The sequence below is a fragment of the Saimiri boliviensis genome, chromosome 13 (assembly GCF_048565385.1).
Source record: "Saimiri boliviensis isolate mSaiBol1 chromosome 13, mSaiBol1.pri, whole genome shotgun sequence".
Taxonomy (NCBI): Eukaryota; Metazoa; Chordata; class Mammalia; order Primates; family Cebidae; genus Saimiri; species Saimiri boliviensis.
The window spans coordinates 50,230,610-51,339,114 of NC_133461.1; the positions used below are offsets into that span (position 1 = coordinate 50,230,610).

General features: G+C 40.1%; 4 protein-coding genes, 1 long non-coding RNA gene, 2 other non-coding genes and 3 pseudogenes across 17 annotated transcripts; 5 read left to right on the plus strand and 5 right to left on the minus strand.

Annotated features, from left to right (window-relative positions):
- The first annotated feature begins 83,142 nt into the window (after positions 1 to 83,142).
- Positions 83,143 to 384,033, plus strand: CHST9 (carbohydrate sulfotransferase 9). 6 transcript variants are annotated; one of them, XR_012513133.1, is made up of 7 exons: positions 83,143 to 83,358; positions 120,437 to 120,652; positions 222,706 to 222,744; positions 252,372 to 252,413; positions 345,321 to 345,358; positions 371,881 to 375,477; positions 383,952 to 384,008. XR_012513133.1 is itself a non-coding variant. In XM_039463890.2 (6 exons), exons 2-6 carry the CDS (start codon positions 120,532 to 120,534, stop codon positions 372,973 to 372,975), a joined length of 1,335 nt encoding a protein of 444 aa, XP_039319824.1. In that variant the 5' UTR covers positions 83,143 to 83,358; positions 120,437 to 120,531; the 3' UTR covers positions 372,976 to 384,033. The 6 variants fall into 6 exon arrangements, 5 of the variants coding, with proteins under 5 accessions (XP_039319824.1, XP_074239753.1, XP_074239754.1 ...); XM_039463890.2 differs by having other exon boundaries at positions 371,881 to 384,033; XM_074383652.1 differs by having other exon boundaries at positions 371,884 to 384,033.
- LOC141580804 (uncharacterized) lies at positions 329,866 to 592,552 on the minus strand. 3 transcript variants are annotated; one of them, XR_012513136.1, is made up of 6 exons: positions 592,179 to 592,552; positions 576,705 to 576,797; positions 471,568 to 471,719; positions 418,998 to 419,079; positions 356,798 to 356,877; positions 329,866 to 330,379 (listed from the first exon to the last, which is right to left on the minus strand). It is a non-coding gene; the product is annotated as an uncharacterized LOC141580804 (long non-coding RNA). The 3 variants fall into 3 exon arrangements; XR_012513134.1 differs by lacking the exon at positions 329,866 to 330,379 and having other exon boundaries at positions 352,602 to 356,877; XR_012513135.1 differs by lacking the exons at positions 329,866 to 330,379; positions 592,179 to 592,552 and adding an exon at positions 584,848 to 584,890 and having other exon boundaries at positions 352,602 to 356,877.
- Positions 431,541 to 445,266, plus strand: AQP4 (aquaporin 4). Its single transcript, XM_010335480.3, has 6 exons — positions 431,541 to 431,658; positions 433,514 to 433,591; positions 434,783 to 435,197; positions 436,084 to 436,248; positions 436,527 to 436,607; positions 441,330 to 445,266. Exons 1-6 carry the CDS (start codon positions 431,627 to 431,629, stop codon positions 441,606 to 441,608), a joined length of 1,050 nt encoding a protein of 349 aa, XP_010333782.1. The 5' UTR covers positions 431,541 to 431,626; the 3' UTR covers positions 441,609 to 445,266.
- Positions 592,553 to 640,948: 48,396 nt separating the features above from the next.
- Positions 640,949 to 852,255, plus strand: KCTD1 (potassium channel tetramerization domain containing 1). 3 transcript variants are annotated; one of them, XM_010335482.3, is made up of 5 exons: positions 640,949 to 641,073; positions 800,469 to 800,647; positions 827,067 to 827,211; positions 847,123 to 847,428; positions 851,307 to 852,255. In XM_010335482.3, the coding sequence occupies exons 1-5, from the start codon at positions 641,065 to 641,067 to the stop codon at positions 851,463 to 851,465; spliced, it is 798 nt and encodes a 265-aa protein (XP_010333784.1). In that variant the 5' UTR covers positions 640,949 to 641,064; the 3' UTR covers positions 851,466 to 852,255. The 3 variants fall into 3 exon arrangements, with proteins under 3 accessions (XP_010333784.1, XP_039319683.1, XP_039319681.1); XM_039463749.2 differs by lacking the exon at positions 640,949 to 641,073 and adding an exon at positions 750,030 to 750,569; XM_039463747.2 differs by lacking the exon at positions 640,949 to 641,073 and adding an exon at positions 750,590 to 752,759.
- Positions 803,438 to 804,251, minus strand: LOC101039035 (V-type proton ATPase subunit E 1 pseudogene; annotated as a pseudogene).
- A 3,269-nt stretch (positions 852,256 to 855,524) lies between the features above and the next one.
- On the minus strand, positions 855,525 to 859,988 carry LOC141580805 (small ribosomal subunit protein eS1-like; annotated as a pseudogene).
- Positions 859,989 to 919,099: 59,111 nt separating this feature from the next.
- Positions 919,100 to 1,073,232, minus strand: TAF4B (TATA-box binding protein associated factor 4b). Of its 2 annotated transcripts, XM_010335484.3 has the most exons (15): positions 1,072,426 to 1,073,232; positions 1,052,834 to 1,052,979; positions 1,050,804 to 1,050,911; positions 1,044,566 to 1,044,727; positions 1,044,337 to 1,044,459; positions 1,026,071 to 1,026,160; positions 1,021,326 to 1,021,943; positions 1,015,149 to 1,015,284; positions 1,013,985 to 1,014,090; positions 989,514 to 989,683; positions 983,880 to 984,010; positions 977,605 to 977,730; positions 970,572 to 970,628; positions 946,618 to 946,722; positions 919,100 to 921,072 (listed from the first exon to the last, which is right to left on the minus strand). In XM_010335484.3, exons 1-15 carry the CDS (start codon positions 1,072,763 to 1,072,765, stop codon positions 920,905 to 920,907), a joined length of 2,586 nt encoding a protein of 861 aa, XP_010333786.1. In that variant the 5' UTR covers positions 1,072,766 to 1,073,232; the 3' UTR covers positions 919,100 to 920,904. The 2 variants fall into 2 exon arrangements, with proteins under 2 accessions (XP_010333786.1, XP_074239758.1); XM_074383657.1 differs by lacking the exon at positions 1,050,804 to 1,050,911.
- On the plus strand, positions 942,539 to 942,644 carry LOC120361696 (U6 spliceosomal RNA). Its single transcript, XR_005577836.1, has one exon. It is a non-coding gene; the product is annotated as a U6 spliceosomal RNA (small nuclear RNA).
- Positions 984,882 to 984,943, minus strand: LOC120361720 (U7 small nuclear RNA). Its single transcript, XR_005577855.1, has one exon. It is a non-coding gene; the product is annotated as a U7 small nuclear RNA (small nuclear RNA).
- On the plus strand, positions 1,058,870 to 1,066,136 carry LOC120361682 (cyclin-dependent kinases regulatory subunit 1 pseudogene; annotated as a pseudogene).
- Positions 1,073,233 to 1,108,505: the final 35,273 nt, after the last annotated feature.

Genomic DNA, 1,108,505 nt, shown 5'->3' on the forward strand with positions numbered 1-1,108,505 from the left:
TAGGAATAGTTGAATTTCACTGACTGCATTTCATCTTGTGGATTTTTCCCTCTTTTTATGTGGTGGTGTTGAAGTAAATACTGAAGTAAATGTTTACATCATTAGATGTCTTGATATTGACCATTTCTTGCATTTCTGATTGCTACAAACACTAGGAAATGGTTGTGATGGACAATGTCAATGCAGTATTTTTTACTTTGGTATTAAGACTCACACCTATCCCAAGAGGTAAGAAACCAGCCCAGGAAGGTTAAATGACTTGCCTAAGGCCACATTACTCATAAGTGACAGAGCTGGAACTTGAAACCACAACTGTCTGATTCCAAAATTTGTACTCTTATTGATTCCCAACCTTTTTCTGCAGGCATTTTTTTTTTTTTTTTTTGGCATTAGCACAGGGTCTGGTATCTGAGCACTTAATACCTGCTAGCTAATACATTCACCACCTGCAGCCCCAAAAAAATGTGCTCCAAAAATTTGTGCTCTTATTGATTCACAACCTTTTTCTGCAAGTATTTTTTAATAGGGATAGAGGAGTGGGAAGTTGAGGGAGTCATGTCTAAAAACCTCAATGGTCTCTCTAGAAGCCATTGGCTATGGAACAAGAAAGTAGCCTAAGGAGTGGGTGCAAATTTGGAATGTGTGCTGTGGGGATGGAGAAAAATTGGCCAGTGTCACCAACCACATTCATGAATGCCATGGACTCCATGCCAATGATGAACCACCATACACTTGCAGTGTACTTAGACCCCAGTGTCAGATTGAGCTCCGCTTAAGAGTTTACTTAGCTCAGGATAAGGCAACTGAGCCAGAACAGATGAATATTCTTGGCTGAGCTCCCTCAGGTCCTTGGAGACCTGCTGGTTCTCACAGATCCTCTGAAGACTCTGAACAGGTCTGAGTAGGCCAAAAGCTCTAAATAGTACCCACTGCCAAATGCTGTCACGTATTACCAGAAGAGTATATGTGACAGCATTTGCCAGTGGGTACATTTCAGCAAGGCTCAGGGCTACTTAACCAGACCCGTCAGGTAACAGGATGCACATTCATACCAACAATAAATACTTCCCACTTATATTTTCAGTTTCCTTACACCTCAGGATCACTGCCTTTATGCGGCCAGCAGCTTGGGTCCAGGTTTTCCTATATATGAACTCTACTATTCCAAGGACACACAAAAATAATGGCTAAGAATTATACCAATGGCCATAGGAATAGCAACAAACTGAAAACTTCACATTCTTCTACCAAAATATCTACCAAAATGTCAGCTATAAAGGAATAGAACTGGAGAATTGTGAATAAATGCCTTGCGTAAGAAAGAGAAAGAATGTGAATGCTTAAAAGACCATAAAAGTTAGCCTCAAACAGAACTTTAACATGAGTGACTTGATGCCAGCATGTGAATCTGAAAACTGAAAACACAGATACAGAGCTTAGCACAGGGTCCGGTACCTGAGCACTTAATACCTGCTGGCTAATACATTCACCACCTGCGGCAGCAGCATCTGTCCATATAATCTCACCCCTCCTGAATCAGATAACGAGATGCCTCTGGTCAATGTTCTTCCCTCCCTGGGTGCCTGGAGTCAATCCTATCCCTCACGTAGTCAGTGAGCCCCTATGGCTCATCATGTGCATCAGCTTCCTTCTCTGCATGACCCCTGTCCTTTGGGCTTTCAAACTTTTGCTAGACTCTTCACCAGTGAACAAATACATAAGTCAAGCAAGCAACAAAATATTTCCTTGGCACTTTCTCTAGTCGTAGTCTGTTTTCTGCTACCCATTACAGGCACAACACTTGAAACAGCTGGGCAAGTATGCATCACATTCTGTATTTTCTTAACTTTCCTTTGAACCCAATCTGCCTTGTGCTGTCACCACTCCACTACAGTTGTCCCATTAACTACAAAGGTCATAGTTAACTGGGCTACTAACACTACAAAGGTTAGTTTGGTAGCTGGCTAGTTGCCAAATGAGTTGTCTGCGCTTATTACCAGACCTGCCTTTTCTGTGGCACTTGTAACGCCCCTTTGAGATGTTCTGTTCCTCTGCTGTACTTCCAGTCTGGCTTTCCTCTTCTCTCTTAACCACATCCCACCCACACTTTTTTTTTTTTGAACCATTAGGCCACTTCTTCTCTACATGGCCCTTAAATGTTACACTAGTCCAGCCCTTAGCTCACATCTTTTTTCACTTTTCACGTACTTCCTGTGTGATGTCACGTACACACACATCATCAAACCACTAAACAGGAAAGTGCCCAAATATTGTCCAGATGGATTTTCTTAATGGCCGAGCAATGTTTGCAGTTATCCAATGCATGTTTGCATATGAATATCTATGGTACCTCAATATCCCAAGCATCCTTCCTGAATGTGCTTCCCTTCTTCAAGCCTCCCTTGCTGCATGACACACCATCACTTACAAGGAGCCCCACACCAACTTCTACTCATTTATTCCTCAGATCTCAGCTCCAGTGTCACTTCCTCAATAAAACCTTTCCTGACTACAAGTCTGGCTCAAATTCCTTATGCTCTCATTTTTAAAAAGTAGAAATGAAAATATTTCTTTCTTTAATTGCAATTTACATCAAATAAAGTGATTATTTAATTAACAAAAATCTCCTCAAGTTATAAAATTGAGGATAAAAATCAGATGAATTTTCACTAAGCATTGTAGTCCAATGACTTAACATGGTGATCAGCATATTTCAGCAGCTGCATATGCAATGTATAAAATTTAACCCAAAGATCCAAGAATTATCCTAGACTCAAGCATCACACTCACTCCTGATATTCTATTAGCTGCAAAGTCCTACTGACTGTATGCCCTAAATATTACTCAATACCTTTCTTCTCTTTCCTATTTTCTTTTCAAACATTTTTTCTTAAGTTCATATTGTTTTGCATCATCAATAGCTCCTTCATGATATAATAGTGTTGCATTTCATTCCATGGATTCTACATCTGGAATGCTGGATTTTATTGTTATTACCATTTCTACCCCTGGTTTTGCCATCTCCAGAATAACCTCAATAGGATACTGGAAACTGAGATACAAACCCCAGAATATGCCAGTAGTGGACCTGGACATTCTTCAAAGGCTGCCCATAGCCTGAGAATGAGCTTGTGTGTCGAGGACCCTGAAGAATCTGGCCCGTGCTTACTTCTCTAGACTGCTCTTGCTGCACTTTTTGGGGTTATGCATCTATTTTTCAGCAGTATGGTACTACCTGAATCTTGAAACCTACATTTCAGCATTATGGAATTACCTGAATTTTACCAAATAGCCCATACATTTAATATTTAGATACTTTTCGTATTATCTCTCTCTGGAATGATTATCTCATGTCTGTCCATTTGGTAATGTACAACTTAAGTTTTAAAAATAGCTCAGGCATCTTCTCCTCAAAGCTTCCTGCTTCGAGGAGAAATGTGATGGTGAAATGTAGCATTCTTTCTCTCTACTCAAGCCATTACCACACTGGCAACTACTGTCTTAAGATGATTTAGTGATTTTGGATACACCCTTTACCAACAGTGAATTCCTTGAGGTCAGAAACATATATGTATATATTCAGTTGTCCAGATTCTGAAACTGACTATCTCATAAATAGCACTCAATAAATTGTTACTAAATAAATGAATTATTGAATGAATAACTATTTCAAGTTTTACTAGGGAAATTATCTATATTATATACAAGGCAGTTCTACACTTGTAACAGAAATAGTAGATGACCACCTCTTTAGATTGGTGAACAGATTCCCTACTTTTCATGTAAGGACCTGAATGCAACCAGATCATGTGAACTTTTTTAAGTTTCATTTGTTTTCCTCCTCTTATTCTCATATTCTCATTTTTCTTTTATTAAGAAAAAATAAGCAGCATTTATTTGTCACACTGCATGTCTCTATTTTCATTTACTGTGTCACTCCTTCCTAGTTTGTCACTGTTGTCTTTCATAGAGAGGCCTGCCTGTCTGTCTGAGAAAGATAATGCAGCCTACCATTCTTCCACATGGGCCTTTCCCAAATATGTTCATCAACTTAGGCAAGAGACTAGTTGTGGGTAACACAGAGAATCTCTGTAGGTGAATGCTTAGGTGGGTAACACAGACAATCTCTGTAGGTGAATGCTTAGTGGGTAACACAGAGAATCTCTGTAGGTGAATGCTTAGTGGGTAACACAGAGAATCTCTGTAGGTGAATGCTTAGTGGGTAACACAGAGAATCTCTGTAGGTGAATAATTAGGTGGGTAACACAGAGTATCTCCAGGTGAATGCTTAGTGTTAGAGTCACAGAAGAGAAGAAATAAATTCACTTGAAAGTTGCTTATCTCCTATCAAATACCCCCATAAAAATTTACCCACTCCAGAAGCACATTTTTTCCCTCACATATTACATTTAATTATCATATTTCCTTCAATTAAAATATTGTAATACATTTTTATATTGCTTAAGTATTTTGGGTGGTGATAAAGTTTTAATGTATATTTATAATATTTTATGTCAAATTTATAACATTGTAAGTACCTTATCTATTTCAATAGCCTCTCTATAAAACTATTGTCATCAAGTCAGATAAATGCCCCAAAAGCTGAGGTGAAACAACTTTAACTCTCTGCTTTCAAACTGTAGTAAGTTCTTTTAAATATTGTTTTAAAGGTTAGACTGCACTAAGGAATATAGTCTCTGTGACAGTTTTTAACATTGCAGTGTTACTAAAGAAAATTTAACAAAAAAACACTATCTTTGCAACAATAACAATATTAAGTTACACAGATTTGAGGGTCTACTAAACTTATCATAAGAAAATAATAAATAGGTAAATAAATAGGTAAAGTGGTTTGTCCCCATAGAATCTGTCTTCTAATTCAAAAGGATCATCATGACTTTCTCTTTGGACAACCTAGGACAAATTATTTCTTTTAATTTTTTGTTTTTGAAACAGAGCAATCACATGCTAAAAATTAGTGAGGGAGTTATGAAATTATACTGTTTTTATATATTCATAATTTTATTTGGAGCTATCTATTTCACTGATGTGTACCATTTAAAGAGAGGTCTGCTTTAAAAATCATTTAACAGAAAGCAATATTCTGATTGTACCAGTGGGATAAAACACAACATTTCCATTTTGTCATATTGACAATAGCTGATATACCAGAAACAGAACCATCTTCCCTATCCATATAAAAGCTTACCTGAATGAAAGCAAAGTAATAGCAAGGAAATAAGCCCCTTGAGTGTGAACTTAGAAATCTAACCTATGAAGTGTTAACACTCAGAATTATTTATGTCCCTGATTTTCATCAATTTTCACTGCTCTTTCTCTTTCTTGCTTGCTTTTCAACAATGCTTTGCAGATTGAAGCAGTACATTAATGATTCCATTTGTCAGTCTCTATTGTTGCTAATCCTTTTTATTCATTTTCATCTTTTCTGAGTTTTCAGTGCATTATTTTCATCTTGTTATGTTGTTATATTTATTGATGTGCTGCTTTCAATGTTCCACCAAATGTTTCTTCTTATTTTTGTTTTATTCACTTGATTTCTTTATTATGAAATTGGACTTTTTAAATTTAGAAGCTCTATGCAGATTTCAAGGCTCTTACTTGAACATAGCTCACAAACAGGAACTCCTTTAAGGAGATAAGATGAAATGATAACTATGTGATGTAAGAAATAAAACAGGCAGCAACAGCTACTTAACTACTCTGAGCTTCAATTTTCTTATCTTTAAAATATAGATAATAGTATCTATATTACAGTCTTATTTTGAGAATTAAAATTTCAGAATGTCAACTTCCTCACATACAAAAAATGGCAGCACTATTATTATTATTATTATTATTATTATTATTATATCTACTATTTTATTGCAGTAGTAATGAAAAGATTCTATGTGGATCCAAATGTTAAAGGTAAAACCTAAAGCCTTCTAAAGGAAAGCAAAGGAGAACATTTTCAGAACCTTGGATGGAAAATACAAGAAGCACTCACTTACAAAACAAAACCAATGTATTAGACTTAATTAAAATTAAAAGCTTTTATTTATAAAACATTAGGAGACTGAAAGCATAGATCTTATGCCCACAGCATATTAATATAACATAATATAAACTTTTAATGTTGTTAAGAACTGATAGACACTAACAGAAAGATTGGCAAAAGACTTCATAAAGAGAATATACAAGTGGTGAATAAGCATGCAACAAAATAACCAACTTTATTAGCCATCAAGAAAATGCAAATTAAAGCCACAATGGGATACCATACCTACCAACCAGAATGACTTGAATTAAAAGACTGAGAGAAATAAGTGTTAAGTGAACAACTGAAATTCCCACAGTGCTAACAGGACTATAAAATAGTCCAATCACTTCAGGAAACTGGTAGTATCTATTAAAATTGAACATATATATCTCCAATGATCCAGCAGCCTCTCTCCTATATGGTAACTAAAAGATTTGTACGAGAATGTTCAAAGTTATGTTATTTACAATATCTGAATACTAGAAAATTCTACATACTGAACACTACTTGAATTAGGCAATAAAGTGTGGTATATTTATACAATGAAATACTATTCAGAAATGAAAATGAATGAATTACTGATGCATACCACATACAAAGAGTCTTCAAAACATTCACAGAGAATGCATATTATGAAAAAATTATGCATGGATTTCAAAAATTTGTTGCACCGAAATGAACTCACAATAACTTGTTGTTAACAGAGCTGAACTGAGTCTAGTTTGAGACACTAAGAAGGATAATCTATCCATTTAAAATAACTCCTATCAGAGCCACATAAATTTTGCTAAAATTGAAGCAAGAACCAACATCAAATTTATGGTGACACTAGAGTAGAGGAATGGTAAAATTATTAATGCTTTATGAAAAGTTTAAAGGGACAGTGGCCCAAATAAATTCACCATCTAAGTATATAACTCATTTTAAGAAGGGACAAGCTGAGGTTGAAGGTAAAATACAAGCAGTAGTCCATACACATCAATCTGCAAGAATTAAATTAATCTTGTCCATATCCAAATGGAAAACGACTGACAATTAATAGCAGAACTAATAGCCCAAATGATAAGCATCTCAATTGGTTCAGCTTACACATCTCTGACTTGTGAGAAATTAAAGCTGAGCAAACTTTCCACTTCGTAGATGCCAAAACTGTTGATCCCAGATCATCTGCAGGTAAGAGCAGAGCTTTCAATGGAATTTTTAAACAAGTTAAATCAAGATCCTGAAGAATTTCTTCAAAGAATTGTATGAGTAGAAGAAGCATGGGTTTACCACTACAATCCTGAAGACAAAGCACAGTCAAAGCAGTGGCTACCAAGAGGTGGGAGTGGCCCACTCAAAGTAAAAGTGCACAAGTCAAGAGCAAAGGTCATGGCAATAGTGTTTGGGAAGATCAAGGCATTTTGTTTGTTGACATTCTGGAAGGCTAAAAAGCGGTAAGATCTGCTTACTATGAGAGTGTTTGGAGAAAGCTAGCCAAATCTTTAGCAGAAAAATGCCCAGGAATATTTACAAGAGAGTCCTTCTCTCCCACAACAACATTTTTGCTTGTTTTTCTCATCAAACAAGGGCAATTTTGTGAGAGTTTGGATGGAAAATCACTAGCCTACCATATACTCTAGATTTGGCTCCGATTTCTTTTTGTTTTCTAATCTTAAAACAATCTTTAAAATGCACGCAATTTTTTTCAGTTAGTCAAGTAAAAAAAAGACTGCATTGACATGATTAAATTCCCAAGACATTCGGTTATTTAAAAACAAACTAAATTGCTGATATCATCACTTACAAAAGTATCTTGAACTAGCTGGAGCTTCTGTTGAAAAACAAAGTTTATATATTTATTTTTATCTCTTAATTCCATTTTTCATGAACTATTTGACTTCCTCTATATAACGTTGAGCAGAATAAGCCTGCTACAAAAGCATATGAACTGTATTGTTCCTTTTACAAAAAGTTCAAGAATAAGCAAAACTCAGCTATGATATTTGATATTTAAAGTTATGATGGTAGCCATCTTTAGGTTGGAAGGAAATGTCGATTTGAATGAACATGGGGATTCAAGTGTTAAGAATGTTCTATTGCTTGATGAGGATATTGTTACCCGGGTAAATTCACTTTGTGATAGTTCTAACGACCACTCAAGATTTGTGCACTTTTCTACATTGTTACTCTTTTTCAATAACAAGTTTACTCCCCAAAATTATTGCATTATTTAGGGAAAACTGTATATTTCTGTTTGTCAAGGAAGTTGATTCATCAAGATTTCAACCCCAAAAAGTTGTATTTTGACAGGAGTAAGAACAAGCTCAATTTTGGAATTGAAAATGGAAATTAATTCTGCTATCTTTTTAAATAATAAATATTCCAGTTTTTTATTTTACCAAACTCCCCAAGTCTCCAAAGAGAGGACTACATGTCTAGATAGCAAAACCCCAGCCCTAGAAAAGACATGAATTTTCATCAGCTAATCACCTTTATAAGCACTTTGTAAGCATCTAATTTCTTCAAAAGCATAAACAATTTGATGCATTTACTGAACTTTGAATCAGTCATATTGGGTCTATGTAGAAATCTTTATTTTTACATCATTCTTTTAGAGAAGCCTCTTATCAGTTTCATTGACTTGTGCTTTAGTGTTATAAAGTCTACCTTAATTAAGCAGTATATAAGGAACACATAAGAATAACCATTTAGGTTAGTGGCAATGGCAAAAACGATTACTTTTGTAACTACCTAAATTTAAAAACCTCTGCTGGGTATGCTGATGTTGATGTTGACGATATAGCTTGTTAATTTGTCCAGGGTTCCCATAAAATGTCTCTGTAATAGAAATTAATTAGAAAAATTAGTCCCAGGAAATCATTTAATTCCCCTGAAAGCCCAAAGTGTTTTCTTCAATGTAAATTAGATGACTACTTAAATTTCCCTTTCCTTGGACTACCAGGATAAGCAGAGTAAAAGGGATTTATTTCCTTTGCATTTTAGTTTCTGAACTGTTCACTACTTTTCATTTTAAGTTATGTTTTTCTGTTTCTAATTTCATGTTTATTTTATTGTTTATATTTTCTATAAGTTGCCTCCAAGGTGGAAACAAGAAGATAAAAACTTATTTTCAAATAAATATATAAATGTTTTTGTTATTTGTATTTGTTGAAAAAACAAACAAAAAAATGTTGTATTGGCTGGGCGTGGTGGCTCACGCCTGTAATCCTAGCACTTTTGGAGACTGAGGTGGGTGGGTTGCCTACTCTCAGGAGTTCAAGACCAGCCTGGGCAACAGGGTGAAAGCCCATCTCTATTAAAATACAAAAAAAATAGGTGGGCATGGCGGTGTGCACCTGTAGTCCTAGCTGGTTGGGAGGCTGAGGCAGGTAAATTGCTTAAACTCGAGAGGTGGAGGTTGCAGTGAACCAAGATTATGCCACTGCACTCCAGCCTGGGTGACAGAGCAAGACTCCATCTCTAAAAACAAAAAAAGAGTTATATTTAATAGAAAGTACTCTGTAAAAGATACCCACATCAACAACAATAGACAGTTAATATCAAATAAACCAAACAGACAATAAAAGCTGTTAGTTTAGAAAATGAAGACCTCACGAGTACAATGAAGTTGGTGAAGAAATTTGACCTAGGATCTCAAGGATTTCTATAAAGCAGATAAGCAACAAATATTTAATGTTACACTGAATGGATTTATTACTTTTGCAAGAGACAGTTACACTTTAAATTTTAACTACGATGATTAAATGAAATACTTGAAATACTCTGTTTTATGTTGACAAAATGTAAGTTGAAATGAAACATTTAGGAAACAGCTTAGCACTACCACAGCTAGATAAATTAAATAAATGCTAGCTACTACGAAAATTGTGACAATTAAAGCTATTATTATAATCAGTAACTTGATAGGAGAAGTATTTGTAGTTAAGATAAACATCCTAATGCAACTAAAATCACTCTTGCATGGACAGTTCCTGTCCCACCAGTGACTTAGCACAGGATGAAACTACATTTGTCTTTGTCTTTTCCAGCTTCACTAAATCAGAATAGATAACTGGAAAATTGTTCAAGACAACTGAGTTACAGAGGAAAAAACAATAAATAAGTTTGAATCAAATAAGTGATGCTTAAAATCCAGTGACCTGGGACAAGTAAATCATTTAAAATGAGACTAGGTTTTGTAGAATAATTACATATGATCATATAGATGAAAGTACTAGTAAATTAGTAATAATTTCACTGACCAATTGTTATTGTCAAACTAATAAATAGTTAGATCCCAAAAAGTCCTTTCCAAGACAAAGTAAATAAAACTGCTGCATATATGAAGAGGCTAATAAAACAGCCCCTGGCAAGACAGAACCCTTTCTGCTGAGTTTAATGTTCCAAAAATCAATAACAATAGGCATGCCACTTGAACTTCGATAATTTCTTACTTGACTCTTCTTGGTTTCTTTGACCTATTCTTTGACCCTTTTACTTATCCCAGGTTTTGGCTCTCAGATTATGGACTTCATCTGCTAACTGCTTGAGGAAGGCTGGCATAGGCCTTTGTTTTTTTTCACTCAACAAACATTTATTATCTGATATATGTCAGGCACTGTTTTAGACTCCGAGTTTATAGCAAAGAACAAAACAAACTCCTCCTCATTTAGAGTGCACATTCCAAGGGATGTGATTTTAACGATGAAAATATTTTGTTCACACAATGCTAAGGAGGATTGCAATAATAAAGCAATTGAAGAGATATGAATAAATAGCACAACAATATTTGAATACAATTAGATTTGAAATAAGTCGATTCCTTATAGTTGGATCTGAAGGAATCACTGAAGGCTATTTCAGTAGATGTGAAAAATTCCATCATAATAAAGTGTGGCACATTATATCTTCTAAAGATGGCTGCATCAATACATATTTTATTCTTCATGAACTTCATTGTTTCATTGTTTTGAAACAGGGTCTCACTTTGTTGCCTGGGCTGGAGTGCAGTGGCACAATCACAACTCACTGCAGTCTCAACCTCAAAGGTTCAATTAATCCTCCACTTCAGCCTCCCAAGTAACGGGGACTACAGACACATGCCACCACAACCAGTTAATTTTTGTATTTTTTATAGAGATGGGGTTTCACCATGTTTCCCAGTCTAGTCTTGAACTCCTGGGCTCAAATGATATGCCCAACTTGGTCTCCCAAACTGCTGAGATTACAGGCATTGGCCACCACACCTGACCCCATGTATTTTTTTTTAAAAAAAAATTTATTTCCATAGATTATTGGGGAACAGGTAGTGTTTGGTTACATGAGTAAATTTTTTAGCTATGATTTGTGAGATTTGGTGCACCCATCACCTGAGCAGTGTACACTGCACCCAATTTGCAGTCTTTTATCTCTCACTCTCCTCCCGCTCTTTCCCTGAGTCCCCAAAGTCCATTGCGTCATTCTTGTGCCTTTGCATCCTCATAGCTTAGCTCCCACTTATAAGTGAGAACACATAGTGTTTGGTTTTCCATTCCTGAGTTACTTCACTTAGAGTCATAGTCTCCAATCTCATCCAGGTCACTGCAAATGCCATTAATTCATTCCTTTTTATGGCTGAGTAGTATTCCATCATATACCACAGTTTCTTAATCCACTCATTGACTGATGGGCATTTAGGTTGGTTCCACATTTTTGCAATTACGAATTGTGCTGCTGTAAACACGTATGTGCAAGTATCTTTGCTGTCTAATGACTTCTTTTCCTTTGTGTAGATACCCAGTAGTAGAATTGCTGTATCAAATGATAGTTCTACTTTTAGTTCTTTAAGGAATCTCCACATTGTTTTCCATAGTGGTTGTATTAGCTTACATTCCCACCAGCAGTGTAGAAGTGTTCCTTGTTTACCACATCCATATCAACATCTATTATTTTTTTATTTTTTTATTATAGGCCCCATGACCCATATACTTCTTATAGTGAAATTGATCCTCAAATCTGGAGAGATCTGTGTAACTGTCTTAATCAAAATGTTGTAATGAAAGGGATGCTATCAGCCTTCCAATAATTAATTATAGGGAACAAAAGTCCCAAAAGCAACCTTCATCCCCAATTCCACAGCCCATTCTCCACACACACAAACATGTGACCTGAAGTCATGATTCAGTCACTCCCTTGAGGATTTGTTGTGAAAGCTGATTTGGATCACCATTGCATTGGTTTTGTTAAGCCCCATGGGTAGCTTCGCTGGGTAACTGTAGCCTTGGTTATCACACATGGCACAATTTAAGGCCACTCAGCATCAGGAGAATCATATAATCAGTCAGACTGAAAAAAGATTGTGTTTGTAAGTGTTGTGTTTGGAAGCTACTGTTGATGGCATCAGGCACAGCAGAGTAGTCAAGGCCATCCATGTTTGCCTGAGTTTTTGTGTTTTGTTTTTTCATTTTTATAGCATGTCAACAGAGATGACAACCTCAGCCTCAGCTTAGATCATCAGATGCAGCTGTGACTTGACTCAGGAAGCAGTGCTGAATCTAGAAGACAGAGTAAGTTTATAATTTCCTTTCCCCTATACCTCTGGGATCTAAGTTGTTCCCTCCCTAGTTGCTGAATTTTTTTCTCTCTTTCTACTACCATAAAATTAATGCATCCAATCCCAGAGTACTGACAACTTTGTCTTTTCTCCAATTATCTTCTATTCATACATATCATTATTTTCCTGATCATTACCTGGGAAGTTGTTGGAATGATATAATCCCTTTCTAAGCATAACTTCATTCATGTTTATTGAAGTGTATATACCAGGAGGAGGTGAGGGGAGTAGTCAGAAGTCTTCCCAACCTCAACGATACCCCAAATGTACAAACCCCCTTCAGCTTTAGACAAACAAGTATTTATTGGCAGGAATCATAGATCTAGGATACAGTCATTGCTTCTGTATCAGACACAGAACCTCAGAGCCTGATGGTGATACACCGCCATGTTTTAATGTGATGACAGATAGAGGTGGAGAGGCAGCAATTTCAACATTGCAGGAGTTGGTGAGTGAAGTAGAGTCAGAAGTCTTCCCAAGCTCAACAATACCCAAAATTTATAAATAGTAGGGGATATGTGATGTCCATCCAATACTTTGGCCATTGTCCCATTACTGATAACCTTTGTGACAAAAAGAACATCACTGTCAGATCATAGAAGGTTCAAAGAGAGAAAAAAAAAAAATACGGCACAGATTAGGTTTCAATGGCCCAAGTGTTACAGACTAGACCACAATACCATAACCTGAAGAAGTGTCAAAAGTACTGTGCTATCATTGATAACTTTAAGGAAGTGAGGAAAATCCAAGGTAATCAATCTGTCAAGAGAAGACAGGGTCACCAGTCCCTGCAATGTTCCTCCTTTATCTTGGGACAAACAAATATTTATTGGCAGGAATCACAGATCTAGAATGCAGTGGTTGCTTCTGTATCAGACACAGAACCTCAGAGCTCCACGGTGATATATTGCCATATTTTGATGTGAAGACAGATCCAGGTGGAGAAGCAGCAATTTTAGCATTGCAGGCGTGAGCAGCAGCTTGGCTTCAGTCAGAGAATAGGCCCTTCCTGGTAGGCATTTATGTTAAATAACGTGAGGTCACCTGGGCCATGTGAGTGACCCAGAGCACAGCAGCAGCCACAATTTGTTTCCAGGTTGTGGCTCTAAGGAGGAGGGTCTTTACTCTACCTATTTGTGGTCTTTCAATTGACAATCAAAATGGCTAAACCAGCACAAGCGTTGGTAAAAATATCAAAGAACGTATCCGCCTGAGCTAGGAGAACAACCTTTAGTTTTGCCCACTGAGTGGCGTCACCACACTTATTTTCAGTTCTGTGTAGCTGGGGCTGAGGCTAAACAGCCATAGCAATCCCAGTAGACGTTAAGATTAAGTTTCGGCTTCATTGAACCACCAGTGAACCAGGCCACGGAACAGAGGGTAACTTCTGTGAATTGGGGGCCCACAGAATCGGCAACTTTGCTTCAGGCAGCAGAGGGTGAGATAAGTTTTCCCTAAAGGAGTAGCTGCCACCCTTCATTTAAAAAAAAAAAATAGATGAAGCTGGATCCAGGTTAGCTGATTCCATGAACACATTATTTTCATTTGACAAGTAAGACTGTTTAGAGAGGCATATACCACCTATGATATTTAAAAAATCCAGTAAGACGTTGGGCCTTCTTTTTGGTAATAGTGGAGCCAAAAAAGACAGCAGTTTTTGATCGATTGTGGGAGGAATTGAGCATTGTATTGATAAATCCACTCACATGGTCCTAAGAAACTGTACTTGGAATGCAGTTCCAAAATTGTGCTGGGGTTTGTTACACCTCTGCTGGCTGAGGTATGATGGCATCACAGCCAGACCAATTGAGACAGAAGCTTCCGAGTTTCCAATCACCACGACATCACCTATATAGGGAAAAATCTGGACGTCGGAGGAGTGAGGAACTCATGTGGAATGCTGACTACCCCACCAGTTGCATATGTCAGGGTACTTTGTCGTTCTAGCATTTCGTAAAGCCCTAAAGCACATAATATCTTTTGATACTTTATGAACATTTATAGCACATGTTATATATTTTCAAAACAAAATATGTTGAGTTGACCCTGAGGGCTTCATTCATAAAGTCACTTTAATGGTTTTGTTGTTGTTGTTGTTGTTTCAACTGTACATTTTGCTCAAATACTATCATTTAAATTCAGGCACTCCCCCCCTACCCACCCACCCCCGCCCCGCACTGCCACCCAACCCTGGGAACACACATCAAGGACTGTAACAACTATAGGGACAGCTAACAGGAAATAATGTCACTTCCTCGCAGTGAGCCTAGGGAGTGCAGAAGGATGGTGGATACTGGCCTGCAGGGATGGCTGGAGTACACAAGGAAGCATTTTTTCTCCCCTGGCTTCTTGTCTGAAAGTCAGTGCCACATCCTCCCCTGTGCTCCTTCAGCATCTGAGTCCTGCCAAAAACAGAGGCTCTTTCTTCTTGTATCCTCACATTTCACTGCAGCCTCTACCTGAAATATTCAGCAGCATTCTGCCACCCTTGCACCCAGCATTCTCTGTCCACAAAGAGCCAGCCAGGGGTTGATTTTGATATCTGCATCCAATATCACCATAAAACTTTGAGTAACCTCCCTTTCTGAAGTTCTCTAGCACATTGATTTTTATTAAAGCAGCTGAGGATGTAGTGGCAGGCAAGCAAAGGAATCAGGGGCTGCTGGAGAAAGAACCACTTAGTGCCAATAACCAAGGCTTTGCATATACTTACAGTTTATAGCTGACTTCTCAGTTTCAAGAACAACAACAAAAAATACTCCAGATGTTTAAAGATAACCAAAGCTCTATATCATTGTTGCTGATGCCATGAGTGATCCTCTAGGAGCCATAATACATTTTGACTGAGGACCTACCTGAGGCTTGCTGTCCCCATTGCCATCATAACATCCCTGCATTCTCTTATTTAGTGGAGAATGAACCTAAGCACCATTCTGGAGACTGGTTTCAATCTTACCTCTCACCATAACCCTCTAAACATTCATTAATAGGTAGAACACTGGGAAGATGCTTATTCTCAACACCCTACCACTGGGGCAAGAAGATTCACTACCAGATCCTGGGGAGTGAGTTTTCTCATAACCCCTAACCCAGCCTATAGAAAACCTCATCCTTTCTATTCCAGAAATCCATGCCTCTGTTGGCACACCATACGCATTGCCAAAACTAAAAAAAAAAAAAAAACTGTATGAAGTCTAGTCTTGTTATCCTACTTTTAAATAACAAGTTATATTCTGTTTCAAGATTTACAATGCTGGAAGAAGACAAAAGATTCTTGGATCAGAGACAAAGGTTTGTATTATTCATGACAAAAACAAGAGCCAGGACAACAGATTGATTTGCATTGGTCTCCCAGAGGCAAACAAAAGGACTCTATGGATTCCAGCACTTACAGTGGGTTGTGTTACAGGAAATACAAAAGTAAAACAACTGAACAACGTAATTGACTAGAAGGGCTCAACGGCAGATTTGAGCAGACGGAAGAATCAGTGAACTTGAAGAAAGGTCAATTGAGATTATCCAGTCTGAGGAATCACAAATAAAGAACAAAGAGAAAAGAACAGAGCCTTGAAGACATGTGAGGTACCATTAAGCAAATCAATGTACAAATAAATTGATTGCCTAAAATGAGAGGAGAAAATGGATGAAGCAGAAAATATTTGAAGAAATTGTGACTGAGAACTTCCCCAAATTGAAGGAAAACATTAATCAAACATTAATCAAACTACAAGTAAAATAAGCTCAGAGAGATGCATAACTAGAAATATCACTTTCAAACTGTCAAAGGACAAGAGAAAGATCTTGAAAGCACCAAGACAAATGTGACTCATCATAGAGAAGAGATCCAAAATAAGATTAACATCTGACTTCTTATCAGAAACTGTGGATGCCAGAAGGCAATGGGATGCCATTTGCAAGATACAGAAAGAAACAGTCAACTAAAACTGTCAACTAAAACTATCTACCAAAAATGTAAGAGATATAAAGATGATCCCAGATGAAATAAAAAGTCTGGTTGATAGCAGACTTATTCTACAAGAAATACTAAAAAGAGTCCTTCAAATTGAAATAAAAGACCACTAAATGAACTGAAATCCACATGAAAAAATAGATACCACTGGTAAAGATAATTGAAAGGCTAAATATTAAGGAAAGAATAATAGTATGTCTGTTTAACTAATTTTTCTTTCTATTATTTCTAAACGATTACATCATAAAGCAATAGTTATAAAATTGTTGATAAACTTAAAATGTTAAAAGATGTAATTTGTATGTTTTATGACAGTAATAGAACAAAGGCAAGATATCAAAGAATAATATTGTAGACAAGTTTCATATACTATTGAAATTAAATTCACATTAATATGAAATACATTATTTTAAAATTTTAATGTTAATTGAGAACTTCACGGTCACAACTAAAAAAGCACTCAAAAGGTGGGGCATGGTGGCTTATACCTGTAATCCCAACACCCTGGGAGGCTGAGGTAGGTGGATTGCCTGAGCTCAGGGGTTCATGACCAGCCTGGGCAACACAACAGAACCCCATTTCTACTAAAATACCAAAAAAAAAAATTAGCTGGGCATGGCAGCATGCACCTGTATTCCCAGCTACTCAGGAGGCTGAGACAGGAGAATTGCTTGAACCTGGGAGGCAGAGGTTGCAGTGAGCTGAGATCATGCCACTGCACTCTAGTCTGGGCAACAGAGTGAGACTCTGTCTAAAAAATAAAAAATAAAAATAAAAACACTAAAAAACTATAGTAAGTGACAGATCAAAACTGTCTAAACACACACACACACACACACACACACACACACAAGAAATTTGGTAAAAGAACAAGAACATGGTACATTTTAATCAAAACAGGACTAAAAAAATACCTATTTAACAACAACAAAAAAGAAATTAATGGGTAAGTAGAGTAACAAAATTATGTAAGACTAGTAGAAAACAAATACTAAATGGCAGATGTAAATTCTACCTTATAAGATATTCATTACACACTGATAATCAAACATTCTAAGCAAAAGGCAGAAACTAACAGAATAGATTATTTGAATGACCCAATTACGTGTCACCTATAAGGATATACTTTAGATTCAAAGACACAAATAGGTTGAAAGTAAAGGTTGAAAAAAAATATGATGCAAGTGGTAATCAAAACAAACAAACAAACAAAAGCTGAAATGGCTTTAGTAGTATAAGACAAAATAGACTTAAACACAAAAATTGTTACTAGAGACAAAGAAGGACATTTTATAATGATAAAAAGCAAAAAGACATAATTAAAAATAGATATGCACCAAACAAAAGAGTTCCAAAATACATAATGCAAAACAGAATTGAAGGAAAAATAGACAAATCAACATTAGAGTTGGAAACTTCAATACTCTAATTTCAATAATGGACAGAACAACAAGGCAGAAGAGCAACAAAGAAATGGAAGGTTTGAAAACACTATAAATCAATTCGACTTAACAGACAGGTACAGAAAACATCTCTAAACAACAGCAGAGTACACATTCTTTTCAAATGCACATGAATTATTCTCCAGGATAATCCATGTTAGGCCAGAAAACAAGTCTCAATACATTTAAAAGGATGAAGTCATATGAAATATAGTCTCTGCTAACAATAAAATGGAAATAGAAATCACTAATAAAAGAAAATTTGAGAAATTAACAAATAACATAAAAATAAATAACACACTCCTAAATAATCAATGGATCAAAGTGAAAATCACAAAGACAGTTATCAAATATTTTGATATAAATGGAAATGAATACTAAATGTTACGGAATATATACCAAAACTCATGAGGTGCAGATAAAGCAGCATTAGAGGGAAATGCATACTATTAAACCCCAATAATTTAAAAAGAAATAAAATCCCAAAATGATAACCCAACTTACACCCTAAGAAACTGGAAAGAAAAGAGCAAATATAACTCAAAGCAGAAAATACACCTTTAATAGAAACATCCGGGTGCACGCACTGGAACTAATCAAGAAAAAAACTAGACCAACTGAGAACAGAGAAAAGCAGGTCTGGATGACAGCCTACCCGGGTGTCACACAGAGCCAGGAGAACCTCCCCTGTCCAGGGAAGTAGTGAGTGAATGTGCAACCCGAGGAATCCATGCTTCTTCCATGGATCTTTGCAACCCTCAGATCAGGAGATCCCCTTGTGAACCGACTCCACCAGGGCCTTCAGTCTGACCTACAGAGCTGCATGGAGTGTTGGCAGAGCAGCCACTCAGGCATATGTGAAGACCTAGGAGCCTTAGATACTTTGGCTTTCTGGGCTTCCCAGAAAAAGCTGCTGCAACTTTGGCAAAGCAAGAGGTTGGACACCCATACAAACACCTAGGAAAGGGGCTGAATCCAGAGAGCTGAGCAGCAACAGTCCTCAGGCCCTGCTTTCATGGTGTCTCAAGGATAACTGGCTTGGGACTCCAGCTAGCCTCAGGTAGCAGCATTGTACCTCCCTTAAATGGAGCTCCTGGGGGAGGGGTGGGAAACCATCTTTGCTGTTTGGGCGACTTAGCTGGTTCAGCCTTTGGGCTGAAGGCAACCAGAGCTGAAGCGGATCCCCAGCACAGAACAGCTGTTCTACAGAAGTGTGACCAGATGGTTCTTTTAAGCAGGTCCCCCATCTTGTTTCTTCTCACTGGGTGGGACCTCCCAACTGAGGACTCCAGCTAGCACTGCCAGTGTTTTCCAGCCATCAGAGCTTTCAAGCCTCCCTGCAACAGAAAGAAGAAATTGTGAGGCAGGCCACCATCTTTGCTGTTTGGGCAGCTTAGCCATTCTGTCCTTTAGGCTTTGGAGAGTCCATGATAACCAGGGGCTAGAGTGGACCCCCAGAGCAACACAACTGCTCTGCAAAAATGTGGTCAGACTGCATTTTTATGCAGGTTTTCTAATTCTATTCCTCCTCACTGGGCAGGACCTCTCAACTGGGGTCTCCAGCCATTCCTACAGGTGTGTTCAGGTTGGCAACAGATCAGTACCTCCCTGGGATGGAGCTTGCAGAGCGAGGGGGCAGGCCGCCACTTTTGCTGTTGTGTAGCCTTCACTGTTGATACCTTCAGATGCTGGAAAATTCGTGGTTGTTAGGGACTAGGGTCTAGGGTGGATTCCCCAGTATACTGCAGCAGCCCTACAGAAAAGTGGTGACCATTCCCATATCTCCTCACCAGGAAGATCCTGCAGGTCTAGGTCTCCAGCCACCCCCACCAGAGCTATTGAGCCCATAGCAGCTCTGCAACTCCCTGGACAGGGGCAACTGAAAGTCTTTCTGCCACTACCTCTGCATGGGAACTACCCTTGCTAACTCCAGACTAACAACGGAACAAAGACCCAAAGTGCCTTATTGACACTTCCAACAAGCTGCAGTCAACCCAAGGAGAGAAGGCCAGTCCATCTCTCATGGATCCCACCCCCATCCCCGACTCATCACCAGACAGGGAACCCCCAGCCTGGTCCCACAGCATAGACCTTCCATTCTGGGCTGATTGCACTGAGCAATTGTTAACCTGCATCTCTTTGGGGTGGAACCCCCAGGAAACAAACAAAACACCCTTGGCCACAGCCACTACTAAAGTTCTTTCTCTGCTGCCTCCAAGTTGAGGAAGGAATATAAACACACATGCACATCTATGTTCACTGCAGCACTACTCGCGATAACAAAGACATGGAATCAACCTAAATGCCTGTCGATAGTAGTCTATATATAGAAACTGTGGTCCATATATACCACAGAATACTATGCAGCCATAGAAAAGAAAGATATCATGTCATTTGCAGAAACATGGATGGAGCTGGAGGCTATTATCCTTAACAAACTAACACAGGAACAGAAAACCAAATACCACATATTCTCACCTGTAAATGAGAGCTACATGATGAGAGCTCATGAACACAAAGAGGGAAACAGCAGACATTGGGGTCTACTGGAGGGTGGAGGGTGGGAGGAGGGAGAGGATCAGGAAAAATAACTAATGAGTACTAGGTTTGATGCCTGGGAGATAAAATAATCTGTACAACAAACCCCCATGACATGAATTTACCTGTATAACAAACCTTCACGTATACCCCTGAACCTAAAATAAAAGGCTAAAAAAAAAACAAAAACCCAAAGCAAGCAGAAAAAATATAATAGATATAAATGAAATAAAAAATTTAAAATAATAGAGAAAATTAACATGATAAAAGTTTGGTTCTTCGAAAAGATCAGAAAAATTGCCATTTAGTTAGACTGCTCACAAAAAGATAGAGAAGACTCAAATTACCTGAATCAGGAGTAAAAGAAGACATAGCAATATCTACCCTACAGAAATGAAAAGAATTATAAAGGAATACAACCAAAAAGTGTTTGCCAACAAATTAGATAACCTAGATAAAAGAACAGAATTCTAGAAAAACATAACCTACCAAAACTAACTCATAGTAAAATACAAAATCTGAATAGACTGCCTACAAAGAAAATCTCAGGTTCAGATGGCTTCACTGGTGAAGTCTAAAACACATTTAAATAATAATTAGCAATTTGTCTAAAATTCTTCCAAAAAATGAAAGAGGAAAAAGCACTTCTCAGTGTATCTATGAGACCAGCTTTACACTGAGGACAAAACTAGAAAAACATCACAAGAAAAGAAAATCACAGGCAATTTTCCTTAAGAATAAAGATCAAATATCCTTAACAAAATAGTTGTAAATCAGGTACATATAAACAGGGTTATGCATCATGATCTAGTGCGATTTATACCAGGAATCCAAGGTTTTTTAAACATCTGAAAATCAATGCCATATACTACATTAATAGAATAAAGGAAGGACAAAAACCATATTATCATCTCAACAGCTAAAGAAAAGACATTTGGCAAATCCACACTTTTATTAAAACCCCTAATAAATTGAGAATTGAAAGAAACTGCTTTTAGATGCTAAACAGTTCCCATGAAAAATCCACAATTAACATCATATTTAATAAAGACTGAATGCTTTCCCCTTAAACTAGTAAAAAAAAAAAAAAAAAAAAACAAGTGTATCCACTTCTACCACTTCTGTTCATCATTGTACTACAGGTTTTCCTCAACACAATCAGGGAAGAAAGGAAAATAAAAGACATCCAGACTGGAAAGGAAAGAGTAAAAATATTTCTATCTTAAGACATAATTTTGAATATGGAAAATTCTAAGGAATACACAAACACACACATACAACCTATTAGAACTAATAAATCAGTTTAGCAATGTTGCAAGGTGTTAATATAAGATCGAAATACAAAATTCAAATGAAGTTTTACAAAACAGCAATGAGCAACTCCAAAATGAAATTAATGAGACAATGCCATTTATGATGACATTAAAAACAATAAAATTATTAGGAATAAATTTAACAAAATAAGTGCAAGATATGTACACTGATGAATACAAAATACTCTTGAAAAATGTAGAGAAGACTTAATAAATGGAAAGACACACTATGTTCACAGGCTGGAAGATAGTGATGTTGAAATGGTAGTACTCTCTACATTGATCTACAGGCTGAGTACAGCCTCAAACGTCCAGATGCCTTTCTGCAGAAATTTAAAAACCTACACTAAAATTCATGAAAAATGAAACCCCCATCAACAGCCAATGAGACTTGAAAATATGAAAGGGTGACCTGTACTTCTTCCAGAATTCCAGCTAATTTGAACAAAAAAGTAAAGAAATAAGTTAGATCTATAAACAAATAACATTTAGATTAATACATTATTAAGTACGGTTGTACCTAGAAAATGGAGGATGATAAGGTGGGAGAGAAAATACACAAACTAGTTTGACTTGAGGAAGTTGGTCTGGGAGACTAGATACCTAGTCAAAACCACCTATCCCAACTTATTTCTCCTCATAATGTCTGACATTTTTACCAGTACCTCCCTTTTCCCAATACCTCAACCTGAAACTGCATTAGTTAATTGGCACCAAGAGTACCTATAAAAATTTTGAGAATATTTTTCATGTCTTAAACCATGGCTCTGTAATTTACTAACTATAGTCTTTGAGCAAGGTCTTTAAAGAATTTGAGCTCCAACGTTCTTCTCCATAAAATAATATTTTGTAGAGATGTGAGATAATAGAATTAGTAAACCTAACCCAGTTCCAGACGAATTGTAATTTCAATGAGTTTTGTCTGCCTAAAGTGTGTGTTTGCTTTCAGTCATTCATACCTTATTGTGAATTAATTTTATCAGAATGCTTTCTTTTCTAATGTATATCTTTATTGAATAAATAAGAGTTTCGAGTGTGTGTGTGGGAAGCTTAATGTGCCCAGAACAGAAAGGTATCAGTAACAGTATCTATGCCTGGTGGGTAGAGGAGAGTTGCCCACAGAGATAAGGAGTTAGGCAGAATGAAGGCACAGGGCAGCAATGGGAAATTACACTAGTTTTGACCTTTGAGACTAGAAATGGAGGGCAAATACATCTCTTCTATTCTCTCCCCACTTAAAATCCTCCTGCAACCAGAATCTAATATTTGGACATCTCATAAGTATCATTCCTCAGATATATTATGAATTACACAACTTTTTTGAGCAATTTGGTAATGACCTATCATCCGAAATATTCTTTTGATAGAAAACAAAAGCATTCCTTCTTACAAATATCTGTTTCCCTAATGAAGCTTTGATGCATAACCAGTTTGTAACTGGAGGCCATAATTAAAATAGCACCTGATTAATATCGGTAATCTCCAGTGCTGATTCATATTCTCTGCCTTGCACACTAAGAGATTAATTCTGCTTTGAAAGAATGCATACCTTCTATGGATCACCTTTGAAATTAGTTTTGACTCAGATTCTCTAGAACTCATTTCTAAACCATGAAGATATTCGGTTACATTTAATGACTTCCATTTGTTTTTTGAAATTATGGACTCTGCCTTCAGAATCTGAGTGCTAGAACAAGTGGTCCAAATGCGACCACTAACATGGCTTCAGGAATATTCGAGAAAATTAAGACAGATAAATTCAGCACTCCTTATTTTTCCTAAGGCCAGAACTGAAGAAAAAAGAGTAAGCCAGTTCCATGTCTTTATAGCGGCTTTATTTCTAGGGAGAAACTTTACTCCTTACGTCGTCTGCCAACATGTTGAGAACAGGAGTTCAATCTTTCAGGACCACTCTCCATCCTCTAGATCACACAATATCATATAATGGGGTATTATATAAAATCATCAGTATCTGACAACTCATTTCAATATAGAGATGTCTTCTTTGACATTCCTCCCTGTGTAAGGCTTTCCACTTTGCTCCTTCTATGTTTCTGTCAAGAATCCATTTATATGAAGAATCTTTGACAGTGTTCATGTAATGTTGCAAATTCACTTGGTAATGGCACAAATTTCATGGAGAAACTACCAGAAAAAAAACAAGCAAAGTGCAATCATTTAGTGTCATTGCAGTTATAAGACCCAAGGAGTGTAAAGAGGAAAAACAATCATCGCGTCAAGCTCTTCAGAACACTGAGTGAGGCTTCTTGAGACTCTGCAGAGCAAGAATACAATAATGGGTCAAGGTCATGGTCAATGAAAACACTCTCTTCCCCTGGGGATGACTGAACATAACATAAATTGGACATGCTATTTTTTCAAATATTAAATGAACTTGAAGAAACTTGGGTATATTCATTGTTTCCGTAAGCACTGAAAACTATGGAAAACTGGAATATCAGAGATTAGTATAGCACTGCTGATTTTTGAAAGTATTTTGAAAAGGATAGCCCGTGGAAAATACTAAACAGAAAATGATACTGATGATATGAATTTATTTTCATTGTCCACAAGCCTATTTTAAACAGGATGCCTAATAGCTTGGCATACTGCCAATATTTGACAAAATGACATACCAAATGGCACTAATAGGAGGAAACTTCAGAATCTTATACTAGAGGAAAATAGCTCTGAAAAAAAAAATAATAATAAGGCCCTGTAAGTAAAACACAGAAACATGAGCTGTAAAATAGAAGACTCGTCAGAAAAAAAAAAAAAGTGCTGGAAAATATAGGTATAAATTTTATCTAAGCCCAAAGTAAACAGCCTCAATTCAAAAAAAACATCAGTGCAATACTTTAGAGCAGCATCAACAGGAAAAAGTCTGGTTTGGAGCACACTATTAACACTCCAATTCTTGTCTGTTGCCTCTTAGTTCTTCCTTGGTCCCCCCAAAACAGCTCTATTTGTTCATTGATTTATTTATTCCATTGCTATCTATTTATCTATCAGGCATTGTGTTAGGCACCAAGAATGTTGTTGTAAATAAGAAAAAATACATCCGTAAAAGAGACAAATAGGGAGGTGGAAGACTGATCGCCCATGCTATACTGGCGACAAATATATGATTCTAGAGCAGATCATAGGAGTACAAACACTAAGCTTGGGCTGTCAGAACTTTTTTTTAAGAAAAATCAGAAAGAATAGACCAAGCATATAAAAACACACGTGTAAAGGTCCAAAGAATATAGACAAAGGCAGAGAGAGAGAGAGAGCTGGAGAGAGACAGATGAAAGAAGTGTATAATGGCCAGAGCTCCGCATTTCATAATGGTAGCAAAAAAGACAAGAGAAACAAGCAGTGACAGCGTAGTTTGGAATACTTTAATTGTAAATATCAGAAACCAAATTCAAACCAACTTAAGCAAGAATAGAAAAAGAGGAATTATTGGAAATATGTCGGTATATCTCATGCATAAATTATACAATCATACAATGGGAAGAGAAGAAATATACAGGTCTCAAACAACTAAAAGGAGAATTAAATATAATAAAAACTATCTTTTGCCCTAATCTCTGCTTTTACTTCTGTGGCTTCATTATTCTCATGGATTTGGCCCAATCACAGAAAAGAGGAACGAATAGCTCTTGAGCTTTATATCTAGGATTCAACTTTTAGTGAATAAAATAGATTCTCTTTCTTGGTTTCAGCTTCAGAAATTTGAGGAAAGTGTGCTAATACAATCATTCCTTCTTTTCTTTAGTTCGCTCTTCTATGTGCCAGGCATTTTTTGATGTGCTGGGTACATGTGATGAACGAGGCAGCTAAATCCATGCTCTCACGGAGTTCACATTCTAGTGAACAAAAGAGGCAGTAAACAAGCAAACAAATTAATGCATGAAAAACATACTTGTGCATAGCGCTAAGTGTCAATAAGGAAATGAAACAGAAAGGTAATAAACTGGTTGTGTGAATGAGAGATGGGAAAATTGATGGATATCACCAAGAAGGTAATATTTGAAATGAGCTCCAGACAGCTCAAGATAATATCAAGGAACAGAGAGTTTTAGGGAAAGGAAGCAGCAAATGTTAAACTCCAATGGAGGAAACAGACTTGACATATTTAAGATTCAAAAAGGTCAGTAAAGTCCAGGGTAGTGAATGAAGAGAAGGGTGGTAGGAGATTGAGCTGAGACAAAATCAGGAGCCAGAAAATGTATAATCTATGAGTCTTGTAAAATCAGTGTTATTCTGAGTGAACTAGAAAACCGTTATAGGTGACAGGATGGGGAAAAAGAATAGAAGCAGAGATACCAGTTATAAAGCTCTGGCAGTGATTTTGGCAAAAGACATCAGTGACTTGGACTATAATAACAGCAGTGGAGGTGGGAAGAAGTGGGACGGATTTGGAAAATATTTTGGGAATAAGGCCAAAAGAGCTTGGTGATGGATTAGATATAGGAAAGTAAGGAAGAGAGAAAATTCCTAGAGTTGGAGCTCAAGTAAGCAACTGGATGGTTAGTGAGAACATTTACTAAGATGGAAAACTCCAGAAGAACAGGGTAGTGGTTAGAGAGTGGGCTACATGAGCCAGTGTGAAGAGACAGGAATCATTTTTGGCTATGTTGGGTTAGGTTATAATACCCATTACACATTCAAGAAAGTTATTAAAAATTCAGATAAATACACCCCTGGAAGATAACACCTGTAAGCATTCACATTTTCCTACTCTTGTTATATCTCAACTGATAGTAACTACATCAGTTGGGGTAAGGGGGGGGCAACAATTTTCAGAAGAAGAATAGGAAGATGATGGATACACATGCCAAGTACAAATGTATACACACACACAAACACACACATGCACACACGCATATGTTGTGACTCTATAACTATCTGTATCTACGTATATGTATATAAATTCAGTTGGGGCCATGGCAGGAAAATAGCTCAAAGGAGAGGCTGCACACACCAGAGTAAGGGAAGTGGGTGACTGGGTCGCGCTATATGCCCCTTCCTACAGCATTGGAGTCAGCAATTCACCCTTAACTCAGAAGCTGTCAACAGTAACGGGGAGAAGGATTCAATGAAATAAATATATATTGAACACGTACTATGAGCTCAATTTGATGCATACCCTTATCCACACAACTACAGGTAACTGAGATATTTTAAAAGTTCAGTTTTCCACTGAACTTTTACAATATCTCCTCTCATTAAAAAAAAAAAAAAAAAAAAAAAAAAAAAAAAACTTGCCAGAAAACATGGTTACCATTTCAAATCCTGAGGACTTGTCAGGAATGTCCTACACAGTCAACTCTTTCTGCCTCACCCACCAAGGACATTCATAATTTTGACAAGATGTCTCTGTCTTTCAGAACATCCCTGCAGGAGGTTGTCAACTTTTAAAAATGATGCCCTAAATAGAAGGGGGAAAGTAGTTAATGTGCTTGTTTTCATGGATTAAAGATCATGGAAAAACTCTGGACTCCTCCCCAAACATCACTGAGAACTGGTGTGACATGCAATTCATCCTGGCTCCTGTTATTTTCAAAAATATTACTCTTCCTTAGAAATCTCTTTAATGGATGCTTGCTTCCTGGACTGATTATCCTCTCCCCTGGCAATCCTTTTTGCATGTGTGTAATTTAGTTAAAGGACGTATGTTAAGTATCTACATTTGTGATTAATACATAATTGATGTTCAATTGACAATAGCAAATTAGGGAACTTGTGTAGTTAGTGTTATGTTCTTAGATTTTAAAATATGAGTTTTATAAAAGCTGATTCCCCAATTACATATTGTATCCTCGATGCTGTGTCATAAATGTCGACAATCTATCCTTTCTGCCTATTTTGTTAATCACCATCACTTTTTTCAAAGCTTTCCTGAAACAGCCCATTGGTAGTAAGCCATATATATCTATTTTGCAGACATTAATCCCCACTATCTTGTTCAATACCATACCAGAGATGGTGCTGAAATTGTCTTTTTACCTGAAAGGAGGCAGGAAAAAATTAGTTCTTTTCTTTAAAAATTTCGTAAGATGTATTTTTTTCCCTTATAGTAAGGATATGATTTCTAATCATATTTTAGAATAGAATTCTGTCATTTCCATCTACAGGAGGTTTTACCAGTATAGGAATAATAGATTACCATCATAAGAAACATGGAAAACATAAAGCAGTAAAACCTGGAGTCCAATGTACACCAGCCTCTTCTTTTTGAGGCATTTCTCCTGGCCCTACCCTTGAGAGTGAGCAAACTCATCAAAGCACCACAGGACATAGCATAGCCTGTCTTTTGACAGATGGGTGCCTGAGAAACTTGTACTTTTAAAGCTGTATTTACATTACAAAGCCATAACTTGTATTTTGACAGCCAGGTTTTGTAGCAGTTCACTTTAGTTGTCATATTAGGAGTTCATTTTTGACTCGACAGTCTGTGCCAATATTTGCTTTTGTCAAGTTTGGCTTGTCAAAGTGGAAACTATATCAAAACTCCATAACACAAGTGACAGCAATTAACCTGACTGAAAAAATAATTTCAACTTGTAATGCATTTTGCTCATATAAAGTGTATAAATAAAACATCCTTTGAAAAAATAGCTAGATAATAATGAATGAAATGGAATTTAGCAAGATTCAGACATAGAAAGGATCAACTAGGTATATATTTATTTATATTTATTTCCAAAATAACAATTCCTTGAAGAAATTAAGTGTCTAGCTGATTGAAGGATATTTTAAAGAATTTTGCTACTTGGATTTGTGCATATTTATAATAATAAACACATTTAATCTGTGTGAATTCTATACATCTATACTTATGGCAAATCTATATCAACAGTTTCCACTCCACTACAAAAATCAAACAACTGAGAAATCTATAGCCATAATTGCAGACATGTTTTAAGGAAGCAATAATAATATATTTAACTTTTCGCTTTAATACACAAGTTACTATTTACTGACCCATCTATAAATTTGTCAGTGATGTGGTTTGGTTTTCTGTCCCCACCCAAATCTCACTTTGAATTGTAGTAATCCCCACATGTCAAGAGCAGGATCACGTGCAGGAAATTGGATCATGGAGGCAGTTTCCCTCATGCTGTTCTCATGATAGTGAGTGAGTTATCACGAGATCTTATGGCTTTATATGGGGCTTCCCTCTTCGCTCAGCACTCATTGTCTCTCCTGCTGCCCTGTAAAGAGATGCCTTCCACCATGGTTGCAAGTTTCCTGAGACCTCCCAGCAATACAGAACTGTGAGTTAATTAAAGCTCTTTTCTATATAAATTACCCAATCTCAGGTATTTCTTCATAGCAGTGTGAGAAATAATATAGTCAGCCTCTGAACTATAGGAAAGCTTTTATTCTGTAGCATTTGAATTAGCTGCTTCTGCTACATGACTTCTCTTACAGGGAATGAAAATGAAATGATTTCTGGAATCATAACCATGATTTGCTTACATATAAGCAAAAACAACCAAGTTCCTTTATAATTAGGCCACTAGGTAAGACCGTATTTGAGGATCAAGACTGAAAGCTCATAGAAGGCAGGAGCCAGGTCTCTTTCCCTTATAAAATACATTTGAATGAATACTTAACAAATATATACTATGTAGACATACTGCTTTTCTTGGTTTTCTTTTCTCTAGATAGCTTTCATTCTTAGATGAGCATGAATAACAATAACTTACTAAATTTTCTTTGACCAATCATTACTGGTCTTCACCAGGAACACAAAGTGGAAAATTGACTCAAAGAATATTAATTAAATTTGGTCATTCAGCATTTATGCATCAAAAGCAGACTATCAATATGCCAAAAACAGGAATGGAATCACAAATTATAGGAGTGCAGCAATTGAGAATTGACATAACTGTGAGAGAGGCTAATTATCAGCAGAAGCAGTTAACTCAAATACTGCAGAATGACACTTTTCCTGTAATTTATAGACTGACACATTTGTGTTATGAGTCACCAAAAAATGACATGTTTATTAAAATAAAAAGTTAAGTATGTTATTAGAAGTTCCTTAAGACAACAATTTGGTAACTATGGCTTACATATTTACGTAGCTTGGATATAAAGAAAAAGGAGAGTTTATTTTATGTATTTCTGTAGGAAAAACTGTTAAAATATTTATAGTTAAGTGTAAACAAGATAAGGAACAGTCTAAAAGAAAAATGTCATTGTAGAAGTCTATTCAATTATATAGAATTCTACTCTATTTTATAGTATATATGTATTGTATTACAATCCCATTTTATATAAGTAGGTTTCAAAATATACCACAAGTTTTTCTCTCATGTCATAGAACAAATATACTCCAGTGTCTATCCCAACACACATTCTCTAGGCACTGGGTCATACTGTGTTGTAGCTGAGTGTGCTGGCTTTGAAATTATACAGTTTGGGTCCAATCCTGATTCTGCTACTTACCTTGTACAACTTTGGACAATGTCCTTAAAACTCTCTGTACTTGATTTTTTTAAATCTGTTAAGTGGGAATAATAATATTATATGCCTCACAGCATTGTTAGGGAGGTTAAATGATTAACACATTAAAGAGTTTCGAACTATTTGAACAGACATTAAGTGTTCAATGATTCCCATTGTCTTACAGAAATAAGACATTTAAGGAAGCAATAATAATATATTTAACTTTTCACTTTAATACGCAAGTTACTATTTAGTGACCCATCTATAAATTTGTCAGTGATATGGTTTGTTTTTTTGTCCCCACCCAAATCTCACTTTGAATTGTAGTAATCCCCACATGTCAAGGGCAGGATCAGGTGCAGGAAATTGGTGTCATTTTAATTGAATAAAGGAATGACTAAAAATTTTAATGTACATGTAATACCTAGAAACACAGTTTATGTCACAATCCTTTTGGTAATATTTTGGTCAGTTTTCCTAGTTTCACAGTGTAACTCTTTAATTAGACATTGTAGAATGCAATATGTGACTGGTTATTTCTGCCAATTGTTTCTAGAATCCTAAGCATAAAAGCTCCCTGCAGAAATCCATCCTTTGTTTAATAGAGATATTAGTAGAAAGGAAAAAGTCCCTGGGTCAAAACACGATTAATAATCCTTTAAGAGATACATGGGTCATACGGGTCACAAAATAATTCTGAAGTGTCCGGTTCAGAAATCAGATGGAACCCCTTAATTTTATAAATGAAGAAAAAGAATCAGGGAGATTAAATAGCTTGCCCAGAGTTCCTCAGCTGGTTAGTAGAAGGCAGTGTGTCACAGTTTATTAGGAACATTTTATCACTAACATGGTGACCTCCAGCAAATTATTCAACCTCCCTGAGTCCCCTTGTTCTCATTGGTATAATGAGTAAAACCTACGAATATGGTTGTTGGAAAGATTAGAATAATATACCGCACAGGTAACATTCAAGCAAGCTTCCATGCAGCTCCATGCCCTCTTGTGACCCCAAGAGGAAAAGAGGAGTGTCCTTTGCCAGAGAGAGAAATAAATGAGTGCACATAATCATAATTGCAGAAAAAAAATGCTGCAAGCTGTCAGTAAGGAACTGGTAGAGTTGCTCTAGTGGTGTAGAGATCACCAAAAAATGAGATCTATTTGTAGTCTTTCAGCAGATATTTATTGGTCACTTACTTCGAGGTGCTAGCTACTTTGCTAGGCACTGGCAATACAGCAGTGAAGAAAGCAAAAATTCTGCCCTATGGAGCATGTTTTTAGTGGGAGAGGAGCTAGAGATCATAAGCAAAAAAAGAATGAGATCATGTGTTAAATTGTGATATGTGCTCTGGATAAACAAGGCAAAGAAAGAAGTAAAAAGCGGCTGTGTATAGTGAGGAGGGTGTGATGAATTTTAAATGAGATGGTCAAGGATGAGTGAGGAGCAGAAAGTTTCTTGAGCAAACCACTTTAGAAGTCATTCCTTCACGATATAGGAAAAATATCTCAGGAAGATGTAAAAAGCTCTGATTTCTGATGTATTTAGAGTTTTATCTATAAAGATGTTTATCCCAGCTTTATTTTATAATAGCAAGACAATGTAGATAACATAAAACCCCAACCAAAGAGTTTGATTCTTCATAACACCATGTTAATATTTTTAGATTATGTCATGTTTAAATTAGATATGTGTACTTTCTGTCTTATTGAAGGTATTTGGAAGAGTTCTGGTTTCTGGAACTTTTTTTTTGAGATGGAGTCTTGCTCTGTCACCCAGGCTGGATTACACATGATCTCAGCTTACTGCAACCTCCACCTCCTAGGTTCAAGTAATTCTCCTGCCTCAGCCTCCAGAGTAGCTGGGATTGCAGACACCCACCACCACACCCAGCTAATGTTTATATTTTTAGTAGAGACGGGGTTTCACCATGTTGGCCAGGCTGGTCTCGAACTCCTGACCTCAAGTGATCCACCCGTCTTGGCATCCCAAAGTTCTGGGATTACAGGCATAAGCCACTGTGCCTAGCCTAGAACTTTTCAGTATAATATTTTAGTTTTAGTAACTTCAAAACAATATTTGTTTCTAGTATAAAATGTAAGAAACCAAAACATGTTTTTAAACACTCAAAGTATGTGTGAAAAAAATCACACAACCTTTTAATGTGTGATGGAAGAATAATACATGGTGCTCCATCCACAGCTTTGAAGACATATGTAACATACACTCCTGAGTTCTTAAGTACACTTTCCTCAAATTAGAAAAGAACAGAATGGTATTCCATAAAATGTTGATAGAATTTCTGTTATGAAAGTCTGATAGAAATTTTAATTGTTTAAAAAAATCTTATCTTCTTACATTTTTCTACCAGAAAGAAGTATTGTTTTGAGGTGAAAAAAAGTTATTACAATTAAAATATTAAACTAAAAAGTTCCAGAACCTTCCAAATGCCTTGGATAAGACCTAAAATGATGTATATCTAAACATGACATAATCTACAAAGAATATTAATGCAGTGTTATGAAGACTCAACAATTTAAAATTATGTTGACAGAGCAGAAGAAGGGGTGATGACATCAAGATAAATGTTATTAACAATAAATCTAGGCAGGGCACGGTTGCTCACGCCTGTAATCCCAGCACTTTGGGAGGCTGAGGTGGGTGGATTGCCTGAGGTCAGGAGTTGAAGACCAGTCTGGCCAACATGGTGAAAGTGTCTACTAAAAACACAAAAGAATTAGCCAGGCATGGTGGCAGGAGCCTGTAACCCCAGCTACTCGAGAGACTGAGGTATGGGAATTGCTTGAACCAGGGAGGTGGAGGTTGCAGTGAGTCAAGATCGCACCACTGCACTCCAGCCTGGGCGACAGAGCGAGACTCCATCTCAACAAATAAATAAAAACATACATACATCTAAAACCCATATGGATTTTTTAGAAATTCAATTAAAGAATTACAAAGCTACAGATTCCATCTTGATAAGCACATGCAAAGAAAACCTGAGGGTATTAATGACCACAAGCTCAATGTGAGTTTCTAGTGTGATGCAGTTACCTGGGAGCTAATAAACACTTAACATTCATTACTAAGATTCTGCTGCCAGCACAGCAGACATAATTGTCCATGATCTATATTGGCCAGATAAAATGAGGTCCCCAAAAAAGGCAAACACAATGCGTGTTGCTTTTCTCCTTCACAGCACTAGTCACAATAGCAAATCATTAGTTTATGCAACAGTTTGCTTAACACCTTTTCCCTCTGCTGGTCTGGAAGTTCCCTGAGGGCAGGGACTGTGCCTTTATTGTTTACTATTTTATCTTTAGTGTCTAGGATGGGCACTACCAAATGTATTGCAATTTGTTGTTTTGAGTATTGTTCGGTTCCAGTAGCCTCATTTATTTATTCTATTTAACAACACTTACGTGGTATCTATATGTGCCAAGCATGAGTCTAAGTCCTTTAGATATTGACTCATTACTTTTCACTACTACTGTGTGAGGGAGGTAGAAGAGATCACTGTGATACAGAGAGATTGAAAACTGTATGCAAGCCAATCAGTGGTAGAAGTAAAAATCTGAACCTAGGCACTCCGCACTCTGCTCATACTACAAAACAAAACTTTAAAAACTAGACTGCACCTATATGAGGCTAACCAGAAAAAAAAAAAAAAAGTCTGAGAAATATCATATTTGAAATGTTTGAAAGAAATGGACCTGTTTGGCTAAAAGCAAACCAAAAACAGAGATAATATGGTCACCTGACTTCAAATTTAGGAGAGCTTCCGCATAAAACACAAATGACTAAAATTAATGAAGTCCTCTGCTTTTAGTCTGAACCTGCATCCTGATTGCTGAGTCAGTCCCAGTTTGTACCTACTGTTGAAACACCATTGTCAATAGCATCCTCTTTCATTCATAAAAATGTTCTAATTGGATAATCGATTATTATATGGTCACCAAATTTATGGCTTAAAAGATTACACATTATTAGCCCATTTGAGCATCACAAAAGTCCTGTGTAGTTGATATTAATATTATACTATCCTCCATTTTTTAGCCTGAAAAAATATAGACTTGTCTCCAAAACTCTTTCACCAGTAAGTGGCAGAGCTGTGGCTTGAATCCTGATACTCTGGTTCAAACTATTCTCTGTCTTCTCTGCTGGGTAATTTGACCAGTTCTGCCTTGCTGCAGAGTGCCGAGCTAGGATAACTGGTTGGAAATTCTGGAGAGAAACATTTATCCGCACATGAAGCACCATATGTAATGCCTTTATACATTTAAAAAATTGACTTTAATGAGTGCGCTTGCCTGGCCAAAAATGCCCTGACAATTTTCTGGATGGACATGTGACAAGGGTTTTACCCAGAGATTTCTTGCACCAGTAGTGACTTGCATCACTACCTCTGAGCTTGAGAATGTAGAACATACATTGCTAATGGTAAATGAACTATTAGAGTGTCATGAAATGATTTTTAGAACTCCATGGATGCAGCATTCAAAATCACTGACCTTCCTAATGAGACTTTTCAATTCCCTTTTCAATTTTAGTTTCATTTCTTCCATTACTGCCTGAGGGAAAGCCTCAGATTGGTGCTATAATACTTTTTAAACATGCTAACCCACCTTTCAACCAAGAGCAACAGATTCTAGAATGCAGGGGGCAATAATATCCAGTTAACCAGATCAGATACTGTTGTTCTACTTTCACTGAAGTTATTCTAATTTTGGTTTTCCACTTGTAGCAATGACAAAAATTTCTGTATATAAGTCAACTTAGATAAAAATGTTTCATATCTTATATGGGAAAATGTAGAAAGCAAAAAATGTCCCACACCCCCAGGTGTCCACATCCTTACCCCCCAGATCCTGTGAATGATATTTTACATGACAAAAAGAATCTCGCAGATGGAATGAAGATTAAGAACCTTTGACATGGGAAAATTATTTTGGATTCCCTAAATGTGCCTATTAGGATCACATGAGTTCTGAAAAGTGGAAAACTATTCTCAGCTGTGGTTGGAAAAATATGTCAGAAGAGAAGAATCAACAAGATGCAATGTTTCTGGCTCTGAAGATAAAGGGGACCACCAGCCAAAGAATGTGGGTGGCCTCCAGAAGATAAAAAAGGCCAAGAAACCTACTCTTTCCTACGGCCTCTGGAGAGGAATGCAGCCCTGACAACACTGTGCTTCTAGCCCATGACTTATAGAATTACAGGACAATAAATCCATGTTGCTTAAGCTACCAAGTTTATGGCAATTTGTTGTGGCCGCAGTAGGAAACTAATAAAGAAGGATAACGGCACTACCCAGTATATCCATGTAACAAACTGCACTTACAACTCCTAAATTTATACAGATGAAAAAAGAAGGGCATAGGGATAGGCAAAGTTGTGAGGGTGGTGTTTAAATGATGGAAGTTTGGAAAATAATTATTCTAGATGATTTGTAATGTCCCTTCAAATTTAGAGACACTGTGGTAATGTTCCATCACCTGTCAGACTTCTGTTCTGTTTCTTGTGCTTCCACAGATGTTCCAAAAAGTCATTTTAAAGCAGTGAGATTTACCCAGAGGAAACTTGAGCTTGTTTGAAAGAGTAGATTGTTTTTCATGGATGCAGTGTTGGAGATGTATATGTGGCAGTCTTACTTTTTTATGTAGATTCTCTTATGTTAGATTTATCTATTTGTCCCAAATTAGTGAGTTTTATTATCCACACATCACAATATTTGTTAAAAGTGCAAAAATATGCTCCTGGATTCTGGAGATTCTCAATTTCTAGGTTAATCTAGGAAAATTCTACTTTGTTTGAAAAGCAATCAAGCAAAGTGTACCAATGAAACAGAAGTTGGATTTGATGGTATTTGGTTTGTCAGTGTTACACTGTAGGAGAAAAAACCAGGTTTAACCAAGTCTACTTTCTCCACATTGTTTTGTTCTGCCATTTTGAAAATTCACAGCCTACAAACTCATGCTGATTATATTAATACCTGAGGACACCTGAGTCTATGTAAGAAGTAACCATTCACCATTCATCACTTTCTGCTTTGATTTCATTACCCATGTTGAGAAATGTGAAGAGAAAGGTTAATCAGTGAGAGAAAAATGTATACTCTCTACATTGTGTGATTATACCTTACACATGTAATCTGTAGACCAACAAAGCAGAACATACAAATAGCCAGTGAATATATAATCAAATTCACTAAAGAGAGCCTGTCATCTCATAATGTTAGTCAAATGCTATTTGACCAATTTGTCTCCGGCAGCTAATGGGGCAAATTGATGTCAGCTGATCTTGAATCTAAAGAGAGGCCTATTCTACAACTAGAGGATTAAAATATTTTTTCATCATTCTTACATTTAATTCATTTATCTTGAACAAAAGTATTTTAATGCTAATGCCACTGAAATAATACCCGAAAGCAGATTTGAAAATGGCAAGCTATAATTTATTGTGACTCTGGAGGGGTGGAATGGCTACCAGATCTCCAGAAGTGCCCGCTAACAAATGGTCAGAAAAGTGTTGACTCGGATACCACGCTGATTCATTGTGTTCAGAGCACTAAAGTGCCATATCTCACTCACATGCCACAGATCTTTTCCCCTGGAGAAAAAAAAGAAAAAACTTAAGTCAATCAATTTTCCCCTCAAGTTTTAAGAAGAAAATGTCAGACTCCTTTAGTCAAGAGTGACTGGACTGTGTATTATCTTTGATCCATATTATTAGGAAATATATATTCTGGCTCTCTAACAACTGAACTATCCACATGATACAAGGCTAATTTTCAATTAACGGACTTTCACCACTGAGAAGAATATAAAATATCCTTTTCTTTTTAATATATGTTATTCCTGTCATAAGTAGTAATTCCTTTGAAGGCACTTGGCATTTGTTTTACAGCAGAGCCAATATTACCAGAATCCTAGGTTCTAGCAAATCATTAATTAGTTAATAATTAATGTAGGATTTATAGCAGTAATCTTACAGATTAATTACTTCTGAATTCTTTTTAATAAGTTGAACTTTATAAAATGTGTTTTTATGTCCATTGCCTCTTTCTAACATATCCCCCATTTCAGAGAGAACTAAGAGACACCTAATAAAATTACCTAACACGTGCATCTTCACCTGGTTTATGCTGCATTATAATATTAGATTTTCATTCCCAGGAAACAAGAGCTTCCTGTTGAAATGTATATGATAGGGATCATGTTTCTCGTTTCACTGGATATCCTCAGTGGATAGTGTTAAAGAAGCTATACACATACAGTTGTATAGGTCTACTTTAAAAACACCTGAGAAAGCTGTTAATTTTATATTTAAAGAAAGAAAATGAGTTGACTTAAAAGTGAGCAGGTAAACATCTTCTCAAGGCTGCTGCTTTTGGTTCAAGGACTGAAATTCAGTTTGCCTAAACAGCCTCCTCTTCTCTGTATCTGTAAAACATCCTTAGTTCCAGGAGTTGTGCTGTATTTGTTGGTTTGAGGAAAATCTGATCCAATTGTATTTGTGTCTTTAAACATGAAATTGAAAAATATCTTAACAGTTGAGGTACTCGCTATAGTCAGAGGACACTTATATTAACTTCTAATTACTTTATGGTTCATACATTTGCCTGGATGATCAAGTTTTTTGATGAGAATACACAAATACTTAAACACATATATATAATTTGATTTTTCTGTTACTTCAGTTTGAAGTACTAGAAGCCTTTTCCAGAAAAAAAAATTCTCAAAGATGGTTCTTAGTAATATATTTGATAGAAGCACTAGATAACTCCAATAAGCCTTAGAGATACGTACTTATTTATGGATTTTTTAGTAGAAATCAATAGTTCCGTTTTCGGTGAGGATAAGATAATAGATGCATGCTATGTTTACAAACTATTAAAACTTTTCTAAAAAGGAAATAAACAAACTCACAGCTGCTTCCAAGACAGTATATAATTAGATGTTAATATTTAACTTAGTTTGCCCACCAACATCGATTTGCTATTGCTGTTGTTATGACTGCTTCCAAGTGGTTGTCTGCTTTAAAGAAATATGCAATTAAATTAGTTCGGGAATGATCTATGCCTAAAGTATATTTGTACTTTTATTTTTATTTTGAAATGCCCTGAAGTGAATCATTTCATTTGGCCCCTGAAAGCCATAGCATGGCTTCTCCTGGCCACCTGCCTCATTTCTCAAAATATCAGTCAACAGTGAAAACAATGTGATGATCGAACTCCTCCAATAGAGATGTTTCCTGCACAAATATTCTCCTACACAGATTGCCAAACTGAAACTTGGCACATTTTTATGGAAAACAGTGCATTTCTGGCCTTCTTCGTGATGTCTTCTCCAGTTTTAATATAGAGAATGCCTTCTACCAGAAATATTATCCTATGAAGCAAAAAGGACAGGCTTTATCATTGGAGTAATTTAACATTATGCTTCTTACACAGATTTTTGACAGATCTTTACTCAGACTTAAGGTGAACATTCCAAAACTCAGTATTCTTTCACGTCTTTCACACGTCTATGGGTTGTTCCATAATTCTTCACACTGCATTCTTTTCGAGTCCCAAATATCTTAACCCAGCTCAATTTAGAACTCATGAGCAATTTACCTTTGGATCTGCTCTCTGTTCCTGTGCACCTCTTAAGACTGGATATATTCCTGGAATATAAATTTCTGAGCCTCAGTGTGCCCTGATGCTGTTCCTTTCTAGAGGAGAGAAAATATTACTATGACGAAGCTAAAACTACAGGAGTTATATGATAATGAGGGAATGTGTTCTCTTGCTGGGTCCAAAGGGAGCGTAGGTTTAAGGGCAAGAACTTCCCAGCACCATCCCACTCTCCCATCTCTCTCCATCCAGGAGATTTAACGGTCTCTGTTTTAAATTGGTAAGAACCAAAACTCAGTCACTCCAGCAGAAGTTTAAGGGAACTCTTTTTCATTGACCAAGGGACTTGAAGAAGGAAGAAATTCCTCCCAGGTTAGAAGTCCCTGTCTCCCTCATCCCCAGCAGATATTCCCCCTCTGGGATCCCCTTCCACCCTCATAGAAGCTGCTTTTCTTCTCCTAAACTAACTCTCTCTCTCTCTCTCTCTCTCTCTCTCTCTCTCTCTCTCTCTCTTCCATTCCACTCAGTGTGGAAGCTAGCTTTCCTTTCCTCTCCTGGATTTCATCTTTCTGGATTCTCTCACTCAGTGTGAGGAGATTTCCTTCTCCGGTTTTCCCACTCTGGGAACCCTTCTCACTCAGTATGACAGCAGCTTTTTTCTGAAGTTACTTATTGTTCCTTTAATAACAGGAAAATAATTTACACAGTTATTAAGAATTTTCAAATGCTGAAGTGTTCATAGTATGTAGCAGAAGTTGGCAAACTTTTCTCCGTAGAGGGCTAGATGATAAATATTTTCTAGTTTGTGGACTTTATAGGCTCTGTTACAGTTTCTCAACTCTTTGGTGCCAGCACAGCCACAGACAACATGTACATAAATGAGTGTGGCTGTTTTCCAATTAAAACTTTATTTGCAAAATCCCAGCACTGGGAAGAAAGTCCCTAGCCAACCCTGGAAGTTCCTCTAACACAGTCCCTCCTTTGCAAGACACCTAACCAACCAAAGATTTGTATTTGAATTATGTTACCAAAACATAGCTCCTACACACCAATCAGGAAAAGGCCAATAGGCCAGGTGTGGTGGCTAATGCCTGTAATCTCAGAATTTTGAAAAGCCAAAATGAGCAGCTAGCTTGAGACCAGGAGTTCAAGACCAGCCTGGGCTACATGGCAAAACCCTGGTCTCTACAAAAAAACATGGTATGATGGTCAAAATTTGCCTTTGACCACCATAACATTGAAACCATTTTCCAAAATTATAGCAGCAAGAAAATTATGGCATGGGAGAAATCTGATCTAGTCAACCCCTATCTTGCCCCCTAGCCTTCAAACTGTCCTTAATTATTCTTTGGTTTAAACAAGCTAACTTTGGGAGACATTTAGCTTACAGTTTAAATAATAACAGCCCCTCCCCAAAAGTCTTTTGTAAAGCGTTTGTAAAGCTTATGAGCCACCACCAGGTTGGGAGGATAAAGGAGACTGAATTCTGCTGTGATCACCAGCATTATTCCCCTAGGTCACAAGTCACGCAGCTTCCACAATTACTGCTGCAGATAATGCCACTATTGAAGAGCTAAGATTGACCTTTTGAGATCTCTTTTCAGGGTTTCTGTATGTCTGACTACTCATGGCTCCACCTGGACCTGCCAACTGCGCCCGTGGCCCCACTAAGAACAACTCAGCAGGACAGGACAGCTTCAGTGTCCTATGATTTCATATCCAACCCAACCAATCAGCATTCCCCATGCCCTAGCCCCTGCCCACCAAAGTATCTTTGAAAAACTCCTAACCACTGAGCCTTCGATGAGATTGATTTGAGTAATAATTCCATCTTTCCCATGGCATGGCTTGCCTCGCGTCAATTAAACTCTCTCATTATGGCAATGCTGAGGTGTCTGAGACTTCGTTTTGCTTGTGCAGTAGACAGAAGGAATCCATTGGGCAGTTATACTACATATCCTTGCAAGTTGGCAAATATGGAAAAATTCTGATATTTCATGGAGGTGGAATACATTTTTTTAAAAATTATGTTACGTTGTAAAAATTTTATTACACTGTAAATATTTTAGTTTGAAGAAAGTATATTACTATGCTAAAAGAATGCTATTTATAAAAATAGGACTTCCCAATGATGCAACTCCAACCATTTTAATCAATAATAACATTAATAATCATGAAAATAAGTGATTTTCAACTTTCCCTTATTTCATAAGTATTCACTTTTTGTCGTCAATATTCCTAAGGAGAATTCTTTAAAAGAACTCAGTACGACCATTAAGAGAAAACCAAATTCAGTTATTATTTGTTCATGAAGAGAAGCCATTATGCTGTTTATGTAGTTATAATATCTTAATCATCATTATGGCATTTAGAATTCTCTGCAGGAATGTACAAGGCAACAAGGAAGAGATTTTTGTGCATAGTGAATTATAAATAAATGTATTCAATAATGGAGAAAGCAAAAGAAGAAAATTGCCTAGATTCCCTTAGTTTGTGATAACATTTGCTTTCCCTATTCCAAAAGCTACTTCACCGAATTCATGAGCTCTCTTAAAAACAACTTAAGATGTAAATTCTCTCCTGTTTACATAAGATCTTTATGGAGATAAACAGACTTTGTTCACAGGGCTCTGAGTCTTAAAGTATGGAAATGAGCTGGCCCACCAAAGATATTTTAGATGATCAGCAGATCCCTGCAACAAGGGTGGGGGCAGGGAATCAGACAATAACAATTGCTGGAACTGATCGCCAAATTGAGAATGAATCAGATTTGCTTCCATGAACACCATTGTTCTTCTCCCTGTAGAGCCTAAGCATGTGTTTCATTCTTAGACAATTTTTTTTTTAGGTTAGCCATCAACAGATCCATGTCTTAGAAACATGGTTGAATTCTTGATCCAAAAAATATATTTCATCGTCCTAAATTCTAGCCTCAAAACCCAATTAATAAAGCACCAGTGGTCTGAGAAATAATAGTGCAAAGGCAGGGAGGGAGTACAGGCTGATTAGACCTCAAGCTCCTGAAGTCTTTGTGTGTGCCCTTTCAGAGTTGTATATGCCAGTTTGATTTTGACCATTCTCCCTGTTTCATGTGACTAGGTAAACACTTACAGGGTGAAGGTAGTAACATAGCCAAACAAGTGAGGGTGTAGGTTTATCTACAAATCTGAAAGGAGTCAAGAGTTTAAATATTAAATGTACCTGTGAATCTCTTGCTTTCTACACATCAAAAGAAAAGCACTTCTCTAACTCTTTAGTTACCTGAGCCTAGTTTCCTATTTGTTTGTTTGTTTTGAGAGTGGAGTAAATGTGACATGCTTTTGATATATATGCCATTGTACTAGTACTAAATTGAAATTATTATGGTGATGACTTACATGTAGATGCTATTTCATGTTGTTGTTATTTTTTATCATATGGTTTTTATTTAAAAAAAAAAAAAAAACCATTGGATTGATTCTGGCTGGGCACAGTGGCTCACGCCTGTAATCTCAGCACTTAGGGAGGCCAAAGTGGGTGGATCACCTCAGGTAAGGAGTTCAAGACCAGCCTGGCCAACATGGCAAAACCCTGTCTCTAATAAAAATACAGTAATTAGCTGGGTGTTGTGGTCCTTGCCTGTAATTCCAGCTACTCAGAAGGCTGAGACAGGAAAATTGCTTGAACCCAGGAGGCAGAGGTTGTAGTGAGCCATGATTGCACCATTGCATTCCAGACTAGGTGATGGAGCAAGATTCTGTCTCAAAAAAAAAAAAAAAAAAAAATTCTCTTTCCTATGTAAAGTGTTGCTAAGTGAAATTTAAAGTACATTATTACTTTTACTGGCCTGTTGTTATATGTAAATTTTTGGTGCCACAAAAGAAGTAGCACTCATGTATAAATTTTGTCAGCAAGGCAATTTATTTCAATAGAAAGGTGCATCTCACAGATGGAACAATGGTGAGCACACATCTGGACAAGGGAAGGGAAGGGGTTCTTATTCCTGACACAGGTAGCCCCTACCAATGTGTTGTTCCCCTATTGGCTAGGGTTAGACCTCACGGTCTAAGCTAATTCCAATTGGCTATTTTAAAGAGAGCTGGGGTATGAGCTGGAGTGGTGCAGTGGGTAGTTTGCCTGGAAGGACGGTTATGGGACTGGTCAGAGCAAGTGACCAGGGTGACTCATATCAAAGCAGGTGACCAGGGCAGGTGACTGGAGAAGGTGATTGGAGCAGGTTACCAGGGTGAGTCAGGACAGAGCAGGGGACTGGGTAAACAGATGTGAACTACTGATTAGAACTGGTGGAAAAGGTTGTTTACTGAAACTACAAGAAAGTTAAACTTTAAAATGGAGAATTAAAGAATAAGAGAGCTGAACATACTGACATACTGATTCTTTGAGGAGAAACTTGGAGTTCACTATAGCTAACAGTGTAAAAGATGAACTACATAAAAATGTAGGCAGACCTGGAAAAAATGGCAGATAGGAAGCAGGACTAACTTGCAGCTCCCACTTGGACAGACAAAGCAGCATGTGGAGATCCACACTGCAGCTCCAAGAACTACCACAGGAACATACCAGAAAAGCTGAAAGAATCCACAAACACTTTGAAGGAGGTGGATTGCTGCTGTAGATGGTATGGGATAGCTGAGGAACTGTGAGTCTGCTTGCTTTCTCAGCTCAGAGGCTTGTAGCAGGTGCTGGTATCCACAGCTGAGAGACCTGAAGACAGATCACATCACAGGACTCTTTGCAGGCACTCCCAGGTACCAGCTCAGAATGCAGTAACTCTGCTGGGTGGCTAGATCCAGAAGAGGAATAACAATCAATGCAGTTCGGCTCTCAGGAACCCGCATTCCTAGGCAAGAGGGAGAGCACCACATCAAGGGAGCAACTGGAGGGACAAAAGAATCTGCACAGCAATCCTTGAATTCCAGATCTTCCCTCTGACGTATTCTACCAAAATAAAAAGGAATCAGAAAAACAATTCTGAAAATGTGACAAAACAAGATTTTTAACACCCCCAAATGATCACACTAGCTCACCATCAATGGATCCAAACCAAGAAGCAATATATGAATTGCCCAAAAATGAATTCAGAAGGTTGGTTATTAAGCTAATCAAGGAGATACCAGAGCAGCGAAAGATGAAGTCCAATCTAAAGAAATCAAAAAAGTGATACAGGATAGAAATGGAAAAAATCTCCAGTGAAACAGATAGCATAGATAAAAAGCAATCACGATGAGTTCACGTCCTTTGTAGGGACATGGATGAACCTGGAAACCATCATTCTCAGCAAACTGACACAAGAGCAGAACATCAAACACCGTATATTCTCACTCATAGGCGGGTGTTAAACAATGAGAACACATGGACACAGGGAGGGGAGCACTACACACTGGGGTCTGTTGGGGGGAAATGGGGGAGGGGCGGGGGGGTGGGGAGGTGGGAAGAGATAGCATGGGGAGAAATGACAGATACAGGTGAGGGGACGGAAGGCAGCAAACCACACCGCCATGTGTGTACCTATGCAACAATCTTGCATGTTCATCACATGTACCCCAAAACCTAAAATGCAATTAAAAAAAAAAAAGCAATCGCAACTTCTGCAAATCAAGAACACACTTGGAGAAATGCAAATGCACTAAAAATTCTTAGCAATAGAATTGAACAGGTAGAAGAAAGAACTTCAGAGCTTGTAGACAAGGCTTTTGAATTAAACCGATCTGACAAAGAAGAAGAAAAAGGATTTTAAAAAATGAGCATAGCCCACAAGAAGTTTGGGATTATGTTAAACAACCAAGTGTAAGAATAATTGGTGTTCCCAAGGAAGAAGAAAAATCTAAAAGTTTGGAACACCTATATGAGGGAATAATCAAGGAAAATGTCACCAAGCTTGCTAGAGATCTAGACATCCAAATATGAGAAGCTCAAAGAACACCTGGGGAATTCACTGCAAAAAGATCATCACCTAGGCACACAGTCATCAGGTTATCTAAAGTCAAGATGAAGGGAAGAATATTAAGAGCTGTGAGGCAAAAGCATCAGATAATTTATAAAGGAAAACCTATCAGATTAACAGCAGATTTCTCAATAGAAATCCTACAAGCTAGAAAGAAGTGGGGTCCAATCTTTGACCTGTTTAAACAAAACAACACAAGATATTCAGACAACAAATATCACAATAAATAAAATAGTACCTCACATCACAATACTAACAATGAATATAAATGGCCTAAATGTTCCACTTAAAAGTTACAGAATTGCAGAATGTATAGGGATTCACTAACCAATTATCTGCCATCTGCAAGAGACTAACCTGACATATAAGGACTCACATAAACTTAAGATAAAGGGGTTAAAAGAGATTTTCCATGCAAACAGACATCAAAAGCAAGCAGGAGTAGCTATTATGTCAGACAAAGCAAACTTTAAAGCAGCAGCACTTAAAAAAGACAAAGAGGGATATTATATAATGATAAAAGGACTAGTCAAACAGGAAAGTATCACAATCCTAAATATATATGCACCAAACACAGAAGTTCCCAAATTTTATAAAGCAATTACTACTAGAACTAAGAAATGAGATAGATGGCAACACAATAATAGTGGGAGACTTCAGTACTCCACTGACAACACTAGGCAGGTCATCAAGACAGAAAGTCAACAAACAATGGACTTAAACTATACCCTAGAACGAATGGATGTAACACATACCTGTAGAACATTCAACCCAACAACTGAACAACTGCAGAATATACATTCTATTCATCAGCACATGGAACATTCTCCAAGATAGACCATATGACAGGCCACAAAACAAGCCTCAACAAATTTAAGAAAATCAAAATTGTAGCAAGTACTCTCTCAGATCACAGTGGAATAAAATTGGAAATCAACTTTAAAAAACCTCAAAACCATGCAAATGTATGGAAATTAAATAACATGCTCCAGAATGACCATTGGTTCAACAATGAAATTTGGATGGAAATTTAAAAATTCTTTGAACTGAACAATAATAGTGACACAACCTATCAACACCCCTGGGATCCAGCAAAGGCAGTGCTAAGAAGGAAGTTTATAGGACTAAATGCCTACATCAAAAAGTCTAAAAGAGTACAAATAGACAATCTAATGTCACACCTCAAGGAACTAGGGAAACAAAAACAAACTAAACCCAAACCCAGCAGAAGAAAAGAAATAACCAAGATCAGAGTGGAACTAAATGAAATTGAACCAAAAAAACAAAAACTGCAAAATATAAATGAAACGAAAAGCTGGTTCTTTGAAAAGATAAATAAAATTGAAAGACCATTAGCAAGATTAATCAAGAAAAGAAGAGAGAAGATCCAAATAAACTCACTTAGAAATGAAATGGGAGATATTACAACCCATAACAGAAACACAAAGATCACTCAGGGCTACTATGAACACCTTTACACGCATAAACTAGAAAACCCAGATGAGATGGATAAATTTCTGGAAGTATACAACTCTCCTAGATTAAACCAGAAAGAATTAGAAGCACTGTACAGACCAATAAGAAGCAGTGGTGAAATTGAAATGGTAATTTAAAAATTACCAACAGAGAAAAGTCCAGGACCAGACAGATTCATAGCTGAATTCTGCCAGACATTCAAAGAATTGGTCCCAATCCTACTGACATTATTCCAAAAGATAGAGAAAGAGGGAATCCTCTCTATGTTATTCTATGAAGCCCTAATACCCAAACCAGAAAAAAAAAGAAAAGAAACAAAGAAAACTACAGACTAGATGCAAAAATCCTCAACAAAATATTAGCTAACCAAAAGAAACAGCATATCAAAAAGATAATCCACGATGATCAAGTGGGTTTTATAACAGGGATTCAGAAATGCTTTCACATATGCAAGTCAATAAATGTGATACACCACATAAAGAGAATTAAAAACAAAAATCACATGGTCATCTCAGTAGGCACAGGAAAAGCATTTGACAAAATCCAGCATTCCTTTATGATTAAAACCCTCAGCAAAATCAGCACAGAAGGTACATATCTTAAGGTAATAAAAGCCATCTATGACAAACCCACAGCCAACATTACACTGAATGTGGAAAAGTTGACCGTATTCTCCCTAAGAACTGGAACAAGACAAGGATGCCCACTTTCACCACTTCTATTCAGTATACTACTGGAAGTCCTAGCCAGACCCATCAGACAACAGAAAGAAATAAAGGAAATCCAAATCAGTAAAGAGGAAGTCAAATGGCTGCTGTTTGCTGATGACATGATTGTACACCTAGAAAATCCTAAAAGCTTCTAGAACTGGTAAATGAATTCAGCAAAGTAGGATACAAAATTAAGGTAAACAGATTAGTAGCTCTGCTATACACCAACAGTGACCAAAAGCTGAGGATCAAATCAAGAACTCAACCTCTTTTACAATAGCTGGAAAAAAAAAAAACCTGGGAATATACCTAACCAAGGAAGTGAAAGATTTCTACAAAGAAAACTACAGAAAACTGCTGAAAGAAATCATGGACGACACAAATGGAAACACATCTTATGTTCCTGGAAGGGTAGAATCAATATTGTGGAAATGACCATACTGCCAAAAGCAATATACAAATTCAATGCAATTCCCATCAGTATACCATCATCATTCTTTGCAGAACTAGAAAAGCAATCCTAAAATTTATACAGAATGAAAAAAAAGAACCTGTATAGGTAAAGCAAGAATGAACAAAAGCAAAACAAAGCAAAAATAATAAATCTGGAGGCATCACATTAGCTGACTTCAAACAATACTATAAGGCCATAGTCACCCAAACAGCATGGTACTGGTATAAAAATAGGTATATAGACCAATGGAACAGAATAGAGAACCCAGAAATAAAGCCAAATACTTATAGTCAACTGATCTTGGAAAAGCCAAACAAAAATATAAAGTGGGGAAAGGACACCCTATTCAACAAATGATGCTGGGATCATTGGCAAGCCACATGTAGAAGAATGAAACTGGATCCTCTTCCCTCACCATATACTAATGTCAACTCGAAATGGATCAAAACATAAACCTAAGACCTGAAACAATAACAATGCTAGAAGATAACATTGGAAAAACCCTTTGCCTTAGGCAAAGACTTTGTAACCAAGAACCCAAAAGAAAATGCAACAAAAACAAAGATAAATATATAGGACTTAATTAAACTGTAACTCTTCTGCACAGCAAAAGAAATAATCAGCAGAATAATCAGACAACCCACAGAATGGGATAAAATCTTTGCAATCTATATTTCTAACAAAAAAACTGATACCCAGAATCTACAAGGAACTCAAACAAACCAGCAAGAAAAAAAAAAATCCCATCTAAAAGTGGGCTAAGGACATGAATAGACAATCTTCAAAAGAAAATAGACAAATGACCAACAAATGAAAAAATGCTTAACATCACTAATTATCAGGGAAATGCAAATCAATCAACAATGCAATACCACCTTACTCCTTCAAGAATGGCCAAATTCTAAAAATAATAGATGTTGAACTAGCCGTAATGGCGCATGCCTGTAATCCCAGCACTTTGGGAGGCTGAGATGGGTGGATCACTTAAGGTCAGAAGTTAAAGACCAGCCTGGCCAACATGGTAAAACCCCTTCTCTACTAAAAATATAAAAATTAGCTGGGTGTTGGCAGCACATGCCTGCAGTCCCAGCTACTCAGGAGGCTGAGGCTGGAGAATCACTTGAACCTGGGAGGCAAAGGTTATAGTGAGCCGAGATCACACTACTGCACTCCAACCTGAGTGACAGAGTGAAAATCCATCTCAACAACAACAATAAAAATAATAATAGATGTTGGCACGGATGTGGTCAAAATGGAACACTTTTACACTGTTGCTGGGAAAGTAAACTAGTACAACAACCATATTAATCAGTGTTCTCTAGAGGGACAGAATTAATAGGTTTTATATGTATGTGTGTGTATATATATACACACACATATATATGAGAGTTTATTCAGGAGTATTAACTCACACAATCACAAGGTCCCACAATAGGCCGTCTGCAAGCTGAGAAGTAAGGAAGCCAGTCCGAGTATCAAAGCTGAAGAACTTAAAGTCTGATGATCAGGGACAGGAAGCATCCAGCACAGGAGATAGATGTAGTTTAGTCTTCTCATGTTCTTCTATCTGCTTTTTATTCTGGTCATGCTGACAGCTGATTAGATTGTGCCCACATAGAATAAGGGTGGGTCTGCCTTTCCCAGCCCACTGACTCAAATGTTAATCTCTCTTCTTTGGCAACACCCTCACAGACACTCCCAGGATCAATACTTTGCATTCTTCCATACAATAAAGTTGACACTCAATATTAATCATCATAACTACTATGGAAAACCGTGTGGAGATTCCTTAAAGAATTGAAAGTACATCTACCATTTGATCTACCAGCCCCATTTCTGGATATCAACCCAGAGGAAAAAAAGTCATTATATGAAAAAGACACTTGCACACTCATGTTTACAGCGGCACAACTCACAATTGTAAAAATATGGAACCAGCCCAAATGCCCATCAATAAAACAGTGGATAAAGAAAATGTGATATATATATATAGATATAGATATAGATATAGATATGTGTGTGTGTGTGTGTGTGTATATATATATATATATATATATATATATATATATATATATGTATATATACCATGGAACACTATTCAGCCATAAAAAGGAATGAAATAATGGCATTCACAGCAACTGGAATGGAATTGGAGTTGCTTCATTATTATAAGTGAAGCAGCTCAGGAATGGAAAATCAAACATTGCATAATCTCACTCATAAGTTGGAGTTAATCGTGAGGAAATCAAACATTTTCCATCAAACAATGGAAAATCAAACATTGTATATTCTCACTCATAAGTTGGAGTTAATCATGAGTTAATCACAAATGTATAAGAATGAAACAATGGGCTGGGCATGGTGGCTCATGCCTGTAATCCCAGCACTTTGGGAGGCCTAGGCAGGCAGATCATCTAAGGTCAGGAGTTTGAGACTAGTCTGGCCAACGTGGGGAAATCCGACTCTACAAAAAATACAGAAATTAGCCAGGCATGGTGATGGTTGCCTGTAATCCCAGCTACTCAGGAGACTGAGACGGAAGAATCATTTGAACCTGGGAGGCGGAGATTGCAGTGAGCTGAGATTGTGCCATTGCACTCCAACTTGGGCAACAAAAACAAGACTCCATCTCAAAATAAATAAATAAATAAAAAGGTTCAGCGGACTTTGTGGACTTGGGTAAATGGGTGGGAGGGAGATTAGGCATAAAAGACTACACAATATGGACAGTGTATACTGCTCAGGTGATAGATGCACCAAAAATCTCAGAAATCACTACTAAGGAACTTATTAATGTAACCAAACGCCACCTGTTCTCCCAAAATCTATTTTTTAAAAACTTAAAAATATAGAAACTCCTATGCAAATGCAGATTCGAGACAAAGCCCTTACCCTCATCTCCTCACCAGATTAGGACCCTAATTTCATTCAGGAGCCTGTGTACCTACATAGCTCAAAGCATGTCATATGTTAAAGACCCCTTTTTCTATACAACACAGTTATTTTCAGTAATAATCACTGAAGTAGCAGAAACACATTTCTCATATGGACAAAAATTCATACTTACCAAACTAAAATAATATACTCTACACTGTTTTAAATTTTAAACATGAATGGTCACATAGCATAACAGAATTGCAGTAACTCCAGTTGTTTTTTTCTTTGTAATCTCTGTGCTAAAATGTTTATTTCAAATCTACTGTTTAAATGCAGAAATCTATAACATACCACCAGGATTGGAGATAGAAATTTCTCTTGACACAGGCTTAGATGATTCTGAACTAAATGCATGTAGCTGGGTCCACATGTACAGGGGATGGGATCAACAGTCGAGTGAATCCGTTTCCAGGCCAAATACAATGTATATTAGAGACTAAGTACAGAATTGTCAACAATACCCACAGTAATTATTTAGTAGACCAATGACATTGTTTTCAGAAATTTTTTAAATTGTCTTATATCTTTTTTAAAGAATTGACACATAATAATCATATATTTATGAGGTGATTTATGATAGTGATGTTGTAATACACATAATGTACTGTGATCAGATGATCACAATTGGCATATCCATCATCTCAAATATTTATCATTTATTTGTGTCAAGAATGTTCAATATCCTAATAGCTATTTGAAACTATATATTATTGTTAACTGTAGTCATCCTACAGTGGTATAGAACCCTAGAACTTATCCCTCCTATCCAGCTGTACTTTTATATCCTTTAACAAATCTCTCCCTATTCCCCTTCCCAGTATCTAGTGTCCTCTGTTCTATTTTTTGTTTCTCTAAGAACTTTTTATTTTTTGTTTCCACCTGTGAGTGAGAACATGTGATGTTTAACTGTCTGTCCCTAGCTGATTTCTCCAAACTTAATGTTCTTTAGTTTTTTTTAACACTAACATTGTTTAGAAATGCTAGTATGTAGTGATAAAACAAAGCAGGTTAACTTTTGGTCAGTTTTATTATTAGTTTTAAATTATCTACAGCCATTGATCCTTATTATTGAGAGCAGGTGGGTGGACTGCACCCATTGTTCTAACATTGGTAAGCCACTGTTCCATCTCATTTAGAAATTATGGAGCCCAGGGCAGAGCACTGGCCACAATTGCTGTCTCAGGAAAATTGTCCTGACTTGCTATGCCTTTGCTCTGGTCTTCACACCTACTCCTCATACTTTTTTTTTTCTCCTGAGACAGAGTCTTGCTCTGTCCCCCAGGCTGGAGTGCTTCTACCTCCCAGCTTCAAGCGACTCTTCTGCCTCAGCCTCCCAAGTAGCTAGGAGTACAGGCATGCACCACCACACTCAGCTAATTTTTGTACTTTTAGTAGAAAGAGGGTTTCACCATATTGGCCAGTCTGGTCTCAAACTCCTGACCTTGTGATCTGCCCACTTCCGCCTCCCAAAATGCTGGGATTACAGGCATGAGCCACCATCCCCAACCCCTTTTTTAACTCATCTTTCTAACAGAAATGCACAAAAATGAGATTGCCTGCCTTGTGGGGGCAATAACCTCCTAGCTGATGCTTTGGGAGTGAAGAGATAGAAACTGTATTTGTTGCACCAACTCAGGTGATAAGATAAATCTGAAATAAGGGTCAAAGTATTATGTGTAAAAATTGCTGCTCTAGAAAATAAATTGCTAGAAGAAAGGTCTGATTAAAGAATCTGCTTTTTTCCTCTCCAGTAATGATTAAAGTTGTTTTTGAAAGTCTGATAATTTAAAGCAGTCAGAAATAGTGCTACATGGGAAAGGGACAAACATTTTTTTGAGCACTTATTATATACCAAGCACTCTACTTATTTTATCTCCATCAATCTTCATAGACATTATTTCCATTCTTTAGAATGCAGTGGTACAGAACACTAGAACTTATTCCTCCTATCTGGTTTCTGTAGGACTCCATAACCAGGTGTTTTAGGTTCTCTGGTATCAGTTTCATTCAAATGCTATGATACAATTAGCCTTTGTGTCTCCACCCAAATCTCATCTTGAATTGTAATCCCCATAATCCCCAAGTGTCAAGGGAGAGATCAGGTGGAGGTGATTGAATCACGAACACAGTTTCCCCCATGCTCTTCTCATGATAGTGAGTGAGATCTCAGGAGATCTGATGGTTTTGTAAGTGTTTGGTAGTTTTTCCAGTGTTCATTCTCCGTCCTGCCGCCTTGTGAAGAAGGTGCCTTGCTTCCTCTTCCACTAGGATTGTAAGTTTCCTGAGGTCTCCCCAGCCATGCTGAGCCATGAGTCAATTAAACCTCCTTCCTTTATAAATTACCCAGTCTAGGCAGTTCTTTATAGTAGTATGAAAATTGACAAATAGATGTTATATCAAGGAGTTTTTAAAGTATTTGGGTATTTCCTTTTACCTGTGTTCAGGTACTCTGAATATGGTAGCGGCTCTCTTTGAGGAAGAGTTCAGGAAATATTTCCAGATGGCTGCTGTGATCAGTCAGAGTTTTTTATAAAATTATAATGTTTTGAAAATTAGAAGAAGGTGTTTACACACAGAGCTAGGGTGAACTGTAAGACAAAAATTAACTTTCATTAGGGATACATTGTGTGCTGGGCAAGAAAGAACTTGTTTTGAGTAACATTCCGAAAAGTCTTACAAAATACATATTATATTCTCACAGTACAGGAAATGAAACTTGGTTCAGAGTTTATAATAGTCAAACTTAGCTCTGAGTTTATGATACTCACCCTTCATTACCATAAAGTAAGTTAGTCAGACTCAAACTCAATACTCTCTATATCCCCCTGTAAAACCCGCCTAATTTACTACAATGTGCTTTTTCCTGTGGAAGTAAGCATGGACTTAAGACACTAAAAATAAATCAGGCTAGACCCAATGAAAGTGAAGTTCAGAGTCTGACATAAATTTAATAAATTCTGTGTCCTGATTATAAGAGTTGGTGTCTATAAATGTTGATGTATGCTGGCTGCAGACAAATGTTTTGCTATTCAAGCCCAGTAAATGAAGTGGAACAAGGCATGCCTAGAAGAGAAAGAATTGATGTTAACAAACTGACAAGAACCCAGGCAGTTATTATACTGTGATTTAGTTTGGCTGCCCCAGAAGCCAGCCCTCACTGAAGGAGTCCAGGGTGAATAGTTTATCTGGGAGGTGATCCAGGACATACTTGGGTAAGTGAGGCAAGGAAAGGGAAGTTGTATCTTGAGGAGGCCATTCAGATTTTCTCTCTGACTGTGTTAGTGGTTGATGCGGTGTATGGGAAAGATTGCTGAATTCATGATTATGTGCTCTTTGTCACACCTCCTCCCTCATAAAGTGGGTTCATTCATCCAAGCAGGGTTATGTATGATTCTGTGGTAACGCAACAGCATTCTGTGGTAACGCACCAGCATTCTGTGAGCTCTCAGAAAGCAGTGCAGGATGATGCACTGTGGAGAGAAAAGACAAACCTATACCCAGAACATGCATTAGTCCAAAGAAGCATGAATTACTGCCCTATAGGATGAGGAAGGCCCTATGTCATCAACTTGGCACCAAGGGCAGTAAGTGCTCTCTCCAAAATTGGAAGGGGTCTACTAAATACTGTGCCACCTTCTAGGGAGGTGCAAGATTAATACTTGCCCTGGGAATCTGAATAACTAGACCTCTTTAAAAACTTCACCTGTAGCCCACCTCTTATGTCAGGGACAGCACATCTGCCGGGGATCTCTTGACCTGCAAGAGGGTCCCAAAACCTGGAAGAGAGTGTGCACTTATAGAAATAAAGGGAGACAAGAAGTGGGGGTCTGGAGGGCTAAGAAGGCAGTGCCTAAACAGCAAATTTTATTTTTCAAAGGCCAGGAATAAATACACTTTCTTTGCTCTGGTTTATGTCATTGCAAGAGGAAATGCAAATCTATACCTTACATGGCCTGTACAATAGAGAAGTCAGATACACAATCAGTGGTTGTAAAAAGTAATAGAATTTCCTGTGATCACAAAGCTTATTTACATCCAGACATTATTTCTCATGGCTGCAGGTATTTTTGGTTTCATCTTGTTTTAGGACTCACATGTGAAAAGGTTTTCTGGTTTTGCTCATCAGAATATCTTTTAACCAGATTCTCCTTTGTGTGCTCCTGACTCAACTTATCTCAACTCCCCCATTCAGGAGTCTCTGAGTCTGGGATCAAAGCCCTCCGTATAGTGGCATTTGTTTTGCAAATATCCCCACAGTTAAACCATTATCTAGGGTACAAGGCAGTCATGCAAGTAAAGAAAAGGTTAAAGCTATTAAAAGTTAAAAGCAGAAACTGGTTGCTGGTAGGGAGTCACTCAGTCTAGCAGCACCGCATAGTTTAGGCCCAAATGATATCGTGGTTGATATTAGAAACTGATCATCCATCTTTCAGTTCCTTCTTTCCGATAGCTCGACTGCCTCCAGTAGGAAACCGTGTTTGGGATCAAACTCACCATATAGTGAGACCCACGCCTTTTGGGGGTCTCACACGGGAATGTCCCCCACACTCTTATATCTGAAGGGTTTTTTCTTCTAAATTCAAGCATGAACGTTTCTTATAAGGACATATATAGTACTTGCTCATTTCTGTTTCTCAGGTTAAATTAACATAAGGTCATCAATGCAATGAAGCTGTACAATGCTTTAACATTCAGATGATAAAGTTTTCTTTGGACTGCAGTGTGAAGAAGAGTGGAAGAGTCAACATAGCCCTGGGATGAGAATTTTACTAGTGTACTAGTGTCAATTCCAAGCGAATACAAACTTCCAGTTCTCCTTTCTGATGGGGATTGAAAAAAATATCCAATTACCAGATCAGAAGTAGCATGCCTTTTCTGTAAAGAGAGCCTATCTGGAACTATGGCTGAGATTGGGGTTAACACTTTGTTGAATTCACAGTCGCCTTTTGTCATTCAGCATGAGGCACCATAGGAGACTGATGAACTCAGTACAGACCTAATGAGGGTGGCTAATAAGTTTAAAGGATGGCTCTAATCTCGACTTTTTCTTCCAGGGTGCAGATTTGTTTCCAATGTCCTCTCCTGACCAGAAGGGAGGTGGCAGTTTTAGTGGTTTCTACTTGGCCTTTCCTGTCTTTATAGCTCTTACTCCACAGATCAAAGGCTCACGTTGAGGTTTCTGCCACCTGCTAAGCATATCAAATCCAATTACACACTCCCAGTGGAGGGAAATGATCCAGGTGGTGTGTGGGTGTATTAAACCCACTGAGAGACAGACTCGGTCCAGGAATCCACTTTTCACCTGGTTTCTGTAGGACTCCCTACTCATCTCCCTGCTGTGGGGGCCGTGCTGTGTTTTGTATTCTCTGATATCAGTTTCATTCAAGTGCTATGTCCAGGAGTCCTAAAAGGATTTGGGTATTTCCTCTTACCTGTGTTCAGGTACTCTAGCAGGTCCCTTTGAGGAAGAGTTGGGGGATGTTTCCTGATGCTTGCTGTGAGAATTCAGTGTTTTCCCTAAAAGAATTTGGCCTCCCTTTAGAATAATGGGCTCCTGATGTAAGAATTGGCTAGGTCTAGAAACTTGGCAAGAAGTCAAAAATTTCAGTTGCAGCAGTGAAATCACCCACTTTTGATTCTTTCCGGCTATCATGGTTAAACAGAACTCTCATTGGTTGCCCATTTATGTTGCTCATAGGAATTCTATGGTCTATTAGCCATTGCTAAGGATCCTTGCTACTCAGAGCCTGGCTGCTAACCCAGCACTGCTGCCCTTTTCCAGAATTTCATTCCCCTTTCCTCCGATGATGAGGGGCAACTACCCTGTCCTTATTGTTTTTAAATCATTTCATCTTCTGCGACACTATGGAGCTCATTTTGTAGTGGTGTTTCCTATCATCAGCACTGGCCTATGATACAAATCATCTGATTTCTCAGAAAAGAAAACAGACATGCACACACATAAAATATTCTGTTAAATTTGAATTTCAGATAACAATTAATTTTTTAATATAGGTATATCCCAAATACTGTATCCTGTATTTTACTGGGCATCCTTCATACAGAGAGTAGACACCATTGAATTTCTCAGTGATGCTATCGCCCCTTCAGTATTGCAGTCTCTACTGCCTTAGAAAAAGAAGTGTTCTCTGGGCCCTCCCAATATCTATACAGGCAATTGGTGAAAATAGTATCTGTCCTAATTAATATTTATTTTAGCATGATCACCTTTCTTAGCTTTTTGACCAGTCCTCAATACTCTGCTAAGGAAGTTCTGGCAAAGGCACTTAATTTATGGTTTGCCATTGTTTTTTCAAAGCTGTAAGAAGACATCTCAGCAGTACGGTTTTCCTTGTCAGAATGTTAAATCCTCAGTCTGGAGAGAGTGCCCCCATGGCAATCAACTCTCTTATTCATTCTTACATTCCATTCCTCACTTCAGCCTCACATCTTCACAGTCCCTTCCCAGGCATGGTCTCCTGGTTCATCCTGGTACATTTTAGCCAGATCCTGTGACTCTTCTGGTAAATAGTCTATTTTTCCCATAGTAGACCATGCTGTGATGTGGCCTTAGCTATGAGTTCAGAAACAAGAAGGAGAGGTGGGAGTAGATCTTGAGGGAGATTAATATCACCTTGAGGGCTGTCTGCATAAGGTGTGGGCTTTGCATGGTCTTCACATGAGAGGATGCTATTGCTTTCCAGCAAGGGGCAGTGTGCCACTTCTCCTAGCCCCGTGGGTTCCATGACACAGATACAGAGTACTCAAGTTCATCCTGATTTTCTCAGCCCAGGTCTCTAGGTCCCAATCTTTCCTCATCTGAGTTCTTATTTGACTGTAGAAGGCCATGAAGTCAGCCTTCTGTGTAACGCTAATACTTGTAATATCAGATCCTTCATTGATTTTGTAGCACAAGCTATTTTCTAACTGCAGATAAGAGTCCCTCTAAACACTGCCACAGAGGCTTTCTGGATTTCACCATGCCTTGAGATAGCAGATGGTGATGAAAGGCTTCCCTCAGTCCTTCATTTAATCTTAGGAACAATCAACTCACTCTACAATCTGTACAATTATCATTGCCTCTTTGTCTCTCAAAATGCTAGAGATATTTCACAGGCCCAGTTTGTCCCCTTGAATCTCTATCCCGTTCCAGAGGTTAAGTCTTCATATGGTGATGCTCTGGCACACCAGAAATTACCACTTCACCACCCAACTGTCTTAATTTGGCTTCCTACAGACAGAACCCCTGCAATGAGGATTGGAGTGCAGGTAGTTTATTTTGAAGATAATATCAGGGAGCATCAGTAAAGGACTGAAGAACTGAGAGAGAAAAAGGAAGGCAGCCAAGAAGGGATGCATGATCAAGCAAGTCACCATCTTCAGCGATATCACTTAATTCCAGAGTAGAACACAGATCTCACTGCCATCTACCTGAGGGATGGCAAGCTGGGGTATGGACGGCACCACCCTCTCCAATGACTGGTTACGGGGGTGTGGTTCTGAGGTAGGGGATTCATTCTCCAGTACTTCTGGCTTGCTCCAGAATATAGTAAAGCAGAGACTGAAGCAGATGCTGATGGCTGAAAGTGGAAGATCACACTAAAGCCGTGAAGCCAGGGGAGATTGGAGCAGGCACAGGCAGGGACAGCATCTTCCACAAAATATGCTGAATTATCAATGACCAAATTCATCCAACAAATGCTGGTCCCCTTACAGGTGATGTGTATATGTTATTCTCCTTTTTTTAATTTTAAAAATTATTTATTTAATTTTTGCCTACCAAACATATTCACAAGGTTCAATCATAAACATAAAAAAATTATAAGTGAGGCAAGAGAAAAGCCTCCTCCCATTGTTTTCTTCCAATGCTTATTTTCTGCTTTGCCCCTTACCACTATTATTAGTTATATTGTTTCAAATATATTTTTCCAGAGACTACATTAAATATATACATATATTATCCCTCCCTCCCTTCTTTACATATAAATGGTAACATACAATATGCATTATTTTCTATCATGTTTTATCTGCCCAACAATGTCTTGATAATCTATGTCAGTACATTAGTATGTCCATTGCATAGTAATCCAAAATATAGTTGGAACATACTATGTTTGAGAAGTCTACTAAGGATTGACATTTAGATATTTTTCATTATTTGTTATTACAAAGATTATTCTGTAAATAATTTGAAGACAAATCTTTTCACACATGTGAAACTATATCTACATGTGTGAGTATACCTATAAAATAAATTTCCACAAATGGAATTTCTGTTAAAGGCTGTATGTACTTTTAAATTTCATAGATATTGCTAAATTGTACTTCTAAGTTTTTTTTTAATAAATTAAAACGATCTAAAATTTTAAATGCATATTCCATTATCTTTACTCTCTGTGAGAAAAATCTTCACTTATTTAAACTGATGGAACAGAATAGTTAACACTTCTAGAGTAAATTCATAGTCTGTAAATTACCCAATGACATTTTGAAATTGTGAGTGGTATTTTTATGCTAAAGGATGGTCCAAAGCAGAGAATAAAACAATTTAGTTGCTACTATGCTTAAATAATCGATAAAGTCCTTAGAAAAAAATAACAATTCTATTTTTAGAGGATAAATATGGAAAAATTTGACAACTTGTTTTTAAATGAATGAAGCAAATTTGGACATATCTGTTCTAACAAATTCTGTAATCGTTTTGAGGATAAAAATCATCTACATCAATCCCATTTTGAACAATGCCAGACATAAATACTGCAATTAGTAACAATTCTGAGCACACATTTATGAATCAGTATTTGAGTTTGAATTTAACAACAGCAACAAAAAATCACCTGCTATTTTATTGTTGCCAAAGAATTATTTTCCATAAACTTATGCATTCCAGAGGTTTTTCTTTATGTCGCTGTTGACATTATGGTCAGAATCTATCAAAAAGCTTTTGGCAAAAAGTAACTTTAACTGCATTTTCTTTGAGTTGGACGAGTTGCCCTCACTATCCTCTTCTGTTGGAAAAGGGAAATTAATTTCTTACATTCTCCTCAGGCTGAAAAGTTACTCTATAGCACACACACCAAAATCCTTCTCTTTCCACCTGCAAGATTGATTAATCTATAGCATAAAAAAATGTAAATCTTTGGGGATCTTGTCACTTTTATGGTCTGTAGAAGATGAATTCAAGCAGGATTTCAATATTGCTTGGCCTCTGGCCCCAAAATAATATAGCCATGTCACCAGGGGATAGTCTGTAGGAACATGCTGTGCTGTAATAGTTTACAGATTCATAAAAAGTATTGATCAAGATTTGTCTTCTGCAGTTCTAAATAGAGTATTAAAGGATTTTATCTTCTTGACTGTAGCAATCCAATAATGCTAAGCATGGCAATGAACAAACACATGAAAATCAAATACAACCAACAAACACAAAAGCATCTGGCCTTGTGTTTAACTCAACTATCATCAAGTTAATGGTGCAGTCATGTAAAGCTTCTCCTTTTAATTAAATAATTAGCCCTTTTCTGATGGATAGTTTTATGCTTGGCCACACTGGCTGTTCCTAGAAGCAGAGCTGTCAGGCATACATGGCAGAATAATTCATATAGCTTCAACAAGGTTTCAAAAAGCATCTATCCACTTCCTTTTGGATGTAATCTCCTGTCCATTTGTTATAAGTTTTTGCTGATGCATTGGGTTATTAGACTATTAGTAATATCATCATGACAATAGTACTAAAAATTCAACCTGATTCTGATTCTCAAATTCAAAAAGACAATTCTAGACTTTTATTTTCTGAAATAGGCTTTCAACAAACTCAGTAATTTTTTACTTATTTTTCTGAAATTGCAGCTATGAGTTTTTTTCCATAACTAATGCAATGAAACTTTTATCATAGACACAAATGCTCACTGCATGAGTAAGATATCTCTCCTTTCTTGACTGCCCTTTTAATTTAAGATGTTTGTACAGATTTTTTTTTTGAGCGGGTAGTGGAAGATCCAGATAAGAATACTAAAATTCTTTCATCATCTTGTGATGAGAAAACTTCAGGAAGACGAAATAATGCCTGTATCACTATCAGTACATCCTGTAAATAAATGTATAGCATGTGACACTGTAAAAGTTCTGAATTCTCTGGTTCTTTCAATATGGAAGAAAATATAAAGATGTCAATCTGCTTGAGTACATAAACCCTAACACCCATTTATAAAATTTTGTTTCCTATTAAGAAAAGAATTCCAAAGAAGAGTGGCATTCACATTTCTTTTTTCCTTTGCAGGGCATCAGTGTGTGTGTGTGTGTGTGTGTGTGTGTGTGTGTGTGTGTGTGTGTGTTGGGGTGGGGGATGGTTCAAGTACAGGGAATTCTGTAGAAAAGATACATCTTCGTTGTTTTGTCAGTCAAAGATTTAAAAGCTAATTGCTAAAATGTTATTTGCATTTTTGCAACACTTACTATTCAATAGTGATTAATGGGCATTTAAATGTTTATCTAATTAAATTGGACAAACAACTTATCTTTGTTATTAATGACTTTCTTAAAGAGACTTTCAACAGAGCCTCAGGGCAGTTAGTGACAACATGTTTACCTCTATATATGAGTGAGATACTATTTTTTTCAATAGTCATTTTATGGTAGATTCAGATTACAATTCTTACTTTATTGTTGATGAAATCAGATCTCTTCCTGGGTCCACATGAGAGAATAATTTCCAACCACACTGTTTAGACATTATATTTTTTATTTTGAATAAATAAACTTTCCATCTAATAATGCATATGTTTTTAATAGAAAGTCAGTATCTCTTCAAGAAATAAATCTTCTATTCTCAAGGATACACTCTGAGTTTTAGCTAAACAATGAATTAATAACAGCTTTAACTTTACTAATATAAAAAATTACCTTTTAGATGTTCAAACAGTTCAATAATGTGCTATTAAATTGCACAAATCCAGTATAAAAGTATTTGGCTTTTTAAAAAATAAAGTTTTCAACCATTTCCGTGGAAGTCACTACATAAATGAGTATTCTTGAAATGATTGTGTGCAAAGTGTATATGGTACACACACTAGAAATGGACGTAACCTGGACTAAGTTTCCTCTTCTGTAAAATGAGGAAGTTCAGCTACAGGTTTCCCAAGGTTCCTCATTACTAGTTGAGACTCATCAAAAGAACATGCACGATTACTGCACTCTGGTCCAAGGTTTTTCACTTGGATGTCCCAGAGGAGGCCGTGTAGCCATGTTTCTATTTCCCTTTTGGAATTCTTAGGCAAATTTTGCCAGGTCTATGTCAGACTCCTAATTTTATAGGGGAAACCCTGATTTCCACTGGAAATCTGTCTTCAGGAGGTCTGCGTTTCCCCATACCTCAGAAAGACATCAGTCCAAGGCACCAACACATAGTCATTTAGGGCCCTAGAGATCCATTTTCCAAGTAGGCTTCTGATTTCTTGTTGTCTCTCCCTTGACTAAGCAGTGAACATTCCTGGAGGAAAGTTGGGAAATTGGATACATGGTTCCTTGGTTATAGATAATTTGTCAGTTTCTTTTAAAATGTAGTCATCAGTAGTGCATAGAATAAAAGCTTATCAGTTGATTTCCAAGACTTCTAGGACACGTCTAAAACTAAAAGAAGTGTTCTCTACTGCTTCCAAGAAATGACAGCAGAAATTGTGCTAAAGGATTAGTAGGCACCAACAACTTCTTTCAATCTTGTTCATTTTGATATTTTGATTTATTCTATCTGTTTGGTTAAAATTTCCCTGGCTTAATAATGAAGAGTTAATTCCATACTTAATTACTGCTATGGTTTGATTGACGGTGTCCCCTTAAAAGCTCATTTTGATACTAAATCCCCAATACTATTCCTATTAAGAGGGTAGCCTTTGGAAAGTGATTAAATCATAGAAACTCCACTCTTATTACTGGGATTAGTGACGAAAGGGCTAACCTTATAAAGGGTTTAAGGGAGCACTCTTTTGCCCTTCTGCCTTGTACTATGTGAAGTCACAATGAGATGGTGCTATCTTGAAAGCAGAGAACAATCAGCACCAGACACCACTGCTGGCACCTTAGTCTTGGATTTCCCGGCCTCCAGAATTATAAGAAACAAATTTCTGGCCAGGCACGGTGGCTCATGCCTATAATCCCAGCACTTTGGAAGGTCGAGGTGGGTGGATCACGAGGTCAGGAGTTCAAGACCAGCCTGACCAACATGGTGAAACCCAGTCTCTACTAAAAAAATAAGTACATAAAATAAAATAAAAAATTAGCCAGGCATGTTGGCGCATACCTGTAATCCCAGCAACTCAGGAGGCTGAGGCAGGAGAATTGTTTGAACCCGGGAGGCAAAGGTTGCAGTGAGCTGAGACCGCACCTGGGCGACAGAGTGAGACTCCATCTCAAAAAAAAAAAAAAAAAAAAAAGAAAGAAAGAAAAAGATAAAAGAAAATTTCTACCTGACCTGTAGCCCTTCTTCTCAATGAATCACTGTTTTATTGCTGAAACTGGAAAACAGAGAAAACACTAAGATTTTTCCTTTTAATTTTCTCTTTTGCATGGGAAAATCAGTATGTGGTAGATCCAGAAATATAATATGAGAAAAACCAACTTTAAATACGTGTCTGAATAAAATTATGAAAAATTAGAATATAAAATCAAAATGGAATTTTGCACTTGTTTATTCTATTTAATACTTAGAACAAAATAATGATGCAAGATATATAAATGTGTTTAGAATGCAGCATATACCACAGTGAGAAAACTGGGTGTTTTTTTAGCATATAAAATATCTTTATTCCCTTGTAAATGTGGAAGAAAAATTCTAACTCAGAAGCATTGCATTGGGTAAATTGGAAAACAGTTAAATATTCCAGCTTACATATTGCTAGGAAAAATATATATGAAAGGCTGAAGAATTATTGATACCATTCAATGGATTATCAGAATCCTGAGGCATTTGTTCCAACAATTTGTATACTTGCCAGTCTTTGTCAGTCACCAAATTTTGTCAATAGATTGCAATGAGAGAGAGAGAGAGAGAGAGAGAGAGAGAGAGAGACTGTGTGAATGAAAATAAAAGCTTGATTTATTTTGTTTTATTTTTCTCCTTTGCTTGAATTTTAATTTCATGAGCAAATGTTCCTCCCTTGTTTTTCTGCTCCCCTCAGCTGTTTTATCAGTACACATGGTACTCCTATGACTTCTGATAATATCCTTCAATCCTACTTTGAAGTCAAAGACAGAGAGAGAAAGAGAAGTTGAGAGAGTGAGAGAGAGAGAGAGAGAGAGAGGTTTTCCAAGATACTATGTGGGGATAACAAAAACTAGCTGTAAGTCACTTAAAACAAAGACATGTAAAATATTAAGCTAGATATATTTCAATTGTTTGTTTGTTTAAATATCTTCTTATCCTTAAAATGTTTTTCTTTCTCCAAAACAAAAAGCTTAATTTCATTGAGAAGCTCATAACAGCTACTTAGATGTCTGTTCTCTCTGAACACCTGGATCTCTGGGGTTAAGTGACGGTTGAGCTCCCAGAGGTCACATTATCTTGCAAGATAAACTTGCTTGATATGTTATGAATACATTAAAAGAAATAGTTGTTGGAAATTCAGCCTGCACTGTCGACCATATAATTCAATCTGCAACTAAACAAAACATAACTGGTGCCAGAACTTGGAAGAAAATGGTAAGATAATCCCAGAACGTGGGGATAGACTAAAAATGAGTAGCTGAGGAGGTGTGGGAAACAGCTTATCTAGCACCCATAAGTGTATCTATCATTTATGACCAGGATCAATTGGTAAAACAGGTTGCTGGAACTTAAACAATGTTATTAATTTATCTATAATAAATGATAAGTCAGTAAAAGAAGGTGGTATGCCTAGAATTCAGGAAGAAAATCTACTGATGATGGATGAAGAGATGGGGAAAAGACAAAATATAAAATTTGTATCTGTGTCTATAATAATTTGTTTCCCAGCTTAGGAAAGAGGGCATCCTGATAAACTCTAGCCTGTGATTCAGGATATTTGTCAGGCTGATGTCTGTGTTTTATAGATGAATACATTGACTCTCCGAGCATGGTGTACCTTAGCCATAGGGAGAGTTAGTATAAAAATGTACCCTTTTGTTTCTTTTTGTAATTACTAAATAACTCTCTGAAAATTGTATGAATTACCTTGTATAATTTTCCTAGCTTTCCGTACTACTCTATACGGACAACTCTATTTCTTGTTAAAATATATACAGTAACATTCTCCTTTTCACAAGCACATGCTCTTATCAGCTCTAGATGCACTAATAAAATGAAACGTCTAGTGTAAGCTCGGGACTGGTACCCCCACTGTGATGGTCATTTCACATAATGCCATTCTGAGACATGCTGACTGATTTTATACTATGACCTGTTTTATACACCAGTGTATAAAATATATGTAGTTTCCAAAGCAACATTGTTCTTCTTCACGTATACTCTGGATCTCTTTGAAGCTCATGCCACATACCTTCTGTCACTACCTCTCTTACGCTATCTCTTCTCATTACTGCCTCCACCTGATCTTCTAGGCACTTGGTGTTTGACTCATAGCCTCTTTTCACCGTGCACTCTACCACAGCCTGCTGAAGCACTCTTTGGATAAGAGTTAGGCAAAATTGGCTGGGCGCGGTGGCTCAAGCCTGTAATCTCAGCACTTTGGGGAGGCCGAGGCTGGTGGATCATGAGGTCAAGAGATCGAGACCATCCTGGTCAACACGGTGAAACCCCATCTCTACTAAAAATACAAAAAATTAGCTGGGCATGGTGGCACGTGCCTGTAATCCCAGCTATTCAGGAGGCTGAGGCAGGAGAATTGTTTGAACCCAGGAGGCGGAGGTTGCGGTGAGCCGAGATCGCACCATTGCACTCAGCCTGGGTAACAAGAGCGAAACTCAGTCTCAAAAAAAAAAAAAAAAAAAAAAAGAGGTAGGCAAAACTGATGATTCAGGCTCAGCATAGGGCTCAGAGGAACTTTGGTTAAAACAACAACAGCAAAAATTGTAAAACCTCAAACCAAGCAGTGCAGAAACCGGAGTTCAGAGAGACAGGCAAAATGACCTGGCTACCTGATGCAGGGAGTGAGAAAACTGCCAGGTCAGAGGCACGGCAGCCCTGGATTGGCTGGTTTTTAGGCTGCTTGGCTGAAGGAAAAAGCAAGTCAGCACTTGATCTGCCCCAGGGAAGGCTGTGTGGGCACTGAGGTGTTCTATTACCCAGCATACAAGAAGGACAGCAGCGGCCATGGCTTACCACTTCATCCCATCCAACAGCCACTTCCTTTCTAGACTGAACAACAGCCAAGAAAAGTACAGCTTGAGATTCTCCTCTCATTTGTGTTCTATTTCCCTTAGTCCCAGGCAGAGATCTTCCATTCAGATGCCTCAGTGCAAGCTGCACTCCTCTTTCCCACAGCTGCCACCTGATTGAGAGGAACGCAGTTCCATTGACACCTCCAACCATGAATTAACATAACACCAAGATCCCCAGGGTCCCAATTTTACAAAAGTTAATAAAATACACAAGGACTTAGATGTATCAACCAAACACCCTAAAGATTGAGAATTAAATGCAAATTTACTTATCCCAAGCTGGAAAACTTCATATATACAATTTAGACCCATACTGCTATTGTCAATCATGCTACTGGAAGAATGAGATCCTCTAATTTGTAAAAAAAAAAAATGAATCTTTTGTGGTTCTCCTTATTAAAATATTGGCAAATCTAGGGCAATTATACCAAATCCTTTAGACCTATGAGGAACCAATGATTTGGAATCCCCTCTCACTGCATGATTAGGATTGCCTTTCTGTAGACTTTCTTTTTTTCTTTTCTTTTCTTTTTCTTTCTTTTTTTTTTTTTTTTTTTTGAGATGGAGTCTCCCTCTGTCACCTAGGCTGCAGTGCAGTGGCACGATCTCGGCTCACTGCAACCTCCATCTCCTGTGTTCAAGCAATTCTCCTGTCTCAGCCTCCCAAGTAGCTGGGACTACAGGAGCCCGCCACTATGCCCAGCTAATTTTTGTATTTTCAGTAGAGATGGGTTTCACCATGTTGGCCAGGCTGATCTCAAACTCCTGACTTCAGGTGATCCACCCTCCTCAGCCTCCTGAAGTGCTGGGATTACAGGCATGAGCCACCCACACCTGGCCGACATTGTTCTAATCCATCTCATGTTTTGTACTGAATAAGGCATCTCATCATATTTTGTATCTCAGCCATTGGCCCATGTACCTGATGATCTCCCGCAGTAAATCAGTCTGGTTACTATTACCAAAGTGACATAATTGTTTAACATTCTCAACCTCTGTCTGAAGTGCTAGAAGTCTAGACTGTAACGTTCCACATCTGAATCATGCATATTGCTATAGGCTATAACTATTCCTGTTAGGATTTCCTGCCAGAATCTGGAATTGTAGCGTGTGCAGCTCCTCTCCAAAATACATTCTACAGAAATACCGATAGCATTTCTACAAACTGCCTGTAACGCTTGAAGACTTTATAGACCCCCCTGAGCTCCCTGAATGTTAGTGGAGAGAGAAATATCTTTCAGGCTTAGTGTTCTCCTTCCCAATTTACTTCATTACTTTGAAGTTCTGTATTCTCTGGTTACTCTTTTGATAATATCACAGCTCACAAAAATACAATCAGTTTGGAGAAATTTGGGTTGAAAACAACAATCAATCACCTTTGCTGTTCAAATGTTTCTTATTTAGCGACTTGCTGTTCAACTTTTCAGTCTATTTGCTGTTTGTGGCAACCAGAATTCAAAGACAGCTCAAAGATTCTCAGTCCCTTGTATACGAACACCATCTTCCAGTTATTCAATGAAACACTAAGTGAGGTGTTGCTGTTGAAGAAATCTTGCAGATGCAATTAGTTCAAAAATCCATTAACCCTCAGATAGGGAAATATCTGGGCAGGCCTGCCCTAATCACATGAGCCCTTTAAATGTGGGTTCAGGGGTCAGAAAGGAAGAGGGAGAGAGAGAGAAGTCAGAGAGATTTGAGGTGTGATAAAGAATTAAAGATGACTTTGGGCCAGGTATGGTGGCTCATGCCTATAATCCTAGCACTCTGGGATGCCAAGGCAGGCAGATTGCTTGAGTCCAGGAGTTCAAGACCAGCCTGGGCAACACGGAGATACCTTGTCTTTATAAAAAAAATACAAAACACAGTAGAGTGTGGTGATGCATGCCTGTAATCCCATCTACTTGGGAGGCTGAGGCAGGAGGATCATTTGAGCCTGTGATGCAGAGGTTTTAGTGAGCCAATATTGTACCATTGCACTTAGCTTGGGTGACGGAGTAAAACCTTCTCTCCCTCTCTCTCTCTTCCCCCACCCCAACCCCCTCCACACACAAAGTTAATAATTACTTTGGAAATGGAGGGGGCCTCTTGGCAAAGAATGTGCTTGGTTTGGAACTCAGAATATCCCCCAGTTGGAAGCCAGCAAAGAAATGGGACTCTCAGTTCTACATGTCATTGGGTAGTTTCATCACTGTGTGAGCATCAGAGCATACTTACATAAACCTAGATGGTATAGCCTACTACTATAAGCGTGTGCTTAGCTATATAATATACCCTATTGCTGCTAGGCTACAAACCTGTATAGATGTTACTGCATTGAATACTGTAGGCAACTGTAATCTGCTGATAAGAATTTGTGTATCTAAACATGCTAAACATAGAAAATGTATAGTAAAATTACAGTATTATAATCTTACAAGAACATTGTTATATATGTGGTCTGTCTTTGAAATGTCATTATGTGGCATGTGACTCTCTTTCTATGTGTGTGTGTGTGTGTGTGTGTGTGTGTGTATGTGCATGTGTGTATTCACACACATATACACACATATATACATTTGAGAATTTTTTAAGCTGTGTATTTTCTAAAATTGATATATTAACTATAATTTTGTATTATGTGTAGATTTCAGGTTATAATTAGTCATTGAGAAAGAAGTTAGCAATATTTTAATTGAGTACATAATACCATTTATTGAAGAAACTACTCAGCTCAACAGGAAATATTTTAGATACCAATGTGGGTGAGAGGATACATAAGGGAAAACTGATATTTTCAAGAATTAAGGCAATAATGAATTAGTACTCCCAGGATGTAAGTATTTAAGGCATAAACATTCACTGAAAAAGAAAAATGAGATAAAAAGTCAAGAAAAATAAATGGTTTTCTTTTCTAGCATATGGAAAAAATAAATGTCTCTTACCAGTGTATTAGGATACTAAAAAATAAGGAGAAAAATGTCATCAAGGACACAACATGTTATCCACTGATTAAACCTCTCTAGGGACCTATGAACACACAAAGATGACCCAGAATAGGCTTGAGACAGAAACTGTGGATGGAAATATAATATTTGAACATTACACCGGAAATGGAACTATATATCATTTCATGCCAGCTACATCACAGAAATTTACAAAGAGGTTAGTTTAGTTTAATCTGATATAAAAGTTCTCAATAGTAATCTATTATCTTTGGGTTTTTGGGAGACTAATAATTTGATCAGGTGGATTCAGTTTGTAAAAATAAAGTAATGACCCTGGTCAAATCTAAGTGTTTTTTTTAAGGTTTTTACTACTGTCACGTCTTAAAATGTGTTTAAAATTTTTATTTCCCCAAATACTTTTTATCTAAAAAATATTTTTGATGATTATCTGTTTTTGACATTTCTGAGAACTAGAGAAATTTTTTTTCAACTCACCAAGGTGATGATCAGTGCGAAAAATCAGTGTAAAAACATAGTAAACTAGAAAATGATATTACTTTGTCCTAAAAGGGATCATAACTTTTTTATGTTGAGCAGAGTTTTACTGATTAAAATGTGTCTTTGCATATATTTTAATAGTTCAATGCATAGTTCAATGCATACTAGACTGTCTAAAAAATAGATAAGGAAAGACATATTTAGGGGCTGAAGATTATAAAGATAGCATTTGCAAAAAAAAAAATTTTTTTTTTTTTTTGAGACGGAGTTTTCGCTGTTGTTACCCAGGCTGGAGTGCAAGGCGATCTCAGCTCACCGCAACCTCCGCCTCCTGGGTTCAGGCAATTCTCCTGCCTCAGCCTCCCGAGTAGCTGGGATTACAGGCACGCGCCACCATGCCCAGCTAATTTTTTGTATTTTTAGTAGAGATGGGGTTTCACCATGTTGACCAGGATGGTCTTGATCTGCTGACCTCGTGATCCAGCCGCCTCGGCCTCCCAAAGTTCTGGGATTACAGGCTCGAGCCACCGCGCCCAGCCAAGAATTTTTAATTGTTAAAAAAGAGTAGTTCTGTGAAGACTTGTTGAATACAATACTGAAACAATATTCCCATCACAAACAGCTGTTGTAAATTGTTTTTTAATATTAACTAATGTATTTTATTCTGGCTTAAGACTAATATTTATCCAGAAAGATAATGGAAAGTTGCAAAAACACATAATAGAAATCTACAATCACTAAAGACATATTATAAACCATAGTTTTAAGAAAGGACAGCTGATTAATTCACCCAGGAAGTATTTATTTTGAGCAGACTGTATTGATGGCCCTGGTTCAAATTGCTATAAAATCAACAAAAGTATTCTTAACAAAGGCTATTTTAGCCATTATGAAAATGCTTGACTGAAATTCTTAAAAGGCTATGAAACGTTTAAAGTTCAGCTTTAACATGGTTAAGCAGAGCTATGTATATTCTAAAGTTCAGTTTGATATAGTATTACCTGTGTTGCCAGCAGCAAGTTTCCCACAGATTGCATCTCTCCATTCTCTCCACTTTTTTCAAATTCCGACTGCTAAGACATTTGTCCAGGCCACTATCATCTCTTGCCTAGATTAATGTGTCAGTTCCCTCACTCATTCTCTGCCTCCAGCCTTGCGCAGTCACTTCTCTGCCTGCAGCCTTGCACAGTTTCCATGCTGCAAACAGCATGAGCTTTCTGAAGTGTTAATCCCCTGCTTATTACCTCATTCTCCCCATTGCTTTTGGAATAAAGTTCACACTCTTAAAAACAACATGCAAGACCCCTGGTAACATTTGCGAACTCATATTACTCACTCCATCATGGACTATGCTGCAGCCATGCTGAGCTGCTTTCTGTTCTCCAAATATGCCGTGCCCTCTCTCGCCCCTGGATCTGGGTAGATACTTTTCTGGCTGACCAAAAAGTCCGCTTTCCTTCTCATCCCCTCTCTTTGTTCCCTATCCCCACTCTTCACGCTTGAAATTAATTGCTCCCTATAGGAACTTTCCTAGATTCTCCTTAACTGCTACCCCAAGGTTAAATGGTCCTCTTGGCTTCTTCTGAGGCATTGCCTTGAATGGATTCTCAGTACTTTGAGGCCCACTGACCTTACATCCCCAACACCAAACATATACCCAGACCATAGTAGACAATAAAAGTTTAATTAAATGAATGGTTAAGTACATGTACCAGGATGAAACCCTGCACTATTTTTTTTTTTTTTGAGACAGGGTCTCACTCTGTCACTAAGGCTGGAATGCAGTGTTGTTTTAATCATAGGTCACTGTACACTTAAACTCCCGAACCCAAGAGATCCTCCCACCTCAGTCTCCTAAGTAGCCAAGAAAACAGGTACATGTTACCACACTGGTTACTTGTAAAAACTTTTTGAAGAAATGAGGGTCCCACTACATTGCCAAGGCTTGTCTTGAACTCCTGGCCTCAGGCAATCCTCACCTTAGCCTCTTAAATAGTACATTTATTAAATGTTGTGATTGAACTGAAAACATATTTATTCTTTGGTCGGTAGAACCCATCTTTATGACTTCTGTTTAGCAAACAGAGGAGTCCAACATTGAGAAAAAGTTTAATAAATGGGCTATTTGTAAAGATGTGGGTGAGTTTTAAGGAAGTCACCCAGGAATAGTGCAGAATCTCAGGGATTACTGAGGTAAATTGAAGGGAGGGCAGAGTTAGTATTCTTAGGCCTGAGAGAGGAGGGAGTGGTTCCAGGATGCAGCATTGGTAGCCAGCTATTGAAAGTACCTTTGGAAGAGCATCTCAGCTCTCTGTCCCATCCCCCAACCTCACCCCTCTCCAACAACTTGGGAAACTGAGAGCAAGGAAATAAATATCTCTCCTCTTTTCTCTTGTTCTCTGACCTCCAATTCCACCATTTCTTTTAGCAAAACCCAACCAGAAGCCAGAAGGCAAGGAAATCTGTGAATAGAGTCTGTGCAGATTTGTGCTCCAACAAAGAGCAGGGTGAGGAGAGTACCATTTGGATGTGGAGAGGCAAAGAGAAAAAAATTCATCACAGCGGTCTAGGATTTCAAGAATTAGAAAACTGTAATGGTTTTTTCAACATTACGCCAAGACAATACCTAAATGGAGAGAAACGTGTCCTAACACCAACTTGAAACAAGTCTTGTAATCAACGTGTTTCAATGAATTAAAATAACCTAATCTTCTAATGAAATGATTAAATTTTTTTGCCTCATATACTTCTTAAAGCCATAGCTTTAAGAAATTTAAAGCCCTTATATTAGTGATAAAATGAGGTATCTCAAAACTGGGCCAGTGGCTCATGCCTATAATACCACTTTGGGAGGCCGAGGCGGGCAGATCACCTGAGGTTGGGAGTTCGAGACCAGCCAGATCAACAAGGAGAAACCCCGTCTCTACTGAAAATACAAAATTAACTAGCTGTGGTGGCACATTCCTGCAATCCCAGCTACTCGGGAGATTGAGAGAGGAAAATCGCTTGAACCCAGAAGGCAGAGGTTGTGGTGAGCCGAGATTGCACCATTGCACTCCAGCCTGAGTGGAAACTCCATCTCAGAAAAAAAAAAAAAAAAAAAAAAAAAAAGGGGTACCTCGGTATTGCAAACTTTATTTAAATGACTAGAAGACACTAGTGATGCTTCAGTATGGTAGTTCAATGTGGGTAGAAGGTGAGATTTTGAAAGTCTAGATGACATCAAAATTGTGAGGTTCAGGGTTAAGTGGTGAACAGTGAGGTCCAGCCTACACAAATACATTTTAAATATCTTTCCTTTGATTTTTTTTTTAATTTCTTACCCGCATCGTATCTCTTGCAATTTTAAGCCTACAAATTCTCTATATAACTCCAGGATGCATTTTCTCTCCTAAATTATGTTGCCACCAAAGTTTTTGGACAGCCCACAATTTTATAACAAGATTAAAACAATAACAGTAAAACAGTGAAAATAATTCCAAATATTGTGGAACACAGCCAGCATCCACAGGGCAGTGGGATGAGGGCCTGCTGTTTCCTGTCATCAGAGAACAGTCTGTGAGTTTCCCTTTGTGGGTGTGCAGCTCAAGCTGGAACTTTCCGTTAACAAACCTTAAAACCAACCAAGTCTCTGAGATTACTGTTGTTTCAAGGTATAAAAGTCCAAAGAGGTCCACAATTTAAGTGGAAACACCAGTGATAAAAATGGAAAGAAATGATAAGAAATCTTCAATCTGCAGATCACTTTTTAGCCAAATGAAAGATCCATTCATCACTTATGCAAAAGCTCACCCGAATTAATTATAGGGCTGATCCTGAATCTCATGATGAACCAACAGTGTGATTTATGATTTTCATTAAAAATAATACACTAGAAACAGAAATAATTGACTTGCTATATTGTATGTGTGTATGTATGTGAGTGTGCATAATGCAGGCATAAGGGAACCCCACATGATGATTAATAACATAATTATTTACACACTCCTAGAGGTAGGCTCAAATATAGAACATTCTTCAAGGAGAAATTTTTGTATTTTAAGAGCTCTTTAAAAGATGGTGGGCCATACCTGTAATCCCAGAACTCTGAGAGGATGAGGTGGGAGGATCCCTTGACTCTAGAGTTCAAGACCAGCTTGGGCAACATAGGGAGATCCTGTCTCTACACACGTATTAAAATTAAAAATTAGCCAGTCAGGATGACATGCATTTATTGTTCCAGCTACCCAGGAGACTGAGATGAGAGGATCGCTTGAGTCCAGGTGCTCAAGAGTGCAGTGAGCTAGGATTGCATCCTTGCATTCCAGCTTGGGTGACAGAGCTAGACCCTGTCTCAAAAAAAAAAAAAAAAAAATCTGTATTAATTCAACTGTTGTCTATTGACATCCACTATCAAGAAATATAAATCTGACTATCTCTGCTTAAAATCTTCTGGAGGCTTCCCTGACACATAAAATGAAGTGTGGATGCCATGTCCTGTCCCAGCCACCCTCATAGCTGGCCCCTTCCATGTCTTTAACCTCAGCTCAAGGTGTCTCGCCTTACCACAGTATTTGGCTTCCTTTATTTTCCCTAAACACGTCAGACTCTCTCTCAAATAAGGATGTTCACACATGCTTATCTTTCTGCCTGAAACATCATTCCCTAGGTTTTTGGCTTAGTTTACTACTTCTCATCTTTAAGGATTCAGCTCAAACACCTCCTTCTTTCTTGAACCTCAGTATCCTCTCCCTGACTAACCATTATAGAACCATGGTTATTTCCCTCATTAAAATGTTTAGTCTTTATTTATCTTGTTTATTTATTGCTATGCTTATTTAGTATTCTTCTTTTCCTGCTAGAATTAATCAACGTGAAGGTGATTTTCTTGTTTATGTGGTAATGTTCAAAGGGCACTGTAGACATGGAGAAACACAACAAATATTTGAAAAAAAAGGAAATGGTTTCTTATATATATGTACATATACATACACATATATATGACATATATGCAATATAATACTTGGTGCTTTACATTTTAGCCCATTTCTTTTTTTCAGTAATTACTATAGCTTTTAAAAACTTTTTTATTTCAATAGTTTTTGGGGTATAGGTGGTTCTTAGTTACATGGATAAATTATTTAGTGGTGATTCCTGAGACTGTAGCGCACCCATCACCTAAGCAGTATACACTGCACCCAATATGTAGTCTTTTATCCCTCACTCCCCCTTCCCCCGCCAACCTTCCCCTTTCCTGAGTCCACAAAGTCCATTATATCATTCTTTTGGCTTTGCATCCCTGTAGCTTAGCTCCCATTTATAAATAAGAGTATATGATATTTGGTTTTCATTTCCTAAACTACTTCAGTAAGAATAATGGCCTCCAGCTCCATCCAACTTGCTGAAAGAAACATTATTTAATTTCTTTTTATAACAGTAGCATTCCATGGTGTCTATGCACCACATTTTCTTTATCCACTTGTTGGTTGATGTAGCTCATTTTCTTTAAGATATTTTTCTTTTATAAATCTTGAAGATAGCTTAAAAATGCTATATTATTTGGTCTTTTCCGTGGATCTTATTTTAAGTTCAATTCTTTTTTTCTTTTTCTTTTTGAGACAGGGTCTCACCGTCACCTGGGCTGAAGTGCAGCAGTACAATCATGGCTCACTGAAGCTTTGGCCTCTTGGGCTCAGTAATCCTCCTACCTCAGCCTCCCAAGTAGCTGAGACCACGTGTGTGCACCACAATGCCTGGATAAATTTTGTATTTTTTGTCAAGATGGAGTTTTTCCATTCTGCCCAGCCTGGTCTTGAACTCCTGAGCTCAAGCGATCCACCCACCTTGGCCTCTCAAAATGCTAAGATTACAGGTGTGAGCCACTGCATCAGGCTTAACAATTTAAATTTTAAAACAAATGCTTAGCAGAGGCCATGTTTGTTTTGCTAAAATGACAGACTACCTAAGGTAGCCATTGTATCTGTAAATATTTACTAGTTCTTTTCATCAACAGACTTGCTTCAAAATATTCAAGTAAAGTAGGAAGTAATAACAAACAGAGCTTTTCTTTAACTTCCCTAACTTGCTACTTTTTCATTACTTATTAAGATCACTTCTTTGCTGCTTTCTGTTTCATTCTATGTGATATAGTAATTTGTGTATTCAGCACCTGTGATAACTCATTATGGTTTAAAGTAATGCCATTTTGCTGCATTTAATCTGAAAAATGATTTCAGAGTTTATTCATGGCTAAGGAATGGCTGTTGAACATTCCATTTTCATGCTTTAATTCCTGATATGTACCACATTTACAATAAAGTGGTCAATTGGGGCATATTTGTTTCTAGATTTATTATATAATACCTTTGCTTTCCTTCTTGCTACTTCTTCACGTTGAAACACATTTAATTTTTCTCTCCTATTAAAATCTTTAGACAGATTAACCACAGACAAGAGCCAGCTCCTGTGCTGGGAAAAATATTTGCATACTAACCCAGAAGTATAGATGGTGTTCAGAGCTAATAGGTATTTCATTCCTTTGCTTTTAGTGGTAGTTGAAAAAAAGATAGCACAAGAATTCTATACTTTCTTAGCATTTACATAATGTAGAAGTGATTTAGTACTCCATGAAATGCAGTCACACGTGTCTAAAAAATGAAGATCGGATATCTATGTGCAGATTTGTTAAACAGGCCCTCCAATCAAGATGAAAAATAAAGCTGAAAGAGGTATTAATTGTGATACTGTGAAAGCTTATAAAATTTGTGACCAACGTTCAAAATTAGACTGTATCACAATGTAACTACAATATCAGAGTTTCTGTGTATGGAGATTTTTTACAAAATAAGATTGATATTTGAAAATCAAGAATTAAAGGGCTAGCTAGTAACATAGAACATGAAGCAATAGGATAGAGAGAAGAAAGTGAGTCATTTTAATGTAATAGTGATATTTCATTGAGCTATTTAAATTAATTCAAAAATTATTTCATAAATGCCTAAATATATGATTTCTCATAAACTTAAATATGAAAATGTTCCAAGGTAATTGCATTAGGATACATTCCTCCTTGGAAATTTTATTCTTGGGTGTTACCATGTGTATTAAGAAATGTATTGAAGAAAGGACTTTAGCAAGAGAGTGTATCTTGAACTCGTTTATTTTTATCTTAGTAACTGAGATTCAGGTTACATTCATAATTATAAGCCAGAAATAGAATCTTTGTTTTCTCTCTAAAATAAGGCAGTCTTTCAAGTTCTAAATCTCACTGTCATTACCCCTCTTAAGTACAAGATGTAAATATCTAATAGATACTTTCCTCTTTTCTAAATAATAGGAAAGGATTTTTAAAAATTTTATTACAAGGGGGGAAAAAAGACTTTTAAATAGATCAAATATCCAAATGTTATTTAGAATAGCTATATGTAGACATAGATTCAGATGTACATAACTAACTAAATAAAAAACACAAGCTTAATGATACTAAGCTGAATTGGTTTCGGTTTCAGCTCACTTTAAGTATTAACATTAAAAATAACACTATGGTATTATTCTTATTTTACTACTGAGTACAAATTTGCTTTTACACTAATTTTTCATCTTACATATTAATCTTCAAAAATCATTATTTGCCTTTATTTGAAGAAAAAAAATCCTCCCATTAAGGACAACACATTTTGAACAGTCAACAAAATCCCTTCCTCAAAAAGGCTATGTCAGTCACCATGCCCTATGTCCCTCTGGGCTGAAATGATATTTGATTTGGTGAGGTGAGCCGTATATCACAAGTACTCCCACTGCTGCGTGAGGAAATATTTCATTGCATAGGAGGCAGGGATGGATTTAGAATTACTCTGTGCTCTCACATGCTATATTTTATCTTAGGATACATCATTGACATATTCTCTATTTCATCAAATTTGTTACCAGCTTGCCTGTTGCCTGCATTCTCTCTCTTTCAAGTACACATACATACATACACACATGCACACCATTGATAGAAATCACAAAGCTATTTTTTCTTTTTCCTTTTATTCACTCCCAGTAGATCTTTCTTTTCCCTGTAAGCTTACCACTTCTGAATTTAATGATCTGTGGTTTGAGTTCATCATTTAAAGGAATCACATCTTGCTAAATTTTGTATCCAAGGCACCGGTACATAGTGTCTATACTCACTAAATAGGCCAAGCTTGGTGAATTAATAAATAAAAGATTTGGTAAGAAAAGGTCTATCATTATCTTATCCCTTGAAATGACAATGTTGAAACTTACAGGATGGAAGGCATCTCATTATTTCAGACAAGTTCAAATTAATTTTATTCTGATGTAGGGTTTTGAAATAATATATCATTATCTTTGACTGGCCATATCAAAACCTGAACCCAGTTTGGAAAATATTTATATGTCCAAATATTGGATTAGAGAAAAGCATAGCATTTTTTGGTAAATTGTTCACATAGAATTTTCCATATTCCAACCACCTATCAAAAACCATCAAAGATATAAAATATAATTTCTTTCTAGAGAAGCACATTTATATTTCCACAGTTTATTTCCAGTTTAGGTTTAGCTAGACACAAACATTATCTTATTAAAACTTTTATAAGATTTCATTGTTTAGGACTTAAAGGTAACTATTAGGAAAGGTTTTATATTATATTGTTTTGAAAGGGAATTTATTATTGCTTAGTTTAAGAAATTACATGCCTACCCTCCCAAGTGACTTTGATTTTCCTAAAATAACTGCAAGCATTTCTTATTCAATCAACCAATCAATACATATTTATTGACCTGCTCTATTTACCAAGACTATTAGGTACTGGCTATTCTAAGTTATTTGACCTTGAATTATTGCTTTACTTGGGCAGCTGATATATAATAATGGCAGCACATCTTGTTTCATTTTTATTTACTTATAGTTATCTCTTAGTTTTTCTGTTTAACCAATATTATTTTTCATACAATTTAAAATTTATAATTCTTTAGGAGTTGTAGTCTTCCTCATTTACCATTACTCCTATGCTCTTTCCATAAGGCATTTTTCCCTTTGCATTCTGCTTTTTCTCCCCAATATTCTTCTGAACACTTAATTTGTACTTTATTTATAGATATCTGGTCCTTGATTTTTTCTTGATTTTTAAGAAAATAATATCTTCCCTAAAAAATGTTTAAGACAGTGTCAAATCTTTTTTTAATTATGTCTTCATCACACAATAATTCTGATCTACCCTAAATTATAAAATTTGCTATACCATGCTTGCTATAGCAGGAGGTAAATCATTATGTTTCCAGATCTCTCCTTGACTGGAAAATCTTAATGCTTTCACCATTTTCTATTCATTCCTGATGTTACAATGATTTCTTCTTAAATTTCAGAGGGGAATTTCTACTTTGTACAATGCCACATTCTGCATCTTGTAGTCTGACTTCTGGTAATCAGGCCTTTGTTTCTCTCTTGTAGTCACATATTTTGTTGTTGTTGTTTTCAATTTCTTCTACAGAAGAAAAGTCTGCATCAGACTTTTATATACTGATTAGAATTCACTTTAAATGTCACTATACAGATAAATCAATATGTGAAGGTGAAAATGACTTGAAGAGCTTTGTCAAGATAAGTGTTCTTTATCAGACATCATGGGAGTTTTGAAACCAGAAGGATCCTTTAGGGCTTACTAAATTCAATGACTTCATGCACTGCAGATGAGGAAACTGAGCCCAGGGAGAGAAGACTTGCCCAACTTAACATGAACAAATTCTGTTCTCTTTCTATTTCATAGCACTAATGGAAGCTATCTAAAAAGTGATTTTAAGTTAGTCTTTCTTTCTCTTTTTTTCTTTTCTTTTCTTTTTTTTTTTTTTTGAGTTTGGCTCTGTTGCCCAGGCTAGAGTGCAGTAGCATGATCTTGGCTCACTGCAACCTCCGCCTTCCAGGTTCAGACTCTGCCTCTCCTGCCTCAGACTCCCAAGTATCTGGGACTACAGGCACTTGCCACCACGCTCAGCTAATTTTTGTATTTTTAGTGGACAGGATTTCAACATGTTGGCCAGGATGATCTGGATCTCTTGACATTGGGATCCGCCCACCTCAGCTTCCCAAAGTGCTGGGATTAAAGGCGTGAGCCACCGTGCTCAGCCTAAATCTTGCTTTAATAGTTGTTTGTTTTTATTTTATTTCCCCAGAAATATCTGGATATGGTGGGTTTTATCTTCTCTTTCAAGAGTTCTGACATTCTTTCCTTATGATTCAGTGGGCTAGCTTGCATTCTCTTGACCATGCATCAGCATAAATCACGTTCTATTATTTTTTTTCTAGTTTTACTCCTATGCTACAGTATGAAATCAAGATAAGATAAAGGGAAACTACTGTAGCTACTGGACTATCCTCTATGGGCTTGTGTAAAAATATCCCTTTCCAGATAAATATATCTCTGCTTTCCCTCAAACAATAGTTGGAGCCACAAATAAGATGGTTTAGAGATATTTGCAACACCCACATGACCTAGCATATTGTGCTAAATGCATTTCTGTGGAATTTTTACTTTGGCCACTCATTAAGCCAAGTCATCATTAACACCTGCATGATTAAAGAAAAGCACAAACTCAAAAATAGCAAGAACTATCCCACAGCAGTGTCCTGCTGCCTTATAATAGTTTTTTGTTTGTTTGCTTGCTTTTAAGGTATCCTTTCCTATTGTTTTCCTACCTCTCTACCCCAGGCCTCCTTACATACATTTTTTATCTCTGTGAGCAGCTCACTGAGGTCATTCTTTATACTCCTAGTTATACTTTCTTTCGGTTTTTTTTTTTCTGAGATGGAGTCTAAGAGCCTCTCTGTCACCCAGGGTGGAGTACAGTGGCGTGTTCTCGGCTCACTGCAACCTCTGATTCCCTGGTTCAAGTGATTCTTCTGCCTCAGCCTCCTGAGTAACTGGGATTACAGGTACTCGCCACCACATTCAGCTAATTTTTTGTATTTTTGGAAGAGACAGGGTTTTACCATGTTGGCCAGGATGGTCTCAATCTCCTGACCTGATGATCTGCCAGCCTCTGCCTTGCAAAGTGCTGGGATTACAGGTGTGAGACACCGCGCCCAGCCAACTAGTTATGCTTTCAAAGTTAAGTTTAACTTTTTTGTTGTCCTTAGCCTAATGGTATCAGCATTATGTGTCTTTTTCAAATGAACCTGAGAATGATGAAGTCTTCCTTCTATAAAGGCACTCTTGCTGTTGAATGTTCTTTGAGGTTTGATGCAGAAACCACTTTTATGACCATAATTGTTACTAAACTATTCATTAAAGGATCAGTGATCCACAAGCTTCACACTTGTCCAGAAACAGTCAATAGTTAAACATCTTAAGAAATTGAAAGAACTAAACAAAACTAGTAGACTGGAGAGTTTAGAAACATGCTGTGAACCAATGTTTAAGAAATAATTCACTGTGTAAAATTAAATTAGTTTAACTATAAAATTAAAAGATGATATTTTCACTTAACAATAAAACTCCCAATCAAATGGCCTGAGAAGATGGATCTTATACCGGTGCTTGATATACATTTTAGGTAATGTTTTTGATCCTTTATTCATCAACTTGGATATTAACAAAATTCAATTTCCTATAACAGTAATTCTTCAATTTTTTTTAAATCAGTTTTAAACAGAGGTGTAGAAATGAAAGACAGCCACAGTTCTAAGTATTTGATTTGCTGTGATAGATAAGTGAATAAAATAGATTCTTAAGGCTGGAAAATTCCACAATGGACTAGCAATGCCTAGTAGCTCATCAATGAAGCAAATTCAATACATTGATCTGATCATGCCCAATTCCCCTGTTACCTACTAAAACTTTTCAATGTACAAATAATACAGTTATAATGATATTTTTGCTCAACTTCTAAGAAGGCACAGGCCACAAAATTTGTATGACTTGCAGCAGCCAAGAAATAGAGTTCATGTGTTAGGAGATTGGCCTGAATTTCCTCATTGCTGTGATAGAATGGATAATACCAACTCCAAGAATTCATAGAACACAGATGGATACATGGGGAACCAAACCAAGAGTGAATAAGTTAAATGATTAGTTCATTCAAGGAGCACTCATCAATTGCCTACCAGGCATGTGTCAGTTAAATACAGCTCAGGGAGCACTAGCTTGTTTCTTTAAACGTTTAACTCAGGAAACATTTATCCTGTTGGAGAATGAGATCTTCCCGGCATGAAGGACTGACTCTGGGTTAAAAGTTAATAATAAATCGGCAAACTTTATTACAATGGTTTGCTTGTAGAATGATTTGTTTACTTTTTTCAATTTTCCAAATTTTCAATAATGTTTATATGACATTCATAACTTTAAAACTCCTGTGCAATTAAGCTGAAATAAAAAAATCTACAAAACAAAAAATAAAACCAGCAGATATACAAATTTTAAAAATTAAACTCTTTTGTGTATTCAAGTCCTTTGCCCATTTGTATCAGGTTGTTTGACATTTTGTTGTTGAGTTGTAGGAGCTCTTTACATATTCTGGATATTAATAATATCAGAGATCTAACATTGTCAAATTGATAGAGGCAGGAAGTAGAATGGTAATTACCAAGTGCTAGAGGGGAGAGGAAAAGGGGCAGTTTGATGGATAAAGTTTCAGGTTTGCAAGATGAAGAAATTCTGAAGATCTATTTCACAACAATGTGAATGTATGTTAACATGACTGAACCGTACACTAAAAATTGTAAAAATGTCTTTTTTATCACAATTTTTTTAAATACATGAAAATAAAACACTTGTGACAGAATAATAAATCAGGCTGTGTTTAAAAAGAAACTAGAATCAAGCAAACAAGTCCTATAATGGTAGTTCTTCAGTGAATTAAAGTTCACTACTACCAGATGTGTTATTCCTAAACTATTAGTAAGAATAAGACCTACCTGAAATGCATAAGGATAACATTTCAGTTTCAGCAACAGCAACAACAAAATTCTAATGTCATAATAAGGTAGGTTTAACTAGTTGATGATTTTTTTAAAAGTTAGGTTTTTCTTTGTTAATTTATAGAAATCATCTGAATGCATAATAAGCAATCAAGGGTTCATTTATTTTTATTTGCCCTAGTTTGGTCAAATTGTTGCTAGCATAATGTTTAGGACTAATTCTTAAACCTTAATGAACTATTATTTTGTTTTCTCTCTCCGTCTTCCTTTTGAGACAAGGTCTTGCCCGTCGCCCGGGCTGGAGTGCACAGGCGGGGTCAGAGCTCACTGAAGTCTTTTACTCCCAGCTTCAAGTGATTCTCCCGCTTGGGCCTCCCAAAGCCAGGTGTTTCCTTTACTAATTTAAAAATGTTACTGTAGTCTTGGTCTTTGCAAACCCCTTTAAAACCGCCAGCGTCAGCTTGTCTGATTGAAATACGTGGCCTGAGAAAACTCCTAGGCGTCCAATATGACAAACAGGTGCTACGCTCATTTTGCGGGAGCCTGGCCTCGGCAAGCCTGCCGCCGAACTGAGCCGCACTTTAGTGATCTGTTATCATCGATGCATTAAAACGAACAGACACCCCCTCCTGCCTGTACGGCAGAACTCATTCTGACTCTGGAGTTAGCGTTTGCGACAGCCTTCTAACCCACGGATGTGTCCCTGGAGACCGGGTTTCTAGAAAATGTAGGAGCGGACAAGGAGAGGGCGAACGGGGAAGGAACTGCGAGGGTCATCACTTTCCCGACTGGGCGAGGGGTGGCACCGGAGCCCCGGGACGGGGGGCTGGGAGGGAGGGCGAGTCGCCAGTGGAGGCGAGGCCACAAAGTCAGAGGAAAGAGGGGACGACGGAGCCACAAAGGCAGAGCGGCAGCAGGCGGGGCGCGCGGCGGGCACGAGGGAGAAGCGAGGGAGGCGGAGCTGCCCGGCCGGGGGCGGGGGCGCGGGCGGGAGCGGGCGCGAAGGCGGCGCCGTAGCAGCCCCACCCGGGCCGGACGCACGAGGGCCGGGGCCGGGGTGAGCGCCCGCCTCCGAGCTGCCCCGCGCCCGGCGCCGCGCTCCGCTCTCAGCCCCCTCTCGGCGGCCCGGAGTGCGCGGGAGTTTGCCCCGGAGAGCCGCGAAGTTTCCTCCGAAGCTGCGCTCCTGGAACGGCGGCACCTGCAGGCGCCGGGCAGCTGCCAGTGAGGTAACCGCGCTGGGGCTGGGGCTGGGGCTGGGGCTGGGGCTGGGGCTGCCGCTGCGGCTGGGGGGCCCTGGACGGGGCACTGCTGGGTACCCGCGCCGGGAACGGGGTCCGGGGGGCGGGGACGTGCGCCCTCACCTTTCCAGGTGCTTCGCCGCAGGGGCTGCGGGAGGCGTCTTCCTTTTCCCCTCTCCCCCTCCAGTATCCAGCCCACTTCCCTTCACTTCAGCGGACGGAGGACAGGAGGTGGGGGGGCGGGGCGGGGGAGGATCCTGACTTTCTGGGGGCGCTGGAGGAGGACGGGCGCCTGAACTTGTCAGCCACCTCCGCCGCACTCAGGCGCCCCAGCGGGGCACCCTGGGCTCCAGGATTCGGGCCAGCCCCGGTTTGCGGCCGGCAGAGGCGGGAAGGAGGACGGCGGGAAGAGCAGCCTTGAGTTTCTGCTGCCCGTCTGTCCGGTCCTCCGGCGTGTGTGGCTGCAAGACGAGCATCCCTGCTGCGGGGGCGCCTCCTTTGCGGCAGTCCCGAACTCCGCGACCTGGCTCGGGCTCGGGCGCAGGCTGCGGGCGAGGTCGCAGGGAAGTCAGGGGCGAGCCCGGCCCGAGCAGAGGGCTGGGGAGGGGCGATCTAAGGACGGGCTTTTTTTGCGCGTGGGCTGGGGAGAGAAGGAATGGTGTGTTTATTTCTGCTGCTGTTACTTTCACCCGGTTACCTGCCCCCTCTTCTGCCCCGTTTGAACATCCTGCCTGTCAGCATGTTTCTGTTAGAAGGTGTTCTGGTTGATGCCTGTCGGGAGTTATTTCCAACTAAGTTCACAGGTGCCAAGTCTGGAGCTGCAGGCCCTCCTCCTTTCTCTCCCTGCGGTCCACCCCCAGCTCCCTCCCACAAACAAACTGTGCCTGCGTAATTCCCAGGGTTTTCAAAGCGATGGCAAGTGAATAATATACAGTGTGTGTGTGACTTTTTCCCCCATCATGCTATTAGATCCAAGTCAAAACGCCGTGGATGCTTAATAGGACTCCCTTTTCTCCGTTTTTCTGATAATTGAGAGTATTACCAATGTTTATTTTTCTTCGCTTTAACCTCAGTATTGCATTAATCTGTCTTGCACAATTTTATTTACACTGTTATTCCTCTCGGTTTGAAGGACATGGGCTTCTTTTCAACTCATATACACACCCAACTGCAGTGTGACCATATTTAATATTTATCTGTCTTCTAATTCAGTTGCCTGGTACCTGCTAATTCTAGTACATAATCATAACACCATATGCTTGCCAACCCACTTGAGGAGAAGGTGAATGCTATTGTTTTTCATGGGCAAGAGTACCGGGAACTACCTTCTATTATTGCTCAAAGGGTGTAAGAGCTTCAGTCAAAGTGAATCAAATTTACAAAACAATATTACAGTTCTACACAGACAAACAGAATATGATTCCTAGGCACTTACAGTGGACTAGTCATTGAGGAAAAATTAAAATCCTCTCATCACATGGAAAACATTTAGGTTGCATATAGTCAATAAGAAATAGCACACACTGAATACCTCCAGAAAACAAGAAGAATGTTCCTCTTCCCTCATTTGGCTTTTATCTCCTTCATTATAGTACTGTCCACCAGAAAATGAGGACCTTGCATATAGATGTTGGTGTGTACCAACTAAACACCATATATTTTTTTTAATGCAGAGGCTTGGTGATAGTCCAAAAACATAAATGTTTTAAATCATTACCAACCATCTGTTCTCTCCCACTCACAGCACAATGTTTTATTTTCACAGGTATCTAAACGTACTTACTCATTCCATACATTCGCATGACCATCCTGAAAGCTGTAATGGTATCTGATGTTAACCCAAGTTCAGTAACTGTTGTGTTTGGCTTATTACACCACAAGCTTTGCTTCTTTTATTTTCAATGAAAGAAGACATTTTGAAAGTTTCAAAGCATTTGGCCAAAGCTGGCGTATACTCCAGTAAAAATCTGATTGCTTTTTTCCCACCACTTTTTTTGTTACCAGAAATTGGAAATTAGTACAGCCGCAGGGTCCTCCTGATGACCTTCTTTTCCTTTCTTCCTGTCACAAGGATGCATTTGATGCTCTGAAGCAGTGCGTTAAACAGCCCTGTGACTTCAGAAAGTTAGTGTGGTTAGAGTGTAACATCTTCCAAGAAAGAATTTACAAAATAAGAGACTAACTTAATATTACAAACTCCAAATTCTGTAGAACTAAGAAATGCACATAGTTGCCCACGTAAATATTGGATATGAATGGCAAAGGATGTGGGATAGGATATGAATAACATGTTTACTTCTATAGTGTCCTTTGTATTTGTATTGGGGAATCTGGATGAGTTGGTATGTAATCAGCAGATAGATTCACATTGTTTGCTTTGTTGGTGTCATCAATAAAGCAAAATTTGAGATATTCAGTTCCCCTATCCAAGAAAAGTTTCCCATTTAGGGGTGTTTGCTCTAATTAAAACTTCAATGTTAGAGTATTTTTTATCATTCAAATCTCAGTTACCTAATAAATAGTTTGTTCCTTTAGCATAGACAGCAGATTAGGAAAATTCTCTTCACTCAAATATAGGCTCAATGTCCCAAAGCATTTTCATATTTTTTGAGGAAAAAGATAATGATCTTTTTCATACTTTACAAATAATTGATATGCACTTAAAGGTTATCAGGAACCAAGAAAAAGTGGAGCATTATCACTAGCTACACTGCTCTATACTGCTCTTTGACCTGAAAGTGTTAAGATTCTCCTAATTTAGAAGGATTGCATTGGACAGAATAAACCCAAACTGTAGATAATTTTGAAAGTAAAGTTGCCTTTAAAAATATAGTCTAATTAAAGCCTTTGGATATTACATAAGAACATGTTACATCTTGTTTTTCTGTATACTAAAAATGAATTATTTAGGGGAAACAGTTTCACCATGTATAGTAAGTACTCTGAATTATTCATGTTAATGAGAGAAATAGAGTCAAAGATAATGTAAAATCATGGTTATTTAAAAAGTCATCTGTGTTTGTCTTTGGAATGTATTGCATGTTTAGTTTGAAAAAGATTTTCATAGTTATTGTGAGCAAGTTGCCTTTCTAATTATTTTGTTGCGTTTAGGTTAATTTTTAAATGAGCTTACATACCTCAAACACCAAAACCCATTTGTGGGGAGGTGGGGAAAATGGACAGCCTTCCCAGAAACAAGCTAGGTGGCAGAAGTAAGCAAACCTGGTATGAAACTTTGCAGGAGATTATATATAATTCACAAAAAGATAATCAAAGCTTGATTGTATACCAGTTTAATGAATGTATGTTAAGGACTAGATATGTTCCCAGCAAAAATAAAAGTCTTAGAGTCAAAGTTTGAGAAATTCAATCCCACTTTACATGTAAAAGAGGTGGTTAATATATTTTTAAAAGTGATAATGGGGTGATCCTGAAAATTAGGATGCACTGCAGTTTTAAGTGTTTTCCTAAAGAATACATATGTGTTTGGCATTAAATGACATTCCTAGACCTTATATGTGAATATGTCCTTTCCAAGAGAAGGAGTAGCAAGAAGCCATCTAAATAAGGGGTTTGGTCCATTTGATCTCTGTACCTATACTCCAAATCAAAAACACATTTCATCAAAGAGAAGCTCTCAATTGTTCCAGTGGACCAGGTTAGATAAAATAGTTGAAGTTCAGCAAGACTGCCAATTTAACAGATTTCTATTGTGTTTTTCAAAAGCACTAGGGCAAAATTGGTTGTGGATGAGTTACTTGAGCAAGAAGCTGATTCATAACATAGCATTAAACATCTTGTTTATAGTCAGTGTTTAGTGGACGTAGATTTTGTTGAACTGTTAGTTCTGTGGACTATTTGAATTTAGAAAATCTCTGTGTGGAAGGTTAGAACTGCCAAAAATATATAATGGGAAAATAAGATAAGATCATTTTTATTTCAAAAATTCACAGCAAAACTGTAACTTTTATAGAAATAAGGAGAATGGTGATAGAAAAGTAGCTGTACCCTTCCGAATAGAGACTATGTTCTCATCATAAATGTGCTCACTGCATAAAGTCTAGGGATGCTTTTTTTTTGAGGAAACATTTTCATTTTTTATAAGCATGGCATTTTTAAAAGACTTGACTAGACTGAATATTTTTAAAGAAATATTGTGGTTGGAAATATAATTGAGACTCACAGGATAAATTTCATATACATTTATTAAAGGAATCCGTTTCTTCTTATCAGTGCCTAAGTCTTAGGATCAAAATTATGCATTTTTTAATAGAGCTGGAAAGAACCTTAAAAGTAATTTATTCCCGTGTCCTCATTTTATGGTTACAGAAATAATGGGGACCTACAGTGATCATGATGAACTGCTAAAGGTCACAGTGGTAGCGGCAGAGCAGAAACTAGAAACCTGGACTTCCGACTCCTCATTCAGCTACCTCATAGAAAGTTAGATTCGTTACGTCGTAGAGTTAACTCCTTCTGGCCATCACGGGATCAACTAATACATGATAGTCATGAAATAAAGCAGTGCAGGGGTAAATGTAGAAGACTTGTGACTTGCTGTCTTCTCTCATGCATTGAGTAATCATTATGGACCAGACTGTGATCCTTGACCCTCTTGGACTCTGTCCTCTTTTTAAGAAAACATATTCTGTTACCCCCTTATTATCCTTTTTTTATATAATAAGAAAAAGAATAAAGAAGAGGAAGAAAGAGAAAGAGGAAGAGGGAGAGAGGATGGGGATATTGCTTTATTGCCCGGGCTAGAATGCAGTCTAAATATGGGTATGCCTATAATTGTACTTAATAATGGAGACATAAAAGAAAATGAGGGAAGAGAATAACAAACAAGGAGCCAACCAACATTTCGTTTAAACTTCTAAGTTGATATGATGTGGTACTGATAAGAGTGTATATTTTGTGTATTTAAAGTGGAGAGTTCTATAAATGTTAATTACGTTTACTTGTTCCAGATCTGAGTTCAAGTCCTGGATATCATTGTTAATTTTCTGTCTCATTGATCTGTCTAAAATTAATGTTGAAGTCTCCCGCTATTATTGTGTGGGAGTCTAAGTCTCTTTATTAGTCTCGTATGTCTGGGTATTCCTGTATTGGGTGCATATATATTTAGGATCTTTAGCTCTTCTTGTTGCATTGATCCTTTTATCATTATATAATGTCCTTCTTTGCTTCTTTGGATCTTTGTTGCTTTAACGACTATTTTATCAGAGGCAAAAATTGTAACTTCTGCTTTTTATTTATTTATTTTAGCTCTCTGGTTGGTTGGTAAATCTTTCTCCATCCCTTTGAGTCTTCGTGTATCCTTGAATGTGAGATGGGTCTGGATGCAGCATACTGATGGGTTTAGTTTTTTATTCAAATTGCCTGTCTGTCTTTGGATTGGGGGACTTAGTCAATTTAAATTTAGAATTAATAATGATATATGTGAGTTTAATACCGCCATTTAATATTAGCTGGCTATTTTGTCCATTAGTTGATGTAAATTCTTCATTATATTGATGCTCTTTTTGGTATTTTTTAGAAAGGCTGATACTGTTTGTTCCTTTCTATGTGTAGTGGTTCCTTCAGAAGCTCTTGCAAAGCAGGCCTGGTGGTGATGAAATCTCTGAGTGCTTGCTTATTTGCAAAAAAACTTTATTTTTCCTTCATTTATGAAGTTTAGTTTGGCTGGATGTGAAATTCTTGGTTGAAAGTTCTTTTCTTTAAGGATGTTGAATATTGGTCCCCACTCTCTTCTGGCTTGTAGGGTTTCTGCTGAGAGATCTGCTGTTAGTCTGATAGGCTTCCCTTTGTGGGTAACCTGACCTTTCTCTCTGGCTGCCCTTAGTATTTTCTCCTTCATTTCAACCCTGGTGAATCTGACGATTATGTGCCTTGGGGTTGCTCTTCTTGAGGAGTATCTTTGTGGTGTTCTCTGTATTACCTGAAGTTGAATATTATCCTGCCTTACTAGGTTGGGAAAATTTTCCTGAATAATATCCTGGAGCATTTTTTCCAGCTTGGATTCATTCTCTTCGTCACATTCAGGTACACCTATCAAGCGATTAGGTCTTTTCACATAGTCCCATATTTCTTGGAGACTTTGCTCGTTCCTTTTTATCCTTTTTTCTCTAATCTTGTCTACTTGTTTTATTTCATAGAGTTGGTCTTCAACCTCTGATATCCTTTCTTCTGCTTGATCAATTCGGCTGTTAAAACTTGTGCATACTTCACGTAGTTCTCGTATTGTGTTTTTCAGCTCCATCAATTCACTTATTTTCCTCTCAAAATTGTGTATTCTTGTTAACATTTCGTCAAACCTTTTTTCAAAGTGCTTAGTTTCTTTGGATTGTATTAGAACAATTCTTTTAATTCACAGAAGTTTCTTATTATCCACATTTTGAAGCCTGCTTCTGTAATTGGAACACACTTGTTCTCCATCAAGCCTTGTTCCGTTGCTGATGAGGAACAGGGATCCCCCGCTGAGGGAGAGGCATTCTGATCTTGGGTATTCTCAGCCTTTTTTTGGCTGTTTTCTTCTCTTCGTTATAAATTTATCCATCTGTGGTCTTTGTATTTACCATCTTTGTAATTGGGTTTCTGAATGGACGTCCAACTTATTGATTCTCAGCGCCGAAATCTGAGCAACCCACTGCACCGACTAAATCAGCGGTGTTAAGATTGATGGTGCTTTTCTGACTCTGCACCAAGAACCTACGCTCCGAGGCACCAGCAAAACCGCCTCTCTGGTCACAAGAGTCGCGCTGGCGACCCATGGGGCTCCTCCACTGGGAATCTCCTGGTGCGTGAGCAACAAGAATTCATGTGAAGGTGTGGCGTCCTCTCGTTCTTTGCGCTTTCACTGGGAGCTACAATCCCGAGCTGCTAGTGATCAGCCATCTTGGATCCTTATTATCCTTAAAAGGCATTCATAAATAAGTACAGAATATAGTTGTAATTTTTAAAAGCTAATAAAATAAAAGTAATGTATAATAAAATGTGTATTTCACTGCTGATGCTTGGGGATAACATCACTAGACACATAGTAAAATCAGCACTTGCATGAATATATGATGAATAAATTTGAATTTAAGACAAATAAAACATCAGAAGACATCCTGTGAAAGAAGTACATGAAAGTGAAAGAATGAGGATAGACTTAAACTAGTGTTGAGATACAACCCAGTCTTACTTGTATATAACAACACAAAGAAGGAAGTAATGAAATAAGGAAAATTTGCAAAGTCAAATGGTAGACTCTTGGAGTGGAAAAATGTAAAAGTATGATATTTTGCAAATGAGAGAGTAAATACTCTTCTGGTAAAATCCCAAAATTACTTTCTGGAACATTTTCATGTTGTTACTAATGTGAATTCTATTTCAAGAGATGCAGGTTACTCACCATATTGTCAATAAGTAAAATACTTCCAAATTAAAAATTACTGATTTGATGCTGAGTTGGTCTTAAGTTTAATTTCTTTCTTTCTTTTTTTTTTTTTTTTTTTTTTTTTTTGTTTGAGACGGAGTTTTGCTCTTGTTACCCAGGCTGGAGTGCAATGGCACGATCTCAGCTCACTGCAACCTCTGCCTCCTGGGCTCAGGCAATTCTCCTGCCTCAGCCTCCTGAGTAGCTGGGATTACAGGCATGCGCCACCATGCCCAGCTAATTTTTTGTATTTTTAGTAGAGACGGGGTTTCACCTTATTGACCAGGATGGTCTTGATCTCTTGACCTCATGATCCACCCGCCTCGGCCTCCCAAAATGCTGGGATTACAGGCTTGAGCCACTGCACCCGGCTTAAGTTTAATTTCTATCAACATTGTAGTCCATCAATTCTAGCGTTGGTTCATGAAATAATTAAACTATCATTATTGTAAATTGCTGGGCTTTTGGTGGGAATTTAAATAAAATTCTTAATTATGATTATATATCGGATTCTACAGGTTGATATAACATTTAGTTCAATAGGACATGTAAAGTTTATATGAAATATTTTTGGAAAAACTTCATAAAATTGGACTGCCTCACCGCATACACACTAAAAACCAGTAGCACCTCCAACCCCTTCCCCCAATAATTTGTGACAACCCTGACCATACCCAGCCCTAACTGAAATATTCTGTAGGGGTGTTATTTGCCATTATGAGAGCCATAGAGCCAGATAACCAAGATTTGTATGTAGGCATGGATTATTTTTCATGCCCCTACCTATCTATCTTTACTTCTTTTAAGTAGGACCATCCCATTTGTTCACTGGTCCCCTGCCTCTAATGGACCGGAACCACAGACCTCACTGCTGTCATGCAGGTCATGTTCTAATCCTTTTTTGTCACTGTCACCTTTACAAAAATTCACTTCTTCTGGTCCTCATTTCTCTTAGGAATCTATCTTTTTTGGGGTGACAATAAGTGATAACAAACTGAAGTACATGCTAGATAATATATTAATTGTCTCAGGCCTTAACTTTGCTTAAATATGTATCTCCAGAAAGCATTAAAGTCTACATATATATGTGGAATATTATATATATAAATATATATATAATTCATATATGTATAAACTATACACACATAAATACATATGTATATATAGAAACGTTATTACACACATATGCATGTATGTATAATGTATTTATGTGAAAATTTATGAAACCATGTATGTATACACATGTAATTTTAGGCTTTGAAAAAACAGGAAAGGGGTATTATTAAGGCTTATATTTTTAATGCCCTTGAAACAGGCTTATGCAAAAAAGAACTGCACTAGTTCAATACTGGAAGTTATACCACAAAACACAGTGCTATGAAGTATGCTTATAGTAAAAGCCCCAAAGCTATTATAATCCAAATAAACTGCTGTATTAGAATTTTGTTATGTTGCTTGTGATAGATGCATCCTGTGCTAGCATATTAGAAGTTGAGGGGAAGGGGTGTGGCCAAATTTGTCTGTTTCAGAGGTATTTAATCTGTGCACTGTTGACATCTTAAAAGCCCACCAACATCTCTTCTCTTTGAGCAATATATAGTATTTGTAGAGAGATTAGAGGATTTTGAAGATTACTCATATAAACAATATACAGGAAAGTATAGGATCCCAGACAGAAGCAAGGAAGAAATTGAGAATGAAATTCAAACTTTCTTACTTCTGTCTACTGGACTGTAACTTAAGTTTTGCTCTTGAAAATGAAGAGTTAATATGAAATATCATTTCAGTATTAGCTACAGCATCTTGAATTTATTAAATTGTGTGATATTTTTTCTTAGCTTTCTTCCCACTGAGGGTCTATCTTATGTGTTTTTAGACCATTGTATGGCCTATTCTTTTTAAAGAAAGAAGCTTTTTAATGTAAGCACAGCACTTGAGATTGAAGTCAATAGTGTGTGTGTGTATTGTATGTATGTGTGGGAGCAACCAATTGCTTTGACACAATCACAATATTCTATACATAGAAGGGCATGTTTTACCCACTCAGGAGAGGCAGCTGTTCCTACAAAGAGGATGCAGCAATTATATAGAACACAATTTGATCTGTGATTGTTTTGCTGTGTATTGTTCATTCTTACTGGAAGCTTCTTGGTCAATTGAATGGCCCAACATTCAACCTCAGACTGACCCCTAACTTTATTTGGTTTACTTCTGTTACAATTTCTAATACGAGTATAGTGGTGCAATGGGAATTCAGAGAAGATGAACTTGAGGTTGTTGGATTGGGGAGGCGATAAGGAAAATAAGGTGCTTCTTTCATTTGAATGGCACAAAGATCTATATAGGCAGTGAAATTTTCTTCGAATAGCTGCCTTTTACTCTGCTTTTTATTTTTGTATGGAATAGAGGAAAAGCTTGTGAAAATAAAGCCCTCCTTCCTCTTTGTACTGTTAACTCTACTATACAAGAGAAAACTTTCTTTGTTGGAGTAAACAGATAATGACACATTCCTGTCCCATTGTTCAGAGTGCCTCCTTTTATGATAGTACTTAAATACTACCCTAAACTGAACTCTGTAACACTAAAAAATATGGTTAAGAAAAAATATATATACCCCGCTAATGTGGTGAAAGAAATTTCAGAAGCCTCTATTAGATATATGTGAAAATGAGAAAACCAAATAAGACAACACTGTCAATTCAAATGAATAATGCAATACTTACTTTTCCATTAGTTTCAGGAACAAGAAGCCCAAAATTCCACTTAATTTTGTGGTCATTTCTGTTGTTTTCTTTTTTTTTTTTTCTTTTCACAGATGGAATTAAAGCAATGACCTATAGTTCCAGCTTACTTTAAGCAAATATAGTCCATAAGGATTTAGATAAAATGATGTTAATTATGTATTTTAATGAATACATTTTAAAATTAAATAGGCACAGTTTTAAAGAAATTAATCTCTAAATTAATTTAGTTTTTTCACAGGATTCTTTGAACAGTAGATTAGAATGAGGATAATTTTTTTTTCCAAAAGATTAATTTCCCAAGTTATTTAAAAAAATGCTTAGGTGTTACTGACATTTTTTGGACAAAAAGCAGTAACTATCAACACCCTTTTACCTTCTAACATTTGCACTGTATTTTCAATTAGAAATTTTTATTATCAGAGAATGAGATTTTATTACTCCAGCAGATCTGGCATTCAGCTAGATGCACTGGTGTAGTCTTACTGGTTATTTGTAGCTGGAGCCCAAATTGTGCTGATTGTTAAATAATTTAAATACTAATCCTCCACTTGCATGAACACTTTTGTAACTTCAACCTATAAATACACCACTTGCCACTTGCTAAAACTCTAGCAAAGTAATTTTTTCAGATTTTACAGATCAGGGAATTAGAACAGCATTTAGGATAGAAATGAATTTGAAAATCACTGAAATCCGAGGTCCTAGAGCTTGTTCATCTAATAACTCCGACCTTTGATTCACCTTGGGGTTTCTCAATATACATACACCAACTACTATCCAGTAAGAATGTCTTGACATTATTGATATAATATATTTAATGCAGAGCACTCTGTAAGACATAATCACAGCTCAGCAAGTCCCTCTACATTGCCTACTGGCAGATCCAGCTCTATACCTGGCATTTCTTCTTGTCTATCTTAAAGAAACATCAAATGAAACATGTCAAAATCAAACTCATGATCTCTGCTCGTCTCACCTCAAAGGGGCAAGGTTCCCATAGTCCAAACTGGTTTTAATCTTGACGTTACTTCCCTTCAACTCCATTACCAAGGCTTTGATTTTGACCTTCAAAATTTATTACAAATCTGCCTCTGCCATCACACAACTGTAAGCTTTCACCATCCTTTGTGTAGAAAACAACAATAGCTTCGTGACTGATCTCCTGGCATTGTTCCTCACCCCAAATTCATCCTCCAGTGGAATACCAGAGGGAGCTTTTCAAAATGCAAATATGATAACTATTACCCTTCCAACTACAAATACCACTTAAATGAATTACCATTGCTTTATTTAAGATAAAGACCAAAACTCAGCGCCTGATTTTTGCAGTCCAGTAAGGTCAGCCTCCTTTGCTTTTATCTCTTTTGATGCTTTCATTCTTTCCTCAGCTTCAGCTGGCTGGCTTTCTTCAAGCTGCCCTAACATTCCAGCTCTCTCCCATCCCCCATCCCCTAAAAACACAAACTCAATCATTCCCTAGTTAACTCTTAGTTGACACTTTAAAGATATCAACTCAAATGTCATTTCCTCAAATAAGCCATCTCTTCCCCCTAAATTGCGTTAAATCCCATTATAATACACGTATAAGTATATACACATTTATGTACCTGTAGCCATTGCACTTAGTTGCAAATTCACATTTATTTGTCTAATTATTTAATAAACCACTAAGATAAGGGTCTGTCTTGTTTTGATGGTCCTTGTATTCCTACCAAATACTACAGCACATGCTTCAGAGTGGAAGTATAATGAATATTTGTCGAATAAATGTTGAGTGAACATCTCTAACTCCACATGTACAAAGTTACACGCATATACCATGTGCAAACACACGTACACACGTACCCCCTTACATTCTAATGAAAAATACATAAATAAGTAAATAAAAGCAAGTTTGTAAGCTATGATGTCCCACTTTTTTCTTTGTGACCTCACCAAATATCCTACTGCTCTTTCTTCTATTTCTGTTTCCTCTCCATAATTTATATGGGATTTGGGTGGTGCTACATTTACTTAGAAAGTATGGCATGTGTGTTGAATTTCTTATCCCCCTAAAGTAAATAAATGCCCAAGCATGCCTTTATGTTACTTCCTTTGACATATGAAATCCCTTGGTAATTTCAGGAATTTTAAAAGGCTTTACGTCATGAGGGTTTTATGCTCTTCTGTCTGTGTACACTCTGGCATTAAGAAGTGGTCTAAGATTTTACCATGATGGAGAAAATGAAAATCCTCTGAAAGTTATCTACTCATATGGCCCCCATATGAAAATAAGGAAGATGAAGGAGAACAGAAATTAAAATAAGGAAAAATATGTGAAATTCAAAAAGTAATATGAAAGTCTATGCTATAAATTAAAGGTTTATATTTTTTAAGAATTGCACAAAGGCTTCAAACCAGGTATAAAATAGTTAAGGAAGACATCTATCATACTGATGGGCACTTACTATGTTTTAGATACTATGCTAACCCTTGTGACTAAATTCTATAAGCTGCATTAAAACTGAGTTAGGTTAGCACTATTTTTATTTAAAGTATTCTTGCTTCAATGAATTTAGGGGAAACTCTAGAACATTTTATACCAGAAAGCAAGGAATTGCTGAAAAACAAAAGAAGAGCGTACATCAGAAGGACATAGCCAGATTTAAAGGACTCTTTCTGGTTAAATTTGGGATCTTTGTATGTAAAGAGTAATAAGGTACGTAATGGATTAGAGCACATTGAATAAGAAAAGAATCCATGAACCCAGAGTGTGTGAATGCACAGACTGGTTGGAGAGAAGGAAAAGCTCTGTTTCACTGAAGAATATAAGCTGATAATTAAAAGAAATAATAGAATAATAGAGCCACCTTTCTGCAACCACCATGAAAAAAGTAATTAAAAAAATCATCCACCATTGGGTGAATGGTTGATGGGGACAGGATATTCATTCATATTATCTCTATGTGTCACCCCACAGATTGCTTGTTAATTGAAAAGGGGAAAGTACCTTTACAGTTGGTGTCTGACAGATACCAGCTAACCAAATGATCAAACACAACATCACTAGAAGTAACACAAATGGAAATCATGTATTTTTTTTATGATACATGAAGAATGACACAAAAATCCCCTATAAAGTATTCTGTTACAAATGTTTAACCTGAGTCTAATCATGAGGAAATGATCAGGAAATTCCAAACTGGTAGATTTTCTTTAATACAACTGGCCCGGATACTTCAAAAATGTCAGTGTGATTAACAGAAAAAGCCTGGAATATTGTTCAGGAATAACAGAGACTAGGAGACCTGGAAACTAATTGCAAGACATCCATCCTTATTGATTAGATTCTGTACGAAAAAAAAAATCTATAGAGGATAATATTGGGGCAATGGGAGGAATGTGAATTTGGGCTATAGCTCATATAACAGTATTACATCCCTGTTCAAGTTCTTGAGTGTAATCATCACATTGGGGTTATATAGAAGAATGTGTCTTTAGGGAGAGGATATATTTGAAAGTGTTTAGAAGTGAAATCTCATATCTGCAACTTTCAAAGGGTTCAGCAAAAAGAAATTTTTTAAGTGTAAGAAAGGGAGAAATAGGCAAATAATTATGGGAAAATGTTAACAATTTTTAAATCTAGATAAAGATTATATACCATTAATTATATTATTGCTAATTTTCTGTAGGCTAGACATTTTTCAAAATAAAAATTGGAAAAAGTATATGATTTTAAGTTAGCTACCCAAAGGATAAAATAATTTTTATATATTGAAGTGAGCTTAAATGTTTGAAAGTTGTTTAATTAATAGTGTCTTCTCTATAAAGTATCTAAATATCTTTATTCAACATTGTGTAATAATTCCATAATTTATATAGCAACACTGAAGAAAAAGTGATCCTTAGAAGAATATGTTTCAGGTAACGTAGGAGATAATACTTCATATGGTAATATCAGAAAATATTAGATAAAATAAATGTTTTCCATTATCCATCTATATATGAGAACTTACTGACATGAGAAAATTTAAAAGGAAATGAGTCATCTATGGCAATATGTGTTTTATTCTTTCATCTCTTTCCTAAACATTAAAGTTGTTTGAATTTATGGCAGTATGAAAGGTAGACTTCCATACAGAATTTAACATTAAAAGAAAACAGCTATGCAAACAATTTGTATAGGTAATTATTAGCTGGAAGCTATTTGTACTCTAAGTTTATTGAATATACAAATATTATAATAAGACTTTGCACAAATGGAACCTTTTGATAATAAATCCATGTAAAAGACTGTGCCTTGGGGAATAATTCTAGATTTTATAAGTATATTTGAATCCCCTGCAAACAGAATGCAGACCTCTAGACCAAGTACATAACCATTTTTAATTCATAATATTTAATACCTAAAGTTTCAGAAAAGACAAGTAAAACAATGGAGAATGAAGCTTTTCTATTTGTACACATATTAAAACATTGCAATCACAGAAGAAATAGCAAAGTAGAACTATAAAACCTGTCTTCAGAAGTAAGCAAAATTATACTGAAAATCATAGTTGTTGGAAATAAAGAAATACCTAATCATTACCTGAGAAGTATTCCTGTTATTGCATATAGAACTCACTGATTAACTTTTTTTTTTTTTTGTGGTTGTTGTTTGCTTTTTGTGGTATTTATTGACCAGTTTAGAAAAAGCACTTTTGTAGTAAAATAAAATGTAAAATAGCCGCATTCTCTTCACGAACCTTGTACATTTACAATACTTCTTAAGACTATACACTCCCCACTAAATCATTTTTATTATATACTCAGAAGATAAAAATAAAATATAGAATCTTTCAATTTCCTTTCCTCATTTTAGATTTTGGTTACGTTTTTATTATGTTTCATATTTTTATATTTAAATGGAATCAGTGCACAAAATCAGTGTTTTCACTACTCTTTTCCTCTTTGAGTATTTTAGTTTATTTTATGAATAACCAGATTTTATGATCAAGGAGTTTCTTCTAGGGGGACTCATGCAGTGCTACTTCCTGGATTCTTTTGTGCCTAGACCACGTCCTCCACATGACCATCCTTTGCTCTTGCCTGTGTCTCTAGTCTATAAGCCATGTTTTGATTGCTTTCCATTATTAAAGGGAGCTAATGATGTGGAATAGCAGGAGGTGGTGTACACGGAATTCTACAGCTCCAGTGCGGGTCTTGTCTAGAATATCCTCTATCACCAAGTTTATTTCACTTACCCTCAAGTTGGAAACATGCAAAGCCCCTAACACTGTGCTGTGATTTCATAGTCATGACTTTCTGTTTTCTCCCATAGTACCCCATCTGGGAGAACACTCCATAGCTAATAAAAATGGTAGGAGAGTGTGCTATTTTCTTCAGCCTGACATCCCCAATTATTCTGAGTTTCAGTAGAAAAACAGATACCTTCCTTATAACCTATTTATGTCCCACTGTTCTGGTAAGATTTGCTGGATAGCCTTTTGGGACTATGATATTATTTGTACAAAGATCTATATCCAGCTCAGGGTTTGAGGGTATATGTGTCGATTCTTGTTCTCTTCTCTTTTCCCTCTAGATTTTAAACAATTTAGTAGGTATGCTTGACAGCGGTTTTTATACTTTGTATTTTTGTTCTATTTCAAAAAAAAAGGAGGTAGAGTAAAAAAGCCTTTACTTCATCAATAGCAGAAGTTTCAGAGTTCTAGTTGCCACTTTTTTGCATTAAATATTTTATTTAATGTTTCAAATACAATTACATATATTGATAATTTAAAGAATAGTAAAAAACACCTATGTATTCACTATCACACTAAAGGGAAAGAATTTTTCCAGTATCTTTGAAGTGTCCTACTTTTGTCAGGGGAGATTAACTGCTTAATCAGGGGAGATTTGACCAACCAAATATCTCAGGCATTTAATATAATAAAGACCTGTTTCACATTCATGGCACAATTCCGTGAGGATCAGTGAAGCAATTCAGCTCCATGCAGTCATTCAGGGATCCAGGTTACTTCCATTTAGCAGTTCTGCCATATTTTACTGCCTCAAAGTCCTCCCCTGATTCCTCTGCAGATAAAATAAAGAGAGATAATGTGAGGATTTTATAGGATGTTTTTTAGGGACCAGGCCTTCAAGATGTGTGTATGACTTCTGCTCATATTCCACCTATTGCAAGGGGAAACAGAGTGAGGAAAATAAAAGGGGATTCATCATTGTCTCACCCATACCTTCTATATTCTCCTCTCATTCTCTTTCTTCAAGAGGTAACCAGCCTCCTGATTTTTGTGTTAAGGATTCCCTGTTTTGCATATGTACCTCTCTCAAGCAAATCTTGTTTAGTTTTGCTGCCCTTTGAGTTTTATAAAAATGGACTTATACTGCTGATACATGTTGCTTGGTTTTGTTTTTCTTCTTGCTGCTTGAAAATAATTTATGTTTTCTACATTTTGGAAAGAGTATACTATGTGTGCCCATTATGTAAAGTTTTAAAATCTGTTATTCAAATATTCTTATTTTCTTGCTAATTTTGTCTGAATGTTCTATCAAAGACTGAAAGAAGCATATTTTTAAAATTCTTATGATAGATATATCAATTTCTTATAGTTCTATCAATTTTTCCTTATATTTTTTGATCCTATGCTATCAGGTACATATGCATTTAGAATTATAATATATTTCTAGTACATTTAATTTTGTAATCAATATGTAGTGATTGCCTATATGCTTATGACTTCTAAATTTATGTATTCAGCCTAGACCTCTCTTTTGAGCTTGTATTTGTTTTCTATTGCTGTATAATAAATTACTGTAAACATAGCAGCTTAAAACAACATACATATATTATGTCAGTTTCTATGAGTTAAGAGTTTGGGAACAACTTAATGGATTCTCTGCTGAGAATATCACAGGCCTACAATCAAGCTGTTGACTGGGTTTTATTCTCATCTGAAACTCGAAGTCATCTTCCAAGCTTAAAGTTGTAGGCAGAATCTGTTTTTTGCAGCTATAGGACTGAGGGTCTCAACTCCCAGAGGACACCCCTCTCCATAGAAAGTTCAAAATGTAGTTTTTTGCTTATTAAAGGCCAGCAAGAGATCATTTCTAGCTTCAGGGAAGTCCTGGACCTTCTTTGAAAGGGCTAAGCTGATTAGGTCAGCCTCACCCAGGGTAATCTCCCTTTAGATTGACTCAAAATCAACTTATTAAGAACGTGAATTATTTCTGCAATTTTTTTAGTTTGTTTCATATGTTATTCATTAGAAGTAAATTACAGGTCTTGTTTGCATTCAAGAGGAGGGGATTATAGAGGGCTATTGAGGTTTCTCTCATAATTCTATCTACCACAGAGACCTTGTTGTCTTACATGTTCAACTCCCTTTGTGATATCTCTACTTGGTTTTCTCATTAATATCTAAAATCCAACAAGATCAAAACTGAACACTTGATTTACTTCTTCAAAAATGTCCCCATGTTATAAATCTCATCTCAAAAACATAATTTCAAATTCAGTCACTTCTTATCTCTACTGGTATTACCCTGGCCAGGACACCAGCATTATCTGTATTTGTAGATTATAACAGCTTCCTTCCTAATTAACTTCTTCATTTCTTGGTGCAGTCTTCCTACAGCAACAGGAGTGTTTATAAAACATAGGTATAATATTTTCACTTCTCTGATTATAACCATTCAATGTCTATCTGTTTCCCCTTAGAATTGCCCTCAAGGACTTGATAGGCTTTTTGCCTATCTTTCCAAGCTCCTTCTAGACCACTTTGCTTTCATTCATTAAGCTCTAGCATACTGTCTTATTTCAATTCTTAGGATGTGTTAAGCTCTTTTCTCTTTCAGAGCATTTCATAGGGGATTCGCTATTTGGAAACCTCTCTTCCTTCGCTACAACTTTGCACATGATTAGATCCTTCCCATACTTCAGATTGCAGCTTAGATATCACCTCCTTAAAGATATTTCCTCTGACCAAAATGTCCAAAGGAGGTCTCCTGTGCCCTTTACCCAATATTCTTTACCTTGTCCCTTAATTTTAGCACTTGTCAAACTTTATCATCATATGTTCAATTTGTTACAACTTCTTTTTTTCTCTTCCCTTTTGTATCCCAATACCTAAACATTGCCTTTGTAATAATAGGTCCTCAAAATATATTTTATGAATGACAACTTAAGTATTGCTGCTATCATCAGAGTAGGCTAGAGTAACTCCAAGAAGACTTTCTGGGGACATTGGCCTTGAGCCTTTTATGTTTTAGAACTGAGAATCAGGACAGAAGTTCTATGACAGATGTAGTGAAGAGCACAAACAAATTGATGGATATAGAGATGGGCGTGGAGGGCCCAGGAGTCAGTACACCAGAAGGTGGCTTTATGTTGGGGGCAGTAGGACATTGGTTTGCAGAGGGATAGTGACCACTTTACAAAGAACCTAGAAGGACAGACATGGGAGTTTTCTCCTTTAAATAAGGACCTTGATGAAGAGTTAAAAATAAGCCACTCTGGCAAATTGACTATGATTATCTAAAAGCATTTGAAAAGCAGCAGGTGCAAAAAGATCACTCTGACCTTTATTCTGTTTCTCAAAAGCAGGAGATGAAATTCCTAAGTGAAGGATGTCCTCCCTATACCAAAAGGAAGGCATCACTCTTGCTATCATCAAGAACAAGAAACTGAGGCCCAGGAAACTCTGTGCAAACAAACGTAGACTAATTCTCATGCTCCTAGCCATTTCTCCACTGAATTAAGGACTCTACCCCTAGCTCCTTTGCCTTGTCACATTCTCCTAATTTCCTATTCTTTGTTTAATTCAGTACATATGTTCATCACTGACTACATCTTTAGGTCTTCATTCTCTTATGAAGGCTCCTGTGCCAAATAAAACTTATATTAAACAAATGTGTATGTTTTTCTCCTGTTGATGTGTCTTAAGCCAATTTAATGATTAGGTCCATCTTAACAAAAAAGCCCTAAAACAGTAGAGGAAAAATTTTACCTCCCCTACACAGGCAAAGGAAAAATATTTAAAAAGCAATGTTTGAAAAAGATGAATGAAGCACCATTATTTGTGTTGAAATGAAGAGATTATCTAGAGATAGATAATCTACCCAAGAGTCTTTTTGTTTTTTCATTCAACAAGTATTTCTGTTCCACTCACCTTATCTAAGGCACTGTCCTTGGCATGGAGGATTCTATGAGCACTGCTTCAAAGATGAGTTCTAAAGAACAATCAGAGATCAGCCCAAGGTTGGTAGAGGATCATAAAAAGAAAGGAGAGAGTGTTCGTGTATCCAGAGACCAAAAAAAAAAATTAAGAATTTAAATAGTTTAGTTTTGTTGGAGAGTAGAGTTTGAGGGAGAGGTACAAATGATAAAACTAACGAAGTGATCAACAGCTAGATCAGGAAGTGCCTTGTTTGTGATCATAAGAAATTTCGACAAATTAAGAAGTGTGAGAAATGGTGGAATACACAAATGAAAATGTCTAGTAGGCATTCAGAAATATGAGACCAGAACAAATCAGTTATTGGAACTGGAAATATAGATTGAGATTCCATGTTTGAGAAGTTAGATCATTTTACGGAGGATTAAACAGGAGAAAGAAGGGTAGAACTCTAAGACAGAAAAAAAGAGAAAGGGATGAGATTGTTAAAGGTTGCAAAAGCAAAGATCAACACTGTGGAAGCCAGGATTGTGAAACCTTTCAAAAGGGTCTGCAGGTAAAATGTCACAAAGGGGTCAGGAATTCAGAAGATATATTTTGTGACAGCAAGAACTTGTAGCCATTAAAAAAGGAAGCTTTGTGTGGTTGTGGTATTTCAGTGTTGCTGTCTACTTTTGTAAGTCGCTTAGATGTGGTATAGTGATGTAAAACTATTTTCCAATGTTAGAATGTTTTCTTAAGATAGTAGCACTAACTTATTTATTTAATCAACCCCTTTGGTAACTAGTAAAAAAAATAGCTCATTTTAAACAAATTTTTTTTTTATAAATTTCATAGTTTTGTCATCACTACAGAAGTTTTATTAGCAGAGGACACAGAAGTAATGTAATTTGGGGACAGACAAGCTTATGTTTGGATTCTGACTCTGCTAGTTATGAGTCATGTGAACTTTTATATTTGGTGCTTACTTTTGTCTCTCAACAATAGCTATATTTGAACTTGATATTTTAGTTGTAGTCTTTACTGACTTCCCACCATGGTAGGAGATGATTTAGTCATTTTTCTTCTTCATTCAACCATACATGTATGTCCCTGTCCTTCCAATCCTCCTATTCTTCCATTATAGTGATGCCATTTTGTTTAGGGTCAGTGCTTACATTATCATGACTATGTAAATGTTATCCACGATTTAGCTGTGCAGCTTAATCTAACTTTTTTTCCTTTCCTGCATTTTCTATTTTCCCTGAAGTTAATAGTATCTTACCCTTTCATTTGCTCTAAGTTCTAAGTTTGTAACACTTATCCAAGCAAGCTCTTCATCATTGTCTAAATATTCTGTCTAGATATTAAGACAAATCATCTTGTCTGCCAGGTTTATCTTTCTAAATAGTCTCCCAAGCATCTGTTCTGCTCCAATTTGAAATGCTTGCCCTCTACACCAGTTACACAGCTGTCATCCTTCCAACCAATCTAAATTTTCTTTTCTCTCTCTCCTTCTTCAGATCGGGTTTCTGCATCCCATTTTTTTCTCTGATCTAACTTCCTTGCCTTGTTTATGTCCTCTGATAGCTTTCCGAGAGGTAGATCTTTCAAGAACTTGTCTGAAAATATTTATTTTACACACACAACCTTGACTGACACATTGATAGAATTTGGTAGCATTTAATAGAATTTTAAGTGATAATTATTTTCCTTGAGAATTCTGAAAGCATTCTTGCTCTATTGTCTTATTCTAGATTCCAGTGTTGCTATTGAAAAGGCTGACATCATTTTGATCCTTGATCCTCCTCCAATGATCTGTTCATTTTTCTCTAACAACATATATAGAACTTTTTCTTTATTACCAGTGTTCTGAAATGTCAAGACAATGTCCCTTGGTGTATTTATTTTTTATCCATTTTGCTAAGTACTCAGAGGGATCTCTTTAGATCTGGAAATTTATATCCTTCAGTTCCCTGAAATTTTCTTGAATTATGTCATTATGTTTTCTCACTTCTGTCTGAAATTCCTATTACTTAGTTATTAAATCTCTTAAATCAATCCCATTTCCTGTTTTTTTTCCCTTCAATTTTCCATCTTTTTGTTCTTTTGCTTTACTTTCTATGAATCACCGTATCTTTTAACTCATATGTTGAGTTTTTCATTTGTTTATATTTTTCATTTGCAAAGTTTTTCTTGTTTTGTCTGATTTCTTGTCTTTCATTAAGCATAGGGTCTTGTCCTCTTTTGGTGGAACCAATATTTTCTCTTATCTTTCTGAGCCTCTAATGTATAGTTATTTTAACTTTTTTGTTTTATTTTGTTTTTTTCCCCCTCCGTTCTTTGCCTTACTTCTCTTCTGGTAATCTATTGCCTTCTCTCTTGCCTTCCCTTTTCTGAGCAACCTGGTCTACCTTTCCTGGATTTGATAGCAAACAGTTTGCTTCTTCTTGGTATCTACGGAAGAACTTTCGTTTCAGCTTTTATGATCTTTAAAATTAGTTATCACTTCTTTGTCTGCATTCCATATTTATAAAACTTTATGATGTCTCTCTTGTAAAATCCCCTCCTCCCTTATCTATATTTTGTAACTGTATTTCTGTTCTAATTCATTTCCTTTCATTTTAAAGAGGTTTGAGGAGGGAGTAGAGATCAATGCATGAGTCCAATATGCCCTCATTTCACTTGAAATTCTCTTCATTAATTAGTTAACTAACTTAACTAAACTTAAGCATATTGATAGCACTAAAATTAGCACTAATTATTCATAATTTTATAGTACCCTATAGTATATAATCCTGCAAGTTTCACAATTCAGTTTTTTTTTAACATGTTTTGTACTTTAAGCTTGAATATTAACTCTGGAATGTTAATTTTTCAGAGTGGTACATTATTTCTGCTTTGATTTGCTGACATTGTTCTAGGTTTCTCTATATATCTATATTTATTTCAGTAACTACCTTAGGCAGTTACTTTGAAATTTTAATATGATAACCATTTGGTGTGGTTTCTGAAAATGCCTTAAGAGCATCCTATATGTTTCTTGTCAGTAGATATTTTTGCAGATTTAATTTAGTTTTATTTTCTAAACCAAGATTTCTAGATTAGGACCTCTGCTGTTTTAGTCCATGCTATTTCTCTATTAAATGGTTGCAGGCTAACTACACATGGGCTAGAATGTGAAACGAGAGGAAAGACAGGGAGCATATAGTAGAACTTAAAAAATATTTGCATGTGATTGTTTGAAGCTAGCAATGAGTTCTTGGCTCACAAACTTTATCTGTAAGAAACAAATCATATTCATTACAGAATATACATATACTTCTACTGTTTTATAGAGTTTTATGTTAGCCATAGAATTTTACTGTTGTGTGGGAAGCAGTATTATTCTTTCTATAAAAGATACACTACAATAACAACACATCAGATACCTAGATAATATATGATGAAGAAAGAAAAATCAATCTTCCAAATAGGTATTGATTGTCTGCTAACCATTAACAGAAGTAACTATCAACTTATCTGGTATAAGGAAGGAGGATTCTCTATAAATATAATACTTCTACAAGGATTTTATTGTTACTGTGATGAGCAAAAGGGAGAATTTAGAAATAATGTAATATATAGGTGACAACATAAAAACACATTTTATCTAGATAATCAAAACAATTGTATTTATCTATGTTTTATTATCTCACCATAAAAATATTTATTTGAAAATATATCTAGACACTGTTTAAAAATGAGCAGTGCCAAACATTTAATATAAATTATTTGTCGCAATAATTTGTTGCATAGATGTAACCTTAACTATTTGACACTAAGTGCAGATGTTGCTATTTTGCCGTAAATATTTATATTTCAAAACCAGCTTGATCCATCATTCTGTTTTATATTGTGGCTAATATTCAAATTTGGACTACTTTCTACTTACACAAAGTGTGTGGAAAGAGCAAAATGACTTTCTAACATTCTGTTGCCTATTCCCTCTTAAATTCTTCTGGGGTTTTTTTTTTAACTTGTGTTTTGAGATCTTTTGAAACTAGACATAATGCTATGAAGCTTTTAAATGTTTGTGTCTTGTCTCTTTTTCCTACACTATCCTGGTTTGGGAATATCTCACTATTTTTAGTCACAACACCCCACCAACCTCACTTGATTTTATGTATTATACTACATCCCCTGAAAGGCAGTTTCTTCTGTTAAGTTGGCATGAAAAACTCATGTCCTGTCATCACTGAAACAGAAAATGTAAATTTGAATTAGTATTGACTACCTATAGTACCCACAATACCTTATTTTTATTTAAGGTTAAAGAGTATGTCTCACATATACCTTTTCTTTTCTGACATTTCAAACTAATAGGAGGGATAGTAAATTTTTCTCATCTTTCAATTCCTTTCCTCAAAATACTTTGGTCCTTTTTTGTTTTCTTTCAATACTTTCCACACTGACTAAATCATCTTTTCAGGTTCATCTTTTTTCACTGTTTTTTTCGGGGGGGGGTGGGGCATATTTCATAGGTAACCCTAATTCCTACTGTTCCTTAAATCCTTTCCTTGTAGTTGTTTATTAATGTATATGAAAAATTTGTTTTCATGTATATTGCATGATAATATCCTTTGTTTCTTAATCACTTTTTTTACGATATGTTTCCCTCTTCATGATCTTTTCCTTTGAATTATTTTTTATATCTTGCATTTTCCTGTCGTGTGAGCTGAAAGAATCCCCAAAGGCTCTAACCTGTAACCTGTTTTATTCTCCCATTTTATCTGTGGATGCATTCAAGGTTAGCCACCATTTTATTGTACTGATTCTCATAACACTATCTGTCCATTTAATCATGCTTGGATTATTCTATCTGTTTCTGAGCTCTGGATTTAAAGAAAGGCATTAACAAACTAGAATATGTCTGGAGAGGATGATTAAACTGATTGAATGCTCCTAAACCATGTCCCATACAAAATGGCTGAAGGAATTGTGTATATTTATTGTTTATCCTGGAATAAAAAAGATTAAGTGTAGACAGGATACTTGTTTTCAATAATTGGAAAGTCTTTCATGTAAAGGAAAGAACAAATTTGTTATAAGTTGTTCTAGAAAGCTCAACTAGAACAACCTATACATGTTATAAATAAAGATAGGTTCAGGCCTGGCGCTGTGGCTCACGCCTGTAATCCCAGCACTTTGGGAGGCTGAGGCAGGAGGATCGCCTGAGGTCAGGAGTTTGAGACCAGCCTGGTCAACATGGTGGAACCCCATCTCTACTAAAAGTTGGGGTGGACTTGGGGGTTGAGGCAGGAAAATTACTTGAGTCCAGGAGGCAGAGTTGCAGTGAGCCAAGATTGTGCCGTTGCATCCAGCCTGGGCAACAAGAGCAAAATCTCAAAAAAAACAAAAAGATATAGGTTCAGATATTCTCTAATGAAGATCAGGTATTAAATCTTATTCATTTTGGCTTTACCACGTTGTCTATCACAGGGCCTTAGTCATATGTGGGCCTCATAGGTGTTTATTGATTGATTTGAATGGGCACAAATTGAAAGAATAAACGTCTCAAACAGTAAAAATAGACTATCTTTTGAAGTAAAACTATCCAATCTTTCAACAAAGACTTACTGATTACCTACAGTGTACCTGTCCCTGTGCTAAGCACCTGGAATATAAAGCTATTAACTTCTTAACATTGTAGATCATTTTTATGGACAAAGCATTCTTCTAGATATTTTTTAGGTACTAACTTATATTGCAGCAGCCTCACATGATAGGGGCTTTTATTATCCCCAGTCTAGATGTGAGAAAACTGAAGCACATGAAAGTAACCTTGTTTGTTTGTGTTTTGAGCTAGAGTCTCACTCTGTTGCCCAGGTTGGAGTGCTGTGGCACGATCTCGGCTCACTGCAACCTCTGCCTCCCAGGCCCAAGGGATTCTCATGTTTCAGCCTCCCAAGTAGCTGGAATTACAGGAGCACACCACCACGCCCGGCTAATTTTTGTATTTTTAGTAGAGACAGGGTTTCACCATGTTGGTTAGGCTAGTCTTGAACTTGTGACCTGAAGTGATCCACCCACCTCAGCCTCCCAAAGTGCTGGGATTACAGGCGTGAGCCATCACACCCAACCACATAGAGATTACTTAATGAGCTGTGTTACAAAGCTAGTAAGTGGTCAAGGTGTTGATTTGAATTCAGGCAGTCAGGCTCCAGAATCTGCATACTGAACCACTGTGATAAACCTCCTCCAAGAACAAGGTGAGAAGATGTGCATATAAACAAAAGGACACAAAGATTTTTTATTGGAATATAATCTAGTATAGTTCTTTTCTGGTGATTTCCTGGCCAATGGCTATTCTGCTGGCTTGAATATCTGTGGTCTTTATTTTCAGTCAGCTTGCACACCTCACCCGAGTGATCTTGCCCAAAAGCAAAGCTGATCATTCCACTCCCTTGTCCACAGCACAAATCTATTCATTCTCCTTGTCCACAGAACAAATGTAATCACCGTAGTTTGGCCACCAAGGCCCTCTGTGCTCTGTCTCCACCTGTACCTCTTACCTCATCTCTCCCTGAACCCTGAATTTGACCATGTGGTTAAATGAGATTTCTTGTCTGAAAAGAAAACAAGGTTATTGTGAAAATTAAATAATCAATATAAAATGCTTAGAGTAGTAGCACCAAGAATATAATAACTGCTTAAGCAATGTTAGCATATTTATTTTCATTTATTTCTGATTATCATGCAAAAACTGCTGTGCCCTAACTATAGCTTATTCTTTAGTTCCCTCACTCTATCTTAAAATTGCTTCATAATAAAATTGAGAAATAAACATTTATTGGCTTGCTTAATTTACAAATTCAGAGGTAGGGTGGGTCTAGTTGGGGTCCAGTCAGAGCTTTTCCTCTGTTTGCTGCAGATTTCTCAGCTGAGCCTCCTCTGCGCTGGCTTATTTTTCAGGCTGGCTTCCATCAAGGCAGCCAGAGAGCTGCCAGCAACAGCAGAAACTACATGCTTTCTTATTCACATTCACTGCGAGATAAAATATTACTTCCCATAACCATTCAACTGAAGCTGTGAGCTTCATTCTCAGATCACCTACAAAACAATCACTGCAGCCTAGGAAGCCCTGAGTCACCTGGTGTAGTGGGTTGAATGGTGACCCCAAAAAGCTACGTCCACATTCTAACACCCGGAACTTGTGATTTTATTTGTTAAAACAGTCTTTGCTGATGTAATTAAGGGTCAGAAAAGAAGACACACACACACACAGAGAGAGAGAGAGAGAGAGAGAGAGAGAGAGAGAGAGAGAAACACAGAGAGAGAAAGAAAGAGGAAAGGCCATGTAAAGTGGGAGGCAGAGTCTAGATCTAGGCAACCACATGCCTGGAGTCACTAGAAACCTAAAGAGGCAAGGTGGATTCTGACCTGACCTCCAAGGAGAATGTGAACCTAATCAGACCTTGATTTCAGAAATCTGGCCTCCAGAACTGTAAGAGAATAAATTTCTGTTGTTTTAAACCAGCAGATTTGTGATAATTTATGGCTGCCATAGGAAACTAATATAAGGGATCATTACTGAACCAATTATTTTAACAAAGAACATAAGATTACACTGTTGGGATTAAACTATTTCAGGCCCATTGCTGGAGCTGGAGGTGGGGGCAATCCATTCTAAACTGTGTAACTTCTACAGAGAGGAGCAGAATGGATATTAGAGCAGCAACACAGCATCCACTTTGTTATCCTTTAATTCTGCTTCTTGCTTGTAACGTGCTTATTTCTATTGGTTACACCACAACGGATCCCAATCATGGTCTTTATTCAAGAGTTTTTATTTAGCACTTCTTAGTTATGACATAACTAAAACTTCATAATTTCATTTGACTTGCTAACTGATTTACCCAATCCATAGTTATCTTAGCTCATCAGACACATCCCTCACTGATAACTCCTTCAAGTTATCTTAGATATGACCACCAAATTACCACTTTTTTGTACCACCATAGACAGATCCCAGGACTCCAAAAACTTTTTAAAGGGCTCCCTTTAAAAATCTTCTACCTCTATCTTAACTGGCCTCTTTAGAAATATATAATTTGAGTCCAGATGTACTTTATATGTTACTTAATGCAATGATGATTCTCAACTTATGTTGGTTAACATTGATCCTGATGATGCTTGACTGGCATGTAAGTCCATGCTGCATATTCTTGTGACTGTGTTTAAACAAACGTCAAATATAATATTTTTCTTTCACCCAAATTTAATGCCTTGAAATTCTTTAAAACTTCGAAATCTTTAGAATTGGAAACAAGCAGATGAGGGATGGGATGAACAAATCATTTGGCAATAACCTCTGTGATTTTCCACTCTGTAACGCAAATGTGTACAAGGTCCTTTGGTTTTAGTCTTGTGCAGTCTTTAAAGGTAGGTTATTGTTGCTTAACAAGAACAAAAAAGACTCTACACTGAATACTAGTATGTAAAATATGGGTTTAAAACTTTTTCTTCTAAGACAAAGAATATAAGGGCAAAGGCTTGTCTTCTTAAAAATTTTAATTATAATTAAATCTTAATCACAATAGCTAAAAGTAGAAGATACTTGTTAAATAAATTATAGAGAAAAATCAAAGCAACAAGGTGTATAAGGAAGCACCTATAAATTAGTGTCTAGAAAAAGAATTTATTTCTGGTTCTGTATGACAAAACATAGTGAACAGCTGAGTTATTACAGGAATAGACCATGAAACACTGTACCTGAGAAACCATTTGAAAGATATGTGAAAAAAATCCCAGCATGATTTTGCCCATTCATAGCAATTTTTCCACTGTCTTCCTTCAAAATGATACTTTGCAAATAGCATTGTACTGTGTTCGTTTTCTTTGCTGCTATATCAGATTATCACAAATTTGGTGGCTTAAAGCAATGCAAATGTATTATCTTACAGTTCTGTAGGTCAGAAGTCTAACAGGGGCTAAAATTAAGGTATCAGCAGGACTGCCGTCCCTTCTGCAGGTTTGAGTAAAATCTGTTTCCTTGTCTTTTTTAACTGCTAGAAGCCACCTACATTCTTTGGCTCATGTTTCCCTTTCTCTGTCCCCCAAATGAACAAAGATGAGTCCAGTCCTTCTTAATATCATATCACTCTGACTTCCTCCTCTGCCTCACTCTTCCATTTTTCAAGACATTACATGGGGTACACTCAGATGATCCAGAATGATCTCCCTATGTTAAGGCTGGCCTATTAGCAAACTTCTTTCCCTCTGCAAACTTAATTCTCCATTGCCATGTAATGTCTCATATTCACAGGTTCTAGTGATTAGGAATGGACCTTTTCAGGGGGCTCATTGTTCTGCTTGCCACATGTACCATTGTCAAATTCCTGGCCTCGGTAATTGTATTATGCTTATGTGAAGTGTTATCCTTTGAGGAAACTGGATAAAAGGTGTGAAGGCACTCTATGCTATTTTTACAACTTCTGTGTAAGTCTAAAATTATCTCAAAATAAAAGTTTAAACAATCTCATGTTTTTGGAGAAATGAGTGAAAACATATAGAAATAATTACAAAATTTGAGGAATTATACAATATTGAAATAGATTAAAATAGGGTTATTTAACTTCTAAACTAGTAAATGAAATAACAAATGATAAGAGTCACATTCTTTGTTTAATTAAAAACAGTTTAGTAAATATTTACTATAAATGGTTGTTACATATTTTACAGTGACTTAAATGAGGACTATCTCAGTTTCTGTCCCTTTAAATAAACCAATGCCTATAATTGACTAAATATCATTAAACTACTTACCATAGTTTAATTTCACTATGGTTGATAGAAACAATACATTTTCAGAACATTTATGTGCCTACCAAGCCTATCAAATGAAAATCTAAACCCCTTAAGCCAATTTCTACTAAGGTGTTTATAATAAATTTCATACTGTTTTTATAGTTTTCTAAAAGACCATCACATTCTATTTTACTTACTATTTTGTAAAGCTGTGGGATACAAAGGGCAGATTTTATTGACCTGTTTTTACAAAGAAAATTAGGAAAATCATGAAAAGTTACATGAAGGTTTCTGGTCAAGAAAGAAGTGAATTTAAATTTGGGTATTCTAGTCTGCTCCCCAAACAACCAAAGGCAGATAAAATTTAAAAATGAAAAAACAAGAAGACCCAATCAGTCTCAAAATCAAGAACAGAAGTAAACAAACAAAAATGGTGAAATAAGCTGAAATTGTAAGCCTGTTAGGCTTTAAATTTGGAAGCTGCTGGAACAGCTAGAAGATTAACTCCTAACTAGGAGCTGGGAGGCAGGCTCGTTGATTGAAAGCAAGGACAGCCACTCAGGAGGCAATCTATGCCCCAATGAGAAAGAAGGTGGAAATAAATGAATGATAGCAATCTCCACCTGGAGCTGTAGTGTTTAGAATGTGCTAGTCTTAGAGAAGCAGACAGACTAAGACACAGACAGAAGCACTGGAAAACCAGCTAATCTGCAGCCTAGCTCTCTTGTCTACAGTAGTACCAATGTCACTCTAGGTCAGGGGATACCAAGCCAACAATGGGAAAACTTAGCTCTGAACAAGAGCCCAAAGAGAATTTTGGAGATAACTGCAAAATTGTTTGATAAGGAAGGAAGTGCACAAAGAGAAAAAGAAGATAAAGAAAAAGAAAAAAAAATCAAAAGCCTTTCACTAAAATGAATGTAAACATCAGAATTTTAAAAAACATAAATAAATATAATGCTATGAAAGAGAGGCCATGAAACAAAATTTAACCTTTATGTTGCAGTCTGACAAAAACTTAGAAATATATTTTAAATATGCAAACAGATAAGATAAAGGATAATTTTCAATTAGATGGTATATAACTTGAAAAGTAAAGAAAAATGAAACGAGCAAGTGAATATGAAATAAGTAGGAAGTAAATACAGTGTTAAGAACAACCTAACAGGCAAAAGAAACACTAAGATATAGATAAAGACAGAGAAATTGCTAAGTTACAAAGTGGCTCAAAAGACTTTACCCATATTACAGCTTAAGAAAAAAGGAACATTTTAAAATAAATGGCTGAGTATTTGAAAACCTTGTAAAGTGTATTGAAAGGTGTCAAAATTTAGTAAGGGTTTCAGAAAAAAATGTTAAGAAAAAAAAGCTGAAAATAGTTTGTCAAGACAACTTCAGCAGTCCCATTACTGGATATACCCAATAATATAAATCATTCTATCTATATCCAATGATATAAATCATGCACATGCTTGTTCATTGCAGCGCTATTCACAATAGCAAAGACATGGAATTGACCTAAATGCCCATCAGTGGTGCACTGGATAAAGAAAATGTGGTACATCTGTACCACAGAATACTATGCAGCCATAAAAAAGAATGAGATCATGTCCTTTGTGGGAACATGGATGGAGCTAGAGGCTATTATACTTAGCAAACTAACCTGGGAACAGAAAGCCAAATACCACATGTTCTAAGTGGATGCTCAGTGATGAGAATACGTGGACACATAGAGGGGAACAGCAGATACTGGGGCCTATCAGAAGGTGGAGGTTGGGAGGATGGAGAGGGTCAGGAAAAATAACTAATGAGTACTACGCTTAATACCTGAGTGACAGCTATTAAGCATAGTACTTATTAGTTATTTTTTGATGACAACAAACCTGTCTTATGTGAGTTTACTTATGTAACAAACCTGTATTATACTACTGAACTTAAAAGTTAAAAAAAGATATAATATTGAATCAATAGAACAGAACAGTGTCCATGTAAACACACACATATATAGGAATTTGATAAATAACAAAACCACCATTAAGAAATAGTAGTAGAGGATAAACTACTCAATAAACAGAGTTGGACTTTAGTTATCCATATGGAGTGGTTATGTTACAAAGCACACAAAAAAACAGATTCCAGGTGGATTCAGGCACTCAGTATAATAAAACAGAACTTAAAAGCTTTTCAAAGCAAATATAGACAAATTTTGTGATTTGAAGATAAGGAATGTTACCTCTGAAAATTCATCAAACACAAACTAAGCTTGATACTGCCCATTTCCTACCCTTCCCTGTGCCTTGAGAGGCTCGCTGAAGGGACTGCAACAAAGGGCTGCCTGGTCCTCTGGCTCTCAGTTGGGGTTGACAAATGGGAGTAACTGACAGAAGTTCTAAGGGCAGGAAGAAATTGAGGATGGGATAATGATACTTCTCATTCCCTTAATACCTGGCTGTAGCATGTTGTCTGCATCTTTCTACAATGGACAACAGTTCCCATCAGCCACCCTTCTTTCAGCCACTCTCTCTGGGTTCAAGGAATAGCTCTCTACCTCTGTTTCTTTCCCACTAGGAGTGGTTGCTGTTAACTTGCTCTAGGTACTTGTTCTATCCCTTCCTGGTGTCCTCAACCCTGACCATATCTTTATAAGCGGTCAATTTATTGAGCTCTCCTTAATTATCTCATGTTTTCTTTCAAGGCTCTAGCTGGTAAATCAAAAAAGAAAACTAATGACAAAATGAATCTAAAACTTCTGTATGACCAAACAACCACACGAGCAAAGGAAAAATGGGAGGAAGGGAGGAGCGAAAAATCACAGACAAGATTTTTGTCATGTCAGTGTAGTCAAAGAATTACTATTTCCAATGCATAGAAAACTGCAAATTAATAAGAAAAATGGGTATGATATACAAACAAGAAATTCGTATATGTGGGGGGGGAACAAAATAAAAATGAAATACAGAATTACAAATTTCAATCCTCACACAACTGCTGGTCCTCATTACGTCCTCTCTCACCTCCTGGGCAGTGGTGCATTGAGAAATGAACAGGAGACGAGGCACCGGGGCAGTCAGGTCAGTACCTGTCTTGCAGTTTGTCTGGGAATGATAGCAGTGGGGTGACTGCTGGAGGGTTTTACAGAGAAAGGAGTCACTGGGGAAAGAGGCTGAGGATAAGATCGAACTGGAGGTGTTGATGGAGTTGTGTTTCACCAGAACCTGGAAAAGATGGAGGCAAAAGTGAGGACTCTTGCTTTTCAGAGACAGAGGCAAAGATGTGTGGATGTGGACTGATGAAGGTCAACTTGTAAGGGGTGGTAGTAAACTGAGGGAGTTGAGTTCATCCCTGATGGTCTCTGTTTACCTAGAGAGTGGGAAGGAGATAGAAGATGGTGGGGCTGCTGTGGGAGGTGTGAGAAGGGGGCTACCAACGCTCTGGGAACAGCAAGCCCCCGACTCCTCGTTTCTTCATGCTAAACTGCCTGCATCATTTGATCCACACTGACCTGCCCCAAAACCCCACCACTCCTTCCCTAAAATCATAAATGTCTGCTAAACTGGGAAACTCACAATTTCCTATATGTAAATTGCCTTCAGCAAGTAATTTATTGCTATACTTTAATCACCATATACTTCTGTTTGTAGCCACAATTACTTAAAAGAATAATTTTTAAACTTTTGGAAAAGAGATGACAGAATGAAATAATTATATTTCTTTTCATAATTGTTAGAGATAAAAAGATATGCAAATAAAAATATTTTTAACAAAGAAACGTGTATCCTATCTTTATTTCTCCCTATTTCTTCATTTGGAGGTTAGGACTAAGGATTTACAAATACAACTATAAAAAGTATCAATTACCTGTATTTTGTTATTGGCGCTCCAAATTCAGTTCAATGCAACAAGTTGTTAAGTACCTATTAAGCTCAAGGTATTGTGTTTATGAGAGGGAGAGGAAGGAGTTATACAAAATACAGGAAGCATTTGGCTGTAGAAATGTATAATGCTCGTACATAAAGCAGCATTATTCCAAGTAATTTCAATCTCCAGTAGTCTGCACTTTTTCCGCAGGCTTGGAGATAGATATATGATCTCCAAATAGGTGTGTTTTCCCATCACAGCTGACCTTCAGATTTGCTTAAAGCAATCCTCCTGCTCCTACCACCTCACCTTTGTTTAATGAGAGCTATTTCCTAATGCCAACGTTGGGTTAATGGACTGAGATGGGAGAAAATCAAACATATCTCTCCATTTTACGCCAGATTGCCTTTCTGCCTTGTGGCTTTATTCACTCAATCCTACTCACATCTGCCATAATAACAATTATGGGTTTTCTACTGCTTTCTCACCCAGGAGGATATGTCAAAGGATAGTAGCATCTCCTGAAGAAAGGAAGGGCAAATTCTTAATCTTTTTCCAGCATCGTAGGTAATAATTTTCTTCAAACCCCCAAGGAGTACTCCTTTTGGCTCTTACACCCACCATTCCCATGGGTTTGTAGCTCTGCTTTGATTTATGAGTTTTCTTCTAGCCTTTTCTCTTGTGAGATAAGTTTTAATTATGTAGACAGATTGTAAAAGTCTCTTTCTTCTTGTAAACAACTATTTCTTTGTTAGTACTAGATTTTGTTTAACTGGTTTCCTCCTATCTGAATCTTCTTATGGACCTGGGAATTATTTCTGTTCATTGTTTAATGGCAGCCTCAAGAGAAGAGAAAGCTGGCATCATTTCATAGCTTCTCTCGAGGGATTCAATCTGGAACACCTCAAACTGCAAATCTCCTTTGGGAACTTTCTTTGTTACATATATTTTGAAGCCCATAATATTTTAGTTTAGATTTAATATAAAAGCAAAGTATCACCCATCATATAAGCAGTATGATAATACTCTCGGCTCTTCTACTTATTTAAAAACTTTCTTTACTACCTGAATCAAGGAAATGCCTAAAATCCTCAAAAGCACTAGCGAACAGTTTCTCCTTCCTCACAGAACTCAGAGAAGTGGATTTGAGAAAGCGTCTTAAGTAGCGCTGACAAACAGATCTTACTCTGGCCCCTTCCAGGTCAGAGTTAAAATGTAAAGAAAAATAAGGCCGAGCACAGTGGCTCACACCTATAATCCCAGCACTTTGGAAGGCCAAGGTGGGTGGCCTTCCACCTGAGGTCAGGAGTTCCAGACCAGTCTGCCCAACAATGGAGAAATCCCGTCTCTACTAAAAATAAAAAATTAGCCAGACATGGTGGCAAATGCCTGTAACCCCAGCTACTTGGGAGGCGAGGCAGGAGAGTCACTTGAACCCAGGAGTCAGAGGTTGCAGTGAGCCGAGATTGTGCCATTGCACTCCAGCCTGGGCAACAAGAATGAAACTCCATCTAAAAAAAAAAAAAAAAAAAAAAGTATATATATATAAAGAAAAATAACTAGGCCAGGTGCAGTGGCTCACACCTGTAATCCCAGCACTTTGGGAGCCTGAGACAGACAGGTCACCTGAGGTCAGGAGTTCAAGACCAGCCTGGACAATATGGTAAAATACTGAAATACTGTCTATACTAAAAATACAGAAAATAGCTGGGTGTGGCTCGCAGCTTTAGTTCCAGCTACTCAGGAGGCTGAGGCAGGAGAATCGCTTGAACCCGAGAGGTGGAGGTTGCAGTGGGCCAAGACCACACCACTGTATTCTAACCTGGGTGACAAAGCGAGATTCCATCTCAAAAAAAATGAAAAGAAGTATTCATGACATGAATTTTTTCTCATTCTGCATAAAAACTTTAAACTATTTGATGACCTCTTTTTCTAATCAAGAAATCATTCTAATTACTTAATAGATTCACTTCTAATTCTGACCTTTTACATTACTTTTGAAGCCCATTTGTGTGAGAATTGGTTTTTTGTTTTGTATTTTTTTGAGACAGGATCTTGCTCTGTTGCCCAGGGTGGAGTACAGTGGCACAATCACCACTCACTGCAGCCACAACCTTTCAGACTCAAGGGAAATGCCAGCCCTAAGGACTGTAGGAACTCAGGGTTGACAGGAGGGCTTCAATTGAGTCATTTCATGCTCTTATTTCTCAGATTTCTTATTTCTCAGCTCACTTTGTGAGCTCCTTTAAGAGATGAGCAATTCTAGAATCATAGAGTTAAATGTGGTATCATGGATATGAGCTACAGTTTTTTTTTTAATTTTCATTTATTTATTTATTTGACACACAGTCTTGCTCTGTTGCCTAGGCTGAAGTGCAGTGGCCTGATCACAGCTCACTGCAGCCTCCACCATTCTGGGCTCAAGTGATTCTCCCACCTCAGGCTCTCCGGTAGCTGGAACTATAGGCACATGGCACCACGCTGGACTAATTTTAAAATATATTTTATGTTTTTTAGAGACAGGGCTCACTATGCTGCCCAGGCTGGTCTTGAATTCTCGGGGGTCAAGCAATCCTCCTACCTCAGCCTTCCAAAGTATTAGGATTACCGGCATAAGCCACCTTGCCCAGCCCTGAAAATTGGTTTTGCCATGAATAGCTAAATATTATCCTTTAACCAGACTAGCAATTTCCCATAGCAGTTTTTAACTTTTAACTGGCACCCCATCAAACACCTCTTAAACAGGCAAAATCGATATTTTCCCTCAAAGACTCTCCTCAAAGATTTTGAGGCAATGGAATAGAAGAGATAACTTCTAGATGCTGCAATGTGCATGGTATCTTCATATTGAAGAAACATTTATTTAACTCACCCAGAGGAGCTGTGTTCTGTGGCTGAGGAACAGAGCCAGGGTTTCTGGCCAGCATTAAATACAAAGCCATGACCTTGGTCCCATTAGCCGGGCTGCTAACCAGGTGTGCTCACTATGCAGGTTACTGCATACTTTTGTGCAGTTCATTGGGAATAGGGATTCTTTTGCTTGCTTGTTTTTTAATTTTAATTTTAATTTTATTTTGCTTTAAGTGCCAGGATACACATGCAGAACATGCAAGTTTGTTACATAGGTGTACATGTGCCATGGTGGTTTGCTGCACCCATCAACCCATCATTTAGGATTTAAGCCCCGCATGTACTAGATATTTGTTCTAATGCTCTCCCTCCCCTTACTCCCCACCCCCAACAGGCCCTGGTGTGTGATGTTCCCCTCCCTGCGTCCAGGTGTCCTCATTGGGGAACAGGGATTTTTAACGTGGGTTTCAGTGAAGGTACATGAACACTTTGGCATTTTATGCAAGACTTTGTGTGTGATTATACTTTTCTAAGGAAAGGGCTCACATTTTCATCAGATTCTCAAAAATGGATGTGATTAAAAAAAATAAAAGGTTAATGTTATATTAAATGAGATTGTTCTAAAGAAAAGTCATTTCAGTATTTTTTTTAAGTAGCTCTTTATTACTGAGGTAGATTTCTATAATCTGAGGTAGATTTCAATAATTTCATGTTACTGTGGGAGAGTTCCTTGAACCCTGGCCTTTTAATATTTATCTTTTTATGCCTCTGAAGAATTTGAAATGTGTCCTTTCAATGGAAGAAATCTGTTACTTTATATGAGAGAAAATGATAGATTATACCTTCCATTTTTGAACTTTATATATTCTTAAGACATGAAGTGATTTTTCCTTATAATTCTCCAAACATGTTTCTCAAAACCCATTCTTTAACAACCCATCCTGTTATTCTTCCTACTTGAAATTATTCTAAGTTATTCCAAACCTTACTTTACACTTTACAGTATAGGAGGGCTTAAGTCTGGCCAGACATTGCCTAATTAAATGTTAGAATCTTACTCATTAATTGTAGGATAATACAGTCCTTAGATAAGATAAAGTATATGACAGAAAATTGCCATTCTAGAAACATCTACTACAGCCTTTTCTGTCTTCAGAGCATTACTGTGCACATTAACTCTTCAGAATTGTTGAGATACTGCATATTTATACCATATTTGAGAATTGATGTTAGGAGACATGTACAATGTAGATTTCTTTTTAAAATTCTAGGTTACTTTATGGAATGGACCCTTAAAGAACAAGAAAAGACTGAAGCCTGATGGGAAAACAAATCATGTGGTCTTCAGATTCTGAAATGAGGAGAAATGCAGCCATCTGAAATGGTCATGAACCCCAAACAAGTCTTCCTCTCTGTGCTGATATTTGGAGTAGCTGGGCTACTCCTCTTCATGTATTTGCAAGTCTGGATTGAAGAACAACATACAGGTAACACATGTGCTTTTTCTTCTATTTTAATTGTAACAATAATGACTATTTTAAATTAGTTGTGATGCTTATTAATATATTATGAATCACAATATTTTCAACAACAAAGAATGAGTCATAAGCTAAAATTCCCAGCTCCTAAAAGGAAGGAAGATTATACAACTCTGGTGGTAGGCATTTGTTTGGTAGCTTACCAATGGGAATTTTTGTTATCTCAGTGGGGAATAGCAGTGCTCCCATAGTCCAGCAAGAACTGCTTGTAGAGAAGTATAGCATTTATCCTACTTCTTGTTTGTCCATGGAGCATCAGGCATAAGCCTAAAAGGACCTGAATGTACAGCAGCCTCTCTTTTAATTCCTTCTTAATTTGTGTTGATACTTAAAATTGGTACAAAAATCATTTAACACCTTTATTATAAAGGCAGGGTTGGCAAATCTTTTCTATAAAAGACTAGATCACAAATACTTTAATCTTTGCAGGCCATACCATCTCTACCACTATCAACTCTGCCAATATATCAAGAAGCAGCCATGGATTACATGTAAACAAATGGCTCAGGCTGCATTCCAATAAAACTTTATATGCAAAAACAGCTGGTAGGCCAGATTTGGTTCACAGGCAATAGTATCCTGATCCCTGCTATGCTCATGTTGTATTTTTGTCATTCGGTTTGCAATTGCTGCACATTGGAGGTACTCAATTACTATTAAATATGATTATATTTATAATGATAAAGTAAATGGCTTAGAATATCATAGAAATTTATACATGCAGTTCTTGTGAAATTCCAATGGTGTCCATTGGTAAAAACAGACTATTGCTTATGACTTTTAAGGATAATGAAGTAAAAACAGAAGAATGATTTCTTGATTGTTCCTAATTGTGGACCATTTTCTTCTTTTTTATTGTGCTTTAAGCTCTAGGGTACATGTGCACATCCCGCAGGGTTGTTGCATAGGTACACACATACCATGGTGGTTTGCAGTCTCTGTTCCCCCGTCGGTTACATCAGGCATTTCCTCCAGTGTTTTCCCTCCCCAGCCTCCCTGCCCCTCACTGTCCCTCCCCTAGCCCCCCATCCCACAACCTACGCCAGTGTGTGATGTTCCCCTCCCAGTGCCCACATGTTCTCATTGTTCAACACCCTCCTATGAGTGAGAACATGCAATGTTTGCTTTTCTGTTCTGTGTCAGTTTGCTGAGAATGATGGTTTCCAGATTCATACATGTCCCTACAAAGGGCACAAACTCGTTGTTTTTTGTGGCTGTATAGTATGCCACAGTGTATATGTGCCACATTTTCTTTCTTCAGTCTATTATTGATGGGCATTTGGGTGGCTTCCAGGTCTTTGCTATGGTAAACAGTGCTGCAATGAATATACATGTGCATGTGTCTTTATAATAGGACGATTTATAATCGTTTGGGTATATACCCAGTCATGTGATTGCTAGATCAAAGGGAATTTCTATTTCTAGATCCTTGAGGAATTGCCACACTGTCTTCCACAATGGTTGAACTAATTTACACTCCCACCAACAGTGTGAAAGTGTTCCTTTTTCTCCACATCCTCTCCAGTATCTGTTAGTCTCCAGATTTTTTAATGAACACCATTCTAACTGGTGTGAGATGGTATCTCAATGTGGTTTTGATTTGCATTTCTCTAATGACCAATGATGATGAGCATTTTTTCATATGTTTTTTGGCGGCATAAATGTCTTACTTTGAAAAGTGTCTGTTCATATCCTTTGCCCACTTTTTGATGGGTTGTGTGTTTTTTTTTCTTGTAAATATGCCTAGTTATTTGTAGATTCTGGATATTAACCCTTTGTCAGATGGGTAGATGGCAAACATTGTTTGCCAGTGCACTCTAATGATTGCTTCTTTTGCTGTGCAGAAACTCTTTAAGTTTAATTAGATCCCATTTGTCTATTTTGGCTTTTGTTGCTATTGCTTTTGGTGTTTTAGTCATGAAGTCCTTGCCTATGCCTATGTCCTGAATGGTATTGCCTAGGTTTTTTTCTAGAGTTTTTATGATGTTAGGTCTTATGTTTAAGTCTTTAATCCATCTGGAGTTAATCTTAGTGTAAGGTGTCAAGAAGGGGTCTAGTTTCTGCTTTCTGCACATGGCTAGCCAGTTTTCCCAACACCGTTTACTGAACATGGAATCCTTTACCCATTGCCTGTTTTTGCCAGTTTTGTCAAATATCAGATGGTTGTAGATGTGTGGCATTGTTTCCGAGACCTCTGTTCTGTTCCATTGGTCTGTATCTCTGTTTTGATACCAGTACCATGCTGTTTTGATTACTGTAGCCTTGTAGTCTAATTTGAAGTCTGGTAGCATGATGCCTCCAGCTTTGTTCTTTTTACTTAGGATTGTCTTGGCTATGCAGGCTCTCTTTTGGTTCCATATGAAATTTAAAGTGTTTTTTTTTGTTTGTTTGTTTGTTTGTTTGTTTTTTCAGTTCTGTGAAGGTCGATGGTAGCTTGATGGGGATAGTGTTGAATCTATAAATTACTTTGGGCAGTATGGCCATTTTCACGGTATTGATTCTTCCTATCCATGAGCATCAGATGTTTTTCCATCTGTTTGTGTCCTCTCTTATTTCGTTGAGCAGTGGTTTGTAGTTCTCCTTAAAGAGGTCCTTTACATCCTTTGTTAGTTGTATTCCTAGGTATTTTATTCTCTTTGTAGCAATTGTAAATGAGAGTTTGCTCATGATTTGGCTCTCTTTTAGTCTGTTATTGGTGTATAGGAATGCTTGTGATTTCTGCACATTGATTTTTGTATCCTGAGACTTTGCTGAAGTTGCTTATCAGCTTGAGGAGGTTTTGGGCTGAGACAATGGGGTCTTCTAAATATATGATTATGCCATCTGCAAATAGAGACAATTTGACTTCCTCTTTTCCTAATTGAATACCTTTTATTTCTTTTTCTTGCCTAATTGCTCTGGCTAGAACATCCAATACTATACTGAATAGGAGTGGTGAGAGAGGACATCCTTGTCTAATGCCAGTTGTCAAAGGGAATGCTTCCAGTTTTTGCCTGTTCAATATGATATTGGCTGTGGGTTTGTTGTAAATAGCTTTTATTATTTTGAGACATGTTCCATTGATACCTAGTGTATTGAGGGTTTTTAACATAAAGGGCTGTTGAATTTTGTCGAAGGCCTTCTCTGCATCTATAGAAATAATCATGTGTTTTTTGTCTTTTGTTCTGTTTATGTGATGGATAACATTAATTGATTTGGGTATGTTGAGCCAGCCTTGCATCCCCAGGAGAAGCCTACTTGATTGTGATGGATAAGCATTTCGATGTGCTGTTGCATTTGGTTTGCCAGTATTTTATTGAAGATTTTTGCATCAATGTTCATCACTGATATTGGGCTGAAGTTTTCTTTTTTAGTTATGTCTCTGTCAGGTTTTGTAACAGGATGATGTTGGTCTCATAAAATGAGTTAGGGAGGATTCCTTCTTTATGTATTATTTGGAATAATTTCAGAAGGAATAGTACCAGCTCCTCTTCATACATCTCGTAGAATTCGGCTGTGAACCCATCTGGACCTGGATTTTTTGGTTGGTAGGCTATTAATTGCTGCCTCAACTTCAGACCTTGTTACTTGTCTATTCAGGTTTCAACTTCTTTCTGGTTTAGTCTTGGGAGGGTGCAAGTGTCCAGGAATTTATCCATTTCTTCCAGATTTACTGGTTTATGTGCATAGGGCTGGTTTTTAGTATTCTCTGATGATGGTTTGTATTTCTGTGGAATCAGTGGTGATCTCCTCTTTGTTGTTTTTTATTGCGTCTATTCAATTCTTATCTTTTTTTCCTTTTTATTAGTCTGACTAGTGGTCTATTTTGTTGATCTTTTTAAAATACCAGCTCCTGGATTTAATTATTTTTTGAAGGTTTTTTTGTGTCTCTAACTCCTTCAGTTCTGTTCCGATCTTAGTTATTTCCTGTCTTCTGCTAGCTTTTGAGTTTTTTTTTTATCTTGCTCCTCTAGCTTTTTTCAATTTTGATGATAGGGTGTCGATTTTAGATCTTTTCTCACTTCTCATGTGGGTATTTATTGCTATAAATTTCCCTCTAGACACTGCTTTAAATGTGTCCCAGAGATTCTGGTATGTTGTGTCTTCATTCTCATTGGTTTCAAAGAACGTTTTTATTTCTGCCTTCATTTCATTGTTTATCCATTTGTCATTCAGGAGCAAATTGTTCAGTTTCCATGTAGTTGTGTGGTTTTGAATGAATTTCTTAATCCTGAGTTCTAATTTGCACTGTGATCTGAGAGACTGTTCGTTATGATTTCTGTTCTTTTGCATTTGCTAAGGAGTGATTTACTTCCAATTATGTGGTCAATTTTAGAGTAAGTGCAATACGGTACTGAGACGAATGTATGTTCTGTGGATTTAGGGTGGAGAGTTCTATAGATGTCTATTAGGTCCACTTGGTCCAGATCTGTGTTCAAGTCCTGGATATCCTTGTTGATTTTCTGTCTCATTAATCTGTCTAATATTAACAGTGGAGTGTTAAAGTCTCCCACTATTGTGCGGGAGTCTAAGTCTCTTTGTAGGTCATTAAGAACTTGCTTTATGTATCTGGGTGCTCCTGTATTGGTTGCATATGTATTTAGAATAGTTAGCTCTTCTTGCTGCATTGATCCTTTTACCATTATGTAATGTCTTTCTTTGTCTCTTTTGATCTTTGTTGGTTTAAAGTCCATTTTATCAGGAACTAGGATTGCAACCCCTGCCTTTTTTTGCTCTCCATTTGCTTGGTAAATCTTCTTCCATCCCTTTATTTTGAATCTGTGTGTATCTTTGCATGTGAGATGGGTTGCCTGAATACAGCACACTGATGGGTCATGAGTTTTTATCCAATTTGCCAGCCTGTGTCTTTTGATTGGGGCATTTCAACCATTTACATTTAACGTTAACATTGTTATGTTTGAATTTGATCCTGCCTTTTGTTACTGGTTGGTTGTTGTGCCTGTTAGTTGACATCATTTCTTCATTGCATCATTGGTCATTACCATTTGGTATGTTTTTGCAGTGGCTGGTACTGGCTTTTCCTTTCCATGTTTAGTGCTTCCTTCAGGAGCTCTTGTAGGGTAGGTTTGGTGGCAAAGAAATCTCTCAGCAATTGCTTGTCTGTAAAAGATTTTATTTCTCCTTCACTCATGAAGCTTAGTTTGGCTGGATATCAAATTCTAAGTTGAAAGTTCTTTTCTTTAAGTATGTGGAATATTGGCCCCATTCTATTCTGGCTTGTAGGGTTTCTGGGGAGAGATCTGCTGTGAGGGTTTCTGGAGAGAGATCTGCTGTGAGTCTGATGGGCTTCACTTTGTGGGTGACCAGACCTTTCTCTCTGGCTGCCCTTACCATTTTTTTTCCTTCATTTCAACCCTGGTGAATCTGATTATTATGTGCCTTGGGATTGCTATTCTTGAGGAGTATCTTTGTGGTGTTCTCTGTATTTACTGGATTTGGATGTTGGCCTGCCTTGCTAGATTGGGGAAGTTCTCCTGGATAATATCCTGAAGAGTGTTTTCCAGTTTGGATTCATTCTCCCCATCACATTCAGGTGCACTGATCAAGCATAGATTAGGTCTTTTCACATAATCCTGTATTTCTTAGAGGCTTTGTTCATTTCTTTTCACTCTTTTTTGTGTAATCTTGCCTTCTCATTTTATTTCATTAAGTTGATCTTCAATCTCTGATATCCTTTCTTCTGCTTGATCAATTCAGCTATTGAAACTCGTGTATGCCTTGTGAAATTCTCGTGTGTGTTTTCAGCTCCATTGAGTCATATATCATCTTCTCTAAGCTGGTTATTCTAGTTAGCATTTTGTTTAACCTTTTTTCAAAGTTTCTTAGTTTCTTTGCATTGGGTTAGAACATGTTCCTTTAGCTCAGAGAAGTTTGTTATTACCCACCTGAAGCCTGCTTCTGTCAGTTTGTCAAACTCATTCTCCATCCTGTTTTGCTCACCTGCTGGTGAGGAATTGTGGTCCCTTGGTGGAGAGGGATTCTGGTCTTTGATAATTTCATCCTTTTTGTGCTGCTTTCTTCCCATCTTCATGAATTTATCTACCTTTGATCTTTGAAGTTGGTGATTTCAGATGGGATCTCTGAGTGGACATCCTTTCTGTTGATATTGAAGCTATTTCTCCTGCATGAGGCATTTTATTTATTGATTTATTTTTGGTTATGTAGTTGTTAGGAAGCTGCTTGATGAGGCAGTCTGTCATTTGTCTGCCCGCAGAGGCACTGCTGGATTGTCTCGGGCTCAGCCTGGCTGCTGGGTAGTGTTCCTCTGGGTTTTGTTTACACAGGTGTGGTTACACCTACCTTCCCAATGGCAGGCGTCCTTCCTCCTCTGAGTGCGATCATCCCAGGTTGAGTTCAAACTGATGTACTGGCTGCAAAACTCTAGCCAGAGGGCTTCAGTTTGCTGGACTTTGTGGGAGTGGGACCTACCAAGCTGTATCACCTGTTTCCCTACTTTCAACTCTCCCTCTTTCTGGGGAATGGGTGGTTCTGTCCTACAAGAGTTCTCGGTGTTAGTCAAAATTTCCACCTAGGTCTGTGCTGACAACTGGCGATGCCAGGCGGGCCGGAGCTGTTGCTCAGATCTGTTTTGATAACTCATGCTTTTCAGCCCGGCGGCATTCTCCTGTGCTGTGGGTTGCAGAGGTCATGGGGGAGGCGCGATATCTGGACCAGTGTGCCAAGGAGGTAAGGTCCCCAATCCTCCAGACCAGTTGCACTCCCCAGTGGGGCAGTGCCCCGCCTTGCTTCGGTTAGCCCTCTTTGGGCCACTCCCGCCCTACTTTGGTTCATCCTTCTTGGGCTATTCCCTGTCTGAGCAGTCCCATTAAATTGAACCTGGTACCTCATTTGGAAATGTGGAGATTGCTCAACTTCTGGGTCTCTTTCACTGGGAACTGCTCTTTGGAGTTGTCCCTATTCAGCCATCTTGGCGGAAGCCCCCTGTGGTCCATTTTCAAGTTATTCTAGATATAAAACTCTTGAGAATCTTATCTAAAGGGCAATTTAATATTGACTTACAACTATGATCATTTAAAAAATTATTTCCATTTTTAAATTCCTCTGCCTCCCAGGCTCAAGTGATTCTTCTGCCTCAGCCTCCCAAGTAGCTGGGTCTACAGGCACATGCTACTGCACCCAGCTAATCTTTGTATTTTTTGTAGAGAGAAGGTTTCACCATGTTGCCCAGGCTGGTCTTGGACTCCTGAGCTCAAGTGATCCCCATGCCTTGGCCTCCCAAATGCTGGGATTACAGGCATGAGCCACCATGCCTGGCCAACACTTTGGATTTATTTAATTTATATAGTAACCTTTGTGAAAAGAGGTTGTATATAATGATTTTCTAGAGAATATATAACATATTGTCAAAGCATATTCTTAATTCCCTTTACAATTTATATAAACTATATTATGTCAACTTTACTACTGAAATAATTTATCATAATAACTTATTTAATGAAAGCACCTGTAGTGACATATATAGGCTAATTCTTCCTGAAATATAACCCTTAGCATAGATCCTGTAGCATAGTAAGCCTTCAGTAGGTGTTTATTGAATGGATGAATAAAAGAATGAATGAATGGATGGATTGAAAATTCACTGAAGAATATAGACTGAAATACAACAAAGGAGGAAGAAAAAAAGATCTCATTATTTCAAGGTTTGCTAATATCATGATCTCATAACAAATTTCATAAAAAGACTATCACAGCAAGATTTTAATACTTAAGGGAAAATATATTCATATATATAGACTACTATTTGGGAGAAATGTATTTAGTCTGTAAGAAATTATATATCTAAGGAAGCAGATTAATAATACTGTACATGCGGCCGGGCGCGGTGGCTCAAGCCTGTAATCCCAGCACTTTGGGAGGCCGAGGCTGGTGGATCACAAGGTCAAGAGATCGAGACCATCCTGGTCAACATGGTGAAACCCCGTCTCTACTAAAAATACAAAAAATTAGCTGGGCATGGTGGCGCATGCCTGTAATCCCAGCTACTCAGGAGGCTGATGCAGGAGAATTGCCTGAACCCAGGAGGCGGAGGTTGCGGTGAGCCGAGATGGCGCCACTGCACTCCAGCCTGGGTAACAAGAGCGAAAAACTCTGTCTCAAAAAAGAAAAAAAATAATAATACTGTACATGTAAAATACAGTTTACCAAATATGTCCATAAGCATGAATAGCTACCACTGATGGAGAGCTTAATAAGTGCCAAATGTTTACATAAATTTTTTTTTAATCCTCCTATCTTACTAAGTGAGTGTTCTAAATTTACAGATGAGGAAAATGAGATTTCAGAGAGTTAAGGGGCATATCCAAGACCTTATATGTGTAGGCGTTGGTACAGAAGGGAGAGCTTGGACTTGAACCCAGATTGTACTGCTTTGAGTTCCATGCCTCTGCTATATGTATCACCTCCATGAAGGAAAAAGGTGAATATTATTATTCTGTATAGCACAGATGAAGCAAGGGAGACTCAGAAAGTTCAAATGACTTAACCCGTAGGTACAAAGCTACAAGTTATTAAATTGTAATCCTAATTACACTTCAAAACCTCTAAGCTAATTACAGGTTTTCCTAATTCTCGGGATTGCTAAAAGAGTCTCTTAACCAAAACATTGGATTACATAGGCATATAATTATAAATGTAGTAGTATCAGTACAGATGTTTTTAAATCACTGAAATTGGTAAATTAAGCAACACAGAGATGTGTAACCTCTTTTACAAGCTTAAATCTTAACATGAGTTCATAATTTTCCCCAACTGTTGGAAAATTATTTTTCTTGCTTAAGACTGACTGGTAAAACACCACTTATTCTCTCTCTCTTTTTTTTTTTTTTTCTGATCAAGGAAGCAATTACAGAAAGCTTTTATTGATTGGTTCAAAGTAACCAGTGCTATGGATGCAAAAAACCCCCCAACAACTCTTCCAACACTACTTTCAAAACGAACATATCAAACTTGATTTTCATTGGATGTAGTTATTTCGTCACACTAGTAAACCAAAAACAAGACCCAAATTTTATATATATATATATATATATAACACCACTTATTCTCTTAAAGCTTATTTGTAATTTTGATAGAAGTGCTTTCCCTGATTTTTGATATATTTTAAATGAATTATATAATATTTCATTAACTACTCATGACAAAAAGCATAAATGTAAAAGTCAAGAGTCCTGTAGATAACTATTTCTCTGAAGAAAATCTGTAATCTTCTTCAAGAAGACTTCCATCTGGAGTTCTGCCTTATACTAGGTTAGTGCTGTGGGTTGAAATTCTGCAATTTTCTAAGTAGGCAGACACCTATTATTTTATGTTTTTTTTTAAATATATGTGTTTCAAGTAACATCAGAAGCATTAGGCATTTTTAAAGGCAATCTCTTTTTAAATAAATAAATATATGAATATGTGCTTTGATGTTATATTTAAAAAAATGGAAAATCTGTCTTTTGGATACTTAGAACTGTCACTCAAAGAAACTTTAAAAGATGAGCTGGTTTGGTTCCTGAGACTTTCTATAAGTAATGCTTGTTTTTAAAATCTAAATGGTTTTGATCTCACATATATTTCAGTTGTATATGAGAACTCCTCAGTTTTCTTCATGTCTTTTATTCGAGGCCTTTCAAATCTAAGATATGGACTATTTTCTAAGCCTCCCTGGTTTTCTTGTTTTTTTTTTCTATTAAAATAAAACACTTTAGAATTCTAAATATCTTACATATGCTCTGATATACTAGTAAAGGATAATGAAAAGAGATTTTTTTGGAAGTAAAGAGAAGCTGTATGACAGAAATGAAAATATATCTAATTATGAAACAGAGTTCCATAATACCAGCTCCTTTTCCAATATCACTATCAATTAATTTATCTGTTTCCTAGTGCTGATTTTCAGTATGTTGATATGTTATTACGAATTTTATTTATATGTTTTTTTCATAGTTGTTAGGAATGCAAATTTTTCATTCAGAAGGATCTTGAAGATCTCAGATCTTCTATTTGTTAGCTTTGCAACCCTGGGAAAATATCTTTGACTCTCTAAGCCTCAGTTTCCTTATCTGTAAAATGAGAATAGTCATATTTTCCACATAGGTTTGCAGTGAAGATGAAAGGAGACAATACTTGCAAAGCACTCAGCATGGTGCCTGGCAAACAGTAATGCACAATGAACGTGAGATGTTATTATTATCCTGGATATGATGCAGAACATCTGCAAACTTGTTTTTTCTGAGTTGCCACAATTAAGACTCAGCCACAATTCAGGAAAACTTAATTATGCCCAAGCTTGTGCCTTGACTGATTAAGGTTACAAAAAAAATGAAGGCTTAGATCCAACTTTGGTTAAATTAGTTGGGAGAAGCTAATTGGCACAGAGCCACTCTGGTTCCCAATGGAGAAGCTGGCAGGAGAAGGATAGGATTGAGTACACAGAGAGAGATCATTGTCCAGGAGCATCTTGTGTCTATATAAGCTGCCTCCACGGGCAGAGGAATCACTCATCCAGCAGTATTTCTTGACAACTTAATAATTGGATGAGCCAAGCACCATGGCGAATGCAGGAATATTAACAGTGATCCAGATATAATCTTTTTTCTCAAGGAGACTACAGTCAAAAGAATTGTAAGGAAGAAAATGGTCCAGAGTCCAGGCCAAGCCATTGGGACAAAAGGAGGAGTCCATTGTGACAGAAAAGAGACAGGGGGTGGGAGAAGTAGCCTGGTCAGTCCTCAGGAATAGAATTGCTGACCAGATTGAAGCACTAGAAGCACTAGAAGGAGGGGATTGGAGGCTGGGCAGGTGAGAGCGTGCAGAGGACCCAGAAAACCAGAGGAGGGCAGAGAGCTATGGGTATGATGCAGCCGTGATGAGGACTGGTTAGGATAAATCACAAGAATGTCTTGTTGTTTTCCCCCAGTTACTATTTAAGTTTTGAATTTGGCACTCTTTGTCTAGTTAGAATCTCAGTGCTAAGTGGAACTCATACCAAAAGGCATGGTGTGTAACTGTTTCATATGTGCCATAAGATAGCATTGAGACCCTCTAACATCAGAGTCACCATCTCAGCTTTAGATGAGAGTTCAAAGATCCTCTTGAACCAACCTATTTTTTAAAAATACAATTTGGATTACATCACTCCCATGTTTAAAATTTTTCAATCATATCTTATTTCCTTTAACAAAAACTTCTCCCCAGGACTCACAGCTGTGTGAGCTCTAGCCACTGCCTGCCTCCAGTCTATTTCTCCATTCACTCACCATGCTTCCAGAGCTGCCTCTCTTCCTCTGCTAAAGCAAGCCCTTTGCTGACTGGATGTGCTCATAGTTTCGTGAGCCTGGGATCTTTTCTGTCATCCCACCTGTCGGGGCCTAGCTCAGATGTCACCTTCTTTGGTCACTCTCATGTCAGTCAGTGCCTCTCTCTCTCTCTCTCTCTCTCTCTCTCTCTCTCCCCCCCATATATAGATATAGATATAGATTTATATATACACACATATATAAATCAGTATATAGAGAGATTATATAATTATGTATATAAATCAATATAATCAATTATGTGAGTCAATATAAATAGATAATAAATTATATATTGATTATATTTATAAATCAATCTCCATCTTATTTTCTTCAGAGAAATTATCACAATCAGCAGTTGCCTCCTTAACTATTTGTTGAGTTATTGTCTGTATCCTTTACTATTTTGTGAACTCTGTATGGACAGACACTTTGCCTGACTTCCTTCAGTATCTCCTTTTCGTAGCGTGGAACCTAATATGTGACAGGTGCTCAATAGTATTGTTGTGTGGGTAGATAAATAAAGCTTTGCTTGGTTTTCCAGTATCTCAGTCTAATTACCACACAGATTGTGTTTGAAGACTCCTGGGGACCAAGAATTCACTCCTTCCCAAGGCATCCACTCATCTTACAGCAACTTCCTTAGAAAGCTCCATATATTCAGTGAGAACTTGCATTTTAACTTCTGCTTAACAACTTGTCTTACCGGTATCCCTGACACCTCATGAGGCTCATCTTCCTTCCATAGCATAGCCTGATCATTTTCATGGAGAATGAAATCCCAAGGTTTTTTTTGATACAGTTGCACTCTGTCACCCAGATTTCTTAACTATTTTATGAAACAGACAATCTGATCACTCTTGCCTGGATCATAACACCTACTGTATATTCCTTTTAAAATATGACAGCACTATTCCTGTGTGTAACTTGTGTTAGAAATATGCATATATAACAAAATTTTCTATCAAGTAATTAAGAGTTATATACATGTATTTAAAATATGCAAAGCAGTAACAATTAGTACAGATCCATCTAATGGTTTACATTATATATTTTCCTAAGATTTTCCAGAGTTAAGTTTAGTTTCAGCCATTTCAAACTGAAACCATTTCCTTGATGTAGCCTATACTACAATAATCTGTCCAAACAACTTCTAAGCATTTCTATTCGAGACCAATAATTTTTTAGCTATTTATTGATAATGATTTTACATGTTTACTTAAAACTGAGAAACTTTTTTAAAAACAAGAATGGCAGCCTTGTAGTTTCAGCAGTTACTGGATCCCAGGCAATGCTCTAAACACATCACATCAATTATCTCATTGAATCACACAAGTCTAAGATAGGTACCATTAGTATTCCCATTTTTCAAGACAAGAAAACTGAGGCTAAGCAAATAAGAAACCAGAATTCTGATTCAAGCAGCCTCGTTCTAGAACTCCAACTAAGCCACCCTGCATCGTGCAGAGATGGTGCGCATTGTAGAGTTGTGCTAAGAGAAGACACTAGAGGAAGACACAGTGCGCTGGGCAGGCAGTGGGCAGCCAGGGAAATCACTCCAGATACACAGTGACACTCCAGGCTTCCAGACCACACTCATGTTCCTGGGATTTCTCACTGTGCCACAGTGGGTCATCCTGTTTGTGCAAATTTTCCTGGGTTCCTGTGTAGCCTGACCTCTTATTTCCACAAGTATCCTTGCAATAATCCTTCTTCATTCCTCTGGATAAACTATGGTATCTTCCTTTATTGCCTCTCAAAAGCCTAACGTTCAAGTAAACTCAAAACTATTGTCCAATAGTAGTTCTCAAACTTTAATGTACATCAGCATCCCCTGAAGGTTTGGTTAAAACAGACCGTTGTGTTCCGCCCCCAGAGTTACTCATTCATTAGATCTCGGATGGGCCCCAAGAATTTCCATTTCCAACAAGATCTCTGTGGACCCTGATGCTGCAGATCCAGGGATTATATTTTGAGAAGCCCTGATCCAGAGTTTCTGTCCCCAAAATGTGGAAAGCAGCAGAAGCAACAGCATCACATGAGAACTGTGAGAATTGCAGACCCTCAGCACCCACACAGGCCTGCTGAATTGGAATCTGCATTTTAATAAGAATCTCAGGTGCTTGCTGCACATGTTGAGGTGAGAGAAGCACAGTTAGATCAGTGGTTCTCACCAGCTGCTTGAGAAAGACCAGACCTTTTAAGGAACACATGCCCCAGTCCACACTCTGAGATGCTGATTTTGGTTCCTGGCCTCCTCCACAGAGATGCTAATTTGCCAGGCTGGGAGTGTGGCCCTGGCGTGGGGATTTTTAAAATCTCCCCAGGTAATTTTAATATTCAGCCAAGGTTATGAGCCACTGACTCAGAGATACTGACTTTGGCTGATTTGTTGGCACTTCCTCTTACCTCTTATTCATTTACAAGGTATGTGTGAGAATAAAGAAGAGTGGTCACTGTAATTCTCGTATTAAGGAAACAGAAGAAGAGAAATACTGTAAATAACATTATATCTGAGGTCTCCATTTTCACCAAGACAGGTTTCAAGCTATAAAAAGTTGAATTATAAAGTGAGACCAACAAAGTGAAATTATTTCTAAACCCAGAAAATATTACCGCAGTACGGATCAGCTGACCCAGCCAAGGAGTCAGAAAAATATACTCTTCTCAAACAAGTATTTATTCTCCACATGAAATGGCTTACTACTGCTTCCTGTCCCTCTAAAACATTTTTTGTTCCTTGTTTTGTGTTATTAAAAAAAATTAAATTGACAAGTAAAAATCGTATACGCTTATGGTATACAACGTGATGTCTTAATACATGTCTACCTTGCAGAATGGTCAAATCAAGCCACTTAACATACTTATCATTTTTTTGGTAAAACTGCTTAAAATCTTTTAGCAATTTGAAAATATACAGTATAATATATTGTTATTAACTATAGCCAGCCTAGTGTACAATGGATGTCTTGATCTAATTGTCCCTAACTGAAATATTTTGGTTTTTGACCATCTCCCCAGAACTCAGAAACTTTTAAAAGTATTTCTTGTATTCTTTTAATTGGATTTTTTTTTCCTGACTTCTACCAGTCTTTTTCTGATTCATACCAAATAAGTACAATGTCTGAATTTAGGATTCAGCATTAACATCTAAGGTCAACAATTTAGCTATGAATTATCATTGCTAGCCTCTAAGAGAATCTTATAGATGTAGTCCTACCTTTTTAAAACTTCTTGTCACCAATCCATGCTCTGTAGGACTCTGTTCCTGAACATAATTTGCCTGCAAATACTTACTTTCTGGTCAGTGATATGACCTTTCAGTGGGTCAAGGACTGATTCAAATCCTGCATACTATTATTAGTGGCAAGTTAGCCAACATAGATGGTGCCTTGTACTTGGTTTTTTGTTTGTTTGTTTTTGAGCACTATAAACATCAGTAGTCCTGCTTATATTTCAATCCTCCCACTTTGTATGAAATTGAAAAGTAGGGCTGGGCGTGGTGGCTTACGCCTGTAATCCCAGCACTTTGGGAGGCCATGCACATGGATTGCCTGAGGTGAGGAGTTCAAGACCAGCCTGGACAACATAGTGAAACCCCATCTCTACTAAAAATACAAAAAATTAGCCAGATGTGGTGGTGGGTGCCTATAATCCTAGCTACCTGGGAGGCTGAGACAGAAGAATCACTTGAACCTGGGAGGTAGAGGTTGCAGTGAGCTGAGATTGTGCGATTGGACTCCAGCCTGGGCAACAAGAGCAAAACCCTGTCTCAAAAAAAAAGAAAAAAAGAAAAAAAAATGAAAAGTAGTAGCTGCAAACCTCTGATTTCAGGCAAAGTAAAGCTACCTTATTGCTTTTTCTCAGATAGTTGATTCTGGTTCATGCATCTGGTGTTTCTAAGGAGACTTCATCTTGCTTTTTTTTTTTTTTCTTCAAACTACACTTTTTCTCTCTATACTGAAGCATATTTTTGGCATATAAAGTTTTATTTCTAGACTGGATTGATACAATTCTTCTCTCCTGAGCCTCTCTGATGAGAGAGTCTATTCTTTTGCTCCAAAAAACAGACCGTTCATCCTGATTCTGATGTTGCTGTTTTGAAATTATATTTTCTTTCAGGGTATCTTTGTATACCTGAACTAGAACAAAGCCATTTTTTACACAGAAAGACTTTATGTTTACTGTCAATCATATACTCAGGAAAACAAAATTGCTTTTCTTTAAAAAAGTCACTTATTTGAATTACTTTCTCTTATATCTCTAAGTGTGACAAGCAATTTTTTTAATCAAATGAGCAAATGCTCCCACTGCCCACTTCTGGACAGCGCCACACCTCATCTTCCCCTCATGTGTTTGTTCCTGTGCCAGGACTGTTCCCTCTTCCTAAAGCATGTTTCCTTGGCCATTTCCATGGCTTATTTTTCCAAATCCTTCAGAGTACAGTTTCAATATCACCTTCCCCAAACATCCTACGTAAAGTTGAAGTTTTCTCTCTCTGCACCTGTTTTATTGTTTCTTAAAATTTTTCTTTTGGGCTGGGCATAGTGGCTCACACCTGTAATCTCAGCACTTTAGGAGGCCAAGGGGGGCAGATCACAAGGTCAGGAGTTCGAGAACAGCCTGACCAACATGACAAAACCCCGTCTCTACTAAAAATACAAAAATTAGCTGGGTGTGGTGGCATGCACCTGTAATCCCAGCTACTCAGGAGGCTAAGGCAGGAGGATTGCTTGAACTCCAGAAATGGAGGTTGCAGTGAGCCGAGATCATGCCATTGTACTCCAGCCTGGGTGACAAAGTGAGACTTTATCTCAAAAAAAATTTTTTTACTTTATGGCACTGATATCAATTTGTAACAATTCCTTTTGTTTGTTTACACATGCTCTACATTTCCCAGTAAATTGAAGGCTTCCTGAGGGCAGGAAACTAGTATTTTGGTCACCAGTGTCCCACAGCTCCCTCTGTTTCCAGATGCAGATTTCAGTCCTTACCTTGCCATGTACCCCCAGACCCCCATTCACTCAGCCAGTTATAACTCAACTCCATGGGCTTTGTCTTAACTCTCGGCCCCAGCTTTTTGAGGCTCTTATATTCTTGTCCACTGTCCCCTGCTTTTGCCCCATACCCGAGAAGTGAAAGAGTCATGGATGTCAAGTTGCTTAAAGTCTTCTGAGCCCGAATAACATGCAGCAGCCAAGCTTTGCAACAGGGTCGATCCCATCAACATAGATGTTTAACATTAGTAATATAGTGATGTGTTTGTTCTCCCAATAGGTTGTGAGCACATGTAAATAATGACGTACTTGCTATCTACAAAGTGGTACCAGGAACTGTTATATTACAATGTAGCCCTTCATTAGTTGTGTTGGCAAGTACCTGGTCAATGCTAGACCTATCATTCATACTGTACCACACACCATGAGCACTGTAAATTTGTTGTCCAGGGGTTGGGAGGCTGATCCAAGCTTGGCCAGTGATTTCCTTTCTGGGGATTCTGGCTTTTGAGACCTGGAATACAGACTGAGTACCTGTACTGTCTGATGCAAAGCTCAGAAGCTTGTTCAGCTGTTTTCTACTATGTGGACCAGAACAGCTGAAGATGCTAGGCTTAGTATTAGAGAGAGAAGAAAAGCAGAGAGGAAGAGAGGAGCAGCAAATGTTGGGGCCCTGGATCCATTTGCTCCCAGATCTAACACTGTTCCTAATCTTTCTTAATTTTCTTTCCTACCCTCAGTGAGCACTCATCTGTCTAAGAGAAGGTTTATTAAATTTCAGAGGGGCCTCATAAGGAGCCCCATTAGCCCTGTTTACCTCTTAGAATAGTGGGTAAAGCAGAAGATGGCACAGAGCAATCCTTCTTCACTGTTTTAAATTCATTTTACACCACAAACTTGAAGGTACTGCCTTGTTCACTCCTGTGCCCTACCACCAAGCATAGTGCCTGGCACATAAAAGATGACCAGTAAGTCTTTGCTGTCTGAGTAAATTCACCCTAAAACTAAGCTCAGCTAAGCCAAGGAAGACAAGTGAGGCTGGTGTTTAACTTGATTTTTCAGTAGTTAAATTGCTTGGTTTGGGGTGGGCTGAGGGATATCCTGAAATGTCTTCACTGAGATCAGAAATGTTTTATCTGTAGTTTATTTTACCTTTTGCTATACAGTATTTTGTTTGAACAAAATACTGGATAATCATTTAGCTGACATGTTGGGAAGAAAAGTCAAAACTTGAATGAGGAATTATACAAAATAACCTTTTAACATCTCTTACAATGTTAAATTTTATGTGACTATCATATTGTGTCTAAAGGAGATGTTAATGGAAAAAAGCTAATCTCTGTGAAATATTTTAAAGAAGCTTATTCAGAGCCAATAAGTAACCATAGCCCAGGGTAAACACGAACCCAAGATGCCTTGAATAAATGGTCCCAAGGTAGTTGGATGACAGTTTGGTTTTATGCATTTTAGGGAGGTGGGCATTACAATCAAAGACATAAATCAATACATGGAAGGTATACATTGATGTGCCTGGAAAATGCAGGATATCTTGAAGTGAGGGCTTATAGATTAAAGGTGGATTCAAAGATTCTTTAACTTACAATTGGTTAAAGGAGTAAGATTCTGTTTAAAGTTTGGACTCGCAGAAAGGAACGTTTTAAATTAAAACAGGGATGCTGTATTGCAAGATTAATGCCTGCAGGTGTGACTTCACCCCTGCCTAAACTACGGCCTGCGGGCCGCATGTGGCCCCCTGAGGCCATTTATCCGGCCCCCCACCGCACTTCAGGAAGGGGCACCTCTTTCATTGGTGGTCAGTGAGAGGAGCACAGTATGTGGCGGCCCTCCAACGGTCTGAGAGACAGTGAACTGGCCCCCTGTGTAAAAAGTTTGGGGATGCCTGCCTTAGGTCTTATTTATAATTTGTTATCTATTGCCACAAAAAGTCTGTTCTGTCAGTCTTATGATCTCGATTTTAACATTAATGCTGATGAGTTGTGTCTAAACTCCAAATGGGGAGGGGAAATCAGTTTCTCGTTATAGCCAGGAAATTAGTTTTTTTTTGTTTTTTTGTTTGTTTGTTTGTTTTTGTTTTGTTTTGTTTTGTTTTGACACAGAGTTTCACTCTTGTCACCTAGCCTGGAGTACAATAGCACAATCTTGGCTCACGGTGACCTCCACCTCCCAGGCTCAAGTAATTCTCCTGCCTCAGCCTCCCAAGTAGCTGGAACTACAGGCACGCGCCACCATGCCCACCTAATTTTCTGTATTTTCATTAGAGACGGATTTCTCCATGTTAGCCAGGCTGGTCTTGAACTCCTGACCTCAGGTGATCCACACACCTTGGCCTCTCCAAGTGCTGGGATTACAGGCATGAGTCACCACGCCTGGCCAGGAACTCAGTTTTTCAAGGTTTCTCTAGTGTCTCCTTGGCCAGGATGGGGTCTATTTAGTTGGTGTGAGATGTAGGATTTTATTTTAAGTTTATAAAGATATTAACAAATAAGTCTCAGAAGCTCTCCAAAATGGATTAGTATTTAATGCTCCAATTAGTGGTTTGTAGTGAAAAGTATTGTCTAGGGTACTCACTTCTAACCTTCCTTGTGTCTTTGAACAAATTGGTAAATCTTTGTACATTATGCTTTCTTTTCTTCTCTCATTTTCATACCTTCTTTCTTGCCTTCCTGAGGTAACCTCATCCTAAATTTGATGTTAACTACCACATACCTGTATGTCTCTACAATTTTTAACACATGCATATATTTCTTTTTCATATTTGTAGCCTTATATAAAATGTATCGATCTGTATTTACCCTTTTGCAGCTTCCTTATTCATTCAACAGTAGGTTTTTGAGATTTATTTGCATTGATATATGTAGCTCTTGGTCATTTACCTAACTGCTAGCTAATATCTCATTATATGAATAAGCTGTAATTGATATATACATCCTCCAATTGATGCAAATTAAAGTTGTTTTTAACTTTTTACTCTCATGCATAATTCTGCTAAGAATATCATTGTGTAATATCTTTGTTTAGATGTTTGAGAGCTGCTATAAGGGGCTGAGTTGTATATTATCCAAAATCATATCAGCTAAAATATTCTGTGCTTCCAGATTATATCTTTTCCTCTGCTCACATGAATCCAAATTAGGATTTCTTAAAACAGTAGATGTATACAATGATAATTCTAATAAAACATACACAGAACTATTTTTTAGATACACTGATTGCTACTCAGAATTATAGTTGAAAGATATAAATATAAGACACAGTATATGCTCTCAGTGTTTCTTTCTTTATTGGTATGCCAACAGAGTATTTCACAGTTCATTGAAAATCAATTAAAATAATTACTAGATCATTAGTGTGGCCTTTGAGTATGAGTGTAAAGACCTCACTCACTAAATAATTCATGGCAGTCAGCAAGTTAAGTCCTGTTAGCAAGTATTGATTCAGTAATGTAATACTACCTACTCCAAACTATCTAATTTTCCTAATAGAAATAAACTGTTTTAAATGTTAAAGCACCATCTAGTCCCAGCATCCTCCTTTTACAGAGAAACAACTGAAAGGCTTAATTTGCATAACCATTAGGTAACAAAACTGGCACTAAAACAGACTTCCTGATAACTATTTTTTCACACCATATTTTTTCCCTTCTTCTCCTCCACCTTTGCCTTCTTCTTTCCATCCTTCTTGAGATCCAAGAAGGCTCAAGATCCTTTGGAATTACTGGCTCATTTCCCAGACTGGCTTGAACAGAGCTATTACAAAACCTAGAATTAGGAGGGTTAGCAACTAGATGCACCACGAGGAGCAAGAATATGGCTTCTGTTCTCCAGTTGAACATCTGTCTGCTGAGAACTTACTGCTGTAACAGCCCCAGACTTCACGACAAAGTTCAGAAATACAGAACCAATGTCTTTGGAACAATTCACTGTGGTTTTCTTTTCAAACATACCTTTTAAGAATAAACCAAGACTGGCTTTAGTCTTGGTTTTTACATTACAGAAGTGGTGGCTCACATCTGTAATCCCAGCACTTTGGGAGGCTGAGGCTGGTGGATCATTTGAGGTCAGGAGTTCAAGATCAGCCTGTGCAACATGGTAAAACTCCATCTTCTACTAAAAAAAAAAAAAAAATTAGCTGGGTGTGGTGGTGCATATCTGTAATCACATCTACTCAGGAGGCTGAGTCAGGAGAATAACTTGAACCCAGGAGGTGGATGTTGCAGTGAGCCAAGATCATGCCACTGCACTGCGCTGTACTTCACTCCAGCCTGGGTGAGAGAACAACACTCTAACTCAAAATAAAATAAAAATAAACCAAGCAATTAAGAGGTTTGGTAGCAAATTGCACAGTATCTCTAGTTCATCATAGACTAAAGAAGTATAAAACTTGAGAAGAAAATAAGGATCATTTTTAAATCAAAGAAGAAACTTAGTTTTCATTAAGTGTTCTGTTATTTTTTTCCCCAAGTCACAGAATACTAAAAGTTTTATATAGAAACTTGAAAGTTCATTTTGTGTATGTGTGCTAATCCAACAGACAGAATTAATCACTTGTCTTTCCTCTATTTCTCAAACTTTTAGCTACATTTCTTATTGTATGAGTCTGCCTGGGTTGTAAACATTTGCTCTCGTACCTGCCTGCTTCCTTACTAAAAGCCCCCTGAGGACCACAGGGCCTAGAACATTGGAGACCCCAAAAATGAATTCAATGGAAAGAAATGGAGGAGAGATTTGAAAAAGAGAGCACTGCCAACAGTTTATCCATGATTCACAATGTAGCAGATTTTTGGGGTAGTCACTACCTTCTAGCTCTGGTTGTGACCATTGCAATTCTAGATACTTCATTTTGCCAGTTTCCAAGAAGTAAGCAACTTTTGGGTCACTAATCATACTACACAGTCACATAGGAATTAATGTATAACCCAGAAATCATTTAACCAGTGATGATCATAGTAATGGAGTGATATCTTTCTAGCAGTTAAGTAGATACACGGACTAGCCAATCTCTGTTTTGCTATGTTCAGAGTGTTTGGGAAAAAATTTATTCTTCCTGGATTCATTTAATGATTTTGGAATCTTCTTTTGGGAGTGTTTTGCTCAGGTCAAGAAGAAGCCTCATAAACAATGTTTCACAAAATATTGTATGTTATTACTTCATCTCCAAGATCAGTCAAGCTATCTGTTTTTACGACTGGCAACTGTAGACTGTGATAGAAAATTACACAAGGGTGATTGGTACCAGTATAAATTGATGCGTCCTTAATGTTGCTTGGTAATCCTAAATTCTCTATTGAGGTTTTGCTCTCCTGTTTTCCAGAAAGACAGCTTTTTTTTTTTCCTTTTCTTGTAATGTCTTTTTTTGTTTTGTTTTGTTTGTTTGTTTGGTTTGGTTTGGTTATGTTTGTTTTATTATTATACTGTGAGTTCTGGGGTACATGTGTAGAACATGCAGGATTGTTACACAGGTACATACTTGCCTTGGTGGTTTGCTGCATCCATCCCCCCGTCATCTACATTAGGTATTTCTCTTAATGTTATCCCTTCCCAATCTCCCCACCCCTGCTATTCCTCTCCTAACCTCCCCAATCCCCAACATGCCCGAGTATGTGATGTTCTCCTCCCTGTGTCCATGTATTCTCACTGTTCAACACCCACTTATGAGTGAGAACATGCGGTGTTTGGTTTTCTGTCCTTGTGGGGAGAGCTTTTATGTTACTTTGTCCTTGACACTCTAAGCACATTTCCTCCCCATGTCTCCTCAGATCACCTTTCCTCTGTCGTCACAGAAAAGAGATGGCTAGCATCCAAGAAAACCCCCAGAGCTTCTTGGTACCAAGACATAGACTCACTTATTTCCACCTTCATGTCTGGCTCCCCTCTCAGCTACTTCCTCCTCCTCCTTCTCTTCTTCCTCCTCCTCCTCCTACCCCCCTCCTCCCCCTCCTCCTCCTCCTGTCCCTTCTCCTCCTCCTTATTCTTCTACTCACATCTGGCTCCCAAGGGCTTCTTCCTCCTCAGTGGTCTTGCCCATCCTCTATGTATTCTCTTCTGTATCATCTTTTCTTTCTGTATTGCTTTGCTGTTTCTGTAATTATATACAATTCGATCTCCTCTATCTAAAAATAAAGTACAACTCAAATATCTAATTCTTTCAATCATATTTTCCCCATTGCCTCCAATTTATTCCTTCTCTTCTCTTTAACTTCTTTGAATAATTTTGCATCATAACTATCTCCACTTTATGATTGTCCTCACCCTCACCTTACTTACTGGAGTCTGCCCCTGTCAACCAGTGGTCCTGTTCTCCTCAGCCACCTTCCCATCATTAAATCCAAAAGTCCTTTTCAGTCCTCCTTTTTTGAGCTCTGTGCGCATTAGATACTGGTGATGTCCACTTCATGCCACTTTCCCTTGACGTTCATGAAGACAAGCCCTTCCGGTTTTCTTCTTGCTCTCTGGCTGCACTCTTAGTTTGCTCTTCAGACTACTTTGCTTTCTTTTCTCGTCCCTTAGATATTGATGTTCTTCAGAGTTCTACCCTTATTCTCTTTCATCTCACTCTACTTGGATCCCCTGTGTGATCCCATACGTAGAAATTTCATCCTTTGCAAGTCTCTGTTATGCCATTTGTTCCCTGGGCATCTATACTTGAATGCCTCCAGACCCCTCAAACTCAGTAATTAACCTAAAGCCATAATTTCTGTACAAAGTCTATTCTTCCTCCAGACTACCTGGATTCAGTAGTGATGCAATTGCCCTACCTAAGACTATTGCCATGTATGATGCCTCCAGTTTCCTCTTCCTTCCTCTCTGCCTACAACTACATGCTATCTGAAAGAATCTTTGTAGCTACTCCCAAGCGTGTCTACTTCTCTCTCTGCTATTACTACTGCTTCAGTCTATGACACAATTATCCTTTTCTGGGGTTGCTGTAGCAACCCCTAAAGCAGCCTCCCTCCCCACCCCATGACCTTGCCCTGTCCCCATGCCATTGTCCTCACTGAGCCTCCTTGTCCACCTTGGAAGCCTAATTATCCTCCTGCTTGAAGCTCTTCATGGCTCCCCAGTGGCTCTCAGGACAAACCTCAACTCCATACTTGGGCTCCAAGGCCCTTCATGATGTGTCCTCTGCCTAACTCTTCAGGCTCGTTTCTGGTCACATTGCTCACATTGTCCTAAACCTCCAACTGTGCTAAACTTTCAGTTTCTCAACTGACCATCTCAACCCTAGGCCTCTGCAGGTGCCTCTCAAGCAGTTCCTGTTACTCAAATGTTTAAGTTGCCCGTCCCTTGTGCTCTCTGTTCCTCCCAGCTGAAGCCCTCATGAGGGTAGATTCGGAATGTTGTTTAATATCATCTTTACCACATTCAACTCACTAGACCTTGAGATCTGTGATGGTGGCACTAGGGGAGCACTGTACCATTGCATCCTCTGTCCTAACATATGTCTTCCTTGGCCACAGTTGGTAGGATTTTGTTAATTTGGAAGTATCAAGTTAGAAATCTTGGAAAAAAATACGGTTGTATGCCTTCTCTGTTAATCACAGGCACCATGTATCTATCTCCCGACTTTCGTAACCATGAAAACGGTGTTTTTTGAGTGTCTGTGAGAAGCCATCATCTGATTTCATAGAGCGAAAAGTGCATGATTGTACTCTGTCAGAGTGACATGCTCTTGCAAAACTTCTTTATCATGTAGTATTTTACTGAAAAGGTAGCTAACCAGCACTTTGGGAGGCCGAGGTGGGTGGCCCACGAGGTCAAGAGATCGAGACCATCCTGGTCAACATGGTGAAACCCCATCTCTACTAAAAATACAAAAAAAGCAGCTGGACATGGTGGTGCGTGCCTGTAATACCAGCTACTCAGGAGGCTGAGGCAGGAGAATTGCCTGAACCCAGGAGGTGGAGGTTGTGGTGAGCTGAGATCACACCATTGCACTCCAGTCTGGATATCAAGAGCGAAACTCCATCTAAAAAAAAAAAAAAAAAAAAGGTACCTCAATTTTAGTGTAATATAATTTTGCGTTTTTTCTGTAATAAATACAATTTACTATACAGATTAGTTATTAAACTTTCATTCTGTTACCCAGACTCCTTATTTCTCTTATTTTATCCATGTTACCCTTTTACTCTTTCTTTGTTTTAAAGAATATTTAAACTCACTTGGGTAACCTGTCTAAGTGACCCACCGTAGAAAATTGTTTGAAGTACTTATGATGTTTAAAAGCCAACAAAAAAGAATACGGAGGGTGAGCTGACGTCAGTGACATTGATGGCTATCTTCTCAGGAAGCTTCCAATTTGGATCCATCTCAGAGAAGTAACAAAATATATCCTGTACAGATGCTATTTTCTTCTCTTCCATTGACATTTGACTGATATGTGGGTGTCTACCGGCTACATAATTAGTATGAATCTCTTTAGTAAGAATTTTGATAAGAGAATTTTTCTCATTAATTTTTCAAAAAATTGAGGTCAAAAATTGATATAAAAAATGGTTCAGATTTATTTAGAGAGGAAGCAATACAGAAGGAAATGCCCCAGCTTCCCATTCTGTGTCTGTATTCTGAGCCCAGAATTGGTAGAAAATGCCTAAAAGTACTCTTAATAAAAACATCAGAATGATAAACGTAGAATTCCAGAATGTTTATCAGGTACCATATGGGCAAAGTCTCAATTAATACTTGTTTGCAAATGAAAAACAATAGACATAAATATTTATATATTTCATGGTCTTACGAACAGCTTTCAAATTACTTTTATAACTAATTTACTGTGAATTGCTAGTTTGTATAAATTAGGGCTCTCACCATTTTACATTTCTTATAATATGAAATATATTTAAAAACAGGAATGATTTTATCATAAGATGTTTCATTGGTTTCCGTATGAGCCATCACATAATAATTAGCTAAGAAAGACGTAATTAATAGCACAAAGAAAGATCCTCAATTTGAAAATTCTGTTCAGATGTATAAAGCCAAAGAATGTCTAGTAACAGGAAGAAACAAAGTAGCAGCCAGCTTTCATACCCTCAGTAAACCAATGTAGGTTTTACTAAGCCTTCTTTTAGGTTTGCTCCAGAGAGAGACAAATCCATAAAGCGATCAGGCTGCTTATTATGACTCTGCCAGAAATATACTGTAAACAATGAAATTGCTTCAGAATTCTGGACTCAGAATTTTATGATTGACATTAAGGGTCAGTGCCTGCATTTTAGACCCTCCCAGAAGCAATTCAGTAATCAACAGAAATCAGAGCTCTCTTCACTGAACCACTGGCATTAAATTAGGTAGAGACTCCCGGTTTGCTTTGAATCAAAGGTGTGTCCGATAAACTAAAGCTAAGGGAAAAGTTATAACTGCAACCTGAAACTACATATCCAAAAATCAGGATGCTGTAGTTGTGGAAGCGTTTTGAAGAGTTATGAGCAATCCATTATTGATGGGAAAATGGTGATGTGCTTAAATGGAAAACTAGTGGTAATGGGAAAATGTAATGGGTTTTAATTCTGTCTCTGGTCCTTTTGAAGTGTTTTTCCATCAACTAGATTGAGCTTGTAAAAACAGGTATGCATTTGAAATCATCCAAACAAATTCAAATTTTATTCTGGCACTACCCATTGAGATTTAAATAGCATAAGTCTTTGTTCATTCACAGCAACAGGTAGGCAGCTCTTTTCCTCTGTATATCTAAAATTTAAATTTCATGCTCTCTGTTTACGATTGGCAAGAGTCAGATTATCCTTGATTTCTGCCAGAATGCCAAGTTAACTTGGCTCATGTTGGATTCCAGAAGGTAAAGAGCCTTCTTCCCTGAAGCAATTTCTGATTAAGAAGAAAATGAGATCTCAGGTGTATTTTTAGCATCTGGATTTCTTAAATATTCATTTATTCAGTTTTGACTTTGGGGACCCTTTGGGTTGTTACATTTGTGTGTGTACAGTGAGTAGCATGACAACGTGAATCACTGTATTAACTTCAAAGAATTGTGTTGCCTTTCCTTTCTGCCAGCTCCTTTGCAAGGCTCATATAACTTCATAAGGGCATACATCTATCTGCATTTGTACTCTCCAAATATTCATGAAACTCATTGATGGCCAAGGACTGCAGAGAGGAGAAAGAATTCCTGAGAGAGGGGTATCTGTGAAAATGTGACAGGGTAGTATTTTTAATCTGCTTGGCCCATACGAGATGGAGGTCCTAGGTTTGCTGTGGTGGTGGTAGTTTGCAAAGAGTAGCCTTGTTGCCAATCTCTGGCTATCTATCTCTTCAGACCCTAGAAGACCATGTTCTTGATGTCGGCATATAAAAAGGGTCTCTTCTGTTGCCATAGTATTTATTCCTACTTTGGAGCAAACTGCTCACCAGCAATTCCGAGAACTAATAAGGTGTCTTGGGGAAAAAAGTAAATCTTCTCTGGTTTTTGACATTTTCTCCTGTTTCCTTCAGCTCTCCCCAGAATTCTCTTGTTTTCTGCTCCTGTAGAATTTAAACCCACAGCATGATGATCTATCTTTATGGTATTATAAACTATTTTTATCTGTAAATGGAAGTTTCTGTTTTTAAAAACTATATAATTCCAAAAGACTCTCCAGGATATTATTGAATACAATGCCCTTTTACTAGGGTGATGGTATGCTGGGAAAAAGAAGATAATCAGATTTGGGGGAGATTATAGGGTACCAGCTCTGAATTGAAACTACTTACGGGACAACCAAAACATAACTGTCAGAGTATGGACTTAACGGAGGTCAGGCAATCAATGGAGTTTCAGTTCAGCTCCATCTTGCGGATCCACTGGTCCCCAAACCCATCCTGTGGTCATTTCTCCAGTTTCTGCATACATCGTTGGAATAGACAATACTCAGCACTGATAGAATCCCCACATTGGGAATTCTGAGAAATGTATCTAATATAAGAACTGTGCTTGATCTGTATGTTATTTCTGCATTGATATATATTTCAGCAAGGGAAATAAGTCATTAATTGGCATCTACTTAGTGGCCGTATTACCTTAGCCAAGATCCTCAGTCCACCCAGATGCATCTCCTGACCTAAACATGAGGAAGTTATTATGATGGGAGTTGTTCAGGTTTCCTTCCAGCTCTGCAAGGCTGGTCTTTTTACTCATTTAAAATGCTTTCTCTTTACTCTTCTTTTCTTCTTTTAAGTAGTGAAACTGGAGATGTATTAGGTTCATATCTGTTTCTTCATAGGATAATCAAAATAAAGATAAACCCTGGCACTCCTGAACATTTTTAGTAACAGGTTGTTCAATAAAAGCTGATGTTTTGCTATATTCTTTTGCTTCCACATGCATCAAATTTACCTTTTTCTCCTTCACTCTCTTTCAGCTCCACCTCTTCATTTTGTGAATTAAATTCTCACTAGTTCTATATGACAAATCTTCATTAGTAAGTTGAATGCATAATTACATGAGATAGAGGAAGAGAGAATGACCTAGATTTCAAATATGGCACTATTACCCAAGTCTTAACTGAAACTAGCGTAATTATATACTTTCTTTCCTCCAACTTTTTTGTTGTTGTTTAACATTTGAGGAAACTGAGTCACAGAGAAGATAAATAATTTGCCCAAAGGCACACAACTAGGAGTGGGACAGGGTTCCCAGTCCTACTTCAGATCACAATCACATGAGAAGCATTTTTGTAAAAATGTGCATTACTGAGGTCTTACCCTGGGACATTTCAGTTCATGAGTTCTGGAATTGGTTGGGGAATCCTACAGTTTGTAAGATGGTCAAAGTTATTCTGATAAGTAATTAGGCTCAAGAGCCACCAACTTTAAGAACAAGAAGGAAGCAGAATTGCAGAGGGTCCAAGGGTTTTAGTCATAGAATAAGCAACAGTACAATGCAAGGGAAGAAAAATAGCTTATCTGATATTATTAGTGGTATCCTTATCAGGAAACTCTGCTACTAGGCCACCAGGAAAGAGCATTCTGGGAAGAGGTTAAATGGTAACGTACTTGTATCTCTCCTTCACCCACTACTTTCTTTACCTACCTCAAAAATTTACTTGTAATGTAGGCAGTTGAAAGATATCCACCTGTTTCCTTGCCAATAATATTGAAAAATGCATGGTTTTATCATTGGTTAACAACTACTTGTACTAGTGTGAAATGTAAAACAAAACCTCCGGATCATTCTAATGCTATATTTCTCTTTATGGGGCCTTCCTCCATCTCCCATCTCCATTCAGTTCCCTGGATATTCTCTCTCATAGCACCTCGTACCTTTCCTTCATAGCATTTATCAGACTTTGCAATCATTCATTTACTTGTGTGACTTATAGTCAGTCTGGTATTGATCTCCTACACTAGACTGCAGCAAAGTGACCATATTTTACTATTGTATTCTCAGCATGCTCTACTGTGCCTGACCCTTACTTAATATTTGATCATTTTCTGTTGAATGGATGAAAAGACTCCTTTAAGAAAACATCAATACCTAGAATAAGTGCTTAAGGAAACATCATTCTAAATGGAATTTGAACCACTCAAAAGAAAAAAGAGTGGAAGAAAGTCTAGGAGAAACTTAGAAAAGACTTAGAGACTAAGTAGGAAAAAAAAAAAAAAAAAAAACCCCAAACAAAAAAACTGGTAAGTAGGCAATTATCACCTGCAATCTAAGTATACACATAAACAAACAGAGGCTTAAGCTGTGAAAATAGCTAGAGACCCACTGGAGAGGGGTAAGTAATCAGGCCATTAGCTAGAAAACAAGAGCTAGTTACAGTGAAACATAATTTTCTTGGGAGTATTTTGTTGTTTCTTTTTAACGAAATGTTACAACTGAAAAAGACTTTTAGTATTACCTATCTAGTAGTCCACAAACTGCGGTCCTAATATCCCAGAAACTCAGACTTTTGAGCTGTTAAGCTAAGTTCAGACTTTATAGAAGCCCCATGAATGTTGCGCCTTTCTCTATAATGTGGCTGAGTGATGTAGAAAACAAAAATCCCTTTGCATTTGCTTCCAGACATATCAATTCTGTGAGGTTTTAAGTACACATTATTAATTAAACCAAGAAGGCAAATGTACTTGGTTTGGTGGGTTAATTGTTTAAAAACGCTGGGCCAAAGGGGAGATGAAATGTGGTTGGATAATTTTTTTCCAGAGGCAACTCTAATTAACCCATGCTCAGAGCCTCTGATCTCTTCAAGGACTTGTGAAAATGCTTGGGTGCAGAAAAACATAATTTTTGGTTCCAAAAAAAACAAAAAAAGAGAAAAAGGAGAAGGAAACTGCTAAATCAAAATGGATACATGCCAACATAAATGCCTACCCAACATAATTGTTAAGATCATTAATTGTTAAATAGAAATCATTAATACTTCTATTATTTTTGAAAACCATATAATTATTTAGGCAGGGCTTTTGACTTTGTCAGGGTGAGTGGTGGAAAAGGAAAAGCTAGAGGAATAGTGGCCATTCTCACAAGCCTGCGGGACTACTTGGGAAGAATTAGCTTTGCCAGTGGCCTGGTGAAGGAAGCCACCTGGGCAACTCAGAAGCAGTGATGATGTTTCAAGGCAGCATAGGTGAGCATGGCCTCAGAGGCCATGCGAGCACCATGGAATGCCTTCTCCAGAGCCAAATGCAGAATTAATGGTCATTGATACTATTTTTCAATTATTAAAATCTCTTTCTAAAGCATTTTGTTGAGTACCTTAAATCTGACTTTTCTGCCAGACGACCTGGTTTCAGATCTCTCCTCGATCTGTGGATTTCTAACTCCCAGATGTTGAGCTCTGTTTTCTCATCTGTAAAATGAATTACTAATACCTGTTTCTAAGATGCTTATAAACTTATTACATAGTGTAGGAAGAAGTACTTGATAAGCTGGACTTCATTAAAATTAAAAACTGCTCTGCATAAGATAATGTCAAGAGAATGAGAAGACCAGTCACAGACTGGAGGAAAGTATCTGTCAAGGACATCTAATATAGGACTGTTACCCAAAATATACAAAGAAGTCCTAAGGCTCAACAATAAGAAAACGAACAACCCCATTCAAAGATGAGCAAAAGACCTGAATAGATACCTCACCAAAAAAGATAAATAGATAGCAAGTAAGCATGTGAAAGATGCTCAACATTGTATGTCATTGGGGAATTGCAAATTAAATCAGTGAAGCACCACTACATATCCATTAAATGGCCAAAATTCATAACACTGACACCACCAAATGCTGGCAAAAATGTAGAACAATTGTAGCTGTCTCATTCATTGTTGGTGGGAATACAGAATGGTACAGTCACTTAGGCAGTTTGGCACTTTCGTTCAAAACTAAATATACTGTTTCCATATGCTACAGCAATCATGCTCCTTGGTATTCTACCTAAATGAACTGAAAACTTGTGTCTATGCAAAACATGCACACAAACACTTATAGCAGCTTTATTCATAATTATCAAAACTTGCAAGCAAGTAAGATGTCCTTTAGTAGGTGAGTGGACAGGTTAACTGTGGTACTTCCAGACAATGGAATATTATTTAACACTAAAAAGAAATGAGGTGTCATGCCATGAAAAGACATGAAGAAAACTTAAAAATGCATATTAGTAAATGAAAGAAACCAATCTGAAAAGGCTGTATACTGTATGATTCCAACTATAGGACATTCTGGAAAAGGCAAGACCATGGAGACAGTAAAACGATCAGTGGTAGCCAGGGTTAGGGGAGGGGGGGGGATCAGTCAGCAGAGTATGGGGGATTTCTTAGGGCACTGAAACTACTCTGTAAGATACTATAATGATAGATATATGTCATTATACATTCATCAGCCCTACAGAACATGCAAACTATGAGTCCACTTTAGTATGTTCATTTGTAACCAGTGTTCAACTGTAATGAAGGATGTTGAAAATAGGGGAGGTTGTTCTTTTGTGGGCCAGAGGGTATATGGAAATTCTCTGTATCTTCTGCTCAATTTTTCTGAGAACCTACAACTACACTAAAAAATTAAGATTATTAATTTAAAAAATGAAGAAATCATTTAGCACAAGGACAGACATGGGGTAGATATATTTTTTCTATTCTAAATATCCAAGCAATTTAAATATAGCATGCTTTTTCTTGTATATTGCTTATTGTTTCTATTTTCAGTCATCTTAGGGAAGAATCATCAAAATTTCATATGAAATGTAGAGTAAAAAGTAAAGTCCAATATGTAGATTGGAAAGGAAGAAACTATCTCTTGAAAAATCCTATATAATTCACCAAAAAATTATTAGAATTAACAAATGACTTCAACAAAGTGGCAAGATACAATCACTTATAAAAATGGCCGGGTGCGGTGGCTCAAGCCTGTAATCCCAGCACTTTGGGAGGCCGAGGCGGGTGGATCACGAGGTCAAGAGATCGAGACCATCTTGGTCAACATGGTGAAACCCCGTCTCTACTAAAAATACAAAAAATTAGCTGGGCATGGTAGCACATGCCTGTAATCCCAGCTACTCAGGAGGCTGAGGCAGGAGAATTGCCTGAACCCGGGAGGCGGAGGTTGCGGTGAGCCAAGATCGCGCCATTGCACTCCATCCTGGGTAACAAGAGCGAAACTCCGTCCAAAAAAAAAAAATGATTTGCATTTCTATTACTAGAAATGAACAATTTGAAATGGAATTAAAATAATTTCATTTACAGCAGCATTATAAAGAATAAAATACAAAATTAAGGACACATTTAACTAAACAGGTGCAAAACTTATACTCAAATTATGAAACATTATTCAAAGATATTAAAGCCTGTAATCCCAGCACTTTGGGCGGCCGAGGCGGGTGGATCACGAGGTCAAGAGATCGAGACCATCCTGGTCAACATGGTGAAACCCCGTCTCTACTAAAAATACAAAACATTAGCTGGGCATGGTGGCGCGTGCCTGTAATCCCAGCTACTCAGGATGCTGAGGCAGAAGAATTGCCTGAACCCAGGAGGTGGAGGTTGTGGTGAGCCGAGATTGCACCATTGCACTCCAGCCTGGGTAACAAGAGCGAAACTCCGTCTCAAAAAAAAAACCTCAACAAATGGAAAGATATCCAATAATCAAGGATTGGAAGACTTAACATTGTCAAAATGGCAACAACTCTCCAAAGTTATCTACAAATTCAGCATACTCCCTATTAAATTCCCAGACGCCTTTTTTGCCAAAATTGATAAGCTGAGTCTAAAATTCATATGGAAATTCAAGAGATTTAGAATAGCTAAAACAATCCTGAAAAACATGAACAAAGGTAGAAGAATCACACTTTTCCATTTTAAAACTTACCATAAAACCACGGTAATTCAGACAGTGTGGTACTGGCTTAGAATAAATATATTCATCAGTGGATTAGAATTCAGAGCTTATTAAATCAAGCCTCACACTTATGATCAATTGATATTTAACAGGGTTGGCAAGACAATTCAATGTAGAAAGAATAGTATTTTCAACAAATCATATTGGGATAAATGGATATTGATATGCAAAACAATGAATTTGACCCTTACCACATATAGGTAAAAATCTCAAAATAGGGTAAGACAATCCAAGATGGCCGAATAGAAACAGCTCTGGAGGGCAGTTCCCAGCAAGAACGCAGAGGGTGAGTGATCACCACATCTCCAAACAAGTTTTTATTGCCCACAGACCAGGAGATTCCCAGGCAGAAAAGCACCAGGAGTCTCCAGCATTGCTATTTCAGCCAGCGCAGTGGGTCTCTGCACCAAAACTCACACAAATCTGGGCAGCCGTTTCAACTGGCACCTGGAATGCCTGGGAGACAGAGTCACCCATTCAACTGAAAAAAAGGGGGCTGAAACAGGGAGCCAGGTGATCTGGCTAGGTGGGTCCCACCCCCACAAAGACCAGCAATCTGAAGTGCTCTGGATTGAGAGTTTCACAGCAAGCACAGCTGGACCCAGGACGGGCCAGTGCTGTGGGAGGAAGGGCGATAGCCATTTCTGGGACAGCCCACCACTACCGAGGCAGTCTGCCATTACAGAGGCAGTCCACCATTACTGAAGCAGACTGCCATTACCGAGGCTGTTCTAACTATACTTCCATAAACAAAACCACAAGAAAGTTCACACAGCAGCTGAGCAGAGCCCACATCAGCTCAGGAATGCCTCTGCTGGCAGAATGTGACTTGACTACCTCCTCACTGGGCAGGTCATCTCTGAGAAAAGGCTGTAGCACTTCAGGAACTTAAAAATAAAGCCCCACCTTCCCAGGACAGAGCACCTGGGGGAAAAGGCAGTTATGAGTTCTGCTGCAGCAGACTTAAACGTACCTGCCCAGCAGCTCTGAACTGAACAACGGAGTTCACAGCTCAGCACTTGAGCTCCTATAAGGGACAGACTGTCTCTTTCAACCCCCATATATCCAAAGAGACACCTCATAAAGGAGAGCTCAGGCTGACATCTGGCGGATATCCTTCTGGGACAAAGATAACAGAAGAAACTGGCATCAACCCTTAAAATTCTGCAGCAGCCACAAGTGATCCCCAGGCAAGCAAGGTCTGGAGTGCAGTCCTACAGCAGAGGGGCCTGACTGTTAGAAGGAAAGCTGAAAAACAGAAAGAAAGAACTTCATCATCAACAAAAAGGACATCCACTCAGAGACCCCATCTGAAAGTCGCCAACTAGAAAGAGCACAGGTACATAAATCCACAAAGATGGCAAGAAATCAGTGAAAAACGGATGAAAACACCCAGAACCAGAACGCCTCTCCTCCTTCCAGGGATCACAACTCCTCACCAACAAGGGAAAAGGGCTGGATGGATAATGAGTCTGATGAACTGATAGAAACAGGCTTCAGAAAGTGAGTAATAACAAACTTCTCTGAGCTAAAAGAAGATGTTCTAACCCAATGCAAAGAAACTCAGAACCTTGAAAAAAGGTTTGACAAAATGCTAATGAGAATAAACAGCTTAGAGAAGAATATAAATGAATTGTTGGAGCTGAAAAACAACACGAGAACGTCATGAAGCATACACAGGTTTCAACAGCTGAATCAACCAAGCAGAAGAAAGGATATCAAAGATTGAAGGTTAACTCAATGAAATGAAACAAGAGGGCAAGATTAGAGAAAAAAGAGTGAAAAGAAATGCACAAAAGCTCTAAGAAATATGGGATTAGGTGAAAAGACCTAATCTACATTTGATAGGTGTACCTGAATGTGACAGAGAGAATTAATCCAAGCTGGAAAACACTCTTCAGGATATTATCCAGAACTTCCCCAACCTAGCAAGGCAGGCTGATATTCAAGTCCAGGAAATACAGAGAATACCACAAATATATTACACAAGAAGAGCAACCCCAAGACACATAATTGTCAGATTCACCAGGGTTGAAATGAAGGAAAAAATGCTAAGGGCAGCCAGAGAGAAAGGTGGGGTTACCCACAAAGGGAAGCCTATCAGACTCACAGCAGATCTCTCAGCAGAAACCCTGCAAGCCAGAAGAGAGTGGGGGCCAATATTCCACATCCTTAAAGAAAAGAAATTTCGACCTAGAATTTCATATCCAGCCAAACTAAGCATAAGCGAAGGAAAAATAAAATCCTTTATGAAAAAGCAATTGCTCAGAGATTGCATCACCGCCAGGCCTGCCTTACAAGAGCTCCTGAAAGAAGCACTAAACAGAGAAAGGAATAAACACTACCAGCCACTCCAAAAATGTACCAAATGGTAAAGAGCATTGACACAATGAAGAAACTGCATCAACTAATTGGCAAAACAACCAGCTAGCATCAAAATGTCTGGATCAAATTCACACATCACTATATTAACCTTATATGTAAATGAGCTAAATGCCCCAATCAAAAGACACAGACTGGTAAGTTGGATGAAAAGTAAAAATCCATCAGTGTGCTGTATCCAGGAAACCTATCTCACATGCAAGGATACACATAGGCTCAAAATAAAGGGATGGAGGAAGATTTACCAAGCAAATGAAGAGAGAAAAAAAAAAAAAAAAAAAAACAGGAGTTGCAATCCTAGCCTCTGATAAAGTAGACTTTAAACCAACAAAGATCAAAAGAGACAAAGAAGGGTATTAAATAATGATAAAAGGATCAATGCAACAAGAAGCCCTAATGATCCTAAATATATACATACCCAATACAGGAGCAATTCGATACATAAAGCAAGTTCTTAATGACCTACAAAGGGTTTTAGACAATAATAATGGGAGACTTTAACACTCCACAGTTAATATTAGACAGATCAACCAGATAGAAAATTAACAAGGATATCCAGAACTTGAACTCAGATCTGGACCAAGCAAACCTGATAGACATTTACAGAACTCTCCACCCCAAATCCACAGAATATACATTCTTCTGAGCACCACATCACACATATCTAAAACTGAACACATAATTGGAAGTAAATCACTCCTCAGCAAATGCAAAAGAACGGAAATCATAACAAACAATCTCTCAGACCAAAGTGCAATCAAATTAGAACTCAGGATTAAGAAACTTACTCAGAACTGCACAACTTCATGGAAACTGAACAAGTGGATCTTGAATGTTGACCAGATAAACAATGAAATGAAAGCAGAAGTAAAGATGTTCTTCAAAACAAATGAGAACGAAGACACAACATACCAGAATCTCAGGGACACAGTTAAAGCAGTGTCTAGAGGAAAATTTATAGTAATAAGTGACCACATGAGAAGCAAGAAAAGATCTAAATCCAACACCCTATCATCAAAATTGAAAGAGCTAGAGGAGCAAGATCAAAAAAAAAAAAAATCAAAAGCTAGCAGAAGACAATAAATAACTGAGATCAGAGCAGAACTGAAGGAGATAGAGATGCAAAAAAAATCCTTCAAAAAATCAATAAATCTAGGAGCTGGTTTTTTGAAATGATCAACAAAATAGACTACTAGCCAGACTAATAAAAAAGAAATGACAGAAAAATCAAATAAATGCAATAAAAAATGATAAAGGGGGTATCACCACCAATTCCACAGAAATGCAAACTACCATCAGAGATTACTACAAACAACTCTATGCACATAAACCAGTAAACCTGGAAAAAATGGATACATTCCTGGACACTTGCACCCTCCCAAGCCTACACCAGGAAGAAGTTGAAACCTTGAATAGACCAATAACAAGGGCTGAAGTTGAGGCAGCAATTAATAGCCTACCAACCAAAAAAAGCCCAGGTCCAGATGGGTTCACACACTGGGGTCTGTTCGGGGGGATTAGGGGAGGGACAGCAGGGGGTAGGGAGTTGGTAAGGGTAACATGGAGAGAAATGCCAGATATAGGTGACAGGGATGGAGGCAGCAAACCACATTGCCATGTATGTACCTATGCAACAATCCTACATGTTCTGCACATGTACCCCAGAACCTAAAGTGCAATATAATAGATTAAAAATAAAAATTAAAAAAAAATCTCAAAATGAATTAAAGACCTAAATATAAGAGCTAAAACTATGAAACTTTGGGGATAAAGCATAGTCATAAATCTTCATGACAATGAGTTCCTTAACTCTGACACCAAAATCACAAGCAGCAAAAGAATTAGGTAAATAAGATTTCAACAATAAAAAACTTTGTGCTTCAAAGGACACTGTAAGGAAATTGAAAAGACAACCCAAAGGATGGGAAAAAAAAATTTGCAAATTATGTACTTGATATAAGGGGCTTGTAACTTTAATTATAAAGAACACTTACAACTCAGTAATGAAAAACAACTGAAGTAAAAAACAGGAAAAGGATCTGAATAGACATTTGTCCAAAGAAGACATATGAATGACCAATAAGCACATAAAAGATGTTCAGCATTGTTAGTCATCAGGGAAATGCAAATCTAAAACATGATGAGATAATCACTTTACACATCTAGGAATGGCTAAAATAAAAAAGTAAGCCCTACCGTTACTCCAAGCCTGAGATCACCAGATCAGGGAACTGGAAGTAATTTGGGTCTTTGATGACAGGTGCCTTGATAGTAACTGACCTGGGGCCTACACTTTCAGAGAAAATAAATACCTTCATTGTTTTAGCCAGTTTGAGTTAGATACTTCTGGGTTTTATAATCTAAAGTATCCTAATTAATACAGAAATGTCAGGGAACCCGAAAACTACAAAAGGAACAGAAAGGTGTAAGTGGAAAAAAAAATCATCATATACAAATGAGGAAATACATAGACCCCTAAGTGGTAAGAAGGCAACCAAGCTAAGGAAACTAGCAAATAAGCAAAACAAACCTTTTTTCAAGTGGTGGAAATAATCCAAACAAAAAACTAGGCTAAAAACACACTAGTGAGGAACTCTATTGAATCTTTACACTTTTACAGTAGGATTTATTTTAATGTGTTGAAACCCTGATACAAAAGCTCTTTCTTTCTCTATCTGCCTTCCCAGACCACCCTGGTAATAAATGACTCAACTCTGCTTGTACCTAAATAAAGGAAATTGGACTTTCCCGTTTCTCTGCTCATCTGAGAGCTTCCCCTCCTGCCAATGGATAAGACCTAGCTTCTCTCCACGGTGCCAAGGGCTCAGGGTCTGACTGCCTTGAACCATCCCTGATTATGAAGAGAGGCATCAGATTGTCAAACTCACCTAGGTAACTCAGGCACAGCCTTGAGGTTAAAAAAAAATGTTGTCAGAACCAGTTTTGTCATTCACCAGGAGCTGCTGTCAGACAAATGAAGCAGCAGTGATGAACAGATTCAGATAGATCGTGGTGGGAGTCAAGCAGCTGGCGTCAGCGCCAATTAGATCTGGCACTAGAGTAGTCAGTGTGCTCACGGCCCCATGCTCCCTTGAAATAAACAAGCTGTCACAGCCACATTGGAACCGAACAATGATATAAATTCAGATCGCAGTTGAATCAGTCAAAGGGTTTGCATAGTCTTCAACTGTTGCTGCATGCCCTTTCCTCTCTAGGTTCAAGACGGCAGCTATATCACTCAGTATTTTGCTGCAAAAATCCAAAGCAAAAATGAACAACTTCTCAGCACAATTGAAAATAACCCAAGCTTTTTCATACCATAGAAAAATACCACTTTGCAAGGTAAAATAGAGACAGTAAATTCCAAGAACCAACAGATAGTGTCCTATGGGTTTGCAGAGAGAAAAAAGAAAAAGGTACCAGTGTCTTGATTAAGGACTTATTTGCCAGCTCCCAGGTGGCTAGAGGCCATCCAAGGTGTGGGCCCAAATTCTTGATATTGCAGTATTATCTACTTACCTGTGCTTTGCTTATTTTCTACATAAGTCTGGCTGTGTAGTGTGATTTGCTAGAAACACAACTGGCATCTAATTTTGGATTCAACTCAAGACTTCTGACCTTCCCAGCATAAAATTATCTTTTACTGCCTTAAGAGTTGTCATGTGATATTTTGATGTATCCATCAATCTGTGACGGTGCAGTTCTGTGTAGTAAGGACCGTAGGATAGAGAAGTAGAATAACAGTTATATAATAACGCCAAAGCAATTTTTAAAAGATATTTTAGTTTAAAATTTCTGGGAAAAAATAGTTTCAGTTCACCCCACCCTCTGTCCTGTTAAGGACCAGAATTAAAAACAAAGAAAGAAAGAAAGAATGATTTTTGTGTCCCAATATGAAAGACACTAAGTGTATCTTTATGTTATGTTTGTAATTAATAATGGTGATTTCTGATTGGTAGGATAAGAAGTGATGATTTTTCTTACATCTCCATGACTCTTGCCTTCCCTTTCAGCTTGTCTACAAATATTCAGATGTGTCTTGGTAAAAAGTGAAATAGAATGATATTGAAGAGAAAAGAATTCTTTGGGACAGAAATGTCATATTTCTAATTGGATGCATTTTTTTCTTTTCATTATTCCTGCCCCTGATCTATCTTTCAATATGTGTAAATGGGCAATCTAAACCCTATCTTTTAAAGGGATTGCCTGTATTTATCATGCAAAACTCTATCAAAGTGAAAAATCATCTACTGTTATTCACATATTATTTAAATACTTGCCCACTCTAGAAAAAGCTAATTTGCTTACTTCTAAAAAATAATATACCTGTTTGCGTCATTTTATATTCAAAAGTCCTAAAGAATAATGGCTTGACTGATAATTTTTTTAAAACCCAAACCAGGGAATTTTGAGACTGAACACAATACCTGAGTAGAGACATGTATTTGGAAATAGCTCCAGCCACAGTTGGGGGGACGTGGAGATCTACACAGGCAGTAAACCATGATTATGAGTCATGCAGGTCTGGTAAGGAATAATGAGTGGGTGTCCCAGCAAACAAGTCGAATAGGTCAAGATAGAACTCTGGGAACAGGCAATAGTTAAGTGTCTAGGTAGATAGGTGGTTGGCATTAGGAAGTTTCAAAGAGAACTGTTTAGAATAATAGAATACTTGTCTCTGAGAAACGGGAGAAGTGGACAGGGAACCAAGAGAAACAAGCCCTGAATAATAACGTGGGTTGAGATTAAGTATAACTAGAACACAAAGCAGAAGTGCACATGATGGGGAATCTGCAAGATCTGCCTCGTTCTTGTCCACAGTTGCCCTTCACTGAGACTCTTATCCTCCAAACACAACACATTTAGAAGGAAGCACAGCTGGGCATGGTGGTGGGTGCCTGTAGTCCCAGCTATTCAGGAGGCTGAGGCTGGAGGATCTCTTGAGTCCAGGAGTTCTGGGCTGTAGTGCACTATGCCGATCAGGTGTCCACACTAAGTTCAGCATCAATATGGTGACCTCCCGGGAGTGGGGGACCACCAGGTTGCCTAAGAAGGGGTGAACCGGCCCAGGTCAGAAATGGAGCAGGTCAAAACTCCAGTGCTGATCAGTAGTGGGATTGTGCCTGTGAATAGCTATTGCACTCCAGCCTGGGCAACATAATGAGACCCTGTCTCTTAAAAAAAAAAAAAAAATGTAGAAGGAAGCACATTCCATTAGAGTAGAGCTCTGGAGATATTTTTCAATTCCTCGTAAGTTTACCTTGAAATAATGCAGAGAAGTTGTGGCTATTTCTGTGGAATGCCCTGTAGGATGATGTGGAAGCCATCTTTCCTCCTCAGCAATACCATGAGAAGTGAGGGCTAAAGACCATGGTCACTCCAGAGCTGTTAACAGATGCTTGGATAGGAAGCACACAACGAAGTCAAAAGTTTTCAGGGCTTTTATTCTAGCTGCAGTGTACTACCTAAGCCTGCATACCAGCAATAGTATTTCAGCATCTGTGTAATTCCAGAGAGCATTTAACTGACAGAATTGGCCCACAGACAATGAGATCTTAGGAAATTCTCAGTACAAGTCTTTGCTGTTTTTATGTAAAAAGCAGGAAACAAGATGATACCCAAGCAGACATGCTATACAATGAACTGTAACAGGCAACCAAAGCCAGGGAACCCTCATCAGCTCTGTTCTTTCCTAGTTCACTTTTGATACTGCTGAGAAAGTTGTTTTCCTAAAATAAGTCCCCATGATTCCACTGGCAAAAACTTCAGTAACTCTCCATTACTCTATAGGTGAGTGTTTAATAACAATTTGACACATAGTCACTATTTACCTTTCAAGACCACATCGCTACTCTTCTACATAATCACATGCTCCATTTAGCCAGGACCCCTCATTTCCTCTTGCCATTTTCCATACTTTCACACTTCTCTACCTTTTTCCTTCCAAATGGCCTTTCCCATCTATGGAAACCCAGTCCCTCATTTAATGCCTGATTTAAGCTATATCAGCCACAGATTGTCCAACATTGTCTTCCAGTGCCCACCTACCCACATGTACACATATATAACTTAGGGAGATATGTATGTGGAACCAAAGTGCTAGGACTATTTTTCTTTTCATTGATAAAAAAAGATCTAAGTAAATAAAACGTTTTTTATGGAAATAGGGTAGTAAGTAGGTAGATTAACTTGTCAACTGCGATTGATAAATTGTTCATTGTGAAATTATCAAAATTAAGAAAGAAAAATATTTATGCTTTTTGACAGACATTACATAGTAAAATTATGTGTTATATAAATAAGCAATGCTTTAATTTAGGCTTTACTCCTGCATTTTTTACAATTAGAAAACAAACTATAAATACTAAATAAATTCTTATTTCAACATAGTTTGGAGTAAGTTATCATACATACAAAATCCAGAAGGGGGAAAGTTTTAGTACGTGTTTTAAATGTCTTTTCCAAAGGTCATGTGCAAAGTCTGAGAGAATAAGAAGCTGTTGCTAAGACAACAATTACAACAATATAGGAACAAATTGATTGGGCTAGTAGGTGAATTTATCCAACTCCAATAATGGCGTTAACAAAATTAGAGAGCTACTTTTCAAATGGAGCTAATCATTAAGAAGGGAAACTAAGAAGAATGATCCTTAGTGAATAATGTTGTTCAAAGCTGAGGCTCAACTAATTTTACTCTTAGAATTATCCCATGCAGCATGGGACTGTCACTGTTTCCTTAGAGGCAAATAAAACCAATTGAAAAATATCTATAATTCAATTAATGGTGTGGATGATGATGGTGACCATTACTAAGAATAATGTCTGACTGAGTTTCCTGGCTGTTTATACACTGATAAATCTTTAGGTTTCTAAATTGCTAAATCTTTAAGAAATTTAAGTTTCTAACTATATAAGTTACCTATTCCTCTATACATTTAGATTTATTGTTTAGTTTCATGAGTAAAATCTCTTGTCTTTCCAGAAGTAGAAAATTTACACAGTCAGTTGGAATTCTAAAAGTTAGAGAAATATATTTGATAACTTGTATCTAATGGATACATATTTTGCAAACTTCCTACATTTGAAAGATACTTCATCCTTATTACCTTAAAATCTCATTCTAATTGTCCACTTTGACTATCACCTTAAATTTGAAAAAAAATAGATTATTGTATGTATGAGGGGTTGAGTGCCAAAGCACATTTCTGGTCCAAACAAACTTTTAAAAGTTTTCATAACCGCATGTGTAAACACAATCACACGTGCATCAGATTTTGCATAATATATTAAAAGGAATAGCCAAAAAAAAAAAAAAGAGAGAACTTCCATATTGTATTGAGTCTCTTGCAGGACATGAAAGAAGTATAATTCATTGCACATAGGGATATTTCTCAAAAGTTCCTTTCCTTTTCTTCTTACCTTCTTACAGAATTCTCAATACAAGTCTTTGCTGTTTTTATGTAAAAAGCAGGGAACAAGATGATACCCCAGCAGTTATGCTATACAATGAACTGAAACAGGCACCCAAAGCCAGCTTTCATCAGCTCTGTTCTTTCCTAGTCCACTTTGATACTGCTGAGAAAGTTGTTTTCCTAAAATAAGTCCCCATGATACCACTGGCAAAAACTTCAGTAACTCCCCACTGTTTATAAAATGGATTCAGAATTTCTCATATGCCAAACCTACAAAACTTTCTCTCAGTAAACATGCATAACTTTTCTACACATCACCTTCCTTTCTCTGTGTTCTTTATTATGAGAGTCTCCTGGTTCTAAATCACAATGAGTCCTCAGATTGGTCTGGCAAAGACAAAAGTCTTCTTAGAGAAAAGTCAAGGAGAAGAATTTGATTTAAAAAAAAAAAAAGATTTTCTTTATTGCTTCATTTTCTTTAAGGCAAGTAGAGTGGTTTCAGGAGAGGAAGAGGAAAAAGACTTGAACAATTTCAAAATTAATAAATTCTGTTTTTATTTATTTTTCTTTTTTTATTGCATTTTAGGTTTTGGGGTACATGTGAAGAACATGCAAGATTGTTGCCTTTTATTATACAAACTTTGATGAGTAAAGAAAAGTGAAAGACCATGTGTCTTTTTTCATAGTAATAAATTATTTTTTAAGATATATTTATTGATTTTACTAATGCCTCACATACTGTCTCCCTTTCAAATGTCACTAAGAAAGAAAGAAAAAGAAGAAAGGACAAAGGAAGGGAGGAAAAGAAAAGAGAAGGAACCCTGAAAAATAGATGTGAATAAAACTTCACTTCCATAAATTACTGGAAGGTTAATGATTCCTATGCTTAAAATGACCAGTATTTGCATCTTTTATTCATTTAACAAGTATGTCTTGAGTGCTTTCTAGAGTCAGGCACTAAGGAGGCATCCTGCTTCCTCAGATTCAAATGCTAAAAAAATTTCATTTTTTTTTTCAAGGAATCAAAGTGAAAGCATGAAAAAAAGAAAAGATGCCACATTCTAAATAATCTCTGAGATATAATTGTTTGTTCTAATATAATTACACTGCATCCTTCATCTTAGTCTATGAAATTTGATTTGAAACTTTATAGAAAGTGTATATCTCAACAGCACCATCAATCATTTTTCAAAGTTGAAATAAACAGTCAAAATAACAGCTTGACCAAAGGTGTTGCTTATGGTGTAGAGATGCACCGCCAGAATCACTAACCAAAATAGTTTTGGGACTATCTTATTGGCATGTTTCAAGAATCACTCTTATATGCTGAGTTGCCTCCCAATAGTATTTCTTGCCTGAGCAAAATTTTGACTTTCATAATAGTCTAAGGAAAGATTCTTCATTAAGGGTGAATTATTACCAGTCACAGAAAACAAAAGTAACAACTTCTGATAAAAAAAAAAATTCTACCCATGCGAAACAGGCAAAGAACCTTTCACAATGAAATTAACACAACACGGAAAATTTTGTATCTGCAGATCAGTCAGACACACAACTCCTTGTTCAGACACTGTGAAGAATCACAATGCCCTGATTATGTATTTGAATATGTTCAGCCCAGCTTTTGCAATTTATAAGATGAGCTTAGAAGGATGTAGAATTTACTTATGTTACATACAAAGCTTTTTTCTTGGGTGCCTAGTGCAGTGCCTGGCTCTTAGTAGGTGCTTGGTGTGTGGTGGTTTCAGTGGCAGGGATAGTGATAAGGTAGCAGGTACTGTCTTTTTAAAAGTATGATAGAAGATTTTAAATATCATATTATATATTTAATGCACATTTAACATAGAACACATTCAAAGTTTTTAAAAATTAGTTGAATTCCCACCGCCTTCCATCAGGTAGTATTGATAAGTAAATTACCTGTAAATCCTAGAAATCTTGCAATATTCAGGGATTTCAGGGTAATAAACCTCTTGCTTCTCTGCCTCTTTACTATAGTATTTATAAACAGCTATGTGAGAGCAAGAAAAACATTAATTCCAATCATGTGGTTGGTGGTTACAATTAATTAATTGCCTTGGACTCTGTTAATGACCAGCAGTTGATTATTTAAAGAAATCTATGCCACAAAAGGCCATTTGTGGCCAAAGGCGTCTATATACTCCCATGGAAGGAATCCAGGCTTTTGCAGTAATCCTTATTGATTGTAAATGATACCAGAGGATAACCTGGGTTTGATAAACTCCCCTTGAAGAGCCCTTCATTTGATCGTATGCTCTTGTGGTCATCAGCTTAGCACCATGCTGGTTACTTGCAACATGGATTGCCAGATACTATTGTTTTTTTCTTACAGTAGATATTCATTGACTCTGATTGGGTCTTAGGAGTTTGTGGAGAGAGACCTTGACTAAGCCATTAACCTTTGCTTTCACACCTTGAAACCAGTCATGAGGCTAAACCAGTGGCACTGCCTGTCCCCTGAGGCAGAGGTTAACAGAGACTGACCAGGTACAGCACTTTGTCATTAACAAGGGGAGTCAGGACTGCAGCGCAGCAAGGAGAGCAAGCACCATGGAATCATCCTGAGACAATGACAATGTAGGTGTTGGATCTTATTCTACAATCTTGTTATGTCATCTTGAATCAACCACCTACCCTTTCTATGCCTCAGTTTACTCATTTTAACAATAAATGGAAAAGGTTAGAGAAGGTATCTCTAAGGTCCATTGAAACCAAAGATTTCAAAATTCTGTTGTCATTTATGTGGCCATTTTCCTTCCCCCCCTCCCCCACTATCTACAAACAGACTTAGTTGAAGACTTGGGCAACAACAAGAATATATTTGGCTACTATCACATTTTTAAGATTAATGAGTCTCCTTATCAAAGAGAAACAAATGGCCCATTATGCAAGCTGATAATTGCAATATATTACCTTCTCACATTAAGTTAGTCACAAATAGTACTTTAAAATTCAATACAGAAAAAAAAAAGTGTTGAGTCTCAGCTTTGGCTAAAATAGACACAAACCCTGCCCTCAATGTAGCTTTGAGTCCTTTTGGAGAGGCAGAATATTAGGCAGATAATCACAGGAATAAATAGTACAATTGAGAACCCGCCTTTTTGAGGCAAGTATGTCTCAAAGGAACCCAATCTCATCCAAAGATCCATGTGTGAATAACCTCATCTGTGCAAAGCTTACTATCAAATTTTGAGGTGATAGTATGGTTGTCTAAGAAGTTGTTGTATATTATTAACTGAATAAGATTGTACATTTCCTCAATAAAGAATACTACCTATTTATAGAAAAATTTATTATTTAAGATGGGGTAAATATAGCAGTATAATTTTAGACCCTTTTTATAGTTGAGAATAGTCCATTTTCAATAGTTTGCATGACTAGGCCAAAACAGAATGAATCCCCAAATAGGGAAAATTGGGGGATTTTATTATCACAACATCTTCATAAATTTTGCCTTACCCATTGATCTTAATCATCACAACATCTTCATAAATTTTGCCATAGCCATTTATCTGTTCTATAAATTACTAATACTTTTCCTTGAATTGACTTAAGAAAGCTTACATTTACCCTAAACAAAGATATCCATAAATTAGTACAAAATGTTTAACATGCTAATTATATTGTTTAAATAACTTTTAAAATGAATATATATCTATTCAAATAAAACTTAGTCATTGGTATATTTAATATCATCTTGGGTACCAAACTTTGGGAAACACTGACCCGACCCAGTGGCCCCATGCATACACACAAACACAAACCACAACCCTGGGAAAATTCTTCAGTCAGTGGGGATGATGCCGAAGCCCAGCTGCAGCTCACTATCTGTGCCTTTCAGCAAAGTTTTTATAAATTTTCCTCATGAAGCCACCTGTAATTTCCAGTGATTTTTAATTTACTTAATAGGTAATTATGACGGAACAATTGTGTACTCTTATTTCTGAATGCAATGACACCTGATCACTCAATATACAGAAATTTGGAGTGATTTTGATTTGGCATGATGACTAAGAGCATTTTATACCTTCAGTCTAAGAATATAATTTTGCAATAACATGTTAGGATATATAGTTTCTCAGAAAGGTAAGTTAGCGTATTTGCAGTGGTAGTGAGAACCCTTGGTAATTCTGAGAGCAGAGATGTCATTTATAGTAGTTAATACCCATGAGATATTAACTACTATGTATGAAGAAAGTGTTTAAAGCCCTATTTTTTTTATCTCTTTGCATATGTCAGCTTCACTTTATGGTATTCAAAAATAATAATGCATGTTAAATAAAATAATTACTTGACAACAAAGAAAATCAATTATATTTTGGCTTTTCTGGGATTTAGATTCCTGTGTTAATAAATTGACAGAGATTAGGGTATGTAGAGCAAGAGTTTATCTGTGGCTGGAGACTCAAGGCTTCCTGTAGTTCTCTTGACAATACACAAAATATTCTTTAAAAAGGAGAAATAAAGCAAGCAGTGTACTTCACAGACAGCAAGATGCAACTGACTTCACTGATAACATTTGGCTGTAACAATCTTCTCTGTGTCAACCAATGGGAAATGCCAAAATCAATTAGGCTGAAATTATTTAAAAACCTAAAATTGTGGCAAAGATATTTGAGGCCACTATATTGATTTTCTTATCATATTCTGATTTCCTATTTGTTGCCCACATAATATACACACTAGGAATTCTAGTTGTGACTGAGCACTGTTCACCTTTATTTTTACATTTTTATACATGAACTGATTTTTTGTTTACACATCCATCATATTTTACCACAAACAAAGCAAAGTCAAATTGAATACCATTTTATACATAAAACCCCAGGGGAATTTTTACACTGTGCTCTAGCAGTCAGTCAAGAATCAATGCCTCCCTTTCCCTAACTATTTCATACCCACTCTTATTTTTCCTTCCATAGGTGTGTGATTTAAACTTGCTTGACTCCTTTCTTTACTGCTAACACCTATTTATCCTTTTCGTCAATTTTTATTTTAGATTCAGGCAGTACATGTGCAGGTTTGTTTCCTGAGTATATTGCATGATGCTGAGGTTTGAGGTACAAATGATCCCATCACCCAGGTTTTTCAACTGTTGGCCCCATCTTTTCCTCCTCACTCTAGTAGTCCCAGTCTCTATTATTGTCATATTTATGTCCAAGAGTAGTAGTTGTTTAGCTTATAAGTAAGAACACACCGTATTGGGTTTTATATTCCTACATTAATTCGCTTAGAATAATGGTTTCGAGATGCACCCATGTTACTGTAAAGAATATGTTTTCATTCTTTTTATGCCTTTGTAGTATTCCATATATATCACATTTTCTTTATCCAAAGTATCATTGACGGACACCTAGATTGATTTCATGTCTTTGCTATTGTGAATAGTGCAATGAACATATATATGCATGTATCTTTTTAGTAGGATTTGTTTTCTTTTGGATATATAGCTAGTAATGGAATTGCTGGGTGAAATGGCAGTTCTGTTTTAAGTTCTTTGAGCAATTAAAGGAATTAGCTTTACACAGTGGCTAAACTATTTATTTACAGTCCCACCAACAGTGTATAAGCATTTCTTTTTCTCTGCAGCCTTGCCAATGTCTGTTGTTTTTTTTTTTTTCTTTTTTTTTTTTTATTGCATTTTAGGTTTTGGGGTACATGTGATGAACATGCAAGATTGTTGCATAGGTACACACATGGCAGTGTGCTTTGCTGCCTTCCATCCCCTCACCTGTATCTGTCATTTCTCCCCATGCTATCTCTTCCCACCTCCCCACCCCCCGCCCCTCCCCCATTCCCCCCAACAGACCCCAGTGTGTAGTGCTCCCCTCCCTGTGTCCATGTGTTCTCATTGTTCAACACCCGCCTATGAGCGAGAATATACGGTGTTTGATTTTCTGCTCTTGTGTCAGTTTGCTGAGAATGATGGTTTCCAGGTTCATCCATGTCCCTATAAAGGACGTGAACTCATCGTTTTTGATGGCTGCATAATATTCCATGGTGTATATGTACCACATTTTCCCTATCCAGTCTATCATCGTTGGGCATTTGGGTTGGTTCCAGGTCTTTGCTATTGTAAACAGTGCTGCAATGAACATTCGTGTGCACGTGTCCTTGTAGTAGAATGATTTATAATCCTTTGGATATATACCCAGTAATGGGATTGCTGGGTCAAATGGGGTTTCTATTTTTAGGTCCTTGAGGAATCGCCACACTGTCTTCCACAATGGTTGAATTAATTTACATTCCCACCAACAGTGTAAAAGTGTTCCTATTTCTCCACATCCTCTCCAGCATCTGTTGTTTCCCGATTTTTTAATGATCGCCATTCTAACTGGTGTGAGATGGTATCTCAATGTGGTTTTGATTTGCATTTCTCTGATGACCAGTGATGATGAGCATTTTTTCATGTTTGTTGGCCTCCTGTATGTCTTCTTTTGTAAAGTATCTGTTCATATCCTTTGCCCATTTTTGAATGGGCTTGTTTGTTTTTTTCTTGTAGATCTGCTTTAGTTCTTTGTAAATTCTGGATATTAGCCCCTTGTCAGATGGGTAGACTGCAAAAATTTTTTCCCATTCTGTTGGTTGCCGATTCACTCTACTGACTGTTTCTTTTGCCGTGCAGAAGCTGTGGAGTCTGATTAGGTCCCATTTGTCTATTTTGGCTTTTGTTGCCATTGCTTTTGGCATTTTGGTCATGAAGTCCTTGCCTACACCTATGTCCTGAATGGTTTTGCCTAGATTTTCTTCTAAGGTTTTTATGGTATTAGGTCTGATGTTTAAGTCTTTAATCCATCTGGAGTTAATTTTGGTGTAAGGTGTCAGGAAGGGGTCCTGTTTCTGCTTTCTACACATGGCTAGCCAGTTTTCCCAACACCATTTATTAAACAGGGAGTCCTTTCCCCATTGCTTGTTTTTGTCAGGTTTGTCAAAGATCAGATGGTTGTGGGTATGTTGTATTTCCTGTGAGGCCTCTGTTCTGTTCCATTGGTCTATATCTCTGTTTTGGTACCAGTACCATGCTGTTTTGATTACTGTAGCCTTGTAGTATAGTTTGAAGTCCGGTAGTGTGATGCCTCCCACTTTGTTCTTTTTGCTTAGAATTGACTTGGCTATGCGGGCTCTCTTTTGGTTCCATATGAAGTTTAAGGTGGTTTTTTCCAGTTCTGTGAAGAAGGTCATTGGTAGCTTGATGGGAATAGCGTTGAATCTGTAAATTACTTTGGGCAGTATGGCCATTTTCACGATGTTGATTCTTCCTAACCATGAACATGGAATGTTTCTCCATCTGTTTGTATCCTCTCTTATTTCGTTGAGCAATGGCTTGTAGTTCTCCTTGAAGAGGTCCTTTACGTTCCTTGTTAGTTGTATTCCTAGGTACTTTATTCTCTTTGTAGCAATTGTGAATGGCAGTTCGTTCTTGATTTGGCTCTCTTGAAGTCTATTACTGGTGTATAGGAATGCTTGTGATTTTTGCACGTTGATTTTGTATCCTGAGACTTTGCTGAAGTTGTTTATCAGTTTCAGGAGATTTTGGGCTGAGATGATGGGGTCTTCCAGATATACCATCATGTCATCTGCAAATAGAGACAATTTGATTTCCTCCTTTCCAATTTGGATACCCTTTATTTCTTTTTCTTGCCTGATTGCTCTGGCTAGAACTTCCAGTACTATATTGAATAGGAGTGGTGAGAGAGGGCATCCTTGTCTAGTGCCAGATTTCAAAGGGAATGCTTCCAGTTTTTGCCCATTCAGTATGATATTGGCTGTTGGTTTGTCGTAAATAGCTTTTATTGTTTTGAGATATGTTCCGTCAATACCTAGTTTATTGAGGGTTTTTAGCATAAAGGGTTGTTGAATTTTGTCAAAAGCCTTCTCTGCATCAATCGAGATAATCATGTGGTTTTTGTCTTTGGTTCTGTTTATGTGGTGAATTACGTTTATGGACTTGCGTATGTTGAACCAGCCTTGCATCCCCGGGATGAATCCTACTTGATCATGGTGGATGAGCTTTTTGATATGCTGTTGCAATCGGTTTGCCAGTATTTTATTGAAGATTTTTGCATCTATGTTCATCATGGATATTGGCCTGAAATTTTCTTTTCTTGTTGAGTCTCTGCCGGGTTTTGGTATCAGGATGATGTTTGTCTCGTAAAATGATTTGGGAAGGATTCCCTCTTTTTGGATTGTCTGGAATAGTTTCAGAAGGAATGGTATCAGCTCCTCCTTGTATGTCTGGTAGAATTCAGCTGTGAACCCATCTGGACCTGGGCTTTTTTTGGGTGGTAGGCTCTTTATTGCTGCCTCGACTTCAGACCATGTTATTGGTCTATTCAGGGTTTCGGCTTCTTCCAGGTTTAGGCTTGGGAGGTTGCAGGTGTCCAGGAATTTATCCATTTCTTCCAGGTTTACTAGTTTATGTGCATAGAGTTGTTTGTAATAATCTCTGATGATGGTTTGGATTTCTGTGGAATCTGTGGTGATATCCCCTTTATCGTTTTTTATTGCATCAATTTGGTTGTTCTCTCTTTTCTTTTTTATTAATCTGGCTAGTGGTCTGTCTATTTTGTTGATCTTTTCAAAAAACCAGCTCCTGGATTTATTGATTTTTTGAAGAGTTTTTTGTGTCTCTATTTCCTTCAGTTCTGCTCTGATCTTAGTTATTTCCTGTCTTCTGCTAGGTTTTGAGTTTTTTTGATCTTGCTCCTCTAGCTCTTTCAATTTTGATGATAGGGTGTCAATTTTCGATCTCTCCTTTCTTCTCATGTGGGCACTCATTGCTATATATTTTCCTCTAGAGACTGCTTTAAATGTGTCCCAGAGATTCTGGTATGTTGTGTCTTCGTTCTCATTGGTTTCGAAGAACATCTTTATTTCTGCCTTCATTTCATTGTTTATCCAGTCAACATTCAAGAGCAAGTTGTTCAGTTTCCATGAAGCTGTGCGGTTCTGAGTTAGTTTCTGCATTCTGAGTTCTAACTCAATTGCACTGTGGTCTGAGAGACTGTTTGTTATGATTTCTGTTCTTTTGCATTTGCTGAGGAGTGATTTATTGCCAATTATGTGGTCAATTTTAGAGTAGGTGTGATGTGGTGCTGAGAAGAATGTATATTCTGTGGATTTGGGGTGGAGAGTTCTGTAAATGTCTATTAGGTTTGCTCGTTCCAGGTCTGTGTTCAGGTCCTGGATATCCTTGTTGATTTTCTGTCTGGTTGATCTGTCTAATATTGACAATGGGGTGTTAAAGTCTCCCACTATTATTGTGTGGGAGTCTAAGTCTCTTTGTAAGTCATTAAGAACTTGCCTTATGTATCTGGGTGCTCCTGTATTGGGTGCATATATATTTAGGATCGTTAGCTCTTCTTGTTGCAGTGATCCTTTTACCATTATGTAATGTCCTTCTTTGTCTCTTTTGATCTTTGTTGCTTTAAAGTCTATTTTATCAGAGATGAGAATTGCAACTCCTGCCTTTTTTTGCTCTCCATTTGCTTGGTAGATCTTCCTCCATCCCTTTATTTTGAGCCTTTGTGTATCCTTGCATGTAAGATGGGTTTCCTGGATACAGCACACTGATGGGTTTTGGCTTTTTATCCAATTTGCCAGTCTGTGTCTTTTGATTGGGGCATTTAGTCCATTGACATTTAGGGATAGTATTGTTATGTGTGAATTTGATGCTGTCATTTTGATGCTACCTGGCTGTTTTGTTGGTTAGTTGATGCAGATTCTTGATTGTGTTGCTGCTTTTTTACCATTTGGTGTGTTTTTGGAGTGGCTGGTACTGGTTGTTCCTTTATATGTGTAGAGCCTCTTTCAGGAGTTCTTGTAGAGCAGGTTTGGTGGTGATGAAATCTCTGAGTGCTTACTTGTTCACAAAGGATTTTATTTTTCCTTCACTTATGAAGCTGAGTTTGGCTGGATAGGAGATTCTGGGTTGAAAGTTCTTTTCTTTAAGGATGTTGAATATTGGCCCCCAGTCTCTTCTGGCTTGTAGGGTTTCTGCTGAGAGATCTGCTGTGAGTCTAATGGGCTTCCCTTTGTGGGTAACCCGACCTTTCTCTCTGGCTGCCCTTAGAATTTTCTCTTTCATTTCAACCCTGGTGAATCTGACGATTATGTGCCTTGGGGTTGCTCTTCTTGAGGAATATCTCTGTGGTGTTCTCTGTATTTCCTGGATTTGAATATTGGTCTGCCTTGCTAGGTTGGGGAAGTTTTCCTGGATAATATCCTGAAGAGTATTTTCCAGCTTGGATTCATTCTCTTCATCACATTCAGGTACACCTATCAGACGTAGATTAGGTCTTTTCACATAGTCCCACATTTCTTGAAGATTTTGTTCATTCCTTTTTGCGCTTTTTTCTCTGTTCTTGCCTTCTCTTTTTATTTCATTGAGTTGGTCTTCGACCTCTGATATCCTTTCTTCTGCTTGGTCAATTCGGCTGTTGAAGCTTGTGCATGCTTCACGAAGTTCTCGTGTTGCGTTTTTCAGCTCCATCAATTCACTTATTCTCCTCTCTATGCTGTCCATTCTCGTCAGCAGTTCGTCCAATCTTTTTTCAAGGTTCCTATTTTCTTTGCGATGGGTTAGAACATGTTCTTTTAGCTCATTGTAGTTTCTTACTACCCATCTTCTGAAGTCTGATTCTGTCATTTCATCACCCTCCTTCTCCATCCGGTCAGGTTCCCTTGCTGGTGAGGAGTTGTGATCACTTTTAGGAGGAGAGGTGTTCTGGTTTCGGGAGTTTTCATCCTTTTTACGCTGGTTTCTACCCATTTTTGTGGGTTTATCCACCTGTTGTCTGTCTCTGTCCCAGGGAGTTGGAGCTTTATGAGTTTCCGTTGCACTACTGCCTTTTTTGATTTTTTTTTTTTTCAGGTCGGACCCGCCCAGCTAGCAGCACGCCTAGCCTCTGCCTGCCCGCAGGGGCTTTGCTGAGCTGCTGTGGGCTCCGCCCAGCTGCCCTGAGCTCTTCCCTGTAGTCCTTTTTATATGGGCGTAGTTAGAACTGTCTGGGCAATGGTGGCCCCGCCTCTGTTATGGCGGACTCTCTCTGTTGTGGCAGGTTGCCTCGGCAACGGCGGGTTGCCTCGGCAACGGCAGCCTGCCTCCGTAGTGGTGGAGAGTCTCAGTAATGGCGGAAGCCCCTCCCCCACGGAGCCGGACCGTCCCGGTTCAGCTGTGCTTGGTTTGAAGGGCTCAACCCAGAGGGTTTCCAATTACTGTTTTTGTTTTCGTTGTTGTTGGGGGTGGAGGGGTGGGACCAACCGAGCCTGATCACCTGGTTCCCTGACTCAGAGTCTTTTCTTTTAAGTTGAAGGACCCCGCGTTCCGGTCGCTTGTTGAAAAGGCGCCGGGATCTCCCGTGCTGCGACTCACGGAGTCGGCTCGAACCGCGGCGCCGGCTCCTGGCGGATTTTTTGCCTAGGAATTTCCTGGCCTGACTCGCTATTTCAGATGAATGGGCTATTCTGCCGTCTCAAGGCTCTGCTCGCCAGCTAAGAGGGCTCCCAGACCAGTGGCTTTTGTCCGGAGAACGGCAGCAACAGGGAGTGGTCACAGCGGCCGCGCGGGCGGAATCAGCCCCGCGGGGGCCAAAACAGCCACACCGGCTGGGACTGCGACGCTGGCGACCCCTCTGCCTGGGTATCTCCTGGTCTGTGGGCAATAAGAGTTCGTCTGGAAATGCGGCGTCCACTCACCCTCTGCACTTTCACTGGGAGCTGAAGTCCTGAGCTGTTCTTAGGCGGCCATCTTGAAAGTCTGTCCCTATTTTTTAATTTTTAAAATAATAGCTATTCTGACTGGTGTGAGATGATATCCCATTATGGTTTTGATTTGTATTTCTCTGGTGATTGATGATGTGGAACATTTTCTCACATGTTTCTTGGCCACTTGTGTGTCCTCTTTTAAGAAGTGTCTGTTCATGTCTTTTGCCCATTACTCAATGGGATTATTTGTTTTGTTTTGTTTTGTTTTGTTTTGTTTTGTTTTGCTTGTTCAATTATTTAAGTTCCTTATCAATTCTGTATATTAGACCTTTGTTGGATGCATAGTTTGAAAATACTTTCTCCTGTTCTGTAGATTGTCTGTTTACTCTGCTGATAGTTCTTGTACTGTGTAGAAGCTCTTTAGTTTAATTAGGTCCCACTTGTCCAGTTTGATTGTTGGTGCAATTACTTTTGAGGACTTACTTTTAAGTTCTTTCCCATGGCTGATGTCCAGAATGGTGCTTCCTGAGTTTTCTTCTAGGATTCTTGTAGTTCAAGGTCTTACATTTACATGTTAATTCATCTTGAGTTAATTTTTGTATGTGGTGAGAGGTAGGAATCCAGTTTCATTCATATGGCTCACCAACTATCCCAGCACTATTAATTGAATTGGGGGTTCTTTCTATTGCTTATTTTTGTTGACTTTGTTAAAGATCAGAGGGCTGTAGATATGTGACTTTATTCCTTGGTTCTCTATTCTGTGTTATGTGTCTCTTTTTGTACCAGTATCATTCTGTTTGGGTTACTATAGCCTTATAGTATAGTTTGAAGTTGAGTAATATAATGCCTTCAGGTTTTTCCTTTTTGCTTAGGATTGCTTTGGCTATTCAGGCTCTTTTTTGGTTGCAAGTGAGTTTTAGGATAGTTTTTTTTCCAGTTCTGTGAAAAATGCCATTGGTAGTTTGATAGAAATGGTGCTGAATCTGCAGTTTGCTTTGGGAAGTACAGCCACTTTGTACTCCCACTTATGAGTGAGAACATGTGGCGTTTGATTTTCTGTTCCTGTGTTAGCTTGCTGGGAATGACGGCTCCCAGCTTCATTCATGTTCCTGTAAAGGACATGAACTCGTTCTTTTTATGGCTGCATATTATTCCATGGTGTATATGTGCCACATTTTCTTTACTTTATCCAGTCTATCATTGACTGGCATTTGGGTTGGTTCCAAGTCTTCGTTATTATACCTAGTGCTGCAGTAAACATACATGTGCATGTGTCTTTATAACAGAGTGAGTTGTAATCTTTGGTTATATATACAGTAATGGGATTGCTGGGTCAAATGGTGTTTCTGGTGTTAGATCCTTGAGGAATCGCCACACTGTCTTCCACAATGGTTGAATTTACACTCCCACCAACAGTGTAAAGGCGTTCCTACTTCACAGCCTCACCAGCATCTGTTGTTTCCTGACTTTTTAATAATTGCCATCTAACTGGCATGAGATGATATCTTATTGTGGTTTTGATTTGTATTTCTCTAATGACCAGTGATGAAGAGCTTTTTTCTTCTGTATTTTTCACCACATAAAAGTCTTCTTTTGAGAGGTGTCTGTTCATATTATTTGCCCACTTTTTGATAATTTTCTTTTTTCTTGTAACTTTGTTTAAGTTCATTGCAGATTGTGGACAATAGATCTTTGTTGGATGAGTAGATTACAAAAGTTTTCTCCCATTCTGTAGGTTGCCTGCATGCTACCTGACTTCAAACTATACTACAAGGCTACAGTAACCATAACAGCATGGTACTGGTACCAAAACAAATATATAAACCAATGGAAGAGAACAGAGACCTCAGAAATAACACCACACATCTGCAATCATCAGATCTTTGACAAACCCAACAAAAACAAGCAATGGGGTAAAGATTCCCTATTTAATAAATGGTGCTGGGAAAACTGGCTAGCCATATGCAGAAAACAGAAACTGGACCTCTTCCTTACACCTTATACAAAAATTAACTCAAGATGGATTAAAGACTTAAATGTAAAACCCAAAACCATAAAAACCCTAGAAGAAAACTTAGGCAGTACCCCTCAGGATATAGGCATGGGCAAAGACTTTGTGACGAAAACACCAAAAGCAATTGCAACAAAAGCCAAAATTGACAAGTGGGGTCTAATCAAACTAAAGAGCTTGTATATTGATTTTATACCCTGAAACTTTGCCAAAACCATTTATCAGTTCCAGGAGCCATTTGGTGGAGTCTTTAGTGTTTTTAAGTTATAGAATCCTGTTGTCTACAAAGAAGGAGTTTGATTTCTTCTTTTCCTATTTGGATGCTTTTCATTTCTTTCTCTTGCCTGATTACTCTGGCTAGCACCTCCAGTACTATCTTGAATAGGCATAGTGAGAATGGGCATCTTTGTCTTGTTCCAGTCCTTTAAGAGAATATTTTCAGTTTTTGATCATTTAGTATGATGCTGGCTGTGTTGGTCATAGATGTCTCTTATTTTTTTGAGGTATGCTCCTTTGATGTCTAGTTTCTCAAGGACTCTGAAAGCTATTTCTGCATCTATTGAGATTATCATATGGTTTTTGTTTTAAATTCTGTTTATGTGGTAAATCACATTTATTAATTGATGTCTGTTAACTAACCTTGTATCCCAGAAATGAAACATATTTAATCATGGTGAATTAACTTTTTGATGTGCTGTTGAATTCGTTTGCTAGTATTTTGCTAAGGATTTTTGCACCTATGTTCATCAGGGATGTTGGCCTGTAGCTTTCTTTTTTCATTTTGTCTTTGCCAAGTTTTGGTATCAGGGATGCTGGCTTCATAGAGTGAGTTGGGGAAGAGTCCCTCCTTCTTGACTTTTTTGGAATTGGTTCAGTAGAATTGATACCAACGCTTTGTATATCTTGTAGAATTTGGGTGAGAATTCATTTGGCCTGGGGCTTTTTTCATTAGTAAAATTTTTATTACTGATTCAATTTTGTAAGTCTATACTGATCTATCAGTGTTTCTTTCAGTTTCTTCCTGATTCGATTTTGGGAGATTGTTTGTTTCCAGGAATTTATCCACTTCCTCTAGGCTTTCTAGTTTGTATTTATAAAGGTGTTCATGATACTCTCCAAGGATCTTTTGTATTTCTGTGGTATTGGTTGTAATGTCACCTTTGTTATCTCTGATTACGCTGATTTGGACCTTCTTTCCTTTTTTCTTTGTTAATCTAGCTAGCAATCTACCAATCATGCTTATCCTTGCAAAGAACCAAATTTTGGTTTCATTGATTTTCTGTGTGTATTTTTTTGAGTCTCAATTTCATTCAGTTCCACTCCAATTTTAGTATTTCTTTTTTTCTGCTAACTTTGGGATTAGTTTGCTCCTGTTTTTCTAGTTCCTTGAAATGTGATATTAGATCATTAATTTGAGATCTTTCTTTTTGAGGTAGGCATTTAGCACTAAAAACTTTCCTCTTAAGACTGCTTTTGCTGCACCCCAGAGATTTTGATATGTAGTGTCTCTGTCTGTTTCCATTTATTTCAAGGAATTTTTAAACTTCTCCCTTGATTTCATTATTTACTCAAAAACCATTCAAGAGCAAGTTGTTTAATTTCCATGTAATATTGTGGTGTTGAAAGATCTTCTTGATATTGATTTATATTTTCATTCTACTGTAGTCCAAGAGTATGACTGGTATAATTTCTATTTTTTTGAATTTATCGAGACTGGTTTTATGGCTGAGCATGTGGTCAATCATGAAGTATGTTCCATGTGCAGATGAAAAAAATGTCTATTTTGTGGTTGTTGGGGTTATATTCTGCATATGTCTATTAAGTCCGATTGGTCACATGTTAAGTCCAGGATTTGTTAGTTTTTTGCCTCAATTATCTATCTAATACTGTCAGTGGGGTTTGAGGTCCCCCAGTATCATTGTGTGGCTGTCAAGTCTTTCGGAGAACTGGAAGTATTGTTCTAGATATCTGGGTGCACCAATTTTAAGTGTGTATATTTTTAGAAAAATTACGTCTTCTTAAATTGAACAATGTATCATTATGTAATGCCCTCCTTTGTCCTCTTTCACTGTTTTTGGTTTAAAATTGTTTTATCTGATGTAAGAATAGCAATTCCTGCCCTCTTTTGTTTTCTGTTTCCATGGTAGATCTTTCTCCAGTGCTTTGCTTTGAGTCCATTGGCATCATTATGTTTGAGATGGCTCTCTTGAAGACAAAAGATGGATGGGTCTTGTTTTTTCATCCAACTTTTCACTCTGTGCCTTTTAAGATGGGATATTTAGACCATTTATATTCAAAGTTAATATTGACATGTGAGGTTTTGAACCTAATGTGAAATTGTTAGCTAGTTGCTTTGTAGTTTCTACTGTGTGGTTGCCTTGTGGATTCTGCAGGCTATAATACTTTAAGTGTTTTTGTGGTAGCATCAACCTAATTTTCATTAGAAGACTATTCTATTGACGTTCATGCTAGGTTAGAGAATGATGAGGAAATTTACAATATACATTACTTTTCCTTCAAAGTAGCTCGTTTCCTGACTGCAAATATGTGGTACACATTTCACAAACCCCTCATCTTGCTAATTACCTGTAGTTTACTCAATGTGTGAAACTAACTTGCGCATTTTATATGTCCCTGAAAGTTGTGAGTTAAACTTTTTGTATAATACAATACTTCATTTGAAAGAAAATCTTCCCAAAAATAATATTTTAATGTGAATTAATCTGTCTTTTAATGTAGTGGATAGATAGATTGTGGATAGTGGCAATAGAAAATTTGGGGTTTAGTTGTGCTATAAAAATTGCTCAGATCACTTAACCATAACTAGAGTGCAATTATCTTGTCTGTAAAAACAAGACAGAATGATGTGTGGAGAGAATCTTAGGCTTTGAAATCACAGACAGATGTGTGGATTCTGCCTTAGACACTTGCCAGCTATGTAATCTTTGATGAGTCATCTAAACTCTCAGAGCCACATTGTGCAGAATATACATTTGGGGCTATAGTTTGAACTTTGTCAGGTTGCCATGAAGGCTAATGGAAATAAAAATGTCCAAGCTTTGTATCTGTTATTATATGAACATAACACTTAATAAATTCCTTCTGACCATTGCTTTTTCTCCAAGATCCTGAAATCTCTTTTTGGGATAATGAAACATCATTTATAATGTACATTGCTAATGTCCCATGTAAATGTACATTATTATCAATATAAAAATAGTTATGTTTACATAAGAAATTGCTAAATCTTGACAATTTAGTAATGAAAACTGAGAACTCAGTCATACACATTTTGATCACTTTGATGTTATCACCTGACAGAAAGGCTTTTTACATTTTCTGATGTTAATATTTATTCTGAATCTTTCGTAAAAGAGGGGATTTTATTTGGTATGTTTAAAACACCAACAATAACAAATGAGAGTAAAGATTTTCTTTGAATAAGATTTTCTATTTTCTTTATCAAGCATTCAGTATTTTTGCCCCATTTAACATTCCTACTGTTAATGTGATAAGGTGTTACAGTTCCATCAAGATGTCTCAGTGTTTTATGATTGTGATTCCCCTAGTTCACTCAGTTTACCCCCAGTCCACTCTGTTGTCTATAGCAAATAAGAGTTTTCCACTATGTATACATAGTCTTTTCCCTTGTAAAAGACACAAATAAAAGTAGGAAAAAGTTCATTTCCATAGCATACTTTAATTACCTCATCGTGAAAATAACCCCTTTTCATATATTTAACCTAAAATTTGCATGCTCCACAATATGGTTTTTTACCTTTGATTCTGGCTTAACCTGAAGATAAAAAGTAAAAGTATTCAACTTTTTATGTTTGAACAGCTTTATTCAATCATCTCTCAGCCTCTTAGTTTAAAAAAAAAGGAAGGAAAGAAAGAGAAAAAGAGGAAAAAATAGAACTCCATTAACAATTACATAGAATATTGTTTCTAAGTGTTACAAATAGTATAAAGTTGGAAACTATGAAAAATTAACCAGGATATTAACTTATATGTTTTAAAATCAAATCAGATAATGGCACTTTATTTTGAGCAGTGACTGAAGGGTAGTCTTTTCTCCTCTCTATTTACAGAGGTTCTGAGGGGCAGACTGATAGAGCTGACAGTTCATTGATCTGGGCATTCTGCAGGAGGGTTGTAAACTAGGTTCCGGATCTGTGAAACCCTATGTGGCAGCTCCTCTCTATAACATGTCCCTAAATCTGTGCATCTATCTCAAAAATGGCATTAAATTTACTAGCAGCTTGAGTAGATAGTCCTTGTTTATTCCTAAGGGAAGTTTCCCAGTGCACAGGCATTAAAAAAGGTGATGATAATTGGAAATGCAATGCAAATGTAGCTAAGTATATTAGTACCGTGGGAAATTGAATGTATGAGGTACAAAGGCCTAAATTATTGGGAATATAAAGAAGACTTTTCTTGGTAGCTTTGTGTCTCTTACCAGCCTTCCTTTCCAACCTTTTAATTCCTAACATTTTTCTCCTATGGCCGTATATAAATTCCTCTCTCATTTACTGAGGAGTCCAATGCTATACACAGAGTATTCTGTACAATCCTGGATATTACATATTCCAAAATGTTGAGATAATAATCACTAATGTAAACTGGGAGCCTACAATGTAATATTGTGCTTAAAGAACACAAATAGGTCTCCAGAAATTTCAAATCTTTGAAAAGTAGCATTTGGCTTCTTGACAAGTCATCAAATGGAAGAAATTGAAGTGACGAAGAAGTTTAAACGTGATTTTCCCGAAATACCAAGAATTGTTGGGAGATTCCTAATTAACACACAGATCACCTTGGATAGTGTCTGGAACCAACAAGGGTAGGGACAGGCTCTCATTTCCCTTACAGATGCTGTTTTCACAAAGGCCATTCCCTAAGGGACTGTTGTATGCATTGGCTTCTTCTGGAAGATAGCCGGCTAGTAAGGTTATCTGGTTAGTTATTGTTAGCTAATAAGGTTATTAGATACTCAGTTTAATCCCCTAATTCAATGTGAGATAATTCTTCTTTTCCCGCTAGCTTCATGCTAACATTTCTGATGTCAATAAACATAAATTTTTAGAAGAGGCTTTAGGAAAGAGAATAGAGTCCAATTCAAGAAAGCAAACTTTCTGATATTCCACTAACTGTTCAGTTTTATTATTACATGATTAGATTCATACAACAGAAAACATAGGAGCCCCCACTGTCTTTATAGATTGACTTTCAAAACAGTATAACACACACTTCAATTTTTGCTTCATATAGCTATACATAAAAGTCATTCTGCATAAATCATGTTTTAGGGTACTGCTTTCTGTTCCATTTAAAACTGTTTAGAGAATTTAAGAAACCACCTCATGTAAGAGCGCCACATTTGGGTTAAGCAAGATTATCCACACCTCATATTCTGACAACTACCTTACTTTATAGAGACCTTTGAAGAAACAGGTTAGAATCTTATCTGATTCATCTGAGTACTCATTAAGGCTTTAAATCTCTGAAAGTATATATTCTATACTCACTTTCTCTAAAGAAAAAATCAAAAATCATTTTATGTGTATGTGTTTTTTTAAAAGTAACTATTACCTTTATTAAAAACACTTTCAGATTGTGTTTTAATTTCATATTAAGCACTCCTACTGCAGAATCAAATAAGCTAGATTCAAGTCCCATTTCTGCTACTTAATAGCACTATAACCTTGGACAAATTACTTAATTATTTTACTCCTCAGTTTCTTTATCTGTAAGAAAACTCTTCTGATCACTGTCAGAATTCAATGAGATGATACTTATAAAGCACCAGGTATAAAGGAAACACTCAATTAGAAATGGCTATTATTCTTAGATTTTCTTGAATAGTTTTAGGATTGCAAGTCAATTTGCAGAAAACAAATTTCCCCAAACTTTTGGCAAAGGCCAGTTCACCAAATCTTTAGTCCTCTGAATTGTAATTTGTCAAAAGACATATTCACTTCAACTATTATACAAATATATATTTTTTTCTTTCCAATTCTTATTTTAGGTTTGGAGGTACATTTGAAGGTTTGTTACATGGGTTAATTATGTGTCATGAAGGTTTTGTGTGCAGGTTATTTCATCATCCAGGCAATGAGCATAGTAACCAATAGGTAGTTTTTAGAGCCTTACTTTTCCTCCCACCCTCCACCCTCAAGTAGGCCCACCTTTGTGTCTATGTGTATTCAGTGTTTAGCTCCCTTATAAGTGAGAACATGCAGTATTTGGTTTTCTGTTCCTGCATTAACTTGTTTAGGATAATGGCCTCTAGTTCCATCCATGTTTGCTGCAAAAGACATGATTTTGTTCTCTGTTATGGCTGTGTAGTATTCCACGCTATATATGTAGCACATTTTCTTTATCCAGTACACCATTGATATTGATGGACATCTAGGTTAATTTCATGTCTTTGCTAGTGTGAACAGTACTGAAATGAGCATACACATGCATGTGACTTTATGGTAGAAGAATTTATATTCCTTTGTGTATATACTCATTAATTGGAATGCTGGGTCAGATGGTAGTTCTGTTTTAAGTTTTTTGAGAAGTTGCCAAACTTCTTCCCACAGTGGTTGAACTAATTTACATTCCTGCTGGCAATGCATAAGTGTTCCTTTTACTCCACAACCTTGCCAACATCTGTTGTTTTTAGACTTTTTGATAATAGCTATTCTGGCTGGTGTGAGGTGGCATCTCATTGTGGTTTTGACTTGCAATTCTCTGATGATTAGTGATTTTGCGTATTTTCTTGTGTTTATTGACCACTTGTATGTCTTCTATTGAGAAGTGTCTGTTCATGTCTTTTGCCTACTTTTTAATAGTGTTATTTGTTTTTTGTTTGTTGATGTGTTTAAGTTCCTTATAGATTCTGGATAATAAACCTTTGTTGAATGCATAGTTTGCAAATATTTTCTTCCATTCTGTAGGTTGTCTGTTTTCTCTGTCAATCATTTATTTTGCTGTGCAGAAGCTCTTTAGTTTAATTAGGTCCCACTTGTCAGCTTTTTATTTTCTTGTCATTACTTTTGGAGTCTTTGTCATAAAATCTTTGCCAGGGTCTATGACCAAAATCGCATTTCATAGGTTTCCTTGTTGGTTATTACAGGCCCAACAGACATCTACAGAAAACTCCAACCAGTAATAACAGAATATACATTTTTCTCATCTGCACATGGAATATACTCTAAAAGTGACCCCATGCTTGGCCATAAAGCAGTTCTCAGTAAGATAAGAACCAAAATCATACCAACCATACTCTTAGACTGCAGTGCAATAAAAATAGAAATTAATACTAGTAAGATCTTTCCAAACCATATAATTTCATGGAAGTTAAACAACCTGATCCTGATTGACTTTTGTGTAAACAATGAAATTAAGGCAGAAATCAAGAAGTTCTTTGAAACTAATGAAAGTCTTTGAAACTAAAACAGAGATACAACAAACTAGTATCTCTGGGACACAGCTAATTCAGTGTTAAGAAGGAAATTTATAGCACTAAAACCCATGTCAGAAAGTTAGAAAGGTCTCAAATTAACAACCTAACATTACATCTAGAGGGATTACAAAAACAAGAGCAAATCGACCCCAAAGCTAGCAGAAGAAAAGAAATAACCAAAATTAGAGCTGAATGGAACAAAATTGAGACGAAAAAAATACAAAAGATCAATGAGACCAAAAGTTGATTTCTTGAAAGAATAGATAAGACTGATAAATCACTTACTAGCCTAATAAACAATAAAAAGAAAAGATCCAAACAAACACAGTCAGAAGTGGCAAAGGGGACATTATCAGCAACTCCACAGAAATACAAAAACAAAAACAGAGAGTGTTATAAATACCACTATGAGCTCAAACTAGAAAACCTACAAGAAATGAATAAATTCCTAGAAACATACAAACTCCCAAGATTGAACCAAGAAAAAATTGAAACCCTAAACAGACCAATAATGAGTTCTGAAATTGAGTAATAAAATGCCTACCAACCAGAAAAAGCCCTGGACCAAATGGATTCATAGCCAAATTCTACCAGACAGATAAAGAAGAGATGGTACCAATCATACTGAAACTATTGCAAAAAAATTAGGGGGAGGAATGGAAGAACTCCTCTCTAACTAATTCTATGAGGCCAGCATCATTCTGATAGCAAAAGCTGGCAGAGACAAACACACACACACAAGTTTGGGCCAATATCCCTGATGAACATAGATACAAAAATCCTTAACAAAATACTACGAAACCAAATCTAGCAGCACATCAAAAAGCTAATCCACCATAATCAAGTAGGTTTTATTCCTGGGATACAAAGTTAGTTCAACATCCACAAATCAATAAATGTGATTTACCACATAAATTGAACTAAAAACACCAACTACATGATTATCTTAATAGATGTCAAAAGGGCTTTCAATCAAATTCAACATTCACTCATGTTAAACTGTTACACAAATATTTTAAACAAGATCCAGGATACATTGTTGCAGACAGAGGCAAGGGTAGACATAGAACACAGGTGGAACGGGGCCCATGAGAAGACTAGAAAAGTTCCAAGAGTTCTCGGCATCTGCATTTTGAAACATGCCAAATGAATATTCACCCAATTTGGAATAAGTCCGTGGAAAAGGAGACAGGAAAGACACGATAAAATTAACACTGAAAAAGATGTTAGATAAAATGGCAAATTGGTCATTTGACAAATTGGTTTGTAGTGAATTCACTTTGGATAAATTAGTCATTTAGCAAATTGGTCTGTTTTGCTGTGAGACCTATTTTTATAACATGTAGGGAAAAATTAACATTTTAAATTGATCTTGTGGAAAGACATGTTCAGAGGCAATCAAATCATATGTTAAAGAATATCAGCCTTGTAATACAAAAGTAAAATTTTCTTCCCACCCAAAGTGTTTATGGATTTGGATCTCCTGCATAATGTGCCTTGAACAATTAATGACAACATAAAGTATAATTGATATTAAATTTTTATAACTAATAATAAGCCCTTCACAATTGTAGATATGGGAATAAGTGGTAATTAGAAAGAACACTGCATTGCCTCCCTTCCAATGCCATTTAAACAAGCTTAATGTTGAGTTAAACAGGAGTTGATGAGTATGTGTATATATATATCTGTATCTGTATCCATCTGTCTACCTGTATATACATATCATTCTTGAGATTAAAGGTATTACCTTTCCTTATAGCTGTCTCTTCATAGGGACTATATATTTCTTTATGAATCCTTCAATATTTGGGTTGAAATGAGCAATGTCCTATAATTTAACAACCTGTCAAACATGAGATCCAACACAACCACCAAAAAAACATGATGTTGTCTTACCCTGAAAAATATCCATTCGATAAAAGATAAGTGAAAATCTCCTGATTCCTACAGGGATTTAAACCTAACAAACTGCACATAGCACACAAAGTAAGCATTTAGAGAAAGTTTTATTGTGCTTGAGTACCCTTTCAACTGGACATATCAAAGGCTGAGTGTGTTTCTCTTATACTGTCACCTCGCTCCCTCAGGTAGAAAAATGCCCAAAGTTATCTTTTCTTTGTATATTGATAAAACTTCAAGTAAATGACAGTGGAAACCAACTGTGAGAAACTTTTGAAATTTTTGCCCAAGAGTTTTATTTAGAAATTGCCTTGCTTTAAAAAAGAAAGAGAAAGAAAGAAAGAAAGAAAGAAAGAAAGAAAGAAAGAGAAATTGCCTTGCTTTGAAAAATTAATCTCAGTTCCTGAACTGTGTAATTCATTTATTACTTTTATTTTTTTATTTTTGTTGTGCACAGTGCTGAGGCAAGGTAAGTGCTACACTGAGGATGGAAGAAGCAGCTAAAAAGGTTGATGGGCCAAGTGGATAGTCGTTGTCATAGAACTCACTTGTAGAACACAGCATTATGAGGAGTTTGCACTGACTTGGGTGTGGTAGAAACATAATCTGTACATTGTGTGTTTTTCCATACAATATTGTCCTTTGGATAAGTCAATGCTAAATCTGAGAATTATCTGATAGTAGGAAAACTCACTGAAGTTGGCATATTATTATATCTTTTAAGTATAAAATATAACATTTTGATGAATTTTTCAAATATCTATTATTTTGACAATACCAAAAAGCAAATTGTCATTATGTAAATAATTTCACACATGTGGATGTCCTGAGTCTTTTGAAATCTTGTCTTGTGTGATGCATTTGTACTTAATATGTTTTTTAAGATACATTTTTAGGGGGACTTGGTGATCTTTTGATAGGGCTATATTTCTAGTATCTTAGGTACCACTTACCCTTTGGGGGAACATTTAGTCAGACTGGCTGATAAACATGTCACAGGTGACTTTAGAATTAATTCTCATCTTGGAGATAGAAAGCTTCGGTTTATATTTTTTATTAAGTGCAGGCTTCTGTCCTTTACTTGAACCTACGAAGTATCACGTAGCAGGAAATTTCAGTTGAGCAGGATTCCAACTATTTTCTTGCAGTTTCACTTTGTAAACAAGATAGAATTAGCACAAGGTGTGCCTTTAGCTTCTTGCTATGTCCAGTATTTTTAAGCTCCTTTGTAACGTTTTTTTTCAACTCCAGGACCTTAGGCAAACTTTAGGAGAAACTGCATATATTATGAAGTAAAGAAATACCACAACAACTCTTTCATTTATTAATCCACTGATTAATAAATGTACTAAATGTAAAGAGGTGAGTTCAACACCCAGGAAACATAAAGATAAAAAGACAAAGCCCCCACCCTCAAGAAATATACCATCTAGGAGGGTTGGGATGGGAGACAAGTTCTATACTCAAAGAACAGGAATATAAGGTAGGTGCACTGCTTTCTACCATCCAACAGCTCAGAGAGGAGAACACTTGACTATTCTCCTGCAATCAGAGAAACATCAGATGAACTGCTCCAGCCTTCATCTGATGTTGATTTTTTTTGTTTTGTTTTGTTTTGTTTTGTTTTGTTTGAGTCAGGGTCTCACCCAGTCTAGAGTGCAGTGGTGTGATCACAGCTCATTGGAGTCTTGAACACCTGGGCTCAAGTGATCCCACCTTAGCTTCCTGATAGCTGGGATTACAGGCATGTACCACTATGCCCAGAAAATGGTTTTTTCTGATTTTTTGCAGAGATGAGGTCTTGTTGTGTTGCCTAGGCTGGAATTGATTCTTTAAAAAGCACCCCCACCCAGGGTCCCTCTGAATATATTTACCAACATTCTGCCCATGATGTTTTATCTTCTCTTTTTCTCTTTTTGTCTACCTCTCTCTTTGAGCCATCCCTATGGCTTGTACTATCACTCCTAGGGAAACTAACCCCAAACATGACCTTGATTTTTCTTCTAAATTCCATTTCTTTATTTGTCGGTCATGTCAGTGAGCTGTTGCCTTAAATTCTTCAGATTCATGGAACCTAAAGTGAAACATAGATCACTTTCTGCATTACCTGCAATTCCTCTGAGTATTATGTCTCATTTCTGTTAAAAACATGACCATTTGCCTGGTCACCCAGGATTGACAGTTGAACTTCTTCATTCTGAACTTCTCTCTAAACATTTCTCCCAACTTCTCCCCAGATCTCCCTGATACCTAATTAGTTGAAAAGACCTACTTGCCCCTAGTGCCAGTGGGTGGCTCACTTGCCCACTCTGCAGGACATCCTCAACACATCAAATGGTAAATTTGGCCACCTATGCCTTCTGTGCACAGTGCCTACCCACATTAACCCATTCAGCAAGTATTGAATGCCTATTCTATGCAACTCAGCATGAGGTGCCAAAGAATACAAAAGTAAAAGAAAAAAAAACTGGAAGAGTTTCATAGAAAACAAGCATCTTTTCTAATGAGAGTTGTAAAGCTATTTTTAAAAAACAATGTGATGAAAGTATCATCTCTGCTTGGGTATCTGGGAACATCTCCTAAAATAAGTAACTCTTGAATTTTAAAGGATAAACAAGAGTTAACCAAATAGAAGAGGAGGAAATGGCATTTCCAGATGAGAGACAAGTATGAACAGAGGCATATATTGCCTTGTGGAGATATGCAGGTTCAACCATTTTTCAGTCAGTTAGTGATCCATCTTTTTCTTCTCTGAACTCCCATAGGACATGAAAGCTCTTCTGCCCTGTTATATGGTCATTGTAGTATTTGCCAGCTCCTGCCTAGATTACAGGTTTTAAGGGCAAAGACCATGCATCAATAATCTTTGAACTCACTATAGAACATGGACCTATTATACATTTGTGGTAGGCTGAATAAGGGTCCCTGAAGATACCCACATCCTAACCCCGAGAACCTGTGACTTTGTAACCTTACATGGAAAAGGGACATTGCAGATGTGATTAAGCAGATGGGAGATTATTCTGAATTATCAAGGTGGACCCCACGTCTTCACAAGGGTCTTCCTAAGAGAGAATTGGGAGGGTCAGATTCCGAGGAGATGTGAGAATGAAAGCACAAGTGAGAGCAATGAGATAGCCAGATTTGAAGAGGGTTGTGAGCCAGAGAATATAGTCCTCCTCTAGAAGCTGCAGAAGGCCAGGGGTGGACAGAGTCTCCCTGAGAACTTCCGAAGCAGCACAACCCTTCCCACACATGAAAGACTCCTGATCTCCAGGCTGTAGGATAATACATGCATGCTATTTTAAGTCACTGTTTGTGATTGTTTGTTATAGGAGTAACAGAAAACTACTATGATGTTCAATATTCACAAATGTTTTATAGGTTCATGACATGATTTTTAACATTTTTTGTTTATATGGTATTAGGATGGCAGATATAGAATTTTTTTTAAATGTTTACAGGGAATCCTTGATGTAACAACCATTAGATTGTGTTCATTTGATAAAGTTAAAAATAATAGAAAATATTGTATCATCAAAGAGGATTTTTTTAAATAGTGAAGAGAAATTCTAGATAGTGTGATTTTAGAGCTACTTTCTTGAACTAATGATATCCTTTATAATACAATTCTAAGAAAATATGACTGGTTACAATTATCACAATCTGAATTTTCACTCATTTCCACAAAATCTCATCCTCCATTTATGTTTTACTAGCTCCATAATTTAGAGTAAAAAGGCAGTATTTCCATGCATTGTAAGCCTCCAAGTATTTTCAAAGAAGAAAGTCTATAATCCCTTTTGGTAAATATTGGTAGATAATGAGGATGAAATATGGTTTAGAGTATAAACAGTTCTGGCACTAGCAGACGATAGGAGGGCTTCAGAGTACACCCACTCATTGCCACAAGCTGTTGATGGAGACAAATACCTGTGGGACCTCAAGCATGTACAGGACATTGGTCATGGCTTTAGGAACTGAGCTACCCAGCATTTGGTTATAACTTTAAATGACCTTTGTCAACGCAAGATTTACAAATACAGTAAACGTCGTTAATGAACTCTATATCTGCAAATCACAAAACCTTATATGTAACCCCAAAATCAATATTTACAGCACTTTGATGGTCAAATGTGTATGTGTGCAGAGTGGCAAAAATTTGTGTTGTCCGAATGTGCACATTCCTAGCTGAGGTAAAGAGGGCCAAGTCTGCCACCCTGCATCAGCTCTTTATACAAAGATGCCCAGAGAATGGAGATAGAAGAGATAGTCCAATGTGGTGTAAGAGGACTGCTTGGGGGCCATCTGGACAGATTGAGTCCCATCTCTGATCCCTGTTAGTGGGGAAGCCTCAGGTAAATTACATAACACTTCCGAACTTTGTTTTTTCTTGTGTAATAAAGAAAATAGGATCTACCAGGACAAGATGTTTTTAAGATTTAAGATTATAATCTATTCAGATATGTGTATATATACTTTACATACATATGTACATACATGTATACATACATATATATACATGTATACATACATACATATATATACATGTCTATATTTCCCTTAAATGCAGTGGTTCAGTATTAATTCAGTGTTTGCAGAGGCTTTGTAGAACAAAACTACCATGAATAATGAGAACCGACTATACATTTCAATGTGAAGCATTTTATACAGTGACTAGAGCTGGTCATGGTGATACTTAGAAAATGCCCATAGTGAACCTCAGTTGGGAATGGATGGGCTCCACTCATGTGTTAGCATGCAGGCTGGCTGTATGTCACACTCTATTACCCTGTTTCTCTCTTATAGAAACAATAATGGTTACAATAATGAATTCCTTTTACCATGTTTGATATGGTTTCGCTCTGTGTCCCCATCCAAATCTCATGGCAAATTGTAATACCCAATGTTGGAGGAGGGACCTGGTGGGAGGTGATTGGACCATGGGGGCAGACTTCCCCCTTGCTGTTCTTGTGATACAGTTCTCACAAGATCTAGTGTTTGAAAGTGTGTGGCATCTCCCGCTTCATGCTCTCTTTATCTTGGCCCTGCCATGGAGGCATGCTTGCCTCTCCTTCATCTTCCACCATGATTTTAAGTTTTCTGAGGCTTCTCCAGAAGCAAAACCTTGTACAGCCTACAGGCTGTGAGCCGATTAAACCTCTTTTCTTTATAAATTACCCCAGTCTCAGTTATGTCTTTATAGCAGTATGAGAACAAATTAATACAATGCTGTATATTTTTCTGTCTTTATATGAACAAGATACATTATTTACCTACTTACAATTAGCAAGTTATAAGTTTTCCTCACAGTATTACATTTTAGAGGTGTAGATAAAAAGATATACAGAATTCATAGAGATGAAATCACTTTATCATTCCCCCACATTCCCTAAAGAAGTTTCTTAGTTGCAAAACCACATCCAGACCAAGACTCCCTCCCCCACAATACTTCTCTATTAAAGAACAAAATCTTTTTTTCAAGGCTCTGATTTAACAAGGTTTTATTAAGCACTGCACTGAGTACTATGGAAGATTCAGGTATAAAGGGTATTTTTCTTTTTTACCAACACATTTCTACCATTTTGGGGGAGACTGAGTGAACATACAAAAAAGAAAAAATGTAGAAAAAATTATGCAAGTATATTAAAGTCTAAACATTTAGTCACTAGCTTAAAGCATTCCAAGAGAACTTGAAGAGTATTCAAACTAAAATTTTAGCCATTTGGAATTTTCCTTGATTTTCATTTATGTTCTAGTTAAAATTATAATTGCTTTCTTCCATCAATGTGATTGATTCTAACATTATTAAAGAAAAAGAAAAACTCACTAGCATCACCAATGACTATAACAAAAATTCTTCCAAAGATTCCACACAGAGTCAATAAACTCTAGCTTGGTGGGTTAAATGAACCATGTGAAGCTATAAATTCAGAATTTTATGCACCTTATAAGAACACAGTATAAAACATAGATGGACTGCCTTTTCTAGTAGAGTGAGAACTCCCTGATCAATTTTTGTAGTTATGCTATGTATTAAAGCCACTTGAGTCCATTTGACATATCACCTCGCTAAAGAGCTAAATATGTGGTTAAATGATTGATTATTCTCCCTGTTCAGCTCCTTTGCCCTCATTGGGCATGTAGCACTCATCTCTTTTTCCATCGTGTGCAGAAAATATGGAACAACCTCTTTCCTAAGCTTTCTGTCAAACATTTTATTGACCTGATCGTGAATGAAGAGAAATGCATAGGATTCAAAGCTTACACAGAAGATTCATATGCTGAATAGAATTTAAGTTGCAAGACCTCAAGGTTATGCAGAGGAAAACCAGGAGTCCCTCATGTAAGCTGTGAATAGAATGGTGTGTTCTGGACTTTTACGGGTATACCCTGATGAAAACCTAGCTGGCTCTCAATAGGATTTGGTAGGGAAGTACAGGCTTAGGGACTAGAGAATTTTATTCTGAACTCCTTTGGCTCTCCCTTGCCACACTTTCCCACACCTATACCAGGATTTGCTTATTGATCAGGCACCTAAAGCGTTTCTCCTTTGAAAATAATTTTTAATGGAAGCTTAGTGAGCTAGAAAAATACCGAACCTACTAAAATAGAAAAATACCACACACACACACACACACACACACACACACACACACACATTCATTAATAACAAATCAGTCCTTTAAATTAAACAGGATAGAGTTACTGCTACTGCTTCTGGAATTGTCCCATATCAGAAAAAGCCTAAAATTTCTAATTACGTCTCATTTAACCAAACTCTCAGGAATTTAATCCTCTTCAGAGAGCCTATTGTCTTGAAATTGCACATTTTGATAAAGAAACCAAGTTCATTTTATCAAACTACTTTATGAATGTTGAGAAATGTCAGATTCAGTATTTTATCACTTGGATACCATGTGCTTTGAAGCAAAGAATGTGATAACAATGGTAACGAAATGGTAAATTATGTTACCATGGCAGGACAATCTCCAATGGCTACTCGGCTTTCAGCTTTGTGCACTTCACATCTTTATCACAACCTGGATCAAGGGGGTATGGGGATCACACAGGTGTTAAAATGGTTTGAGCTCTTGGAGTTTAATAATTTGCTCTATAGATCCTGGCATTCATGACAGTCTTTTGGGTGCCACTAAAATATCCCCAAATCTGGAAGACTCTTAATGTTTAGATGTTGTGTAATCAATTTTAGTCATTCTTACACAGTATATGTAAGAAGACTGAATGTTTTCCATGTCTAATAGGAGGCATAAGAAGTTTTGCACTTGTTGGAATAAGTGTGTGTAGGAGACACTTGTAGGTAACTGATGCTGGCAAATGAGATTTTTAACTTCTGTTAAAAACAAAGCATTTCTGGTACAGTCTAATATTATATGTTACCATGATCTGATAAACTGTGTTCACATGAATTTTACCTGCAAGTGGATAAAGGAAATTTTGTAAGAATGTCAGACTACTTGGAGTCAGAATGTATTTTCTCAGCACTGAATCAGAACCTAAGTAAGAATGAATGATACTTTCAGATAAGACCAGTTGCCAGCCTAGAATTTGTTTTATTTTTCCTTCTTTAGTATCTTTCTGAAAATAAGGCTTTCTTTTTTCTTCTCTGTCTCCCTCTTGTGTGTGTGTGTGTGTGTGTGTGTGTGTGTGTGTGTGTGTCTATCTTGAGTACTTTGCTTTCTTAAGCAGTGGAAATTTAGTATGTTTGCTATCTGGTTGAACAAGTTTGTAAACTGAGCATGAAAAATATCAACCCATCACTGGAGCTCCTTGCAGCTAATGAAATGTGTCAGCCAAAAAAAAACAAAACAAAAACAAAAACAAAACAAAGCAACCCACAAAACCCTCTCATAAGAGCTGCAATATATGCTAGTCAAAGAGGCAATAACTGCAGCAATTTAGGAGCATTTCATTTTTCTTTATCAGTGTTCTACAGTCTGTACTTCCTAGCTTTTACACAGAAAAAAGAAAAATACAGTGGAAAAACATTTTCTTTAAAGCATTATATTTTTCCTATATTGTAGATGTTAAATCTTATATGTTATTGTTCTTTTAATATATAAAATATAAAATTTATGTCATAGATATATAGATATATAAACTATATCATATATTTATATAGTTATAAATAATTATAATTATTATATATATTTATAATTATTAAATAGTTATAATTATTACGTATATTTTGTAGTTACATATGTTAATATTTTTATTAACATTATATATATTTATTTATTTATAATCTAACATACGGACATACTCTCCTAACCTCAGCAATATATTAATAAGTAAAGTCTAGGCTTTGTTACTTTAGCAAAGCTAGGAAATATGACGTGTTTTATATAATAGAATACCAACATCAGCCCCCTCAACCCTAGACAGGCTAATGGCATTATGCCAATGCCAGGACTTGGTGTAGGGGGAAACAGGTGGTCATGAGAATGGGAACATTTTGTCATCCTCATCTCCTGGAGAAAGTCACAATTTGGCAGATGGAGGAAGCATAACAGTAGATTCCATTTTATTTAACCACACAAACCTTTCAGTCCCAGGTTATTTTTTAAATGCTAATGATTTTAAAGGCATTCTCATTAACTTAGAATATTTGTATAGTTTTGTTTTTGTTTGAAAATGCATACCAGCCATTAAAGACTATGTCAGTTACTTAACAGATGGTATTCATGTGGATTCAGATATTTGGGGTAAATAATAAAGAAGAAAAGAAAATGAATTTGAGGAGAAATCCTTCATGCTAAGCTGGCCAAAATAAATCACAGTTTTGAAAATATCATATCTCTTGGGAGAAAGTTACTTCCATGCTTCATAACTTAAGGATGTTAATCTCATAAAGTTTCACACATTTTAAGTGCATGGTAAACAGCAAGTTGTCATATCCAAATGTGCTAGGATAAAATATGATTATCTTTGCTCTGTTCCTAACTTTGTTGCCAGATATAGGCTACTTTAGGTGAGACAAGTTGTTCTCTGTCTCAGTTATAGCTCTGTTGCTACTTATCAAAGATGAATGATGCCTGCACCTCCTCATAGAATTATAGGGTGCAACTAAGTTTATGAAAAATAAGAAAAGATGAAATAATAAATGTAAACCCGAAGAGAGAAAATGCAATGAACTACTTTATATATTCTCTCTATAGCCACACACACACACACACACACACACACACACACACACAGAGAGAGAGAGAGAGAGAGAGAGAGTCACAAAGAGTAAGCAAAATACTGTTTAAAGAGGTGTTACTGAATGTCAGAAGCCACAAATAATTTCTTGCAGGGGGTTGCTGGGGAAGTGTGGGAACCACAGAGAGTACAGCAGGAGTAGCGACTGAATATGTCAATCCCATGGAATGGCTGCTTTGACTCTCTTTCCTGCAGCAGCCTCTCAGCATCAGCCCCTGGATGACCCCTCTCCATCACTCCTAGGAACTTTCCTGTCTAGGCTGTACCATCTCTCTGGTCACACTGCAGTTTTACCCAATCTTGACTACATATTTTCTGCTGATGTGACCTCAGTGTGTCACATAGTGTTTTACAGTCTGGGCTACTCAGTCTAAAGGTTTCACTTTCCCACTTTGACCCAGCACTTGCCCCACCCATCAGCTGGGCACTACCAATGTACTAGCTTAACTCATTATCCCAACAGTGGCATCATTCTTATCCTGGGTTAGTCTCCTTAGGAGATCCTGGAAAATCCCTCAGCCAGGTCATTATCCCAACTGGGTAACTACATCCTGTAAAGCAGTTAGAGCAATGCCCCTCCAGAACATATGGTCTGCTCTTCCAAGCCACAGTGGCCTGCATGTCACAGTGATTGGAGTTCTCAGGACATTGTGAAACAGATTAGTGTGAATTTCAGCTTCTTCACACAGCTACATATTCACCTACAAGAACAAAATTCCCATTGCCAATTAGAGGATACCCTGGTGCTGATTCTGCTCCAGTCACTTGGTGATTTAAGCCAATGCTTCTCAAACTTCAGTGGGCAAACAAACTACTTTACGTCTTGCTAAAGTCCAGATTCTGATTCAGTAGATCTTGAAATGTAACCTGAGACTCTTCATAACTAATGAGTTCCTGGTAATCATGCTGTGGCTTGTCCCCCATACTTTGAGGGGATCTACCCAGAGTTGGCTTGTTCTTCTCAATCAGAAAGAGAAGCCCGTAGTTGGATTGTACTTCTCAGAAAGAGAAGCCCCTGTTGGACCAGTAAGTCTTAAAAAGGCATACACTTCTAGGCATCCATTAATTCTACCAGTTACTTGAAAGCCATAAATGGGACCAAAACCTTTTGCCAAGGCTTACATTAGACCAACAAAGCCTTTTGTATCTGTTAGGAAAGAAGCTATCTGTCAGGATGATCTGATTTTCTGGATTTTATTACTATGGATTTCAGTCCAAGTGAGGCTGTGCATCTGGCCAAGGAGAACTGGTCTGTGTGTAAGACAGAGTGTCCACTTAGTTGCAGGTCACACATGTGGACACACAAGCCTACAACTTCAACCTCCGGCACCTTCTGTGTCCCCTATTAACTGAAAGCATTTTATCAGCAATGTAAATAATGCCAAGAAGTTGCTACAAAAAAGCCCTTTGGCTACTAGATGGTCTGCCTTCAGTGTTCATCATGAGTCCACTGTAGCTAACAAATCATGAAATTGTTGTTGACAAGCCTAGTTGTATAGCAAGCTGAAGTGAGGGAAATGCCAACAATTATGCCAGAAGGAAGGATTTAAGGATATTCTGCAGCCTGGCTTCCAACAAAAAAGCTTTACTGCAGACTGCTAGGAAGTGGCAGATACAAGGAAATGAGGCTGGTGCATTGAAATCCACAAAGAAAGAACTTTTCTCGGAGCAGAGACTTCACAAGCTCACTGTTAATTTAAGATCTAGAGCTACAAACAGGCACAGCCTCTCAAAAGCCCAGCTGTAGTCCAATCAAAGAACAATATTCATGCTGGGCAATATGGAAAAAGCTATTGAGTCAACATTCATCCTGACAGCCACACTTATACACAATGGTAAGCAGGAACAGCATCATCGTCTAATATAAGAGACTGCAAATACATAGAAGGCCACTTGATAATAAAATACATCCTTTGTAGATATACACCTGCAGTAAAATGGGGAAGATGAGAGACTATTTACAGTAATTTGTTGTGAAGATGTCTATAATTGATGGAGTCTTGGAATCATGAAAATAGGGACCACCCCGCCAGGACCTTTGTTATTATACTAATGCCTGCTCATTATTTGTATGTCCGCTAGCAATAATGTCACTTTTATATGAATAATGTACAGTCCATTTTGTCCTGACAGTTAATTTCTCAACACCGTATTTATGAGGATAACACAGATATTTTAGTGATTTCTCCAAAAGAAACAATAAATTAAAGTTTTTGAAGTGAGGAAAAATTCCTACCACTTAGAGGAATGCAACGATATGTTTATTGAGCACCTTCTTTGAGTGAAATATTTTCTTAGGGTAAATCTCACATTATAAGTGCGATTGCTCATTTATGCTAGAGTTTATCCCTGTGCTCAAGGACAGCAGATTTATCTACCTAAGTAATTATCTAATGACTTAGAACATTTTAAATATCACAAGAGCTATAAGCAAACTGTTAGGGAATTTCAAGTATTAAGTCTAGATCATTTCCAGTTTTATAGTTCAAGGCTGGGGAAGAAGCCAGGGAAACCTTTACAACAAGGTTTATTAAACTTGTGTCCTGAAGAGTGAATGAAATACTAATGTGTATCAGTGATGGAATGCTAGATAAAGAGGAGACATATTTGAGAAGAACAGGATTCAGTCAGAGAAAGAGAACCTATTCTGGTTACACAGGTACTAGAGAGCTGAGGAGTCTAACAGTGGATGGCAAGGTACTCCAAGAAGAGCAAGAGGCCACCAGGGATGGAAGGACAGTAGAAGGAAATCAATCCCAGAGCCCAGAAGCTAGTGCCAGTTGGCAGAGGCTGGCCAGAGGAAGCTGGAATCATGAAGGGAGAGAAAGACTCATGGGAACTGGGTCCATGGAGAGGCCAGAGGACCCTTTGGGGTGCTGGAGGGTCAGCAACAGAAGATTGTCTTGCTAGTCCCTTCCTTTTATCCTCCAAAGGTTCATCAATCCCCAGTACTAACCAAACCTATCAAACGTACAAGCAAACTTGGGAAATTTAGCTTCTGCTGACACAGAGCAAAGTAGGATAAACCTGTGAACCTGTGAATAAACCTGGGGACAAACCAGCAGTGGACCTGCGTAACTGGCAAAGGCACAGACAACGAAAAGCAAGGGGTGTTTGGGAAATGGCACATTCTGTAGTTTACCTCTAACACAGGGGGTGACATAGGAAAAGGTCAAACCTCTTTTGTTCCCAGTTAGTGGGGGACCTAGCAGAGTACCTGGCATATGGCGAGTCTCAATAAACACATCTTCATTAAACAAATGTATGAGTGATATCATGTCAACTAAATATAGAACCATAGATTGGAACCCTATAATGGAAGATATTAAATGGCAGGCTAAAAAGTTTGACATTTACTACTATTTTACATTGGTAGGCAGTGAAGAGCCATTTCAGACCTTTATGTGTGGAAACATGATCAAAATTATGCTTCCTATTAACAGATATAGAGATCAGCATTATTATATTTGGCCCAGTCAGCCAATTATATTATGTATAATTTGTAGGGCTAAGTATAAAATAAAAATGTAGGGGCTCTGGTTCAAATGTTATTAAGGATGTTATAAAGAGCATTAAGTGTGGGGCCCCTGAAGCTGACTCAAGCCCAGTGTATTATATTAGATGGCTCTGAAAAATAAATTTACTGGTATCATTGTTAATTGTCAAACTTAGAGCAGATAGTAGCACAAGAGAGTTCTAAGTATAATTTAAGACAACCATCATTATCTGATTTATTTGTGAATGGACATTATCCTAATCTTTTCTGGAATTAACTTTTTATGTGCCAAACAGTGGCATAGAGGGTGATTTAAATAGAAAATATCTTCCTATGAAAGTATTGCTTTTTAAACCATTTAACATGTTTAAGGTACTATTGCTAAAATGATAACCCATGTTCTCCTGCCTTATTTAATTCATGTTCTTAAAACAGTTCCTTTTTTAACCTCTTTCTGTTTCAAATGCACATGAGTACACTGCTGCTTGGTTTACTAATATTCAAATTAGAACAGTATCATTTTCCTGTAATTTGTGTTTGGTGGTGCTCAAATCAATTTAGGTAGTCCCCAAATTGGTTTTACATATCTGTTTAATTTTCATTGTAGCAATAGAAGAAAGTCACAATGAATTAATAGAGTAGGAATTTGGCAACTGGAGTTATAGTGCATATAGCCCCTATGTTTCAATAGATGTTGTAGAGTATATTCAGTAACTTATAGCAGATTTATTGTGCTATCTGTATAATGCTTGGCATCTTCAATCCATCAAGACTTTATGCTTGTGAAGAAGGAGTGTTGATTTTGTATTTAATATGAGTATAGGAAAAAGAGTGGGCTTTTGGAAAAATTTTCTATCATTCTGATTTTTTTAAAGTCATATATTTTTCTCACTTTTCCATGTTGAGGACTTACAAAAGAAATTCTTAGAAATATTTGCAGTTGTCTCACAGGCTTACCAAACCAGAGAAGGGGGGATAAGAGAGTATGTCATTGCTTTGTAGAAGTGCAGAATTATATTAAGGAACTATAGGGCACATTAAAAACACAAACAGCCCTTAATATAGGATGATAAGAAAACTGGTGGTCCAAAAGTTAGCAATAAGTAACAGTACTAATTCCATAAATCAATTTATTCATATTTCTTTATCTATTCTACAGTTATTTATTTAACCCTAACACTACTTTCCATTTAGGCTGCTCATGGTAGTAAGAGCTTAAAATCTACTGGAAGGGAAAAATAATTAAAGAAAAGTAAGCAAGACTTTCCAGGCAATTTGGCAACTGAGCTGATGCAAAGGAATTTCTTCCCCAAATCCAAACACATAAAATGCCAGATAAAATACAACAAAAGCTTTCAAGCTCACCATGAAACAACAATAGAAAACGTTCATGTCCTAGAAAAGAAAAGGAATTAAAAGTAAAAAATGTGAGGACGAGCTGATACCATTCTTATATCATGTCTTAAGAGAAATCCAGGCCACAGGCTTCATACATATGACAACATGAAATCATGACCACATTTGTGAAAGGGGCCTGGAAGAAATCTGTTCCTGTCCCAGAAATGCAGCACTAGCAAGTAAGCCAAAGTCCACAAGAATACAAAGAAACTTGAACCTCTGACTTACATACCATGTAAATGTAGGGTACAAATTCAACTACCCTAGTTGTACATTGGTAAATTAAAATGATTAATGGTCCAAAATTGATGAAATACCCAGATATCATCAGAAGCAAATGCAAAATACTCTAAAAATTTTTTCACAACCAAGGACGTATGTAATGTCCACAAAGAGTTATCCCCATCTTTCAGTGGGGATAATTCAAAGATTTAAAATTATACAATGATATTAATTATCTGAAGGGAGAATAGCACACATAATACAGAAGTGAATTTGTACCCTAAAAAACAAAGAACCTGAAAATGAAAAGACTTCAAGTACATCTTAAATGTTTAAAGAAATAAAAGAATAGCTAAAAACTCTAGGGAAAATGTAAGGTCAGTATGAAACAAAAGACATATGGTATATGTAAAAACCAAATAAAATTTTAAAATAAAAAAAGTGGCTATTAAGATAAAATGTAATAAATTGAATGGACAGAAGACCAACCATAGTTTTCAAAATTACTAATTTGAAAAGCAGATTTCAGGAAATAACAAAGAGAAACTAAAAAATTATAGATAGATATCTCAGTTAATTTAAAAAAGAGCAAGGAAATCCAACATGTCTCTAATCAAAGTTAGAGAGAATACAGCAGAAAATAGTCAAAGTAATAATTGTCATGAATTTTACAGAATTAAAGATTCTGAGCAAATAAATACACCAAGTCCCAAACATGAGAAATAAGAACTTTGCACCTAGAAATAGCATAGTACACCTGCAGAATGCAAAGGACAAAGACTTAAACACTCCCAGAGAGAAAAAAAAATGCTTTTAAACTGTTAGTATGAATCTGTAGCAGCAATAGATGTTAGAAGGCAATAAATTAATATCTTCAAAGTATTATTTTTTAAAAAGTGCAATCTGGGATTCTATACCTAGCTAAACCATCATTTTAGACTTAGGAAAAAGTAAATACATTTTTAGACAAAGATAAAGAGTTTATTCCCCAGAGACCCTCAATCAAAGACTGAGACCAATGATAATTCCTGCCTTTGTGGCTTAGGCAACTGGGTTGTTACTCTTGCCATTTACTGAGATAGTGAACACAGTAGGAGTACATTGCATTTTCAGTGTTATACATATATATATATAAAGATGTTCAGCAGATAATTGGAACTATTTTTCTGGATCTATTGATTTGAGAGTGAGTGACATTTAGAAGATATTTAAAGGTATTGGAATTGAGTTAGTTGTCCTGGGAGATAATTTAAGGTCAGAAACAAAAAGGCCCTAGATAAGTCCCATAAAGTATCCAACATTTAAGGAATGAGCAACAGAAGGACATGAAGGAATACAGAAGGACTTGTCAGAGAGATAAAAGGAAAACCAAAAGAAAGTGGTATCATGTAAGTAAAAGAAAACAGTAGACATCAGTGATAAGTATTAGAGATATCAGAGATGGCATAACTGTCAGAAATAAAATAAAACAAAGATTGAAAATCATTTCACTGGATTTACCCAAAAGAAGATTATTGGTGATCTAGACAAGAAGAGAGTCATTGGAGCAGTGGGCACAGAAGACAATTACAGTGAGTTAAAGACTGAATGGGAAATTAGCAGCAGAGACACATTGAACATGGGTACTTCCCAGAAGTCTCAGCTATGAATGGATGAGGGAAGGCAGCAGCTAGAATGAAATGTAGGGTAGAGGGAGGATTTACTTTGTTTTGTTATTATACAGCAGGGATGTGGTATTTTAAAATACTTATGGAAAGGATCCAGTGGAGAACGGAAAAAAGAAGGAAATAATCTGGGGAGCTGAAGAATCTGGGAAGCCTTAAAGAGGAAAGGGATATCTCTTCCATTGCAACAAAGACAATGAGATAAGAATTCTGTGGCTGAAATGTGTCGGCAGAACTCTGAATGGGAAGTTCATTCAGGGGTGCCTATTTTCCACTTGTGAAGTAAGGAGTAGGGTGGGTGCTGAGCGGGTAGGTGTGAAATAAGTTTGTAGAGAAAAGAGAAGCTATGCATGTTATTAGAAGTAGGTATAAATATGACTGCAAAACTGCCCCTAGGCTGCTGTTCCTATGGGGTAGCCGGGCACCACAGGAGCAGTCACAGGGACGTGACACTGCCACTGCTTCATGAAAGATGTTTTCTTCTAAAAAGGAGGAGGAAGAGGAAGAGGAGGAGAAAGTGGGGGAGGAAGAGAAAGAGGAGAAGGAAAAGAAGCAGCAGGAGCAACAGAATCAGCAGCAGCAGCAGCTATAAAATGGAATTTTTGGTTGTGCATTTGTGAAAGTATGAATCTTATTTTTGAATGTGTGCAGTTGAGTATTGCATGTTCACTCAGCAGTCAAGCGAAAAGGTAAAGAGCTGAATTGATCCCTGGATGTGATTTTTACCAGAAAGTTAAGCAGCAAAGCAAGAGAACAAGAATGTTGAGGCTATGGTAAGAGAGGGTTTGAGGTGATGGAACATAGGATAAATGATACTAATTTACATACAGTGTTCATATATGAATTGAAAAGGAGCAGAATATCTTTAGACCAAGTTATTATACATTTTTTCACTTTTTATAAGAGGAAATAATGTTTTATATGGTGTCACTGGTATAACTTTGTTCAATGGCCAAGAACCATTTCTAGGAGTAAATGGTTGGAATTGGATTTCATCAAAAAATTATTTCCATCTCTCTTTATCCCTCTTATTTTCTCTAATTTCCACTTGAGTGTATGTAATATATATAGGTTCTTATCAATATAGGGAAATAAAATCAGCACCTTATTTTACCTTTTAGGGGCATGACTAAGGTTGCAAGACAAGAGAAGCAGAGAGTGAAAGTTGAGGAAGGGAATGTTTATGACAGTCTTGGGGAGTCTATGGGAAAGAAAAATAGATCATTCAAAAACAGCTCCCAAAGTAATATCATATGCAGTTATGATTTTTTTGTTTTCCCACAGATTATTTTAAATATCTGCTTTGAGTTTTGGTACCCTTTCCCTAGATCATCCCCTATTATGGCTGCAATAAAATGATTGTGGGGCAGAGGGACTTAATAAACCAAACTGGACAGGCACTCCTAGAATCATCAGATGGCCTGTCAATCTGAATATATTAGATTTAACATTCTAAAACTCACAGTAACCACTCCTTTTAAAAAACCTACTTTACACAAGAGTACATATGGCCTATAGGAAAATGAAGATACAAGGTCAGAACACAAACCCTCCTCAAAACAGTCCACTGCTTGATAAAAATAGATAAATGCAAAAGAAACATCTTGGGTACTATCCCACCATTGAAATTAGCAGAATTGAGTTAGTAGTTAAATATTTTGACCCTAGTATAGGAAAGCTCTTTATTTTTTGTTAGTTTTTTTTTTTTTTTACTTTTTTCTTTTTTCTTTCTTTTTATTTTTCTAGGGAGAAGGAAAGTGCCAGGCAGCAGTGTGTTATTGCCACAAAATATTATTAAAGCATAACTACCAAACCAGAAAGCATCGCCCTGTAAATTTAATGCAGTGTCAGTTTTGATCTAGGTGTTTTGCTCTCCAAAGAGATGCTTAATCTTCTAAACAAAATTGAGCTGAATGATTTTCAAAAAAAAAAAGTCTGTTAAAGGGTCAGTGCAGTTTACTAGCCAAGTTATCAACGAGTGACATTCCCATAGGTGAGTATATGAATCTGAAACTATGGTCTAACTATGAAAATACTGATTGGGTGGTGCAATAATAAATGGTACCATACCATTTTGCTTTCAAGAAAGTAATTAAAAAATTGGTTCCTACTCCTGAAATTTAATGTTTGGAATGTAGATAATTCTATCTTAATAAAAAAATATCAAAGTAATCATGACCAAATGAGATCATACACATGAAACAGAAACCACTACAGAAGTATAAGGCCTTATTAAAAATAATCATAAGACAAAGATATTTACTGAACATTGTGCTCTCCTAGAAGTCATGATATTTATAAAAGTTTAACGATTCCTATTTAGTAAATAATTTTAGAATTTATCTTTTCAATAACCAAATAAATATGTGTAAGAAGTTAAAATAATTTAGGTTATATAGTGAAGTATAATTAATGAAAACCGCAACTAGGTTTATGTCAAATTATAAATGCTAAATTATCACCAACTAGTTAAGGCACCTCATTAAATAATTAATGTAGAAAATGTGAATGACTTAGGCCTTTGGGGGTTAGTGTCATCCTGACAGGTGTAACAATAATATTGGCCGGGTGTTGTGGCTCATGCCCATAATCCCAACACTTTTGAGAGGGAGACTGAGGCAACAGGATCACTTGAGGCCAGGAATTTGGGTTAAGCCTGGGCAACATATGGAAACCCTGGCTCTAAAAAATAAATTTAAAAAACAGAATCATACTTATTTTTATTTAACTATGACTTAAGAGTTGCTAATTTATATTTGTCATTTAGTCAGCATTTCTTTTAACTTTTATAATAAGCCTAACAGTTTAGTAGTATTGCTTCCACCTTGAACATGAGGAGATGAAGTTCAGAGAGGACAGCAGCTGGTGGAGGTCACATTACTATACGTGGAAGAGAGAGGGTCCAAATGCAGGCCCTCTCCCTATTTTACCTGTTAACTCCTAGCAATCAAAACTTAAAATATGCAAATAAGTAGTAGCCATGTTGCAGCATGCTCTTTTCCTTTTGACTTTGTTGCCCAAATCCAAAAGTCACCCACACTTCATGAGGTACCCATTTTTTAAGATGCAAATAAACAGATTGTTTTCCCACCCTCTGTGAAGTCCTGTGCTCTCTACATGCCACCTTTACCAGGGAGCTAATAAGTTCTTCAGGATATCATTTGTCTCATTTTCAGCTTATGCCAAATTCTTGATCCTACTCTATGTCTTACCTCCTAAAACAAGACAGGGGTATATCAATCCCAGATGGCGCTGCTCTCACAAGGCACTATAATGTTGCACTGACTTTTGTTAATTGGAAGATTGATAGAATGGGGTCCAACATAATACAGAATTGGAAATAACTTAATAATTGAAAGTAGTATTGTCATTCCAAATACTTTCTTTTCGTTTCCTAAAAAGGGAATTTCTTGTTGATTGTATCGTTCTTTAGGTTCCAACTGACCACTTTATTTATATATTCACCTGGGGGAGGCCTTTCTTTTTATATCATTTCTACCTTTACTACTTTTAGGATCATTAAACCTTATCTCTCTCCCCCCCAAAAAAGCAGTGAACAACTCTATAAATCCTTTTATTTTATTATACCTTTCCTTTTTCTCTCTCCCTACTAGACTATACCAGGAATCTCACTTTTATAACCAAAATGAATATTTAAAGAATCAGGGAATTTTCCTAAAGAATTACTTTTTTTCTAGAGATGGCATTCTGCCCCTCCCCTAGAAGGCAAAAGAAAGTGGCTGCCATTTGTTTTGTTTTGACAACAAACTTTCCTTCTTGTTACGTTTGTGTTTTTAATACTATCTATTTGTACACAGTGGTTATAAAAGATTCTAGAATTTAAAACAAAATGAGGTGTAAAATTCTTGGCTCTCCAGAGTTGGAGGAAAAAAATTCCCTGCTACATTCTTCTGAAAGCAGCCCAGAGAATGACTAAATGTAGCTGGCTATGAGCTCTTCTTTACCCAGCACACTTCCTTAATATGTATATATTTTAATTCTATTACATGACATTATCCAGTCTTCAAGATAAAATATTAAGATGTTTATGGAAGAGTTTTCTGCCACTTATACACAGGAAGAAAAGCTTCAGGCGGTGGCTGTTCCTTCTGTCCCCTCAAGTTTATACATTACAGACCTTATTTGTATGCACCAAAACTAAACATCTTGCCAGGAGATACAGATCTCTGTGTGCCCGTCTAAAGAGGTGGCATGTGACGCTTGAAATGTTTGAGATGACGAATAGCCCAGTGGTTCTGGCCTCTTCCTCTCCTGCCCTGGGCTGCTGGCAATCTATTTCAAATTGTGTGTTCATTGCAGGGTGAAGCCAGTACCAAGAAGTGCCAGCTTCACCCCAAGCAGTGTCCTATTGAATATGGGATTAAGTGAAAGTCTCTGGGGACTAGCCAGAGAACAAAAGAGCATATCATCACCAGAGGCAGGAGCAGCTTACCAGAAGGAACCTCTGTGCTCCACATTTCTTTCAAATGTTTATGTTGTCATATGGAATTCTGTCTAATGTTTTTAAATGGAAAAAAATGTACCCACCATGATTCTTTAAATAAATAGTTCCCCATCCATGGGGCATCACTGGAATGCCTAGAACAAAATATGGATTTTGAACTATCTTGAGTTGAAGCTAGCCTTGCCATTTTTCTTTAAAGCCCAAACAATACTTTCCAGTTCAAAAATGTCGCTGCTCTGACGCATGCAGAGCAGAGTGTTCTGCTTGTATTAATCATGGTGCTGCCTGCATGGGTGGATATTGTTGGAAGCCAGAGACAGCAACCTGGGCCCCATCATGCTGGCTCCAGGAAAAATGTTGGCAGAGCTCACAAGCTGATATTTTTTTCACTGTAAGGCTTAGGTATTACAAATGTGTGATCTGAATTTTGTAACATTTTTCTTCATACTTTGAAATTACTCTTTTCTCTATCTATCTATTATCACTTTCCCAGGGTTTCCAATGAGCTTGTTAAGAACTAAGTTCAGCCTGCCTATTAATACTCAGACCTGATTTTTCTTTACCCATAATATCTAGCAGTGTCACAACAGAGGTTTTTGTTTGTTTGGTTGTTGTTTTTAAAGTCACTCTATAGCCCATAGGTATTCAGGTTTCTGGGAGATACCTGTTAGGTGTCCCTGGAAACATAATTGGATTGTGCACATTCGGGATTGGCTTTTCCTCCTTCCAGAGCCACCATATTAAAGATGGAACACAATACTACAAAATTTACAGTGCTCTAGCCTCTCACCTTCACTACCCCCAGCACCCTCACCCAGATTTGAACATAGCTGTTTCAACTGAAGGATAAAACTTCAATTAAAAAGAAATGCACATGCCATTTGAAAATAACCTCTTAACTATTTTGAAAAAAAAATCTATAGCAAATAATGAAGTGAGAAGTTTAAAATCAAACTGACAGATTGGGGCTATGTAAGCAACCAGTTCAAATAATTTTATGGAGGGAAAAACTTACCTATTTTGCACAACAAAGAAAAAAGAATAGAAATGACCCATTTCCACAAGACTTCAGAGAACATTTTATACACATGACAGGGGATTGTCTATATCCTATAAAATAATGCTAGAAGGAAAGGCTAACTCTGTCCTACTTCATTTACTTCACACCGGTATAGGATTTTTTAAAAAGAATTTCTTTTTATTGCATAAATAAATTTAAAAAAATTTCTTCAGTTTTTGAAACATAAAGTAAATTTGCTCATGATCATTTATAAAGGTACTCGTATTTAATTTATTTGTATTTTATCTCCTTGGGATAAGTTTTGCTAGGTGTATCTGAGATAGGAAATTGGAGACTGTATAAATCAAAAGGATGATTTAAATCAATTTGTGTCTCTCAGTTTTGTACATAAATTAGGCCAGTATCACAAAAATATGAGGGAGCATATGTGGTAAACAGTGTGATTTGCAAAAGCCCTGAATCCTAATCCAGGATCTAAGGTTTACTAGGGAATCTTGGGCAAGTTTACCTCTCCAGGTCTTCATTTCTTATTTACACACTGTGGACAAGTCTTCCCCCTTTCTTCCCTGGAAATGAGCTGAGAATCTAGTGATACCGTGCACATGTGCTAGTCATCTCTGCGCATTCTTCCAGGAACTACCCTTGGGGTTTTCTCATGACACACCTGCCCCTGTAATTGCTGGACCTGGGGCAAGAGAACTGCTGGGTGAGGTGTCAGAGCCCTGGCAGCAAAGAGTGGTTGGCTGTCCGGTGGTAAAAAGACTTCACCAACAACAGTATAAGTTTGAAGAGGAAAGTTTGATTAGACAGGAAGAACGCTGCAGCAGAGTGCAGCTTCAGAAAGGGAGGAATGGCCAGGCGCAGTGGCTCACACCTATAATCCCAGCACTTTGGAGGGCCAAGGCGGGCAGATCATGAGGTCAAAAGATCAAGACCATCCTGGCCAACATGGTGAAACCCCATCTCTACTAAAAATACAAAAATTAGCTGGGCATGCTGGCCTGCGCCTCTAGCTACTTGGGAGGCTGAGACAGGAGAATTGCCTGAACCTGGGAGGTAAAGGTTGCACTGAGTCGAGATCGCACCACTGCACTCCAGCCTGGTGACAGAGTGAGACTCCATCTAAAAAAAGAAAAAGAAAAAGAAAAAAAGGAGTGAGTGTGCCAGTTTGGATTTTCCTTAGGTCTATTTGTGGACTTAACAGAGGAGTTGAAGGGTGATTTGGACCCTGTTAGTCATGTAGGTCATGAGAAATGATTACATTTGTGGATGTTTTGGTGCCTTGATGTCAGCAAAGGTTGTACAATGGCTTTCAACATGTTCGCATTCCAGAAATGTATAGAAATTCTAGAAATCTAATTCCAAATTCCTCAGATAAGGAGTTTTGTCTCCAGGTGATCTGCTTAGTGCCCACCAGGTGATCTTTGCTCTCCTTAAGAACTGGATAGGTCCCCTTTTCTTTCTACCTTCATCACAGTTCCTCCAGCATTGCCAGGTGCCTCATGCACGTGCATTGGGGTCATCAATACACACGTCAGAGCCCCAAGAATCCTTTGAACACTCCTCTGGCCTCAGAGCCTTCACACCAGTAATACAATCTGGTCTCCTCCTCCAGAGATCTGATCTGAGCAGAGTTAGGTCAGAGAATTCTGGCATCCCAGGGATTCAGTGCATGGTCTAGGAAAGGTGTGGACTCCATAGACAGACACTTGGGCCCTCCTTACCCTATGTGAAAGTGATGTGTGTGAAAGAGAGCAAGAGAGGATCCTCTAAAGAGCAGTGCCTGGCTGGGGAAGAGTCTCCTCCCTACAATTTTTGAAACGGTATTAAAGGCAATGCTCTTTCCTTTAGGTTTTATTCCTAGTGTATTTAGCATTGAATATTATTTTTGGAATTGGCTTGTGTATGCTTTCAGCTACAAGTAACTAAAATCTTGAACTTATATACAAAAAAAGGTTAAATAACGCATAACAAGAAATCCTGAGATAGGGTGGTCTGACAGTACATTAATTCAGAGGCTTGGTGACTTCATCCTTGGGATGTGTTCTCCTCAGTCATTCTTGGAGTGGGCTGGTTTTGTCCTCATGTCCCAGGCATCGTGCCCAGATGTGACAACATGCACTGAAGGAAAAGGACATAGTTTCTCCCATGCATCTCTTTTTTATTGGCAAGAAAACCCTTTTAATGAAGTTGCTCAACAGAATCCATCTCACCTATAGCCAAATGTGATGGCACATGCCTGTAATCCCAGCTACTTGGGAGGCTGAGGCAGGAACATCGCTTGAGCCCAGGAATTTGAGTTTAGCCTGCCCAACATAGTGAGACCTCATGTCAATAAATAAATAAAAGACCATGTCATTAGCCAGAAATGTCAAGTGACCACCTAAACTAAGGGGGATGGGGACCATGATGATTAGTTTACATGTTTTATGCATGTCATGTGAGAAGAGGGTTGGGTACCAATGTGAAAAAAAGAGGAGAAAGGACTGCGGACGACCACTCAGTTGTGTCTTTTACAGTAAATAAAGCCAGAAGGTTACTGCCCTTCCCTGGCAATGCCAAATTCTTAGCCTTGTGCAAATCTTAGCTTGCAGTGACTGCATCTAGTTGGAATCCTCTTTTTGATGTTCCCACTCTCTTTCCTGGTGCTCACCTGCATCCACTCCCAGAGTACCCTACTTCCTGCCCTTCTGGTGGGCTGTGCTGTGCCAGTGCCTGGCTTGCTTATTCTGAAGTCAGCAATTGACACTGAACACCAATCAAAGATTTTTCCAGAAAAATCGCTTGTTGCCTTAGGCATTCAGACAGTATTTCTCTTCACTCCTGGAGTTGTCTCTTCCTCTATGTCTCTATTATTAGGTAAAGGCCCACTTCCAGCCCCCACTTGGAGACACTGTCAGTTGCACCAGTTCACAGACTCTTCTCTAGGGCCCCTCTCTGAACCGGGACTATGAATTTCGTCTTTACTTGTTACGATAGCATGGCAGACATTAAGTGCCTATCTTTCTGTCTCTCCCATGATAGGCACTCAACAAGATTTGCGCCTGTTGTTTCCTCCTAAGTGCCCAAGTGGTGGAGAGCCTCTTCTACACCTAAAATGCACTAGACAATTAACAATTTTCCTAGCAAACGCCATTCAACCAAGTTTACAGGGGATAGTCTTTACAAGATTACAAAGTAGACTACAATGCCTGAAAGCAATAAATCAATATCCACTCATCTAAGCACACTTCTCTTGTTTTCTTCCTTCTATCCATGAAATATAAGCTTCCCTGAATGTCTAAGGCCCAAACCTTTGATGTGGGTCAATGTGAAGGAAAAGAAGAGTGTGAAGAGGATATTTTTAAGATAAAAAAAAAAGGAAGAACTTCAGGCTAGCAGGATTTAAAATGGTACTGACATCTCAAAGAAGAAAATAAAGCTCACCTCTGGCCTCCACCAGCTTTCTCCACAAGCTAATGAGGTGATGATTAAAAGCATGGGGAAAAAGAGCAATGAAATGTCCTTGTTTCCCCTAGATGAAAATCTAGGCAGGATCATGTGTTCATTAGCCACATAAATTGCTATTTAAAGTGAAAAAACTCAGACTTCACAAGCATAGATTCTGATTGGACTCATATCATTACCTTTCCTAATGAAATGTTTCCCATTGTTACCTTCATACAGAAAATTAACCCTAAATAATATTAAAGCCCTTAATTCAATATAGATTCTACTAATTGATCCTTCAGAAGTATATCTACCTAGGGAAAATAAGATTATTTTAAATTATTTACCAAAAATTACATTGAATCTTTTGAGTGTTTCAGTTCAGAGGGTTTCTATATGTTTTTTATGATCTCTGGTAAAGTTTTTGAAGCCTAGATATGTATTTTAGTGTCATTGTTTCAAATGGGGACCCCAGTTGATGGTTTACAAATTCTGTTGTGCTGGACCACTGGCAACTCCCCACTTTACTTTTACTCCACGTTACAGGGTAACAATGTAAAACTCTAATGAAAGAAAATATGTAGTGATCTATAGAAAATGTGCTTTAACTGCACACCTAATAACAAGTTTTATTCTTTTTTCCATGAAAAGGGATAATTTTAGATGCTGAAGTGCTGAATAATAGAACATATTTATAGGTATATTGAGCAAACCCTCTTAGGAAAGAAGGCATCTAGATGAGCCCTGCTTTAAAGAAAAAAAAAATCAATTATATATTGATATGTATGTCAACAAATATTCTCATTATAAAAAAAAGAAAATCATTGGTTTAACTATTGCTGTGTAACCAACTGTGACAAAACTTAACAACAAAAAACTGATATTTGGCGTGCAGTTTTGTGGCTTCAGGATTTGAGAAAAGTTCAACAGGGCAGTATGTCTCAAATCCACATAGCGTTTGTTGAGGTGACTGGAACTGGAAAATCTCCTTCTACAATGGGTTATTGACCCACATATATTGCCTCTGGGTTGGGATGGCTGGAACACCTGGGAGCTGATCACGTACTGTTCAGGCAGCTCTCTTTCTATGTGGCCTCCACGTGTGGTTAGCTTGAGCTTCTTTATAGCATGGTGGCCTCAGGGTAGTCTGACTTCCTATATGGCGTCTGGAGCACATTTTTAAAGACAGAAAGTAGAAGCTGCCTGATTCTCAAGGCCTAAGCCTAGAGATTGGCAAAGCATCATGTCTGCTGTATTCAATTGGTTAAGCACGTTACTACGCCTGCAAAGATTCAAGGGGAAGGGAACTAAACTCTACCACTTAATGTGTTACAGTTTTGTTCTAGCCCAAGAGTGAATAAACATATTATGAAAAGCCTTTTCATTTTACAAAGTAATTCATTCCTGTTTTTCTCAATATAATAAACATACCAAAGACATTTAGAATATCATATTATTTTAAAGTGACTACTCACACTTAACTTACTAGAAACATGTTCAATGCTCAGAGGAAAGTACAAATGCTCACATCCCTGCTTTAGTCAGTAGCTGTGGCTTACGTAATTAAGACTAGCATTCCCATTTTGCAAAGCTATTTAAAACCTGGCAATAACTAGATATTTACTATTGCCAGTCTGACTTCAACCTCTAAAGGTCTTCCAAAAATCTCTGCCAAGAAATGACTGCCTCAGAATGAGATCCTGAATATCAAAAGGTTTACTCTAAGATTTAATTCAGTCAGACCAATGTTGGGAATCTAAAAGGGGCTGTTGTTTGTCACATTAATTATCTGCTTGTCGGGTAGATCTCAGTGGAAAGGAATTCTGCACTTGGGAATTTCCAAGACAACCTAAAACTGTTGTTTCTCATACTGATTTTACTATTTCTTTGCAGAGAGGTTAGCCGCCTGCAAATCTTTGAGCATTCAGTTCTTCTCAGGCTTTCTCCACGCCATGCCGGATGGCAGACCCCAGGGCTGGGGAGTGCAGATGGAGAGTCAGCCCTGCCAAGGCAGATGGCCGACCTCAGAAGCCCAGATCTATCTGTATGGATATGTTTCTGAAGGGCCAGTTTTTTGTATCTCAGTACACACTGTCTGGAGCTCACAGTATATTCACTGCGCTCATAATGGCTTTCTTGCCTGAGCGTCCTAGCAACATATCAACTAAGCAAATAGAAACAGACAGGAGCAAGTGGACTTTATCTAAACCTGCAGGAGGGCAGAGAGAATTCACAGTCATACAGAGGCTATCCTCAATGTCTGCAGAAGCTGGTGTTTCAACATCAGCATGAATCCGGGCAGAAATTATAAAATAAACTCCTCATTCTTTTATACTTTTGACCACACAGAAGCTATACAGTTTGTACTGTTTTATGCAGGCCCCTACAGACCGGTTGGTTTTCAGATTGGGCCAGTTAAACTTCTCTGTTCCTCCTCTTACAATACAGCACGTAAAATCCTCACACATCCTGTTTGCCTAATTTCTTTTGGAATTATTAGAAGATAGTATCTACCTATGTGAATGAAGAGAGCATTGAATCTTGGAAGAGCCAAGTTACTTGTTCCAGATTCTACCACCAATTGTTGAAGAGAACAAGTTCTGGCAGGGAGGTCTCTGATGTCTAGAGCAGCTCTTCCTTTCTCTTCAGACCACAGTAGACTGTTGACAGTCCATAGCTGCTGGTCACTCCAAAATGTGAATAGGGATTCAAGCCAGAAAGACTGCATCCTAAAATCATATTATCTTAGCTCATAACTGGGGAGACTTTTGACATGTAAATTTGTTTTTCATCAAACCAATTTGTATTTGAAAAGAGGATGTCAGGATGAGAGAAAGGGAATTCACTAAAATGGGAAGCCCCTTCCTCCTCGGAAACAAAAAGAAGGGAAGAGAGGAAGATGATGTAAAGTTAGCAAAAAACTTCCAAAGTCTTAACTTTATAATATTCATGATAGAAGTTATTGACCTTAAGGATATAAAAGAATTATTATATGCTATTAAGGACTAACTGATACAGCATAATTGTAAAGAGGAGCATCTAGTAATGCACTATTTGCTGTGTCCCAGGCACCAAAGTGAGAGCATGATAAATATTATTGTGTCATACAGTCAAAAACATGTAGAGATTATTATTAAACACATCATTTTATTTAATCTTCACAGTGACCCTGTGAAGTAGGTACTTGTATTACCCCCATTTCCAGATAAACACAATTCAACTTAGATTAAATAAGGCATCCACAGCCCACAGTGATCAAGTGGCAGAGCTACAAACCGAAGCTCCTCACCACTTTACAAATGTGTCCTTAATCACCACAGCTAATAAGCACAGAAAAGGCAAAATAATCTCTGGATTTATATTCCACTTCTGACATTCATTAACTGGAAACTTGTGCATGTGACAAGAGTTTTGAGCCTGCCTCCACCATCAGAAAATGAAAGTCATTTTTGTCTACTCCATAGAGTTCCTGGGAAAATTAAATCAAATAGTATCTAAGTGTCAATAAAATACGCAACACGTAGTAGGTACTAAATAAATACCTGATAAAAAGAAAAATTCAAGGTCTTTAAGGCATCTTACTCCTGAAACATTGTGGTTAGATATTTAGAAGTTAAAAAAAAAGCAATTGTTTCATTCAAACAAATAATTTGATAAACAATAATTACCTAGTGAAAAGGCAATCTGCAGAAATCTTTTTAAAAAATAACTTATTCATGCAACTTTTAAAACCTAGAGACTGATTATATATGGCTTATGGATATTCCAAACAAATCTTGTGTACACACACACACATGTGCGCACACACACATGAAAGAGAGAAGAGGTGAGAACAAAAAGCACATGTAGTAAGAAGATACTCTTGACTTCATTCCAATATTACGTAGCTCACAGGCGTCCCTGGTTAGGATGAGAAGTTAGTCCATCAAACTCCAAATCTATGTTCCTTTTGCTCTATCATGCTTTTTCTTGTAGGAAGAGATTGACTAAGAAAATCTTGCACTTAGGTGGATTTTATATGTTCATATTCTCTTGTGACAACCAATAAGCAGGAATTTTTGGTGTATTAGCACCCAAGGCAGAGGTAATTTTGAAATTATTTTAAAATATTGATAAAGGTATTTTTTTTTACTATTGCCCAGTTGTACATCCCAAAGACTACTTTTCTCAAAAATCTTGCATTGATCGTGTAGTGCTCCCCTCCCTGCGGGAAGGAAGGCAGCAAACCACACTGCCATGTGTGTACCTATACAACAATCTTGCATGTTCTTCACATGTACCCCCAAACCTAAAATACAATAAAAAAAAATTTAGAACCCATAAAAAAAAAATCTTGCATTGAAATAGCTAAGTGTGGAAATAGTGGTGACCTGGGTTTTAGGTCTGGCTCTGCAAATCAACTAGCACTATAATCTAGTTACCCTGTCTATAAAGGAAGCATTTGAAGCATTTCAAGCTCCGTCCTCTCTTAAATCCCTATGAAATAAACAGAACTGAAACTCTACCACCTTCCACTTTTTCTAGTTAACTCAGAAGTATAGAAGCACTACAGATTCTCATTATCCAAAAATATTGCCAGGGTTTTTTTCCATTACAATCGAGGTGAAACAAAAACAACATTAAACAATTCATGGCATTTAGCATTATATTATCTAGTGGTTATGCTCTTCCCCCTCTTTTTAATAAGTAGCATGTGCACAGTAATTTTCATTGTCATGATTCTATGCCTTCTTCATAGTGCATTTTGCCAAAGAAACATCAGATATAGATGAACATTCTCAGGTATCCTAGCAACAGGATGTGATTAATAATACCTCTCAGAGCAGGGCAGATAAAATGCCTGAAAGTGAATGCAAACTCAGAATTGGCTACTGAGAAATTGGTAGTTCAGTGAGGCAAGCTTCATAAGATACCACGACAGACTTTATTATACAAAGTTGGAAGCAAGTAGGAGAGAACATATTTTAGGAGACTATATTTGAGCATGAAAACACAGTATACATATGTGTGTGTATATATACACACACACATATATAGTGTACATATAAATGTGTGTAAACATATGTGCGTGCGCACACACACACACACATATATGTATATATAATGTCCTTTTCCTGAGAAGTGACATGAGGTACTGAGTTATAATACACATGCCCCTACTCATTATTGGTGAGACATCATTAAATTGCCATTTATGTGCCTGTGGTTTTAAGAGATCAGAAACAATAACTGTGATTAAGAGACTGTGATTTCCATACTGAAGTACTAAAATGTACTGTAAATTGATATATATATAATGTTTCTCCATGAAACAATATCCACAACCTCAAGTCTAAAATAGCTTTTAAAAATATTGAGACTCAGTTTACATAGATAAATAGTCATGGGATGTGGAACTTTAGTGTTCAATTAAATAAATGTTCTTATATAAGAAAAAAGTTTTATCTTGCAAATTCAATTTTTATGAGGTTATGGTCCATTTTTATTCCTCGTAAGTGGAGTGCCACATCCAGGTTTAAAGAGAAATAAGATGCAAACCATACTTTAATGTTTTGTTTTTAAACTAGAATCTGTGATAAAATAAAGCACAACTAGGGCAGAATGTGTGTTCATTATTCTGAAAGCCTTTCTATTATTTTATCACCCACTTTTCTAATATAATAGTTTTCTAGGCTGTCAGTTGTGATACACATACCTGCTAAAAGCTCTGTTCTTGGTTGTACTTTCACTACATTTTAGCAGTACTAAAATTGTCTTCATGTTCTCCAACATTTCAGAGTGAGATGAAGCATTTGTGTTCAAGGCACGGTGCTAAGCATCAGGAGAGAGAAAGATGTGGGACTCTCCACTTGTCCTGAAAGAAGCCACCATCCAGTTAGGAAAACAAACACAAGTAATTATGAACCCAAATAAGAATTAGTGCTTTGCCAAAGGCAAAATGAAAGGCTACAGGAGCACAGAAGAAGAGTGCTTCATGCTGAAGGGCATGGAGAGTTTGGGGAGCCAGCCCAAAAGAAAAGACTTCACACATGACTAGCAGCTGAGCTGAGCTCTTAAGGTTGAATAGAGTTTTGATAGGCAGGAGCCAAGTGAGAGGACACTCTAAGAAGCAGAAACAGCATGAATGGGTAGCTGAGGTGGAGGTGTGATTCCTGGTATCATGAGTAACTCCTCTCTGTGGTGCTTGATGAGTGACAGCAGAAGGAAAGTTATGGCCAAATTGTCCAAGGTCATAAATTGTACATTAAGAAATGCAGACCTTGATATTTAGGAGTGATTGGATTACAAGGACAGAAAAATAAATAAATAAATAAAAAACCAGTTAGGAGCCCATAGAAAATAGATAACCCTAGGAACAGATATCAAGTTCATGCACTCGGGTGATGAAAGTGAAAAAGGAGGAGATACATCTCAAAGTCCTGATAGAGGGGAATGTATTGGACTGAGGAACAGATTAGATGGGAAGAAAGAGCAACAGATAGAAAGAAGCTGGTGGTTCTTAGGTTTTATGTTTGGGTGCATGAGCAGACACCAAAGATGAGCAGTTCTGTAGGGGACTATAATTACTATGATTATTATTTTTTATGGACTTCTTTCTTTTTTTCTTTTTTCACTTTAAGTTCTGGAATACATGTGCTGCATGTGCAAGTTTGTTACATAGGTATATCTGTGCCATGATGGTTTGCTGCACCTATCAATCCATCATCTAGGTTTTAAGCCCTGTGTGCATTAGGTCTTTGTCATAATATTCTTCCTCCCCTTTCCCCTCACCCTTCAACAGGATGATGTTCCCTGTGTCCATGTATTCTCACCCTCCAAAAGGGTATCTGATGTTCTCCTCCCTGTGTCCATGTGTTCTCATTGTTCAACTCACAGTTGTGAATGAGAACATGCACTGTTTGGTTTTCTATTCCTGTGTTAGTTTGCTGAAGATGATGGTTTCCAGCTTCATCCATGTCTCAGCAAAGGACATGAACTCATCCATTTTATGGCTGCATAGTATTCCATGGTGTATCTGAGCCACATAAAGCTCATCATCACTGTTCATTAGAGAAATTGGCAATGTATTTATTTAAGTTAAGGGCATGCGTTGAAGTGTGGTGGAGGATACAGGTAAAGATTTCCAGGCGGCTTTAAAACCTAAGTAGATTTTGGAGCTAGAGATGTAGTGTCACGGTCATCTATTTTGAGAAAAGTGAACATTGAGAGAATGAGAGATAAAATCACCCATTCAGAGCAAGATAAAGATACTAAGAAGAAAGCCTAGAGGGTCATCTCCATCTAAACGGTTCAATTTCTCTGTCCATTGATCAATATGATACCATCCTACTATGTAATTTTTACTTTTCTAATTTGATGTTTGGTGTATATGTGTGTGGATATATATATAAATATGTATTTATATATGTAGGTGTTTGTGTGTGTGTGTATATATATATGTGTGTATATATATGTGTGTGTGTATATATATATATATATATATATATATATATACACACACACCCCTATATATATACACACAGACATATGTGTAACTAAGAAATCCAAGTAGATTCCTATAACAGGACTAATTTATGATAAAACTAATAGGTAGCATTTATATAGCACTTTACAGTTTACAAAGCCCTTTCATGTAACATAGGGGCTGAGAATTGTTTGAGGTCCTTGTAAAAAAAATTATTTGAGGTATTCATAAAAAAAAAAAAGTTGCACCTTCCAGCCTCCCTTTTGAAACATGAGATGCCAGTATTTCATGGGAATTTTTTCCATTTCTTGCTAGCTTACCATATGGAATTGTTTAATCCTCACAGCATTCCAGAGAAGCAGGCCCTGATCCCCACCTTGCAAATGAGAAAATCAGTGTGACTGGTTGATTTGCCTCCAATTAGCATTACTGTAAGTGTAGTATATTAAATGATGAATTATCACAGACTCATATACAACACTTATCTCAGAATTTAGCAGCTAAAAACAACAATAAACTTATCAGCTCACGTGGTTTCTGTGGGGGATTCTGGAATAACCAGCTGGATGGTTCTGGGTCTGGCTTTCTCAAGGTTACGGTCAGGATGTTGGCCAGAGCTGCTGTCAGCTGAAGGTGTGACTGGGGCTGGGGAATGGGTTGCTCATATACTTGTTGATGGTGGCTGCTGGCAGGAAGATCCTCCTTGGCTGTTGACATGAGGCCTCAGTTCCATGCCAAATGAGCCTGCCTCTCTATAGGGCTGCTTGAGTGTCCTCATGACATATTATCTGGGTTGCCCCAGAGAAAGTGATACAAAAGAAAGGAAATTGAAGCCACAGTTTATTGTTGTTCTTGTTTTGTGAGATGGGGTCCTGCTTTATTGTTCAGGCTAGAGTGCGGTGGTGCAATCATAGCTCATGGTAATCTCAAACTCCCGAGCTCAAGTGATCCTCCTGCCTCAGCCTTCCAACTAATTAGGGAGGCTACAAGTGTGTGCCACCATGCCTGGCTAATCTTTAAAAAAATATTTTTAGAGATGGTGGTCTCATTATGTTGCACAGGCTGGTCTCAAACTGCTGGCCTCAAGCGATCCTCCTGCCTCAGCCTCCCAAAGCACAGAGTTTACAAGTGTGAGCCACCACACCCAGGCTGGAAGACACAATTTTCTTAAGGCCCAACCTCAAAATCCCACTCTATTATTCCCATAAAATCCTTGATTACACAGTCAGTCTAATTCAGTGGGGATTACACAGGACATGAATATCAAAAGAAGAAAAGATACAAATCATTGGGGACAGCTTGATCACTGCACTGTGTTATTTATCTCAAATACATACACTTCCAGCTTTCAGCAATGAGTGACTTCTTTTAATATAGGTTAAAGACACTCTGAAAAGATGTTTTTCTTTACATATTTTACAATTCAAGCCCTGAATACCATTTTTTTTAATTTATGAAAATGTCTGAGGCCTCTAATATTCATAAGTGAATAATCAAACAGTAGGCAGTGGCTTGCCCAGTGGAAAACTTAAATGAGGAGGTATCCTGTCACGCTTGGTAATGAACGAGGCCTTTAAATGGATTATTCATGTTATTTATCTGTTGGAATCATTGAAATAAATTGCATCAAACAAGTCCTCTGGAAATCACCGAAATGAATATAACATGCCATTAATCAAGGTGCCAGTTAAATGAATTCTACACTTTTGGCAGCAACACAAGGGAAGATTGTACCTTTCTTCACCTTATATTTTAGGATTTTAAAAGACTTGAAGGGCCAGTAGAAGAGCTTGGATAAAGTTTACGTTTAGCTTCAACATGTGATCTAACTTCTCAGCAACTAGCTCCAGCTGTGGAATGTTGATAGATGACAAAAAAGTGACAGCTGGAAGGATGGCCCTCACTTATCCCAAACCATGGTCCTCTCCTCCACTGTGGTATTCATACACATTGTTGCCCAGTTGCACAATTTCTTACCTAAGTCTATAAGTATGCTTAGGTTTTCCATAGCTTAGCAAAAAGCCTGAGTTGACTTCTATTCAAGCTATTGCCCATTTCACTTATTCGACTCATTTGGAGGCTGCCAAATTTGATAGAAAAGAAAAGAAGCCGTGTCCTCAGCTCCACTTCCTTATCACCCACTTACTTCCCAGGCCCTTGTACTCTCTCTCTTGTGTTCTTCACCCACTCTCTGCTAAAACTACTCTCTCACAATCTAGCAACAATCATGTTAACGCAGCAACCAGTAGCAACATGCTATTGAAGACACCTATACTTCTAAAACTTGATTTGTGGTACAGGACCCTGTGCTTTGTTCAGCTCCCTGGATCTCAGCTGCTTCTGCCTTCCCATGGACCTACATCATAAAACAAAAGCAGCCGTCATGTTACCTTAGTTATTGTCCTCCGCCCGCTCCTCTCTGCTGCCTGCCTTTTTGCCCCATTCACTCCTTCGGCTTCAGCCATCTTCTTATGATGAACATTTCTTGCGTCTGTAATTTCAACTTGGATTTTTTAAATATATTGAGACTTGCTTTATGACTGAGCACGTGGTCAGTCTTAAAGAATGTTCTGTGCACAGATGAGAAGAATGTGTATTCTATGGTTGCTGGATGGTAGATGTCTGCTAGGTCCATTTGGTCAAAAGTTCATTTAAGTCCGCAGTTGCTTTGTTAGTTGCCTGTCTCGATGATTTGTCTGATGCTATCAGCGGCCTGTTGAAATCCCCCACTATTATTGTATGCCTGGATCTCTTTTCTTAGATCTAGGAGTATTTGATTTACAAGCCTGGATGCTCCAACAAAGGCCTCCTCCAATGTCAGATGCATATATATTAGGATAGTTAAATTTTCTGACCACTTACAAGCTCCATGTCCCCATAGTGCTTCAAAGTCAGCAGATCTAACACTGAACGTGTCGTTCCCAGCCCCATCACATTCTATAACACCATTTCCCCAACTTTCATCTCTATGCCCAAAGTCACCTAGCTAACCACTCATCTTGACTTCTCCTTCCTGGCAACTCACATTTTATAAATCGCTGGGCCCTATTATTTCGGCCTCTCCACTGTCTCTTGCATCCATGCCTTCCCTCCTCTCCATTCCCACTGCCTTGATCAGTCCACCCTTTCATTACCTTGTGCCTGACCTCTAGGATCGTCCTCCTCCTATGCACTGCTGTAAGTGTGCAAGGTCTTGCTGAAATGCCCTGTCCACTTAGCCCATACTGTTTCCTTTGCCAAGAATCAGTCATTTCTCTATTTCAGATTTCTAAAATCCCATTTGTATCTCAAGGTCAAAATCAAATACCACTTTTACCATAACTTCATGAGCATGCCCTCCTTTCTTAAAATAACTGCTTCAGCTGGGTGTGGTGGCTTATGCCTATAATCCCAGCACTTTGGGAGGCCAAGGTGGGCAGATCACCTGAGGTCAGAATTTCAAGGCCAACCTGGCCAACATGGTGAAACCCCGTCTCTACTAAAAATACAGAAAATTAGCCAAGCATAGTGATGAGCACCTGTTATCCCAGCTACACAGGAGGTTGAGACAAGAGAATCACTTGAACCAGGGAGGCAGAGGTTACAGTGAGTCAAGATCGCGCCATTGCACTTCAGCCTGGGCAACAAGAGTGAAACTTCATCTCAAAAATAAAATAAAAAATAACTGCTTCATTATCTTATATCTTTAAGCATTCTATACCTTTTGAGGCACATCTCACTTCATGTTGTATTGTCTGTCCTTTCTATTTTTTCAAGTGTGTTGTAAGAAGGCATAGTCTTAGTTAGCTGTTTTCCCCATAGTGCTTTCTATGGGGATTTGCCCTTTGTAGGTTTATTGTTGAGTAAATGACTCTTACTAACAAGATTTTTAAAACCCAGCAGCACATTTAATGCATACTTATTTATTTTTGATTTTCATAAATTGGTTTGCAAGCAGTTCTCATGCCTGTCAGCTGAGACCAGTCATGTCTAGAAGCACATTGGACATGGCTGAAGTAGTGATTGTGTTTGGAAATTGCCATAAACTGGGCTTTCATCTTATTTTCATCATATTCTCATGGCTCCATGCTGTAACTTATCTGTCACTTCTCATTTCAGGGAGAGTGGAGAAGAGAGGAGAACAAAAAGTAACTCCAGGTAAGATTTTATCTAATAGACTCCAGCTTTATTTCCTGATTTTATTTCCATTTCGCCTTTAAAATTTTATGAATTTATTATTCAAAAACTCACACTGAAAGTAATAGTTTATGGTTCTTGAACTGATCAATATTAATTTAATTAAAATAATTTCATATATTTAGCCTTTTCACTTTCATATCAATCAGTATACCCTTTTCATGCAATCATTACACTTAAAAGAAAATGAGATGGAATATTGTTTAATTTTTCCGTGATTATCTATTTAAAGGTAAGTCTTGCAACCACCAGTATTAAAATACAGACATTGTAATAGTTGACAACCAGTTTATTTTCCAAAAGGACTAAGAGTCTCAATTTTATTTCTTAAAACTGCTTATGTATTAGATGTTTTTTGGGACAGTGTTAACTTACAAGTATCTTTATATTTCGGAGGAATTTTAAGAATGCCTTCACTTCTAAATTCATATGGATTCAGAAGTGAATTATGCTTTGGCAGAGTGCCATTGCACATAGTAGGGGTCAGTCTTTGCCAACTAATACAAAATTAAGTTTTTACATTTTCATATTTCCATTACTTGCCTTTTGGCTTAAAATTGTGAGGTAAGATAGTTTTTCATTTACCAAGTCAATCTTTGCCTAGAAGCAGTGTTCCAGCTCACAATGCCCAGAAATTGCCAACAATTAGAGAGAACGTTAACTTGGCATGTGTAGTTACGCCCACCATGCTTCCTGAGTTTCCACCAACCCACTACTCTATGATAAGTGAGAGCTACCAATCACTCCCATCCACTAGCTTCTTTTAACTTCATTTCTCGTCTGGTACGTCTGGTAATAAGGTATTATGTGTGTTTCCAAAAAGTCAGTATAGTCAATAGAAGGCAAAGAGCCGTCTTAATCTAAAAGTGTATTAACAGCATAAGCTCCTATCTCTGTTCTCCTTCCTAACCTTAGCATTCATTTCAGATAAGTGGGCAACTTAATACTTGCATAAATTTCCTGTTAAATATTATTGTTCGTGTTCTCTGGAAATCTTTTAAAGCCTGATCATGAGCACACACACACACACACACACACACACACACACACACACACACAATTGTGAAGGCAAGAAAGTCTCTGAAAGTGTCTGATTCCCTCACAGGTGTGATTAGTTTCATTATTGCTCCTTGTGTGGAAATTATTTATACCGCTTCTAAAATGCTATTGCCATGATGCTGTTAAGTACTGCCTTCTTAAAGAAAATTCGTAGTTTGGAAGAAAGCTAAATCTGATAAAGTGTTAGATCTGATGCCTCTTTAAGTTCTCGCCATAGTCATGGCTTCTAAAATTCTGTGTGATCCAGGTTAGAGACAGAGGCAGGACAAGAACTCAGGCATCTTCACTCTCTGTCCTTTCGTGTACCCCCAACATGCTAACCTTTCTTTTCAAAACAAAGTGCTAGTCACTGTAATGCTTTGTTCCGTTACTTGCTTAATAAAACACTTTTCAACAATTGGAAAATCTTTAAGGCAACAGCATCTTTGATAGGGAACACAAGTCACTAGGGTTATGAGAAAACTCCCTTTACCAGTGGAATTTTTACTGACTTGCCCTATCTGATTCATAGCTTGTCAATTGCCCGATTTCTATGAGACAGTAAAGTCAAGAATAACTAATGGATAGAGCCCAGATTCTAGGGAAATAATAGAGGTCTCCTAACCATTTCAAAGGACAACAAATCATGTCCTCAAGAAATCTACATTTGTAAAGATAGTCTGAGATTTCAAGATTGGTACTGTTTGCCATTATAGTCATAAATACTACAATCAGACTGTGGTGCTGGCCTGAATGAACGCCTCTTCAGGTAAAGTGTGTGGCTCAGATGCCAAAAACATCATGCACACTCCTATTTCTGACTTCCTGCTTGGAATTTTTTGCATCTTTGTTCATTTTTCTCAGATTCTATGTTCTGCCTCCTCAGTTACTATATACCCTGCACCCTCTTGTTTACAGCTGAGTCCATCTCCCAGCTAAGAAAGACCAATATTAGGTTCTGGGCCCTTTCAATCTACCCTATCCTATTGCACTAAATGTATAATAATTGAAACAGAAAAATTTAGAAAACTGTATTGTAGACAGAATATTCCTGTTAAAACCGGGACCCACCAAGACACTCATTTTTTGGTTGGTTAAGGTTAATTCTTTGTTAAAGAGTCTTGCACTAAGATAAAAGTTACACAAAAGTCACTTTTTGTTTAGGATAAGAAGTAACTTCATAACAAGTAAACATCTCTAGGACTGGAAAGAATGAGATAATGTTTGTAAACATGTACAGGGGTTGGGTACCCCCATAAGGAATATTGACAAGAGATTCATGAAGAGTTTGGTTAAATCATTGCTTAAGTTTTTTTCTAATTTTGTATCTATGATTCTACTGCCATTTTCACTTAAATGAAATGTCCTACTATGTATATTGGGGTCAACAGAACTTAAGTGGTGTGCATTTCATTATGTAACTAAGTGAATCATTTTCTAAAGATTACACTAATTTAGTTTGTACTGAGTTTCTCAGTAAAGCATCTAGCTGATGGTGCTAAGACTATGGAATAAAACTGTCCTGTAGTCTATTTAGTGACTTCTATTTAGAGTCGGTCTACCCTGATTGCAATTCTGGCTATTGATTCATGTATGATGCTATTTTCATAAGCCAGAAATAACTCACAAGAAAATATGTATAACTTGGTATCATTCATTGTCATTTTTGAAAAGCCATTTAAATCATATGCCCTGTGATGCTAAGTTTGGAAGTCTATGTCATATCCATACAATATGGTTAGAAATATCAAAACTAAATTTAGTGATTTGGCTTGGTAAAGAATATTATAAAATATATGGTGGTATAATGATACATGGACAAATATGAGGAGGTAAATGCCTGATGTCATCGATTTTCGATTTTCCCTTGATTCTCTTCACTGGAAAAATTTTTTTTAAAAATCAGCTATTTTATAGATGTAAAAATTCCATTGTTTGAAGTACCTTTATCTAATCAGAAGAAAGACCTCTTTGGGGGCCATGGAATTCATGGTATTAGAAAGCAACACAGCATAAAATGCGAAGAAGAATTCTTGTGAAGAAGAGTGCATTATAAATTATTGTTTAGAAAAAGCTATGTTAGGATGCTTACTAACGTGAACTAGGGGAACACCATCTGTTAAATCTATATTCACACATTTCCAAGGAGAAGAACGCTTTCAAATTCAGTTAAGGGTAATGGAAAGAATAGCCCTAGTGGACAACAGAATGGAGAAATAAATTGCATATTTTTCATTTCTGACATTAGAGCATCCCTAAAGTTAGAAATGGTTTGTTCATTTGCACAATTTGCAAAAAGTTACCCATTGAGAGGAACGGTGTTATTTTGTCTTCTCAACTCAAAAGGTGAAATTCATTATTGGAAATTTAGCAAATGTAGAACATCTGCTTTGCAAGCTCAGTCCTTTGATGCTTATAAAAAGTAAGCTTGCAACGCACTCAAAAAGACTGAGTGTGTTGCTTCTTAGAAATGTTCTACAACAGCAGTGGCACCTCCATTTTAAAACTTTGTAACACACATTGAACATGCAGTCATTCAGGATAAAAAACAATAGCTCAGTAGACACTGAATAAAATCTTCCATCTGTGCATGAATAACATGTTCACTTTATTATATGTCACATTTATTAAATACGAATAATAGCACATTTAGCATGATTTTTATCTATGCTATTTCTATTTTTATAGTGTTTTTGCCATAGTTCCTATCTACTATCCAAAAAACTTTAAGAGTGAGAAATACCTAATTTGTCATAGTTTTAATTATTGGTGACCAACATTAAATATATGAAGTTAGCAGGTAGAAGACATTGTGACAAATACATTTAAGTAAACTATTATCCTTGAAAAGCCAATCGTATTGGACATCATCATTTTGCAATATTTTACGTGTTTCATTTTCACTTTGAGAATCATTATTCCAGTTAGAATCAAGCTTAAAATGCTTATCTCCTAACTTGTTCATAGCTTGTAAAAGCGCTTTTCTTGACAGCAACTCAGGCACCACGAAAGGAGCAGAGAAGGAATCTGAGGCATTTATAAATTGATACTTTCAATTTGGTAAATATTTCAATTGTCCAGAACTTGTGGTTAACATCAGAGATGCAAAGATAAATAAGATGTGGGATAAATATCCTTAATTCACTCACTTTCAGTTCAGGGAGAAAAGCAAGTACACATGATTACAACATGGTGTCAAGAGTTCCTTTTAGAAATTGATGTGCAAGGTATCGTGAGGCATTCAGGGAGGGCCTCCTGGAATAGGCAAGACTTGAGTCAATCCTAGAAGAAAGCATTGGAATAGTTTACCAGGTTTAAAAAAAGGGGAAAGGGCTGGCTGTCCAAAGGACTGTGTTTATGCAAACTAAACAAATTTGAAACACAAAGTAGTTAATGAAAGAGAAATTGCCAGAGAGATGAAGGTAGTGGGAAAAGGTAGTGGCCTATTGAGGGAAAGTTTAGTGATTTAATAAAACTGGAGCAGAGTCATAAACAAGAGGTGGGAGATGTGGCCAAACAGTAGGCACACGCCAGAATCAACAAGGATCATCTGTGCCATTCCATGGAGTTTGGACTTTACACAGTAAGTGCTGAAAGGTAATGAAGTGCAATAGAATCCATTTGCATTTTCTAAAAGTCTCTCCAGAAGAGAGATTTCAGAAAATCTCAGTGGAAGTATGGATTGGAAGAGAAATTGACAGGAGCCAAGGAAATCAGGGGGCATATCATTTTAATTAAGCTGTCTGCAGAGAACTGACGGTGCTCCTGTCTTCCCAACTCTGCATTCAGTGAGGTCATATAGGGAGCTTAAAATTGGCCATGGTGGGAGTATTTACATCATGGAAATTGTAGAACACTACAAACCAGGGTCCATTGAGTTTTAAACATTGACCAATGTGTCCCTGGATCTAGGTCTGTGTGATAGCAAAGCCTGGGCATTTCCCACTGCCCCGCTATGTGACTTGGTCGTCACTTGGGTTAGCTAATAGATGGCAGAGTCGAGACTTGAACCCAGACCTGGAATCCACATCTGGCCTAACACAGACCCCAAGGGATTGCTGAAAAAAGAAGCAAAATATTTCTTCCTAAGATCCGATGCCCAGTGACCCAGGGTGGTATAAGCAAAGTCTCATATTTTTCCATCCATAATTCTAAGCTACCAATTTTCTGCCTTGGCCTTCCAGGCAATCCATCTCCAGCATGTTTGCTTTTTTAAGCAGCTTTCCTGAAGACCTGGCTCTCTGAACTATGTTAATGAATTCTATTTTAAAAGGTAATGAATTTTCTCTGGGTTATGGTTTCAGAACAATATTTATTGTTGAATGAAGTAAAGTCTCTTAGATGCATTTTCCCATCCACAAAGTGGATGACTTACACTTGGGCTGTTCATTAAAAGAAGTCCTAAAGATTTTATTTTTAAACAATCTTCATTTTCCAGCCAGTCGAATTTATGATAGAGAATGAATAACAACAGAGCTGTGCCACATTATTTTTTAAATACCTTAAATTTTATTGTATAACAGTAGATTTAAAGGAATGTGTGTATGCAAACTAAACAAATCTGAAATACTAAGTAGCTAATGAGGGAGAAATTGCCATACCACACCACATAGTTAAACTACAGATATGAACACATCTACCTGAAATTCCCTCAACATATTTAATGTTTAATTTGGATTGCTATTATAGTACACTGAACAGGATTTATCTGCACACAGTTGAGACTTGAAGCATGCTTTCTTTAGGTGGCAGAGGAGAAATATTATCTTCAGCTGCCTCACAATAAATTTCACAGCATGCCTCATTGTGTAACTGAAAAAGAGAAACTTTTATCTATGTTGATTCTTTCACAAACAACATGTGTGTGTTTCTTGCACCCAGAGGATGAAATGGAGAATAATTTCATAATCTGTGTTAGCCAAAAATTACTTTAGACTTTCATCTTCAATTAAATATGGCATTACAAAAATAAGTCACAAGGAATTCTTAATTGAAATAGAAAGTAACTTCAAATATAAATGAACATTCAAGAGCTAGACAATAAATCTCATCAAGGCAGCATGAGATGAAGCAGTTCTCGACAAAATTAGGCCCATGCTATTAGGCTCATAGGTATGTGTTGAATGATCAACTAATTTATCGTGAAAGTTGTATCAAAGGGCAACCTACATGTGTTTAGCTCTGTATCAGTCAATATAATAATGACAGTAACTACACTTTTAGGTGACATGACCTGTAATTAAGGCTTCTGGGTAAATGTATATTTTGACTAGCTAAAAGTGTCATTTATATAAACAAAGGATTACAAATGCACACAGAAATAGAATATCAGAGATCCTCAGGCTGGCCTGTGAAAGGAGTCTTAAGTCATACCTGATTTTCCCACAGGGGAAGAAAATGAGGTGGTTATTTCTAAGCAGGAAACAGATGCCTAACTTGTTCTTTTAAACAGAAATGATCACAAACATTTTAATCAACTGCAAATGATATACTTGTATGCTGTGCAACTTAAAACCTTCTAAAGTGAATGTATGTCACTTGAGCCATGCAGTACAAAAGTCAATCATATAAACTGTCCCATTATTTCACTGAAAATTCCCAGATAAGAGCTTGTGTAGGACAACAGAGAAGGCATGAAACTCTAAGGAAGCATGAAACACCTGAAGTCCACTCACCCCAGAAGTGAGGTTATGACTTGAGTGGCAGTTGGAGGAATTCCAAGAAAGGCTAAGCTTTAGTGGGAAAATAGACCCACAAAGGGAGGTTCCTGTTGTGAGGGACACCAGAACCACAGGTCTCTTTCAGAAGCAGTTGAGTGATCTGATTAATTAATTCACACTGAGGGGTTATAGATGACCATGAATTACTACATTATTGAGTGTAGCTAGCATTATCTAAATGTTCTTAGAAGTGATCCCAGTGTCTTGGCTTCCATTTGGACCGTTAAAGGATGGGATGATCCTGACCATGGCCCATGCCTTTGTTTAAACATCTTTCCATTGTTTGAACAATCTTTCTCTTGCTTGAGTCCCTTCCAAATGTCTCTTGAATGCCATCTACCCTAGCTTACCTTCATTTTCTTACACATCTTTACTATGGCCTGGTTATTAATATGACTATAAATCTCTAATACATTTCACACTGCATAGAAACAATCTGTATTTCTCAGTCAGATATAGTCCTTTCCTCCTCCAGAATGTCCCTGAAATGCAATTTTATCACGCTTTCTCTGAAAACACAGTTCTCTGTTTCACTGATATCCAGAGACACACAAAACACCACATTCAAAATCTGACTTTATTTAATGCACTTTTATCTTGTTTTCTCTGGCCATTTTTCTTACCTAATCTGCTAGCTTTCTTGCCATTTAAAAATGCTCATCCCAGGACATATAGATAAGCAAATATGAACTACATTAAATTGAATATTTTTCCTTAGCCTTCATGGTAGCTTGAAATGGACTACATCTTTCTGGAGCAATAAGAGCAATATAGTTATATGATGTTTAAACATTTTTTAATTTATTTTTTTTAATTGTAAAATATACATAAGACTTACCATTTTAACCATGTTTATGTGTGAAAATGTTCGGTGGCATTAAGTATATTCACATTGTTGTGCAACTGTCATCGCCACCCATTCACAGAAATCTTTTCATCTTACACAGTGAAACTCTGTATTCCTTAAACAGTAACTCCCCATTCTTCCATCCCTCTGTTTCTGGCTAGCATGATTTCACTGTCTGTCTCTGTAAATTTGACTACTCGGGGTACTTGATAATAAGCAGAATCATACAATATCTGTGTTTTTGTGACAGGCTAATTTCATAACATCGAATTTCATCCACGTTGTGGAATGTGCCAGAGCTGCCTTCCTTTTTAACACTGAGTCAGCTGTGTGTATGTGTTGCATTTTATTTATCCATTCATCCAGCAGTGGGCAATGGGGTTGCTTCCACCTCTTGGCTATTTTGAATTATGCTATTATGAACATGGGTGTACAAATATATCTCTTCTGACCCTGCTTTCTATTTTTTTGGCATATACCCCAGAAATAGAATTGCTGGATCATGTGGCACTTTACAAGATTTTAACTTAGGTCAAAAGAATGAGTAAATTTGTAAGACTCTCCAGATTTCATAATTTATTTACTTGTTGGGATATATTTTGTTGCTGCTGTCGTTTTTTACTCTCTGTTGCTTGCTTCTAGATCAGCAATATCCAATAAAAGTACAATGTAAGCCATATATATAAACTTACATTTTGAGTAACTGCATTTCTAAAAGTAAAATGCAGTAGGAAAAATTAATTTAATGATATATTATTTAAGTCAGGATATTGAAAGTATTATTATTGCAGCATGCAATCAATATAAGAAATTATTCATTAGACACTAGAAATGATAGATATGCTGAGCATGTGTATTATAACAGAAAATAGATTACATGATGCAATCATTGAAGAAAAATGTAGTATATGAAAGCAATAAAGTTATGGTTAATGGAAAAACACTTTACACTACTTCAGGTTTTAAAGTAAAATTTTATATAATTAAAATTAAAAATTCAATTTCTGAGTTGTGCTAGTCACACAGCAAGTTCTCAACAGCCATGTGTGGCCAGCAGCTACCATAGTGGACACTGCAGGGCTGAGCACCCTCACTGGAAGTTTGTTTTTTGTTTTTGTTTTTGTTTTTAAGACTGAGTCTAGCTCTGTCACCCAGGCTAAAGTGTAGTGGCATGATCTTGGCTCACTGCAACCTCCGCCTCCCGGGTTCAAGTGATTCTCCTGCCTCAGCTTCCCAAGCAGGTGGGATTACAGGCACATGCCACTACACCCAGCTAATTTTCGTATTTTTAGTAGAGACAGGGTTTCACTATGTCGGCCAGGCTGGTCTCCAACTCCTGACTTCAAGTGGTCTGCCCACCTCGGCCTCCCAGAATGCTGGGATTACAGGTGTGAGCCACCGTGCCTGGACAGGGAGTTATCTTCTTTATCTAACCCAATGCAAATGTACAGTATATTTTTTAAAGTAAAATATAAATTCACTTTTAAAATGTAATTTACTTTTCTAGTGTTTATCTAACATAAGAAAAAATAATTCTTTTTTTATAAAAAAGAATCAAAAGAGAGATAATCAATTTTTTAATATAACTCCATAGTAAAAGTAAATAACAGCTTCCCAACATATGTGTATTAGGTCCTGGTTTCACATCAAAGTACCAGCAATGTCCTATTCCTGATATCCTAATTATAGTGGTAATGTTTGAATTTCAGTGAGCTTCTCAGGAAGCATTAATATATACTTTGAAGCAGTGCTTTCTTTCTTTCTTTTTCATTTTCTTTTTTTTTTTTTTTTTTTTGAGACGGAGTTTTGCTCTTGTTACCCAGGCTGGAGTGCAATGGCGCGATCTCGGCTCACCGCAACCTCCACCTCCTGGGTTCAGGCAATTCTCCTGCCTCAGCCTCCTGAGTAGCTGGGATTACAGGCACGTGCCACCATGCCCAGCTAATTTTTTGTATTTTTAGTAGAGACGGGGTTTCACCATGTTGACCAGGATGGTCTCGATCTCTTGACCTGGTGATCCACCTGCCTCGGCCTCCCAAAGTGCTGGGATTACAGGCTTGAGCCACCACACCTGGCCAGCAGTGCTTTCTTACCTGAATGCTTCGGAATTGGCAGTAGTCAAAGCCCTTGAGAGGTTGTACAAATTAAAAGAAACTACACTAAATGACCTGAAAGATGGATTTAATCATCTCCTGTGTTTAACATATGATTATTAGTGGCAAAAATAAGTGAACAGGTACCTCCGATCATGTTGCATTGTTTGTCTTTTTGTTTTGTTTTGTTTTTGAGACAGGGTCTCATTCTGCACTCAGTTGCTCAGGCTAGAATCTAGTGGCACAATCACAGCTCACTGCAGCTTATTAGATCTCTTGGACTCAAACAGTTCTCCTGCCTCAGCCTCCTGAGTAGCTAGGACAGAAAGGTGTGCCACCACACCCAACTAATTGTTTTTTTTTAAATTTATAGTAGAGACAAGGTCTCACTGTGTTGCCCGGGATGGTCTTGAACTCCTGGGCTCCAGCAGTCCTCCGGCCTTAGCCTCCCAAAGTGCTGAGATTACAGGCATGAGCCACCATGCCCAGGCATTTGTCTTTTCAGAGACCACTGAGTTGTGTTCAGTATAAACACAATAGGATCTAGTTCAGTGTAAGTTTGGCATCATACTCTTTCCACTAGTAAATTATCAAATTCATTATTGTTACTCATGAGAAATTGTCAAAGGAAGATCTCTTCTGGGTGAAAAGTAACAGATTTGTATATAAAGATGGCAGATATGAGAGACCATTCAGCTTATATTGCTGAAAAACATGGAAATGCCAAGGCTAAGATGTGACTAATTTAGATTTTTAAAAACAATTTGACTTCAGAATTTGTATAAGCAATACACTATGTGACACAATAATCAATCCTCATTGATGAAAGACCTATCTAAATGACAGAAAACAAATGCGCCCAATAATCACATAGATGTTCTTCACAGCAGTGGCATAAGGAGACTTGAAGAAAAAATTTAGTTCAGAGCTTTTTTAAACAACAAAAATGTAGCAGCTGTTTAGCAACTCCCATTTCCCACTCCCTGCAGCCCCTGGTTAGTACTAGAGATCCACTGGACAGCATCGTACCTACAGCTCACAATACTGTATTGTACATGTAAAATCTGCTAAAAGGATGGTTCTCATATTGTGTTCCTACCATAAAATAAATTTTTAAAAAATAATAGTCACTTTCTATCTAGCAGGAGTGGTCAGCTCACTACAGGCATAAGCACACTAAAAAAGGTAACCAAAATGTCAAAAATCATATTGTGGCCCCGTCTGTTTCCCCAGGCACTTAGGGATTTAGGATATACTGGTCCTACTCAGCAAGTAGGGAGTTTTAAGGCTGCTTGGCTTTGCCTGAAATAGGGAGAAATATGATCTTAAGAAATGAAGCTTTCAACTTTTCAGTGTGTTTGAAAATTACCTTAACAAAATGTTGCAAAACAAAACCAAAACAAAACACAGCAGCTATGCCTCTGTATTTCCTTCTATAGAAACCCTGTAATGTAATTCTAGGTTACATTATTTAACTCTAGGTTACATTGTATTCCCAGAGGTCTACTTGGATTGCCATATCGGTTTGTGTTTTCCAGACAGTTTAGACAAACAAGAGATACTGCTTTTTAAAAAAAAAAAAAAAAAAAAAAAAAAAAAAAAAAAACCATTGTCCATCATTCTTTCCTTCCTGAAACTGGAGATACAGGAGAGGTGGAAGTCCAGTTATCATCCTCAACTTGAGACCTACCTATGAAGGAGGACTCTTGCTTCTTCCATGTCCCATCGAAAGAGCTGATGCAAGCTTGCTTTCTTTTCACCAACCTGAATCATCCAGTGTCTGTATTCAGTCTGCATTCAAAATATCATATGTACTGTTAGGCTGGAAGAAAGGATATGTACTTTTGAATTTGACACATCAATATAGAGATCTCATATATGGCATTTTTATTTTTATTTTTTTCAAATTTATTGAGGTATAATTGACAAAATTATGTATATTTAAGGTGTATTAACTTGATGTTTTGATATATGCATAATCACCATTATCACACTAATTAACATATCCATCACCTCACATAATTACCTTTTCCGTGTGTGTGTGTGTGTGTGTGTTGAGAACACTTATGATCTACCCTTAGCAAATTTCAAATATACCACACAGTATTGTTAAGTATAGTCATCATACTCTACAATAGAGCTCTAGAGTTTATCTGTTGGTAGACATTTAGGTTGTTACTATATCCTGACTATTTTGAATAATGCTGCAATTATATAAAAAATGCGTACAACTTAATAGCAAAAAAATAAGAACTACAAAAATCATGATTTAAAAATGGGCTAAGACCCTGAATAGACATTGCTCAAAAGAATGCATACAAATGGCCAATAGGTATATAAAAATGGATTCACCAGCACTAATCATCAGGAAATCATCAACACATCAAAACCACACTGACATATTAGCTCACATTTATCAGAATGGCTATCATCAATAAAAGAAAAGGTAAGTGTTGGTGAGGAAGTAGAGGAAAGGGAATCCTAATACACTGTTGGCGATCATGTAAATTAGTACAGCCATTATAGAAAACAGTATGGAGATTCCTCAAAAAAATTAAAAATAGAGCTACTTTATGATTTGGCAATCCCTTTTCTGGGTATGTATTGAAGTTGAAATCAGCCAAAGAAATTGAAATCAGCATCACAAAAAGATATTTTAAACTGTTTTTCTTCTAATTTTAAATAACCTGCTTCAGTAAGCCTGTATTTTTTTATTTTAAGAAAAAAACTTTCAACTTTTTCAACTTTCAACATTTTTAGTTAAAAAAGAACACACATACTCATCAGTCTATGGTCATTATCTCATCAGAAGAGATAAAATTAACTTCTGGGGAGTTGTACACAGTTACCACATTAGCCAGAATGGGAGAGAAAGACCTCTCTGAGGAGGAAGCATTTGAGCTAAATCCTGAATGATGTGAAGGAACCAGCCCTGAACAGGTCTGGGAGAGGAGTGCAAAGGCCCTGAGGCAGGGCAAGCTTGGTGGGTTGAAGGAAGAAGAAAGAAAGTCAGTGTGGCTGGAGCATGATGAGCAAGGGTGAGCGTGTGGCAGCATGCAGCTTACGTGGGGCCTTGTGGACTGTGGGAAACAGTCTGGATTTTATGATAATTGCATTGAGGAAAAAAAAAAAAAAACTGGAGAATTTTAAGCCAGGTAATGAGATTTTTTTAACTTCTCTGACACAGGTGGGATTTCAGAAAAAACAATGGAGATAAGGGAGCCCATTTAAGAAAGCTGTGAAAGCAAACCAAGAGAAAAATGAAGTGGCCTAGACCAAGGTGGTTTCAGTAGAAATAATGAGATGCTGTCAGATTTTAGGAAGGATTTTAGAAGTAAAACTGACAGCACATGCTGATACATTGGATGTAGAAGGATACGAAAGCAGAGATAAAGGATGGCTCCAGGTTTAAGGTGAGAACAAGCTGGTGAATAATACTATTAACTGAGATATAACAAACACGAGAGAACCCATTTGGGAGGCTCAGGATAAAAGGAGATTTCTGTTTTATTGATCTTAAGTTTGAAATGACTGTTTCCTACCAAAAGCAATGATGCTTCTTGGGTATCTACTGCAATTATCTAGGTGAGAAACAGGGAAGCAGCAGTGGGGATGGGGAATTGGGTAGATATGAGAAATGTTTGAAGAAGAAGTGGACAGGACTTGGTTATCAGTGACATGCAAGTGATGGAGGAAGGCAAGAGGAATCCCAAGGCCCCTGATTTGAGTGTCTGAGTGCCACCTTCCCTGAGAGGTGGCACAGGAGCCGGAGCATGTCTGGAAGAGAAGAGGAGGACTTCATATTTAGATAGGTTCTGTTTGGGTGCTCATGGAAAACCTGAGGCTCTGGGCACATCCTTATTCGAGCCTCAAGCTCAGGTAAGAAATACAGTTCAGAAATTTGGGAGTCACCAGTGTTAACATAGTTGTCATGAGAGCCAACAAAATGAATGAGATTACCCAGAAAAGGCCTTTAGCACAAAAACAGAAAGAGACTTTATTTCAGATCAAAAGAAAAAGCTCGATGTGTATCATGCTGGAGAGCAAAGTAATCTTGAAAATGAGGAAAAAGAGAAGGGAGGAAATGATGCAAACATCCTTCCAAATCAGATGCGTTATTTTATCAGAAGTAGCACTTCCTCTTCAGCCAGGACCTGCAGCAAGGAAATCTTGGACATAAGTGCAATCTCACATCCAAAGAGCAAAACCTACAGCCACAGAGCAGGATGATAAAGGACTCAGAAATTGAGACTTTGATCTTGAACTGTGTATGTGAAAAGGGCGGGGTAAAGGACAGGTCACTGCATCTCCAGATGATTATTTGGGTTGGGTGATTGTCTTCCAGACAGTTGAGGACAGCAGATGACACAATGGAAGTAACAGGTACAAACACACAGTGACAGGAACTGATAACAAGGGTGCGGGGCTATTCAAAGAAACCTCGCTCTGACTCCAAGATTAGTGAACACTTACTGCCCAACAGCTGCCTTTCTGGAATAATAGAAGGTCTGTGTCTGGGAGAAATTCTGGAGCTTACTTGGTGCTAATTTTTAATTTTACAAACAAATTGGATAAAGCCCGGATAAGTTAACCTGTTAAAAGTCACACACCTGCTTTCAGGTAAAGTGTGAAATGATAGTGGAGGCATTCCTGTTGTACCTGATACTGTTTATGGAACTATTTTCAAAGGATATGAAACTAACTTTAAATATGCCTCTGGTATGTTGCAAAGCTGTATCTACTCCTGGCGAGAATCAAGTGTAAAGGGTAAGAGTGCAGGCTCACATTTCAAACTACCTGAACTAGAATCCTTGCCTTCACCTTTCTCGCCTTACTCACCTTATATATAAGATGGAAATAATAATCTTTTTATCTCATAGAGTTTTAATAAGGATCAAGTGAGATCATACCTGCCAAGCACTTGGCCCAATGTCTGGCTGATGGTATGCTCACAATACATTTTAGCAATCTTTTTGTTGCTTTTTGTAATTACTCAATATCACTTGGCTCTATTTTTTTAGCATCTCAGCTGAAAGCATTAATAACAAACCCAGAGGTGTATTATTCTGGCATAGAGTGTGCATAAAACAAATATTTGTTGAGTAAGTAAGGAAGGAAGAAAAGGAAGAGAGGGAAGGAGGGAGGCTGGACTATTGAAAAATCTTTCTTTATTATCTGGCCCACATTCTGAAATGTGGAAATGTATCAGGTATTTTTATTAGTAGTATTACTCTTTTTCTGATCTATGAAATATGCAGCCAGAACTTTTATCAGAGTATAGGAAAGATCAAGAAGGAAAGTGTATGTCTCTGTATGTTTTAACCACAGAGACACTGTCAGGAGTTTGCTACTGCTAAACTCCATCCCTGGACCTCTAAGGCTGCATATATGGGGTGTTTCTGTGTGCTAGTCACAGGCTACAGAGGACAGAGACGAAGAGCCTTCCCTTAAGAAGCTTGAATGTGCTAGAGACAAGTGGCACAAACGGATTTATAGAGCAACAGAAGCTTCAATAGCTAGTGTGGTGTAAAGCGTAGAAGTACGGACTCTATGGCCAGACCACCAAGGTTTGGATCCAGCACTTGGCAAATCTGTGACGTAGACAAGTTATTAACCTCCCTGAGCCACACTTTCCCCTCTAAAGTAGGGACAGTGATGATGCATGCCTGATGAGGTTAAGAACAGATGAGTTCTGCAGCAACTGCATGTTACCCTGTGCACGCTTCAGTTCTAACTCTGCCAGTTCCACTAAATGTTTTCTGAACTGCCTAGCAGTGTTAAATGGAGACACATAAGCCACACTCCACCTTCCTGTTAAAAAGGGCTGCCTTCCTTCAGATTTTATTTTTGTTTTCTTAATGATGTTAAGCATTTATGCTCACTGGAAACAAACAGAAAACAGCTGACAAAGTGCATCTCCTCCTCTCTTTCTGAGAACCGTGGAGCGGCGCACACACCGACAATGCCAGTCTGTGCCGTGACGCCGCACCGTGTTCCCCACGACAGTGGGCCATCATCAAGCACTTGTCATACTCAGAAGTCCAAAGTTCATTCTTCTTTAAAGTAGCCTCTATAACTGTGTTTATTTTATTAATAGTATTCCTTATGGCTGCCAATCTTACTTACCTTTAAATAATTTCTCAAGTTTAACCTTTTCAGAATGCATTGTTCAAACAAGATAAAGATTGCCTCTTTTGAATTTTTTTTTGAATTTTATTTTTAAAAAGCATTATAATACCACCTTAGTTCATTCATGTATCCTGGTAAAGCATCTTAATCAGACTTATTTTTAATTACTGAATATTTCTTAGAAGTTTTGGGACAGATTTTATGTAATCTTTATAAGTATGATTTCTGAAGAAAAGTAAATGCATTAGTATGGTTGCCTTAAACTTGTGGACTAAACCAATTATTGTAAAATAAACAGTGATAACAGTGAAAAAAAAAAACAGATGAGTTCATGTATATATAAAGGGCTTGGCCTAGCATGCTGCTCATTCCTGTGCTGTTGCCTTCCTCCCAATGAGCAACACCTACTGTAGTTTGGGGACAACCACTCTGAAACTGAGAGAAGAAACCATCTTAGATCTTGAAGAAGTTATACAACGTTTTAAAACAGAAGGATAAGAGCTGTTTCGAGCTTGGGGATTAGAAATGGATGTGGCCTCTTCAGGGGACTTTCAGAATTTGCAGAGGAGAATTCTGAGAGACACGGGGAAGCAGAGATTTGTATTTAATGCAGTTATACTGGATCCTGTAACAGTGAAAGGAAAATCAAGGTTTTTGGAGAGGCATTTAGCATGGGAAAAGCAACTTTTAAAACAATTCATTGGATAAATTGAGATGAAAATGGAAGCTAAAACCAGGGATACCAGCTTGGAGACAGTCGTAGCAGTCTCTAGACTTTGATATGCTAAGGACATTGGCCAGAATGCTGCAGAGCTTAAAAGCTAAGAAGAATGAATATGAGATATAAAAAGAAAGGATCAAAAGGTGACTAGAAGTAAGTGTGGGGGAGAGGAGATGGTCAGGGAGATGTCAAAGCTGCATGCCTGAATGGCAGGAAGAAGTGTCCATAGAAAAGACACTTACGCAATTCAGAGGGGTGGGTGGTTTAGGGGAAAGGATTGCAAGTTTTATTCAAGTCCAGCTGCACTCGATCCAACAATAGGACATTGATGTGGAAGCTAGAATTTGGAGAAGCAGAACTGAAGTTCAGGTGAGGTCAAAGCAAAGCTTGTATAAATATTTAGCACTGAATCAGATATAGGTGAGAGTGAAATAACAGAGAGAGAAATAATGTGGCAAGATTACAGCAGGCTGCCATGCCAGCCAGTAAGCCCACCATACTTGAGAAACTGTTGTGAGAATTACATGAGGTAGCATATATGAGAACACATATGGGATGGGGGTGGTGTGGACTATTAAATACAATATAAACAGGAAAAATTTGATGACTGCATGATAATGAAGGGGTCTTTTATTTGTTTGTTTGTTTGTTGCCCTATTTCCTAGAATCTCAAGGCCGAAATTGACATTAAAGCATTGTGTAGGTGAAGGTGAGGGAATGAGGGCTCAGAGAAGCTGAATGAATGGATTTCCATGAGACGGCTGAAGAATCAGGCCAGGGCTCAGGCCCTCCACCCCTTTTCAGTGCTATTCTCACTTTAGAGGCTGCCTCTTGAGCTAGTCCTATCTCTCAGATGCTCCCCAAATATGATTCGATTTGCACTCTATTTTATACAAAGCGTGCTCTACAGTGCTGGATTCTCCTGCACAGAGGGCCTGGGGCACAGACAAGCACACCCGGCAGCCAGCGGTACACAGGACGCTGCCTTTGTGCAGGCATGGCTTTATGCAGGATGTCCTAAAAAGAAGCACTTAATTCAGACAGTGGTCTTGCCTCTCCCATTTTTTAAATTTGTCTTGCCTTTTAATCAACTAACTAATTTGACAATCTTTAAATCATGAAATGAGCCATCTACTCATATACTCTTTACTTGTTTATTCTTGTTACTCAAATAACCCATGGCTTATAATCTCCTTCTAGAAAGATACTTAAGTGGGATCCTATTTTATGAAAAGAAAGTTTTCAATCTCAACCACAATACAGCCACATCATGGCAATAATTACTTTTATAACTAGATCAGTTAAAAACTAAACAGCCATTTTTGAAAGTCTGTAACAGTGGGGTCCCATAATATAAACACTTTGAACAATTTAACATAATTTTATTGAAAGGATAGCCAATTGAAAGCTTGACCTTTTTATGAATTCCTTGTGAAGTCATAGAAATCTGAGTACCTTTCTAATTTTCTTCTTGAAGGGAATAACTTGGGAAGTGCCAAGGAAAGAAATGGAGAAAGCATTTAACATAAACTCAAATCATTAATACTTAATGGGAAAACATAATATTCTATTCTGAGGCATTTTAAAACAGCTACTGCAAAATCATCCTTTCTAGGCCGGGCGCGGTGGCTCAAGCCTGTAATCCCAGCACTTTGGGAGGCCGAGGCGGGTGGATCACTAGGTCAAGAGATCAAGACCATCCTGGTCAACATGGTGAAACCCTGTCTCTACTAAAAATACAAAAAATTAGCTGGGCATGGTGGCACGTGCCTGTAATCCCAGCTATTCAGGAGGCTGAGGCAGGAAAAATGCCTGAACCCGGGAGGCGGAGGTTGCGGTGAGCCGAGATCACGCCATTGCACTCCAGCCTGGGTAATAAGAGCGAAACTCCGTCTCAAAAAAAAAAAAAAAAAAATCATCCTTTCTAAAGAACCAGGAAGTTCTTCAAAACTAGTGCTTAAATAGTATCACCTAAAGACAGACTTGATGGAAATAGAACCTGTAAGGCCCAAAGATTAGAAAAAGGTGGATGATGAGATTCAAATTACAATCAGCCCTTCTTGTATGTCAGTTTCTGCATCCATGGATACCACCAAACATGGATTTAAAATGTTTTGATGGAAAAAACATGGTTGTGTCTGTACTCCATAACTGCAGACTCCTTTTTCTTGTCATTGTTTCCTAAACAATACAGTATCACAACTATGTGCACAGCATTTACATTGTATTAGGCATTATAAATACTCTAGAGATGATTTAAAGTATATTGGAGAATGTACATCAGTGATAGGCACATATTTTATATCAAGAACTTGAGCATTCACAGATTTTGGTGTTTGTAGGGTGCCCTAGAGTCAATCTGCTACAGATATAACAAGAGACGACTGTACTTCATTTGAATTGCTATTTTGGTCACAAATTTCCTTAAGCTTTATCTCACTCTTAGTTCCCCATGGGACCACTAAGTTATGGATTCTTCTGTGTCGTTATTGTTTCCTGGAGAGATGTGATGCCTTTTCAAGCTTTCTTCAATTTTAAAGTTATCACCAGTTCTATTAGCAGGATCAACAGGCAAAATTTGTTTGCTAAAACCCCTTTTGTTTTGAACCAGTTAACTAAGAAATACAACGGTTCACTCAAGGAAAACAGAATCATGTGCTCTTCTTTTGCAAGAACAGTATTTTTTCTAAGACTATTTCATTACTTTGTGGTTTCTACTATCTTCTTTTGCTCTTTTCTCCTGCTGACCAGGAGAACTATCTTGAGCACCCTTTCTGATCTGCAGCAGCATACCCAACTCACCACAGTGATCTCCGTCCTAGGCCTCAGGGGAGAGAGCAAGAGAACACTAGACTTGGAGGTCAAATTCAGGCATCAAATTCTAGTTCCACCACTAGTTTTGCTATCTTGGATAGGATACCTAAACTCATTCTCTTCCTCTTTGGCTTTCCATTTTAAACTTTATTTATTTATTTATTTATTTATTTATTTATTTATTTATTTAACTTTAGGTGCATTCTATATCTGGCATTTCTCCCCATGTTAACCCTCACTACCCTCCCCTCCCTCTTCACCCACCACTGTCTCTCCCCTACCCCCGCAACAACTGCCCCCAGTGTGTGATGCTCCTCTCCCTGAGTCCATGTGTTCTCGTTGTTCAACACCCACCTATGAGTGAGAACATACGGTGTTTGGCTTTCTGTTCTTGTGTCGGTTGGCTGAGAATGATGGTTTCCAGATTCATCCAAGTCCCTACAAAGGACACAAACTCATCGTTTTTTAAGGCTCTGTAGTATTCCACAGTGTATATGTACCACAATTTCTTTGTCCAGTCTATCATTAACGGGCATTTGGGTTGGTTCCAGGTCTTTGCTATTATACACAGGGCTGCAATGAACATACATGTGCATGTGTCTTTATAATAGAATGATTTATAGTTCTTTGGGTATATACCCAGTAATGGGATTGCTGGATCAAATGAAATTTCTATTTCTAGATCCTTGAGAAATCACCACAGTGTCTTCCACAATGGTTGAACTAATTTACACTCCCAACTGTGTAAGAGTGTTCCTATTTCTCCACATCCTCTCCAGCATCTGTTGTCTCCACATTTTTTAATGATTGCCATACTAACTGGCATGCAATGATATCTCAGTGTGGTTTTGATTTGTATTTCTTTAATAACCAGTGATGATGAGCATTTTTTCATGTTTGTTGGCCTCATAAATGTCTTCTTTTGAAAGTGTCTGTTCATATCCTTCACCCACTTTTGAATGGGGTTGTTTGTTTTTTCTTGTATATCTGTTTTAATTCTTTGTAGATTCTGGATATTAGCCATTTGTCAGATGGGTAGATTGCAAAAATTCTTTCCCATTTTGTTGGTTGCTGTTTCACTCTAGTGATGGTTTCTTTTGCTGTACAGAAGCTCTGAATTTTAATTAGATCCCATTTGTCTATCTTGGCTTTTACTGCCATTGCTTTTGGTGTTTTAGTCATGAAGTCCTTGCCTATGCCTATGTCCTGGATGGTTTTGCCTACGTTTTCTTCTAGTGTTTTTATGGTATTAGGTTTTATGTTTAAATCTTTAATCCATCTGGTGTTAATTTTAGTGTAAGGTGACAGGTAGGGGTACAGTTTCTGCTTTCTGCACATTGCTAGCCAGTTTTCCCAACACCATTTATTAAACATGGAGTCTTTTCCCCATTGCTTGTTTTTGCCAGGTTTGTCAAAGATCAGATGGTTGTAGATGTGTGGTGTTTTTTCTGGGGTCTTTGTTCTGTTCCATTGGTCCACATCTCTGTTTTGGTACCAGTACCATGCTGTTTTGATTACTGTAGCATTGTAGTATAGTTTTAAAGTCCGGCAGTGTGATGCCTCCAGCTTTGTTCTTTTTGCTTAGGATTGTCTTGGCTGTGCAGTGTCTTTTGTGATTCCATATGAAGTTTAAAGTGGTTTTTTCCAGTTCTGTGAAGATGGTCATTGGTAGCTTGATATATAGCATTGAATCTGTAGATTACTTTGGGCAGTATGGCCATTTTCACAATATTAATTCTTCCTAACCATGAGCATGGAATGTTTCTCCATCTATTTGTGTCCTCTCTTACTTTACTGAGCAGTGGTTTGTAGTTCTCCCTGAAGAGGTCCTTTACATCCTTTGTTAGTTGTATTGCTAGTTATTTTATTCTCTTTGTAGCAATTGTGAATGGGAGTTCACTCTTGATTTGGCTCTCTGTTTGTCTGTTATTGGTATATAGGAATGCTTGTGATTTCTGCACATTGATTTTGTATCCTGAGACTTTGCTGAAGTTGCTTATCAGTTTGAGAAGATTTTGGACTGAGACAATGGGGTCTTCTAGATACACAATCATGTCACCTGCAAATAGGGACAGTTTGACTTCCTCTTTTCTTAATCGAATACCCTTTATTTCTTTTTCTTGCCTGATTGCTCTGGCTAGAACTTCCAATACTATGTTGAATAGGAGTGGTGAGAGAGGGCAACCTTGTCTAGTGCCTGATTTCAAAGGGAATTCTTCTAGCTTTTGCCCGTTCAGTATGATATTGGCTGTAGGTTTGTCATATATAGCTTTTATCATTTTATGATACATTCTGTCAGTACCTAGTTTATTGAAAGTTTTTAGCATCAAGAGCTGTTGAATTTTATCGAAGACCTTCTCTGCATCTATTCAGATAATCATGTGGTTTTTGTCTTTGGTTCTATTTATGTGATGGATTACATTTATGGATTTGTGTATGTTGAGCCAGACTTGCATCCCCAGGATGAAGCCCTACTTGGTTGTGATGGATAAGCTTCTTGATGTGCTGTTGCAATCTGTTTGCCAGTATTTTATTGAAGATTTTTGTGTCAATATTCATCATAGATATTGGCCTGAAGTTTTCTTTTTTAGTTGAGTCTCTGCCTGATTTTGGTATCAGGATGATGTTGGTCTCATAAAATTAGTTCGGCAGGATTCCCTCCTTTTGTATTATTTGATACAGTTTCAGAAGGAATGGAACCAGCTCCTCTTTGTACCTCTGGTAGAATTCAGCTGTGAACCCATCTGGACCTGGATTTTTTTTGGTTGGTAGGCTATTGATTGCTGCCTCTACTTCAGCCCTTTTTATTGGTCTATTCAGGGTTTCAACTTCCTCCTGGTTTAGTCTTGGGAGAGTACAAGTATCTAGGAATTTATCCATTTCTTGCTGGTTTACTGGTTTATGTGAGTAGAGCTGTTTGTAGTAATCTCTGATGGTAGTTTGTATTTCTGTGGGATCAGTGGTGATATCCCCTTTATCGTTTTTTATTGCATCTATTTGATTATTCTCCCTTTTCTTTTTTATTAATCTGGCTAGCAATCTGTCTATTTTGTTGATCTTTTCAAAAAACCAGCTCCTGGATTTATTGATTTTTTTAAGGGTTTTTTTGTGTCTCTATCTCCTTTAGTTCTACTCTGATCTTAGTTATTTCTTGTCTTCTGCTAGCTTTTGAGTTTTTTTTATCTTGCTCCTCTAGCTCTTTCCATTTTGATGATAGGGTGTTGGTTTTAGATTTTTCCTATCTTCTCTGGTGGGCATTTATTGCTATAAATTTCCCTCTTGATACTGCTTTAAAGGTGTCCCAGAGATTCTGGCAAGTTGTGTCTTCATTCTGGTTGGTTTCAAAGAACATCTTTATTTCTGCCTTCATTTCATTGTTTATCCAGTCGACACTCAGAAGCAAGTTGTTTAGTTTCCAAGTGGTTGTGTGGGTTTGAGTGTGTTTCTTGATCCTGAGTTCTAGTCTGATTGCACTGTGGTCTGATAGACTGTTTGCTATTATTTCTGTTCTTTTGCATTTGCTGAGGAGTGATTTGCTTCCAATGATGTGGTCAATTTTAGAGTAAGTGCAATGTGGTGATGAGAAAACTGTATATTCTGTGGATTTGGGGTGGAGCATTCTGTATATGTCTATTAGGTCCACTTGGTCCAGCTCTACATTCAAGTTCTGGATATCCTTGGTAATTTTCTGTCTCGTTGATCTGTCTAATATTGACAATGGAGTGTTGAAGTCTCCCACTATTATTGTGTGGGAGTCTAAATCTTGTTTTAGATCATTAAGAACTTGCTTTATGTATTTGGGTGCTCTTGTGTTGGGGGTATTTATATTTAGGATAGTTAGCTCTTCCTGTTGGATTGATCCTTTTACCATTATGTAGTGTCCCTCTTTGTGTCTTTTGATCTTTGTTGGTTTGAAGTCTACTTTATCAGAGACTAGGATTGCAACCCCTGCTTTTTTTTTTTTTTTTTTTTTTTTGTTCTCCATTTGCTTGGTATATCTTCTTCCATCCCTTTATTTTGAGTCTGTGTATGTAAGATGGGTTTCCTGAATACAGCACAGTGATGGGTTCTGACTTTTTATCCAGTTTGCCAGTCTGTCTTTCGACTGGGGCGTTTAGGCTATTTACATTCAATATTAATAATATTGTTATGTGTGAATTTGATCCTGCCATTTTGTTATTGGCTGGTTTCCTTTCCATTAGTTGACTCATTTTCTTCATTGCATTTTTTATCTTTGCCAACTGGTTTGATTTTGCAGTGACTGATACTTGTTCCTTTCCGTGCTTACTATTTCTTTCAGGAGCTCTTGTAGGGCAGGTCTGGTGGTGACAAAAATCTCTCAATAATTGCTTGTCCATAAAGGATTTTATTGCTCCTTCACTTATGAAGCTTAGTTTGGCTGGATATGCGATTCTGGGTTGAAAGTTCTTTTCTTTAAGGGTGTTGAATATTGGCCCACACTCTCTTCTGGCTTGTAGGGTTTCTGCCAAGAGATCTGCTGTGAGTCTGATGGGCTTCCCTCTGTGTGACCTGACCTTTCTCTCTGGCTGCCCTTAGCATTTTTTCCTTCATTTCCACCCTGGTGAATCTGATGATTATGTGCCTTGGGGTTGCTCTTCTTGAGGAATATCTTTGTGGAGTTCTCTGTATTTCTTGAATTTGAAATTTGGTCTGCCCTGCCAGACTTGGGAAGTTCTCCTCCTAGATAATATCCTGGAGCATGTTTTCCAGCTTGGATTCATTCTCCCCATCATATTCAGGTACACTGATGAAGCATAGATTAGGTATTTTCTCACAATCCCATATTTCTTGGAGGCTTTGTTCATTTCTTTTCACTCTTTTTTCTCCTGCCTTGCCTTCTCTTTTTATTTCATTGAGTTGATCCTCAATCTCTGATATCCTTCCTTCTGCTTGATCCATTTGGCTATTAAAACTTGTGTTTGCTTCACGTAATTCTCATGCTGTGTTTTTCAACTCCATCAATTCGTTCATGTTCTTCTCTAAGCTGGTTATTTTAGTTAGCATTTTGCCTAACCTTTTTTCAAGATTTTTGGTTTATTTGCATTAAGTTAGAACCTGTTCCTTTAGCTCAGAAAAGTTTGTTATTATCCACCTTCTGAAGCCTGTTTCTGTCAATTCATCACACTCGTCAGTCAAGTTGTGATCCTGTGTTGTTGAGGAGTTGTGATCCCTTGAAGGAGAAGAGGTGTTCTGGTCTTTGATGGTTGCGCTGGTTTTTTCCCATCTTTGTGGATTTACCTGGCTGTGTTGTTAGGGAGCTGCTTGATGAGTTCGCTTGTCTGCCTGCAGAGGTGCTACTGGGTTTCTAGGGACTCCTTCAGGTTACTAGGGAAGCTTCCTGTGTCTTTTTTATTTATACTGGGAGATTAGGCCCGTCCCTTCCGCTGACCTCCAGGGGCTGCTGGGTTGTCAAGAATGCCATCTCATTGCTGCGTAGGCTTCCTGTGTTTTTTGTTAAAACATGTAGCCCAGTCCCACCCATCTAGTGGTGGGTTGTGCCCTTCCTCCACTGGGCTGGATCATTCAAGGTTCATCTCAGACTGTGGAACTGGCTGCGCAACCCACTAGAGTCAGAGCTTCAGCCCTCCAGGGTTTGTGGGAGAGGATAGGGACCCACCCAGCCACACCCAGCTGTCTCCCCCTTTCAGCTTCCTCTATCTCCAGTCATGGGGTAGGGGCCTGCCCAGCTGCTCCCACTTACAGCAACCTCTCTCTCTGGGTGGAGGGAGGGGGCAATAGCTCAGTCCACAGGCTCTTATTCAACTCCACACTTGTAATTCCCGGTGCTTGACTGACAAAGATCCCCTGTTCTATGTATTGCTGAGGCTTTGGGGGAAGCGCTGTATCTGGACCGGAGTACCAGAGGGGGAGCCTCTGACTCCCAGTACCCCTTCCCACCTCGGTCTGCCCTAAGTGGGCTTTACTCGACATTGGACCAGACCCATTGAAATGCACCTGGTACCCCGGTTAGAGCTAGGAGATCTCTGGATTTCTGCGTCTCTCTCACTAGGTGTTATGCACTGGAGTTATGTCTAATCGGCCATCTTGGATCCTCTCCATTTTAAACTTTTAAATAATTTTATCAGAATAATGCATTTTTATCAAATGCATACATAAAGTATCAAATATAGTAGAAGTTATTTTTACTGGCCTCCTATGTGATTTGCCTGATTGAGCAGCTCTCTCCCTTCCTTTAGTATATCCTACTGTCTGATGCTCACAGCCAGTTCAGGACTGCATGCTCTCTAGCCCACCTGCAAACTTCTGATCCCTCTTGTGAAGATATATGTGGACCAAGAGTCAGTGGTGTTTGTCCCCAGATCTGCTGTGCCAGTTTCGCTTATTCATGTAATTATTCAATGAGTATTGTGTAAATCAATGACATATGGATGTGTAAAAAAGAATTGCTGTTTCTATTAAAATGTTTTTTAAAGACTCAAAGTTGAGTTACTAAAAATAAAAGGCTATAGAATTATATATGAGCAAGATAGTGGTAAAATATTGGGGAAAACTTAAATCTAAAAGGATTCTGCTTTGTGCCTTTAAGTTTTCAATCTACTTTAATGAAACAGAAGCTGAGAAATATAGATGATGATTATGGGTGTAGTTTATGTAAAAAAATGAAGAACTGAAAACATTTGGCTATATTCTATATGCAGAAATCCTGGTAGTATTCCCATGGGATTCTTATGATATTAAATTTGGTAAGGTTCACATAGTGTACTCAGCAGCATGTCTGATATTTAATAAGCATTCAATCCATGTTAGCTGTTATTGTGGTTATTATTGATTTAATAATTTTGGATCCAGGCAATTTTGAAAGAAAAGCAAAAAAAAAAAATGCAAGGTGAGACCAAATCAATATTTCAAAAGAAAATATTGGGAATAAACTTTTAAATGCAGCAACCCAAGGGCCTAAACTTCACTGTGATGATTTTTTTATTTGCATCCAAATATCTGTGTATAAAATTAAGAGTATATTGATAATCAGATATCTACAAGGTTAGCTGGAAACACAGATCCTGATTCATTATTGAAAATAAGACCTTGGCATTCCAAATGTAACCCTATTTCAATTTTAACAGCAAACTGCCACATAGCCTTAGGAAGCTGTCTAACCTTTTCCTATCCTTGTATTCTCAGTTAGATAAGGATGATAACAAACAACTAAATTAATTTATCACGTGGCCAGAAGAATGATTTTGAATTCTTTGAGAAAAGTACACTATGGTTGTGTTTGCATTCTCTCACTTGAGTGTGAGCTCTACCTGGCTCAGTGCTGTTGTGAAGCTCTCCAACCCTCAGGATGAGGATCAGTGAAATGCTAATTTTTAAAAAAATTAAATTTTCATCAAAGCTCTAGACCTATTCACTTATTATGATGTTTACGCCAAGTTTCAACAGGTAAAACATGCTTCACCACAAAAAAACAATGAAGCTCAGAATAAGTTATAGGGTGAAAGAGAAAGATTCTATTTTATTTGATTATGCTACTAAATTAAGTCTTAATTCTTTTTCAATCTTGGAAACACAATATAAGAACAGATATACTGGATACGAGGTTTAAACTCATTAATTTTAGTGGGTCTGCCCAAACCCAATTAATTTCAGTTTGTGAAGCAATCCCCATTGTTGGGGTTTCAAATTATTTTCATAGTTGACCATGGAAGAAGATGCATAGCTATTTAATACATGATCTTGTAGCTAGTCAGTCAGTCTGTATTGATTGTATGGACTGAGCCCAACATCCTACATATTTATTATGTACAAATACAGAGAGAAATCACAATAATTTAGAAGATATAGTTAAAACCTTTAAAGAGCTATATACTCTATTACTATTATTGGAAGGTAGAAGAGGACACTTTTCTTTAGGAGACAATTCAAAAGATCAAAATAAATTGTATTTATTTCCCTATCATTTAACCTATCCTTAAAGAAATATGTCTTTCAAAAATTTAAGTTAATTCAATATATATTTATGCATAAGACTAAAGTAGATTCAGAGAAGTAAAAAGAGGAACTAGACTGGATCATCCCAGTGTTCAATAAGCTTACTATAGTGGGGGAGACAGGCATTTGTCTAACTAGTATACTTTCATCCGCGATGTGTGGAGAGACAAACTAGACCAGGGTAGAATTACCAATACCTGAGTGTACTCTCATTGTAATGTCTTAATATTAGGTTTCCAGACACCCTTAAGAAATTGCTAGATTTGTACAACCTTCATATTTGAGCCATCATGGAAATGGAGAAAGAGCCTTTTATATCCACATTGTTTAAGGAAATGACTTGATCATTAAAAGCCAGATAGCTTAAAAGCAATGCCTGATGAGAACAATCTCTCATACAATCAGTAAGCAACTTACCAGAATAGCATAAGGTATAAAAAAGCACATGCATTTGACTTTTTGAATAACCAGCTTTTCCACACTTATTTAATTTCCTTCCTTGATTCACAGACAGCCTACATAAATAATGATGATAAGCCAGATAAAATCAATTTTGTATGGAGGAAGATTTTGAGTTCTAGTCTAAACAATGTTCTTATCACTAAGCCATGACAGTGTGACCTTAATCACACTACCATTACCTGGGTGAACAGGTAAATATAGAGTTGCTATTACAGAAAAGTGTGTTAGATCAATGCATTACACATCCAGGTCCAGCCCCAGGGGATCAGCTGTACTGAAGGACCTGTAACTTACTGATGAGCTATATAAATGACTCATAAATACCTGCATCCAAAATACAGATATTACTAAATCAAGTAGAATGACCAATACCTTATACCAAGAAGTTCATAACAATAAAATTCAAAATGCCCTTGGATATATGTTTTAAATCATTCTAAAAATAGAATAGCATATCATTAATGCAAATATAAACTGGTATTTTTTGGCACACATGAAATTTGCTAAAAAATAATTTAAAAGACAAGTGCCAGCAAGATTTTTATCTCAATCAAGATTAACAAAGCTATACTGTAAATGAGTCACACTAAGTAATTTAAATGGGGCAGGATAGCAAGACAGACAATTAATCCTACCATTGCTTAAGCCACACCATCCTTGAGTATTCATTCAAGTTTTAGTCAACATATTTTGAAAGATTTTTTTTAAAAGGTGTGCAGAGAGCAAAGCATTACCTATATATTTATAAAATATAGAATAGAATATGTTAATATATGTAAATATATTATATACTATATATTTCATTATAGTTATATAAAATATATGGTATGCCATACATTATATATGTTACAATATGTTGTATTATATATAATATATATTTTATATATATATATAATGTCATTTAAGGAAAGCAGTGGAACCATGTAATCCAAAAAAGCCAAAAACTAAGTAGTCATATTACTGCTTTCTTATGGCTCTGTAAAATTGTTCTCAGAATGAGCTGAGGCTCTCCTTTCCCTATAGGTGACTGAGTGAGAAGAAATATACTGTGTTACAATAGGCTGACTTCATCTGGCAGAAAGAGGCCCTTGATAATCACCATGAAACTCATTGGTTCAAGGAAAACCTCAAGATTTCTTTCTTACAGCTGTTTACTACAGAATAAACTATCATTAGTTCTGGATAACTTAAATATCTATGGAGTTGCTTCCCTCAGAGCCCTGTTCTTTTATCCAAGCTTCCTTTTCATCTACTCTTGCAAGCTTCCCAAACTAAGGCATCCAACAGTAGGCCGCTAATAATCAATGCCAGGAGCTGCACATGGCATCTCCATCTCAATTTCACCCAAAGACATTGAGCCCAAGTACTCAGTTTACACAAAGATTTTATTAATAAGTGAAAACACCATTGTACATTAGCACATTGATGCATTATGGGGTAGAATGCTGAGAATCAAAGGAAATCATCTTCCTTGTGATGCTCATTTTCCAATTCTACCCACCCCTGAGTCCCCAGCTCCATCTCCCTCCCACAAAGAGTACAGGCTCAAAGCCCAGGCTTTTCTATAGCAAATTTTGATGGTAATGCCAGATTTCCTAATAAGTGACACTAAGCTTAATCAGGCCAGAAACACAAAAGATGATACATTTATTTCATGACCCTCTCCCTTCCCATAACTTTCCTTGTTACAGATAAAATATTAGAAACTTTGAGGCATCTCTGTGTAGAATTTTTGTAAATGTCTCTGAATGTGATAGTAATATATGAATTTCTCTCCTCTTCTTTTTCAGGATGGGGACCAGTGAAGTACTTGCAGCCTGTACCCCGAATCAGTGAGTAACTTCCTCATAATGTTTGAGTCTTGGGTAGTTATAGATAAGCAGAGCAACGAGTAGAAAATCTGAAAACCTCATTGTGTTGCTTTTAAGCACCTGTTCTGGTGATGATAACCATCCCTAGAAGGAACAGTCCAGGTGGCATTGTTGGAGTGCATAAAGTCTTGAAGGTGGGAGAAAAACAAGCAAACTACCATCCTTGTCTTCAAGGAATTTACAAAGGAAACTAAAGACTCTGAAGATTGATTTCAGTTATATATAGGTTGTTGTTTACTTTATTTGAAAAACTTTACATATTTTTCTATTTTTATTTTTAAAGTAACACTTTCCTGGCACATTGCACAATAGTCTATTTTTTTAAATGTCTTCCTCTATGAATAGAGTAAAACCTCATTAATTCAGATACTGTTAATACACCATTGACAATTTGATCTAGACTAAACTGAAATTTAGCTTTGAATTGTCTGCAAGGAATGGATTTGCTAAGTGAAATGAAATATTTGTAACCAATGTACAAAGAATACATTGTTTTTGTAGTTTAGCACAGCAGTGGTCTTTAGGCAAAAAGATTCAGCTGTAAAATAAGGATTATTAAGGTCACTAAGTAGATGTCTGCTTAGACAGACATTATTGGCAGATAGTAGTATTGAAAGTGATGAAACAATGTTGCTTTCAACAAATTCTGACTTCTCTAATTCAGGCTAGATCTTCCTCTCCTCTTTTCCAAACTAATTATTCTAATCAAATGAAGTTTACTATTGTGTAATATGTGGATGAAGTATTTAGTAATAGAAGAAGATCAATTCTTATTATCTTAAAAATCTATAAATATAAATTTTAATTTTCAGGTGCTTATCTGTAATGTTGATCACCTAGATGACAGAAGGGTATTTACAAGAAAAATGATGTATTATTTCATTTTCTTTTTCATGGTCTCATATGGAAATTTTTTTCTCATTTAAAACTTAACATTTTTGCAAAGAAAGCAAGTCAGATTCCCAGAGTGATAGCAAAGATTTGAGGTGAGGGAAAAAAACAAAATCAGATCGTGCCCTCCTTGCAGTATGTTGACAAATTGAAGTAGAAACTGAGTCACCATGCATTTATATATTCCTTTATTCATTCAACAAACACTTAGCCAAGAGCCATGCTTCTTGCATCAAAGGATGTAGAGATAAATAAAATTCTCTTCTTGTCTTTGTTGTGCTGGTTTCCCATAAGTTGAGACAGAAATGGAGACAAATGGCTTTCATGTGATAAGCAATGTGTTACCCCAATAAACAGAGTGCTTCAGAAATGCACAGAATACACCATGAACTTGAACAGGAAGAGTTGGGAAAATATTAGGTAATAGTTATCACACTTGAACTGATTCTTAAAGAATGAATAGAATTTCTACAAGTAGAGAAAAGGAAGGACAGCCTTTCAAGCAGTACAAGCAAAAGCATGGAGACATCAAAGCACATGTATTGCTCAAGTAAAACAATGTAGACTTAGAGTTAGTTGTATAGAGCTGAGGGAATGTGGGAGTAGCATATGGTCTATACATAAAGGTATATTGCCAGGAAAAGATGCCCTTTAAGTGGTCAAAGACAACAATTGGAGTTCAGAGAGGGAAAGATTTGAGAGTCATTTGCATAGAGAGTTGAAATGTGAAGAGATGGAAATAAGATCACTCAAGGGCACAGGAGAGAACTTTTAGGAATACAGAATCAGCTTCTTCCTGAGACAGGAGAAAATGATAAGTGGGGAAAAACTGAGATCAGTTTAAAGATGGGCATAAAGAAATTTGAGGGACTTTATGTCTGAAAGCTTCCATTTTCTTGCCACCATACTGTGAGTAAGCATGGGATGTAGAATAGGAGGACACAAGTTCGAAACCTAATTCAGCCACCCATGAACAATGCAACATGGGAGGTCATATAACCCCTGTAAACTTCCATTTTTCCATCTGTGAAATGGAGGAAATAGTAACATGCAGTTCATAGGTCAGAGAACTTTATAACACATGTGGAAGCACTTTATAAACTACAGTACACTTGGCCAAAACACATGCTGGATGAGTCACTGAGCTCTTGTTTATTAAACAGGGATAAACTGGGCATGGGGGCATGTGCCTGTTATCCTAGCCACTCAGGAGGCTGAAGTGAGAGGGAATGCTTGAGACCAAGAGTTCAAGATTGTAGTGTGTGATGATTATTGTACCTGTAAACAGCCATGCAGTCCACTCTGGGCAACACAGTGAGATCCTATCTCTAAAAAAATCAAATAAAATAAGGATAACAGCACATAGCTTATATGAGTTACTGAATACATTAAAGATAAGATATGCACCATGTGTGCTCTTCTGTGAATAAGAGCTTGTCTCTTGGGAAAGAAAAAAAAAACTACAATGGGTAAACAAGACAAGAAAGAGACATGGAAAAATGTTTTTGAGCAGAATTAAAAGCCCATCCTGAAAACAAGGGTTTGCAGGTACAGCCACACCTATGTACTCAAGCAGCTGAAGTGAATGAGTTGATGGTCTGGGGCTGAGGTAGATCAAAGCAGGTATACTAGCGGCTGAGAGCAAGTGCCATTGAGGAGACAATTGGAAAGGTTGGCCAATGCAGATCCCAGAATTTTAGAGGCCCCGTTCTCTGGCCTCAGCCCTGGTTTGGCAGAATGATGCCCTTTCTATTCAGAGTCCGCAGCCTGTGGTCCTATGACTTGTTGTCAATAAAGTGAGTGGCTTACGTGAAAGATTGAGCATCCAGATGTCTCCAAGGTTATACGCTCTCACCATCAGCTAAGCTCCAGCCCTGACACTACTGCTCAGAGTAGGACAGTGGCCAACCAGACCCCTGCCTGACCCTCCTACTCTCTCACCTCCCACCCTTGGCTCATATCCCAACTACAGCCTATTCCCAGCCTCCTCTTCCATTTGAACTTTCATTCTTCCCTAGCACATAAGGCAGTAAAAAAGCTGTCCACCTCCTCTGGAATGGAAAAGTAAAGTTTGGCCAACTATTAGTAAAAAGGAGCCAGACTGCATGCTACCTACCCCTCATACCTTTAACACCAAGTTTCAACCTCATTCCAGAATTTGCTGGTTGCAACAGGCAAGACTACACTTCCTCCCACACGTGGAAGTAAGTTATCTCACCATCCACTAGGAAAATGTTTGATGTCCTCTTAAAATGTTTAGTGAGTCTTGGGGACCCCAAGAGAGAGTTGCCAAGATCTATCTTGATAGTTACTAAACTTACCTCTGAGAGATTTGAACTGCTAGAGCTTTCATCCTCAATTTGCCAAATGGCAGTAATAAAGGAAATATAGGCTATCCTTGCACATTATTGACTTCCATTTTAATTAATGTAAGACACATTCCTCATTTGGGAACATGATTGATTCACTCAGTCAATGGTTATTCATTAAGGATATACCAAATGCAAGGTGCTAGCTCCTAGTCAAGATCTTTGGAGAAAATGAATATAAACAGCTCCCATGAATAATATTTGAAACATGAGGAAAAACCTATCCAATTAGACAAAATTCCAGGTTCCCATGAAAAGACAATTCCTAAGACTAATTAGGGATTGAGAAACCCAGAGCATTTTCTTCTCTCTTTTCAGCCTTGGCTCCCAAAGCCCACTCTTCTGTGACTACCAACATGAATTACATGAAATTCACCTCCAAGCATCTTGCTTCCTGTACATTTCTTTCAGTCCGCTGTGGTAACTTGCTAATGTGGAGATTGCCCCAGGACACCTTAACACCCCTAATTCCACAGGCGGGACTTCCCTACACAGCAAAAGCCACACTAAAGTACAACCCTGCCTTTCCCAGGGTATGAAGCACCAGATAATGTGTCTCCTAATACAATTTCAGACAGGATACTCTCTCCCATTCCACCAAAGCACATCAATCCTTTTTCCAAGGTACTTTAATCTAATGTCATGCCAACCAGCGCCCGCCCCCCTCCCCAGTGCCCTCTACAACTCCCATTTTATTTCTGCCTGGTGTGTATGCAGTCTTCATTCTAGATCTACTCAAGAAAGCAACTCACCTCTCATTAAAAACAAATGCAAAGACAAACATCTATTCATTTTATTTCTTTAACCCTAATTACACCCTCCTTCTGGTTCCTCCTGTAATCAACTTGTCTACCATTTCTGGTTTTTTTGTGTATGTTTCTTTACTCTTATTTCTATCCTTTACACATCTTACAGGTCTTAGTAACCCTTGGAATATGGCCTTTTCGTTTATTTCCCACTTAACACAGGACTCATCCATTCAGTGGCAAAGCCAACATTAGGGAAAGGTGAGCAGTGGCATGTCATTAACATGTTTTTCTCATTTTTTTGCCATGTAGCTAAACTGTGTTCGATTTCGACCCGTTCTGTGGGTCCTTGACAGCAAGAATACAGCCCAGACTAGCATTTCAGATTTGGAGATCTTGATAAAGTGTTCAAAGCAGAGTCTAAAACTTGACTCTTCTGATTCTGAGTCCTGTACATCCCTAGGCCTCCATTTACAGGGACTGAAAGAAAATACCTTTCCTCTATTTTGTAAGTGGAGAGTAATTCAAAATCATTTCTTAGGGTCATTGAACTGAGAAATGTTCCTTGGAATTTCATGAAGAAAATCTTGAAACAGGGTTTATGTACCAGCAAAAGGATACACATATTCAAGGGTAATACCTTTTTACGTATTGATAGCATACTCTCTCTCGGAGCAGAGGACTGCTGTTGTGCCAAGCTGCAGTGCCATGTGATTTTAAAGCTAGAATTGCTCCTCGAAGGCTACTGCAGTTCCACACACCAGCACTTGGTCCCCTAGAGCTTTGCATTTAGTAGGCACATTCTCCTGGACACAGTTCCTAAAAATGACTATTGTTTACCTGTACTCAGTGTCCTTGCACTCATTTGGCAAAGGAGGGAGGCGCATCATATTCACAGGCGCTGCCGACTGCAGAGAGACAGCTGCCATACATAAGTCAAGACTCCAGCTTTGCACAGGGCATGGCTTATTTTCCAGGACACACATTGCCGGATCCTCTGCACTCAGTTTCTCAGAAGAAGGTACAATGGTGTTAGAATCCAGGGAGTCGTGATGAAGGTTATAAAGGGTGAAGAGGGCAGGTACCCTTCTCCTAAGTGTCCCTGTCTGGCAGGCCGACTCCCCTGCTCTCCGGCTTGCCTGGGGCATGTCTCCCATTGTCAGTCTGAACATTCTTTTCTGTAAATCCAGGATTACCAAAGCTGGTAGGAAGGGATAGTTAGAGACTTTCCCGGAGCCTTCCTAAGCTTTTGTGAGAATTAAGCCTTACAAATCTTATAAGAATTTATAAACATGATGATACTTTTAAAAATTCAGCATAAATCTCCAGGTTTGTAGCCCAGCAGTCTCAACTGAAAAGCCCTTAGCCTTCAATGGAAAGAAAAAGTACTGTTTGCCAGCCTTATCTACTCTCAGACCAAGCCTCAATTTTCCAACAGTTTGTATATTCTAGGGCTGTCCTTCTCACACGTATAAAAATAAACTGTGAAGTTGTTGGGGTTTTTTTCTTTTGTAGCAGAAAGGGCTGTATATGATTATTCTTGTATGGAAATAATTCGCAAAGAAAAAGTGGCACCCCACAGTTAATTTAGCTATTCTCTTAAATATTTTCCTGGTACCTGAATTACATGACCATAATATTTTAATAAGCTGATCTGCAAGTATTTTTCTCCTTCACATTGATGTTCGGAGTAATCTAGAGGGTCAAGGTTTTCAATCTTTTTCTCTTCTATTAAAACGATCTGTCATTTCTATCATGACTATACCCAAAAGTCAATTTTTTGGGCCTTGTTAAAGTGCCCTATAGAATGATTCAGTGGTGATGGGGATGAAGCTCTTCTCAAAGTGTAACTACTCCCCTTGCTGGCATACTGTGGCAATGACATCCATCTCTGAAAATTTAATCTTGATTTTGGACAAGGATTTTTGGTTTCGGTTTCTGTAATCTTTATGTTTTTGAACTTCACAGTAAATTGAGGCTTAAACTAATGAAACTGGATGCATTAATGTTGTTATCACACTTGATAAACTCAGTTGTTAAATTTATAAAATACAGGAATTTTTTAAATGTCTCACATGCCTAGAAAGTAGGGAAATATTCCAAATCGTGCTCAGTAATACGGTTTTTAACAAAATAATAGAATCTCTTAATTTTAAAATTGATATATAATTTACAATAAAATGCACAAATCTTAAGTATTCTCTCAATCCAGTAAATTTTGAGAATTGTACACACCTGTATGCCAGCCACCAAATACAAGGTATTGAATCTCACACCCTAAATAGTTTTCTCTTTGGCATTTCCAGTCAATTCCAATTCAAAACCTCATCACCTACCTCCCTACCCCTCTTCCACCTTCTCACTACTTCCCAGAAAACCACTTCTTACATATTTCACCATAGTTTCGCGTGGCCTATTCTTGGACTAAATATAAGTGGAATCACATAGCATGTACCTTGTAAAGCCCCCTTTCACATGCCATAATATTTTTGAGATTGTTGTGTATATCAGTTGTTCATTTCCTTTTTACTGATGTGTGATATTCCACCGTATGACTACACTACAAATTACTTATCCATTATATTGTTTTTGATGTTTGGATTATTTTTAGTTTGGGACTATTATGAATAGGACTCCTAGGGACATTTTTGTACAGATCTGTTTGCAAATATGATGTTTTCTGACTTATGATGGGGCTATGTCCCAAGAAGCCCATCATAAGTCAAAAACATCGTATGTTGAAAATGCATTTAATACCCCAATAAACTCATAATAAAGAAAAAAAATCATAAGTTGACCATTGTAAGTCCAGATGCTCCTTGACTTACAGTGGAATTATGCCCCAGTAACCCCATGGTAAAGTAAAAAATCAAAAATCACACCATTATAAACCAAGGACTGTCTGTATAGGTTTTTATTCCTGTTGAATAAATACAAAGGAGTGCAAGTGCTAGACCGTAGGTAAATGTCATTTGGGAATTTGTAAGAAACTCCCAACCAGTGATGTTGGAAGTTCCAGCAGCTCCTTATCTTCATCAATCGTGACTGTGAAATGGTGTCGCTTGTGGATTTAAAATGCATACCTCTGGTGGCAAATGATGTTGATCATCTTTTTAATGTACTTGTGCTTGTTTGTATGTTTTCTTTTTACAAAATGTCTGTTCAAGTTTTTTCTCATTTCTATTGGATTACTTGTTGATTCTAGGAATTCTTCATATATTCTGGCTAGCAGTCCTTTGTCAGATACATATGTTGTGAATATTTTTCCAGTTTGTGTATTTGCATATTTACTGTATTAAAAGTGCCTTTTGATGAGCAAAAAAAATTAATTTTGATAAAGACAACAAATTAATTTTCTCTATATGGTTAATTCTTTTTAGTATCTTGTCTAAGAAATTTTACCCCAAGGTCGTGAAGGTATTCTGCTACGACTCAAAAAGTCGTAATAGCAACTTGTAAAATCAGGAATAATAATAGTAAGGACAGTTTGCAGGCAAACAAAGAGGCATGTTTATGGTGATTAAAACACAGGGGTATCTCACTACTTTCATAAATTTGTGATTAACTGTTAATTTTCGAATGTCTCCTTGGTTCATTCTCTTTTTTCTGAGAAATATAAAATAGAAACAGAAATTTGAGTGTTTGGAAAATTATCAGGCTTGAAGTACTAGAAAATCTCAATGTGAGGTTTGAATGTCCCATGTATGATAATGACTTCAGATAATGATCTTTATATTACAAGTGATTTTAAAATATTATTCACTGTCTTTTAGTAAGGACTCCAGTCCAGGGAGCCAGAACATACTATTTCTGTTCTTTATCCTCACTTTTGCAGCAAGAGGATGATGGCAAATTATCAAACTCTCCTAATAATATTATGTATTGCATATAGTTATTTAATGCTATAAATCAGTATTTAAATGAAGTCTTTTTTTTTTTTTTTTTTTTTTTGAGATGGAGTTTCGCTCTTGTTACCCAGGCTGGAGTGCACCCAGGCTGGAGTGCACCCAGGCTGGAGTGCAGTGGCGCGATCTCGGCTCACCGCAACCTCCGCCTCCTGTGTTCAGGCAATTATCCTGCCTCAGCCTCCTGAGTAGCTGGAATTACAGGCACGCGCCACCATGCCCAGCTAATGTTTTGTATTTTTAGTAGAGATGGGGTTTCACCATGTTGACCAGGATGGTCTTGATCTCTTGACCTCGTGATCCAACCACCTCGGCGTCCCAAAGTGCTGGGATTACAGGCTTGAGCCACTGCGCCCAGCCCTAAATGAAGTCTTTAATATCATACATGTGTACTATATCAACATAGATGTAGATGCTGTATATCTATCAACATAGATATAGATGTAGAAAGAGATAGTATGTCTGTAAATATGTAAAGTCTTTAATATGCATACCATATCAACATAAATATATACATATACACACACTATAGAGAGATTGATGTAGGTATAGATATATAAAACACCCTCATTACCTTTATTAAGATAATGTTTTAACATTACCTAGAGCTTAGGAAAGCTCTAACACTGTTTCCTTTGATTAGTGTTTATTGACCCATATTGTGCTAGACACTGGATATACAGTGATAAGCAAACGACCAGGTACCTGACCTCTGGGAGTTTACTGTCTAACTGAGGGGAGAGTTAATCAAGTAAACAAAGGTAGTTTTTTATTTTGTTAGATTCTCTGCAGGGAAGCTACAGGGTGCTGTAAAGACAGGAACAGGGGCTGCCTGTGCAGGTGGCATCTAATCATAAACTTGGATCAAGAGGGACCCAACCATGTAGCTCTCCGAGAGTGGAGAAGAACACTCTGTGCAGGAAAAGCAGCAAAGGTGAAATCCTTAGGCAGGTAAGAGCCAAGAGTTCTAAGCCAAGGTAACAGGAGAGGAGAGAAACAGGTAGGGTGGGGTGGGAGAGAGGCGGTGGTGAGCATGCTGGTCATGTTCAGGGGTGATATCAATGCAGACTGCTCTGCCTTTCAACAGCTTATAAGCCAAGCCACTCTCCTTACAAAAGGCGCATGACGTGTTTATAGCCAGAATAAGCCGGAATTAATACTTTTGTTCAGAGTGCCCAAAAAGCAACTTACATTTGTAAGTGGTGACTAATAGTCCAGGGCTGGGATCATGAGGATCAGAATTCTCAGGACAAGAGGTCTATAGAAGGGTGAGACAGAAAGGGGGGTTGAATTTAGGATCCACATCAGGTACATGTGCACGCATATATTGAAGAAGTTTGTAGAAGGTTACGTGTCACATGATTAGGCTGAATCAAAGTCTTAAAATAATGTCCAGGACTTAAACTGTGACCTTGCAAAGGGCACAAAATCTCACAGATACCATCAATCTGAGACAGGCAATATGGACTGCAGAGAAACAAGAAGCAGAGAATTATACTAAAAAGGGTTTTAAAGAATTCATAGAAATTATGCAGAGTGATAAAAGAAAAGAAGACCTGAAACCATGTGTGGAATCCTCTACCCTTTAGTCAGCCTAGTCTATTGGAGCGCAGGAGCCCCTGCATGACCCTCTCTGTGACTTTTGAATTTTTCAAGCCATTATTATTTCCTGCTATTAGGAAGTATGTACACATGCACTGGCACATGTCCCTCCACACAGAGTCTCCAAGAGAAGCGAGGGCGTGTGTGACTAGAAGCTCCCAACAAAACTGCGGGCAGGCAGATGAATGAGCTGGGTGCAGAGTTCAAAGTCAGTGTCCTTTCTTGGATTCCATGCCCTATACTGTCCAGGCAGTGTTTACCTTCCTCTTCTCAGGTCCCTGTCCCCTTACACTCTCCCAAGGATGCACAGTGTCTGCACACACACACACACACACACACACACACACACACACAAATCCCTCTCTGGTGATCATTTAAACTTGGGGAAAATAAAAAGTGTGTTTCTTTACACTGAAAAATTGGAGAAATGCGCCGGGATAACTAATCATGGGGAATGAAATTCCAGGCAGTTGAGCTTGCAGCACAGCCAGAATACACCAGCTACAAGAATGCCTTAGCAGGGAACTCCAGGAATCTTGATAATTTTTTTTAAGCTTTGGATAATACCTTTTTTTTTTTTAGCTTTGGGATCACATCGATATCTGCAAATAACAATAAATAAAACCTAGTTTTAGGAAGAGGCTGAAATGGAAGCAAGTATTCATGAAGTAAATCATTAACTTCATGGGTGGAGTCAAAAGACTAAATATAGAAATGAATGAGTAACGGATGTAGGGCAGTCCTCATTGACCCCCACTAGGGATTGATAAAGAAATAAGCAAAAAAAGAAAAAGTAGAAAAGAGAGAGACCCTAAAAGAGTGACAAAAACTGGGAAAGCAAAAGAGTATCACAGCAATAAAGGTCAAGCAAATGTCTAGAGTGTGTTGTGAATAGTGTTTACTACAATTGAGAAATCTACCAGATGTAAACCAGAAAAATTCCCCCCTTTTCTGGGGCAATGTGTACACAGAAAATATTTTTCAATCAATCACTGTTCAATTTAATTTTTTTTTCAGAAAGTGGACTTTATTTCTTATGTAAATCCTCTAGTTTTTGATTTGCTGCTTTCAAAATCTAAAAGTAAATCTGTGGGTAAACTTGGCTGTTTCGTAATAGAGCAGTTTGAGGGGCTCCTTTATGATATAAAATATATTTTTTTTGAGTTAGTTACAAAAACATTCATTTTAACAGATCTGTAATTCCTTAAAAAGTTTCCCATTTATTGTATTAGCTATTTTTTCATACCTCCTGAGGCTAAATGTGGTAGTTGATATCACCATGGAATCGGAACATAGGAGCATAGAACTAATTTACTCATCTGACTTTTAAATTAGTTTTTTGTGTGTGTTAACTACAATTGAAATGTTTCGATTATGAATAATGCCAGGATGAACTGGTACACTCCATTGACTTTAATGAAGTGCACATGTTCTTGTAGGCTTCTGAATGAGGGCCTGGTTTCAGAGTTCTTGAATCTTATTATTTAATATTTGTTGTACTCACATATTTTATTTATGATAATACCACAATCAGCTTTCTAATTTCATGAACACCATTGAACTTAAATTTTATTTATCAACTTTTCCAAAGGGCTGACATTACCAAAGGTGTGCCTAACCTACTTTTACTTAAAAGAGTTGGAATCAATTTATTAAATTCAAATTAGCTTGCATTTTCTACATTACTATTATTTGAAAGGCACTATATCAAGAAATTAATTTTCAAGGAATAAACAGATCATCTAAAAAATTCTAGGTAATTAGAACTTTAAAATGAAATTTGGATCTTCAGTGGCATAACAAAATGTATATAATAAGTTAAATACCAAACAATACCTGCTGCTAATATATGCAAAAGAGAGAAGTAACTAGGAAAATTCTCAATAATGATATTAATTGCACAGTACCTTGAATAAGGCTCTTTGCTAATTTTTTTGAGCTGAGGAGTCCTTTCTTGAATTAAATCTCTAGAAGTTGTTAGAAGAGTAAAGTATGCTCAGATACTCATAGGTGTATTTGAATTTCATGTCATGGGCTCAAGCTTTGGCTTTCTTTTTTGTTTAATTATTTTTCCTAATTTTTTCATGCAAACGAGTAATCAAATTATAAAAGAATATCTAAATTAACAACTGTTTACTAAATCGTAGAAAGGTAAATGACATAATAATTCATGAATCTACCAATGTTGTGTGTAAAGGACTCTGGGATGGAGAGTATATTCAGTATGTGTAACATGCTCTGAAAATTAGCTGTTACTGTTACATGCACAGACTTGGCAAATGTTATGCACCTCACAAGTTCATGGAATGAGAAACTATGAATACCACTTCACTTGCTGCTACTGGATACACTGCATGTGTCACAAAAGTCATTACTAGTTGAATCATATAATCCTTTATTTCACAAATGACAGAGTTTAAGTGGTCCAACCCAAGCTAATACACTAAATGGAAGAATTAGTTCAAGAAGGCAGGAGTCCACTGTACTGATTGGACAGAGGTATATGACAAAGGCAACATATATACACTATAGGGGTTGCCTAACATTTTGCACACTGTTAGGCCACAGGATATAAAATTAGATCCTATGTACAGTGTTTTAAATTAGATATAATTTAATATCCAGATTCATTTAGCCCCATGTCCAAAACTGTTGAGAATTCAATTTATTTGTCACTGTATCTTTTGCTTTATTTTGGACTCTGAGATTGGAAATATATGATCTGAACTAGAGTTCTGAGTTCACTACATCTTGTCTGTGTGAGTTGGAAAAACTTGCTCTACCTTATTGAACTGCAGGCATTTGTTTTTGTTTTTATTTGTTTGTTTATTTATACTTGCCATTTGCATGCTAAAGTGCTCTGTAAGCTGTAAAGAACTACAGTTAAGCCTTGGAACAACATGGGTTTAAACTGCGTGGATCCACTTATATGTGAATTTTCCTCTGCCTCTTCCACCCCTGAGCTAGCAAGACCAACTCCTTCTCTTCCCCTCTTAGGCTGCCTACTCAATGTAAGGACAAGGATGAAGACCTTTATGAGATCCACTTGCACTTAATGAAGAGTGAACACATTGTCTCTTCCTTATGATTTTCTTAAGAATATTTTCTTGTCTCTAGCTTACTTTATTGCAAAAATACAGTATATAACACATATAACATTAAATATGTGTTAATCAACTGTAATCAGTAAGGCTTTTTAATCTACAGGAAGCTATTAGCAGTTAAGTTTGGGGGGAGTCAAAAGTTATACTCGGATTTTTGATGGCACGGGGGGTTGGCACCCCCCTAAACCCTGTATTGTTCAAGGGTCAACAGTACACAAATTATAATTAACAAGTAGGAATGTACTTATGTATTTGTCAGTTTATGGACCTGAGGGCATTCTACTGGCATCAGAGGTTGGGCAGATGTACACCTCTCCTTCTTCCCCCAGTATCCTGTAGAAAGGCTTGCATGGGCTGAAGCACAACTGGATACATGTGGGCCTGTGCACCAAAAGAAGAGGAACTCACTTCCACGTTGTAAAGTGCAAAGGCAAAGGTGGTCTTGAAAGTAGAAAGCAAGCAATCTAAACTTAGGACCCAGTGTACAGGGAATTGTCAGGAATCGCCAGCGGCCAGCATGTGCTGGCCTTGTAGGAACTCCCCTGAAGAGGAGAAACTGGGAAGCAGAAGCCGCGAGTCTAGCTCATTGCCTGGCACTCCAGAGAGATACCCAGCTCACTCACTCATGTCTTCTAGTCTCCTTGAGATTGAGAGTTTAGAACCTTTTTAAGTAAGATAAATAGATACAATAGACAGCTGAGCGATTCAAGTTCAAAGGCTCCCTAAGCTTACTTCTATTGCCTTCTCTTAAAATATCTCCTCTTTTCAATTTCCACCCCTGTTCTGGGTGGCCACTCTAGTCTCCTGGTGGAATTTCCTCTGTCAAGCAGCCTTCACTCTACTAACCCTGACTTGCCCCTTCAACAAGTGATTTACTACATGGTGCTGCTCTTATCTGTTTTTTCCCAGCCTGATAATGGCTCAAAGTTCTCTTCATGGGGCCCTGGCCCTCCTATTCTGCCTAGGCTGCATCCCTTACCTTCTGCCCATGGCCCTGCACTCAGGGCATTGGTGTGCCTGATTCTATGAACTATTTGAAGCACGTCTCTTTACACCAATGAGCACTCTCTACTCTGTTAAAATAATTCCTGCATTCACCAAGAGAAAATGCAAGCCACTTCAGTGGTGTTTTATTATAGGAATTTAAATAAATTAATGCAAATGACTATGGGCTTGCTATTTTGTCATTCATTTTTTACTTTATTACTACATTGTCCAGGCCAGACTTTCATGTCACTAATTACCCAAAAGGACCCAGAGATAAATCTTCCTGTGGCTTCATGTCCTCCTTATTGTCTGTCTCCATGCTGGGGGTTCGCAACCTTGGCTGCATGTCAGAAATCACCTGGAGCCTTTATGAAGTCTGAATACCTGGCCTCACCCCAAGAGCCCTGGTCTCAGCAGACCTGTCACTCCTCAGCCACTGCCTACCCAAGGCTGGTCTGCTCAGCATATTCACTGCCCTCTCTTTCCTTTCCCCACCATCTGCCTTTGAGACAGCTCATGGCCATAATTTCTGCAAGTGACTATAGCTTCTGCATCTGGCATCCTGAGCCCCTTAGAAACAGTCACAATCAGGAAATTTCCAATCAAATATCAATATGGGGCCTCCCATCATCCCTTGAGACATTTCTACTGATGCCAAAATACACAGTAATGATAGGTACTAATTCTTGAGTACGATGAGAGACAGGAACTCTATCTCAGGCAATCCTCAGATCAACTATGTCAAAGACATTATTATCTTCATGTTGTATATGAGAAACTCAAGGTTCAGAGCATCTTGCTTCTCAGCCACAGCCCCACAGGTGTAAGAGGGGGAGTTAAGAAACAAGTCTGAGGCTGTAGGGCAGCAGACCCTGCACTTCTCCCATTGCACTTGCCCTGTCTCTGTCCTGGTGGAACATCAGATCACTTGAGTTGACCATAAGATAGCAACTGTCTTGATTTACCCTGAAATCAAATCATGTAACATTACTTCAGGTCGTGTAATGTTCATGTATGGCCAATGACTTATGCTAGACAAGAACATAGGGAGGGTTTTTTTTTTCACGTCACTAGAATTATAATAGTTTAAAAGAAGGAAGTCAAAGTGAGGAAAAAAACATAGACCATGAGAGTGACCTCCCTTAACTCCCCAGGGCTAAAAGTTAAGGATATGAGATCTCTCTTTCAGCTGTCAAGTATCATTTTGTGATCTTAAATTTACTTCACATGCAAAAATATATACCTTCAGACATGTTATAAAGGAGAATGATTACTGAGTATGATAGAATTATATTTAAATAAAATACCTAGTAGAATTAGAAATATTGCAGTCTAAGATTTATAAGGCTTTATAGAAAACTGAGGTTAGAGAGTTAGATATAAGTGAAAACAATAAAACCAAAGTATTCCCTTGTTACTTTTGCCAGTTTTATTTAGAAACTATGCCTTCTGGTTTTACCTCCAAGGCTCATGGGGTCTGTATTTCTGATGCAACCCCAAATAATGTATCATGGATTTGATTCTACTAAAGGCAAAAGCGAAAGATAAGAAAGCCATAAAGTGAATGGCAGGAAGACTTCTTCACAGTTCAATAATGCCAAAGAACTCAGAAGCTTTGTTTCAGAAGATATGTTTTATATTTAAAGTATTTGATGGTACCCTTTTCAGCAGAGCCACAGAATAATAAAAGCTTATTTAATTTAATTTTCCACTTCATTACTGTCCAAAGTACAGGACCAAGTGAAGGAATGCCCTCACAGATTGCGTGTCGTGTGTTAGAAATTTATTACCATACTTGCTGGCATGACTTCACCCACCTATCTATAATATTTTAATTCTGAACTGAAAGAAAGGGAATTTTACTAAGACCCAGATCTTAGCCCAACGATCACTTGGCAAATTCCATTAATCCAAAGATCTGTGCTTATTTTTTTTAGTAAAGGATCATGATCAACGAATTCAAATTATCCAGCGTTCATTAAGCAATAATGAGTGCAGAACACCATGCTAGAAAAATGAGCATGTACATGCCTGGCCTCCTCCTAGGAAAGAGTTCTTTGTCATGTTCATAAAAACTCTTAAGGTCACGATTTTATAGAATGGGCTCCTCAGGACATACACTTGACCATCGTAGGTTTTGTCACCCATAAAATAGAGTGTAGTGCAGACTGGAGGGGAGAGGAAACTGTCTGTATGATCCTTTTCAACATTAAAGACTTGAGATTCCATGAATGAATCACAGTTAGAGATTGTTACAAATTGCAACAAAATATTTAAGCAGAATCAACAGGATCCTTTTTCTTCTTTAAGTTCTTGATGTATAGGGCAAAAACCTACCTGAAATACAGAGATACATTTCTATATGTGTGGGAGAGAAGAGCACAGGACAGGAGTGAGAGAGTACTTGCAAGTGATTCCTTTGGTTTTCAATTCCAAGTTTTGGTATTTTGGACAAGGAAAGGAAAACAAAAACAACAAAACAAAACTGAAAAAAAAACAAGAACCTGCTGCAATCCTGTCTCCACACTGAAGGACCATTGAAGATTCAACTCTCCTGATGATGACAGAAGAATATTTGAAATGCCAGTATTCCAGAATACTTCCTGTGAGCCCAGCACTCGCTAAAGGAATAAAAAAGGAACCAAGATAGGTAGGGAAAAGACATAGGTACAAGAGGACAGGGGAGCAGTTGAATGAATCACTGCCTCTTAGCCTAGCAAGGAACTCATTTAACACTTTTTGCAATTAATTTTTACTTTATCCAATTAAGGATTGTCAACTTAAAGAAACATCTGCTCAATACACACTGTTTCAAAGCCAAAGATACATTAAGTGGTAGCCAACTATAAACTAGAAAAAGAACTCCATTTAAATGGATTGGTTTTTAATATAGCATGCTTAAGAGGGACCAAGTGTAAGAGGGGAGATAATGCTTTTCAGATTTATATGTGATGTGCTCTCATTTCTAACTACTTGATTGTTGTTATTAATACAAATGCTTGAAAGTACTGCTTGACCATTCCAAAGTTACTTCTTTAGTTAGGTTAATTCTCTAAAATAACCATTGCATATCTCCTCAAGTTTGAAATTTAATCTCCCAACTCCATCATCTTCTCCTCTTCAGTGGATGACCTTCCTCTCATTACAGAGAAGTTAATAGATGACACCTACTGAGATTTATCCCTGATGTCTTCACCAGATCTGCATACACCAATATGCTTTGCTCTCATTGCCTTCTCCTTCCCTCCTGTTACAAGGGAGGAGTGGACCCACCTCCTCTCAGTGGTGAGTCATCCCTCCTATGCTGTGGGTTCCATTTCTTCATGTCCTCCCATGGACCTCCCTGATGGATGACTCACTTTCTCTTCTGGGTCTTTAACCTCTTCTCTACTGGATGCTTTCTGTCAGCATTTGCAATGCTCTGTATTTCCTCCCCACCAAGAAATAAATCAATCAAAAATGATCTTCCTGAATCCTGTATCCCCTTCTAGATATAGCTCTTTTCTTTAGCCTTGCATTTCAGAAGACCTATCTATACCCTCTTCTTTCCCCCTACCCCGACCCTATTCTTTCCATGTTCACCCCAGTCTGCCTCTGTCCCAGCTACCCCACTGGTTTGCTCTTGCTAGAGTTGTTCAATTCAGAGGACACTTTATTGTCCATCTGACACGACCTGTCTTCATCTTATTATCCTCTCCTTCTAGAAAAAAAGGATTTCCCCTTTTTTCTCTAACTGTTCCTTTCCCTCCCTTTGAGTTTTTTTTCTTCTATCAGAATTTTACTTATTATATTCTTCTTGGCTTGGCCTTTCGCCTTTTAATATATCATCTTTCCCACTTACAGTGATTGCATCCGCTCCTGTAAGCCAATGTCTATTTTAAACTTGCTTATCTTCCAAACATCAGAGCCATGTAACCACCTGCCTATAGATATGCCATTAGTATTACCTGTGTCACACCTGGCCCTCTTCCAACATCCCTCAATTCAGTAAATGTCACCTCATTGCTCCTGCTGGAAACTTAGGACTTGATACTTTCCCTCTTCTTCTGTCTGCATTTTCAGTTAAGGGCTATCAATTTTACCTCCAAAATATATATCGTGCTGTCTGTTTCTGTCTTTCTCTCCCAGTCACCATCTCTAACTGGCTATGGAAACAGGAAACAGCCATTTTATTAAATAGTTATCATTGGAAGAGTTACTAAGCAGAAAAAATTTCATAAAGAGGTAACATTGTCAACAATTTCACATTTTAGTGAATCCACATTTCAGTGAGTTTCTCCACCATGGAGACATTGATACCAGAGTGGGGATTGTGCCTGTTGGATTTGGAATTTTAAGAGCTTGAAATAAGTTCCATGGAATACACACACATGCACACACACACACACACAAATGCTCACATAAAGGAGGACTGGACTGGAGACTGAAACCGTAGTATGTGCTCTCTCCTGCTTTCATCCTATGCTTGATATTGCCATGACAGGATTACCATCTCTGCCCATTCACTAGTGCCTGCACAACGGCTGTTCCAATGACCTGGCTTTGCTGTCTGTGACTTGATCCATCTCAGGGAGATTGGACTGTTCTATGCAGTTTTTATATGACAGGTTGAACAGAAATAAAAATTGCAGCAATCCCGGAAAGACTGAGAAGCAATCACATAAAACATTTGAATCTGGAATGGTGGAGGAGGCAAGCAAATATAGGACAAAACAGAGCTGCAACTGCAGAGGGGAAATGGGCTTTGGGAACAAACAATTGTGACAGCTACCTAGGACATGGCGAGGATAAACGAGTGACCTCTGACATCTCAACCATACTTGCAGTCAAGTGAATGGAAATTAAATGATTACAGAGGCCAAACAGTATTATAATAAAAATTTATATGACAGGGAAAACTATTATAAACTCAGTTCATGAGCCACACATTGCTGGAGGTTTTCAGAACAATCATAATACTTACTTGTGTCAAGTTCATTGGAATTAGTGGACTTCTGTGAATATAACACACCCTCCCCACACCTGGGGTATACATTTTAGAGGTCTCTGAAAATAGATTCATCAATGAGCAGTTGATCCTGATGAAATAAATAAATAAAAATTAATAAAGCCTAGAGCAGCTGACCTCCTCTCTTAGGGCACAGGCTAAGATCTATTATTCTGATTACCTCAGAGAGAAAATTCCAGTGGCATACTGATCCTTTTAACTTCATGCTAATCAGTTTTCCTTTTATCTAGCTCTGTAAAAAGGTGATGGAAGTAAGACTACGGCGGTACAGGTAGTGAAAGTGAGAAAAACCACAAATAGTTGAAGCTAAAAATTCTGAATAAAGAATTAGGAGTAAGTCTTCTTGTGCAGCTATGGGAATATAAATATAATAGACCTGGATTCTCATTCAAAATCAGTTACTAGCCCAGTAGTCCCTAACTTTGTTCCCATCCCAGAAGTGGCTAAGAAATTCAACATGCTTTCATCAATAATAGTGGTTCAGTGACCATAAGGGCAGAACTGTTCAATTCTTGAGTTTCTCCTGCCCCTAGTGGAAGAATAGGTTAGTAGCTAGGAAGAGCTTCTCCACCACCCCCAGGAAACGTTGATGCCTCCCCTGGAGAGCTGCCCCTTCCCTCATGGAGACCAATTGATATAACCCCTTTGTGCCTCAGTTTCCTAATCAATAAAATGAGGAAAATATATTAAAGGATCTTTTAATGTATAAAGCAATATACAAAGACAAGTATAATATCTTCTACTTGCATGTTTAAATCCATAGACAATTTGCTAAATATGATACAACAGGACTGGATTTGTTGAATGTTCTAGTTAAGCTCTTGCGTACTTAGGATCTGAAGAGAATCTAAAAATAGCATCGATTAAAAGTAAACATTATCCACACTCTATTTAAAGGTCATTGTGACTCTGTTTCAAAGTATTAAGATTGGTTTCACCAAATATTTTTAAAGAGAGAAGAAAAGACACAAGATTGGCCTCTATAAATTATTGGGCTGAGCATTTTAATAACTATCATTTATTAAGTCCTAAATATATGCAGATATGCAGCTAAAAGCTTGACATGTAATATCTCATTGAATCCCCACAGTAATCTTTTTATTATTAGTAGTAGTATTCCCATTTTACAGACATAAAACTGAGGCTTCAAGAAATTACATAATATGCCCATCTCACACAAGTCATTTAATCAGTATTTAAGCCTAAATATTTATTCTTGCAATGTCTAGGTTTCATGCTAGATTTATAGGAATATCAGAAGTGATTGAGATAAATCATAACTGTAAAAGTACAGCCTGTCATTCTTCATGTCTGTGCTGCCATTTTGTTGTTTCACAAGCTGAATGAAAAGAAACCATGTCAGGAATCTGAGTCTTCACATAACTTAACAGAGGAGAGGAGACCAAAACTAATCACATTTCAATAGTTAATTTTGTTAATAGCACAACTTGGGAAGTCCTGCTTTTATTTTAAGGGACTATGAATTTTTCCAATTATAAATAATTTATAAAGAAAAACAGTAATTTATTATGGTGTCCTAGACCTACTCAAGAAACCCTCCTCTCTGCCTAATTAACATAAATTGATCGAAAGTTGGATTGTTTATCCCTACGACAGCCACATTTGTACTGTGAAAAGGGAAACTGTTCGAACAAAATTACTGTGAAAGAGATTTTGAAATTGGACCTTGTCACTAGGGGGCACTTAGGGATATGAAATCAGCATTGCCAAAAGTATTTTCTGAAATAAAACAATTAGTAGCATATGTCTTAACAAGAGAGGGAAAAAATATGTTTGTCAGCATAAGGATTCAGCACCTCTCTTCATGGATTATTATTAGGTGCCGAACGGGTTAGAGAAAAAGGACCATTTAAAGTGGGCACAATTTCGAAGTGAGAAATCTTATCTTTTCTCTCCATCTGCCTTTTACCACTGGAAGCACAAATGTATTGTTAAGAAAAACAAAATAATAAAAAGAAAAACGGCAGAAACGAACAGCTGAGCAACCGCACCCCCCCCCCCGCCCCCGTCGGCCACCAGCCCTCCACCAGCCCCCCACTGCCCACGCCCTGCTTGGTCCTTTCATCGCTTTCTCTCTGGCCTCTTTCCTCCTTAATCCTCCCCTGAGGAAATTGTCCTTCCCTCTGTGGCTCGCAGTAACTTGCTCTTCCTTTTTACAAGCCTATCTTTCTTTCTGTTCTTCCTCCCATTATGCCTAGTTTTGTTCTGCTTTATTGTTCTTCTCTGCTTTCATTAGGTGTGAAACTGAGTTCTGGTTTGGGTTTTTAATCCCTGTTTTGTGAGTACCTTTTTTTTTTTCCTTTTCAGACATTCATATTCCTATTTCCATAAGAAATCAATAAAATGTGTTTCTAGGCTCTGTTTTACTTAAACGTGATGGTAATAGATAACATGTTATCTGAGGCTAGAGGAGAATAGTTTCTCACACTGATCAAGTAAATGGGGAGAAAAATTGGAGTGAATAACACATTCTTACACTACAGTCTTTTATAGGAAACAATCAAGCAGAAAAACATATTTCATGGTGTATATATAAGACAAAACCCATAGATTGAAAAGTGAAAAGTATAGCAAAAAAAAAAAACCAAAAAGCTTGTTTTTGTCCATGTGATACCCAACAACCAATTTAATTGATTTTCTTTTCCAAACCCACCATTTCTTTTGGCTGTCATGTGCAGGAGTTGTGAAGTACAAAAAAATCACCAAGTGCCATATGCAAGGAATATCAGATATTCCCACACAACCTTATAGCAGAAATGGAAGACCTTCAATTGCCCTACTCCTTAGTGTGAGGGGGAAAAAAATCTCTCTATATTATGCACCCTATCTGCAGAAATTACCCTGCAGTTATAATTAAGAAAATAATTGCAAGTACAATTTACCAGGTCCATGACCATCATTTCATCCTGTAAATTGAAACAAAGAAAGCTTCACTGCACTTCACCCAGCGACCTAGTTTGTGAGCTTTGGGCTAACCTCCCATGAGTGGTAGATCTAGGTCTTCTTGAATAATGAAATGGTGGTCTGGGACTGGGAATCATGAATTTGATTCCTTGTTCCCCTGACTCACCATGTGGTCATGGGAAAGTCTACACATCATCAGTTTTCTGGTAGGAAAATGATTAGGATAATTATTATGCAGATTACTCTAGAGCTTTGATTTCAATAAGCTACTCTTAGCACCTCACTCTGCCCTCAACCTTTAAATAAACTTTTCATTCACACAAACAACAAATGCTATTTCCAATGCCAGTTCTCACAAAATTATTCTTTTAAAATTATTTTCAGAATACAGTTAAATTTTTTTTACTTATGTAATGTTAGGTCAAATTATAAGATTTCTATCTAGTTAGCTAACCCACGTGGTTGGGTTACAATGTACGGATAAATTAATTTTAATTTCAGTTGTTTAAATTAGTAAAAGATTTTCATCTTTTTACATTTCTGCCATTAACTTTTCTTCCCACTTGAAACTACTCTGCTGACCTAACTTCATAATTTATATGTTTATTCACACAGTCATTACTTTAGTATTGCATAATTTCTTAACACTTCTCCTAGGAAGATAGAATATTTGCTTTTCTTGTGAACTGTATTATACAGATGTTCCTCATCTTATTATAGGGTTACATTTTATTAAGCCCATCATAAGTTGAAGACACAAAGCCTATTTCATAATAAAGTGTTTAACATCTCATGTAAGTTTTTGAATAATTTACTGAAAGTGAAAAACAGAATGGTTAAATGAGTACTCAAAGTACGATTTCTACTGAATGCATATAGCTTTCACATCCTTGTAAAGTTGAAAAATCATAAACTGATCCATCACGAGTCAAGGACATAGGTCTGTATTACATATCTATATTGCATTCACTTTTTACTGTCTACTAATATCAAGACAATCTACAATGGCAAAGAGCTCAGTTTTTGTTGCAGGAGGCTACATAATGCAATAAAGGAAATAGCAAGGCTATTGTAGCCTTCCAAGTGAGCGATGGATTTACAAAAAAAAAAATTAAGGGTGGTGCAGCCCTCCAGGTAGCATTCTGCAGTTTGTGCACTGCAGGGTGAATCAAGCTATGGGCCCTGGCCCAGGATGAATTAGCCTAAAGGAAGAAGTGACTTTTTCTCATTCATCCACCCAGAGGATGTGCCTTTTTTTTTTTTTTTTTTTTTCTTCATCAATCTTGAGTGGGCACTTCTTTAAAAAATTGTCTTTCTGCAGGGGTAGCATTTTGAAATTCACAAAGTGTTCTATATATGCTTGGCCCTGAGTTTAGAGGTTATGTTGTTATCTTGTGATTCCAGTGTTCCCTCTGCCTTTCCCCCGTCTTCCTGGTAAAGGTCTTCTGTTCCATGAGTGTTTCTGATTCTATCCTCACCTGAGTGTGCCGATCCATAGCCCACATTTGTGCTGACCTTTTACTCAGTGTAAACTTCTTTTGTAAATAAGTAGGCTCTTCTGAAATGAGATCCTCAATACCTCAGTCCTGTCCTATCCCTGCTCCATCCCACCATGCATTCTGAGGGCTCCCAGGAAGGGTATGCACAGCAAAAAGAATCAGGGAAGGGCATGCTCTTTTTTTTTTCTCCTTCTTCTTTTTTTCTTTTTTTAAAATAATGCCTTTATTCCAAGCTCCATGAAGGCTTTGCCAGCCAAAGTTAGAGGCAGGCCAACTAGCCTCCAACCTAACTAAGCCATGAACCTTCTTTTCTCTCCTAACTAGTTCCACATCCAGATCTCAGCTTGTCTTAATAGTCTGAAAGTAAAAGCACTTCTAGGAAAGCAATAAAAAATTGTTTGCAAAACAAACGTCTTTATACTTCTCTTGCTAATGCTTCATGCTTCACCCAAATACATTCTTGGACTAGATACAGCATCTCAGCACTCCATGGGCATGGAGTGTGAGCAGCCAAGGGTGGTGCCTCTTTTCCAAGGGAATAGAATTCTCCCTCTTCCTCCTCTTGATCTAGCAAGTTTAATATCCAATCCTAGAATCACTCAGGCTTTTCATTATTCCCTTAGAGAAGATCAGTGGATCAGTACATAATCTTACATGCACATACATCATCACCTCCTACATTGTGTTTTGTATCCTCCTTATTCTTCAAAGAACCTATTTATAAATCTACTCTGCCTGTAAAGTCTTTCCAGTTCCCCTAGTGAGTTAGTTGTTTCTATCTCTATGCCTTCTGATTTTAACTGTGCACATGCCTTATAACCTTTGGGGAAAGTGATCTCCAATGTGGGTTGCTCATATCCCAAGGGGTATGCAAGATCATCTAGTAGGGAGAAATGAGAACGTAGAATTCTTAGAACTTCCATTTGTTCTAAGAGCAAAGCTTATGTGATTAGACAATTCAGAGGTCTGTGGTGAATCTAGAGAGCATGGTTAGCTATAAACACGACTTTGGAAAACCAAGTGGGTATCTGAAATGTGATCCCTCCAGGGATGTCATAGGAGGGAGTTGAAGATGTCATTTGTGTGCATTCTTTATCCTTTTAAATCTCTATTTAGGGTAGAGGTAAATTGTATGAGATCAAACTATTCTACCATGGTGGTATATGATAGAGGAGGGATGGACGGATGGATGAATGGACGGACGGACAGATAGATAGATACATAGATAGATAGATAGATAGATAGATACATACATACATACATACATACATACATACATACATACATACATAAATACATAGATACATAGATGCATAGATACACAAAATAAATAAATGATAGCGAGAAAGTGCTGTGCAATGAAAAAGGCTTTAAGACTGTTTATCTAGGCCCAGGCATCCCCAACCTTTTTACACAGGGGGCCAGTTCACTGTCCCTCAGACCGTTGGAGGGCCGCCACATACTGTGCTCCTCTCACTGACCACCAATGAAAGAGGTGCCCCTTCCTCAAGTGCGGCGGGGGGCCAGATAAATGGCCTCAGGGGGCTGCATGCGGCCCGTGGGCCGTCGTTTGGGGATGCCTGATCTAGGCTGTGGACTGCTAGGCTAGGGCTTCTTCATCTCCATGTTACCGGGCCATATATCACTTGCCCAATAAGTTAATTTTGAAAGAATAGATATATTATTTTAGATTATCTACATTTGAGTTCTCTGAAAACAGGGCAAACCCGGACTAAAATTTTGGAAAGTCCCTTCATAAGTGAACACCTCTGCCACTTAGCTCATCTTGTTATTCTTGAAAGACTTCTATGTCTATAGTTTTTTCTTGCTGAAGTTGCTAAAGCCCTCAAATGTCCAACAAATCCACGGTTATGTATATGGAAACTAAGATCAAAGCAGATGTGGGTAGAGAATTCAGAGGTCTGGAGTGAATCTAGGGGCATGGTTAGCTATCTGCACAACCTTGGAAACCGGTAAGTATCTGTAATGTGATCCCACCAGGGATGGGGAAAGGGGGAGTTGGAGATGTCATTTGGAATCTGACCCCAAAAATTGACAAAGACAGCCTGGATCTCTGCATTTACAAGTATGTTACTGAGTTGAATGTGCACATCATCAAGCTGGTTTTCTTTTGCATTTTTATTACTTGGTTCTCTTGTATTTACGGAGTTTCCCTCCTATCTTAACCAATGTATTTTATAAACAGCTACTAAATAATTGGCAATGTATCATTACACACTGTCCTCAGTTAACATCTAAGTACCCAACTAAACTAATTCTATGTACTTGGTTTTTTTTTTCTATCCATAGACTTTCTTTAATACTTAGATAATAATAACTTTACTATGACCAACTCTGTTACATTTTATACATTATAATACTTAAAAACCCTGAAAGATGTGTAATTTTGACCTTATTTGTTAAAATTTAGGAAGTTTAACAGAAAAATATAACTTTCTTAGAATATACAAAATGATACAGTGAAATTCTTTTTTCCACTAATATGTTCTTTACATGAACTTTTAAAATTTTTGTTCTATTTAAATTTAAAACTAAGTATTGAGTTTCATCTTACAAAACATGTAATTACTTTTGGAAATGCATTTTACGAGACTCAGTAAAGTCAGTATCAATGATACGGACTAAAAATCTAATATCATGCCTGGAACACGAGTTTTTAGAATACACTGCATCAATGATGCTATTTACATTGAAAAATGAATTACTGTGTTATGGACTAAATCCTTTCAGAACTGATTCTGAAAATCCAAAGTTGAGTATTTTAGAAGCTATAGTGGAATATGAATTGAACAGGCAAATAGTATTTTTATTTTTAAAAAGTAATAAAAATGATTTTGGAAAGTTGTCATAGTCATATTTACTACCTGCTCCATGGCTCTGAACCATAAATCGACAGCTATATCTGAAGTGTAAGCAAATACTATTTCATATAAATGTGGTATAAGCATTTTCAAAGCGTGTTGCACAACCTCATTATTGTGATCTGTTATTGCTTTTCTTCCCAAGAGAAAGGCTGTCCATCCTAATTTAGTATTGAATAACTGATTTTTATTATGTTCTCCCAAGTGAAAAGTAGCTCCAATTCTTTCAACTGAAATGATAACCAGAATGATTTAAAAGGGAATGGGGCTATGGAATCGTGGAACCTCCTGCTACCCAGAGAAAAACCCATCAGTGCTATGGACAGTGCACCTCACTGTCCCCTCAGGGAAAGAGCATGGCCTCAAATGTCCTTCTGGATGCTGCCACATGATAGTCAGAGACTGCCAGCATTGATAGAAAATTATTTCCCATTTGGTATGAATGACAAAGAATACTAAGACATAATGGTCTATCTGGATGTATTTGTTTTTGTTCGGTTTGGTTGGTTTGGGTTTTTTTGGTGGGGGGAGGGCGATGGGGGAGACAGAGTCTCACTGTGTCACCCAGACTGGAGTGTTGTGGTGCAATTTCAGCTCACTGCAGCCTCCTCCTCCCGGGTTCAAGTGATTCTCCTGCCTCAGCCTCCCAAGTAGCTGGGATTACAGGCACCTGCCACCACGCCCAGCTAATTTTTGTATTTTTGGTAGAGACAGGATTTCGCCACGTTGGCCAGCCTGCTCTCAAACTCCTGACCTCAAGTGAACCCCTCGCCTCAGCCTCCCAAAGTGCTGGGATTACAGGTATGAGCCATCATGCCCAGCCCAATCTGGATTTCTTTATGCTCTCATTAATACTTTCATTTCTTTATTTCATCTTTCATGGTATTCATTCCCCTTGTCCATTCATTGGTTATCAAAAATTTTTACATATCTGTTTTGTGTTTAACTCAGTATCAGATGCTGGGATTGAAGAGGCATGGGGTTTATTCCTTCAGAGGGGATACAGGAGTGCAAACTAGTGAGTGAGACCCAGTGATATAGGCGCCACAATAAAATATGAGCAGGGTACCAAGAGAGCACAATGGAGAGGCAAGTCGAACTGTGGGGAGTGTGGAAGGGCTCCGTGCCCATCACTATGTGCTGCATCTGAAAAGATGAGAAGCTGTTCTTCAGCTGGGATTTGGTGTTGGACCCTTCAGCAACAGCTGGCTACGAGGGTTAATACTGCTCCTTCTGTTGATGATAGAATGAAATGACGCAAAGTAACTACCTATGCAGAATGGGAATTCAAAATAAAAATAATGCTTTTTCGTAGTTCCAGGTTGTATGCTATGGTTTAGAACTGTGTGCTTTATGGCGAAAGTTAATGGCAGAGAGTATACATAACTGGTCCTATGCAGATCCTGACTAGAAGCCTGTGGCAGAAATTTATATTAGGCCAGAAAAATGATGGTTGAGCCTTATTCTGGCCTTGAAGACAGTGAAATTACCCAAAATGTCTTGTTCGGTAGTATAGTAAAGTGGTTATGTGCTATTATAAAGGGAAAGTGATTAGCAGTTGGAGATAAATTCTTAGTGCCATTCTATGGTGGTGTCGTGGGATGGCCACCAGGCTACAGGATCAGTTATCTTAATCCTTTCCTTATCAAAAGTTTCCAACTCCATTTGCCGAACTCTTTCCCATGGAATTATTGTCTAAGATGCAAGTCAAGACACACCCTTTACATGCAGCTTAGCAAGAACTCTTGCATTGTGTAGAGAGATCTCATCATTACATAGTGGTTTCTCCTCTATTTCCATCCCATGGGATCCTCTTAAATGAGATTATGTAAGAAGAAGTAACCAAATCCTCACAGATGGCTTAGAAAGATGGATTGCATTGTAACTATTGTGCTTTATAATACATAATATAGATATTACTGGAACATTTTGTTTTATAGCTAAGTATTATACTGCTAATAATAACACTTTCTCTACTTAAAATTTTATTCTTGGTTATATGCTGGAGAATTACTTATTTTAAGAAAGTTTTTCCACCTTTCTGCATGATTACTAACATGTATTGATTAATAGCTGTGTGTGGATCCTAAGCACTCTCTAGCCCTGTCTGTGGGGTCTGCTGTTATCCCCTTTTAAAAACAAAAAGGTGGAACTCGCAGAATGAAACAACCCACCCATGTGGCTAGCAAGTGGTAAAGCAAAATTGGAACTCAGGAGGTCAGAATTCAAGACCCATGTTATGACTCATTGTGCTAAGATGTTTAAAATACTAACAAAAAAACACTGTATATGTTTCTGATAATTGTGGGACCTGTGTTTAAAATACAAAGGATTATTGTTGACAATAGAGGAAATACAGCCCAAATCAATAAATTTTCTACTGGTTTTCTCTGACAAGTAGCACAGAGTCAAATTAAGAGATTAGGCATAGTTTAGGTACCTGTATATACACATAGATATAATATCTGTTGTTAGATTACACACACATATGCACGCAGCCATGCATTTCACGTACATGCATACTGTAGAGGGAGAAGAGAGTATTTTGGACAGAAATCCAAGACAGTGCTTTAACTGGAGTCTGTGTCCTCAAGCCTGTCTGAAAATTATTAAACTGCCCCAAAGGGTGTTCGGGGAGAACACCCTTTGGGGCAGCTATCCTCCTTCCTGCCTTGCAGCCTCTCCAGACCATGGATTTTGGTTTTGTCCTATATGGAAGCATTGCTACCCTAACTGTGAACCAATGATTATAAAAGCACAGATGAAGAACAGACCTTTCCTCTCCCTCGCATCCTGATTTGTTTTGGGCTGGTTTTGCATTGCTACAAAGGAATACCTGAGGCTGGGTAATGTATAAAGGAAAGCGGTCTAATTGGCTCACCGTTCTGCAGGATGTAAAGGAAGCATGATGGCAGTATCTGTTTCTGGTGAGGGCCTCAGAAAACTTACCATCAGGGCAAAAGGCAAAGGGGCAGCCGGGATATCCCATGGTGAGAGTAGGAGCAAGAGATGGGGAGAGGGACGGGGGAGGTACTGTACACTTTTAAACAACCAGTTCGTTCTCTCAAGAACTCACTCGCTATCATGAGGACAGCACCAAGCCATTCATGAGGAATCCCTTCCAGAGGCCCCACCTCCAATATTGAGGGTTATCTTTCAACATGAGATTTGGACAGGGCAAAACATCCAAATTATATCATTGTGTCTAAAGCCTTCCAATTAAAAAAAATGTTGCTGACTTAGAGTCATGTTTACAGGGTATAAGTTATAAGAGCATACGTCAAATAATGAGAGTGTAAGAACGGTGCATAATGAGCTGCCCCTTAGGAGTGTCACCCGGGCCTGCCCACATCATCTGGGATGGACAGGGCAGGTGCCTAAGCACCACAGGAAGCAAATCATGATGGACTCAGAAACTGAACCAGACCCATAATTCCTGGCTTACAAGATGTGTGAGCAATGAATAAAGAATCTGGCTCTGTCATCTAGATGGGCATTCCATATTAACTCTATAATTTCTTATTACTGACACTATTAATTTTTTGATTCTTGAACTTTTGGCTCTCTCTTAAAAGGGAAACTAAAATTGCTACTGATTTTTTTTGAAAATTCAGCCCAAACTAAATTATTATAGAACTAAAATGTAAATCAATTACATTAAAATACACAATTTTGCTTTACTAATAGACAGAGCAAAGCAATCTCTCTTTTCAGGTTTGTCATTGTGCTGAAAACTTTCATCCTAGATTTTTCATCTCAATTTAAAGGTGTTAATGAAAGTTTTCTGAAACTGACTTTTGAAAACACTTGCTTATTTTTCATGTATCCCAGGCTACAGCTTGAAAAGGAAATCTTGGCCTGACATTTGCAGGCTAAGCTTTCATTAGTTATCAATGGCTGCATAACAAATTATCTCAACACTTAGCAGCTAAAAACAACAGCCATCTATTATTCCACAGTTTCTGTGTGTCAGGAATCAGCTTAGCTAGGAAGTTTTACCCTGGAGTTTCCTCAAGGTTGCAGTCATTTTAAGGGTTGCTACCTGCAAGCTCACTCATGTAGCTGCTGGAAGGTCTCACAAGCTCTGCTTCCATCTCAGCCACATAGGCCCCTCCGCAGGGTTGTCTGTGACATGGCCACCAGCTTTCCCTAGAAGTGAGCATTCCAAGAGAGGGGCACCTGAGATAGAAGCCACAATCTTTTTACAAACTAAAATTAGAAGTGATGTCCTGTCACTCTGCTATATACTATTCATTAGAAAAGAATCAATAAATCCAGGCCAGGCACAATGGCTCATGCCTGTAATCCCAGCACTTTTGGGAGGCTGAGACAGGTGAATCACTTGAGGTTGGGAGTTTGATACCAGCCTGGGCAACATGGTGAAATGCCATCTCTACTAAAAATACAAAAATTAGCTGGGCATGGTGATGCCAGCCTGTAATCCCAGCTACTCAGGTGGCTGAGGCAGAGAATCTCTTGAACCCAGGAGGCGAAGGTTGCAGTGAGCCGAGATTTTACCACTGTACTCCACCTGGGCAACAGAGTGAGACCCCGTCCCCCAACCCCGCAAAAAACCAAATCAATAAATCCAGCCCACAGTCACGTGGATACACAAGGGCATGAATAACAGGAGGTGCAAACCACTGAGAGCCATTTGAGAGGCTATCTAACAAAAATGTTATCAGAAATCAAAAGAGAGAAGGTATCGAGAAAAGGTACTGAGAAAGTCACTCTCTCTGTCTCTGTCTCCCTGTGTCTCTTTGTCTTTCTCTCTGTCACACACACACAACACAGAGTAAGCATTTGGCTGATCTTTACTATTATGAATTAGGTCACTTTAGTTCTCAGAAAAATTATAAGAGAAAATAAAAATGAAAAACACATGTCTAGCATTATCTTTTAAATATATACATTGAAGTGTAAAATCTTTTCTGAAATCTAGTGTTAGGAACTGAGTTGTGTGACCCCAGAATGTATATGTTGACTTCCTAATCCCTTGCACCTCAGAATGTGAGATAAGGCTTATAAAGAGATACTTATGTTAAGATGAGACCTTCAGAGTGGGCCTTCATCCATTCTGACAGTCATCCTTCTAAGAGGCAATTTGGACACAAAGAGACACATCATACATGCTGGGGCAGAGAGGAAAGACCATGTGAAGACAAGGGGAGAAGAGAAAGAGGGCCATTCTAAACAGGGAGAGAGGCCCCAGAATGAAATGTGCCCTGCCGACACCTTGCCCTTGGACTTCTAACCTCCAGAACCATGAGGAATACATCTCTGTTTAAGCCCACAGTCCAACGGTTTGTTATGACAGCCCTAGCAAACTGATACAACTGGTTTTATGATCAGAATCTCTCTGTGCAGTCTCAGTTCAGAGCTTCCAAATGGCCGGATTTAGAACAAAGTAAGTGTTCTGCTTTGCCTTTAGTTTCCTCCACATAGTTCTAACTTTCATTTTTAGGATTGTGTGTAATTTTCTAAAAAAAACAAAAACAAAAACAAAAACAAAAAACAAATTGAATATAGTCTTTCTCGTTTTCTTTATTTGTCTTTCTTTTTACTCATTTATCATATTGTTTCCTCATTTATTTTAAGATAATATTAAACTGCCTTTACAGTGCCTTAGTAGCAATACTTGTGGCTTCAAAGAAGTCTTGGCTCTATGTCGGTAGCATAAAAATTCACAGATAAAGAAGATTTCTTGGATTCTTTTGTTATTCTTTATGAGACAGTCATCAACATTAGTTTACTAATACCACTTTAAAACCACTTCATTTCTGGACCTAGAAGTTCTGATTTTTTCCAGGTAATAAAATTTAAGGTTTAAATTCTCTTTAATTTCTGTGATTCTTCCATTCTGTTTTGTTTTTGTTTTTTTTTTTAAAAAAAAAAAAAAAAAAAAAAAAGAAGAAAGAAAAAAAAAAGCTATGGTACCTAAGTATTTTTACTATGAAGTGGAAATATTCTGGGTTGAGACAGATTTAACACCTGTAGTGCTAAGCAAGATTAACCATGGAGAACTCTGTGTGGATAGTATGAGATTGGAATCCTCTAGAATTTACGAGAGACTGTTTATACATCAGGTATCCCTCCCGCTCCTTCCTATTGGTTGCCATCGACAGCAACATGGGGAGAGGAGGGTGGTGATTATCATTCCTAGTAGACAAATGTTCTTAATGAGTAGTTTGAAGTTACGAGATGTGTTTAAGTATTTGAGCTGCATTTAAGTTGTCTGCCTGCAGATTATAAGGAAATGAAAACTTCAACTAAACAAAAGAGCCTGCAAATGAATACTTAACTGAAACTTGACTCACGGTGTATTTACAAGGTATATAAGTAAAACTTTCTACTTTAAATTCAAGCATAATTATTTCTCTTCTCGTTCTTTTTATTTAAAACTGTTATAGTGGCTTAATGCCATTGTATTGGTCAAGAAAAATGCTATTGTGTTTCATTTTTCTGTACTGTTCTCCTTTTCTCGTATTAACGCATCATGTGAAATGTTAAATAGGCCACTTTATCAATACCAAATGCAAGGTCTGATATCAAGGTGCACAAAATAACATTCCTTTAAAAAAAAAAGAATTTCAAAGCAATCCTACCTTCAGTTCTGTCTTTTTAAGGCTGATTAAGGTCCACTAAACAAGGGATAGTGATTGAAGTACACCTTTGAAGTGAATTTGTTGACACTCTATCAATCAACCAACTAAGTAAAGCTAGTCTATATTCATTTATTTATTCATCACCTATTTAATAAGCTTCTACTTGGCATCAGGAACTGTGCCAGGCTCAGGAGCTTCAGTGGTAAATAAGAGAGAGTCAATTCCCACCCTCAATGATTATAAAATCCTTTAAAGGAAAGCATAACACTTTTCTTTTTCTCAAACTTTCTATGCCTGAGTCTCACTAGCATCTGTTTCCAGAATGGATGCAGTGTGATTCGTGCTTCATATCACTCGCTTCTAATTCAGAGTGAAAGGTTGAGGTGTCTGGTGGTAGAGTCTCATGTTCCTGTGCCGTGTCTTTGTGGATTCTGAGAAAGTGAGAATCTGGGATGTGTGGGCTCAGCTTCAACGGTGGGGTCCCCAAACATAAGAACAGCATGGGATATGAACAGGAAAATAAATGACAAATAACAACGTCAATTTTTCCTTTCTTCACCAGATCATTCCATCACCACACAAACATGCCATTCTTCTTCCCATCCTCAAAATTCTCTTCTAACACTACTTACCCTCACAACTGCCCAGTGCCCTCTGCCCACTGCCCACTGCCCTGCCTCTTGCAGAAACGTTCTTCAAACATTGCTCTTCTCCATTCCTTCTTAAAGTCCTTCCACAGGGACTTTCACTTCCATCACTTTACAAAACTGCTCTGGGTCTTCAATGAACACCCTATTCCTAGATCCAGCGGTCAAGCCTTAGTCCTTATCTTCATCAGACCCATCAGAAACCTTTAACACAGTTGATTACTCCCTTTTCCTCAGAAAACTGTCTTCCCTTGGCATCTAAGTCACCTCCGCCTCCTGCTTTCACTGGCAGGTGCTTCTGAGTTTCCTTGCTGCTTCCTCCTATTTCCCTACCTTTCTAACATTGAGGTAGCCCAATGCTGTTTTGTCCTCTTCCCTTCTTACAACGTGGTAACCTTATCTAGTCTCATGCTGTTAATTATCAAATTCATATCCAACTGCATATTTGACATTTATTATTAAAAGTCAAAGAAGCATAATATATCCAAACTAAATATGTTTTCAGTTTTCTTCCCATGAGTCCACAGGCTTCCACATGTCCATTGATGGCAACTTCATCCTTCCTTACAGTTGTTTGAGCAATAAGACTTGGAATCATCTTTGATTCCTTTCTCTCCCTTTCGTTCCATAGAGAATTAAGAGGACTCCACTTTCAAAATGTCAAGCGCCACTTGTCCACAGTATCACTGCTACTACCCTCGTCTAAGCCCCCATCATCTCTTGTTTGGATTATGCCATAGCCTCTTAAGAAGTGAGCCTGCTTCCTTTGCCTCTTATCATATACTCACCACCATCAGATCCCAACAGATATGTTTAAGTGGCCATTTTAACATTTAAGTAGGTTCAGAGACTGCATAGGTCCCCCATTTCACACAATCTTACAAATCCCTATCCCCATGCTACCAGATCTCAGCCCCAAGTTTCTCTCTGACCTTAATTACCTTCCCTCCCTTCTTTTCTCACTCAATTCCAGCCATACTGGGGAGACAGCAAGCATAAAAATAAGATAGGCCTGAAGAGCAGAAGGAGAAAGGGAAAGGAAGAATAAAAGAAAACTGTGAAAGGGTAACAAGGCAAGGAACATGGGATTGCAATGGACTAGAACTTTCTTTTCCTCAATAAATTTGTGTTCATTTATTAAACACACTTTTCAATCACTGATCATGAGCAAGATACTAGACAGATTCTGCAGGATTCATAAAGCATGAGACACAAAGGAATGAGGTACACATAGTCTTGCAGGAAAGACACAGCATACACCTAAATTACTACAGCACGCTAGAGAAAGTGAGGCATGACATGAAACATGCAGATCAAATGCTAAGGCCATTAATTAATAGATGAAGAGATTTAAGGCTTACTACCAAAAAGCCATTCGTTACAGATTATTTTTGGAAGTGAAACATATATAACTTTTAAAGCAAAATAGTTTTGGGAGCATAACATACTTATAAAAAAGTGAATCCTAACAACCCAATAAATTTTCATTCATGTAACCAGCATGCAGATCAAGCAACAAAGAATTACTTGCACCCCAGAATCCCTCCAGCCTCCTTCCAGTCACTAACACTCAGCTCCATGCCATTAGCCTTTTAAAATGGCTTTATTGAAGTATAATTAATATACAGTAAATTGCACATATTGAAAGAAATAGTTTTCTTGTGTCCCTTTTGACTCTTCCCTACCACTCCAGTCACGGATTTGCTGTCTGTCATAATAGGTCATTTTACATTTTTCTAGAGTTTTATATAAATTGAATCATATGTATTCATTTCCATTTGGCTTCTTTAATTCTGCATAATTATTGTTAGAATCAAAGTTGTGGCATGTATCAATAGTTCACTCATTTTTGTTGCTGGGTAGCTTTCCATTGTGTTGAATATATCAGAATGAGTTTATCCATTCACCTGTTGATGAAACTTTTTCTTTATTTAAAAATTTTATTTATTTATTTACTTATTTATTTTTGAGACTGAGTCTCCCTCTGTCTCCCAGGCTGGAGTGCAATGGCACAATCTTGGCTCACTGCTACCTGGGTTCAAGCAATTCTTGTGCCTTGGCCTCCCAAGTAGCTAGGATTCCAGATGCCTGTCACCACGCCCAACTAGTTATTGTATTTTTAGCAGAGACAGGGTTGCCATATTAACCAGACTGGTCTTGAACTCCCAGCCTCAAGCAATCCAGAAGTGCTGGGATTACAGGCATGAGCCACCACAGTTTGATTAATAATGTTTTTCAAGTCTACTATAGCCTTGATGAGTATCTGCCTACTTGTTCTGTTCTTTATTGGAAGGGAGGTATTGAGTTCTCTGACAACAATTATGGGTTTGACTATTTTTCCTTGGTGCTCTATCAGTTTTTGTGTCGTGTATTTTGAACCTCTATTTTTAGGGACATAAACATTTAGCATTGTTTTATCCTCGTGACTTATTGACCCTTTATTGTTATAGTACAACCTTCTTTATACCTGGTAATATTCTTTGCTTTGAATATTACTTTGCCTGGCTCAGTATAGAACCCTAGCTTTCTTTTGACTGGTGTTATAATGGTGTATCTTTTTTCAAACTTTTATTTCTGTCTTTATATTTGAAGTGCCCTTTTAAAGGCAGAATATTGTTGTGCTATGCTTTTATTATCCAATAAACATAAATACCTTTTAATTGATGTTTGCATCATTTATATTTAATGTGATTATTGATATGGTTAATTTAAATACTATCTCCTTACCATTTGTTTTCTATTTGTTTCATATCTTCTTTGTTCCCTTGTTCCCTTTGTCAGCCTTCTTGTTGGATTAATTGATTTTTTAATTATTCAATTTTATTTCTTTTGTTTGGTTATTTGCTATAACTCTTTGTGGGTTTTCTTTTTTGTCATTCTTATAGGGTAAATATGCACCATTAATTTTAGCAGTATACTTTAAGTTATATCATTTTAGTCCATTGTGGCTACTATAACAAAATGTCATAAATCGGGTATCTTATAAACAACAGAATTTAGTTATCATAGTTCTAGAGGATGGGAAGTCCAATATCAGGCTGAGCATGATCAGGTTCTAGTGAAAGCCCTTATCCAAGTTGCAGACTGCCAGTTTCTCTCTGGGTCCGCACATAGTGGAAAGGGCAAGAAAGCTCTCTGAAGTCTCTTTTTTTTTTTTTTTTTTTTTGAGACGGAGTTTCGCTCTTGTTACCCAGGCTGGAGTGCAATGGCACGATCTCGGCTCACCGCAACCTCCACCTCCTGGGTTCAGGCAGTTCTTCTGCCTCAGCCTCTTGAGTAGCTGGGATTACAGGCACACGCCACCATGCCCAGCTAATTTTTTGTATTTTTAGTAGAGACGGGGTTTCACCATGTTGACCAGGATGGTCTCGATCTCTTGACCTCGTGATCCACCCGCCTCGGCCTCCCAAAGTGCTGGGATTACAGGCTTGAGCCACCGCACCTGGCCTTGAAGTCTCTTTTATAAGGGCACGAATCCACTCATCAGGGCTCTGTCCTCAATCTAATCATCTCCCAAAAGACCCCACTTCCCAATACCATCACCTTTGGGGTTATGTTTCAACATATGGGTTCACAGGAGATGAGGGGACACATTCAGACCATAGCAGATATTGTACCACTGGATGTATAATATAAAAAGTTTATAATACTTCCATTTCCCCCAACCCTATTGGTGTCATGTATTTTACTTTTATATGCCATATATCCCACAGCATATTATTACTATTATTATTGCTTAGTCAGTTGTCTTTAAAAAAGTTTAAGTAACTTTTTTTCAGTTTTTTATGTTTACTGTCTTAGTCAATTTCATGTTGCTATAACAGAATACCTGAGATTGGGTTATTTATACAGAAAAACTGTTTATTTGGCATATAATTCTGTAGGCTGGGGACTTCATGCACATGACACTGGTTTCTAACAAGGGCTTTTGTGCTGCAAACCATGGCAGAGAGGTCAAAGGGGAAGCAAACACATGCAGAGAGTCAAAACCTAAGGGATATCTGGGTTATGTAACAACCTGCTCTCCCTAGAATTAATCCATTCCCTTGAGAACCAATTCAATCTTACTAGAGCTAGAACTAACTTATTGTCATGAGAATAGCACCAAGCCATTCTTGAGGGATCTGCCCCCATGACCCAAACACCTCCCACAGGGCCCCATTTCCCACCACTGCCACATTGGCTATCAAATGTCAATATGAATTTTGATGGGGACAAGCAAATCATATCCAAACCACAGCATTTACCCATATAGCTAATATTTCTATTGCTTTTTATACCTTTATATAAACACAGTTTTCATCCAGTATCAATTTCCTTCTGCCTAAATAAATCTTTTTATTTTCTGTAAATTATTTCAACTTTTATATGCCCAAAAACATCTTCATATACAACTTTTACTTTTAAAAGATATTTTTGCTGGTTATAAAGTTCTAGGTTGACAAGTGGTTTTCTTTCAGTACTATAGAATTTTTACTTAAAGGTCTTTTACCTGGACTGTTTCCAACAAGAAATCCTGCCATCTTTAATTTTGTTCTTCAGTATAAAACATGTCTTCTGTTCCTCTGACTGTTTATAAGATTTTCCTTTTTGTTTCAATTTTGAGGAATTTGATTGTGATGTGCATTGATGTAGTTTTCTTCAGATTTTCTGTGGTTGAGCTTTCCTGAACTACTTAGATCTCTGAACTTACAGTTTTTACCAAAAGTATGAAATTTACAGCTATTATTTTTCAGGTTTTCATATCTTTCTCTCCTCATTTCAGGTACTTCAATTATAAAATATTAGGCTAGTTAAAGTTGTCTGACAGATCACCAATTCTCTTTTCTTTTTTTGTACCTTTTCTCTGTATTTTTGTTTTGGATAATTTCTAAAATTGCTGTGCCTTAAATTTCACTAATCTTATCCAGTATAATTTTTTGTCCCAGATATTCTAATTTTTATCTCTAACAGTATAATTTATGTCTTTTTTGTGTTTTCCATGTCTCTACTTAGCTTTTTGGCCATACAGAATATACTTATAACTGAACATAGTTATAACTCTTTAAAATATCCTTGTCAGCTAATTCTCACCTCTGTGTAATTTCTATTTAAGTTTGGTTGATTTATTTATTTTCCTTAATATTGGTCTTGCTTTCCTTCTTTTTTACAAACCTTGTAATCTTTGATTGAATACCAGACATTGTTAATTTTATCCTGTTTTATGTTGGATGTTATTGTATTCCTAGAAATTTGCTCAAGATTTATACCAGGATGTAGTTTAATTACTTGGAGACAGCTTGATAATTTTGGTTCTTGTTTTTATGATTTAAATGGATCTAAAGCAGTGACCAGTCTAGGTCTAATTAATATTAACATTGAGGTAGGACCTTCTCGAACACTGGGAAGATTTCTGCATCTACTCAATGCCCTAAAAATTATAACTTTTTCCAGTTTAGTTGGTAGGAATAGGCACTGTTCCCAGCCTAGTGTAAATGCCAGGCACTGTGCCCTCTAATCCTTTCTAACCCAGGTTCTTTCCCTGCCTTGGGTCATTATGACATATGTATGTACTCATCAGAAATTGCTGAATACCCAATGGGGAGCTTCAGCAGATGTTCAGCATTCTCTTTGACCTGCATGCACCTTTCTGGTTCTTTGTCTTGAGAACTCTAGACACATTGTTCATGGATTCTCATATTCGTCCCTTAAACTTAAAGAGTTTTCTGGGCTCTATTGCAGTTTTCTCTCCTTGTGTTACAACCTGAGAACTCAAGTTGGTAAACTGATACAATCACACGGCTTGCCTTGCTTGTTTACTATCTCTCAGAAATTATTGTTCACCTTTTCCTGCTGTTCAATGTCATGCAAACTGTAGCTAATTCTATTTTGTCTTATTTATTTGTTTGGTTTGTTGGTTTTGGCAAGAGAATAAATTTGGCCCCAGTTACTCCATCTTGATCAGAAGCAAAAGTCTATTTGCAACCTAGATTTATTTTGACTGGATTAGAACATTGTATAAATTGAATAGTGTCTGTCTTCTTTTGTTTAATCATATGCTTATGAAATTCATCCATGTTGTTGCATGTAGTTGTAGATCATTCATTCTTTTTGCTGTGTGGCTTTCTCTTATGTTGATGTACCACATATATTTATCTATTTTACTCTAGCTGGATCTTTGGGTTGTTTCCAGTTGGGATCTGTTATAAACAGTATTAATATGCTTTGGTGAATGTGTGCATGCATGTCCTTCTGGTAGGTGTACAACTAAAAGTGGAATTTCTTCGTCTGGGATAGGCATATGCTTGGCTTTGGTTGATACCGATTGCTGAAAAGTTTTCCGAAATAGTTATGCAAATGACATTCCTCCATCGGTGTATGGGAGTTTCTTTTCATCTGTACTCTTACTAAAACTTGGCATTGTGTACTTTTTCATCTTAGCTATACTGATGAGTGTGTACCATATAGACTTTTTCCTTTCCTCATGAGTAATGAAGGAGTGAGTAGCTTTTCCATATTTTTTTATAATTTTGTAATCCTCTTTTATGAAGATCCTCTTCAAGTTCTTTGCCATTTTTCTGAGAGATTGACTTTGCCTTACTGATTTATGGGAGTTATTTATGTATTCTTTTGTCAGATACATGTATTGCAATATCTTATTCTTATTGGTAAATTTTCCTTTTATTCTAGTAATGGTGTCTTTGGATAATAATTTAAAAAATCTTAATTTTAATGTAGTCGACCTTACCAGATTTTTCCCTTATTGTTATTTCCTTTGTACCCTGTTTGAAAAAGTGTTTTTGACTCCAAATTTATGAAGATATTACCTTGTTTCTTTCTAAAAGCATTATTGTTTGCCTATCTCAAATAGTTCTACCTTCTATCCAAAATCAATTTTTGTTTGTGAAGTGAGAGTCAAGATAGAAATAACTGGTTGGTCCAGCATAATTAAGTGAAAGGACCATCCCTTTTGAGTTAGAACATTTTGAGCATTGATTATGCTTCAGGCACTAGGCAAGTTGATATTTCATTTTATCCTCATAAAATCGCTATAAGTGTTTTCCCATTTTATAAATTGGAAAAGTTACAATTAAATGAGTTAAATTAATTTCCATAGCTCATGGCTAGTCAGGTGTAACTTTGGGTTTTGAGCTTAGGTCTTGACTCCAACCTTGCCTAAGGTTACCTTAAGTCAAAAAATGTCAGCAAAAAGGATACTTTTTTATTTTCGAGGTGAAAAACCAAGCTTGTAAAGGGTTTAGAAACCACTGGGAATGTGGGAGTGAAGAGGGGTTGACCCTAGAAAAGAACAGGGCTTTGAACAGTTTTTGAATATAGCAAGACTCACTAACAGTTTACTGAATTGCAGAAATTATCCACTTTTGAATAACTGCAAAGCTTTGTTATCTACATTTATGGGGCACTTACAACTTTTATGTATAAAACTTAAGAATTTGTTCCTTGTCTAGTTGCCTATGGCAGTGGTTTTCAAAGTGGGTTCCTCAGATCAATAATATCGACATTACCTAAACTTCTTAGAAATGCAAATTCTTGTCCCCTTCCTAAGACTTACTAAATAAGAAATTCTGAGGATGGGACTTTTGCAAATGACAAAGGCCATTCTTGCATTTGCTGTAAAGAAATACTTCAGGTGGGCTAATTTAGAAACAGAAGAGGTTTAATTAGTTTAAATAGTTCTCCAGGCTATACACGAAGCTGGCATCTGCTTGACTTCTAGGGAGGCTTCAGTAAGCTCATATTCATGGCAGAAGGCAAAGAAGGAGCAGGCATGTTACATGGCAGAAGCAGGAACAAGAGGGACAGAGAGTTGGGGGAGAAATGCCACACGCTTAAACAACCAGATCTTGTGAGAACTCACTGCGGCAAGGACGGCACCAAGCCGTGAGGGGATCCAACCGCATGACCCAAATTCCTCCCAACAGGCCCCCTCTCCAACACCAGGGATTGCATTTTAACATGAGATTTGGTGGAGACATTCAAATTATCAGGGAACCAGAAAACTGTTTTAACAAGTTGTGCAGAGCATTTTGATGTCCTTTAAATCTGAAACACACTGGTCTAGGGCCTATACTTTGTCCAGTCATACTCTCTACAGAGGGTTCCCCTAACCTCCTGTACTTGGTTGTACCACCAGTGATTGCTTATTGACAGTGCCTCTTCCTGGACTCCCGCTATGATTCTTAGACTGACTAATACTTGCACAGAGGTCAGATTTTCCCTCTCCTTACACAGATGCTCACACACTTAGAGGTCTGGATTCAGAACCCCAGTCCTTCTTCTTGTCAAATCACTTTGTAATTGTCTATCTGCTTGTCTATATCTGCCACAAAACCATGAGGAGCTTAAGGCAAGGGCCGTTGAATTCCCAGAGTATGGCATATAGTAGGTGTTCAATATAATTTTTTGAGTAAATGTATTTTATTCAATTTTATTCTCGAGGAATTATCATGTGAGAAAGGAATGACTTAATAGTTGAATAAATGAATAAATACTTGAAGGACCATCATGTAGAATCATGGAACAAGATATAATGAACAGAGACTTCAAGGAGGCTAGAAACACAGAGATACCTGTTGCCTCAGATGTTTAAGGAAAGACTGGAAAATCTTTACCGTATAACCCTTCATCCCCACCGCTTCTAAATTGTGAGCTCCTTGAAGCCAGCAGTAGTATCCCATTCATCGTGTATCTCCAATCCCCAGTAAGGTCTGAAACAGCATGTGACACACAATGAATTTACTGTAAGTGAATGGCTGAATGAACTAAAAGATTCCTTAGTGACATATATTGAGTTTTTGTTGCTACTGTTTTGTTTGTTGACTTTTTCCTAGAGAAACAGCTCAGTTCTAGATCACCCAGATGGCAAAGTTTGAGTATTCTTCGGGACACTTGCAAAGCAGAGGCAAAAAAATAAATAAATAAATAACAGTAAGAGAAGTTTAGCTTTGATCAATTTATCCGGAATTTTGTAATCAGGACTGTTTTAAGAAACTATTTTAACTACAACATACATACGTGTTTTGTATTTTAGTTTGTTCCCTTTTCTTAACTACTTGTGGATGAAAAGATGAGGAAGTAGAAAGTGGATTGCTGTAATCTTTTCAGTGTTGAGGGACTCTGAATTCAGCCTCTGGGCAGAGGTTAGATCATGGGTCTTTTTACTCTGTGAAGAATTTTGTACTTTATCTTAAAGGCAGCTGTAAGCCACTGAATGCTGTTAAGGAGGGAAAATAACATAATAGATTTGCTTTTCTAAAGGTCATTCTGACTGCTGTATGGAGGATTTATTGGGAAGTGGGAAAGGGAGGATGGGAGACTGGAATACAGAAGACCAGTTAGAAGAAATATTGCAGCTGATAGAGTTGACAAGAACTTCAACTAGGGCAATGACAGCATGGAGGAAAATGGACTGGTTTCAACTTAGTAAGTTGGCTCAACCCACTAAATTTGCTGACAAAGATAGGGAACTTGTCAGAAATGATTACAGTTAGCTTTCAATTTAATAGTAATAATTAAATTGTCAGGCCTCCGCTTCTGGATGTGCAAGGTTATGTAATGGAAGTCTTTGTTAACTACAAAGCACTGTACACATGCAAAGTGGGATAATTACACACAGAAATCATACCTCCAAAGTCCATGTGCCAGAGGCAAGCTCTGAGGGTTGGAAAATGAGTTCATGTTTATTGACGATCAACAGCAGGATTGCACATGTATTCCCGAACAATGAACTTACTGTTCATTCTCAAGTGCTCATTACAATGGAAATTAGTAACACTTGAATGAGTGACGCAGCTCTGTTCTGAACATGCCACTTAGCAAATACTTGCTGCAGCTAAGGAAGTCAAGAATTCACACACTGATGGATGCTAGACATGAGTGGCTATTTTTTGTGAATGCAATAAAGATGGGTACCTCACCCTGAAGAGTAAGCATCATGTCTACATCAGTTAGGAGCACGATTTTTTATAACTTGGTATTTAGGTGTGAAGAACTTTGTCTGGTTATACATATTTATGGTTTTGGGCCTTGTAGAAAGAAACCCTTGGCTCTTTCTTACCAATATCTTTTTAAGCTAAAAGCCTTTATTTAACATGTAAAATTGAGTCTGTAACCAATTATAATTTCTTAATCTACTTCTTAAGTAGGAAGAAACTAGAAAAATATGCAATAATCCAACTCTGCTATTAGAGAATGTGAAAATAAGAAAAAGGAGGCTGGGCGCGGTGGCTCACGCCTGTAATCCCAGCACTTTGGGAGGCCGAGGTGGGTGGATCATGAGGTCAAGAGATCGAGACCATCCTGGTAAACATGGTGAAACCCCGTCTCTACTAAAAATACAAAACATTAGCTGGGCATGGTGGCACGTGCCTGTAATCCCAGCTACTCAGGAGGCTGAGACAGGAGAATTTCCTGAACCCAGGAGGTGGAGGTTGCAGTGAGCCGAGATCACGCCATTGCACTCCAGCCTGGGTAACAAGAGCGAAACTCCGTCTCAGAAAAAAAAAAAAGAAAAGAAAAAAAGAAAAAGGAGCCTCCTGTGGTCCATCAACATCATAAAACTCTCCTTACGTATCTAATGATCATTTCTATATAGATAATTATTGATCAGCATTTTGAAGAAAAACTGAAGAAGTGAAAAAAAGTACATATATTCTTTAAGATCACTTCACTTTTACATATTCTTTCTGCACTGGGATTTAGAACATAGTGTATTTTGGCTTCATTTTGGCCGATGAGTTGCTAGGAAATAATCCCATAGCCTCTTTCATACCTCTTTGCTCATTTTCTGCCCTTGGTAAAATATTCATTATGAACTGTTATAAATTATAAAACCTTTTTCTTCCCCAAGAAAAGTGTGGACTTTCTTTTTTAACAGATTTAGCACTGATAGGACTGCTTGCCTTAGGCAGCACTACCAGTAATTGAATCTGCATGCTGAAGTGGTAAACCCTAAGAATTTTTAGAGGAAGGAAACTTGACATATAAAATGGAGTAAAGGCAGGCTGATAGAGAAGGGAAAATTCAGTGTTGTGTAACTTCCTGACTCCAGTGTGTGAACTGTTGAATAATTGAACATTATAGCATGTATTGAACGTTAATTCTGTCAAAGTTTCCAGAGTAAAGAATACATTGGTAGTCTATTCATCTCTCTGGCCTCCAATTTATGTTTGGTGTATAATCATTGTCATTATTATCCTCATTCATGGGTCAATGTTATTATATAGTTGGATTAAGCACTGGTGTCTTACAGTCAACAAGAATATATTGAGAATCTGTTATGCTTCTAGGCACTAGGGAGTGTAATAATTTATTACATTCTTCCCTTAAAGGAGCTCACAGTCTTCTTTGGAAGAAAGACGAGTAAATATATAACCATAGCAAAGCATCCTAACTCTATAGTGAAGGGTTATATGGAACCACAGAGGAGACACACACCTAAGCTTAACAGGTAGAGCAGTGAGGGAAACAGAGAAGGTTTCCTGGAGGTAGGAGTATCTGTCCTATCTTGGTGAATTCTGGGATATAGCTTGACAGTGTTGAAAGTAGATCCAAGTTCTTGAAATTGGAAAATATATGTCAAAAGTCATTAAAAAATATTGAGACCTAGAATTTCTACTTTATGAATCTTAAGTTTAAAAACAATCTGAAACACAGAAAAAAAATACATTTAAGAATGTTAATTGTAGTGTAGTAACAATTTGTGTAGTAACTGGAAACCAGCAATTGAGGTATTTTTAAGGAAGTTTATCAACTCAGTGGTCTAGAGAGCAGACACACGTGATTTTTGCTAAGAATTTATCATAGGAATTAGTAGTCTATTCCACAAATATTTCTTGAGCAGTTTATGCCAAGTACTGATCTGGTCTCTGTGTACAAAAAGTCATGGCTTTTGTAGACATGGCTCCTACTTGAAGGAGCTTGTGGTAAAATGAGAAATATAAGCAATTCAGTTAACTCTTAGAGGAAGAAAAGACGGATTCTAGTGGCAGAAACATATCATTACAATGCTGATGGGGCCTTTGTAAATCAAATCAGCAAAACATGGGGAGCTACCAAAAGAAGATGGGGCAGAACATGAGTTTTGAATGATAAGAGGAAAGAAAAAAATGGAAATAAAGGAAATTTCTTATTTTGCATTATGTGGGAAACAAAAGCAGACTATAACATTGGATCTGCAGTTTGTCCACAACTATGCAAAACCAAATATAGTTTTTTCCCATATATGCATAGAAAAAAAAGAAAGTGAAGAAATAAACTAATGTTCATAGTGATTGTCTTATGGGGGATATTTTTCTCACTTCTCCCTTTTGGCCTTCCCCAAATATTCTATTATAAACATTATTATTTGTATAATGAAAGAAAGATGCATGGGATTGCCAGCAGGAAGATAAAAGGCACCAAGTGTTCACATTTTATAAGAGAACTATTTATACTCAAACTCACAACAAAATAGGATGGCATATTTCCAAAAGGTAATAGCACAGGGTAACATGCCCAAGGATAAAAGACCCTTCTGTGACCTGACATACTTGCCACAATCCTTAAAAAAAAAAAAAAAAAAAAAAAAAAAGCAAACAACAAAAACCACAGATACAGGCCATGTCACATAAGTCACCTAGAAAATTCTTATTGGCTATGGTCACGAGTGTCTGTTGGGTTTATCCCTTTGTAGGGAACCCACCCTGCTCAGCTCTGAGTCAGGCACTGAGTTGGCCACTCGCTCAATGCATTTGTGCCTTAAATTTGCATAACACTTTGAAATTTATGAGGCATTTTCATAATGTTTACTTTTATTTTATTTTCCCCACAGCCTATGAGGTAGGGAAGACTGATATTATTTGTTCTCATTTTACAGTTGAAGAAACTAAGACTTAGATGAAGTTTCTTCCCTCTGGTTACAAGGCTGGCAAATGTTAGAAGCAACATTGGAAGTCAGATGTTTTTCTGCACATGTGTTTATTCCTCTGCATCACAAAATTCGCATGATAGGCACTTCTGTCTTCAGCTAACAAAAACGGACAAATGTCTGTGAGAGCAGAAGATATGTCTTATTTTTCATCTAAGTGAGTTGAAGTGGCTAGGAGAGTTCTGCACAGGAGAGACGCTCCATACATTTGTAGGTGGTGGCAATGAATGAAAAGATTCTCAATACTCTGATTTAAAATTTAATACACATACAGGTCCTAAATACAGCATCTAAATCGATATTGTCATTGTCCTTAGGAATCTACTCTGAAAAGCAGCACACAACACACACACACACACACACACACACACACACACACACACACACACACATACACGTCAGATAAAAAGAAATGGGTTAGTTGGGAAGAGTAAAAAGAAAATTTTTGAGACAGAGATTTCTAATTAAATAGAACAATCTATTATGAATTTCTGTTTTATTCCAACCAAATAAATCAATTTTCCACTTTAAACAAAATTTTACATTGGGAGAAACAAAACACGAAAAGCTCAAATGTCTTTGAGAATCATCAAAGCTTGTCTTATTTCTTACACATGCATGTACCTGCTCTCTTTCTGCCTGCATCTAAAAAGGGGACTCATTTAGCATTCACTGATGAACAGAAGAGTATTTCTGTACTCCTGCTAAGCCCATGAAGTTTTTTTTTAACTTATTAAGGTGGTGCACGCATCATGCCCTAGTGACTTCAGCTATATATGCCCTTTGAAAAATCTCTAATGACATGTTGGACACACTGCATATAAATGTCACCACTTGGGATGAGAGTCAGACTTTTGCTCATGGGAATGTTCTCTGCCTGGCCTCAGTGTAATATCCCTGATCTAATGAAAGGAAATGGTCCTCAGTAATTCCCTGTAAGTGTAATAATGCATATTCTTTTTTGGATGCTTATAATATGGTATTGGTAAATAGCTTAGCGATATACACAGGAACAATTCTACTAATGGATAAGGAAAGAAAATTAAATTGCTATCTGTGCAGCCCTAGACCTTTTAGATTATTTTCAAAACTCATCACTCCAACAATGATTTCTCCCATATTATTTTTGACTAGCATGGCAGACTTGGCTTTCTACATGTAAGGAAGGTATCTTTAAATCCATATTACTTCTTTTTTTTTTTTTTTTTTTTTTTACAAATGACCTTTGGAAATGATTTCCAATAGCTGCAGCCAACTTTAAGCTCAAGGCTTGGTAGTGAAAGGTCACTCTACATTTAGACTAAATGTGGATAGATTTGTACTCCCTGCAGCAGGCTATTGCTTTAGGACTTGCTCTTGTATTTGACCCAATCTTCTTTCTAACCCAAGCATTTAGACAGCTTCCATCTGGGTTTTGTTTAACCTTTTTTTTTTAGCTTCAGTACAAATTAAAAGGCTTTAGATATTGGCAAATAACTTTTTTTTCTTTAGAGAGGCACATTTCTCTTAGAAATCTAAGATCATAGAATAGAATAGAATATTAAACTTCTCATAAGAATGACTCTATGAATTTTACACAAAGGATGTGCCCAGTCCCTAAAAGAGCCTGGCAAGACACATGAGACCACTCAGTTCCCTCATCTCTCACTCATGTTTTTCCTTCAAATAACATCATTCCTTATAAAAGAGGAAGAAAGAAACAAAATGGAAAACCCTGGACTAGGCAGGCACTCCTTAAAGAAGGATGCAAGGAGATGGAACTTCTTCCTCCTACTAAATTCTGAGGGCCTTCAGATCACAATTGGCACTGTGATGGCCATCTCCAGAGCAAAGCAGTCTCCTGTCCCCAGCTTTCTTTCCTCATTGTGGCCTGATGGCTTCCCATATTCATGTGACTCTGTCACATCGTGCAGTCTCTACAAGTAAGTCACAGGAGTGCTTTCCTTCCTGTGTGGCGAGAGTCCATCCATGGTAGAGAAGGACTTGAAAAGCATTCAGGAGACTCAGTCTCTCTCCGTGTCTGAGTGGGCTCCAAAAATGCTGAAGATCAGAGTGAAAAAAGGGAACGTCTCCCTCACCTCTTGCCCCCTGGATCCCTGTCTTGCCCAGCTAGAAAGCAAAATCACTTCCTAATGCTGGGCAGTCAGGGACTGGAAGGGACTCTGGATTGAGTGTCAGGAGACCTGACTTCATGTTCAGATTCTGTGGCCTGGGGCTAAATCACTTGCCTGCCAGGCTTGATCCTTTGTCTGAACAGAATGAGTTAAAGGAATTAATTCTGTAAATTCAGTGAAACAATATCCACCCTTGGCCACAACTCCTTTTTCTAAATGAGTGTCTTCATATCAGATTCCTCAGGGAGAGAGTCAGATTACTGCAAGTGTATCTGATTCCAATTTCAAAGAAGGTGCTGGAATGACTCCATTTGCCCTAAGAATGACCAGAATAAAACGATTTCTTATATTCAGGTAGCATTTTTAAAATTCTATAAATCAACCTATAAAAGCTTAATTTTATATCAACCTAGGTTGATATAAAATCAACCTAAATGTCCATCAATTAATGATAAGATTTAAAAAGTTATATACACACACACACACACACATATATATATATATATATATATATATATATATATATAGCCATTAAAAAGAATAGAATTATGTCCTTTGAAGCAACATGGATGAAACTGAAGGCCATTATCTTAAGCGAAACAAGTCACACACAGAAAGACAAACACTGCATGTTCTCGTTTCTAAGTGGGAGCTAAGTAATGTGTGCAGATGGACTTAGAGTGTGGAATGATGGACAGTGGAGATTCAGAGTGGTGGGGGCAGTGTGGGGGTAGATGATGAGGTATTATGTAAGGAGTACACTATACATTATTTGGGTGATGTATACCCTAAAATCTGACATCACTACTGCACAACGTATGCATGTAACAAAATTAAACTTGTATACTGTACATTTATACAAGAAAAAAGAAAAGTCAGGCTGAGTGTGGCCTCCTTCCCCTCCCCTATGTCTCTTCCCCCACCCTCACTGGCTTCTCCAGGAAGCTCTTGCTCACTGTATCACTTGCAACTGAAATCTTGGCTCAGGAGAACCTCATCTAATAAAACAGTAGATTTAAACAACAAAGTCAGGGTGGCAGGACACAGTAAGTGTGTTAGCAAAAGGCCCGTGTTTGCAGCTCTGCCGCTTAACAGCTCTCTGGCCTGCAGCAAGGTGCCCAGAGCCCCAAGCCTCTCTTTCTTCATTTGTGAAATGAAAATAAATATGCCTGGGCCAGGTGCAGTGGCTCATGCCTGTAATCTCAACACTTTGGGAGGCCGAGGCAGGTGGATCATTTGAGGTCAGGAGTTCAAGATCAGCCTGGCCAACATGGTAAAACGTCATGCCTACTGAAAATACAAAAAAAAAAAAAAAAATAGCCAGGCATGGTGGCATGTGCCTGTAATCCCAGCTTCTTGGGAGGCTGAGGCAGGAGAATTGAATTGTCTGAGCCTGGGATGCAAAGATAGCCGTGAGCTGAGATAGGGCCACTGCACTCCAGTCTAGGTGACAGAGTGAGACTCTGTCTCAAACACAAAAAAAGAATCAAGGAAAAGTATGCCCACTCTGCCTACTATATGATTGTTGGGAGACCAGATGAAATTTCGGATGATGGAAGTGTTTGCAAGCTGCCAAGCACCATGCAAACATAAGGAAACTAATTTTTAAAAATTGGATACAAAGTTATAACCTAAAGCTAGTCACTGATAGGGTTTAGAAGAAACCAATTCAACAGCAGTTATAAGATACAGAAAACATACTTCACATCTTATTCTCCACTTCTCTCTTCCTTTCCCACATTTTTCATGCTTCTGTCATCCAAAACGTTTGCTATTTAGGACTCCACCTGTGTTGGAACATCTGTGATAGTGAATAAAGTGTTGCGTTCACCTCTTTCAGTTACTCGTAGTTTTTCACCCAGTTAAAAATCTTTGCCATGCCTGCCCGTGTCCACTGTCCACTCCTGAATACTGTGTTTCATCTTATTAGTCCCCTATTTCTTTCATTGCAAATTGCTTTGGATCCTAAAACTTCAGGTAGGAAATAGGCGTCTCCCTGAGTTGGTATAGGTCATAGTTCAAATGCCGTACTTCCGGTTGTGTGAGGCTGCCATAAATGGATGGAGCACCATAAAATAGAGTTACCAGAATGTCTGGCCCAGATGGTGGCTTGATTAAAAACATCTCAGTGTGTCCAAAATATCATGGCAGGCATGCACAATTTTTTTTTCCATGAAGGCCCTACAAAATTCATAAGATTTTATGTTTAATGAAGATCTAATTAGAGAGCTCAGCATGAGAGTCTGAACACATGGGCAGTCAGTATAGTTTGGTGCAAAAAAATATTTCTTGAGCCCATAGGTACCAGGGATAAAAGGGAGAATAGCACATAGCCCCTGATCGGGGAAACAGATACAAACACCAGGTCATTAGAATATGATAAGGGCCTGGCATGCACAGAGTGCTGGTACCCATTTCAGGGTTCAAAAAACACTTTCCCTAGCTGGGTGTGGTGGCAGATGCCTGTAATCCCAGCTACTCAGGAGGCTGAGGCAGGAGAATTGCTTGAACCCAAGAGGTGAAGGTTACAGTGAACTGAGATCGTGCCATTGCACTCCAGCCTGGGCAACAAGAGCGAAACTCCGTCTCAAGAAACAAACAAAAACCACTTTCCCATTTAAAGGTGTGTCCAGTCTTTTGACTTCCTTGGGCCACATTGGAAGAAAAAGAATTAGCTTGAGCAACACATAAAATACACGGACACTAACAATAGCAGATGAGCTTTAAAAAATGCAAAAAACAAAATCTCATGTTTTAAGAAAGTTTACAATTTTGTTTTGGGCCACATTCAAAGCCGTTCTGACTCACATGCCACCTGCTGGCCTGAGGTTGGACAAGATTGCTCTAAAGCATCACCTTCTCCGGTTTTTGTGAGGTAACTTGAACCCTGGGGCCTTCTATGCACTGTTCTGCACCTTCGCCTCCTTGATGCCTTCTCATCCCTTGGGACTCTTGACTCATTCATTTGTTCACACACACACTTGTTGTGTGCCTAGTTTTGCCAGGTACTGCTCTAGACATGAATTTCCACATAGAACAAGACAGAGCCAATCCCACCTGTCTGATTATAGAGCTTTCGTTCTAGCAGTTAGAAACAGACCATTGGAAAGGTGTTACATAAACTACAGGGCTGCAGACTGCGGTAACCACCATAAAGGAAGTACACAGGGTGGCGAGATGAACAATAAGCAGGAGAGCCCTCCTTGAGGTCAGGGAAAGCCTCTCCCAACCGGAGACATTTGAGCTAAGACACGAAAAAAAAAAAAAAAAAAAAAAAAGAGAACGTGTTCTAGGTAAAGGGAATGTTCATGAGACTGGAAGAATTTGTTGTCATCAAGTGACCAAAAGGAGGCCAGTGTAGCTGGCGTCAGTGGACGAGGAGCAGGATGGCAGGGGGTGAAGCCAGAGGGTGAAGCTCAGCCATCATCTGGGTCGTGGGAAGAAATTGGATTTCATTCTCAGTGCCATGCAGCGTTTGAAGCCAAAACCGCATTTTAAAACACACATACTTGAAAGACATCTGAAATCAGAGCCCAGGGCAAGGAAAAGTGCCATCCCGGGGTAAGCCACCCTCAGCTCTCAACTGGATCACTAAGTTGCTCACCGCCGCCCCCTGCCTCTGTCTTTGCCCTCCCAGAGTCCGTTCTCAACATAGATCCTTTATCGAGTTAGTGAAATAGGGTTATTTTTCTGCCTCAGATTCGGCCATGCCTCCTTGTACCATTTGGAGGAATAGCTGGAATCCCCAAGGCCTCACGCCCCAAACTCTGTCCGTCCGCATCTGCCCCACCACACTGGCTTCCTTGCTGTTCCTAAACACACGGCCATGCTCTCTCTCTCGCGTTAGGGCTTTTGCACTGCTGCTCCTGCTGCCTGGAACCTTTTTCCCAGGATAGCCACATGACCAGCTCTGTCATCTCCTTCAAGGACTACAGGCCCATGCCACCATACCTGGCTCATTTTTATGTTTTTAGTGGAGACAGGGTTTCACCATGTTGGCCAGGCTGGTCTCAAAATCCTGGCCTCAGGTGATCCTCCCACCTCAGCCTCCCAAAGTGATGGGATTACAGATGTGACCACAGCACCTGGCCCAATGTAACCAACTTAATGAACATCCCCTTCCCCTCCACACCCCTGCCACACCTGTACCACAGCCTCCTCACCCTTCTTTGCTTTTTTTTCCCATAATGCTTGTCATCTTCTAACATGTCCTACCATTTACTTACCTATCGTGTCTATTACCTGTTTCCTTGTGACCCCTTTGAGAGTCTGGAATAAGCTCCACCAGGCAGAAATCTTTGTCTGTGGGGAGTTGTGGGAGCTATCCACAGCCATGGGCACGCTGTCCTTCCAGGTCTAGTGTAGGAGTGGGGTTCCCGGCCGAGTTGGGTGTGGCTGTGTGACTTGCTTTGGCCAATAGAAAGGGAGCAGAAGGGGTGCGCGCTGCTGCTGCGGGCAGAGCTCTGCAGCCAGCGCATCTGCCATGTCCCTTCCTCCCTCTGACACAGCATCTGCACCTCTCTAGATGGAGGGTGTTCCATTGGGCTCGCTCCCTGAGTGATTAATCTGAGCATGATTCTTCTGGCAGCCATGAAAGGACATAGAGTATGATAAAGGAACAAACCTTTGCTTTTAAGCCACTGTGACTTGGCAATTGTTTGTTATTGCAACATGACCTAGAGTATTCTGTGTCTCATTTGTTCAGGGATGCCTCCTGACTACGACGACGATGCCAGGTCCACAGTACGTGCTCAATAAGTGTGTGAATTGAGTGAATTTCTCTGTCTTTATCCTTAAATTTTTAGAAAGGGTAATTTAAATGTAAATGTATTAAAGTTGTCACCAATATCTGGATACAAGCTTTATTCCACTGAGTGGTTCTATGACTGACCTGGTCAACAATCAGTATTAAGTACCTACGAGGCAAGTTAGGTCTTTCTTAGGGCCCCAGAGGAATAAGCCACTGTGTCTACCTTAACATTGTTTGTAATCTAGTTGCAGAAATAGAAGATGTGTTCAAAATCACCTGCACTACTGTGTGGTAGAGGGTGACACATCCTAAAACTGACCCGAGGGTTCAGGGGTGGAAGCCGCTAATGCAGATGAGGCTGATGAGGGAGGGGGATAGGAGGCTACCTGAGCTGGGCCTTGAGGACACAGACAAGCAAAAATAGAGCTAGGAAAAGAGGATTTTTGCCAGAAGGAACAACATTCAATCACACACAAGCAGGAATAGATCTTGGAACATTAGAAGGTAACATATACCACCATGGGTGGAGGCCAGATTTCTTCGATTGCGATGATGGATGTCTACGTGCTGGCTCCATGAATGTAGATGAGTCAGTTAACTTCTCCATGCTTCAGTTTCCTTATTTGTAAGGTGGCAATTATGATGATAGGACCTACCTTAGCCAGGCACAGTGGTTCACGCCTATAATCCCAGCACTTCAGGAGGCCGAGGTGGGAGGATTACTTGGGCCCAGAAGCTCAAGACCTGCCTGGACAACATGGTGAAACCCCATCTCTACAAAAAAATATAAAATTAGCCAGACATTGTGGCATGCACCCGTAATCCCAGCTACTCGGTAGGCTGAAGGGGGAGAATCGCTTTAGCCTGTGAGACAGAGGTTGCAGTGAGCCCAGACTGTGCCACTGCACTCCAGCTTGGCTGACAGAATGAGACCCTGTCTCAAAAATAATGATAATAATAATAGTACCCACCTCAAAGGGTTGTTGTGGAGACCCCGTGCGTACAGCACTTAGAACTGTACCTGGCAGATAGGAAGTGTTCTTTTAGAAACAAGAGTTGAGAATTAAGCAGATCTCAGATTTTGCAAGATCTTGAATCTGAAATGAAGCAATCTACTGTTTCATTCTATAAGCAAAACTATTTTCCATTAGCAGCTCAAAGATTTGGGTCAGAAATCTGTATTTTAGAAGCTTAACCTCACATCAGGGTGAGTCTGGGTTGAAAGTGGGAGACACTAAAGGCAGAGACACTCGTTTAGAGGCAGACATGAAAATCATACTGTGGGCAATTTTAAGCACATACCATGGCCATGGTCAAGGAAGAGACATGCTGGAGACACCCCGGAGAAGGTGCTCTGTATCTACCAATGAGTCATGCAGGAAAGAAAAGAAAGAATAAAATGGCCCCAAAATGTCAGCGTCTGGATGACTAAGAAATATAATGATAACACTGACCAAAATGGCGAAGACCAGAGGGGAACAGATTTTAAGGGAAAGACAACAAATGCTATTTTAGACACTAAGGTATCAAGGTCAAGCTATTTAGAAAGAAATTAGATATGATAAACTGAAGCTTAACTTAAGGCTACGCTCAAATGTCACTCAGAAAATCTTCCCCAAATAATTTATCTAAAATACCTCCCTCCTCCCTCACTCTCTAGCTCATCACCCTAATTTATTTTCTTCATTTCACTTCATGGCACAGTATGACTGTATACATTTATTTGCTTATTGTTCATACGCCCCTCCCCAACTCTCTAATGTAAGCTTGGCAAGAAAAGGAACCTTTTCTTTCTTATTCATTGCTGTGTCTGCAGAGCCCAGGACAGCGCCTGGCCCAGTAGGCTTTCAAGAACTATTTTGTGGAATAAACTCATCTTTATCTGGGAGCTCAATTGCCAAATATATCCTCACGACCCAAGGTCACCTTCAACCTATCTAGAGACTTCTATCCTTTTATTATTAGGGCTTAACACACAGAGAAAGAGACAGAGAGAGAGACAGAGAGAGACAAGACAGAAAGAGAGAGTTTGTATGTGTGTCAGAAAAGGAAGAATAGCTAGTAAAGTATGTTAAAATAAGACTGCATAAATTCAAACAAGAATGGTCAGTGGAGCAGAGTGAGTATGGATGACCCCATATGAGGATTTTGTATAACTAATCAGTAGAAGAAAGATATCTCAATCAATATTGTGAGCAAAACTGACCAGCCATCTGGAAGAAAAACATATTGGATCCTTTCCTCAAGAATTACACCAAAATAAATTTCAAGTGTGTCAAATTTTTAAGCATAGGTAAGAAATCATCAAAAGAAAATTGTAAAAGTCATAGAAGAAAATAGCTCATTTAAAAAAACAGCTGTGGGTTGAGAAAAGCCTTTCTAAGAATGGCATGAAATGCATGCACCATAGTAGAATATTTAATGAATATACATGTGTTAAAGACATCCACACACCTACAAAAAAAAATCGTGACTTCGAAAGACAGCAGAGTTTAAAATTATGTAGAATTTGGCACACAAATATCTAATTTTTTTAATGTGCAGCAAAGCTACTATAAATAAAAAGTAGATGTGTGGAATATGGACACGCTATAGAAAAATAAACACAAATGATTAGTAAATATAAAAAATCGACCTCACTCATAGTTTTTTAAAATGTTGGTTAAAACCATAAGATAGCAATGCCAACAATTTCAAAGTCTGACAATGCTAAAGGATAGAGGATGTGGATAAAATAACAAACTTTCATACATTGTCAGTGGGAACGTAAATATATACTACCTTTTTATGGTCATTTAGCAATAACCAAAAATTTAAATTTATATACTGTATTAGGGTTCTCTAGAGGGACAAAACTGATAGGATAGATGTATGTATGAAGGAAAGTTTATTAGAAGAATTGACTCACACAATCACAAGGTGAAGTCCCACGGTAGGCCATCTGTAAGGTGAGGAGTCAGGAAGCCAGTCCCAAAGTCTTCAAACCTCAAAAGTAGGGAAGCTTTTAGTGCAGCCCTCAGTCTGTGGCCAAATCCCCAAGAGCCCCTGGCAAATCACTGTTGTAAGTCCAAGAGCCCAAAGCTGAAGGACTTGGAGTCTGATGTTCGAGGGCAGGAAGCATCCAGCATGGGAAAAAGATGGAGGCCAGAAAACTTAGCCAGTCTAGTCTTTCCACCTTCTTCTGCCTGCTTTATTTCTGCTGTACTGGCAGTTGATTAGATTGTGCCCACCCAGATTGAGAGTGGGTCTGCCTTTCCCAATCCACTTACTCAAATGTTAATCTCCTTTGGCAACAACCTCACAGACACACCTAGGAACAACAATACTTTGAATCCTTCAATCCAGTCAAGTTGACACAATATTAACCATCACACACACCTTTGGGTCACATAATTCCACTTCTAAAAATTTAATCTATAGAATATAGTTGCATGAGTACACAAAGATTACAAGAAGGTTCATTGACAAGTTGCTTGTAGTAAGAAATTTCTAAACACATACAGTAGTTATCTGCCCACAAAATTATAGGACTTCTATTCAGTGGAGTACAATGCAGTTTTGAAAACAATGAGGTAGATCTATGGAGACCAACAAAAAGATGTTTACAATATACTGTAAAACAAAAGCAGATGTAGCTGAAGAGCATCTACAGCATGGTCCTACATATGTAAAAGGCAAAAAGACAAATACAAAAATCCTTATATATGGAACAAAAACTTCAGAATGTTAGATAAGCAGTCTCTTAATAAGTAGCTTCTTTTTTTTTTTTTTTTTTTTTTTTTTTTTTTTTTTTTTTCTTTTTCTTCTTCTTTTTTTTTTCTTCTTTTTTTTCTTTTCTTTTTTCTTTTTTTTTTTTTTATTGCATTTTAGGTTTTGGGGTACATGTGATGAACATGCAAGATTGTTGCATAGGTACACACATGGCAGTGTGCTTTGCTGCCTTCCGTCCCCTCACCTGTATCTGTCATTTCTCCCCATGCTATCTCTTCCCACCTCCCCACCCCCCGCCCCTCCCCCATTTCCCCCCAACAGACCCCAGTGTGTAGTGCTCCCCTCCCTGTGTCCATGTGTTCTCATTGTTCAACACCCGCCTATGAGCGAGAATATACGGTGTTTGATTTTCTGCTCTTGTGTCAGTTTGCTGAGAATGATGGTTTCCAGGTTCATCCATGTCCCTATAAAGGACGTGAACTCATCGTTTTTGATGGCTGCATAATATTCCATGGTGTATATGTACCACATTTTCCCTATCCAGTCTATCATCGTTGGGCATTTGGGTTGGTTCCAGGTCTTTGCTATTGTAAACAGTGCTGCAATGAACATTCGTGTGCACGTGTCCTTGTAGTAGAATGATTTATAATCCTTTGGATATATACCCAGTAATGGGATTGCTGGGTCAAATGGGATTTCTATTTTTAGGTCCTTGAGGAATCGCCACACTGTCTTCCACAATGGTTGAATTAATTTACATTCCCACCAACAGTGTAAAAGTGTTCCTATTTCTCCACATCCTCTCCAGCATCTGTTGTTTCCCGATTTTTTAATGATCGCCATTCTAACTGGTGTGAGATGGTATCTCAATGTGGTTTTGATTTGCATTTCTCTGATGACCAGTGATGATGAGCATTTTTTCATATGTTTGTTGGCCTCCTGTATGTCTTCTTTTGTAAAGTATCTGTTCATATCCTTTGCCCATTTTTGAATGGGCTTGTTTGTTTTTTTCTTGTAGATCTGCTTTAGTTCTTTGTAAATTCTGGATATCAGCCCCTTGTCAGATGGGTAGACTGCAAAAATTTTTTCCCATTCTGTTGGTTGCCGATTCACTCTACTGACTGTTTCTTTTGCCGTGCAGAAGCTGTGGAGTTTGATTAGGTCCCATTTGTCTATTTTGGCTTTTGTTGCCATTGCTTTTGGCGTTTTGGTCATGAAGTCCTTGCCTACACCTATGTCCTGAATGGTTTTGCCTAGATTTTCTTCTAAGGTTTTTATGGTATTAGGTCTGATGTTTAAGTCTTTAATCCATCTGGAGTTAATTTTGGTGTAAGGTGTCAGGAAGGGGTCCTGTTTCTGCTTTCTGCACATGGCTAGCCAGTTTTCCCAACACCATTTATTAAACAGGGAGTCCTTTCCCCATTGCTTGTTTTTGTCAGGTTTGTCGAAGATCAGATGGTTGTGGGTGTGTTGTATTTCCTGTGAGGCCTCTGTTCTGTTCCATTGGTCTATATCTCTGTTTTGGTACCAGTACCATGCTGTTTTGATTACTGTAGCCTTGTAGTATAGTTTGAAGTCCGGTAGTGTGATGCCTCCCGCTTTGTTCTTTTTGCTTAGAATTGACTTGGCTATGCGGGCTCTCTTTTGGTTCCATATGAAGTTTAAGGTGTTTTTTTCCAGTTCTGTGAAGAAGGTCATTGGTAGCTTGATGGGAATAGCGTTGAATCTGTAAATTACTTTGGGCAGTATGGCCATTTTCACGATGTTGATTCTTCCTAACCATGAACATGGAATGTTTCTCCATCTGTTTGTATCCTCTCTTATTTCGTTGAGCAATGGCTTGTAGTTCCCCTTGAAGAGGTCCTTTACGTTCCTTGTTAGTTGTATTCCTAGGTACTTTATTCTCTTTGTAGCAATTGTGAATGGCAGTTCGTTCTTGATTTGGCTCTCTGGAAGTCTATTACTGGTGTATAGGAATGCTTGTGATTTTTGCACGTTGATTTTGTATCCTGAGACTTTGCTGAAGTTGTTTATCAGTTTCAGGAGATTTTGGGCTGAGATGATGGGGTCTTCCAGATATACAATCATGTCATCTGCAAATAGAGACAATTTGATTTCCTCCTTTCCAATTTGGATACCCTTTATTTCTTTTTCTTGCCTGATTGCTCTGGCTAGAACTTCCAGTACTATATTGAATAGGAGTGGTGAGAGAGGGCATCCTTGTCTAGTGCCAGATTTCAAAGGGAATGCTTCCAGTTTTTGCCCATTCAGTATGATATTGGCTGTTGGTTTGTCGTAAATAGCTTTTATTGTTTTGAGATACGTTCCGTCAATACCTAGTTTATTGAGGGTTTTTAGCATAAAGGGTTGTTGAATTTTGTCAAAAGCCTTCTCTGCATCAATCGAGATAATCATGTGGTTTTTGTCTTTGGTTCTGTTTATGTGGTGAATTACGTTTATGGACTTGCGTATGTTGAACCAGCCTTGCATCCCCGGGATGAATCCTACTTGATCATGGTGGATGAGCTTTTTGATATGCTGTTGCAATCGGTTTGCCAGTATTTTATTGAAGATTTTTGCATCTATGTTCATCATGGATATTGGCCTGAAATTTTCTTTTCTTGTTGAGTCTCTGCCGGGTTTTGGTATCAGGATGATGTTTGTCTCGTAAAATGATTTGGGAAGGATTCCCTCTTTTTGGATTGTCTGGAATAGTTTCAGAAGGAATGGTATCAGCTCCTCCTTGTATGTCTGGTAGAATTCAGCTGTGAACCCATCTGGACCTGGGCTTTTTTTGGGTGGTAGGCTCTTTATTGCTGCCTCGACTTCAGACCATGTTATTGGTCTATTCAGGGTTTCGGCTTCTTCCAGGTTTAGGCTTGGGAGGTTGCAGGTGTCCAGGAATTTATCCATTTCTTCCAGGTTTACTAGTTTATGTGCATAGAGTTGTTTGTAATAATCTCTGATGATGGTTTGGATTTCTGTGGAATCTGTGGTGATATCCCCTTTATCGTTTTTTATTGCATCAATTTGGTTATTCTCTCTTTTCTTTTTTATTAATCTGGCTAGTGGTCTGTCTATTTTGTTGATCTTTTCAAAAAACCAGCTCCTGGATTTATTGATTTTTTGAAGAGTTTTTTGTGTCTCTATTTCCTTCAGTTCTGCTCTGATCTTAGTTATTTCCTGTCTTCTGCTAGGTTTTGAGTTTTTTTGATCTTGCTCCTCTAGCTCTTTCAATTTTGATGATAGGGTGTCAATTTTCGATCTCTCCTTTCTTCTCATGTGGGCACTCATTGCTATATATTTTCCTCTAGAGACTGCTTTAAATGTGTCCCAGAGATTCTGGTATGTTGTGTCTTCGTTCTCATTGGTTTCGAAGAACATCTTTATTTCTGCCTTCATTTCATTGTTTATCCAGTCAACATTCAAGAGCAAGTTGTTCAGTTTCCATGAAGCTGTGCGGTTCTGAGTTAGTTTCTGCATTCTGAGTTCTAACTCGATTGCACTGTGGTCTGAGAGACTGTTTGTTATGATTTCTGTTCTTTTGCATTTGCTGAGGAGTGATTTATTGCCAATTATGTGGTCAATTTTAGAGTAGGTGTGATGTGGTGCTGAGAAGAATGTATATTCTGTGGATTTGGGGTGGAGAGTTCTGTAAATGTCTATTAGGTTTGCTCGTTCCAGGTCTGTGTTCAGGTCCTGGATATCCTTGTTGATTTTCTGTCTGGTTGATCTGTCTAATATTGACAATGGGGTGTTAAAGTCTCCCACTATTATTGTGTGGGAGTCTAAGTCTCTTTGTAAGTCATTAAGAACTTGCCTTATGTATCTGGGTGCTCCTGTATTGGGTGCATATATATTTAGGATCGTTAGCTCTTCTTGTTGCAGTGATCCTTTTACCATTATGTAATGTCCTTCTTTGTCTCTTTTGATCTTTGTTGCTTTAAAGTCTATTTTATCAGAGATGAGAATTGCAACTCCTGCCTTTTTTTGCTCTCCATTTGCTTGGTAGATCTTCCTCCATCCCTTTATTTTGAGCCTTTGTGTATCCTTGCATGTAAGATGGGTTTCCTGGATACAGCACACTGATGGGTTTTGGCTTTTTATCCAATTTGCCAGTCTGTGTCTTTTGATTGGGGCATTTAGTCCATTGACATTTAGGGATAGTATTGTTATGTGTGAATTTGATGCTGTCATTTTGATGGTACCTGGCTGTTTTGTTGGTTAGTTGATGCAGATTCTTGATTGTGTTGCTGCTTTTTTACCATTTGGTGTGTTTTTGGAGTGGCTGGTACTGGTTGTTCCTTTATATGTGTAGAGCCTCTTTCAGGAGTTCTTGTAGAGCAGGTTTGGTGGTGATGAAATCTCTGAGTGCTTGCTTGTTCACAAAGGATTTTATTTTTCCTTCACTTATGAAGCTGAGTTTGGCTGGATAGGAGATTCTGGGTTGAAAGTTCTTTTCTTTAAGGATGTTGAATATTGGCCCCCAGTCTCTTCTGGCTTGTAGGGTTTCTGCTGAGAGATCTGCTGTGAGTCTAATGGGCTTCCCTTTGTGGGTAACCCGACCTTTCTCTCTGGCTGCCCTTAGAATTTTCTCTTTCATTTCAACCCTGGTGAATCTGACAATTATGTGCCTTGGGGTTGCTCTTCTTGAGGAATATCTCTGTGGTGTTCTCTGTATTTCCTGGATTTGAATATTGGTCTGCCTTGCTAGGTTGGGGAAGTTTTCCTGGATAATATCCTGAAGAGTATTTTCCAGCTTGGATTCATTCTCTTCATCACATTCAGGTACACCTATCAGACGTAGATTAGGTCTTTTCACATAGTCCCACATTTCTTGAAGATTTTGTTCATTCCTTTTTGCGCTTTTTTCTCTGTTCTTGCCTTCTCTTTTTATTTCATTGAGTTGGTCTTCGACCTCTGATATCCTTTCTTCTGCTTGGTCAATTCGGCTGTTGAAGCTTGTGCATGCTTCACGAAGTTCTCGTGTTGCGTTTTTCAGCTCCATCAATTCACTTATTCTCCTCTCTATGCTGTCCATTCTCGTCAGCAGTTCGTCCAATCTTTTTTCAAGGTTCCTATTTTCTTTGCGATGGGTTAGAACATGTTCTTTTAGCTCATTGTAGTTTCTTACTACCCATCTTCTGAAGTCTGATTCTGTCATTTCATCACCCTCCTTCTCCATCCGGTCTGGTTCCCTTGCTGGTGAGGAGTTGTGATCACTTTTAGGAGGAGAGGTGTTCTGGTTTCGGGAGTTTTCATCCTTTTTACGCTGGTTTCTACCCATTTTTGTGGGTTTATCCACCTGTTGTCTGTCTCTGTCCCAGGGAGTTGGAGCTTTATGAGTTTCCGTTGCACTACTGCCTTTTTTGATTTTTTTTTTTTCAGGTCGGACCCGCCCAGCTAGCAGCAAGCCTAGCCTCTGCCTGCCCGCAGGGGCTTTGCTGAGCTGCTGTGGGCTCCGCCCAGCTGCCCTGAGCTCTTCCCTGTAGTCCTTTTTATATGGGCGTAGTTAGAACTGTCTGGGCAATGGTGGCCCCGCCTCTGTTATGGCGGACTCTCTCTGTTGTGGCAGGTTGCCTAGGCAACGGAGGGTTGCCTCGGCAACGGCAGCCTGCCTCCGTAGCGGTGGAGAGTCTCAGTAATGGCGGAAGCCCCTCCCCCACGGAGCCGGACCGTCCCGGTTCAGCTGTGCTTGGTTTGAAGGGCTCAACCCAGAGGGTTTCCAATTACTGTGTTTGTTTTCGTTGTTGTTGGGGGTGGAGGGGTGGGACCAACCGAGCCTGATCACCTGGCTCCCTGACTCAGAGTCTTTTCTTTTAAGTTGAACGACCCCGCGTTCCGGTCGCTTGTTGAAAAGGCGCCGGGATCTCCCGTGCTGCGACTCACGGAGTCGGCTCGAACCGCGGCGCCGGCTCCTGGCGGATTTTTTGCCTAGGAATCTCCTGGCCTGACTCGCTATTTCAGATGAATGGGCTATTCTGCCGTCTCAAGGCTCTGCTCGCCAGCTAAGAGGGCTCCCAGACCAGTGGCTTTTGTACGGAGAACGGCAGCAACAGGGAGTGGTCACAGCGGCCGCGCGGGCGGAATCAGCCCCGCGGGGGCCAAAACAGCCGCACCGGCTGGGACTGCGACGCTGGCGACCCCTCTGCCTGGGTATCTCCTGGTCTGTGGGCAATAAGAGTTCGTCTGGAAATGCGGCGTCCACTCACCCTCTGCACTTTCACTGGGAGCTGAAGTCCTGAGCTGTTCTTAGGCGGCCATCTTGAAAGTCGGATCAATAAGTAGCTTCTTATATAACATTCAGAAAGTTTTCATTGTGGATACAAGGATCTTTATATTTGTCTTCTTGCTTTTAAAGACATTGGGGGTATGACTAGGAATGAAGTGACCCTTTTTACTTTTGCCTTATACTCTCTCAATATTGAAAACTTTTTTAGGAGGAATATGATTACTGTTAGAATTTCACAAAAGAAAAAAAAAACTCTCAATATTTCAGTCACACTCGTGTTTTGACCCATCCCCCGAAAAGCGTATGTGTCTGCCTGATTATTCCTGAGACGGAAATGACAAGTCCTCAGGCCAGCCCAAGATAGCTACCAACTGGAACATTAGGAAATCATGTCAATTTCCAGAATCTTCTGAAACTCTGCAGGAGTTTTTGTTGTTGTTGTTGTTGTTTTTTAAAAGAAAGTAACAATTCAGTCTTGTTTTCCTATCTCCAGTAATCATCAAAAACTTAGCTAGGGACAACCGGAAATCCTAAAATAATTCATGTGCCTTAAAATACCCAACTTCACTTGTTCAGTTGACAGCAACTTGGGATCCTCTCCACCACTGCCAGGGGAGCTAGGAAGCTGAAAGGATGACTGGGAAGACTGCCATGACAGGAAGGTCTGTGACCAATCCATTGGAAAGCCAGACAATTCTAAACAGCTACTCACAGATACACGTGCATGTGCACACATGAACATGTGTGTAATGAGAGAGGGAGATTCCCAGCCAGGATCATCATTTCATCAAAGATGTTTAAATCCAGAAGTACTATATGTATTATTTATATTCATGCCTTGTTTCAAAATCATTTACGGCAAAGAAATGAAATTTTAAAAATCCCGAAGAGCTAGATTATTATTCTTGCAACTTAAAATGAGTGTATATTTCTGCTTAGGGATCTAAGACAACATTAACATATTTTTAAGGCTTTACCTCACTTTTGCTGTGCCTGTTCTTTTCCAAGAATTTAAAAGAGATTTCTGTAGAAAAGAGGAAGAAGAATATTTTCAATTATACTTTGTCCTCAATTTTTTTACAAGAGCTGTCATATAAAGCTTAGTTTTTTATAGTATCCTACCTTTTTAACACATCAGAAAAAAATATTAAAAATCAACAAGATTGAAGTTTTCTAATGTACACTTTCTACACTAAATGATCGAGTCTATCAGTTGGGATTGCCGGAGACTTTAGAAAGAAATAAAAGCAATTGGTTGAGAAAAATAAAAGCAGCATTATGAATAAACTATGTACTCTTATCCAAACTGTATAACATTAAGCATAGAAACTGAGACATGAATCATATTGTCGATTCTAATTGTCAGTCTCATCTTACTGGATGGTAGTCAGGGTTCCAGAGGGTTTTTTTGTTTCCTCAATATCTACTTCTTTGACACTCTTTCTTGTCCCCCTATGAGATGTTTTCTTCCTGAGTCCCTCACTAGGTCTACCAGTTGACTATGAGGCTCTGATCCCTGTGAGCTTATTCAGCATCTGATGGTACTAAAATAAGATCTTGTTATCGTTAACTCTACAGATGATTTTTGCTGTTGCTGCAGGAGTGAAGATGAGAGTGAGCATGTGTTAAGCTCTTCCAGATACATGGCACACATTATTCATTTCATCTTCACAGTAACTCCATGCAGTAAATTGGATTATTATCACATCTCTCTGATTTGCAATCAGTGGCTTAGAGATGTTAAATAAATTACCCGGTGTTGTTCAGCTAATGGTGGTGGAGCTCAGACTTGAACTCAGGTCTGCAGATTCCAAAACGCAGATCAAACTAAAGGGCAAGCCAGATGGACTACTGCCCAGCGATGCTAATCTATAAAAAGCACAGGACATTAGTGGAGTAAATCAGTAATGCGTTGTCAGTTCACTCAGGTTCTCATACACAAATCTTCACATAGTTATAAACTGATTGCACTGCTACTGAGCCAGACTGCTCCTGCAAGTGGAAATAACACTGCCACCAGCACCAGTACCTGCTACCTCAGTTGAATATTTTTATGAAACATGTTGCAAGCCGCACAGTGCAGCTTCAGGGCATGACGCACCAACCAGGGGACACTCACATGGTCTCATAATCCATTCACAGTCAGCTCAAATTCTAAACCCAAGTAATGCTGGTCCAGTGCTTGTAATTGGGAGTGCATTCAGTTGTAAATAGTTTTCATAATAGCTTCCCAAGAATTTCTTCACTTTGGACAACTATGAGTAATGAAAGAAAGAAACAAATCATGATTCTGGACATTGAGAAAGAAGAGAGCCTCTTGTTTTCTAGTCTAAGGCTCCTGCCATTGCCATCTGGCCTTCCTTCTGACCACTAGGCGGAAAGGCCTCCCAGATTCCCCCCTTTCCCTGTGTCTTTGTCCCTCATGTCACCTCTTCCTCATCTTGATTGCTTCATGCTCTCTTCTTCTGCATTAACCTCCTAGTGGCAAAGTTAGATATGAGCAATAAAATAAAGGAAATTATGTGGATTTCTATTTGGTCTCCAGTTTTTATAAAGCTTTAGAACTTTTATAAACGTTGTCTAATTTGTGTTAGCCACATCAGGGTTCTGCTTCTATTTTTTATTTTAAATGCCTATGGTTCCTCTTTAATTAAAAATGTTCTTATAAAACTATGGCTTTGCTTCCCTGGCTACAGATATTTAGATTATATAATCACTTTTTCTTTCCTTCTTAAGGGTGTAGTAAGTGAAAGAGATAACGTATATAACAATACAGACTATATTTATTGAGCACTTACCATGTGACCTGTACTACTCTAGGTATGAAATGTGCATTATATCATTTAGTCCTCATGAAAATCTCATGAGGTAGGGATTGTCTCTGATAATTTCTATTTTAGAAAACTAAATCAAGGTTTGCAGATGCTAAGGAAATTGCCTGAAGTCACATGGCTATAAAAATGAAGAATTAGTACTGGAACCCAGTCTCACTGACACCCAAGTTTGTGATCTTACTCATGACATTCTACTGATAGAAAATATTCTTTGAGGTGCAATAGATGTTTTCATTTGGAAAGACACTGAAATAATTCTTTCTTTCTTTCTTTCTTTCTTTTTTTTTTTTTTGGAGATGGAGTTTCACTTTTGTTGCCCAGGCTGGAGTGCAATGGTGCTACCTTGGCTCACCACAACCTCTGCCTCCCCGGTTCAAGCAATTCTCCTACCCCAGCCTCCCAAGTAGCTGGGATTACAGGTATGCACCACCATGCCCGGCTAATTTTTTTTTTTTTTTTTTTTTTTTTTTTTTTTTTTTTGCATTTTTAGTTGAAGTGGGGTTTCTCCATGTTGGTCAGGTTAGTCTCAAACTCCCGACTTCAGGTGATCCACCCGCTTTGGCCTCCCAAAGTGTTGGGATTACAGGCATGAGCCACTGCGCCCAACCCCTTTTTTTTTTTAATCATTCTTAAAAACACAGCTGGAATCTGCACTGCCCAGCACCCTAGGGCTCTGTGACGTTTTTCCATTTGAACAGATGGGGGAGCCTGTAGGCAGCTCATCTTTTCATTCTTTGTGTTCTTAAAAACAGACCCAACGGCTCAGTAACAAGCACCAACATTAGTGTTTGTGATTAGTCCTGGTGATGACTTACCAGGACACAGAGTTCTAGGAGTTTGGAGATCCTGCCAAGCTTAGCTGAAAGTGCACATCTAGAAGAAAAGATGCAAAAGTAGCCCATGGTCCCAGGAAGTGGCAGAGGAGTGGGCCCTTCAGGTCATGTTTTGGCAAAATGAGATTTATCAAATGCTTAATAGAAGGCAGTTTGAGATAGTGGAAAGAACGCTATGCTGAGAGGCAGCCCGACTTGGGTTCAAATATGGCCCCATGAGGGAAGGGGTTTCTGTTTGTTTCATTCACTCCATGCCTAATACAGTACCTGGTACATAATACGTCCTCAGTTTTTGCTGCATGAATGACTAAATGGGTAAATTGATAACTTACTGAACCCTCAATTTTCCCATCTAAGTAATGGGTGTTTCTCAGAAAATATCAGCTTCAGAGTTTCAGACACACACTCGAAAATCATATAAAACTGTTTCTCTGGCTTCATCTTATCTCACAAATGACTTCTAGAGGTCTTCAGTTTGTCCCACCTGACTCATAAACACACCATCACCTACCACCTGCTGATTTTCTCCCCATTTATACCAGATACCTGTGAGATACTTCCTTCAGCAGCCTTGGGTCTCAGTCCCCAGGTGATAAGCAAACTAGCCCAGGCCATGATCATGCTACCAGCCTTATTCTGCCAGCTCCCAGCAACTGCACCTGTCTTCAGGCGAAAGGCACCAACTATCAGTAAATGTTCCAAGGGAAACAGGCCACATTCAGATTGAGAAAAGTTTTAAAAGGATTATATAGAAAGGGACTATAATGCCGGGCACAGTGGCTCACCCCTATAATCCCAGCACTTTTGAGAGGTTGAGGTGGGTGGATTGCTTGAGGTCAGGAGTTTAAGACCAGCTTGGCCAGCATGGCAAAACCCTGTCTCTAATAAAAACACAAAAACTAGCCAGGCGTGGTGGCAGCCACCTGTAGTCCCAGTTACTCAGGAGGCTGAGGCAGGAGAATCACTTGAACCTGGGAGGCAGAGGTTGCAGTGAGCTGAGATCACACCACTGCACACCAGCCTGGGTGACAGAGGGAGACTCCATCTCAAAAAAAAAAAAGAGACTATAATTTGAAATAGGATTAGAGGGAGCAGACCACAGAATATAGTATAGTAACCCCAGGTTAGTTAACAGGAGAGTCGTCAATACCCCGGGCTGAAAGAGACAGGGGGTATGAACAGTTATGGGAACTGGAAAGAGAAAATTCAGTAAGCTGGGTCACAGTTTAAAAGCTGGAGCCTTTTGGCAGTTTTCCCTGACACTCTCAGGCCAACTTTGGCCCTCTTCCCCTGAGCAGAGACTAGACTTTGCCTTATTCTTCCGGCAGCTCTCACATGGAAGCTGTCCTGTGTGTCTCCTTGCCAGACTGAGAGGAGGGGCTGATTATACCTTTCTGCCTTTGTGTTCCTGGTAGCCAGCCCAAGACCAGCACAAACTAGACTTTCAAACCAGGTATGAATGGTTGAACAAGTGGATGAATGAAGGAATGCTTGTCCTAATGTGCAAAACCGAAAACATGTTCAAAGCCTCACCCATGTTTCTTATCCAAAACAGAAACCTCGTTCTCTTTAAATTGATGCAGTACATTTTCCTAATAAAAAGTTTTGAAAAGCAAAAGCTGGTCAGGCCCAGTGGCTCTCACCTGTAATTCCAGCACATTGGGAGGCCAAGGCAAGAGGATTGCTTGAGCCAGAAGTTTGAGAACGGCCTGGGCAATAAAGCAAGACCTCCATCTCTATGAATTAAAAAATTAGCCAGGGGCAGTGACCCAGGCCTGTAGCCACAGCTGCTTAGAAGGCTAAATTGGAGGATTGCCTGAACCTAAGAGTTTGAGGCTGCATTGAACTATGATTGTACCACTGCACTCCAGCCTGGGCAAGGGAGTGACTTGCTGTCTCAAGAAAAAGAAAAAGAAAAAACAGATGTGCTTAAATTAAAAGTAACTGTTACTCCTCTTCCACTGGGCCCTACATATAACAAAGTGCTAAAGTAGATCTCCTCTGACTTCTTTACATATGATTATATGTACCTTAAAAAGTTTATTAGTTATATACATTGTTCTAAAAATACAATATAGGTATTGTTCCGTAGCTTTACATACAGGTTTGACCTTATGATTTTTAATTGCTGCACAGATCTGTGCCTTTCCAAGCTTGACACTGAAAATAGAAACCAGAAAAGAAATGATGTAGACTCAGAAGTGGGGCTTGAGCTGATCACCTCCCAGCTGTGATCCCAGGCACGTTAGTATCTGTAATGCCTCAGTCTTCATCATCTGCAATCGCCTTATCTCACAGAAGTGCTGAGAGAACTGAGTGAAGAATGTATTGGATGTTACTGGTGTGTTGTAAGTGCGTACGGAATACTAGCCATTGCTCTAATATCCTTTTATTCCCTAAGCATTGTAAGCAAGTAAAGACGAGTGACAAATTAGGACAGATATTCATAAAACACATTATGGGCAAAAATTATTACTAAGAGGAAGGGAATATTCCATTAGAAAAAAAGAAGGCCTGGCATGGTGGTTCATGCCTGTAATCCCAGCTACTCGAAAGGATATGGCAGGAGAATTGCTGAAGCCCAGGAGTCAAAGTTTAGAGTGAGCTATGATCACACCACTGGACTCCTGCCTGGGCAACAGAGAAAGATGCTGTCTCTAAAATAAAAAAAAAATTTTAAAGGAGCTAGAGATGAATAGAAGAAGAAATATCAATGTTGTGTAAATATACTAAAATGTTCAACTTCCCAATCTCTGTAATAAAAAAAAAAAAGTCAAAACCACGGGGTTGCATAAATAGCATGTTTCCTAAAAGCTTAGCACTTTTTTGTAACAATCAGAGTTAACAGAGTGCTGGGACATAGGCATTTAGAGACACAGCATTAGACACTTCATAAAACTCTTTATAATCCATCAGTTCTATTTCCAGGAATTTGTCCTAAGGGTCAAGGTTGTGTGCACAGATATTGGGTTGGTGCAAAAGTAGTCATGGTTTGCACTAACTATTCATGTGGACACTACTAACGGTTGTATATGGTAGGACCTCCTTCCTGCAAAAAATACAATAAATCACTTAAACATCATTAAAATAAGGTTAAGAAGCTTTGGTATTTTTTTAAAAAGAACCCACTACATAGCCATTCAAAACAATATAGATTGAGACTATTTAATGGCATGCAAAGATTATTTAAGTGAACAAAAAAGTTTTTAAGACTATACATCAGATCAGGCATCCCCAAACTACGGCCCATGGGCCGCATGTGGCCCCCTGAGGCCATTTATCCAGCCCCCTGCCGCACTTCAGGAAGGGGCACCTCTTTCATTGGTGGTCAGTGAGAGGAGCACAGTATGTGGCGGCCCTCCAATGGTCTGAGGGACAGTGAACTGGCCCCCTGTGTAAAAAGTTTGGGGACGCCTGCATTAGATGATACCAATTTCGAAAAGAAAAATACCATATGTGAAAGGGTGTGTATACCACACGTGTTAGCAGGTCACACCTACTGGTGTTAGGATCACAAGTAGTTTACTTCTTTTATCTGTATTTTCTAGATTCTTCACAACAAAGAAACATTTATTTAGTAATAATAAATAGGACAATAAAAAATTTTTAACACAACCACAGTAAAGGTATATTTATGTTACATTTTCAATTTATTTGAAATCCAGACTTCTTTATTGCACACATAACACAACTTGTAGAAAACTAGAATGTACAGAGAAACAAAAAGGAAAAAAAAATCACTTACCCATCTATCACCCAGAGGTTTATAGTTTCCCATAAAACATACACATTTTAATAAAAATAGGTACATGATAGATAATACTCTTCTGTAACTTATTTTTTTCACTAAATATATCAAGATCATCATTTCTGACTGGCTACATAAGTCACATTGGAAGATTTTCTTTTTGAGACAAAGTCTCGTTTTGTTGCCCAAGCTGGAGTGCAGTGGCAGAATCTTGGCTCACTGAAACCTCCACTTCCCGGGTTAAAGCAATTCTCCTGCCTATACTTGGGACTACAGGCATGCACCACCATGCCCAGCTAATTTTTGTATTTTTAGTACAGATGGGGTTTCACTATGTTGGCCAGGCTAGTCTTGAACTCCTGACCTGGTGATCTGCCTGCCTTTGGCCTCCCAAAGTGCTAGGATTACAGATCTGAGCCACTGTGCCCAGCCCCACACTGGAAGATTTTGCTGTGACTTCTTCAGCCAGTCCTCTGTTGAGGGCCTCTTAGATTGTTAGGTTTCACTTACCCAGCCTGGAGAACACATGCGGGCTCTGTTTTATGTATGCCCCTCAAGATCTTCTTAGAATAAATTTAGAAGGGGAATCCATGCTTCAGTTTTGAATCTATTGTAGGTCTCTTTGCTGGATTAAAAGAAATTGAGCCACGTTGAGTGGCTCACACCTATAATTCCAGCACTTTGGGAGGCCAAGGTAAGAGGATCACTGGAGCCCAGGAGTTTGAAGCTGTAGTGAGCCATGACTGCACCACTGTATCAGCCTAGGCAATACAGCAAGACCCTGTCTCCAAAAAGAAAAGAAAAAAAGACAAGAGGAAGAAAAAAAATTGAGTAAGGCAGTTTTTAAAATGACAGCAAACCAAAATTTGATTCCCTACTGGCAAAAATTTCTTCAAACTTTTTCTGGTAGAAACTGGAATAAAGCTTACACTCATGAAATTCTAAAGATCTATGGTTCCAGAGAAAATTCAGTACAACCACATGCTCTGTGTTCCACTCCAGCCACCAGCTTCCATAGCCACAAAGCGGACCCTCACCTGTAATTGCTTTATTTCAAAAATAAACTTCAGAAATTCTAATCTCTGCCTTTACCTTGCTATTATTATTCTCTGGGCATTTCTCACTCACCTAACTGTTCTTCAACATGACAGGTGTCTGGGCCCTCTATCCAGCCATTCCTGTATTTTCTTTGTCTTTGGCCAGGCTTCATAGTCCATCATCAGATCTCCACTTCTTAAGGACCACTGAGCTCCTTGCAACCTTGAATTTTCACATCACCTTTCTAGAAAGATGGAGAAATGACAGATCTATTGATGGGGGCCACTTTGAAATCATATTCTTCAACATAAAGACGGCCCTTACACCACCCAGTGGCCTAACAGTCCTGTTCCCATTCATGATCGCTCTAACCTTTCACTGCCTTCTCTTCATCTTCACTCTGCCCATTTTCAGCAGACTGCCTTGCTGCAGACTTTTGGAGGAACTCCAGCCTCAGGCATGCCCTCTCTCACTTTACCACCCTCTCTATAAGCTCACTGTACACCTCTACCCTCCTGTGCTCCAAGATAAGAGGATGGCTTGTTTCTTCTCCAGATTGAAGCCAAGCCTGTGCCTTGGGTATACTGTTCACCCACCACCAAGGACCCGTTTCTGAACATTCCCATCACTGTCTCTCCGGCGTGTTCAACCTCTTCATTTCAGCAGGCTCCTTGCCCTCAGCCTAGAGCTATTTTTGCTTCTCCGGTTCCATCAGTATTTTTACATTAACTCAATCTCTTGCCCCCCATTTTCATTCTGATTTCCCGCAGGTGGGGTCTGTCCTTCCTGTTTCCATTTTCTCTTCTTCAATCACTGACATTTGGCTGCAGCTCCCATCGTTCTTTCGAAAGTTTTCTAACTAAACTCACCACTGGTGAAAAAAGAGACTTTTTCCTCCCAGATCTTATCCCTACCACAGTTCACACTTTGATTGCTCTCTTCTTTTTTCCCTCAACTTTGCATTATGAAAATTTTCAAACCTACAGAAAATCTGAAAGAATGGTACAATGAGCACCTGGGTGGCCATCACCAAGATTCCCCAATTGTTGCCATTTTGCTTAGATACAATCCTCCCAACCTAGTGTATGCTCCTGTATATATTTAAAAGTAAGTTGTAGATATCATAACATCTCCCTCCCGAATTCTTTAGATCATTTCCCTCCAAAATAAGGGCATTCTCCTACATTACAATACCATCTTCACATCTAAGAAAAGTAACAATAATTTTATATCATCTGATATCAATTCCATATTCAAATGTCTCCAACTGTCCCAAGAATGTCTTTTACAACTACTTTCTGCCTGAACCAAAAATCTATTAAAATAATCAGTGTTCAAATACTGTTGGTTTTTATGTTTCATTATTCTTTCATAATCTAAAATAGTTCCCTAGACTTTCTCCCCACCCCCATGACATTGAATTGTTTAGGAGTCTCGGTAAGTTGTCTTTTAAGATGTCTTTTTTCAGTGTTTCCTCAGGGCATAGCTTAAATTGTTCCTTCACTCAGTAAACTGGTAGCTCAGCCTAGAAACCAGGATGAAGCTTCCAGTACTGATACCTCATCAGTAAGATGTCTACTTCATATTATGTGTTGCCACTCATTTCATATTAATGGTGCCAAATTTGATCACTTTGTTTAAAGTGTGAATAAGAGATATCTGTTGTTTGTTGTGGTTTTGTGAAGGTGTAGAGGAGGTTTTGAGACAGATTCTCACTGTGTCACTCAGGCTGGACTGCAGTGGCACAATCTTGACTCACTGCAACCTCCACATCCCGTACCCAAGTGATCCTCCCACCTCAGCCTCCTGAGTAGCTGGGACCATAGAGATGCACCACCATGCTTGGCTAATTTCTTAAGGTTTTTGTAAAGATGAGGTCTCACTATATTGCCCAGGCTGGTCTCAAACTCCTGGGCTCAAGTGATCCTTTCATCTTGGCCTCCCGAAGTGCAGGGATTATAGGCATGGGTCACCATGACTGACCACAGATCTCTGTGTTTTAAAAGTACATTTTTCTTTTGTAATTATAAAGATATCCATGAAGTCATATTTTGTATGATGATAATATCCTACTTCAGAATTCATTAATGAATCATTTACTGCATTAGGAATTTAAAACACTTTCTTAATTCTGTTATCTCTTCTACATTTATTAGATAACATTGTTTAGTAAGAAATTTTCTTTTTTTCTCCTTTCTCCCCCTTTTTCCTGGGATGTAAAACCACTATGAACTCATTGATTTTTAATTATGCAGTGCATTTCACTAACATGGACAGTGAAAAACTCTTTAAGCTAGCTCCCTTGTCTTTTTGATACAACCTCATTAGTTTTTGAGCACTTTGGATTGCCAACAAAAAGAGATATCCTTTCCTTGCTCCAGCTCTGGACTCAGTTTCTCTGAGGAGCCCTGGTTTCTTTTAATGGCAATAGCATGTGAAAACTAGAATCTAGGTGTTAGTGGTGCTTGTTGATACTAGGGTGTTTGTTTTTCTGAATAATGACTTCATATTAATATTTCTAATTGAAATTTAAAATTTCTCTACTTTTGTCACTTCTCTTTTTTCTTATACTGAAAATTTTGGTTCCTAATTAATATCAATATACTTACTTATTTGCTTTATCCCACAATATCCTTAAAATAGTTGTAAAATTAGAATGCCAATATTACTACTGACAATAAATCTACCAATTGATGCTTGCAATTTCATTACAGTACTTATTGTTCTTGGGATAAACCATAAAGATAAATAAAGTAATGTGTTTACAGTTACTCAAAATTATGTCTTTCTATATAGTGTCTTGTCTTCTCAATAGAGAGTTAAGTTCATTTGTTTTTGTTTGTATTCAATTTTAGGATTTATCTTTTCACTTAATTTTGTATTTTGTATACATAAAGCATTTATATAGCTCCAAAGTCAGAACTATATAAAAGGTATCCTCAAAGAAGTCTCATTCACAGACAGGTCCTCACTCTATACTTCTACAACCTTCTCCATGAATATTTTCATTACTCTCTAGTTTATTCTCTCTGTTTCTGCTTTAAATATAACCACATAGACATAAACATACTGTTAGTGAGTTTTACTTTACTCTTTTTAAATAATTAAACACTATAGTCATCCATCGAGTGAATGTATTTATAGCTGTTTCTAACCAGTTGTTTCTAGCCTTTAGTTATTACTTGTAATGCTGTAATGAACAACCATATGCATGTATGTTTTTATATTGTGGAGGTATATCTTCAGAATAAACTGGAAATAGATGTCAAAGGGTTTGAATCAAAGGGCAGATTTGTTCATAAGTAATTCTATTGCATATTGAAAAATTCTCCTCCCGAGGGGTTGTGCTTCTACCACCAGCAGTGTAAGAGTAGATAATCCCTAGTTCTTGGTCCCCTTGATATCATGACACTACGCCTTTGTTAAATATCTTACTCCTTTCTGGTCATTCTTTTCTTTTGTCTTTCTGAATTCTTCCTCCTCTGATCATACTTCAGTTCTCTTTCTTCGAACCTTATCTATCTTCCCTGAGTAATATTATTCATTGTCCGTGTCAATTAACACCAGTACTCCAATAACTTTCACACCTACATTTGCAGAACAGACAGCTTCCTGGAGCTTCATGTCTTCATCTGCTTCCTCAACATTTCCATCCTTAGATATCTTGCAGGTATTAAAACCATAAACAAAATCCCTCTAAAATTGCCTCTTGGATGGCACCACCATCTAGGTAGACATCACACTTCCAGCCTGCTAGTAGCCCTGATTTCTCCCTTTCACTTACCCATCAGGGGCCATTTTTACCTCCTGCACATCTCTAAAATGGGTCTCTCTTTTACACGCTAATACAAATTGTGCTCTCAGGGCCTCTTCTACTCTCCTCAAGAGGACTGCAGGAGTCTTCCAGCTTGTTTTCTGTCTCCAACCTTTGGTTCTTCTGAAAATCTTCTCAACACAACTGCTGCACTGAAATTTGTACAGATTTCTAAGTTCCACATTGCTTAAAGTGAAGAGCATTGCATTTACTTTTTATAATCACTACTGAGTTGCTAATCAATAAAACCTATCTAGAGTCCATACATGTTCTGATTTGTAGTGGGGAAAACCTTAGGTAGTCATTTAAAATGAAAAGCAGTGCTCATAGATTGCTTTCTGAAAGGGACCCTTCCCAAGGTCACTATTATTAGAGGGAGCACTATGTATCTGGTTATTTGAACCAAGAACTAAGAACCAAGAACCAAGCCAGTATCATTGCTACTATATCCAGTTTTTTTTTGTTGTTGTTTTTTGTTTTTTTTTTGTTTTTTTTTTTTTGTATAGCAAAGATTTCCCAACAGATGAAAAAGAAGATTCTTTAAAGGTAGTGAACTTAATCAAGTGATTCGTGATTCAAACTACCAAACAAGTATTAACCTAACTTAGTTAAGAGAGAAAGACAGATTGAGCAAGGCAGTGAAAGGACATAAATTACCATCTTAAATTCCTAAAAACTTGAGTATATTTAAATGTAAAGAGAATTGCAGTGAGGTTAACATTCAGTATAGCATGCTAGTGAAATTAGGATTTGCCTGCAACATAAAACTCTAAAGTTTTATATTCTCTGTTCTTTGGAGGAAAAAGAAAAAGAATCAGAGATTTTTAAATAGAAAATCATATAGCAATTCATGCATAAAATGGTTTATTACTTCATGGGTTTAGGTTACTTGTTTAAGATATTACTTTCATAGTAACAATCAAAAGTGACAAAGGTATACATTTTCCAAATAGAGGGAAACAGATAAAATTATCCTGTTACCATTGTGAAACAGAAAGGTCAACACATTTTCCAGCAAAGTCAAATAATAGCTTCAAAAGAAAAAATATTTTTTACGAAAAGCAAGAAGCTAGGAATCAGCTTTGATTCCAATGAATGTTAACTGATTTTCCCCTAATTAATATTAATTATGTAAAATAAGAATATAGTTAAAGAAGAATTCTCTATGGTATAACCATAGATCACATTCAATGTTGTCATTTCTATCCTTTTTGGAGTGTTGTTTTTTAAAAAGCAAAAAAATTAATATATTCTCATCACAGAAATGATTTTATGAAACCCCCTACCCCTGCAAAGCCAGCCCACCCCCACCCCTAAAGGGAACTAGAATTAGACTTAGGACATCTGAAATGTAAAACGAGCAAACAAATGTAAAAACACCCAAAATGCTAAATATAGGGAAATTATATAAAAGTAGCTAATGTACGAGCCTCCGTCTACTGTTAGGATTGTTCAGGAAAATATCTGTAGGTTGATACTGGAAAAAGGGGCGCCACATGGAGACACCTAAGAGCTGCTTCTTTACATTTGATCTCTGCTGCCTGAACCACAGGCCCACCGCATGCCACGGGGTTACCCACACACACAGAGGGCTTTGAAAAAGGCAGAGCCTTTGATTCTTCCCTCTACAGAACCTTCATCTATGCAATCTAAACAAACCCTCTGGAGGTATGTTTATATCATGTAGAAAGAGCTGGGAAACTAACAATCACACAATGTGAACAATCCTTTTAGCTAGTTCTTGCCTTCCATGGTTGGCTGTTGACCTATGGAAAAAAGAAAATTCAAACAACATCCATATTTATTGTCTGTAGTCCCTCATACTCTAAAAGTTTGGCAATTTAGGGGGTGTTGCTTCCAGGAAAAAAAAAAAAAAGTCCCTAATGGGAGTCTACCTCAAAAATCAATTTGATTTTTAAAAAACAAGCTGGAATAGAGTTTCTCACTACTTTCTAAAGGCCAAAGCAAGGTATAGTGGGAAACTGAGTTCTAATAAGTATGTGAAGTCTACTATAGGAAATCATGAGATTCCCCTGTCTATCATTGATTGATTGTGTGATTTGAATTTGCCTGGCTCCATACTAAAACTTTGCATGGTCACTAGAGGAAATTAGAAGCTGAGAGTACATAGAATCTGAAAACATAGTAAGGAATTAATAAAACTCAGTATTTTAGAGTATAATGAAATACAAGGAAAGAATGTGAATATAAAGAGAATATGAATTTAATGCTAAAACATTAGATTCCATATCATAATCCACCCTAAGAAGTATAAAAATTAAAACAGAAAACTCTACATACCTTTTTATCTTTTTTACCTTTTTTTGGAGACGTCTCACTCTTGTCACCCAGGCTGGAGTGCAATGACGCCATCTCAATTGCTCACGGCAACCTCTGCCTCCCAGGTTCAAGCGATTCTCCTGCCTCAGCCTCCCAAGTAGCTGGAATTACAGGCATCCACCACCACGCCTGGCTAATTTTTGTATTTCTAGTAGAGACGAGGGTTTCACTGTATTGGCCAGGCTGGTCTTGAACTACTGATTTCAGGTGATCCACCCGTCTTGGCCTCTCAAAGTGCTGGGATTATCGGCATTAGCTACCTCACCTGGCTCACATCTTTCTTCTTAAGGCATGTTTGCATGAGAATCGGAGCTGGCTCACTAGAGAGGCCTGGGTCCCCCAGTTCTCCCATGTAAGTCTCTGCTGCCTCCAACTCAGCTGGATTGCTCCACTCAGGGGAAGCAGCTGGAGTCTCCCTCCTGTGCTGGTTGGCAGTCTGGGAAACAGACCAAGAATAGAATCTGGAGTAATGTCTATGCAGATATGCCTTAAGGTAAAAAATAAGTTTCCAAGCATTTTAGTTTTTATTTATTTGGCTAAGCTAAAGTTCTTGACTATTTTTTAATCATCTAAATGTGACTTTTATATTTTTTGACATTAGAGATACATATCACTTCTAATTCTCTTCCATACTCCCTGGTCTTTTCAAAATAGTATACACAACTGTCTTGAAACTTGTTTTTATTTTTCAAAATTAGCTTTCATTTGGATTCCAAACAATTGGGTTTTATTCTTTGTTTGGGTAATCCTTAATACAAGGGAAAGAGAACTGGCCCCAGAGTCATTAATGGTGCCAGGTGACGTGGTAAGTCTTTTACATATGTGAACGTGTTGAATCATCAAAAACAACTCTATACCTTTGTTTGTTGGCCTTATTTTACAAACAGGGAAGCTGAGAGGTTGTGACTTGCCCAAGGTTGCCCAGTCAGAGAGTAGGGAAGCTGGGATTCAAACCCAGACATTCTGATTGCTTGGCCCCACTCTTGACCATTACCAAAATCAGTGTTCCAGATTCAGCTCTGCCCTTAACCCATTTATGCCAGAGGTTGCAACTTTTTGAGTTTTTGCGATCAGACCTTGGCAATTACCTTGAGCAGTAGGATATAAATAACTCCCATATGCTTAGCGTTCCAATAATGGAACACTACGCATAGATGTTTCATTTGGTTTTCTCAGATAAATTCTAGACATTCATTAGCCTCAGTTTAATAAATAAGGAAATCAGTCTAATTTTCTTATGCTAAAACTTTCAGTTGCCTTTTACCTCCACAGCCAGTGAGAACTTAAGCTCTTACACCAAGCTTCAAATTTGCTAGTTCCTTAGTATAAATCCTTGTGGTAGCTTAGATGAAGATTCTCTTCTTATTCACTATGGATGATGTAAAATTTACATTCCATTATCTAAGGTGGCATCAAATTATTCAAATATAAATAAGATACAACTGTTTTCCAAAGTTCAAATCTTGATATTTATTTCCCTTCAACTCGAGAGTCGTCTACGCTGTCCTCTCCCCATCATCACTCTGCAGAAGAGTGCCTGGTATTCTCCTGATATCTATTTCTGCCTCCTGTGGGATGTTTTACTGGTATTTTTAACCAAATAAATGCTAAACTGAGCTTATCATCTTCCCTCCTCTGTTACTCACCAAATTTACTTCTTTAAATTGAACTTGTTTTCTTATTTCTACCTTTCCACTAATAGCATCTTCTCCCAAGTAACCAAGCTTAAAATCTTGCCCCTCTTTTATTCCCTTTTTCCCCATCCTACTGACCCCTAACCTGAATTATCAAGTCCATTTTACTCATACAATGTACACTACATTTATCTGCACTTTTCCATCTCCTTGCCTGGATCCTCCATCCTCAAGGTTAATCTTTCTGAGGCACAATTTGGATCAATCTTTGGCTCAAAATTATTCAAGGACTTCCTGAACAAATATTTATCAAAATATATTTCTTTAAGTGTTTAGAAGCCTCCATGATACCGGTCCATCATATAATTTTTGCTTTCCTTATTACTTGCCAATATACGGACTAGCTTTAAGTTCAGCACAACTATTTACTATTCCTTATCCACTTAGACATTCATTCCCTGATGTGCTTTTACTCATGCTTTTCCTTCCAGGTGAAATACCGTTTCCCTAGTCTGTTTCGGTTATGTCCTACCCAGATCAAATGCTGTCTCTTCCATGAAGTCTTCCCAGGTTCCCATACCAAACATGACTCCTTTCTTTCTGTTTTAATATAATTTCAACTTTTACTTGAGATTCAGGGGATATATGTGCAGGTTTGTTACCTGGGTATATGGTGTGATGCTGAAGTTTAGGATATCACTGATCCTATCACCCAGGTACTAAGCACAGTACCCAGTAGTTATTTTTCAACCCTTTCCCCGCTCCATCCCTCATCCCTCTAGTGGTCTTCAGTGTCTGTTGTTTCCATCTTTATGTTCAGGTGTGCCCAATGTTTAGCTCCCACTTATAAGTGAAAACATGTACAATTTGGTTTATGTTCCTGTATTAATTTCCTTAGGATAATGGTCTCTGGCTGCATCCATGTTGCTACAGAGAACATGGTTTCATTTTTTTCATGGCTGCATAGTATTCTATGGTGTATATGTGCCCCATTTTCTTTATCCAATCCACTGTTGATGGGCACCTAGGTTGATTCCACATCTTGCTATTGTGAATAGTGCTGCAACGAACATACAAGTACATATGTCTTTTTGGTAGAACAATTTCTTTTCTTTTGGGTATATATCCTGTAATGGGATTGCCAGGTTGAATGGAAGTTCTGTTTTAAGTTTTTTGAGAACTCTTCAAACTGCTTTCCACAATGACTGAACTAATTTACATTCCCACCAACAGTGTATGAGCATTCCCTTTCTCCATGGCCTCGCCAACATCTGTTACGTTTCAACTCTTCAGTAATAGCCATTCTAACTGGCATGAGATGTTACCTCATTGTGGTTTTGATGTGCATTTCTTTGATAATTAGTGATGTTGAGCATTTTTTCTTATGTTTGCTGACAGCTTCCTTTAAGAAATGTCTGTTCATGTCTTTTGTCCATTTTTTAAAGGGGTTATTTGTTTTTTGCTTGTTCAATTGTTTTAAGTTCCTCATAAATTCTGAATATCAACCTTTTTTGGATGCACACTTTGCAAATATTTTCTCCTGTTCTGCAGTCAGCCTCTTTCATTGGTTTCTTTTGCTGTGCAGAAGGTCTTTAGTTTAATTAGGTTCCACTTCTCAATTTTTGTTTTTGTTGCAGTTACTTTTAAGGGCTTAGTCATGAATTCTTTCCCAGAGCTGATATCCAGAATGATGTTCCCAAGGCCTCCTTTCTTTTTCATTTGTGCCAATTCTATGGGAATTTTCATTACACCTCATTCTTTTAAGAGTCAAAGAGCATAAGCAACTATAAGCAAATTTAGTATTTATAGCCCTGTTATTATGCAGTAAAGACAAAACAAAAGTCAGAGGTGAAGTAATTTGCCAGATATAATATAGCCTGGCAAAGTCAAGACTAGAAAAATCCGAGTCAGGTGAGGTGGCTCATGCCTGTTATCCCAGCACTTTGGGAAGCCGAGGCAGGGGGATCACTAGGTCAGGAATGTGAGACCAACCTGGCCAACATAGTGAAACCCCATCTCTACTACAAATACAAAAATTAAGCCAGGCGTAGTGGCTCATGCCTGTAATCCCAAAACTTTGGAAGGCCAAGACGGGTGGATCACCTGAGGTTGGGAGTTTGAGACCAGCCTGACCGACGTGGTGAAACCCAGTCTCTATGAAAAATACAAAATTAGCTGGGTGTGGTGGTACACACCTGTAATTCCAGCTACTTGGGAGGCTGAGGCAGGAGAACTGCTTGAACCCAGGTGACAGAGTTTACAGTGAGCTAAGATCACACCACTGCACTTTAGTCTAGGCAACAGGGGGAGACTCCATCTCAAAAAAATAAATAAGTAGAATTCACTTTTTCATCTCATAAACATAAAATGTACCTAGGCACTTTTCTACCTTTCTTTTACACAGGTGTGAGTACATGCATACATACCTGCCTGTTCACCTGACGAAACCCACACATACACACACAATCTACTCACACCACAGCTATCTTTGAAAAATAGGTAACTGCATCTCCAGAAGAAGATTCTCTGATGGTAGTAAGAATTGTCATTTTTTATTATAATGATGATAGTTTTGATTACTGTGTCATTATTAAAGTCCAGATCTGATGGTTTACTTTTTTCACAGTATAAACGATGAATACAGATTTTTTAAATAAGGGATCAGAGTAGTAGCTATGTATGACAGCAAAAAAATTTCTGTTTCTAAATAGCTCTCAGCAGGGGATAAAAAGCAACTGATAGTTCTCTTTGGGACAAACGTACTGAGATAGCATGTCTACACTATCTGTATTAGTACATGGTCGTCTTAGCCATCTGTCAAAGAAACAGACTGACTTCAACCAACAGTTTCCATCAAACTCATTTTCTAGACAAAGAAACTGAGGCTTGACAGAGAATGAAGTATAGGCTTGGTGAGGGAGCATTCTGAGCTCCGTAATTCACTTGGCCTCTGGGCTCCTGCACCCCTCATCCTTTTTATTTTAGTGTTTCAGGGCATTGTTCCTTCAGTTTGCACTGGGTTGGCTGGAGGTAGGCACCACAGGTTTGATTGATACAGCAATTTGCATCTCAAGACATCGCTCGATAAATACAGTGCAATGAAAGGCTACTCTCTCACCAGCCAATTTCCCCCCCTGGGCTGACTTTAGAAGCTCATTGATGTCACTTCCTTCCTCAGTCAGCAAGTGAATTTTCTTTAATTCTCAAGACCAGCTGTCCATGCTGTCAACAGAAAGTTATTAAAATTCCTTTAAAGTGAATAAAAATAGCCTAAAAGCAAATGTACTTGGAAACAGGAAAGAATCAGTATGCAAAGTCCACAAACCTCTGAGCAAAATAATGTTGATCCAACCAGAGATTTCAAACATTGTATATTCAAGTTGCTAGAAAAAAATAATTAAAAGATGCTAAGCCACATACTTCTTAATCTTTTATTAGTAAAGGTTTATACAGTTAAAATGTATCCCCCTAAATTTCATTCCTTTTTAAGTATGATTTGAATAAATTTGAGAATGACTTAGGTTTGAGAATCCCACTTAAGTGGGATTCCCTCCTCTTTTCTTGCATAGTCCAGAGAACATTTTCATTTCCGTCAGGCTAAGGCTATCCAAAAGCAAGAGACAAACATTATCATTAGCACCAATTATAATAACCACTAGGACCACAAAAATAATATAATTATATATTTTAATTTATTAGAGTTTTACTAGCTCAAGGGAAGAGGTAATTTTTTCTTATATTTAAATGGTTATAACTCGTAGAAATGAACTATGTGGCTCCTGAGTCCCCCTGATCCTCAACTGACTGCCTGACCTCAGTCACTGGAAGACTGGCCAGTTACCTTCTAAATCAACCCCTGCTTTATCCTTCAAGCCCCCAGCAGCTGAGCTCCTGCCTCATTGCCTGAGTTACACATGACCTGGTACCCAAGTCCCTCCAAAGCATGGATATGCTCTTACTACCATTAGTCACCTGCATCTTCCTTATTTGGACAGATGTCATGCATCCTGGACTCCCTCTAACCTTTTGCCAAGGAAACTTGTATCCAGCCTGTCTTGTCATCCCCAGACACACCCCAAGTTTGTGTCTTGGGTTCTTCTCCAGTGCCTGGGCTCTCAAGTTCAGCCTACACTTGTGCTGTCCAGCCTACCAAAAGCTTCCTTGCTACACACACTGCACAAAGCAATTAAAAGAAAGTATGTATATTTACCATAGCTGTGCTAAAGAAAAAAGTAACTATTTTAGTAAATAGTAGTTTAATGGAAAAATGGTAGAAATTTGGATAAATTCAAACTAAAAGGGCAAGTATATGGTTAATAATCAGGAAAATTGCAAATCATGATCTTGGAAGTTATCTAGAATTAACTCTCAGTCCTTCACTTCAGTTTCCATAATTTGGAGCACATTGTATTCCTAATATAGAACTGTGATGGTGTAAGTGTGTAAAACACACAAAAAAGAACTTCGGTATAATTGCTGTTACTAAGATGCTTAAACATCTTGGAAAATCAATTGGGAATGAATATAAAAAGGGCTGCTTTCACAAAATACAGCATTTGATATTGTCCAGAATTCACAGCAGTCAAACTCAGGCCATAATATCATCCGTCTAATGATTTTTATCCCATGTACCTTTCCTTTCCTGAGCAAACGAGGGCCAGAAGCAGCTGCCCTCAATATGTTGGGGCTAGTGAAAGGCTTTAACCACTGAGATCACTATATATACTGCACATTCTAGGTGTTCAGTATATATATTTATGGAATCATTGATAGTGATCTCATTATCATTGAGCTGGGTCCTTAGGATACAATAAACAAAATGATTACAGTCCCTGACCTCAAGGAGCTTACATTATAGAATAGGAAACAAGCAAAAAAGTAACCAGATGTACAAATAAAATAATTGCAAGTTGTGATCAGTGCTATGAAAGAAACAAATAATGGGCGGAGGTCAAGAATCACAGGAAGAGATGGGGTGACCAAGGAAGAACCCTTGAGATCTTAATATTAAATCGAGACTTGAAAAATATGAAAGAGCCAGATATGCAAAATTGGAGAGACAAGATAACAGCATGTGCAAAAGACCAGAGGCCGAAAGGGACCTGAAATGAACATAAGGCCAGAGTAGATGGTGGGTAGAAAGGAAGAGAAACAGAAAGCAAAGTGAGGTTGTAGAGGTGGCGAGCAAGAAGCAGATGGGCAAGGCCTACAAGATATAGGTAGGAATTTGGAGAGAGCCAGAGTGGTGACTGGGAGACCCCAAAAGGCTAACATCGTAATCCTGGGGAGAGACGTTGATGGGCTCAACAAATTGGGGGCTGTGGATAGACAGCATGAAAGGTAGATATATTCTAAAGACACTGAGACACTGTCCTGCTGCCATGGGCTTCTCTGAGTCCCTGGCCCCTTGAGCTATTTCCTGGTCCTTTTCATAAGCAATGGCTACATCTCTGTGCTCCTTTGAGAGTAAGAACAGGGCCCTAATTCGATGAATGACCAACTCTGCCCTGTTTCAGATCACCCTATTTGCTCTCTTTCCCCAATTATCAAGTTCCTTCTTAAAATACTCTTTGATGGGGAAAAGGGGGGAATGTGATACTCCAGAACTCCACATTTCTGGAATATGAAATTACCCTACTTGTACAGATATATAATGGGCATATTTGCACCCCAGGAAAGAAGAATAGATTCATAATCTCATCTCCTTTTCCTTGCCCCATTTCAAGACTTCACATGTAGCACCTTCAAAACAGTTCAAGCACCACTACAGAAGGGGTCGTGCCTAATATAGGTTATAATACAGAAAGAGACAATGTCATGGAAAAGTAGAGAGCAGAGCCAAGCAGTTCTTTGGGAGAAAGGAGCAGGCTAATTGGGAGCAACGGTCTTGTTCACAGTTGAGTCTCCAGAACTTAGTATCCATCCATATATGACACCTGCCAGCTGATCGAACAGTATTTCTTGAATAAATGAATAAATAACATCATATATGACTCTTTCTAATCTTCATTCCCTGTATCCATTTGTTACCAATTTCTCTCAAACATTTCTTCAACACACTGTCTTTGCTTCATCTTCCTTCTCATTTCTACCTAGTCTAGGCGCTAACCCATCGCTTAGTTTATACATCCCACCAGTGCCCCCTGGGTATTCTCCAATTTCTCCTCCTACTCTGAGCAATTTATTTACCAGTTTAATCTTACTTTATAACCTACCTCTGCTGAAAAAACCATAATTGTCCCCAAATTGTCTATTGCTTTTAACATAAAGCAATTGATTTGTTCTCAGGTCACCCAAATCTGACTGGGCAATGCTGTTTCCCTCTAAACCCTCTCCCCTAGTTAGGGTAGTCATTGCCATTGTTCTCCCTAACTTTTGTCCATTTTTGAAGACGTAATTCAAATTCCACCTTCTAATTATTCTGATTCCTATGTTACAAAGACAGATTCTATCCCTGAACTTATTTTTAAGTTCTTAAACTCGCCATATCTCTAGAATTTGCTCAAACATGCAAAAGAGATATCCAACAGATAGTACAATACAGATATTTAGATATCCATATCCAAGAGATATTCTTGAACTCCAAGAAATAAAAGGCTAATAATAAGTCAATTAAAATTGTGGTCTCTGGTTGTTCATAACATATTTCTGCATGAGTTAAAAGGGAGTATAGCAGTGATTAATGGCAGCATACTTCTTGGAAGCCTACTTGTTCCCCAAGACCAATCATGTTGTTTGTTTTCCCTCTGTGTTCCCGCAACATGTTATCCCTAACTCTGTGGAAACACTTCTCAGGAGGCACTGCTGTTTCTCTTTACTTCCCTGTCTCTGCCATCTGACCCTGACCTTCTTGAGGGCGGGCACCCTGGTGTATCATCTTTGCATGCTCAGCACTTAGAAGGTATCCAACATCGTGAAATTATTATATTTTTTGGAATGAATATGCTATACTATAAGATATTAAACTTACACTTTTAGTTCTTTAAATTAGAGAAAATGACTACACAGCTAATGAGTCTGTAGTTTTGAGGGACTAGTCACCTATCCAGAGAAGACCACATCTGAGAAATTATTTCATACGTTAGAGCCTATGGTTCAAAATAGACTTTCACAAGGTGATTAAAGATACACCCAGGTGCTACGGTGCTGCTGGATGGACTGGTCCTCCAGGGTTTGTACCGATTGTTGGAGCCCCAAATGGCTGTTTATTGCAAGAAATAAGATTTTTCTCTGGTAAAAGCTATGGTGCAAAAGGCAATCCCTATGTACAAAATTGCCACCAACAACGATGTTGATGTCTCAATGGAACAGGAGTCTTACCTGCCTGAGGACATAGTTGGTGGAGTTGAGATCCACAATGGGGATCGTAAAATAAAGGTTTTCAACACCGTGGAAAGACGGCTGGATCTCAGTCCAGCAGATGATGCCAGAAGTCCAGGGAGCCTAATTTGGTGCAAATGCCTACAGGAAGTTTGTGGACTAAGCTTTTGGGAGGTGAAGTCCATCCCTGGCTCTCCTGCTGTGACATGGAAGCTTCTGATAGTGAAGAAATAAGAATGTCTACGTGGCTTCCAGTTTGCCGTTCCAATATTTCTCTGTCTTTATCGGTGGATGCTTCTCTGTCGCTAAAGCCCTTGCCTAATTGCTAACAATGGGAGAGAGTGCCATGTAATGCGATGAGGAACCCCACCTGTAGTTCATCTCAGAGTAGGACAGCTCCAGTCGGCTCTGCAGCATTACCTGAAGGGGAGCAGACGGTGACTGCATGCACTTCCCCAAGAGTCCTGCTCTTCCTCTGGCTCCCAGCAACCTACTCTGGAGGTGATGTGTACGGTGTTCCCTACCCTGAAGTCTCTGCTCTTGAGGTCTAAGACACACGTGGTACATCATTCCTTCCAGCAGTAGTTGGTTCACTGTTACTGTTTGGGCCTAGAAGTTTTCCTCATCTGTAAATGCAATTTAAAATCTAAGCCATGAATATTCTTTATTTAGTAAAAGATTTATATAGATTTAATTGTAATGCCTTATGTAAGGCACTACAGATTTGTGGTTTGAGAGAGTAAAGTTCCTACTGAGGTGCGTAGAAAAGAAGTATTTTCCAAATTCCTTGACAAAAAAAAAAAAAAGATAAGACTGAGAGCTACAGATAGATTCTTGCAGATCTATGCATGGCTGCAGAAGGTCTTTTAGCCTCCCGCCGTTTTCCTTTTTTTTCTGTGTGTTGACATCTTTCTGAAAAGCAGAATCATAGCTGCTCTTGGATTCTCAAAGGGGCCTGTTACCTGAAAGAGGTTCAGAACCACTGCTTTAAATTGTTTAGGCAGCAAAAGAACTTTCCCTGGAGTTTTAGTCAGTTGGAGGTGATTAATTAGACAACTTACAATGAAAAGAATGAGTGAGTCTCACCGCAGAGTTTGGAGAATTTGAGGCAGTTGTCCTGGAATTATAAATCTTAGAGAAATAGGTCCTCCTCAACCCATGTTGATGATGGTGGGTTTGGGCTGTTTCTACAGATTGTGTTTCTGAAGCTCATGAATGCACAGAAGTGTCTCACCACCACCTTCATTATAAGATGAGCCAACAGCGTCCACAGCCTCCCTCTGCAGTTTATTCTGCTTTGTTTTGTGAAGACATCATGAGACTTAAATTTAAGAAATTTGTAATCACTCTTTTTATATTCCACTTAATCTGCCAGTCAGACAACCTTGTCAAATGTTTTTTATTTTTTCCCTTTCTAATCCTCTAACCAAAAGCTAAAGGGACAAGACCCAAATATGAGACAAACAAGACTAGTTTTATCCTAAAAGTCAGCTTTAACAAAAACATGTTTCAATTGTTTTTGGAGAACAGGTGGTTCTTGGTTATATGGATAAGTTCTTTAGTGGTGAGTTCTGAGATTTTGGAGTACTCATCACCTACGCAGTATACACGGTACCCAGTATGTACTCTTTTATCCCTCACCCCCGTTCAGCCCTTCCCCCTGGGTCCCCAAAGTCCATTATCTCATTCTTATGCCTTTGTGTCCTCATAGCTTAGCTCCCACTTATAAATGAGAACATGTGATAGTTGGTTTTCCATTCCTGAGTTACTTCACAGTATAACGACCTCTAGCTCCATCCAAGTTGTTGCAAATGCCATTATTTCATTCCATTTTATGGCTGAGTAATATTCCACAGTGTGTGTGTGTGTGTGTGTGTGTGTGTGTGTGTGTGTGTGTGTGTCTGTGTGTATAACACACATTTTCTTTATCCACTCATTGCTTGATGGGCATTTAGGTTGGTTGCAATTGCGAATTGTGCTGCTATAAACCTGCATGTTCTGATATCTTTTTCATATAATAAAAGTTAGCTTTTCTATGTCTTAAGAATAGCTACATTGTTCCTTTGAATGCTGGCCATTCTTTCATCCATAGACTATGAAAATTTGGACAAGTTTCTGCATGTATTCGAGGCCTGGTAACATAATCTTGAAAAACATAGGAGGGGCTGGGCACAGTGGCTCACGCCTATAATCCCAGCACTTTGGGAGACTGAGGTGGGCGGATCACGAGGTCAAGAGATCAAGACCATCCTGGCCAACATAGTGAAATGCTGTCTCTACTAAAAATACAAAAATTAGCTGGGTGTGGTGGGGCATGTCTGTAATCCCAGCTACTCAAGAGGCTGAGGCAGGAAAATTGCTTGAACTTGGGAAGCGAAGGTTGCAGTGAGCTGAGATCACACCACTGCACTCCAGCCTGGTGACAGAGTGAGACTCTGTCTCAAAAAAAAAAAAAAAAAAGGAATAATCTCTACTTTTCAGGGTTGTTCCAAGGATATAATGTCTGTGAGGCATGTCGCACAGACCCAGGACACAGCAGTTACTCAGCAGCAGTGTGCTTTCCTCTCTGTCCCCTGAGGAACCGCTGAGAAAGGGAACTTGTTTGAATTCATTTCCTTTTGCTGCTGTAACAAATCACCAAAAACTTTGTGGCTTAAAACAACACCAATTTGAGCATCTTACAATTCTGGAGGTCAGAGTTCAGAAGGGCCTCACGAGACTAAAATCAGGACAAGGGCAAGGCTACTTTCCCTTGCAGGGCTCTGGGAGACAGCCATGTCTTCTCTTTGCCAGTTTCCTGAGGTTGCCCACAGTCCTTGGCTCACAGCCCCTTCAGCAATGGCATCACTCCGACCCCTGCTGCTACTGCCACCTTGCCTTCTCTCTGCTGTAAACTCTCCTGCCCCTTTATTATTGGGACTTTTATGATTACACTGGATGTGTCCAGATAAGCTTCCCATTCCCACATCCTTAACTAAATCACACCTACAAAGTCCCTTTGTTATGAAAGGTATCGTATTCACAGGTTGATTAGGATGTGGACATGTTGGGGGCCATTATTTGATCTACTATAATTGTCATGTCAGTTTCTGTAACCTACAAATGTCTTCATCTTTATTACAGGCTCAAGCCTTGCTTATTAACTTCCTCTTCCTTTTTTTTCTTCTCTCATTGTATCTTTTTTTTTTTCCGACAGGGTCTCACTATGTTCTCAAGGCTGGTCTTGAACTTGAGGGCTCAAGCAGTCCTCCCACCTCAGTCTCTCGAGTAGCTAGGACTACAGGCACATGCAACCATACCCAGCTAATGTGTGTTCTCATTTTATCTTTAATAATGCTATCATTTGCCAGATTCCCTACTAGAAACCTGAGGCTGCCTGGGCTCAAGCCCTCACCACTCCTGCCTGGACACTGCACATGCTCATTGCTCTCTTCGCCACCCACCTCTCTTACCCCAGCAATCCATCTCCACACCACCAGTCAACTCGTCTTTCTCCAGAACTGCTTTGGCCACCTAATCCTCATCAGAAAGGCCTTTGCTGGCCTCCTTCTGCCCACAAAGCCTCCAGTCTCACCCCAAGTCACACCCTCCCAAGGCTGAGCTCCTTCCCTCTTCCCACATTTCATTTCCCAACCTGCTAAAGTATATGCATGTGTTACATAAGCCACTCAGAATTTCTCATGATTCACCCACACACACCCTACTCTTGCCTGCCTCTGAGATTTCTTTACTCATCCTGCCCTAACTACCTGGAGTGCCCCTCTCTTTTCCTTTACCTGCAAACTTCATTCTTATTTCATTCAATTCTCACAAATCTGGGAAGGAGTAGATATTGTTAACCCTTTTTTATAGATAGGCAAACAAGCCAGAGCATTAAAGTAACTAGCCCCAGTCCAAATGCCTAGTCATTGTCAGAGCTGTGATTAAATACCACCTGTCCTTTACTCCATTTTCTAAATTTTGGTAGGCTGCTGCATTATTAGGGTATGAATATTTTATTGTTTTACCCTGATTTTTCTCTTCAATTTCTGCAGATTTTCCTTGGTCCCAAAGGAAACAAAACTAAGGTTTTGTAGTGCTGCCACCACCCCTGACACCCCAGGAGTCGGTGTTTCAGTTACCAACCAGAGTTGAGTGGTTTTTAAAAATGTAAATCTGTGCATGCTATTCTAATACCACTACGCATGCACTAGCCTGAATCCCCTTAACGGCTGATTTCCCACTGCCATTTAAGAGGATCTTAAATTTCCCAAAAATGGCCCACGTCTATCTGGCTTCCTCGCAGTGTTTCCTGCCTGCCGGTGCAGCTCCCCACACTGTCCGGCTCACCTCTCCATGCCCACCATGCTGGCCTCCTTTCTATCCTTGGACCCACCATGCTCCCTCCTGTCCCATGGCCCTTGCACATGTTCTTCCTCCTACATGAATGTTCTTCCCCCTTTTCTCAGTCAACTTAACTCCTTTATCATCTTTCAAGCTTTGACTCAAATGTCACTTCTTTAGGGAGCCCACATTTAAACACCAGTGACCTGTAATTGAAAAGGCCAAGCTTTTCCCACAAAGCGTGTTGTGTCTTCTTTAAACACTTTGCATATAAACTGACAAAAGGAATCTAAAACATATCAAGAGTATCTGAGTGAGCATTGCGCTTTTAAAAATGAAGAAAATTGGTTCTTATTATCTGGAGAGTCTGAGACTGGCCGCAGGCAACAGGCATTTCCTGACAGTGACACCATCAAATAGCCCACATCTGAGCATCACCATTCAATTTCCCCTGTGCTCCTTACACTTCACCTGTGTCTCATATGACTCCTAGCTTGGTACTGAATGCTTCACAAAATTTTTATGTATACTTATTATTGGTTGACTAATTGACCAATAAGTTTCACTTGGGACATCTTTTTTTGAAAACAGTTTGGCAGTTTCTTAAACAATTAAACCCTCAATTATTCTATAACCCAGCAATTTCACTTCTGGGCATTTATTCCAGAGAAATGAAGATTTATGTTCACATAAATACTGATAAACAAATGTTTATAGCAGCTTTATTCATAATAGTCAAAACTTAGAAACTACCAAGATATCCTTCCATGAGTAAATGGCTAAACAAACTTTGGCACATCCATACCGTAGAATACTACCCCAAAATGAAAAGAAACCAACCATGCTGACACACATAGCAACCTGGATGAGTCTCCAGAGATGTATGCTGAGTGAAAAAAGGCTAATCCTTAAAGGCTCTATGCTTTATGATTCATTTGTATAACATTCTTGAAAGGACAAAATGACAGAAATGGAAAACAGCCCAGGGTTTAAGGAGGACATGGAGGGGAAATGATCTAGCTATAGTGGACAAAAGGGGAGATACTTGTGGTAAGGAAAATACTCTTTACTTTGACTGTATCAATATTAACATCCTGCTTGAAATATTGTACTATAGTTTTTCAAGATGTTACCATTGGGGGACTGGGTAAAAAGTACAAGAAATCTCTCTGCATTGTTTCTTACAACTACATGTGACTCAATAGTTATTTCATTAAACTTAAAGCTTGTTTTTTTTAAAGGGACACATTTAATAACATATTTGTAACACACTGAGGTGTTCACAAACACATAATAACTGTGATGCCACCAAATGTCTTCTTTCTTTTCTTTTCTCATGGTTTGTTTTTGTTTATTACTACTAAGGATTTTATTTTCCTTTATTTAATTTAAGACATACATGACATTGATTACTTTCAGGCTATTTTCACAATGACTGAGGTTTATTATATTAGAATCCTTATTTTTTATGTCCCTTGGTTACCTGTCATACATAGAATACTACTCAAAAATAAAAACATTCATTACTCTGTTTTTCATCCTGATGAAGATACAATTTATAGAATTGTTGGTTTGTACTTCAATCTCTGGCAATACCATAAACAGCCAAGTATATTAATGCCTTTATCACTCCCCACATAAAAAATGTTCTTTAAAGCAGCACTTCTGCCATCTGCCACTTCAGACCTCTTGTCTAGTTCTCAGGGTTCCCTAAGCTTAGTATTAGTATAATACTTCAATAGGTTGTCACTGTTTGGAAAACTTTGTTTTGACTGGCCGTTGTTCAAATTTTTCTTCGGTCCTTTTCATCTCTTCATCATTTCTCTGTGAAAGTTTAATACATTCTGCTGGTATCAATAGAATAGAAACTGGATTTCTATTCTATTTTCTGATATTTTTGCCTAACGCGATTTATTTAGGGTTTGACTTTTTTTCCCCAATTATTGGAGTGGTTGTAAACATCCACACTGTGATAGAAATCCTTGCTCAGGGAGTCCATGACTGCTTTGGAAGTATTTACTGTAAACAGAGCAGGATCAGTACCGCATTTTATTCATTTTCATGCTTTAACATAAAAATTCTCTTTGCTTTCTCTTTCAGTGAGTACAGAAAAAATCCAGGAACATATCACCAACCAGGTATTCTCTCACTTCTCATAAACTCTAATATAGAATATTTTTTCAAATGTTAATAATTAAACGTGTAAATGTAAAAAAGGCGGGGGTAATGTTAGTTGTTAGTTATGAGCAATATATATGTTATTGGTTCTGTGAAAAAAACATATTTGGTCATATGTAGGTGATCATGCACTTTCTTTGTCTCCTCCCAAGCCCAGTCCTTCCCCGCCACCTCCTACACAAATGGGAAACAGTAGACTAATGGGACTCTGCCAGTTCTAACTTGCAAGTATCTCTCTGATCATATTGTGACCTCTGCATTGACACTATCATGGCAGCAAATAGATACTTCCATCTACTTTTTCCTTAACTAAGGTGATTGTCCATGATTTTCTCAGGTTTTCATTTAATAAGCTAGAAGTCACTGCCTCCCCAACAGCTAAGAACTGGCCCCCTATATACCACAAGCTGACCTTCCATTCTGGTCTTTTGTTTCTACTCACAGTTGGCCAGTCTCTTCCTGTCTGCTTCGTAGTTTTCTTATCCCATCTTCTTACTGATCTATTTTTGTATTTCTAGGTAGGTGGTGTCATTCTATAGAACTGCTTTAGGAGCTTGAGACCTGCAGCCACACAAGCAAACCAAGGAGGGCCTTCCCCAAAAGCATACCTTGCCCCACCCTGCCTACTTTCTCCCAGGCCAGCTTATTTTAGCTACAATTTCTTCACACCCTGCCTGTGCCACTAGACTCAGAGAATGCAGACATTGACCTGTGGGGAAATATGTTTGGGTTTCACCCATAGATACAAATTTCTATATCTTCCTTTCTTTTTTCTTTCTCTGGCATAAATTGCAACTCACCCTTACCAAAGAGAAGAGTGGTAAATCTACATTTATACCAGTCAAAGGTGCATTTTTCAACATTCTAAGTGTACTCCAAAAGGAATTAGAATTCTAGTTCCTACTGTCAATCCATCCCAATAAAGTTCTGCCTTTGCCTAATCTGTGCCAGATGCCCTGTAACTCATCAAGATTTCAAAACAGTGATCCCATTTGGCTAATATACTATTTTGCAAATTCAGTAGCCAAAATTTAATCAGGTGCCATTTTGCTTTTGAATACTATCATAAGGTTGACTTGTAGTAGCAACTCTCTTAATGCTTCAAAATGCCGTCATTGTGAAATAACAAAATCGGTTGGCCATTTCAAATAGTTTATTTGCCTTTTGAAATTAGTTTCTTTATCATTGCATTTCCCATTATTTGTAGGTACTCAAGTGGTTTTGTGAGGCTGAGCAACAGTTAGCCAGTAAAGTTTACTGCTGCCATTTTTATTTATTTAAATTGTATGGGAACACTTTTCCTTACAAAGAGACCTATTTTTCTTATAGGCATAACAACCTACCTGTTTCCCTTACTAACTTAACAACCTAAAGCAGATGGTCAAAAAATATAAGGTCACTTCTGATTGGTAGATTTTCATTTCCTGTTTTTTCCTTCTTTTTACATTTAACAAAACTAACAAAATATGTAGACACCAAAATAGAACACCAAATATTTACTCATAATCTTAAATATTGATCTAATGTCAGATAAAATTGTAATGGTTTTCAGTCTCAATAAGAGAGTGAAATTCTTTAGATTTTAACTAAAGAGGGAAAGGTCTTAATATTTTAATTATATAGTCATTCTCGGAACAGATCATTGTCTCATTCAATCATTGTCTACTAGCTTGTATTTCTAATCCTACAATGAAATTTCTATTCATTCTTCTCCCAAGTAGAGAAGTTCTCCCCACTCTCAAGAATGATACACTGGCAATACAATTCAAAAAGGTATCTTATACCTCTAATTTATATAAACTCTAGCAAAAAGTCAAGAAATAAAGTCACTATGCCACCAAAACAACTTGGCTCTTGAAAAATCACTATGCCCCAAAATAAATTTGGCTCTTGAAAGACAAAATGGAGCACCACTGAGCATTAATCTTGCCCCTAAATCCTTCCCACTAGGCACTATAGATTGTGTAATTAAATTGAAATTGAAAATCAAGTCTTTATTCTTCCTCCCCTTCCACCCACCCCCCCAACATCAGGCAGGCGATAAGTTGTGCACCAGTGTGAGAAATCAGAACTGGAGTGGAGGGAAAGCTCTAGCCGGCTGGCCAATATCCAGCCTGTGCGTTTAGCCCACGGCTATTTTACCACACCTGAGCTCTGAGAACAAACAACTATTTGAGTCCTCTGGAGGGAACGCTGGATTCTTTCCTGTGCAATTCACTGGGGAAATTAGTATGCTTTTTAAAAGTAACTTGTTAACGCAGCTTGTTTACCAGAGGAGGACAAAAATGAGCAGTGAACTGCTTGGCAGCCTCTGTTCTAGAATAGGATGAATGCATGACCCATTTTTTTTTTCAGCTGTCTCTTTGGCAGTTCAATGCTGCAATAATTTCCTATCTGAAAAATGTTACTTGTAGAGATGAAATCTTCTGTAGGTTTCCTGAATAATTTTTACAATGCTAGATGAAAGATAATACTTTATTACCAAAAATGCTTTCAAAATCAAATTAAAACATGGTCAGCACAAGAATGGAAAAACAATGTAAAAATCTTAATTTAAATTTTAGAAACTGCCTTATTATATAAAAGACAATTGAAATCTTTTATGTTTATGCCTTTTTATATAGCAGATAATTGAAACCCAAAGTGAATTAATACCTTGTGTTTGTGCAGCTAGATGACAAAGAGGGACACCAAATATGGGGCTCTGTTTCTGGTGCAGAGGATGTCTATGTTGTGGAACACTCATAGACAGCTGCTCTCTATGAGAAACGCTTGCCCACACTGACGACCCAGTGCAGAGGGAGGCGCCACCAGGGCAAGCGCTGTATTCAGTCCGTAGGGCTGCCATAAGAAAGTACCACAAACAGGCGCCTTAAAACAATGGAAATACATTGTCTCACATCCAAAACAGGGTGTCAGCAGGCCCATGCTCTCTCTGAAACCTGTAGGGGAGGATTCTTGTTTGCTCTTTTTAGCTTCTAAAAAGGTTGCTTGCCAGCAGCCCTTGACATTCCTTGGCTTACAGCTGCACCACTCCACTCTCCGCCCCTGTGGACACATGGCTGCCCTCCTTATGTGTCCCTCCCCTTCTTATAAGGATCCCAGCCATCTTGGCTTAGGGCCTTCCCACAATGACCTCCTCTTAAAATTGCAGTTGCAAAGACCCTATTATCAAATAAGGTTGTATTCTTAGGTCCTAGGAGTTAGGACTTCAACATATCTGTCTGGGGGACATCATTTGACCCATAACAAGCTGGAAGCCTTGAAGTCATCCTTGACTCCATCTCTCCCTCTGAGCACTGGGCACTTCTGATGTGGACCTCTCTCAGCCAGCTCCTCACCTCCACCCATGGCCCCTGTTTCATCCAGGCTCTCATCTCATTTGCTCAGTGATTTCCCGAGGCTCTCATGTTAGCCTCACCACCTTTCTGTTCATCCTCCATTCTGCTCCAGTTTGCTTTGCAAAATATCATCTTGGTGAAAAATAAGCACTAAGTAGAAAAACCTCCCCCATTGTTAGTAGTGATTTTAACCCTGCCTGGGCATTACAGTCAGCCCTGAAACTTGTTAGCATATATCCAAGACCCCATCTCGAACCCCAACCCCAAGGCATTCTGGGTCAGTAGTTCTAGACTTGAGTTCAGGCACAGCACAACCCTCAGACCAGACCAAGAAAGGTCACAGGCTTTAGCAGTCTCCAAGCACCACAAACACAGCCATGTAAAGACGTAGTTTTCTTTCTCAGCCTCATGTTTTAAAGTTTCATGAGCAATTGAGAGCACACAAAATATGGAGAGGAACATAGCAGTTGAACTGGGTTATCTGGGCAAAGGGGATAGGCCAATAAAAGAGTGAAATTCCCTTATTGAGAGAGAGCGGGCTGTGTAGGCACTGTGAAATCAAAGAAAGAGGGGATGCTTTAGTTTCTAGATAGCCACCCCGTAGCCCCTGAAGTGGGAGGATATATAGGCAGACTGTGTTCCCAGGTAACCATACTTCCACATTCCCCTCTGCTTGGGGAGGGGGTGTGGAGTGGGTGAACATAGTTTCAGCTGGTGCTTAGAACCTCCTGGTAATCTGGAATCAGAAAAGTAAGACGAGGTAGGAGAACCTGTTCTCCTCATTAACAAGAAGACCGGGACTGAGTCATTTCCCATCCTTGATGGGAGCAGATGCAGGCCTTGCCCATGAGTCCCCAGGCTAAGTCCAGAGTCCATTCTGTCCTCCCTGGGAAGGTCCAAGCAACCAATTAGGCCTCTCGTGCAGGATGGCCTGAAGGGACAGCAGGGCTTCTAGAGCCTCCTAGTCCCAGAGCAGTCCCTTGGACAGGAACAAGGTCTGGGTCTTGGATGTAGCTTCCTTTAAAACTTTGAAATAGTTTGACATATAGTATGTGGGCCTCCATTCATGCTCTTGTTCTAGGCCCCACAAATGTTGGGAAGAATGCTGCTCAGACATTTGCAATTTCAAAAACTCATTATGGGATTCTGATGGAAAGCCATACATAGTATTTCTAACCTTTGAGTATGAAATACAAAGGCTTGGGATCTTGTGATCTTGTACTCCTTTGGAGAGGATTCTCCCCGCCTTCCTAGACTTATTTCCCATTCTATTCCTTTATATAAAATTATTGGTTCTTTATAAAACTTTCATCACATACTAATCTCCTTCTCTGCATGTACAAAATTTGCTCATGTAAGTCCTAACTCAGATAGTACCTTTTCCATGAAGCTTTCTTTTATCACACAGCTAAGAATAATCACTCTCTTCTGTGACCCCATTTTACTTTCTCTGCCCTTTTGCTATAGAATTTTACATTTTCTACCCTATATTCTAATCATTTATATCCCAGCGTGGTTTTTGAGACTACACAGCATCGCCCTAAAGGGAAGAGATCATGTTTGGTTCATTTCTGTGTCCAGTGTTGGGCCTTGCATATCATAACAACTCAATCAATTACTGGCAGAATGTAAATTCTTCAGATCACTAAATTCTTATTCTAGTAGCTAGAGGGGCTGCTAAATTTAGACAGTCTACTCCGTATACACAGGAATGTTCAGAACTGCTGTGTCATTGATTCTTATCAGGCAGGAACAAGGTATCATTCCTTCCCCTCCTAGGTAAGGATTCTAAATTAAAAACAGAAGGAACAAACCAAGATTGCACATGCTTATTATGAATAATGGTCAGTCAGGGAATGAAAGAATCGAAGGGCAGAGAGATCTGGATCTTTTTACCCTTATGTCCATATCCATATTGCCGATTGGTTTGCCAGGTTCAAGACTTGAGCACCTGATTCTTTCCTCTAATGTAAGCATGGCAGTGCCACTCACTGATGACTTTTCAGTGTAGTGTGAACTTTAGAACTTCTAAATTTAAAGTGGGATTACCTTACCTTGCACTATTCTTCTCAAGATGGCCATGCACTCAAGGAGACAATTTTGACTTCAAGATTTTCTCTTTGCAAGTTCAGCACTAATGGAGCTAGTAAAGATCCCACATGTCCCTAATTCCGTCTTAAGATTGCCTTCAGGCCGGGCGCGGTGGCTCAAGCCTATAATCCCAGCACTTTGGGAGGCCGAGGCGGGTGGATCACCAGGTCAAGAGATCGAGACCATCCTGGTCAACATGGTGAAACCCCGTCTCTACTAAAAATACAAAAATTAGCTGGGCATGGTGGCGCGTGCCTGTAATCCCAGCTACTCAGGAGGCTGAGGCAGGAGAATTGCCTGAACCCAGGAGGCAGAGGTTGTGGTGAGCCGAGATCGCGCCATTGCACTCCAGCCTGGGTAACAAGAGCGAAACTCTGTCTCAAAAAAAAAAAAAAAAAAAAAAAAAAAAAAAAAAAAAAAAAAGATTGCCTTCAGAATTGAGAGAATTGCACTTTTAGAAAAGCTATCCAATTTATGAGTCTTTTTAAAATCTTGAAAGAAAGATTGAAAGGATCGAAAAGTGGTGACACTAATGGTGGTTAACAAAGAAGAATTTATAAAAGATGACTTTTTTAAAGGTCAGATGGCTTCTACCTAGAAAATACTTAAGTGTAAATGTCAAAGTGCTGGGCTTTGCCTCTTTCATTGGAAGCCAAGACAGTTGAAATGTGAAGGGTATCTATGAAAAGGTATATAGATTGACAAGACAAAGCGAGGCTGGGACAACGGCTCTCGGATGTTTTAAAAGCATGATCACCAAAAAGAAAATAGTGGTTGGAATAAACACAATGAGAACTATTCACAATCAAATATGCAGATAATTCTCAAACACTCAATGCTTCTGATAATTGCCATCAATAATTGTGCTAATCACCCAGTGCTCCATAGCCTATGTATTTGTCACGACAACCCTGTGAGGACCAGGATGTTAATCTTCACTTTACACAGGTGGAAACTCGGGCTTGAAATCAGGTTTAGAAATTTTTCATGTCCTGCCACATTTAGCATGATATTAATAATAGTAATGGCTAGCATTATTATTCAATGCTTGATGAGCTTTATGTGTGTAGGTATTATGCTAAATTTTACATTAAATCATTTGTCTTAAACCTCACAACAGTGATCCTGTGAAGTAGAAATAAATCGAAAGAGTCATCTTAGTGAGGCGAATTAGTCTGTCCAAGATCACGCGTGAGTGGTCACGCCAGAATTAAATAAGGCAATCCAGTGCTATCTACAATGTGAGCAATCAGCCTCTATTCTGGGCTACTTTAAATATCTTTCTTCAAAGGCACTCAGCTGGTGAGTGGCAGAGCATAAATTCGAATCCAGGTGTATCTCATTCTGAATTCCTTTCCCTTCACCCTTATACTACACTCCCACCTTTTCTGGAAGTTATTCTATTAATTAAATGATCTCACTTATGACCACCCTTATTAACCCCCCAACTCTGACACCAGTATGAAAGCAGTCTGTTCTGAGACCCTGGAATACAATATTTGTGATGTGGTGTGTCTTTTTTCAAAGTGTTTTAACAATGAAGATGAGCATACACTTACTCTGGGATCCCTGTTGAGCAGTAAATTACTTTTTTAATTAAATAAGTGAAAAATCAGGTGAATCTGGTTTAAGAGAAAACTATCTGTCACCTGAAAAGAGATGAAAAACTGGGAGGGGGAAAAAGTATACATTGGTATAATCTGTGGCCCACTGCCGGTTTTCCTTGGTAGAGCCCCGGCGGAAATATCATGGAAATAAAATGAGAGTTTGATGTAGAGGCCTTTTTGTCACTCTAAAATGTGCTCATTTTTGTATTTTTTAGAAAGGTACCTTACTTCTAAAAACTCTCTTACGAGTTCTTGATTGTTAGTAATAACAGTGTCATTGTGAATGTACCCACGTGAGAAAATGTGGAGTAATGAAACTACTGAAAATGTAGCATTTATGAAAAATAAAAATAGTTAATTTACCACTTAATGTAAATTAACCACACCACTTAAGATGCTAACACTCAATAGTCCATGAATAATTTTCTCGTTAATCTTTTTCTCATCTTTTTCCTCCTTTCTGTTGAGTTTTTCAAACCATATCCTTCTCTACTTGCTAACATCTGTATCAGAAGACGAACTGAGTAACTGAAATGTTTCAGCTTAGCATATTTTATTGGCAAAATGGTTAGCATCATCATGTGAGATTTTTCTCTCAACACATAGTAACAAAAGGCAGTAGCCAAGTTCTAACAGCAAAAAGCACAATTAGTAGAGCATGCAGTATTCAATAACTCAAACACCTCCATGTAGAAAGACATTCACTCACTTCATAGGTTAAAGCTATGGCCAAAATCACCCCACTTGCCATCATGTTTGAATATGCAATCTAAAATACAGTCTTTTTTGGAATATCTTTGAATATGCATTCTAAAATACAGTATTTTTTGGAGTATCTTTGAATATTCATTCTAAAATACAGTATTTTTTCTTTGTCCACCTTTAAAATATTTTACTAATGCTATTCTTTCTTCTTGTGATAAAGACCTTGAATGAAGGACTCAAATGAAAACTTGATATTTTCTGGCTTTATGCAAAAGAAGTATTTGAGTGTTCATCATCTAGGATAAAAGTTGCTTAGTGACATAAAAGAGTTGTGTTTTAAGAAATAGCGATCATGAATACTGAGCCACTTCTGAGAAATCCGTGTTGTATATGAGGTCTACATCCCCTAGGGCAGATCCGTCAAATATCTATCCATAGACATCCCTTAAATTAGATGTATCCTTTTGCATGTGTCTGCATTTTGCAGAGGTAATATTCCTTGGTGCTCACCAGAACCTCAGGAGTGAAGGAAGGCACGCTGGAGAGTTTTCCACCTCTCACTAGAGATAGAAAGTTACCAGTCATTCCTTTTATTATGCATAAATTGAAACCAATTTTATTTAAGCTTTATTTGTCAAAGTAGCACTTGTTTTTCCCAGAAAATAAATTTCTGGGAAGGAGAAGAAATGCAGACAAATAGTGAAAATTCAGAGTACCAGTAAGGATCCAGTGAAAACTACCTTGTCTTTATTAACCTTAATGTGGAAAAAGTTAATATACACAGAAGTGTTATGTTCTACTCTGTGGTCAATCATCAAACAAGGATGGAATAAACAAGATTCCTCCCTGTTTCATCACTGGTATATGCCCTGCTCAAAATGTATTAAAGGGGATATTTCATCACACAATTACTGGATAATGAAATTAGGCCGGTGTTCTGTGGATGTGGAATAATGTAATTTACTTATGTTGAATGATTAGCCAATCCGAATTCTCTCATTTTCTAAAGCAATGGATTGATTAAAATGTGACCATAAACAAAAGAGATTTTATTAGGCATAATCTACTTTGTAAACAAATGAAATTAATTCTTTGCCTGACATAAAGCTTTGAAAATGAAAAACCAAAATTGAACACATGCTTCCAATTTTGGTTCTGTTACTAAGATGACACTTAATATAAAAGTTACAATTTAACTTCCCCTCAAGTATTCCATACTTGAGACTAAATGACTCTTAGAAATATGTTCATCAACAGATGGGAGCCACTTATGGCCTCATAAACTCCAAAGCAAGTGAAATTATCTCCACAAAATAGAAGGAGATTACAATAAAGCCTCATCTGGTTATCTCAGTGATGATTAATGCATTGCACATTGGTTCAATGATGCAATGAATATTGACAGATAATCACCCTTCTTCATATAAGAGAAATACGAGACAAATGCCAGTGATGTATGCTTTTAATCAATCAATAAGCAATTTCCACATGTGCCCTGTGTACAGAACTGTGATAAGTGCTCTGGAGGAAGTGGAAGAAAGTGCCAGCAGAGTTCCTATTCTAAAGGAGTTTTCTATCTTGAAAGAAAAGACTAAAAACCTGAAACGCCGCACAGAATAGCAGAGGGTGTGTTATTTCTTGCTTGCTTGTTAATTATACAGTATGGATCACGTGGGAGTTCGAAAAAGCCAATCATCAATGAAAACTACAGTGTTCAGGGAAGGATCACGGAGTGCTTTGAAAACTGAAGTGATTTAGACTTGATTCAGCAGGAAACACAATGTAGCAGTACTCAGAATGCTCGAGTTCAGAAATGACCTCAGGAAATCGGTATGAAATTTTTCCTGAAACTATATCCTGGATTTTCCTTTTGGCTCTATCTCCACTGGTACCAGTCACCAGTCTCTCTCCAGCCTCTTCAGGTTTCCTGCTGCTCCCGCTCTTATCAGGCCCAAGTCGTTTGCCACTTGGCTGGCAGTGTACGCTTTAGAAAATGTGAATTATTTCTTTACCTGTCTAAAACTCCCCATGGCTGATACTGCACCCCTGCTAACATCCAAAGCCCTGACCCTGATCTGATACTCCTATAAGGTGTGGTCCTGACCTCCTCTTTCATCCCATCTTGGGCCGTTTGCACTCACAGGGCAACCACAACAGCCTTGCCCTCTGTCCTTCCACCTGGCCAGGCCCATTCACATGCTATGGCCTTTGCACCGACTGGCCATCTTCAAAACACTCTGCTTCTAGCTCTTGGGTTCCTTGTTGTCATTCAGATCTCAGCCCTAGTAGCTTCTCCTCAGAGAGATCTTCCTTGGACATCTATTTAAGGGAATCTTCCCACTTTCCCTCTGACATCCTCTATTGCATCACTCCGTTTTAGTGTTTTCATCATACTTGGCACCACCTAAATTTTTTGGTTTGTCCAACTTTTTCCTTGTTTGTTATCTGTTTTCACCCACATGAATGTAAGTACCTTGAGAACAGAGACTTATCAGAGTCATTTGCCCCTTAGCTCCAACACCAGAAAATAGTGCACATATTAGGTGCTCAGTAAATACTTCTTGAATGAATGTGTTGCTTATTAATTCTTCCAGCTGAGATAATCTGGATATGAAAACAAAATATGTTTAAGCAAAATCTTGATGATGAGAATGAATATTTCCAGGGGAAAATGAATGGAATTTGATGTCTAAATATAGGAAAGGAATGAGCAATCTAAGACACGATTAGCACGAGGTTCTCAGTGTTGCTTCAGAAAGGTGATACTCTTGGCAAAAATATAAAGGTTATGGTTAAAAGCCACATATAGTGAGTATACACTACAGGTCAGGCATTACATATTTTTCAGAACTCCATTGGGTAGGCATCATTACCTCTTACAGATAAGAGATTGATTCAGTGACTCCAAGTTGTTCAGCTGGGTATCTTATTCCAGTGATTGAGGTTGATTGGGTTAAAAGTGCTGATTTAAGAGCAACTGACAGGTGCAAGCATGGATGGAGGTTAAAAATGTACTAAGTCTGGTCTTCAGAGCTACCTCTCCCCCATTTCCCAAGTTACTGAGCTGAACTGGATGTGGGACATGCATCTCACAACCTACGGTGGCTCACAGGGTCTTTTGCAAATTGGTCTATGCACCTGTAGACTCTTCCAGGTGTCTTCCTCATTCTGAAACAGCTCAGGGCTGGCAAGTAGAAATACCTTGAAGAAGACATTGAAGAGAAAAGTGCCTGTATAAAGGCAGGGGAATGTGATTAATGGAGCAGAATGACACCAGTGATTGTGGAGATAACCACTTGAAGGGTGATAGAACCCCAGGGAAAGTAACTGAAATGCAGTACATGAAAATGTTTTGCTTCCATCTTTTTAACCATCCATCTGAGAAGTTACTACCTAGAATACGGAAACTTGACTTTGCTAAAAATGAGTTCTATAAGAGAGGCCCAGAAAAGACAATGCTACTGATGCATATGAGGAGTTGAAGTTGCTGCAACTGAACACTCAGGTGGTCTCTTACTGGTGGCAGGAAATAAATGTTCTTCTTCAAGGTATAAATCACCACGGAAATGGCATTATAGAGTGAGCATCTCATGACAAAAAGCCATGGGGACCAGGTTGGCTGGTTCCTGAGAGTTTATCAGGGGTTGAAAGATACCTTCAGCTTGCCCCGTTTCACGCTGATCCTGCTCCCACATACCGCTCCACAAGTGTTGACTCGTTCTCCCAGATTTGCAGCTGTGAAAATGACAAGATTTAAAATAAATTGTCTTGAAAAAACGAACATGGATGGAGTGAAGCTATGATCACCCTATAATCACAAAATCTAGGCATATGTGTTTCTAACAGTAGTGTGGAGTCAGAAGAGGAGATAAAGATGCTGTGAAGATCAAAAGCTTTGTCGCAAGGCTGTCATCAAAGCTGAGCAGATGATCACAATCACTGTATGGTTTGTGCTACCTGAGGAGAGACTCAAAGTCCAGGCAGTGCTGGCTTACATCATTGCTTCAGAATGAGGAGGACACCTGGAGGAGTCTACAGGCGCATGGACCAATTTGCAAAAGACCCTGTGAGCCACCATAGGTTGTGAGATGCATGTCCCACATCCAGTTCAGCCCAGTAACCTGGGAAATGGGAGAGAGGTAGCTCTGAAGACCAGGAGCAAGAGTCTAGTACTTTGGCCATTCCAGATATTTGGGATTGTTCAGTAGAGCATCAGTTCTAGGTACCCAACATATATTATTTTAAATTGGAGAACTGGAGCAACCAAAGGTGGTGTTATGTCCTCGTTCATTCTAACTAGAGTTGACTCAGGCGCATTTGGCTTCCTCAGGGTAACTCGGTACAAAGGATTGTGTTCACTTGGATTTGATAGCAAGGAAACATTCTTGTAGTTAGAGATGTGATGTCACTGAGAGGCAAGGATTGGTTAGGTAGCGAGAAACATACCATTTTGGAGCTGGACGAGACTGGATTTTAATCCCAACTCCAGCAATTAATTGCCCATTATAAAACGCTGAGCAAGTTTAATAAAGATATGATCTCAACCACCTGTCAGAGCTGGAGTAAGGATTAAATTCAATTAATTTGTGCAGCACATGATGCATGTGAAGTCCTCAGTTCATACTCATCCAGAACCCACTCTTACCACGCAGCCTCTCCATCCAGCCTTGCTTCAGGAGCTCTCCCGTAACTGAAGGAGAGTGAGGGAGAGTGAGCCCTGGCAGGAGTGGAGGCAAACAAATGGACCTTCCTTGCCAACTGAGAAAAGACAGCCCTCTTTGCTCAGGACAAAGCAGGCTCCAGGGATTTGGGAATCTCAAAAGACAAGAGGGTCTTCCCGCAGGTCTGTGAATTAATCCAGAAGTACAAGTCTTTTCCTTGTTTTTTACAGAGGTATGGTACCCAAATCCATAGACTTTCATCTTGCTACAGTACTGACTATAGGTGAGTTAATAGTGGCCTAAAATGATGGAAGGCCCTAGGAAAATTCCCTGTATGGCACTCGAGACTTCCTTATCCCTTCTGTGGACAATTATCCCTTGTGTGGGAGTAGATGGAGTTAATAAGTTGTGATATTATTTCTGGGCAAGGTGCAACAAGACGTGTTTGTTCCTCCCAAGGTACAGACTACAGAATTGTGGTGAGGGAAGGAGGTGATGATACACCATCTAAAGAGTGTTTAGGGAGTTACATTTGCCTGCTTTATGATATCTGTATCTCTAGAGAGGACTAGGTAGACTCCTATCCATCCGTGTCTTCATGTAACAGAGCATTACAAGCCAGGCACGGTGGCTCACACCTGTAATTACAACACTTAGGAGGCCGAGGTGGGCAGATCATGAGATCAAGAGATCAAGACCATCCTGGCCAACATCATGAAACCCTGTCTCTACTAAAAATACAAAAATTAGCTGGGTGTGGTGGCATGTGCATGTAGTCCCAGCTACTTGGGAGGCTGAGGCAAGAGAATTGCTTGAACCCGGGAGGTGGAGGTTGCAGTGAGCCAAGATCGTGCCACTGCACTCGAGCTTGGTGACAGAGTGAGACGCATTGCAATGTCATCACCAGTCTCCTGCTGGGTCCCTACGGCTATTGTGGTTAGCATTGCTGTTCCCATGGCTCAAGTGGCTATGGACTAGTAAGTAATGGATGGGGGGAGAAACAGCTCCTCTCACCTCCCCCCATCCTCCCCATCCTGGGTATACTCTGCTTCCTGGGACTTGGGCTATGCCTACAGGAAGTAACAGAAAGGGTTGGCATGCCCCAGCTCCCTCCCCTCTGCCAACTGCACAGTTGCACTTACTGAGGCTGGGCTGCAGGTGGCAGGCACCCCTCTGCAATCCTCCCATGGCCAGAAGAGCTCATTCTATACCAGCTCTTGGGAGTGAAGTTGTAAGGATACTAAAGACTTGCATCCTCAGGCCAAAAGGTCAGGATCAACACAGCTTATACCTGCCCTGGCAAAGAACACAAGGAGAGGCTATGGTCATGGCTGCTTCCAATACCCATTTAATTGGCATCTTGAATCAAGTACAGCTGTTTTTAGGATAGGCAACCCATTTTGGAAACCCCTTAAAAGCTTCAAAACTTAATGAAATATTTTAAAAAATAAAATTGATAAAAATGTATCTGAATGCATGCATACATAGATCTTGCAAATATCCGTCTGATGCTCACTTAGTTTCATTAGGGCTCTTTTCACTTTAACATCATCATACAACAACCCACCTGACTCGACTCTTCTCTTCTGTCCTTCTGCTTTCCTGCTAGTTTAGTTCTATATTCTTCCTTTTCATTCTTTCTCAGAATGAAATCCTGAAAGTAAACCCCACTCCGCATGGACTCAGAATCCCCATGGCATGATATGATGCCATAGGCAATCTCTCTTTCTAACACAGGGCCCAGGTAACACATGGCAGCACCAAAGTCTGAGCTGCCTGCTCTCCAGTGAGGGTTAGACCAGGCTTTGGGGAGCTGCCTTGAGTAGAGCTGAGTTGTCAACTATGCAAGTGGCATAAGCCAGAGGGGCGTGTGTGTCACTCAAAGGTGCTGACACAGGGCAATCTGATCTGGGACCAGCAGATGCTTAATCCCGTGAGACGAATGGAATGCATTCCTGCCAGTGCCCCTACTGCTCTCATGCTTGGAAATGCTTCTCTAGGACTCAAGTGACTTTGGACTAGTAGGCACTGGGGTGTTGAGCAGGGTTGAGAGCAGGTTTATGCTGCTTCCTGGAAAAGGTCTGTCACTTACATCATAGCCCCCAACTTCACCTTATCTTGACTCAGATGCTCTCTCAGGCTCCTATTCTGCTGTTTTTGTGCCTTCTCTTTTCTCTCTCTTGTTTTTTTTTTTTTTTTTTTTTTTTTTTTTTTTTTTTTTGAGGCAAAGTCTTGCTCTGTTGCCCAGGCTAGAGTGTAGTGGCACAATCTCGGCTCACTGCAACCTCCGCCTCCCAGGTTCAAGCGATTCTCCTGCCTCAGTCTCCCAAGTAGCTGGGATTACAGGTGCATGCCACCATGCCTGGCTAATTTTTGTAGGTTTAGCAGAGACAGGGTTTCACTGTGTTGGTCAGGCTGGTCTCGAACTCCTGACGTTGTGATCCACCCACCTTGGCCTCCCAAAGTGCTGGGATTACAGGCATAAGCCACTGCACCCAGCCCCTCTTTTCTCTTTCTCTCTCTCTCCTCTCTCCTACTACCCCTTAATAACTGACCACTCTCCATATTTTTCAGTCTACAGCCCAAAAGGGAGATAGACACATTGATTTAGCTACTTACTCTGTACCTGCTTGGATAGTCTCTTGCTCCAGGTCCCCTCATTGGTTGCCCACTGACCTATGGATACTATTAATTGAATTAACATCCACTTCCGTCACCACTTAGGCACAAGGGCCTGTTACAATGGTCATTTTAATCTGAAGTTGGGAAGGCAGCATTATAGGTGATAGGCCCAGTATATCAGAGAAGAAAGGAAACTCAGAGAAGAAAGGCACAGAGACAGGATGCGTTCACATTTTAGAGAAACTGGCAGATACTATATGTCAGGTACTATACTAGGTACTTAATAACTGCATTTATCTAGTTAATTCTCAAAAAGACTCATCTTTTCCCAGTATCAGAGTTTGAGAATCAGAGGGCTGAGATTTTAGCATGGCTCTTGGTTAAGGGTCCAAAGAGGCCTCCTGCCCAAAGGTAGGATTGCCTTCTCTGAGCCACAGAATTCCCACAAATCTGTATAGTCTTAGCTCAACAGGATTAGGGTTCCATCTAGCTGTAGGGTGTTCCTTTTCTCAGCCTTGTTTGTGTGCATAGACACAAACATCCACCATGGACACTTCCATAGAAAGAATACAGGAATATAGGAAGACAGAACTGGGATCTCTTACTATGGTAAGACAGAGTGTTTGGGGTCCTGGATCCCAGCAAATTCCATCATTTACATTTCAACATTTCCAAAATAGTTCTTGGAATTCCCACTTTATAAATGAGAAGACAGACTCAAGAATGTTAATGGACTCTCTGTAAGAATCCAGTTGTGTCTTCCCATATTTCTTTATGTCTTAACATTCTCTTGCACTCCAGCCAGACTTCTAGCTAACTACCCACCCCTGTGACTCTGCCTGAGTGAGTCCACCGTGCTTGCCTGTAGAGCAGACTGGAATTACCAGATCTCTCCCTGCAGAAACTCTCAACCACAGCTGATAGGATTGTGTGGAGTAACTCCGGGGAGACATGTTCTACATTTGCTCTCAGGGCTCCTCAGCAGAATTCAGCTCCGGTTCCCGCTGTGCTAACTTGCTTGATAATTCACCTATAGTCTGTACCTTTCTCTCCTCAGTTCTCTACTCTCCTGACTGTGTTTCCTGGAATCAACACTAAATTAATAACTTGCTCTCAACCCCTTGACTCAAGGTCTCATTCTAGGGAGGCACAAATGATGACACTGTCCTAAAATCACCTGACTAATGTGTGGAGGACCTGGGTGATGTGATCCAACAGCTGATGTTCTTCATACTGTGAAGGTCTACCCAGCTCCCATGCTCCTGACCTCACAACAACTTGCTTCTCTCTTGCACTTCTAATCTCCATCCCAGGGGAGCATCCCAACTCCTGTCTCCACGGATGACCCATGCTCTGGGCCCCTGGTGTCCCCTATTCCCGTGTCACCTTATGGACTCATCCCCCTTACCTATGAAAATATTTTTCTTGCCAATCCATGCTGATCTCTCTCTCTCTCTCTCTCTCTCTCTCTCTCTCTCTCTCTCTCTCTCACACACACACACACACACACACACACACACACACACACACACAGAGAGAGAGAGAGAGAGAGAGAGAGAGAGAGAGAGAGAGAAAGAAAACTTGCTATTTTGGAATTACAACCCAGGGCAGCTGGTTCCTTCCTTTCCATCACATTCCAGAGAACAAGAGCAAGAACTCTGTCTAGCAACTGTATTCTTTAGAACAAGGTGTCAGAGTCAGGGTGCACCTCTCCATTGCTCCTCCGTAACCTTCTTGGATACACACATTATTGTTGGCATTAACCTGAAATGCGAAGGGAGGGGAGGCTGGCTGACCAATACTGATTTCAGAAAGCTAAATGCATGGAAATATTAAAGAGCTATATCCCAAATCTATTAGATACCTAAAACTCCAATGAAAGTTTAAATCCTAATAGTCAAAACACCAACTTATTCTACTTCTTTCATGCCAAATATAATTGATTGTATTTTGCTATTCCCATCCACATTTGATATGCACAGACACAAATGTAAGAAATAAAATAGTGAGGGTCAAACATTTTGAATGTACTTCATTTATCAAGTTGCAGTTCCTCATGATGTCATGTTTTGAGTTTCTTTAAAAAACAAAATATTCTGCTAACTAGTGTTTACTGGGTTCGAATTAGAGAGCTGGAAGACGTTCCTAACTCCTCCGTTCATTTTACAGAGTGACCTTGGACATGTTATTACACAAATCTATCTTTATGTATTTATCTGTAAATTTGAAAACAAAAGAATAATCTTATTTTTGCTACAAAACTTGGAAAGAAAATAGAATGATAAATCTATAAAAGCATATTGAACCCCTTAGGGAGAAGCCTTATCTACTTATATACATTAAGATTATGTCTGCTTTCAGCTTCTGATGGTCTTGTCAAACCAGAGCATTATTTCCAATAGAAACTTCTCCTTGACATTCACGTTGTGTTATGTCCTCAGTCCTCATATTTTAACCTTGTTTGACTTCAAGTAGAAAAAAATAGGAATTAAATCCAAAAATTGATGGAATCGGGAAATAAAATCATAGTTTCAATCCTTGGATCCAAGATGACCAAAGAAATTAGCTTGTTGGATCAACTTTAATAGCCTCACAACAGAACAACCATTTTGTGTTTTTAGCAGTTTAAATGTTTTAAAGCTCATAGCTTGGAGAAGACTATAATTCAGTAGTTTCTCTCTCTATCCACCATCCTCAAGTGTTCACTGTTCTTTCCTATTACTCATCATTGTGATTTCTTTCCTTCTGTTTTCTTTCTTTGCCTTTCTGACCACTTAATTTTATATTTTCTGTTTCCCATTTCTGTCTCTCAATCGTCTTCATCCTTTTTCCCCCCCACTGGATTTGATTGCCATTGAACACTTACCTTTGCTACAAGTTATGAGACAGAAGGAAGAGGAGAAAGAAATGAAAAAAGCAGAGTAGAAAACAAATACTTAACTAAAAACTGCTTATCATGTGGAAATTGCTCAATAAATATTCAGTGGCTAAATCAATAAAAATATCTAATATTTACATTAAGCAATCTCTACATGCATTTCCTATAATCCAACTTCCCTACAAGGTAGAAGCTGTTACTCTCTTCATTTTCCAGATAAGGAAACCAAAGCTCAGAAAAACAAAATAGGATAACCAAGGTTATCCAGAGAGAAAATGACAAAAGAGGACATATAACCAGTTCTGTCTGACTCAAAAATCCATGTTTTTAACTACCATACTCTCTTGTGACAGGCATATGCCTGGTGCTTTCCTGACACCAGTTCATTTAATGGGCATTAAACAAGGAATAGGTTACTTGATATATGATGCAGCTGAAAAAAGCCAGACATAACTAAGAGATTTGAGACACCAGCTCTAGCAATAACTGTGTTAACTTGGCACGTTATTTAAATTCTCTGAACCCAGGTCCTTCATCTGTAAAATAAGCTTATCTGTATCTCCTCTTCTGTTTGATGCAGTGATTAATCCAGCTTGCTCCATGCCCTAGCCTGTTAACTAGGCAAACAAAATGGAGAATAATATTCAAGAGAGAGGAAATAAGTCACAGAGACAGGAAACAGAAATGAGTCTGTCTGGCTCACAGTTTCTCCCCAGATACCCTCCCTCACCTGCGAGCCAGGATTCGTCTTTCATGCTTTCCTGCACCAAGTTTTTTCTCCATCTGATTCCCTCCCATAAGTAAGGTAATTCTTGGTTTTCTTATTTGTATCTCCCTACCCGACCCTGACCCCAAGGATGCCCCATAAGATCAGAGACCAAGTCTGTCTTCCTGGTTATACTGCCAACACACAGCCCAGTGTCTGGTGCACAGTTCATGCTCAGAAAACACATATTCAGTGAATAACTGAAGGTGGAGGGGTAGAGGGTGAGGATGGAGAAGGAGACAGGGCAGATGGCACTGGTGATAAGGACTCCATACTCACACTCTTCCCAATTGTCCTCAGGGTCTGTTGGAAATGCAGTCAGTCTTCACCCCTCTCATAACTATGCCATCAGCTTCTGAAGGCCTTGAATCAAGATTTAAGAGGAGCAGCTGTGGCACAGAGGGACCAGGGAGAGACACACTGACCGGTGTCCCCAGAACAGACTGACTTTTGAGCACCCAACCCTCTCCCATCATTTATCTTATCAATGACTAGAGACAATTAGGGCTCCTTGATGGTGTGAAGAAATATAATTGCACTTCTATCTAGATTCAACGTAAATCGCAAAAGATACATTATTAAGAGGGATATTATAAATTACTCCCTGGGCAGTGCCTTCAAGGCCCATGAATCCAGGTACACCTCCACCAGTCAACAACTTCTGAATCTACTCCCAGCTTTTCAGTCCTGATATCTACCTCCAGCTCTCTAAGGTACCTTAAATTGAAGAGGTATGAAATTGAATATAGTGAATGCCCACACCCACCCTAGGGCCCCTATAAAAACTATTACTTCTATTTCTTCTCTCAAAGAAGAAATGGGGAGCCATTTTTTACACTTCTGTCACCCTTCTGCTTTGAATCTGAGCAGTTTCCTAAGTTTGTCTCAACTCCCTTTTTCTTCTTTCTTACCCCATTGTCTTCTTTCTTATCCCATTATCTCTCCTAATGATTCCTGATGGGCATTTATAATCATCTTCTAGAAGATCCCTCTGCCCCCAGGCATACCTCCCCACTGCCACCAGAATGTTTATGCCATGAATCTTGTCACGACCTTATTGAAAATCCCCATCATATATGTGGTAAGGTCTGACTGTTTATATCAGCCCAGGCCCTTCTGGAATGATGCCCAACCCCACCTGCTTCTCCCTGTCATCTTAGTCTGGTCCCTGAGCGGACTCTCGATATTAGGATGTACAGCCCTTCCCATCCCAGGACTGTCCACCTGGAAGCTTCCCAGTCATCCTCCCAGACTCATCATCTCAGGCATCACCTCCCTTGTGAACTTTACCCCCAAAAATTTCTCCAGAAAAATTAAGCACTTCTTATTTTCCAAATATCTGATGATATTATATAATTATCATATTTTTTAATAAACTACTTATTTTCATCAGATCAATTAAACTTTGGCTTCCTTGGGGGGGCTACAAATTTTATCTATCTCATCCTTATTTATATAATGCTTAAAACAACATACAGTAGTAGTATAATGTATGTGCATGGGATGAATGAATAATCAAAGTCTCAAATTATATAGTGTTCATAGGATCCACAATAGCATATAAGGTCTTGCAAATGTACAACACTTACCAACAGTATAAAACCAATGTGAATTTGTTGTCTGAATAAGGAGCAGTACAAGAATGAGACTGTTTCTTTGCTTCAGTCAAATTCAAACATATGTTGTTAATGCAAGATAGTGTTCTTGATGCTAGTGGGAGTTACAGACATTTATAAGACTACACACTGACATTTAATGAAATTAAAATAAATAAAGAGATCATCACCTAAACAATTAACCCTAGCAACTACCTAGAATAAAATAAAAATTACTGAACAGAGGACTTAACACTCAAACTGAACCAGTCCTTTCTTCATATCCTGGACCCCCATTTCTGGTCTCCCAGCTTCCAAAAGCATGTTGCTGGAGCCCTTGCCACTATGGTAATAGATTAATTAATTGTGCAATTATTTGCTTAATATGCTTTTCCCTATGAGAATACCAACTCCATTTGAGTAAGGACCACACTTGTCTTATAAATTCCACCATCTCTGGCATCCAGCACAGCACCTGATGTATAGGAGGTGCTCAACAACTTTGAAAGGGAGAAAGGAAGAATAATTCATATCAATATTGAGGATCAGAGAAGAACTCACAGAGGAGATATGCTTGATACAGAACCTCTTAAAAATGAAAAGAATTGGCCAGGCTTGTTGGCTCATGCCTGTAATTTCAGCACTTTGGGAGGCCTAGGTGGGCACATCACCTCAGGTCAGTAGTTTGAGACAAGCCTGGCCAACATGGTGAAACCCCATCTCTACTCAAAATACAAAAATTCGCTGGGTGTATAGACATGTGCCTATAATCCCAGCTAGCCAGAAGGCTGAGGCAGGAGAATTGCTAGAACCCAGGAGGCAGAAGCCGCAGTAAGCCAAGATTGCACCACTGCACTCCAGTCTAGGCAACAGAGCAAGATTCCATCTCAAAAAAAAAAAAAAAAAAAGAATTAGGCCCTCAAATTAATTGCAGACTTAATGAACATTCCACGCATTTTTTTCCATTCAATGTTTTTAGATACTCATTTTTTAAAATCTGTAGTTACATGTCTTTCAGCTAACCCTGCAATATCTACTCTTTAAAGGCATTTATGGAAAACTATAGCATTCTACCCTAGCTTATTATTTAGCTGCAGTTAAAAGAGTTTTTCCAATGAAACAATCAAATAACCATGGAAGCTGGAATAAAAATACTTTCCTCACAGAGGTACAGACTAAGTGCTACAGTCATTTTAAAGGGAGTAGAATGACTCACTGGAGACATGGATGGTTTTCATTGAGAAAGTAGGATTTTTACATCAAACTAGAAGATTCTGAAAGTTCCAAGAAGAGAGATACCATGAGTGGGGGCTGCCGAGAGCTCAGATAAAAGCAAGTGGAGGATAGGGCATGTGTTAAGAGAGAAGCAAAGCAAAAAAGGAGAAGAAGAGGCCCAGCAGCACCAGGCCGCAAATGCCAGCAAAAGAATGGGGACTTTCACTGATACCAGAGGATCCAGTCCAAAATGTTAAGAAATAAGAAACCAAATGTTTGGGGAAGACTAATTTAGTAAAAATTGCAGGGAGACTAATTAGGAGGATAATGAATATCCAATTAAGAGGTAATAAATTTAGGAAGACACAAAAAAAGAAACATTATGAGATGTAAAATAGCAAATTTGCTTTCCCATTGTTAAAGCATCTCTCAGATTTTGTGAGTGGGTGACAGGAAAGTAATAGGACCTTTTCAGAAATGGAAAAGAACACAGGAGGAGCCACTCTTGAGGGCAACAGGATAATTTTAGCTTCATTATACATGTTTGCCTTAGGGACAATCAGAATAAAGTGTCCCAGGGAAAATGGAGATGTGAGATTTTACTCCTTTATTATTGTTGTTATCATCATGACAATGATGATGGGAATTTGTTGGTATAAGCTTTAAATTTGAAATGTCATTAGCTTTGATTTTAGTAATCCAACCCCCTTAGTCTTGCAGTCTTTGCTGTGATTGGAAAGAAATGGAGTTGGGTGGGGGTTGGGAGGGATGTCATCAAACCCTAATAACAGATTTTATAAGGTGAAAGACGTTGAGTGAGGGTTCCAGGAGAAGATCTGGTGGCCACAGTTGTGGGGCGCTGGTGCCATTACTTTAGAGAATTAACCCTTTTCCCATATCCCAATTTGGTTAGACTAGAGGAAACTTACTAGCACTCAATAAACTAGCAGGAGACTAATTGATAATGAGTAGTGAGCCTTTTCCTCATGCAGTTATTTCCCCAGCTAAACTCGTCATTAGAAAGTTACTTGGGGATCAAAGACTTCCAGCAAAGAGAAATTGATAAACAAGGACACTGCATCTAGTCTACATGAGAGCTCATGTGACATTCCTACTCTACATCCAAATTATTTCTCTTCTTACTAAAATATTCAAGTCCACTACATTTGAGGTCTTTCTTCCCTGGATAGGATGAAAGAAACTTTTCAGGGCTTATGTCTTATTTTTATACTTCCCTTTCTTATATTCTAGTCCAGTAGTCCCCAAATGCTATGACTGCCATGGTTCTCCCATGTACATCCCAGGTACATCCTCGGGATCTTGTTGAAATTAGAGTCAGGGTCCTCACACTTACAAATTCTGATTCAGGGTGTCTATAGTAAGGCCTGGGAATCCAGATTGCTGTCAAGTCCTCGATTGGTTTGGAGACAGCATTGAGTGACTTTGAACCAATCTGATTTGGCAGGTAGGTTAGACTTGAAGCCTCCACATCTACTTTACTGCAAGCAGTTTCCCATGTGCCTATTTTATTTGTTTTCTCTTTTGCCAAAGATTTATTTAAACACAGATTCTCATCGCCTTAACAAGAGTTGGTCAATTGTTTATCCAAGTTTAATTTGACCTTTTGATCAATGCTGATTTTCTTCAACAAGGTCATAAAACAATTGTTTAGAAGACCACTGTTAAATTATAAGCACATTTGCTTATTCAATAATTATTTATTGTTCATCTTCTATGTGCCAGGCACTGTACTTGGTACTATAGACAGCTAGAAAGATAAGGCCTCTCTGAAGTTATATTCTAGTGCAATGGAAGTGGAGTGGGGTGAAAAAAGACAACAGAGAAGTAAATAAATAAAATCATTTCTCACTCTGATTAGTGCTATGAGAAAAACAAGCAGGGTGCTGGAGGAAATATTTTGGAAGGGAAGGAAATAACCTAGACAGGGTGGATATAACCTCTCTACAGAGGTGACTTTCCAACTGAGAGCTGGCAAATGAAGAGCCAGTCATGCTGGATGTTAAGACCTGGATAACAGTGAAAAGTGGTCAAAGAATTGCAAAGCAGGGAACAAACCTGAGCTGGAAAGTTAGACAAGGGTGGTCAGAGAGATGGTGGGAATGATACAGGCTCTGGTGATGACCAAGGCTGATGTGAAATGGAGAGCTTCTCTGATAAAAAAAAACAAGATGGTCAAGGAACTGAGAGTTGATTGGATATCAAAGTCACTAAATGTAATGAAGGAGCTGAGTTAGAAGCTGGAGTGTGTAAAGTGAACAAATCAGTGGTAAAGGCAGATGACAACAACAGGAGGGGGAAAGGCAGACTTAAGGAGGACACACTGATTTCACAGAAGCAGGAGACTTTGCTGGGTGTTGTCCTGGAAGCAGCCATGGGCTGCAGGAAATCACTCCCTAGCTTCTGGCTGGTGAGACAAGTAGTTCAAGGATATGACGTTTCATCTACTTGAGAAAGTGCAAGAGACACAGAGTGCTGAGAGTCAGCCAGGTTTCATTTAGAGAGAGTCTTGGGAAACAAACCTTCCAGAAATCCCTGGAGATTAAAGGGGAATTTGATGGCCACGAAGCAGAAGATCCAGAGGCCACAGGAAAAGGTGGATTTTGTTTCTGTTTCTGATTTGACAATCAGAAGCAGAGAAGAGAACTGGTGAGGGCATATGTAGAGATATGCAAATTACCATCTGAATAATAATGAACATGTGGGGAACCTTGGAATTTAACAGGTCCCTGGAATTAAAGTACTATAACTACTACTACTGCTGCTAAAACAACAATAAGAGTAGTTATTTATAATAGTAACAGCAGAAGAAGTAATGGTAAAAATATTATGGCAGTTTTATATTTGGCCTCTGCTAAGTACTTTCTATGCATGTGTACCCATAACCCTATGATCTTTCAAACCACAGTCAAATTTTATCTTTTCAGCAACAACTTTATGTGCTACAAATCACTGATCAGAGTAAAGAAGGATACAGAGCTTTGAAGTCATCCTGGCAGTCTCTGGAGAAGATAGCAGACAAATGGTTTTAGAGTTAAAACTCCAAATAGATGGTCCAATGCTATGGAAGATTTGGGGTGGCTGTTTCAAGGGGTGATATGGTTCGGCTGTATTCCAACCCAAATCTCATTTTGATTTGTAGCTCTCATAATCCCCATCATGGGAGGGACCAGGTGGGAAGTAACTGAACCATGGTGATGAGTTTTTCCCATGCTGTTCACATGATAGTGAATAAGTCTCATGAGATTTGATGGTTTTATAAAGGGCAGTTCCCCTGCACATACTCTTTCTTGCCTGCCACCATATAGGACATGACTTTGCTTCTCCTTTACCTTCTGCCATGATTGTGAGGCCTCCCCAGCCATGTGGAACTGTGAGTTCATGAAACCTCTTTTTCTTTATAAATTACCCAGTCTTGGGTATGTCTTTATTAGCAGCATGAGAACAGACTAATACACAGGCCTAGACAAGTCAGCATCTGGTGTTCAGGGGGTTATTCACATAGTCCTCTTGCACTAGATAAAAGCAGCCCCCTTCAAGCTCAGCTGGTGGAACAACCATGGTATCTGGAGGTGGCTCCATCAACAGTGCTTCATTCCTCTGCTCTATTGCTTAATTTGCTAGAAAATTACTAATTATCCTTGAAGACCTAATTCCATTCATTCATTCACTTATTCATTCCACAAACATTTGAGAGCAATTATTATAGGCTATAGACCATATTAGAGGATACAATCGTTAAAAATTGTGTGTGTGCATACACAAATATATAGTATATATATATGTATATATGCAATTATGTGTATCATATACATATATATTTGCAATCATGTTTATATTCCCTCGGACACTTTCCCCAACACTCCCTCCACCTCTAGGCTGATGACACCATGTATTATGCCCACAGCACAGCATTTATTCATTTACTTTTCCAATAACATGCTGACAACCCTATATGTATACCTCTGGTCCAGTCATCTCCACACTATCCTTTTCAAGTCTAAGTGAAATCATGTTACTTTTCTGCCCAGAGCCCTACAAAGGTTCCCTAGTTTACCCAAAGTAAAAGCCAAAGTCCTTAAAATTCTCATCCCTCCCAGAGGATGCCACCTTGTAAATCCCATTTTCCATGTCTTCTTTTACTGTGAGAGTTGTAGGAAGGATGAGGTAAGATGAACAGTACGTGGTAAATGGACTCATTCATCCTGCTGGCAAGATAACTCTTATTTTTATTCTACCTTGATACAATTTTATGTATCAAGATATAATAAAAATAGAGTTATCTTGCCAGCATGACATCAAGTAGACTTTTCCGGATTCCTTAGTCATTCTTTACTTGGGAAAGAGGGAATGTCTCATATGTGAATGAGATTGTATACTATAATCATAAAATCATAATAAATTCTTAAATTATTGTAATAAATACCTTTAGAAAAATAAAACATTTTCTCAGAAAAAAAATATGACTTTTTGCAGGCACTTAGAAAACTGAAGCAGTCATCAGGATTTTTAATTAGCCTTGCCACAATTTTAAGTTGTAATGTATGATTCTGAACTATTCTGTGCATTACAGAGTACTCCCTAAAAACAACAAAAGTTTGCATCTCAAAACAGCTCCATTTTGTATCTACATTCAGGTGCACTAACTAAAACAGTACTTGAAGATGACACACTTATTAATATCTCAAGAATCCTAGATGCTCAGAATGTTTTAGTTACATTCTACTGCATTACAGGCAAAGCCAAGGCAAAAGTCCAGGGCCCTTTCCTTTCTATCCTATAGACATCATTTCTCATTGCTACATTTTCTGTGAAGAAGATCACTACAAAATGTGTATTCAGCATTCCCTGCTAAATTGTTCTGGAAGCTTATATGAAATATGCTTTCCTCAATAGTATTTTAAAACAAATATGCTAAGTTCCTTACCGCATATACCCACACTTGTGAATTGTGCTTTCAACATTTCTCCTTCTTTATTTTAGCAGAACCCCAAGTTTCACATGCCTGAGGATGTAAGAGAAAAAAGGGAAAATCTTCTACTCAATTCTGAGAGATCTACTAGGGTCTTAACAAAGACCAGTCATTCACAAGGAAGGGATCAAGCTTTACGTAACACCACAGGGTCACCAACAGAAAAGTGGATTGAAGAACATCAAGGAGCTAAGACTCTTTTCAACAAGTTCAGCAAAATGAATTGGCCAGTGGACATTCACCCTTTAAACAAAAGTTTAGTCAAAGATAATAAATGGAAGAAAACTGATGAGACCCAAGAGAAACGAAGGTCTTTCCTTCAGGAGTTTTGCAAAAAATACGGTGGGGTGAGTCGTCATCAGTCACATCTTTCTAATACAGTGTCCAGAATCTATGTAGAGGATAAACACAAAATCTTATATTGTGAGGTTCCGAAGGCCGGCTGTTCCAATTGGAAAAGAATTCTGATGGTACTAAATGGATTGGCTTCCTCTGCATACAACATCTCCCATGATGCTGTCCACTATGGAAAGCATTTGAAGAAGCTAGACAGCTTTGACTTAAAAGGGATATATACCCGCTTAAATACTTACACCAAAGCTGTGTTTGTTCGTGATCCCATGGAAAGACTAGTATCAGCCTTTAGGGACAAATTTGAACATCCCAATAGTTATTACCATCCAGTATTCGGAAGGGCAATTATCAAGAAATATCGACCAAATGCCTGTGAGGAAGCATTAATTAATGGATCTGGAGTCAAGTTCAAAGAGTTTATCCACTATTTGCTGGATTCCCACCGTCCAGTAGGAATGGACATTCACTGGGAAAAGGTCAGCAAACTCTGCTATCCATGTTTGATCAACTATGATTTTGTAGGGAAATTTGAAACTTTGGAAGAAGATGCCAATTACTTTTTACAGATGATTGGTGCTCCAAAGGAGCTGAAATTTCCCAACTTTAAGGACAGGCACTCTTCCGATGAAAGAACCAATGCTCAAGTCGTGAGACAGTATTTAAAGGATCTGACTACAACTGAAAGACAATTAATCTATGATTTTTACTACTTGGACTATTTAATGTTTAATTATACAACTCCATTTTTGTAGTTTACATTCCTTTTCTAAAACCCTGTATGTACTTAATGATGATGAGCTCAAATCAGCTACTATAATTTTTCTGTAATTCTCTGTATGAGAGAAATTTAACTAAATGCAGTTGTCTTGATTTAATGTAGATTTTTACCAAATAGTATGACACCAATTGGCATAAAGTTATAGGAAAATCACCTACAGAAGATGTGAACAACTTGAGTTGCTCTAAAATGTTTGGAAGAGAGCTGCTTTTGCATTATGAATTACATTGTTGCAGCAATAACCTAACCAGCTGTTGCATTAGCTAAAGCAGCCTCTTGCAATGGTAGGAAAAAAGGATCTAAAATAGCATGAGTGTATGTCTATATGCTGGAAGTTATTGTCTAAAATGCATGAATATATTTTTAGCAGTCTGTGGCATATTAATCAAACTGCTGAATAGTTTTCTTACACCCTGGAAATCTTCCTATCAACTGTAATGATAAATCCATTTTGTAGTGATATTTTGGATTTAGGCATTTTACTTTAGATTGAAAGGCATTATGTGATTTATAATATGAGAATATAGCAGAAAAACCAGATGAGGCTGTGGCTTTTTATATTCAACAGCCAATAAAAAATGCACAACATGCTAAGATCTAAGCAACAAAAGCAACCTTCCTCTTCCAGAAAACCTTAAGGGAATTGATTCTGTTTTCTTTTGAGCCCTTCACAAAGAGACAAAATGAACACAAGCACTACAGGTCTACATTTCTGAAGCAGGCGGTTGAGAAGCTTAAGTCTCATCAGATATAAATGTGCTCCTAATTCTGGTTTAATTGGGCAGGGGGAAAATTGTTTCAGGATGGAATAATCATCAAAAAAAAAAAAAGTTGCCATTCTGAATATGGAACTCAAACAATAACAGAGTTTTACAAGTATATTATTTGAATCAAAGCGTCATGTGCATAGCTTTATATGTGGAATCCACCCTAAGAATAGCTTTTGTTTTCAGTTTAATTATTCAGCTTGGGAATGACTTTTTAAAAACTATTATACCACTTCAAAGATAAGCTATGTTCTAGAGAATAAACATAACAAGAGCCCCTAGAAATGTTTTTAATAGGCTTATGCATAAGCAAATTAAGGTATTTTCTTTTTAAGTTTACATAGTCTATAGTAACAAAGTCAAATACCATTGCATGCAAATATTAAATTAAAGTCCTTGGAAAAATAGGTCCATGTGTCACCATTATGAGTAGTTGTAATGCATTTTGGAATTTTTTTCCAAGGAATCCTAAATTAAATCCCTTGGGAAAGGGGGATCATTTTTGCACAAGAAACATTTGGATGGGAAACGTACTTTTAATTGGTTGACTACTGCCCTGAGTTAAGAAAATCACAAGTCTTTCAAACCCTGCTTAAATGCTTTTCCTGAACATCTTCCTCTTCCTAAGCTATCATTTTTTCTTATCAGTAAATATTCAGTAATGGCTTTCAAAGAACAGTAGGTATTAATATTTGAATGTTAATAGACCAAGATGGTTACAGTCATACTTATTTCATTTTGATTTTCTATTTCATGGCTGAGTATTCATGAATTGCTTCACTCCCTACACACACCTGCCGTGTCCCATCTGTGTCTCCTAAGGAGTGAGTAAACTGCAATGGGCTGAGAGATCATAAGTATTAAACCTTCTAATCCAACCTTTTACTACTTTTCCATGCCATTAACTCTTGCCTCTAGACCATACACTTAAGCCGTGCTCTCAGTTTTTAAGGAGTTTTACTCTGGAGTAATCTAAATTACATAATTTAAATTTTTGCTACACAATGTAGAGTAGATTCCTAGTAACTTAGGGACATTGAAATTATCTTTTTATGGAGAGAGAAAATAGAAAATATTCCAAGAAGCCTGAAGTTTTCTTCCTTAGCTACACAAAACTTGTTTTCTATGAAATCTGCTATAAAGAATAAAGGCAATTTTCTCACAGGTATTCCTAAAACTATATAAGGAACAAACAAATAACTTTTCATAGCTTGAGAAAGAAAACAAATGGAAACAGTCCTACCTCTCTTCTTGGCATTTGTAATGCATTGGGCAGGGTGAAATGCAAACTATATAATTGTTCGGCTTTGATGATGGAGAAGAGGGACAAGAGGAAGAAAATGACACTCAGTGTTCTCTAGGGAAAGCTGTTATGTACCTTTTGCTGTATATGTTCCTTTCCTGACCCTTTCCAACCAGCCCATGTCACCATGGGTCATTCTTTTCTTAAATGGTTCTCTGATGCCGAATGACATCCTATAAAGTTGCAAGTTCCAGAAGCCATGCATGTTTTTGCCAAGTAAGAACAAACTTTTTATGTATCTGTTCATTTTAGATGACTTCTTTTCATGTTAAGGCTGAAGAAGTCAGTCATCATCCTGGATTACTTGTGAGTGTAAAAACCAACTCCATTTTTCTCTCCGGACTTACTCGGCTTTGCAGACCAGCTCACATTCACCTTTGGCATTTCTGGTTCTGCATAAACCCAGGTGGGAGCACTACTGTTCTTTTGAACCATCACAATTCCATGAATTTAATTCCTAAAGGCAAGTGACCAAATCGAGACTCATCTTCCAGATGTCCAAAGTTCCCATTTTAACATCAGGTGCAATTATAAGTCCTCTAATTAAACCCTAAGGACCCTATTTGTTTTTATAGGCAGCAGTAACACGAAGGCAGGCCCCTTCACTCTGGTATTCCCCTGTCTGGATTTACTATCAGGGTAACAAGTTGGCAACTAAATCCAAAGCCACAGTTATGTCACCTGTAAACTATCTATAGATGTGTAATATCAATGTGATTGTACCCAGAAACTGCCACAAACTTCAATGGAAATGTGTGTAACATTTTTTGGATTTTCTCGAACATGTGGAGATTTCCATTAATCCAATGGAAGTGTAAGGCCACTTGCTAAATTCTTTAACTTTAGTCTATAAAACATTCTCTAGCAGAAAATAATATTAATATTATTACGGAATTAGTAGTTCTAATTCAAGAACTATTTGGATGTCATTTTTAATTAGAGAAAAAATGCTTTTACACTTTATTCATGTATACATTATTATTCTAATCTCCCAAAATGTAGAGTGTTTACCAGAAAGAATGTATAAGAACATGCAGAGAATTTTGAATATTAGAGTGCCCTTAGAAAAGATCACTTGCTAACCGGGCGTGGTGGTTCACACCTGTAATCCCAGCACTTTGGGATGCCAAGGCGGGCAGATCACCTGAGGTCGGGAGTTCGAGACCAGCCTGACCAACATGGAGAAACCCTATCTCTACTACAAATACAAAATTAACCAGGCGTGGTGCATGCCTGTAATCCCAGCTACTCAGGAGGCTGAGACAGGAGAATCACTTGAACCTGGCAGGCGGCTGCGGTGAACTCAGATTGTGCCATTGCACTCTAGCCTGGGTGACAAGAGCAGTAGTCCGTCTCAAAAAAAGAAAGAAAGAAAGAAAAGATCACTGGCTGAATTAGTAGAATTTAGGATTAGGCTAGGACTACAGTAAATGTCTCCTTCCTGAGCGTTCTCATATGGCCTCTCAGGGCATCCCAGCCTCTAGGCCTTCAAGGAGCATGGTGAACCAGAAGTTTTGCCCAGGGCTAACCCTCCCAAGATGCTCTGATACTTGAAAAAGGATTGGCCAAAGGCGTCTAATTGTAGCTCAACCACCTGAGAATCTTAGGCCAAGCCTAATTCAATTTAGTGCTACCTTTAGGTTCATACTTTCTCAATCTCAATCATAATCATTATATAGAAATAATGTTCGTAATCCTAGCTAACGTTTATTCAATACTAGTGGGTGTCAGGCACTCTTCAAGTTCTCTACATGCATTAATTCAATCTACATAGCCAGTCTAAGACAGGTACTATTATGTAGCCTTCTCCCTTCCCATCTATAATAAAGGAAAGTAAAACAGACTGTGGCTGAGTAACTTGCCTAAAGAGACACGGTTGATAAGTAGGTCAGAAGCCAGGACGAAGCCAAGCAGCAAATACCACTACCAAACTGTTTGCTTAGAATATTTAGAAATAAACAAATACTTTTGTTTCCCTGACCTCTATTCAGAATAGCTAGAAGTAAAAATAATATATTGGAATCCTGAATTTTTTTCCACACAGATATGAGAGTGTGTGTGTGTGTGTGTGTGTGTGTGTGTGTTTAGCTAGTTAGTTAACACATTTCAAATCAGCTTATTTCTTTATTCCTGCTGAGTTAAACTGACAGGTTCAAAGATTTTGGAAGAAATTAGGTTTCCTCCCCACATATCTTTTTTTATCCTTACTTAATCATGGGACACAATGTTTTTAAGATGAAAAAAAAAAGTCCCTGGAACAAATTTAGCCTTACGAAAACAAAATGTCATTTCTTTGACAAGAAATTCCAGACAGCTACAAGAGTGGTCAAGGATAAGCAGAATCTAAGAGGAAGAAAGTGCAGGCAAACTTTCCGGCATGGGTCCCCGACAGCCACTGCAGATGGTCATGGTTTGGCAAGCTGGTCACACACAGTGAGACCTCCCATTAGAACCACTCCTGCCAGAAACAGAGCAACTGTGCGTTGTCCCTTCTTAAGTCTCTATCCCTATTACTGGTTTGTAGTCAGATTACCCTAAGCCAGGCGTCCCCATAGTTTGTATGGCCCTCGGGCCACATGTGGCCCCCTGGGGCCATTTATCCGGCCCCCCGCCGCACTTCAGGAAGGGGCACCTCTTTCTTTGGTGATCAGTGAGAGGAGCACAGTATGTGGCGGCCCTCCAACAGTCTGAGGGACAGTAAACTGGCCCCCTGTGTAAAAAGTTTGGGGATGCCTGCCCTAAGCCTACACGGGAAGACTGTAGAAAAGAATAAAGGAGCAAGTTGACTTAAACCAGCTGAAAAACACCGTGAAACAAGGTGAAAACAAATAAGTTCTTCCTAGAAGATGTCAGACTTTTCCCAGCCTCTGGACACGACCTGAGGAAGGCCAGGTCTGGAGAGTTCAACAGAACATTGCCTCATATCATGTCATTCTCAGAATTTCCTAGTCAGTCACATCTTAATTTTTCAACAGGATCATATGCTTCCAGGCAAAAGTATTTAAATCCATTTAAGCAGTCATCTTTTTCCATCCTTACATCTCCCCTCAAGTCTCACACTATATTTGGAATGCTCCCCTCTCTATATATCTGGACAGCCATTTATTATTAACTCACCAAGGAATCTCTTGAGATTATTCAATTTTGAAATCTCATCTCTTCACGATCTCTCTGATCGGTAGAAAAAAGCAACATGGTTTTCCCCTGGTGTAACATACATCAGATTATTCTCTTACCAATAAATGCAAGCATCCCTTTCATCAAGTTTTTTGTCCGGGAGGTTCATTAATTTATTTGTTCATGTACTATTTATCTCACTTCACATGAATATAAAATATCTGTTGTTGTCATTGGAATGTTTTAGGTCTTCCAAGAGGAAAGGAACTGTGTCTGTTGAATTCACTTTGTACCATTTCTAGCAAAGCACTCAGTGGAAGGCGTTACTTAAACAGATGCTTTTGATGCTGTTGTTTAAAGGTTCCTGTCCAACTTCTTCAGTGTAGAATTTGTATATTTCTGCCTGTGACCTTCAGGCATCTATAAGACCAGAGAATTTGAACGGAAGGTGCTAGGGCAGGGCAGCTGAGAGAAGGAGGGAGTTAAACTACACATTTTTTTTTTTTGAGAGTTTCACTCTTGTTGCCCAGGCTAGAGTGCAATGGTACGATCTTGGCTCACTGCAACCTCCACCTCCTGGGTTCAAGTGATTCTCCTGCCTCAGCCTCCCAAGTAGCTGAGATTACAGCCACACACCACCATGCCCGGCTTATTTTGTATTTTTAGTACAGATGGGGTTTCTCCATGTTGGTCAGGCTGGTCTCAAACTCCCGACCTCAGGTGATTCGCCCGCCTCAGCCTCCCAAAGTGCTGGGATTACAGGCTTGAGCCACTGTGCTTGGCCGCCACACACCCTTTATACATTAATAGTCATATCTTGACCTGAAGGGTAGTTGCAGACACAGCAATCTTTTACATTTTTAAGATGAGGCCATTGCTTGATTGTTTTGGGAAGAAACTGTTAAAAACAATGAGTGATTCTGGTCAATATAACAGCCATTTACTGAGGATCTACTCAGTGGCGGTAGATCCTCAAAGTATTGGAAAAATACTTTACATACATCCATTTAATGAAATGAAGAGTAAGTCTAATCATTTCCAAAAATAACTTCCAAAAAAATCAAAGTTGAGTATTTTTCCACCTATCACTTTATGAATGAGAAAACTGAGTATCAAAGAGGTTTAACAACTCATCTCTCTGGCTCCAAAGCTGAGACCATACATTGGCAGCCCGTGGGGTAGATCTAGATACAAACAAGTCTGTTTTGGCCAACAGTGCATTTTACTTAATATCTGAATTAGTTGCCAACATCAGACCTCATTAATGATGGGAGATTTGTGGCCCTACATCCTATTTGCCCACCTGAAAATAGTTGGACAGAGGCAAGGTCAGTCCCTTCAGATGAGGCTGGAGATCTCTAGTTGTTCACAGTCTTCATTAAGCCACCATCACTCATTCGCCTTACTTGCCTGGTCCCTAAGCACCCCACTTTTCAGGTCCTGCTATGAAGTGTGTGTTCCTTCCCCCACCAAGCTTCCAAAGGAAATCAACTCCTGAACATTCTCCTTGACCCTACGTGTGTTGTGGAGGTAGTGAGGTTAACCCATTCTGGGTTTCCATATCCTTGCTCACAATGCTGCTTGCCCTTTGGTCTTACATCCAGTAGGAACTCCAAACAGTATTTCGTTGTTTGGGAAAATCTGTTTTGACCAACGACAAAGATGTTGGGAGAAATCCAGTACCTTTTTTTTTTTTTTTGGCATCTTTCTGTTGTAGCCACTGGGTCCCCTGGCAACAACATTCATTCCCACCTCCCTCAGCAGCAACGAGTCTCCCAGGCTCTTGGAGCTCTAGCATCTAGGGACAGAAACTGGCTCCCAGTGCTGCCTCTATAATGACCTTCATCCAAAAATCTCTTCTGTTTTGAAGGTATACCCACCCTTCCTCAACTCTGAAAAGTACCTGCTTCCCAGCCTTCTCTGAGGATTCCTCTTTCTGATTCATAACAAGCATCTCCACCCCATTTCCTGCTATTATCTGGGTGACTGTAGCCGCCCCCCACCAGTGACATTCTTTGCTTCTTAATGTTCTAACTTCCTCCTCCTCCTCCTCCTCCTCCTCCTCCACCTCCACCTCCACCTCACGCTTCAATACTTAAAGAGCTGGAGAAAACAGGAACACAACCCATAGAAGGGATAACCATGACTTTTGTCCTCAAATAGTAGGAAATTTGCAGTAAAATACGCAGTATCTCATTTTACACATTCATTTGCTGAAAATATTTCCAAAGTTTAGAAAAATGGTTTTGGAGGTGCTACATTATAAATGAAAATGTATGCAGAATGCTAGAGTACCAACTTAAAAGGACAATATTATTATTTTGACTGTAATTATCCTTAGGAAAAAAAATAAGCCCTGACTTATCAATTTCTGAAAAAATAGTGTATGGACCACCTGTATCACAGTTAACCTAATTTTTGTTAAAAACAGATTCCCAGACCCCCTCCAAGATATATAGAATCAGAGTCTCTATGAAAACCACTTGGAAATGTCCTTTTTAACAATCTCCTGGGGAGCTTCTAAGAGAGAGCAGAGTCTGAGCCTTGTGTGTGTGTGAATTTTTAAAGCCCTGGTTGATTATAAGTGGTAAGAAAACTGCTCTTTTCATTCTGTTGCTGTATTGAAAAGTTAACAACCCTCAGCTCGGAGAATGGTCGATGGGATATTGGTACCAAAGTCGTCTGTGGGATTTTGACCAGCACTGAAGCAGAAACTTGGCATCCCCAGTCTGCCAAGTGCAAGAACTAGAGCTGAAATGATGAAGTGAGTTATGGGGACAGCGCTGGGCACTGCCCAAACTTTTTGAAAGCTTTCAGAATGAAATGGGGAAATGGAAACTCTCCTCTGTTTGAAATACAAAAGACAAATGTGTACTGAAGGCAATTTTGGCAACTCAGCTTCACACTGAACAAGTGAAGACTATATGAGTTTCTCCAATAAAAAATAAAAAGCTGTTTTCAAATTGACCTAAGATGATTGAAAATGGAAAATATTTGCTATTTGGGTTATTAGTTTGAGAGCAAGTGCCCCAGGAAATATTTTGCAATTTAACTTAAATGGTAAGAATGTACATTTTCTTGAACTTCATTAAAGGATTTGTCTCCTTTTGCCTTTCTATTAGGTTGAACCATATGACGATGCCAACATTTGACTGACTCTGACATATAAACGCAGCCCTTTCAATGGTTCCACTAACAGTTCCGGGGCTACCCACCCAATTCTAGCCACACTGGCTCTCCTCAGAACTGTTGGAAATAGCCACTGAATAGAAGCCCTGTCTTTTTTCTTTCTTTCTTTAAAAATTACTTTTTTTTCTCTTTGCTTTATTTCTCCTTTTGATATTTTTAATTGTGGCAAAATCCACATAACATAAAATTTACCATCTTACCATTTTTTGGTATCCTTTAATGAATATTTTCCTATCCCTTCCTATCTTACTTTTTTTTTTTTTTTTTTTTTTTGAGATGGAATTTGGCTCTTGTCACACAGGCTGGAGTGCAATGGTGCAAACTCCACCTCCCAGATTCAAGCAATTCTCCTGCCTCAGCCTCCCGAGTAGCTGGGATTGCAGGAGCCCACAACCACGCCCAGCTAATTTTTGTATTTTTTTATAGTAGAGACAGGGTTTCACTATGTTGGCCAGCCTGGTCTCAAACTCCTGATCTCAGATGATTCACCCACCTCAACCTCCCAAAGTGATGGGATTATAGGCATGACCCACTGCACACTGCCTCTTACCTTTTTTGTTGAGATGGAGTCTCACTGTCACCAGGCTGGAGTGCAGTGGCATGATCTCTGCTCACTGCAACTTCCATGTCCCGGGTTCAAGTGATTCTTCTGCCTCAGCCTCCCAGCTGGGACTACAGGTGTGTGCCACCACGCCCAGCTAAAATTTTGTATTTTTAGTAGAGACAGGGTTTCACCATGTTGGCCAGGATGGTCTCAATTTCTTGATCTTGTGATCTTCTGGCCTCGGCCTCCCAAAGTGCTGGGAATATAGGCATGAGCCACTGTGCCCGGCCACCATTTATAAGTGTACAGTTCAGCAGCATTAAGTATAGTTGTACAACCAGCACGACATCCCACCACATACCTTTCTTCCTTATGAAGAATGGAAACTCTGCACCCATTAAACAACTCCACTTTTTGCCCTCCCCCAGCTCTGGCAAACATCATTCTACCTTTTGTCGCTATGAATTTGACAACTTAAAATACCTCATACAAACGGAATCATACAGCATGTGTCTTTTCATGACTGGCTTATTTCTCTCAACATAATATCCTTAAGAGTCATCCATATTAAAGCATGCACCAGAATTTCCTCTCTTTTTAAGGCTGAATAGTATTCCATTCTCATTGCCTGGCCTCAAGCTCTCAAGATTATAACCCATTCCCAGCTTAATCACCTGGTACCTGCATCAAATCCACTATTATCTAGCCACGTTGAACCATTGCATTCTCTGAAAACACCCCATTTTACTCACACTATTCACACTGCCTGAAGTGTCCATATCTCCTCTTTAAGGACCTTCACAGAGGTGCCCCCTCCAAGAGTTGCCTGCCCCTCATGACCATCCACATTCAGCTCGCTCCACCCTCTCTATCTGGGGACTCCCTTCTACTCTCCTTGCTTTCACTCCACCATTAGGCTGATGGTTTCAAAACCTTTTTCTAGCCCATGTGTCTGTCATAAATTTTGATTCAGATTTCCAGTTTCTCATGGGACTATTTCTTCTAGATGTCTCACTGGAGCTTCCAACTCAACATGACCAAAGCTGAACTCATCACCTAACCCTCAAACCTGCTTTCTCCTTATTTGGTGGCAACACCACCCCTCTACTCCATCTCCCAAGTTAGGCACCCAGGCATCAACCCTGATTTCTCCCTGAGCTGACCCCTTGCAGCCAAGGAATTCAGAAAGCCCACTGACATCACTGTCTGCCTTTCCTTTTTCTCAAGCTTCTCCTCTCCTCCCATCCATTCTGCTAATAAATAACTAAGTTCAGACTCTCACTTCTGTCTGCAACACTACAATAATCTTGAACTTGTCTCCCCCTCTCATTCCCCTCAATGCCATCCTCCACTTTGTAATCACTTTAAAATGCAAACCCAAGCCTGGCATTTCCCCATTTGAAACTCCTTGTCTCTTATCATCCAGTTCTGATTCCCACTATACATTCAACATCCTGCATGATCTCAATCCTCCTCCAGGCATATTTCCTGCCAATTTCTTCCTCCTAACTTTATCTCCAACAACCTAGAATGGGCGCAATACCCTAACACCAGATAGTTTTCTACCTCCTGGGTCTACTCAGCTTTTCCCTCCATTGGGGTACCCACCTACCCCCCTTCACCTCCCCAACACTTCCTAATCCCTAAACTCAGCTCAGAAAGGTATTCCTCACCTCTGCCTGGCACAGATGACATGACCTGCTCTGAGCACTATGGGTAATTGGGAAGCAGGATTCTACGTAGGATGGTTAGGAGCCTTGGGCTTGTCACCAGTAAGAACTGGGTTTGAATTCCATATCCTCAACTTTCAAATGTTGAGACCCCTGAAGTTGATTTAGTGCCAGTTTTCTCATCTGAAAAATGAGGCTAGAACATCTACTACCTCGTAAAGGGGGTATGGGAAATGCATGTAAAGTATTTAATAAGTGCTCAATAAAATAAAACTTGATTTATCTCATCATAGCCTGTGTATATTTCTATCTTTGTGCTTAGAGAATTCTAATTATTTATGTTTATGTCTTGCTTAGCAGAATCAATTCCTTGAAGTTAAAGTTGGTGTCTTGTTCATCCTTGCGACCCCAGAGAAGATACTAGTTAAGTATTTGTTGAAGAAATAAATGTAGGAACAAATCCAGCACACCTGCCCCTGTGTTCATGTGGAACTGTGTCCTTCCCTTAAGGTACACTCTGACTTGTATTATAATACTATGAAAAGGTGTCTTATGTTTCCTGATAGAATCTAAATTACCTGAGGGCAGGAATCATGTCTTGCTCAATAAATGTACATATATCAAATTGAATTAGAGGCTGTCAAGTGTGGATTCTTTGTAATCAAATTAGTGGTTTAAAATAGCAGGTTTCCTAGCCAAACATAGAAACAAATAAGTAAACTAAAAATTACTTCTTTTAATCATCTTCAATCCTTTTCTTTCCATTAGCTCTACACCCTGACCATGATGAACTTTTATCTCCTCAAATAAGCCATGCTTTTCTCTGCCTCAGGACCTTTCTATAGTCTGCTCCCTGGGTCTGGAATACTATCAGACAATCTAATACATCATTGTTTTCAGAAAAGCCTCTCCTGGTCTACAGATCAGGTTTATTCATTCAAACTTACATTCCCACCGCAAGATGAGCTGATTCTCTGGGTCAGGGAGAGTGTCTCTGAGGTTTTTTTCTGTTTTTCTCAGCCTCAAGCACGTAGTCAACATTCAATAAACTATGTTGACTGACTAAATGAACAAAGCTCTGAATTTCAGTCTTCCTCTTTTCTAAGACATTGGCTAATGCTAGACTGAAAAGGATCACACAGGAATTACTCTACCAGAATTTACTTAAGACTAAATTCATAAAGACTGCATTACAGCAATAGAAGCCAAGACAGTATTAGTGCTTTGCTCTATAGCAGAAAAGATTGGGGAAAATTAAAAGGTGACCTCTATGTTGACCAAAAGCATTGACTAGTGTAATTTAACTTGGCATTAACGTGGGAGTGGAACGTATCCAATAATTGAAATGAGCAGGAGAAAGGCTTAAGAACAACTATTCTGTTCACACAGTTGGTCAGCAGTCCGTCTGGATCCAGAGCTTCATCTTGCTGAACTTCTGATAAGCAGTGTCTATTTCTGGTGTGGAGTTTGTAGAACAGGTACCACTCCTTCTAGGCATTGCTTGCCTATAGAGGCTTTGCCATGCTTCCTCGCTCTTGTAATCTACTGAACCTTGGTACACCCCTCCCCACAAAACTTAATGAGGCGCATCATGACTAATACCTTGTACTCACGACAAGACAAAACCCCAGCCAACCCTCCACTAGTACAAGTGATTTTATGAAGTCTATAAAATAGTACCGTAATTTCTGATTTTCTATTCACTCAGTGATGAATGGAAATAGTATTTAATAGTTTAGAGTCTCATAAGTGGACCTTCTCCAGGTACCCTGCATAAGGCAGCTTTTGGAGAAGAGCTGGCTCAATGGTCCTCAGCAAAGAGGATTGTGATATGGTTTGGCTGTGTCCCCACTCAAATCTCATGCTTAATTGTAGTTCCTATAGTCCCCACATGTCATGGGAGGGACCCTATGGGAGGTAATTGAGTCATGGGGGTGGTTACCTCCATGCTGTTCTTGTGATAGTGAGTTCTAACAAGATCTAACAAGATGTGAGACATGGAATCAAAGGAGATCATTTTGGAACTTTAAGGTTTAATGACTGCCCTATTGAATTTCAGACTTGCATGGGGCATGTAGTCCCTTTGTTTTGGTCAATTTCTTCCATTTGGAATGGATGTATTTACCCAATGCCTATACCCACATTGTATCTAGGAAGTAACTAATTTGATTTTTATTTAACAGGCCCATAGGTTGAAGGGACTTGCCTTGTCACAGATAAGACTTTGGACTTGGATTTTTGAGTTAATTCTGGAATGTGTTAATATTCTGGGGGACTATTGGAAGGGCATGATTGTGCTTTGAAATGTGAAGACATGAGATTTAGGAGGGGTCATAGGTGGAATGATATGGTTTGGCTGTGTCCCCACCCAAATCGCATCTTGTAGTTCCCATAATCCTCACTTGTTGTGGGAGGAATCTGGTGGGAGGTAACTGAATGGTGGGGGCTGTTATCTCCGTACTGTTCTTGTGATAGTGAGTGAGTTCTCATGAGATCTGATGGTTTTATAAGGGGCTTTCTCCACCTTCATGCTGCACTTCTCCTTGCTACTACCATGTGAAGTCAGACATGTTTGCTTCCCCTTCCACCATGATTGTAAGTTTCCTGAGGCCTCCCCAGCCATGCTGAACTGTGATTCAATTAATTAAACCTCTTTCCTTTATAAATTACCTAGTCTTGAGTATGTCTTTATTAGCAGCGTGAAAATGGACCAATACATACTACAAGGCAGTTGGCCCCTCTGTTCAGTCAGCCACAAAGACAGAGACAGCACAGGATACAGACCAGGAGGCTGTCTTGGAGGCAGCCAGGACACCACCTTGCACTTTTCCTCAGAAGTCACCACCCTGCACTTTTCCTCATACCACCATGCACGCTGTGTCTGTTCCTGTCCGGCTCGCTCTGAGAGCCATTTCCTCTCCTTTCTCTGCATCAGAGGACAATTGTAGGCTCTATTTCCAAGTCCCCTGATGCAGCTGGCTTTAGTTAGGTTTAGACAATGAAAGACAATGGCAGGAGATTGGAGGTCAAGGAAGGGAGCTCCTGGTGCATTATTCCTCCTCTCTCTTCTCTGAATAATGCTCCCACACACAGACTACCATAGTTCAGACATCCCTGATGAAAACAGTGCCAATGAATGTGCACCTATTAAGTGGAGGTGAGTTAATGTCCCATGGGTAAACTTTTAATCAAAGGGAAAAGTGACCATGTGGATATATTATTCCTCCTTTCTCTCTCCAATAGACAGTATAAAGACATTGTTAATGTTCTTTCTTCCAGTGGTTCTGTAGTTGAAGGCAACCAGCTAGATATTGCATCCTCACATTGGCCATTGTCTCTTCCCTGATCACTGCCCTGACCCACTCTCCTGATTTCTAATACAGGAGTATTAGCATTAGCATGCAAGGTGTAATAGCACATAGGAGTAACGACACATAAGCTCTCTGCCACAAATGCTGCTTTCTTGGGAAATTGGGTGTATTCGTTTCCTAGGGCTGGCCTAACAAAATACCACAAACAAAATGGCTTAAAACAACAGAAATTTATGCTCTCACAGTTCAGGAGGCCAGGAATCTGAAGCCAAGATGTCTCCAGGTTGATTCCTTCCAGGGACTCTGAGGAAGAATCTGTTTCATGCTGTCTAGCTTATAGTAGTTGCTAGCAATACCTGGTGTTCCTTGGATTACAGCTGCATCCCTCCAAGCTCTGCCTCTGTTATCACATGGTGTTCTTCCCTGTTTAACTCTGTGATCCTGTACGTGGCCTTCTTATAAGGACACCAGTTGCTGGAGTTAGAGCCCATCATCATCTAGTATGATCTAATCTTAACTAATTACATTTTCACAGACCCTATTTGCAAATAAGGGTGACTTCTGAGGTTCTAGGTAGCCAAGAATTTGGCAAGGGGAAGAGGACACTCTTCAAGCTAGTAGACTGGGCTACAACATTTTGAGCCAAGAGTGAAGTTATGGAAACCCCTAGCAAAGAGTAGCATCCCAGCTACAAAGGCTGGAGTTGATACCTGTGGTTAGTCAGGATGAGTTTCAAATGGAAGATGAGTCACTGGAATATGCAGAGTCTGGACTTGGATAACTATAAGGATTATGAAGTGGGTTGGCTTTCTTTAGCTGTATTTGAAACACTGAAGGAAGAAACCGATAGGCTCAGAGTGGCCTATTGCTAACACAAAGTACATTGTTAAAGCCAGAGCCTTTTAACAGCTCTCAGGTGGACTCTCAACTCCTGAAGCAGCAGAGTGGATTGCACTGGAAAATCAGGCCCAGGATCAACTGTAGAGTGGCAGAACTGAGTGCACAGCCTCCAGAGATCCTCGGGGTCAAGGTGAATGCAGTGATCAGAAGAAAATGGGACACTGAAACCCAGGATGGAGGTCCCTTTAGATAAAAGAGTCTGAGAACTTTGAATATCCAGACTGGAAAAAGCAGCCCTATTCCCCTTGCCAGAGAAAAGCAATTTTACCTTCCATGGAGATCACACAAAACCATATCTGAGGCAGGCACTTCATAAAACAATGTTTGCTTTCCTCAATATCTTCCCTCATTACTTCCAGATTGATAACCAGGTTAAGCCCAAGAGGGAGAGTTCTGAAATAAAATAGTTTGCTTGCTAAAAGCATTGTAAGACATCAACAATATAAATCATTAGCAATCAGGGCAATGCACGTGAGAGTAAAATTCGAAGGTATTGTATAAATGGAGACAAGTCAAAATATTAATGTAATTGACATGGTGATATTTACCATGCTTGGGACTCAAGTTCTGGCAAGAACTTCTGCAGTAAATCTTAATAATTTCTTGGGATGGCTCTTTGAATGTTGGATATGATGGTGACTGTCTTAGTTCATTTTGTATTGCTATAACATAATACTACAGACTGGGTAATTCATAAAGAAAAGAAATTTATTTCTCATAGTTCTGAAGTCTGAATTCAAATATCAAGGTGCTGGTATCAGGTGAGGGCTTCCTTGCTGCGTTATCCCATGGCAGAAGGTGGAAGAGCAAGAGAGAGCAAGAGAGAAGGGGGACTAAATTCATCCTTTTTATCAGGAACCTACTCTGGCAATAACTAACCCAATCTCATCATAACAGCTTTAGTCCATTTGTGATAACAGAGCCTTCATGACCTCATCACCTTTTAAAGATCCCACCTCTTGACATTGCTGCATTGGAGATTAAGTTTCCAACACATGAACTTTGGGGATGACATTCAAACCATCACATTGGTCTATGGAAAATGAAGTAGAGATACCAGAGCCTTTTGGTGCAGTACTGAGAAAGGGGTCAGAAGTCTCAGGATATTCAGATGTTAGAATGGACTGAATATGTAAAGTCCTAGAACCTACCACTGCACTACGATAGGATGGGCCGCAGGATATTCTCTGAGGCAATATGGAATGCACTGAGGGGTGACTGTAGAATGTTTTTAGGTCAATGGATTTTTTTCTGTAGGGTGAAACTGACTATTGGGGATGCTGCAACAGAACAGGGCTCTGTAATAGTACCAGGAATGATGGATTCTGGAATGGTGGAAGTTAGGTGTGCACTTGGCTTTCTCCAACAAGGTAGATGTGGTTAGCATAATGAGCAAGAAGACTAGAGTTATAATGAAAAGACTAGACCTTAGGGATCTATGGCAATGGCTAATAGATCATTTGTTTCTAAGCCTGAGATAACTGACCAGTTGACCAGAGTGTTGCTCAATTTATACAATAAGAAGTAGAGAGCAAGAGAACAGATGGTGACATCATTTGCTGCAGTGGAAAATCATAGATGTTCATGCACCAGCGTTCCTGACCTCCATTGGTTTACAACCAGTCTTTTGGTTGAAGAGAAGACCATGTCTCCTTAAAAAAGAACTCTCACAATTCCTGTAAGAATGTATGATAAATATTCCCCCAATCTTTTCAAAAAGGGGCTTGCCACCATTTGTTAGGGTAGCTGTTTATTGGGGAAATACCCAGACTATAAAGTCTGAACTAACTGATATCTAGGCACCCAAAACACCATCATGATCCTCCAGTTAGAGTGCAGGTTTATGGAGATCCGGCAATAAATGAAATTCTGACCTATGTCTGTTTTTCAGTGAGTTCAGTGGGTTCACAGTCCTACCCTCTGTTTATTTCCTCTATCTCTATGTTTATAATTGGAATAGATATACTCAGAAGTGGAAGACTCCTCACATTGGTCCCCTTATAATTGGTCAGGACCATTTTTTTTTTCTATCTCTGGGTTTGTAATTGGGATAGATATACTCAGAAGTGGCAGAATCTTCACACTGGTCCTTTTACATTATAATTGGTCAGGACCATTTTAATAGGTAAAGACAAGTAAAATTGCCTGAGACTCCTTCCACCCCTGGCCAGGATGCTAAATCAGAAGCAAAAACACACCCCAAGAGGAGTTTTTGATTAGTTCTAAAAGATGCAAAGGTGATGCTCCCCATAACAGTTCTATTCAAAGGCCACTGTAATCTGAAACAAGTGACAGCTGGCCAAACATGGTATCTTTGACAAACCAGCACAGCCTCCAACATCTGGTTTGCGGATTTTGAGCTAGTGAAAGCATTCTTCTCCTTCAATAGGAAAGATCAAATGCAGATCACCTTCACACAGAGGAGACAGAATACTTACTGACTTGCTCCAGGGCTATGTAAATTCTGTTGCCTTTTGTTGTAGTACTATCCATAGAGACTTTGATTGTCTTGACATTCTGCAAATCATCACATCAGCTTACCATATTGGTAACATTAGGCTAATTTGCCCTGTAGAACAGAAAATGGCAAGTTTTACTTATGTCCTAGGAAGATACCAGTGTGCAACGGAATGAAGGATAAATCCCATGAAAATTTAGAAGACTGCTACATCAGTGAAAATCTGAGGAGTATGACAGTTGTGGAGATATGCTCCTGGCAGCCTAGAAGATATGAGGCATTCTATCTATAGTTAATGACAAGTTATTTTACCTCACGTCTTCTACCACTAAGAAAGGGATTCAATTCTTTTTTTTTTTTTTTTTTTTTTTTTTTTTTTTGAGACGGAGTTTCGCTCTTGTTACCCAGGCTGGAGTGCAATGGCGCGATCTCGGCTCACCGCAACCTCCGCCTCCTGGGTTCAGGCAATTCTCCTGCCTCAGCCTCCTGAGTAGCTGGGATTACAGGCACGTGCCACCATGCCCAGCTAACTTTTTTTTGTATTTTTTTAGTAGAGACGGGGTTTCACCATGTTGACCAGGATCGTCTCGATCTCTTGACCTCGTGATCCACCCGCCTCGGCCTCCCAAAGTGCTGGGATTACAGGCTTGAGCCACCGCACCCAGCGGGACTCAATTCTTGAAGAGCCTCTTTAGATTTTGAAGGTAGCAAATACTGCACTTGATAATACTTGTCTAACTCATGTTGGAAGTCACTCAGAAGGCTGCCAGTTTAACTGAGATCCAGACAAAGAGAGGGGCTCTGCCGCAAGTCCAGGCTGGGGTGAAGATCTAGAATGGATGATGGAGGAAGGAGATGGTGAATATTTATTATGATATTGGGACAAGCTCCAGCATAAGAGAAACTTCTTGTTTTATTTTAGAAATTTTGGTTTAGGACACTCTGTGATTGATTGGACTTACAACTTCTCTCTTGAAAAAAAAAAGGAAAGGCAACTATTTGTAACAAAAATGGAAGCTTATATTGTAGTATGGAACGATACAATGGAGGGCAGAAGTAGATCTGGATGGCACAAGGGGTGGACAGTATCAGACACATCACAGGCACCACTCCAGGTCTCAGCCTTACATGCCTCCTATTTCACCTGTCACTGCAGCAACCAGCTTTGTATGGTTGGGCTCCACTAACTTCATGCAGGCCCAAGCTGATAGCACCTTTTTTTATGCATGTACCGCCTGCCTCTTGTGTCTTACCTCGGGGCTTTCCTATAAAATTTTGTGGGGATGTTAACATCCCATTGGGTAAACTTCTATTAAAAGAAAACAGAGGCTAGCAGATACATTGTTTTCTTTTTTGAGATACTGGGGTATTTTTCCAGTTGCTCTGACAGCCCCTCAGTATCAGGCAATTAAACACCCTGAGTTGCAGTCAGCTAAATGATGAACCCTTAAATCTACTCTCTCTTCTCCTGCTTCACTCTTCTTATCCCTCACTTTTGCTCCCTGGGATGGATCCCCTGCACTGTATCAGTTAAGGTTTGATTAGGAAAGAAGAACCACTAGGAGTGAAATTGAATGAGGGATTTTTATAGGGTTTTGGCTTTACACAATTGTGTGAACCTCTGAGTTTATGGATGGCTGGTGCTAGACAGGGCAGGCTGTTAGAAGGAATGCCACATGGGAAGTGAGTGAGAGCAAGAGCAAACTAGAACCCACTAGGGCAAGCTGTAACCCCAGGACAAACTGGCACCTGTGTCAGCCTCTTGCCACCTTGAAGCCCCAACTTCCATGATGCAGATGATGCAATGGGAGTCAGAAGTCACCTAAGCTCAAGGAGAAAATCTTACGGGTATTGGAGAAGCTGTTAGCCTGGCTGCTATCTCAATGTGATGAACAAAATGGGTATAGAGACAGAAATGGAGATTACAAATGGTCTCGGAAATACAGAGACATAAATGGAGATTATAAATGGTCTCAGATACGTATACTTCTGCTCCTCAAGGCATATCCAGCTAGGGCCACTGCTAAGAGTCAAACCTGCCAACAATAGATTGGCATTCCACCCTGACCCCTACTGTAATATGGCGCCATTCCCATTCCCCAGCAGCATCTGCTCACCGCTTGATGGCAAGCTGATTATACAAGATCACTCCTGCTATGAAAGTGATCTTAGCAGGGGTGATCTTCTATCACGACTTCTCCTAGTCATCTACTATCTGTATCAATCTTTGTCAGCCAGATATGTTCCTTCTACCTTGATCTCACATTCTAGAAACCATTCCCACATATATACCCTAAGTTTCTATAGATGTAAATACTAATATTAAAAATCTCCTCAGATGGGATAGAAAGGCTGCATCTACAATAGGAGTGTCAACAGAATTTCACAATTCAAGATCTGGCCCCCATCCCCCGCTTCATGAGACTATACCCATATTTCTCCAACCCAATTTTTTGAATCCTTCTCCTTCCCAGTCAATGTTTTATTTAACATAATAGAGCCCATGAAATTGAAAACTCATTTTAATTTGTTACTCAGCCACCTACATAATCAGACTTTGGGTTTGATTTTCTGAAATCTCAGCTTTTTAGCCACAGAGTATAAGAGTTTCTTTGTAGGGGCCACTCAGAAACTTCCAATTCCCTTATGCTTGAGCTGGAAATTTAATGTACTGAACTCATCATTTTCTTCCTCCAAGTTATCTAACACACTTAGAAGTAATCGACCAACCCCACTGTGCTCCTTATTTTTGCTAAGATGGCAGCACATACTTAGTTGCCTAAGGCCATAATTTCTCTAGGCCCTTGATTACAGATGAAAATTTAATTAAACATGTGCCACTGAATATGATAAACTCCTAGTGCCTCTTTTATCACTATAAACAGTCCTATGGATGCCTTTAAGTCTCATCAGTTAAAAGAACCAATTTCAGCTAAGCCAGAGTCAATTGAGAGAACCCATCTTTGATGGGTTTTGTTTCTGTTCCTCCAGTACCAAATTTTGTATTAGTTTCAATTTGATCGGAGAGTAGCATTATGTATTAAGAAATTTATTAGAAGGATTTGACTTTGTGCCTTGTGGGAGCTGGTTAAACAGTCTATGTAAGGCTGCTGCTTTTGCATCTGGAGTGGTTCAGAAGAAAGCAGGGGAGGTGATTGGGGAGGAAAGATAGACAGGAAGTGGAGGAGAGCAAGGACAAAGTGGAACCTGCACTCATCTCTCACTGCCTCCAAGCCTCCAGCTTTGCTGAGACAAGTGAGTTTGTGAGGAGCTTGTGCCTTTTGTCATGGAACTAAATGTATACTTGGGCCAGGAGTCAGAGAAGCTGACAGGAGATCCAAAGACATCCAGCCTGGCCTCTTAATTATAAGTCAGACGAAAGTCATCTTATAAAAAGGAACAGTGTACCTTTCATTTTCATGGGAATATTTGAAAGCCTTTTCCTATTCTCTATAATCTGAAGATAAATTTGAATTTAAGATGATCTTTCCAAAAGTGAACCATCTGCTTTTTTCTGAATAATTTAGTGGCACAAAACTCAGAGAAAATAAAGGTACTAAACTCTCTCATAACACTTATGTACATTAAGTGTAATGTACATAATTCTAGCTTTGCTTGTGCTGATTTTTAAATGTTTTTCCACTATATTTAATTAAATTTTGAAAGATTTATTTAGCTCCTTCTTTGTACATGCAAACTCTATCAAAGACAGGCATATAAATAAGATCCTGTATCAAAGATCATACAATTTAGAAGGGAAAATACAAATTTTAAAAAACCTCAGACTGTGATAAATTTTAAACAATAACACTGAAGAAAGTTTTATATTAATTTTAAAAAATGAGAGGCTGGGCTCAATGGCTCACACCTGTAACCTCAGCACTTTGGGAGGCCAAGGCAGGCAGATTGCTTCAGCCCAGGAGTTCAAGAACAGACTGAGCAACATGGAAAAACCTCATCTCTACCAAAAATACAAAAAACTAGCTGGGTTTGCTAGTGCACACTTATAGTCCCAGCTACTTGGGAGGCTGGTGTGGGGGATGGTTTGAGCTAGGAAGGCAGAGGTTGCAGCAAGCCAAGATCCTGCCACCACTACACCCCAGCCTGGGGGACAGAACCAGACACTGTCTCAACAAGGAAAAAAAAGAGAGAGAAAAGAATTGAGAATTACATTCTTACATGGAAAAATTCAGGAATAATATATTTATGAACAGTGAAATGGCATTCAAGCTACATCTTAAGGCTTGAGTTGGGGTCCTACTAAGATAGAAGAATAGGAAAATAAGATATTTAAAGGCAGAGAGCGAACAGGATAGCACAGAGTGTTTTTGAAAGAAAGAGTGGTTTTGATAACAGGGAGTATTCCAGATTGGTTGGAGTGTGAGTAGGAAAAGAAGGTTTAGGTAGGTTGAGGGAACAGATTAGGAGATTTATTGCTGGGTTTAGGAGTTGGTTGCTTTAGTTAGTGGTCCACAGGGGTGCATACAGTTTCTGAATAGGAAAGTGACATGTTCAAAGTAGTGCCCCAGGAAGATGCCTTTGGCAGTTGTATGAAAAATGAACTGGAGAGAAACCGAGAAAGACTACAATGAATTCAAAAGAACTCCAGATGGCCAGGCGTGGTGGCTCATGCCTCATGCCTATAATCCCAGCACTATGGGAGGCCCAAGGTGGGTAAATTGCTTGAGGCCAGGAGTTCAAGACCAGCCTGGCCAACATGGCAAAACCCCATCTCTACTAAAAATACAAAAATTAGCCAAGCATGGTGGCATATGCTCCTAATCCGAGCTTCTTGTGTGGCTGAGACATGAGAACTGCTTGAACCTGGGAGGCAGAGATTACAGTGAGCTGAGATTGTGCCACTACACTCCAGCCTGAGTGACAGAGCAAGACTGTCTTTAAAAAAACAAAAAACAAACAAACAAACAACAACAAAAAAAAAAAACAGAACTCCAGACTGACAGCTGAGAGAACTGGTCCCATCTAAACTGTATCTAATTTTGTACAATTCACTTCCCCCAATGGACCTGTTTTTTCCTATGAAAAATCACAAAGGAAGGATTTAGTTATGCCTCAATTCCTTTCAGCTCTAAAAAGTAAAAAAAGAAACCAATAGCAAGAGATTTTGCAATGATGAAATCTTAAAACAGGTGACTCTTCCATCTATAGTTTGCTTTACTACAGAGAAATTAAAATGTGGCTAAAAGAAAACATTTCTTTATGGTATTCTGAAATCCCATGGGAAGTCTTTTATCAACAAGCAGTCCAAATGACTTAGTCTCATGCTATCTCCATGAAGCTAGCAAGAAGTTTTCCTCCCACTCCAGTCCTTCTAGACCTCCTGTCCCGCCTAACAGTTGGTGGAAGGGGGAGGAAAATGGTTACTTAAGAGTTGAGGGTTTCTTCAGCACTGCCTGGGATAAAAAAGAAAAAAGAAAAAAAAAAAAAGAGTTGAGGGGAGGAGGAAGGAAATGGCCAATAGGGACCAGAATTTCAAGAACTACTAGTAGATAGAACATGCTGCAACCAGGGAAGGAAGCAGGGGACAGATGGGGTGGAAGGAAAGCTACATCAATGAAAAATATTCTTGTGAGGGTCACAGCCCCAAAATACAAGCCAATTTTAAAAACTCAGATTTAACTATAGAATGCTTCTCCTTTTATACCTTAATGGCACACTAGAAGAATAACAATGAATAACAGTTGAAAGAGTTGTAGGGCACAGTTTCTCTCTAAGAAGGAGTATTTAGAGAAGACCAGAGAGGAGACAAAAACAAGCACATTAGAGGAATTTGAAGACTCTGGCACCTATACATACAGCAAACATTAAACTCAGCCCAATTCCTAGCCAGATAAATATAAATCCTCAAACTAAAGGCCTGTTTAGCTTGATTTCTATTGTTGGATACAATATACTTGGATTTCAACAACAAAAAAATTACAAAGCATGCCAAAAGACTGGAAAAAATACAGTCTGTAAAAAGCAACCATCAGAATCAAGACTCCAATGACACAGATGTTGGAGTTATCAAACAGGAAACTTCAAATAATTATGATTAATATGTTAAAGTTTCTAATGGGAAAAATAGAAAATGTGCAAAAACAGATGGATAATGTAAGCAGAGAGATGGAATCTCTGAGAAAGAACTTTCTTAAAATGCTAGAAATAAAAAACTCTGTTACAGATATGAACAATGCCTTTAATAAATCCATCAACAGATTCAACATGGCCAAGGAAAGAATCAGTGAGCTTGAGATAGATCGACAGAAGTTTCCCAAATTAAAATGCAAAAAGTTAAAATAAAAAAAAAAAAACAGAGTAACATCCAAGAACTGTGGGACAATTTTAAAAGGTATAAAATACATGTAATCAAAATATCAGAAGGAGAAGAAAGAGAATGTGGCAGAAGAAATATCTAAAGAAATAATAACCAAAAATCTTCCAAAATTAATGATAGACACTAATCCACAGATCCAAGGTGTTCAGAGAACATCAAGCAGGATAAATACCAAAACAAAACAACAAAAACAACAAAAAGCTATGCTTAGGCATATGATATCATATATAAACTGCAGAAAACCAAAGACAAAGAAAAAATCTTGAAAGAAGTCAGAGAAGAAAAAAAAGCACCTAACCTACAGAGGCTCAGGGAAGAGGATTATAGCAGACTTATCAAAAACCATGTGAGCAAGCAGATAGAATGGAGTATTTTAAATTTTTTTTAATCTAGAATTTTAGATGCAGTGAAATTATTCTCCAAAAGTGAAACAGGAGGATTTCCTCAAACAAGCAAAACCAAGGAATTAATCACCAGCAAATCTGCCCTGCAAAAAATACTAAAAGAATTTCTTCAGACAAAAGGAAAATGCTATATACAGAAACATGGATACTCATAAACAAAGGGAGAGCACTGGAGAAAAAGAAAAAGAACATAAAGTCTTCTTTCCTCATTCTTAATTGACCTAAAAGATAACTATTTGTTTAAAGTCATAATGGTGATAATTACATGAATAAATGAATAACTTAAGTTTAAATGAATGAAAGAAAGGTATTATTACTTTCAGATAGCAAATGTATAGACCAGAATCTGAAATATAACTTAGGAATTAAATCACAGAACATTCTAAGGATGAGTAAATACATGCATGAATGCAACAATAAATTTACAAGTTGACTTTTTGAGTACTTGACTTTTATAGCAAACTAATGTTGCTACCAATGATTCATTCTTATTTCAAATTACATATAAAGCATTATACTTCTAAAAGTTAAAATACCTTTTTAAATATTTTAAATCTGATGTTCTCTTCTGGCAAAGAATGGTTTTAATTAAAGTTAGTTTTAGATTATTCAATTATTGTCATTGAGAATCATTAAAAAATATTATTATAAGTAACTGAAATGCCTGTCCTGAGCTATCTGTTCCTGACATTACCAGTGGCATAGCAGGTACACATCTTATAAAATCTTTATTTAAAAAATTAAGATAATAACTTTTTGACACAAGAATTCTAAAATAGCTACAATTATTTTTACATTAAAAATTACAAAATAGAAGCCAGTGTTTTGTAAAATTTTTTTCTGGATGACAGCTATAAGATTTGAAAATTCAGGATAAGGCTGTGTGTTGCCAGTCTGGTTATCAACTGCAGCTATTATTAATTTTTCTTTAAATTATATTACCATTTTTGCTTGTGACTGTACTTGTCTTCAAATCCTTTGTTGAAAGAAGCCATGTGTAAATACAAATGAAGACATTTACATGTAAACTCCACACTTTATGGTAAACAGTTATTAAAATATTGAGTATTTCAAAATTAAAAAGAATGAAACATGCACTGCTTTGAAGGAATGGAAAATGCACTGAACACTGCCACGTGGATTTACCAAAGGCCTTTGATCTCCATGCTAGAAAAATGCATAATAAGAGCACACATCTCTCTCTTCCCTCTTACTCACTTGTCCACCTTAATGTACTCTCACCTGCACAATCCCAAGGTCACTGCTTTTTCTCAGGCCATCAGTGTGTCTACCTAATTGGTCCTCCTCAAGATATTTCTAACAGCTCCCCCTGATTCTCCCTGTATTTATTAGAGTGCTTTCTTAAAACATAAACATCATTCTCCGACTAAACCTTGCTGATGGCAGGAGACGTAATAAATGAACTGAGCTGCATCTGACAAGTAGAATACTATACAACGTTCACAAATCCAACTTGAGAGGACTATTTCATGACATAAGAAAATGTTCATCACTTTTACACTGCTGATGGGAGTGTAAATTAGTTTAACCATTGTGGAAGACAGTGTGGCAATTCCTCAAAGACCTAGAGGCAGAAATATCATTTGACCCAGCAATCCCATTACTGGGTATATACCCAAAGGAATATAAATTATTTCATTATAAAGAAACATACACATGTATGTTCATTTCAGCACTATTCACAATAGCCAAGATGGAATCAACCTAAACGTCCACCAATGATAGACTGGATTAAGAAAATATGGTACATATATACCTGAAAAACTATGCAGCCATAAAAAGGAATGAGATCATGATCTCATTATGTCCCTTTGCAGGGACATAAATGGAGCTGGAGGCCATTATTCTCAGTAAACTAACACAGGAACCAAAAAATCAAATACCACATTTTCTCACTTATAAGTGGGAGCTGAATGATGAGAACACATGGGAATATGGCAGGGAACAACACACAGTGGGGCCTGTAGGAGGGTTGGGGGTAGGGAGAAGGACAGCATCAGGAAAAATAACTAATAGATGCTGGGCTTAATACCTAGGTAATGGGATGGTCTGTGCAGCAAACCACCATAGTACATGTTTACCTATGTAACAAATCTGTACATCCTGCACACATACCCCTCAACTTAAAATTGAAAAAAATAAAAGGTGTTCATAATGAACAGAACAAGTCAGATTACAAGTGTGTATGTACAGTAGGATTTCAATTTTAAATGTTGTAAGTAGGTTTTCAAATATATGTATGTACTGAGATAAAATTTTTGAAAAAGATTCTTACATTTCTGTTTATTTGCCCTGCCTGTAGTCAGCTTGAGCTGGGGATGGGGGTAGGTACCTAAGATTAGACCTATTTATAGCAATGATTCTCTAACTTTATTTTAGAACCTCTTCACAACTCTTAAAAATTATTGAGGACCTCAATAATTTCTAGCATTTTAACTAGTGATAGATATTTGCTTATGTGTATTATATCTATTAAAACTTACCACATTAGAAATTAAAACTGAGAAAAATTTAAAATATGTATTAATGTACCTAAAATAATAAATCAACTAAATTAACATAAATTACATATTTTGTGAAAAAATATTTAACCCACAAAAAATAAGAGTCATTATTTGTATTTTTGCAAATCTTTTTAATTTTTGACTTAATGGAAGACAACTGAATTCACACCATATCTGTTTATACAATCTATTGTGATATGTTGTTTTGATTAAAGAATGGGGGAACAAATCTACTCTCACATAGCTTGGAGCTGGGGGGAAAAAAGTATTTTAATAGCCTTTTCAGCTAATTGTGAATATTATTCTTTAATACTACACCAAAACTCAAAAAGCAACGTTTCTTAAATGCTAGTTACAATATGCAATTTGAAACCATGTAAATGAATGTTTATACTATTAGGTTAAAGTCCATCTAACACATACTCTGAAAGGATCTTTTATTCATGAATGATTTTGAACACAATGCATTTATCATTTGGGAGAATATTAGCTTTTCTGAGTTTTGTAGATTTTCCATACATTGACATATTTTATGTAACATCAAAAAAATCACATCAGTTACCATCATTGTAAATCTCATTTTTTAAAAAGTCTTTAAGTTTTGGGAAGCCATCAAGTTCATGGAGGCAAATACAAGTTTTTCAAACTTCTACATTTTGGTTGAAAGATCAAATTTTACTATTAGCAACAAATACTGTCAGTTGTCATCCTTGAAATGACAGGCTCCCTTCATTCATCACTGAGAAAATGTCCACCAAATATGCAAGTCTGAATACTCTGTTTGTTTATTCGTATTGTTCTTTTAAGTAAAAATGATATGCCTTGGGGGAGGGGGAAGCTGCTAGTTCAGCTCACAACTCAAATAACTGCATAAGGGTCTTTCCTAAAACAACCATCATGCCTCAATATGAACCAGGAGTATATCATTTGGACTTCCCTTGCCACACAGACTATACAAAAAGATGAGTCATCAAAAGTTATGGTTTAATATAATTAACAATTGTATTGCTTTACCAAGGATGTTCTTAAGTAAAACTAGCAGGTTATTTTTGTCTTTTTTTTTTTTTTTTTTTTTTTGTCTATGGGGGTTTGGGCTGTCTGTGTGTGTGCATGTGTGTTTACTCTAAGTGTGTGGTGTTTAAGAATGCAATGACTTCTAGTAGAATTCAGCGTTCCCACCTTGATTAGTGCTAAGGAGCCAGCAGTTCTGTCTACGTCACTTTCACATCATCAGTGCAAGTGTCACACAGTGAAAGGGGAAATAACTTCTCAGTCCTTTTGAAAATAGTTTTGATCTCATGGATCCGCTGAAAATGTTTCAGAGACCCTCAGGGATCCATGAAGTGATAGAAACCACTACAGAAAGCAGTCATTAATTTGAATAAATTTATAAGACTAAAAAGAAATGTGTTCTGTGTTAAAAGTGGTTATCTCTGGGTGATGGAATTATGGATGGCTTCTGTTATATTTTCAGGCTTATCTGAATGTTGTTAATTTTTTATAGTAATCATTATTTTAATAATAAGAAAACATATGGCTATTGCCTGAAAATTAATGTTCACATTTCTGACCCTGGTTGAAAAATGCTTCTCCTTCTGCTGACTCTACTTCACCTCCTCATCTTCCTCTCTCCAAACTCCACCACCAAGTGACTTACTGCTTCCCATATGTAAAGTTTGCTCAGGTTTTTGAAGGGTTCTAGCAAGATATGCACACTTAACAGTAAATGGAGAAATGACCTCCGAAGCTCCCAGAACAATTTGTATTCCCCCCAAAATATCTTTGCATAATAAAGGGGGCATTAGTCACTTTCAAAAGCTCATCTGGCTAGCTAATATTTGAAAGAGTAAAATTACAGAATAATAAAAGATTATTTTAGCAACCTCTTAGAGCTGCACTGTTCAATACAGTTCTACTTAGCCACATGTAGCTGCTGAGGATCTGAAAAGGGGCTTACACAACTGGGAAATTGAATTTTCAGTTTTATTTAATTTTAATGAGTTTAAAACTAAAAATTGCTGTTCATTTCAATTATTAGAAATTTTTAAAGTATGTTTATATATCTACTTTTTCAACCATAAATTTTAAGACATCTGAATACAAAGCAAGTATTTCCAATGAAAATGTAGCATACAAATGGAGAGATGTTATAAGCATAAAATACAAATTTCATACAGTAAGATAAAAAGTAAAGTATTTCACTTCTAATTTCTTATATTGATTATAAATTGAAATGATAATGTTTGAGACATATTGATTGAACAAAATACAGCATCAAAATTAATTTTAGTCTGGGCACTGTGGCCATGCCTGTAATCCCAGTACTTTGGGAGGCTGAGGTGGGCAGATCACCTGAGGCTAGGAGTTTGAGACCAGCCTAGCCAATATGGTGAAACCCCATATCTACTAAAAATACAAAAATTAGCCAAGTGTGCCGGCACATGCCTGTAATCCCAGCTGCTTGGGAGGCTGAGGCAGGAGAATCACTTGAAGCCAGGAAGCGGAGGTTGCAGTGAGCTGAGATCACACCACTGCACTCCAGCCTGGGCGACAAGAGTGAAACTCTGTCTCAATAAAAAACATAATAATACTTTACCTGTTTGTCTTAACTATGTTTAATATAGCAAGTAGAAAATTTTAATTACATATGTGATTCACAGTGTATTTCTGTTGGACAGCGTTGCCTTCAAGTTGTTATGTGGTAGAATTAGACCAAAAGTAATTTTGTTTGCTATCTGGTGTATTTTCTACTTTTGACTGTTACTATAGATCTACTTAAAATTCTTCTAAAGCTTAACTGGAAACAGTATTCTTCTTCTTCTCAAAGGTTGTTTCTCATAAGAGCTGTAATCCCTAAGCAACCCAACAAGGTATTTGTAGTGTGTGAAAAGATTAAATACTTAACAACAATTATGTACTTAGGAGAGCTATCATTATGTTATTGCAATGTAGCTGCAACTATGTCTCTTTAACTCTAGAAAGTTCTGTCTTTTAAAACCCGGGCTGGTGGGAAGTGGCTCCAGACATTGAGTACTTTTGTCTTAAAGCTAACAGTACTTTTATTTTCTACTTGCCATTATGACTTGGACCACTTTGTCTCGGCTCTGTGGCAAAGGGTTGGACAGCTCAAATTTTCCAGAGGTCCCTTTTCTTACCTCTTAATAAAGCCATAGCAAGTGCTTCTGTCTCTTATTTACAGCAATAGTTTTTGCCTTTCAATGGGAAAGTAAAACTGGGAATAGTTTCCAGAGCTTTCAGAACTTTTTCCATTGAAATGCAAACACCCCCCTGGCGCCTCTGAAAATTTCTGAGAAATTGTTGGGTTTTGGCGATGTTTCCAGAAAACCTGGCATTCTTCTCCTGTTCATGGCTGGTTTAAGTTCTTCCCTTTCCAAGTACATTCAAGTGAAGTCAGTGGTTGACTGTCTCTTGCAGGGCAAACTCCCAATTTGAATGCTAAACAAAGAGTAACGTTTTCATTCCCAATTTGTCATCGTCTCCAGTAAACCTCCGAACCCTACTTTTGTTACATCTCCTCTCCAAATGTGATTTAGTTTCTCGACATGTACCCTTCTCCTAACCCCTGCCCGTGACTTACCACAGCCCTGTAGGCAGCTTACATAATGACAAGGTACACACAAAGATCAGCGTGTGTTGTAAAGATAATGGCAGACATTGCCTTGGATTCTCTAATGTAGCCATCCTAACTGGCCTAAAATGTATCCATCTGCATTTTAAAATATTTTATATAACCCATACTCTCTAATCCAAAGTATCAATGTAACATATAATAAAGTCACCAATCTTTTCTATCTTCCTCAATAGGATAAGTAATGTGAATGGGTAAACTAAGAAACTGACTGTCAAGCTACACATGTTCATCGCCAGATTCTGAGCTTAGAATCAGCTCAGCTATGTCTTCCTTACTTACTGTCCATAATACATAACCTTGGTCCTGTCGTGCCACCTTACATACACTAATAACCTGAAAGACGATGTGTTCCCTACTGTTTCACATGCGCTCATCTTTTGGGAAGGAAACATTCTGGTTTTACTTTCATTGTTCATAAATTAAGCTCAGTGAAATTTATTTAATAACTGTGGCCTAAGAAAAAGCTTATCTCATGGCTCCTAGCAAATTCATGCTCAGACAGAAGAGAAGCTCTATCTCATCTGGGGTGGAGCTAACAGTGGCTAACACATGTGGAAGAAGAGCAAGTGAAAACTAAGAAGGAATAAACTGTCCTCTATTACTTCCTGTGCAAATCTGGTAAATCATCTGCAGTCTATACTCACCAAATGTTAGATCTTCAAATATCAATATGTACCCCAAATAAAAATTCTTATGAAAGAATAGAGTATAAAATTCAAGTTAAAAACACAACTGTCAGCCAGGCACAGTGGCTAAAGCCTGTAATCCCAGCATTTTCGGAGGACGAGGCGGGCAGATCACCTGAGGTCAGGAATTAGAGACCAGCCTGGCCAACATGATGAAATTCTGTCTCTACCTAAAATACAAAAAATAGCCAGTTGTGGTGGCACACACCTGTAATCCCACTTACTTAGGAGGCTGAGGCAGGAGAATCGCTTGAACCTGGGAGACAGATGTTACAGTGAGCCAAGATCATGCCACTGCATTCCAGCCTGGGCAATAGGGCAAGACACCATCTCAAACACACACACAAACACACACACACACACACACACACACACACACACACACACACACAAATGTCGACATTTAACAAGAAACTTCTTTAAGAGTCTGTTTCATCTTCTGAAAAGCAGGTTCTTACTAGTTGATATCCAAATTTCCGTTATTCTACAAATCACTCATGGGCCTTTACTTACTGAAGTCTTAAGTAAAACTTTGTAAGCCTATGATCCAAAATAAAGTCAAAAGATCAGTACTCATCTTTAACAATAAAATATACATATGCAGGTAATTGTGATTTTCTTTAAATATATATATTTTCTTTATATATATATATATATATTCTGAGGTACATGTAAAGAACATGCAGGATTGTTGCATAGGTACATACATGGCAATGTGGTTTGCTGCCTCCATCCCCATCATCTATATCTTGCATTTCTCCCCATGTTATCCCTCCCCAACTCCCTACAAACCTCAGTGTATGATGCCCCCCAGTCCCCCACCCCCACAGACCTAAGTGTGTGATGCTCCCCTCCCTGTGTCCATGTGCTCATTGTTCAATACCCGCCTGTAAGTGAGAACATGTGGTGCTTGATTCTATGTTCCTGTGTCAGTTTGCTGAGAATGATGGTTTCCAGGTTCATCCATGTCCCTACAAAGGACACAAACTCTTCGTTTTTTATGACTGCATACTATTCCATGTGTATATGTGCCACATTTTCCCTGTCCAGTCTATCGTCGATGGGCATTTGGGCTGGTTCCAAGTCTTTGCTATTGTAAACAGTGCTGCAGTGGACATCCGTGTGCACATGTCCTTATAACAAACAGAATGATTTATAATCCTTTGGATATATACCCAGTAATGGGATTGCTGGGTGAAATGAATTTCTATCTCTATGTCCTTGAGGAATCACCACACTGTCTTCCACAATGGTTGAATTAATTTACACTCCCACCAACAGTGTAAAAGTGTTCCTATTTTTAATGATCACCATTCTAACTGGCATGAGATAGTATCTCAATGTAGTTTTGATTTGCATTTCTCTAATGACAGTGATAATGAGATTTTTTCATACTTTTGTTGGCCTCATAAATGTCTTCTTTTGAAAAGTGTCTGTTCATATCTTTTGCCCACTTTTGAATGGGCTTTCTTGTTTTTTTATTGTACATCTGCTTTAGTTCTTTGTAGATTCTGGATATTAGCCCTTTGTCAGATGGGTAGATTGCAAAAATTTTTTCCCATTCTGTTGGTTGTTGGTTCATTTGAATGATTGTTTCTTTTGCTATGCAGAAGCTTTGGAGTTTAATTTGAACCCATTTGACTATTTTAGCTTTTGTTGCCAATGCATTTGGTGTTTCAGTCATGAAGTCCTTGCCTATGCCTATGTCCTGAATGGTTTTACCCAGGTTTTCTTCTAAGATTTTTGTGGTGTTAGGTCTTATGTTTAAGTCTTTAATCCATTTGGAGTTAATTTTAGCGTAAGGTGTCAGGAAGGGTTCCAGTTTCTGCTTTCTGCACATGGCTAGCCAGTTTTCCCAACACCACTTATTAAACAGGGAATCCTTTCCACATTGCTTGTTTTTGACAGGTTTGTCAAAGATCAGATGGTTGTAGATATGTTGTGTTGCCTCCGAGGCCTCTGTTCTGTTCCATTGGTCTATATCTCTGTTTTGGTACCAGTACCATGCTGTTTTGATTACTGTAGCCTTGTAGTATAGTTTAAAGTCTGGTAGTGTGATGCCTCCTGCTTTGTTCTTTTTGCTTAGAACTGATTTGGCTATGCAGGCTCTCTTTTGGTTCCATATGAAGTTTAAGGTGGTTTTTTCCAGTTCTTTGAAGAAGATCATTGGTAGCTTGATGGGGAAAGCATTGAATCTATAAATTACTTTGGGCAGTATGGCCATTTTCATGATATTGATTCTCCCTAACCATGAACATGGAATGTTTCTCCATCTGTTTGTGTCCTCTCTGATTTCATTGAGCAGTGGTTTGTAGTTCTCCTTGAAGAGGTCCTTTACATCATTTGTTAGTTGTATTCCTAGGTATTTTATTCTCTTTGTAGCAACTGTGAATGGGAGTTCGTTCTTGATTTGGCTCTCTTTAAGTCTGTTACTGGTGTATAGGAATGCTTGTGATTTTTGCACACTGATTTTGTATTCTAAGACTTTGCTGAAGTTGCATATAAGTTTAAGGAGATTTTGGGCTAAGATGATAGGGTCTTCTAAATATACAATCATGTCGTCTGCAAATAGAGACAGTTTGACTTCCTCCTTTCCTAACTGAATACCCTTTATTTCCTTTTCTTACCTGATTGCTCTAGCTAGAACTTCCGATACTATATTGAATAGGAGTGGTGAGAGAGGGCATCCTTGTCTAGTGCCAGATTTCAAAGGGAATGCTTCCAGTTTTTGCCCATTCAGTATGATATTGCCCGTGGGTTTGTCATAAATTGCTTTTGTTATTTTGAGGTACGTTCCATCAATACGTAATTATTGAGAGTTTTTAGCATAAAGGGCTGTTAAATTTTGTCAAAGGCCTTCTCTGCATCTATCGAGATGATCATGTGGTTTTTGTGTTTGGTTCTGTTAATGTGGTGAAGTACATTTATAGACTTGTGTACGTTGAACCAGCTTTGCATCCCGTGATGAAGCCTACTTGATCATGGTGGATAAGCTTTTTGATGTGCTATTGCATGTTTACCAGTATTTTATTGAAGATTTTTGCATCTGTGTTCATCATGGATATTGGCCTGAAGTTTTCTTTTCTTGTCGAGTCTCTGCTGGGTTTTGGTATCAGGATTATGTTGGTCTCATAAAAATATTTGGGGAGGATTCCCTCTTTTTAGATTGTTTGGAATAGTTTTAGAAGGAGTAGTACCAGCTCCTCTTTGTATGTCTGGTAGAATTCGGCTGTGAACCCACCTGGACCTGGGATTTTTTTGGTTGGTAAGCTACTAATTGCTGCCTCAACTTCAGCCCTTGTTATTGGTCTATTCAGGGTTTTGACTCTTTCCTGGTTTAGGCTTGGGAGGGTGCAAGTGTCCAGGAATTTATTCATTTCTTCCAGGTTTACTGATTTATGTGCATAGAGTTATTTGTAGTAATCTCTGATGGTGGTTTGTATTTCTGTGGAATCTGTGGTGATATCCCCTTTATCATTTTTTTTTTGCATCTATTTGATTCTTCTCTCTTTTCTTTTTTATTAATCTGGCTAGTGGTCTGTCTATTTTGTTCATCATTTCAAAAAAACAGCTCCTGGATTTATTGATTTTTTGAAGGGTTTTTGTGTCTCTATCTCTTTCAGTTCTGCTCTGATCTTAGTTAATTCTTGTCTTCTGCTAGCTTTTGAGATTTTTTTTTTATCTTGCTCCTCTAGCTCTTTCAGTGTTGATGATAGGGTGTTGGTTTTAGATCTTTCCTTGCTATAAATTTTTTGCTAAAATTTTCCTCTAGACACTGCTTTAAATGTGTCCCAGAGATTCTGGTACATTCTGTCTTCATTCTTGTTGGTTTCTAAGAACATCTTTATTTCTGCCTTCATTTCATTGTTTATCCAGTCAATATTCAAGAGCCAGTTGTTCAGTTTCCATGAAGTTGTGTGGTTCTGAGTTAGTTTCTCAATTCTGAATTCTAATTTGATTGCACTGTGGTCTGAGAGACTGTTTGTTACAATTTCCATTCTTTTGCATTTGCTGAGGAGTGATTTACTTCCAATTATATGGTCAATTTTAGAGTAGGTGTGATGTGGTGTTGAGAAGAATGTATATTCTGTGGATTTGGCATGGAGAGTTCTGTAAATGTCTATTAGGTCCACTTGGTCCAGGTCTGAGTTCAAGTCCTGGATATCCTTGTTAATTTTTTGTCTCATTGGTCTGTCTAATATTGACAGTGGAGTGTTAAAGTCTCCCATTATTATTGTGCAGGAGTCTAAGTCTCTTTTTAGGTCATTAAGAACTTGCTTTATGTATCTGGGTGCTCCTGTATTGGGTGCGTATATATTTAGGATCATTAGCTCTTCTTGTTGCATCGATCCTTTTACCATTATGTAACACCCTTCATTGTCTCTTTTGATCTTTGTTAGTTTAAAGTCTATTTTATTAGAGACTAGAATTGCAACTCCTGCTTTTTTTTTTTTCCTCTCTCCATTTGTTTGGTAGATCTTCCTCCATCCCTTTATTTTGAGCCTTTGTGTATCCTTGCATGTGAGATGGGTTTCATGGATACAGCACACAGATGGCTTTTGACTTTTTATCCAATTTGCCAGTCTGTGTCTTTTGATTGGGGCATTTAGCCCATTTACATTTAAGGTTAATATTGTTATGTGTGAATTTGATCCTGCCATTTTGATGCTAGCTGGTTGTTTTGCCCATTAGTTGATGCAGTTTCTTCATTGTGTCAATGCTCTTTACCATTTGGTACATTTTTGGAGTGGCTGGTACTGGTTGTTCCTTTTTATGTTTAGTGCTTCTTTCAGGAGCTCTTGTAAAGCAGGCCTGGTGGTGATGAAATCGCTGAGCAATTGCTTCTTCATAAAGGATTTTATTTCTCCTTCGCTTATCCTTAGTTTGGCTGGATATGAAATTCTAGGTTGAAAGTTCTTTTCTTTAAGGATGTTGAGTATTGATCCCCACTCTCTCCTGGCTTGTACAGTTTCTATTGAGAGATCCACTGTGAGTCTGATGGGCTTCCCTTTGTGGGTAACCTAACCTTTCTCTCTGGCTGCCCTTAGCATTTTTGCCTTCATTTCAACCCTGGTGAATCTGATAATTATGTGCCTTGGGGTTGCTCTTCTTGAGGAATATCTTTGTGGTGTTCTCTGTATTTCCTGGACTTGAATATTGGCCTGCCTTACTAGGTTGGGGAAGTTCTCCTGGATAATATCCTGAAGAGTGTTTTCCAGCTTGGATTCATTCTTGCTGTCACATTCAGGTACACCTATCAAATGTAGATTAGGTCTTTTCACATAATCCCATATTTCTTGGACCTTTGTTCATTTCTTTTCCTCTTTTTTCTCTAATCTTGCCTTCTCATTTTATTTCATTAAGTTGATCTTCAATCTCCGATATCCTTTCTTCTGCTTGGCCGATTTGGCTATTGAAACTATGTGTGTTTCGCAAAGTTCTCATGTTGTGTTTTTCAGCTCCATCAATTCATTTATATTCCTCTCTAAGCTGTTTATTCCCACTAGCATTTCATCAAACCTTTTTTTGAAAGTTCTTAGTTTCTTTGCATTGGGTTAGAACATGACCTTTTAGTTTAGAGAAGTTTGTTATTACCCACCTTCTGAAGCCTGTTTCCGTCAATTCATCAGACTTGTTCTCCATCCAGCCTTGTTCTCTTGCTGGTGAGGAATTGTGATCCCTTGGAGGAGGAGAGGCATTCTGGTTTTGGGTATTTTCATTCTTTCTGTACTGGTTTCTTCTCATCTTTGTGGATTTATCTACCTGTGGTCTTTGTGGTTGGTGACTTTCAGATGGGTCTCTGAGTGGACGTCCTTTTTGTTGCTGATGAAGTTATTTATTTCTGTTTCTTAGTTTTCCTTCTAACAGTCAGACCCTTCTGCTGTAGGACTGCTGGAGGTCCACTCCAGATCCTGTTTGCCTGGGGATCACCTGCAGTGGCTGCAGTACAGTAAGGGTTGCTGCCAGTTTCTTCTTCTCTCATCTTTGTCCCAGAAGGATACCCGCCAGATGTCAGCCTGAGCTCTCCTTTATGAGGTGTCTCTGGTTATACGGGGGTCAGGGAGCTGCTTGAGGAGACAGTCTGTCCCTTAGATGAGCTCAAGTGCTGAGCTGTGAGTTCCATTGTTCTGTTCAGAGCTGCTGGGTAGGTACATTTAAGTCTGCTGCAGCAGAACTCATAACTGCCTTTTTTCCCAGGTGCTCTGTCCCGGGAAGGTGGGGCTTTATTTATAAGATCCTGTCATTCTGCTGCCTTTTTGCAGAGATGCCCTGCCCAGCAAGGAGTTAGCCTAGTCACAGTCTGCCAGCAGAGGTGTTGCTGAGCTGCTGTGGGCTCTGCCCAGCTGCTGTGTGAATTTCCTTGCAGTTTTGTTTATAGGGGTGTAGTTAGAACTGCCTTGGTAATGGCGGTCTGCCTCAGTAATGGCAGACTGCCTCGGTATTGGTGGACTGCCTTCGTATTGGCAGACTGCCTTGGTATTGGTGGACTGCCTCGGTAATGGCAGATGCCCTTCCCTCCACAGAGCTGGACCATCAAGGGTCCAGCTGTGCTTGCTGTGAAACTCTCAATCCAGAGCGTTTCAGATTGCTGGTCTTTGTGGGGGTGGCACAAGCTGAGCTAGATCACCTGGCTCCCTGTTTCAGCCCCCTTTTTTCACCTGAACAGGTGACTCTGTCTCCCAGGCGTTCCAGTCGCCAGCTGAAACAGAGCCCAGATTTGTGTGGGTTTCTGTGCGGAGACCTGCTGCGCCAGCTGAAACAACTGCACTGTAGACTCGTGATGCTTTTCTACCTGGGAATCTCCTGGTCTGTGGGCAGTAAAAATTTTTTGGAAATGTGGTGATCACTCACCCTCTGCGTTTTCACTGAGAACTACAATCCAGAGCTGTTCCTATTTGGCCATCTTGGATCCTCTCACCATGATTTTCTTGAAAAGGAAAACATTTTAAAAACCAGATGGCAGAAAAGACTGAAATACCAAACAACTTTTAGCCATAAGACTATAGCTACAGCTCACATCTAGAGGCTAAGAGGGCTCAGGCACAGTGCTGTCTGCACAGTATATGCTCAAGACATTTTTCTCGTTATGTAAATATATTCTAGAGCACTCCCTGAGAACTAAAGTAGCAGTTCTGCAAAACTGCTAATTAGCCAGCACATCTTCTGGATGTTATGAGAACAAGGAGAAAATGGCATCACCTATCTGAGCCATGTTGACCTTGACCTTGACCCAGGGAAGGTACTATCTTGGACCTCTCCTCTCAGCCACGAATCTTCACTAGCTCTCCATTCCACTCCATGCCTGGCCAAGATGTGTTTTTCTGAACATATTTTACACACTTTTGCAGCCTTCAGGGGATGAATTTTTTTGAGGGGGGCTCAAACTTGAGGCTGTAACTAAAGTTCTACATTAACAGCACAGGGAGGGGAACATCATATTCCCAGTCCTGTCAGGGGGTGGGGGACAGGGGAGAGATAGTGGGGTGGGGGATAGGGGAAGGATAGCATTAGGAGAAATACCTAATGTAGATGACAGGGTGATGGATGCAGCAAACCACCATGGCACGTGTATACCTATATAACAAACCTGCATGTTCTGCACTTGTACCCCAGAAATTAAAGTATAATAATCATAATAATAATAAAGGAAGGTTTCTAAATATGGATTTTAAATAGCAATAAATTTAATTATTCAAAGTACTTTAAAACTATCATTCACAAGGCAAAACTTGTTGTTTGGAAACTCTCAAATAGCACAATAGATTTCTCTTTTATTATAGACACACACACACACACACACACACACAGGCTTTCCATATTAAGCTAATAATACAGACATGAGGGCTGGGGAGATGTGTGGAGGTTGTCAATTATCAATGTTTATATTCTGAGAAATGCAATGAACTTACTATTCATCACTAGAAGAAAAAATGCATTTTTCTTACAGTTGAGGGATTACTGGGGGAAGTGTAACATATTAGTTAGAAAACAATTTAAACTGAGAAATAAGATTTTGAGTAGGTAAACTACATGTGTAGAAAATGGAAATTTTTTAAAAGCAATTTGCTCAATTCTTAGAACTTTCCAAGCAACCAAATCAACAAAGGAATCTGTACAATCAATTACTAGGGGAAAGAACACTGGGGAGAGAATCTCCTCAGTTAAATCATAAATTCACTCAATTCTTACTACTTTGCTGCCTGTCTCCTATTTAGAATGCCCTTCTGGGATTCTAACATATGGCACAGAACAGTACTGAGGGCCACAGAATCTGGGGTGGCAGAGGCAGGGAGAGGTAGGCAGAGAGAGCTAGGCTTAGTTAGCAGCACACTGCTTTAAATCAGCTCTTCTGTTACAAAGTAAACGTCGAGATGTGTCCGTTTGCAAAGAAATAAAATGAAAAATTGCTTTCAAAGGCCTCAGAATCCTCCCCGCTTTGAGGCATTGGAAAAAATTGATTTCAGTAATTGAAAGAGAGTTTTGCTGTGCATGAACAATCAGCTCCATAGAAGATTCTGCCTACACGGCCCACTGACTTCCACGATTCCCGAGTTAAGATTATTCTATACCCACAAACAAGCCGGGCAGACTAAAATCTGTGTCTCTTTTTCCAGATTCCATTACACATGTTAAGTGTAAAAGTTGCTAATTTTAAATGCCAATGAAGATCTTGAAATGATTGCTTCCCTTATATGGCCATATTACCAAATGAAAAATTAGCCCAGTCTGAGTTATTTTTTTTTTCCACATGATAAAGGAAACACCGTCACAGACACCCATACTTCTCCACCACAAATTATTTTGTTTAAAAATCTATTTTTTCAATTCTAAATAATGGAATCAAGTTCTCATTTATTTTTCTACCAGGGGAAGCCCAACTCAGAACAAACTTTAATAATAGTAAGTTTCATTTCACATCCCTAAAGACAGGCAGGGATGACCTTATTTACAATCCTGCTTCCAAACAAGTCCACATGGAAAATATTCCAAAATAGCCAGAATAATTCAATCAACTTTAATGACCTTTCAAGACGATCACTACATTTTATCACAGTCATTCGTTCTGGAATTGTCAAATCTTTTTGCTTGTTTCATTTTTAAAAATTTGTCTACCTTAAATCACAAGTAAAAATTGTATATATTTATAGTGTACAACATGACGTTTTGACATAGCTATATGTTGTTGATTAGCTAAGTTAAGCTACTTAACATACCTCTATCTCAAATACTTATCATTTTTTTAAAAAGAACGCTTAAAATCTACTTTCTTAGCAATTGGCCATTTCTATGTCTTCTGGAAGAAATATCTACTCAGATCCATTGCCCATTTGTAAATCAGGTTGTTTTCTTGTTATCAAGTCATTTGATTTCCTAATATATTTTGGATATTGACCACTTATCAGATATATGGTTTGCAAATACTTTCTCCTACCCCATAGGTTGTCTCTTCATTCTGTTGATTATTTCCTTGCTTGGGCAGAAGCTTTTTAGTTTGATATAATCCCATTTGTTTATTTGTAGTTTTATCTCCCATGCTTTTGGGATCATATCCAAAAAATCACTATCCAGATTCAACATCATGGGGTTTTCCCTTAAATTTTCTTCTATAGTTTTACATTTTCAGGTCTTGCATTTAAGTCTTTAATTCATTTTTAGTTGATTTTTGTGTATGTTGTGAGATGAAGGTCCATCTTTATTCTTCCGTGGATATCCAGTGTTCCCAGCACTATTTGTTAAAGAGAATGTCCTTTCCTCATTAGGTATTCCTGGCATCTTTGCCAAAAATCAATGGATTGTAATGTGTGGATTTATTTCTGGGCCTGCTATTCTGTTCTGTTAGTCTATACATTATTTTTATGCCAGTACCATGCTGTTTTGATTACTATAGCTTTGTGGTGTATTAGGAAGTCAGGTAGTGTGATCCCTCCAGCTTTGTTCTTTTTTGCATAAGATTGCTTTGACTAATCAAAGTCTTCTATAGTTCTATGCAAATTTTAGAATTTTTTTTTCTATTTCTAGGAAAAAATGTCATTGAAATTTTGATAGGGATTTTGATAGGGATTTCATTAAATCAACAGATCATTTAGTGTAGTATAGACATGTTAACAATATTAATTTTGGAATTTCCAAGTCTTTCAAGCTAAATTTCTCATACTGAACTTCATCTATGTTCAGTATACATTGAGGCAGTTGAATACAAATTTCTAGAACCTTTACCAAGCTTTGGTATCACTCTGCCTGCCTTTCCGTCTTACACAGCTTGCTAACTCTCTTACGGTCACATGCCTTCCACCCAGCCCAGAGATGATCCATTTAAAGACTTAAGAACAGAAATTGGCATATAGTAAGAGCTCAAAAAAAATTGTTAGTGATTATGATGATGATAATTAGCCCAGGCAGCATGGCCAGCCACTTCAATATTCAAGTGGGTACTGTGCCAAGCTTGACCCAGTTCCCTCCACCCATTCGTCCTGCTCCTCCTCCCAGCTGCAGTAGCTTCAAATGTACTGCTAGCTGACCAAAACCTTCTTATTTATATTATGTGCCTTCCATAGTGCATTTTCCAAACAAATTACTCCAAAGCTCTATGTTAAATCTTCTCCACCTAGAGCCCCTCTCCCATCTGATTCCCGCAGCAATTTATTTTCACACTATTTCATTAACACCAGTGCCTTCCTTAATATATAAAAGATAGAGTTCGTTCAACACATATGTGTCTGATTGAAACCAAAACCAACAATACTTGGTGTCATTTCAATGCTAACTTCCATTTCCCTTTTTCCTAAAGAACGGGTGAAAATCTTAGCCCAGTGCACGTAAGGGAGCATTCCCGTGCACATCTCATGCAGAGCCCTTTGGCTGCCTTGTGTCCACTCCTGTTGCTTTTCTTCCTCTGTGTTCTACATTGCCCTGTTCCAATTCAGTCTGTATCAAAATGGCCACAGTTAAGATTCTATGAATCTAGTCTTTGGTACTAACTGCACACAGCACTCTATCTCTTGGTTTGCTTCTTAAAGATTCTCATTTGATTTATTTATTTATTTTTCTCTTATGAGACAGAGTCTTGCTCTGTCACCCAGGCTGGAGTGCAGTGGTGCCATAGTAACTCATTGTAGCCTCAAACTCCTGGTCTCAAGGTATTCTCCCACCTCAAAGCAGCTGTGACCATAGGCGTGCACTACTATGCCCGGCTTTTTTTTTTTTTTTTTTTTTTTTTTTTTTTTTTTTTTTTTCAGTAGAGATGAGGTCTCAAACTCCTGAGTTCAAGGGATCCTCCTGCCTCAGCCTTCCAAACTGCTGGGATTACAGGTGTGACCCACCACATTCAGCTCCATTTTAAATAAAGCCTTTCTCATAATATTTGCCAACTGTGGATAATTCTAACTCCTACTACACAGTGGTGAGTATGTGCAGAGGATGGCACTTGCAGGACATGCTCTCTTTAAACGGTCTCTCCTGTTCCCTGGGAATTGGGTATCTCTCTTTTGCTCAGTTCTCTGAGTTTGGGGTAATCAAATTCTTTCCTAATATTTGCATGACTGGGTCCCTCCCTTTTCTTTCCACCCATGGCTCTACTCTGCAGCACAAGGAGCCTAGCATACAGGTGTGTAGACACCTCAGGCCAAGGTCCACATGCACACACCTACTAACTATTGGCCATCAGCTATCTATTGGCCATCACTAGGACCTAAGGTTGCAGATAGCAGCAATGTAGTTCAGGTGGGGAGAGGGATGCAAAAGAAGAGACAGGCCCAGGCTCTGAGAACAGAGAATTCCAGAGTCCCAGTTACGGAGAGTGTGGATGTGCCCAAGAAGGAAAGTGACGTAGCCTGGGGAGGTACAGAGCATCCTCGAACAGGAACCCAGGGAAGGAGTCCCCAGTGCCTAAGTCTAAGGCCAGGACTGCTGCTGCCTTCATCCTTTGCTGCTCTGCAGGGTGTGTACCAACAGACAGCAGAGCCCAAGCCACCACTTGAAAAATGTAAAACCTCCATTCTGAAGTAATTAATTCTCTAATGATTTCTGCGATGACCTATCCAACATTCCTCGATCTGTATTGCCTGAGGGGCTAACCACCTTTTATCACCTACAAATGAGATGCACACAAATCTTCATATCCATCTTAATATAAGGCATTTTCTCCTGAATCTTCTTTTTTTTTTTTTTCCTCCTTTCTCAAAAACAGTGTCATTCCTCATCATGGAGGCAGCATATGGGCCACTGATGGTGTATGCAAGATGCCCTCAGGTGATACATGGAATGGATTTTCCTGAAAGTACATATATTGAATTTAATATGCATTATAAAAATGTAACTAGCATGTCAAACCTGTGGTATTGTTGCCTAGGTTGATGCTAAGTAAAAATCTGAGTTGAATATGTGTGTTGATACACACACACACATCCAAGCACACATATACATACACACACAAAAATATATTAGTAAGGAGCTGACTTCAATATGGCAGAAACGGTGAAGGTGGCACAGAAATGAAAGCAGTTTGGGAAATGCTGTGGAAGGAGAGCTCATTAGGAAAAGCTAATTAGGACACATTCTTTGTCGTAGGTCTTTCATTTCACAACTGTATAAATCTGGCCCCTATGAAATCAATTTTCCTCATCTGCCTATCTCAGAGCTGTTAGGAGGATCAAATGAAGAAATATACAGGAAAGTTATAATGTGGCTCTCTCCAAGGCTGACTTCTCTGTAATCCCAGTTCTCATATTTTCTAGATTCTGGCTTTCTCAGCTGTGCGTTTCTATTCAATCATTTTGTTTTTTTCCTATCCACTGCTATCAGCTCATTCTCTCCCTCTTACTCGGTTAGATTCCAGGATCCTAGAAATAAAGGTCTCTCCCTTATTTTTAGTCAAGCTCACTAAAACAGGGCGGTTTAAACAACAGCTATTTATTTCTCACAGCTCTGGAGGCTGGAAGTTCAAGATCAAGGTACCAGCAGGATTGGTTTCTGGTGAGACCTCTCTCCTAGCTTGTGGATGGCTGCTTCCTCAGTGTCGAGAGAGAGAGAGAGAGAGAGAGAGAGAGAGAGAAAGAGAGAGAGAGAGAGAGAACAAGAGAGCGCATACTCCAGTGTCTCTTCCTCTTCTTACAAGGACACCAGCCCTTTTGGATTAGGGCCCCACCTGTTTGATATCGTTTAATCCTCATTATTTATTTAAAGTCCCTATTTCCAAACACAGTCACATTGGGGGTTAGGGCTTCAACATATAAATTTGGGGGGAATGCAATTCAGCCCATAACACTTCCCCTAGTCTTACTTTCTTCATTACTGTACCAACCAAACTAATAAAGTGACGGATATACACTAAAGATTTTCAAGCAGAGGTTCAGTCACTCATAATGCTTTTCAAAATGACAGAATCCCAGGCCCCACTCCAGATCTACTGAATGAGAAGACTGTGAATGGTGCCAGGGATAGTGATTTTTACATCTGTGCAGGTGAATCTGATGTGTGTACCTAGTTGAGAACCACCAAGCTATAAATCGTGCTTCACCTTCACCTTCGACTTCTTCACTATCCACTTTCTCCTCACTCCCCGATTTTTACCTTTTTCAACTGCACCAGTTCTTTTTAAAACCACCAAATTATTTCATAATTCCAAAATCACATGGCATTTTAAAAATCTTTATTCCCTTTAATGTGTTTACAAAGGTTGGACCCCAGGGTATCCTTTTTTATGAACTCCCCACCTTTTGTTTCCACGGCATTGCAGCCACCTGAGTTTCATCTCTAACTCACATGTTTTTGAGGGTTCTTCATAGATTCTTATCTTCTATGAAGAACCCAAGGACCCCAAGGCATTTTTTTCTTCTTTCTTCCATGTACCTAATCCATCCCAATAACTTCAAACACTATTTCTGTGAAAACAATGCTGAAATCTTTAGACCACTCTTGTGATGACCTTTCCCCATTAACCACTTCCAGATACACGCCTCAGGAAGGCCCCATGCATTCCTCACACCCAGCAGGTTTATTTATTCATCACATATTAAAGGACAACCATATTCCGGGTCCTGTACCAGATTCTGGGGGTGCAAAATGAAACTCAGACACAATCTCACCATCTCAAAGCTAGAACTCAATGAAGAAATGTAAGTCACCAACTTCAATGCACCACAAGACAAAATACCACAAGGGAGGAAGCTCAGTGCACCAAGAGGCACAGCTAATCCAAATTTGGAAGTAAGGAAAGACTTCTGCGAAAGAGCAGTATCTAAGTGGAGTCTTAAAATATGAGTAGGAGTCAGTGAAAAAGAAGAAAGAGAAGAATAAATCCTAGCGACCATTTATCAGTTCTGAATGAAGTAACATCCAATTATTCTTTGGCTTGAGCAAGTCCCTTGAGTACAGCCTTAGGGGTACCTTCCAGAGTCAAAGATACAAACCACCCATTCCCCAGTACCGCAAAGGCAGGGGCTGGGTGTGCACATTACTTAGCCATGGCCAGTTAAGTAACCTTTCCCAAGACTTTTGCTTTAAGCAAAGGAAGAACATGGGACAAGTGTACTCTTTTCCCCACATGCAAAGGAGACCACAGAGACCTAGAGAGGAAGGAAAATAAACCTGGAGAGTGGTACTGTGGGAAAGGAAAGTGAATGTTTCAAAAAAGGGGTATATTGTGGTGAAGGCCTCTGGATTTGGGGTCATGGAGAGCATGGAAGACAGGCAAAGCAGAGACAATAAGTAGAGATGATTCTTTACAAGACATTTGACTGTAAAGGGAAAATAGATTTAATGGTCTTTGGTAGACAACTTGGAGTCACCTTTAAAGATTTTTTTCTAAGATGGGAGACACATCAGCATGCTTAAAAGATAGAGACACAATATGAATTAGAGAATTAAGATATTAAAAAAAGGAGATAATCAATTAGATTAGGGATCTCAAAGGGTGATCTACATATCCCTAGAGGTCCCAAAAACCTTTCCAGGGATGCTGAGAGATCAAAACTATATTCGTCATAATAATAAGATGGCATTTGCCTACTTCATCATGTGACTTTTGTATTGTCTATGCAAAAGCAATGGTGGGTGTATTTGTACATTTTGTGCTGCTATAATAGAACATCTGAGACTGGGTAATTTATAAAGAACAAAGAATTTTTTTTCTTACAGTTCTGGAGCCTGGGAAGTCCAAGATCAAGGGGCTTGCATCTGACGAGGGCTCTTGCATTGCATCATCCCATGGAGGAAGGCTGAAGAGTGAGAAAACACAAGAGAGCAAGAGGAAGGGAGTCAAACTCATCCTTTGATCAGAAATCCACTCCCACAATAACTAACCCGCTCCGTGAATATTGGCATTAATTCATTTTCTCCCCTCATGACCTAATCACCTCTTAGAGGTCCCACTCTTCCACACTGTTGCATTTGGGATTCAGTTTCTAGCACATGAATTTTGCAGGACACATTCAAACCAGAGCAGTGGTTACAACTGCTGGCCCCTGGCATGAATCAAGGTAGAGCCATCACGCTGTCACAGCTGTCATTATCCTCTTCACCACCAAAAAACAGTAAGATCAACACCAGTTTCATTTAAGAAAGTTCTTGGTGAAGTACACAAATTTTAATCTTATTAAATCTTGATTGATAGCTCGTATCTTTTTAGCATTCTACATAACAAAATGAAAACTGCATATAAAGCACTTCTCCTGTAGACCAAGCATGATGGCTGTTTTCAGGCCTACAGAGTTGTGAGTTGAACTAACCCCTTTTTTCATGAAATACTATTTTTACTTCAAAGAATGGCTAACAAACCACGGCTATTCAAATTGGATGTTTGGAAGACATTTTCTTGAAATAAGCAAAATGTGCCTGTCATCTCAGGAAAAACTGATGGAATTTGTTTCCAATATTAATATTTGAGCTTTTAAGCAAAAATTACAATTTGGAAAATTTGTATCAGCCTTATGAGTTTAACAGCTCTCAATGCTTAAATTTTCTGATGTCATTGGTTATAATATTAATGAATGTGGTATTTTTTATGTTATAAAATAAAATATCCCAACATTTGGATGGTCTGCACAAATCAGTCAACCAATATTTTTTGAAAGACCATGGATAGTCTTAAAAATCATGCCTTAGTAAAAAGTTAGTTCAAAGTATAAATAGATGAATGAATTTTAAAGTAACAAGATATGAAAATTTCATTAATATGCTTTCAGATTTCACATTGCAGCTAGCCTTTAAGAAAGTACCACTTGTTGAATTTTGGTATAGTATCAAAGAAAAATATCCACAGTTATCTGAACAGATTATTAAAAGAGTACTCCCTTGTCCAACTACATATGTGTGTGAGTCAGGACTCTCTATCATACTTCAACTAAATAACTATTTCACAATAGATCGTATACAGAAATCCAACTGTCTTCTACTAAATAAGACTTAAAAGATTTGAAAAAATGTAAAATAATGCTCTCTTCCCATTAATTGTTTTTGAAGATTGCCTTTATTTTTATTTACAAACACAATTTAGGACCAAGTATGGTGACTCACACCTATAGTCCCAGCACTTCAGGAGGTGAGGCAAGGGGATTACTTGAAACAAGAAGTTCAACACCAGCCTGGCAACATAGCGAGACCAGCCCCCCACCGTCCCAACAAAAAAGGTTTGCAAATTAGCTTAGCATGGTGGTGCATGCTTGTAATCCCAGCTACTCAGGCTGAGACAGGAGGATCACTTGAGTCCAGGAGTTCGAGACTACAGTGAGCTATGACGGCACCCCTGCACTCCAGCCTGGGTGACGGAACAAGATTCTGTCTTAAAAAATAAACAAACATATAAATAAAAGTTAAATTTAGGTAACATATTGAGTTTATTCTTGATATTTGAAGAAAATTATAACATATTTTTAAATTTTTCTGTTTCAATTCCTAGTATGGTGTCAACACATCTAGTTCAATTTGAGGACTGCTGGATTAGAGAATGGCGCTAGAGAAGGTAGGAGAGAGTGAGATCCAGAACAGAAGTGGAGAAATTCATCTGAGACAATAGAGGGATATCTTTCCTATAGGAAACAGAGGAGGAGGGGATTAGACAGACGTGAAGACATTCTGAGATTTGGTTGCAGGAATTTGAAGGACTTCCCTTCAAAGGTTTGTTTTCATTGTAATGTTGGAGTTGAAATCACTGGCCAAACATAAGAAAAAAGTGCAGTGGGTACCAGGGGTCTGAGCAGCCTGTGGAGTGGCTCTGGGGTACCTAGCAGAGCCATGCGGAGGGAAGACAGAGCAGCATCGGAGCCTCCAGCTTGGGGTGAGTATTCCTGAATCGTGAACAAATCTATGCCCATTATCCTGCTGAAGCAGCTGGGCAGGAACACTGAACATGATAATGTCAACCAGCATTTACAATATGTATTTAATTTCTTATTTAATATTTCAACCATACAGAAATAGAATGGTATCTCAACCACCTGCCTATCCACTCCCAACATTTCAATAATTTTAATGTTTTGCTATAGGTAACAGACTGAACGTCTAAACTAATTTATTTCTGGATGTTTTAATGTGTCCTAAAATACTTTATTAGTTGCTAGGTCCACTCTTTATCTTCTAATTTTATAAATATTCAGTTATTCAATTCTGCTTCTGCTGTTGATCTTGAAATCTAACTCTACTAGATGAACAACACACTAGGAATTGTACACAGTACACACACCTCGATCAAGATTGAGGTGCTCATTGAAAGTGACCACCTTGCCACCTTTAGCTTCAGAGAACAAACAGTTTTACTCGGAAAAATGGTTAAACAGATCTGGTTTCACTTTCTCTTTTAAAGAATATAATACGACCCATTGACTCAATGTATTATGTAATGAGGATGTGATCCAACCAAAAAAAATCTAAGTTCAGCTTCCTTGCCAGTGTGAACAAATTCCATTGATTAGAACTAAATCTACAGAACCCAAACTCTGGAAATAGTTCATGTCTTCTACTACTATGTAATTTTGACAGATGACTAACCATTAGAGTTTTAGTCTTATCAACTATGCAAGCACTCGTTCTCCGTTCACCAAAATGAAAGGTTCCTAGGACGACACAATACTCAGAAATGTCTGAGGAACTATATTCCCATGTCCAGCTGCAGTTGAGCCTAACGATCTCAGATGAGGCGGAGGCCTTGAGACATTCATGAGCTCTGATTCCAGCAATCTCTTTTGGCCTCCCTAACATCTCACGAGCCACAAGGCACGTGGGGCAGCACTTTGGCTACTCAAAATGTTGTGCAGTGTAAAAAGGGTAATATGAGGTTTTATGCTTATTCTGTGAGATCTCCAATACGATATGCTTTCAAAGGGTATAGTGTTGGTTCTATCAAGGCACTATAGAGTTCTTTCATTTATTCCACACAACAATTCCTCATTTTTAAAGTGGGATTATTAACAACAAAGAAAATAAGAATGACATTGCTCTTGAAAGCTTATAAGGTGATTTTCATATGCCCCTTTCTCAGTTACAAAGACTATTCACAAAATAATGATTACAACAAAAACATAGAGTATATACCGAGTGTGCCTATGAAACTGTTCAGACTTTGTTACAATGTTCTATCGTACCAGTCACTCTCAGATATTAATACAAATCATAGTTCATTATGTCAGTACTTTCCTGGTTTATTAAATTGTTTCTCAAGAAGTCTTTCCCATTTGAAATAAAAATTTATTTTTTTAGTCTAACCAGTTAAACAGTACAGGATACTGTGCTTGCTAAAATATTTTATCAGATGATTCTGAAATTAGACAATTTTTCTACAAACTTACTCTATTTTCAAAAGAAGACCAAAGAACAACCATTAATTATGGAGCATATAATTATAACACAACCCTATATGTAATTATAACTAAAGCAGCCCTGTGTACAATTCCTACTGCGTCATTCATTACTGGTCATAAAGGCCTTTGATTCTTATACCTCCTTACAGGAACAACTCACATGTTTTAGGGAGAGACATGAAGGGGATCTGATATTTATACTCTTGGAAATAGGGAAGTATGAAGCTATTTTGGAAGGGTGTTGTGGGGGGAAAAAAAGAGAAACAGCATATAAATAAAATTAGAGGAACAGGAAAGGTTTCACAGAAAAAGTGAAACTTAAATTGAATTTTAAAGGATGAGATGTAAGTTATCTAGTCAGGGAAGGGAAGAAAGAATATGTGAGAAGCTCCAGGACTTCTGTTAGGCAGGTCCCTGCTAGGCACTGAATTATGTCCTCCCCCAAATTCAGATGTCAAGAAGAACTCATCAGGACACACAGAGAGATACCAGGGATGGCCACACACAGAGAAAAGGCCACGCGAGGGCATGGCAAGAAGGCACCCCCTGCAAGCAAGGAGAGGCCCCAGGAAAAACCCATCACCAAATTACCCTTGATCGACCATCTCCAGAGCTGTGAGAAGATAAATTCTTGTTGTTCAAGCCACCTAGTCTATAGCACATTGTTGTGGCAGCTTGAGCTGACTGATACAGTCCCGTGTAACTAGAGAGAAAAGTGGGTGTCAGGATGGTGGGAGCCAAGTGTGGGGAGAACCTGCAGCCAATGATCAAATGGCGAGGGTCAGCAGTTTGAAATCTACCTGGAAAACAGGCAGCACCTTTGAAGGATTTTAAGCCAGAGAGTTGCAAAATCAGTTTCAGGTTGTGTGTTAGAAAGCTTACTCCCCAGCAGTTTGGGAGACTGAGGCGGGCAGACAGCTTGAGGCCAAGAGTTCAAGACCAGCCTGGCTAACATGGCGAAACCCTGTCTCTACTAAAAATACACACACAAAAATTATCTGCACATTGTAGCGCACACTTGTAATCCCAGATACTCAGGAAGCTGAAGCAGGAGAATGGCTTGAACCCAGGAAGCAGAGGTTGCGGTGAGCTGAGACCGCGCCGCTACACTCCAGCCTGGGTGACAGAGTGAGACTCCATCTCAAAATAAAACTTTAAAAAAAAAGAAAAAAAGAACACTTACTCCTGCAGCGATGATGGGTTAGAGGGGTACAGGGCTGTGGGAGGAAGACCCTCTGGGAGGCTAATAATCCAAGTGTAAATCATTAAGATTTGACCTAAGAAGGTGACAATGGAGTAAAAAAGAGGAGATGAATGCAAAAGATATTAATGAGGTGACAGTGGCAGAATCCTGTGATTGATTGGGAGTGTGGATTGGGAGAAGTCAGGAATGATCCCTCACCTTCTGGCTTGGGGTAGCTGGGTGAATGGAGATGGTATATGATTTGGAGGGGAAAATACACAATTTTGTTTTGGCTATAGAAACTTTGGAGGTCATGTTTGTAGGTGAAAGAGAGCAGACAGAATGCTGGGTGGAAAGCCTCTACTTCCCCAGCGAAGAATGAGGCGTGTGTTATATGCAGAACTGGGGTAAAGGGAGGCAGGTTCAAGAATGATGCAAAGGGGCATCTGCTGTTTTTCAGCTGCCTGCATCAAGCCGCGTGCTGAGTTGCATCCCAGAGCCCTTCGGAAGAGGAGGCATGGTAAAGGATGAAAAGCAAGAACTCTGAAGTCTGACTGCCATGGTTCAAATCCAGCTTCACTGTACACTGGCAGCGTGACCTTCAAGCAGTCTGTCATCTCTCTCTACCTCAGTCTCCGTATCTGTAAATGGGGACAGCAATAGTATCTCCTTCAAAAAGTTGTGTGAAGGATTAAATGAGATCATACAAAAGAGCTGCCATCATTATTACCTCTCATCCACTGAGTGTGGCCTTGGGAGGAGGAGAATTCCTGGTGACTCTCTCCCTCTATGGAAGTCACCTGTCTTCCTGACCCAGTATCACATGCTCACCTCTGTGATTTCACTTCTGAAGGCAGCAATGCCAGAAGAGGAGGAAGGCTGGCAGGCTAGGCTATCCATTCCAGCACCCGACGTGCCAGTCCTGCCTCCAGCTTCTGGAGCTGCCTGGGGTGTTGCCACTTGCAAACTGGCTCTCCATCCTCTCCACAATTCTGTGAGCCTCAATATACTTTCAATAAAGTTTCCTATGCTTAGGGAAGCCAGAGTCATTTTCTGTCTCAGCAAGGGTTCTGACTGGAGAGCGAGAAAGATTTTACTCTGAACCCGTACAGGATTGCCAGGTGACACGGAGGAGTACCTGTACTTTAGAAACCATAATTCTGCCAAGTTATCAATTTTCCACAGTGTTATTTGCAGCAGTACACAGTAATGTCATTTATTACCAACCACAAAGACTTAAGACACCAACAAGGAGATGACATACTAATCAGCTTCTTACTTTTTAATAAAATTTGCAAGATATTTGTTAATCCATAAAACAAAGTAAAGTTTTAAAATGTATTACTTCTGCCTTAAACTCTAAAATGTAGCCATGGAATTATCTATACCCATTTGAAGTTTATGAAATGTTATCATTAATGTTAGTAATGTTCTAAGTCCTTACCTATGCTAGAAAAGATTAATCATTGCATTCTGTAATTTGGATAAGATTAAGAATACACGATTTTTTTCAAGGTTTGATGTGCATACGTTTCTTTTTTTTTTATTGCATTTTAGGTTTTGGGGTACATGTGAAGAACATGCAAGATTGTTGCATAGGTACACACATGGCAGTGTGGTTTGCTGCCTTCCGTCCCCTCACCTGTATCTGTCATTTCTCCCCATGCTATCTCTTCCCACCTAACTCATAAGCAAACGCCTTTTTTACTTACTTATTTATTTTTCAGCAACAGTGTCTCACTCTGGCACCCAGACTGGAAGGCAGTGGTGTAATCATAGCTCACTGCAGCTCCAAACTCTTGGGCTCAAGCAATCCTCCCACCTCAGTCCCCCAGTGGCTGGGACTACAGGTGGGTACTATCATAACTGACTAATGTTTTAAATTTTTTTGTAAAGACAGGGGTCTCTCTATGTTGCCCAGGCTGGTCTTGAACTCTTGACCCGAAGTGATACTCCTGCCTCAACCTCCCAAAGCACTGGGAGTAGAAGTATGAGCTGCCACACCTGGCTTGAATGCCTTTTATAAAATTATGAGCCTCAGCATCATATCCTTACATTTATTAATGCTGTTTGCAAAGCATTCCTGCTGATACTGCCTTATTTGAGCCATACTCACTTTATTCCACAATTCTTTTTAATCTTTACAATTCAACTGATTAATTAGTAAGATGATTCAGAGAGTGTTCCCTACTCCCACTGCCACCGTCACAGGCCAGTGTCAGAGTTAAAAGTAAACAAGTGATTCCAGCATGCTAGGAACAATTCTACAACCGGATTTGGGAGCCCAAACTGTTATGGAAGTATACAGAAGTTGGCCCCAAACCAGACTGAGGTGAGAAGGATATCTTAGCCCATTTTTGTATTATTATGAAGAAGTAACTGAGGCTGGGCAGTTCTTAGAGAAAAGAGATTTATTTGGCTCACAGCTCTGCAGGCTGTATAAGGAGCATGGCACCAGCAACTGCTTCTGGAGGACTTCGGGAAGATTCCACTCATGGTGGACGGGGAAGTGGAGCTGGCACGTGGGAGAGCACACTGTGAGAGGAGGAAACAAGAGAGGAAGAGATGCCAGAATCTTTTCAACAACCTGTTCTCATGGGAACTGAGTGAGGACTCAGTTACTTCTGCAAGCATGGCACCAAGCCATCCATTAGGGATCCACCCCAATGACCCAAACACCTCCCGCCAGGCCCCACCTTCAACACTGGGGATCAGATTTCAACATGAGACTTAGAAGGGTCAAACAGACCAAAGCATCACAGAGGGCATTATAGATTTCCTATAAATTTGCAAAAACACAGAACAGATAATTATCTGTTCCATTTCACAGAGGAAGAAAACAGAGCTCCAAGAGGTCAAGGGTCTACAGCCAAGAGAAGGCAAATGATTGAGTCAAGATTGCCAACTCTTACCCTTCTTCTTCCACTACACAATGGTATCATCAACAAAATCATTACCATCACTTCATCATCATCATCATCATCATCATCATCATCATCATCAACACAGTAAGAAATTTCATAAGACATATATTCCCATAACTACGGTTTATATTTTAAAAGAGATATAAGGCGGCATCAAAACATCAGTGAATGAGTCAATACTTTACCCAGTTGTAAATGCAGAGTATCACGTAAGCTCTCAGGTTGTTTAGGGGCTTACGTGACGAGAACCAAGCAAGTGTGCCACAAGCAGGTTTCATAAAGGAGATAAATACTGAGGATCGTTTAAAGAAGAATCAGAGAATCCTGTGGCAGAGAGAGAAGGGAAGGGGATTGAGGATAAAAGAACCACCGAAGTTGGCTCCAAGGTGGGACCTGACAAGGCGTGGTCGCAGCATACTCCCTGCAGCAGAAATAGGGGTCAACGTGCAGCAAGAGATAAGAACATTCAGGAAAGATCAAACCAGTAACGCAGAGACTTGACACCTCTAAGGCCTTGTGAATTTCAGATGTGCTTTCCTGATTGTATGAATGTGGGGGAAAAAAGTACGGAGGTTAAAGAGAAGGATGCATAATTATTTAGGAAGGAAAAAGAGAAAGTGTCTGAATTATTAGCAAGGTCACCTAAGGGCATTTCTAAACCGCTTGACTGTTGCGATCAGTCATTCCTTTTTGTGGTCACAGATTATGGACACTTCTGCTCCTTTAATAAGTGTTCTGTTTCTAGCGTTATTCTGAAAGCATTTTTTTTAAACCACCTAGTTTTTGGCCTTCTCTGCCTGTCATACCCCATGCATACAGGATTTTAAACATCTTTTCTGTCCTTGAAGCTGGAAACATCTTTGTCACTCTGTTAAAAATATGGGTCCTCTGAGCCCTTCCATAATGATCACTGTAGATGACAGTGGTCACCAAAATGTTGGCTATGTTTTTAATATGTTTGAATTTAATTTAAATTCTAAAACAATCACTAGTACAGGCTACTTTCAGACAATTAACCATTTCAAACATTTTGGTCCCTCCCCCCCACCATTAAATCCCAAAGTCCTTTGCTTCCCAGAGAACTGACTGTCTACTATGGAAGTCTGAGCTGTTTTTTAAATGCCCAACCAGACTCTGAGCTGTCATATTAGCTGGGGAAGAGATAAGGTGTAAGAAAAGTATCCAGTCATCCAGCCACATTTCTGGTTTTTTGTACCAGCTTCAGATGAAATACAGTCACTCAATAAAGTCCTTCTGTTTTCTCTTTCCCTCCCTCCCGTTCTCTCTCCCTATTTGCCTAGAGAAGGGAACCCTAAACCCTTTGGAGCTTTTCCAGCAGCTCCAAAAGAATCTCTTGACTATTTTCCCAGGGAATTCCTGCCTTAAATGTCAGCAGAGTACAACTCCTCTGCCAAAGCAGAATCCGCCTGGATCTGAATCAAGAAAAATGTGCCTGCTATACCAAACATGAAAACCTGGATCTGTGGGGTGTGGGGGCACAGAGAGAGATTTACCGTGTTTGTAAGAGATTCAACAACCATCGGAAAGAGAGGTTTCCTCCAATTTACCTCACTAAGGAACAGGAAGCTAAGTTAAATACTCTGATTCCTTGCTGTTATGTGATCATTATTTTTATTTTACTCTTTCAGTGGTGAACTCCATTTCTGGAAGCCACCCCGAATTATAACCATAAGGGAAAGCCTCCTTGAAAAAGGAACGAAGTCCCATTAAGCTCTTCATCGTGATGGTTGTGGTTGTGGCTGCCGCTGCTGTTCTTGTTCTGTTTTTTTGTTTGTTTTTAATGAACATACTGATATATAAGTGCTCTGGGGGAATTCATGATGCTGAGATTCATGAAAAGCAAAGTAAGATTTATGAGTTGCGATTGAATCTGCCCCTACCAGCCTGGAGACACTTCCCGTCTGGTACTGAGGCATTGCTGGCATGTTTAGTGCTTTTGTTTCCGTTTTCAATCTCTGAACACATGAAGAAATATTAAAAGTTCTGAGGGCGAGGAAGGGAAAAGGAGTCCACAAATCCCAAAGATATACAACAGCACCCAAGGAAAATAGCATGGTGTCATAGATTAAAAATTCAGAAACAAAGTGTGTCAATTAGCTGGTGTTTGCTAAGTGCCTGTCATTTTCACTTATGCTTCTCTCTGGTTCCTCATGTGTTACTGACCCACAACTTCACCAGGCAATTGAACTAAAGGTTCACAAGGTGGTCTGGCATAAAGACAAATTTTAAATCAATGTGCCATGTAACTATCCTCCCCCAAAAGATCATGACACTATACAGTGAGAATGTTAAGAAGATTTAATTAATAAATTGTTATTCAATTTTTAATGAATTGGGCCCTTTTAAACATATCAGTGGAGGGAAAAATTAGATTCCAGCTCTCACTTGGATCCAGGTCAACGTCAAAACACTTCAGTGTAGAAGGTATTACGCATATTCACCAGACCTTCCCACCTCCTGGGGACCCACCAACACCACAAGCACGGTATCGCTGCTCTCCTCCATCATCACATTCTGCATGTAAGGCCACAGACAATCCTGTGGGAAATTTCTGCCCCTAGTCCAAAGAAAAGCCACATAAGTAGCTGGCTATGGCACAGAGCTGACAGTATCACAGGACGATCAGTAGTAGCATCTTAAGTACAAAGAAGATCATTGGCAATACTTAATAAGAAAAACTTCCTCTGGTAGGTGAAGAGTTAATCTCCAGTCAATTTTAAGCTACTCTGCTGCGAGTACTAATAAGTGTAGGAGCTGGTGCCAATGAGGGTGGCCCCTTCCTTGATGGGAACAGTCATCCCTTAGGAACTGCACTGCCAACGCATCAGCCAGCCAGAAAACAGGGAAAGAGTCTGAGAAACCGTGGTAACCAAGTTTTGCTGGCATTTTGTAAAATGGTAACTGGAACTGCCAAGGCTGTGCACAGAATGCTAATGGGCCTAGGAAACCCTGTGAAGAGTGGACCTAGGAAATGTCCACCCACCGGCCAGACCAGCAGCCCTAAGGACCCTCACTCTGTAGACTCCTGGGGATCTGCCCCCAGGACTCATTCACAAGGAAGCAGCTAAACATGGCTGCATGATGCCTTAGCTTCACAGACCTCAAAACACTTCTGACTCAAATTTCTTAGGGTCAGAGTAATTACATTTAGCACATCTGCCTAGCAAGTCACAGTTTTCCATTTGTAATAAACATTCTGCACCTTTTAAAAATCTCATTCTAAAATCCAAATGGTAAACAGCTTTAAGAATCAATATGAAATGTTTTAAGTGTTCTTTGTGGATTCACATAAATTTCCCCTGCCCCTCCCATCAGAATTTATTCTGACTTCCAAGGAGCATATTAAAGGTAGAAACCACTGATGTACAATAATCAGTGTACAACCATATTCTTGAGAACTTAAATTCAATCTTGGATAGCTGAGAATGCTTGAAACGGTAATAAAGTGCTCCTCTGAAAGTCACACTCAAATTTTTAATTCCTCTTTCTAATGAGAGCTCTTCACCCATGCCCATGTCTCAAAGCACATAAATGAAAGCAACAAAACATCAAAACTGTAGCTGGGTTTAAAAGTATAACAGTCTTTCTTCTCTCTTCTGTATTTCTTTTTTGTCATACTTCATTCTGGAAAAAGAAATATCCAATCTGAAATACAAAGTGGGAAAAGGGAGGCGTCCATAGGTACTGTGAGTTATTTTCATCGTTCTAGTTGTTGGGTTGAGTAATGGGTTCATAGATGTTCATGATACTATTTAAAAGTCATTATAATTAACTCTTAGAAAAGAAGAGGGCCATACATGCATGAGTGATGATGAGTGTCATAAACCAGGGCTTCTGATTATTCTAATCCCATGCATCTAAGGTCTATCTAAAGAAAAAATAATAAGATGGTGATGCAGGTAGCTAATGGTTAGACCTTCCAGAGTTCACCAGACTCCTTAGGCAGGGATGTCTTCATAAGCATGAAGCCTGTGCAGCTGCACAAGGTCCTGCATTTAGAAGCACCCAGCCTTTATTTATGCTCTGCTGTCACAATCTTGAAATTTTAATAATGTTTTAGCAAAGTGTCCTACATTCATTTTGCATTGGGACCAGCAAATTACATAATCACTCCTGTGACCGGGTTTCCAGATGTTACATTTACCTACAGTTCCCCATGATTTCATTCCCATCCAGCCTTGATATTTTTTAAATGTGATACTTCTTACCCCCAAATTATTAATGTAACAGTCAGGTGAGCACCCTAGAGCAGTCTTATTTCCTATGTTTCCTTATTTTTATTGTCCAAATCAGTGCTGCCTGTGTTATAAATGAAGCTGCAGTTATATACTGTGCTCAAATGCTTCTTCTCAAACCAAAAACTTCAAACAGAACTCATTAGCTCAAAAACAGTCTCTATCTCAATCTCAATTCAAATAGTCTCATCTCTATCTCAATTCATCTCAACTGCTGGATAATAACAAATTCATTTTCTAATAGTTGCCCAATTTCAACTACAACATATAACCAAACAAGACAAATTTTGGACAATTCTTCGTGGTAGGAAGAACTCAAATAAAGATTTGAGGAAATCTTCATTTTCAAAAATCACTGGCTAAAAAAAAATAAATAAACATAATATAAGTAAATGTTTTTGCATTCCTGAAATGCCCTGTGTCTACAGTGATCAGGTACAGAAAAGTTATTTCAAGTTCAAATATAACTTAGCGATTGCCACATGGTGCAGAATCTTTCCACCCCTAACACTCCAAAAACCCAATCAGACGAGTGGCCGTAATCTGACTCCCAGCACACAGGGAGCTGCGACGCAGGCAATGAGAGCTGCACTCTGGCTGGGGAAGGCATGAGTGACAGACCCACAGCAAGGCGGTGGGGGTAAGTCCTTCTTTGCCTTAAAGGAACAATGCTCAGGGCCAAAAGATGAAACTCTGTCTCTTTTATTACAGATATTTGTGCCTTCTTAGGCAAAATCTAGAAGGCAGCTATGGGGCAGGTGGGTGGTTCTTTTCAATCCAAGTACTGGGCATTTTCAGAAGAGATGCATAGAGAAGCTAGAAGAAAGGGGATGCTTTTTAGCCAAATCCTCCATATATTTGAGATCTGCAAGAGCCCAAGAAAATCACCCTATGGAGGTAAACCTAGCTATAGTATGCTTCATCAGAAAAATTATTCAACCAGATGCTCAGCTGTCCTGGAGTGGATGAGGCTGAGTGTTCAGCTAGAAAGTAATGTGTCCGATTCGGTACAACCGGGTCACATCAACAAACCCCCTTTGTTCTGGGACAAAAGAAGCAAAACAAATTGTGTTGATCATTTTCAGTGAGTGTGAACATGTAAGGCAACACTGACAATAAAGACAGGGTGCTATGGGTGACGCTGGGGTGAGAAAGCCAGAGACATGTATATGCTGCCAGCAAACTTCAGGGTTCACAGCCAACTGAGGCTGGTCCATCTGCCTAGGAAGGAGATCAGATTTCGTGGATTAAAAAGAAAAAAAAAAAAAAAGATGCTAAAGACACTCTTAAAGAGTGTGTTTATGTTTTATTTGTTTTGGTGTTTCGCACTGTGTTTTAAATTCCTCTGGCTGATGAAAATTTGAGGCTGAAAGAGCAACTGAGTTTCTTAAATTAGGTCTCTGGAGAGGTAGACAGGTGCATGAGAGACCAAGCAGGGAAAGAACTCGGGGAAATGGCAAGAGTGAGGGGCGAAAGAGCTGGGCAGGGAGGCTGGCCTTCCCTGGATCCCACCTCTCCTGCTGTCTCCTGTGTGGCTGAAAAGGACATTTCCTGCCCACCCAGCTTCCTTAGCCTCCTGCTTTATCTTCCTCCTTTTCCCCACCAACCCTGACCAAAGACAACAGCATCTGTGATCGCATTTTGTCCCCTTTGCTATCCCGGCTACAGCCCTGGGCTGCCGGTGAGTTCAGAAGTGACTCTCCTAACTTCAATGTGTGAGTTTTCTGAGTTTACCCTCTTTGGGAATATTTTTAACATCTCCTCCAGGGTTCCCTTCCTGCCCCCTTCCAAGTATCGTTTTTGTCTCTTTACATTCTCTTCCTCTAGAGAGTATGATGTCGGTTGTCATCCCACCTGGGGTTTACCGTAATTCTGAGATTTGCTTCACTGGGGCAGGGGATGACTGGGATGTGGGATGTGGCTGGCCACTCCCCGCCCCACCTTTGCCCCAGCCACCCCCCCACCCCCCACCCCCTATCCCCCCATCCCCCCATCCACCATCCCCACCCCCGCTCCCCTTAGAGCCTTCCTGCCACGCGGGCTTGGGCAGAAAAGGATTTCTCTCTAAAGCAAAGCCCCATAGCAAACTAAAGGCTAGGCTGAGCTCGAAAGGTCAAGGGAGCATTCCCTCACCGTTTTTGGCACTGCACTTCCTCACTACCCATGCAGAAAGCAAGCTCCCGGGAACGTTAAGTGACATGGAGAAATGAGGGCCCCACAATCTGTGAAAGGGAAAGCCACAATAATCCTAATCTCTTAAAGTACTTGGCTTTCTCGCCTAACCCCTTACAGGGTCCTCTGCGATTAGATTCTCGGGTAACTGCTCTCCATAATTCTTGGCTGTCATGAGTATCACAGGCAAAGGACAAGGGCAAAAGTCTTAGATAATAGGGTAACTGGGGTAATTGATCCCCCAAAAGGAGAATCCTAGCCATTTCATGCCAGAATGAGCAGTTAGCATCAGTATCTTTAAACCACCCTTCTCTGTTCCGAAGGCATTTCGATTGGAGGAAGAAAGCGCCCTCCCTCTCCAGACTGCCTGCCCACCATCCTCCCACGAGAAGCTCCGCAAGGTGAGACACGCGGTCCTCTAAGCCCATGTAGCAAAGCCATCAAGAAGGCCTTATAGAAAAGCCGTTTTCCATAGAGCATTTTCAGGAGCCCAAGGTTTCCCTGGCCACACCCCCTCTTCCTGACTCCCCAGCTCTGCCCCATGAAGGCCGGGAGGGTACGGGGCATTGCTGGCACACCCCAGCCTCCAGGCTCCCTTTGGCAGGTTTATCTGTGCGGTACGGTCAAAGACAAGGGGTGAGAGAGGGTCGGGCACGAGGAGAGGCTGCCCTTCCTCCCCTAAAAGCATCCCCACCCCCATCTCTCCCCACCTCCAGCGGCCAGGATGCAACCGCGCGGGCCGGCCGGCTCCCGGGGCCGCTGCGGTGTGTATGTGCGCACCTGGCCGCCGCCCGGGAGCCTGGCACGGGCCGGGAACGGCCGCTGCTCCGTCCCCTGAGAGGCGCTCCAGGCTCCCTGGGGACGGAGGTTGACACGTCCCCGTGCCTCGCTCTCAGATCTGGGCGGTGCGCGCTGTCCCTTGGGCGGCCTCAGCTTCGGGGCTCCTCCCGCTGGCAGCCTGCTCAGTCCTGGCGCACAGGAGAGGGAGGGAGCGTCGCTGTCCCCGCCGAGGCCCAGCCCGTTCCCGTCGCCCACGCCAGTTACCAGAAGTTCCTCTCCCCTCAATGAGTTCATTTTCTCAAGCACCCTGGCTTCCTAGAAGGCTTCCCCTTAATCCAGAGTCTGGGGGGAGGGGGAGATTTTCAGAATGCCATTGCAAAGCAATGAGTGCAAAGCTAGAAAAGATTAAATGACCCCCCCAACCTTGTTTTAATGCTTTATGTTCAAAATATAAGTGGCATAGAAAATGTACTTGAAACTTTAAAACTTGCTCTAAGGGAATTAAGTACAAGGTAAATATATTTTATTCTTCATCTTCTAAGGAATTTGATTTAGACATTTCCCTTTCTAGGGACAGTTTGGATAATTTTCCAGTGAAATTGGATGATCTTTGAATATTCAATCAAAGGAGACTAGAATAATCTCCTGACTATTCATGAAAGAGCTTTTCCAGAAGCATTCTTTCTTGGTGCACAAATCACGCTCAGCAGTCCCTGCCCGCAGGAACCCATGATGGCAGGACCTGTTCCCCTCACCTAGATTCATAAACCTAGGTGTAGTGGCTTCTGATACTGATTTGTTTCTCTTTTCAGTAAGTGTGGACCTTTGTGTACAAGAGAGAACATCATGGTGGCTTTCAAAGGAGTCTGGACTCAAGCTTTCTGGAAAGCAGTCACAGCGGAATTTCTGGCCATGCTTATTTTTGTTCTCCTCAGTCTGGGATCCACCATCAACTGGGGTGGAAGAGAAAAGCCTTTACCGGGCGACATGGTTCTCATCTCCCTTTGCTTTGGACTCAGCATTGCAACCATGGTGCAGTGTTTTGGCCACATCAGCGGCGGCCACATCAACCCTGCAGTGACTGTGGCCATGCTGTGCACCAGGAAGATCAGCATCGCCAAGTCCGTCTTCTACATCGCAGCCCAGTGCCTGGGGGCCATCATTGGAGCAGGAATCCTTTACTTGGTCACACCTCCCAGTGTGGTGGGAGGCCTGGGGGTCACCATGGTAGGGTCTTCAGCAATTTTCAAACTAGGACTCCAAGCCTCTTGCCAACTATTTGCTAAATGATGCCTTGGTAGCTAGCATGAGAGACATCCCTAAAAGAGCTAATTCACTCCTAGGGAATTTTTGATGATTCTTAATAGAGTGAAAACTGATTCTGACAGCATTTATGTATATCTGCAGGAAATCATTGTTTGCTCTTGAATTCCTTAAAAATAACCAAATCTAGATGGTCCAAAAATTGTGTTGGTTTTTCCTCTCCTTCTCTCATTCCAGTTACTACATTGACTTTATATTTAGCTTAACACATTTTTCTTACAATTATTTGTTCACTAGCAGAAAAAAAAAACTATTTTTTGTCATGTTCATAAGATGTAAAATGATCTACATAAAGGGTTACACTTAAAAAAACAGACATCTGATCTTCATTTTGTTCTTAGCTGATTAGGAGTATCAGTTGTTAGCTCAGCATCAGGGCTGATTAAAAAAAAACTCACATGGCTTAAATTTTAATTGAAATATATATTAATTAATTTAAACCTAATTAATGGATTTAATCATTGCCTTATAAAACTACAAGGCTCTCAAGAAATTCTTTTACAAGTTAAGTGCTGCAGTGGCACAACTTGCTTCCTTTGTAGAAAAGGACATTCAGCACAAACTCCTGCTTAGTCATCGTAAGAGTAATTATCTGTAATGACGCAAAATGAATATAAATTTATTCCTTCCTTTTTGGGGGGTGAGAGAAGGAAGGTCTCAATTGAAGGTGGGATAAAAGACTTACCTTTGCTTTTTACAGGGATAAATTGTGCCTTTCACGATGATATTAATACATTTTCATTGAAAATACTCTTGCTTCAATTCTGATGGAATATTTTTCTCTCTCTAGGTTCACGGAAATCTTACTGCTGGTCATGGTCTCCTAGTTGAGTTGATAATCACATTTCAATTGGTGTTTACTATTTTTGCCAGCTGTGATTCCAAACGGACTGATGTCACTGGCTCAATAGCTTTAGCAATTGGATTTTCTGTTGCAATTGGACATTTATTTGCAGTAAGTTTCCAAGTCCATTTAAATGATTGATCCCATCTCATTTATCCTCACTCTAGCTGGCCTGAAGATGATGTGTTTTATAGCAGTGGCTCTTTAGTATCCAACCATGACTGTCCATTTTAGGTTATAATTTTTCCAACTGTGCAATAAGAATGTTGATATAGCTGCTAACATCTTGAGGTTTCTCTAAGTGACAAATGATAGCAAGTTTCAATGAATGATACTCACTAGTAGCCCTGTTTCAGCAATGTCTCAAGTTGTTTTCTTGTTTCCTATAGATCAATTATACTGGAGCCAGCATGAATCCCGCCCGATCCTTTGGACCTGCCGTTATCATGGGAAACTGGGAAAACCACTGGGTAACCCTCATATTGATAGTTCCTATCTTCCTGCAGTTGAGGACAATTACCTATGGGGTCTCTTTTAGCTTTCATTATTTTGCTTACTAGTTTCTCTTGATTTCTCCAACTTTGACCTTCACTTCATTACATCTTTCATAAAGATTAGGGAAAGACTAGCAAAGATCTGCTGCAAAACATCTCTTCTATCTGTTCTCGGCCTTCAGTAATAGTCTTTTCCTTTTTTATTTTTTATTTTTTGTCTTTTTGTTTTTTTCCTTTTTGTGGAGAATGGGGTCTTGCTAAATTGCCCAGGCAGGTCTCGAACTCCTGGGCTCAAGCTATCCTCCCGCCTCTGCACGATTTTAGACACTGTATCTGACAGATTGCAGCAGAATACGTTGTATATAGAGGTTGCCTATGTGGAACAAGTTAAAGTCAGCATGGTGTAGGTAATATGGTGTTTAAATAATTGAAAGTAAAGTATTCTCAGCAATAACAAAAAAAAAACTTGCAAAAAAAAATACAAATGAATGAAATACTTAAAAGTGCTGCCCATAGCAAAGATATTTACCCTTTTTCATTTACAAATGCATAAACTCAATTAATAGTGTGTAAGTTGCAAGTACTTGAACTGCAGATGGTGTCAAATAATGCAAACGTTTATGCTATTATCACCATAACCATAACTGGAAAAATAAATGACTCTCAGAAAAGGCTCACTTTTCAGTCTCAAGCCTAACCTATTATAAATAAATATTTATTAATGTGGTGGTGATGCTTCCAGAGAATAGCAGTGTCCATTTCAAAATATTATAATTAACTTTGTTTTAGCTGTTTTCTACAGCAAAGGAATTTAAATCCTTTAAAATTAAATAAGTAATGCAGCAGTTATGAAGGCCACTAACATGCTAACTTATAATAACCAATAAAAATATGAGACCTGTAAGCCTGCTTCAAAGAGGCTAGCTTTTATTGTAATTTATATACTGCAAGTATCACTTACAACTTTTAAAAATTCATGAATATAACAAAATATGTCCCTTGTGTTTATGCAGACAGTGATTACTAACCTAGTCACAGCCAGCCATCTATGGTATACGCTGCAAATGACAAGAAAATGCACCACTGCTATGTGCTTTCACTTCTGAGAAAAATGTACCAAATCTTTAAAAGTCATCTATACCATTAAATAACAGAATGAGAGTCAGTGTTCAAACCAAGACTTGGCCAACAGTGCCATCCATGAGACTAGTTATTTTGCCACAGATACCTCCATTTATGTCTCAAAAAATATTACCACATTAATAGAAATGGAAATTTTTAGTGAGTAGTATTTGATCTTTTTTTTTCTTTTTCTTGAGATGGAGTCTTGCTCTGTCACCCAGACTGGAGTGCAGTGGTGTGATCTTGGCTCACTGCAACCTCCTTCTCCTGGGTTCAAGTGATTCTCCTACCTCAGCCTCTTGAGTAGCTGGGATTACAGGCACCGACCACCACACCTAGCTAATTTTTGTATTTTTTCATAGAGACGGGGTTTCACCATTTGCCCAGGCTGGTCTGGAACTCCAGACCTTAGGTGATCCTCCCGCCTTGGCTTCTCAAAGTGCTGGGATTGCAGGTGTAAGCCACAGTGCCCAGCCATGATCTTATAATGAAAATACAAGTTTCACTTCAACTTACTAAATTGAAACTGTTTTATAATTAACAACTTTTAGTTAAATATATGAGCACTTGAAAATATAGATGAAAATATATTTTATTAATTACTTGTCGGTTGCAGTAAGTTAGTTAAATTTTAAATAGATAGTAGAAAAATTCTTAGATTATTGATTAAATCAAGTTTCCCCGTGTTATATTATACCAAACTTAATTCTGAAAATGAATGTCCATTTTTGTAGCAATGGTTGTATGAAATTTAGAACTAATTTAAAGTGTATTTTTAGGTAGATAGATTAGGAATAACATTAAAATATTATTTCTGTATATTGTAATGATATTGCTTTCATTTTCTTTATTCTTTTACACATTTTTCTAGATTTTTAGCAATAAAGATTTTTTAAAGTACATATGACTTCATTTTGAAATAGCAACTTGACAATGAGATTTGTTTATTTTTGAGAACACGCAGCTAGGTACTATATTCACAGATGTTTTGGAAAGGGTAGTAATTATTTTACCGTTCTAGTCTCCCTTGTGGGATTTGTAGCTTGTGGAGTTAGTATATGTCTAATGAGACCTTACTAAAGGAACAAAGAGCAAAGACATTTAGAGGAGGGCTCCCATTTCTCCTTCAAAAGGGCATAGAGAAGATAAAGGCTCATATGGTTTCTTTCATGTTCAAGAGAAGGAACTTGATTCTTCCAGCCACTCTAGCAACAGTTTCCCTGTAAATGTTATGTCTTCAGCGTGAGCTGAAGTTTGAATTTTCTTTAAATCTTACAACAAGGATGCAAACTGAGATTAATTTGCAGAGGGTGTTTTAAACAAAAAAGCAAGGCCGGGCACGGTGGCTCAAGCCTGTAATCCCAGCACTTTGGGAGGCCGAGGCGGATGGATCACGAGGTCAAGAGATCAAGACCATCCTGGTCAACATGGTGAAACCAAGTCTCTACTAAAAATACAAAAAATTAGCTGGGCATGGTGGCGCATGCCTGTAATCCCAGCTACTCAGGAGGCTGAGGCAAGAGAATTGCCTGAACCCAGGAGGCGGAGGTTGCAGTGAGCCGAGATCACGCCATTGCACTCCAGCCTGGGTAACAACAGCAAAACTCCGTCTCAAAATAAAAAAAAAAAAAAAGAAAAAAGCATCCATCATATATTTTTTTCAAATGAGTGTGTAGTATAGTTGAAAACAGTATACTACAGTGTTTCGAACAGTGTTTCAAAAGGCAGGTTTTCATTTTGTTTTGGGCTGGTTTGAGGGCTTTTTGTTTATTTGTTTGTTGTTTTTTGTTTGAAGACAGGGTCTTACTCTGTTTCTCAGGCTGGAGTGCAGTGGCATGATCATGGCTCACTGCAGCCTCAGTCTCCCTGGGCTCTAGTGATCCTCCTTCTCAGCCTCCCAAGTAGCTGGGACTACAGGTGCACACCACCAAGCTCGGCTAATTATTTTTTTGTATTTTGTAGCGACAGGGTTTCACCGTGTTGCTCAGGCTGAATTGAACTCAAGCGATCCAACCCCTTGGCCTCTCAAAGTGCTGGGATTATAGGCATGAGCTACTGTGCCCAGCCTCAGATGAGAGGTTTGAAGTCAGACAGATCGGAAATTTCAGCTCAACCATTTGCTAATCATAAAATTTTAAGCATCTTCTTACCCTCTCAGAGTGTCACTCTTCTTTTCATAAAACGGGAAGAATAATAATATTTATCTCATAGGTTACTGTTAGAATTAAATGAGATTATACAAGAAAAGTGCTAAGTATGGCTGGTTCAGGGACAGTGCTCAACAAACAGGGTTTCTGTTGCCTAAGTGCATCTGTTAAATAAATGTCTCATATTCTACAGAACATATGTGCTCTAAAGCAAATGCCTGCAGTTCATTCAAACTCAAAACTTTGTTCTAGGTGCATAATTAATACATACTACTAATTTCCATTTACGGAAATCCTATGGAATTGCTACTTCTCAACTAGCCATAAACTCATGTCTTTTCACCAAACCACCATCGTAAGAACATAGATGAAAGCTATCTGCACAGTAATGAACACATGAGGTTTTCATTTAAATCAAATCACCAATTTTTGGAAGCCTGAAATGGAACAGATTACTATGAACTAAAAACTATTCAGTACTTTACAAGTATTATTATATCTAATTTTTTTACCCCATGAGGTTTGTATTATTATAATCCCCACTTTACAGATGAGGAAATTAAGGCTTTTAAAGTTAAGTAACTGATGCAAGCACTCAAATTTTCTAAGTGGTGAAGCTGGGTTGGCTTTGATCATGCTAACCTGAATAACTGAATCCCCAGAAGATAAAGTCTGTATTATAATCATGATGGTGCAAGACACCAGTCTGAGATGGCAATATTGAGAAAAGAAAAGGACACTCCAGAAATTCTTTTTTTTTTCTATATTTGTTAAAGAATTATTAGTGCACTTAGTTTGCAGTACTACCAAAGAGGAGCTATCTTTATATTAATGATTATCATAAGATGGAAAGAACATAATTAATGAAAAGAGGAAAAGAGACAAAAAGTTCTTTCTTGTTTTCTGTTCAAATGCTGTTTAATAATTCATGGATCTCTGATGAAGATTTGGTGTATTGGCCAGGCGCGGTGGCTCACGCCTGTAATCCTAGCACTTTGGGAGGCCGAGGCGGGCAGATCACGAGGTCAAGAGATCAAGACCATCCTGGTCAACATGGTGAAACCCCGTCTCTACTAAAAATACAAAAAAAAAAAAAATTAGCTGGGCATGGTGGCGTGTGCCTGTAATCCCAGCTACTCAGGAGGCTGAGGCAGGAGAATTGCCTGAACCCAGGAGGCGGAGGTTGCGGTGAGCCGAGATCGTGCCACTGCACTCCAGCCTGGGTAACAAGAGTGAAACTCCGTCTCAAAAAAAAAAAAAAAAAAAAAAAAGATTTTGGTGTGTTTTCTTATTTCCTCTCCAATTCCCCTCTTTTGGATGCGTGACACAAAGCACTCTTAATTTAACCCAGCTAGATTCTATATTCATGAGCTGCCAATGGAATCGTTTTTTTCTACGTATACTCTATCCTCTTCCATCTTTTCCTTAGATATACTGGGTTGGCCCTATCATAGGAGCTGTCCTCGCTGGCGGCCTTTATGAGTACGTCTTCTGTCCAGATGTTGAACTCAAACGTCGTTTTAAAGAAGCCTTCAGCAAAGCCGCCCAGCAAACAAAAGGAAGCTACATGGAGGTGGAGGACAACAGGAGTCAGGTAGAGACGGATGACCTGATTCTAAAACCTGGAGTGGTGCATGTGATTGACATTGACCGGGGAGAGGAGAAGAAGGGGAAAGACCAGTCCGGAGAGGTACTGTCTTCAGTATGACTAGAAGATCGCACTGAAAGCAGACAAGACCCCTTAGAACTGTCCTCAGATTTCCTTCCACCCATTAAGGAAACAGATTTGCTATAAATTACACATGTGCAGGTTTGTTGTTTCATGTCCTATTAGTCTAAATAATAAATATTTCATTATTTAGCAAGGAGGAAAGAAAGAAATCTATTGTGAATTTCAAATTAAAAAAAGAAATAGTTTTAAAATATCCTTACACAAATATATATCTATTTTACCTAGTTACTGTTCGTTAACAACCAATTCTAAATGTGTGTCAAGATTTGGTTAAGTCTTGCCTGATAGAACTCAAAAGATGTATCTATCAGCTTATTTCTCCTCTACTGGGATATTAGTATGGTCAATTCTTATTTGATTATGTATTCTGTTAAACTGAGTTTAACAATGGCAAAATACAGTATATCCCAGTCATGCACATTCAAGAGAGAAAATATAGTGATTTCTTTTATAAGCAATCCCTTATTTATAGACTACCTCAGCAAAAGAGCATTAGCAAGTGTTACTGCTAATTAGTTGTTTCCATCTATATTACAAATACCCAAGTTTAAATTCTAACTTCAATTCATAATATTTCTTCTTCCTCCTCAATGCCCAAGGTAATGTGGAACTAAAGCCCAGAAATTTGAGAACAATATTCAGAAACTCTTCCCAAATCATAAGGGCACCTATTGAGATTCAAGACAAGCAGATTTGTAAAATCTTGTAGACACAGAGGAAAAGTTACCATCATATAAAAATCACAAACAAAAAGGAAATCTGTATTCTGGTATCAAATGGTTGATCTGTTTTCAGTGCACACCCTCAAATGCACCACACAAGTTTAACAATCTAAGCTTTTAACCCCTTTATCACTTTGCTTATTTTTTAAAAATTTATTGTCAAAACTGGGGATTTTTGTTTGTAACTTTGGTTACCTATATTTAAACATTAACTGAGACATATTTTTGATAACAAGAACATTGCTAGTTGAGTCCTGGCTTTTTGTTGATTACTAAGTTTTGCTTACTCTAGAAGGTGTAAAATGATCCTGCCCTGTCCCAATCTCTGTACTCTTACTTCTCATAACATTTGTTGATAATGTTTACTCCAAATGTAGTGATATTTGATTGAATTAAAATGCCTGACAGACAAGGTACGAGATGGTTGCAGAATAAAAGGGTGAAGACATCAGATCACTCTGTATTCAAAGCTTACTAGACAACCAATCTTTCATTTCTGGATATATTGTTCATAACCCAACACATTTTTTAAGTATTTTTGCTACTGACTTATTTATTTGTCAAAATAATTTGTTTTTCTGTCCTACTTTGCCTTTTGTCAGTAGAATGTTCTCCAGAAACCCCAGTTTCTGTCATCTTAACTGTCTAGTCTAGCTGTTATCTTAGACAAAGAGCTGCAAATGTCAATTTCACCGAACAAAAGCTGTTAGAAGTAAAGCAGAAACCCATCACTGCAAGGAGTGACTGATAAATAACTGATGATCAAGGGCTGTCTTCTCTCAAGAATGGTTCCAACTATGTGTCAGTTTTTAGTGTTAATGGCAGTTGTGTGTCTGTGGCAGTGAGATAATGGACCATTATTAAACCTGATTCTCTTCGGTGCTAGGAAAGAGTAATGTGTGAGATTCCCAGAGAGTCATCACACCAGTGTTATGCCTGGGAGTACCACTGGCATACCGCAGGTGCCTAAATCCCGGGCCCCTTTCTCAGGGGGCGTGGCCACACCACACACTGCATCAGTGGTTACTTCCTGGCTGGGACGGCACCTATAGAAACTAGGTGCAAGTCTCCCAGACATGGTTTGCACCATCATTTCAAATGTTTGCACAATATGCCACTTAGAGGCTTAAAATCAGGGTGGTTCAGTTCAAAACGTAATATCCACCATCAGCAAACATGTCAGTTTAAAATGTTTGGTTAACAAGGAAGTGTTAAACAGATTTTTTGAATACACTTATAATATTCTGGCTTATAATCATTTTTATTCTGCCATATGGTTTATTTCATATACACTCACTTCCAATTATAGCATTCAATAAGTTAGGGTTAAAAAGTGAATGATGTTTTTGTAATTTGTTTTCTAGTAGATAGCAGAGAGCCTGGCACATAGTAGGTATTCAAAACAAGTGTGTTAATTAATAAAAATATATAAATCTCATTTGGGATCTAAGAATATAAATAATTTTCTTTTAATCTTTATTTTGCTCAATATTTAATAGGAAGCATGATTTCAAGGATTACTAAAGGAAGGCAATATAAACGTGAAAAACATAAAATATATTTTTGCATTCTACTATTTCTAGGGGCATGAAGTGAATGAAAGCTTTAGCACTTTTTTTCCCCCTACATATGAGACAACATATTTTGTATTTGACTCAAGGCTCTGCCAGTAAAAAGTAATGAAATTGTACCTTTCTAATGACATCTAGGCAGCAGGGGTCTATCGCCTTGTGGATGGCACCAAATTATCCAAGTGTATTAGGAGACTGAGGCTTTTTTCTTTAATCCCTTCTTATTAATGAAGTGCATAGTGCTACTCCCAGGAGACCACTGCTGACAGATACACAGAGAGGAGATCAGAGAGGAAAAACTGGGAAGATATAAATGAATTATACGCAGCCAAGAAACAATGCCAACTCTCTTTTCCCTAAGGAAGAGTATAAGTACCCCAAAATTGTAAGGTGGTCTCTACACTGAAAACGTACATAGTTTGTCAGAAGAGTACAAAAGGGAAAGAGTCCTATTTTAAGCTTTCAGGCTTTCTTAAAAACTTGGGGACCAGAATTAGAATGTATGTTTCCATTGTTGAAGATAACATTTTCTTCAAAGAGCCTTAACCTTTTACAAGGGAAGGAAATATTTTCTGGACCTAAGTAGTTGCTGAAATTGAAGATTCCTACACTTTATTTCTTCCATTGATTCTTTTCCTAAAGCCTTATACTATCTTTTTACTATCTAAGCCTTTTCCTAATGCAGTGCATAGGTGCTAGCTAGAGCTGCTGCTTAGTATTGAAGATTTTAGAAAGAGATTGAAAATCTTTGGAAAACATATGTGATGAAATTGAGCTATATTATTTATTAGAGATCTGATTCCAAAGAGCACAGAATACTGTTCTCAGACCGTGAAACCAGACAACACAGGTATTGGTTTAAACTGAAAATTCCAAAATACAGCAGTTAATTCAAATGCTAAGATGAATCCTGGAAGGCCTCCAATTACAGCACGTTGACACCAACCTCACATGTTACGAATATTTCACAGAGAAACTGCCTTTGTGACAAAGACGGCAGTCTGGGGGGAGCCGACAACCTTATCAAACAATAGAAAGGCCAATATAAATTCATTATAAGCACTATAGAATATGCAAACTTGGAACATTTTATACCTAAAAGTAATTCTGTCTTTCCTAATGTGTTTTTACCATGAAAATTATGAGGAAGATGTGGTTACTATTTGGAAAGTGTAATGTAACAAAACTCTTTCTTTACCACAAATGTTGTGAGTTGAGTACTTTACAGATTGCCCCACAGGAGCAGCAGCATTTGAAACCCATAATTCTTTGAAATAAATGAAAGACATTTAATTTAAGGATCAAAAACTGGGGCCATTTTTGCAAATGACTACCTATACCCTATGAAAATACATTTCAAAAACTGTTATGTGCAGTGAACACTAAATTTAAGAGCAGTTACAGTGTGACCTACTCATATTAAAAAGCAAAGAACTAAAAAACACACTAAATTTATGTAACCCATTGGAATGAATTTCTAGATTCTCTTCAGGATTAATTAAATAAACATGCAATTTATGAAAATATATAAACAATTATTTATCACTTTTATGACCCAAATCACAATAAAATTGTCATTTAGGATAAACTGGGGAGAATAGACTGAACATATGGTTATATTCACAGTTATTTATTAACTTAAGTGCTATTCCAACATTAGAGCTAACGTTAAAAAGATTTAAACTGAAATGTCTAATATTTGGAATAATATATTAAAGTATTAGCATTGTGGTTGATTTTCACAAATTATGTTGCATCTTGTACTACTAAGCTTACGAAAATAAACTTTTGGATGTTTTAAAAGGTAAACATTATGTTTAATGAAGTTAAAAATTCATCTGTAGTTAGATCTTAAGATCATCCTTTAGAATGATCGGGAGGTTTAGATATTTGAGTATAATCAACCCCAAAGGAAATGGTGGTAGGCCCATGAAATCAAATGCATTTTTTGAAAGCCTGCAGAGTATACAGGGAGTGAAAATTGTGTTTGTACAGGCTGAATTCAAAATGTCCACATCTCTGCAAAATAAACCATTGGATATCAGCTATCATTACAGTGAATCTAAAAGTGAAGACACAAACAACTGTGACTGGTATTGCTAAATAAATGATCCGTCCTCAGGCCATTTGGCAGATTCTGCCTACCCAGATGGATAATGTAGGCTCAGTGAGTTCTGGTTTAACCCCCCGAGTTCTTGGTTTGAGGGGCTTCTCAATTTTGACAGGTTACACACTCCCAGTGGAAGACTGAAGACAATCATGTATGTAGTGTACAACCCATCAGATGAGTGGTGAGTGATGCCTCAGGAGGCAGGTGGACATGTACCTCACTTACGGCATTGGTCACACTGTAGTGAAATCATTGGTTGTGGGTGTCCGGCTCCTCCACTAGATTCTAAACTCCTTAAAGACTGACTCTGTCCTATTTATTCTGTATCTTCCCCACTCCCACCTCCACTCCTTGGCACTGACATGAGGCTTGACTTTTCAATCAATAGTGCTTGTTCCACAGATAAAGAAAGAAAGTAATTAATATCTTAATCATTAGGAAATGTCAAAAACACTACTCTTCAATCTGGTTGGTTTTTGCTGCATAGATGTATGTTCACTATTTGAATTCTTATAGTTCCAGGTAGAAGCCCAAAATTAGCTCAAACTCTAAAGAAAAAAGGAAATGCACACAAAGAATAAAACACTAATTGGATTTCTAAAATTTATACCTAATGTGTAGGCAACTAGACATGTTTTCATTGCTATATTTATACAATGGCCAGATGTTAGATGAAATTTAGCTCAATGAGTACTTCACCAAAAAGAAAAAAAAAAAGTGTTTTAACAAGTATAGAAAGCCACAGATACAAATGTCAGCTTGCTTTTGGATAATTATCCCATTTGGAAAATGTCCAAAACAATGTTACCTAAATTAATTCTTACTATTTTTCAGTTTTTCCACTTCTTCAATCTTTGGGTTTAAGGCAACATTAAGAACTCTAAAAAGCTAAGTTGAATTCTTCAATTTCCACATGCTCAGAAATCTCTGAGAAATGATGATGATGTCTGTAACCTTTTTGCATACCACATGCCTGGTGCTCAATAAATGCAAGATAGATGGATGGGTACATGGGTGAATGGATGGATGGATGATTGGGTGAATGGATGGTGATTAATGGCTGCCTGGATGGATGGATGATTGATGGATGATGAATAGATGGATAGATGGATGATAAATGAGGGATGAATGGATGACAGAAATTCCTTCTATCCTTTCCAGGACTACTTTTCATAGAAGAGTTACAGAATTATGAAAGCATCAGCCATGGGTATGAAGGAAAGAGGAGAAATGAATGGATTATAATAATTATCAATTGTGAACACATATATGGGAATTTTGAATTTATAAATATTATTCTCCATGACTCAATACTTGAAGCTCATTGTGGGGCAAGCATTATTATCACTCTCATTTCAAAGATGAGGAAACCAAGTATCAAGGAACTTAAGTAAAGTATATCTATGCAAAGATACAAAGATACATTTAAAGATAAAGTAAAAACTGGAACAGAGATCCCAATTAATCCCAATCCCTGCATAGTTCTCCTAAATCACACAAGGTTCTCCCATTCATGTATCAGCCTAATTTCCCAATAGCCATGTTTCCTTTAAGTGGCAAAAAAATAAAAATGTATCTATTCTGTGGGAACACCCCATGTCAATACCACCAAAGGGCAATAAAGTAAGTACTACAGGGTTAGACTAAGTATTACAGAACTGAGAAAATTATCATTCACGAAAATGAATGATATTAAAAGAGAATAGCATTGACTGCTACAATGGGTTTAATTTAGGATATTTTGGATAATTTAGGAAATTTTTGTTTGGTTTATCCTTAGGAAAGTATTATAAAGCCCACTATTCAAAACATATTTCATTTAGTATAGAAAAGACAGTTGAGGATAACTGCAAAGTTAGTAAGAAGATCTTCCACATTTCAATATGAATAATAATAACAATAGCTTTCTATTGTTGATCACTTACTCAAGATTTACACAAGTTTACTTATTCCTCATAGAAGCCTTATAAGGGAAGTCCTGCTACTATTCCCATTTTGAAGGTAAAGAAGCTGTAGTCTAGGCCAGGTGTGGTGATTCACGCCTGTAATCCCAGCACTTTTGGAGGCTGAGGTGAATGGATTACTTAAGGTCAGGAGTTGGAGACCAGCCTGACCAACGTGATGAGTCCCTGTCTCTACAAAAAATACAAAAATTAGCTGGGCATAGTGGCGCACACCTGTAATCCCAGCTACTAAGGAGGCTGAGATGGGAGAATCACTTGAACCTAGGAGGAGGAGGCTGCAGTGAGCAGAGCAGAGATGGTGCCAGTACACTCCAGGCTGGGTGACAGAGTGAGACCCTGTCTCAAAAAGAAGAAAAGAAAATAAAGAAGTCGGGAGGGGAGGGGAGAGGAGAGACAAGAGAAGAGAAAAAAAAGAAAAGAAAAGAAAGGCAAGAAACGGCAGTCTAAGGAAAGTAAGTAACTTGTTTCAAAGACACACAGCCACTAAGCCATAGAAGTAGGATTTGAACCCAGGCAATCTCTCTATAGATCCCTACTCTTAGTCATGGCCTGTGTGTCTCTCACCTGTGGTGCTTTGGGGTTCCACTAGTTTCAACATTCATTATCTGCTTTTTCCAAGCCTTTGACTTTTTCATAGCCAACAGAGATTGCAGTGCATTGGAACTCTTCAGTAGTTCCCGACTTAATCTCTAATAATCATTTTGACCACCTCTGAAGGAAGACTTAAACACTAAAGTACAAATGTCACAGAGATAAATCAGCTAAACTTACAAAGCATTTTTGAAAGGGACTTTCAATGGCCAATTAAACTCTTTCTTTAGTGAACAAGGGAGGGGGAGCAGTAACAGAAACCTCTTATACAATATACCTTCCACTTTTTAGCTCAGATTTCCTTGCTAGTCTTTAATTTACCTAATGTGGTCATTTCTCTCTGCCCTTCTTTGAGACTTAAGCTCTCATCTCAATTTCAATTGTCAAAATGTATTTTAATCCTTATTTACCTATTAATCACCTGATTCATATATGCTTGAGTGCCTATTTTGTTTGAAGATCTATCACAACTTTTAAAAAGTTAAATTTATTAAATATTTATCTATCTTATTTTATAAGGGAATCAGTAAGATGGTGTTTATCATTAATCTGAGCTAGTGTTTTCTCACTTACCCTTGATCAGCCTGGAAAGTTGAAAGATGACTTTTAAAAAAATAAATCAAAATTAAAGTGGGGTGTGTGTGTGTGTGTGTGTGTGTGTGTGTTTCTGTGTGTGTGTTTGAATGGGCCAAGCTGTAACATTGTAACATTTCCAACAGCTTTGGGAAATAACTAGATAGAATGATTATTGCCAGTACTTTCTCTTTCTTTCAGTGAGGACTAAGATTTGCATTTATAAAAATAGGACTGAACATACCTATCAACATCCTATTTTCGAACTACTGCATTGTAGCCTAGGTCTCCAAACATTTTGACTTCAGATTCTCGGAAGAAAAGAAATCTTTTAAAATGTGGAAATGTACTACCAATGACTGTGGAAAACTATTTTTAAATTTGGGGCCCCCAGAAAGAAAAGAGAGGAAGAGAGAAGAGGGAGGGAAGGACAGCACTCATCCCTCAGTAGCAGCAAAGTAGGTGGAAAGGGGGTCCCAGCTCTTCTGCCACTGACTGAGAGCAGTAATCACTAAGACAGCAGTTGTCCTTGTGCAGAGAAAAATCCCTGTACTAAATCAGCATGTACTTGTCATCCTATATTGTAATTAGTGCCCAAAAGAGAACTGGGCTATGCATTGTCTTCAACAAACGTAAGCCTGTATCTCAGTTTTAAGTGTCAAAATGTCAGTTTAAAGGGAAACAGATTCTTCCTATGAAATGAAAAGACTCACTTGATTTCATCAATAAATGCAGAATCTTGATTTTATCAGTGAATGCAGAATAAAAGCAGGATTTCTTCGTTTCTCTCAAGAAATCCAGTCCCTAAAATTTACTTATTTTAAAAAAAAATGAGTTTAAATTTTAGCACTTGGCTCCCGGAAAAGTTTCATCATATTAAGCCACTCCAAGATTTCAATGTCAAAACTTATCAGAAAGGACTTGAGTTTTATCTTGTTGTTCCAAAAGCCGATATTATGGAAACAGTCACAGAACTGAGGAATGAAAGCAGCTGAGATTTCTCCAGTGACCTGCAGTAAGGAAGACTTGAGAAATTCATATATAGATTATTCAGCCCTGTGGTGTTAGTACGTTGTGGTTAAATCATTCATATTCTTTGAACTCTAATAAAAAATTCTCATCAAACAATGACATTTTCATCTCATCAAAGTTTAATCACAAGACTATTGTAACTCTGATTTCCTTCACCTCCGTTCAAATTGAAAGTAATTGTCAGACGTCATTTAATTCTAACCATTACATCCATTCTTATCTGTTCTCTCTCACATTATTATGGTCCATTGTGCTTTCTAAGAGGCATGTCATGTTTTTTCTATTATTCAAGCCATTTTAAAAGAACTTTGTCACATACTTACAAATAGTATACTTAAGGTTCATTTTTTTAAATAATTTGAGATAACAAGTTCACATGAATGGAAAATGTTTTCTTGAAACACTACGAGACATAAAGGGTAATAAAGTCTAACTATTGAATTGTTTAATGTGAAAAACCACTTAATTGCCTGAACTTTTGACTGTTTCAAAAACATTCTTGCAACTCCCAGAATGATGGACTTAAAATGCACAAAAGCAAAGAGGAAAATACAGCTTGTTTAATTTTCTTCCATTGATGTTTGGGGAAAAAATCTCCCTGCTCTCATCCTGAAATATCCTGGGATCAGGCTTAAGAAATGGGATAAAGTCTACCCAGTGGAGACAGAGAGGATTGTCTCCCTCCTGGTGGTGGCATACCTCATCACACTTCCAAGGTATATGGAAAGCGAAAACAAAATCCAAGAGGACTATAAGATTTGGAGATAATATGTATGCTGTATTTTCTGTTTTCCACAATGGACCTGTGATACTTTTAGAACCAGAATGTAAATGAATGATATTAAAAGAGACCTAAGAGGTCCAATTTAAGTATACGGGCCAGAGAGGGAAATAGGATATAATGTGGGGCCTTTTAGATAGTAATGCTTCTCATCTTTAAATCTATTTCAAAGACCAGAAAACTTCAACCAAGGCAGCGGTCTTAAGCTCAAATTACTGCAGGGGTAAGTAGGCAGGCAATGGAAAGGAGTCAAGAAGGCCATGGCGAGGCTGGGACAAAGCAGGCAAACTCGGCTCTGCAGATTTTTGCCACCTGAATTCTTGGGTCCATTGTAGCCTGATCTTATTTTTCAAACTTAAAATTAAAAATTGTACATGAAGTCTTCAATTCTGTCATTTACCAAATCAAAGACCTCTTAAATGCTTTTTGCCTCCATGCTTATTTTCTCTAACTTGGTTCAGGACATTGCAATAGATAACTCCATTAGCCTCCAAGCTCAGTGGTTCTCAAGAAAGGGTCCCTTGCCCACCAGGAAATACTCCCAAATGTCTGGAGACAACTTTGGTTGTTTCAATTCAGAGTGAGTTTCTGGCACATAAATGGCAGTAATGCTTCCAGACATTCTACAGTACAAAGTCCACCACTCCCAACAAAGAATTATCTGGCCTAATATGTGAATAGTGCTGAGATTCAGAAACTGTATTAGTCCATTCTATGCTGCTATAAAGAACTGCCTGAGACTGGGTAATTCAAAAAGGAAAGAGGTTTAATTGACTCGCAATTCCGCATGGCCAGGGAGGCCACAGGAAACTTACGATCATGGCAGAAGGGGAAGCAAACACATCCTTCTTCACATGATGGCAGGAAGGAGAAGTGCCAAGGAATAAGGGAAAAGCCCCTTATAAAACCATTTGATCCCCTGAGAACTCACTCACTATCACAAGAACAGCAGCATGGGGGTAACCACCCCATGATTCAATTACCTTCCACTGGGTCTTACCCATGCCATGTGGGGATTATGAGAACTACAATTCAAAATGAGATGTGGGTGGGGACACAGCCAAACCATAACAGAAACCCTGCAACTGATCTACCTGCCTTCAATTTTGCTTCACACCAATTCATCTTCACACTGCAATCAAGGTTATCTCTTAAAAATGAAATAACCTTCCTTTAGTAAAACCTGGGAGATACTATTTATTTTTCTATCCAGATCCCACACACATACTTCTTTTCAACAAGAATCATTTTGCTTAAGAGAAAGATGTGTTCTCAATCCCAGGGAGTCAATCCTTATTAGGCTTACTCAAAGGGAATAACTTTATTGTCCTTCCCAGTGACTGATTTAGAAAAGGGCTTGAAAGTAACTCATTGACTATGATTTGAGAAAATATTTCTTACTTAAAAGGGGACTCTGATCAGTTTATTTGCAAAGATGGCCGTAATCATGTATACCATTCCTATGTGTGTGTACCTTTGAAATAGGACTTTGCTGTTTTTCTCATCATGTGGTTAAAATCTATTCCTAATTCCTTGAATTTGAGCTGGCCACTTGCTTCAACCAACAGAATGGAGCCAACTGGGTATTGTGGGATTTTGAGACTAGGCCCCACGAAATCTTACAGCTTGAGCTCTTATTACCTTGGAACACTGCTTTGAGATTGCCATGTGAAGAAGCCAAGGCTAGTCAGCTGAGGGATGAGACCACATGAAGCAGGGAAGCCAGTTGCCTCAACCATGCCGGTGAGGCCCCAGATCTATAAGTAAGGTTATCTTAGAACCAACATCATCCCAGTTGAGCCACCAATTAACTGACTGCAGGTGAATGAGAGTCTAAGAGGAAGGAACAGAAGAACCACCCAGTTGAACCCAGCCCACTCTTCTGAGTCCCAGAATCATGAGCAATAAAATGGTAGCTGTTTCTGGGCATTAAGTTGTGATGTGGTAGGTTTCAGTGTAGTAAAAAATAATTGATCCAGAAGCATAGGGATGTTTCTACCCTTTGGATGCTGTTGTATTTAAGAAAAAGAATAAAAGGAACATCTGGCTTTTGCAGCTATTCTGAGGGACATACTTGGCACCTGAGAAGAGGAGGGTAGAAAAAAGAAATGATTCTGATCTTTTATATTGCCACAGAGCTGCCAAGTTAACCACCCTACCTCCCTACCTCTAGATTTTTTTTTTTTCCTGAGACAGACTCACTCTGTCACCCAGTCTGAAGTACAGTGGTACAATCTCGGCTCACTGCAACCTCCGCCTCCCATGTTCAAGTTATTCTCCTGCCTCAGCTCCCTGAGTAGCTGGAACTACATGTGTGCACCAACATGCCTGGTTACTTTTTGTATTTTTAGTAGAGATGGGGTTTTGCCATTATGGCAGGCTGATCTCAAACTTCTGACCTCAGGTGATCTGCCCACCTCAGCCTCCCAAAATTCTGGGATTACAGGAGTGAGCCACTGCACCGGGCCTATTTATTTTTTAATAGTCAGGTGCTCACTCTGTCACTCAGTCTAGAGTGCAGCAGTGCAATCATAGCTCACTGGAACCTCAAACTCCTGAGCTCAAGTGATCTTGCTACCTCAGCCTCCTGAGTAGCTAGGACCACAGGCATGCATCACCATGACTGATCAGTTTTATTTTTTATTTTTCTAGAGGTGGGGGGGTCTCACTGTGTTGCCCATGCTGATATCAAACTCCTGGCCTCAAGCAAATCCTCCCACTTCAGCCTCCCAAAGTGCTGGGATTACAGGTGTGAGTCACAAGGCTAGACATCTTGTTATATGATAAAACATAGTAAAATGAGATCCTTTATTGTTTAAACTACTTTTGTTTGAGCTTCCTCTTACTTAAATGTCAAAGTGTTCTTCAATGTGAAAATGTTCTTTGGATTTTCATTGTCCTTAGGATAAAATTAAAGCCCATTCATGATCTAGACCCTGCTAATATCTAGCTTCATATCTCATTTCTGCCCTTTTCATCATCCCTACCACTCCTCTGCCCATCACACTCATATTGAACTTCTTTTGATTCTTTATATGAGCCATTATCTCTTTTTCTCTCTCTCCTGCCCCCACCCCCACCCCAAGGACTTTGGTCCAATCACCACAATGCCATCACCTGAACTTTCTCATTTTCAAAAAAATGTAGTTCTTTTATACAGAATTTATCTTAACAGTTCTGCAAAGTTTGGCCTACTGATAATAATGCCCTACTGTTTCCACTCATTTTTCCCTCCTCCCCTAAAGGCAATCACTTTCACCTATTTTAACTATATATTTTGGTAATTACCTCTATGTTTCTAAATAACAGATTTGTGCTGCCACTTGCTGATTTTGTTAGCTCTGGGTTTTAGACATTTATCTATTGACTTGACACTATTAAAGAAGAAGATTTATTGTGTTTCTCTCCCTTGTTTCCAACACACAAATATAGACACACACACTGAGCCATGCAGTTAACCCTGGTTTCTTTGCTTTTTTTGCATGAGTTTTTCTTTTCCTTGAATTTAATAATAATATTAATTTTTGTTTTCCTAATTTTTTATGTATCAGTTCAACCTCCAAATCCTTCATCAAACTGACAGAATGTTTTGCTATGTCTGAACATTAAAAGAGAAAAAGCTTTTCTCATTTATTGTTCAGACACAGCAAGTATTAAAAGAGAAAAGCATTTTCTTTTTTAATGTTTGGATGTAGCAAATATTCTGTCAGTTTCACCTTCCTAAAGAAACCTCTCTGACAGCCTTCCTGCTCCAACCTGGACTGGTGGAGCTTCTGTAACTGTCACCCTAGAATCTCCCATCACCATCATCTTGGGGATTCCTTTTACCCCTCTCATGTGTTTCTCTTATTCTCTACTTTCCTCCTTCTTTGTTTATCCTGAAAATTGATTTGTTGTTTTGCTGAGTATCGAAATTGGGAAGGCCTCTGGCTTCTAGCTGATGAGAAATCTGATGCCATTTATCTTTCTAATCCTGGATCTTCCCTCCCTCCCGCCCCCCCCCCCTCATTTTTTTCTTTAGTGCACTGAAATTTCATAATTATATGTCTTGGGCCTATTTTCATTCATTAATTTTGCCAGGCAGTCAGTGAGCCTGTCAATATAGAACTCAAATTCTTTAATTCTGAGATATTTACTTGAATTGATCCTTACATCCTACTTTGTATTTTCTCTCTCTCTTCTAGAGCTTCTGTTATTCAAATACTGGGCTTCTTGTACTCTATATTAGATACTTTACTCAAACATCTGGTTATCCTTGTCTGCTCACATTTAAGTGGGGGACCAAATCCTCCAAGCATAAGTGTATGTAGAACTTATGAACTGTGAACTCTAGGGTAACTGATTGGGCAGTTTCCCCAGCCATCAAGGTTGGGAAGCCTTTATGGCAATATTTGCAGGTCTTTGCTTGCAGGCTGGTCAGATTCCTCAACTAGACCTTCTGCTCCCTGCATGGAAGGTGAAGGCCTGGCTGCTAGACATCTGGAAGCTGAATGTGGGAAGGCAGCTAGGAGATGCTTTCAACATCCAGTTTTGTATATGTGCACTTAATCTCCTAATTTTTTATGGTATCTCCATCTTCAACCAAGCCCAATGTCTCTAGAAAAAATAAATCCACCTTCTTCTGTCAGGGTTGGGAAGATCTATTGCCTGGCTTTATGAAGCTGGCAAAGTGATCTGGAAATCTGAGTACTTCAAAACTTTCCATCAATCCTCCTCATTTTAGTCCTTCTAAGCACCCCCACTTTTGGAATTGCTACGTGCTACTTATTTCTGAGCTGTCAATCCTGAGGAGGAAAGTTCATTGGAGTTCACCTTTTTCAACTTTAGCTTAGACTTCAGTTCTCTCTAGTCCTTCGCCACTCACCCACCGACTTTCTAGGTTACAGAACTTTGCAGTTATTGCCTCCTTTTTCGTTGTTCCCATCCTTCAGGGTTTAAGACATTCTAAAAAATCGCTGTATAGTTGTTTTATGGAGACCTTGGGAGGCAGTGAAAGTGTTTAACTTGCCAACCTTGCACAGAAATCCTCTCATCTCTTCTGCTCTTGGAATAATGTTACTCCCTCTGAGAAACCCCCAAACCCAGGAAAAGTGCCTCTCCAATGTGCCCCCTGTTAAAACCTGGTGTTCCTTCCACAAATATGTGGATGTGGGTGTGGAAATCAACACGCAAATTTATATTTGTCTATTTGTATCCCTGTAAACTTGTATTCAATGATGATAATCTCCTCTATCTCTATAAGGAAAGTTGGTGGATCCCCATCATTTTCTGCTTACATGAAAACAGCAGTCCTATGATCACATCAATTCACAAAATTCAATTCACTAACTGGAATGTGTTCGACCAAAATATTAAGGAACTCCTCAATGTTTCTTCGAAGTGAAGAATTCTTCCTCTCTCCCTTGCTAAGGCCTACAGTTGGCAGCTGCCTGCTGCCAGGGAGGGGTGTGACCAGCTTCTGCTCTTTCCCTACTCTCCTCTTTCACACTAGATAGCAGCTCATTCGGCTACGGACAGGAAGGAAAGGAAGCAGACAGAGTTGCCAGATTTAACAAATAAAAATAGTGGTTAGGTGGCTTTGAGCTATCTGGGTCTAGCAAATTATTAGAGGTGAACTCTTTCCCTCATGGGTTGGTGTTCTGTTTTTAATTTTGGGGAATTCTCATCCTTAGAGACTCTTCGTTAACTGCAGTTCTCAAGATGATAAGGGGATGCATTGATCTGTAAGTCCTACCATCAGCCCTCTCCCTTTGGTCCACAGCAGGAATTAAGATGGTTCCAGCTCAGCCCTTTCTTCCATGAAAAACACTCACACACATCTTCTGGTGAACTCTAGGCACCCAGGCTGATCGCTGTGCAGCATCAAAGCAGCTTGTCATCCTTTCTGTCACCTTCTGGATTTCCCAAGGAAGAGTGAGACCCCAGGGCAAGTTTCCCCCAATTCCTAAAACCCGCAGAAAGCTCTCCAAGTGAACCTATTAAAAGATTGAGGGTAAGAATGCGGTGATTTCTTCCCACTCTACCCCTTTGAATAGAAAATTAGAAACTCCTAAATATCATTTCCTCCAAGGAAATCTTCCTCAAACCCATCTTTCTGCTCTGCAGATTTGTACAACCTTCATCTGGATGAGGAGGTCCAAATAGAAATCCTATGTCACAGGAAACTTGTTTCACATTGACTTTGATTTCTCATGTCCATTATGTCAATGTCTTGATCAAAACAAAGACAGAAGGGGTTCATTTTCAAAATTCTTTTTTATTTTATTGCTATTGTCTCCACCTGCTAGTCTACAAAACTCATTAAGGATAAGGATTAATCAGAGCGTCTCTACAATCCAGCACATGCATAGCACATAGATAACAATCTACAAATACTTACTGATTGAAGACTGAATGAATGAATGGGTTGGTCTTTACTAGTTTTCCCCAATGGGCTGTTACGCAACAAATGGTCAATTTCTTCTCCTTTCCCTGCTCAATAGTGGTGTGAATTTTAGCTTCAATTTGCAGATGTAAATTAAACAGAAAGAACAGAAATGCTAAGTCTTGAGGCAAGTTATTAATGAAGGTCTTTAAAATATCTTTTTCAAAAGATTTTAACACGGAATCAATATTCTTCTATTTCAAGTAGTTTAGGTGTTGCCCTGAGTAGAGAGTCAAATGAAATACCCAATTGCTGAGATTGCCCAACATCACTATTCTATAAAAATACAATTTAGAAAGTCTCATTTGTAAAAAGAAATTGAAACTTGGCCAGAGCAGAGTACGAGTCTGAGGTGGAGGGAGTCATGGCAGGACAGGTGTTTAGAAAGTTTCTCCCACTCTTTGACCCAGTATTGGTTGAAAGGAGTGCTGCTGAAACTATAACCAAAGGAGACATTATGCTTCCAGAAAACTCTCAAGGAGAAGTATTGCAAGCAATAGTAGTCACTGTTGGATCGGGTTCTAAAAGAAAGGGTGGAGAGATTCAACCAGTTAACGTGAAAGTTGGAGATAAAGTTCTTCTCCCAGAATATGGAGGCACAAGAGTAGTTCTAGATGACAAGGATGATTTCCTATTTAGAGATGGTGACATTCTTGGGAAGTACAAAGACTGAAATAAGTCACCATTGAAATGGCATCAACATGAAGTTGCTCATTCCACTGAAGTTCTGAAATCTTTCATCATGTAAATAATTTCCGTATCTCTCTTTCATAATAAACTAATGATAACTGATGATATTTAGTGTCTCCAAAATTGTTTCCTTGTACTGATATAAACATTTCTGAATAAAAATATATACATGAAAAGAAAAAAAAGAAATTGAAACTTGATTAAGAGAAGTTGGTCGGGACTCTTATTGTTCTCATTAAGTGAAACATGAAAAGTAAACTAATTATATCCTATTCTAAAATGTTATGATGCTATGATGTGAATAGTGGAAAATAATTTGAACCTTTCAAATACTTCCAGCAAAATTTTGCAATCTCTAGTTAGCATTTGGAACATAATTTATATTAGAATTTCCATAATAAATGGTTCCCACAAGAATATTGAATTTGCTTTTATTATTCAAAAAGGAGTGAAGCAGTCTACACAGGATCACAGGGAAAATTTTGGATCACATAAAGTTTACCTGAAGAAAATATCACCTAAAATGTGTTTTCTTTCTAAATCTATTATTATGGAATTCATACATTTATTATATGTGTCCCTGCCTGCTTCCTAAAAGGATTTGAGATAGATTTCAAGTTTTAGAATAGATACCTTAGTACACAGGACAAAGATAAGAAATAACAAAGAATATCAAAAGAAGGATGATTGTATATACAAAGTCAGAGATGAAATATTTGCTGCACTTCAGCACTAAATTTAGCTCTAAAATTTCTGGTAAGTCAAAAGAAGAAATGTAGTAGCCTATATTAAATCTACCATAAAGTAAAAAATATTTATACCAGCTCTTCAAGAGTTACTATTTTAGTTTTTCTAACAAATTCCAGGAATAATTTGTCCTATGAGTCCTTATAAAATAATAGCTAACATATATTGAATATCTACTATGTGCCAAGCACTCTCCTAAACTCTTCATATGTATTATTAATTTAATCCTCATAACAGTACTTAAAGGTAGATTACTACCCCTGCTTTACAAGTTAGAAAACAAAGGCACAGAAAAATAATTCACTCATGGTTACAGCTCAAATGAAGCAGCAATAACCTGGTCCCAGGCAATCTACTTTCAAACCCCTGCTCCGAATTGCCACACTGTGCATAAAATCCTCATCAGCGGCTCCACAGATGACCTAGAAGGTCTCCGTTTCTTAAATCAACACTCAAAAAGAGCCAAGGGCATAATATTGAACTTAAAGCATTTCACTATTAAAACTTAGCTAATAGAACTATTGGAACTTAGCTAACGACACACAAATTATTCATTACTCAGTCCACTATAGGAGTAGAGAATAGCAAACCTAAAGGAATCATTATCAAACTCAACATTTATTGGATGCTTACTATATAGCAGGCACTGTGCCAAATAGCTTAGATGCATTATACAATGCAGCCCTCAATCAAGCTTACAAAGGAGGTATCTATTTACCTATTTGCTCAAAAATATTGACTGCATACCTTCTATGTGACAAACGCTATGCTAAACTGGGCCACAGTGGTGAAAAAACAGGAGCTAATAATGATCTCACAATTATGAACACCGTTGTGCCAAATGTTGAAATCCTGAAAATATTATGGAAAAATAATTTTTAAAATTATTTTAACTATATTTACTTACATTTTTTAAAGGGATTTTATTTGAGAAACATAAAAACACGAAAGAATACTTTATAGGCCACTCCACATAATAGAAGAGGCAATAATAACATAATATTTTTGCAAGCATAAACACTCAGGTATACTAATGACAGTCACATGGGTATAATAGTTATAAGCAGACAAACCATATTCATAAAGAAATAGATAAGTGAATATTCAAGTTTTAGAATAGATATCTGAGTACACAGGACAAAGATAAGAAATAACAAAGAATATCGGGAGAAGGATGATTGTATATACAAGTCAGAGATGACTTTTTAGTGCTACACTTCAGCACTAAATTTAGCTCTAAAATTTCTGATAAGTCAAAAGAAGAAATGTAGTAGCCTATATTATATCTACCATAAAGTAAAAAATATTTATACCAGTACACATGCATACCACTACGATAATTGTGTGCACTTAGTTTTATAACTACAGTCAGCTGAAATACTGTGACAGACAACCTAAGTCTTCTGAAGAAATCAATCAAAACCTGCGATGGGTTGCCACCACATCACCACCACGCATCACCCAAAGAGCCAAGAGCTCAAGAAATCTTATCTTTCACAAATGTAGATGGACAAAAAGGACATCTCTTCATTTACTGAAGAAGTTTCAGTGTTTTTATGCACATGCACAATGCTTACACACAAAGTCAGTGCTACAACAATGAACCTCGCGGAGTTAAATTTGCAAAAAGAAATGCATAAAATGAATGAGAACTCTCTGAAAGTCTTCAGTTTATAGCTCCAGTATTGAAATGATGCAAAGATGAAATACATAGCACAGTAAAGTGTAAAAAATAATGTTGACAACTTTTCTAGCAACTGAAAGATAGAGACAGTGAGAGGTGGATCCTGGCCCTGGGGCAGGAGGAAATGTAACAAAAAATCTAGGCCTTGGCTAGCAGTGACGTTTGCATTTGATTCAGCTACAGACTTTGCTGCTGCTGAGTTAGAATCAAGGAGCTGACCAGGCCTCAAGCCCCATGATCCCCTGAAGCTTCTCATAATGCAGAAAATAGTCCAACCTGGCTGGGTATCAGCAAGGACTGCATCACAGAGGGGAGAAGGAAGACTGGAACCAGGCCAGGTGTGGTGGCTCACGCCTGTAATCCCAGCACTTTGGGAGGCCAAGATGGGCAGATCACTTGAGGTCAGGAGTTCAAGACCGGCCAGGCCAACATGGTGAAACCCCACCTCTACTAAAAAAAAAAAAAAAAAAAAAAAAAAAATATATATATATATATATATATATATATATACACACACACACACACACACACATATATTTATAAATATATATATAGTATATATATATTTTTTTAGTAGAGGTGGGGTTATATATATAACATACATATATACATATATATTTATAAATATATATGTATATATTTATAAATATATATGTATATATGTATGTTATATATATTTAAAATATAAAAATATAAAAAATACAAATATATATTTTATTTTTTATATTTTTATATTTTATATATGTATATATAAAATTAGCTGGGCCTGGTAGTGTTCTCTTGTAATCCCAGCTACTTGGGAGGTTGAGGCAGGAGAATTGCCGGAACCTGGGAGGTGGGGGTTGCAGTGAGCTGAGATCACACTGCTGTGCTCCAGCCTGGGCAACAGAAAGAGACCCTGTTTCATAAAAAAAAAAAAAAAAAAAAAAAGACTGGAACCAGACAGAAAACCTCCTGCCCAAGGTCCTGAGCAGAAGAGGCAACCCCGCAGCAGTGGGCTAGGTCTGTCTCCCCCAAGTGGTTTAGGTCTGTCTCTTCCATGTTGTCTAGGTGTGCCTCTCCACGTGGTTTAAGCATGTCTCCCCAGCATGGGTTAGGTGTGTCTCTCCCACGTGGTTTCAGCGTGTCTCTCCTGCCTAGTTTGGTAACCAATACAATATCATCTTGTACACTTTTTTGAAAAAAATAACTGCCAAGATTCACATTTTGGGAAATTTTATATAAAAATTAGATCTCTAAATTCTTAAAAATTAGGAAATGAGGCCACACTGGACCTCCATCCTCACAGGCAGCCATCAGAGGGAGTCCAGTTGCTTGTGGTCCCTTTGTGTGAACTGTGACTCTGAACACATACGCTGTCCCTCACTCCATACTGCCTCTTCCACCAGATCCTCTCAACTCATGTACGTCACCTGCCAGGTTCCTAGAAGCAATTGAGATGGTGTTCCCAGTGACCAGGAGGCAGTAAGGCAGGGCTTTAAGCATTCAGTTAGAGCTCTGGTGCCACCAAAACATAAATGAACATTTGGTTTTGTCCTTTTCCCCTTTGAGAAAGAGTTTATGAAATTGATTTGCAGGTGCAACAAATATATCTAAGAGCAGACTAAAACCAAGTGGAGAAACTGGCATCCCTTTCAGGAATGGCTGCCCTGAAATGAGACAAAAAGGAGAAATTCTTCAATATGCCAGGAAGAAAGGGAAGAGCAGGAGTGAAGGGGTGGAGCTAACAGACCGGGGCGGGGAGAGGGGAGGCTGTGCCCTATGATGTGACTCCTCCCAGTGACCCACCAAATCGTCAACGTCTCCCAAAAAAGTGAAAGGAAGGTGGAAGTGAAAGGGGGAGAAAGAAAGAAGGATGAGAAAGAAAAGGAAAGGAGGGAGAGGACGTGTGAAAGGGCAGGCTAGCTTGACGTATGAGCTGCTTCTGAACACAGCTAACGGAGGACAGCTTCTGCATTTAGGGTTTCACTAAACCTAGCAGAGCAGCCAGCATCCATGCAAGAGCCCAGAGACAGAAGGACACACAAAAAGACAACTGTAGAAACTGGAAGAAAGTAAAATGAGGCTTCTGGATTCTCATGGCCTCGGAGGTAGCGTTTCCAGCCAAGTGTAAGTCCATCTGAAAAGCACAGGGCATCCCAGTGTTACCCTAACTCATAAGGCAGTAATTCTCATAAAGGAAGCCTACTCTCCACTGAGCCACAAGGAGGCTCACAGGGTCGACAGCAGGTAAGAGAAAATCAGTGGATAACAATCTCTTAAACTATTTTGTTCATCTCCGAACAGTTTCCAACAGTTCATGAAAAATTCCTTTGCCAATATTAGAAAGCTTTAGATTCATAATTCTCCCCTCAACCCACCAACACACAAACAAACGCACACACGCATTCCTTCTCTAAAAACAAGACAGCGGTATCGGCAACCATGTCTCTTTTGGTATCATGACAAACTTATCTATGTATATTCTGAAAGGATTACAATGACTCGATCGGGAAATTTTTTAAAAGAGAAACATAAACCTGATGTAGGATAATTGCACCACTGGTAATCTCTTGGGATTTACATTCCTTTTTTTTTTTTTTTCTTTTAACTTTTCAACTGTCTTCAGGAAGCATTCCCCAGAGGCCAGGTGTTTAGGATCAGGCTCTGACTAACCGAGTGTCAAAATGATGTTGATGACAATAAGCAACAATAGCAATCAGAAGAAATAACTGTGATGATAGTAATAATCCTGGAGGTGCCGTCAGAGCCAAATGTTGCCATGGAAACTGCGAAAATGAGAGGGGGTGGGAGACATAGAAAATCTTTTACGATGGAATGCTGCGTTCCTGGAACTTCTGAGAATGAGCTCACGTATTGTATCCCAAAGAAGACTGAGATAAATATCAATGTTTCGTGATTATACACAACAGAGTTAAGAACAAAAATGACTTATCAAGATAGGAAAGGACATGCTGGGGCGATGGGTATTTGGGGTGATGGGTATTTGCCTTCAGGGTCTGCCTCAGAGAAACAGCTGCACACCATCTTTTTAGAGAGAATTCAGACCAGCTGCACTGCAAGGAATGTACACAACAAAATGAAAATGTTTCGAGCATGGTAGTTCTTTTCTGTCTGCACAGCTGTCCAGAGCAGTTCAAGTTACAATAGTGGCACACATCACTCTTTAAGGCACAATATAGAAACTTTCTGAGTCCCAGGATTGAAATCTGAACAGCTATAAAAACCTCTCCAGCTATTTCCAAGAACATAAAGAAAATGTTGGTGCAGAAAGAGGTCAGAAAATCCATCTGGATTGCTTTTCAGCTTGACAATTCTGTCTCCGGGGTATTTTTGTTGTTTAAAAATGCTTATCACAATGTTATATAATTATATATGAAATTATTCTCTGATTAGGCCACACACTGGCTACTAAAACTTGCAAAGAGAATCACTCTCATTTCTTGGGATAGCCAGCCTGTCTACATGTGTGCCACTCTCAAGCAAGCCCGGGAGAAGCTGGGTCCCAGAAGGTGAGTCAGGTCCTTCCAGCCATGGAAGGACCTCCCTGCATATGGAAGGACCTGGGATGCCCACACCCCAGGGGATCTCTCTGCATATGGTAGCTTCATCAAGCATAGCTCGCCATAAGCACCAGAGATGAATACATAGAATAATCAGTGATCTAGAAGTTCCTTCACAAACAAGAACAGTCTTCCCTTCTCGTGGGCTGATACTTTGTGTTAGTGTAGAATGTTCTCCATTCTGCATTATTCCTACATGTGAGACAATAGCTACTAATTTCTCATCCTTTTCCTGAATCAGTATATTGTGATGGTAGAGGTATGATATCTGATCAGTGGCATGCAAGCTAATCTTTTAATAATACAGTAACTAAAAGTATACATGATTTTATTTTGTTCTTCTTCCCAGAAATTTAAGAAGTTAGAGGGACTGTTATGTGCTTACAGTTCTCTAACTCAAAGTGCATAATACAGAATAATTCTTCCCAGTGACACTCTGAGTTATACATGTCTTTTAGTGAAAGCCAGTTTAAGCAGACAGATAGGACTGCACTGAAATCCAATCCCAGCTTTGTCACTTACCAACTGTGGGAACTTCATCTTTCTAAACCTCATTTCTCTCCTTCATAGAAGAAGGATGATGAAATTACTAAAGATACTGGGAGGATTAAAGGAAAGTACATATGTACCATGCCTTGTTCATAGTAAGTGTTCAGTGTTTTTATTATAGGTGACAGATGGATACCTGGTAAGTTGTAAAACATTTGTTCACCCTAATGGAAAGAAGAGCAAGGCAGTTTGACACAAAACTAAAGAGTTTTGTGCTGACAATGCCTTTTCTAGCCATGAGAAGTCACTTTCACTAGAGCCAGAAAACTGGCTTCAGAGGGTCTGCAGACTAGGAAATAGGTGGCACCCAGAGGGTCAGCCCAGTGTGGAGGGGGGAGCCTTCTACCCTTCCTGCAATAACCCCTGGAAATCTCCAAATAGACACAGCACTTCAAGTAAGACATTGTTTTTTGTTTTTTGTTTTTTGTTTTTTGACACGGAGTTTCGCTCTTGTTACCCAGGCTGGAGTGCAATGGCACGATCTCGGCTCACTGCAACCTCCGCCTCCTGGGTTCAGGCAATTCTCCTGCCTCAGCCTCCTGAGTAGCTGGGATTACAGGCACGCGCCACCATGCCCAGCTAATTTTTTGTATTTTTAGTAGAAACGGGGTTTCACCACGTTGACCAGGATGGTCTCGATCTCTTGACCTCGTGATCCACCTGCCTCGGCCTCCCAAAGTGCTGGGATTACAGGCTTGAGCCACCACGCCCGGCCAACGTTGTTTTTAAAAAGAAAATAACCCTCTGCAGACAAGAACCCACTCTCATTTGTTGGTGCCCCAAGGCATCTGACAACAATAACAACAACAAAAATAGCCAGTCATCCCAGTTTAGAAACATTCTTAAACGAAAGACCTGGCTCCAGGTTGCTTCTGAGGTCTCACAGAGTGTCGGCTTCCTCCGAGCCCTTTCCTGGTGCTGATTTAGAATTCCGCAAACAATCTAGAACACAGGCCTCAGCCCTCTTCATCACTAACAGTTCCGTTTTCACACCCAGCCAAGTTGCAAGAAGAACCCTGAAGTAATCTAAAACACTTATCCAGTTATCAAAGTTTTTGGTCCTCAAGTCACTTTGATTTTACTAAAAGCAATCATTTGAAGGACATCTTGTCAGCTAGAATCCCAAACAAACAGAAGAGCGTGAAACAGGAGTGATTTGAATTCTAACAGTTTCCCCTTGAAATAAGCTTTGTAGGAAAGGTTGTGATGCTGAGAAAAGATAAAAGGGAGCAGAGATGCAGATACAGCTCAGGATGACTTAAAAATCAAATTAATCATAAAATGCTAGGAGTTTAGCCAGACGGGCGCACAGGAAAATCGCAGTCCGCCCTTCTTTCATTAAGATTTCTATTTCATATACTCTGCAGGTTGATGTCAGAGGGTGAACAAGCACCAAGGAGCCCCTTGGGGAAGGTTCAGAGGGCTCCTGGTCAAGGTTGGCCCTATCATTAGGCAGAGCAGGCGGTAGCCTAAAGCCAAAGACTATTAGGAGCAATGAAAACATGTAGTGACTAGATACCCTTTGGCTGACTTCAGGCTTGCAGGCGTCACAACATTTTCCAGTGTACCTGGGGCAATAAAAGTCTTCATCTCCACCTCTCAATTCAATCGGGGACATACAGTATTGATTTCCAACATTAAATTACACCAAGAGTTTTTTTTTTTTGTTTTTTGTTTTTTGTTTTTTTTTTTTACTATTGTTGAATACAGCTATTTCCCTTTGTTTATAATGCATATCTCTTTTAGGAAAAAAGAAGAGAAAAATAAATGTGAAAGAGCTACATAATTTGAGATACCATCTACTCAAAAGTCTTATAATAAGCAGATTTTGTTGATTTATACATTTCTATTGCCTGAATAGATTCATTGAATCTGCAAAACAACACTGGATTTTAAACTGCATTTACTTAAAGACAAGGGGCATTATCAAAGGGCTGCCATTCTGTATGTTGATACAGCTGTTGACCTACAAGAACCTTCATACTTGATATTAATAAATCAGAAACTATCTCTTCACCAGCCTCTATTCAAGTAGGAAAGATTGATTGGAGCTCTCGCTGCCACTGGTCGGTATCATGGAATACCAAATTCTCACAACTGTAGGCCACTCACTAGTACTGTATATCCATACAGTTCTGTCCCAGACCCTGTCTTCTATGCCTAGCAACATGTGAGGATTTCTACTTTTTTTTTTTCTTTGTTTGAGACAGAGTCTCGCTCTATCGCGAGGCTGGGGCTCAGTGGCGTGATCCCGGCTCACAGCAACTTCCATTTTCCGGTTTCCAGCGAGTCTCCTGCCTCAGCCTCCAGAGTAGCTGGGACCGCAGGCACGCGCCACCACACCCGGCTAATTTTTTGTATTTTTAGTAGAGACAGGGTTTCACCATGTTGGCCAGGATGGTTTCCATTTCTTAATCTGGTGATCCACCCGCCTTGGCCTCCCCAAGTGCTGGGATTGCAGGCGTGAGCCACTGCGCCTGGCCGAGGATTTCTATTTCTAAATCCAGTAATGCCAGTGGTACTTATTACTGTCATTGTGCAGTTTCATTAAATATTATTAAAAGCAATTATGAATATGAAGAACAAAAGATCTACTACCTCTGAAAAGAAACAAATCAAAAAAGAGACTCTTTAAAAAGAGACTATAAAGTCAGCTCACCTTAAAAAAAAATAATGTTGTCTTAAGTTTGAGCAAGACAACCGTAAAAGATCGAGAGAGGAAATCAAAGCATTTCAAAATGGGAAGAGTAGTAGTTTTAGATTGCTTTGTAAGTTTCTGTAAATTCTTCCTTAGCCTAAGAAACTGAAGTTTCACATGGTCAGTGATGCTGTGTGGGTGTCACTTGTCTGTGAGAGCCAATGAAGAACATGAATTAGAAGATCCAAACTCAAGGACAAGGCCTTTTCTTGCTTCACAAAGCTGGTGAATTGGCATATAATTATGGGTTTCTTTTTTTTTTTTAAGATGGAGTCTTGCTCTGTTGCCCAGGCTGGAGTGCAGTGGCACAATCTTGGCTCACTGCAACCTCTGCCTCCTGGGTTCAAGGGATTCTCCTGTCTCAGCCTCCCAAGTAGCTGGGATTACAGGAGGCCACCACTATGCCCAGCTAATTTTTTGTATTTTTAGTAGAGACGGGTCTTCGCCACGTTGGCCAGGCTGGGGGTCTTCACCACGTTGGCCAGGCTGATCTCCAACTCCTGACCTCAAGTGATCTACCAGCCTCGGCCTCCCAAAGTGCTGGGATTACAGGCATGAGCCACAGCACATAAGATTCGTGTAAGCTATTTTTACATTTCTCTGTGTTAACTGACTTTTTTGATTGGGTGATCCACTAAGGGTTTTATTTTAGTCAAAGGAGTAATTTCATTTTATTAAACATAAAATGATATTTTGGGATGATATAGAGGTAGTTTCTCCTTTTTTATTGTCAGGGCCATCTTTACTTTGAAAGATACAGGACTATGTATATTCTTGCTTGTGATCTTCGCAATCAGTAGCATCTGTTTCTAGATCAGATAGCATACAATTCCTTCCCCTGCTAAGAGTTGTTGTTTTTGTGCCTCCTCCAAAAGATGCAATAAAAATAAGACTGAATATGGTCTTTTAATCTTGGAGGCATAAAAGAAATGTAGAGGGGCAGGGGCTCAAATCACTCCCAGATGAAACATCACAACTTGAAAAGTGATCGAGCATATGGTTTTACATGTGCGAGGCTTCCTCTTGGAAAACAATAAAGGCAAATCACAGACAGGATCGGGAACACTGATTATTGCTTTGGTGTAATTTATTATACCTTAGATTCTGGAAAACAAAACATGGCAACATGCTTCACTCTTTTCATGCAGGGAAGCTGTGACTATTTCTCTATAGATGATCATAGCCTGGACAATGGTCCTGAAATTTCATGCTACCACTGTGAAAAATGCCTCAACCACAAATAGATTTCTAAGCAGCCAGACCTAATGGGCCACCTTTAATGATTAACAGAGCCAAATCTTGTTATTTTAAACTTAAGGTAACTGGAGCAGGTCAGCCATATATGATCTAATCAGTGTACTCATCAGAGAAGAAGTTGACATATTTGCTCTAATATATGTCCCTGTGTCCGATATATGTGCCAGTGACACATCAGAAAATTTTTTGTTAAGTAGCTAATTGTTAATTAACCTAATTTCATAAATTAATTTTCCCCATAAATAGTATAAAATTTTTATGATGTGGTTACAAATTATATTTGATATTCAGATTAGAAAATATCCAGGTTAAACCTCTCCTATGCAAACACTTCCTAAAATGTGGATACTGTAAGACAACCTTACTTTTTCTTGCCTTCATCTCAGGATGCTTTCTTCTTTTATATATCTATCATCCCTCTGGTGATATTTAATTGCAAGAATTACTGCAATCATTTATCTTAACTTTACCATCTTTGTCAAACTATTTTCTCTCTAAATTCTAAAAAAGATCACCGTGAAAGGTGAGCCACCTTGAAATTACACCATTATGATAAAAATTTCCAGGATCACCATAGCTTACGGCCGTAAGACACAGTCATCTTTGTCTTAGCAGAGTTCTAACAGGAAATCTTAGAATGCACTTGTATTATAGCTCACTTTTGAGAGCTGGTAACCACCTGGGACTCCATCAATCCTGACTTGCCAAAAAAGAGCTATCAGAGAAAAAAGCATATTGTCCACTTCCTTACTTTAATTTTAAACTAGAATTTCCTTGACAAAATGTAATTCTAATGCATTCTAAATGGGAAGTTTAACTGATAAATATAGTTGTGTTCTAAGCCGGGCACGGTGGCTCAAGCCTGTAATCCCAGCACTTTGGGAGGCTGAGGCGGGCGGATCACGAGGTCGAGAGATCGAGACCATCCTGGTCAACATGGTGAAACCCCGTCTTTACTAAAAATACAAAACATTAGCTGGGCATGGTGGTGCGTGCCTGTAATCCCAGCTACTCAGGAGGCTGAGGCAGGAGAATTGCCTGAACCCAGGAGGCGGAGGTTGCGGTGAGCCGAGATCGTGCCATTGCACTCCAGCCTGGGTAACAAGAGCGAAACTCCGTCTCAAAAAAAAAAAAAAAAAAAAAAAAAAAAAAAAATATATATATATATATATATATATATATATATATATATATATATATATAGTTGTGTTCTCAAGGTGGTAGAAAGAAGATAGGAAGGAAGGAGGGATAAAGGAAGAGTGGAAGAGATGGGGAGAGAAGAAGAAAGGGAAGGTGTGAAAGAAAAAATGGCATGTTTTCTATAAGGAAATTAATTTTTTTAAGACATGGTCTTGTTCTGTCACCTAGGCTGGAGTGCAGTGGTATGATCATAGCCTACTGCAGCCTTGAACTTCTGGGATCAAGTAATCCCCCTGCCCCAGCCTCCTGTAGCAGTGAGATTACAGGAATGAGCCATCATGCCCAGCCATTGTTTTTTAAATATTATTTTTAATAAAACAAGGAAAAGAGACATGCAGCCGCAATTGAAAAGCTAAAGCTTTCTTGAAGTAATGACTACATAACATTCTCAGAGAAAAATTCTAAGAGGTGTGGGAGAATGTAAAATTGTAGGGAGTTATAAACTATTCCCCATCCACCATCGCTTTCTATCAACACTGGGTTTTAAAACCTGTGTTCATTTAGAGCCTAGACCAAAGGCCTCTCAAAGAGCTGGAAGCATTGGTCATCCTCTGACCATAGCACAAAATTACAAAGGGTGATCAACAATGTAACATTGATAAAGACATAAATGTTGGGTGAGTTTAAATAGTAGGTACTATGTCATTCTTTTTTCCCTCATATACAGGATCTTCAATTTTAAAAGTCCAAAGAGGACAAAGACAGGTGCATATAGATGTTAACTGCAGCATACGTAGCCAAGAAAAAGTGAATATTACAAAATGAGCATCAATAGAAAAAAGGTAAAATAAATTGTGATACATCTACACAGTGGAATACTATATAGCCATTTTTATTTTTTATAAAAGATACTAAGAAAATGGTCGTGTATGTGTGCTATGTATGCAAAGAAAAATAGACAAAAAGATGTATAGAATTATAGGAAATACAGCAACAGAGGAAAGAGTTAGAGGAGATATATACTATATTTAACAAGGACGGAGAATGTAAATATATGCCATATTTACTTCCGATGGAGAATGATACCAGAAAGAATGGATGAGGAATAATTCCTACTTCTTATTTACATAATTCAAATTGTGTAGGATAGTATACTTTCTTTTTTGTGATATCGTAGTATTTTTTCTCAAATTTCAAAGATATTTTAAGTTACTATTCCTAAGAATACTCTGGGAACCACAACTTCCACCATTCCGAGTGTTTTTAGAATGGAACTTGAAGAACCTTAGACACAATAGGGTTCCTTTTATAGAATCAGCAATCCCCAGCAAAAGACAATACAAGAATTTGTGAGTCCACCTAATCTCTCAGGGTCCCCACAAGGAGAAACTGCCTAAAACAATTCCTGGAGTTAGTAATCAATCAGGCTAAAATACCTATCAGGTGCATTTCAGAATTGAGAGCTAGAATATCAAAGTTTACATTTCCTTCCCAAGATAATATCCCATAGAGAAGTTTTTAGAAGCCAGTCACAAAATATCTTAAGAAGGTGCATTGCTTATTTAAATTAAATTTTATGAATTTCATGGGTAAATAAAAACACTCTCAGGATGGTAAAAGAAACTGTGCATACTGCATCTAGGAATTTTTTATCTTGCCAACTCCCCAAAATCATTTGAGAGCAGTATATGTAAACTGGGAAGTGAAAAGACTCAAGAAAGACTACAAAATAGTACTTTCCAGTGCTCATGCCCCTGCAAAAACATCAATTTGAACAATTATTCACACATAAAAATACCTTCACAAGAGCTAAGGAAACCAAGTGAGTGATTACAGTACCTGGGTGTAGCACAGAAAAGATGTGTTGAAGAAGGTAGGCCAGGTGTGGTGGCTCATGCATGTAATCCCAACACTTTTGGAGGCAGAGGCAGTCAGATCATTTGAGGTCAGGAGTTCGAGACCAGCTGGGCCAACATGGTGAAACCCCATCTCTGTTAAAAATATACAAAAAAAATTAGCCAGGCATGGTGGCAGTCACCTGTAAGCTCAGCTACTCGGGAAGCTAAGGCAGGAGAATCACTTGAACCTGGGAGGCAGAGGTTGCAGCGAGCCGAGATCACGCCATTACTTTCCAGCCTGGGTGATAAAAGCAAGACTCCATCTCAAAAAAATAAATAAGTAAATAAAAGAAAAAGAAGAGAGGGTAGGAAGAAAAGTTCATATTACCCACCCATGACACCCTCCACAATCCCAGGCAGCACAGAATCAAGAGAGATAGCCTTTGTTTGGGGGAAAGAGAGGAAAGTGAGCACCAGACTGCCTCAGACTCCAACCCTGAGCCAGCCCTAGTAAAATCCAGCACTGGGCAGCAATGACTTCAGACTCCAGGCCAGTCTGGCAGGCTGAGCCTCCAGACTTGCCTTGGCACCAGGGCAGATCCTATATCCCCAGATTCCAGGCCTGCCTGGGAGACTTAGTTCCCAAGTATACCCTATTTCCAGGCTGACTTCAGTGTCCCCAGGCTCTCGACAGGCCCCAGTACCAGGTCAACTCTCCCAGACAGGCTCCAGGCTAGCCTCAAGGCCAGGCCACACACACATGACTCTGGATGAGTTGACTAGTAAAGGGTTTGCCCAGAAAAAGCCAGTCTACAAAGATTGGAATAAGTCTCTACTTCTTCAAATACACAGACACCAATGCATAACCACAAAGATCAAGAACAATCAAGGTAACATGACCTCACCAAAGAAACAAATTAAAGCTTCAGTAACAGACCCTAAAGAAATGGGGACTTACAATCTGCCCAACAAAGAACTCAAAAGAATTATTTTAAGTAAGCTCAGCAAACCTCCAGAAGATACAGAGAAATAATTTCACAAAATCAGAAAAATAATGACCAAAATGAGAAAATTAATAGAGACTGAAATTATTTTTTTAAAACCAAGCAAATTCAAAGCTGAAAAATACAAGGAATGAAATGAAAAATGAAATTGAGAGCATCAACAACAGAATCAATAAAACAGAAGAAAGAATTTGAAAATTCAAAGACACATTATTTGAAAATGTATGGTCAGAGAAGAAAAAATGAAAAAACAATGAAAAGGAATAAAGAAAGCTTAAGGTATTTATGTATCAGCATCAAAAGAGCAAATATTCCAGTTATAGGAATTAAAGAAAGAGAAGAGAGTGATGAAGTAGAAAGCTGAAGAAATAATAGCATAAAACTTTTCAAATCTGGGAAAAGACATAAATAATAAGAAAAAAGAAGGTCAACATTTTTCAATCATGTTCAATCCAAACAAATCTACACCAAGACAAATTAAAATCAAATTGTCAAAACTCAAAGATACAAAGAGAATACTAAAGGCAGAAAGAAAAAAGAATGAAATAATAAATACATTCCAATAAGACTAGCAGTGAACCGCTAGTCCATATAGGCCAAAAGAGACCATATAGGCCAAGAGAAAATGGGACAGTATATTCAAAGTGCTGAAGAAAAAAAAAAAAAAAAAAAAAAAAAAAAAAAAAAAAAAACAAGAAAAACTGCCAACCAAGAATATTTACCTGGCAAACTGTCCTTCAGAAATGAAGAGATAAAGACTTTCCCAAACAAAAGCTGAGGAGGTACATCACCACCAGATCTGCCTTATAAAAAATGCTAAAGGAATTCTTCAAGCTGGAATAAAGTGATGCTAATTAAAAGCACATAAAAGTATAAAATTCACTGGTAAAAGTACATGGTTGAATTCAGAATACTCTAATACAGTAATGGTGGTATGTAGATAACACATCATGACTATAACAGTTTAAAGAAAAAACTTATTTAAAATAATAATATAACAAAAAATAAAACAAAATAGTAGCAGCTACAATTCAAGGATACACAATACAAAAACATGTAAATTATGATATCAAAAACAAAATTGTGGGTGGGGTGGGATAAAAGTAAAGAATTGTATATGCAATCAAAGTTGTTATCAGCTTAAAATAGCCTGTTATAAAGTGTTTTATGTAAGCTTCATAATTACAACAAAGTGAAAACCTACTATAGACATACAAAAGACAAACAGTAAGAAATCAAAGCATACCACTAGAGAAAACCACCTAATCACAAAGGAAGACAGCAACAGAGGAAGAAAGAAGCAAAGGATCTGTGTCTATATTTAAAACAACCAGAAAACAATTAACAAAATGGCAGTAGTATAATTATCTTCAATATAAATGGATAAATTCTCTAATCAAAAAAATATTAAAAGTAGCTGAATGGATCAAAAAAGACCCAACTATATGCTGCCCACAAGAGACTTACTTCACCATTAAGGACACATAGACTAAAAATGAGAGAATGAAAAAAGATCTTCTATGGAAATGGAGGCCAAAAGAGAGCAAAAGTAGCCATATTTATATCAGATAAAATAGATTTTAAGTCAAAACTGTAAAAACAAGGTCATTATATAATGATAAAGGAGTCAATTTACACAGGAGATATAACAATTGTAAATATATATGCACCCAATGTCAGAGCACCTAAATATATAGAACAAATACTAATAGATCTGAAGGGAGAGATAGACTGTAATACAATAACTTTTAGACTAGACTAAATAGACCTAACAAATATATACATAACTTTTCATCCAATAGCAATAGAATACACATTCTTTTCAAGAACACATGAAATATTCTCCAGAATAGATCATATTAAACCACAAAACAAGTCTTAATGAATTGAAGAGGACTGAAATTATATCTACAATGTTATGAAACAACATAGAAATCAATAACAAGAAGAGTCTTGAAAAATTCATAAAAACATGGACATTAAACAACAGTCTCTTTAACAACAAATGGGTCAAGGAAGAAATTTAATGGAAAAATTTAAAATATCTTGAGACAGATTAAAATGGACACACAACAGAGCAAAACTTAAGGGATGCAGCAAAAGCCATTGTAAGAGGGAATAGTATAGCAATAAACACGTACATCAAAAAGCAAAATGATCTCAAATAAATAGTCTCATGACTCAAGGAACTAGAAAAAGAACAATAATAAAGACCATAGCAAAAATAAATGAAAGAAAGAATAGAGGCAGGCAGGCAGATCACCTGAGATTGGGAGTTCAAGACCAGCCTGGCCAACATGATGAAACTTCATCTCTACTAAAAATATAAAAATTAGCTGGGCCTGGTGGTATGTGCCTATAATCCCAGCTGCTCAGGAGGCTGAGGCAGGAGAATTGCTTGAATCTGGGTGGCACAAGTTGCAGTGAGTCAAGATTGCACCACTGCACTGCATTTCAGCCTGGGCGACAGAGTGAGATTCCATCTCAAAAAAGAAAAAGAGAGAAAGAGAATTGAAAAAAATTAGAAAAGATCAACAACCCTGAGTTGGTTTTTGGAAAAGATAAATTCAGAAAACATTTAACTAGACTAAGGAAAAAAGACTCAAGTAAAATCAGAAATGAAAGAGAAGACATGACAACCGATACCACTGAAATACAAAGATTATTATGTACAATTTTATGTCAACAGATCAGATAGCCTACAAGAAATAAATAAATTCCTAGACACATAAAACCTATCAAGACTAAATCATGAAGAAGTAGAAAAATCTGAACAGACCAATAAAAAGCAAGAAGACTGATTCAGTAATAACATGTTTCCCAACAAAGAAAAGCCCAGCACCTGATGCTTCACTGTTGAACTCTACCAAACATTTTAAGAACTAATACCAATCCTGAAACTCTTTCAAAAGATTGCTGCGGAGGGAACATCTCCAAACTCATTTTATGTGACTACTATTACCCTGGTTTGAAAAGAAAAAAAAAAGCCAAACAAGTACACAAGAAAAGAAAATTACAGGTCAACTGCACTGATGAACATAGATGGAAATCCTCAATAAAATACTAGCAAACCAAATGCAACGGCACATTAAAAGAACTATTCACCATGATCAAGTGGGACTTATCCCTGGGATGCAAAGATGATTCAATATACACAAACCAATAAATGTGATATACCACATTAACAGAATGAAAGACCAAAAACCTATGATCATCTCAATAACTACAGAAAAAGCAGTTGACAAAGTTCAACATCCCTCCATGATAAAGGCTCTCAAAAAAATAGGTATAAAAAATATAGACATTTATCAAAAAATACATACAAATAGCCAAAAAGTATATGAAAAGGGTTTAACATTAATCATCAGGGAGATGCCACTTAAATCCACAATGAGATATCACCTCACACTTGTTAGAATGACTATCACAAAAAAGATGAAGGATAAAAAGTGTTGTAGAGGATGTGGAGAAAATAGAGTCCTTGCACATTGTTGGTAGGAATGTAAATTTGTACAGCCGTCATGGAAACAGTATGAAGGTTACTCAAAACATGTAAAAAAAAAAAAAAAAGAACCATCATATGATCCAACAATCCCACTACTGTGTATATACCTAAATGAAACGGAATCCGTATATTGAAAAGACATTGGCACCCTGATGTTTACTTCAGCATTATTCCCAAGAGTCAACATATGGAATCAACCTAAGTGTTCATCAACAGATGAATGGATAAAGAAAATGTAGTATATACATAATAGAATACTATTCAGTCTTTTTTTTTTTTTTGAGTCGAAGTTTCTCTTGTTACCCAGGCTAGAGTGCAATGGCGCGATCTCGGCTCACCGCAACCTCCGCCTCCTGGGTTCAAGCAATTCTCCTGCCTCAACCTCCCGAGTAGCTGGGACTACAGGCGTGTGCCCCCACGCCCAGCTAATTTTTGTATTTTTAATAGGAACGGGGTTTCGGCCAGGCATGGTGGCTCATGCCTGTAATCCAAGCACTTTGGAGGCCAAGGCAGGCAGATCACCTGAGGTCAGGAGTTCAAGACCAGCCTGACCAACATGGTGAAACCCCGTCTTTTAAAAAATTAAAATTAAAATTAAAAAATTAAAAAGAGATGGGGTTTCACCATGTTGACCAGGATGGTCTCCATCTCTTGACCTCGTGATCTACCCGCCTTGGCCTGCCAAAGTGCTGGGATTACAGGAGTGAGCCACCACGCCTGGCCTACTATTCAGTCTAAATAAATAAATAAATAAATAAATAAATAAATAAAATGCTGTCATTTGGTATAGCATGGATGAACCTGGGCATTATGTTAAGTGAAATAAGCAGGGACGAGAAAGACAAACACCATACGATCTCACTGATATGTGAAATCTAAAAAAGTCAAACTAACAACAGAGAGTAGAATGGTGGTTTCCAGGGGTTTGGGGTGGGGGTCAGGGCTGGGGATATGTTGGTCAAAGGATACAAAATTTCAGTCAGACAGGAGGAAATCAGCCAAGAGATCTATTGAACAACATGGTAATTATAGTTAATAACAATGTGCTATACGCTTGAAAATCACTAAGAAAGTCAATTGTAAGTGTTCTTACCACAAAAAATAACAATGTGAGGTAATGTTATGTTAATTAGCTCAATTTAGCCACTCTACAACATATACATATTTCAAAACTTAGGTTGTGCCTAATAAATATATATAATTTTTGTCAATTAAACACATTTTTGAAAATAGAAAAAGAAAAGTCATATATATAGCTATATAAGGGAGAATAAATTCTTCAATGAAGGCACCATTTGGAAATAAGGAGAACCAAGAATATGCTCTTAAAAAAACTTATTGTATTTCAATTTTCTACTTATAAGGTGACTTCCATAACAGCCCTGCAATAGAATAAGTATGAGTAGAGTCAGTGTTATTATGTGTCATATTTATCAATAGTCATGCATGTTGTCTCAGAACCACCTTTTTTCATAAACTAATTTTGATGTAATTTCTACATTATCAAAAGTCAACATAGAATTAATTTCCTATACCTACAGTACTCCATTTATTCATTCAAAAAATGTCGTGAAAATACCACCAATATTCCAGGAACTCTGACATGTGAAAATTCTCTGTAAAGTGGAAAGTGCTATTCAAATATCAATGCCTGTTTTTCAGTCTGAGCAGCCATTTCTATGTCTGCTGCCTCCTTTGAGCAGCTATTGACTACTCTCCAGAGAAAAAGAGTATCTGATAAGTTTTACAGAGGTGATAGAGAAATTTCAGCCACTTCCGCCTTTTATAAGAGAATCACTTCATATTCGCCGTTGTACCCACAATAAAGGCAACAGGACTCATGTAGGTGACCTAACAGGGAAGGGAATGCTGGTTAGGCAGCACCACCTAATGGCTGCTGGACAGAACCTGTATCCTCTACCTTGAGAACATGGGCTGCTTTATCACTAGATGGGTTTTAGATATAGGCAGACTAGGCATTACACTATTAATTTTTACCAAAGTCAGAAGAGGCACATTACCTGGACCACCTCCTTAAATGCTGGTGGAAATGTGACTGGACAATGTCAGGCTTATCAGAACCACTTAGCCTATTCAAAACTAACAGATTTAGGACATCACGACTAATAAGATGGTATCTTGTTTTCTATTAAAGGCACTTCTTTTAATTCCTGCTACAGACAAGGAAAGAAGAAATAAAAGCTACTAGAATGAACCTGCTATAACTTAGCATATGTCTGGAAAAGAGTTTCAGGGGAAATTCAGTTGAGATTCCCTTCCCAACAATTAATTTGCATGGTCACAATGATTGAGACAAGGACTGACATGATCCCGCACCCCCACTCCCCACCTCCCTCTTCTCACTGTTAAACATCAATGTAGAAAAATGCTTTCTCGGCCGGGCGTAGTGGCTCACGCCTGTAATCCAAGCACTTTGGAGGCCAAGGTGGGCGGATCACCTGAGGTTGGTAGTTCAAGACCAGCCTGACCAACGTGGTGAAACCCCTTCTTTATCAAAAAGAAAAAAAAGTGCTTTCTTCAGCTCTTTCTAGTCTAGACATAAGTTATTATCATCCAGAAACAGTAACGCATACTGTGCCAAAAAGTACAAAAGACTGCTTTTTGTTGGAGTAATCATAAATTCCAACTTCATTACTTCCACAAAAAGAATGATTCAATCAGATAAACACACCTAACTTTACACTTCTCCCATCCCTCTCACTGTTGCTGAATCTAGTCTTTGTCTTCAAGGTTTTCAATTCCTTGATCTTTACATTATCACTGAATCCTCTACTACTTCTGTCCATTTTCTCAGTCATACTTTCAATAGGATGGTGGTTTTCCAGGACCCATTTACCCACCTTCATACCCTCCCTTCTCATTTTTAATTTCACATACTTCAAGTCAGCCATTTTGCTTTTGAGTCACATTTTGAACACAGAGCATTACTGAGGGGGCGTTCACATAACTGAGTAGACTGGATCTGCACATGTCCATCCCATCTCATTCTACCTCGTCTCTGTCCGCTGAGCCATTTCATCCCTATTGAGATTTTCTGTATAGCTCTTTGAAAACTTTTCCACCCATTGCAAGTCCTCACCAAACTACAGCCACATTATCTGGTACTTACTTCACTGAGCTGCTAGATACTTCAGTTTGAAACTCCTTCAATTATTCTCTCTTAAGCTTCCAATCTCCCTACTTCTCATGGTTTTTCCCTTTTAATCACATTCAACCAGAAGTGTTCTCCAAGAGTAACCTTTTCCCTCAGGATTTTATCTCATACTCTCCTTCCTTGGGTACTTAATAAAAACTGCCTCTCCTCACATCTTCCACCTCTCCCTCTCCCTGGGCATCTTCCTTCTTTGGTTTAAAAATACAACTCTTCCCTTGAACCTTTTTTGTCATCAAGATGAAGTCCCATCCCGCTCCTCTGCTTTGTTGAGCTTCTGGAAAGGATAGCTGTAACTCACCAACACCACATCCATCTTTTTAGCCTTCTTATCACTGACTATCGGGTTTTTCTGCTATTCCCCAAAGGCTTTTGGGTTCTCTGAAGTACAAGTACCCTCCTAATTACCAAATCCAAAGACCTATCCTTGGATTTTCCCTTTTGTCGCTCCTCAGTATCCAGCCCTGTTATCATCTTCTTCATGAAACTCCTTTCTCCATTGGTTTTCAGGAACACATTGTCCTCCTACCACCCCAATCATTCCTCCCACTGCCCCCACATCCTTTGCCTTGAAGTTACCTCCAAGGTAACCATGTGCCCAGCACATGTGATACACAGGGAGCAATGCAAATAAAACTTCCTGCCCACTTTTATTTGTAGGACATTCAAGGGGGAGACAGAAAATAACACAGCAATTAGGCAAATCATTTAGCATGTTAGCAGGTGAATCAGGTATAGGCCAGGCATGGTGGCTCACACCTGTAATCCCAGCACTTTGAGAGGCCAAGACAGGTGGATCACGAAGTCAGGAGATCAAGACCATCCTGGCCAACAGAGTGAAACCCTGTCTCTGCTAAAAATACCCCCCCAAAAAAATAGCTGGGCATGGTGGTGGGTGCCTGTAATCCCAGCTACTCGGAAGGCTGAGGCATGACAGTCGCTGGAACTCAGAAGGCGGAGGTTGCAGTGAGCTGAGATCATGCCACTGCACTCTAGCCTGGTGACAGAATGAGACACTATCTCAAAAAAAAGAAAAAGAAGGTGAATCAAGCATAATTATCTCTCTTACAGATGATAAAATGGAAGCCTAAAGGGAATGAATCATTTGCTTGAGTACATGTAATCAGTATCAGGATTATTCTAATCCAACACCCTGACTCCCATCACCATGTTACACAACATCTCCGAAGCCCAAGAAGAGACCTCTGGAAAAGAACTTCCCTCATAGAAAAGGATTCTGTGCAGCAGAGCCTAACTTTTCCCCTCAACTTTCCTTAGTGCATTTTCCCTTTTAGGACCCTGACACCACAATACCTAGTCTTGATAGTATGTTACTCTCCAAATAAAACTCCAACCCCCAATAGTAAAGAATCACCTTGAGTTGCCTTTGTTTTCCTTCACTCACATAGAAAAGACAGACTGAAATTTTGAAAAATGTCCACACCTAAGGAAAAATGTAGCTTAAAAATATGAAGAAAATATACAAATGATACAAAAAAGAAACATAAATATGGTTAATCTTATGAAGTACAGGTTTCTGATTTAGGCATAAATACCTAAGTGACTCATCCTACTCACCCATTCCATCCTTCCCCTTGCTTTTGGAAAATGTCTATAAATAAGCTCTCCAAGGCTTTGTGTTGTCTGCTTCAGGGTGGAGACACAGCAGAAGGCATGCTGAACTCCCATTGAAACCCCACGATCTAGTTCTTGCAGATAAAGGTTATTAGCTCCCCCTCCTATGAAACAGTTCTCATTCTGCTTCCACTCCCTCACCCAGTCCCCATTAAACTAATGGTCCTACTAAATATAGTCTACCAAGTAGAAGTTCTCAATATAATGACAACTTAACTAGGTAAGGATCCATAAAAGTTAGTTTAATTCAGTTAAGCAAACAATTATTCAGTTCCTATTATATGCCAGGCCCCGATACAGAGTAGTCATTTAATCAATATTGGTTGAATGAATAAATGAATAAACAAATAATTAAATAAATGTCTTGCCCTGTTCTAAGGCTACACAGGTGAATGAGACATATCCCAGCTCTCAAGGAGCAAGTTCACCTCTCAGGCTGAACATGTACACACTCAAACTTCAGCATACTCAAAAATCCTATTCATTTTTTTTTCCCTCTCTTTTGAGACAAGGTCTCACTCTGTCACCCAGGCTGATGTATTTTTGTGCTCCAGGCTCACTGCAGCCTCCACCTCCCTGGGCCCAGGTGATCCTCCCACCTTAGCCTCCCAAGTAGGTGGGACTAGAGGCATGCACCACTAATTTTTGTAATTTTTTTAGAGGGTTACACTATGTTGCCCAAGCTGGTCTCAAACTCCTGGGCTCAAGTGATCCTCTCACCTTGGTCTCCCAAAAGGCTGGGACTAGAGGTGTGAGCCACCACGGTTGGCCTTCATCTTCTTATTAAAAGTAAACTTTGTTCTCCTTTCTTACTTCCCTTATGCTCCCAATCGTGTTTAACCTCAGAGTCATTCATACTTGCCTCTCCATGGGTCCCCACATCTTCCAAGTCCATGGCCTCATTTTCCTTCCCATGATCACTTTCCTACGTCATGATTTTAACAGCTTCCATCTGAATAATTGCTGTACCTTCCTGACTGGACACTCCAGCTTGTCTGTCCTGTCCACCCTAACCCATGCCACCTACTCTCCACCTTGCCCCCAGAATCATCATTCTAAAACCTAATAATCTCATCAACTTTCTTGTTAAAAAACAATTGACTTTTCGTCATCCTCTATTGCAGTAGTCACGCCATTCATGATCACACAGCAGCCTCCACCTCCAATCTTACTTAAACCATACTCCTTTGTCTTACCTGACCTCCACATACATTTAGCCCAACCTCACTGAGTTATTATCTGCTCCAGAGCAAGCTTTACCTCCTACAGCCTCTGTGCATACATCTGGGCCATCCCTCCTGCCCGAAATGCCCTGACTGTGGGCCATGCCTGTTACGGTTCTATACCTCCTCCAAGGATGGATTTTAATTCTTTCTACTCCAAAGCATTTCCCTAATTGGAATGTCCTCCTTCTACTTTATTTCTCTCAATGAAATCCATTCATACTTTCATTATGGCATGTTTCACAGTCTTTCACATGTTAGAATCACTATCTGTCTCTGTGAGATTTTGAGCCCCAGGAGATCTTGGAGTCTATCTAACTCATCCATGTCAATCCCCAGAGTGCTCATTCCAGCTGTGGCTGAATTGGCTTGGTAGTAAAATATTTTGTCTGTAACTGAACTGAACATACATAGAATGATGCTAATGAGAAGTGACTGAGGTTTAAACCCAATTTAAAATAGAAGAAAATAAACAGTTTGCTTTGCATGAAGAGGACTTAGTACCCTGGTCATGAACTCTCTCAATCTCATCAGTCTTCCAGGAAATACAGTCTTCTGGGAAACCACTATAATTTTTCTACAAATGCAAAGTCAGATTCACAGGGGAGACTAGTGAGAGAGTTTCACTAACTCAAGTTTAATTCTTCACTACCACATGTACAACTCAAAGCACATGCCCTGCAGACAGTAGGTCAACAAGAGCAACGCTTAAAGATGACCTTAGTAAAGGACAAACTTGTTGGAAAACAATACAGGAACAAACTTTTAACTCGTCCAATGCCAGTTTCTGACCCATGCCAAAATATCATCTCTCGAAGATGAGAAGGCACTGGGAGAAGGGGTAAAAGAAAGGAATTGAGAATTCAAGAGTATGGAGACAAAGAGGAGGACCCACTAGCATCTGCTGGGTCCCACCCAGGGATTTTCCTTGTTCCACAACCTAATGTTTGCTTTCTGGACACCTACCTGGCACTTCACATCCTCTTGATTTGACCAACAATTCTGCATCTCATCTCTGGTCACACACTAATGGTTAGCCTGGGCTTTCTTGGATAACTACATGGGGTGTGGCATCCCCTTCAGATCCCTGACTCTAGTGGTTAATTGTATCTTTGATGGGAACAGAAGGATTTATGTCCCTGATCCCATATTCCTGAATCACCTCCAGCTTATCCGTCTACTGGTGAAAGAGACTCAAAAAGATGAATCTAGGGAAAAGATCGCCATGAACAATGTGTGCTTACCTGGTGTGTTCCCTCTATGTCAACCTCTACTTTAACCCACCAAGGGTGGCCTCAGCCATGGGATATAGGAAAATCTGAACATACAAGGCCACTTCTACACAAAAGAAACATGACAAAAAATGGACCATAATTCCTACTCGCTGGATGCCCTGACATTGACATCCCTCATTCCTTGAATTTTCAGTCACTGGTCAACTTGCACAGTCGAAATTAATTCTAACATAACCTCCACACTGAGACTTCTAATGCTGTCAGTTTCTTTTATCCCACCCTTCCCATAATGCACATCTCCAATCTTGCTCCACATGAATAATTTCACTGTACCATTACTGATACCAGCATTCCAATGATTTAATCAAAAATGCAAATTTTTGTTATCCAGAATCTAGCTGATTGGACTTCTGATTACTTTTGAGGGTTATACCATGTTGCCCTGGCTGATCTCGAACTCCTGGTCTCAAGAGTTAGGAGTCTCAGTGAGGAGGTTATGTTAGAATTAATTTTGACTGTGCAAGTTGACCAGTGACTGTAAATTCAAGGAATGAGAGATGTCAATGTCAGGGCATCCAGCAAGTAGGAATTTGGTCCATTTTTGCACAAAAAGCAATTTATTTTTTTGAAGAAAAATCTAAAGGACAACAAAAACTAATAGATATTTAAGTTTTTAGAAAATCACCTGCTAGAGACTGTCCCAGGATCAATCCATATTTAGCCCAATTTCCTGCAACTTCTCCATGTAAAATATTGTACAATGAGAATTTATAGTCTGACTGGCAACCCTCAGGCACTGTAAAATTCTTAATCATCAAAAATGCAATTATGCTCACTATACTGTAATTACTAAGGAAAGAAAGTGCACTCATACATTTTACAGAGATTTTCTAAAGAGAGGAAATGGTAGGTGGTTGGGGGAGAGTTTCTAATTAACTTTCAATTAATCAGAAATTCAAGTATAACCAGAAAACTCCACTTCTTAAGCATTCCATAAGCACTTGCTATGCACCAAGCACTCAATTACTATAAATTGGTAAAGTGCAAAAAAAGGCCATTTCCTAATTGATAGATGGAACCCTTTTCTGGAAATTCAATTTAACAGATGATTCTACTTTGGGTTTGTACATCAAGGGAGGTCATATGTAAGTACTCAAAGCTTTGAAATTTTTAAACATTTTAGGCCTCTAAATCCAAATGAGATAGCAAGAATAGTTTTTAAGTTTCATCTTCTGAAATCATGAAGGGTTTTCTGTTTTTCATAGGAATATCTTAACTGTAACGCAGGGTTTCAGGAGGGACAAACCATTTATGCTGCAAGTGACACACACACACAAAGAAAATCCTGTAACTCAGATTAAATTAATAAAGGATATTTGTTGAGTTGTAGCTGAGAAGGCTGGAGGAAGTTGCGGTGAGTTTGGATCCAGCAGCTGGAAAGATACTGCCCAGGGCTGAGTTCCATCTCTCTCCGTGGAGCTGACTTGCTCCTAAAGCTGTCACACTTCAGATCTCACATTCTCAGGCTTCTTCAGCCAGAGGAAGGGAGAAGTCTCTTCCTATAGCATTTGGAAGAAGTGCTACATTTTTCTTACCCAGAAACCCTAGCAAATATCTCCTCCTCTATGGTCCTGATTTGTTACAGATCCTTCACTGAGCCCATCACAGGACCAGAACAGATGAGATGGTCCTGACACTGGCTGATTGGGGGCCACCCTGGAACCAGGGGTGGGTTAAATCTTACCCAATCCCACATGGCTGAGAAGGAAGGAAGGTAGTTTCCCCAAAGGAAACTTTAAGAAGGAGAAAGGGAGAGTGATAGCTAAAATATAAATACATTGATGTCTAACTAGACCCTTAAATACAAAGCAAACTCTGAGGGCTTTACTCTTACTTGCCAGTCTTGGCATCAGGTCAATTGTAATTTTCCTGTCAGAACTTTTATTTTTTTTAAACATGTTTATTTCATGGAACTTCCCTGCGAGAGGGGTGAGAGGGTAGAGATAGCAATTTAAAGCTTCCCACATTGTTCTAGCATTCTGGTATCCTGGGGCAAAACATCAGAGATTCTGGGCAGGAAATCTCTATTACCTCTTTGAAAAAAATAGAAACTAGTGGTCAGACCCTGGAATATATAGATCAAAATTTTCTAATAATACTAATAGCTGACATTGGTTATGTGCTTACTATGAGCCAGGCACTATCAGCCCGTTACATGCATTAAATCATCTAATTTCACAGCAACCTCAGAAGTTGAAGCTGCAATAGCCTTATACTACATATGAGAAAACTGAGGCAGAAAGAAGTTATCTTATCCAAGGCCACACTCCTAGGAAATGGAAGGGCCGGCATCTGAACCCAAGCTGAACAGCTAGAGGAAGAATAGGTCATGATTCAAGAGTTCAGGGCTTTATTCTGGAGTGTAACTTGCCTGTTGGTGGAAAGAAACATTTTGGGATTTGATGATAAGCATGCTACTTAAATCTTCTCCAATCCAGCTTTAGGGGAATGCATTCCAAGTTCCTCGGGTGGGAGAACTATAAAATACCAAAAGTCCAAGGTCAGCCTCCTGCTGGGAGCCCAGCAAGAGTACCTTTTGCCATAGGAGTGATGGGCTCAACAAAATATTCATAACAGCAGGAGAGGCAGGGCCAGTGTGGGCAGCACAGGTGTCTCTTCTTTGGGTGAGAAATCAGAGTATATAGTGCCAGGTATAATAAAAAGAAACTGTAATGGTCTCCAAGGAGAAGAGCCTGTGCTGGCAAAAACTGTCAGGAGTGGGCTGGGGAGTTCAGGGACTTTGCCCTGAGATTCTTCTGGGTGGAGGACCTGGAACCAAAGACTATTATTGCCCCCCTTATAATTGTTAACTGCACTTTACAATTTGTCCCTCTAGCCAGTGTGACCTGAGAAAGTAAAGGTTACACATTATGGGACAAAATTAAAGGAAAAGTGTTACATTAGCAAATGCTGAGGGTCCTAGCAATTACCATGATTTCATCTTTTCACTATTCTTTTCTACCTTTCGCACAAGCATTAGAAGACAAGGATGGAATTCAAGAATCGCATGTTACAAAACACACCAGCCCGTTACACTAACTCTCCTGACCCACTGGAAATGGAGTGAATACAAAAGAGAGTCTTCAGTCCAAACCCAATGCAGGTTCTGACATGCACATGGTGATGAAAATCCTACAGCTCAAAGGACTAACGCAGCAAGGGCCAGCCAGCTCAGACACCAGAGGAGGGCAAAGAAAAGCTGAATGAGCAGTCCATGCAGCTCAAGATCAAATGTTGAAAGGAAGAGCCAAAGGTGCATTAAAATGTCTGCTGCTGGTTTCCACGCACATTGTCTTCTGCAAGCTTAAATGATTGAAAGAAAGGTCAAGGAAAGGGACCAAGAATTTCTGCCTTGGTGTCCTGGCTCACTTCCACCCAGTCTAAGTGATGGCTGGCTGCAATGTGCCTGCCACCTAATGGTGACACCAGTTACTTTCTTATTTAAGTGGCTGATTGCACTTTTCAAAACATAGAAATTTTTCTCCTCGCTCTAATTTAAGTGAAATGATAAGTGTATAAATTGCTTTGTTACAGTCCCAAACAGTAGCCCTGCTTGAATTTTTATGGTTCTAATGAAGATCCTGAGTATGCTTTTAAATATTAAATTTAAACATCAACTAGATGTAATGACAGCTTAAAAAATGTATCAGTGCATTGCTATGTTTAATGACTATAAAAAACCAAAAAAGGCTGGGCTTCATTGACTGTGTTCCTTCAAACCCAGGAATTTCGGGTAAATTTCCTGACACCTTCATTTTCTCCCTGAATCCTATATTTTAGCTGTTAAGTGAAGGTGCAGCAAAGAGTTTCAGAACCAAACATTAAAGTTAACAATCCTTCTTTAAGAAACACATTTTCTGCACCATCGTTTTCTCTGGCCACTTATTTCTTCTTTGCATTTTACACACACGTCATATCAAGATGTGTTCTTTGAAGGCGGTGCCCCCAGGTATGCCCTCTCTACCCACATCTTACATCTTATATCACAGGAGTGAACTGTTAAGGAATTTATACCACATTTAGAATCAGGGTAAAATTACCAGAAAACACAAAGGGCTAAAAACCCAATACCATACTTCACCAGGAAAAGTGATGGAAGGTGGATATTCGTAAATCATTTTTTTTTAAATGTTGTCTGATGAGACAAAAAAAAGCCCTCCACTGGTCATCTGTGGTTCTGCAGCTCCGCCGCTTGGCAGGTGTTGAAAGTAAATGTTTCCTGCACAAGCCATTCTAGAATTATATATATATATATACACATATATATATGTATATGTATATGTATATATATGTATATATGTATATTAGATGTATATGTGTGTATAAAAATTTTGCTCTGGGGAATATTTTAATCTGCTTGACTGTAGTAATCATTTCTCTATGTATATGTATATCAAAATACCATGCTGTGCATCTTAGCTATATAAAATTAAAATATATTTAAAATGCATTTTTTTAAAATTCAGTTTGAGGGCATGGAGGATGACCAAGAGGGTGATGGGGCTGGTTTTTGGCAAGGAATCATCAAAGCAAAACTGTGAAAGGAGGCATAATGATATTCGCTTTCTATTGGAGGATTATCTATGCAATTACTTTAATAGCAATTGTAATGACATTAAATCTGGTGCCTCAAAGTGGTGAAGATGATGAGCCCAAAGGACATAAAATCAAACAATTTAACTGTAAATTGGCTTTTTGTCCTTTCACTTTCAGCCCTCCCTTACCACACTGATAAAGGCTAAATGCTCAGATCACTGCCAGTCATTTTTTAGATTGTGGATGTCTTGTAAACCAAGCAAATTACCCTACATATGCAAGATCCATTGTGACATCACACAGCCACATATTAATAAATGTTTATGCCACATCCTCAAAGGCAGGAGAAACTACATTTAAGGAAAATAATACCTAGGTTAGAAATAATGGCTGGTATTGCCAGTAAGTAAAAGGAAGGGGTATAGGAGAAGGAAGTTAAGGCGTTGCGCCATGGCCTCTGCCTGCAGCTGTCTGCAGCCCAACTCGATTTGTTACCCACCTTCCTGAAAGAGCCTTAGGCTACCAGGGTCTGGGTGAGCCACAGAGACTGAAGGGGGGACGTGCTGGAAAAGGCTGACCATCTCATTGCTGCGTGCTTCTTCAAGCCAGAGCTTATTTTCCTGCCTTCCAGACAGGAAGGGTAGGCTGTTAGAGCCTAAGTTGTGTCTCACATGAGCTCTGGTTTTATGAATTGTCAGCCACGTCAAAGGCACTATTGGGGTCTGCCTTGGGATTTTTTTCCCTTTTCAACCTTTTTGTTTTTAGCTTATACTACAGGATTTTTAAATTCACACCCTGGATAAATTCATTATTATAATTATGGTCATCAAAGAGGCTTCTCACAATGGACAATAAATACGTAACATCAACTCAAAGGAGGATAGTTCAATATCTAAAACCCAGGTAAGAAGGTTGGAAGTTTCTGGACCTGTGTTCCTCAAGCATTTGTATGCATCTTCAACTGGGTGACTCACACCTTCCTCCTGTTATAAAGCACTACCCTTGTGTATTGCTGCTTGGCTGACTCCCACTCCGAGAAATTCTAGTTATAAAGGGTAGAGCCTAGACATGAGCATTTTTTTAATTTCCCCAGATACATCTATCATATCATCAGGATCAATGGTCCTAATTTTATTTTACTTTATTTCTAATTTGTTATTTTTAAATTTTGCGGTTACAAAGCATCTCACGTACTCCATCAATATATATACATAGTAGATATATATTTATGGTGTACAAAATATGCTTTGATACAAGCATGCAATGCATAATCACATCATGGAAGATGGAGTATCCATCCCTCAAGCATTTATCCTTTGTGTTACAAAACACACACACACACACACACACACACACACTCTCTCTCTCTCTCTCTCTCTTTCAGTTATTTTTAAATGTACAATGAAATTATTATTGACTCTAGTCACCCTGTTGTGCTGTTAAATACTACACCTTATTCATTCCTTCTAATTATTCTTTTTGTATCCTTTAACCATCTCCACTTCCTCTCCACACCCCTACTATCCTTCCTAGCCTCGGGTAATCATCCTTCTACTCCCTATCTCCATGAGTTCAATTGTTTTGAGTTTTAGATCCCACAAATCAATGAGAACATGCAATTTGTCTTTCTGTGCCTGGCGTATTTCACTTAATATAATGACCTCAGGTTCTATCCATGTTGTTGCAAATGACAGGATCTCATTCTTTTGCATGGCTGAAGAGTACTCCACTGTGTGTAAGTACTATACTTTTTTAATTCAATCACCTGTTGATGAACACTTCAGTTGCTTTCAAATCTTGGCTATTGTGAACAGTGCTGCAACAAACATGGGAGTGCACATATCTTTTCAATATACTGATTTCCTTTCTTTTGGGTACATACCCAGCAGTGGGATTGCTGGCTTATATGGTAGCCTTATTTTTAGTTTTTTGAGGAACCTCCAAACTGCTCTCTGTAGTGGTTGTACTAATTTACATTCCCACCAACAATGCACGAGGGTTTCCTTTCCTCCACATCCTTGCCAGCATTTGTTATTGCCTGTCTTTTGGACATAAACCATTTTAATTGGGATGAGATGATATCTCATTGTAGTTTTGATGTGCATTTCTCTGATGATCAATGATGCTTAGCACCTTTCTATATGCCTGTTTGGCCTTTGTATGTCTTCTTTTCAGAAATGTCTATTCAAACCTTTTGCCCACATTTTAATCAGATTATTAGATTTTTTCATATGAAGAGTTCAGGTTATTTGATTCTTTTCCTATAAAGAATATATAAGGAGCTCAAGAGTTGTTTGAGCTCCTTATATATTCTTGTTATTAATTCCTGTTAAGACGTGAAGTTTGCAAATATTTTCTACCATTCTGTGGGCTGTCTCTTCACTTTGTTGTTTCCTTTGCTGTGGAGAAGCTTTTTAACTTGATGTGATCCCATATGTCCATTCTGCTTTGGTTGCCTGTGCTTGTGGGGTATTGCCCAAGAAATTTTTTCCCAGAACAATGTCCTGGAGATTTTCCTCAATGTTTTTTGCAGCCATTTCATAGTTTGAGGTCTTGGATTTAAGTCTTTAATCTATTTTTATTTGATTTTTTAATATGGTGACAGAAGTTTCACCATATAAACGCTATATGTTTCATTCTGCCTGTACCATGCTGTTTTAGTTGCTATAGCTCTGTAATATAATTTGAAGTCAGGTAATGTGATTCCTCCAGTTTTGTTCTTTCTATTTAGGAGAGTTTGGGCTATTCTAGGTCTTTTGTGCTTCCATATAAATTTTAGGGCTTTTTTTTTTCTATTTCTGTGAAGAATGTCATTGGTATTTTGATAGGGATTGCATTGAATCTGTAGATTGCTTTGGGTAATATGGACATTTTAACAATATTTTTCTTCCAATCCATAAACCATGGAATATCTTTCTGGTTTACGTATTTAGATGTCCTCTTCAATTTCTTCCATGAGTGCTTTAGTTTTCATGATAGAGAACTTTCACTGCTTTGGATAAGTTAATTCCTAGGTATTCAATTTTATATGTGGCTATTGTAAAAGGGATTTCTTTCTTCTTCTTTTTCAAATTGCTCACTGTTGGTATATAGAAATGCTACTGACTTTTATATGTTGATTTTGTATCCTGCAACTTTACTGAATTTGTGTATCAGTTCTAATAGTTTTTTGGCAGAGTCTTTAGGTTTTTCCAAATATAAGATCCTATTATTTGCAAACAAGAGTAATTTGACTTCTTCTTTTCCAATTTAAATGCCCTTTCTTTCTTTCTCTTGTCTGACTGTTTTAGCTAGGGCTTCCAGTACTATCTTGAATAATAGTACTATCTTGAATAAATATTCCCATCTCCTCTATTTTTCAAAATAGTTTGAGTAGCCTCCACTACTTTTCAAGATAGTTTGAGTAGGATTGGTAATAGTTGTTTAAATTTTGGTAGAATTTGGCAGTGAAGCCACTGGCTCCAGGCCTTTTCTTTACTGGGAAACTTTTTATTATGGCGTCAATTTCATTACTTTTTATTAGTCTGTTCCGGTTTTAGATTTCTTTATGGTCCAATCTTAGTAAGTTGAATATTTCCAGAAATTTGTCAGTTTCTCCTAGATTTTCCAATTTATTGCCAAATAGTTGCTCATAGTAGCCACTAGCAATTCTTCAAATATCTATAGTATCAGTTGTAATGTCTCCTTTTCCGCCTCTGATTTTATTTGGATCCTCTCTTTTTTTCTTAGTCTAGCTAAAGGTTTGTCAATTTTGTTTAACTTTTCAAAAAACTAACTTTGTTTTATTAATCTTTTGTATTATTTTCTTCATTTCAATTGTATTTATCTCTGCTTTGATCTTTATTATTTTTCTTCTACTAATTTTGGGTTTGATTTACTCTTGCTGTCCTAATTCTTTAACATGCATCATTAGATTGCTTATTTGAAGTTTTCCTTTCTTTTTTGACACAGGCACATATAGCGATAAACTTTAGTACTGCTTTTGCTGTATCATATGTTTTGGGATATTGTGTTTCCCTTATCATTTATTTTAAGAAATTGTTCCATTTCCTTCTTAATTTCTTCATTGACCCCCTGATCATTCAGGAGCATATTGTTTAATTTCTATGCATTTGTATAGTTTCCAAAATTCCTCTTGTTATTGATTTCTAGTTTTATTCCACTGTGGTCAGAGAAGATGCTTTATAATATTTCAGTTTTTCTGAAAATCTTAAGACTTGTTTTTGTGACCTAATATATGGTCTATCCTTGAGAATGATGCATGTGCTGAGGAAAATAATCCATATTCTGAAGACCTTGGATGAAATAAATGTTCTATAATATCTATAAAGTCCATTTGATTTTATAGTGCACATTAAGTCTGATGTTTCTTCGCTGATTTCTGTCTGGAAGATCTGTCCAATGCTGAAAATGGGGTGTTGAAGTCTCTACTTATTATTGTACTGGGGCCTATCTCTCTCTCTTTAGCTCTAGTAATATTTGCTTTATATATCTCAATGCTCCAGCACTCAGATATATATGTTTGGGGACATATATATTTAAAATTGTTATACCTTCTTGACCCCTTTATTGTTATATAGTAACCTTTACCACTTCTATAGTTTTTGTCTTGAAAGCTATTTTGTTTTATATAAGTACAGTTACTCCTGCTCTTTTTTGGTTTTCATTGGCATGGAATATCTTTTTCCATCCTTTTATTTTAAGTCTATGTGTGTCTTTACAGGGGAAGTGTGTTTCTTACAGCAACAGATGAATAGATCTTGGTTTTTTGACCATTCAAACAGTCTATGTCTTCTGATTGAAGAGCTTAGCTCATTTACATTCTATTAATATTGAAAATTAAGAACTTACTCTTGCTATTTTGTTATTTGTTTTCTGATTATTTTGTGGTCTTCTTTTCTTCTTTCTTTCTTTTCTGTCTTCCTTTTACTAAAGGTAATTTTCTCTGGCGATATGATTTAGTTCTTCCTTTTTATTTTTTGTGTATCCATTGTATGTTTTATGGTTTGAGGTTACCATGAGCCTTGCAAATACTATCTCATACCCCATTATTTTAAGCTGATAAAAACACTGTTTACAAACAAATAAGAAAGCAAAAAGAAAACTAATAAATATTCTATGTCAACTTTATCTCTCCACTTTTTAACATTTTGTTGTTTCTATTTATATCTTATTCCACTGTCTATGTGTTAAAACATTGTTGTGGATAGTATTTTTGATTCGTTCATTGCTTAGTCTTTCTACTTAGTATAAAAGTAGTTTACACACCATAGTTAACAGTATTATCATATTCTGTGCTTTTCTGTGTACTTACTATTACCAGAGACTTTTGTACCTTTAGATGATTTCTTTTTGTTCATTAATGTCCTTTTCTTTCTGATTAAAGTACTCCCTTTAGCATTTCTTATAAGACAAGCCTGGTGTTGATGAAATCCATCAGCTTTTGTTTGTCTGGGAAATTCTTTATTTCTCCTTCATGTTTGAAGGATATTTTCACCGAATATACTATTCTAGGGTAAAAGTTTTTTCCATCAGGACTTTAAATTTGTCATGCCACTCTCTCCTGGCCTGTAAGATTTCCAGTGAAAAGTTGGCTGTCCGACATATTGGAGCTCCATTGAATGTTATTTATTCCTTTTCTCTTGCTGCTTTTAGAATCCTTTCTTTATCCTTGACCTTTGAGAGTTTGATTAAATGCCTTGAGAGAGTCTTCTTTGAGTTAAATCTGCTTGGTGTCCTGTAGCCTTCTGGTAGGTGGACATTGACATCTTTCTCTAGGTTTGCAAAGTTCTCTGTTATTATTCCTTTGAATAAACGTTCTATCCTTCTCTTTCTCTACCTCCTCTTTAAGGTTAATAACTCTTTAGATTTTCCCTTTTGAAGCTATTTTCCAAATGTTGTAGAAGCATTTCACTGTTTTTTGTTCTTTTTTCTTTCCTCTCTTCTGACTGTGTATTTTCAAATAACATGTCTTCAAGATCATTAGTTCTTTCCTCTGTTTGATCAATTATGCTACTAAAAGACTCTGATGCATTCTTCAGTCATACACTGAGCCATGAGCTCACTGATTGCATTTTTCAGCTCCAGAATTTCTGCTTAATTCATTTTAGTTATTTCAATCTGTTAATTTATCTGATAGAATTCTGAATTCCTTCTGTGTTATCTTTATTTATTTATATTTTTTTAGCTTCCTCAGAATGCAATTTTGAATTCTCTGTATGAAAGTTCACATACCTCTATTTCTTCAGTATTGGTATCTGGTGACTTATTTAGTTCATTTGGTGAGGTCATACATTCCTGGGCAGCCTTGATACTTGAAGATCTTTCTCTGAGCATTGAAGAGTTAAGTATTTTTTCACAATCTATGCAGTCTGGGCTTATTTGTACTTATCCTTCTTGGGAACGCTCTGCAGATATTCAAAAAGACTTGGGTGTTACGATCTAAGCTGCATTTGCTTTAGGGGGCACCCCAAGCCAAGTAATGCTGTGTTTCTTGCAGACTTGTAGAAGTACTGCCTTGACAGTGTTGGACAAGATCCAGGAGAATTCTCTGGGTTACCAGACAGAGATTCATGCTCACTTCCTTTACTTTCTTCCACACAAATGGAGACTCTCTGTTCTGAGCCACCTGCGGCTAGGGTTAGAGTGACACAAGCAACCCTGTGGCCACCACCACAAGGACTGCTCTGAGTCAGACCTGAAGCCAACACAGCAGTGGGTTTTGCACAAGTCCTTCTGCAACCACTCCCTGGCTACTGCCTATGTTCGCTCAAGGTCCTGAGCTCTACAATCAGCAGGTAGCAAAACTAGCCAGGCCTGTGTCCTTTCAATCAGGGTGTAAATTTCCCTAGGCTTTGTATGGGTCCAGGGGTGCCATCTGGGAGCCAGGGACTAGAGTCAAAAACCTTAGAAGTCTATCTGGTGTTCTGTTGGACTGTGGCTGAGCTGGCACTCAAACCACAAGATGCAGTCCTTCCCCCTCTTCCCTACCCTTTCTAAAGGCAGAATAGCCTCACCCCATGGCCACTGCCATCACAGACCCATGAGAAAGTACTGCCAGACTACCAGTGACATTCACTTAAGGCCCAAGGGCTATTCAGTCGGTTGTGGTGAGTGCTGCCTGGCCTTGGCTTCACCCTTCAGGGCTGTGGGCTCCTCCCTGGCCCAGAGCCAGTCCAGAAATGCCATCCAAGAGCCAAGTTCTGGAATCAATGACCCCAAGAATCCACTTGATCCTCTACCCCTCTGTGGCCCAGCTGGTGCCTAAGGTGCAATACGAAGTTCCCTTCAGTTTTCCCCCACACTTCTCAAGCAAAGGGAGTCTTGCCTCATCGCCACCACAGCTGGGAATGTGCTAAGTCTCATGTGAAGCCAGCAAACCTCAGAGTCTCACCCAAGGCTTTCGACATAGTACCTGAGTATTGCTGCTGGTTATTCAGGGCTAAAGAATAACCTAAGGGCTCTTTAGTTAGTCGGTGATAGGTCCTGCAAAGACTGGGTCCTTCCCTTCAAAGGAAGCAGTTTCCTTTCTGGCCCAGGGTGTGTCTAGAAATATCATCTGGGAGCCAAGACCTAGAAAGGGAGCCTTATAACTCTAACCAATGCCCTATCCTGCTGTGGCTGAGCTGGTATCTGAGATGCAAGATAAAGTCGTCCCACTCTTCCCTCTCCTCTCCTCAAGTGGAAGGTAGGGAGTCTCTTTTGGAACCACAAGCTGTGCAGCCTGGCGTTGGGGAAGGGATAATGCCAGCACTCCCTTAGACACCCCAGCTGCTAATTCAGCAGGTCATGTACCCCACACAAGTGCACCGGCCCTGGGCCCAATTCAGCACTAGGACTCACCTAGGAGTTGCATTCCTTGTGGTCTAGACTGTGTTTCAGGTTTACTCAGGACCTCCAAGCACTTCTGCCTGCAGAGGCAAGATTTGTGGGGAACTCCAGTTCTGACCACTAGGATCAGTGACTCCCTTCTGGGTAGGGCTGGTCCAAATGCTCCCTCCATTGGTGGGCATCAGCTGAGTTTCGTCTGATATTGTCCTCTAACCTCAGGGCAGCACTGAGTCCAGTGCTCACAGCTGCTGTGTTCTCCCTCTCCTGAGCACGTACAAACACCCTGTGCATCATACCACCACTGCCAGGGGAGGAGGGAGCAGTGACATCAGTGACTCGAGACTGTGTTTCTCACCTCTTCAGTGCCTCCTTCAGTGACATGACGTTAAACCCAGGTACTGTGAGGGCTCACCTGAGTTTTGGTTCTCTGAAGGTGGTTTTTGTGTGTGGACAGTTGTTAAATTGCTGTCTTTGCAGGGACGGGGGCAGTGAGATGATCAGCAGAGACCTCCATTCCACCATCTTGCTCCACTCCCGAGAGCCCTCGTTTTAAATGATTGGGTCTAATTTACATACTCATTTGACATCCTTTAAGCCTAATGTGAGAGTTCAATAAGGAGTTATTAATGGTGAACTCCAAGGGGATTTGAGTGTGAACTCCCACTAGTGAACCTCTGAGTGGTCACAAGTCTTCCCTGACGTTTATGAGAGGCTGGCAGAAGAGGGGTACATTTCTTAACACATTAGCGACCTGGTGATACTAACGTATCTTCCTAATAGTTCTGTAATATTTTGCTTTACATTCTAAAGACAAAGAATCAATAGGATTTTCTGAACTGCGAGCTGCATCTTTGTTCCTCCCTCTCATCCTGAAAACAAAGGAAAAAGTAACAGGTATCACAGCCCTTTCCCAAAGGATTGTTAGTTTGAAAACAATAGCTCCAACTGACAAAATTAAAATCTTAGTGTGTCAAAAATGATGGTAAGTTAAGTGTGTTGGACCTCCTAATAATAGAAAATTGGCCAAACATCTAAAAAGATCAGCCTTCAGGCCGGGTACAGTGGCTCCTGCCTGTAATCCCAGCACTTTGGGAGGCCAAGGCAGGTAGATCACACGGTCAGGAGATTGAGACCATCCTGGCTAACATCATGAAACCCCATCTCTACGAAAAACACAAAAAAAATTAGCCGGGTGTGGTGGCACCAGCCTGTTACCCCAGCTACTCGGGAGGCTGAGGCAGAATTGCTTGAACCCAGGAGGCAGAGGTTGCAATGAGCCGAGATGGCACCACTGCACTCCAGCCTGGGCTCTGTCTCAAAAAAAAAAAAAAATCTGAAGGATTGTCTTGGGAAGCAGGAGCCAATGCAACAGGGTCCCAGAGTTTTTTGCATGTATTCTATAAATAGGCAAGCCAGGCAAGGCTTCAGATCCTTGGACTGAACTTTAATGTCACAAACTGAGTCTCCTCTCCTCTTCCATAAAATAAGGTCAATACGACTGGCCCTACTGACCATAGAGTTGTCGTGGAGACCAAACTGATCTAATGGAGAGAAGAGGGTGTCATCAAATATGAAGCCTCTTACAAATGACGAGCTTTAGTCTGGGTCAATAAGAAAAGACACCACAGCTACCAGCAGATGCTGCCGACTTATCAGACGCTACACAAGAGACTGTTCTAATTCCCTCACACATGTTTTGCCAACTATTATTCCTCCATTACATAAAATGGTCCATAATCTAGGTATTAGAAACCAAGTTTATTCCAAGCGCTCACAGCACAGTTCAATAAATCTTCCGTATAAATCTAAAACCAAATCAGATATGTAGAAACAGAAAAGAATGATAGTTGTAATGGTGGTTGGGAATGTGAGATGTAGATCAAAGGATATAAAGTTTCAGTTTTGTAGGATGAATACGTTTAGAGATCTCATGTATAGCATGAGGACCCTAGTTAATAATATTGTATTGTACACAGAAAACTTGCTAAGAGCTTATGTTTTAGGTACTTTTGCCACAAAGAGAGAGTGAGAGATGGAAGGAGGCAGAAAGGCAGGAAGGCAGACGGGAGGAAGGAAGGAGGTAAGGAAACTCTATGAGATGCTGAAGATGTTAACAAATGTTAATTTGCTTGATGGTAGCAATCACTTCCATATGTATATGCATATCAAAACATCATACTGTGGACCTTAAACTTACAAAGTACAATAAAAAATAAACGAAAAAAATCAAGGAATTAATCTGCATATGGCAAAATAAAAATAACCTAAGTTGAGAAACAAATGAAAAAATTTCAAAATAACAGATATTAATTCATTTTTAGGAACATAGCAATAATCAGAGATATTCAGAAATATTTACATCTTTTAATGTGTTTATCAAACATTCATTAATACTCTACTATGAGACAAATATTGTCCATTCATAGTGTTGGCTACAAAATTATGCTACCCCAAATATGTAAATAATGAATATGTCAAACATTATAGAAGTAATTAGATGAATTTAAGATATAGCTAAATAATGGAAAGCAATGTTTTAAAGAATATTAAAGATGTGAGAAAATGTTTGTGAGATAATGTAAGTAAAAAGCCAACATACCAAAAGAAATATACACGAGTAATCTCAATTTTGTTTATACACATATGATTGAATATATATATATACTAAAAATATTTTTCAGATTGCTTTACTCTGGGTGGTAAGATTATCTTTGAATTCCCTTTTTTATCTTTTCCACATTTTCAATTCATCTACATTAAGCATGTGTTACCATCACAACCCCCAAATGAATAACTTATTTTTTCTAAACTTAAAAATATCATGTATTTAATAATGAACAAAAATTGTTGCTCTTATTAAATATTATGGTAAAACCTCACTAATGCCCAGATTTGGCATTTTTCCACATTATACTTTTTCCAAATTATATTCACTCAGCAAAGTTTAAAGAGATTCTCTTGTTTTTAAAAGACATTTTTATGAAATTAGCCATTTCTTTGTGTGTATTTAAGCTCTTAAAACTTCCTTTTAAGTTGAAGCGCAGTCATTCCAACCGAGGTCCTCCGGTTGCTATGACAATTTACCTCTTATCTCTGCTACCCTGTGATCCCATCACTTTGGCATTTGGCAGCATCTTACTTGAATTGTTTGTGTAGTGATGCAGAGAAGCTTTGAACATTCTTGCCTTTATGTAATATTCTTTAGTAAAGAACTAGTCCTTTGCAATGTGCCATTTGAAGAAAGTTCAGAGGGGGGAAGATAAATAATTCATAAGAAATAACAAGAGAACCATCACGCCTGCGTTGTTCTGAGCATAGACGCACAGGCCATAGCCGAGTTGTAAATACAATTTGAGTAGCACAGTTGTGTGTATTCTAGTTAAGAAGCAAGCCTGGGTTTCTCTTTTGAAATACGCAGAAAAATAATGTTACCATCCCATTACTTATGTATTCATTCTTTCATGAAATATTTAAAAAAACACTGGCTCTGCACAAGGCCTTTGCTATCTGTAGAATAAAGAATACAAAGAAAAACAAGACAGTCTCTGCCCTAAAGAAATTAACCTTTGGGTTAGGGTGTGAGTTTAAGAGTGTTGCCACCAAGAAATGGCTGCCTGGCCAGAGACAACATTTTCCAGCCACCCTCTAAATCCAGAGTTGGCCATATGACACTCATCATTGGAATGAGGATGGATGTGATAAGTGTCATTTTCGGACAAGTGTTTTGAAGAAGATGGTGTGCCTTCATGCTTTCTTCACCTTCCATCTGCTGGAAGCTAAAATAATGCAGGCCCTAGGAGATTGCCAAGCCCCACAGAATGGAGGGAAGCATGGAAGGTTTCAGGGTGTGGTGATTTTAAAAAGGGTATAAAATCCATTGATATACTTTTATTTGAAAGCTGGAGTTTAATTTCCCCTTGCCTGAGTGTGACCTAAACTCAGTGACTTGCTACTAACACATAGACTGCAGATATAATGACAGAGTGGGACTTTTCAGAGTAGGTCACGAAGGACAAGCTCCATCTCACTCTTTCTTGCATCTCTGACTCTGGGGAAAGTCAGCTGCCCTGGCATGAGGACACTCAGTGAAGAGGCTTGCATGGCAAAGTATTGCAAGTGAGTTACCTTGGAAATGGATCCACCAGCCCCAGTCCAGCCTGCAGATGATACAACCCCTGCCAACAGTTTGCAACCTCAGGAGAAATCTTAAAGGCAGAACCACCCAGGTAAACTTCTCTCAAATCTCTGAGCCACAGAAATTGTGAAATAATGTGTTTTATTAAGCCAGTAAGTTTGACTGGGTGATTTGTTATGCAGCAATAGATAACTAATAAATAAAATAGGTCAAAAAACCTGAACTAGATTAAACTAATGATGTCCTTGGATCAAAATCTGGAGAAGAGCCTCCTGCTAACCAGTAATACCACATTGACCTATTATGTCAAATCATTAAAAGTTGGGGGTTGTTAGAGAAGCTAGTATAACCTTAACTCATACAAGGAGATTACATATGTTTATATTCAACCTACCATGTACCATAATGTTTAGCACTTTATGTACTCAATAAAAAATGATTATAATTATATAAAAATACAACTTATGTCTTAAAAGAGGTAGAAACCAAGTAGAAGAGACATTTAGAAGATGGAGAGTTTGTCTCCATTTGTGAGAACAGAAACTTTTTTGTGGATCTACTGATATTTTTCTCTTTTTTCTTTTTTTTTTTTTTTGAGACAGGGTCTCACTGTGTTGCCCAGGCTGGCATGCAGTGGCTCTGTCATGGCTCACTGCAGCCCCAAACTTCTGGTTCAAGTCATCCTCCTACCTCAGCCTCCCAAGCAGTGAGGCCTGCTCAAGACAAAGCCATCATCACCTTTGGGAAACCAAATGACAGAGCCTAAGCTGTTCCTGTGTTTCTCATACCTGTTCCTTCTTTCCATTCTGAGAAGAGAGGGTTAGCTGGCACGCACCACAATACCTGGCTAAATTTTTTGTAGGGATCTTACTATGTTGCTCCAGCTGGTCTTGAACTCCTAAGCTGAAACAATCTTCCCACCTCGGCTTCCTAAAGTTCTGGGATGACAGGTGTGTGTGAGACACTGTGCCCACTCTAAAACTGGTGACACTTGAACAATGCCATGTCATGAAAAAAATCTGAGATAATTGGTGAGAGGGTGTTTCCACCAGGTGTAACATCAGAAGAACAAACACAAAGGTGAAAAACATGGAGAAAATCTGAAGGCTAATGGGTTATGCAATCTGAGTGCAACATTAAATGATAAAAAGGATGAGGAGTCAAGATGGGAAGGGAAATCAGGGATGGAACACAGAAAGCTTTAATTACAAAGGTATTGGGTTTTAACTTCAGGGTCATTAATGAAGATGGCATGAGTAGAGCTGCCCCTGGCCTTCATGTGTAAGATTAGTAGAGTGGGAAGAGTCTAGAGACATGAAGAATATTAGAAGCCTACCGAAGCAAGCTGTGACAAGTCACTAACCCCCTCTTCCCAGAATGGAAACAAGGAACCGGTGTGAGAAACACAGGAACAGCTTAGGCTCTGTCATTTGGTTTCCCAGAGGTGATAATGGCTTTGTCTTGAGCAGGCCACAGTATTTCTCTTTGTGAGTAAACTCTGTGAGCATGGAAGAAATTTATTCTCTGCAAAGTTAAACCACAAGAAAATGAGACCAAGATAATGGTCTCATTAGCATCATGTTCTAACCAAATGAGCCAAGTCTTTTAGAAAAATCATACCTGCCTCTTGGGCTCATCTAACAAAAGAAAACCAAATATCGATTACTCAGTCTTGCTCATGGCTAAACCCCCAAGAATCAGCTGTTCTTTAGAGCAATGGACCCCAGGGAGTGAGAACTTGATAGACAGAATATACCGTATTGTCCCTAAAAGTTCAAGCTTACATTTGACCCAGCTAACAGAGGTGATTTGTTCACTTTAAATAAGCAAGTTCAGTCCCTAAGAAAATGGAAGAGCATCAGTCAAGATGAAAAAAACTTCATTTCAGGGTTAAAGGAAACTTCATGCCTCCTCACACAAAGCCTCTTCCTCAAATATTTTCTTGTCTTCCTCTGGCTTTCCATTCCAGGTCCTTCTCTCATCTACATTGACCTTTATTTACTTTTACTGACATGCACAGCCTGTGCTAAAACTCTTCCTAAAGTCTTGATCTTTCCGGAAGATGGACTCATTTCACCAGTGATGCTTCCTTCCCTCTCTATTTCTGTCATAAAGAATTATTAGCCAGGCCTCTCTCATCTTTCCTTTGGGGGCAGAAGCCATCCCAACCCACCCTTACGGATCAACTGCAGCTCTAAGAAGAAGATGAGAAAGTTGCTGGTATATTTCAGCTTGCTTCATTAAAAACAACTCTAGGCACTACAAAGTGTGTGTTATTAATATGCATATGTGATATCTTTGAGGCAGAGCTGCCTTTAAGGTGTATTTTCAGCAGGACAACATTTTCCCACGTGAGGTGGGGAACAACAGTGCATCATATGTGTGGGAGGGAAAAGCCTGTGGGCTATGTACAATACTTATTCCCTTTGTGTCTCGCTTCCCTCTCCCCCTCGCCCCCCTCCCACCCACTTTATTAATGGTTTCTGCAATTACTGGTAACAGTGCATTGCCAGCAAAGAAAAATCGGTGACTCTCTGACAGATTGTCGGAAGGAGGGGCAAGAGAGGTTGCCTGTGAAGAGAAAGGGGGGCATTGCTACAGCAAAATGGACTTTCTGAAGCCAGGGTCCTCTAGGATGTGTGGCGGTCAGACATCCAGGTGGATACAAGATCTGTGTTACAGTATCGCCACTTTGTAAATAAAAAGGGAACTCTTAATACAGAAAAGGTCACCCTGAGAGCACATCTGATCATATCTAATACGACGCATCTCAAGGGATTCCAGGAAGGCTGACACGGGAGGCCCCAAGAAATTTGATTGAGCATATTTTTAACGTCCGTTACAGGTTTTAAAAGACATATTTTACATGGAATGCAATGGTTCAAATATCCAGTAGATTTGGTCTTCATTAAATGTATTACTTGGTGTACAATATAAGGATTTCATATTAAGGCCAGAAATGGTAAGAGTACCTCTAAAAGAAATAGCACATTACATAAGTAAACAAATATCTATTTAGTCCCTAAGAAAATGCTAACAAATGTCGTTAAAATTTGGCTTTTTTATTAGTAGATTTGACAATGGAAACATTAGCCCAGCTAAATACAGCTGTATTCTTAGCCTAGCTAAACACAACTGTAGTCTTATCAACATGTAGACTAGAACGCTATAATTGCACACACGTTAAAATTTGTTTGAATGATTTTGCCCATCAGAGTAACCAAAAGCTAATATTGAGATTCAATATAAGAGTATTTCTATTTATTTGCCTTTTATTGGTTTATAATATCCATCAAGCAGATATTATGTTTTTATATTTTGAAAAATGTTTTGAAAGAGAACTGCTGGTTATAAGGAGATATTTTGTTTAAAATGGCAAATCTTCACGGTATTTTGGGCCTGTAGCATTTATATCTTATCCTTTAAGTAAAATATTTGGTAATGATGGTCATAATAACATATGATATTTTTCAAACTACTGCGGTTACAGTTTTTAGGATATGTGTGAATATACATCTAAAATTGAACGAACTTCATTTGGTTCCATTACAAAGTCTCGACAAGTTAAAGAAAATGTGGCTAAATGTCCAACAGGACTTTGGTGACTAAAATTCTTTATTTTATTTACGGATGAATCTTAAAAGAGGATCTAAATACCCAGGTCATGGCAATATTATTAGTATCTTCTTTCCTCTTCTCTCCAATTCTCTAGCTTCCCAAATCTGTGATTACAGACTCCTCAAACTCCAGCAAATTCTCTTACTCGCACTCTTTTTTCACAGATACCTCTTTCTCACTCACACACTCTCCATCTTTTGCATAACGCTCTCTAACTGGCAACAATCCCCAGAGCCCACAGTCCCTCCAGCAGAGCAGTCATTTTTACCACTTCACAAGAGAACAAATCTATCAGTCTGCATGGTCCTCATCCTGTCATCTCCTCTCCTGCATAGCGTCTGTGTTAATATCAACATGTCAATATGCTTGTTCTCCATAACACAAAATTGCACACACACAACTGTGTTATATGTATATATACAAACAAACACACAGAGAGAGAGTGAGAGAGAGAGAGAGAGAGAGAGAGAGAGAGAGAGAGAGAACGAACACACACCAACCTCCTGCTGTCTGGTTTGGGGCTTTCTCAGATGCTCCATTCTATAAATCCCATCTAGCTCTAAGATTCTGTTGATCCAAATTCTATGGCATCTCTAGTAAACTCACATCAACAAGTCTTCCCATGTCAGGCACCGAGCTAAGCCTGGGGATGAATGTGATAAAGCCCCTTTATTGGGAGATATCCAATAAATGTGGTTGCAAGGATTTGGGAAGCAGAGGAGAGACAATGTCACCTGCTAAATCTGGGGGCTTTACCTAAGTACAGACATAAAAAGATGTCATTTTGTGCCCACTATACTGTTAAAAAAAAAAAAAATGCGAAGTCTGACAATACCAAGGGTTATAGAGAAAGCAGATCAGTGGAGAAATCTCATAAATGGCTTCAAGGAAAATTGGTAGATCCACTTTGGAAAACAGTTTGACATTGTCTTACAAAGTTGAATACCTACAGACCCTGCTTCTAAATGTATATACCCAAAATAAATGCATACACGTTTGGTGTTTCATACTAGCCAAATATAACAGCAAAAACATGTCAAATGTCTGTCAACAGGAAAGGGAAATAAACAATTATTATATTTCCACATCGTGAAACATTATGTAGCAGTGAAAATTAATAAGCTACATGCCACAACATTAATACATTTGAAAACAATTTTAAGCAAAGAAAAGAAAGCACCAGAAAACTACATGCAAAATGATGGGAATTTTTAAATAGAATTTAAAAACATATGCAACTAAACAATATATTGTTTAAGAATATATACATTGAGATAAAACTGTATTTAGGAGGAATCAATGGGCCGATAATCATATGTGTTAGAAGAGTAGTTACCCACTGAACAGAAAGAGTTTGGAGTAAGAGAACACACGGGATGGGAGTTTTAGTAACATTCTAACACTGGGATTGGGTGGTGACCATGAGCATTCCATTTATTTTTAAGCTTTGTAACTATCTATCATATTTTTGTTTGTTTTTTTAAAGACGGGGTTTCACCATGTTAGTCAGGCTGGTCTCAAACTCCTGACTTCAGGTGATCCGCCTGCCTTGGCCTCCCAAAGTGCTGGGATTACAGGCGTGAGCCAGTGTGCTCGGCCACTATCTATCATTTTTTTATACAAAAATATTTATAAGTACAAAGTAATCGAATAAAATATTAAGAAGGAAATTTTATTTTAAAAATTAGTATATAAAAATATGTCTGAAACAGTAATTTTATTTAAAACGTATTATTGTTGTCCTTTAAAAGGATGTTGTGTTAGGAAATGTTGAAATTAAAAAGTAAGAGTCTTTGAACTTATTTTCAACTTTGAAGAGTCTGATGGGAGGATAGGTACATCAAACTGGAACACACATGAAAGCAAACATTGTAACAGGGCGTGACAGATTGGCTCATTAAGCTCATATTCAGTGCCTTCCATGTTAGGCACCCAGCTAAGCCCAGGGATGGATGAGATAAAAGTTCCCATTTGGAAGATCACAAATCAATATGGTGGAAGGGGGCCAGAAAGTAAAGGAGGAGGAGAGATGACGTCACCTGCTCAATCTTGGAGCTTCACCTAGAGAAAGAAGGGTGTCACAACCCTGAAACACACAAGATGCCCACTGGACTCACCTATTTTCCTGGTACCTGGCGTCATCCCCCTAGGCCTTATTCCTTCCTATCCTTGGCAACTTGAGGTCAAATATTTGCTAATAACTCAACAGTCGTCCTATTCCTCAGAGCCTAGCTGTGCCCATGAGCACCAAGGATTCTGTGAAGATATTTCAGTAACAATCTCCTGGCAGGGTTTTGCGGCCATGCCTTCCACCAAAACAGCAGCTTCCTCGAGTCATGACACAGGGTCGGTTCCCTCTTCCAGGTGGCCTCTGGAGTGATCTGCTGCTCTTGAAAAGGGAAGAACAGATGTTTTTAAAGCCTACGTCTCTTCTCTCTCAGCTTTTCAAGTTTCGGTCCTTCCAGTTCAACTCCAGCATTGGAAGAGTGCCTTCCACACTCAGGGCAGCCGGAGACACAAAAGCATGCAAGTTCAGGCCCACCCTCAGGGAGCACACAGTTCAGAAGGGATACAATCTCACAAGGAGCAACTTCTAAGGCTAAGTGAGATACTGAATGCTCTTGGAGATCCAAGAGAAAGAGAGTCCATCTTCAGGGGAATCAGAGATGCTTTGTGGGAAAAAAAATAGCATTGGAAATAGGCCTTGAAAAAAGGCCTTTGTCTCTCCCCCAAACTTGTCTAATTCTACACATCAAGATTCAAGAACATCTGGATTCTACATGTCACACCCCGGTACAGGAATGAGTTGCCACCACAAAATTTGACTGAGAGAGAGAAAGCAACAGAGAGAGAGAGAGAGAGAGGGAGGGAGGGAGGGAGGGAGGGAGGGAGAGAGAAACAGAGAGAGACTGTTAATTTATTGAAAAACCTCAGATTTCTGCTTTCCAAATTCACTCCCTCTCCTCTCTCTTACGTAATTACAGACGCCAAACATCTATCTTCACAATCTCTTCATTCTCTTTCCTTCAGCTCACCCTTCCAAGCACCCTGGCATCTAGAAGCCTGGCACCTACCAAGCTGTTCTTTCATTAAAATGGTAGGAAAAGTTCCACTTCAACCAAAAAAGTTAAGGAGATAGGGCAGGGGAGGCACTTTGCCATTCGCTTTGTTTCCAAGCATTGGCCTTTTAGTAAAATTGCCAGCCCTCCGATCTACAGAGGAAACATCAAAGTGTCCGCTAAATACCAACCCAACACTTGAAAAACGTGTCAAGCTTTATTTGCACATAAAGCTTCTACCATTAATGTACATAAATGCCTTACTAAAAAAGGCCAAGAGGAAGAGTCATTAAGTAGACTGACTGAAGAGAAGGGACAGAGAGGGACTTACAAATCAATCTGTTACACAGGGACACAAGCGTAACTCATGGAGTCCACGTGAGCCAAGAGATACTAGCATGGACTGCCTGTCACGGTAAAAGTAATAGAGCTGGATATGATAAGGGCATTTGTCAAAATGACGAGAATGGTGTCTATAATTTAAATTGGTCTCACCTCAGTTCACACTATATTTAAAGTTACGTAAGAGGAGTTGGGAAAAATGCCCTGAAAAACTATGTACAGAAAAAAATCATTTGTGATTTATTTGCATATCTCTTAGTCATTGTGGACAAAAATAACAATGTTAATTTCCTAAGGAACAAAAATGTGACAACTGAAAGCAGTCATCCAGATATCCTGAGGACTCTGAAGAACCCAGATAAGAAAGGTAAGCATTTTGATAATTTGAGCTATTGAACTGTAGGCATTGATGCTGCCCTGTGTAAGATGCTAGCATAGATTTCCTGATCCAATTTGTCTGCTGATTATCCTAGTTTTCTCATTTGTATTATCAATTACCCCCCCCAAAAAAATTGTTTCAAATAATGTCTAACACAGAATTCTTGACCCAGTCTTGCAAAGAAATGCTATAGAAACCAAATACCCTTCATAGAAGAAGAAGCTGTCAAAAGATATCTCTCTTGTTTTGTGGGGAGGCCCTCTTCCAGTACCTCCACAGGAAAATGTTAATTCAAAGACAGGAAGGAGATTCTGTTCAAATCAACTCAGCAGGAATTTGTCAAAGACTCACTTGTGGCCATCTACGGTGCTTTGCTATCTTGACAAAAAAAAAAAAAAATAGCAAAACTTCTATCCCTAAGATGAGATATTTTTTGTTTGTTTAGAAGTTTTGTGATTTGGCTGCAAATGGGCTTCTGTAAGTGATAACTGTTACATTTTTCTGATAGCCTAGACATCACCCAAACTCGTCACTGAAGAAAGTGATGCCTTTGCATCCACAACATAGACTGACAATACAGCAGGGAAGTCCCTGCTCAGAAAGATGCTTGTCAAAGACACGTAATAGATCATTCCATCCAGATTCTAAGAGGATTCTAGACTCTGCCAGCATTCATGAGCAAATGAAGTTAACAACATGGTTTCAAGGACTTTTTAAAGGAATGCATGACCCCAATGGACCTGGTCATCATAGGACAGAATTTTATTTTGAGTACATAAGCTATGACTTTTTAAGGTTTTATTTTCATATCATAAAGCGAATGAACATGAAGACTGTAGTAGTAGAGTACAAATTCAATAGTTAATAGAGGAAAAGCTTGAGGGAAATGATGGAATCCGAAGGAGAGAAGCCCTAGGACCAGGTACAAGACGAACGCTATGGAAAGAAAGATTTCATCTACGGGAAAACTTTCTGCAGTTATAAAATCACTTAAAACAGAATGGGTTACCTTATTAGGTGGTGAACTCCTTAACACTAAAAACATATAAGAGAAGGCCGCCCTTGTCAGTGAAGCTATGAGATCATTCTCACATTGGGGCAGGAGTGGGTACCGAATGCCCTTCAAAGGCTGGAAGAGTCAGGGGTTCCATCATATGCTCCATCCTGGCTCTCAGAAAAAAAGTACCGCACGTGCTTGAATAAGCACAGCTCTCTCAAACCAGGAGGTGTTAAACCGTTATTCCAGAGAGCATGTTAATTCTGAATAGCACAGGGACCCTGGAGATTAGTGAATAATAAATAAAGCATTTCTTCTTTTGTTAGTAGCGTCTGTCCCTGTTCATTAACTCTCTATTTCTGGGCAGCCAAGGGGATTCTGGGAGGCACAATGCCTTTGGGTTTTCTCACCGCTGAGCAGAGCCACTCAACAGCTTGGAGCATGCTGTCTGCCCTCCTCAAAGGGGAAAGCTAGAGTCTTTTCATTTGTACCGTCTGCAACACCCTACTTTTCCTCTTTCTCTCTCCTGATCAATCAATATAATACACATAATCTAGAAACATATTCACATCCCGCCCATTGGTATTCCTTTGTAAGTGACTCGGGTCTAATTCTAAGTCTCAGACTGGAAAGATAACTAACGGTGGTTTTTAAGCTATTCATTTTATATTTTCAAGCTCATAGTACAGAATATCATTTTTTTCATTGATTTTAATTGAACTTTTAAAATTGGAGGCTTTTGTTTGCTCCTCAGAAAGCAAAATAGTCTGTTTTTCACCACAACCATTTTGCGTTTTAATTGATGAAAAATGACTGAATATAAGAATTGGGGAAGGGCCATCCAGCACATGAAGAAAGCTCATACCGTCTTCCTCAGCGGCCTTCATGTGTCACTCCTAACATCTACCTCTCACCCACCATCGCACAATGGTGTCACAAGTTATATTCAAGCCGCTCATCCCAGGGCCTCTGGCAAGCCTGCATGCCGGCAGTCTCGCCCCAGCCTTTTGGATGTTGATTCGTCCTCCGCAAAACTCTCTTTCCTGACTTCTGTACCACTGAATTATTTTCTGCCGTTTCTATGCCTCTTTTGTTGATTTCAAATTCTCTTCTCTTCTAAATATCACTTTATCTCTTCTTTCCATATTCCTCTCTCACCCACAAGTCCTTGTTACCTCATTGAAAGTGAGTTGCAAAGGCCGGGCGCGGTGGCTCACGCCTGTAATCCCAACACTTTGGGAGGCCGAGGCGGGTGGATCACGAGGTCAACCGATCGACACCATCCTGGTCAACGTAGTGAAACCCCCTCTCTTAGTAAAAATACAAAAATTTAGCTGGGCATGGTGGCGCGTGAGCCGAGATCGAGCCATTGCACTCCAGCCTGGGTAACAAGAGTGAAACTTCCGTCTCAAAAAAGAAAAAAAGAAAGTGAATCCCAAAATTGTATCTTCATCCCTGACCTCTCTCTTCAGCTTCACACCTGTTTGTCAATTGCCTGCTGGATATCTCCACCTGAACTCCCCCAACCTTGGAATCACAATAACCCATTAGTCATGTAATTGTCCCAGGTCAGTTCCCCGTAGGGCTTCCTCCACTGGAAAACAAAGGAGCCTAACCAAAGTACCTCCAAGATTCTGCCTAACTACAGGGATTTTGTCAAATATTGAACTCATCCTCTTCTCCCATAAATAAGCTCTTTTCCTTGTCTTCCTTCTGCTTGACTTCCCCCAACTATGACTGGGCTCAAACCGCCAGAGATCTCAAGGCACAGTTAAAAACAAGAAAGCAAATTTGAACCAAGTCTCGCCTCCAGCAAAGGGTCTTTTTACCTTACCCACCTCAGTATTTCTCAATCTGCCTCGAAGCTTCACCTTCTCCTGGACACGGATACTCCACACTCACGTGGAGGGGGTTTGCTCACAGTTCCCTAAATACCCACGCACCCACCCACCCTGTTTCACACTTCGTAGCTTACCTCATGCTTTTTCTCCTCTGCAAACATTTCCTTTCCCTTCCAAGTTTCTCTGCCTGTTGAACTCACACCCACTTTTCAAGGCCTTTCTTAAATGTTACCTGAAAGTAAACAATTTCTCACCCCAGCAACAACTGTTTCTTGGACACTATTCACTAGGGGTCCTTAATCTCAACTGCACATTGGAATCACCTGAAAAGCCTTTCTAAAATTCCAGTCCCAGACTGTACCCCAGACCAGTGAAATCAGAACCCCTAGGAGAAGGACCCTGGTGCTGGTGTTTTTAAAGCTCACCAGGTGATTCCAACCTGCAGTCAAGGTCGATAACCACTGCTTTGTGCCATTTGTCACTTTCTTCCTTGTGGTCGTAATTACACTGTATTTGTCTTATTCCCAAGACTAAATTTGAAATTCCTTGAGGGCACAGACCAGCTTATCACATCTGCTTATGCCCTGCAGTTCTTAGTGAATCAGAGCTGCAACAAATATTGTTGAACTGAATTTAGAAACGTTAACCAAAAACTTCCATTTTAGATTTTGCAAATAATTTTAGAAGAGACATCGTATTTGTGGAGGACTGATTTGAATTTTTTTAATGTGGTCTGTCTGCCATTACCAAGAATATTCTAATATGATTATAAAATCAGAATAGCTCTCATTAAAGACCAACAACCTGCAAATAGGTGGTCTTTGCTTTTATACTTTTGTTTTTGAACTCTTCACAAAAAGGTCTTGTGTGATTCTTGAAAACTAACTGCAAAATGTGACTGCGTGCATGTGCTCATTTCTAACTGAAATAAACAGAAGCAGTCAGTAACATGTACAGTTATCTGCCTTGCCTGGCTCTGGTACAGAAGGTACCACAAGCAAAACTGCAATGTGAACTTAACACAGAGCATCTGACCTCTTTTCAGGAACTGCAGAAAATGAAATGAAAAATGAGACAAGGAAGGCTTGCCAGCCTTTCATATGGCTACAGTTGCTAAGGAAACTGCTTTCTTAGCTTCAACCTGTCCGGTATAGCCCATTTCATGCATTCTTCTGGGTTTTTGAAAATAAAAATATCAAAGAGGGAAAAAATGATAGGGAATAAAAGTCAGCATTGTCCTGGTGGAAACAGCCTTGCACTGTTTGTCTCTGCTATGGTGTTGCTGTTTCCCAGTCACCTAGAATATTTGCCACCTGGCAAAACCCTCCTGGAACTAAAATCATAGAATTAGCCAATAGGGTAAACAAAGCAATAGGAAGCCCTATTTGACATGCAGCAGTAGCTAAAAAACTGCTTTCTCACCCCAACTGGGCTCTCTTTCCTGCTGGGAAAGTAGGAGGCGGCTCTTAACACAGCAGGAAAAGTGCCTCAGCTCTCTCCTGCCCCACATCTCAGGAGAAAGTACTCCAAGTTTCTCAGCACCATGAATACGACCAAATTGCACATGTGAGAAGGTGCACGCCGGAACTCCAGTCTTCAAGTCAAATGAGGGTAATAGGTTGGTTATAGGCAACAGAGAAATCAAAGGTAAGAAGGGCCAGCTTACCTAATTCTACGGTTTTGTTTGTTTGTTTGTTTGTTTGTTTGCTTGTTTTAGAGAAAGGGTCTCACTCTTTTGCCCAGGCTGGAATGCAGTTTCCAGCAGTAGAATGCAATAGAATCACAGCTCACTGCAACCTCAAACTCCTGGGCTAAAGTGATCCTCCAGCTTTAGCCTCCCAAGTAGCTGGGACTATTGGCACATGCAATCATGCCTGGCTAATTTTCTTTACTTTTTTTGTAGAGATGGGGTCTCGCTCTGTTGCTCAGGCTGGCCTTGAACTCCTGGGAGCAAGCGATCCTCCCAATTTGACACCCCAAAGTGCTCAGATTACAGGCATGAGCCACCATTGACCTAATTCACCACCCAATTTACCTAATTCTAGAACCTCACGGAGGATGTGGAAACAGAAGAAAACACACAAGACCAAATGATGTGTTAGGAAGATGTCACTCCATCAATAGCCAATTAAATGAGCAAATATTTCTCAGCATCTACTGAGGAGGTATTATATGTGGGTAACGATGAACAGAGATTCATTTTGGAAAGTAATTCAGCAGTAAATACTTCTGTACTTCATAAAATTAATGCCACTTTCCTTTTTCCCTCATTTTCTATCAAAACTTGTTTCCTGGGCTTTCAGTGAGAATAATCTATTTCCTTATCCAATTCCACTTAAATGTAGCATAAATAAAGGTTACCTATACAAGAAACTGTAGCACTGTTTGAATTGAAGAAGGGAAGGGTGGGTGGTTGGGAGACAGGCGGGCAAAAAGCTGTTAACTTTTAATCATTTGCCCTTTGGGAATGTTGAACTTTGCAAATGTTTTTAAATAAATAAATAGCACTTTAAAATAAAATAAAGTGTTTTTTACTTAATTAAGAGCTGAAACATCCAAACTGAACTATAGTTTGAGAATATGTAAAATTAAATGCTGGTTGCTTAATTAAAGGCTAAGATGTCCAAACTGAACTACAGATTTTTAGGGTATCTTTGAGAAAATTTATATTGATTTTTTTCTCAAATTTATAAGGTTTTCAAAGAACCCAGATACTATGTCGAATGTGTTGTCATCTAGTTACTAATCCTTTGAAAGGCAATTATTTAAATATTTTCTTTGATAATATATAGAATATATCTACCTCCTATATTTTTAAAATGTGGAATCCTACTATAAGAAGTTCTAGTCAGACTCCTGGGATATTACAAATTAGTCAGAAATAATGTCCTAAGAGCTAAAGATTTTTTTTATTTTCTCAGTCCTTAAGTCAAAAATCATTTCTCTTTGTGGCTTTGAAAAGGAGCCAGCATTCATTACAAGGGAAGTGAACTCACTGCAGTCAGAAACTATGAACAGACTGGTCTAATCATAAGTAGATAACTCTGACCAAGTAATCCAAGATCTTCTACCTCCTCAGCGAAAAAACAGGAAGCACAATGTGATGAAGGTAATGTGAAAAGACTAATTAATGACCAGTAGGATTCTCCCAGAGCATGAAATCCATCCACACATAGATTACATTTGTGTTGTTCTTGATTTTTCAGGTGAATGAAAAGATGCCAGTGTGTTCTCTCAGATATGTGTCTCCTGATGGGGGGAAGTTTTCTGTGGATGTCACAGCCAGAGGCTAGTGTATTCTGCTAAGCCCCAAGATTACTGTGTCAGTCATATAGGACCTCCAGAGCATTCTTAACACTTCTGGAAACCTGCTCTGCAAAATCAATAGGTCAAAAGGATTTCCTGTATCTCAAAAGTGTGACAGTAAAATACACAAGGAATCCACTTGAATAACAATCTTAAGAGCGTACCATAATGTGGCTTAAACTCTGATTCCTGCTGCTCTGGCTTTCATCTAGGAATAGCAAGAAGGATGCACGAAGCAGGGGAGGAAGGTGCAGTGTGTAGTGCTTCTCCACGGACATCAAGGTCCCCAGGCCCTGGCGGCACATCAGAACCATGCAGGGGGCAGGTAAAAACACCCAAGCCTGGCACCTGCTACAAAACAATTAAATCAGAATATCTACGTACAAAGCTCTGGTGCTTCTCAGGTTGAAAATCACTGGTTTATATGAAGAATAACTTAATGTGATTAGTCAAAGGTAAAATTATTTCTGAATGCAAGAGCCAGCTTAAGAAAGTACTAAGATGTTAGTTGTTGGATTCTGGTTACAAGGTTAAGTAGGGGTGTGTGTGTGTGTGTGTGTGTGTGTGTGTGTGTGTGTGTATGTGTGTGTGTAACACAAAAGTACATTCCTTGTTCTTATTTTTTTGTTTGTTTGCTTGGTTGTTTTTTCGTTTTTCATGTTTTGTTGTTGTTGTTGTTTTTACAAAATTGCCTTAGCTAATAAAATCTTGGGATAACCTAGACACAGAAAGGCATACATTAAAGAAGCCAAAGATGTAGCTTCCCATTAGGGAATGCTTTTGTTGTATAGATGCCAACTACTTGGCCCTGCCTGAAGAAGGCAAACTCCTATATGAAACCCTGGCCAACCCTTCCAGAGCTGGCTGCAAGATTCTACTCCTTGGGCCATGAAGCATTCTCTCTTCCCCACAGCATCAGTTGGCAAGGACTTTGCTCTCTCAGGTCTCATGGCCAGGAGCCTTTTGTGCACTCCCAGCAAAACTTCTCCTTGAAGGCTTCCTCATTTCCAGAATGAATGCATATATGCTCTCCACACATATGTGTTTTGGCAGGGGAATGATCTCCTTTAGGATTTCCTTTGAGGATGCATTTAAAGTACTGACTTTAGGCAGGGCCAAAATGACCTGTGAGCAGAGGCATCTGCAGGCAGCATATGTGTTCTTTCCACCTAGCATGAAATTTGATACAGCATCTTTGGGTCTGAGAAAAAAGAAGGTGGAAGGAGAGCTGAGGAATGTCTTCATTTCCTTTCCTGTCATTAAGCCCTGCCTAGCCTGGGCTTTGTCAGCTCCACGCAGACTCCCATCTCCAATGTAAGGCCAGGCTGCTTTGATTTTGCTTCGATTGGGATCTAGCTCAACCTTGTTATATGCCAAATACCCTCCGGGGTGTCCTACTTTTTGGGATCTTCTCTGGTGTCAGAGCTCCAGCGACTCTGCCTTTCTGTCCTCTAGGAGAAGAGCTCCCCACCCCCACCTCCACCCTTCCCAGGGAAAGAGCTCTGAGGCTGGTTTGCCTGCTATTTTAAAATGCTGTGTGAGAGCATTTTTCAATCGCAAATGAAAATTATGAAAACATGAATTACTATGACAAAAATTATACCAGCCAGGTTTGCAAATAAATGGGGCATGCTCTGAATTTGATTGAAACAAACAAACAAAAAAAAAGATTCAAAAATCATTTGAAAATTGAGCTAGGGAAAAAAAAAAAAAAAAATCTCCTTTCTCTGCCCCTGCTAGGCGTTTACCTGGTTCCTTTCCTCCCTCCCTACCCAAATCCAGCTTCTTCCCATTTCTAGTGATTTCTCAAGTCTGAAAAACTAGCGGAAGTGAAAGTAAATTTTTTTAGGAACAAATCATATTTCCAATCATATCAGCTCCAGAAAGAATTAAGGTGCATTGGGATTTCATGGTTTTGGAGTTACACAGACTTGGGTTAGACTCTCTCTTGATCTGTCACATAACAAACATGTACCTTGAACACTACTCTTAATCCCTTAGGACCTCAGTTTCCTCATTAGTAAAAGAAGAACAATGCCCCAGAGGGTGGTGATGAGTACTAAGTGAAATAACATGACATATTGGTGTCCACTAAACATGTCTTTTGAAGATGCAAATTGGTTAAGAATGCTCTAGACTTCAAATTCCCTCCTTTGAACTTACTGGTTGTGTAACCTTGGGCAAACACTTTAACCTCTCTAAACCCCAGTATTTTTCAAGTATTAACTAGGAATTTAAAAATTAGCTCACAATTTATGATACATTTGAATTGCCCAAAAAGTCACAATTTTAGAAAAGCAAAATTTTAATTTCCAGATTTATAATTATAATTTCATTCTTCGTTTCTTTCTTTTTTTTTTTTTTTTTTTTTTTTTTTGGCAGAGTCTCACTTTATCACTTAGGCTAGAGTACAGTGGCTTAATCTTGGCTCGCTGCAACCTCCATCTCTTGGGTTCAAGCAATTCTCCTGCCTCAGCCTCCCAAGTAGCTGGGATTACAGGCACCCACCACCATGCCCAGCTAGTGTTTGTATTTTTAGTAGAGAGGAGGTTTCACCATTTGGCCAAGCTGGTCTTGAACTCCTAGGATCAAGAAGTCCACCCTCCTCAGCCTTCCAAAGTGCTGGGATTACAGCACCCACCACCACGCCCAGCCTATAATTATAATATTTTTCTATTAGCATGTATATAGCTCTGTCTCAAAATATGTGTTTTACCGGTACATGAGAAATTGACTAAAGAGCGTGGTTGTCTCCCCTCATATGCTAAATGTGTTTATGTTTAGTTAGCAAGTTCTTTTTATATGGAATGTTTGAGTGTCTGAATCAAAGATAACTTTATACTGGACAATAAGACATGGCTACAAAATATTTCTGTCCCCAAGTCTAACTATACCATATCACACTACACAAGATAATCCACTGCTCTATTACTGATTAGGACTTTGATGAGGATCTTAGTAGTAAAAAGTCAACAAGAGAGAAGTCCCCATTGGAATTAAAAATTTTCGTGGGCCGGTAGGAATCCTGTCTTCTTCTGATAGACAGGAGCCTGGGAATGGGGCTGTGGAGAGAATGAAGAAATGGGCACGGCAGGAGGAAGGCACTCCAGTTGGGGATTGAGACCAGAACCCCACAGAAGGTGCAATCTCTCTGATCAGACAACACTTGAGTTCCAATCTGACCCCATGGCTTCTGTCAGCAGAGACACAATAACGACAAGATACGGTCCAATTTTACCTACACATCAGCCACATCCAATCCAACAGGGAGTATGCTGAAGGGATAAGAGAATCTGGGAATAGAAGCAAGAAACTGGCAGCCAGCTGGGGACAATTGCTTCTTCTTTTTCTTTACTTACTTTTCTGGCGTTAAGAGTTTGCAATTTGGTTATGAAAGAATGAGATAAAAGTTTGCAATATGATGGAACATGTGGGTTCAAGAATGAATTTCATAGGACTTCAGCTTTGTATTCCACAAAGTAGGTATTTGATAATTATTTTCAAGATATACAAACAGCCAACAAACATGAAAAAATATTCAACATGACTAATCATTGGGAAAATGCAAATTAAAACTACGATGAGATACCATCTTACTTCTGCAAGAATGACCATAAAGAATCAAAAAACAATAGATGTTGGTGTGGATGTGGTGAAAAGGGACCACTTTTACACTGCTGGTGGGAACGTAAATTAGCACAACTACTATGGGAAACAGTGTGGCGATTCCTTAAAGAACTAAAAGTAGAATTACCATTGGATCCAGCAATCCCACTACTGGGTGTCTACCCAAAGGAAAAGAAGCCACTATATGAAAAAGACACATGCACATGCATGTTTATAGCAGCACAATTCACAATTGCAAAAATATGGAACCAGACTAAGTGTCCATCAACTAATGAGTGGATAAAGAGAATGTGGTATATATATATATCCCATGGAATACTACACAACCCTAAAAAGGAATAAATAATGTATTTTGCAGCAACTTGGATGGAGCTGGAGGCCACTATTCTAAGTTAAGTCACTCAGGAATGGAAAACCAACTATATCATATGTTCTCACTCATAAGTGGGAGCGAAGCCTATCAGGACCCAAAGGCCTAAGAGTGATACAATGGACTTTGAGGACTCAGCAGAGGAAGCTTGGGAGGGGGTGAGGGATCAAAACACTGCGTATTGGGTAGTGTGTACACTGCTTGAGTGACAGGTTCACTAAAATCTCAGAAATCACCACTAAAGAACTCGTACATGTAACATAAAGCCATGGGTACCCCAAAAACTATTGAAATTTTTAAAAGAAAAAAATAAGTTAAAAATATTATTATTTTCAGAAGTGAACTGAGAATGAAGCATTGAGTTTCCCAGTTTATGAGTCAGTGGCGCTCAACCCATCCAACCCACTTTCTCTCTACTGCATGCCCTTGGTCACCCGTGAAGCATGTGGACATATGCACACCTGCCTTTAAGCAGCACCCCTCAATCACAACTCAGCAATCACCTACTTTGCCTTTCCTACAAGGCTAATATAATTTCAGGGACAAGCTACCTCCACTCTCCCATGGTAAAATGCTAGACACATCTGCAGCTTCTACTTTCTGTGATATGTTTATTAAAGTAGGAACTCGCACTTGCTTATTATTCTTCTATAAGGCTAGCAATATGCCTGAAACACAGTAGGCATTTATAATAGCAAGGGAGGGAGGGAGTCAGGAAGGCAGGCTGGCAGGCAGGAAGAATTTTTACACTTCAACTAATACTAACTTGCCCCAACTTTTGTTATTATCTTGTTTCTTTTTCTCATTTTTTGCTCTGATTCCAAGGTCCCAGGGGGAAAGAGTGATCCAAAATTAAGATCAGATACTTTACTGCTCAAAATACATGTATTTCTAGAAGAAAACTTATAGGTATAAAAATAGATGCTATATTGTCCATATGCATATGAACTATAAAAGTTAGAATTCTATTAAAACTTTATCACAAAGAAATGGCTAAGTAAATACGGTACATCTACAAATTAGAACTGTGCCACCTTTTTAAAAAAACTGTATTGAGAAGAATATTCAATTGCATGGAGAAATTTCCACAGAATATCTTTAAGTAAGAAAAAAAGCAGATTGCACAACAAAATGTATAATAGATCCTCCAATTTTGAAAAAAAAAAAGACTAAAAATATACGAAAGAATAAAAGGGTATACATCAGAATGTTAAAAACTGGTATTTCTGAATAACGAATTATAAGTGATTTTTAAATTTTATCTTTATGCCATTACAGATCTTCCCCAAATTCATGCAAAATTTATATTAGTATTAAAAATATAATCAAAAAAGGAAATTATTATAAGAAAATAAAAGCCATGTGAATACTAAATGGGAACTATGAATATAAGTGAGAAAGAAATTTAAGAAACTCTCTGCATGCAAGTCAAGATTCCCAGAATGTGATGGTTAGTACCAGATGTTGTAAAAGCAGGAAAGATTTTTAATTACTGTTTTCCAGATCAAAATTTCCAGAAACTACCATTGCTATGTGAGTGCTCTCTGATTACTCTGCACAACAAACCAAGCTCTTCATTTTTCTGCTTATTTTCCAACCAGGCTGATCATGATCTCTGGGGAAATACTCAAGTCTTTATACTTAAAAGGTTCTCCTGAAAACTTAAATGCTACCACAGCTAATTTCGTTGCTATTGTTTGCTTGTTTGTTTATGAGACTTGTACAAATAAAGACCCACACACAGACAGGAAACCATAAAAGAGCGACTACAGTGTTTGGAAGCTCAGGGAGACCTATCTCCTTGTATACCACGATAACATCTGTTTCTAATTGAAATGATTTATCAAAGTGGCCATCAGCAGGAATGGGTCAGCAAGTGCATAAATCTAGCACAAACACTTTCGGCTCTGAGCTTGGAAGCATAAAGTCTGGTCTTGTTTCTGACATTAACAAGACAGCAGCCAGCTGGCTGAGCGTATGGAAATCAATTACTATCTCAATAACTCAGTTTCCTCATCTGCACAATGGAATTAATATTAGATATTCATTGCCAACTTATATCTGTGGTCACAGCAATGCTTCTCTTTCACTCATTTATTCTTCCAATAACTACAGATGGCGGGCCTACCATGTGACAGGCATTAATCCTTCAGGTCCCCTGTATACAATCTTACTCTTTTTCCCCACAGACAGGCTGCATGAGTGTTCCTCGGCCCCCATTAGCCTATGCCTTAGCCCACTAAGGTGAAAATGAAAGAAGGAACACAGGAAAAAAGCACCATGGGTGTCTAACGCTTGTCAGGTGATACGGTTTGGCTGCGTCCCCACCCAAAATCTCATCTTGAATTATAATCCCCGTAATCCCCATGTGTCAAGGGAGAGACCAGATGGAGGTAACTGAATCATAGAGGTGATTTCCTCCATGCTTTTTTATGATGGCGAGTGAGTTCTCAGGAGATCTGATGATTTTGTAAGTGTTTGGTAGTTCCTCCTGTGTTCACTCTCCTTCCTGGCGCCTTAAGAAGAAGATGCCTTGCTTCCCCTTCCGCCATGATTGTAAGTTTCCTGAGGCCTCCCTAGCCATGCGAAACTGGGAGTCAATTAAACCTCTTTCCTTTATAAATTACCCAGTCTCAGGCACTTCTTTGCAGGAATGTGAAAATGGACTAATATACTAGGTATATTACAATTATGTAGAACACAGTTGGCTTCTCAAATAAAATCACCTGATAAGCTGAGATCCACATTGCCATGTGGAGTGGTGATACCTAGAAATGATTAAAGACTTTGTTTTGTTTTGTCTCTGTTTGTTTGTTTTAATCCCTAGTCTTTGTTTGGGATATGCCACCACGACCTACTAAAGGTCAAAAGCAAATACACAGTAAACAAAAGATGACCCCAGATGCTGCCACAGGGTCAAAAGGAGGATAATTTTGCTTCATTTCAACAATGTTAGAAACACTTCTCTGGTCTCACCAGCAGGAGGAGAGGAGGCTCACTCTACTCAAAAAGCTTCCCTGTACAAGAAAGTGTTTCTGCCCTGAGCAGTGATAATCCGCAAACACTGGTGGTCAGAACTTACTACCTCAAAAGAACCTTGTCTTCAGACTTAAAAATAAAATAAATCAGGTCTGGGATCACTGAATTCTTTACGACAGCACTGGGTTTGCCATATGTGCACCAAGTAGTCACAGAATGAGCGCCACCAGGGCCCTTCCTTTCCTTTTTTTTTTTTTTTTTTTTGAGATGAAGTTTTGCTCTTGTTGCCCAGGCTGTAGTGCAGTGGCACAATTTTGGCTCACTGCAACCTCTACCTCCCAACAATTCTCCTGCCTCATCCTCCTGAGTAGCTGGACTTACAGGCAGACACCATCACACTCGGCTAATTTTTGTATTTTTAGTAGAGATGGCATTTCATCATATTGGCAAAGCTGGTCTCAAACTCCTGACCTCGTGATCCACCCACTGCAGCCTCCCAAAGTGCTGGGATTACAGGCGTCAGCCACCGCGCCCAGCCAGGGCCCTTTCCTTCTAAACAACAAGGAAGTTGATACCCATTCAAATGGCGGCGTGTAGCCTGGCATAGGGCAGAGGAAGCTGTTTTTCCAGGATGTGTCTGAGACGTGTATCAGTGTAGCTTGCTTAAATTTTGTCTCATTTTTTTTACATTTTTCTTTTTTGGGCAAATCCAACTCAAGCAAGCAATTCCCAAGCTTTAATTTTAAGCAGTAAGGCCTCTTCTCAAATATTTTTCTCAAAAAAGAAGACTGAAACAGAAGCACATCCATAATACTCACACAGGCTGTAGACACCAGTCCCCATAAGCAGAAAATAGTTTACGTAGTGACACATGCAGAAAAACAGAAAACAAAATTGTATCACTATAGGATAGTAGCCAGTGTTAATCCTTCTATGAAAGGCATGAACCTGAGAGTTACGCACGCAAGCCCATAACTGTAGTCTACATTACCTGTGATGCTTAATTTTAGATGTCAACCTGCCTGGATTAAGGAATAACTAGAGAACCAGTAAAGCGTTCTTTCTGCCTATGAGGGTGTTTTCAGAAGAGATTGGCATGTCAATCAGTGAACCAAATGTTGAGACTCCAGGATTTACACCAGTGACTCCCACCTCCCCACAACCCCTGCCCCCAACTTAGGTTCTCTGAGGCTTACAGACAGGGATGGGGCCACACTAGCAGCATCTCTGAGTCTCCAACTTTCAGAAGGCCTGTCATGGGACTTGTCAGCCTCCATATTCATACAATCCAAATCCTCTAATAAATACCTTATCATCTATCTATCTGAAGCTATATCCATCTATCTATCTATAGTCTATTGGTGCTGTCTCTCTGGAGAACCCTAATACACTGCCATATTTGTAAAAAGTGGATAGCCATGTTTTGCAGCAGCATTATTCATAATAGCCAAAAGGTGGAAGCAACCTGAGAGTCAACACTGGATGAATCCATACATGAAATGTGGTCTGTACACACAATGGAATACTATTCAGGCTTAAATAAGAAGGAAATTCTGACACCTGCTGCAGCATAGACGAACCTCAAGGACATTATGCTAAATAAAATAAGCCAGTCCCAACATGACAAATACTGTATGATTTCACTTATATGAATACCTAAAGTCAAAGAAAAGAGAGAAAAAGTAGAATGATGTTGCCAGTGCCTGGGGAGTGGGGGTGGTGGGAAGGGGAAGTTAGTGTTTAACAGGTACAGAGTTTCAGCAGGTAAATATGAAAAGTTCTGAAGATGGATGACGCTGATGTTTGCACAGTAAGGTACTTAATGGCAGAGAACCGTATACTTAAAAATGGTTCGTATGGTAAATGTTATGTATATTTTACCACAATTTTTTAAAAGCTCTGTTTTCATAGAACATCTTTTGTCCAAAAGTTACAGTAATAAAGTATTTTGACCCCAAAATGTGTATATACAATCATCTGGAGTTATATTGCCAGTAGCTATGACATATGAATATTTACATCTGTTCATCTGCCTGTTTCATCCAGTGAAAGCTAAAGGGTGTAAAGTGACTGTCCAGGAGAAAGGGTGACGTGTCTAGCCATAAAGAAAAAAAAGGAGTTCTTTTTTCCTGCAAACTTGAAGCTTTCTCATGCACATGAAAGCGACATCTCTGATTGTCATTTGCTTCCACCACACACTATGATTTGAGCACCATTATCATCAATCAGCATTGAGCACACACAGTGTGCAAACCACCAGGTAAGTCACAGTAGAAATGACAGAGAGATACGGGACACAGCCCCTACCCTCCAACACATAACAGAGGACTTGGCACAATCAGACACATATGCAAAGACAAATACCAATACAAGATAGTATTGAACTGGTACTGGATCCAATCAGCAACACTAACAAATAAGCAAATAAGAACTTACAGAAATACATGGTGGCTCACACCTGTAATAGCACTTTGGGAGGCTGAGACAGATGGATCACGAGGTCAGGAGTTCTAGACCAGGCTCACGAAGATGGTGAAACCCCATCTCTACCAAAAATATAAAAATTAGCCAGGTGCGGTGGCAGGTGCCTATAATCCCAGCTACTCGGGAGGCTGAGACAGGAAAATCGCTTGAACCCAGGAGGCAGAGGTTGCAGTGAGATGAGATCATGCCACTCTACTCCAGCCTGAGTGACAGCATGAGACTCCATCTCAAAAAAAAAAAAAAAAGAAAAAAGAAAAAAGAAAAGAAAAGAACTTATAGAAACAGAAAAAAGGCTAACTAACTCTCCAAGGTTATCCGGCAAAGTTGCAGACACCACATCTATTCCTGCACAAATAATATATAGTATTTACTGAGTCATTCCGTGCCAGGAACTATGCTGAACCTTTTCTATGGGTTGTCCTGTTTATTCCATGTAAGAACCTAATGAGGTCATTATCATTGTTATCTCAATACTACAGATGAGGAAACAGAGGTTTGGTGATGTTAAATGACTGTAAGGCACTCAGTCATTAAATGAGAAAGCTGAGTTCTCATTCAGGTCAGTTCAGCTCCACAGGCCGTACCCTTAACTCTCATTCTCTATTGAATGTGTAATATCAGGCTTGATATCTGATTTCCTTTTTGTGCCCTATAAGTGTGACTTTGCCTTTTGGCTTCACAATGTAAAATATTTGGCAGTGATATTTCACAACGTCAACTATGTCAAGCATGTAGAACAAACGATACTTAAATTTGGCTACTCAGAGTCACATAGGGACAAAAGACAAAAAAGAAAATCCCAGGTTGTGATTTTAAACCACAGAATGACAATTAGCATTCCAGGAATCACCCATGCACTAATTAATCACAGATGTCATTTATTGCTTTAGGACACACGGATAAGAAACTGCTTTTAATATCCAATTCCATGTAAAGGATAGTCCTTTTCACGATTCTAGGAGAAAAGATAGGTATCATAACATCTTTGTAATGACATCAGTTTATAATAGCACCCAGAGATAGCCTAAGCTGTGGAAGTCTGAATGCTAACACTAAAACGTGTCTGGAGACTGGCCTTTTGCTTTCAAAAGACCCAATCGATGTCTCTGGATTCCTACACCTCAAGCACCAACTAAAGTTAGCATTCTTCCACAGCAGTTCACTTTTAATATGATACCATCAACAATGATCACTAGAATATGTGATTTGGGCCATTTTTATAACAGCGAGCATCCACTTGTGCTGATTCATCCACAGATTTTCCAGCCAGATGCCCCATCGGCAAAGCCCTGGAGCCTTCCCTTCATTAGTTCTCCGCTCCAGCCATCCGAGGTAATTCCTTCCTTTTCTCTCTCCTGATCTGTCGGTTTGCACATAGAAGGAATAAACAAACCTTCCGGAATGGATAAGCCAGGCTGCACAGAGGGATACGCAGGACGGATCTGCAGGGCTTACAGCTTGAACCAGGGAAAGGGCTTCCCTTCTCTACCCCGATGGCCTCCTTTGAGCAAGGTTGAGGATAAGGTAGAAAAGTTAAGGCACCAGTGAAAGAAAGATAATAAAAGGAGCGTCTGCTGCTGTGAAGAAACCATCTGTATCCATGTTAAAATCTCCCATTTCTCTTCAAATGTGTTTTACTTTTCTCTGGTTAGTTTTTATGGTATCAGAACTCAGAGACAAATTTTTAAGTGAGCTAGACCTTTTGTCTCACTGCTAAGTGAGCAAGAGAGAAATAATGTCATGTCCGTGTACACGTGTGTGTGTGTGTATGTGTGTGAACACACGTGAGCGAATCAGAAATATCACATTTTAGCCCCAAAGATTTCCAAGTCAGTCAATGACTGAGGGAGAAAGTGAAGCAAGGACTGTTAAAAATAGCTACCAGGTAACTGATCGTTCTCTTGATGAGTTTGCCTTGAGGGAAGAAAGACACAAAGTGATCAGAGCCTGGAGAGAAGAAAGGAAAGTAACTTCTACTGAGTAATTATTTTGTGTACAGGTGATTCATGTAAGGTAGCGTGTTAAATCCTCCTAAACACCTTTCAAGTTAGTGGTATCTCCATTTTTGGTTGTGAAAACTGAATAACTCGAAAGGACATGTCCCACATGAAGTGAGACATGACTATGATATCCTATGACATGTAAGAACCCCAGAAGATTCAGAACCTGATGGTGGAACAAAGCTTAACTAAGGGCCTATTGACTTTATAAAGTTTTAAATACCCAGAATTCATATTTAATTTTACACAGGGATTCATAGTCTGTATCCTGCTCTTTAATTCTTATTTAATAAAGATATTTTTTAAAGAAAATATATAATCAACAGAGAAACATGATAATTTGTTAATTAACAATCTTCGTGAACCTGTCATACCTTAAACTCACAGCTAAGCCAGCATCTATGAGCCAATGTCAATAACTCATAATTGCAGGGGAAATCTGCAGACAAAAAAAAAAAAAAAAAAAAAAAAAAAGAAGAAAAAAAAAAACTAGAGCAGTAGACTTAAAGATAGAAACTTATGAAATAACGGCTTATGATAGATCAAAGATGGCCACACTTTTTGTTTTACATTCTTCTAATCAAGAGGTGGCTTATGACCACTGTTGGGCTACATGTCCTTGGATCTAGGTGAGCTCTGTGATTACTTGACCAACAGACCATGGCAAAAGTGATTCTGTCCATTTCTGGGCCTAGGACTTAAAAAGGCTGACAGTTTCTTGGAACTTAGCCACCATGCTATGAGGAAGCCCAAGCAGTCCCACAGAGAGGCTAAAGTAGAGAGGAAAGGAGGCCCCCAGCCACAACCCCAGCTGAGCTTCCAAATGACAACCAGTGCTAAATACATGAGTGAGCCACTGTGGAAGTGAACCCTTCAAGCACCTCAGCTGGTGCTGTGTGGAACAGAGATAAGCTATTCCCTCTGAGCCCTGTCCAAATGGCAGATATGTGAGCAAAATAAATGACTGTGGTTGTTTTAAGCAGCTAAATTTTGGTGGGAATTATAATGCACAATAGATAACAAAAACGCATTTCATTGCTTCCTTAGCATTTAATAAGATTTGAAATTACATAGATATGTGCTTTTATCTTGTTTGTTGTCTGTCTCTCCCCATAGAGTGTAAGCTTCATAAGGGCAAGAACCATGTCTGTTTCATTCATCTCTCTATACCTAGCACCAAGCACAGTCCTACCCAGAAGAGGTGCTCAATGAAATATGTGTTAATTTAATAAATAAATGAGAGCAGCATCATGCTTGTATATGCTGCACTCCTTCCTTCCTCCCTAATTTAAGAACCAAAACCACAAATTGGAAAGATTTTAGGCATATTTCTAATACATTGAGGCTTTCACAAAACAAAAGAACAGCAACAATTAAAAAAACAATAACTCAGCAAATATTTGACCTTAACCAGTGTGAAAAAAGGACTCACAAGGTCTCTGGTCAGCTGTTACAGGTCACTGTGCACAGCTGATCAAATACTGAAACATGGTGATGGTATTATATCTCTATGATACCATGGAGAAATATCAGAGAGATACATTACCTCAAGGATACATCTTCTCCAGGTTAAATATTCTCTGTTGCTTCTTTATTGCTCAAACAACAAATGACATCAAGAGTGAAAATACACAGGATTTGACTCTTGGACACCTTATTTCACATTTTCTGTGCTTTGCATTCAAAGTATGTAAAATCACCATGTTAAAAAGCCCTTTTAATCTGACTGATTTATATGTTTCAAATGAAATAACTGTAAAATTAAAATTAAAATTATAAGATTTTTTTAGCTATAAAATGTAATTTGGTTATCCTTTACCACCATAATTTTCATGGTGATGAATGAGTTAATATTTGTGAAGAACTTGGAACAGTGCTTGGCACACAGTAAGTGCTGTGTACCCGATTGTGTAATAAAATACAATAAATGAGATCATTTTGCACCACATCACTAGAGTCCTTGGCACTAGCAAACCCTACCTTGCATTTCTGACCTAAGCTTGCTTCCCTGCTGTCATACTGTTCACTGCTTCCAAGACACACTGGCCCCCTTTCTATTTTCTAAGCCTTTCCCTCCACAGGGCATTTGCACTGGCTGTCTCTTCTACCTGTAGAATTATTTTCCTGGGTCTTCCTATGCTTACCCCTTATTCATCAGATCTCAGCTCTTCTGGGAGGCCTTCCTTGATCACTCTTAAATAAGCACATTATTCCCATCTCCCTACCACTTTCTAGCACATCATCCTACTTTATTTTTCATAGATTTATTCCTATATATAATGATCTTATTTACTGTACAATTTTGCTACTTCTCTGTCCACTAGAACAGATGCTCGCTAGGAACAGGGACCTGTCTCTCTTGTTTGTGACTAGATCCCCAGTGTCTAGGAAAGCAGCTGACACTTAGTAGGTGTTCATCAAATATTTGGTGACTTCATGAATGAAAGAAGCCTCTCTTCTGGCTCCCTTCTGGTGTGCCAATAATCCTCATGAAATGTGGTGCCCAGTACTGAACTCAGTACACTGGGTGATATCAGACCAAGACTCATTACAAATTCTATGGACATCTATCAGTGCAGCCAAAGATCAAATGAACTATTTTGGCAAGTGCATTCTAATAGGGACTCACATCATGCTTTCAATTCAAGTCGCTGAGCCTTTTTTCTGCATGCTACTCCCAAACACCGTTTCCCCTTTCTGTATTTATGTTTCTTCACACCTGGCTGATGCCTTTAACTGTTCCCTCTCCACCCATGCCTAAGGCCATCTCAACAGATAAAAAACAGAACAGCAACCACCAGCACAGGAACTGCCCCAGGCTTTGCCTACAACCTGCCTCCCCCACCCTCTCCAAGACTTCTTTGTCAACAGATCCCTATCTGGCTGGCTTTGTAGCCAAATGCTCTCTGCCTCCCTAACCTCTTTGGATATTACTTTGCTGAATGGCCTGGCCAGCTTTCGGCATCTCCCCCAAGACAATACCATTCTGCCTTCTACACAACTGCAGTGCGTACAATCCAATCCTCCCTTATCTGAGGAACAAGAACAAATAGTACTAAGAAGTGTGTGTGTTAAATCCAAGTTTAGGACTGTAATGTAAGATTTCACCCACTGTTCTAATAGTTCTGGATTTGTATTCAGTCATTCAATAGCTTTGTGAAACTCATCCAGCTTCACAAAATCAACAAAGATGATCAGCTTGTCATGAATAATCTCATCCAAGTTACTGATAACAAACATTGAATAGTACAGATTAAATACAGACCTTATTCAAAGGTCTAGCAAGTTGACAATGATCCATTAGCAGGATTCAGGAACTAGTGGGTCCATCAGTTGACAATGCTGCCTCAAGGCAGAATCATCCAATCGACAGGTTCCCTCAGATTCATAAAAGCATTTGCTAAAACGCCTTGCTGAAATTCAGTAGTTTGTCTGCCTGTGTAGTTCTTGTGCCATGCTTACAGGCAGCACAGTTAAGAACTGGAAATACAATACTCCTGTAAGTATTAACTCTACCCTCCTCTACCCATCAGGAAAGAATGGGGCCAAGGGCCAAGGTTCAGGATGGTGTATCTCGAGCCATCTACATGAAGAGGGGTCTCTGGCTACACCTGGGGGCAATTACTGCCTGCTCAGACCTGATGGGCTCTCTCCCACCTCTCTGAGAGCTACAGAGGGTCCAGATGGATTCCCCTGCCTGCCCTGGTTGGATTTCTGGAGGAGGACAGATTGATCACATACCCATATGGCTGTAGTTCAAAGCAGTGAGTTAAGAGGCAAGGTGCCTGAGGGAGAGGATGTCTTTCTGCCAGAGTGAGAACACAAGACAGCTATAAATTCAAAGTCCAGAGTCCAGACCCAAAAATGCTACCACAATGGAATAGGAATGGGGAAGCCATTCAGGGAAGTCAGCACTATCTTTTAAGAACTTTTTGTGCTATAAAGGAAAGAAAGATAAGACAAAGATGATTTCCTCTAAAGAAGAGTGGGAAGGCTGCCTCCAATCTGACCTTCCTCTCATCTCCCACATGGTTATTATCTGTGTCTAAAAAAGATGTACTGAAAAGTGGAGGAGGTCAGAAAAAGGCAAACTGTTAATTATAATATGGCTTGTTGTTTTTGTATTTATATGGGTTCCCCCACCCCTGCCATTTGACTAGGTCTTACTAATTAGTGATTGATATATATCTTTCTTAACACAGATCTCAGCAGCCAAAAGAAAAGATTTGTCAATACTACAATGCATCATCTTTTTAGGTGAGTAGCACGAAAAATGTGGGCAAAGGCAGTCAGAAAATAATCAGGACCCAGAAGATGTAGGTCAAATATTTTTCACCCCACTTTCTAAACTATATTCAATATGGTTCTTCATTAAACCTATAAACAAGTAGAACTATTCATTCTCTAAATTCATATATATATATATATATATATATATATATATATATATATATATACACACACACACACACACACACACACACACACACATACATACATATAATGTTTTGTGGACACAGTTTTTCTTTATTGATCAAGAAAAAATAAGCATGAACCTTTTAACTATGTGAACATAGCAGAATCAGACATGCCAAATATCAGAAGGCATAAATCCAAGTCATTTTTTGAAAACATCAAGAAAAATACACCTTTACTGATTCATTCAAAAAATATTTAATGGCATTTACTATATATAAAAAAAAAAAAGCCTTAAAGCCTTTACTAAATACTTTGAGGGAGATGCCAAGGCACATAAAATACCATCTCTGGCCAGGTACGGTGGCTGACGCCTGTAATCCCAGCACTTTGGAAGGCTGGGGTGGGCAGATCATGAGGTCAGGGCATCAAGACCATCCTGGCTAACACAGTGAAACCCCATCTCTACTAAAAATACAAAAAATTAGCCGGGTATGGTGTCATGCACCTGCAGTCCCAGCTATTCAGGAGGCCAAGGCAGTAGAATCGCTTGAATCCAGGAGGCGGAGGTTGCAGTGAGCTGAGACCATGTGATTGCACTCCAGCCTCGGTGACACAGCGAGACTCTGTCTTTAAAAAAAAAAAAAGAGAGAGAGAGAGAGAGAGAGAGAGAGTCATCTCTTTCCTCTGCAGAATTTTATTACAACATTTTTATCAGTCAGGTCCAGTGGCTCATGCCTATAATGCCAGCATTTTGGGAGACCAAGACAGGAGGATTCCTTGAGGCCACAGTTGGAGACCAGCCTGAGCAAAATGGCAAAACCCCATCTCTACAAAAATTAGCGAGGCATGGTGGTGCATGCCTGTAGTTACAGATATTAGGGAGGCTGAGCTGAGAGGATGGCTTGAGCCCAGGAACTCAAGGCTGCAGTGAGCTTGCCACTATACTCTAGCCTGGGTGACAGAGTAAGACCCTGTCTCAAAATAATAATAATAATAATAATAATAATAAGACCGGGCGCAGTGGCTCAAGCCTGTAATTCCAGCACTTTGGGAGGCCGAGGCGGGTGGATCACGAGGTCAAGAGATCGAGACCATCCTGGTCAACATGGTGAAACCCCGTCCCTACTAAAAATACAGAAAACTAGCTGGGCATGGTGGCACATGCCTGTAATCCCAGCTACTCAGGAGGCTGAGGCAGGAGAATTGCCTGAACCCAGGAGGCGGAGGTTGCGGTGAGCCGAGATCGCGCCATTGCACTCCAGCCTGGGTAACAAGAGCAAAACTCCGTCTCAAAATAATAATAATAATAATAACAACAATAATCAACATTTCATAGAGGTAAGAGAAACCAAATGTTTATAACAATAAAGGAATTATATATGACAACACTGTATTATTGTGTTTGTATTAGTTATCTGCTACTGTGTAACAAATTGCCATAAACTTAGCCACTTAAAACAACACACATTTGTTATCTCAGTTTCTGTGTGTCAATAACCTTGGCACAACATAGCTAAGTTCTGTGACTCACAGTCTCTCACAGAGCTACAATCAAGGACTCAAGCAGGGCTGGGGTCTCATCTGAAAGCTTACTTGGGGAAGAATCTGTTTGTTAGCTCACATATGTGGTGTTGGCAGGATTTGATTTATTTTGGCCTATTGGATGAAGAATCTCAATTTCCAGATAGCTATGGGCTCAGGCTGCCCTCAGACCCTTGCCACATGGTCTTCCCCAACATGGCAACTTGCTTCATGAAACCATCAGGGAGATGGCTACTAGCAAGACAGAAGTCACACTCTCTTGTAGCATGTTCTCAAGACTGACATGTCCTACTCATTAAAAGCAAGTTACTTAATGGGTATAGATTACACAGGCAATGAATACCAGGAGATGGGGATTATTATAGGCCATCTTGGAAACTATGTAGTGCAACATTTAAATAAAATAGGAAACATAAGGACTAAAAGGTACCCATTCAAGTTTGCTCAACTTTTTTTTTCTTTATTACATAAGGTATTTAAAAACAGGAGAAACCGAGGAAAACCTTGGCAATCTTTACTGCTCCCTTGTATTGGGAAGCTAAGCAGAACAGGTATTCTAGAGGTACCCTCACATGGAAAAGAAAATAGAAAGGTGGGCCGGGCGTGGTGGCTCACACCTATAATCCCAGCACTTTGGGAGGCCAAGGCGGGTGAATCACGAGGTCAAGAGATCAAGACCATCCTTGTCAACAAGGTGTACCCCTGTCTCTACTAAAAATACAAAAATTAGCTGGGCATGGTGGCGCACGCCTATAGTCCCAGCTACTCAGGAGGCTGAGGCAGGAGATTGCTTGAACCCAGGAGGAGGAGGTTGTGGTGAGCCGAGATCGTGCCATTGCACTCCAGCCTGAGTAACAAGAGTGAAACTCCGTCTCAAAAAGAAAAGAAAATAGAAAGGAAAGGATGGGGGGAGGAACAGGCCTTTACTGAGTGCTGCTCTCAGGCCAGGCATTAGAGAAGCACCAGCTAGCCACAGGGCTCAAAGACAGCGCCCCCTGTGGACCTGAGTGTGAAAAGCATCAATGTGATGTAAGATAATAAAAATTCTTCATTGCATTGTTAGAAAAGTAAGCTTCTGGCTGGAAAACAAGAGTCCAAGACACCTTTCCATCATCAAGGGATAGAAACCCTGTACCTTCTTAAAGCTAGAGCAGTAAGCTACACCTAAAAAGGCATATGTCTCATGAACTTTTCATGACTGAAAATGTCGCATGTACTCACCATTCCTTTAATGCTATCTTCAACAACTGAGCCTCAAGAAAATACAAAATTCAGAGGAGTTCTTATATTTGCACTTTGTCTGGCTATGTCTCTTATTTAAATGAATAACACTCTGTCCCCATATACTACTTTTCTGAAATGCATGGTTTAAAAACTAGACTCTCCATTTCATTTGCTGCTTCCTAGTGTCCCAGTATGTTTGCAATGAATTAGGCAGGGGGTGGGGGGAATTTGAATAGACAGGACAAGCCATATCCACAGTAGCAAGTTGAAACCAGCTACACCGACTCTTGTTTTTCTAAGGGAGTGTAAAGGAAACAATTGTTTCTTCCCCTTCTCTCTGACTCCAAGGCAAGCTATTAAGAGTTCTATGGGCCGGGCGCGGTGGCTCAAGCCTGTAATCCCAGCACTTTGGGAGGCCGAGACGGGTGGATCACGAGGTCAAGAGATCGAGACCATCCTGGTCAACATGGTGAAACCCCATCTCTACTAAAAATACAAAAAATTAGCTGGGCATGGTGGCACATGCCTGTAATCCCAGCTACTCAGGAGGCTGAGGCAGGAGAATTACCTGAACCCAGGAGGCGGAGGTTGCAGTGAGCCGAGATCACGCCATTGCACTCCAGCCTGGGTAACAATAGAGAAACTCCGTCTCAAAAAAAAAAAAAAAAAAAAAAAAAAAAAAAAGAGTTCTATGGGACATACTAACAGGGAATAAAGCATTTCGGCTTTGACTTTGCCACTGAACTACTAGTGTTGGGTTGTCAGTTGACAGTTGAGCATCTTATCCAAGAGTGAGATGAGAAAGCCCTCCACTGATTCCGTTCCTCTACCAGATTCTCCAAGGATGAAAATCTTTAAACTGTGCAAAGCAAATTTGGATTTTCCTTTTCACCATAATCATTACCAAATGCAAGGATCAGTAGCTAAGAAGCATGAAGTGAAAGCAGTTTCCCACGACTTGTTTCAGTGGTACTGAATGAAACCTAAATCTGTTATTGGTAATATTCCCATTAAGTGTCTATGTATTTTTTCCTCCGTCCCCATTTCTTTTATTTCTACTCTCCCAATCTCCCTCCATCCTTCTCTCCTGACAATCTTTGAAAAGACCCCTCTCCCCAAAGAGCAATGATGGCTTGTGCAGGCCGTCCAGAGTAATGCAGGGAAGTTGATGTGCTCTTTAAGCTCTAGGGTCAAGTCCAGGCATCCATATTTTTTGTTTCTTATGTAATGATTCTACAGTGAGTTCAGAATTGAGAGCTTCTTCCATGCTTGGCTCAATTCTCTACTGTATTTGGTGCCTGTATTTGAAAAATTAAAAAGCTTTTGATTGAGAAATAGAAAGAGGAATAACTTAGAAAGCATGTCAGAAAGACATGCCAGTGTGTCTATAACACCAGATGTACCTGTTTATCCTTATTAAGGTTGGTTCTGTTAACACTGAGGATCGCAAACTTAAAGCACATTAGAATTACCTCATGAACAGTTTTAAACCCTGAGATCCTACCATACCCAACACCGTGCAGGTCAGCACCTTAGGGAGAGGGACCCAGGGTGTTTTCCCAAGAAAGCTCCCAGACAGACTCGTTCCTCGTCCACTGAATCAGTTTCCCTTCACCAGATCAGCAGATCTCCAGGCAGTTGCCAAGTGCAGCAAGGTTGAAAACTACCAAGTTAGGATCATTTCACTTTGCAATCTAGCGAAGAAAGACATTTTGAATCAAATCCTTTAATATGCAATAGACTAAGACTTAGCAGAGTACAAAGGCGGCCCTTTTAGTTCAAGGTGGTGGGTAGGAGGCAGGATAGAGAGGATGGGAGTCAATGAGCAGCTTCCTAAGGACAGTTCCTAAATGGAATGTTCAAGGGGGCCACGAGCAAAGGGTATCCCAGGTAATGGGGACAGCTTGAAAAAGGCAAGAGGTGTGAAAGTCCATGATACATAAAGCTCTGCTAGGTACTGTAAGGCTGAAAAAAACAGAAATGGGGCTGAAAATAAAGCCCCAATTAGGAAGCAGAGGCTGGATCCAAGGGTTGGGCTTTTTCTACCAGGAAGGGGCAGGCTGAACATGTGAGGTGTGCTTAGAGCAATTCTGCATTTTAAAGAGGGGACTCTGGCAACATCTTGACTGAATTTGAGGGTCATAAAGCCTAACTAAAAGGAATCCAAGAGAGAAATTACAAGGACCAAACTAAGCCCATGGCAGCAGGAAGAGAGAACAGAGGGACAATTGGCAATCTTAGGGTACAGGATTTGGTGACTGATCTAATGTGCCCTGACTTTCTGGGTTGAGCAGCCAGGCAAATGAATGGTGGTGTGTGAACTGAAGAAGGGCACATCTGAGAGCCTCTGATCTGAGGAAAAGATGAAGTCTGTCTGTGCACCTTCTTGGAAGAGTGTCCTAATGATCACAGTTATAACATGTGACTGGTTTTCACAGCCACGGTAGGGCCTGGGACTCAGCTGCTGTTGGAAGAAGTTGGCTGAGTGCCTCCTCAAGCCCACGACTCTAACACTGGACAGCCATTTTGGGTGTCCGCTGGAATTCTTGATTATATTTTAGAATGATAACTCTCATTTCATCCAGAACTCCGATGAGCCCAAGAAAAACTCATCCTTCAATGCTTGCTGGTACATGGCTTTACATCCCATTCTCAACCTCAGAGTTTCAGGACCAGGGCCCCTGCAGTTCCAGTCGAAAGAGAAGGTCTGGACTCATGATCGTGAGCCCAGGGGACAAGCAGGAGGCCTAATAGGCTCTGGGTCACAGATGGGTCCATATTAATTCTATAGCAGTACTTGTGGCTCTGACAAAGGAGAAGGAAAATGGGGAGGTTAAGGACCCTCACCTAAACCTTTAGATCATTCTCCAAAGCCTGGATATCTGGAGATGAACCTCGTTACCTGACTTGAGCTGAATCAGACTATACCAAGCCAGTTGGTAATACTACACCACCTTCAAGGCCTCACCCAACACCCTCCCCTAGGAAAACAATGAAAACGGAGATGTAAAATGCTAGAAAGTGAATTACTGCTCCCCAAATTTCCTGCTATTTTAACATTCTGTGGTCATCTCTGACAAATGCTTAAAATTGCGTCAAAACAGACAGAACTGCCATCATGCTGTGTTACACTGACATTATTCACACTTGCTAATGATTAACTCCCTTTGACACTGTAGCGTTGTACAATGCAGAGTTGAACAAACAGCTTCAGGGGGCCCAGAAATGAGTTACATGAGACTGGGCCAACTGACTTGGAAGAGCTCCAGCGCTATTTCCCTAGTTTAGACTTGTCCTAAGGGGCATTTCCATTTGGGGACCTGAAGTCCTGGAATTCCTTCCTCTTCCTGGTTCAACAAAATTCTAATTTATTGACCTGCAGGGCACAGTCTAAGACATCTGTTAAGTTTGGCATTTCCTTGACCTGTACAGAGAATTCTGTTGAGTAAAAATGGTTTGCCTTTTTCATTCCAGTTTTTGCAATGTGCATGCATCCCAACTCTGATCTAAAGGAAGTACCTTCTGATGAGCCCAAGAAACAAAAGCGTTTTGCTTTTCTTACATCAAAGCTGCTCCCTTTGGGGTAACACCTCAATGTAGTCGTCTCTTTTCAGTGTGACAAAACTTTGGATAAATATCCAAGAATCCTTCATTTACTGTACAAGGAGAAAAGAAGAAAGTGTATTGAACAGCATTTTTTTGGTGCTTTGCATGGAGAAAATCGGACCTGCAACAATGTGAGAAAATTTCTGTATACAAGACTTTTTGCTTCATGAGCACTGCCTAACAGCTCATGTTCACCTTGGATGAAAAAGGTAATGAAACATAAACAAGCTTTGGAACTAAGGAGAAGGAGCAGAAATGCTTACAAAGCTCCTACCCTGCACACACACCAGCCAGCTACTGACAGCCCAGGCAACACTTGGCAGGTGTCGGAGACAGAGGAAAGAGAGGCTAAAGGTGATTCGCTCTTAACGCCAAATGAGAGGTCCCCTGGGTAACACTTAATATTGCTTCATCTCTGATTTCCTATCAGCAGTCTTTGCCATAATGGGAGATGCCCATGGGAATTAAACTGAAAAGAGGCCTGGGGTTAAATCTCTATAGTCCTTCTGCCAGCTAAGGAGAGAGAGATGGGAAACTTATACAAGGGCTGGTGGGTTCCCTACCCCTCCTTTTTATCAGGAACAGGCTCCCCTAAGTTTAAAAAAAAAAAAAAAAAAAAAAAAAAAAAGGCTTCTATCCCAAAATCAGAGATTTCTTTTTTAGTATATCCAGATCAAAAGGGGAAACAATTCCAATTTGTTTATAGAAAATGTAGACATGCCCAGGGGTTATGATAAATTGAGATCTAGACTTCATGTGGGATTTGAGGCTGCCCAGCTTACAATAATGCTAGACTGTTTGCAGTGTCTTTAATGCAATGTCCTCAGACCTTTCAAAGCCAGTATAATTGAAAATCGTAGGCAGGGGAAGATTAAGCTGTTTGATCAAGGATAGGAAGAGATACTTTTTCACTGATGCTTAAGAGGAGCCAGGAAGTTGGGGGGGAAGGCAAAAAGTAGACTTTTGTCTACAAATAAGAATTTCAGGAGTGAACACGTAACACTGCCTATGTAAACTTAATAATCTAAAATATGAAATATACCTTAATGTTTGATGAAAAAAGGAAGCTGTTTTCTTATGTTTTCTGTACTTAAGTATTGAAAGAAAACAAAATATCTATTCTTAAAACATATGATCATTCATTTCTTGCATGTTTCTAAAGTACATGATAGAGTACATTAAGAAAGAAGAAAGAGAACCTGTTTATGGTTCACATTAAATTAACTAACAATAATTAAAAGTACTACACTTGGTAGAAGGTCAAAGATACTGCCCCAGTGAGTCATTTTCTTTCAGATTTCCAGCAGTGGCAATGAAATCACATTGACTTGCCATACTAATTTTTTCTGTAAACAGCTACAAAGACTGGGGTACAATCTACAGTTAGAGAGAACAGCTGAATGATGCTTGCCCAGTTCTGAACCATCAGACTGGTTTTTAGGGGCACCTTCAACTATACACAAGTCATCCAGCAAAACAGAGCAGGACATTCCCTTTGTCTCATGTGGTTTTGCTAATTGAATACAGACTAGTGCCGGGTCCTTCTTAAATTTATCCTAAACCCTGTAGCCATTTTCAGTGGTAAGGAAGGGTTGGAAGCTAAGATTTATTTGACTTTAAGACTTGTTTCAATTGTTTATGTTCTGATCCAAACACCAATTTTACCAGAGCATTGACAGGGAACCCAGGTGGGATCAAATTTGGCTGCAAAAGGAATGAAAACAATGAAGAATCTGATTGTAAAAGTAACAAATTTTAAAAAGTAACAAATTTATAGGAAAAATCCACACTTGTATTGGTTTGCTAGGATGACCGTAACAAAATTCCAGACTTGGTAGCTTCAATAACAGAAATGTATTTTCTGACATTTTTGGAGGATAGAAGGGTGAGATCAAGGTGGCAGCAGGGCTGGTTTCTTCTGAGGCCTCTCTCCTGGGCTTACGGACGGCGGCCTTCTCACTGTGGCCTCACGTGGCCTTTGCTCTGTGTATATCCATGTCCTAACCTCCTCCTCTTATGAGGACACCAGTCATATTGAATGAGGGCCCATCATAATGACCTCATTTTAATTTAATTACCCCTTTAAAGACTCTCCTTCCAAATACAGTCACACTCTGAGTTACTGGGGATTAGGACTTCAATACATGAACTTGAGAGGACAGAATTCAGCTCATAACAACAGTTAAACAGGCTAGTATCCCCACCAGGGACCACTGCAAAGAAGACAGGGAACTGTAGACTCAGCAACTTGAAGAACTGCATGGGGTTTATTTGGAACAATTCAATCTGCCACGCATGTAGCTAAAAGTTACCTGCACTTGAGATGAAAAAATTCAAGTCCTGCTTTCCATCCCCCACAGAAAAAAACCCTAAATTCATCCCTGAAATGTTGCTAGACGGCTTTAGAACTAAACAGGACCACAAAGAATCATGCCCGCCCTTTCTTTTCCTGTTTTTTGGGGTTTTTTTTGTTTGTTTGTTTGTTTGTTTTGGTTTCTGGTTTTTGTTTTTTTGAGGCAGAGTCTTGCTCTGTCGCCAGATGCCTGGCTGGAGTGCAGTGGCACAATCTCAGCTCACTGCAACCTCTGCCTCCTGGGTTCAAGGAATTCTCCTGCCTCAGCCTCCTGAGTAGCTGGGACTACAGGCACACGCCACCACGCCCAGCTAATTTTTGTATTTTTAGTGGAGACAGGGTTTCACCATGTTGGCCAGGATGGTCTGGATCACTTGACCTCTTGATCTGCCCCCCTCAGCCTCCCAAAGTGCTAGGATTACAGGCGCGAGCCACTGCGCCTGGCCATTCCCCATCCTTTCTACAGGAAAAGGTGGTATTTGTTGATCTGCAAAGATACCTTCTGTGGCCAATGAGAAACAAGATGGCACTTGGTATAGTACCTGGCACATGCAGCCCCCTCACTAAAGGTTCTTTGTATCAGAAGTATCTGATTTGAAACAGGTATAGGCTGCGTAATTACAAATTGCAAATAAATTTTTTTAAGAATTCAGAAAACGTATGCCTTCCCAAGGTCAGACGACAAAAAGGTATTTGCTTCCTACCCTGTTTCCCTTTTTGCTATTATCTCATCAAGTAACCATGTATCCAGCAGTGCCTAAACTCCAGGAACCATGCTAGACACTTCAGACAGTGTCCACCCTGGAGATGGTGACAGCCTAGGAAATGAGGGAGAGGTGAAAACACACCATTAACCAAGTAACAGACAAAAGCTGCAATGTCCGTGTCATGGCTACGTTTTCTTTTTGTTTTTGTTTTTTGTGTGTGTAATGGCTACTTTTATCTATAAGTTTGGCTTGGCCAGCGTGCCAAAATATTTGGTCAAGTAGAATTCTAGGTGTTTTGTGAGAAAAGGCTTTTTGGTTGAGGTTAACATGTAAACTAGTGGACTTTTGGCCAGGTGTGGTGGCTCACACCTGAAATGCCAACCCTTTGGGAGGCCGAGGCTGGTGCCAGTGGATTGCTTGGGCTCAGGAGTTCAAGACCAGCCTGACCAACATGCCAAAAACCCATCTCTACTAAAAATACGAAAATTAGCCAGGTGTGGTAGCACATGCCTGTAATCCCAGCTACTCAGGAGGCTGAGGAAGGAGAATCACTTGAACCTGGGGGGCAGAGGTTACAGTGAGCCAAGATTGCACCACTGCACTCCAGCCTGGATGACAAAACACGACTCTGTCTCAAAAAATAAATAAATAAGCTGGTGGACTTTGAGCAAAGCAGACTGTTCTCTATAACATGGGAGGGCCTCACCAGATCAGTTGAAATCCTTAATAGAACAAAGCTTGCTCTCCCCTGAGCAAGAAGAAATTCTCTCAGCAGATCGCTTTTGGACTAAAATGCAAATCCCTGAATCTCCAACTTGCCAGCCTACTCCAATTGATTTAGCAGACTTTGGACCCACCAAGCTTCCATAATTCTGTGAGCCAATTTCTTTAAAATAAATCTCTATCTCTTTATCTCTCTCTCTCTCTCTCTCTGCCTCTCTCTCTTTCTCTGTACATATATGTGTGTATATATGTACACATAGTGTATTTATATGTGTATATATGTATACATATATGTACACAAATATATACACATATGTACACATATATAAATATATGTGTATATATATGTCTATACAAATATGTCCCATTTCTCTGGAGAACACTGACAAATACCAATAAGTATAATGTTTTTAAACCTTTAAATTACAGAAGGCTTCCCACAAGACTGGTATCCATGTTGAACCTGGAGAAGAGAATATTTCCTAAAACTGCCTAGTTATAAATCCGGGGACTAAGCCAAGGGGCAGTTTTGCTGACACTAGTGTCCATCAATGAGACAAATACTCTGAAATCCAAAGATCTCTCCAAGAATTATTTTTCATTTCATGCTTCCATTCTGATACTCTTTTAAAGATTAGCATAAGCATACCTGGTATTACCTGGATAACTGCATAGTACCAGAGTACTTTCATATAACATTAATGTCTCTCATTGCATTTATGTTGATGATCAAGTTTGCAAGAAATCACATTAAAATAGGATCTAGAAATGGCATGATAAGAGAATTTTAACACCACACAGCATACCCTGTGCTGGCTTGCCCCATAGTTAAAGAAAGGAGAGGTACATGCATATAAACACACACACACAGATTCATTCACATGTGGTATTTCAATAAGCCTAGAAAAAGGTAGATTTAAGCTGAAATCCATCCGGACACAGTGGCAAGTTCCTGTGGTCCAAGATCCTCGAGAGGCAGAGAATCTCTTGAGCCTAGGCAACAAAACAAGACCCTCTCTTTAAAAAAAAAAAAAAAAAAAAAAAAAACATATACACACATCCACATACATATACAAGGGAAATCCTTCACCTGCAGATACCTAGACGTGCTGCATGAAAATGGAATAGTTGAGCTCTGAAAGAAGAAAAAGAGGGAGAGAGGCCTATTGAAACTAGAAATAAAAGTGAAACTGAATCGTGATTCTGGCAAACACTCATGCTGATGAATGAGCATGGGGTGGGATGGGGAAGGGGACTAATTGAAGGCAGTGAAGGCTAAAGGCTTAGGTATTATAATGAATAGAGAGTTACAAAATGTAGAAAGTTGAAAGTGTAACTCATACATAAAGTCACATCTTGGGCCAGGCACGGTGGCTCATGCCTGTAATCCCAGCACTTTGGGAGGTGAAGGTGGGCAGATCACTTGAGGTCAGGAGTTCAAGACCAGCCTGGCCAACACAGCAAAACCCTGTCTCTACTAAAATACAAAAATTAGCCTAGCGTGGTGGTGGGCACCTGTAATCTCAGCTACTCGGGAGGCTGAGGCAGGGAGAATTGCTTGGACCCGGGAGGCAGAGGTTGCACTGAGCCGAGATCAAGCCACTATACTCCAGCCTGAGTGACAGAATGACATTCTGCTAAAAAAAAAAAAAAAAAAAAAAAAAAAGTCATGTCTTGAAGGGCTGTTCTGGCAAAGTAAAACTAGAAAAACTCTGTGGGCTGTCTGGGACCCAACAAAGAATATCTCTGCCTTGACTCTTGTAGGGAAAAACATTTTAAGAGAAAGCAAAAGACTTGGTCTCAGCCCCTGATGAGTTTGAAGTCTGAATGCTGCTACTCACAAGGACTGGGAAATCCCAAGCCAATAAAATATCACATATTTGCTCATAACTTTGGGGCACCTTGCAGAAGACACACAAATCCCTTTTGGAAGGATGTTATTCATCTTTGTCACACAGAATTCTCACTTTAAAATGTGTAAGTCATATATAAAATGAGCCCACAATAAGAAATTACAAGAGAGTCAGCAGACACAACGGGATTGTGTGCCCTAGAGCTAGAACTAATAAAATAATAATCTCAATGCTAACATGAAAAGTATGTTTAAACTGATTAAAGACATTAAAAAGCACAAAACAAACAAAAGAATGTATATGACGAAAAATAGTTTTGAAAAATAAATAAATAGAAGTACTAAGGAAAAACATACTAAAATTAAAAACTCAATGGATGAGTTAAAAAACCAATTAGATGCAATTGAAAAGAAACATTAATGAGTGATATAAGTAAGTTAATAGATCCTAAAAATATAGATATTTTTAAATATAATTAAGAAAAATTAAGACATTTAGAAGAGAATAAAAATGTTTACCAATCTATTAGGAATTCAGAAAAAAAGAATAGAGGATCAAGGAGAGGCAATATTTAAAAGCATAAGGGCTGAGCATTTCTCAAAAGTGATTGAAGGCATGTCTTCTCAAAGGAAAAATTTTGACTCTTAAGCAGACTAAGTAAAAATGCTCTTTGATATAATATACCATTGCAAAACCAGAAAGAGGAAATCATAAACATAACTAACGTAAAAGAACAGATGAGCCTAAAAAGAAAAGCATTCAGACCGGCAATTGACTTCTTAGTAACAAAAAGTAGAGGCCAGAAGATAATGAAACAATTTCTGTAAAGTACTAAAAATATCTAGAATTCTTTATCCACCTAAACTACCATTCAGTAGTGATGGTATTGAAAAAAAAAAAAAATATATATATATATATATATATATATATATCTGTTAAATGATATTAAAAGGATTAAAAGGATTTATTCACAAACTCTCAATGAAAAAAATTCTGCTTTAAGAAGGACTCCAGGGCCGGGTGCAGTGGCTCACACCTGTAATCCCAGCACTTTGGGAGGCTGAGGCGGGTGGATCACGAGGTCAAGAGATCGAGACCATCCTGGTCAACATGGTGAAACCCCGTCTCTACCACGACTACAAAAGATTGGCTGGGCATGGTGGCACGTGCCTGTGATCCCAGCTGCTCGGAAGGCTGAGGCAGGAGAATTGCCTGAACCCAGGAGGCAGAGGTTGCAGTGAGCTGAGATCGCGCCATTGCACTCCAGCCTGGGTAACAGGAGCGAAACTCTGTCTCAAAAAAACAAAAAAAAAGAAGGACTCCAACCTCCCCAGCCCCCACATAATTAAGTTTAAAAGAAATGATGAGGCTGGGTGCAGTGGCTCAGGCCTGTAATCCCAGCACTTTGGGAAGCCAAACTGGGGGGATCACTTGAGGCCAGGAGTTTGACACCACCCTGGGCAACACAGCAAGACCCTGTCTCTACAAACAAACAAACAAACCAACCAATTAGCCAGATTGGTGGTACATTTCTGTAATCCCTGCCACTCACAAGGCTGAGACAGGAGGATTGCTTCAGCCCACAGTTCGCGGCTGCAGTGAGCTATGATCGCACCACTGCACTCCAGCCGGGGTGACAGAGCAATTTCCTGCCTCAAAAAATAGTGATAATAATAAAATTTCAAAATAAAAGAAATGATGAGCAAAGTAATTGATAAACATGTATAGAAATTTAAACAGCTCTGACTATAAACAAAATACAGGGAAACAACATAATGAGTAATTTTAAAGCATTCTAAGATCTTTGCATTTTTAAAGAAAACAATAAAGATACTGACTACTTTAGATTCTGTCTGGTCAAATGATCATTTAAAAAATTGAAGAATAGTCACTGAAAGAATAGAAATCAAGTGTTTAAAAGAAGAGAAAGAGAATAATTTTTTTTTAAAGTAGATTAGATGTTAAGAAGAACCAAAGAAAAAGCAGGCAGTTAGAAGCACACAATGAGATGGTAGAAATAAATTTTAAATACCGGTAATCTCAACCAATCTAAATGGATCAAACTCCTCAGTTAAAAAAAATTAAAAAAAAATCTCAGACTGGATTATTTCCATTTAAAGGAAATATAGTGGCTTGTAGAACAGGACACATAATGTCACAAAGGAAAACACAAACTTCAGAAGTACAAAACATGGAGCATCCTACAAGAAACTAACTTGTTTCTGAAACAAGTCAATAGCATAGAAGAAAAGAAAGAGGAACTGCTCTACATTAAAAGAGATTTAAGAAGTATAGCAAATTAAATACATTGACCTTGTTTAGCTCTTGATTTAAATTACCAAACAAAATAGGGCTGGGCACAGTGGCTCACATCTATAATCCCAGCACTTTGGGAAGGAGGCAGATGGATCACCTGAAGTCAGCAGTTCAATACCAGCCTGGCCAATATGGTAAAACACCATCTCTACTAAAAATACAAAAATTAGCCAGGTATGGTGGCACGTGCCTGTAGTCCCAGCTACTTAGGAGACTGAGGCAGGAGAATCACTTGAAACCAGGAAGCAGAGGTTGCAGTGAGCAGAGATTGCACAACTGTACTCCAGACTGGGTGACAGAGCAAGCCTCCGTCTCAAAAAAACAAAAACAAACTACCAACCATAAGAAAGCACAAGAAAATTAGAGGAATTAAGTTATATATTGGGCATTATTACATGACACCAAAAGGATCTTATTTTGCTGGATGTGATCATGGTATTTTGTTACATAAGAAAGAAAATGTATTATTTAGAGATAAGTACAAAGTGCATATGATAAAATATGTTTGGGACATGCTTTAAAATACTTCTGCAAGGAATATATATATATATATATGTATGTATGTATGTATATATCTATATTTGTGTGTGTGTGTGTGTGTGTGTATATATATATATATTTTTTTAAACATGGGGTTTCACCATGATGGCCAGGCTGGTTTTGAACTCCTGACCTCAGGTGATCCACCCACCTCGGCCTCCCAAAGTGCTAGGATTACAGGCGTGAGCCACCACGCCCGGCTTTTTTTTTTTTTTCCAGGAATATATTTAAAAAGTTAAGGGAAGTAAATATAATTAAGTTACGGTAATTGATTAATCTGGGTAATGGGCATATATGGGTTCACTGTACTGTATTCTCCACTTTTGAATATGTTTTTAAAAGATTTTAGCCCAACTACAAGCCGGTTTCAGAAAACAACTCTAATTGCTTCTCTGTTTTTTGGCTAAGATCAAGTGTAAAATACACCTCTAAAGACAGTCAATTATAAAATTTTAAAATAAAATGATAGAAAATAATGCATACAAGAGCAACCCAGAGAAAGCTGAAAAAACTATATTCATATCAGACATTATTTAACTTTTATTTTAAGTTTGGGGTACATGTGCAGGTACATTATATAGGTCAACTTATATCATGGGGGTTTGTTGTCTAGATTATTTCATCACCCAGGTATTAAGCCTAGTACCCGTTAGTTATTTTTCCTGATCCTCTCCCTCCTTGACAACTAAATTTTAAAGCAATTAAACAAACCAAAAATATCTGAGAGGAATAAAGGAGGTCATCACATAATGAGAAATTAATCAAGGAGAAAAATCCTGAACCTACACATACCTAATAACATGTCTCCCAAAATATATAAAATAAAAATTGGAAGAGGTATGAGGCATACTACCAGGCACAGCAGGAAGTTAGAATACATTGTAGTGGGTTGAACAGTTACCCTCTCCACAAAAGATATGTCTAAATCCTCTAAGTGTGTGTTTTTTTTTTTTTCTTATTTGGAAAAGGGACTTTGTATATATGATTCAATTAAGGCTCTCCAGATGGTATGATCCTAGATTGGGTGGCCCCTAAATCCAATGAGAAGTGTTCTTGTAAGAGACAAAAGACAAGACACAGGCACAGAGGAGAAGCTGTGTGAAGATGAAGGAAATGACTGGAGTTATGAGCCAAGTAATGCCTGGAGCCACCAGAAATTGGAAGAGGGAAGAAAAAAATCTTCCCTAGAGAATCTTGTTCAGAGGGAGCATAGCCCTGCGATCCCCTTGATTCCAGACTCCTGCCCTGCAGAACTGCTAGAAAATAAATTTCCATTGTTTTAAGCCACCAAATTTGTGGGACTTTGTTACAGGAGCCCCAAGAAACTAACACATATACCTCCCTGCATAATTGGTAAATCAAGCCAACAAAAAGTAATATAAACATATAAAAGATTTCAAGAGCATAGTCAGCAGTTTTTATCTAATGAGGATATATGCAATCCTGCACTCAATTATTTGTTAAAAATACCCATTATTTTTCATTGTACATGAATCGTCTATATAAATTTGAGTCATATTGTAACAAAATAATTTGTCAACATTGTAGAGCTAAAATCATTTTTATCCTCTAAAAGAGCAGGTGCATTGCCCAAGTATGAGGAAAATTGGCTTGGAACTTTCTGACCTTTTAGTATCCTAGAGACAGCTTGTCTTTTTTTCTGCTTAGGAGAGAATATAGTTCACTAATTAGCCACAAATAAACAACTACAACCAGGCTCTTAGTTTTATCTATTTTGGACGACTCTTACAGGAATTAAAATTTTCAAGGACACACAGATTCCATTGTCATTTCAAAGTAAGCACTCACGCTAGTCATTGTCATCGTTACTAGCAAGATAATTACTCTTAGAGTAACAGTCTCTGGAAGCAAGAAGGGGTTTTTTTCCCTGCCTCTGGTGTTGCTGATCAGCCCTGAGGCTTCATCAGTAAATACACACCAAGTTAACATGCTTAAATAAATGTTGCCTGAATCAGATCATGCATTTTATACGCCTCTCACAAAAAGAAGGATGTTAACAAATATAGCACAGTGAACATCCAGAGAGAAAAAAATAAAAGTAACTTTCAGAAAATAGCCCTACCTATCCTTCTTAACTAGTATATCAACAAAAACAACCATCAAAATACAGCAACGTGATGGGAAGATACTGTCAATATAAGCTGTCTTTTCCTTTCTCCTTGAATTGCATCATTTATACTGTTACCTCCTTGGGGCAAGGACTAGGTTATTATTTTTTGGCACAACTCTATTTAACCATGCAATGCGTGTGCACTTCCAGCTTGTAGAAATATTAGAAAATTTTATTAAAAGAAAAAAAAACTCCTCACACTTTTGCACCCTATTGTGTCTCCTGGTCCCCAGCAAGGAAAGAAATCTTTAGAACTGAATCCAGTTTGGAAGAAGGGATGTTTGCCTAGTGAAGCATAAAGTATGTCCTAGGATATCTGGGAGAAAGGTCACTGTACCAGGGTTTCCATTTCATCAACTGTACACTGTCACGGCATTTCCTGGAGGGATTATGTAATGTATTTGGACAAAGACCTCTCTGGTTGCCCATTCTTAGTGAAAAGTAAGCTTTGGAAAGAACAGTTAAGGCATAAAAACACAATTCCTTAGGGCAGCTTTGCAGACAGAGCCAAAACGTCTCATGACCCATAAAATACTTTAAGTTCTAACCAGCCCTACCACAGAGAGTGTCAGAATCGCATCCAACAGCATGAGCCACATCGGCCAGCAGACATCACATGATGGGTTCCAAATTTCTGTTTAATTCTCATTCTTCCTCATAATGTGGTTTCTTTCTGAACTACATTGATTTCTTTTCAATTCTGACCTAGGCAATTTGCATGGATGCCTTACATGGGTAAAATGGTACCTTCTGCAAAGCCATCTAAAATATTAGGTAACATCAAATTCCTTGTGCCAGATTTTCAGAGAAAAAAAAAAAAATGTGGTCTTCTAATTGCCCTTTCAGAAAACAATGATTTAAAATTTTCTTTTTCTTTCCGAAGGGGTCATTCCAAGCTATCTGATGATAAACTGATGCATTAATGCTATTCCTTGATTTGCAGGAGCAGAGCAGTTAGAACCAAAATCTTAGGTGAATTACAAGTAAATGTCTCATGAATATACAGAAGCACATTCCTTTTGGGAGGTAGACATCACAAGCCAGGCGATGTTAATGAGTGAAGAGAAATGCTTACAGCTTGTGTTGGGAGAGCCAAGTCCTGCAGTAAAAGGACATAGGAGCTGCGCTGTCCCTCTGATATCCCCTGGACCTGCAGCTATAGAGCATTTCCCTGGTTACCCCTGTATCTGGACGTTACAACTTTCTTCTCCAGTAGATTCTCCATATCACTGCCAAAGACTGTATTTTCCTCATTATTTTCAACTACCCACACATTTCTGGAACACTACAGCCATTTTCCATTGCCCGAGGCAGCAAGACTTAGGCTCTGAGAAATTCAGCCCTGACAGTCTCCAAAGCCTCTGCAACCAAAATCCCCTATACTTCAAAGTCTCCCAAGGGCCCTCCTAAGTGGTCTTTATTCCCTTGTTTTCTCTTTCACTTTATTTTCTGTCCCTACTCTCCCTTCCCCCATAAAAAAAAGGAGACGGGGAAGAAGATATACAGTGCTCTACCAGTTACGTTGAAGTGACACGGACCCTGCGACACCAGCTCGTAGGCTCACCCAGCCCTCTCCAAGGTAAACAGTGCCTGAGCCCTTCCTGTCCTCTTTGGCAGCTTCGTCAGCTCCCCGAGAGCTTTCACTGCCCAGCGCCTGCTTCCTTGTCCTCTGTCATATGCCGGTCTCGCCCCCACCCCACTGTGTCTCTCTAGACTTTGGCTTCTTAGGGGGTACCAACCAGAATGCCAGGTGGTGTACATAGTCATCAGATAAACATGGTTAATCTCCCAGGGGTGACCATTTTTCTCAAACTGAAGATGGGTGGAATGAGGGGAAAGGAATTAAGGAATTTATCTAAGTTACCTGAAACATAATTTCTGCATTAAAACAAACACGGATGTGTTATGGAGTAGAATGCAAAATCTACATTAATTTTTAAAATGAAAACGAGACTTCAAAGAAGTTTAGCATCTGTGGAGGGTGGCTCCTGGCGGTACCAACAGGTCTCTCCACTTGTACATTCTCACTTTCCTCAACCTGAGGGGCTGGCAGAGACACTGGAAAACACATGCCAAAATCCCAGGCTGTTCTGGACTTATTAATTTCTTCCTTCACCGACTTGAGCACCTACTATGTGCCAGGCCCTGTGAATATAAATAAGATTTAAACAAGTCCCTACCTTCAAGCAGCTCACAGTCTAGTGAGATTAATGCAAATAACCAGGTAGGACAGAATGTAATCACCTTTACAATAAAGGTATGTGCAAAATGTTATGGCATCACATGTAACATAGCAATTAACCATTTCTGACAGAATAGAGGAAGAACTCAAAGTCTGGCAATCTGGCTGTATTCCTTAAATTGTGTATGTTTTTCTACCATATCTCCTACCATCAACAAAGCCTGCCTTAGGTGTGATGTTCCTGTATCTAATTAATTTATTTTGCATAGTACCAAAGGCACATAGAACTCAATGCATTATTTTGAAGCTGGGAAATGGTCATGTTTAAACAGATTGCTGTGGTTTGAATTGCATTCCCCCAAAAAGGATCTGTTGAAGTCCTAACCCCTAGTACCTCAGAATGTGGCCTTATTGGGAAATAGCATCATTATGGAGGCAATCAAATTAAAATGAGGCCCTCAGAGTGGCCCTAGCCCAATATAACTGGTGTCCTTATAAAAAAAAAAAAAATAGGAGCATTTTGAACACATACACACAGAAGGAAGATGACAGGAAGACACACAAGAAGAGGATGGCCATGTGACCAGAGTGATCTGTCTACAAGCCAAGGAGCACCAAGGATTGCCAGAAAACACCAGAAGTTGGAAGAGGCAAGGAAGAGTTCTCCCGCAAAGCCTTCGGAGAGCACATGGCCCTGCCAGCACCTTGGCTTCCGACTTCCAGCCTCCGGAACAGGGAGACGATACATTTCTGCTGTTTTAAGCCGCCTAGATTTTGGTACCTGTTATGGAAGCCCTAATAAACTAATACACAGATGCACGTCATTTCAGTGTAAGTTTCTAATCTTTTTTGTAAAATTTAACCTCGCCTTTGTCAGTCTTGGCAATATTCTTTGCTTGAAGCTAACCTCCAGGTCATTTTCTCTACTGCAGTGGCTCTCAACGTGTCCTCACTGGGCCGGCAGCATCAGCCTCAGCAGGGAGCTTGTTACAAATGCCCTGCACTTCGGGTCCCAGCCCAAACCTTCTAAAGTCAGAAACTGTGTGAGCAGGTCCTCCAGGCTTGAGAACCACGGCTGTAATGCATGCATGGGCCAATCTCACTTTGCTTCTGAACCCTGTTCTATTCCAAGTATTAAGGATTATTAGAGATTAGTTCTCATCTTCTGAAATATCATAACAATAAAAATAAGCTATAACTTTCATATCATTGTCCCCCAGCTAAACCTCCAAAGATCCAACAGAGTTTCTTTGGAAGGGCTTTTAACTCCGTGATAGACAAAACTGGCAAGTGAATGCAATGTAGAGGTTTGGGGAATTTTCTCCCATACCTGGCACTGCCCTGATGCCTTCAAAGTGCCTCAGTGCAGATGTTCTCATGCCACAGAATACCCACCCAACTCACCCGACTGCCCCACCCAGGCATGGCCTGTCATTCCCCAGAATCCCAAATTTCCTTCTCTCTTCCTTCAATAAAATGGCCATTCACTCACAAGATTGGTCTCAACAGAGTATTTGGAGAAAATTATTAATTTATAATTAAAATATTAATTACTAATGACCTCCCTCCTCAATTGATCCAGGTTGTATAATTTTCTACTTTTTTTTTTTTTTTTTTTTTTTCCTAACCTCAAAGAAGGTTTCAAGTACTGTGTCAGAATAAAATGAAGGTATTTTGTTTGTTGCTACTTTGGAGAGTGGTCTGGAGAGCGGAGTGGCCAGTGCCCTTTAAATTACAAGATCATGGAGCAAACACTCAGCTCACATGAGGCCAGTCTGGTTTGGCAACTCCCTCCCGTTCCCGGGTCACCAGCCTGTCAGCTCGCTGGCCTTGAAGCAATGGCACCAGGCCTATCCTTGTACTTCTGCTGCATTCCATACTGGTGGAGTTTGGGTTTGGGGTTTCCTTGTGGGTGTTTGGGTTTCTTTTTTCTTTCTTTCTTTCTTTTTTTTTTAAGATATTTCAATTTCTTAACAGGAAATTTTAGTTGCCAGTTTGTATCTAATTGAAGTATTTTGTACGTACACCCTGAGACCCTCAAGCTAGGGTATATTTTTAATAAATCAAACAAATAAAGTCCAAGTTTGTACTAACTGAAATGTCCTCATGCCTTCAATGATAGCCCTCTAAATGAAAATAATAAAAAATGCAAGAATAATGCTGCCTTGATGGCAAATATATACATATATATGTGTATGTATATATACATACATGAAAAGCAGCCCAGATTTTAAAAGAGAATGAAATTCATGGCCTAAGTTTTTCTGAAACTTGGTCCCAGTTCCAACTTCCAGAGATCACTCTGAACCCAAAGCCCCAAATAGGACGAAAGGGAAATTGTTGTGTAATGAACATTGTGCCAGGTGCTTATTTCTTTATGGGACAGTTGGGTTAAGTGATTTCAACCAATCAGATACAGCCCCCTGAAGAGAAACTCCCATTCCTGGTCAAACTGTAGGACTGACTCAAGTTTGCATATAACGGATTAGCCAAGGTTAAATCATCACTAGGCTCATTCCCAAAGTAATGCCTCACCCTTGCAGCGAAGTGGAAACCAAACCAGCCACCAGAGAAACGGAAGTTAGGTCATTGCATAAGTCAGGATATTATTTTAAATAACCAGAGGCTTTGTTGTCTCTTAGAACTGGAATGTCTAGTGGGAAGATAAGTTTCAGGGGCTGTTTGATTAAGCCACCCAAAAATGTCATTAAGAAAAGATCTACCTTCTTTCCATCTCTCCACTCGGCTTTTTAAAAGGCAACCAACCAAGCTTTTTTTTTCTATGGTGACAAAATGGCAGCAGCCATTCCAGACATCACACTGACATGCCACAGCAGCTGGAAGAAAGACACAATCTTTTCCTCTGATGCCTCTCTCAGAAGACCGAGGAGATTTTCTTTTCCAGAATACCCCAACAAAACTCTCTTTTCTATTTGTTCTTTCATCTAATATTTGCTGGGACTTGCTATGTGGCAGGAACTTGGAGCTTATTAGAAAACAAAACAAGATGGCTACCTTCATGCAGCTTCATCAGGAACTTACATTTTAACGTCTTTTGAGTCTTATTTGGGCTGTCCGTTGACTTGTTAGATTCTGGTAACCTCACTTTTTCCCTTTGTCCCTGCAAACTTGGGTGTGATCGCTGTTTTTAGCTATTAGTGATCTCTGGTTACCTGAATATTCCCTTTTTCTCTCTTAACCTTTGAAAGAACAAATATGTTTCTCCTTTCTGAAAGGGATCCTGACTGACATGGGATGAAAACCTAAACAAATATCTATTTGTTATGAGAGGACGTTGGGAAGGTTAAAAGTAAAGCCTGAGGAGGAACCCGATCTATAATCACTAGATTATTTACCCCCAGCTGGGATACTGCCAAGTGAAAGGCCATGAGGCAGCTATACTAATAGCAATTGAGGACTGATGTGTGTCAAGGTGGCACATATCTAGGCATAGCTGGTAAATTTATCTCTAGGCATCTATCTGCATGAGTGGGTTTGTGTTGGACGGAAGGAAACCTTCTAGGAGAAGTTTTCTGAATGGGTACGCAGAGGCAGAGAAGGTACCAAAGGAGGAAAGGAAGAAGGAAGAAATTGTAGAAAGATACCATAGTGATGCTTCCTCTGTCCACGCACAGGGTGTAGGTCTGCAGCCCAGGGAGAGACAGGGAGCAGGCTGGCCAAAGAAGACAAGCTGCACTACTTGAAGCCCAGGTGATGGGTGGCTGGGGCATTCTCTGACTCTGAACTCTGTGGGGTCTGGCTCATTCTCTTTGGGCCCACTTTAACTGGGCTTTCATCTCATCATTCCACCAAATCTGCTCTTGTGAAGGTCGCAAACGGCCTCCGTGTTGCCAAATGCAATGTCAGTTCTCATCTTACATCAGTATCAGCATTGCAAATCTTTTGTTTTCTTCTCCAAAAGCTGGTATTTTAGAGACATTCAGCTGCTTTGAACGAGTGCCAAATAGCTAAAGGAAAACTAAACCATCATCTAATCCATTTGACTAACAAGAATGATGACAATAGTAATAGCTGACATTATTGAGCATTTACCACATGCCAGACAACCTTCTAAGCACCTTATGTGGATTATCTCATTTAATCCTCACTGCAGTCTTGTGAGATAAATGTTATTATTATCTTCATTTTATAGATGAGGTCTCTGAGGGACAGAAAGATTAAGTTACTTGCCAAAGGTCACAAAACCAGTACGTGGTAGAGCCAGGAAGTCTCCATATTTCCATTATTTGAACACAAGGAAATCGAATTCCCTATCGAATTTTCAAACTGTCATCCACATATGTTTGGTGATGTATATATCAGAAGGAGAGAGAACTGAATTTAAGGAGGTCAGCTTCTTAGAATGATCTCCAACTATTCTGCCTCCTCCACACTACTATCTTAGTTCAGGCCATGGCTGGCCATGGTGCACTGACCTGCAGCCAGAGAGGTCAGAACACCAGTCAGAGGGGCCAGGAGGGGCATGCAGTCCAGCAAGCAGAAGGTCTGTGGATGGCTAATTCCCAAAGTAATGCCTCATGAGGCCCAGGGTTCACAGAACAAGACAAAAGGAAATCTCAGGGGTAGATGATATTTTTATCAAAGGCCAATGGAGACATCCATTGGAGAGTTCCAGGGACTGAGACACCAGGTTGAGGTTCAGGAGTAGAACTTTTATCCCTGAGAAAGGAACTCGAAGAACAAAGCAAAACAGGAGCCCTAGTAGGAAAGACGTTTCAGCAGATTATAAAAATCGAGACTCAGGAGCCACATACAAAGCATAAAACTGTAGGCACCAGGAGGGCAGGGAACCTGTTTGTCCTGCCCCATCGTATTCTCCTATACAACCTGGCACACATCCCATGCTGTTCTACAAGTTCCAGGTATCCCATCTCAAACCAAAGGCCTGTCCCCAATAGTATGGTCAAGTTCATATTCAGTGGATAATTGAGCACGTACACTGCGAAAGATGCTGTGCTGGCTTTTCTTATGCTGGGTCTAGAAGCACTGGACTAGGAGTTCTTGAATGTCCCCAGCTAAGGATATACGAATACTAAAGACCAGGTTGAGGCTGAATATGTAGTCTGGAGTCTTAGGAGCCAACAGAGAAGGCATGTGAAGGATAAAAACTTCAGTACACCAAGCAATTTCCTTTTATCTTTCTTTCCAGAAGTACTCTTCATGTTTCTAAAATTTTATATAATTGTTCATTCAAGTCATACTGCTGGCAGAGGCTGAATGCATCACCAAGCGCTCTCAAAGTCTGATAAAAAGTGATCAGATAGTCTGATATTTTTTGAATAACCTTAGCAATGAAATCAATTAAGATCAGAAGCAGATTGTTTCCCCAAATTCTTTTTTTTTGTAAATATTCTTTATGTATTGATTTTGATGTGACTAAAATGCTATTATACATTTTTGACCATTGTTGAAATACTCCATAAAAATAACTAAATACTAAAACTAAGTGGCATCAGTGTTCAAAACAAAATCAACTAATCAAAAAAAGACTCATTCACATAAGTACAGGAGCACCTTTTGGTTTTATTATTGGTTAATTATTGCTTTATTATTAATATGGTTACTATATTGACTTCCCATTATTCCAAAATGTAAAATTATGCAGAACTATGAATTAGTTACAGCAAAATTTCCAGTTCTCTTAAAATATATTTTGTTTCTTTGTGACAATGGTGCACTTCCCTTTTTTGGTGGGTTTATCAACCCATGAACCATAACGTTCCTGTCTCAGTTACTGAATCTTTAACTGCATGAAGTCTCTGCATCATCAGAAAGTTCATGTCACCCAAAGGGTGGCAGGTAGAGTAGTGGTCCCCAACATTTTTGGCACCAGGGATGGGTTTCATGGAAGACAAATTTTCCATGGACAGGGTGGTGGGGATGGTTTTAGGATGAAACTGTTCCATCTCAGATCATCAGGCATTAGATTCTCATAAAGAGCACACAATCTAGATCCTTCCCATGCATAATTTCAGGCTCCGATGAGAATCTAATGCAACTGCTGATCTGACCAGAGGAGGAGTTCAGGGGGTAATGCTGCTTGCCTGCCACTCACCTCCTGCTGTGCGGCGGCTTCCTAACAGGCCCTGGACTGGTACTGGTCCATGGCCCTGGGGTTGGGGCCCCCTAATGTAGAGTCAACTGTCCTTGCTCATAGAATTCCACTTTAACCTTCTCCATTTTAATATTTCCATCTGACCAAAAATACTTCCATTATAAAGAATGACGAAACAAGAGAATTTAAAACCCTGTAGTACTAAATTTGAATTGAAAGTAGCAGCATGAATTCAGTATAAACCAAGACATTGGAAAGGAAATTTTAAGACAACTAGAAACGTGAACACTGACTGGATATTTGGTAATATTAGGAATTACTGCTAAATCTCTTGGGTATGATAATGATATAGTTATGTGTTTTGTTTGTTTGTTTGTTTGTTTGTTTGTTTGTTTTGAGACGGAGTTTTGCTCTTGTTACCCAGGCTGGAATGCAATGGCGTGATCTCGGCTCATCGCAACCTCCGCCTCCTGGGTTCAGGCAATTCTCCTGGCTTAGCCTCCTGAGTAGATGGGATTACAGGCACGCACCACCATGCCCAGCTAACTTTTTGTATTTTTAGTAGAGACGGAGTTGTGTGTGTTTTTAATAGTCTTTATCTTTCAGAAAACCATACAAACATTTTCAAATAAAATGATATGATGTCTGAGATTCTCTTAAAAATACTGTAGGAGTGGAGGAAGCAGGTGTTGAATTTGGATAATGGGTATACGGGTATTAACACTACTAACTGGTCTCTTTCTGTATATTATCTATGTCTATGCATAAGTGAATTTTATATATATATATATACACACACACACACACACACACACACACACACACACACACACATATATATATACATTCTGCAGTAGCTTGAGTATGACTGGAGAGTCATACCTAACTTGCCTAGCAGCTCAACAATGTTTTCCTCCAGAAACTCTCTTCATATGTTTTTGCAAATTAAGATATTTAATTATCTTGTTTTCAATAATCTTAATTCTCTTGCTTTCCAATATCATAGCATTTCCCTCCACAGATTCACCTCATCCTTCTTTTTCATTTATAGAAAGCAGGTTTCAGACAATATGAATAAAGAGAATCAAATCAGAGAGCAATTCAAAAGGCAGTCAATTAGACATGTCGTTTTGAGGGGTAAAGGAGTGAAATGCTAGCTTATTGTATTAGTCTATTTTCATACTACTATGAAAAAATACCCAAGGCTTGGTAATTTATAAAGAAAAAGAGGTTTAATGGGCTCACATTTCCATATGGCTGAGAAGGCCTGACAATCACGGTAGAAGGTGAAGGAGGAGAAAGGCACGTCTTACATGGCAGCAGTCAAGAGAGAATGTATGGGGAGCTGCCCTTTATAAAATCATCAGATCTGGTGAAACTTATTCACTATCATGACAACAATATAGAAAAAAAACCCACCTCCATGATTCACTTACCTCCCACCAGGTCCCTCTCATGATACATGGAGATTATGGGAGCTACAATTCAAGATGAAATTTGGGTGGGGACACACAAACCATATCATTTGTTTTTTAGTTTCTAAGGAATGTAGTGCTTATTACTAGTCTTCAGTGCTAGAGAAAAACCTTTGCCCATCATATAGCATAAGAGATTTCTAATTCTGCTGTGTATCTTGGGAATGTTACTTCTGCAATCTCTAACATGCAAAAAACTGAAGAACATTACTGTGTCTCTTGTTACACTTCCAGAATTTTCCCTCCAATCCCTTGAGTTACCAGCAGTTAGCATTCATTAAGAAGTCAAGGCCAGGCACAATGGCTCATCCCTATAATCCCAGCACTTTGGAAGGCAAAGGTAGGTATCTCACTTGAGCCCAAGAGTACAGGACCAGCATGGGCAACATGGCAAAACCCCATCTCTACAAAGGTGGAAAGATCACCTGAGCCTGGGGAGATTGAGGCTGCAGTGAACCATGATCGCGCTACAACCCTCCAATCTGGACAACAAAGTGAGACCCTGTCTTGAAAAAAAAAAAAAAGAAAGTCAATACCTGGAGCAAGTTTCTGAGGGCTAACTTCAGTCCACTGGATGTAAATGATAATAATAATAATAGAAATTATTTCCATTTTATGTATAGGAAAACTAATGTTAAGGAAAGTTAAATAATTTTTCCAAAAACCCCAATAACCAGTGAGAAACAAAGCCAGTTTTCAAACCCGATCTCACTTGATTCAATATCCATTCTCTCCACCATGCTCACAGACCTCCTTCAAACTTAGAGAAGCTACTCCAGGGAAGAGCACACCATATTCTCTCTTTAAATGCATGACCGCAGGTCTCAGTAGTTGCTCAACTCTGCTGGGAAATCCTGCTCCACTCCTCTATTTAGGTCACTTCCTGTCTACCTAAAAAGACAATTTACAACTTTTCCTTTCTGCTCAAATGTCCAGCAACCCTCCCTCATTCCCTCTCTCATAATTGACTTTGTCTCATGCTTATTGACAGAATAGAAGCCATCAGAGGAGCATTCTTTTGTCTTCCCAAAACAAATGTTTCAACCCACCTTCATCTCTGTCCATGCTCTCTGCCCTCTCTCCTGTTACTAAGGAGGACTGTACTATGCATGGTATACGTGCACACACTCCCCTTCACCGTTCGCTTTTTCTGTCCATAGTAACCACTTCTCTGCATCTCCAAGACTCTCCACAAATGTATCCCATCAGCGTATAAGCATGCTCTATTATCTATAATAAACAAAAATCACTACACTGCCCTTTACCACACGCCTCCCTCCAACTGCTGCCCCATTTCTCTGCTCTCCTTTGTAGCAAAATTTCTTGAATGAGTAGCCTCCTTTTCCTTCCTTCCTTTTCTCTGCTCCCCCATTACAATGAGGCATCCATCCCACAACAGAAATTGCTAATGTCATAGGGTCTAATCACCTCCATCTTTCCAAAATTAGTGCAAGATTTTCTCAGCCAACATCAATCACTCTCAACACTGTTGATCCTGCCCTCCTTGAAACTCTCATCTCTTAGTCTCCATGACATCAAGCCCTGCTGCACCTAGGCAGGAATGAGGGTTGGGTGAATTAAGGGCACAGAAAGAAAACCAGCATGGCTGGAGTGTACAGTGATGGGAGAGCAGGACGACATGTTTGAGATGCTAAGGAGACACAGCATCACGTGAAATCCTAAAAAGTGAAGGCAAGAGTTTGTGAGGCTTGAAGGGGCTTTTAAGCAGGTGACCAGCGTGCTCTTTAAAAGTCACTCCAGCTGTGTGGCAAGTGGACCATGCAGGCAAGAGAGTAGGAGCAGGAATGATTAGAAGGTTCATAATAAATTCTAAATAAGTGTTTGTTGGCTTGAATTAAATCAGGAAGAAGACGGAAGGCACCAGTAAGCAGAAATGTCTGAAGGACGGAAATAAAGCCAAAGACTGAAACTCCAGGCAGCAGATAAAGTGCTCTTGGAATTAGTGAGGGGACAATGTCACCCGTGGGATTCAGCCCAGTTTCCAGCAAATCCAAGAAATTGCAAAATGAGGCCCTCTGTCCAGATGTGGTCACGGAGCTCAGTTGCTCCTCTAAGTGGTGAGTAAGCGGCCCTTTTCAGCACCTGCAACTCCTATCGAGCAATGTTCAACAGCAGGGAGAATTTGACTCATTATCTTCCACTGTATCTGTCATGTCACATTACTCCTAGGGCCCTGACAGAACACTCTAGAGGCAAGATGCATTATGACTTGACACCAGTTACCCAGTGCTGTACCTCATTAGAGGGAGCAGGGAAGGCGTGAGCTAGGATAACCTGCTTTATACTATCCCGACTCTCCCCATGACTTCATTAGTCTCTTGATCTTTTTGTGGTTGTCATTAGGGGCCCAGAATTTTATGTCCTGGTCCATTTCCAAATGACAGCTTTTAGTGTCAAAGTGATCAAGGAGAGCTGCTTTCCCCTCCCCCCATGACAGTGGCAGACAATCACAGGAAATTGATCATGTTGGATAAACTCACCTGATCCTAAAAATGATATTGGCTTCGTGCTCCAGGGCAGGGCAAAAACAACTGAAAAATAATTGCTAGTACACCCCAGAGGGAGATTCTTTCCCTTCCCCAAATTTGACAATCAATCTAACCCGGTACACGTGACTAAAACTCACTGCTGTAAAGAACGTAATTCCATTTACACACCAAAGACACCATGGCAGTTTGGTTTGAATAGCGGGTCATTTTGTCTAGGCTTTTATTTTTCTTCATGAGAGACTATATTTGCAAGACTAGCAAGGACGTACATTACTAAAATAGCAATCACATCTAGGACAAAATAAGCATGTCCTAATGCATGTTCTTATCAATCCTAGTTAGATTAACTTGTCTTTAGTTGTGTTCTCATCATTCCCTCTCAATTTTTAAGACATTACAAAAACAAAAACTGTGTAGCTCACTGCAATGTTCTTTTCCACATAGTCTCAGAGTTAAATGTGCTAGCTATCTTCAGAAAACACTCAACATTTTGTGTTGCTTTAGTCTCTTACAAACGGAAAGTCTCTAGAATAGGTTTATTCATCTCTCTAGAAGTGAGGAATCCAACCTGACCAATATGATTCAGAAAGAGAGAGACTTTCTGTAACCAGGAAAAACAGTTTACATTCCTTTACATTTAGTCTCCAGATGCAACCAGGGCTTTGAATTTTTGCATCCCTTGAAGTCTTAGGGAAGTACTGGGGAAGGCACTTGGGTAAAGCTGCTCTCTAAATTAGTAAGAGAGCTTTCGTTCAGAGATTGTGGCTCTATAGTGTATGCTTCTCTCTTGAAGATATTCAACTAAATATGGAATGTCTGCTCATCACTGAAGAGTACCTGGCTGGGGCCGGGCGCGGTGGCTCACACCTGTAATCCCAGCACTTTGGGAGGCCGAGGCAGGTGGATCACGAGGTCAAGAGATGGAGACCATCCTGGTCAACATGGTGAAACCCCGTCTCTACTAAAAATACAAAAAAAATAGCTGGGCATGGTGGCACATTCCTGTAATCCCAGGTACTCGGGAGGCTGAGGCAGGAGAATTGCCTGCACCCAGGAGGCGGAGGTTGCGGTGAGCCGATATCGTGCCATTGCACTCCAGCCTGGGTAACAAGAGCGAAACTCCGTCTCAAAAAGAGTACCTGGCTGGGCACTGTGGTGCATACCTGTAACCCTGGCACTTTGGGAAGGCAAGGTGGGTGAATCACTTGAACCCAGATGTTTGAGACCAGTCTGGGCAACATGGGAAAACTCCATTTCTACAAAAAATACAAAAAAAAAAAAACAAAAACAAAAAAAACAACGAGTACCCAACTTTCAACAACAAAAATGGCCTGGGCCTCATTTGTATGTTATTTGAGTCTGTTTGATTTGCTGTTTTTCCTCTGAAATCTCTGCTTTCTCCCCAAATCCTGCAAAGGCCAGAGGTCCTCATCCACCATACGCCCCACCTCAGAGCCACCCACCATGCCAGTTTGCCACCACAGCTCCTGCCTGCTTTTTTCCTAACTAGGAAAATGGTCCTGATTAATGTATAAGAAACAAAACTATTTGGAGAAGAAAGAAAGCCAGAGTTCTAGCAAATGAACCAGGATAAAATTTCAGAACTGTGTTTCCTAGACTCTACATAACTTGGTTGGAAGGAGATTCGGTAGCCAATAAGGATACAAGAAACTCTGAAAGTGATCAGTAAGGAGGTGAGTTGATAAAGGACAAGGGAGACATCAGAAGACACATGACAAGCTTGCCCCATGTCATCCAATGACAGCATCTAACTATAAGCAGTATGTCCGTAGCATTTCCCATTCACAAAATATGGTCTGTTTTTATACCCATGTATTTATCTATTTATTTACTCACAAGAGGAATGTATTTGTTTTTCTTCACATTTTCTTAAGATATCAAAGGCCATAAAACTTAGACATAAAAACTACAAATGAAAATTATGTGGTGTGCATGGTTTCTTGACTTGTTTTAGAGGGCTTAACAGTCAAATGTTTTTGTCAAATGAAGGTTAAATTTACTTGGGTATGGGGTAATCTAAGAGCTCAGAATGAATGGAGCTATGTCACCCAGTTAGGCAGTGTAGGCTCAGGTAGGATCCTAGCTCTGGTATTGATTTCTTGTTGTAATTCTTTGGGTAAGCTTCTACTCCTTCTGCATCTCAATTTTTTTAATTTTCAATAGGGCCAATAATAACAGTCATAAGGTTACTGTGAGGATTTAGTAAAATAATATGTGTCAAGCAACAAGCATAGTTCCTAGCATACTTTAGGTAATCGATAGATAACTAGTTATTTTCCCTGTACCTCCAGTTAGATTTTAGACATATACATCAATCTAGGTTTATAACATTTTTAGAAGTCCATACTTATATCATAGTATAATCTGTAATCGACTTGAATATAACTCAAGTGTTTTTCCTTTATTCTAGATTCCAGTATGTTTTCCTCTTGCCTATTTGAAGACTAAAGTCAAAATGTCTATAGCACCTTATACAGTCATATGTGGGTCTTGAGCACTTGGAAAGTGACTGGTCCAGCCTCAAATGTGCTGTAAGTATAAAACACATGCAAGATTTCAAAGACTTAGCACCAAAAAATGAATGCAAATATCTCATCAATAAGTTCTACATCGATTGATTACTTTTATTATTATTATCATTATTTCAGAGACAGAGTCTCTCTCTGTCTCCCAGGTGGAAACGCAGTGGTATGATCATGGCTCACTACAGCCTTGAACTCTTGGGTTCAAGCAGTCCTCCCACCTCAGCCTCCTAAATAGCTAGAACTAATACCACGACACCCAGCTCATTTATTTTATTTTTAGTAGACGAGGACTCACTATGTTGCTCAGGCTGGTCTTGAACTCCTGGCCTCAAAATATCTTCCCACCTTGGCCTCCCAAAGTGCTGAGATTACAGGTGTGAGCCACATATACCTGGTACATTTTTTAACAATAATATTTTCTGTACAGTGGGTTGAATTAAATATATTATTAAAGTTACCTTCACCTATTTCTTTTTCCCTTTTTACCATGGCTACAAGAAAATTTAAAGTTACATACGTGTTTCATGTTATATTTCTATTAAACAGCATTAGTTTAGAGAGTAAAGACCCAGAGATATCCCAAAGAAATATCAAAAGGTGGGCTGGGTGTGGTGGCTCATGCCTGTAATGCCAACACTTTGGGAGGCTAAGGTGGTCAGATCACTTGAAGTCAGGAGTTTGAGACCAGCCTGGTCAACATGGTGAAACCCCACTTTTACTAAAAATACAAAAATTAGCTGGGTATGGTGGCAGGTGCCTGTAATTCTGGTCACTTGGGAAGCTGAGGCAGGAGAATCACACGAACCCTGGAGGTAGAGGTTGCAGTGAGCCAAGATTACACTACTGCACTCTAGCTTAGGCAACAGAGCAAGTCTCCATCTCAGAAAAAAAGAAAGAAAAAAAGAAATATCAAACGGTGAGCTACTGACCATGTTCACCAACAGCTCAGAGCCAAACCCAGAGTCCACAAACGTAGTGAGCTCAGTCCTCCTGTTGCTTTATGTCTGGCTTAGCTGACCACTCCCCTTCAGTTCCTGCTTTTTCTGATGATAAGTAACCCACCACTGCAGGAAAAGATCTAAACCAGGGCTATCAGTCTAAGTAGGCCACATTTCCGGTGCTCAGTAACACAGGTGATCAGTGAGGACTGTACTGGGCAGCCCAGTTCCAAAGAACAATCCTCTTGTATCTTCCTGAGTATAAGATTGTTCCCCCTGGTGATATTGGGGTAGATTTTTACAACAGAAATATTGCCTCCCCAAAAAGAACTTAGCTCAAGACATTCCCCTAATCTTAACCAAGCCCTACATTTTTATGTATTAAGATTACAATAAGGCCAGTGCAGGGGTTCACGCCTGTAATCCCAACACTTTGGGAAGCAGAGGCAGGCAGATAGCTTCATCTCAGGAGTTCAAGATCAGCCTGGGCAACATGGTGAAACCCCATGGTGAAACTCTAAAAAAACCACAAAAATTAGTTGGGCATTTTTGCACATACCAGTAGTCCCAGCTACTCGGGAGGCTGAGACAGGAAGATTACTTGAGCCCAAGAGGTCAAGGCTGCAGTAAGCCAAGATCACACCACTGCATTCCAGCTGGGGGAACACATCTAGTGAGAACCATCTAAAAATGTAGAAAGATTACAATAACAACCTTAATTCAAATACTAGCCTCTATTTAATAGTTCAGGATTGGCCTGGCAATGAGAAGTATTGGTCTTACAGTAGGCTTATAAAAGACTGACAGTCTAAGAGAAAGCAACTGAATTTCTCATTTGCTACCAGGTGCCATATGTTGAATTTTAACCCTTGAAGAATTTAGAGGCACACACCTTGACTAATTGCCCACTGGATACGGAACATAGACAAGAGTGGCCATGTAAAAGTCCGAATCAAAAGGCGTTTTTAGGGTTTAGTTGTTATTTTTGCCTTTCGCTGAATGCCAAAAAAATTTTTTTAATCATGAAACCACCATGCAGTGTGGATCTCAGGTGTCTAAGGCCACGTTAGTAGAGTAGTTGTATTATGGAATGGTGTGTAATCTACATAACCGGACTAGCTTACTTCACACCAAAGACTGTACCTATGATTTTTTAAGTGACATCTTTAAAATGCTGGGGAAATAAAGAAGAATGCTTTCTGTGTAGAATTCTGAAGACTAATTTTTTGCAAGGACACTAATTATTATTCTGAGATAAATGCAATTTGAGATTTCCTCTTGAAAGAAAGAAGGCTCAAGCGGAGCTCGTGGTCAGGGTGATTGGAGGGGCTGTCAGGAACTCATCGTTGTGTTGTGCTCAGAGCACTAACCATTTCTCCTCATTCCTTGATTTGACCAAATATTTTAAATTCATTTATCCACTTCATAAAATGCGTTCCCTTCAGAAAGGCAAATCTGCATTACTTTAAAGAGCAAATGCCACTTTGTTGAGTTGTTGGACCACACAGGAAGCACAATGGCAGGAGCAGTGGAATTAGGAAAGCTGTCTTTCTCTCAATTCTACCCAAGTAACCATGAACTAATTATTCAGCCCCTCTGAGTCTCTGTTTCCCATTAGTAAATTGAAAGCAATGACTGCAGCTCTCCTTACCACACAAAGACATGTGGATGGCTAGCAGAAATAACAGCATGACCTCTTCGTCTACCTTGGGTACACGGGGGATAAAGACTTGACAACGTACTCCATCCCCTAATCCCCCTCCTTCTCCTGCCACCCCATCCATCCAGCTAAGAGCAGAGAAGTAGAAGAGAGGTCTGTACAGCAGGACTCAAAGAAAGTAGTTAACTGAAAGCGATTAATTCTTGGTGATTTCGAGAAAACCCAGAGCTCCTAGCTAACTTGACCCAGCTTCCTAAATCACTAAAAGCCCAATGCCTTTTCTTTCTCCAGCACTGGACCAGCCTCTGGAAGAAATGCAAGAGACCTTCCAGACCTAATCACCCCGCCCTGTTTATAATCTCGCCATGGAGAAGACATCCACTCATGAAGCCAGCAGAGCACGTGTGGCCAACTTTCAAAAACTGAAGTAACAAATGATCAGCTCCTGTTCTTCTGTAGTGCTAAGGATGGAAGGAGAAAGAGTAAAACACATGCCTAACTCCACATGTGGTTGACAAAGGATAGTGGGGTTTGCCTAGGCCAGCTCTTAAAAATTCACTGTGCAGTGGCCAAGAAATGGCAGGGATTAGGGTGCACTCAGCCACTGAACATGAGGAATATACAGTTTCAAAATCTGAAACATACACAGTGAAATCCATAGATGCCTTCATGAAATTTTAGTAGAAAATATGAAATTTCAACAAAATGTGTACCAAGCTGCTTCAACTTGTCCTGCTCAGAAGGACATATTCACTTCCCTTTGCCCTTAGTGTTTCTTTGATATAAGTTTTTGAGAATTTACATCAAATTTCATGAGCTTTTTTAATACCACTAATGGTACCTGTCACTCAAGTGTTTCAGCAGACATATTCTCAGAGAGGATCCTCTGAGGCGATGGGAGTAAGTGCTAATGTTTATTCTCCTGAAAAACAAATGTAAAATGGTCAACCCAAAAAACAGGGCCACCACTTATAGGTCCTCGGAAGCGTCAGGCCATGTTGTGGGATGGTCCTAGAGGCAAACAGCACACATCCCTGAAGAACTCAGTGTGTAATAAACAGATCCAGCCTATCTTTTTTATTTTCAATTTACTTGTCAATACAGCCAAACTTAAAAAATCCTGGAGTTGTGGCAGGCAAGTGGGTTACATTGAAGGTTCTGTTTGGAGGCAGAGAGATGGAAGATAAAGGATGTGCCTTTAAATTTCCTCTGAACTTGTTACTTTCCAACTCTAAAATGCTTTTGACAAGAGAAAATAACACATAAGACAACTTCTGCTTATAGATGAAATCACAGAAACTGAATTTATCCTCCTGCCTTAAACAAGAGGAAACCAGAACAAAACCTATGACTGGTTTTCGGACATTAAGTAACTGGCAATGTGAAACTGTGTTGTCAAGAGGATAGTAACTGGTTACAATTGGTGAAAGCCATTTTCAGGCTGCAGGGCAGTGGAGGATGAATCCAAACACAGACCAGCAGTTCTACTGAGTTGCAGAGTCAGAGACCAGAGATAAGAGAAGCCAAGGCAGCTAAAACTTGAGGGATAGAGAAAGCAGGAGAGAAGGACTATATATACATAGAGAGAGAATTTCAGTATCTATAGAGGTATATCCTCAAGTATTTTGCTGAGTACTGATCTGCAATTGCAAAGACGAAGGAGGAAGAGGAGGAAGAGGAAGAGGAGAAGGAGAAGAAATTGCCAGAGGCTGAGAAAAAGAATCACCAAAAATGAGTACACAGAATAATTTCCAAAGCTTATACAGGGTTGGAAATAATCTGTACTCCACCAGACAAAGTAGTTACCTGAAATTAATTAATCCTTAATGGTTTCAAAAAACCCAGCTAACTTAATCTGGCTTCCTAAATCAGAAAGATATCATAATATGGGGCATCAGGTAGGATCCACAAAAGGGTATTGCCTTAACAATGGGATTAAATTAGACCTAGATTGAAGACTGCTGTGGAAATGCCCTAACAAAATGTAAAAGCAAATCAAAAAGAAAAGCTAATCCAAAGTCACTTAACAGTGCACCTGAACAAAATCCAACCCTATTTTTAAAAATACCACAAAATCCAGCAAGTAACCGTATAAAATTTACAATGTACAATATCTGATGTTTAAAAAATTACAAGGTATGAAAATAAGAAAAGAAACATGTTCTATAGCAATAGAAAATCAATACATGGAAACAAGCAAAGAAATCACAGAAATGGTGGGACTAACAGACAAGACTGCTAAAACCAATAAATAATAAGAATAAATGGAAATGTACAGCTAATAAGCTAAAATAAAGGTGAAATGAAACCATAAAAAAATTAATCTAGCCTGGGCATGGTGGCTCACACGTGTAATCCCAGCACTTTAGGTGACTGAGATGAGAGGATTGCTTGAAGGAGATTGAAACCAGCCTTGGCAACAAAGGGAGAGCCTGTCTCTCCAAAAAAAAAAAAAAAAAGAAAAAAAAAGAAAAAGAAAAAGAAAAAAAGAAAGAACTACAAAAAATTAGATGAGCATTGTGCCAGAAACCTGTGGTTTCAGCTCAAGAGGCTAAGGTGGGAGGATCACTTAAGCCAACAAGTGAGTTGTGATCACACCACTGCACTTCAGCCTGGGCAACAGCAAGATCCAGTCAAAAGAAAGAAAGAGAGAGAAAGGAAAGGAAGGGCAGGGCAGGGAAGGGCAAGGCAGGGTGGAGAGTAAGACATGGCTAAGTTAAAAGCAAAAGGATGGAAAATTTTATAGATAAAAACACAAATCAAAAGAAATTTGGAGTGACTATATCAGACAAGGTAGCTTTTTACAACACGGACTATTACCTGGGATAAGGATATTTTATAATAACAAAGGGATCAACCTATCAAGAGGACATAACAATTCTAAATATATGTACATAATAACAGAGTTTTTAAATATGTGAAGAAAAATTGACAACATTCAAAGGGAAAATAAACAAATTCACAGTTATGGTTGGAGAGTTTATCACTCCTCTCTCAGTAACGGATAGATCAAGTAGACAGAAAATCAGTATAGCCATGGAGGATTTGAACAGCACCGTCAATGAATTTGACTTGACATTTATAAAACACTCCAGTCAGCAATGGCAGAGGGTATATTCTTTTTTGAGTGCACCTAGAACAATCACCAAGATAGATCATACTGGGGGCCATAAAACAAGTCTGTGTTCATTTGTGTCTGTATGTACATATAGAAATTAATTTAAATGAAAACAGAAAAACAATGAAAATAAAAGTTGTTTTTTGAAAAGTTAAATTTGATAAAACTCTAGCCAAACTGATGAAAAATAAAGAAATGAAGATACATATCACCACCATCAGGACTGAAAGGCAGGCCATCACACACATTCTACAGCTATTGAAAAGATAATAAGGGAATATTATGAATTTGATTCTAATAAGCTTGATAACTTCAATGGAATGAATAAATTACTTGAGATGCAAAGCTCATTCAGGAAGAAATCAATAATCTGAATGGCCCCATTCATAATAAAGAATTAAATTATTAAGTAAATTTAATTCATAGTTTAAAACCTTTATATACAGGTGAGGGGACGGAAGGCAGCAAACCACACTGCCAAGTGTGTACCTATGCAACAATCTTGCATGTTCATCACATGTACCCCAAAACCTAAAATGCAATAAAAAAGAAAAAACAAAAAAAACCTTTATATAAAGAAAACTCCAGAAAACCTCATATGAAGAATTCACTAATTATTCCAATATCTCAGAATTAAATAATACAAATTCTATACTCAATTTTGCTAGAATAGAATGCTTCCCATTTCATTTTATGACATCAACATTACCTTAATACCAAAACCACACAACATATTATAAGAGAAAACTACAACCAATTTTCTTAATAAATGTAAACATTAAAAATTTTAATGAAGTTTGAGAAAATTAAATCCATCAATACATAAAAGGATAACGCATTATAACCAAGTGAAATTTCATCCCAGGAATGCAAAATTTAACATTCAAAACCAATTGATGTAATCATCCTGTTAATAAATGCAAAAAGATCAACCACAAGTTCATCTCAATAGATTTAGAAAGAGAGTTTGACATAAGTCAACATTCATTTATGATAAAAGCTCTCAGCAACTGCAAACTAGAAATAGAAAGAAACTTCCTCAACTGGATAAAGAGCAGCCACAAAAAGCCTACAGCAAACAATATCCTTAATGGTGAAAGACTAAGTACTTTTACCCTAATATCAGGAACAAGGCGGATTTTTTTTCTCACACCAACTGGGAGAAAATATAGATCAGATCTATATTTTGCAAACTATAGACCAGATAGAGGACTTGTATACATAAAAGTCAATAATTAAAAGACAGACCAACTTAAAAACAGGACAGAGTTGGGTTCACACCAGTACTCCCAGCACTTCAGGTGGTCAAGGCAGGAGGAGGCCAGGAGTTTGAGACCAGCCTGAGAAACAAAGTGCGACTCTTTCTCTACAAAAAAAAAGTTTTAAAAAATTGACCAGGCATGGTAACTCATGCCTGTAATCCCTGCACTTTGGGAGGCCAACGCGGGCAGATCACGAGGTCAGGAGTTTGATACCAGCCTGGCCAACAAAACCCCCTCTCTACTAAAAATACAAAAAATTAGCTGGCAATCCTAGCTACTCAGGAGGCTAAGCCTGTAATCCTAGCTACTCAGGAGGCTGAGGCAGGAGAATTGCTTGAACCTGGGAGGCGGAAGTTTCAGTGACCCAAAATCGCACCACTGCACTCCAGCCTGGAAGACAGAGGAAGCCTCCATCTCAAAAAATAAAAATAAAAAATAAATTTAAAAAATTAGTTGGGCATGGTTGTGCACACCTGCAGTCCTAGCCATTCAGGAGCCTGAGGTGGGAGGATGGCTTGAGCCCAAGAGTTCAAGGCTGCAGTGAGCTATGATCACGCCACTGCACTCCAGCCTGAGTGACAGAGTGAGACTTTGTCTCTCTTAAAAAAAAATTAACTGGGGAAAAAAAAAGGACCAAAAATTAGAATAAACACTTCCCTAAAGATATATAAATGGTAAATTAACATAGGAAAGATATTTACCATCATTAGCCTTTAAGGAACTATATATGAAAACCACGAGATACCATTTCACTCTCATATAATGGCTAAACTTTAAGAGACTGTGCTGACTAGGATGTATGCTGACAAGGATGACGACAGGAAGTGGGAGAACTAGAACCATCCATCATACACTGCTTGCAGAAATACAAAACGGTAAAGCCATACTGGACAACAGTTTAAAAAGTTTTTTTAAAGAATGCGCATACTCTGTGACTCAGCAATCCCTTTCAGGTATTTATCCAAAATAAATGAAAATAAACATTTTCACAAAGTTTGTACTTTCAAATGTTTCATTCCAGAAATGCAAGATTTCACATTCAAAACCTTCATGTGAACCAAAAACTAGACACAATCCAAATGTCCATCAACGGTTGACCGGATAAACAAATCTCAGTACGTTCATATAATGGACCACTACTCAGAAATAAAAAGGAACAGACCAATGACACACAATGAATCTAAAAAAATCTAAGCCAGACAAAAGAAACCAATTACGAAAGACCACACGCTGTGTGACTCTGTGTAAATAAAACTCCAGAAAAGACAGAACTCTGCTGACAGAAGGCAAATCCGTGATGGAGATGGGTGAGAGGTGGGAGGAGTGGAATCCCTACAAAGCAGCACAAGAGAACTTTTTGGGGGAATAAATTTTGCTGCTATAGATGTGTAGAAGTTCTTTCGTGAACATGTTTTTGAATTGGGTACACCCCCAGGGGAATGAAATTACTGGATTGCGTGATAAATTCTATGTTTAACTTTCTGAAGAATTATGTCTCTATCATGATTGCAGTGGTGGTTACACACTGTATACATTTGTCAGAAGTGTACATTTACATTACAATTAAGGGACTTATTAAATTGTCCACTTAAAATTGGTCCATTTTCTTGCATATTTCTTAAAACAAAAAATATAAAACCAAACAAAGAAAAAGAAACAATTGTAATTAATCCTGAATTACATAGTTTACTAAAGTACAATGCTCAAGTTAATAAGATGCAGCCAAATTTCTATTCACTTTGTGCCGTATAGACCCTGCTAGTCTCCTGTGCCTATTCAAGACACTGTGGTGGAAATATGGGCAGTAGAGAGAAAAGGCCTGAGTTTCCCTTCCGGAACCATCTCCTACCACCAGATGGGCATGTGGAATGTTAGCTGCCTCCAAATCTCCCCTGCCTCAAGAGTCCTTCACCTCCGCCTTTAACAAAGAGTACCTTCTGGCTGGGTGTGGTGGCTCATGCCTGTAATCCCAGAATTTTGGGAGGCCAAGGCAGGCAGATCTCGAGATCAGGAGTTCAAGACCATCCCGGCTAACACAGTGAAACCCCTTCACTACTAAAAATACAAAAAATTAGCCAGGCATGGTAGCAGGCACCTGCAATCCCAGCTACTTAGGAGGCTGAGGCAGGAGAATTGCTTGAACCCGGGAGGTGGAGGTTGCAGTAAGCCGAGATTGCACCACTGCACTCCAGCCTGGCTGACAGAGGAAGATTCTATCTCAAAAAAAAAAAAAAAAAAAAAAAAAAAAAAAAAAAAGAGTACCTTCTCTGAGCATCTCAGACTGGAGTTTTTTCTTCAGTCTGATTCTGTCTATTGCCCCTTACCAGGATTCTTCATAGTTTATGGTCCATGGGAAGATTTCTACTCTAGTCTCTGAATACATATATATGCATATGTATGTATGAACATGTGTGTGGGCACATATGTATATGTATGTATGCAAACGTATGTGTTTCTATCATTTCTAAGAACCTGGAACAAGGGAACACGGTGTGTGCTTAGTCCACCTTCTTGTACCTCTCAGAGCCTATTTCAAATAATGACATAAAGGAGTTGTGCAAAGGGAAAGCAAACAAAAGGTTTATAATTAAAGCCAGTGTGTTATTTCGACTGAGTTGGAAGGTAAACATGAAATTTCTCATTAAGAATTTAACTCTTTCACTAATAAATGTATCTAGTCTACGTATGTCCAATTTGAGATCTCTCACTCTTCCCTGAAAAGTCCTGAAGTGTATTTTCCCAGAACGACAAATTATATCAGTGCTGGATATTTAAAATGATTTATAGATGATAGAGATAGCTAGATAGCTAGATAGATAGATAGATATAGATATAAATAAAAGGTTTTATTTCTTATTTTCTGTTGTTTAAAGGAAGATTAAATATATCTACATGTGTTTTTATTTAAAAACAATGAAACTGCCATCCAGTACATCAGAAAGCCCCTCCCCTGCAGTGGCTTTTTAAAATTCTGACTTAAAACACAAATGGAAGTACATTTGACATCATCTCTCAGTCATAAAACACAAATTCAAAATCTCAAAAGATTTTCTTAGCTCCTCTCAGCAAAACCTGCTTCTAGTTGCACAAAATTCCACCACGCACGCTCACTGGATGGTGTCTGCCCAGTCAGTTGCTTTGCCAGAGGTGTCTCAGTACAGGAGAAAGTACCAAAGAATCGTCAGGGAGCCAGAGTCAGAATACCTGAGACAAGTGCGAGTTGCATGGGCAGAGCTGAGTTATACTTGCACTGTGCTGGTGTCCAGGTTCCAAAGTGACATCCACTATATTGAAAGTTAACATATAAAATTTGCCATGCACAAAGGCATGCAAGTATCAGGTCAAACTGCCAACTCTATTTTATTCACAAAGGAAAAAAACTGGACTTGGCCAATTATGAACCCCCAAAACCAATGTGCGATCATTTCACCATTCTAGCCAATGTTGGACATCACCCACAATCAGGAGACACAACCAGAGGCTGATAACACACACCACTGCTCCACTGCGGTGGCTTATCCCGTCCAGCTGAAGGAAGAGGGCAGTTGTGATCAAGGCATTTGCTCAGAGGACTTCCAATGCAATAGAGACGAATGTGAATATGGAGTAATAGAGAGTGACATTCCTTATGTTGTGTCAGTTTTGAAATCCAGATCGACGGAGATATAGATGTCAGCTCGGAGGACAGGCAGGCTTCATTGCCCATGGACATCACACTGCCAGCACCTGTCCACTCAGCAGGTTGTGTGCCTTGAAGTGGAGGAGGACACATGATCTCCTCCCCAGCCTCCCCTCCCCAGGCTGCAGCGGCCATAAAGGGGACGCCTCCTCTCAGTCTGTGTCAGCACATGGAGATCAGTCAGGGGAGACCACTTATAATTATTTGATGCAGATGGTCACTTCATTAGCATACACACCAAGCAGCCAGTTACAGGATGTTGCCCTGCCTCCCCAGCCCTCTTCCTGAGCCAGCCTTCAGGCTATCAGGCAATATATTTTAAGCAAAAAAATAGCCTGCTTGGTCGGACGCAGTGGCTCGGGCCTGTAATCCCAGCACTTTGGGAGGCCAAGGCAGGCGGATCATGAGGTCAAGAGATCGAGACCATCCTGGCCAACATGGTGAAACCCAGTCTCTACTAAAAATACAAAAATCAGCTAGGCATGGTGATGCACGCCTGTAGTCCCAGCTACTCAGGAGGCTGAGGCAGGAGAATTGCTTGAACCAGGGAGGCGGAGGTTGCAGTGAGCCAAGGTTGCGCCACTGCACTCCAGCCTGGCACCTGGCAACAGAGCAAGACTCTGTCTCAAAAAAAAAAAAAAAAAAAATAGCCTGCTCGTACCACTCTGGAGACCTCTTTTGTGAGACATTTCTTTTAGGAAATCTAAAAGAATTACAAGTTTCTGGGTTTTTGGACTTAACAGCCAGATGCAGAGACTCACCTGTTCCTCAAGGAGGTCATCAGAGTGTGTGAAACGTGTAATGAGAGCTGGTAGGCTCCTCAGCTCCCCTTCCATGGGTTGAGCCTATGTGCATTTGTAGCAGGTCCTGAATTAGAGAAATGGGCTCTCACAGTGACACTGAGCTAAGGCTCGGTAGGCCCACAGCCTCATTTTGGCAACTGACCTCCCCCAGCACAAAGAAACGAACCTGGGGAGCAGGGAACAGCCAGAGCTGTAGGGCTCCAAACTTTAAAGTGAAAAAGAAACTTAAGAGGCACACAAGTCCAGGGGGTTTCAGTATTTTTTAGTGGGATATCTCATTTTGCAAATAACACCATTGAGAGAATGCTAATGTATAGAACAGGAAAAGCAAAACTGTTGTAAAGGAGAGTTTGGGGCTTCGGAGCCCCATCCACCTGCCTCCAATTCCATCCCCAGCTGCCACAGAATTATCTGACGAAACCTAGGTCTTCTCACGGAGCAATTTGGAAAGCACTATTAGTCAGATGCTTTCACTGGGGAGAAGAAACAGAGCCCCAGAGAAATGAAGAGACTTGTCCAAGGTCAAACAATGTGAGCTCTTCAAAACAGGCAAAAAATAAAAATTAAAAAATCAAAACCCTGGTGAACCTACAATCTCATCTCCCTACTCCAATGCCAGGCAGATGTTCCATTCTGACCCACTCAATTTGAAGTGCTGTTTACAAAAGTGCAGTAACCTTCTTGGACAAAGGGCAATTTGTTTCACCTTCAGCTCCACATTTTCTCCCCATAAGAAAAGAACACCAAAGAGGGGTTACACATATAGATCATCCAACACAGCCTGCAAAGCTCCCCTAAAGGTCACCTCATTCTCACCATCAGCCCGGCATACAAGCTGCTTGTCACCAGAAGGACATGCCCAACGCATGCTATGCTATGTATTCTGTGGTGAATTGATAAGTGAGTCCCCTCTTCCCAGAGAAAATGAAACAGGGACTCAAGCATTTGAACCTGATCAATAAGGACAGACCATCTGTAAGAAACAAGGAGCCCCCCACTCCTTCTCACCCTCCCCTCAACAGGGTATTTCCGTCTGAGTTACATAAATAATTGCACTTTGCCTGACCTTCGTACACACTAGAGAAAATTATTCCTGTTCCTAAATGGAAATTTGCCCTGGCTCTTATTGATACATCCAGGTCTTTTAACAAAAACTTGTACCATTCCTAAAAGTGCCAGCTATCTGGAGAGCAGATCTTAATCTCAGAGTACAAGGTTGATTTATATTTCTGAGGAATCACAACTAAGATATGCTGTGGCCACATTGATTTAATGGTTCCTGTAAGGCTCCTTGCTCCGTGCGGTCTCCATGCATCTTTTCACTAGTCAAGTCAACATTCGTGGCTTTTTAAAAACACAGTAAATCTCTTTGATTGGGACTTGCGGCTGGAATCATTCAATTTGTGTTAAACTAAACTGTCTTATCTCCTTGTGTGCCAAGCTGTCCCTGGCATGTCCAGAATGGCATCCCAGCATGGCCCAGGATGCCAGGGCATAAAAGCAGCAAACAGGATCATTCAGACAGGTCAGACAGGCTTTCTCTGGCTCTCCCACTACTTAGCTCCCAGTGATAAGAGACAGGAAAATGTCACGTGATTATTACTCCATAAAACGAAGAAGACACTTCCTTCTCTACAGAGACAGAAACTTGAGTAAAGACCAATTAATTTCAAAGCGGAAGAGACAGCTGCACATATGTTCCCTATGAGTGATCTTAGGCAGAGTCTCCCAAACGCCAAGAAAAATATTTCTCTTTGGAGCTTCTTTTAAGAATAGCTTTTTTTTCTGCAGTTTTAATGCTCTTTTTAATGCATTCATCCCATCGCCTGACATTTATTGAACACCTACTACATGTAGACATTTTCTTGCTCATGGATGCTTTCATACATCCCCTCATCATGGATTCATCCATTGAACAACTAACTGTTGAACAAGCTCTTTAGTGTCAGGACCTTTGCCAGGTGCTGAGCACCAGAGAGCAAAGACACCATCCCTTGTCTGGAGAAGGTTAAGGAGCATAGCACTGAGTGAATTCCCACTCAGCACTGGGCCCCTGCTAAGAGCTCTATGATTGCTGTCTTGTTCACAACTCACAGCGATCCCAGGCACATTTTACAGCAGGCGTCCCCAAACTACGGCCCGTCCCGCCGGCCGCATGCGGCTCCCTGAGGCCATTTATCCGGCCCCCCGCCGCACTTCAGGAAGGGGCACCTCTTTCATTGGTGGTCAGTGAGAGGAGCACAGTATGTGGCGGCCCTCCAACAGTCTGAGGGACAGTGAACTGGCCCCCTGTGTAAAAAGTTTGGGGACACCTGTTTTACAGATAAAAAAACAAAGGACTTAGAAATTTTCAGGCACTGTTACCAGGCCTTTCCAATTTCATTGTGGAAATTCTTTCCCGCTCACTATTGACTATAACCTCAGAGAACAAGGAATGTGCTATAAGAGAGATACATAAAAAATAACATGATAGCACCATCCTTTCCAGCCAAAGATGACAGCAATTTCCATTTTTCTTTGTGCCCCTGCAGTTAAAAAGAGATGAATGATGTGAAGAAGAGTTTAGCAGTTCTTTAAAAAGTTAAAAGTTAAGCCAGGCACATGGCTCACACCTGTAATCCCAGCACTTCGGAGGCTGAGGTGGGTGAATCACCTGATGTCAGGAGTTCAAGACCAGCCTGGCCAACATAATGAAACTCCGTCTCTACTAAACATATAAAAATTAGCCAGGCATGGTAGTGTACGCCTGTGATCCCAGGTACTCAGGAGGCTGAGGCAGGAGAACTGCTTGAACCTAGAAGGCAGAGGTTGCAGTGAGCTGAGATTGTGCCATTGTACTCCAGCCTGGGCAACAGAGTGAGACTCTGTCTCAAAAAACAAAAAAGTTAAACGTAATTACCACATGGACCAGCAATCCCAATCCTAGGACTGTACCCAGAGAAATAGAAACCTTTATTGACACAAAAATGTGTACACAAATGTCCACAGCAGCATTATTCATAATAGCCCCAAAGCAGAACCAACCCAGATGTCCATGAAATGATGAATGGACAAATGAAATGTGATCTATTCATACAAAGGAATATTACTCAGCCATAAAAAGGAATAAAGTGCTGATATATCCTACAACATGGATGAACATGAGGGAAGCCAGACACAAAAGACCATAGATTGTATGATTCCATTTATATGAAAGTCCAGAATAGGCAAATCCACAGACAGAAATTAATAGTGGGTGCTGGGGCAGGAAGGAGGAATGACTACCAGTGGGCACAAGATTTCTTTTTGGGGTGATGAAAATGTTCTGGAATTAGATAGTGCTGATGATTGGAAAGTCTCATGACTGCTGGATTGTACCCTTTAATGTGGTGACTTGCACAATATGGAAATTATATCTCAATTTAAAAAGTGAGGTGAATGGGCTGTGGCGAATCAAGATGCTGGTGGGGATCCTGCATCCTGCCTCCCTGAGAGTCACAGCCCAGAAAGAGCCTCAGAATGAAATATACTCAGCCATTAAAAAAAAAAAGAAGAAGAATGTATACACATGGACATAGAGTGTGGAATAATAGATATCAGAGATGCAGAAGCGTGGGAGTGGGTTGAACTGTGAGAAATCACTTAATGAGTACAATGTACACTATTGGGGTGATGGTTAAGCTCAAAGCTCAGACTTCACCACTACCCAATATATCCATGTAACAAAACTGTACTTGTACCCTTTAATTTCTTTTATTATTTATTATTTATTTATTTATTTTATTTTGAGACAGGGTCTTGCTCTGTCACCCAGTCTGAAGTGCAGTGGTGCGATCTAGGCTCACTGCAACCTCTGCCTCCTGGGTTCAAGCAATTCTCCTGCCTCAGCCTCCTGAGTAGCTGGGACTACCGGCATGCACTACCATGCCCAACTAAGTTTTGTATTTTCAGTAGAGACTGGGTTTCACCATGTTGGCCAGACTGGTAACTCCTGGCCTCAAGTGATTCACCTGCCTCAGCCTCCCAAAGTGCTGAAATAACAGGCATGAGTCACCATGCCTGGCCGACCCTTTAAATTTATACAAACAAAATAAAAGAAGAAGAAGAAACACAATCCTTAAAAAGAAAAAGCAAAAGAATTGGATGTGGTGGCTCATACCTGTAATTCCAGTGCTTTGCAAGGCAGAGGCAGGAGGATCACATGAGGCCAGCAGTTTGAGACCAGCCCAGGCAGCATGGTGAGACCCCATCTCTGTAAAAAAAATATTTAAAAATTAGACAGGTATGATGGCACATGCCTGTAGTCCCAGATATTCAGGAGACTTAGGTAGGAGGATCACTTGAGCCCAGTACTTTGAGGCTGCAGCGAGCTAAGCTATGATCGTGCAATCTTGCTACACTATTCCAGCCTAGATGACACAGAGAGATCCTGTCCCTGTCTCAAAATTTAAAAAAAAAAAAAAAAAAAAAAAAAAAGCTTCCTCAAAGAGCATCTTTGCCAGTTCCTGTTGCTTCTGCTGCTCACTCTGGGCGTACCCAGCATTCCTAATGCTGACGTGCAGGGAGGGCAGCCCTTGGCAGAGCCCAGAAGCAGGAGGTAACAGTCTCTCCAGCTCCCAGCTATCTTTCCTTATCCTCAGCTGGCCCTGGGCAAAGTGTCAGGGGTCCTTGGCAGTAACTTGCTTTTTGACTTCAGAGAGGTCTTAGTGCTCTTTCAAATAAGCTAACCCTTCAGACTCTTTGCCTCAAATTAATGAATGAGGGAAGGGGGTTCACCCAGAGTAATTTTTTCTCCTCTCATAAAATAGCAGCTGCCTACTTAATCTTGGGCTTCAGCCCAGGAGTTAGAGGCTGCAGTGAGGTATAATTGCACCACTACACTCTAGCCTGGATAACAGAGTGAGACCCTTTCTCAAAAAATGAAAAACATAATACAAATTAAAGTAAATTAAAAATCAAGCAGTCACTAAATGCAGATGTAAAGCCCGTGACCACTCAGTCTACCCATTGTAAAGTGAGCTACTGCAAACTGAAAACCTCCTTCGAAGGGGACGTCCACAGAAGAGGCATCCCAGAAGGCTAAGAAGCCTCTCACTCCCCTGGAAGGCCCGGCTGGGTGCTTCAATTCATTAAGTCATATATCTTCTGAGCTGGAAGGATCTTCCAGATTATTTCACTCAGGCCCTTCATTTTATAAATGATAAAGCTGAGCCCTAGCCACTTAACTTCCTTATCCCCAAGTCACAAGCTAATAGAGGCACAACCCCATTCTCTCCTGCCTGCTGCCCAGGGCTCTTTTTAACCCAGCACACTGATTCTGTAGAGTCAGCTCTTATGTGTAGAAATCCTACACTCTAGACAGCCAAAATACATTTCTCCTAACACCTGCGCCAAGCCCAGTCCTCTCTGAACACACTGCAACCTAGATGTGAAGTTCACTAATTAAGGTCTTTGTTTGTAGGTTCACACAGAATGGGACCCTAGTGATATGAAAGTCAAGAAAAAGCAAGGAGTATCATTAGGGGAAAGTAAATGCTGGACTTCAAATGCTTGTCTTAGCCGTCTTATCTCATGAAGCCCTTCCTTGCCACTGTAGCATCTGTTTCATGGGTGAAGGCTATTGTTATATGTTGTGACCATCAGAACTCTTGATTGGGAGTAAGAGAAACACCAGCTCAAACTAGCTTATGAAAAAAGGGACATAATTACACACAGAAGTAGACTTTAGGAGGGATTGATCACGGCTTAAAAAAATGTCACCAAAGATTCAGTGTCCCTTTATCTCTTGTCTCTGCTCTCCTCCAGACTGGCTCCACACTCATGAGGACTCACCCCATTCTAGAACTTACTCTTACTTTTTTTTTTTTTTTTTTTTTTTGAGACGGAGTCTTGCTGTTACTCTTTTTTTTTTTTTTTTTTTTTTTTTTTTTTTGAGACGGAGTTTCGCTCGTTACCCAGGCTGGAGTGCAATGGCGCGATCTCGGCTCACCGCAACCTCCGCCTCCTGGGCTCAGGCAATTCTCCTGCCTCAGCCTCCTGAGTAGCTGGGATTACAGGCACGCGCCACCATGCCCAGCTAATTTTTTGTATTTTTAGTAGAGACGGGGTTTCACCATGTTGACCAGGATGGTCTTGATCTTTTGACCTCGTGATCCACCCGTCTCGGCCTCCCAAAGTGCTGGGATTACAGGCTTGAGCCACCGCGCCCGGCCCTACTCTTACTTTTAATTGGTGGAGAAGAGTAAGTGTTCACTTCCCTGAGATCTCCAACAGAAGAGAAGTGAGGCCAGGCGCAGTGGCTTACACCTGTAATGCCAGCACTTTGGGAGGCTGAGGCGGGTGCATCACCTGAGGTCAGGAGTTCGAGACCAGTCTGGCCAGTCTGGCTAATGGCAAAATCCTGTCTCTACTAAAAATACAAAATTTAGCCAGGTGTGGTAGTACATGCCTGTAATTCCAGCTACTCGGGAGGCTGAGGCAGAATTGCTTGAACCTAGGAGGCAAAGGTTGCAGTGAGCCAAGATCATGCCACTGCACTCCAGCCTGTATGACAGAGCAAGACTGTCAAAGAAAGAAAGAAAAGAAAGAGAAGAAAGAAAAAGAGAAGAAGGGAAGAAGGGAAGGGAAGGGGAGGAAGGGGGAGGGGAAGTGGGAGGAGGTAGGGGGAGGAGGAGGAGGAGAGCATCTCAATACCTCAGATTGTCCCAACAGAGATTTTTTTCTTCCTCCCATAGAACTATAGCCTCATTTTCATTCTCTCTGTGATACTGAAGACTAATTAATAAAGGGCCATTAAACATAGAAGAAAATTCTACAATCATTGGGTGTATACTTACTAATAAAGAGATCTCAACATCAGATTTTACTTTCTAAAGAGTGGCTTTCTCAGTCAGCCTGGACACAAAAGATCTCAGTAAAGGGGTGAGGAAAAATAAAGCTTATGAGAATACTCTACTAGGTCCATACAATATTTTCTTTAGAGTAAGAGATGATTCTCTGGAGGTTCGCATTGCTAATTATCATACACAGTTTGAGACCTTGAAATTGATCTAGTATATAAGCAGACAAAGGCTTCCTGCTATTTGGGGTGATTCATCAAAACCAGAAAGTGTGCCATGTCACCCCAACCCCCCAAAAAGGAAATTGCTGGAAAGCATGTTATCTTTATAGAGTCATTTGGCTCAGCAAATACTTCCCCATCAGTCAGCGGCAGCCACAGGCAAAAGTGTGAAATAAAACAGGTTGGATCTTCACTATGAGCAGCATTCCTCACCCAAGCTTCTTCTTGGTTGTTTTGGTTTGGGTTGGTTTGGCTTTTTGTAGAAACGGGCCTCACTGTGGCCCAGGCTGGTCTCGAATTCCCACCTCCGCCCACAAAGTGATGGGATTATAGGTGTGAACCACCGTGTCTGGCCCCCAGCCTCCTTTTGGAGCAAAATTTTTCTCATTTTCAGTGCTCTTGACCTCTCCCACACTCTCAGTGGACCCCTCATGTGCCCCCAGATGCCCAGAGTCCCCCTCTTTGGATCCCTAGTCTTCCTTCTCCTGCAAATACTTCATCATCATTATCAACACACATTGGTTCAGTGCCTATGAAGTGAGGGCATTTGTGGGGTGATTTGGACATTGCTACTTCATTGGTTCCCTGTATCCCTTTCTTTGTAAGACTGCCTCTTCCCTATTCCCTGCAGTTCTGGGAGGGCTGTCAATCAAAAGAAAACACTGTCCTCAGCAAATGGTAGGCCTGCGAGTCAGGCTGGCCTATCGGCAGAGAGGACCATGTGGCCCAAGTAAGACCAACGAGAACCCTTTCTAGGGATTGCTATGAAGATTGAGAGAGTGACAAAGAGTATTTTCCTTCCGCTATACAACCACGTGCTCTAAGAACCACTCACGGCCAGACACTGATGGTGTTTATCTTTGGGCCTGAGAATAATATCAACATAGAAGAAAGGAGAAGTGAAAATGCGAGAGATGTGGTTCTAATGGCATTTGGAGTATTGGATTAAGCTGCATCTAAAAATTTATCCCTAGGCTTTTTATTCACAAAGCCCTAAATGTTCTCTTTAGTTAAGTTACCCAAGCCATTGTCTTGCGTGCAACCAAACAATCTTAACTGATCTAACAGACTACCAAGAAGTATAAGGTATCAACACCCTACTATATAATTAGTTCAAGAGGGCCATGGCCACGTGACCCAGGGAAGAAATTTTAAAAATAATCCATCAACAACACAGGCTTCCTATCAAAGCTTATTGCAACCCAGAATTTTGCAACCAGCTGACTGATCTTCCTGTCTCCTGGTCCCCATTCTTCACTTTTTTTGTTTGTTTGTTTTGTTTTTTGATACCAAGTTTTAATACCAAGTTTTGTTCTTGTTGCCTATGCTGGAGTGCAATGGCATGATCTCGGCTTACTGCAACCTCCACCTCCTGGGTTCAAGCAATTCTCCTGCCTCATTCTCCTGAGTAGCTGGGATTACAGGCATGTGCCACTACATCTGGCTAATTTTTTTTGTATTTTTAGTAAAGACAGGTTTTCTTCATGTTGGTCAGGCTGGTCTCGAACTCCTGACCTCGGGTGATCCACCTGCCTCAGCCTCCCAAAGTGCTGTGATTACAGGCGTGAGCCAACGCATCTGGCCTACTTTTTCTTTTTTTTAACCAAGTCTTGGGTTGGTTGAGTACCTACACCTGCTAACCAGAAGTTGGATTATTTTCCAGTGATATGATTCTGTCACAGCATTGATCTGCAAGCCTGATACCTGATACCTAGTGTCCTGCTAGAACCAGAATATCCCTTTTTATGCCCAAGGAGCCAGAGGTATAGTGATTTCCAGAATGGTACTGGTACCTGCATCCATTCATTGCACAGACCTGCCTACCAGAACAGAGGAACAGTCACCCTCCTAGCAAAATGGCTCTGCAGTGATTCAGGGCTTGATGAATAACAATGTGTGTAGCCTATGGGTCAAGGGGTTAAGGACTACCTGAACATTAAAACTAAAACCAAAGTCAGGAAGCCACTAATCCAAAGGGAAGAGGCAAAGGGAAGAATACAGGTAAAAGCATCGTGACAGAACCCAGAATGCTTCAGGAACAGGCAGCAGTCGCTGCTCTCCACTCTTACCCAAGTTAGCCTCTCCTCTCACATCACTAACTTGGTTCCTGAGCACTCTAGGAGCTGACTATAAAGTTGGTAAATAAGATACATACAAATGATCGAATATCTACAACAAAGACAATGGTTTTTTTCTTCTCTCTTCTCTTTTTTGGCTTTTTAATTTTTTTAAAAAGAGGGCCAGGGATCTCACTGTGTTGCCCTCGCTGGTCCCAAACTCCTGGGCTCAAGTGCTCCTCCAGTATCAGCCTCCCACACTGGGATTACAGGCATGAGCCACTACACCTGGCTTTTTTTTTTTTTTTTTTTGGAGACAGGGTCTCGCTCTGTCAACCAGGCTGGAGTGCAGTGGCACAATCAGCTCACTGCAACCTCAAACTCTTGTCTTCAAGAGATCCTCCCAGCTCTGCTTTCCAAAGTGTTGGGATTACAGGCGTGAGCCATCATACCAGCCCAAAGACAAGATTTGATTAATGAATGATACAGGTAATGAACATGAGGAATTCAGATGGAGGAGAGCTTACTTCTTCCTAGGTAGCTCAGAAAATACTACAGAGAAAAGATAAGAACTGAAGTAGAAAGTTGAGGCAGCAAGGGTGTATTTAAAACAATAGACGATAAATTCACAAAGGCCCATAGTCAAGACAGCAAAGGGCCTGCTGAAAATACCTTACCCAGTCCCTTTTCCAATCAGACTAGGCTTTCTATCTCCTATTCCTTGGGGTCTTGTTTTCTTTCCTCTGATCTGATAAACTAATCCTTCCTGCAGTGCAAATGGATTGATGAGTAGCCCTTTCAGAGTAACATATCTGCATTTTAATAGGGACCTTCTGGACAGAGACCCTTAAACCAAAGTAATGGCCAAGAACACTGGTCATTTCTGCTACTATGATAAATTGGTAGGGGAGAAATTTAGGACAGGAAAGTTTTCCCTCAAATAACTCTTTTTTCACATGTAGAGCTGGTACTCATCTCAGAGATCAGAGTATAATAAAACTCAATTTGCCTAGTAAGCCATATTTCACATGCCAGCCATCCAAATCATAGCTACCTAAGAAGAGCTTACTTACCAATCATTGGTATGTTTCTAAATGTTCTGTAGGTCAAGTGATAACTTCAAATGGACCAAAGCTGTCTCATAAGTGCCCTGGACCTGTCATGCCTGCTAAACTGGATGGGAAAAATCCTTTAAATACAATAAATATTACATGTTACTTTGGGTTTCCTGATTCTAATGCTCTCAAGTTTGGGAAATCTTGTGAAGAAATGATTAAGTAATAAAGATAAATTACAAAGGAAATTGTCTCATTTTTTTATAGTAGCAACAAGTCTTTTTTTTTACTTCAAGGTTGTTTTAATTTTATGAGTATTAGCAGTAGCATTGCTCTGGAAAGAATGCTCTATTCAGAAACATAAAATGGGAAGTAACTGTGGATTTACAACTTTCTTACTCTAGCTTATATTTGTTTCTTTTAAACACAAGTACTTGTTCATCAAATGAAAAAAATATTGTGATGTCACAGATGCTGAACTAAATACATTAAGATCCACAAAATAAATACACAGGTACCATCAGAGTCAAGACAGAAAAAAAAACTCATTAGTTAATCTTTGAGAAGAGAGGAAAAGGTTGGTTGGAACCCTACTTCAGCTTCTTTCATGACATGAATGCGTTCATTAATCTTTCTAGACTTTAATATTCCTATTAGCAAAATGTAGGCCTTGCCAACCCCAAAGTATCATCATAGCTTGTCGAATAGTTTCTTTTGAAGACTCAACTAAATGCACAGTTTAAAGTATTAATATTTTGTATTATTTCACTCATTACAATTCAGCTTTAAAACATAAAGGAATACATTACACAAGGTTATTTTGGAAGTAATTCTATAAAAACTTCAAAACCAAAGGGTATAATTAAGTATATAATTAACTTCTACCATATCCATATGATAGAAAAATTGTCCTTCTCCCGTGGCCTTTACTGGAACAATGATTAAAGTCAAGGCCAAATTGGCTGTTTTGGGCCACAATGGAGTACCTGATATTATATCAAATACCCCTGGTTCTCACTACAGTCATCAAAGCATTTTTTTTTTTAAATTCCCAGAAGAACCACGGTAGGAGCCGTCTTACTTTCTCCAGAGTTTAACATATGTACCATTTCAGACCAAACACATTTATTTTAAAAGCCCACATATCAAAATTGTGCACCGCATCTTAATGCTGTCTGTGTCCCAGTGTGTAATTTGTTTGGGGTTTTTCTGTTGCTTTTTTTGTTGTTGTTGCCTTACTTTGAATAAGTAAATTAACCAATGAATGCCTGAGGACACGCAGCACATGTTCAGGGCTTGTGACACAGGAGGGCATAAAAGCAAGGATGGTAATATCTGCTAATAGAACTTCCCATCCCAGGAGGGGGGTTTCATTTCTTTTGTTTGCACAATTTAAATAGGCAAAGCTACCCCTTTAAATGACACGAACCTTTTGTCCCTATGAGATTTTGGTTATCAGGCCACAGTCTGTCAGTTTGAAACCATTTCCTTCCCAATTAGCTTGCAGTTGGGTGGTGTGTCGTGCTGTTTTGCGGTTTCTCCACCTTCATTTGACCTTCAGCGTCATCTGCAATGGTCTCTCTTTAACACCAAAAATCGCAATCAATGCAGAGAGGCACCTGGTGTGTTTGCTCAAGAATTTTGTGCTTGAAACCTTAGAGCTTGGGAGGATCTGGGCACTGTGGTTTGTCTGTAGTTGAAGGTTTCCTCTGTGACCGGGATAGTTTCTTTTCCTGAGACTGCAGGGAATAACCCCAGAAAATCTCCCATACGTTTAATGCTCCTGTGCATTAGCAGCAGTGCAAGAGAACACAGCTTTATCAGTAGATTCTATCTCTTCAACCCTTATCTTGTTTAAACTGAGATTTGGGCCATTTCCCCTTAAGCCAATCCTCTCTAGCTATTCCCATCCCCCTTCCTTCCTGCTTCAAAATGCCTACAGACGGAGTACTGCAACTCACCTAAACGTCGTTTCTCACACTCTTCTTTTTCTTTACTGCCACCACCCAATTATAAAATACAACTGAATAGCAAAGAATGACAAAGTGGGGGGGAATCAACGAGTCCAGTACAAACAACCAGTCTGTCTGAAGGAATCCCAGAGCTACTGTAAAATAAATACCAGCTTACCTCTGCAGTGTGACGCTGAATCCTGCCATAGTTAAACTGCAACATCTGAAAACAGTCAGTGGCATAATTAACGAAACCCTTAAATCAAAATAGAAGACTCCTGTTTCCGTGAATATATCAGGTTATTATTAAGCCATTGGAGAAAGTGTAGGAAATATTAAAGAATCACATAATTTTTAAAGCAATAACTTCATGTTCAAGCTTGAAGAAATTTCTTAGCTTCTAACAAAATAGAAAGTTATTTTTGAAATTTCAGAAAGACAAAAAGCCCTAAATTTCATTTGTTCCAGCCTCCCTGTTCTACAAGTGAGGAAGCAGGCCCCAGAAATTCAAGACACTCAATCAACACGAATGGAGAGACCCAGAGGCGTAGCTGCTCACGTAAGAGCAGAGGCCAGACCTTCCATCCCCTACCTCATTTTTTCCATCCCATCCTCTGGGAATCAGAAGAGGCTTGAGAAGTAACAATGGCAGAAAAGAAAGGTTTAAGTCCTCAGAACTGCTTGTTCAGCATTTTATTTGGAGTCTGCCTCTTTTGACATTTAAATCATCAACCTTTTGCCGGGTGAAAACTCTGAAAAAGAAGAGAAATTGCAATCTGGCCTAAGAAGTTTGTCTGACAAAGAAGTAAAGCGGAAAAATGTCAAAGGGTTAAATCTAAGCATCCAGACTCACAAAGAAGCCCTAAGTGAGCTGATTGTAGTAGGAGCAATCAGCTGAAAATCAGTACTGCCCGGGAGCACTTCCATCTGTCAATCAGAAAACATTAGAGCGGGTACTTAGAGAGCTGAGAGCAGACCCAACAGTCAAAATGATGAGCCTCCAAGTAAAAGCTAAGTAATATTGACTATAATTTGCTATGGAGACGTATCTGTCACTTGATCATAACTATTGTCATTGTCATCAACTTCCATTTTCTACCTAGACGCCCACCAGAATGGCTAAATTTGAAAGGACAGACAGCTCTAAACAGACAGGGACATGGAACAACACCATGCATTGTTAGTGGGACTGGAAGGGCAGAACCACTTTAACAAGTTCTGACTGTTACTTATACAACTAAACATACATCTACCCTTTGTCCCAGCAATTTTATTGATTGGCACTTACCCAAGAACAACAAAAACATATCTTTACAAAAAGATTTATGCAACAATATTCAGAACAGCTTTCTCCATGAAATCCAGAAACTAGAAAAAGCCCATCAACAAAAAATGAATAAACAAACTATAGAATATTCATACAATGAAATATCAATCAGCAAGCAAAAGGAACAAACAACATTACCCACAGCAATATGGATAAATGTCAAAACGTTATGCTAAGTGGAAGAAGCCTCACATGAAAAGAGTCATTGGTGGAAAAGTCAGAAGAGCGGTTGTCTCTGGAGGGGTGGGGCTGGGGAGAGGCAGAAATTGACTGAGAAAGGGTGTGAGGGAAACTTCTGGGGTGATAATTGTATTTTATATTTCTTGAGAGAAATTTGGGTTACACAGTATTTATCAAAACTCTGTAAATATAAACTCAAGACCTGTGCATTTCATTGCATGTACATCTTACATCAAAAGAAAAACAACTGTAAATGTATACTGAACTTTAGTTATATTTGTGCGTTATGAAGTATTTAAGGTTAAGTGTATTGATGTCTGCAATTTACTTTGAAATGCATCAGAAATGCAGACTCATAGATGGATAGAGAGATGAATAAATAGATAGATGACAGATAAATGATTGCTAGAGAAAAATAGCTATAATACATTAATAGCAGAAGCTCCATTGTATATAAGTGTTCACTACATAATTCATTGGGCTTTGTTGTTTGTATGACAAATTTTATAATACAATATGGAGGGCCAGGTGAGATGGCTCATGCCTGCAATCCTAACTTCAGGAGGCTAAGGCAAGAGAATTGCTTGAGCCCAGGAGTTTAAGACCAGCCTAGGCAACGTGGCAAAACCCTGTCTCTACAATTAAAAAAAAAAATTAGGTAGGCTTAATGGAGCCCACCTGTAGTCCCAGCTACTAAGAAGGATCACCTGAGCCTGGGGAGATCAAGGTTGCAATGAGCCATGATCACACCACTTCATTCCAGCCTGGCGACAGAGTTAGACCCTGCCTCAAAAATAAAAAATGTGGAGAATAAATCTATTAAGATTTATGACTGTGTTTAATCTGTATTAGCAAATCTCTGTCTCTCTCTCGCTCTCGCTCTCTCTCTCTCTCTCTCTCTCTCTCACACACACACACACACACACACACACACACACACTACCATATTCTCTAGGAATTTCCAATCCCAGGTGTAAAGTTCATCAATTTGAATGTGAACATATCTGTGGGAACTTCATCTAGGGGTCCCTTCAGCATGCATAGGAAAAAACATGGTAGTCCCATGACAAGTTTTTGCTGCCTGACCAGCTTGAACTTAGATCCTGGATCTACTACTTTTGGAAAATCGATCTATTCTCTCTGAGTCTCACTCTCCCTATCTGTAAAGTAGCTCACCATCATCCACCTCTGTGAGTTGGTATAAGTTGGTGTGATCCATTTAACCACCAGCCAATCCCTAACCCCTACCGAGTGATCAATACACGGACCCTAATCGGATGGGCACTCAATGAACAATGATCAATTGGGTTTGCTAACAGGTTAGCTTCAATGCACTACATACTTCATTTAGGGAAAATTGTGCTTGAGAAATGTCCTATTTGGAAACACAATGTTTTAACATCCTAACTTCCTTCAAAGTTTTTCAAATAAAACCGTCTCAGATGAGACAGGGAATGTTCGTGTCTTTTGTACATAGGGCAGCATGATGTGAACCGAGGCAGGCAAACAATACCATGAACTGGAAACGGTTAGGGCATGAGTGCTCCCTGTTCATTGCTATAATTTTTCTAATTTTAAACACACAGGCATGCACACGCACACACACACACCATTGCCTTTACATTATTGGAAGGCTGTCTCGAAGGGCAGGCTAAACAAACACTGTTACCCATTTGCTCTCTTCTTGTCTCATGAGGACCTCCCATCCCTCACCCCTCCACAGAGCCTAAGTACTTCATCAGCATTTCCTTGACCGGCACAGAGCCCTGACATGCTGAACAATAAGCGCTCTGTTTCTCACAGACGTGCTCATGCCAAAAAAAAAAAAAAAAAAAAAAAAAGCCTTTGTACCTCGCCAAGATGAAAACCTTCCCCTTGTTTTATTCAAACAACTATGTTTCAACATCACGCATTCTTAGAGGAAACTGTATTATGGTAGTCAGAACTGCACATTGCCATCCTATACATCATAATTCTTAAGGAAGTAAATTGAAAAAACATCCCTGGAGATTCTGCTCCCATCTTCTTTCTGCAAAGTCCCTAAAGCAAGATGTCTGGTGTATCCCCAAACAAGACGGGGGTAATAGCATGGGGTTGCCAGGAGGCAGTCACAAATGAAGCCACCAGTATGCTCTGATTAACCTTCTTTGCCTATTGAGAACATTCCCTTGGTAGTTTCATAAATCGTGCACATTGCTTTGGGAGCACTGCCTCTGATTGAAAGATTTTAATTATGGGTTCAAAGGACACCCCATAACGTGGAAGACTAAGGACTGAGAACTAAGGTAATTCTGCCATGGCCATCCAAATAAGATAACTCGCGAGCTGAATATAAATCTTCATGTTGTGTGATGGTATAGCTGGCCCTTCCCACAGGACACCCTATAGATTATTTCTCCACTACAAGGGCAGGCCTCATCCATCTTCCCTGATGGGGAACTGAGCCACGGCAGGCCTCATGTCCATTAGACTTGGCACCACGAGTACCCAGCACACATCCAGGCATGTAGTAGGTCCTCAATAAATGTTGGTTGAAACTAAATTATAAGGCTGCAGGGCAGAGGTAGCATGGTACAGTGTTCACAAGCACAGGTTCTGGAGCCTCATGGGTTCAAATCCTGGCTCTGCTGCTTAGACAAGCTATTTAACCTCTGTGTTCCTATGTTTCCATCTGTAAAAGGGAAATAAAAATAGAATACCAATCTCATGAGACTGGGAAGATTGAATAAGTTAACAAATGCAAAAGACGTAGAACAGTGTTTAACATATGGTAAGTGCTATATAAATGTTAGCTACTATTTTTATTTTATCAGAACAGTTTAGCAGAAGTGGGATTCATAGGATACCTTCCTAGGTTTTCCTAGGTGAAAATAAGAAAACTGTCAGGCTGGGTGCTGTGGCTCACACCTATAATCCTAACACTTTGAAAGACCATGGTGTAAGGATTGCTTGATTTCATTCCTCAAGAGTTCAAGACCACCCTGGCAACATAGTAAGATCTTATTTCTACAGAAAATTTGTAAAGTTATCTGGGTGTGATGGTGGCTTGCCTGTAGTCCGAAGTACTCAGGAGGCTGAGATGGGAGGATTGCTTGAGCCCAGGAATTTTTTTTTTGAGACAGAATCCCATTCTGTCACCTGACACTGGAGTGCAGTGGCACAATCTTGGCTCACTGCAACCTCTAACTCCTAGGTTCAAGCGATTCTCTTGCCTCAGCCTCCCGAGTAGCTGGGATTACAGGTGCCCACCACCACGCCCAGCTAATTTTTCTGTATTTTTAATACAGACAGCATTTCGCCATACTGGCCAGGCTGATCTCGAACTCCTGACCTCAGGTGATCCACCTGCCTCAGCCTCCCAAAGTCCTGGGATTACAGGCATGAGCCACCACAGTGAACTAGGATTGTGCCACTGCAATCCAGCCTGGGTGAAAGAGTGAGACTCTGTCTTTAAACCAAAAAAAAAAAAAAAAAAGGTAAGAAGAAACTGTCGGCCGGGCGCGGTGGCTCAAGCCTGTAATCCCAGCACTTTGGGAGGCCGAGGCGGGTGGATCACGAGGTCAAGAGATCGAGACCGTCCTGGTCAACATGGTGAAACCCCGTCTCTACTAAAAATACAAAGAATGAACTGGGCATGGTGGCGCGTGCCTGTAGTCCCAGCTACTAGGGAGGCTGAGGCAGGAGAATTGCTTGAACCCAGGAGGCGAAGGTTGCGGTGAGCCGAGATCGCGCCATTGCACTCCAGCCTGGGTAACAAGAGCGAAACTCCATCTCAAAAAAAAAAAAAAAAAACAAGAAGAAACTGTCAGACTAATCACTGAACACTACTCCTAAAAAGATCAGGCACATGTGGGGAAGAACAGAAAGTCAATCTCAGGGAACCCTGTTGTACTGGTGTCATTATTCATGGCACTTCCATTCATTCTCAAAATTCTCTCATCTTGGACCACAAATTATGTGATCACTCTAAACATGATCCACCTTCAGACCCTGGTTCAGAGTGAGTGAAGAATTCAAAAATTCTTGCTCTTCCACCAAAAAGTGCCCTTTACAGATCCAGCTGCTCTGATTCTGGAGAACCCATTCTGTATCTTGGCAGAAGCCACTAAAAAATGCAATAAGCGCCGGGCGCGGTGGCTCAAGCCTGTAATCCCAGCACTTTGGGAGGCCGAGGCGGGTGGATCACGAGGTCGAGAGATCGAGACCATACATGGTGAAACCCCGTCTCTACTAAAAATACAAAAAATTAGCTGGGCATGGTGGCACATGCCTGTAATCCCAGCTACTCAGGAGGCTGAGGCAGGAGAATTGCTTGAACCCAGGAGGCGGAGGTTGCGGTGAGCCGAGATCGCGCCATTGCACTCCAGCCTGGGTAACAAGAGTGAAACTCCGTCTCAAAAAAAAAAAAAAAAAAATGCAATAAGCAAGATTCTGATTACCCAAGAGTCACAATTATTTGAAATGAGGAGGGACACCCTCTAGCTTTGAGAATGCTGGACCACGGCCTGGCATGGTGGCTCACTCCTGTAATCCTAGCTCTCCGGGAGGTGAGGTGAGTGGATCACCTGAGGTCAGGAGTTTGAAACCAGCCTGGCCAATATGCTCTACTAAAAAATACAAAAATTAGCTGAGCATGGTGGCAGGTGCCTGTAATTCCAGCTGCTTAAGTGGCTGAGGCAGGAGAATCACTTGAAATAGGGAGGTGGAGGTTGCAGTGAGCCAAAATCGCACCACTGCATTCCAACCTGGGTGACAGAGCCAGACTCCATCTCAATAAAATAAATAAATAAATGGATAAGAATGTGGGACCTAGAACAGCGGTGCTTAAGAGAGGACTGGCCACAAGGAAAGGCAGTCACGTAAGAAATAGAAGTACAGGAAGAACAGAGCAGAACACCCACATCGAAGAAACTCAGGGTCAGCCACAGCTGCAACAAAGACAATGGCAGCAGCCAAGCTACCATGGATGCTGAGGAAGATTGCCAAGTGCCCTAAGTCTGTCCCCCAGAAAGGGGTGGATCTTGGGAAGCTGGAGTTTTAACGACCCACTTACAATATTGGATTAGTGCCTGCATCTAGCATGTAGTAGGTACCAAACACATTATCCTTCTGAAACACAACTCTGATCACTGTATCTTTGGCCCTGTTAGCAAACCTTACTCATCTGTGTACAAAACACCCTGCTGGCTCCCAGAGGTAGGCTATGAGAGTGGAAGCCAGGAAGCAAGACAACTGTCTGCAACACCGCCCCTTTCTAGTTCCTCACATATGTAAGAGGCTCATGGCTCCAGGGCTGAACTTGATGCCTATCTCTGGAATGAGAAGGGACACCCTCCAGCTTCCAGAATGCTGGACCATGGCCTGGCATGGTGGCTCACTCCTGTAATCCCAGCTCCCTGGGAGGCTGAGGTGAGTGGATCACCTGAGGTCTGGAGTTTGAGACCAGCCTGGCCAACATGGTGAGCCCTCTTGCCTGGTGTTTATCATGTAAGCTCTGACATCAGCCTTGGATTTCTCTAGCCAGCAAACAGACTGGTCCTTTGTCTCCCAGCTCCTCCAGTGCCCAGTTGAAGCTCCCTGCTCAAGACAGTTTCTTTCAGAAGCTGTAACTAGGTCAGTGCCACAGATAGGCACTTAGCGACCCTTCGACAAATGAAGGCATATGCTTGGCAATAAGACTTGTACCTGATTCCTGAGCTTCCTTCCAAGCAGAGGGGGCTGCACCAGCTTTAACATGCTTTGCCTTTCTGCACATTCTTTCTCCTTGCCAGCAGAAAGGCTAAAGAATCTAACCGAGAAATTCAGGGAAAATAAGTTGGTAATGTTGACTCAGTGCCTCCCTTTCCGCTAACTGGTGAAAGGGTCTACCAGGGGTGGTGGCCAGCTTTTACCAGAGACACCTGTGCTGGGTGGTTCAGTCAGCCAGATTCCGAATTTGCAGATCTGCAAGCTCATCTAGCCCCAGAGCAAATAAAACTGAGCTCTTTTCAGACCAGCTTTACCTTCGTGCCTGCACCTCTTCCTTCACAGGCAAGGCAGGTCAGCAGTCCTCTCACTCCACCCTACGAAGCAGAGTGGCCAGGAACATGTATACATCCGAAGAGTTCTTTTTCTTCATAACTTCATGGCAACATGACCTACGATTATTCATTTTTCCAGCCTGAGTTTATCATTAGTCATCTTAATTATGTTCATTCTGAAGCCAACAGGAGAACCAAGACCGAAACATTATTGTCTCTGCTTTCATTTTCTTGATGAAACCTCTGGACTAAGCACACATCTTCCTTGTTTATCTCGCTCAAAGGAGTGTGAAGTGCTTCATCTGGACATCCACAGGAAGAAGGAAGACATGAGGTAGGTGGTGCCCTTGTGTTCACGTCAATGCAGAAGAAAATGCTGTGATCAAACAGTGCTGTGAAATAAAGGAAGGAAGCTCGCCGTCAGGCGTCCAGCCGCGCCTCTCCCAGGAAACTCACAGCTGGGAGTAGACACAGGTTGTTGATTCAGAGAGGAAGAGTCGATCTTTTTACAGTTGATACGTCCCTGAAATGAACCCACCTTCTCTAAGGATCGCCGTTCTTGTCACAGTTTTGGAATTCATATGCTCTTCCGTAGGCAGAGGTTCTCAAACTCCGGTCTCAAAGCCACTTGATACTCAATGATTATCGGGAACCCCAAAGAGTTTTTATTTATGTAGATTATTAGTAACAATATTAGAAATTAAAGTGGGTCTGTAATCCCAGCACTTTGGGAGGACGAGGCGGGTGGATCACTTGAGGTCACGGAGTTCAAGACCAGCCTGGCCAACATGGTAAAACCCCATCTCTACTAAAAATACAAAAATTAGCCAAGCATGGTGGCTGGTGACTGTAATCCCAGTTACTCAGAAGGCTGAGGCAGAAGAATTGCTTGAACATGGAAGGAAGAGGTTGCAGTGAGCCGAGATCATTCCACTGCACTGCAGCCTGGGAGACAGAGCAAGAGTCGGTCAAAAAAAAAAAAGAGATAGAGACAGAGAGATGGTTCCCAAGTTTTCTTTAAAAGAAAAAATAGAGAAATTAAAAGAAAACTTTAAATATTCATGTAGATATTTATTTTAAAAGAACAATAAACCCATTACATGCTAAGGTACAAAACACATAGATAACATAAATAGCATTTTTATTCTATTTAAAAAACTATATTTTCCAAAGCAAAAAATTTATGAGAAGAGTGACATTATTTTGCATTTTCGCAAGTCTCTTTAACACCTATGTTAAGAAAAGACAGCTAGGTCCTCATATCCACTTCTGCATTCACTTTGTTGCAGGATGCTGCTTTACTGGTGTAGCTAAAGAAAATTGAGCCTCACATGACTACACAGTTGGAAAAGGGACGACCTCACACATTCTCTGAGAGGGTCCCTGAGTGAACTGAGCACTAGCAGACTCTGGAAGTCATAAAGGAGAGTGACTGCGTTGGGTTCTCTCTCACCGTCTCTCCTCCGCACACTGTGCTCTTAGATCTCCATCCTACTCTGCTCTGCCCTCTTCCTTCTCAATGTAAGTAGTGAGGAAAAGTCACATCTGAAAGCGTCTTCTGCTGTGGAGTCCTCCCCTACATGCACTGCTGGACTGCCAAGCCGAGCAAGGGTGAAACTAAACTAGTACTTTGCCTGGAATATTACGTGCTGTGAATATCCGCTGGGAACTCGGGCAATAGCCGGCAACTTATTGCATATTCAACCATCTAGACGTCGGTTATGTCTTTTTCCCATCAAAAATGTCCTAACCTCTTCTCCTCATCTGCTTTTTCTCTCTTAGCATCATCCAACAGTCTTCCCAGCTATGCCTGTGGGACACAAGTGGTTTACAATATTTACGAACCCGTGATTGAGGCTCATCTGCAGAGGGAACAAACATGCCCCCAGAAGAGATACGGAAACCATCCTGAGAGATTTTAAGCAGAAGCGAAGGTCAAAGATCCAAGAGGACAGATGAAGAGTGTGTGTGTGTGTGTGTGTGTGTGTGTGTGTGTGTGTCTGTGTGTGTGTGTTTCATATGTTCCATTATCACTTCAAAGAAATTATTTTACAAAACGAAATATTTTGGACCTAGAGTGGAAATTAAAATTCCACTTAAGGATGGTAACATCCACATTAGGGACCATTCCTAAGATCTTATAGATAAGCAATCTACATTATGTATAAGCAGTCTTACTAAAAGTTAGCCAATGGGCCACCAAATCATTTTACTTTTTAACCAGCATCTCTAAGACTAGAGTTGATATCTATTTCTGTTGGAGGGTATCAGATTTCCGTAACCTGAGACTCCTTGACTTTCCACTTTTACTGAATATTTAGCTGAATACATGATGCTGGTTCAAATATCTCAAGCAAGACAGTGAGCCCATGCCTCCAATTCCAGAACAATAGCATCTCCTGTTCCCTATGTATAGTAAGATTGCTGAGCTCTCGGAAATGCATGTGCATCAACTCATAGCAGTGGTTTTCACGCTTGTATGAGTGGCCTCAGCCACTACCCATCATCAGATTCTGAAGTGTGTGTGTTCACACAGCCCTCCATCCACTCATCCAGAGAAGAGGAAGAAGCAGCTTTTCTCCTCCCTCACCCATACATCCTAACCCTGCTAGTGTGCCTTTCATTCACCCCTTCCTCTTTCCTTAGAGCCCCGAAGCTTTAGTCTTATAAAGAAGTATACCCTGCCCAGTCTCTGCCCTCAATAGAGCTATGAAACTTTCAGAACATTATAAAGAGGCTAGGCAAAGCCGCGTAGGCTAATTCTCAGTCACCTTTCATGCTGCTAAGCGCAAACAAGCATTTTTTTTATCAGCTCTCCCCTCCCCAGCTTTAGAGAAAATTATCAACCTCAAAGAGCCTCGGGCTCTCTCTCGATCTCTTTTTCTCTCTCCCTCTCCCTCTCACTCTTACTTTCTCGCTGCAGGGTCAAACCTCTCCATTCTGGTTTGTGAGTAAGAGGCGTGCATTACACATTCTTGGGTGTAGACATGAGTGTAAAAGCATTTCACTTCCTTTTTTGTTTAATATCCTACCCTCATGCCTCTGTGCCCCAGAGTCCCTGTTCCCCTGGGATGTCCTTGGTAGCCGACTCCAAACTCTACAGGAAAGAAGAACAGTGCTCCTGCAGCCCTGCACCACCCCCAACCTGATCTCATTAGAAGGGCATTCAAAGAACATTAGCTGACAAGGCTCTTTGAAGAATTTTTTCCATTCCCGTAAGAGTATCTTCCCAAAGGGAGATTCAGATCACTGCTTTGGTTTGTTTAGTGCTTTAACTTTAGTTTGCAGCTACCCCTTTGCAGGGAATCAATCAACAAATATTTAATCAGCACCTACTATGTATCTATCACTCCCAGCCTCTCCAAGTGAGAAACAAGAGAAACTAAAGCATAATCTTTGCCCTCAAGGAGAACGTGACCTACTTAGGAAGACAAAGCTAACACAGAACAATTAAATGCTACACAGTGTGGATCTAAATAAGGGAGAGAGTTGTAGAAAACTATATCCTACAAGAGACAGAATTTGTCTTAGGACTTGAAAGATGGATAGGATTTAAACAGGGAAAGGAGAGAGGTCACTAAAAGCAAGAGGAGCTTGCTTAAGGAGGGGCACTAAGGAGAAAGCACCAATTAGGAAGATGCTAACACCCTGGGAAGTCTTGGGAAAGGCTGATTAGAGACCAGAGTGTGGAAAGTCAGAGACTTCAGTAGCCGGGTGCAGTGGCTCACACCTGTAATCCCAGCACTTTCGGAGGCTGAGGCGGGTGGATCACTTGAGGTCAGAAGTTCGAGACCAGCCTGACCAATATGGTGAAACCCCGTCTTAAATAAATAAATAAATAAAAGAGACTTCAGTAAATTTGAACACAATCTCGATGCTTTCTGTAATTCATAATTTTAGGGGTTTCCTCAGTGTTTTGGGGAAGGCATTTTGTTGTTGTTGCTGTTGTTGTTGTTTTGAAACAGAATCTTATGATTACTGCAGCCTTGACCCCTCTGGCTCAAGCCATCCTCCCCACTCACCCTCCCAAATAGCTGGGACTACAGGCATGTGCCACCATTCCCAGATAATTTTTTATTTGTTTGTTTAGAGGCAGGGTCTCACTATGTTGCCCAGGGTGATCTCAAACCCTTGGGGTCAAGCAATCCTCCCACCTTGACCTCTTAAAGTGTTGGGATTACAGGCATGGGCCACCATGCCCAGCTTTCCTCAGATTCTTTCTCTGAAAAGCAGGGCACATTATCATGAGGTAGTGATGGCCAAGATGTCTGAGGTAGTGACAGCCAAGATGTCTGGAAATATGTGATGTATATGCTGCCTGAAATTCAGTCTCTAGCTATGAACATTGCCCTTTTTTCAAACAATGTTTAAAGCATTATTAGAACAGTCAGGCTGCAAAGACATTAATTGCAGGATTTCTTTATGGCATTTGTTTTCACCCAGACTCCTCTGAGCCCTAGAATTCCAAAAGGGGAGCCTCGGGGCAGCCTTGGGAGATGAGACAGAGACAAGCCAAGTGAGGGCCTGGGTGCCTTAAGGCAATGCTGCTTTTATATACTTGTTATTGGTTTTCCATTTAGGATTTTCAGACACATCAATAAATCCCTGGTGCAAAGTTTTTGGTGACTAGTCATTCCACCATTTCTGGTCATCAGAAGCACTTATCCACTTATTCAGGGTGAATCCTCCTTTATATATCATTTATTTATTTATTCTTTTTGAGGCAGGATCTTGCTCTGTCACCCAGGATGTAGTGCAGTGGCTTAAACTCCTGAGCTCAAGCAATCCTCTCACATCAGCCTCCTGAGTAGCAGGGACTTACAGGTGCTCACCATCATGCCCGGCTAATGAATCCTCCTTTCAAACACACACACAACACACACACACACACACACACACACACACCCACACACACACCACTGCAATTACAATATGATGGATAGATTCATTCACTCATTACCCATTTCTCATAAACTTGTTGAGAGCCTATGTACCTAGCACCCATGTATGGATTGATGGAGTTTGAATACCAGCATAAGAAAATAGATGTGAGAGGCCAGGCACAGTGGCTCATGCCTGTAATCCCAGCACTTTGGGAGGCCCAGGTGGGTGGATCACCCGAGGTCGGGAGTTCAAGACCAGCCTGACCAACATGGAGAAACCCCATCTCTACTAAAAATACGAAATTAGCCCGGCATACTGGCACATGCCTGTAAACCCAGCTACTCAGGAGGCTGAGGCGGTAGAATCGCTTGAACCCAGAAGGTGGAGGTTGTGGTGAGCCGAGACTGCCCCATTGCACTCCAGCCAGGCAAACAAGAGCGAAACTCCGTCTTAAACAAATAAATAACAAAATAGATGTGAGGAGGCTGGTTAACGACAATGATGACAACAACAGTGATGATGATGATGCCAATGCTGAGTGCTTACTGTATGCACTGTGCACCAAATACATTTATTAATTTAACTTTTGACACATGCTTATGACTTATTATTAAACCAGGACCAACTGAGGCTTAACATATATGCCCACAGTCATGCAGCTAGAAGAGGTGGAAATTATCTTCAAAGGTCATGCTCTCAGCCATAAGGATGAATTGACATGGCTTTATAATGAAGACATGCAACCAGAAACATTTATTTGTTCTTTAAATATTATTTTACACAAGCAGATAGTTTCTGAATATTTTCTTTACAAAATCTCTCACACTTACAGGTTAAATAACCATCCCCTAAACCCCTAAGCAGAGAAGGATCCTCCCACCATGCTTTTCCTTGCTTTGCTAGATGAGCCTTCCCTCCTGCTCAGAATCCAGTGTCGGCCAAACGGGAGGCAACAAATTAAAATGAGAAAATGGACACAAGACCTGAAGACCACTTTTTGAGAAAACAGGAGCTCCCAAACTCTAAGGCGGTATATTTTTCAAAACACGCAGCTGAGGTAGGAGACCAGCAGGACTCATTTCCAGGTCCCAAGGAGCCAAGGGGGTGAAGTGAAGAAACTCGCCAGACCCAGCAGATGCCCTCATTGCCTGTCAGCATAAGACTCTTCCCACCAGTGCTAGGACGGTTTACAAATGCCATGGCAACACCCTGAAAGTTACCACCCCCTTCCGTGGCAATGAGCTGGAAGTTACTGCCCCTTTCCTAGAAAGTTCTAAATAACTCATGCCTTCAAATTGCATTGACCCTCCCCTAATTTGCATGTAAGTGAAAGTGGGTACAAATGCAGTTGCCAACAGCCCATCCATTGCAGGTTGTAGGCCTGCTGCCTAGGAGTTAGCCCTGCTCAGCAAAGAGCACTACTGTTCAGTAAAAGATTGCTGTTTCACACCGCCAGCTTGCCATTGAATTCTTTCCCGGACAAAGCCAATAATTCTCCAGGCTAAGCACTTAAATTTTGGGGCATGCTTGTCCTGCATCACAACAATTAAGGGGATGCATACCCTATTATATTGTTAGTCTGGAACTCGGAAATATAATAAAATTATCTGTTATTTTAAAATTTTTAAATAACTGCAATTTTAAAAAGGGGGAGGGGGTCAATTGCTCCTGGAAAAGGGGGTCTCCCCCAACATTATCCAGTTGCACATTAAGTTACTATTACTCTGATGGTCAGCAGGAACAAACACAGGCCCTAAGCAACTTCTTATTTGTTGGGTTCAGCAATGCATTATCAACAGAGGCAGGAGGAAAAGTGAAACGAGAGGATGCCACCAAGGTGTTTCCTGGCTAGAGTTATTTCAGAACACTCTCATTTCCGCCAGAGAGCTTTAAAACATTTGCACTTCTATGAATCAGGCTGTATGGCATCAAAACAGACAAAAAAAAGTATATTATTAGCATAAAACAATATTAGCATAAATAGGGAATCAGGATATTCAGAGGGGTGGGAGAAAACAGCTTGTATAATATGTGGCCTACTCATTTCAGTCAACTTCACTGTAGCTGATAAACTGTGAAATTTCCATAATAATAGAGAGTACAGAAAGCAAACAACAATTTTATTTGATAGGGAAATTGCATCCTGATACTGGATACAAAATTCTACAGCATGTTCAATGATATTGTCAAAGCACTGAAAATATAGACATATGTTTTCATTTTACAATGCAGTTGTAATGTAAATAATAAATCCACCACAATTTGGCTGGTCCAGAGACTGCTGGCATCATTAACTCAGAAACCCAGAGATACAAACGCTCTACTTATCTTGCCAGGCCCTCAGCCAGAAGTCTCCTATAACTCTGCGGATGTTTATACATGCCCTCTGCTTCGTCTACATTTCTGTCTTGCTTAAGGGTCTTCTGGGGTTCCCTATTGCTATTTGCATCACATTTTACCAGCCATTGCTCTTTGATGCCCTTCTTTTTTCCCTGCCTGTATCCTCTTTTTATTTCTTCCTACTTCTCCACACATTTGTTCAACAACAAATTAAGACTATCTTCCCTCAGCTTCCCAATGCTGTTCATGATAGCAGATTGATTGAAAAATGACCACGCCACTCCCTTTCCTGCATCTATGCCCTTTGAAATGTGACTTTGCAGCTCCTCTTGTCAAAAAGGCTTGTCTTACTGTTTTTTGGAAACTATAGTAGCTACAGCAGAAGAAACAGAAGATGAGATCAAAACCAATCCTTAGAATACCTTTCTTGTATGTGTCCTCTTTCTTTCTTTCTTCTGCTCTTTTTTTCTTTTTCTTCTTTTTATTTTCTTTTCTTTGTTCTTTTCTTTCTAGACAGGGTCTTGCTGTATTGCCCAGGCTGCAGGGCAGTGACGTGATCTTGGCTCACTGCAACCTCTGCCTCCCGGGCTCAAGCAATCATCTGCCTCGGCCTCCTGACTAGCTGGGACTACAGGCCCGTGACACCATGACCAGCTAATTTTTGTAATTTTTGTAGAGACGAGATTTCACTATGCTGCCCAGGCTGATTTCGAACTCCTGGGCTCAAGGAATCTGCCTGCCTCAGCTTTCCAAAGTGCTGGGATTACACATTTGAGCCACCACACCCAGTTCCACTTTCTCTTAAAATTCTGCTACTACTATGGGAATAAATCCATGTTAGCCTTCTAGAGGGATCATGTGGAAGAAAGTACAGGTAGTTCAACCAACAGGTGTCAACTCCCAGAAGACGCACCTAGTCACCCCGGGGTTACAAAAGACACATGAAAAAGATGAGATCAAAACTGCCCGGCTGAGCTCAGCCCAAATTGCCAACCTCCAGTATCATACGCGATTGTCTTAACCCACTAATATTTAGGGTAGTTTATTACACGGCAAGAGAAACCTGATACATCTATGTTGTCTTGTTTTCCTCTTACTTCCCTGCATTCATCACACCTGGCAAAACACTTATTTCTTCTAGGAATTTCAACAAATCTTGGAAAATGACATTCACCAACCAAACAAATCAGACCTATCAATAACTCCCATTTGTGAGTGTGTGGGTAGATGGGTAGTCACCAAGCTAAAGGATATGAACGTTATTCCCGGTTTCCACCAATACCACTCCCATGATCATTTTTAGTTTTTCTTTTCTGCCTCAATATCTATTAACATGGGAATGAACATTTGAATTTACCTACTACTGAGAAATTACTAATAATTATTTAAAAATTTTCCATAGATTGCCCAACATCCACTAATTTTTCTAATTTTAAAGCTGAAGAATACTTGCTTTCCTTCAAAGTCACCTAGCAACGTGAAGTGCCTCTGTGAAACAAATAGAATTAAATCCAGTGATTCCTATGTAGTTTATTAATTTCAGCCCTAATTATTTGCAGTCCTATAGCATCTGAACCATAGCTATTGTGAAGCAGAGGCTTTCAGTGTCTTTGCCCCTATGAACAACATTCATCCAACTACAATATTCATAGCACCTTGCTTCTCATTTCTCTCCTAAAATGCCTCAAAATCTTATCTTTGAATGTATAATTTAATTGATTTTAGACTGAAAATTAAATTTGTGTATAAAACTCAACACTTTTATCAGGAGCATAACTGGAAGGAGACATCAAACTTCCTGAGTTCAAAATATGTAACAAACCAGGTGTGGTAGCTCATACCTATAATCCCAGCACACTGGGAGACCAAGGCAGGAGGACTGCTTGAGACCAGGAGTTTGAGACCATCCTGGCCAATATAGTGAGACCCCATCTGTATAAAAATCAAAATAAAATAAAAATATGTTATGAAGTTACAGTAATCAAAACACTATGGTACTGGCATAAAAACAGACATATAGACTAACAGAACAGATAGAGAGTGCAAAAAATAAATTGAGGTATAATGGGTAAATAATTTTTGACAAGGGCCAAGAATACACAATGGGGAAAGGATAGTCTCTTCAATAAATGTTACTGGAAAAACTGGATATCTCCATGCAAATTGGACAATTGGACCTTTATCTTAAACCATATCTAAAACTCAACTCAAAATGGATTAAAGATTTAAACACAAGACCTGAAACTGTAAAACTCCTAGGAGGCAACATAAGAAAATAACTTCTTGGCATTGGCCTCAGTAGTGATTTTTTAAAATATAAAACCAAAAGGCAGGCAACAAAAGCAAAAGTAGGCAGATGAGATTACATCCAAATAAAAAGATTCTACACAGCAAAGAGAACAATACACAAAATGCAAAGGCAGCAGAAGGAATGGGAGAAAGTATTTGCAAATGATACATCCGATCAAGGTTAATATCCAATATATAAAAATAATTTCTTCAACTCAATAGCAAAAAAAAAAAAAATGGGCAAAGGACCTTAACATTTTTCAAAGAAGACATACACATGGCCAAGAGTTATATGAAAAGGAGCCCAATATCACCAATCACCAGGGAAATAGAAATCAAAACCACAATGAGATATCACCTCACACCTGTTAGTATGACTATTATAAAACAAACAAATAAAAGATAACAAGTTGTTATTGAGGATGTGGAGAAAAGGGAACCATTGTACATTGTTGGTGAGAATGTAAATTAGTAAGTCACTTTGGAAAACAGCATAGAGGTTCCTCAAAAAATTAAAAATGATGGTCGGGCACGGTGGCTCATGGCTGTAACCCCAGCACTTTGGGAGACCAAGGTGGGCAGATCACCTGGGATCATGAGTTCGAGACTAGCCTGGCCAACATGGTGAAACCCCATCTCTACTAAAAATACAAAAATTAGCCAGGTGCGGTAGCGCATGCCTGTATTCCCAGCTACTCGGGAGGCTGAGGCAGGAGACTCATTTGAACCTGGGATGGGGAGGTTGCAGTGAGCTGAGATCATGCCACTGCACTCCAGCCTGGGTGACAGAGCAAAATTTTGTCTCAAAAATAAATAAATAAATAAATAAAAATGAAACAACCATATGACCCAGCAACCCCACTTCTAGGTAGGTAGATATCCAAAAAGAGGAAAATCAGGATCTCAAAGGGATACCTTCACTCCCATGTTCATTGCAGCGTTATTCACAATAGCCAAGATATGGAAATAACCTATATGTCCATCATCAGATGAATCAATAAAGAAAATACGGTAGGCCGGATGTGGTGTCTCACGCCTGTAATCCCAGCACTTTGGGAGGCTGAGGTGGGTGGATCAGCTAAGGTCAGGACTTCAAGACCAGCCTGGACAACATGGTGAAACCCCATCTCTATTTAAAAAAAAAAAAAAAAGCAAAAAGAAAAAAGAAAAGAAAAGAAAAACATGGTACATACCTACACTAGAATACTATTCAGACTTAAAGAACAAAAGAGGAAACCTTGCCAATTGCAACAACATGGATGAACCTGGAGGACATTATGGTAAATGAAATAAACCAAAGAAGGACAAATACTACATGATACCACTTACACCAGGAATGTAAAATGATCAAATTCATAAAAGCAGAGAGTAGAATAGTGGTTGCCAGGCACCGGGGGGAGAGAAAAATAGGGTTATTAGTCAAAGAGTACAGAATTTTGTAAAAGAAATACTTTGTTAAGGAAAGAAAAAATAAATTCACACCTTTATCACTGACAAATCTCATTGGCCTAGCACAGCACCCAGGACATAGGAAGAATTGGGTCACTTTGGTTTGCACTGAATCTAACTTGGATGGAGCTGCAATTGCTTATATAATATATATTGAAAGAATATATCAACATCATATGGACTTTACATACATTAGCAGTACTCATTTTCAGTTTCATGAATAGTCTAAGAAAGATTGAGAAAATAATTTCTTGTAAAACATATTCTTGGAATTGCCATCAGGGAGTCTTAATTAGGATTAAGCTTGATGCTAACAAAAACTCAAAATAACAGTGACTTAAATAAGACAGAGGTTTATTTCTTTCTCAAGGAAGAATTCAAATATCGGCAAACCAGGATTGTAAGATGGCTTGCTCCCTGAAGTCCCTAAGGATCCAGAATCTTTTTAGCTCATGTCTCTGCCATTTCCGAAGTAGAAATCTGGCCTCATGATACAAGATGATAGATACAAGAGTCTGATGAAGTCTTCTTAAGAAATTGCTTATATGCCCAGCTATAATCAGGATTTTAAGATGGAAAGAATAACTATCATAGTCTATAACTAGAATCCCTGCAGAATGTCCTCTACGTTGGGGAGATTTTACATTATCTCTGAGCATAAAACTGCCCACGACTTCCCAGTCTTCCATTTTGTCCTTGGTTTGCAAAACAACCACCTAACAGACAAGCTCTGTCTATAGTTCACTATGGCAAAGAGTGGGGAGAAAGAGATCGTTTTCCAGTTAGGACTCTTGTATTAGTCTGTTCTTATGGTGCTATGAAGAAATACCCAAGACTGGGTAATTTATAAAGGAAGGAGGTGTAATTGAATCACAGTTCTGCAGGGCTGGGGAGGCCTTAGGAAATTTACAATCATGGCAGAAGGCACCTCTTCACACAGCAGCAGGAGAGAGAATGAGTGCAAGCAGGGGAAATGCCAGATGCTTATAAAACCGTAAGATCTCAAGAGAACTCACTCACAATCACAAGAACATTATAGGGCAAACTGCCCTCATGATTCAATTACCCGCCACCAGCTCCCTCCCATGACATGTGGGGATTATGGGAACTACAATTCAAGATGAGACTTGGGTGGGGACACAGCCAAACCAAATAAATTCTCTTCTGTTGAAAATGAAAAAAACAAAACAAAACAAAACAAAAAAACACTCCACCAAAAGTAGCTCAAGGCAGAAGTTTATTGGCTCACATAGGTAAAAAGTCCAGGATGGGACTTTCTTCAGGAACAGTTTCATTTAGGCTCCAATGATGTCATCAAGAACCATTTTCTGTTCACCTCTCATTGGGCTCTGTGTTCCTCCACTCATTAGCCTTATTTGATTTACGTGTGGTGGCAAGGTGGCAACAGTAGCACCAGCTCACCTGCTTCCAGGTTCAAGTCCCTTGGGAAAAAAACAACAGTCTCTTTGTGCCTCACTCTGACTGGGTCACATGGTGGATGAAAGACCCAAATCCTCTAACAAAAGAGAATGTTAAGAATGGATGTGATGCTTTTTAAACTATATGGCTTAAGAGTGGGACAGGGTGGGTCCCCAGATGGAACTTGAGGTATAATTTTACCTTAAAAATAGTAAATGGGGCCGGGTGCGGTGGCTCAAGCCTGTAATCCTAGCACTTTGGGAGGCCGAGGCGGGTGGATCACAAGGTCAAGAGATCGAGACCATCCTGGTCAACATGGTGAAACCCCGTCTCTACTAAAAATACAAAGCATTAGCTGGGCATGGTGGTGCGTGCCTGTAATCCCAGCTACTCAGGAGGCTGAGGCAGGAGAATTGCCTGAACCCAGGAGGTGGAGGTTGTGGTGAGCCGAGATCACGCCATTGCACTCCAGCCTGGGTAACAAGAATGAAACTCTGTCTCAAAAAAAAAAAAAAAAAGAAAAGAAAAAAATAGTAAACGGATACTAAAAGACAAATAGTAAATCTCTCCAATGGAGACTTACTCCACACAATGTGTGATTAGATGGGTATTCTCCATAACTCAGATGTAACCATTTCCAAAGTATTCCCAGGACCATGGGGCTAAGAATAAAACCAACTTTGTAGGCTTAATGTAATAATTAAACAACAAAACATACTTGCAAATGGATAGTGTAACATCTCCAAGCAGGACGAAAACTTGTTAAGACACCATTCTGGGAAGGTTACTATTGTCCTCTGCCAGATTAGGTCGCTAGAAAAATGTCATCTTCAGTATTGTTCCTGGCATTCAATGGTGCCCAACTGGGGAACTGGAAATACTTTTATTAATACTACAGAATCATGACCAGGTGCAGTGGCTCATGCCTATAATCCCAGCACTTTGGGAGGCTGAGGTAGATCACTTGAGGTCAGGAGTTTGAAACCAGCCTGGCCAATATGATGAAATCCCATCTCTACTAAAAATACAAAAAATTAGCCAAGCGTGGTGGCAGGCACCTGTAATCCCAGCTAGTCAGGAAGCTAAGGCAGGAGAATTGCTTGAACTTGGGAGGCGGAGGTTGCAGTGAGCAGAAATCACACCACTGCACTCCAGCCTGAGTGACAGAGCAAGACTTCATCAAAAATAAAATAAAACAGCAAATAAATAACCAAAGAGAATCCCCAAAACACCTACAGAATCATTAGCCTATCTGTTGTCAGTATCCCAAAGTTCCCATTTCATGTATAAAGTCTTCATCACATTAATTTCTAGGTAAATTTATATATCCCAACACATAGTCTCTGTAAAAATACCAGCTACAGAAGTTATCTGAAAACAGCTGCCCTCGATGATGTCTGCCTGTACTTTCTTTGTCTCCTTTCTCAGGGAACTCTGGAAGAGGAGACTCTAGGCCGCAGATTTGGGCAGGAAGTGATCAGTTCTCAGGTTGAGGCCAATCTAACCATGCACACCAGGAACCTTCCAATATTTCTTCAGCAACAGCACCCCAGCACTTCACTGGTTAACCTTTTATGGCCACCATCTGTGGATTCCACAGCTACTTGTCGATGGTGAATATTGATCATCATCATTATCTACTGAGCAGTTACATATCCCCAATACTCCTTGCATGTTGTTCATTATTTTCTCAATACTCAGCATATTTGTAATGTATTTCATACCACAGACAAGGAAACTAAACACAGAGACATTCTATTTCTTGCCAAACATTACAAGACGATGAACAATGAAACTGATTTGAAACCAGGATTGTCTGATTCCAACATCTCTGTTTTTTTTTTTTTTTTTTTTTTTTTTTTTTTTGATATGCTGCAATGAAAAAGCTGTTTCTAAGATAGTACTTTCAGGGTGTGGGTGTTGCTTTCTTGCAACTTCCACTTACCACTGATGATCCTCTCTTCCTCCCCAAGAGAAAGAGAAGGACACAGTTTCAGTGCTTCCCGTTTAATTAATTAAGGGTGGGTACGGGGCCTCACACCTGTAACCCCAGCACTTTAGGAGATTGAGCAAGGAAGATCACCTGAGCCCCGGAGTCTGTGATCGGCCTGAGTAGCAGAGTGAGATCCTGCCTAAAAAAAAAAAAAAAAAAAAAAAAAAAAAAAAAAATTTTAGGTTTAATTTTTTATTTTTTTGAGACAGGGCCTCACTCTGTTGCCCAGGCTGGATTGCAGTGGCGTGATCTTGGCTCACTGCAATCTCTGCCTCGGGTTCAAGTGATTTTTGTGCCTCAGCCTCCCAAGTAGCTGGGATTATAGGTGCCTGCCACCACACCTAGCTAATTTTTTTGTATTTTTAGTAGAGATGGGGTTTCATCATGTTGGCCAGGCTGGTCTCGAACTCCTGACTGTAAGGCCGGTTGCCTCACTGGGAGATTGGACACACCCACCTCTGCACTCGGCACCTAGCTCTGCCGAATGGCTCCCCTGGAAGGTTCCAGCTGATGCAAGGCTCCTGGCCAGCTCTCCCACCGGAAAACCCGTCCAACAACCCGCCAATCAATAGCCAATCTCGCTCCCCTGGAGTCAGTCAGAGCACCCAGCAGTTGCTCGTTCCTCCTAGCCATAAAAGCCCCACGCCCTAGGAAGTTGGTGCAACTTCCCTGGCCCCTTCCCCATGGGACCATGGAACCTCGCCCGGGAGTTAATAAATTGGCATTTAATCTTCTTATGCTGGTCTCAGTTTCCTCATTTTAAACTCAGCAATAGCTTTACACTGACCTAAGGTGATCCGCCCACCTCAGCCTCCCAAAGTGCTGGAATTACAGGCATGAGCCACCGCACCCAGCCAAAAAATAATTTTTTAATTAGTCAGATGTTGTGGCATGTGCCTACAGTCCCAGCTACCATGAGGGATGAAGGGGGTGGATAGCTTGAGGGCAGGAGTTTGAAACCAGCCTGGGCACCAAAGTGAGACCCTGCCTCAGAAAAAAATAAAAATAATAAAAAAATAAAAATAAATAAAAAGCTATGTCTTACAGATATTGAGTGGAAAGCAATTTAATTTTGCATATAAGTTATTTCAAAAAGAATTATAGTTATGTGTGGCAATTTTTCATAAACGCCTGATATAAACCAAGATCTACCACTGAGTCAGTAAGTATGCTCTAGAGATCCACTTCTTGACCAACACAAAGCAGGGCAGTGACTGGGAAGCCTTTTGGGCTGGGTTCCAGGACACAATGACTAGGAGATGACGCGAAGCAAGTGGGAGTGGAGAGAACTATACAGTTTGCTTCCATATTAGACTCTACAAAAGTAGTTCTCAAATGTTGGTGCACACACAGCCTAGTCACATTACTGAGCAGATTCCTAGGCTCCACTCCTGGGTGATTCTTGCAGGTGGTCCATTGACCAGATTAGAAGAATCATTGTCCAGGGTCTCAAAGCCCAGTTTAGGACATGGAGACAAAGAATCCTAAGTGGTTGAATGGGAAACTGATTCTCCTCGTGAGCACGCCTTAGATTTAAATAATTGATTGGAAAAGATCATTCTACACAAAAATCTTCTGACCTGCAGGCTAGAGTTTCTACAAAGAGTCTTGAAAAGAAAAAAGAAACATATATTTTTGGAAAAGATTGAATTTAATTACAATTTTGCAAATTATTACTGTGGGAAAGGTCAATAAAAAGAAGCATGTTGTGGATGATCTTATAGAAAGAACCTTTTGTAAAGCAAACAATTACCTTCGGATTTGTCTACTCTGAACCCTCGATGTTCATTTAAATTGGATGTTGTCATAGGAGCACACACCTGATACTCGGCTTGTCTAAACACTTAGAAAGTCAAATTGCCTAGTTATCAAAGCCCATGCTTATTTCTCGAACGTGTATGGATGGTCTTTCAGGAGTCATCTCACAGTGATGTGCAGAGAGAAAAACAAATAAAAAACAAATAATTGTTCCAAAGCGCATTTTCCAGCCTATGTCTAACTTTCTAGCAGATAAGGCAATAAAAATGTTTGGGTCCAACATTGCAATATAATTTGAAATTCCTTGCTTACTGAAATCCTAGCCAAAAGGCTTTCTTTAGTTTTGTATTAAATTATCCCATTTGGTTGGCTGCCTTAATCAACTTAACCAAGTATTTACCAGATCACCATTTCCCTTTGTGCAGAAACCCCATCAGAGCTCAGGTGAACAATTTCCTGGGCCAGAGCACCTTTCTTTTTCCTCAACACCAAGGCTGTCTGCTGCCACACCCCTAACAGTGCTCTCCATCCATAACCTCAGGTTCATAATACAGCTTTGTTATTTGGTTTGTCGGAAAACAATTAGTAGTTTCAGATTTTTATTTCCTATTTAGGGGAGAGATGATTTGGGAGAGAGTTGGGGAGGTGACTGAACAAAACCAGTTGAACAGTTAATGCTTTAACCTTGCGTATAATTTATACAATAAACAAAGTCACATGCTTCCCTAATAATTTAGATGTAAGCAAATGTTGATTTATTCAGGAAGGCTACTGCCAGAAGCAAAGCCTGCAGCACTAAAATTTGAATTAAACTAGGACAGAAGCAGGCTAGTCTATAATAACATTTGTATAATTTTATTTTTGCCCTTGGCTCAGTTCATTTCCTCGTACAGTAGATGCATGAAATTGGTTCTTCAGCCACCTTTAGCTGATGTTCATTGATATCCGGGCAGGCAGAGAAGCAAGAGAATGCACCTTTCTAAGCTTTGTGTTTTCAATCATAAGGCCTTGACTTCCTAGGTCATTTCTGACAATGATTCTCTTTCTCTGAATTGTGTTTTCGACAAATATCTCAGCAAAGCTTCATTTAACCTACAGATACAGTTTCCTCCCCCCTTACTGAGAGGGGACTCTGAGAACTGAGACAGTTAAATAGATGCAAATGTTGTGCTGTTTTTATTCCCTCACTCAAGCCCTGGGGCATGAAATCTGAGTTCTCTTACTCTGCTTTCAGCAGTGAAATAAGGGCCTGAAAAATTCTTTAAATGATGGTGAAAAATAAACATTAACTTGAAACAGTGAGGGATCAACCCCCCTCCTTTCACTATTAACCTTTGACTTCAGGAAAAATTAGGACCTACATTTTACAACTTACCACTTTCGTTAGGCACTGAGGCTCCTTTTGAGGGAGCGGACTCGAGCTAGTAAATAATTTGGAAGAGCTTCTGAAAAGTAGATGAAGTTTTACATCCAAACAAAGGGAGACTTGGATTTTTCTTAGTAGTTCCCTGAAATGATGACATTGCCAACACACACAGCACACAGATGGAAGCGCCCAACCCCCATAATCACCTGGAAACGTCTTACAATTTTTATTCTGCCTAATCCATACTTCCCTTTTAGGCAAAGTAACAGCACTTTCGAGGGTCAAAACTTCTGAAATGAAGAATTTATTTCCTTCATTCAGGAAATCAATTATGCTAAAAATTCTCCCTGACTTCTTATTTAGGGAGAGCTAAGAAAAAATAAAATCCTAAAAATTTAGAAATTAAAGAACTGGTATTTACACTTGATGTGCAATAATGCATTTACGTCTCCCTTCTTCCAGCTGAGACGGTAAATTGCAGCCCTAATGTTTTGGAGACAAACATTGTTCTGTCCTATTCTTGGTAACAAAATCTGCTCCCAGGCCTTCTCCATCCCTGTCTGATTGTGCCCTGGGGCTGTTACAGGCGGCCAGAGGAGCCTTTCAGAAAATCCAGGCCATGTTTTGACTTCATTACAGATTCCAAATAGAACAAGTTTTAGCCTGGCTCAGGCTTTGGTTATGAAAGTTTCCCACAGCCCTCAAAAATATACAGAATAATAAATGGCTGGGCAGAGAAATAGAAGGCAATAGTCATTCCATCAAAGGTTTCTAGTCACATCATAAACTACAATTGCAGAGCCTGAGGAGCTTATGTCACTAGGACCCAGAGATAAAATATTTTGCCTTTGGCCCCCGAGGTCACTCGCTGGGGCAAGAGCTTTGAGGTTGACTTCTTTGTTTGCAGACTGGCAGGGGAAGGGCACTTGATCCCTGCCTAGGAACAGAAAGAATGCCTTTCTCCCTTACCCTCTGGCCCCCTGGCCTTCCCTGGGGACAGGCTGTGTGGCTCAGCGGGCATTGTGAAATCTCACCCCAAGGGGTGGCTGTGAAGCTTCAAATGTTTTCGGGCATTTCCAGCATAAAGGCAAAAATTGATGAGTTTCAGTGGGATAAGCTCTGAGGCTCAAAGGAAAAACCCCTAAGGCTGTGGGTGTGAGGAGGAAACTTTTTATTGTCTTGCTGCAGACTTCTTCTTTCATTTTTCTTTTCTTTTTCTTTTATTAAGTCAAGATGTTATATGAATGCACCAGATAAATATTACATGCAAACTTCTTAAGGGAGCCATTTCCTCCCCAGTTTACAGATGAATCTCCAGTGCGTCCATATCACTGTTCCCCATCCTCTTCCTCCTCTCTCCCTTGTTCCGGGTTCTCACTTCTCTTACCCCACCACCGCCCCCACCTTTTTTTTTGGAGGAATCATAAAACCACACTTTAATGACAAACTCCAGAAGGCCAGAACTTATGAGGACCCTAGATATTCACCCTACCAACTTCCATGGAATGCCCTTCATTTTCCATACATTTTTACTTTAGAAAACATATGAACTACTAGAAGTCACTCAAACAAGGAAGGATTTATATTCATTTTTTTCCCCAAATAGTCTTTTAACATACATGTCTCTTGCTAGAAGCAGATTTTGTTGATGATTTATTTTTTTAAGCCAATAACTAACTATACTTGACAATTCCTATTCTATCACATTGATATTAGATTGTAGCTGTGACTTTATGACATCAAAGCAACTGATTACCTTTTTTTTTTCATATGTGGCTCACAATGCAGCCATTGCCATGATCCATACATTATATGCTAACCTCTGGGAATCATGGAAGTGATGGGAGAAACACACTGTGGTTAGTGGTTAAAGACTGGACACAAAATTGTCTCCATATCCATTTTTTAAAAGTCTTTGAACATGACCAAAACTGTATTAATGAGCTCTGGCTGGAAAGAACACTATCGTGCATCTCTATCTCCATTTCTCACATTTTAGTTAAAACTATAAATCCTTCCTCCAGATGGGCTTCCCCTGGTAACCATATTAAACAGAAGCATTAAGTAGAATCCATAAGAAAATGTTTTTTGTTGGTTTTTGTTTGTTTGTTTGTTTTTTTGATACGGAGTCTCATTCTGTTGCCCAGGCTGGAGTGCAGTGGCGCAATCTCAGCTCACTGCAAACTCTGCCTCCCAGGTTCAGGTGATTCTTTTGCCTCAGCCTCCTGAGTAGCTGGGAATACAGGCTCATGCGACCACACCCAGCTGATTTTCGTATTTTTAGTAGAGACAGAGTTTCATCATATTGGCTAGGCTGATCTGGAACTCCCGACCTCATGATTCACCCGCCTCAGCCTCCCAAAGCGCTGAGATTACAGGCATGAGCTACCATGCCCAGTCTCATTCCTTTTTTAAGTGCATATACCACCCAGAAAATATATACCTTAAAAATTAAAAAAAGGAGCTTAGTAAATATTTTATTTTTCACTCAACTGGAATTATAATAGAAAGAGAAAACTGTTTCCTCTGAACCCGAGTCTTTATTAAGGCAATGGAGGAAAAACAGCCAGGAACAAGGTGAAAAGAAGTTCATTCACTGTCTCAGAAAATAAAGACCTCAGACTTTTTAAATGAAAATATACCATTAGCATCAGATACTAATCACAAGGTAATTATTTTTAAAGAGGTTCCTAAGTAAGACACACACCCATGACACCCTGAGGCACATCTGTGCACCTAGAGACTTATTCTGCCCTTCATTGTATGTGAGTTAGTTGTCCTTGGAGTGAATAAAAGCTGCTTTCCACTTTCCATGTTACTCTACCCTCCTGCAAAAAGAGGGGAAAACAGTGTCGCTTCAGAAGATATGGATGAAGATGCATCCGATTAAAAAACATTCCTCAAGGGCAATTTGGATAAAAGTTAAGCAGGGCAACATCAAACCAGGCCCCTTCCTATAAAATACATCAAATTCAAAGAAGTTTCTTGGTTTTGTTTTCTTTTAAGTTACTAATCTTTTTAATGAATCTCAGATTCCATCAGCCAAACTGCTTTTTTGGGAAGAACAGTTTTTACCTATGTAAAGGCAAGGACTGGTTCAACAGAAAGCACGCAAAATATTAATCACATGGCAAAATACCTTTCTATTCTTTGTTTAAGAAAAAGACTCTGGCTCAAGGAATTTCAGGTGAACAGAATCGCCCACTCTGGAGAGGACAGTCCTCATCAATCCAGGTGACTTACTGTGGGCTTGTGATTCCTGAACGTGGCCCCCAGTACACCCCTATATCCTGACTGGCATGAATTACAACACCAGGTCACCTCTTCAAGAAATCCTTATTAATAAGCCCCCAACAGTGTAAAATATCAGATGTTGTGGGGATCTTTTTCAGGCATAAAGGTAGTTCCTGCCCTCATTAGGCTTCATTTTAGACTCCATGTATGTCCATATCTCATACCAAGCCTATGAGCTATCCAACATTCTATAACTCCCTTTGGAGCTATATGCTAGTCAGCACTCTTTCATTGATTCATTGATTGATTCATTCATTCATGTAACCTCCCTTATTGAAGAGCCCACAATGTGCCAGCACTGCTTGTAAGAGCTGGGAAATCAGACATGGAGGAGACAGGTAACATCCTGCGCTCAAGAACTTTATTTTCTCCTTGGCAGAGGCATTCAATAAACCAGCAAACAAATGAAGAAAACCATTTCAGACAGTGATCACTGAAATAAAAATAAAGGAACGCGGTCAGATAGGGTGGGCTAACATGGATGGAAAGGCTTCCTTGGGTAGGTGGAGATGTAGAGCTAAAATCTGATTGTCAAGGAAGAGCCAGTTGTTGAGAAGCTAGGAAAATGAATTCTGCTTGTTTTTTAGTAAAGATTGACTTACACATTATTGTATAGATTGTACAACCTCATAACCAGTATCACAGACAACTCACAGGATTCCAAGCAGAAATTCAAAACCCAGGCATAGCAAGAATGCTTAGCTTTTATTTGCCAGCAGGACAACCCCAGGCATTATTGCTCAGCTGAGGGCATATTTAATTACCAAATGCTCTGCAAATGTCTTCCAAATTGTATAGATAAAGCCATCTAAAGTGTTGACTTTCAAGAGGATATATTTCTTCCTTCATCATAGAAATGCCCGTATTCCCTGATGAATTTGCATTTCCAGTGATTCGCCATTCATTTTTAATTGACAATTATTTTCCTAAATTCTTCTAAACCACTGGGTATCTGCAAAGTGTATTTGCCTTATTTCATTAGATAACTAACTTCATTGCTACCTGAGCAATGCTTTGCTTGAGAAAAACATGCAGCACTCCTGCCTGCTATTTCACTGTACAGGCAGTATACTCACCATGCCAGGCAGATTTAGAAATGACTGCTTTTGCTTGTGGCTTACAAGAAAAGACTTTGTATCATATATTAATTTTTAAAATGTTTTCTTAAGCCCCATTTTAGCCTTTATGGCAAACCCAGTGGCCAGGTAAAAATGAATGGCTCTAATATGGTTTTGTTTAAAGGCATGAAAGTTAGCCATAGCCTTTTCCCATGTCACATCTGGACACCTCCATTATGGTCACTTAGGTGTCTGATGGTTTGTCAGAAAGCTAGCCATAACTTAGGCGGAAAACTGGACTCCATTAAAAAAACATTAAAAGCTGAGAGGGAGGCAAGCTGATATGGCATGGCTCCCAGCACTAAGAAAGCAAGAGTGCATGGTGAAGCTTAGAAATAGAAAGTGATGTCCTCATAAAAACATGGCTCTAGGCTGGTGTGCCACTAGAAATTCTTCTGTCAGTTTAGAATATTTAGCTCTAAGGGATTTTGACTTTCAAATGTATCTTTGGATGCAAAATAGACTGCACAGGAGGAGATAGCATAGAAGACGAGAAAGCAGCATTTGCTCCCAATTATGATCAGCTTACGTTAAACTGAAAATTTCTTTTCTTCCAGATAGAATACTTGATTAGAAAGGGGGCAAGTAGATTAGATGAGCTACCTTGCTGACATCAAGTGATTCTCTGGCCTCCATAACTAGAAAATGTTGCTGATAACTGATAGAGCTAAACAATATTAAAAGCTTCAGCACTACTGGTTATCAGGGGAACCTTTCAGCCTAATTGGAAAGCTCAAAGCTTCAGGCGTCTGAATTTTTTGGTCTGGGGCTCTTCTACAGCATTCCAATGCAGTATATCCAATCAATAATGTGATGCTATGCACAATACCATCACGAGGCTTATTAACTCCCCTGAGTTTTGTATTTGACTTGTTAAACTCTAAAAAGAGTTGGAGAAAGCACAGAAAAGAAATATCTTGGTCCCTAGCTGCCAAAATATAAAACAAATAAACAAACTTCAGTGCTCAAAGAAAACTGAAAAGGGAAAATGGAATATATATACAGATGTACTTTCATGCAGAAAACATGAGCATCTTAGATGACTTCTCTTAGTGTGATACTTCCTGAGTGTTAGGCAAAGGGGGCATCCACCCAAGCAGACTGAATTATGTGCTACAATTCAGTTATGATGACACAGATTCCACTCTAAAACCTATGGACATGAGGCTTTTTTCCACAGCCGACTGTGGTACTTTTCAGCCCACCCTGGCTACAAGCAGTGGTTATAGCTGCATCAACTGGAGGCAGGCATCCCAAGGAAGTTCAATACAGTAGTTCATCAGAGCGACACTCGCTTGCATCTGGGATACTTCACAATTTTCTTAACCAATCTCTTTGCACAGAACCAAACAGCAGAATCTTCACACTCTGGTGACTCTCACAGAACACACTTGATTCAGATGTTTGTGCAACTGTCTGCTCCAGAGAACTTCTGCTGAAATCATCAGGGAAGTTTTTGACAGCAACAACCAGAAAAAGTTCTTCATTTGGTTTTGAACTTTCCTTTTCTCCCAAAGGTTCATCAAGCCGCCTCCATCCGAGGTGTGAAAGGGAAAATAGGTAGTATCAACATCCGAGTGAAAGGTAAGGAGCAGAAGTCAGAGTTCAGATCAAATCCAGCACCTGCTCCTGCACTATGATGGGAATGGAAATGGCACAAGCCTCTTTTCTGTGTGTGTTAAGAGATACACAGACCTAAATTTCAACCTAAAGACGTATATTTACTCACATTTGAATATTTCTGAAGTCATATTACAGCCCACAATCGCTGTCAGCCAGCAGCAGTCAGCCTTAGTTGTCACTGCCTGTACAAAGGCATGAAACCACAATGGCTGGGGAGAGAATCCTGGAGATAAGAGTGGAGACCTTTCTTAGGAAATGCTACATCACCAGCACTCTCGATGGCAAAGAGGATGATCCTGTGCGGCCAAACACAAACCTGATGACTCCAAGTTGGAAAATAATTCAGAAGAGTCAGACTCCGATTGTGAAGTTTTCTAAGTAACTGATTTATTTCATTTATACTTGCCTTATTACATACTCGCAAAAGATGTATATGAGAGAAATCCATGCCAAAATAAGTTTAAAAACTTTTTCAAGGTCTCACTCTGTCATCCATGCTGGAGTGCAGTTGCTCGATCTTGGCTCACTGCAACCTCCACCTCCTAGGCTCAAACAATCCTCCCACCTCAGCCTCCAGAGTACTGGGATTATAGGTGTGCACAGCCATGCCTAGCTAATTTTTAGTATTTTTTGTAGAGATGGGGTTTTGCCATGTTGTCCTGGCTGGTCTCAAGTGATCCGTCCACCTCTGCCTCCCAAACTACGAGGATTACAGACATGAGCCACTGAGCGTAGCCAAGAAACTTTTCCAATAGGTAGACAATAAAAATTCTAAGGATTAAAACAATTACTGTGCTATAGTTGTGGTGGCATATCTTTCTTACTTCATGGTACATAAATTAGTACAACTGATGACATCAAAAATTCAATGAAATATATAATATTTGTGACCTAGAAGAGTCTACTTAGCGGCTCTGAGCTTCCGATTTCTCTTCTAGAGAAGGAGAATAATAACCCCAACCTCCCAGAGAGATGGGGACTGAAAGGGCCAGCCCAGATGGAGTTCACAGAATCCTGTGTCCAACGTTGTCTGTTTCCAATCAATAGTAGCAGCTACTCTCTTCTTGTCATTTCTCTATTTCAGGCTGGCTACAATACAAATATCACAAACAGACTGTTTACTTATCTCAGTGTACTTTTCTTTGTTAAACTCACCAACCATACACCAGGTGGACAAAACAAGCACCAAGAAGGCTTTGATGACGAGTGCTTTTTTTTTTTTTTTTTTTTTTTTTTTTTTTTTGGTGATCGTCTATGAAGCAGATAAAAGGAAATGAAATGATTGTTTGAATCCAGCGTTCTAATGGTAGAGTAATTGTGACATCAAATCAAATTTTTTTAAATGCCACTGCAGTGGAATAGAACTGAATACGTCAATCTCAAAGTGGGTAGAAAAAATTGTTTCTTTTTTTTAAGGAAAATTTTGACAATCAAAGAATGAGCCAACTAAAATACCAAATTGCATTTAAGTCAAAAGGTTAGAGGACTGTTATTTTTCTCTGATTCCAACAAATGGGAAAAAGGGAACATGCAAATGAGCAAACACAACCTAAACTAAAATTAGCTTTTATTTTTACTTAATTTTTTCCTTTTAGAAAATCCATTTTTAAGTGGTTGTTTCCTTTTAAAACAGTAGAGAAACAGAGACAGTGGATTTCCAGTTTCCATTTTCATTCTGAGTATTTTCCTGCACAAATCTTCACCATAATACTGTAGATATCTCCTTTCTGCTTTGTAAGGCCATAGTTGGTAGGTCATATACAGAAAAGAACAAGTTAGACCTTCTTATACCTTAACAAATGTGCAACCGTGCTGTTTTAAAAGACTAGATGTGCAGACAGACAGAAGAACATCTAAGTAGAAAATATCAAGACAAACCAGTAATCATTAATGTATTCTTAGAGTCATGGCCTCTATTAAAATTATGGGATTATAATTTATGACCAAATTGCAATTCCATAACTTTAGGTCAGTGTACACCTCAAACAAACAAAAACAATCTGTTTTTAATGCATAGGGTGGAAAAGATAAGAAAGAATATAACACCAAAAGAAAATAATTCTGCCTGACGGAACCCCTGGAAGAGCGAACTGAATAAGTAGGCGAGTGGACATCAGTCTTCACCTGAAGTGCCCTTCTTCCTTCAGCCCACTAAGCTAGGCATTTGGAGTTGCTGTTGCAGGCATAGAATATTCATGAGACCCATTAGTTCACGCTGTCTGTTGCTGTGTACTTTGGCAAATAAATATTTTGCATGTCCCAAAATAAGCTCACAGGTGGAGATGGCAGCACATTCAGAGCCACAAAGAGGCCCGTAAACTTACATGACATGGCTTTGAGCTCCCGTGACAGCACAGCTGCTGCTGGAATTGAGAAGGAGTGTTCCTTGCACCTCTGCCCCTCTCTGTAACCCAGCCCCACATTTTTAGATGAATATAGCTGAACAGAATCTATTCAGGGAAGGTAGAGCAAAATGGTACAGACTTTGGGCTCCCACCACCCCACCAAACCCGCTCTCTTTAAGGACACCAGTGACTTAGTAGCCAAATCTTTTGGACAGATTTTTAGCATCTTCCTTTTCCTCTCTTGACCACATTCTCCTTAAAATCCTCTCCTTCCCTGGGGGTTTCAGAACACCATCCTGTCTTGGGGATACTTCTACACAGAAGCTATGGTCTCTGCCTCTTATGCTTCTGCTTCTTCTCCTTCTTCCTCTTCCTTCTCCTCCTCCTCTTCTTCTTTTTCTTCATCTTCCTTTGGTTGTTGTTGTTTGTAGAGATAGGGTCTCACTTTGTTGCCCAGGCTGGAGTGCAGTGGTGTAATCACAGCTTATTGCAGCCTAGAACTCTTGGGCTCAAGCAATCTTCCTGCCTCAGCCTCATGAATAGCTGGGACTACAGGTATGCACCACTAAGCCCACCTAATTTTTTTTTTTTTTCTATTTTTTGTAGAGATGCAATCTCATTATGTTGCTCAGGCTGGTCTTGAACTCTTGGCCTCAATTAATCCTCCCACCTCAGTCTTCCAAAGTGCTAGGATTACAGGTGTGAGCCAATGTACCTGGCGTTGGCTTCCTCTTGACACCCCCTGAAGGCTGGTGTTCCCCAGGACCTTCCCACTCAAGTTATTGTTCAAGAGCCAGCAGCATGGGTACCACTTGGGGGCTTGTCAGAAATCCTAGTGCTCAGAATAACGCTTTGAGAACAAATCTACCTCCCAACATCCACCATCTGACTCTACCTTTCTCTCCCCACTGTGACTGTCTTGGTTTACGACCTGATCGTCCCTCATCTGGAGTATTAATCACTTAACTGGTCTTCCTTACTTCATTCTCTCTTCTTCCATAAATTTTGTAATGCAAATTTTATCATGTCTGGGCAAGTTGAATAATAGCCCCTCAAAAATATACACATTCTATCCCTGGAACTTGTGAATGTTGCCTTACATGGAAAAAAGTGACTCTGCAGGTATGATTAAGTCAGGAATCTTGAGATGAGATTATTCTGAATTACCCAGGTGGACTCAGCGTACTCTGAATGGTTCTTATAAAAGAAAGGCAGGAGGATCAGAGTGAATAGTTGGAGATGTGACAATAAAAGCAAGAAACTGGGCTGGAGTGATTTGAGGAAGGGGCCGCAAGCCAAGCAATGCAAGTGGCCTCTAGAAACTATAAAATGAAGCAAGGAAATAGATTCTTCTCTAGAGCCTCCAGAAGGAACACAGCCCTGCTGACATTCTGAGTTTTATATTTCTGACCTCCAGAGTGGTAAAATAAAAAAGGTTCACCAGGATCACTTGAGGCCAGGAATTTGAGACCAGCCTGAGCAACATAGTGAAACCCCATCTCTACCAAAAAAAAAAAAAAAAAAAAAAAAAAAATTAACTGGGTACACCTGTAATCCCAGCTACTCAAGAGGGCTGAGGCAGAAAGATTGCTGGAACCCAGGAGTTTGAGACTGCAGTAAGCTATGATCGTGCCACCAAACTCTACTCTGAGTCACCCCAACAGATGAGGAAACTGAGTTGCAGGGGTTACATGGCTTGCCCAAAGTCAAACATTAAATAACAGAGCAGAGATTCAAACCCAAGCAGCCTGACTCCAAGTCCTATATGTGTAATCACTATGCTACGTGTTTAATTGATTCTAGTATGCACATTTTCTTCAATCAATTATTGTCATAGTTTAATTGGCTGCTTTCTTTCTTCCTGTGGAACATTGTATGACTTCATTCTCATGCTGCTAATAAAAGGCATACCTGGGACTGGGTAATTTATAAAGGAAAAGAAGTTTAATGGATTCACAGTTCCACATGGCGGGGGAGGCCTCACAATCGTGGCAGAAGGTGAGGGAGGAGCAAAGGCACATCTTACATGGCAGCAGGCAAGAGAGCTTGTTCAGGGGAGCTCCCCTTTATAAAATCATCAGACCTCATGAGACTTATTCACTATCATAAGACTAGCAGAGGAAAACCCACCCCCATGATTCAATTACCTTCCTCAGTCTCTCCTACAACACATGGGGATTATGAGAACTACAATTCAAAATGAAATTTGGGTGGGGACATAGTCAAACCATATCAGACATAAAATAACTCTATGTCTTAAAGTTGATGGCATCTTAAATTCCATGGTGTAGAGTGTGTTGCTTAATGACACAGTCAAGGCAGAAAAGCTCTGGCTCCTATGACATTTTCACTCTCGTTTCCCTTCCAATCTCAATCCAGAAGAGTGATTTCAATGAGAGGGAGTACAAGACTTTTCAGGAAACTGAAACTTTCTTTTGTGGTTAGGAAATGGCCTGGGCTAGGAGTCTTACCTTCTGTTCACTTGGACAGGAAAGGACCCTTGAGGGTCAGGGCTGGGTCATATGCAGCCTGAACGGGAGCCACTTATCTCCCTCCTCACCCAGAAAGTGTGGTTGTGGGGGATTCCCAGAGTGTGTTTGCATATGGGGGTGAAAGGCTGGCCAAAGTTCATAGCAACAAAGGCCCAGAAACCAATTAATAGAGTAAGATTCTGTGTATAACCCTTAGGGGAAAACTCTTCCTTAATTAGAGACCAATTTGGACAACAGGACTGGAGCTCATGGAAGAGTCCCTCTACTAGTATCTCTGACCAAGCTTGCACTTAAGCCAATAAAGAATTAAGTTTAGCAAGAACATATAAACAGAACCATTGTTGTTTTATGATAGGAAAATTATATTCAATTTTTTTTTATTCTCCCCACACCCTTCCACCAATTATATTCATTCTAAATCCCTGTTTGTTCCCTTCCCAGCAGTCCTTAGGTCCCTACCCTAACAGACTTGGAACGAGCAACATCCTGAGACTATAATTCAGGTCTTATATTTATACACCTCACAGTCCCTCGTGGGGCTTACTCCAGGTATTTGTGGACCAACTGTATGAATTAATGAATGGATGTGATGAACAACAATATTCTCAGAGCCCCAGAAGTCTAGGATAGGAGATGGTTTAGAGGAGGCTGCTTGCGGTCAGGAGTTCTAGGAACAAGAGCAGGGACATCTGGTTGACTTTCAGGGAATTAGGAGCAAGGTCATGCTCACAGCTATATTATATATTGTACTGGACCCAAGTGTTAACTGCAAAATTTCCAGAATGTTCTAATATTCTTAGGCCCTAAGAACTTCAAAGAAGTTCTAAATATTTTAAATATATTTTGGCCTTTTTGTTTGTTTGTTTGTTTTGTTTTTTTGAGATGGAGTCTTTCTCTGTCACCCAGGCTTGAGTGCAATGACACGATTTCAGCTCACTGCAACCTTGGCCTCCCAGGTTCAAGCAATTCTCCTGCCTTAGCCTCCTGAGTAGCTGGGAATACAGGCACACACTCCCATGCCTGGCTAATTTTTGTATTTTTAGTAGAGACTGGGTTTCACCATGTTGGCCAGACTGGTCTTAAATTCCTGACCTCAAATGATCTGCCCTTCTTGGCCTCCCAAATTGCTGGGATTATAGACATGAGCCGCCGTGCCTGGCCTGTAATATATTTTGAATAGACAGAAGGAGGGAAAGAAACTTGCTGGCTGATATGGGGCTGAGCTATTCTGTTGGACTGAAAAGTAGTGAAACAAGAATGACATCTGTAAAGACTCAGAGTCACAAGCAGAGGTTGGTTTTGAAGCTTACCTTGATGACTAAAGAGGAAGTGAAGCCTGGATGCAATGGGTGGGGAGAGATGACCAGGAAGATAAGGGGGAAGAGGCCGGGCAGTGGCTCAGGCCTGTAATCCCAGCACTTTGGGATGATGAGGCAGGTGGGGCGCTTGAGCCCAGGAGTTGGAGACCAGCAACACAGTGAAATCCCATCTCTACAAAAAAATTACCAAAATTAGCCAGGTGTTGATGGTACACACCTTGTCGTCTCAGCCACCTGGGAGGCTGAGTTAGGAGGACAGCTTGAGCCCAGAAGGTTGAGGCTGCAGTGGACTATGATGGTGCCACTGTACTCCAGCTCTGGGTAACAGGGCAAGACCCTATCTCAAAATAAACAAATAAACAAATTTTTAAAAACAGCAAAGAAAGATAAGGGGAAAGACAGCCTAAGAATGATGAAGACACCTTCACTTCTCGTTGAAGGGAAAGCAAGAGCAACTGCCAGGCTCCTAAGGAAAGGAATGAAAGAATACAAAGGAAGGGAGGGAGGAAGGGAGGGAAGGAGGATCCCCACAGAGGAAGACTCTCCAAGAAACCCAAGAGTAGTAACCTACTGTGACTTTTGCTACCCAAGAACAAGCACCCTGAAGCCCCTCCACGTCTTTCCCCGAACCTCAACAACCCAAGTTGTATGTGTCTCACTGGAGAAATAACTTACAAAAATGAAAAAGCCATTCGGTTTCAAATCCCAAGCATCCGAAAGACTCTGATTTTAAAAAGAAATACGCGTACATCTAGTCACTGAGCAGCAACTAGAGTTGCTAACACAATAACTGTAATTAGAACAACAAAGAGAGATCAGGTTTTGCCTTCCAGACGTACTAGGGGCAATTGGGGGAGGCGATTTGTTGATGCTTTATAAGCAACCCGGACTTAAATGCGACTTAGGTGAGTGTCTACTAGTGAGGAGAAGAGAATTCATTTTGTCTTACGTAACAGGGAGGGGTCTGAGCATATGAGAGCTGTGTTGGGCAGCCAGATCACCCCACAAGCTGGGTTTGATATTATAATTGGGGGTGACTCCCAAGAGAAAGTCCGCAGCAGTGAACTTGAGGGAAACGAGCACACTCCAGGAATAAGAAGAAAATGGTTAATAGCAAGCTGAAGGGTAAAGAAAAGCTCAACCCTCAGAATCAGCTGGAGGCAGTTCAGACGCCATGTGGAGGTGCACAAGGTCTGCACGCCTCTGAGCACAAAAGTCTGAAAGGAAGAGGTAAATTAAAGACTGTGCAACAGAAAGTGTAGATTTATGAAAGCAGCCTTTAAAAACCACACACTTTATCAGAAACTAATGAAACAGAAGAGTCCTCTCCCTCTTCTCCCCTGCTTCCTTACCATCGCTAATCAAAAGAACTGAAAAATAAAAGATCATGAAAATTTGAAGGGGGAAAAAAAAAGAGGCAGACAGGGAGGGGCCGGTGAGGAGAAGAGAATTCTACATTTGAAGATAGAATCCTACAGGTGAGACTGGGGGCAAGAGTTTCCAATTACAGGGAAGGGCGAAAATGGCAGAGAAAATATGAAATATCGTATTTGTGTTTGTTCTGTACCGAAAATGAGGATCTTCCTACCCCAAGGACAATTTTTACGGAAAGCAAAATGTACTGTGAGAGAAGATGGAATCTCTCTGTATGTTCACAGAGCAGCCCAAACGGGACTGTTCCAGCCACCCTTGACAGCTGGTCACATGCCCTGACCCCCATACTGCAGCTACGAGGAGCCCAGCCATGACCCTCATGCGTCCTCCACCCCATCCCCGAATAACACAATCGCCGTGAACCCAACGAAAGCATGAACACAAACATCTAGAGAGGTAGCTCCATTTTTTTTTTTTAAGTAGAGACCAGGTCTTCCTATGTTGCCCAAGCTAGCCTCAAACTCCTAAACTCAAATGATCCTCCTGCCTTGGCCTCCCAAAGTGCTATCATTACAGGTGTGAGCCACTGCGCCCAAATGCATCTCCATTTTTTTTTTTAATTTTTTTTTTTTTTTTTTTTTTTTAAGACGGGGTTTCACCATGTTGGTCAGGCTGGTCTTGAACTCCCGACCTCAGGTGATCCGCCCGCCTTGGCCTCCAAACTGCTTGGATTACAGGCGTGAGCCACTGCGCCCGGCCTTGCATCTCCATTTTTAATCAGAAGCTACTGCAGTTCTCCTGCCTCCAATTTTTCTTCCCCGTGCTGGGTCAATCCATGTTCTGCTCTCTGATAAGTCTGGAAAGCTTGACTTTCTGTGTCCTTTCTACCACCTTACGGAGGCCTTGGGCTGTCTCTGAGGTTATCTTTCAACCTTCAGTGACCCACCTGAGTACCACGCCCCCGTCTCACACTCTTCAGTGTGAACATTCTCTTGCATTCCCACAAATTCATGGTCACAAACTTGGGTTACATGGTCCATTTTCCCTCTGCTCTGACCTTCTGCCCCCTCCACCCGTCTAAATACCACATCTTTTAAGATTCACCTCTTTTATTTATTGCTTTATTGAACCACATTTCAAATACTATACAGTTCACTCACTTTAAGTGTATAGTTCAGTGGCATTTAGTACATTTGCACAACTGTGTAACTATTGTCACTCTCTAATCTCAGAACTATTTTTTTTTTATTTTATTTTTTTTGAGAGACAGAGTCTTGCTCTATCACCCAGGCTGGAGTGCAGTGGCATAATCTTGGCTTCCTGCAACCTTCACCTCCCAGGTTCAAGTGATTCTCCTGCCTCAGCTTCCCAAGTAGCTAGGATTACAGGTGTGGACCACCAAACCTGGCTAATTTTTGAGTTTTTACTAGAGATGGGGTTTCACTATATGTTGGACAGGCTGGTCTTGAACTCCTGACCTCAGATGATCCACCCACCTCAGTCTCCCAAAGTGCTGGGATTACAGGTGTGAGCCACTGTGCCTGGCTTTTCAGAACATTTTTATCACCCCAAAAAGAAACCTTAGATCCATTAGCAGTCCCTGCCCTTCTCTCTCCTGTCTCTCCTTACCCACCCCATCCCCTGGCAACCACTAATATACTTTCAGTCTCTATGGAAGCTTTGCCTATTCAGGACATTTCACATAAACAAAATAATATGTGGTCTCCGTGACTGGCTTCTTTCTTTCCCTTTGTTGCCAAGGTTCACCATGTTTTAGCATGTATCAGTACTTCACTCTTTTCTCTGACTGCATAATATTCCACTGAATGGATATGCCACACTGTGTTTATCCATTCATCAGCTGATGGCTATTTGGGTTGTTTCTGCTTTTTGGCTATCATGAATAATGCTGCTATACTATTTACATACAGGTTTTATGTGTACCTGTATTTTCTTTCTCTGGGAGTGAAATTACTGGGTCATAGAACCATTTCATGTGTAATGTTTCCAGGAACTGCGAAAATGTTTTCCAAAGTAGCTGAACCACCCACATTCCCACAAGCAAGTATGAGAGTTCCAATTTTCCCATGACCTTGACAACATCTGTTGTCTAAGATTCACTTTTAAGAAGAAACACACATATATGCAATTTGGTGATCTTTCACTATGTGGTAGTGTCTGTGCTCAGTGCTCTGTCTCTGTGTTATCTTGTGTAATCTTTACAGACCCCAAGAAGCAAATATCATTTTCCTCTTTTCACATATGACATAATCAAGGATTCAAAAACACTGGTGTCAGGGCAGGGATCCATCCCTACTTGCCTGCCTCCAAAGCCTACCTTCAAATACTACCCTAGGTAGCCTCCATAATGGCTTTCCAAGCTAACCCCAGCCCAAATGATCATTTCTTCTTCAGAAATGTGAGCTAGTAATGGTTTGCATACCACCTGGTCTTGTTCTCTGATGATTATTAAAAACATTATTTTCCTAACTGGACAGTGAACATTTCATTGGCTAAAACTACTCTATTTCTGACATGTACTTGGGAAGTTAAATGCTAATAAATACTTAATGGGCTGACAAAATTTTGTAGAATGTGACATGTTTTGCTTTCTTTATCCTGAGAGGTAGGGAATAAGTTAAAGATACAGAATTTCCCTTTCAGCTTCTTGCCTGAATGAAGCAAGAAGGTACAGATGTGACAATGCTTCCACTCAAATTCACATAATCCCAAAAAACAAAACAAGCAAACAAAACCAGAAATCCGTGTTTCAGAGATTATTACCTGTTTTTTAAGCAAGGTTTTATAATAGAATAAATAATATATAATCTGGCTTTTTCCTTGAAACCCAAGATACACATAATTTACCACACACACACGTACATATGTACATGTGTACATTTTTTGCATGTGTATTATGTGCCAAGGGCTTTTATATATATATTATATCTGATCCCTCCAACACCACCACAAAGTAGGTATTAATTGCCCCCCATTTTACATACAAGCAAACTGATGCCCAAAATGTTCATGCAAGCAAGGCTGTGCAGCTAGTAAATGGTAAGACCAACTTTGGCCTGGTGTTCTCTTTTTTTGAGACGGAGTCTTGCTCTGTTGCCAGGCTGGAGTACAATGGCTTGACCTCGGCTCACTGCAACCTCCACCTCCTGGGTTCAAGTGTTCTCCCACCTCAGCCTCCCGAGTAGCTGGGACTACAGGTCTGTGCCACCACACCTGCTAATTTTTGTATTTTTAGTAAATACAAAAAATACTATGCTGGCCAGGCTGATCTCAAAGTCCTGACCTCATGATCCACCCTCCTCAGTCTCCCAAAGCGCTGGGGTTACAGGCATGAGCCACCGCACCCGGCCTTGCCTGAGGCTCTTTTCACAGTACCACACTACCTCTTTCAGATGTCCAGGAGGAGCCACGTAGCTTGGTTATGGGCTTCCATTAGTTTGTCCTCTTATCTTCTTTCAGCACCTATCCTGCGGCGGTGAACCACTGACTCATAATTTTCCTGAATTCTCAATAAAACAAAACTACCATCTATTGGCTCTAGGTTAGAACTAAAAGGTGGTTGTGGAGAATTGTTTCCCACAGAGGACTGAATTTATCCTGAGAGAAATCTCAAGACCCTCTCCTTACCTCTCATAGATAGTACAATACAAAGTACTTAGACAAAGAATATGCGCTCAGCTGTGCTCTCTAAAGGTTACTCCTCTAAGTAATATGGACCAGTGTTTCTTTCTTTCTTTTTTTAAAAATAGAGATGGGGTCTGGCTGTTTGTCCAGGCTGGTCTCAAACTTCTGGCCTCAAGTGATCCGCCTGCCCCAGCCTCCCAAAATGCTGGGATTACAGGCATGAGCCACTATACCCAACCTAGACCAGTATTTAGGTGATGCTTTTGAATACAGATTTTCACCATCACACACTAAACTTACTCAGTGAGCCTGTCTAGGGCTGAGGTCCTAGAAATCTACATGGGATTGTTACCTACGTTCCTGAAAATACAGTAGAAGTACAGTATTCTAATTTTATGGGACCATCACTCTATACGTGGTCCTTCATGGATGGGAATGCCCTCTGTGGTGCATGACTGTAGTTCCTCCTTATAGATGCTAACGGTAATTAAATAATCCCATACAGGAATACTTGCAAATTGATTAATACTCAAAAGAAAAAGTCCAGTGAACTATGAGTGCTTATAACAGAGAACACTGATCTGGTCCCAAAGGGAAAAAAACTTTCCCTAAGGTTTTCTCATGAGCTGAAGGATGAACAGGCATTACTAAGCGAGAGGAAGGAAACAGTGTGCTACTCACAGGTGATGTGTCCTGTGCAAAGGCCCTGAGGCAGTGAGCTGAGCTGGAAGAGCTAAACGTGGCCGAAGCAGCAGAGACTACTCAGAGCTGGGAGAAAGGAGCTTCATGAAAGAGCAGAGGGAGAAGGGCTAGATCAAGCAAGCTCTTGGGAGGTTGTGGTCTTTACTCCAAGAGCAGAGAGAAACCATTGAATATATGGTTTTTAGTTTTAATCTTTTAATGTTATTTTCCAATTTTATTTTTAATTTTTTTACATTTGTCTTATTTTTTGTTAGGAGCCTACTGAGGGCCAGGGCCCTTCTATCAGCAAAATAAGTCTATGCCCTAGGAAGTAGAGTCTCTGCCCGCCTGCTTTTCAGTTCACATCTTTCCTGCTTGTGAAAGGGAGAAGCAACCTGTCTGCATAACACGAATGTGAGCGTAATGGGTGACTGACTTGATTTCTACATTATAAGTCAGTGGCTAGGGTTCATATTCTTTTCAGACGTCTCTTCTTATTGTCCAGACAATTCCTACGGTGCTGAACCGTGGACAGGGAGTTGAGAATTCTGCATCAGTCAGATCTTTTGTTGACTCTCAAGGACATTTGGAATTAAGCAAGCCAAGGGTAATCAATTCTGATGCTTTAGGCTATTAGACCACCCGTGGGGCTTGGGAGATCTTTCCTGTTGTATATAAAATGGTACAATGGCTTCGCGTGTGACAAGCTCTCCTCCCTCTCGCCCTAATGTATTACATAGTGGCCTCTGCCAGAGGCAAATACCTCACTACCCATTGCAGGGTCCAGTTCAGTTTGGGAAAACTTAGAGTCATTAAGAAATAATGGAATTTGTTTTCATTTGCAGGAGCAAACTCTGCTTTCTTCGTCAAAAGGAAATGTGTGTATCTACATCTATAATCAATATGAAACCACATGTGGAGACAGAGAACAGGAAGAGAAAACTAGGAGAAGCTTCTAACTTTGAAGTGTTCAATTTAGACGTCCTCCAGATTTTTTCTATGATTTGACACATGTAATGTACAACTGGGCAGACAGTGCAAGGCGTTTATCTTCTAAAAGGTTCAAGTTTCAGCGATGTGAAGTTTGGGAAAGTAATTACTTAGAGAAAAAGTGGACAGTTTCCTTTGGATAGTGGCTGTCTTATCCACATAATTTGCCTGCAAGAGGGAATATCAGCACCCCTATTAGGTTCTCCTAGTCTAATTAGGACACAGACACAGTCAAGATTCTTCAAAATTAAGAGCCAGCTAATTAGGTGGCAAAGACGTTCCTCTAGAACTTGCTTTCGTTGAGAAATACCTTTCCCTTTGTTTATCACCAACAGAGGATGTGGAAAGGCACAGAGAAGGGCAAGAAAGATGTATGCAAGTTAAAAAAAAAAAATGGGAATAGAATACGAATGGGGTGTCCAAAGAATGGAGACCTGTGTTCTGTTCTCTCCAGTCCTTTCTATGAGCATTTGGCTTCCAGGCATCCTGCGTTGGACCCTGTGAATGAAGCTAAGTTACAGGGATTATGACCCAGCCTGGTGGTGCAGGCATGTTAATCAGCAGGGGAGTGTGGGAAAGGTATGTCCTGACACTTGTCTACCCATCTGCCTCCCTGTCTCCTTCCCTCCTTGTATAAAAACAAAAACAAAACAAAAACAGGTGTGGGCATGGGCAATAGAAAGCTCAACCTCATCATGAATAGTTACGCTTCCTTTGGGGCAAAGCCACCCCTTTCCTGCTAACTCACAGGACAAAGGTCTTACTGAGGTTTCAAAGGACTGCACCACAAACCACTATGGCACACATTTACCTGTGTAACAAACCTGCATGTCCTGCATATGTATCCTGGAACTTAAAATTCAATTTAATTTAATTGTAAAAAAGAGCTGCACCTTGTCTGATATATCTGAGTTAACACACCAATGAATGAGCATGTTAACTCCTCCCAGGAACCAAGCTCTGTCTACAGAGAGATCATCATAGAATCTCAATAGCCCTTACCACAGGTATGACATCAGAACAACAACGAGAGTCAACGTCTTCATACAAAAGGGAAAGAGAAGGAGGAGGAGGAGAGGAAGGAGGAAGAACTCACTAGTTTCTTCCTTCAAACAAGAAGCTTGATAGTCCATGGATAAAGAAATTGGCTGATTTGATGTCTCCTGTTTTATTTACTGACTTTTGCAACATAGAACAACTTATGTGAAAAGTGTATTCACTGTTTCAGTTTATATATGCTTCCTACAAGAGCCTGCTTTTTGTCTAGGAAGCCAGAGATGGATATACGAAAGAGAGACTTGAGAGCAAAATAACATGACTTTGGGGAAATCATTCTTTCTCTTTCCTCATCTTCAATACGATTAGATTAACAACACTGGGTAAAAGAACAAAACGAAGCAGTGGAGGTGACTGTTTGGTAAAGTTGTATAAATATAACTTCTCATTGTCTCTGTCTGAATAAGGGGTGCTAGAAAAGGAACATTACCACAGGAAAATAGCAGGACTAGGTAAAATAATGTCAGTGCTAGCAAAGGCTAAATATATCAGAGATTAAAATATAGACTCAAAACTGTGTCAAGACACTTTGAAATTTAACATGTTGTCTAAATGTGGACATTATCTTTTTTTTTTTTTTTTTTTTTTTTTTGAGACAGAGCTTTGCTCTTGTTGCCCAGCCTGGAGTGCAAAGGCAAGATCTCAGCTCACCACAACCTCTGCCTCCTGGGTTCAAGAGATTCTCCTGCCTCAGCCTCCCAAGTAGCTGGGATTACAGGCATGTGCCACCATGCCCAGCTAATTTGTATTTTTAGTAGAAACAGGGTTTCTCCATGTTCGTCAGGCTGGTCTCAAACTCCTGATCTCAGGTGATAACACCTGCCTAGTCCTCTCAAAGTGCTGGGATTACAGGCGTGAGTCACCGCGCCCAGCCTTAACATTATCATTTTAATTTACTTTCTTGTTCTTTCAGGAATGACAAATGAGAACTTGTGACATCTATGAACTCAAGGAAGAAAAGGGAGAAGTGGTTTTACACCTTCTCCACCGCCTAACCCCAACCCTACTACCTATAAACGTGCAGAGAAGCAGACTGCTTGGGCTTGTGTTTGTCCTTTAATTTATTCATTATCAATTTTACATTTTTAAGTTTCCATTATAGGTTTAGTTCTTTCTAGATCAAGCACAAGGAAAAACTTTCTCAGCGCTTTTGCGCTGGTGCATTTCTATGAGAACCAAGACACATTTCAGGGAGGATGAGTTAAATATACCAGTATCTAGAAACGGTGTGCCTCTAAATATGATTATGACAGGCCACTCTGCCATCAGCACCAATCTTCCTTACAAACAATTCACAAAAAATAATAAATGATGAACTGCTGATGGACATCAGTTTTTAGATTGAATAGATTTTAAAATCAGAGAGTTACACCCTTATAGGAAATGAAAGAAGCAGGGAAAAGATGTGTTTTTACTCTTTAAAATTAAAAAGGTTCTCTTGGCTGGGCGCGGTGTCTCACACCTGTAATCCCAGCACTTTGGGAGGCCGAGGCGGGCCGATCATGAGGTCAAGAGATCGAGACCATCCTGGCCAACATGGTGAATGAAGCTAAGTTACAAAAATTAGCTGGACGTGGTGGCGTGCGCCTGTAGTCCCAGCTACTTGAGAGGCTGAGGCAGGAGAATTGCTTGAACCCAGGAGGCAGAGGCTGCAGTAAGCTGAGATCGCGTCACTGCACTCCAGCCTGGCACCTGGCAACAGATCAAGATTCCGTCTCAAAAAAAAAAAAAAAGGTTCTCTTGCTATTATTTTCAGAACAACAACAAAAAAAAAAAAAAAAAAAAAAAGGAAGGGAAGAAAGAGAAAAAAGAAATCTATTTTCAGGAAATAAAAGAGCTCCAATAAAACTATACCAAGTACAATGAGACCAGTGGTAGGTATTAAGGCTGAATGGACAGATCAGGCATCTCTAGATGGTCATAGAAATTACCTAAGAAAATCAAGGCTGTGGCTGTCTCTAACCCAATCCAAACCTCAAAGAAAAGTAAAAGCAGGTTTTCTTTTCATGATTCTAAATAACCAGTTTAGTTCATTATTTTATGAATCTGCAAGCTGTCGTAGATTCTGTATTTTCAGGAACAAGTTCCCATCTACACAATGACAAACACATAGGGTATGTCCAAAATATTGTCAAACACCAGGCGGTTTTGCCTACATAATTCCAAGTATCCAGACAAACCATTCGACAACTTCCAGCAATTTGATTTGGCTCAGACTATCCAAGTTTTTCTAACATAATGAAGGAATCTGCAATGAATGGGGCATTTTAGCTGTGCCGGATAAAGAATGATGATCACTCCCAGCTCTTACTCACGCTGGATCTTCAATGTGATGACATGGTCAACACGAGGTGTTGGAGTTTCTGCCCCACTTCTTAGTGGGCCATTGTGACCAGGTGCAACTCATACATAACACCAATTAAGAAGAGAATCAGAAAACCAGATGTCTCCCTTTGTCTTTTTTACCATATTGTACTTCTCCCCCCTCACCTATTTAATATTTGTATAATGCATTCATTTTTAATTGTGGCATGTATAGATATAAATTTCCATTGTAATGATTTAAAAAAAAAATTTTTTTTTTGAGACAGAGTCTCGCTCTGTCACCAGGCACCGGGCTGGAGAGCAGTGGCACGATCCTGGCTCACTGCAACCTCCATCTCCCAGGTTCAAGCAATTCTCCTGCCTCAGCCTCCCGAGTAGCTGGACTACAGGTGAGTGCCACCACACCCAGCTAATTTTTGTATTTTTTAGTAGAGACAGAGTTTCACCATGTTGACCAGGATGGTCTCGATCTCTTGACCTTGTGATCTGCCCGCCTCAGCCTCCCAAAGTGCTGGGATTCACTGTAATGATTTTTAAGTGCACAGTTCACTGGCATTAAGTACAACCTTCACATTGTTGTACAACCATCACCACCATCCATGTCCAGATCTTTTTCATCTTCCCAAATTGAAATTCTCTGTACTCCTTAAACTAATAGCTCCCCATTCCTTCCTCTTCCCAGCCCCAGGTAACTACTATTCTACCTTCCATCTTTATGAATTTGACTATTCTAAGTACCCTACATGAATGGAATCATACAATATTTGTCCTTCTCTCTCCATTCTATTTTGATATTGCCAGAAAATCCAAAAGTTAGAAAAGTTAAACTATGTATTTGTTGTAGAAGATCAAAGGTTTAGCTTCTTCTCTCCCCAAAAGACATTTTTTTCTTTTATTCTTTTTTTTTTTTTTTTTTTTTTGATATGAATTTTCACTCTTGTTGCCCAGGCTGGAGTGCAATGGCACAATCTTGGCTCACTGCAACCTGGCCTGTGTTCAAACAATTCTCCTGCCTCAGCTGCCCACGTAGCTGGGATTACAGGCGTGAGCCACCATGCCTGGCTATTTTTTGTATTTTTAGTAGAGACGGGGTTTTGCCATGTTGACCAGGCTGGTCTCGAACTCCTGAGCTCAGGTAATTTGCCTGCCTCAGCCTCCCAAAGTGCTGGATTAGAGGCCTGAGCCACCATGCCCAGCCCCAAAAGACATCTTTAAGTAGGCTTTGCTATAGGAAGAAAATCTGCAGTAATGCTTGCCCTTGCCTCAGGAAAATAAGGAATAATAGGAGTATAATAATGTTTTATCAATCAAAATCTTCAGATGCAAAAAAAATAAACAAATAAAAATAAAAGGCTGATGAGTTACTACTATTATCTGCAAGCCCTTTCACAGAGGCTTTGTTTTGTTTAGGGACATCTATGATTAGAAAAGAAATAGACACACTAACTTTGTTTTCTCAGCAGGAGCTGCTGTACATTCGGTATGATAGATTTCTTCTTCTTTTTTAAAAAATTAAGATATTCATTATCTACCAAGCAACCTTAGAGGGACAGATTGAGGATTTAATTTCAGATTTTCATGTCTGACTCTCAGAACCAGATGGTCTTTACGCAATGGAAGTTTTGTCCCATCAGTCATAATTGTTTCTTATCACTACTATTATTAATGCTATTAGTAAAAATAATGTTGAAGTCATTTAAATGTTCATATTGAATACTCCTGCCAATTTGCTCCCATTTCCCAGTGTGCATTTTAACTGATCAGGCTAATACTCATTAAGACCCTCAAACTGCTTTCTCTCTTTTTAAAGAAAGTGCCCAGATTCTTGCTACCAGTAGCAATTTGTTTACAGTGGCTCTTGCTACAGTTTGGAGATTTAATACTTTGTTTCTTTTTCTTTATCTTTTTTTTTTTTGGGGGGGGGGGGGACAGAGTCTTGCTCTGTCCTGGCTGGAATGCAGTGGAGTTATCTTGGCTGACTGCTATCTCTGCCTCCCAGGTTCAAGTGATTTTCCTGCCTCACCTCCCAAGTGGCTGGGATTACAGACATGCACCACCATGCACAGCTAATTTTTGTATTTTTAGTATAGACAAGGTTTCACCATGTTGGCCAGGCTGGTCTTGAACTTCAGATCTCAGGTAATCCATCCACCTCAGCTCCCAAATTGCTGGGATTACAAGCATGAGCCATCATGCCCGGCCTTGTTTCTTGTTTAATCATTACTTATTGACAAGATTTTGTGTTGTTGTTCTTGGCCTTTGGGGTGTGTGTGGCAGGGGGGAGGTTGAGTTGTTTGTTTTGGGGGGGGTGGCTATAACATATTCGCAATTCTTTTTCTTTTAAATACATTTTATGTGTTTAACCATTGCATGATTCCGTTGGATAAGTTTTATTGGATTTTTTCAGGGGTGGAGCAGGGAAAGGTTTTTTAAAAATTGAAATATGACATCCATATCATTAGAGTTTTAAAGTTAGTAATATGCTTAAGGCAGATTTTTTATGGTTAGCAAAGCTGAGAGGTTCTGACACCCAAAGGATGCAAGAAGAGATAACTTACATAAATGTATACGGTGCCCTGGAGGTGCCGCAATTGTATTACGGGGTTTCTCATGAACGGCCTTGGTTCAGACAGAACAGGGAAGCAAAGCTAAGTGGTTCTGTACTGGATGGGCTGTGCATGTGACAGCTACACGCAAATAGAAGGACCTTTCAGTGCCAGAGTTTACTAGGAGGCACTGGAATACGAACTAGTACAAAGTAGCTAAGGAAATGTTTATCTTATGAAAAGTGTTTCTTTAAAACTGCCATTGCATTGCTTTAAAAAGCCACTCGCTTTAAAATGGATAGCCTAATAGATTACATAGAATACTCTGAAAATGATAAAGTCTGAAGCTTAGCAAAGAATATATTTAATATATAGACTGGAGAATGTAGAAAATAGGATGGTATGACATGATTGATTGATTGGACTATTTCTGAGAGATTTGAATCAGCCCTGAAGTTTATTTCTTCCTATTTTGAAAACTGCATCTTCTCTTTTTAAAATTTTGTTTGTGAAGTGCTTGCTTATACTGAATTTGTACCTCCTGAAAGGCAAAAAGCAGTAATTATGAAGAAAGAGGTTCATGAGCAATTCACAAGCAATTATACATAATGCTTAATTAATTGTTTTATATGTGTGAGACCATCTTGTCAAAATCAAGGATCCTCAAAGGAACAGAAAGCAAGTGTGTTTGCTAGTAAGCAGCGTCACAAACTTGAGATTTTTCATAGCTAGGATTTACCTTGGAGAAAATCTCATTTCACCCCATTATTTCACATGTGAAAAAAGCGAGATGTCCATGTAATTTCTAGATAAAATAATAAAATGAGATTCAGTTATTATCTTTTAAAAAGATCAGCCACAGAGATGTTGATAAATTAAGCACTCCCATTGCAAAGACATTCTTCTATGCTGTTAACTTAAATAGTAACATCACTAGAGACCATGTGATTTATTCAACTACATTAAACCAAAATGATAATAGTTACTATCATTTATTGAGAACTAACTGTGTGCTAGGCACAGTTCCAGACACTTTCCATGTATTATCCCACTTAATCTCAAAATAACCCTTCGAAATAGATATTTTCATTCATATTTTATGGCTAAAGAAACTAAGGATCAGGTAAAACCACAAGTTAACAAGGCAGAATTACTATTGTAACTCAGTCAGAGTCATAAAATTCTTCTTCTAATTATTTATCTAAAATAAGCTGGGCGCGGTGGCTCACGCCTGTAATCCCAGCACTTTGGGAGGCCGAGGCGGGCGGATCACGAGGTCGAGAGATCGAGACCATCCTGGTCAACTTGGTGAAACCCCGTCTCTACTAAAAATACAAAACATTAGCTGGGCATGGTGGTGCGTGCCTGTAATCCCAGCTACTCAGCAGGCTGAGGCAGGAGAATTGCCTGAACCCAGGAGGCGGAGATTGCGGTGAGCCGAGATCGCGCCATTGCACTCCAGCCTGGGTAACAAGAGCGAAACTCCGTCTCAAAAAAATAAATAAATAAATAAAATAAAATAAAATAAAATAAAATATAGAAGGTAAGTATCCAGCAAAGAATTTCAAATGCCAGTAATGAATACAGATGTTTCACAACTTTCTTCATACATTTACCTCCTTATGGACAACTGTATTTCTCAATTGACTAAGACTATAAAAAAACAGCAGTGAGGGTACCCAATCATAGTTGGGTTTTATTTCTTCATACATCTGTTGTTTTATAATGTGAGATTATAATTAATGTTCACATTAGACAACCAGAGAAGAAATTTTGATAAAAGGCCACATTGGGCCGGGTATGGTGGCTCATGCCTATAATCCCAGCACTTTGGGAAGCTGAGGTAGGTGGATTGCCTGAGGTCAGGAGTTCAAGACCAGCCTGGCCAACATGGTGAAACCCTGTCTCTATTAAAAATACAAAAATTCACTGGGCATGGTGTCATGAGCCTGTAATTCCAGCTACTCAGGAGGCTCAGGCAGGAGAACTGCTTGAACCCGGGAGGTGGAGGTTGCAATGAGCTGTAAGCCGAGATTGCACCACTGCACTCCTGCTTGGGGGACAGGGTGAGACTCTGTCTCAAAAAAAAAAAAAAAGACCACATTGATTTAAGTGTCTCAATACAAGGACTTGGTTCATATCTGTTTCAGAAATATGCCCACTGGCATATCTGCAACTGTTAGAAGATTTACCTTCTCATAAGATTAGATATTACAAACTCAATATTGACAGTGATACAGGAAACTAATAGGTTTTCCAGAGGCTAATTATAAACAGGTGGTGGCTGGGGCCAAATTCCAGGAATCACAAACCCATTTTGTTTGAGCTCATTAATGCTTCTATTCAACTCCAGGAAAATGTGCACATTCCACCGAATTATAGGGGGTTTCAGGTTGGCTGATAAAAAACAGGTGATTTTCCCACAAAACAAAACTGAACCAGGGATTAAATAAAACAACATAATTTGCCTTCCCGTGTGGCAGGGCCTCTCGTGGTAGTCACAGGTGGATCCTGCCATAGCAGTGATGGAAAGGCTGTCGTTTAGTGAGCAGGTGGGGGAAATTGCGGCTGCCTCACCACAGCTATCTATATCTATGCACACCCAGGTTGAGCCCAAGCACTGGAGCTGCTTCTCTTTTTCCTGATGGAAAGCGCAATGGGACTTTAAAATGTGATCTGAGTGTCTGACTGCTTCAGTACAGGGCTCTGCAATTTCACATTTCATCTCAGCAGCTAAAGTCCACATCTTGTAAAACGGCCACCACAAATGTACCGCAGGGCCATCCTGGACAAAACCGTGCTGTTCTGTGGGAAATTGCCCTCTGAGGGTTCAGTGACTGTGATGCAACCAAATGTGCTGTCCCGTGCTAAGCTAACATTAGAAGGGAGGCTGCTGCTTCCCTGAAAGGATGTCTCATTTTCTCTTCCACAATGGTCATAGTGCTAACCTTTTCCAGCTGAGCGGCTAGTTTCAATTCAAAATATCCTGTCTCAGTTTTTCTGTCTTTAAAAACTGGTAGAACTTATTTTGACAGTGAGACCCTGGAAGATGAAAACGGAAAGAGAGCAGTTTTCTTCCTGATTATTTTCTTGCTGACAATTTTATTGCCCTTGTCTTCCGTGTGGCTAGTGGTTGTTAGGCTGCTGGTCTCACTCCAATTATTTATACAAAAAGGAGGTTAGGTGGATTTTTAATATACTCTTTTCCCCAATTTCTTAAAGATTGGCAAAAAAAAAAGTGCTATAGACACCACAAAATGCAGATTATTAATTAGATAAAAATACAAGCTGAGTGTGGTAGCTCACACCTGTAATCCCAGTCCTTTGGGAGACTGAGCTGGGCGGATCACTTGAGGTCAGGTGTTTAAGACCAGTCTGGCCAATATGGTGAAACCCTGTCTCTACTAAAAATACAAAAATCAGCCAGTCTACTGAAAAATTACAGTCATGGTGGTGCGCACCTGTAATTCCAGCTACTCAGGAGGCTAAGGCAGGAGAATCGCTTGAAGAAGGGAGGCAGAGGTTGCAGTGAGCCAAGATTGCGCCACTGCCCTCCTGCCTGGGAGTTGCAGCCAGACTCCATCTCAAAAAAAAAAAAAAGGGTACAAAAGTATTTTCAGGTCATTTTATGATTGCAGAGGCTGACTGAAGTCTGTTAAGTTTTTGTCTCATACTTGGCAAGATGTGAACCTGACTTTTCACATGCTATTTCACTGACAGCCTATTTTAAAATTTAAAATAAATTTTTATCACTCTTGATTTAAAAGTCATGAAGTTTACTCATTTCTTTGTATTGCATGGAACAAAATTAATTTTCTAAATATTTTATACAGCGTCAACTTTCAGATCCCTTCAAAATGCAAGAAAATAAAGATTCCTCGTAACACTAAAATGAAAATTCACCTTCAGCCTATTTGCCACTGGAATTACTGTAAGTTCAAGATCAACCAAACAGGTTGAATCACTTTAAAATCTCAATGGCTCATGTTTCAAAAGATCATCTTTTTGTAAGTGACATCATTCTGGAATATTAAAATGTCTTACGAATGTACATTTCAGAACCTAATTCATTCAAATGAATAGTATTCCCTTCAGAGCAATTATCTTAAAAATGGAAAGTCCTCTTTCCAGTAATAATTTCATTGCTTAAAATATTTTGAGAACTGTCTATATTCCTCTCAGGAACTAATAAGAAGAAAACTGGCCTGTTTTTAGTCCTATTTTCCTTTTTTTACTCTAAGTCGCATAAACCATCTTTCTCATCTACTCATTATCTAGAGCTGGCAATAATTTTTTGTGTTGTTGTTTCCGATGATCAGAGATCAAAAAATCTGTTGCCATCAAAGATATCTGAAAGATTGTGCTACAGGATTTGAGGACAATCTCAAAAAGGGAATTTCAAAAGTATGGTTCAAGCCATGTCAACAAAATTTAGAATGCTGTGCTCAGCTTCGCAAGGTCCAGGGCTCATGGAGGAACATCAGTCACTTTTCTTCTTGTCCTGCCTTTTGTGGCTGATCCCCTGTCAATGGTTGGATCCTGACGCTGGGCAAACTGCTTGTTTCCTCATCTATAAAATGATGCCAAAGGACTAGGTGCCTGCAGAGGATCTTTCCAGTTCTAAAATTCTAGAACAATGATGCATGGTTCTCTACGTGACACTTGGCTGCTTTTTGTTTGTTTTTAATTAAAAGTCACTTTAGGCCACACCGTTATTCAGTCATCATATCAGTGATTGGGGATATTTCTTTCATAGTCTGTTTTCTTCTCATATTCTCCTATATTAACATTTAGTGCCATTTATGGGCAAGAACAAAGTTTTTATTCCATTGAATTTAGAGACTGGACATTTAAAAATTTTCATTGCAGATCAAAGACTGTATCAACCTTGTGTGGGGGAGAGAGAAAAAGAATGTGCAAAGATACTCATGTAACATAAACTTGATACATTAAAAAAAAAAAATCTGCCAACATCCCTGGTTCTCATTCTGATGTTAATCTTTTGTGTATTATGGCACTAATCTGATTGATTCTGCTTATTTTTTAAAAGCTTGGCCCTTCCCTTTTCTGTTGGTATTGCAGCAGTTGCTTACCTTAAAGGAAAAATGACGGTCAAAAAATACTTCCTGTGAAATGTTTCCAGTTGCAGGTATTTGCAGGACATGTCTGGTTCTATTTAGGGTGTTTTCTTTCTTTCTTTAGTATCCTTGGCCATATAACCTGATGTTTTTCATAAGAAATGTCAGCAAAGTCTTTGAATTAATGAACTGTGAAGTGCTCAAAACATACCATTTCAAAAAGTATCCTACAAGGATGTAACACTAATGGGAGGTGAGCCTTGAGTTTCTATCCGAATATCCCACCCTAACTAAAAAGAACTAAGATAACGACTGGCCCAAGCACAATCTCCTTGAACAAAGACCCAGAGAGGAAGAAGTGATGAGGAGTGGGGGAGGTCAGAACCAGAGTAGTAATCTGGAGAAATGTGTTTATGTTCGCTTTTCTAGCTCTGTTGAGCACTTCCGTCAAATAATGGAATTATACAAACCCCCCTATAAAAGATACCAGGTGGAGGCAAGCAAAGAGAAGGGAGGAGGTGAGGTGTGATCAGAAGGTTGATCAAATAAATCTGAATGGTAGGTCCTTGGCTACGCCTAATGTGGGTTTTGTTTTCTTTTAATTTTGCCATTTTAAAAAATGCGGTGTCACTCCTTCAATCTTTTTACAATTCTGCATGGTTGAACATTTGAAATGAGTTTGTGTATCACCCTCAGGCGCTGATTCAGACTTGATTGGGGCAAAGCAGACTGCATGTGCTTATTTTTATCCACGTCATTTGGGACGTTATGTAGCCAAAGGAACCAAAAATGTGCTGATCTATTGCCAAATCATCACCTATCCTTTGATCAGACAGGGCGATGATCCTCATCAACAAGTTGTGCGACCTTAGTGTAACAGCAATGTCAGGTCAACTTGAGAAAGTGAAGAGAGAGCCCTAGACACAAATAAAAAGAAACAACCAACAATCCTTATAATTATCATCATCTGCTGCTTTTCCCTCTTTTGGCAAAGAAACACTCCATCCATTTGCAGAAATCGCCCGCGGAAACGTTACATCAAAACTAATCACAACGATTAAAATCAGCTTTTCTGTGCAAGAGGAGGGTGAAAAGCAAGTTGGAGGCTGGAATGAGACTGTTTTTCCACCAAAAAAAAAAAAAAATCTGGAAAAAAATTTCCTATATGCATATTTCTCTATACGTATACGTAGAGCTTTATTTTTGAAGATCAATTGTCTGCCCTGTGATCAGTTAATTTTAAGTTTTATTTTGGAGATTGATTTAGACTAGAGGTAGAGGCATGAGCTAATTGTATCCTGATCCTTGCCTTGAGGGGTTTCAAAGCCCTGGAGCAACTCTTCTCTGTATTTTGTTCTGTCTACCTTAGCCAAGCTATTGCATTTCTCTCTGGTGTGGCGAGCCGAGCAGATCGCTGGGAGAGAAATCGGAAAAGGGGGGAGAGGAAAAGGAAAAGGGGACTTGGAGAGAGACTTTGTGCTTCAATGTTTCAGGTAAGATCTGACGGTTTGGGTTTGTTATTATTTGCTAAGGAGGGTATGGCTGGGACTTTGGGCGCAACTCGCTTTTACGCATGTGCCAGGCATGGGGCGAGAGCGCGGCACACTCGCACACACGCCGCCCGCCGCGGCGGGCGGCTCGGGATCCGTTCGGACCCGCGGCGGGGCAGGGGCCGCCGCCTCCTCCGGGGCTGCCGCTGCCGGTTCTCGGCTTTCTTCCTCCAGTGGGAGCGAGCGCGAACGGGGCGGAGCGGGCAGGAGGAGCGGGTGCGGCCGGCCGGGGCCGCTACCAGGGGCCGGGAGCCCGCGCACCGGGGCCGGGTTTCCGGATCTCTGGGTCAGGTTCCGGATCTTGGAGAGGAGCCGCCGCGGCTATGGGAGCCAGTGCCAGCGCCGCCCGCCCGCCGCTCCGCGCGCCAGCCTCCCCTGCGACCGCTCCGCCGCGGCTCTCCCCCGCCCTCCCCGAGCCCCTCCCTCCTCCCCCGAGCCCCGCGCGTCCCTTTCTTCCCCGGCGCAGAGCTCCGCGCCGGCGAAGCGGCCCGGTCGAGAGCGCCCAGCGCCTTGGGTTCCCGGCTGCAGCCGCCGCGGGGGTGCCCCGAGCCCAGCGCACATCCCTGCGGGGCGCGAGGGGGGCGGTGGCGCCCGGGGCTGCGCGCCTGCCGGGGTAGGGGGCCCGCCGCCCCCTTCTCGCAGGCACCTCGGCGGTGCCCCCGGACGCCCCGTGAAAGACGCCATTGTGGTTGCGGAGCGGATTGGGGCCCCGGGCAGTTTTTCCTTCCCTTTTTGCCCCGGCCGGACTGCGCCGCTCCCCTTTGTGAGCCGCGGCCGGCGCCCGGCGCTGTTTGTCTCCGGCCGGGCTGATCCAGATTCGCCGCCTCCGCCCACCCGGGCGCCTTTAAAGCCCCCTCCCCCTCCCTCCCATTCCCAGCCCCCCTCCCTCTTTTGGATGCAAACGTTTCATTTATTTTTAAAAAGCTCTCATTCCTCTTCCTCCCCACCTCCTCCCCGGATAGAGGGCACGGCACAAGCTCGGGATTAGAAGTCTCCTTGGGAGGCGGGGACGGGGTGGGGGCTGCGCTGGGACGGCGGCAGGATGCGAGCGCTGCAGGTAATGGTTGTGGCTTTGCTGCGCTCGCCTCTTCGCGAGGCCAGCAGCGCGGAGTCCGGAGGCCGCATCTTTCCCTCCCCTCCTGGCGGCCTAGGTTCCCTTAAAGGGACCGAGTTTTCCGGCCGCCTCTGGTCTTCGCCGCCTGAACCAGCGCTCCGGGCGCAGAGGTGTGCGGGAGGGATGCAGTTTGGATCCTTTCTGACCTCTTTCCTCCTCCGCTCCCCCCAACTCCAGCCGCACCCCACCACTTTCGCCGCCCCCAACACCCACGCACTCCCGCCGCCCCTCTTTATTGAAATGTGAAGTGTGCTTCCTCTCCTGCCCCCAAGAGGGACCTGGCTGGAAAACAGTCCGCGCCTCCCGGAAAAAGAACGGAGCGGGGTGGGGGGGAGCGTCACGGTGAATTCGCGTTTAAAGTGAGGTCGAGCCCCAAAACATCCAGGAAGAGGAAAGCAGACCTGTGGTGCAGGAATCCCTTACCTGCACGCGCGCTCCGCACAGCCGCGCCGCCACCGCAACTTGCGAACTGTCGCGGGTAGACTGTGTCTGCCTTTGTGCTTTCGAACACTTGCACTGTCGTGGAAATGATTTTCTGGTATCAAAACGTTTTCACAGTGACTGTGCTTCGGGGGCCTGCTGGGCGGAAGCCAACTAAGTTAGCAAAGTTGCAAATGGGGCCGTTGGCTTTATACGTGGAGAACGGCACGCGAGAACTGTCCGGGATCCCCGTGGCACGGGCTGCTTCGTTAAAAGGTGCACCGCAATAGGCAGGAGTAATTTGGTACAAAAGCATTACCTTTTAGATCTTAGAACTGGCTAATTTCAAGCAAATCCTTGACTATGCTCTGTGTGTGTGTGTGTGTGTGTGTGTGTGTGTGTGTGTGTATCCTGGGTGGTACTGGGAGACATAACAGTTTAACATATTCTTTAAGAAACGTTTGCCTTCTGTTTTCAATCAACTAAGCTGGCAGCTAGAGATACAAGTTTATTTGAGAATACCCTCTGGGTACCAAGCATGCTTGGATTGTTTTAGCAAATTAAAAATGAGCAAAATGCTTTTACCTTCTCAGCAGTAGACTCCTTAAGAGACCTCCTGTTTTGTGTGTATGTGTGCGTTTTTTTAGAGAAACGTTTTCTGTGTGTATCTCAAATGTGTTTTTAATGTGGAAAAGGAGAAAATAAAGGATTTTTAAAGGCTGAGGCTGATGCCGGAGAATGATTCATTAAATCTGGTTCTACATCAAGGAATTCACCTACATTTATGGGAATCTGTGGCAACTAATAGCCTACTTGGTGAATTTAAAATAGCAGTGGATCCATTTGTCTCCTGGATTATGGGCAGTGTGCCGATTTATTCCTCGTGTTTGTATTTGTGTGGCATTTGGCTTACTACGAGGGGCTGATGTTCAGGAAACTACACACTGACTGCAACAGTGTGACCCAGGAGTCCCGCTGCTGCCTGAATGGAAAGAATTGTGAGCGGTTGTTAGGATGACAGTAGGTTGTTTACTAATTAGGTTGCAAAGGTGACCGTGAAACTTTCAAACTTTGCATCACTGAGAAAACTTCATTGGGTTAGGCTTATGTTTGTAAGAAGATCGTAACTAATGAGGCAAAAATGTCGCACATTAGCCGGGAAGAAATTTTGAAATGAATTGAGTGTGAAAGATATTTGGCAAAAATCTCCCACCACCGTATGCAAAATGACTGCAGTGATTTTGCTGTATTAATTATGCCTGGAGCACAATATAAAGTTCTCCAACACACACTAGAGGTCTCTCTTCTAGCTGTAAGATTTTTGTGTTTGTAATTCTTTGCGGGGGCTTGCATAGTAGGGGTGTACAGTAATAGCTTGGTTCATACTTAATAATGATTTACTGACCATTCAACTTACTCTGATGTGAGATATTTAGTTTTAGGGGTAGGCTTCAGTGATCACTGGACAAATTATACCACTTAAGTACTAGGAAAGTAACTTCAGTAAGACTTCAACTAGATGATGATGAAAGCATACTATTCGATTTGTGCTGAATAATGCATTATGGACCTTTTGGCATCAAATTATTTAGCCAAAGCAATTTGTTTTTAAATGTAAGAGTAATTAGTAACATGTATTTTATCCGAGAACTTTCTTAAATTAAACCTCCATTTAGCTCTGTGTTTAGCAGTAACAATTGCTTGCACAAATGCTTTCTTGCCTTAATGTTTCTGAATCAGAATGATAGTTTTCTACTTCTGATGTGATGCTTTTAGCTAAGAGCTTTTCCCATTTGCATTGCTTTTGAGTCATTTAAATGATGTTGTGAACCATCAGTTCACCAACGCTTTTATTTAGTTGTTTATTAAACTGCAGTTTTGAACCTTGTTTTGGATCGCAGTTTATAATTTCCCAAGCAAACAGAGCGTTTATTTGCTCCATCTTTAGAATGAACTATCTTGGGAATAAAAATGAAATTTTTGGATGCAAGCATGTATGCTTATTTTAATAGCTTACTCATGCAGAAGTGAGACACAACTTGCTCTGGCTTTTCATTCATAAAAACGTGCTAGATGTAAATAATGTTTTGCTTGTTGATGAGTTTGGTTTGAGATAACTGCAGAAAACAAAACAGAGATTATCCTTTAAGAATAACAAGCCTGTGTTCATTAGGTCCATTCATTCATTGAACAAATATTTGTGCCTGCTGTGTAAAAACTACTGTGTTAAATGCTGGAGACACAATGGTGAGAGAAAGCATTCAGAGCCTCCAATCTCCTAGAGCTTACAGTCCAGACAGAGAGGCAGACATTTATCGAATAATTGAACAGCCAAGAGAGATGAGTGCTTTGAAGGAAAAGGAATATGGGTTCCCGTAGCACTAACTTAAAGACGGGGCAAAATGGCCTGGACCAGGGTCGGAAGTGCCACAAACTGAGATCTAAAGGATGAAGGGGACTGGGCAAGAGAGACAGAGAGAACAGAGACTAAGTTCCAGGGAAAGAGAAGAAGGAACAGCATTTTACCAAGCCAAGAGAGGCTTAGCCAAGTGGGAGGAACTCAAGGCTTACCTCACTGGAGTTGAGAGACGGAGAAGGCACTGATGGGAGACCAGACTGCAGGGACAGGCACCTGGTCTTCACCGTACAAGCAATGTGATGGAGAGGATTGGGAGAGGAGGAGCAGTGACATAATCAGAATGGTGTTTGGATAACTCTGCTGACACTCTGAGAAGTGGTTAGACGGACCCAGGTGGATGCAGTGTAGCCCTTGGAGGGCTATTACAGTCATCCAGTCAAGAGAAGATCTAGCTGGGGTTAGGGTAGGGGAAACACTGATGGAAGGGGTTTGAGATCTATTTAGAGGGGAAAGTTAACAAAATCTGATAAAGCATTGGCCATAGGTGAACAAGAAGAAAGAATTGTCAAGTGGACCCCAAGGTTTCGGGCATGTTAATTGAATAGACGTGGGAATTCGGAAGCCCAGGTGGATTTTGTATCTTTCACTTTATTTCTAATAGCCAGACAAAGTAGCAGTGAGAAGCCTCGTTCCCATCCGATGTAACTACATTCACGAAGGAAACCAAAGCATCTAGTCATTGTTTTATCCCTCCATTTGTTCAACAGTTGGGTCTAGAGTGCCTACAGTGTATCAGGCACGCATCTGCCTGCTCTTTTTAATCCTGTTATCCAAAATGCCTTTTCCTTTATGAACTTGTACCATGTGGTTCCATTTATCCAAGTTTGACTAAGTTGGAATTCGTCATTAAAGCAGGCCTATGTTGATTCCTCTGAAACAAGCCTGTGCTTTTATAGTGCAAATTAATTGTGTTAAAATATTATCAACATGTCAGATGATTGTCAAATGAATGGTTGGACGCTTTTTAAAAGTCCGTTTACATACAAATAACTGACACAATGATGCAAATCACTCAACTGAAAACACTTAGAATATCACTCTCTCCATAGGGGTTTGATGTACAAATGCAATTCCATAAGCTACTTTTCTCATGTGGATGGCCCTGAGGGCAAACTCCAGTTGGAAAAACAAGCATCATTTTGGCCGATTCCTTTTTCTCTATAAAAATGGGAATGATGCCATCTCTCAAACCTACCTTATAGGATTGTTAAGAGGAAAAATAAGAGTATGTCAAACTGAAGTAGAAATAAGTAGTATCAAGCAACCCCAAAGGGCACTTTCTCTGGAGGAGCCGCCCCAAGTCTAGCCCCTGCTGCCTCAGTTCCTTGGTCCACATCAGTCCCACCTTATCCCAGCTGCCTCTGAAACCCCAGGCACAGGTAACATCCATGGCTACGATTTAGGGAAAAAGTAGCAGAGGTGATGTGGAATGCCTACCTCCCTGAACGCTCTGAAGAAGACTGAGGCAGGTGGTGTTCTGCATCCGTCTTATACACCTGCCCTAGGTAACATGCCTGAAACCTTGGTGTCCACTTGGCATTTCTCTCTTCTTGTTCACCTATGGCCAACCCAACCTTTTATTAGGTTCTGTAAATTTTACTACCTTCTTTTTTATTATTATTATTATTTTTTGAGATGGCGTCTTGATCTGTCGCCCAGGCTGGCGAGCAGTGGCATGATCTCGGGTCACTGCAACCTCCGCCTCCCAGGTTCAAGCGATTCTCATGTCTCAGCCTCCTGAGTAGCTGAGACTACAGGCACCCACCACCATGCCCAGCTGATTTTTCTATTCTTAGTAGAGGCAGGGTTTCACTGTGTTGATCAGGCTGGTCTTGAACTCCTGACCTCAAGTGATCTGCCCTTCTCAGCCTCCCAAAGTGCTGGGATTACAGGTTGGAGCCAGGACGCCCGGCCAACTAACTTTCCCTTCTAAGTAGATCTCAGACTCTTCCATCAGTGTTTCCCCTATCCTAACCCCAGCTGTATCTCCTCTTGCCTGGAGGATTAGAAAGGTTATGTGCTTTGCTTAAAGTCAAAGACTAGGCTAGTGGCAGAGCGGGGATTCTAACTCAGCTGGCTGACTAAAACCCTGCCATTATCCCCTGTTAGCCATTCTGCCGTCTCATCTACACCCATAGTCCTTTCTGTCCAGGACATACTATTTAAGAGGGTTTGCTTGTTCTGACACCAGCTTCCGTTCCTCATCTCCTCACCTCTGTATCCCCTACCACAGCAGCACCCGACTGTTAAGCTAAGAGAGAAAGAAAAAACCAAAAACAGTGTGAGATTGTTGTGAGAGATTGTTGTGATCAGAACATGTGAATTGGTCTCTACCTCTTGCTGAGCAAATCGTTTACTCACAAGTACTCTGTCAAATAGGAATTTGTTTTCTATCCAATGAGAACTGACAACAATTTAGCCCTTGCCGCCAACACCAATGCTGCTATTAAGAAGAAGAGTTATGAACTGAAGAGAATGTTAACTAGATAGATTTCGAATGCTGGCTAGAGGAAGGGATATTCTTCCTGATAAATCTTTCCAAAGCATCTACTGCTATCATCACTTACTTGTTTTTGTAGCATTTTCACTTTGCCGGAAATTTGTGGCTAATGGAACAGAAAACGTGTGTAAACAAAAGACCCAGACTTTCTATGTATGGGGGTGGCAGTAGCGGGTGGAGGGTAGAGAAAGCTACATTGGTCCATGGTACTGATCCTCCCATCCACTCTCAGTACCCCGTATGCAAATCCCACTTCATCTCTGGAGTCTGCGCTATATTTTCTTGATTAAATTACTTACTTTCTCTAAGCTTCAGTCTTCTGAACTGTAAATGAAATAATAATATGAGATCATTGTAAAGGAGATAATAATAGTCCTAGGGTTGTTCAGAGAATAAAATGAGATGTAACCGGACGTATATGCCTAGCACAAAATAAGCACTCAGAAAATATCCATATATTATTAAGAGTAGGAACTGTGTTTATTCACCTTTGCTTTCTCAGTTCCTTAATATGCTGCCTGACACACAAAGTTGGAATTCACTTATTGAGATAAGTGCTCAATAAATAACTGTTGGATACATGAACACAGAATTTCAGAGAACACAAGAATAAAGCCAGGTGTTGATTTCACTTCCCGGCAAGTCCTTTTTGCCCTTGACAAGAGGACCCGAGTTCTGCCAGCTGCCCTTGCCTGCTGGTTATGGGCTTTTTCTAAACAATTAGCTCGATCATTTGGGAACAGATCAAATTTGATCTGGGGAAGTATTGATGCTAAGTATGACGTTGCCTCAAAGATAGTCCTGTTTTGCCTTCTGATTACTCACGTGGAGGTCTTCCTGTGCACAATTGTCATGGGATTTTTGAAATCTGCCGACACTTACGCTATGAAATGATGCAAATACACCATTCGGTTCTGAACCCCCCGCAAGGGGAATCACTGAACTTGCCTATTAACACTGCAAAGAAAACACGGGACCCGGTCCGATACCCATTCCATCCAGCAGATGGCAGTGACACACATTCGCAAATAAACTTGGAATCGCCTCTGGTCTTGCTGTTAGTTCTCGCCATTGCCTCCTCCCCTGGAAAAGGAAAATCCAGCCAGCTTTAAAAAGCTGCCTTTTCCCAGCACTTTGGGAGGCCGAGGCGGGCGGAGCACGAGGTTAGCAGATCGAGACCGTCCTGGCCAACATGGTGAAACCCTGTCTGTACTAAAATATAAAAAATTAGCCAGGCATGGTGGCGCGCGCCTGTAGTCCCAGCTGCTCGGGAGGCTGAGGCAGGAGAACCGCTTGGACCCGGGAGGCGGCGGTTGCAGTGAGCCCGGATCGCGCCATTGCACTCCAGCCTGGCGACAGAGCGAAACTCCGTCAAAAAAATAAACAAAACTGCCTTTGTTCCTTCGCCGAAATAACCGAGGCTCATCGGGTGCAGCTGGAAGGATAACACCTCCGAGCCGCCTGTTTCTTCCTGGGCTGTGGGGCAGAGAGGAGGGAGAAAGCAGGCCTTGTTTTCTGGTGCAATCCACTTACTGCCAGTTTCCCAGAGATATGACCCATAAGAGGCCTGCTTTCCTGTGCGTTTAATCAAATAAACAGAAGAAAGTGCTGTCAGCCGCCAGCGTCTACCATGCTTGCTACCACAGGCTCTGGGTTGAGAGCCCTTGATGCCGAAACTGATCAGGTCTACTAGTAAAGATAATGCCCAGTCTCAGGCTGCCAGGGAATGGAACAGTGTCGTGTGCTACTGAAGATCCACGCGAAGCCCTTTTATGTGGGCTTGTGCAATGACTTGGTCTTCTGATGGTTAGAAAGAGAGACCCTCTGTTAATTGTGTGACCCCCAAGGCTCGGTTTCCTTATCTATACAATGTGAGTGAGGAAAACCACCTCAGGGGGTTGTTGTAAGAATTGAGTGTGTAACACCAATACAGTGCTTTTAAGTGCCAGACTGTTTCTCAAGGGCTTTGCAAGATATTACTCATGGAATCCTCATCCATCATCTAAGAGGGTGATATTACTGGCATTCCCATGTTTTAGATGAGGAGATGGAGGTGCAGAGAAATAAAATAACTTGGCCAGGGTCACATATGGTGAGTGGCGGAGCCAGGAGTTGAACTGTGCATTCTGGCTTCCAGTCTTTGCTCTTAGTCTCTAGATGTGGCTGCCTCTTACTAATACTGATTAGTAATTACTAATAGCTAATAATTAAGCACTTTCCATATGCTAGGAACTTTACATATTTTAACTCCTCTCGTATTTTCAGGTTCTCTCTAAAGCTGGGAACAACGACCTTCCTCATCTTAACAAATGAGGAAAAAATACTCTGTTCCCACTCAGAAACATAATAAACAGAATAAAGTAATTCCAAACAGGTGTAATTACTTCTGCTCTAATTTACACGTGGATACAGGGATACAAATTAATGACAAGACTGCAATCTATTTAAGTGCTAAAGGGTGGGTCCCTCTGTAACTCCCTCTGTAATTGACTTAACGATAAGAGAAATTGGCAGTTGGAGTATATGGTGCTTATGCTCCCATTGTACATGACAAGGTATGTGAACAATTTTTTAAATTGTCTTGTTCCTTAAAATTTTAATCAGGGGATCTTGGATGTTCATAGCCTCACAGCCATTTCCAGAAATGGTGAATGGCCCTCAGAGATTCGGTTTGGTTCCACTCCTGTTTAGTGCTGCTTCCCCTGCTAAGAGTCACCATCATCATTTGATGAAGAGGTAAGAAGATTTAGGTGATTTAAAGCCTGGCGCAGTGGCTCACACCTGTAATCTCTTCACTTTGGGAGGCCGAGGCAGGCGGATCACCTGAGGTTAGCAGTTTGAGACCAGCCTGGTCAACATGGCAAAGCCCTGTCTCTACTAAAAATACAAAAAAAGTTATCCAGGCATGGTGGCACAGACTGTAATCCCAGCTACTCAGGAGGCTGAGGTAGGAGAATCACTTGAACCTGGGAGGCAGAGGTTGTAGTAATCCGATATTACACCACCGCACTCCAACCTGGGCAACAGAACAACGAGACTCTGCCTCAAAAAAAAAAAAACCTAGGTGATTTGTTAAATGGCCATCACCTATGAGGGCCTGCTCCTTTGCCCGTGAGTTCCGGGGAACTCACAATGGTCAAAGAAATTCACCTGCAGTATGAATGTCCTCTGGCTCTCCCTGATTAGAAACGCCCTTCTAAGTCTGGGATGGAAGGCAGGTTTTAGGATCTAGAGTCTAATAACTGTGGACCCTACCTTATGAGTCTGCACAAATGAGGTTTGGTAGAAGAGACAACTCTCAAAACAAGGCCAAAATTTCAGAATTCAGCCTTTTTTTTTTTTTTTTTTTTTTTTTTTTTTTTTGAGGCAGGGTCTCACTCTATCACCCCCGCTGGAGTGCAGTGGCAAGATCTCGGCTCACTGCAACCTCTGCCGCCCAGGTTCAAATGATTCTGCTGCCTCAGCCTCCCAAGTAGCTGGGATTACAGGTGCCTGCCACCGTGCCTGGCTAATTTTTGTATTTTTGTTAGAGACGGGGTTTCACCATTTTGGCCAGGCTGGTCTTAACTCCTGACCTCGTGATCCACCCGCCTCGGCCTCCCAAAGTGCTGGGATTACAGGCGTGAGCCACCATGCCCGGCCAAATTCAGCCTTTATTAGTGGCTGAGAATATTTTAGTTCAAACATCCAAAATATCTGAAATGTGAATCATTCAAAGGTTGCGTAAGTCACTCTATCTCTATAAGAAGTGCAGGTGGTTTTCTATAGGAAAAACAGGTTTTGATCTAGGCCTGCTCCAGTCTAGCTCATTCCCACTTAGTAGAAAGAGCCACAGGAGTTCAAGACCAGTGGAGTCACAGAGACCTGACCAATTATGTATATTGCTGCAAGGTGAGTCAGGGCAGAGTAAGTGAAAGACAATGGAAATTCTGCACACTTCCACCTTAAGAAATTTCTTTCTTTTTTTTCTTCCTATTAAACCTTTGTGTTCATGCAAATCCTTGCTATTCTTTCCCTTCTGATGTTTTTGTCTAAACGCATTAGAAACATTTCTAGCTGAAGTTCAAATCATTTAAAAAGCTCAATATTTTAGCTATGCATAATTGTTCAAGGGGTCTTCTTTCTTTTTCCCTCTTAAAAAAACTCTGAGTCAAAATGCATTTTAGATTTTCGGCTAAGATTCAAATTTTACTTTTGAAAACATACACCCAGATTCCTTTTAGAGTCACACTTTTTTTTTTTTTATTGTACAGTTGAAGTGTTCATATAGCTGAGTTATTTTTGACAGCTCTTCTGCAAACTATAAATGTCTGGTAAGAACATCTCCAAATTATTCTGCTAAGGAGCATGACAGATACATTTTTTAACACCTGAAAATTATATCTTCTGATAAGTTTGGTAATTCAAGAGCTGATGATGTAGTTTACGTATGATCTGTCTTCTTGCTTTGCTTTTTACTGTTGTCTACTTTTTGGCTTCATAATTACTTTTTTGGTACCTCTGTTAAAGGATGGAGAAAAGAAGAGAAAGGAAATACATTTCAAATTCATTTCTCTTTCTTTCTCCCTCCTGCTCCCGCTAACAACTTGACAAAGTAGATTAGAAAGGAGTCAGCTCTTGATCCATGCTAGCAGAGGGATGTAATGGCATGAATAATCCAAAAGAATAGCCAATCCAATATCATTTTTGTTAATATGTTGATGTGATGTATTAATTAGGCTAGTATCAAATATTGCAGTCTTAATTTGCACATTACTATTGGACTCATATTTTTCTTCATTTCACTTCTGCAGTCTTACTATATGGCTTCAGCATTAATGTGAAAGACTTATCCAACCCCCCTTACCAAGTAGTCTCTTCCATTATGAATATGAATCAGCCTTCCCAAAGTATTTTCTAGATCAGTGATTCTTGAACTTTAATATACATCAGAATTATCTGCAGAGCTTGTTAAAACACGGATTTCTGGCTCCACTCCCAGAGTTTCCGATTAGGTAGTTCTAGGATGAGGCCTGAGAATTTGCATTTCTAGCAGGTTCTCAATGGATGCTGATGCCCCTGTCCCAGGAACTGTACCTTGAAAACCCCTGTTCTAGGGGAATAGTAGACCCTAGAGATGATCCTCGAGGGAAATTTTAAAAAGGATTCACACAGCTAGGCACAGCAGCTCATGCCTGTAAACCCAGCACTTTGGGAGGCCAAGGTGGGAGAATCACTTAAGGTCAGGCGTTTGAGACCAGCCTGGGTACCATATCAAGACCTCATCTCTACAATAATGATAATAATAATAACGAGGCATGATGGTATGTGCTTGTAATCCCAGCTACTCTGGAGGCTGAGCCAAGAGGATTACTTGAGTCCAGGAGTTTGAGGCTGCAGTGAGTTATGATTGCACCACTGCACTCCAGCCTAGGTGACAGAGTGAGAATCTGTCTCAAAGAGAGAAAGAAAAAAAAAAAGGGTTTATGTGCCTGTAATCCTAGCTACTCAGGAGGCTGAGGCAGGATGATCACTTGAGCCCGGGACTCTGAAGCTGCTGTGAGCTATGATCACACCACTGTACTTTATTTTTTTTGAGATAGGGTCTCACTCCAGGCAATAGTGAGACCCTATGTCTGAAAAATTAAAAAAAAAAAAGGTTTCATTAGTCAAATAAGTCTGGAAAACATGATACCCTCTTTTGAGGCCTTGTTAAATATTTTGAAGATTTGTAGAATCTTGCAATATGGGGAATCCGTTTCTAACTTGCATTTTCTGAAGTTATTTGACCACAGAGCCCTTTATTCTGTCAGTACCATTTAACTCTCAGAATTACTATTCTTGGAACACACACGTTAGGGAGGTCTGCCCTATTTTGCAGTGCCTTGGTGGGCTAAACTTCAGTACCTCTCACTTCTGCTTCATGTGGGCAACGCACTGCCACAGACACAGGTTGGCCATTTGCATCACTTGGCATCTCTGCAGCTCAGCAATCTTTCACTCCTGGCATTCTGTTGATCAGAGTATATTATTCTCCAACCGTTCTCACTAAGCCTGCTGCTTTTCGACCTCGAGGCCATTTGCAGTCCCTTCCCTGTTACCTCTTTCTCTCTCTGTTTTTTTTTTTTTTTTTTTTTTTTATTCTTTTGAGACAGAGTCTTACTCTGTTGCCAGGCTGGAGTGCAATGGTGCAATCTCAGCTCACTGCAACCTCCACCTCCTGGGTTCAAGCGATTCTCCTGCCTCAGCCTACGCAGCATCTGGGATTACAGGCATCTACCACCACATCCAGCTAATTTTTATATTTTTAGTCGAGAGAGGGCTTCACCATTTGGCCAGGCTGGTCTCGAACTTCGGACCTCAAGTGATCTGCTCACCTCGGCTTCCCGAAGTGCCAGGATTAAAGTGTGAGCCACTACACCTGGCCCCTGCTTCCTGTTTACTCACCCCACTGCCTGTCTTCCTTGTCACCTCTTCCTCCTTACTCAGCCTGGGTTCAGTGGACCCTTGTTTCCTTAGCATGCTTACTACCACCCTTAATTCTTTTTTTTTTTTTTTTTTTTTTTGAGATGGAGTTTTGCTCTTGTTGCCCAGGCTGGAGTGCAATGGCACAATCCAGCACCTCCCAGGTTCAAGTGATTCTCCTGCCTCAGCCTCCTGAGTAGTTGGGATTATAGGCATGCGCCACCACGCCTGGCTAATTTTATAATTTTAGTAGAGACGGGGTTTCTCCATGTTGGTCAGGTGTGATCCTCCGCAGCCAGCCACCATCCTTAATTCTTTCATCACTTAGACCTCTCTGTCCTTTCTGTCTTGCCAACAGTTGGTCCTGGATAACCTTCATTCTTCCTCACTTTTGATTCTGGGGTCCTGAGTGGCACTGGTGGATTGTCACATAATTCTTCCTGCTGCCATTGCAACACCCATCTGTTCATCCAGTATTTGCATGACTTTGTCTATGTTAGGCACGACCTTAGGCCTTAGACATACAGGCATAAACAAGGCAAAAAATCCAAGATCTCACAGAGTGTACTTTTTAGGCAGAGTGGGGATGAGAACCAAATCAGATAGGATTAAGTGCTATGCAAAAAAATTAAAGCAGGTGTGACCTTCATAAAGAGGTGACATGTAAGCTGATCTCTGGGTGGCAGTCACATTAGCTCACCTTAGTGGGTCCTTTGATGTGGCCTGGCAGTGCCCAGCTAACTTCTTATTTCATCCCCCACAAGGCTGTTTAGATCTCTTTACTCTTCCCAAATTCCAAACCTATCCCCACTTATCAGATAATGTTGCTTCCTGATGTAGTGAGAGATCCACTGCCTCTACTCTTGACACCAAGTCCCACCATGGCTTCACTAATCCTCTTTCTTTCTTGTTGTCCCTCCTAGTGTCTTGTCTTTCCCGTCTCCATTGGCCCCTTCCTGTAGCCTACAACCATCTGTCGAACAACCCAAATTTTATATGCTGAAGCCCTACCCCCACGGTGGCTGTATTTAGAGATAGAGTCTTTGGGGACACAATTAAAAGTAATTAAGAGTTTGTAAGGGTAGGGCCCTGATTCAATACTATTCGTGTTCCTATAAGAAGAGATACCCGATAGCTCAGCCTCTCTCTGCTGCCACACAAAGATGAGACTGTGTGAGCACACAGCAAGAAGGTGGCTGTCTGCAAGCCAGGAAGAGAGCCCCTCCAGAATCCATATCTCTGGCTCCTGGATCTTGGACATCCCAGCCTCAGAAACCATGAGAAATAAATTTCTGTTGTTAAAGCCACCAAGTCTGTGCTATTTTGTTATGGCAGCCCGAACTCACTAACACACCATCCTTCCACACAAGACAGAACCTCCCTGCCTCCTGCTTCCACTTCCCTTGCCCCCCTGCTCACGCCAGCGCACGCCCCTCCCGCCCACCACCATCTGGCTTCTCACACCTTCCGCCTTCCTCCCCTCCCCGCAGGTTGTACTTTTCAAATTACATTTCCTCCTAGTATGTTCATTTAGTGCATTCTTATGCCTTTTCAAAATGGGACAGCATTACAAAACATAGGATGGAACATGTTCTAAAAGGTTTTATTTTTAACTTCTCTTGGGATCGCAACCTCTGCAGTCTTTCAGTGTTTCACGCTACTTAACTGACCTCAGATGCCAAATGTAATCTCTGCCTGTCACTGAATCCAACATATTTCTCTGTGAAGTCCCCTTTTTTGCTTTCTTAACTGTTTTTTTTGAATGACTTAGGGAAATAGGGATTCGTTAATGCTCTGGTTTGTATTTTCCAACATCAACACTGTTGGTTTCCTGCCGTTTTCTTCCTGAATGGTAATAGCCCTAAGCAGGACTGAAAATCCGAGTTGAGAAGTTGGTTTATTCTTTCTCAGGAAATTTTTCCCTCCTAAACGTTTGTATTTTCTTTTTAATTAATTAATTAGAATCCCATCAACCACTGCTAACTTCGTGGAATATGAGCACAGGACATGCCCAAGAGGCACCGATTGCCGGGAGACGACAAGGGTCATGGCTTCCCCAAGTTGACGTCTTGCATTCAGAGCCGTGGTCACTCTCCCTGTGGAGAGATGATAAGACATAGTGATGAGTTACGATTAGGACATTCACTTCCACTGCTGTGAATTTCCTCCAAAGCGCCTGCACTGATTACAAAGAGTTCCTGGGTCTACTCTGTCACTTCCCCACAAAGAAAGCCAAAAAGCCTACCCTGCATTGCGGTGACTTAAGCCCAAGATTCCATAGGGCTTGGGAAAGTGTCAGGCAAGGAAGAGGGGAATAAATAGAGCAACATCTATAGGGCACTTTGCATCGTGCCCAGTGTGTAGTAAGTGATCAGAAAATGGTGGTCATTGTCATCAATGCCATTGTCAGTATAATTATTACTGGTCCTCATCATATAGATATACATATACACACATATGTACACATATGCATGTGTCCATGAATGAGGATTCCTTCTGGCTCTAGATGGAACCTATGAACCTCGAAGGAACTCAAGGTGAAATGGTGAAGCTCATCTCGATAGCTGATACCTGCCATTAGAGTTTCCTAGAAGGCTGGTTGAAATGTTACTTTAGGCACAGATTTTGTCCCTAGAAAAGGGGTGTGGAGCAGGCTCTGCCCACCTAATCACATCAGATCAATGAATACCTACAAAGAGTTAAACAGCTAGGCAAATATGGCATGCCAGGAGGACTACGCCAGGGGTTCTAGGATGGGGGTTGTCATAGCTTGGGGACAAGATGGGGTGGGAGGCTTACTGTGATAGAGACCAGTGGGGAAATGAAAAAAGGAAACTGAACAGAAGGTGAAACTTCACTCTCGGGCTGCCTGTGAAGAGTAGCAAAATGCTAGCCCAACAGGGAAGAATATGCCATGGGAAGCATTCACAAAGCTGTGGCTGAGCTAAAAAGGGCAGAGGAGCTTCTGGTGTCTCAAGAAAGAATATTTTTAAAATTCCAAACTATACAAGTAAAATATTACACTCTATGCTGTGGGTTACGAGCAACCAATTAATCAGCGCCTTGTGTTCAGGCACCGTGGGGCTGCAAGGAAGGCAAAGGCGCTGCCCCCAGATGCTTGGACTCTTGGGAGAAACACGGTAAATGACAGTGGGTTAGGGAACAGTGTGAGGCCCAGCAGCCAGTGGGTTGGGGAGGTTTCCTGGAGGAGGTGAGGGTAAATACAGGCCTTAGATACGCACACAGCAAGCCAGGCTGGGACAGTGAGATGAACTGCAGGTGAAAACAATTTTAAAAGGCGAGTAAGAAATCAGTCTGGCAGAAACAGGAGCTTAGGGAGGAAAACCGCAAATGCAGCCCCCTTTGCTGTTCCCATCCACCCTGCTTCTGGGATCTTGGCTACTCTCTCGGATCTCGATCCCACAGTACCATCCAGCTCTGTCCTTGTCCTCTCTGTGTCCCCAAGCTTCCTCCGCAGATGCCTCCTCTTTCTATTTTGACCACTCTTCCCAGGGAACCTCATGTTCCTTGACTTTGGAACAAATCAGTGCAGCTGACTCCATTCTGTTTTTCTCTCTGCATGTGTCTACCTGCCCAGTGCACGCCCCCGCCTCACGGACAGCCCACTCTCAGAAGGTCCCAAAGTAACCTTGCCACCTTCCTGCTCTCCTGAACGTTTCTCCCTCCTGTAAGCGCTCAGGTGCTCAGTACAGAATCCCCATGCTTTTCCTGACTCCTTGCTTTGCCTCCATCCTGGACACACAGACACACGTGTGTGCAGGTGCATCACAGTGCATGTGCATTTGCTCACACACAGGCTCATCAAGGTCATTCCTACCCCCTGAGGGTCTCTTGCATCCATGCCCCCATCCCCTCTCACTCTCATTCCTATTTGTTTGTTTTTCAGAGACAGGGTCTCGCTCTGTCACCCAGGCTGGAATACAGTGGCACCATCACGGCTCACTGCAACCTGGATCTCCTAGGTTCAGCTCCCAGGAACCTCAGCTCCCCCACCACCTGCCCCAGCAGTAGCTGGGACTGTAGGTGGGTGGCATCATGCATAGATAATTTTTAAATTTTTTGTAGGGAGGACGTCTCCCTATATTTTCCAGACTGGTCTTGAATGCCTGGGCTCAAGCAGTCCTCTCACCTCAGCCTCCCTAAGTGCAGATTACAGGCATGAGCTACTGTGCTCAGCCACACTCTCATTCTCTACACTCACTCATCTACCCACTCTCCCCTGGACCACTGGACTTTATCCTTTAGATCTCTTTTCTCTGGATCCCTGCTGTGGCCACCACGCTTGTCCCTCCTACCTCCTCTCTGCAAGCCACCCCCCACCAACAGAAGTTCCTTCCTGCTCTTACCAAAATTCTCTTTTGACAACCCAGTTCGGAATATTGGGATGCCAAACCCTATCTTAAACAAAACTGTTCATACGCTCATGCACGTGTGTATTGGTTCTATACTGTGTGACCCCCATGCAGCAGTGTGGCCCAGAGATTCAGAATACAGGTGCTGGAGCTGCTTGTCTGGGCCTGGAGTGCTACGCTGCCACTTCCAACTATGCAACCCGGGATTTGAACGTTTCCTCATCTGTAAATGGGAGTCAGCATTCGACCTACAGCACAGCGGTGTTGTGAGGGTTAAACAAAGCAAGCCCTTATAACAGAGCCTGACACATAATTAGCGCCCATTACACAGTAGCTATGATGGAGCGGGGGAGAGAGATAATAAGAATACAGTAATGTTGTCGATCATGTTTATCATTATTCTATTGTTATACAATAATGTTTAACTCTGGGCCATAGGATTTTTATTTTCTAGTTTTTTTTCTATATTTTTCCAATTCTCTGTGATAACCATGAAATCCTTTTACAACCATTAAACTGATCTTTTCTTTGGAAATTACATGATGTTACATCCTGGCTTAAACATGTTCAATAACCTCTCACTGCCTACAAGATAGGAACCAAAGCCCTGGGCCCGGGCTGGGGAGCCCTGCATCTGCTGGCCTCAGCCAGATGTACTGGCGTCTCTTCCCACTGCCCCACTTGCTTTCCAGGCTCCACCTTCTCCAGGCCTCTTGGCTTCCAGATGCTGAGTCCGGCATCATCTTCTCTTTTTATTGTGTCCTTACTTCCCAGGGATTCTCAGCTCTTCTGACTTCACTACTGCCCAACGAGACCTCTGTTCACACTAGGAACTCCTGGACTCAAGCATTCCTCCATGGTTCAGATGCCAACTTTGCTGGGAGGAGGTCTTTCTCCCATGGGGACTCTGGGGCAACATGCGTTGCTCACCAAGACCAAGAGCTCCCTAAGTCTGCAGGCTGGGTCACTGTCCCGTGGGCATCACTAAACATCTGTAGCATCCTCCGAGGTTTGAAGAGAGGTAGAGGATGGAGAGGCAAAGAAGGGAGGGGTGCTGTTGCATGCAGGGCTCTAAAAACAAGACTTAGCAAGAGGGAATGTTACAAGATTTTTTTGAGGACAACAAGATAAAAGCAACATTTTAGGAACAGATATGGGAATAACATTATGCAAAATGAATAACGTGCAGAGGTCAGAAAGTCAGTAAAGGCCGAGCATGGTGGCTCACGCCTGTAATCCCAACACTGTGGGAGACCAAGGCGGGCAGATCACAAGGTCAAGAGATCAAGAGTATCCTGGCCAACATGGTGAAAACCCATCTCTACTAAAAATACAAAAATTAGCTGAGTGTGGTGGCGCATGCCTGTAGTCCCAGCCACTTGGGAGGCTGAGGCAGGAAAATCACTTGAATCCAGGAGATGAAGGTTTCAGTGAGCCAAGATCACAGCAATGCACTCTGGCCTGGTGACAGAGTGAGACTCGATCTTAAAACAAAAACAGGGCCGGGCGCGGTGGCTCAAGCCTGTAATCCCAGCACTTTGGGAGGCCGAGGCGGGTGGATCACGAGGTCAAGAGATCGAGACCATCCTGGTCAACAAGGTGAAACCCCGTCTCTACTAAAAATACAAAAAATTAGCTGGGCATGGTGGTGCGTGCCTGTAATCCCAGCTACTCAGGAGACTGAGGCAGAATTGCCTGAACCCAAGAGGCGGAGGTTGGGGTGAGCCGAGATCGCCCCATTGCACTCCAGCCTGGGTAACAAGAGTGAAACTCCGTCTCAAAAAACAAAAACAAAAAACAGAAAGTCAGTAAAGAGGCAGTTGGCTGTAGTTCAATCAAAAGGGGCAAGGTCTTGTTCTCAGGTGAACTGCCACCGAAGACGGCACCGAGAGGTCCCACAGCTCCTGTTCCTGGCCACATACCCTTTGCTGCCTTGCCGAGCACTTCCCCATACATGCCCAATGACTCCCACCAGCCTCTTTGACCAATACTAATGACATAGCCACCTAACATGAGACATAGTCACACAGCTAACTGTGAAGCCGTAGAGATGTGATTCAAACCTGATACAACTGACCCCAAAACAAGGGCTGCTAACTAAACCTCCCCCATTGCGGCTGCTGCTACATCTGAACAGCCAGCAGATCTCTTGGCCTTCAGAACAGAAATGCTGAGGTTAAAAAATGAATTGTAAGCTGTGCTCAGGCCTGGAATAGTCTTGCAGTTGTATTTTAAGACTTTTTTTTTTTAAACCAGTGGAAAAACTTGGGTGAGAGATAAATAAAATATTAAAGAAGGAAAAGAAGATATTCAAGTGTCTTCTAGGAAGTTCTGAAGGTTATGAATAGAATGAACTTGGACTGATTTGACATTGAACTGTGGAGTGTGGGAGTTTCTGGATAAATGAAAAACGCTCTGTTACATAATGAGCTGCAGCACTTTTCAACTTCATTACCTGCAGGTCTGATACAGGCTGAACATGTAAAGTGAGTACAGAAGACCCAGATATACTGATAGATGATGAATTTGCAACTGATTTTTTAAAAAAAATAAACTATATATGGGAGAGATTTCCTTATGTTTTTGAAGTGACACCCAGGAGAGCCAGCCTATGAATTCAGACTGTCCTTGCTAAGATGGTCTAATGTTACAAAAATGATAATAGCCACAAGGTGCCAGGACTCTGCTGACACCCTCTTACTCAATTCTCACAAAAACCCTCTGAGGAAAGCATTATCATCTCCAGTCTTCAGATGAGGAAAGCGAGGCGCGGAGGGCTTACGTAATTTTCTCAGGGCTGCCCAGCTAAAAAGCAGACAAAGCTGAGATTCCAGTTCGAGTCAGTGGACCCCGAAGCCCAGGCTCCTCCCATTATAAACACTGCCTCTAGGGTGGGCCGACCACTGGACTCACACAGACATGCCTTCTAATACTTTTGTGTTCTGGAATCTTCTGCAACAACAAGAAACAGGCCTCATCCCACTGAAGTGACAGGGCTAGCTTTCTCCACTGAAAGGACGCCAGGCTTCTTAGTCATGGCCCGACTTCCCTCTGTCTCCAGCTCTTGAAATCGGCAGAGGGGAGGGTGACCACACTAGGTGGGCTGACCCCATAATAGAAGCCTTAACACATTGCACATTTCTGCCCACACACCCAGCGCCTCCTCCTCGCGGCTCACATCAGCACCACCCCCAGCAATCTGGATAGTCCTCCTGCCATTTGACAGAATATTTTTCGTTGTTCAGTCTCTGGGGTTCACATAAAGCCAGAGTTTACGCTTTGGAGTGTTCCTTTGTCCTATGGCAAATCTGGCTTGGGGTTCAGAAGGAGCATGGGGCCCCTAATTAGAAGCAATACAGAGACCATAGTCAGAAGGAGGAAGAGGGGTAAGAGCAAAACATGGGAGACGCATGGAGAGTTCCAAGTACCACGCAGGGAAAAAAAAAAAAAAAAAAAAAACAATTTAAACAGTTTGAAAAGTAGTCACAGCCTTGGTAGCATCAGTGGTAGATGGAGCACAGACGAGGGGTCTGAAGCTCTCCGAGGTGCTCTGGAGTAAGCCAGGCATGGCAGGAACCGCGGCAGGTGACAGCAGTGGGAATCCCTGCTTCACTGCTTCTCGGCTGTGGAATTCCAGGGGAGTTGCTTAACCCCTGGGAACCTCAGTTTCCTCTTCTGTACAATGAGAATGATAATATTCAACAAAGTGAAAATAGTTCCAGCAACTACTGTCTAGGTTGGAATGGGGTCCAGCTGTTGGATGTCCAAGCCCCAGGCAAATAACTTTCATGGGGGCCCATCTGTATGAACAGTTTGGGTTTCTCTAAAGCATGGCAGGACTCTTCTGGCAGCTGAGGCCACTTGCCAGGCTGCCCTCCTGGAGGAGGTGTCCAGACACAGGGCCATGGGTGATCACGTGGATGTGAAGTCCTAAGGGCATCCAGTGACCCCATGCTCAGGTACTGGTTGGCGCAAAAGTAATTGCAGCTTTTGCCATTGAAAGTAATAAGAACCCTGATTACGTTTGAACCAATCTAATAGAAATTCAGAGAGCGCTCTGAGTGGGAGAAATGAACGTTTCAGTCAGGACTCAGAACACCTTGGTGTGATGGCACTGCCAGCTCTGGCCAGTCTCAGGAAACAGGGAGGGATCCAGAAAATTCCAGGAAGTTGCTCCAATGTGAGGAGCCCTGAGAGGCACAGGGTCCCAGCTTGCTCAGGTCAAAGGACAATGCTAGCTGTGATGTTCTTAGGGGAACATAACCATCACTCACATAAATAAAAACAATCATCAGGCAGGGTCCCTCCATGACCTTGTAGGAACGAACCAGCAACCAGACCACCATGAAACAGAGAGATGGGCACTCTGCAACTGCAAAGGTAAACTCCCCACTCTTCTGACTAACCTGACTACTGCTTCTCTCTTCACAGCAGTCCTAGACCGCTTTAATCTTCCACTCTCCTGGACAAATGATCAAGATAGCCCCAGTCGTCACATCGCCCTTGCTCTTGGATTGCACTCAGTCTAAAACTGTCCACTCCTTCCTTAACCCCTCCTTAGACTCTCGTAGCACAAGCCCGTTATAAGCCCCTCCCACTCCCTTCCGCAGTTCTGGTGTGTGCCCTCACTTACTGCAGCAAGCTGAGTTAATCTGCACTGGCGTCACTAGAAATGTGTTCTTGGTGGTCTTTGGCTGGGGGGCTTCCTCATAAAAGAACCTATGTCCCAGGGCTCTTTGTGGTTGTTGTTACATTAATTAACCCATTTATTATAGGCCAGTGATGTCTTAAAGAGTAGAGGAGCGTCTGCTGGTCTTTCCTTTGGTCTTCTGATAGTGGACTTGATCATGACAGCTGACGTGGGATTCTATGTCCAGCCTCCACCAGCTACTGTCCATGCAGGAACCACAGTGCCAGATTCCCACAGCTCGTCTCTTCATCTTGGTTTTGCCACAGAAAGAGCAAGTGTATTTGGCATGCTGGCTGATTTCAGTTTTCTTCACCATTTTCCACAGGGTGGCCCCATAGCGGGTCCCGTATTTACTGACGATCCCGACTTTCTTGGCACGTTTGGCCGTGTCGCCGCGAAGTAGATCCGAGCCCAGAGAGCTCCCAGGGCTCTTTTAAGGATTGTGCACAACAGTTCCTGTCGTAGAGAGGACTGTCATTATTTTGGGGGCATTTCACAGTCCTTCTGATCCGTTCATTCACCAAGCGTCTAGCCAGGCTCCTCGGTCCTGAAAGCCCTGTGGCTTGGGGACCAGTAACCTCAGCATCACCTGGGGCTTGTTAGACATGCAGACCCTTGCACCCCACCCTGGACTGACTGATGTGGTTTTTAACAAGATCCCCGAGGGATTTATGTTGCAGTTAAGTTGAAGAAGCACTGCTCTAGCTTAAGAGATCCGTTCTTGCACCACATGCTCGGAACGGCGGAGAGGGGGGCATGATGGGGGAAGGTTCCTGTGGCTGCCATTCAAACACACGTTAGGTTCCAGGCGATTTTCCAGCCATGGGTGTGGGCACGCCAGGCGTGCAGGAGCACGACCAGGTTTGGGGATTCGACTTGCTTATCCATTCATGAGCAACTCCGGTAGCAAGAATATGCCTGTTGCACTAGCAATTTTGTATTCGTATCGTCTTCGTTTCTCACCCTAGTCCTGTGGGCGCAGTGAGCAGGGAAACTCTTACCGTTTCCACTTTATGGAAGAGAAATCTGAGCCTTTGAGATACACAGTTTTTAGTTAGTGTCACTTGCTGGTCAAATGATGGCGACAAGCAGGTCCAGCACAACATCGAAGGGACACGAAAAAACCTCGGAAACTGATATAAATAATATTTTAATGCAATATTTTTTGAAATAAAAATTAATGCAAAACAGCTATAATTAGAAACAGATAAAAAGTTAATAAAGACAAGATTCCAAGGCAGCTGAGATTAGACTGAAAATTTTGACATTTTTGATCAATGTGGATGTTTTTAACATTAATTTTATTGTTTTTTAAATGCTGTTTCTTTTGCTTTCTGAGTCTCTTGGCACTCCCTTAAATTTTGCCTCATTCCTTTCTGCTAGAGCCTCAGAGGGCGTTCAGCAAATACCCAGAGTTGTGTGTGGTTTGTGGAGTTAGACTGCCTGGATTCAGATCCACGCTTGGCCAGTTCCTAGCCGGGTTCATTTGGGCAAGTCAATTCAGCTTTACTGCTTTAGTTTCTTCTCTGTGATATAGAGAGGGCTGAAGTTCAATTCAGTAAAGATAGAGAAGGACCAAGATGATGTAGTCCAATTACAGAGCTCTGAAGTTCTAGTTGAATCCAAATTTAAAATATCTACAAGATTGACAGCATTTACTTGAGTAATCCTCTATAAATATAAATTTTAATTATATAAATGTGCACATGTAATCATATCATACATACTGTTGTTTTTAGCTCAGTCTTTTAGCTCAATGCCCCTTTCTGCCTCTTTTCCTTTCCTCCCCTCCCGTGTAGCCCATGCTACCATGCCTGATAGGTGTTTTCCGTATTTTCCTTTGTATTTCTATAATGAGGTACAGACCACAACACACACATGCATATACATATGTACACATTTTGATACGGAGGTTGCGACCATCGTTTCACAAAATAGATTATATCATAAATGCTTTTCTGCTCTCACTTATGAACCATACCATAAAGAAATCCCTCCAAGCCAACCAGTGTAGCTCTATTCTTTTCTTCTTCATTGGCAGTACGCTACTCTAGGAGTGCACTACCATGATTCGTTTTCCCATTTTGTGCTAATGAGGATTCATTTTCCCCTACTTTTTTGCCACCCTGAATAATGAGATATTTAAACACGCTGATGCGTATATTCTAATACTGTAGATTAGTTTTCCCTGTTCCGGAATTTGATATAAATGGAATCATATAGCCTGGAATCTTATATATGTGGATTATTTTGTCGGCATGTTTTTGAGTTTGAGCCATGCTGTTGAGTGTAGCATAGTTCTTTCCTTTTGATTGCTGAGTGGCCCGTTGTATGCATATATCACAGTTTGCTTATTCTTCTGAGTAATGTATATTTCAAATTTTAATAGATACTGCTACGTTACTTTCCCAAAATGCTGTACAATTTACATTTTAACTTTGTAATATATGTTTTACTTGTCTTTAATTTTGGCAGGCCTGATAGGCATGATATGATGTCTCATTAGTACTTTAATTTGCATTTCCCTAACGATGGTACATTCAAGCATCTTTTTGTACATTTGTTGACTCTCTGCTTTTGCGCTTCTATAAATTGCCTTTTCTTATCCCTTCGTCGTTTTTCTACTGAGTTGCCAAATTATAAAATCTGTTTCTATATGATATAAGCACATTCTTTGTGGTTTGGGTTACAAGTTTTTTTTCCAAATCTATCATTTGCATTTTGAATTTGCTTAGAATATTTAATACTGTACACATTTGGGGGGTAGTTATTTTATTTTTAATGGACAAATAATAATTGTGTATATTAGGGGTTCATACCACATTTATGATGTGATCAACTATGTCTTCTTTGGCCTCTTGTGTTTTCCAGTCTCCTTAAGGCTTCCTTGTCCTTGGATTATACGTGAAGCCTCCTTCTACAGTAATTTGTCTTGTCTTGTTGTGTACGGTTAGGACTTTACTCTCTGGGGAATGTATTTTTGTGCATGGTATAAAATAGGGATTTAATTTTACTTTGTTTCAGAGGGACAGCCAGTATTGTTTTAAAATAATTTATTATTTTCCCACTAAGTTGAACTCCCACTTTTGATATATGATGTATATTACATTCTCATATCCACGACCATTTCTAGATCCTCTTTTCTCTTTCACTGACCTATTTCTCATTCTCATACCAATACAATATTTACTTCATAACAGTTTTATAATATCCTCTGATGTCCGGTAAGGCAATTCCCCTTTCACTGTTCTTTTTTATTATTTTCCTGCTATTCTTGAGCATTTATTCTCAAGTGAATAAATGTACTCCTTATGAAATTTGAATTCATTTTATCCATTTATCCTCCTCACTCCTTCCCAAGACTGTTGCAATTCTAATCGTAATTACATAAAATGTATATATTTCTTTGGGAGAATTGATAATTTTATGACATATTACGTTTCACATCCAAGAACGTGGTATATCTTTCCATTTGTTCAGAACTTGTTTTGAGAGCTTTACTAAGATTGGATTTTATTCATATAGATGTAGCTATATTATTACTTATATCCCTAGATATTTTTGTTCACTATTTTATGAAGAGGATACTTTTCTCTTTTCCATTTATATATGATTATTAGAATAGACAAAAGCTAATAATATGTTTCATTATCCTATATCCTCATACTATTGTATTCTCTTATTAATTCTAATTTTATTTAAAAACTCAGGATCTCTTAGATTTTCATATCATCAGCAAAAATATTTATTTCTTCTTTTCAAGTGTTTATTTCAGTTGTTTACTTCCTTTTTATTGAGTTTACTAAATCTTCCATGACAAAGTCAAATTGTAATGGTCAGAGCAAAGTTTCCTTTCTATATGTTGATTTTTTTTTTAATTTAGTTTTTTTTGTTCGCTTTTTTTTTTTTTTTTTTTTTTGCGACAGAGTCTCACTCTGGTGCCCAGGCTGGAATGCAGTGGTGTAATCTTGGCTCTCTGCAAACTCTGCCTCCTGGGTTCAAACAATTCTCCTGGTTCCTTCTCCTGAGTAGCTGGGATTACAGGCGCCAGCCACTACTTCCAGCTAATTTTTTTGTATTTTTAGTAGAGAAGGGGTTTCACCATGTTCACCAGGCTGGTCTCGAACTACTGACTTCAAGTGATCTGCTCACCTCAGCCTCCCAAAGTGCAGGAATTACAGGTGTGAGCCACTGTGCCCAGCGTATATGTTGATTTTAAATGAAATGGTTTTAATATTGTAGTGGATTTGATGGAGGTTTTTTAAGAAATATTTTTATTCTATTTAAGCGATGTTGGAACAAGGACAAAATTGCCTAATAATGTGTTTCTCAGAACATATGCCCATGGTTAAGTGATACATGAGTGTAGCGATATGTTAATTTCCTGCTATGAAAATATTTTTGCATTCCTGGAATAAGCTCTACATGGTTTATTGATAAGGTGCTTGATTCTATTCTATTTAGAATTCCAGTATCTTGATTTATAAATGAAATACAGTTTTTCACAAAGGAGATTTTGGTAAATTTCAGTGGCAAAATTAGAGATTATATTGTCTAACAGGTAATAGAATAGCATCACCACCAATCTTACCAGAAAAGCATACGTAAGTGTTGGGAGAGTATTCAGGTCTCAGTTGCAGATAAAGTTTTCCAAAATTCTAAAGCTTTCACTTGAGAGCTTCAGTTTTACCATTGGCAGCAAAGACTACCCGTTCTTTCCCTTTCGGTGATAAGCATCCTTTAGTCAAGGAAACATCTGCCAGTTACCCAAGTCTCAGTCATCATAGTTTGTCTGCCACTTGGTCTTTCAGATAAAATGGCGTTCCATGATGGAGTGGCTAGTGCAGCTCACAACTCAACCACACAAGTGCTTTTTCTTGAGACCATCTTCATAGCACAGTATGCAGCAAAAATGCTTCATGCATACTTTCCAGTCAGCAACACAGAACACGAAGCAGCCATGTGGGCTGGGCCCAGTGGCTCATTCCTATAATCCCAACACTTTGGGAGGCCAAGGCAGAAGGATTGCCTTGACCTCTCAAATTCCTAGGAGTTCAGGAATTTGAGACCAGCCTGGGTAACACAGAGAGACCGTGTCTCCACAAAATACATTAAAAAAAAAAATTAGCTGGGCATGGTGGCATGCCTATAGTCCTAGCTACTTGGAAACCTGTGGTAGGAGGATCTTTTGAGCCCAGGAGTTTGAGGCTGCAGTGAGCCATGATTGTGCCAATGTCAGTCCAGCCTGGGTGACAGTGAGACTTTGTCTATAAAAACAAACAAACAAACAAACAAAAGACATATACTCAAGGGACTTAATAAAATTACAATTTGTGCTGCTTTATCAAGAACATTCTTAAGTGAAACTGGATTTTTTTAAAAAACTGGGGGTGTGCAGCAGTGAAAAATACAATGATCACTCAGGCAGTGTGGTGCTGGTGCCTATATTAGCAGGAAGTCACCGGCGGGTTTACCGTCACTGCTTTTGCACCATTCAGATAAAGGTCATCACAGTGAAAAAGCAAATAATACCTTAGTATTATTATGAACACAGTTTTGACCTTGCTGATCTCTAGTGTGGGTCTCAAGGGACCCCAGGGTTCTGTGGGCTCCACCTTAGAAACCACTGCTCTGGACCGACGAGGCTCCTTTTTCGTTCCTTGAAAGGGCCAAGCTCCAGGAGTTCGTAATCAGTCTGGGCAACATGGTGAAACCCCGTTTCTACTAAAAATATCAAAATTAGCTGGACATGGTGGCGGGCACCTAGAATCCCAGCTACTCGGGAGGCTGAGGCCGGAGAATCGCTTGAACCAAGGAGGTGGAGGTTGCAGTGAGCTGAGATTGTGCCGCTACACTCCAGCCTGGGCAACAGAGCAAGATTCTGTCTCAAAAAAAAAAGGCCAAGCTCTTTCCTAAATCAAGGACTTTGCACATGCTGGTCCCTTGGACTGGAATGCTGATCTCACAACACCTTGCCTAGTCCATTTTTCTCCTTGTCTTTGAGATTGCAGTGTAACTGTCCCTTTCACAGGGCCCACTGCCCAAAGCAGGCTCAGCTGCTGTGCTCTGTGCTCTCAGTAAACCTCAACATTTCTGTCATAGCCCTTTTAACAATTGCGATTAACTTATCACCTGCATGTTTATCCATGAATATCTGCTCCCTCACGAACGTAAACTTCTGGCTTCACCTACCTCTTCTGCCTCGGTATCCCCTGCCCCTGGCACCTTACTTACTGCATTCAATCAATATTATTGAATAAATTAAGGAGTGAATGATCTGTTTGGCTGACGGCTGGTTAGCTCAGTTGGTTAGCTTGCAGGGCAGAGGCCAAGGTCATGGGCTGGCCCAATTTTACCCTTTTCTCCTTTTACAGCTCCCATCACCAGCTTTTATTCCTCAGGCCTACACCTCACACTGACTGGGATAGAGGGTGCAGATGAATAAAGGCAAATCCATCAGCATAAGTAAGAAAACCCTCCACGCTACCTCATAATTTGTTGTAGATTTGTTGCCATCTGCAAAGCCAGAAAGACAACTCCAGCACTTCCTGATCATCTTGAGACCCACTTATACTTCCTGAAGACTATGAAATCTCTCCTATTTATTCATTGACTAGAAGTCCCCTGGTCCCCTAGCAAATACACATGTTTTGCAGAACCCAGAAGAGTAATCAGAAACTCTCCAGCAGTTATGAGCCATAGTTTAAAAACCTCTGAACTAACAAAATTATCATTCTGTCCCAGATTTAAACCGAATTGTGGTGATGATAGCATGGACTCTGCAGTTCTGGTTGAGAGGCCAATTTAATTAGAAGCTTCTATCTTCAGGCTCTTATAACGCCACCCCATACCCTTTCCCCAAAAATAATTCTTTAGGATGAAATTTTTAATGCTGTCTCTCAGCCTAAAGGTATATTTTCTTGTAGAAAGTTGAGTAAGTTTTCATTTAGGCTATTTTTAAAACTTAAGAAAAAGGGCAAAAAAAGGGGATTTCACCACTTAAGAAATCACTCAGATACTTTTTTTTTTTTTGCTTTATTTTTTTTCCCAAATGCAAACTGCTTCCTTTAGCACTTTCAAGTTGTCCTTCTTAGTGCCTTTGGCATGTCTGAAGAAATTTAGTTGAGCTGTAATGAAGTTGTTCACAAAATGTGAATTGCCCCTAAGTAGATTTATTTCCACTCTTTAAAAAGAAACTTGCATGGAAATGGTACATGAAGAATCATGATCAAAATTCAGATCTATGAAAAAAGGTGTGCATGTATGTGTATGTGGGGTGTGTGTGTGTATTATGCATGTATTAACATCTTACCAATGAAAGTGTCAATGGTCAACCACATGGCCTGTCACCGAAAATGACCTTAGAAATCGTTTAGTCCAGGTCCTGTTTACAGGTGAGAAGATGGAAGTCCAAAGACTTACATAAATGTTTTAGTCTGGATGAAAACTAAATTAACTCGGAAATATGTGTCTTACATAGAGAACACAGACTTGTGAAACGAAAGTAAATTATGTGGCCACTTTACCATTTTGGAGGGAAAGAGGGACCTCTAGCCCGGGGAAGGATCTAATTGCACCACTCCTGGCAGATCACATGGTGGGAAGTGGGATGGGGGCCAAGATAACCTCCCAGCAGCTGCAGATCGCTGGGGACACTGGCTTGTCTTCTTCCAGTCAGGCATGGAAAAGCAATTCCACCACCAGGTTCCTACAGCAAGAACCAGGTGATTCTTCTTTCTAGATAACTAAGTACAGTCATGGCTTCTATTAAGAGTGGCCACAAATTTCTTGACTAAGGTCATCATAAAATTCAAATGCAGCATCTAAGGCTAAATGAAAACAAATGCTAAATTGCATAGTGTTGTTTGTTGTTGTTGTTTTAATTATTTGCTGCCCACAACTAATTTCAGGGACAGTCAGGCGACCAAAGATACATAGCTTCATTACAATAGAGCATTTCCTCAGAGGAGCCAGGTTCCAGAAAGAGAATTTTTCTGAAACTATGACCAATGCATTGAGATAATTAGTTGCACAGTTGAACTATAGCGTTGTTTAAAATGATGTTTTAGTGTACTGAGCCATACAACAGTGCTGATGTTTGATATTTTTGACCCCACAATGAATGACAGTTGCACATGGTTCAATCTAATATTTCAAATGCACCCCAGTAGGGAGACAGTAAGTCTGGAAGCTTGGTATGTTTTCACAGCAGTTAGGCGTACTGGCATTAAGCCTTTGTGACAGGCACATCAAAAAAACCCAGAAGACAGTCCCAAAGATTAGAATCAAATTGAGGAAAGGCAATAAAATCATAAGAAAAAAAGTCAAAGGCTGTAGAAGACAATATACGGGAACTACTTTCCAATTTCCAGTTTCCAGGTGCAAAGGAGGTGAGAGCTCTTTAGTACACAGGAGGAGGGATCCTTAGCTCAGTCAGGGAGAGTTCAAGAAGGAAGTAGAGCATAAGTTAGGCCTTGAAGTCTTTAAAAGATGTTTACAAAGAGGAGAATGTAATTAAGAAAGAGGAACAAGCATCATTATTCCATGCCTTTTATTTCATACCATTATTCACTATTTCATGCCCTTTGGTCAGCCATAGTGGCTCCTTTCTGTTCTTGGAATCTACCAGGCAATTTTCCACTGCACAGCCTTTGCACTGGTTGTTCCTTTTGCCTGAAATCTTCTTCCCCTTCATCTGCTTGTGGATAGGTCCTATTTCTTATTGAATATTACTTTCTTCTGGGCACAGTGGCTCATGTCTATATTCCCAGAACTTTAGAAGGACAAAGAGGGAGGATCATTTGAGGCCAGGAATTCAAAACCAGCCTGGGCAACATAGAGAGACCCTGTCTATACCAAAAAAAAAAAAAAAAAAAAAAAAAAAAAAAAAAAAAAAAAAAAAGAAGAAGAAGAAGAAGAAAAAAAAAAAAAAAGAAAAAGTTAGTCAGGCATGGTGGCTTGTGCCTGTGGTCCCAACTACTCAGGGACTGAGGTAGGAGGATTACTTGAGCCAGGAGTTGGAGGTTGTGGTGAGCCATAATCGCACCACTGCACTCCACCCTGGGTGATGGAGCAAGACCTCGCCTCAAAAAAAAAAAAAAAAAAAAATTACCTCCTCAGGGAAGCCTTCCCTGACTACCCAATTTAAAGTAGCTGTCCCTCTAACCCAGCTGTCTATCATTTTGTTTTGTTTTCATCATTGAACTTACCAACAGATAAAGTTACCTTGTTTATTTATTTCTTGGTTTTTGGTCTGCTTCCTTCAAGTCCTGTGGTAGGAGGTTAGCTTTGTGAGAATAAAGACTTTCCTGGAACTGTGCCTGGCATAGGCTTAAGCTGCGTGGATGCTCTTGATCACAAGCAACAGAAAATCCTAATCAAGTTGGCTCCAACAATAAAAGGGTAAAGTTCAGTGTCCCATTAAGAAGGATCCAGTGTCTTTCCATGTCTTCACTGTGGTTTCCACAGTGTTAGCTACAACCTAAACCTCATGGTGCCAAAATGACCAGAGCAGTTCCAGATTTCACATCCATCCATACATCATCCAGGTCAGAGCATCTTTGTTCTTAGATTCAGAGGTCTCAAATGCAGTCTGATTGACCTGATTTAGGCCACTCTGTATGCTCTCTCCAAAGCAACAGTTGTAGCCAGGGAAAGGGAATATATGATCTGCTAAGCCAGGGTGGACTATGTGGAAAGATATGGAAATCAGAAGGAAATGCTGGATCTTGTTAGGCAGAGGAAATAGAGAGGCAAAAGACCTCTACTGCATCATCTAAACTAAAACTTGAGTGGGATCTTGTATATGAATGGGGCTTCTTCTTGTAATATGAAGAAACAATGTTATAGGACATTACAACAGAATAGTCAATGTATGAGTCCATTCTCATACTGCTATAAAGAACTGCCAAAGACTGAGTAATTTATAAAGAAAAGAAGTTTAATTGACTCACAGTTCTGCAGGATTGGGGAGGCCTCCGGAAACTTACAATCATGGCAGAAGGGGAAGCAAACACATTCTTCACATAGTGGCAGGAAGGAGAAGTGCCAAGCAAAAAGGGAAAAGCCCCTTTTAAAACCATCAGATCTCATGAGAACTAACTATCACAAGAACACCTTGGAGGTATCCACCCCCATGATTCAATTACCTCCAACTAGGTCCCTCCCATGACACATAGGAATTATAGGAACTACAATTCAAGATGAGATTTGTGTGGGGCACAGTCAAACCATATCATTCTGCCCCTGGCCCTTGCCAAATCTCATGTCCCTACATTTCAAAACACAATCATGCCTTTCCAACAGTCCTCTGAAGTCTTAACTCATTCCAGCATTAACCCAAAGTCCAAGTCCAAGGTCTCTTCTGAGACAAGGCAAGTCTCTTCTGCCTATAAACCTGCAAAATCAAAAGTTAAGTTAGTTACTTCCCAGATACAATGAGGGTGCAGGCATTGGGCAAATACACCCGTTCTAAATGGGAGAAATTGGTAAAAACAAAGGGCTACAGGTCCCACACAAGTCCAAAATCCAACAGGGCAGTCACCAAACCTTAAAGTTCCAAAATGATCTCCTTTGATTCTGTGTCTCGTATTATCCAGGTCATGCTGATGCAAAAGGCGAATTCCCATGGCCTTGGGTAGCTCTGCCCCCATGGCCTTGGGCAGCTCTGCCCCTGTGGCTTTGCAGGGTACATCCCCCCTTGCAGCTGCTTTCATGGGCTAGTATTGAATGTCTGTGGCTTTTCCAGGAGCATAGTGTAAGCTGTCAGTGGATCTACCATTCTGGAGTCTGAAAGATGGTGGCCCTCTTCTCACAGTTCCACTGGCCAGTGCTCCAGTGTGTACTCCTTGTGGGGGTTCCAACCCTACGTCTCCCTTCCACACTACCCTAGTGGAAGTTTTCCGTGAGGGCTCCTCTCCTTCAGCAAACTTCTGTCTGGACATCCAGGCATTTCTGTATGTCCTCTGAAATCTAGGTGGAAGTTGCCAGACCTCAGTTCTTGATTTCTGTGTACCCACAGGCTCAACACCACATAGAAGCCTCCAAGGCTTGGGGCTTGCACCCTCTGAAGCCTGAGCTGTACTTTGACTCCTTTTAGCCATGGCTAGAGCTGAAGCAGCTGGGGCACAGGTCACCATGTCCTGAGGCTGCACAGAGCAGAGGGTCCCTTGGCCTTGCCCACAAAACCATTTTTCCCTCTTAGGCCTCTGGATGGGAAGGGCTATGATGGGAAGATCTCTGACATGCCCTGGGGACATTTTCCCTCTTGTTTTGGTGATTAACATTTGACTCCTCTTTACTTATGCAAATTTCTGCAGCTGGCCTGATTTTCTCCCAAGAAAATGGGGTTTTATTTTCTATTGCATCAATTAGGCTGCAGATTTTCCAAACTTTTATGCTCTGCTTTTTCTTGGATGCTTTGACTCAGAAATTTCTTCCACCAGACACCCTAAATCATCTCTCTCAAGTTCAAAGTTCCACAAATCTCTAGGGCAGTGGTAAAACGCTGCCAGTCTCTTTGTTAAAGCATTGCAAGAATCATCGTTTTTTTTTTTTTTTTTTTTTTTTTTTAATTGTACTTTAGGTTATGGGGTACATGTGCAGATCATTCAGGATTGTTGCATAGGTACACACCTGGCAATGCGGTTTGCTGCCTCCATCCCCCCATCACCTACATCTGGTATTTCTCCCCATATCCCCCCCGACCTCCCCATCCTCCCACTGTCCCTTTCTTGGTCCCCCACAACAGACCCCAGTGTGTGATGCTCCCCTCCCTGTGTCCATGCATTCTCATTGTTCATCACCTCCATATAAGTGAGAATATATGGTGTTTGATTTTCTGTTCTTGTGTCAGTTTGCTGAGAATTATGGTTTCCAGATTCATCCATGTCCCTACAAAGGACACAAACTCATCATTTTTTATGGCTGCATAGTATTCTATGGTGTATATGTGCCACATTTTCCTTGTCCAGTCTATTGTCAATGGGCATTTGGGTTGGTTCCAGGTCTTTGCTATTGTAAACAGTGCTGCTATGAACATGCATGTACATGTGTTTTTATAACAGAATGATTTATAATCCTTTGGGTACATACCCAGTAATGCGAATGCTGGGTCAAATAGAATTTCTATTTCTAGGTTCTCAAGGTAGTGCCACACTGTCTTCCACAATGGTTGAACTAGTTTACACTCCCACAAACAGTGTAAAAGTGGTCCTACTTCTCCACATCCTCTCCAGAATCTGTTGTCTCCAGATTTTTTAATGATCCCCACACTAACTAGCATGAGGTGGTATCTCAATGTGGCTTTGATTTGCATTTCTCTAATAATCAGTGATGATAAGCATTTTTCATGTTTCTTGGCCTCATATATGTCTTCTTTTGAAAAGTGTTCATGTCCTTCACTCACTTTTGGAAGGTTTTGTTTGTTTTTTCCTTGTAAATCTGTTTTAGTCCTTTGTAGATTCTGGATATTAGCCCTTTGTCAGATGGGTAGATTGCAAAAATTTTTTCCAATTCTGTTGGTTGCCGATTCACCATGATTGTTTCTTTTGCTGCACAGAAGCTCTGGAGTTTAATTATATCCCATTTGTCTATTTGGGCTTTTGTTGCCAATGCTTTTGGTGCTTTGGTCATGAAGTCCTTGCCTGTGCCTATGTCCTAAATGATTTTGCCTAGGTTTTCTTCTAGGGTTTTTATGATGTTAGGTCTTAAGTTTAAGTCTTTAATGCATCTGCAGTATGCATCTGCAGTTAATTTTAGTGTAAGGAAGGGGTCCAGTTTCTGCTTTCTGATGTGGCTAGTCAGTTTTCCCAACACCATTTATTAAACAGAGTATCTTTTCCCCATTGCTTGTTTTTGTCAGTTTGTCAAAGATCAGATGGTTGTAGATGTGTGCTGTCACCTCCAGGGCCTCTGTTCTGTTCCATTGGTCTATATCTCTGTTTAGGTACAAGTATCATGCTGTTTTGATTACTGTAGCCTTTTGGTATAGTTTGAAATCAGATAGCATGATGCCTCCAGCTTTGTTCTTTTGTTTAGAATTGTCTTGGCTATGCAGGCTCTCTTTTGGTTCCACATGAAGTTTAAGGCGGTTTTTTTCAGTTCTGCGAAGAAGGTCATTGGTAGCTTGATGGGGAAAGCATTGAATCTATAAATTACTTTGGGCAGTATGGCCATTTTCATGATATTGATTCTTCCTAACCATGGGCATGGAATGTTTCTCCATCTGTTTGTGTCCTCTCTGATTTCACTGAGCAGTGGCTTGTAGTTCTCCTTGAAGAGGTCCTTTACATCCTTTGTTAGTCGTATTCCTAGGTATTTTATTCCCTTTGTAGCAATTGTGAATGGGAGTTTGCTCATGATTTGGCTCTCGGTTAGTCTGTTATTGGTGTATAGAAATGCTTGTGATTTCTGCATATTGATTTTGTATCCTGAGACTTTGCTGAAGTTGCTTATTAGTTGCAGGAGATTTTGGGCTGAGATGATAGGATCTTCTACATTTACAATCATGTCGCCTGCAAATAGAGACAATTTGACTTCCTCCTTTCCTAATTGAATACGCTTTATTTCTTTTTCTTGCCTGATTGCTCTGGCTAGAACTTCCAATACTATATTGAATAGGAGTGGTGAGAGAGGGCATCCTTGTCTAGTGCTGGATTTCAAAGGGAATGCTTCCAGTTTTTGCCCATTCAATATGATATTAGCTGTAGGTTTGTCATAAATAGCTGTTATTGTTTTGAGATATGTTCCTTCAATACCTAGTTTATTGAGAGTTTTTACCATAAAAGGCTGTTGAATTTTGTTGAAGGCCTTCTCTGTATCTATTGAGATAATCATGTAGTTTTTGTCTTTGGTTCTGTTTATGTGGTGGATTACTTTAATAGACTTGTGTATGTTGAACCAGCCTTGTATCCCTGGAATGAAGTCGACTTGTTCATGATGGATAAGCTTTTTGATGTGCTGTTGCAATCGGTTTGCCAGTATTTTATTGAAGATTTTTGCATCTATGTTCATCATGGATATTGACTTGAAGTTTTCTTTTTTTGTTGAGTCTCTGCCGGATTTTGGTATCAGGATGATGTTGGTCTCACAAAATGATTTGGGAAGGATTCCCTCTTTTGGGATTGTTTGGAATAGTTTCAGAAGGAATGGTACCAGCTCCTCTTTGTATATCTGGTAGAATTCAGTTGTGGACCCATCTGGACCTGGACTTTTTTTGGTTAGTAGGCTATTAATTGCTGCCTCAACTTCAGCACTTGTTATTGGCACTTGTTATTGGTCTGTTCAAGGTTTCAACTTCCTGGTTTAGGCTTGGGAGGGTGTAAGTGTCCAGGAATGTATCCATTTCTTCCAGGTTTACTGGTTTATGTTCATAGAGTTGTTTGTAGCAATCTCTGATTGTAGTTTGTATTTCTGTGAAATCAGAATACAAATTGATTGTATATTCCCTTTATCTTTTTTTCATTGTATCTATTTGATATTTCTCCTTTTTCTTTTTTATTAATCTGGCTAGTGGTCTATTTTGTTGATCTTTTCAAAAAACCAGCTCCTGGATTTATTGATTTTTTTGAAGGGTTTTTGTGTCTCTATCTCCTTCAGTTCTGCTCTGATCTTAGTTATTTCTTGTCTTCTGCTAGCTTTTGAGTTTTTTTTTTTATCTTGCTCCTCTAGCTCTTCCAATTTTGATGATAGGGTATCGATCTGAGACCTTTCCTCACTTTCATGTGGACATTTATTGCTATAAATCTTCCTCTAGACACTGCTTTAAATGTGTCCCAGAGATTCTGGTACATTATGTCTTCATTCTCATTGGTTTCAAAGAACATCTTTATTTCTGCCTTCATTTCATTGTTTATCCAGTTGACATTCAGGAGCCAGTTGTTCAGTTTCCATGAAGCTGTGCAGTTCTGAGTCAGTTTTTCGCTTCTGAGTTCTAATTTGATTGCCCTATGGTCTGAGAGACTGTTATGATTTCCATTCTTTTGCATTTGCTGAAGAGTGATTTGCTTCCAATTATGTGGTTTATTTTAGAGTAGGTGCAATGCAGTGCTGATAAAAATGTATATTCTGTGGATTTGGGGTGGAGATTTCTGTAGATTTCTATTAGGTCCGTTTGGTCCAGATCTGAGTTCAAGTCCTGGATATCCTTATTAATTTTCTGTCATGTTGATCTGTCTAAAATTGTCAGTCGAGTGTTAAAGTCTCCCACTATTATTGTGTGGGAGTCTAAGTCTCCTTGTCAGTCATTAAGAACTTGCTTTATGTACCTGGCTGCTCCTCTATTGGCTGCATATATATTTAGGATTGTTAGCTCTTCTTGATGCATTTATCCTTTTACCATTATGTAATGCCCTTCTTTGTCTCTTTTGATCTTCATTGGTTTAAAGTCCATTTTATCAGAGACTAGGATTGCAATACTGCTTTTTTTTCCCTGCTTCCCATTTGCTTGATAAATCTTTCTCCATCCCTTTATTTTTAGCTTATGTGTGTCCTTGCACATGAGATGAGTTTCCTGAATACAGCACACCGATGGGTCTTCATTTTTTATCCAATTTGCCAGTCTGTGTCTTTTGATTGGGGCATTTAGCCCATTTACATTTCAGGTTAATATTGTTATGTATGAATTTGAAGCTGCCATTTTGATGCTAGCTGGATGTTTTTCTCATTAATTGATGGTTTTTTTTTTTCATTGTGTCAATTGTCTTTACCATTTGGTACATTTGCGGTGGCTGGTACTGGTTGTTCCTTTTCCTTGTTTAGTCCTTCTTTCAGGAGCTCTTGTAAGGCAGACCTGGTGGTGACAAAGTCTCTCAGCAATTGCTGGTCCATAAAGGATTTTCTTTCTCCTTCTCTTATGAAGCTTAGTTTGCCTGGATATGAAGTTCTAGGTTGAAAGTTCTTTTCTTTAATGATGTTGAATATTGGCCCCCACTCTCTTCTGGCTTGTAGGGTTTCTGCTGAGAGATCTGCTATGAGTTTGATGGGCTTCCCTTTCTGGGTAACCCAACCTTTCTCTCTGGCTGCCCTTAGCATTTTTTCCTTCATTTCAACTCTGGTGAATCTGACAATTATGTGCCTTGGGGTTGCTCTTCTTGAGGAATATCTTCGTGGCATTCTCTGTATTTCCTGGACTTGAATGGTGGCCTGGCTTGCTAGGTTGGGGAAGTTCTCCTGGTTAATGTCCTGAAGAGTGTTTTCCAGTTTGGATTCATTCTCTCTATCACATTCAGGTACGCCTATCAAACATAGGTTAGGTCTTTTCACATAATCCCATATTTCTTGAAGGGTTTGATCATTTCTTTTCACTCTTTTTTCTCTGTTCTTGCCTTGTTTTATTTCATTGAGTTGATCTTCAATCTCTGATATCCTTTCTTCTGCTTGATTGATTCAGCTATTGAAACTTATGTATGCTTCACAAAGTTCTTGTGTTTCTTCTCTAAGCTGGTTATTCTAGTTAGCATCTCATCTAACCTTTTTCCTCTATTCTTGGTTTCTTTGCTTTGGGTTAGCACATGTTCTTTTAGCTCTGAGAAGTTTGTTATTATCCACCTTCTGAAGCCTGTTTCTGTCAATTCATCAGATTAATTCTCCATCCAGCTTTGATCCCTAGTTGCTGAGGAATTGTGATCCTTTGGGGGAGAAGAGGCATTCTGGTTTTTGGCATTTTCATCCTTTTTGTGCTGGTTTCTTCCCATCTTAGCAGCTTTGTCTACCTGTGGTCTTTATAGTTGGTGACTTTCAGATGGGGTCTCTGAGTCGATGTCCTTTTTGTTGATGATGAAGTTATTTATTTCTGTTTCTTAGTTTTCCTTCTAACAGTCAGGCTGCTCTGCTGCAGGACTGCTGGAGGTCCACTCCAGAACCTGGTTGCCTGGGGCTCATGCGTGGGGGCTGCAGAACAGTAAGGGTTGCCACCAGTTTCTTCCTCTGCTATTCTCGTCCCAGAAAGTACCTGCCAGATGTCGGCCTAAGCTCTCCTTTATGAGGTGTCTCTTTGGGTATAGGGTGGTCAGGGAGTTGCTTGAGGAGACAGTTTGTCCCTTATAGGAGTTTAAGTGCTGTGCTGGGAGCTCCTTTGTTCTGTGCAGAGACGCTGGACAGGTATCTTTAAGTCTGTTGCAGCGGAACTCATAACTGCCTCTTTTCCCAGGTGCTCTGTCCTAGGAAGGGTGGCTTTATTTATAAGTTCCTGTCATGCTGCTGCCTTTTTTCATAGGTGCCCTGCCCCACACAGAGTAGTTTAATCACAGTTTGCCACCAGAGGCATTGCTGAGCTGCCACAGGCTCTGACCAGCTGCTGTGTGAACTGACTCAGTTGTGGTGGTCACCCTTCCCCCCACTGAGCTTGACCATCCTGGGTCCAGCTGCGATTGCTGCAAAACTCTCAATCCAGAGCATTTCAGATTGATTGTTTTGTGGGGGTGGTACCCACCAAGCCAGATCTTCTGGCTCCCTGTCTCAGCCCCCTCCCTTTCAGTTGAATGGGTGGCATTGTCTCCCAGGCATTCCAGGTGCCAGTTGAAATGGTCACCCAGATTCATGTAAGTTTCTGTGTGCCAAGCCAGCACTGGCAGAAACTGCCATGCTGAAAACTCATGGCACTTTTCAGCCCAGGAACCTCCTCGTCTGTGGGAAGTGAAAATTTGTTTGGAAATGTGGTGGGCACTTACCCTCTGCATTGTTCTTGCTGGGAACTGCACTGTGGAACTGTTCCTCTTCAGCCATCTTGGATCCTCCCAGTCAAGAATCATCTTTATTCCAGTTCCCAAATTCCTCATCTCCATTTGCAACCATCTCACCCTGGACTTCATTGTCCATATCACTATCAGCATTTTAGTCAAAGCCATTCAGCAAGTCTTTAGAAAATTCCAAACTTTCCCACATCTTCCTGTCTTCTGAGCCCTCCAAGTCTCTAGAAGGCTCCAAATTGTCCCACATTTTCCTGTCATCTTCTTCTGAGCCCTCCAAACTGTTCTGACCTCTGCCTGTTACCCAGTTCCAAAGGCACTTCCATATTTTCAGGTATCCTTATAGCAGCACCCCACTCTACTGATACAGTTCATTAGCCTGTTCTCATGCTGCTATAAAGAACTGTCTGAGATTGGGTAATTTATAAAGGAAAGAGGTTTAATTGACTCACAGTTCTGCAGGGCTTGGAAGGCCTCAGGAAACTTACTATTATGGTGGAAAGAAAAGCAAACATGTTCTTCACATGGTGGCAGAAAGGATAAGTATCAAGCAAAGGGGGGAAAACCCCTTATAAAACTATCAGATATCTTGAGAACTTACTCTCATGAGAACAGCAGCATGGAGGTAACTGCCCCCATGATTTAATTACCTCCTGGGTCCCTCCCATGACATGTGGAGTTTGTGGGAACTACAATTCAAGATGAAATTTGCGTGGGGACACAGCCAAACCATATCAGCCAAAATGGGGCTACCTCTTAAGGAAAGAGAAGTTAATCATTATTTGATAGGCAATTGGAAGCCGTGGAAGATTTTGAGTGGTGGCATAATAGAATGAAAGACGTGTTGAGGAATATCAGTTGGCAGCAGTTTGCAGACTTAGTGAGAAGAAATGTTAGGGGTGGGGAGCAGGTAGGAGGGATAGCCAGAAAGTCGGAAGAGATCTGGAGCCAGGAGAGCCAATGAAGAGATTGTCTACACATGAGGTGAAGGCCCAGACCAGACATTACAAATGAAAACATGTAAGAGACAGAAAAGATGTTCAACACATATTAACCAGACTTGATGACTGATTGCATATAGATGATGAATAAGAGGACTAAATAAAACATGACTAGCCATCTTTCATAGAATAAAACCGTTCCATGGTTGGCGTGAAGAACGCTGTGTGCCTCTTCCCCTGCGTCTTGCCCTTTTATCGCTTGTCCACTACCTCCACATCACACTGGTCTTTTCTCAACTCCTGCTCCCCTCTGATGCACTCTCTGCAGCCCCAGAGCCCCTGAAAGCACTTCCACCACCTCCCCCTCTACCCTCTTCACCCCTACCCATCTGGTAGGCTTCTGCTTCAGATCTGAACTTAAATGTCATCTTCCCAGAGAGACCTCTGCCACCCAAACTAGGCTCTTTTCTTTATTTCACATGCATATGCACATTTTTTTTAAAGAGTCCTTCCTTTCTTCATGGAATTCATCAGTGTTTATATTGGCATATGTATTTGTCTCCCTCACCAGAATTTAGCTCTATGGCAAGAAACAGAGACAATGGCTGGCAAGGACTCCAGGGCTGGGTGTAGGTGATATTCACTGTGCTACCCACCAGCAGGCATGGACGCTGGGAAAGAGATGGCTTATGGGGAGAAGATAATGACTTTGATGTGGAGCAAGTTGAGCCTATGGCAGATAGCCAAATGGAGATACAAAGTAGGAAGTAGCAGAACCTCAGAATGTAGAGCTTGAAGAAGACTTAGTCCAGTGTTTTCTCAAATTGAGGTAGCTCTTCACCAACCCAAGCCTTCTCACCTCCTCTTCTGCTCCTCTCCTGATTTCTTACAACTTGGTTCTTCTTAGCCCGTCTCACCCCTTCTCACCCTCTTTCTTTTTCTTACTTCTACGATCTTCAGTAGAGAATCCAGACAGCTTGCAAGCCGTAGTTGTGTTGGATTGAGGAACGCCCTTACTAAATCCCTCTGTTTTGCAAATAACAAAAATATGTCCCAGCGATGTTAAATGACTTGAAGCCACACGGCTAATTAGAGAGAAAACCTGGACTAGACTCCATCTTTTTTCAATTCCAGTTTAGTGCCCTTTCATTAGCCCATACTCAGTGTAGAAGTGGAGGTCAAGCCTTGGGGGTGAATTGTCAGAAATCCATGAACTTCTTGGCTCCTTTCTGGAACCAATTTAACTCTCCTTCAAAGAGCCCACAGAAAGCATGCAAGGACCTTCAAATGCGTATTTTGTTCCTATTTAACCAAACAAAAAGTGTGTTTTCTGGAATGCATGATGACACTGTGAAAGAAGGATTTGGGTCTTCCAGTGCCTTTTAACAAGACAAATTGTATTTTCAACGCAACTCCATATTAGCCCATACTGTTCTTAAAGTAACATTAGTGAAGACCAAGAGAGCCAACAGGCTGGCGTTCACCACGGCTCTGCTCTGCCCCCTTGTGCAAGTTTCCTCTTAGTGCATTTCCTTTGGACGGCTGGGGTAGGGCTTCTTTCCTCTGCCTTTGCCTCACTCCCCTCCGCGAATGTCGCCCCTGCCTGTCTCCTTTTTCCACATTATAGTCCACATTACAGCCTCAGCTCCTGGATGGCCAAGATTTTTGCACAAACATGAGTTTTGCCGCCCCAATTTTTAATCATTCATTCAACAGGTATTTATGGAACAACTAGGAAGTGCCAAGCTCAGGGATGATGGCAAGTGTCCTCCCTGACTTAACAGAGCTTCTGGTCTAGCAGGGAATGCGCACGATCACGTAGTCGCTGGAGTGATTTTTTTGTGACGTGGGAAGCACGAGAGGTTAGGGGAGCAACAATCAGGGGACCCAACCACATTCATCCAAGTGAGTAAGTAGCACCCTTATATTTAAAAAGAAAAGAAAAAAGATAAACATATACCTCAAATCCCCCCAAGGAAATAAAGTCTTCAGAGTAGCTTGAAAGAATTCTTTTCAAGTGTTTGAGGATGACCGTGATGCCGCGAATAAAGCGACACCACCACCCTTATCTTTTATTTTTAAATTGCTATCAAATTTGCAATTTTAGGCCAGTCTCAGTGTCTCACGCCTATAATCCCAGCATTTTGGGAGGCTGGGGTGGGCAGATCGCTTTAGCCCAGGAGTTTGAGACCAACCTGGGCAACATGGCGAAACCCTGTCTCTATAAAAAATACAAAAATGAAGCAGGTGTTGTGCTGCACGCCTCCCAGCTACTCAGGAGGCTGAGGTGGAAGGAGAGCTTCAGCCTGGGAGGTGGAGGATGCAGGGAGCCGTGATTGCACCACCACATTCCAGCCTGGGTGACAGAGCAAGACCCTGTCTCAAAAAAAAAATTGCAATTTTGCTCACTGTCATGAAAGTGTCAGACTAACGTGTTACAATTTTTTCCTTGAGATTTACCTTCAGCAAATGCAAACTCACATGCAAAGGCCGGCTCCCTGGAGAACACTGAGGACAACCTGTCATGCTCAATAAATGCTTGTCACCTACTGTCAGGGCCTTTTAGATACAATAAGGAATTCAGTCATCAATTCCCTCATTCCACAGAATCTTAGTTGTGGAATGTGTCAGACATTGCATTCAGGTCTGATCACGGGACAGAAGAAATACCATCAAACAAACAAACAAACACCCCTCATCTCTGCCCTTGAGGAGTTCAGAGACCTGTGAGGAGAGACACAAGAAAATAGCAGGTACCATTGTGCAGAGTTTCCTGGTGAAGATTGTTTGATGACTAGATAGGTGCATGCAATATACTACTGAGGAAAGAATGCAAAGTAAGTTAGGATGATTTTGGCTGAAAGTCACAGGAAATGCAGTTCAAAGTGATTTCAATGACAAGGCCACTTGTCGTCTCACATAATAGGAAGCCCAATAGCAACATTTTGGAGCTGGTGCATTTGGTGGCTTCTCAAGAGTAAGTGTGCTCTTCATCTGTCCACTCTGCAGTGGCATCCCTTATCGTCCAAGGATGCAGACTGTATCATCATTTAAGACACGCTCTAGAGTCAGGTCCAGTGAAGAAGGGGCATCTTTCCTGTGGCTTCCATTTTACAAGGCCCCACTGCCTGCAGACCTCTCCTCAGGTCCCAGTGCCCAGGCTTGGGTCCAATGCCCAGACCTGAAGCAATCATTGGCCTAGTAAAATGAGACTGCATGGCTGTTAACAGCCAGCCTCCCTCAAACACTTGGCTATGGAAGCCAACACGAAACCATGTGCTGATAGCAATGAAAATAAAGAGAAATGACTCTTCTGAGACAACCCGCAGTGTCAGGTGTAGTACATCTGTATCACACCCACAGTCAAACAAGTGGCATACAACAAAATGTTATTTATTAATGGCCTCACTGGGAAGTAATACTATGGAAATTTTTCCTTTTCTTCTTTTTACTTTTCTATTGCCAAAAGTGAGCATATATTCTTTTTACAATCGGAAGTGAAATCTATTTACAAAGTCAAGTAAAGAAATAAGCAATACATGGCCGGGCATGGTGGCTCAAGCCTGTAATCCCAGCACTTTGGGAGGCCGAGGCAGGTGGATCACGAGGTCAAGAGATCGAGACCATCCTGGTCAACAAGTTGAAACCCCGTCTCTACTAAAAATACAAAAAATTAGCTAGGCATGGTGGTTCATGCCTGTAATCCCAGCTACTCAGGAGGCTGAGGCAGGAGAATTGCCTGAACCCAGGAGGTGGAGGTTGGGGTGAGCCAAGATAGTGCCATTGCACTCCAGCCTGGGTAACAAGAGCGAAACTCCGTCTCAAAAAAAAAAAAGCAATACTTTGAGATCATCATTTAAGACACATTCTAGCAGAAAGTACGGAGTGGGTATACCAGTGGCATCTACTATAGCTCCTGTACAGAAGAAGCTTGATACCTACTTAGCCAGGGAAGACATTCTAAAGAGTTTGTAAGCAACAAAGGCATCTATATATAACATATACCTAAGCTAAACTTGTTTTTCTAGTACTCAAAATTAGACACTTAGGATAGTACCAATCATGCTAATTCTGCCAAATAGACAAGAATTGTGCAATACTCCAGAGAAGGCAGAAGACTCCAGGGAAGGCAAAGCCTCCTTCTATAGGCAAAGAGAAATAGACACTGCCTTCCCAGGAGGACTGTAAAATGCCAACTACTTGTTCTCAGAGAAACATGGGGACAGACGATTGTTGCAGTTTGTGAAAGGAAACCTCCAACCACAAATGCGGTTCATCTATGCATCATTTTCCAAGTATCAGTAGAAATGCAGCTACTTTAATTCTAGATAATAACAACCCTGATTTGGAAAATAGTTGAATTTTCCAAGTACCAATAAAAATACAGCTACTTTAATTCTAAATAATAACAACTCTGATTTGGAAAATAGCTGAAACTAATTGGATTTGCAGCACATCGAGCCATCTGCAGAACTGTAAATTAAATTGGCCCACAAAGTCAATCTGGAAACAGTCTTGCCTTAAGGTCCTTCCTCATTCACCTTTATCCTTATCACAGAATCTGGGTGTCTGAGAAAAATGAAGAGAGAGGCATTGTTTATTCTGTTTTCTTCAGTCCTTGATTTGTGCTTCTCTGAAGACGGAGCAGGTAAATGGTAGATAGAATGTACCTAGTTCCTGAAGCGAGGACTCTAGTCCACTTGGCAGGGTTCTCTGAAACTATAATTTATCCTAAAAAAGTATGGACATAACTCAATATGCTGATTTATCTCCTAATTCATTCAATTAACTTCCTGGAGGTAAATTCTCTTTTGAACCCTCATACTTGAACAACACTTGACAATTTCTAAGGGCATTCCCGCTGAGTCTGCACAACCACACGACCACTTGTCAAATAATTGTCTTGCCTACTTTGCAGATGAGAAAAATAAGATTTAGAAAGATAAAAAGACTTGCTTAAGGTCACATGGCTTTGAGTGGCAGAGTCTTTTTTTTTTTTTAACTTAGGTCATCATTTTCACCCAAGTTCAACATTTTTTCCTCATTAACACTGCCTTGATAACTGGGCATAGGCAGGACCAGTCAACAAAGAAGAACTAATTATTTGTACTGCGCTGGAAAGGTTATGGCTTAAAAGTTCATGTGGAGCCGGGCGCGGTGGCTCAAGCCTGTAATCCCAGCACTTTGGGAGGCCGAGGCGGGTGGATCACGAGGTTGAGAGATCGAGACCATCCTGGTCAACATGGTGAAACCCCGTCTCTACTAAAAATACAAAAAGTTAGCTGGGCATGGTGGCGCGTGCCTGTAATCCCAGCTACTCAGGAGGCTGAGGCAGGAGAATTGCCTGAGCCCAGGAGGCGGAGGTTGCGGTGAGCCGAGATCGCACCATTGCACTCCAGCCTGGGTAACAAGAGCGAAACTCCGTCTCAAAAAAAAAAAAAAAAAAAAAAAAAAAAAAAAGTTCATGTGGACTGTCTTGCTTTTTTTCCTTCTTTTTGTTTCCCTCTCCTCCCTTCCTCTCCCCTCCCTCCCTCTCTTCCTTCCTTCCTTTTTTCCTTCCTTCCTTCCTTCCTTCCTTCCTTCCTTCCTCCCCCCTCTCATTGCTTAACACCAAGCTCACAGCTGCAGTTTCAGGGATAAAAACAAATATATTTAGCTAAGTTCTCTCTTCCACTCACACTCTTTTATTTCTCTATCCAACGTTTGGTTCAATTATAACCATCATATGGGTGATCTGGACACCACATTATACATGCCAAAACCATTCTCTACCACATAGGAGGCTGTGGCATAGTTTGAAAAATTAAATGCATTAAAAAGATATTGTTGGCTACTTAAAATACCTCTCATCATTTACAAAATATTATTCCCTCTAGTGTCTCATATTTTCAGCTCAATAATAGTATCCAACAGACTGAAAGACTCTTGCCTATCCTGATTTTCCCATATCGTATTTCAAAAGCTAAATTGTTAGTTACCCTGCCTATTAAGAGCCTTTCCTTCTCAAACACGGCATGAGAGAAAGGTACGTGGAGAAGCTTCAGCTATGATACGCATCTTTGTACAGCAGTTGACAGCATACATTCCTCTTGGCTGACGTAACTAGCTCAGTGAATGACTGCGACGCCTATTCCTTGAGCCCGAATGTAACAGTAGTCAAGACATAATCTGCTTTTTTGCGCGGTATTTTTGAATGGACTTAGCCTGGAGAAGTGACCTGGAAACGTTATCTTGGAATGGCCAATTTGTTTAAAATACCTGAGTCCACGTCTCATAGGTGTTAAGTGAGCCGAGCAAGACATACCCAGAAATTCCCACCCCTTTCTCTTCCTTACTCCACCAAATCAAGGTCAGGCAGAGTACACTAACAGTCTGGGGAAAGTTCTGTGTTTATTTGGTCAATGATAACAATAATGGCAAGTATTGCTTATTTTCCACATTACTGAAATAAAAAAAAATGAATTTATATGTAGAACTATTGATCTAGATTGAACATCCTGTTCTCTTTGAAATAGCGTCCCAAAAGGCAAGAGCTCTATCACCAGGAGAGTGGATTAGCAAAACAGGTGGAAGTCTAGATTGCATTACAAGTAATGGATTAGGCTGGGTGCCATGGCTCATGCCTGTAATCCCAGCACCCTGGATGCAAGGCAGGAAGATTACTTGAGACCAGGAGTTTGAGACCAGCCTGAGCAACCAGACCTGCCCTCTACAAATTTTTTTTTTTTAAATAGCCAGGCATAGTGGCACATGCCTGTAGTCACAGCCACTCAAGAGGCTGAAGCACAGGGATCACTTGAGCCCAGGAGTTTGAGGTTACAGTGACCTATGATTGTGCCACTGCACTCCAGCCTCGGTGACAGAGTAAGACTCTGTTGCTTAATTTAAAAAATACATATATATATATAAAATATTTATATGTCTCTCTGTGTGTGTATGTATACGTATATGTGTATATATATAAAAGTAAAGGATTAGATGTAAACGTGTATCATAGATGGGCCTTGAAGGAGTTGTATAGAGTAAAAAAGAAATGGGCATAGAAAAGAGCAATCCGCATCTGGTAATAACATATGAAACAAGGGAATAAATGTTAAAAAACCATAAGGAAGGTCACTTGTGGTTGGGAAATTTAGAGGAGAGAATGGGGATTAAAGCACTTGGTCAGTCCATCAATCAATCACAGATCCATGATGATGAGCCATGTACTGTGGAGTATGGTTAATTCCAACTCAGCACCTGAAGTCCAACTACAAAAAGAGAAGAAAATAAAAGAAAAACGAAAAACAGAAATGGTCTCCTATGACAATTAAAAGCACTAGTGGGCTGGGTGCAGTGGCTCATGCCTGTAATCCCAGCACTTTGGGAGGCCGAGGTGGGCGGACCACTTGAGGTTAGGAGATTGAGACCAGGTTGGCCAACATAGTGAAACCCCATCTCACAAAAATTAGGCTGGTGTGGTGGCAGGCACCTGTAGTCCCAGCTGCTTGGGAGGCTGAGGCAGGAGAATCATTTGAACCCAGGAGGTGGAGGTTGCAGCGAGCTCACACAGTGCCATTGCACTCCAACCTGGGCAACAAGAGCAAAACTCTGTCTCAAAACAAAAACAAACAAACAAACAAACAAACAAAAAACACGAGCGATCCCAATTCCTGTAGCTAGTGCTGTAGTGTTTCTTTAGAGTCCAAGTCATTTCTTTGGAATTCTCTTTTGTCTCCAACCAACAAAAACACACCCACTTAAAAACAGGTAGGTAAGTGCTCACATTCTAATCAGAACAGGGACAAATGCTGCATCTCAAATTTCTCAGGGGACCAGTATGGTAAGGGGACGGGATACTGAGGCTGGAGGAGTCCACCCAAAACAGGTATTTCTTTGACATCTCCTGTTCCAGCTTTAAGACCTAAGTTGATTTTGCACTCTGCTCATAAGTGATCTTCATTTGAACATCAACATGCTCAGTACTACTTGTTTCTTAAATTATTTAAGTCTCCCATGCCCTTCTCTATCAATGGACTCCTTCCTTAAAACCCTGAGTAAATCTGACAGACTAGCAAAATGTCCACATTGATGAGTTTTATTTTCCAGTAGCCCTGACATAACCCATTCTTGCCCCAGAAATGAGAGGAGCAGAAAAAGTTCTCACCTGACTCACAGGTTTGGTTCAGCCACTGAGCAGCTGGGAGCCACAGAACCAGACATTCAGTTCGCTGAGCCTCAGGACTGGGCTGAGTTGGATGGGGTGGGAAGAGAGGTGGCAGTTATTTACAAAGCTTTGTAGTCTATAAGGTTTCCATAAGTCCTAACATTTCCCTTCCCAGGTGGGGAGGATGTTATGATTTGTGTCCCAAGTCACGTTCTGTCCTCCTGATTGCATGGAATTCATTTGGTCCGTGTAACCAGATCAAGAGCCTTCCTCAAGAAAGTGTTGGGTTCATTTTTATACAAAAATATAAATGAAGGTAAGTTTGTTTGTTAGTTTATTTGTTTGTTTTAGACAGAATCTTGCTCTGCCACCAGGCTAGAGTGCAGTGGCCCTATCTCAGTGAGCCAAGATCGTGCCACTGCATTCTGTCTAAAACAAACAAATAAACAAAACAACAAAAACAGAGTTAATTTGAACCTCCAGAATGTAACCAAAAAGTGTGATTCTCTCCTGTTGCTTTCACACCAAGTCAAGGAAAGCCTAGGTACCAATTGTGTTACCTTCCTCCTTAAAAAGAACTGAGAGACAGAGAAAAATGACGATAGACAATCCAGATGAGCAGTGATAGGTTGTTTGTTTTACTTCCTAGGCTGTGTGGTTTGGGCCCAAGAATTTCTCCCCCAGCTCTGCGCTATCAGGTACATGACTGTTAATTCAAAAAGGAAATCATCAGAGTGTCACTTCTTTGAAAACAAGATAGGAACTAAAATATTTTAGTTTCAGGCTATTTTTCACACAACAAAAATATCAAGTGGAATAAGAAATTTCACATCCATTGATTTTTCATCATAAGTCAATCCTCGGTGTGCTGAATCTGAAAAACCGAAAATACGCTGTTTAGCTCAGATACGTATTGCACTCCGATTGCGCGTGGGGCACAAGCTCAGGCATTGTGGTTGGTGCAAAGGCCTCTGGTCTCAAAGTTTATAATCCCATTGGCAAACCAAGACATAGTCCCAGAATTGAAACAGTGACACTTGACACTGTGCAATTAAAAGTCAAATGAGCGAGGACTTCTGCTTCCAGCCAAGAAACAATAATAACAGGGGCCACATTTACCCTTCCACCTGAAACAACAAAAACCAAACCAATGCTGTTTTTTTTTTTTTTTTTTTTTGAGACAGGGTCTTGCTCTGTTGCCCTGGCTGGAGTGATCCCAGCTCACTGCAACCTGGGTTCAAGCAATTCTCCTGCCTCAGCCTCCTGAGTATCTGGGTTTACAGATTCGTGCTGTAAAAAAAAAATTAACCACACCTGGCTAATTTTTGCATTTTTTAGTAGAGATGGGGTGTCGCCATATTGGCCAGGCTGGTCTTCAACTCCTGACCTGAGGTGATCCGCCCACCTCGGCCTCCCACAAGTGCTGGGATTACAGGCGTGAGCCATCTCTCCCAGCCTGACGCTGGTTTTTAAGACAATGAACATCAAACAATGAAAGAATGAGAGGAGGGAGACATACGTGCTGAGCCCCATGCTTGCTCCTGCTCACTGCCCGAAGAGTTTCCAGGCTATAGTGCAAGGAAGATGTATTCAGTTTGCCAGAGCTGCTATAAGAAAGTACCACACGCTGGGTGGCTTACGTGACAGAAATTCATTGACTACAGTTGTGCAGGCCAGAAGTCTGAAATCAAAATGTCAGCAGCACTGGTTTCTTCTTCCTAGCTTCTGGTTGCCCTGTTTTCCTTGGCTTGTAGATGGCCATCGTCTCCATGTTCTCGCGTGGTCTTCCATCTCTACATGTCTCTGTCCATGTTCCTCTTCTTACAAAGACACCGGTCCCATTGGATTAGGACCCAATCTAATAAGCTCATATTAGCTTGATTACCTCAATAAAGACTCTATTTCCAAATCAGTTATGTTCTGAGGTGCTGGGGGTTGGGATGCCAACATATTTTTGGGAAGGTGAACAATTCAACCCAAAATAGATAGGGACCCCAGAGAGAACCTGGTAGACTCCCTGAGTTGAAGAGATAAACCAAGAGTCCAGGGATACCAAGGCTGCCAGAGTTTGCAAGTCAGAGTATCAGAAACAGCTGCACAAAGAGAAGCCCTGGGGTCTGCACTGGATTCCCTGCATTATGTAACAGAATATGATCAGCACATGCATGTAAGGAAACTATCCAAGTCAGGGGAAAGATTCTTCAACAGGATGAGAGGAAACTGCGCGGTGCTGACACGGGGCCAGGAGAATGCTGTTCCTACCAGCCAGATTGGAAAAACTCGTAATTTACAAGGCACTGGGTAGATTGCTAACGAAAGTCTTACCTCAGTAGTGGTGGGTAATTAGCTAAGCACTACTCCAAAGCAACCTAACAAATCTTAAAAGCAAAACTCCAAAAGATCGAACTGTTTCCAAGTAACTTAACTACATCCCAGAACAAAGCTCAAAAATATTTATAGCAACACTAAGTCTTCATCACCCAGCAAAGTAAAATTCACAATGTCTGGCATCCAATTAAAGATACAGGCATACAAAAGAGCAAAAAAATATGACTTATAATGAGAATAGTCAATCAATCAAAACCAGTCCAGAACTAACACAGATGTTAAATCAGCAGATAAGGACACTAAAACAGTTATTATGGCTGGGTGCAGTGGCTCACGCCTGTAATCCCAGGACTTTGGGAGGCTGAGGTGGGCGGATCAGCTTAGGTCAGGAGTTTGAGACCAGCGTGGCCAACAGGGTAAAACCCTGTCTCTACTAAAAGTGCAAAAAGTAGCTGGGTGTGGTGGTACACACCTGTAATTCCAGCTACTCAGGAGGCTGGGACAGGAGAATCACTTGAACGCAGGAGGTGGAGGTTACAGTGAGCCAAGATCATGCCAGGGCACTCCAATCTGGGTGATAGAGAAAGACTCTGTCTCAAAAACAAAACAAAACAAAACAAACAAACAAAACCCAGTTATTACAGCTGTATTCCCTATGTCCAAAAAGTCAAGTGAGACAAATCAAGCTTCTAGAGATGAAAATTTTAATGTTCAAGGTAAAAAAATACACCGGATGGGATTAACAGCAGACGCAACAGATGCTGTTCAAAATGAAAGAGAAAGATCATTTTTTAAAAAAGGAAAAATTCACCAGTGAGATGTGGGACAAATTCAAGCAGCTGAATATACCCGTAATTAGAGTTCCCAAAGAAGGAGAAAGAGAGCCAGATCGAAAAATAATATTTGAAGAAATAATGACCAAAAGCTTTTGAAATTGACAAAAACCATAAACCCACAGATCCAAGATTAATAAACCCCAAAGACAAGAAGCATGAACAAGGAACACCAAGACATGTCCTAATCAAATTGCTCATACTCAGTTATACAAAGAAAATCTTAAAAGAGCCAGAGAAAAAAGACGTATTGAATACAAAAGAACAAAAATAAGGATAATGGCCATATTTTGTCAGAGTCCAGAAGTAGACCCACAATTGCAAGCATCTGGTTGTTGACAAGGCCACTGAATAGTAAAAAGATACACTCTTCTTTCTTTCTCTTTCTTTCTTTCCTTCTTTCTCTTTCTTCTTTCTTTCTTTCTTCTTTCTTTTTCTTTCTCTCTCTCTCTCTCCCTCCCTCCCTCCTTCTTTTCTTTTCTCTTTCTCACTCCTTTCTTAGACAGAATCTCACTCTGTTTCTCAGGCTAGAGTGCATTGACGCTGTCATAGCTCACTGTAACCTTGAATTTCTGTGCTCAAGCAATCCTCCTGCATCAGCCTCTCAAGTAGCTAGGACTACAGACATGTGCCATCATGCCCAGCTAATTTTTTAATTTTTATTTTTGTAGAGATGGGGTCTCACAAGGTTACCCAGGCTGGTCTTGAACTCCTGGGTTCAAGCAATCCACTTGCCTTGGTCTCCCAAAGTGTTGGGATTACAGTCCTGGCCGGGCCAAAGATAGTCTTTTCAACAAATGAGACTTAAAATTGTTTATTCATAAGCAAAAATTTAAAGTTTGAGCTACACCTCACACTACATATAAAAAGTCATTCAATTGGAATCTGCTGATGAGGAAAAAAGAAAAAAAGGTAATTCAAAGTGGAGCTACAAGATAGATAGGGACAGACACCATAGATGTACCCACATCTTAGACTTAGTCTGATAACATCAAGAGATAATGCCTTATTCTCTTGGCTTCTGTAAATAAAATTTTGAATGAAGCATTTTTAATGAGTTGTTAAATGTTCAGCATTTCAGTTAAGATATTCATGAGCCGGGTGCGGTGGCTCAAGCCTGTAATCCCAGCACTTTGGGAGGCCAAGGCGGGTGGATCACGAGGTCGAGAGATCGAGACCATCCTGGTCAACATGGTGAAACCCCGTCTCTACTAAAAATATAAAAAATTAGCTGGGCATGGTGGCGCGTGCCTATAATCCCAGCTACTCAGGAGGCTGAGGCAGGAGAATTGCCTGAGCCCAGGAGGCGGAGGTTGCGGTGAGCCGAGATCGCGCCATTGCACTCCAGCCTGGGTAACAAGAGCGAAACTACGTCTCAAAAAAAAAAAAAAAAAAAAAAAAAAAAAAAAAAAGATATTCATGAAATGGATATGTATAGAGCAAATATCCCCATTTTGCAGATCACAGACCAAAATCAGTTAAGTTGACTCACTTTATGTGTTTCATGGCAAACATTTAACTCATTTTTGGCAAAAGCATTTTAGAAATTTGTCACTGGAGCCTGTGGAATTTAAATGAATGATCCCAGATGAAATACAATTGAGATTATGCTTGTAAAAGTTATATTCTAGGCTTTTTCTCGTTCCAGAATTTGAAGGCTGTAGTTTTAGTCATTGAGAAAACAGAAAATCCTGTTGGTAGTTAGATGGGCAGACATGTTAACAATCTTAGCATTAGAGTGAATCCGAACTCCCTTTTAGAACTCAAAGGCAAGGTTTCCAAACCATTCTGAGAAACAGTCTTAATGGGGAAAAAATGAATTATTTAAAAAGTAAATTGTATCCAGAATTTTAAAGAGCAAAGAACTTTACAGCAAGTCATCTCCGTCCTTTGAGCTGTTATTGAGACACCACTTTTAGACATGGTGGTCCATCACGTGGTAATATGGCCCCATTAACCTCCTGAAGGCTGAACTTGGTGCTTAAGCAAGAAATCTTTTGCTTCACCCACATTGGCCTAATTTGCCCGGCATGGCCGAGGACTCTTATCAGTGAGGCAGGAGCTGAATTCATTTTAAAATCACAGCCCACTAGGGAGAATTAGGCCATGATGCATTAATGCCAGGCACTTGAGATGTTTACTCTTTTCATTAAAATTTTTTCTTCTTAAATATTTAATGCTAAGGGTTTTTTATTTAAACGTATCATATAAAGTGCAATGGCTGACATGGCAGGACTTGTTCATTGCGTTGTATGAGGTGTTGGTACTACTTTAACATTTCATCCTGTAAATCCAAAGAGGTCTAGTGGACAGGACGCTAGAGTTATAACCCCAACTTTGACATCGGTCCTCTGCAGCCTTGGGCAAGCACCACCGATCTCTTGTCTTCGTTTCTATATCTATAAAACAAGCATCGTAATTTACCGAGCCCCACTAGAATACAATGAACTATAACTAATTAGTGTTTCCAATCTGGTCTGATGAAAGGCATGAAATGTTATTGTTGTTGTATTATTATGTAAATGATTGCGAAGTTTGACATCAGAAGCAATTGGCTTGTTCCAGAAGAGCTTTCTGATGAAATCAGACCTTGCAAAAAGACACAGTCCACTTCTTGCCAAAGGATTTCCTTCTTCAAAATAATCAAATATACTGTATTCAATATGAAGTTGGTAACGCTTGAACAATGACAGCACATGGACACAGGGAGGGCAGCATCACACACTGGGGGCTGTTGTGGGGAACTAGGGGAGGGATGTGGGGGATGGAGAGTTGGGGAGGGATAACGTGGGGAGACATGTCAGATACAGGTGATGGGGAGGAAGGCAGCAAACCACACTGCCGTGTGTGTACCTATGCAACAATCTTGCATGTTCTTCACATGTACCCCAAAACCTAAAATGCAATTATATATATATATATATATATATATATATATATATATATACACATAAATTGGTAAAGCATCACTGTGCACAGTAAGACTTAGGAGGTGATTAATTATACATTCAGACATTTTGGGACTGACATATCAAATACAACAAAGAATAATGAGGGGGCAGCAGGCTGGGGATTGACAGTGCCGAGGGTGGGAGCAGCCCACCAAGCCTGTCCCATATGGACTGCTGTGCTCTCCCAGGCTCCCTTTGGGAATGCTACAGTGAGCAGAAGAATGGTTTTTGTGCCTTTCTTCAGGTCCTTTCTGTCACAAACACAGCATTTTGCATTAAGAACTGACGCTTGAGCCATGTCCAACTGGCATCTAACAAATGAAGCTCTAGGTAAACCGAGTGAACTAAAGAATGGAAAACACCACAGGTCACAGGATCCCACCTAGTTGCCAAATAGCTTGTGGTTAGAACAATTTTCTCAGCCATTTCCACTCTCACTTGGAAATAGAAAATTAGTGAAGCAGGTAAGACAAGAGATCAAACAGAATGGCTTTTAATCACTTTTAAGGAAGCTGACAATAGGAACATTAAAAGTAAGCAATGCATTCAAAGGACGATTTTAAAAATTAAAAGCAAACAGGTAAACTTTTAAAATGTATTTATAAGAGTAGTGGTGAATATAATGGGAAACTAAATCAAACAGTTGAGAAACTAAGAATTTCAGACCAAGTGCAGTGGCTCACACCTGTAATCCCAGCACTTTGGGAGGCTGAGGTTGGAAGATTGCTTGAGGTCCGGAGTTTGAAACCAGTCTGGGCAACAGAGTGAGACCCCAACTCTGCAAACACATTTTTAAAAATGAGCCAGATATGGTGGTACACATCTGTAGTCCCAGCTACTTGGGAGGCTGAGGCGGATCGCTTGAGTCTGGGAGTTTGAGGCAGTAGTGAGCCGAGATCACACAATTGCACTCCAGCCTGGATGACAGAGTAAGACCCTGTCTTGAAAAGTAAATGAAATAAAATAATAAAATAACTTGAAAAACTTCAAGCAGTAACACGACTAGTCAATGTGAAAAATTACCAATCAATGAAAATATGACTGCGTGGGCTTAAAAGCCACACATGAGCGGGAAAAAGAGATATAAACACATCTTCCACTATGTGCTTAATGACTGAAATTTGGGTGAGTGGGGACATATCATAGAAAGAAGGACCTAGGCATTATAAGAAACTATATTTATTGTTTGGAAGAAAGAGAATAAAAGAGAAAGAATTACATATGCTTAACATCCTAGAACTGATTTTTTCATTCATGCAACAGATATTTTTGGTGCACATCATAGGATAGGTTGTCCTTGCCCTCAGCTAGCTCAGCCAAAAGAAGAAATGGCTGTGTGAACAAGTATCTATATGTTATATGCTATAATAGAGGTGTGAGGTTAGTCAAAGAAAGTGTCTAGCCAGACACGTGGCTCATGCCTGTAATCCCAATTACTCAGGAGGCTGAGGCAGGAGTATCACTTGAGGCCAAAGTTACCAGTCTTGGCAACACAGCAAGACCGCATCTCTAAAAATAATGTTTTAAATTAGCCTGGCTTGGTGACTTGCACCTCTGGTCCCAGCTACTGAGGAGGCTGAAGCCAGAGGATTGCTTGAGCCCAGGAGTTAGAGGTGACAGTGGGCTATGATTTTGCCACTGCACTCCAGCCTGGGCAACAGAGCAAGATCCTGTCTCATAAAAAAATTAAAAAGAAAGAAAGAAAGTGGCTAGATCTGCCCAGATAGGGGCAAGAAACTTTTCCAGTTAAGATTATATTTGATCTGGGTCTTGAGAGATAGATGAGTTTAGGAGTTAACTAAGCCAAAAAAAAATAGGCATTTTAAGGTGAGGGAATAGCTCATGCAAAAGCACTGTGTCCTTGATCTAGTTCCATAGTGAATGCTGGTTCCATAGTGAACTTCCATAGCTTAGTGGCTTAAAGCAACAACCACTCTTTATGTCACACGAGTCTATGTGTCAGCTAAGCCACTGTGCTGATCTGAGTCTGACGTGGCTGATCTCGAATGGGCTGGCTCACAGAACGGAGGTTGGCCGGCAGGTCAGCCAAGGGCTGGATGGTCAGAGCTGGCCTTGGCCGGGGTGATGTGCAACACTGCACGTGGCCTCTCATCATCTAGCAGGCTAGCCCAAGCTTGTTCTAATGACAGAGACAGGTCCAAAAGATAGCTGAAGCACACAAGGCCTCTTTAGGCCCTCACTCAGAACTGGGATGTAGTTATTTCACACACATTCCACTGGCCCAGCAAGTCACTAGGCCAGCCCAGATTCAAAGAGTGGGGTGTTAGACCCATCTCTGGATGGAAGGAGCTACAAAGTGCAAACCAAAAATAAAACTCTACGGCCCCCAACTGTCTGAATGAACCCCTCCTCCTCGGCCAAGGGCATTCCAAAGTTAACCTAAAAAACTAGTTCAGGCTATGATGGGAAGGGGCAGTCAGACATGCTTCATCATACCCTGCTCCCTTTTGAAATTCAGAAAAAGCCAGCTGCCACTAACATCAACACAGACCTTAAGAAACATTTATAGTCTAACTTCTCTGAAGCCTGCTACCTAGAGACTTCATCTATATGATAAAACCTTGGTGTCTGCAACTCCTTTTTGAACCCAAACATTTCTATTGATAATAATTATTTCAACCAATTGTCAATCAGAACATTTTTAAATCTACCTATGACCTGAAATCCCCTGCTTTGAGCTGTCCCACCCTTCCACATTGAACCAATGTAAGTCTTACATGTATTGATTGATGTATTGTGTCTCCTTAAAAGGTAATAAGCAAGCTGTGCCCCAACTACCTTGGGCACATGTCAGGACCTCTTGAGGCTGTGTCACAGGCATGTCCGTAGCCTTGGCAAAATACACTTTCTAAATTGATTGGGACCTGTCTCAGATGCCTTTGGGTTCACAAAAGTCACATTGCAAAGGGAAGGGTAAACAATTTTTGTAATTTGGGGGGAAAAAACAGGATTTACGTATGGCTTGAGCAAAAAGTTCAAGTAGAGAGGGACAGACAGAAACTACAGCTATAACAGTGGTCTACAGCCAGATCATGAATGAAACTTGCAAACCACAGTACATTTTGTTCCCTGGTCTATGTGCCTGTTTTTGTACCACTATCATGCTGTTTTAGTTACTGTTGCTTTGTAGTATTAAATGAAAGAGAAATAAACTACCATTCTCATATTTAGGCCCTTTGTTCTTTGGAATCTTTGTTATTCAAAGCTGAGCCTATGCTGAATTGATACAGCTGTGGGAGGAGAACTTAAGTTTACGTGGATCATGATGTTATTAACCCAAGAGGAGGATCAGGTCTCTAAGGGGAGTTTATGAGATCTGTCATGTAGCTGATAAGTTCCTGATGCCTGTGGAAGAAACAGATAAGATCTTTACCCCTGGAGAGAGGAAATGAGTGATGAGACTCTGGAAGAGGGACCTGATGACTTAATCTGATACTAAAAACACTTTTGATTCTTTGGTATTTTATACCATTTGCCTGTTGTGCCTAAGCATAAATAATTAAATACTTTTTTTTTTTTTTTAATTGAGACAGAGGCTCGCTCTGTCACTAGGCTCAAGTGCTCTGGTGCAATCTTGGCTCACTGCAACTTCCACCTCCCAGATTCAAGCAACTATCCTCAGCCTCCTGAGTAGCTGGGATTATAGGCACATGCCACCATGCCCAGCTAATTTTTGTATTTTCAGTAGAGACAGGGTTTCACCATGTTGGCCGGAATGGTCTCAATCTCTTGACCTCGTGATCCACCTGCCTTGACCTCCCAAAGCGCTGGGATTACAGCCGTGAGCCACTGTGCCCGGCCTTTTTTCTTTTGAGATGAAGTCTTGCTCTGTCACCCAGGCTGAAGTGCAGTGGTGCAATCTCAGCTCACTGCAACCTCCACCTCCTGGGTTCAAGTGATTTTCCTGCCTCAGCCTCCCTAGTAGCTGGGATTACAGGTGCCTGCCACTGCACCTGGCTAATTTTTGTATTTTTAGTAGAGACAGGGTTTCACCATCTTGGCCAGGCTAGTCTTGAACTCCTGACCTTGTGATCCACCCGCCTTGGCCTCCCAAAGTGCTGGGATTACAGGCATGAGCCACTGTGCCCAGCCTAATAATTACTTTCAAAAAATGAAAGAGGAGAGAATAATTCCCAACTTATTCTATGAAGTCAGTATTAACCTGATGCCAAAATCAGATAAAGCCATCACAAGACAGGAAAACTCCACCCACATTTCTTATAAATATAGATGTAAAAATTCTCATCACAATACAAATGGAATCCAGCAACATATGAAACCATGATCAAATGAGATTTATCACAAGAAGGAAAGGTTGGTTTAACATGAAAATCAATCATGTCATATACCATACTGATAGACTAAAGGACAAAAATCTCAACTGACACATGATTGTCAGGGCTGCTAAGTCCTAAATCTGCATGTCTGGTGGGTGGGCTAGAAATTCCAGCAAGAGTTGATGTTGCAGCCCTGAGTCCGAAAACAGCCTGGAGATAGAATTCCCTCTTCCTGAGGGCCTAAATATTTTCTCCAAAGGCCTTCCACTGACTGGAGGAGGCCCACTCGCATGATGGAGGGTCATCTGCTTCGTTGATTTAAATGTTAACCGCATTCCAAAATAAGTGCTTAGCAGCATCTATACTGTTGGTTGACCGAACATTTGGACAATGCAGCCTAGCTGAGTTGACATAAAATGAGCCATCCTGAGGGTCTGTGGATCCACTAACAGGTTTAAAAGAAGCAGATACTCTCTGATTGCAATGCATTTGTACTGCAGTGACCCGGATCACCTCACCTAGGGTCTACTGTGATTTTTGTCTTAAATTATCTGTCATAGGAAAACAACACAATTAAATATGCACTATATTCTTAACTTTAAAAGACTTAATTTTGTTAAATAGGAACTTTAGGATTTTAAGGAGACCCAACAAAAATCACTTCTCTCCTCCACCTGACTTCTAGACATCAATTAAGAAATAAGCCTGGACACAAATGCCGAAAGTTTACCTTTGTTACTAAATAAGCTCATATTAGAGAATGCAGCATACATCTGCAGACAAGTGATCTTCCTAATACTTTACCAATTTAGGCTAATGTCTCCTCCCAGTCACTGGCAGCTCTTGACCTAGGCCTTCCCTAGCAGGGGAAGGAAGGAGCAACCCTTCTAGATTATGAAGTAGAAGAGCATAGAGAAGTGCCTGAAGGGCAGAAGAGGAGCTGTGCAAGGCCAGTTCCTTCAAGCTCACCAAGATGGTAAATGATGCCACTTGTTATGCTAATGTGATTTCTTCCACGTAAGTGAAGGAATCAAGGATGGATTTGGAGTATTTCCTCTAAACATAAAATATTCCACTATTTTATAATCCTGTTTGATGGCTTCTCCTCCCCTTCTCTTCTTTCTTTTCATCCTCCCGCTCCTCTCCTCATCTTCATCCTCCTCACCCTTTCTCTTCCTTCTCATCTTTCTTCTCCTCTTCCTTGTCTTCCTCCTCCTCACCTTTGTCCTCATCATCTTCCTCCTCTTCCTCCTTCTCTTCCTCCTCTTCCTCCTTCTCTTCCTCCTCTTCCTCATCTTCCTCCTTCTCATCTTCCTTTTCCTCCTCTTCTTCCTTCTCCTCCTCCTCTTCCTCCTCCTCTTCTTTTTTATTTATGAGAAGCTTCAGAAACAGAAATGTGCAGGGCCTCCCTAGCAAGCTAAATGCTCTGGGCAGTCCAAGAGCAAGAGTGAGGCATGAAGTGGGGCATTGCTCTAGGCTTGGTGTTAACCCGAACCATGTGGTGGAACATCAGAGAAATGAAATGACTGACCCTGAAGCCCAGAGGGGGACGAGAGACTGGAAAGACTCACATTCTCTTTGAGATTGAACAATAAAGTATATAGGTGTGCGGGAAGAGGGAGGGAAGGGGAGAAACTAGCTCACTGAGCATCAGCTGTGATGCTGGGTGCTTTCAGTCCTAGGCAGCTCACCTGACAATCCTGCAAAATCCTCTGTCACAAAGAACATAAGGCTCAGAAATATAAATATAAAGTCATTTACCTGAGGTCACACAGTCAGTGAATGGCAGAGCCAATATTTAAACCCAGATCTCTGCTTCTAAAACCTGCTCCCTTTTCCCCATTAGATTAGCTGCTTCCAGAGACATAAGAAAGGTAGAAAATGGGAGGTTACGGAGCAAGGGGATTATAATGCTTAAGCTTTCAGAGCTGGAGCACTTCCCAGTGAAGACAAAGTCAAGGATGCAGCCGTGGGGATGGGTTGCTGAACTAGATGGAAGTGAAGATCTTTGGAGTAGAGAAGGGCAAGAACATATGGGGCTTGTGTTGGACGGGCCATCGGCATGTATGGTGATGGTTTATTAGGCTGGGATGAATAGAGGTGAGTATGCATGCAAGGTAGAAACCCCTGAACAGATGCTGGGGAGAGAACTAGAGATTGGTGGACATGGAATGATGGCCACAGAGCCATTATGGCTTGGTGATGGTAGCTGTGGAACTATTAGAAATGAACAATCCCAAGGCAACTGCAGAATTCTGAGTTTTTCTTTTTCACATTTTTTCTCAGCAAAGCATATGTTGCCATTTCACTGTCGTCTTCACATACTTCACTGCAGAATTAAATAATTTCAAAGATGATTTAAATTATTTTTCTGGTAAAGAAAAAAACTTTCTAAGTTTTTGTATTATAAGAAATCTTTTTTTCAAGGATGGGTTTTAAAAATTAGACAATTCTACTCTTGAGATGGGGACTGAGACCGTAATTCTCATAATTTGCACTCCTACCATGCAGTGATGAAGGCTCTGTGTTAGCCATTATTACACAAGGTAAAGGCTTTCATGAATATGCCCAGATGTCAGAAGTTGTTACTAGGCTAACAACTTCTGTAACTAGTAGTTATAGTTACGTATAAAGTGCTTGATTTTGTTGGGGGCGGTGGCTCACGCCTGTAATCCCAGCACTTTGGGAGGCCGAGGCAGGTGGATCACGAGGTCAAGAGATCAAGACCATCCTGGTCAACGCGGTGAAACCCCGTCTCTACTAAAAATACAAAAAATTAGCTGGGCATGGTGGCGCGTGCCTGTAATCCCAGCTACTCAGGAGGCTGAGGCAGGAGAATTGCCTGAACCCAGGAGGCGGAGGTTGCGGTGAGCCAAGATTGCGCCATTGCACTCCGGCCTGGGTAACAAGAGTGAAACTCCGTCTCAAAAAATAAATAAATAAAATAAAAATAAAGTGCTTGATTTTATGCTCTAATGTTAAAAATAGTGTTGTATCATGTATTCAGTAGATTCTGGCTGGGTTCCACACTGTGTCTCTTACAGGGACTAATTTTACACAAAAACTAATTTTTAAAAAATGTTTCCATGTCTAACAGTCCTGACCGTAAACTCCAATTCATGGCTGGTTGGTTTGACACACCAGGAGTGCTAATTATTTATTTATTATACATACTAAGAGGATTATCTACTCAGTGGTTCAGAGTAGATCATTCAGTGTCCCAAGATTTTTATTTGATTGCCTTAGACAGGACTTAACGGTAACTAGAGAATTTGTACAGCTTACTCTGTATATGTTGAGTATGGAGGTCTGTTGCTTCGACCCTCTCCTTCTGCACACCTTTTGAGCAGTTTACGATGTACTGCAGTTTCTGCAGGAAGGTGGTCGTGCTGAGGCGATGACAGGATGGCAATGTGAATATGAGGGCAACAGAGAGATAAGACTCAGGTCTGTGGCTCAGATTTTTAGTCTTGGACCTTGGGTTGGCCATTGCCATATGAGGGCATTAGAAAGAGTGAAGAATGAATAACAACGTTAATTGAGCATTTATCATATGCAAGACATTCAAGTAAGCACTTTCCACAGATGATCTTGTTTTATCCTCATGAAACCTCTATGAGATTTTATGACTTTCCACATTTTATGGAAACAGAATTTGAGAAATTAAGTAACTGGAGCAGAGGGGCATAGGTCCCAGGGGTCAAGCCAAGCTTTCTGAAATTCTCAATATAAAACCAGTTACATAAAGTCTTTCAGACTTTAAATAAACTTGAAAAGGGCTACCAAAGGCATCACAACAATGCTTTCAAAGCATCTTGGCCACTGCGGTAGTTACTGTCAATGGCCTAGCCATTGGTCACTCTCCTTTCTTTCTTGCTAACAGAACCCCGCTTTTATCCAGGTGTCTGGTGGCTGTGTGTGTCATGAAGGTTAGACCCCTCCCTCACCCCAGTGGGTCAACCTTGACTGGTATAAGTGCCGCAGGGTGATTCGATCCCCTGCCAGAAATGAGCGCACAAGGCAATTATGGCTAGTGAGAGAGAAAGAGAAGTTTACTGGGAGACTGTTACTATATGTGCCTGCTGATAAAGGGATGCGTGGGAAGAAATAGCATCTTCTCTGACTTCATGAAGTCATAACCACATGTGATACCCAGATTATCGGCAGCCACCTTGTGAGCACGAGGGGAGTCGATCTGAGAGGGCAGAACTGAAAGGGGGCAATGCTTCTGTTGTTAAGTTGATGAATTAGTGAATCCTGGAATAGCCCTGTCTCTATACTTCAAAAGTGAATGCATTTGTGTTTTACTTTTTTGAGACAGCGTCTCACTGTGTCACCCAGGCTGGAGTACAGTGACACGATCTCAGTTCACTGCAACCTGTGCTTCCTGGGTTCAAGCAATTCTCTTGCCTCAGCTTTCTGAGTAGCTGGGGTTACAGGCATGTGGCACCACACCTGGCTCTTTTTTTTTTTTTTTTTTTCATTTTTAGTAGAGATGGGGTTTCACCTTCTTGGCCAGGCTGATCACAAACTCCTGACCTCAAATGATATGATTCTCCTGCCTTTGCCTCCCAAAGTGATGGGATTACAGGCATGAGCCACTGTGCCCAGCCATGAATGCATTTTTCTTATTTATTAGAAAAGTATTAGACCATTTTTGAGTCTCTTATTATTCGTGGTCCAAAGCATCTTAAGCAAATTATTACTTATATTGCTTTATCTATTTAGAAAGGCAGCTGATCAAGTAACACCCTAAAACCCATGGTTGTTTTCTTTTCGCAAGGCTTCTCTTAGAAATTATAAACTTAACCAGGCCTTCTTTTCTGCTTGTCTGGTAGTTTTACCTGCTGAAAAACGAATATCTCTTTGCAGAGCAATGTTAAAAGGTTACATGCTGCAGCTGCAAATAGTCACTTATTTAGGCTATTGTTTATGTTCCATTACGGGTGAAAACTGCCTATAGGTATTTTTGGTATTTCTAACTCCAGAAATATGGATACATTACACACATAAAATGTAACATTTTATCCTGTGTTCAGTAGATTCTGGCTAGGTCCTACATTGTATCTCTTACACGGACTAATTTTAAGTAAAAACCAATGATTTTTTCTAAAGGTTTCCCTGTCTAACAGTCCTGATGGTTAAACTCCAAATCATGGCTGCTTTGTTTGACACACTAGGAATGCTTATTATTTATTATACACACTCAGGGGAATATGAAGACCCTGTCTCTATGGAAAAAATAAGAATAATTAGCTGGTGTGGTGGTGCACACTTGTAGTATCAGCTGTGTGGGAGGCTGAGGCAGGAGGATGGCTTGAGGCCAGGAATTCAGGTCATAATGGCACCACTGTACTCCAGCCCGAGCAACAGAGCAAGACCCTGACTCAACTGAAAAAAAAAAAAAAAAAAAAAAATCAGTGATTTTCATATACATTATCGATCTTTCTTCCTTCCTTTCCCTCTTTCCCTCCCTCCCTTCCCCTCCTCTTTCTTTCTGTCTTTCTCTCTCTGTTTCTTTCCTTCTTTCTTTTGACAAATCTTACACTGTTGCCCAGGCTGGCCCATCATCACCCACTACAACCTTGAATTTATGGGTTCAAGCCATCCTCTGGCCTTGGCTTCCCAGAGTGCTGGGATTATGTGACCACCACACCTGGTCACAACTTCTTAAATTAAGACAAGTATGAATTTTGCCATATTGATTGACCCTTCCTTTTATGAAAGGTTTCTCTGTAGCATTCAAAGCTGTTTGATGGCATTTTACCCACAGACTGGGCGCAGTGGCTCACGCCTGTAATCCCAGCACTTGGGGAGGCTGAGGCAGGTGGCTAACCTGAGATCAGTAGTTCAAGACCAGCCTGGCCAACATGGTGAAACCCCATCTCTATTAAAAACCCACAAAAAAATAGCTGGGTGTGGTGGGAGGTGACTGTAATCCCAGCTACTCGAGAGGCTGAGGCAGGAGAATCGCTTGAACCCAGGAAGTGAAGGTTGCAGTGAGCTGAGATCGCACCATTGCACTCTAGCCTGGGCAACAAGAGCAAAATTCCATCTCAAAGAAAAAAAAACTGGAGTCAGTTCTTTCATACCCTGGTGCTGCTTTAACAACTAAGTTTATGTCATCTTCTAAATCCTTTGTTATTGATTAAGCAATGATCACAGCATCTTCCCTAGGAGTAGATTCCACCTCAAGAAACCACTTTCTTTGCTCATTTAGAAGAAACAACTCCACATCCGTTAAAGTTTTATCATGAGATTGCAGCAATTCAGTCACATCCTCAGGATCCACTTCTAATTCTAGTTCTCTTGCTATTTCCACTATATCTGCAATTACTTCCTCCACTGATGTCTTGATGTCTTGAATCCCTGAAAGTCATTTATGAGGGTAGGAATCACCTTCTTCCAAACTCCTGTTAATATTGATAATTTTTACCTCCTCTCATGAATCATAAATGTTCTTAATGGCGTCTAAATGGTGAATCCTTTCTAAAAGATTTTCAGGTTACTTTGCCCAGATCCGTTAGAGGAATCACATCATCTATGGCTGCTATAGCATTATGAAATGGATTTCTTAAATAATAAGACTCAAGAGTCAAAATTACTACTTGATCCATGGGCTACAGAATGGATGTTATGTTAGCAGACATGAAAACAACATCAGTCTCTCCTCTGTATATCTCCCTCAGCCTTCCTGGGTACTAGGTGCATTGTTAATGAGCAGTAATATTTTGAAAGGAATCTTTCTTATGAGTAGTAGGTCTCAACAGGGAGCTTAAAATATTCAGTAAACCTTGCTGTAAATAGACAAGCTTTTTTTTTTTTTTTTAAGAGATGGGGTTTCACCATGTTGGCTAGACTGGTCTCGAACTCCTGACCTCAGGTGATCCACACACCTCAGCCTCCCAAAGTGCTGAGATTACAGGCGTGAGCCAGCACGCCTGGCCAATAGACGTGCTTTTATCCAGGCTTTGTTTTTCATTGGCAGCACAGGCTGAGTAGGTTTAGCATAATTCTTAAGGGTCCTACAATTTTCAGGGTTATAAATGGCACTGGCTTCCACTTAAAGTCATCAGCTGCCTTAGCCCCTAACAAGACAGTCAGCCTGTCTCTTAAAGCCAGACAGTGACTTCTCTCTAGCTATGAAAGTCCTAGATGGTATCTGCTTCTAATAGAAAGCTGCTTCATCATCTACATTGAAAATCTGTTGTTTAGTGTAACCACCTTTATTGAAGAAATAGATCCTAGCTAGATCTTCTGGATAACTCGCTGTAGCTTCTCCACCAGCACTTGCTGCTTTATCTTGCACTTTTATGTCATGCATATGGTTTCCTTCCTTAAACCTCATGAACCAACAGCCTCTGCAAGCTTCCTACTTTTCTTCAACAGCTTCCTCACCCTCTCAGCCTTCACAGAATTGAAGGAAGTTAGGGCCCTACTCTAGATTAGGGTTTGGTTTACGGGAATGTTGTGGCTGGTTTGGTCTTCCATCCAGACCACTCAAACTTTCTCCTTATAAGGCTGTTTTGCTTTCCTGTTATTTGTGTGTTCACTGGAGTAGCACTTTTAATTTTCTTCAAAATCTTTTCCATTGCATTTACAGCTTGGATAACTTGTGCTAAAGGCTTAGCTTTCCACTTAGTTCACCCTTCAACATGTCTTCCTGGCTAAGCTTAATCATTTTTAGTTTTTTATTTAGACACGTGACTCTTCCTTTTACTTGAACACTTAGAGACCATCGTAGGGTTATTAATTGTCTACTTTCAATATTGTTATGTTTCAGGGAATAGGAGGCCTGAGGAGAGGAAGGGAGATTGAGGAACAGGTTGTCAGTGGAGCAGTCAGAACACATGCAACGCCTATTGATTAAGTTCATTGTGTTATATGGGTGTAGTTCATGGCACCTCAAAACAATGGCAATAGCAATATCAAGTAATTGACCACAGATCACCATTACAGATATAATAATAATAAAAAGTTTGAAGAATTGTGAGAATTACCAAAACATGATGCAAAGATACAAAGTGATCACATGCTGTTGGGGAGATGGCGCTGATTGATTTGCTCCATGCAGGGTTGCTGCAAACCTTCAATTTGTAGTAAATGCAGTATCTCTGAAATGCAATAAAGTGAAATACAATAAAACAAAGCATGCTTGGGGGTTTTGTTTGTTTGTTTGTTTTTTATTTTTATTTTTTAAGAGACAGGGTCTTCCTCAGTGGCCCAGGCTGGAGAGCAGAGGCCCAATCCTAGCTCACTGCAGCCTTGAACTCCTGGGTTCAAGCCTAACAAGTAGCTAGGACTACCGGAATGCACCACCATGCCCAGCGAATCTGTTTTGCTTTGTTTTTAATAGATACAGGCTCTCGCTATGTATGTACTTTTTAAGTTTTGACTGTAGTTAATCATATTAGGGAGATTTAAAAATTATTATCAGGGAAAATCTGTCCAAAGGGGACTTATTATTCTCATTTTGCCAATTTTGTTTTTTAAAAAAAATTAGATGTGTCACACAGCATAATTCAGTAAAATATGAGACTTTGAATAGTAATTGCAAAGTATATAATTAGTTCTCTGACTTGGACGGTTAAACTGAGTGAAATCCCATTTTTGCCTTCCTGGTATTGTGTCTGGCCTTTTCCTAGTTACATAATTCTTTATTAGTGTGCACACCATTTACCAGACTCTCTGAAAGTTAAAACTAAAAGAAAACCAGAGATCAGTGAGTTGAAACCTCTCATTAAAAAATGAACAGAGGCCCTTGCATATTAATTACCTTGTTTAAAATCACTCATTAAATAGTTGAACAAAAACTTCTGACTCTAGTATTTATCGCAATGCCTTAGTCAAACTCTGAATTCTTTGTGCAGATAGAGAATTCCGTTTGGATGGTAACTTTAGGACTTAAGTATATTACCAGTATAGACAGATAATGATCTTTTCATAATTGAAAATGTGTTTGTTAAAAGATACTGGTTTCCAAAAGTATGCTGGTGGCCAAAATGAACAAGGAACGTACCTTCCCGACAGGCAGAGGTCCTGGCTACACAGGTGGGGCAGTTAGGGGTCCAGCTAAGTTCACTTTTCTCTTTGGCTCCAAAAGCAACCCCCAGCCTGGTATCAGGGGTCAGCATCAGACCAGGGCAAGGGTGACCTGGAATGTTCATGAAGCGTCACCCAAAGTCAGAAGCAGGAGACCCCTAGAAGGAGGGCTGCTTGCCATCTAGACCTGCCTGCCACCTCCACGGTCCCTCGGTTCACCCCCAGACTCCAGCAGACTACATGTTCCTCCTACAGGGAGCTGCCGTCTCTCTGCCTCCGAGTCTTATACATGCCGCTATCCATATCCGCCAACACCTTCCCCTCGTATTCATTTTTCTCCTGATGTAGTTAACTCCTGCCCATTTTCAGCACTCAGTTTATACTCCACCCACTCTAGGAACCCTTCCCTGCCTCAGCCTCCATCAGCACACCCTACACAGCCAGTGCAGTCAGGAACCCCCTTCTATGAACTCACAAAACACCCTGTGAATACCTGTCTCCGCACTCCTCATCTTCCTCCTGCACTAAAATGAAAACCCCTTAAAGGTGAGGAGGTGCCTCATTTATCTTGATGCCTCCTCGATCCAGCTCAATGCCTGGCACATAGTAATCAACTCATAAATAGTTGTTGAATGAATAACTGAAAGAGCTAACGAATAGGAAACCCCCTAACTTAGCGCTAAGAAAAATGTAATGCAAATTCCATATATAGTTTTACATTTTCTAGTGGCCACATAAAAAAAGGTTAAAAGAAACCGATGAAATTAATTTTATTAATGTATCTTGTTTAACCCAATACATCAAAAAATTATTTTCAACTTACAGTCAATATAAAACATGATTAGAGAGATATTTTACCTTTTTTTCCCCCAATCTTCACCAGTCTGTATTTGATACTTCCAGAGCATCTCAATTTGTCCTGCAACATTTCATGGCTAGTGGCTACTGTACTGGACAACATAGGTGCATCCATATCAAGAAACGTCTGTTCTGGATATTCCCAGTACACTCGATGAGCCATCAAAGCCCTCACACCAATCCCAATACTGCCTCAGAACCCTGGTCTTTCATATAAGAAATGGCTTCAAATACACAAACCTTCTGGGCTGGTGCAAAACCCAAGTGGATTCCGGAAAATACAAAGACAGGCCACTACACAGGATTTGTCTTGATCTGTGGACTGATGCGAAACAATGGGCGCAACTCAAAATCAAGAAATGTCTGGCATTCATTTACGGAGAAACTGGGTGGCTGTCCTGTGCTTAAGAAAATAGCTGCCATTACTGAGAGAGTCATGATCTTCCTCCAGCATCCTTAGGAGCTGATTCTGTGTTTTGATAGATAGACAAAGAAGTTGGACAGCTTTTCTTAAGCAGAAAGGATATTTTTAAATTTCCTAAAACACCTGTTAACATATGTAATCAAAACAATAGCTGGAATAACTCATTAATGACCTCATTGTATTTTTGTTATGCTATAAAGATTTAGATGATAGCAGCATCAGATGAAATAAACTTTTATCCACTTTAATGAAACTTATGTATGGCCAAGTGCTTTTGAATTCTTATAAGGTGAAACAGAGTACATAAAATAGTATCATTTGCATAGAATAATGTCACACATGAAGCCATATTACATTTGTTAAATGATTTGGTAGTTTTAGTAGCTGTCATAGTAAGTCCTATTACCCATATCTCTGAATGAAAGCTCATGCTAACTTTTCCTCTTTTTTTTGAGTCAGAGTCTTGCTCTGTCACCCAGGTTGGAGTGCAATTATATGATCTCAACTCACTGCAACCTCCTCCTCTCAGATTCAAGCGATTCTCCTGCTTTAGCCTCCTAAATAGGTGGGATTACAGGTGCCCATCACCACACTCAGCTAATTTTTGTATTTTTAGTAGACACAGGGTTTTACCATGTTGGTCAGGCTGGTCTTGAACTCCTGATTTCAAGTGATCCACATGCTTCGGCCTTCCAAAGTGCTGGGATTACAGGCGTGAGCCACTGCAGTGGCTTACTTTTGGTCTTTTATCTCCATCATAGTTTTAAAAAATTACCATCTATCTACTATTTAACATTAGAGAAATATACAACTTAAAAATGAAAATTCCTTGTATTTTTGTTGATATTCTTTCAGATTTTTCTATTTATACTCATTTTTTCTCTAAATTGAATTCCTATGTTCCTATTTCAATATTAATTATATTTGTAAAAGTTATCCTTCTCAAAGACAACCACTACTACCAGTTTTTTCTGTAATTTTTCTAAAGATAGTCTATGCAAAGAACTCCATATAAATCTTTTTTAAAACAAATGGTATTATTCTATACTTGCACATTATATTTTTTCATACTTAACATACATTGGAGATCCTTCCATATTTATACATGAAAAGCTGCCTCTTTCTTTTCTAGAGCTGCATGGTATCTTGCAGGCTGCACATTAATTTATTTCACCTATTGATGGACATTTAAATTATTTGCCACATGTTGGGATTGGAAACAATGTCTCAATAAATAACCATGCACTTGAGTCATTTCAAATATGAGTATTTCTATAGGATAACTTCCTGAAATTAGAATAATCAGATCAAAGAGTATATGCTCTTCAAATTTTGGTTAGATATTGCCAAACTGTACTACCTAGAAAGTTCTGCCAGTTTACAATTTCACTAGTACATTGTGTTCTTGTAAGCTGAGAAGCAGAAAAACAGCACCTCATATAGTTTAATTTGCTTTTCTCTTATGAGTGAACTTGGTCATGTTTAAATAGGTTTAAGGAGACATTTGCAGTTACTTTCTGTGTATTGTCTGTTATTATTTGCGCTTTTTTTTTTTTTTTTTTTTTTTTTTGATAGGGTCTCACTCAGGTTGGAGTGCAGTGGCATGGTCTTGGCTTACCTGCAACCTCCGCCTTCTAGGCTCAAGTGGTCCTCCCACCTCAGCCTCCCAAGAAGCTGAGACCATAGGTGCACACCAACACGCCTGGCTAATTTTGTGTGTGTGTGGGGGGGTGGGGGGGTAGAGATAGGGTTTCACCATGTTGCCCAGGCTGGTCTTGAACTCTTGAGCTCACACAATCTACCCAGCTCAGCCTCCCAAAGTGCTGGGATTATAGGAATGAATATTTGCACACTTTTCTATTAGGTTGTTGATCTTACTGATTTGTAGGAGTTCATTAAGGAATAGACCCTTGGTGCTTTTTTAAAGTTTATCATTAGTTGGCTAAGTTTACTTATAATGGTTTTAGCCATGTAAAAAATATATTGTTTTATCTTTTAAATTTTTATGAAACCAAATTTGTAAATATTTTATTTATATAGCTCCCTAGGTGTTATGTTATATTCATTCATTCATTCAACAAATATGTATGTATTTATTTATCTAGAGATGAGGTCTTGCTGGCCTTGAACTCCTGCACTCAAGAAATCCTCCCACCTCAGCTTCCCCAGTAGCTGTGACTACAGGTATGTACCACTGTGTCCAGCTCAGCAAATATTTATTGAGGGTATACCAGGGGACACAAGGTTCTAGATACTGGGGATGTAACAGTGAACAAAGGCTGGGTGTGGTAGCTCACACCTGTAATCCTAGCACTTTGGAAGGCTGAGGTGGGAGGATCTCTTGAGTCCAGGAGTTTGAGATCAGCCTGGGCAACATAATACCATCTCATGTATCAAAAAAGTTTAGAAATTAGCCAGGTATGATGGTGTGTGCCTATAGTCCCAGCCTCCCAGTAATACTATGCAGGCTGAGGTGGGAGGATTGCTTGAGCCTGGAAGGTCAAGGCTACAGTGAGCCATGATCACACCACTGCACAATAGCCTGGGAAACAGAGTGAGACCCCATCTCTAAAACAAAAAGTGTACAAAACAGACCCAAGGTTGCACTTACGGAACTGATGTCCTAGTGGGATATTTAAAGAAGTCAAACGTATTACACTCAAATTGTTTTTGTTTGTTTTACTTATCACAGACATCATCCATATGGAAATCTAATTATTTTTCACACTTGCATGGTATATTTTTCCAGCACATGCCAAAATGTTATACCCAGCTCCTTGCTGAATACAAGCCATACTATTAGCCAGGGGCCAATCACAAATAGTTTAGGTTGTGTGGGCCATCCAATCTCATCACCACTATTAACTCTCCTATTTCAGTGCAAGACAGCCAAGACAACATGTTCAAACGGAGCATGGCTGTGTTCCAGTAAAACTTTATGTATGAACACTAAAATCTGGATTTTATAAAATTTTCATGTCCCAAAATATTCTATTTATTTATGTGTTTATTGGCCACCCATTAAAAAATGTAAAATACAATACATCCTTGGCCTATGGGCCCTATAAAAATAGACAGTGGGCTGGATTAGCTTCAGGCCATGGTATGCTGACCCCTGCTCTAAGCCATTTTGCCACATTGCCTCCCGGTATCCTCTGGTATGTGAGTTTCTGTGGCTTCTTTTAAAATCAGATTTAGAAACAATGGGAACTTCATTGCCAAGGCCGACAGAGGTGATAACAATACTAATAATAAATCACATACTTGGGCTCCACACTAAGGAGGCCGAGAGCTGCTTGCCCAGCTGTGTTAGTAAACAGAGTGTGCCCTGTCATTATCAGAATTTAGATCTGACTGAATGATAAAGGCGCCAGGTCCACCAGGGAACCACACTGAGCTCCAGTATCACACCGGGTATCCTAAGCTCCCTTACTAGATGCAGGCCCCGCCCACTGCTCAGGGCCTTCTGCCCATCACCCAGTATCCGATGACCCTACTGTCCTTGTTGTCAGTGCACTCAGAACACCTGACATCACATTATGCATTTGTGTGATTCTTGTCTATCTCCCCAGCCAGAAGCGAGCAAGACCTTTGCCTTCCTCATTGCCTAGCCCAGAGTCTGGAATGAGGGTTGGCATAGGGTGGGTGCTCAATAGATGTTTGCTGACTCAATGAATCACCTCTCTTTCTAAGTCACCCACTTGGGCAGGTGGAACCTGAACTCTCAGAAACATGGAAAGCCTTACTAAAAATGGAACGTACTGCTTCCGAGAGAATCCTCAAGGACTAGGTTACCATTGGCCAACTTCTCCATATAGCTAAGTAGATAGAGGAGATGAGGCAAAAATGGGGGTAGCTCACAGTTTCATCATCCTATCCTTCCTTCGTGATTCAAAGGATAAACAGGGCTCCTTCCAATGTATGGGAGACCTAAGCACCAAGAGAGGGTGCCCAGCTGAAGAAATGGCTTTAGTTTTTCCCTTCTAGCTACAGTCAAAATAAAAATTATTGTTCCCAGGCTGCGGTTTGGCCATTTATGGACTATTTCATCATTATTAAATATTTCTGCATGCTAACAAGAAATGAAAATAGGAAAATTTGATGATGGGAAATAACTTCTGGGGTTTTGCATGTAATTTATGGAAAATCTGACTTTTTCTAAAACCATTTCTATGTAAGACTTATACTTTAAGAGAACACAACTAAATTCTAAGAAGGAAATTAAGCCTCTTAGGGGAAGGAGTACAGAAATCCCTAAGTTGGGGCCGGGCGCGGTGGCTCACACCTGTAATCCCAGCACTTTGGGAGGCTGAGGCGGGTAGATCATGAGGTCAACAGATCGAGACCATCCTGGTCAACATGGTGAAACCCCATCTCTACTAAAAATACAAAAAATTAGCTGGGCATGGTGGCGCGTGCCTGTAATCCCAGCTACTCAGGAGGCTGAGGCAGGAGAATTGCCTGAACCCAGGAGGCGGAGGTTGCGGTCAGCCGAGATCTCGCCATTGCACTCCAGCCTGGGTAGCAAGAGCGAAACTCTATCTCAAAAATAAAATAAAATAAAATAAAATAAAATAAATCCCTAAGATAACTTTATCTAAACCAGGTGGAACTCACCAGATGACAATTATTGAAAAAATCTATAACTTTTGTTTTCTCTGTAGTCATCTGCAAAATTGTTATTTAATTTAATTCGTTCCTAAGGTCATGCATAAAATAAAGCAATTAACCAATCACCAAATATGTTTTGATTCCCAACTGTGTAAGACAACACTAACTGGACAGCTAACTGAACATTCAAAACTTTGGATGCTTTCTGTGTGTGTGTGAAGGTGAGAAAAGCTCGCACTGTGTAAAACTAACTGATTTTCCACTATAGATATTGGAAAGATCTAGTACGTATGTTTAGAGCACCAGCTGTATATGCAGTTAGGTGCTGGAGACACAGTGGAGTGAGACAATTAAGGAATTTGCAGTCTGTACATTTCCTTTTTCTTAAGTCTTCATCTTGTATATGCATCCAGTATTTGGCGGACTGGAAAAAAAAAAACAGGTAAAAACACATCCTGTAGGAACTATATGGGACACATAAAATAAGCCTGGCTTTGTTGAGAAGCCTTCCTATTTCCTGTGCAATTGGCATGTGGTAATTATATTTGCTTTCTAATTCCTAATGAGCACTTCTTAAGTAATTGGTACCCTGTTCATGCTCCCCAGTACTAAGAATTATACTGGATAACCTCCGTGGAAGTGTGGATGTGTAATTTGATCAACCGGAAGGGGTAAGACATCGACTGTAATTGAAATCAGTTTCCCTGGTGCATTTAATATTGGTGTACAGGAGAGGAAGAGAGGTCATATATAATTATCATTAAAAGGGAATTTCACAGGCCTGTCAAGGGCTCCTTCATGCAGTCACCTCGGGAAGAAATGGGTGAAGTCCTACTATTCCCATGGCTTAGAGCCTGGAGTCTGCAATGGAGAATCTACAGATATGGCCACGGTTGGTTCAGTTGAGTTCAGGAAACCTAATGGAACACCAACTACATGGCATACACTTTGCTAGGTACAATTTTATTTAAAAAAATGAAAAAGATGCAACCTTGGAAGTTCTTTATAATTCTCCAAGCAACTTACTATTCACTTGGGAAGAGAAATAGGAACAAATATTGACAATAGTTTGTGATACAAGCAATTTTAAATCCTTGATAGAGTTTTAATTTTAGTGTAAATACGTTTTCATTAAAGGCAGTTCAGTTCTTTTATAAACAACAATATACTACCAAAGTTTGTAAAAGTGATTTATGGAAGAGCAAAAACATTTATAGAAGAATGTTCAATATTACCACTTACTAAGAGAAAAGGTGGAATTACCCAGGCGTGGTGGCACATGCCTGTGGTCCCACCTACTCAGGAGGCTGAGGCAGGAGGATTGCTTGAACCCCAAAAGCTGAGGTTGCAGTGAGCCAAGATTACACCACTGCACTCCACCCTGAAGGAAAAAAAAAAAGCAAGGTGGAGATGGGACAAATAGAAAAATACTCAGTGAGTTACAGTGATGGCCCAAAAATAATCATCTGCATTGATTTCTTCCCAAGTTCCTAAATTCTTCCCAACACAATTCAGATGACAGACAGTGTTGTATTTATGGGTGATCAAAATTAAGAAACGCTCAGTCAGGCATGGTGGTCCACACTTGTAATTTGAGCACTTTGGGAGGTTGAGGCAGGGGGATCATTTGAGGTCTGGCATTCAAGACCAGTTTGGACAACATAGCAAAACCTCATCTCTTAAAAAAAATAAAAAAAAAATCTAAAAATAATTAGCCAGGCCTGCTGTTGCACTCCCATAGTCCTAGCTATTCAGCAGGCTGAGGAGGGAGGATCCTTAAGCTCAGGAGTTCAAGGTTACAGTGAGCTATGATTGAGCCACTGCATCCAGCCTGGATGACAGAGCAAAACCTTGTCTCAAAAAAAAAAAAAATATATATATATATATATAGTTTATATATATACATATATAAAAAATATTTTATATATGTATATATATAAAATATTTTATATATATGTATATATATAAAAATTTTTTAATATATGTATATATATAAACTATATATATACCAAAAGGTAAAGAGCATCAACATAATGAAGAATCTACATCAACTAATGGGCAAAACAGCCAGCTAGCATTAAATGGCAGTATTAAACTCACATATATTAATATCAATCCTAAATTTAAATCGACTGAATGCCCCAATCAAAAGACACAGACAGGCAAATTGGATAAAAAGACAAAACCCATTGGTATACTGCATCCAGACCCATCTCACATACAAGGATACACAAAGACTCAAAACAAAGGGATGGAGGAAGATTTACCAACCAAATGGAGAGCAAAAATAAATAAATAAATAAATAAATAAAAAGCAGGAGTTGCAATTCTCACCTCTGACAAAACAGACTTTAAAGCAACAAAGATCAAAAGAGGGAAAGAAGAACATTACATAATGGTAAAAGGATCAACGCAACAAGAAGAGCTAAAGATCCTAAATATATATGCACCCAATACAGGAGCACCCAGATACATAAGGCAAGTTATTAATGACTTATAAAGAGACTTAGACTCCCACACAATAATAGTGGGAGACTTTAACATCACATTGTCAATATTAGACAGATCAACGAGACAGAAGATTAACAAGGATATCCAGGACTTGAACTCAGATCTGGAACAAGTAAACCTAATAAACATTTACAGAACTCTCCACCCCAAATCCATAGAATGTACATTCTTCTCAGCACCGCTTCATACCTACTCTAAAATTGACCACATAATTGGAAGTAAAGCACTCTTCAGTATTTGCATAGCATTTCACAGGTTTAAATGAAATAATGGTTGGCTGCTTGTTTGTTACTTTCCTCTCTGATTCCTTCCTGTCTCCATTGTTAAGTACAATTATTGGCATAAAAGAGGTTTTTAAAACCCGTTTTTAGACTGTATTCTAGCCTGGGCAATAAAGCAAGACTCCCATTCTCTCTCCCTCTTTTTCTTCTTCTTTCTTTCTCTCTTTCATCCTTTTTTTCCCCTTCTTTCTCTCTTTCTTTTTTTCTTTCTTTCTTTCTTATTCCCCCCCAAAAATTAAGTAATATTCATGATTTTATCTGAAAGAAATAATCACATTGAAAAGAAAAGGAAAGCCCTGTTCAAGATGCCACAATGAGCAACTGGGTTTATCTCTACCACCTCCCTAAGCCCCATCAACATGATAACAAAGACACTCTGAAAAAAATTGATTCATAACAACATTAACAACAAAGGAGGTATCATTTTTTTTTTTTACAGAAATTGACCTTTATTTGTTGTACTAAAGCCTGTTAAACTTTTGATACAAAGTAACATTTTAGTACAGAAAACCCCAGTCTGTCAGCTCAGTACCTGTCTGTGCACACTGTACCATCTCAGTCCCACTCTGCCTGCAACTCAGAAAACAGCCCTTGCCCCCAGAGGGTCTGCGAGTTAATACCTCGGGAATAGTCTACAGTTTTTCCTAGTTCGTCTGAGCTAGAAAACTTGTACCTGTAAAACAAAGGACAGCATTGGGGACTGAAACTTGTCTCTTTTTTGAACAACTGTGCAAGAAAATATATCCCTTTTTAAAAACGGCAGTTATGGCTAAACTACAATCTACTATCTAGAATTACAAAGAATAAAATGAAATCAAAGATTTCTCGCTAGTAAAATGAAATGTTAGGAACACTATTAAAATATAGGTCCCACCCCAATGACACTTACACAGAGCCCAGTACAGTACCTATTATTAACAGGACGCACAGCTTAAGGAGGAACCACATCAAATCTTCAGCCAGACACATCCAGCCTCAGAAGTGCAAAAACAAAACAAAACAAAAGCCGCCAAACGAAGACACCCACGTGGGGTAAGGTGCATGCCGTGAGTGCTGTAACCAAGATTAAAAAGACCTCAGTTTTTCTTTAGATTGTTGATAGTGATGACACTAACCATTACACTCCCCTAAAAGCTCTCAATTCAACGTCTGAAATGTGAATGTTTTCGTATCAAAAAGAACTGATGTACCTGCCACCCTCTATAAAGTTTAAGAATTACCCTGCAAACATTGCACTGATGAAGGCTGTCATAACTTACAGAGCCTAAGGAGGACCCGATGGCAGGTATCAGCACAGCTGAACACCGCTGGGACCCTACCGCAGCCTGCCCACGCAGCTCTCACGGAGCAGACACAGTGCTTAAGTACTAAGCACCGATGGAGGAGAAACGAGAGGCTGTGGAAGGCAGGAGAGAAAGGCCGAGAGACGAGTCTGTAAGAACACCAAAGTTGCCTTCCCCAGTATGGGAGGAAAATGCCAAAGGCACTGGTTCTGCTGCCACAGGCAGTCTGAGCACCTGCAGTTGTGAAGTCCTCCGGGAGAGGTGCCACCGAGGAGCAGGAGGTTTGTCAAAGCTCTGGTCCCACCGACAAGAACCTCCCAAAGCAAAGCAGCCCCCATTGAGGTTCCAAGGTCGTTTTGCTGAAGACGGGAACAAAACCAATCCCAAAGCGATGGGGCTGACAGAGGGGCAGGGGCTGGGCACTGGCAACATGGGGCCATTCAAGTAAACATAAACCACCAAATACTTAGAAAAGGCTTGTAAACGAGTGATCCGAAAGGTTCTCTTTGCAGCATCTCTGATCAGCTGGCTAAAGATAGGTGGGTGCTGAACCCCTGTAATCCAACGTCTTTAGTGTTATCCGTTTTGTGTTAAAGCACGCGTGTGACGGGCAGAGTGTGTGGGCCTGGGCCTGGATCACATGCAGCCGTGGCCCTCTTGTCTTCAAAGGAGGTGCTTCTGGGTCCTGGTTCTGGATCCTTCCCCTGCATATTCACAGACGGACAGACTTCTACTTTTAGTCACTAGAAAAGAGCTGAGCCTGGCGTCCCCTCAGGCGGCCAGCTGCAGTCATCCACAGCACAGCATTCTTCTAGAGCGGGCAGGCTGGAATCCACAGGACTTTATTTTGTTCTTGATTGACCATTGCCAAGATCTGAGTGCAAATGCTTGAAAGGAGGTATCATTAACAGATAAGAAATCTCAAATGTTTTCTAGAAGCCAAAAGCAGAGGCACTGGACAGAATACATGGAAACTACTAAAGCCCAGATGTAAATATCATAAACCTTGACCGTGATGGATGGTATAGCTGAGAGAAGTTTAAAGAAGTGGAGGGAGAGTGTAGGTGTTCTCACATCTGCAAAGCACATAGCAGGGTACAGTATTTTCCGGGTAAGGCTGATGGGACAAGATGGAATATATAGTATTTGATATAAGGTTATTAATGTAAACACTACGATAACTAAAGATAAACCACTAAATTCTTCAACTTATCAAGGAGGTGACAAATACTATCTAATGTTGACAAATCAAGAAAAGATTCATAGTTGTGGGGATAACCACCAAAACTACTAAAACTAGGGATGGTTACAAGTGTTTACCTCTGCAATATGGAATGAGAAAAGAGTGATAATGGACCGAGGCAGGTTTACTTTTCATTTTCTACCTTCTGCACTGTTCAATTTTTTAAACAAGTGCATTGAACATTTTAATAATGAATAAATAAATAGGTAGATGAATACCTGAATGAATAAATATTCTGAGCCTACATATATAAAATATGTTATATATTAAGAAGAAATGGCAAGACAGAACAAATCCTAAAATATAACCCCATTTTTAAAAATAGTTTTGTTGTTACATTTAAATATGTGTTTAAAAATGTGAAGAAGGGCTTTAACAGTGGTTTTCTCTGGAGAAAGGGAGTAGGACTGAGGAATGATTTTAAGACTCATTTTTTTCCCTCTATATTTACTTCTGAATTGTTTGAAATGGCTACCAGGAGCATGTTTAACTCTTCAAAGCTTAAAAGCAACTTGCAAAGATTAAGAAATTAAGGAAGCCAAGAGACTCGCAAAAATACATGAAAAAAAAAATTTTTTTTGAGAAGGAGTCTCACTCTTGTTGCCTAGGCTGGAGTGCAATGACACAATCTCAGCTCACTGCAACCTCTGCCTCCTGGGTTCAAGTGATTCTCCTGCCTCAACCTCCCAAGTAGTTGAGACTACAGGCACCCGCCACACAGCCAGCTAATTTTTTGTATTTTTAGTAGAGACCGGGTTTCACAATGTTGGTCAGGCTAGTCTGGAACTCCTAACCTCAGGCTATCCACTTGCCTCGGCCTCCCAAAGTGCTGGGATTACAGGCATGAGCCACCGCGCCCGGCCTTAAAATGTATTTTTATACATTTTATACAATAGAAATTCAGCATATGTTTGCGAAGTGGATGAATGGGAACACGTTTGAGCACCCAAATCTCAGAATGGAGTAGAAGATGGATGATGTATCCATGCATCCATTTAACAAATATGCCCTGAATTCCTACCATGAGCTCTATATTGTACTAATCACAGGAGAAACGGCAATAAACAATAGTTTTTGTCTTCAAAGAATTTGTAGTCGAATGGTACAACAAACAATAACACAATTACGTGGCACGGTGAAAAGTGCTGTGTGTTTAAGAACCTGGAGAGGGCTATGAAGGGACATCTCCCCTCACTGAAGCTAGTGGAGCAGTTTGTTAGCAAAGCTTCCCGGAAGCGATGCTGTCTGTCCACAGGAGTATGGACATAGGAGTGCCAAGGCATGTATGGGGTGTATTCTTCTGTGAGCACATGTATTTACTTACACGTCCATGTGTCTGGAATGTGTAAGCATCTGTATGAAGTAAAAAAGCAAGCCAGGTATGCTAATAGCAAGGTAACACCGAATATTGTCGCCGTTGACACTTAAAGCCTCATCTCTGGCTCTGTTTCAGAAGCTCCAATAATCAAAAGATCAGTGCTTTCGATGAGGCTTCAGGGAGGGCAGGAGGAGGAAGGGAAGATGGCATGCTAAAGTTTCTAGGTGATCCAAACTCCCTGGGAAGTTCGGGGGAGCATAATGAAGTCTGAAGAGCACAGCCTAAATGATGTACAAATATTTGAATAATAGTTCAGAGTCTTCCTTTGAAGATCCCAAAGCACTTGAGCAAATAAAGGCTTTTCTTTTCTAGCTGGCAAGCTCGAGGCTAAGCCATTTCCCCGGGTCACAAAGACCGGGACTTGCAGAAACAGACCACACCATTTCTGACCTGGCTGTCTTTGTTCTGGTGTCTGGATCAAGCCCCTCCCTCCACTCCTGGAGAGACAGAGAGGAAAGTTAGAAATGGCCCTGTCCAGGGGGTCGCAGAGTCTGGCGTGAACTCGCTTTGTTTCCCGAGCCCTGCTCGAGCGCACACCACGTTCTTGGGAGACGCTGCGTGCGGTTTCCCAGGAACGCAGGCTTTGGCGCGGCGCTCTGCATTTTCAAGTCTGCACGCGTATCCGAGTTGCCACCACTCCGCGATGCTTTGCTGGCAGGTTAGTTTATGCCCTGCAGTACTTTCGGTTGGTTTTTATGGTCTTTTAAAGCCACCGTGAAAGTCAATGGGTCTGGAATTCAAACTTCTGAAATATTCTATTCCATTGCTGAGATTCGGGTGTTCAAACCTGTTTCTTTCTGCAACAGGAGGCTCAGCGTTTAAGACAAGATGAATGTGATAAGACAATGGCAGAGGAAATTGTGGGTTTATGTCTCCAGGTGGGCTAATTTCCAAATTACACTGGAGAAAATTGCTCAGGATAATTTCACAGATTTCCTCCATGGTTCGTGGTAGCAGGATTGTTGCACCTGCAAAATTTAATTACACGTTTATATTTTTTTTCCACAGCAAAGATATCACTATAATTGGGGGTTGTTTGTCCTAGCCAAACTTGTTTCTCACAGGGCCCAGGAGAAACAGTTTTATCCTGGGAATGAATAAATGATGACGTGAAGCTATCAAACATAATTACTCTGCAGATTCCAGGTTCTTCATTTTATCTATCATAAAAATCACTGCAAGAAGAACCTGTACGAAAACTTTTGATCTTCACCACAACTCACATTTCTCTTTATCAATTGTGAGATGACACACTCGAAAGTGAAATACAGTACATTAAAATGCTATCTGGAGGGACTCAAGCTAGTGAGTGTTGATTAATTAATATTGGTAGTTATTATAAATATCTTTACATAGACAAATTCAGTTCAACAGATAATGTATTGGAGTGCATTCCGTGCTCAGAGCTATGTGGGAGGCACTCAAAGGCCTGCCCTCAAAGCCCTTGCATTCTGAGAATTACTTTTTGTGTGTTTGAAAAGACCACGGTAGAAGAATGTGTTAACTGGGACCCATTCTGAGTGTAAGTTAATCCTTCTCGAATGGCTGGAGGATACTGTGCTACCTAAGGTCATCATGAATGCCATGCGATGCGCACAGAGGGCTCATATTTAGAACAAATATCTGACATCAGCTCCCTTATTTGTCAACTTTTATAAAAGGAGTTGTATGTTTATAAAAGAGGAGACTGTTTATTTAAGGTCCTATATTATTTGGTTTTCAGCTTATTAGGCAGCACTGTTAAAAGCCATTTTTAAATTAATTATAATCAATAAGAGACAATCAAACTATCAGCTCAAAGACTGAGGAAATCATAGTGGAATGAGGGAGTTGACCAGCACTACTGAGAGGGTGCCTGAATCTGGGGCACAAAGTATGGTCAGCACATGTCAGTGGCTTTCAAGAAGGGGCTTGATGGAAACTTGGGGGGACTTTTGGTTGTCACAATGACTTTGTGGTGCTACTGATTTGGTGGGCAGGGACCAGGGATAGGAGATGTCCAGCAAATGCAAGGAAGTCTTGAAACACAAAATCTTCTCCTGTGTCCTTCACAACTTTCGCTTCCAATCCAGTCTGTAGGTAAAAAATCTGCTTTGAATTATCTATGAATTCAATTTGTTTTACATATAAACACGACATATATTTTGCAAGATTTTAAAGAAAAAAATGCAACTACCATGTACATATAGACAAAACTCTGCCTTGCTTTCTGTAGAACTTTCTGAGTCGGCCACCATTTGGCAAATCCTGTGCACAGCAGCATTGCTCTCTGAAAAGGCACTCACAGCCGACTGGGTTTGTAGCACACACATTCATGGTGATTCCAGAGATAACCAGCTTCTCACCACCATATCACGTCTTCCGGCATAGTTGTGCCCAAACATTAACATTCTGTTGTTTGTATTAATTCAAAATAAATGACTTGCCCTTTATGTCTCTTTTATAAGTAGAGCAGCATCATGCTTTTTAGAATTGTGGTAAAATGCATGTAATATTTACCATCTTAACGATTTTTAAGCTTATAGTTCAGTGGCCCTTAAGTACATTCACATTGTGTGCTAACCATCACCATCAACCATCCAGAGAATTTCCATCTTGCACAACAGAAACTCTATCCATTAAACAGTAACTCCTCATTCTCCCCACCCCCAGCCCCTGGCATCCACCATTCTAACTTTCTTTCTATGAATTTGACTTCTCCATGTACCTCGCTATATAGTGATTTTTGAGATTATAGGTGAAATTAGGTTATATCATCTATGAATTACATTGCAGGATGGGAAACTGTTATTAAATATTTGTTATAAAAAGGGATTATTGTGTCTGTAGGGTTAGACTATAAATCAGACTATAAATCCATGGTCTATATCTTACAAATAGACCATTATTAGTCTGTAGGGTTAGACTGTAAATCAGACTATAAATACATGGTCTATATCCATTAACTCAGTTATATACTTGAAGTCATTTCCTTCAAACCTAAGCCATTTTGAGGAGGGCCTTTGTTTACTTGAGTTTTTACAGCATTGTTTCAACTCCCACACTAGTTTGACCTGCAACTATCTTGAGATTTTATGTCCTCTCGTCTGCAAACATGGGCGCTCCTCACCCAACTCGTGGTCTAATTTACCTAGGATCTCAGGGTTTACCACCATGGTCGGGGCAGTTCCTGAATAAGTAATTGTTGGAATGTTTGGCAGCACCACCCCAAGTGGCTCATTGGTGTAACCCCACAGTCTCCTTTGCAGTTCCTGCATTGAAAACAGCCAAGTGCCTCATTCATTGCCGTAACCTCCACATACTGATTTGTTTTAATAGGATCATTATGTTATAGTCATTCTGATGTTCACATCCCGTAGCTCTTCTGATAACTCTGGCCCTAATAAAATACCACCCGAAACTAATATGAAGAACTTGATATAATCAGATTCATGTACCATGCCTGAAACTTTTCACTTTCCTTAAATTACCTAATTTTCTCACACAGAGAGAAATCTCATTTGTCATTCTGTTATGGTGACAGCCAAGAATTTTAAAAACCTTACCGGCTGGGCACGGTAGCTCATGTGTGTAATCCCAGACTTTTGGAGGCTGAGGTGGGTGGATCATGAGGTCGGGAGTTCAAGAGCAGCCTGGCCAATACAGTGAAACCCTGTCTCTACTAAAAATACAAAAATTAGCCAGGTATGGTGGTGAACACCTGTAGTCCCAGCTACTCAGGAGGCTGAGACAGGAGAATCACTTGAACCTGGGAGACAGAGATTGCAGTGAGAGGACATTGTGCCACCGCACTCCAGCCTGGGCTACAGAGTAAGACTCTGTCTCAAAAAAATTAAAAACAAACAAACAAACAAAAAAACCTTGTTACTAGCCTGAGATTAAGGGTTTTTTTAAATGAATAAAGTATCATGAACTATCTCACATTCAAACAGAATAAATTCACTCAATAGGTTAATTTGTTCTTCTTGACTTCTACACCAAACACTTCATACCATTGTCTAAAGAAGCAACATGGAACATTCTATATTGTAGGCACCTTTTAGCAAAGCTTGCATTTGCTGCCCTGTAACTTCTTTCTTTTTAAGGAATGGCTATTTGAAATGGGTTACATACACTATGAATGCCAGTTACTATGCACAGTCCCCATACCATATTCATGATCCAAGAATATCTATATACAGTTGGCTCTCTGTATCTGTAAGTTCCACATTCTCAGATTCCACCAACCTTACATTGGAAATATTCTAAATATAAGTAAAACAATTAAAATAACACAAATAAAAACAATAGAGTGCAACAACTACTTTCATAGCATTTATATTGTATTGGTATTATAAGAATTCTAGAGATGATTTAAAGTACATGGGAGGATGCATGTAGGTGATACACAAACACAACACCATTTTATATCAGTAACTGGAGCATCCCAGATTTTGGTATCCTGCTGGGGAGGTTATCTTGGAACCAATGCCCCTCAGATACCGAGGGGCAACTGTATAACCAGATATGGGTTTTTTTTTTTTTTAACTGCAATAGGGAGTGTTCTTGACTATTTCTCTGTTTAATAAGGCTATGGCCATTTTTCCAAAGCTTGAAGAGTTGGAACTCAGTCATTCGTTTACTTACTGACCCATTCATTCATTCATTCAAAAACTTTTACTGGTCTGCTACGTGCAAGGGACAACAGTGGTGCCTGTTAATGCAGAAATGAATGGAGACTTGGTCTCTACCATCTAACTAGTGAGAGAAAGACTTTTTTTCCTATTCAGTGGTTACTTAGAAATCTACCATTAAGCCTTTACATTCTGTAGAAGAAAAAGCGGAAGAATTTGAGATGTAATGGCTATTTACCGGTAAAAATATTTTATAATTAGCAACAGGAATACAAGTGGAGTATTTGGAAGTGGTTATCTGGCCAAAAATATTCTTAGAACCATGGAAGTACCTGAAATAAACTCAGAGATTAATTGAGTTATACTCAGTATATGACTTAGACAACCTCACAGGATAACAGAGCTACACATGACTGAGGCATTCTTAGAGAATAATGGAATTACACTCAGAGTACAGACATCCCCAGCTTATGATGGTTCAACACAATTCTTCAACTTACAATGGGGTTATTAGAAGGTAAATTGAGAAACATCTGCATACCAGTACATCCTCAGAAAGTAATAGAGGCCAGGTATGGTGGCTCATGCCTGTAATCCCAGCACTTTGGAAGGCTGAGCTGGGAGGATCTCTTGAGCCTGAGAGTTCTAGACCAGCCTGGGAAACATACTGAAACCTCATCTCTACAAAAAATAAATTAGCCAGACGTGGTAGCACATGCCTGTAGTCCCAGCTACTTGGGAGCCTGAGGCAGGAAGATTGCTTGAGCCTGGGAGGTTGAGGCTACAGTGAGCTGTGGTCACACCACTGCATTCCAGCCTGGGCAACAGAGCAAGACCTTGTCTCCAAAAAAGAAAGAAAATAATAGAGAGTTATGATTATAGTGAAACTGGAACATCCTTAGATAGAATGATGTTATACTAAGAGTATGGCTACAGCATCCTCAGACAAAATAGAATTATACAATCCCTCAATGAGAAGCTTTTTTTCCCCCATAAATTTCATTGTTTCTTTCAACTAAAACATGATTTCCCTGGTCCTTAAGGTTTAAATTGCTAAAATCATATATTTTTTTTCTTTTTTTGAGACAGAGTCTTACTCTGTAGGCTGGAGTGCAGTGGCACGATTTCATCTCACTGCAACTTCCGTCTCTTGGGTTCAAGATATTCTCTTGCTTCAGCCTCCCAAGTAGCTGGGACTACAGGCATGCACCACCACTCCCAGATAATTTTTGTATTTTTAGTAGAGATGGGGTTTCGCCATGTTGGCCAGGCTGGTCTCGAATGCCTGACCTCAAGTGATCTGCCCACCTGGGCTTCCCAAAGTGTTGGGATTACAGGCGTGAGCCACCTGGCCAGGACCCAAGAATGTTTTTAATGTTAGAAAAAGAAGGCAACTTACTTGTGTTCAGATGAAGGAACTGAGGTCCAGAAAGGTTCAATTTGCCTCAAGTCAGAGATCTCATAACAAATCAGCAGAAGCGCTCCAGCTAGAGCCCAGTTCCCTTGTTGAGGATGTCTTTGTTGGATTCCTTTTAATCCATGTGTATATCACATATTCTAGAAGGTGCTCTGCAATGTCCCTCAGGTTTTGCTCTTCCTTGTCTCAGGTCCTTCTAAGCATCTTCTTCCTCCAAATTCCCTTGCACATTTTAAAACATCAATATTCATGACTGGACATGGTGGCTCACACCTATAATCCCAGAATTTTAGGAGGCCAAGGTGGGGGAATCCTTGAGCTCACGCATTTGAGACCAGCCTGAGCAACATAGTGAGATCCTATCTCTTAAAAAAACAAACAAACAGAAAAAAAAAAAATGTTATATTCCCAGCAGATGTCTCTGTGTCACTCCTCAGAATGAGATCAACAATGACCTAACCAAATATTCCCCAAAGGGTAACCCAAAGTTCTCCCCATCCATGAAGCCCACCTGTGTTTCTCCAAGGTGTATTTAGCTCTCCCTATTTGCAGTTCAGTTGCTTGGCTACCTAGCATGTGAGCACAGCCTGATTTGTATTATCGGTCAAGATTTTGCTAATGTAAGTCTGTTTTCAATAGTGTAGTCAAGGATCTTTTGTTCCAGAGAAGATAAATTCTTGCTGCAAACCAATTGTCTATTCTTACTCATGGACCCTTGTCTCCCTCTTGTGTTGCCGTGGCTTTGGTTGGCCTTGGTGCCAGCTGTGTGTGAACTTTTAGTTAATTGACTGCTGATACCTAATTGAATTCAGTTTCTCAGACAATATATTATTCCTAACTATCTGGGAGTGAATAGCTTTATAAGCTGTGTGTCTTTCTGTCTAAAACTAAATTCCAGTAGATGATTTCAGGTCTGAGCTAGGAGAGGGTTAAGATCAAGTTAGAGCAGGTATTTCATAACCCGAGGTAAGCTGGGAATTAGCTGTTCTTTGTGAATAATCTGTACCCTTTCTTCCCCCTCAACAATTAATGTAACAGTTTAGTTGTCATTGTCATGAGAATCAAGGCAGTGTGCACCCCCCCTTCCCTGAGTCCCAAATGCTTTGCAAGATGAATCTGACAGCCTGAATAGAAGAGTGTTGTCGGGGGCGGGAGAAAGGCGAGAGAGGTAGGAAGTGTTTCTTTTCCATGACATTTGAGCTGTGAGTTGTCAGGAAGGAAGGGATCTGAGTGGGTTTTATCAGTTACCGAGAGAAGCTCTGCCCAAAGCACTAAGATGATTTCTCAGAGCCCCATGTAGTACTTCTGCAATTTTTAGGTGGCAGCTGTAAGTATAGTGAAGGAATATAGGATTTGGGATATAATCCCAGGGTTCAATTCCTGGCCCTGCATCTTAATACCTGGGTTATCTGGAGGCAAGTTGTTTAAATGCCCTCAACTTGTCTTCTTACCTGTCAAGTGTAGAATAATAATAGCACTTTCTCCTTTTTTGTTGTGGAGTTTAAATGAGATAATATGAGTGAAAGTGCTTTGTAAACTCCAACACACCATACAAAGGTCGTATTATTAAGTTACATAGTATTATTACAAGTGCTTTAGCTCAGTTCTTTTGTTAAAATGCTGCTTATGCAATAGAGGTGGGTTCAGTTAACATTGCCTTTTGAAAATGTTAAACAGTAATTCCTGTCCCTTCCTCTTAAATTGTTATGCTCAAACCAAAAAAAAAAAAAAAAAAAAAAAAAAAAGGAAAGAAAAGAAAAGAAAATACATTCAGAATGCAGCTTTAGATTTTCAACAGTATCAACAAGAGTCAATTTAGCACAAAAAGATATCAGAGCAAAATTTGTTGAGCTTCCAGTGTTTTGCTTGCAGTCCACAAAGCTGGGTATCAAAAAGTATAGCAGTAGCAACAAATTAGTTACAAATTAGCAGGAAGCAAACAGAGGGTTGGCCTTGATTAAGCTCTCCCTGGATCATGTTAATTACTTTATTTTTTATTTGTACTATTCTACAGTGTAACGGTTTTAGATGCAATGATTATATAAATGACTGTCTATACAACTTATCTCATTTTTTATTTTTACGTTGTAGGAAAAGAAATCATTTAAAAAATGTATGGGCTGAGGCTTGGTGTGGTGGCTCACATCCATAATCTCAGCACTTTGGGAGGCCGAGGTGGGTGGATTGCTTGAGTCCAGCAGTTTGAGACCAGCCTGGGCAATGTGGTGAAACTACAAATACAAATATTAGCTGGGTGTGGTGATGCCTGCCTGTGGTTCCAGGTACCCAGGAGGCTGAGGTGGGAGGATCATCTGAGCCCAGGGAGGTCAAGGCTACAGTGAGCTAAGAGTGCCACTTCACTCCAGCTTGGGTGACAGGGAGACCCTGGCTTGGAAAAAATTTTAAAAATAATTGTATGAGCTGATCCATTTATATTTGTTAACTACTCCACTCTTTCCCTGTTGATAATTCCACTTATATTACTTTTGCTGTGTGTGGGGTTTCATTTAACATCATCTTATGGAATCTATTAATCATGCTTCATTCGGTAGAAGGAAATGGGTAGGAAATGAATTTTCAAATGGCCAGAGAAGAAAAATATCTAAAATGTTGTGCTAAATTAAAATCCTATGAATGTTTACAAAAAGGAAGCCTCGATCATCTTGATTTTTATTTCATAAACAATATTTTTCTGAAAAATATAATTTCATTGTTGTTTTCCTCCTTTTGATGGCAGAAGAGAGGGGGTGAGTAGAGAGGGACAGCTGCTTTTTTATATAGATTAAAAGAAATCTCAATCTTCTGCAAAGTGTGCTTTCAGTTTTCTATTTGCTGTAACAGTAGATGTTTTCAAAGAAGCACTTGGCCTGGCGCAGTGGCTCACACCTGTAATCCTAGGACTTTGGGAGGTCAAGGCAAGCAGATCACGAGGTCAGGAGTTTGAGACCAGCCTGGCCAACATGGTGAAACCCTGTCTCTACTAAAAATACAAAAATTAGCCAGGTGTGGTGGTGCATGCCTGTAATCCCAGCTACTCGAGAGGCTGAGGCAGGAGAATTGCTTGAACTTGGGAGGGAGAAGTTGCACTGAGCCAAGATCATGCCACTGCACTCCAGCCTGGGCAATAGAATAAGATTCTGTCTCAAAAAAAAAAAAAAAAAAAAAAAAAAAAAAAAAAAAAAAAAAAAAAAAAGCACTAATCTCTGCCTCTAGAACAACATTTCCCTCTCATCCCCACACCATGCCTAAAATGGAGACACAATTACCTTTACTCTCAAGAAAGCATGTTGGAATTGCAAATAGATTCCAGAGTGGTTGTTACACAATTTGTATGTAAATAACCTTCGGATTTCAGCACCTTTGAATTAGTAACACATTTCTAGAAACACTGAGAAATGCCTGGGGATTTCTTATCTGAATGTAATGATTAGCAGAAATCCTCAAAGATAGAGACCTTGGTGGTGTTTGGCTATAGCTCTTTAAAATGTAATTGATGGGCCGGGCGCGGTGGCTCAAGCCTGTAATCCCAGCACTTTGGGAGGCCGAGGCGGGTGGAGCACGAGGTCGAGAGATCGAGACCATCCTGGTCAACATGGTGAAACCCCGTCTCTACTAAAAATATAAAAAATTAGCTGGGCATGGTGGCGCATGCCTGTAATCCCAGCTACTCAGGAGGCTGAGGCAGGAGAATTGCCTGAGCCCAGGAGGCGGAGGTTGCGGTGAGCCGAGATCGCGCCATTGCACTCCAGCCTGGGTAACAAGAGTGAAACTCCGTCTCAAAAAAAAAAAAAAAAAAAAAAAAAAAAATGTAATTGATGGAAGAGTAGGCAACCAGTGTCAAGGAAAGACTGGGCAGTATCAAAACTCCACTGGCAAAGAGAGGGTTTGCAGGACAGGAGCCTCTCAGAGTCATTCCCTTTCCTTTCTTCCCTAGCTCCCAGAGAGCCACCTGCAGCTAAGAAAACCAACCCTCCCTGCTTGTTTGACTCAGGGAACAGCCCTTTGTGGCACCATCCTCAAGGCTGATGCCTCCACCAACCCAGGGACATTGGGGCACAAATCCCTCACTAGAAGTGAACAGATACGTAGATCACAATCCGTTCCCTATTTGTCCCCACCCCCCACCTTTTTTTTTTTTTTTTTTTTTTTTTAAGATCTTGCCTCGGAAGTAGAGCTTGGAGATTATTGTCTAATCCAAGCCACCAGGGAAATGCCAGTTGTGTGGGTTGTGACTTTGGGATGAGACCACAGAGCCTGTAGAATCAAGTTGAACCTCGAAGTGCCAGCCTTGTGGATTTCGGCCCACAGGCTGCTCCAGCAGAATGTTCATACAGATGCTCCTTGAACAAACTCCCTCCTCAAACTGCAAATTCAGCCTTCTCAAATGGATTTGTCAAGTTGGAAATCTCTTACATATACCCATCCTCACCCTTCGTAGGCAGAAGCAATTCTAGAGCTGTCTTCTCAGCAAATTGTTAACCAACTCAGAGCCTGGTGCTGTACCGGGAGTGGCAAGTTCTGTTGGTTTATTTCAGGACAGCCAGAAGGTGTTCGGTGGAACTGGTCCCGTGCCTCTGCAGTGCAGGTGTGGGCTGGTGAGGTGGGAAGTACAGCCAGGGAAAACACGGGGCAGAAGCCTGGGCAGAAACTGTCCTTATGGAATCTGGCTTCCTTCTCCCTACCTAGGTCAGATACAGTGCTAGAATCCTTGGACAGACCATGAAACCTGGAGAATTGGAATTTCAAAAAGAAAATGGTTAAAAATGCCAAAATCTTGCATGAAATTCATTGAGGAGGAAACAATATTTAATTACAGCTATGTGATACCATTTCAAAATGGCAAGCCATTAGATTCAATTCAGTTCAACAAATCGGTCCCTACTGTGTGCTGGGATCTGTGGTAGGCACCAAACATAGTGCCTGGATACAATGAATCCCATAAGGTTCAGCTTCTACCAAGACAAGAAAGTTGTCTTGAGAAAGAAAAAAAAAAAAAAAAGTAAAAAGTACTTGTCAAAGAAACACATTTTTCCTAAACGAAACTTAACATCATAAATCTGGAGAGAAAATTATCCGGTAATAATATACTGTCTGAATGGAAAATCCCCACAATAATAACAAAAATAACAATGATATATATACTTAGTACAGATCTATTTTTGCTTTTCATCTAATGATTTCAAAGAGTTTAGCAACCACTGCTGAGTTAATCCTTAGTACTAAACTTGACTCTTCCATCCTTCTTTGAAAAAAAAAAAAAAATTGGCACTAACACCTCAACATCCCACAGGGAAGAAGTTCTGGAAACAAAGCATGGCTCACTCCCACACAAGCATCAAGCAGCAAATTAAAGACAGTCTAATTCATCCAGAAAAGTAAGTTAGGACCCAGAAGAATCAAACTAATGCCCACAAAATGAAAGTCATTAAAAAAGAAATACAAGTTTCTTTCTTGCAGGTGAAAAGGAAAAGCTTATCAATGTATCATTGAGCATTCTTGAAAGGTTTATGTCTCTCAGAGACGTAAGTTCCAGAGTATACTCTGGGAAGGCTTTCATTTTCAAAGACAGAATTTAAAGCCTGTTTTAAAAACAGAAAGGGAGATAAAGATTTCATTTCCATAACATGGTATATAAAGACAACCTGCTTCAGCTGATGATCTCCAAGCTCTTTGATGAATCCCCTCAGAACCACCTCCATATAAAGGGAAAGGTTACGAATGAAAGAATTCAATTGTTTGCAAAAATAAAGGGATACTCTGCCAGAGATAGAGATGATCTGGAACAGAACTGATCCCTAATTACATAGTAATCCGACACCTTAGCACTCTCACCCTGCAGTCTTTGCCTTCAAAGGATCTTCCCAATATTAATGAATTCTTCACCTCCTTTCCTCTCATTTTATACATAATAGCTACTCTTTAAAAAAAAGTTGGTCTAACTTTTTAGAAGACCTGACTAACATCATTTTAGTCTAGGATTTAATCAAGTATCTCTTCTTTTGATGCTTTGTGGTGTTTCCTTTTTGCCTGGCTTTGAATACATATTGCAGGCTGTGTTTATGACCCTTTGGAACTGCTTTTGTTTGTTCGTTCGTTTTGAGATGGAGTTTGGCTCTTGTTGTCCAGGCTGGAGTGCAATGGCATGAACTTGGATCACTGCAACCTCTGCCTCCCAGGTTCAAGTGATTCTTCTGCCTCGGCCTCTTGAGTAGCTGGGATTACAGGCATGCACCACCATGCCTGAATAATTTTGTATTTTTGCTAGAGATGGGATTTCACCATGTTGGTTAGGCTGGACTCCAGCTCTTGACCTCAGGTGATCTGCCCACCTCAGCCTCCCAAAGTGCTGGGATTACAGGTCTGAGCCTCTGTGCCCGGCCTGAAACTGTTCACACACACACACACACACACACACACACACACACAGAGTAGCCTTGCTGGGAAGACATTATTATAATAAACTAATATAGAAGTATTACCATCAGACAAAGGTCAGAGATGGCTTTCTAAAAGCCTCAAAGACATGCGTGAGCTGGGTCCTAACAGATAACTCAGACTGTATCAAGTGTGTAAGAGGGAAAGGCATCCTAGGCAGAGGGGAGCTGTCTGGAGAAAGGCCTTGGACATGGATGGGCATTGATGTTCCAGATACAACGCAAGCTGCAGCGAGGCTGGATCCCAGGCGGGTGTTATGGATTGAGTTAATTAGAATGAGACTGGAAAAGTGACTTGCTCAAGGTTACACACCCAGAAAGTGGCACTGCCTGACTTCAGTGAGGCTATCTGGCTCCAAGCCCATACCCTGTCTGAGTTAGCACTCCAGTCCTTCTCCTTGTGCAAAAAATGAATGTATACAAGGAGCTCACAGCCTAATGGGTGATACAGGCATGTAAATTCACAATTACAATACATGCAAGAAACATTTGTTGAATACCTTCTATGTGCCAATAACTACGCTAGGCAATGTCAACGCAAATAATAATAATAATAAATAAGCACCTCTCTTTGAATGAAGCCTAAGGAGTCTGGTTAAGAAAAATAGGAATTATAGTACATGCAACTTCTAAAACATGGGTCTGTCCAAAGTGCTGGGAAACCAAAGGAGAGATCTGCCATACGGAGCCAGAGAAGGTGCCTCAAGGACTTGAGCTAAGACTGGAAGACTCACAGTTCAGTGGCTGACGTGACCAAGGTAGGATCACGGTGATTGCTAACATGAATAAGCACTTAACAGGCACACTTCTAAGCTCTTGATCCGTATTAACTCATTTCATCCTCAGAGCAGTCCCCTATTCTCCAAACAATAAGGTGAGCGTTTTGCCCAAGATCACATAACACACAGGCGGCAGTGCCAGAATTGGAATCCAAGTTGTTTGGTGCCAGCGCCCATACACTTCCACTACGCTGCACCCTCTTGCTGTAGAGAAAGGGAAGCCCAGGCCTGCTGAAGTCAGGGAATGCTTCCAGGGGAAAGTAACATGTGAAATCATTCCCGAAAGACCACTGGGAGTTGAGTTGTGAAGCCAGGAGATGAAGAGTATGGCCAAGGGCGTAAGAGCCAAGATAGGATGAGAGACAAATGTTTGCAAGGAAGAGCTGGAGGGTGAAGTAGCTGGAGGGGGAGGTTGGTTTTGGAGAGTGGTGGACCCCCGTAAAGGACTAGGCAGGGAGTATGTTATAGTTTGGTTTGTTGGTTTTTAAGGAAAAGAGACTTACATCAACAGTCTAAGTTAAAGGATATAGAGGACCAAGGACCAGAGACTGAATTCAGCCTGGACATGTTTGCAGGCTGCTCACTCCCGTGGGTGCTGCTGCCTCCAGTCTCACCTTCTACTCTGTTTGCTGTATCACTAAACAGCAGAAGTGGCCTGAATTAGTGTGATGCCATTGGAACTGAAGAGCACGAACTGAATGGAACGGATTTGACATAAAGGAGAGGGGGCAAGGAAGGGGACTACAGAGTTCCTAGCTTGGGTGCATTGCAGAGATGGGAAATTAAGCAGGAAGAGCAGATTTGGAGAGTGTCGTGGACTAAACTATGTTCCTCCCTAATTCACATGCTGAAGCTCTAACCCCATCGTGTGACTCTGTTTGGAGATAGGGTTGTTAAAGAGGTAATTAAGGTTAAATAAGGGCATAAGGGTGAGCCCTAATTTGGTAGAACTGATGTGATCCTAAGAAGAGAGAGATACTAGAGAACACTCTCTCTCCAGGCTCTTACACAGAGAAGAGGTCATCTACAACCAGGAAAAGAGGCCTCACCAGGAACCAACCCTGCTGACACCTTAATCGTGGATTTCCAACCTCCAGAACTGTGAGAAAATTAATTTCTGTTGTTTAAGCCACCCAGTATTTTGTTAATGGTAGCCCAAGCACATTAATACAAAGGAAAAGACTTTTTTTTTTTTTTTGAGACGGAGTTTCGCTCCTGTTACCCAGGCTGGAGTGCAATAGTGCGATCTCAGCTCACTGCAACCTCCGCCCCCTGGGTTCAGGCAATTCTCCTGCCTCAGCCTCCTGAGTAGCTGGGATTACAGGCACGTGCCACCATGCCCAGCTAATTTTTTGTATTTTTAGTAGAGACGGGGTTTCACTATGTTGACCAGGATGCTCTCGATCTCTTGACCTCGTGATCCACCCACCTCGGCCTCCCAAAGTGCTGGGATTACAGGCTTGAGCCACCGCGCCCGGCCAGGAAAAGACTATTAATCAACCTTTGGATGAAGACATAATAGATGGATTTAAAAACAAATATTGAGGCCAGGTGTGATGGCACATGCCTGTAATTCCAGCACCTCTGGAGGCTGAAGTGGGAGTATCACTTAAGCCCAGGAGTTCAAGACCAGCCTGGGCAACAGAGGGAGAATACTCTGCCTCCCCACCACCCCCAGTCTTCACACACACAAAAATTAAAACTTAGCTGAGCATGGCGATGTGTGCCTGTAGTCCCAGCTGCTTGGGAGGCTGAGGTGGGGAAAGTTGCTTCAGTCTGGGAGGTCAAGGCTACAGTGAGCTGAGATGGCACCACTGGAGTCCAGCCTGGGTAGCCCTATCTCAAAAACAAACAATTCAGTGGAGTCTGAGAAGGAGTGAGAAGGAGGATGGGTTATTGTCCAGGTTTCAATTATGGATACAGGGTGACTCGTAGTACCTTCTCTGAGTCTGAGATTTGGGAGTTGCACCTGGGCAGAGGGCAATGGCATAGTTAAGATTTCTTGGTTGTAAGCAAAAGAAATTTAAGACAGGGATGATTAACTGTAGGGATGGGGTGGGATGAAAAAGGGAAGTGGAACCTCATTCAAACCCAATGCCAGCATTCTAGGAGAGTGAGACTCCTTGGAGGCCAGACAGTGGGTCTGGATACAGAACAGCCCCAGGCCCTCAGCAGGTACTCACGCCAGTATGGGACTAGGCTGCTGCTGTGGCCCTGTCCCCTTTCTTCTAACTACTGGCTACTCTAATCCTGATTCCTAGAGAAAAAGAGAGACTGTTTGGTTCAGGAGTTTCAATCCAGGCTTCTAGTTAGCCTAGAGATTGGCTGCCCAGGGACCCATCCTTGGGCATGTCATTATAGTTGCTGGTTATGTGATAGACCACTTGGCTTGACAGATCTGTCCCTTCATCAGTGGCTGTGAGCAAGGCAGCGTCCTTCGAAAGGTCTGAGGTGTGGCAGGCACTGTAACAGAAACACCTAGAACAGAGGGTGGGGATGGTAAGAAGATCATTGTTTTGGTTTTAGGCTTACCGGGTTTGGAGGTCCTGCTTGACATGCAGAGACCCAGAACATATATCTACAATAGGCCTCTGGAGACATGGGCCACTCAACAGAGCAATGAAGGCCATGGGGACAGAGTTCAGAGATGACAGCACATGGACCCACTTCCTATTCAATAAGCAATAATAGGACACATACTCAAGTGTCCAAAAATAATGGGACACATACTTATGTGTCCCAAAATTCAGACAATGCCAAAGTATGGAGTATAAGAAGTTAAAGTCCCAGGCCAGGCGTGGTGGCTCATGCCTGTAATCCCAGCACTTTGGGAGGCCAAGGTGGGCGGATCACGAGGTCAGGAGATCGAGACTATCCTGACTAACACAGTGAAACCCCATCTCTACTAAAAATACAAAAAATTAGCCAGGCATGATGGTGCATGTCTGTAATTCAAGCTACTCAGGAGGCTGAGGCAGGAGACTTGCTTGAACCCTGGAGGTGAAGGTTGCAGTGAGCCAAGATCTCTGGATGACAGAGCAAGACTCTGTTTCAAAAAAAAAAAAAAGTTAAAGTCCTTCAGTGCCACTCTTTTCTCCCAAAGTCACCACTGTAAATGATTTTATGTGTTTTCTTTTTTCTCCACTGCGGTTACATTTGTTAAATATGTATATATCATTTTAGGTCAGGGTTTGTTTTTTTTTTTTCTTCAGCAAATGGCCTTCTACTTTTCATTAATGTTCTTTACTTGCTTAATAAAATGTTTTGGAGACTATTGCACTCAGCACCTACAAACATACATTATTCTTTATATCTATAAATAGTGTTCTGTTGACTAGATGAGACATAATTTATTTATTCACCATCCACCTCTGAAGTTAGGTTGTATCCAATGATTCTTTATTACAAATAATGCTTCAAGAGCACACTTGTACATATATCTTTGTGTGCAGCCCATTTCCAGAAATGAATTACTGGGTTGAAAGGGATGTGCATTTTACCACTGATGGCTATGCCAAAATGTCCTTTAAAAAGACCATACCGGCCGGGCGCGGTGGCTTATGCCTGTAATCCCAGCACTTTGGGAGGCCGAGGCGGGTGGATCATGAGGTCAAGAGATCGAGACCATCCTGGTCAATATTGTGAAACCCCGTCTCTACTAAAATTACAAAAAAAAAAAAAAAATTAGCTGGGCATGGTGGTGCTTGCCTGTAATCCCAGCTACTCAGGAGGCTGAGGCAGGAGAATTGCCTGAACCCAGAAGGCAGAGGTTGCAGTGAGCCGAGATTGTGCCATTGCACTCCAGCCTGGGTAACAAGAGTGAAACTCCACCTCAAAAAAAAAAAAAAAAAAAAAAAAAGACTGTACCATTTACTCTTCTAGGAACAATAGAGGATGCATATGATTATTGCTCTACACCCACGTGGATGTTTCTTAAAACTATTTTGTGTCACAGACTCCTTTAAGATTCTGTTGAAAGCCATGGATTTTAATTCTAGAAAAATATACAGATGTACACCTACAGAACATTTTGCATATGATTTCTGCAGGTTCACAGACAACCAGAACACACTGTTTCCCACCCCCTGCCAGACCTGATATTGAGGACCCCTGAATAGACATGTGTGAATGGGTGCCAGTCTAAGGGCAGTGGGTTCCAATCTTAGTTGCACATTACAATAAGCTGCAGGACTTTGAAAAGTTCCCCATGCCCAGGCCACTTCCCAGACCTGTTCGATGTGGTTCTTTTGGAAAATGATCTGGGTATCAGAATTTTTTGCAAGTTCTCCAGGTGATATTAACATGCAGCCAATGGCAAGAACCACTGCAGTCTAGGAGAGGCCTGATGAAGGATTAAAAAGAAGTAATTTAATAACAGAAAACCAAAGCATATACAAGGAGCTCTGGGTGGGGGAGCCTCACAGTGGCTGCAGTAGCTTTTATTTGAACAAATCTGGGGTGGGATCTGCCATTGATACATATTTTCTGTTGTGAGAATGTTTGTCATACACAAAAGTAGAGAGAATGAACACCCATTCATTTAACGTGTGACCCATTTAACGTGTGACCTACGTTAAACACTTAAAAAAATGTTACCACATTTTATGTGTTTTTTGTTTTCTGGTGGCAAGGGCTAACATTTGTTTCTTAAATTATTCTGCAGTGTTTAAATTTTTAAAAGCTCCCCTGGTGATTCTAAGTTATAGCCAATGTTGAGAATCACATGCAATGTCAAGCCTCCCAAAGAGAAGGAACCCCAAGGAGGGAGAGTAGAAGGAAGAAAAGCCAAAGGCAGCCCTGAGAGCTTGCAGCCAAAGGGAGAGTGCTCCAGTGAAGGGCGCTGGCACAAGGACCTGGCTATTGCATCCTGCAGCAGAAGGTCACTGTTTCGGCCTTCCTAGAGACATAGGATTCGGAGCTGGGCCTTAAAGAATCAAAACAATTTAGATTGGTGGAAGAGAGAGGAGGAATTTCCCCACTGGAATGGAAGTTGATTTTTAGGGTTGAGCCCACTCTGCTTCAGGCCATTTAAAAGCCCTCCTCCTTTTATGGGAGCCACAAAAAAGATTCTGACCCCCCAGCCCTCCTGAATGGACCCAGAGAGTCTCACCAGGCTCCACACCCGTGATCCCTAGCCCCTCCATTCCTCCTTTACCATGCTGAGTCTTCCCTCTGGGGATGTGTATCTGCCTCTTCTAGGCCAGTGGTTCTTACAGTGGGGTCTGGGAACCAGCATCATCATCATCACCTGAGAGCATGCACATCCTCAGCTCCAACCCAGACTGGCTGAATCAGACACTCTGGGAGTGAACCCAGCACTCCTTTTCTTCTCTCTTCTCTTCTTTTTTTGTGGGTACATAGTAGGTGTGTGTATTTTGGGGGTACATGAGATATTCTGGTAAGGCATGCAATGCATAATAATCGTATCACGGAAAATTGGGTATCCATCCCCTCAAGCATTTATCCTTTGTATTACAAACAATCCAATTATACTCTTTTAATTATTTTTAAATGTACAGTTAAATTATTATTAACTATAGTCCCCCTGTTGTGCTATCAAATAGCAGGTCTTATTCATTCTTTCTAATTTCTACCCATTAATCCTCCCACCACTCCCCCAACCACCCCACTACCCTTCACAGCCTCTGGTAACCATTCTTCTATTCTCTATCTCCAGTGAGAACATGGGCTATTTACCTTTCTGTGCTTGGCTTCTTTCACTTAACATAATGCCCTCCAGTTCCATCCATGTTGTTGCAAATGACAGGATCTCATTCTTTTCTATGGCTAAATAGTACTCCATTGTGTAAATATGCCACATTTTCTTGATCCATTCATCTGTTGATGGACACGTAGGTTGCTTCCAAATCTTAGCTATTGTCAGCAGTACTGCAACAAACTTGGGAGTGCAGGTATCTCTTCTGTATACTGATTTCCTATCTTTTGGGTATATACCCAGCAGTGGGATTGCTGGATTTTATGGAAGCTCTGTTTTTAGTTTTTTGAGGAACCTCCAAACTAGTCTCCATGGTGGTTGTACGAATTTACATTCCCACCAAGAGCGTACAAGTGTTCCCTTTCCTCTACATCCTCGCCAGCATTTGTTAATGCCTGTCTTTTGGATGTAAGCCATTTTAAATGGGGTGAGATGATATCTCACTGTAGTTTTGGTTTGCATTTCTCTGATGCTCAATGATGTTGAACACATTTTCATGTGCCTGTTTGCCATTTGTATGTCTTCTTTTGAGAAATATAGGCACTGTGCTTCAAAAGCCTTCTGGGTGATTTGGAAACACGCTCAAGTTCCACAATCACTGTCCTGGGGACTCCCAGCCAAATGTCCTCCCGGCATCTGAGCTCTCTAGAACTCTCTGCAGTCTTCCCCAACAGAGAGCTGGACTCATATTAGGGAGATGAAACACAGAATGTCAAGAAATTAGACAGTGGCAAGACTATTGGAAGTTTGGGCTTGAAACTGAAGTAAGAAAGGAGCCATGATGATGTTTTGACCAGGAGAGGATATGTATTAAAGTGGTGTTAGGTAGGATATGTATTAAAGTGGAGACCAGGTAGCAGCAGAGTTTCAGGAATGCAGGCTTGACTCCAATCCCTGCTGAAATGGTAGGCAAAATTGGTGTGTGTGCGTGCGTGTGTGTGTTGTGTGTGCGCGCGTGCATCTTCTGAAGAGGTTTCACAACTTGCATTCAATTTTTAGGTGAATTTATAGCTCCAGAATGATAACTAGAGAGGAAATTATTTTATTGCTTAATATATGAACTTTGAGGCAGTGTTTTTGGAAGTGTGGTCACATTAATATTAGAATTGTTTGAGCTGTGTGTTAAAAAGATACACTCACCGGGCCATACCCAAGAGCTACTAAATCAGAACCTCTGAAGTTGGCACCCATGAATCTGCATATTTTAAGCAAGTTCTCCAGGTAATTCAGCTAATTCGGACGTACTCTAAAGTTAATATATCTCTGTTTCTGGCTCTAAATCTAAAAACAGACAATTCTAGGAAAGCAAAGTTAATAGTGAATTTAGAAAGCATGTTGACCACTAAAGCAACGTGCTAAAGTCTAAAAAGCACTTACAATATCCAAAGTGTCACAGAACTGGGAACAATAACCACAGCAAACACTTTCCTGGGCATTTCAGTGATCATGGATTTAAAAGAGGTATTATGTATGTATCACTATATGAATGGCAAAAAAGACCTTGAGTGGAATTCATCCTCAAACTCTGACAGTTCAACTAACTTCCCAGAGTTGGATAAAGAATAAGTTTATGTGTTTTCTATGCCAGATTGCACTAAGATAACTATGAGAAAGACAGGAGAAACACTATTGGCAGAAGAAACACTATTGCCCATTTTGGACTTACTGAAAATTTGCCCCTCCTGGAGTCAGGGAGTTCCTGGAGAGAATCTTCCTTCCTTCCTGCCTGTTAGCAGGTACTTGGCAGAGTTTGCCAAAAATCCACTGATTGCATATTTTGAATTACAGATTTTCAAATACTGTATGTAGTACTTAAATGGTAAATGGCATGTGATTGAATTCATGGAAATACACCCAGATGTCTTTGGGTGGTTGTCTCTGGGCAGTGGAAAAAGAAATGAAAGGTCCTGGTCTGGTGAGTTGTTCAGAAAATGTGTGTAACCTAGAGTCTGGCCTCACGAGCTCTGTGAGGTTGGGCAAGTTATTGAAGCGCTCTGGGTTTCTACACATGTGAAACAGGAATAGAAACAACCCTCACATATATTCAGAAGAAGGAACTGAGAGTGTTAATGTAAAAGCCCAGGCCCACAGCAAGCATTTGTTAAACCTTAGCAAGAAAGAAACATGATGCATATATGTTTCCAGATTTCTGGACTTCTCAAATCTGAACACTGCTTTCATATCAGAAAAGAATGATAAACCACCTTTTTGTTTTGTGCTTTTTAGTTTAAGGGAATGGGATATAAAGACTGTAAAACAATCAGATGCAATCAAGGTCAGGGGAGTTTGTTTCATTGGGAGTAACGATACCATGTGACCCCTGTATCCTAATCCAGGGACAGGCTGTAGGAAGACTAAACATGAAGAATGGTGAGTCTCCCCCTGGGAGAAATGATGTCCTGGCTCTGCAAACTTAGGTCACAGAATAGAGCGACCAGGTCACAATGTTTCCTGCTTCTCTGCCCCTCTCCAAGGCAGTCTCCTTCCATCAGGTGCAAAGCCTGAATCTCCAGCATCAAATTAAAGAAATAGAACAAACCTATCCCAGGGCTTCTTTAAATATTCAGATAAACCCATGTGCCCCTGTCAGTTAAATTAAGCTTTCCTAAGAAAAAGTAAGTCAATTAGTTCAAAATGTGGGTTAGTGCTTCTGGGTATTTAAAAGGGGATTTTTTTTTTTTTCTTTTTTAGTTCATTTAGAAACACAGCCACGGGGCAGGTACATAGGCACTCCTCCGCACATCCTGTGAATTGCCCCAATACACCCAGATACCAATTTCTGATATCTAGAGCTTCAAAATTTGGTCCTTAAACTTTCTGAATGTCATAAAGATATTGAAATATGAGCTTTAAGATTTATCTTGTTTTGCCCTTTGAGTACATATCATTTATCTTCACTATCATTATCAATATTCATCAAATGGTAACTGATACTGAGAAGATATGATTTTACCCTAACTGGACTTCTTTCTTCCTCCATTCAACAAATACTTATTCTCTAAACTTCTGTGAACAAAGAGAAGTCTCTAAGACATTCTGAAATGTAGTTCTAGAGCATATTTTGTGACATATACCACAAAATTCATTTGTCCAAGTGGCCTAGATGCAATAAACCAAACTTTACCAAAATATAAATAAAACAGGATATTTCCTAAGAAGATGAACTTCTAGAAGCAATTTGTGGGACAAAGAATATAAACATTTTCATGGCTTTTGAAGAGATTGCCTAATAATTGCATTCTTAAAAGGCTATTTTATTTATTTGTTTATTAAAATTTTTGAGATGGAGTTTCACTCTTGTTGCCCAGACTGGAGTGCAGTGGTGCAGTCTCAGCTCACTGCAACCTTCACTCTCTGGGTTCAAGTGATTCTCCTGTAACAGGCTATTTTAATTGATACTGACAATAGAAGAAGATGAGGGTAACATTTTCATACCAATATTTGGGTAGAAAGTGTTTAAGTTTTTGTTATTTGTTTTGCTTTTACTAATTTAATAGGCTAAAATAACAGCAAATCGTTTCAGGAATATTTTAGATTATGAGACCATTGTAAGCAGTTCTTCTATTATTTAAAAAATACATATTTGTTACATGATATATTATCACATACCTTTATCTCCTTTTCTACCATAATTAGTATTCCAGTGACATTGAAATAAACTTTTATTTTAATAACAGGACTAATGTCCACTTTAATCCCACATCCTTTTTACAGGTATACAACTACAAGATAGAGAAAGACATGACTATCATTCTTAATTTTAGGTTTCATTTAATTCTGACAACCTTTACATTTGACTTCTTTATTAACCAAGTGAAGTTTCATGATCAGAATATTATAACAATGAGAAATGGTACACTTTTAGGTTCCACAAAAAACCAATTTACTTATGGAAAGCTACATTCCTTTTGTACATTATTTGTTTTACAAATAGCCTAGGAAACAACTAAGTGATTATTAGGTGGAAAGACCCAGAATTGTTGTTACCAGGTGGCAATTAGGAACTAAATATTCCATTCCTGTCAATTACTGCATTAAGTTTACTCTGACCTGTTTTTTGACAAAGCATTGAAGAAAAAAATAGGGAATACCCTCTTTGTCCCAGGAGGTTTAGAATAGCCCAAGATTTCAAAAGAAAGCAGCTCTTTCTAGTCTGGTTGAATCTGTGGGCATTCTTTTTGTCTCTAAATTCTTCACTGCCATTTCTTCTAAGACAGGGATGAGTCCCTACTTCCAATAGCCAAGAAAAAGTGTACCAATGTTTAGGTGGCCAAGTGACAAAGGTGACACTGTTCGTCAGTCTATTTATATGTTGTGTCACAGTCCATGGCCTTGGCAAAATACTATTTGGTCTTTCCAAGTTTCCCAAATCCAATTACACATGCATATTTTAATAGTAGGGAATTGTTGCCTCGAAGATTCTTTCTTTCTTCTCTTTCTTTTCTTTTTTTCTTTCCTTCCTTCTCTTTCTTTCTTAATTGTTCTCTTGATAATTCATTCTTTCCTTCCTTTTTCTTTCTGAAATGTTCCCCTGAAGATTCTTTCTTTCCTTCCTCTTTCATTCTTCCTTTTCTTCCCTTTCTTTTCTCTTTTTTTTTTTTTTTCTTATCTTTTATTTCTCTCTGTCTTTCTCTCTTCATTCTTTGGTTTCTAGGGGCTCAATATGGTCAAGTGGCTCAAGCATGGCCTGTGAAACTAGACTTGCCTGCCCTGATCAGGTCTGGGAGACCTTAGGCAAATGTCTTAACTTTTTTTTTTTTTTTTTTTTTAACCCTCTCTGGCTTTAGTTTTTTTGTTTGTTTGTTTGCTTGCTATCGAGAAACAATAGAGCCTTCATAAATAAGAAGTAATGGTTGAATGTGTATGAATGTTCCAGACAGTGTATTAAGTGCTTTGTGCATATCAATTTATTTAATTCTCAAAACAATCCCAAGAGGTAGGAACTGTTATCATTATCACCCAGATTAAGGACAGAACTGAGCCATAGAAAAAGGTGGCTGGTGAGGCAAAGCCAGTTAGACTGGCTTCAGAGAGAGCTTTTCATCACTCTACTGTACAACCTTTTGTTGAAGTTAGCTTTCTCCCCTCATGTAAATGTGTGTATATTTGTTGAGTATCTGTCATGTGCCAGTCACCCTGCTAAAATATACCAAGAAACTGAATTGGAAATAAACTGGAAATTCACGAATAAATAAGACATCATTTCTGCTGTTGTGGAGTTATTTTTCTTTTCTTCCACTTTGTCTACTTAGATTACATGGCTTCAATTTTCATCTGAGTTCAAAAAACATTACTGAAGATGATCTTCGGTTGAATTCAACAGAATTAATAACGAAACTCTCTGACAGGAGTGGTGGCTCACTTAAGTCCAGGAGCTCAAGACCAGCTTGGGCAACATGGGGAAACTTCATCTCTACAAAAAATACAAAAATTAGGAAGGCTTGGTGGAGTGAGCCTGTAGTCCTAACTACCTGGGAAGATGAGATGGGAGGATCACTTGCGCCCAGAAGGTTGAGGCTGCAGTAAGCCATAATCATGTCACTGCACTCCAGCCTGGGTGAAAGAGTGAGACCCTGCCTCAAAAAAAAAAAAAAAAAAAAAAAAAAAAAAAAAAAAAAAGGGAAACTCTAAAACCAAGATATGCCCAAATAGTTTCAATGTGAATTTTTGAATTCATATTTAGCCTTGAAAGTCCTTTATGAATCTTAGTAATTACATCAAGAGAGTATGGCTTTCTCTTTTGATTTGTGTCTTTAAAGTGATGAACTAAATGCTTTTTCTGGCTTCTGCTCTCAAGAGCCCACAAAATTTCTCAAATTTAACAATTTGAATCTTCCCCAGCCCACCTCTCTTAATAGAGACACTTCCATTCCCCAGATCTGCCTTCAGAAGGGCCAACATTAACTCTGCTGATAGAAAAGGGTCCCTCCCCCTACTTCTGCAATAACTTTCTAAAGTATGTTCCACTAAAAAGGGAATGATAAAGAAATATTCATCCAAAGCAGCCATTAAATTCATTTTAACTTGCAAACAATAATGTTGCCTTATAGTCACTATAGGTCCTCATTTTTAATATAGAACTTCAGATTCATGTTGTTTTTAATTTTTCACAAAAACTTCCCTGCTAAATGTAGGATTTAACCAAACACAGATTCCCCTCATTCATTCATTATAAATGACGAGTGCTCACCATGTCCCCAGGCACCAGACTGAAATCACAAGGGTGTGCCTTGCTTTAGCAGAGAGGAAACAGGCAGATTAAAAAGCAACTATATCAAGTATATTAACAGATGATATTCAGAAGATAGAAGTGAAAAGGAGGAAGAGCTGAATAAGTTTCTGTATAGCATAACCTTTCATAAAATGTGGGCCTGAAATATAAGTAGTTGGGTTATGAATCGAAGGGGAAACATTTGGAGTTTTTCATATCAAAATAACCACGACACTATTTTCAAGTATTCTGAGAAGTGGAAAAGCACAAATATACAAAGAGATACCCCCACCCTGCAAAAGGTGGAGAATCTTGTTGAAGTTGTAAACATCTAACCATAGTTTAGAGAATTCTGACAGTTAAATAATTGCAATAAATGTTCCCTGTAGTACTGGGATTATAAAGAAGTCATGTATCCTGCACAAGAAAAGCATCCTTCAAAGGGGTGACAGGGCAACTTTTTCAAGGTGGTATGCTGAATGGATTTGATGATATGGAGAGGTCAAGTAGACGAATCGGATGCTGGCTGATAGGCAGAACGACAACCAATATTGCCTCTACAGAAATAAGAAGAAAGCTTTTTTGATTCTTTCAATTTGGAATCGAGTGTATGGAACCACAGGATGTTTTTAAGGGATCATTTATTAAACTTGGAATTGAACTACTTTATGAACTCCACTGTAATTTTGTGTTACTGGGTTTTAAAAACTAAGCATTTTTTTTTTTTCTTTTCTTTCTTTTTTTTTTTTGGTCAAGGGGAAGCAAGGTATATATCTGTTTTTCTGGGTGTTCTTCCCGGTGACTCCTATAGATAATAGCCCAAAGAGGTCTTTTCCAGTATTTAATGAAGTATCCTACAGGCAAATCATCTTGGTAGTTCTTCTGGAGCTGGTGCAACGAAGCGGATCCACAGTCGTCCGAAAATCAGGCCAAGGCATACTTTCCAAGGTGCGTTTTTCGTATCAAATTTAAGCTCGGGTCCTGCCCGTTGTTTGCAGACTGTCCAAGCAGCACCCGAAACTGCTGCTTTCCCAAGTCCGTATAAAAGTTATTTGTGCTTGAGGTTTTTTTCGGTTCTGCTATTCCCCACCTCCTTCTTCTGGCTCTTGCCAGTAGAGACCTGCCCTGGGGGGTATTTTGTCCTGGGAGCACAAAACTATTTTCTTTTCTGGAAATAAGTTGACGTCAACAGGGAGCTGTTTTGGGTTGCTTTGTTTCCCGGAGCGTCCTACCCAGCACACCGCCTCCGGCAAACTGCGAGCAATTCAAAGCAGCTCGCCCAGTAGGGAGGGGAGATGGTGGGAAGGGGGTGGACCCCGCCGCCGGCCCAGGTGGGGAGGCCTGGGGAGCGGCTCTGCTCCCAGGTTGGAGCGTGGGCCTGGGTCCCTCGCTGAGCTGGGAGTGCAGCTCCAAGCCAGCGCCGACCCCAGGTCCCTGCGCTTAGGGCGAGGGCCGTGGGGGAACAGCCCCGGGTAGGTAGCTTGCCCGGCGCCCACCTGAGTTCTCGTCACCGCGGCTCGAAAATCTGGGAGCATCCCAGGACAAAGGGCCGGTCCTATGGAAGTAGCCGTGTGTGGCTAGTGTGTGCCAGCTCGTCTGTGCGGGTCCGAGTGTGCAACTAACTTAGCTACCCACTGCAGCCTCGGAGCAACGAACACGCCTTTCTGCACGTGTCCAGGGCGGGTGGGAAGGGTAGTGCATTGTTAACAAAGCCGGCCACCTCTCCGGCTGCACCTCTGGGCCGATTCCCGGACGGTTGTCGGCGGAGAGCAGGGCGGATGAGAGAGAGAGAGAGAGAGAGAGAGAGAGAGAAAGAAAGGAGAGAGAAAGGAGTTTCCCCGTGCAGCCGGAGGCGGCCCGCGAAGCAGGGACTTGCTCTAACTTGTTTCACACCTGGCGCGGTTTCCCCAACGCTCGGGTGGCATCCAGGGCCGGGGAGGCACACGGAGGACCAGCAGCGATCGCTGCAGAAAAAGATATGGTCAACTCCCACTCAGAAGCCCACGCGGCCCTGAGACCTGGTCTTTCATTCTTTTTTCCTTAAAAAAAAAATTAAAAATTGATGGATGAGTTTCAATTGATGCGTAAAATGATAAACCCCTTGAGAGCAAGGAAAGAGGCCTGGGGAAGCGAGGAACAGGCAGTTGACATAACTCTCACAGCCTAATTGCCGAGAATTCGGACTTGGAGGCAAATTCGAGGACGCACCCGAAGAGCGGGTGAGGACGCCTCTCAGGAGAACCGCTTGGCACTTGGCACGCTGCTGGGGACTTGACTCCTTCAGGTCCCCTTACCCCAGGGACTAGCAGCTGGCAGGCGCGCCAGGGGACACGCGGGCTGTGGGAGGAGGTGAAAGTTAGGATGCAGCGCGAGCTCCGAAGGTGGCCCGGGCTGTGCCTTCTAAGAGAACAGCCGAGGTCCCGGACGGCTCCCGGACGCTGCCCCTGGGCCGGGAGAACTGAAAGCAGCGACGCAACGACGCGCCCGGAGTCTGGGCGCGCCGGGGGCGGGCGTTTGTCTGGAAGTGGGACAGTGTCTCCTATGGGAAAGCGGGACCCGGCGAGCTCTTCGGCTGCTTTTCCAGTTTCCGAGGTGCCCGCCCCCGCATGCCTGAGGCAGCGCAGCCCGGAGGGCGCAAGAATGGCGGTTGGCAAACTTTGAGGGAGACTGCGCTCGGGATCCCAATTGCCAAATTGTGGCCGCGGCGGGGGCGGCGGAGACCCAAGTTCTCTTTTTCCGCCTGCCGGACGGGCCTTAGGGAGACTTTAGCTCCAGCAGGGTGGAGCGCCTCGCCGGAGGGAGTTGTGTCACTTTTCCCGGGGGCAGGGAGGGTGGCCCCCTGGGCAGGCGGGGAAGGGTCCCTGGGGCCCCTAGGGTCCAGAGCGCCTCTTCCCCTGTCTCCCCTCCCACCGGCCCCTCCCAGTCTTCTCTCCCTCGCTCCTTCCCGGGGCTGGTTGGACCGGCGTGGACTTGCCCCAGACCTACGGGGAGCGCCCCAGGTCTTTAATGACAGCTTAAATGTGGCTGTTGGAAAAGTCGAAAGGGATGAGGCTGACGTGGGGCGTGTTTCGCTCCTATGCAAGAGTCGGAAAGGGAGCTGGGAGCCGCGCGGCTGGCCCCAGGCCCCCGCGCCTCGCCGCCAGCAAGTAGGTGGGGGAACCGCCGCCGCCGCCAGCCCCATCCCGCTCCCAAGCCTCGCCCGCTGCGCCCTGGCCGCGGGCGCCGAGAGGGTGCGGGGCCTCGCCGAGCCTCCTCCACCCTGCTCATTAACCTGCCTGCTCCGCTCCGGGCGGCCCCAGACACGGCCTTCCCGCGGCAGCACCCGCGGCCCGCCCGGCGCAGCCGCCGCCCAGATCCCCCGGCTCCGGGGGGCAATGAGGGGGCGGTGGAAGGGGCACTGCTCCTCGGGCATTACTTAGAGACGCGAGACCGTCCCGCCCTCCTGCCGGCCCTCCCTCTCTCCCGCCCGGGCCCGCGCAATTCTCCGCCAGAGGGTAAGTTGGGAGTGTTTCGCCCCCACCGACAGCTCTCCCTCCCATTCCTTTTTTTTTTTTTTTTTTTTCCCCTTTAAAGTTTTCTCAGAAGTGGGAGCCGGGTGGGGGAGGAAGAAGGTCCGGTCAGCCTCCGTCCTTTACCCTATCTCTCCCTGTCTAACTTGCCCCCACCTCCCCTACCCCCTCCCCTCCATCCCCAGCGCGCCGCTGCCCCTCCGGAGCTGCGCTCGGGAATGACAATTGGAGCGCGGCTCCTTTAAGAGCCCGGCTTTGCCTCCCGGTAGCTGAAGGTCATTAAACACAAAAGCTCTCAGCGCTGCGGTCCAATATAGCGCATGCGCCCTGCCCGAGGACTGGCAGAGAGACGGCAATATGGCGAGAATGCCTGGCAGCGGGGACTGTAACACCAGCGCGGGCGGCAGCGCCAGCGCCGCTGCCGCCGCCGCCGCCGCCGAGAACAATGGGGAGCGGGGCGAGGGCGAGCGCAGCGCGGGGGGCCGCGGCCGCCGCCACAGCCGCCCGCACTACTGCAGCGCGGGCGAGGAGGAGGAGGAAGAGGAGGAGGAGGACGAGATCCAGGAGGTGCAGATAACGGGGGACGAGGAGGAGGAGGAGGACGGAGGTGGGGGGCTGGAGGAGGACGAGGAGGAGGAAGAAGAGGAGGAGGAGATGGGGCTGGACTGGGACGAGCCCCTGGAGCCCGAGGACTCGGCCGGGGAGGAGCTGGAGCCCGAGCCGGTCCATATGATCAATATGGACCAGAGCGCCGCGCTGGAACCCGAGGCGCCGCCGCGACTGCTGGCGCCCCGGGCCCGCGGCGGGCCGCCCGGGGACGGCGCGGAGCTGGACCCCGACGTGCTGCAGCGCCCCGAGCGGGCCCGGCTGAGCGAGAACACCCGGCTGGCCACCCGCTACGCCGTGCGCATCTTCCGGGAGTACCTGAGCGAGAAGGCGCAGAGCCCGGACTTCGAGACCATGGACAAGGGGGCGCTGTGCCGCGTGCTGCGCTCCTTCTACGCCGAGGCCCGCTCCAAGAGCGGCCAGCTCTACAGCAAGTCGTCGCTCATCAGCATCCGCAGCTCCCTCAACCGCTACCTCAACGAGCCCCCGTACTGCCGCACGCTCGACCTCACCAAGGATCCCGAGCTGCGCAGCGCCAACCTGACTCTGGCCGCGGTCATCCGCAAGCTCGAGGAGCAGGGCGCCGGGCCGGTGGTGCAGAAGCAAGCCATCACGCGCGCCGACCTGCGCAAGCTGTACACCTCCAGCGTCTTCAGCACCAACACGCCCTTCGGGCTGCTCAACAAGGTCTGGTTCGAGACGTGCATGTACTTCTGTACCCGCGGCCGCGAGAACCAGCGCGAGCTGGAGGAGGACTCTTTCGGGCTGGCCATGGACGAGGACGGTCGCAAGTTCGTCTACTTCAAGTCCCTCGGGCCCTACCACAAGTCGCGCTCGTCGTCGTGGAGCAAGAAGCGCGCCGAGAGCAGCGACGAAGAGAACTTGCCCCGCATGTATGAGACGGGCACCGAGTTCTGCCCCTACGCCAGCTTCGTCAAGTACCTGTCGAAACGCAACCCTCTCTGCAAGGCGTTCTTCCAACGGCCCCGGGACCACTGCAGCGAGGGCGATGTGACCTGGTACGAGAACAAAGCCATCGGCAAGAACTTGCTAGGTACTAGGATGCAGATGCTCTCCAAGGCGGCCAAGCTCTCTAAGACCTACACCAACCACTGCATCGGCGCCGTCTCCATCGCCACACTCAACAGCATCGCGGGCATCGGCACCAAGCTGGGCTCGCCCGCCCCGCAGGGCTGCTACGCCGAGGCTCTGAACGGGGCGGCACGCCACCACTCCCACCACCCCCCCACCCATCCCTCCCACCACCACCGCCCCCAGCCGCCCTCGCTGGGGAACACTTACATCCTCCCCAAAGACAGCCAGGTCGGGCCCGACGTGAAATCCGAGGCTGCGCCCAAGCGCGCCCTGTACGAGTCGGTGTTCGGGTCGGGGGAAATCTGCGGCCCCTCTTCCCCCAAAAGACTTTGTATCCGCCCCTCGGAGCCTGTGGATGCGGTGGTGGTGGTTTCCGTGAAACACGACCCCCTGCCTCTTCTTCCAGAAGCCAATGGGCACAGAAGCACCAATTCTCCCACAGTAGTTTCACCTGCTATTGTTTCCCCCACCCAGGTAACCAAACCAAACTCTATGCATGAAATGTTTCTCTGGTACCACTTCGGGACTAACTTTTGTGCTAATGCAGCTCTGGGTAGGGGGTACGTTTTAAAAAGTAGGTAATGTACTGAATCGGATTTGGTTTCACCCTTAGAAGTTAACCCTCTTGGTACTTTTGGGGAAACTTTACACCTAACCTTAAAAGATGTGAGAGGGGGCATGCTACCTAACAAATTACTGCTGTGCAGTAAGGCGAAAAACTTCAAAGTTCGCAGAACAAAAGGATTAGCTCACTCTTGCAGCCGCTCTTCACTGAATGCATGAGTTTTATAAAGCAAAGAGGGCGAGAATGCTGTAAACGTAAAGGAAGCGATTACTTAAGACATATTTGAGTCAAGTATCCCTTAAAACACTCTATTACGTATTCGCCATAACTTTGGAAGGTAGAAAACCAGTTATAAATTATTGAAAAGAAAACGTGCCAATCCCACTTCCTGTAACTTTTTTTTTTTTTTTTTATGAAAAGGGGTGGAGAGTGGAGAGCCAGGCAGTTGAGTGCCAGTTTATACTGTAACTTGTAGTCGAATGTAAAGTGGCAGGTGGGCTGCAATTTCCATAAACTCCTTGTTAGTTATTATTCAGATGGGAACGTGATATCTGCAGTTCCAGTCAGGCTACAACTTGGAGTACGGGCCTGTGGTGCCCAGCACGGTGGGCACTGAAACATGGCTGTCTGCCCCTAGCCCCTTGGAGGGGGCAGATGAGACTTACAAAGTACATAATTAGAGTGCTAACTCAGCATCTGAGTCAGCTTGGACAAATCACCTCACTTCTCTGGGCTTCACTGTCCTCATCAAAGAGGAAGAAACCATTTCAACCCTAACATTCTTTAATTCTAGGCAGTGTCAAATTCTGGGTCGAGACTGGGGCCTCTAGTGTTAGATGCTTCTTTCTTTATTTTCCCCAAGGTAATATTTTCATGCATGTCATTAAAGTTATATTCATTTTGTGGACACTCTTCTCTAGGAATTAGAAACCAGGGGTCTTCGGGTACTGTGCTGTATTCTGCAGGCAGGAGTAGCCACTGGAGGTTTTACAACTTTGACCTGCCTGTTTTTAAGCAGAAGTAGGAATTTTGTAATCTGAAGGTATAGTGCAGGCCCTCCAGGAACAGATGTCAGGTACCTCTTTGCTTTTTCCAAAGTGGAAATTCCAGTTCTGGACATAGTTACCCTTTCAAACGTTTACCAGCTAATGGGCAAGCCTCAAGGCCAACTGAGAAAGGGGCTGTGAGTGGTAATATAAACACCAAAGTTTTCTAAAATACACAAGACCTGTAGGCTATGTGTTTTCCGTACTTTGGGTGTGTAGTCCATTTCTGACAGGTTGCGTTAGAGAGTTTTAAGAATGGAGAGGAGAATTTGGGGTTTGCTTTTTCTTTGAAAGCAAAAATAAATGTTCACATTCTTCTGATACAGAAAATCCCTTGAGATGCCCTGGTTTAGAATAGCACCTGATTAAGAGTTAAAAGCCTAAGAAAGTTTATTAAGGCATGCATAGCATTGGGTTAACAATGAAACAGTTTGTCTACTGGCATCTTTCTGCTGGTTTCTTGACACCAGTGTAATATAGAATTGTGATGTAAAGAACCAAAAAGATTAGAGGGTTTCGTTTCATCGGTTTTGTTTTCTTCTAAGGAATGCAGTCTTTCAGCCATTATCTTTTATTTACCTGAGTAAAATAAATCAGTTCCAAAAAACCGTATACTGATGCTTTTATTATTCTTGCGTTACTGTCAGGTAACTCCTAAGTTAAAGATAGATTTCAGTGTCCCTATGCGGCTTATATGATTTTATAGCTCTCAAACAAGATCTTAGAGCTCTAAGTTCCTGTTAGTTAAACACTATAAAAAGTTGTTCTGTTTGTACATATTTAATAGTCAGCTTTTCACTTATGAAGTCCGAGCACTCAAAGCATTGCTCACTAGAAAGCTGATCGCAAACTTTTTCCTTCTGTATGTATAAAAATCACTGTAAGGGTTGAGGTTCAGTGCATTTCCTAGGGCATAATGCCTGGCGGAGGTTGCTGGCCTGTGGCCTTGCTTTGGGTCATCAACTCTTCTGGCTGGTCATTAATCCCCAGGAAATGCCCTGTGCACCTCCGGCTGCAGTCATTATTACTTAATCATAAACATAGGCTCTCTAGCCTGGGCATCCCCAAACTACGGCCCGCGCGGGCTGCATGCGGCCCCCTGAGGCCATTTATCCGGCCCCCCGCCGCACTTCAGGAAGGGGCACCTCATTCATTGGTGGTCAGTGAGAGGAGCACAGTATGTGGCAGCCCTCCAACGGTCTGAGGGACAGTGAACTGGCCCCCTGTGTAAAAAGTTCAGGGACGCCTGCTCTAGCCTAATACTGACTGGACTTCATCAAGTAGTGTCGTAAGAATTCCACCGTTTACCATATTGTAGACTTCTTGATAACGGAGAGGTCACACACTGATGTTTTGATTTTCTTCTAATATTGCAAGTGTTTCAAAAGATGAAGAGCCCATTTCTTTAAATGCATTTATTGTTTTAACTTCTTGAGGGTGTTATTAAGTATATTATTTATGGGACTGGTTGAAAAATGAATGCATTCAAGGATTACAAAGATTATGGAATTTGTGATTGCTCAAGGTTTCGGGGGGAGTGAGGAATTACGGCGATGGTTGTGATGGTCGCTTTTACTGGTACACTCTTTAAATCTCTTGAATGGTTGTGTTAAAAGTAAAGAGGAGCTTTAGTTCCCTTGTTCCCCAAATAGCTATTGCGATCTGAGATGATCCAGTTACTGGTGCGGCTTAAAAGCTCTTGGGTGGAGATCATTTTAAACTGCTTACCACTGTATCTCCCATCCTGTGACTATTCTCTTTGCATAAAAATAGAGCATTTTTCCTACCTCAGAGAACGGTACTTCAGCTTAGGTGGATGATAGAGATTTATAATTTTGTTCTTTATCATTCTCAGAGGAAAAAAATACTAATAGAAGTGTACATTCTGAATGTCGTAGTTTTGTCACTACAGTTTTTGTAGACGTGTCTCTCTCCAGTGCCAGACAAAAGTGTGAAGAATTTGCAAGCTGTGACAAAGGTGGCTTTAGTTGCACTTGCTTGACCCTAACCTAGATTATTTCCAGAAATACTTTTAAGGAATTCTATAGAGAGGACATCTATCAGTGGAAAGATTCTGGGGGTGGGGGAGTGGTGCACATCCCCTGTTGGTGTTTTATTGTCTTCACTATGGGCCGCTGGTCCTTATAGTTTGCTGAGTGGCAACTGCAGCAGGCTGCAAGCAGGCTGACACCGTGTGTTGTTCATTAACTACCTTTGCGGAGAAGCCAGAGGCTGACAGCTCAGGGAATCCACCCAGGTGGTGTAGGGGCAAGGAAGAAGGAATATTTGATGTATCTACTTAGTAGAAAAAGGCATGCATTTTATATATTATTGAAATAACTGCGAAAGTTCTCTTGAATTTGAAGACTTGGGGGGGTGTTCTTTATTTCTTATAGACGGAATCAAATTTTTATAAACATGAAAGGAATATAGCAATTGTAACCAGACTTCTTGCCTTGGTTATATAGAGCTATTAAGATGAACTGCCCTTGAAAGAGTGGGTATTTTTCTGATTTTTAATATTGGTATGTGGCTACATTCCTTTTTCTACTGCAAGAATGTTTTCTCTCCTTTATGATAAGTTCAAGTTGATGGAGAAACTAAATGTCTTGTACATAAGTATGTAACCTCCATTCATTCAGGAAGTAGTTACTAAGCACCTACTATTTTAGCTTTTATTCCAAGAATCTATAAATTAATCGTTTTCCACCTGGGAAGTAGTCTCATTGGCAAGATTTTGGCTTCTTTACCTGTTATAAACTAGATCACAATAAAGACAGCTAAAAGGTGATGCACTCAGCGTTTTGCAGCGGTCATTTTGGGAAAGAAATCTGTACCTTTATATTCTCTTTTGTGCACTCATATATTAATGTTGCAACCAGTATTCAGGAGTATTATTTTAAATTGATATAAACTCATATCTGATGTCACTTCACTCTACTCAAGCTGACCCATGAAACAGAAAAAGAAGTATTTGCTGCCAAGGGAAAAAGTGGATCCCATTCATCTAAAACTTAAACCTTTGTATCCCCCTGACTTTAAAATCTGGCTCCCCAAGCAAACCTGACAGAAAGTCCACCCTCTTGTCATTGCTAAGTAGATTTCAAGCAGGAAGAAGCCCTTCTTTTCTAGGGACCACTGGTTATACATGAGACGAAATTCTCATCCAAGTGTGGCTGGGCCAGTCAAAGCCCTACTTTAGTTTTCCAATAAAACTTAAGTTTCAAGATACCTTTTGGTGTTTTAACTGCCATTTCAAAAGCAGAATCGATAGAAGAGTTCCTATGTAGTATGTGTGTTTAAAATGTTAGAACTTTTTGTATGTTAGAACTTTCTTTTTCTTTTTTTGAGACCATGTCTCACTCTGGCCCAGGCTGGAGTGCAGTGACACAATCTCAGCTCACTACAACCTCCGCTTCCTGGGTTTGAGCAATTCCCCTGCCTCAGGGTCCCGAGTAGCTGGGATTACAGTCGTGTGCCACCACGCCTGACTAATTTTTGTATTTTTAGTAGAGACAAGGTTTTTCCATGTTGGTCAGGATGGCAGCGAACTCCTGACCTCGTGATCCACCTGCCTCGGCCTCCCAAAGTACTGGGTAGAACTTGGATTTCTAGAACTGATTTGACTTCTCTTGACTATCATTCATTGCATTGTACCAATGGTTAAGTTGCCTTTTTAAAGATTTCTTTGGGGAATTTAATAGGGGATAAGGTACTATGAATTAATTTATCCAAAAAAAGAAAAGGATATGGCTTGACATTGATAAACTAACATGAAAGAAAACGTAGATTTAGAATTTGAAACACTGCACAGGCACACTTTTTAAGTTAACATTTTTAGTATTCTAAGATGCTAAATTCAGTTCATCCACTGTTAACTGAGTATCTTTCTGCTTGCTAAGTGCTGCAAAGAGGAGCAGGATTCAGTTCTTGCCCTCGAGATATTCGTAGAGGCTGGGCAATTAGTGAACTTGTACCCTTAAAGCGGAAATAATTCTCTGCTTGCTACATGATCATCAAAAGGGAAGCAGGTGAGCTTTTAAAGCTTGGGGCCCTATAAAGTTCTTTTGGATTTTCAGATTTATAATTTTTTTTTTCCTACTCTTCTCTTTCAAGAGAAGTTGGGTGCTGAATGGTTTTGAGTCTTTTTAACAGCGTGAGTTTCTAGATGGCCCAGAAATAAATGATCTTTTCAGCCCTTCAAGATACCTCACTACTGCAAAGGGTATAGGTTGGGATTAAACCTGAATATGAGGTTGTGTTATCTAATGCCCATGACTATAAACTGGATAACAGACCCTGCTGTGCCCACACTAGCACTGCAGGAAGCTGAACCTAATGAGGCATGCTCTGGGTTTTCAGTAATTCTCCAAATTCGTTTCAATACTTTCTTTACAGCCAGACTTCTTACCTTTTAGCTTATAGTATATAGCAACTGACAGACCCTTTTCTTTCTCCCTAAATAAGATCCACTTACATATGACAGCAAACTTTCATTCAAGACAGAGTTTTTTGTTTGTTTTTTGGCAGGGGTGGATATGATAAATTTTGCCCAAGTCTTGGGTAACAGAATTTTTAAAAATAACAGAGGTAGGAGCTATCTTGATATTGTAAGTGAAAGTGTCTGAGTTTTGCTTGGAGTTTTTAATCACATGTGCTTGTTAGGCAACTCTTGCATGTACATAGTTCACTTTGGGCTAACTTTTCACATTTTCAACCCTGGTGAGAACTTCCTTTCTCTGAAGACCCTCTCCATCCTGAGGTGTGTGATTTAGCTCCTGCTCTTTCTCCAGGCAGGGGCTTTGGTTGTTTTTAATCCTGTGGGCTGCAGGGCAGAGGGAAGTTGGCGTAGGCCTCTAGTGATGAGTTCATTTATATAGATCTGAGAGAGTTGGAGAGAACTGGAGGGAGAGGACTGAGGATGAACTAGAGCTGCTTAGTGATCCCCACTCTACCAGCCCGTTCTGCACCTGCAACCCTGCAGCCATCTCACCCACAGGGAGAGCCAATGCCATTTGAAAATCCTCTTCATAATGCAAACCCTTCCTGGAAGTATCTGGACTCATTTGCACCCTGAATTACAGTTGACCCTTGAACAACTCAGGGCTTAGGGACGCCAACCCTCTTATAGTCAAAATGCTGCTGATAACTTTTGACTTCATCAAAGCTTAAGGAATAGCCTGCTATTGACCGGAAGCCTTGCCAATACCATAAACAGTTGATTAACACATATTTTATATGCTTTATGTATCATATCTGTATTTTTACAATAAAGTAAGATAGAGTTATCAAGAAATTCATAAGCTAGAAGAAATATATTTACTTATTCATTGAGTGGAAGTGGATCATCATCAAAATCTCCTTGTCATCTTCAGGTTGAGTAGGAGGCGGGGGAAGAGGAGGGGTTGATGTTGCTGTCTGAGGGGTGGCAGAGGCTGAGGAGGTGGAGGAGGTAGAAGGGGAAGCAGGACAGGCAGGCACGCTTGGTGTGACTTTCATTGATAAACATTCACATATAAGTGAACCCGCACAGTTCAAACCCCTGTCGTTCAAAGGTCAAGTGTACGGCTTTCCCCCACTGGCAGTGAACCCTGGAAGGTTTTGATCCAGTTTGGGAGGAAGCGGGTAAAACGTGCTACCCGAAGAGGCTGGCAGATTTCAGATAGCATTAGGTGGTAGGCCCCTAGGCGAGAAGGGGAGGAGTTCAGAAAGGAATGCTAAGGGATGACAGAGACATATGTTGCTTCCTTTGTGAGTAATTCAGTTGCCAAATTAAAATGTCAGGACTAGTTTGGGAGCTTGTGATCATGAATTTCAAGTTTTACTTCATGTCCCTAGTCCGGTTTAACCCAGTTCAGGCCAGTATCTCCCCATTCAATCCTCATCCTTTCTGTCTTAACACAAGAAAAAGGAAGCTATTATTTATAGCACCAGTTCCCATTTGGGCCCTTTCACTGTGTGCCAGGCACCAAACTAGTTAAGTACACTATATATATATATATATATAAATTTAAATCGAATTTCATATTTGTAAATTTCTCTGCCTCACCCTCTATTTAGACAAAATGTTCATAGATAATATCTCTCTATATATACATGTATATGTAAATTTGTTATTTGAAAAAAAACCCTTTATTTTTATCATAATCTGAGAAATAAGTGTTAAGGATCAGTTTCTTGTGCTTGTAGATTAATTCTGATATTTCAAGTTGCTGTGGTTTTTGACATGTAGTTTTAAAGGAACTTAACTTAGAAATCTGAATTATTTCCACATTCCTAGCTGTTAAGGGTCAGCGAGTATACTGTTAGACCAGATCCAGGCAGAAGTGAATGCGGGGAGCACTGCAGGGGGAGAGGCACGAGGCTCCTATCTCATCGGACTGCAGTCTGCAGAGACAAACTTGATTCACCCATTGGAGAGTTCTGATGTAAACTGTCACAACCTCTAACTGGTTCTGTAGCTATGGAATAGACTGTAATCATTATATTATAATCATAATATTAATAGTAACCAAGACATACTGAAAGCTTTAAAGTGGTCCACCAACCAGCAGCATCTGTGCTGCTTGGGAGCTTGTGAGAAATGCAAAAATCTCACCACTCTGTGCCCCTGAATCAGCTCCTGCACTTGAAAAGACTCCTAGGCAGTGCATGTGCAATGAACACCTTGAGCACTGGTTGATGTGGTCTCTCATTTAATCCTCATGCAGCCCTTCCTGGAATTAGGGTTATTATTTTCATTTTACAAAGGAGGAAGCAAACTAAGGTTAATAGATGTTGATTTCACTTGTTTAAGGCCTGACAACTGGTAAGTAACTATGCTGGGATTTGAACCGAGCTTGTCAGATTCCAGAGTCTGTGCTTTCAAACCCGTGGTCTTTTGATTCCAAAATTCTTATCAACTACTCAAATAAAAGAATCCAATAAAGAGAAGATGATAGAACATGAAATCGCATGATTACCTGTGATGCTTTCTGGAACAACTGAAGAGGAGGGAACTTGTTAAAAGACAGCATTGCAAAGCAATGATAGAAGTATGCAGAGGCACGCAGAGGAGGATTTCCAGTGTGCAGCATGCTTCTATTTGCTGTGTGGGGTCCACAGCCTTTGCTGGGTCTGGGAGTTGGCGCAACCTCATTTAAGAAACCGTATCACATAGTAGTTAAGAAAAGACCCCAGACCACATCCCCTGGAGCAAATCTCAGCTCTGCCCAGACCTCTGGGTGTTTCAGTTTTCTCCTCAGTCAAACGGGGATGCTTTACATTTGAACAAATGCAAGTCTTTATCATAAAGTCCTAGCCCCAGCCTTCAGTTTGGCTCTTGGAAGTAGCTTGTCCAGGTGCTGTGCAGGGGGCCCCTCTGCCGTTTCTTCTTTTGGGTCATCTGTAGACTCTGACCAGTAGCACTTCTGCGGGTCTTCTGGGAGATACGAAATCTCAGTGCAAGCTCTTGCGCTCTGGCCTGCCTGGGCCTTCTTCCCTCTCACAATTACCTAAAAAAGTCCGTCTGTGTGGACACTTTACCCCAAAGCCTATTTTCTCTCCTCTGCTTTTCCTTAAGATTTGCATGTTCTTTGGCGCAGATGGGATTTAACTCCACACCACCTTCTAGCTTTGTTCTGCAGACCCTTCCTGTTTCTCTTTACAAGGCCTTGCAAATTTTCTTTTCTTTTCTTTTCTTTTCTTTTTTTTTTTTTTGAGATGGAATTTCGCTCTTGTTGACCAGGCTGGAGTGCCATGGTGTGATCTCAGCTCACTGGAGCCTCCATCTCCTGGGTTCAAGCAATTCTCCTGCCTCAGCCTCCTGAGTAGCTGGGATTACAGGCGAATGCCACCATGCCTGGCTAATTTTTGTCTTCTTGGTAGTGATGGGGTTTCACCGTGTTGGCCAGGCTGGTCTTAAACTCCTGACCTCAGGTGATCCACCTGCCTCAGCCTCCCAAAGTGCTGGGATTACAGGCGTGAGCCACTGCGGTTAGCCAGAAATTTTCCAGTGCTAAAAAATTAGCACTAGGACCCGGGGAGCCCATGGATGGGCATAATTGCTGCCCAGGCTATAGTACATTCACAAATGAAATGAGACAGCAATGAACAGAATGAAATCAACAGTTTTTCAAACGAGATTAAATTTGATTTGGAATGGCTTGAGATGCAGGGAGTGGTCATTATACTGGGGTTCCTAAAATATAATAAAGGTCATTATAGCCATAAACACATACATCTCTTAATTTCAGTATTCTAAAAATGGGCTCTCTATTTGGCTAGAGCCTATGTTATCATGTTTACATTTCCCTAATGTAAAAATGGACTATGATTTTCTAATTCTTGACTTGTGTCTTGGATACTATGTAAATCAATAGAAATGCCACTTAAAGTTGAGGTATACTAATATATGATTGAAATAGACTACAAAATCAGGATAAGTGGTTGGTATTTTAATGCATTATTGATGAGCAGCTAATGATCTTTTGTTACTTGTTTTTAGTGTGACAGTGCAGAGATTTATTATCTCTGACTTAGTTTGCCCTTCAAATACTTACACTATTCAGCCAGCAAGAGTCCTTATGGAATAGGTTTTTGGGTTTTATAGAATAGCATATTGTATTAAACCAGCTTATCTGGAATCTTGGCTTCTATTTTGTGATATTCTTTCTGACAAAACTATATCTGAATAGATTTTAGGTATTTTCTTACATTTTGAACAAATACTGTTTTTTTTTTTTACTCCAGAAAAAAAAAGAGACTTGCTGAATGTTTATTTTTCAGTGGATTGAGGTAGCAATTTAGAAACACGTTGCTGTAGAAACACTCAGACCTAAATAAAAGTGTAACAAGAACATTAGAAGGCTGATTATGCTAGCTGCTTTTCCACTCACCCCAGAGTTCTCTCACATTTGTCTTTTATAATTAATGGTAGAGTGTTCACAATGCTAGAAATCACTGTTTTTCAGATCATTTTGTGGAGGTGGTGGGGGTGGTAAAGTTCCAGGAATGTGTCTCATGGGTTTGTTTGTTTGTTTGTTTGTTTGTTTGTTTGTTTTAAATTATGAGAAGGATCATGGTGTCATAGAATCCCATGTCATCCTTTAACTCCTCCCTTGAGTGACGGTTTTTAGAACCACCTCTTGGGATGTAAGTGAAGATCTTACTAAGGAGAGACAGGCAAGGTGAAGGAGAATGCTATTCAGAAAAACTCTGAAAAGCAGATTTGTTTATGAAAGCATTTATTGAGCACTTACTGTGTGCAAGGTAGGAATTTGGAGGTGAAGAATAACTTAGGAATATTTAAGAGAGGACACTGGAGAAACTATAGTGGAATACCTAGGGCAGGTCCCAAGGACTGGCTGAGATACAGTCTTAGCTCATTTGATGAGTGTTCCCAGGTCAGCCCTGGAGAGCAAGGGGTGTGTATTAGTATTTCAGAAATGGGACCAAAGTGACCTAACCAAACTGAAAGACTAAGCAGTTAAACCTGAAGTGCATGTAAGGGGAATGTGGAAACCTAGGAAAAAAAATGAAATATCGCCTTGTCCAAAAATGTAAGCCTTTTCTTTGCTGTAACATTACAGGCTTCTCAGGTAAGCCTTAGCACACTCAAATTTCAGGCGTCCCCACTCCAAGTAAGCTGCCACATTCCACCACATATGAGCCACTCTAAATGTTCACCCTGTTGTTAAGCCACATATTTTAAGATTGAGCATATGCACAATAATCCCATGAAATCCAGATGGGTACCATGTCACAGTTCATTACAACTCATGCTCACGAAATGCCTGGCTTTGGAGCCAGTGTGGTTTTGTTCCCCTCTCAGGTGTGTGGGGCCACACTATCAGTAATCACTAAGATACTTGTAGATAGTGCTTCACAGTTGGCAAAGGACTTTCTTGTATGTGATTTCATTCCAAGGGCTTTGTAGGGCAATTCCTAGTGTCTGGTACTGGGCTAGCTAGACCAAGGAGACAGAAAAAAAAAAAAAAGATCCTTTTTTTTAAAAAAAATGTTTTTGGAGGAATCACTCAGTCTCGTGGGGGGAGGCAAGTAAGTAACCAGATGAATAAACCCTGACTGTGTGATGAGTCCCATGAATCTATGCACAGAATATAAGAAAGCTGAAGGGAGAAGATAGGAACTTTCATCATACCCATTCTACAGATGAGGAAAACTGACCCCTCACATTCACCTATCTCCTAAGAAGCAAAGTTAAAGTTCTGGTTCCAACTCCAGGCCACTTCTACAGTGGTACTTTTAAAGCTGTACCTTATAGAAAAAGTTATAAACAAGGTACAGTTAGGTATTAAAGAGAAGAGATAAAGAACATCAAAGTACAAATGTATTAATGGATGTGTGTTTTGAAAACGGAATGAATCTGAATGTGATTTTGTGCTTTTGGAGCCTCAGGAAAAGAAAGGGGAACATGATGGCATTCAGAAAAACTCTGAAAAGCAGATTTGGGTGAAATGAATGCCCCCTCTTCCAAATGCAGTATACACCTGAGACATCAGTGACTGAAAGCTACAGTCTTAGGTTGACTAATACAAAGTTGAGTCCCCTGGAGCCCTTTCTGCAGTGGATCTGCTGACGGGCTCCTCGCTGGGAGCCTGACGCTTGCTGGGGCCAGTCTTGGGTTTCTGTGGTTCTTTATCTGTTCGCTGACTGTTTGGCAGTTGAAGACTTGCTCCTCAAGGCCTTCAGTCTTTCCCACTTCATTCAGAGCACTTAATTAGAAGAAAAAAGGAATGCAGTTCTGATGCAGAGTTATAACTAGTAAAGACAACCAATAAAAATTACTATAAAGTGTCAGACAAATAGAAAATGTTTAATAATACCAAGGTGCTTTATGGGGCAAGGGTTTACCTCTTGGCACAGGATGACAGCCCTCCCTAACAACCCCCCCAAGCCCAGGTTTTTCCCTCCATGATGCTCTTGGCAGGGAGCTCCTGCCCAGCCAGAACAGGCGGGTGAGAAGATGTGATGTCTTGGAGTCTCCTGACTTCTTACCACAAGGACATGATTCGGAAGAGAAAATCACAGACACATAGGTCTTTTGCTGGTGAAGACAGATAGCACTAGGAATAAAGGACACTTTGGTGACATGAGAGTAAAAAGGAAAATGAGGAAAAGACAGTAGAAAAATATACAGGAGAAGTAAGTGGTTAAGGAACCTCTGGTCATAAAGGAAGAGGTACATCAGTTTGGAGCAAAACTCATTCTCTATGAGTTCTGGTAGAATTACCAAGATATAGACCAAGTTAAAGTTACATGAATCATTGACCTGAGTGATCTTAGGCAGGTTACTACACTTCTTACTTTTTAAATAGAGATGATACAAATACAGTTCTTGTATTAAAAGTCCATAGTAAGTGCGGAATAAGTGATAGCTTTACAATGTATGTATATTCTGTTGGTTAGAGATTATTGACAGGTTAGAGGAAAATGAGAGAGATTCAATTTACAGATGATTTTCAGTATTTTCTTTGAAAGATAAGACAAAGGGTTCAAAAAATTACAAATTATTTATAAACACAGGAAAAAGTGTGGAGATATACAAAGAAACCAGTTGGAGAACTCACATCTTTGGTAAGGATAAAATAATGATAAGAGAAAATAATAAAAACTAAAGTTTAGAGGAAGATGGACATTAAATTATGGACATTAAATTATAAGTATAGATATTATGTGACTCACTAAAATATAAAAATAAAACACAAACTTTTATTCTCTCCTTTATGCCACAGAAAAAAAATTTAAATATACTTTTTGTAAATATTTAAAGGATTGGTTTTGAACAAACACTAAGTAGATTTTATTTTATGTATATTTTTAAGTAGAATTGTAAATTTAAAACTTGAAATGAATTACAAGTGTGGGCAATATAAGTCTTCAGGTTTCAGTAAGGTTATCCATCTCGTAAAAAAAAAAAATACAATTTGAGTTTTCGTAATTATAAGCAGTGTACTTACAGAGATCAGTCACTTCTTATTTATAATTTTCATTAGAATGTTGTGATACCAACAAACCATATTTTAAATTTGTTTCAATAAAGAAATATCTTGGCCGGGTGTGGTGGCTCATGCCTGTAATCCTAGCACTTTGGGAGGCTGAGGCGGGTGGATCACTTGAGGTCAGAAGTTCGAGACCAGCCTGGCCAACATGGTGAAACCTCGTCTCTACTAAAAATACAAAATTAGCCAGGTGCAATGGCAAACGCCTGTAATCCCAGCTACTCGGGAGGCTGAAGCAGAAGAATTGCTTGAACCCAGGAGGTGGAGGTTGCAATGAGCCAAGATCATGCCATTGTACTCCAACCTGGGCAACAAGAGTGAGACTCCTTCTAAAAAAAAAACAAACAAAAAGAAATATCTTAATTATCTAGACTGTGGAACTAGAACCTCTTACGCTTTTATTATTAAAATCTAGCACATATGACCAGATGATAAATTGCAAATTCCATGGTTAGCTTTTTCTCTTTTTTAATAATAGCTTTTAAAAATAATCTCACAGGCAGGAGTGGTGGTTCACACCTGTATTCCCAGCACTTTGGGAGGCTGAGGCAGGCAGATCACTTGAGCTCAAAGAGTTTGAAACCAGCCTGGGCAATATAGTGAAACCCCAACTCTCCAAAAAATAGAAACACTAGCCGAGCATGGTGGTGCATGTCTGTAGTCCCAGCTATTCGGAGGCTGCAGTGGGAGGATTGCTTGAGCCTGGAAGGTAGAAGTTGCAGTGAGCCAAGATCATGCCACTGCACTACAGCCTGCGTAACAGAGGAGACAAAAATAAAAAATCCTTATGGCCGCTTAGCTAGAAAATATCTCATCCAAATGCAATAAAGAATATGAAACTTTCTGGCAATGGATCACATAGAACAGTAGCACTCTTTGTAATAAAGTGCTCAATTGAGACAAATTAAGTCATTCATTCTCTTAACCCCCTTTTCCTACTTGACTGAAATAAAATACGTGCTCAGTTGACAAAAACCATCAAATAATTCACATTTTAGTCATGATTTAGTTTATACTAGCTTGTTTAGAAATAAAGTCAGCAAACATTATCTGCATCATAAAGTGTGAATTGCAGTTGGATCATCAGCCTTCAGTGCATTGCTTGGTAACAGAGCTCCTTCATATCTCATTCCAAAAGAATTTGTTCCCACAATCAACCCGGTAACTAACATCTAGGTATAACACGTCATGTGAATACTCAGGGTGCTCCATTCCGTATGATCGTTACAGCAATCTTGTAGGCTACAGAGGTTAAATGACCTGCCCCAGGAAGGAGGTGGTCAATGGCAAACCTAGGACTGGATCCTAGGTCTTTCACTTGTTATATTCATTCAACAACTATTTACTGAGCACCGACTTCGCTGATCACTGAGGATGCAATAAAAAATAAGGCAGTGAATGTCTTGTTTCTCGTGGACTTGACAGTTAAGTGGGAAGGACAGGAAAAGTAATAAAACTATATTTAATGTAGATGGAAGTGACTGAGCAGCAACTCTAGTCCCAAGGATTCCTCCTCTTAATGCATTATCTTTTTCCCCATTAGTTGGGTTCCACTCCCACAGAGCAGGACACACTGACCACTCATGCCAACATAATCACAATAAGGCATGGTGTAAACTCAGAGCCAGCCTTCTCTGACCACCTCAACCTGTCGTTAGGTAGGGTAGACATCACAGGTGAGGAGATGGAGTCCCAGAGAAGGCGAGTAGCAGATTCCGGTTTAGAGTCAGGAAGTCATCAGCAGGGTACCGTGACTCATACCTATAATCCCAGCACTTTGGGAAGCGGAGGCTAGAGGATCGCTTGAGGCCAGGAGTTTGAGACCAGCCTGGGCAACATAATGAGACCCCTTCTCTACAGAAAATTTAAAAATCTGCTGGGTGTGGGAATGCATGCCTGTAGTACCAGCTACTCTGGAGGCAGGAGAATCTTTGAAGCTCAGGAGTTAAAGGCTGCAGTGAGCTATGATCGTGCCACTGCATTCCAGCCTGGGCAACAGAGCAAGGCCCTTGTCTCAGCAACAACAACAAAATAATTGGTCCTGACTCATAGATTCAGAATCTCTTTCCTTCTTGGCAAAGCTGCGTCTCCTCACTTGTTAGGTTATGTGTAGCCTTTATGGTGTGATTACATCATGCCTTATGCAGCCATCCTCATCTCGGCATACCAGTAACTCAAAATCTGAATGAATTAGTCAGGGGCTGAGATCTTTGTTCTCTGGGATTACACACTTTCCTTCCAACTGCGTCTCTCTAGATAGGTCTGTCAAGAAATCAATGCCTTTCTCCCCCATTCTTATAAAAGAAAGCAACTAAGGTGTTATTGATGAAATCAAAAGAAACTGGTAACAAAGGCAAGCACTTGTTTGTGAAATGCTTCATCCATATTTGTGATACTAAAGAATCGTGGGATTCGCTTTGGAGAATGAGATCAGCTTGGGGGTGGGGGGTGCTGCACTGTTGGTCACAGCTAAAATGTATCCTGATCCTCCCACTCGGTGTCAATGAGGTGACCTCACCAAACAAATTTAGGAAGACTCCCTTCTGAATAAGGGCAACTAGGATCCAGGAATACCTGGTCAGGTGATATTTAGAATCTCTTACCACCCTAAGAACCTATGGTTCTATCCTGGGAAAAATGTCTGCAAATCAAACGCTTCTAAATTAGATCAAAGTTTAAGTACACTGAGGGAAATTCTGTTTTTATAGCTCCCACTTGGCCCTGATGTGAATTTTGGTACTGGGTCAGGCTTTTTAAAGTTAAACATACTTTGGTATACTTTACAATATTGTCATTTTTGGTTAGAATTTATATGTTTTAAAGGTATATAAATCCTAACCAAAAATGACAATATTTTTGCCTTTTTTTTTTTTTTTTTTGCAATATTTGGCTTAATGTAATGTGTGTGTATTTGACTTAAAAAGTATTTCAGCCTGTGGTTGAAATTTTCCAATTGCATTTGAGTTATTTTATTTTATTATTTATTATTTATTTTTTAATAGAGACACTTTAATAAAGGCATTGATTTCCCTACGTTGCCCAAGCTGGTCTCAAAACTCCTGGGTGCAAGGGATCCTCCTGCTTCAGCTTCCCAAGTGCTGGGATTACAGGCATGAGCCACCACATCTGTTTTATTTTTATCTGCAATGATCAGAGTAGTCCTTCAAAACAAAATAATGGTTATATATTTTTTTGAGTGAGAATTAATATTTTCATGACTTTTATCCCATCTACCCTTTAAATAAATAAAGTCTATACCTTGAGGGCAGGGACATGGCCTCTGTTGCTCACTCCCCTATTCCCCATGCTTGCCACAGTAGTTGGCACACGTTAGGTACTGAAAGTATTTGTAGAAATGAATAAAAATATAGTAACATTTTAAGGTTACTTGATAGTGTTTGCCCTATTTGCCTTGAACAGAAAGGATCTAAGTAATTTTCCCTTGTTTGAAAATATGAAAATAATTTCCTTAGCTGTGAAAGTTAGAAATAAAAATCACTTCCAATAGCACATAAAACAATAACCCCACACCATCCCTTAAGTAGTTGTTGCACACCTACTGTGTGCCTGGCACTGCGCTGTTCTCTGCAGGGTCAGACGATTAAGACAGTGCCCTGAAGGTTAAGTCAAGTTCTCTACCACATAAGCTCCAAATTTAATTTGTTCTCCTTTGTTGATGTCTCAGCACCTACCAGGAATCACATACACCCAAAACAAATCACCTGCCAGATTAACTGTGGTTGTGGTGGTAGTACTGCTGTCCTAGTGAGGTGCGGGCCTGGTTGGGTAGGTTGTGCCCTCTGTGGATGAGGGAGGGATAGGACGGAGATGGACTTGCTCCAGAGTCACCAAATCTGGACTTTCAGCCTCTCCCGTGTTTTGGGTCTGTATGACTGCCCTTTTCCTCTTTACCTCAAGCCTACTCATCTTTTCTTTCCTTTTTTCCTTTCCCCATAACCCTCACATCTCTTCTGCCTTTCCTTGGCTTAACCTCCAACCCCTTGGAAATACAACAAAGAGAAACCATTTTATAGAGGTTCAGAATCACCCAATATATATTTACTCTAAGTATAGGGTTGAGGGAGCAAAACTGAGAATTTCTTAGGGAAGGAACTCCAACCAGCTGGAGGGGATCCATGTTAAAATTTGGGTATAGGGAAAAGCGTAAAAAGAACTCCAGACATACTGCTTTGAAATACTAAGGGAGTAAATATCAACCCAGAGCATGAATCTGTCTAATCTCCCATTTCCATTCCCTCAGGAAACTAGTTCGTAAGCGAGCACCCTTTCTGCAGAAGAGAGGGGCCGGAGATGGGCCTGGATCCTTGTCTGCAGGTCCAGCCTTTCAGCTTAGGGTTTTGTTAACGTTTATGTTTAGTGCCCTCTTCTCACTTTCCGAGTTTAATTCTGTTACTATTAGTACATATCATATGCTCCGTTAGGAAGTATCAGTGACTATTGTCACTAATCCTGGTTCACTTTTTACTTGTGTGGGATTTGGTCATGGATCGCATTTGTCTTTTTGATCATTCACAACTGCAAAAATTAAAATCAGTATTCTCGAAGTTATTTAATATCATTTGGAAATTTGTATTCTGTTAGGCACAACCTCCTTGGGTTACATTTTGCTTTAAATTTAAAGAATGTGGTCTGAGAGGACAAAGTACAGTTAATAAAAGGAGATGAATGAACTTACCTTTCTGTTTTCTTTCTTGGTACTTTCTCCAACTGATTAGTTTCTCTTGGTTCTTTTCCTTTGGGATTTGCTCTGTTTTACCTTCTGGTGGTGCAGAGAGAGCAACAAAGAGAAAGATTTTGGACTAAGAGACATGGTAGACAGAAAAGTAAATGAGCAAAGGCCCTGATACGGGAAGGAACATAGAACATTCCAGAATGTTCTAGAAAAGAAAGTTCATGGGCTTGGAGCCTAAACAGGATAGGAAGTGGTGAGATCTTTCTCACCACTGAGTTCAGTGCTGAACTGAAGGGTTCAACAAGGGCCCTAAGGTGCAAGTTCCAAAGCCATTTAAAGGTTTCAAGCCTCATCTTATAGGCAGGGCAGTCACGGAAGGGTTTTGAGTAGAGGAGGAGATGCAGACCATGGATTGCAGAGGGACCAAAGCAAGCGGGGAGGTCATGGTGCCTGAGGACTAGGATGGCGGTAGTGGGTGAGCAGAAGGAGATACTGACATGCTGGTGCGGTGTGTGGAAACAGGCCACTGCAGGCGAGTACGAGGGGCTGTGATGGGTCTGCTTTAGAGGCACTGGGCTTGAAGGGCTTACGGTGTGACTAGGTGGAAATGTTGGATAGGTAGGTAGATATACAGGTTTGGCAAAGGTGTGTGGGCTGGAGGACTACATTTGGAATTTCATCAGTTTACAGATGATAATTGAAGCTATTTGGGCAGATTGTTTTACTTAGAAAGAAATTATAGTAAGAGAAGAGGGCCTCAAGAAACTGAAATCTTTGGAGGGAAAGTAGAAAAGGTGTTGCCGACATAGAAACACAAATGGTGGGAGGGGAGGAGGGGAACTGTGGGCCTTAGTTTCAGGGGCAAAGGGGTGATCCATTTTGTTCAATGCAGCTGAGACTTCAAGTGAGATGAGGCCTGGGTGTGTGTCCTGCGGCTTCTCTATAGGGAGGTCCTTAGTCTTCTCTGCAAGAACAGTTTTCCGGGGCATGGGGCGGATGCCATATTGGCAAGAGTTGAGGGAGCCTGCGAGGTGAAGAAGGTGGAACAGAAGCACGGCTCCGATTTGACAGTCAAGGAGCCGGGCAGCAGAGCAGCAGCTGGAGAAAGGCAGGGCTCCAGAGGAGTTGGCAGGTGGATCCAGTACGTTCCTAAGAAGAGAGAGGACCTGAACCCGTTTAGAAAGAGCAAGAGAGATGGCAGGGTGCAGGCATGGCAGGATCCTGAGGACAGGCGGAGTGATTGGCTTTAGATTGTTTTATTAACTTTTTATAGACTTTAAATTCAGAAGAAAAGACTGACCCAGGTTCAGCTGGTACTGTGTTCTCACCTTCCACCACCGTCCTGGGACCCTCCTCCTCACGTGGGGTCCACTGTACTCCCTTAGGAGTCCTGGTCAGGAAAGGATCCTGGCTCTCTGTTAAAGGCTGTTCTTCCTTTGACCAGATGAACTCCAGCATCTTTTTTACTTTGAGTAGGAGATAAAGCTAAGGATCAAGTTCAAGGGAGGGGCCCACAGTATTGAAAGAAAAGCTAATAAAATAGGAGCACCGTCTAAAAATATTTCTCAGACCACAAAGAGAACCAATGAGTTCCGTTCTGTGCAACATGCTGGGTCGGGTGTTTTTTGGATTAAAATAGGCTCCTGCTAGCTTTACTTTAATTGAGTTTAAGTGCAGTGCCTGTATGCAGAGTGAGTTTCCAGGTTTCAGGCTGAGTTGGGCCTGAGTAGACTAGATGCTGATTGGAGAAGAGCTAGGCTGCTATTCCCTGGCTTTTTCTGGAAAAAAATTTACCAGATTTGCAACAATTATAATTTTTCTCTTATTTATTTTTCCTTAATAAAATTTGTCAGAGCAGTTTTACGTTCACAGAAAAATTGAGCACAAATGATGTAGAGTTCCCATAAACCTCCCGCCCCAAAAAGATACAACGTACCACAAGATTGACATCTAGAAGCAGCGTGGTGCGTTTGTTGCAATTGCTGATACAGTGACCCACCATTATTACTCATGGTCCATACTTTACAGCAGGGTTCATCTTAGTGTACATTTTATGGATTTGGACAAACGTGTAGTGACATGTCTGTGCCATGATGGTCTCATGCAGAATAGTTTCACTGACTTAAAAATCCTCTGTGCCCACTTCATCATCCCTCCTGTTCCCCCTGCTTTTTTTTTGCAGTAGTCCTCTTTTATGTAAACATAGAAATGTGTTTTTCAGCCTTACCTTTTTGAAGATCTTGACAAAATCTTAATAATAGCTTTTTTTTTTTTTTTTTTTTGGTTTGAGTACACAAAAGAAAAATTCAGCTGCTGACATGGAATTATGAATTTAAAGCAGTAAGTTATTCAATTGTCTTCTGCATCTAATTCTAGCTTTATTCTCTCTGTTTTCCTCCCTTCCCTTTTAAAAAAATTTTTTAATTATTTTTTTTTATTATACTTTAAGTTCTGGGGTACACGTGCAGAATGTGCAGGTTTGTCATATGGGTATACATGTGCCATGGTGGTTTGCTGCATCCACCACACGTCTACATTAAGTATTTCTTCATCTACATCACCATCATCTACATTAAGTATTTCTTCTAATGCTATCCCTCCCCTAGCCTCCCACCGCCCCAACAGGCCCTGGTGTGTGATGTTTCCCTCCCTGTGTCCATGCGTTCTCATTGTTTAACTCCCCACTTATGAGTGAGAACATGTAGTGTTTGGTTTTCTGTGCTTGTGTCAGTTTGCTGAGAATGATGGTTTCCAGCTTCATCCTTGTCCCTGCAAAGGACATGAACTCATCTTTTTTTGTGGTTGTATCTTTTTTTTTTTTGAGACGGAGTTTTGCTCTTGTTACCCAGGTTGGAGTGCAATGGCGCGATCTCGGCTCACCGCAACCTCCGCCTCCCGGGTTCAGGCAATTCTCCTGCCTCAGCCTCCTGAGTAGCTGGGATTACAGGCACGCACCACCATGCCCAGCTGATTTTTTGTATTTTTAGTAGAGACAGGGTTTCACCATGTTGACCAGGTTGGTCTCGATCTCTTGACCTCGTGATCCACCCACCTCGGCCTCCCAAAGTGCTGGGATTACAGGCTTGAGCCACCGCGCCCGGCCCTGTGGTTGTATCTTATTCCATGGTGTATATGTGCCACATTTTCTGTATCCAGCCTGTCGTTGATGGGCATTTGGGTTGGCTCCAAGTCTTTGCTATTGTGAACAGTGCTGCGATAAACATGTGTGTGCATGTGTCTTTATAATAGAATGATTTATAATCCTTTGGGTATATGCCCAGTAATGGGATTACTGGTTCAAGCGATATTTCCAGATCCTTGAGGAATTACCTCCCTCCCCTTTTAAAGCTCTCTGTAGTTCCCATTTCATCTGAAGCTTTTTTCCCTTCTGTGGGCAGATAGACCTGCCCTTGACCCTGACCTCCCACCTTGCAAAGAACCAGTCAGTGAGAGTGTGGATGGCCCTTCCTGGCATTGCAGAGTAAATTTCTGTCCCTAAAGGGCCAAGGAGGAGAAGCTTTGGCTTTTTAAGTTGCTGATGAGAACCTCCCAGGCAGAGGGCAGGGAAGTTAAAAACAGGTGGTTTGGGAATTAAGGGGTTAATGCATTACTGCTCACAGCTCCACCATGTGTTACAGAAAATTGTTGCTTTAAATTCTAGGGAAACTGGTCATTGTATAGTCTGTGGTTTGAAAGTTGTTGGGGGGAAAAAACCCCAAAATGTAAGATAAATGGGACTGAAAATACCAATTCTTCAGAGAAAGGCTCCCTCAGAGATAAGCTGCTTTTAATCCACACATTGTTCTCCATTTCCTAGTCTTTTTTTTTTTTTTTCTTTATCTTTTCTCAAGTGGGATTGTCTGAGCATTTTCACGTCTTGACTGAGCCCCTCCTGGGTCTCCAGCATCCCTCTGGATGCGTCGAAGGAGGCAGAGGACCCCCTCTCCGTGCGCCTGGGGCTTGACTGCTCTTTCTCATGTTGCCGTATTTCTATTTCCCTAGCACCTTTATTTCCCTAGCACCTTTCTCTTGGCCATTGCAGCCTCCTCTCAAGTGACAGTCACCACAAAATCCCAGGTTTGTTGGGACGTGCTACTTTTCTTTTCTAATATCTATCTAAACACACGTAGAACTAGTTAGAAGCAGTAAAATCGTCATCGCCTGCCACCTCAAATAACCCTGCAGCTCTGCAGGCACCAGGTCCTCTATCTGGGAACCTGCATCTACATCACAGCCTCCAAGAGCTGGAAGGAATCCCACAGATTTCTTGAATTTCATTAATTCCTTGAGGCCCAGGGAGGTTCATTGGGCATGGACAGCATGGTCTCCCTCCTTCTGCTGCTCCCCAAATCTCCAGAAATGGGTAACCAACACATGGGGTGTCCTCAGGGAGGGCTGCTGCTTCACTGCTCTCTTTTCTCACATTTAACGGTCACAATTTTGCGCTGCCTTGGATTTTTTTTTCAACCCGGAGGAAATTGCTGTTAAAGACTGACCACCTGCCTCCAGAAACGCAGGATCTGTGTAAACTGTCTGAAGAATTTGCATGTCTCTCTCTGAACTACTCTTCACTAAGCATCTACTGCAGGGGCTGTGTAGGCTCTGGAAATGATAGCTGGTCACAAGATGACAAGGGTCCTGCCCTCTCAGAGCTTATATTCTAGGGAAAATGAGATGGACAGAAAGGAGAAATACACAGCATTAAGAAAATACGCTGGGCACAGTGGCTTATGCCTGTGATCTCATCACTTTGAGAGGCTGAGGTGGGAGGATCATGTGAACCCCCAAGTTAGAGGTTACAATGAGTTATGATCATACCACTGCACTCTAGCCCGGGTGACAGAGCAAGACCCTGTCTCAAGGAAGGAAGGCAGGCAGGGAATATTAATATAGTAGTAAATGTAACTGTATCTACAGAAAATGAAAACAAAGGGGCTGGTCACGGTGGCTCATGCCTGAAATTCTAGCACTTTGGGAGACTGAGGCGGGCAGATCACGAGATCAGGAATTTGAGACCAGCCTGGCCAACATGGTGAAACCGTCTCTACTAAAAATATAAAAATTAGCCCGGCGTGGTGACAGGTGCCTGTAATCCCAGCTACTCAGGAGGTTGAGGCAGGAGAATTGCTTGAACCCGGGAAGCGGAGGTTGCAGTGAGCCAAGACTGCCATTGCACTCCAGCCTAGGTGACAGCGTGAGACTCTCTCCAAAAAAAGAAAAAGAAAATGAAACAAGAGGACATGACAGTTGGTTATCAGGGGAGTGGGGCTGCTTAGATATGAGCTTCAGGAAAGAAATTGCAGAGGCAGGAAGAGGCTGTGACCGTAGGAGAGCATCCCAGGCAGAGGAATCATCTCATGCAAAGGTTTTGGAAAATCTTTGGGAAATACCAAGTTTGTTCAGTTTGCCTTGGCTGCAGAGAAGGAAGTGAGGTGGAGCAGTTAGCTGGACCCCACCAGAGGCTGTGGGGAATTATTGAATACTGGCTTACACAAGGTAATCACATCCCAGAATTCAGCCCTGGAAATGAAGCCGATTTGTTCCACAAAGCGGATCAGAGCACACGCGTTGTTGCAGTTTGTCATGTGGTTACTTTAGTATCTCTGAACTAGATTTGGTATGTGGGATACTTGGGACCCTACCTCACCAGAGTGTGTCTGCACCCTGCTTAGCACAGCGGAGCTTCCTCCTAACCCCTAAGGGCTTCTGGAAAGTCCGTACTGATAGAAAAAGACAGTTAGTTACATGTGCCAAATAAACCAGTTTTTTAAAGTTGCTGTTTGGATCGTTCTGCCCTGTGCCACTCATCAAAGGAAGGTGTTGGGGACTGGCAGTTAGTACTGGCTGGGTTTTCTACAAGAGAGATTTTTTTAGCGAAATGAACTTTTTTGATATGCAGCTTTCATTCCAGAGGTCCTTTCTGGGTGGAGTTCATCAAGGCAGTACATATAAACAGTGAGATCAAGGCATTTTGTTAAAGGAGAACTAGAAGTCGTGCCGCTAACGAATAACTCCAGAAGAGCATATGCAGTTTGTGCTTTAGATTTTTTTTTTGATTAAAAAATGTCTTCAAATTTAACACATGTACATGTTAAAATTTTAAAATATACCAAGAAAAATGACTCTGCCTCCTGTTTCTGACTGCCAATCCCCCATTTTCCTCTTTAGAGACAACCACTGTTAACATTTTCTTATGGATTCTTCCAGAGATATCATATGTACATTCAAATACATATGTTTGTATCACATACTGGTTTTGAAAGGTAGAGCTTGCTTAAACGTTTGGGTGTATGGCAGCTGCTTAAAGGTTAGGGAGCAATTGAACAGTATGGAAAAAATAACACTATAGAATGAGTAGTATCATTGGGATACTAATTCCTGAGGCTGAGTGATTTTGGAGGCTCATGTAAATAACGCAGATCATTCCTACAGGAAAAAATAGAAATAATACATACAGTTAAAGTGAGTTAATTCTGTCTGTAAAGACAGAATGTTTTGAAATAAAACGGAACCTTGACTTTCTCATTTTGTCTGTAATAGGGGAATCTTTGGTCTCGCTGTCTCTCTCACTAAAGCTGGAAAGTGAGCCCTGTCGTGCATGCTCCTTGGCACCTTTACTTTGGCCCATGAGGGAAGGTGGATGTGGTCCTGGGAGCTGTCCCTAGCAACGGGCATCTCCCTACCCCTGCTGGAAAGCAGGCAGTGTGTACCTGGTAAGGACTAGATCCTAATCCAGTTGTTATGGGTAGGTATTTGCACTAGAAGCCACCAAGATAATAATTGAGAAGTTTCTGAATTCACTTCCCTTGTCCCCAACATTGTGTACAGTGTTACTGCTGTAGTCTTCAAATCCTGCTCAGGCTGAGCTATTCTGAGACTGTAGATTCAAGTTTGTTCTTTGCTTGAAACCTCGTCGGCCAGCGATGAATGTGCTCAGACCCCAGAATCCAGGTCATCATTCCAGCACCAGCCAGAGTTTGATCCCCTAAACATTACTTCTTGTTTCACAAATTGTATTTCCCAAGCCGCTTGAAGGTTTTCTTTTAGGGAAGATGAATCAACAATAGATTAAGGAAGGCTCCTCACCACTGTTTTTCCAGACTCAAAAACCTGTGTTAGATGGTAAGATTCTCAAAAAAACACACAAGGCTTTCTTACCTTTGGTGTATGATGTTTTGGATCTTTTTGTTGTTGTTATTTTAAATTTTCTAATTTTATTATTTGTTTGAGAGAGGATCTCGCTGCGTTGTCTAGGCGGGTCTTGAATACCTGGTCACAAGTGATCCTTCTGCCTCAGCCTTCTGAGTAGCTGGGATTACAGGCTTGAGCCACCACACTCAGCTTTTTTCAGATTTTAATGTCCTTCTCACAGATATCTAATTTGATCCCTACAATAACTCTTTGGGATGGCCGGGGGAGGACTACATTTTATAAATGCAAAAATTATCTACATTTTATAAATGCAAAAATTGATTATCTACATTTTATAAATGCAAAAATTGATTCTCAAAATAGCCAAATCTAATGACAGCTTCATAGAGGAAGTTAGTCACGATCTGCAACAGAGTTTTCCCCAAAGTAGAGGGAACACTGACCCTTCAATAGGTATTTAAAGAAATAGGGTTCCAGGGTCAGGTAAGCTTGGGAAACAGTGCCATCCTCTTGGAAACACTCAATAGAGAAGTGCTTTTCACTGTTTAACTCACGGTTTCCCAAACTGATCTGATCGTTAATCCTCCCCTACCTCCAGCTGGTAATACCTGGCATCACAGTTTCTCATAACATTTTGAGAAACACAAATTCTAAGTTCTTTTTCCTTAGAACTACTTTTTTTTTCTCCAATCACCTCGATTGAGGTGTGGTTTATATACAACAAAGTGCATCTGTTTTTAAATGTATATTTTAGTGAGTTTTGACAAATTACAACATCACCATGGAAAAGAAATGTAATTTTTGAGTAACTTTTTTAAAAATGCATCTCTGTAAGTCTGTACTATTTAAAAGAGTTTGAACTCTAATTTAGAAACTCCAAAAGTTATCCACATGGCTGCCAGCTAACAGTAATACTTCCAGATTCATGGCGCAGTACACAAGGCACTGTGGGAGAGATTTAAAATCGAGTTTAGGTCCCAGCTACTTACTAGCTTTGTGACTTGACCAAATTACTGAACCGCGTGTAAGCCTGTTTCTGTATCAGAAAATGATATGTATTCCTACTTCATGGTCATTAAAGAGGGTAAATAAGCCGACTTGCACACAGCACTTGACACAGTGCCTGGCATGTAGTCAGTGCTCAGAAAATAACTAATTTTTATTCATGAGCTCCAAGCAGATTTGCTGTTCAGAAGGGCCCAGTGCCTTCTGTCTTGGGGATGGTAATGGGCATGGTCCAGAAAGAGGTGCCATCAAGATTTGATTAAACCTGAGAAAGTTACAGTTGGTTCAAGTGTCTCATCCTAGGTAGCTGCAGGAAAAAAAAAAAAATCTACCAGATTATATTATTTTCCTAGGGCCACTGTAAGGAAGCACTCCTAACTGAGTGGTTTACATAACAGAAACGGATTGTCTCACAGTTCTGGAGGCCGGAAGGGAAGTCTGAGATCAAGGTTGTCCGTGGCTGGTTCAGTCTGAGGGCTTTGTGGAGGAATCTGTTCCATGATTCTTCCTGGCTGCTCATGGTTTGCTGGCAATCTTTGGTGTTCCTTAGCATATAGACAATCACCCCGATCGATCCCTGCTTTCATGCTCACATGGCGTGTTCCTAGTGTACCTGTCTGTATGGAAGTTTCCCCTTTCTATAGGGATGCCAATCACTGGATTAGGGCCCACCCTGTTCTCGTATGACCTCATCGTAACTGATTACTTCTGCAGCAACCCTGTTTCCAAGTAAGGTCACATTTTGAGGCACTGGGTCAGAACTTCAACATACAACTGTTTGAAGGACGCAGTTCAACTCACAGAATATAGTCTGTTAGTCCCAGTAAGAGCGTGCAAGAGGAATTTGGCTAAGCATCCAGTTGTGAAATTTTGTGCATGCTTCTTTTTCCTTAGAACTACCTTTTTTTCCAATCACCTTTATTAAGGCATGGTTTATATATAACAAAGTACATCCGTTTTTCAGTGTACGCTTTAGTGAGTTTTGACAAATACATGCCCCTGTGCTCCCACTGCCCCGATTAAGGTATAGACCGTTTCCATCAGGTTGGAAAGGTTCCTCCTGCTCCTTCCCCGGCAACCCCTCCCATCGCCCGCTCCCAGGCAGCCACTGCCCTGCTTCCTGCCGCTGGAGACTAGTTGTGGCTATATCTTTTCTAGCGTTTCATGTGAATGAAATTATACAGCATGTATTTTTTTATGCTGACCTTTCTGCTCTTATCTGCTTTGAATTTGAACTGTGAGTCCACAGGAATTGAGTTTAGAAGTTTTTGATAACTATAAATCCAGCCCTTAGAATTTTATAGCCATTGGGGCACAATCTTGATAGATCTTTAAGGAAAAATGTATTGCTTTCTTACTGTGCCCGTGGCCCTGTAGGAGACACCTCATACTCTAATTAAACACCCAGACAGCCCGTGAATTAAGTTTTCTTTTCTCATTTATAAAGAAGTTTCTTAGGTAATCTTTTTTTAAGTCTTTGATGACTGCTACTTGGAAAAGGGGTTGAACTGAGAGAAATTGAGCATTTGCCAAGAAGCATTTAAGAATATTGGTGTATGCCCATCATGGTGTTTTTAGTGAAGTGTCTCAGGCCACTGTTAAGAATAAATGAGAGAGTGCATGTCAAGGGTTGAGAATGGTGCCTAACACACAGTGAGCACCCCAAATGCTACCTGACATTACTGTGATTAGCGGACTTGCAGGCTGTCACAGCCGAAGCCCCTCTGTGATGATCCAAGCCAGCGCTCCACCCTTCAGGGCCCTGAGGTTGCCCCCATCTCCAGGGAGGACTTGGCCTGTCCCCGTCCTTCACTCCTGTTCCCCCAGCAGCTTTGCCTTCTGGTTTTTATCTGCAGATAAAATGTAAGCTTTCCTCTGTAAAGAAAAGGTTCCACAATGAACAGGTGTGGGCACTCCACCAGTGGGATTCTGCTGCCACATTTTTACATCATGAGAAGGCGTAGCGACTTTGGACAGCAGGAGTGTGCAGGAGCCTGGAACCCGGCTCTCTGAACTTCCAGCCTTTAGGAAATTAAAATAGGGAGATGCCAGCCCAATGTTGAGCTAATGTCATGCCAGTTCAAAGTGAGGACTGTTCTTACTATCTCAGAATCTATCTCCAGCCAAGCTGGAGGAGGAGTTTGTAGGCATAAATTGAAGGCTAATAATCTTCCAGTCTCTTGTTTGGGACATAGTAAACGTTTTGGAGCTAAGGAATCAGCCAACATCATCTTTTCAGCAGTTATTTTTAATTTGAGGGGTTTTGGGGGCTCTAATTTGTCAAATTTCCTCACCCCTTATCTTTCATATCACTTCAGAAATACGTGTGAATTAAGGTCAATTAGCATATGTCGACATCCACCTCAAACTAAATCTCTAAATTATCTTCGTATAAATCTTGAAGAGGTAGTAATTTCAGCTTAAGTGGCAATTAAAAAGCAAGGATTATACTTAATAACCTCTGTGGGGGTACCTGAGGTCTTACGTTGTAGAGTCTTGACAAATACTGCTAGTCATCAATAATTTAGGGGGGATGTCATCTGACTTCCATTTAGTTTTACATGGTTATGCAGGCTCTAGTTCTCTCTGGGAAGATGACAGAAAGAAAATAGCCGGCACATGCATGTGTTGAAGCTGGCTGCTGTGCTTACCAGGTGCTTCTCAGCTGTGGCCCTGAGCGAGTCACCCAGTCGCCATGAGCCTCAGTTTCCCTTTCCTCAGAAATGATCGTGAACTACATCTTTTCCAGCCCTGAATTGATTTGCTATTCATTATCAAAATGCTAATATGCAAAATCTATTTTAGAGCTGCTAACTCAAATATGGTCCTGTGTTACGGGATTAACATTAATTTAGTTAAGTGTACTGTCAGATTTGACATTGAGGACATATTCATGCCAATTAGAACAGGTACAGTGAAGAGGCTCTCGCTAGAGCTGCCTCATTAAGACTGAACTGAATTGATTTTGATGCTGTCTTACAGATTTTTAAATTAAGAGTAACAAATGGCAGCAAATGGCTCTGAATATATATTTTACCTACAGCAGCCACAGTCCTGCTCCACAATTATTTTTTACATTTCAAATTGTTAATTTCTCACCTCTTCCTATCTTTCTCTTTGTTCTCAGCCAACTGACTTATATTAGTATAACTGAATATATCTTTAGAGAGAGAAGTGATAATCAGTGCTTAATCTGTTTAACATTTTAATATCTGTAGACCAAGTACATGAAACAGGATATCAAGTACATTATTAGCAGATAAAGTAATTCCAGTGATGGAATTTATTTTGAGTCTTAGTTTATATAAATGATTGAGCAACTGTTAATATCAGGTCATCTCCTCTAAATGGTGATAAACAGGCCAGAACATTAAGTGTCATTATTATTAACTTCATTTCATTTCCTCTAGTTTAGGATTTCCATTAGAAGACCAGTACATTTTCAAATGTAAAGACTTAGAATATTTTTAAATTTCTCTTGACAAACCATTTTTCCAAAAAATACTGGACTGACTTAGAAACAAGTGGTTAATATTTTAGTGTCACTAACATACCAGAGTCTCATCTTTTGCATATTTGCCATAGATAAGACGTACAGGAAAGAGGTACGTTCTATACTTTCAAGGGTAGTTTTTCATTTACATGAGGATTCTTTCAGCAATGACTATCTAAGACCATCATTAAAGTTAGGAGTTTCTGAATACAGGTGAAAATGATCACTTGTGAGATTTAAGCATAAGTGTAAAAGTCAGGCAAATTTTCATTTACCATGTCTTAATTGAGATAGAATTTGTATTTAAAAAGCTTTGAGAATATAATAAAAGCAGGAAAAAATAATGAATTTTCCACATATTATTCTTGTACTTAATAATATCAGAAGTTCATTTGTACATATTTTCCCTCAGCAGAAAAGATAATACTTACAAAGTTTACATTTCTGGGGTTTTGTGTAGCACAGTATCCTGTGCAGTATAAAGTGTGTTGGGATTTCACAGTAAGTTCACTGGAAACAGAGAATAAAGAAATAAAAATGGCCGGTGTGGTGGCTCGTGCCTGAAATCCTAGCACTTTGGGAGACCAAAGTGGGAGAATCACTTGAGGCCGGGAGTTTGAGATCAGCCTGGACAACATAGCAAAAACCTGTCTCTACAAAACATTTTTTTCATTTTCAAAAATGAAAAAAGGAATAAGGATGGGTGTAAGCAACATGTATAGACTGGAATTTTGTAAGTATCCCTTAAAAACAGTCATTAAATCTTTAAAAATAATAATCATTTGGAAAATGTTGAAAACCCTCATGAAAAATTATAGCTTTGCATTTTTTTCAAATGCGTTTTTTTGTTTCCCTTTCTGCTTTTATTCTCCATGCTAAAATGTTTTCTAATACTTTATATGGTTATTGGAGAGATGAAAAAAAGTTTATGTGAAGGAAGGTGAAAGATGGGATGCTATGGTGCACCCCACCTTTTAAATTCTCTTTCGGAATTCCATATGAATGTTTATTTAGTGCCTACTGAATGTCTTGCTCTGTGCTAGAGACTGGGGGTACAGGAAACAAAACATAGTTCCTACCCCTGCAGAGCCTGCAGGTAGACTGATTTCTTAGGGTGATTCTGAGTACCATATTTCATTTGTGAAAACACTTTGCCCTGGTTGGGGGCTTGGGGAGACCCCTCCCCACCCAGGAACTGCAGAAATCTAGAGTCAGCCCTGCAGAGCTGTTTGGCTGCTGTATTAGTCCGTTTTCACACTGCTGATAAAGACATACCTAAGACTGGGCAATTTACAAAGAAAGAATTTGTAATTCCTATAATTTCCTTATAACTGAGGAGGCCTCACAGTCATGGCAGAAGGTGAAAGGCATGTCTCACATGGCATCAGACAAAAGAAGAGAGCTTGTGCAGGGAAACTCTCCCCCGCCCCCCCCTTTTTTTTTTTTTAGAGACAGAGTTTTACTCTCGTTGCCCAGGCTGGGGTGCGATAGTGAGATCTCAGCTCACCGCAACCTCCACCTCCCGATCTCAGACGATTCTCCTGCCTCAGCTTCCCAAGCAGCTGGGATTACAGGCATGTGCTACCATATCTGCCTAATTTTTGTATTTTTTAGTAGAGACGGGGTTTCTCCATTTTGGTCAGGCTGGTCTCGAACTCCCAACCTTAGGTGCTCCACCTGCCTTGGCCTCCCAAAGTGCTGAGATTACAGGCATGAGTGATCACACCCAGCTATAAAACTCTCCTTTTTAAAAACCATCAGATCTCGTGAGACTTATTCACTATCAGGAGAACAGCATGGGAAAGACTTGCCCCCATGATTCAATTATCTCCCACTGGGTCTCTCCCACAATATGTGGGAATTATGGGAGCTATAGGATGAGATTTGGGTTGGGGCAAGAGCCAAGCCTTATCAGCTGCCTTCTTGTCATTCTTTTAAAACTGCAATACTACCAGCAGTACTAATTAATGTCCTGCTTCTCGGGGTGTGGGCTGATAACCCAGAGACCCCTCAGTGAGCACAGGCTGCCTAGTTCCTCCTGGGTACTGGAGATTTTACTGTGCAAGGTGACTGCATCTGTTTCTGTGCTGGGAAGTATTATGTGTTTATTTCCACAAAATCTTTATCATCTTTTGAGTGTTTAATTTTCCTTTACTTGACATGTGTGCCTATTAACAGCATGAAATTGTGGGGTTTGTTTTTTCTTTTAATTGACATTTGGGCTGGGTAGATAACAAATCAAAAAGCATTTGATGTCCACTGTCCCGAGGGACAAATCCCTACTGAGGTCACTTACTGGAAAGAGATCAGAGCGCTCCATGCTAGAGCTGTCTGTATAGGCTTGCTTTGTCATCATCAGTACTGCTTATTCATTTTCTACCAAGTACCAAAAATTTTTAAAAGAAGTGTTTCATGAAGTACTGTGGGGAGTTGATAGGAAAAGTAATTGGGTGGTACTCACCACCTGTTTTATTCTGATTGCATCTGCGAGCTTTCAACTGATGCCTGTGATCTTCCGTTCTACTTGCTGTAACCATTTATCTATGAGCTTATTTAGTGATGAACTTTCCATCAGGGCCAAGGATCTACATGATTCTCTATAAATCAGCCTTCTGCCCCAGGATCTTCAGAAGGAAGCCATACAGAGAGGGATCATTCAGATTGGTTAGCAGGATGACTGAAGCAAAATGCAGGACCTGGAGGACCCTTTAAACTCTTCTTCCAAACCTCTCTCATGCAAAGGGGCCCACTTGCAGAGGGATCAATTAAGCTCCTGCCATGGGATAAACAAGATCTGCAGGGAAACACACAGGCATTAGCAGCTGACCTCCTGAATACATAAGTGGACAGGAGGTAGAGAAAATAAGGAGGTAAAACTTGTCTGATCCCGCCTTCCCAATGCACACACACCCTTGTCTTCCTGTCTCTTGTCTCCTGCATTTCTCCTCCCATCAGTTTCTTTGTCACTCCCTCCCACACGACTGTCCTTCCCTCACTTCTTGCTCTTCCCTTTCTTCTCACTTCTTGGCCTTTTTGGGGCCGCTGGCTGTCCCTTTCCTGCTTCTCTGACCCTGGCCCTTTTTCTTCTTAGACAAAATTGCATTTACCCATTGTGCCTCCCAGCCTTTGTCGTCGTCTTGGCTTTATATACTGTGTCTTGTGCCTTAAAAACCATCTAATGAGATTAAGCTGGGCTCTAACAATACTGAAGAAATTCTGTCACCCATTTCACTTCCTTGGGCAGGAATGCTCTAGTGCAGCGCCATCTGCTGCCGCAGGCAAATGAAAGGCCTGTTTTTTGCCGGGCACTGTGACTCAAGCTTGTAATCCTAGCACTTCGGGAGGCTGAGGCAGGCAGATCACCGGAGGCCAGGAGTTTGAGACCAGCCGGGCCAACATGGTGAAATCCCATCTCTACTAAATATACAAAAATTAGTTGGGCTTGGTGGCACGTGCCTGTAATCCCAGCTACTCACTCAGGAGGCTGAGACAGGAAAATGGCTGGAACCCAGGAGGCGGAGGTTGCAGTGAGCCGAGCAAGATTGTGCCATTGCTCTCCAGCCTGGGTGACAGAGTGAGACTCCATCTCAAAGAAAAAAACAGGCCTGTTTTCAGAGTCTAAGCCCTAGTGTGTCAGACACCACCAGATTGCCCCAGACATCTAAGATAGGAGGATGCAAGTTTAGATCCTAGACTATTTTGCTTCTAACTTTTAAATCAACTAATTTTTTTGAACTTGAGCAACTAATCTAAATATTGCTGCCTCCGTGTTTTCCTTCTTTGCAAAAGATGGTATTAGCTTCCCTTCTGCTTCCTCTGGACCTTTTAAAACACTCAAGGGTCATGATTGTTCATGAAGTCTTTGGAGTTCTGGAATCTCAAAGATGTTGGCTTCATATACATAAGACCCTATCTGAATACAAGGTACAGTGGTTTTCTAATGCATTTCCATTTTTATAGGAAACTTTTCTTCCCAGTCAAGTTGATCTTTTAAAAGTTGGTTTGTTTTGTACTTTTGTTGGTTTTTATTTTAAGATATATCTCTAAGAACACAGATGTCTCCTTTACAGTGTGAAAATGGTAAAGAATAGCTCAATGCAATAAAATACTGAGGAGGATGATTGTTCACTGCTGTCTTTAGGACTCATTCGAATGCCTGCTTCTTAATCTGTGCTTTCAGTGACATCTTCTCACCCATCTGCCTCTAAGCAGGAAGTTTCATCAACCACTATCCTCTCCAAATTATTCCAAGAAACAAATCTCCTGTGCTAATACCAGGTCTGGCAGTTCAGCTGCTGGCACTACTGGGCCAAGTAGGAAGAATGTAACTAAGAACTGGACAGCCCAACAGCCCGAAGAGAATTGGTCTGTATCTACATGTCACCCTTATCCAGGCCTGTAGCATGTCTATAACAGGACACATGTCCTATTCAGTCTAGGGTGTAAACATGACACTACTTCCCTCCAAAATCTCTCTCCCTTTCCTCGTTTTGTTTTTGTTTTTTTTTTTTGTTTTTTGAGACAAGGTCTCACTCTGTTGCCTTGGGCAGGGATGCAATGGCATGATTGTAGCTCACTACAACCTCGAACTCCTGGGCTTAAGCAATCCTCCTGTTTCATCCTCCGGAGTCATAGCCTGTAGGCTGAGACCACCGCACCCAGCTGGTTTTTTAATTGTTTTAGAGACAGGGTCTCACTCTGTTGCCCAGGCTGGTCTTGAACTCCTGGCCTCAAGCAGCCCTCCTGCTTCAGCCTCCCAACTCACTGGAATTATAGGCATGAGCCACTTTGCCTGGCTTACTCCTCCCCAACACCTTTACAAATTTTTATTACCCAATATGTCTTTTGGAAAACTTGGCATTGATTCCGTTACAAGAGATCATTACTTTATTTTTATTTAAAAGCATCACTTTATATCATGAAGACTATTTTTTTTTCTGTTCTACAGAGGAATCTCAAACTGCTTTCAGACTGCTAATATTCCAGAACAATGAAAGATGTAAATAAATAAATGACACTCCAATAAAATGACACTAAGTAAAGAATCTTTCCCAAGTAGGCATTTTGCTTATTAAGCACCGTATTTTATTTGCTGTTTTCTCCTGCCGGTGGAGACAAATGGAAAGCAGGAGTGATGAAAATGGAATCTTCCCAATCAGCTGGAGAAAATGGTATGATTGTTAAGGAATCTCCCTGGGTTGGCTCTTTTTGCACTCACACTTTTGGAATGCCTTTCATTTCATGACCAGTTCTCCTTTCTTTCAAAGGCATTTTGAATTCCAATTCTGACCTTCTAAAATGCTAGCTTTCTTAAGATATTTGAATCTCTACAGCTTATATTTTAAAAAAATCATAGACTAGTAAAAATCCAGAACTGGAAAGAGCATTATAGAGCATCTGGTCTGACTGCATAGATTATAAATGGGAAGGCTGAAGTGAGAGAGAAAGTAATTTGCCATGGCCACATAGCTGACTGGTGACATGGCTTAGACTAAAACTTGGTCTCCTATGTTGTTGCATTCTTGGGAAAACATTCTGAGTTTAGGTACCTCAATTCATGAACACTGTTGGAAGTGCCACATAGAGTTTGCTCTTTAAAAGGTAATTGGGGCACAAGTGAGAAGCATGATCTTTGTAATGTGGAATTACTAAATATAGGTATGTCTTATTTAAAAATAATACACCCAGGATTTACAAAACCAAGAAAGGTCCATTCTTTGCAGTATTTAAGTATTATTTAGTTCTTAGAGTATTTCAGGCATAATTTGATTTTAAAAAAATTTTTTTCTTTTTTTTGAGACAGACTCTCACTGTGTCACCCAGGTCAGAATGCAGGCGCACAATTTCAACTCATTACAGCCTCCACTTCCCTGGTTCAAGCAATTCTTCCACCTCAGCCTCCCAGGTAGCTGAGACTACAGGCATGCATCACCACACCCAGCTAATTTTCATATTTTTAGTAGAGACAGGATTTCACCATGTTGTTAGGGCTGGTCTTGAACTCCTGGCCTCAAGTGATCCACCTGCCTTGGCCTCCCAAAGTGCTGGGATTCCAGACATGAGACACCGCAGCCAGCCAAAAAATTTTTATTTATGTGGAGTCTCTTGTCATGAGGAATTCCCTATCCATATGGCTAATTCTCAAATTAAACTCACAAACTCCCTAAGGAGTTCACTTCCATAGTGCCCTAGCCTGGCACCAAACAGAGCAACTGGCCAACATTTTCTGAATGAATGAACAAATAAGCAAATGAACTTTTTATGAATACATTTATTATGTAGAGTAAGTCATATATGTATAAATCTGTGTATTTTAATTTTTATTTTTTTCTAATGCAAAAATGTCAAGCAAATAGACACTTAAGAATCTCAGAGGGCCCAGGAACAGTGGCTCACGCCTATAATCCCAGCACTTTGAAAGGCCAAGGTGGGCAGATCACGAGGTCAGGAGATCGAGACCATCTTGGTCAACATGGTGAAACCCCATCTCTACTAAAATACAAAAAATTAGCTGGGCATGGTGTCACATACCTATAGTCCCAGCTACTCGGAGGCTGAAGCCAGGAAATCACTTGAACCCGGGTGGTGGATGTTGCAATGAGCCGAGATCGTGCCGCTGCACTTCAGCTTGGCGACAGAGCAAGAATCTATCACAAAGAAAAAAAAAAAATCTCAGAGGAGGTTCCCAGTGACTCAATTTAGGTTAAAAGGAGCACATTTAGCTTTTGATACTCTGCTGAATGCGGAATTTCTATGACCACATTCAAGAAGTTAGTAAGTCAAGTTTATGATCTATGTGGAGGCCAGTGTGTCCTGCTAAATACACATGGAACTAAGAGTTAGGGGAGTGAATACAGTGCCAATTCTCTGTGGTAGGCGAGGTGTCCATTTCCTGGGCCAGCTGGTCCCTGCCTCCTCTGTGATCACTGACCCTCCTAAACCTCCAGCCAGCATGTTCACCCCCAAACACAGACAGGGTGAAAGGAACAAGGCACATCTCTCCCTCCTCCAGGGAATGCCAGAGCATGTATAGCTTAGTAATGAGAGAGTGGCAACCTTATCTGGGTACACAATGGCTAGCGTGTAAAATATCACAGTAAATTTATTACTAGATAATTATAGGGAAAGCCACTTGACCTCAGAATCAACTTCCTTCTCTGTGAGATGGTGATAATACCTAACATTGTGCAGAGGTTTCTGATTTCAGACTCGAAGGCTCACTCTACGTGTTAGAGGCCGTTTCATTGCCAACCTTTGCTGTTGTTCGCATCTTCCCCACCAAGAGCGTGTGCAGGGCAGCTTTGGGAAACGCATGCCGTGTACTTGGATAGTTTTAATCATTCTGCTCTTGCCGTGTTTTAGGGCTGGGAATGGAGGGATCTGAAAGAGAGGGCAGATGACCAGAGAGCCCCCGAGAGTGTGGGAACCATAGGCGATTGCCCCTTTCTTTCATGATCAAATGAAATCGTCTTCTATGTCAGCAGAATATGAGCTTCCTTGACTTGAGGCCCATGTAATTTTCAGTTCTGCGCATTTCCTCCCTGGCAAGCAAATTAGAGAAAGGGAAGTATTATCCCTAAGTTTAGTTCCATTCCTGTATTTCTTCATTCGGCTTTCTTAGAAATGTCAGAAATCCCTACTGTGAAGATAAGTATAGCAGTGTGTCAAAAGTATCTACTAAATGATTTAATTGGGCCATAGAGCATGTTTTTTTTTCCATTTTTTAAATTCACAAGTAGTAAATATTCAACTCTGCACAGCCTAAAGGAATAAAAACAACTGAAAATTTTTGCCTTTAGCATCATCACCCAATCCCAATCCCTACTAATATTTTGGGTGCAGTTAATGCTAGAATTGTTGATTATACCTACGCACATCTGCAAAAATGGCCTTTCCCTATAGAACTATTATTACCGAAGCTGCTGTCACTTTTAAGGCTTTGTTTTAACTTTTTAAAAGTAAATAATACCTATAGTTGAGTTGTAGTATGTATTTAAAATATTCTTTAGTGTTTTAAGCGTATTTAAAAATATGCACGAAATGTAATTTAAAAATTAATTCAGCTACAAGAAACATGCGAAATACGATTCAAATGTTCTTTTTCTGAAGTTCATTTTCCTTTTGAACTAGAAGCAGAGAAATGTTGGCCAGTAGTCGCTCTTTTCATGGCCTCAGCTTGGTAATCTAATAAGGGAGCTTTTCAGATACATATTTCACTATGAAAAAGAAGAAAACAAAAAGGCATGTTGCGGGCACTTACTCTGTATCTGGCAGAGGGACTGTGTATTGAAATAGATAAACAGCAGTAACGCCTTGTCCTGGCCCACAGCAAGAAGGGTAACATTTACCACTTCAGATCAGGAAGAAACTGCAGGTTAATTTAACACAGTTCCTGGTCATTTTGAAACAACTTTGAAGCACCTTATTTTTCATTTGTTTTTAATTCTGTGGGATCATGATTTTAATCTGAAAAGAAAAAGCAATACTGCTCAAGTGCCTTTTCATGAACCTGTGATGATTTCATTCTCTACCTCCTTTCATATGCTTTGTCGAAGGCACGTAATTAGCATCTTGTCTCATTTTCTTTTTATTTATGTGCATCCCACAATGTAATACTGTGTTACATGAATGCAGAGCACTACCTTTTTATTGGGCCTTGCCACACAGCGACCTTAAAGTAGTTCCCTGTACTTCTCCCGAGGTCCACAGAAGGCTCATCTGTCTGTTCATCTGGCTTGTCAGATTTTCCTTTTTTGTGTTCAGAGGAAAGAAAGAAACTTCATTTTTCTTTCTAAATGCCACTCTGTTAGATGTTTTCCCAAACACTGCCTCATCTACTGTCATCTTTACCCTCTGTTGAGTAGGGCAATTTATTCCTCTCTTAGAAATGAGGATACTGGAGTTACATTGCTTTGGTAACTTCTTGGTGGTCGGGAGGGTGGGAGGCTGACTTCAAACCGGGTCTTCAGATTCCAAAGGGCTCTGTCTCCTGTAGCTTTATTTAGGGTGCCCTGTATTCCTCTATATGTGACTTTTCCAGCTATATGGAGTTTTGAAAATTGTCTTAACTTAGAAAAATGTTTTCCTTTACTGTTTTGGGATGGAAATTTTTATTCAATTTATTATATACTTTCCAATCTAATTTAGTCTGAGGTTTGATTTTTGGATGACTTAATTTTAGATGATTTTGGCAAGTAGCTACTGTCATGTGAGTTAGAAAATCAATAATCACACTTCTTATAATGATTAAGTAACACAAATGATAAATGGTTGAAGTGATAGATATCCTAATTACTCTGATTTGAGCATTGTATACATATATGGAACTAACACTCTGCAATTCATAAATATGTACAATTAAGTATCAATTAAAAATAAAATTTAAAAATTTTTAAATTACATTCTTAAAAAAGTAAATGCTCTCTATGAATTTGAAGGAGACTCCTGGGAATAAAGTGACTGGAAAGCTTGACATCAATTTGGATATTAGAAGACTTTTTTGGGGCTAATTCTTTGCTGTTTTCCAAATGGTCGAGATTGACAGAAACTGTTCTCTAAATAAATTATGCATACAGTACTCATTAATTTTGAATCACTGCTGAGGCTTTTTTTTTTTTTTACCTAAGTGAAATTATCAGAAAGATTATTTTCTCTCTCTTCAGGCTCATTCTGTTATTTAGTTAAAGTCAGTAGAGATCATAGAGTTTAGCAGATGATAGGTGCCCAATAAATAGCACTTGAGTGAATGAAGAAACCAATGAGGCCTCTTTCAAAATACATTGACACTATGGTTGAGAGTCTTGCTATACAATTAAGAAGCTATGATCTGTAAAGCGATGCTTTCCTATAAGAACTATTACTGAGAGTCCAATGATTATGTCATTCCTGAAATAACACTCCCAAGGCAACCACAAATTTCCATCCCAGGAAGTAAGAACCTTTCCTATTACACTTGTCAGACTATCATAATTAATCAGTACACTCCCATATCCAAGTACGCTGTATAATACAGATGTTGTGTGTGTGTGTGTGTGTGTGTGTGTGTGTGTGTGTGTGTGTATGAGAGAGAGAAAAGAAAGAGGAAAGGCAGAAAAATGAAAATGGGGGCAGGAGAGAGAGAGAGAGAGAAAGAGAGAGAAAGGAAGGAAGAAAAGAAAGATTGAGATAAATCCAGATTGAAATTTGTGGAAAAGTTACAATCTGTATTAAATTCTTTCACTGCTCTATTGAATATTAAGAATTAAAATGTCAAAGAATATAGGTATTTTACCACTGACATGCTTTTCTGGAACTATCACTAAGAAGCCTGTTTTTTTCTCCAGTGAAAGAGGAAATGTGTTCAAACTCAATAGTGAAACGTGACAGAAGACAGGGACATACATTCTTAACAAATAAAGTCATTAAAACTTTCAGTTTAAACTTCAGCTCATTTGTTCAAGGCAGTACCCCCAGGGCTTCTGTTTGAACAGCACCCAGCTAGGTTAGAAGGCAGATTTTTCATTTGCTGCTTCTCAAAGATGCCTGAAGTCAAATCCCTTGAAGGATTCTACTACCAAAAAATCATTGCTCCTCTGTTGAGTAGGTGAGATGGATGATAAAGCTCCGGGAACCAGCTGGGAAGTGGAATTGTTAAAGAGGCACCTATCAGCACGCCTGGCAAATCTGTAGGACAGATATGGGAAAGGAGGAATTAGAAATCGAATTCCTAAGGGCTGTTTCATGTCAGAGTATATTTTAGTTAGATTTGGTGAATTCTATCAAAGAAAATAATAAAGCACTTTTTTGGCTCTAAAAAAAAGTGTTATTTCACAGAAATTTAACTAAGTCTTTGAGCAGTAAAGCGTTTTGATTGGAGGATTTTTTCCCAGGATTTTCAGTTTAGCTTAGTTTTGTTTAATAGAACTTAAAGTGAATGAATCGTCCGTGTGCATATGTGTACAACTGCGTCACCACTCAGACCAAGAGGTGCAGCTTTGCTAGTCACTCCCTCTTCCAGTCGCCACTCCCAGAGGTGGCCAGTGTTCTGATCTTTGTCATCGTCCTGCCTGCCTGTCACTTCATATCAATACAGTCATACAGTACGTGCTTTTTTGTGCCTGACACCTTTTCTTCAGTCCTCTACCAAATCCATAGAGCGTCATTTTTTTTTTGAGACAGTTTCCTTCTTGTTGCCCAGTCTGGAGTGCAATGGTGTCATCTGGGCTCACCGCAACCTCCACTTCCCAGGTTCAAGTGACTCTCCTACCTCAGCCTCCCGAGTAGCTGGGATTACAGGCATGTGTCACCACGCCTGGCTAATTTTTTTTGTAGTTTTAGTAGAGACAAGGTTTCTCCATGTTGGTCAGGCTGGTCTCAAGCTCCTGACCTCAGGTGATCCACCCACCTTGGCCTCCCAAAGTGCTGGGATTACAAGCATGAGCCCCCATGCCCAGCCATCATCTTTCTTTCTTTCTTTCTTTTTTTAAAATGTAGTATCAGTAAAGAAGAAAGAAATATTGTTAGAAAGAGAGAGGGAAGTAAATGTGTTTTCAAGGGGTCATAAGGCATTTGATCAGTTGAGGACAGGAATTCAAGACTAGACTGGATAAACACAGTGAGTCCCTGTCTCTGCAAAAACTTCTTTTTTTTTTTTGAGATGGAGTCTAGTTCTGTCACTCAGGCTGGAGTGCAGTGGCACAATCTTGGCTCACTGCAACCTCCACCTCTGCCTCCTGGGTTCAAGGGATTCTCCTGTCTCATCATCTTGAGCAGCTGGGACTACAGGCGTGTGCCACCATGCTCAGCTAATTTTTCTTTTTTTCTTTTTGTTTAAGTAGAGACAGGGTTTCACCATATTGGCCAGGCTGATCTTGAACTCCTGACCTTGTGATCCACCTACCTCGGCCTCCCAAAGTGCTGAGATTACAGACGTGAGCGACCACACCCAGCCCAACTTTGTTTTTTTAAAATTAGTCAAGTGTGGTGACACACACCTGTAGTCCTACCTACTTGGCAGGCTGAGGCAGGAGGATTGCGTGACCCTAGTAGCTCAAGGCTGCAGTGAGCTCTGATAGCACCACTGCATTCCAGCCTCAGCAACAGAGTGAGACCCTGTCTCTAAGAAATAAGAATAAATTGTATTCAGTTTTGAAATACCCGTGCTTCTCCATCACATGAGTGGTAAATTCAAGTTTGTCATGATTTGGGCTTCCAAATATTAAGAAAAATTCTAGCAAAGTTTATTTGCTATGCAAAGTTACTACACTGTCCAATATGATAGCAACCAGCCACAGGTGGGTATCTAAATTAAAATTTATTTATTTATTTACTTTTGTTATTATTTTCTGAGACAGAGTTTTGCTCTGTTGCCCAGGCTGGAGTGCAGTGGCACGATCTTGGCTCACTGAAACCTCCACCTCCCAGGGTTCAAGCAATTCTCCTGCATCAGCCTCCTGAGTAGCTGGGATTATAGCCGCCCACTGCCATGCCTGGCTGGTTTTTGTATTTTTAATAGAGATGGGGTTTTGCCGTGTTGGCCAGGCTGGTCTCAAACTCCTGATCTCAGGTGATTTGCCCACATTAGCATCCCAAAGTGCTGGGATTACAGACGTGAGACACCACTCCTGACCCAAATTAAAATTTAAATTAGGTAAAATAAAATGAAAGATTCAGCTCCTCAGTCCCACTATGACACCCACTCACGGCTGGTGGTGACCATACTGAACTGTGAAGATCTAGAGCCTCTCCTCTGCTGCAGAAAGTTCTAGGGACAGATCTGTTTTAAATGTGGGGTCTTAGCTCCTCCCTTCTTACCGCCTCTTCTCCAGGCAAAGGATGTTATAGTGGGCTTCATTTATTTTTTCATTGTAAATTATCATTTAATTCTGTGGTTCTCAGACCACACATCACCATATAAGCTTCTGTCTCCTGCATTATCCCTCAACCTTGGGGAAAAGAAAAAGGGGTCCCCACACTATGCTGAACTTTTCATTTCTGGAAGACACCACGCACTCCCCCACTTTGGAGCCTTGGGACTACCGCTGGGCACTCTCCTTCCGACCTCCCAGTGTTTGCTAACTTCTCAGTTCTCAGTTTCTAGGGATCCTTCCCAGCCCCTAACCCTGGCCTTTGCCTGTCCTGATAGTACTTGTGTGTTTCATGGGCTCTCTCCCACTGAACAGCAGGCCTGGTGAGGCCAGAGACGAGTCTGTTTTGTTTACTCTTGTTCACCCATCACCTGGATGGTTGCCTGGCTCTCAGGAGATGTTAATAAATGTTATAGGCTGGGCACAGTGGCTCACACCTATAATCCCAGCACTTTGGGAGGCCAAGGCAGGCTGATCTCCTGAGTTCGATCAAGAGTTTGAGACCAGCCTGGACAACATGGTGAAACCCCATTTCTACTAAAAATACGGGGAAAAAAAATTAGCCAGGTGTGGTGGCGCACCTCTGCAGTCCCAGCACAAGAATCACTTGAACCTGGGAGGCAGAAGCTGCTCTGAGCTGAGATCACACCGCTGTACTCCAACCTGAGTGACAGAGGCAAGACCCTGTCTCAAAAAATTAATAAATAAATAAAATGTCATGGCTCGGGCCTAGCAGCTCAAGCCTGTAATTCCAGCACTTTGGGAGGCCTAGGTGGGAAGATAGGTTGAGGCCAGGAGTTTAAAACTAGCCTGAGCAACATAGCAAGACCCTGTGTCTACAAAAGAAAGTTTTTAATTGGCCAGGTGTGGTGGTGCACACCTGTAGTCCTAGCTACTTAGGAGGCTGAGGCGAAAAGATCACTTGAGCCCAGGAGCTTGAGGCTGTAGTGAGTTTTGATTGCACCACTGCACTCCAGCCTGGGCAACAGAGAGAGACCCTGTCTCTAAAGAATAAAAGTAAATTAGTAAATTAATGTTGTGAAGGAGAGAGCAATGGCTTACACAGGGAAGGAGCAGTAACCAAGTAGCTTCGTGTTAGGACAGGCTTCCTCTCCCGGGTTCTTCTTCTGTCTTCTGGAGGGAGTTTCATCAGAGAGCTCTCTGCCTGAGCTCTGCGCAGAAAGAGAAATAGTCTTCAGCACTCTGAGCTGTTTCTTCAGCAGTGTGATGGCACATCCAAGTCACCTGTACTCTTTCTGGTTAAAGTTTATGGAAGATATACGCAAACAGGATGATGGTGGAAAGGAGAGTTGAGGACGATGGTGGAATGAATGACAGAAGGCCCTGCTGCCTCTCAGCAGGCAGCCGTTCTTGGCATCCCTGGCCGATGCCCCCCAACCAACCCCACAGGGAAGCAGCTGTGTAACAGGAAGGATTCCTTACCAAGACAGGTGGCAGAAATCCCACTTCAAACTAGCTTTAAAAATACAGAAATTTATTTTCCCGAGTCACAGGAAATCTAGAGATGGGAGGCTGAGAGATGGCTGATTGAGCAGGTCAGCAGTGTCAGTGAGGACCTGGCTTCCTTCCAGCTCTCAGCTCTGCCATCCTGGGTGTTGGCTTCACCCTTAAACTGGCACGGAGATGGCAGCTGCACGTAGCAGCATCCCATCCCAGACTTCAGTGTCCATCCAGGTAAAGTTGAGAAAGTGTCAGTTCCAGCTGCTGGCCAAGGGAAGAGGTTGCCACAGTTGTGTTAGATGAAGCATCTGGAGTCAATGGGATAGATATTGAGCATCAACTCCAACGTCTATTACAAGTGCCCAAACTCTCAGCCCCAAATATCCTCCCCCAACCCCAGCCTAAGGAATTTAGAAGTTCTTATGCATTAGGTACAGTGGCTCACACCTGTAATCCCAGTTTACAGGCTGAAGCAGGAGGATTGCTTGAGTCCAGGAGTTCAAGGCCAGCCTGGGCAACACAGTGAGACCCCCTGTCTAAAAACGTTAAAAATAAAAAATTAGGCCGGGGTAATGGCTCATGCCTGTAATCCCAATACTTTGGAGGCCGAGGCAGGAGGATCACTTTGAGCTTAGGAGTTTGAGACCAGTCTAGGCAATGTGGTGAAACCCTGTCTCCACTAAAAATACAAAAATTAGCTGAGCATTGGTGGCCCGCACCTGTAGTCCCAGCTACATAGGAGGCTGAGGCTGGAGAATCGCTTGAGCCTGGGAAGTGGAGGTTGCAATGAAGTGAGATTGTGCCAGCCCAGGTAACAGAGTGAGACCGTGTCTCAAATAATAATAATAAAGAATTGGCTGGGTGTGGTGGCACATGCCTGTAGTACCAGTTACTTGGGAAGCTGGGGTGTGGGGATCACTTGAGTCCAGAAATTTGAGGATGCAGTAAACAGCTTTGATCACACCACTGCACTCCAGCCTGGCAATACAGAGAGACTCTGTCTCTTAAAAAAAAAAAAAAAAAAAAAAAGTTTTTACAATCTGCACCATGTGGAAAATACCAAGTGGAAAGCCCTGACTGTGTTAGCTAATATCAGTTAATGCCTTAGAAATGAGCATAGCCAGGGCACTCCTGCAGAACAAGAACATCCAGGATGGGGAGAGCCCCTAGGAGAACCAGGAGAGCTCACCAGAGGAGGGCAGTTCTAATCCTTGCCCTCAAGGGTCAATCCTCACCCTATCCCACCCCTACCCCCAGCCGAAGAAACAGTGTTTTAAATTTAGCAATATCCATGCATTTATGACTTACATTGTAAATGGTATATGTGCTGCAAAATCTGCAGTCCTTCAACCGATCAATTACACTTTCATTTTTTTCTCTTCCTATATAGACCTGGCAGTGTTAGAACGTGCTGAATGAGGTCACAGTCTAAGGACAATATTAACCCTGCAAATCTGGTCATTTTCGCCTGAGCACCCTCAGGCAGGATAGAGAATGTGTCCAATTGAAAAACTATTACAGACTCTGCCTGGCTGTGATGGGCTGAAATGTAACAGGGAGGGGTGTGTGTGTGTGTGTGTAGCCAGGAAATCATTTTCTTAAAGGAAGTCAGCATGTATCTCTTAAAAGCGGAGGTTGTATGATTGTATTTTTAGAGGAAAAAAATGTGTTTTCTATCATCCAGATTTTAAAATGCTGCGTTTAGTATTTCTGAACCTTACCTGTTTTATATTTCCTACCAACTGTCTTTGGTTTTTAAATTTTTTTTCCAATACCCAATGCCCCTTTAACTCCTTTTCTTTGTGTGTTACAAACATCCTGTCATGTTTTTCAAGATCTATTTTGCATTGTTAAAAATATATACAACATATAAAGAATAATATAGTAAACATCCTTGAGCTGACCCCCCAATTTAAGAACTAAAACATGAACTCTTTTTCTCTGACTATTTCTAGGCTCTGTTAATTCAGCATGCAGAAACGCACAACACAGATGGTAAACATTTTGGGTAAAGGCCCAATCACCACCCCATTCGTAGTAGATGTTGAGTTTCAGAAGGCATGTGCATTCATAGTCTTGCTTGGACATGTGGTTAATGCTAAGTAGTCTAACAGTTGTGCCCCAGGTAACTCCTGAAGCTGTTCCGGATCATAAAATCTATGACGTTTTACAAACTTATATTTTATCATGGTGCGTTTTATGCACAAAAACTAGATGACTTCCCCTTTGTGGTCTCCATCAAAGGCATTTTTCAAAATCCCTTTAGCGTGCCTTATTCCTGGCTTTGTCATACATTGTTTGCGTGTTTGAAAACAGTTTTTGGCTAAATTATAAAAATGTGAGAGTATACATGTATCATTAGTTACAGAATTCGTACATAAGGGATATTTTAGCTTATTCCTCAATTAGGTACTCTAAATATTTGACCCCTTCATTAAATACCAGAGACCTGTCTTTACTTGTCTGTGGTTTGGGCTCTAATTTAAAAGCAAACAACCATGTTTTGATAGCATTTGAAATATTTATATGGTATCCATGGAAAGGATGTAATAATGTACTTTCTCAAGAGTATGGTTTCTGCCCAGGTGAGGTGGTTCACGCCTGTAATGCCAGCGCTTTGGGAGGCTGAGGTGAGGAGATCGCCTGAGTCCAGGAATTCAAGATCAGCCTGGGCAATGTGAAGAAACCCTGTTTCTACAACAAATATAAAAATTAGCTGGGCATAGTGGTGTGCACCTGTAGTCCCAGCTAGTTGGGAGGCTGAGGTGGGAGGATTACTTGAACCTAGGAGGTTGAGGCTACAGTGAACTGTGATCACACTACTGCACTCCAGCCTGGGTGACAGAGTGAAACCTTGTCTCAAAAAAAAAAGAAAAAAAAAAAAAAAAGAAAGAAAGAAAAAGAAAAAAAAGAAAAAAGTAAAATTTCTTAAACAGGTTCTTGCTGCCACCAGGTGATATCCTGATTCTGGTCTGTTTGCTCACATCGCACCTTTGCTTATGCAACTACACGTCAACATCTGCCTCAGTTCCTCTTTGGGAACTTGATTTCTTCAAGAAGTCAGATATGCAGAAGAGCAGTTTGCCTGTGGTTCATGAGCAAGCACGTATTTATCATTTGAGGGTATATTCTGTTGACTGATAAACTTGTGGTGCCTTGTTGTGAAGTTGCTTTATGTATGTGAGCTGATGGCTAGACCACTATGCTCTCTTTTTCCTGATTTGAAAAATAAAAGTTTAAGAAAACATTTTGTAGAACGCTGGTGTCAGAGGTCTATTTTTATTCCAAATGGATAGCAATGAGGAAGTTTTCAAAGAGAAGGCTCACTCACGTGCATTTTATTTAGACATGTTTTGTTTTAAGTGTTTGATTGTCATTTTATTTGGAAGGAGTAGACCAGGCATCCCCAAACTACAGCCCACAGGCCACATTCGGCCCCCTGAGGCCATTTATCCGCCCCCCCACCCCCGCCGCACTTCAGGAAGGGGCATCTCTTTCATTGGTGGTCAGTGAGAGGAGCACAGTATGTGGCGGCCCTCCAACGGTCTGAGGGACAGTGAACTGGCCCCCTGTGTAAAAAGTTTGGAGATGCCTGGAGTAGACTTTTCATATCATACTAGTTGCCATTTGTCAGTTAAATGCAAGAATTTGTTCATTTAATAAGCCTTCGTAGTCCTCAGAGTTATTTGAAGTGAACATGAGTTTAGTTCCTTATTTCCGAGCATATGAAGATTTCCTTTTCTTTGCTACAGAATTTGTTTTTCTGATATTCATGATGACAGAATCAAGAGCTTGCTGATTTTTCAGGTTTTATCACCAAATGAGTATCGTTAATCACTCGTTTGTTCTTTATGCTGTGTTTATTTCCTTTCTTTCTACCGTAAAGAGAAAAAGTGTCTAAACTTGCTTATCTCTCTGTAGGACAGTCGGCCCAATATGTCAAGACCTCTCATCACTAGATCCCCTGCATCTCCACTGAACAACCAAGGCATCCCTACTCCAGCACAACTCACAAAATCCAATGCACCTGTCCACATTGATGTGGGCGGCCACATGTACACCAGCAGCCTGGCCACCCTCACCAAATACCCTGAATCCAGGTAATCTGAAAAACTGAGAAATCAGACTCCGACGTGCATGTATTTGATAATCTAACTGTTTTTCCTTTAACCAGCATAGCAGCGTAGCCTCGTGGAGGCAGGGGGTAGGACATGAAAGCGCTGCGTGGGCTACCCTGTTGCCCAGGCCAGACGTCTTGGACAATGGCTGGACGTCTTCGAATCAGGATCGGACCCGCAGCGTAGTCGAGTCCATGTAAAAATGTCACAGAAGAATGGGATACTGTGACATTTTGATCTACAAAGATATTCATAATTCTCAATGTAGTACAAAAAGGATGATGATTTCTCGCCACCACCTTTTTCCTTCTTTTCAAGCATCCTTTCTTACATATTCTGATAATTTTATAGGAGATCAGTTGGCTCATCAACTTGGAACTAGAAAAAAAGAGATTCTCAGCAGTGAGGCATTATATTTCGATCTGTATGCAAAAGTCCAGGAAGCCAAAATAGTATCGTTTTTTAAAAATGGGCTGGACATGGTGGCTTACACCTGTAATCCCAACTCTTTGGGAGGCCAAGGTGGGTGGATCATGAGGTCAGGAGTTCAAAACCAGCCTGGCCAAGATGGTGAAACCCCCATCTCTACTAAAAATACAAAAAATTAGCTGGGCACAGTGGCAGATGCCTGTAATCCCACCTACTCAGGAGGCTGAGGCAGGAGAAGAGAATCACTTGAACCTGGGGCATGGAGGTTGCAGTGAGCTGAGATCATGCCACTGTACTCCAGCCTGGGTGACAGGGTAAGACTCTGTCTCAAAAAGAAAATGAAGGGCCATGGAACTCATGAACTTAAGGTAGATAAATAAATATATAAATTGTTTAAAGATGGAGAGTGGTTTACAAATAGTTAGTATACATGTATGTTTATGAGACGTCACCTCCCATGCCCCTGCCCACCCATTTCTTCTTCTTCTCCTCCTCCTCCTCCTCCTCCTCTTCCTCCTCCTCCTCCTCCTTCTTCTTCTCCTTCTACCTTCTACCTTCTTTCTTCTTTCTTTCTTCTTTCTTGTTCTTATTTTGGAGTCAAGGTCTTGTTCTGTTGCCCAGGCTGGAGTGCAGTGGTGCAAACATGGCTCATTGCAGCCTTGACCTTCTGGGCTTAAGTGACCCTTCCACCTCAGCCTCGCCAGTGGCTGAGACCACAGGTGCATGCCCCCATGCCTGGCAATTTTGTTTGTTTGTTTTTTATAGAGACAGGGTCAGATCATGGTGCCTAGGCTGGTCTCAAACTCCTGGCCTCAAGCAATTCTTCCATCTCAGCCTCCGAAAGTGCTGGGACTGCAGGTGTGAGCCACTGCACCTGGCTAATTTTTAAAATTTTTTGTAGAGATGGAGGTCTTACTATGTTGCCCAGACTGGTCTCAAACTCCTGCCCTCAAGCAATCCTTCCACCTTGGCCTTGGCCAAAGTGCTGGGATTACAGGTGTGAGCCACTGCACCTGGCCCCAACCACCCATTTCTAAAGGAGTTCCAAAGAAATGATTTCCTTTCCACTCTAGACAACCCTCCTGGCTCTGCCCCAGATTTGGGGGCTATGCCCAGATCCTGTAAGGGGAGTTTTTTGCTGGTAGATAGGGGAGGAGGCATGCACTCACATGGGCTGATACCGGGAAACAGGGTGTTTCTCTGTTTCTGATACAGGAAATGGAAACACACCACTTGAACTTCAGAAGGCCACCGGCTGCGTTTTTAAGAATGTCTTACAAAGTGACAGACAACAGCTTACAGTCTGAGTAGACAGCACTGACATAAAAATCACTGCCACCTTGAATACCACATGAAGGCTGACTTTTTTGTTTTCTGTTTTAAAATCTCACTCCATTACTTGATAATTTATGAAAGAATGTGAAGGCTGGAAAGAAGAAAGATGAAATGTTTTCTCTCTTGATTTACAGATTTAATTTCTACAATTGAAGTGATTTAAATAGATTTCCATGTGTTCAATTATCCAAAAGACTATATACTTTAAAATAAAATGATTGTATTAGTCATCTATTAGTATTATTGAGTTCCCACCTTCCCTAAGTATATTGGAGTAGGCACTACAAAATCATATTAAAATAATGGTTTTATTTTTCAAGAATTTTGTTATGTAAGTAGTGTTGTTTTTGAAAATGCCTATTTCTATTCCTTCCAACCCTCTCTTAATATCACCATCGACTACAGAAGATCACAGCTGCCTCTTTAGATTAACACTTAATTCTAGGGGTTAAGTCACAAAATGTACATTAAGAGTCAAAAAGCACGGGCCGGGCGCAGTGGCTCAAGCCTGTAATCCCAGCACTTTGGGAGGCTGAGGCGGGTGGATCATGAGGTCAAGAGATCGAGACCATCTTGGTCAACATGGTGAAACCCCATCTCTACTAAAAATATAAAAAATTAGCTGGGCATGGTGGCGTGTGCCTGTAATCCCAGCTACTCAGGAGGCTGAGGCAGGAGAATTGCCTGAACCCAGGAGGCGGAGGTTGTGGTGAGCCGAGATTGCGCCATTGCACTCCAGCCTGGGTAACAGGAGCGAAACTCCGTCTCAAAAAAAAAAAAAAAAAAAAAAAGAGCCAAAAAGCAAACCTTCAATTGTAACAACATTTACTGGTCTGGTCTGATGGCCTTTTGCTTCAGTTTTTTTTTTCTTTTTTTTTTTGGAGGTGGGTCTTGATCATATTACATGAAGCTTTCCACCATTTTAAACAATTAGGCAAGGCATTAGTGACAGAGGCATCACTGATAAATATAGAGCAACATTGGGGCAGTAAAGAGGAAGCTACAGAGACATCGTGTTTCTTCAAATGTCAGAAGCTTCCACATCACAGCAGGAGAGCCGAGGATGAGCTCCACCTCCCGAAAGCTTAGTCCAAAAACTTCCTGTAGGCATTTGCACCAAACAAGGCTTCCTGGGCTTCTGGCATCAACTGCTGGACTGAGATCCAGCCGTCTTTCCAGGGTGTTGAAAACCTTTATTTTATGATCCCCATTGTGGATCTCAACTCCACCAACTATGTCCTCAGGCAGGTGGGACTCCTGGTCAGTTTGGACATCAACATTGTTTTTGGTGGCAATTTTGTACATTGGGATTGCCTTTTGCACCACAGGCTTTACCAGAGGGAAATCTTGTTTCCTGCGTCGAACGGTCATTCGGGGTTCCAGCAACTGGTACAAACCCTGGAGAACCAGTCCATCCAGCGGCACTTGGTACCTGGTTGTGTCTTTTACTACCTTGCCCAGCCTCTGTTTCGCTTCATTTAGTAGGTCTGTGATAAGGTCATCTCTTGCTCTGAGGACTTTGAGCCTTGCTTGATTCATCAAATTGGACATCTGAATTTTCTTCCGCTGCTCAATCTGTTTCTCTTTCTTCTCGTAATACTCCATAATCTTTAGTCTTTGGGTTTGCACAAGCTGACCTTTCTCTATGTTAACTCTTCCTCTGCCTTTGCATCTTCTCATTCTCTTTCTCTTTCTCTTTCTTCTGCTTTCTCATTGGCTTCTTGTTCAATGAAAGCCATCATATGCTTAATCTGCTTTTGCACGTCAGCATCTCTGAGAGCCATGGTGAGAGCAATGCTAGGCCGGTGAGCAGCAGGTTCGAGTTTAGGTTTGAGGGGCAAGGTGGGTGGAATAGCAGAGACAACCCTCCACTTCAGTTTTTTTAAAAATTAAACCTTGAGACAGGAGGGAAGTTAATAATAACTCCATTTTCTGTGACTTAAGCAATAGGTTTTCTTCTGTGCTCATTGTAACCGAATGGATCTCCTTCCACTGACTCATGCCCCCCAGGGTTTAGCCCCTGGGAAGCTCCCTGGTATCACTTGGTCTGTTGGCTGAAGTAGAAGACAGAGGGAGAGAGGCTCTATTCATTCAGTTCCTGTCTCTCAAATAATTCGCTACTTTAATCATTCCAGAGCTGCATATTATAGGTAAAGACTTCAAATAGTGTTCCATTTGGAGATTCTTTTTCCCAGTCCTTCTTTCCATGGGTATTTCTAAGAATCCACTTTTGTTTCTTCTTATTCACACCCTGAGACACGCATCAAATTCCATGGATCTCATTGCTTTCACCTGCGCTGTCTCATACAGTAGCCAGTAGCCACATACAGCTATCGAGTGCTTTAAATGTGGCCAATCCAAATCACAGTATCCTCTAAGTGTGAAATATACACTGATTTTTAAAGACTTAGTACCAAAAAAATGTAAACTCAGTAATTTTTTATATTAATTTCGTGTTGGAATGATAATATATTGAGTTAAATAAAACATTAAAATTAATTTCACTTGTTTGTTTTGGTTTTTTAATGTGGCTACTAAAAAATATAAGATTACATGTGTCTCGCTTTTTATTTCCGTTGGACAGCGCTGAACTATGAAACAGATGTTTTTATAAAAGCATCTCACTAAACCTGCCCCTCCCCCAACCTAATACTGAAATACATCAAAAAGTGAACATCTCTTTCACCAGTGTAATTAGAAAAGATAGAATTGTTGATCTTCCTTTCCCAGTCTTTCCCTATGCTTTCTGTCACCAGTGAGTCCTAGTGTCACAAGAGCAACAGCAAAAATAATTTGCAATTCATTAGTTCTCAGATTGGATGTTGGCAAATGCCTAGCAGTTCTTTGGCTATGGATAGGTCTAATTTCTGAACACCTGTCGTCTCTCTTGTAAAATAGGCACAAACAGGTCTCCTTGCAAGGTTATTGGGAGGATTAAGTGTGATTATGAAAAGCACACGTGGCCCCATGCCCAACACATTGTATTGTCTTCATACTTCATCTTCTGCCAAACCCAGGAATTGTTTCTTTTCAAACTGCCTTTCGAATTCCAAATATATCCCATTCCTTGCTTGCCTAGCCATGGAAACAGCTTTACATCTGGATTCTTGCCTGGGTGACTCTCATCTCAGGGACTCCTGGTCTGCATCTTCTCTTCCTTTATCTTAAATACTCCAGCCTGTCACAGGTTCTGAGATATCCCTATCATTGGGAGATATCTTTTAAGAACTTCTCAGGACTCTTTGAAACAAGGCTTACAAAGTAACTTCTGTTTCAGTTGCTAGTAGGTAAAGCAAATGACGCTGCTCAGGGAACACTGGTTTTGCTGTTGAATTGACCATCCAGTATTGCTTTGCTTCCTCTTGGGTTTTAGGGGGCATATTTTTGTAGGTAATTAAATGTTCATTTCAAAGCGACATCCAATTGAATGACACCCATACACAAATTTTGTAATCAAAGATACAGAGAAGAAATAGTTCTTCATGCTTTTCCCATAGGTGTCAGGTGCTCCTTCCAATTTCTGGGAAAAGCTCTTGCATATGATTAACCGCTCTGGGATAAATTCAAAGACTTTAGGTTGCCCATGGCGGTGGAATCACAAATAACTCCAATTCTAGTTTTGTAGATTCTGGGGTTCTTCAAACCCTTCCTGCCCTATGGGACCATTCTCTGCCCCACCCTCTCGGATCCCCTGGTTCCGTGCTCACCTACCACTTTTTTAGTGTCACCCAGAGGATAGAAGGGCTTTTTCTAAGCAAGGAAAACACTTGTAGTTTAAAAATACTAATTTGTATGTAACAAATGTCCTTAAAAGATGTAATATTATCTTTCTCTAATGTCAGAGGTCCTGCAAAGAACCTTGACTCCATTTTGAAATGTTGTAGGTGTTTTTAAAATTCTGTCTCTACTTAACCTATCCTCTTGGCTAAAGGACACCCTTAGAACTTTGTCCCCAGAAAGTAGTATGATAGACTATATGGCTGAACATTAGAGGCACCTGGGAAGCATTAAAAAGCCATGCAAGGCCCAGCTCAAGACCAATAAAATAGGAACCTCTGCAGTTGTCCAAAGAGGTCTTGATATTCACCGTCTGGCTCTGAATGGCACCAAGATGTATGATCCCTTCAAGAGAATGTAGGCCTCTTCCTCAATGAATATTTCATGTATCTCATAATGGCCATTTCACCAAAAGAAAATAGCTTTCAATCTTCCTTTCTTTAATTACCAAGGTTACCATTGGTTCCACTATGTGGGTGTGGGGGTGTGTGTGTGTGTGTGTGAGCGCGAGAGTGTGTGTGGGTTTTTTTTGTTGTTGCTTTTTGGTTTTTTTGGCTTGTAAACCCTGAGTAATGATTCAGTGAATAAATTTACATCTCACAAGGTTAACTACTCATGTTGTTATTCATTTCCATCAGGTGATTTTTTTTAGCTAAAGGGACTCAAGTTTCCAAATTACCTGAAGTATTACATACATCAGTAATGTACTTTGTCTTAACCAGTGTGTATCTAAGATGCAAAACAGCTCTTGGAGGTGTTTCTGAGACAGAGGTTAATCTCCACCATCTCAGTGAAAAACACTGATTCCTTTCAGAGGATCATAAGCGTCTCCAATTCTGACTGCTAGTTTGAATTGTAATCCCCAAGAGAAACACCCAGTTCAGATCTGCAATAATTTCACATTAAATAAGTATTTTTTTACGTCAAGAAAAGTACATCACCATCAAAAAGGATTGTAAATGGATAAAGAAGATAGAATATATTTTATTTAATAGCTTGTTAGCTTGATGTGCAGCTTGTAAATATCTGGAAGTATGTAAAGTAGACCTCCACTTGCACTCTTGCCCTGGACCCTGCAAATTTTAAGGGCAGACCTGATTGTATCTTAGTCAAGAGTTCAAGGTACCCATTATTAACATCATTGGTAATAAAAGATCTAGGTAACTAAGTAATTTTTCATAAGTAATTAATATTGGTATCATATGGCCTCTTTAAGATCTATTGACACTGAAATATCCTCTTAGCCACATGCGTAATATTGAAAATACATTCTATTTCTGATTTAAAAGAAGGCACAAGTCTGAGTTCAAAGTTAGGTCTATTTCATTCTCTACTATCACCTCCAACAAAAACATTCTTGTAGCTGTATTGATGTTTATTCAGATGTGGACTTTTTAAACCAAGAAGTAGACTGATATTACTAATTAATCGAACCTACCAAGTGGTAATAAGACAGAGGTCTTAGCTAAAAGCACTGACTGTCAACCAGTGACCTAGAGGTAAAAAGTGACATCTCATGTTTCAGTCCCCTGAGCCATCCAACCTGACTGCTTGACAAAGCTTTTGTGTATTTTAAAACCAGTATATGAGTTAACTCCCACATAAGTAGCTTATATTAAATTGGTCTCTTCTAAATAGCAGTTAGGGTTACTAAGCACGCTGGCATATGTAGGTAATTGCAAAATGCAAGAGTCTCTACTTTCAGCCCCGCAGTCGACACCCATGGCCACCCAGGGGTGTGTGCATTTGGAGCTTTAGGATGGAGATGCCGAACGTGTGTGCCCTGCCAGCAGCCATCCAACTTTTGGCGTGCGTCACTCTCGGATGTGTTAGCCGTTCCCAGATTGCTTGTGTGGAGCTACACCAAAAGGAAAGTCAGACAAATACAGCACTAAGGGATTGGTGCATACGTTCAGAGGATGACGGCATTCAATAGTTGACTTTCCATGTAATGGTTGTATGCCAGCCTAGGGAGTTTGCTGTAATCCTGTATTAGGGTTAGGGATTCTGTGCCATCACTTTTTATGACTTCGTGGTTCCAGTTTTAACACTACAGTTCCTAGACGTGGGTCCAGCAGTCCCATCACACAGGCCTGTGTTTTAGGATGTCAACAGAAATGCCAAAAGAAATGGATTCCATTTATTCCGTAAACTTGCTTTTTCAGAATCACTGCATGGCATTGAATAGAGAGCTTTTTATTATAACCTGCTTTCAACATCCACATGCTTTATAATTCAGTGTAGATAACAAATTTAAAAGTCACAGAATAGGTTATTAGGAATTTTTAGATGAGTTGAAACCAACCTTTTCTATATAGTCTCCGCACAGATGGAAAGAGAGCACATCCTTGCTGCTATGAAAAGTCCTAAGGAAATGCATAAAATGATGAACAGTTTTGATTAGTAAGATGGGTTAATCTTTAAAAAAGAAAAAAGTTAGTTTATGGAGGGACTTAAAAGGAGGGAAAGCACCTGGCAAATGAAAAATGGGAAGTTTCTCCAGGGTAATCGGAGAAGTTTTCCTCTTTTCTCTCTGTTCTTTTCATCTTACAATATTGCTTTTCCAAAATTGCTCCTTAGTTATATAGGTAAAGAGTAAATGAAATGGTTGTCTTCAAAAGACTTAAAAAAAAAAAAACAAAAACAATGAAACTGGATCTTATGTTTAGTGCTGAAAAGCCAGGCCTTCAGTAACTTCCCCTGCACGACTGCCTTTGCCACTAGGGAACAAAACAGGCCTTATTTTTAAAGTGATCTAGCTCATAAACTCTTGTCTTTGAGCCTAACTTAAAGGAAAGGTAGCCATACAGTGCCTGAGTTTCCTCTGTTGTGTTTTTTGTTTTGTTTTGTTTGCTCGGGTTTTTGTGACATTCAAGAGACCTTGCTTTGTCTACCCAGGCTGGAGGGCAGTAGCAGGATCATAGCTCACTGTAGCCTCAAATTCCTGGCCTTAAATGATCCTCCCACCTCGACTTCCTGAGTAGCTAGGACTACAGGTATGCGCCATCGTGCTGACTAATTTTTCTATTTTTTGTAAAGACGGGGGTCTCACTATGTTGCTAGGGCTGGTCTCAAACTCCTGGCCTCAAGTGATCCTCCCACCTCAGCCTCCCAAAGTGTTGGGATTACAGGTGTGAGCCACCGTGCCCAGCCTGTTCTTTTATTTATTCAACAGATTTATTGTGTGCCCCTCATTTGCCAGGGCATAAATAGTTACCAACAAAAGTCTTTGCTCTTATGGTTTACCTGGGGGAGGAAGAAGGACAGCCAGTAAACAAGTAAACAACCAGCAAGCAGGGTTTCAGTGAGTAGTGACATGAAGAAAAAGATTTAGGTTGGTGCAGAAGTAATTGCGCATTTTGATAGCTGCATTCAGATTAGTAGGGTGGGGGTGGAGGGGAAGAGAGCATGGTTAATGGGTACAAAAGAATCTAGAAAGAATGAATAAGACCTAGTATTTGATAGCACAACAGAGTGACTATAGTCAATACTAATTTAATTGCACATTTAAAAATAACTAAAAGTTATAATCGGGTTGCTTGTAACACAAAGGATAAATGCTTGAGGGGACGGATGCCACCATGATGTGATTATTGTGCACTACATGCCTGTTTCAAAGTATCTCATGTACCCCATAAATATATATATACCTACTATGTACCCACAAAATTTTTTTAAAAAGAAAAACAACATCTAGATGGAAGTGTGACATCTAGATGTTCTTTTTCTAGAACGAAAAAGAAAAAGACCACATGATAAGTAGGCCCACTTTGACATATAGTTTTCTCCCTATATTAAAACTAATTTTATTGCTACATGTTTTTCCCCCAAAAAACACATCTTTATTTGTTCATCTAAGTTTTCAAGACAAAACCTAGTTTGCATGTTAGTTTAGATTTAGAAGCAGATCTTTGTCACTTCACTGTCACAAATCATACTTGATCTATGAAGCTGAAGGCCACTCTGCCAGTCACAGACATCTCACATTCACACCCCTGCCAGGGCCTTTGATGGCAGGGCAGTGGCTTCTGAGTCATACTGGGTATCCTAATGTGAAATAGCTCAGGGCGGGACTCCAGGTCATAGGCTTAACTTCCAGTAACTTCTCACTTACCCCAAACTCAATCTCATCATAGACAGAAACCCTCTCCCTAGAAAGCCCTTTCTCACTTATTTTTCATCCTGTATCCTTGGGAGCTGGTAGCATGCCAGCCACAGGGTGGACATTCACAAGTCTGTTCAATGTATAAATTAATGATTGGATAAAATATTGTACTCAGAGGCCGGATCCTCCAAACAATGAAGGGAAAATAATTGAGTAATGCTATTTAAATTATAAATTTAAATTCAAAGGCTTATTGCGTAGGTGATCTCATATAACCTTATAGGTAAGGACTCTATTTATCCCAGTTTACAGAGAGGAGCTCTGAAACTCTGAGAGGCTAAGTGGCTTCACCTTAAGAGTGAGTTTTCTCTGGGAAATGGGGTAAGAGCCAGGCCTCTGGCTTCCATTCTCTCCTCCTCTTTGATAACAATGGTTCTCTTTTTTTAATTTATTTCTTTTTTCTTCTTCTCTTTTTTTTGAGACAATGTCTTGTTCTGTCACTCAGCCTACAGTGCAGTGGCATAATCCTACCTCCCAGGCCCAAGCCATCCTTCCACCGAGTAGCTGGGAGTACAGGCACACACCACCATGCCCAGTTAGTTTTTAATTTTTTATAGAGACAGGGTTTCCGCATGTTGCCCAGGCTGACCTTGAACTCCTGAGTTCAAGCAATACACCCTCCTTGGCTTCCCAGAGTGCTCCAATTATAGGCATTAGTGAGGGCTCCCAGCCTGATAACAGTGGTTTTCAAACTTAGGACAGGTTAGAATCAACTGGGACTCAACAGTAACAAAAAAAATTGCCTACCCCTACCCCTCAAAGATTCCAATTTTTTTCCCAGATAGAGTCTCACTCTATTACCCTGGCTGGAGTACACTGGTGCGATCACAGGTCACCACAGCATAAACCTCCTGGGCTCAAGCAATCCTCCCACTGTAGCCTCGCAAGTAACTGGGCCTACAGGTGCATATCACCACACCTGGCTAATTTTTTATGTTTTTTAGAGACGAAGTCTCACTTTGTTGCCTAGACTGGTCTCGAACTCCAGGCTCAAGTGATCATCCCACCTTGGCTTCCCAAAGTGCTGGGGTTATAGGCATGAGCCACCATGCCCAGCCCAAATGGGATCTCTCAATCCCAATTTTACTGGTCTGGGGCAGAGACTGGGCACAGGATTTTTAAATGTTTCCCATGTTCAGCCATATAGTCCAGCACACCCCTTTTGGAACTGTGTCCTAAGAGTGGTTTTCAGACAAAAGGTCAAGTTGTCTACAGTATTTCAAGCCACTTTCTTCTCAAGGCAGCCTTCACCTTATTCCCTAGCCAAGGGCATCTCCGTTTGTGCCGGGACACGAGTTACTCATGTGGAGCCCTTCAGCCCCCGAGGTAACCAGAGCTCCAGACCAGTCACTTCTGCTGTGAACAAAACCCCTGTTGCTACCCTAGTGTCATACAAATACGGCACCATCATTCTGTGTGTGTGGCATGACTTGGAACAGTTTGGAAAGGACTGCCTTGGACTGGGCAATGGGATAAGTGGATCTTGTTCTTATTTGCCTGTGGGTTTCTGAAGTTCCTTTTTTTTCATTCCGGCATACAAGTGTGCCTGCAGCCAGGGACAAAATTGGCTTTGGACCAGTGACCTTGCCACTTGTCTGGTGGCTGGTTGTTTGTACCCATGAAGAGAACGTTGTTAGCAACAGTCAAGGACCAGCTTCCATCCACCGGAAAGAATGGTACACTGGACCATGCTGGGATACTGAGGGCTGCTGTCCAGGCTGGGAGGATTGAGGCCCGTGGCTGTGTTAGTCACCACCCTCCTGCTGTGCCCTCCCTTCTTGATGCTAATGGAACAGTAGACTCCAAAACACCCCACCAATGCAACAACCAGTGCAACACTCAAGGTTCACTCCTTCTACACGGAACACACGTAAGCACAAATGCATGCACACACACACACACACACCAATCCAGGAAACTTTGTTTAAATTTTTATTTTAAAAATAGGCTCTCCCAGGCCGGGCATGGTGGCTCACGTCTGTAATCCCAGCACTCTGGGAAGCCAAGGTGGGAGGATCACTTGAGCTCAGGAGTTCGAGACCAGCCTGGGCAACCTGGTGAAACCCCGTATCTACTAAAAATACAAAAATTAGCTGGGAGTGGTGGCACACGCCTGTAGTCCCAGTTACTCAGGAAGCTGAGGCATGAGACTCACTTGAGCCTGGGAGGTGGAGATTGCAGTGAACCGAGATCACGCCACAGATCGAGACTCTGTCTCAAAAAAAAAGAAAATGCCCTCTAAACCTATGCCCTAGGTTTTAAAACAAATAACATATCCACCAGTAGTCTTCAGTGCCTGGCACAGAGCAAATGCTTGACAAATATTTGTCGAATGTGAATGAATTTTGCTTAGTATCTCCCTTTATGACCTGGAGCAACTCAGCCATCCCAGGGCAGCTGCAGCATATAAGTGAAACCTTTTGAGTCTTCAGGTGCTAGAGCAGCCTTAGGAACTGTCTGGCCTAGTCCAATCTGGACAGCAAATATTTATATCCTTTGTTCTTCAAGGCACAAACCAGAAGGAAATTACCCTGGAGGAAAAGAGCAATGAACCAGATTAACAGAAGAGTGACCCTGCCTTCAGAATGCTTTCCTCCAATTGATAGCTTTTCCCTAATCCCCCTGTATCAGGGTCATCTCAGGGTACTTGAAGTGATGCAGAGTCCTCAGCTCCACCTGCTGTTTACTTACTCTCTGTCTTCCAGGGTTGTGAGGGGAATCTTTAGTTTTAATAAGTTTCTCTGCATCCCACATGCCTCTCCAAGTCAGGGTACCCGAGCTGCGGAGAAAGGTGGGGAAACGTAAACGCGTCACTGTGCAGTACCTTGGGCACCATGGTGGAGTGGCAGGAGACTCGCTGGCAGAGTGCGGCCTTTCCTGTTGACTCTGGCACGATCCACGTCGCTTGGGACAATAATACTGACTATACTTGTTTTTGGTCACTCATGAATAGTATCATTGAGCAACAACACCCCAGTCACTTTTGCTCTGTTTTTTCATTGTATTTCGAGTTTAGCCTCATCCTACCAGGAAGAACCTTTATGATAGTAAACCATGTGATTGATTTACTCTTTGTAAATTTGTAGAAATTTGAGAAATTTGTAGGTATTTCATAGAAGATTCAGATAATCTCTTATAACGTTAATATGTGACAAAAATGCTCCACTTTACTGTGTCTTGAGAACAATTCCATTCAAAGGGGTTTAGAATTTTAGATGTCATTTCATACAGCCCAGCCCACGAGTCTCACACATCTCCTTTCAGGGGTGCCTATGCTGTGTGTGTGCTTGGCTGGAAGAAAATCCTGTGCAAGTTGTTCTCTAGCTGGGGGGATCTTTTTGATTAGGCCAAGGTGGAAAGTAACCTTCCCCCCAACTCCCAGACAGAAGCATTTATTCACACCCCAAAACCACGATGTTATAATTTTCATTTAAAAATTTAGGATTGAAAAACAACAACAACAGATCAGGCACAGGCACAGTGGCCTGTAATCCCAACACTTTGGGAGGCCAGGTGGGAGGATTGCTTGAAGGCAGAATTTCAAGACCAGCCTGGGAAACTCTGTCTCTGAAATAAATTAATAAATAACCCAAACTTCCTATGAGTAGTATCAGAAAGTCCCTCTAAAAGATATCTCGTGGGTCCACTGCCACATAAGTGCCCTCCACTGAATCCTGGGCTGTGTTAGAAGTGTCTGGTCCACCATATTTACCAGGCAGTTTAGTCTGTCATTACTATATAAGTCACCTATAAAACTACTGTTTCTTTTTGCTAAAAATGCAGGGCTTTATAGCCTCAGTTAGATGAATTATCAATATTTGGCTTCTGAAAGATGACTCTCCAGCTGCCTGGAGCTAGGAAGTGGTGACAGTTTGTCCCCAAAGCAGCCAGCTGCGTGGGTGCAGAATGCTTTCTGTGCTGGCCTTTCAAGGGTACCCGGGATGGTCCTGGTGCAGGCAGGGGATGAGAGTCAGGTGTCATCTTACAAGGTGTGTGCTCTTCATGCATTCATACTTCAAAAGGAGACACCCAGATGCTCCAATCCGATGGCAGTAAAATGTTTTTTAAAAATCATGTTTCAGTGCCACCGTTTTATCAGCTATTTGCCGGCCTGTTTGAATCTATTCAAGATGTGGTAATGGTGGAAAAGACACTGTCTCTGGATAATGGCTTCCTGCTGCTACTGAGTGTCAGTTTGCTTAGTAATAGCATTGCTGTTTATCTTTTCTGGTGGTAATGATTATTCTTACTCTTATGCAACTTTTCTTCTTGTGTTCTCCATATCCAGAAGATAAATTATGACTGTACATAACAGCTAACCACCACTTTCAAACAGTGGCAAACCTCGCCAGGCTGGGAGGGCTTCATAACTGAAAGGTGAATTTGAGCTCGCCCAAACTTGTTTCTGTCATCGGAGTTGAGTGTGTTCCAGAACTCCCACCCAGCCTCATTAAACTTGGCGAGGCCCCTTCCACCCCTCCAAAAATTGATTTTTAAAAAGCAGCTTAGAAAGCCCTGCGGGCTTTAGAGCTTAGCTAAAAACTGAAAACACTTCTAGTCTCAAAGCAACACACAGTCAATATAAAAGAAAAAAAAGAATGCTCTTTTAAGTATATCCCATGGATCTGTAATCGTAGGAGCCCTAAAGAAGATACTTCATTAAGACATGATCATTTTGATGATACGTTACAGAAGGAGCAAAGCAGCATTAAGGGTAGAATTCAGAGAAAATGGACTGGAATAAAGGTTGTAACAACCAAACAAACCTAGGGAACCCTGTTAAAAACAAATGAAATTCCAGTCTCCACCCTAGCTTGATGTCTATAAGTATCAGAAAAACTGAACAGGGAAGGTATAGTTTGTATTGCCAAGTACACTGTGTGTCCGGCTCCTGAAGAACCCATTGATAATCCTTTATGCAGATTTTTAAATTAGAAAAGTATTTCTTTGTCACCCAGGCCTTCTGAATGGAAAGTTAGTGGAACAAGTTATGGGAAGTGATGCCATCAAACTACTGCTAAGACTTTTCAGTGTCTCTACATGATGATCTTAAAAGGAAAAGAAAAAAAACGAGAAATCTTGTTAGCTGGGAAACTTCTATTTCTTTAAATGATTTTCAGGTTAGGGCTTGGTTCCGTTCTTCTTTAGATGGGTAGAGAGAAATATCGATAGATATTCCTGTCACCTAGCATGGCTGTGGACTGGCTTGAGGCCTCTGGGTAAATTTTTGAACTACGATAAACCAGGACTGAGCCCAGAAGGGCGTAGACGGTTGCACAAGACACAAACCTACAGACTGTGTATTGTTGGCCATGGTGCACCCAGGGGCAGAATGCTGTCAGCGCCTTCTTGGGTATTTCCCAACCACACGCACCCACAAATGTTGCCTTTGAATCATGAGCTTATATAAACGTAATATTTTTTCACATGTCATTTTGATTTGGTGACTATTTAAACAGGCTTGCGACATAAATTAGAAACCTTAAGCTTTTCAGAGCGTAAAGCCAACCAGGCACATCCTCCACTGTGATTTGAAGAAGCAATTAGACATTCTTAAAAAGTTGGGTTATATGCACATTTGATAGATTCTTTTAACTGTCGATATACTTTTGAAGCTGTATAAATAGGACTCTGGTTCAATTTTCAGCTTTCTGTCCTCCGTTTCAAGAGACATAGCTCACAGTTCTGAGGCTGTCTCCTCCCTTTGACTTTGTCATTGCGAGGCTTGGCTTCTGAATGTGTTTTTCAGCTTCCTAGTCACTCTGATGTCATACATGACAGAATAATTCATTCCTTTTCATTCGTCCAACCACCTTTCAATATTCTAAATATTTGAAGAGAGATTCTGTTGACTGATGTCATCGATGAAGTGTGTGTGTGTGTGTGTGTGTGTGTGTGTGTGTGTGTGTCTGAGTATGGAGGGGCAAGGTGGGGGTGTGAAGGAATCAGGGTAGATTCAGTAATTTTCTTCCAAATATCTTCTGTCAGGTGTCCAAAAAGTGTTTACCTAGTCTCTAGGTAAATTGCATCTGTTTTCTAGTTCTTTCTTTTTGGATTAAGGACTGTGTTAAGTCTCTGGTTTTTCACTTATAGGTAAAAAGCAAAAGCTGTAAAAATTGTAGGCAGTTCTTTGGCTGGCATGATTGCAAGTGGGAAAAATTGTTAAATTGAAAATAGAGCTGGCTCGGCCATACGCCTCTGATAGTGTCATATAATTAATATGATGTTATGACGAAGTGACTGCAGTGACCTGTAAGTTAATTCCAACAGTCTGGAACAGTAAAACACCAAGGGAAATAATCACCAAGTAGGGAGAGATGGAGCCACCTGGGGAGCAACAGTCACGGGGGATGGGCTCAGAGTCTGTTGCATTTCTTAGAGCGGTTGACACCATGGGTGAAGAATCAAGAATGTCTTTTCACACAGGAAGGCCCCAGTCCAATAGTCAGGGTTACTAATACTGAGAAATCCAGGCACAGAAGCATCCTTCCAACGCAGATTTAAGTTTATTAAGAACACATGCAAGAGAGTTTGTTCTGTAACAAAGAGCACAACTGTGAGATGGAGAAAGATTGGCCAGGAGGTGCCAGAGGAGGAAGGGGGCTAGGACTGGGACAGATGGACACTGTGAGTCAGGGACAGCGTCAAGCAGGGGATGGCCCTCACTCTTCAGGGACAGTGGACTGTGTAGCTCAGAAACCCTCTGCAATTTACTCGATGGCTCTGCGACTCAGTTTCTCCATCAGGAAAATCAAAACGCTTCATAGAGTTGCAATAAGATTAAATCAGGGCTGGGCACAGTGGCTCATGCCTATAATCCCAGCACTTTGGGAGGCTGAGGGGGGTGGATCACTTGAGGTCAGGAGTTTGAGACATGGTGGCCAACACGGTGGAACCTTGTCTCTACTAATATACAAAAATTAGTGACACATGCCTTGTAATCTCAGCTACTCGAGAGGCTGAGGCAGGAAAATCGCTTGAACCTGGGAACTGGTGGTTGCAGTGAGCCGAGATCACGCCACTGCATTCCAACCTGGGGGAAAAAAAAAAAAAAAAAAAAAAAAAAAGATTAAATTAGATAATCTATAAAGTTTTTAGAAGAGTGCCTGATACTCTCAATACATGTTAGCTATTTTAACTTTTTTTTCTCTGAATAGTAATTATTGTGAAATTGAAAACACATTACGGAGTTTTAAATTAAGAGAAGAGACTAAGGGCTGTGTCAGAAATACCTCCAAATATAGAGCAGTGTTGGGAGGAGGGTGGGTGTGGGCTGTGGGAGCAGGCTCTGTGCATATGTTCATGCTCGCCTGCCCAAATAAAAAGCAAGGAAAACCTAAACAGAAACTGTTCTAGCTGAAAATATACCAAACTGGGCTTCCCAGGGAGGGTATGATGTTCTGATCCTGGACTGATCTTAAAGAAGTAGCCATTTGTCCTAAAAATCATGTTTAAACAAACACTCGAATCGAAGAACAGGCCTCAGGTAATCTTCAAAGTTTTCTTTCAATTCAAGGTGCACGCAGGATTTTCCATTCGGTCAGAACTCTGTTTCGGCATAGCACATCATCCCCCGAGGTTGCAGACCTGTCAGCATTTATCAAGGCTTTACTGAGCAGCGGAGTGGCCCCAGTGAGGGTGTGGGTCCAAGCTGGGCTCTGCAGTCCAGCCGCCTGCTTGTGAATTTTGGCTTCACCGTGGATTCATTGGCCGGGTGTCCTTGCCTGTAAAATAGGGATAATAGTACCGACCTCGTGGAGGCGTCAAGACTCTGTACTGTGCCCTGCCCAGGTGAACACTCGGTTCAATGTAGGGTTTATTAGATATCCACTTATTCCTCATGCGAGTTATTGGAGCTGGGTCTTATCCCATTGCTCAGGTGGAGAAATCAAAACTCAAGGCAAGTTTCAAACCCAGGTCTATGGGTCTTGGAGCTGAGCATGCCAGGAAGTTCCTAAGGCATGACTGACGGGCTGTGCCAAAACTCTGTGACTAATGGCACCCTTACCTACCCCGCTCAGGCCAATACTGAGAGACGCTCTGCCCTGGCCGTGTCCGCACCTCACCATCACACGTGATGTTCTTTCCTGCCTCTGTGGCCTCCCTCCAGCTGAGCCCTCAGGTTAAAATCTCTTCTCCAAGCCCCTGTGCCCTTCTTCCCCTTCCTCGGGACCCTGTAGTCATTGCCTGCAGCAGGAGGAGGCCTTCCCTGCCTGCCTAAGCTGGCTGGTTCCCTGTCTTCTGTCCTTTCATGACACCCAATGGGACCATATCATGCCCAGTTTAAGAGGCCCTAAAGAGCACGGGGAACATGGTGGCATTCAGTAAATGAAGGAACAAAAAGTCTACGTAATTCTTTCGAGTTTTTTTCTTCAAAAAAAAAAAATAAGGTTCATTATAATAGTACTTTTCGTAGTAAACAGTCAGTGTAATCTTCTAATTTTTAAAAATTGTCTTTTTTTGAGAGTGAGTCTCACTCTGTTGCCCAGGCTGGAGTGCAGTGGCATGATCTTGGCTCACTGTAACCTCCGTCTCCCGGATTCAAGCGATTCTCCTGTCTCAGCCTACTGAGTAGCTGGGACTACAGGTGCCCACCACCACGCCCAGCTAATTTTTGTATTTATAGTAGAGATAGGGTTTCACCATATTGGCCAGGCTGGTCTCGAACTCCTGACCTTGTGATCCACCTGCCTTGGCCTCCAAAAGTGCTGGGATTACAGGCATGAGCCACGGCGCCTGGCCCAAAATTTTTTAACCCAAGTCAGGGGAGGATTCATAAGCTTCCTGGAGAATCAGCTACGCCCCCGCCCCCCACCTCCCCGCCACCGAGTGGCTCTGAGCCCTCAGTGATGGATTCTCCAAAATGCCGAGTTCCTGACTTGTTACTGTGCTCATACTTACATTTTAAACTTGCCTTTCCTCTCTCTCCTACTTTCTTCAGTTCTATGTATCATTTAAGAAAATGATGCCACCTCAGGGAACAGGTACTGGAACATTACCTCCTCTTAAGTAGATATAATTTGTTTTGTTTGTTTTTACTTAGAAGGTATTTTCCCCCTTCTCTTAAATTACTTCTATCCATTTCTGTAACAAGCTCTGAATTAATTTCTATCTGTGTTCATGAAATATAAATGAAATTTCTTGAGTCTGGAAATTTTAAAGAGCTATTCCTAGAATTTTTAACAGTTATAATACTATAAACAAATTAAATGCTGTTTATGATAATGCAGACTTCTAAAACAACAAATTGACTGGTGATATTTTTTACATTATAATTATCTCCAGCATTGCATTCTTCTTTTTTTTTTTTTTTAAACAGAAAACCTTTTTCTTATGGACATTTAAAAATCTGTGTAAAAACAGGGAGACTACAGTATTGAACCCCTATTTTTCCAAAGAATGTCTCTTCCCTTCCACCTACTTTGTTTCCTTCCTCTCTAATCCAGGAGAAAGGAGGCAAAGGAACCCTTTGTTTGCAACACCAAATCCTCTCTTCAGGTCTCCTTCCTTTCCTGAGTTTAGATCGCACCTGTGGTGTTAGCGCTCCACACGCACACACAGCACACCTCTGTTGGGCATGCATACGCCAACTGACACACCTTCACCCAGCCTCCACCCCGAATTTATCTATCTCAGGTTCCAGATATTAGGAAAAAAAACTTAGTTGAGAATCCAAATTAGTAGCCATAAAAAGCATGAAGCTACAGGTGCTTCCAAGAACACAACGGTTCAATCAGGCTGGGTGTGGTGAGTCACGCCTGTAATCCCAGCACTTTGGGAGGTTGAGACAGGTGGATCGCCTGAGGTCAGGAGTTCAAGACCAGCCTGGCCAACATGGTGAAACCCCATCTCTACTAAAAATACAAAAGTTAGCCTCGCGTGGTGGCAGGCAACTGTAATCCCAGCTACTTGGGAGGCGGAGGCAGGAGAATCACTTGGACTCGGGAGGTGGAGGTTGCAGTGAGCCGGAATTGTGCCACTGCACTCCAGCCTGGGTAACAGAGTGAGACTCACTCTCAAAAAAAAAAAAAAAGGAAAAGAAAGAAAAATACTCTTTAAATCAGATTTTTTAAAGTGATGCCCTGCTGAGTGGTGGGCTCACCGCAGATCACTCTTCTGTTTTGCTGCCTCTTCACCCTCTGTACTTTTCCCATTGACAACTTGAGCAGGCATCACTTTTATTATTAAATATGTCCAAATGCTAAAGATGTAATTTGTAAGTAGCCTCTGAATCTCTTAGCCAGCAAAATATATCTGGACCAGAGACTAAATGAAATCTTTTCCTAAAGTCTAAACCATATTTCCCATGGCTTGGAAGCCTAGAGGTAGAGAGAAAGGCAGTTCTTGGCAAAGGAGAGCCAAGTGGATAAAAGGGCTCAACCACCGGTGCCCTTCCCTTTTCTCGCCCCTTATCCTGTGGTCCATCATGTCTTTGCACTTCATTGCCCAGCCTCACCCCTGAGCAGGATGTCTTCACCCTCTCTGGCTAGGTCAACCCAGCAGCAATGCAGATGAGCCCTCCCTCTGCAATTAACGCAGGGGAGAGTTGAAAGGATTAAGCTGCTGGCATCTGGGTAAAGCCCGGCCTGGTGTCAAGTTACATGCCTTGGTGCTTGAGGTTTCATTGGGTCCCCTAGACAGCACTGCATGGGAAGGGTGGGGTGTAGAGAGCCTGGAGCCAGAAGGCAGCTTCAGGATAGTTGGCAACCTCTTCAGACTAAACTTCCTTAGCTGTAAAGCGACAAATGCCGTAAGAGTTTTCCAGATTAAGTGTAGGGACACAGCACATAATGGAACAAGAGTTACAAGGTAAATACGGAGATGAAACCTCACATGTACTACTCTTCCCAGAGGTTTCCACTGCCCTGAGAATCCTCTATCCCATCCCTCCTTAGGCCTCTTTACGGTTGTGCCAGCAGTTTGAAAAGAACCTCAGAAGTCTTGGGGTGTTTCGATTTAGTTTGGTTCAGTGTGGTGTAGGTTATCTTCTCCGTCTACCAGTGATTTCCCTGACCTCATGGTAAAGATTAAATGAGATACAAACCCTTAAAGCAGCCAGCTCGCTCTTTGGCACGTAATGCTATTCAGTGAGTAGTAACTAGCATTAGAGCCATTGTCCCCCATAGGCTTGAACTTGACCATTGTGCCGATCACCACAGGGTCAGCCTGGTGGGGTCTGGAGCCAGCTCTGTGTCTAGCCAGCCATGCATCCTGAGTGTTATGTATTTGGGACTCGGTGTCTCCATTTGTAAATCGGAGGCTGAACTTGGTTGTCCTGGAGATCCTTCACAGTTTAAGAAAGTATGCTGTGACACTTCAGAATGACAGGGTCTCAACTGACGTTGACTTGCCTCCTCTTTGGTCTCTCTGCTCATCCTCCTTTACATTGGTTCTCAACTCAGTTGAGACTTAGAGAGTTTTTTAAAATACACATGCCTGGGCTTCATTCCCAACCAAATAAATCAGAATAGCTGGGGGTGGGGGCCCAGCATCATCATTTTTCCAGAGTTGCCTAGGTGATGCCACTGTGTAGCCAGGGTTAAGAAACACTGCATTATGCAAATGATGTAGTCAATGCAAGGCAAGACAGACAGGATTTGGATAAGCCAGTAGTTGTGTCTGTGAGGAGGCATGATTTCAGATACGGCATCTTGACTGTCTCACTCCTAAATGTGTTCTTTTACTTATTGTCCCTGACAACATCAGTCCCCATTGCCATTGAGACCAGATCTAAACTCCTTGGCCCGGCTTACACAGCTTTTTTATGATCTGACTTCTGCTGCTCCTGCCTCGTTTTCCAACCAGCCTGACTACACTCCAGTAGAGAGTAATCACATGGCAGGCTTTGGCTACAAGCCTTCATATCTTCCCTACCCTTCTTCCTGGGTGTCTAACCTTACCTCCCACCCCTGGCCAACTTCTCCTTCAGGTCTCCCATGAGCTTTCTCTTTCTTCCCTGCCCACCCCAAATTGAGTTAGGGGGGACAGGTGCACCTCCTGAGCCCACTGTGCACACCCAGTGACACACTTGATCACACTGCACTTGACCTGCACTCCCAGCCCCAAAGACTTAAATTCCATGAAAGCAAGGACTGTGGCTTATTTATTACTGCATCCCCTGTATCTGGCATAGTGAGGCCCCACCAAGAGTGGTGGAAAGAGTGAATGAATAACTCAATGATTACACAAGAAAGAAAGAAAGAGAAATTCTTAAGGGTCTGAGTCACAGTAAATTAGAGAAACCAGGTCTATAAAATGAATGAATAGACAAGAAAAAATTCTTACTGAATGATTCACAACTAAGCCAAGTGTAGGATCCTAGCCCTATACTCTCTTTCACTTAAGACCGTTCTTTATTGCACAGTGTGGACAGCAAGCAGTGCCAGGGAGAGTGGAGAAAACCAGATCCACTTCCCACCAAATGAGCTTGGTTTCCTCAGAGATTAGGTCTTATATTATTTGCTCTATAAACAAGAGTAATCAACAGAGTGCTAATATTAAAAGAGCTAATATTAAAAGTGGAGTTCAGCTGGGCGTGGTGGCTCATGCCTGTAATCCCAGCACTTTGGGAGGTTGAGGCAGGTGAATCATGAGGTCAGGAGATCAAGACCGTCCTGGCTAACATGGTGAAACCCCGTCTGTACTAAAAACACAAAAATTAGCTGGGCGTGGTGGCATGCGCCTGTAGACCCAGCTACTCAGAAGGCTGAGGCAGGAGAATTGCTTGAACCCGGGAGGTAGAGTGGAGGTTGCAGTGAGCCAAGGTCGCACCATTGCACTCCAGCCTGGGCAACAGTGCAAGATTCCATCTCAAAAAAAAAAAAAAAAAAAAAAAAAGGAGTAGAATTCAGTATCTGTTGTTTTTAGTGATCTTTTTTAGAGAACATATTTTTAGTGAACTTTCTAATCTTACTCATTTATGAAATATGTACAGTAAAATAATACAGTGTTTGAGATTTAACTCAAAATTACCAGTGGGAAGGAGAGTGAAGCACAGAGGTAGAGTTGAAACAGAATTAACCAGGAATTGGCAGCTTTTGGAGCTGGTTGATGGTCCTATGGGGGTTCATTCTATTGTTTTTTCTGCCTTGGCATAAGTTTGAAATTGTTCAAAATAAAATGTTTTAAAAGTAAAACAATTACTTAAAATAGTCATGATCATCCTTAAAACCCAAAAAAAACTGGTGGAAGAAAGTCGTTCTCAGCCTTGCCACTTGATTCAATGAGTGAAAAAAAAAAAAAAAAAAAAAAAGAAAAGAAAGAAAGAAGAAACCAGCCATACATTGTCTGGAGCCAGTGTGGTCTTGGTTAGCTGGAAAACAGGAATGTTCTCCAAGGTTAGTAAAATGTAATGAGTTCCACGTAGTTTTCAGGCACCAGAGTTTACAAATCACTGCAGTTTGATTGTTTGATTTGTAACTCCATTCACATGTCCGCAAGAAACACAGCCTCCGCCCATTTTCCCCATTATTTGCTCAGCCAAACAATACTTTTCCACAGCACAGTCCGGCCAATCTCAGAAAACACCCAGGGACGCCGTTTTACGACCCTTGGCACCGCACGCCCCTGCACCGTGTTTCCACAGCTCCAGCGTTCCTCCCTTTAAAGTTTGCAGAAATCAGCAGCGCTGCATTTCTTTTTATTGCTCCTAACGTTTGTGGCTTCCAGTGGGGAACGTTTCCTTCTCCGAGAGGCCTTTCACCCCCGCCACGCCCGTGCATCCGCGGCCCCAGCGCGTCTGTCCTCTCTCCTCCTGCCTCTCCGCGGCCCTTGCCGCCTCTGCGCCCACGCGGCCACGTGGCCTTTTCTGCCCTGGCAGCGGGTGTTTTTCAGCCCCGTCCGCCCGGCCGGGACCTGCGGTGTCACCAGGCAAGGGGGCCCTGGGACAGGGCCCTGGGCCTTTCTTGCCGCTCTTTGACCAGACCCCCTCATAAGAAAAATTCCCTGGCCAGGGTTCCCTGGCTGGGCAGAATCCAGGCCATCCTCGGGTTCGTGTCCCCTCTGGCCTTCACGGAGGCCGCCCGGGGAGTCCACTTCTCCCCAGTGTCTCTCGCGCCCAGGCTGCCTCTCGGTCATCGTGGGGCTAGCTCTGCCAGTGCTCGCTTCACGGCTCCCTCCTGCCCTTCTCTTTGCAGCTTTTTTCTATTTTAGCTAAATTGGAAGTGAAGATGCCTCACTGCGTCTACACCGGAGGTGGGTTGTTTTTGTTCTTGGTTCTTACATCCTAAAAACCATTTAAATGACACTTCTCTCCTGTTTTTAGAAAAGTCCATAAACAATGCACTTCTGCTAGGGTTCTTCCTTTCGCTCCTTAAGCCCTGTGCCTTAGCGCGTGCAGTCTTCTAAGAGCTGCTTTTAGAGAAATTGCTGTTGGCTAGCTTGGAATACTTTCTATTGCTATGCACTTTTGGAGCTCACCATGAGCACATTGGATTTTCCTCCTTAACCTTGAGACAAAGTTAAGGTTATTTTATAAAACAAAGTGAGACTTAATTATTAAAAAGAAATGGAGACAGAGAAGTCAATTCACCTAGATTACAGCTAGTAATTAGCCAAACCTCATTCTCATTCCCCACTCCTCCATCCTGATTCCTTTACACATTCACTCCGTCTAGGTTCATTAATCACTCATTCTGTACCAGCCAACATCCAAATCCAGACCCGAAAATGAGTGTTTATCTAAACATTAAAAAACAGGATTTTAAAAAGAACAAAATACCGACTTTTCATCTCTCTGTTTGCTAAAGTGACAAGATCACTGATACTGACTTACTTTGGTATAGATGCTTGGATTTTATGGGAAAATTCTTGCTTCACAAATATATGGCAGAAATAAAACTCTAGACCATAAGCTTTCATTCGACAGTGGTAATTCTTTTCATTCTGATCCTGGTAAGGGAGGCCCCTTTAGGACGAGACAGACTGTGCACAAATCCCCCAGTGCTACTTAACTAGTTGAGCAAGTTAGTCATCTTTTCAAACCTATTTCTTCAACTTTAAAATGAAGATAATGGGTTTGTTACATATATAAAGTACTAAGGATAGTGCAAGGCTGAAAAACACTTAACATAGCTCCCTTTTCTTTCCCTGTCAACTGGAAATTTATCATGTTATTAAGAATAAAGAGTAAAATGTTTTAATAATAGGCAAACAAATCTCATTCTTTTTCATCCTGCATCAGATTGTCCTGGAAACACTGCAAGAAGTGACTAAGCATATCTTAGTTTCAAGCCTACTGTTTGATTGATGTGTCAATGAGAAATGAATGACTAGGTGGCATGCAGTGAAAGAATCCCAGGAAGGTTGTAATCCACGCCCTGGATAATCACAGGCAGTTCCTGGAAAGTTGGACAGAAACACTAGCTCAAAAATACTTGTTGAGTTCTAGAAAATAACCCTATCATAATTACTTGTTTTCCTCTTTGAACTGACTTCCTTCAGAGTAGGGTAACGTGAGATTTTAAACCTGATTTTAAAACATTTTTATTGAAGCAAAAATTCACATGTCTTTCTTTTTAGGAAGAGAGGAAAGTAGCTTTCCTACTTGTTTGCTTGTTGTATTTCAGAGGCGGTAAAATTACTGATTTATCATTACACCTGTCCCACTTCAACCTAAGATTAGAAAATATATCATTTCAAAATAATCTTCAGAGTAATAATAATAAAATGATGTTCCAAAGGAGAGAGAGAGTTTTTAGGAGATCAACGAAAGCTTTTCATTAAAAAACGGAGCTGTTTGCCTGCCCACACTGTTAATGAAAAGTAAAATGTACCTTTTAGTACAGGAACTGATTTCTAGTGTGCAAATTCCGTTCTCTAATATGGAATGTTTGCACATCATTAACCAGCCTTCTACTTGTTCACAGTATAGATATGACCACCTTCTATTAACGGAATATATACTAATGTGTGTAGGTTCACCTTTAATGGGATAAATGATGATGGATGCAAAACACTTTTAACTGTAGCACGCTGTACAAACGTTCATTCTAAAATTGGGAAAAGCATATTATGGATTCTTGTTTTTAAGCATAGCTACTCATGTTCTAGAACCAGGTCATATTTTGGGGGTTACCAAATATTCTTTTGTAATGATGCCTGGCTGTTAAAAATGCTTTCTGCTGAGACCAAAGATATTGTAGTGTATGTTGTTGTTGGAAAACATTCTCCTAGATGAGTGGTATTTTAAATTATTGGGTTTTTTATAATTAAATGTAGATGTCAGCATATAGACTTTGCCTTATTTTTAGAAAGTTTGGGATTTGTGGGTGGAAAAACTCAGAAAACGATTTCTTAAAAACAAAATTGCATTTTTAGTAGAATCTGTTTCAAAGTGCTTTGGAGCAATAATGTTTTTAAAGTAGCAGAGAAGCTTGTTCTGAGTAACATGGGGAAAGATGTGATCTTCCATTACCGTGACAGCACTTAGCCATGATCACCATGTCAGGAACATTTTCTTTGCAGGTGAAAGACAGTGAATAAAAGAATTTATTTGATAAAGCCTAGGACTGTTTTGAATTGTCTGGTCCTGAGCTGTTTATCAAGCATGGACCAACATTTTGCAGACAACCATGATTTTTTCCCTACTGCCATCTTCAAAAGTGCTACCTTTGACAGTGATAAAAGACACCTTTTAGTCTTAGTGCCCGAGCAATTGATCTAATTGTCTTCACTGTTCCCTCTTTTCTGTCACAGAATCGGAAGACTTTTTGACGGTACGGAGCCCATTGTTTTGGACAGTCTCAAACAGCACTATTTCATTGACAGAGATGGACAGATGTTCAGATATATCTTGAATTTTCTACGAACATCCAAACTCCTCATTCCTGATGATTTCAAGGTGAGGGATCCATTTTAAATGACCAATAGCCTAAATATAAATATGTGATTTTTTTAATGTGCTCCAAAAAATATTTCTAGTTCTACATTATTAACATATACCAACTCAAATGGTGTGAGAGTTCTCTTTGACATGGTTATACTGTATTCATGAAATAGTGGATATGGTCATTAAGCTTCTACATGACTAAAAGAGGATCGCTTTTCATTTAAAGAATTATAATTCACTTGAACAAATTGAAAAGGAGTTGATTAAATTCAAAGCTCATTTCTGATATGTCTTAGAGAGCTAGAGAATAAAAGGAAACCTCCTTAGCTTAATGAAGACTTCCCCATCCTCACTCCCAGAAATCGAAAGCAAACATGAACAGTAAAATTTTAGAATTGTTCCCTTTACAGTTAGTCACAAGTGTTAGGGTTAGTCACGCGGAGTAAGTCCACATTTTGCTGGTAACTCCAGGCAGTGGAATCAGACAGTGAGAACAAATAGAAAGTGTTACTATTAGAAGGGAATTCACGGAAATGTAATTTTGCAGCTGATAATGTTCCTTCAAATTGATGATCCTAAAGACTCAACTAAATGCTATAAGAACTTACAAAGAACTCATTAAAGCAGCTCAATTCAGGATCAATATATTAGCATCTGTAGCTTTTTTAGAGAACAGCAAGAGCCAATCATAAGCTAGAATAGAAAAATGCACAACAAAAGTTATAACACCTAAGAGTAAACCTAACAAGAAATAAGCAAAGGCTGGAAACCACCGATCTCTACACACAAGTGTGAAAGAGTTGAATAAATGAAGGAACATTCTAGGTTCCTGGATGGGAAACCTCAGTATTGTTAAGATGTCAGTTATCCTCAAATTGCTCCATATAGTCACTGCAAAATCGCATAACTTAATAGCTATTATCTTTCAAAATTAAATTTGAACCATTTAAAGTTTGTGTAGAATAAAAAAGCATAAGGATAGCTAAAAAAAAAAAGTATTCCTGGTTGTAGATGGGTAATGGTGGATGTGTCCTATCAACATCAAAATAGACTGTAGAGCTATATTAATTTAAAGGTGTGGTTCTGACAGTGCTAAAATATACAAATAAATTAATGGAGAAGAATAGGGTCCAGAGATAGATATTTGATGTACTATAAAGATGGCATTTCACATCAGTGGGAAAATAAAAGCAATAGTCAGTTACAGGCACTGAGATGATCAGCACTGACACATTTGGGGAAATTGTAAAGCCAGAGCCCTATCTCACATCAGAAGTTCACAAAAATTTCAGAAATAAATATAAAAACAAGGGCAATAAAAATATTAGGAAAAAATACAAAGAAATTTCCAAAAGTATAGTTTTGAGGCAGAAAGGGCCTGTCTAAATGAGACTTCATACCCAGGAGCTAGTCTTAAAAAAAAAAAAGTTGAAGACATCATATACAAATAAAAGACAAGTGTTAGACCATAGAAATATTTGCAACAAAAGTTAAATACCCATCGTAAGAGATCTATCTTAAAAATCTATAAGAAACATACAAACAGGTGGGCATGGTAGCTTATGCCTATAATCCCAGCACTCTGGGAGGCCAAGGCGGGAGATCACCTGAGGTCAGGAGTTCAAGACCAGCCTGACCTACATGGAGAAACCCCAGCTCTACTAAAAATACGAAATTAGCTGGACATGGTGGCACATGCCTATAATCCTAGCAACTGGGGAGGCTGAGGCAGGAGAATCATTTAAACCTGGGAAGTGGAGGTTGCAGTGAGCTGAGATGGTGCCATTGCACTCCAGCCTGGGCAGCAAGAGTGAAATTCCGTCTCAAAAAAGAAAAAGAAACATACAACACAGTGGAAAATTTTTTGTAGCTATGAACAAAATTTTCCCAAAGAAAAAAACAAATTGTCAGTAAACAATTTGAAAAGACATTCTGCCTCTTTTGTATCAAAGAAACAAAAATAAAATGAGATATTCCCTTTTATCCATTAGATTGGCAAAAATTAAAAAGATGGATTATATACAGTGTTAGGGAAGATACAGTGTGGTTGGAAGTAAATATCGTTAAACATTTTTGGAGGACAATTCAGTAAATACTAAAGTTTCAAATATACATGCTCTTTGATCTGCTAGAAATATTCATGTAAATATGTAAATATATTTGTATATAGGATGTTTATTATAGTCATGTTTATAATAGTGAAAACTGGACTTTCTAAAACAAAGTTTAACAATGGCAGATGGTTACAAATATTATAGACTATCCATACTCTGGACTAGTTTAAAAGATGTGGTAGATCTATATCTGTTGATATGTGTGGGGGAGATCCCATAATTCTATGATTCAGTGAAAATATTAAGTAGCAGAATGATATATATAGTATGTTTCTATTTATGTAAAAGATCAGATATATATGCATATATAAATGCATAGAAAAAGATCCAGAAGAGTAGATCTCAAGTTAATAAGAAGCTCAGGGACCCCTCATTTATCCTCTCCTTCAGTATTTTGAACAGTGGGGCACATGCCAAGGATTATTAGCCAAATGGAAAAGAGAGCACAGAGGATTTGCCTCAGGTGCACGTTTTTGCATGGAAACAACTATATGCAATTGGCAAGAAAATAGAGAGAGTATAGTAACTGCAGCCAGTGAGTGTGCTTCCCCGCAGCCCTGAAATGAGCCTGAGGAAGACGCAGGAGCCCTCTGCTTCCAGCCAAGGGCACTTCCCAGGGCCCTCTCAAGGGTGTGCATCTCAGCACACTGAGGTTGATTCCAGGGTCTGAAGACATGCGGGCTTGGTTTGTGCAACATGGCTTCTAAGTGAAAGCCGCTTCATCGTTAGTGATCTCTCCCAGCTCAGGATCGGAAGCGTATTGAGGGATTTTTTTCTTTTTAAGTTCCGGGGTGCATGTGTAGGATGTGCAGGTTTGTTACGTATGTAAACGTGTATCACGGTGGTTTACTGCACCTGTCAACCCATCACCTGGGTATTAAGCCCTGCATGCATGAGCTATTTATCCTGTCGTTCTCCTTCCCCTATCCCCACTACAGGCCCCAGTGTGTGTGTGTGTTCTCCTCCCTGTATCCATGTGTTCTCATTGTTCAGTTCCCACTTACAAGTGAGAACATGCAGCGTTTGGTTTTCTGTTCCTGTGTTAGTTTGCTGAGAATAATGGCTTCCAGCTTCATCCATGTCCCTGCAAAGGACATGATCTCATTCCATTTTATGGCTTTTTCCAAGGAGCAGTTTCTAATATGATACTTCCTAGAGGCTTTTCAGGGATAATTTTATACATAGTGTATACAGTTTTTTCCTGAGATGACAACTTTTGAACCTCTTTCCTGCCTTTTTCTCCATGCTGCTTTATTAATTTGGGCAAAATTCTATCCGGGGCTCTCAGATAATAGCTGGATTAGACAACACCCTGCAGTCCCACAGCCAAAGTACAGTCTGCCCAAGGCCAAACCTCCAGCCCTCAGTCTGCACCTGGGGTTACACACGCTCAGACATGATCCAGGGAACTGACTGGGTTTAAACAGCAGCCCCAGGACCTCGAGGCCACAGCTGATGAGTAGCATAGTTGGAGAGAGCAGACCAGCTTCCCACAATAGCTGCAGGTGGCACAGAGAGACCTAGGGAGGGAACCAGGCCTGTTCCAGAAGGCAGATGCTCCCGAATGTGGAGACAGGAAGAGGAGTCAGGAAGCTGGGTTCCTGCTCAGGGCACAGATTTCAGCGGTGACCGGCCACTAGTCCAACCTGGTGCCACCCGTGTCAGGCGCTCCCCAGGCAGCTCTGGACCCTTTCCCACTTTAGGGAGCAAGTAAGCTCACGCAGAGAGAAGGGCCAAAGGAGGATGTGGAGAGGTGGGGGAATCATTTCTTACTCTCTCATATTTTTCTAGAGGAAAGGCAGTAGAATTGGAAAAGGGTGAGGGAGGATATTTCACTTTTAGTCATATGCTTCAATATGAATTTTATCATTAGTTTTTACTGTGAGCAGGCATTCCCATGTGACTTAGGTCATTAAAATAAAACAAAAACAATTTTAAAATAAAGTTGTCAAAAAAGAAGTCAAATTACCACAGCTACAGACACGTATACTAGTAAGGAAAAATTGCCACAGGACTTGATTTTATTTTTCGCTAAGTTATGTATAGCCTGGACTTCAGCAGAAGTCCAGTTTGGTTAGTACGATATGAAGATCACCACATGTTTAGGTGATTGCATCTCCAAATGCCCACCCAGAATCCCTGCCTGGATAGTTCATTAAACTTCAGATGCCCAAAAGTGAGCTCCCTCTGCCTGCCTCCCCCTCTGCCGCCACCACCACCAAGAACAAAACCTGCTCCTCTTCCTTCGTATCCTGTCTCAGTAAAAGATGCCAGAATCCACCTACTTGCTCAAGGCAGGAACTTAAAGTCCTTTCTGGACTTTTTCCTCTTCTTCGCCTCCCACATGTGATCTGTCAGCGCGTCTGTCATCTTCACCTCCTGGACGCATCATGAATCAGTCCACTGCCCTCATCCCACCCCACTAGCCCAAGGCCCAGCAGCTCTCTGGACTCCTTGGATTGGCTTCATGATTGGTCTCTCCTCTCCCACTCTTAACCCTTTTAGACTCATTCTCTGCATTGAAACCATGAGACACTTTTTAAAATTTCAACTTTTAATTTTGACATCATCATAGATTTGCATACTGTTGTAAGAACTAATAGAGGTGCTGTGTTATCCAGTTCCCCTCAATAATAACATCTTGCAAAATACTGGGATTATGACCAGGATATTGACACTGATACAGTCAAGGTTCAGAACAGTTCTATCACCACAAGGATTCCTCTCTAGTCCTTTGACAGTTACACCCACCCCATCTCTCCCTCCCCCTCCCTCAGTCTCCCATCCCATCCCTGAGGAGGTGACACTTTTTAAAAAGGATACTGGCTGGGCACAGTGGCTCATGCCTATAATCCGAACACTTTGGGAGGCTGAGGCAGGCAGATCACCTGAGATCAGGAGTTAGAGACCAGCCTGGCCAAAATGGAGAAACCCTGTCTCTACTAAAAATACAAAAAAAAATTAGCTGGCCGTGGTGGTGGGCGCCTGTAATCCCAGCTACTTGGAGGCTGAGGCAGGAGAATCGCTTGAACCCAGGAGGCAGAGGTTGCCGTGAGCCGAGATCGTGCCATTGCACTCCAGCCTGGGCAATAAGGGTGAAACTCTGTCTCAAAAAATAAAATAAAAATACAAAATTAGCCTAGCGTGGTGGTGCATGCGTGTAATCACAGCTGCTTGAGAAGCTGAGACAGGAGAATTGCTTGAACCCGGGAGGCAGAGATTGAGGTGAGCTGAAATTGTGCCATTGCACTCCAGCCTGGGTAACAACAGTGAAACCCCGTCTCAAAAAAAAAGGATACTGTGTCATGAGTTGCTCCTGCTTGGAACTCTGCAGGGGCTTTCTCTTATTCCTAAACTGTCGAATGAAGAAGATAAACCAAGCTTTTAAAGAATTAAAGTTAGTTTTACCCAGAAGTCTTCCTGCGGTCCCACACAGGATCTCAGCCCACAGTTTGTATACAGGCAGTGGAGGTGTAGTCCATGGAAAATCACATCACACTTGCTCAGAAGCTACAAGCAGAATACATTGAGCTCTGGGCATAAGAATACAGTAGGTTATAGATTACAGAAGTGCTGTCACGAACCCATCAGACATTATCTTATATGGAAGCAAAGGCAGAGACTAGGGTCGTGTATCTTTTAAGGAATGTAGTGACTCAGGCAGGAGACCTGGGGGCCCATGTGTGCTCGGCTCTGCTGTCTTCAAGGCGTTCTCCTGGAGGATTGCACGTCCTCACAGTCAGAGGGTCAAACAGAAACGAGCAGCCACGGCCTCTTCCGTTCATTCCTTTATCTCACAGAGCAAAGCACCACATCCCCGTCAGAGCCCACAAGGCCCAGAAGGCTCTGACCCCTGCCTGCCTCACTCACTGTCACCCTCCACATGTCCCTACTTCTCTCGGTCCCTTAGACACACCCTCCTCTTGCCCCCTCACAACTGCCCCTGCTCTGCAGCTGTGCGGCCTCCCGCCACCCTTCCCCAGGACTTCACTGGAAATCAGGGCTCCTCTTTTTCACCACATCCCCCAGCAAGCCTGCCTGGGCCTAGTGTAGCTTAGGCTCGCCTGTACCCCTGATTCTCTGTGGTCACTCACTGTGCATTTGTGCAGCACCATCTGTCCAGGTGTGAGGTAGGGATGCGAGAGTGGGAACAGCCTCCTACGAGAGTGGGAACAGCCAATTAACCGCGGCTTACACTATTGGAGATCTGTTTTTCTCACGTGAGAGGTCAGAGGCCTGTGGTTGTTGGCAGAGGTGTATCTGCCCAGTGATGTTATCGAGGACCAGGTGGTTTTCTGTCTTTTCCTCAGTGTTGATGTTCTGGCCTCATGCATCTCACCTCAAGATCGTATGGTGACTGCATCATGGCACCAGGCATGGCCATTCCAGGCAGCACATCCTCAGTCAAGGCAGGAAAAAGGGGCAGGCGGCTTTTCAACTCACAAGACTCTGTCCTTGTCAGAAGATCCCACAGAAGACTTTCCCTCCGTGGCTCATTAGCTGGAACAGAGCCTCCCCTCTGTGGCGGAGAAAGGGATTTCTTTTTTTTTTTTTTTTTTTTTTTTGCGCTATTTTTTTTAGCCTCTGTAGTAAGAGAAATAGGCAAGAGGGAGAGATTGGAGTAGCTGTTGGGGAAGCTAACCAGCAGCATCTGTCCCACACACTCAGCACCTGCCACATATGAAGCATGTAAATATTTGTGGTGTGAGTGAACGAACGCATGGTGGGGTAAATAGATGGACTGAGGCTCACATTCAAATGAGGCTCTGGTTCCCACCAGCTCTTCTGAAACCTGCTGATCTACTTCCTGATGTTTGGACTCTGGATATTTGATATATATAGCTTCACTTCCTTGCTGCATTGTAAGGTTCTTGCAGGCAGGGACACTTTTATGTCAGAGGACATCATATGTTGGGCACATAATCAATACTTAGTATGAATTCACTGAAATACAACAGAAAAGGGTTAAAAGAGATGCAGGAGGCCACAGTCGAAATATGAGTAGGCAATGCACTTCTATTTAAAATTATATAGGACTAAGTAGAAGATACATATAAAACATGTGTATATATCAGCATTGCGTGCTGCTTATCAGAATAATATTAATATATAATTCCTGTTATTAAAAAGTATGCAGGCTGCAGGTAATCACAAAGTAATATATTGGGAATTACAGTGAGAAATGGTAATTCCAGCCAGGCATGGTGGCTCACGCCTGTAATCCCAGCACTTTGGGAGGCTGAGGCAGGCAGATCACAAGGTCAAGAGATCAAGACCATCCTGGTCGACATGTTGAAACACTGTCTCAACTAAAATACAAAAATTAGCTGGGCGTGGTGGCTCGTGCCTGTAATCCTCGGGAGGTGGGAGAATTGCTTGAACCCCGGAGGCGGAGGTTGCAGCGAGCCGAGATCGTGCCACTGCCCTCCAGCCTGGTGCCTGGTGACAGAGCAAGACTCTGTCTCAAAAAAAAAAAAAAAAAAAAAAAAAAGATAATCGCCATTCATTTTTAGTCGCAGTATGTTCCAGAAACTGAGCTAGGCATTTTAGGCATGTACTTTTGGTTTAACTCTCAGCACATAAACCTACATAGCAGGCATTATTTTTCCTCCAAGAGCATTCAGGTTAGATGGTGGTGAGACATGGAGTTCAGCTGTGGCCGATTTCCTTAAGGATTCACCTACCCACCTGCTTAGGATTGGCACAGTGGCTTCTCTGCACCTTTTGCGTACTTCCCAAGGATTCCAGAGCCCTTCCAGACCTGCTATTCATCAATTCTGTGTACCCAACACACCCTTTAATTGGCTAAGGATTTAGCTGTAGCCCACGCTTGAGGGAAAAAAAACAAAAGCATGTCAAATGAAACTCATGTATCCCAGGACCTTCAAATGTTTCCCTCAGAACCTCTGGGTGACAGGCTGTAAATCACAGTACAGGGTGTTCTGGAACCTGGGAGGGGCAGCAGAAGCTGAAGGGGTCCTTCCGCTCTTGTGGCTGGTGATGGAATTGCATCGGCAGCAGCAATTCAGTTTACAGCAGTCGCAAATACATAGGAGCTTTCAGTATATTGAACAGTACTATTGGTGCTTTCTTCCTCATCAGAGTTTTCTCTTGAACCTGGAAGGGGCATTGTTTTTTGGTTTCTTTTGAGGAAAAGTCTTGCTCTGTCACCCAGACTGGAGTGCGGTGGCATGATCTTGGCTTACTGCAACCTCTGCTTCCTGGATTCAAGCAATTATCTTGCCTCAGCCACCCAAGTAGCTGGATTACAGGCACGAGCCACCATACCTGGCTAATTTTTATGTTTTTAGTAGAGATGGGGTTTCACCATGTTGACCAGGCTGGTCTCAAACTCCTGACCTCAAGTGATCCACCTGCCTCAGCCTCCCAAAGTGCTGGGATTATAAGGTGTGAGCCACCAAGCCAGACCAGGTCGTGGTATTTTGCATGAGGAAAGAATCTCTTTAACTAAGTTTGCTAGAGAGAATGTTTATTGATTACCTGCTTCCCTCCCTAACCATTTAATGCTGGGTGAACACGTGCATGCAATCCTGAAATCACAAGAGCCTCTACCCCTCAAATCTCATTCTGTAACCGTGCTAGCTGAGCTGGATACCCATTTAATCATTGAGACAATTTCATATTTCAGAACCATTTAAGTAGCAGCCGCTTGTGTCCTGGCTCCCACGGAAAGCTGTTGAGATCTGTACTCTGCATAAATGATTGCAGAACTCTGCAGTGTTTTATTATGGATATGCCTGCCCCTCTTCCCTTAATTTTCTCCTCCCTCCAATTTTACTGATTTGCTCAATGTTGTATTATGCCCGTCACGTGAACATGTACACGGGCAAATACACACACGCACACACACGTGGTTTAACTGTCAGCACACCGAGAGTCTACAGCTTTGGCCCATTTTTTATGGAGAATCATACAATGCACTCTTCTCTCTTTCTGTCTCTATCTTCAACATTATCTTTGGTAAATGTCCCCATGTTGCTTACATCTTCCATGATCTGTCTGTATGAATGTCCACCATTCCTAGACATCAACAAATCTGCTGGCAGACAGCTCCTAACTTACCTAGCTCCTGGATATGTTCAACAGTCTATTGGGTATTTTGGGGTTTTTTAAAATTAATTAATTAAAAATTTTTTTTTTTTTTTGAGATGGAGTCTCACTCTGTGGCCTGAGCTATAGCACAGTGCCACCATCTCGGCTCACTGCAGCCTCCACCTCCCGGGTTCAGGTGATTCTCCTGTCTCAGCATCCCAAATAGCTGGGACTACAGGCACCCACCACCACCCCCAGCTAACTTTTGTATTTTTAGTAGAGATGGGTTTTTACTCATATTGGTAGGCTGGTCTTGAACTTCTGACCTCAGATGATCCACCCACCTCGGCCTCCCAAAGTGCTGGGATTCCAGGTGTGAGCCACCGTGCCTAGCCTTACATTTTTTTGAGACAGGGTCTTCTGCTGTCACCCAGGATGGAATGCAGTAGTGCAGCAGTGGCTCACTGCAGCCTCCACTTCCCAAGCTCGATCAATCCTCCCACCTCAGCACCCCCAAAGTAGCTGGGACTGCAGGCACGCACCACCACACTCAGCTAATTTTTTACTTGTTGTAGAGATGGGTTCTCACTATGTTGCCACAGGTTGGTCTCAAACTCCTGGGCTCAAGCAATCCTCCTACCTTGGCCTTCCAAAGTGCTGGGGTTACAGGTATGAGCCACCACATCCAGCCTGTATTATTTATTTTTAATAACGTTTTAATATTATAGAAGAAGTACATATACATTGTAGAAAATTTTAAAATACAAATTTTTAAAAAATCTATGCAGTATGTTCCCACCACTCAGATTGCCAATGTTAAAACTTTAGTGAGTAGCCTTCTGGATCTTTTCCTTTTGGACAATAACCTTTACCTTTCCATTTTACAAAAAAAAAAAAATTATTTTCTCTAATTCTGCAACTATATTCTACTTTCTCTGCTTCACCCTACAGTGTCCTTTATAACTTGCTGGAGGCTGGGCCAGCTGTCCTGCAAAATGTCCCACCATCGCAATTTGTCTGGTTACCTTGTCATGTGTCATTTAGTTCATGAATCTATCCCCTAATTTTCTGTAAACCGGAAGTTATCTCTAAAGACATGATGGGTTTAAGTTAGACAGGTTGGGGAAAATACATCACAGTGATGCTGTTTGCTTCATATTACATCACAGTAGCAAAGGCGTGTGGTTGAGCCACCATTCATGATGCTAGGAATGAACTGATCATTCGATCAAGGTGAGTTGCATGCTCCTTAGGCTGCAGTAAAAATGATCTCTGTCAAGCTTGGAGTTTCTCAGCCTTGGCACTATGAACAAATGGGGCCAAACAATTCTTTGTGGTGGGGGCTGTCCTGTGCAATGTAGGGTTTTCAGCAGCATCCCTCCCTACCCACCAAATCCAGTAGCACCGCCTTCCCGGTTGCAACAACCTAGAGCAGGCGTCCCCAAACTACGGCCGCATGCAGCCCCCTGAGGCCATTTATCCGGCCCCCTGCTGCACTTCAGGAAGGGGCACCTCTTTCATTGGTGGTCAGTGAGAGGAGCACAGTATGTGGCAGCCCTCCCAACGGTCTGAGGGACAGTGAACTGGCCCCCTGTGTAAAGAGTTTGGGGACGCCTGACCTAGAGTGTCTCCAGACGTGCTAAATGCCCTCTAGTGTCAAAATCACTCCTGCTCAAAAACCAGTTGTCCAGCTTAAGGAAAAGTTAAAAGGGAGAATTGACAGGAAGTGCTTACTGGTTTATCTCATTGAATTAGCGGAAACTTCCTCTCGATGGAAACACCAGGACCGCCCCAGGACTTCAATTGCAGGAGCTGCCATTAACATGTCTCAGCCTCAGCAAGTCCAGGGGCTCTTTTCCCTTCCTTGGTCCTAGGGAGACACCATCTGATTGGCTCAGCCTGGCTCCCATGCCTGCCCTTTAGTCAATCAGCTGTGGCAACACACATATTGCTTCTAGGTACTGTTTCCTGTGGATAGAACTTTCTGGGAGAAGGCAGAGCGGGGAGCTGGGTAGGTCCCCACCCACCTGAGTTTCTTCACTGGTGTCTGTGAGAGTGCTCACTCAGGACATGCCCCAGACCATGGCCTCAGCTGCTGCCACAGAGGCTCTATGCCCCTGGTCCAGAGACTGGTGCTGTCCAGTACTGTCCAGGCCCTCGTCTGTCCTCCCAAGGATTTTCTCCCAGAGGCAGGACTGGGAGGAGGGCAGAGTGGCCAGCCCCAGCCCTGGCACTATCTCCGATGATGTGTCTGGCCCCCGCCCTCAGCACACCCTAGACCTCGGGCCTGGCTGCTTCTGTGGTGTGGCATCCTCGCGACTTGCCAAGCCAGGGTGTTGTTTCAGAATGCTGGTGGGCCTGCCTTCCATCCTGCCGTCAGCACCCTGGCATGGTCACCTGTGTGTGCTTCTGTCTGTAGGATGGCGAGTGGAGACAGTGGCGCGGTATGGATGGGACGGTGCTGCTGCTCCCATTTATTTATTTTTATTTTTTGATACGGACTTTCACCCTTGTTGCGCAGGCTGGAGTGCAATGGCACAATCTCAGCTTGCCCCAACCTCCACTTCCCAGGTTCAAGCGATTCTCATGCCTCAGCCTCCCAAGTGGCTGGGATTACAGGCATGCTTCACCACGCCCAGCTAATTTTGTTTTTTTGTTTTTGTTTTTTTTAGTAGAGACAGGGTTTATTCATGTTGGTCAGGCTGGTCTCAAACTCCTGACCTCAGGTGATCCACCTGCTTCAGCCTCCCAAAGTGCTAGGTATGAGCCACCACACCCGGCCCACCATTTCTTTCAATAACCATCAGGACTAATCCTAGTCTAGGTATCCTTGCCCCAGTTGGGAGAAGCTGGGAGTCAGTGCCCCTGGATGGGGAGGGGGCCACCTAGTGAGAAGTATCAAGCTGTGTCAGGAGAAAAGGAGCACGTGGGTCAGTCCCCCTAGGCTTTGAAGAAAAGAAACGATGGGCCAGGCACGGTGGCTCATGCCTGTAATCCCAGCATTTTGGGAGGCCAAAGTGAGCAGATCACCCAGGATCAGGAGTTCAAGACCAGCCTGACCAACATGGCGAAACTTCGGCTCTACTAAAAATATAAAAATTAGCCCGGCGTGGGGGCGGATGCCTGTAATCCCAGCTACTGGGGAGGCTGAGGCAGGACAATCATTTGAATCTGGGAGGTGGAGATTGCAGTGAGCTGAGATTGTGCCATTGCACTTCAGCCTGGGCAACAAGAGTGAAACTCTGTCAAACAACAACAAAACAAAACAGAAGAATGCCAGCCCAAGGGAGTATTACAGGTCAGGGCAGTTAAGAGCTTTAGTGCCCCAAACGCTGAAGAACTGCAGAAGCTGCTCTCCCAGCCTCCCTTCCCCTACAAGAAAAACAAAATCTGTAAACCAAAGGAAAGTAAGGGCTACAGAAATCTGTCTTTTCTTTTCTTTTTCTTTTTTGAGATGGAGTTTTGCTTTTGTCTCCCGGGCTAGAGTGCAGTGGCATGACCTCAGCTTACTACAATCTCCCCCTCCCAGGTTCAAGTGATTCCCCTGCCTCAGCCTCCTGAATAGCCTCCTAAGTAGCTGCGATTTCAGGTGCCTGCCACCATGCCCAGCTAATTTTTAGTAGAGACTGGGTTTTGCCATGTCGGCCAGCTGGTTTTGCACTCCTGACCTCAGGTGACCCGTCAGCCTCAGCCTCCCAAAGTGCTGGGATTACAGAGCGAGCCACCACTCCCAGCCCAATCTGTCTTTTCTTATGATGGCTACTACTTGGATGCTATTTTGGAAATGGAAAAGGTAAAATCTTCTCATTGTCTTGACACCCCTGCTTTGCTGGTGGTACCCTGCCTGCTAGGGAACCACCCACTGCCAAAGTCGAAAGAGCAGGATCCCACTGCCCTGAGCCTGGGAATGAGGAGACTAGGGCTCTTGCGAGCTGTTGGAGACATTCCCCAGAGAAAAATTCCATTTGTGCTTATGGTGCCTTCCATGGCATCTGGTACCTACACAGTTTTTAAAATGAAATAGGTGAACAGTTGAGTTACCTTTTGAGTGTAAGGACCTGTCAACTACTGTGTAAAACCTCAGGTATTTTAGGAAAATAAGCCTTTGAACTGTTTTGCAGAACCATTGACTGTGAGGGGGAAGCTTACCCCAGTCCCCAGAACCTGTGAAGATAATGCCTTATATGGTGAAAAGGACTTTGCAGATGTGATTAAGTGAAGGAGCTTGAGATGGGGAGATTAGCCTGGGTAATCCAGGTGGGCCTTGTGTAATCACAGGGGGCCTTATTCAAGGGAGGCAGGAGAGGGGTTCAGAGAAGATGGGATGAAGACAGTGATGTGATTGCTGGCCATGAGCCACGGCATGCTCGCGGCCTCTGGATACTGGAAGAGACAAGGACATGGATTTGTCCCCCGAATCTCCAGAAGGAAGGCATCCCTGCCGACACCGTGACTGCAGCCCAGTGAGAGCTGTTGTGGGCTTCTGAACTCAAGAACTAAGGGAATAAATTTTTGTTGTTTTAAGCCACCAAATTTGTGGTAATTTCTCACAGCAGCAATAGGAATCTAATACATTGAATATATCATTTTCCTCCCTCTATGGAGATGTTTTCTGGATTCCAGCTATTTAATCAAGAAAGACGTTTCAAAACCTGGCCTGTTTGCACTTTGGAGCCTATCACCATGTCTGTTTTCTTGTTCCCACGTACCTGTCCTCAGGATCTTATGGAAGCTTATATATGAAGTACTGGGATTACAGGTGTGACTCTATATGAACATAGTGGCTCACACCTGTAATCCTAGTACTTCAGGAGGCTGAGGCAGGTGGATCACCTGAGGTCAGAAATTTGAGATCAGCCTGGCCAACATGGCAAAACCCCGTCTCTACTAAAAATACAAAAATTAGCTGGGCATGGTGGCAGGCGCCTGTAATCTCAGCTACTTGGGAGGCTGAGGCTGGAGAATCACTTGAACCCAGGAGGCAGAGGTTGCAGTGAGCCAAGATCGCACCATTGCACTCCAGCCTGGGTGACAAGAGCAAAACTCCATCTTAAAAAAAAATGTATTCTAAGATTTTAAAATGATTTAAACATGATAATAGGTCTGTGAGTAACTGGTTTCCCTTTATGTATGGGGCTAAGCAAGAAATATGGATGGTACTTTTTTTTTTTTTTTTTTTTTGAGATGCGTCTTTCTCTGTCTCCTAGGCTGGATCGCAGTCGTGCAAACATAGCTCACTGCAGCCTCAACTTAGCTGGGACCACAGGCCCAGGCCACCACACCCAGCTAATTTTTTTACTTTCTGTAGAAACGGGGGTCTCTCTATGTTGCCCAGGCTGGTCTTGAACTCCGGGCCTTAAGTAATCCTCCTGCCGCCACCTTCCAAAGTGCTGGAATTACAGGTATGAGCCACTGTGCCTGACCAGATGGTGCTTTCTTAGTCAGAGGATAAAATGGACATCAGAGCAGGGCAGAGAGTGACTGCATCTAGCACACTCTTGAGTTGCTTTGCTGAAAGCTCATTTTTCAGAAGGGAGGATGTTGTGAATTCATTTTCTTCAGAAAAACAGGTGCTGCAGCTGCTGCTGCCCCGTAAGCTCCTGCCTGTTTTCACCAAGAACCTTGGAAACAAAAGACGAGTTATCCGGAGTTCATAAAAGCCCAGGAAAGGACATCGTCAGATTAGAACCAAAGCTGAAGGAAAGGCTTCGGAAGATTCGGAGGCCTGAAGGAAATAAGCACAAGGCCAGAGAACCGAACGGAAAGTTACTAAACTTCAAAAAACATGGGATTTAGAGAGTAAAGTTAAATGATCCTATTTAAGGAAGGAAAGGAGGTTTCTAAAGGCAGCAGCCAATGAGACTGACTCTGCTTTGCAGGGTCATTTCTGGTGAACTGAGACTGGAAGGGGTGTTAGGCAGGATAGAAAGACACAAAGGAGCCTGCCAAGAAAATGAATGGCCAGTGTGCACTTCACCGTGAGCAGAAAATGGTAACTCGGCAAGAAGGACCATTTCAGTTCTCCGGCGGGGGCAGCATGGTGAGCGGCCGCCGGAGAGAAGCATGAGTGCCCGGCTGTTCTCTGTCATCTGCTCCCCATGGCACAGACAGTGGCTCTACCCTGGAAACCAGATAGAGCAGCATAATAAAGGAAAAAATGGAGCCAGGATAGTCAAGGGAGAGTAAAAGAACACCTGGTGGCTTAAAGCAGTTTGCGTATAGGCCCATGAGACTGTAGCCCAGAAGCAAGACGACCTTCACAGAAGCACGGAACACTCACTTTCACCTAGCAGGATCCCACAGTGGTCACTGAGCAGGGCCAAAAATCTGAAAAGGGCTAGTTTTTCTCCACCTTTCCAAGAGGAGGTGACAGTGAATTGGAGCAACATTGTGTTGGGAGGCTCACTGCCCATCCAGGATCAGACCTCAGAGTGGATTATTAAACAAGTGTTTTGTGACCCTAGAGAGAAAAAAAGATGGTAAGGACTCAGGGTCAGCATGGGGAGGACTTCTAACCCCAAGTCCTGTTAGCCTCATTCACTCTGGACACATGGGGAGATCAGGGCTTTGCCATGGACATAGACTCACACATAGCCCTGTCTTCTCAGAACTTTAAGAAGTGATTCATGTGTTGAGACAGAATGCCCAATCCAAAATAACACAGAAATGAGGGACAGACCTAGAACATTGGATGAGAGAAGCCAAATTTTCTCAGTAGGTTGGAACAAATGCAGCCTCCAATGTGGAAATTTTAGGGGGACAAATAATGAAGGATTTCCAATTTTTCACAAATGCTGAATGAGAAAGACCTAGCTCATAGCTGCTCTTGTGAAAAAGGTTTAGGGATTTCACTATAAGCAAAAAGTGAACGAACAGAGTTATAGGACTGCCAAGAAAGACAATATACAGCCTTATGCTGTGTTAGGAAAATAATGCCCTCCAAAGATGTCCATGTCCTTATTCGTAGAAGTGATGAATGTGTTACTTTACATGGCAGAAAGGACTCGGCAGATGTGATTCCGTTACGGGTTTTGAGAAGGGGAGGTTGTCCTGGCTCATCTGGGTAGCTTCAGAGTAATTACAAATGACCTTGTAAGTGAAAGAGGTGGAGAGTCAAAATGAAAGAAAGCAATGTGACAACAGAAGCAGAGGTAGGAGTGATGGGGGGCCACCAGCCAAGGACTGTGGGCTGCCTCTGGAAACTGGAAAGGCAAGGAAATGGATTTTCCCCTGGAGCCTTCAGAAGAACACAGCCATGATGACCTACTGCAGACTTTGACCTTCTCCTCTGGCTAGATCTAGGAGACAATACATTTGTGCAATTTTAAGCCACTAAATTTGTGGTAATTGTTCCAGTAGCAATCGTAAACTAATACAGGCTGCACTGATCCTGGTTCGATTGGCCAAAGGTTGTACAAGGCACACATTAGAGCATGTATGACATGTTAGTTTTTGTTCTGATGTGGGTTTTGGGAGGCATGTTGACAAAGTCAAGTACACAGTGGATATTGGAGCACCTTGGAGTCATAACAGATAAGAAGCTAGAAAGACTGGGTCACCAGGCGCGGTGGCTCAAGCCTGTAATCCCAGCACTTTGGGAGGCCGAGGCGGGTGGATCACAAGGTCAAGAGATCAAGACCATCCTAGTCAACATGGTGAAACCCCGTCTCTACTAAAAATACAAAAAAATTAGCTGGGCATGGTGGCACGTGCCTGTAATCCCAGCTACTCAGGAGGCTGAGGCAGGAGAATTGCCTGAACCCAGGAGGCAGAGGTTGCGGTGAGCCGAGATCGCACCATTGCACTCCAGCCTGGGTAACAAGCAAAACTCCGTCTCAAAAAAAAAAAGAAAGATTAGGTCTTTTCAGCCTGACTCACATTAAGACAAAACAGTTGTCCTCAAATGTTTGAAAGGTTAACATCTCAAGGAAAAATTAGAATCACTGCAACCCCAGAGAGCAGAATAAAACAAGTCAGTCAGTGGTACAGGAAAATTTAGGTCTCTCTCATAAGACAGAATAATCAGAGCTGCCAGCAAAGCAAATTTGGCACTTTCTTAGATAGTAAGCCTGTCACTGGAAGCATTCAATCAGAGGCTGAATGGTCACTGCTCAGTGATGTTAGAAAAGAAACCTCTACAGGGTCAAGGTTGGTCAAGAAGACTGCTGTAAGCCTTTTTACGCTAGGATTTGAAGGCTTGATGGCTATAGAAAGATAAGTGATATTTTATTTTATTTTTTTGACACAGAGTTTTGCTCTTGTTCCCCAGGTTATAGTGCAGTGGTGTGATATCAGCTCACTGCAATCTCTACCTCCCAGGTTTAAGCGATTCTCCTGCCTCAGCTTCCTGAGTAGCTGGGATTACAGGTGCCTGCCACCCTGCCCAGCTAATTTTTTGTATTTTTAGTAGAGATGGAGTTTTATCATGTTGGCCAGGCTGGTCTCGAACTCCTGACCTCAGGTAATGTACCCACCTCGGCCTCCCAAAGTGCTAGTGGTTTACAGACATGAACCACTGCCTCCGGCCAATAAGTACTATTTTCACTGGAGTCTAGAACCTACCTTGTGCTAAAATTTGTAATTAAATCTCACAAGAAAATAAAAAGCAGTAGCAGAAGTTCCCACTTCTCTTGCTTGTGTAACTCTCAATGCTGTTTTAAAGAGAGCTGTCATCTTGATAAATAAGTATTTGAGTCAGTATCTCACAGTTGGTGTGATGCCAAGATGCCAAAGCCCCAGAGTGGGGATCCCAGGTAGAGCAGGAGGAACCTGCAGAGGCTTCCCCACTCCCACCCCTCAGGCTGAGCTAGGAGCCCCTGTTCTGCCCTGTCTTAAGAGTGGCCACACCTCGGCCTAGTTTTCAACTCCTTAAAGCAAAACAGTATCTCCCCTGGGTCAGGAGGCTAAGCAGGTAGAAACATGTGCAAGGAAGATTATCAGAGCAATGGGTTCCTTTCCTGCACAGACCCAAGACTCCTGTGGTAAGTGGGTAGCCAGGAGAAGAGCAGAATAAAGCAGCAGCGCATTCTGCTGAGATGAGTGTCGTCATCAGCATCTTCCTCCAGGCCCGAGTTTCTTCATATGGAAAGTGGATTACCCAGCTCAAGGCCCCCACGTAGTCTCATCTCTCCATGCTGTTTTCTTTCAAAGTGTTAAATTCCTGCTGCTGCTGCTGCTATTGCTTGATTTACAAGAGGAAGAACAAAGTGCAAAATAAAAGTAGTTCTCCCATGGCCATCCTCTGCTTTATCCCATCGGGACATCAGGGACCTCTTTGAGGCACTCGGGCCACATGTTTGCAACATTGGCTGTCATGCAGGCACCGGGCATCCCCTGCCAGCTCTTGCCCATGGACGGAGGGCACAAATGCCTGTGTCAGCTGATTACAATGTTCTCAGTCAACGTGTCTGGACAAGTATCCACTTATCTCACACCCAGAAATGATTGTGGCCATAGCTACGTTTAGCCATAACATTGACCTGCTTGTTAACATTGTTCCTGAGTTGCTGCCTCCCCCTCATTCTCTTTTGTCTTCCCATTCAGTGGCTTATGTGTGTGTTTTAATCCCTGTTTTCTTAGATTTCTGTTCCAATTCAATAGATTTTTTTTTTTTAACTGGAGGAAAGGAAACCATGCCCAAAGACCAGGTGTTCATGCTTTCAGAAATGCAGAAATGGACAAGTTTTCTTCATTGCACATGTATCTTACAGGAATTGAGGCCTAATCTTGTTGAAGTCTCTGACTGTATGATGGCCACTCCAACAGGTGGCAGAGGGCGGTGCACTAGCCTTCCAGATCTCCACCAGCCTCCCCCAAACCATCACAGATCAACACTCAAGTTCAAGTAAAAGCCACGTGCCTGCCCTGCAGGCGCCTATCCTGGACTGTCACTAGCCTCGTCTCTGGCCCACACCCTCCTGTGGCCACCAAAGGTGGCCTGGAACTCCTGATGAAGGGTGCTCACAGGCAAGGTTGTGCTCCCCTTGGTCAGTGTATGCGTTCCATCCAGGAGGAAAGAAATTGAGTTCTCATCGACACGATCAAACTTGAAATACCCAGAGACATGTTTTCTACTAAAAAAAAAAAAAAAAGCAAGTCGGCCAGGCGCGGTGACTTATGCCTGTAATCCCAGCACTTTGGGAGGCCAAGTCAGGCAGATTGCCTGAGCTCAGGAGTTTGCAGCCAGTCTGGGCAACATGGTGAAACCCCATGTCTACTAAAATACAAAAAATTAGCTGGATATAGCGGCATGTGCTTGTAGTCACAGCTACTTGGGAGGCTCTGAGGCAGAAGAATTGCTTGAACCTGGGAGGCAGAGGTTGCAGTGAGCCAGGATCACACCACTGCACTCCATCCTGGTGACAGAGCAAGACTTTGTCTTAAAAGAAAAAGAAAAAGAAACAAATCGTGGGTGAATCCTTTCGCATCTCAGTTTTCTCATCTGCAAAATGGGAATAATAAAGGTTCCTAATTCACTGGGCAATGATGAGGGTTACAGGATTTAAATGATGTAAAGCACTTAGAAGAGGCCTCACCAGCCCTAATCTACTCAGCTCCTTTTATCCTCACTGAATGAATGAATGAATGAATGAATGAAAATGGAGTCTCTACAAACATGTCATAAGTGAAAAACGCGCATGCAGATTTGATTATTGACATAACAAGAGGTGGAAAAAATCACCTCTTAAATGTGGACACATTCAGTACTTTATGTTTGCATTTTGCACTGTAAAATACCTTTTTTTTTTTTTTTCAGGACTACACTTTGTTATATGAAGAGGCAAAATATTTTCAGCTTCAGCCCATGTTGTTGGAGATGGAAAGATGGAAGCAGGACAGAGAAACTGGTCGCTTTTCAAGGCCCTGTGAATGCCTTGTCGTGCGTGTGGCCCCAGACCTTGGAGAAAGGATCACGCTAAGCGGTGACAAATCCTTGATAGAAGAAGTATTTCCAGAGATCGGCGACGTGATGTGTAACTCTGTCAATGCAGGCTGGAATCACGACTCGACGCACGTCATCAGGTTTCCACTAAATGGCTACTGTCACCTCAACTCAGTCCAGGTATGGCATTGTGACACACTGTGTGACATCAAATGTCACTCTTACTCTTGTCACTTAGCCTTGCCCTCACATGGTGCCTTTCCACCAAAGAGCTGAGAAACTCTCCCTCAGTGACACTTCTGTTGGGTAGGTGAAGTATCCCCCTCTACAGCAGTCATTCCACAAGCGTTGTGAGTGTGCCAGGTGCTGGGATGAGCACTGGAGATGCAGAAGAGACAGATACAGAACACAACAGCTGGGCACGGTGGCACAGGCCTGTCGTCCCAGCCACTCCAGAGGCCAAGGCAGGAGGATCACTTGAGCCTAGGAGTTCAAGTTCAGCCTGGGCAACATAGCGAGACAGACAGAGAACAAGACGGACAGCTCTGTGCTCATGGACCTGTATTGTGGGAGTGGAGTGGGAGGCAAACAGTCAATATAAATCTCTTGCCAGGAGGTGGTAAGTGGATTTCTGGGGTAGAGTATGCTGGGCTTATTGAGTACTCTCAGGATAGCCAGTTTGGCTTGAAGCAAGTGAAGCAGGGAGAGAGAGTGCCCAGAGAGGCAGCCAGGGAAGACTAGGGACCGATCATGGAGATCCTCTTTAGTGGGTGGCAAGTGCTCCAGGATTGTTTATTTTGGAGTCTTTTGGTTTTGGTTCTTTTGCTTATGTGAGCCGAGTGGAAAGGCACTGGAGGGTTTTGAGCAGAAGGGCGACCTGACAGAACTCAGATTTTAAAGTGAAGATTGCGGCAGCAGCTAGAGAACAGGAGAAGCAAAGAGACCAGGCAGAAAGCTGTGGTTCAGGCCGTTGAGAAGGATCGGGTTCTGAGTGTCTGCAGGGTACAGCTAACAAGGTTTTCTGACTGTGGCTGTGGATTGTAAGACATAAGCCCGGGGTGACTAAGATTTTTGACGGGGGAACTGGATGAGTGGAACTGCCATTTCCTGAGATGGAGAAGTCTAGAGGAGCAGGAGATGTGGGGGTGGAATCAGAACTTAGAGGCGAACATGTGCTGAGCACCAGCTCTCTGCCCTACCCTGGGCCCTGGCCTGAACATGCGTTGTCTTCATAGCCCTAACAGGTGATCACTGGTAATCCTCTGTCTTGCTGATGGGCAGGCAGAGGCGCACCTGGGTCTCGATTCCAGCTCTGTATGACACAACCGTTTGAAGTCAATGGAGTGAGGGTTCTAGTTTTTCCCCGCTTTTAAATTGGAATGGGCCCATGACTTTGTTCAATATTTAGTCAGCAGAACCCTTCCCCAAGCGCAGAGACTAGAAGCACCCACTCTTCCGTGCTGCCTCTTGAGGATTGTTCCACCACTATTTATAACTTTTTAAATGTATGAACAGATGTCTGAGAACAGAAGAGCAGAAAACTGGCAGAAAATGTTCCCTAAGCATGCTAGCGGAAGGCACATGTTCCCAGGCAGTGGGATGGCTGCCGGTCGCAGGGTTCCTGAGGAAGACGTGCACCTTCTCACCTGTCCTGTGCGGAGGGCGCCCCCTGGAGGTGTGTGGTGCTCCCCTGTGGCTTCTGCAGTTTAAGCCCCTAAAGCCCAGAAGGACTGTCCCGTCCCACACACACCCTGACCAGGCTGCAACTGGAGCAGACAGAAGGGCAGAACATTCACAGCCAGGACAGGAAGGCCTTGGCCCCACCCTCGGGCCAGGGAATAACCATCATCAATTCATATGCTTGACAGTTCCCCACATCAGATGTGGAAATTTTCATCTGGATTAACGTGGTCGTATGACACAGCCATGACCTACCCTTACTTCCTGCTCCACCCACCAAGGAATAGGCACCAGCTTGTGGACACAGAGAGTCTGGGATAAGGCTAACGACACCCGAAACCTCACTAAGTTGTTTTAACATTCTCATATGATCACTCAGTTTAAGGAACTTTGCTGTGAATGCGTTGTTGTTTCCCAGAAAGTAATAGCTTCATCAGCTGTTTGCCTTACATTGAAACAAGCTTTTGACCACATCCAAGGTAACATTGGCTCACAATGAATAATTATGGATGATGCCTATCAGACCCCCTTCCCCACCCCCGCTGGGGCGAAGAGCTTAGAGATTTCCTCCTGTTAGCAATTGAGTGACCGGTATCAGGGTTAGGTTCTCTGTTGCTCACAACTTTCTCCTCTTGGGATTTCCTCTCCTAATCAAGGCAAGGAATCCTTTCCAAGGTGCTGGTTTGGCCAGGCAAGCTGGGGTACCTCTTGCTGAAGGCTACATTCCTGCCTCTGCTGAGGAATCCATGGAGGGAGCTGTTCTTCATCTTTGTGTTTACCTGCTACCAAAGCACGCCTTGATTTTGAATTTAGGGATTGTTTTCTTCCCGTCCTTATGCTGGCAGGTGTACATATGCATTGTGAATTTACCTACAGAAATAGAGTACTGCTGGGTAGAATGCTAATTTTGTTCTCATAAGGACTTGTGTGTGTTTTTTGAATTTGCCAGCACTTGAGGTTTTAATTTTTAGAAAACACACTCATTCCAGTCTCATCCAGTAAGCTGTTTTGCAGCATAGTAAATTATATTCCGTAGAGGAGTAGGTGACTAAAAAATAATAATTTTTAAAAAATAAGGATTCACTATACCTTGACTACATTTCATTTCATTCCAAGAAAAGTTTTTTTGAGGTGGGCATTTTTTTTTTTTTTGAAGTTATGATTGAATCACTTTGCTTTTAGGGTGGTGTGGAAATAATTTTGTTCAGAACTCCAGCAAGAAACATTTGCAAATCTAATCTTTGTTGGATTCCTAAAGACACTGAATGCTTCAGATCAGTTTCCTGTATTTTTGTCTATCTAAGAGTTACAGGTACTGTTTCCTGCAAATAAGAGTGTCAGACATGTAATGCCAAACCCAGGAATCTTGCGGGCGTTAGGTATTTGATTTCAAAATCAAGGAACAGATTCCGTGGCTTACGTTTGAATACGAAGTTTAGAATGTCTTTACTTTTCCTACATTTTCTGATATGTAATCATTGTGCTTATTCTTGTCTCCTTGAATGCACGCAGGCAGGAACTCTATTTCAAATGCTACAAACTTGAAAACCTGCAGCTAAACCCCAGTGTCTTCAGTAGGCTCTTTGTTCTGCTATTGAAATGACATCAGTCTTTGTCAGGGTGTGAGGCTGGATTAAAATGAAATTTTTGTTTTTGGAATTGTCCGCGTTGAGCATCGAAAAGAGGCCTGAAAGCCGGGGTCAGTTTTGAAGTCAAAACCTACTAAAGGATAAGGCTGTCATCACCTGTTCCAGACATTTGTCTCCGACTCAGCAAATGTTATTTCCTGTGCTTTGCTATTCTGCGTTGGTTAGCAAGGATGCTTCTGCATTGCAAGCATATATATGAACTCGGTATGAGGAAACTCAGACGATGGTAGGGTTGAGAGTACAAAGGAATCACTGGCTAAGTAAACTCTGCTACCACTGTCTTTCCAGATCCTTTATCATCTCATAGGATGTATTTTAGTGATAAATGAACTTTGAAATGTGAACCCTCATTTTGACAGTGATAGCAGCATTGCATATACGAAAAACAGGGGATCTGAGGCCAAACAGACCTTAGTTGGAAACGCAGCCCCATCACTTACTAGCCGTGAACCTCAGTTTTCTCATCTATAAAATGGGCCTAACACCACTGAGTGTTATAGCTGGTGTGTGTAAAGCAAGCATGTAAAGGCACATTTCAGGCATTAGAAATACTTGCTTCCTCACTCCTGCTCGTTAATCCAGGGTCTTTCTTTGAGAGGAGCAGCTCAAAGGGGCATGGATGCTGGATGAGATGAACCAGAGCTGCACATAATCTCAAACTTTGGGGTCTTTATGTAGCCGTAGTACTTACCTCACCCCTAACCAGATGCTTGACTTGTCCTCTCGCAGGTCCTCGAGAGGCTGCAGCAAAGAGGATTTGAAATCGTGGGCTCCTGTGGGGGTGGTGTGGACTCATCCCAGTTCAGCGAATACGTCCTTCGGCGGGAACTGAGGCGGACGCCCCGTGTACCCTCCGTCATCCGGATAAAACAAGAGCCTCTGGACTAAATGGACTTATTTCTTATGCAAAAGGGAAAACACACACAACCGATAACGCAAAACAAAAACAAAGGGACATATATGTGCAGTTGGGACAGCAAACCGAGTCCTGGACCTAAAATTGAATAAAAGACACATTTATATCCAATAGAGACCACACCTGTATTCATATGGGAACAATTGGAATAGTGATATCCTCAAGGTGTAAAAAATATATAAATATATAAATATATATATATATATGTCAAAAGGTAGGAAATGCAAAAAAGAAAAAAAAAAAAAGTGATAGCTGCAGTTGGTGCTGTGATGGCCGTGAAGTGTCCTGGGCCTGCCTCCCGAGGCCTCTGACCAATAAACAAGCCATGAGCGGTGAGGACACAGTCTCCTTACAGTTTCCATTGCCAACAGCCATCCATTATTTCTTTTTCCTTTGTCTTTCTTTTTCCTTTTTTTTTTTTTTTTTTTTTTAAAACAGAACACCTTGAATCGAGTTTCTTTGTATTTGGAGGTTCCACGTCTCTCTTTAGATAGGGACCAGGCAGGACTTCAGAAAAACCCTCATGAGCACATTGCATTGGAAAGATGTTAGACATGAAATTTTAAATGCAGTTTGTACAGAAGTCACACTTGTTTGTCCGCCTCACAGATGTGAACTTTACTTTGTTTTAAAACTGATCAGTTTTGCCAAGGGGCCAGAATTATTCCTTGTTAGAATTGCTCCAGTTCAAGTCTGCTGCTTTCCTACAATTTTTCAAATTTTATAATGTATTAAATACAATAAACTCTGTTTAAAAAATAAGGTCTGTGTGAAACACACATGTGGGTGTAAGGCTGGATTAAAATGAAATTTTTCGTTTTGAAACTGTCCACGTTGAACATGAAAAAGAGGCTTGAAAGCCGGGGTGAGTTTTGAAGTCAAAACCTACTAAAGGTTAAGGATGTCATCACCTCTTACAGACAGTTGTCTTCTGACTCAGCAAATGTTATTTCCTGTGCTTTGTCATTCTGCTCTGGTTAGCAAGGTAAATCTTCCTTCTTACGGACTTTTCAGTTACCCCCATTTCAGTTACCTACAGCTGCGGAGCAAGCCACAGCAAAACGGAATGGCTTAAAACAGTTTGCTATGGCCTGTGGTTCTGTGATTCTCGTGTGTTACCTGGCTGTGGCCGGGCTGTATCTGCTCCACGTGATGTCACCCAGGGGTCTGACTGACGTGGAATGTCCTAGATGGCTCGCCCAGATGGCTGCAGATACTTGGCTGTTGGCCTCCGTGTGGCTTGGGCCCTCTCAGTGTGGTAGCCAGGTAACAAGAAGGCAGCAGAGAGAGCCACAGTCCTCTGAAAGGCTTGGCCCGGACTGCACAGTACACTTCTGCTGCTTTCTGTTGGTTGAACAGCCACAGGGCCAGCCCAGGTTCAAGGAGAGGGAAAGAAGAACCTCCCGTTGGGGAAAGTAACGTAGCATTTGTGAGCAACTTCAGTCCCCCATAACACCTGTCCAAAGCATCTTCAAAGTAGGGCATTATGGCTTTGGAAGAAGTGGGGAGCATCTCAGAGCCAGAACTATCATTTTATTATTAGCCAGGGAAGTAAGAAACCTGAGATTTCAACAGCACTTTAGAATGAAGTCCTCAGCTTTTTCAAGGTACTAGTGATCCTGGTTCCTCCGTCAGCCCTATACTCACCTTTCTTCCTTCCTCTTCCTCATTCCAGACACTCAAAATAAACCTGGCATGCTGGTAAGATTGACAGGTGAACCAGAAAGTGTTTCTGCCGCAGAGATGTTCCTGTGGTGATGGGCTATTTCCATCCTGAACTTACTTTCTTTTTTTAAATTAAAAAGTCTGTGCCTGAGGACACTAGTAATGAAAATATCTCTGGCTTCTGAAACTAAAAGTAAGCTGTTAATGGCTCCTATCACTGCCTGAAACACAGAGGCGGCCCAAGCGCTGAATGACTTTAATGACAGCTAGCCAGGCTTCCACATGGCTGTGTAATTTCCCTATTTGAGACTAATATACCGCTCTCTCAGATGGGGACAGACGGGGCTGCTCCCACCAGCTGCTCGGTCATCCACGTCCTACTGGAAGGAGAATAAAATTGCTCTATGATTTACTAGCAATCCATTCTCATTAGGGAGAATTTCCTAAAATCAATAATGCAAGGGCCTCACTGTGGGACTCTGCTGGTTACTGTCATCAGTTAACGTTTACACAGCACTCCCTATGTGCAGTTAGTATTGTCCCAAATACTGCACAGAATGGCATGCACTGGCTACTGGTACCCACTTTGTTCTTTTCTAAATTCTTCAGTCCATTCATATGACTGCAATCCGGTTGCACATTATTTCTACAAAAACTCTGATCCAATTCAGTAGAGCAAACATTTCACTTGGAATGTTCACCTTTTTAGGTCTTGAAACATGTAGATTCCCAGATACCAAAATACTTTAGAAAAGACCAGGTCAACCAAAATGTCAAACACAGTTGAATCACCTGTTTTTTTGGAGACAGGGTCTCACTCTCACCTCAGCTGGAGTGCAGTGGCGCAATCTTGGCTAACTGCAACCTCTACCTCCAGGGTTCAAGCTATTCTCCCACCTCAGGCTCCCAAGTAGCTGGGACTACAGGCATGTGCCACCATGCCTAGCTAATTGTTTTTTTGTTTGTTTGTTTGTTTGTTTGTTTGTTTGTTTTTGGTAGAGACTGGGTTTCGCCATGTTGGCCAGGCTGATCTTGAACTCCTGGCCTCAAGTGATACACTCCCATCAGCCTCCCAAAGTGCTGGGATTACAGGCATGAGTGAATCACAATCTTATTTTGCACTACTTGTTATTATTCAATATGCAGTTCATATTCAAACTTCACCAAGTGCCCCCAAAAACGATCTTTATAGCTGTGCTTATTTTTCCCCTAGATGATCTGATCAAGGATTATGCACTGCATTTATTAATAATAACCCTCATCCCTTGCTTTTTTTTTTTTTTTTTTTTTTGTCTTTCCATGACATTGACTTATGAGAAGAGTCCAGGTCAACTGTTTTGTAGATTGTTGTACAATTTGGATTTGTCTGATTTGTCCCTCATTGGTAGAGTCAGGTTTTGTTATTTTAAGAATACTACATAGGTGATACCACATCCTCAATGCATCATATCACAAGACTCAATTTGACCCATAATAGTGATGGCAGTTTTGACCTTTTGGTTGAAGTAACATCCACCAAATCATCCAGTGTAAAGGTAGCTATTTCTTTTTGTAATTAATGAGTTACCTGTGGGATGACACTATGAGACAATAAATATCCTGTTTCTCAACACACTCTCACTGAATGGTTTTAACATCCACTGGTAATCCTTTCCTAAATCAGTCATTATCTTGGTAGCTATAAAAGTTTGCTTTTTAAAAAGCCACTGTTGCCTGAATCTTTCTTTGATAGTTGAAAGGATTTTTTTTCTTTAGTAAAATACATTTCTTTAGTCTACAGCAAACAAGCTACAATATTTGACCTGCTCTTTTCTAAGAATCATTTTAGAAAAATAGAATAAGGCAAGCCACTTATAACCTGGTTCTTAATATTAGATGAGTTTCTCCATAGTAATAATAATAGTTATCCATTTAGTGTTTGCTGTGTGCCAGCCCTGTGCTGAGAGCTTTACCTGTTAACTCATTCAATCCTTATGACCCCACTGGAAGTTGCATCATCCATCCCTATTTCTTGGTTAAAGTAACTAAGACTCTAAGACATGAAATAAATGATATAATAAAGGCTAGTGTTCGGTTAAGTCTTACAAGGAAGACCGAAAACAACTGTTTAAGAAAGTAAGCCCAGGTGTGGTGGCTCATGCCTGTCATCCCAACACTTTGGGAGGTCAAAGCAGGTGGATTACCTGAGGTCGAGAGTTCAAGACCAGGCTGATCAACATGGAGAAACCCCATCTCTACCAAAAATACAAAGTTAGCCGGGCATGGTGGCGCATGCCTGTAATCCCAGCTACTCGGGATGCTGAGGAAGGAGAATCTCTTGAATCCAAGAGGCAGAGGTTGCAGTGAGCCAAAACCGCGCCATTGCACTCCCGCCTGGGCAACTCTCTGTCTCAAAAAAAAAAAAGAAAAAAAAGTAAGTTTTTATGTTGTAATAGGAGTAGGAAGTAGATTATTAATTAATAGCATTTTATCCTTATGGAAATGTACTCCTGTATTTAAGTATTTTCACCATCTTCTACAATATGTTGGGCACTTGGCTTTGCTGATACTAGGGTGACAATAACATGGTTTCTGCTGTGGGTTTCTGGGGAGTGAGAGGAGCAGGGCTCTCTGCACATCACTACATACAGTCCAAGGCACAATGGGATATGTGTCATTTCATATTTACAAGGCAAGGATTCTAGAAATGCCCAATCATATGGGATCATATCTGGTCAGGGAAATTAGAAGAAGCATCCTTGGGGAGGCGGCACTTGAAAGATAGGTAGGCTTTGCAAGGACGGAGTATTTGGGCGTGGGGCAGAGGCTCTGAGCTGGAGAAGCACAAGGCAGAGCAGCACATGGTGTGGGACGAGGGAAGCATGGGCTAGAAAAGGAAGGTGGAATTGGATTGCGGGAGTGGGAGAGGGGAGCTGATCTTGGCTGCCACACGAGGGTTTGGACTTTTGGAACCATTGGAGAATCACAGAAGGTAAGCTCTGTAGATACTTGTTTAGGGAGTCTGCAGCCTTGACTGGCCAGGAACAAAGTTGGTGGGAAGGCAGTTAAGTGGCTGTTTCTTCCATTCACCCATTCATGATCTACAAAGCAGGCTAAGAGCCGATGACATAAAGATGTATGAGAAAATAAGGCATCACCTTTAGTGTTGGGGCAGCAAACTCAGATGTTTCCAGGGGCCGGGCAAATTGCAGGAACCAGTAAGAGATAGCCAAACTGGAGCACTGGAAGGAGCAGCCCCTACTCCACCCCAGCAGGTTGCAGCTATTGAAGAACAGCGTTCTTGTACTTAAATGTCTCATTGTTCTAGAAAACCTGGGAATCCAGACTTTTGTGTGAAATCTTTAGATGTGCAAATATTGGAGCTCACTTTTTTTTTCAAATGTACAGCCCTAACAAGACATCTGCAGACTAGCAGTTTGTAACTCTGAGAGTTATGAAATAAAACACTTTTAGACACGCTAGAAACATTTCATTTAGGTGACATTGCATGTGAGATCAAAAAAACTATGTTGATCGAGGACATACTTTATAAAAAATGAAAATTTGATGCAAATTTTAGTTTGATTTGATAATAACATCTGATCACAAAGAACGACACTTATTCACGTACGCATACACTATGTCTGAATAATACCTTGAACTCAAGTCTTTCTCCTCTTCCAACCCATGCAAAAAATGATCTCGCTATCATTGGCAGCTGCCGTCTGCTCCACTGTAAGACACTAGACAAAAATGTCATTGCAGTAACTTTAGCAGGAATCTACTGGCAGGAATTACTAATAACATTGTTATTAGTAATTACAAATTACTAATAACATATATTAGTGTTACATATATCCTATAATTATATATATCCTATAATATTCCTATATAAAACCCTGAGAATATGCATTGTGTCTAACTTGTCACTGTCAGGCAGCTCTTTTCAATAAAAGTTGATCATGGGTTCTGTCAGTGATTTCCAAACTTGCCTGTTCTTAAGACATACAAAAGGCGTTTTTTAAAGTTATAATTCCAGCCCACCACCACCTCTCCACCCCATCTCCCGATAGTTTCTGAATTCCACTTTTTTTTTCTTTTGAGATGGAGTCTCGCTGTCTCATCCAGGCTGGAGTGCAGTGGTGTGATCTCAGCTCACTGCAACCTCCATCTTCTGGGTTTGTGCTTCTCCTGCCTCAGCCTCCTGAGTAGCTGGGATTACAGGCATGCGTCGCCACGCCTGACTAATTTTTTGTATTTTTAGTAGAGACGGGTTTTTATCATGTTGGTCAGGCTGGTCTCAAACTCCTGACCTCAAATGATCTGCCCACCATGGCCGCCCCAAGTGCTGGGATTACAGGCGTGAGCCAGCATGCCCGGCTGGAATTCCCCTAAGTGAAGAGCCTGGGATTTCATATTTTAATAATGCCCAATACAGTGACCTCTTCAGACAAGGATTAAATTCACTGTGGAACATCATTGGGCTCCCCCAGCGTAGCCTAAGAACAGGAAATGAGGATCTTCTGAGTGGGCTTTTGTGATGTGCGTTTTAATGATTTCACTGATGTTAACAATAGTTGGCATCTCCTATTCTTTTGAAGTCTAGATTGAATTCTTCCAAATGGAGTTAATGGAGGAGGTAGGGGATGTGTGTTGGGGGCGTTGCAGGGAAGTACTTAAGTGACATTTAATCCAAGGGCCTTCATCCTTTCCTAATTAGTCAGAAAACTGCCCAATCCTGTGGAAACAGCCCACCAGCTTCAGAATTCTTACACCTCCTCTTAAAAAGCTGTCAAAGAAAAGATCGCACCACTGCACTCCAGCCTGGGTGACAGAGTGAGACTTTGTCTCAAAAGAGAAAAAAAAAAAAAAAAAAAAAAAATGCTTTCAGAGGCTTGAGTGAACAGAAACCAGCACAGGAAGTAATTACCTACCACCTGTAACAACAGCCTACTGTAGGTACAGGTCCGCCTTTTCCCACATATTTTAATGTGGGTGAGTTTCTTTGAAACTTGATGATTTCAGAACTTCAGAATTTGAAGGGGAATGTAAATCGAGAACCCTAACCACTTAGCATAAAGCTCCCTTGCACGTGCTAAAACGTTCGAGTCAGAGAGCTCAATCTGACTGCGTTTCATGTGACTCCAGGTTCACTCTCCCTTCACCTCTCCTTCTCCCCTCATTCCCACTGTGAACACACAGTGCTGCACTGCTCCTCCCAATCTATTTATCAGATCGTGCTTGCCAGAAACGTGAACAGATAGTACAAGTAGTAAATTATGCTGTTGATCAACAGGACTGAAAAAGCCACAAAAACATGTATTGTGCATTCCATTCAAACTTTAGAACTCGGCTTGGAAAGTCTGTCCTGAAAGCTGAAGATCAAATCCTCGTCACAGAGGGTCACACTCGTTGGAAAAGAAGCAAGATCAGTTGATTAAATCCAGTTTGAGGAGGCCATAAAGGATCATCTAAAGGTCTGCAACTTGAGCAATCTGACGCAGCTGGGTTAAGTTAATCAGCAGTAATGGGAAATTGGTTTGGGATGGAGCAATGGTGGAAGGCAGATGGCTTATATGCCCTAAAATTTAATTTTTCATCCATTATTGCTCCTTATATGAAATTTTAAAAAAATTATTTAAGGTGTTGTTCTCCTATAAGTTATATTCTTAAATGTTTAGTCTCTTAAATATACAAATACCAGAAAATTTGAAATTCTAAGTAGAATCCATGTTCATGAAAATAATTGTTACAGCTCTTAGTTTTTTTTGTTTGTTTTTTGTTTTGTTTTGTTTTTCACAGATAAGACTTTTTATTTGCCAGGATTATAAGTCTGAACTTTAAACAGATTCTTGGACTGGTGGTTCATATCCATCAGCTCGTTCAACTTTAGCACCTGTCTCATCCCCAGTAGCTTTTCCAGAACTTCTGCCTTCTCCATGAAGCTCCATGAGTTTTCCCAATTCAAACTTGGGCTTCTTCAGCATTTTTACTTTTCTAACAAAGACATCATGGAGAGAATAAACAGATTGGCAAGTCTTTTCTATGTCTTTTCCAATGCTGTCTGGAATCAATTTATTGACTACTTCTTTCAAGCCATTTGTCTGCACCTCTCGGGTCATGATTTCCATCATCCTCTTCCAGATTTGGCGGACCTGTTGGTGCTGAGCATAAGAGGTCTTCCGTATCTGATTGTTGCGTTTCTTTTAGTAAAACCAACACAGAACAGACGAAGCAAGTAGCCATTGGTAGTCTTGACAGCAACATGAGCTTCAATCGTTTACCATTTTTTGACCATGGAACACATTTTGTCATGGGTAAGATCCATGCCATGGATGTTAGTCAGGCAGTTTTTGCCCTGAACACCTTCAGTAATCAGCTTGAATTTCCTAAATGCAACTTCATCATTCTGCAAATCAGCAAGACTAACTTCAAACACTCAACCCTTGAGGCCATCAGATGCAATGTTGGTTCCTTGGGTCCCTAGTGACTAGCGCCTTTCCAATATTTCTTATGTTGAACATAGCAGGTGCTTTCACATCATACCAATCTTTCTTAGAAAATGGATCAGCCACTTTCTTCCTGGCTCCATTTGTGCCGCCTTTCGTTAAGGCGCTTGTTCTTGCCAACTGCCATGGTGCTGCTCAGAGAGCCAAAAGGGTGGAAGCGGCTCCAGCTCTTAGTTTAACACGGTAGATGTGTTTCTGAAACAGGATATTGACCTGTATAATCTTTTCCCTACTGCCATTATAATATCAAAATCAGAGTTATTTTCCTCCAAGTAAGGAAGGAGTGGGAGGCAAACTACATGCACGTGCACACGCACATCTCGAGTTCTTCCTTCCAGCAGGTTCTTGCCTCTGCCCAGTCTGCAAAACCCCCCTCCTCCACTATCCATGCCCCACTTTTCTTCTAAGCAAAGTTGGCCAAGCAATGGATGGAGATGATTTCTGCACAATCACTAGAAGGCTTCGTGTTAATATTAAAAGCATACAAAGAGAATGACTTACCTGAGCACTGACAGGGCTGCAGGCCTGCATTGAGCTGGTCTTTCACAGGCCCATGGAAGAGCCACAGACAATGCCACGTCACCAGGTCACTTACTTCTGAAATTCTCACCCCAAGTATGAATGTCTTTTTCTTGCATGTCACTGCTTTTCTCAGTCTGCTCTCCTCTCCCTGGGAGATCCCATCCATTGACAGCTTTCCTGTCACCTGTGCTGCAGGCAGACCTCTCCCAGAGCTTGGGTCGGGTAGCCAGCCCTGAGGATACAGGATGAATAAGACATGACCGGCCGGGCGCGGTGGCTCAAGCCTGTAATCCCAGCACTTTGGGAGGCCGAGGCGGGTGGATCATGAGGTCAAGAGATCGAGACCATCCTGGTCAACACGGTGAAACCCCGTCTCTACTAAAAATACAAAAATTAGCTGGGCATGGTGGCGCACGCCTGTAGTCCCAGCTACTAGGGAGGCTGAGGCAGGAGAATTGCTTGAATCCAGGAGGCGGAGGTTGCGGTGAGCCGAGATCGTGCCATTGCACTCCAGCCTGGGTAACAAGAGCGAAACCCCGTCTCAAAAAGAAAAAGACATGACCTTGCCATCTGACTTTTAGGCAGGCAGGAGGGTAAGCCATGTAAACCCATATAGTTTCAATATACTGTGTCATAAGCAATGAGAGATGTAGGATCTACCAAGCATTTCCATTGGACTATCCAGAACTGAGCTTACTTTGCCCAATGGGCCTTTCCTTTCTCCTTTTAGATTTCCTATCTCCGTTGAGGATGCTTCCTTCCATTCACACCAGGGAGCCATTTCTGCGATCCCCATACTTACATGGTCACCAAGTTCTACAGAAGGTATCACCTAAATATTTCTTAAATTGGTCTTTTCCTCTCCACCTGTACCTCTACTTCCCAATGTCATATTATCAATTCCTCCTATATGGACCATTGCCATAGGATCTGAATTGGCTTTTGTGTTGAGAATTGAGATGGTCACCCCTTAAAATCCATCCTCCACATTGCAACCTGGTTACTTGGTCCCTGTTAAAAGCCTGTCAGTGATTTTTTGTTTTCAGAATCATCTTATTTCCTTAGTGTGGCATCCACACCTCCTTGATCTAACTCTACCTACCCCTCAACCTCATCTGTGGCCACCCCTTGCCTCCTACAAAATCCTTTTAGTGTTATATTGGGTTTCTTATGTTTACCGTTTTGTGTGTATGTGTGTGTGTGTGTGTGTGTGTGTGTGTGTGTGTGTGTTTTGGAGACAAGGTCTCACTCTGTTGCCCAAGCTGGAGTGCAGTAGCACAATCATGGTTCCCTGTCGCCTCGCCCTCCCAGGTTCAAGTGATCCTCCCACCTCAGCCTCCAAGTAGCTGGGACTTTACGCATGCACCACCACATTTGTCTAATTTTTTTTTATTTTGTGTAGAAATGGGGTCTCACTATGTTGCCCAAGGTGGTCTCAAACTCCTGGACTCAAGCAATCCTCCTGCCTCAGTCTCCCAAAATACTGGAATTATAGGCATGAGCCACCATGCCCTGTATGTCATATTGTTCTAAGTCTCCCTGCTTTGTAATCTATTTATCCTGTTATTTGTTTAATCACTTGCCACTTATCCTTCAAGACCCTCTTTACCCTTTTTATCACCATCTTTTCATGTGCTCCTCAGCTGGGTGACCCATCTCTGTGGTCCTAAAGCACCCGATTTGTACTTTTATTATCATACTTACCATTTAACATTGAAATATCTACATTTATATGTCTACTAATCTAATGGCCATCCTTAAGATCTTCAATGGAAGAAATCTGACTTACTTATGTCCTAGCACCTAGGAAGTACTAACTAAATGTTTGTTGATGACAGATGAAATATACAACTGAAGTCTATTAATTTGTAGAACTAGGGAGAGTATGGGTTTCATGTTCCTCACTCCGACACTTAGAGAACTTATTTCTACTCATAAGCACTAAATTAAATAAGAATTAATGTAAATAATAATAACTTACATACAATAGAGAATCAATTACTAGTAATATTAAATTCCTCAAGCATTTTGGTTCTTTGATGTTTACTTTGGATTTTGCCCAACTGAAAGTCATTCAAGAGTAATAGATTGCTCTCCCTCCTGAAACAACTCACAAATTGGACAGAATATATAAAACAATGATTTTCAAGACATTAAATATGAGGGAGCAGAGGACACTGGAGAGCAAACAAGGTGAGCTCTGTGGTTGCCCTGGCTAACTGCTGCCTTGAGGAAGTTTCCAGGTCATGTTGCAGGGAGGGGTAACCCAGATAGAGGCTAACAGTTTCCCTGAGCTGAAGAGATGGAGATGGTAGTACAGGGAAGCCAAGACAGCTAGAGTTCTTAGGGCAGAGCAATGGAGAGAGGAGAACTACCTGCAGAAAGAAAAGACTGCAGAACAGAACAGACTCTTCAGCTGAGTACTGATCAGTGCATGTGTTGGAAGAAATCACCCAAGGCTAGAGGAGAAGTTATGCAGACGAATGAGAAAAAGTAATCCCCATAGTTCACTCAGGACCAGAAATAGTTCCTGTTCTCAGTAGACAGAGTGGAAAGCCTCATAATGAATGGGGCATTGGTTAGAGTACTCAGAACACCACAGTGGTGGAGGGAAATAAGCCCTAGACTAAACACACCTCTGATCTTGCCTAACAAAGCTTAAAAGCAAATCCCAAAAGGATCAAAGTGTTTCCAAATAACTCTATTTCATTCTAAAACAAAATCAAAAATATTCATAGGGACACACAAATAATCAGCACCCAACAAGGTAAAATTCATAGTAACTGGCCTCTAATTTTCAAAATTACCAGGCATTTAAAGAAGCAGGAAAACCTAACTCATAGTAAAAAAATAAAGTAAAACAAAGTAAATCAATCCAAACCAACTCAGAGGCTGACACATGTAGCTCATGCCTGTAATCCCAGCACTTTGGGAGGCCAAGGCAGGTGAATCACCTGAGGCCAGGAGTTCAAGACCAGCCTGGCCAACATGGTAAAACCCCAACTCTACTAAAAATATAAAAATTGGCTGGATGTGGTGGTGGTGTGTGTAATCCCAGCTACTTGGGAGGCTGAGGCAGGAGAATTTCTGGAACCCAGGAGGTGGGGGTTGCAGTGAGCTGAGATCATGCCACTGCACTCCAGCCTGGGCAACAGAGCAAGGCTCGGTCTCAAAAAATAATAATAATAAAAATAGAAATAAATAAATAAACCAACCTAGAAATGATGAGACATTACACAATTAGTTGACCAAAATGCTAAAACAATTAATAAAATTTATATGTTCAAGGAGCTAAAGACTTAATGTGTTAAATGGTGATGTGAAAAATATAAAGAACAAAATCAAATTTCTAGAAATAAAAATTACAATGTCTGAAACACACATCTGATGGGATTAGCAGCAGAGTATAAAAAATTAGCAAACTTGAAGATGTATTAAATAGCAATAGAAATTGCTAAGATGAAACACAGGCTCTTAAAAAATGCTGAAACAAAATGTACAGAGCATATTGAACTGTGGAATAACTTCAAGCAGCCTAAACACATGTAATTGCAGTCTCCCTCAATGGGTCAAGGGGAGAAACAGAAAAATATTTGAAGAAATAACGGCTATTTTCCAAATTTGATGACAACTAGAGTATAAACCCACAGATCCAAGTACCTTAATGAACTCTGCAAAAGAAATGTAAAGAAAAGCACGCCAAGGCACATCACAATCAAATCGCTTAAAACCAATTATAAGTAAAAAATCTTAACGGCAGCTACTCGGGGAGGGAGAAAATACTTTGTGGACAAAAGTGGAAAGATAAGTATGATGGCAGATTTCTTATAAGAAACATGCAAGCCAGAGACATTGGAACAACACAGTAAAATTATCCTTCAAAAACAATGATAAAATAAAAACTTTTTCATGAAGACAAAATCTAACGGAATTCATCATTGGCAGATTCCTCTACAAAAAATGCTAAAGAAAGTCCTTTGGGCAGAAAGAAAATGATGCCAAATGGAAACCAGCTTCTATACAAAGAATGGAGAGCACCAAAAATGATAACTATGTAGGTAAATATAAAGCACTTGATTTTTTATTGTTAAAATTTTTATAAGGATAACTGTTTAAAGCAAAATGATAACAACATATTGTGGGTTTATAGCCTATGTAGAAGTAACATTCATAACAACAATAGCACAAAGATTGGAAGGGAGAAATCAAATCATAAGATGCTTATATGTTAACTGATATCAAATTATTTGACAAATAAGACTGTGCTAAGTGAAAGATAATACTATAAATCTTAAAGCAACTATTAAAATAATGCAACAGAAGTCAATAGGGATAACGTGAAATTATTTTTTAAAATACTACTTTTATCCAAAAGAAGGCAGAAAAAGAAGAAAAACAAAACAAAATGCAGATGGGAAAAGTAAAAAATAGCAAGAAGATATAATTAAAACCGTATCAATAACCACATTAAAAGTAAATGGCCTAACACCTCAATTGAGACAAGATCATCAGGCTGGCTAAAAATATGACACCCAACTATATGCTGCCTAAAAGAAACCAATTTCAAATTTTAAAACAAATAGGTTAAAAGTAAGAGCATAGGGCCAGGCACAATGGCTCATGCCTGTAATTCCAGCACTTTGGGAGGCCGAGATGGGTGGATTATGAGGTCAAGAGATCAAGACTGTCCTGGCCAACCTTGTCTCTAGCAAAAATACAAAAAATAGCTGGGCATGCGGTGGATGCCTGTAGTCCCAGGTACTTGAGAGGCTGAGGCAGGAGAATCATTTGAACCTGGAAGGCAGAGGTTGCAGTGAGCCAAGATTACACCTCTGCACTCCAGCCTGGTGACAGAGTAAGACTCTGTCAAAAAAAAAAAAAAAAAAAGAAAGAAAGAAAGAAGAAAGAAAGGAAGGAAGGAAAAGAGAGCGTGGAAAAACATATCCCATACTGACACTAATCTAAAGAAAGCTGGAGTTGCTACCTTAATGTCAGGCAAAGTGGACTTCAGGGCAGAGCATTACCAGAAATAAAAAGACTATTTCATACTATAAAGGGGTCAACAGGACATAATTCTAGCCTTTTAATTTCACCTAATAACAGGGCTTTAGAATACAGGAATTAATCATTGATATAAATTACAAGTAAATATAGGCAAATCACATGTATAGTCAGAGATCTGAACACTATTCCATCAAGAATTGATAGGAAAAATAGACAGAAATTTAGTGAAAATACAGACTCGAACAACTCTAAAAACATAAAACAAATCTCAATGGATTTAAAAGAAGTTATGTTATACAAAAGAAATTCTCTAACCATAGTGGAATTAAAGAACTCTGGAAAATCTACAAATACTTGAAAATTAAATAATATATTTTTAAATAGCCCATCAAAGAAGAAATCAAAGGGCAATTAGAAAGAATTTGAACTGAAAGAAAATGCAAATACAACATATCAAAATGTGTGGGATTCTGCTGAAGCAGTACTTAGGGGCAAATGTATAGCATTAAACATCTACACGAGGAAAGAAGAAAACTTTCAAATCAACAACTCTGGCTTCTACCTTAAGAAACTAGAAGAAGAAGTTTCACCAAGAAAATCCAAAGTAACCAAAATAACAAAAATAATAAAATCAGCTTAGAAATCAATAAAGTAGAGAAATAAAAAAATAATAGAGAAAACTCATACAATAGAAAGCTGGCTTACTGAGAAAATTAATAATATTAATAAACCTCTAACCAGTTTAACTAGGAAAAAAAGCAAGAGGACATAGTCAATATCAGGAATAAGTAAAGAGTCCAGATTCTAACCCAGGTCTAGCCAACTATCAAGTCCACACCAAGGAGACTCTGGGGAGTTGAGTGAGGCCTACCAGATGGACAGGCGGTTGGGCTTATATAAGGTTTCTCTTGATCCATAAATGGGTCTCTAACAAGCTGAATAACCTTCCAAATTACATGCTGACCACCCAAACATTCTGGCAGCATGTATTTGTAAAGAATGTTACATTTTGTTGCTCCTAGATGAACTGTAATAAATTTCTAATGAATTAAAAAAACAAACATTACTTGTTTACTTGGTAAATTATCTGACTTTTCAACATTAAACTATTTTTTAAAAATAGATTCTTAAATTCTGTAATTCCTTCAAACAAAATGCATTTGCCAGAAAAACAAAAGTCATTATGGCTCGTATTTCTCAGCTGGTTGATGCCTGGTTGTGTGCTTGAATCCCGGCTATGTCCAAATTTTAGATAGGGCTGCTTCCTCTTCTTGATAAGCACTGGGAAGTAATGACAGGGTTAACGAGAGTGATGGAATGGGGTGGAGAAAAGAAACTTCGAGGGGCTGATCTCTCCCTCTGCCTTTCTAGTCTGAATGCAGCTGATAAATGAGTTCATCTGCCACACAAAATAGCCTTTGTTTCATCCTGTAGCTTTCCAGCTTCCCACTGCTAGGAAAAGAACAGAGGCAGTATAGTTTGCCTCAACTTGCCTACTTACCACTGGAGCTTTTCATTTTCAGACTTATGATACAGTAAAACTATTTCTTGAAATTTACCTTGATTACCTTGATTTCAGTGTTAACCATTTCCCCCCAGCTTTCATTTTAAAATATTCAAACCTGCAGAAAAATCGTGAGATCAATGATTTTTTTTTTTTAAAAAAAACTGCTTTGCTTTGTTTGCTGACTCTGGACCCAGTTCAGCATTACACATTGCATTTATTTGTTAGAATGCTGAGTGCTTTTTAGCCCACATTAAACATACATCTGTTTGCCACTCCCACTGATTAAGAAATCTCAGATAAATGAAAGCTTGATTCTGCAATTAATCCAGAAGTTATAACTCTCGAAGTGCAGCCCTGAGCATCAGAACATACTGTTCCACAAAGTGGAAGTGGCTACTTCATTAAATTATCCTGTCGAACAAATGACATAACTCATTCAGAAATGGTGCAGGGCATACAGGCAGCAAAAATGTTAAGTGCTCACCACCTCTCATCATCTGTAGTCAGGGACACAGAGCGCTTGCAGTAGACTGACATTCTGACCTCGTCGAAGTCACAGACACTAGGCGCTAGGCATCTTTCAAGGCAGCCCTCTCCCTCCCATGGAAGGAAACCCCTCTATGGCATCCCACGGAAAACCCCACCGTGGTCTTCCAGCTTCTCCTTCAATGCTTTGATCAAGGGTAGCCTGGAAACCAGAATGTCTGGGTTCCAGCTTAGCTCTGCTGCCTGAGCTATGTGACATTGAGAGGGTCACTTAAACACTCTTTAGCGGCACAGCTTCTTTAGCTAATGAGAGCACACTGCCACCTGCCTCAACTGCACCTCAGGACTGTTGTGGGGAACAAACAAGAAAGAATGTGGGGAGGCACCACGCTGCCTGCCCCAGGTCAGCCATCACTGCCTGGACAAGGAGCTTGTACTGTCAGACGCCGGGTGCCTTTGCTGCCCTAATGGCTCTTCCCCTGGGTCCACTGTCCTCCATAAGGAAGAAAGGCATTGAATCAGTCCTTACTGCTTTCTCCACCAGATTAAGCAGCCCCATTTTCTTCTGCTAAAATGCCCTTGATCTGGACACTGTACTCAACTTACTGCAGCCTAAGAAGCAGACATCACTTGGACCTTGGGTTTGATCAAGACAGATATCCCCTATCCCTTGAGCAATTGATCATTTATAACCAAAGAAAGAACTGGCCCTTATTCTCCATGAAATTGCACAGAATTGGTGTTTGGGATGCTTTGGGGATCTGTCCTCCAGGAAGCTATTCACTCCTTCAGGTCTTGAGTCATTCGAGAATTTTCTGAGCACAGCCTGTTGGTCTTTACCTGAGCCACAGACGTCATAGTGGACCTGAAGCACACCATCCAAGTTCTCCTTCCAGGATGATGCCAGCCTCTTCACCAGTATTACTCATTCATTCATTCATTCATTCAGAGCTGCTGAGCACCCACTGTGAGCCAGCTCTGCACTTGGCACTAGCCCCCCCAAGACAAAGAGGAGGAAGCTGGCACACTTAACAGCTTTTCCACTCAGATCCTCCTGATTACAAATCCGTGCATTATCCTTCTCTATCTCTTTAGCATGTCCATCAAGAAGGAAATGACTTCTTTGGAAGGGCCTGGGCATCTGCTTTCTTTGATACACAATTCATAAACAGTCAACGCAGAATTTATCAAGAAACTTGGATATCAGCTTAGACATCAACACATCTGAGAACAGTTCCCTGCTCAACTTTCTGAACAGAACACACACACACACACACACACACACACACACACAACACACACCCCCCTTTACCTCCACTGCACCATAGGTGGAGAAGCTACATTTACTCAGGATACCACTACCCTCTTTGATCGGCCCAGAGGGAATACCTGTGTCTTACTGCAAATATATCGAGTCCAGGAGACTCATCTCTGGCTGGGCTGCTGAAAAGAGGAACTATCAGCCTTAGCTCTGCGGGCTGCCAAGTTCACAGGCAAGAAAAAATTCAGAGGCAGGTGCACAATAGAAGCAGCACCACCAGCAGTTGATTTCCTGGTTCTCCTTGCCTCCTGAGGCCTAGTGGTTCCCTGCTGTCACTTCTATGAGACAGCACTGTACTCTCAGAGTAAGCTCCACTTCCCATAAGCTGCTTAAATTGGTTTATATTATTTGCAATTTAAAAATTCCACCCAGTGCAGCACAGTAGCTCACGCCTGTTAACCTCAGCACTTTGGGCGGCCCAGGTGGGTGGATCGTTTACGTTCATCCTGGGGAAGGCAGGGAGGGTCTCACAGAGCTGGGGCAGGAGCGGAATCTCACAGGATGAGCCCACCAGGAAGACAAGAGGAGGAAAGTGGGAAGCAAAGGGTGTTTCCGGCAGGGACAGTAGCCTGTGCAAAGACAGACACCTGATGCTGAGCATGATGCTGAGTTTAAGAGGAATAGCCAAGCTCCCTGTGGGGCAGGGGCAGGTGAGGAAAAGAGCAGGGAGACCCAGCATTGGGAGAAGTTAGGACAGGGGCTCTCCTGAATGCTGCTTTTCAGGCCTCCCGGACTGATTCAGAGTCCCTACAGTGAGACCCAAAAGTCTCTCTCCAGGTGGCACTTAGGACCCAGTGTGGGCATGAGCCACAGACAACAAGGAATCATTGGCATTTTCAAGCAGCAGTGTGATGCAACCAGATTGCTTTTAAGAAACACCGTATTTATAGGCCGGGCACGGTGGCTCAAGCCTGTAATCCCAGCACTTTGGGAGGCCGAGGCGGGTGGATCACGAGGTCGAGAGTTCGAGACCATCCTGGTCGACATGGTGAAACCCCATCTCTACTAGAAATACAGAAAATTAGCTGGGCATGGTGGCTCGTGCTTGTAATCCCAGCTACTCAGGAGGCTGAGGCAGGAGAATTGCCTGAACCCAGGAGGCGGAGGTTGCGGTGAGCCGAGATCGCGCCATTGCACTCCAGCCTGGGTAACAAGTGAAACTCCGTCTCAAAAAAAAAAAAAAAGAAAAAGAAAAAAAGAAACACTGTATTTAAAATAAATAAATAAATAAATAAATAAACACTGTATTTGTGGCAAAATGGAGAAGGAAGTGGAGCTTGCAGTGGCTGAAGAAGAGATAAATCAGGAGATGATTCCAACTGTCTGGTGGAGCCGTGATTAATGAAAGCAATTGGGAGGGAGGAGAGGGGTGAATTCATGAGATATTTCCAAGGTAGAAACAACAGAACTTGATGAGCAGTTACATGTGGGTGGTGAAGGAGAGAAAACAGTCAAAATGATTCCAAAGTTTCCACCTCAGGCTCCCCAAGAGTTAAGAGCTCGTAAGAGAAAGAGGGAATGGAGGTCAAGAGGAAGCTTGCATTTGTGGGGCAGGCAATGAGAACTCTCCACGGAGTTTAGTTGGGGTGTGCCGCCCAGGAGAGGGCTGTGGACACATGCATGTCCAGAGAGGAGGGCAGGGAGCCACAGGCGCTGCAGGGAGGAGCCGAGAACAAACCTGGGGATTTGGAGTGGTAACTGACAAGGGAAGGCTGAGGAGGCCCAGGGAGAGTGGTCAGAGCAGGCGCGCACCTGGAGAGGCCTCCAGCAGGAGAGGTGGGTGGAGACCCGGAAGGAACAGCAAAGAAGGAGGAGGAGAACCTGCCTAAAATGGGGTGGGAAATTGGAAAGGAGGGAGTTTCAAGGAGAAAATGAGAATGTCCAACACCGAAGAGAGGTCAGAATAGGGATAAGGCGGAAACACATAGATTAGCTGTAGCAATTCCAAGGCCACTGACAACCCTAGAGAAGGAGATCGTGGTGTGCTGGGATCTGAATCCAGAGTGCAGCAGGCTGAGAAGTGAATCAAAGGCCAAGAGGAGAAGACGGCAATTGCAGACTCTTCTTTAATCGTGAAGGAAAAGAGACAGGACAGCCACCAGAGGAAATGGCCGAGTGAGATACGCGGGGCCTTTCCCACTTTTTAAAAACTTTTCACTTGATTAAAATGCCATGCTTTAACAGGAATCATTGAATGTAATTATTATTTCCTACATTCTATAGATATCCAAAATAATTAGAAATATTTTCTACTCCAGCAGTTCCTAACAATGTATTTGCAAGAGGGTACGATCTCAGCAAGTTAGGGTGAGAATTATTTTTTCAGACTGAGTATTTGAGAATGGTCATATCGATTCATATCATCTCATACTCTTACAGTAAAAAACATGAACACCAGGGTTCAAGGGCACTTCCATGATGTTTGTAAGAAGAGATGTAAGCCACAAGAATGAGGTGCAAAACCCATGCTCCTCAGGTAACCCTTGCATCACTGATGTGTTGCTATTAATAGTGTGTGACCCATTTAATCCTCACAACAGTTCCGTTGTTCTTCCTAAATAATAGCAAACCTTTGTAGAGTGCTTATTATATTCTAGACAATATCGTAAGTGCCTCAATATGTAATCCCACCTGATACTCAAAACAATCTTATGTAATAGATACTACTATTATCCCATTTTTGTAATTCAGAGGGCCTAAAGTAACCGCCCAATGTCACATAGCTAGTAAGTAGGGATGAATTTCCAAATGATTTTATTAACTTTAGAAATTAAGGGGAAAGGGCCAAATGCAAAAGAAGTTAACATTACAGAGGGGCCAAAACCAGAAACAACTCAATGGTCTTCAACAAGAGTATCAATAAACAAATTGGAGTTTATTTAAACAACAAAATACAACTCTGAATCAACTACAGATATATGCAGTGACATGAATGAGCCTCAAAAATTATGCCGAAGTATGTGGAAAAAAGCTCAACATCACTGATGGTGAGAGAAATGCAAATTAAAACCACAATGAGGTACTTTCTCACACCAGTAAGAATGGCTATTATTAAAAAATAACAGATGCTGGAGATGTTGCAGAGAAAAAGGAACATTTACACACTGTTTTTGGGAGCATAAATTAGTTGAACCACTGTAGAAAACAGTGTAGTGATTCCTCAAGGACCTAAAAACAGAAATACCATTCAACGCAGCAATTCCATTACAGGGCATATATCCAAAGGTGTATATAAATTGTTCTATCAGAAAGGTATGCTGAGTTGGGTGGCTCGCGCCTGTAATCCCAACACTCTGGGAGGCTAAAGTGGATGGATCAGCCTGGCCAAGCAGACTGGCCAACATGGTGAAACCCTGCCTCTACTAAAAACACAAAAATTAGCCAGGTATGGTGGTGCATGCCTGTAGTCCCAGCTATTCAGGCTGAGGTGGGAGAATCGCTTGAACCTGGGAGGTGGAGGTTGCAGTGAGCTGAGATTGTGGCACTGCACACTGCAGTCTGGGTGAGAAAGAAAGAAAAAGAAGGAGAGAGAGAGAGAGAGAAGGAAGGAAGGAAGGAAGGAAAGAAAGAGGAAAGAGAAAGAAAGAAGAGAGAGAAAGGAATGAAGGAAGGAAGGAGAGAGAGAGAGAAAGAGAGAGAAGAAAGGCATATGCACATGTATGTTTGTTGCAGCACTATTCACGATAGCAAAGAGATGAAATCAACCTAAATGTCCATCAATGACAAATAAGATAAAGAAAATGTGGTACATATACACCATGAAATACTATGCAGCCATAAAAAAGAATGAGATCATGTTCTCTGAAGGAACATTGATGGAGCTGGGGGCCATTATTCTTAGCAAACTAGTGCAGGCACCGAAAACCAAACAGCACATGTTCTCACCTACAAGTGGGAGCTAAGTGATGAGAACACACGGACACCTAGAGGGGTACAACACACACTGGGGCCTGTTGGAGGGTGGAGGGTGACAGGAGGGAGAGGGTCAGGAAAAATAACCAATAGGTACTAGGTTTAATACCTGGGTGATGAAATACTCTGTACAACAAACCCCCATGCCACAAGTTTACCTATGTAACAAACCTGCACATGAACTCCTGAACTTAAAAATAAAATAAAATAAATTACATTGAATGAAAAATTGAACAACCAAAGAAATATATACTGCACAGTTCCATTTATATAGAGTTCCAGAAGTGCTAATTTCCAACAATAGACATCAGAGTTGATGTTACTAGGGTACAGGAGTGAGAGCATGGTGAACTCGTGAAAGGGGTTAGGGGGATTTTCTGAGGTGAGGAAACTGCCTTATATGAGGGTGGTAGTCCAAAATGAAGCCACGTGTAAATGAACTTTAGAAAACAAGAAGGAGTCCGAGGTAATTGATGGAGGAAGGCCAAGGAGCAGGCTGAGGGGCTCAGTTAACAAACACAGATGCAGGCTTAGCTCCAGACAAGCCCCTGAGCCCAAATCCCTGAGAAAGAGGAAGAGCCAGTTCTATGGCCAGCAGCAGGATGGCAGCAGGCAGCTGAGGCAGCTGGCATCAGAAGGCCCGTGCGTCACGTCAGCTGGAGGAGTGAGACTAAGGGAGAATGCTTTTCCAAGGGTCAGTGTTGCTGGGACCAAGGATGCTACATCTGGGACAACCCCCTTTTATAGATGAGGACACAGTGTTAGTGACTTACTCATGGTTACATGGCTAATCAGTCACAGAGCTGGAATCAGCACATAGTTCCCTTACATCAGTAGAATAAGGCAACTGGGGTAATGTCAGACCCTCCTCAAATGTATGGCCCTGCTTCACGTCCCACCATCGACTCCCATCACTGCTAATGAAGGCTCTGACCCTTGCTTACTCAAAACAAACTAATGATTTCCAGTTGTATCTTCATTTAATAAACATTGATCAATAACAGCTCACTGGCCAGGTGCTGTTAAGTACTGAAAATCCAAAAAGAAAAAGCCACTGTCCCTGTTTTCAGATAACTTAAGGTTGGTTAGATGAGACCCACGTGAACAGAGTATGAAAGAGGGGAGAAGGTTTACTGATGGCATAAACGGAGTTCAAGCAATTCTGCTAAGGTGAGGCATTGAGAAGTCTTCCTGGAGGAGATGGTTTAAACTTCTTAGAGGATGTGGCAGGCTCAGGTCAGAGAACTGAAGAGAAGGGTTCAGGGATAGAATTCCCACTGAAAGCACAGGCAAGCACGTGCACAGAGACGCAAGAAACTCTCTCCCCCTGCTCTCCATCTAAGACTCAGGGCCAAGAGGTACAAGTCTGCCTCCCCTTAGTGAAATGCACCAGCCAAATGGACCTGTAAAAACAATCAGTGTCAAAAGTATCCATGAAGAGTGTGGTTTCAAGATACCTCTGAAGATAAATACGATGGAATCTGTTCAACATGTGCTTGTTCTACAAACAGAATTTCCACAACAGAATATGGACTAAGCTTTGGTGAGTGGAAACATGATGCTTTTAAGCACATTTTAACTAACACAGTGATTTTGTTTTTGGTGCGGAGGGGAACGGAGTCTCCCTCTGTCGCACAGGCTGGAGTGTAGTGATGCGATCTTGGCTCACTGCAACCTCCGCCTCCCAGGTTCAAGATATTCTCCTGCCTCAGCCTCCTGGGTAGCTGGGATTACAGGCATGCACCACCACACTCAGCTAATTTTTGTATTTTTAGTACAGGCAGGGTTTCACCGTGTTGGTTAGGCTAGTCTCGAACTCCTGCCCTAGTAATCCACCTGCCTCGGACCCCAAAGTGCTAGGATTACAGGCATGAGCCACTGCACCTGGCCACATAGTGATCTTTAAACAGTCACCTACACAGCATGGTGCTAGTATAAAAACAAATGCATAGACCAACGGAACAGAATGGAGAACCCACAAGTAAATCCATACATCTACAATGAACTCATTTTTTGGCAAAGGTGCCAAGAGCATACATTGTGGAAAAGACAGTCTCTTCAATAAACGGTACTGGGAAAACTGGCCATCCATATACAGATGAAAGAAACTAGACCCCTACCTCTCACCATATACAAAAATCAAATCAAAATGAACTACAGACTTAAATCTAAGACCTCAGACTATGAAACTACTATGAGAAGACACTAGGGAAAATCTCCAGGATGTTGGACTGGAGAAGATTTCCTGAGTAATATCCCACAAGCACAGGCACCAAAGTAAAAATGGACACATGGCATCACATCAAGTTAAAAAGTTTCTGCACAGCAAAGGGAACAATCAACAAAGTGAAGAGAAAACCTAGAATGGGAGACAATATTTGCAGACTACCCATCTGACAAGAGATTAATAACCAGAATATACAAGGAGCTCAAGCAACTCAATAGGAAAAAAATCTAATAATCTGATTTTAAATGGGTGAAAGATTTGAATAGACATTTCTCAAAACAAGACATACAAATGGCACACAGGCATATGAAAAGGAGCTTAACATCAGTGATCATCAGAGACGCAAATCAAAAGTACAATAAAACTCACGCTACAATTACTGCAGTAGAGTCGGCTTTTTTCCAAAAGACAGGCAATAACGATCTGGTAGGATGTGGAGAAAGGGGAACCCTCATACACCAGTGGTGGGAATGTAGATTAGTACAACCACTATGGAGAAAAGTACAGAGATTCCTCAAAAAACTACCCTATGAGCTACCACATGATCCAGCAATCCCACTGCTGGGTATACTGGAAAGAAAGGAAATCAGTATATTGAACAGAGATCGGCTACACTCGCATGTTTATTATCGCACTATTCACCACAGCAAAGATGCGGAAGCAAGCTAAGTGTCCATCAACAGACAAATGGATAAAGAAAATTGTTACGGGCAGGGTGCAGTGGCTCACGCCTGTAATCCCAGCACTTTGGGAGGCCGAGGCAGTAGGATCACTTGAGCTCAGGAGTTTAAGGCCAGCCTAGGCAACATGGTAAAATGCTGTGTCCACAATACATTTTCTAAAAATAACAAAAAACAAAAAGTAGCCAGTGCACACCTGCAGTCTCAGCTACTTGGAAGGCTGAGGTGGGAGGATCACTTGAGCCTGAGAGGTGGAGGCTGCAGTGAACCATGATTATATCACTGCACTTCAGCCTGGGTGACAGAGCAAGATCCCGTCTCAAAAAAAATAATAAAGTGCATGTGTTATACATACACAATGGAGTACTATTCAGCCATTTAAAAGAATGAGATCCTGTCATTTGCAACAACACAATGGAACTGGAGGACATTATGTTAAGTGACATAATCCAGGCACAAAAAGAAAGAAATTGAGCATGTTCTCACTCATCTGTGGGAACTAAAATTGAAACAATGGAATTCATGGAGATAGAGAGTAAAAGGATGGTGACCAGAGGCTGGGAAGGATGATGGGGAGATAGGGGTGGGAAGAGGGATGGCTAATGGGTACAAAATCTAGTTAGACACCATGAATAAGATTTAGTATGTGATAGCACTAGAAGGTGACTACAATCTGCAATAATGTATTGCACATTTTAAAATAACTGAGGGAATACGATTGGAATGTTCGTAACACAAAGAAATGATGGATGCTTGAGGTGACAGAAACCCCGTTTGCCCCGATGACATTATGACATGTTGTATGCCTGTATCAAAATATCTCATGTGCCCCATAAATATCTACATCGGCTATGTACCTATAAAAATTAAAAGATATTTTTAAAAGACAGTTGCCTAAACCTGTTCCACAATCAGTAGTCGTGGGCATTAAACTGCTGGCTTTATCTCCCGAATCCAAGAAACACTCACACTAGCTGAATGCAGTCCACAGCTCTGCCAGTGATGGATAGCAAAACAAAGGCAGCACTAATGAAAAATTAATAGAAACAGTTACCTCCATAAGAAAAATGGTCTGTTGTCTCCCACCTTCGTATTGATTTTTAACCAGTCCTGTAATTGGAAATGTGTACGTTATCCTAAGGTAAAGGCCGGGAGAGGGAAACAGAGTGTGTAATCCACTCTGATATGGACAGGCTCTCAGCCAGGCAACGAAGCTTTAGCCTGGGAGGTGTAGCCTCTCCTTCTCTTCTCTCCATCCAGCCTGAAACCTGATCCTCCCAGGCTCCGAATCCTGAGTGATTCGAAGGTTATGAATGCTGATGACACCCTAATGTTCCCATGTCCATCAGGGAACCTACTTTTGGGATCATCTTCTCCTATACCATTCAACTGAAATAAATACAACCCCAGTCTTCATAGTGCAGCAAGTCCCATCTCTCCCCCAAATTCTGAGGAATTCCTTGGGGATTTACCTCCTTTCCCCATAGTCACTTTTCATATCTCACTCAATTCCAGCCTCAACGCTCCCATCCCCTCTTCTCTCATCTGCCATGGCTTTCACTGTGTCTGCCACATTTTGTTGCAAGCTTGGATACAGCCCACCTCTTTGTGTCTCCAAAGACACTAACCTAAACCAGTACTAGGTTAGGCTACTTAAAGTGAGTTAAAGCAGGCCGGGCATGGTGGCTTATGCTTGTCATCCAGCATTTTGGGAGGCTGAGGCAGGCAGATCATGTGAGGCCAGGAGTTCAAGACCAGCTGGGCCAACATGGTAAAACTCCATCTCTACTAAAAAAATACAAAATTAGCTGGGCATGGTGGTGCATACCTATAGTCCTAGCTACTTGAGAGGCTGAGGGACAAGAATTGCTTGAACCTGGAAGGCAGAGGTTGCAGTGAGCTGAGATGGCGCCACTGCACTCCAGCTTAGGCAACAGAGAAAGACTCCATCTCAAAAAAACAGAAAACACAAAGTTAGTTAAAGCAGACTGAGGCAGGTTGGAGGGTAGAATCCTCATTTGCTTTGCTCACCACCAAATCCTAAATGCCAAAGCTCTACCTGGAACATCACAGGAGCTTAAAACTAATAATAGGCCTAGAATATAGACACAGACCGTGAACAACCAAATTCATAGAGACAGAAGTAGACAGGTGGTTACCAGGGGCTGAGCGAAGGGAAGCACGGGGAGTAATTCTTTAATGAGCACAAAGATTCAGTTTAGAAGATAAAAAAAGTTCTGAAGAGACTAGGTGCAGTGGCTCATGCCTGTAATCCCAACAGTTTGGGAAGCTGAACTGGACAGATCACTTGAGGCCAGGAGTTCAAGACCAGCCTGGCCAATGTGGTGAAATCCTGTCTCTACTAAAAATGCAAAAACTAGCCAGGTGTGATGGCACATGCCTGTAATTGCAGCTACTTAGGAGGTTGAGGCTCGAGAATTGCTTGATCCCAGGAGGCAGAGGTTGCAGTGAGCCAAGATTGCGACACTGCACTCCAGCCTGGGTGACAGAGTGAGACTCTGTCTCGGGGGAAGAAAAAAAAAAAAGTTCTGTAGAGGCATGGATGGTGATGATGGTTGCTTAATAATGTGAATATTCTCTGTGCCACTGAACTGTCCACTTAAAATCAGTTAAAATGGGCCAGACGCAGTGGCTCACGTCCGCAATCCCAGCACTTTGGGAGGCCGAGGTTGGCAGATCACCTGAGGTCAGGAGTTCAAGACCAGCCTGGCCAACATGGTGAAATCCCGTCTCTACTAACAATACAAAATTTAGCTGGGCATGGAGGCACATGCCTGGAATCCCACCTACTGGGGAGGCTGAGGCAGGAAAATCACTTGAATCTGGGAGGTAGAGGTTGCAGTAAGCTGAGATCACATCACTGCACTTCAGCCTGGGTGACAGAGCAAGACTCTGTCTCAATTAAAAAACAAAAACAAAACAAAACAAAACAAAAAACAGGTAAAATGGTAAAGTCTATGTTATGTGCATTTTACCAGAATTTTACAAATTGAATGAAGCAATGATAGAAGAAAAGAGGAGTGGAGCTCAATTCTCTTTTACCCTAAAACTAAACATCTGTTCTTGGGGCTCCTAAATTTCCCAGCTCATGGGGTGGCTTCCTGGTCCAGAGCTCTCCAAAGTGAGTACTCCAGACCTATGTATAATATAGTCCACCTGGAGGGAGGAAAGCAAATTACAACTTCTATTTATATATTTTAATATTTTCTATTTTGGGGGTATATTTAAATATATATAATACTATAGAAGCACATGTATATAATTCAGAAATAATTAGACTTACACTGGAGGAATATTGTTAAAAACTTTACATTCCTGGATTGCATAATCAACAAACCTTGAAGACCATTATTATGATTATTATTAATTTGTATAGTCTTAAGGAGTACAAATACAGTTTTGTCACATGGATATATTGATTGGGGTGAAGTCTGGGCTTTTAGTGTAACCATCATCTGAATAATACACATTGTATCCATTAGGCAATTTCTCTTGTTATGATTTATTTATTCATTTAGAGACAAGGTCTTGCTCTGTCCCCCAGGCTGGAGTGCAGTGGCACAATCTTGGCTTACTGCAGCCTCTACCACCTGGGCTTAAGCAATCCTCCCACCTCAGCCTCCTAAACAGCTGGGACTACAGGCACACACTGCCATGCCCAGCTAATGTTTTTATTATTTGTAGTGACGAGGCCTCACCATGTCACCCAGACTTGTCTTAAACCCCTGGGCTCAAGCAATCCTCCCACCTTGGCCTCCCAAAGCATTGGGATTACAGGTGTGAGCGCTGCTCCTGGACTCATTATTTTTTTAATGTCTAGCTCACTTTACTAGCTGTGAGCTCCATGGGGATAGGGATCTTCATATTTTTGTTGTTGTATTTAGTTTGGTTTTCAATTCAAAAAAATATTTTACAGATGGGGGGTTCTCACTATGTTGGCCAGGCTGGTCTCCAACTCCTGTCCTCAGGTGATCCACCTGCCTCGGCCTCCCAAAGTGCTGGGATTACAGGCATGAGCCACCGACCACATCTGGCCAGATCTTCATACGTTTTGTTTATCTGTGTATCCCATGCTCCCAGCACAGTATCTGGCATATGGTAAGTTCTTACGGATATTTGCTGATGAATGAGCTGTGGCTGCTGCTGCCACTACTCTCTCCAGAGCAGGTGCTCTTAGCCCATGACCATGCCATGCTGCTGGGGGCTTCTGGCTCACTGGGACATGCCCTCTTCCTCTTTCTCCTCTTTTTTATTTTTCTACACCATACTACAGTTTTCTAATCTGTAAAATGAGAACATTGGACAGAATGCTTCCAAAGTTCCTAACTTCCTGTGATGCTGAGTTTCCTGCCCAAATGCCAGCTAGCAGGTTGAAGTCATTTCTAAGCCACAATATGAATCTGAATGCAGCTTCAAGGTGACTTTGGGGACTTGGCCTGACTTTTTTTCTCAATGTGGGCAAACTGAGACATCAACTATAGGATACCAAAAGCCACATACACTACAGAATTTCACCAGTCAAGGCCCTCCTGCTGTTCAAAGCAGGTGTCAAGGAAAGGTGGCCCTTTTAGAGGTAAAAAACCAAATCTACATCAAGTTTCCACTAAAATCTTGTTTTTTACAGAACCCGGTGTGATGGGAAGTCTGTGTATTGACTTGGCCCTGTCTTGGCCTTGCAGCCTGACAATCTCAGGTGGACCTCCCTTGTCCCTACACACATTCCCAAAGGGACTGGAACAAGTTTCTCAACCTGCCTGCATCTCGCATTTCTCTTCTGATAATCCAAGAAAATTAACACTCATTTTGTGGGGCTGCTGGAAGAATAAAAAGACGCGTACACAGTGAGACCGCCATAAAATAGAACCTTGACTGCTATTATTATATCTTGTTTTCTCAAATGGGAAATGAGAGACTAAATCAGCAGTTTTCAGAGGATTCCAGGATTCTCAAAAGCTGCCAGAATGCGGCTCCATCCAGGTAGTGCATCCTCCAGGATGCCCCATGTATTTTCCAGCTTTGCTTTTTCTCAGATTTATTTTCATTTCTTTTTTTTTCCTCAGATTTATGTCTTGTCTTCCCTTTCCCTTTCCCTCTTTCCCTCTCCCTTTTTCCCTTTCCCTTTTTCCCTTTCCCCCTTTCCCTTTCTCCCTTTCCCTTTTTCCCTTTCCCTTTCCCTTCCTTCTTTTTGTCTTTTTTTTGACAGAGTCTTACTCTGTCACCAGGCTGGAGTGCAGTTGCACAGTCTTGGCTCACTGGCAACCTCTGCCTCCTGGATGCAAGTAATTCCACTGCCTCAGCCTCCTGAGTAGCTGGGACTACAGGCACACGCCACCACACGCAGCTAATTTTTTGTATTTTAGTAGAGACGGGGTTTCACCACGTTGGCCAGGATAGTCTTGATCTCCTGACCTCATGATCCACCTGCCTTGGCCTCACAAAGTGTCAGGATTATAGGCGTGAGCCACCATGCCTGCCCCATTTCTTTTAAATTAAAAAAAAAAAAAAAAGAATTCTGCAGATTTTTTTAAGTGCTTTTAAAATATTGGACTAGATAAGCAGATAATTTTTAATCCTATGACTCTAATTAAAAGAAAGTAAGTTGTCTGAACTCAAACCACTGCGCAGGTGATCTCGCCTTGACAGAGAAAGTGGGATTGCCCTGCCCCCGAATTTCCCTTCATTGGACTCTGTCAGGAAGAGCTCCCTGTTAGAATCATCTCTGAGACATGTTGCCCATCTCCTAGACAGGTGGTGGTTAAACACCTACTCTTTGGTGAATTATCTCATGCTGCCATCTCTGCCTACAACTGCTCATCCCTAACCACTCACTTTCAAGAAAGGGAGGAGAGAGGAGAGAGTGAGTTATTAGGAAATACTCCTGAATACACCCAGGAATGCTGTCTCTCTCATCTTTCCTTGGGCGTGGATTTAAAACAACATTGTTCCAGAGGTGGTCTTCAAATGCAACAGCTGTGATTGATGCTCACATTGTCCTTTAAGGCCATGGGCAGCCTTCTGGACTATTCTCTACGGGTTGGTGCTAATCTGAGCTCAGGTCAAGGTGGAAATAGCCTGGTTCACAGGTGTGGAGCAGACTCAGCTTCTTCATTTGCAGCTGAAAAGCCTTGGGCCCATAACTTGTGTGCTTTAAGCCTTGGTTTCCACACCTGAAAAATGAAGGTAACCGGTATCCACCTTGCTTATCTCACAGGACTTTTGTGAGGAGCTCATGGGAGACTGATTGTCAGAACCAGATAGAACCACACAGAAGGGAGGCCCAAGGTTACCAGAGACCATCTGAGCCTGCCTCTCGCTGAGGAGGTCGGCGTGGCAGGAAGGGTCTGGGTCATTCTCTGGGCACATCCGTGGGTCCTCAGGCATGAAGTCATTTGGAGAAGGAGAGGCCATGGGACTGCAGGCTCCTACATGATCCATCCTCACATCTGATCCCAAAGTTCACTTCACAGCTTGCCCAACGCCGGGTAGGATGAAGGTGTCCTGGCTGAGATTCCATCCAGATACCACTGGCTCTTCCGAGATTAAACAGATAGTGCCTCTCACTCCCACAGCCTCTCAAGGCAGAGCTGGCCTTTGGTTCAATAGGGCCCAAGGCAGGAATGGGTGGGGCCCTGCCTCCTCCTGCCACTCAGGGTGGGCATGAGGGATCTGCAGGCATAGCCACTTGTTTTGAGAACATCTAGGGTGTGGAAAGCCAGAGAAAGCCCATAGTAGAGAGCTAATGACCTGGGTCAGGAAGCATGTGTGGCTGAACCGAGGGGGCAGGTCAATGATTTAGGAACACAAAGCAGTGTGAACACATGTCCAGCACATGCGGAGGTGCACCTTACTGTCCCGGACCGGGACTCGAGAAACCTGGCTCTTCTTCCTGCTCTGTGTGATCTTGGGCAAGTCACATCACCTTCTCAGGTTTCTATTGATTCATGAAGTTGGACCCGAATCTTGCTTTTCAAATGGGTACATTTAGGCCCATTACTCAGTGGCAAAAAGCTACAAGTGGCTCATCTTCCCACAATGCCAATTTTACTTGGAGATTGGAAGGAACAATTTTCATTTTCTCTTCTTTCTTTCTTTCTTTCTTTTTGAGATGAGTCTCACTCCGTCACCTAGGCTGGAGTGCGGTGGTGCAATCTTGGCTCACTGCAACCTCCACTTCCTGGGTTGAAGCAATTCTCCTGCCTCAGCCTCCAAAGTAACTGGGATTATAGGTGCATGACACCACGCCGGCTAATTTTTGTATTTTTAGTAGAGATGGGGTTTTACCATATTGGCCAGGCTGGTCTTGAACTCCTGACCTCAAGTGATCCACCTGCCTTGGCCTCCCAAAGTACTGGGATTACAGGCATGAGCCACTGTGCCCAGCCAATTTTTCATTGTCTTAAACAGCTTTATGAGATATAATTCACATCCCATACAATTCACCCACTGAGAACATACAATTCAGTGCTTTTCAGTATATTCACAGAATTATGCCACCATCCCCACCATCAATTTTAGATCATTTTCATCACCGCAAATGGGAGAAACCTATTCACTTTGACCACCACCTCCCACCACCCAGTCCTTCCAGCTCCTGACAACCCCAAATCTACTTTCCATCTCTACAGATTTGCCTGTTTTGGACATTTCATATAAATGGAATCACACACTATGTGTTCTTGGAAGGCTCATTCGTATATTAAAACAAACAGTTGTGGTATAAAAAGCATGCCAAAATTACATTAATTTTTAAATCACAAAAGATATTTCAGCAGAATCTCCAGAGTGTCTGGCAGCTTCGTGCTTAGTTTGAATCTCTTCTAGGGACAGTAATTCACTCTCCTCTGCCTCCAGGGTCCATTGGTGGACATTCTGGATGGCACTGGACTCAAGGATCTAGCTCCAACCTTTGAAAGACACCAAAGCTCATCTAGGTAAACCTACAGAGTGATTTTCCAGGAGAAAAAGTCAGCATTCATGACTCTCTGTTACCATTTTCCTCCTCATCCTCTCATCTTTCCATCTTATCTCACCCCCACATAGAGATCGATATTTAGAACAACTGAAAAAAAATAAGATGATGATACCACTATTTCAGATTTCTGTGGGAAAGAATATCAGGTTGCGGCTGCTCTCCCTACCTACTCACCTCGTGCCATTCTTCCAGTCCCTGGGAGGAGCTGCTTCTTCTGTTCTATTCACTGCAACCTCCCTGTGCCCCATACAGAGCCTTGGAATATGATAGTGAAGCCCAGTTCCAGCTCCACAAATCGGTGACGGAAGAAAGAAATGAAAGAAAGGCTGAAGGAAGAAAAGGAGGAAGCAAGGGAGGGCGGGAGAGAAACTGGGAGTCTGAGATCCTACCAGCCGTCTGTCTCCCCAACACCACGCCATGCTGCAATGCAGGCCCCCGAGGGGCTTTGAATTCACACATATCTATTAGCTGCTTTTCAGAAATCATTACTGCCCCCAAATCAAGACAACTAAACGAACTGCTCACTAAGGTATTTGAAAATGAAGAGTTGTGAGTGGGTTGAGGCAGGTTATTAAACCAGGAAGCAGTGCACTTTTCAGTGACAGAGTGATTTTGCATATATTATCTCACTTGACCTTCCCAAAAGTCTGGTGAGAAACCCAACGCCAAGATTTTGTAGGCTGTTTCAGATGAAAAAAAAAAAAAATCAGCACTTAGGTAGAATGCAGTGCTCTGGTACACACAAGTTCTAGAATCACTCAGCTTGGTTTAAATCTGAGCTCTGGCCCTTGCTATCTGTGTGACCTTGGGACCAGTGCCTGACCTTGGTTATGTTACGGAGCACAGGCAACTGCGTGGTATCACGTGGGGCAGGTGGGATCCCACAGGGAGGAGGGTCTGCAGGCGCCTGGGTCTGTCCTGCACTCTCCTAACATCCTGCTCAGACCCTGCATAGCGGGCTGTGCTGTGCCAGTGCTGGAGGGGAGGGGTCCTGTTCCCCTTGTTCTTCCTTTGTATTGGGCATCAAGGGAGTCTTGAGCCGGAGGGACAAATGACACAGGAGCGCAGAGCAGTCTGAGCATAGATGTGATGTGGGGCTGTTTGGGGAGGTGTGAGAATGCCAGCTGCCCAGGACATGAGACAGCAAGCAGGAAGCCACCAGGCCACTTGAGGGTCATCCATTGAACAATTTGGCATGCCTCTCTGCAACCCCTCGAAAGAGCAGTTTCCTCACGTGCCTTCTCAGAAGATTGTGGTGAGGGTCAAAATGAAAAGTACATGTAGATCTGTTGCACAGAACCTGACCTCCAGACAGTACTTGGAAAGGGCACTGTCCCCACAGCTAGAAGAGCCAGAGCAGAGACCTTGATCTGTGACCTATGTGCTTGTCCAGGACCCCTGCAGGGACACTAGTTGCCTCCCTATGCCCAGTGCACTGTCTGCTCTGTACTCTTGACCTCAGAGGGTTTAATGGCATCTGTCCCAAGATACCTGCTGCCCTAGGATGCAGAGGCGCTGATTAATGTACCCACGAGGCACAGAGAGCCCTTTCTGTTTAATACACACTTCTCAGGACTTCACAAATCCAGAGGTTAAAAGGAATTTTCCTGAAAATACAAATTCACAAACTAAGCTTGCATGATAGGAATCCACTCCAGCAAAGACTCCTCCTGAGAGCTGCCTGGGTCCCCATGGAAGGGACGTGTGCATCCCACTCACCTGGAGGGCTGGGGCAGCTCCAATGAACGAAACCAAGAAAAATGCCCAAAGGAAAATTCCCAAAGGAAATGGCACCGGGGCTGGGCTCACTGCTGCCCTGACCACCTGACTTTTCTGAAGGCACTCAGATCTCATGGGATTGGCAGTCAGAGCAGCCCTCTGTCCCTGAAGCCATTATCATAACGATGTATTCTCTTGAGGGGCTGCTCCATGGGATGGGACGTCACAGAGCACTTTTCCCACCTACTGTCCCCAAACCTTCAAAACTGGCTTATCACTCATGCCTTTAATCCCAGCACTTTGGGAGGCCAAGGTGGGCAGATCACCTGAGATCAAGAGTTCAAGACCAGCCTGTCCAGCATGGTGAAACCCCGCCTCTACTAAAAATACAAAAATTAGCTGGGCCTGGTGGCAGGTGCCTGTAATCCCAGCTACTCGGGAGGCTGAGGCAGGAGAATCACTTGAACCCAGGGGGCAGAAGTTGCAGTGAGCCAAGATCTTGCCATTGCACTCCAGCCTAGGGGACAAGAGTGAAACTCCATCTGAAACAAACGAACGAAAAACTGGCTTACTTTCTTGCTGTGGATAGAGCCGAAGGGCAGAAGCTGTGAGGGTCCAGTAACATAGGTAATGCTGACCACGTAAAGCCGCATGGTGACTTCCCGGGCCTTGAGGCATCTTTGCCTTCATTAAGTCCCTTCTTCCAAAAAATATTACAAATATATTTTGCGATTGCATTGATATGAAGCTGTCTTAATTTGTTTTCTGTTGCTTATATTAGAATATCTGAAATAGGGTCATTTATAAAGAAAAGGAATTGATGTCTTTCAGTTACAGAGGCTGAGAAGTGCCAGGCTGAGGAAGCACATCTGGTGAGGGCCCTCTCCCTGGTGGGGACACAGCAGAGTTGCTGCAGGGTGTCACACCGAGAGGGGGCTGAGCAGGCCAACAGGCTAGCTCAGGTCTCTCTTCCTCTTCTTATAAGGTGGCCAGTCCCACTCCTTGATAATCCCTTAATCCATTAATCCTTGAATGGATTAATCCACTCAGGAGGTCAGAGCCCTCCTGACCCAATCACCCCTTAAAGCCTCCACCCTTCAATTCTGCCACTTTGGAAATTCAGTTTCAACATGAGTTTCTGCAGGGACAAGCATTCAAACCAGAGCAGGAGACAAATACAATCCAGGCTGAGTTGACATGTTACATACTACATATATGAGTTAAATTTACGTCTTCTGATTTCAAAAGAAGTTTAAGTTAAACATTTTTGTAGGCCCTAGGCCCTGTGTGTGCTGTTGCTGGAGAAGTTCCCTGAGACCAGGGCCATTCAAGAGCCCGCAACCCGTCCTCCTTAGGCTGGGCCAGTCACTCACCCAGGGCGGGGTTCAGTTAAACGATTAAAAGAAACTCATGATGTAGCAGTAACTTAGAGACAGGCTTCCTTTAGCAAAAACTGAAGCTCCACTAGAAGAATAACACAACAAGAAATGAAAGAAGTCAGATCTGAAAGGAAGTGTTGTAAGTTTATCAGTGGCCTTAATAAACCCACACATGTACAGCCAAGAGGTGAGCCTGGCTTTTAGCTAGGAACTAAGTTTGAAGATGGACAGGAAGGCCTCTTTGGCTTTTAGCTAGGAACTAATTTCCTCAGATGCCGGCTGAGTCCTGCCAGGCACCGTGCCAGACCTCAGGGTGAGGACAGCTGGGCCATGTTGTCTGCCTAGAGGGGCTCACCCGGCAGTGGGGATGGATGTGGAGGGAGTCTGGATTTCATTCTGCGGGGAACAGGGAAACAGCAGGGCAGGACCGGCTATGCCATTCTTGGGGCCTAGAGCAAAATGAAAGCGAACGGCCCCTTGTTCAAAAAGTGTTCAGAATGTCATGGCAGCAACATGAGAGCATTAAACCAAGTGCTGGGTGCTGATGGCGGGCCCAGTGTCACTGGATGGGGAGCTGGCCTGGGGAGCTGCTTGCCTGGTGCAGTTCGGGTATGAATATTGCCTGAACCAACTGCAACTTCCAGTCTAGCCCAGTGTACTTGGATTGTACTTGGAGTGTCTTTATTACTTTTTATTCAGATGTAAGATTTAAAAGTATGTATTTTGATCTTTTATGGGATATTGACAAGGTTGTTTCTTTAAAAAAAAAAGTTATATGTCATTAAATACACAAATTATCCAACTAAATGACACATACACATGTATGTTTATTGTGGCACTGTTCACAATAGCAAAGACTTGGAACCAATCCAGATGTCCATCAATGATAGACTGGAGAAAGAAAATGTGGCACATATACACCATGGAATACTATGCAGCCATAAAAAAGGATGAGTTCATGTCCTTTCCAGGAACATGGATAAAGTTGAAAACCATCATTCTCAGCAAACTGACACAGGAACACAAAACCAAACACCACATGCTCTCATTCATCATAAGTGGGTGCTGAACAATGAGAACACATGGATAAGGGAGGGTGGGGGGAACATCACACACCAGGGCCTATCAGGGCATGGGGGCTAGGGGAGGGATAGAAGGGGGTCGGGGGATAGGGGAAGAATAGCATTAGGAGAAATACCTAATGAAGATGACGGGGTGATGGATGCAGCAAACCATCATGGCACATGTCTACCTGTGTAACAAGCCTGCACATTCTGCACATGTACCCCAGAACTTAAAGTATAATTTTTTTAAAACACCAAAAAAAAAAAAGATTATTTAACAAACAGAAACTCACTCCAGAGAAAACTTCTCCAGCATCTCTTCTCCAGACGGTGAAGCCCAGTCAATGATCCAGGGTTCCTCCCTGCAGCTGGGAAAAGAAGGCACGGAACTTGCTGCTGGGGTCAGGAGCTAGCGCTGCCCTTACAAACAGAACAGCAACACAGAAGGTTTAAGTCCTGCCAACAAAGAAGTTTTTAAATTCTCCTTCTACATACTCTACAGCAAAGCTGGCCAAATTCATCCCAAAACTTCCTAAGAAGTTCTCTTACTGGCCTGGCGCAGTAGCTAATGCCTGTACTCTCAGCACTTTGGGAGGCCCTGGCCCCAGATCGTTTGAGCCCAGGTGCTCAAGACCAGCCTGAGTAACATGGAGAGACCTCATCTCTACAAAAATACAAAAACAAATTAACTGGGTATGGTGACACATACCTGTAGTCCCAGCTACTTGGGAGGCTGAGGTGGGAGGATTGCTTCAGCCTGGGAGGTCAAGGCTACAGTGAGGGGTGATTGTGCCACTGCACTCCAACCTGCATGACAGAGTGAACCCCTGTCTCAAAATAAAGAGAAAAGAAATTTTTTTACCCCACACCTAGAAGAAAGCAGAAGCTGGGGAGAAGAAAAGACGACTCATTTTTAAATGATAGGTGAGGACCTATAGTTTTGGGAGTGCTTGAAGCTCCCCTTTGCCTGAGCTCTGGGTTCTTCCAGCACTGCAGGGTCTCCTGTAATCTGCAGGATAGGTCATGAGTTGAGTCGCACAGAAGGGCCAGCGCCAGGACAGTCTTCCCCTCCTCCAAGCGGCCCTGGAGAGAAGAGTCTGCTGTTCTCATGGTGCTAAGAAGCTAGCTAGGTCCTCTCCATAAAGGCAGCCGGGAAGGTGGCAGCCTTGTAAAGGTAGGTGCAATTTCTTAAGTTATTTCTCTGGTGCCTACATTTCTACCTGGGATGTGTAGAAGACTCCATGGAAGACTCCAAACTGTACCCTGAGGCAGAACAGGCAGAAAGGGGGAGCCCGGGCTCTGGAGGCACCCCGCTTCACGAAGGGCGTGACTCAGCCTTGCAAAGCCTTGATTTGCTCATCTGTAAAATGGGCACAATACTCCAATGCCATGAGTCACAGCAGTGCCATGAGTGGGAAGTAAGAAGATGGACAGGAAGGCCTCTTAAAAACATATCCGGCACACAGGGAAGGTCTAACAAATATGGGATAACTCCTGTCTTTTCTGCCCACTTCCCTAAAACAAATATACTAAAATTGAAATATTCAGAGATGGCAAGGGGTTAGCAATGATTGGGGAGGAAGACTGATTTTTCATAAAATTATTGTTTTCATTCTCCCCACAACCACATATGAGATCCTGCCCAGTGGCACCAGGCGTCTCCTGTGAACTCACTGCTATGGATTTTATCTGTGTCCTTTGGCCTCTAGCAATGGGCCTGGATGGGGGCCTCAGAGATTCTCTTTCTGAGCACAACGGCCATGCCTGCTGCCCCTGCCCTGTTCAAGCCAGCAAGTGTCTTCAGGGCCCATAACAATGGAAGCTGCTCCCAAGAACACTGCTTCAGGTTGACACTCCTCAACCATACTTTACCTCGTTAAATTAGCAACTGCACATCTGTCAAGGCACAAAAGCAGATTCCCGGCCCCCATCATAGAGAAGAATGAATGGAGAGGAAAATTATTTAATGTGTTTTTGGATCTGAACAACTGAGCCTTCTTGGGTCCCAAGCAGGTTGGAAATGAGAGTCTCTGGAGATAGGTGTGTGGGTAACTTTCTAAGCTCCACTCTCACAGGGCATGACCTGGGTCCTGGGAACAACTTAAGACCTCTGGGTTCAAGCAGCTGGCTCTGATGGCTGTTTGCTAAAAAACAGTCTTTATCACAACTGCTGATACTCATTGGGAATCTCCAGAAGGGGAAAATAATCTACAGTGTTCCTCAAACAACATTTTCCGTAAAATACTCTTATTCAGGGAGTTCTGAATGAATGGCCACCAAGAGCCACTGATCTGGGGGTGTGAGGTGAAGGGAGAGCCACAGTTCTGGCCACAAGGAGAGTGCAGCAAGTGGGCCGGGGCCACGCAGCCACCATATTGAAGAAGCTGGACACGTGACCCCAACTAGCAATGCACAGGTGGGTGTCTTGGACTGGGGCGCATCCTCCTTCCTTTTTCTCTACTGTCTTTCTGAAAGTTTATGCCACTGGGTGTTCTCGTCGCTCCACCGTAGCATCAGTCAGAGAGGTTCTAGTGCCTCACATGGCACTGGATGCCTGACCCTAGCTCACATTCAGGCCTGAGGCAAAAGAGGGGATCCCAAATTTTATATGAGTATTTTCCTTGACCAAACTTCTCATCATCAAATGGGATTTTTCAAAGCGATCGTTCTCATTTCTTTAAAGGATAAGATTTATGGTTTGAAAGTAATGGCCGCCAACCTCATAAAATGAGCTTTAATATCATCAGAAACATTCTCACAATTGGCCAAATCCCCAAGACATTCATGAAGAGTGAACAGCCCTAGGCAGAAAAGGATTAAATCCACTCAGTGTCATAAAAATACACAGTGAGCTCCACATCCTTTCTCATTTTCCAGTGATAGCCATGCTGGGCAGGGGATCTTGGGACACCCTTTTCTCTCCTCACCGTTTCCCCTCCTGGCCTCCGTGCAAAGCCGCCCACCTTCTCTTCCAATGCTGGTCTCAGCCCCTGACACTGACTTGGAGCTGCTCCAGCCCCCTCAGTATCATATCTTCCCTTGGCTACCAAAGAACTGAGTGAATGTAGGACTTGTTAAGAGGCATTAGGAATATGGATTCATTAATGAATACAGATTAATTGAAGCCGCTATTCACCTTGCCTTGTGAGATATGTTAAAAGCTCTGCTCTGCTTTATAGACTGTGACCTTGGGAAAATAACCTAATTGCTCCGAAAATGCTTATTGATCTGTTAAAAATAAAAACATACAGAAAGGCAATTTTATTTGTAGTACATTGCCTTACTTAATATTCACTAAAATCTGATGCCATGAGTGATATTGCCCTCACAGAAATGGAGGAAACGAACACTTCACAGCCAGTAAGTAGTGAAGCTGGCATTCAAATCCTGACTTGTCCGATTCTCAAATCCATCGTCTTTTTCCATAGACTTCCATCTGACCTTGAATGGAATTTTTAGAACATTTGGCGATGATGTGCAAGAGAACTAAGACAGCAGAGGCATGGCCAGGGAGCCTGGTACACTAATCCAGGGATGAGCCCTAAACCAAAGCAGAGGTGGCTGAAATTGAGACAGATCTTGTGGAGGCTGAGCCAACGTCATAGGGGGTGAGAAGGAGGGGAGTAAGAAACTGGGGAAGATCCAACAAAACTGAGATTGTTGACCCTAAGAGAACCAGGAAGTGATGGAAGAAATGAACACAAACATATTAAGGAAAGGGAACCTTCTTGAGCAAAGGGACATCAGATGAAGATGTCTGGAAAGAATTTAAGCATTCAGACTTTGGCTTTAGAAGAGACTAGGGAAGGAGAATGAAGATAGGAAAAGCAGCGCCATCCACAATTTCTGAAGTCACAGATGTGGGGTAGGTCCCTCAGTATAGAGAGGAAAGCTGTGAGCTGACAACAGGCATGGATGGACGGTATGGCATAGAGGAAGAGTGGTCAAAGGGCAGGAAACCCTGGCAGCACCCAGGGCCACACTGGGTAGAGGTCGCTGTCCCTGCCAGCGGTGCTCAGAGTATCAAACAGAAGCTGCGGAGAGGACATGGTGGTGGTAATTAGAAGGAAACTCTTGGTTTTTTGTTTGTTTGTTTGTTTTTTGAGACAGAGTCTTGCTCTGTCGCCAGGTGCCAGGCTGGAGTGCAGTGGTGCAATCTCAGCTCACTGCAACCTCTGCCTCCTGGGTTCAAGCAATTCTCCTGCCTCAGCCTCCCAAGTAGTTGGGACTACAGGCGTGAGCCACCATGCCCAGCTAATTTTTGTATTTTTTTAGTAGAGACGGGGTTTCACCATGTTGGCCAGGACGATCTCGATCTCTTGACCTCATGATCCGTCCGCTTCTGCCTCCCAAAGTGCTGGGATTACAGGCGTGAGCCACCGCGCCCGACCACCTCTTGGTTTTTAAGAGTGTAGTCTAAGTAGAGTGGTGAGAGTGGAGGTCAGATTACAGATGGTTAAAGTAAGATGCAGGGTAAAGAAAGAAGACAGAAGTCACAGACCATATGTTTAAGATATTTAGAAAGAGAAAGATAAAAAGGGAAGCAGCAGGATTAAGCAAAGATTTTTTTCTTGCCCTTCAAGTTCCAAAATACTTGAATGTGTCTGACCACAGAAGAGAAAAGGAAGACGGAGTAAAGAAAAGAGATTGTCGAAAAGTTGAAAAGACTGATTTCTTTTCTTTTCTTTTTTCTTTTTTCTTTTTTTTTTTTGAGACGGAGTTTCGCTCTTGTTACCCAGGCTGGAGTGCAATGGCGCGATCTCGGCTCACTGCAACCTCCGCCTCCTGGGTTCAGGCAATTCTCCTGCCTTAGCCTCCTGAGTAGCTGGGATTACAGGCATGCGCCACCATGCCCAGCTAATGTTTTGTATTTTTAGTAGAGACGGGGTTTCACCATGTGGACCAGGATGGTCTCGATCTCTTGACCTCGTGATCCACCCGCCTCAGCCTCCCAAAGTGCTGGGATTACAGGCTTGAGCCACCGCGCCCGGCCAAGACTGATTTCTAAGAAAGGCAAGAAGCATTTACAATGAGCCACTATATGCAAAGTACTATGTTAGTTAGAAATAATGCAGAAGATGGTGTCTTTTCTAAGGAGCTCACAATTTAGAAGGAGAAGTGACGGTTATGCATATAATATTTATGCCGGTTATGTAAATAATATTTATGACAGTGTAAGCTCTATGTTAATGTTATTTAAACAATAAAGTGCTCTTGGAATCGGGAGAGGAAATTTGGGATGAAGGGGGAAGGGACATTTCAAAAGGCATCACAGGAGAGAAAGTACTAAACTCAGCCTTGAAAGATTAGTAAGAATATAATTGGCAAAAGATGATGAGCAAAGAAAGAGGAATTTTGGCCACAAAAATGGAATGCATAGCAAGGTTAGAGGATTTGGCCTTGGAAAGAAGGGGCAGTTCTCCAAATGAGACTTGGGAGGAAGAAGAAGTAGGAAAGATAAGTGGATAAAGAGGTGTTGTAAAGTAGAGAGGACAGGAGAGGAGAGAACTCGTACCTGATGTCTTCTCTACTTGTAGGAAAGCAGACAGCCAGGGGTCAAGACTAATAGGTCTTAAAGGTTTTAAATAGCAGTGAACATTCAGATGAATGAAGTTAGAAACTCCCAAAACTTTGTCTAACAAGAACTAGCACTCTGGGAATAGGTACTAGAATAATAACTGTCAAGAGGACTTTCGCTTCTGGAAGTATGATGGAGAAGATACTCTGGCCTATCCTACTGTGGAAAACAATGAACAATGCTGATATACATAAAGTATTGATGAGTTTGGCCAAAAAAAATAAAGAAAGTGACTGAAAACCAAGCGAAAGTGAGAGTGAAAGCCCACAGAAATCAGCAGAATTCTAATGCCAGCTTGTATCTTGATAACATTTACTCTAAAAGTAAACTGGAATTTTTATTTTCACAGCCTTGCTGGGTGAAGAAAACTGGGTCCAGTCAAGGTGGAGAGTCTAACAGAAGAGTCCCCATACAATTTATAATAGAATTAACCGTCTAAGCATACGATTTAAGATAGAAAAAGAATTGAATAATTCCAAAGAAAGCTGAAAGAAAGAGATTGATGAAATAAAAGACAGAATGTACAATAGAATCAATACAACTAAAAATCATTTATTTGACAAGACACATTAGAACCCTAATGGGTTATACCTTTCAGTTAATTAACTAGGAAATAGATTCACCCACTTCCTCCCTCAAAGGGATGCAAGGAGTTTGAACCTTGAACCTGAGTAGAAGAAAAAAACCTCCAGTTGAAGATGCAGTTAAAAGGTGCCTATGACTGGTGGTTCCCCCAGAGGCCTGGAAGAAGCAAGTACAAACCTTCCCAAGAAAAACTTCACTCAACCCGGCATCAAATAATTCCCGCAGATGTGGGCTCACAGTCAAAAATCACGAAATAGGCCAGGCATGCTGGCTCATGCCTGTAATCCCTGCACTTTGGGAGGCCTAGACAGGAAGATCACTTGAGCCCAGGAGTTCGAGACCAGCCTGGGCAACACAGGGAGACCTCGGCTCTACAAAAAAAAATCCGAAAAATTTAAAAATTAGCCAGACGTGATGGTGCGCACCCATGGCCCCAGCTGCATGGGAGACTGACACAGGAGGATTACTTGAGCCCAGGAGGTTGAGGCTGCAGTGAACCAAGACTGCACCATTGCACTCCAGCCTGGGTCACAGAGTGAGACCTGTCTCAAAAAAAAAAATAATAATAATAATAATAATGTTTTATAGAGTTAAACAAAAATACAAGACACCAATACTACATAATCTAAGATTAGGGAAGGGATTTGCTGATAGGATTTAAAGTATTCTGAACTATGCACTATTTAGAGAGGAAAAATACTGATTAACTCCAGATTGATAAGCTAGAATCTTTAGAATAATAATAAAGTGTAACATTCCCAAGCTAGTAAGAATAAAATTACACAAGAAAAATAATGTTTATTCTAAAAAGAAGAAAGAAATGGATGGACCTTGTTGGATCCAATTCAGACAATCCAAGTGGAAAAAAAACAAAACAAAAAAATTTTTGTGTGTGAGACAATTAGGAAAATTTGAACACTAACTACATATTTAATGATACTAAATAATTGCTATTTTTAAAGATGTAATAATGGTAATGTTTTGTTTCATAAAAGACTTCTTTTTTTTTTTTTTTTTTTTTTTTGAGACGGAGTTTCGCTGTTGTTACCCAGGCTGGAGTGCAATGGCGCAATCTCGGCTCACCGCAACCTCCGCCTCCTGGGTTCAGGCAATTCTCCTGCCTCAGCCTCCTGAGTAACTGGGATTACAGGCACGCACCACCATGCTCAGCTAATTTTTTGTATTTTTAGTAAAGACAGGTTTCACCATGTTGACCAGGATGGTCTCGATCTCCTGACCTCATGGTCCACCTGCCTCGGCCTCCCAAAGTGCTGGGATTACAGGCGTGAGCCACCGTGCCCGGCCAATAAAAGACTTCTTAAATATTATACACATACTGAAGAATTTATGGATAAAATAATACAATGGCTTGGTTTTGCTTAAAAACAACCCAGTGTTGGATAATGGGGGAAGGTATAGAGATAAAATGAGATTTGTATTGAAGTTGAGAGATGTTTCTCCACTTTTGTTATGTCTGTCAATTACCTATGATGAAAATTTAAAGAAAATAAATACTGAAAAAAATAAGACAAGAAAAAAAGATAAAGAAACAGAGAAAGTAAGATAAATAGAAGCTTTTGATAAAATGGTAAATGTAAGTGCAAATACGTTAGTGATCACAATTAATATAAATTAAGTTTGAGCTTTAAAATCCACCTATACACTATTTATAGGAAACAGATTTAAAACATAAAAGTTTAAACCAAATGAGGACAGTAGCTGAAAAGAAGTTTGCAATCCCGCTTATGAAATGTAGATGTAGTAGTCATGAACTACTAGCTAACTATGGACAATGTAAGATGCCCACTTTTTTTTTTTGTGCTACTCTTTCCATTGAGTTGTGGAGTCTAATTTATTTCCCCTTGAACCTGCGTTGGCTCTAGGAAAGTACTTAGAATATGGCTGAAGTGGCACTAAATAACTTCTAAGGCTGGTGAGCAGAAGCTGTGGCTTTCATCATAGTCTCAGAACACTCTGTCCTTAGCTGTCACGTAAGACATTAAGACTGCCCCGAGAATGCCAGCTAGAGAGGCATGAGAAAGCACTGCAGTGATAATCCCAGGCAACTCCAGTTTTTCTATCAATGGGCCAAAATGTGAATGAGGCTATCTTGAACCCACCAGACCAGCCCATCTGCCAGCTTAATACCACCAAGTGACCTCAACGAGTCTATAGGGAACGGGAATTTTCCTAAGCTGAATCCTGCCCGAATTCTTAACCTGCAAAATGGTAGGTATAATCAAGTGGATATTGTTTTATTTTATTTTTTTTTTTTGAGACAGAGTCTTCTGTTGCCCAGGCTGGAGCACAGTGGTGTGATCACGGCTCACTGCAACCTCCGCCCTGCCCTGACCACCTCCCTGGGCTCAAGCGATGCTCCCACCTCAGTCTCCCAAGTAGCCAGGACCACAGACACAAACTACCACACCCGGGTATTTTTTTTATGGAGACGGTCTCACCACGTTGCCCAAGCTGGACTCAAACTCCTGAGATCAAGGGATCTGCCTATCTTGGCCTCCCAAAGTGCTAGGATTATAGGTGTGAACCACTGCCCCCAGCCTGGATGTTTCTTAAATAACTAAGTTTTGAGGGTAATCTGTTATACAGCAATAGACGACCAGAACACTAACAAACTCCAGCATTACATAAAATCTTTACCGGCTAGGCACAGTGGCTCATGCCTGTAATCCCAGCACTTTGGGAGGCAGAGCTGGGAGTCTGAGATCGGCCTGGGCAACATAGAGAGATCTTGTCACTACTAAAAATAGCCAGGTGTAGTTACACAAACCTGCAGTTCCCACTGCTTGAGAGGCTGAGTCAGGAGGGTTGCTGGAGCCCAGGAGGTTGAGGCTGCAGTGAGCCGTGATTGTGCCGCTGCACTCCAGCCTAGACAACAGAGAAAGACCCTGTCACAAAACAAACAAATTTCAGGTGGGCTAAGGTGCTAAATGTGAAAAGGAAAACTATAAAACTTTTAAAGACATTAGAAGAAACTACGTTTACGAATTTCTGTGTAGTAGAGGAAGATTTCTGAAACCAGACACAATTATACAAACTATAAAGGGAAAGATGAAAGAATGTAACTGTTAAAATGAATAACTTCTGTTCAACAAAAGCCACCATTATGAAAAAATAAGCCAAAACTGGAAGAATATATTTGCAACATAAATAAGTGATTCAAGATTGGTATCAAAACATATAAAGAACACTCACCTATTAATCTGTCAAGAAAAATAGACAAAAGATTTGAATAGGTGTGCCACCATGGCCAATTTGCATGTGAAAAAATCCATCCTCATTAACCAACAGGGGAATTCAAATAGAAACCACGGTGAGCTTTCACTTCATATCCACGAGACTGGCAGATAGTAAAAACCCTATCAAGTGTTGGCAAGGCTGTGAAGCGAGTGGTGGGCCTTTACTCCACCTGTCGGAATGTAGACCGACCTAGCTATATGGGAAACCTGAAGATGTACAAATCGTATCACCCAGCAACTTTACTTCTGGAGAGTGTCCTAACAAGGAGCCACGTCTAGAATGTACATAGCACAACAAGGCGACCTGTGACAGTAAAAACCCGAAAACCACCCAGGTGTCCTGAGAATCAATGTCTCCACACAATGGGACTCAAGGCAATGGCGAATCAACAATTCACAGCTGTGGCCAAACGATGCTTCTTGGGAGCCTGGTGTCTGGCAGAAAGAAGCAGGTTGCAGAAGGCTCTGTCCTGTATCATTCCATCGTGCAAAGCTCAAAGATATGCAAACAGAAAGTTCTAGTTAGAGGAAGAAAGGCGAGGGAATGGTGAATACACAACTCAAGATGATTAATTACTTTTAGTAGAGAGAGAAGGGGATGGGAACAAGGCAGAGGTCACACAGAAACTCCAAGGAGCAGTGGACTTTTATGAACAGTGGGTGTGGAGTGCATGGATGCTCCCAGATCATTATTCTTTTATTCTATTCAATATTATTGTTATTGTTATTATTATTATTACTGTTATTATTTTGGGACAGAGTCTTGCTCTGTCTCCCAGGCTGGAGTACAATGGCTCGATCTTGGCTCACTGCAACCTCTGCCTCCCAGGTTCAAGCGATTCTCCTGCTTCAGCCTCCCAAGTAGCTGGGATTATAGGCGTGCACCATCATGCCTGACTAATTTTTGTATTTTTAGGAGAGACGGGGTTTCACCATGTTGGCCAGGATGGTCTCTATCTCTTAACCTCATGATCTGCCTTTCTCGGCCTCCCAAAGTGCTGGGATTACAGGCAGGAGCCACCATGCCCAGCCTTAACATTATTATTAAACACAGTTCGCGAGTCCCCCAACCCCAGGATTGGCAACTGGCATGGTCCAAGGTGCCGCTACAGAATAGCTCTTCCCACTATGGCCTGAGCATCCAGTCAGACAGTCTCCAGGGGAACAAGCTGCAGGATCCTGCAGTCACCTCTTAGGAATAAGAGAAGGCTTCTCTTTTCCTTTCCAAGCAGGTTTTCCACCCGAGCTAGATTTGGGGAAATCTCTGACTCTGCTGGATGAAGGGTGATGTATGCATGAACCGTGCGTGTGGCCAGAAGAGGGGTGGAGAAGGGCAAGTGGAAGTAAGGCAAGAGTGCTGGTTAGGGCCAAAGACAAGCCGCAAAACAGAAGAGGTGATGGGAAAGCTCCTCACAGCGCCCGAGGAACACAAGGATCGTCGCTGAATGTGCCAGTTACCACACATGGCGTCTACATTCAGGGCCTGATGAAACCAGTTTGATTCAGGCCAACAGCCAGGGGAAGAAACCCCACTGGGCCCACTTTCACAATGCCCTTGAGGATGGGCCTGGTAAATGGGTATGTTGGAAGGAAAATAAAGTGTTCTGTCCATTCCTGCCAACTCCTTATCCTTGCAAGGTCCTAGCATCAATTAAAAATGCCTCTGTCCTGTTTGGCCTGTCTGCCAGCGGGCAAGGTGGAATACGCTTGCCTCATCTAATACCAGAGATTGCTCTACCTTCATTTCTCCTAAAGCAAAACTTGGCACTGTCCCCCAGCATGGCGGAAAGACAAGCCCGCCCCTCCCAGGTCATTCATTCTTGGCCTCAGCTTGGGGCGGGAAGGTAGGAGACGCATCAAGCACCTTAGGAAAAAAGCCCACAGAGCTGGCCCGACGTCTCCAGGCTCAGGGTTGGTATCAAAGGGCCAAGGAGAACCACTGTGGCTTCAGTTTGCCTGACATCAGAACTCCAGTGGTTGGGACTTTTTTATTCCATGTATCCTTTTTTTTTTTTTAAGTCTCTAATCAGCAAGAATCAGTGAAGCAGCTTTTATGGTGCAATAATTCTGCATGTCTTGTTATAAATATCCCCAGGCAAAGTTAGGGTTATTTCATATGACTATCAAAGTAACACGCCCGCTTCGGTTGCAGCAAGGAATCTGTGAGCACTAGCAAGCAGGAAGCTTACCAGCTGCATTGTAAGAGGTCTTTCTTTTAAAAAAATGGGCACATATTTACCTATAAAAGAGAATGACTGGCTGGGCACATTCAGAACCCACGAGAAGTAAAGATACAGAGAGAAGCCACGTTATTCATGGAATTAAAAAAAAAAAACAAAGAAAAATTCACCCGTCCCCCTACTTCACAGGAACAGCACTCAGTTGTGGGTTTTGGCAACATTGATGTTTACAATAAACTCCCAGAGCTCAAAGGCTCCAGGTCCAGTACGAGAGGCCTTGGATCTAAGGAAGATGCTGTGATCTGGTTTTCTTTATTTTTCTTTCTTTTCTTTTTTTTCTTTTTCTTTTTTTTTTTTTTTTTTTTGAGACGGGACTCGCTCCATCGCCCAGGCTGGAGTGCAATGGCATGATCTCGGCTCACTGCAACCTCTGCCTCCTGGGTTCAAGTGATTTCCTGCCTCAGCCTCCCGAGTAGCTGTGATTACAGGCACCCACCACCATGTTTAGCCATTTTTTAATTTTTGTTTTTAGTAGAGACGGGGTTTCACCAGGTTGGGCCAGGCTGATCTCAAACTCCTGACCTCAGGTGATCCACCTGCCTCAGCCTCCCCAAGTGCTGGGATTACAGGCGTGAGCCACCGGTCTGGCTTTCTTAAATGGAGAATGAAGACTTCCCTCCCCTTCCTCCAAACAAACCTCTGATGAAAGTTTGAAATTGCTAAATCCAGGAGGAAACGATAGGCCTATGGTTCTGTTTCATTTATTGCGTTCCATCTTGGTTATGTAGAGCCCGATGAGGTTTAGCAGGGACACGAGTGAGCTCACAGAGGGGCAGGACGGAGGCCGCGAACCCCCGCACTCTGCCCTGTCCTGTGCAGACTTGCCACTCGGCCTCTTAAGATTTCCAAACTCCAGGCTCTCTACCTACCAGGGAGAGCGGCGCAACATTTTCTTCCCCCTCAAACTTCTCCAAAGCTGCAAGTTTGTTCTGGGTAAGAGGGAAATGTCTGTGAGGGGTCAGATTTGGGAAGAAGCTTATTTGTTCCCTTATGTTTTTAGTTCACTGAGCACCTCACCTGCCCTAGCCTCTGTGCAGACATCTGCATATTGAATCATCCCAATTTGCATATGCAGCAGGCACCTTTCCTCTTTGGATAGATCACCCCGCTGAGGCTGGACAAGGGAGTAACTGCCCAAGGACACACTCTGCCCAGTCCCTGTGTCTGTCCCTGATCGTTCCCACCGGAGCCCTTCTTGCTTCCCTTCCTCAGGACTCTCCTTCAGCCAGGTGGGTGAGAAACACGTGCACCCGTGAGCTGTGGCATGGACCCACCTGGAGGTGGGCCCCGTGTGGCTCCTCAGGCTCTTGGTCTATAGATATAGTAGCTGTGGGTCCTCCAGTCAAATCACAGATCTAGATTTTGAGTAGGGAAATATGGGCCCTGGCTATAGGGCCACAGGGACCCTCCCTCTGCCCTTTGTACTCCATCCCTTGGAGACCTTCCTGGAGCACATCCCAGGGCAGCTCCCATACCCCCATCCCATGCTGAGGTGCAGAATGAATGAATTTATCCTCCTGATCTCCATGACTGCCTTTCTGAGCTGTGAGGAGATGTGGCCTGACACGTGGCCTGTGTGCCAGGGAGGCAACGGGAGAGGTGGTATGGGGAGGTGGATGCCAGGCAGCTGCTCCTCTGCTGGGCTCTGCCCTGCCTCTGCCCCTGGGTGGTGCCCATGGAGCAGTTAGAACTCGGACCTCCTCTTCCAGCCTGACCGTAACCGCCACACCAGCAGCCCTGTGCAGGCCTGGGGAGAAAGAACTCATTTCCTCGCACACAGAAGTGCACACCCAGTGAAGGCATAACCTCCTCAGGGCTCAACCAGGTGCCCCCATGATACTTGGAAGGGATTTCTTCTCTCAAATCCTTTCTTACAACAGACAGACTAGGCTATAGATAACAAACTAGTTCTCCTAGCAAAATGACTAGAGAGTCAGTTGCTGGTGAATGGGCCTTTAGCTGGTGCCAGGGTATAAAACTTGGGGCTCCAGTTAGGGCAGACAGTTGGAGGTAAAACAAGTCTATCTATCTTGATTGTGGAGCCAGAGGCTTCACTGCCGCCCCCACCACCCGCCCCAAGGACAATAGGATAATGAAAGGGGATACCCCGATCTTCCTCCAGGTTCCAGCTTGAGAGATGACAGGGAATCCTTTTGGGGAGGGATGGCTGGGATACCAGACTTCCATCAGCCTGCAGGAGGAGAAGGGTCTCAGCAGATGGGGAGATGCAGGAGCTTTGCAGTCAGAACTGTGAGTGAAACAGAAGGGCTTTCAGGAGGCCCATAGACGGATGACTAGAAAGCTTGGGGCAGAATGTGTTTGAAAATGCTTAACTCAGGTTTAAGGCTTAAACAGCACAAGCAAACCCACCGCCTGTGGCTTTCACAAGGCCAGTTTAAAGGGTCTCCTGTGCTCAGTTTCCACCTGACCATTCTGGGGAAGCTCAGAGGAACATGGCTGTGACTCAAAGGGTGGCCTGTGCTGCCACCAACTGTCAGGAGGACACTGCCAGTCTCTGCTCAGCTGCTCAGGGTCTGCTGACTTCCAGAATTTCCACTCCAGAGGAGTTAAACAAGATGCTAAAATCCCTAATTATGGCCTCTGTAGGTGCTGCTACCCTCAGGCCCATCTAGCTGGCAGGCAGCTAAGAGGCTCCCCGAGTGCCCGGGAGGAGGCCCTGCTGGCTGAAAGCCCTGATCCAACCTGGGCCCGTGACTCCTCCTCCAAACCTCTCACCAGTCATGAGTTTCCCTCGAGTCAGGCTGCAGTCAAGGGGCACTCATTGCTTGTTACCAAAAACACAAATCCCAAAGGTGAGACCTTAGAGGATATGCGTGAGACTTTTATAGGTAACCTAGAGCTGTCCCTGCCCTCACCCCCCACACCAACCCCACCAAGGAGGAAGAAAGGATAGGGTTGGGGTAGAGGAGACCCCAGAAGGGGAGCAGCAAAGATTCTCTTCAAATGCTGAGTTGGCAGCAAGGCAGTGACCCCTCACTGGCTGCTCCCTCGGTGGTGGTACCCGGCAGGCAAGCAGGGCCACCCCGAGATGCTTCATCGTTAGATCTGCGACCTGTGAAAGACTGAATCCAATGTATGAAGGTGGGTGTGTACATGCATGAACGGGGGTCCAAGCAAAACTATATGAAAGCTGGGACCACTCACACTTCCATTCGAATAGGCACTATCTTTCAGGAGCACAACAATATGTTATGATTTAAAGAACTCCCGAGTCAAGGGACTTTGAGATACGTGTTCTGTGCAAAACCACCACAGGGGTCTGACAAGACAGTCTCGTTAACTCCTGTACTCCTCAGCTCAGCTCACAAAAGCTGTCACCAGACATGCCCCAGCCTTAGTCAACAAACAATTCTCCGAATAAGACGTTGCATGGCACCTTCAGCCTTTGCCTAGAAAACCTTCTTGCTCAGCCTAAGTAACTCCTATTTATTCTCCAGGGCTCATGTAAAAGCACCCCAGTCCCTGTCTCTTCCAGAGTAGGCCCTCCTCCTGCATGGCCCACAGCACCCGGCACACCCCATGTAGTTATTTAGTGATGGATGTGTCTTCCTCATTTTGCTTATGTGTGTACGCATCACAGGGCTGGGGGTACAATGGACATGTGACAAAATAAAGGCATCACTAACTGTAAGCTAGTCCATAAACACTCTTTTCAAAAAGACAAGGAAACAGAAAGGCAGAATGTGAAAGAAATAGAAGTTGAGGCAAACAACCCATCTTCCACAGCCCTCGGGTCGTACATGACCTGCACTGTGTCGTTCCCATCATCTGCGGTGTGTGCCTCACAAAGGCATTCTGATGTGAATCAAAATGGAAATTCAGAATAGAAAAGATGTGTGAAGGTGGGCCTGGTGGTGCACACTTGTAGTCCCAGCTACTTGGAAGGCTGAAGTGGGAGGATCGCTTGAGCCCAGGAGCACAAAACCAGCCTGGGAAACAGTCAGATCCTGCATCTTTTTTTTTTTTTTTTTGAGATGGAGTTTCACTCTTGTTAACCCAGGCTGGAGTGCAATGGTACGATCTCGGCTCACCGCAACCTCCGCCTCCTGGGTTCAGGCAATTCTCCTGCCTCAGCCTCCTGAGTAGCTGGGATTACAGGCACACACCACCATGCCCAGCTAATTTTTTGTATTTTTAGTAGAGACGGGGTTTCACCATGTTGACCAGGCTGGTCTCGATCTCTTGACCTCGTGATCCACCCGCCTCGGCCAGATCCTGCATCTTTAAAAAAAAGTGTGAGAATTTGCTTAGACATGTTAGAGACAGGAGGGCCAGGTGCTGTGGCTCACGGCTGTAATCCCAGCACTTTGGGAGGCCGAGGCCAATGGATCATGAGGTCAGGAGTTCAAGACCAGCCTGGCCAATATGGTGAAACCCCGTCGCTACTAAAAACTAATAAAAAATTAGCTGGACACAGTGGCAAGTGCCTGTATTCCCACCTACTCGGGAGGCTGAGGCAGGAGAATCCCTCAAACCCAGGAGATGGAGGTTGCAGTGAGCCAAGATTGCACCGCTGCACTCCAGCCTGGGGGACAGAGTAAGACTCTGTCTCAAAAAAAAAAAAAAAAAAGAAAAAGAAAAAAAGAAATGTTAGAGACAGGACAGACTTTAATAACCTCTCCTTTGAGAGTAAGACCAGATAGAGTGAGCTGTGGGGTGTTAGGCCCTCTCACAGGAGAATAGTGGTGTTTCTGTCGAGCAGACAATTCTGATTTCTTCCAACCCTCATTGCACTAATCTCTTTAAATGCAGTTAATGTACGTTGTCCACTGCTTTAAGTTCAGGCCCAGTTCTTAGATTTATCTGGCTCAGAAACTGACTGACATTGCCAGGTTGCATATGAAAAGTTTTTTTTTAATACTACCAGTATTCCTAGAAAATTGTGCATAAATCTAAATGAATTCTAGTGCTATGTCCTCAGGCAATCTACCTCATCTCTCTGGGAAAGTCCTTGTTCTGAAATCTGACTCTATGGCTAGTGCTCAATCCAGTTTTAAAATTCCTAAGCCTGGATCGGATCTGATCCTTAGGGGATGCCGTTTTAAGCAAATCTAATATACAGAAAAGTCCAGGTTTACTAAAAATCAGTGAAGGGGTTTAGGAGTACAGCACTTCTCAAAGTTATAATGCCTATCACCCAGGGATCTTGTTAAAATGCAGATTCTTGGCCGGGTGCAGTGGCTAACGCCTGTAATTCCAGCACTTTGGGAGGCCAAGGCAGGCAGATCATGAGGTCAAGAGATGGAGAGACCATCCTGGCCAACATGGTGAAATCCAGTCTCTACTAAAAAAATACAAAAATTAGCTGGGCATGGTGGCGCATGCCTGTAGTCCCAGCTACTCAGGAGGCTGAAGCAGGAGAATTGCTTGAACCCGGGAGGTGGAGATTGCAGTGAGCCGAGATCAAGCCACTGCCACTCCAGCCTGGCGCCTGGTGACAGAGCAAGGCTCTGTCTCAAAAAAAAAAAATTCTCTCTGAGTGGCTCTGAGGTGGAGCCGGGTTTAGTGTTTCTAATAAGCTCCCAGGCGATGCCTAGGCTGCTGGTCCACAGACCATACTTTGAGTAACATGCCTGCTATGCTAAAACCTCAAATTATCTTGCCAAGGCCAGGATGACCAATTCCCCCAAAAAGCAACAGTGGAAGGAAGGAGGGGATGGTGTATTCATTTGCTAGGGCTGCCATAACAAAGCGCCACAGACTGGGAGGCTTAAGCAACAGAAATGAATCTTCTCACCGTTCTGAAGGCTAAAAATCCAAGATCAAGGTGTTGGCAGCAGGGGTTGCTTCTGAGGCCTGTGAGGAAAGACTGTTCCATCCAGGCCTTTCCCCTTGACTTGGAGATGGCCAGCTTCTCCCTCCGTCTTCACATGAAGTGAGGACACACACACCTGGTGCGTGTCTGTGTCATCTCCTCCTCTCACAAGGACACCAGCCATTGAATTCTGGCCCATAGTGATGCCATCACTGTGACTTATCTCTTTAAAGGCCTTACCTCTGAGTGCGGTCACCTTCTCAGATGCTGGGGGTGAGGACTTCAGTGTATAAATTTGGGAGGTCACAATTCAGCCCATCACAGATAGGGATCTTCCACCCATTGTCCTGCTCTTCTTTGAGATGGCTGCTAGACGGGTTAACCACAGGCTAGGCAGCGCTTTTAATCCAGCAACTTGTTCTTCGGAGTTGCTCATAAACACTGCGGACTCTGCAGTAGTGCTGTCAGTTGGATACAGTCACAGCTGCCCGTAGAGTGACATCAGTGCTAAAGAACAGATTGATGTAGCATGGCTGCCACACGCTTCATGGTTTTATTGCTGGCCTCGTCTTGTTCAACACGTTTAGGCACAAGTTGAATGAACACAGAAAGCAAGCTTAGGAACTTTGTAGATGACACAAGGTTGAGAAGGAAAACCAACCGTAGAGTTGATTGAAGAACTTGAACTCAAATGTTCTCAGTAAGTGACAGAATCAAAATGATGGTGGCCAGCTAAAAACAACAGGCCTAAACAAACAAAATGAAGTATAACAGGATATAGTTAAACTTTTGTCTTTAGGTTGACAAAGGCAACTATCAGTCAGGGAGGTGCGTCCCAAACATCGGTGCACATCAGAACTCCCTGGGGATCTTGCTAAAAAGCAGCATCTAATTCAAAAGGTCTGAGGTTGGGGCTGGGCACAGCAGCTCACGCCTGTAATCCTAGCACTTTGGGAGGCTGAGATGGGAGGAACACTTTATCTCAGGAGTTTAAGAGCAGTCTGGGCAACATGGTGAAACCCCATCTCTACAAAAAAACACAAAAATTAGCTGGATGTGGCTGGGTGCAGTGACTCATGCCTGTAATTCTAGCACTTTGGGAGGCCAAAGTAGGAGGGCTGCCTGAGCTCAGGAGTTCAAGACCAGCCTTGGAAATACAGTAATTCCATCTGTACTATAATACAAAAAAATAGCCAGATGTGATGGTATGTGCCTGTAATCCCAGCTACTCAGGAGGCTGAGGCAGAAGAATCGCTTGAACCCAGGAGGTGGAAGTTGCAGTGAGCCAAGGTGACATCACTGCACTCCAGCCTGGGCAACAGAGCAGGACTCTGTTTCAAAAACAAATTAGCAGGATGTGGTGGCGCATACCTGTATAATCCCAGCTACTCGGGAGGCTAAGACAGAGATATCACTTGAGGTCAGGAGTTTGAGACCAGCCAACAGGGTGAAACTCCATCTCTAATAAAATATATATATATATATATATATATATATGCAAAAATTAGCCAGGCATGGTGGCGCACAACTGTAGTCCCAGCTGCTTAGGAGGCTGAGGCAGAACTGCTTGAACCTGGGAGGCAGAGATTGTGGTCAGCCGAGATTGCACCACTGCACTCTAGCCTGGTGACAGAGTGAGACTCCATCTCAAAAAAAAAAATCTAGGGTAGGGCTTGAATCCTGCATTTCTTGTAGGTTTCCAGGTGATGCCAATGCTGCCGGTCCATGGGCCACACTGAATAGTGAGAGTGAAAAGCACTAGGATGATTAGTTAATCACAGTCTTACTTTGTACCTACAGCAGTATGGAATTCTAAGTAGTAAAAGGGCACACTGTCTTCCCTATGCCCCAAGCCCCACCTGCTGTGCTACATTAGCATGGGAAGCCATATTTTACCACGGCTTTTATATTAGAATACAACCAAGAAAACAATAAAAATACTGGGAAATCTAGAATTTCCATTGTGAGAATTGAAAGAGCTGGGATCCATCACCTTGCAGAAGAGAATAAGTATAGGAAAGAAAATGGGTAGATTTCCTTAGATTTTTAAAATACTGTCAAGTGGAAGCTGGGTGTGGTGGCTCACGCCTGTAATCCCAGCACTTTGGGAGGCTGAGGTAGGCAGATCATCTGAGGTCAGGAGTTTGCAACCAGCCTGACCAACATGGAGAAACCCCTGTCTCTACTAAAAATATAAAATTAGCTGGGCGTGGTGGCTCATGGCTGTAATCCCAGCTACTTGGGAGGCTGAGACAGGAGAATTGCTTGAACCCGGGAGGGCAGATGTTGCAGTGAGACAAGATTGCACCATTGTACTCCAGTCTGGGCAACAAGAGCAAAATTGTGTCTCAAAAAAAAAAAAAAAAAAAAAGTCAAGTGGGAGAGAGTAACCCTGAGCATTTAAAGAAAAGCTCAGTGTAGGGTACAGGGATCAAGAGTGCAGGCTCTAGGGTTGGACAGATCTACTTTCAAATCTCAACTCCACTGCTTCTCTGTGACTTCCAGTAAATTAACTAGTCTCTTGACACACCAGTGTCCTTACCATATAATAGAAATATTAATAGCAGTCGCCATCTGTATCGGCTACTGTATCTGTTAATTCGGCTATGTCAATTGCCATCACAGAAATATTGTGTTAGTGGCTCACACATCAGAGGCTTATTTCTCACTTGTGTATAGTCCAAAATGGGTGTTCTGGATTAGCAGACAGTTTTGCACCAAACGAAGATTCAGTGACACAAGGCTCCTTCCATCTGGTGGTTCTGCCATCTTCATCATCAACCTTCCAAGGTTACCATGAAAGGGAAAGGGCATGTAAGATCATGCATGGAGGCCAGGCGCAGCGGCTCATTCCTGTCATCCCAGCACTTTGAGAAGCTGACTGGCGAAGATCACTTGAGTTTAGAGTTCGAGGCCAGTCTAGACAACATAGTGAAACCCTGTTTCTACTAAAAATACAAAAATTAGCTGGACATGGTGCCATGTGCCTGTAGTCTCAGCTCCTCAGGAGCCTGAGGTGGGAGAATCACTTGAGCCCGGAAAGTCAAGGCTGCAGTGAGCCAAGACTGTGTCACTGCATTCCAGCCTGAGTGAGAGAGCAAGACTCTGTCTCAAATAAAGAAAGAAAAAGATCATGCATGCCAGGTTGTCATGAGCCATATCTGAAAATGTCACACATCCCTTCTGCCTACATGTCACTGGCTGGACCTCAGGCACCAGGCCACATTTAACTATGAGGAGGCTTAAAAATGCGGTCTAACTGCACAGCCAGGGAAAAATGAGTTCAGTGAACAGCTAGCCCCTCTCTGCCACAAGGCCATTGTGAGGACTAAGTTAGATAAGGCAGGTAAGATGCTTACTTTGGCACAGTATCTGATACATAGGTATCAGCAAATTGCTACTATTATATGCGTTTGGAGAAAAAGAGTCGGTTCCAAATATTAAATTACAGGAAGGCAGATTTCAAATCAAACCAAAACAGAACATAAGAATAACAGGGCAGTTCAATTATGAATTCTAGGATAAGGTAGAATTCAAGTAGAAGGCTTGTTTCAGGGATGCTGAAGGGAATTCCTTTGGTGGATTGAACGCTGGACTAGGTAACCTTTAGATATGCTCAGGACTGTCAAGAACCTTGGGTTTCACACATTTGGCTTGATTCTAAGTGGATTTATACTTAAACGTGGTAGACTGGACCACACCAGCATCATCATTCTTTGTAACCTAGTTTGCATCTTAATAATCAATATCACTCAGTACCCTGAAACAGACTTAAGCAGACAGAGGGTACAAAATCCTATCTTCTGCTTGGTTTGACACCTTTCTCTCCTTATCCCCATGCCTACCTCTGCATCTTTCCAAAAGATGAATTAAAACTTAATCTTGGGATGCTCAGGTCTGAGTCCTCCCTAGAGATAACTGAAGAGACTCGGTCATGAAAAAAATTGAGGGCCTAGTAGGTGATTGTTCCTACGCTAACATCTTAGGCCAAGCCTGCTGTTTGCTGATCTTTACAGACTGCATTAGATAGATATTTTCCTGCAAGATTCTCCCTAGAGTATATGGAAACTTCTTCTAAGGGCCTTTTCACCAAAGCCCTGCCAACTATTGGTCTAGTTATTCAATATATTCACACATAGTAAACAGAGGATGGCTTTTTAAAATTACAGAAGGCAAAATGCACATTCTTTTGGAAATTAGTTAAGATCTGTTTAATATCCTGGGCACAAAAGAAATCTGATAAAAACCTGCACTGCCTGTAGTGATCTTCATTTCACAACTTGCCACCAACTCCCAATTCCAGAGGCTAATGCCCAATGGTGGCATCTGTGGTTAAGTCAATAAAGCTGCTCTTGATAGTTCTCCAATTTCCAAGTCTCCTTGGTGATGAATCTCTTCCCAGTAATTCTGAGTTTTGCTCCCTGATTTCCTTCTCCAATAACACAGGTCCCCACCTGAAAAGCAAGGCTGCCAGTGTCAAATCAATTAACTTGATTGGTTTAGTGGTACTAGACCCCCAGCTGCTTTTGGAAGCAGACAGAGAACAGTTACTGACATTTTCCATATATTAGCATGTTCTCATTTTAGGAGAACTAGAGTCTCCTGAAGTTCTCGGACACAGAGCCTTGGTGTATTTCAATTTAAAATGTTCTAATCCTTGATCTCTGTTGGAATCAGTTCTTCCACATGAAATGAATTTATGATTTGCTAGTAGTGTGGAGAATTTCCTTAAGAACTGTTAACATGTAAATAGCATGCAAAATCTCAGGTCTTCTAAGTGCATTCATTTGACTATACGGCACTACTCTAAACACCAGGACGACACTGTCCTAACCATACCAAAGACATTTCTCAGGACGGTCACCCACTAGGAACTTCCCAACCTTGCCTTAAGTGGAACAGAAGGGAAAAAGGTGAAAACCAGCCTCTTGACAGACCTCAAGATTCCATGTTTCCAGTGTAAAGAGACACATAATCACATCTTTAACCATAAGATTTTCACTATTATTAAAGCCAGGTACAGAAGGCAGAAGAGCTATCAGGAATATAAAGTCACAAGGCATAGCTCTGGTGATGGGTTGAACAGTGTCCTCCCAAAATTCACATTGACTCGGAACTTCAAAATGGGACCTTATTTGGAAATAGGGCCTTTGCAGGTGTACCTAGTTAAAGATGAAGATGACATTATACACTTGTGTGTTGTGAGGGCCCTCCACTGGTGTTCTTATAAGAGGAGGAGAGGATGCAGAAAGACACAGAGAAGACCACGAGAAGACAGACACAGGCACTGGCGTTTTGTTGCCACAACCAGCAGCTGCCAGAGGTTGAAAGAGCCGAGGCAGGATTCTCCCCTAGAGCCTTCAGAGCATGGGCGGCCCTGCCGACCTTGGATTTGGCCTTCTAGCCTCCAGGACTGTGAGAATACATTTCTGTTGCCTTAAGTCGCCCAGTTTGTGGTCATTTGGTACAGTGGCCCTAGAAAACAGATGCAGCTCAATATAGGTCAGCGGCAATGCTTGTACTCTTTTTCAGTTGGTGTCTGGCCCCGCAGCACACACATACGTTTTGATAGTGGCAGAAAGCACAGAAGACACAAAGCACCATTTGTTCAATTTCCTTCCTTCTCTTAGCACTAAAGGCAACCACAACCACTTTTATAAGAATTAAGATTGCTAAGAAGCACCAGTGACATTAACCTATTGACAATTGAAAGTTTAAAGGACCCATGGAGACCCCCAGCACAACTTCACACTTGTATTTAGGGAACTGGAGGCTTCAGCCATAAGATGTCATCAAGAAGCTAACCATCAAGTCCTGACCTTTCCTTCATTCTCAGGCAAAGCCTCCATTTCTATTACAAATAGGAAAAGTTATCAGTCCTACAGCCTAAACCTCAAAAGTTACATTTCTATACTAGCTTTGGATCTAAATAACTTGCATAGAGTTATGGCATTTTCTTCTCCCACAACACCTTAATATGTAGAGAATCCTGCAAGCAATGATGAGACTAAATGGTTACTTTCATTTCACCTGTAAGGACAACACATTGAAATCACCCTCAACAAATCCACATGCTATTTGAGGAAATGAGAAACATGGCTCAACATCACTCTGAGGGACAGAATTCAAACGTGATGCTTCATTCTCCTAGTTGTTTTTCTTCTCATTTCCCCCAGAATTTCCGATAGCACGTGGCTAAGACACTGGCTCAACAGTGTGATCTAAAACATCCACAGTTTGCACAGGAAAAATGGCTAGAAAGAAATGCATCAAAATATTAACAGTGCCACGTGTTTTCATTTTCCTTATATTTTTATTTTCCAAATTTTCTACAATGAGAATATATCACTCTTATAATCAAGGGAAAGTCTTTGAGGAAGATGAAAGGTTTACAGACAAACCTCTAACTCCTTTTCCAAAATTTCTTTGAAAGAGAAACTGTGAACAATTTACCCAGACAAAAAAGGTGGGGGACTCTACCGTTATCTTCTTTTGAATTTTGGACAGTGTAGTTATTAATTGTCCCCATCTTATATTTCCAAAATTTGCCATTTCTCCCCTACATGACTGTCATAACTAGTCAAAGTAAATATTTTCTTCACTAAACATATTTTCTCTTTTTGGGCCTCTCAATCTTTTGCCTTAGAAGAAGGCCCTAAAATACAAAACTTAGTATTTTGGGCATCAGCATCCCATCAGGGATCACTCCCACGAATCTCAGATTTAGATCATCCCTATTCTGATCTATTAATTTTTAATCAGGAATATAAATCTTACAGAAAAGAGGTTGGAGTGATCCCAAATTCAGGTTGGTTTCCAGGATACTAGTAGTTCATCGTGGGAGGATGCTGTCAGTGAAACTTTATAATTACAGCTGGAATACTCAATCTTTCCCTTAAGCGACTTCTCTTCTTTCCCTCTCCTCACCTCCTCATCTTAGGAAATCTCTACTTCCCTTATGTTGCATGCCTCTTTAGTAAAGAAACACTGTGATTTACAAAATAGTAAGAAAATCTGTGACTAAACCCCTTGAGGAAACATTCATATGTTGTTTTCCCAAGGATTACAGCAAGATTCTACCAGAACTCCTGACCTGGAACACAGTATAAACTGAATTAAGAATAACAGGTTTTGAAAATGGCAAAGGACAGATCAGTATGCTGTCATATGCAAATAAAGGGGGAATATACAACTATGTACTTAAATATATTGACTATGTTGGAAAGATATATGAAATTGGCAAAAGTGAGTGAATCTAGGGAGTGGAGCAGGGGACCTGGGAAGGTCTAAGATATTGATTTTGTTATGCTTTTTTCACTGAATTTTCACCATGTATCTACAGTGTTTTCAAGTAATGGCATGGCTTCTTCACTGCTTACGATTCCACAGAAAACTTATTAGGCAAAGCCACAGACGTAAGAATTATTCTGTCAAATGCCTCCACTGTATTATACTTTCTCCTTCTAGCTTCCCCATTCCCCATTCCCCAATATAATACATATCAATCTCACATGATCTTAAGACTATCTTTAAATAAGACACTAAGGTTCATGCATTCAGCCAGTGACTTTCATCAGTGTAATATGGCACCGGAGGCCAGGTGTGGTGGGTGGCTCACGCCTGTAATTCCAGCACTTTGGGAGGCCAAGGCAGGCAGATCGCCTGAGGTCAGGTGTTTAAGACTAGCCTGGCCAACATGGAGAAACCCTATCTCTACTAAAAATACAAAAATTAGCCAGGCATGGTGGCATGTACCTGTAAACCCAGCTACTCGGGAGGCTGAGGCAGGAGAATCGCTTGAACTTGGGAGGCAGAGGTTGCAGTGAGCCAAGAAAGTGCCACTGCACTCCAGCCTGGGCAACAGAATAAGACTGTCTCAAATAATAAATAAATAAATAATATATATATATATAGTACTGGAGGAAGATAGGCAGTAGAACTATGCCATTCAAAATCTGCAAAACAATAACCAACATACATAGCCATGTGCCACATAATTATATTATGTATTTTTATAGTACCTTGTCTATGTTTAGGTGTTTAGCAACACAAATAGTTACCATTGTGTTACAATTGCTGTATTCAGTACAGTAACAACCTGTACAGGTTTGTAACCTAGGAGAAATAGGCTACTCCATTCAGCCTAGGTGTGTAGTAGGCTACACCATCTAGGTTTAAGTACATTCTATTATATTCTCATGACAAACTGCCTGATGCATTTCTTAGAACATATCCCCAAGGTCTCTGCCATTAAGTGATGCAGGACTATATACTGTTCACCGTATGTTCTAGCACTGTTAGCATATAAAGCACTTAGAATAGTGCTTTACATACGACAATGCACTAAAGTCTCCCAACCACCTCACAAGTGCGTCCTATTATATATACACGAGAAAACAAAGGCATAGAAAAGTTGAATAATTTGCCAAGGTCACACACTGGAAAGAGGCAGGACTGAGTTGGGAAGCCAGGTATGCTCTCACCCATAGGCAATACTGCTTCAGTATCACTCACAGTAAAAGAACTCGGAGAGATGGCAACCTAACATTATTTTAAACAGTTGCCATTTGTCAGGTTTGTCGAAGATCAGATGGTTGTGGGTATGTTGTATTTCCTCTGAGGCCTCTGTTCTGTTCCATTGGTCTATATCTCTGTTTTGGTACCAGTAACATGCTGTTTTGATTACTGTAGCCTTGTAGTATAGTTTGAAGTCCGGCAGTGTGATGCTTCCTGCTTTGTTCTTTTGCTTAGACTTGACTTGGCTATGTGGGCTCTCTTTTGGTTCCATATGAAGTTTAAGGTGTTTTTTTCCAGTTCTGTGAAGAAGGTCATTGGTAGCTTGATGGGAATAGCGTTGAATCTGTAAATTACTTTGGGCAGTATGGCCATTTTCACGATGTTGATTCTTCCTAACCATGAACATGGAATGTTTCTCCATCTGTTTGTGTCCTCTCTTACTTTGTTGAGCAATGGCTTGTAGTTCTCCTTGAAGAGGTCCTTTACTTTCCTTGTTAGTTGTATTCCTAGGTATTTTATTCTCTGTAGCAATTGTGAATGGCAGTTCGTTCTTGATTTGGCTCTCTTTAAGTCTGTTACTGGTGTATAGGAATCCTTGTGATTTTTGCACGAAGGATTCCCTGTTTAATAAATGGTGTTGGGAAAACTGGCTAGCCATGTGCAGAAAGCAGAAACAGGACCCCTTCCTGACACCTTACACCAAAATTAACTCCAGATGGATTAAAGACTTAAACATCAGACCTAACACCATAAAAACCCTAGAAGAAAATCTAGGCAAAACCATTCAGGACATAGGCGTAGGCAAGGACTTCATGACCAAAACACCAAAAGCAATGGCAACAAAAGCCAAAATAGACAAATGGGACCTAATCAGACTCCACAGCTTCTGCACGGCAAAAGAAACAGTCAGTAGGGTGAATCAGCAACCAACAGAATGGGAAAAAATTTTTGCAGTCTACCCATCTGACAAGGGGCTGATATCCAGAATTTACAAAGAACTAAAGCAGATCTACAAGAAAAAAACAAACAAGCCCATTCAAAAATGGGCAAAGGATATGAACAGATATTTTGCAAAAGAAGACATGCAGGAGGCCAACAAACATATGAAAAAATGCTCATCATCACTGGTCATTAGCGAAATGCAAATCAAAACTACATTGAGATACCATCTCAAGCCAGTTAGAATGGCAATCATTAAAAAATCTGGAAACAACAGATGCTGGACGTGGAGAAATAGGAACACTTTTACACTGTTGGTGGGAATGTAAATTAATTCAACCATTGTGGAAGACAGTGTGGCGATTCCTCAAGGACCTAAAAATAGAAATCCCATTTGACCCAGCAATCCCATTACTGGGTATATATCCAAAGGATTAGAAATCATTCTACTATAAGGACACATGCACACGAATGTTCATTGCAGCACCTTTCACAACAGCAAAGACCTGGAACCAACCCAAATGCCCAACGATGATAGACTGGATAGGGAAAATGTGGTACATATACATCATGGAATATTACGCAGCCATCAAAAACGATGAGTTCACGTCCTTTGTAGGGACATGGATGAACCTGGAAACCATCATTCTCAGCAAACTGACACAAGAGCAGAAAATCAAACACCACATGTTCTCACTCATAGGCAGGTGTCGAACAATGAGAACACATGGACACAGGGAGGGGAGCACTACACACTGGGGTCCGTTGGGGGGAAATGGGGGAGGGATGGGGGTGGGGAGGTGGGAAGAGATAATATGGGGAGAAATGACAGATAAAGGCAAGGGGACGGAAGGCAGAAAACCACACTGCCATGTGTGTACCTATGCAATAATCTTGCATGTTCTTCACATGTACCCCTAAACCTAAAGTGCAATAAAAAACAAAACAAAACAAAAAAAAACAGTTGCCATTAAAATTGCTCTCATTATGGTTTACCAATAAAGCCAAAAGTCTTAAAATGAGTTCCTTGGGAATATTTTCTTCCTACGAATAGTCAGTGTGGCAAGGTCTACAAAGGCTGTGGTGCTACTTTATGTATCTGTATTACTTTCTACATCTATGTATAGTGTATAGTAACATATTCTAGGACTTTATATTTCCATATATCACCTAACCGGCCACTGTTCAGCTATATGGTGATCAACCCTTTCAGTTTCTTGCTTGGCACCGCACAGTCTCTCACTGTTTACCAGAAGAAAAATAACAAAAAATAACAAAAATATCTACTGAGGACCAACTTCCAACTGATGAAACAATTTTAGCAAGAAAGCAAATGCACCAATAGGATACAGCTCAAATGCACATTAAAATACTAAGCGTTATTAGAAAGTCAGAGAAGGCCGGGCACAGTGGTTCACGCCTCTAATCCCAACACTTTGGGAGGCCAAGGCAGGTGGATCACCTGAGGTCAGGAGTTCGAGACCAGCCTGACCTACATGGAGAAACCCCGTCTCTACTAGAAATACAAAATTAGTCGGGTGTGGTGGCGCATGCCTGTAATCCCAACAACTTGGGAGGCTGGGGCAGGAGAATTGCTGGAACGCGGGAGGCGGAAGTTGCAGTGAGCTGAGATTGTGCCACTGCACTCCAGCCTGGGCAACAAGAGTGAAACTCCATCTTAAAAAAAAAAAAAAGAGAGAGAAAGATTTTGATATCAGCTATAAATCATGCCCACATGTAAAAAAAAAAGTAGTTATCTCAGTTCAAAGAGGCATATGAAAGTGTTTAAAAAGACAGGAATGTTAAAAACAAAATAAAAACCGACCACTAGGTCATGTACAAATGTGACACATTATAGTTTTTATCTCTGCATAATCACAATCGCTGAGTCTTGCTGAGGAGAACGTTTTATAAACAGTTGGCTTACTGTACAACTAGGCAAAGAGATAAAGTCCAACCTAATCAGCTTGAGGTCTTGGTTCCATATTTTTCTAAAGAATATACCTTAACATTGCTTGCGTTCTCTGCTGTCACCATGACTAACCAGTATAAGTATTCTTAATTCTAAATAAAGTTTTGCCAAAATTCTTACGAAATATTCCTCAAATGCAGGACTTAAGAAATATTAAACTTTACTTTTTTATTTTAAAGAGAAGAATGAAAGATGTTCAGGAAGAGACCATTTAAAAGATCATTCAGTCATATTAAAAGTAAATGGGGGCTGGGCGCGGTGGCTCATGCCTGTAATCCCAGCACTTTGGGAGGCTGAGGTGGGTGGATCACTTGGGGTTAGGAACTGGAGACCAGCCTGACCAATGTGGTGAAACCCCATCCCTACCAAAAATACAAAATTAGCCAGGCGTGGTGGCAGGCACCTATAATCCCAGCTACTTGGGAGGCTCAGGCAGGAGAATCACTTGAACCCAGGAGGCAGAGGTTGTAGTGAGCCAAAAATCACACCATTGCACTCAAGCCTGGGCAACAGAGCAAGACTCTGTCTTAAAAAAAAAAAAAAAAAAAAAAAAAAAAAGTAAATGGGGTTGGGTGTGGTGGCTCACACCTGCAATGCTAGCACTTTGGGAAGCAGAGGTGGGAGGATCACTTGAGCCCAGGAATTCAATACCAGCCTGTGCAACACATCAACGACCCGTCTCTATAAAAAAATACAAAATTAGCTGGGTGAGGTGGCACTCATCAGTAGTTCCAGCTACTTGGGAGGCTGAGGTGGGAGGACCGTCTGAGCCCAAGAATTCACGGATATGGGGACCCATCATCACATAACTGCATAACTGCACTCCAGTATTGGCTGGTTGACAGAGTGAAACCCTCTATTTAAAGAGTAAGACCCTGTATCTAAAATATAGAAATAAATAAAATAGATGAAATGGGTAATTTTTTAATGTAAAATACACCTCAGCAGAGTTGCTTTAAAAAAGTAAACAGATGGAGAATTTCTGGTACTTTTTAACTGTTCATCACCCAAGATAAATATATGTATATAAACATAAACACATTTTTTTTTTTTTTTTTTTTTTTGAGATGGAGTCTCTCTCTGTCACCCAGGCTGGAGTGTGGTGGTGCAATCTCAGTTCACTGAACCTCCACCTCCTGGGTTCAAATGATTCTCCTGCCTCAGCCTCCCAAGTAGATGGGATTACAGGATCCCGGCACCCCACCTGGCTAATTTTTTATTTTTTGTTTATATTTTGTATTTTTAGTAAAGATGGTGTTTTGCCATGTTGGCCAGGATTGTCTCGACCTCCTGACCTCAAGTGATCCACCCACCTCGGCCTCACTAAGTGCTGGGATTACAGATGTCAACTACCATGCCTGGCCACATTTTGTTCTGAGACAGGGTCTTGCTCTGTCATCCAGGCTGGAGTGCAGTGGTGTGATCATAGCTCACTGCAGCTTCAATCTTCTGGGCTCAAGCAATTCTCCTGCTTCAGCCTCCTGAGCTGCTGGGACTACAGGTGCACATCACCACAGCCAGCTAATTTTTTCATTTTTTGTAGAGATGGGGTCTTGCTATGTTGCCCAGGCTGGTCCTAGCCTCAAGCAATTCTCCCACCTCAGCCTCCCTAAGTGCTAGAGATTACAGGTGTGAGGCCCAGCTGCAAAATAAATATTGAAGGGAGAGGGTCATGAACTCTTAATACCTAAATGAATCAGGCAAGGGAAGGTAAACTCATGCCTATGTATCTAAAGTAGACAGCTGCTGGTTAGCTCTGGTGGACAGTTGCTATACAAAAGGGTATAGCTAGTGATTCCAGATCTTTTAATTTTTCCAAAGAAATGGAAATATAGATTCTTATGAATTAAAATATTAGCAATACTGTGTGAGTCCAGGAGAATGCATTTGTAGATCAAATCTACTCCAAGGCCACCATTTCGCAAACTGCGCAGAATACCTTGGATACACATTTTCTTCTATGTAAGATATATTTTATAAGACAAAGTTTAAAAGTGAATATTAAGGCCGGGCGTAGTGGCTCACGCCTGTAACCCAAGCACTTTGGAGGCCAAGGCGGGCGGATCACCTGAGGTCGGGAGTTCAAAACCAGCCTGACCAGTATGGTGAAATCTCTTCTTTAAAAAATTTAAAAAATAAAAAAGAAAGAAGACAGGCCAGGTGTGGTGGCTCACGCCTGTAATCGTAGCACTTTGAGAGGCCCAGGCAGATGAATCATGAGGCCAGGAGTTCAAGACCAGCCTGGCCAACATGGCAAAACCCCATCTCTACTAAAAATACAAAAAATTAGCTGGACATAGTGATGGGCATTTGTAGTTCCAGCTACTCGGGAGGCTGAGGCAGGAGAATCACTTGAACCCAGGAGGCGGGAGGGAGGGAGGGAGAGAGGAAGGAAGGGAGGGAGGTAGGGAGGGAAGAAAAAAAAGAATTCTGGTTTGATTATAACCTTGGGGAATGTGAATAGAAAACAAAAAAAAAATGAATATTAAAAATAATTTTGAAAAATACCTCAGTAAAAAACCCTGATGGGCAAGAAAAGCTTTTATAATGAGTATGCTTAGCTTTCTTTGTGAGTCAAACAGCATGCAAACTTACAACTATTTCAAATAAAGTGATACAACAACTTGGATCTAAAGTGACTTTCTGGAACCAAAATACCCATACTCCAAAGTAACTCACAATCTGAACTAGGAAAAATTCAATGCCCAGCAATTTGAGCACCTCAGGGGCTAACTACTAAGGACCATGGTTTTCAAAGTCAGTGACTGAGCAAAGTTATTCTTATAATAAAATAATTACTTTAATGAAGTATTTGAAGTAATTTTAAACATCCGATCAATAAGATTATACACAAATATGGGGATGCTGCACTGTACAAAAAATAAAGCTAAGCATTTAAATATACAAAAACAACTTTGGATAAAGATCTCTTCTTAAAGTACTCCTTTAACATACACATAATTTATAGCATTTTACATAATAACTTGCTGACAAAAAAAAAAAATGTGGCCAATTTAGAATTTACTATAGTGCAGAATATGGCCGTAACAGTCCCAATGGGAAGAACAGGATGAAGAATAACATATGTGAGGTGGTTTTTTTTTTCTCTTCCTCTGAATTCTTTTAAGTATAGCATTTCCCATTTTTGGAAAACATTCTTGGAGGATTCAATCATTTTTTTCTGTATGTGATTCTAACTACAATGATTATTTTTCACCAGCGGTATTCCACACACGTGGAATTTTTTTTTAAAAGAGGGTTAGCTTTGTCCGTCAGCTTCTTCCTCAAGTGAACACATATAACTTGCTAGAGCTCATATCCCCAAGAGTGAGATACTGACATTACCTTTTAAGTACAGAATCCAACATCAAGTCCTATTGTTAAAAAATTTCTCATCATTAGTTAGGATTTATTTTATTTATTTATTTTTTTAAGACGGGGCTTCACCATGTTGGTCAGGCTGATCCGCCCACCTTGGCCTCCAAAGTGCTTGGATTATAGGCATGAGCCACCACGCCCGGCCAATTAGGATTTTTAAAATGTGCCAATGTACTTAAGACTTAGGATAACTAAAAGGTATTATGACAGAAGGAACTACAAAAACCATCCTTCTTGGGATTTAAGACAATACAAAACAAAAAATAACATCTTCCTTTTGAAATACTGTAATTTGAAAACATCTGGCCCATTCTCCTTTCTGGTTGTGCTGTGATTTTTTTCTCATCAACAAAACACGTACCAGTAGTTTTGGAGTTCCGATTCTGCCCCTTCCCCTCTTAGGCGTATGAAGCAAATTTCCTGTTCTAGGATACCATTTTCACATCCCATTCATCAGGTCGAATGCAATGCCCTATCATTCCTTCCAATACTTCCCACCTTTTCCATTTTTTCAACAAGATGTATCGGTCAATTCAATTTTAAGGTTTCCCTGACAAGGATGTCCCCTCACTTGGTATCAGAAACAGCACATGGTGACATGAAGCAGAGAATCAGCAACCCCAAGCACAATTTTTCCCCATTTGTCTCATTTTGACAACACTGTGACTCAGACAACCAAAGTCACCACAAGCCCTACTCTGTGGCCTGTCATGTACAGAAGGTGACTGTCATAGTTAGCTAAGTAACTTCTGAGTCCAGCCCAGAACACCTACCACTTTGGAACAGGTTCAATATAGAATGAAATCATCACTCTTGTATTTTCCTGCGGTGCCTCTTCCTTTCTCCAGCATCTCAATGCACACTCCTTTAGGGAAGGACACCTCACCTGTTACAATCTGGCAAATGAGGCAGGTGGTAACAAACAGGGCCTTAACTTGCTGCAATTAAATGCACAGGTAGGCAGATGCTTAATTCTGTGCAAAGTGTATTTTATAACTGATTTTCAGAAGACAGAGACAAATTCTAGTCTGTAAGAGCCCATGGGATGGATAGGTAAGACTCGATAAAATTTCTAACTGTAAACAATGCTCTTTTGTATTGGTGATTATTTTCCAGAAACTGAAATTTCAGGACAGTGCAACAATGCTCGTTGTGTCTTCTTTGGCAGTAAATAGCAAGAATCTGGATGGAGAGTGGAGTGGTCACTTCAGAAGGGCCAGGTATAGAGCTCGAGAATACTTCATCTCTCTTTCCTGTTCCATACAAAATATCAAGTCCCTGAGGCAGATTCTCGTGATTCTTGGACGAAGCAACTGTTTGGTAGCTGTCAGGCTGGATGTCCCTGAAGCAAGAAGGTTGTCTTTTAAGCCCTAAAAAAAGAAAAAAAGGAAAAGCAATTTAAAATAAAAATCTTTCATAAAGGGAAAGCCTCTCGATTCTAGCCTGCAAGAGCCCACTACCATCTGGTCACTGGGTTAGGTACTGGAGATAATGTAAAGATGAAGACCTAACCCTGTCCTCCAGCAGCCAGTCTCAAATGGCCACTAAACCTATCTCCTGACATCATTCATTCTTTCCTTCTCACCTGGAGTATGGGAAGCCTCTGAACTGGTTTCTTCATTTCCAGGCTCGACTTTGCTCCATTTTTTCCAGCACATTGCAGGTCAGACTTTCCTCTTTAAAGGTCTTTCATGCATCTTTTCAGAGTGAAAGATGTGTTTACCACTTTGATTGTGGTGATGACTTCATAGGTATATGCATACATAAACATCTATCAAATGTATACTTAAAATGTATGCAGTCTTTTGTATGTCAATAATAAAAATAACAACGAAAGCCTTTCACGGTTCAGATCCCACCCGGCCATGGTTCCAAAATCTTCAATAGTTCCCCACTGCTCAGAGCAGCTTCTTGAGAACTATGTTGAGCTCTTTTCATATATTATCTCTTTTCTATCATACAAAATTGCAGTCAGTTATATGAGCGCTGGTCCCATTTATCAAATGAGGAAACTGAGCTTAGATAGGTTAAGTAATCTGTTCAGGGTCACACAGCAAGGTTGAGCTGTTTGAGCTAAAGTAGTGTTCTGCCTGGGCGCACTGGCTCACACCCGTAATCCTACCACTTTGGGAAGCTAAGGAGGGCGGATCACCTGATGTCAGTTTGAGACCAGCCTGGCCAACATAGAGAAATGACATCTCTACTAAAAATACAAAAATTAGCCAGGTATGGTGGTGCGTGCCTATAATCCCAGCTACTAGGGAGGCTGAGGCAGGAGAATAGCTTGAACCCAGGAGGCAGAGGTTGCAGTGAGCTGAGATAGCGCCACTCCCCTCCAGCCGGGACAACAGAGCGATTCCGTCTCAAAAAAATAAAAATAAAGTAAGTGCTCTTAACCACTGTGCTATATTATCCCCTATATCACATATAAACTCATCACCCTGGCTTCCTTCCCTCCAGCCTCACTTCCCATTCCTCCTTTACAAGACATCTTAACTGCAGCCACATGGTTTCTCTGCCAATAGGCAGAGATCAGCAAAGAGGCCATTCTAGGCCAATCTACTCAGCTTTTAAGACTCATTTCAAATGGGTCTACCTGTCTCTCATCCAAGGAAATCTCACTGTGGCAATTACCTTCCATTGTATTATAGTAATTTGTATATGCTCCCACCACCACCACATACCCACTAGACCATAAGCTTTCTGAGGAGAAGAACTGTGGTTTCTGTCTCCTCTAGGGCTTAGCAGAGTACACAGAACAACACAGGTTGTTTGCAGTATTTTCTAAATTGAATGTACTGGTTTAAAATAGAACAAGATGAATTCTACATGTCATTTTAAAATGACAAAAACACAACACTCCTATATTAAGACAGTTTTCTGAATATGTTTACCAATATGTCTATACACTATTACTTTTAACTGAAAGAAAAGAAAAACATAGAACTCTCAGAGGATAATTTTGTAAAACGAAACCCTTTAATTTTTTTTTACCTTTGTTTCAAAACAAAATCCTTTGTTTCAAAAAACGTCTCAATAGGACTGGCAGCTCTCTTTCATCCACCCAAAAGACATACATAAGGAAAGATATTTACCTAACACACGAAGAAAATCTCGTTCTGTTACTTTTTATAACCATTAAATTTTAATTACTCCTTCCACATTTTTGGGTTTCTTATTTTGTTTTGCTGGAGGGGAAGGAAATCCTTTGAGGTCTACAAAACATCATAGAATCAGTCAAGCTTAATTCTATGCATGTTTACAGCATGACTTAGGGGATACTTTATCTGATGGTCAAATAAAACTTCTTTAAGAGATACTAGCCAGTTTTTGAGGAACACGATACAGCAGTCATATTTTTATACCCATCAGGTTAAACTTGTGCTTAAGTATCCATGGAAAAAATTTTGGAAAGTCCACATTTTAAAAGGAAGAAAAGATTGGTCTCAGCTGCACAACTGTTTGGCTACTTATCCCAGAGCCCATCTACAGTATATAGAGCCAGTCTCTCACTACTTCTGCAGGGTTCTTGGTAATGAATGCAATTTGTGCAAGTGTAAGCCTCTGGAGCTTTGGCTAAGCCTGGCAGTGAAGCACTAGCATGTCACTCTGAACACTAAGAGATGGTGTCATTCAGATGTAATCTTAACTATGGTAAATTATTACCATCAAAACATCTTCATAAGATTTTTGCAGAATGGGACCAATAGCTCAGCTTTGTTTGGAAAATTGAATAAAAAGTACATATTAGGAAGAAAGTTACTAAAACATGTAATCTGGCAGTGACAGGCAATTTTGTTGTTTACAGGAATAACCTGTTTAAAACCACAATATATTTAGGCCAAGGCAAGCAAATCACTTGAGGTCAGGAGTTTGAGACCAGCCCAGATAACATGATGAAACCCCATTTCTACCAAAAAATACAAAAATAAGCGGGGCGTGGTGGTGTGCATCTGTAATCTCAGTTACTTGGGAGGCTCAGGTGGAAGGACTGCTTGGACCTGGGAGGCAGAGGTTGAAAGTGAGCCAAGTGTACTCTAGCCTGGGTGACAGAGTGAAGACCCTGTTTCAAAAAACAAAAAACAACTACAATACATTTAACTAGAGGCAATTTCTTTAGCCATAAATTAGATATATTATGCTAAAACTGCATCCGTATGTTTATAAATCTTCCAAGTGTTTACCTGAAATCAGTACTTTGGTGTTTTATATGAAATTTTAAAATAAGTGGCTAGACAGACGCAATGTCTTGGCAATTCCACATCTATGTAAATACCCACCCAGAAATATGCCATAGGCTCATCAAAAGATATGTATAAGGATGACTACTATTCACAAGAGTCCTAAGCTAGAAATAATCTGAGTGGCCATTAAGAGTAAAATAAATTGTGGAATAGTCATACCATGTTATAATACACAGCAATAATGACCGGGTGACATGAAAGAGTAACACAAAAATGTTAAATGAAAGGAACCAAACACAAAGGAATACATACTGTATGATTCAATTTCTACCAAGTCTCAAAAGAGGCAAAGCTAAAAAAAATCTGGAGAGTGTGTTTCCATGGGGGAGATGAAACGTGGTTACAAGGAGACTGAGGTTTTCTGGAGTTCTGGTGATGTTTCCTTCTTGATCTTACTACTGCCTACATGAATGTGTTCATGCTGTGAAAATATGGTGAGGTTATGATTTGTATGCTTTCTATATTGATGTTATATTTCAAGCAAAAAAATTAAATTGCTACCCTTGCCTCAGGAGGAAATTAACATGGAAGCAAAGAGGGGGGAAAGGAAAGACAAGAAGGTAAAATTGTTAGACAGAAAGAAAAAAAGAGACCTCATCATCTGAGTAAGGAACAAAGGGGTCACAGTTCATGTTTGTCATGTGACAAGCCTGAAGGATTCAGGGGAAAGAGCCATATTACAGCTGCCAGCAGAGTTGAAAAGAAGGTCATTCCAACAGGATGCAGCAGAAGGCCTGAGGCAATGTTATAAATGAAAAAAACCCCAAGGGACATTCAGTAACCCAACAGAAATGTCTTTCATAATTCACAACTTTACGGTGATAGCATTCTCTTCTCCCAAACAGCAACTAACTTAGAAAGTCAATCTTTCTTGAATCTGAATACATAATATAGATTATTTTTATTCCTGAGCTTATGATTTGGCAAAGTCTACAGCTGTAACTTGTCAATCACAATGACCTGGCCAGAATAACCAGCTACTCTCAATTATCCACAGTCAAGAGGGTGGAGAGTACACAGATAACTATGGCCATAAAAACTAAACCTGCTTTCTTACCATCAGTTTTAATTTTTTTCTGCTTCACCAAGTCCTTTCCCCAGAGTTGACTAGGACTGATTTCTAGTCACATAAGAAATCACAACAAATACTAATGTAGTTAAGGGCCCAGAGTTTGTAAGAAGAAAAAAAGGGCTCTGTTTATTCTTCTCACTATTAATGTACTCTTCATTTCTAAAATAGAAGGTTTTTCCCACATAACTTTCTACATGAGGATATTCCTTAATCTGGATTCTTCACCTGGATAAAAATGAAAGACTAAAGAAATAATTCACTTCCCAGATGTACAACAGATGTCCTAGGAACCCTAACCAAACCTAAACGTTAACATCTTCTAAAACTGCCAGATCGATTATGTTAGCCTTTATAATTGTTACCCATGAAAGTCACCCAGCCCCCAAACAACTTATCTCACCTAATTTGATTTGTTATATCACCAAACCAAGTTTCTTGTTTTTATAATGAAACTTTTGAGGAACTCTATTGCTCTAACAAGAAAAAATGGAAAATCATCAGTTACGAATTTTAGATAAATAACACCAATTTAATAATGACACTCTAACTAAAAATAATAATCCAATTTTTATCCCTTCACCTTAATACAGCAGAGCAGGTGTTGTGAAGTAAAACCTTTAAAGGCTTTTCTACTTCTTTTTCCACATTTCCTTAAATTAGATGAATGCTCTACTAAGTCAGAAGCAGAAAGCACATCTTTATGAACCCAGTGGCTTCAGGAATCCTGCTGGGGTTTGCAGTGACTCCACATGGGCCTCTCTTCCCAAAAACCACCATCCACAGTAACATGGCTTCATGCTAGTCCATGTTCTGATTCCATTCAAAATTATCTGGGTTACTGCAAACCTACTATGGGCAAGGAACTGTGGTACGTGGCATAAGATATACAGAACTGAACAGTGGCAAACACTCATTGTCTCCTCCATAAGCAATCTCAGACAAATTATTTAATTTCTCTGTGCCTCAGTTTCCCAATCTGCAAACAAGGGATAGTACTACTAATTATCTCATATGGCTGATTTAAAGATTAAATGAGAACAGTATATGCTCTATAAATGTTGGCTTTATTCTCATAATGAATTCCCTAGTCAGTAGGAAGGCACTGAAGGTTTACAAACAGGAAACCGTGTAATTCTAGCTCCAGACCTTTTTCCGATTTCCTAGCTAAAACTAGTTGAACTTTCCTACTCATGTCCTATGGTCTCAAGTCTTCACTAAATCATTGGTTAGTGAATTCAAGAGAAATAATTTGTGCTGCCATACTTACCTTGTTCCTCTCAGTGAAATTTCTGAATTTTAAGGGAGCCTTGAATGCCTAAAGCTCAAAAGTAGACTGATGGGCATTTTAGACATGTGACAGGTGGATAGTAAGTTTTTCTTACACCCCTCAAATTAAATAGTGGAGGAGCCTGCTGCTGTACAGAATCAACTAGCTTATCAATACTGTCTCTAGAAACTAAAGTCAATCTCTTTCATTCAATTCCCCGAATCCTATGACTAATAAAAGCACAATTCATGTCCCTGAATCTGAATAGTTAACCAAGCACAAAAACTGATAATTTCTTAACTGAGGATTCAAGAGGCAAAGTTTCATGACATTCTCAGATTCTACCTGATTTACACTAAGTCTCAACCTCAGGCCACCACGGCGGCTCTTAAGGGATGACTCAAGTCTTTTCAGCTTTACTGAGGAAACAAGATCCAAACGTAAGGAATAGGAGGTGGAATGAAGACCTTGCTCCAGAAAAAAAACTGAACATAGACTTCTAAGTCTCAGAAGCAAAAATAAATAGAAGTGCCTTGGATACCTGACCCAGTGTAACAAGAACACTGAAAATCTATATTCAAAATACACAAGCTTCTAGGCCTTAAAGGGGAACACAGGACAGAAAAATACTGCGCTTCAAAACTGACTGCCCTCTGCTGGTCAACAAGCAGAACTTCTAAAGCAACAGATCTCTCATCTTTATCAGCTTCATTTTATTCCTTTCCAGTTATTTCAGAATATAAACAACACTGCATGTTAACTTCTGCCCTATTTTTTTCACTCCTAAGTAAGTATGTTTCAACAGTATTTTACAGAAGAAAGCACTGATGTGACATGGAATCACTGGCTTCAAGTTGTAATTCTAGCTCTGTAATTATGAGCACTATGAAGATAATACACTACCTGTCATATGCTCATGACCACCCCTCCATCTTTATCTCCAACAGAACACTCTCTCATTTTCCAGATGCCACTGTACAATTTCTTAATGACTCCCAATTGAGTATATTATAGGTATCCCAAATTCTACATGTTTCAAACTATTATTCCTTCCTTTCCCTTTCTTTATTTCAAGGAACGCCTAACCCTGAAAACTGGATGTCATCTCCAACTCTTTCTTCCTCTATAGTCTATCTGCCACTTATCTATTCTACCCCCTTAATAGTTTCTAAGCCATCTACTTCTACATTTTCACTTCCATTATCTTCTGCCTAGAATACTTCAACAACCTTTTAAGAAGCCTCCCTATTTCCAGTGTTAATATTGCTTGCACTGCAGTGAGAATGATCTTCCAAAAATAAAGAATCTGACAATACTGTTTTCTTGCTTCAAATGTTCCAGTGGCTAAAATTTTCCTATAAGAATCAAGTTTAAACATCTAAGTATGACATATGGTCATCCATGACCACACCAACATTTCTCTCCCCAGTCTCGTCTCTCATTCCTTTCTTCTTGTCTCAAACTATTGATTATGGACAAGATATTTTTCCGCTTTGATACAGTTAGTTGCATATAGCATTCTCTCTTCACTGAACTCCACTGATCCTATCCTTATGTCACGTCACCTAAGTTCTTTAGGATTCAGCTAGGATGTCATGTCTCTCCAATGCCTATAAACACAAACTTGCCCCAGATCTATCATAGGTGCAACTCCTATGCACTTTAGTAGTACTTTGTATTTCCCTCTACCATCATATGTCTTCAGTGCAATGTAATTATCTCTTTAATTTATCACTCACTAGAAGAAAAAGATTCTGTATCCGTGAATACTTTACAGTATTTAGCATTTAGGTGATATCATTTGTAGGAGAACCATGTGTTTGGACTCACCCAATATTATCACTTACACAAATAAACAAACAGTGAAAATAAACCACATTATAGTCTTTGGACCTTCTAATTCAAGATCCTGCCATCATTCATAGCTTTAAGCCAAACCAATCTGGGGTGAAGGGTGGGGTATGTAAAGTTCTTTGATGGTTTATTCACAACTATTACCCAGCTCTCTTAACATCTTACCTCACCTACTCATCCCCACCAAGCTGCCACTCGATGGAATTTGTTCAAAAGACTATTTTCTGCCACTTTCCCTAAACACTAAGAAAGTGCTTCAGCCCACCAAGGAATTCGATGCACAAGAACATCAAAAAACCAAATAAGCAGTGAATTCTGAAAGCCAGTAACTTGATTACTTCCTATGGCTAAGCTGACAACCTCATGTCAGGACTTTCCTATTTATATTATGGCTATTTTTTAAAAACTTTTATTAAGACACTTGCAAAGTCATCTGAAAACTCATATAAACTATATCCAGAGATCAATTTTACCTATTATTGTCTTAAAATTTCTTCAAAGGACTGCTAGTTAAAAATTTTTCTTTGAGAACTAGCTTTGCTTTTTCCTTGGAGAATTATGAATATAAACAAAAGCTACAACATAAGGGTTGTTGTCCCTCAAAACTAAAGGTGAATTTATCAATATCTTTCAATGTATTAACACAGCTTTGTTTAAAACTATAGTAATTCTAGAATTGGTGAGTTGCGTACAGGCTGATAGAAAAATGACTCTAGAAAGAAATATGAATTTATAGAAAAAAGAAAAATCATTAGAAGTTGGAAATTTAAAAAACTATTTTTCTTTTCATAAATTCTTTAAAAGATATATGACCATTAATGATATATTGTGGAGGTTAGAACATATGCAGCAGTAAAGTAGGTGACAACAATAGTACAAAGGATGGAAAGGTGTTACTAGTTTTTAATGAATTACTTTATTTTATTTATTTATTTTTTTTTTGAGACAGCAACTCTTGTTGTCCAGGCTGGAATGCAATGGTGCAATCTCGGCTCACCACAACCTCTGCCTCCCAGGTTTAAATGATTCTCCTGCCTCAGTCTCCCGAGTAGCTGGGATTATAGGCATGCATCACCACACCCGGCTAATTTTGTAATTTTTAGAAGAGATGGGGTTTCTCCATGTTGGTCAGGCTGGTCTTGAACTCCTGACCTCAGGTGATCTGCCCGCCACAGCCTCCCAAAGGGAGGATTACAGGTGTGAGTCACCGTGCCCAGGCAAATTACTTGGCTTTAAAAGACTCTTCCACTTTATGTGAAGTGGTATTAATTCAAAACCATGTGTGGTCAGTTAAGGACACACATTGTACCTTTGAACAGAGTCACAGCAACCATTAAAAACAGGAAAAAAGGTGGGGGCAGACACAGTGGCTCACACCTGTAACTCTAGCACTTTGGGAGGCCAAGGCAGGTGGGTCACTTGATCCCAGGAGTTCGAGACCAGCCTGGGCAACACAGGCAGGAGGATCACTTAATCCCAGGAATTCAAGACTAGCCTGGGCAACATGGTAGAACCCCATCTCTACTAAAAATACAAAAATTAGCCAGGCGTGGTGGTGCGTGCCTGTGGTCCCAGTTATAACAGAGGCTGAGGTGGGAGGATCGCTTGAACCTGGGAGATCAACGCTGTAATGAGCAATGGTAGTGCCACTGTACTCCAGCCTGGGCAACAGAGCAAGACTCTTTCTCAAAAAATAAGTAAGCATACAAATAAAACTATTAAAGGCAACAGATGACATAGTATAGGATACTAAAATACTGGTTGATTAGCTTAAAAGATGGTGGAAAGGAGAAAAAAATGGGAAAATGAATATTAAAAATGAATAGCAAGATGACAGACTTAAATCCAGTTAAAGTAGTATTTACATTAAATATTGAACCAAATGCTCCAAATGAATTTTCATTCTGTGTAAAAAAAGAAAAATCAAAGCTCAATCATATGTTATTCATAAACGACCTGGTTTAAATAAAGACACAGATAAGGTGGAAGTAAACCAAAGGAAAAACATAAACCATGTAAATACTAAGGATAAGAAAGTTGACATGGCGATAACAGTATCAAGCAAAAAGGACTAAAATAAAACTTAAGACTTCAAGACAAGGAATATTACTAGAAATGAAGATCAATTCCCAGTGACAAAAGAAGGCAATTCACCAGAAAGACAGTCAGTATTCATCAAGATAAACCATGCAGGGCCAAGTCTTAGTAAATTTAAAGGGACTGAAATCAGACTATATTGTCTGACCACAATGAAAACAGCAAGCATTTGGAAATTAAACACACACTTCTAAATAATCTGTAGGTCAAAAAAGATATCAAGAGGGAAATTAAGAAATATTTTCAAAGTTGATAATAAAAATACAACATATCTAAGTTTGTAGGGGTGAGGCTAAAGTAGAAAACTAATGGAACTGTAAAGCTTTAAATGTAGAAAAGAAAGGTGTAAGGTCAATTACTCAGGCTTCCACCTTAAGATGCTAGAAAAAGAACTCCATTTAAACAGAAGAAAGGAAGATAACAGAAATAAGAGGAGTGAAAATCAATACAATAGAAAAAGCAAATTTTTTGAAAAAATTAAAGCTGTTAGTATTAAGAAAGGATTAATAACATTTGTAAATCCTTATCTAGACTGATCCAGAAAAAGGGAAAGAACACAAATTATCAATATCAGAAATGAAAGAAAGGATACAGTCGCCAGACATTAAAAGGAGCCATGGTTAATCATTTCATGTAAACAATTCCAGCAACTTAGATGAATGTGAAAATTATTCGAAAAACACAATTTTTAAAAGTTAATACCCAAATAAAGAAAATCCAATATTGAGTTTTCCCAACCTAGAAAACTCCTGGTCCAGACGGCTTCATTGATAAATTCTATCAAACATTTGAAGAGAAGTAACTCCACTTCTACACAAACTTTTTCAAACAAAAATGGCAGGAAGAAGGTATACTTCCTAGCACATTTTATGAACACACTTCAAAGCAAGCTAACAAGGACATTACAACAAAAGAAAATTACAGATCAATATTATTCACAAACACAAATGCAAAAATCCTCAACAGACTAAAGGAATAGCAAACTGAATCTAGTAACATGTAAAATCAATTGTAAATTATGACCAAGTGGGATTTATTCCAGTATTAAAGGGTTAAAATTGTCCGGGCATGGTGGTTCAGGCCTGTAATCTTTGGGAGGCCAAGGTCAGTGGATCACCTGAGGTCAGGAATTCAAGACCAGCCTGGTCAACATGGTGAAACCCCATCTCTACTAAAAATACAAAATGTAGCTGGGTGTGGCAGTGCCACCTGTAATCCCAGCTACTTGAGAGGCTGAGGCATGAGAACTGCTTGAACCAGGGAGGTGGAGGTTGCAAGGAGCCAAGATCGAGACAGTGCACTCCAGCCTAGGCGACAAGTGAGACTTCATCTCAAAAACAACAAAAAAGTTAAAACTGAAATATCAATGTAAGAGAATAAATTAAAAGAATTAAAGAAAAAATGAAGAGAATTTAATTTAGAACTAAAAGAAAACTCATATGAAAATTAAATTATCAAATAAATTTGGATAAGCCTCAACAATATTCAATACCCACTATGATAAAAGCTTTCAGTCAGCTCGGAAGAAAGGAAATTTCCTCTATGAAAAATCTACAGCTAATATCAAATTAAGGGTGAAATACTGAAATGTTATCCCTGTAAGATCAGGAATAAGGCATGGATGTCTGCTCTCACCACTTCTATTAAACATAGTAATGGGGACGTTAGCCAGTGCTCTACGGCAAGAAAAGAAAAGAAAAGAAAAAGCATAAAGATTGGAAAGGAAGAAGCACTCTTATTTTTATTTATAGACAGCATGATTTGCTTAATAAATCCTAAGAAATTTATACCAAAACAATCTCAAACAATTAAGTGAATTTAGTAGAATGGAGGATACAAGATCTATGTCGAAATCAATTTTACTTTGATACACTACCAACAAATAATTGGAAAGTATGTAATTTTAAAATACTATTTTCAATAGCATTAAAAATTATACCTACCTTTAAATGGATAAAAGATGTCAAAGACTTTTGCATAAAAAACTAAAACATTGCAGATAAAGATGATAGAAGTAAATGAAATAATATTGGAAACCTCAATATTGTTAAGATGTAAATTCTCTGCAAATTGATCTACAGATTCAATGCCATCCTAATAAAGAATACCTTGGCATTTGTGTAAGAATGACAAGATGACTCTAAAATTCATATGAAGATACAAAGACCTTGAAAAAGGACAAAGCTGGAGCACTCACACTATCTGATTTCTGAACTGTTACAGTAATCAAGAGAGATTATAGTATGGCATAAATAGAGAAAAATTAACAAACAGAATAGAGTATGTGTATAGATATGTCCACATATATAGTTAATTGATTTTCAACATAGCTCTAAGGTGATGCAATGGGGAAAGCCTTTTATAATAAATGGGGTAGAGTAACAGGACACCTGTATGTGAAAAAATAAACTTTCAACCCCCACTTCACACCAGACACAAATATTCAATCAAGAAAGATCAAAGACCTATAAAATAAAAGTTAAAGCTATAAAGCTTCTAAGAAAACACAGGATAAATCTCAGTAACATGGAGTATACAAAGATTTTTTTAGGATACAGCAAGTACTAATCATAAAAGAAAACAATGATAAATTGGACTTCATCAAAATTAAAACCTTCTGCTCCTCCAAAGGCACCACTATGAAAATAAAAGTATACTGCTAAAGGGAGTGTGAAATGCTACAACCAGCTCAAAAACAGTTTAGAGTCTCCTAAGAATAAATATACACCTGTCCTATGATCCAACAGTAGTACTCCTAACCCCATACTCCTAAAGTAGGAGTACTTTATCAAGTACCTCTACCTAAGTATTTGATAAATACTTAAGTATTTATCAAAGAGAAATGAAAACATAGGCCACAAAATGACTTTTACAAGGACAAAACTTTATATGGATAAAGCAGCTTTATCCATACTAGCCAAATATTGAGAAGAGCCAGTAACAGTCCATAAACAAATTATGGAGTATCTATACAATAGAAGATGACTCAGCACTAAAAAAAAAATGTGCTACTGATATGTATAATGTGAATAAATCTCAAAAACATTTATGAGTGAAATAATTCAGAAACAAATTATTGTATGGTTTTGATTCTACAAAGTTCTGAAACAGGCAAGATTAAGCTATGGTAACAGAAATTAGATCAGTAATTGCAGAGGGGGTTGGAGGTGGTAAAAGGCACGATAGAACTTTCTGGGGGTCATAGGAATGTTTTATATCTTGATGTGGGGTAGTGGTTACAATTAAAACCAATACATTCTCTTGTATATAAATTATACCTGGATTTGAAAAGCAAATGCAAAGTTAACTGGAATTTTTAACTTAAAGTTGAGATTTCAAAGTCAACCCTTCCTGAAGATTTCCCCAAAAGGAAAATGGTTACTCTTTCCTGTGATCTGGTGTACTTTGGTATAGAAGTATGAGAAGTTTGTCAGGCTGGAATTCTACATCCACAAACATTATGAAGCTACAGAGAATATAGACAAAGAAAGGTTTACTTCAATACTTATGTGAAAAGATGTTTATAAATTAAAAGTTCCCTGGAAGATACTGTAAAATCCTAGAGTATGGTAATTCAATATTATAAATATTACTGAAATACTTGAGAAATGTATGTATCAGTGTTTCTCATGGAGATGTTATTGGAATTCTGGGTAGGTAAATTAAGTGGATTTGTCCCCTCATACTGTGCAATGTTTAGTATTGCTTGCCCGAAGCCACCAAATGCCAGTAGCACACAACTCACCCCACCCTTCACTGAATCACTGTGTCAAAACACAACAGCTGAGAACAGTCTATAAGCTAATGGTCAAAAGCACATGTAAGCAGCATTTAAAAAAAAAAATCTAATTACCAGACTTAATCTACTTTACAATTTTATTTCCAAAACTAATAATTTCACTAACAATTACCTTTACTTACTTTAACCTCCAAGGACAAATGTATATGCTTTTATTTGCTATATGTAATACTAATTTGGAATGATGAAGAATAACTGATTTGGATGACATCCCTAACAGATACAACCACTGAAAACACTGTCAACAGCAACAAACTATAACACACAAGAAATAACATGAGCATACTACTAAGAGGAGTAATAACTCCGGAAGATGACCTGTCATGAACAGACCCTGTGAATGGCCCATTTACGTATAATACTGGGTTAAAACAACAAAGCAACAAAACACCAGGGTATTCCCATGGTATTCTTTGTGCCAGAAGAATAGTAGCAAACAACTAAATCTCCTTGAATAACATATTCAAAGCTAAAGCAAGCAGATAATTAATCTACTTTATGGTTTTAATATCCAAACTTGCCTTTCATGTTGCAATCAAAACATAACATAACCACTTAATGACAAGATTTGCTAGGCTTCTAGCATCTACTCATACATGCAAAGTTAAGAAGAAGAAGACTGAGAGGAAGAAGAAAGAATAAAAAAGGATACAAGACCACATACACGTCTAGTGCTAAGAAGTAAAACATGAATTAAACTGGCACATGATCCTAGAAGAAGTTAAGAGATTGAATTAATAATCAATAAAGTTTTCCCAAAGAAAAGCACAGGACCCAGATGGTTTCACTACTGAAATCTATCAAACCTTTAAAGAAGAATTAACACCAATACTTCACAAACTCTTCAAAAAATAGGAGGAGGGAACACTTTCTAATTCATTCTCCAAAATGGTATTACCCTTATACCAAGATGAGATAAAGACATCATGAAAACCCCACTACAGACCAATATTCCTTATGAATATGGATGCAAAAATCCTCAATGAAATACTAGCAAACAGAAACTAACAGTGTATAAAAAGTACTATACACCAATAACTAAGTGGGATTTATCCCAGGAATACAAGGTGGGTTCAATACATAAAAACCAATCAATAAAATATACCTTCTTTAGATAGAGTAAAGGAGAAAAAAAAAAACAAACAAATGCACAATCATCTCACAAGAGGCAGAAAAAGCATCTGACAAAACCTAACATTCTTTCATGACAAAAAGATTAAACAAACCACAAATATAGAAAGGAAACCTCCATAACCTTAAAAAAAGAAGCATTTATGAGAAACCCACAGCTAACATCATACTTAATGGCGAAAGACTGAACTCTTTTCCCCTAAATTCTGAAATAAAAAAGGCTATCTGCTCCACCATTTCTATACAACTTGTACTGGAGGATCTAGCCAGGACAATTAGGCAAGAAAATGAAATAAGAAGGCATCCGGAAATGAAAGAAATACAACTATCACTATTTGCAGATGACATGATCTTGTATATAGAAAATCCCAAGAAACTCACAAAAAAACTATTAGAAATAATAAATGAGTTCAGCAAGGCTGCAGGATAAAAAAAAAAATCAATGTACAAAACTACATAGTAGTTCTAATACACTGACAATGCACAATCCAAAAATAAAATTAAGAAACGAATGCTATGTACAACAGCATCAAAAAGAATAAAATACTTAGGAAAAACTTAGTTAGTGGTACAACGCTTGAAAACTATAAACATTGTTTAAAGAAACAGGAATTATCAATGAAAAGATTAATATTGCTGAGTTGGCAATACTATCCAAATTTGTCTATATATATTCAATACAATTTCTGTCAAAATATCAGCTACCTTGTTTTGGTTGAAATTAACAAGCTGATCCTAAAATACACATAAAAATGTAAAGGACCCATAACAGTCAAAATGATCTTGAAAACAAATAGCCACACTTCCCAAATTAAAAAATTTCTACAAAGCCATAGTAATCAAGAAGACAGTGTGGTGCTGGCATAAAGACAGATACATAAATTGATGAAATAGAATTGAGAGCCTAGAAATAATTCTATATATCTATTATCAACCGAGTTTTAACAAGGCTGTTGGTATCATGCAACGGGGAAAGAATGTTTTCAAAAACTGATGCCTGGACAACTGGATAGCTACATGCAAAAGAATGAATTTGGGCCCCTACCTCACACAATATACAAAAATTAACTCAAAATGGATCAAAGATGTAAATGTAAGAGCTAAAACTATAAAACTCCCAGATGAAAACATAGGTATAAATCATGTGACACTGAGTTAAGTAATTTTTTTTTGGATATGACAACATAAGCAATCGAAGAAAAAATAGATAAATTGAACTTATTTCTAGAAAGTTGATGTACAAATGGTCTACAAGCACACGAAAAGTTGCTCAACATCATTAGTCTTCAGGAAAATGCAAAGCAAAACCACAATGAGATACTACTCTACACACATAAGAACGGCTGTAATAAAATTTTTAAAAAGACAATAACAAATGTTGGCAAGGATGTGGGGAAAGTGGAACCCTTGTACATTACGGATGGGAAAGTCAAATCATGAAGTTACTATGGAAAGTAGTTTGGCAGTTCCCCAAAACATAAAACATATTCACCATATGACCCAGACATTCTACTCTTAGGGAAATACTCGAGAGAAATGAAAATATACTACCATCTAAGAAGTTGCATATGAATGTACATAGCAGCATTACTCATCATAGCCAAAAGTATAAACAACCAAATGTCCATCAACTGATGAACAGATAAACAAAATGCATATTCCTACCATGGAATATTATTCAATCAAAAACAAGAATGAAGTACTGATAAATGCTACAGCATAGGCAGGCCATGAAAACATTATGATAAGTGAAAGAAGCCAGACACAAAAGGCCACGTGTTATATGATTCTATTTATATGAATGCCTAGAAAAGGTGAATCCTTACAGACAAAAAAGTAGATTAGTGGTTGTCAGGAACTTGAGAGGATGACTGCTAATGGCTAAAGAAACAAGCTATTTCTTTGTAGGGTAACGAAAATGTTCTGGGATTAAATAGTGGGGACGATTACACAGTCTTCTGAATATACTAAGAAGAGCTGGATTGTGCTCTTTACCAAAGTGAATCTATTGCACATAAATTATATCTCAATGAAACAAAAAGTTGGCATACCATTGATAAGCCCAAACAAGTTCAAATAAACACTTCAAAATCAACCTATGTTTACTCTCCTACTCAATATTCCAGGGAATTCTTGAGAAAAATGCATACATAAATAGGAGCTAAATAGGGTACACTAAATACCATTATAAGGTATACCTAAGGCAGATTCATTGTTATTCATGTAAACTTGGTATTGTGGGTAACATTAATTGAAAATCTGAACATCCAACTGGGACAAATTTCACAGAAAAATTAACTGTCATTTAAACTATGGAAAGTTAATAGAGTTACCAACCACTTTTCCCACAAACATTGGTTTGTTGTTAATTAGCACTCATCTATCACTTTGGAAAATGCTCTAAGACAGGCGTCCCCAAACTGTTTACACAGGGGGCCAGTTCACTGTCCCTCAGACCGTTGGAGGGCCACCACATACTGTGCTCCTCTCACTGACCACCAATGAAAGAGGTGCCCTTTCCTGAAGTGCGGCGGGGGGCCGGATAAATGGCCTCAGGGGGCTGCATGCGGCCCGCGGGCCGTAGTTTGGGGACACCTGCTCTAAGACCTGACTGATACTTATTATAGGTAATCTTATAACAGGCAATACGTGCTTCTCACAGTCACTGAAGCATATACCAAACAGCTGCATAAGAGGCAGAAAGAAACAGGTACCACATTATGGAATAACAACAATGTAACTGGTCATGTGAAAATACTACAACTTAAGGACAGCAATAGTAGCCTAAATTACAGAAGAAGCAGACAGAGAGAGTGTTTCAAAAACTGCTTCGTAGGAGCTTGAAAACTCATAGAAATTGTCTTAAAGCTGGACAGCCTTTAAAAAAAAAACTTAGCAAAAGTTCATGATTAGGCTAACTATAATTAAAGTGATTTAAAGGGGAAAAAAATACCATGTAAAGCCTCAAGTATCATATATAAAACATCAACACACAATTTGCCCTGGGAAGAACAGTGACTATAATACTTAATGAGACACTAAAAATACCTGAGGAAAAGATATGGGAATCTTAAAGGTTCAGAGATAGCTCTGTGAGCTTAATATTTTGCTAATAATAGACTGCTAATTTTCAGTTTAACAAGTGTCTATCATGGCCACCATGCTAATAAGGTGCATTATGGGCTCCTTGTACGTCCCTAATCATGTTTTGTGTTAAGGCAGAAAAGGCCATGGCAGCATAGATCCAGCACTATTATGATAAAGAAAGCTAACTTTTTGGACTACTAAATTCCAAGCAAGCTGAGACCTAGCCATTGTACTTGGTACCACTGGGTGAACAAAGGGAGGAATGAATGAATGAATCATACAAATGCCATCTCAACAAGTATATTATGACTCCTAAATAAAGGATGGAAAGAAGATTAACAATTCAATTCAAAAGACTGAGAGATGAAAAAAGCCGTCAAGGATTATTTTTTTAAATCACAAGATACCCAGTATTGATGAGATACTAATAAACACTTTCATAAAACACTGGTAAGAATGTAAACTGGTTAACTTTGAGAGGAAAGCAACTGGCAATAAATTTTCTTTAGATAACCTTTAATTTCTTTTTATATTTCCTACAATATATATATATTCATTTTGATGAATATAAACATTTTAAATTTAAAAATTCACATTAAAAAGGAAGGCAGGAGGTAAAAGAAATCACCAGTCTGAGGAGTCAAAAGGTAAGAGTGACAATAACAAGAAAGGGACCTGGGAAGAGCAGACAGTGAAAAGCCCACTGAAAATAAAACAGTAAGACAAAGTGGGAGGATAGATTCCACACACTAAATGTAAGAGAATAGGGTAAGCTTTGGAGCTCCTGATTAGGGCAATAAGGCGGAGCAAGGGTCATGAAATGGGGGACAATCCCCATTTCAGATTAAATGAGGTGCATGTTGCCTTTAAAATCCAAACGTGTTCTCTTTGTGAAGGGAGAGGAGCCGACACAAATTGTCTTATCAGAGATTTGGCCATAAGTAATTTTTAACCTAGTTAAAGAGTTCATGTTAAGCTGTAACTCTGCATCTGGTGCTAGGTCTGGCCCAGTGTTCGGAGAAGCCAAAAGAGAAGAGAACCCACGGAACCCAGCTGCTGGGCCATGCCTATGCCAGCCCATGCCAGCAATGCCTATGAGTTGCAAATAGCATCTGCTGTCCTCACCCTGATCTTCTGAGCATAAGAATATGACTGCAGTTTCACATTTACCTTTCAAAGTCAAAATGCTTCATGGCCCATGCTAACAATGCAAAAGAAAAAAGAAATCTGGGAAACAGTTCCAGCTTAGCTAGTTTGACACAATACAAGTCCAGCACACCATCTTTGTCTTAAAAACAAAGTCACTTTTATGGAGCAGTCCTGAGTTTTAACTCCTAACTCTTCTATCATTGCTTATTTCTTTCATTACACCTTACATTTCCAAAGCGGTATTTCGTTTTCCCCAACTGCTTTTCTTTCAAATAGCCTTCTAGTCTACTGTAATGATTGTAATATATTCCATTTCCTTTCTTTTCCCCTTTTTCAGTTTCCTTCTGCTTCATGCCTTGTTTTTCTTCCATATTCTTCCTTTTATCTTTCACATAAAGGCTTTTCTTTAAATATCTGGTGATCCTTGCCAATCTGTTGTTATTTAAAAGCAATGCATCTGACTATCAGTATTTCAGGCTTCGTCTCTCCTCTCTTAGGCTAGTTATTTTTCTCAGAAAGAATACCTCTAGTCAGTAGTTTGAAGCAAGTTTCAAATTCTACTAAATACCTTTACTACCATTTTTCTCCTTTCTTCTTTATTCTTGTTAATATATGTTTTCAGTCTCTCTCATTTATGTGGGACTTGCAAAGAAAGGATAAGCCGATAATATGCAATTTAACATATTTCACATTAAGACAGCCAACAAAGAGTCAACTTTTAAATCTTTGGAAAATTTTAAAGACACAATTAAAATTCAGATTTATATTTAGGCCATTCATGAACAGTGAGAAAGATTTGTTCATGAAGTGAGAACAAAAGAGAATATAAAGAAAAAAAAAACTTATAAAGAGCCACTTTGTCTAAAGTAACAGCATGCTCTAAATTCTACTTAATCTATATCATATTTATAAAAGTGTTAGATGACAATAAATCTGTTTAAACATCTAATAAGTCAGCTATAACAAATAAATAAGAAACACTTCAGAAAACTGTGGTTCCCTGTAGCCTGGTGGAAGAGAATGGGGGTAAAGAGTGACTGCTACCTGTGCCCCTTAAGGAAACGCAAGTTAAAACTGGGCCTTTCATGTGAATAGACTTTTAGTTAAATTACGTATGCACCTTTTCAGAGTGAAGAATCACCTGTAACAGCAACCAGAAACAGACAATTATCTTTGAAAAATACTATATGCCCCCTAAAAGATTTTAAGCCTTTGAGTTTTCCAAAATAATTTCAGGCTTAATATTTCAATTATAATCTAACCCCATCCTCAAATGATAAAAACTAGCAAATATGGTAAAGAAAATGACACCTACTTAAGATCATTTAAATATCTATAAGAATTCAACCTGGTTCTCTATTTGAAAATGTACACATTTCTAAGTTATGAAAAAATTATCCCTAAATGATTTTAATACTTAAACATTTTAAAATCTAAGTATTTTTCATATAGGGTATTTTAAAGGTTGCTCAACACTTCTATATCATGTTTCCATGTAAAAACAGAACTTCAACCTTTGAAAGGGCACATAGGAATGGTAGAGAGGCAATAAATAAAAATTGCAGTGACAAACATTTTTAAATGATTGATCCTATCTGTTGCTAGCAAGAAAATGGGGAAATAGGCACTCATCAGCAGTGGAAACTTTTAGAATGCTTTAGGTAAGCATTATGAGTATCTACTAAATTTTGTGCATATCCTTAGACCTAGAAGTGCCACTTCTATAAATCAATCCTGTAAAATAAATGATGACATGAAGATACAGGATGCATTATTTATAACAGACATTTAAGAATATTTCCATTTGTTTATAAGTAGATATGTACCAGTATGGGAAAATGTCTGTGATGGTTACTTTTATGTGCGAACTTGACTGGGCTAAGGGTTACCCAGATAGCTGGTAAAACATTGTTTCTATGTGTTTTGGGAAGAGATTAGTATTTGAATCAGGAGACTGAATAAAGAAGAACCACCCTTACCAATGTAAGGATGCATGATCCAATCAGTCGAGGGCCTGGACAGAACAAAAAGGTAAAGAAAGGGCAAATTCACTCTCTCTTGTAGAGCTCGTACATGCATCTTCTGCCTTCAGACATCAGAGTTCCAGGTTCTCCATCCAATATTTACACCAGTGGTCCACCTCCAATTAATTCCCCACTCCTATTCTCAGGCCTTCAGCCTTAGACTGAGAGTTATACTACACCACTGGCTCACCTGTTTCTCAGGACTTCACATTCAGACTGAATTATATCACCAAAGTTCCTGGGTCTCCAGGTTGCAGACAGCATAGTGTGAGACTTCCCAGCTTCCATAATCATGTGAGTCAATTCCCATCTTTAATAGCCCTGTACATACATGTATATATGTATGTCCTACTGGTATACCCTTCTGGAGAATCCTATTAATGTCCAAGACACATTGTCCAACAAGTTATAGAGTAGTGCTTTTAAGATGATCCCATTATAGTAGTTAAAAGTGCACATTCCTTTGGACATGCACCTGGGTTCTTCTACTTACTAATTATAGAACTTTGAGTAAGCAACGAGTCTTCTCTATACCACAGTATTTCCATTTGAGGAAAACAATAGTATGATCTTACAGAGGAATTGTGAGGACTAATGAAGATAAGACATTCTAATTGCTTGATAAAGGTAAACTATAATTATTACATATATATTTTAAAAGCACATATATATAATGATTGTATTAGGTTGAACTATCTGAAACTGCCAATACTTAACAATTGTTCCCCTAAAAAAATTACAAGTTCATATGGTTTGACCTAATATATGCATGGAAATTTTCAGAAAGAATATACAAGGAAAAGCTATTTTAAATATTCTTCTTTACTGACATGGGAAAAATACTCTTATATACCATTCAGACATTTTAAATGTGAACACAGTTAAACATCTCCTCCTCTCAAATAAAAAGGTATCTACACAGCTTGCTTTAAGCAGTGACAGAGCATGGCAGACACGGGAGATCCCATGGATTAATAAAAGGGAAGGGAATAAAATTAACCCTTCCCTTCCCCCTAAGTCAATAATCATTTGTTGACTGAGCAATCTACCTCCTTTTATTACTCTACTAGGGAGTTTCCACTTCATTTTAGAGAAACTTAAAGAATGCTGGCATGCTTACTTTGGCAGCACATATACTAAAACTGGAAGGATACAGAGAAGATTAGCATGGCCCCTGTGCAAAATAACAAGCAAATTCATGAAGCATTCCATATTTTTATATATGTTTCATAAAATGCTGTCACTGGAAAACATGTTAGAGATTATACACGGAGGTAAATTCAAGCTGGTTTAAAATGCTGTCAGTAAGTTATTTCTCAAATCTAATCTAAATATTACAATTCAAAGAGATCTGGCTTTAATAATTCTATAACTCTCCCTTTATAAAATGAGTGTAAATAAAGAAGTCAAGAAATAAAAATAAAATAATAGGCCAGGCATGGTGGCTCACATCTGTAATCCCAGTACCTTGGGAGGCTGAGGCAGTGGGTCACCTGAGTTCAGGAATTTGAGACCAGCCTGGGTAAGTAAGATGGTGAAACTCAGTCTCTACTGAAAATAAAAAAAAAATTAGTCAGGCGACGTGGCATGTGCCTGTGGTCCCAGCTACACAAGAGGCTGAGGTGGGAGGATGGCTTGAGTCTGGGAAGTGGAGGTTGCAGTGAGCTGAGATCGCACCACTGCTCTCCAGCTTGGGTGACAGAGTAAGACCCCATCTCAAAACAAAAAACAAAACCAAAAACATTCTATCAGCTACAGTCAAAGAAATGTGTACAGCACTCAGTTTGAGAAGACCACAAGTCTGTTGCTTTGGAAGGCCTGTCTTACTACATACTGAAATGATTCATAGAAAGTTCAATTAGAGAACACTGGTTCAGAGTGTACAGAAATAGACCCAAGTATGAGAATTTGTATTTCTGATATACAATTATGTGTAATAAAGGCAGCATTTCAAATCAGCAGGGAAAGAATTATTGAGTAAACAGTGTTGGGACAATCAGCCTAAGGGAGAATGAGAGAGGACTGAGGGACTAAAGCTCAATCCACATAACAACTCTTACCCCAGGTTCACTATAAATCAAAGATTTATACTTAAAAAGTGAAATGATAAAAGTAGTAACACATAATTCTAATTAAGAAATGGCTTTCTAAATGGACTATAAACTCAAAAGACAAAAATAAAAATGAAAGACTGAGGCTTTTTTTAAAGGAAAGATAAAAACTTATAGATGAATAAAGCCCAAAGTGAAAGAAAACAGGGCCAGGGAAAAAGGGTTGTTCTATTTCCTTAATGGATTGAAAAATATAACTCCATGGGGAAAAGAAAAATTGAAAATGCCTATTCATACATGAAAAGTCACTCCACTTACTCATAATTTAAACACTCTATTAAAAATCGCATTTTCAGGCAGCCATAGATGCCAAGATAATTCCCAGTATTAATGGGAGTGTGCTGAGAAAGGCACACTAATGAATATAAAAACTGATACAACTTAGAGGATAATTTTTAAATAGTTAATAAAAATCATGAGCAACAAATAATATTTATGTATTAAATAATACTGAGTATGGAAATGACTTTAAAATAATCTGAGGGATGAAAATTTTAAGAAAGTTGATGCAAATATAAATGAAACAAGATTAAGCATATACTGATGGTCCTGTCTGGGCGAGGTGGCTCACACCTGCAATCCTAGCACTTTGGGAAGCCAAGGTGGGTGAATTGCTTGAGCTCAGGAGTTCCAGACCAACATGAGCAACATGGGAAAATCCTGTCTCCACCAAAAAAAAAAAAAAATTAGACAGGCATGGTGGTGTGTGCCTGTAGCTCAGCTACTTGAGTGAATGAGAGGTGGCAGGATTGCTTAAGCCCAGGAAGTCAATCAAGGCTGCAGTGAACCAAGACTGTGCCACTCCAGCCTGGATGACAGAGCAAGACCTGTCTCTACATAAAAAAATAAATAAGTAAATAAAATTAAATTGATGGTCGCTGTAGCAGGGTGGTGCTATACATAACAGTATAAGCACAGATAAGAAACACCCGAAGAATAAGTTGAACAGTAAGTTAGAGAGAGATTGATCCAGCTATAGTAAACCATTTCAGATATAAAGAAAATTACTTTAAAATAAAATCAGTTTTTGTACATTATATAGGACACAGTTCTACTATGCTATACAATTTACAAAGCCCTTTCTTTTTTTTTTTTTTTTTTTTTTTTTTTTTGAGACGGAGTTTCGCTCTTGTTACCCAGGCTGGGGTGCAATGGCGCGATCTTGGCTCACCGCAACCTCCGCCTCCTGGGCTCAGGCAATTCTCCTGTCTCAGCCTCCTGAGTAGCTGGGATTACAGGCACGCGCCACCATGCCCAGCTAATTTTTTGTATTTTTAGTAGAGACGGGGTTTCACTATGTTGACCAGGATGGTCTCGATCTCTTGACCTCGTGATCCACCCGCCTCAGCCTCCCAAAGTGCTGGGATTACAGGCTTGAGCCACCGCGCCCGGCCCCGACAAAGCCCTTTCTTAATGTTCACAACCACTGAAGAGTTCATTATACTGTTCTCTCTACTTTTGTATATGTTTGAATTTTTTTCCCATAGAGTTTTTCCTAATGTTCATACTGTTTAAATCAGGAATTCCATGTTTTGAATTTTGCCTGTACTTATATTGTACAAGCACACAACAATGTAAGTACAAAAATGTTCTCTGAGGCAATAAAAGAAAAAACCTGGAAACAATCTAAATGTCTACTGGAGGACTGGTTGAATAAATTACGGTTTACTTAAATACAATGATGCCATACACCCTTAAAGAGTATGGAAGTAAATTATATGAGGTAGACTGTGGAAAGGGGGAAAACATCAAGGGCATAATAATAGGTATAGTTTAATCATATTTAACTAAAAACAAAACCACACATGTAGATTTGTGAATGCATGTCAGACATGCGCCCATATTCATAAAAAAATCCCTGGAAGGATATGTGAAAAACTTAACAGTCGTTACATCTGGTTGGGCAGGAGAGGGGGTATTTCATATATTACATTTAAAATGAAAAAGAACTAGAATTTTAAAATCTTTCATCTATTAAGGTGAGTGGCATTCATTTAGAAACTACCAATGTTCAGGATCAACATTGGTGGGAAGCCTGCTTCAAAAAGATTTAGATTATACAGAGAAGAATAAGATGAGCTATAGCTCTTTTATTAGTGACCTCATCTCGGAGTTTTTTTTTTTTTTTTTTTTTTTTTAAGATGGAGTCTTACTCTGTTGCCCAGAGTGCAATGGTATAATCTTGGCTCGCTGACCCTCCGCCTCTCAGGTTCAAGTGATTCTCCTGCCTCAGCCTCCCGAGTAGCTGGAACTATAGGCATCTGCCATTATGCCTAGCTAATTTTTGTATTTTTAGTAGAGATGATGTTTCATCATGTTGGTCAGGCTGGTCTTGAACTCCTGACCTCAAGTGATCTGCCTGTCTTGGCCTCACAAAGTGCTAGGATTACAGGTGTGAGCTACCATGCCCTGCCAGAGCTCTTAGCATACCTCTGTCTCAGCCCTGATGATTGTTCCTAAAGCTAAAAGGCTAGTATTACAGATGTAAGATCCTTTCTTAATCCAAATAATTAAGGATATTTATTGAGTAAACATGTACCTATTCTAAGGGGAATACAAAAGACTAATATTACAGTCCTTGTTCAAAAAGTTTATAATCTAACAGAAGAGAAAATGTTCATATAAGGAACAATTAATGCCATGCAAAACACATGTACTCTGAAAAAGAGAAGCTGGTATGGGAATGAATAGTCAGGGTTCATAGAAGAAATAAGAAGGCAGATTCAGTCTTAGAAGATTAGCCAGATTTAGACAGACAGAACAGGATTGCATAAACACACTAGAAAGAATGTACAGAAATAAAAAAATGAAATACTGGAAGACTCAGTATGACTGGAGATGGAGGAAAGAAAAAGTATGAAATAAGTAGCAAGTAGTATGAAATAAGTAGTAAGTTCAAGGTGATATACAACTTTAAAACCTGGCAAAAATTAAGATTTTATAAAATTGGCAAAGACGAATTTTCAGAAGTGTCTGGCAGCAACAACATGCATAACAGGGTAAACTATTTTTAAGTCTTTGCTTCTTTTTGGCTTGCTTTCTTGACATTAAAAATAAGATAACGAACATTATTTCAATACCTCACTTCCAGATTCTAGTGGTCTCTTCTTCCTTGGTCCAATAGCTGCAAGAGCTGTGAGATTAGCATCTCTATGCTGTATCTGTGCAAGTTCCAACTGCTGCAACTAGAAGACGGAAAAAAAAAAAAAAAATCAATGTTTACACACATTCATGCTCAGAGGGAAAAAGAAACTGATTGCTAAGCCTATTTCTGTATTCACCAAATAAAGTTACAATATAAAATAAACATCAGATTCCCATAACAGCCAAAGGCACATTCTCTGATTCTTTTACTCCAACAAACTCTTTAGTTCTTCATCTCTATATGGAAGAGGCAGAACTCAGGTAAATGAGAAGTACAGAAAAGAAGAAGAAAGGCTTAATTTCTCCCCAGTACAAGCACAGATAAGAAATGCCTGAAGAATAATTTGAACAGTAAGTTGGAGAGAGACTGGTCAAACTACAACCACTTCAGATTAAATTTACTTTAAAACCAAGAGTTTTTGTATATTATAGCACATAGTTCTACTATGCTATACAATTTACAAAGCACTTTCTTAACTCTCACAACCACATTGAAAGGTAATTGCTATAATGTTAGAATTACACATAATCTTTTTTTAATGGAGACAGTAAGGCTCTAAGTGGTTAGGACAACTTTATAAAAGGCACCATACAAGTAGTTAAGTAGTAGAAACAGCATGTGGAGTAAAGTGCTCTCATTAAAAACCTCTTCAGTACATCACACTTTCTCATTTGCAAATAAAAGTCTTAGATTTACTCTGCAATCTTAGCGGCAAAATCCTAAAGTGATTTAGTACTGTTTTGTTGTACAGCTTTCATCATATTTAATCAAGAATGCCCAAATCTACAGGGTATATGTTTTCATATATGGACAAAACTATACAGGGGTATGCATGAAAAATGTCCTATTAGAAGGCAGAAACTGCATTATTTCATTAAGGCAACTAAGTGTCAAATTAGGTATTCTGTTAAAAAACAACAGCCAGGCGCGGTGGCTCAAGCCTGTAATCCCAGCACTTTGGGAGGCTGAGGCGGGTGGATCACGAGGTCAAGAGATCGAGACCATCCTGGTCAACATGGTGAAACCCTGTTTCTACTAAAAATACAAAACATTAGCTGGGCATGGTGGCGCGGGCCTGTAATCCCAGCTACTCAGGAGGCTGAGGCAGGAGAATTGCCTGAACCCAGGAGGCGGAGGTTGCGGTGAGCCGAGATTGCGTCATTGCACTCCAGCCTGGGTAACAAGAGCGAAACTCTGTCTCCAAAAAAAAAAAAAAAAACACCACCACCACCACCAAGGTGAGAAAGTCAAAATAGAACACCACTATATAAATCCCTAAGCTTTTTCAGAAGAGAGGAATAATGTTCAATTCCCATCAAAACCTTATTATTAATATTAATACTACGGAAGGAAAAAAGGAAAGAACCTGGAGGTGGTTGACAGTCACATATTCAAACAAGATGGAGATAATCAACTGAAAGTAACCAGTTGAGAAACCCTATACATGTAAATATTCTTTCAAAAGAGCACTAACCAAAATTTTTTTAACACGTTTAAAAATAGAGCAAGATGAAAACAAAAAGTAGTTTGTGGTGTAATAGTCTTAAGGAGATACCAAGTACATAAATTCCACTTTAAGATAACTTCAGATTATTTTAATATTAGGGGAAAGACAATGAATAACTGAATAGGTAACTGAATCTTTAGTAAGGCAGAAAATAATTGCTATGTTCTGAATGTCTGTATCCCTCCAAACTTCTAATATTGAAATCCTAACATCCAGGGTGACTGGTATTAGGAGATGGGGCCTCTGGGAGGCAATTAAGTCATGAGGGTGAAGACTCAGTGCTCTTATAAAAGAGACTTAAAGCCGGGAACAGTGGCTCATGCCTGTAATCCCAGCACTTTGGGAGGCCAAGGTGGGCGATCACCTGAGGTTGGGAGTTCGAGACCAGCCTGACCAACATAGAGAAACCCCGTCTCTACTAAAAATACAAAATCAGCCAAGTGTGGTGGCACATGCCTGTACTCTCAGATACTTGGGAGGCTGAGAAAGGAGAATCGGTTGAACCCGGGAGGCAGAGGTTGCGGTGAGCCAAGATCACGCCATTGCACTCCAGTCTGAGCAATGAGAGCGAAACTCCATCTTAAATAACTAAATAAAGAGACTTAAGAGAAACCCCTCACCCCTTCCACCAGGTGATAACATAGTGAGGAAGCAGGCTCTAACCAGACACTGAACCTGCTGGCACCGTGATCTTGGACTTCCTAGCCTCTGTAACTGTGAAAAATAAAATTCTGTTGTTTATAAGTTATCCAGTCTATTTCATTATAGCATCCCAAATGAACTAAGACAAAAATTAATCAAAGAAAATGAACTAAGAACCCTTTTCCACTTGCTCCACAAATTATAGGAAGAAATCCTTTTAAATTGTGTGTTTACTTATAAATAAATTGTTAGAAAAGTGTTTTCAGAAGTTACCAAATACCTTTTGTTGCTGTTGGTCTTTTTAATAAAATATAGTTTTAGGGTCTAATGCCACCACAATTCAGAACTTAGGTGACAAAATAATGATTTTAGTTAATCTACCCTGCAGTACAAATCAAACAACAAACTATATTTTAAAGTCCTTCCCTGTAGAGAAATGGCATCTGCAGGATAGTCACACCAAACAAAAGGTTTTTAAACTGACCACTGTCTTCAAATTCCCCTACGTGTAGTATAACATTTTCTCCTATTTTGCAAATTATACTTTGGTTTTCTGAAGTCTCTCACACAAAATATCAGAAAAATTTTGCTAAAATCTAACAAAAATGGAAACTGACCGTAGTTTTCATTGGTCCTGTATTTATAACAAGCTTTCTCAAAACCAATGTATCTTGGCAAGCACAAAAGAGAAAAACCAGGCACTTTTAACCACAAAAGGAGGAAGTTTTGAACATTAATGCAAATCTGGCACATATCAAGGATAAAGACTACAATAAGTAACCTCAGTTCAATAAAAATAGCCACTGAGTTAGAGGCTTGCCTGTGGAAACAGAATTGCAAATGTTATGATTATCTATGCAGAAAACCCCAAGTTTTGGTCATGAAGTCCTTGCCTACACCTATGTCCTGAATGGTTTTGCCTAGATTTTCCTCTAAGGTTTTTATGGTATTAGGTCTGATGTTTAAGTCTTTAATCCATCTGGAGTTAATTTTGGTGTAAGGTGTCAGGAAGGGGTCCTGTTTCTGCTTTCTGCACATGGCTAGCCAGTTTTCCCAACACCATTTATTAAACAGGGAGTCCTTTCCCCATTGCTTGTTTTTGTCAGGTTTGTCGAAGATCAGATGGTTGTGGGTATGTTGTATTTCCTGTGAGGCGTCTGTTCTGTTCCATTGGTCTATATCTCTGTTTTGGTACCAGTACCATGCTGTTTTGATTACTGTAGCCTTGTAGTATAGTTTGAAGTCCGGTAGTGTGATGCCTCCTGCTTTGTTCTTTTTGCTTAGAATTGACTTGGCTATGCGGGCTCTCTTTTGGTTCCATATGAAGTTTAAGGTGCTTTTTTCCAGTTCTGTGAAGAAGGTCATTGGCAGCTTGATGGGAATAGCGTTGAATCTGTAAATTACTTTGGGCAGTATGGCCATTTTCACAATGTTGATTCTTCCTAACCATGAACATGGAATGTTTCTCCATCTGTTTGTATCCTCTCTTATTTCATTGAGCAATGGCTTGTAGTTCTCCTTGAAGAGGTCCTTTACGTTCCTTGTTAGTTGTATTCCTAGGTACTTTATTCTCTTTGTAGCAATTGTGAATGGCAGAAACGCCAAAAGCAATGGCAACAAAAGCCAAAATAGACAAATGGGACCTAATCAAACTCCACAGCTTCTGCACGGCAAAAGAAACAGTCAGTAGAGTGAATCGGCAACCAACAGAATGGGAAAAAATTTTTGCAGCCTACCCATCTGACAAGGGGCTGATATCCAGAATTTACAAAGAACTAAAACAGATCTACAAGAAAAAAACAAACAAGCCCATTCAAAAATGGGCGAAGGACATGAACAGATACTTTACAAAAGAAGACATACAGGAGGCCAACAAACATATGAAAAAATGCTCATCATCACTGGTCATCAGAGAAATGCAAATCAAAACCACATTGAGATACCATCTCACACCAGTTAGAATGGCGATCATTAAAAAATCGGGAAACAACAGATGCTGGAGAGGATGTGGAGAAACAGGAACACTTTTACACTGTTGGTGGGAATGTAAATTAGTTCAACCATTGTGGAAGACAGTGTGGCGATTCCTCAAGGACCTAAAAATAGAAATCCCATTTGACCCAGCAATCCCATTACTGGGTATATATCCAAAGGATTAGAAATCATTCTACTACAAGGACACGTGCACACGAATGTTCATTGCAGCACTGTTTACAATAGCAAAGACCTGGAACCAACCCAAATGCCCAACAATGATAGACTGGATAGGGAAAATGTGGTACATATACACCATGGAATATTACGCAGCCATCAAAAACGATGAGTTCACGTCCTTTGTAGGGACATGGATGAACCTGGAAACCATCATTCTCAGCAAACTGACACAAGAGCAGAAAATCAAACACCGTATATTCTCACTCATAGGCGGGTGTTGAACAATGAGAACACATGGACACAGGGAGGGGAGCACTACACACTGGGGTCCGTTGGGGGGAAATGGGGGAGGGGCGGGGGGTGGGGAGGTGGGAAGAGATAGCATGGGGAGAAATGACAGATACAGGTGAGGGGATGGAAGGCAACAAACCACACTGCCATGTGTGTACCTATGCAATAATCTTGCATGTTCATCACATGTACCCCGAAACCTAAAATGCAATTAAAAAAAAAAAAAAAAAGAAAACCCCAAGTTATCTATATATTTAAAAATCCTACTAAGAGTGATAAGTGAGTTTAGCAATATTACAGGATGCAAGGTTGACACATGCAATAAGTGACTTCTAAATACCACTAAGGTACAATTGGAAACTTGAAATTTGTTTTATATTATTTTATTTTACTTGGAGACAGAGTCTTGCTCCGTCGCCTGGAGTGCAGTGGCATGATCCCAGCTCACTGCAACCTCTGCTTCCCAGTTCAAGTGATTCCCCTGCCTCAGCCTCCCGAGTAGCTGGGACTACAGGAGCACACCACAACGCCAGACTAATTTTTTGTATTTTAGTAGAGACGGGTTTCACCACATTGGCCAGTATGGTCTCGATCTCCTGACCTCGTGATCCCCCCAACTCAGCCTCCCAAAGTGCTGGGATTACAGGCATGAGACACCACACCCGACCAACTTAAAAGTTTTAAATGCCATTTATAATTGCTCTCTCTCAAAGAAAATGCTGAGATATAAATATAACACATACGGGTATTTCTACACTATAAATTACAAAATGTCTATGACGGAAATAAAAATAAATACATAAATGGAGAGACATGCTGTGTCCAGGCTTGTACAGCTCAACAAAGATTTCAATTCTCTCCAAATTCATCTACAGACTTAAAACAATTCTAATAAAATTTTGTTGTGGATATGGATAAGTTGATTCTAAAGTTTATATGAAAAGAAAAACTAACTAGAATAGCTAAAACTATTTTTAAAGAAGGACAAAACTGGAAGAATCATCCCATGCAATATTAAGACTTCCTGTAAGGCGACAGTAATCAAAATACTATAATAATGGCAAAGAGACAGACACATAGGCTAATGCAGCAAAACAGAGAATCCTGAAGTAAGCAGCATATAAATATGGTCAATTGAGTTTTGGTCAGGTTGGAAAGGAATGCAGTCGAGAAATGACAAAAATTCTCTCCTTGACCAAACTTCTGAGCACTCTTCTCAACTAGGCCTGAACCTTGGCCTAAAAAGACTTGCAACAAAACATTAACACAGTTTTTAACAGCTCAAGGCTACCACCCTAGGATGACAATAACCTCCTTAAAGAGCCTAACTAACTGAAAAAAACTCAAGATTGCCAGAAGAATTTACTATTTGTTCCATTTAACATCTAATGATAAGGCCCCATCTTCCAGCCTGTATGGAAAGGAAGGAGCTGATTAAAGCATATTCTTACCACTTTAGTGTCTGGCATAGTCTTTTACACAAATGTTGTGGGGCTGGGCACTGTGGCTCATGCTCATAATCCCACTATTTTGAGAGTACAAGGTGGGCGGATCATTTGAGGTCAGAAGTTTGAGACCAGCCTGGCCAACATGGTGAAAAAACCTCAACCCTACTAAAAATACAAGAAGTAGCCAGGCATGGTGGTGGATTCCTATAATCCCAGCTACTTGGGAGGCTGGGGCAGAAGAACTGCTTGAACCCAGGAGGCAGAGGCTGCAGTCAGCCGAGATTGTGCCACTGTACTCCAGCTTGGGCGACAGGGTGAAACTCTATCTCAAACAAATAACCATCAAATGTTGTTGGGACAACTGTACATCCATGTGCAAAAAGGTTTTTAAAAAAATCAGTCTGAATCCAAACCTCACATCTTATACAAAAATTAACTCAAAATATAAATGTAAAATTATAAAAATGTTTTACAAAAAAACAGAAGAACATGGCTGGGGGGCCAGCAAAGAGTTCTTGAACATGACACCTAATTAATGTATATCTATAAAAGAAAAAACTGTCAAATTGGACTGCATTAAAATTTAAAACTTTTGCTCTGTGGAAGACACATTTAAAAGAATGGACAAGCTATTTTATTTCCATGTCTCCAATCTATTTGTCTTTCTTGCCTTATTGTACTGATAAGGAGCTAAACTATAACACTGAATGATAGTGGTAAAAGCAAATATCTTTGTCTTTTTCCTAATCATTGGAAGAAAGCACTCAGTCACCACTAACAATGGTATTAGGAGGGTTTTTAAAGCTATCCTTCATCAGCCTGAGGAAGTCTCTTCCTTTTAAAAATTTCTTACTTTAATAGAGATGGGAATCTCTATGTTGCCCAGGCTGGTCTTGAACTCCTGGTCTCAAGCTTTCCACCAGGCTTGGCCTCCCAAAGTGCTGGGATTACAGGCATGAGCCATCACACTTGGCCAACAAAATATCTTCTATTTTTAGATTCCTGAGAGTTTTTAATCATTAATGGATTTTAAATTTTATTAAACATATTTCTAAATTAATTGATAGGATCATATGGTGTTTATTAGACTATTAATATGATAGATTACACTAACTGATTTTCAAATATTAAAGAACCTTTTCATTTCTGGAGTATAATATACCTAGTCATGGTATATTATTCTTTTACATGTTCAAATATCAATACATTCTTTTTACATAAAATCTAAACTAGATTTGATTTGCTAACATTTTGTTTGGGATGTTTATATCTATGTTCATAAGAGATATTAGCCTGTACTTTTCTCATTTTTTAAACATCTTTGTGGGTTTAACTATTAGGGCAACAATGACCTCATAAAATGAACTGGAAGTATATATATATTTTTTGAGATGGAGTCTTGCTCTGTCGCCAAGCTGGAGTGCAGTGGCTCCATCTCAGCTGACTGGAATCTCCGCCTCCTGGGTTCAAGCAATTCCCCTGCCTCAGCCTCTCTAGTAGCAGAGACTACAGGCACATGCTACCATGTCCAGCTAGTTTTTGTATTTTTAGTAGAGACAAGGTTTCACCATGTTGGCCAGGATGGTCTCGATCTCTTGACCTCGTGATCCACCCGCCTCAGCCGCCCAAAGTGCTAGGATTACAGGCGTGAGCCACTGCACCCGGTGAACTAGAAGTATTTCTATCTCTTCTATTTTCTGGAAGAGGCTGTATAGAAGTGGTATTAATTCTTCTGTAAATGTTTGCTAGAATTTACTAAAAATTTGTGCCAATATCTCTCTTAGAGGGTTTTAATTACAAAATCAATTTGTTTAATAATTACAGAACTAAAAAAATTAAAAAGATTACAGAATTGTATCATCTTGGCTAAGTTCTGATAGTTTGTGCTTTTTGAGATACTGGTCATTTAATGTATCTAACTTGACAAACTTATGCACAGTTATTCGTTATATTTGCTTTTGGGGAGAGGGGTATCACTCTGTTGTCTAAGCTGGAGTGATCTCATCTTACTGCAACCTTTACCTCCTGGGCTTATAGAATCCTAACTCTGGAGGATGGGTCTCGGGGTAAGATTCCATGAGCCCAGGAGGCAGAGGCTGCAGCGAGCTGAGATCTCAACACTGCATTCCAGCCTGGGCAACAGAGTGGTATTAGTCATTTGTCTTTGTTTTTTCCTTTATTAGTCTTACTAAAGTCATCAATGTTGCTGATCAAAGAACCAGCTTTTGGGAACTTTTTTCCAGAGTCATTGATTAGTACTCAAAGATATGTGCTTCCTTCTGCTTGCTTTGCATCTATATTGCTCTTCCTATTCCAGTTTCTCAAGGAAGAAGTTTAAATTATTGATTTGAAACCTTTACTCTTTTCTAATATAAGCATTTTCTCCCATCTTGTTACTTTAGCTTACCTATATTATTACCTGTGATTTGAGTTGCATAAAGATATAGTTCCATTACAGATTTTTAATCCATTCTGATAGTCTCTATCTTTTAATCGGTATAGCTGAACCATTTACACTTCATGTAATAATTAATTATTAGATTCAAGTCTATCATTGTGTTTTCTGTTTGTTCCCTGGCTTTCATTTCTATTTCCCTTTTTCTACTTAGAGTTATTTGAACTTTTTAATATTTAAATTTATCTACTATATTTTTCATTATCTCTAAATTTTTTAGATTAATTTTAGTGGTGATTATAGGGATTATAATAGACATACTTAAATTTTCAGTCCACTCAGCTTCAAAATTTCACCACTTCAAGTGGAATATTAAAAACCTTGGCCATATATATGGCTCTTTATCCTCCACATTTTGCTGTAGTTGTCTTATATATTACATGTACATACACTGAAAATCTCTGGTGTTAACTTTTCTAATCCATGTATATGGTAAATCTCAATTTATCCTTAATGAATTTCACCAATCATCATTTTTTATGTAAGTCATGTGTATTTCATTAAACCTTTATTTGCATTTATATTTAAAACTATAGCTGATTACTAAATATTAATTTAATTTTTATGAAGTCTCACACATAATTGTACATATTTATGGGGACTTAGTGATACTGCAACACATATACAGTGATCAGATGAGGGTAATTAGTATACCCATCATCTCAAATATTTATCATATCTTTATGTTAAGAACATTCACTAGCCTCATTGTAGCTACTTGAAACCATGTTATCAACTGTAGCCATTCTACAGTGTTACAGAACTTATTTCTCCTATCTAGCTGTAATTTTGTACCCTTTAACAAATCCTTCCCTATCCCCCTTTCCGCCAGACCCTTTCCATCCTCTACTATTCTCTACTCTCCTTTTTACTTCTATAAGACCAACTTTGTTTTAGCTTCCACAGACCACTGAAAATATACAGTGTTTAACTTTCTTTTCCTGGCTTATTTTACTTAACATAATGTCCTCCAGGTTCCATCCAACGTTGTCATAAATGACAAGATTTCATTCTTTTTTATGGCTGAATAGCATTCCACTGTGTATCTATAGCACATTTTCTTTATCCACTCATCTGTTGTTGAACATATGTTGGCAATTATTAATATGTATAGTGCTGAAATGAACATGGGGATACAGATATCTCTTTGATATACTGATTTCTTTTTCTTTCCCAGTAATGGGATTGCTGGATCATATGGTAATTCTATTTGTAGTTTTAAGAGGAACCTCCATGCCATTCTCCAGTGGCTAGCTATACCAGTTTACATTCTCACTGACAGTGTTTAAGAATTCCCTTTTCTCTGAATCCTCAATAGCATTTTTAATTTTTTGTCTTTTTGCTAATAGCCATCTTCACTGCGGTCGAATTATATCTAGTTGTGGTTTTAATTTTAATTTATCTGATGATTAGTGACATAGACCATTTCTTCCTACACCTGTTAGCTGTTTCTGTCTTCTTTTGAGAAATGTCTATTCTAATCATTTGCCCATTTGTTTTTATTTCTATTTTTCTAGAGACAGGGTATCACTCTATTACCCAGGACAGAATGTATTGCCATGATCATGGCTCACAGCAGCCTCAACCTCCTGGGCTCAAGTGATCAAGCTACTTCAGCCTCCCAAGTAGCTAGAACTACAGGCCTATGCCACCATACCTGGCTAACCTTTAGTTTTAAGTTTTCTGTAGAGATGAGGGTCTCACTATATTACCCAGGCTGATCTCAAACTCCTGGCCCCAAGGGATCCTCTCACCTCTTACTTCTAAAGTGTTCAGAGTACAGGCATAAGCCATTGCACTTGGCTCATTTGCCAATCTGTTAATCAGACTGATTTTTGCTGTTAAGATGTTTGAGTTCTTTGTATATTCTGGATATTAATCCACTGTCAGATAAATAGTTTGCATATTGCCCCCATTCTGTTTTGTTTTTTTTTTTTTTTCCCGACTCTGTGGATTGTTTCCTTTGCTATGCAAAAGTTTTTCATTTAATATAATCTCATTTGTTTATTTTGGCTTTTGTTGCCTGTGGTTTTGAGGTCTTATTCATAAAATATTTTCCTGCACTTATGTCCTGAAGCATTTCCTGTTTTCTTCTAGTAGTTTTATAATTTCAGGTTTTACACTTAGATCTTTGAACCATTTTGACTTGATTTTTGAATAAGGTAGGAGGTGGAGGTCTACATTTATTCTTCTGCCTATGGATATCGTTTTCTCAGCACCATTTTTTAAAGAGAACATGCATTCCCTGTTGTGTGTTCCTGGCACTTTTGTCAAAAATATGTTGACTATAGACACCTCAATTAACTTCTGAATTCCCTATTCTGTTCAATTGGTCTATGTTTATGTTTGTTTTTATGCCAGTCGTAGGCTATTTCGGTGACTACAGTTTTGTAGTATATTTTGAAGTCTGAGAGTGCCATGCCTCCAGCTTTGTTCTTTTTTCTCGGACGGCTTTGGCTATTTGAGGTCTTTTGCAGTTCCATATGAATTTTCAAATTTTTCCTATTTCTGTGAACAATGACCTTGGTATTTTGATAGGGATTGCACTGAATCTGTACATTGCTTTGGGAAGCCTGGTCATTTTAACAATGTTAATTCTTTTGATCCATGAGCATGAGATGTTTGTACATTTGCTTGGATCTTCTTCAGTTTCTTTCATTAGTGTTTTGTAATTCTCCTTGCCCAGGTCTTTCTTCTCCTGGGTTAAATTATTTCCAGGTGGTTTTGTTTGTTTGTTTGTTTGTTTGTTTGTTTAGCAGAAATTTTAACTAGGCTTGCCTTCTTGGTTTTGTTTTTTCAGCTAGTTCATGGTGTACAGGAACACTGCTGACTTTTTTTTTTTAACAAAAAGCTGTATGCACTTACTGCATTTGCTGTCAGTCAGAATCCTTTGAGATGGCAATAATAGACACTGGGGACTTTTGGAAGGGGAAAGAAGGGACAGGAAAAAAAGTACTGAAAAACTAACTATTAGGTACTATGCTCACTACCTGGGAGCTGGGATCAATTGTACCCCAAACTTCAGCATCATGCAATATAATCACATTACAAACCTGTACATGTACCCCTGAATCTAAAATTAAGTTGAATTTATTTTTAATAAAATCCTTTGTTATTAAACAGTTTGATCCTTGGGTCAAGGTCTTAGCACACACATTGTATATATGGTTGCTTCAAAGACATGTATATTAATGCCTAGAGTTTTGAGGTGTGGAAGAAGCCACTGCCACATATATTACAGTTATGGGATTTCTCTTTAGTATGGCCGCTTTGAGATAGATTAATGCTTGAACAAATGATTACGGATTTGCCACACTCATCACATTTGGAAAGTTTCTCTGATGTTGTGTAAGTTCTCTGATGTCGTGCATGGTGTAAATTTTGACTGATGATCTTGCCACATTCATTGCAGTTTGTTTCTCTTCAATATGGATTATCTGATGTCTGGTGAAGTTTGGTTGCCAAGACAAGGACTTACCACTTTTATTATATTTGTAAGGTTTTTCTCACCCCTATGGATTTCCTGATATTTAGTAATGCTTGAATGCTCACTAAAGGCACTGACACACTTACTACATTTGTAAAGTGTCTCTGATGTTGTGTAAGTTCTCTGATGTCGTGCACTAGTACCTAGTGAGGTATGACTGCAGAAGAAAAAATTTCCCAGTCACCACATCAGTTTACACAAATGATTACTATTAATAAGTGAAGACATACTGCTGTCATTTTATTGATTGTTTTCTGGTTGTTTTGTATATCCATTGTATCTTTCTTCGTCTATTATTGTTTATTTTTATAGGTGGGTCATTTTCTGAAGTGATAAGGTTTGATTCCTTTCTACGTCTCTTTTGTGTATTGGTTCTACCAGTGAATTTTATAGCTTCATGTCCTTTCATGATGGTAGTTATCATCTTTTCACTTTCAAATGTAAAACTCACTTGAGTATTTCTTTCAAGGCCAGTCTAATGATGATGAATTCTCGGTTTTTTTTTGTTTTGTTTTGTTTTTATTATTGTTTGTGAGACATTTTATTTCTCCCTCATTTCTGAAGTATAGTTTTGCTGGGTATAAAATATTGTTGGCTGACATTTTTTTTTTTTAAGTTTCCCTTCCAGTACTTTGAATATATTATCCCATTTGCTCCAAGCCTGTATAGTTTCTGCTGAGAAATCCACTGTTAATCTAATAAGAATTTTTAAATTTGTGAATTCCCATAATTCTTCATTCTTTTTTTTTGGTCTGCCTGTGTTGCTTCAACCTCTTAAAGTTCAAAAATTCTTTCTTCTGCTTAGTATAGTGATTGTTGAAGGTCTCAATTGTATTTTTTATTTCATTCATTGAATTCTACAGCTGTAGGATTTCTGTTTGGTTCTTCATTATGGTATCTATCTCTTTATTAAATTTCTCCTTGACTTAGCTGGGCATGGTGGCACATGCTTCTAGTCTCAGATACTCAGGAGGCTAAGGTGGGAGGATGGCTTGAACCCAGAACTTCAAGTTACAGTGAGCTATGCTCAAGACACTTCACTCTAGCCTGGGTGACAGAGTAAGTAAAACCTTGTCTCTAAAACATAGAAATAAAAGCTGGGTGCCGTGACTCATGCTGTAATCCCAGCATTCTGGGAGGCCAAGGCAGGCAGATCACAAGGTCAGTAGTTCAAGACCAGCCTACCCAACACGGTGAAACCCCATCTCTGCTAAAAATACAAAAATTAGCCAGGTGTGGTGGCAGGCACCTGTAATCCCAGCTACTTGGGAGGCTGAGGCAGGGAACTGCTTGAACCCAGGAGGCAGAGGTAAGCCGAGATCACGCCTCTGCACTCCAGTCTGGGTGACATAACGAGACTCTGTCTCAAAAAGCGATAAATAAAAATAAAAATTTATCCATTCAAATTGTGAATTGTTTTCCTGATTTCACTGAATGTCTATCAGTATTCCGTATCTCACTGAGCTTAAGATTATTGTTCTGAATTCTTTTTCTGGCATTTTATATACTTCTTGATTAGCCTCTGTTACTGGAAAATATCTGTGTTCCTTTTCATTGATATTTATGTGTGGTTTTTCATGTTTGATGTATCCCTACATCGATTTCCATTCATGTGGTAGAAAAGTCCCTCTTCCAATTTTATGGAGTAGGTTTCACAGAGAAAGATTTACTTACATGAATGGGTGTTGGGGTATCAGTTTGTTGAGTCCTGGGTGGACACAGTAGTGTAGTTTCTTCAGCCGTAATCCATACTAGTGATATATGCAAATGTCTCAGTGGCCTGGGCTGAGTTTGTGGTGGAGGTGGTGCAGTTTTGCTGGGTGTGGACTTACTGGGCTGTTTCTCAGGTCAGAGGCATATACACGCACATGGTGGGTCCACCAACTTGGGGCTTGAATTTGGGCTACAGGGCTCTTATTCTGGCCAGGAGGCCATACACATAGTTGCTCAGCCGGCCCAAGGACATGTCTACAAGGCGCAGAGCTGCCTGACTGGCCTGAAGGCATGTCTGCTAGGATGGCTCAGTCTCTCAGGCCCAAAATGTAGGCTCATGGTTGTTCAGCTGACCATGGAGTCTGGCTGCCAGTGGAGCTGCTTTTCAGACCTTGATTGTGGTCACAGGGCTGTTGGGCAGACCAGCAGCTTACCTGCAGAAGGCAGGACATTGCAGGGCTATTTCTCAGGCCCTGAGCACAGGCACGTAGCCACATCATTGGTGCAAAAAAGTCTGTCAGCTGCTCAGAGGCTTGAAGGCCTTTCCCACTAAGGGGCAGGCATGCAGCAGTTTGGCCAGCTCAAGAACAGGTTCACCGTGGGTATGACTGCCAGACTATTCTTCTAGCTGGAAGTGAAGGTGGCAGGAGTGGGCTTCTCTTCTATGTAGGACCATCACAGCCAATCCTGGGCCCAGGCTCCATGCTGCTAGGGTTCTGGCATTCAGCCACAAGTGTGGACTTGGTGGAATGAAGATGGATGGAGCCCCAGTGCTGGAGAGGTGCAGTGCCTACTGACTCGTTGAGAAAGGCATACTCCAGAAGTGGCTCTGTTCTCAAGATGGTGCTGTGGTACAGCGAATTGGCTCACAGCGGTGGATGAAAGCTTGGCAGTGCACACCTTAGTGTTCCTAATTGGGGGCAATGCAGCTGTGTGAATTTGTGGTAGCTGTCTAAACTGAGTTCAGAGCTTTTGAGGACTCAGGGATTCTCCTGTAGTAAGGACTGTACATGTTTGTGGTGGCAATGGGGGCTGGCTAGGATATTCTGATTGCCTTTTCCCTGCTATGGGAAGTCTCTCTTGACTCCAGATCCAATCCAGGTGGGAAAGACAGGACTGCAGATGCTAGGTACCCTCATGCTGCCCTCCTGGACTTCTAATCATCACAGATGTGTGTGTCTCCATTCCCTCACTGCACTGTAGCACTCTCTTTGACATTCCAGTCAAATCCTATCTGTTTATTCATTGCCTTAGTCCTTTTTTGTGGAAGAGACAAGCACCAGGCTTCTCTAGTCAGCCATCTTGCCAATGTCAGTCCCCAAATCTGCTTTCAATTAAACATACTTTAATTCAAAAGCAGAAGAGGCTATTATGTTTTCCATTTCTATTGTGCTTCCTTCATTCCTGAAGTTCAGTTTTCCTTTGGTATCATCTGACTTCATTCTGAATAATTCCCTAATTCTCTTACAGCAACTTTGTTGGAAATGAATTTTCTTCCTTTTTCTTCACCAGAAAATGTCTTTATTTCACCTTCATTCCAGCAGGGTATTTTCATGAGGTAAAGGATTCTAAGTTGACAGTTCTTTTAAAAAATGTTAACCACTTTCTTCTGATCTCCACAGGTTTTAAATGTTTTGCCACTTTCTTCTGATCTCCACAGGTTTTTTTCCTTTAAGAAAAAACAGTTTTTCTATTTGCTTTCTCTTTTTCCATTTTTTTTTTTTTTTTTGGTTGCTCAGATTCAGATGGGATGCCATCTATTTGCTTTCTAATGAGAAATCTAGTGATTGCAATTATTGTTCTTCTATTGACATGTGTCCTTTTCTCTGGTTATTTTCAAGATTTTTATTTTCTACATCTATACAGTTTTCAGAGATTGATTATAATGTGAGTTGAATCTGGGTTTACTGACTGGGATAAGTGACTCTTTCCTGTCATTTTATCCTGCTATTCAGCTCATTCAGCTGAATGTGTTTTATTTTGGTTATTGTCATTTTCAGTTCCTAAATTTCCACTTTATTTTCTGGCCCTTTGCTGGAAGTTTCTACTTTTCCAATCATTTCAAGAGTGTTTATTATTGCTTCTTGGAGCATTTTTTATAGTAAAGTGTTTGTCAGATAATTCCAACATTTATGTTACCTTGGGGCTGGTATCTGTTGATTTTCTCTTCTCATAGGAGCTGAGATATTCCTGCTTCTTCATGTCCAGTAATTTTGGATTGTATCTGGAATATTCTGAATACAGTTGTCCCTTGGTATACACGGAGGATTGATTCTAGGATGCCGAAGTACACCAAAATCCACATATCTTCAGTTCTCAGTTGGTCCTTCAGAATTCGTGTATATGGAAAGTCAGCCCTCCACACATGTGGGCTTCACATCCCGCAAAGAGTGTATTTTCCATCCACAAGTGGTTGGAAAAAATCCACATATAATGGACCTGTACAGTTCAAACCTATGTCAACTGTATTACGTTATGAAACTCTGAGTATTCTAGAAATCCTTTAGAGAATGTTAATACCTTTGTTTTAGCATGCAGTCAACACAGGTTCAAGCCACAGATTCCAATGAGAGTTCTGTGGTCTGTGGCTACAACACCAGCTCAGTTTTCAAAGCTTTCACAATGCTAATTGGATATGTCCCACATGTGCATCCCCCAGTGGTCAATCTGGGACCTGGTGGTGGTTTGTTGATCCAGTTCTCAAAGGCTTTGGTATGCTCATTAGAGTAAGATCCACATATGACAAATGTGTAGTTCAGGAGCAGGTCTGGGAGTTTAAGACAATCACATGCGGTTGCTTTCCTGAGCTCCTCCCTCTCTGTCATCTTCTCAGTAATTTCTAGTTCCCTGGAGCTCCATCTGGCCAGAAAGCTGGGGCTTTGGCCCACTTTTCCACACACTTCTGTGATTGTATCCAGTTCCAGAAAAATGGGGGTAGGGAATGGAGGACAGCAACCTCACCACCAGTTCAAGTAATATTTGAATTCTTATCTTCTTCCCCAATCTGTTTACTATTTACCTTTCAATGTCCTCAAATAGCTGCTCCATGCATTCTGTCCAGATTTTATAGTTGTATTCAGTGGGAGAGAAAATATGAAGTGTTTTTACTACATCTTAACTGGAACTCTTTAAAGATAGTTTAGCCAGAATTCTGACAATTGGTTTCTATTATATGATATCCCAACTAGTCTTTGTTTAATAAAATGTAAGCTTGCTCGCTTACCAACACCAGCAACAGACACCTTGTTCCAAAGAGACCAAACAGGTTTGGCAGGTTATATTTTAAGAATACGCTTACTATTGCCTTATGGCTCATGGAAAAGGCAGAAAAAAAGCCTTCATTTCTCTTTTTACAGTCTCTCTGATTGGAAGCAGAAGTCTCTAAAATTCAAGATAGTGCCCTAAAGGGCAACTAAGCAACAGTAATTGAAGATTATTTTATTCCTGGTGTTCAATACTCATCTCCTCATTTAAAAGTACAACTCATGTTGGTACAGCCTTTAATCAAGACCCCAAAAAACATAAAGAGATTACCTTGACGATCACACAAGTACTCAGAGGTAAAGTTCAATAGAGGTACTTCTTGAAGCTAAGCACATAATTTTCAAAAATAAAAGAAAAACTAAAAATTATTGAAAGCAGAAACCAAAAGATTAAGCAGAATCGGAGGTGCTAGCTGAAGAATGAATAAACCAAGTTTTGTATTAGCTAACAGCAAGGACAGGAAAAGGGGTTCATTTAACAGAAAGAATCAAATTTATCTAGATAGTTATGACACAGACAATATGGGAAATCAAAAAATATGTTTCTTTCTCACGCTTAGGTAGCAATGAAAATAATCATACCATCAAATAGGAATGTTTGAAAAAAATCAAAAGAAATAAGAGAAACAAAGTTTATCACACCAGGTTTTGAACTCAGAATACAAAGAACTAAGAATAACATCCTGTTGATTTCATAATGAAAGTTAAGTACACATAAAGGTAACAATAAAACCCTAACACCAAACAATGGAAACATTTTAAATAGTAAAAATTTAAATTAAATTAGATATACTTTGGAAAATTTCATGGATCTAACTCTAAAATTCTTAACAAAGCTTATAATTACATCTGAATCATTACTATAAAGATCAAGTTTACCAGGGAATGCAAAGTTAAATCCTAAAATAAACAAAGCAAACGGAAAAAAATAAAAATAAAAACTGCTAAACCTTAACAGCTGAATCTAAGCCAAAGGAACCTAAAAGACAAGATGCGAGTTTTTATTTCTTTTCCTTTTTTGAGTCAGAGTCTCACTCTGTTGCCAGGCTGCAGGGCAGAGGCACGATCTTGGCTCGCTGCAACCTCTGCCTCCTGGATTCAAGTGATACTCCTGCCTCAGCCTCCCAAGTAGCTGGGACTGCAGGTGTGCACCACCATGCCCAGCTAATTTTTGTATTTTTAGTAGAGACGCGTTTTTACCAAGAGACGCGTTTTTACCACGTTGGCCTGGATGGTCTAGATCTCTTAACCTCGTGATCGGCCCACCTTCAACTCCCCAAGTGCTGGGATTATAGGCATGCCCGGCCAAGCTGCAAATCTTTTTTAAAAATCACCATTCCACCTTATCTAAACTTCAAAGATACCACAACAGAAATGTAACATCTTTTTTTAAGCCCTTAAATACAATTATTAGGCAGTCATCCCACCAAATGAAACAGTTTAGAATCTGTTTTTTCTTCCTAACCACTAAGGCAAGTTATTATGATACCAAGACACTGCCCAGAACATCTGAGATTCCTGGAATTTGATATGTAAACTCTGGTGCCTCAACCCTACTCATCCATCCCTACCTCCCTGAAAAAATGTTATATTCCTCATAATCTCAATTAGACAGCTCTCTTTAACTGAAAGCAATAACATTTGATTTATAAACTGTGTAAAATATAAATGTTCAACAGTTATTCTATATTAAAATCATTTTTTTTTTTACCCAGTTGTCACCCTTACACTCTTTTATCTTCTCATTTTCTTTCCAGTCCTCTGGAAAGAAAGAAATAACATTCACGGTCTCTCAAATCTAAATCTAAGAGCATAATAATATCTATCTTAAATGTTACTACAGTTAATGTTTTTAAGCTACTAATTTTTTTCTTTTGTGCCTCACCTTCCCCTAAATTTTGTATTATAAGTGGAATTATGACAATTTTGTATTATAAGCGGAACAGGTATCGTTGAATTCATTTTAAATACAAGGAAACAGAGGTAAGTTCAAAGAATTAAAGTAACTTTCCCCAAAGCAAGCATTTGATAATGGCAGGCTGAATCTAGAATCCAAGACACTTTACTTCCAGTTCAATGCTATATTTTTTTAAATAGGCATTTTTCTACTAAGAGAAAAGTCTCTCAAAACACAGAGATCCTACACATCAAAATAAAGTATGTGTGCAATCTTCTTGTGAATCTCTAATATTTTCTTTTCCATTTAAGGTATACCAGTAAAGAAATACTACCATTAAAGTTATCTTTAACTTTATATATTTTCAAATTTCATTTTAAAAATATACCGTGCAGTTCTCATACCTAAATATTTTCTAATCTGTAATGAGCCTTATGATTCAGTATTTTATTTCTTGTACAATGTTTTATGAAGAACTGTACTGACAGTTTTTATAACCTATTATTTTCTATAAACAAAAATCCCCGAAACTTCAGGATACATGGTTTCTAATCTGGTCTGCATTTTAATCATTTAGTACTTATTCTTTTGCCTAGTTCCTAAAGGTTGCACTGTGACGCAAACACAAAAGGTCTTGAATTCCTTTTTCTCCCCCACCATCCGATAACAAATCAAAGTGGAATGCTAGGAATTGTTAAAAGGAAAGTAAATGAATTCTTTGTCTCACCCTCTGCACAGATGCACTGAACTCACACATTTCCCAAAGGAGAAAGAAGAAATCCAAAAGGAAGTAAGGGTCACAAAATATATAACAATTAAATAAAAATGTTTGAACTGCAAAGTGAGACAGCTAGCTCTACAAAATTCTGGATGATGGGCTAAGAAAAGAAAATACTGAGGGCTAGATTTTAATCTAGGACATACAACACACATTTCATACAAGGTTGCAGCTGCATTAAACAAAGACATGCCTGCTTGTCTGAAGTTAGAGTCTGGCAATTAGTAATCTATTTATAATAAAATTTTCAGCAGGGCACAGTGGCTCACATCTGTAATCCCAGAACTTATGGAGACTGAGACAGAAGGATCTCTTCACGCCACAAAATCAAGATTAGCCTGGGCAACACTGGAAGACCCCACCTCTACAAAAAAAATTAAAAATTAGCTGGGTGTGGTGGCATATACCAGTGGTCCCAGCTACTTGGTAGGCTGAGGTAGGAGGACTGCTTGAGTCCAGGTCAAAGCTGCAGTGAGCTGAGACCACGCCACTGCACTCTAGCATAGGTGACAGAGCAAGACCCTTCTCCAAAAAAACAAAAAAGTTCACAAAGAGATGGTTAAATGCAAGAATCCCAGTACTAATATTTTAGGAAAAGTATCTAGAAAAATTCTAATCATTTCAGAATTTGAAAGGGCTAGTATTGAAAATATAAAGTTATAATAGCGAGAAAAAGAGAAAGGATGCTTATAATGTTTTTTTAGGCAACAGAGAAAGGGAAGGAAGACAGCCCTTAGTTGAAAATAAAACCTCTGAATTACAGGAATATCCACAGACATATCAGCTGGTTTTCAAATAGACAAATAACCTGCTAGGTCAATAAGAACACTATGCAGCAGAAAATTCCTCAATGGAGTGAGATTAGGCCAATGGCCAACCCAAAGGCAGTCTAAGTGCCAAAAGAGAATGACAAAATTGAAAAAAGTTGACAGGAAGAATGAAAAGTAATTATTTGACATTTTTATAAAAACCTGTCCATTTTAACACAATTTGTCCTTACATCTGGAAAGCAAAGATGAACAGCATCTAAAACTTTATTAGAGAAAAGAAAAACTACAGGAGAAATGATCTGGGCGCAGTGGTTCACCCCTGTAATCCCAGCACTTTGGGAGGCCGAGGTGGGCAGATCACCTGAGGTTGGGAGTTCAAGACCAGCCTGACCAACATGGAGAAACCCTGTCTCTATTAAAAATACAAAATTAGCTGAGCGTGGTGGCACATGTCTGTAATCCCAGCGACTCATAAGGCTGAAGCAGGAGAATTGCTTGAACCCAGGGGGTGGGGGTTGCAATTGTGGATAGCGCCATTGCACTCCAGCCTGAGCACAAGAGTGAAACTTGTCTCAAAAGAAAAAAAAAAAATTCTAGCCTCATTCTAACGCCGAGGCTGGAATTCATTGGTGCCATATCGGCTCACTGCAATGTCTGCCTCCCAGAGTCAAGCAATTCTTGTGTTTCAGGCTTCTGAGTAACTGGGATTACAGGTGTGCACCATCATGCCCAGCTAAGTTTTTGTATTTTTAGTAGAGATGGGATTTCACCATGTTGCCCAGGCTGGTCTTGAACTCCTAAGCTCAGATGATCCACCCACCTCAGCCTCCCAAAGTGCTAGGATTACAGGTGTGAGCCACCACGCCTGGCCTAAAAATTCTAGCCCTTAACAGTTGAAAGCAAATATGGATAAGATTATGTATGAATGAAGGGGATTCAGATTGATTTAATATTCATATGAAAAACACCACTGCTGAAAAATTTCTCAGCATAAATAAAGCCTACAGCTTCTTTAAACAGTTCTTTGAAGATCTGCATTCATAAGACAGCCAGTCTTTTATTCTTTCCTATGACAAGCCTGGTAGGTAGGTAGGTAGGTAGGTAGGTAGGTAGTTACCTCAAAAGGGAAAACAAATCAGTTCTAAAACAAGCACGCATAAGGCATCTATGCTAAAAAAAATTTCACAAGTGAACAAAGAAAACTTCTCAGACAGCCAAATACCAAAAATTCACAAATCAAAGCATCATAGTTTATACCTGCATGATGGTGATTAGTGCATCCCAAATGCTAACCTCACAAATTACCATATAAGCAAACAATCCAACTCTATATTAAGATATGGGCAATATTTATGCAACCAAACAAAATACACTGTCACTGCATGCTTGATTCTGAACTAGAGCCCCTTAGAAAGGGCAGGAGGATGACAAAAAAATGACAATATTAGAATTTCACCAAACATTTGCAATACAGAGCAGCTCTGTTCTTGGAAAGGGGCCAATGTATTTGATTCCTTTTTTTGATCAAAGAGGATTTATGATAGGAAGCAACTAGAAAACTTGCAAAATATTTCAGAAAGAAATTATATTGAGTTCCTTTATCCTTGCTTGGAAAAAGAAATAAGTGGAGGTGCAAAGGAAGAGAAAAACACAGGTTTGCTACCACCTGTTCTCATTAAAAGAGGCTTTTTTGTGGGGGTGGGGGGAGGCACATTTCCTCTCACAGTTTTCTTTGAAAAATGTTGTCCACCTATTCATCCCTTAGGGAATTATGAAACAACATACGAAAATAAAATGCAAACAAAAACAAAACCATCTCATACAAAGCTGAAGGAAAAATTATTCTAACATTCAGATGCTCATGAAAGTTTATGAAGGACAGGCAGGGTAAGGTTAAAAGCGTAAGCTTTCTGTTGCATATTTTCCAAAAAGGGAATGCAATTAGAAGATAAGCATCTAGTCAGTCCTTAATTAAAACAAGGTGGGATACCCATGATTCAGAGGAACAGTAGGTTGCCCATCCTTAAATAATCTATCCTCATGCCAGGTTTGCTTAAAAAGAATTATAGATACAGTTCTCATACTAATATTTTTAGATACATTTTCCGCTGGAAAGACATATAGTATGAGGAATATTTTGTTGCCGAAAATAAATCATTTCTGCTTTCAACTTTTTAAAGTGTTCTCCCTTTCCAATGTTCCCTATCCCAATTCTGAAATTCCACCTAAAGTTCATGTATTTTCCTTCTCTATGTTAATGAAAACACACCACATTGATTGTAAGAATCTTACTAGATTTCCAGTTGTTTTGCCTCAATTCCTACATTAATCCAAACAATAAGGGCCTTTAAAACATTCATAAATAACCTGCTGCTGCTGCACCTAGGAGCCAACTGCAACAATGTTGAGCAATAACAAATTTCATAGTTCAAGAGGCACAGTTAAGGGAAAAGGTTGCTCAGAAAATCACTCTTATTTAGCACAAAGATCCTTAAAAATTGCATGAAATCAGCGAAGTAACTATAGAAACCAATTTCTTCAGCTCCATATCACACGTCTCACACCTCAATTGTCTTTATTATCGTCTGCTGTCAGATCCTTAATCAGAAATGTGAACAGGCTTGATGATTTATTCAGGAGGGAAAAGAATCTGTAGGTCAAGTGAAAAATTTCACACACACACCCATACACACACTGCATCTTCAACCTTAGGTACTTTCATTTCATTCTGTTCTCAGCAGCTCTGGGGGCAACTCCAGTGAGATCCAATATTAAGGCTCAATTAAAATAAGCTCCAATTAGTGGAGCTTTTTTCTCTGGGGCTAGAAAAGTCAGGAAATGGATATTGGGAAATGTAAAAAGTCAGCTACTGAGAGGAGGCTGCAGACATAAATGAACTTATTTGTTGATTTCTACAGTTGCTATGCAGAAGCCTCTGGGAGTAAAAGCTTAACCAGTCTAAGCTATAAACTAAAACCCCTGCAGCTAAACATGAACTGTGTGAAACAAGGGCTCCATTCCAGAACAGAAAACTGCTGGGCCCAGAAAATTAAAAGCCAGAGGCATTTTCCATTTAAAACTAAATCCCAGTACCGCCTCCCAGCCAAAGAATTATAAGCAGTATCAGATTTACAAAACGAACAATTACCCTGGAAAAATGTAGCCTATTGTACAGTCCCAGATGCTAAATCTCAAAAGTTTCCTTTTTTTAAATCTCACATTATATTCCTCCAAGTATACTGCTGTAGTTTACAAAGAGCCATTTCGAGACAGGCCTAAGCCTTGAAAATAAATTTTAAAAAGAGAGCACATAACTCATTGACCTCATTTGAAGTACTGCCCTTGCCTTTAGCAGTTCCTGTCCTTCCCCAAGGCTTCTGCAAATGGTATGCAACAGCAAAATAAACCCTGACCTAATTGCCAGGAGAGAGCTGCCAACCTTCCCTCAAACACAAAGACAAGCATGGTAACTTGAAAGTCTTACCTCTTTGGCTTTCTGCTTTAATCTCAGCTGTTCTGGATCTTCTTTATTAGAACGACTCTATCAAAGGAAAAGAAAATTTTAATAGAAATTACTAGCATCTAAACACTATAGTTGCCATTAAATATTTAATAAATGACAATTTTCTCTTGTGATTGAATATCTTAGCTCCAGGGGAAAACGCCTCAATCCAGTTTAGCTGCACTCCCACCCTGGTTTCCCCCACCCCCTCATCATCTGGGCTGGCTGCTGCAGTTCTAGCCTGGAGGAAGCTTATACTGAAAATGATGCTAACAATGTCAGTCAGGTCCAGTTGAGGCATGACGTTGTTCTTGCTGGAACACTGAGAACTAAAAAATTGATGGTACAGATGAAGGAAAAGAAAAAAAGAATAATCGTTGGTTTAAATGAATAAAAACAACCAATACTGGCTGATTTTCAAGTGAAGCCAATTTGGGAAAATGGTATTTCAAGGACTATAAAAATCAAGAACCTGACTAACCTTGAACCAAATTGCTCTCTTTAAAGGCATAATTTCTAAAATTATAAGTAGAAAATACACTCCAGTATTTTAATTAAAATATCTTATCATCTTTGGGTCCTCTACGGCACTTAACAGAATGCTGTGCACAAAGTTCAATAATTTATTGGATGTCGCTTTCCATAGTACAGGACTGGCATAAGAAGAGAGCCGTCTTCTATGTATCAAGCTATGATGGAACAAAGGGTGAGGAACTTTATTTCTGACACATAAACATCTGTCCACTGGAAAACATGTTTGGGATATGTGTATCCTTTTTCTCATGCCAAAGTTATTTAACCGCTTATAAATCTGAATATTTGTTCTATAAAATGCAACCTTAACTAAGTAAGCTAATACCTAGATAGCTAACTAAATAAAAGCTAAAAGTATTTCATATTTACTAAGTTTACCTGACACATTTATTGATTTACCAGTACCTTTGGTTAAAGGAAAATATAAGACATTATCTTTAAATTTGAGTGCCTACTAATTTCAAGTATCTTAAATATCTACACAAATTCAACCCAAAGCTGGTAAAACTTTTCTTCATTTTAGTCCCCAATCTACTAAGACATTTCATTTCAAAGTAAGATAAACTCTTTTGTTACTCTAGCTATAGTATCAGCAGAGAATGAGTCTGTATGTATGTATTTATATTAAAATATGCATTATGTATATAATATATGTAGGTGTGTATAACATATTTTGCCCCAATATAAAATGGGCACATTTCGGTTATCAAGTCTTTGTCAGTGATCCAGTATTTATTGGTCATCCATAGTACAGATTCTACTCTGTATGCCAATGTTCTAGGCCTTGGAGACACATGATATAAGGAGACAAAGTAACTGTAATAATTCAAGTAACTTACATTTTAAGAAGAGAAAAATAAAAATTTTATAAAAATGAAACACATTTATGATATGTAAAACATTAGTGCTATAAAGGAGATTAAAGAGGCCTGAGGTAGTGGCTCACACCTGTAATCCTAATACTTTGGGAAGCCAAGGTGGGAGAACTGTTTGAGTTCAAGTTCCAGACCAGCCTGTGTAATGCAGCAAGATACCATTTCTACTTAAAAACAAAAACAAAAACAAACAAACAAACAAAAATCAGGCATAGTGACACATGCCTATTGTCTCAGCTATTAGGCAGGCTGAAGTGGGTGGGTAGGCCTGCAGTGAGCTATTATCATGCCACTGCACTCCAGCCTGGGTAACTGAATGAGACCCTGTGTCAAAATAAAATAAATTTAATTTGGGTGTGGTGGTGTGCACCTGTAGTCCTAGCTACTTGGGAGGCTGAGACCCAAGAATCGTTTGAACCCAGAAGGCAGAGGTGGCAGTGAGCTGAGATAGCACCACTGCACTCCAGCCTGGGTGTGAGAGTGAGACACCCAGTTGCTTTCGTAGACTGCACTAAAGCAACTGTTATGAAGAAGAGGCTGACTAGAAAGAAGTCATAGCATATTGGACTAGCTTCATTGCACAGAAGCTGATAAACGGTTGCATTCAAAACATATCTTTGCAGGTAAAGCTGATTAGATTTGTTGATGGGCTGGATATAGATTATGAAGTAAAGAGAAAGAGGAATCAAGGATGACTCCTGGGATTTTGGCCTAAGCAACTTGGAGGACGGTAATTGCAAATAACCTTTTTTTTTTTTTTTTTTTTTTTGAGACCAAGTTTCACTCTTGTTGCCCAGGTTGGCTGGCAATGGCCCAATCTTGGCTCACTGCAACTCCGCCTCCCGGGTTCAAGCAATTCTCTTGTCTCAGCCTCCTGAGTAACTAGGGTGACAGGCGCCTACCACCATGCCAGGCTAATTTTTGGTATTTTTAGTAGAGATGGGGTTTCACCATATTGGCCAGGTTGGTCTCCAACTCCTGACCTCAGGTGATCTGCCCACCTGGGCCTTCCAAAGTGCTGGGATTACAGGTGTGAGCCCCACCATGCCTGGCCGGCAACTGCAACTTTCTAAGAGAATAGAGATCTAAGGAAAAGCAGACTTAGGGAAAGGGAACTCAATGGTCAGTTCTGGATGCCTAATTAGAAGTCTAATACCCTAAGTTGGTGCAAGTTTGGCACATTCAAGGAAAAGAAAGGTCAATGTGGCTGGAGCAGAGTAGGTGAGTGCCAAATAACATAAGGCCTTTTAAAATTTGGTAATAAGAACTTTACATTTTAAATTCTACAGGAACCCACTGAAGGCTTTTAAGCAACAGAGACACACATGACTATAAAAACATTATTCTGACCATAGTAGGAGAAATAGAATGGATTGTAGAAGGAAAAGAGGATCAGTTATAAGACAGTATAAAAGTCCAAACGAAAGATGAATTAGACTAGAGTAGTGACAACAGTGATAAAGAGAAGCTGGATACATAAGATAGGAGGTGATTTGGATGTGGGGAGAGAGGAGACATAGAATGGAGGTAAAGATGACTCCTTTGTTTTTTGGCTTGAATGTCTGGACAAATGATGGTGTCATTTATTGAGTTAGGAAAATCTATGACAGTAAAAGGTATTTAGACGGGAGAAGAATAACAGGAGCCCTTTTGGACACACTAATTTTGAAATAACCATTAGCCAATGAAGTCATGTCAAGCAGGCAGTTAATGATATGAGTCCAAATTTTCAGAATGCAGGCTAAATTGGAGATACAAACTTAATAGAGAATAAAGACAGAGAAGGTGCATAGGATTGAAAGCTATGAAATCCAATATTTAGATGTCTGGTAAAGAAGGAAAAGCCAAAGGAGATAAAGAGCAAGTATTATTATATCCAATAATAACTAAACTAGCATTTAACAGTTTATGACCTTGTTTACAACACAGTAAGTGGAAATAAAACACCAATAAACCACCTCATTACAATGACTAAGTGCTCACTTATAACACTTGAGGGCTCAAGAAAGAGCAACTTTCTGTCCCATCTTCCTGCTCTTCCTAATGCAGTAGGTGCCAATGTGGGGACTGAGACTGTGAGACAGCAGGAAGCTGCACAGTAACAAGGCTGTGGTGCCCCATATCCTTATGGGGAGCTGCGGCATTTGAATGTATAGGCCAGTGGTGAAGAATACAAGGTGGTGAGAGAGAGTGGCAGTCTCATTAAGGAATAGGCCAGTAAGCATGGTGGGCAATTATACAGACAATGAAATTGGATGGAAGAATGACTGGTAGCAGACAGAGGAGTCAGCCAGCATGGCTAGTTGAGAGATTAGTTACATTGATCAAATAATTGATAGAGGACATAAGTTAAATATATGAAGGATAATGGGAGCCAAGTTTCTCAAGACTGGAGAATGTTTTTACAAACACGGAGAGATTAAGGGTAGAAAGAACTCTTGAGGCCCTGAATTGGAGTTGCAGGTATCCATACAAACTCATGATTTTATAATATATACAGATATAGAAATAGTTACGAATGGACATTTGTGTGTATATATACATAACCGTACATATACATATCATATAGGTTTCCTAGATCTGTCCTTTGAGAGAATCTACATGTGGTAACACCCTTTTAGCAATGAATACAGTCTAGGTTTCCGAATGCCATCCTCAACTAAAAAGAAGGCAGTCTACTTAGAAAAATGGCTGATTTCAGGGATAGAGCACAAAAAGCTGGGCCTGGAGTGCCTTGTGCCTGAAAGTAAGGACATGCTCAGTGAGTGACGGATGGACACATTACAAGGGACAGAAGTGAAAGCTGGAAGGGTCTCCAACTCACGGGCAATTTGAGCAACAAAATAAATGACAGTAATGAATTACAACCTATTGAAACAAAGAGAAATCATGAGTCCATACTAATATGAATAAAGAAGGAAAGCTCTTCCACATGGTAGGGTGCTAACTGAGGACAGTTGATGGGAATAAAGAATTGACATTTTGCAACCAGGACAGAGGTAGCTGATTTAGGCAGACATCACAAAAGATGCTATGGTTAATACATGAAGGTTTGATGAGGAATAGGATATTGGCATGATCTTAGAATTCCCTCCTATGAAAAACTAATTGATTACAAAGGGAAAAATGAGCCTGGGCAATGTGGTGAGACTCTATCTCTAAAGAATTAAAAAATTTATCCAGGCGTGGTGGCACATGCCTGTAGTCCCATCTACTTAGGGGCTGTGGTGGGAGATTGCTTAAGCCCAGGAGGTCAAGGCTATAGTGGGCAGTAATCGTACCACTGCACTCTAGTCTGGGCAATAAAGTGAGACCCTATCTCAAAAAAATAAAAATCAAAAACAAAAAGTGGAGGAGATGGCAAGTTTAAAATGGAGAGAACTAGTAGGTACCCATATGATCCTTTTGATATGATCAGCTGAGAAGAATGTAGCATCCTGCCAAGAATGCTTGACCTAAGTAAAATCATAAAAAAATATTACATCAGCCCTGGTTGAACATCATCCTACAGAAGGTAAGGCTTATACTCCTGAAAACTGTCAAGGGAATAAAAGAGAAAGACTGAGAAACCCTAAAAAGGTCTGAAAAGAGATGACAACTACATCAAATGCAAATTCCTAAATCGGAAAATGGACTATGAAGGAAAAAGAGACATGGTTGAGCCAACCAGTGAAATGAGAATGAGTTCTGTGCATTCAATGATAGTGGTGCAAGCAAAAATGCTTAGGAGAGGTGGGACATCATATCTGAAGACTACTTTCAAAAAGGTTAGGAAAAGAAAAATGGCTAGGCACAGTGGCTCATGCCTGTAATCTCTGCACTTTGGGAGGCTGAGGCAGGAGGACTGCTTGAGTCTAGGAGTTTGAGATCAGCTTGAGCATTGTAGGGAGATCCTGTCTCCACAAAAGATCAAAATTTAGCCAGGCATGGTGGTATGTGCCTGTAATCCTAACTACTTGAGAAACTGAGGTGGGAAGATTGCTTGAGCCTGAGAGAAGACTGCAGTGACCCACAATCACATCACTATACTCCAGCCTAGTGACAGGGTGAGACTCTGTCTCAAAAAGAAAAAAGAAAAGGAGAGAGAAAGAGGAAAGAAAGAGAAGAGGGAAGGGGAAGAAAGAAAGGTAGGAAGAGAAGAAGTGGAGAAATGGGGCAGGGAGAAAGGGAAGATGAGAGGTAGGGGACTAATGACTATGTGTATAGAAAGGGTAAAGAGATAAAGCCAGGCATGTTGGCTCATGCTTGTAATCCCAGCACTTTGGGAGGCCCAGGTGGACAGATTGAGCTCAGGAGTTCGAGACCACCCTGGACAACATGGTGAAATCTCATCTCTACTAAATCACACAAAAAATTGGCTGGGCATGGTGGTGAGCGCCTGTAGTCCTAGCTACTCAGAAGGCTGAGACAGGAGAATCGCTTGAGCCTGGGAGGAAGAGGTTGCAGTAAGCTGAGATCACGCCACTGCATTCTAGCTTGGGCTACAGAGTGAGACTCTGTCTCAAAAAACAAAACGTAAGGGTAGAGATAAAGCAAATGTAGTAAAATGTTAAAATTGGGGAAACTGAGCCAGGAGCGGTGGCTCAAGCCTATAATCCCAGCACTTTGGGAGGCCAAGGCGGGTGGATCACGAGGTCGAGAGATTGAGACCATCCTGGTCTCAGCTGGGCATGGTGGCGCGTGCCTATAATCCCAGCTACTCAGGAGGCTGAGGCAGGAGAATTGCCTGAACCCAGGAGGCGGAGGTTGCGGTGAGCCGAGATCGCGCCATTGCACTCCAGCCTGAGTAACAAGAGTGAAACTCCGTCTCGGAAAAAAAAAAAAAAAAAGGGGAAACTGGGAAAAGGGGCTGAGAGTCCTTTGCACAGTTTTGGCAACTTTTCTGTGAGTATTAAATAATTTCAAAATAAATTAGTTTTTCAAAAAGCAATTGGTATGTGATTAGGAACAAATACTCTAAAAAGAGAAGCTATCAAGAACACTAGAAATTAAAACAAATGTGCTTAAAACAAAAATTAAGACTCTAGTGCTGAACCTTTAAGATTTCTCACAATGACCCCACGCCTATGAAGAAATGTGGAGCTTCAAAATGGAAACTGTAGTGGAATCAGCTTTTACCTCATCTGACATTAATAACCCAGGAAAATGTTTAAATAAGGGAGAAGGAAAATAAATAAATAGCCTTACTGTTCTTTTACTCTATTTCCACCTAGACTGTATTTTGTTCCACAAAATTCAAATCACTGATTTTACCCATAACCTTCCTATATACTTTCCAAATTTTCCTCTCTCAACTTCAACTTGGCATGCATCAAATTGGACTTCTAAAAAGACCCTGAAATTTTACAAAACATTTTACCTGGAGCTGGGGATAGGGAGGGCACACAGGAAATGTGAGGAGACAAAAGATTATGACTCATTAAACTAAATTAACTGAAAGCCACCACACCATCCTGGCTGTGAGACATCCTATTAGTAATTTCATTTTAGGAAATCCTCTGGAGAAATCTAAACGCCTAATAAAACCAAGAAAGTCAACCAATGACAAAGCCACCTCTGACCACACTGCCAGGCCACGTTCACTCATAAATCACACTGGCCCTTACCTTGGCTGCCTTAAGTAACATTTCTCTTTCTTCTAAATCCTTTCTCTGCTTCTCCAACTGATCCAGCTTTTCAAGAAATTTGAGCTGTGACCTGGTATCACTACACAGGATGTAATTTTCACTTGCCTGGGAAAAAAAAAGAAAAAAGAAAGTCTTATAATGATCCTGGGCAGCACATTCTACATTAGGTATTGTTATAAACCAGCTAAAGGCAAGAACACCAACATAAATAGGAAGCTAAACTTTCAGAAGGTAATGGATTTGTTTCTATTAAACAAACATTCCCCCACACCCACCCTACTAGAAAATAAAGTTAACATTTCATTTTACTTATTTTATTTTATTTTTTTTAATTTTTGAGATGGAGTTTCACTCTTGTTGCCCAGGCTGGAGTGCAATGGTGCAATCTTGGTTTACCACAACCTCCACCTCCTGGGTTCAAGCAATTGTCCCTCTGAGTAGCTGGGATTAACAGGCATTCGCCATCATGTTGGCTAATTTTGTGTTTTTAGTAGAGACGGGGTTTCTTCCTGTTGGTCAGGCTGGTCTTGAACTCTGGACCTCAGGTGATCCACCCGCCTTGACCTCCCAAAGTCCTGGGATTATAGGCATGAGTCATTGTGCCTGGCCTCATCCTTAAAATTTGAGAGGTGATTAACCAGTTATGTTTCAAAGAACTTTCCTAGTAAACATCATTGAGGGGTGCAGGGGAAGGAATTAAGCCAAGAAGATTCTTCCAACAATAGGATGTAGAAACTAAAGAATGGTCCGTTCACCAATAACCTAAATCTTTCTAGATTATTATCTACCTCAGCAGACTTCAATATAGTAATTAAATCTCAGTTTTGTGAAAGACAAAAAGCAAGAAACAATCACCTCACTGAAAAATATACAAAAGATGAAAGTTATCAACTTGGTTACCATGGTTAGATTGGTTTAACCCTGACAACTGAATATAACTTCTAACAAAATACAACCTAAGTCAAGATAGCAAACATTAAAATCCTGAAATGCTATTTTGAAGATTAACAGGAAGTGTGAATTTGGACAGAAACTGCAGTCAAAGAAATTTAATATACAATTTATAAAAGAGAGCCATAACAGAAGAATAAATTATCTTAATTGTTCCATAAAATGATAAAATGCAAATTGCTCAATTAATTCTGTAGGTATAAAACAGTGCTTTCCCACCTAAATCTTTTCTAATTTTCTTCACCTATACAGCTACCTCTTCCTCCTCTATGAATGTGTATAGGCAGGAGTCGGGGATGAGGTTAGGGGAGGTGATGGGACAGGAAGAGCTTTCCATTCACTGTTTAAGACATCCTGCCATCTACTCATCTCAGTAATTCGGAAACTGTATAGTAGAAAAACCAAAGGTCTTTAAACAACAGTCAGTGCCTGGCCTGGATATCATGAGCACCACACCACTCCCATCTTTGTTTATCCCCATGCTTATGGCTGATTCAATTAACTGGGACTGAGAGATTTCATATGCCCAAGATTCTTTTTAAATTAAATTTTTATTGTTGGTATTTAACTAGATCAAAAGAGTATTACATAGTTTAAGGAACAAGGATATATTAGTGCTACTTATTTTACTTCATGTTTAATACAAAAAGAATTTTCAAATGTTTTTAAAGTTAAATAACACAAGATAGAATATGGAATACATTACAGGCTAACCATAGAGGTTAAATATAATAACTAGTGGTTTCTTAAATACTTAATCTTTACCATTTTTGTGTTTAGACACTCTGGAAATAGTTTAATGATGGGATTTAATTTAAAAGGGACAGCAAACATTAAATTAAAAAGGGGCAAAGACTTTTACAATTTTAATCCAATCATATTCTCATGCTAAGATCCCTTCCTCTCTCTCCCTCAACTGATACACAACCACCTCTGACATACACATCCTTTTCTCTTCCATATTACAAACAAATGAGTGCTTTTCCTATTCATATTAAGTCTATAACCTTATTTAAATAACAGCCGGGTGCGGTGGTTCAAGCCTGTAATCCCAGCACTTTGGGAGGTTGAGGCGAGTGGATCACGAGGTCGAGAGATCAAGACCATCCTTGTCAACATGGTGAAACCCCGTCTCTACTAAAAATACAAAAAATTAGCTGGGCATGGTGGTGCATGCCTGTAATCCCAGCTACTCAGGAGGCTGAGGGAGGAGAATTGCCTGAACCCAGGAGGCAGAGGTTGCGGTGAGCCGAGATCGCGCCATTGCACTCCAGCCTGGGTAACAAGAGCGAAACTCTATCTCAATCAATCAATCAATCAATCAATCAATAACAGTAACCCCAATCTTATCATGTTCTTTCCAGTATACCCAGCTGGCCTAAATGAAGACTTCATGCACCAACAGAATAGGGCTTTACAATGTTAAAGCCACTGCATATAAAATGATTTAGCCATGAAAATGTAATAACCCAGGCAAAATGACATCAGCACCATCAAATAAATCCCATCTAAAGGAACCTGTATAGCACCTTTCAACTGGAAAACAATGAGTGAAGCTTCTCCATGACCAAGGCATATAGGCAACTATACCATATCTTCAATGGGAAAATACCTGGTAGCAAGGTCAAAAGCTGTATACTACATGTCACTTTCTACTTATTTACTTAGATCTCAGTTTATTAAAGAATTGTATCAAACCAGGTGAAAGATTATCAAAAGTAAATGGATGTTCCAGAGTAGAAAGAGATGGGGGGATTTCACTTTTTAAATAACAGTAGTTCACTTTTATAAAATCTATGGAGGTGTTAGCTTTAAGCTAACTTACTGAGGTCTTCTAGGTGGGGAAATACTATCCATTTTGCCTAGTGCAACTAAATCTTTAGAAATACGCTACTGATATACAACAGAAGAATTCCAGCTGAAAGCTATACACCACAGAGCATTGAATGGCATTCAATAAATACTACTATAAAAAACTCTAGGCCATTGTAAAGTATACTATGTTTTATATAGAAATTGCCTACTATAAATCAAGAAGTACTCATGTGGCCAGGAATGGTGGCTCACACTTGTAATCCCAACACTTTGGGAGGCTGAGGAGGGTGGATCACTTGAGGCCGAGAGTTTGAGACCAGCCTGGCCAACATGGCAAAACACTGCCTCTACTAAAAAAGGTATTCGTGTATCTCTGAAGTAACAGTATGATTAAGGCAAAGGTAAGGAGACTCCAGGTTTGAAAAACTATAAGATACTTTAAAAAGTTATAGTAAAAAGCCGAAACGATGTCTATAATTTTTCCTCATCACATAATTAAAGGTAAGCTGATAACAATCCAAACTAGATTGTAGATTTAGGATGTTAACTGTAATCTCCATGATAACTGCTAAGAAGATATCTAAATACAAAACGAAATGAGAAGGGGATCAAAATGGTACAAAACAAAAACAACCAATTAAACATAAGAAGCAGAAAAAATGCGGAACACAAAAGCTATAAGGCACACAGAAAACAAATAGCAAAATATAAGTTCTTTCTTATCAGTAATTACATTTTAAATGTAAATGGATTAAGCTCTTCTATCAAAAGGTAGAGACTACCAGAATGAATTAACTACATGCTGTCTACACTTTAGTTGAAACCATATGGATACACTAAAAGTGAAAGGATGGAAAAAGATATTCCAAGAAAGTAATATCAGAAAGTATAACCAAGAGAGTATAACCAGAAAGTATAAGTAAGAAAGTAATATCAGACAGTATAGAAATTAAGTACAAAACTATTAAAAGAGACAAACAAGGACATTATGTATTGATAAAAGGGTAAATTCATCAAGAAAATATACACATCAAACCAGAGTTCTCAAATACAGGAAGCAAACATTGACAGAATTTTGTTTAAAAACAGTTCCACAGCATAGGGAACATAGTGAGACCCCATTTCAAAAAAAAAAATTAATTGGGTGTGGTGGCACACACCTTGTTAGTCTTAGCTACTTGAGAGGCTGAGTAGGGAGGGTGGCTTGAGCCCAGGAGTTGAAGTTGCAATGAGCTATGATTGCACCACTGCACTCCAGCCTGGGTGACAAAGTAAGATCCTGTATCTAAAATAAAAGAAAAAGGAAGGAGTTCCACAATAGTTGAAGATTTTAATACCTCACTTTCCATTAGGAATAGAACATCCAGATGGATGATCAATAAGGAAACAGAGGACTTAACATCATAAACCAACTATATCTATCAGACATCTATGAAACAAGAGCAGAATACAAATTTTTCTCAAGTGTACATGAAGTATTCTCCATGATACAATGTACATTAGGTCATAAAACAAGTCTCAATAAATGTTAAATGAATGATTCATACAAGTATCTTCTCTGACCACAGTGGAATGAAGTTAGAAACCAACAACAGAAGGAAAACTGGAAAATTCCCAAATATTTGGAAATTAAACAACATATTCATAAAGTCACAAAGTGTCAAATAAATCTCAAAAGAAATGAGAAAATATTTAAAGATAAATGAAAATGACAACACAACATACCAAAACTTACAGAATGCAGTGAAAGCAGTACTCAGAGGGAAATTTATAGCAGTAAATGCCTACATTAGAAAAGGAAGATCTCAAATAAAAAAACCTAACTTTACATCTTATGAAACTAAAGGAAAAAAAAAAAAAGAGCAAACTAAGCCTGACACTTAGAAAGAAATAATAGAAAAACTAGAGTGGAGATAAATGAAGTTAAAAATAGAAAAACAAATGAGAAAATTAATAAAACCAAAAGTTGGTTATTTGAATGAAAAGATCAACAAAATTGACAAGCCATTCACTTCCCTAGCAAAGAAAAAAAGAAGATGTAAATAGCAAAAATCAGTAATGTAAAGGGGATCATTACTATTGATCTTATAAAAATAAAAGGTTATGAGAGTATTATAATTAGTCATATGCCAACAAATTAGATAACCTAGGAGAAATGAAAAAATTCCTAGAAGCACAAAATTAATATCTTTATTTCTTTTGGTGTTTCTAGGAATTATAAAATACTGATATTAATTTTTTGTTTTCATAGCTTTTTCTCCTGTTGATCACATATTCCTAAGTCAGTCCAGCAAATTCTCACAAAGATTTATGCAAGTGAGGACCTTAGCAATCATATGCAGTTTTTCCAAAGTTCTAAATGAAGCAGAAAGGAAAAGAAACCAAAATGATTCCTTCAGGGAACTTACTGTAGTAGCTGACAATTTCCTAGTTTCCTTTAACCTTTGACTAGGATACTATGGCACTGACCATTCTTCCAAATTCAAAATCTCTTAAGGTTACCCACATACCATCTTATTCAAAGTCTAGATATAAACATTGCTTGAAAAGAAGGAAATAGTTATCTTATTTTTTTTTTCATATCAGGTTACCTTTTCTTTTCAACCCTAAATCGTCCAACGATTTGCTGTCCTCCAAAACTACATCAAGTGCTTCTGTCTTGATAACAAGTCATTTGGTTCACACCACTAGGGATAGAGGCTATTCCTGTATTTCGTTTTTTTAAATAAAAGTAGCCAATAACAATAAGTAGCATCAATATGAGCACTCCATGCAATCATTTAACTTATTAAAAGGAACAGAGGATGCACAAGTGAAAAGATCTAATGTAGAACATCAGGACTGCAGTTAGTAATATATTGTTTTCAGAATTTCTGCTAAATGAGTAGATTATGGCTGCTCTTGCCACAGGGGAGAAAATGGGTAGCTTTGAGATAATGAAAATGTTAATTTGTTCAACTAAATAGTAATAATTTTACTATATATTTGTATCTTATAACATGTTGTATACCTTAAATATTTATATACATATATATATATATATATATATATATATATATATATATATATAAATTTATTTTAAAATAAATAAATCTCTGTAACACTGAAAGGCAAAAAAAGAAAAAAACAAAACAAAACCGGAATGTTAGGAGAGTACAGACCACTGAAGAGAACACGAGTAGCCAATATTCCATTCTAACATATCTTTCCTTCCCCATCAAAAGCTTTTAGAGAAGCCTCAGGCAGAATAGACACATATTTCAATCTACAGTGACATAGAAGCTTTTAATATCATTTTAAACTCTATTTTAATTTTGTCATGTAAGCATATCTAAATTAGACAAATTAAGAATGAGACTTTGATTTTCCACTAATATGAAATACAAGTCTCAACTATTCCTTTAAAACTGTGTTTAGAATATCAATCCACGCCCAAAAGACTACCTATCACACTCAAGAGTTTATACTTCCTTAATGATTTCCTTTACCTTGTAAGTAGTCATTCGATGCTGAGCAATTGCAGTCAGTTTTTCTAGAAGGCCTCGTAATCGTTCCTGTGTTGCATGGGAGATCAAGTTCATAGCATCAGAGTTAAGTTCTGTAATGTCATGCTTTTTACCTGTGGAAGCAGAGAAAATCCATTACGTGTTTTAGTCGTGGCTGATAATTGAAATAATTAGCACAGCAGGTATTCTGTTCCCCCTGGAAGTCATACCCATTATGAATAAAGGTTTGGAGATTATGATTTTCCTAGTAAAGTCACAACTTCAAAGATTTTAGACATTACATTAATAAAACCTAGCCTGAAGCCTCAGAAAATATAGACATTGTTTCACTTAGCCTCTAGAATCATTCTCCTTGCAAGGTCATTTATAGGACAAAGTTAATAAGAACACAAATCAAGTCTACTGTTCAGGGAGGAGATGGTAACTGCAGAAATTGGTACTGTATTCTGTTAATTTTAGTAATTAAAAAAATAGAAAATTACATTTCGCCCTGTTTGACACTGTTAACAGTTTATGACATTTATTTAAATGAATTCAGATTGTGAGTCTCTGTTGATGCCTTGTCTACAAGACATACCTATATTCCTTTTGTCCATTACCAATCATGTTTACTTTGCACTAACTGCTGTTCTGATATATTCACTTGGTAATCAATTTACAAGTTCAAATGGGTTCAAAAACCTCATCATTTCACCTACCTATCTGAAAAACCTCTCTCTCACTAGATTTTCTTTCAATAAATAAACCAAACTTCTTCCTTCTGCTAACTAGCAAGAAAATTTCAGGAAAACAATTTGGACCACATACTCAGAAGTTCATTTGTAAATCAACCTTATCGGTATTTAAATAGCATTTCTAAGGCCTAGTGAAACCACCTATATTAACAGAGGCCTAAATCTAAAGATACAGGAAGTTAGGTAATCTATTTTAAAGTAATGCTTTTTAAAAAGCATTACCATCTACTATGACTTTTTTTTTTTTTAATTGGGCTTTCCGGCAAAGAGCAGAAAGCCTGCTAGACAAATTCTAAAAGAGCTGTAACACTGCTATGACTGTTTTTAACATACACATAGGTATTTTCAAAATATTATTGTTTGATTTTGTATTCTAATTTATTTGAGATATACTCATTCTCATCAAAGGGTGAGCTAGAGAAAAATATGCTTAAATTAAAAGTCAACAACTCAAATATATTCTTTGATATTATTATATAATAAAAGCAAATAGGAAGATATAAAATTAATCAACTTCTCCTAAACCAACCCTTCAAAATGTGGTTCATTGCTTGTAACAAAGTTGAATTCCCTCCAATCTCACATTCAGGCAGGGAAAAAAACTGTACAAAGTCAAATCTACTTTTAAAAACCCTCAGCATAAACAAATAGTAGGGCCTTCTATAGAAGGAAAAGTACAATTTCATTTTATTTATTATTATCTTTTTTTTTTTGAGATGGAGTCTTGCTCTGTTGTCCAGGCTGGAGTGCAGTAGTACAATCTCCACTCACTGCAACCTCTGCCTCCCAGTTTCAAGCAATTCTCCTGCCTCAGCTTCCCGAGCAGCTGGGATTACTTACAGGCGTGTATCACCATACCTGGCTAATTTTTTTGTATTTTTAATAGAAATGGAGTTTCACCACGTTGGCCAGGCTGATCTCAAACTCCTGACCTCAAGTGATCTACCTGACTCAGCCTCCCAAAGTGCTGGGATTACAAGTGTAAGCCACTACGCCGGGCCTATTATTATTGAGACAGGGTCTCACTCTGTCACCCAGGCTGGAATGCAGTGGAGTGATCATAGCCCACTGCAACTTCAACCTTCCAGACTCAAGCAATCCTCCCACCTCAGCCTGCTGAATAGCTACAAGTACAGGCATGTGCCACCAGGCCCAGCTAATTTTTTGAATTTTTTGTACAGATTGGGTCTGTACAAAACAGAATTGTTGCCAGGCTATGTTGCCCAGGCTGGTCTCTAGCTTCTAGGCTCAAGCAATCCTATTGCCTCAGCCTCCCAAAGGGCTGGGATTACAGATGTCAGCCACCTTGGTGTTTGGAGAGGAACTTTTGAAAATAATTTCATATGTATTCATAAAACAGAGGTAATTCATCCAACATAAAAAATACACATATCTTTTAAATATTAGAAATAAACAAATGCTGAGATTAAATGATTCCAGGGTTTAGGGAGCAACCAAATGTAATGTCTTCACATAGGTAATAAAATACAACTTACAATTACAAAGTAAAATACTGTAGAAAAATTCCCATTTTAAAACAAAACAACCTTTTTAACAAAATCAACAAAACTGATTAAGGAGATCTAGTTGGTGCTTGCACACTAGTTATGTGATTTTATTGAATGTCTGTAAACTTTAATTTAGGTAATTAGGAAAAAAAGAACACTGGCATTTTTATCTCTTAACATTATTCAAGTAGAAAAATCCTTTTTCCAGAAAGAAAATCTTGGGGTAAATTTGTAATTTCTATTTTTAAGAGGTAGCCTTGGTTCTGACCTATTCTACAAGGATGGAATTTTATTATAAATGGAAAACATTCCTAGAAATATGTAACTCCAATCCCTCTATGATGTTTTTTAAAAAATAAAAATAGAAAAAGATCATTTAGATAATTCAGAAGTAAGAATTCTAGTAGTTTTCCATTTAAGAGGTTTGTAATTCAACATTAAGAACTGAAAATGATATAAGCCCATGAGTTCAAGACCAACCTGGGTAACACAATGAGACTCCATCTTTACAGAAAAATACAAAAATTTGCCAGATTTAATAGGGCATGCCTGTAGTCCCAGCTACTTCAAAAGGCTGAGCAGGAGGATCACTTGAGCCTGGGAAGTTGGGGTTGCAGTGACCCATGATGGCGCCACCACACTCCAGCCTGGGCAACAGAGCAAGACCCCATCTCAAAAATAAATATTATTTTAAAAAAGAAATGAAAATGCAAATAGTTGTTTCCTTACTGTGCTAAATTAGAGGTTGCCAAACTATGGCCAACAGGCCAAATCTGATCACTCTTGTTAGGTGAAGTTTTATGGGGATACAGTTGCATGGACTGAATGTGTGCATCTCCGCAAAATTCATTCATGTTGAAGCTCCAATCCCGCTGAGATGACAGTTGTAATTGGGGGCCTTTGGGAGATAATTAGGTCATATAAGTATTGTCTTCACCCTAACATGAGACAGAGCTAGCTAGTTACCTTTCTGCCACGTGAAAACACATGGCTGTCTGATAACCAGAAAGAGGGCCTTCACCAAGAATCTGATTGTGCTGGCACTCTGATCTCAAATGGTCAACCTCCAGAACTATGAGAAACAAACATTTGTTGTTTAAACCATCCAGTTTATGGTATTCTGTTACAGCAGTCCAAGATGACTAAGACAATCTTGCCCATTTGTTTACATATTGTCTATGGCTGCTTTTGTGCTATGACAGCAGAGCTGAGCAATTGTGACAGAAACTATATGATCTACAAAAGTGGCAAATATTACCTGCCCTTTGAAGGAAAATGTTGCTTATCCCTGTGCTAAGTGATGAAAAATGCCTTTAATGTGAAAGAATTTCCATCATATAATCAAGCTTTAAATCAAACTGGAAATAAAATTTAGGAGGAGGCCAGGGGCAGTGGCTCGTGCCTTAATTCCAGCACTTTGGGAGTCCGAGACAGGTGGATCACCTGACATTAGGAGTTTGAGACCAGCCTGACCAACATGGTGAAACCCCATCTCTACTAGAAATACAAAAAATTAGTCAGACGTGGTGGCAGGTGCCTGTAATCCTAGCTACTAGGGGAAGCTGAGGCAGGAGAATCACTTGAACCCGGGAGGAAGAGGTTGCAGTGAGCCAAGATCAAGCCACTGCACTCCAGCCTGGGCAACAAGAACAAAAACTCCATTTAAAAAAAAAACAAAAAATTTGGAAGGGAGGGTAACTGATAAAACTAAGTATCTACTTACACTTTACCAAAGCACTAGATAAATATATGGCATTAAGGAGTTAAACTACCAATAGATTTCCCAACCCATCACAGGAAGGCTTAGTGCTTACACGTGTTCCCAAATTAAGGCATTGGTTTCTATATAATACAAAATACATATGCAAAGAATAAAATGGAAGGAGCAAAAGAATGAAGGAAGACAGAGAGGGCCGGAAACATAAGCAAACAGAAAACAAACATTTTACAATCAGCTTTTCTGGACTTGAAAGTTCTAGTTTCTCATAATAACGTACTCTTGATTTAAATTAGAAATGTAGGCCAGACATGGTGGCTCACGCTTGTAATCCCAGCATTTTAGGAGGTGGGCAGATCACCTGAGGTGAGGAGTTAAAGACCAGCCTGGCTAACATGATGAAACCCTGTCTCTTACTAAAATTTCAAAAATTAGCTGGGCGTGGTGGCGGGCACCTGTAATCCCAACTACTTGGGAGGCTGAGGCAAAAGAATCACTTGAACCTGGGAGGCAGAGATCACACTGAACCAAGATCACACCACTGCACTCCAGCCTGGGTGACAGAGCAAGACTCCATCTTGGGGGTGGGGGGAAGAAGAAGAAATGAAAAAAAAAAAAAAAAAAAAAAACCCTGGTCATTTATATAGCATGTAGTAGCTAAAACATTTATTTACTGAGTACCATTTAAAGACTACAAAGTCTATTACTATTATAAAAATCAGAAACCTTCACGTTTTGTAGCAAGCCTTCATTATAAAATAGAAAGTTCTTAAGTATATTTGAAGCTCATTAGTACTGGCCCCCAAAATTTGACATAGGTGAAGAAGGAGAAGAGCTGGTCTCTGAATAAATCCCAGGGTCAGGACACAAGAAATAGTTTAACTCACATGCAACAATATCTTTCCCATCTGAAGTGCAGTGGCATGATTTGGCTCACTGTAACCTGCGCCTCTCAAATTCAAGTGATTCTTGTGCCTCAGCCTCCCAAGTAGCTGGGACTACAGGCATGCCCCAGCACACCGGGCTAACTTTTTGTATTTTTAGTAACGATGGGGTTGGCCAGGCTGCTCTCAAACTGCTGACCTCAGGTGATCTGCCCACCTCGGCCTTCGAAAGTGCTGGAATTATAGGCGTATGCCACAAACACACCTGGCTGTGTTCATACATTTTCTTTCACGCTGCAGCCATCTAACAACTACTCCTGGACCTAGGGGAGACTCCAAGACTCTAATCTAGTTCTTTTAAAGCAAGGATAGGTTTAAATTTCAGGGTTAAGGGAAAGGGACTTACTCTCTTTGGATATCCCTGTATTTCATAAACACAAACATGTAACTTAGGTGTGCGTTTGTATACATACATGCCAAAAGTCTAACTAAGGAAGGAACAGGACAGAAAAAAAATAGTATACTCTATTACATATTCATGCAAAATATATTCAACTATTCCTCCATTAAGAAGTATGAGTAAAAATATGAACCAAACCCCAAACCATGTTATATTAATAAATTTTTAAATAAACTACCCTTTTCTGTAATGCCCATGAAATCTTGATTATTTCTAGGGTCTTATTCAAGTATCAGAGTTGCAGGTTGTCTCTTTTGATATTTTCCCTCAAACAGACATTTCTATCAGGTAATAACCATAGCTCTATACTTACCAATGTCTAAAATTCTCTTTTGTAGAGCTCCAGTAAAAAGAAATGGTTCGTCTTTACATGACTGAATGAGTGTGCCAACCAATTCAGAGTTTGTTGCTAAGATGCAGGCGTTTTCTTCATTAAGACTGATCCCTGCCATAGAAGTCACATCATTGATGTCATCTTCATCTCTAATAGAAAAAAAAAAAAGTTACAGGTTTTGGGGTGTGTATGTGTGTGTGTGTGTGTGCACATGTGCAAAAGAGAGTAAGCAAGAAAGAAGGAGTGGAAGGAGTGGTTTCAGAGAGCAAAAGAATTAGAGATCCCTCCTTGTAACTAATGGCATTATTTTATGTAATTCATCCAATCAATAGAAGTGAAGAATGGCTATCTTTCCCTGTAAAGCTTTTGAAAGTTATTAGTGTCTCTAACCACCAATGTATATTTAATAACAGAAGGATGAGTCAGAAATAACTTTGTCTTCTAGGTCCCAACTTTCCCTCTCTTAGTATGGCAAATGAGAAATACCAAGAGGCATTTGGAGTTACACCAAGTCATCCATAAATCCTCTGCAATGAAAGACAAAGAAATGAAAACAGACATCATTGTTTTCATCCAAAATGGTTAAAAGTCCATCAGATGTCCCCAGGGTACTCTACCATTCATTCCACTTAAGGGCAGCAGAAATTCCCTGGTCCTGAAAGGTCCATATCCATATAAAGACCCTTGAGAAGAAGCTTACTAGACTAGCCATTCTGAAACCAATTACCTGCAAAGAGCCTATATATAAAATATAAGACACACTCACGTACATATACATATACACATACATACATACATGTGCATAAATAATACAAAAGATGTTTGGGTTCCTTGCTTTGCATCAGCACATTGTTTTTATCTAATAGAATTGTTGCATGGCCATAGCACTAAGATGAGTATAAATATTTAAGGGTAGAGAAGAGAAAAGAAATACTGAAATTCTCTCATAGCATCCTTACCACCTTATGTAGTAAGCATTTTACTAGGGTTATACAACAATGTATAACTTATACAACAATGTATAACATAAGTTACAGTAACGTGATTACATAAAAAGATGTTCTCTTTATTGCATGGGCAAAATGGTATAGAATGTGGTCTCTTGTCAGCAGGATATTACAAATTTCTCTGTGGTAATGCATTTGTGCACAGAAAAGGGAAATAAAGTGTAAGTGTAAAACGCTAAAAAAATGAAGGCCTCTGGTGTTCAACTTTAAGAAAACACATTAGAGATGAGGGGGAAAATAACTCATATTCAAATATATGTAAGCCATGCAAGCGAAATGAAAGAAAGGAGGCCAGGCGCAGTGGCTACCATCTGTAATTCCAGTACTCTGGGAGGTCAAGGTGAAAGGATTGCTTGAGGCGAGGAGTTTGAGATTAGCCTGGACAACACAGGGAGATACCACCTCTCAGAAAACAAACAAAAAAATTAGCCAGGCATGCCTGTGGTCCCAGCTACTTGAGAGGCAAAGGTGGGAGGATCACTTGAGCCTGGAAAGCACAGGATGCAGTGAGCTGTGATCAGGCCACTGCACTGGAGCCTGGGTGACAGAGTGAGACCCTATCTTTTTTTTTTTTTTTTTTTTTTGAGACAGAGTTTCACTCTTGTTACCCAGGCTGGAGTGCAATGGTGCAATCTCGGCTCACCGCAACCTCCGCCTCCTGGGTTCAGGCAATTCTCCTGCCTCAGCCTCCTGAGTAGCTGGGATTACAGGCACACGCCAACACTCCCAGCTAATTTTTTGTATTTTTAGTAGAGACGGGGTTTCACCATGTTGACCAGGATGGTCTTGATCTCTCGACCTCGTGATCCACCCGCCTCGGCCTCCCAAAGTGCTGGGATTACAGGCTTGAGCCACCGCGCCCGGCGAGACCCTATCTTTAAAAAAAAAAAAAAAGAAATCCAGGAAAGTAAAGTGCTAAACACAGCAACTGAAAAAGTGAAAAGAAATAACAATGGTCTTATCGTATGAACAGTACACCAAAAGCTCAACATTGAAAGGTATGTCTAGTAATAGGGAAAGAAAAAAGTAAAAAATTAATCTCTCAAACCACCAAATGAAATATGTAGAGCAAACAAATGTCACAAAGGTATCCTCAGAGATAGGGGATGCTAAGAACAACTTTGAGAATCACTCTGCCACCTGTGTAAATAAATACTTATGTCCAGTTTTAAACATCTAAACACTTAAACATCTACAGCATAAGTATGAAAGAAATCATAAGCCTAAAGATGAACCAAAATCTGAGTAAAAAAATTCTAAAGGGCCTAACTAAAATTTATTTTCAAAAGAACAAGTGAACATAAATGAAAAGTCAGAACACTACAAAACAGAATCCTAACCAGTTATTTAACATCTCTGGGACTCAGTTTCCTCCTCCAAAAAATACATAACTTAGATTAGGTGCTTTCTGAGGTCCCTCTCAGCCACTTAGAAAAATGATGCAGCTCTCTCTGGACTGACAGGGAACGAAGAGACTGCACCTTGAATATAAATATGCTTAAATAGGCATAATATATTTTTGGAAAGATGTATAAGAAATTATCTGGGGAGGGAAATACAAAACCAAGGATAGAAAGAAGGCTTACTTTATACCAATTATATCATTTTTTGAATGTTGTGCTGTATACATGGATTGCCCAGTCAAATTGATTGGTAACACCGAAAGTAAAGTAAGTAAATACCCAGAGAAAGAAAACTAAAGGTAGAGAAATTGAAGTGTAGCGATATAACCTCATCCCTCCTTTAAAGTAAAACTGGAGTTTTAATGTGGGAGTAACTCCACATGAACTTTACACATATACATATAACACTGAATGCCTGTCGACTAAGATGTGTGCCAGGTACACAGGCCTCTGGAAACTGTACGTTGCTTCTCTAGCAAGGTCCCTGTATGGCCCCTGTTGACATCTCACACACGGGCTGGAGAGACCAGTACCAGACCTACTTACTACCAGTACCTAGCACAATATTAAAACTGGACAGAATTCAGTCAATGAGAAGACAGTGCCATGTCTTTTAGAATCCTGCAGCCTTTCCCTGCAAATAAGCAGGGAACTAACTACTCAATAAGATTTGTTCTTGCCTGCCATCCTTCCTTCTATCTAGCCCCAAGCTAAACACAGCACCCTCTAGTTACCAAAGTTACAGATAGCGGCAGGCATAGAGGAAGACCCCTCCTGAGGGAAAAGGAAAAGGTGCCACAATAAACAGCACCCAAGCTATTTAAAACTCCCTCTAGTCAAGGAGGCAGACTGAAGGAAAGCATTATCAATAAGGTTAGGTAAGAGGTCAGGACACTAGCAAAGGCTTTGATGTTTAGGGATGTTTGTGATTCTGGTTTGGTTTTAATTTTCAAGAAAGAATCACCAAACCAAGTCTTCAAGACTTCTGGTCCAATGCAGTGTCTTTCAATGAAGATGCTGTGAAAGACAATCTGTTTTGTTTTAAAAGATATTCAGAAAAACAAACTTAATAGTGCCTCAGTAGAAAAAGCCTTCCAACTCAACATTTTATGGACTGTTACAGGGAACTAGGCATAAATTACAAAAATATCACTAATTTATCACAAATGCCTTGCATTCTAGCTTCTAAAATTGATCTAATTCTTTAGCTTTTGAGAATGCCTGCTCATGCTTGCCTTCTTAAATGTCTTTATCCCCTTAACTTCTGTAACAACAGTAGACTAATTCTTCTAGAGTCAGTCACGTTATTTTCCTGTCCAAAAATCTTTCACATTACCCTGAACTTAACTTGACATTCAAGGCCTTCCAGCTAACAACCCCAGTTAGCACTCTTCCCCCTCTCCCTCACTGCTCACTACCGAATAGCTCCTCCTGATTCTGGCCTTTGCTCAGGCTATTCCCTTCCTGTTCTAGTCTTCAACTTCCTTTGCTTTTTTCTTTCTTTCTTTTCTTTTTTCCTTTTTTTTTTTTTTTTTTTTTTTTTGAGGTAGATTCTTGTTCTGTCGCCCAGGCTGGAATGCAGTGGCACGATCTCAGCTCACTGTGACATCTGCCACCTGGGTTCAAGTGATTCTCATGCCCCAGCCTCCCAAGTAGCTGGAATTACAGGTGTGCACCACCATGCCTAGCTAATTTCTTTTTGTATTTTTTTTTTTAGTAAAGATGGGGTTTTGCCATGTTGGCCAGGCTGGTCTTGAACTCCTGACCTCAAGTTATCCGCCTGCCTCAGCCTCCCAAAGTGCTGGGATTACAGGAGTGAGCCACCACACCCAGTCACTTTGCTTTGCTTTTTTCTTATCTTCGATCTGTCAAAGCCTTTTCTATGTCCCAGACCCACTTAGAATGCCTACTTTAGAAATGTTGGTTTTACACTTTTAAATCATTTGTCCAACTGCTACAATTTCAAACTTTTGAGAACATAAGTTTGTCTGTTATGGTAGTTCTTAATCTGTCTTCTAATCAATGTGTTTGTCTTAACTTCCAACTAATTTTACTTATCATATTAATCATCTTCATCATCTATGACTCCTAACACAGTAGTTTGCAAACTACTGTTTTAAATATTTAAGAAATTTTAATATTTAAATTTTATATTTAAATATTTAAGAAATTTCTGTGTGCTCGGAACAGCTCTTCATCTATTATAAGATACTGAGAAGCAGTAGAACAATGGGAAAAAATGAGAGTTTTGAGTCAAACTATCTACCTTTGAACTGTGACTCTATCACTTATTATCTAAGTGAGAGAAAGCAATGAACCCTTCTAAAACTGTACCTTCAGTAACATGGAGACAATAATAGTCCCTACTTTTAGACTGAGGATTGAAGAAGTAATTCATATCATGGAAAAAGATTATGTTAATATATAAACAGCTTCTATAAATAACTAAGGAAAAGACCAATGATTCAATGGAAAAACAGACAAAGCATGTAAATCTTTGGTTAACAGAAAAATGACTGTTGTTCTACTCCACTCCCAACAGAAATAATTTTCCACCTGTTAGATTGGCAAAAAAATTTTAGGCCCACTAGAACACATGGAAATATAATATCACAAGCTTTGTTGCCAAGGATATAATTCATCCTCCATTAAGGAGGAATTATCTGACCATTTAAAAGAAATAAATCACTCTTCTTAGACATTACGTGAAATGATAGTCACTGCAGCTTTTTTTCTAGTAAGAAACAATGGTGACACACCTGAATGTCCATCATTATGGAACTTTGTTAAAAATATCAAAATCGGCCGGGCGCGGTGGCTCAAGCCTGTAATCCCAGCACTTTGGGAGGCCGAGGCGGGTGGATCACGAGGTCAAGAGATCGAGACCATCCTGGTCAACATGGTGAAACCCCGTCTCTACTAAAAATACAAAACATTAGCTGGGCATGGTGGCGCGTGCCTGTAATCCCAGCTACTCAGGAGGCTGAGGCAGGAGAATTGCCTGAACACAGGAGGCGGAGGTTGCGGTGAGCCGAGATCGTGCCATTGCACTCCAGCCTGGGTAACAAGAGCGAAACTCCGTCTCAAAAAAAAAAACAAAAACAAAAAAAAAATATCAAAATCACAGTGAATATGTACTGATGAGACAATCTCCAAGATTACTATTAAATGGTAAAACCCAAAACATAAAACATTATGCATGTATTATATATTATCATCTGTGTTGAATACTATATCTAGGGAGTTCCAGTTTGACATGTACCATCAATAAAGTATACTGTACCAAGAAAAAATACTATATTTAGAACAATACATAAGAAAGTGAAAAAAAGTGGTAACTGGTTAGCTCTAGGCTGGGAACCTGGGTAATAGGGGGATAAAGAAGTGAGTGGAAGCCTTACTTTTCCCATTGCATACCTTTTTGTATCTTTTAAATTTTGTGTAAAATGTTCACAATACCTAGTCAAATAAATGAGTTTTTAAAATATAAACAAAAACTGTCATTCTGAGATCTAGTTCTTTCCTTAGATTACTAAATCCCTAATGAAATAAGTTTACCTTCAACATTCTTTTTTCATCTCTCTCAATCAGAGTCTCTCTACCACAGTGAGTCAGTAAACTCACAATATCCTGTTCATTCCTTCCATCTATGCTTTAAAGTTGTTTTTCTCATGGGAATTTCCTTCTTCTTATTAACTCAAATGTAGCATAGCATATTGCAGTACTTCTCAAACAATAGTGTTTTTAGGAAACATCTCGGAAGTATATTTAAAATGCAGGTCTCAATGTCAAACACACCTCCACAAAGTACCCATGACTCATTTGGTAGGCTTATAATGGAGATCAGGAATTTGGAGTTTTCTAACAAGCACACTTAGCTGATCATGATACAAATGGTCTAAGGATCACACTAAGAAAAATACTGAGTTATAAAAATTAAGAGTACTGATTCTAAAGAGGTCAAGGTTTCAGTCCCTGTTCAGACAATTATTAATAGGATGGCTGGACGCAGTGGCTCACTTTGGGAGGCTGAGGTGGGCGGATCTCCTGAGGTCAGGAGTTCAGCACCAACCTGGCCAATATGGCGAAACTCTGTCTCTACTAAAAATACAAACATGAGCTGGGCGTGATGGTATGCTTCTAGGCCCAGCTACTCAGGAGGCTGAGGCAGAAGAACCTGGAAGGTTCTTCTTGAACCTGCTTGAACCTGGAAGGCGAAGGTTGCAGTGAACTGAGATTGTGCCACTGCACTCCAGCATGGGCAATAGAGTGAGACTTCATCTAAAAAAAAAAAAAATTATTAATAGGATGTTATTTTCTAAGAGTGTCAAAAAGCAAGAAATAAAAATCGCACTAAAGCCCCTAGTTGTTAAAACACCTTCACTACCTGATATAATATATACATATTATTCATCCATATTTTATTATGTATCTCTAAAATATAAGGACTTTAAATAATTATCACATCAAAATATTGATATTAATTCCTTATTATCATCACATATTCAGTTGAAATACGGTTATGCAAACATGCATTGGTAACTATCATATTTGCCACTTCTGAGTCTAAAGTATGATGGAAACATGAATCTCTAGCACCCTCTGGTGTTTAAGCACAATATAACTTCGCATATTCACCCCAGCTATACTGACAAGCAGAATAGAAAATATGATTTTCTCAGTAAAAAAAGCAACAAATGAATCCACTAAAAAGTATGTTAACAAAATAGTTTTGAAAACCTATGAAAATATCATTCTATATTATTAAATTTCATACAGTTTGGTCAAGACAAGATCTAATACAATTCACTACCATGTCTTCTTATTTAACAAAAGAGCCAAAATCAAGGGTCTATTATCAGTTTCATTTTAAAAATAACTGAAGTGATAGTAGTATCCACAGAAGCAAAATTAAATTTAAAAAGATATCACTATGAAAAAGTATGCATAAAGACGTGTGATTGTGAATTACTAGAAAGTACTTTACAAAAATGAAAAGTGCATCTTTCTACAAAAATATCTAAGAAATAGTTGAGATTATAAATACTCCTTTTTTTAGGCTGGGCACAGTGGATCATGCCTGTAAACCCAGCACTTTGGGAGCCCAAGGCAGGTGGATCACCTGAGGTCGGTCAGGAGTTTGAGACCGGCCTGACCAATATGGAGAAATCCAATCTCTATTAAAAATAAAAAATTAGCCGGGTATGATGGTGCATGCCTGTAGTACCAGCTATTCAGGAGGCAGAGGTTGCAGTGAGCTGAGATTGTGCCACTGCACTCCAGCCTGGGCAGCAAAAGTGAAACTCTGTCTCAAAAAAATAAAAGCAAAAATAAAAAAATTAAAAATACTCCTTTTCCAAAATTCACCATTTCAACAAATACTTGAATGCTTATTATGAAACAGGCATTGTTCTAAACAGTATACATACAATGGTAAACAATCATTATTATAAGCTTTTACAGAGAATTAAGAGGTAGGAAATAAACAGAAGCAAGGGTAAACAAATAAATCCACAAAATAATTTTAGATGAGTACCTCAAGACATCAGATATGACTATGGAAGCTACTTTATATTGGGTGGCCAAGCAAAATTTACCTCTTTAAGGGGTAAGTTTGAAATTTGAAAGAGCATGTCATATGAAGAATGAGGGACAGCTTTCAGGGCAGACCACATCTAAAACTGTACAGTAGGTTTTATCAAAATCTCATGTAACCTATAAGTACATACATCTATGTGCCCCCAAAAATTAAATATTAAAAACATTAAAGAAATAAACTAAGCTGTAGGGTGGGACCACGACTAGTGTGTCTGAAGAACAGAAAAGAGGCAAACAAGGGGCATTATGAGTCTCTAACACCACAGACTGTGATCCTTGCAATTCAGTTTTTCTGAATATGAGAAATAACTTGCTTATTCAATGACTCTTCAGTTTTTCTGTTACATACAACCTTACCAAATTCTAAGAAATATAACCATGGTTTCAGATAGGAATCTTCTACATCATTAAAAAAAATTGTTTTAAGCCAATTCTCTGCCCCCAATCCACCCAAATTAACCTGATCATATAATCTCTACACAAACATCATGGAACTGCCATGCTGATTCTAAAATTAATGTACATGAGAAAAACAATGAGTAAAATTAAGATACTTTTGATAAAAAGGAATACAGAAAGAGAATTTATCTCTCAGAAAAATTAAAAAAGATGTTACAACAATAGAAAACACCAAAATAGTAACATCAAAATAAAACAAATATTTGAGGGCCTGAGGTGAGGAGTTTGAGACCAGCCTGGCCAACATGGTGAAGCCCTGTCTCTGCTAAAAATACAAAAATCAGCCAGGCATGGTGGTCCCAGCTTCTCAGGAGGCTGAGGAACAAGAATCACTTGAACCTGGCAGGTACAGGCTGTGGTGAGCCAAGATCAAGTCATTGCACTCTAGCCTAGGTGACAGAGTGAAACTGCATCTCAAAAAATTGATAAAATAAGACAAAAACATATCACTAAAATGAAATGTGTCCTTTTATAAATAGGAATTTACTGTAAGATAAAGATGGCATTGCAAATAAGAAACGTAAAGATGATGAACTCTTTACTATTGCTGAGACAATTCGAGGAAAATTTAATCTCTGCCTCACACATTTACAAAAAATAAAATCAAGAATTATTGAAGATGTAAAGGTAAATGTCTATATTTGAGATAAGTGTGTATAGACAGAAGATACAGAAGCACATCATTCTGGGCTCATAATATGAAAGGATGCATTAGACTTCAAAAGCCATAAAAGAAGAGACCGCTAAACTTTATACTGTAATTTAAAATTTCCATATACAAAACACTAAAAGCAAATTTCAAGTTAAACAAAAAACTAGGAGAAAAATATTTATAATATATACAACAAAGAATTACTACTGTCCAGCATATATACATACATAACTCTGGAAAGCAATAAGTAGTCAACAGATAAATGAGTGAAAAGTAGTAAGTCAGAAATTTCACAAAGAATATACTATAATGGTGACATTTTTGCTTCAGGCAGTAAGTGGACTAGATTTATTGAGGAGCAATTACACAGCATAAGACATTTTCATTCCATTGTTTGGTTCACAGACTGTCAAAAAAAAAGGTGTCAGTAAAAATAAGCAATGAGCATAGCCTAAAGGAAGAATTGCTTCAGGGCAAATGACTGTGGCTAGCACTAGTTCTTGATTACAGTGAGAAAACTGTATCTGAGACTTCGGGGTAAGTCAAGTTCCCTAGAACAAGACTAAAGTGGTTCCAAGTCAATAGTAATCCCTGTGTCTAATAGAAACAGTCACGAATCCTCTCTGGAAGAAAGCAAACACAGTTTAAACCTTCAAGTTTTATCTGATTTACCTGTCCAACACAGTTTTAGATTCACTGACTATATTTTTTACTTCTAAAAGTCCTATTTGGTTCTTTTTCAAGTATTTGCAGTCATTTTTAAAATAAACTGTTTCTTGCTCATTTTTGAGATTCCAAATTTTATTTTTAAATACTTTATGCTGGTTTTTAACACTTACTGTTTGATTATCCAATGTTTGAAGTCACTGGAATTCCAAATGTATTACTGTTTCCCTGTAGCTTGACTCAGGGATGGGATACTTCTTTGCATATTTATCTTTAAATGTGAACATATATTTTATATGAACACCCAAAACCAGTGGAATAAAATCTTCAAAGCAAAAAAACAAAGAAGTCAACCTATAATTCTAATCTCAATCTTGACATTGTCTATATAAATAATCTAAAATCATCTAGAAATTATCAGAAATAATCACAAGACTCTTGGTATATGATTTTTTAAGTCCTGCATTTCTCTATGCTAGTAAAAGAAAAGGCAGTTACCAAAAATATTACTTATAATAGCAACAAAAAGATAAGATATCTAGGAATAAACCTAATAGATAAATGCAACAAATTGTGCAGAATCTGTATAAATAAAATTATATTACTTTATTGAAAGATATTTTAAAAGGTATATATAATGGAGATATAAGTCATGTTCTTTGAAGGATCCAAATTATAATAAATCAGGTGGAAGACACTGGGCCTATGAACTTAGGCCATGCCAATTCAAATTCTAACAGATTATTGGTAGACTTTAATGAGTTGACTATTAAATTTATAGGGAATAGCAAAAGTCCAAGTAAAGCCAAGGAAATCAAGAAGAGGGGAAAGGGAGTGTCAAAGTGGAGGAGGAAAAAGAAATAAATGAGAAGGAGAGGTAGGTAGAAAATATGCATTACCAAATATAAAACTTGTTTTGCAATTATAGTAAATTAAACTGCATGCTATTGGAAATTTTAAAATCAACCAACAAAATGAAATAGAAATAAAAAAGATTAACTCTCTATTGATTACAGGCATTGAAAAAAAGAAAGATTAACTGAAAAAAAAAACAAAGACCCATATGTATATGACATGGAAGACACTACAGATCACTGAGGAAGGTCAAATTATTCAAAAATGCTGCTAGAACAAGTGGTTTCCTACAAAGGGAAAAATGAATTAGGATCAAAACCATAGAAAAAAACAAAAACCAGATTTTAACTCCTGAAGACAAAAAGATATTCAAATAGGCTGGGCATTATGGCTCACACCTGTAATCCCAGCACTTTGGGAGGATTACTTGAGGCCACCAGTTCAAGACCAGACTGAGACCCCCATCTCTACAAAAAAATTTTTAGAATAGCCGATTGTTGTTATGTACTTGCTGTCTTAGCTACTCTGGAGGCTTGCTTGAGCCCAGGAATTCAACGGCTGCAGTAAGCCATGATAGTGCCACTGCACTCCAGCCTAGGTTACAGAAACCATGTCTCCAAAAAGAAAAAAAAATTTTTTTTAATATGAAACTTCAAAACTTCTGGAAGACAATATAGGAAACTATCTTTGTGATCTCCAGAAAGATCTCTTAAATAAGGCATAAATAAGCATTAATCACAAGAGAAATTGCCAAATTCAACAGCTTTAAAATTAAGAATTTCTGTTCATCAAAATATACCATAAAAGAAAGTAAACTGCAAAACACTAACTCTACTAGATATCTATAACACACAAAAAGTATAAAGAATTACAAAAGGACTTCTGCTTCTATTACAGACCATTACTCTTATCAGACGATTGTTTTGAGGACAAGAAACTAATAAAGCCAGTACAATAAGTTTATTTGAAGGCATCAGAAATCTGCCAAGGAAGCCAGGTCTTGAGAGACAACAACCCTAAAGTAACCCCAATTTTCTCCATGGTGTATTTCCTTTGGGCACATGCTGATTCTTCATGTGAAACGAGACACTAAGAAGCCAGAGACAGTAGGTGCTAAGAGACAGAAAAGCCAATAGAGCATTAGGCGATCTCGTGAAGACAGAGAGACAAGTTGAAGTCCAAGTCTGCCAGAACTTGAAGGATGGATGCACCATGATCCTACAAATAAGTAAGGCATTTACCGATTTTTTATACATATCTGACATTCAATTAAATATTACCAAGTGCGGCAAGAAACAGGACTAAAAAGCAAGAAAACAGAAACTGGGTCATGTCTATAATCCCAGCACTTTGGAAGGCTGAGTCAGGAGGATCACCTGAGACCTGGAGTTCAAGACCAGCCTGGGAGACAGCAAGACCCCACCTCTACAAAAATTTTTAAAAAGTTAGCCAGGCGTGGTAGCATGTGCCTGCCAGCTACTTGGGAGGCAAAGGCAGGAGAATCACTGGAGTCTAGGAGTTCAAGCCTGCAGTGAGCTATGATTCTGCCATTGCACTTCAGCCTGGGTAACAGAGCAATATTCTATCTCAAAAAAAAAAAAATGTGGAAAAAAAAAAAACCCAGAACAACCAAAAAACAAAACACATATGCACGTAATAAAATAACTATAATTAATTGTTCAAGAACACAGAGGCAAAAATAGATAATTATACCATAGGACAATAATCCATTAAAAAAGAAATAATGGCTGTGCTTTCTGGTAATGCCAGAATAGCTTAATCAATAACAATTACAAAATCTACATACAATTTTTAAAAGACAATCATTTGGAAACTTAATAAAAGCAGGCAGAAAACAGAGATTGTTTTCTGTTGGGAACAAAACAAATATTGTTCCCATTCCCCCTTGGATGATGGGAACAATAATGGGTAAAATTTGTGGGTTTATGTCTTTTTGTCTGAGAGCACTCCCCTGTTTGTGCAGCCAGGTTACTAGTGGCTTGAGGTGTCCCAATAACAGAGTTTCAAATACTTAATATAAAAATTGACAGAACTAAAGGAAAAAACAAGCAAAGGAAAAAAGCAAACAATTTGAGTTGGAGATGTTAATACCCACTCTAAGTAAGTGATGGAAACACTCTGAAAAATTAAAGAAAAAAAAAATCCAGGATATAAAAGATGTGAACACTGTCACCCACCTCCACTAAACTGATGTACACAACAAAAAACTACTTCCCAAAACTGAATAATACATATTTTCCCCCAAGTGCTCATGAGATATTAATCAAAATTAGTTACACTGAGGTGTCTCAATAAATTTAATAAAATTGAAATTATATGTTCAAGAATATTTTCTCTGATCACAGAAGTATATTAGAAAACAAACTATTCCAGAAAAGCACCAAATATTTGTACCAGTAAATTAAAAAAAAAAAAACTACCTTGACATGAATGGAAAGGCAAAAAAACAAACCACTATAATCAGTTGGATGCTAAATCAGTATTTAGGGAGAAATCTATAGGATTTTTTTTTTTTTAATTTCGTAGCTTCAGCTCAAAAGAGGAAATGTATAGTTTTAAATGCATACATTAGAAAACAAGCCAGGCATGGTGGCTCATGCCTGTAATCCCAACACTTTGAAAGGCCTAGATAGGAGGACTGCTTGGGCCCAAAAGTTCAAGACCAGCATGGGCAACATAATCAAACCTCGTTATAAAAAATAAAAATAAACAAACATTAGCCGGGCATGGTGATGTGTTTGTGTAGTCCCAGCTGCTCATGAGGCTGAGCCAGGAGGATGGCTTGAGCCCAGGAGTTTGAGGTTGCAGTAGCCATGATTGTGCCACTGAACTCTATTGAAAAGAGGAAATACTACTACATATTTTATAGATATTAAAAAGATGAAGAAATAAAATTAACAACTTCATGCCCGAAGAAGTCAACTACAAAAATAAAATTCTTGAAAAATGCATACTATGTTATCATTACAGCATCTATACACATTCAAAAGAAAAGTAAGTATTAGGAACAATTTTTTGCTGATAAATCTGAAAATCAAGATGAAATATACAAAAAGCTTAAAAAACACAATTTCATGAAACTGGCATTAAGATGAAATAGAAAATCTAAATACCTTTATATCTATCAGTGAAATTGACTTTGCCAAAAACATTCTCCCAAAGAAAACGACAGACCTATCTAGTTTCAATGGTAAATTCATTCATACATTTAAAGAAGAAATCGTATCAATTCCACACAAAAGCTTAAAACAAAGGACAGGGAAGGACTTTATGGCCCATTTTTTTAAGCCACTATAATCACAGATACCAAATCCTGGCAAACACACTGTAAGAACAAAAAACTATAGACCAAAATCTCTTGTGAATATCAACACAAAACCCTTAAAAACCATTAATCAATGCAGCAATAAATAAAAAGGCTCACACCCCAAAAATGCAAGAACATTCAAAAACTTAAAAATGAATGTAATTCATAATCCTAGAATAATAAGAGAAATCAATGACCACCATAAATAGATGCAGTCCCATAAGGGACAGATTGTCTCCTCAAGCAGCTACCCAATCCCGTATACCCAAAGAGACACCTGATAAAAGAAAGCTTAGGCTGACATATGGCAGGTACCATTCTGGGACGAAGATAACAGAAGAAGAAACTGGTAGCAACTCTTACTGTTCTGTAGCCCCCACAGATGATCCCTAAGCAAGCAGGGTCTGGAGTGGACATCCAGCAGTCCTGCAGCAGAGGGGCCTGACTGTTAGAAGGAAAAGAAACAGAAAGAAATAGCTTCAACATCAACAAAAAGGACATCCACTCAGCGACCCCACCCGAAAGTCACCAACTACAAAGACCACAGATAGATAAAGCCACTAAGATGGGAAGAAACCAGCATAAAAAGGATGAAAAGACCAAAAACCAGAACACCTCTCCTTCTCTGAGGGATCACAACTCCTCACCAGCTAGGGATCAAAGATGGATGGGGAATGAATCTGATTGACTGACAGAAACAGGCTTCAGAAGGTGAGTAATAACAAACTTCTCTGAGGTAAAAGAACATGTGCTGGCCGGGCGCAGTGGCTCAAGCCTGTAATCCCAGCAGTTTGGGAGGCCGAGGCGGGTGGATCACGAGGTCGAGAGATCGAGACCATCCGGGTCAACATGGTGAAACCCTGTCTCTACTAAAAATACAAAAAATTAGCTGGGCATGGTGGCGCGTGCCTGTAATCCCAGCTACTCAGGAGGCTGAGGCAGGAGAATTGCCTGAACCCAGGAGGCGGAGGTTGCGGTGAGCCGAGATTGCGCCATTGCACTCCAGCCTGGGTAACAAGAGCGAAACTCCATCTCAAAAAAAAAAAAACGGAGAGAAGAATATAAACGACTTGATGGAGCTGAAAAACACAGCACAAGAACTTCGCAAAGCAGACACAAGTATCAATAGCCAAATCCATCAAGTAGAAGAAAGGATATCAGAGACTGAAAATCAACTCAATGAAAATGAGAAGGCAAGACTAGATGAAAAAGAGTGAAAAGAAATGAACCAAGCCTCCGAGAAATATGGGATTATGTGAAAAGACCTAATCTACATTTGATAGGTGTATCTGAATGTGACAGAGTGAACGAATCCAAGCTGGAAAACACTCTTGAGGATATTATCCTGGAGAACTTCCCCAACCTAGCAAGTCAGGCCAGCATTCAAGTCCACGAAATACAGAGAACACCACAAAGATATTCCTCAAGAAGAGCAACCCCAAGGCACATAATCATCAGATTCACCAGGGTTGAAATGAAGGAAAAAATGCTAAGGTCAGCCAGAAAGATCGGGTTACCCACAAAGGGAAGCTCATCAGACTCACAGAGGATCTCTATGCAGAATCCCTACAAGACAGAAGAGAATGGGGGCCGATACTCAACATCCTTAAAGAAGAGAACTTTCAACCTAGAATTTCATATCAAGCCAAACTAAGCTTCATAAGCAAAGGAGCAAAAAAATCCTTTACGGACAAGCAATTGCTGAGAGATTTTGTCACCATGAGGCCTGCCTTAAAAGAGCTCCTGCAAGAAGCACTGAACATAGAAAGGAACAACCAGTACCAGCCACTGCAAAAACGTACCAAATGGTAAAGAGCATCAACACAAAGAAGAAACTGTGTCAACTAATGGGCAATTTGACATCCAGCTAATGTCAAAATGGCAGGACCAAATTCACACATAACAATATTAACCTTAAATGTAAATGGGCTAAATGCCCCAGTCAAAAGACACAGACTGGCAAACTGGATAAAAAGTCAAGACCCATCAGTGTGCTATATTCAGAAAACCCATCTCACATGCAAGGACACACATAGGCTAAATATAAAGGGATGGATGAAGATTTATCAAGCAAATGGAGAGCAAAGAAAAGCAGGAGTTGCAATCCTAGTCTCTGATAAAATGGACTTTAAACCAAAAAGATCAAAAGAGACAAAGAAGGACATTACATAACGGTAAAAGGATCAATGGAACAAGAAGCGCTAATGATCCTAAATATATACGTACCCAATACAGGAGCACCCAGGTACATAAAGCAAGTTCTTAATGACCTACAAAGAGACTTAGACTTCCACACAGTAATAGTAGGAGACTTTAACACTCCACTGTCAATATCAGACACATTAATAAGACAGAAAACTAACAAAGATATCCAGGACTTGAACTCAGATCTAGACTAAGCAAACCTAACAGATACATACATAACCCACCCCAAATCCACAGAATATACATTCTTTTCAGCATTGCATTGCACCTCCTCTAAAATTGACCACATAATTGAAACTAAATCACTCCTCAGCAAATGCAAAAGAATGGAAATCATAACAAACAGCCTCTCAGACCACAGGGTAATCTCAGACCACAAGAACTCCGAATTAAGAAACTAACTCAGAACTGCACAACTTCATGGAAACTGAAAAACCTGCTCCTCAACGTTGACTGGATAAACAATGAAATGAAGGCAGAAATAAAGATGTTCTTTGAAACCAACGAGAACGAAGATACAACATACCAGAATCTCTGGAACACATTTAAAGCAGTGTCTAGAGGGAGTTTATAGCAATAAATGCCCACCAGAGAAGTGAGGAAATATCTAAAATTGACATCCGATCATCAAAACTGAAAGTGCTAAAGGAGCAAGATCAAAAAAACTCAAAAGCTAGCAGAAGACAAGAAATAACTAAGATCAGAGTAGAACTGAAGGGGACAGAGACACAAAAAACACTTCAAAAAAAAAAAAAACACACACAAAAAAACAATAAATCCAGGAGCTGGTTTTTTGAAAAGATGAACAAAATACAGACCACTTTCCAGATTAATAAAAAAGAAAAGAAGAAGAATCAAGTAGATGCAATAAACAACGAAAAAGGAGATATCACCACTGATTCCACAGAAATACAAACTGCCATCAGAGATTACTACAAACAACGCTACGCACATAAACCACGAAACATGGAAGAAATGGATAAATTCCTGGACACTTACACACTCCCAAGCCGAAACCAGGAAGAAGTTGAAACCTTGAGCAGACCAATAACAAGGGCTGAAGTTGAGGCAGTAATTAAGAGCCTACCACCCAAAAAAAGCCCAGGTCCAGATGGGTTCGTACCCAAATTCTACCAGACGTACAAAAAGGAGCTGGTATCATTCCTTCTGAAACTATTCCAAACAATACAAAAAGAGGGAATCCTTCCTGAATCACTTTATGAGACCAACATCATCCTGATACCAAAACCCAGAAGAGACTCAACAAAAAAAAGAAAACTTCAGGCCAATATCCATGATGAACATAGATGCAAAAATCTTCAATAAAATACTGGCAAACCAAATGCAACAGAACATCCAAAAGCTTATCCATCACTATCAAGTAGGTTTCATTCCGGGGATGCAAGGCTGGTTCAACATACGCAAGTCTATAAACGTAATCCACCCCATAAACAGAACCAAAGGCAAAAACCATATGATTATCTCAATAGATGCAGACAAGGCCTTCAACCAAATTCAACAGATCTTTATGCTAAAAACTCTCAATAAACTAGGTATTGCTGGAACGAATCTCAAAATAATAAAAGCTGTTTATGACAAACTCATAGCCAGCATCATACTGAATGGGCAAAAACTGGAAGCATTCCCTTTGAAATCTGGTACTAGAGAAGGGTGCCCTCTCTCACCACTCGTATTCAATACAGTATTGGAAGTTCTAGCCAGAGCAATCAGGCAAGAAAAACAAAAATAAAGGGTATTCAATTAGGAAAGGAGGAAGTCAAATTGTCTCTATTTGCAGATCACATGACTGAATATTTAGAAGACCCTATCATCTCAGCCCAAAATCTCCTGAAACTGATACGCAACTTCAGCAAACTCTCAAGATACAAAATCAATGTGCAGAAATCACAAGCATTCCTGTACACCAGTAACAGACAGAGAGCCAAATCATGAGCAAACTCCCATTCACAAGTGCTACAAAGAGAATAAAATACCTAGGAATACAACTAACAAAGGATGTAAAGGACCTCCTCAAAGAGAACTACAAACCACTGCTCAAGGAAATAAGAAAGGACACCAACGCAGAAACATTCCATGCTCATGGTTAGGAAGAATCAATATTGTGAAAATGGCCATACTGCCCAAAGCATAGATTCAAAACTATCCCGATCAAGCTACCAATGACCTTCTTCCCAGAACTGGAAAAAAAGCACCTTAAACTTCATATGAAACCAAGAGAGCCCGCATAGCCAAGACAATCCAAAGCAAAAAGAACAAAGCTGGAGGCATCACACTACTTGACTTCAAGCTATACTCCAAGGCTACAGTAATCAAAACAGCAAGCTGCTGGTACCAAAACAGAGATATATAGACCAATGGATCAGAACAGAGGCCTTGGAGACCACGCCACACATCTACAATCATCTGATCTTTGACAAACCTGACAAAAACAAGCAATGGGGAAAGGATTCCCTGTTTAATAAATGGTGTTGGGAAAACTGGTTAGCCATCTGCAGAAAACAGAAACTGACACCTTATACTAAAATTAACTCCAGATGGATTAAAGACTTAAACGTAAGACCTAACACCATAAAAACCCTAGAAGAAAACCTAGGCAAAACCATTGAGTACATAGGCATAGGAAAGGACTTCATGACTAAAACACCAAAAGCATTGGCAACAAAAGCCAAAGTAGACAAATGGGTCCTAATTAAACTCCAGAGCTTCTGCACAGCAAAAGAAACAATCATCAGAGTGAACTGGCAACCAACAGAATAGGAAAAAATTTTTGCAATCTACCCGTCTGACAAAGGGCTAATATCCAGAATCTATGAAGAACTAAAATAGATTTATAAGAAAAAAACAAACAAACCCATCCAAAAGTGGGCGAAGGATATGAACGGACACCTTTCAAAAGAAGACATATATGAGGCCAACAAACATGAAAAACTGCTCGTCATCCCTGATTATTAGAGAAATGCAAATCAAAACCATATTGATTTGCCAGTTAACTCTGGCAAACTCACGCCAGTTAGAATGGAGATCATTAAAAAATTTGGAGACAACAGATGCTGGAGAGGATGTGGAGAAATAGGAACACTTTTACACTGTTGGTGGGAGTGTAAATTAGTTCAACCATTGTGGAAACAGTGTGGCGATTCCTCAAGGACCTAGAAACAGAAATTCCATTTGACCCAGCAATCCCATTACTGGGTATATACCCAAAGGATTATAAATCATTCTACTATAAAGACACAGGCACACGTATGTTCACAGCGGCACTGTTTACAATAGCAAAGACCTAGAACCAACCCAAATGCCCATCGACAATAGACTAGAAAAGGAAAATGTGGCACATATACACTATGGAATACTATGCAGCCATAAAGAATCATGAGTTCATGTCCTTTTTAGGGACATGAATGAATCTGGAAACCAGCAAACTGACACAAGAACAGAAAATCAAGCACTGCATGTTCTCACTCATAGGCAGGTATTGAACAATGAGAACACAGGGACACAGGGAGGGGAGCATTACACACTGAGGTCTGTCGGGGGGGCCAAGGGAGGGACGGTGAAGAGGGGTGGGGAAGTCAGGGAGGGATAACATGGGAAGAAATGCCAGATGTAGGTGATGGGGGGATGAAGGCAGCAAACCACATTGCCATGTGTGTACCTATGCAACAATCCTGCATGATCTGCACATGTACCCCAGAACCTAAAGTACAATTTAAAAAAAAGAAAAGAAAAAGAAAAATGGTATAATTTAGGAAAAGTGTGTCGGGGCTTCTTAAAGAGTTAAACATATGCTTATATACCTACCATATGACTCAGCAATTCTGTTCCTATGTATATACAGAAAAGAAAATCTACGTCTATACAAAAATGAAGATGCAAGTCTTCCCAGCAAGATTTATCATTGCCAAATGAAACACCAAACACCAAAAGCATTGGCAACAAAAGCCAAAGTAGACAAATGGGTCTACTTTGGGTTGTAAACAACCCAAATATCCATCAACAGATAAAGTGATAATTCAGTGCAAATAAAAGCAATATACCTGTATAAAATACTACTCAGCAATAAAAAAATGAAACTATTGATACATACAACATGCTGTTTATCAAACATATTACGCTAGCAAAAGAAGCAGACACAAGAATACAAACTGTATGATGTGTGAAAATTGATTATATGAATTGGGTCACTCATGTCATACCCAACTAAAACAGAGCAGAGAAGCCAAGGGGTCAGTAAAAGCACTCAGGGCACAAAATATTGCTCTAGAATGTAATTCTCTGCGAGTCCAGATGCTGAAACTGCCTGTTGTAACCTGAGACCAGTTTAATCTATAACTGCTGAGATAACTTTCTGCAACTCTAGAACTAATTTGCTGACCACCTTTACACATCAGTCAGAGGTAACCAGTTCCCCAGAACCATAAAAGTGCCAATAAATTTTCTCAAAGAGCAATTCGTGTCATTTCTCTTTTTCAACCTCCAGCCTTCTCTTTGTTCTCTGGACATCCCAGAGACGACTTGGTCTGTGTGTATGCTTTGAACTGCAATTCCTTCTTCCCAAATAAAATGTTAAATTTAGAGATTCATTTCTACATTTTCTTTTTAATGAGACAGAGTCTCGCTCTGTCACCCAGGCTGCAAGTCTCTGTCACCAATTTCACTGCAACCTCCCAGAGTTCAACTGATTCTCCTGCCTCAGTATCCCAAGTAGCTGAGACTAAAGGTGTGTGCCACCATGCTGTGCTAATTTTTTTACTTTTAGTAGAGACAGGGTTTCACCATGTTAGCCAGGCTGGTCTCGAACTCCTGACCTCAAGTGATCCACCTGCCTCGGCCTCCCAAAGTGCTGTGACTACAGGCATGAGCCACTGTGCCCCGCCTACCACTACATTTTTAATTTGATTCTGACAGATGCCACTTACAAAAAATTCTAGTAAAGGCAGATCCAAATCCAAACTACGAGATAGGAAGCAGATCAGTGGTTGTTCAGAACCCAAGATGTAATGGGGGGACTGGCTGGTAAAGAACGCAAATGAACCTTTCAGGGTATTGAAAATATTCCAAGTATTCTGATAGTGATACTTGGTACATGGGTTTAGCTTTTTGTCAAGACTCATTAAACTGGAAGATGAAGATGACTGCCTAGATTACTGTCTTCCAGAATATCCAAACTATCTATAAAGAAAAAACAACAAATCCCATGCAAACTTTTTCATCTTCTCAGCCCTACCTCCCCTTCCCCAACCCACCCCATGCCTCAAGGCTTGCTGCAGGCAAAACCAAACAGAAAACAAACTGCAGAAAAGAAGAGTCAGGGCAGAGCTAGTGGTGGGCATAAGACTAAATACATCCCAAGTCAGAAAATACTAAAAAGGTGTTCCCATAAATGAAAGCATGGACTACATGCAATTTAAATTGGCAGACTAAAATGTGTAGATTCCTAGAAGGAATAATAGGGAAAAAGGAGAAGCAGCAGCACCATTTGGAAGCAGAGAAAATGCAAAAGGGGAAAATTTAGAGTGCTGCAAGACAAAAAAATAACCAAACAGGTATCCTAGGGCAAATAGATACAGACAAAACTAATAAAAGAGACATTGAAGAAAGGTGGAAAAACAAGGGAAAAATGGCATAAAGGGTAAAAAAAAAAAAAAAACGGTCAGAGATAAAGTAATAGGAATGAAAGAGAGGCAAAAGGACTAAAATCCATACTATTACAATCCCTGGAAAAAAAACACACAGACAAAACCGTGAACAAGAACGAATATTTAAAACTATAATCCAAGAACACTTTCCAAAAATTACAAAGACTAGAATATACATACTGAAAGGGCCAAATGGGAATTGAGGAAAATTATGTCAAACCAACCACGTTCACAACATATCCTTAGTGCAAAATGAGATTGCAAAAATGAAAAAAGCCTGAAGTCCTTCAGACAAAAAGATCAAATAAAAACAAGATAATGATGGGGCAACATTTTTAAACAATGTAATACAAGAAGTGTTGATTTCATAGCCAGCCAAGCTGTCCTTCAAATATCAAAAAAACTGAAAAAGTTTGAACATACAGCAACTTAGGACAGGGGTCCCCCACCCACAGGCCATGGAATGGTAGTGGTCTATGGCCTGTTAGAAAGTGACCTGCATAGGAAGAGGTAGGAGGCAAGCGAGTATTACTGCCTGAGCTCCACCTCCTGTCAGATCAGCGGTGGCATTAGATCCTCATAGGAGCACAAACCCTATTGTGAACTGCACATACAAGAGATCTTGGTTGTGTGCTCCTTATGAGAATCTAATGCCTGATGATCTGAAATAGAACAGTTTCATCCTGAAACCATCCCCACCCCTCAACTCTGATGTGTGGAAAAATGGTGTTCCATGAAATCAGTCCCTGGTGCCAAAAACACTGGGGACCCCTGACTTAGGGAATTCTACACCTATGAGTCTTTCCTGAAGAATCTGCCAGCAGATGAACTTTATCCAACCAAGGTATGACCGAACACTTCAGAAAAAAAGACCGAAGGTGAACATTTTAATATATGCATATAAAAGTAGACCTATAAATAAAATGTAAATAGGGATGAGGAAGGAAGACAAAGGTACAAATTTTATACAACTGTTATATTTGAAATATATATAAATTATGCAATTAAATTCTATATATTTAATATATACATATATATAATATATATTATATATATTTAAGATCCACGTATTTGCCAGACAGACAAACAATTTGGAAGTATTTTCCTTGTGGCATGTTTCTTCATTCCCTAGACAGTGTCTTTCACAGATCAAAATTACTTAATTTTCTGAATTCCAGTTCATTAATTTTTCCTGTTGTAGATTGTTCATGTGTTTTATCTAAGAAACCTGTGTATCCCAAGGTTACGAAGATTTTCTCCTATGCTTTATTCCAGAAGATCTCCAGTTTCAGGCTTGTCCTTTTTTTTTTGGTCATCCTTTAATTCTCATCTATTGCCTATATAAAACTTAACTGTGTAACATGTTCAATTTTCTCTACTCTCCCCCAACTGCATAATTTCTATATATACAAGTGTTATATTTGTGTGTATATACAAACATATTTTAATATAAATATATATTCATATATAAATATATAATACAAATACATACACAAATGTTATATATTTGTATATATTTATATATTGTGTATATGTATATCATATACAAATATATATATTTAATACATTTTTATAATATATATATATGCAAATATAACATTATATATAACATTTGTATAACATTTGTTTATATATATATACAAACTCTTAAAAACTCTAGACATAAGAAAACAATGCAAGAAACAAAAATGGGCCAAAAAAATTGAACACACACTTCACCACAGATACGCAGATATACAGATAACAAATAAGCACAAAAATAGATGATCAACATCTTTAGACATTAGAAAAATGCAAATTAAAATCACAATAATAACCACTTAAACACACCTATTAAAATGGTTTTAAAAAACTCTAAATAACTGAGAATTACCAAGTGCTCACAAAGTTGGAGAGGAACTGGAATTCTCATCATCAATGACAGAAATGCAAAATGACAGTCATTTTGAAAAACAGTTTGGTAGTTTCCTACATAGCCAAATATTGACCTAATGACTCATCAATCATATTTCTAGATAGCAAAAATCTATCTTCACATAAAATTCTGTATGTCAAGCTTTATTACATAATCATCAGAAAAACTGGAAACCACCCAAATGTTCATCAATAACCAAAAAGATCAACTAACTTAATTTCATAAAATAAAATGCTTCTCAGCAATGCAAAGGAACCATTGTCTAATATTCAAAATGACATAGATAATCTAAAAAATATGCTGAGTAAAAAAGTCAGGTACAGAAGGGTACATAATAATGTAAAACTACATTTATGTGAAGTTCAAGAATAGACAAAAATGCTCTATGGTGATGGACATAAGAAAAGTAGCTGCCAGAGGCAGGGGATAAGGGTAATTGATTTCAAAGGTGCATAAAGGTGATGGATATATTCAGTAACTTGATTGGCATGATGATTACACAGTTGTATCTATTTGACAAAATTCACTGAGCTATACATTTAATAGTTGTGTACTTTATTGTTAATAAATTATACTCAATAAAGTACTGTTAGCTTTTTTAAAAGGCATCAATATATCTATTTTATTAAGGTATTATCCTGTCATCTCTCCTTTTTTAAAAAAATTACTTCGTTAAACCAAATTTAACTATTATTATCTTACCTGAAGCATGTTGTTCCATTCTCTTTTATTTTATTTTTCTGAGTAGGAGATGCTTGAAGCGACAGAATTTTATTTCCAGGCAGAGTAATTTGCTTTAGAATGGAAGCTATAAAAACAAAACAAGAAAAAGTAGAATGCAAAAAAAGTAATCACACCACATTAGGAAAAATCCAGTACACCAGTTTTTAGAATACATAGAATAATCAAAGAAAATTTCAAGCTGCCCTAGAACTATGCTTAAATTCAAACATGACAATGAATTTATTCCTGCACAGGAAATAATATTATAAAATAAGAATCTTTCTACTTCTTTTTAGTCTATACAATTAGCAGTATTATAAAAATATCATGAGTAAAAGGTACCTGAAACATGTTAATAACATATTACTCATATTGGTGTATTTTAAAAATACATAAAACGCTACCTGACATTGGTAAGACTAATTTCCCAGTCTGCCTGACTTGGGTAAGACTAATTTCCATACATATGTATGTATGTACATGCATACAAGTGTGTATGTAGAGAAAGAACTATATTTTAAGAGGAAATAAGGCTATAGCAAACTTTGTAAGTTAAAAAATTCCTTATTTACTAATAGATTATTATATCAAATTACAAAATACCATGAATAGTTGCTTTTTTTTTTTATTCCAAAACAACATATAACCATAAAAAGTATCTATATATGTAAAAAGAAATGTAATCATAGCTGGACACAGTGGCTCATGCCTGTAATCCCAGAACTTTGGGAGACCAAGGTAGGAGGAGCAACCACTTGAGGTCAGGAGTTTGAGACCAGCTGGCCAACATGGTGAAACCCAGTCTCTACTTAAAATACAAGAATTAGCTGGGTATGCTGGTGCATGCCTGTAATCCTAACTACTCAAGAGGGTGAGAACACAAGAATCACTTAAACCTGTGAGACAGAGGTTGCATTGAACTGAAATTGTGCCACTGCACTCCAGCCTGAGCAATAGAGCAAGACTCCAATAGCAGGGGATGGCGCTGGGGAGAAATCTAATCATTATTTTTCTGTTTTCTCTCATAGGTGCCAACTTTAAAAGACCAAACCTCTCTTCAATTAACACAGCAATAAAACAGTTATACAAAACCCCTCCATGTTCTAACCCAATGTGATGGGACTGAGATGGACCAGCATCTACCTGGAGGAAACTGACTGGTAGGTATTACAGTATTCACTGGCATCGTCTTCTGTCCAGATTTGTGAACAGTCAGTGCAGAGGAATGTGAAAGTGTGGTCATTTGTTTTTCATTGCCTCCTGAAGGCTGCTGAACCACCTGAAACAATGAGAACTATCAATATAGTCATTCAACTTAAAGCTTTAGAAAAGAACAAGCTTTCAGTTTTAACAAATTGTGTTCAACCAGCCATAAATATACCTTTATCTTAGTATAACAAGAATTCCTACTTTAAATCTGTATGAAGCAAAATTATCTTACTCAAAAGTAAAAAACATTACTATCTCACACACATTATTTTTAGAGTGGAATTTAAATTTTATTTCACAATGCTCAATTTAAATCTCCCTGTAAATCCTATTTCCAATTGTTAACTTATAGTGGAACATTTAAAGCATATTCAAAAACAGACAGGATAAAAAAAAACACCTATGCCATCACTCATCTTCAACAATGACTAATTCTTGATCAATCTATTTCATCTACGCCCCTACCCACTTCCCCACCACCCTCAATTATTTTAAGGCAAATCTCAGATATATTTTGAAATATGTATGGATAAAATGATATATCTCTAAAAGATAAGAGTTTTTTATGTGCCATTTTAACAAAGTATTTTCTTTTCTTTTTCTTTTTCTTTTTTTTTTTTTTTTTTAAGACGGAGTCTCACTGTCACCCAGGCTGGAGTGCAGTGGCGCCATCTCAGCTCACTGCAACCTCTGCCTCCTGGGTTCAAGTGATTCTCCTGCCTCAGCCTCTCAAGTAGCTGGGATTACAGGCACGCGCCACCATACCCAGCTAATTTTTGTATTTTTAGAAGGACGAGGTTTTACCATGTTGGCCATCCTTACCTCAAGCGATCTACCCACCTTGGCCTCCCAAAGTGCTGGGATTACAGGCATGAGCCACCACACCCAGCCTAAAGTATTTTCTTAAACCATCGCTTGAACCCAGGAGGCGGAGGCCGCAGTGAGCCAAGATTGCACCACTGCACTCCAGCCTCAGTGACAGAGTGAAACCCTGTCCCAAAAAACAGGACAAAACAAAACAGGTAGAAAAATAGTCATCATGTTTTTCAGCTAGGTATTGACGGTGAACTTCGAACTTAAACTCATGTATGGCAAATATAAATATGCCATGGTCTTGCCAAGAGACAGACTTCTAAACAGAATTTTTGGAGTTCAATTTACTCAATTTTCTAAGTTTTTGTAAATAAAATTTAAAAGTCTGATGTGTATTACTTACAAAAAGTAACAAGAAACACAACATGTCCTGGTAAGTAATCCTAGAGCAACTAATGCCCCTAAAGAAGAAACATTAGTTAGAATAATTCAATTGCCTTTATACTCTAAGAACAGCCAAGAACTCTTTTTAAAATAATACATTTCAATGAAGCTGAGATCATATCCATGTACTGTAGTTCTAGGGATCAGGTTTAAACTATACGAAGCAATCTACAGGTCCCATTTTATGCATTCAGACTGAAACTCAAGAGAAACATGCCCAACAATTCCAGCTTATTTCCTTATTATCTGCACTGTCCTCCTTAATGCTCCTTTGATGCTCCTTATTGGTATTCTTTTCAGTATTTTAATTATGAAATACAGTAATATTCAAAAATTGCTTACCAGTGTGAAAGTTATCAGAATCAAAATGAAGTCACTTGTGTTTGAAAGAAAACAAAAAAAAAAACAAAAACTCTGACAAACAGAGCTAGAGAAGGCCAAGAAGAGAGGGTTCTCATGTTTGTATGCCTAATAACAAAAACTATCCCAATAGACAGCCAAAACCACAACGTTGCACAAAGGCCACAGCAACGGTACACAAAAAATACTTCTGCAAGGATATCATTTGCTCAGCATCTGCCTATTTAAACACGGACTGGTGTCACCCTTGCTACTAAGCTTTGTTAGTCAAGAATAATCATTTCAAAAACAACTATGTAATTCTCCTCATTCTTCCTTTTATCCTCCCTTACTCAGGAAGAATGCTTGAGGCCAGGATTTTGAAACCAGACTGGGCAATATAGCAAGACCCTGTCTCTAACAAACAACAAAAAAAGTTTTTTAATTAGTCAGGCATGATGGCATGCATTTGTAGTCCTAGCTACTCAGGAGGCTGAGGGAGGAGGATTGCTTGAGCCCAGGAGATCGAGGCTGCAGTGAGCCATGATGGCACCACTGCACTCTAAGTTAGGCAACAAAATAAGAACCTGAGCCTTTAACAACTAAAAATTTTTAAAAACCTTTGTCTTCCTTTACCTCCCTGAATATACACAGTTTACTATGGCACCCATATTCCCATTTTAATGCTCTATTCCCAATTAAATATCTTAATCTTTTAGAAAGGCTCTCTGTTATGTAGGTTGACACCAGTTGGTCGTCATAACATTTTTGATAAGTACACAAAAATGTAACACAAATTTTTGAGTTGGGACTTATCCTTTGATCCCCATCACTTCTTGTCTTAATGACTAACGCCTGGAACAATACATGTGTCTAGTCTAACAAAAATATAGGAGGCATGTTCCTGGACATCTGCTGAGAAAAACAGAATGAGTAATAAAGTAAGAGAATTTACTAAAGTACCACATAAAACCACAGTATTAAGCAGATCACTCAAGCTCAGGAATTCAAGACTGGCCTGGGCAACGTGACAAAACCCTGTCTCTACTAAAAATACAAAAAAAGCTAGCCAGGTATGATGGCCTGCTCCTGCAGTTCCCGCTACTCAGGAGGCTGAGGTGGGAGGATCCTCTGAGCCCAGAAAGTCAAGACTGCAGTGAGCCATGATCATGCCACTGCACTCTAACCAGCTGGGTGGCAGAAGTAAGATGCTGTCTCAAAAAAAAAAAAATGAGAAATAAACATTAAGAAGGAATTTTAAAATCTCTGATTGTTAAAGGAAATAAGTGTGTATTCTTCAGACCATATGGAGTTACATGAACCACAGATTTGGTCCAGTGCAGTGATTTTTATATTTTAAATTATTATTTGCCATATTTCTTATAGACTGCATGGAATACGTTATTTTCTAGCACCTTGTCTTCCTCCTCACTTAGACCTGAGATTAAATTGGACCTTGGTTTATAATGGATTCACTGATGGTATTCTTTAATTACTTTCAAACTCGAGTAATATTAATTTTCTAACTTAGTTTATGTGAAAGAATTCCCTAGTTCAATCTTCTCTATGGCATTACCATACAGAATGGTTTATGTTGTTTTGCTCCAGGTAAGTCTGTTGTGAAATAAATTACAATGCCTCTTCAGTGTCTGGCAATACTGGTTCTTGCCGTTTTAAATAGGTAGGTGTAAATACTAACATCAAATTTACCGGCTAAACTTGAAACAAAGAACAAACTAAGAAAGCAGAATTCACAGGAAAAATTAAATTATTTCACATTTCTTAAAGAATGAAAGTAGGAAGTAAAAAACACTAAAATTTACCATCAGATTTTGTTACATTATTTCTTTAGTGAAATGATTTATAATGTATAACAAGTCAAACCTACATAACAAAAATGCTGTCAAGATATTATATGAGACAGATTTCTGCTTCAGGACATTCCAGAAACCTACAAATTCTTTCTAAGAGCACCAAACCCTTAATGGAAAAGTCATCTGGGTCCTAGTCTGAGATCCACGAGATCCATTCCTGTTGCTGTTTTTTTGTTTTGTTTTGTTTTGTTTTTGAGAGGGAGCTTTGCTCTTGTCACCCAGGCTGGAGTATAGTAGCACCATCTCGGCTCACTGCAACCTCTGCCTTCCAGGTTCAAGCGATCCTCCTGCCTCAGTCTCCCAAGTAGCTAGGATTAAAGGTGCTCACTAACACGACCGGCTAATTTTTTCTATTTTTAGTAGAGACGGGGTTTTGCCATGTTGGGCAAGCTGGTCTCAAACTCCTGATCTTAGGTGATCCGCCTACCTTGGCCTCCCAAAGTTCTGGGATTACAGGCATGAGCCACCATGCCCAGCCACTTGACTGTTATGGGATAAGTCAACTCAGAATTTCTGAATTCTTGGTTTACTCCCTACCTATCATAAAATTATTGTAAAATCCATAGCACATAATGACATGCTTTTAAAACTGCGTAGCTATAAAGTATTATTTCACCCCAGGGACCTATCTGTCATAGATGCTCAATAAAGATTAGCAGTGATTCAAGAATCAATGATGACACATAAAGAGCATTTCGATTCTGTTCAGTGCTACCAAAAAGAGGCCTTTCCTTGGTACAGTTCTTCTATTCCAGAGGTTCCTAAACCTGGCTGCCCAGAACAATGTTTAAGAATCACCACTTCTAAAGATGTTGTTTTCATCTCTGAGATTCCCAAGAGAAACCCTGCAAGGCAGTTACATTTCTCCATTTGAAAATGAGACACTGAATAGGAAGGGAAGAGAAAAGATTAGTGCCCAGGAAATGACCATTATTTATCTGCTCAAGAGTTCAAATACTCTCTAATTCTGGTCACTCATCAACTCCTTTCATTCTATGTCCAAAGTTGCCCTCTTGCCTCAGAAGACAATCGTTCAGACACTTCTTTTTTTTTTTTTTTTTTTTTTTTTTTTTGAGACAGAGTGTTGCTCTTGTTACCCAGGCTGGAGTGCAATGGCGCGATCTCGGCTCACCGCAACCTCCGCCTCCTGGGTTCAAGCAATTCTCCTGCCTCAGCCTCCTGAGTAGCTGGGACTACAGGCACGCGCCACCATGCCCAGCTAATTTTTTGTATTTTTAGTAGAGACAGGGTTTCACCACGTTGACCAGGATGGTCTCGATCTCTCGACCTCGTGATCCACCCGCCTCGGCCTCCCAAAGTGCTGGGATTACAGGCTTGAGCCACCGCGCCCGGCCTGAGACACTTCTTATCCTGATCACTGATCACATAAACAAGGCTGGAAAGGCTACACAAGCAGCAGAATGAACCAAAACAGAGACTTAAAACACAGCCTCTAATGCAAAGCATTACAAAAGAGAACAAGGACAATCACCAAAAGAACAGCAAGCTCTGTTATCTTAAAAGATAGGGAAGAACTTTACTAAAAATATCACGACTTTTAATTAATGCACCATGTAGTATCTCCCATGGGTTAACAATACTTCCGTAGTTTTCTGGTAAAACTTACCCTGAATAAAGAAGAACATTCTAAACACTAGTCAACAAACAGCTAAAATGCCCTTTTTTTTTACCCAAGAACCTCCCAAGTTATCAAGTTTAGCAAAAAACACAACAATCAGACAAAACAAAGGAATATTCTGCAAATATTCTGGGCACTTAAAACATTACAACATAATAAACAACCACAAAAAGCTAGAGAACTATTCTAGATTAAATGAGTCCAAAGTAGCCAGGTGTAGTGGCTCATGCCTGTAATGTCAACACTTTGGGAGGTCCAAGTCAAGAGGATCACTTGAGGCCAAGAGTTTGAGACCTGCCTGGGAAACACAGCAAGACCCTATCTGTACAAAAAAAAATAAAAATAAAAGGACATTATTGGGACAACTACAGAAATACTGTACCAATATTAATTTCCTATGTGTGACAACAGATAAGTTGTGATTATGTTTTTTAAAAAAAACCCTTTAAGGAGATACATCCACTGTGCATTGTCATAATTTTTGCAACCAATATCAGATGGTTCAGTAAAAACATATGTGCGTGTTTGCTGCCGGGCATGGTGGCTCATGCCTGCCTGTAATTCCAGTGCTTTGGGAGAATAAGGTGGGTGGATCACTTAAGGCCAGGAGTTCAAGACCAGCCTGGCCAACATGGAGAAACCCCATCTCTAACAAAAATACAAAAATTAGGCATGGTGGAGTACTGCTGTAATCCCAGCTACTCAGGAGGCTGAGGCATGACAATCCCTTGAACCTGGAAGGTGGAGGTTACAGTAAGCTGCGATCGTGCCACTGCACTCCAGCCTAGGCAACAGAACGACACTCTGCCTCCAAAAAAAAAAAGGACTTCTGGGTGTGTTTGTAGGTGGAAGTAGAAAGAGAAAAACAAAGCAAATGAGGTAAAAATAATTGGTCAAACCAATAAATAGTATACAGCCTTGCCAGTTTTTTACTAGTCTTGCCAATTTTCTGAATGTTTAAATTTTTCAAAATAAATGAGAAAGAAACAAAATGTTACTCACTAGTTGAGTGACTTTAACTGCCTGTGGAATCCCAGCTGGCTGTGAAAGGACAGGGCCTGGCTGGGTAAGTTTGATTTGAATTGGAGTGCCAATAACAGGCTTGTCAGATGTGGTCCCAGCAGAAGTAACAATAGGTTTCACAGATGGAAGACAAATGGCTGCACCTGAAGTTTCTCCAAAAGTTACTGCTGGAAGGGACAGAGTTACCGCTGTTCCAGAGACAACTGGCTTTTCAGGTTGCCGTGAGACAGCTGTCACTGTGTTTGGTACAGATGTCACAAGTGGTTTTGAAGTCTGAAGCAAAACAGTTCCAGCTGTAGTTCCTCCTGCTGCAGCAGCTGGGCCCACAGAATGAAGTGTCACAACTCCAGCTTTTGCTCCCCCTGGACCAGCAAGCGGGTTCAAAGTTTGCACTGACATGGTTCTGGGTGCTGTTGCTCCAGAAACAATAAAGGACTTTTCAGACTGGCTTGAGGACACTGTTGTTGTCACCACAGGAGAAGTTGTTACTGTTGTAGTACAGGTAGCAGTGACTACCTCACTAGAAGTCTGCTGAACACATTGCTGGATGAAGCTCTGGGAGTTAGGCAGAAGTTGTCGTAAGGCAACCACACTTTTCTAGAAATTTAGGGAAATGGAAAAAAAACACTGATAACAAATCACCTACTTGTAAAACAAAATTTGGTATTTCATACCTTTACAACTTAAAACCAATCAAAAGTGTATCAAGTATTTCAGTTGAAGACAGCTGGTATCACTTATTTGTAACCTGTCAATATGCAGGATACAATCAATTTGAAGCCCAAAAGTGCTTGTTTTCCAATATGAAATTATCTCAGTATTTAACTTACTTGTATTCCTTATTATCAATTTTACACTGTATTATACTTTTCTATAATCATCTAAACCCTATAATAAATCATTAATAACTTCAGTATCTTTAAGTTTATTTAAACCACAGCAGAATCTAGGTTTTCTCACTAAATAACTCTCAAACTTTGGATAGAAATAGTCTTTAAAGGCCAGGCACAGTGGCTCACACCTCTAATCCCTGCACTCTTGAAGGCCAAGGCAGGTGATCACTTGAGGCCAGGAGTTTGAGACCAGCCTAGGCAATATGGCAAAACCCCTTCTCTACAAAACATAACAAAAATTAGTCGGGCATAGTGGCACACACCTGTAGCCCCAGCTACTCAGAAGGCTGAGGTGGGAGGACTCCCTGAGCCTGGGACGCAGAGGTCATAATGAGTTGAGATCATGCCACTAAACTCGAGCCTAAGCAACAGAGCAATACCTGATCCCCAAACCCCCCCCCCAAAAAAAAAAAGGCAGAAAGGAAGAAATAGTCTTTAAAAGCTTGGGTGAAACCCTGCCTCTACAAAAAAAAAAAAAAAAAAAAAAAATTCAAAAATTAGCAGGGATACCGCAGGGGCTAAGGCAGGAGGATCCCTTGTGCCTGGGAGGTTGAGGTTGCAGTGAGCTGTGATCATACCACTACACTCCAGCCTGGGTGACAGAGCAAAACCTCATCTAAAAAACTTCTTAAAAAAAAAAAAAACAAGGCCGGGCACAGTGGCTCAAGCCTGTAATCCCAGCACTTTGGGAGGCCGAGGCGGGTGGATCACGAGGTCAAGAGATCGAGACCATCCTGGTCAACATGGTGAAACCCCGTCTCTACTAAAAATATAAAAAATTAGCTGGGCATGGTGGTGCATGCCTGTAATCCCAGCTACTCAGGAGGCTGAGGCAGGAGAATTGCCTGAACCCAGGAGGTGGAGGTCGCGGTGAGCCGAGATCGCGCCATTGCACTCCAGCCTGGGCAACAAGAGTGAAACTCCGTCTCAAAAAAAACAAAAAAAAAAAAAAAAAAAAACTTTACATCAGAACAAAATTAAATACAAAGTGAATTTTATAATCTGAAAGAATTTCCTTAATTGAGCTAGCATATTTTCTTTTTTTTTTTTTGAGACGGAGTCTCACCCTGTTGCCCAGGCTGGAGTGCAGTGGTGCGATCTTGGCTCTCTGCAACCTCTGCCTCCTGGGTTCAAGAGATTTGCCACCTTCAGCCTCCTGAGTAGCTGGGACTACAGGTGCATGCCACCATGAGCTAATTTTTGTATTTTTTAGTAGATACAGCCATGTTGGCCAGGCTGGTCTCCATCTTCCAACCTCAGGTGATCAGCCAACCTTGACCTCCCGAAGTGCTGGGATTACAGGTATAAGCCACCACACCAAGCCAAGCACACTTTCTGACTGGATTTTAAGTCAGTGCCTATCTTTGTATCCTACTGAAAGAGTAAAGGCAGTTCAAACTAAAAACTAGTAGGTTCTGCCTTTTCATGCTGGAGTTTTCATTTGTTTAGCCATGAGAGATGAAAAGCTAGGGCTCTTGTGCCAAACAGCCAAGTTCTGAATGCGAAAGAAAAGTTCTTAAAGGAACTTCAAGGGGCAACTTCATGTGACACATAAATGATAAGAAAATAAAACAGCCTTATTGCTGACATGGAGAAAGTTTGAGTGGTGCAGACAGAAGATCAAACCAGCTACAACTTTCCCTTAAACAAAAGCCTAATCCAGAGTAAAGTACTAACTCTTCAATTCTATGAAGGCTGAAGTGAGGAAGCTGCAGAAGAAAAGTATGAAGTTAGTAGAGGCTGGCTCACAAGGTTTAAGGCGAGCTTTCTTGATAACTAACATAAAAGTGCAAGGTAAAACTGCAAGTACTGATGTAGAAACTGCAGCAAATCATCCAGAAGATCTAGCTATTTTTTTCTTTTTTCTTTTTTTTTGGAGACAGAGTCTTACCCTGTCACTCGGGATGGGGTGCAATGGCACGGATTCAGCTCACTGCAACCTCCGCCTCCCCGTTCAAGTAATTCTTCTGCCTCAGTTTCCCAAGTAGCTGGGACTACAGGCACGCGCCACCATGTCCAGCTAATTCTCATATATATATATATTTTTTTTTTTTTTTAGTAGAGATGGTGTTTCTCCATGTTGGCCAGACTGGTCTTAAACTCCTAATTTCAGGTGATCCACCTGCCTCGACCCCCTAAAGTGCTGGGATTACAGGTGTAAGCCACCAGGCCAACAACAGATTTTCAATGGAGACAAAACAGTCTTCTACTGGAAGAAGCTAGGTCTTTCATAACTTTTCATTGAGGAAAAGTCAATGCATGTCCTTCAAACCTTCAAAGGACAGGCTGACTTTCTTGTTAAGGGCTAATGCAGCTGGTGACTTCAAGTGGAAGCCAATGCTCATTTACTGTTCCAAAACTCCTGGGGCTCTTAAGAATTATGCTAAACCTACTCTGCCTGTGCTCTACCAATGAACAAGGCCTGGATGACAGCACATCTGTTTACAGCATGGTTTACTGAATATTTTAAGCACACTGTTGAGAACTACTGCTTAGGAGAAAAAAAAAAAGATTCTTTTCAAAATACTATCACGCATTGACAATACACCTGTGGTCACTCGAAAGTCCTGATGGTGATGTACAAGGAGATCAATAAAATTGATTTCTGTAAGACTACAGATGCCATAGACAGTGATTCTCTAATGTATATGGGGGAAACGTCAATTTAAAACCTTCTGGAAAAGATTAACCATTCTAGATGCCATTAAGTATATTTGGGAGTCATGGGAGGAGATCAAAATACCAACACTAACAGGAATTTATAAGAAGTGGATCCCCATCCTCATGGATGACTTTAAGGGTTTCAAAACTTCAGTGGAGGCAGTCAATGCAGATATGGTAGAAATAGCCAGAGATCCACAACTAGAAGTGGAGCCTGAAGATGTGACCAAATTGCTGCAATCTCCTGATAAAATTGGAAGAGATGAGGAGTTGCTGCTTAAAGGGAGCAAAGAAAATGGTTTCTTGAGATGAAATCTACTCCTGGTCAAATACTATGAATATTGTTAAGATGATAACAAAGGATTTAGAATATGACCACAACTTAGTTAATAAAGCAGTAGCAGCGTGTGAGAGAACTGACTCCAATTTTGAAAGAAGTTCTGCTGTGTGTGGAATGCTACCAGACAGCACTGCATGCTACAGAGAAATCGTTTGTGAAGGAAAGAATCAACTGATGACACAAACTGCACTGCACTGCTGTCTTAATTTAAGACATTGCCACAGGCAGGTGTGTGACCACCTTCAGTGACCACCACCTTGACCAGTAAAAGCCATCAATATTAAGGCAAGACTCTTTACCATCAAAAATGTTGTAACTTGCAGAAGGTTCAGATAATTGTCAGCAGTTTTTAGCAATAAAGTATTTTTTAATTCATATATGTAACTGTTTAATATGTAAACTGTAATATGTTTAATTCATATATGTAACTTTTTCAAATATAATGCTAAAGTATACCATAAAAACTTTTATATCCATTTGGAAACCAAAAAGTTCATGTAATCACTTGACTGTGATATTAGCTTTATTATGGTGGTCTGACACCAAACTTGAACTATCTCTGCGGTATGACTGTCAATTCCTATACAAGCATTAAACAATATAATCATGAATTTATGTTCATGAATAAGCTGTTACTTCTCTTTTTTCAAAGCATTCAAATTAAAAGAATACTATGAATGTGCTTTATGGCTTACAAAAGCACTCAGAGATTTCTCCCACATTATCAGTATCTTTACATTCGATTGCTGTCATATTGAAATATTCTGTTTTTTAATTATTTTCAAGTAATCTAATCCAACCTATTTCTTCTAAGTGACACATAACTCTACCTTAAGAAAAGGAACCAGGTGAGGCTGAGGTGAAGACTTGAGTTCAACATACAGTTTCCTGGTAAATTCTTCTGCTTCAATTTTTGCATCCTGAGAGATCAGAGAAACAGAAACAATTTTAGGTCTACATATATTTTCAAAGAGACAAAGTATATAATTCATGATTACAGACATAGCAAGCTTTTCATAAATGATAAAGTCCATTAAATATAGGCTCTGTTTTATGCCAGCTATGAAATGTGTAAGCATAAATGATAAAGATATTTACTCATAGAAAATACAACGAAGGGGTGATTTTTTTTTCTTTTAAAGATCCCAGGAAGCAAAGAGAAGAGCTGACATGCTGAGTAATACTTGTTACATTCTGCTAAGAACAATTAAGAAGTGAAGGCAAAGGTGTCCTAACTTTCTTAGGGTAGGGAATAGGAAGGTATTCAGTTTGGAGACCTTGGTGTTTAAGTTCTCTAAAACAATTTGGAAATTAATCTGCTACTTGCTGCTGTTCTTTGCACCCAAGAATCAGGGACATTTCCAGAATTAGTAGTATTTCCAAAATACCCTGATGCCTGTGATAATGTGTAACATGTAACTGAATGATCTTATTGTTTTCAAATGTATAAAATACAGCTTTTTAAAATTTTGCCTTCTAGAGCATATTATATACTTAATAAAGATTGTAACTGGGTGATAACAGAGAACATCTGTTCTTTTCTCTATGAAGTCATGGAAGGAGCATTCAAGGAAAGGTAACTATAACCTTAGATTTTAAAAATAATAATTTCAGCTTTTATTTTAGACTCAGGAGGTACCAGTACAGGTTTAGGGTAGAGATGATCTTGTCACCCAGGTAGTGAGTACAGTATCTGAGAGGTAGTTTTTGAGCCCACACACCCCTCACTCCCACTCTCTAGTAGTTCTCACTGTCTATTGGTCCCATCTTTATGCCAATGTGTACTTAATGTTCAGCTCTCACTTATAACTGAGAACATGTAGTATCTGGTTTTCTATTCCTGTATTAATTTGCTTAGGATAATGGCCATTTACGTTGCTACAAAAAAACATGATCTTGTTCCGTTTATCGCTGTGTAGTATTCCATGGTGTAAATGTACCAGTTTTTTATTTATCCAATACACTGTCAATGAACACCTTGGCTGATTCCATGTCTTGGCTGTTTTGAGTAGTGCTGTGATAAACATACAAGTGCATTTGTCTTTTTCATAGAATGATTTATTTTCCCTTGTGTATATAGCGAGTAATGGCATTGCTGGGTCAAATGGTAGTTGTATTTTTAGTTTAAGAAATCTTCAAACTGCTTTCCACAGTGGCTAAACTAATTACATTCCCACCAAGTGTAGAAGTGTTCCATTTTCTCCACAGCCCCACCAGCATCTGTTTTTTGACTTTTTAATAAGAGCCATTTTGACAGGTATGAGATAGTATTTAACTGTGGTTCTGATTTGCATTACTCTGATGGTAAGTGATGATGAGCATCTTTTCATGTTTGCTGACTGCTTGCATGTCTTCTTTTCAGAAGTGCCTGTTCATGTCCTATTTTTTAATGGGGCTGTTTTTTTCTTGTTGAATTTTACTGATTATGGTTAGACCTTTGTCAGATATATAATTTGCAAATATTTTCTTCCACTCTGTAGGTTGTCTGTTTACTCTGTTGATAGTATCTTCTGCTGTGCAGAAGCTCCTTAGTTTAGTTAGGTTCCACTCATCAATTTTTGTTTTTGTTGCAATTACTTTGGGGAAGTTAGTTATAAATTCTTTGCCAAAGCCAATATCAAGAAGAGTATTTCCTGGGTTTTCTTCTAGGACTTTTATAGTTTGAGATCTTATATTTGAATCTTTGATCCATCTCAAGTTAAATTTTTCTATATGGTGAAAAGTAGGGGTCCAGTTTCATTCTTTTGCAAATAGTGAACAAGTTATTCTCGTACCATTTTTTTAATCAGTCCTTCCCCATTACATTTTTTTGAGACGGAGTCTCACTGTGTAGCCTAGGCTGCAGTGCAGTGGCATGATCTTGTCCCACTGCAACCTCCATCTCCTGGGTTCAGGCACTTACCCTGCCTCAGCCTCCTGAGTAGCTGGGATTACAGGCATATACTGCCATGCCCAGCTAATTTTTCTTTTTTTTTTTTTTTCAGTAAAGATGGGGTTTCACCATATTGGTCATACTGGTCTTGAACTCCTGACCTCAAGTGATCCACCTGCCTTAGCCTCCCCAAGTGCTGGGATTACAGGTGTGAGCCACTGTGCCCAGACCCCATTACTTATTTTTCTTGACACTGTCAGAGATCAGATAGTTGTAGGTGTGCAGCTTTATTTCCAGGTTCTCTATTCTGTTGAGTTGGTCTATGTGTCTGTTTTTGTATCAGTGCCATGCTGTTTGGATCACTGTAGCCTTGTAGTATAGTTTGAAGTCACGTAATGTGATGCCACTGGCTTTGTTCTTTTTGCTTGAATTGCTTTGAATATTCAGGCTCTTTTTTGGTGGTATATGAATTTAAAAATAGTTTTCTCTAATTCTGTGAAAAAATTACATTGGTAGTTTGACAGGAATAACACCAAATCTGTAAATTACTTTGGGCAGTATGGCTATTTTAATGATATTAATTCTTTCAATCCATAAGCATGAATTTTCAACAATGTCTCCTTGAGATCTTTTGCCTCCTTGGTTAGTTAATTCCTAGGTACTTCATTTGTGTGTGTGGCTACTGTAAATGGGACTGTGTTCTTGATTTGGCTCTTAGCTAGAAAGTTTTTGGTATATAGAAATGCTACTGATTTTGGAGATTCAAAATGGCTGAATAGGAAGACCTCTGGAATACAGTTCCCAGCAAGAACAACGCAGAGGGTAACTAATCACTGCATTTCTACATGAGTTTTTACTGCCCACAGACCAGGAGATTCCTGGACTGAAAAGCACCACAAGATTCCAGCATGGCTGTTTCAGCTGGCACTGCAAGTGTCCACAGAAAAACTCACACAAATCTGGGCAACTGGCTCCTGGAACACCTAGGAGACAGAGCCATCCATTCAACTGAAAAAAAGGGGGCTGAATCAGGGAACCAGGTGATCTGGTTCAGCAGGTCCCATCCTGACAAAGACCAGGAATCTGAAACACTCTGGACTGAAAGTTTTGCAGCAAGCACAGCTGGACCCGGGATGGTCCAGCTGGGTGGGGGGAAGGGCATCAGTCATCACCAAGGCAGTCCACCACTACTGAGGCAGTCCGCCATTACTGAGGCAGTCCTGTATTATCGAGGCAGTCCTGCTTTACTGAGGCAGTCTGCCATTACCGAGGCAATCCACCTTTACTGAGGCAGTCCTCCATTACTGAGGCAGTCCACTATTACTGAGGCAGACCGCCATTACTGAGACAGTTCTAACTGTACCTCTGTAAACAAAACCGCAAGAAGTTCACACAGAAGCTGGGCAGAGTCCATGCCAGCTCAGTGATGCCTCTGCTGGCAGACTGTGACTAGACTATCTCTTTGCTGGGCAGGGCATCTCTGAAAGAAGGCAGCAACACATCTGGAACTTATAAATTACCCTCATCTTCCTAGGACAGGGCACCCGGGAAAAAGGGCAGTTATCAGTTCCGCTGCAGCAGACTTAAATGTACCTGCCCATCAGCTCTGAATGAAACAATGAAGCTCCCAGCTCAGCACTTAAGCTCCTAAAAACAACAGACTGTCTCCTTAAGCAGCTCCCTGACCCCCATATATCCAAAGAGACACCTCATAAAGGAGAGCTCGGGCCGACATCTGGTGGGTAACCTTCTGGGACAAAGATAACAGAAGAAACCAGCAGCAACCCTTACTATTTTGCAGCCCCCATGGGTGATCCCCAGGCAAGCAGGATCTGGAGTGGATGTCCAGCAGTCCTGCAGCAGAGGGGCCTGACTGTTAGAAGGAAAACTAAAAAACAGAAAGAACGAACTTCAACATCAACAAAAATATGTCCACTCAGAGACCCCACCCAAAAGTCACCAACTACAATGACCACAGGTAGATAAATCCACTAAGATGGGAAGAAACCAGTGCAAAAAGGATGAAAACACCAAAAAAAAGAATGCCTCTCCTTCTCCAAGGGATCACAGCTTCTCACCAGCAAGGGAACAAAGCTGGATGGAGAATGAGTCTGATAAATTAACAGAAACAATTTTCAGAAGGTGGGTAATAACAAACTTCCCTGAGCTAAAGGAACATATTCTAACCCAATGCAAAGAAACTAAGAACCCTGAAAATAGGTTAGATGAAATGCTAACTAGAATAACCAGCTTAGAGAAGAATATAAATGACTTGATAGAGCTGAAAACACAGCATGAGAACTTCAAGAAGCATACACAAGTTTCAACAGCTGAATCGATCAGGCAGAAGAAAGGATATCAGAGATTAAAGATCAACTCAGTGACGAGAAGGCAAGACTAGAGAAAAAAGTGAAAAGAAATGAACAAAGCCTCCAAGAAATATGGGATTATGTGAAAAGACCTAATCTGCATTTGATCTGTGTACCTGAATGTGACTGGGAGAATGAATCCAAGTTGGAAAACACTCTTAAGGATATTCTTCAGGAGAACTTCCCCAACCTAGCAAGGCAGGCCAACATTCAAATCCAGGAAATAAAGAGAACACAACAAAGATATTTCTCAAGAAGAGCAATCCCAAGGCACATGATCATCAGATTCACCAGGGTTGAAATGAAGGAAAAAATGCTAAGGGCAGCCGGCGAGAAAGATCGGGTTACTCACAAAGGGAAGCACATCAGACTCAAAACAGATCTCTAAGAAGAAATCCTACAAGCCAGAAGAGAGTGGGGACCAATATTCAAGATCCTTAAAGAACTTTCAACCTAGAATTTCATATCCGGCCGAATAAAGCTTCCTAAGCGAAGGAGAAACAAAATCCTTACAAACAAGCAATTGCTGAGAGATTTCATCACTACCAGGCCTGCCTTACAAGAGCTCCTAAAGGAAGCACTAAAACTAAACATGGAAAGGAACAACCAGTACCAGCCACTGCAAAAACATACTAACTGGTAAAGACCATTGACACAATTAAGAAACTGTGTCAACTAATAGGCAAAACAAACAGCTAATGTCAAAATGGCAGGATCAAATTCATACATAACAATATTAACCTTAAAAATAAATGGGCTAAATGCTCCAGTCAAAAGACACAAACTGGCAAATTGAATAAAAAGTCAAGACTCATCAGTGTGCCATATTCAGGAAACCCATCTCACATGCAAGGACACACATAGGCTAAAAATAAAGGGATGGAGGAAGATTTATGAAGCAAATGGAGAGCAAAAAAAAGCAGGGATTGCAAACCTAGTCTCTGATTAAAATAGACTTTAAACCAACAAAGATCAACAGAGACAAAAAAGGGTGTTAACATAATGGTAAAAGGATCTATGCAACAAGAAGTGCTAATGATCCTAAATATATACATATCCAATACAGGAGCACCCAGGTACATAAAGCAAGTTCTTAACGACCAACAAAGAGACTTAGACTCCCACACAGTAATAGTAGGAGACTTTTAACACTCCACTGTCAATATTAGACAGATTAACAAAACAGAAAATTAACAATGATATCCAGAACTTGAACTCAGAGCTGGACCAAGCAGACCTAATAGACATCTACAGAAATCTCCACCCCAAATCCACAGAAAATACATTCTTTTCAGCACTGCATCACACCCAATCTAAAATTGACGACATAATTGGAAGTCAATCACTCCTCAGCAAATGCAAAAGAATGGAAATCAAAACAAACAGTCTATCAGACCACAGGGCAATCAAATTAGAACTCAGGATTAAGAAACTAACTTAGAACTGTACAACTTCATGGAAACTGAAAAACTGGCTCTATTGACTGGATAAACAGTGAAATGAAGGCAGAAATAAAGATGTTCTTCAAAACCAACGAGAATGGAGACACAATGTAACAGAATCTCTGGGACACATTTAAAGCAATGTATATAAGGAAATTCATAGCAATAAATGCCCACATGAGAACCAAGGAAAGATCTAAAATCGATACCCTATTGCCAAAATTGAAAGAGCAAGATTAAAAAAAACTCAATTGCTGGCAGAAGACAAGAAATAACTAAGATCAGAGCAGAACTGAAGGAGACAGAGACACAAAAAAACCCTTCAAAAAAAATCAATAAATCAAGGAGCCTTTTTTTTTTTTTGAAAAGATAAAAAAAAATAGACTGCTGGCCAGATTAATAAAAAACAAAAGAGAGAAGAATCAAACAGATGCAATAAAAAAACAATAAAGGGGATATCACCACCAATTCCATAGAAATACAAACTACCAACAGAGATTACCACGAACAGCTCTATGCACATAAACCAGTAAATCTAGAAGAAACGGATAAATTAGTGGACACTTAGGCCCTCCCAAAACTAAACCAGGAAGAAGTTGAATCCCTCAATAGACCAATAACGAGATCTGAAGTTGAGCAGCAATTAATAGCATACCAACCAAAAAAGTCCAGGTCCAGACAGGTTCATAGTCGAATTCCACCAGACGTACAGAGGAGCTGGTACCTTTCCTTCTGAAACTATTCCAAACAATACAAAAAGAGGGAATCCTCCCTAACTCATTTTATGAGATCAACATCATCCTGATACCAAAACCAAGCAGAGACACAACTAAAAAAGAAAATTATGGGCCAATATTCATGATGAACATAGATGCAAAAATCTTCAATACAATACTGGCAAACCAACTGCAACAGCACATCAAAACACTTAACCATCACAATCAAGTAGGTTTCATCCCAGGGATGCAAGGCTGGTTTCAACATACACAAGTGTATAAACGTAATCCACCACATAAACAGAACCAAAGAAAAAACCATATGATTATCTCAATAGATGCAGACAAGGCCTTCAACAAAATTCAACAGCCCTTTATGCTAAAAACTCTCAATAAACTAGGTATTGATGGAATGAATCTCAAAATAATAAAAGCTGTTTACCACAAACTCACAGCCAGTATCATACTGAATGGGCAAAAACTGGAAGCATTCCCTTCGAAATCTGGCACTAGACAAGGGTGCCCTCTCCCACCACTCCTATTCAATATACTATTGGAAGTTCTAGCCAGAGCAATCAGGCAAGAAAAAGAAAAAAAGGGTATTCAATTAGGAAAAGAGGAAGTCAAATTGTCTCTATTTGCAGATGACATGATTGTATATTTAGAAAACCAAAATCTCCTTACGATGATAAGCCCAAAATCTCAGCCCAAAATCTCCTTGTCTCAGCCCAAAATCTCAAGAAGATAAGCAAATTCAGCAAAGTCTGAATTTGATACAAAATCAATATGCAGAAATCACAAGCATTCCTATACACCAATAAAAGACTAACAGAGAGCCAAATCACGAGTGAAAGCCCATTCACAATTGCTACAAAGAGAATAAAATACCTAGGAATATAACTAACAAAGGATGTGAAGGACCTCTTCAAGGAGGACTACAAACCACTGCTCAACGAAATAAGAGAGGACACAAACAGATGGAGAAACATTCAATGCTCATGGTTAGGAAGAATCGATATTGTAAAAATGGCCATACTGCCCAAAGTAATTTATAGATTGAATGCTATTCCCATCAAGCTACCATTGACTTTCTGCACAGATCTGGAAAGAACCATGTTAAACTTCATATGGAACCAAGAAAGAGCCCGCATAGCCAAAAATTGTAAGCAAAAAGAACAAAGCTGGAGGCATCATGCTACTTGACTTCAAACTATACTACAAGGCTACAGTAATCAAAACAGCATGGTACTGGTACCAAAACAGAGCTATAGACCAATGGAACAGAACAGAGGCCTTGGAGGCCATGCCACACATCTACAGCCCCCTGATCTTTAACAAAAACACTGGGGAAAGGACTCCCTGTTTAATAAATGGTGTTGGGAAAACTGGCTAGCAGTGTGCAGAAAACAGAAACTGGACCCATTCCTGACACCTTACACTAAAATTAACTGCAGATGGATTAAAGACTTAAACATAAGACCTAACACCATAGAAACTCTAGAAGAAAACCTAGGCAAAACCATTCAGGACATAGGCATAGGAAAGGACTTCATGACTAAAACACCGAAAGCATTGGCAACAAAAGCCAAAAGACAAATGGGATCTAATTAAACTCCAGAGCTACTGTACAGCAAAAGAAACAATGATTAGAGTGAACTGGCAACCAACAGAACAGAAAAAATTTTTGCAATCTACCATCTGACAAAGGGCTAATATCCAGAATCTACAAAGAGCTAAAACAGATTTACAAGAAAAAACAAACCCATTCAAAAGTGGGCGAAGGACATGAACACTTTTCAAAAGAAGATATATATGAGGCCAACATATGAAAAAATGCTCATCATCACTGGTCATTAGAGAAATGCAAATCAAAACCTCATTGAAATACCATCTCATCAGTTAGAATGGTGATCATCAAAAAATCTGCAGACAACAGATGCTGGAGAGGATGTAGAGAAATAGGAACACTTTTACACTGTTGGTGGGAGTGCAAATTTGTTCAATCATTGTGGAAGACAATGTGGTCCTTCCTCAAGGACATAGAAACAGAAATTCCATTTGACCCAGCAATCCCATTACTGGGTATATACCCAAAGGACTATAAATCGTTCTATTATAAAGACACATGCACATGTATGTTCACTGCAGCACTGTTTACAATAGCAGATACCTGGAACCAACCCAAAATGCCCATCGAAGATAGACTGGACAAGGAAAATGTGGCACATATACACCATGGAATACTATGCAGCCATAAAAAATGATGAGTTTGTGTCCTTTTTAGGGACATGGACGAATCTGGAAACCATCATTCTCAGCAAACTGACACAAGAACAAAAAATCAAACACCACATGTTCTCACTCATAGGCAAGTGTTGAACAATGACAACACATGGACACAGGGAGGGGAGCGTCACACACTGGGGTCTTTTCAGGGGGAATAGGGGAGGGACAGCGGTGGGTAGGGAGGTTGGGGAGAAACAACATGGGGAGAAATGCCAGATATAGGTGACAGGGGGATGGAGGCAGCAAACCACATTGCCGTGTATATACCTATGCAACAATCCTGCATGCTCTGCACAGGATCGTGTGATCCTGTGATCCTAGAACCTAAAGTACAATAAAAAATAAAAAGAAATGCTACTGATTTTTGTACACTGATTTTGCACTTGAAACTTTAGAAAAATCTTTTATCAGTTCTAGAAGCCTTTTGGCAGAGTCTCTAAGGTTTTCTACGCATAGAATCGTATCATCAGTGAATAGAGAGTTTCCTTCCTTCTTTTCCTATTTGGAGGCCTTTTATTTCTTCCTCTTGCCTGACTGCTCTGATTAGAACTTCCAGTATTATGTTAAATAGGAATGGTGAGACCTTGTCTTGTTCCAGTTCTCAAGGGAGATGGTTTGAGCTTTTGCCCATTCAGTATGATGCTGGCTATGGATCTACAAGACTATTTCAGAATGCCATCACGAATCCATAACAGCAGTTCCAAAGAACTGAGGAATCTTTACACTATTTAGGCATTTCAAGGGTATGTGCAGTCTAAATTATTTTCCATTAATACTAAGATCTTGGAGAGAAAGTCTTTTTCACTAAGCTAACATTTACAAAGACGATGCAAAGGTAAAAGTGGGTAAAACTACTGGTAAGAAAGGCAAAGTCAAAGTCAAACAGCAATCATCACATTCTACAGTGCTATGTGGTTGGAGATGAAAACAAACAGAAAGCCAAGCACAGTGCTCGTGCCTGTAATCTCAGTACGTCGGTGGGCAAAGGCTACAGGATCACTTGAGGCCAGGAGTTGGGAGACTAGCCTGGGCAACACAGCGAGACACTGTCACTACAAAAGGGAATATTCTGGCTAATTTTTAAATACTTTTTGTAGCTACATGGAGGCTGAAGTGGAAGGAGCCCTTGAGCCCATAAATTTGAGGCTACAGTAAGCTAGGATCATGTCACTGCCCTTCAGCTTGAGCAACAGAGCAAGACTCTTAGTCTAAATAATAAAAATAGAGTCATTTTCAGTTTGAAACATCCTTGGATGAAGCAGTAAAAATTTACTAAATCTCAACTCTTCAGTAGAAATCTCTTTAATATTGTGTGTAACAAAATAGGAACCACACATAAAGCACTTCTGTTGCAGACCAAATACCAGAATCATGAAAAGCACTGTGATTGAGTCGCTAGCTGAACTAGCCACCTTTTTTAATTTTTACTGAAAAGAATGACAAAACAATTGTTGTTATTCAGACTTAGGTATTTAGATAGTTTCTCAAAAACAAACTAAGCCTCTAACAGTAAGGAAAACAATTGATTCTATTTGTTGCTAATGATAAAACTAAAGCTCTCAAACCAAATCAGAATTCTGAAAAATTTACAACCACTATTCTGCGCTTGACAGCTTCCTGGTACAATAATTTTCTAATGAGGTGGTTATTTTTATAATTACATATTATAATAAATTTATAAATATTATAATTTATTATATATAATAAATTATAGTAAATTTATAAATAATAAATAATCATTATTATTTTTATAATCTAATGGGCATGTTATTTTTATACCTTTTTTTTTTCTTTAATAGAGATGGGGTGTCACCATGTTGGCCAGGCTGGTCTCAAACTCCTGACGTCAGGTGATCCACCCATCTAGGCCTCCCAAAGTGCTGGGATTACAGGTGTTAGCCACCATGCCTGGCCTATTTTTATATCTTAAATAACAAATCTGGAAACATTTGGAAGATGCATAACTCAGTGAACCAGTATTTTCCCAATGAACAATGAATGTCATTACAAAAATCATACCTGGGTAAAAGATACAGAGTGCAAGAAAAACCAGCACACTCTAAAGAATATCAACCATGAAAAACAAAACAAAACAAAAAGAATATCAACCATGATCTGGAGAAAAGCTACTTTAATAAAATGATGACTATTCCAACCACCTCTCTTCACAAGACCAGATACTCTGCAAATACTCCCAACAAAATAACTTACACAACCCAGTTTAAATGCAGAAGCAGAAGAATCCAGCTGTTTTCCATTAGATCAGTCACTAAGGAGATTCACAAAAAATGTACAGCAATGCCACTCTTCTCATTCAATTTTGTTGTTGTCTTGAAAACCCAGTTTTCACTTAAATGTTAGTTATGTTAACATTTAATGGGTTTCCTTTTTTTTTTTTTTTTTTTTAAATAATAAACTAGCTAGGCACAGTGGTTCATGCCTATAATCCTAGCACTTTGTGAGGCTGAGATGGGATGATTACCTGAGCTCAGGAGTTGAAGATCATCCTGGGCATCATAGCAAGACACTGTCTCTACAAAACATCAAAAACTTAGCTGGATGCAGTGGCACTCGTCAGGGGTCCCAGTTACCGAGGAGGCTGAGGCTGGAGGATCGCTTGATCCCAGGAGGGTCAAGACTGCAGTGAGCCTTATTCATGCCACTGTACTCCAGCCTGGGTGACAGAGTAAGGCCTTATCGCAAAAAAAAAAAAAAAATTTTAACAAAAAAATTATGAGCATTTTTCAACGTTACCCCCAAAAAGCAAAATGCCTAGGGGAGTTCTCAATTTTTAAGAATATAAAGGTATGCTGAAATAAAAATATTTTTGAACTGCTGTTTTTCTTTATATATATATTATAGTTTAATTTCTGGGGTACATGTGTAGATCTTGCAGGATTGTTACATAGGTATACACATGCCATGGTGGTTTGCTGCCTCCATCCTCCCAATACCTACATTAGATTTTTCCCAATGTTATCCCTTCCCAATCTCCCAACCCACTGCTATCCTTCCACTAGCCCCCCACTTCCCAATAAAGGTGTGATGTTCCCCTCCCAGCGTCCATGTGTTCTCACTGTTCAACACCTATGAGTGAGAACATGCAGTGTTTGGTTTTCTGTTCTTGCGTCAGTTTGCTGAGAATGATGATTTCCAGATTTACCCATGTCCTGCAAAGGACATGAACTCATCCTTTCTTATGGCTGCATAGTATTCCATGGTGTATATGTGCCACATTTTCCTCCTCCAGTCCAATACTGATAGGCATTTCGGTTGGTTCCAGGTCTTTGCTATTGTAAACAGTGCCAAAATGAACATACATTGCATGTGTCCTTATAACACAGTGATTTATAATCCTTTGGGTATATACCGAGTAATGGGATTGCTGGGTCAAATGGAATTTCTATTTCTAGATCCTTGAGGAATCACCATACTGTCTTCCGCAATGGTTGAGCAAATACGCACTCACACCAACAGTGTAAGAGTGCTCCTATTTCTCCACATCCTTTCCAGCATCCATTGTCTCCAGATTTTTTGATGCTCGCCATTCTCATTGCCGTGAGATGGTATCTCAATGAAGTTTTGATTTGCATTTCTCTAATGACCAGTGATGATGAGCATTTTTTCATATTTTTGTTGCCTCATAAATACCTCCTTTTGAAAACTGTCTGTTCATATCCTTCGCCCACTTTTGGATGGGGTTATTTTTTTCTTGTAAATCTGCTTTAGTTCTGTATACATTCTGGATATTAGCCCTTTGTCAGATGGGTAGATTGCAAAAAATTTTCTCATTCTGTTTGCTGATGGGTTGTTTCCTTTGCTGTACAGAAGCTCTGGAGTTTAATTAGATCCCATTTGTCTATTTTGGCTTTTGGTGCCATTGCTTTTGGTGTTTTAGTCATGGAGTCCTTGCCTATGCCTATGTCCTGGGTTTTATTGATATTAGGTCTTATGTTTAAGTCTTTAATCCGTCAGGAGTTAATTTTTGCATAAGGTGTAAGGAAGGGGTCCAGTTTCAGCTTTCTGTACATGGATAACCAGTTTTCCCAACACCATTTATTAAACAGGGAGTCCTTTCCCCATTGCTTGTTTTTGTCAAAGATCGGAGGGTTGTAGATGTGTGGCATGGCCTCCAAGGCCTCTGTTCTGTTCCATTGGTCTATAGCTCTGTTTTGGTACCAGTACCATGCTGTTTTGATTACTGTAGCCTTGTATAGTTTGAAGTCAAGTAGCATGATGCCTCCAGCTTTGTTCTTTTTGCTTACAATTTTTGGCTATGCGGGCTCTTTCTTGGTTCCATATGAAGTTTAACATGGTTCTTTCCAGATCTGTGCAGAAAGTCAATGGTAGCTTGATGGGAATAGCATTCAATCTATAAATTACTTTGGGCAGTATGGCCATTTTTACAATATCGATTCTTCCTAACCATGAGCATTGAATGTTTCTCCATCTGTTTGTGTCCTCTCTTATTTCGTTGAGCAGTGGTTTGTAGTCCTCCTTGAAGAGGTCCTTCACATCCTTTGTTAGTTGTATTCCTAGGTATTTTATTCTCTTTGTAGCAATTGTGAATGGGAGTTTACTCATGATTTGGCTCTGTTTGTAGATTATCTGTACATAGGAATGATTGTGATTTTTGCACATTGATTTTGTATCCTGAGACTCTGCTCAAGTTGCTTATCATCTTCAGGAGATTTTGGGCTGAGACAAAGGAGTCTTCTAAATATACAATAATGTCATCTGCAAATAGAGACAATTTGACTTCCTCTTTTCCTAACTGAATACCCTTTATTTCTTTTTCTTGCCTGACTGCTGTGGCTAAAATTTCCAATGCTACGTTAAATAGGAGTGGTGAGAGAGGGCACCCTTGTCTAGTGCCAGATTTCAAAGAGAATGCTTCCAGTTTTTGCCCATTCAGTATGATACTGGGTATGAGTGTGTCGTAAATAGCTTTTATTATTTTGAGATTCATTCCACCTTTATTGAGAGTTTTTAGCGTAAAGGGCTATTGAATTTTGCTGAAGGCCTTCTCTGCATCTATTGAGATAATCATGTGGTTTTTGTCTTTGGTCTGGTTTACGTGGTGTTTGGTTCTGGTTTACGTGGTATTTGCGTATGCTGAACCAGCCTTGCATCCCTATGATGAAGCCTACTTGATTGTGATGGATAAGTTTTTTGATGTGCTGTTGCATTCGGTTTGCCAGTACTGTACTGAAGATTTTTGCATTGATGTTCATCATAGATATTGGCCTATAATTTTCTTTTTTAGTTGTGTCTCTGCTTGGTTTTGGTATCAGGATGATGTTGGTCTCATAAAGTGAGTTAGGGAGGATTCTCTCTTTTTGTATTGTTTGGAATAGTTTCAGAAGGAAAGGTACCAGCTCCTCTTTGTATGTCTGGCAGGATTCGGCTGTGAACCCATCTGGACCTGGACTTTTTTTGGTTGGTAGGCTATTAATTGCTGCTCAGCTTCAGACCTCGTTATTGGTCTATTCAGGGATTCAACTTCTTCCTGGCTTAGTTTTGGGATGGTGCAAGTGTCCAGGAATTTACCCATTTCTTCCAGATTTAACGGTTTATGTGCATAGAGCTGTTTGTAGTAATCTCTGATGGTGGCTTGTATTTCTATGGAATCAGTGGTGATATCCCCTTTATCATTTTTTATTGCATCTATTTGATTCTTCTCTCTTTTCTATTAGTCTGGCTAGCAGTCTATTCATTTTGTTGACTTTTTTAAAAAAAACAGCTTCTGGATTCAACGATTTTTTAGAAGGGCTTTTTGTGTCTCTATCTCTTTTCAGTTCTGCTCTGATCTTAGTTATTTCTTGTCTTCTGCTAGCTTTTGAATTTGTTTGATTGTGTTCCTCTAGTTTTTTAAATTGTGATGATAGGGTGTTGATTTTAGATCTTTATTTGCTTCTCATGTGGGCATTTAGTGATATAAATTTCCCCTAGACACTGCTTTAAATGTATCCCAGAGATTCTATTAGGTTGTGTCTTCTTTCTCACTGGTTTCAAAGAACATCTTTATTTCTGCCTTCATATCATTATTTATCCAGTAGTCATTCAGGAGAAGGTTGTACATTTTCCATGTAGTTGTGTTTTTCTTTTTTTTTTTGAGATGGAGTTTCACTCTTGTTACCCAGGCTGGAGTGCAATGGCGCAATCTCGGCTCACCGCAACCTCCGCCTCCTGGGTTCAGGCAATTCTCCTGCCTCAGCCTCCTGAGTAGCTGGGATTACAGGCATGTGCCACCACGCCCAGCTAATTTTTTGTATTTTTAGTAGAGACGGGGTTTCACCATGTTGATCAGGATGGTCTCGATCTTTCGACCTTGTGATCCACCCGCCTCGGCCTCCCAAAGTGCTGGGATTACAGGCTTGAGCCACCGCGCCCGGCCAGTTGTGTGGTTTTGAATGAGTTTCTTAATCCTGAGTTCTAATTTAATTGCAGTTATCTGAGCGACTGGTTGTTATAATTTCTGTTCTTTTGCATTTGCTGAGGAGTAATTTACTTCCAATTATGTGGTCGATTTTAGAGTAAGTGTGATGTGGTGCTGAGAAGAATGTATATTCTGTGGATTTTGGGTGGAGATTTCTGTAGATGTCTATTAGGTCCACTTGGTCCGGTTCTGCATTCAAGTCCTGGATATTATTGTTGATTCTCTGTCTCACTGATCTGTCTGATATTGACAGTGGAATGTTAAAGTCTCCCACTATTATTGTGTGGGAGTCTAAGTTTCTTTGTAGGTCGTTAAAAACTTGCTTTATGTACCTGGGCGTTCCTGTATTGGGTGCATATATATTTAGGATCATTAGCGCTTCTTGTTGTATTGATCCTTTTACCATTACGTAATGCCTCCACCTCCTGGGTTCAAGGGATGGTTTAAGAAAATACTTTAGGCTGGGTGTGGTGGCTCATGCCTGTAATCCCAGCACTTTGGGAGGCCAAGGTGGGTAGATCGCTTGAGGTCAGGATGGCCAACGTGGCAAAACCTCGTCTCTTCTAAAAATACAAAAATTAGCTGGGTGTGGTGGCGTGTGCCTGTAATCCCAGCTGCTTGAGAGGCTGAGGCAGGAGAATCCCTTGAACCCAGGAGGCAGAGGTTGCAGTGAGCTGAGACGGCGCCACTGCACTCCAGCCTGGGTGGCAGTGAGACTCCATCTTAAAAAAAAAAAAAAAAGAGCCAGGCGCGGTGGCTCACGCCTATAATCCCAGCACTTTGGGAGGCCGAGACAGGTGGATCATGAGGTCAAGAGATCGAGACCATCCTGGTCAACATGGTGAAACCCCGTCTCTACTAAAAATACAAAAAATCAGCTGGGCATGATGGCACGTGCCTATAATCCCAGCTACTGAGGAGGCTGAGGCAGGAGAATTGCCTGAACCCAGGAGGCGGAGGTTGCGGTAAGCCAAGATCGCGCCATTGCACTCCAGCCTGGGTAACAAGAGCGAAACTCTGTCTCAAAAAAAAAAAGACACGCAAAAGTTGAATCAAAAACTTATTAGTATACCACATTTTAGACATCTAAAATAAAAACATCTTCCCAAATGGAAAACTAATCATTTCAAATGTGCTCTATTTCTAACATCTTACAGGCAACATTAAAAATAATAGTAAAGAAGACATTTTAATATTTATATACTATGATTGTTTTTGCTGCGTAATACTTGACATATACACATTTTCTTTGTTTTTTGAGACAAAGTTTTGCTCTTGTTGCCCATGCTGGAGTGCAATGGCACAATATTGGCTCACTACAATCTCTGCTTCCTGGGTTCAAGCATTTCACCTGCCTCAGCTTCCCAAGGAGTTGGGATTACAAGTGCCCACCATCATGCCCAGCTAATTCTTCACATTTTTAGTAGAGACGAGATTTCACCATGTTGGCCAGGCTGGTCTTGAACTCCTGATCTCAGGTGATCCACCCGCCTTGGCCTCCCAAAGTTCTGGAATTTCAGGAATGAGCCACTGTGCCCAGCCTGAAATATACGCATTTTCTACTGGGAAAAGGGGACAATTTTTATGTGAAAAATACAATTCTAATTACATGGTGAGAGAACTCTGTGTATTATAGTAGTTCAAAAAAAATCCAAGTCCATTTGTCTGTTATATCCTCAGCACGTCTTAAGTATATCATATGAAATATTTGCTAACTTCTTCCTTCACTCTTTTTAGTGTACCTATGTAATTTTACCTGAAAGAGGATGTAAGAAACCAAAGGAATACAATTTGGTAGCTAAAAGACACAGTATCTTGGTACTCATTGAAACATCAACAATCTTTATGTTTATTCTTCTTATCTTATAGATAGGGAAAGTGAGGCCTAAGAGCATTAATAACTTCTGTGGTCCCAAAGTTTGGTGTCTGTCTGGACATATGAGAACTGAATTTCATTATCTATTGACAGCCTAACTTTCTGAGATTTCAAAATTCTTTTTTTATTTTTTTTGGAGACAGAGTCTTGCTCTCTCTCCAAGGCTGGAGTGCAGTGTTGCAATCTCAGCTTACTGCAACCTCCACCTTCCAGGTTCATGCAATTCTCCTGCCTCAGCCTCCCAACTAGCTGAGATTACAAGCATGTGCCACCACAACTGGCTAATATCTGTATTTTTAGTAGAGATGAAGTTTCACCATATTGGCAAGGCTGGTCTCAAACTCCTGACCTCAGGTGATCCAACTGCCTTGAAGTGCTGGGATTACAGGCTATGAGCTACTGCACCCAGCCGAGACTTCATAATTCTAATAACAACTTCCAGTTGACTAAATAACGAACCTTCTCTCCAAGGCTCTTTGTAGGCTAATGGAGGCAAGACTGATGTACAGAAATTATATATATATAATTTCTATATATACACATACATACGTAAAAACATCACGCTGCATACCTTAAACATGTACAATAAAAAATAAAAGGTAAATTTTAAAAAGAAATACACATTAGGTCTATTTAGCCAAGATTTATAGTCATTACAAAGCTTTCAAGAAACAAAAACAAAATTTATCAAGAACTACACTTAAACTAAATCACAGGCCAGGCTTGATGGCTCATGCCTGTAATCGTAACACATTGGGATGCCAGGGCAAGCACATCACTTGAGGCCAGGAGTTCGAGACCAGCCTGGCCAATGGCAAAACCCTATCTTTACTAAAAACACAAAAATTAGCCAAGCATGGTGTTACACACCTGTAATCCCAGCTACTCGGGAGGCTGAGGCACAAGAATCACTTGAAGTCAAGAGGCAGAGAGTGCAATGAGCCAAGATCACACCACTGCACTCCAGTCTGGGCAACAGAGCGAGACTCTGTCTCAAAAATAAATAAATAAATCTTATTTAAAAACATGCATTTCCCAATAAAAACATGTTACATGGATTCTTCCAGAACTGGCAGGATTTTATAGCACTACTTACCAAAAGTTGTTCCACCAGCTTCTTCACATTTTGCCCCATTTCTGGGGACTGTGATCCACCACATGCTAGTTTTATTAACATTGCAAGGAAGTTCTTGCATTTCTTCACATTTTCTATCATTGTCTAAATATGAAAATATAAATATAAGGAAACACAAGTGTTAGTAAGCAAACAATTCAAAAAAACTTGCAAGGAACTAGATTTATATAAGGTACAAGTAAGAGCTTACCGGAGAATGATTAATCTGAACAGCTGCTGAGTTCTCTGCTTTAAGATTGGGCTCATTTGAGGGGGTGGATGATGCTCCCAAACTTGAAGGCTTCAGGGTAGTTACAGTATTCACTGGCTTTCCAGGAGTTACTGTGACAACACTGGGTGGCACAGTCACAGACTGAAATTACAGGTATTAAATATTTAGGCATGTATTACTCTGATCCATTAGTCAGTGCCTCATTTCACACTCATCAGACAAGTTAATTTTGACATCTTTGCTTTTATGTTATGCTCTACTAGTCTAAAGCAATAAAACACAGCTCTAGGAACTCGGGAGTCTAGCAGATCTGGGTTTCATTCTCACCCCATCTACCATTTCATTACCGCCTACCAAATGTTGACTGCAGGCAAGTTGCTTATTCCTGCTAATCCCGATTACTCTCTGCAAAAACAGGGATAGGAAGGGTACCTGCTGTCCTAGGATTTTTGTGAAAAACAGTACTAAAGCAAATAAGTCCTCAAAAATTAGCATTAAGGCCAGGTGCAGTGGCTCACGCCTGTAATCCCAACACTTTGGGAGGCGGAGGTGGGTGGATCACAAGGTCAGGAGTCTGAGACCAGCCTGACCAACATGGTGAAATCCCGTCTCTAATAAAAATACAAAAATTAGCTGGGCATGGTGGCACATGCCTGTAATCCCAGCTACTCAGGAGGCTGAGGCAAGAGAATTGCCTGAACCTGGAAAGCGGAGGTTGCAGTAAGCCAAGATCGTGCCACTGCACTCCAGCCTGGGCAACAGAGTGAGACTTTGACTCAAAAAAAAGGAAAAAAAAAAGTATTAATACTCTAAGAAGTATTTGAAAGTATTTGAAAGTCTTTATATGAGAACATAGAATATTCTGTTATTTCTTAAGTATAAAGCAGAGCAATCTACTTATTATCTAACATTCAGATAAACAGCTTTTATGTAGACCATTAAAGTAAGCATGAAGAATATTATAAAATGTGGTATCTTATTCTCACACTGAAAAGAATTTTAGTTGTTTCTTCTACCATCAAAATAAGGTGTGACTCTAGCACCACCTGCAGGACAAAAACCTCATACAAGAAATCACAAGTCAGGTAGTAACTTAGAAAATCACATTGAGATAAAGCAACAATCTAATTTAGTGTTAAAGACAAACACTAAAAGTTACAGAACATAAAAGTCTGGGAGACAGGGATAAAGAATAGTATTTACAATTCAAACAAAAAACTGAACAATGCACCATCATTTAATTTAAATGTCTATGTTCTACAGGCCTGCAACACAAAAAGGTTGTTGCTATCACCTTCAAGAAAATTTCTTCCATAATAGTCAAAATAGGTAAATCTGAACGTACACCAGAATCTCCCACATTAGAGAGACTGGAGCATATATCAGACAAGAATGTTCTGAGGGTAAAAAAAAGGGAAGAAGGCCAAGTGCAGTGGCTTACACTTACAATCCCAGCACTTTGGAAGGCTGCAGCAGTAGGACTGCTTGAGGACAGGAGTTTGAGATCGGTCTGGGTTACATAACAAGACTCTATCTCCATAAAAACAAATTTTTCTTTACAAACAGAAAGAACATTTAAAATGCTGAGAACTGATAAAAGGAGAGGGGTGGAGACACATAGTAGCCCTAGGGTGGGCTTGGGGGAGGGGTATATGGGCCTTCATTTTACTATTTTTTTAACATACATATTACATATGTGTGCATGCATATTACATGTAGTCTTTTGTTTGCATGTATATTTCATAATATATAATAAAAATATTAAATCCTGTAGGCTAATACATTTGAAACAAAACTGAAAGGATTTTTGGAAAAACATGAAATAACAGAATCAGCATAAAACACAGAAACTGGAATAGACAAATTTAAAAAATTGAAATGATAACCAAAACGACCTCCCTCCCTCAAGTCTCCAGGATCAGATACTTTCCATGTGATTTTTCCACACTTTTGCATACCTCCTGTCTCATGTAATATGTTCTAGAAAAACACAATAGGGAAAGCTGTTCAGTTCATTTTATGAGACAGGCTGTAACATATTTCAAAATTGAATAAAAATAATAGAATAAAAGTAAACTAAAGGTTCACCTAGCAAAAACTTTCATAAAAATTTTAAATTACTGATTAATGAGGACTAAAACTAATATAAAAATTTTAAATAAAAAAGATAAAATTAAAAATTACCCCTAAATTAGTACGATTTTGTTAAATATAGATAGAGCCTCAAAGGCCACATTCAAAGAGAAGTCTCCCTCCTTTCTGCATCCTTAGTCTTGATCTCTGGAGACAACTACCACTCAGTTTCTTCTGAATTCTTCTGGAGATTTTTCTAATACATTTTTAGTTTTCGATACAGTAAATAAGCCTCTTCCTTCAGTAAGTTTATCTTATAATCAGTAATTAACTCTGTACTGCCATATTTGAGGAAGTGCAATGTGAAATTTTAGCTGGTAGTTATGATCACCTCTGAGTACTGATGGGAAAGGTTCCTTGGGGGCCATACTGTCCCCATCCCTCAGGAAGCAAACTAAGGCCCAACTGAAATGTGAGGTAAGGAAAAATGTACTTTGTAGGTAGAGGGGGCATTTATGGCATTCTACTTTCCTTGTCAATATTTTATCCTGTCTCCAGTAAAAGAAAATCTGTCCTTCATAACACTTTCTAGTATAGCTACTACCTGTATCTTACCACAGGGGTCCCCAGCCTCTGTGCCACAGGCAGAAATAGGTCTGTGGCCTGTTAGGAACCTGGCCACAGAGCAGGAGGCGAGTGAGCATTACTGCCTGAGCTTCACCTCCTGTCAGATCAGCAATGCCATTAGATTCTCACAGCAGCATGAACCTTCTGGTGAACTCTGCATGCAGGGGGATTTAGGATGCACTCTCCTCGTGAGAATCGAATGCCTGATGATCTTGATAGACTCAGCAAAAGATAAGGAGAAAGGTCCCAGAAGAATCTCCCTCGCGCCTGTGCACTGGGGTTGGGGTGGGGTGGGGTGGGGTGAGGGTGGGGGTTGGGGTGGAGCCTCGGGAAGATCGCACCCTTTGCAGTGGGGAGGAGTCTGGCCTCTCCTGTTCCCGTGTAGTGACTCCAAAATTCAATCTGTGAGAAGGGGGCCTCTTAACAGGAACCCCTCTTGCTTTGCTGAGTTTTTTTTTCCTTTTGGCCAATAAATTCCATTCCCCTCACCCTTCAAAGAGTCTTTTTTTTTTTTTTTTTTTGACACAGAGTCTCGCTTTGTCACCCAGGCTGTAATACAGTGGCGCAATCTGGGCTTACTGCAACCTCCGCCTCCTGGGTTCAAGCGATTCTCCTGCCTCAGCCTCCTAAATAGCTGGGATTACAGGCCCCACCACCATCCCCGGCTCATTTTTGTATTTTTAGTAGAGACAGGGTTTCACCATTTTGGCCAAGCTGGTCTCGAGCTCACACCTGTAATCCCAGCACTTTGGGAGGCCAAGACAGGCGAATCACGAGTTCAGGGGTTCGAGACCAATCTGGCCAACATAGTGAAACCCCATCTTAAAAAAAAAAAAAAAACTACTAATATAGGCTGGGTGCAGTGGCTGATACCTATAATCCCAATATTTTGTGAGGCCAAGGTGGGAGGATTTGGTTGAGCCCCAGGAGTTCAAGGAGAGCCTGGGCAACAAACAGAGTGAGATCTCATCTCTATTTTTTAAATATTTTAACTACAAATATAATTAGTGTTCACCGACTATAATTACTAAGTAAATGAACACAAGCTTTCATGTTCTAGAACTGTTAACACTTCAACATATATTCAGAGAGCACAGAAATAGAACTGTGGCTGTACCTGGCAGGGGACAGATTAAAGTCCACAGATGTGGAAAATCCCTAATACACTCTAAGAAGTAATATCCAAGAAACTCACTTTACCACTAAACTGGCTCCCAAAAGGGCCCTGAAGAAGTAGTGGAGTTCCTTCAGTTATCCCAGCACAACATAATTTGCTCTCTGTATCCTGAAAAGCCGCAATGTACAAATGGCAATCTTAAGTATCTAATATCATGCTGCTAAGTATGTTTTTTCTCTGCAATATATTTTTTTAACCTGTGATGTTATTTATGTGCTCAATCTTTCAAAACTACATCCAATGAAAAACTGATATACTCAAAGTACTGATAGTCTAAAGTGGCTAACTTCTTCATAAAACAATATGATAGTAGCTACCAATAGGCCTAAATTTATACCCTTTGGCCCAATAGTCTCCTCAGAATTTATCCTAAGAAAAAAATACACTAGGTTTTGAGATAATCAGTACATAGGTCATTAAGAACAGTTTCCAGACTCAGATAAAGGCTCAAATCCTCACTCTGCCACATATTAGCGTAAATCAGGCAAGCTTCTTAACCTCTCATAAAAAATGGAGATAACATTTCCTTTTGTATAGTCACAAGGATAAAGCAAGATTATGAATGTAAGGCACCTTAAAAAGTATCAAGCATGTTGAGTGCCAATTAAAAATACTATGTTTAAAACCAGATTCACTGCTCATCATTTCTGTTAGGGAAAAAGAATGTGAGCAGTATGGTTAAATAAAGTTTGGAACACCAAAAGAAGGTCTGATCCACTAGTATGGGATTACACATGCTCCAAGAAGATGCATAGTCCCAGGACTATGGGACTCACTGGTTGTATCACATATGTCTTGACTCAGAAACTAGGAGTCTAGTAAAATATTAGAATAGCCTGCAGGAGGTACAGGTGAAGTACACACACACAGGCAATACTTCATGAGAATAGGATTCCACCCTCCCAGACTCAGCATACTCATTTAATCAAAAATTTCCATAAGGTACTATGTCCCCAATAGGACAAACTCACAGATCAAGGAATCAAGGAGAAGCAGCATGAATGGCCCCACTTACCACCACTCACAACAAAGACTCACTGGAGGACTTTGTGTTTCCCATTTCTGCCCGCAAGAAGCAAACACCTCCACCAAAGGACAAAGCAAGAGTCCCTATAAATAGACACTAAGAATAGACACTAAGAGCCAGGCATGGTGGTTCACGCCTGTAATCCCAACATTTTGGAGGGCTGATGTAGACAGATTACGTAGTCAGGAGTTCAATACCAGCCTGGCCAACATGGTGAAACCCCATCCTTACTAAAAATACAAAAAATCAGCTGGGCGTGGTGGTACACGCCTGTTATTCCAGCTACTCAGGAGGCTGAAGAAGGAGAATCGCTGGAACCCAGGAGGTAGAGGTTGCAGTGAGCCAAGATTGCACCACTGCGCTCCAGCCTGTGCAAGAGGGAAGACTCCATCAAAAATAGATTAATTAAATAAAATAGACACTATAACTATACTCTGGTTCCTTGTAACCACGATTCAGCAGGAAAGAGAGGAGTAATATCTTAGTAAGAGTAACTGACTCCCATCATCTGGAGGAGGTAGGGTTGCTATTGCTATTACACAATGGAGGCAAAAAGTATGTGTGGTGAATTCACGTGATTCAGGTGATTCAGTTAAATGCCTCCTTGTATTTCCTTGCCCAATTGTGATGATAAATAGACAACTGTAGCAAGCCTGACCTCAAAAGAACATGGTTATTAAGACCATAGATCACTCAGGTATGAGGGTCTGGTCATGTTATCAGTTAAGTTACGAAGATCAGTATAGGTGGTAGTTGAGGGTGAAGGGAATCTAGGAAGAGACAGTGGAAGAGGGAAATTATTACTATCAGGTGCTCCCAGAGATCAGCTGCAGCAGTGGGGATCATTTTATTAACCTCCTCTTTGTTTCCCCAAAGAAGAAACACAACGAGAATCCCAGAACATGGGATCTCCAACATATACGAGGCAACAGATCCAAATGATGCAAGGAGTAGCCTGTGATGAACCATGACAAGGAGTGATATATACTTTCCTAGCTAGCTGCTGGGAATGATATTAGACAGCCTCCCTTTACCAGTTCCATCAGGCTTCCCTCAGCTGCAGAGGATCACCTTGCCCAAAAGTAACTTTCCCAGGGGAGCCCACATCCAATAACTGAACAGAGACTAGTAATTAAAGCACAGCCAACCTGTTAGCCCATAGTGGGCTAGGACAGTTTGATAAGTGCCATCATGTATCACTGAATTGCTATTTTCAATGTCACATAGTAACTTAAATATCTGGCAGGAGACAGCTAAATGATTTTTAAAAAGATAAGATAATAACCAGTGCATGAATGGCCAGTACAACTTACTTGTACTGAGGAAGGCTTCGGAACAGTGGTTACCACAGTAGTTCCTATTTGTGCCAATTTTTTAACAGGTGCCACTGCCACTTTCTTGATTAATTGTGAGCTAGAGTTCTTGCCGGTGGAGAGGAGCAAGATAACACAAAGTCATTGGTGTTAGTAATTTAAAATCAGTACTATGGTGAACATTAGAACACTTTATGACACCAAATGTATTTGTTATGACTGGTTTTATAAGTTTGTGTTTTATGCACTATGCACATTCTATACTATAAACCTAACTGGTCAACTGGCCAGATGACACTCACTGCATATTTCCAAGGAGGCAACCGATTCGATAAATAACCCATTTATCTGAAATTTGAAACTAAATAAATATTACGGTATTCAACATTAAAATCTTAATCTTGCCGGGTGCGGTGGCTCAAGCCTGTAATCCCAGCACTTTGGGAGGCCGAGGCGGGTGGATCACAAGGTCAAGAGATTGAGACCATCCTGGTCAACATGGTGAAACCCCGTCTCTACTAAAAATACAAAAAATTAGCTGGGCATGGTGGCACGTGCCTGTAATCCCAGCTACTCAGGAGGCTGAGGCAAGAGAATTACCTGAACCCAGGAGGCGGAGGTTGTGGTGAGCCGAGATCACGCCATTGCACTCCAGCCTGGGTAACAAGAGTGAAACTCCGTCTCAAAAAAAAAATTAAAAAAAAAATAAATAAATAAAATCTTAATCTTGACTCTTTGGTTCATACAGAAAAAAATATAGATTCTTATGTAATATTTAGTTATAAACAAAAACCTGCTAACCTATATTCTCCACAGCAGTTAAACCAAACTAGAAAGGGAAGGAGCAGCTATTTTTGACAGACATGGTAACAGAGAAAATAAATGTTTCAGAACCGAGAATCAAATTAGCAGAGCACAAAAATGAAAAAAACTGGCAGAGAATGATTATTACAACAAAAAACAATGCAATCTGTCATTACAATGAGCCTGAGTCATCAAGAAAATGCTAAACTACATTCAGCATTTTCTATTTAAATTCCATAAAAATATTTTTAACTCTATCAAACAAGTTCCAGTCATCTAAAAAAATCACCATGAATGTAAAATGTGTCATTCTAACAAAGCCAAGTTAATGAAACATAGCAGATTTCTGTATGTCTTAAAGATAATTTCTGTAACATACAAATAAAAATGTATAAACTGGAATCTTACTATTTTACCAAAAATTAAAATTAAAGCAGAACTGGCCAAGTGCAGTGGTTCACACCTGTAACCCCAGCACTTTGGGAGGCCAAAGCGGGCAGATCACCTGAGGTCAGGAGTTCAAAATCAGCCCAGTCAGCTGAAAACCCTGTCTCTACTAAAAATATAAAAACTAGCCAGGCATGGTGGCAGGCACCTGTAATCCCAGCTACTTGGGAGGCAGAATTACTACATTCTTTCCATTTAAGAGGCAAATAGGGCAGGTGCAGTGGCTCATACCTGTAATCCCAGCACTTTGGGAGGCCAAGGCAGGAGGATTATCAAGAACCCAGGGGTTCAAAACCAGCCTGAGCAACAAAGCGAAACACTATCTCTGCAAAAAAATTTAAAAAGTAGCCAGGCATGGTGGCATGCGGCTGTGGTCCCAGCTACATGGGAGAGGACTACCCTAGCTCAGGAGCTTGAGGGTGCAGCGAACCAAGTGAGCCATGTTCATGAAACTGCACTCCTGGAGACAGAATGAGACCTTGTCTCAAAAAGAAACAACAACAACAAAAAAAAGAAAACAAACAAAAAAAATGCAAATAGACCTCTGAACATTCCTTTGAGGACACAAAATCTGAAATGTAAAGACTGAATTTACTATTCTGGTAATTATCAAAGGACAAAACCAAAAATCTTTATTAAATTGACATATTCAAGGGAAGCTGACTTAAAAAGCTGAGCAGAATCATCTTACATTATTTTTTACTAACATCAACAAAACATTTACATGAAAATTATAGCTGAGAAACAAAGAAAGATGAAAAATCTTTAAGGTATATTACCGGCACTGTACAGATTCTGACTGTTTGAGGATTCGCTGGTACTCCTGGCCTTGAAGTTATGTTACTTGTGGTCTCAGCTCTTGTTACAGCTTGTTGAGGGGATACCAACATCAACTGACCACTGTTACTTTTGATCAAAACGGTTCCTATATTGAAAAAAAAAAAAAAGTGATCTCTGAGGCAATAAACAAAGTATAACCATCACATATTTTCTTCTCTCATTTCTTTCAATACTATAAAATGATTATGTCAGTACATACTGAATTTCATGTCTGCTACTTATTATAAAGATGGACAATTATATTTCTCAAAGCTACTTAAAAATTTAAAATCTATGAATGCAACGAAATACTCCTGAAGAAAGCAAAACACTTTTCCTTTATGACATCAAAACTATTTATAAAGCTACAGTAATTAAAATGGTGTGGTTAACAGCATAAGACTGCATACGCTGACCAATGGAAAAGAAAGAGAGCCCCCAAATCAACTCATGCAGATATGTCATATCATATTTTCCTAAAAGGCTCTGTAGATTCATGAGGAAAGGAGAGACTATTCAGTAAATGGGGCTGGTCAATTAGCTATCTAGGTGGAAAACATAACATTTGAGAAAAAATATGTATGTGTGTATATACATATATATATACACATATATATGTATATGAGATGATTCTGCTCAGCTTTTTAAGTCAGCTTCCCTTGAATATGTCAATTTAATAAAGATTTTTGGTTACATATATACACATACATGAGTGTATATATATGTATATATATACACATACATTTTTTTTCAAATTTTTTCTCAAATGTGTGTATATATGTGTGTGTGTATATATATACACATATATATACATATGTGTGTATATATACACACACACACACACATATATACATATGTGAGTATATACACACACATATACACGTGTGTGTATATATACACATATATACAAACATGTGTATATATACACACATATATATACGTGTGTGTGTGTGTGTGTATATATATATATATATATATATATATATATGCCCTTTTAAAATGATCTCACCCAGAGAGGCATTAAAATGAGACAGCAATGAGTTCCTACTCCCCTTTGCTATGTAATCAATCCTCTCTTGAAATTGCTTGCTATTGCCACAAGTAGCTTTAAAGTAACCTAACAATACCACATGCCAGATTCCATAAACCATACTCTACAGTTCAACAATGTATAGCCAATCAGTGTTATTTCTGAAAACCAATGAGGATTCCTGACAAATAACCTTTTTTTTTTGAGACAGGGTCTTGCTCTGTCACCCAGGCTGGATGGAGTGCAGTGGCACGGACTCAGCTCCCTGCAACCTCCACCTCCTGGGTTCAAGCAATTCTCTTGCCTCAGCCTCCCAGGTAGCTAGGACTACAGATGCCTGGCACCACACTCAGCTGATTTTTGGATTTTTAGTAGAGATGGGGTTTCACTAAGTTGGCCAGGCCTGTCTCAAACTGCTGACCTTGTGATCTGCCCACCTCAGCTTCCCAAAGTGTTGGGATTACAGGCGTGAGCCATGGCACCTGGTCCCTGACAAATATGGTGGTTTTTTTTTTTGTTTTTTTTTTTTTTGAGACGGAGTCTCGCTCTGTTGCCCAGGTAATCTTGGCTCACTACAACCTCCACCTCCAGGGTTCAAGCGATTCTCCTTCCTCAGCCACCCCAGTAGCTGGGATGACAGATGTGCAGCACCATGCAGGGCTAATGTTTTTATATTTTTAGTAGAGATGGGGTTTTGCCATGTTGGCCAGGCTGGTTTCAAACTCCTGACCTCAAGTGATCCTCCTGCCTCGGTCTCCCAATGTGCTGGGATTACAGACGTGAGCCACCGTGCCCAGCCAACAAATAACTTTTTAATTAACCCATTCTTTATCCCCTTTTTTGCTTTTAAAACCCTGTTTGTGATAAAGGCATTCCCCAAGGCAATTTGCATGCCCCAGGCAGCTATACTCAACCTTGGCCCAAATAAACTCTCTAAATTAATTTTGCCTCAGCTTCTTCCTTTTAGATTGACTTTCAGATGCCTATTTCACACACATTCATAAAAGCCAGTTACATTAATATAAAAGTAAAGGGTAAAAAGTTTTAAACTCTTAGACAATGTAGAAATTATCTTTCTGCACGCCTGTAGCCTGTAGTCTCAGCTACTTAGGACAAGCACTGAGGCAGGAGGACAGCTTGAGCCCAGGAGCTCAAGGTTGCAGTGAGCTATGATCACATCTACACTCTAGCCTGGAACACACAGCAAGACCCTGTCTCAAAAAGAGAGAGAAAAACAATTATCTTTCTGAACTTGGGATAGGATAGGAAAGAATTTCTTAAAGTTTGATAAACTCAACTACATTAAAAGTAAAGCTGTTATTTAGCAAAAGACACCATCAGGTGAAAGGGCAAGCCACAAAATGAAACAAAATTTTGGTTCACATATATTCAAAGGATGAGTATCTAAATGCACAAAAGAAAAAACACAGAGGCCAAGAACAGGGAAAGGTAAATTAAGACCACAGTGAAATACTACTTCATATCTACATAAACAAGCAAAGATTAAGATGGACAGTAACAATACCAAGGGTTGGAGAAAAGTGTATCAACAGGAATTCTAACATCTTGTGGTGGTAGTATAATTTGGTACAACTAACTAGTTTCTTCAACTCTATATGACTGTGTGAATTTATTTCCATTTGTATACCCTGTAACTCAGGATTTCTAACCTAAAGTAATTCTTGGCCAGACATGGTGGCTCATGCCTGTCTGTAATTCCAACACTTTGGCAGGCCAAGGCAGGAGGATTTCTTTACACCTGGGTTTGAGACTACCCTGGGCAACAAAGTGAGACCCTGTCTCTAAAAAAAGAAAAGCATTTAAATTAGGCAAATGCAGTAGGCATGTGCCTGTAGTTCTAGCTACTCAGAAGACTGAGGTGGGAGGCTCACTTGAGCCCAGAAATTCAAGGCTTCAGCAAGCTATGATGGTGCCACTGCACTTCACTCCGGGTGACAGAGCACAACACTGTCTCTAAAAATAAATAAAATCTTGAAGAAAAAAAAAGTCTTGCTTGTGTCAATAGGAGGCACAAACAAGAATATTCATAGCTGGGGTTCCATTTTCAGAATGGTGGCATGAGGCTCTCTACATACAACCTTGTTCTCCATTGAAACAAGCGTCACTGGTAAAATTATTTTTATAAAACAACCATTCAAGGTTTTTGGAAACTGGCCAGGCACAGCGGCTCACATCTATAATCCCAGCACTTTGGGAGGCCAAGGCAGGTGGATCATTTGAGGCCAGGAGTTTGAGACCAGCCTGGGCAACATGGTAAAACCCCATCTCTACTAAAAAATACAAATATTAACCAAGTGTGGTGGTGGGCACCTGTAATCCCAGCTACTACTCAGGAGGCTGAAGCACAAGAATCACTTGAACCTGGGAGGCAGAGGCTGCAGTGAGCCAAGACCACACCACTGCACTCCAGCCTGGGTGACAGAGCGAGATTCTGTCAAAAAAAAAAAAAGGGTTTGGAAACTGTCCTAAGGCATATAGAAAATGACTACAGTTACTGGATATCTGTTAAAACTCAGTAAGAATAGCATGAATATGTGGCATTTGAATTGCAACCAACTCCCCTCTTTTCCGGTCTCAGCTCAACATAACAGAAATTCCATTCCAGGGAGTGTCGCCAAGAACAAAGGGCTTCTTCTCTCCTATCTTCTCAATGTAAGACTATGGTATCTTCCCAGGAGGAGTAGCTCACTTGCATTTCTCCTCTACCCCCAATCCTCACCCCCTTTCTAGCTATATATTGAAGAGGATAAACTTGAGACAGGTGCATCTTAGAGGTTTAAGTCTCCCTTCTCTCACCCATTCCCATTCCTAAAAGGAAATCTCTACTTCAAGGACAGCACAATTGGGCCTCCAGTGTCTCATCCCAGCTCTTTCATAGGGTGGAGGTTCCATATTGGGAGAGGTGAGCAGAAAGACCAGAGTACTGCCCACAGCCAGTATCCTGTTCCTACAGCAGGAATGTTACTCAGAGAGAAGAATGCCACATTCCCAATCTCCGCTCCCAATCTCTCCCTAAATGAAGTGTCTTTACATTAAACAAACTGGAGAAGTTCAAGGCTAAAGGCACCCTCAAATACAACGTAGCAATTAAGAGGAGGCTTGCAGCTTCATAAGAGATACAAGCTAAACCATAAGTCTACTGGTTTACCAGAGAAAACCAAAGAGACAACTAAGAAGGGTTCTCCTTGGGTCAGAACAAACCTCAAACACTAGCCTAAAAAATTATCTCTCTAAAGGAGCCCAAATTTAATTGGATCAGATCGTGGAACAAGTTAGGCTCTAGAGCATTGTTGAAAACAACTGGGCAATCAGCTGGCAATGAGTGAATCCTAACAGCCAGGTGTGATACCAACATAAGCAGACAGCTTAACAGAGAGATGAGGCAAAGAGACAGAGTACAGCTGAAGATGACAGTGTTCATGTTCAATGATATGCCCTCTAAAAAGCAACATCAGCAGCTGCTTATTGTAGCAAAAAGAGACCTCACTAAAACAATCCAGCTGGACATTTGTTCAAAAATCAAAAAACAGTAACACACCCAAGGGAGTGGGTACCAGTATTAAGAGTTGCTACACTATTGTTAACAACAAACTATGACATATAAAGAAACAGAAGGCCGGGCGCGGTGGCTCAAGCCTGTAATCCCAGCACTTTGGGAGGCCGAGGCGGGTGGATCACAAGGTCGAGAGATCGAGACCATCCTGGTCAACATGGTGAAACCCCGTCTCTACTAAAAATACAAAAAATTAGCTGGGCATGGTGGTGCGTGCCTGTAACCCCAGCTACTCAGGAGGCTGGGGCAGGAGAATTGCTTGAACCCAGGAGGCGGAGGTTGCGGTGAGCCGAGATCGCGCCATTGCACTCCAGCCTGGGTAACAAGAGCGAAACTCCGTCTCAAAAAAAAAAAAAAAAAAAAAAGAAACAGAAAAGTGTGACATAAACACAGGGGGAAAAGCAGGCAACAGAAACTAGATGTCAGATTTAATAAATACCTCAGAGTAACAATCTTAAGTATGTTCAAAGGAATAAAACTAATCATACTTATAGAAGTAAAGGAAGGTGTGATACATCTAGAATACCACTAGAGATAGATATTATTTTTTAAAAAACAGAACTTCTGTCATTACAGTAACAAATATATTCACAAAAGAGACTCAAAAGTAAACCTAAACTGGAAAAAGAAAGATCAGCAAACTTGGAGATAAATCTATAGAAATTATGCAATCCAAAGAACAAAAAGAATGATGAAAAATAAACAGAAAACATGGAACACCAGCAAAGACACCAACATAGGCATAATGTGAGTACCAGAAAGAGAGGGGATAGAAAAAGGAACAGGAAAAAATAAAATCCAAGAAATAATAGCTGAAAGCTTCCCAAATTTGGTGGAAAATAATCCAGACATCAAAGTAGATCAAGAAACCACAAGTAAGGTAAGTGCAAAGAGAGCCACACCAAGACATATTAGTAGTAAAAAATGTTTAAAAACAAAGAGAAAAGGAAGGCAAAGACATTTAAAATTTACAAACAGGCTGGCAAAGTGACTCACACCTGTAATCCCAGCACTCTGGGAGGCTGAAGCAGGAGGACTGCTTAAATCCAGGAGTTTGAGACAAGACTGGACAACAAAGCAAGACCCCATCTCTACAAAAAACAAACAAACAAACAAACAAACATTTAAAAGGTAGCCCAGTGTAGTGGTGCACACCTATAATCCTAGCTACTCAAGAGGTTGAGGTCGATCACTTGATCCCAAGAATTCTAGGTTGCAGTAAGCTATCATCATACCACTGCACTCCAGCACAGGCAACAGAGCAAAACCCTGTCTCTAAAAATATATATATATTTTTTTACTTAAACCGAGAAGATTCATTAGTAGCAGATACCCCATACAAAAAAAAAAAACCAAAAAAACACTAAATGAAGTTCTTCAGGCTGAAAACGAATGACCAAGATAGTAATTCAAATTCATGTGGAAAAAACAAAGAGCACTGGTAAAGGTAATTATGTAATTTGGCAGTATAAATGCATTCTTACTTCTCCTTTCATAACTGGTTTTAAAGACTATTGTATATAACAATATGTATAGAATTACATCTTCGAAAATTTAACATTTACAAATAGAAGCACAGAGGAAATTAGTGGAAGCAAAGCTGTATTGTACTAAGAAAAGTACTTCAGATAGTAGCTCAGATCCAAAGGAACAAATGAAGAAAATCCAGAAAAGACAAAAGACAAATAAGGTAGTATGACAAATGATGTAAATATGTCCTGGCTCTCTCCTTCCCTTGGCTTCTTTAAAGACATAAAACTATGTAACATAATAATTATAACAAGGTATTGTTAGGTTTGTAATATATCTAGATGCCATGTGTAGACTAATGATTACACACACACACATACACACACACACGAAGAAAGCTGAAAATGAACTATATAAAAGGGCTTCTTTGTCTCACTGAAATAAGCTAATATACACATGAAGGAGATTCCAATGAAATTCATATTGTAATCCCTAAAGCAACCTCTAAGAAAAACACTCAAAACATGTTGAAGAAATTACAAAGGAAAACTGTTAAAAGTGTTAGCTAGAAAATATTTGCTTAATACAAAACAAAGTAGGAAAAGTATAGAGAAAAAAGTAAAGGAAACATAGGAAACAAAAGTAAAGTCCAGACTTAAGTCCAACTATAGTAACATTAAAGGTGAATGTATAAAATATTCCAGTCAAAAGGCAGAAAAGTGTTGGGCTGAATAAAAAACAAAATTCAACTATATGCTGCCTACAAAAGACATACATTAGACTCAAAGATACAAAAGAATTGAAAATAAAAGACATCATACAAACAGCAACCACAAGAAAGCTGTAGTGGCCATACTAATATCAAAATAGACTTTAAACAAAAGAAATAAAGAAGGGCATTTTATAATGGTAAAGGGGATAACAGATCAACACGATGTAACATTTTAAGCATATGTACATCACACACAGAGCCTAAAATATATAAAGCAAAAAGTAATAAAAGGAAAACAAATTCAACAATTGCTTGGACACTGCAATACCCCACTTTCAATGAATAGAATGAAACAGAAAAACAACAGGGAAATCAAACACTTGAAAAAAACTATAAACCAACTAAACCTAACACACATCTGTGGAGTATTTCACCTAACAACAATAACATTCTTTTTTTTTTTTTTTTTTTTGAGACGGAGTTTCGCTCTTGTTACCCAGGCTGGAGTGCAACTCGGCTCACCGCAACCTCCGCCTCCTGAGTTCAGGCAATTCTCCTGCCTCAGCCTCCTGAGTAGCTGGGATTACAGGCACGCGCCACCATGCCCAGCTAATTTTTTGTATTTTTAGTAGAGACGGGGTTTCACCATGTTGACCAGGATGGTCTCGATCTCTCGACCTCGTGATCCACCCTCCTCGGCCTCCCAAAGTGCTGGGATTACAGGTTTGAGCCACCGCGCCCGGCCTAACAATAGCATTCTTAAGTGTGTAAGAAACATTCTCTAAGACAGACTATACACTAGGACATAAACCAAACCTCAATAAACTTTTAAAAAATTTAAATCCTATTAGGCTGGTGCAAAAGTAATCACGGTTTTTGCCACTTAAAGTAATGGCAAAAAACCACAATTATTTTTGCACCAACCTAATATATGGTCTCCACCTACAATGGGATGAAATTAGAAAACAGTGACAGAAAAAAAAGTGGGGTAACTCACAAATATGTGCATATTAAACACACTTCTAAGTAACTAATGGGTCAATGAAGAAATCACAAAGGACACTAGAAAATACTTTAAGATGAATGAAAATGCAGACACAACATACCAAAATCTATGTGATGCAACTAAAGCAGTATTTCAAGAAAAGTGTACAGCTATAAATGTCTGTTTTAAAAAGGAAGAAATATCTCAAATCATTAACCTTTCACCTTAAGATACTGGAAAAAGAAGAGCAAAATAAAAACTAAATAAAGCAAGCAGAAGAAAAGAAATAATAAAGATTAGAGCAGGGGTAAATAGAGAATAGAAAAACAACTGAGAAAAACAGACAAAACCAAAAGCTGGTTCTTTAAAAAAAAATAAACAAAACTGACAAACTTTTACCTAGAATGTCTACAAACAAAGAAAAGACTCAAACTATTAAAATCAGGAGGCCCAGGCATTGTGGCTCATGCCTGTAGTTCCAGCACTTTGGGAGGCCAAGGCAGGCAGATCATTTGAGGTCAGGAGCTTGAGACAAGCCTGACCAGCATGGCCCGGTCTCTACTAAAAATACAAAAACATTAGCCAGGCATGGTGGCGCTCAGGAGGCAGAGGAAGAAGAATCACTTGAACTAGGGAGGCAGAGGTTGCTGTGAGCTAAGATCGCACCACTGCACTCTAGCCTGTGGGCAACAGAGTGAAACTCCATCTCAAAAAAATTAATTAACAGAATAAAATCAGGAGTTAGAGGGAGGCAAAAGGATTACAGAAATGAGGATTATAAGGGAAGACTATAAACAACTATAAACTAATAAATAATTTAGATGAAACAAATTCCTAGAAACACAGAAACTACTGAAACTGACTCAAGAAAAAACAGACAACCTGAACAGGCCTCTAACAAATGAAGATATTGAATCAAGAGTATCTAAGAAAAGCCCACATCCAGATGACTTTACTGGTCAATTCTACCAAACATTTAAAAGAAAATTTAATATTATTCCTTCAAATAGTGTTCCAAAAAACAAAAAAGGGTGGGAACATGTCTCAACCTATTTCATAAGGTTTAGTATTAATACCAAAAACAGACAAGGACATCACAAGAAAACCACAGGCCCATATCCCTTATGGATATAGACAAAAATTCTCAACCGAGTACTAGCAAACTGAATCCAGCAGTATTTTACATGCACTATATACCATGAACAAGTGACAGTTATCTCATGAATGCAAGGTTGTTAGTGATTTGAGATATTTCTTCCTTTTTAAAACAGGCATGTATAGCTGTACATTTTTCTCTAAATATTGCTTTAGTTGCATCACATAGATTTTGGTATGTTGCGTCTTCATTTTCATTCACCTCAAACATTAACTAGTGTAAAATACCCTATCAATAGAATGAAAGACAAAAACCACATGATCATCTCAATGGATGTGGAACAAGCATTTGACAAAATTCAACATGCCTTTATTTCAGATAAAAAGACTCAAAAAAAGAGAAACAGAAATTTCCTCAACCTGATAAACGATTTAAAAAGACCCACAGATAACATCATACTTATGGTTAAAATCTGAATTTCTCCCTAAGATCAGGAATAAAACAAGGATATCTAAGGTGAGGAATAAGACAAGGGTGCCTATAATCACTACATCCGTCCAACATTATACTCAGAGTTCCAGCAAGGGTAATTGGGCAAGAAAACAAAATAAAAGGCATCCAAATCAGAAGGGAAGGAGTAAAACTATTTACAGACGGCATGAGCTCATGAGGTTCCAGGATCTCAGTGGATGCCTAAAACCACAGACAGTACTGAACCCTACATATTATGTTTTTCCTATACATACATACCTATGATAAAGTTTAAATTATAAATTAGGCACAGAAAGATATCAGCAACAATAACTAATAATAAAATAATGATAAAAGATATGCCACCAGCATCACCACTCTTTGAGCTTTGTGGACCTTCTTAATTAAAACAGAGTCACCAGAACACAAGCACCGTAATACTGGGTACTATAACAGTTAAGAGGGCTACTAAATGACTGACAGGCAGGTGTACAGAGCGTTGATACACTGGACAAAGGGATGATTCCCATTTCAGGCAGGATACAGTGAGATGGAGACAGATTTCACCACAATACTCAGAATAGCACACAATTTAAAACAAACTGTTTATTTCTGGATTTTTCCCCTTAATAGTTTTGAAGGCAGTTGACTATGGGTGAATGAAACCTTTAGATATGGGAAGAGAAACTATCATCTACAGAAAATCTTAATGAACCCTCTAAAAAAACTGGCCAGGCGCGGTGGCTCACACCTGTAATCCCAGAACTTTGGGAGGCCGAGGTGGGCGGATCACTTGAGGTTGGAAGTTCAAGACCAGCCTGACCAACATGGAGAAATCCCGTCTCTACTAAAAATACAAAATTAGCTGGGCATGGTGGCACCTGCCTGTAATCCCAGCTACTGGGGAGGCTGAGACAGGAGAATCACTTGAACCCAGGAGGCAGAAGTTGCAGTGAGCCGAGATCACGCCATTGCACTCTAGCCTGGGCAACAAGAACAAAACTCAGTCTCAAACAAAACAAAACAAAACAAAACAAACTACTGGAATTAATCAATTTAGCAATGTAGCAGGATACAAGATCAATATTCAGTAATCAACTGTATTTGTATACACTTGCAATGAATAACCATAAATGAAATTAAGAAAATAATTATATTCACAATAGCATCAAAGAGAATACTACACTTTAAGAATAAATTTAATAAAGTATAAAACTAACACTATGAAAACTACAAAATGTCTTCATACTTTAATTGCTTTTAACATGTAAAAAACACGTTAAGCTGGTCGCGGTGGCTCACGCCTGTAATCCCAGCACTTTGGGAGGCCAAGGCAGGTGGATCATGAGGTCAAGAGATCGAGACCATCCTGGTCAACATGGTGAAACCCCGTCTCTACTAAAAACACAAAAAATTAGCTGGGCATGGTGGCACATGCCTGTAACCCGAGCTACTCAGGAGGCTGAGTCAGGAGAATTGCCTGAACCCAGGAGGCGGAGGTTGCGGTGAGCCGAGATTGCGCCATTGCACTCCAGCCTGGGTAACAAGAGCGAAACTCCGTCTCAAAAAAAACACACGTTGAAAAACATACGTTGAAAGTAATTAAAGAAGATCTAAATAAACGGAAAGATATCCACATTCGTGGACGGGTAAACCTGAGACCTACCTCACTGGATTGTTAAATGAACCAAATGAGACAATATATGAGAGGATTTTTGAATTTTTAAGCAGGTAGCTATTAATGCCAAGAGGTCCACAATGCAAACTTTTCTTCAACTAAGTACTCGAAATATCCCTAGGAGACAATATTAGAATAGCTGTAGAAAGACAATGTTGAGAATAAAATAATCAGCTCATCTTCAAACCAAAGTGTTTTGAAGATGCAAAACACTCCTTTTGCAACCATAATCAATTATTTATCTCAAAGGCCCAATTCCAATGAGAAGCAATAATATGGTAGACAGCACTTAAAAACAAAGGGAAACTGAATGTTAGTCTCTTCTCTGAAGACCAGTAATGAAGTCTCTTAATCCAATCCTGATAAATATTTGAGACTCACTTTTGCCAATCATAAAAGAATGGCCTATTTATTCTATAGGCATGTTGACAGAATGTTATCATATATTAGGTTACACAGCACCTTTCCTCTATAAATATTAAGATATTAAAGTGTAACATGGTCCAGTGTCTACTCTCTAGCTGGTACATTATTTACATACCCTACCCTTCAGCCCAGTAAACTGCCACATCCCAACAGGCCAATTTCTTGGTGTCAAGCTGCTCTGAATGGAGGTTCTCCGATTTATCCACACTCATATCATTTGTAAATACTGTCCCTGAAATAGCAGATTCTTACAAATCTAAGATCCTTAAAGACTCCAGAATTTATCTGCTACAATTTAATACATATACAAAATGCCTCACTAGTCAACTTTTAGCCTCTTTTCAAATAGTCCAGGTTTAGGAAAATGGAGATTTGTTTGTGTTACTCTTTCACAAGCAGACCAGGAATGTAAGTCCTTCCTTAATATGGAAACAAACGTGCCTCCCATTAATATCCTGAGATGCAAGGGTACCTCCTGCACAACTACACAAAATAAGCCCACTTTCATTTCCCTAAAACTGTAAACACTTAAGATGTGGCTAACATATGCTAAGCTGTTTCCTTCCTCAGGCACTACTGGCCAAATTTCTTCCATTTTTCATGTCACAGTTTTCCTTATTAAGAGCTTAGAGTCACTTAAATTTATCTCATTTCCTGAATTGAATAAATAAAAGAAAAAATTAAAGCAATCAAGAAGTTTCTATGCCAGGTCCTGCTATTAGTTATGGTATATTCCCCTATCCTCCATTTACACAGCTGATTTGCCAAAATTGAGCCTGTATTTACCTCTATTAAATTTTATTTTTTAAGACTAGGTTGTGCCGGGGGCGGTGGCTCACGCTTGTAATCCCAGCACTTTGGGAGACCGAGGTGGGCGGATCACGAGGTCAAGAGATCGAGACCATCCTGGTCAACATGGTGAAACCCCGTCTCTACTAAAATACAAAAATTAGCTGGGCATGGTGGCGTGTGCCTGTAATCCCAGCTACTCAGGAGGCTGAGGCAGGAGAATTGCCTGAACCCAGGAGGTGGAGGTTGCGGTGAGCCGAAATCGCGCCATTGCACTCCAGCCTGGGTAGCAAGAGCGAAACTCCGTCTCAAAAATAAAAAAATAAAAAAAAGAATAGGTTGTTAGATTTCAGGTGATTTTTACTTTCTTCTTTTCACTTTCCATATTTGTTTTTTTTATATGCATGTAATATTTTACAAAAATAAGTTAGAGAAAAACTATACCCACAGAGTATCTACCCTATTTACTATTGGATTTATGGCATTTAGCATAGAATCCAAGATATAGATAGCACTGATCACATTGGTAATCCCAGCACTTAGAGAGGCTGAGGTGCGTGGATCACTTTGGCTCAAGAGTTCCAAACCAGCCTGGGCAAAATGTCAAAACCCCATCTCTACAAAAATTTTTATAATTAGCCAAGCCTGGTGGCTCCTGCCTGTGGTCCCAGCTACTTGGGAGGCTGAGGCGGGAGGATCACCTGAGCTTAACAGTTCAAGGCTGGTGCTGCTGGGAGCTGCTTGGAGGTTGGCCGCGCAGGGCTGAAGGCTAGCAGACGGAGCGATCGTGTCGCACAAACAAATTTACTATTCGGACAACTACAACAACAAGGAGTTTGAGTATCAGCATGTCATGCTGCCCAAGGACATAGCCAAGCTGGTCCCTAAAACCCATTTGAGGTCTGAATCTGAATGGAGGAATCTTGGCGTTCAACAGAGTCAGGGTTGGGTCCCTTACATGATCCATGAACTAGAACCTCATATCTTGCTGTTCCGGCGACCACTACCCAAGAAGCCAAAGAAATGAAGCTGGCAAGCCACTTTTCAGCATCAAGCTGTCCTTACTTCCTAACATCTTTCTGATGACATTATTGTGTTGCCTTCTTGTTTCTCACTTTGATATTTAAAAGATGTTCAATACACTGTTTGAATGTGCTGGTAACTGCTTTGCTTCTTGAGTAGAGCCCAGCCTGGTGAGTGCTCTGTGGACCCACAGCCTCAGCTGAGTGTGACCCCAGAAGCCACAGTGTGCTGTGTATCCAGAACACACTTGGCAGATGGAGGAAGCATCTGAGATTAAGACCATGGCTGTTACAGAGATCGTGTAAACTTTTTTGTTTTTTTCTGCCGGGTGTTGTAAATATGGTGACTTGTAGATTTATGTTTCAGCATACTGGAAACTTTCCATTTTATTCAAGAAATCTGTTGATTTTATAAACCTTGATTAAAGAGGAAGTTTTTATAATCTAAAAAAAAAAAAAGAGTTCAAGGCTGCAGCGAGCCAGACCCTATCTCAAAAAAAAAACTGACCAGGTACAGTGGCTCACGCCTGTAATCCCAACATTTTGGGAGGCCAAGGCAAACAGATCACATAAGGCCAGGGGTTTGAGACCAGCCTGGCCAATATGGTGAAACCCTGTCTCTATTAAAAATACAAAAATTAGCCAGGTATGGTGGCATGTACCTGTAACCCCAGTACTAAGGAGGCTGGGGCATAATTGCTTGAACCACGAGGTAGAAGTTGCAGCGAACCAAGGTCACGCCACTGCACTCCAGCCTGTGCGACTGAATGAGACTGTCTCAAAGAAAAAAAAAGAAGAAAAAGAAAATTAAAGTGTTGAATTCATAATATAGAACATTGTCACTATATAATGGCAAGTGAAAACAGGATATAAAAGTGATATCACAGAATCCCAATTATGTAAAACTAGAGAAGGTAGGCATACTTTTTCCAAATAGACAAAAAGCTTTTGGGAGCGAAATGCTCTATCCCTGTATCTTAATTTCATTGGCCCTACACCTTTATCAAATATTTCAACATTCACTTCACTGTAAATGAGATCTCTTTTTTTTTTTTTTTTTTGAGAGAGAGACAGAGAGAGAGAGAGAGAGTGAGTGAGTCTTGCTCTGTTGCCCAGGCTGGAGTGCAGTGGTGCAATCTTGGCTCACCACAACCTCCGCCTCCTGGGTTCAAGCAATTCTCATTCCTCAGCCTCCCAAGTGGCTCGGACTACAGGTGCGCACCACAACACCTGGCTGATTTTTTTTTTTTTTTGTATTTTTAGTAGAGACAGGGTTTTGTCATGTTGGCCAGGCTGGTCTCAAACTCCTGACCTCAAGTAATCCACCTGCCTTGGCCTCCCAAAGTGCTGGGATTAGAGGCATGAGCCACCGTGCCTAGCCAGGTTTCTCTTTTTTTAATAACAAAAATTTTACCTCAGTGTAGATGACATTAAACAAGGAGATTAGGCTGGGCACTGTGGCTCACACCTGTAACCCGAGCACTTTGGGAGGCCGAGGCAGGCAGATCACGAGGTCAAGAGATCAAGACCATCCAGCCCAACATGGTGAAACCCTATCTCTACTAAAAAAAACCCAAAAATTAGCTGGTGGCGTGCACCTGTAGTCCCAGCTACTTGGGAGGCTGAGGCAGGAGAACTGCTTGAACCTAGCAGGCAGAGGTTGCAGTGAGCCAAGATCACACCACTGCACTCCAGCCTGGCGCCTGGCAACAGAGCAAGACTCTGTCTCAAAAAAAAAAAAAGATTAGGGGCCAGGCACAGTGGCCCACACCTGTAACCCCGGCACTTTGGGAGGACAAGGCAGGAAGATTGTTTGAGCCCAGTAGAGTTCAAGACCAGCCTGGGAAACACAGTGAGATCCAAAATTTATCCCTTGCCCCTACCAAAAAAAAATTAGCTGGGCATAGTGATGTACACCTATAGCCCCAGCTACTTGGTAGGATGAGGTGGGAGAATTGCTTGTGCTAGGGAGGTCAGACTGAAGAGGCCTGATTGCACTAATGCATTTCAGCCTGGGTGACAGAGCAAGACCCTGTCTCAATTTTTTTGTTTGTTTTGAGACAGTCTTATTCTGTTGCCCAGGCTGGAGTGCAGTGGCCAGATCTTGGCTCACTGCATACGTTTGGGCTCAAGTGATTCTCGGGCCTCAGCCTCCCAAGTACCTGGGATTACAGGTCTGTGCCACCACGCCCTCCTAGTTTTTGTACTTGTGCTGTGTTGTCAAGACTGGTCTCAAACTCCTGACCACAGGTGATCTGCCTGCCTTGCCCTCCCGAAGTGCTGGGATTCCAAGGTGTGAGCCACCACACCCAGCCCTGTCACAATTAAAAAGGAGTTTCGAGACGGAGTTTCGCTCTTGTTACCCAGGCTGGAGTGCAATGGCGCGATCTCAGCTCACCGCAACCTCCGCCTCCTGGGTTCAGGCAATTCTCCTGCCTCAGCCTCCTGAGTAGCTGGGATTATAGGCACGCGCCACCATGCCCAGCTAATTTTTTGTATTTTTAGTAGAGACGGGGTTTCACCATGTTGACCAGATTGGTCTCGATCTCTCGACCTTGTGATCCACCCGCCTCGGCCTCCCAAAGTGCTGGGATTACAGGCTTGAGCCACCACGCCCGGCCAAAAAAAATTTTTTTTAAATACACTCAAAACTTTGGGAGGAGGTAAATATTTTTGTGTAATTTTTCTGTTTTCCAAATTTTCTACAATAAGCATCATTTTTCTAATTTAAAAAATGGGGATAGGTAGGCACTGAGATAATTTAAAGACTCATACTTTTAGACTGCTGAAAATTTGGTAGGTCCTAATACATATTAGCTAAACAGCAACCAGAGTACCTATCACCAAATGCTGTACAAGAAACTTAAATATTCATGACATTTCTGCTGTATAACATTGTATTCCACATAAATGGTGTTCCCCAGCGTTCTGTGATATGCAGACCCTGTATACTTATTTAACCCTTACAATACTTTTAAGAAAGTATTAGCGGCCAGGTGCGGTGGCTCAAGCCTGTAATCCCAGCACTTTGGGAGGCCGAGGCGGGCGGATCACAAGGTCAAGAGATCGAGACCATCCTGGTCAACACGGTGAAACCCCGTCTCTACTAAAAATACAAAAAAAATTAGCTGGGCATGGTGGTGCATGCCTGTAATCCCAGGTACTTTGGAGTCTGATGCAGGAGAATTGCCTGAACCCAGACTGACACTCTGTCTCAGGAAGAAAAAAAAAAAAAAAAGAAATAGTACAAGATTCATAACCTTTTTTAAAAAGTTACTTTAATCACTGTTTCCATTTCATTCTTCAACTATTATTATTTTACTCTGCCCAAAAAGAGCACAGATGTTGTTAGTACAACCTTCTGCCACACATCAGCAGAAATTCCCAAAGCAAATCCCTACCTCCTCTATCATGACCAATTCCTAAGGACAAATTATCTTTTCTCTCTCTTTTGTAGGGGTTTCTCAGAGATAAACAGCATGCAATGTTTTAATACAGTGCTATGAACATACTTAGGCTATGGTCTTAGTTTGCTACTGTTTAACTCTGCCAAGTTTCAGTTTTGGTTCCTTGGTATATCTGAATCACCTTTCAGTACTGACACTCAATGAGGCATACAAGTCAAAAAAAAAAAAAAAAAAAAAAGCATAGCTTTATAGAAAGAATAGAGTTAAACAGACCTGAATTAAAACTCCCCCTGACACCTATGACTTGCCTGGCATTAGACAAATTATTTACTCTTAGAGACCTCTTTCCTTATTTGCTACCTGCTTATTATTACCAACAAATAAAAGAATATAAGTAATTTGTTAGAAGTGCTTAGCATGGTAAGGTCCCAATCCCCCAGTAAGTGATTCATTCTCACTGACCAGCAAGTTTTCACTCTTGACAGTTCTTTCTCTGGGGTGTGGGGGAGGGTTGGGGAGGGACAGAGTCTTGCTCTGTCACCCAGGCTGAAGTGCACTGGTACGATCTCATGTCTTACTGCAACCTCCACCTCCCAGTTCAAGCAATTCTCATGCCTCAGCCTGTCGGACAGTTCTTTCTTAATACTTTTTTTTTTTTTTTGGACTATAAACAAATTTCAGTGACTAGACAGGATTTATAGTTTAACAAATTAAGGGGAGTTCATTCTAACACATTCAGAACTACTTTAGAAAAATATATTCAGAATAACAATTTAGAACTAGCAAATAATTTGGTGCTACACACTGCCATAACACTGTCTTAACAATTTTACATATCTTGTGTGTGTGTGTGTGTGTGTGTGTGTGTGTTGAGACAGGGTTTCACTCTGTCACCCAGACTGGAGTACAGTGGCACAGTCTTGGCTCACTGCAACCTCTGCCTCCAGGTGATCCGCCTGCCTCAGCCTCCCAAAGTGCTGGGATTAAAGGCGTGAGCCACCGAGCCCAGCTCCTTGTATGCCATATAAAACTGAAACAGAACTTCATAAAAAGTGAAAACCTTAATCTGTCCACATCATATATGACTACAACAGTAGATACAAAAAGGGCCCCTCCATTTTGTTAGTGGATATAGATTCTTTGAATCAATGCTTCCCTCACTTTTTTTTTTTTACCATCTTTGCAGGTCAGAGTTCCAATCACTGCTAAGCAAAATTAATAGAAGGCAAATTCCAAGAGACACTCTTTCAGTAAAGAAAGGCTGAACACCCCAAAATTATTCAGCATATTTACAATATGTAAATTATCACAAAGCAAAAACCTTTATGTAAATCATGAAATACAGCCCAACAGAGCAAAAAGCCCTAGGATACAAAGTGGTGAAAGACTCATTAGCATTTGTTCACACATTGCTTCAATTGCAACTACAACAACTGCACGGCTATGATCTGTTCGTCAACTACCGCACGTGCTCCCAGTCAGGGATTCTGCTAATTCAAAGTTACAATCATAAGACATTTAAAGATTGTGCAGGGGCCGGGCGCGGTGGCTCACGCCTGTAATCCCAGCACTTTGGGAGGTCGAGGTGGGTGGATCACGAGGTCAATAGATCGAGACCATCCTGGTCAACATGGTGAAACCCCGTCTCTACTAAAAATACAAAAAATTAGCTGGGCAATGGTGGCGCGTGCCTGTAATCCCAGCTACTCAGGAGGCTGAGGCAGGAGAATTGCCTGAACCCAGGAGGCGGAGGTTGCGGTGAGCCGAGATCGCGCCATTGCATTCCAGCCTGGGTGACAAGAGCTAAACTCCGTCTCAAAAAAAAAAAAAAAAAAAAAAAAAAAGATTGTGCAGGAGCAGCATTATTCGTACTTGATACTAGAAAGCAGTAAACCTATTCTGATTTGCTTAAATTTTTTTTTTTTTTTTTTTTTTTTTTTTTTTTTTTGAGACAGAGTTTTGCTCTTGTTGCCCAGGCTGGAGTGCAATGGCGCGATCTCGGCTCACCGCAACCTCCGCCTCCTGGGTTCAGGCAATTCTCCTGCCTCAGCCTCCTGAGTAGCTGGGATTACAGGCACGCGCCACCATGCCCAGCTAATTTTTTGTATTTTTAGTAGAGACGGGGTTTCACCATGTTGACCAGGATGGTCTCGATCTCTTGACCTTGTGATCCACCCGCCTCGGCCTCCCAAAGTGCTGGGATTACAGGCTTGAGCCACCGCGCCCGGCAGATTTGCTTAAATTTAAAAATCTCTTCCAGTTTTAATACACAAGTACTTCACTAGTAGGCCAGGCACGGTGGCTCAAGCCTGTAATCCCTGCACTTTGGGAGGCCGAGGAGGGAGGATCGACTGAGCCCAGGAGTTCGAGGTTCCAGCGAGCCGTGATCGCGTCACTGCATTCCAGCCTGCGCGACACAGCGAAATCACCATACTTCATTCGTTCGTTCATTCATTCATAATTAATTAATAAATAAGTAAAACGCTATTCTACATAATAATCTAAGCTTATGGAAATCCATGGTATAAACCGGTCCTTCCTCTAAATGGAAATTAACTTTAGCTACATTATCTCCCCCACCTAGGAGCCAGTGCCTGAAAGGCCCCACTGAACACGCTGATGTAGCTTTTTACTGTGTCACTTAGGTGAAAAGATTCTTTCCTTAAACATGAAAAAAAAAAAAAAAACTATGCAGTAATGACACAAAAAGATTATGTTAACTGTAAAGCCAAATCACTGCCCAATTAGCTGTTTCCTGTACGCTCACTGCAAAGTCAAAATTATGAAAGGTTCCCGTGGCTCAGAGTTTTTTAGGAGCAATCTGAGGCTGCGACGTTTCCCGTCACCGCCGGCTGGACCGACAGACGAGGCTGGAAAGGGTGATCAACATACCTGGAGGAAGCTGCAAATTAGCAGGAAACTGGATTGTCGTGTTGGGGGCTTTCACGGCGACTATCTGAGGAGCAGGCAGCCTAGGGCCGCTGCCGAGTTTAGGAGGGGCGCTGACGGGAGCCACTTTGGTCACCAGAGTCCCCACGGGCGACCGCAGGGGCTGGGACGCCGTGGGCTCCACGCAGACGCTGACAGGAGCCTGAGTCACGGCGCCCAGGGCCACCGGAGTGCTCTCCACCCGCACCGGCAGCGCCCCGGCCGGGGCCATGGTCACGGTCCCCGAAGCGCTCACAGCAGCCGGGGGAGCGGCGCGGGCGGGATCCGTGAGGCCGGCGGGCATCCCCTAGGGGCTCAGCGGCAGCTGCGGCGCTGCGGTTCCGGGAGCAGAGGTGACGGGAGGCTTGGCGCGCGGCAGCCGACTCCGGTAATGTTCGGGCTCCACAGCATCGCTGGGGAGAGACGCGGGGGCCGCGGTAGCGAAGTCAGTGACGGGCGCCGGCTGCACGACGGGACACGCGCGTCCAGGACCTTCCTTCCGCCCGCGCGAGCCTGGACTGCCCCCGGAGCGACGCCCGCCCGGCCTCTCGCAGCTTCCTAAGCGGCGCTCACACGTGTGCCGCCTCAGCCCGGCGCCTCAGGCTGGGGTCCCGCTGCGGAGGAGCCTGGACTCGCGGCTCCCAAAAGGTCGTCGCTCGCACCTCGAGCCTAACTGCGGAGCGGCTCCCCCGCCAGAAATTTCAAAACTACGAACCCAGAGCGCCCACAGCCCCCTACGCGCGCTTAGCACAGCCCCGTCGCGCCGCCACGCCAGCCATGTTTATATAGCCACGCGGAGACCTCGCGCACGCGCCCAGGCCGCCACCGCCGCCCCGGGTTTCCCCGGGATCCGGCCGCGTGATTGGCCAAGGAGCGGAGCCGCGCCCGTGACGTCACTGGGGACGGCCCAGGAGAGCGTTAGAATCTTCCCCAGAATCGCCAGCTAGGAGGGGCGATGCCAGAAACCTATCACGTGGGAGGTTGGGGCAAGCTACACTTGGAAAACTGCGGTATTTGTGTTCCTCTCCCGGTGACCCCCGTTGTGTGTTCCTCGAAAAGCCAGGACTAGACTGTCTCCAGGATCCTATTTTTAAAGAGAAAATGAGGAGGACCGATTTCGGAGAAGAGTGACTCAAAAATAATTAAATCACGCATTTTCAGTGTTTTTCTCTGCTGTCTATACACTGAAGCATTGCTAAAATTAGCATTAGAATTGACATTGTAAAAATAAAAATGGTGTATAGTTTTATAGTCTGTGAGATGTGCCTGTTTTCATATTTAAATGGAAATCTTAAATGGAAAATTGTTTCTTCTTTGGTGCTGCTATAGATGTCTCTATCATCTCTAAACATTAAAATTGTTTGTATGCCTGTCTTCAAAACTTAATATCTTTTGATAACTATATAATTAGATTCTAGCACTTAGGTATTAAGTGCGATCGTAGATATTATATGGATAAATAAAAGGCGTTGAGTGACTAAACATGAAAAAACTTTCCTCTTTGTAATGCTAAGAAGATGCCTTAATTTCGAGCTAATGTCATAAAACTGTATGTTTGTAGGAACCAATATCGCACTGAAAGGAAATTTTCCAAGTAGGCAGATGCTATGATATGAATGTTGTATTTGTTTTGTTTTGTTTTGGAGACAGGGTCTAACTCTGTCACCCAGGCTGGAGTGCAGTGGCACCACTGGCTCATTGCAGCCTCCACCTCCTGGGATCAAGTGATCCTCCTACCCACCTACCTCAGACTCCTGAGTAGTTGGGACTACAGGGAAGTGCCACTGTGCCCAGCAAAAACAGGGTCTCCTTATTTTGTCCCAGCTGGTCTCCAATTCCTGAGCTCCTGCCTGGGCCTCCCAAAGTGCTGGGATTATACTCCCAACCGAGTATCAAAATCATAAAGCAGAAATTGATGGTATTAGAAGGTGAGGCCTTTGAAAGGTGATTAGAGGCCAGGCGCTGTGGCTCACTCCTGTAATCCCAGCACTTTGGGAAGCCAAGGCAGGCCAGACGAGGTCAGGAGTTCGAGACCAACCTGGCCAATCATAGTGAAAACCTGTCTCTACTAAAAATACAAAAAATTAGCCAGGCATAGAGGCAGGGCACCAGTAATCCTAGCTACTCCGGAGGCTGAGACAGCCTTGAACTAGGGAGGTGGAGTTTGCAGTGAGCTGCGATCATGCCAGCCCATGTCACAGTGTGAGACTCTGTCTCAAAAAAAACAAAACAAAACAAAAAAAAAAACGTGAAAAGGGGATTAGATCACAAGGGCAGAGCGCTCATGAATGGGATTATTAAAAGAGATTCCATTCAGGACAAATTATGTTAAAGTGATGAATATATTAGCTTGATTTATTTCATGACACATGAAAACATCACATGATATCTCATACATACAATTATTGTTTGTCAGTTAAATACATTAAATAAATAAAAAGAAACCTCAGAAAGATCTCTCACCCCTTCCACCATGTGAGGTTATAGCAAAAAAAACTTTGTCTAGGAAGTAGACTCGCATCAGACACCACATCTGCTTTGATCTTGAACTTCCCAACCTCCAGAATTATAAGACATAAATTTATTTTTTTAATAAGCTTCCCAGTTTATGATATTTCATTATAGAAGCCCAAGTGGAGCCAGGTGCAGTGGCTCATGCCTGTAATCCCAGCACTTAGGGAGGCCGAGGCAGGCAGATCATAAGATCAGGAGTTCGAGACCAGCCTGACCAACACGGTGAAACCCTGTCTCTACTAAACATACAAAAAAAATTAGCCGTTCTACTCAGGAGGCTAAGGCAGAAGAATCGCTTGAATTGATAGGCAGAGGTTGCAGTGAGCTGAGATGGCACCACTGCCCTCCAGCCTGGGCGACAGAGGGAGACCCTTATGAAAATATGAAAAAATGCTCGTCACTGGTCATTAGAGAAATGCAAATCAAAACTACGTTGAGATACCATCTCACGCCAGTTAAAATGGCAATTATGAAAAAATCTGGAGACAACAGATGCTGGAGAGGATGTGGAGAAATAGGAACACTCTTACACTGTTGGTGGGAGTGTAAATTAGTTCAACCATTGTGGAAGACAGTGTGGCGATTCCTCAAGGATCTAGAAATAGAAATTCCATTTGACCCAGCAATCCCATTACTGGGTATATACCCAAAGTATTATAAATCATTCTACTATAAGGACACATGCACACAAATGTTCATTGCAGCACAGTTTACAATAGCAAAGACCTGGAACCAACCCAAATGCCCATCGAAGATAGACTGGACAGGGAAAATTTGGCAGCCATCAAAAACGATGAGTTCGTGTCCTTTGTAGGGACATGAACCTGGAAACCATCATTCTCAGCAAACTGACACAGAACAGAAAATCAAACACTGCATGTTCTCATTCATAGGTGGGTGTTGAACAGTGAGAACACATGGACACGGGGAGGGGAGCATCACACACTGGGCTCTGTAAGGGGGAAATAGGGGAGGGACAGTGGGGGGTGGGGAGTTGCGGAGAGAGAGCATGGGGAGAAATGCCAGATATAGGTGATGGGGAGGAAGGCAGCAAATCACACTGCCATGTGTGTACCTATGCAACAATCTTGCATGTTCTTCACATGTACCCCAAAACCTAAAATGCAATAAAAATAAATAAATAAATAAGTTTTAAAAGAAGTTATTCAGGTTTTTATGCTGAGGGGAAAAAAAGAACCAGCAGCAGCCCAACTAGACTCATATAGCCGGCAACCTGAGGGTTACAGCTCCTGCTTTTCTACCTCTCTGTAAATGTGTGCCGGCATCTACTCACAAGATCTAGTAAAGTCCACACACTTACTATCTTGACTGTCTTGCACTTCTTATCCCGTCTAAATCCATCTCATGACTCAAATCAATCACACTCCCTCCCTTTCTATGGTGAATTCCCTGACCACTTACCTTCTAGCAAATGCCTCAAAGTAGAGTTGGGGAGAGAAAAACTCAATTTATTGAGCACCTCCTGTATGCTGGTCACCAAGAGATGCATTTCCTTTTTCCAACTGCTTCATTTTACTAACTTAAAAACTGCAGTTAAAAGAATAATGTTTCCAAGAAGCTGGAACTCAAACTAGTCTGTACGATGCCAAAGTCCATCTCTTTCCATTACTCCAAAAACATCTGATTCATCATACATCCCACACTGCCCTTGGCAAAATGCCTTGAGCATAAAAGGCACTTAATAAGTATTTGCTAAGGTAATGAATTAAAGGAAGCTCTGCAACATCTTCAGTGAAGCAAAATTGTGTAGCGTATTTGAATATTAGGTATATTTTTCACTACCTGGGCAAATTAGGTCTGATTTCTTTTCCTTCCATATAGTATGGTTAAATAGATACTTGAGTATGGAAGGATCAAAGTTTGATTTGAGGACTCTCCCTTTCTAAACTTCCACTAGACCCCCACCCCAACTCACATACTTTGTTTAGATAGGTAATTAACCTCCACCATCAAATTACAAAGAGGCTTGGTTGGGGAACTATATTTTTTCATAAAGTTAACCTTGTGCATTCTCTGTGTGTGTGTGTGTGTGCGCGTGTGTGTGTATGGCAGGGTGGGACAGGGTGGGGGTGGGGTGTGCAAGGGAGAACAGTGTGTCACCGGCTCTGCCACCCAGAGTAATGCGGTGAAGCCATCATGGCTCACTTGCAGCTTCAACCTCCTGGGCTCAAGAAATTCTCTTAGCCCGGCGCGGTGACTCACGCCTATAATCCTAGCACTTAGGGAGGCCAAGGTGGGAGGATCACGAGGTCAAGAGGTCAGGATCAACCTGGTCAACATGGTGAAACCCCGTCTCTACTAAAAATACAAAAATTAGCTGGGCATGGTGGTGCATGCCTGTAATCTCAGCTACTCAGGAGGCTGAGGCAGGAGAATTGCCTGAACCCAGAAGGTGGCGGTTGCAGTGAGCCGAGATCATGCCATTGCACTCCAGCCTGGGTAACAAGAGGGAAACTGTCTCAAAAAAAAGAAATTCTCTTACCTCAGCCTCCCAAGTAGGTGGGACTACAGGTGGTACCACCATGCCTGGCTAATTTTTTGGTTTTTTGTTTGTTTGTTTTTTGGGTTTTGGGTCTTGTTTTTTTCTTTTTTTTGCAAAGGCAAGGGTCTAACAATTTGTTTGGTGCAAAAGTAATTGCGCCAATATGTTGCCAAGGCTGATCTCAAACTCTTGGACTCAAGTGATCCTCCTATGTCAGCCTCACAAAGTGCTGGGAGTATAGGCGTGAGCCCCCATTTTTCTTTTTTTTCTTTTTTTTTGAGACAGAGTTTCGCTCTTGTTACCCAGGCTGGAGTGCAATGGCGCGGTCTCGGCTCACCACAACCTCCGCCTCCTGGGTTCAGGCAATTCTCCTGCCTCAGCCTCCTCAGTAGCTGGGATTACAGACATGTGCCACCATGCCCAGCTAATTTTTTGTATTTGTAGTAGAGACAGGGTTTCACCATGTTGACCAGGATGGTCTCGATCTCTCGACCTCGTGATCCACCCGCCTCGGCCTCCCAAAGTGCTGGGATTACAGGCTTGAGCCACCGCGCCTGGCATTTTTTAAATGCTTTTTTTTTTTTTTTTTGAGACGGAGTTTCGATCTTGTTACCCAGGCTGGAGTGCAATGTCGCGGTCTCGGCTCACCACAACCTCCGCCTCCTGGGCTCAGGCAATTCTCCTGCCTCAGCCTCCTAAGTAGCTGGGATTACAGGCACGCGCCACCATGCCCAGCTAGTTTTTTGTATTTTTAGTAGAGATGGGGTTTCACCATGTTGACCAGGATGGTCTCGATCCCTTGACCTCGTGATCCACCCGCCTCGGCCTCCCAAAGTGCTGGGATTACAGGCTTGAGCCACCGCGCCCGGCCCCCATTTTTCTTATAATGGTTTATAATATGCAAATACCTGATGTGGTGGTTCATGCCTATAATCCTACCACTTTGAGAGGCCTCAAGCAGGAGGATTGCTTGAGGCCAGGCGTTGAAGACCAGCCTGGCCAACATGTCAAAACCCCATCTCTACCAAAAATACAAAAATTGGCCATGTGTGGTGATGCACACCTGTAATCCCAACTACTTGGGAAGCTGAGGTAGGAGAATCTCTTAAACCTGGGAGATGGAAGTTGCAGTGAGCCGAGATCGCACCACTGCACTCCATCCTGGGCGACGGAGCCAGACCGTCTCAAAAACAAAAAAGAAAAGAAAAGAAAAAGAAAAAAAAATAGTTATTAAACAACGAACAGATACTCACAAAAAATAAGATTATACACAAAACTTTTTTTTTTTTTTAAGACAGAGTCTTGCTCTGTTGTGCAGGCTGGAGTACAATGGCATGATCTCGGCTCACTGCAACCTACACCTCCCAGTTTCAAGCCATTCTCCTGCCTCAGCTTCCCAGGTAGCTGGGACTACAGGCATGCACCACCACACATGGCTAATTTTTTTTTTTTTTTTTTTTTTTAGTAGAGATGGGGTTTCACCATGCTGACCAGTCTGGTCTTGAACTCCTGACCTCAAGTGACCCACCCGCCTTGGCCACCCAAAGTGGTAGGAGCCACTGCACCTGGCCACAAAACTATTAATGAAAGATATTTCTATTTAGAGACATTCTAAGTGATAATTTTTGTCCCTCTGTATTTTCTAATTTTCCTACAGTGAATGTATCTTAATTGCATAATCAAAAATTAAAGAAAGCTTTTTCTTAAAATACATATTCTTAGTGGCAATTAATTCTTAGTAAGCACAGCTAAATACACTCCGGTCTCCTCAACGTAGCATCCAAGTGCCTTTAATGGATCTCATGAACCTAGACAAACATGGTAGCTTGCTGTAGCTACGACAAGCAGAAGCTTATTGCAAATACCGTCTTAACCTAAGAAGAGGCTGTTTTCTAAGTGTGAGTGATCATTTCTTTTCACTTCAAATTAAGTGTAGAAAAAGTAATGACTGTTCAAAAAGCCAAAAATCCCAGAAATAATCTTTATTTTGTAAAAGATTCTGCAAACACTGAACTTTATACTTTTTATGATAACACCAATTTTCTAGAATTAAATTATTTTCAAAAGCCCCTCCTCCCCACCTACCTTCAGTCATTCCTCTATGTAACATTTACTGCCTTACTATGAGCTTGGCAGTAAAGAATACCTCATTCAGGCTGGGCACAGTGGCTCGCACCTGTAATCCCAACACTTCGGGAGGCCAAGGAGGGTGGGTCACTGGAGACCAGGAGTTTGAGATTAGCCTGGCCAACATGGTGAAACCTCATCCCTACAAAAAATACAAAAATTAGCCTGGTGTGGTGGCACATGCCTGTGGTCCGAGCTACTTGGGAGGCTGAGGCACAAGAATCACTTGAACCCAGGAGGTAGAGGTTGTAGTGAGCCAAGATCATGCCACTACACTCTAGCCTGTAACAAAGTGAGACTCTGTCTCAAAAAAAAAAAAAAAAAAAAAAAAAAAAAGAGTTAGCTTTAGAGAAGAGAGTGATCAACTATATCAAATGCAGCAGGTAGGTCAAATAAAGCGAGGACTGGGCAGTGCCTGTTCAATAGAGCAACACAATGTGGGCGTCATTGGTAACCTTGACAAGAGAGGTCTCTGTGGAATGTGGGAGTGAAAGCCTATTTAGAGTAAGTGAAGGAATGGATGGAAACATAAAGTTACAATGCAAAGTAAGGGAGAAAAACTGGGGCCATGGGGGAAGGGATGAGGTCAAGAAACAGATTTTCTTTGCAATAACAGCATGTTTGTATGCTGACGGCAATGTTCCAGTGGGGAGGGGAAATTGCTGATAGAGGAATATTTGAATTGGTGGAGCCATGTCCTTAAAGGCAAAAAGTGATGAAATCTAGTGCACAATTGTGCACTGTAGTCCCAGCTCCTTGAGAAACTGAGGCAGGAGGATGACTTGAGGAGTCTGAGGTTGCAGTGCATGATAATCGTGCCTATGAATAGCAACTGCACTGTAGCTGGTGCAACGCTGTGAGACCCCCTCTCTAAAAAAAAATTTTTTTTCTTGAGACAGAGTTTCGCTCTTGCTACCCAGGCTGGAGTGCAATGGCACGATCTCGGCTCACCGCAACCTCCGCCTCCTGGGTTCAGGCAATTCTCCTGCCTCAGCCTCCTGAGTAGCTGGGATTACAGGCATGCACAACCATGCCCAGCTAATTTTTTGTATTTTTAGTAGAGACGGGGTTTCACCTTGTTGACCAGGATGATCTCGATCTCTTGACCTCGTGATCCACCCGCCTCGGCCTCCCAAAGTGCTGGGATTACAGGCTTGAGCCACTGCGCCTGCCCTAAAAAAATTTTTTTTAATCTAGTGCGCAAATGAAATGGTTGAGCTTTGATAAGAGCCATAGACTATTCATCTATGGCAAGAGAATGGAAGGCAGAGTTCTTGGCCATAGACACTGGTAGATGGGTATTTGTGGTGGTGGGAGCTTGTATAAATTCCTTTCTAATCATTCTTCCTTCCTCCAATCCAATCTATGCTCCCCGTTTCTAGGGCAATCTTTCTAAAATGCAAATCTATTACACGACTCTCTTACTTACCACTTCATCACGTCCACGCATTGCCCACAGGATAAAATCTCATGTAGTGTGGCATGCAATGTTCATTATGACCTGGCACATGTTAGATCGTCCAATCAATTCTACTCTGCCATGTAGCCAGGGGCACCTTGCAATGGCAACACAGAGAACTACAGGAATTTTGCAAATATCTCAAGGTCTTTCTCGACTTCATGACTTTGCATATGGTATTTTACTTTTCTTCCAATACCTTCCCCATGTTCTACCTGGCCAATTCCTATCTGGCTTCAAACGTCAATAATCTAGCCTGGCTGTGGCCCCACTGGATGAACTCAGTGCCTCTCTTCCCTTTCCCATAGCACCTCATCATAACACTCATTATATTGTTTTTTTTGTTGGTTTTTGGGGGTTTTTTTTGAGATGGAGTCTCACTCTGTTGCCCAGGCTGGAGTGCAGTGGCATGATCTTGGCTCAATGCAATCTCCACCTCCTGGATTCAAGCAATTCTCCTGCCTCAGCCTCCTGAGTAGCTGGGACTACAGGCACGTGCCACCATACCTGGCTAATTTTTGTATTTTTTAGTAGAGACGGGGTTTCACCATATTGGCCAGGCTGGTCTAGAACTCCTGACTTCGTGATCCACCCGCCCCAGCCTCCCAAAATGCTGGGATTACAGGCGTGAGCCATCTAGCCTGGCCCATTATATTGTTATTCAAGTTTTTCTTGCCTATCTTTTCCCACAGTTTAGTGGGCTGTGTCATGTTCATTTGAGGATGAGAAGAGAGAACTGAATACTTAGTAGATACCTGACAAAAAGCAATTCTTGGATGCTTTCCCATCTCACTCCCAAGCTTTAGCACCTCCGGGACAGAAATTTGGTCTTGTGTATCCCCCGTGCCTCCTACAATTCTTCATATAGTAATAGGGGCTTAAATATTTCAGCATTCTTTTCTTAGTCTATATTTTTCTGGGGTGATGTCATTCACTTCCACAGCTTAATTTATACCTATATGTTTATAACTTCTATATCTTTGGCTCCAAATTTCTCTCCTGGCCTCAAGACCTACACAAACAACTGCTTAGTGTCTTCACCAGGCTGTCCCATAAGTTAAACCTAAACTTGTGATGTTGCTTCCTCATATATGCAGATTTCAACCTGCACTTGGTTGAATCTGCAGTTAGGCAGCCCAAGGATACAGAAAGCCAGCAGTATCTCATCTTCAAACCTGCTTTTTCTCCTATGGTTCCTATTTCAGCCAGCCAGATCAACCTCCTTCCAGTGACTCAAAATGCAACAATCTTGCATGTTCTTCACATGAACCCCAAAACCTAAAATGCAATAAAAAAATTAAAAATTAAAATAAAAAAAAAAGAATTGACCTTGAGTTTAGACGTAGTGGCTCATGTCTGTAATCCCCACACTTCGGGAGGCCCAAGAGGATGTGACACCTGAGGTCATGAGTTGGAGACAAGCCTGGCCAACAGGGTGAAACCCCGGCTTGCTTAATATACAAAAAATAGCCGGGCATGGTGGCAGGCACCTGTATTCCTAGCTACTCAGGAGGCTGAGGTAGGGAGAATTGCTTGAACTCAGAAGGCAGAGGTTGCAGTGAGCCGAGACCGCACCACTGTTATACCCGAGTGCGTTAGAAAGAAAGCGCCACACTCTGAGTTCCCGCTGGTGAGCGAGAGTCAGCTCCGCTCAAAATCTCTCAGCCCCAAAGAAAGGGCTTGATTCCCTTTTATACCTTGCTTAAAGAAGCGGGGTGGCAAAGCAGAATTTTACAGAAGCAGAACAAGCAAGTTAGTAGGAAGTAGTTGGTAACCAGAAGGCAGGAGGTTCCCAAGATTGTTGGTTACCAAGCGGGTAGCAGGGGGGACTTTCCATTCAATCACCAAGGCCGGTAGGGTATACACGATAGCCGGTAGACTTGCCAAGAAGGATGAGGTTACAACAGATACAGGTACCGAGAACAGCGTGACCCAAACCTCAACGGTTCAAGGCTCTGAGTGCAGCATGACCCAGTCATGCACCTGAGGGGGCCATGGCAGGGAGGGTTAAGCTAAGCTGGAGCTTGTCAGGCTTATTTCTAAGATGGAGTCATGTTAGTTCATTTCACCACTGTACTCCAGCCTGGGCAACAGAGGGAGATTATCTCGGGAAAAAAAAAAAAAAAAAAAAAAGAATTGACCTTGAGTTTGTCCCATTCTTTACCTGTTTCAATCAGTCATTAGATCCTGTCAATCTCTTAGTCAAATCTGTAATATCCCAGGATCCATCAGGCTCTCTCATTCCCACTGGCACTCTTAATTTATACCCAAGAATGCTCACTTGAATTATTCTAACTGGGTTCCCTCCACACCTCCAGCCTTGCTCCTTCTTCATTATATACTCTAGTATATTATTTATTTTCTTTTTTAGAGACAGAGTCTTGCTCTGACTTATAGGCTGGAGAGCAGTAGTGCCATGATAGCTCACTGCAGCCTCAAACTCCTGGGTTCAAGAAATCGCCCACCTCAGCCTCCCATGTAGCTGGGACGACAGGGTTCACACCACCATGTCCACCTAATCTTTGGTTTGTTTGTAGGCACAGTATCTCATGCTACTCAGGCTGGTCTCAAACTTCTACTTCAAATGATACTCTGCCTCAGCATCCCACAGTGTTGGGATTATAAAGCCAAACCACCATAGCTGGCCAGAGATTTTTATTTAAAATATTTGCTTAGTGTTAACATTGGTATTAGTCAATTTTTGAAGTGTGTTATTTATCTTTCTTATTGAAAGCAGCCTAACAAAATTTTCTAATTTTCATCTGTTTATAATTCCATCATTGTTCCTAAATTCTCATTTTTGCATATTACTGCATTGATTTTTATTTTTATTTTTGTACAGATGGGATGGGGGGTCTTGCTTTGTTGCCCAGGCTGGTCTCGAACTCCTGGCCTCAAGCAATCTTCCTGCTTGAGGCACCTCAAAGTGCTGGGATTAGAGGAATGAACCATCACATCAGGCATTTGCATATTATTTCTAATTCTTGTCCATTATATGTTTGCTACTACATGAAGTGTATGAATAATTTTGTACGTAATTTAGAACTTAACTTTACTAAATAATTCTCCATGCCTAAACATTTAAATCAGGTCACCTCAATAATTCCCCATTTCTAAAATATCTTCATAATTATTATTTTATATGTAACATTTATTAAACAAGAATACATCATTGTTTGCATGTATAATTACAAATTGTGATAAATGCTGTGCTTTGAAAGAGAATAATAAACAGGATCTAATTTAGATAGGGAGCTTGGGAATAGTTCCAGGAATTGAAAGAATACCTCTGAGGCTGGTCAGAGGAAGTCAGAGGGACAGTGGCCTGAATTATGCTGGAGAGGCAGAGAGGGGCCTGACTCTTCAGGGTCTTTTTGTTTTTTTCAAGTTTTAATCAAAGCTAGTATATAAGATTACTTTATTCCTGCATCGTCTCAATTGTTTCTTCTTTGTATTTGACCTTTTCCTTTCCTACTCGTTGAGATTTGGCTTTCCGTTCAAGGATCTCTTTGCGGTCTTTGTCCAGTTTTAGCCTAGTGATAACTAGCTTGCTGGGTGAATGCCTACGTGGACAGTTGTGCCATTAGCCTTTTCCCGCTGCACCCGTTCAGCGTAGATTACGTGTTTCTTCCTGTAAACCTGGACTACTTTGCTAATTTGTTGACCTTTATAGTGTCCTTGTACAACCTGAACTTCTTTGGATGGGCATGGATCACATGTTGTACTTCTGTCTCAGCTCTTTGGAAAGAGGAGAGGACATAATCTTCCTAGGAATGTGGGAGGGTGCATTGGAATGTCTTTTGCAATTCTTGCTTCGGTGGGAAGTCACAAAACTTCATTTTGGTCACTCCTGCTTCGGTGATGGCTGCAAAAGGGAAGAGCTCTTCAGCATGTTAAAGGATGTGTGGGCCGGGCACGGTGGCTCACGCCTGTAATCCCAGCACTTTGGGAGGCCGAGGCAGGTGGATCACGAGGTCAAGAGATCGAGACCATCCTGGTCAACATGGTGAAACCCCGTCTCTGCTAAAAATAAAAAAATTAGCTGGGCATGGTGGCGCGTGCCTGTAATCCCAGCTACTCAGGAGGCTGAGGCAGAAGAATTGCCTGAACCCAGGAGACAGAGGTTACGGTGAGCCGAGATTGCGCCATTGCACTCCAGCCTGGGTAACAAGAGCGAAACTCCCTCAAAAAAAAAAAAAAAAAAAAGGGATGTGTGATATGCACACGAAAGCAATTGAAATATTTTAAGCTGGAGAGTAATATGAATTTATTGAATTTTTAAACTTTTCATTTTAAATAATTTCAAATGTAAAGAAGAGTTGCAAGACGTCCTGTTTGCAGGTGGGCACAATGGCTCACAGCTGCAATCCCAGCACTTTAGAGGCTAAGGTGGGAGGATTGCTTGAACCCATGAGTTTAAGACCAGCCTGGGCAACATAGCAAGATCCCAAACTCTACAAACCATTTTAAAAATTAGCTGGATGTGGTGGCATGCACCTGTAGCTCCAGCCACAGCCACTCAGGAGGCTGAGTTGGGAGGATCACTTGAGCCCAGGAGGTTGACACTGCACGGAGCCCTGATTGTGCTACTGCACTCCAGCTTCGGTTACACAGTGAGACCCTGCAAACAAGTGTCCTGTTTTTGCAGTCTATTTAGTGACAAGTTCTTCATATTTTTGTCTTATAAAAAGTAAATACTACTTACGACTCTCATAGACCCTTCACTCAGGTTCACTAATGTTTAACATTTTCATTTATTTTATCATTTGCTCTTGCTTTTTCTCTTTCTGTGTGTATATACGTGTTTGTGTCTATACACACAAACACACACACACTTTCCATCCTCATTGTTTGCAGATTCTATGTTTGTGAATTTGTCTACTTGCCCAAAATTTATTCGTAACTCCCAAATCAATCATCGATCAAAGCACCTTTGCTGTCTTTTGCAGATATGCACAGAGCAACACAAATTTAGGTTGCCTGATCCACATGTTTCCAGCTGAGACTGAAAAAAGGTGACACTCTGCCTCTTGTTTTCACTCTCATACTGTAAACAAGTGTCTGTCCTTTTTTGTAGTCTATTTAGTGCCATGCTTTTCATATTTTTGTGCTTACTGTTGGTGATTTTGCTGTATGAAATAGCCCCCGGGCAGTGTTGAAGAGCTGTTTACTGTTCCTAAGTGCAAGGAAGCTGCACTTAAAACGAGATAATGCCACGTTAGAGAAGCTTCTTCAAGCATGAGTTATAGTACTGTCGACTGTTAGTTCAATGTTAATGAATCAATAATCTATTTTGAATAAGGTATCTTTAAACAGATGCACACGTTGGTCAAAAATGCCACAACTAGAGGCTCGCAGGAGCTTACCTCTATATTTCCTCTAGGAGCAGCGGTTCAGTATTTGCCAATTCAGCATTAGTTGTGCCTTTACAGAACATAACCACCTTAAATAATGAGAACCAATGCTATACACCCCTTTTTTCCTGAACTACTTTTAAGTAAGTTGTGGCATGCTTCTACCCTTATTCCTAAGTACTTCAATATATATGTCTTTTTTTTTAGATGGAGGCTCGCTCTGTTGCCCAGGTTGAAGTGCAGTGGCACGATCACAATCTAGGCTCATAGCAACCTCTGCCTCCTGGGTTCAAGTGATTCTCCTGCCTCAGCCTCTGGAGTAGCTGGGATTACAGGTGTGCACCACTACACCCAGCTAATTTTTTATATTGTTGGTAGAGACAGGGTTTCACCATGTTGGACAGGCTGATCTTGAACTCCTGACCTTAGATATCTGTCCACCTTAGCCCCTCAAAATGCTGGGATTACAATCGTGAGCCACTATGCCTAGCTTTTTCTTTTTTTAAGGGACAGGATCTCACTCACACTGTCTTCCAGGCTGGAGTAGAGTGGCACAGTAATGGCTTATCGCAGCCTTGACCTCCCGAGTTCAAGCAATCCTTCTACCTTAGCCTCCCAAGTAGCCGGGACCACAGTGTGCACCACCATGCCCAGCTAATTTTTTTTTTTTTCTAGAGATGGGGTCTCACTGTGTTGCCCAGACTGTTCTCAAACTCCTGGGCTCAAGTGATCCTCCTGCCTCAGCATCCTAAATTGCAGGGCTTATAGGCATTGAGCCACTATGCCCAGCTGAGGTTTGGGATTTTGAAGGATACTATATAAATGATTTTATGACTTTTGTATCACATTAGAAGACGTAAGATGTATCTGTCTTAGCTATGTTTACACTAAATGTGACCATTTGTTTATGATGTTCCTGCCAGAATTCTTTTTTTTTTTTTTTGAGACGGAGTTTCGCTCTTGTTACCCAGGCTGGAGTGCAATGGCGCCATCTCGGCTCACTGCAACCTCTGCCTCCCGGGTTCAGGCAATTCTCCTGCCTCAGCCTCCTGAGTAGCTGGGATTACAGGCACGCACCACCATGCCCAGCTAATTTTTTATATTTTTGGTAGAGACGGGGTTTCACCATGTTGACCAGGATGGTCTCGATCTCTTAACCTCGTGATCCACCCACCTTGGCCTCCCAAAGTGCTGGGATTACAGGCGTGAGCCACCGCGCCCAGCTCAGAATTCTTATGTAAAGTTGTTATTTTTCCTCTCTGTAATTAATAATCAATATGTGGGATATATTTGCAACTATGTAAGTATCCTGTTCTTCATTAAGATTTCACCAATTAATTTTAGCATCCTTCATGACTCTTGGCTAAATTATCACTACGATGGCTGCAAAATAGTGATTTTTCTAATTCCTTTTTTTTACATTATCACCTGCCATTTTACTAGAAGAAATGGTTTTCAGAAGGGTGCGGTGGCTCATGCCTGCATTCTCAGCACTTTGGGAGGCCAAGGTGGGCGAATCACTTGAGCTCAGGAGTTCAATACCAGCCCAGGCAACATGGTAAAACTCTTTCTCCACAAAAAATTTTAAAAAGTTAGCCAGGTGTGGTGGCATGTGCCTGTAGTCCCAGCTACTGGGGAAGCTAAGGCAGGAGGACCGCTTGAGTCAGGGAGCTTGAGGCTGCAGTGAGCCAAGATCACACCACTGCACTCCAGCCTGGGCAATAGGGTGAGAACCTGACTCAAAAAAAATTTTTTTTGAGATGGAGTCTTGCTCTGGCTCTGTCACCCAGGCTGTAGTGCAGTGGCACAATCTTGGCTCATCACAACTTCTGCCTCCTGAGTTCAAGTGTTCTCCTGCCTCAGCCTCCCAAGTAGCTGAGATTACAGGTGTGCACCACCACGCCCAGCTGATTTTTGTATTTTTAGTAGAGATGGGGTTTCATCATGTTGGCCAGGCTGATCTTAAACACCTGGCCTCAAGTGATCCACCAGCCTTGGCCTCTCGAAGTGCTGGGATTATAGGTGTAAGCCACCACACCTGGCTCAGATGGCAAATTTCAACAATGCAAAAACCGCCATGCAAAAAGCATTATCTATACAGGTAAAATCTATGGATCTTAATGGTCAATTAAATAAACTAGCCAAGGGAGTAAACAGTTACGAATGTCTCCCACATTTCCAGCTTAAGAACTTACGTGGATGGTGATTTCATGATTTCATTCACAGTACCAGGGAAGACTAGAGATGAAACAGCTGATGAGAAAGATCAACTGGAACTTGAAAGTGACATGTAGTCTAGGTTTTATGTTACCCTGATGCCTGCACTTCCTGGCACAGTATAGATGTTACTTGAAGTGATGGGACTGAATGTTCTCACTGACAAAGAGAAGGTACAGTGAAGAGAGAAGAACCCACATCAAGCCTCAGCATTTAGCAGTAGCATAGAAAAAAAGTCAATAAAGGGAACTCGTGAAGTAGGAGAGGCTGCAGAGGCAGGTGAAAACAAGCAAAAAGAGTGGAGTCAGGAAGCCAAGATCAAAGTGTTTTACTAGGCGAAATGCCTACACGCCAGTAAGATTTCAACTTTTTCTCTTCCAGAATCATTCTTTCTGAAGATAGCGATCCTTTTACTGTTGGTCATTGCTGTATTCTCTCTCTTTTTTTTTTTTTTTTTTTGAGACGGAGTTTCGCTCTTGTTACCCAGGCTGGAGTGCGATGGTGCGATCTCGGCTCACCGCAACCTCCGCCTCCTGGGTTCAGGCAATTCTCCTGCCTCAGCCTCCTCAGTAGCTGGGATTATAGGCATGCGCCACCATGCCCAGCTAATTTTTTGTATTTTTAGTAGAGACGGGATTTCACCATGTTGACCAGGATGGTGTCGATCTCTTGACCTCGTGATCCACCCGCCTCGGCTTCCCAAAGTGCTGGGATTACAGGCTTGAGCCCCTGCGTCCGGCCTCATTGCTGTATTATTACAGTGCCTGGCCCATAGTAAATGCTTAGCAAATATTTGCTGACTAAATGAATGAATTTTTTTCTTTTTGAGATGGGGTTTTACCATCGCTGCCCAGGCTGGAATGCAATGGTGCAATCTCGGTTCACTGTAACCTCCACCTCCTGGGATCAAGCAATTCTGCCTTAGCCTCTGGAATAGCTGGGATTACAGGCATGTGCCAACACGCCCAGCTAATTTTGTATTTTCAGTAGAGACAGGGTTTCGCCATGTTGGTCAGGCTGGTTTTGAGCTCCTGACCTCATATGAACCACCCACCTCGGCCTCCCAAAGTGTTAGGATTACAGGCATGAGCCACTGCACCCGGCTTTGAATGAATGAATTTGTAGATCATGTGTTTATGTAGTATTATTGCATTGATTAGTTACAACTCCAGAAAAATGGTGAATAATAATAACATGCTTCCCAGTCTTGTTCTTGATACATTAGTTTCTCAAGTGGTTTAATTGTTTGTTTGCCACTATAAAACAAACATGTAATGGTTCTTTGTAGGGTCCAGCCCTACAGGGTCCTTTGAGCCCCTCTCTGCTGGTGTGGAGACGAGAAACCATAGAAATAAAAGACACAAAACACAGAGATAGAGAAAAGAGAGTTTGGGCCCAGAATCCACTGCCAACCAAAGCATGAAGTCCGGCAGTGGCCCCAAGTGTCCACACACGCTGACATTTATTGAGTACAAAGCTGGGGGCAGGGTAGATAGGGCATGGCACTGGTGGTCAGTGATAGGGTCAAGTACATCACGTGTCATACAAGTAGGGGCCCAAGACTTTCTAGTAGCTGAGATGAGGTAAGGAGCATAATTCGTCAGCACTTTTCCATACTTGTCAAGAAAGAACAAAGACATTAAGATTTATATTACTTTTACTGATTATCTCTTCTAAGAAAAAAGGAACCAAATGCAGAAGCGGAACATGAGAGTGGACCTGGAACGTCACCACTGAAGCACAGCATCACATAGAGACAATTAAGCCCCCGGATGCCTGCGGGTCTACCTGACAGCCGTGGGGCCTACCGCAAGAGCCTGGAGGAGCGGATTTTCCCCCTAACTTCTCCGGGGAAGGAGACATCTTTGACATCTCCTTCCACAGCTAGCTAAACAGCAGGTGCTTTCCCAACGCTGGTGCTGGCGCATAGTCAAGGCACCCTCCAGCAGCACTTACATGGGGGTGACAGAGGGCTTAAAGTGTCTTGCATTAGGGTCATTCCTTTCACAAAGTCACCCCAGGTTCACACTTTGCAACCTGAGAGGCATTAGTAAAAGAACTAAGATCACCTATGAATAACTAAGATCACATATGAATAACTAAGATCACCTACGAATAACTACTATGGTTATATCTCTAGTTATTTCCTTCTTCATTATTTACATGGGAATAGGCTGAGGCTTCTGATTTCTGCCTCGGGAACTTAAGGGGTCTCCCCCCCTACAGTTATTTCATAGGTAAAAACTTTCTGATGGGACACCATGGTGCATGCCTGTAATTCCAATACTCTGGGAGGCAGAAGCGGAAAGATTGCTTGAGCCAGGAGTTCGAAACCAGCCTGGGCAACATAGAGACCCTCTCTACAAAGAAAAAAAAAAAACTTTCTATGGCCGTCTCAGACACCCTACCCCACCCAACCAATGCCTCAAGAGTAAAACCCTATTATAGAATAGAAGTCTCGCTGGGCACGATGGCTCATTACTGTAATCTCAGCACTTTGGGAGGCTGAGGTGTGTGGATCGCCTGAGGTCGGGAGTTCGAGACCAGCCTGACCAACATGGAGAAACCCTGTCTCTACTAAAAATACAAAATTAGCTGGGTGTGGTGGTGCACGCCTGAAATCCCAGCTACTCAGAAGGCTGAAGCAGAAGAATTGCTTGAACCTGGGAGGTGGGGTTTGCAGTGAGTTGAGATCAAGCCATTGCACTCCAACATGGGCAAAAAGTGAAACTCTGTCTCAAAAAAAAAAAAAAAAAAAAAATAGAAGTCCTGTCCCGAGATGCGAACTCTGCTTGGCATCACTCTAGCTACCCCTGTTTTCTCACACTGATCTCCTTGTAACATCAAGCTCCTCTTGTCAGGCAATGAGGTTGGGGAAGAGCTTTTCCCAAGGAAGTCTTCTTTGACCCTCTTCCCAACAAATGTCCTTCATTGTGCTCCTCTTTTCCTCCTGGTATATTCATTACTTCCCTGTCTTCCCAGGACACTTTAAGTTCCTTAACAAAAGGGCCTGTGTTATTTTACTGTTTAACTTGCAGTTTCTGACACAGTGCTGTGAGGTTTTGTTGTAATTGGACTAAAACTTCTCACCTACCATCACCTCTCTTTTAATCTTTTCCCAGGTACTGCTCTTCAGAGACACTTCATCGTCTAAGTATCAACAAGTTCTCCATTATATCTTTCCTTTACTGTCAAGTAATTCCAGCAAATATATTACATTTTAATTACATTATTAGCTGATAAGGTGTGATCTCTGACTTTCTTCTACTTTTAGAAAGGAACTTCTGAAGGCCTGGTGCCATGGCTCAAGCCTGTAACCCTAGCACTTTGGGAGGCCAACATGGGCAAATCACTTGAGGTCAGGAGTTCGAGACCAGCCTGGTCAACATGGAGAAACCCTGTCTCTACTAAAAATACAAAAATTAGCTGGGCATAGTGGAAGGTTCCTGTAGTCCCAGCTACTCAAGAGGCTGAGGCAGGAGAATCACTTGAACACAGGAGGCAGAGGTTGTAGTGAGCTGAGATCACACCACTACACTCCAGCCTGGGCAACAAGAGCAAAACACTCTCATAAAAAAAAAAAAAAAAAAAAAAAAAAAAAAAAAAAAAAAAAAAGAAAAGAAAAGAAGAAGGAACTTATGAATAAGGAAAAAGAAAGATTTCGTGTTTTCAAGACTTAAAAGTTGTCAACCTCACTGTCTTCTACAGCTTTATATATATTAGACCTGGGTTTAAATTCAGATGTGCAGTGTGCTTTAGTGTATCAAAGACTCGGAGAAGACTTGCAGTAAAGCAGTAGTTCTTAACATTTTTATTTTAATTTAATTGATTAATTTATTATTGTTTTTGAGACAGAGTCTCACTCTGTTGCCCAGGCTGGAGTGTAATGCTGTGATCTTGGCTCAATGCAACCTCCGCCGCCCGGGTTTGAGCAATTCTCCTGCCTCAGCCTTCTGAGTAGTTGAAATTACAGGCACCCACCACCATACCTAGCTAAATTTTGTATTTTTAGTAGAGACGGGGTTTGACCATGTTGGTCAGGCTGGTCTCGAACTCCTGAACTCAGGGGATCCGCCTGCCTCAGCCTCCCAAAGCGCTGGGATTATAGGAGTGAGACACCATGCCTGGCCTATTTTTTATTATTTTTAATAGAGACAAGGTTTCATTATGCTGCCCAGGCTGGTCTTGAATTCCTTGACTTAAGTGATCCTCCCACCTTGGCGTCCTAAAGTGCTGGGATTACAAGCATGAGCCACTGGACCCGGCCCTCAAACTTCATCTTATGACAATTTTACTTTTGTTTTATTTTATTTTTTTATTTTTAATATTTTTTTCGGGTGCCATGACTTGTATGACAATTTTACTTTTATTTATTTATTTTATTTTTATTTTTTATTTTGAGGCAGTGTCTTGCCCTGTCACCCAGGCTGGAGTGCAGTGGCACGATCTCGGCTCACTGTAACCTCTGCCTCCCAGGTTCAAGCAGTTCTCCTACTTCAACCTCCTGAGTAGCTGGGATTACAGATACCAGCCACCACACCCAGTTGTTTTTGTTTGTTTGTCTGTTTTGTTGTGGTGGTGGTTATTGTTTTATAATTCAGTGTTTGTTTGTTTTGTTTTGTATTTTTAGTAGAGACAGGGTTTCACCATGTTGGCCAGGCTGGTCTCAAACTCCTAACCTGATTTGCCTGCCTCAGCCTCCCAAAGTGCTGGGATTACAGGCATAAGCCATGGCGCTATTTTTATCCTTTTAAAATCGTTAAATATTTTCTTTATATAAACTATAGCTACCACCATTTACTATGTTAGAAATTAAAACTGAGAAAAGTATAAATTTTTAATTCATCTGTTTTAAAATAGTAATACAAGCCTCATTACATGTCCTACAGCTAAGATCCACTCAGAAGACAATTATTACATTGTTATCCAAAGAGACAAATTTTAATATAAAGAAGTGTAAGCTGGTGGCTGTGTGTGGTGGCTCAAGCCTGTAATCCTAGCACTTTGGGAGGCTGAGGTAGGTGGATCACCTGAGGTCAGGTGTTCGAGACCAGCCTAGCTAACATGGCAAAACCCCATCTCTACTAAAAATACAAAATTAGCAGGTATGGTGGTGCACACCTGTATTCCCAGCACTTTGGGAGGCCAAGGCAGGTGGATCACTTGAGATCAGGAGTTTGAGACCAGCCTGGCCAACATAGTAATACCCCATCTCTATTAAAATACACAAATTAGCCTGCTGTGGTGGTGCACACCTATAATCCCAGCTACTTGGGAGGCTGAAGCAAGAGAATTGGTTGAGCTCAGGAGGCGGAGGTTGCAGTGAGCCAATATCATGCCACTACACTCCAGCCTGGGCAACGACGGAGTGAGACTTTGTATTTAAAAAGAAAAAAGGGCCGGGCACAGTGGCTCAAGCCTGTAATCCCAGCACTTTGGGAGGCCGAGGCGGGTGGATCACAAGGTCAAGAGATCGAGACCATCCTGGTCAACATGGTGAAACCCCGTCTCTACTAAAAATACAAAAAATTAGCTGGGCATGGTGGCACGTGCCTGTAATCCCAGCTACTCAGGAGGCTGAGGCAGGAGAATTGCCCGAACCCAGGAGGCGGAGGTTGCAGTGAGCCGAGATCGCGCCATTGCACTCCAGCCTGGGTAACAAGAGCGAAACTCCGTCTCAAAAAAAAAAAAAAAAAAAGGGCTGGGCATGGTGACTCATGCCTATAATCCCAGCACTTTGGGAGGCCCAGGTGGGCAGATCACCTGAGGTCGGGAGTTCAAGACCAGCCTGACCAACATGAAGAAACCCTGTCTCTACAAAACAACAACAACAACAACAACAACAGCAACAACAACAAACCTCGGTTTCAAAAGAGAAAAAAAGTATTAGCTAGTAGAAAGCAGTTAACTGCTAAAAAGGGTAGAAGAGGAGCCCAAGGCATCAAGAAGTAACAGGTGCAAAAAGGCACATACTCGGGCCAGGTTTGGTGGCTCAGGCTTGTAAACCCAGCACTTTGGGAGGCTGAGATGGGCAGATCACAAGGCTAGGAGTTCAAGACCAGCCTGACCAACATGGTGAAATCCCATCTCTAATAAATAAATAAATAAATAAATAAATAAATAAATAAATAAGGCAAATACTCCCTCCAGAGGGAGAGTGGACAATAAAAGAACCAAGGATTAGAAGAAGGTCATTCCTCAGGGCTGAGGTTTAGACCTCTCAAAGAGAGCCTGGAACACTAGCTGGCTGGCTGAAGAAACTTGCCAGATGTAATGGTCCATTGCAGGTCTATAAAGCCATTGAAGATAAAGAAATCTGGCTGGATGGAGTAACTGGAGTTCATGTGCACTGAATAATAAATAATAATGGAGTACCAGAATCCAGAAGCCAAGTAGCTATGTGCTGCTCTAGCTCTATGAATCACTTCAGTGACTTCTGTTAAAGAAGCTTCACATTTCACCGGCAGGCAAATAAATGTTTTCAGGACAGGGTCTAGGGTCCACTATTACAAAGGAGAGCAAAGGAAGGGGCTTTATAGTTGAGAGACAAGAAATTGATAACTAGCACACACATTTACCAATATTTTATAACATTTCATAAAAATTATTTTTAAAATTATTTTTGTTTTATTATCTGTTTTTTTTGGTTGTTGTTTTGTTTTTGTTTTGTTTTGTTTTGAGACAGGGTCTTTCTTGGTCACCTAGGGTGGAATGCAGTGGTGCAATCATAGCACACTGTAGCCTCTAACTCCTGGGCTGAAGTGATCCTCCTTCCTCAACTTCCCAAGTAGCTGGGACTATAGGTATGTACCACCACGTCTGACTAATTTTTTTTTTTTTTTTTTTGTAGAGATGGGGTTTCACCATGTTGCCCAGGCTGGCCTTCCCCTACTGAACTGAAGCAGTCCTCTTGCCTCAGCCTCTCAAAGTGTTGAGATTACAGGCATTAGCCACCACACCCAGCCTCATAAATATTTTAAATTAAAAATAACTATAGTTTTCAAAATACACTGAAAGAGTGATATTGTTGCAAATATCTTTAATGTCTGGCTTAATAGAAGACAGCTGGATTGTGTATCTTGATTTTGAATTCACTTTGTTGCCATATATTATTTTCATTCAAGTATTTGAAGATAATCTGGCCTCATACAGATACGTAGTTAGAAAAAGGAAGAATATTGTAATAGCCTGTTCAGATTGTTGTGGATACTCTTCCTTATGCTACACCAAAGCTTGACAAGTGGTAGTTTCTTCAAGGTGAGTTGCAATGTAGGAATTGAAATCCTATTAACTTTTCATACTTTGTCAAATTGGAGTCCATTGATTACGTTAGACATCAGATTGGATCTTTTACTCATGCATGGTTTTACTGAATTGTGCATATATTTGGAAAATATTGATTCACTGAGTTGTTCAGATCTTCTCAAGGTTGACATATTTCATTATACAATACCAAAAATTTATGTTTCTCAATAAATCTCATCGATTTCATTAGCTTTACGTATTGGGAAGCTGTCAGTCTCATGGTAGTATACAGAAGTCTCCCAAAATTCTACTTTTTACTTAAAATCTTGAACTTTGTTATTGGCAATAAATGCTGTCAGTTGTTTTCTTTAAAGTGACAGTTTTATTATTCTAGTTTTTGAGTAAATGTCTGCCACATAACCAAGTCTGGGAAAAAACAGTTTGTTGGTTGTTCCTTCAAGCAAGAAATAGTGGTTCACGAAAAAGTGGTTAGTTCAGCTGGAAATTTACACAATCACACAAGAGCCTTTCCTCATACCAATCATCTTATTGTGGTAAAGAATAGAACTATTTATGTGTGCTCCCCACTATATTGCATATAATATTTAAAAGACACAATTTTTTACTGCTTCATTAAATACATTTGAAAATAAAACCGGCTCTGTTTTTCAACTGTGCGTGGATGGCAGTAAATAATACAGTGACTACTGAATATGTACAATACTACTGCACAGTTTGGTGTCTGTATTAGGGTTCTGCAGAGAGAACCAATGAGAGAGAAAGAAAGAGAGAGAGAGAGAGAGAGAGAGAGAGAGAGATGGTAGATCAGAAGGGATTTATTAGGAAACTTGGCTCACACAACTATGAGCGGTCCCATGATAGCCACCTGCAAGCTGGCCTCAGAATAGGTTAACTCTCCATCTGAGGCTGAAGGCCTGAGAACCTGGGGATACTGCCTGTGCAAGTCCCAGAGTCCAAAGAGCCTGAAATTCAGATGTCCAAGGTAGGAGCAGAAGAGCATCCCAGCTCCAGAAGAGAGTGAATTCGCCTTTCCTCTGCCTTTTTGTTCTATCTGATTCACAGCCCATTGAATGGTGTCCACCCACATTGGTGAGAGCAGATCTTTACTCAATCCACTGATTCAAATGCTAATCTCTTTTCGGAAACAGCTCACAGACACACCCAGAAATAATGCTGTATCAGCTATTTTAGCTTCCCTTCACCCAGCCAAATTGACATCTCAAATTAACCATTGCTGAGAGCAGTGGATCAAGCCTATAATCTCAGCACTTTGGGAGGCCTAGGTGGGAGGATCACTGGAGCCCAGGAGTTCAAGACCAGTCTGGGCAACGTAATAAAACCTGATCTCTACAAAACATTTAAAAAATTAGCAGGGTTTGGTGGCCCGCACCTGGAGTCACAGCTATTGTTGGAGGTGGACATGGGTGGAGGCAGTGGGTGGGTGAAGGTGCTGAGGCAGGAGGAGCGCTTGAGCCCAGGATGTCAAGGCTACAATGAGCTGTGATTACACTGTTGCACTGTAGCCTAGACAACAAAGCAAGCCTCTGTCTCAAAATAATGATAATAAAAATAATAATAATAATGAAACTGACCATCACAGTGTCACTGCCTTGATGTCCTAAAGCTTCAGCAATATAAACCACTATTGCCTTTGTACCATCAGTAGAAATGTAACACCACATAGTGTTTTTTCCACATAGTAAAAAAAAGCAAACATCTTAGTATTATATAAAAATACTTGACAGGCACGGTGAATCACCCCTGTAGTCCCAGCAATTTGGGAGGCCAAGACGGGCAGATCACCTAATGTCAGGAGTTTGAGACCAGCCTGACCAACATGGAAAAATCCCATCTCCACTAAAAATACAAAATTAGCCAGGTGTGGTGGCTCATGCCTGTAATCTGAGCTACTCAGGGGGCTGAGAGGCAGGAGAATCGCTTGAACCCGGGAGGCGGGGATTGTGACGAGCTGAGATTGCACGATTGCACTCTAGCCTGGGCAACAAGAGCAAAACTCAGTCTCAAAAAATAACAAAACAAATAATTAAGACCCTCGTGTACTTCATTAAATGGACTCAGATACCTGGGGATAGACAGGCCACATTTTGATAACCATTACAGTAAAGAAAACTGCTTTACGGGAGGCTGAGGCAGGCGGATCACAAGGTCAAGAGATCAAGACCATCCTGACCAACATAGTGAAACCCTATCTCTACTAAAATACAAAAATTAGCTGAGTGTGGTGGCGAATGCCTGTAGTCCCAGCTATTCAGGAGGCTAAGGCAGAAGAATTGCCTGAACCTGGGAGGTGGAGGTTACAGTAAGCTGAGATTGCGCCACTGCACTCCAGCCTGGCACCTGGCAACAAAGCAAGACTCGTCTCAAAAAAAAAAAAAAAAAAAAAAAAAGAAAGAAAGAAAGAAAAGAAAACTGCTTTACTTTGTTTTTTGTTTTTTGAGACAAGGTCTCTCTCTGTCTCTCTGTCTCTCTGTGGCCCAGGCTGGATGGCTCAGTGCAGCGTGGAACTCTTGGGCTCAAGCCATCTTCCCTCTTAGCCTTTAGAGTAGCTGGAACTAGAGGTGTGAGCTACCACACCCAGCCTGCTTTACTTTCTTTTAGACAATGTTTCACAAATTTCCCCCAGCCAGGTACGTTTGATCAAATGACATTGCACAGGGAAAGCCTTAGGAAAACAAGCTTTGGGAAACTCTGCTAAGGCTGCTCCTTTGCCCCATATCATACATGTTCCCACCAAAGCTAGTTGTTTTTTAGTTAGTTAGTTTTTTGAGACAGAGTCTTACTCTATCACCTAGGCTGGAGTGCAATGGCATGTTCTCGGCTCACTGCAACCTTCACCGTGTCCCCCCACCAACAAGTTCAAGTGATTCTCTTGCCTCAGCCTCCCAAGTAGCTGAGATTACAGGCATGCCCCACTACACCTGGCTAATTTTTGTATTTTTAGTAGAGACGGGGTTTCGCCATGTTGACCAGGCTGGTCTTGAACTCCTGACCTCAGGTGATCTGCCGTTCCTTGGCCTCCCAAAGTGCTGGGATTATAAGCATGAGCCATTGCACCTGGCCAAAAAGCCAGTTCTTAGTAATGATAATCCTTTTTTGTTTTTTTTTTGAGACAGAGTTTCGCTCTTGTCACCTAGGCTGGAGTGCAATGGCATGTTCTCGGCTCACTGTAACCTCCACCGTGCCCCTCTCCCCCCTACAAGTTCAAGTGATTCTCTTGCCTCAGCCTCCCAAGTATCTGAGATTACAGGCATGCCCCATTACACCTGGCTAATTTTTATTTTTAGTAGAGACGGTTTCACTATGTTGGCCACGCTGGTCTCAAACTCCTGACCTCAGGTGATCTGCCCGCCTCAGCCTCCCAAAGTGCTGGGATTATAGGGGCGAACCACTGAGCCCAGCTGGGACAACCTTTCCTGTCAAAAAAGAATAATCCGTCCCCACTCCCTTCTTTTTCTTCAGGGATTGAATAATACTCCCTGACTAGTACTTCAATCAAGTTAAAGCTTGTTTTTTTAGTAATCACACTCTGAGGTCCCAGGCTGTAAGGTTACAGATCTGAGCCTGAGATGCTCGCAATCAAACAGGAGATAAAGATATGATATAATTACTAACAATGATACAGCTTACAAAAAAGAGGTCAAGTCAGAAAATACGCATCTTGGAGGAGGATTATTGTGGCGAGCCATGAGACATTTTCACAGTCTGCTTCATAAAAAGGAGGAGGAAAAAAGTCTTTTCAGGGTCAGGCATGATGGCTTACACCTGTAATCCCAGCACTTTGAAAGGCCAAGGCAGGAGGATCACTTGAGTCCAGGAGCTTGAGATGAGCAAGCTGGGCAACATAGTGAAAACTTGTCCCTACAGAAAACAAACAAAATTAGCTGGGCGCATGGTGCACACCTGTAGTCCTAGCTATCTGAGAGGCTGAAATGGGAGGATTGCTTGAGCCCAGAAGATTGAGGCTGAAGTGATGCGTGATCGTGCCACTGCGTTCCAACGTGGGTGACAAAGTGAGACTTTGTCTCAAAAAAAGAAAAGTCTTTTCAATGAGAGAAGCATGTGTGTATGTTACACAAGTCATAATGCCTCCCCCATCATTGGAAGAGAACAGTTCCTTGCAAGAGAACTGCTTTACTGACACAAAGGGCATCCCCAGCTGGGACCACTTAACCCTATACTGCTGTCACTGCTATCTGGACAAACAACAGGATGCAGTCCCAAAGACAGCTAATCCTTTGACTGACCACAGTGACCCTGACACAGAAAACATCAGCCTTTACTGATAAGCACCTTTTCTCTTTGTAGAATTGGAACTGGAGACTTTGGAAAGAGGAGGAAAGTTAACTCTGAAAGGTTGGCTGGGCTTAGTGGCTCACACCTGTAATCCCAGCACATTGGGAGGCCAAGGTGGGTGGATCACCAGAGGTCAGGAGTTCCAGACCAGCCTGGCCAACATGGTGAAACCCCGTCTCTATTAAAAATACAAAAAAATTAGCCAGATGTGGTGGTGGGCCCCTGTAATTCCAGCTACTCAGGAGGCTGAGGCAGGAGAATCGCTTGAAACAGGGAGGCGGACGTTGCAGTGAGCCGAGGTGGCACCACTGCACTCCCGACTGGGCGATGCAGGTGAGACCATCTCAAAAAGAAAGAAAAAAGCAGAAGCTACATGATCAAAATTTAAAGAGAAGTTAAGGAGACCATAATGCACTTGTACGTGCTAGAAAGTTATAAAAAGAAGAAACCATGAGTTGGCATATGCAGTAAGTTAAAGAAATAAAATGAGGCTGAGAAAGTCAGATGGTAGAGAAGAACAGAACAGATGTGTAGAAAGGAACTGATCCTGTTATTGCTTCAATATTACAGTTAATATCCAAAAGCTCTTGCTGCTGACATTTCTAGGGTTGCCACTTCCTAGCAAGCAAAACGATGCTACAGTTCCCAGTTCTGTATTTCTTAACAAGAATCTTTATTTCCTTGTGTCCTTGAGGTCACTTGAGTTAACCTTTATTTCTTTCAACTAAAAGATCTCAACTGAAAGAGGCACAGAGAAAGCATGATGCAGCAAAATGCAAGTTCCATGCCTGAATTAGATGGCCTTGAATTGTCCCTGAAGTCCTAGCGCAGCCAGGCCAACCTCATATGCATGATCACTCAACTGTTTTATGTATTTCAAGGAAATGATTGTACTTCACCAAATAAATGTTATTTGGGGAACTTTTTCTTTCAATAGAAAATGTGCTATTTTATTTACTGAGTTTATTTCACATGTATATTTTTGTCTCTCCACCATTTCCGTGTCTGACCACCACTACTTCTATGTGCTAGCGTAACATTTCACACACACTTAAAACCAAACAAAGGCTAGAGTTCCATCTTTAAAAACTAAACAGGCATTTTGGACAACACATTCTTGGCAATGGACCTGGACAACGTTTATCAAATTCGGTAGGGAAAGTTCTCTTTCTGCATTATAAAAAGGACAGCCAGATAGCAACTATTACAGAAGTGAGATAAGATGGAAAACATAAAAAAAAAAACTGTTTAGGCCCGGCACAATGGCTCACGCCTGTAATCACAGCATTTTGGGAGGCCGAGACGGGCAGATCACGAGGTCAGGAGATCGAGACCATGCTGGCTAACACGGTGAAACCCCGTCTCTAATAAAAATTCAAAAGATTAGGCAGGCATGGTGGTGGTTCCTGTAGTCACAGCTACTCGGGAGGCTGAGGCAGGAGAATCACTTGAACCCAGGAGGCAGAGGTTGCAGTGAGCCAAGATCGAGCCACTGCACTCCAGCCTGGGTGACAAAGTGAGACTCCGTCTCAAAAAAAAAAACCAAAAACCAAAAAATTGTTTAAACTATTTTCTTTTTCTTTTCTTTTTCTTTTATTTTCTTTCTTTCTTTCTTTTTTTTTTTTTTTTTTGAGATGGAGTTTTGCTCTTGTTACCCAGGCTGGAGTGCAATGGCGCGATCTCGGCTCACCGCAACCTCCGCCTCCTGGGTTCAGGCAATTCTCCTGCCTCAGCCTCCTCAGTAGCTGGGATTACAGGCATGTGCCACCATGCCCAGCTAATTTTTTGTATTTTTAGTAGAGACAGGGTTTCGCCATGTTGACGAGGATGGTCTCGATCTCTCGACCTCGTGATCCACCCCCCTCGGCCTCCCAAAGTGCTGGGATTACAGGCTTGAGCCACCGCGCCCGGCCTTTAACTATTTTCTTAAAGAGACTTCCTTCACTGCCAGAGATCTTGAATAGCCTTCTGGTCAGTCTTCCAGGAGCAATGAATTCTTCACATAATTGATAAACTTGGCTTCTGTTTTGGAAAGAGAGCTACCTTTTTCTATACATGCATTTTTGCTTCAGTGTCTTCTACAGAACCAGGTCTTTTGGTGTTTTAAAAGTTCTTTTTTCCTGTTTTTTTCTTGAAGGATTCTTGTCTTTTTCATCTTGATGTTGATGGTTTTGAGTCTTTCCCATTCTGCTTTGATTTTTGTTCACTCTTGGCAGGAGTATCTCATATACATTTATTTACTGGCACTTTTTTTTTTTTTTTTTTTTGAGACGGAGTTTCGCTCTTGTTACCCAGGCTGGAGTGCAATGGCACGATCTTGGCTCACTGCAACCTCTGCCTCCTGGGTTCAGGCAGTTCTCCTGCCTCAGCCTCCTGAGTAGCTGGGATTACAGGCACACGCCACCATGCCCAGCTAATTTTTTGTATTTTTAGTAGAGACGGGGTTTCACCATGTTGACCAGGATGGTCTCGATCTCTCGACCTCGTGATCCACCCGCCTCGGCCTCCCAAAGTGCTGGGATTACAGGCTTGAGCCACCGCGCCCGGCCTTACTGGCACTTTTTCTTCAATTTCCTCCTCATCAAAATCTTCTTCCCCTCCTCCTCTTCCTCCTTCTTTTTTCCTCTTTTTCTTCTTCCTTCTCCACTCCCTCCCCCGCTTCTTCTTCTCCTCCTCTTCCTCTTATTCTTTATCAGCAGCAAGTTTTATGTGTGTGTGTGTGTGTGTGTGTGTGTGTGTGTGTGTGTGTGTAACCTTGCTACCACCTTCTGGGGCAGATTGCTTTCCAGATATACTTAAGAGTTTCACATCCTTCCCTTCTTCATCTTCTGACTCTTCATCTTCCTCCACAGTTGCTAAGTGCTGTCCACTAATATACACTGGCCCTGAATCACACTTCAACTGTAAGACCATGGGTGGTGTTATTTCAAAGCCCACACTTCTACCTAAGACCATGGAGGGATGCTATTTCAAAGTTCTCAAGGGAAGCCGTTGGCTGTGTAGGCACTTCAAAGTTGCCAGTGTGACTTCAATGGGATTGCCTTCGTAATTCATTGCCTTAGGTTCAACAACGTGCAATTCAACCTTTGCACCAGCCACTAAACTGACCATTCTTAAAGATAATTGGTGTTCATTTTCATCATTATCCACCTTCAAGTGATCATTTTTGTTGGCTTTTGGCTCACAACTGAAAAGATAGTCCGGGGTCTCAGGGGACTTATGTCCATGTCCGTCGAATCTTCCATAGGATAGAGGTGGGCACTTAGGAATAGAGAAGATGGACAGAGATAAATGACTACAGCTCCAGAGAACAGCTGCTCAGAACGAAATCACCTATTTGGGGAACATTTCAAAACCTCTTTTCCTATTGCTTCCTCCATTATAAATAAATATAAATGCTACAATAAGTTAAAAAATAAACCTTAGCCAGTAATTTCATATATCTTTAAGTGAGAGGCATAGAAACAACTGGCATCTGATTTTGAACTTTTTTTTTTTTTTGTAGTGCAAAAATCTTGGTTCACTGCAACCTCTGCCTCCCAGGTTCAAGCAATTCTTATGCCTCAGCCTCCTAAGTAGTTGAGATTACAGGCGCACACCAACACACTGAGCTAATTTTTGTATTTTTAGTAGAGACTGGCCAGGCTGGTCTCAAACTCCTGACCTCAGGTGATCCATCTGTCTTGGCCTCTCAAAGTGTTGGGATTTCAGGCATGAGCTACCATGCCTGGCCTGATTTTGAATTTTTAAGTTTTAATCTAAATGAATGGTTTTCTACTATTTATTCAATAAGTATCTATTATGTGTCTACTATGTGCTAGGAACTCTTCCAGTGAATAAAATGACATGGAACTTACAGTTTGAATGGGGGGAATAGTCAGTAAACACATACATACATGTATTTCACAAACACGGATTTCAGGTGTTATTAGACGTTGGGGGATGTGAGGTCTATCTTATGCATGGTGGTCAGAGAAATCCTGTCTAATAAGGTGACATCTGTGCAGCAACTGAAAGGAAGTCATGCCAGTATGAGGCAGGGTAGAGTGATCCAAGCAGAGTAGACAGGGCCAAGGCCCTGGGGCAGGAGCATGCCTCAGGGAGCAGGGAACAGCAGGAAGACCAGTGTGGCTGTAGCTGAGGGAGGGAGAGGAGGAATGGCAGGAGATAAGCAAAGAAGTGTGTGTGTGTCAAAGGGGTGGGCAAGATAAAATGGGCTGCATGTAGATTTATCCTAAATATGTAGCTAATGAGATCTAGCAAGTTCACAGGTGATGCCAGTGCATCCTTAGTATTATCCAGGAGCTTGCTGGAAAAGACTATGGAGCTCCACTCCAGGTCTCTAGAGTCAGAACTTGCTTTTTTTTTTTTTTTTTTTTTTGAGATGGAGTCTCACTCTGTTGCCCAGGCTGGAGTGCAGTGGCATGATCTTGGCTCACTGCAACCTCCACCTTCCGGGTTCAAGCAATTCTCTGCCTCAGCCTCCTGAGCAGCTGGGACTACAGGCGGGCACCACCATGCCTGGCTAAGTTTTGTTTTTTTTTTTTTTTTTTTTTTTAGTGGAGATGGGGTTTCAACACCTTGGACAGGCTGGTCTTGAACTCCTGACCTCGTGATCCACCTGCCTCAGCCTTCCAAAGTGCTGGGATTACAGGTGTGAGCCAATGTGCCCAGCCAGAACCTACATTTTTAACAAGATCCTCAGAGATTTATATATACATTAAAGTAGGAAAAGCACTAGTTCAGACTATGCAGTTTAGCTTTCTTCTACAGAGAAATAGGAAGCCACCATAAGCATCTTTTTCTTTTCTTTCTATTATTTTTTGAGACAGGGTCTCACTTTGTCACCAGGCTGTAGTGCAGTGGTGTGGTCTTGGCTCAGTGCAACCTCCACCTCTCAAATTCAGGTGACTCTCCTGCCTCAGCCTCCCAAGTAGCTGGGTTTACAGGCGTGCACCACCACAGCTAATTTTTGTATTTTTAGTAGAGACGGAGTCTTGCCAAGTTGCCAGCTGGTCTCGAACTCCTGACCTCAAGTGATCCACCTGCCTCGGCCTCCCAAAGTGCTGGGATTACAGGTGCCTGCCACCATGCCCAGCTAATTTTTGTATTTTTAGTAGAGATGGGGTTTTACCAGCTGGTCAGGCTGATCTCGAGCTCCTGACCTCAGGTAATCCATCCTCCTATGCCTCCCAAAGTGTTGGGATTACAGGAGTGAGCCACTGTGTCTGGCTTTTATTTATTTATTTATTTATTTGAGACAGTTTCACTCTGTCGCCCAGGCTGGAGTGCAGTAGTGTGATCTCAGCTCATTGCAGCCTCAGCTCCTGAGTTCAAGTGTTTCTTGTGCCCCAGCATCCTGAGTAGATGGAATTACAAGTGCGTGCCACCACACCCAGTTAATTTTTTGTATTTTCAGTAGAGACAGGGGTTCCTGCTATGTTGCCCAGGTTGGTCACAAACTTCTAGCTTCAAGTGATTCACCCACCTAAGCCTCCCAAAGTTCTGGGATTACAGCTGTGAGCCACTGTGCCCAGCCCTCATCTTATATATCTCTTCCTCTCATTATTTATTCTTTAAAATATACTTAGTAACAAATCGGTAAATGTAAGGAAGTATTTCCCTGAGTTCTGTGGGCCACTCCAGCAATTTAATGAAATCCAAAGAGAGGGTTACAGGAACCATAACTGAAGGGTTGGTCAGAACTTGCAACTGATATCTGGATGGGGTAGAAGAGGGGCAGTCTTAGGGACTGAGTCCTCAACCTGCCTTGGCCGCCCAAAGTGCTGGGATTACAGGTGTGAGCCACTGTACTTGGCCTTACCTGTGCATTTAAAAGGATATTTGTTAGATGTTATCAAGCATTTCTATACCTGTAGTGAGAAATTTTTCAGTTTACCTACTTAACCATAATTTAATGCTGGAAAGATAAGTTGTTTGGGTAATTCCTAATATCAGATGTTTGTGATCATCTCACCTTGGGGATATGAAAGAGAAAAAACATACAGTACTTGAATATTGGGGTTTCTCTCATTAAAATAAGTAAAAGAAACATTTTAATTAATTAATATATTTTTGAGACAGAGTCTCACTCTGTCACCCAGGCTGGAGTGCAGTGGCGCGATCTTGGCTCACTGCAACCTCTGCCCCCGGGTTCAAGCAATTCTCCTGCCTCAGCCTCCTGAGTAGCTGGGATTACAGGCATCCTCCACCATGCCCAGCTAATTTTTCTATTTTTAGTAGAGATGGGGTTTTTGCCATGTTGGCCAGGCTAGTCTCGAACTTGTGATCTCAGGTGATCCACCTGCCTCAGCCTCCCAAAGTGCTGGAATTACAGGTATGAGCCACTGTGCCTGATCTTGTTTTTTGTTTTTTGTTTTTTTTGAGACGGAGTTTCGCTCTTGTTACCCAGGCTGGAGTGCAATGGCGTGATCTTGGCTCACCGCAACCTCCGCCTCCTGGTTCAGGCAATTCTCCTGCCTCAGCCTCCTGAGTAGCTGGAATTACAGGCACGCGCCACCCAGCTAATTTATTGTATTTTTTGTAGAGACTGGGTTTCACCATGTTGACCAGGATGGTCTCGATCTCTTGACCTCGTGATCCACCCGCCTCGGCCTCCCAAAGTGCTGGGATTACAGGCTTGCGCCACTGCGCCCGGCCCATGTTTTTTGTTTTTTGAGATACAGTTTCACTTTGTCCACCCAGGCTGGAGTACAGTGGCACAACCTCAGCTTATTGCAACCTCTGCCTCTTGGGTTCAAGCAATTTTCCTGCCTCAGCCTCCTGAGTAGCTGGGACTACAGGCATGCGCTACAGTGCCTGGCTGATTTTTTTTGTATTTTTAGTAGAGATGGTGTTTCACCATGTTAGCCAGGTTGGTCTCAAACTCCTGACCTCAAGTCAGGGCATGAGCCACTGTGCCCAGTCAGTAAAAGTAACATTTTTAAATAGCAAGAACATTTGTATTTTTTTTGGTTCAAACTTCACATTAGAGCTGGGCACAGTGGCTCATGCCTGTAATCCCAGCACTTTGGGAGGCCAAGGTGGATGGATCTCTTGACTTCAGGAGTTCGAGACCAGCCTGGGCAACATGATAAAACCCTATGTCTACTAAAATACCAAAAATTAACATGGTGTGGTGGTAAACACCTGTAGTCCCAGATACTCAGGAGGTTGAGGTGGGAGGTGGAAGTAGCAGTGAGCCAAGATGGCATCACTGAACTCCAGCCTGGGTGACAGAGACCTAACCTAAAAACAAACAAAAAAACTTCACATCAAATAGAAAATAATTTTGTACAGATCAGTGAAATCTGACAAAAATAATGCTACAATTTCCAAAGTAAAATAAATCAGTTGAGTTAAAACCAAGTAGACTCTAAGAACTGAGAATAACAATCACAGGAGTAAAAAAGCTAGTGAGATTCAAAAAAAAACCTCTTGCCTCTCATGATATATCCTCGTGAGGGAGAGACCGCTGAGTAATAAAGATCTTTCCATTCTTATGGACATTCGTGATGACAAAGCACTATAAACATCAGCACCATGGGCATAAATTATATAACTTATCTCAGAACCGTTAAGATAATTAAACGAGTTAATATTTGCAAAGAAATCTGAACAGTGTCTGGCATGCTGTGACTGTGGTATTATATGAGTACTTGCCAAGTAAAAAAATAAGGAATGGAATTACAACCATATCCCTTAGACTGAGGGTCTACAGGATCAGTACTGGTTCGTGGCCTATTAGGAACCCAGTTGCACAGCAAGAGGTGAGCAGCAGGAAAGCGAGCAAAGCCACCTGAGCTCTGCCTCCTGCAAGATCAGCGGAGGCATTAACGATTCTCATGGGAGGCTGGGCAAAGTGTCTGGGATCACGTGTATAATCTCAGCACTTTGGGAAGCTGAGGTGGATGGATTATCTCAGGCCAGGAGTTCAAGACCAGCCTGGCCAACATGGCAAAACCCTGTCTCTACTGAAAATACAAAAATTAGCTGGGCATGGTAGCACATGCCTGTAGTTCCAGCTGCTTGAGAAGTGGAGGCAGGAAAATCGCTTGAACCCGGGAGGCGGAAGTTGCAGTGAGTTGAGATGTGTCACTGCACTCCAGCCTGGGCCACAGAGCAAGACTCATCTCAAAAACAACAATTGCAACAAAAGATTCTCATAGAAGTGTGAACCCTGTTGTGAACTGCACATTCGAGGGATTGTGGGCTCCTTATGAGAATCTAACTAATGCCTGATAATCTGAGGTGGAACACTTTCATCCCCAAACCAACCCCACCCACCCAG

Excerpts from the sequence above, each read along its gene's own strand:
- CHST9 (XM_039463890.2), top strand. The coding sequence starts at position 120,532 with ATGCAGCCATCTGAAATGGTCATGAACCCCAAACAAGTCTTCCTCTCT. Across the intron at positions 120,653-222,705 it reads GATTGAAGAACAACATACAG|GGAGAGTGGAGAAGAGAGGA; the intron begins GTAACACATGTG and ends TTCTCATTTCAG. Across the intron at positions 252,414-345,320 it reads GCAGCCTGTACCCCGAATCA|TGAGTACAGAAAAAATCCAG; the intron begins GTGAGTAACTTC and ends TTTCTCTTTCAG.
- AQP4 (XM_010335480.3), top strand. The coding sequence starts at position 431,627 with ATGAGTGACAGACCCACAGCAAGGCGGTGGGG. Across the intron at positions 431,659-433,513 it reads CCCACAGCAAGGCGGTGGGG|GCATTTCGATTGGAGGAAGA; the intron begins GTAAGTCCTTCT and ends TCTGTTCCGAAG. Across the intron at positions 436,608-441,329 it reads GAAACTGGGAAAACCACTGG|ATATACTGGGTTGGCCCTAT; the intron begins GTAACCCTCATA and ends TCTTTTCCTTAG.
- KCTD1 (XM_039463747.2), top strand. The coding sequence starts at position 750,942 with ATGGCGAGAATGCCTGGCAGCGGGGACTGTAACACCAGCGCGGGCGGC. Across the intron at positions 800,648-827,066 it reads ACCAAATACCCTGAATCCAG|AATCGGAAGACTTTTTGACG; the intron begins GTAATCTGAAAA and ends TTTCTGTCACAG. Across the intron at positions 847,429-851,306 it reads GTCACCTCAACTCAGTCCAG|GTCCTCGAGAGGCTGCAGCA; the intron begins GTATGGCATTGT and ends GTCCTCTCGCAG.
- TAF4B (XM_010335484.3), bottom strand. The coding sequence starts at position 1,072,765 with ATGCCCGCCGGCCTCACGGATCCCGCCCGCGCCGCTCCCCCGGCTGCT. Across the intron at positions 970,629-977,604 it reads TGTTACTTAAGGCAGCCAAG|AGTCGTTCTAATAAAGAAGA; the intron begins GTAAGGGCCAGT and ends TTCCTTTGATAG. Across the intron at positions 946,723-970,571 it reads TAAAGCAGAAAGCCAAAGAG|TTGCAGCAGTTGGAACTTGC; the intron begins GTAAGACTTTCA and ends TCCGTCTTCTAG.